The sequence below is a fragment of the Mauremys reevesii genome, linkage group 1 (genome assembly GCF_016161935.1).
Source record: "Mauremys reevesii isolate NIE-2019 linkage group 1, ASM1616193v1, whole genome shotgun sequence".
NCBI classification, from domain to species: Eukaryota; Metazoa; Chordata; order Testudines; family Geoemydidae; genus Mauremys; species Mauremys reevesii.
This window is the reverse complement of record NC_052623.1, coordinates 283,719,205-284,872,637: the sequence shown is the minus strand read 5'-3', so window position 1 is coordinate 284,872,637 and position 1,153,433 is coordinate 283,719,205. Positions and strand designations below refer to the sequence as shown.

Here is a 1,153,433-nt window from a genome sequence, read left to right as displayed (position 1 = left end):
CAACAATAAATTGAAAAACTGATATTGTATGAAGAATTAGTGTTCTTGCAAGATTGAGTCCGTTTTTTTGTACTCAAGATATTCAAATAGGGATTCCAAAGACAAGATTAGGATGTTTATCTGAATGGATCAGAACAGATATCCAAACAACAGATTTGTCCGTCACTAGTTTGTAGCCACTGCATTCTGCTGGCTGAGAATAATGTTTCAGCCCTAGTTCAACTCCAAATTTAACTCACTATTTGTTACAAATACTGTTAATTTTTAGTCATGGGTTTTATTTTTGACAGGAGATGCTTTTCTTAGATAAGCAAGGAGACCCATTGATCTATCAGTGGGGGAATATCGTATTAGTTGATTTAACAAGCTCAAAATGGATACAGACTAAGTGATTTCAGCTAGATACTCTTAGTTTTAAAGAAAGAGAAAACTGAAAGAAATAACCAAGACAGCATGAAATAAGCTAGATTGTTATTTAAAGTCCTCAATGTCAGAATACAAAGTGTACAAAACACATGCAGTGAGGGAAAAAAACTCCCTTCTTTTTGATGGAAATTACACTCTGTGGGTGACTAATGTTCACTGTGTAATTAGGCAGCACGAAGCCCTTATTGACCAGTGGATAGATGACCAATTTATGTTCTTTTGGAGATGCATTAGAGCTTATATAAAATACCACATAAAATAATACATATTAAGGAAACCTAATCTCATTGTTGCTTGAATTTGTAGCCTGAATTTGTAGTGCTTTATTGTCTTTGTGATAACCAGTGGGCTCTGATTCAATAGAAAAAAAAATCTTGACTTTTTGTTTTGAGGATTTTTTATTTAAATGCAAATTAAAAGCAAAATATAAAGTTAACTTACTAGAGCCTGAGATCTGTGTCTTGCAAATGAATTATGTTTTATAGTTCGGGGCATGTTTTCAATAACTAAAACCATTTTTCATCTCATATTTAATCAATTTATAAAAAAAATTGTCTAAAACCCAAATATCTGAGAGAAACTTAAGACATGATTCAGCAAAAAAAAGCATCTAGTTTCTATGCAAACAGGACATCCATGAAAGATCATTCAAGCTGATCTTCCAAGAGCTTCTTCAGTCATACCCTGATTCTAATCTCACTTAAATATATTTAATTCTCATTGATTTATGTAGGCACTACACCCTTGTAACTCAATCAAAGAGAGCCAGTCCCATGTTCTAAGCAACTGAGAATTTTGGAAGTATGAACATTTACAAATGGAACCATCAATGACTCCAAGATCAAATCGAAGAATGCCCCCTGCAACATAGGAATGACAAAAATCCCCAGTCCCACACCACTGCTACCCACCACCCATCTCCTCACAGGCAAGGGAGGAAAGATGAGCCTTGAAGTGAGCCCTGAAGGCTAATGAACAGGCTGCTTTGAACCAAAGGGAAGTTTAATATGCTCTTCCTGCTAAAGGACAATATGTTGTATTTTAATTAGGCAGGCCCAATGTTTTCCTGAGGAAAAGATGTTCTCCAAGAGATTCATCACATTTAAGGGCTACCCTAACAAAAAAGCAGGCGGGTGTAAGATAAAACAAAGAGGGCCTATTTTATCTCAGACTTTCCTAATAGTTGCTTTTCCTGCTACGTTTCCTTTCACTCTCTTGATCTGCACGTTATGCCCAGTTTGCTCATCAGCTGAATGGTGCAAGACTTATCCCCAGGTTTTGACCAACTTCTTCCTGATGTGTCCCTTTCAATCACGCTTACATTTGGCCCTTCATTTACAACAGTCTCCTTGCTCAGGCATCTGCTATGAAGCAACCAGGGGCTAAATTCTGCACCTGTGCAACCCCATTGAGCCAAATTTACATCACTATTTTTGTTTCGCATATGAAGATTTGTATGAAAAGAGAAGGAAGACAGCCCTTTCCTGGCCCCATGAAATCATCCCGTTAGCTAGCTTTTACTTAGAAATTTACAGAGCTAAACACTGGAGCTTTGAGCCGGATATGTGGTGCTATTACTGGAAGAGATGGGAAAATAGGCTTTTCTAAATGAAAACTAAAGCTAATTTGATAGATTAAGAATGATTTGAATGAGAGATAAACATCTTTATTAGTACCATTCATAGGTTACAATAACTCAGAATATGAATTTAGAAATGAGACATTTAGTATAAAGAAAATCCAATGTCTTCCACATCTCTGCAACACTGACAATTAAGGTAAGTGTTTTTCATCAAGTCTGCAGTTTACTAGCAATCAGCCTACATTCCGGGTCTCTGGGGTAGTTATTAATGCCAGTGCATTGTGCATTCATCACATAACAGACAATGGAGCAATTATCTTCATAATACAATTTTTGTGTGAAAATTAAAATGCGAGAGGCAGTCCCATATTCATCCTGACCTGTCACATGAGAATGGGACTTGGCTTATCAAGAAGAAGCAAAAGTCTTGCTACAGAATCCATTCTGTGCTGTCACACCAAAACAGTATCCCCAAAAGGTTCTAGTAATAATCTCTTTCATGGCACCAACCTCCAAGAAGCAGAGTGAGTTTTAAAAGGCATAATTTAAAGATCTCCTTGCCTATAGATGGGTTTGCTGAGAGGATTTTTTGCTTCAGCTCCAGCACGTATTCTGTATTCTAAAGCCCTTCAATAAGCTCTGAAAGTCTGCATTAGATGCAGGCAGTGACAAGTATCTCGTTTTGTGGGAGCAGACTTTAACTTTAAAAAAAAAGATTCAGGGAAGCCTGAGATAAATAAAAGTTTAAATTCTTACTGTTAAAGCTCTTTTACTAAAACTTTCTCTGCAGTCTTCATGAGGAGAATTGTAAAGCATTCCAGAGTCTCTTGTGAAAATATCACCCTCTCCAATACATACCACTTCCACAGTACTTTCAAACCAAATTTATGGCTGTTTGTTCTGGTAAATATATGATACTAAAAAAAAATGTTGCTATGTGCTGTGTATGAATTTATTAAGATGCCTAGGTTATAGAGACTGGTTAGGAATTTGTAGAGCAGATCATGGATAGAGTCACCTTGATAAATCAGGAAAAAGAATATAGTAGGAAAAAAGTAAGTTTGACTAAGTGCTGTTCCCTTTTTTATAATTTCATTCATTGAATCAGAAAGAAGAAAAATATATAGTATCGCTTTAGTGACCAAACATACACCATGGTTCTTAAATTTGAATAAATTAACTATCAGTTTACAAATAACTCATAGGCTGCACAGTATTCATAAGTTCGTCACACAATTATGAATAATGACTAAATTTGTGAAAATCAGATTCTATTTGGAAATAGTTTGTGAACAAGAAAAAGAACAAAGAAAAGTTTTTCCAGAACTAGTTAAAGGGTGAAGCCAGTGGGAGCCATTTTCTGTGGATCCAGGATTTCCACCCATGGATATTCCACTCTCCCATTCTTAGCTTATTTCCTGGATAAGCAGGGGGAAGGAATTGATCTCTACAGAGGTAACATATATTACTTGTGATGTAAAAGCAGAATCTTTAGTACATCTTAGAGAGACTTTGCCACTGTAACACATAGAAACAAACTTAATGCCAGACCATGTTATTCCAAACCATTAATAGGAACTTGCATGTCATTAGCACAATGAACTTAATTGTTCACAAATCGGTACCTAGGTCCATAAATGCCCAATTGTCCTACCTAAAAGCCAATGTGAGCATCTGTATGGTGTATTTGGCCATCCTGCTGAAGATAGAAATTTCATGCTCTAGTAAAAATATAACAGTAGGGATCTCTTATCGACCACCTGACCAGGACAGTAATAGTGATGATGAAATGCTAAGGGAAATTAGAGAGGCTATCAAAATTAAGAACCCAATAATAGTGGGGGATTTCAATTATCCCCATATTGACTGGGAACATTTCACTTCAGGACGAAATGCAGAGATAAAATTTCTCGATACTTTAAATGACTGCTTCATGGAGCAGCTGGTACGGGAACCCACAAGGGGAGAGGCGACTCTAGATTTAATCCTGAGTGGAGCGCAGGAGCTGGTCCAAGAGGTAACTATAGCAGGACCGCTTGGAAATGGTGACCATAATACAATAGCATTCAACATCCCTGTGGTGGGAAGAACATCTCAACTGCCCAACACTGTGGCCTTTAATTTCAAAGGGGGAACTATACAAAAATGAGGGGTTAGTTAGACAAAAGTTAAAAGGTACAGTGACTAAAGTGAAATCCTGCAAGTTGCGTGGGCCCTTTTAAAGACACCATAATAGAGGCCCAACTTCAATGTATACCCCAAATTAAGAAAAACAGTAAAAGAACTAAAAAAGAGCCACCGTGGCTTAACAACCATGTAAAAGAAGCAGTGAGAGATAAAAAGACTTCCTTTAAAAAGTGGAAGTCAAATCCTAGTGAGGCAAATAGAAAGGAGCACAAACACTGCCAACTTAAGTGTAAGAGTGTAATAAGAAAAGCCAAAGAGGAGTTTGAAGAACAGCTAGCCAAAAACTCCAAAGGTAATAACAAAATGTTTTTTAAGTACATCAGAAGCAGGAAGCCTGCTAAACAACCAGTGGGGCCCCTTGACGATGAAAATACAAAAGGAGCGCTTAAAGATGATAAAGTCATTGCGGAGAAACTAAATGGATTCTTTGCTTCAGTCTTCACGGCTGAGGATGTTAGGGAGATTCCCAAACCTGAGCTGGCTTTTGTAGGTGACAAATCTGAGGAACTGTCACAGATTGAAGTATCACTAGAGGAGGTTTTGGAATTAATTGATAAACTCAACATTAACAAGTCACCGGGACCAGATGGTATTCACCCAAGAGTTCTGAAAGAACTCAAATGTCAAGTTGCGGAACTATTAACTAAGGTTTGTAACCTGTCCTTTAAATCAGCTTCGGTACCCAATGACTGGAAGTTAGCTAATGTAACGCCAATATTTAAAAAGGGCTCTAGGGGTGATCCCGGCAATTACAGACCGGGAAGTCTAACGTCGGTACTGGGCAAAATAGTTGAAACAATAGTAAAGAATAAAATTGTCAGACACATAGAAAAACATAAACTCTTGAGCAATAGTCAACATGGTTTCTGTAAAGGGAAATCGTGTCTTACTAATCTATTAGAGTTCTTTGAAGGGGTCAACAAACATGTGGACAAGGGGGATCCGGTGGACATAGTGTACTTAGATTTCCAGAAAGCCTTTGACAAGGTCCCTCACCAAAGGCTCTTACGTAAATTAAGCTGTCATGGGATAAAAGGAAAGGTCCTTTCATGGATTGAGAACTGGTTAAAGGACAGGGAACAAAGGGTAGGAATTAATGGTAAATTCTCAGAATGGAGAGGGGTAACTAGTGGTGTTCCCCAAGGGTCAGTCCTAGGACCAATCCTATTAAATTTATTCATAAATGATCTGGAGAAAGGGGTAAACAGTGAGGTGGCAAAGTTTGCAGATGATACTAAACTACTCAAGATAGTTAAGACCAAAGCAGATTGTGAAGAACTTCAAAAAGATCTCACAAAACTAAGTGATTGGGCAACAAAATGGCAAATGAAATTTAATGTGGATAAATGTAAAGTAATGCACATTGGAAAAAATAACCCCAACTATACATACAACATGATGGGGGCTAATTTAGCTACAACGAGTCAGGAAAAAGATCTTGGAGTTATCGTGGATAGTTCTCTGAAGATGTCCACGCAGTGTGCAGAGGTGGTCAAAAAAGAAAACAGGATGTTAGGAATCATTATATAGGGGATAGATTTTAAGACTGATTATATATTATTGCCCTTATTTAAATCCATGGTATGACCACTTCTCGAATACTGTGTACAGATGTGGTATCCTCACCTCAAAAAGATATTCTAGCACTAGAAAAGGTTCAGAAAAGAGCAACTAAAATGATTAGGGGTTTAGAGAGGGTCCCATATGAGGAAAGATTAAAGAGGCTAGGACTCTTCAGTTTGGAAAAGAGAAGACTAAGGGGGGACATGATAGAGGTATATAAAATCATGAGTGATGTTGAGAAAGTGGATAAGGAAAAGTTATTTACTTATTCCCATAATACAAGAACTATGGGTCACCAAATGAAATTAATAGGCAGCAGGTTTAAAACAAATAAAAGGAAGTTCTTCTTCATGCAGCGCACAGTCAACTTGTGGAACTCCTTACCTGAGGAGGTTGTGAAGGCTAGGACTATAACAATGTTTAAAAGGGGACTGGATAAATTCATGGTGGCTAAGTCCATAAATGGCTATTAGCCAGGATGGGTAAGAATGGTGTCCCTAGCCTCTGTTCGTCAGAGGATGGAGATGGATGGCAGGAGAGAGATCACTTGATCATTGCCTGTTAGGTTCACTCCCTCAGGGGCACCTGGCATTGGCCACTGTCGGTAGACAGATACTGGGCTAGATGGACCTTTGGTCTGACCTGGTACGGCCTTTCTTATGTTCTTATGTTCTTATGTTCTTATCTATATACTTGACAATTAGGTCCACTATCTCGGACAAGGGATTTCCAGTAATGACAGCAGGGTGATTCAGAAGCATATGAATTTGAAATATTTGTTACATGTTTCTACCTGTTCTTTAGGTCTGTCTTAATAAGTGCAGTGTGAGCCCACTTGTTTTAATCCGCACATTTTGTATTATGCTTTGCATGAGTTAATAACAATATTTACTGAGGTAAATATCAACTTCAAACAAAGTAAGAAAACACAGCACAGTACCCTTTCTATACATCTTGCTTACAGGATTACCTTTGATACAATCACTGCATCCAAGTCTCCCACTCCATGTTTTTTACTGTAAGTGCAAAACTGTTCTTCCTCCATACTATTCACCATCTTCTATATTGGCGTATCTTCTTTAAGAATGGTCATAAAGTGGTGCACTTTATTATACGACTATCAATTCCGATTTGTTTTGAGCTGTGGAAGGCCTTACCAAATGGTGCCATCATGCCGAGATATCAAAGGAGGGCAAAAAGCATGGTGTACTTTATGCAAACACTATTCTCATTGAAATGTTCCATGCAGCTCCTAGTGATTTGATTATGAGACACTTCACTATTGATCACCTGACTGCCTGTATGCCGCAAAAATCCCACTTGTACCAGTTTGTATTTTAGCTTCCACGTGATCTGAAGCCACACAACTGAAACTAGCAACAGGAATGGAGGGGAGGTTGTTAGACAAACTCAGGAGTCGGAATCTCACTCCTACTCTGGCCACTTTATATTAGGTAAGAGGGTCAGGGCAGTGTAAAGGGGCTGTAAAAACCCTTGATCTTTCTGGGAGATAATTTTCCCCCAGTACAGGAAGTGGAGGAGACAGCTGCAGGCTGTTCTCCACGGACCTCCGCACAAGTCCCAGCATAAGGGACGTACGAGGTGTGGGGCCACAGCAGATAACACTGCAGAGAAAGCCAGGCACATGCTGCTGCAATGTAGCCCTGGGGACCCCTCTAAGTTACACTACAAGCCACTTTAGACCCTCCCCCAAAGCCCAGAATCAGGAGGTGCAAATATGGTTGAAAGCCACCTGTGGCCTTTCACCTTCCCCTGGTCTCAGAGTTTTTTGCTGTGCCTATTAGACGGCACAAAATCTCATGCCATAGAGGTAAAGACATATATCTGACTGGAATTTGGTATGGTATAAAAACTGAATCAGCATGAGTATACTGGAACTGGATTAAATGTAACTTCTAGGGATATGTTATCTATGTATAACGAAAAAACACAGAGCCACCACAAAGATACTATAAGCCTGCCTGTAACAGAAAAATGTGTTTGGCAACTTCTTTGTTTGTTTGTTTTTAATATTGTATTGAAGTGGGTATGTCCCCATAAAGCAATAGTTATGGAGACAGGAAGTTATCATGTCCTTGCTCCATTGAGCGAATGCACACGTTGGTAAATTCTGCTGGAGGGAACACACTGAGGTCACAGCCTCACCACAACTACAGGGAGCCCAAAATCGAAGAAAGAGGATGAAGAAAATGAGGTGAAGAAAAGCAGCTGCTGTTGAAAATGTTGTGCGGTAACCACATGACTGAGCCATAATACACACTACACGAAGGGTGAACAGGTCTGAGCATAATGAAGTCTTAGAGTGAATGGCCCTTTCACAACTGGGTGGTCCCTCTGGGATAAGAAGTTAGTAATCTAAACTATACCTTACTATTAAAATGGCTCATGCTTTAAATACGTTGTTGTCTTAGTCATTAATTAAATCATAAGACCACTAAATAAACTAACTGACAGCTTTGTCAAATAGGGATTTAATTATAAAGCTTTAATCTTGGCAATGCCACTTGAAAAGAAACTTTAAACTGTGACCATAAGTGTATAGACTCAATAAAACTCAGCCTTTCCACTTATTAATAACACTTCCCGTACTTAAGGGGTTTCCTTTTCTTAAGCTGTTTGCACATTTGACCCATTATCCATTTTGTATGTACTTAAGAGAAATATGCACTCCCCAGGACCTGATCCAAAGCCCTATCGAAGTCAAGCTGAGTTTTTCCATTAACTTCAGTGGGCTTTGGATCAGGCTCTAAACAAAGTTGTTCAATATCACTTGTTTTCTAATGGGGGGAAATAAAGAACAGTTGTGTGACTGCTTTTCAGGGAAAAACACTGTATGTATGCTTGACCACGAAGTCTTCATATCCATCTAAAAAGTATGCTTGTTCTGTGGAATGGCTGAAACAGCGAGATAGTAGAATGCCTCCAAGTATTCTCCCTTTATCTTTGCTTCCTGACTCTTTTCTTTTAATTTGCTCATCTCTTAGATTTATATTTCAAACCTTATTTTGTATACAGTATTTAGTGGTGGCGAAGCCACCTTCAGTCATGTGGAGTGAAACAGAATCTTTAATAGAAGCTGATAGCTTGATCTTTTAAATGTTTTTTTTTATCTTTTTAATACCATTCTAATTTATTATTTTCAGCTTCAAACAAGAAGAGTTGTTCAAAAGGCAATTAAATAGGAGTCTGACCATGTTTTGCGCTAAAGATGTTCTAGTGGATGATAAAAGATTTGACGATGCTGAACTTTTTTATTCACATATTTATTGTTGAGTGTAATTAGCCTACAGGCTAGAAATTATAAGACTACATAGGTTTTTATCCAAATTCTCAGAAAGGCTCTATAGCTATATCTTGGCTGAGCATTTATTGATTTAGTTAACAGGACAATTTTCAAAACAGAATGGAGATTCCTCTTCAGCTCAATTGGTGGGGATATTCTAATTTTAGAGGTCCCTATTAAATCCTTAGATATGGCCTCAGAATGGAAATTCAGACCAGGTATGTTATGGAAATTTTTTTTCACACTCCTACTTCATACCTTCTAGAAGGCTATTCTAGAACCATCATTATGTACGAGGTACATTCAGCTGTGCCACATACTCAGTAATCTTTAATGAAAATTCCCCATCGATATAAATTGGGGATGTCCACAACTTCTTTTCTTACAGGACATTCTTTGCAACCAGAGCATTTTACTTGCCATAAACCACAAAGCTCCATGAGTCTGGGAAAGAACCTGGTAATGTCACAGGTAGAACTGTGTGAATAAGTGAGTTTTTAGGCAGTGGCCAAACTGAAAAAAAAAATCCAAAAAAGATTGTTTAAGGTCAAACCAAAGGGAACTTTTTTGTTTTGTTTTCTCTATTAAAAAAAATTGCTTTGGTCAACCCCAAATGAAATGTGTTTTTTTGGAGTGGATAACCCTATTTAAAAATTAAGCGTGGGCAAGTTTCAAAATGAAATAAAAATGTTTTATTTTAAAAGTATCAAAAATAAAACATTTTGCTTCTTTCCCCCAAAATGAAAAAAAGAAATGGACTGAAATTATAAGCCAAATTGAACATGAATTTACTCAATTTCAGTCAACCCAAAATTATATTTTCCAATGAATACAATATTTGTCCAAAAAAAAAATCTCACCCAACTGTAGTGACAGGTTTCATTGTACAAGGACAGAGCTAATGGGACAAATATCAGCTTTGTTTTAGCAGCTTTCCATCAGTAAATCATAGACTCAATCATGGAAAGGCCTGTGTAAGCTGGGACACCATGGATCTTGGCTACTTAAAAGGAATTGGAGGGTTAAAAGCAGCACTTTACTGAGTTCTCTCTCTTTAGTTGCTCTGATGCATCTGCTGGAATCAGAATCCTCTTATGTGGAAAGTGGTTTGATGAATATGGAGATGAGTGAATCTTGGGAGCTGTGGAGAATATGACTGACTGGTGAAGCAGTGTCTGGTCGGATACAGGTTTTTAAGTGGCCCTGTTGAAGACTCTCTCCCTCTCTGGATTGGACCAGTGAGGATCAATGATCATCGCCAGACATTCTGGTATAAGAAGACAGCTTTGCTCTTCTATCTTTGCATAATTTTAAGAGAGTCCTGAGCTAGGGCAATTTAGAAGACAGGGTCTGCTACTTTTAAACAGAGCTCCACCAACTCATCAACTTTGTCCTGTAGGAACAGGCAATTCGAGTCATTGGAGTTGGACTGGTCCGACATTATTCTTGAGAGTTTCCAGTCTTCCACTGATAAGCTGCATGTTCAGAAGTGCTGGCTGGGATTTTCTCTTCCTAGAATCTTCTCCATTCTTGAGACAGTTTGGACAGAGGGAAGTGTTGTAGGACCTTCTGGAAGTAACATGAGATGTTGGTCTTCTATGGGAGCCTGGGGAGGATGGATGGGGGAACATTATCTGAATTAACTAGAAAACAAGCTAGTTTTCAGGACTGTGTGAAAGTTGGGGCTGCCTCTCATTGTGACCCCTCCTAGATGGGGGGAGGGATAGCTCAGTGGTTTGAGCATTGGCCTACTAAACCCAGGGTTGTGAGCTCAATCCTTGAGGGGGGCCATTGGGGCAAAATCAGTACTTGGTCCTACTAGTGAAGGCAGAGGGCTGGACTTGATGACCTTTCAGGGTCCTTTCCAGCTCTATGAGATAGGTATATCTCCATATATATGATCTGAAAAGAGCAGTTGGGCAGCAGGTGATAAGACTTAGAATGAGATAAGGACTGGGCACTGGGGCTTTTGCGCTCTCTGGTACATTTGGACAAAAAGAGCCTGCCACAAAAGCAGTCAGGGTGCAGGGTAGGGCATGGCTGCATACCTTGAATATGGTCATTCATACGGCTAATAAGAATATCCTGAGTTATTATTGCTATTTCTATTTTTTTTAAACCTCCTGTTTCAGGGCTTAAGCCTATAGCTGTTAGAGCTCAGGATGAAATCTACTATGAATAGCAGATCAACCCACATTTTCCTACTGAAGAGTTCTTACATCTTGCTCTGAAGTATCTGGTGTTGGCCACCGTCAGAGACAGGATACTGGACTAGATGGACCTCTGATCTGATCCAGTCTGGCAATTTGTATAATACTGGGATACTGAAGCCTAGTTTATTCTTATGGGGAAAAAAGCTTGAGAAATTGACTATTGGTATCTGCAAAGACAGATGCTGCTTCAGAAGGTCATAAAGCCCTGCAGACAAACATACTGGAGGGCTGGAGGAAAAGAAAAGGTCAAGAAACCTGAATGGGAAAGAGGGCCCCCGCAATGGAACCTGTCTCCCTTTCAGAGACAGAAGGCTAGGTTCTAAATGAGGCTTCTCCATTTCCAAGTCATGGAATCAAGATCAGGGCTCCATTGTGTTAGCTGTTGTTGAGACACAGAGCTGCTTAAGAAATTAACCTTTCCAATCTAAAATTAAATATATGAAAGAAACTTCTTAAATTAAATTTTGGAAAAATGATTTAAGGATCTTCAAACAACTGTAGACAGTTCCGCACATCCACATATTTGTATGATATTTGAAACAAAAAAGTGATATATGAACAAACTTCTGCAGTACCTTTCCCCGCACTGACAGACTGGTTTACACAAACAGGAAAAAAACCCCACAGACTCTTTGAAACTCTAAAGGATGGAGATCTGAAAAGTACTTTGATTTTTCCCCTCCTTTCTTTGAAGTTTTTGGCAATGACTGGGTGGCCAGCTCAGACTGATGCATGACGACCTTGACCTGACTCTGAGGCTCTAGATAGACATCTTTTTTCTTCAGCCCTTTGGCATAGCTTTAGGAAAAGTTATGCTCTTCAGTATTTAATTTATCATCCACAGTTAGATATCTAGGAAACCCCTTGCAGAACCTTTCTACTTGAGATCTACAGATTTCCTCTGCAGTGAGTCACTTCCTAAGCAAGTCTGAATTTTGCTGATATTGAAGCTGGCCTTAGCATGTTAAAACAGTTGCAGTGCCTTGCCTGGAGTATCATAGTTGTAAAAGTAATCACATCATGTTTGTTGAAATATTTATTAACTGTTGACTGATAATGACCGGGCTGGAGGCATGATAGAGATTCAATATCTAAATATCTTGCTTGTTTAACTCCTGATCTTGCAACTGGTAGTGCATGGGAACCCCTCTGCTTGTTCACAGATCTTCACTGACATCAGTGGGATTCTGCAATGGTGCAGGAATCCCTTGCAGTCATCTGCGAGACTGGAATCTTATATATTGAGAAAAAGAAAATGTAAAGCCTAACTATGTGAGCAGTCTTGTTGATTTCAGTGAACTATTCATGTGCTGAAAGCTAGACATATGCTTAAGTACCTTGAGGAAGCAGGCCTTAGTTTGTAAGTTCTTTGGGTCATTTATGACAGGTTTGTACAGTTCCTAACTCCCACGGGGTCACTATCCTTATCAGAGGTCTATGAACTGCTGTAATATAAGTGATTGATTTTTGTTCCTCATGCTCCTATGCTAAAACCTCCCTTCTTCCTTTTCCAACATTCAGACCCACAAAGAGCTTTCAAAAGGCCGCGCAAGATTTTCACATGCTAATATGTATTCAACACTTTCTGCAAAACATCCCTGTGTACAAAATTTCATGCATATGTATGTTCCTGAAAGGCAAATAAAATGAGTCTGAAATACTGTTGAAGCAAACGCACATTGATTAATTCAATGAATATTTGAGAATATTTTTTAATAATATGCCTTTAATCAGCATAAGTCCTCTTTGTAGAGTTATATTTAGAAAAAACTAAAATAAAAAGTTTTTCAACCATTTATTACTTTTAGTGACCTGCAGGATAAGTTTGGTACAACAATGGAGGCAACCTTTATGGATCACTGCATATGAATTCAGTGTAATTAGTTTGATAAACAGATGACATTTACAGTGACATGTGGATATTAATTCTATATGACTTATACAAAGATTGGTTTGAAAAGCCTGGCAGAGTTTCCTTTCATACCATGGCAATGAAGTTGGTAGTCAGGTACCCACTGTTTTGGGGTTATTTAAAGATATTTTAAACAAGATTTGAGATTCCCTTTCCTTTAGACATATTTGGGGTTGAATTTTAGTGCACATTAAAAGCAAAGTTCCACTAACAGATACAAGCTTTTCAACAATATTTCCAGCTCTGCTCAGCCTTGACTCATGCCAGCAACCTGTTCCAATATTAGGCCTCTGATGTGTAGACTCCCAGATGTCCCAAATAGCTCATGCCATTAACAAACATTTTGAAAATCAGTCATTAATATGAAATACATTAGTAGTCTACTTTTTCTGTATCTTGTCTAAAGCCCACTGAAGTAAATGGAAATATTCCCATTCATTTCAAAGGACTTTGGATCAGGCGTTCAATGAGGGTGTGATAGCAAGTTTGCCTTGTATATTTAGTATTAAAAAAAGGGTTTTTGCAGCAGGGCAAATCATTCTGCCTTTTTAGGCAAACAAAGCTCTGACATTTTTAGCATCTTTCTAGTAGAAGCTGTTAAAGCTTTAGATATGCAATTTAGAGCAAACAGAAATGGCAGTCTGTATCCACAAGGCCAGAAACTGATCAGACAAGAGATGAGAATTCAGCAGAGATTTTGCCCTTGCAAATATTTAACCCATTTTTAAAGTTAGGTCGTTCGAGTAGAGTAAAAGGAAAAATCAGTTGTTAGGTTGTGTCTGCAATTAAAGTTTTTTGCATTTTTTATCTATTGTTAAGTCTGCTTTATAACACTTTCTGAAGTCCAGCAATACCAACTAAATGTCAGTTCTAGAAGAACTTGAGAGTGATGAAAGGTATTCTTAACATTAGATCATATGGTTTTCTATTCAATCTCCTTTATATCTACCTTTAAGTCTTGCTCTAGTTTACATTTCTGTGTATCAGTCCTGTACCTTTTGAAATGAATGGTAAATTTGTCCTCAATTTCAATAGAAGCGGGTTCAAGTACTAAGAAATTTACACATCTGCATATTTCTCTAGCCAAGCATTTAGCAGACAGCAGTGTTAAGACAGAATCCAATAATGAAACCAGCCATTTAATGACTATGGAAAAATTTGGAGTCTAGCCTCTCTGCAAATGTAGACAGACACTGGAAACTGAAGTCATCCAGCCCATCCAGGATTTCCCAAATGGTTATTTGTTGGTTGTCTATTTAGTCTACTTTGAATAATTGCAAACCAGAGCTGGCTGGAAAATGGAAGTCCCTTCATGCAAAAAAAATTTACTTTTTAAAATAAAATAATAATAATTAATAATAATCCCAAATCATGACAAGAAGTCAAAACATGAAATTGTTCTCAGGAAGAAAGGGATTTCCAGAAAAAATTAATTTTCAGAAAACCCAAACCAGATTTTTTTCAGCTTCCCAGCTGCCTGCCTGGAAGGCTCTTCTCAGTTTCACTCTCTATCCTGCAGGAAAATTTCAATATAGCAAAAGTGGTATTTTTGTCAGAAAATCATTCTTATGGAAAATTCCCAACCAGCTCTAGCTTCTTTTGGAAGACTGTGCTACAATCTACTAGTTACTATAAGGAAAGAAGGTTTTCCTGATGTTCAGCTTTTTTCCTCCTTTTAGATTATTCTAGTTGCAACTTCCTAAATAATTCCACTTCCTTCTTGTATTCCTTCAAATACATGTACCTAATTATAACCTTGCTATGTCTTAGTTGTGTGTATCTTATATATTTTGTTTCATCTCACAGGTCCCCGAATCTTCTTTTTTTCCTATGGAACTCTAGTATGCCCCCCTTTTCTTTTTTCTTTTTTTAAAGGATAAACAGAATTGTTGACAGTACATTTTCTCCCATAAGTATTAAAAAAAGAGAGTGGTAGATATAAAGACTAAGGGGGTATAGAAGCAATGGGGAAGTATAGGTTATGAATTTCATTAAGTAAACACACAGATTTTCAAAGACAATTTACTTAACTGGGAGACATGTATCTAAATCCCCTGCACTACTTCAGAAATCTAAACCATTGTTATTCTTAAAGCTATATCAGATATTTCTAAAATCAGTTCACCCCTCTTGGTCTAGCATTTCTCCAGTAGTTCAGTCCTAAACTATACGCTGTAAGTTGGTCCATTATTTTAATGGGACCATATTTCTTTAGATAGTATTTTTGTGACCACGGTAATGACATACCTTTCTACATGGCAGTCCCAACAATTTAAAACAGGTATCTATATTTGTCCAACTTCAGCTAATGAGGATATTTTCCTAAAAACAACAACAGGAATTTGGGAATATGAAGGGGAACACTCACCACCAGTGCTGCCCCATGGTCAGGCAGGAATGTGGCAGTTTGGCGAATGCCTGGGAGGAAGTCATTCTTACTACCACTTCGCCCTGTGGTGTTCTGTCCTTTCGGGGACTAAGCCCAATATAAAGAAACCAATAAAAAGGAGACTTTCATGGTAAGCAATAGATTCAGGGCTCCTCACCTTTTCAGAGTCTTCCCCAAATATGTTCCCCACAATGGGATAGACCTCTGATTGATACGGGAGCTCAGGCCCACCCTCTCCACCAGGAGCCAATTCAGGACCCAATGGTAGGCAGCAAAGTCATGCACCCTCAGGTGCTATACAGCTGCCTCCCTGGATCACTTCCTACCAGATCCCTTTCTTCCCACAGAGCAAAGAACACAAAGATAAAGTCTCTAACCTTCAGAGAGTTACAGGTCCCTTCTTTACAGGTTTGGTCAGATGACTATAGACAGGCCTCTGGCAGCAAGAGCTCCTGTGATGTTCCTTTCCAGGAGTACAGATCAGCTCACCTCCACCGTCTGCCAGCCAGTGAGCTACTCATCTCCCTTTTTTGAGCTCTCCTTTAGCCTGTGCAGGCTTTGCAGGTGCAGTGGAATGGGGTGGCCTGATCCCAGACCATCTCCTTAACCCCCTCCTCTCGAGCATGGCTTTGTATATCCTATCACAGGAAAATAGAGTTCTTGTAGTAGTTCTCGCATTTATTTATTTTAAATTTTTACTCAGGAGCCTTTCAATTTAGGACAGTGTCAGAAAACTGGAAGTTTATTCCCCATACCGTGGCAACCCCTCAGCATTTTGCATATATTTTGTTTTAGAAGACTCAGGTAAACACTTATCCTAATTCTCCACTTGTTTCTTTCCATGAGAAGGAACTTGTGTTCTAGTGCCTGATTTTACACCACTGGAGTCAATGGGAGTTTTGCGATTTAATAAGAGTAGGACTGGAATTTAGGGGCAGATTTTGAAATATATTTAAGTGACTAAAAATACAGGTAGGCACCCAGTAGGATTTATAAAAGTGCCTAGGCACCACACCTAAGTGCTTTTCTAAAGTAAAGTTGACTGAGAATTTTCTGATGAAACTTTTTTGTCAAAATAGAAACTTGTTGGAGAATGCACCTGGTTTGACTAAGTTTTAGTCAGAAAAAGTTTCTCAGGTTCACAATGGAATTTCTGCTCAGAGAGAGAAAAAAGAGGCTCCAGAGCAGCCAATAGCCTAAGGGTTCGGGCTGTTTGAGAGACCTAGATTATAATCCACACCAAGGCCTCAAACCCAGGTTTGTTACTAGCCAGCTACATGCCCTGACCACCAGACTATTGATTGTTCAGGGGTGAGAGCTCAATTTCATCCCCTTGTAAAATGAAAAACATTTCTGAAATGACTAAAATTTTCATGAGATGTTGTGATGGCGCTGGGGGAACTGGGATCACTTTGTTACCCCCTGCCTCCAGCTTGAGGGAGACTTCCTTGTACTTAACTAGGTGTGAGCTCCCTATGCTCTTGTCCATGCTATGTCAGTCCTTACTTGCTTTGCAGGTTAATAGGTGTACCCTAGTCCCCAAGTTCTTTTGAAGCATTCCCCTCTTGTGTCCAGCTCCTTACCCACTGAACACTCACAGAAATAATAAGTCCACCACCCACTAGGGAACAATGAACATACCAGCTTGTATTATTCAACTCAGGATCAACCCCTTGCTTAATATCACAGCACTTAGGCCTGGTCTACACTAAGGGGAGGGGGGAAATCGAACTAAGGTACGCGACTTCAGCTACGCGAATAGCGTAGCTGAAGCCGAAGTACCTTAATTCGGGCTACTCACCTGTCCAGACGCCGTGGGATTGAAGTCCGCGGCTCCAAGGTCGACTCCGCCACTGCCGTTCGTGGTGGTGGAGTTCCGGAATCGACCGGAGTGCGTGGGGAGTTCGAACTATCGCGTCTTGATTAGACGCAATAGTTCGAACTCCGAGAAGTCGAACTCTCCACGTCGACCCGCGCGGTAAGTATAGACCTACCCTTAGATAGATGTATAGTGAAAACAAGGATAAGCTTTCTACTGAAGATTCAAGTGATAATGAGTAAGGATAATGGAAACAAAAGGTAACATAAAACAATCATAACATGCTTTCTAGAGACTAAATTTAACTTAAACAGGCTAATGTCCTGTCTAATGAAGTTTACCTCACCCAAAGCCTTTTGCAGCATTCTCCATCAAGATAAGCAGAGATCTGGTTTTCTTGAATGTAAATGCACTACCCATTTACTTCCTAGGTGCAGGATGCGGGTTTTTTTTTTTGTTTGGTTGGGTTTTTTTGCATTCTACTTATATCCCCAAAGTTCATTATCTGTGCTCAGAGACAGTATAACTCCCACCACTTCTTTTTCCTGTGTTCTTTTCCCTGTTGACTTTACATCTCTTTGATAACTTCATTTGCGAATGGGCATCCATTGTGTTAGCTCACAATGCTTAATTAACATATGGCAGAGAAACAGATGAATAAATATATTTTGTCTGACAGAAAATCTGTGTCTCCACCTCTGCTGTGATACAGAATTTAAGAATATATTTTCATGCATATATATATACACACACAAATACTATGTAAGAAGTTGTGTGTGTGTGTATATATATATGTCACAATGATATCAATGACCATTGTGACCCTAGCTTTCATTTAAAACCTCACATGACATTCTTTGGTGAATCAGAATGTAAATATCAGAATCAGGATGTTCTTGCAACCTCCTTGCCAGTTGATATTAAGGGGCTTTTGGGACACAGGTAAGAACACTGTTTCCTACCCAGCTCTAATGTAAAACCCACTAGGCATCTATCTACCTACATCTTTAGCTGCCTGGATTTCTTTAAAAATCCGTCCCATAGTGACTAGCATTATATCCTACCAATTCTCTGGATAGATTTCCTGGATATTTCCCTTTCACAACCTCGTATCACATTGCCAATATTTCCCCAAAATGCTGTGGACAAAAGTACAAAAACCTTTTAGAACAAGGAAGATGCTATTATCTTGTAATTGCCTTATACACCTCTTTTAGGGATTTAAACCTCTCCAGATCACATGATTTTACAAATAACTATTAGAAGATGCCAAAGTCTTGGCTTTGTACCTTATAATGCTCTTACCATTGTGTGAAAGGTTTTAGTTTTATTTTGTCAAATACATTTTCCATATTTTAACCAGTTCTACCCTTTTCCCCTTGTATCTTTTATGAAATCAGATGTAGATATCTGGGACATTATAAATAGTAGACAGCTTTGAAAACTCCCCTGAAATTCAGGTGCTTGATCATATGCGCTTTAAAGTCAATGACAAACTCTCATTGACTTTACTGGTGCAGGATCAGGGCCTACGTTCTGAATGCTGTATTATAAATTCAGCCTCAGCAGAGCTTTGTTGAGAGAAACTATCACTTTTCTGCTCCATGGTTGAATACCTTTTTGTCTATACCTCAGAGTGGCACTGGCTATTTTTTTCTGCCATATGAGTTTGCAGACTTATCTAATTTGCTGTTATCATGTGGGTCTGCCAATTTTGTTTCCCATTAAATTTATTTCCCCTCCCCCCATATTTAATTAACTGACATTTCAAATCTCATTTTGTTACTTTGTCCTATTTCTGAGCTCTCTGTTTCCCTTTGTGTTATTTCACTGCCCTCACTAATGCGCCAAACACCTCCCAGTTTAGTATAATCTAGGAATCTAATTAGTTTGCTGTTTATTCCTTCTTCGAGATAATTAATGAAGATATTAAATAATTTGGGTTCTAACACAGATGTCTGTGATACCCCACGAGAGACCTCCCTTGCAACTCAATACACTGGTGAGTATTATTAATCTTTTTTGTGGCCCTTCTGGTGGTTTTAATTTCATGTGACAGTGTTCATATCCAAGCTGATATGAATTAATTGGTCAGGTAAGAGTTTATGAGCCAAAGTATCAAATGTTTTATTAAAATCCAGGATGTAGTAAATTTATTATCCCAACATTAATTAATCTATAAAAAAGTAATTCAAAACAATGAAGTGATAATTGGTTGGAGAACAGTAACCTTTAGAATGACATTGTTTAATTATCTAAGAACACAACAGTAAAGTTTTGCTAAGTCTATGTTCTTTTTAAAACTTTGTTGCCACTCAGCAGAAACAACTTCAAACATACTGGATCACTTCTTTAATCCTATCAATACCTAGCACCCTAAAATATTCCTAGTTTAACTGCATATGAATCTTTAGAGAATTACATCTTCTGCTCTAGTGCTGTTCATAGTGCTAGCTTCTGATTATGTTTCTTGGAGGAAAGGGCTACACAAAAGGAAATAGAGTCTTAAAGTTAAACAGCAGATACAGTCTATATGGCTCTCACCATCACACAACTTCAGCTGCTTTTAAAAGAATGTATAGATGAAAAAAACCTTTTATATAGTTTCTTGTATATACTATTTCAAGTAACATATGATTCACTAAGTAATCATGTTTTCTACCTGTTGTGACCACAGTTAAGACAAATGTTTTTAGCCAAAATAATTTCTTGCTAGGAGTGTCTTGTGCAACAAGACAATGGTGTAAATTCAAAATGATGTCTAATTATACCACTAGATGGAGCTGTCTGTTTGATATTAGTCCACCCTGTTGGAAACCCAAATAATTTTTCACTTAAGCCAGGCCATTACTTGTTACATTTGAGATATCAAAAAATAAAAAAGAAAAATAGGGGTGGGGGAGAAAACTAATGTAAAGATTTAAACTCCAGTGCAGCAATGTCCACATTGAACTGGAGTGAACAAGTATTGTGTGCATTTATATAAAGTGATAACCTTTCCCATTGATAATTCATGAGGCTTATTTGGACTTTCCTAGCCTACAAATAAAACACAACAAATTAATGTCCTGCTGATTCACTAGCACAGCATGGACAGTGCTTTTTTTCCATCATTCCTCCACAGCTCGCAGATACCTCAGCAAGGAATTTTGAGTAGTAAAGTGCTCTCCTCAGCTCTGGTGACTTTTTGATATAGCTGATCCTTTGATCTTCACAGCAAGTGTAGTTCTTTACTGCAGCTATCACTTCTGGGAATATATATTATCACCTCCATCATGCAGGTAACTATAGGTACTCAGCTTTCAAAGGAGAAAATTAAATGGAAACACATCATCTGAAGTTCTCTGCAGGTAGGGCTAGGAAATGAACGTTAGTAGTTTGAATTTGTACTAAAAGAGGTTCCAAACGTTGCTAATTCAAAAATAATTAAGTAGTCTTTTTGTGTTGAGATTTGAACCCAATCTTTGGGAATATGGAGCCCTTGGAGGGAGTGGATTTTAGGCAGTCTTATGAGGTCATGAAGGATTTTCTGTAGGATGCTTGGGTTCATTGCAGGTTTAAGGGTACAAATAGGCTGACTGGTTCAGGAACAATAAGAACCATATGAAATCAGATTAGCTTTCCCACAAACTGAACCCAAGTCATTTTTCAGATTTGGATCAATTCACAAAAGAATTCCTCAACCTTCTTTCTGGGACAGATTGTGTCTGGGCGTGCATGGGTGTGCAAGAAGTCTCCCTCTTCCCCCAACTATACGCCTCTGCATGTGGCCAGGCACTATAGCAGGCCTTGAGCCCAAGGCCTAGAAAGACTCCTCCTGGCTAGCACAGACAATGGTGTTAGCCTTCCTGCTGCAAGCTGGGAAGATGGGGATATCCTCAGCTCTTTCCTCTACATTCTGGCTAGACCAGCATTGTTCGGAGATACTGTTAGGGTGGCACCCCTTCACATCTGACACAATCCATATCGCAGGGCTGTGCTTTTAACACACACTCCAGTGTTCTGTCGCCCAGCAAGGCCACAGTTTCTACCTTGTCGTCCTACAACTTTCAAATAAGGCTCTTGTCATTCTCCCCCAACCCCTCAACAGGCCCCAACTCCTGGTCTCACGATCACCAATTCTATCCCACAATGGCCCCTCTACCTTTGAAAAGCCTGTTAGGCTAACAGGAGGCCTTTTTTCTGATGGGCACAGAAGTAACACTGAAATCCAATTTCATAAGTCTCAAGGATAAACATACCAGAATGGGTAAGATTTGAAATCAGCTGCAATTGGAACCCAGCACAGAGGTATGTTTCATAGCTACTGGGGTCTGGTGTTGGGATTTTTAAGTGTGGGAAAGAAGTATTAGGAAGAGCATATTGAAAGAAAGAAAACAGCTGGGGCCATTCAGCTGCAGGGAATAAAAGGACTTGGTTTTTGCAATCCATCTTAGTCCATCCGCACAGTACAAGACCTAGCTGAAGAACACTTAGCAATAGGCTAAGGATGGATTTGAACACTTGGCTTCCTTTTCACTGAACATATACAGAAAACAAGCATATCTGAGCCAGGGGCAATGCCTCCTGTCATGCTAAGTTGATCTTCATGCACAATCTGAAAAGAAGAAACCAAATAATAATAAAAAAAATTATTCCATTGCCTGTTTAATGCACAACACCATATTTATGTGCACTCTCTTTAAGTTCCTAGAAATGTATGAGGGCAGCATGTAGCACAACATACCTAGATATCATTTTTACTACCGTAGTCCAGAAGTGTTCTTACTTGTACTGCAAGTGCTTGAGAATTTTCATTGCCCGTGTTTCTATATAAACAAAAAGATGATAAAAAAATATTTGTGAACAAAACCCTCCACAGCATTCTATGGCTATAGCTCTGAACACTCCAAGGCTTGGTTGCTATGGAAGTCAACAAGTCACCACTGGAATAGACTACTGGCTCTAACGACACCCATTCATACACTACTGTGGAACATCGAGTTATGCTTCCCTCCAGGCGTACACATGGATGATAATCAACCTAGCTCTCAGAAGGCCTCAACAGGACAAAGTCCAAGAAAACATTACTGTTTCGGAGTATGATTCAGGGGGGTCAGGGAGGTTTGAAAGACAGGAAAGTGAGATTTAAAGTTTCACAAACAATCTGAATCCTAACCTTGTATCCTCTCTGCCCTGTTCATCTAACCAGACATTCATGATGAAAATTACTAAGTATTAAAACGACTTTAAAAGCTTTTCAAATAAGTGAAATTAATGACATATTGAAATTATATTACAGGCTATGCACAACTCAGCCTGTGTAGAATGATTAGGTTAATTTCTCATAGTTTGGAGAAGGGTGGATGAAGTAAAGATGCATATAAGACTGGTTTCTGGAGAGCTGGCTTTTAGAATTATATGAGGTGCACACAATAAGGTTTCTAGATTATAGGGTGGCTGGAGCAGAACAGATTACACAGAGTGATGAATTGCACCAAGAGGGTTGTTTTTACAGGGGAACATGGAAAAGAGGAGAGAATGGTGTGGTTTGCCATCAGCTAGAGTTGGGTCTGTGGTTAGTTTGAGATAGGTATGAAATTGTTCTTATTTCTGTATGGGAAATGAAGATGAAGTATGGTAGTTGGCATTAAGAGGTAGAAAGGCAGAATTTGGGTGTTAATATAAGATTAGATTTAAGGTTGTGAAATCATTACTGAGTTGTTTGGCTTTCAAATATTGATTACTGTTATAAGTAAAATGATCTAATGTTTTAAATTAACTATTTAAGGCATTAACTCTAAATTTACCTACATTTTTTTTGTCTAGAATTGCCTTAGTTTTCTCTATAAAAAAACAAAAAAATCAATAGATGAAAACTAAGAGGCTGCAAATGCTTATAAAGCAACCAGTTCTGTGAGTGGAACTTAGATTTTTCATGGTCTTCATGAATGGGAGGCAGGAGAATATGATTCCTGTGCTCTGGTACTGACAGAGTTACAGCAAGTGCAGAGTGAACTGGGAGGTAGTGCCTGGGATCTGGCACTAAGGGGGTTACAGCCTTGGGGGATGGAAAAGGGAAATGTGAAGAAGGATCGTGGTACTTCCACTATGACAATGACAGAGTTACATCCGATGGGGAGGAAGTACAGGTGCCACCTTCATTTCAGTGTTGAAAGGCTTGTGCCACATGGAAATGAACTGAATGGTGGTGTGATGGTCTGGCAATGAAATCTATGTATTAAATGTAGAGGTGGATCATGGCATCTGCCATTCCTTAGCTTGTCCCAAGGCCATAATTAGTGGAGTAGAGGATCACCTCCCTCTTCCCCATTCAAGTCTTGCAGTTTCTCTGCTTACCTTCCCTACAAATTTCTCTGCCTCTTTTCTCCACAAACAATCTCATTCCCTTCCTTAGGGTAAATAGGAGCCCAGGTGCCCATAGTAGATTTCAGTGATGGCAGAGATAGCACCATGCCACACAAGTGAACGTACATGTGGTAGTGGATTCTAAATCCTGAATTACTTTAGTACTGCTCCAATGGGACAGAGGTCAGTTTATTATGGTGCACACAGAGGTCACAGCTATGTCTTCAATGAGCACTGTGACTTTTATTTCCCCTTTAAAAACATTTTAAGATATGCTCTGAGCTCAGAGAATTTTTGCTAAGGAGAAAGATGTATCCCACCTGCAGTATGTGAACATTTTGTCGCAGCCTGACCACAGTTTCAGGGGTAGGAAGATTGTGCTGCTGAAAGAGTACAGTGATATCCAAGCTCTCTCTCTTGAGAGATGGGGCAGTTGTTCAGGGATGGGTGTGAGCACTGAATTTCTCCTAGGCCTTGTGAGCATGAGAAAAGTCACACCAGTTTAACTTAATTTAGTTCAGACCTTTGTGGGGACATTCTTAGTTCAGTTTAGTTTAAACTGGTTCCTAACTGACTTGAACTAAACCAAAATACACCTGGTTTAAACTGAAATGAGTGTCCACACAGCCTTGTGCACTAGTTTACCTAAATCCATTTAAAAATCACACCTTAAGTTAAACTGGTGTAACTTTCTTCTAGAGACAAGGCCCTAATGATAGCACTAGCTAGAAGAGCAGGGATTCCCTAATGAAAGTTCATGGAAACGTTGATGAACCAGTGAGCACTTATTTTTTTCTGGCAGGCAGTCATGTATCTGTGAAGATTCCACCAGCCTGGAATACCTAGATAGAAGCATGTTGTACGCATTAGCAATAATCAATTCAACTACTCACGATAGCGTCTATAAGATAAGATCACAAATTTGCTGTTGTGCTCAGCGAATGGACTCCTGTAACTAGGCACACTGATAGCGTCCATATTTATTTGCTTGATTTATTTCAGTCTAATTTTCTCAACATACCAGTTTTCATTTTATGAACAAACTATACTCATTTGCAACTGGAAAGTCAAGTTGCATTATTTCTAGCCTGTATATCACCATCAAAGATTCTGCAGCCCACGTTTATTTATTTCCAGGGGTTCCCACAATGTGCCAGACACTTTGGTAAGAGGTCATATGTTCTCTCAGATGTCACAGTCCACACTCATGAGACTGCCATCATTTGTACTGTTGCAATCCAATTATTTTAATGTAGAGTTTTGCCTTGCTTCTGGACCTTAGTACAAAATTAAATAGGTGACAAATCACTAAAAACAGAATCCACTTCACTCTTTGAGATGTGGTTGTTCTACTGTATTAACAGCAGAAGAACAGTGAAAACTTAGTGCCTACATTTAACAGATCTCATTTGGAACACATGAGAACAAAGGCTGTGGATTGATGTGTTTTCTGATTTTTTTTTAACAATCAATTCTCAGAGTAGAATTGCACTGAACTCTGAAGTCAGTCCTTCTCAAATAAATAAATACAAATCTTGATTAAGGGCAGAAATATTTCTCAGTAGGATCATTCCCTTAAGACTTCAAGCTGGCAAGGATTCAAGTGCTCCAGTGCTTGCTAGCTCCAGTGCTTGCTAGCAGATTCCTGGAGGATAGCCCATTATAGGTTACAAGAAGAAAAGAGAGAGGTTTTTATCACTGAGCTTAAATGGATACAAATGAAAATAACTTTCACTTTTGCAAATACATTGAACCCTCCAGCGACAAGGGAATAGCTTTCTGTGGAATAAAACGTTTATGAAAGTGGAGGGAGAGGGGCTTTTTTATTGCTATTACATTAATGTAATGTAACAAGCTTCAAACGCTGGAAGTAGGTTAATAGGATTAATGTTTAGTTTTAGGTGATTAACACATACTTGCAGTGCAGACTTCTCTGAGTGAGAAGAATGAAATTATGAAGGTTTGTTTCAAACTGAGTTTCTCATCATGGAAATGACTTTTCATAAACCATGTAAGTAGTAAATGGCTATTGAAATATTGAGCAATTCAGTGGAGCTTTCCTTTATATTTCAGGGACCAAATTCACCCCAGGGTAACTCCCATTGACTTCATTACATTAGGTCAACACCAGAGATTAAATTGGCCCCAGCTGTCAGCACTTAGGTCCTAATCTGAAAAGGTATTTAGGTGCCTACATACCCTTGGGGTATCTTTGTATATATCTCTGGGCCTTAGCTATTATATTGATTGGCACTATATAAAGACATAAGATACATGAAATCCTGAAATCTAAAGTATTAGTAAGAGTTTCCTGGTTACTTAAGAGGGAAAAATCCAGACACGCCATGGGTGGGCACAGCTCCCAAGGAAATGTGAGCCAAGTCCTGTTTCAGTTCCATAAACTGGCATGTGTTACATGCTAAAGGATAAAAATCTGCTTTCTGTGATACTAGTGCAAAGCTGAAGTACCACCACTGATTTAATGAAGTCACTTGAGAGTTACACTAAGGTAACCAAGAGGAGATGTTGGCCCTTTGTGCAAGTAGATGAGAAAATAGATGTAAGGGGTAAAGTAGTGACACTTGCACCAGTCTGGAATTCACTTGACACACAAATGGTTGTAACTTGCGTCCTGAGGGTGAGAAAGGAAGCGGTGGCAGGAAAACTACTAACAGGAGCCTTTAAAATAAGCAAAGTCTCTACTTTATCTTACACTTCCATATTAGTTACATTTCCTTCAGTGTTCTATTCCCCCATTTCTGCACCTATAGCATGTCAGTTACACTCATTTTGCTTCATTTTAAAATAGCCATTATTGCAGTTACTGCCAAGAGGGGCTTAGCCCTTTGGATCATACCAATCATTTCCTCATCTATTGTCTCCACCCTGTGTGTTGAAGACCTCCTCAGTGTGACAGAATCCACAGTACTGTTTTGAAGACTGACTTTCAGCTTTATTTTCTTCTCCCGTCCCACGAGTTCAGTCTATGGGTTTAAATAAAGCAGGATTCCCTTTTTCCTGATCTCAATTTCCTAAAATTCAATCCATATCCCCTCTTCATATCGTACTATTTATTTCTAGATTGTCTGCATCAGCCCCTTCTACTCCTTTTGGGGAATGTATTGCTTCAATCTGTTCTCCAAATCTTTTTCCCTTACAGTGTTGGATAACTTTCAGTTTGTGCAAAAAAATAGTACTCAATACACCCCAAATAATTTTCTCCTCATCTCTTCAAACAGTGCTTTGTAATTTTATCCTTAGAGTCATCTTTCTGCCTGTTTGTGGTTCTCTAGATCTACTGAAAGAATGAAAGCTGCATAGAATCCTCAGAAGGCCTAAGGTCTGGCACTCTTCAAACTTGGGCTAAATGAAGTCTTTATTCTGTGCTTCAAATTCTTCCACACAAGAAGGATTTAAAAAAAAAATCTGTACAAACATCAAATGAGCAGCATTGTCTTGTTCTAGTCCTTCCACATTTCAGGATGTTGAATAAAATTCACTGACAGAACCAACTTTACAACTGAAAAATGTTTTGTTAATTAATGCGCACTTCTCATTAATCTTTTATCATGCCCCATAAACCAGATGTCCTGATCTAGAAATTTACAGTGCCTCATTGTTTTTTATTCCAGTGTGACTTGTCAGACTGGAATATTTATGAAAGCTATAAATATAAGATTAGAATTATTCACAAATCCAGTTTTGATTTCCATCTGTTTAATAATGCATAAACCCTAACAAAATAAACATTTGATTTTGACAAACTTTATAGTTTCTAAAGATTAGGTGTAAAAATAAATCAAGGTTAACTATTAGAGACCAGTATAAATAAACCAAACCAAACAAGAGAAAAAATTCTAAGTAATCTAAGTAAACTTCAGTCCTGAAAAGACTGATACACGTTTAGCTTGATGGAATGAAAGTAATACCATTGCAGCCAAAGGAACTATTCAATGTTATTTCATTCCTTTCTTTCACTATGATTTCTCTCAACTTTCTCTCTCTACTGCACAAGATGTTTCCACAGAAAATATAACTATTTTCCTATTTTTACTTTTAATATTTAGTAGAGAGCTTATGAACTTAATACAAATATTTGATTTATAACTTCTATTACATTTAGTACCTACATCAATAAAAAGTCACTCTTAGGGCTGGTCTACACTGGGGCGGGGGTGGGGGAGGAAAATCAATCTAAGATACGCAACTTCAGCTACGCTATTTGTGTAGTCGAAGTATCTTAGTTCGACTTACCTGGCTGTCCTCATGGCGACTGCCGCAGCTCCCCTGTCAATGGCACAGCTCCCCTGTCAATGCTACTTACTCCTCCTGCCAAGGTGGAGTATGGGCATCAATTCACAGATCGATTTATCCCATCTAGATGATATGCGATAAATTGATCCCTGATAGATCGATTACTACCCGCCGATCCAGTGGGTAGTATAGACGTACCCTTAGTATTCAGTGAGTTCTCAGGAAATCTGTAGATCACAATTGGGGTAAACTATGCATTTAATTCATAAATGAGACTTTCCACAGAAAATATCTTATATTAGCATGGAAGATGTTGTTCTTGCATACGCTGCATGCATAAATTGTCTGCCATTCTCATGCTCAATCTTTATGGAAGCAGATTGTAGTGTAGCTGTAGCAATCTGTTTTTCTGGGCCTTATGATGTAAGCCCTCTATTTAGAAAAATTATTACTCCCTTTTTAAGTAAATGACATGAGTTTCAGATCTAACAGTTTATTTAACTGAATGTCAGCTCCACAGTAGATTTATTTTTTTTTGCGCTGTTTCTCTTGGGGATAGTCAAAAGACAGATAAACCAATAAAACTATATTTTGATAGTTCATCCACCCAAATGTTGAATTAGCAATGACACCTTCCTTTGATTACAATGAAAAATATTTGCACTTCTCCACTGAGAGTCTTGTTGCCAAATATACCAGTGTCCATCTGTCAGGGTGATAATGTGACCACTCTCAAGCTAGTCAGACAATCTAACTATGGCACAGATGACTATTGCTGCTATGTACTTGTGATGAAAAATTAAATGGTAGAGAAAAGGAGTAGACAGTTCATATTATAATTGCCAGCAAAGCAGGTTGTATTACAATTTAAGAAACATCTGAAGACAATCTGTTCAACTGCATGTAACAGAAAAGCATGGCCAGTAGCTACGTTTGAATAGAGACAGACAAATGCACTGAGGAATGAGCTGAACAGTAAAGAAGCATCGCCCCAAATACAAATTCTGTGCTCATTCCAAGTCTACAACAGCATCCATTGGTATAATATAATTAGTGATATGTGAATTCATGGGCTCCTAATAAAGTCAATACGTATGTTTTGGAGAAGATATAAAACCAAAAGCCTGATCTCCTGTTGTATATGAAGTTTTCAGGTCAGTTTTCCTAACAGCAGGGTTGTGTGTCATTTATCTAGTTACCCCAATAAAATACAAGTGGGTAATTGCATTCTGCCCACTTGCTGGGGAGTGGTGAAGTGATCCCTACATAGAGTGTAATCATATAATTAATCTCCTTATTTATTTTCTGGCTTTGGAAAAGCCCCTCCAATCACCATCTCAATCAATTCTCTACCCTTTTTATCTTTGAAAACAATGCCTCTACTCTTTTCTTTCTGATCTCTCTTTCTGGTTTCCTACTATTATGATTTAAAAAAAGAGTTGTATTACAGTAATTCCTGGAGGCCTCAACCAGGTCAGACCCCATTTTGGTAGGCACTGTGCAAATTTACAGTAAGTGTCAATTTATGTCACTTTAATGTTTCTCATTTTCCACCTCCATCCTAACACTGACTTCAGTCCTGAGGCCAGAATCTCTGCTATGTCTGAGTCACAGTGGCACATGATTGGTTGGTGACGGGAGGAGGAGAAGGATAAAGGTAGCTTCCAACATCCTTTATGCTCCAACTATCTAAGGACCTAGTTTCTTCCCTTTAGATATGTATAGGGCCTGATTCCACTCACTTACACCACTTCTAGTTATTTAACTTAATTGGGGTTTCTCCTAATTTACACAGCTGCAAAATCAGGCCCATTTGAACAGTTTTGAGAATATATAAAGCTGTAATCGTAGAGTGAGAGCTTTCTAAATTACTCCTTGCTGTGCAGTTAATTGTCTATGCATACTTCCATCCCAAGCTAGGATATAATATGCTTCCTTATAATCATCTCTCTATATTATTTTCTTTGTATCACTATTTCCCCAAAGAAAATAGATTATAGATTGCGGCTGTTGCATTTTAATTGAAAACTGCCAATGTGAGCTGTTAAAACACAGACTTGCCCATGTTTATGCATCCTCAGACTATCATGGCACTCACTTGTTATTCTGCACTAGTGTAGCAGGTTTATATGAGGCTGCTGAAAACATGTCATTATTTGTGAACTTGTTGGTTTAAACAGATGTTTGACAACAAAGGTGCTTATTAGCAGTGACCCTACCTGGCTGAGATACCAAATTTCTGGCTATGGAATCATTCTTCAAAGTTTAATTAAAAAAGAAAAGAAAAAGAACATTGGTTCTTTTTTCTGGGTAATACTATTGAGTAACCAAAGCAGTTAGAGGGAGAAATGAACCAAGAATAAAATATTCCACACATAAGAAGCTGGTGAGCAGAAACATAACTATCATATAAGGGAGAAGGCCGGAGGCTGTATGACAGGGGCCAAACATAAAATAAATATTATTTCAGTTAGTCTGAGTTGATGCAGTGATATGGATTTGGAAAATTGGAATAACAGAGAGGCTATTGTTTTTCAAGATGGGAAAACCACCTCTATGAGCTCCGCAGCTCCCAGCGCTGGTGCACTGTCTACACTGGCACATTACAGCGCTGAAACTTGCAGCACTCAGGTGGGTGTTTTTTCACACCCCTGAGCAAGAAAGTTGCAGTGCTGTAAAGTGCTAGTGTAGACAAGCCCTAAGTCTGCCCCCATGGCATGCCTGCCTCCTCTGAGAAGTCTCTAAAATAGTTGATTTGTGTGTTGATGAGCTCTTAGCACTGTCTGGCTATCAATGGCTACTCCTTTGTTGTAACTGAAAGGCTCGTTATGGGTGTTCCCAACCTCACAACATATTTCAGTAACGCACATAGCAATACTTCATATACAATGATAACACATACATTCCAACAGGATATTAATGTTCAGATCACAACTTTTAAAATGATACCTCACAAGGCATACTTTGTACAAGACATATCACAATCATGTCACCATGGTGAATATGGGGGTTCCAGGGTGCTACTCTGAGGTAGAGAGGGGAAACACCCTTCCAGCTGCAGTGTAGATGTACCTCCACAGTTAATATCCAAACCCCTTCCTGGAAATTAGCTTTATTCAGAGAGTTCAGAAATAAACTGACATGTTGTGATTAAGTTTCACCACAACCTCCTCCTGCCTTAAAGTTCTGTCAGGCCAATGAGACACTCCCCACTGCCTTTATATCCTAATCAGAGCTAATTAGCCCCACCTGCTAGTATGAGTCAAAAATAATTACACTGACTTAGTGTTTTAGTACCGAGCCCTGAGTGACTCAATGAATGAACCCTGCATTCCTATTCAGGATCTTGGTGATTGTGTCCCCTCCCTCCTTACAGTACAGAGAACGGGTTTATTATTAAAACAACTGCTTGTGCAGTGGAATTTTGAGTTATGCATCAGTCAGTGCCTTCCAGAAAGAGGGAGGAGTGAAAGGAAGAACTTTCAGGTTTAATTGTGTATTGTTATTTCCCCGTAGACAGCATCATGAGACTGCCTCACTTCAGCAAAGAGACAAAAAGAGCATTTTTTACAAAAATATTGTATGTAGGCTTAACAGCTTCTGGGGAAATGGTCATCTCTTTCTGTCTCCAATCCATACAAGACATTAACATTATAACAAACAGGGAAGGAGAACAATTTTATGTGCATGTACAACTTCAATAAAAAAGCAACAATTATTGAAGTGAATTTAATCTCTCATGGGAGAAAGTAAACTGTTTAGCATATCCACAAGGGATAGTGTAGCCACCTGTATTTCCTTGCTTTGAAGCACCTGCACTAAGAGCTTGTCTACACTTACAATGCTGCACTGGTGCAGCTGTGCCACTGTAGCACTTAGTGAACATGCAACAGTGGCAGGGGGTTTGTAGCTTGATGTCAGCATCACAGTGTGAGAGTGAGACAGGCAGTTGGTTGATTCAGAGGGCTCAGTGGTCCCACAGTCCAGGTTGCACCCTGGGGCCCCCATCACACTGAAGGGGTACATCTACACTGCAGCTGGGAGTGTGTTTCTCAGCTTGGGTAGACAGACATGCACCAGCTCTGCTCAAGCTAGTGCATTAAAAATAGAGGTGTAGCTGGAGATGACAGTTTCGGCTTGCCACCTGAGTAAGACCTGCCCAGATACCTGGCTACGTACTCAAGCAGCTAGCTTCAAACTTCCACTATGCTACCCTCGCCTATGCTGCTATTTTTAGCACACTAGCTTGAGCAGACCTAGCATGTGTCTATCTGTCCAAGCTCGGAAGCACGCTCCCAGCTGCAGTGTAGACAAACCCAGGGTCTGTGTTCTCGGTTGAGGACCAGGTTGGGACCAGACCATTTGCATCTCTCAGAGAGTAAAAGCTGAAAGCCCCTACAGTTTTGCCGTACTAAGTGTAAGGGCCCACACCTGCACCCAGACCCTGCTCTTTGCCCTCAGCTTATTCAGTTAATGAATGGAGCCTCCTGATTGGCTGAAGATTCGATCAGGCACATTGTTAAACTCTGCAGCAGGTCTTGGTCCCTGGCTGCTCAATAGTGTTCCACACCTGCAGCTGTGATCCGGGTCCTGCTCCCCACTCCCTTCTTGCTCTATTCCTCACTCTGGATCCCTGCTCCTGCATCTTATCCCATTTCATTCCTGGTGTCCAGCTTCTGATGCCTGCTCCAGCTAATACTCTGGCTTCTGGCTCTCAGATCTGTCTCACTCTCTGGACTTATTTGGCTTCTAACTCAGCCACTAGGCTGGCTACCTCTCTTCCAAACATTATGCCAGCCTCCCACCCTAACCATTAGGCAAGACCACCCAGAGCCTGGTCTTTATACTGGGCAGGCTTCACTGAAGCTACCAAGCAGTAACAATAACACTCTGAAGCACTGGGTAAAAAAGTCCATTTTCCTTTTTAAAAACATACCACCGTAAGAAGATAAAGTTATTAAATGTACTTTTGTTATCATCTGAAAGGTTTCAGTTTTAAGAGGGAATTTTATTTCTTGCAGAGTTCAACAACATAATCTGTACTTCTTTTTCCTTTATTTTTTTTAAAATGAATCCTTAGACTGAAATTGTATATTGCTTTGTGCAGTTAAGGTCACAGAACTGGCCACCAGACAACATTAGAGACAAACCTACCATGGGAGAAGCACCTTTCCCCCTCTAGTTTTACAAGCAGTAAAAGAAAATATGAACACAGCAGGAGCTATGCTAGCATTTTTCATCTGTTTCTTTTTCCCCTTTTCTAGTTATCAGTTCAACTGAAATGAGAAAAAAATGGAACAGAGCACAAGCTCAAGTATCAGACTGACTTGGCAGCACAACGGTATTAGAACCTGGTGCTGCACTTTCCATAGCTGATTGTGCAAATGAAGTTTTATTTGACTAAGGCCATAATGTAATGTAAACACAGGGCCTGTGGGACAGGAGCCCACAGGCTCAGTGTTTATAAGCATGTGTGGGAGCATCTACACTGAATATCAACCCTAGGTTTAGAATTTCTGGACCCAGGTTTCATACCTATGCACAGGCTTCTACATTGCACTAGGCAGATGAGAGCCATACCAGCCTAGCCCAGGCTTCCGAGTGCTCTCCCCAGCTGTAGCCACTCTGGCCATTTGTTTGTGGTGCACTGTGTGAAAACATGACTGTCCATCCTGAGGAAGTTTCAGCCTGCCAACACATCCTGCCAAACCATCGTTTGGTAGTGGGAAGATGAGAAATATATTTTGTGAAAAATGCACAACATAGTAAAAGAGCACATTTTAAACAATATGTTATGCAGGTGAGAAAAAAAAGACTAAAATTACAGGATTTCTCATCCATGTAACCCACCTGTTAAAATGCATGTGTTCCACTCCGTTTTGTATTTCCACAACTGAAATACCAATATGTCAAAATTGCAGGGCAGCTGGCTGAGGCAGGAGCAGATGCAGGCATGACGGGGGTGCTATCCAGACCAGTGAGAGATTGAATCACCACTTGCCCTGCAACCCTGGGTGCCTCACAATGCTACATGAGCATCCCAGGTTGGGAGCTACAGCAGCCATCCTACCAGCATGCAGGTCACACCCTGATTGGTGTGCGCTAGACATTTCTGGTTCAGCAGCTCTGACCCCAGCAGTCTGTCTGCAGCCCCACTCTGGCTGCCACCAGCCTGGGTTACTACTTTCAGGGTGACCCCAACACACTCCCAGTCCTGGATAGGGCATCTGCTACCATGTTGTCTTGCCTCTTTATATAGAAGAAATCTGTCTTGTCACCTTTGTCCGTGTACAGTCCCCAGGATATAATATCAGAGAGTACACATCATTTCACCCACAGAGTTGTTACTAACATTCCACAGTGGAATTAGTGGCCAATGTGTTCTTATATTTCAAACAATATATTACATGCCACCTTTTAAATAAAATCATGGCACCAGTGTGTTAGGTGCAGATGAGTACATCAGATCTTACAAGAGTTGCTGACAGAGCAATGAACCACAAATGGGTCTGTCACAACAGGCTGGAGCAGGGGCTGCCTTAAATGGAAGAAGGCACAGGCTAAAGCAGAAGCAAAAGTAAGCTGGAGCAGGGAGAGACAATCTTGTCAGAACTTCTAGGCAATAGGAGTGCTCCCAACCAGATGGTGACATTGAGCAGAGTAGAGAGACTGTTTCCATTAGGAGCCTACATACATGCATTGGGATCAGTTGGCTGAACTATGGTTAAATGCTGTGGGGCCTATCACCAGATCTGTAGATAATTGCTGCTGATGACTCATCACACTCTGGGTCAGGGATAACTCACCAGGCTTTAAAAGGCTCAGGCTCAGAGATAACTCAGGGATGACTATTCACAAGATGGCAAATCCTCCCTTTATGGAAAGGTCTTGTAGAGGTCAGCTCATCAGTTTATATACATCAATGCAGTTCCTGCATCGAAGTCTCCAGCAGAGAATCTGGCCGAAAGAAACCAAACGGGGTCTATGGAAATTTAACAGAGTTCTACAGACTTACTCTACAAATGTATAAAAAGTAATGGGTAATAGCTTTACTATCGTTTTTATAAGGGTCTTGCAGCAGAATGGTTATGGTTGCAAGGGGCATAATTTGAGGGCAAGGCATGAGGCCTGCCTCTAATGGATTTCCTGTATAATCAAGCTTGGGAGTAGACACTGAAAGATCTGCTACTACAAAGATCCTTCCAGTCCTTCAAACCTCTTACAGCCATGGCTTTGTGACTAGAGCTGCTTGACAAACTGAGATTTACATTTTCAAAAGACATCAAAAAGGGTGTGGGAGGGGGAAAAAAAATCACAGGACCTTTTTACTAATGTTCTGATCACCTCTAGGTATGAAAGTTGTACTCTCTCCAGATAGGAGGAAGCAGAAGGAGAACTCTCCCTCTTTAGTCAGTAAGTAATGATGACTGAATATCTGTTCATAGATTTTGATCTTCAATAAAATTTTTAAATAGTTGCCTCTTTGCTTTAATTTTACTTTAGCTTAAATCCAGTTTGGAGTTTATATAAAGTCAATTAAACTAGAGAGAATAGAATGTACCAGATGATGTTTGAGGTTTGTAATTAGGAATATTCTTGGAGCTGTTATTTATCATTACCTATAATTTAGAAACTGTTTATTATAAAATGATGGTTCAAAAATTAAGTGCTTTGATGCTTTGGCGCGTACTGTTATGTTTATTTCTAGACAATATGTACAACTGTGATTGGGCTGCTATAGGAAACTGAACAGAATGTGCATCTTTGATTCTGAGGCCACAGAATGTAGTCACAGGACTCACTCTTGCCATGTTACTTATACAAGATATTACTAAACCATAAACAATCGAGATGTGTACAGGCCTAAGGCCATGACTCTGCAATGAACTCTGGGCATGATCCAAAGCCCACTGAAGTGAATGCAAAGACTCCCACTGACTTCTATGGGCTCTGGATCAGACACTATATAGGCAGCCCCCGAGCCCATGCTAAGCTCCATTCAAGAAGATAGAGAGCTGCATGGGCATAGAGGTCTGCCTGTGTGGAGCTCATGCCAAGATTATGGCCCTTCTTTGTAACCAAGATATTTTAGTATTCTAGCTCTGGCCATTCCTTTCCCCTTTGTTGGTTGTTCATGTTCCTCACCAGATCGGAACTGAGTTTTTAAGTAGGTTGGGGCAGGGACTCTTTCATTTTGGGCATGTGCCTAACACACTTTTGTACACTTGAAATGTAATAGTAATAACAATATGGTCCCTATTCTTGGGCAGTAATCTGTATCAACAATGACCACAGAGTGGTTTGTAGGCACTGCAGACTACCCCCTCCCACAGAGGATAACTGCCCCTACTCTGCCATATTCCCATATTGGGCAATCAGCTTCATGGAAATCACAATACCAGAGGGACTCACTAATTCCTATAATATTTCAACACTATTTGTTTGTGAGCCTTGCCCTTTTCCCTCTGCAGAGCCAGGGGAGCTCATGAAAACACAGATCCACTTGCAACATTGATTCAGGACAAAAGCTGCTCTCAAAGCATTCTGATTGGAGACCAGTTTTGATTCCAATTGCCATAACAAGACCTCACCTCCTCAGAAAGTAGCCAACGGAGTCTGGGAAAGGTGCCTGGAAAACTTACAAATGCCTAAAAGTTATGTAACCTCCCCTTCATCCCAAATCGAGAGTAAAAAGCTGAGAGACTTAAGTTTGGTTTCAATGTACATTTAGTGGAAATATGAAGTGCCAGATTAACACTGGAAATTATGCACCCTCTATTTATGTATGCACACGTGGCTGGCAGCAGTGTAAGCTCCCTCACTATTAACATGGACAAATATGCTTTTCTATCTGAACATAAGAACATCTGAGGCTTTACACCACTTCTATCAGCACTGTATACACTGGAACTGGAAGTGTAATTTCCAGCTCAGACAGACATACACACACTAGGTCTGACTGAACCAGTATGCTAAACGTGGAAGCATAGCTGCAGTGGCACAAGAGACAGGATGAGCTAGCAGCCCCTAGAACATAGCCAGGGTTTCAGGCGGGATAGTACTCAGGCTGCCTGTGCTGCCATAGCTACACTGCTATTTTTAGTGCTCTAGCTTGATAACAGCTAGTGAGGATAGGCCTACTTGAGCTGGAAATTACACCCCCCAGCTTCAATTTAGACATAAAAAGGGCTGATAAAGTTGGAAGAGTAACCACAGACATATCACAATGTGACAAATCCTCTTCGGTTTCCCACACTTATAACCCTGCTACTCCACCTCTGACATGGAAGAACTGTTGCCGGTCGTGTATCTAGCTACCTATTCATGGTTTTACTATGGCACTTATCTACATTGTATCTAAGCCCTGTAAAGTGAGAGTAGTTCTGTTTCCTTGCCCATTCAGCCTGGGCATCTGCTCTGAGTGTCAACTGAGATGCCTGATGGTGTGTGTGAGGATAGTAGCTTTTATTTTTCATACGAATATCCATTTACACTAAAGTGTACTGATATCAGTTATTTGCCAGACAGACAACCAAACAGCAGTCCAAAGATAGCAGGACTTGCTGAACTGGAGTCTGAACTGAATTAAAATAGTGACCTAAAAGCTATACCCCAAGATTTCAATGAGATGGTCTGCATCATTTCTTTTTATTTATATTGAATTGGTTACTTAATCAATTTTTGAGTTAAAAACCACGAGATACGAGATCTGCATTCAAGAAGACTATGTAGAGGAAACTGCACTCAGTGCCTCACAATGCACCCAGAGAGAGTGTATATTGTATTTATTATTGCCTACGTACTGTGTAAAAGCACATCTTAGTATTCTCCTGGGAATGCCATTGAATCTAGAGTATATGGTGTTTTTTTTAGTTTTCCTATTAGAGATTATTTACTACTCTTATAATTAAGATAAATTATATCAAATCACTGTTCAGAAGAGACTCTCTTTCAAAGAATGTACCATAATTCCTCCCATGAAATATACATCACATAGTTTAAACAGAACCTCCCACAGGCAGTCACCTATAATACTTTCATTTATTTTGCACTCTATTAAGATTTTTTTTAAAGAGCCAATGGGAGTTTTGGCTGAATAAGAGCCAAGGGTCCACAGGTCATCATGTTAAAAACAAAGTGTCTCCTGATTGTGTTACAATGACACTTTCTCAGTGCATCAAACTGTTAATTACAACACGACCAGGAGACACTTTGATCTAGAGAATATCATATATTTTAATCAGTACTCAGTAGCAGCTGCCCTTAATGATTTTTAAAATAAAAAATTAACTAACTATTATATTGTCATACATGTCTGTAGCTGTAGTGCATAGCCCACTATTATCCACAAACGTATCATAAAATAAGAATAAAAGTCCCTCTAACAGGGTCTTGACTCACCACCACTGGCACTTCCTGCTGGTTGCTCCAGGAATTAGCTCTTGTCAGCTGAGGAGTGCCCTCCACGCATGGTGTCTCACCCGTTGTCTGCTCTGCTGATTTGGGAACCACATTGCTCCCCACTCGGTGGTGTCCAGCAGTGTCCACTACTCCACTCTCACTACCCTTCTGGGGGTGTGCGGTAACAACAGTCCTTCAGCTTGCACCTGCCTCAGTGGCCAAGCACAACCCCGAAGTCTAGTCTCTCACCTCAGGGGCAAGTTGCAGTCAGTCTCAGCCACACTCCTTCATGGCCAGGTGCAGTGCAAGGGGTGGCGGGGAGTGGGGAACCCAGGCCCTCCTGCTACTCTGGGTCCCAACCCAGGGATCCTCTAGCAGCAGCCTCCCTCTGTTGCTTCTTTTCTCCCCTCTTGTATGCCTATCATCCCTGAGTTACTTCCCCTTTGGCCCTGTGCACCTTCTTGATCCCTTTTAGCAGGGGCCACAGCCTGGCAAGTAACTGGGCTGGAACTCTCCTCTGCTCCCCCAAGCCTGCCCAACACTGCTCTGTCCAAGGTGCTACCTCCTTCCCTCAGGAGCCAGTCCTCGTCCCTTGCTAATCAGGAAGAGACTACCCTCTCCTTTGCTAGGAAGCCTTCATAAAGGGCCCAGCCTGGCCCTGATTGGCTGCCTCTTTCTTTGCCCTGATTGGCTCTCCACAGGCCTTTGCTGATTGGCTGCTGGTCTGCGCAGCCTCTCTGGCCTGTTCCAGACCTTTTTCTCATGGAGTGGGGCATCCCAGTACAGGTCCCTTACAATTTCCTCAAGTTTCCAAAAAATAAAAACTTATTGAATTAAAAATTTCTCAAGATTTCCATTTTGCAGGAAACTTCAGAAATTTGTGTTTTAATTTGGAATAAAACCAAATATTTTTTTCAATGTCAAAATTTCCCATGAAATGGAAATTCTGACTTTTAACTAGCTCTAGTAATGGACAAATCTTGACCTCTTCCCTCTGTACACCCATAGTGCAACTGATTCATTTCTGATGCATGAGTTGAGCAGGACTTGGCGAGCCAGTTCATGGCATAGACTCTTATGCACTATTCAATCCAGCTCCATGAGGGCTCCTTACACATCCTTTCTTGAAGCTCAGCTGTGGGATAGGGCAACACAAAGAATGGAGGCACAGGACCAGGGCTACAAGGCAGCTCCCCCAGTCATTTTTCTCAGAGAGTCGGGATGCATGAGAAAAAGTACTACTCTGAAACATGAATGTTATATTGTGCCATCTCTACGTCCCATGGAGGACTTAGCCCTAGGACTGTAAGAGGTACAAGTAAATGACAGGAGCATGACCACAAGTAGCAGGGTTGGATGTTTGGTCAGCAGGACTCATGGTCTGGGCTTGCTGCTCTAGTCTCTCTTTTAGTTCAGTGTGCCCTGAGCCCCCTGATTCAGCTGTCTCAACTTCAATTTTAGTGTAGGGTGACCCTATGTCCCCATTTTCCAGGGGCAGTCCCCAGATGGGCACTGTGTCCCTGGGCAAACAATGTTCTTGGAAGAGTCCCCGGTTCAGGAAACTCATCCCTTATTTTAATTTTTTTTCATTTGGTTGATAGTCTAATGCATAAATGCATTATACATTAGATGCACAATGCATTAGACAGAAAAAGCCAAAACATTTCTATGCATAATTGTTTTGTATTTAGTGTATATGTGCACCTGTTAAAATATAAGCTGCTAAAAAAAATTTGCCCTTCTACACTCGGTAACTAACATTTTCAGTCTTGGCTACTTTCCTGTACTCCTACCCCTGTGTTTCTCCAGATTGGGTTTATAAAATATGGTCGCCTGTTTAGTGGGGCTCAATACAGGCATAAGAGTCAACCCATGTGCAGTTTATTGCAGAATTGGGATCTTTTAATCTCTAGCCACAAAACACACCTAAGTTCTGTAAATATTAGATATATGTAGAAAATTTTAGCAGTGAAACAGACTGAACCATCCATTTTCTTGGATTTTCAAATGTAGGTATCAACTCACATTTTTCCACAAAAACAAAATGCATTTTGGCAGCTGAAAAATTAGGTTACTTACTATATGCACTTACTATATGTAACAGCTGCCAACCCAAAGTTCCTAGAGTACCATACTCTACTACATATGCAATTTAGTTGGTGATGTAAGCATGATTATATATATCACACTCACACATGAAAAACCCTTTACTCAACCACTGAAATACAACCAAAGGAGGTAACATGTGATGTGGCATCTGTTTTAACAGTGCATAGCTGTTACAACATTATCCCACAATTTAGGTCAGGTGATAAAGATTGAATCCTATATCCAACAGTAACCGCAAGGGAATTCAGTTTGATAATAGATAATTGCCTATTTTGGGATCTGTCCAGTGCATCAGGGCTACCATTCCTATTTTTGCAAAAAAGTGTTCAAGATTCCTCAGTAAAACCCATGCGCTCACATAGAAAGCATCTTATTTCCTCCATAATTATTATGGATCTTTAATGACCACTAATGGTCAGGACTTTGCATTCTATCTCCTGCCCCTTAACACAATGCTGAGATGTTCAGAGCTCATGAGGAAAAGTGCCATCTATTGAATCACTAATAACACTTCCTCTTTGCAGCCCACTAGGCTTGATTTTCTACTTCCTTGAATGCTGTTTAGAGACACAAGGTGGGTGAAGTAATATCTTTTATTGGACCAACTTCTGTTGGTGAGAGAGAGAAGAGCTTTTGAGCCACACATAGCTCATCTTTAGGTCTGGGAAAGGTACTCCCAGTTTCACAGCAAAAGTGGGGGTTAGTTGATTACAGTTATCTAATCCTCTCTTGTTTGTCCTATGGCTGCTATGGCCTTGAATGGTCCCTTACAAAATGTGCTATCTACTTATGCTAAACAATCTGTTTCACTTTGCATTTTGCTGTGAGGGTGGGAGTACTTTCCCCAGACTCCGTGTTGCTTGAAAGCTTGTCTCTCTGTCTCATCAACTGAAGTTGGTCCAATAAAAATATTACCTCACCCATCTTGTCTCTCTAATATAAAGGGACCAATATGGTTACTTACAACGGCACTGCATTGCAAACTTTTTAGTCATTTAAACTTGTACAAAGCCTGGGAAAACACTACCACCAGTGTGTCAAGTGAATTTTGATTAGGTAGCATTTTCCCCATGTGTAACTGACTGCAAAAGGTACAGGACAATGGAGGCCAACTATGTTTTCTTTGTAACTCTCCCATAAAGTTATTAATCATTCCAGCCATACTTAACTTGGGAGATTTGGCAAGATCACATAGTCTGAATGTCTCTTTGGCCTTGATTACAGTAAGCTAATGAAATGGTAAAACTAGCATTTGAGACTGGGCTTGTCAAAGGAGTCTAAGGGAGTACAGTGCAAAACTCCCATGAAAGTCTTAGAGCAGTTAGGTTACAGGCAGATGCATTATAAATGGAGTAGTATCTTCCATTTTAATGTAATGCTGATTTTTGATATATATTTTCTTATAGTCAGGATTAAAGCTTCTTCTGAAAAGACTTGCCACCTAGAATCTAATAATTACCATTTTGAAATAGATGAAAGCATCACATTAGGACTGACACCATCTGACACCATTTCATTCTTTAACTGTTATTGGAAAAGTAAATCATGCCCACCTTATGTAACTTGTGCACGTCTGAATGATTGCAAGACAAGCAATCATTTGTATACTTAGTAATTCTGATACATTTCTAAGATTTTTTCCCCCCTTTTCTCTTGGTTAGTTATAAATAGTTCTTTTAGAGCAATCTGTAATAGCTATTCAAAAATCTGAAATGGAGAATTAATTTGCTAACAAAAAGAAATACTTTCTTGTTTCTTTTATACCACACTCCAGTCAAATTGGAATAATTTAGATTTAAATCCCTTCTTGTCTTTTAATCTTCTCTCTAAAAGTTGAGTAAGGAATTGCAAAGAAAGAATGAGACAATATTAAGAAACTTTAAATAACCAAAGGACATGAAGAGAAGAAAATCTTTAATTGCTTATACACCAGTGCTAGGCGCTTGAGTAATGAACAAGATGAATGATGGGGTGATTCATATGATTGAAATGTTAAAATCAAAGGTGATTACCTATTTAGGAATGATTGAGTGGACAAAGGGGGAGTGGAGTGGCAAGAGATAATGCACAAGATGGAGTAGTAGTTAATGTCTGATATAGACCTTCAAATTACACTACGGAACAGGATGACCACCTACTTAGACATCTATCTCTAACATGTAGGGGGGAAAGCTGCATGGTCACGGGGGACATCAATTTGAATGACATATATTGAAGATCTCATTCTGTCAGTACTGAAATATCCTTGGAATTTCTAAACATTATAGGATGTCAATTTCCTAACTTAAAAAGTGTTGCATGCAACATGAGGGAATTCTATGTTAGACTGCAACTTGACAGAAAAGAGGAACTGGTTACAGAACTAAAAAAAAATAATGGTAGCTTAGGTACATGATCATGACCTGATCACATCTATAATGTGCAAACAGAATAAAGTCCACACCAGTGACATATACACACACACACACACACACACACACAGATTTAGAAGTTCTAATTTCACTAAGCTGAAAACAATTATGAGCCAGATCATCTGGGAGTAAAAAAAAAATAAATCAGGAAAATCTGAATGATAAGTGGGAATTGTTTAAAAACACTTTCCTAGTAATCCAAAATTCCACAATCAAAGCAGAAGGCTATATTGGTTTTAAAAAATCCCAACAACAACTTGGTTTCAGAGGAATTGAAGACAGCTATAAAATATAAACAAATGGAAGAAAGAGAAATTTGACGGGTAATGACTATAACTTAGAAGATAGGAACTGTAGAAAATTGATAAGGGAAGCAAAGGGACATAAGGACAAATGTCTGTCCAGCAGAGTAAAGGAAAATAAGGAGGGTTTTTATTAAGTATATTAGGAGCAAAAAGAATTCTAATAATGCTATTGGTCTATTACTAGGTAGGAAATATTCTAGTGCTCATCTCTGTCTGGCAGTGAAATGGAAAGAAAACCAGATCCACAATAAAAACTTTAGGAGTACTTGTGGCACCTTAGAGACTAACACATTTATTTGAGCATAAGCTTTCGTGGGCTAAAACCCACTTCATCTGATGCATGCAGTGGAAAATACAGTAGGAAGATATATATACATATACACAGAGAACATGAGACAATGGGTGTTACCATACACACTATAACAAGAGTGATCGGTTAAGGTGAGCTATTATCAGCAGGAGAGAAAAAAAATCTTTTTGTAGTGGTAATCAAAATGGCCCATTTCCGGCAGTTGACAAGAAGATGTGAGGAACCGTAGAGAGGGAAAATAAACATGGGAAAATAGTTTTACTTTGTGTAATGACCCATCCACTCCCAGTCTTTATACAAGCCTAATTTAATGGTGTCCAATTTGCAAATTAATTCCAATTCAGCAGTGTCCCATTGGAGTCTGTTTTTGAAGCTTTTTTTGTTGTAATATTGTGACTTTTAGGTCTGTAATAGAGTGACCAGGGAGATTGAAGTGTTCGCCAACTGGTTTTTGAATGTTATAATTCTTGACGTCTGATTTGTATCCATTTATTCTTTTACGTAGAGACTGTCTGGTTTGGACAATGGCAGAGGGGCATTGCTGGCACATGATGACATATACCACTTTGGTAGATGTGCAAGTGACCGAGCCCCGGATGGTGTGGCTGATGTGATTAGGTCCTGTGATGGTGTCCCCTGAATAGATATGTGGACAGAGTTGGCAATGGGCTTTGTTGCAAGGATAAATTCCCGGGTTAGTGTTTTTGTTGTGTGGTTGCTGGTGAGTATTTGCTTCAGGTTTGGGGGTTGTCTGTAAGCAAGGACTGGCCTGTTTCCCAAGATCTGTGAGAGTGATGGCTGAACGTGTAGAGATCTTGTAGGTGTTTGTCTGTGTCTGAGGGGACAAACACCTACAAGATCCCTGTCAAGCATTCCTACACCTACAATACCCACCTGCTGAAGTGAAGAAACAGAGTGACAGAGCCAGAAGAGTATGAAGTCATCTACTACAGGACAGGCCCAACAAAGAAAGTAACAGAACGCCACTAGCCATCACCTTCAGCCCCCAACTAAAACCTCTCCAGCGCATCATCAAGGATCTACAACCTATCTTGAAGGACGATCCATCCAATAAAGACTGGGAGTGGATGGGTATTTTGCAAAGTAAAACTATTTCCCCATGTGTATTTCCTGCCCCCCTATGGTTCCTCACACTTTCTTGTCAACTGCTGGAAATGGGCCCTTTTGTTTACCACTACAAAAAGTTTTTTTTCTCTCCTCCTGGTAATAGCTCACCTTAGCTGATCATTCTTGTTATAGTGTGTATGGGAAACAAACACCCATTGTTTCATGTTCTCTGTGTATATATATGTATATATCTCTTCCTACTGTATTTTCCACTGCATGCATCCGATGAAGTGGGTTTTAGCCCACGAAAGCTTATGCTCAAATAAATTTGTTAGTCTCTAAGGTGCCTCAAATACTCCTGTTCTTTTTGCAGATACAAACTAACATGGCTGCTACTCTGAAACCTGTCAATAAAAACTTTGCCTTTCTTCTACCCTTTCTGAATTTCCACTTTGTGTTTATATAGCTTCCATCTAAACATGGCACACACACTATTCCTGTATCTGAAAAGAGTGTGGCCCAGGGCCGCCCAGAGGATTCAGACCCGCCGCAGGTCTTCGGGACACTTTGGCGGCAGGTCCCAGGGCGGAAGGACCCCCCCACCACGGGTCTTCGGGGCACTTTTGTTGCGGGTCCTGGGGCGGAAGGACCCCCCACCGCGGGTCTTTGGAGAACTTTGGTGGCGGGTCCCGGGGCAGAAGGATCCCTCGCCGCTGAATTGCCGCTGAAGACCCAGAGCGGAAGAAGCTCTGGGGGGCCCGGGCCCTGCGAGAGTTTTCCAGGGCCCCCAGAGTGAGTGAAGGACCCCGCTCCAGGGGCCCCAAAAAACTCTCCTGGGGGCCCCTGCAGGGCCCAGGGCCTGGGGCAAATTGCCCCACTTGCCCCACCCCCCCGAGCGGCCCTGGTGTGGACCCTTCTCGGGGATTCCTGAAGACCAAATATATGACATCTACAATGCTCCTATGGTAGTATCCAATAGCTAGGGAAGTTAGTTTCTTAAAATCCACCTAGTACATTTCACAGTATTGTCAAGTGAAGGATTGTGAAAGCCTTCAACCAAATATACAGTTGAAATCTTATAGTTATACTGTTAATAGCCAGAATACAAAGTTACCTTGCTTGCCTAGCATCAATAGATTCTGGGTTAGTTGCTGGCCCCCCAATAATGCTGCCTTGCAGCAAGTATGGATCAGTGGTCTTATCTAAACAGGTAGATTAACTCTCAATTACCATCTGCTTGCCATTACTTGATAATTGAGCTCTTGTTGTGTATGTGATGCTAAAAAGAGCCGCTATGAATATTTTGCCTGAGGAAAAGTAAACATTAAGGATAATATGGTTGCTAAGGAAATTCAGTGTAGGCTAGAAGACTACTGTTGATACTATTGCCCTTTATGCAATATTATATTTTTTCACATACTTATTTTTTTCTTAGATTCAGCAGATTATCGCAGCAAAGCATTATTTATTTTGTGTTTTGCTTTTAAACCACTCATGACCTTACCTGCTATGACATTTAATTAGTCCTGCTTTATCTGCTGGCAACATGAATGTATGTGTGTGTGAGAAGACATACAGGATATCCAAGATCCTTATTCACTAATCAGGATTTTCAGCTGGTCAGCTTTCTCTTATTATTTACTTGTATAGCACCTAGCACATGGGACTCTGATCTTGATTTGAGCCTATAGGCAGCACCACAATATAAAGAATTATTACCAATGCCAATAATAACAAAGCCTGACCTCATGAGATAACCAAATCAATTTCCAGACTGATCTGGAGGAGAGTGGATTTTATTTGAACAGGAATTCTCAAACTTTTGAGGTCTGTCAATAATCAGTTGGCATGGCAGCATATTGGGAAGAGTTTTAGTGCTGAATACAGAAAACAACAAAGAAATCATTTTCAGTTTTTCATAAATCAGTGAAGAGCTAAAGCCCTTCAACACTAACTGGATACTGCATTCTTTGTCACAATTTGAGTTTAAGCTGTCTTCTGGTACGCTTGCCTGAGCTCCTTCATTTTCACATGGCACTGCTGTGTGTCCCTGGTGTAGTCTTTGTCCACCATGCTCCTATGCGATTTTGGCATAAATGTCAGTGTTTCTTCTGCTGGTTCGGAGCTCTGCCTGCACAGACTCTTCTCCCCACATATCAATCAGACCCAGGGTCTTCTGTATGCTCAGTGCTGAAGCACGTTTGCAGCCCTGGGCAGGCATGGTCAGCTGTGCTGGTGAGCTCTCCATGCTGATCAAACAGGAAATGAAATTAAAAAGTTCCCAGGGCTTTTCCTGTGGCTGAAGTGCAGTGGAGTTGAAAGTGCTACCCACTGGAGGTCACATTGGAGCACTCTGGGACACCTCCCAGAGGCCAAACCCATTGAATTACACAGTGTTGTGTCTACACTACCCCTAATTTGATCCAGGAAGGTCAATTCTAGCGTTACTCCTCTCGCCGAGGTGGAGTACAGGCATCGATTTTACAAGCCCTTTAGATCAGCGGAAAGGCATATGTCAATCTAATGCCGTAGTGTAGACCAGGCCAAAATGTTCTAAGATTTAAAATAGCTTCCCACTTTTATAACACAAGACTTTAATGTCTTTTGGATGCTGAATGAGTTAAATGCTAATAGATACTTCTATAAGGTATACCTTTGTTGTTTCAAAGCTGACATAGAACAGGGCTGAATTAAAATATCTTTAGGGAGCTGTCGTTGATGTTCATAGGTTGTTAACTTTCTTTGTCACTCAGTTTTTTGCCCCCAAGATATTAATAGCCTCTGGAAATGAAAATATTTAATATAACTTGTAAATCACATTTGCCAGTTTTTGCACATAATGCATCTTTTCAGTAGGACTTTGTTTCTAAATCATTTGCTTATTGTGGAGTTTTAGCTAACTGAGTCTGGGCTATAGCCAGCATCTGATGATGTATTTTTAGCTCTGAGAAAAGGCAAATAATAAATGTCATTGTCACTAACATAATAGGAGATATGTTCTCATAATAGGAGATAAATTAGATCCTTCCTATTGACTAGTGAAACCCCTTTGTCAGAGGAACAAAAAGTGTGGAGTCCTGTTCTAACAAGCTTTCAGAAAACTTTTTCCAGTAGCTAACAGGAAAAATATAGTCTCACAATTTGTCTTGCAAGCTTGTCATCTCTTGCTATAGATGATAATTTGAAAATTTTGCAACAAAGCGCTTTTCATTTTTGTGATGCCTTTTAATAGGACTATTTAAAATAATTACAAAATCTAAAATTTGCTTGCTTTCAAAACAAGGGGGATGTGTTTCTTTCAGATCACATCTGGAAATGAGATGAGGTATTTCAAAAAGAGGGAAAATGGTCTCTTATTTTCAGGCAAAAGACAGCTTACTTTATGAAAGTTTTGGGCTGATCCTATTGAAAGAAATCACAAAAAATAAAAAACTTTCACATTTTAAAATTTGCATATTGATCAGAACAGCTCAGCTCTCTGTGAATCTTAACAGAGCAAGAAGTATCTCATTAAAGACAGTCCAAACTTATTTCTCTTCTATGAACCTTCTAGTGGAGAATTCTAGAGGTAGACCCAAACAAAACCCTGGCTCCAAACAACCCACAACATTAGCAATGTTTGTGATTAGATCTGAATTTTGTGGTTTAGACTCATTTTTAATATTTTCCAATGCTGTAGCCAGTTTAATTATTTTCAGATGTCTGAAGTGATTGGACATCTCTCCAAAGACTTCACCACACCTATTTCATCTTATTAAATAGATTAATTTATGCTAATATTATTGTATTGGGGCAAAAATAATTTGATCTATTCTGAATATTGCTTGATGGATCAAATGTAGCCCTTCTGTAAGAAGACAAGTCTATTGAAGCCAGTTGATTTACACCAGTGATTTAAAATACTTTCCAAGAATACAATGAGACTTCTTTCTGACAAGAAAATGTTTACTATTTAGGATAAAATGGACATGATTTAAGTTGCATCACATTCCCGCAACCATGACTTGTTATTTCCATTGGGCATAGTAACTGGAACTGTGACAATATCCTCATCATCGTCAGCGATGGACTACCAATATATATATATATATAGTAACTGGAAAAGTCCATGGAATTTTGCAATGGGCATCAAAATGGTAATTTATTTCAGTTGATAAAACATGTGTTCCCACCACTGGATTAAATGACAGAGAGCTCCTGCATCAGTGAAGCCAATGAGAATTTGCACAACATAGTCGAGACTGACTGCCAAATAAAAGTGCAGTGGTCACACACTATTTCTTCCATTTAGAAAGATTTTACCAGTTTGATAGAGATTTCCTATACCTGCTGAGGGAGATGGTGGAACTAATATTTTGTCAAAATGGAAAAAAAATGTCAGTGCAACTATTGGATTCGATAGTAAATCCTGTATTCATGCAATAATTCTTTGGGAATTTTCCATTGGCAAATGGGGTGCTGTTTCTTAGCTATCTGTTACTTTCACTCTTAGTCAGCAAACTGCATCAGTAAAATATTTAGGAAACAAACAGCCTACAGATATGACAGTGAATATTCACTGTCAACACATTCATTCAGTTGCTGTAGGGCATGATGCATCACACACAATTGCATACTTCACTCTTATTTATAGCTCATTTCATCCTCTTATGTCAACATGATAATTTTACCAGTGGAGAAGAAGTTATGTTAGATTTTTAAAAGCCTGAGTTTAGAACTACTTCAAGAAAAAAATAAGGGAACTACAGCCTGTTGCACTTGCACATGTCAATGAGACTAGCATTTGTGCTTAGCACAATTAAGCTCTAATCAGGATTGGGGCCTTTGAACACTACTGTAATACAAACAAGTATTAATAATACTAGTTCCAAGTGTGGCCTATTCAGGTAAAAGATGCAGGGCTAGGCCAAAGGAATGTCATCGTTTGGTTGTATTGGAATTGGTTTAAATTGGTGATATACCTTGCCTGTTCTCTCTGAAAGTCATTTGGCCAAATACATATTAAGAGTTCATCAGAACATGGGAATAATTTTCACATCTCTCAAAAATTTATTTTTATTTCTGCCCCACCCTCCTGCCATCTGTGATTAATGTGCAATAGGAATTATAGACACAGTTTTGTACTTCAGTGCATTTTTTTGCCTATCATATTCACTGTGTGTCAACGGGAATCCATTCTTTTAGAGACAACAGAGTTGAACTACACTATGTGAATCTGAGAGGGGAAAAGCCTTTAGAGCAGAGGTTCTCAAACTGTGGTCCATGGACCACCAGTGGTCTGTGAGCTCCAGTCAGGTGGTCCACAGATAGTTCCCTCTAAGGCAGTGGTCCCCAAACTTTTCCAGGAGGTGGGCACCAGATGACAAGCCACTGAGGACCGTGGCTGGTGGACAAGCATCCACCGAAATGCCGCCAAGAAGCGGCAACATCAAGAAGCATTGCCGCCAAAATGCCACCGAAGTAGTGTCATCAAGAGGTGTCGCTGCTTTTTGGCAGCATTTCGGCAGCAACGCTTCTTGACATTGCCGCTTCTCGGTAGCATTTCAGCGGATGCTTGCCCGCCAGCCAGTATGCAGGCGCACATAGATGCCCCGACAGGCGCCATTGTGCCCGCAGGCACCGTGTTGGGGATCACTGCTCTAAGGTGCGTGCCTGGGTGGCCGCACACAAGAGAATGAAGGGCCACCAACCTAATTAGTGGAGCCACACAGGTGTGAATCTGAGAGGGGAAACACCCTTGTAGGGAATAAGGGGTAGGTGGGAGGGGGAAGTGGGGTAAGAAGAGGGACTTAGGGGAATTTGGGAAGTGCAGGGCTGCAGTGGCCAGAGAAAGGCAACTTTCCCCAGCTCCAGGGCTGTGGCTGCTGGGCAGAGACCCCTCTCCTTCCCAGCCCCAGATCAGGGACTGTCATAGCGGGGGAGATAGGGCAAATCCATCACATTAGAAAGGTAGGACTACTGATATTAAAATACAAGTTGTGTGCTTTTATTTGCAGAACAAAAAAAACATTAATTATTAATAAGGGTTTTTTTTATATAGCGTTTTTATCGAAAGCACTTTACAATAGTTAGCTAATGGTACAAATGACATTTGGAAAGATCATTAAGGGGTTCACCGAGACCCTAAGCAATTTTCAAGTGGTCTGTGAAAAAAAAGTTTGAGAACCACTGGTCTAGAGAAATCAGCAGAAATGTACTTTTGCCAGTTTTGTATAAAGGTCCCAAATCCCATTTTTTTCCCTCCCAGCCAAAAGGCTTATCACCAGTTACAACTTTTTTCTTTACTCTTTTTTCACTACCCTGACGGTGGGACATGCCTCCTCCAACACTCCGGAGCCAAAGCTCTGTTCACCTAGAGGTCCTACTCTGAACTGGAGGGTAGCAGCTCCAGTTTCCAAGATCCTTAGAATCACTCTGTGGTTGCCATGGAAATACTAAGAGATCATGTTTAAAGTTTCTGCAGCAGTCCTTCTTCACAGTATAGTCAAAATAAATTCCCTTTGTCAAAGTATATTATGCCTTGTAATTCTCCCTAACTTCACTAATCCTCTTACCTTCCCCAAATAATACAACACACTTTTTAGCAAAACCAACAAAAATAAAGTCCTTATTCCCCACTTCATTACTTCAGTTTTATATCAGCATTACATCATTGAGCACCTGGAGGAATATTAGACCCACAAGGGATGGGAAATCTTTAAGATGGCAACAAAAGATACAATTTCAAAGCACCATAACTTTGAAATTCCTTTTCTGATTTCCAATAATCCTTTACAGAAAAACACTATGTTGGGATGAGATATGGCATGAGAAATTTCAGGAAGATCACTTTTTTTGCGGGGGAAGGGATGGGAATATGGAGGGAAGTGGTGGTTACAGATGATGAAGCAAGCTTCTCATTAACTATGATGTGGCTACTGCTGCTCCATAATAAGGACTATCCTGCTTACCATTTTCTACCTTTGTAAAGTGCTTATGTGAGTTATTAGGGCAATACCAAGAAACAAGAACTGCATGGAAGGGAATCTTGGCTTCTCGACCGAAAAACAAAACAGGAGCATTCTATAATTTTAGAAAGAGCCTGGACTAAATTTTGAGGAGCTATGCATGAAGGAAGAGGTGGATCCTTAGGAATGTATCCATATGACAGCCATGCAGATCAGGGAGATTTAACATTAGGGGCATTTGGGAAAGTTTTAGCAAATGAGGGGTTGTTATTTAGTCCCCCCCCCCATTTCCCTCACTACTATAGCTGGGGAATGGTAATAGTTTAATTGATTAGAAAGGGGGCAGATAAAACTGTGGCAGTTAAGAGGGTGGTTTTGGTACCCCATAATTTATCTTTCTAGGTGGTGATGGAGAGGCAGAGTCAGCTACCAAATAGTTGGTATCTACTTGAAAGTCCTGTTGACAACCAGAGGTTCCCAAAAGTACAGACTTCATCCTTGTGTAACTATCCACGTCTAGAGCAGACACTTAGCAAGGGATACCTTATAAATATGCATAAAAGTAGTGGTTGGTTTTAAAACCTTGTCAGTGTTCAAGGGGAGTATGATGTCTGCTGTTAGAAGACCTGATTCTGTTGACCACAGCACAGTGAAAGATAAGCAAACAGCAAAGGAATATAAGCTTCTCCCAGCACCACAATGGAAAAGTCCACTCGATGTACCATAGCATGGGCAAACAGCTCTTCTGGAATAAAAACAAATAGAAACATTCAGCCAATCTGGAGAGAAGGATGATCTTTGGGGTTAAGGCACTGGAACTCGAAAAACCTGAGACAGCTGATCTGAGGGGAAGTTCTGCCCAGGAACTCATGGCGTTGGGTGTAGTTACCCATGACTGGGCCCTGGTGGAGAGGGGTGGCCACTCTGAGAGGACAGTACAACAACAAGAGCCCTCTCCTCTTGTGAGAGGCCTTCTGGAAAAGACTATGACTGTTCAAGGTCCCTGCCCTCAAAGTCCCTGTGCTAAAGGGGAGGACTGAAAACCCCTGGGGTGGGAGGATGCTGAGGGACAAGACTGTCCTTCAACGGTGAGACATCCTGCCAATCACTGCTTGACCATTAGGCAGCACTATTGGTGGTTGTGCATCTTCTACACGGAGCCAAAACTAGAACTCAGGTTTTTCGAGGCATGCATGAGGTTTTTCGAGCTCTTCTTCAGCACATGCCTCATGCAGACACACCTGCCTCTGAACTGCTCCTTCCCCTTTCTAAAGCCATGCCTCCAGCTTGTGCAAGCTCTGCAGGTGTGTCTGCATGAGGCAGCCTGGTGCCAGAGCTGTTCCTTAACTCCTTGATCTCCAGTGTGGGGTCTGTGGGGTCATCACACTCTGCTTCAGACTTCTTTGAACAAGCCACTTCATACCTCTGTGGCTCAGTTCCCCACCTTGTGTTTGTAGATTGCATTCTGTTCTCCTGCCCTTTATCTGGCTTACATATTTAGAATGTAAGCTCTTCAGGGTAGGGCTGTTTCTTATTGCATTTGCACAGCAGTTAATACAACAGGAGCCCAATATTGATTGGGGCCTTTAGGGACTACAATAATAAAAATTATAATCTGATTGGTTGAATATTTGCTGGGGCAGTATTTTAAATATATTAATTTCTAGTGTTGCCATCAGGTTCTTTGGCAGGTACTGTAACCACTTTGACCTTTAGTACAGTGTCTGACCTAAGGCAATTAAATGTTAACAGCCTCACAGACCAATGTCTCAGTGTGTTTGAATATTATCTACTTTAAACTACCAGCTACCTTGAATTTGTATCAAGCTGGCTTTGATTTATTTAGACATTTAAATTCCAGAAATTCCATTCATAGCATTGCTCCCTTCATTCCTGCCAGCTTAATCATTATATGCAGTGTTGTCCCAGCCTTGTTGGTCCCAGGATGTTAGAGAGACAAGGTGGGTGAGGTAACATCTTTTACTGGACCAACTTCTGTTGGTGAGAGAGAGACAAGCTTTCGAGCTGACAGAGCTCTTCTTCAGCACATGAAAGAAAGTTGGTGCAATAAACAAATACCTCATGGCCACCTTGCAAGCTTAATCATTGTTGAGCAAATGGACAAGTTGTCTTGATTTGTCAGTTTGATTAATCTCTTGTTGTCATTGGTTACATTTCCTGTAAAACTACTAATTGTGATCCCACATGCACTATGAATTTTGCCTATAACTTCAGTAGGAGCAGGGAAATATAGATATGAATGTTAAATTATGTTAAGTACAGTTCTCTAAAAAAGTTTTAATCTATTTAATATTAGACATTGCCTGTGGTAAGCCAACCCCTTCCTCCACACTGGAGAAAGAAACCCGTAGAATTCCTCTAGAACATTTTGTCAAGGGTAAGGGCAAGGTATGCCCGTCCAATGGAAGAAGAAGGCAGCCATATTAAACTTGAACCTGCCTCCCACTATAAATTCCTTAGGGATCTGCTGGTGAAAACAGAGAAGGGAGCTCTGTGCCTTTGCACCAGCTCCACTATCCCCCTGCCTAAATCAGCCCCCAGACACCTCCTGGAAGGGGTCCCCTTGCAGAGGGCATAAGCTAATGCAGACTTAGGCTGCATTAACTTTCCTTCTTATTCCTCCATTGGTAGCTGAAGGTGGGAAGAAGAGAATTAAGTGGCCCCATTCTTAATCCAGGAATGGTGTCAGCAAGGATGATCATGGGCCTATGGAGATTCAAAAAGGGAAGTCATCTCTTTGTACAGATCTTGGATAATTATGAGTAAGTTGCTGCTGATGGGGTCACACACTTGTTATGCTCAATTTCATGCTCATAGAAGATATTTGTTCCTCATCCATGCACAAATTACATTTCATTTATTATACTAAATCTGTACACAGGCATCATAAAACAGTGCTTTCTGGCCACTGCATCATACAGCAAGATATATGCACTGACAAATCTTGTGGCTTTTCAAAAAAATTGGAAAGCATTTAAAGAATGACTGCTCCAGATCCCTACACCACCTCAGATTTATATTGGTACCTATCATACTGCATGTAACTGAAGTGAGGCATGTTTTTTTTTTAAAAGGGTGAAAAGCTCAATGCCATTTATTACATGTGCAGTTTGCACTCAAAATCTGTGTCTTTAAGATGAGCTATAGGTAGAAATCAGAGTAATTTCAAGACCTGATTTCCCTCTATGGTCAGGTAATTAGAGACACAGGCTTACAGGTTTGTTCCTGCAAGGCACAACAATTACAGGTGTATATTTTTCAGATGCAAACAGCACCAAAAATTGAACCTCGCCTTGGAAAACATGTCTCATTATGGTAATGTACCTTTATAAAATCTCTTTTCCATTACATCTCAAGTCTTATCACTGCTGATAGGAACTAAGAGATTAAGAGAGCCTGCAGAGCTAACACTGATTAGCAGGGGGAAACCTTTTAGAAAGTACCAGTGCTTTTGTTAAAGTGACAATACTTGAACTTTTCTCTCTTTTTTCCCCCTTGATGGTTGCAAAGAAAAAAAAAGAGATTTCAGGCCTCTAAGCCAGGGGTCTCAAACTCAAATGACCACGAGGGCCACATGAGGTCTACTTCATTGGCCTGAGGGCCGCATTACTGACACCTCCCCCGTGCCGCCCTTGGCCCCGCCTCCACTCCACCCCTTCCATGAAGCCCTGCCCCTGCCCACCTCTTCTCACCCCTTCCCTTCCCCCATTCCAACCCCTTCTCCAAAATCCCCACCCCAACTCCGTTCCCTCCCTGCCCCCAGGGGGTCCAGGAGGAGTGTGGGGTGTGGCAGGGGGTCAGGGTGTAGGGTATGGCAGGGGGTCGGGGTGCAGCAGGGGGCTCAAGGCAGTGGGTTGATCCAAAAGACATCTCAATACAAGAAAATGCATGATACTCAGTAATCTATATTAAAAAGAACAAAGGGCTGAGTCAACCTGGCTAGACTATGAATTTGTAGATATAGGGAGCCTACAAAGATCAGACTTGGAATAGAATGCTGAACCACCCCCTCTCAGATGGGCTCAGGGAAACATTGCATATATGCTTCCAGGGTGGATTAAAAATACAAAGACAAACAGAAATGGCTGCAATAAAAGCACTTCATTATGCTGATAAGAAAAGGGATGATGTTTTCCTCTGCTTGCTGTTGCTGAGGCTACATTTTTGTCTTCCTATCAGCAGACCATAATAGACAGGAGGTTTTTCTGCTGTTCCCTAATTAGTGATGTATATGTTCTTCTGGGGGACAACTCTAAGAAGAGCACCCTTCCCCTTGACATCACTGCAGTATTACAACATAAGTGCAGTCTAAGTGAATGTCTGTACCATGGAGACTATACTGGCATAGCTATGTCAGATGCAGACTAGTGTAGACATAGGCGTGGGAAGTAGAGGTGTGGGGGGGCGCTGCAGCACCCTCAGGTTTTGCGCCTGGTATCCTGGCCGCTGACCCTGTGCCCCTGCTGCTCAGGGTCCCGGCCACCAGCCCAAATGCTCCCCAGGGGCTCCGTTGCCGGCTGCAGGGTCCTGGCGGTTATCTCTGTATGCGGGGTCCTGGCTGCAGGCATCATGCTCAGGGCTCTGCCCCTGACTGTGGTCCCAGCCTCAGCTGCCTTACCTCTGTCTGCATCCCGCTCCCCCTTCCCTGTAGCCAGAGTCCTCCTCCTGGATCCAGGCCAAGGGGCAGTGAGGGGCATGGACAGGGGTAAGAGGGGTGCAGCTCAGTCATCTGCACATAGATGTCTATACCTCTTTTGGTGTTCCTTAGCTGTGCTTGTACACTATCTTCTCCCACAGGCAGGAGTAGCTCTCTATGTGTGGAGCTAACACAATCAGATCCTCACAAAGGTGGGTTGGTCAGTGTGCACGCCAAGGTGGGTAATCAGGAAAAGGCATTTCAAAAACACACTGCAGTTTTTAAGGGAGGTGGGTGGTGGGCTTCCAGTCTCTGTGACCTCTGGGAAGTGGAGTTTGAAATTGTGGTTGGAGCAACCACTGTTGCAGGGACAAGGGCATTGGGGACAGCTGCAAGAGGACTTTTAGGGATGACACAGTTAATGCCTTGTTTACACTCGTACTGCATAGACTGATGTAGGCTGCCTGTGGCTCTGGGGAGGTGGGGTTATTGCATCACTGTAACAAGGTGCTTATCTTGGCGAGAGACAAAATGAGGTGTAGACACATGCACAATGGTTGAAACAAGTCAACTTAGGTCAACTGAACTTTGTAGTGTAGACCAGGCCAAGGTTCCCCTCTGCATGAACTAAAGTTTTGAAAACTAAATTAATTAAATCTGGATACATGAGAGTAGGTCCCCATGTCCAACCAATCTGTGCTCAGCAGAGGACTTGACGGGTAGGTGGGAACAAAGGTGGTCAGGAAGCTTGAGTGGGGGTTTGGGTCCCTGCTTCACTAGTCTGAAATGGGAACAATATTTCATATTAGGGTGACCAGATGACAAGAACAAAATATCGGGACAAATGGCGTCCCGACCATAAATCGGTCAGTACACGGGACAAACAACTAAATATTGGGACAGTCCCGATTTTATCGGGACGAATGGTCACCCTATTTATACTCATGCCTAAGAAGGGTTGATAGTTAACCTCTTAACTCACTGCCTGCCTCCACCTACAATAGCCTTTGCTCAGTGATAGAGACAGTGGCAATATATGAACTGGTAACATTGCATTAGTGACACATCTGGTATATGGGACAGCTCTGGCAGTATTTATAGGCTTTACTTCATGTACTTTTGTCTGAGTACTTTTCCCAGCAGCACCAAAGCACTTCAGCAAGTTCTTTGCAGGAAAGAGAAACTGAAGTTTAAAGTAACATGGAGATCTAAGATTTTAAGAAAAAAACACCCCTTCCCCCCTGGTTCTTACTTTATATTTACTTATCTTTTGAAGGAAAACACCAAAACAAATAACATGATATACAAGGAATAGTTGAGGAAGACACAGTAAAACTAAAATAGTTATGGCAGGAGCCACTAGATGGCACTGTTAAATAGAGCCTTACAACTTTTTTCTTAGCATGGAAGCAGTGTACAGTCTTAGTAGTAATACTGGTAATTTTGTTGGGAGCATGTCTTTTCGTGGGGGATGTTGGAGAAGCTATTGTACACATCTGAAAAGTTTGCTCCTGCCTTAATCTCTCCAACTAGAGTCAATCGGAATTGGGCCCTAGAACTTAGGCTGAGATCCCTGAAAGAGGGATTCATTTGAGTGCCAACTACACATAATATACATAGTGTTGCAATACAATGTAAAAATACTCAGACTCCACGTCACTGATTTTTTCTCTGCCAGGAGAAGAGGCCGACTTGCAGGGCCCTAATATCTGCTCACCATTCAGAGGGTCAATATTATATTAGTAACTGTTGATTATTAAAGTTATAGTAGGAATATATATCTGATGCAACATGTAAAGAAACACATTCAGAGCAATTTTGGCACCAGAGTGACTTAGGTGAGTGCCTGCTGTGACCAAATGAAAAAAAAATAACCAGGAAGATGACTAATAAAAGATGTGAAGTTAGATATCATGTAATTCTTTCAGATGGTCCCAAAGAGAATGATACTTCTTCCAGTTATTTCTCCAAGCTAGTGTCAGCTTTTCCATGGTTCTGCCTTGGACAGTTTGTATAACTAATCAGGAAAAGTGGGTGAGGTTTCCGACCTGTAAATGCATGGAACTCCTTTCCTTTACTGATTCAAAAGCCCACACCCCTTCCCTCCTTCAAATCTCTCTACAAGACTCATCTCCATTAAAAAAATTAACCTATTAATGGTGTCTCAATTGAGGAACAGCTTGGGACACTTGGTGCTCGATCCATTTATAATAAATCACTGGCAAATGTATATAAAATTGTATATATTTTGGTGTATTTTTTCTCTCCACCTTGTCACATGTTTTCTTAGTTTCTTGTTGGAGCAGGAATAATGCAATAGTAGATTCCTGCAACTGTATCGAGCTCCTGGCAGCATTAGGACCTTTGATTGTAGTCTCTTACGGGGGAAGCATCATGTCTTTATATGCTTGCACAATACCTATAGTAGCAAAGTGTGGTCTCTGGATATTGCTGTGTTTATAATAATAATAAATAATAATAATAATAATACATTAATAATTTGCTTTGACACTAGCATGGCTATCTAGAACTATTTTCCTATAAGTCAGCTAAATCAGTACTTCCAAGTATCTATTAAAGCATGCAATAAAGGTAAAATAAACTTCCTTATGCATGAGTACATTGGAATGGTTATTTGGCAGATGTTCATGCCACCTTACTGAAACATAACCCTTAAAACGCCATAGTAAATTATACTCTTACAGCAGGAGGTTAATTCAGGAGTTAGCTATTAATACCCAGGCCCTGCAGAAAACTCCTAATCCACGTCAGTGAAACAAGAACAGAAAAATTAGACACAGTTAGATACCTGGTCAGGGCCCCTGTGTGCAGCATCAATACATATATTTTATCACTATTTGCTGCTAAAGCAAATACTCTCTAAAGTTCATTTAGGTGTTATGGTCAATGTTCAACTCAGATTTGTGTAAGAGTTCATCAAGTAGTCACTTATCACTATGTGGCATTAACACTTCAGGAGCTGAATCACCAGCAAGAAAGTTTAATTTCTGCCATTCTAGTCTCTAACTATTACAAAAAATATAAAAATGACTGCTTCCATTTACCCTCCCCGCTCCCCACCTTAAAGACAAGTTCTTGCTGCTAGTACATTTTACATTGCACACCAATGATTTAATTGAAAACAAACATGTCTGAAATTTTGATGATTACTTTTCATGAACACGGCCAGTGTTTTGGCTGCACAGGCCAATTTTGTTCAAATATTTTCAGATAGCAGCATATTTGTCTATGAAAAAGTTAGTAACTCCCAAAAATGTGATAAATATTATAAATGATTATTTACTCAATAACTCATACTAGAAAAAGTGTTCTTCAGTTGTTATTTTCCAGTGTAAAAATCAATGATCCAGTCAGGGAGCAGATATAATACCACATGACATAAGTGATCAACCATTGCATCCATAGTTTATGAAAACAAATTTTAACCTATTTGGGGAAAACTTCCAAATAACAATCACATCCGAAAATCAGGACCAGTCATTAACCATTCATGAACAGAAAAGAAAGGGTAATTATTTTGGATAGGTTATTCCAGGGGTAGGCAACCTATGGCACCTGTGCCGAAGGGGGCACGTGAGCTGATTTTCAGTGGCACTCACACTGTTTGGGTCCTGGCCACTGGTCCAGGGGGCTCTGCATTTAAATCTAATTTTAAATTAAGCTTCTTAAACATTTTAAAAACCTTATTTACTTTACATACAACAATAGTTTAGTTATATATTATAGATGTATAGAAAGAGACTTTCTAAAAACGTTCAAATGTATTACTGGCACGCAAAACCTTAAATTAGAGTGAATAAATGAAGACTCGGCACACTACTTCTGAAAGGTTGCCGACCCTTGGGTTATTCTAAATGAATGGTATTATTAAAAATGAATTTGATATTATTTGATTTTTAGGTTGCTACTTAATTTCTTTTGTAAAGAATAGAGGAGCACATTTGTCCAACAATTTGTTCACAAAATTCTGATCTATTCTCTTTTAAGCAGCATATGTACACTAATTAAGGCCTGCTTCCACAGATATTGAGCACCAGCACTTCTAACTGAAGTCAGTGGGAGCTGTTAGTGCTCAACAATTCTGCAAGGGGCAAATCCTGCCCCTCATTCATAGGAAGATCCTGAATTCACTGAAGTCTGTGCATAGGGCTCTGTGTCTGTGGCACATCACAGTTCTGCAAGTACTGTTTTCATCCCAGTAGAGAGGAGGCTTCCCTCAAGCGGCAAGGCTGGTGAAGCTATAACTATGCAGAGCCACCAGCTAGGTGCTACTCTGTGACCTCAGGAAAGGATTCAATTTCCCCACACCTGTGAGCCTTCCCAACACATGGGCCATATACCTGAGCAATGTTTGGGGTCCAGCATTTGGCCGTAATAGTCTTGAGAAACCGTGGTGATTTTGTTGACTAATAAAGAATTTTTTTAAATAAAAGAAATGTTAAATTTAAGAGACAGATACTAAGATGGTGAAAAATATAGAAATATAACTGAAAGAAACAGTGCATATGCAATGTTATCTTCCATCGGGTAAGCAGCTGGACATGTCATGACAGATGTTTATCATGCTGATCACAGTATCTTCATTACTTTGTGCTTCCTCCATCTTTGTCATATCCACCTTGTGTGTGTCTCATTTTCTAAGAGAGTTGAATCAGATGATAGACAGTGCCTAGCACAAGGGCATGGGGCCTCTAGGTGCTACACAACACAAATAATAATAATAGCTTATACACATCATGCTTCAATTTCCATTGTCCTGTTGGTCCACAGTTACCTTTGGACAACAAAAGAGGATAGGAGTGGTCCACAGTACCATAGTGATGAGCCTATATATAATACATAAAGTAGTAATTAAGAGTGCTACAGAGAGAGAAGAAATGCCACCATTTAATGGTTATTTCTGCACAAGAAGTTCCACTAGGTGGGCAAGAAATATGGGTTTACTAATTCACCCCACGTATTGTCATGACAGATGGCTTTGTCCAAATAGTTTGCTATGTAATAATCTGGCTGTTGGGTTTTCTGGATAGCTTTTCAGGAGCTCGTTTTGTCTCCTATGTACCTCAACAGGCTAGCAGATAGATAGGAAGGAAAAACAGCAGTTGATGGCCCGAATCTCAGCTGAGACTCTCACTACTCTTAGTCTTGTGGGCTGCTGAGTGACTTGTTACAGTTGCTGAAATCTGTGCCCCGTGGAAAAGAAATGTAGTTAAATGGTATTGCTGCTATATCCATGAAATATTTAGTACAAAGCCCATAAAAATGAAACTTGACGTGCACCAAGTTATATATACAAATACTATATAGCCATCCTTTAATCTCCCAACTTTATTTCCCCATCATTTGATGGGCAGCCAGCTCAGAGAAGGACCATCAGTGACTTTCCAAGAATTTCCATGTGTCATTCTCCTCCTAGAGTAAATACCTTCTGAAATTCAGTCTTAATGAGCTCTCTCTTTAGGTTGGTCTGTTGGCTGTCAGCTCTATGCACTCTCACTGAGTCAGTCTTTCATGTCAAATGAGCACTGAAGGAAAATACTTTAAATACTCAATAAAAACAAATGACCTTTTTATTTCCCTATAAATAGAACCATTTCTCTCTCCATTTGTAAGTGCACGCCATTGACTACTTACCATATTATATGACATTTGATACCGAGGGACACTTAACATGTTTACTTCCTGCCATTCTCATTGTTCAGCTGGTGAAAAAAAGTAAAGTTCACTTCTCCCCTGCAGTCACTTTACTGTTTATGTAGTTTAACAATTCAATTTTATATCGCAGTGCCTTTCCTTAAATCTTTTTCATACTAATAGCTAGCCCATCTGTAAGGCATATGTGTCTGTAAGATATAATTGTAGTGGACCTGGAGGCACGTATCTAGGGCCGGCTCTGGCTTTTTTGAGGCCCCAAGCAAAAAAAAAAAGTGTGGGGGGGGGGGAGGGGGCGTCCGGAGCAGCAAAGCCGGGGAAAAAAAAATATGGCGTGGCTGGAGCGGCAAAACAGGTGGTGGGGGAACAAAACAAAAACAGCACGGTCGGCAAAGCTGGGGAGGTGGGGAACAATGGTGCGGCCAGCAAAGCAGGGGAAAAAAACAAAACAAAAAACCCGACAGGGCGGCCAGAGCCAGGGAGCAGGGGGACTCCCTGTGCTGCAGAGTGCGCACCCGGTCTAGTGGAGGGGAGGGGGTGGGAGCGGGGGAGAGAAAGAGAAGGGGGGCAGCCAGTGCTTTAGCGGCGCGCTTGCCACGTGGCCCTGACCACTGCGCCACCTGCCGGGAGGGCTCCGCACCGCTCCAGTCGGTGGGAAGGGAAGGACGCAGGCTGCCCTGCCAAGTTTGCTGCAGGGTGCTCCCCTCCTCCGTGCTGCCGACCCCTACAGGGTGGCCAGAGCAGCGAACAAAAAAAAAAAGGCGGCCGTACCGCCCTAGGCTTGGGCAGAATGCCGCCCCCTAGAATCTGCCACCCCAAGCACAAGCTTGCTCAGCTGGTGCCTGGAGCCGGCCCTGCACGTATCAAACTCCTGCAGGCTGGGTCAAATCCTGAAGTCTTATTCAGTCAAAACTCCCTTTGAAGTCATTAGGAGTCGTGGCTGAGGACTTCAAAATTGGGCCCTTTGACATCAGTCAGGTACTTTATTGGGTGGTGAAGACTTTTTCCCCTATGAAATTTTCTGCTTTTAAATTATTCTGGGGGCAGGAACGTGCATGTCTCTAAATAAAAGTACTCCAAACCTGGAAGTTAAATGGAACAGATCACTGGATGTCTTTCCCAAACTGTTTCTGAAGATAGATACCTTTCAGTTTCACTGTATTTCAGAAAGAATGGAATAAACTTCCTGTCAAACTTACATGGGGAGGTGAGTCAAAAAGGGAAATAGCAGTGGTAGTGGCTGAAGGGTACTCCTTTGACCCAAGAAAAGAACATATCAGATACGTTTAGCTGAAGCTAAACAAGAAAAACAGAATAAAAATTGACCTTTTCCCCCCTTCTCCATCTAGCTTTCTCCCTAAGTGGAATACACTGACATTCTTAGATAGGCTTTTCTCATTGATGCCCATTTTTAGTACCTTTGGAAATTAAAGTGAAATGTCACATACGTTCCAGCTTCCTGTTTATCAGTTTTGGCATGATTTCTGCAATGGCAGTCAGACTGCCCTTGTGGAAATTGGAAATCCCCACTGGCTACCAAGTGAGCCAGACATATTTTCTAAGGATTAATGAAATGGCCAAAGGTTAAAAAAAGTCAGCATTCATTTATTTCCAGCAGTTCTGGATTACCAAACCCCCTGGGACTTCACAGCTCCAAAAATTCATATGGGAAGCAAAACACTAATGTGTCTGCAAAATAGCCAGAATCCCAGGTAATGTTCAGACCCATAACTCAGGCAATTCCCCAGGGAGAGCAGAATCGTCCTCCAGCTGGCAGAGGGGAAAATTGACAGTCCTCTCACCATAGGGTAACCAGATAGCAAGTGTGAAAAATTGGGACAGAGGGTGGGGGGTAATAAGCACCTATGTAAGAAAAAGCCCCAAATATCTGGACTGTCTCTATAAAATTGGGACATCTGGTCACCCTATCTAACCTACATTGCTCCACCACCATAGTTAATTGAACTTCCCCAAAAAGATTTCACAAGTGTGGAAGAACCACCTGACTCTGCAGTAAAGCAGAGTGAAATGTTTCAGTTGCACAGTGTATTTGCAGAAAAATGCCATTTCAGTCAACCCAAATTATTCGTGAATTGGACACAAATTCACGAAATAATTTCAGTAAGAAAAAATATGTATTCAGGCTAGATTCACAGAGTGGCCAGAAGAGAAGAAGATGGTGGTGTTAGTTGCCACAGTTCATGGGTTAACTGCACCTCTGACCCATCCATGGTAACCATGGCACAGCTTTATTCTCGGGCCCCCTTAGGTCTCCTCTCTGTGGGTGGGGACCCTCATCTTTTCTCCCTTTAGACTAGGGATTTAGGCTTGCAGTCCCACTGAAATTCACTGTTCTTAACCCAGCAGTCTAACCCCTACTCCTTAGTCCAGAGACTGCAGTTCTGCCCCCTCCCAGGGGCTTTGACAATGGTTACCAGTTTGTTTCATTCAACCTGAAATGGTATTTCTTGATTCACTAAAATTTATCGACTTCAGTTTCACCAGTTTTTCCCCATTATTTTTCAGAACTGTCCATGAACCAAAAAAATCAGTTCTTCACCCAGCTCTCCTCCGCACCCAGCTTCCTCCTCCAGTCTTAGCTCGTACCCTGCTTTTCTCAGATTCCTTTTGCACATGGAGAAGGCTACCAAGTCTTCCACCAAGTGCCTTATATTAATCAGATGCACAAATAAACATCAAGGAAATAAAACTTGAATAACTCCATAGATTGCAACCAGAGGAAAGAAAGCGTAGCCAGAATATATACCTGCTAAGTGGCTTTTACCCTTTTTTGTGAAGAATTACATGCCTGTTCACAGCTTGGTTCTAAGAGAATGTTCTGTTCCATTAAAGGCATTTTTTCAAACCAAAGACTGAAATAGGTGCAACTAAGCTACAACCTAAAAGCCACCAAATGGTTGCTCCAGAAACTTCTATTTTGCTCTTAGACTTACATTCATACCATAAATCACTAGGTAGTACAATAATTTTACTTGCAATATGGCTTTGCCATCATGAGACACCTTACTTAAAAGTTTTTTCAAATTCTGAATGGCTTATCAATGTATCACTCTCCTCTCTATCCCAGCTCCTTCCCACTTTGTTTAAAGGCATAATTAGAGCATGCTACTACTCCCTAAAGGTGCTTTGTTTTGCTCACAGTTAGCTAACTGAGAAACGTGTAAAGAATTTAGTTAGTAAATAATTCATGGGCTACAGGTTTCTGCATGAGCTAGTTCAAAGCTTTCAAGTCTGGTATAGAACAACACAGAAATTGGAAAAACACAGGATACAGAAAAGGTTTAGAAGATATTATTGGATTCCTTTTCATAATTAACACAAAACAATCCAAAAACTAGCAGTTTAAATTGCAAAGTAAATATTTGGTGGAAATAATAGTGCTGAAAGGTGTTCAGATCAGAGGACTTTGAAGTGGTAATCAATGTAAATGATTAATTTGAAATAATCAGGAGGATTAAAAGAATATCAAGATTTTTTCAGGAAAGATTGAATGCACCATCAGAAATTAATCAGCTATTGAAAAATATTGGAAAGTAAAATACAGACTGTATTCATTATTGCTTAGTAACTTGAACATCAAAAGATATTTACATTAACTGTCAGAGGGGTAGCCGTGTCAGTCTGTATCTGTAAAAAGCGACAAAGAGTCCTGTGGCACCTTATAGATTAACAGACGTATTGGAGCACGAGCTTTCGTGGGTGACGCATGTGTCTGATGAAGTGGGTATTCACCCACGAAAGCTTATGCTCCAATACGTCTGTTAGTCTATAAGGTGCCACAGGACTCTTTGTTGCTTTTTATATTAACTGATTATGCACATTGTCCCACTAAATCAGCAATCAGGCAACCCCTACACTGTTCTAAAATCATTCTTTAGTAATCAGATGGCCTACATGCATCTGATGAAGTGGGCTGTAGCCCACGAAAGCTTATGCTCAAATAAATTTGTTAGGCTCTAAGGTGCCACAAGTGCTCCTGTTCTTTCTGCAGATACAGACTAACACGGCTGCTACTCTGAAACCTGAAATTAATCTTAGTGTAATTCTACTGACCACAGTGGAGTTGTGCCCACTTATACCAGGGCTGAACTTTCAGTGTAACTTTGTGAGGCTTCTCTGAGTTAACTGTAGAATTTTTAACACTTTGGTTTTTATTACCCAGCTTGTGCCTAACTTTAAAAATATGATTGGCCCCACATTTGAGTGAGACTATTTGCAAAGGTTTACTAGCCCTGCCTTAGTGCAGTAGGCTGGACTCAATGACTCTGAGGTCTTGTCCAGCCTTACATTTCTATCTATGACTGTATAACCTTTATGCACATGACTCCAGTTAAAATCATGCTATATAGAGGAGCACTGTTTAGCTATTTTGCAGGTTTATGCTTAGGAGCAGCAGGAGGTTTTTGGTTTTGGATTTTTTTTGCGCAATGGGGTCTGTTTGAAAGTGGCCGAGTGTTCTCATTCATCCTCTAAGCCAGAGGTGTGCAAACTACGGCCCGCAGGCCACATCCGCTCCGCGGGACCGTTCTGCCCAGCCCTTGAGCTCCCAGCCAGGGATGCTAGCCCCCAACCCCTCCCTTGCTGTTCTCCCTCCCCCACAGCCACGCACGCAGTGCTCTGGACGGCAGAGCTGCGGGCTCCTGCAAAGCAGAGCGGCAGCATGTGTAGTTCTGGCCAGGCAGTGTGGCTGCCAGCCATGGTCTCAGGGGGCAGTCAGGAGACAGGGAGCAGGGAGCGGTTGGATAGGTGTGGGGTCCCAGGGGGCCTGTCAGGGGGCGGGGGGCAGATAGGGGCGGGGCAGTCAGGGGCAGGGGTTGGATAGGGGGTGGGTCCCGGGAGGCGGTTAGGGGTGGGGGGGTCCTGGGCAGGGGCAATAGTCTTTAATAACATGATTACATACTGTTTTTTCCCCCATTGGATAAACTCTTCAGAGATCTTAAGTTGCCAAATTCTAACAAATGTCTACTGAGCATGTATGAATTGAGATTTTCAGAAGTCCATAAGTTTTCATGGGATAGCACATCCCTGGTACCAGAACAACCGACTTCCCAAATTTTAAATCCTTATTCCAAAGCATGGAGGGGAGACAGCTTCTTAATTAAAATGTTAGCAAAAATTAACATGGTCAAAAGAATGTATTTTCAAGCAACATTATTCTGAGAAACAGCTAAACTCTTTTTACTGAAATTTTGTTCAGAAAAATTCAGCCTAAGGCAGATCCCGGCATGGAAAATTTTAGCTCAAACAATTCAAAGTTTGGTTAAGTTATGAACAACTAAAAAGTCATATGGGGAAAGTATCAGGCTACCTTAAATACAGGATGCTCTATCTTCTCCATCTATAATACAGTACACAGAAAGAAATAGATCCAGCAGAGAGTAACAAATTTTGTACCTCATCTATTGTGTTTGACCCTTTCTTAATAATTATAATAAGAAAGAAAACAAAAAGGATCAAGGAGAAATATAGCTCTAATTTATTAAACTTGGAAATATCTTTTACAACTGAAAATCAGGCATATTCATATAACTTTTCAATAACCACCCAAGTTTTCCAGGCTTGACAAGGAGATTAAATCGGTGTGCCAATCAAACCAAAAGTGTTTTCTCAACTACTTCCATTGTTGACATAACATAGTACTGAAAAAATAAAAAGGGTACATGTTGTGAAGGTTCTCTTTTTATTGATCTGATTTGCTAAGTAACAGAGCCCTGGAACATAGATTTTAAAGGGCTGTGAGCTTTCTTTGTTTTTCTGTCAAGACTCAGTGATCAGACAGCTGTTGTGCTGCATGTCTTATTCACATGATCACATCCTTAAATTCTGGGAATATAATAGTTGAATGAAAATATTAAGGGTGTAGCCCAGTGGGGTAGTTTGCCTTCATTATATTTACTGCTTTGCATTATATTCTGCTTAGCAATATATTAAGCAGTAATGCAAGAAACCTACAGGCCTGTATCTTGTAAGACATTAGCTTTAGTAAGTTAGCATAAGGCTTGAGGCTATGATCATTGATCAGATAAACTTTCCATAGATAAAAGGCCCAATGGAAACCCCCAAGTATTTGGTGAGCTGAAAACAGAGTTTAAGGGGAAGTTCTGACCACAGGTACATGATTCAACCACAGAAGTGTTCTGACAACAAACTGATGTACATAACAGGTACATGAGATACATTTAAGGCTAGCCTGCTTGCTTGCCTATATCTATCTATCTATCAGTATATATATATATAAATTTCCTATTTTCTTATGGGTTTGATTATTTGTTTTATTATAATAGGTTTATATTAGAGTATATTTTTGCTGTAATGCAAGGGAACTACAGGCCACTTCCTGTATGTTAAGCTAAGTCAAAGTTAGCATACATATGTTTGGGACCTTTCACCTAGATAGAGGGTGATGAGCTAAAGCATAAGGTCCATATATGACTGCAGCATTTAACATGGAGGATGCATTGAAATAGGTTGGCATGGGGGCTTCCTAAGTTTATACCCTTTTAAACTTAACAGGTACACCACAACTTGGAAAGAAACAAAATAACTGGTTAGGACCGAAATAACAAATGTGATACCTAACCACAAAAGGGCCATGGTAATGAATTGATGTATATGATAATAAATTGAGCTAATTAATATACTAACCTGTAGGAAAAAAAAGACACCCCAACATTAATAAGGTGCAGAAATACAAAGAAGGAAAAAGGGAAAAATCCCCTACTGAATATGCATTGAACATAACGGCATCAGTGTAACATATTATAAAAGTTGCATCCCAGCCTAGGGGCGGTAGGAGTGACAGATGTAGTCCTTGGGAGGTGCCAGAATGATGGCCACTGCTGATGATGGGAAAGGTGATGATGATGAAAAAGATGATGGCTAACACTTCAGGTTGCTCTACAAGGGATGGTGTGAATATATGGATATGCAGATGTACATTCCGTAGTAGCTCTATCTATCTTACTAAGTCAGGGTGTTTGTGACTGTGCTAAATGTATTAACAAATGATATTTGTAAATATAAAAGAGTTCCTATGGTGTGAGTGTTGCAACTGTGCACATCAGGGTTCCCAACTATATAATAATTTAAATAATATTGGGCCTGATCTTGGGACAAGAACCGATCAACCCTCAAAATAATAACTAGGATTCTTAAGTTTTCAATATAATTAATACATAATCTAAAGATCAGCAACAAGGCTGAAATCCTGACTCCATTAAAATCAGTGGCAAAACTCCCACCGAGTTCAATAAAATAAGAGTTTCACCTTAAATGTTTTATTATTCTTAGAGGTTACTGATAAGTTAATAACACATACTTCTGACTTTTTAAAGTAAAAGTTTTATGGTCTGATTCCAAGCAGGGCCGGCTCCAGGCACCAGCTTATCAAGCAGGTGCTTGGGGCGGCAACTCGGGAGCGGGGCGGCACTTTTAGGGTTCGGGAACAATTCGGCGAAGGGTCCCTCACTCCCGCTCGGAATGAAGGACCTCCCGCTGAATTGCCGCAGATCGCGATCACGGCTTTTTTTTTTTTTTTTTTTTGGCTGCTTGGGGCGGCAAAACCCCTGGAGCCGGCCCTGATTCCAAGCCCACTGAAGGTTCCCATTCACTTCACTGCGGATCAGGTTCTCAGGGGGATACAGAGATGGGAAAAGAGGGGAGGAGCACAGAGTGAAGAACAGGGGCACAGGTCCATAAAGACACCAAAATGAGAGAGAATTCAAGCAATAGAATCCAGAGCTTGGCTTCTGGTGGTTCTTCCTATGCTAATGCTACTGTTTCCCATAGAGAAATGGTTTCCCATAAACACATAAGACACAAAAGAAAGGAGAAATGTCAGTTTGGATGTTGAAGACCAGCAAGGATATTCAAAAGAAAAAGCCCAAAGAGCTCGGGACATGGGTCAGCCTTATGATGATGACAATCACCGTTCTCAGTGGCTCCCAAGCTGAAAAACAATGTGACTGGCTAGTTGTGCCATGCTATGCACTGGGGAACACTTTTCTCTTCCTGGCAGCAATCACCTGAAGCACTCAATTGGATTTCAAAATTCAAACAGACAGAATGCTAGCAAATGCATAACAGGGAATATACCTACTTTGGCAGGAAGATTGGTTAAATGACTTAACTGGCCTTTTTCAATCTCGAATGCATATGACACTCCTTTTTCTGCAGTCCTAAATGAAATGTTGAGCTTAATTCTTAGTTGAGATATGGTCCCTTTGTGCCTCTCCGGCAGTGCCAAGAACCGTAAAATCCAACCAGATATTTTCCCATTATGGGGGAATGTTTGAGTGCCAAGGGAAAAGCCAGTATAGCCAGCTCTACATCATATTCTTTCTTGGCCCCAGTGTAATTGCCATGGTAATAAAAGACTGTGGACTAAACTAATTCCTGATCTAACTCCAGTGACTTCAATGAAGCTACACACCAACGAGGAATCTGCCCCCGTGAATCTGAGCGTTTAGTAGCAAAATGCTCTATATACCTAAACTTACAATATAAGCTTCTGCTGCTATCATTATTGGATGGAACAATTCACTATTTAATTGACTGGACTAATGAAATCGCTAATCTAATCTAGAGACCAAAATACCACAGTGCCAGTAATGAAAGAGAGGGGGAATGCTAGCTAAAAGAATATATGTAACATTACTGCTACATTTATTTCTCTAGATTAGCACTATTGCTCTAATGAAGTCAATAAGCCATGTTCTGCCATTAGTTGCACCCAGGACCCTTGCAACCCCAGGTGACAGCAAAAGTTATCCCTGGTTTTGAATAGAGAAGAAGTCTCTAGAATGAAGAAAGGTACAGCAGCCACAGACCATTAAAGGGATGATTTGCTGACATTGTGCTCATCATGACTGTCTCACCCCAAATTAATGTAGCGCCTAGCCACTCTTTTCCATAATAACAATGGAATGTAATAGTGCAAGTGTCAGGAGAAGTTGTTCGAGAGTGTGTCTGCCCTCTAAATTGAGGTGTGATTGCACCATGGGTAGACACACCTGTGTTAGCTTTACCCATGCCAGAATGACTAAAAGTAGCAATGCTTCAACATCGGTCTGTTTAATGCCATGCCACAGGTTTAATTCAGAAACTTTTAATTTACATTGAAACACCTTGGTGCTAGACTGTGTTGATGCATTTCTACTTACAGTAATACAATCAGGCGCTTAATCAGATGCTTATGCAACATACAGTGATTAGTAATTGACATGCTTTCATTAGTTAAATTGCTTGTGTGCTGCACAGTACTTTTCTGAGACAGTGCGAGCAGGAGCCAATCTTTTCAGCCAATAATAATTGGTAGTTGTCAGTTTATTTCCTATGAGTTTAACTCCTAATTTTAATTTCATGGTTTTAACAGAATTAATATTAATAGCATTGCACGAGTTTTATGTAATTCTTTGTTTTCAAGATTTTGTTGGACTATTTTCAACTGGCATCCTTAACCTTTTATTTGGAGATTAATAAATAAAAGTTGGTAAAGTACTTTGGTCCCAAACAGTGCCCTTTGGTCTGACAAGATTTGGACATTACCTTATCTGGCTCACCTGCAAATGTAAATAGAATGGTTGATGTCAGGCCTGGGTGGTGGTAAAACATTAAAGGGAAGGAAGTGAATATGAAAGGAGGGCTCCCCAAAACTATAACAGCCCTGGACCCCCATCAAACTTAATCTGGCCCGGTATACAAGCCCATCTGGAGCCAGGGTTACCCACTCATGTTACTGAAGCCTGTGCTGCTGCTGCTATGTGGTGCTGCAATTTTTATCCATACAACCTAGATTAAAAGTAGCCTGGGTGTATCTACTGAAATTGCAATTTCATTTTGTATTGTCCCCTGAGAATACCTGAATGGGGTGCTGCTGTTCCTAACATTCCTGAATACACAAGGGAATGCGAAAACATTTGCAGTTTCATAAAGACATTTGTAAAGTAGCCATTCAACGATAGGGGAAACGCCATGGCACAACGACCATCAATACCAGCCATATTTAGTTCCTTAGGGGGAGACTAACATTCCATGGGATTTGGGTGATTTTGAAAATCTCACCCCTCAATAAAAACAGCCTTTCAGATTGCAGAGCACCTACAGCTTCCAATGACTTCAGCACCTCTGCTAACACCACTTCTATTCTGATGCCTATATGTGCATTTAGGGATTTATCTATAGGCACCCTAGTTTGAAAATGTTGGCTTAAGCTTACTAATGGGACAAACATGAAAGTGGAGTTCCTTGCTGTCACCATTTCAATGAATCCTCGTGACTACTTTTCAAGGACTGTTTTCATTTGAGACTCAGTCATACTGTTGCACCCTGAAGATGAAGCTTTCTAAAGCACGAAAAGCAGCAGCAGTAGCGAGGACTCAGTCCTTAGAATAAATCCAAAATTGTGATCTCAAGCAGATGGAGCACGATTTTACAGCTGTCATGATGTAGGTTTCCACTTGTATCCTAGATCTACCACACTTTCATTAAATGAATGCTTTCCAGTGAGCTGTGGACTTCTGATATGATTCCTTCTTTTTGCTATACCCGGAAAGCTCAGTTCTAATAACAATGGCCTTTATAGTCTGTGATTTAATATTTTTAATTCCAACGCTAGCGCCTCTTCACCTGCCAATAATTAACAAAGTGACAAAACAGTTGACCTTGGAATCATTTTTTCATCCTGATTTGAATCAAACAAGATCACTGGAAAAATGAAGAGTCAAAAAATCAAAAGGAGAAGAATGTGGAATACAGAACATTTTCTTTTTAGAGATGTATTTCCCTTTCCCCTCTTTGTTAAAATCTTTACTTGACCACAGACTGATGTTCCCACAGCACATACTATTGAACTCTCTAGCACAAAGATCTGTATGGTACTGTACACTCATATATAACTTGTGTTTGATCTTCTCACACAGCTGCAGAGGTAGTAGTCTGGATATGAAACTTTTAAATAAAACATTTATGTTCATTTCATTCATTGCTCTTCTTTTTGCAAATATAAAAATAGAGTGCACCTTGGATTTTAAAGTGACAGTTAAAGGTAACTGACAAGAAGAGATGCTTAAATATAATTCAGATGTTGAGGGTTTTAAATATAAGCAGCTATTCAGAACATCCAATAGCACAAAAGTAGAAAAAGATCTATTCAAATTGTGGCACTAATTTGAAATTCTGAAAAGTCACTATAATTTAGCAAAATAATAATAACAAAAGCAGATTGCAATCAAATATCCAGACTTTGCTACTTTTCCCCCACAAGGTTCAATAGGGCTGGATTTGACCTCTACTCTGATTATTATGCAAATCAAGCATGTAACACAAAGAAAATACCTTAAATAAGATATGTGGCACAGACAGGGCAATTATACAGTTGCTCCCAAATTATTTCTAAATGAGAGTAGTTTCTTCAATCATTTCAGGCTAGAGTTAGGAGGGGAAAATAATGTCCCAGTTCAGTAAGTATTCAATAAAGCACACTTTATTAACTGAAGTACTGAAAGAGGTTGGGAGAATAATTCCCTCGCTTGAAATGATCTGCAACTAACAAGAATACCTCTTTCTTAATTGACACATCAGCCTATGTCTCAACAAATCTACATGGGATTTAATATTCTAAAGGTTAATTAGGCTGGGGGAAAATAAATTGCTTTCAGGAACTTGGATGCAATCCTCTCATGAACATGACTGTACAGTTGTATCAAGCAACATGTGAATTCAAAACATTTTTTCTTATTCCACTTACTTTCTGTTAGGGTAACTAGCAATGTAAATATTCTAATGTTTACATGATTAATGGTAACAACACGTATAACAAAGATTCTGTGGGGGCAGATGAAAAAGCTGAAGAAGAGGAGGCCATTTGCTATAATTTTCTAAGTCTCTCACTTATCGTACATTGCTGTTTAATAACTAGATTGCATGGCAGATTGTGGGGGTTCACAGTCTGCTTTTAGATTTGCAAGATTCAGATCTAAGTGAGGGGGAATTGGGTTCTGATGATGGGGAAAAGTAACATTTATAAAATAAGGAAAGTTCATCACAAAAGTCTCTTATCGCCATGCTTTTAAAAATATTCTTCTACTTTATTTAAGAACATGAGAATGGCTATAGTGCAGGGATAGGCAACCTTTGGCACGCGGCTCACCAGGGTAAGCACCCTGGTGGGCCAGGCCGGTTTGTTTACCCAGCCAATCGTGACTCCAATTGGCCTGGAGCGGCGAACCGCGGCCAGTGGGAGCCACGATCGGCTGAACCTGCAGATGCAGGTGAACCATAAAGCTGAACCCTATAGTTCCTCTGTTCCTCTTATGTACTTCACAGCTAAATCCTCAGCGCCACCTACAAGCCTTTCCATCCTCCTATCTGTCAGAAAGTGTCATTCTCCTTAGGAATAAGAAAGTGGAAACTGGGAAGACAACACAATAAGACAGAAGAACACTTACCAGCTGGAAGGTAGGGAGATGCAGAAAACAGGCAGGTACAAAATGGCTACTTTAGGGCAACAGCTTCTTCCCTCTGCCAAATTTAAAGGACCAGCATTCAGAAAGGCATGCTGGGACAATAACTCTCATGAAACCGACCAAGGGTCGGTGCTGGGGCTGGTTTTGTTCAATATCTTCATTAATGATCTGGAGGATAGCGTGGACTGCACCCTTAGCAAGTTTGCAGATGACACTAAACTGGGAGGAGTGGTTGATACGCTGGAGGGTAGGGATAGGATACAGAGGGACCTAGACAAATTACAGGATTGGGCCAAAAGAAATATGATGAGGTTCAACAAGGACAAGTGCAGAGTCCTGCATTTAGGACGGAAGAATCCCATGCACTGCTATAGACTAGGGACCGAATGGCTGGGCAGCAGTTCTGCAGAAAGGGACCTAGGGGTTACGGTGGATGAAAAGCTGAATATGAGTCAACAGTGTGCCCTTGTTGCCAAGAAGGCTAATGGCATTTTGGGTTGTATAAGGAGGGGCATTTCCAGCAGATCGAGGGATGTGATCATTCCCCTCTATTCAGCACTGGTGAGGCCTCATTTGGAGTACTGTGTCCAGTTTTGGGCCCCACACTACAAGAAGGATGTGGATAAATTGGAAAGAGTCCAGCGGAGGGACACAAAAATGATTAGGGGGCTGGAGCACATGACTTATGAGGAGAGGCTGAGGGAACTGGGATTGTTTAGCCTGCAGAAGAGAAGAATGAGGGGGGATTTGATAGCTGCTTTCAACTACCTGAAAGGGGGTTCCAAAGAGGATGGATCTAGACTGTTCTCAGTGGTAGAAGATGACAGAACAAGGAGTAATGGTCTCAAGTTGCAGAGGGGGAGGTTTAGGTTGGACATTAGGAAAAACTTTTTCACTAGTAGGGTGGTGAAGCACTGGAATAGGTTACCTAGGGAGGTGGTGGAATCTCCTTCCTTAGAGGTTTTTAAGGTCAGGCTTGACAAGGCCCTGGCTGGGATGATTTAGTTGGGGATTGGTCCTGCTTTGAGCAGGGAGTTGGACTAGATGACCTCCTGAGGTCCCTTCCAACCCTGAGATTCTATGATTCTATGATTCTATGCGGCAGATAAACAAACCGGCCCGGCCCACCAGGGTGCTTATCCTGGCGAGCCGCGTGCCAAAGGTTGCCGATCCATCTACCCGAGTATCCTGTCTTCCAATAGTGGCTGGTGCCAGGTGCTTCGGAGGGAAAGTACAGAACAGGACAATTTATCATGTGATCCATTCTGGCATTCAGTCCCAGCTTCCTGCAGTCAGAGATTTAGGGACACTCAGAGGATGGCATTGCATCCCTGACTATCTTGGCTAATAGCCATTGAGGGACCTATCCTCCATGAACTTATCAAATGCTTTTTGGAACCCAGTTATACTTTTGGCCTTCACAACATTTCTGGCAACCATTCAAAAGATGGCACCCTCATGTTACAGAGATCTGGGTCGCTGATTATATCAACACAAGCAAGACGATTATATGCTTTTTACATAAACAAAGCTATGCCTGCAAGAGAAAATTCCAAACAAAAACCAAAAGGGAGTGAAGTTGAGTCTGTTGAGATCTCCAAACAAAGAGCCTAAATAGCCGACAAGATTGATAACTGGCACCTTTAAAGTGCCACAGAACAAATTAGTTATTTAATTGTAAACTAAGGAAAATGTGCAACATCAATTAAATCTTCCAACAACTGACATTTCCCATCGGCTCCCACAAACAAATTGGAGGCCAAATTTTTAGGTGGAATATTCTAACCTCTGTTAGTTGCTTTTGTACTAATTAAGAGCATTAATAAGTGCAAATACTGCCCCTCAGTCCTCTGGTCAGTGGGCTGCTCACTGACTGGTCATCTCCCTCCATCTTCCCTTCCAGCTTCTTGTGTTTTCTGAGCCATTAATGGAATGTCTCCCATGCGATTTAAAGTCTGGACATTCTTAGTCTTTCATAACAGCAGCAAAGGAACAAAGGGCTAGACCGGGGAGGTGGTGCCCAGGCCCTCTGATACCTGATAATCCAGTGGTTAGAGCACTTATCTGGGAAGTGGGAGACCCGGGATTTAATTTGTTTGTTTTGTCTTTTAACTTGTTTGTTTTTTAATGAGAAAGCTGGTGGGATGGAAATGGTAAATTTATCAGTGTCTTCCTTTTTAGTACAAGCTTTGTTGTTATAAATATCAATATCAAAAGACTTAGCATTGATGGCAGTTTGGTTAATTAGGAAACAACTGTGGAAATGATAGCAAAGTCATCATTCTCTTTTAAATTAATTGGTGCCATGTGTGAAATGCAAGGTTGCAGACTCAAATATAATCAAAACTTGATTATTATTAAGGTTTATGGATCTATTGTTATGACTTATAAGATCATCAACTAAATGAAAATGAAGATAGATAAGAGTGAGCACCTGTATTTCACCAGTTGTTCAGAGGGCCTTTTTTCATGTAACATGATGTGGACAGTGTAGAAGAGGGAACAGAAGCACCCTGATATACATTAGAGACTCAGAGTAGGTTTAATGCTGCTGTAACCCACAAACATGTTGGCAGTGGGACTTGAACTTGGGACCTCCGGATCTTAGAACATTAGCATCTACCTGAGCTAAAAGGTCTGTTACCCAAGGCTGTAGCAGGCTCATGAACTTCTGAACATGGCCCAGTTACTAGGAGAGAGCAACAGAGTGCCACATCGAAAGGATGTAACTTACACTTATATCATTCCCAAGAGTCAGAGGAAAAAGTGTTCAATGACTATTTCTGGGGTCTAGTAGAAGCCAATAACATCTTGAGCTTGAAAAGCAAAGCTGACATTTTAACTAGGGGATTTGGAGGGATCAATCCCTGTGATTCATTTAACTATATTTTATCTGTAAGCACTTCTTGAAATTTATAAGCACACTTATCAAAATTTGTAGATATGACATGACCCAAGGATTAACATGTCTGGCGAGGCATCCACTAGAAATAGAAAGTAATAAAAGAAAAAATGTAAAAGGAGCATTTGGAAAAGAAAAGGAAGAGAAAATGGGAATTATGTAATGCTCCCATACAAAATGGAATAACATTAAAGAAATAAATATACGTATCTTCTCTTCTACAGACATTGGCCCATAGCGTCCCCTGCATTAGGACAGCTTTGCGCTACTCTACTGGTGCACAGTCACCATAAAGCTGCCTTACCCAATCACAGGATGTTACCCTAGTGCGAGGGAGACACTCTAGCACCTCCTACACTTTCTTCACCTTTCCCTGCAGCCTACGTGGGATGATCATGAGGAAGGGGGCAAGACTAGGTTCCCCTACACGCTGGCAATCCCCAGTTGTCATAAGAACTCCAGGTGGATGTTGACAGATGGAACAATAAACAGCCTGAAAGTGGCTCTAATCTGTACCCTGGGATCAGTTCCTGGATGGAAGAAAGAGGAATATAAAGGTGCCTTAAAATAACCCTTGACTGCAAGTCAGGATCTCCGCTATTTTTCTTCTAAAGCTTTGTTCTGTTTCAATCCCCTTCACTTTCATTTTGTGTTTCGTTTCTTCTTCCTAACCCTCTCCTACTTCCTTCCTCATTTTGAACTTTCTTCTTTCCTCATCTCATTTTGAGCTTCCTACCTATCTTTTGTTTTACCTAAAATCCTTCTTTTCCCTCCAGCTCTCCTACCTTATTATTATGATTAACAACTATTTGTATGACAATAGAATCTAGAGGCTCTAACTGAGATGAGGCCTCTGAAGTGCTGGAAACTATACAGTTTCATATTTTAAGAGATAGCCCTTGCCCTGACTACAATCTAAATAGATAAGACAGACAAAGAGTGAGGAGAAAAGTATAATTTCTCCCTTTTTAAAGAAGAGAAACTGAGACACAGGCAGATAAAGGCTCTGATTCAGCAAAGATTTAAAACACATTCTTAAGTCTAAACATATTCTTAAATAGTCTGCTGAATCCAGTGCTCAGCAATTGCTCAGGACTCAGAGGAAGTCTGTAAATCTGGGAATCATCCTTCCTCTCTTCCTAGAGAGAAATAATTTTCATGCAGTGGATCGAAACAGCTTCAGTCTGCATGAGTGCAAAAGGAAGGTACGTGGGCTAGTAGTCAATTATATCTGTTAACATCACCAAGTAAAGCAACTGGTCACAATAACTGGTAAAAGCAAACATGAAGTCTGGTTTACAATAAAGATTAAGCTTGCCTAAGGAATTGGATTTTCTTGTTTTGTATTTATCTTCCTGTTATAAATATGGCTATGAATAAAATTACACCATTAGTGATATACCCGGATTACCCAAACTATTTTTTCTTACTGTCTAATTGTTGAGTTAATCCCATTTTACATCAAGTGGCAGGGAAGATGAAAAATGGCTCATATCTGTTCTTGTCCTCTGCATTACATTAGGAAAAAAATTGTAGAAAAAGGTTGCTCAAGTTTTCTAAGCAGTAACGTTTGTAAAGCAGTCTGCCAGAGAGCTGCAGCAAGAGGTTATTGAACAGTCTTAAAGAAATTTCAGTGCTAAAAAGGAGGCAAAAGGTTTGCTTTTAAGTACTTATATTGTCAATGTGCTAATGGTGAGCTCAAAGAAAGCCTGCTTTCAAGTACATGACTCAAACTGGCTCAAGCTGGCATGCACTTCTGGCAATGCCATCCTTAAATATTAATATGCTAGGTATCACCTATGCTATACAAGTAGAGAGGAGGAAAAGTTGTACAGGAGCACAAAGGTCAGCATAGTTACAGAATGAAGGTCAAAACAGACTGGACTTCTACATAGATTGCTTTAGTCGACATGCACGGGCTGAAATTGTGGAAAAGCAGCATCACTTGCCCCATAACCTCAGCCGTGCTGAACACGCCATCAACAGCCTCAGGAACAACTCTGACATCATAATAAAAAAGGTTGACAAAGGAGGTCCTGTCATCATCATGAATAAGTTGGAATATGAACAAGAGGCCGCTAGGCAGCTCTCTAACACCACATTCTACAGGCCATTATCCTCTGATCCCACTGAGGATTACCAAAAGAAACTACACCATCTGCTCAAGAAACTCCCTGAAAGAGCACAGGAACAGATCCGTACAGACATATGCCTAGAACTCCAATCCATAACCCTGGGAATCCTGGACGCCCCATCATCTCAGGCATTGGCACCCTAACGGCAGGACTGTCTGGCTATGTGGACTCTCTCCTCAGGCCCTACGCTACCAGCACTCCTAGCTATCTTCGAGACACCACTGACTTCCTGAGGAAACTACAGTCCATCCGTGATCTTCCAGAAAGCACCATCCTGACCACTATGGATGTAGAAGCCCTCTACACCAACATTCCACACAAAGACGGACTACAAGCCATCATGAACAGTATCCCCGATAATGTCACGACTAACCTGGTAGCTGAACTTTGTGACTTTGTCCTCACCCACAACTATTTCACATTTGGGGACAATATATACCTTCAAGTCAGTGGCACTGCTATGGGTACCCGCATGGCCCCACAGTATGCCAACATTTTTATGGCTGACTTAGAACAGCACTTCCTTAGCTCTGGTCCCCTAATGCCCCTACTCTACTTGCGCTACATTTATGACATCTTCATCATCTGGACCCGTGGAAAAGAAGCCCTTGAGGAATTCCACCATTCCATCCACAATTTCCATCCCACCATCAGTCTCAGCCTAGACCAATCCACACAAGCGGTCCATTTCCTTGACACTATTGTGCTAATAAGCGATGGTCACATAAACACCACCCTATACTGGAAACCTACTTACCGCTATACTTACCCTCATGCCTCCAGCTTCCATCCAGGACACACCACACAATCCATTGTCTACAGCCAAGCTCTAAGATACAACCGCATTTGTTCCAATCCCTCAGACAGAGACAAACACCTACAAGATCTCTATCAAGCATTCTTAAAACTACAATATCCACCTGATGAAGTGAAAAAACAGATTGTCAGAGTCAGAAGAGTACCCAGAAGTCATCTACTACAAGACAGGCCCAACAAAGAAAATAACAGAACTCCACTAGCAGTTACCTTCAGCCCCCAACTAAAACCTCTCCAGTGCATCATCAGAGATCTACAACCTATCCTGAAAGATGATCCCCCACTCTCACAGATCTTGGGAGACAGACCTATCCTCGTTTACAGACAGCCCCTCAACCTGAAGCAAATACTCACCAGTAACCACACACCACAGAACAAAAACACTAACCCAGGAACCTATCTTTGCAACAAAGCCCGATGCCAATGCTATCCACATATCTATTCAAGTGATACCATCATAGGACCTAATCACATCAGCCACACCATCAGGGGCTCATTCACCTGCACATCTACCAATGTGATATATGTCATCATGTGCCAGCAATGCCCCTCTGCCAAGCACATTGGCCAAACTGGACAGTCTCTACACAAAAGAATAAATGGACACAAACCTGACATCAGGAATCATAATATTCAAAAACCAGTAGGAGAACACTTCAACCTCTCTGGCCATTCGGTAACAGATTTAAAGGTGGCAATTTTGCAACAGAAAAGCTTCAAAAACAAACTCCAAGGAGAAACTGCTGAACAAGAATTGATATGCAAACTAGATACTATCAATTTAGGCTTAAATAGAGCCTGGGAATGGCTGAGCCTTTACACACATTGAATCTATTTCCCCCATGTTAAGTATCTTGTCAAACTGTCTTAAATGGGCTGTCTTAATTATCACTACAAAAGTTTTTTTTTCTCCTGCTGACAACAGTTCATCTTAATTAGAGTTGGTTGGGCAACTCCCACCTTTTCATGTTCTCTGTATGTATATATATCTCCACACTATATGTTCCATTCTATGCGTCCGATGAAGTGGGCTGTAGCCCATGAAAGCTTATGCTCAAATAATTTTGTTAGTCTCTAAGGTGCCACAAGTACTCCCATTCTTACAGAGTGAGGTGGGATCTCTTGCTCACACTGATAGCCTGAGTGGGCCCTTAGGAGGGCCTGGAGTGGTGCAGACACTCTTTCTGTTTGGACAGAGGCTGTCAAAATATTCCTTGCTTCCCCATGTCCCCTGAGCATTTTTTATGTACAGAAAATGAACATGTTATGCTTCTGAGTTAATGGGATCCAATCTCTCTGACAGATAATTATTTAAACGCTATGGTTTGGCTCTGTGTAAATTAAGAGAGGTAAAGAACAACTTCCAGATGAAACATGCTTAGTTCAAACCCTAATGGTTTAGCTAGGGCAGGGGTTCCCAAACTTTGTTTGTGGGCTGCAGAATGCTTTGTTTACCTGAGCATCCACAGGCTGCGGTTCGCCGTTCCCAGCCAATGGAAGCTGAGGAGAGCTGGGGGGAGCAGTGTGGGCCGGGCCACCATTTCCCGCAGCTCTCATTGGCTAGGAATGGTGAACCGTGGCCACTGGGAACTGCAGACGCTCAGGTAAACAAAGCGTCTCACGGCCTGCCAGAGGCTTATCCTGAACAAGTTGTGAACCAAGTTTGGGAACCCCAGAGCTGAGCTAGGGGGAGGATCTCAGTCGTTCACAGTGCTACCTAGACGTAATGCTGCAAGTTATATTGGTAGTAGCATACAGGATTCTCATGCATCAATTCTATCCAACAAATAGGGGACTCTACAAATTGGTTGAGTGCACTCTTGTTTATGGCTCATTGGTTATTGCAACACAACATTAGTATGTGTACAGTACCACCGCTTAATAGTTTTGATGAGTGAGTAACAGATTCAATTGGTTTCATCAAATCACATTACTGCCCCCTCACCTTGCCCATAAAAACATACTGAAATGACATTTAAAAAAAAATTAGATGAGATAATAAGCAGCCCCCACCTCCCTTCTTTGTCCTGCAGCACTTAAGTACTTTACACAGCACAAACATCAATATTACAAAAACAACCGTTTCCAGGTTTGAGAAGAGTTAATGTAAATATCATCAGGTGTATTCCATGCTATTACCCTGGCTGTAAAGAATTAGTCACACAGAATGCCCAGAAAGAAAGCCTCATTACCAGGCAACATTACTGAGCTATAATCTGTAAATAAACCTGACATGACTGAATAAACACATATTTTTTTTCTAAAGTAGAAGCAAGTATGTATACACAACACTGCTTAAAAACACATTTTCTTTATTTATTTTTTGCTGTTGTTGGTCAGTTATAAGAAAGGCACCAATATGTATATGCTTTAAGGGCCTTTCTGTTGATAAAAATCACATCATCGAGAGTCACTTAGGAAAACAAAGCTGTAACTAGTTTGTATACAAATTCCATTTTCTTAAAATACAGTTCTATCCTGAGAAGTGGCTCTAAAATGGTACTCTGGCATCTCATACTGAGTTTCCACACACAAAAAATCATTCTCTCTATCGACCCTGTACTTTCCAACTTTGAGATCTGAAAGCTAAAGTGTTTTTTCCCCATATCTGACACATATTATGCCCAAAAACAAGAGTTCTGCAGGACAAATGGTACCCTCACCACTGCCTGAGTGGGTTTGCACAGATGTAGCTGACTGAAATGTAATAAATAATTCTTAGGTAGTTCCACTGATCATGCATAGGAAGAGGCAAAATCTATCCCTCTCCTATTGCAAGAGGAGTTGAGTGAGCTCAGAGCAGTTTGGATTGTGATTGGGAGTTTGATGCTGAGAGGAATAGGCTGCTTAATTACTCTTTAGTAAGCTAAAGCAAAGAAAATCCATTGAATACATAGATAAAAGCCCTTAGCTTCTAACACCATAAAATCCAGTCACAGAGCAGAGATCATGGTATAACCAATGGATTTAGCAGTTCAGCAACAGATTAGTGCACAGATTATAGAACCACTTCCCTTGTAGCCATGGACATATATGTGTACGTGGTGCAAGCAGCTCTTAGCACTCACAGACCAAGTACAGCAAGGCCAGAGTAGCTATAGAGGACAAAATTTAGAAAAAGCAGGTTTCTCAACACTTTAAATATTTCATCTTGGGCTTGGTACAGCTAGTTTTATAACACACAAGGAGAGGCAGCTCTAGTCTTGACCTCATCCTAAATAATATACAGTAATTAATTCAATTAGTAAGTATCGTTGAGCCATTAAGTAATCCTTACCATTGTATTAGTTTGTAGTGTAGAGATCCTACCAAAAGCTGCCATTTCAGAAGAAGGGTGAGAGGAGTAGGGGGTTGAAAGCAAATTAGGAAGTTAAAAGACCTTAAACTCAAAATTGTGGAAATGTAAACTCTTAGATTCAGTATGGAGTCTACTTAAGCATACCATGATTGGGCCACAAAAGACAGAAAAGCAGCATGGTCAAATGACAAGGTACATGTAGGAAATGGAAATCCATCCTTAGTCCAGCTAAACTATTCTCAAACTTGCATCTGAAGAAGTGGGTATTCACCCACGAAAGCTCATGCTGCAGAACGTCTGTTAGTCTATAAGGTGCCACAAGATTCTTTGTTGCTATTCTCAAACTGAGATCTGAGTATGGGCCAAAAACTGAACAAACAATTTCTACCCCTCTGAAGCAACTGGAGAAAAATACAAAAGCAAAAGCTTCTAAAATGGAGGTGACATTACCACAGATTAGATTGAATCCACTTCCTTTACCATGTTTAATAATTTTGTTGTTGTTGTTTTGAAAAAAAAATCCATTTACACAACAGGGTAATTTGAAGCCAGGTCATGGTCTGCTCCAAAGAGCACACAGATTTCTCACTGCTATCATTTTGCTTTCATCCATTTTGTCTGCTATAGTTTTGTCAAGTATAAGACAGCTAAAACCAAGAGATTCAAAGTTGGAATTTGGTTCAGATAAATATCCAATAGTTTTGGATTCTACCTGAAGCTTATTGGAACTCTCTGAACATTTAAAGTCTACAAAACTGGGCTGCAAATCTCACAAGAACCATTTTTCTTGCAAAAGTTCTGGCACAATCATAGGTGGAAATAACATAGCCAAGATTTTAATTTCAAAAGCATTTGGGGCAAGTTGAGACACTCTTAAGGGACTTAATTTTCAGACGGAAAATACTCAGCACTTTCTGAACATCAGGCTCCTTTAAGATGTCTCATGCTGGGCCCCCCAAAACTGAGACATCTAAAAGTTATTTTGAAAATCTTGATCCATGACAGCAACTTCTTCTCTTGGTACATCAGCACTTTTGGACCCACTTTTGGAATCTGGAAGATTTCACAACCACAGGAAAACTTAGGTTTGAATTCATTTTTAAAATGATCTAGAGTTTATTTAAATCAATTCACCCATTTTTAAACTTCAGGGAAATTTCTGTCCAAACTAATGACCTCCTTTCCTATTTTTTTTAAATCTCATTAGCACCCAAACCAATCTTAGAAGCCAATCTTTGTGCTTTCTTTAGTGAGAGCTGTGTTAACAGATATATAAATTGCATTTTTGGCTTCCCCTCCCTGACCTTTCTACCTGTCTGTAATCTTTACATCTGCCTTAGCCTGTAAGGTCCTCAGGACAGGAATTTTCCTGTCTGGTATGTCTTGAAAGCAGTTAGCACATCATGGACACTACTGAATACAAATAATATATGATCATGGGCTCTTAGAGAGCACCTTGTGGTTACATGTGTAGGTGTTATTTAAAAGTCGTGCATGATTTTCAGAAGCTTAGTTTCAAGCTAACTTTTCATTTCCGATATTCTTTCTTCTTTATTTCTAGTTTTTAATAGGAAATATAAAAAAAGACAACACAGGATGAGAATCATTACAGAACCACTATGACTTCCATATACCATAAGCATTACCTAACAAACCCAGCATATATTATAGCTCAGTATCCCATATGTTAGAATACAGTATTGTGCAGGTATAAAGATTCAGGAATTCTATTAGAAATCTTGTGAGGGGTGGCAGCTTTCACAAAATTGCTTTGGAGAATTTATAATACAGCATTACATTTTTTCTGTAAATATATCAGTCTCTTTGCTATAAATTATAAAGCTGTTGCTAGGGTACAATCCAGTTTTATAATGTGTTTAGAAATTCAACCTGAATCCTTCCAGTAATTTTGAGCATTATTTTAATTTACTGTATGCACATTGTTTCCCTGAAAGGACTATAATAAGCATTAATAAGTGAAACATTCTCTATCAGCATCACTGAAATCTGGAAAGTCCCAACCTGTGCCCTGCACTAGGAGCTCAGACGTCACTTTCCGTGGAATTTACAGCAAGTTGGTGGAAAACTTTAGCCATATCATTGCTGTTAAATCAAGGGAAAAATTATCACTGCCAAAAACAATTCCCTTTGCAATTTGTTACCTCAGTTATCTGCAGCATTCTGGTCATAATCTGTTTTCTCTGTTCATTGTTATGATTGGTAAAGGAAGTACAGGTCACTCTGCAATGACACCAGAACACAGCTGCACAGACCGTTCCTTGTAATGAAGACATTATTACACAATAGTGAGAAATAAAAAATGCACATTTCCTGCCCTAGGGAAAAGGTATCCCTTTGGAAAGGATACATGATGTAAAGGGGAAAAAGAGACTCCTTCACATTCGTATCTCTTTTTATAAGTCTCGTACAGAGCAAGGTGTTATTAATAAGACAACTGTCAGTGAGTGGAGAAATGTCTATTGGATTAAAAAAAAGTGTTCTGATCAAATGAAACACAAGCCCCATTAATAACAGTTTGAAAGGGGCTTTCTTATGCCCTCACAGAACACTTCTGTGTCTTCCAAGATCCACATCCATAATGTGCTAAACGATGTTGACTATGGAAAGAAAAGAAAAGCTTCATCCCTCAGACACATCATGCTACAGTCTTCAGTGTCTGTCATGTTATAATGTATACTGTGTAATCAAGTATGCAACATACTGTGGTGAGGGTTATGCATTACCATGATATGATTAGCTGCATATGAATTTTAAGTCATTCACAGCAAGGAATCACAGACCAGAGCAGCCAAAAAGCTATCTTTGCATATTTTAAATGATCAAGGGTCACTTGTCTTTTACTAAATTATGTCAAATTTCAAGTTGCTGCTGATTAATGCTGTAGTTAAATAATTGAGGTATATTGTTTACTCACTGGTTTTGCATATCTCACCTGGAAGCCTACATTTTTTGGCTAATTCACTTACACTGTGTATACAGATTGCTGATTGAATGGCTGGATTTCACTTCATTCTGCATAGGTCAACAGCTGACGGGCAGAGAGGAATATACTGGAAAAGAAAGCCTACAAAAATGCCCAAGGTCAGGCTTAGAAGCCTAGACTGAATGAACCCATTTCAAATTGACAATTAAACCAATTAAGTACTGAGGTGCCATTTTGTGTGGTCAGCTTGGAGAATTTAGTTCTTGAAAAAGATCAAAATAGAAATATTTAATTAGTTGTGATAATGAGGATTATGTATTAATTATAACCTTATTTGGGGACCCCCTAGTCACACTTTAATTCCTCCTCTCAAAGGATTCATTGTGTTCCTCCTGTAGGATAAGAACCCAGAATCCTTTGAAGCTTATCAGCATTGCTTCATGCTTTCTATAGACAATGTCATTTGCAGGGTTGAGCAAACTGGGAAAGGTGAAGAGGAACTCAAGTCCGCCCAAGATTTCACTCTTTTTTTTCCAGAAATAAATTCCAAGTGAGCTTTCTTTGAGATCCTGAAATCCCTGGATGTATTTTTGTTTCTTTGTTAAACGTCTTTCCTCCTCTCAACATCACAGTTTTGCATAGCAGGCATTGGGCAGAAGTGTTCAAATACCATGAGAAAGGGTATTTGCACCCAAGATCAAGAATGGGAAGTGTTGAAAACTCTGAAGATTTTGCAGACTTAGTGGTTCACACAAACAATGCAAACTTATCTGAGCCGAACCAAACCCAAACTCCAAACCTTTAGAGATTCATCTCTCTCCTCCCCTCGGGTTAATTTACTCAAGTAAAAAGAACAGGAGTACTTGTGGCACCTTAGAGACTAACAAATTTATTTCAGCATAAGCTTTCGTGGGCTAGCTGTAGCCCACAAAAGCTTATGCTGAAATAAATTTGTTAGCCTCTAAGGTGCCACAAGTACTCCTGTTCTTTTTGCGGATACAGACTAACACGGCTGCTACTCTGAAACCTGTCATTACTCAAGTAGTGCAAGAGGGAAACCCAGCATGAAGGACTAGATTCAACTCAGTGGAGAGGCTCCCATTTACTCCAGTAAATATCCCCACCTTAGCCAGTCCATTTCCTCCTATTGGCTTGTGTGGAGGGAAGAATGTTAGGATGCTTGTATGGCAGCACACTGCACTGCTTCTGTAAGAGAGTATTTTATGGGCATCTTATCACTTAATCCAGGCTTTCTTCTCTCTTTCTCTGACTCTCTTTCTTCTCAGCCTGACAATTTTTGAGAAAAAAAAGCAGAACCCTTCAGTGTTATTTCTTCTTACATGTGCTTTAGCCATCTCTCTTCACTTCCTCTCGGTGTCTTTCATCCTTAATGGCTAGATGGAAAAAAGTACACTTAAAAGTGTTATATATAGTTTATGCTAGATACATTTTCCTCCATTTCTCCACTCTCTTTCTTGTCACTTCTCTCACAGATATGCATCAGGCTTGTTTCACACACACTATTATGTTTGGAAGGAAATTTTAACAGCCTGATGAGAAGGGATTTGAATAGAGGTCTCCCATCTGTCAGATGAGTGCCCTAAACACTGACCTACAGTGTCATCCTGAATCTCTTTGGCCCAATGCAGATTTGTGTAGTTATACATAGAGAAACAACTTCAACAGGAGAGACAGAGATACCCATATCAGAATATCCCAGTGCACCTGTGTTTAGGGAACTCACTTGAGAGGTGGAAAACCCATGTATAAATCCCTTCTCAGCAGGCAAAGAGGGGAATTGAACTGAGACCTCTTATGTCCTAAGTGAGTACTTTAATCACTGAGCTAAAGGTTATAAGGGAGGGCTCCTCCTCCTTCCTGTGCATTTTGTGTGGAGTTAGGCATGGGTTGCTACAATTAATGCAAGAACAACTTATTTCCCTGATTCAAGGAGAGGGTTCTTAGCTGTAGATCCCAAGCAGAGGTAGGTTCCTTCCTTCAGCCTGGAGTTAAGTGCTTAACTCCTTGAGAGGGGCAGGGCTTAGGTCCCATCTCTCTGCTCAGCATCTGCTATTGACTAGCTTAGGTGGCTCCCTACCTAGCATGCTGGCTTTTGTGAAGCCTACTGTTAGGCACTTATTCTTCTCCATTAATTATACAGAGAGCCAGGGAACCTACCTCAGGAGTTGTGGATTCCATTGGTTAGCTAGGCACCTAAAAGTTCCGTGCTGCGACTTTCAGAATTGCAATCCCTTGTTTATCTGGCTCCAAATGCAAACCCCCTGCATATAATATTAAATGCATTCTGACTCCTACTATTGAATTTTATCATTCATAGTATTAAAAATTAAGCTGGTCAACATTTTAAAAAATGTTATGTTTCAATCACATTTTCCCACACAATTTTTAAGAGTTTAAATAATAAAATAATAATAATAATAATTGGAGATATACCTATCTCCTAGAACTGGAAGGGACCTCGAAAGGTCATCGAGTCCAGCCCCCTGCCTTCACTAGCAGGACCAAGTACAAGTTTAGAGTGCTGCTGTACATTTCCAAAAATTTAAATGTCAGTGATTATTCCCTGAACATTTTATTATTTTTCCAAAAAGTTTTGACCTTTTTTTGCTAGTTCAAAATAAATAAATACATAAATATTATGAAGAGTTAGTGTGTGTAATATGATTAAAGTTATTTTTCCCACTGTGACGCACGACTGGAAAGGGTTAAGCATCCTGCAGGACAAATTACTCAAATTCAACTCTTAAAAACATATGGGGAGATCATGTTTGTGTATTTACATATACATTGGTAGAGGTCAACAATCTAATCAAACAGTCCCTGTCTATGCTGTATTCTGTTAATTCAGAAATCAAAGGAACATCTTAACATTTAAATGAACAGTAAACATAGGAATCCCTGTATTCATCTCTCTTTGTAATGTATAGCAAATCATCTGTGAATGGTGGAAAAACAGGCAATTGCCTTATGTTAATTCATGTAGCTAATTACCTGTGATGCTTAGGAAATAGACCTACTTCAAAGTCCACATGAGTGCATATTGTTCAACTAAGGACAGTCATAGAAGGCCTGGAATGTATAAAAGACCTTTGGGTCTCAAACCTTTTTATCTCAGATCTGCTTGAGGTTCCATGCAGGGGAAGCGTAAGCCACAAGGACTAAGATTCCATTTCTGACTGGACCGCCCTGAAATATAAACATTGGACTATAACCTTAGAACTATTTCTGAAAGAACTGTTTGCATCGCTGCTATGAATCTGAATCTCAAGACTGACTCGTGTTTATGTATACTGTTTTTTTAACCAATTCTCTCTCCCTTTTCCTTTTTAATAAATTTTAGTTTAGTTAATAAGAATTGGCTGTAAGAGTGTATTTGGGAAAGCCTGGAATATTCATTAACCTGGGAGGTAATATGTCCAAGCCTTTGGGATTGGTAGAACCTTTTTTATATGATAAAATAAGATTTTCAGAAATCCTCATCATATCTGACCTGGGTGTCTAGGTGGAGGCCTGAGGCTAGGTTACTTTAAGGGAACTGTGTTGTTGACTTCTGAGTAACCAGTGAGGTATAATAGAAGCTGCTTTGTGCTGGCTTAGTACATCTTAAGTATTGGAATATCCACTAGCTTTGAGGATTGTCTGCCCCATTCTTTGCAGTTCACCCTAATTGAGTGACCTCAGCTGGCTCTCCTGGGATTCCAGTCACACCCACAAACTAAATTGATCAGTTTAATCTTCAAAATACAGTGTGCTTACTGAGGTGTACATAATTGCATTTATCAAGGTTGAAGCTTGATTAGGTGAGCATTCAAATCATAAAAGTATTCAGGCTGACTATCTAAAATGTACAGTGCATACAATATCTCATTTCAGAGCATCTCCCAGCATCTACACTAACAGAAGTGTAGTGGATTGAGAGCCAAGCGAGAGGAATTTAACTTTATCAAGTTTCTGAGATGCTGTTCACCAAGTTCAACATAGAGATAAAACAGACTCAGAAGCTAGCATGAGCAGAAGGTAGTTTCAGATGGTCTGTTTGGACATTGAGTTAATTCGGAGTGATGAAGCAACCTAGATTTATTATCCTCAAGTAACAATCCAGTTTGAGAAAGGCTCCGGAGAGGGAAGATAATTTGATCCGATCATTTCGTGGACTATAAGACTATAACTCAAAATGAATATTCTGCCCAGAGTCTCATTTATATTTCACATTAGGCTTATATCAGTTGCGCAGAAGGTCTGTATTTTGTTAAACTCCATTCCTACATCTGCTCAATGTAATTCTCTAATAAGTAATAATTCTCTAATAAATCCAAATCTAATATTAGCAAACACTACTGCTCAGGCTGACTGGACTAGTCAGAGTTAGCAAACTTCTCATCTTCTCATGATTGTTAATGATATATACTGTCCCAGTTGCCTAAGCACACAATTACGGACTGGACAAATTTAAACATTCCTCCAGGGGTACTCTTAAAGAAATATAAAGAGAGACATGACTCACTTTGTCATGAGGCCTCTTTGATTTTAAATGCCACTAATCTGTTGGTTCCTCTGCCTCTGGCCTCATCAGAATGGATATTTCTTCCTTGTCTGTCATATAATCTGTGGCACTTGCTATATCCTTCCTCATCACATAGTACCATAGTGTTCTCAACATACACTTCTCCCACAATTTCCTCATTCTCCTCAACACCATATAGTCTCTTCTGGTGACTTGCTTCCAAAGTTACTTGGGATTTCTAACTGGTTTTAGCATCTAGCTTACATACTGATATAATGCTCCCACAGTTTCTTGATAGTTGATTAATATTCCCCCATTTTCTACCAGCTAGCATCCTTGTAAACACCCAGCTACCTGCCTCTCAGCCAGACCTGCATAACCTCTGGTTTATGAAGAATTTTTTAGGCCCTCAGGATTTCCTCTAAAATCTCAGGAATTTTGCCAGTTCTGTAGCCATTGGACCTGTGGATATAAACAAGGCAGCTATGAAAGGAAATGAAAAAATGAAAGAGGAATAAGAAAATGGGGCCTGAACATACAAGCCATTAAGATGATAGTTCTTGAGTACTAGTGTGGTCCAAAGTCACTTAAGGGAGTGATATATTATGACTTTAATAAATCTACTCCATAACAGTTATTTCAAATAGAAAATATCAGATGAATTCTGCAAAGGGGAAAATCTAGGACTTCAGTTTTTTCCTTAGCTGAGCTATCCTGGCTGTAGTTCACACAAGTCATGCAGCCATAACCCTACCTATCTGCCTCTTGGACTAATTGCAGAGCTACAGTTGGCTGAGCTACTGTTTATGAATATTAGTTAAGAAATTAACACTTGTTTTAGCATCCACAATGCACCAGGTGATTTTCAGACAGAGAAGTCTGCCCAAGCCCCACCCCAAGAAGCTCACAAGCTAAATGCAGACACATAGAGAGTAGACAGGGAGATTGGGAACATCATACACATGGAGTGTTCCACAGCTGCCACTGATTTCACAGGAGTTGGTTGCTGTCCTTTTTTGTCGTAGCAGATAATACTTACTCTACAAGTACCACTACAAGGCTCTTACACTAACATTGTTGGCAGCTCCTAAAATAGAGGAAATGCCTGTTTATCCTCTTTGGGACAGCATGCACAGACCTTGCATTACAGAGCAATTTTTATTTTTTGTATAGCACCCTCAAGTTCTTTTGGAAACAGTTTATGTAAATGTTTACAATCAGTTTATAAACCTGTATCCAAAACCACATTATGAAGTTAACTTATAATATGAGGGAGTAAGAAATAAAGAGTTATAGCCAAGGACTTGGCAATTTGGAGAGAGATGAAAAGTGGGAGCCCAGTCCAGCTCTCAGTCCAGCTCTTTACATTGACTTAAATGGGAGCTGGACTGGGCTCTTAAGGTGGGGAGTTACAGGAATGCTAGTCTAATCAGCAGGTGCTGCCGTACAGAAGGATACCACACCAACAGAGAGAAGATAGGTGAGAAGCACCAGTGCTAAAAAAAAAAAAAAAAAAAAAAAAGGAGGGAGCAGAAACGGAAGGTAAGAAAAATAAATTCTGTGAGTCAGAGGGCGAGTAGGTCTATCAATGACACAATGAGCAAGGAGTTAAATTTCTGAACTCTGATCCTTAAATGAAGTGTGGAATCTGGAGATCTAGGATCTGCGGAGGTCACAGGAAAGGGTAAAAGTCACAGTCAATGTAGTATCAGGGTAATCATCAATCTCAATTACCTGGATATATCTTCTCAAATAGTAAGTAACCACAACAAATAACCAATTGGGGTAATACTAAATAAATAAATAAATAAATGTCAGAGGTACATTCAAGAGTTTCTCAAAGTTATGGTATCAAAGTGAGGTGTGCATACAATAGCTGGTGACTTTGCAGATAAGACTCAGGATAGCTCTAAGTGATGAGATGAGTATAGGGGAGAGAGAGAAATCACCATAAAAAGCACCGTCAGTGAGATAAATATGTGAGAATTCAAAAAGGCAAGTATAGTGCAACAAGAAGTATAGAACCCATGAGCTGACATACTTCAGGACAGCAAAAATAAGGGTAGGGTAGGTAGACAATGGGAGAAGAGATATAAAGGGTCATGAGAGCGCTATTAGATTTTTAAATATGTGGTTGCATCAACTCTGAGAAAGAAGAACATTGGATTATCATGAGGAGTACTGTAATTAGCCTCTGATTATATCAATCTCACACTCTTCTCAAGTACAAAAGTAATGAAAAACTCCATTAAAAAGTAGAGGATCTAAAAAGCTTAGGAGCTTCTGCAGGGCCTAAATAGTTTATGACTCTTTATACGTTACACTTACAAATCTCATCTTCACTTTACATCAATTCAAGCCAATACATTTTACCCATAATGGGCCACATTCTGTGGCCCAAGTAATGCATTATATGATCTGTTGTATTCAGGAGATCAGATTAGATAATCATAATGGTCCCTTCTGGCCTTAGAAGCTATGACTATGAACCTCTTTTCCCTCTATAGATTCACACAAGTATTATTTAGTTACAAATATTGCACTATAACACCACCAAATTAGAAACAGATTCATAAATCATTATTATACTGAGATGAAAGCTAAATTAACTGTCTCTATAGTAAGTGAGGTCATGAGCAATTGTTTACATAAATTAAATTTCTTTGCATTTCAGAAGATGTATTTACTGCTTCAAAAATTACAGCTTTTCTTTCTAATGCCTAATTTATGAAGAGCTCTTTAATCTTTGATATATAACCCCATTTCATAAGGACTATTTGAATAATGGTATTTGGGTCTTGGAGCACAAGGATTTAGCACAGCCATTTCAATGTGAGGGGCAACAAATTGATTGTAGAAACATATTGTGGAAATGCAAAAGTGGATAATTTATTATAATAAACTAACATGACCAATGACCAATGATATGTCTTTGGTGACTAGAGTTATAAATGAACCCACATAGTTATCTCAACCACTTTGGTGTGGCACTGTTTAAGAACAGGGACTCATGTGATGTTATCCATTGCTTCTCCATTTCATCCTAGTCCATTGATTTTATAGTTTCCAAATACACAGTGATGCTCCTTTGCCCACATAATTCAAATCTCTGAGAGGCCTTGGATGTGTCTTTGTTTTGGGCAGTAACATGAGCTTGTGTTTCAGTTTGCAGACTGCTGTTATTTCATAAAGGAGGGTAACTGTTTCTATTGTCTTAAATGACAGGTGGCAGTTATATCCAGCAGTTTCAATTAGGTTTAATCCAGCCTATAACAATACACAGGGCTCGTCTTCACTGTAGCATTTGCTTGAACTGTAACTCAAGTGCGGTCCCGAACTGGACTGCCTTGCTCTCACAAATTGCTAACTAGCTGGGGTATGGATTGAAGCTCAAGTAGTAAGTGGAGTGAGGGTGCAGGTACAGTCCACTCGAATGCTGGGAGTCTCCTACTGCCTTCCCAAAATTCCTGCAGGGGTATTTTTTTCATCTGTCTTCCTCCTGCCTCCAGATCAGAAGTTATCCCCAGCCAGTTATAAATACACCATTTAGACTTCTGGGCCTAGCTTCAGCATGTGGCTCTCTGCACCTCCACTATCTGCCCTAGCTCTGTTATTACACCTGTTCAGTCAGATCCATCCAGGGAAGGTGGCGCAGGAGATGATGTTCCCATCATACCACGAGCTGCCCTGAAAGTGACACTGAACAGCTTGTGCAATTGTGATGCTAGCAGGACTTAGGAATTTGGGTCCTGGACCCAAAATCAACAAACTTATGACATCTTTGGTAAATGTTTTGAGAAAGGGATCCACTGGACTGGCCAGCAATACTGAGAGATGATAGAATCCCTGAAAATTCTACTGTCAGGCAGAGGGGGACAACTCCGAGTCTGGTGAAATCCAGGAGAACTCTCTGCACTATGAGCAGTTTGACCTGGTGTTCTGCATCATCCTAAGTAGGGAGCCCACCTACATCCTGGATAGCTTAAAAGCCCCTGGGAACTGAGCATGGAAGACCATGAGGGCACCCCAGAGCTGGGGCCAGTGCTGGCTGCAGTGATCTTGGCTGAAGCAAAGCCAGCGGTCACCACTTGGGCCCACAGCCACTTTGAGCTCATCCAGGACCTTGAAGAAATAGGACAGGGAGGAAGCAGCAGTTAAATCAGCATCTCTTCAGGCAGGCACTATTGTTGTATGATTAGTGAGAATATGTGACTGGGGGGATATGACAACATAGGAGGGCTGTCATTTACTGTGTGGGACCAATCTATTACTGTAGTGGGGTATATTGCATAGTGGAGGGTGCTTTTTCTTACCCTGGCGCTGGCATTTCTGCATTTTCAGAGGCAGTTTGAAGTTTTTAAAATAATCCTGGCTCAGGAAATAAGCCCATTGAATAGCCTGTGGTGGCATAAAATCCAGAGCAGTTGAGAAGTCTCAGAAATACAGAACCAAGTTCCAAGTGCCACGTTATATTGTTAAAAGCATCACTAGCACTGTTCTGCTGTTCACGCATCTCCCCAGTCTAGGCCAAAGCTTTTCCCCTTTTCATACACATTGTCCAGAGCACAGCATGCTCCTGTGATATGGATTACATAACATGTGCTGCAGGGGGAGGGATAGCTCAGTGGTTTGAGCATTAGCCTGCTAACCCCAAGGTTATGAGTTCAATCCTTGAGGGGACCACTTAGGGATCTAGGGCAAAAATCAGTACTTGGTCCTGCTAGTGAAAGCAGGGGGCTGGACTTAATGACCTTTCAGGGTCCCTTCCAGCTCTATGGGATAGGTGGTATATCTCTATGTATTATTAATGTCCAAATGGTTCTATAGGCATCCTGCATTGCTCAGGGTACAAATGAACCTTCTTCTGTCAGGGTTTCTCATGTCAGGGTACAGCTTCATGAGCCACAACAGTAGAGAGTAGTCTGGGCTTCCCAAAATAACAGTAGCACAGACATCCCCTTGACATCCTTCTCATCAGAAGAGAATACAATTCCAGCTGAAAAAAAGCTTTACAATACCTTGGCATCATGCAATCTGCCTGAGCAGCACACAAAGTTCTCTGTGGTTCATCAAAGCCTTCAGAGTGATGGAATAGTATCCTTTCTGCTTAACATTCTGCTTAAGCCATTGCGGGGAGGAGAGGCAGACAGTCACCTGTGTGTCATCAAGGGCCTCAGCACAGTTTCAGAAGCCCACTACTACAGCAGGGACATTAGCAATCTTCACCATCCAATCTTGGGTAAACTACAACAATTATTGTATTGCAAACCTCCATCACCGCAGCATCAAAAACTGACTTGTTGACAAACTGACTAGCCAGCAACCTGCAATAATCTGGGGTAGTCAGTTTCCAGATGGCAATAGCAACCTGTTTCCGGAATTCCGTGACTGGTCTCATCTAGGGCTCCTCACACAAAACCAGTAAGGTTTCCTCATGCGGAAATCATGGGCCCACGGCTGTTCATCCCAGATCTGCGTTACAATGTAGTCCCTCCACTCTGTGCTTGTGGTCCTAGTGCAGAACTGTTGGTCTGCATAGGGAGATTGCACACCTATGAAAGTCTGCATTACACATTTGCAGTACTCCATCATGCCACCTACACGCTCTGCTCAGAAAAGCATGTCACCACCCTCTCAGGGCAACAAGCTGTTGCAGAAAGACTCTCCACTGAGTCTTACCCTACATGTACCTCCTCTGCCCAAAATGACAGCTGTATTAATATCAGCATTTCACAAAGCTCATCGTTCAGAGTGGGATCCATGACTTCCCACCAGTATGCAGACAATGAACATAAGCAGAAGTCATGTACTGTAATAAGTTGCCAGGCAAACACCACTTCTACCTGTGTGCCCAGACAGGAAAGTTCCCCCAAACTACACCATGAACATTTGGAAGGGGTGGCTCTGACTAGCGCAGCAATAAGAACCAAGGGATATGCCCCCAGCACGCAAGCACCTCACTCAAGTCAATATTGTGACAAATGTTCATGCAGTAACTCACATATGGTTCAAGTTACCATTTGCAGGGCAGATGCTCTCATTTGAGCTCCGCTAGCTCAAGTGGAGGATCTTAAGGTAAATAGTGCAGTTAAAACAAGCCCACGCTGCTTTACATGTGCAAAAGACAAGGGGATGGATACATAAATAGCCAAAATGCTTCAACTATTAAAATATAGCAGTTCTCACATTCAGGCCAGTGCCATGGGAATTATAACAACAAGAAACAACCCATTGAGTCAATAGGACCACCTTTCACAAACACTCAACACACTTTAAAAAATAAGTGATAAGATTCTTATTTTTCAACTTCATGAATATTTCCCTCTGCATGATTTTCCTAAATAGGCAAACTAAAGTATTGGCTAAAAGAGGAAAGGAAGTAAACTGAGAACAAAAGAAAGGAAAAGCAGAGAGAAAACTGCCTGCTTCATATTAAAATGATCTAATTGCCACATAGCATACGAGTACCAACATAATCCCCTGCGCAGTGGGCTCGATGTTTCTTTTGAGAAAAATGAAGGCTTTCTCGGAAGTTTGCAAACCTAATGCCATCAGAATGAATAGGCAGGCACATACAACCATATTAGAGATTAGTATACTGAAGAAAAAGTTGCCAGCCACATCAGCTGCAAATGCAAATGTGGCAAAAAGATGGAATGTGACCTGTGACATGCTGAAAGTTCATTAGAATGGGTAATGCATGTTCTTTGTATGGAAGCACCTGATAGGAAACATCTGCCTCTTTCTCGGTCCCATTGAGACCTGCAGAATATCTTGACACAGACCTCTTTGAGCAAGGGTCATTTTTCGCATTCGCTTTACCAAGTTATGCTCAGAGTGCTATTTAAATAAGTGTTATATGGTGTCACTTGCTTAAAATAGAAAAAAAAAAAGAGGAATTTAGTGAATGGTTCAGTATAGGGAAGACATCAACCTCTTTCAAGCCTAACTTTAAAGCATTGGAAATGTCATCACATCTAATAAAAATCAATGGATATGTATTCCTATTAGAGAAATAAAGTTTTATTCTTCACTTGTTCTTCTAGATTATTATCATAAACCAGGGCCGCCCAGAGGATTCCGGGGGCCCGGGGTCTTCGACGGCGGGGGGGCCTTCCGTTCCGGGACCCGCCGCCGAAGTGCCCCGAAGACCCGCGGCGGGAGCCCCCCGCCGCCGAATTACCGCCGAAGCAGGACCCGCCGCCGACGTGCAGCCCGGTCTTCAGCGGTAATTTGGCGGGGGTCCCGCCGCGGGTCTTCGGGCACTTCGGGCGCGGTCCCGAACGGAGGCCCCGCCGAAGACCAGGCTGCGCTTCGGCGGCGGGTCCCGCTTCCCCCCAGCCCCAGCCTCTTACCCCCGGCTCCCTCCTCACCCGGAGTCTCAGCGCCTCGCCGAAACAGCCGCAGCGTGTGGCCGGCGGGGCCTGAGCTCCATCCCGCTCAGAGCCACGTGGTGAGGGGGCGGGGCTGGGAGCTCCGGGCCCAGCAGAGGGAGCAGAGCTCAGCCCAGAGCTCCCAGCCCCGCCCCCTGCCCATGCGGCTCTGAGCGGAGCGGGGCTTCAGAGGCCCCGGCGGAGACTCGGCACTTGATGCGCTGAGGCTCCAGGAGAGGGGCGGAGGCGGGAGCCTCAGCTGTTCTCTTGGGGGCCCCTGTGGAGCCCGGGGCAAATTGCCCCCTTTGCCCCCCCCCGGGCGGCCCTGTCATAAACAGTTAGGGTATGTCTACACTGGCAAAGTTACAGCACTGCTCAGAGAGCGCAGAAGGGAAACCACTGTTGTGTGTTCACATTGTCAGCTGCCAGTGCAATAGCATGTTCACACTTGCAGAACTTGCAGCGGTATTTGGAGTGGTGCACTCTGGGCAACTATCTCACAGAACATTTCTTCTTCTGCTGCTAAGAGTTGTGGGAAGACAGAGGGGGTTGCTGGGCATCCTGGGTCCTGTCCCAATGCTCTGTGATTCATTGCTTTGCATCCCAGCAATCCCTGTGCTTCCATCCGCATTTGGCGCCATCTTTCAACGGTTTGTGTACTGCGCACTCTGCCTCTTTGGTCTGCAGGAATGGATCCTGCACAGTTGACCAATATGCTGCTCGCTCTCACTAACATGTCATGAGTGGCAGTGGAGTTAGCCCTTAAACTACAAAGGCAAGAGGACATTGATCTCGCCACGCATGGTAGCTATGACATGGGATGGCTTATGGCATTCACAGAGGTGCTGACCGCAGTGGAACGCCGCTTTTACACTCGGGAAATAAGCATTGAGTGGTGGGATAACATCGTCATGCACATCTGGGATGACAAGCAGTGGCTGCAGAACTTTCAGATGGGACTGTGTGATGAGCTCGCCCTAGCCCTATGGCGCAAGGACATGAGAATGAGAGCTGCCCTGCCGTTGGAGAAGCACATGGCGATTGCACTGTGGAAGCTGGCTACTCCAGACTCCTACCGATCAGTAGCTAACCAGTTCAGAGTGGAAAAGTCGATCATTGGATGCATGTTGATGGAAGTGTGCAGGGCCATAAATCGCATCCTGCTCTGAAAAACCATGACTCTGGGCAACGTTCATGACATTGCGGATGGCTTTGCACAAATGAGCTTCCCTAACTGTGGAGGGGTGATAGATGGCACGCACATTCTAATTCTGGCACCAGACCACCTAGCCACCGAATACATTAATTGGAAGGGGTATTTCTCTGTGGTTCTCCAGCTGCTTGTGGATCACCGTGGGTCTTTCACAGACATTAATGCAGGCTGGTCCAGAAAGGTGCATGATGCATGCATCTTTTGGAACACTGGCCTGTTCAGGAAGCTGCAAGCAGGGACTTGCTTTGTAGACCAGAAGATCACCATAGGGGAAGTCGAAATGCCCTTGTGATACTGGGAGACCCTGCCTACCCCTTAATGCTGTGGCTTATGAAGCCATACATGGAGAACCTTGACAGCTGAAAGGAGTGGTTCAACGACAGACTGAGCAAATGCAGAATGACCGTTGAGTGTGCTTTTGGCTGTTTAAAGGCCCGCTGCACTGCCTTTATGGGAGGCTGGACCTGGCTGATGACACTATTCCTATGCTTATAGATGTGTGCTGTACACTCCATAATATTTGTGAAGGGAAGGGTGAAAGCTTCACTCAGGGATAGACTGCTGAGGCTCAGCACCTGGAGGCTGAGTTTGAACAGCCAGAGACCAGGGCTATTAGAGGGGCACAGCATGGGGCCATAAGGATCAGGGATGCCTTGAGGCAGCAATTTGAAGCTGAAAGCCACTAATATTTGTAGCTATGCTTGGGAGTGCAGTGCTTGTAATGCTAGGAGGTGATTGTGATTGGTGCAAATGATGCACTATGAAGTTTTAAGAAAATTGCCTGTTGCTTTACAGGGCTCTGTTTGCTTTCAATTAATGGATGGTTAAAGATTTGTGTATGTCCAGGTATCATATGCAACCTTGTCCTTTGGAGTAGAGTGCAATGGGCACTGTACTTCAGCAGGGCTAAACTGCAGAGGGATGGGAGTTAAGTGCAGTGGGTACTGGGAATCCACTGGGCTGGACAGTGACGGGGCAGGAGTGGAATGCAGCAGGTACAGACTGGAGCCAGGAAGTTGAAAAGACTATGTTGGTGGTGTCTGGGGGGCGCAAGAGAAAGAGTTTTGTGACAGTGGCTGCAGGGGAGGGCGGTCACGGAGCTGCTCGGTTTGCAGTGCTAGTAGAGCCTGGAGCGCGTCTGCTTGGTGCTCCATAATGCTTAAGAGCCGCTCGGTGGCTTCGTTCTGGCACGCCACGTTCTCCTTTCGGTTCCTCTTCTCGTTGTGCTGCCACTCCTTCAATTCTTGTTTTTGGGCCACGGAGTGCGTCATGACATCATGCAGAAAGTCTTCTTTAGTTCTTCATGGCTGCTTTCTAATTCTGCGCAGCCATTCAGCCAGCGATAGCAAAGAGGGAGGCTGGGCTCCCAAGGTTACATCTGTGAAGCCAAAATGCAACATTTTAAGAAGCAGTATTGTTTGCAACACAGAGACCACTGATTCAGTGATTTAAAACACAGCCAGTGTTCACATACCTGTCACTAACTGGCTGACCCCAGGCAAGCACACATGAGCCACAAGACCCCCAAAACGGTGAGTAGCTGCAGGGGCAGGGTAAATCAGTGTTCTAGGACCATATTGTACACTTGGCACGTGGCTCTTGGGGAGAGCCAGCATTGCAGGGGCACCATATAATCATTTTCCACAGGCTGAGTTCATTATGGAAGATATCTCGCTGCTGAGGTTGAACAGGGAATCAAGGGTGGGTCTTCTCCAAGACTGCAGCCCTTATGCAGCTCGCCTGTGTGCAGCAATGGTTCCCCCCCTCCACCCCCCAGTGACAGCAGAGTGGTGAGGGAAAGTTACTCTTAATGGGGCAAGAAACAAAGCATCTCTGCCAAAGAACCTGCAGCAGTGGATTGCCTAGTTTCTCCATGAGAGTTTCATGGAGATCTGAGGAAGATTTCCGTGAAGTGAGGGAGTCAATCAACACCCTGTTCCGCCGCTCAGACTAGGCATGTGATGGTACGCACATCATACAGACACAAGACTGCTTTCTGCAACTCTCCTGCCCCCAACTTCAGTGATTCCCAAAATCAAAACCACTTAACCAGGGGCCTCCTCTCCTGTTTGCACTTCGCCAAGCTCTGATAGCTGTGACTGGCTAGCCTCCTCCGGGGTAGAGAAGAGCTCCTGTTTGCATGCATCTTTAACCTCTGAGTTGTCCTCTGCTCTGGGTCCCCCTCCTCCTAAACATCATCATCCCAGATTTCCTCCTCCTGGCTCAGTCCACTCTCGACTGGCATGTGAGCCATCGAAGTATCCACAGTGGAGGTGGGGTCGCCACCGAGTATTGCGACCAGCTCTTAGTGGAAACGGCAGCTTTTGGGCACAGCACCGGAGTGGCGGTTTGCCTCCCGCACCTTGTGGTAGGCGTTCTGCAGATGCTTCATTTTGACCCTGCACTGCAGTGTGTCCCAGTCATGGCCCCTTTCTGTCATGCATCATGAAATCTGTCCGTAGGTATCATAATTCCTATGGCTGGAGCGCAGCTGGGACTGCACAGCCTCCTCTCCCCAAATGCTGATGAGGCCCAGCAGCTCGGCATTTCTCCAAGTGGGGAATCATCTGGTGCATGGAGCAGGCATGGCCAGGGGCGGCTCTAGGTATTTTGCCGCCCCAAGCACAGCAGGCAGGCTGCCTTCGGCGGCTTGCCTGCAGGAGGTCCCCGGTCCCGCGGATTTGGCAGCATGCCTGTGGGAGGTCTGCCAAAGTCGCGGGACCAGCGGACCCTCCGCAGGCATGCCGCTGAAGGCAGCTTGCCTGCCGCCCTCGCGGCAACTGGCAGAGCGCCCCCTGTGGCTTGCCGCCCCAGGCACACGCTTGGCGTGCTGGTGCCTGGAGCCGCCCCTGGGCATGGCCACCTGGAAAGATGTGCTAAGACCACTGCATGTGTCACCGAGCAAACAGGAAGGCGACTTTCAAAATTCCCAAGGAATTTAAGGGGTGGGGCTCACGGTTGATCTCCTGAAGGCAGGGCAGTAGAGTTCAAACCAATGACCAGAGCGGTGAGAACAGGCATTGTGGGATACCTCCCAGAGGCCAATTGCAGTGCTGTAATCAACCAGAGTGTCTACACTGGCACCACAGCGCTATAGCTCCGGCACAGAAAGCTGTACACCTCTCGTCGGAGTGGTTTTTTTTTACAGCACTGCAACTGCAGTTTGTGTGCACTAAGTGGCTTGGCAGTGTGTAAACCTCAGGAGTTACAATGCAGAAAGCTTTACTGTGCAGAAACTTGCCAGAGTAGACAAGGTCTTAGTTTTTTATTGGTCTCTAAGCCTCCAGGTTTCCAACAAACAAAACCGCCCTTTTTTCACTATGGATAGGCCAAATCAGCTGTTTCACTACCTTTCATGGAACCATCGTTGACTGTCCTGCAGACTAGAGCAGAAAGTGGGTATGTATACCATAAGCAACTGAAACTGCAGGGAAAACTTACATGCGGAAAAAATAAGTACCTGAGCTGGAATGTTCAGACACAGGGGTCAATATACTCCTATTCTTATAAAAATAGACTCTTTAATGCCTCCTTCGGTCAGGACCTTGATTTGTCTAGATAAAAGCACCTCCTGCAGAGCATGGCTCCTTATCACTATCTAGGACTAGAGCTGACCAGAAAATGTAAATCCCTTAAAAAAAATCATGTTTTTGAAAATTTTTCACCCTGGACCATGACAAAATATCACAAGAAAGGGTTTCAAGAAAAAATTCCATCTCTAGAGCTCCAAAATGGATTTTTCTTTTGGACTTCCCAGCTGCCCACCTCGAATGCTCTTGTAAATTTCACTTTCCACCTACAGCCTGGCAGGCAGAGAGCCAGCTCGCTAGGGCATTCTCCGGCTCCAGAGGTGGTGAAAAGTCTCAGAGGCAGAATCAGGAAGCTCAGCTTTGGCAGCCCTCCTGGAAAACTTCTCAATTTCATTTTCTGTCAGAAATTGAAGTTTTTCAACAAACCTGAAATTTTCCTGTGGAAAATTAAAGTTGTGCACAAAAGGGCCTCTTTAAGTGGAAAAATCATTTTGACAAAAAGTTTCTGACTAGCCCTATATGGGACATTCATTTAGTGCTGACTAAAGCTATTCAAATAGACCAGCCTACTCGGGGTAGGTTCAAGTTCTAGGCAAACCCATGACAAATTTTTCCAGGCATATGAGCTGTGGCAGCCCTGGCCAATGCTGTTTTGTGTCACTCTCCCTTTCGCCACTCCACTACTAATTCCCCCTCACTTCTGGGGACACTGTCTGAATTTAGCATGGTTGTCTTCCTGAGCCAGAGGCCCAACTCACAGCTGTATTATGAAGCTGGATGCTGCCTCTTCACTATTGTCAAGGACTGTTGGGTGACAATACTCCAACCCCTGTGTGATATTACTTCTATCCAGTGTTTGTAAATGAGATGGCAGAAGTAGACATCATACCATAAAGCTAGACATGGGATTAGGGAACCAGTTGGGATCCCTAGCACTTAGCTCACCTACATACTCTTTAATGATCACAGAAGCTTTAGACAACAAGCAACTGCTTCCTAAAAAATAGATATCTGAAGCATGGTAGTTATGTCTATGACCCAAGCCTTTTAATAACAATTGCTTACATGGATTTCCCCCCCCCCATACACTGTATCTCATATTTCAAATTAAACTTTCCCTAGGCCTCCAACAGTGAGTTAGTTATTAAATAGGTATCAAAAGGGCCACCAATGAGGAAAGCAGAAGAAAGCAATTATAAAAGTACAATAATGTAGACTGGTGTTTAAAGGCAATGATATCAACTCATTGGTGAACACCACAGTGAAAGGGAATATATACGTATATTGCAAGAAACTATGATGGAGCCCCTCTAAAAAGGATATAACTAATATGAGGCAAAAATGTCTTATCTTCTTAACTCCTACAGAGGCAAAGAAATATTTTCTACTTAGATGTTCTTCCATAATTACTAGAGCTGCCATTGGTACTCCTGTGAAGATTCATGTATAGTACCTATAAAGGTGTATATGAAAGATTTGATTACCCATGAGCCTACTGGTAGTAGGGAGATATATTTCTAGGAGAGATGTCACAGTCTGAAGGAGCTCTGATTAACTGACACTATGTTCTTACTCCCAGAAGAAGTGTACAGGGAGAAAAATCATATTCCAAAACAAACAACTTCAGTAAGGTAAAGTTAAGGTTGCAAGCACAAGATCTGTGATTTGCGCTCTTGTTACCTTTCAAGAATGTTAGAGTTCAAATTTTAAAACCAATCAACCAACCAAGAACTGCAGCAACCAACCAAGGCTGCACATCTTAAACAAGTCTGAAATAGCTTGACTCTGAACCCATAGAGATGCCAATCCACCAACTTCCTTTGTCTGCAAAGCATAGAAAATATAGGGTTTATGACTGATTCCACATATCTATTTCTCCAGTGTTAAGTTGGATGACTTATCAGCATACTTATGTTCTCTTTAATTGTATGTGATCAAATTGCATGATCTAAGCAGCATACAAAAAGGAGCTGTCCCAGCTCTATGTCTAATGACACTTGAAGAATTGACAGAGTCCTGTGGCACCTTATAGACGTATTGGAGCATAAGCTTTCATGGGTGAGTACCCACTTTGTCAGACGCATGTGGTGGAAAATGTCACTTTTTACAGATCCAGACCAACACAGCTACCCCTCTGATACTTGAAGAATTGTCTGTTACATGGAATGGTAGGCCTCATGCTCCAATGTGTTGAGCATTAGGTGTCTGATACGGAGAATCCTTAATGGGGAGTGGGGACTGATTTACTTCAACATATTATTTCTCTAATCAGAAATTTGTAAGATTATTTATATGTATATTGGTTATGACAGTACATAAAGTAGTAAAGCAGTACAAACACCAGCAGGTAGGATTGAGGCATTCTAGTTCCGCGATCACTAATAAAAATGAAACTGTTCATTATAGATGGACGGGTAGTATGTCAGGTTATAGTTAATTTATGCTTTGTTTGAGAAGTGCAACCTTAGATGTGCACGGTGGGTTTCTCCTCCTCCTTCCCCACTCCCCTAACTAGGGCCAGATTAACTCTCCTGTGGGCCCGAGGTTATTAGATTTTGTATGGCCCCTGTATACAGGTATTTTTTCAAAATTTAAAACAAAATGATCATAATTATGGCATCGAGGCTATTAACGCTATACTAAACTTGCCTTTGAATTAAAATAAAGCCATTTTGTGGTTACATTTCAGTCTTAAAACATGTAGAATATAATTAAGTTAATTCAAAATTGGCTACTTCTTTCCTTAGAACAGCTGTTATATTAGTTTCTTTCTGGGAGGGAGTTTGAGTGCAGGTGGGGATTCTGACCTGGGACAGGGGATTGAGGTGCAGAAGGGGGTGCGGTTGTGGAGGGAGTTTGGGTGCAGGAGGGGATTCTGACCTGGGGCAGGGGGTTGGGGTGTAGGAGGGGGTGCGAGGTATAAGCTCCGGATGGGAGGCATTTAACACAGGTGGCTCCCAGCCAGCAGTGCAGCAGTGCTCAGGCAGGCTGCCTGAATGCTGTGGCCCCATGCCACTCCCGGAAGCGGCCAGCTGCTTGCACGTCTCTGCATGTCCCTGGAGGGAGGGGGACAGTGTGTCTCCATGTGCTGCCCACACCCGCAAGTGCCACCCCCACAACTCCCATTGGCCAGAAACCGGCCAATGGGAGCTGTGGGGACAGTGCTGGAGCAGTGTGCAGAGCCACCTCCCCCTCCTCCCCTTTTAGGCCCCCTGTGTTAAAGTGGTCCTGCCCCTAACCCCCAACATCTGAGGGATTTTTTAACTTACGAAGTTGATATGTACAACTGTACAGGTCTAGGCATGTTGATGTCTCTTCCTGGCTACATTCCATGTTGCTTACATATTGTGCAAGCACACAGACAACTCCACTTGTCAAGCACCAGAATCAAAATGGAAAAAAAAAGCTAGAGTGTAACTTCCTTTGTGGAGAAGGAAACAAAACATATGCCATGTGTACAAGATGATACATTGCCAAGGTTAATAAGCCTAAAGAGTGAGGGCACTGCCTTTTTACTGAATTGTTTACTGGTGATTAAGGTTGTAAATTACAGAACCAAAAGGGAGTGCTGAAGTAATTGCTGAAGCAGTGGGATTTAACCCTGTTGTATCTTGCTATCTTCATGGCACAGTTCTTATGTTTCAGAACTCAGTACAGAACAAACAAAACACTTAGTTGGAAAATAAAAAGCAAAAATTTTCACTGAGAACTGATCGCTGATTTCACAAAAGATTTGGTGGACTAAGTAATAAGAAACTTGTCCAGATTTTGCAACCTGTTTACTCACTACATACCAGGACTGTACAACTGTACTGGCACATTAAACAGGTCAGTTGAAAGGGCAAATGCTTCTATTTATACAAGAGTGACTATTAAAATAACTTGTGCAGCCTTCCATAGAGAAGGCCTTTCATCGGCAATTATTACAAAATCAAGGGATCTTCATAGTGAAGCAAAACCCTTTGATGTTCTAACCATTGGACTGATTAATAGCCTCCTATTACATCAAAACTGCAGGCTCTCAGAAGTTCTCCTCCTTCAGTTTTAAATCATGAGTTAACAACAACATATCCCTTCGGCATGTTGAAATGCCAGCAAATTACTACTGCAGTTTGATTTGAGTAAGTGAGGTCTCTTGAGGCACCCACAGCAAATCTGTGCATGTAAGTGTAACACTATCTGGCCTTTCTTTGTCATTGCTTGTCTAACTGAAATGTCCTCTGGACAGTACAGATGTGCACTTGAAGTTCAGTTTAATAATGATATTTTCTTCTGTTTGTGAAAAAATATCCAAGATTGTTTGTAGTACAAAAAATGGCCAAATCACCTTAGATGGTGATCTCCTCATATCTCAAACTAATTGGGATTGGTACTTGATAATATATAGATAGGACATCTTCAAGGGAAATGAGAATACTGTTACCCCTTTAATAGGTGGCACCCTAATGATTACTTTTTAAGCACTAGCAGTGTGCCTAGGCCTACACAGGACATAAATATAAAGATTTCACAGACTCGGCAGGCCTAGGCCCCTCCCCAACATCCTTTTTAAAAATAAAATGCCTGTAATAATCCTGCATCCCCCCTTCCTACCTCAAGTTCAAGGAACCTGAAATTTCCTGGCATCTTATGTACCCAGTGCTGTGAACCAAAGTGTTAATCTGGCTCAGGAAGAGACAATTCTCTCATTAGCCTCTGGAGGACATTTTAGTTTCACCCAGTTTCAATTAAACAAACATTCTTTTGAGAGCTGATTCCACTTAGTAAGCAGAACTTCCCAGCATCCTTATGCTGATATCAGTTCTGGATCAAAGTCCATGTCTGAGTCTGAAAAAAAAAATTATAATTATTGTAAATCTTTAATAGGATTTAGAATTGACAGGATGTTATATATTAAAAATTCAGAGAGGATAGTAGCAAAGCATGCATGTTGAGATGTAATAGTGTGGAACAAATAATTAACTCAAATAGTTGTTAATCCTCAATAAATATTAATTTACAAATTAATGACCATTTGAAATGTACTAATTGTCTTCTTAAATACCATTATTCCTCATTAGGGACACCTATTTAATGAAATAACTGATTTAAAGTAGTACTCCCAATAGTAACATAAAAGCAATATATTACAAGTTTAAAGAATCTGATATAATGATAGATCTATATTATTTCGTTCTCTCTGGCTGTCATTTATGAAAAGGCAAAAAAGTCTCAGAATGAATTATTTCACAAAGTCCCTCACAATGTTCTTTGGTTTCCGCAGTGATATTCTCTGTTTTAGTTCTGCTTGCCAGTAGGACAGTGTGCTGAGAGAGATGAAAAGATGAAGAACATTATTTTTAGAACCAGTTTCTTTGCCCAGGAAAATGCAACATCAGGCACAGAGGTACCATTGTTAGTTTTGTCTGCGTTGTCCTTTTAGATAGTTTAAAACAGAAAGGCCTTGAGGAAAGAAACCTTTGTAATTTGACTTGAAACATTAAGCTGTTTCCTATCTGAAGAAAAGCAGCTGGTCTAGACCAGCTTACAATATTGAAAGCCAAATTCAACCTGAAGTAACTAAAATGATGATCGACCTAAATCGACAAAATATATCGGAAGGACAGAACAGGTCATGGTGATGGGGGAGTGGCATTATATGTCAAAGGGTAGGTCTATACTTACCCGCCGGGTCGACGCGTAGAGTTCGACTTCTCGGAGTTCGAACTGTCGCGTCTAATCTAGACGCGATAGTTCGAACTCCGAACGCGCTCCCATCGACTCCGGAACTCCACCACCGCGAACAGCGGTGGCGGAGTCGACGGGGGAGCCGCGGACTTCGATCCCGAGGCGTCTAGACAGGTAGGCAGTTCGAACTAAGGTAGTTCGACTTCAGCTACTCTATCCGCGTAGCTGAAGTCGCGTACCTTAGTTCGACACCCGCCCCTAGTGTAGACCAGGCCAAAGAAAGTGTAGAATCAAATGAAGTAAAAATCATAAATGAATCGAACTGTACCATAGAATCTCTATAGATAGAAATTCCATGCTCTAATAATAAGAATATAGCGGCAGGGATATATTACCGACCACCTGACCAGGATGGTGATAGTGACTTTGAAATGCTCAGGCAGATTAGAGAGGCTATTAAAATAAATACCTCAATAATAAAAATGGGGGATTTCAAATATCCCCATATTGACAGGGTACATGTCACCTCAGGATGAGATAAAGTTTCTAGACACCTTAAATGACTGCTTCTAGGAGAAGCTGGTCCTGGAACTCACAAGAAGAGAGACAATTCTTGATTTAGTCCTAAGTGGAGCACAGGATATGGTCCAAGAAGTGAATATAGCTGGATTGCTTGGTAATAGTGATCATAACATAAGTAAATTTAACATCCCGGTGGCAGGAAAAACACCACAGTGGCCCAACACTATAGCATTTAATTTCAGAAAGGGGAACTACACAAAAATGAGGAGGTTAGTTAAACAGAAATTAAAGGGTACAGTGCCAAAAGTGAAATCTCTGCAATCTGCTTGAAAACTTTTTAAAGACACCATGATAGAGGCTCAACTTAAATATATACCCCAAATTAAAAAAAAATAGTAAGAGAACCAAAAAAGAGCCACCGTGGCTAAACAACAAAGTCAAAGAAGCAGTGAGAGGCAAAAAGGCATCCTTTAAAAAGTGGAAGTAAAATCCTAGTGAGGAAAGAAGGAAGGAGAATAAACACTAGCAAAAGAAGTGTAAAAATACAATTAGGAAGGCCAAAAAAGAATTTGAGGAACAATTAGCCAAAGACTAAAAAATAATAGCAATTTTTTTTTAAGTACATCAGAAGCAGGAAGCCTGCTAAACAACCAGTGGGGCCACTGGATGATCAAGGTGCTAAAGGAGCACTCAAGGACGATAAGGCCATTGTGGAGGAACTAAATGAATTCTTTGCATCGTTTCATGGCAATCGGTAGGTGATAGGTGATAGAACTGTAGAAGATTAAGAGGTTTAGAGGAGAGAGGGAGGAGGGAACATATATATATATTATATATATCAGCAAGACCAGATGGTGTTCACCCAAGAGGTATTAAAGGGTAATAATAATTATAATTGGAGATATACCACTCTCCTAGAAAGGAAAAGGGGATTGAGTGAGTTGTGCCCCCCCCCTGCCTAGACTAACTTTTTATTTTCCCCCAGATCCCTAGCCTCCTCCTGGATTGAGCTCACAATCCTTGGGTTTTTTAGCCAGTGTGCAAAACCACTGAGCTATCTCCCCCCCCTCCATGAAGGAAACTCAAATGTGTGAAATTGAACTACTGACTGACAGTCTGTGTAACTACTATTTAAATTGGCTTCTGTACCAGATGACTGGAGGATAGCTAATGGCTCCAGAGGTGATCCCGGCAATTATAGGCCTGTAAGCCTGTTGGGAAAAAAACTATAATAAATAATAATAACAATATTCTCAGACATATATATAATTGAAATTGATTGAGAGACATTTTACATGTTTTTAGTAAAGGGAAATCATGCTCCTCACTAATCTTTTGAGGTTTTGGGGGGTCACACAATGTGGGACCAGGTATCCAGTGGATACAGTGTGTTATTTTTTCAAGCCTTTGAAAAAAGGTCCTCACCAAAGGTTCTTATGGAAAACTAAGCCCACCGTAAGAGGGGGAAGGTACTTCTGGATTGGTAACTGGGTTAAGATAGAAAAAAAAGTAGGGTATAAATGGTCAGTTTTTCAGATGGAGAAAGGTAAATAGTGGTGTGCCCCAGGAGTTAGTACATATTCATAAGTCATCTGGAATGGAAAAAAAAAAAAAAAGGGAAAAAGGAAAATGATAAAAAAATTACTAATAAATTAAGAGAAGTTAAGACACAGCAGAGAGAGCAGAAGAAAAAAGGAAAAAAGGAAAACTGGCAAAACTGGAAAATGGCAACAAAATGAAAGATAAAAATAAAATGCAAAAACATGCAAGACATGCACATTAAAAGCTATAATAATATAAAAAAATTAAAATTGGGGTTTTCTTTTTTAGTTAGAGAAGAGAAAGAAAGAGATTGTGGATAGTTCGAAAAAAAACATCCAAAAACATCGCAGTCAAAAAAAAAAAAAACAAAAACAGAATGAAAAGAAGAAAATAGATAATAATAGATAAGAAAATAAAAAATTGCCTCTGTATAAATCCATGGGTCCCACATCTTGAATATACTGTGTGTGATGTGTGTGGTTGCCCCATCTCAAAAAAATATATATTAGATGGAAAAAAAAAAAAAAAAACAACCACAATTATTAGGGATATGGAATGACTTCCGTGTGAGGAGAGATTAATAAGACTGGGACATTTCAGCTTGGAAAAGGGAAGGCTACGGGGAAATATGATTAGGGTCTATAAAATCACTGTAGAGAGAGAGAAGATATGAGAAGCAGCAGCACAATTTAACTTAACAACAGAAGAAGGGGGTCACCAAAAAAAAAAATAGCAGGTTTAAAAAAAAAAAATAAAAAAAGTTTTTTTCACACAACACAAGGTCAACCGGTGGAACTCCTTGCCAGAGGATGTTCTGAAGGCCAAGACCATAACAGGGTTCAAAAAAGAACTAGATAAATTCAAGGAGGATAAGTCCATCCATGACTATTAGCTAGGATGGGCAGGATAGTGTCCTTAGCCTTTTTTTGCCAGAAGCTGGGAATGAGCAACGGGGAATGTATCATTTGATAATTACCTGTTCTGTTCATTCCCTCTGGGGAACCTGGCAATGGCCACTGTCGGAAGACAAGATACTGGGCTAGTATATATATAGCAACCTTTGGTCTGACCGAATAGGGCCATTCTTATGTTCTTATGTAATTCTTTCATGCATTTATTCTTAAATAAAATTTGGTAATACAGTTATAAATCTCCAAGTTTCTTGACTGTTTAAGTGCCCGAAAGGTGCACTGTATAAAGTACAGGTTCATTATGAAGAGCACTGAAAAGGAACTGCAACTGAGTACTTAATGTAGGTGCAAGTGTTATGGTGAACAAGACAGTGTTCCAATAGCAGAAGTGAACATTGTCAGTGAATTTTGAATTTACAATTCTACAATAACCTTAACAAAACACTTGAAAGTATGTTTCAGTTAAATTGTATTGTCTAGGGTAATTTAAACAACAGCAACAACAAAAACTTTAATTTGTAGGACTAGATTAGAATGAAGAGACAAAAGGGAAATTTAAGATTCATCACTATAATAGACTAAGGGCCATATACTGGCTCCAGCTCTGTCCCCTTTGCACCACTCTGACAGCACATCTGGTTACCGAATGTGTCATTACTTGGCTTGAAATTCCATCTTCAGACAAGAGCAGTGCCTCATGCCTACATATATTGACTTTTAAATTGCCAATTATAAAACATCATTTTTATCTGGTTAATAATTCCCAGAGAAGATGAAATAGGACTTAATTTACATAAGTAAGATATATATGATTGTGGTTAAATCTTCTAAAACCCACTTATCTTGCCTTAGGTCAAATAGCAACTTTGCTTAATCCACACAAGTTCAAATACCCATTTAAACCAGACAGCTTCGTTGATAGAGCAATCCATTACCTTGTAAGAACCCCATTTCTAATCCAACCTTTTGAAGAAAAGGTCCTAAAATATGAATTATATTTTCTGTCTCTAGTCATGATGCAGACGTGTGGCTGTCTGTGTGACAGCTCCCTTTTGACACCATTTCAGTGCTCTAATACCTACACCAAAGTGACATTACTTTTCCCATAACACTAACATCCAGTTTATTCTTCTGACATTGTCTGAAATGTTTTGTCCAGCTCTAATGGTAAGTGAAAATATGTAGAGTGAATAACAATCTCTTTTCACCAAAAAAAAGCCAATTTGTGTCAGACATTTTGTAAATTCATGTCAAATTTATCAAATTGTTTTGGTCAAACAAAGGGGGGAAAAATCCAAAAATGTCACAACATTCCATTTAGAAATCTTCAAAATTAAACATTTTGACTTGGACTGGAAATGATGTTTTGTCTCAAATTTCACTTCAATGTAATTAAAATAAGTTTCCAAACGTAAACATTTCAAAAGCGAAATGAAATGTGCTGTTTTGGGTTAAATAAAATGTTTTGTTCAACCCCAAACATTTTATTTTTTGATTCAGCCACTCAACCAAAAAAAGCAGTTATTTGCACAACTCTACTCACCATACCATAATCTATACATCCCTATGTTTTTGCTGGATATTACAAATTCTCTGGAGGCAGCAATTATGTTTTATTCTGTTTTCTGTATTTATACACTGTAGCAAATTATATAGAGACCCCGCGCCGCTTTCCGCAGCTCCCATAGGCTGGGAACAGCAAACCGTGGCCACTGGGAGCTGCGGGTGGCTGTCAACCGAAACAAAATGTCTCGCAGCCCACCAGCAGATTACCCTGATGGGCCGCATGTGGCCTGCATGTCATACATAAAAATGGTCTATCAACTGCCAGGATAATTGAAACTTAAAACCACACACAATCAGTTCTAGCCACAGTTTCTAGTGAGAAATGAAGGAAAGAAAATAAAGAGATCAGATAAGCAGGGCTGGCAAAGCAGCAGCGGAGCTAGCAGCCCGCTTCGCTGCCCCGCCCCCAGTCAGTCCCCTCCCGCGTCCCAGCATCTCGGGGCGGCATCTGGGGGGGGGGGGGCAGCTGAGCTGCCGGGAGGCGCGCCCGCGGCGTCACCGGGGCGCGCGGGCGCCGGACCCGCCGCCTGCCGCGCGCGCGGGAGCCAACCGAGCGCGGGGAAAGGGGACGCGCCCGCCGCAGCATCGGGCAGGTCCGCCGTCCCCCCGGCCGGGCAACCTACCGCGGGCGAGCGGGCGGGAGCTCAAGCGAGCCAAATGACGCCCCAGGATGCGCGCCTGCCGCGCGGGCGCCGCTGGGTGCCTAGAGCCGCCCCTGCAGATAAGGTATAAAAAGCCTCCTAAAAAGACAACCATGTCACAGTGTAAAATTGAGAAAATGAGCGTAAAAAAATTAGAAATTAGGTTTTTGTTTAACCAATCTGAGGCTATGTCTACATTTATGATGGCATGTAGAGTACATACACTGCATGCCCCCATAGTATGGATATACATAGCAGTGTAGAGGATGAGGCACTGCTTTGGCAAGAAAAGTAAAGATGTGCCTGAACCTTAGGGTATGTACCCTATACTGCTCTCTGCATGCTCCATCGGTGTCTCTCCTTTCTGCATGGCTTTTTATTAATTATTAATTATTATTATTATTATTATTATAGTGTAATGTTCCATTGCTTCCCTATTGCCAGAGTGTTTCCTAGCCAAAGGCTTTGGAATCTGCCTACTGCTGGAGCCTTTCCTGCTGCAGGGAGCTAGCAGAGCCTTACCCCGCCTCAAGAAAAAGGTTCCAGCTGTATGGAAAGGCTCTGGCAGCTCCCCACTGCCGTAACCTTTTCTTGCTGCTTTGTCCCCTACCAGAGTCTTACACTAACACACGTAGTTATACACCACAATGTGGAAGCGGCCTGCTTTTAGTGCAGCATGTAGTTACATGTACCCTATATGTTACCATCATAGACTAGGCCTGAGTAATTCTACTGAAGTCCTTTGTCTGTAAGTCAAGGTGCCTTAGCAAAGTAGTCATCACTACTCACTAGAAAGTGAATGACTGAAGGATCAAACTCATACCTTGATACTTATTGCAACTATAACAAAACAAAATCTGTATTGATTGCTGTAAATGTTGCAGAGTAAGGGCCTGATGCATGTAATCTAGCACATCAGATCTCCCCAGGTGTTAGATACGGCCTTTGTGCCCTGATGCAGATTCACAATAAAAGAGAGTGATGGTATTGTAGCCATCACTCTCTGTTAGGATTTTCTTCTGGGGGCAATTTTAAATTGCTTTAAGGAGTCCCACGAGGAGAAACTGCTGAGCAAATGCACTGAATTGGTAAACAGAACTACCCAGTTAATCATCGCAGAACCTGGCCCATTGTTTTTAGACCATCATCATGAAATCTGACAATGCAATGTCCAAAAAAAGATACGCCCCTTCTTTTGACCTCAACTGCACTTATAGGGAAGAGAGAGAGAGACCTTCTCTTTAAAACACATTAGATTTCAAAATCAAGACCTAATTCATGCTACTATAGGTCATACATTTTAAAGATTTCTGGCAGATGAGGAGCCTGATCCAAACCCCACTGAACTAATTGAAAAGTTTCCCCTTTAATTAGCTGTGGATCAGGCTCCACACGAATGATGAGAAATTCTACAGGTGTCCATGGAGGGAGAGACATCATTGCTATAACTGATACAAAAGAAACAAAATGCTAAGAAAACAAGTATGTGTAAGAGGACACAGTACAACATCTGTAATTCATAATGTGCCTGCTGCATCTTTGATTACTGCTATAAGGAATGCAATTTTTGTAAATGTGAACACAGGACTGAAAAAAAAAAGAGGATAATAGGCCCCTCACAGCTGAACTTTAAATTACTTCAAAATACTTTATACTCTGGATTCACCAAACCAACTATAGATGATACCGTGATTTTGAACATCTTCATTCTGAACAGTCACTGGAATCTGTCACTGATGTCATACAATGAAAGTGATCTTTCATTTTAAAAACTTGGGGGGGGGGAGGAGGCAGGGGACAGCAATCAAAAAGAAAGAGAAATAATTGCCTAATTCTTAAGCACTAACACCCAGAATAAGAGATGACTTTGAATAAAAGATAAAAGTTAAAGTTGTTCATTCACTACACAGCAGTAGCCTGATTTTTGCATTTGAATTTGCATTTGCATTTGCATTTGAACAGGAAGAGTGTAGTCTAGAGATGAATGGACATGGGAACAGGATCTCCCAAATTAGAATCTTGGCTCTTTGAATGAATCATTGGGCTGCCTTGAGATATGCCACTTGACCTCCCTATCTGTGTCTACACTAGAACATGGAACTTATACTTGAAATGGCAGGATAGAAATGATTGAAGCATAGACAGTTCAGTGCAGTCATACTAGCCATATGGAATCCATTAAGGAATACTTGCATATTTGCCTCACATCCATGATAGCAGTGTTCTAACCTGTTTCAGTTGCAAAACTCTCTGGATATCCAATACACAGTTACTGGCACAGCTTCCAGGAACAGTGGATTCTGGGATACTTTAAAAGGCCACAGGGTGCACTGTGGAGCAGTGCAGGTAAACACTAGTTGAACCATTTCTACTTTTCTTTGTCTACACTGGAAGTAAATCAGTTCAGATTGAACCATTCTAGAACTGTTGAAAGCACGAGTAAAATGGGTGGGGCACTTGTGTGTTTATCTAGGTGGCTTATAACTATTCTACGGGCCTCAAAGGATATGTCTAGAGAAATGTAGGTTTTTTAGTTTCCGTTTTCCACTCTATAAAAAAAAGGGCTAAAATTTACTTCAAAGATAATTGTGGGGATGAATTTCAATGCCAACTAACAGGTAACATTCCAGACCATAAAACTCATTAAAATGAATTCAAGATTTATTGATTTTTGTTTTTAAACTTTTAATTAAGTTAAGTTATCTCTACTACATCAGTGTTTTCTTTATTTTCTTGCCAGAAGCTTCACTCCTCTACTGTGCATACCCTGCAAACATTTCCTAATGATGCTTTCCCATCTTGGCTGGCAGTATTCCAAGCTTCAGGACATCTTATTAACAGCTTTCTGTTCACAGTGAAACAAAATACCATCACAAAATCTAGCACAAGTTTGTTGTTTGTCAGTGGGTGTTATTGTAATTCGGAGAATATTGGTGTGACTGTGGCTGAGAATATTTACTTTGGGTACTTAGACATTAAATATACAACAGCTTTGGAAATAAATAAATAAAAGCAATTTTGAAAGGTCAACCTGATTAGAGTGGAGATATCCTGGAGTGCATCAAGCTTGGTGTTTGTTGTAATTAATGAAGATTCATTCATAATGCTGGAGTGTTCCACTGTTAATCCATTATACCCAATGATAGATGATCAGGAATATGCATAGTGGTTGTTGTGATGTCTTTTGTAACATAATGTAAGACAGAAGGAGTTATCAGTTCAGCATACACTGCAGACTTTGGAAAAGGCCCACAGAAGACGAGAGGGTGGAATGGGGTAGCAGAAGGCATCTGCCACCTCTTCTCTGCCAGGGGCCCAGAAAACCAGCATATCTCCAGAAGTGGGTAGAGCTGTCCAGGTAGGGAAATAAGGTGAATAGAGACTGCACTGATTCAATACAACCCTTCACTTGTGGTGAAGATTAAAGTTCCACCTTCCTCAGGTGAATGACCATGGGAACAACAAACCAGATTGGCACAATTTGCATTTTTCTGCACCATCAGACGTGAACACAGCCATGCCTTCTGTGAGCAGTGAGGAGAGATGGGACTTAGAAGCAGTACTGCATCGAACTTTCAAACACACAACAAATCCTCAAAACTTTTATGTTTCATTATAAATCAAACCAAAGCTTGGGACAGATTTGTAAAAAGGTTCAAAATTCCTGCAGCAAGTCTTGGCCCAGTTTTGAGCACTCCTTAGTTATTTATGTTTATGCTTCAAAAACCAAATGAAACTTTCATATGGTCAAGACACAAGACTGGCGAGACCCAGCTGGCTGTTAACTTTCACTCTAAATTCCTGAGTTCATTTTAACCCTGTCAAGTATCAGAGGGGTAGCCGTGTTAGTCTGGTTCTGTAGAAGCAGCAAAGAATCCTGTGGCACCTTATAGACTAACAGACGTTTTGCAGCATGAGCTTTCGTGGGTGAATACCCACTTCTTCGGATGCAAGTTAACCCTCAAACTCAAAGCCCAGGTCAGGGACTGAAACTGAAAAAGGATTTGCATGAACTACTATCAGTTGCACTAGCTCTAGTTATAGCAGGATAGTATTTCAAGGCAGTCTGTAAATGAAAAAATTAATTGGTTACCCTGAGCATACCTCACTTGAACAATTCTAAATTTGAATCACCTACTTCAAAAATGGAACCTTCTTTTTGATGTTACTAAACAAAATTTCTGCAGTATATATTATGACAAGCTGTAGTGTTTTAGGCCATCATTGTAGAATATTTTGGTACTTTTTTTTTTTAAAGAAAAGAATGGTCATAGAATTCCCAGCGCAGAGCAGACTTGGGGTGTAATCCAGCTCCACTGAACTCAACTGGAATTTTTCCACTGAACTTAAAAGAAGCTGAATCTTTCTCTACATGTATGTGGTCTCGAGTTCAGGACTGAAGGTGCAGATGGAAAGCGTGTTGACTCACTAAACTGGCTCACTTATAGCAGGTTTCTGAGGAAGCCATTCATAGTTTGGAGTACTAGTTCAGACCTCATACACACCAATTCAAAATAAGACTAACTAGACCAAACCAGAGGATCATAATGGTCCCTTCTGGCCTTAAAAATCTATGAAGATATGGAACCTTAGGAAACATCGCAGGCTGAAATTGAAGTTTTTTGATGGTATGAATTAGTTTACATAAGTAATCTCAGATCTATGTGCCCCAACCACACTTTTCTCCATCCTTTCCTTGCACTTAATCCATTGTCTGAACAATATCATCTGGGCTAGCTGCTGCCACACACTGTCACTTGTATGTTTGGAGAAGTCCATGGAACTAATTCTGGATTCTGCATATATAAGATGAGGGGAAACTTCAGAGGACACAATAGATCATGGTATCATGTAAAATAGTCAATTTTCTCCAAAGACTTCATATAGTGAACTGTCTAGGGGCTGACGGTATCTGATAAGCAACTATCAGAGGAGCTTGCTTTCCAGAATGTTTTTGAACCTTGTTCTTATGGTCTTGGATAGATCTAGGTCTTTCTCTCATTGTGCTTTTAATACAGGCCCAAGACTCCTTATCATGAATATAAACACCATGCTACAAAGTTACAACTGAAAGAACATTGCTCCTTTGCCATTTAAAATGTATTTAGTGTCACCATGAAAAACTCCTATAGAAATCAATTGAACAATCCAAGATAAAATGGCCCTTAATTAAAACTGAGCTCTGTGAAATTATTATAGTACCTTTAAAAGAATAGGAATTTGCAAATTTGATCAAGGGCAAAATATTATCACCACCACAATTCAATAAAGATTATTCTGTACCAAGATGATGAAATTTCAACATCATGCAAATTTGTGACTTGACTAAGAAACACCAATATTCAGATACAAAATGGTGATGCTTGTCAACCTTTTGTTTTCATGGAAGGCAGCAAGAGTGCAAAATGATTCATGAAAGCAATAATTGACAGCAGGCTCTGCAAGTAAGTGAAAACATAGAGGCATATAAATAGGCTGGCTGACTTCATATGGTTCCAAGCCTGTTTATTTATTTATTTATTTTAAAAGGGATAACTTGCCTGCTGTAATCACTGCCACTAAATCCTTCACATTTGTTGTTAGTGTGTAATTAATGTTATCATGGTAATAACTATATTACTGGGCAATTTTTTAACTCTAAAAAAATATCAAAATTTAAAATGTGCAAGTAGAACTTAATTCCAGATTGTGAGTTTTATGGGGGTCATTTTGTCTGCCAAATGGTGCTCAGACACTACAGCTGAGTAGCAATTAATACAGCTGGTGGGGATTTTTTGTTTCTCTTTTTGATTTTATTGGAAAATTAGGATTTCATTTCACAACCAAAACTTTTTTCTGGAAACTTATCAGTTTCAACAGGAACATTGCTCAGGTCAATGGTGGAATTTCTGGTCAAAACCAGGAGGAGAACATGCACAGTTCCCCTTAAAAATAGCCAACAGCCCAGGGGTTAGGATGTTCACCTAAAATATAGGTGACATAGGTTCAAGTCCTATCAGATATCAAGTGGGATCTCCCAAGCAAGTGCCCTAACTGCTGGACTCTTAGCTCTTCTGGGCCAGGCTTCTCTCACATTTTTTATGAATGATTTAAAAATGTCTCTGTTTAATGCTGATGAGGAATGAAACCAAATACTAAAGCTTCAAAAGTTTTCATGAACTTGGAATTCTTGTTTCTGGCCCACCCTACAGTTAACCTGTACTGCTTCATTTTAGTCAAGTGTATCAGACCTGAACTGTGCTGAGGTTATCTGAGGTGGAAATAGCTCTTCACATCACAGCAGTTGTATGCTTCTGATGAAATAAGATGGCTGAAATTACAATGCAAAAAATTTAATGGACAAAAACCTCAGATAATTTTAAAAGGCACTATGTAATTTGCCTGAAAAGTACATCTTGTTATTCAGAATGCACTTCTATTTTATAATGTATCAGAGCAGAATTGCCACCTTCAAACTGATCACTAGTTGAAATGTATAAACGCTTTTCCTTACTTACAGTTTTCCCTTTGGATCTATTTAAAACACATTTTAAAAAAAGCCCTCTGATATTACATTGGATAAAAAAAAGTGTTTTTATAAGACAGCACATGGCCAATGATGTAAGGTCCATATCCTGCACCCACTGGAATCAACTGGACTTTTGTTATTGACTTTGATGAAATACAACTGGGGCGCAGTTGAAAAAAAATGTACTAGCAGCAAGTAGAAGATAAATATTTATTATTATTTTGAATTGATATTTTCAGAGGATTTAAAAAAAAAACAATTACAAGCCATGCTGCTAGTTTGAGAATATCTTTCTGGAATACCAGATCGATCATCAACATTTTATTTTGCTTGAAACAAGTTATTTCAATGTCTCTTTTGCTCGGGGATTACTGATCCAGTGTGTGGTTAGCATTTTAGATGAAAATGTGTTCCAGGCTATTGTACATTGTTACATTATAGCAATATAATGGTTTAGTAAAACACAATTTAATTTGTTGTGAAGTGTTAGTAGATTAACCTGAAAATTGTTGGCTGCATCAGCTCTATACTATGTGGCAAATCTGTAACCATAGAAACAAAATTGATATTTTAATACTTACACTATGGAAATCATTAAGGTATACACCAAATAGTCATTTCACAACCCTGGGGTAATGGGTGTGTGTATATATTCAAGCCAAAAAATATACAAGAGTCTCTCAGATATTAGTGAGCCATAAGGAATATTTTTAAGTAAGTAGAAATGCTAAGCATGTCTGGTAATTGTACTAAAGCTGATCCTTACAGCCGGTTGTATGTTTAATAATAATCCTTTCAGTATGATAAGAGTTACACTGTTTGCCTTTGTTATCATTCAATAGCTTTATATTGATTCTTGTAAGTTGAAATGGACTCCTTGGTTTCTTTAACAAATAAAGATACGTTCTGGCTGTTCATGATTTATGCTAGTTTTCAGGTCAATGAATCAGAAGAGATTTGTTCTACTAAAATGAACAATTAACAATAGAATTTCAAAATAAGGAACATGTTTCCCAATCCCCTCCTTGCTTGAGTGCACTTTGAAAGGGCTCTGGTCTAAAATTTGCTTTACTTGTAATCTGTTTATTAGAGATTTGAGCACCATTTGATAGAGTATAGGTGCTATGTCCTTCTCATGTTCAAATTACTATTTGGCATTTTGGTATCTTTCCAGGGATACAAGAGAGAAATGTCTCTTATTGACCATGGGGGGCAGGAGAAGGCAGAGAAGGAAAGACTCAAATGGTAAATTGCAGATATTACCTTTAAATTGCTTGGAAATTTTGAATAGAAATGAGTTCTTACATGAAAGCTCCTTCTCACCCCACAAAACCCAGAAGCATTAGCTTGCCCATTAGCAGTTGTACAAAGAAGCACCTTGCTTCTCTCTGATTTTGGCAGAGTAAGAGGGATCACACTTTCACAGAGAATCTGATTTTGGACAATTTCTCCAGTGTTTTATACAACAAGCAGCTTTTCTTCATAATTTAAATACTCCTGTCTTCTATTTCTACTTTCCCTAATAAAAACGTGTTTTGGCCAATGCCCTGGAGAGTCTTTGTGTTTCCTGAGGACCTCTGTAAAATATGCAGGGGTTAATGCAGCAAGACTACACATTGTTCCATACACAAGCCCCTATTGATGTGTAACCCAGTGCTCCAGCTCAACTGGTAGTAACATTATTAGGGCAAATGTAAGTAATGGGGATAGATATTAATTGTGCTCATAATGGATTGTGAAGATGAATACATGTCCCTTCACCCACCCCCATCTGTGAAGAATTTATGATGCTACCAGCAACCAAGTCAGAAGATTTCTGTGCAGCAGAATTAGCAGCAGCAGAATGTTTATACTGTATTGATGGGGTGTTTTTACTGACCAAGAATTGAAGCAATTTTTGTACCAATGATAGAATCCAACATAGTGGTAGTAAGAAGGGTATTGCATGCCAAGGGCTTATTTATTTACAGAAGAGGTTCCTAATTTGGACACCTTGCTTCCATTTCTTGATCATGAAGGCCACTTTCTATTCACAAATACATGCAATCCCTGAGGTAATTACAGCAATTGCTCATTTGGAAAAAAAGTAAATTTTAGCTGATGTTTAATGCAAATAGTCAGCAGGAAAAAGCAGGAGACAGAATCATATAACCAGCCTGGCAATCTCTATGGTAGGGGTAAAGTTGAGGGGTAAAGTTGTGTACAGCCCCACACAGCCCCAGAAGCAGGCAAACAAATTGGGATGAATAAAGCAAAAGCTAGTGAGGCAGTATACAGTTGCCATATAAATGGGGCACTTAGGCTAGTTGTGGGGCAAAAAAATTGCAATAAAAATAAAAAATTCAGATCAGTTGGCCCATTAGATAGAAATACCAAGTATCTTTATAGTTGCCAAGGCAACAAGAGGCCTCAGCCTGAGCCTTAGAAAGGGTCAGTTATAACTGCATAGTCAGGCAGATGAAAGATTAACCTCCTTCACAGATTCAGCCCCAGAGTTGCTATCATAGTGCTGAAAATCTTCTAAATAATAAACAGAAGCTACAGCTGGTTATGGAACATAGTCTCAGACAAAGCTCTAACCAAATCCATGCATCCCATTATAGGTTCTATCGAGGTGAAGCTCACTACAAGGGCTGAAGTGCTCAGATAGTGTGATAGGCATGGTATAACAATCCTGACAGATAGCAAAACAAGCACACAGACACTGTACAAAAATATGGCCATAGACACTCAGCTCTGAGGGTTCAAGCAGAGCAAAGCGACTAGCCCCTACAAGTCACTGGATGGATGCAGGTTGCATAACAAGATGGCAAAGTGTTCTGCTGCAATAATGACTGATAGGTACAGCAACACAGTAGCCATGAAATGAAGACAAAGACAGCAGTGCCACATCAGAAATCTTTCCAATTTTCCTTGGCTAGTGAAAACAGCCCTTTCAGAGAATTTTATTTCTGCCAAGATTTTTTGATGCACTGATAATGTCTTCACTACTACATGTAGACCCTTCAAAATCTTCTTAAAGTAGAGCACAGAGATACAATACGGTATCCCTGTTTAAACTGACTTTTTGAAATTTACTCATGTTTCGAGCACATGTGACAGAAATGTTCTCAAACTGATATTCTCTCTAGTCCTTAAAATCAAAAGCCTTACTCTCAAAGATTGGGCTCATGTCTGGCTTTAATACACACATAGCCTGGAACTAATTTAAGCAAAGTGTCCCTTGATTATGCTCCAAATCAACATATAGCAGAAGAATGCACCTGCATGCAATCTTGTCTCTATATTCTGTATAAGCAACAAAGAATCCTGTGGCACCTTATAGACTAACAGACGTTTTGCAGCATGAGCTTTCGTGGGTGAATACCCACTTCTTCGGATGCAAGTAGTGGAAATTTCCAGGGGCAGGTTTATATATGCATGCAAGAAGCAAGCTAGAGATAACGAGGTTTGTTCAATCAGGGAGGATGAGGCCCTGTTCTAGCAGTTGAGGTGTGAAAACCAAGGGAGGAGAAACTGGTTCTGTAATTGGCAAGCCATTCACAGTCTTTGTTTAATCCTGAGCTGATGGTGTCAAATTTGCAGATGAACTGGAGCTCAGCAGTTTCTCTTTGAAGTCTGGTCCTGAAGTTTTTTTGCTGCAGGATGGCCACCTTAAGATCTGCTATTGTGTGGCCAGGGAGGTTGAAGTGTTCTCCTACAGGTTTTTGTATATTGCCATTCCTAATATCTGATTTGTGTCCATTTATCCTTTTCCTTAGAGACTGTCCAGTTTGGCCGATGTACATAGCAGAGGGGCATTGCTGGCATATGATGGCATATATTACATTGGTGGACGTGCAGGTGAATGAAGCGGTGATGGTGTGGCTGATCTGGTTAGGTCCTGTGATGGTGTTGCTGGTGTAAATATGTGGGCAGAGTTGGCATCGAGGTTTGTTGCATGGGTTGGTTCCTGAGCTAGAGTTACTATGGTGCGGTGTGCAGTCACCAGTTCATCTGCAAATTTGACACCATCAGCTCAGGATTAAACAAAGACTGTGAATGGCTTGCCAATTACAGAACCAGTTTCTCCTCCCTTGGTTTTCACACCTCAACTGCTAGAACAGGGCCTCATCCTCCCTGATTGAACAAACCTCGTTATCTCTAGCTTGCTTCTTGCATGCATATATAAACCTGCCCCTGGAAATTTCCACTACTTGCATCCGAAGAAGTGGGTATTCACCCACGAAAGCTCATGCTGCAAAACGTCTGTTAGTCTATAAGGTGCCACAGGATTCTTTGTTGCTTTTACAGATCCAGACTAACACGGCTACCCCTCTGATACTATATTCTGTATAATGACACAAAGCAAAGTGCACTTCATCAGGAGGTTGAATATGGGTTATTTGTGCACAAAACCCACCATAATGAAAATAATCCTTCCAGGGTCAAGTCAACATCTCTGGTATTAAACCACAATATACCTATACCCATTCTCCACACAGTAGGTTTAGAAAGATGTCAATATACTGCAAGGGTTCCTATTTTTTCAGGTTGCAGTAGACAGCACTTTCAAAAGTCGATATTGGTACTTTTGGTCATTCCAAAGTGGCCCCTAGCCCCTGCATGTGTAGCACAACCCTTTAACTAACATCCCACGAGAAGTGTTTCCAGACACTATCTGCACAGTGACATTGCCCAAGATCAGTGACAAGTGCAAATCCAAATGAAACAAACTCCAAGAAGTATGAGAAAACCCTGATGCGTGCTCAATGAACAAGGAGAAGCCAATTCCTTTTATTAAGGCCTTCACTTTGGAGTGGTGAGTTCCATCATTAAGCATACAGGAACCATAAAAGAGGCCTATAAAGCTAACAATACAATTGCGGGAAAGGCATGGTACATGGACTTTGTAACCAAGGGAAGTACTTATTTATTACACCACATATACTGGATAACTTAGCTGATATCCTGCCACTCATCTGTTTACGCTGATATTTTGGTCAGTGTGGAACTCAACCTCAAAACAGCTCCCTAGCTCCCATATTCACCACTGTGATATGATTATGATATATTTTGTATAAAATATTTATTATGAGGTATCATTTAAAAAGTCTTGGCCTGTTGAACATCACTATCCTTTGGATTGTATGTACTATAGTTGTATGTGAAGTTATGAAGTATTGCTCTATGTTTGTTACTAAAATATGTGATAAGTGGAAATGCCCACAGCTAGCCTTTCAGTGATGAGAAAGGAGCAATGAACACTGACAAAACTGATTTACATCAGGATGAGCCAGACATGTCTTGATGGCCATCAAGAAGAATCCACTTTCCCAGAGATTCCTCAGAGATGACATGAACACAATGGGGGCTACCTAACCCCCTTCATCACAGCAGGGATCTTTCTAGCACCTGGAGAGAAAGTATAAATGAAAGTTGATGACATCATCATTTGGCCTCTCTCCTCCCCCATCTCAACACCTGGAAGATTGTCTGTAAGGCAAAGACTTTGACGTGGGGAGATTGGTCCCAGGCTGACAAGAGAATTCAGGCTGTGTATTAAGATCTGTAAACTGCCTGTAATAGTCAATGGGGTGAGAAAAGCTGGTTGATTCAAATCTTGCATAGTCTATTAAAGTTAGAATTTAGACTGTGATTCTGTTTTTATTTGTTATGTAACTAACTTTGACCTCTGTGCCTAACACTTATAATCACTTAAAATCGATCTTCCTGTAGTTAATAAAAACTTATTTTAATGTTTTATCCTTGCCAGTGAGTTTGTCTAAAGTGTTTGGGGAATCTGCTCAGATGACAAAGGCTGGTGCATGTCCACTTTCCTTAGATGAAGTGGCAAATTAATTAATGATCTTGCACTGTTCAAGAGAGGGACACCACTGGGGTGCAAGACTTGGAGGCTGGGGAAATTGGCTGGAGTCTCCCTGTGTATAATTCATGAGTGCCTTAAAGAAAATCCATGCAGCTCAGCTGGATGTGTGCTTCCACATGTTGATGGTTGGGTGATCAGGGCATCTGGAGGGGGTTGCTGCTTGTCACTGGCATAGTATTGTGAGAGACAGATGAGGCTGAAGAGTTTAAGGGGACTCAGTGGTCCCACAGTTCCAGGTTATACCCCAGGGGTACGTCACAGTCAGAGCAATGTGCCCAAAGGTAAACAACCTAATTGCCTACATAGCCTAAACAATATAAGTCTCTAAGGAATTATGAATGCTTTCAATCAGTGATGTTCAACTCCAAGGACTCTCCCAGGACCAAGGCAGACAGAAGGTATTGTGCAAGTGAGCCAATAGGCAGCCATCTTGCAGCTGAAAACAAATCTACAGCTGTGAGCAGATTCACATAGGTGAGCAGACTTCATCAAGGCTGAGTATTTTAGCCAATATCCCTTTTCCTCGGCCAGTTAACATACTGCATGAAGCTATATTTATAGCTGGTAATTATGATAGTGTCATGTTTATGCTCCCATCATTCACAGGTAATGCAAGTGTTTAGTGTGAGTGATCAAAGGGCAAGTGCTAATGATGGCACACATTAAACATCCATTTCAACATCTTACACACTGCAAACATCCATGCTACATGTTCAGGGAAATGAAGGGGCTGCCAGATAGGGCACTAGGATGACAGATCAGGAGTGCACTTTGTGTCTTGTTGCACAATCGCCTTCAGGCAAGAAGATCCAGCAATACATTGATTGAAGTGTAAGTTGCCCTTTTAGGCCTCAAAGTGCTGATGTCTGCGCTAGCTACTAGGTAGGAAAAATGCATGCAACACAGACCTTGAATGAGTCAAGTGTCCCAGTAGAAGTGCTGCAAAAAGCAACGCACTGTTCACTCTATTCACCACCAAATCTACCTTAATGTCATGGATTGTACTTTTTCTGAGTCCATGCAATGTAATCCCATAGTCCATAAGAGCACTCCATACCCCCTAATAATGGGACAGAAATCTGATCCATCCAGAAGAGGGTACAGGACCACCAAAACCCTTAACTGCACCTCTGCAGCTGGGCAATAGTGGCAGATATGGTGGAGCTGGATTTTATACCATCTCCTCTGTTCCATGAAGAAGGAGATGAGCTGCCTTGACCAAACCACACCCACACTAGAGACAGTGCAGGAGCCCTGTGATTTGGAAATTTCCTGGAATGCTAAGTGCCATAGGACAAGTGGTTGCTGAGCTCATGAAGAAAAGTCTGGTGGATACTATAGCAGGGATGGTGAAAAATATGATAGGATTTACACCTCATGTGCATGAATGGCAAAACCTGTCTCTACTTGTGTGTATTAGGGAGGAATGTGGGTAATGTGGGTTGTGGAAAGGAAGAGGAGATTAAATGGAAGTACCTATCCTGTCCTAGAGATGCTACACATTATGCGTGGAGATATAATCAAGTTAAGAAAGTGAAGATCAAAGAAAAAAACAAAGAACCCAAACTTAAGATAAAATAATTTGATTTTAAAGTGGCAAATGAAAACAAGTAGGCCAAGAAGGTTCTTGGGAACAGTACAGTAACTAATGCTCTGTCATGATAGAGAGCATTACATTTCCCTGGAAAATTCAATTAAAATAAATATTGCCTCATTTAAACTTTGAGTTTGCCTTACAAATTAATAAAAATAATGCCCAGCTCTTATATAGGGCTTTTCATCAGTGGCACCTTATAGACTAACAGACGTTTTGGAGCATGAGCTTTCGTGGGTGAATACCCACTTCATCGAAAGCTCATGCTCCAAAACGTCTGTTAGTCTATAAGGTGCCACAGGACTCTTTGCTGCTTTTACAGATCCAGACTAACACGGCTACCCCTCTGATACCAGATCTTAAAGGGTACATGTACACCGCAGTGAGTCTCAGAGTCCAGGTTCACAGACTTGGACTCATGCTATGGAGCTCAAAACACACGTGGGCTGGGCTCTGAAGCCTATTCCTCTCCATTTGCTTCAGAACGTGAACCCAACCCTGAACGTCTACACAGCTATTTTTAGTGTCATAGCATGGGCTGAGCCCAGACCTGAACTCTGATACTCACTGTCCTGAGATGATGCTTGTGTAGACATATCCAAAGTGTTTTACCAAGGACATCAGTATCATTATGACAGTATTACAGATGGAGAAACTGAGGTACAGAAGTGCTGCATTCATTGAATGTATAAATTGCGTATATTATTGTGCACATTTTAACAGGACATCAACTGTGTCTTATTCTATTCCTTTATAATTATAATTGACACATTTATATTGGAAAGCACAATGAGAACAAACAACTGGGGAAGTGTATAATTTAATCCAAACCATCCTAATCCTGAAGGCCAAATTCTGGGACCTTCATTATTATAGAAAATAAAAAGGCTATTCAAAATGAAACACCCCCCCCACCACACACACCTCCCGTTTATACAGTTAAAAGTTATATACAATTCCTTATTTTTTATGCAACAGGAAATATTTAATCTACCCCACTGGGGATAGCGGGGGCCGGGGGGAAATACACATAAGTGGAGATTATATAGCTAGTGCTGTACATGTAATTAGAAAAGGTTAATTACTTTTACTACTCAGTAATTTACAGCTTCAATAAATGCTGCCTGTTCAAGGCACTTACTTAAAAGATTTCAGTTCTGTAAAATTAACCTTTTGTTAAAAATATCCCCATAGTACCAGGCAAAGTGAATTATTGCCCAAATCATTATGTGAGGTTATGTATTTTCTCTATTATTCTTTTGTTTCAATTTTCTTTTTCTTCTTCCCCCTCCCACACTTTCCCTGATAGAAAGCCCCTGTGTCTCTTCAATCACCATACAAATTAATTGGCTTGCATTGGAAATAAAGAAACAAATCAATAACATTATGTAATGCAGGTTTTAAAATTTCCCCAATTGTGCTCAGTTCAGAAAAGAAATATCTTTCACAATCAAAGTGTTAAAGGAAAATTTAATTTACTGGGGGTTAGGGATAGGAATATATTTTATATGAAATCCACATTCATATAATTGCTTTAATTTCCCATTTTTTGTATCATGGAAGTAAATCTAGATTGCATTGCAGCTTTCTCCTAGAAATGGTCTGTGCATACATATTATAAAGAGAATAGACTATATACACACACACACACACACACACACACACACTAGTTAGCTAGCTAGATGGCTAGACAGACAGGTATAGATAAATCTATTTCCTGGACTCCAATCAGTTTGTATTCTTTCCAAGAATGTCTTATTCTTCCTCATAGAGATTAAGATTCTCTTTGGCTAATGAAGGATATAATCTCATTTAACGGCATGAGAAACTGCATTTAGGGATAGGTGAGCACTGAGTTGGTATGATGGAAAAGATTCAGATATCAGTGTTATTCACTGAGCAGCTCCCTAAATAAAATACAATCTTGTCCCCTTTCTTTTATTGAGAAAACAGGTGAAAGTTTAGAGCCAGGAGTCTATGTGTGAAAGACTATGATCTGCTCTGAATTATGTCATGGAACCTCAGCATGGGTTCAACAAAGTAGAATTTGGCATAGGGGTTGTCATTGAACATACATATGTTTTCAGTGTGATTACATGGCTTTCTATACCCTGGACCCCAATGTTTACTGCAGCAAGAGTATCAAGGCTGATTCCCCACTCTGGCACTTCGAGTGCAGAAGGTGAGGGTCTGCAAGAATTCTAAAAATTAATATTGGCCAATCCAGGCTGGTATTAAACTCCCAAGGTTACCGCTTCTCTCTGACCTTGGATGGGTAGATGCTGCCACCACCCAAGTGCAAAAAACCCCTTTTGACTCAGGAAGGCACACTTGGGAATTCCTCCCTGTGGGGTATCCTCAAGCCCTTTCACCACCACCACTGTCCCGTGAAAGAGCTGAGAAAGAAAACAAAGGAAATCAGCTTTGTCACCAGCAAATTAGGTAATAATTGGAGATATACCAATCTCCTAGAACTGGAAGGGACCTTGAAAGGTCATTGAGTCCAGCCCCCTGCCTTCACTAGCAGGACCAATTTTTGCCCCAGATCCCTAGGTGGCCTCCTCAAGGATTGAATTTGTAATCCTGGGTTTAGCAGGCCAATGCTCAAACCACTGAGCTATCCCTCCCCCCCAGCATATAAACAGCATATGCACAGACCTCTTAGGACACACACACACACACAAAAAATCCTGTTCTTAAAAAAAATGTACATTTTATTAAAAACAAAAAGAAAGAAAATACATATGGAACATGGGTTATTGCTAGATTTTAAAAAGCAAATAAAATAATTAAGCATCTAGAATGGTTTTCTTGAGGTCCAGCTTAATGGTTACAAGCAAAACAAAAGCATTTGGGGGTTAGCACAGAGGAGTTGACAAGCCTTACAGAAATAAAAGAGAGAAACCTAATCGCATCTTCCTAGACATTCTCTGATCTACTTACATATCTGAGGTTTCAGATAAATAGTTTCTAGGTATAATTTGATGATTTTTCATACCTGGTTTAAAGCTTCTTACAACATTGCTGCTCTGTGTCTCCTCTCTCCAGAGAACAACAGACAGACAGATAGACAAAGGGAAAGTTTTTTTCCCAATTTTAAAAAGTTCTAGCCCTCCCATTGGCTGTTTTGGTCAGGTGCCGACTCCCTTCCTTTTACCTATGGACTCTTTTAACCCTTTACAGGTAAAGCAAGTAGACAACAGCTACTAAGAAGGATTTTGTACCTAACTGGCTGGCTGGGTTTCCACCTGCATGTCCACCAATATATTATATGCCATCATGTGCCAGCAATGCCCCTCTGCTATGTACATCGGCCAAACTGGACAGTCTCTCCATAAAAGGATAAATGGACACAAGTCAGATATTAGGAACGTCAATATACAAAAACCTGTAGGAGAACACTTCAATCTCCCTGGACACACAGTAGCAGATTTAAAGGTAGCCATCCTGCAGCAAAAAAACTTCAGGACCAGACTTCAAAGAGAAACTGTTGAGCTTCAGTTCATTTGCAAATTTGACACCATCAGCTCAGGATTAAACAAAGGCTGTGAATGGCTTGCTAACTACAAAAGCAGTTTCTACACCCTTGGTGTTCACACCTGAACTGCTAGAACAGGGCCTCATCCTCCCTGATTGAACTAACCTCGTTATCTCTAAACTGATTCTTGCCTGCATATTTATACCTACCTCTGGAAATTTCTATTACATGTGTCTGACAAAGTGGGTATTCACCCAGGAAAGCTTATGTTCCAATACGTATGTCAGTCTATAAGATGCCACAGGACTTTGTCACAATTTCCATAAAGTGGTTCCTGAAATACCATAATTTCCCCTATACATAGAAATCCAGTATTTTATGATTTCAGTGGCATTTTAGGATATATCCTGTTTGCATCATTATACTAGGATGCTGCCCTTATTAAGGCATTCAGTATTGGCTAAGTTCCCTGAGAGAGTTTTAAAAAAGGGTAAAATTAGAACTTTTCAAATATTCAGCTCTATTTTTTTATTATAAAATTGCTTGAATTTTAAAAAGCTGCTTCAAATAAAAAATAAGTATACAAAAATCTAACAGTTAGCCAATCCTCTTGTTAAAAGTTTATAATTATTCAACAGTAATAGTATAATGTTTTATATGTTTTGCATCTGGTAAGTTATTAGAAATAGACTTTGTAGTATCTGGAGTACTGGCACAATTATCTCCAATTGTTAATGTGATTTGTTGAGCAAAAAGCACAGCAGTTATTGAATTCCAGAATAATCTATTTCAGCTATGATTGTGGCAAATTCTTCCTAAAGGAAAACTTCTGAAAATTAACAATGTTGCTCAGAAAGCAAATTTAATCATGATTTGTTGTTACTACTAGTGTCTGTGGGTGGAATTTGATTGTTGATTAATTTTGCAAATGCTTCTGACTTTTTCTTAAGCTACACACAAGTTACAGAGACAACATTCTGGAAAGACTGGTTCTTTCCTGTTGGAACATTACTATTATGAAATTTCTTCTCTATAATTTTCCCCTTCTATTCCATGTAAATTTTCTTGGTTGAAACAGAAAGCGTGACAGAGCATCATTCACCAGCCCAAATGGCTAGAAGTATTTTTCTCTATTTACATAGTGTGTTCTTACATAGTGTGTTCACACATGAGAGTGGATGATCCCCTGAGACAAAGAATGAAATCATTATGCTTTTTATCTTGGGGGTGGGGGGAGGAAGAATTTACCAGAAAACAAAACAAAACCAATCACAAGTTATATAAATCTGAACTAATTACCTAAGGGTATATCATCCCTCTACTTTTTCCCCACAGAGAAGCTGTAAGGATTGGAAAACCTATTTCTTGGTCCTGAAATCTGTTGGAAATGAGGAAGGAAGGATTGATGTCATCTATAATCATCCCTCACTCTTTCTCATGGAAACTGCCCTGTGTGAGGAGCTTCCCTTTCATGGGTTTGAGGGAGGTTGACTGTGTGATAAGGGGTTAGACTTGGGGGAAGGGATACCCTATTCTCTCAATAACTCCCTGCAGATCAAAAGGCCTTTTTCTCTTGCATCAGCAAGAATTTAAATTAGAGCTGTCAAACAATTAAAAAAATTATTTGTGATTGATCACAGTTTTAATTGCAATGTTAAACAATAGAATAGGGATCGGCAACCTTTGGCACATGGCTCATCAGGGAAATCCACTGGCGGGCCGGGATGGTTTGTTTACCCACAGCATCCGCAGGTTTGGCCTATCGCAGCTCCCACTGGCCGTGGTTCGCTGGAGGCTGCGGGAAGCCGTGCGGGCTGAGGGATGTGCTGGCCGCCGCTTCCCACAGCTCCCATTGGCCTGGAACAGCGAACAGTGGCCAGTAGGAGCTGTGATCAGCCAAACCTGCAGACACTGCAGGTAAATAAACCATGTCAACCTGCCAGCGGATTTCCCTGCCACGTGCCAAAGGTTGCCAATCCCTGCAACAGAATACCAATTTAAATTTAGTATACATGTTTTTGGATGTTTTTCTACATTTTCAAATATATTGATTTCAGTTACAACGCTAAATGCAAAATGTACTGTGCTCACTTTATATTATTATTTTTTATTACAAATCTTTGCAATTTATAAGTCAAAGCATGAAGGGGGCATATGAATGTTTAGCATATCTGGCACATAAATACCTTGCAATGTCAGCTACAACAGTGTCATGTGACTGTCTGTTCTCACTTTCAGGGGACATTGTAAATAAGAAGTGGGCAGCATTATCTCTCATAAATGTAAACAAATTTGTTTGTCTTAGCGATTGGCTGAACAAGAACCTCCAACAGATTTCACTAATTTTGGAGAAAACAGTGGAACTTGCACTTGGGTACTGCTGGTCTCTGCTTACCTATACACTTCCATGGCCATCTTCACCCTTCCACACTGGGAGCTCATGTTCAGTTGGTTATTCACCAGTACCCTTACACCTCTTGCAGAGTTATCGCTTTCCAGGACACAGCCCACCATCCCACAGCAAAACCTAGCTTATTTTTTCATAGATGCATGACCTTGCATATGTCTATATTAAAATGCATCTTTAAATGAGCCCAGCTTACTATGCAATCCAGATCACTGCATAGAACTGACCTGTCATTATTTACCATTTCACCTATGTGTCTTATTTGTACACGTTAGTAGCAATGATTTTATAATTTCCTTCCAGATCACTGATTAAAGAGTTCAGTAGCACTGAGCCAAGAACAGATACCTGAAGGACACCACTGGAAACACCCCCAATGGTTAAAGACTCCTTATTTACAATTACTAAGGTTAGCATATTTCAAGTTTCCAAATAGAGGACAATGCTGGGGCAGGGGGAGAGGCAGGGGAAGGGGGTGTGGGTACAGCTCTCTGGCCGCCCAGCTCTGAATGCAGAGCTGCCACCAGCAGTAGCACAGAAGGAAGGGTGGCAATACCATAATAGTACTTCTGTATGGCTTCAAAGCTGGGTGGCTGGCCAGCAGCCACCATTCTTTAGCCGTCCAGCTCAAAATCACAGACATTTGTGCATATTTCAAAAATCCACCCAGATGGAGATTGGAGGACCAAAAACCAGGCCATGTCTGGGAAAACCCAGACATATGGTAACCTTAACAATACTTTGAGATATTACTAATTTGGACTATATTCTGTTTACACATAAATGTAATTAGGCCATGAGCACCATGCAACCACTATTTTTAGTTCAGTGATCAATTCCTGTTCATCCATCAAAATTAGGTCCAATATAGAATTTCCCCAAATTGAGAGCAACACTTAAGAAAACTGAAATGGTAGAAAATTTTCTAAACATAGCTGAAAAGTTATGCTGATTTTACCTCTGTTTATTAGAAAAACAAAGTAAAAAAGCTGCTTAAATTAAGACTTCTGTTTGGTTTTATTTTTTACAGTGAAGTAAAAAAGCAGCAGTTTGTATTCTAATATTTGGACAGATGTGTTTTCCACATGATTTTAAGTTCAGAGAGCCCAGATGCTCCCCATTGTTGCTTTAACCTGCATTTTCTCTATCTTCTGAGCTTTGCTTTGAACTATGGTTTCACTTTTTTCTTGAATTCTCTATCTTTTCTGTTGCACAACAGAGACATGTCAGGCAAGGATTATTGCTGAGGTCAGAATCAGAGTAACCTTGACAACACACAGCTTTTGTGGAAGTATGTGACTTTTGAAGTACATTACTTTTGGACTCGGTCTAAATACTACAAATAGTTTCAAGTATCAGAGGGGTAGCCGTGTTAGTCTGGTTCTGTAGAAGCAGCAAAGAATCCTGTGGCACCTTATAGACTAACAGATGTTTTGCAGCATGAGCTTTCGTGGGTGAATACCCACTTCTTCAGATGCTTGCAAGCATTCACCCACGAAAGCTCATGCTGCAAAACATCTGTTAGTCTATAAGGTGCCACAGGATTCTTTGCTGCTTCTACAAATAGTTTGAGAGTGTTGCCTTTAGACGTGCTTTTTCCCCTACATGTGCATGCCAATTAAAGGGGTTAAAAACAGGAAAAAAATAATTAAAAAGAAGCATTTGTTCAAATTAGTAACTAATTTGCTTTGGTCATGATCAGGTTCCTTTTGTTTTCATTTTGAGTGAACATTTGAGTGGTCATATTCTACTCACATGAATACCTGGAGGCTTGAGTAGTCACACCAGAGTTGTTATGTTTTATTATGATGGGATACTGCTTTATAAACAAGGAAACGGGGTTCCCAAATCTCCTGCACTGTGTCTTGACCCAGAGGCAATTAAAATTAAACACGCTGAGCACTCTGATAGCCCTGATCCAACAAAGCACTTACACCCTGATTCCGTAAAACCATTAAGCACATTCTTAACTTCCAAGCACAAGAGTGGTTCAATTGAACTAAATTGGACTACTCAGATGCTTAAATGTAAGTCCATACTTAATTGCTCTGTGGGCTTAGGGCCAGAGCGCTCAGCATCTTGCATGACAGAGTCTAAATGAGCCGAATAACCATCTGACTGCATAGTCCTAGCTGAGGGGGATGCAAGCAGTTACTTATAATTGACTGGCATAATGACAATTACACACAGGTAACTATAATGCACTTGGTATATTTCATATGAGACGGGACAGAAGAGGGAGCAGAGTTTCCAAAGCCTCTTTCCAGAGCCTTGGCACAGCAGCAGTTAAGCAAGGATCTGACCGCACCCTTCAAAATGATTACCATGCATGCCCACACAATTACTTTGTGTGTCTGTGATGAGAGAAGATTAAATGTACATTCAGCGCCCAGCCAATAAATCTTACACTAGCCCATTTTTTCTAGGAATGACACCTCATGAAGGGCCTGTGTGGCAAGGAAAATAAAAGATTTAACATTTTAGAAAATTCCCCAAGACTGTTTTTATATTTCCCTGAACTGCTCCCTTTCCCCAAGAGATCAGTGTCTTCTAATCCACTCCTCCCCCCCAGTTATTATTAACATTATGTTCATTCATCCAGGGAACAGAAAACATACCAGTTATAACAAATATCTATCTGTGAAACTTGTAATGAACTGTCCTCAATCAGTCCAGTTTATAACAGATTTTGCAAAAGAAATGGGTCAGTGACCTTTGACTAGCAGACACATTTGATTAATTATGCCTTTAAGAGGCAAAATTTGTCAAGAGAATTATTTGCTTAGCTCTAGTATTTACACACAAATATTCCTCAATTATTGAATCAGGGTCATGTGATTTAGAACTATAGCATATGCAACTATATGTCTGCTATCTTTGTTTCCTATATACTGAACCTCGGAATTTCTAGTAGTCTGCTCTCTGTTAGAGGTGGCTGTCTATGTTCAGTTCAAAAGAAGCTTGTAGCAGTGGAGAAACACAGTGTGCTCTCTCATGGAGACTTAATTTTTTTCTTTGTTTTGTGGACTTTGAGATTGTGAAGACATAATATTGCATTTTCCTTCCTAACTGGTCAATAAAGTGTTGACCTACCAGCTATTGACTAAGATATTACTAAACCAATGTGTGTTTAAAATATAAAGTTTCTGCATATTAGTATCTGATTTTTCTAGCATTTAGTGCTAAAATCTAGTGCACTGTAACCCAGGATAGCCAACTGTAGTGAGGTCGGCCACCTCTTGGGCACCCCCTCATGGCCAAAGGTCACTCTGCTGTGCCCAGATACCATTTCTCCCCTTTCCAAGGCCCTTTAACATACAGTCCACAGGTAGTTACTACATTCTGCTCCTGGGGTCCAATTTAATGACTCCTTAAATACTGGCCCTCTAGGACCCAACCCTAGTTCAGTCACTCTGTTACTTTATAGCAGGAGTCCCCATCCCTTCTTTCCAGAGCTAGGTTCCCATTTCAAAGTCTCAGCCTTATCCTGTCAGGAGCTCATCCTTTCTTCAGCCCTCTGGCTTCCAGGCTCCCGAATCCTTCTCCCATTCAGTGTCTATGCTAGGAGCTGGGCCTGGTACTCTCTGACTACACTTTACTTGGATGCTTAGCCTTCCTCAGCCCTCTGATCTGGCTTCCAGGCCCAAACCCTTCTCTCAATCAGTTTCTCGCAAGAGCCTCCTGCTCACTGCAGCTCCTCTGTTACAACTCCCTTGGTCTCAGGGTCTTCCCTGAATGCTGTCTTTACTTGCACACTCTCTGCAGTCTCTCTACCATTTCTTGAGCGTCCCCATTTGATTTTCTTTTTTCTTTGTGTTTTTTATGGCTAAGCAGATTGGACTGAATAGTCTATAGTTGCCTCTAACAATAATTCCTCAATACTTAGTGGTTTATATTCTCTCGCTCTGCCCTGTATCTTTTAGGTAATGTAAGAATGCCTTTTGAATAATACACTAAAACATGTAATTTTTGTTACCTTAGTGTTTGAATTCCTCAGAAAGTTTTTCCCTTCCTTTAATAAAGGTCTTACCTATCCAAAAAGGTAATCAGTTGTTTCTTCCACCCTACACATTAGAGACACAGATGGATTATGTGCTATTTATTCAAAAATATTTTTCTTTAAGCCAAATGGCCAGTCAGTACTCTAAATAAATACACTTATTCCTCCTATCCAGACCCTGAAGAATGTTGTTACCCCCAACTCTAGGGAACAATTCAAAAAGGTTTTCCTCTTTTTTCATTACTTAACATTTTTTGCCATTCCTTTTAAATTTTTCTGTACCAGGCTTTTGAATTCCTGTTTATTCAAAGCTATTTCTTTGTCAATCCTTCAGTTTCTTACAACATTTCATACCATTATCCCAATATGCACTGAGATCGAAGCTAATGCTATACGTATCCCCATCTATACTAACTCTGTTATTAGAAATATAATTTCATTGATTAAATCATTTACATACTGAGAATCCCTTTACCATCATCATCATCATCATCAGGTCTGAGACTGAATCTGAAAAAGTGACCGGTGCTGCTGGCCCACTAGATTGTTTTCATCACTGAGCTCTAAGCATGTGCCATGTGTATCAGTTGTTTTACTTCCCCGCAATGTATCATGACTATTTAGGTCACCACCTATAATATGTGGTCTTTTAGCACTCTTCACTATTTTTGTAGGTCTGAGCTTCCTAATTTCCCACATGGGTTATAGATATCAGAAATCCTGATATAAATATTTCTCTTCTGCACTGGAATCTCAACAGCCTTATACTCTAGGCTTACTTTTTCATTCTTGACTGCTATGTAGTTTAATCTTTCCCTTATGAAAGTACGTATGCCCTCTCCTCTTCCCAGTTTTTGGTCTTGACTAAAGGCAACATACTCTGTAATTTTAAAAGCAAGCTTTTCAACCAGCTATATTTCCTGGATTTATATGATATCTGGCTTAGTTTTCATTTCCAGGATATTTTCTTTTAGTTTTTGACCATATGCTATCAAACTGGGTGCATTCCAGCAAAAAGACTGCTCTCCGTACTACTCATATTTCACTAGTAATATACTTCAAAATTGCATGACTACAGTTCATTGATAAACTGCTACCATACAAGTATTTTTCCACTGCCCTTGCTATAATTTTCATTTTTTTCTGAGTTTTTGTACCTGTTCATCACTTCTATCCTAAATGCAATAAACCCCTTTTTTCTCACTATTGGTATATCATTGACAATTCTTCCACAGTGTTTATCATATTCTTTATAGAATGAGGCTGTGTCTGCAGTTCCCCTTTTCCTGTGCTGACTGTCTCTTCCTTCTCTGCCCGATGCTTTGAAATTGTTACTAAAATCTCAGGCAGAAGCTGTATTTTGTATCTCTTTAGCTTGTCTTGCCACAATACACCTGCTATATGCTGGACTGTGATTAGCACTGCAGTTACTATATTTGACCTCCATCCCTTCTATACAGTTTTCATAGGAATGTTCTTCCCCCCATTTATTTCATCTCATTTTCCCTTTACAAACAGTTGCTACATGCCCATACCATCAGCACTTATACCCCCGACCCCTCAAGTGGTATATGACTTGATTCCGAATATCTGAGACCTTAATGTTACTTTCTCAGGTAGAGTCCCTCCCTTAAATGTAATCAGGAATGTTGTTGCTGACTAGCTTGCTCCTTCTCTTTTACTAATTAATTATCTACTAACCCTTTATCTGATCTTATGCTTTAGGTTCTCATCATTGTCCCCCTCATTGCAACTTCCTGCTGCTCTTTATAGAGAACTTGCCCTGACCTCTCCCAGGTGTAGTTCATTCTAGTCGTCAGGTTGCTAGCCCCAGCCCTCCAGCCTGTAAGGGGTGAGCTACCCTTTTACACCAGCCTTGGGTTAACCAAACTCCCAATTAAATGAATATGTCACAGTGTCTTGACCTAGAGGAGCCCTCCCCTGCTTATTAAGCCTCCCCTTGTTCCAAAGGACTCTACAAATCATTTCCAGTTTGGGAGACAGGAGTCTCCTCTGAATCTTGCTAAATGCTTGGCCTCTGTGATATCCTGTATCAACAAGTTCCATGGTCTATGTACACATTGTGTGGACAAAATATTTTATTAGCTTTGCTTATGCCACCTTTGGTTTCATTTAATGTCCTTTTGTTTCTGTTTCAAGGAGAACAGAAGTTCCCAATCTACCATCTCTAAACCATTCATTATATTTAGATATTTTTCTCATGTCTCCTTTCTAAGGTGAACAATCCCAATCTTTTCAATCTCTCTTTATATGAACATATCTATACTTTTGATCATCCTCATCCCCGTTCTATGAACTTCCTCTAGTTTTGCAATATCCTTTTTGAGATTGAGTGACTAGTACTGCCAGGGGCGGCTCTAGAAAGTAGGCTGCCCCAAGCAGCGCGGAGCGCTGCGCCGCCCTTCCCCGGTCCCGCGGCGGGTCCCCTCTTCCCGCAGGTCCACCGGAGCCCAGGACGAGCGGACCTGCCGCAGTCATGCCTGCGGGAGCTCAACCGGAGCCGCGGGAAGACGGGACCCGCCTCAGTCATGCCTGCGGCAGGTCCGCTCGTCCCGGGCTCCGGTGGACCTGCCGCAGGCATGCCGGCGGGAGCTCCACCGGAGCCAAATGCCGCCCCCCCGGGAAACGGCCGCCCCAAGCGCCTGCTTGGCGCGCTGGTGTCTAGAGCCGCCCCTGAGTACTGCACACAGTATTCCAGAGAATGATGGACTACTGAGAGCAAGGCAGCCACGCTCCCATATTTGAGATATCCAGGGAAAGTGGTAAAAAGTGTTTTATTTCCTCACATGGAAAAAATTACTTAGGAGCAAACTATTGAAAACTGAAAAATTTCAGCAGAAAACTCATCTGAAACAAAAATATTTATTAATAAAATCCATTATGTTGCCTAATGAGAGTTGTTATTCAGGTGCCCTATACCCCCATTCTCTCCATATGCTGGGCTCCCTGGCCCCCCTATGTTGCCCGTGATACCTCATGGCCTTCCTTCACGATGAGCCTTGACCATGTGCCATGGAAAATGTAGTCTGGCGATGAACCTGACTCAGGGAGCAGAATTGGGGCATGGATCATCCAAACTACAACTCACATAAAGAACCATGGTGCCATTTCCAAATCAGAGATTCAGTTTTCAGTGTTTTGGGGTGTTTTTTTTTTAAATATGAAAAACTGAAGTTTTCCATGGGAAGTAGACACTTTTTGTGAGAAAAAAATCATTTAGCCAAAAACCTAGATTTGATGTATAATCTTAAATCATCTCTAATATCCAGTACTAAAAGCTAAGCTTCATTTTATAGCATTTAGCTAAACTACTAAGAATAATATTCTACAATATGGGCACAACTGGATTCTAGGAATTTTGAGGAAGTAATTTTGAGGGATACATACTCTACTCATTTACCCAGTAAAGTAAAACTGGACTTGTTTCTTCCACCCTATTAACATAGAAGCTGGAAAGAGACTTCTACTCAAAAAAATTATGGTACCTAGGAGATATATTTACAATGCCATTCTCTCTCTCTGCAAGTGAGCATTACACCAGCTTGGGAAATTATGCAACCAGGAGCTGTAACCACTGTGTATTGTTAATATTTATTTTATAGTAGAGCTATGGATAACTGGAAACGTGTATCTCAGAAAGATGACGTGTCATTCTCCAATGAATTTTACCTTAAAAATGCATTCTGATTTCACCAAGTATTTTGTCATCTGCATTAAGTGCCATTGCCAAGTCAAGAAGGGGAGAAATAGATAAAAAGATCTTTAAGCGAGTTTTGTGTTTTTTCTTCATTTCACTCATATTACTTCTCTTACCTCTCAGGTAGGTACTTAACAGTTCAGTATTCTTTCCTGAAGAGGAAGTGTGGTGACTGAAGTAGCTCCATTATTTCACAGACACACAATAGTGTAATTCTCATATTTTTACTTACAAATAATGAGGCCAGTTCTCACCTTAACCCTAAGAGAATTTCCCAGGAACACTGAATACCCTTTAATTGATGTAGAACCATTAGATCAGGAGTTCTTAAACTGGGGGTTGGGACCCCTCAGGGGCTTGTGAGGTTATAATGTGGGGGTTCGTGAGCTGTCAGCCTTCACCCCAAACCCCGCTTTGTCTCCAGCATTTATAATGGTGTTAAATATATTTTAAAAAGTGTTTTTAATTTTTGCACTCAGAGGTTCGCTATGTGAAAGGGGTCATCAGTACAAAAATTTGAGAATCACTGCATTAGATCAATTTTTTTTTAAATATCCAGTTTTGCATGTTCAGACAGCTGTGTGTGCAGAAATTGGGCAAAATTGCTAGAGCTGTACAAAGCGTTCGACTCAAACAGCAAAAGTAATCTAAATCTGCTAATTTGTTCTGCATGTGACAAGCAGCCTGATTCATTAGTAAGTTAGTTCCTAGACACAGACTGTAGAAGCTTTTTGCAAAATTGTTTGTTCTTTCTATGTATCTGCAAACTTTATCCAGTGTCTCATAGACTCATAGACTTTAAGGTCAGAAGGAACCATTATGATCATCTAGTCTGACCTCTTGCACAATGCAGGCCACAGAATCTCACCCACCCACTCCTGTAACAAACCCCTAACCTATGTCTGAGTTATTGAAGTCCTCAAATTGTGGTTTGAAGACCTCAAGCTGCAAATAATCCTCTAGCAAGTGACCCATGCCCCATGCTGCAGAGGAAGGCGAAAAACTTCCAGGGCCTCTGCCAATCTGCCCTGGAGGAAAATTCCTTCCCGACCCCAAATATGGCGATCAGTTAAACCCTGAGCATGTGGGCAAGACTCACCAGCCAGCACCCAAGAAAGAATTCTCTGAAGTAACTCAGATCCCATCCCATCTAATATCCTATCACAGACCACTGGGCATACTTACCTGCTGATAATCAAAGATCAGTTGCCAAATTAATTGCCAAATTTGGCTATCCCATCATACCATCCCCTCCATAAACTTATCAAGCTTAGTCTTAAAGCCAGATATGTCTTTTGCCCCCACTACTCCCCTTAGAAGGCTGTTCCAGAACTTCACTCCTCTAATGGTTAGAAACCTTCGTCTAATTTCAAGTCTAAACTTCCTAGTGTCCAGTTTATATCCATTTTTTCTTGTGTCCACATTGGTACTAAGCTTAAATAATTCCTCTCCCTCCCTAATATTTATCCCTCTGATATATTTATAAAGAGCAAGCATATCCCCCCTCAACCTTCTTTTGGTTAGGCTAAACAAGCCAAGCTCTTTGAGTCTCCTTTCATAAGATAAGTTTTTGCATTCCTCGGATCATCCTAGGAGCCCTTCTCTGTACCTGTTCCAGTTTGAATTCATCCTTCTTAAACATGGGAGACCAGAACTGCACACAGTATTCCAGATGAGGTCTCACCAGTGCCTTGTATAACGGTACTAACACCTCCTTATCTTTGCTGGAAATACCTCGCCTGATGCATCCTAAAACCACATTAGCTTTTTTCACAGCCATATCACATTGGTGGCTCATAGTCATCCTGTGATCAACCAATACTCCGAGGTCCTTCTCCTTCTCTGTTACTTCCAACTGATGTATCCCCAATTTATAACTAAAATTCTTGTTATTACTCTCTAAATGCATGACCTTGAACTTTTCACTATTAAATTTCATCCTATTACTATTACTTTAGTTTACAAGGTCATCCAGATCTTCCTGTATGATATCCCAGTCCTTCTCTGTGTTAGCAATACCTCCCAGCTTTGTGTCATCCACAAACTTTATTAGCACATTCCCACTTTTTGTGCCAAGGTCAGTAATAAAAAGATTAAATAAGATTGGTCCCACAACTGATCCCTGAGGAACTCCACTAGTAACCTTCTCCCAGCCTGACAATTCAGGATGAATCTCCAGTTTGAATTAGTTTTATTAGGATAGGTCACATGGGGGAACTCTTCTATAACTGGGCCAATCCCATCTGATCAAAAAGGTCAGAGGAATATGTTTTTACATTGTATCTTATATGCGAATATATTCAGGGATTTTTCCTTCAATTATTAAATTATCTCTGGAAGCCAGCATAAAACAGCTTCTTTCATACCTTACAGATTATTAAGAAGTCCAAACAACACAGTTCCCTTGAAGTGACCCAGCCTCAAGCCTCCATCCAGGTACCCAAGTCAAATATGATGCAGATTTCTGAAAATCTTATTTCATCATATAAAAGAACAGGTTCTACCAATCCCAAAGGATCAGACACATTACCTCCCACGTTATTGAATATTCCAGATCTTACCCAAATACACGCTACAGTCAATTCTTATTAACTAAACTACAATTTGTTTTAAAAAAGCAACAGAGAAAGTATGATTAAAATATCAATATAAATACAGACAGGGGTTCAATTCACTGAGGTTCAGATTCATAGCAAAGATGGTGAGCTTTGTAGTTGCAAAGAGTTCTTTCAGAAACAGTTCATAGGTTACAGTCCAATGTCTAAATATCATATTCAGAGTGTACTAGCATAACTGAGACCTCAGTCTTTAGACTCAAACGTCCCCCGATGAAGCTTAAGCAGATCTGAGGTGACAGAATCAGGACCCAAGGATCTTTTATACAATTTCATTTCTTTTGACAAGTAGTTAGCTATAGAATTAACATAAGGCAATTTGCTTGTTCTTCCACCATTCACAGTACATTTAAAAGAGAGAGGAATACAGAGATGTCCAGTGTTTACAATTCATTTAAATGCTAGGATGTTCTTTTGATCTCTGAATTATCCGAACAGTCCCTGTCTATACTGTAATTACATATGTAAATACACAAAAACACAACCATTACCTACCCACATGTCTTTTGAGGGTTATTTATTTTGCAGGATGTTTAACCCTTTCTGGCCATGCATCACAATCACTTCCTTCACTGGCTTCCATTTGCCTTTTATATCAAATTAAAAATTCTCATTGGATGCCCTAGGGCTCAGCATGACTTTGCTGCTCACTTACAATCACTGGTTTCATTTCTGATCCCTTAATGAGGAGCTACTGGGACCTTGGTGAGGCTGTTAATAAGAGAGCTGATCTTGAGTCCCAGGAAGGAAAATCTCGATTCACATTTAAAACCATAATTTTCCAGTCCTTTTCCTTGCAAAATTAGCCTTAAAATGTAAGCACATTTAAAGCAGCAAGAACAGATGGCCCGAATAGAAAGAAAAAGACTAAATAGCTCCACTTTTGCTACAGAAGCTGATGAGATATAATACACTTTTTATGTATAATGAGTCCTTCCTGTTGTATCTATCTGTCTCATCTTACACTTAGGGTATGTCTATGGAATCTTTGGGTGGGCTAAAGTTTACTTCACTGCTCCTCCCCCTAGTGCTTCAAAACAACTCAGACAGAAAAGCACATGGAGACCCAGAATTCAGTCATTGAGGATTTTCACCAAGGATTTCACAGGGTCAACCACCCCACAAACAATTCAATTGTCCAAACATAACAATAGAATTAAGTTCATTCCTTATGTACCAACTTTATAAAAATCTTATGATAAACATAAATAATAATAAAAACTTAATTTTTACTGCATACCAAGGCTACTTAATAATCAACATATATTATCTTCAGTTATATATAAACACAAGACAAGTTAAATCTAAGCCGGTCACTCCCCACAGAAACAGTGAGAATTAACTCAGAGTTCCCCAAAGCTTAGGCTGAGTGCACCTAAGTCTCAGATAGAGTTTTTGATCACTAAATCTGTAGTCTGCTGAGTCTGCTGCAATAATGTCTTCCCCCCTCTTGCTTGCAAAAATCTTCAATGGGCCCCAACGCACATAGTAGTACCTAAAGCAGCATTTGGTGGCAGTGCCATACCCTTCCAGCATACCTCTCCATCTAGCAGTGTATGAGGAAGAGGAGGCTGAGCCAAGATACTGCTACACTGAGTGGTAGTCATTCAACCACTGCAGCCCACCAGTATCAGCCTGTCCAGCCCCAGAATAAGATGCTGAAAAGTCAAAGCTGGGAGGGAACCCTCATTTCTAAACCCCCCACATCCAGCCAGGGAAACTGCCCTTCACCTGGCCTCACCAACACCATCAGAGGAAGATCTACCTCAAGCACCAAATGATTTTACCATAGGAATAATAATATTTATGAATATGACTTATCTTAACTATTCACATTAATTTTAATAGTGGGAATGATTAAAGGGGGAAATGAAAGAATATGTTTCTGATTAATAGTGTGTTTTTCACCCATCAACCTCAGCCTGGACCAGTCCACACAAGAGATCCACTTCCTGGACAAGATAGTACGAATAAGTGATGGTCACATAAACTCTATACCGGAAACCTACCAACTGCTATACTTACCCTTATGCCTCCAGCTTTCATCCAGACCACATCACACGATCCATTGTCTACAGCCAAGCCCTAAGATACAACTGCATTTTTCCAATCCCTCAGACAGAGACAAACACCTACAGGATCTCTATCAAGCATTCTTAAAACTACAATACTCACCTGGTGAAGTGACAGAGCCAGAAGGGTACACAGAAGTCACCTTCTACAGGACAGGCCCAACAAAGAAAGTAACAGAATGCCACCAGGCATCACTACAGCCCCCAACTAAAACCTCTCCAGCGCATCATCAAGTAGCTACAACCTATCCTGAAGGATGATCCCTCACTCTCACAGACCTTGGGAGAGAGGCCAGTCCTTGCTTACAGACAGCCCTGCAACTGAACCAAATACTCACCAGCAACTACATACCACACAACAAAAATACTAACCCAGGAACCAATCCCTGCAACAAACCGCGTTGCCAACTCTGTCTGCATATCTATTCAAGGGACACCATCATAGAACCTAACCATATCAGCCCCAGCATCAGGGGCTCATTCACCTGCACATCTACCAATGTGTTATATGCCATCATGTGCCAGCAATGCCCCTCTGCCATGTACATTGGACAAACCGGACAGTCTCTAGGCAAACAAATAAATGGACACAAATCATACATCAAGAATTGTAACATTCAAAAACCAGTAGGAGAGCACTTCAGTCTCCCTGGACACTCAATAACAGACTTAAAAGTGGCCATTCTTCAACAAAACAACTTAAAAAACAGACTTAAATGAGAAACTGCAGAACTGGAATTAATTTGCAAACTTGACACAAGACTGGGAGTGGCTGGGTCACTACAAAAAATAATTTTCCCTCTGTTGATATTCACCCCTTCTTGTCAACTGTTGGAAATGGGCCACATCCACTCTAATTGAATTGGCCTCATTAACACTCGATAAGGCAACTCCCATCTTTTCATGTGCTGTGTATTTATACCTGCCTACTCCATGCATTTGATGAAGTGGATTATAGCCCACGAAAGCTTATGCCCAAATAAATTTGTTAGTCTGTAAGGTTCCACAAGGACTCCTCATTGTTTTTAGTGTGTTTTAGAGTCCTTGTCTGAGTTGTGTAATTTGCTATGCAAAATCAGTAAAGATGTAATATGATCGTGCAGTGTGACATGCATAATATGCATACTTAAATGGAGATCTTCTGGTTACTTTCATGCTCAAATTGCATCTTTACTGATTTTGCACAGCCGATTAAACAACTCAGACAAAGGCTGCATTCTGTTTTACATTACATAAAATAGAATGCAGTCTGATAATGTTTGTTTTTCAGTCTCTGTTCTCTAATATTATTGGACCTATAGAGAGTTATTTACTGGCAGGACCACTGAGACATTGTTAATAATGGCTTTCATAAATTCCCTGAGCTTAGAGTACCAACAATCTAACAAACACTGACCCCTGTTTATCTGGCAAGCTTTGCAGACAAATAGAAAGCCTCCAGTTGAAGGTCAAACAAAAAATGTCAGCTTCCCCAGGACTAAAATGATTAATCTAATATGACATGCAATTTGGAGGAAATTTGCAGAATTGTGTTTTCCAGGAAAGACTTTTTTCCAATCAATCATGTGTTATCTAAATAATTGCAATGTAAAATACAGGTCATTGCATAGAAATTCTAAATACATGAGCACAGCCTACAATGTAGTGTTCTCACTGCTCAATTTTATTTTTTTCTATGTTCTAGTTAACAATGTAAAGCTGCTTCTAATAGGAGAACATTGCCTTATAAGGCAAGTTCTGTCATACTTGTTTGGTACCATATTAGCAGCAGCTTTACAGAACTGGTGAACTAGCATTTTATTGAATCCATCCAGCCAGGTGTAAAATATATTATATAGAACAAAATGATCTGTTGCAACATGTTCTGGTTCCCACATGAAACCTAGGATGGATTCTTAGTAGGTTCTCTCTACTTTCATTATTTCAAGCTTGAGTCAGGAACAGGTATGCAATCTTCATTAAGAAATACAATACCAAAACCTCTGACAGTGTCTGTTGTGAATCCGGGCAAGCGAATCATAGTAGTGAGAATCAGTGAATTGGTTTATTCAGTCTCTCCCCCAGCCAGGCAGGATTGTTCCCTGTTGTATTTTTGTCTGTTCTAGAGTTAGGTATGACAAACTATTGAGCTTCCATTATTGTCCAAGCCTGCTTCAGACCTAATACATAGAAATGCCCGGAGATTTTCCTTGATAGTCTGGTTAAGTTTTCCCCTTTCTCAGCTTCAGATCAATACTCATTTATGCATATAAGACATCCTATTTATGCTCATAAGCACACACAACTGGGGACTTTAGCCTCTCACCACCACCCTCCACCCTCAGTTGTAGGTTTTGAATTATAAGCAAATGAAATATTGCATTTGGAACAGAAGTTCATCTTCATTAAGGGGACAAATTTAGTTAGGTTTCAAAAGTACTAACTGAAGTGATATTTGGCAGCTATTTTAACTTTACATCCTCCCCTCATTAAAATAAATTGTTCACACACCTGACCTTGACTATCCTAAATAATTCTGCCTACAAGATGTTTACAACCATTAAAATAACCAGAGATTTATTACATATGCCTCTTAGCTAAATAAGTGGCTCTGTATGTACGAGGCAGGGTTCTCATGGGGAAAAAATAGCATAGGAGCATATATTTACAGACTGTATCATAATGTGTAAGGATGCAAAATTAAGGTTGCCCAGGAAACCTTAATTCAGGCCTTTCCTAACTTTTCTATGTTTGACTTTACACCTTCAATCGTGTTCTTTTAACATACAGGATTGTTTGGTACCATATTAGCAGCATTAGGATTATGGGGTTGTTGTTTTTTATTTATTTCATTTTTGTAACCTGTCTGTGGGCCACGTGTATAAACACCCCTCTCTCCCGCCCCACCCCTCTGGGGTGTTATGAGGATAAAGATTTTGAGGTGCTCAGATACTATGGTAATGTGGGGAGGCATAGAAGATTTAAAGTGCTATGATACAGTACAAACAAAAATGGAGGGACTGTATTTAAGCCTACTTGTTAAATATGGTCTTAATTTTGGACTATCTTGGATTCACCTGGAGTTCAACAGTCATTACCATAGTAACTTGTTTAAATAAACTTCACCATCCACAAAATTAATCAGAATTAGGTTAATTCTGTGTTTTTGCATTGTACATAATATTTAACTGCCTTATGCCCCATGGAGACTTTAAAGGGCACACATTATTTCTAAGTAGGAACTAAATCGGCAGTCCAAAGGCACCATGCCTGCTCACAGATGGGAAACACTTTTGCAAAATGCCCTTAATATCTGCTGTACTTATTTTGAATTAAATATCATTTAATTCAATACAATATTGCACACAATATTGTTTACACAAAGTCTACAAACTGAGCACAGTATCCTATATATTAATTTTGTCTCAGTGCAGAAAAGGATTGGGATTTACTACTACATTACATCACTGTTTTCCAGGATGCAGTCTCTTTTATTTGAGTGGGTCCATCTTACCAAAAGTTCCAGATCCCTCTGTCTGACTGCCTGTCCCTCATTATTTCCCATTCCTCCAATCTTTGTCTCATCTGCAAATTTGATCAGCAGTGATTTTATATTTACTTCCAAATCATTCATGAAAATGTTGAATAGTGTTGAACCTAATACCCATCCCTGCAGAATTCCATAGAAACACACCCCTTCCATGACAATTCCCCATTAACTACTTGTTGGGATCTGTCAGATAGCCAGTTCTTAATCTATTTAAAATAAGCTTTATTGACCATGTTGATTTTTAAAATCAGAAAGTTGTGTGGTAGTAAGTCAAATGTCTTACAATAATCTACACATTTGTTTGATAAAGTTGACTGCATAGGTTAATTTAATCTCCTCAAAGAATGAGATCAGGTTTGACAAGATCAATTGTGCAAACACAAAACACACACACCATACAAGAACATTAATGCCAGTCAAAGTTATATTCTTATTCTTTATCAGCTTAATCCCAGACAAAACAATGGAAAACTGATACAAGATTCATGTCTGGCTAACCAGCCTAGAGTTACTATTTTTGAATATTGGCACAACATTAGACCTGTCCAACTCTTCTGGAGTTTCCTTGGTATTCAAAGATTTATGAGAATTATCAGTAGTCCAGAGATCTCCTCAGCCAGCTCTTTTAGGACTCTTGAAACAAGTTATCTGGGCATGCTGATTTAAAAATGTTTATCCCTGGTAGATATTGTTTAACATCCTTGTTGGTTATTAATGCACTGTAAAATACTTCATCCCCCTCCTTCTTTGCAAATACAGAACAGCAATATTTATTGAATATTTCATCTTTTCTGCATTGTTGAAGTGAATCACTATTGAATAATGCTGCAGGCCTTACATTTCTATGTATGTTATTTTATATCTGAGGTGGTGATGTAGCCAGGTTGGTCCCATGATACTAGAAAGACAAGGTGGGTGAGGTAATCTCTTTTATTGGACTAACTTCTGTTGGTGAAAGATCACCTGCCATGCTATAGAGAGCTCTTCTTCAGGTCCATCCCTATTCATTAAACTTGGGTTGTGTTAGCAATTTCCAGAAATAACTATAGCCATGATTTTTCCCTTATAACATTTTAATGCCAGTGAACCTGAACAAGGTTTTCATGAATACACAAGCCAAAATAATGTCTTTTCCTGAGCCAGTGCACCACCCACAGTTATGGGCGGCAAGTTATATACCCACGTGGTGCCCGGGCACCAGCAATATTCAGAGCCCAGGGGCCCAGCTCCACCAATGTTTGGGGCCGGGTGGCCCCACCTGCCCGCCCTCCGTGCCTCCCCCAAGTGTCCCCCGGCTCCCCCTTGCTGGCCCCATGCACGTCCCTGGGCCCCAGAGGGAGCAGGGTGTCCCTGCCTCTTCCGTGCAGCTTGACTCCGTGCAGCAACTGCTGCCGCATGAGTCATAGAATCATAGACTATCAGGGTTGGAAGGGACCTCAGGAGGTATCTAGTCCAACCCCCTGCTCAAAGCAGGACCAATCCCCAACTAAATCATCCCAGCCAGGGCTTTGTCAAGCCTGTCCTAGTGACCCCATCTCAACTGCCTGGGCAGACTGACTCTGAGCCTGCCCTTCCCCCTCAGACCCTTCCCTTTTCCGGCGGGACCTTTCAGCAGCACAGGGGGTCCCCCATCCCACAGTCACCGCTCCTGCCCCATGCTGGGCAAGGAGGCAGCCCCATCCCCCACCGCCAGTGAGGCTACAGTCAGGGGCAACAGCAGGGGAGGAGGTGCACATTGCACCTCCTGGCACCCACAAAGGGGGAGGCGAGAGAGATTCCTGGACCTAAAAGGGGACCTAGGATCACATGCAGTGACAGTGGTGGGGGTGAGTGTGCTGCTGGGGGGGGGCAGGAAAGGCGGGCCCCTCCCCCAGAGCTCACTGCTGCCGGCAGGGAAAGGGCTTGGGGGAGTCCTCCTCTCTGGCCTCTGTCCCAGAGCAGCCTGCCTACACCCCAAACTCATCCCCAGCCCTGCCCCACTCCAGAGCCCACACCCCCAGCCAGAGCTTTCACCCCCCCACTGCACCCTTAACCATCTACCCTAGCCCTGAGCCCCTCCAACACCACAAACCCTTCATTTCCAGCCCCAGACAGAGCCCTCACACACCCCTGCACCCCAACCCTCTGCCCCAGCCCTGAGCCTCTCCAACACCCCAAACCCCTCATCCCCAGTCCCACCCCACAGCCCTCACCCCACACCCCAACCCTCTGCCATAGCCCTGAGCCACCTCCTGCATCATGAACCCCTCATCCCCAGTCCCACCCCTGTAACCCTTCCCTCCCCCAAACTCCCTCCCAGTGCCTGCACCCCTCCTCCACCCCAGACCTCCTCCCCCACCCAAACTCCTTCCCAGAGCCTTGGGCAGGCTGGGGGTGGAGTTTTGGGGGGGCAGAGTTTGGGCAGGGGCAGGTTCTGGGCACCACCAAAATTTCTACAAACCTGCCGCCCATGCCCACTGTGACTATTGCTGTGCATCTGAATCAGCCACAAGATAATATCTAGCTGAATTGTTTAGATATTGTTTAGAATTGTTTAACAAAGTAAAACATTGTTTTCAATAACTGAAGAATGAAAACCCAGTATTTAAGATCATGCTTCATTGCCTTTTCTCTCTGTTATGTCTCCAGAGGCTTGAGGAGGATCAGATGTCCATGAAGATTATTTTTTATTCCTATCTGCAGCCTTTCATTCCATTGACCCTGGGGTTTTGTAGACTCAACTGCACGCCCAGGCAGGTGTGGACTGGAATACTCAAGTACTTCTATTCTTAGCCTTCAAAAAGATCCCAGCAGGTGGTATTGGGCAGCTCCTCAGACTTAATTTGTAGGGTTCTACAAGAGCTTTATTTCTCCATCCTCACCTGTTCAAAATGGATGAGAGGCCTCTAGGAGAGACAATGAGATGTTCTGGGTTGTAATGTACTCAATATGTAGATGGCATACTGCTTTGTTTCACTATTCCTGTCTATGTTTTGAGCAGTGCTTAGCTAAGAAAGGAGCTTGGTGAAAACAAGCTGATTGAGGGTCAATCCAGAAGAGACTGGGGTTGAGGGGAGGAACAACCACAACAACCACAGAATGGGGCAAGGTTGGTGTCCAGCTCTGTCCACTCTAGAAGAATTCGAAAACCTGAGAGCAGCATGCCATCCTCCCCCTTTTTCTATAGGGACAGAAAGCTTGGCTTTGTTTTGATCCAGAACCAGGAAGTCCAGCAAGATTTTGCTCAGTATTTCCCTTTAAATGAAATTAAATCGCCACCATTACATCACAAGGCCACTACTCTCATTGACATTCACATGTTGAGTCAATACCTATAAGTTAAAGATAAAAATCAAATGTGAAATCAATACTTTTCTGCATTTCATCTTAAAGTAGCAATAACTACCACAAAGCTGGGCATCTGAGATATTATCAATTTGTTTGATTTAATGCCATCATCTACCTTAATTGTTGTGGCCTAAATTTGAAACACTACCATTTTTTACCACATTATTATGTTGCCCATCATTCCGTATGCTAACCATGTAACAGTTTATTTGTCCATACCTTTTAAGCTTGGAAATTAGATGCAGTTTTACAAAAGCAGACTCAGTCTGACCCAGTCCCTTTTACGAGGCGGCACTAAATCGCACCAGTGCCAAAAAAGCCTCCAGGGCCATCTCCACACCCATTCTTTGGGTGCAGCACTGTTTAGTTCAACTGGATCATAGTATTTGGTCACTAGGTTACCAGTATATCCTGTTCATATGGGTCATAAATAAAGGCCTCTCTTGATATTGTGGAACTGTGACTCCAGGAGAAGACTAGAAAGCACAAGGGTATTTGAACACAAAACAAAAACATTAATTGAACTATTTGAGTCTTAATAAAAAGCTTTGCTGTATTCCATGGTAGGAGGTAAACATCCAGGTCTGTTATTGCATTGGAACTGGTTTACGAGTGACTCTTCTCAATACCAGCCATTACAGCCAAATTTTTCAGATGAGGCCTCTGACTTTGGGTACCTCCATTTCTGTGTCCAACTTGTGAGCCCTTGGACCTAATGTTCAGAGGAGGAGTGCACCCATAACTCCAGCAGAAGTCAATGGGAGACTCAAGCTCTAGGAGTCTCCAGAGTTGACTACTCAAAGAGCGGCACCCAGCATCAAAGCTGATTTTTGAATAAATGGTCTAATACTTTATGCCTTGCAACAAATCTGGACACTGTTCCTACAAGGCACTGGCCACTTTCTATCCAAAAATGGGGAATGAGAAGAACACAGAATGTAGAGAATATGCTGGGCAGAGAAAGTTTCATTTACATTGATACAACATCAGTGCCTTGATAAAGAGGCAATACAGTATTCTACAAGAATAGTCCTAAACATTACAGGTCAGATTCTCCTCTACTCAGTGCAGTAGAGAAAGGTGGCTGTCAACAAGCTGATTACAGATCTCTAATTTTCTTGCTGGCCCCAGGCTGGTTAGAGAAGCTCAGGGGCCACACTAGCCATTCTTCTTCCTATCATCCTATCAGACCTTTTTCATTAGCAGGTTATAGAGATGGAGGCAAAGTAGTCAGTTCCATTGACCCTGTACCTGCCAGAGATTCCACTACGCAGGAGAATCCTCACAAAAGGTCTGTGGATGGTTTTGGTTCCCTAAACATTTGCAGCACACAGAGGAAGATTGGGAAAGAATGTAATACAACAGAGACACTGCATTAGTATGACATTACTGTAGTATTTTTATAAGGGCAATGGGCTCATAGCTTCCAAGTTTAGAGAGGATCTATGTGAGTTATGCAAGTTATTTTATGAGCTATTTGCATGTTTATAAGTAGCTATTTATGGTATTTCCATTTATGGTCAATATATTCTATCTGTGCTGGACTAGTCAAGGCAACACAGGAGCTATCAGTTGGTGGGCATGGGGCTGCTGAAGTGTTATGGGTGGGTGACTACTGGAGCATGTCCAGGGCTACATGGAGATGAGAAACTAAGAGCCTGGGGTCATTACTAGGCCCCTCTCACCTTCCGTCCCAGCTACTGCTCCAGCCACCTCAGCAGCAGGTCTTTCTATACTGAAATATAGCTGAGGGAGCAGTGAAGGGGGAGATGAATGGTTGCATTCAATGGCAAAAAAGGGGCTAAAACTGTGGGGGGGGGGTGAGAACTGAAAAACTTGTGAAAGTTTTTCATTTTTGAAAAAGGCCATTTTTAATCAAACAGCCTCAAATGAAAAATGATGAGCAGCTCTAATATTTGCTCAATCTTATTTTTTAAAAAAAGAGAGATCTGAAAGGATCCCCCTTTATTGTGGCATCCCTCTGCTCTTAATATATTGCTATTTTACCCAGATCTCTCAAAGTACTTTCTAAACTAGTGTTCAGCCCCAACATCCCAGTGAGGTATGACAGTATATGTTGATTACATCTCTTTTACTAAGGACTAAGCTGGAGCAGAGAGGTTAAGTCACTTTGCCAGTGTCGGACAATTAGTCAGTGTTATAAAAAGGAATAGAAACCAACAGCCCTGCTTCTAGGTTTGCTGCTCCAAGGACAGAAAATTTCCCTTGTAATGAGTAATGTGCCATTCTGAATAAATGCTAGGAGAAATAAGGAGGAAAGAAGGAAGACACTGTGGAAGTTAAGTAATGGATCATTCAAGAGTGACAAGACAATGCAGCAGGATACAAGTTATATATTGTTATCTACATAACCTGACAAGACTTCCACAGTCTGGAGGTTTGACAGGAATGCTATGAGTACAGATTAAAAGAGTTTACTAGTAGACAAGGAGGATTACAACAGAAATCTTATAGCTGGACTCCATTATAATCCATCCTCTTTTAGAAGTCCTTGGAAAATGTAGGAGTAACAAAAATACCAAGAGAAAATCTTGTGGAATTATCAGCCAGTGCCTTTAATATAGTACAGAATAGGCCTTCCCACAATAAGGTTTTGTAAAATTCTTTGCAGATACAAGCAAGGACAGAAATTGCATTTTACCAGATGCTACAGTCATCTAACCAGTTCATCATCTACACACCCCCATTAGTCTGCTCCCACCTTCTACACACACACACACACACACACACAAAACCCACTAGAATTCATTAAAGAACCAGACTGTACAGCAAAAGCAGCATGTTCAGTCCCCTGAGGTAGGGAGCACCTCATATTTTTCTGGAGTAGATGCTGGCCAGCATTCAGAGCAGTGTTGACTGGCTTAAGGAAGATGCATGGTTTCCTGAACTTGAGAGAATGTTACTATTTGGTGCAAATGGGCCACATGACAGGGGTTTCAGAAGACTCTTCCCCCAACACAAAGGGGAAAAAAAGCTATTTTTAACTGGTGAAAAAATAGAGCATGCTAATTCTAACAGATGAACAAATAATGTATACATTATCAGGATCCCAACAAGGGCAGTCAGGCCAAGGGTCAAAGCAGGGGCAAACCTGAGGTTAGGAGTAGCCAAGGAGTTTGTAGTCAGTACCAGGCCAGGGTTGACAGCAAGGGTGCAAGTCAGAAGGCAAAGGCCAAAACAAGCCAAGGTCAAAGAACAGGAACAATCACAGTGGTTACAGAAAATTCACGCTCTTACCTAGACGCTTCCTGGAATGCACCTTGGGTTTATATAGGGCAGGGAGCCACTTAGGAGCCTTAGGGCTGCTGCCTGTCAAACCCTTGAGATGGAACAGCCCCTAGTCTGTGTCCATAGCGGGTCATGGGAAGTGGAGTGAAAACTAGTGACATTGATGTTAGGTGGCAGTTTGGAGCTGTTAACTCCCTGATAGCACTACGGGCCTACGTTCTAAACCAATGAGGCTTCTCATGAGTCATGTATCAGAACAATGCCTACAAAATAGCACTTAGAGAAATATTATGTCAGTGAACCACTGGGGACAAATACCATGAGCAGTAATACACTCAATTTGCTACTACTACTTTCTTTTTCAAAGCCCATGACAAGAGTGAAATATTGTACCTGTTATTTAGAAACTGAGAATCACCAGTAATGCATGTCCCTTGAAATAGATGTCATGGTTGGAAATTCCTTCTAAAGATAAATAACTTTTTATGCATACCTACCAACCTGAACTACAAAGGAATATGATAAAAGACCTGTCCCTGGGGCCAAAAGATTCAAAACTCTACTTTTCCATTGAATGGAGTGGAAATGGGTAAGATAAGCACACAGCCTATGCACTAATTGCCCCTATTGTTACCCAGGGCTTTCAAACTCCAACGCAGTGGTAACTGAACTGTTTCTCTCAAGGAGGTTTCAGGAATAAATCAATGGGAACACGGTGCTTCCATCTGATAAATGATTGACACAATCAAGTGTGCTCTTATCTAAAACTACTATTTGTTAGATATTAAACGCATATGCGCACACACACATGAGTTTAGGACATCCCAGCTATAGTTATCCACAGTCTGAGATAGTTTCAAGTGATCACCAGCCAGGCTTCAAGGGATCCTCTTTCCATGTGGCTGGTGGGGAGTTTAGATGTCTGCTCCTTGCCCAAAGAAAAGCTTCCTGGGACAGCTCTGAAGTATTTACAGTATTTACAGTGGCAAAGCTAATTTACTTTTACCTGAACTTAGCTAGCTCAAAGTGCGTAACCTATAGTGACTCCTAGTGGGTCAAAATAGTAACCTCTACTGGATCACCAATTCCCCTAATTTCAACAAACTACTCATTATCTCAAAACATTTCTAGTATTTCTAGCCACAACAACAATATATCAGGGGCACCTGAAACCAAGGTCCATATTCACTCTCTTCCATAACTTTCTGTCCCATTCTCCCATTCTGATCAACAAATTGCAAGTATGCAGGTGTCTGACTTTGTCTCACAAAGGTCTAAGGTAATTCCTAGCTATGTGATGTTTGGTTTTCACCTGGCAGTGGCTGAACATACAGAATGGCTGATTGCAAAACTGTCAAGTTCTGGGATACAGTCGGGAATGTCAAATTCCGGGGTAACACTGCTTGCCATGGAGCTAAGCTCTGCTGGAACATTGGTAGCAAAAGTCAGGTTCCTTCTTCACATGACCCTGTGTATTTCTTTCAGGCAAAGCCTTTTGACTGAGGCGGTCCATGTGGCCCAGATATCAGAGTATTTGAGGGTGGGGATTTTTAAAAGCATTCAGGATTGGCCTAATTCTGCTCCTGATGAAATCATCCCATTGACTTCAGGCCAACTTTGGATATTTTTTAAAATCCTACCCTGAGATTCTATATAAAGTGGCAGGCTTTCATTCTAAGCAAAATCTTCATGGCTGGATAGCCTGTAATGGAAGGGCTAAGAGAAATGCCAGGCACTAGAATCCTTCTGGAAAGGAAGTACACCTTCTGCAATCAAGTGCCTCACAAACTCTAGAAAAGTAGATCACAAGCCATTAGATTTACTTTATTATTTAGTTTAAATAAAGGTTAAGTGTTGTTTTCTGGGGTTTCTGAGCAACATTCTGTATATCTACCTACTTAGGTTTCCGTTGTGCTACAATATAGCTTCTAAGCAATGCACAAATGGCTACCTATGCTTCATTGCCTCTGTATCAGCTTTCACTGGTACAGAAGGTTTCTTTCAGATCTATTTTTATTATATTTGCTGATTGATTAATATCTCACTTCTCAGCAGCAACTGAAGGCAAGCATGGGATGTTTATACAATTTACAGTGAATCTGTAGCACACTTGGATACATGCCAAAGGCTTATATAAGCACAACAAATTATTGACATTTCTGACATGGACTTCAGCAACACAATTTTGCTAGGTAGCTCTACCACTGACAAAATGAAATTTCAAAACATTGTAGGATTTTATTTAATAAACACACAAAAAATCCAGCAATTTTCTCATGTTTTAGAAATGTTAAATATCTATCTTAATGATCAAGCATATAATATTTAATTCAATAAGATGAAACTCTTATTTAAAATATAGTTGTTCTCTGTATTTTCTATTGCAACATAATTAAGGTCCACAATGCATGTCACAAGTATCAGCCATTCAGAACTTCATAATGCCAGAAGGGACCAAATTCAGGGCCTCCTACTGCAAAATCTTAGAGCCCTTAGATTGTCCTTTGAGTGAATGAAGTATAGGGCATATCAGACACTAAGGGCGTGGCTACACTTGCAGATGTAGAGTGCTTTGAGTTAAACCAGCCTTCATAGAGCCAGTAGGGAAAGCACTGCAATCTATCCACACTGACAGCTCAAGCGCACTGGTGTGGCCACATTTGCGGCACTTGTAGTGGCATTGGGAGTGGTACATTATGGGCAGCTATCCCAGCATGCAAGTGACTGCAACGTGCTTTAAAAATGGGAGGGGTGGGTGGAGTGTGACAGGGAGTGTGTTGTGTGTATGTGGGGGGAGAGAGAGTGGGTTTCTGGGGTGGGGGGGCTGAGAGCATATCAACATGCTGTCTTGTAAGTTCAGACAGCAGCAGACCTCCCCCTCCCCCCCCACCTCTCTCTCTCACACACAGCATTCCGCAGTAAGGGCTTGCATGCCGGCTGTCAGAAACGGAGCTTTGAAAGGGCATTTCTGCATTCCTACAAGAGTTCAAAACAATGACAAGAGTGGCCACTTGATTTAAAGGGATTATGGGATGTTTCTGGAGGTCAATCAGAGCACAGTAATGCAACACTTCGTTCACACTGACACCTGGGCGTTGTAGCCAAGGTGCAGCAAACGTTATTCCACTCGCCGAGGTAGAATACCAGCAGCGCTGTAGCCGTGGAGACAGAGCGCTCTACGTGCCTTGCCAGTGTGGATGGGGAGTGAGCTAGTGTGCCTGGGGCTCCTTTATTGCGCTGTAACTCGCAAGTGTAGCCAAGCCCTTAGTAGTTCTGCTTCCATTCATTAGAGGCAGTGGTCCAGTTCAATACAATACGGTGGAATGGTGCCAAACCCTTTTCAATAATTGGAGGCATTAAACCACACTGAAAATTAACTTTACAAAAGGCTGAATAATAGAATATGTATTAAAAGGATCAAAATGTAAATACTTTCTAACAGTAACCTTTTGGAGTTGTATTTTCCCTCTCACATCAAAAAACCTCCATTTTTCACAGGAAGAACAAAAGAGATATTGGAGTATATGTAGAGCATTTGTGCTGTACCATGTGCTTTTTATCTCATCACAATTGGCCTATTTTGTAAGACTGTAAATGCAATATATATCTGTATTTTCACAAATATTTTACATAGACAGTAGGCCAGATTCCACACTGGCATACCTATTTCTCAGTGTGTTAGAGGCAAGATAATCTAAACTGGTGTAAATTCTAAGAGAACTAAGTTAGATGCCATTAGACTCACATCCACTAACCAATAAGCAACTTACTCCCCCCCTACACATCATCTGTGAATTTGGCCCACCAAATCTAAAATGACATGGTGAGGACCCTGGTAGAAGGTATAAATTACACCTTTTGGTTTACTTAAAGAGGGATGTGTCAGGTAAAACAACTGACACAAGATCATAAGAAGGTGTAAAATAAAGTAGATGGTGGCATTTAAATAATGAAGAGACCTGTTAGACCATCTCTGCCATGCTGCCAATGTGAGACTGAACCCGGCAGTATCTAACCAAATGATTTCACCACTTCTCTTGGGAGACAATTTCATACTCTAATATATCTCACCAGCCAGCTATTTTTCCTTTATTTAACCTTCTGTCCCTTAAATGGACCTTGAACCCATGACATTCTGATTCTGAAGAGGAATACTACTCATTAAGCAATATGATAGTCTGTATTGTGCTAAAATGGATGGCTAATAAATTATAGAATAGAAAATCCTGTCTAGTTTCATTTATTAGGAAGTTGGTGTATTCTGACTAGACAGGTTTTTGGAACAGTTATGGGAAGATTACATGACCATGCTGGACAGCATTGCTTACAATAGCTTTAAATTTGATCCTTATAAGGCAGTGCAGCTGCTGAAATGTTAGAGGTCGATTTTTGGCTCTGTCAGACTGAGACTGGGATTTGTAATTATCCAGATTTTGGGGTGTTAGTCTGTGCCTCGGGGTCCTTCAGCAGAAGTACATGCCCTTAGTGAGCACAAAATAAATGAGGAGTGATATTCTTAGTGACTGAACACCTCTGAGGCAGCACACTAATTAATGATAAAGATAGACACCAACCCGGCTCCACTCTAGGGAACAACCACCACTAGCTAGAAGCATCCAGAAGAGAGAGAATTGACAGAAAATATAGGAGGATTAAATTGACAAATATCTACTTCATTAAAATTCTGTTTAATAAAAATATAATTTTATATAAATGATTGTAAAATCTACACAGAATTTTTGAAAAAAGAAATAATTTATTTGCAGCCATCAAACACCCTTATCAGAAGCTTACTTTTTTAATATGTTTTAGGTTAATTTTGTTGCAAGATGAAGTGGGTCCTTGGGAAATCAATGGGAATTTTGTCTGAGTCAGCACTAAAGGAACAGGCTACAAATAAACTTGGATTAGAACCTCAGTTGGTGCAAACTCGCCTACTTTATAGATTTCAATACATCAGCTTAGGTTTATGTGTACAGAATTTTACTAATGAGTGTTTTTATAGCCTTGAATCAAACCTCAGTAAGAAAAAAGGTGAAGGAGGAAGTCTTATTTTGTTGGTTCTACATCAGTATTAAGATTGCTACTGCTGCACCCATGTTCTAGGGGGTGGTAATGACCTATAGTTTCATAGGTTGATAGATTTTGAGGCAAAAAGGACCATTTGTCTGACCTCCCATATGACACAGCCCACAGAATTATACAAAGTGAAATGTAATGATGGAGCCCTTAGCCTGCCCTGTTCACATAAAGCTTGCTACATTTAATGCACCAGAACCCTCTGCATGCTGAGCCCAAGGCCAGAAATGGGGTGTGGATGCTTTGTGTGGTTTATCTGATTCTTGTCCTTTCACCACCACTGCACAGCAGAATTGCAGTGGTTCCACTGCTGGCAGGGCTCTCTATGGGCCCAGACAGGGCATGTGTTCCCAAGAGTCTTTATTAAGAACAGTATTTGTAAAGTGTTGCATTATGAAAGGATTGTAATGGTGGAAGAGTTTCAAACATTAATTTTTATTACCCTAATATCATGGATGGCTTTATATTATCTTAGTCACTCTTTATAGTCTTGTTTTGTCACTTTATATACTTATATGGCAGTGACAGTGTTTCTCTTTGGAAAGATTATGACAATTTATTGAAAAACATTTGTCAATACGGAGCTACTGTGTGGGGATTCAGAAAAGTGATGATGTGTTTTTGAAGCTTGAATCTCACCAAGCTTCCCTTCCCCCTTAGGAGACTGAGCCTGCATAAGTTGTACAGTGGTAAAGCTAATAGATGGACAGTGTTGAGCCCATTGTCACCTTGGGTAATGTACAGCATCTTTTGGATCAGTCTTGCATATATCAGGCCCAGGATTTGGGGATGGGGTGGGGGGACTGCAAAGATAAGCATTATGACACATTTGCTGCATGCTCCTCTCTCATAGATGAGGATCTAGTTCTTTATTTATAAGTGTGGGGTCTGGTAGAGTGAAAGTGCTTGGAATAAAATCAGACTAGAAACAAGAGTTCTGCTTCAAAATGATTTATTTACAAAAAAGGCAATACGTTAAAGAACATTTTCAAACATACTGTACCACTTCATAACATCTAAGGCAGTGCAAACTCAACCTTAGATGTTCTATCTCTGCAACAAACCTTCCACTCTTCAGTCCTTATCTTCCTGCAGGTGGGCTTACTTCTTCTGGCTTTAATGAGCTAGTTCCTAATTGATCCCTATGGGGACAGTGTTTGCCTCTATGGTACAAATTCTCGCCCAATAATTCCATACATTATACTCTTCGTTTCTTGGGTAAAAGACATCTCATTACATAATGGCCATTGAATTTCAATAAGATTTTGCATATTGCTATTGTGATGGTACTGTAGTACACTTGTACATGAATAGCATAAAAGGAATTGTGGTGTATGCCATCAATGAGTAAAGTACTAAGGAAAATGTTTTAATGTCAGAAAATGCTGATTTGTCAAAACTGAACCTTTTTGTGAAAATTTTTTGTTTTGGCAAAATTTTTGTTGAGAAGGTTTCTCCAGCACAGGATGGAATTTCAGGTCTAAACAAAAGAGATACTACCTCTGTAGCCAAGGAGTCAGGACACTCATCTGGGTGTGGAAGATGCAGGTTCCAGTCCTCATCCTGAATCAGACAGAGCAGGGATTTGAGCCTGGGTTTCCTCAAATCCCAGATGAATGCTCTAACCACAGGGCTATTGGCTATTCTGGGCTGCCTAAGTAGATACCACTGCAGTTTATCCTCAAAAGTTTCAAAAAGGCCTCTCTTTTGTCCCAATTCAGAACAAAAACAAATTAATAAACCTTGAATTTTGTCCTGAAACAGAATTCCTGTTTTCTAGCCAGCCCTATTTTTGAGTTCCTTTAATCAGCCATTGATCACGGGCTCCCAACAGAGAAGTTTTTTAGCAGATGATAAGAACAGGTGGATCTATTGTATTTAAACAACTGGGAAATAGGGGGGACTGCAACTCAGAGATCCAGCAAGAATAATTGGATTGTGGGGTTCCACTCTTGAGAAAGGTGAAGGAAGCCAGGCCTGTCACCTGAAGGGTGCATTCAAGAGAGCACAAAGGGGTCCAAAATGCAGCTTTAACCATGACACTTGTGCAAAATTCTGCTATAAAGGCCCTAACTAATGCAAACTATTCCTGAGTGCAAAACTTTATGAATCTGGGACAATCCCTGATTCTCTCTCTCTCAGAAATGATGGTGAAGGGTGTAATCGTGCTTTTGTGTGATTTAGGTTATCGAAGGGGAAAATGAACACATTTTCTTCCAAGTAACACTATGAAGTTTCAAAAGATAAGAAGTTCCCAGCATGAGCTAACAAAAAAGTATATTTTCCCGCTAATAGTCTATCATGCCTTTTAAGTAACCCTTGAAATTTTTTTCTAAAGTTCTCTTTTGTAACCACTGCCAGTGTAATTGAGAATAATGGCCTGGAACTAAGCAAAGGTAAATGTAGGCTGAGAATCAGGACAAGTGAATGGACAGGTAGTATCTATTAGTTTGTAGAACAGACTTCCAAGGGAAGTGGTAAAAGCACTTTTATTTGAGTAATTTAAAACTGGAAGACACAAATGCAGGAGTTTTCCCTATAATCTACATTCTCTGGTCGATTCCATTATTTATATGTCAGAGTATGCCTTGATCTGCTTAGTTTTTATTATTATTTTGTGATATCTTAATCAATATTAACACCTAAAGACTTTCCTCTTCTGCTACTACTGTGCTGCTGCATAGGAAGGCAGCCAGGGACTGCATCGCGCTTATAAAAAGTTATACCAGATGAACAGAGATCCACTGGAAGACCTGAATAGGGGCATAGGGACGGCGAGAATGACATCTCCCCGTGGATGCCTAGCCACCAGCTGAAGCTCAACATGGCTAAAACATAGCTCTTAATCTATTCCCTCCATCCCCATGCATATCTCATTGCTTGATCACTGTGGACATCACCACCGCCCTGCCTGTCACTGAGCCTGTAACCTGAGTGCCATCTTTGACTGTCCTCTCTGTCGGGCTTCATATCCAGACTTTTTTATTTGGATTGTTTCCCCTAAGAATATTGGGGTACTCCATTTTCCATATATGGTGCATAATTCCTTTTTAATCTCGTTAGCGTTGACACACAATCTGTACCCTGTGGTTAAGGCACAAGTTAGAAGAAAGTGTTCCTCTAGGGAATTTTGTGATCCAAAATTAATCTTGAAGTAAATTTTTTGCAATACCACCCATTGGCACATCTTTCTCCCTAATCTTGTGGCATTGGGTTATTCTATGGTCACTTACTTACGTCAAGCACTTCTTAAGCCTAAAGCCTAGTATGGCTAAGCTAAAATCTTAGAGGCCTCAGCCTGTAGGCCTTGCATTTCAACCTTACTTACTTGGATACCTAATGTATATTTATCACTTCCAAATACTTATCAATCTTATACTTCTAGAATTCTCCAATTTAAATCTGTTTAGCATACAATCATTATATATGACATAGCATATCAGTTCATTATAACATCACACAATAAATGAATGATAAAATGAAGTAATTGACTACAAACTGGTTTACCACTAGAAGGGGAATAGGGGAATTTAGGGGGAAGGAGGGAGTTTCCATCCCCTGTTATCCAGTCCTAGCATCTGGATGTTGGAGGCTTTATACTTTCTCCCATGCTGCCCATCATGCTTGGGGGAAGCTAAGAGCTACTTCATTATCCCCCTCCAAAATCCTCTTTAAAAAACTATTTAAAACTCTCCTTTGCTGTAATGCCCATGAAAAACTTGACAATGGTCATAGAATCATAGAATATCAGGTTTGGAAGGGACCTCAGGAGGTCATCTAGTCCAACCCCCTGCTCAAAGCAGGACCAATTCCCAGCTAAATCATCCCAGCCAGGGCTTTGTCTACCCTGACCTTAAAAACCTCTAAAAGGAAGGGGATTCCACCACCTCCCTAGGTAACCCATTCCAGTACTTCACCACCCTCCTAGTGAAAAAGTTTTTCCTAATATTCAACCTAAACCTCCCCCACTGCAACTTGAGACCATTACTCCTTGTTCTGTCATCAGGTACCACTGAGAACAGTCTAGATCCATCCTCTTTGGAACACCCTTTCAGGTAGTTGAAAGAAGCTATCAAATCCCCCCTCATTCTTCTCTTCTGCAGACTAAACAATCTCAGTTCCCTCACCCTCTCCTCATAAGTCATGTGCTCCAGCTCCCTAATCATTTTTGTTGCCCTCCACTGGATTCTTTCCACTTTTTCCACATCCTTCTTGTAGTGTGGGGCCCAAAACTGGACACAGTACTCCAGATGAGGCTTCACCAATGTCAAATAGAGGGAAATGATCACATCCCTCGATCTGCTGGCAATGCCCCTACTTCTACAGCCCAAAATGCCGTTAGCCTTCTTGGCAACAAGGGCACACTGTTGACTCATATCCAGCTTCTCGTCCACTGTAACCCCTAGGTCCTTTTCTGCAGAACTGCTTCCTAGCCATTCGGTCCCTAGTCTGTAACAGTGAATGGGATTCTTCCGTCCTAAGTGCAGAACTCTGCACTTGTCCTTGTTGAACCTCATCAGGTTTCTTTTGGCCCAGTCCTCTAATTTGTCTAGGTCCCTCTGTATCCTATCCCTACCCTCCAGCATATCTACCACTCCTCCAAGGTTAGTGTCATCTGCAAGCTTGCTGAGAGTGCAGTCCACGCCATCCTCCAGATCATTAATGAAGATATTGAACAAAACCAGCCCCAGGTCCGACCCTTGGGGCACTCCACTTGAAACCGGCTGCGAACTAGACATGGAGCCACTGATCACTTCCCGTTGAGCCTGATGATCTAGCCAGCTTTCTATCCACCTTATAGTCCATTCATCCAGCCCATACTTCTTTAACTTGCTGGCAAGAATATTGTGGGAGATCATATCAAAAGTTTCGCTAAAGTCAAGGAATAACACATCCACTGCTTTCCCCTCATCCACAGACCCAGTTATCTCCTCATAGAAGGTTAGTCAGGCATGACTTACCCTTGGTGAATCCATGCTGACTGTTCCTGATCACTTTCCTCTCCTCTAAGTGCTTCAGAATTGATTCCTTGAGGACCTGCTCCATGATTTTTCCAGTATCAGAGGGGTAGCCGTGTTAGTCTGGATCTGTAAAAGCAGCAAAGAATCCTGTGGCACCTTATAGACTAACAGACGTTTTGCAGCATGAGCTTTCGTGGGTGAATACCCACTTCTTTGGATGACTTGCATCCGAAGAAGTGGGTATTCACCCACAAAAGCTCATGCTGCAAAACGTCTGTTAGTCTATAAGGTGCCACAGGATTCTTTGCTGCTTTTACATGATTTTTCCAGGGACTGAGGTGAGGCTGACTGGCCTGTAGGTCAGGCTGCTGCTGTGCTGAGATTACTGCCTATCATACTGACCAATATTGTGTGATTGTTTCCTTGTACTCCCCCAGTTAATCTCTCTATTTCCATCTGTTGACTCCTGTCTTAGACTTAGATTGTAAACTCTGTAGGCAGGGACCATCATTTTGTTCTGTGTTTGCACAGTGCCTAGCACAGTGGACTTTGACTAGGGGTCCTAGGTGCTATAGTCATAGACATTATAAACATTATTATTTAAATTACCAGATTTATATAAATCTCAGGATTCCTCCATTTCAGAGGGGAGGACCACTCTTTCATTGCATAAGGGGCAAACTCATGTGTGCACAACAGAATGAAGGGGGAGGAAATTCCTTAAGAGATGCAGAATTTTCTGCCCCTTTCATGGGGAAAACCCACATGAAGAAGAACACTTAATTTTTCCCTCTTGTTAGATATTTTTATGATTTAAAACACTTTCAAGGGTTCTTTCCTGATTTTGTTTTTAAGTTTTGGAATATTTTAGTTTGCACCTTTCTTGCCACTCTCTCATTTGTTATAGTTGCTCAGATGGCAGCACTTGTATAGACATCTGGCCTTGCAGAGGGCAGTTCACTCTTTAAAAAGTCAGGTCAGACCATAAAACAGTTACTGTTATAGTTCTGGCTGCAACAGTCTACCATATCATCCAGAATGACTACAACAGGTGGCTGACTGATACTAATGATACTGTCCAGTTACCAATTAAATATGTGTTACAATTAAAATGAAAGGAACTAAACATAAGTTATTTCCATGGAACCTGCACTAGATTGAGTTTTAAAACTGATTTCCCCACATGGATTAGTTTGCTTCTGGAGCAGTTAAGCATTCCTTGGTCTGTCATGTATTAGCATATTGAAATGAGATTTTCTTTCTGTAGAATTTCCAACCAGGCACATGCACGCACATGCACCTATATCCCCGATTTGTTCTTTATTGTCTCTATTCTCACCACTATCTGATTCACTGATTCTGCCATACTGTCTAGAGTGACTCACAGCCATGGGTGCCTACCTCAAAAACAGGGCAGACACCCCAAACTGGTAATGTGTTCTTTAATAAGATTTCTCCAAGCCAGTAACAAATGTGAACTCCTAGATCACTGTAACAGTCTTACCATGGAGTCACAGATAGTTCCCTTATACTCTCCAGTTTATCTTGCCACCCAGACAAATTGAACTTAGTGATAAATGGTCACTTACAACAAAAATCACACAATATTCAGGTTGCGTCCATTACCAAGAGACCAGTCACTTACCCCAGACCAGATCTAGGGTACCAGCTTACACCAAAGATGACACCTGTAGCCAATTCAGTAATAAGCTATCTAAAAGTTGATTAACTGGGAAAAAGGAATAAGAGAGTTACTTACCAGTTAAAGCAAGCAAACATATACACATAAATGATTTACTATCTAGATCCTAAAAGGGACAGAGTTGTAGTGATCTGTCAATTCAAATGTCTTTCAGGGCAGACCCAGGGGTAACCCCAGCGGTATCTTTGGCTTTAGTTTCAGGTCTTTAGTCCAGTCAGAATTCAAACAGCAAAGACAGCTGCAAAATGGAACAGACTGTACAAGTTAAATTAATGCATGCAGCAATTTACAAGCATTTAACAGAGTCTGAACACTAAATATATTCTTATAAGACTAATACCTATTTTGAGCTAAACTAACATACGGGTGAACTGGTCTCCAGCTATAAGTTTGTCACTTCTTACCTAATGCCTGGGCAAGAGGTGTCATTTACTGCTGACTGCCATTGTGAAGGAGTGATAAGGTACAGCATTTCTCACTCAGCAGTATGTTATAGTGGTCTGAGCACATGACAGGAAGCCAGGAATTTCTGAGCTATAATCCCAGGTGTGACACTGACTCTGTAGATTTGGGGAAGTCACTTAATTTTCTTGTCTCCATTTCCCCATATGTAAATAGGGATAATCATACTTGACCATTGCAAGGGTTGGTGTGATAATTAATGAGTATTTTGAAGATTAAACTCATTCTCCAATTAAAATAGTATTTTTTGATATTATAATTAGAGATCTTCATTTTAACCCAATGATGATACAACTGCTTCATTTTGCTTAGTCTGTAATGAAATGGAGGATTTTTCCAGGACTCGGGTCTGTATGCACATCAGGTAAGTATTCAGTTATTACAAACACCTCAGTGGGTACCTAGCAGTGGAGTGAGGCTAATGATGAGCAGTGAGGTTTCTTTCCACTTCTAATATAGATACCAAGGCCAAGATTTGAAGTATGAGTGTTTTGGATAGCCTCACGAATCTTAATTTATCCAGGTGACTAAATAATCTGATTTTCAAAAGTGCTGATTACCAATCACCTCCCAGCCACATCAACCATGTGCTGAGTTCTTTTCAAACCAAATCACTCATTTAGGTGCTTAAGTAGGGACTTAGAAGACTAACATTAAGCATCTATTTTTGAGAAAAGACAAACCCTTGGCTCAAGTGTTTAATCAATAGCCCTCAGAGTTTTAACAGAACAAATAGGTCTCATATGAGTGGAAAAGTGCTCAAGGAACTAGAACATTTTCAAGAGAAGCTGGGATGTACATTTCATTCTATAACAAGCCCAAACACAGCAGAGAGAATTTTGACACAGCTGCTTAAAATTGCAGGATCATTTTCCATCTCAAGAATTCCATTTCATCCAGCCTTATACCAAGCATTTATCAAATCCTTTCCAGATTCTGACAAAATAGCTTTTTTCAAATGTATCTGAGCTTTCAAGAAGCTCAGCAGCCTAATGCAGTTGCCAAGCTAACATATGTAACAGAGAAATAAGCCAGACTAATATGCCTGCCATTTCAATCTTCAGAACAGGAACATTTGAAGAGAAAAAATGGGAAGAATATGATCTGGTTTGTAATTATATTGTAATTCAAGATACTGCATTTCATTTCCAAGAACAGTTGTTCGACCAGCAATTGCTGCCTTAATGTCTAATGATGAATTTTCAGTTTTTAAAAGTTTGTCCCCTGAATGGATAAATTAATGAAGAATTTGAAACATTGCAAAAGTATTCTCCATCAGTGGAGGAAAAGGAAGAGAACCCAGAAACTCAACAGTAAAAGTGAACACATATGATGAAGCTTGTGGTGTTAAGACTGACTTCCATTTGCCAGAACATTATAGAAATGGAAATTTAATAGAAATAGATTTAATTTTAATTTAATAGATGTTTAACAGAAGCATCTTTTCAAAATGTATTATATTAAAAATGTATTATATTCACAAACAGACAAGAGTACGAAAGTGTTATCTGTGGCTTTAGATCCTTCTACAAGCCACATGAAGAGAAGGGGAGTACATGTTCTCAGTTATACCAAACTTGGTAAGGATGGTTGTCAGGTCAGATGCCAATTATCTATTCTTTGTGACTATTGATAAAGAAATCCATTAGAAAGGTCATATTCTGATCTCATTTACTTGCTTCAGTGAAGTCGCATACAGTAAAATTTGTGCTAGAGTCATTAGGTTCCCCTCTCTCTTTCTTCTCTCCCTACACTGCTATGTTTTCTCCACACCCTTTCATGCTATGGCTTGACAACTGTGCTTAATACCGATGAGAAAATACTCTTAGATCAAGTAAGTTTCACTCATCTTAATTTTGATTACTGAATGGCTGACTCATCCTTCTCAACATTTCTACTACATTAGGGGATTACTAATGAGAATTTGTGGTTTAGCAACAGTTTTTCATCTCATGCCCATCATTCATACCAATTTAATCTCCCAGACATAATTTTCCAATTATCTCAGCATTACTGTTTAAGCCTCATAATAGGGATATTAATATATTTACACTGATTTTCCAGTGCCATATTATAGTTGATTCATTGCAGGTTTTTTTTGTTTGTTTTTTTTTGCCACTGTCATATACTTTGTTAAAAATCTATAGTTAAAGGGCCACATATATTCCCAGTGTAAATTCACTTGAGTTAGACCACTGCTGAATGTAGTCTGACATGACATGATATTAGCCTCCCCATCACAGCATATCAGTAAAATACGGAGAAAATAAGGCATACAAAGAGGGAGGAGCTAGCAAAAGGGTGGTGGTGATGATGATGACGATGGAGTCTCACATCAACATCAAGAGGCTTCAGCAGAAAGTATAGGTGAAAAGGTATATGTGAGGCCAGACAAATGCGAGAACTGCTAACACGGTTACATGTGGGATAAATAAGATTTTCCATGACCATTGCAGGTTGTTGTATCCTTGCTTTGCTCTGTTCATGTTTTTTCACATACGTTGTTAATGCTTTTTGCTTCAAAGGGTTTAATGGTGGCAAGACAAATCTTCTACCACCTTATGGCACCCTCATCTTATCTCTCCTAGTTGTAGCATGAATGAGGGGAGTGGGATGGGTGTCTGGTTTCTACTTAGGTGCCAGGGCAGGCCTGAGGGTGAAGTGGGGCATGGCCTTCACAGTCATCCTCAGGTTTACAGGACAGTGGGGCCATTGGTGTGGAGTTGAAATCCATACTGAACAACATTGCTAGCTAGTTTGGGATGATTATCTGAGGCTATGTCTGAACTGCAATGCAATGGGGTATGAATAACACTGAGTTCTAAAGTGCTGCAGTGTAACTTCCCCGGATAAATGCTGCAGGCACAAACCAAAAGGTTTATATTTAGCATTAATGGAATCCTGTTTGAGAAGGACTACGTTGATGCAAACTACGAACCTTTTAAGTTTATGCCTACAGTGTGCACACCAAGCGCAGCACTTTGGTGAGCACTGGTATTCATACCCAGATAGGCTGACTTGCCAGGAAGTGTAGACAAGTCTTACATGAGGAAATAAATTGTTTTAAAGAAAGTTGCAGCCATAGTGTATTGTCTGTGTCTCACTGATTCTGGGACCACGTCAATATTTCATTGCAACTCATTTGTCATTTTGTTCCATAGAAAATCTACCAAGAAAATTGCATCTTTTTAAAAATCTAAATCACTCCATTCTAGTTAAAAATTTAAATGAAGTTATTTCAATCTAGAATATTTCATTGTTCTCTCACCTCATACGTATTGGTTATAAAACTAATGTGCTTTTTGCTTTAGAGGTAAGATCATATTTGAAGATTTAGAAATACATACAAAATTGGACTTACTTCCAAATACAGGAAGCACCTGCCTGCTCCGATTAAGGCAGATTTTTGGCAACTTCTCATACTAGTTTTCTGCCAGCTGATGTCATCTCTTTCACTGTGGAATTGATATTTCAATGTCAAAGTCATGTCACCTAAGAAACACAGAAAGTTGTTTACCTGCAGGAAAAGAGTGATAACAGTTTATTCCCACACAGTTCTAATTAGAGTTTGTCAGAATATTTTTGCCAAAATTTAATTTTGGAGAAATTTGTTGTTTCAAAAGCCAAAATGTTTCGCAAAAACCTAGCAGTTCTGCGAAATTTTTTGTGAAGAACGGTTTTGTATCTGAGGTATATACTGTGTGTGTTTGTGTATGTATGTATGTGAAAGAGAGAGTGAGACTCTGTATAAATTGGGACCAGGCAGATCCAAGTTCAAGTCCCTCTTCTGTCTGAATTGAAGTGATCTGAGATGCAGTACTCTGAATGAGGCAGAACATGGACTTACACCTGGGTCTTCAACATACCAGGCCAGTACCCTATCTTAACCACCAGGCTATTCACATGTCTCACACACACACACACACACGGCTTTGTTTCCATTCCAGTGCATAATGAAAACAAATTCTGAAACCTCAGAAGTTGCAGTGAAATGGAATTGTCATCCTCTGGTCATCCATTTCTAAAACACATTTTTGAGCATTTTAGAGGTCTCTAGCACTAAAGACTCAGTCTTTTACAAACAAAAGTTATTTTGAAGTACACTTAAAACAGGGATCTGGCCTTCCTTCGCTGCACATCTATAACAAAAGCTGTGCTGAGACTGGTAATTTGGTTTCCTGGAAGATTTCACCATTTGATTTCCTTCACAACCCAAAAATTTCTAAATACTCTGGGAAAGGGAAAGAAGCCCTGTCTGAAGGGAAGTCCATTTGGTGAGCTGCCCCAGAGCTGTAGATCCAGCTCTCCAGCAGCCCTCCAGGCAAGCTGCTGAGGATCCAGGTAGGCAAACTGGAAGGAAACCAGGCAGGGTTCAGATGGAAATCCTGCCTGGTAAGCAGGGTTCTGTCACAACTTCATCAAAATAACAGTCACTGCAAAAAGTTTGGATTTTGATGAATCGGCATTCTTCAATGGAAAAAGGTTATGTTGGACAACTTCTGACCAGCTCCTTCTATAAATCACAATGATGTGAAATTGCTCTCAATTTCAGGAAGGTAGGTTTCATCATTAAGTTACTTGGTGGAGAGCTTGTATAGATGGGAAAGTGACATTGGCACAAGCTAAGGTGTGAATTTAAACTGCTATAGTTATACTACTGTAACTGCTGGCGTGGGAACTCCTTTGCCATTATAAAAGTACTTCTGTCATTCTGGAAGAAATTTTAATGGAACTAAAAAAAAAAAGACACTAATTCCAAGATGAGAATGGTTACATCAGGAGTTACACTGGTAGCACAATAGTAGTTTATAGCACAATAACTGGGGAAACTTTCCCATGTAGACAAGCCCTGTGACTCTAGAGATTGGTGTTCAATTCGCAGCTCTGCCATATTCTCCATGTGTGACCTTGGGCAAATAACTTAACTACTCAGTCTATTCATTCCCCATCTGTAAAATAAGAATGATACATATTTTCTGTCTTGTCTATTTGTCTCTTAGAAGCAGGACTCTCTCTCATTGTGTGCAACTCTAATGCTGAATATAATGCCCTAGCCTTGATATCAGTTGGGTTTTTTAGATGATACTATAATATAAATACATTATAATGTGCCTATTGAGGGGGAAACAAACAGATTGCCATTGAAGGTTACTTGGTAACCATCGGTCAATGAGACAACCACCCACTGTAATATGAAAATATCAAGACGTTCCCATCATAAGGGGAGCAATGGAGGAGTAGAAGAAAGAGAATCCAGAAGCCTGACAATAAAGGTGAACACATTTGATGAATATTTCTCTTCCCACATCGTGGAGTGAGCTAACTAACATGCTTCTGTGTCACTCTAGACAGACATCTAATCTCCTGCATTCTTCAGTGTTTTTGCAAGCAGAAGAGTTGGACATCTACATGCAGGGCCAGCCTTAGGGCAAATGGTGCCCTGGGTGAACTTTCTTTGGTGCCCTTTAATACTGCTTCCTGAGCAGCAGGCGGGCACTCAGCAGGCAGAGCAGCAACAGGTGGAACAGTGATTGTATAAGAAAAAAGGGAATATTTCACAGATGACATTTTATTTCTGACACAGAAATTCTGAAGTACGGATACTGTATTGAGCTCACTGAACCTTCCCATCCAGAACTGATAATAAAATACTTTTGGTCAAATACATGGGGAGAATGTTTTAAATATAAATCCCCTGAGGATTATCTAAAAATAACACAAACTTCCCAAATCAAAGAGCAGGCTTATTCTGATCTCATTAGTTTTGTACCAGTGTAAGTCATCGGATTTCAGTGTAGTGTCTGTCAAATTACATCAGTATAGAAAAATCTGGCACTATGGTTGAGATTTTCAAAATCATGTAGGGAATTTAGAGACATCTCCCATAAATTCCCAAAGATACCTACATAATGTCAAGGCCCAAACAGGCCCATAGTGCCATGCAAAATACTAGATCAGGAACACCACAAAATTTTGCATTGATATGCAGACATTCCCATGGACCAAACCCCTTTCTAGCATGGGAAGATTCATTGATGCCTAATCTTCCTGGAAAAGCCACCTCTTTGTATTTCAGCCAAGATAGAATTGGGAAACCCAAACATACCTCCTAGTCAATTATATCCCAAATGTGAGGCTAACTGAAGCCTTGACAACAAGAAGTTCAATAGCGTACACTGAATACCAAATTAGGGAAAACATTTTTTTAACTTCATGATTTGCTTATGTACAGTCCTTTTTTTGTGAATATATTCAGTTTTACTGCATTTTCAACACATACTGTGAGTGCCCAATTGAGCATTTATGGACTACATGTGAGGTATTTTATGGTAATAATCCATACTACAGCTTTGAAATTGGATACCCAAATCACATGGTGTATTTCCGTTCCCTGATCAAGTGCTCTCAGCCTTCTAAATAGGTGACAGGTCTGAACACAACTAGTGGGAATCTGCAGATATAAGGGGGGGGGTCCCTGAGACTAAGGGCAGGCTGGGGCTCAATGGGGAGGGTGAATATTTAAGGGGGTAAAGGAAGGGTTTGTGGGGCTAAGGGGGGTGAAGTTCAATGGGAAGGAGGGGGATGGGGGCACCTAGAAAGGGGTCCCTGGGGATAGAGAGGAGGACCGGGGTGGAGGCTGGAGAAAGAAGCAGTAGGGGTTGGAAAGATCCATGGTGTCCCATGGCTTTTGTGTCACTGAGACGGGATGGAGAAGTGGGGGTTATTTAGAGGCTGCAGTACTGGGTACATTTCAAGGTAGGGGGGAGCCTAAGGAGCTGGCCAGGACATTTTGGGATGGGTAACTGTAGTGTGTGTGTGTGTGGGGGGGAATTTCACAGGGCTCTAGTAACTACACACAGGTTTATTATTATAGCTCAAGACCACATTCTACATGAGTTGTCTTACAGGGCCACATTTTCTAATATATGCCTGCACTGCAAACACATGCATGCTAAATAAAGTAGCTTTCAAACTCTTTTCTTCATTGTTTTTGAGATTTGCTTGATTTTGATATTTGACCCTGGTTATTGTGATTGTCCCCTCTATAGTGTCTGAGATGGTCAAGAGACACTATTCTAGCTTGTGGGCTTTCCTCAGGTCAATCAAATCATAATTTCCATACAGCCAAAAGACTAATACAATGTTCACATGCAGTTTGGAAACATGAAAGAACTCTGGTTCTTTAGTTTTCAATAAAGTGGAAATATTTTAGTATAGTAGAAAAAGATACCTGGAAAGGACACATGCTGTAGCCAGAATCTGGTTCAAATAGGCACATATAATAGGTCCAGATTTTTGTGAGAGATCCACAAGTACTGGAAATCTCAGTTAACTGTGTCTCATATATTTCAGGATTTGGTTTTTGTTTGGATAGATTTCTTATTCTTCCAAAATGATTCACCCATCTATCCATGATGTTCAGTACACAACATGAGAGGCTTGAGTGATACCAGTTGATATGTATGCAAATCATTCTAGTCCACACTTTCATGTCTACACTGAAAGCAGTCTTCTTCCTTCAGATTCCATTTCTGTTTTGAACAACCTTTGATCAATAGTACTGCCATCTGCACCAGTATGTATTATAGGAGTTCAAAGTATAAATTCAACGATGGAGAAGTGAAATATAGTTACTCTGAAAAAGATGACAGAGATGGACAAAAATATTGCTATATTTTAGTGCTTGTGTACATTGTTATCTCCATGTTAATTACTTCTAATAAGTGTCAATTATTACAAGGCATCAACCTAACTTAATTACTGATTTGGTTTGCATTGTAAAGAAGTCATTAATTGTGCATTTGACTTTAGTCGTCTGGAAAGATTGAGTCACATGCTGAGTGGTGAAAGAGTCAGAGATTTCTTTGCATTCTAGTCAGTGCTTTGTGTCTTCTATTGGAGTTATCACACATTGTCCATATAATTTTGGCAAATGAGAGACACCTCTTTCAGTTGTTAAAAATTCTCTTCCTCAGTCACTCTTAGTTCTTTTATGTTCCCTTATGTTCAATCTATACCCCCCTTTTCCTGTGCTTACATCTGGCAACTGAGGGTTAATTTGGCACCAAATTCTACATTCTCTTCAATGGGGGTTCCTTGCCTGTAACAGTTGCAGAACCAAGACCTAAATCTTATACCCTCAACACTGTTTTTAAATGTATGTTGATTTCTACCTTGGGTATTTATCAGGCCCCCATTACTATAGTAGGTAAAGTGATCACAGTTGTTATTATATGTATCTTCAAAACACCCCTAAGACAAGAAAGCGCATTTCTCTCTGTTTTACAGATGGGGAACTGAGGCACAGAGAGACTAAGAGAATTGCCAAAAGTCACCTACGAAGTCTGTGATGGAGAAAGGAATTGAACATGGGTATCTCAAATTCTGGGCTAGTAGCCTCACCCCAGACCAGCTTTCCCTGTGCTCTTCAGGTTCATCCTGTAGAAAAAATAAATCTTTTCTGAGATTCTCGTAAGCATTATGGTGCTTAGTTCTGTTAGCTTTCTGGATTCTGTCAGTCTTCAAACAGTGACATGCCATGCTAGGTGCAGCCCAGGATAGGATTTTGAAGTTTATGAGGGATTGGTTTTTGACCCAATTAAAAAAAAAAATCAACCAAGTGCCTTTCTGCACTTCTACCTGGGAATTTCTGGTGGTAATTCAATTGTAATCAAGTCTGCCTGGAACATCAAAATTGGAGAGGTAGCAAACACAGAGGAGGACAGATCCAAACTGCAAAGTCAACTGAACAATGAGGACTGCAGGCAATGATGGGAGATACAGTGCTAATAAACAAAGTCCTACACCCAAGAAGAGGAAATAAACAGCACAGACACAAAAGAAGGGCATAAGCGAGCAGCTGCAGCTGTCACATTAAAACAGTTTTGCTTCATCTCACTCTCCTTAATATTGACCACAATTAGGGCTGAACAAAAAAATTTGGTCAAAGCTTTTTTTCTCCTCAATGAAAAATGCAGATTTGGTTGGGCAGAACTTTGTGTCAATACTTGTCAATTTCAGCAAATTGTTTTCAAAGAAAAAAATTGGAAATGTTGCAAGAGGTCACGTGTAAATTTCCAAACCAAAAAAATTTGATTGGGGTTGGGGGGAGGGTTGGATTCACAAGGGGACTTAAGCGCCTTTCACAAAATAGAGGTGGTGCCCTCAGGCTATTGGCTATTTTGGGGTGAGTCTCTCTCAGTCTCTTCTGTTGTAACTGTTAAACTTTGTATAAATAAATATTCATTGAATCAGTGAACAAGAACAACGCTATAGTCTGGTGAAGAGGACAGTCACCTGGGGAGGGAGGAGGATGGGGAAGGCAGGTTTCAGTCTCTTCAAATCCTCACTCTTTAGTACTTTGGTCTCCCACGTCCCAGGTGAATGCCCTAACCACTAGGCTACAGGGCACAAGTTGGGGGGAGGAAAGAGGAAATCAATTCCTCTTCTTTTTTTAAAAAAATGGTGCCTAAATCTTTATCCCTTGATTTCCTTTGCTTTTGTTTAAAAAAAAATCAAGATGCTCAAAATTGAAACAAAATGTTTCCTTTTTGGCTGACTCAGAATCTGACTTTTGATTAGCTCAAGATAAATAAATAAAATAAAACAAATGGTGTTTCTAGTTGTCCCAAAACCAATTTTTTCCTCTCGATTTTTTTGGAACAGCCAGCATACAAAAAAAATCAGTTATTTGCACAGCTCTATGACTATTATTACTGAGATAGATTTAAACTTTATTTTGCTGGTAAAGTTACAGAACACATTTTTTTATTCATTAGGACCCAGTGTCTGATATTTCAACCTTTCCCCCAAAATGGCCAGTGCTGCAGATACTCAGTACTTCGTGTATGTTAATCCCATTGAACTGAAAATCTTGTCAAAGAAACTTTTTAGGTTTTCTGTGAACTTACTTAGATAAGAGATTTCAGTTATACTATCAGAGGAGTAGCCGTGTTAGTCTGGATCTGTAAAAAGCGACAAAGAGTCCTGTGGCACCTTATAGACTAACAGATGTATTGGAGCATAAGCTTTTGTGGGTGAATACCCACTTCGTCAGATGCATGTGGTGGAAATTTCCAGAAAGGCAGGTATAAATATGCAAGCAAGAATCAGTCTAGAGATAACAAGGTTAGTTCGATCAGGGAGGACGTGCAGGTGAATGAACCGGTCATGTTGTGGCTGATCTGGTTAGGTCCTGTGATGGTGTCGCTGGTGTAAATATGTGGGCAGAGTTGGCATCGAGGTTTGTTGCATGGATTGGTTCCTGAGTAAAGAGTTACTATGGTGCGGTGTGTGGTTGCTGGTGAAAATATGCTTAAGGTTTGTGGGTTGTCTGTGGGAGAGGGCTGGCCTGCCTCCCAAGGCCTGTGAAAGTGAGGGATCATTGTCCAGGATGGGTTATAGCTCACTGATGATGCATTGCAGAGGTTTTAGCTGAGGACTGTAGGTGATGGCCAGTGGAGTTCTGTTGGTTTCTTTCTTGGGCTTGTCTTGCAGCAGGAGGCTTCTGGGTACACGTTTGGCTCTGTTGATCACAGGACCTAACCAGATCAGCCACAACATCACCAGTTCCTTCACCTGCACGTCCACCAATGTAATATACGCCATCATGTGCCAGCAATGCCCCTCTGCTATGTACATTGGCCAAACTGGACAATCCCTATGTAAAAGGATAAATGGACACAAGTCAGATATTAGGAATGGCAATATACAAAAACCTGTAGGAGAACATTTCAACATCCCGGACACACAGTAGCAGATATAAAGGTAGTCATCCTACAGCAAAAAAACTTCAGGACCAGACTCCAAAGAGAAACTGCTGAACTTCAGTTCATTTGCAAATTTGACACCGTCAACTCAGGATTAAACAAAGACTGTGAATGGCTAGCCAACTACAAAAGCAGTTTCTCCTCTCTTGGTGTTCACACCTCACCTGCTAGAAGAGGGCCTCATCCTCCCTGACTGAACTAACCTCATTATCTCTAGACTGATTCTTGCCTGCATATTTATACCTGCCTCTGGAAATTTCCACCACATGTGTCTGACGAAGTGGGTATTCACCCACAAAAGCTTATTCATTTATGCTGTTTCTTTACAATACTAGCTGAACCGTTGTTCAATTGATTGTGGTGTCCTTTCTTAATATCCAGCAAGTTAATGCAAAAGAGTAGAAAGAACTACATAGTGCATAGCACAAAAAAATGCAGCAGTGATTTTTTCATTTTTATTCCCTTCTAAGTATTTTTGGGAAACATTGGGTATAAAACAATACTATCAGTAGTGAAATAGCTGGCTTGAGCAGTTTTTTGAAAAACTGGGGAACTGGATCAATTCAGAAGCTGGGGTATTTTAATGATTTATTAAAATAAATAGTGAGAAAATTAACATGGCACAGTATTTGAAGTGTTAACCATGGAAGAATTTGATTAATAAATTAATGCAAACAACACTACCCAGCTCAAAACTGGTTTACAAAAACTTTTTTCCAGAAATAGTATTTAACTTCCCCTTCCTGTTTTAAATATGAATCAAGTGATGTTAACAGATGGTCTCCTTTCCCACTTATGTTCCACCATTGTCAGAATTACTTAAAAACTTATGCTTGAGACAGTTCTCCCTTGCTTTTCATACTGGATTCAAACCTATTCCACAGCAGCATAGCTTACTCTGATTTCAGTAGTCTGCGTACGTACATAGCAGTCATACAGAACTGCATCAACTTTTCATTGTGACTAACTCAAAAGGGCAGAAAGAAGCAGCCACACCAAAAATACACCTACTGCCTTTTTGCATAATAGGTCGGTCTGTTCACATACTTTTTTTTTTTTTGGTCAGCAATAGTAGGCATTTTAAAGAGCTGCATTATGGATGAACTAGCTTGGCTAAAGGAAAAGCTGACCAAAATTTTCATCCAACAAAGCAAACTCAAATTAAATCTTTTTGGAGGTTCTGAACAGTTAAACTTACAAGTTGACATACACACTGCTCTGCACCTTCCAACTCCACCCAAGTGTGAGAAATTCAAACATAGTAACCTACCCACAAGGAAATATAAGCCTGCAGCATTTCTCACCCATCTAGAAGTAGAATGTACCAGAAATCTCATGTGCTGTCTCAGAATATTTCCCACCCAATTTACTAGCTCAGATTAGATGTTTAACCAAACTATTCAAACAGACTTTAGAAAGCTTCTCAGAATATAGGTGTAACGCCAACAGACCCCGGTCGTCACCATACCACATGAGCTAAAAGCAAACTGGCTGTTAGCTAAGGCTGTAGAGAAAACTCATTAATCTCTCTCTCTCCAAATGGTCTCGGTGTCACTAGATGGGTCAGAACACCACACCTAGTAGGTGTGTGGGTTACATACTTCCCCTAGATGAGGAAGAGTGTCCCAAGCTTCAGATACTTCCCAATTTAAATTCTGGATGAGCCCACACTTGTAATGCTGACAGACCCTGGTCATTGGTGGGCAGGATAGAACCTGGGGCCTCTGGAGATTAGGGCACGAGCCTCTACAGCATGAGTTAAAAGTCAACCGGCTCTTAGCTAAGACTGTAGAGCAGTGTCTGTCTGTCTGTCTATCTGTCTGTCTCTCTCCTCCCCCCGCCCATCCAGGAGGTGTGTGGGTTACATAGGGACACATTCTTTGCCCTGTTCCTGTAACTCCTCAACAGGCATAAAGCAGAGGAGATGGCTTGTACATCTTCCTCACTAAAGCAGGAGCACTGCCAGTACACATAATGTTCCTGTTATACCCAACATACCTATAGTCCCTAAGGGGACCATGCCAAACTGATATAACTTAAAGCACCCAGCTCTAACCTGCATCTGGGCTGAGAAGAAAGTCAGGGAGTGTCACTGGCTCACTGACAACCCAACCCTCGCAGCGTTAGATGAAACTGAGACGTTGCTCGTGAACCTCCAATGCTTTTGATTCACCATTAAAAAGTGACTAGGAAATGGAGCTCACTGCTTTAGAAGACATTCAGAATATTTTATGGTATTATAACCTCAGTAAAGATGTTGGTAACTCAAATTAAGGGCCCACCAATTTTTACATACTCACCAAGATATTTGTAATGCTACAGTTAACACCACAGTATATCAGATATCAGTGAAGGCACAGCAAGTACATCATTAGAGGAATTTAAAGTTTACTCTTCATTTGCAGCCTATTGGCTTGGTGAACCTCACCAGCAGGTATGGGGGAGCAAGTTATATGTACTACATTATTGTGGTAGCCTTTGTCACAAGGCAAATTCACCCATGGAGGAAGGCAGGCAGAATTTGCACCCCTGCCATCTCTGTCCTTGGTGAAGGCAGCTTTCATTTCTGGTCAGGTCTGCACAGAAGTCATGTCCGTTGAGGATACGCTGACTTTCTAAGCAACTTGAAAATGAGAATAAGTATATCTGAAATCAATGGCAGGCAACTTACTGCAAAGGGTGATTAAGGTCTCTCTATTTAAGTACTTATTCCCTTCTGAGGCTTTGTATTGTACAGAGATTACCATCTGTGCCCAATTGCTAGTTATGATTTTGTAACATCAGCATCTGCTGATGAGCAAAATAAGGGAATGTATGCCCAAAATAGCTCATGCTTCATTTACCACACCAGAACTCACTTTCTAATTGTTCTTTTTTATTTATTTATTTTGATCAGAGTACAGGTGCACTGCACTCCCTTTCCTGGCTGAAATTAGCTAGGGATCAGATTCACCTAGGACAGTCTGTATTTAGTGTTTTGATATTTTCTCTGGATTTATGCAAAAGTAAAAAGGAGTGCCTAGTTTTAGCTCTATATGCTCCAGTACAAGAACAAAAATATGCATACATATGATTTTTATGTTTCCATATAAGGAGGCAGCCACAGGCCCTCATTCTGAAAGTGATTATTTTAGACAAAAGGAAAAACTAGGGTACTTGAAAGACCATAGAGCATGTGCCTCTTTTATTGCCAGCTGTAAAAATTCAGCACAAAATGGTTGCCTGTCTCTGTAATTAGAGATTTAAAGGCTGTGGTACATGGAACATGATGGCATAACTATTACATAGCTAAATTTATGTCTGCTTGAGCTTGGCATATAGCCACATTGGGGGCCAGTACGGTGACATGCCACCCTGGAAGGAACTAAGGGAAGCGTTATGTTGTGCTTCAGGCAGTCATAATACCTCAGTTAGATTTGAATACAGTGTAGTTGTGTGGCTCAAATGTTTCTCTCTCTCACCAACAGAAGTTGGTCCACCTGACCCACTTTGTCTCAGATTTGCATAGAAGAGGGCAAATGTGGCTAGTACAGCACCCTGTAAGAGCCTCTGCTCCTTTCCTTGTCCTTTAGGAGAAGTTTGCATTGACAGGACTAACTGCATGTGTGTGAAGAATTCTTTGCTTCCTGTCCCTCCTGTTCAGATCCTCAGCAGAGGCCAACCACAACCCCATACAGATATGTTATAATGTAGATACATTGTATTTCTGAGGTGAGATCTATTTGATAAATTGAGCCATGTGCTGCATTTATTGTATCTTTGACTTTTCACCCTCTTTCTTTCTCTCTTCAATAATTCATCTCCCCTTGGACTTATCTGAACATTCCAAGAGCCCGCAGTCGCTTCAAACAGAAGAGTCAACCCACCATAGAAACATTCCTTGCTTCTCCCTGTAAATGTAGGATTCTCGCCCCCCGCCCCCTTCCCCCAAAAGAAGTTAACCTTTGCCTCAGCACATACAAGATTCAGAAATGGGCCATTGACATGTATTCACTATCTAAAAAATGTCTTTTAACTCACAACATTTCAGGGCAAAAAAATGAGAACTCAACCATTAGGAAGAAGGAATTCCAGCTTCCCACTGGGACACAGCAATCACTTCCAGCTCTGGGAGGGCAAAAGTATCAAAATGTTAAATTTCTGATATTTCAGTATCTAGCAAAGGTGCTCTAGGTTATTTTGTAGGATACTCTCTTTCCTGTCTCATTTTGTCAAGAATAAGAGCGGGATCGAAGTCCGCGGCTCCCCTGTCGACTCCGCCACCGCCGTTCGTGATGGTGGAGTTCCGGAGTCGACAGGAGCGCGTCCGGAGTTCAAACTATCGCGTCTAGATTAGACGCGATAGTTCGAACTCCGAGAAGTCAAACTCTCCGCGTCGACCCGGCGGGTAAGTATGGACCTACCCTAAGAGTGCTTCCTTATGTACACATTTTACTTGAGGCACAATGACAGTCTCAGCTGGTGTAAATTGCCAGAGCTTCATTGACGTCTACCACAGTTTAGTCCCATTAAAGTAAAGTGCAACATGTAAAGTGCATAAAGTGAAATATGTACTTAAGTCTCTGCAGGATCAGACCTATGGGATTGATCCTGTGCCCACTAAGGCCTGGTCTACACTAGGAGTTTATCTCAAATTTAGCAGTGTTAAACCGAATTAACCCTGTACCCGTCCACACAACAAAGCCCTTTACTTCGCTATAAAGGACTCTTAATACCGATATCTGTAATCCTCCCCGACGAGGGGAGTAGCGCTGAAATCGGTATTGCCATGTCGGATTAGGGTTAGTGTGGCCGCAATTCGATGGTATTGGCCTCCGGGAGTTATCTCACAGTGCACCATTGTGACCGCTCGGGACAGCAATCTGGAGTTGGATGCACTGGCCAGGTAGACAGGAAAAGTCTCGCGAACTTTTGAATTTCATTTCCTGTTTGCTCAGCATGGAGAGCTGATCAGCATGGGTGACCATGCAGTCCCAGAATCAAAAAGAGCTCCAGCATGGACCGTATGGGAGATACTGAATCTGATCTCTGTATGGGGAGATGAATCTGTTCTATCAGAACTCCGTTCCAATAGACGAAATCCCAAAACATTTGAAAAAATCTCCAAGGTTATGATGGACAGAGGCCACAACAGGGACTCAACACAGTGCTGCGTGAAACTTAAGGAGCTGAGACAAGCATACCAGAAAGCCAAAGAATCAAATGGATGCTCACGGACGGAGGTGCGACTGACGACTGTAGCTATCTCACAGTTCCCGCACTCTCCAAAAACCATTTGAATTCTTGGCTGAGCTCCCAAAGCCTGAAGGGTCAAAAACATTGTCGCGGGTGGTTCAGTGTATATGTCGTCAGCCCCCGCCCCCTCCATCTGTGAAAGCAAAGGGAAAAAAAATATTTCTTGCCTTTTTTCAATGTCACCGTATGTCTACTGGATGCTAGTGCTGCAGCACCACATCTGCCAGCACGCAGCAGCATTCCCTTGCCTTGCCTTGCGGACGGCAGATGGTACAGTATGACTGATATCCGTCATCGCCATCCCGTGGGTGCTCCTGGCTGGCCTCGGTGAGGTCGGCCGGGGGCGCCTGGGCAAAAATGGGAATGACTCCAGGTCATTCTCTTCTTTAAGTTTTGTCTAATGGAGATTCAGTCCTGCCTGGAATATCATGCCAGCTGGAGGCTTCTGCCTCAGGCTGCTCTCCCCAGTCAGCAGCACCGCACGGTCGCGCCTACCCCTTGCTACCAGGGCTCACAATCAGATACTTAGACCTCTACATTTTGCTGCAAATAAAAAAATTAAGCTGCCGTTTAGAACTGTCCCTCAAAATACATATCCTGGGACAGTTTGTATTTTACCAGTGTCAACCAAAGGACCACACACTAATGAGATTCAGTCCTGCCTGTGCTTCTATCCTAGTGCTTATCACAGATTCCCATTTTCAGCTATAGGCTGAGCAAGTGCAGAATGGTGGTTCACTCTACTTTGCCTAAAACCTTTTGAGGATCTGAGCCTAAATGATAATACAATATTCTTAGTTGATACAAACACAAGACTATTAGACAAACTCCAAATGTATTTATTTACTTTGCCTCCCAAAATATAAATTCTACCTGCTTTTGCAGTATTTACCGGTATATACACATATATTGTTCTGGAAGCAACTACGCATCTGTCTGGACAGATTACTCATGTTAGGAGTATGAATAATCAAAACGCGGCATGCTGAGTTGGGACTCTAGTAAAACATTTGGCCCACAAACTGGACCCTGATCACCCCTATTGGGTCATTACATGGGAGACTTACAAAGCTTGACTATGGAGTTTTGGACAACCAGGATGGGGGTAGCAGAACTGCAGTCCTGCTATGGCTTTTTAGATCCTCCAGGTAAGCCAGCTTTTGATCTATTACATTATAATGCAATTTTATACTTAAAAACAGAAATGTGATTCCTCCCCCTCTCCTCTCCTCCCTTCCGCCAGTAAAACTTGACTGTTCTCTATTTTGCATTCTATGCCTATATTTGTGGAAGTCTGCTCCTAAGATATAAAATCAAAATCCACAGTTGAGAAACCCTCATGTGTTTTTGTGATTGCACATGCACAAATTTACAATATTTTTAATAAGAACAATTATAACTATACATTAACCACAAGGACACAGAAATGGAGGGAAACCTGAATGGAAATTACAGAAATTAATCTCCTGAAATTTATATAGCTCTGTCAACATATCAAAAGACATCAGATCAGATTTGGCTCCTAATTTAGGTAAAAAAATGACAACAGAAATTACATTGACTTAGTACCCAGTTGGCCTCCTACTTCTAAAGATGGTTCTTCTAGGACAGAGTTGAGGCACCATGACAGCACCACATAGGAAGGCCTGTGCTTCCTCTGCTTGCACTTTTATCTGACCTGTGAATGGAACACTTCGCTCTCTAGGGTTATCACTCCAGTGCATTTCCCTACTACCAAATTTCTCGAAGAATAAAACCAGAGAGGAGATTGGAGAGGAACAAGAAAAGTTCAAAAGAATGTGATTCATTGCAAGATCAAGAGCCCTCAAGAGTGGAAGATTGAGAAGACCTACGAACAGTGATCCTGAAGATTGCACAAGGGCCATAAGAGGTGTGGGAGTGGGGATTTGGAAAGACTAAGGAAGGACCAACAAATAATGACCAGGCATGTGCTTTGGTGAAAGTCTATCAGGAAAAGGGAAGGAAGGGAGCCATGCAATGCTATACAGAACTGCACAACTTGTTAGGTGGCACTTCTGAAGCATCAGGTTTTGGCTTTTGCTGGAGTGCAGAAACAGTCTTATTTAACTTGCTGGTCAAAACACTACACCAAGAGACTAACTGAGAAAAAGTGTGGTATTGCTATCTGAGTATCCACACAGCAAGCGATTGTACCATAGCAGTTCATTCATAAAGCAATAGTTAAGAGCATGTTCAAGCTATAGTTAAGGGTGTGTTCTTAAGGTTAATGTTTCCATTATAAAATTACCATTGCGAAAGTTTCAAGCTGAAACTTGATGCACCAGTTCAGTGCCCAAGAGACGTTTGATGTTCTCAAAATATGAATGACACAAAGATATAGAAGCAGTGTCTCCAGCTGTGATGTAAGCTAGTGTAGGTGTAGTGGAACAAGTTATACCATTTAAGAAATTCAGAACTCAGTGAAGAGTCTACATTTGCAACACAGCTGATGGCCTGCTCCACAAACAAGAGTCTGAATCGTAATATCAGACTATGTCTACACTTATGGTGGTGTGTAGAGTAGATACACTGAATGTGCCCCCAGGACAAGTATAAATAGCATGTAGGCAGTGAGGCACTTAGGCAAGTAAAGAAACGTCAGAACCACCACAGGGAAAGGCTCTGTCAGCTCCTCATTGGCAGAGTCTGCTCCAGTGCAGACACAGCCTGCTTTTCACTGAGGTATGTAGCTACATGTACTTTACACTCTGCTGCCAGGATGGCATAGACAGTAAGATATATCCTAGTGGTGCCAACAAAAGACCATGTGCCAGTACCAAATCTAACATGATTACTGTATGCCAAAGGTAACTCTTCCACTTTTAGCAACAGTGCTGGTCCAAAGCCTGGATAAACAAGGAGGGTTCTGCAGTTGGGTTGTCAACCCACTCAAGCAAAACCTTACTGCAACAGAAACAGTTCAATTAAACCAAAACTGGAGAACTGGAGGAGCAGATGGAGCTCAAATCCCAAATATGACAGGTCTCAGTGAAAGCTGAAAGGAAGCTGGTGTCATAAAACATCAGATCCTGACAACTAAATTTGTAACAAGAGAAAGCACATGGAATGTACTTTTGTACAGTATGGGAAAGCTGGCACAGATTACATGAGAAATAAAGAAAAAAAACCCATCTGAACATATTTGGCATTAGTGAGATAAGAGGGCCAGGGAGTAGCAAGATTGCGTCTAATGGTGCTACTTACACTCAGCAGGAGAAATGCACAGAAGAGGTGTAGTAATTCTACTCAATAATATTACAGCCAAGGCCACATCTCAGGAAGAACCAGACCATCACAGGTGATGCCCCTCAGGACTCTTAGGGACAGATGTTAAAAATGAAGACAAGACATGATGGAAAGAATATTGCCATTCCATATAAAACACTCCAGAGTCAATGATCATGCACTAGTACAAGAGAAATGCTAGTGCTAAGTTAGAAATAGAAAAGAGACCAGCACCTGAAACTGAAGTAGCCATCCAAGGCCCCAAGCAAGGGACAGGCATTGGTGATGACAGAATTCAAGCAGAAGGCAGGAATTGAAATTCTTATTGAGCAGTTAACAAAACTCTAATGAAATACGGATGAAAGAACAAATGTCACAAGAGTGGCATTGCCAAAAAAGAACAGGAGCAGGGCTGGCTCCAGACCCCAGCGCGCCAAGCGCGTGCTTGGGGCGGCGTCCCGCGGCTCTGGTGGACCTCCCACAGGCATGCATGTGGAGGGTCCACTGGTCCCGCGGCTTTGGTGGAGCATCTGCAGGCATGCCTGCGGGAGGTCCACCATGTCGCAGGACCAGTGGACCCTCCACAGACACATCTGCAGGAGGTCCACCAGAGCCGTGGGACCGGCGACCGCCAGAGGGCCCCCCGCGGCTTGCCGCCCTGCTTGGGGCAGCAGAAATCCTAGAGCCGCCCCTGAACAGGAGTACTTGTGGCACCTTAGAGACTAACAAATTTATTTCAGCATAAGCTTTTGTGGGCTACAGCCCACTTTTTCAGATGCATAGAATGGAACATATAGTGAGGAGATATATATACACATACAGAGAGCATACTTACATGGGGAGATAGATTCAATGTTTGTAATGGCTCAGCCATTCCCAGTCTATCTTCCCATGTAAGTATTCTCACGCTGCTTATCAAACTGTCTGTACTGGGCTATCTTGATTATCACTTCACAAGTTTTTTCTCTTACTTAATTGGCCTCTCCGAGTTGGTAAGACAACTCCCACCTTTTCATGCTCTCTGTATGTGTACTCCTTTTTGCGGATACAGACTTACACAGGTGCTACTCTAGAAATTACCAAAAAAGGGTTATTTTCCTCAGTACATGCACTGTAGATGTATTGTACTGCTATCATTCCTGAGCAAAGTATTGACTACCATATGCTGAAAAGAATGAAAGTGGCAGTGGATGAAATAATACACGAAGAAAAGGTTGGGTTCCAACCAGGTAGATTCATGTTGTGAACTGGTATTCACTCTGACAGATCACTGAAAAAGCCAATGCTTGGTAAAAATGCATTTTAATCAATTTTTCCGACTTAAGGTATTCAGTAGTGTCCACAGAGAGACCTTGTGGAATAGGGCTAGGATCTATGAGATACCAGACAAGCTGAGCAACGTAATAAGGAATTTATACGATAGCCGTGGAATTGCGATAAGATTGGATAAAGGCCTAGGTGACTGGTTTGCTATTGTGACTGGAGTTAGACAAAGGTATGTATTTCACCAATCCTTTTTGCATTAGCAACAGACTGGGTGATGAAGGGGGCAACAAGAGACATTGTGGATGGTGTAAAATGGGTTAATGGAGATGTTACACAACCTTGACTTGCCATCAGCATTAGTTTACTAAGTGTGATGTGGAACAGAATGATTTCTACTTCTGATGTAAGAGAACAGGAAGCAACAAAAATTGTATTGACAAAAAATGCAGAAAAAACCAAGATAATAAGGATGGGAAACTGGAAGACACATGTAAAAGGGGTACATGTATGGAAAAGAAATTGAATGAGTAGTGTGATGCTATTTAGAGGGAGGACTAGCTCAGTGGTTTGAGCATTGGCCTGCTAACCCCCAGGTTGTGAGTTCAATCCTTGAGGAAGGCCACTTAGGGATCTGGGGCAAAAATCAGTACTTGGTCCTGCTAGTGAAGGCAGGGGGCTGGACTCAATGACCTTTTGAGGTCCTTTCCAGTTCTAGGGGATAGGTATATCTCCAATTATTAAATTTAAAAAAATTAAATTGAAGGTGGCTGTGAGATTAAGAAAAGCAAACACCATTTTGGAAGGTGAAATAACATCTGGTCAAACAGAGGTCTCCATCTCAAACTAAACAACAGATTAAACTGACCCCGGCTATTGTACGAAGCAGTGACTTGGCCAATGACAGTGGTTAACAAAGAAGAGATTGGAGGCTACCCATCACAGATTACTGAGGCTGATGCTACACATTTCATAGAAACACAAAATAAATAATGCAAAAGGAAAGGAGCTGACAGAGCAGGATATGATAGAAAATATCATCAAAGAAAGAAGGCTCGGGTGGTTGGGACTTGTATACCATATGGAAGATGGGAGACATGCTAAAAGCAAACATTGAATTGGGTGCCTGAGAAAGGAAAGAGAAAGCAAGGATGGCCAAGGAAGAACAGGCAGAAGACAATGACAGAGGATATTGAATGTGCCAGCATCACCTGGGAAGTAGTACCACAATTAGAGTGTGACTGCAATCATTGGGTGAACTGGACTGCCTGATGTGTCATCAGCACCGGAGGAACTAAGTTCTAAGGTAAATATGCCAAGTGTATTACATGAACTTTGTTGCTATAATAAAGACTGACACGGATACTGTGTTCTACATAGATAGCACCTCTTTTACTTTAATGAGCAAATTAGCTCTTGCTGCTAATTTGACATAGTACCATCTTTGGAAAATGCCTTTATAGTTTTTGTAATCTAACAGTTGAGTTGGCCATACCAAATATGCTTCCTACATGCTGGGATGAAAAAGTGTTTTGCAGAGTCTTCAACTCTCTTAGCAGCAGTTACAAATTTAAGGCACACGACCCTTTGTGCTTCTTCACATGTTCTTTTTGAATCAGCAAGAATTTGTCTTAGCTGTGTGTCATCTTCCTCTACTACATTTAACAGCTCTTCAGCAACAGTATCTCTTTTAAACACCTTCTACTGGAGTAGAAATTTTGGTGCTTCATACACCGGAAGAGCTGAATTTAGTCTAGGAGGCAAAAGTATACTTTAGAGTTTAGACCATCTGAAGGTAAGACTTTCAAAATTAAGGTCAAAATGCTGTGATGACAATTGTAAAGCAGAGACAGCCGAAGAGTTTGATTAGTTTCTGCTGCTATGAGTATACTTAAGAAGTCATATAAAGGCAAATCTTCCAGCTTCACTCAGAGAATGATCCTCAGCTGCAGCCTAGCTGTAGGGATTTAAGATACTTATAAGACCATAATATCACCTCAGGAACAAAAAAACGGAAAACATAACAAGCATTAAGAACACTTACCCAACTAAAGGAGAATGTCACAATAGCAAACGCCAGCCAGTCCCCTGATGACTGCTCTAGGGCTGAAGCTAGTTGACTCACTCTGCCCCCATTTAAAAGGCCAGCCCTCAAAAGGACATTCTGGGGAAAAACCCCTCCTATAAGAGGGCAACCCTGCCTGAGTAGGGACTAATAGTAAGAAAGATGTGGGGCTGTTTCTGTATTTTATTCTTGTGCTATTACTTTGGTGCAAGTTCCTGCCACAGATTTTCTTTCTGTTCGTCTTATCCCTTAGTGCAGGCCTTTGGTAAAAGGAGACTTTGGAAAACAACCAAGATCCTGCATTCTCTATGGAGTATATCCTGTTACTATACTAGAGTGGCTGTTTGAGCTGCCTTTTTCATTAATCACAGTAAAGAACTGGGAAGCATGCCCAGCCCTTTCCTCTTCTGAGGCTAGGACCAAAAAGGGGCCTTAGGATCTGCATAGCTTATACTGAAGCTGAAGGAGATCAATGGAACGTTGAGACTTATAGTTGCTAATTTTTTATTTTTGCACTAGGTGACAGGGTGCAGGGTTGCTAGCTGATCATGGGGGGTTAACTTTTAGTTTCTCTTGCATGGATCTTGAGGGCAAGAGCAAGCTTCTGCTTTCTTCAGTTCTTCTTTCCTCTGATTGATTGTTTTACTCAGATCTACTCCCTTACAGACCCTCTGCTATCAGCCTCAGTCTCCCTGCATTGCTTACTCCTCTCTAGCATTCTCCCATCCCTTCCTCCTATTAATTCATTTACTCCTGCTTTCCTCTCATTTCTCTTCTGCCCCAATAATATATTTTAATGTTTTTTTTTCTTAGAAAGTCAAACCATAGTTCTAACATGACTTTTGGCAAACATCATCCTGTTCACTCTGCTTCTGTGGAGCATCCCTTTCTGTCACCCTTTGCCTTGTCTGTGTAGATTGTCCCGGAAAAGTGTACAAAGTCCTGACTCATTCTATGTATTTGTACAGTACCTTGCATCATGGGACTGTGATCTTGAGTGTGGCCTTTGGGTGCTAATACAATGCAAATTAATGTTGCATATGCCATGAGAAAGCAGGGGGCTACTTATCAAAGTGTTGAGACCAAGATAAACATAACACAAGCATGGACTTTATCCATCTCAAGGGACTTCTTAGGGTCCTATTCCTGTAATATCTGAGCATCTCTCATTCTTCACTGTAAACAGCCTCACAACATCCCTGTGCAGTAGGGACGTACTATTATCCCCATTTTACTGAGGGAGAACTGAGAGGTTAAGTGACTTGACCAAGGTCATGCTGGAAGTCTGTAGCAAGCAAGGAATTATCCCATGTCTTCTGAATCCCAGTTTAGCATCATAATTACTGGCCAATCCTTTGTCTCCTTAGGCTAAAACTCCAGAATGCAGCAATCACCTAGCAGGATGTTTGTTCAAAATTGGAATGAAAACTAAAAGTTCCAAAGTTTTCTGCAAAAAAATTCCAGAAGTGTTTTGTGGCAAAAGATATTTCAATTCTGCCTTTAAAAAGTAATTTAACATAGAATACAAAATAAATAAAAAAGTAATTTCTAAACAAAAATCCCAGATTTTGCAGAGCATTTTGTTCTATGTAACCACATCTTCTGATCAAATATGATTCTGTCAAAGGTTTTCTGACTGGCTCTATAAGAATGAGATATGCATATTGGTGGCATATTGGTCCCTTTGGATTTTAAGTTTCTTCAAAGGAATTCCACTTGTTTTAATGCTTTTTTTTTGTTTGCTTGGTTGCTAACTGTGTTATACATATACACATATAACTGTTATATACGTATATATGGATTTGGGTTTGTTCTGGGGAAGCGGGGGTGGGGGGGGAAGGGAGAAAGAGCCTTGACCAAAAAAAAATACAAAAAAAAAAGTGAATCAACTGCTGCTTATGAATCATACCCTAAGAAAGGCCAAATGTATAAGAAACTATCTTACAATCTGAAAACCTATTTTTGTTAATTGATTAGATAGTCAAAAACATTTCTTCAGTAGTTTTGGTGAATAATTTTCAGCCCCTGGCTGTTCACAAACTGATTAGTTCAAATATTTGGCATTTGTTTTGCCTCCTGCAACTAAATCATAAGTTATTATTACTGTTCCTCAATTAGATGTCTAGAAAGTTTTATGTAGAAGAATAATGAATCATAATCATTTATACTATAAATCACTCAAACTTACATGCTGCTTTTTATCCAAAAATGTTTCAGTGAAATGTTTTCAACAAGTTCTAGCTGTAGCTAACAATGGATAGGAGTACCCTATAATTTCACCAGTTTAAAGTAGATTTAATTTGGATGAGAACTACATTTATTGGACTGATTATCTGAATGTCAAATAGCTTCCTTCATTTTAAGCTCATGCTTAAATTCCTGTGACTCCAATGAGATTAAGTTAAGTATGTGTTTATGAGCTTGCCGAATCGAGGCCCTGTTTCATTATTTGTGCTTGAACTGTTACCTGTCTGAACTTTTATATTTCCTCTGAGCTGCACTATGTCATTATGCACAGCACTGATGTATCCTATATTTTTTATTATGGTGTAATTGCAAATAAGAAATTATGGAAATAAAAGAATATAGGTATACATCCTATATTGCTTCTAGATATATAATTCACTCATGTGAAGAGCTCGAAAGATCTGAGTTAAGATTTTAAAATCACAAAAACTTTTTAATGCAGTTGAACAGACAAAATTTCCATAAGTGCCTTAATAACTTAGGAGCTACAATCCTTGGACTTTCACCACCAAGTCAGATAGGTATTGCAATGCTGAGCTCAGAAACACCTATATGCCTTTACAAATATGGACTTCAGGAACTTTTGAAATTTTTACACTATTTAACAGTGGAAGCCAGGGTCATCTTTTCATTTTATCAGGTAACAAGAAATGATCTAGTAATTAGTAATGTTTTGACAGCTAGAGTTCCAACTAGTGAAATACTATATTCTGATGCTAAGGATGTACCCAACATTAAAAAAAAAAAAAAAAAAACCACATTAAGTAGATTAAAGCTCTTTGTATTGTAATTCACGCTAATGTAGTGATGACAGCTGATTACTTAATTATGGAAGGAGCCCTTTAGTTCAGTTTTAAAGTTCATCTTTTAAATCACCATGAAGAAAAAGCAAATGCTGTCTTTATGATTAAAATACTGTCACACTGCTTGCAAATGAATCCAAAGCTCATATAGTCTTCCCAGTTCTGCCAACCTAACATACAGTACCCGGGGACCACAAATTGATTTTAAATCATAAATATGATATACTGAGTCTGGTAGCTCTAACTCTTCTAAAGAGACTAATTAAATCAATTTTGTGTCTTTATGTAATTTAACAGTATATAGGACAGATTCTCAATTCTGCTCCTGCCTAGCATCTGTAAAGGCAATGGAACTGACCTCTGCTTCTGTAAGGGTCATCCCCAGGTGGCACAGGGCTGGAGTAGCAGCTGCGCACCCAAACTCAAAATCCCAACCCAGGACAACATTTATTGTGCATATGCAAGGGAAACTCACAGGCAGGAAAGGTATCTCTATCAACATTTCTCCTATGGGTGTTGTGCACAGTATATGCAGTGGAAGAAGAATCCTGGTTTTGCAATCTTTGCAACCGCCTTAGGAGCGAGCACAGGTAGGCTCGGATTCCCTATTTGCAGGGAAGTCCCCAAATGAAAGATCTGATTTCTTCTGCCGTATCAACACTCATCAGTTTCTACATGGAGCTGAAAGAAGAAATAATTGTTTATTTTCTGACACTTAGTAGGTGATGGAAACCCTCCCCATTTGAGCATCTGCATTCCATATAATAGTATTACTGTGTATAGAGATACAGCTTCCCCATGTGTGACAAGAAATGGGTTGGTTCTCCATTTGGACCTGTATGCCTAAAAGCTCATTTAGGGCTTTATGCTATGAACATTTGCATAACTTAAACCACATGAATAATCCCATGTAAGTTAACATGATTGAGAGCAATTAAACAAATTAAGTGTGTGTTTAAGTGCTTTGCTGGATCATGGCCAGAGTACTCAGAACTTTTCAGGATCAAGCCTTTAGGGTTAGATCGAAAGTTTGTACAAGTTAATGAGTCTTCCTATAACCTTCATTGAGCTTTGGATCTGGCTTTTAGACACTTAGTAAACTTGCAATACTGGAGATGGACTTCAGTTTCCCTATCTGTAAAACGGGCATAATGACACTGATCTCCTTGGTAAAGCGCTTTGAGATTTATTGACGAAAAGCACTAGATTAAAAACTAGCTGTTAATTATTATTAATCCCAGACCGTACCGCAACAGAGAAAGTATCAGTATCTTCAGAGGATTGCTTTAACTTTATATGACAGTTCTGCAAAATATCATTCGTGAGTATTGTGTTTCCTTATCTTTTCATGCTGTACAACAGTGTTTCTCAAACTGGGGTCGCCGCTTGTGTAGGGAAAGCCCCTGGCAGGCTGGGCTGGATTGTTTACCTGCCCCATCTGCAGGTCCAGCCAATCACAGCTCCCACTGACCACAGTTTGCTGCTCCAGGCTAATGGGGGATGCAGGAAGCGGTGTGGGCCGAGCGACTTACTGGCCACTGCTTCCAGCAGCGGCAAACCACAGCTAGTGGTAGTCACGATTGGCCGGACCTGTGGATGGGGCAGGTAGACAAACCCACCCAGACTGCCAGGGGCTTTCCCTATATAAGCAGCGACCCCAGTTTGAGAAACACTGCTGTACAAGGAGTTAGTCTCTTTAGTGTAGAATTCTTTCAATCTTATGAAAAAAACCCTATATTTTGTCATACACAAGGAATTTGCCATTATTTTTGGTTGTTTAAATCATATGGAATTATTAGATACAATTATTAAAATCCAGTTAGCTGAAGAGTCACATGTGTGCTGTAGGGATAGAAACAAACTGCATCAAGCAACAGCATGCACAAAAGACCCTTCTAGTAAAGGTATTACGGAGGGATCAGATTTCCAGAAAGTGTCCAGCAATGGTGGCAGAGAGTATGAGTTAATTATTTTAAGTAGTCAGCATTTCTATATGCTGAAAAAAAATGACTAATCTTATGTGCCTGAGGTTTCAGTTTAGTAGTTTTCAATAACAGACTCAACCTAAATTAATCTCATTTTGTTAGCTGAAATGCTGCAGGCTTTCACTTAATACAAGACACCATTTAATCCAAAACATCACAAGATAATATCAGGGTGGAAGAAGCCTGGCAGGGACTGAACAGCATGGCATGAGCTGAATCCATTAATGAGTCAATGGCAAACTGACTACCTGTAATAAAACATTCAAGATTGATAGGCAGACAAATGAAAAAAAAAGTGCTGTATCTCCTATTGTTTTCAGTGAATTATTAGTGCTAATTATTTGCATAGCACAGCAAATCTATGCAAAGTAATACACTGTCTACCCTGAAGATCTTACAATCTAAGAGATAAGACACATGACAGCTGTCTGGTTAAATTGTTGGTCAGGGAAACCATGTAGGAAAAGATTTAGAACAGTGGTCCCCAACCTTTTCTGTGGGGCGGGCACTGGACGACTAGCTACTGAGGACCGTGGCCGCCGGACAAGCAGCTGCCGAAACGCCGCCATGAAGCAGCAACGTCAAGAGGAGTCGCCGCCGAAATGCCACTGAAATTCGGTGGGATTTCAGCGGTAGTGCTTCTTGACGTTGTCACTTCTTGGCGGCATTTCAGTGGCTGCTTGTCTGGCGGCCAGTAGGCAGGCACACATGGATGCCCCGGCAGGCGCCATGGCACCCACAGGCACCGCATTGGGGACTCCTGATTTAGAAGAATAGTTTAAAAGACTTGAAGGAACACAGAAGGTGCTCAGCAGGCAACAATTGGGAGACTGTTCAAAGCACAGGTACCATCTTGAAAGAGAGTATGTGTAAGCAAATGTGGGAGAGAAAGTCAAGGGGAGGAATTAAAAAGACTGGGAAGAGCATATGCAACATGATAATACAAATAAAATAGCTTGGCACATTATATTCAAATTACACACACACAAAAGTTATTATTAAGTTTGCAAAATCAAGCACTCAACAGCTGGGAAACAGAGAATGAAGATTACCTGTGCAACTTTAATTCACTCCTCTTGTGAATATGCATTATAATACAATCAGTGTTTACACAATCCTATTTTTTCCACAGGACCTTTGCCTCATTCAGTGCATAGTATGGACCTGCTCTCTGATTCCAGTCTCAGACTTCCTAACCTATTTCCTCCCGACCAATCTGGCTTTTGTCTCCTATGGGTCCTAATCAGATAGCTTCCTCCTCCATACAACTTGGGTGCCCAAAGGGGAGGGGGCATGCCTGGAACAGCCTTTACAGGAATAATCTAGCTTCACCCCTGTAGCACTAGGCTAGAGACAGGATGTTCAGTTGTTTTGTGGGGGTGGCACACACACAGTCTGATCAGCACTATGAGCCAGAGACTCAAGCATGCTCAGTTAGGATGGAATCTTGGAAGTTTTTAGCTGTTAAGATCCAGTAACTCTCTAGTGAACATGTGAAAACTGAGATTTTTCAAAGACACAACTTGGCTAAATTGGGGTGGGATTCGCAAAGGAACAGCAGAAGGCACATCTCTGACACAAAGGCACATCTCTGACGCAAAGGAACAGCAGAAGGCACATCTCTGACACAAAGGCCCCCTTGACAAATCTTAAGTCCCTGCTCCAAATACTAAAGCACTGCAAAAGAAAAGGTCTCAAGATTAAAAATAAATAAATAAAATAAAATAAAAAAAACAAAAACAAACCAGCACACAGGAGCAAAGCTATGTACTTCCCCCAAGCTTTATTCTCAGAAATGACACCTGTTTTGGCTGAAATTTTCCATGTAATATCAGCCTGAGGCACATGATGTACAATTTTACCCCAAACGGTTAAAGTCTGGCAACATTATAAGCAATTATAGTACGTTTCAGACCATCTTAATTAATAACAGGCAATGCTTCTTACCTTGCCTAAAACATATTGCTTCATAAAGGTGGGTAGGATTATTATGCCTTTTACAGATGAGAGGATCTGAGGCTCAGAGTGGCCAACTGATTTGTCCAAGGTCACAGCAAGTCAGGAGCCGAGCCTGGAATAAGAACCAGGGGAACCTCTCCATTGACGTCAAAGGGTTTGGAGCAGGCCAAGGAGTATAAATGGTAGTGCCCTTTGGACAGAAGGTTTCTCAGGGGAAAAAAAAAAGTTTCTCCACAGCTCAAGGAAACAGTGCACTACTGTATTTAAACATGGTAAAATATGGTGATTATTAGCACATCCTTAACTTTCAGTTGGCACCTTTGCAGGGTGGGGGCCCAGGCCATCAGTTGCAGGAGACAGGGTGTCAGCCATTCTCTGTGCAGACAGCATCACAGCTGCCTAGGGCTCTGCAACAATAACACACCCTTATCCCACCACCTAGATACTTAAGAAAGGCATCGGGGAAACTGAGGCACCCACACAGTATTCGGAGAATACATTAAGAACATTCCCACTTCATCACATGAGGAAAGAGCTAAAGAAATTTGTTGCTTTTATGGCTGCTTCTAAGGCAGAACATTATTGAAATGTCTGTATTATAACCAGTATGTCTTAAAACAATAACAGAATTCCAGTAGCAACAAATCTTCAAGAGAACAATTAGCTCCTTCAACCAAAACTTTTAGTTAAAGCCTGCTTCATAACTGTTTCTATTTGTGGTTCAATAAGTCATATGCAAACAAGTGTCTTACCAGCACTTGTGATAAACAAATTTAGTTGTCAGTGAAACAGAAGAGCAAACTGAAAAAAAAAACAAAAAAAACCCCACCATTCAATTGGGGTGGAGGATATTTGCAAAGGCAAACAGGGCAATTAAGTATCTAACTTGAAAGTTAGTAGGAGTTGGGTGCTATACTGCCCGTTATTACCTGAAAATCTCCCCCTGTGCATATTATGGTGGCATCTTGAGCGCACAGTGAGCATTCAAAGCATCATTGTGCTAGCTAGTTAGTATATAAAGGAGACTAGAGAGTCCTTGGCCCCAGAGATCTCAATCTAGGATTATGACCACATGCAACAGGTGTATAACCAGACAAAATGGTGTGCCATGGGTAATAACAGAGATGGGTACAAAAGCATATGTTAGTAATGTCAATGGGCCTTTAGTATAATCAATGGCAAAATGATAGAGATTTGTTACTGTTGTGGTGGAGTAAAATTTTAGGAGGAATATAAAAGAGAATGAGGTGCTGGTTTTAGGTGTTTTGTTCGGGGGAGGTCTCTCTATTCCTGGAAAGCAATATAAGAGGAAAAAAGCAGAAGTGCTCCTAGGAGAAGGATGCCAGCAGGTGATCAGGCTAGCATGAAATATTTGGGTAAAATTATGCTATTTCCTTAATAAGAAAACCAGATAGAATCAATTACACAGTGTATGTCATCAAAAGGCTGAGGTGTGTGGGGGGGTAATCTTTATAGTGTTAAATACTGTGTTTATCAACAAAGTTATGTCAGAAAGGAAAAAAAAAATCAAGCCTTTTAACTCTTGCCTCAGGGCCCTAAAACACTACCCACAAGAGCAAAATGAGGTCATAGCAAACAAACAACTTAGAGAAAATTGAGATAAAGGTTTATAGAAAATGAGAGTGTTAATGCAGAATTAATCTTGTCCAAAACCTTAAAAGATCAGCACATAATGGTTTCTTGCAAGGCATTCTTTGCAATTGTTTCAGGCAGTCAATCTTGTTATATACAATCCAGTTGAGTTCACCTTTTGAGTAACTCACAATGAAAACAGACAGAGATTTCAAGACAATCTTCAGTTATGCATTCTCCTCTTTCAAGAATGTTAATTCCTAGTTTGGCTGCAATTCTGCAAACTGGTCTGTGCAGGCAGCCCTATTTGAAGCCCTATGTATTTTTTTTAGTGTTAATTCTGAGGAAATATCTTGTCACATAAAATACTACTTAGAGTTAGTTTATGTGCATTTAAAATCTTTTATGTCTGTCTATTTCTAATTTATATTGCATTCTGTATATTGATTGAGGGCCACTGAATATGGTCTGTTAGCCAGACTATATTCAAGAACAGGGAGGTGGCTAACAGTGGAAAGCTAGAAACTGATTTTATTTTTTAAGAATGACACTTTCACACACAAGGGCTACTGCTGCAGAGTGGACAGATTCCCCTCAGAGTTCTCCACACCTTCTTCTGTATGGGGTTTGCACATGTACAGTTACCTATACCAGTGGCGGATCAACAAATTTGGCGCCCCTAGGCCCTCAAAATATTGCCGCCCCCCCGCCAGTTCACTTCTGCTCCCCCGTGGTAAGCCTAGGAGGGAGGGGGGAGAAGGGGAGTTGTGGCGCACTCGGGGGATGGCAGCAGTGGAGTGAAGGTGAGCTGGGGCAGGAAGCGGTTCCCTGCCCCCGAGTCACTTCCCGCACTCACCAGTCCCAGCTCGCCTTTGCTCCGACTCCTCCGATCGCACTGCTACTCGCTTCTCCCTCCCAGCGGTTTTGCGCAGCGAGCCAGGGAGGGGGGGGAAGGGCAGTTGTAGCGCACTCGGGGGATGGCAGCGGTGGAGCGGAGGTGAGCTGGGGAGCGGTTCACAGCCCCCCTGGGTTACTCCCTGCGCCCGCAGGCCCCAGCTCACCTCTGCTCTGCCTCCTCCAAGCACACCGCTACTCACTTCTCCCTCCCTCCCAGTGCTTTCGCATGGCAAGCCTGGGAGGGAGGGGGGGGAAGGGAAACACAGCGCACCTGGGGGAGGAGGAAGGCGGGGATTTGGGGAAGGGGCGGAGTTGGGGAGGGGTCACAAGCAAATTTGCCACCCCTGCAAATTTGCCACCCTAGGCCTAGGCCTTGTTGGCCTAGGCAATAATACACCACTGACCTACACAGAAAAAACAGGGGGCTTCTGTCCCAAAGAGCAGCAGAGACTGCTCTGAGACAAGACCCACTTTCCTCCACCCCCAATCCCTTCCCCATACTTGAACCACAATTCTCATGAAGGGTCTTTTGTAGGGGAAGTGAGGAGAATGCTGTCTCAAGGACAGCACTTCCCCATATTGTCCAAGTTGTTCTGTCTCCCTGTAGCATCTTTTCATGGGAGCAGAGGGCACGATATGCTGCTAAATTATTTGCTAGTGACAAAAGCCATATAATTCCAAATGTAAGGAAGGGAGTTCACAGATAAACTCTTTGTGTTCCAAATGGGCCTCCTAAAGAATTCACTCCATAATTTCTGCTAACATGTTAAAGCAAGCTGTGAATCCCGGATATACATAACATACTTAGCAATACACTCCTACATTCCATTAGAATCAGGCATTCATGCAAAAACAAAACTTAAAAAAAGAGTCAGCATTTTTAGCAAAGCAATACAGTTATGGTAATAAGAAATCTAATGGTTTTAAAATTCCCTTTACAAAATCTGTTCTGTTCTTTGCATTTATATTGAGATGGCACACAAGTCATGGTAGAAAGACAGCCAATTCTTACTGGTTAAAGCTAACATGGCAGGAATACAGAGCATACAGATTAAGTTAAACCATTTATTTTACTGTACAGAAAGTGAAGTTTCTGCAAAACAAGTACACACTTTCACTCCACTAACTACAGCAAAAGCATCCACTTTGTTCCCCCATGCTCTGTCACAGAATCTCTTGCCAAGCTAGTCATATTTACATAACAGCAATTTATGTAAATAAAAGAGGCTTCTTTGTATTTCAGTGATAAGAAAATGGTTAGGTAGTATCACATTACTAGGTTTTGATACAGATCTCCTCCCTCTTTTTGTTGACATTTTAAAATGGGATTAATTTCTGGTAATAATTGTCTCGTTGTTTATTTGCATTACAGTGAAGTCATTTGCACTTTTTCCCTTTATAGTACAAATTGCCTTCTAATTCAGAAGGCAGTTAAAACAACTTAACTCACTTCTATTGCATCCGCTATGACAGTGATTCTCAACCAGGGGTCCGAGGCCCCCTAAGTAGGTTTCAGGGGATCCACCAAGCAGGGCTGGCATTAGACTTGCTAGGGCACAGGGTAGAAAGCCGAAGTCCCGCGACTTGGGGCTGAAGCCAAAGCCTGAGCAATGTAGCTTCATGGGGGCTCCTGTGGTTTGGTGCCCCAGGTAATTGCCCTGCTTACTACCCTCTAACCTCAGCCCTGACTTTTATATGCAGAAAACCAGTTGGCACAGGTGGAGTTTTTACAGCATGTGGGGGCGGAGTGGGGGGAAGAGGGGGAAGGCTCAGAAAGAAAAAGGGTGAGAAACCCTACCCTATGATAAATATGCTTGACTGATTTAAGTGATTCTTCCATTATATCACATCCCAGATAGGCGTAGGCACATTTTAAAGAAAGATGTCTAATTTCTAACATTTTTTCAGACTAACAGACTAACACGGTTACCCCTCTGATACTTGACACCATGCAAGGCACTGCATTTAGCCGTATGGAGTGGAAATCCGTCAACCTCATGAAGAAACTTGCAGAAATACAGACAGACATCATCTTCCTTTCCAAATGCAAACGGATGGACATCATACCAAATGGACTAAAGGTAAAAAATCCACTGCTATCTACATACTACACAGACCACAGTGAGAGATTATGCCATACTCTATCAAAGAAACTGAGGAACCACCTGATCAGCCTCCTATACAGCAAACAGGAAAACATCAAAAAAGAGCTCTCCAACCTGGAGACTCTCATCAATAACCAAACTTCCATACAAACGGACTTCACTAAAATAAGACAGGAGATCTACATCACTCACTTCACCTCTCTACAAAGGAAAAAGGACTGTAAGCTGTCTAAACTCCTACCTGCCACATGGGGCCACAACCGTGGTACCCCTAACCCACCCAGCAATATCGTCAATCTATCCAACCACACACTCAGCCCAGAAGAAACGCCTGTCCTATCTCGGGGACTCTCTTTTTGCCCTGCCACCCCCACCAACATGATACAGTTCTGCGGCGATCTGGAAGCCTACTTTCGCCCTCTCCGACTCAAAGAATACTTTCAGGACAACACTGAACAGCGCACTGATACACAGTTACCCTCCCACCAACAGCACAAAAAGAAGAACTCCACATGGACTCCTCCTGAGGGTCGAAATGACAGTCTGGACCTATACATTGAATGCTTCCGCCGACGTGCACAGGCAGAAATTGTGGAAAAACAACATTGCTTGCCTCATAACCTAAGTCGTGCAGAACGCAATGCCATCCACAGCCTCAGAAACCATCCTGACATTATAATCAAAGAGGCTGATAAAGGAGGTGCTGTTGTCATCATGAACAGGTCTGACTACCAAAAGGAGGCCAGACAACTCTCCAACACCAAATTCTACAGGCCACTGCCCTCAGATCCCACTGAGGAATACACTAAGGAACTGAACCATCTACTCAGGACACTCCCTACACTAACACCGGAACAAATCAACATACCCTTACAGCCCCGACCAGGGCTATTCTATCTACTGCCCAAAATCCACAAACCTGGAAATCCTGGACGCCCCATCATCTCGGGCATTGGAACTCTCACTGAAGGACTGTCTGGATATGTGGACTTTCTACTCAGACCCTATGCCACCAGCACTCCCAGCTATCTCCGTGACACCACTGATTTCCTGAGGAAACTACAATGCATTGGTGACCTTCCAGAAAACACCATCCTGGCCACCATGGATGTAGAGGCTCTCTACACCAACATCCCACACGCTGATGGAATACAAGCTGTCAGGAACAGTATCCCTGATGATGCCACAGCACAACTGGTTGCTGAGCTCTGTGCTTTTATCCTCAGACACAACTATTTCAAATTTGATGACAATATATATCTCCAGATCAGTGGCACCGCTATGGGCACCCGCATGGCCCCACAATATGCCAATATTTTTATGGCTGACCTGGAACAACGCTTCCTCAGCTCCCGTCCACTCACGCTCCTTCTCTACCTACGCTACATTGATGACATCTTCATCATCTGGACCCATGGGAAAGAGACTCTGGAAAAATTCCACCACGATTTCAACAGCTTCCACCCCACCATCAACCTCAGCCTGGACCAATCTACACGGGAGGTCCACTTCCTAGACACTACGGTGCAAATAATTGATGGACACATTAACACCACCCTATACCGAAAACCTACCGACTGCTATGCCTACCTTCATGCCTCCAGCTTCCATCCCGGGCACACCACAAGATCCATTGTCTACAGCCAAGCACTGAGGTACAACCGCATCTGCTCTAACCCCACAGACAGAGACCAACACATACAAAATCTCCACCAAGCATTCTCAAAACTACAGTACCATACGAGGAAATAAGGAGACAGATCAACAGAGCCAGACGTGTACCCAGAAGCCTCCTACTGCAAGACAAACCCAAGAAAGAAACCAACAGGACTCCACTGGCCATCACATACAGTCCCCAGCTAAAACCCCTCCAGCGCATCATCAGGGATCTACAACCCATCCTGGAGAATGATCCCACACTTTCACAGGCCTTGGGTGGCAGGCCAGTCCTCGCCCACAGACAATCTGCCAACCTGAAGCATATTCTCACCAGTAACTGCACACCGCACCATAGTAACTCTAGCTCAGGAACCAACCCATGCAACAAACCTCGATGCCAACTCTGCCCACATATCTACACCAGCAACACCATCACAGGACCTAACCAGATCAGCCACACCATCACCGGTTCATTCACCTGCACGTTCACCAATGTAATATATGCCATCATATGCCAGCAATGCCCCTCTGCTATGTACATCGGCCAAACTGGACAGTCTCTAAGGAAAAGGATAAATGGACACAAATCAGATATTAGGAATGGCAATATACAAAAACCTGTAGGAGAACACTTCAACCTCCCTGGCCACACAATAGCAGATCTTAAGGTGGCCATCCTGCAGCAAAAAAACTTCAGGACCAGACTTCAAAGAGAAACTGCTGAGCTCCAGTTCATCTGCAAATTTGACACCATCAGCTCAGGATTAAACAAAGACTGTGAATGGCTTGCCAATTACAGAACCAGTTTCTCCTCCCTTGGTTTTCACACCTCAACTGCTAGAACAGGGCCTCATCCTCCCTGATTGAACTAACCTCGTTATCTCTAGCTTGCTTCTTGCTTGCATGTGTAGACCTGCCCCTGGAAGTTTCCACCACTTGCATCCGAGGAAGTGGGTGTTCACCCACGAAAGCTCATGCTGCAAAACGTCTGTTAGTCTATAAGGTGCCACAGGATTCTTTGTTGCTTTTACAGATCCAGACTAACACGGCTACCCCTCTGATACTTAACATTTTTTCATGTTTGATGATACTGTCAGAGAACAGAGTTCTTTCATCAGATTAAAGATAAAGAATTAGAAATACCTGTATGTGCTCCAGGGAACCCTTTGAGAGAGCATTTAAAAAAAAAAAGTTACTGAAGAAGCATGGTGTCCATTCTGTTTCTCCGACCAGGTTTCTCAGTAAAATTGTACCAGCATTCTGTATGGTGATTTAATTAAATTAGAGAAACTCTCAGTTCTTCACTGGGAGGTTCAAGGTAAGTGGGGATACAGGATATATATACAGGGTAGCTAGGGCATTATTTGGGAACCGAGCCTACTTCTATCCAAGTTCAGCAGAAGGAATCCTAGTACTTCTCAATGACTGACGTTGTTTGAGTCATGGGATACAGTAGTTTATTTTCCTCAGAAGTGACCAAGAGAAACCTTTGTATTGTCATTAGCACTAGTCAAATATTACTGAGAGGAGTCTTATTACCTTTTTTTATTCTAAGTCAGAGTCCATCACCCTGGTGTAACTCCACTGAAATTGCACAGGAATCATTTAAAACTTTTACTTTGTTTTTTCTATTTAGAAGCTGAGGAACAGATACTGAAATACAGGCAACATTTTATAAAATTGTATGGCGATTAGTGATGGGGGAACCAATAAAGGTTAAAAGGTTCTTTTTATAGAAGCATCCAAAAGTTCAGATACTAACATATACAAACCTCTGTAGTCCAGAATTGGGTTAGAAATCCCAATCAAGTTCTTCCACACACCCAAAACCAAAACCACACACATGTATGTATTCCCTGCTTTTTTGTTGCCCAGGAAAAGCCACCTCTAAAGCCTCTGAGGTGCTAATGTGATAGTTTTACTTCTGGCTTCATCTGGAATCAGAAGAGACAAGATGACAAAAAAAACCAAACCCAAAATAAAACACCTTTTTCAGACATCAGCAAAGGTTATGGGTAAGTAACTTTTGGGCACCATTTCCAGATGTTTATTATTCCATCCAAACTATTTCACTCATCCTTGAAAACAAAGATTCTGCAAGGAAACCTTCACAGCCTTGTGTAGTCCATTAAGAGTTTGCAGAGTGGGTGCGCCATACTACCTGATTGGAGAATTCTAATCACTCCATTGGTAGCATTTTGTAGCCAACTGTCACCTATATAAAAAGAACTACACATGGTGCAAACCACTGGAGAATAAGGTTCTCTATTTCTAAGATTGCCAGTCTGTGGTCCCCTTTAAATTCAAGTTCATTATTTGGTAATTAACTTAACTAACACCATTTTAAATGCTGATTTTGACACTTCACAAAAATTTGTGGTTCACCCAGTGATGCGGCAGGTGAAAGGATTTACTATAGTGGAATTCTTGTTCATGAACCACCTGAGTCAATTTTAGAGTGAGGTTGTGGCCTTTACTCTAAACCAGGGATCGGCAACCTTTGGCACGTGGCCTGCCAGGGTAAACACCCTGGCTGGCCGGGCCGGTTTGTTTACCTGCTGCATCTGCAGGTTTGGCCAATCGGGGATCCCACTGACCTCAGTTCACTGCTCCAGACCAATGGGGATGGCGGGAGGCAGCGGCCAGCACATCCCTTGGACTGTGCTGCTTCCCGCAGCCCTCAGTGGCCTGGAGCAGCAAACCGCAGCCAGTAGGAGCCGCAATCAGCCAAACCTGTCAATGCGGCAGGTAAACAAACCATCCTGACCCACCAGCATGCTTACCCTGGTGAGCCACATGCCAAAGTTTACCAATTCCTGCTCTAAACTATGGCAGGTTACCTAGATCCACTACAAGTTTCCATCCTTCTGCCTGAAGCAGGCAAGGCGAGGTAATCCCACTATCCTGATATGGGTCACCCCTCTTGGTCTCTGGTCTGGCATTTACCCTTAAATTCTCTCAAATACAGAATCTCAGGTCTGAGAGATCAGAAACAGGGATTGGAGCTTGAAGAAGACATTCTGAGAGGTATGGATGAACCCTCTGTTCTTCACGGGGCTCCCAGTGTAACTCTCTCAAACTTCCAGGCATTCTCCTCAACTTTTTGCTTCCCCTCACATGGAGAGATGAAGGTGGAGGAGTTCCTGTCTTTTGACTTATTCTAAGGGGCTCTGATGACCTTTCTAACCTTTCACTGGTTATGCTGTGAAGAGGTAGGTTCTCATTTCTATGGCAAGTGGAGCCAAACCAGAGCACCATTCAGTTAAAAGTTAAGTTTTTGTCAAGTTTAGAGTCATTGTTGCAAATGGTGCGATATTTACATGAGGGAATGGTCGACAGGGTTTGCAAACAAATGGCAAATCCCATGGGATTAAAAAAAAGTTTATAAAAAAAGAAACAGATGCTAATCAAGATATGACCTGGATAGTTGAGAGAGAATGATTCACAAGGGAATTTCATTAGCCCAAATGTTGAGTAGTGTTACCTCTCTTGGGAGAGAGTTAACAAAATACATACTTCTTTTTTAATCTGTTTTCTCCTAATTAATTTCTATCGGCTGCCAGATTTTTTCTGCTCCATTCTTTTCCCTAGCTACTCTACTATCACACACGGGAGCAGATCATCATCTGGAAACACAGCAGCAGCACTCTCCAATCTGACTAGAACAGACCAACTGACCATTAACACTATGTAAGACAGTGGACTCAATATGTCATGTCACCTACAGAACAATATATAGAACTTAGATAGTCTAGGCACATACAGTGGTAAAAAGCAGTTAATGTACTGTACATCACAAGATTTACCAAAAGTCTCACTGGAGTAAAGTGAGTTTAATATGTAGATCATTAGGAACATCGTGCATTAAACTTGACAAAATTTTGCATGTCACTTCAGTATAAGGCAACACTGATCCAATACCCAAGTGGGCCCATCATGTAATTTAGTACAGGGGTCGGCAACCTCTGGCACGCAGCTCGCCAGGGTAAGCACCCTGGCAGGCCAGGCCAGTTTGTTTACCTGTCGCATTGGCAGGTTCAGCCGATTGCGGATCCCACTGGCCGTGGTTCACCGTCCCAGGCCAATGGGGGCTGCAGGAAGTGGCGCTGGCGAGGGATGTGCTGGCCGCCCCCATTGGCCTGGGATGGTGAACCGTGGCCAATGGGAGCCATGATCAGCCAAACCTGTCAATGCGGCAGGTAAACAAACTGGCCCGGCCCGCCACGGTGCTTACCCTGGCAAGCTGTGTGCCAGAGGTTGCCGACCCCTGATTTAGTATATTACTAGTCTTTTTTTTTTTTAAAAAAGATTTAAGATTGAAAGTAAGTTCTCACTGAATATTCCTACTTAACCACATTAGTAATCACTAGTTTAAAATATAGCCTTTTTATTCATTAAGATGGTATTTTCAGAAGATGGATTGTCAAACTACGGCAATGGCATTCTGGTAAATTTTAGCCTCCTGCCAATGTGCTGATTTGGACTCAACTGAGAAATGCATGGGGGAAAGCTGATAACTTGAGGGATCCCATTAAATCTTAAAGTCAGTCTGTGACATTAACACATGCTGATATAGTGGGCTAAATTCAGCCCTGGCATAGTGACTGAAGTCCATCTGGAATAACCCAAGGGCACTGTTGTTGATTCATACTTTCACTAGCACAAGGGCTAGTGACAGAGGAAAGGCTATTCAGGGACTGGAGCAGGGCATTGTCCCATGGGGCTTGCAGCAACAGGGAGTTGCCAGGGTACAGGACCAGCCTAGCCATGCATCGATACCATAGTTAATCTGGCCCATTGTCCTTACCACAGATGGAAGAGTCACCCTATTCTTAAACTGCAGCATAGCTTTTCTGCATGTTGATGGGGGACTAGTCATGCCACTCCCTTTACAATTAATATTAAGTATAAATCCCAACCTAAAGGCATCTTAAATATTTCCATGCGAGCGCCTTCATTAAGCTGATGTAATGGATTTTCCCCATGAAAACGGTTATACAACTGGCATCAAAATAAGGAACAGTTTACTAATTTGAGACACTGTTTAATTATGGTTCTTCTACAGCTGATTTGTGCTTTGTACCTTTTAATCTAAAATCCCATTTAGATTCTACATTGTTGTCATTTCTGAGCAGCACAACACCAAACTATTTGATTTTGTCAGCAACTGAGTCCAGTGGGCTCATTGTAGTTAAAAGTTAAGTGTTGGGTGAGTTAAGTGTTGAAAATGCTGGTCTGTGCTTTCAAATGCTAGTCACTTGAGAACAACATAAAAACACGGCACATGTGCTCTTCTGTTTAATCACTCTAGACATTTTCTTCCTAACCCGTCAAATACCAAAGTTATTATAATTTGTTTGAATGGCTGGTTTCCTATTTTGTCAGGCTTTGGACTTATTTCTGGACCCTTTTATTAATCCCTCTGATATATTACTTAATGGTCTTGTCTGCAAAATGAGTGTTTGAGGCTACATACTACAAGCTTAAATCTAGTTTCACACAGATATTACATCACTGTAATTCCACAGACTTCAGTGTAATTACCCCTGATTTACACCACCATAGATAAGATCAGAATCAGGCTACAAGTTATCTACCTCTCAACCTGTTTCTTCTATTATACATTACTAATAAAATCTCTTGAAAGTAAATTTTGATTAAATTAAATCCCTTCTCCCCTCAAAAAACCACAACACCAACCAATACACTTCCATGATTGCTGGGAATTAATCGGAATTGCAAAAGCAGAGACACTTAACTCATATTTGCTGGCAACATGAGAATGAGAAGGGAGGTCTTTTGCACTTAATACTGCACTGAACTTTGATAATTTTGAAGTAAAACAACACAGCCAAGAGGAACAATGCAACCAGCTACAGAAACGTTCAGCAAAGTCTGAAAACCTGTTCTAAGAATTTCTGTGTACAGAAGATATGCACTTTGTAACAAAAATAAGTTCTCTTAGTAATCAAATACCCATCTCAAACAAAAATTGCCGCTCTAATGCACATTAACTAAATCACTGCTTTGAGTTTGATACAGAATCATCCAGGTTTTGTACTGGCAAAAATAATTTTAAAAGAAGGCAGAAGTCAAACCAAAGCTTTGCCCACTGCCTTCAGTTGCACAGGATACATTTCTAGTAATAACATTTTCCCTTTTATTGCTAAGCATATATGATCAAGAGGTTTCAGATACTAACACTTGAAAACAAACCAATTGTAATGTTTAGATAGCAGCAACAATAGCTTCTACCTGCGCATATCAACATGAAGGGCTAGTGTCACGTTATGGACCACAGACTCAACCCATTGCTGTAGTAAAGATTACCTAAGATCCATGGGGAAATTAGTTTAACAGAGTTCACTGTCTTTAATAGGATTTTTTTCTTGGGGAAAGACAGGTGCATTCAGCTCCTCAAGATGAACACTACCATGGAGTTATTTTTTCCTCTAATAAGGTAGTCCACAGACAGAAGAGCCAGTCCACATTATTTGCCCTGCCACAATCCATTTTAAGTCAATAGGAGATTTGATATTGAGTTCAATGGGCTCGATTGAGCCCTTAGGCAGATCCCTTAGCAAGATGGGCCAATCAGGAATAACATGTCTGAAATAGGATTTCTTCCCTATTTCCCACAGCAAATTAAAACATACTCCCTTGCCTTTTTCTTCTTATCATTTGCAGATGATGAGTAGCAGGCCTGCAGTAAGGGGCTCTCTCCTCCCTGATTCCCTCATACAAGACCCCCCACAAAAAAGCAATGGAAAATAATTAGTGTTTTCAAACCAAGTTTTTTCAAATGCAAACTCAGATGGCTAGATCCTCAGGTGGTGTAAATCTGTTTAATTTCATTGAGTTCAGGGGAGCTATGCCAATTAACACCAGCTGAGGATCTGACCCAGCAAATTCTTTTTCACTTCTCTTTCAGCTATAGCTATCATATGTAGAACTTGTGACAAAAGTAGTCCAAAAATTATCAAGCAGACATGTGATTTTTAAATTGATGGTGTATCCTTTTAGGGAAATACAATCATTCTGGGACTATCAGAAGAGAAACAATCAGAAATTAATTATTCACACTAAACATTAGTGTTAAACAAGGAGTAACAAGCTAAAGAGGACAAATTTAACTTCTATATTAGGAAAAGTGTCAGACTGTGTATCATTTTGCCTAATGAAGTATTACTGAATGATTTAAATGCATTCTCCCAGTCTTGGGGGGAGGAGGGAGACTTGAACATTTTGTCCATCAGTCGTTTCTTTTTGAGCTCCATTTGCTCCCTGTTACAGATTTCTTTCTAGTTAAGCTGTTCTTTCCTTTTGTGCAACCTTGTATTTTGTGTTATTTTCTCTTTAATTCATTGTCCTTTTGCTCTGGTGTGTTCTTTCCCTCCATCCTCCTTTCACATGTTCCAGTGGCCTCACCATTGACCCTTGGAACAAGTGACTATTATATAATAAATGACCTTCTGCAACTTACTGTATTATCAACCAAGATTCCTTTCTTAGTTGAATAGAGCAGCAGGATCAGATTTCCCCCACCACACACACAAACACACACAAACCCCTTTCTTCTCCTTTCTTTATGTTATATCATATTAGCTTCCAGAATCAGAAAAGAAAAAATCCTGAACATGAAAGCAGTAAGAGAGCTGAACAAAGACTAAAGGGATAGAAAGCAGTACAAAAGATCAGCAGGGAGGAGAGAGCTGAGTCTCTGGGGCCAGAAGTTAGCTGCAAACTGTTCATCCTTCCCTAGTGTAGCAATTTTAGTTTGCTTATTTTCCTGTCCATAATACTTCTTCAGACCTCTCTCTGTCTGTTTTCCCTCTACTTTCTTTTCCATTATCTTTTTCTTTTTTTCCTGTCCAATAGAGATGAGCCATACTGCTTAGTAGAACTTTGGATAATTCTGTACATGGGAATCTGGCATATTGGAAAGAAGTCTATCTGTGACCCACTTGAGGAAGGTTAGACGCTTCTTAAGTATCTTGGTGTACTGTGGCAGTATTCTTCATTCCTCAGGAAAGCATCCAGATTCAGAAAAGCACTTAAGCACATGCCTATTTCCCATGGACATAAAGGAGAAACTGACACCAGTCTAGCATGATCAATTGTCTTAGAAGAGCAACCATTACATGAATGAACCCCAAGGACCACTTGTCTCCATACGGACCAACATCAACTATACCATCCTGTGCCTGGACAGTAGCCAACAAGAAGCCAGTCACCAACTGCCTACTTTTCACAGCCAAAGAATGCATCATTATAAAATTCTACACGGACATATGCTATGTGGTTTTTACCACCAGATGAGCCTAAATACCTAGCACTATGGAAAATGTGGTTGATTGAACATAGGTTTTCCCTCTCTTTTTTCACTACTGCCTTACAAGTTTCACTGTCGTGCCTTTAGGGCAAGGGACATAATCCTTTCAAGTTTCCTATTATGACAGGACAATAAATAGTGTCTAGTATTAGTAGAGTTTACAATGCATAGTAATTTCTTTGAACATCAGTATATCATTAGTTTCCATCTTTTAAAAATTCTATTATTAACTGCATTAGTTGGCCTGTATAATCATGTTGGGTCTGATCTTGCTAATACTGAAGTCAATTTCAGAACTCTCCTTGAGGAAGGAGCAAGAGTAGGGCTGTAGTGCTCACCATCATTTTTATTCAGTCCATGCAGAAGATGTCTCTTTCCAACAGCTATTATATGCCATGCATTTCTCACCTCATGGCACTACAATACAATTTGCTGCAGACTGGGATGACCAGCATGGTAGATACATTCTTAAATATGAATGTATTTGTTACCATGTTTCTGATGCTTCTTCCTAGCTGACATGATACCTGTGTGATGTAAATAAGTATGACCCACTGTTCATGTCCATAAAAATGCACTGTTCACTTTAACTTGTTATTTTTGATAGGCTTTCCATAAAGTGTGCAATAAGCATTCATGGTTATTTTATAGCTTGTACTGTAGCGAATGATGGTATCTCCATCCCTTATGAATCATAATCACAAGGCAATGCAAGTCCTCCAACAGGAAGGCACAAGAAAGGCAACCCTACTGCTATGCATGAAGACACATGTGAGCTTGGAAAGAGCTTCAGGGCATGAGCGGAGGTAATATGGAGGAAACTAATTATGAAAAAGTCCCATAGAATTTGACCGACGTGTCTATATGTTTTTGAACCCTATAGCCATCTATAACTGGGATGAAATTCTGGCTCCTTGCTGGAATCTTTATTGTCCTGTGACTACTGCTTGTGTAAGACTAGTTCGAGTTGTGACTGGCCTAATCACATGAGACCAGCGGTAAATTAATCTCTTTGCGCCTATTTTTCAGATGCCAGCAAATTAAACGAAGTTGCTCCCCTGAACATTGTAACCTGATTTAGGGTGTACTAATATTAATGTTGATAATATGGGAATTTAATTTATTTGTTTAATTTTAATTTTATTTTGATTTAATTTAAGTAACAATATTAATAACAATTAATCATTAATATTAATATTATGGGTTTTAGGCTCGCCAATCTGTTTGATCAGAAGATAAAAGTTCTTGTCCTGAATCAGGCTCCACAGAATTTACAAAGGACCCTCGGGGGTATGACAGGAAGCTCACACTGACAGATAGAGCCTTAAAGATTTTTTATTAAAATCAAGAATAGTTAATGAATGGTAAAATAACCAGAATTACAAAGTTACAATTGCATTACTTCTATTCAAAAGATACATATGATAATATAGTATTATATGCAGCAAAGCTTTGGTTAATATACTCACACCCTTCTTGATAACTTGGTGGTAAGAGACACAGGAACCGCCTTGCGGTTCAGGTTTTCCAATTCTTGTGTGAGGGATGCAGTGCTTAGAAGAAACTAATGCTATGAGCTATTAAAGTGAACCTAGGGTTTACTTGACTAACTTAAACTTAAAATCAAAACCTAATAAATAAAAAATAAAACTTAGGAAAGCCAAGCTTAGCCTAGTTCCTTTGAAACGTAAAGTTTAAGAAGAACAAGTATATCCTACTAAGAGCAGCAGTCATTGTAAATAGGATAGAGAATAGAAATGGAGTAAGTAAGAATGGAGAGAGTGAGAATGGAGAGAGGGAGTACTCTATTGAGGTGGGTCACTGCTTTTATAGGGCAAAGTGCTGGAAATCCTTCCTCTTATGCCCAAATTTCATTCCTCACCCACAGAAATGTTAGGGTACACTTACCCCATAGGCTAATATGTTTGTGCGTATGGATGACAGGTATGTATGCACATCAGTCTCTTGTGGTGTACTTGTTAAATCTGTGGGTACAACATTGAAAAAACCCCTATGACATTCTCCATTGTCTATTGGTTTAAATAAAAGGTCATAGGTGTAGGTACTTATCTATTTAGATAAGACGGTATAGGTCAACTTTACTTTTCTGGGTAAAAGTCTTAATATAGATGTGCTAACTTTGTCTTAGCTTAACATACAGGATACGGCCTGTAGGTCTCTTTCATTACAGCCAAACTTACTTTAATATAAATCTATAAAAATAAACCAAATACTTATATTAGATATATATGCAAACAAGTTAATCCTATAGGCTACAACATAAGACTTCACTAGGCATCTTTTCCTTTAAATGTATCACCTGTTCTCTGCTGGCTTTTCATTTATTTATACCCACATGTGGGGTTGCCAGAACCTGGAGGAATTCTATGTGACAAGTGAAGCAATCAAGACCTGAAGGCTTTGGGCCTGATTATGATCTCATTTACACCAGTGCTAATAAAGAGTCATTGGCTTGCAGTTAGAGAAGTTCCTAGCTTTAGGTGAGATCAGAAGCAGGCTTTTTCAACTGCAAGAGCTACCTAGAAGACACCAACTGTAAGCAACAGAAGAGACAAGGTGGGTGAAGTAATATTTTTTTGAACCAACTTCAAATATCCAATATCTTTTATTGGACCAAACTCAAAAGTTTGTCTCTTTCCCCAGCAGAGGTTGATCCAATAAAAGATATTACCTTACCCCCCTTTGTCTCATTAATATCCTGAGACTGATGGAGCTACAACAATACTGCATACAGCAACAGAAAAGACAGTTTATTCCCTTTATAAATGACAAAGCAGAGCTGAAATCACTTAGGGGAGTTGATGAAGAGTTTGGAAGGCTTGGAAAGGAAAGCAAAGGGAGAAAGATGTACCAGCCTATTTTTAAAAGATTTCTGTTGTTTTTGCACTGCTTCTACCTCCATGAAATTTTCCTGACACATCAAGTTACAAACCTTAAGTAAAGATAACATGACCAAGTATGACAGATGCAAAATGAATGAATTTGCTACTGATTTTGCTGTTTGAAAGTTCCATAATAACCCTAGCCCATAATACTCACCAATGTTTATAAGCAAACACAGTACAAACTCCACAAATAGCAGTCACATACCTGATCACTACAGTGTGAACAAGACATTTTGACTATTCTTCCTTTTGGCCTCAAGTATCAGAGGGGTAGCCGTGTTAGTCTGGATCTGTAAAAGCAACAAAGAATCCTGTGGCACCTTATAGACTAACAGACGTTTTGCAGCATGAGCTTTCGTGGGTGAATACCCACTTCTTCAGATGCAAGTGGTGGAAATTTCCACCACTTGCATCTGAAGAAGTGGGTATTCACCCACGAAAGCTCATGCTGCAAAACGTCTGTTAGTCTATAAGGTGCCACAGGATTCTTTGTTGCTTTTCCTTTTGGCCTGTGAGTTGCAGTTTGGGCATTAAGGTATATAAAGAGAATTCTGGGGCTGGGGGTTCCTTTGTGGACATGTGGTCATGCTCCCTTCCCTTTACCTAACCAGGGCCGCCCGCAACCCAATCCTACCTTCCTGTTTGAACTACTGAACAGTACTTTGATGTCATGACCTTCTAACAAGCTGCCACAACAATCTATGTTATCCCAGCTTCACAGACTTTGTTTTTGCTTGTTATTTCAGTGAAGTGTTTTCTCTCAAGCACAGTGCCAAAGGCTAGCAGGCTGTAACCAAGCTCTGTGTGGGACTCTCAGAAGAATCGCATGTCACAGAAAAAGGGGAAAGCATGAAAGAGAAAAAACTGACCCAGACACTATGCTCTGTATTTTTGAGTTACAAATCAAAGCCAAGTTAGAGAGGCACGTTCCTGTCTCTGAAGCTGCTTTGGGCAATGTTATCTGGTATACTGCTGTTGTCCTGGGGAAAAGAAAAAAACAAACCCTTGTGCTCCGCTGTTGATTAAGAACAGCGGCCAGCCATTTAGAGCATTCTGTGCAGAAATGAGCAATTGAACAATTTGCTTCATTTTCCATGCCTGTAGTAGTCATGCAATGGATGCCAATTGTATGTGGCAATTTTCAAAGAAAACATCCATGGATTTTATTCTCTGTGCTTCTGAGATGGCACTAAGTAGCAAGTGCCCACATTCCAGTTTTATAGCAATTTCAGCTCTGTACTGATTTTTAATCAGGTCCATGAGTCTGGAAAGCACTTTAAATGCACATGCTTTACTCCCCTTGAATTCAATATTCCACTCTTACGTATTAAAAGCTGTTAACTTCATGGGGCCCCATTGGGATTTTTTATCATTGATTTCAAAGGGAGCAGGATCAGGATTTATTATTGGCAAAGCTGTTGGAAGCAACACTTATGAAGGTTCCCTGACACATTGTTTTACCCATTAAAAATACTTCTGGCAACTTTTTTTTTTAAAGATAGCTTTAGCGCTCCCATTCTTTGGAGCAAGGACTTGAAATTTGGTGGGATAGTGAGTAGGAGAGACTAGGGCTGGTGAATGGTGGATGGGGATGGAGAGGAACACTGCGACTGGGAGTTAGATTGGGCTAAACTGGGGCAGAGAACCAGATATGATGAGGAGCAGAGTTTCAAGGGAGAACTGGGACTGGCTGGGCAAAGAGATTGGGTCAAGCTGGACACTGAGATTGGATAAGGAGCCAAGGGAGGGAGATTGAGACTGGGAGCCAGTGGGGACCCCAGAAAGGAACTGGGACTGATGGAGCAAGGACACTAGGACTGGGAGTGATGAGAGAAAATTCTAAAGGGAAAATTGGGACAGGGACTCCAGAGTGGGAGACTAGAACTGTCTGGGCAAGGGGAATGGAACAGGGATGAGAATCCAGAGGAGTGGAAACTGGGAGAGGACATGCAAGGAGAAATGGACTGGGATGTGGACCCAGGGGTAGGGAAGGGTCAGGACAGGGACAACGGAGGAAATGGGAAAGAAGGGTCATGTGTGGAGGGGAACAGACAGAAGAGTCTGTGCTGACCAGAACATATTCTCCTCCAGAACCTATAATGAAACCCAAAATTCCTGAGTCTCACCATTCCTCTGCTGTCAGCAAGTATCTGATAAACCAATTAGCAAAATGTTTCATCCCCCTCTAACGCTGGTCCATGTAGAGAATGACAATCAGGGGCGGCTCCAGGCCCCAGCATGCCAAGCACGTGCTTGGGGTGGCAAGCTGCGGGAGGCACTCTGCTAGTCCGTGGCTTTGGTGGACTTCTCACAGGCAAACCACTGGAGGCAGCCTGCCTGCCTGCCGTGCTTGGGCGGCAAAATCTCTAGAGCTGCCCCTGATGACAATCTACTATTTCTATCAGTTACTCCATTATCCCAGGTAGCAGAGATCTGGTGGTGGAGCTAAAGGTTTCAACCCTAGCGATGTACCATGTTGGTGTCAATATGAGGCTGCATGATAGCATTTCCGTTTTTTTCAGTTTGCTTTTTTCAAAACCTAGGAAGTTACACTTCGAAAAAATACACTGAAAAATTATTAAGATTTCCACATCAATTACTCAAAAGTTAGGAAAGACCAGAATTCAGGTTCCCCTCTTGTGCATATGTATTATGATATAATCTTTAATTACATGATCACATACTTTTTTTGCACAGGATCTCTTTGTCATTAAACCAATTTAGTCACAGGTAGTCACTGTGTGTTACCTCATTTTCTAATTGCCTGATTTGATAGGCTGCAGTCTCATCTGCACAAGTGCTAAGCACTCAGATGCAACTGAAGTTACCCGAGGCTGTGCTTGAATACATATAGTGCTATCTAATATTAAGTACTTTGAAGAATGAGCACTGCATTGTCTCAGTTTGGGTACTCAACATTAGTGGAGACTTTTGACCTTTAATCTCTGGCCCTTAGGTCACTATTAGTAAAACCAGGATAATACCCACTCAGCCCTTCAATCACAGGGGTGTCATCAAAATAAATTAATGTTTTTGAAGCAGAGTATAGAGATGAGCACCATAGAAAAACCCATGAGGAACTTTATAATTCTGTCTTCAAAGCAGGGTTTGAATAGGCCTAGAGCTATACAGTGAGGACAAAATAAAATACAGAATTGTGCTCATTAAGTAAGCACCATCATTCTATGCACTGAGTGAGGAAGGTCCTCTGGAGTAAAAGAGTATGTGATTATGTAATTGCAGAGGGCCATATAATGCATTTGTACAAGGAGGTCACATTAAAGTTGCACAAGTAACCTTAATGCTGGTATTGTCTAACTTTAAAGTGCTTGACCTTAATACTGTTCTTTTAATGTAGTTTTTTGTGTGTAATGTATTAAATACATATGGAGCCTGATTCTGAAGACCACATGCAGGCAAACCCTTGTACCAAAGCAAAGCACTTTAGCATGCATTTAACTCTAAGCATGTGAGCAGTCCCATTGGGTATATCAACACTCCTAGCCCAGGTCCACAGATTTGTATTAGCATGGCTTGTGCTAGCACGCTAAGAATAGCTGTGTAAATGTTGCATCTTGGGCTAGAGCTTGGGCTTTAAAGTCTGGGGGTGGCTTGCGAGCCTGACATACAACATCTACCCAGCTATTTTAAGTCTGTGTATCCAGGCTTGGAGGCTTGCTCCCAGATGCAATGAAGTCATACCTGCTAACTTCACTTATCATTTCATAGTCCATGGGACTGCTCACATGCTACCCTTTCTGTGGGAATTCTCATGTACTTAAAGTTAATCCCCTGTTTTGCTAGATTCTGTTTCATAACCCCACTGGAGTCAACAGCCCATTGTATGACTAACATAAGTATGGAAAATTTAGCTAACCATTCATATGCACAGACTTGTACGGACAGAGTCCATAACTTGAATACATAAAATATGACATTTTTCCCTTTGTACTGAAAATTAACGTTTTTACTAAGTGCACTTCTAAGTCATTTAAAATAAATTCTTGGAATTTAGTTGCACATCTAAAATAAGAGCTTTTGCATCATATTTTAATTACATTTCTGTGCTTAAGATTTCTTTTTCCATTGCTTTAAAGTGATTTCCACTTTTAAGATGGCTCCAAAAATCCGGTTCCCAGAGCTGATGTATTGAAAGGGACAAATTATGTTTGCTTTACTCATATGAGTATCCCATTGCACTTCTCTTCCCAGCGGGAACCCCCACATTCTTCTGTGCTGGAGTTCATCCTCACCAAGGGACCCTCCCTGCCCCGGCCCTTTCACTCTTCCCCCAAGTTCAGCTTTCCAGCATGCAGAGGTCAGCATATAAGCCCTCTTCTGGCTCTTTACTGCATCTCTCTGTCTCAGAAATCAGTTCAGTTGGCAACTCCCTTGGCTGCTCCCTGACCTTCAGCCAGCCAGGGAGCACTCCCCTGCCCTTTTCCTGACTGACACAAGCAGCTTTGACTCATCAGCTGTCTTCATTCTAGGGCCCAGGTGCCCACTTTTAAGCCCACTTGGGATCAGCTGACAAATCACAGTTGCACTACCTCTTCCTTCTTAAAGGGCCACTACCACACTGTGACACTGCTTCCCTCTTACATTCTTTCCTACCCCTAGGGCAAGCCATCCACAACACAGCCTTACTCTGGGTCTCCCACCCAAAGGCGTTCCCCCATAAATATCAACCCAGACTTTTCCTAGACCAAAACCAAGATGTTCCCTTGCAGAAATGTTTAACCCAGCACATCATAGAGGGTTCCCCACATTCCCCCCACAGTCCTTGAAACTATTTCTGAAGGGGACAAGTCTTTAAGTCCATGCTTGCCAGGGTAACAAAGTCCAACAAATAAACAATTAAAATGTCCTTACAAAGAGGTCTTTGGCCACAACTTTGGGCCCTGTATTCCTCACACCCTTCTCTCAGGGTCCTCCATCATCCTTTACCCCTTCTCTGGCTTCACGCCATCTCATGCGTGACTGATAGGGGAATCCAGGTCCTCCTACTACACCGGGTTGCAGCCCAAGGACTCTATAACTAGCAGCCAAGGTCTACTCCACAAGACTACTTGCTGCTGCCTCACTGGACCTATTTCTACCCAGCATGTGTCAGGCTTTTCCTCCTGCAACCCTTCTAGGTTCACCCCTCTCTCAGGGCTGGGACTCTCAGACCTCACCCCTGGAATCCCCCAACAAAATTAAACATAAACTCACTTCCACCCTCCTTAGGCTTGGTATTTTGTCCTTCTCTAGTTTCCCCTGCTCTATTCCCTGTTCAAATGCCTCCCAGAGCTCTCTCCCAGAATGTCTAGTCCCTGCCTTTTTTTCAGGGCACGACACCAGAACCTGATCCACCCTAGTAGCTGCTCTGTATCTCTCCTGGTTACTTGTCAGACTTCTCTACTCAGGCAAGGATCCCAGGGCTTATTCTTCCCCGGGCTTTTTCTTTGATCCTCCTGGTCTCCCTACTCACTAATCCCAGAGAATGACTGCAGAGTTCCTCACTCTTTATGTGTAGGCTATGTTGGCCACTTAACTGTTGGCAGTTTTCACATAAGCAAAAATCTTTATCCTCTCACCAAGTCTTGTATTTTTTAAAAAGCAAAGTAATGCTTTTTTAATGCTATCCTCCTTTGCCAGTACTCTCACCAATCTTCTCAGACCTATAAGCTCTTTCTGCTCCAAACTTCCTGCCTAAACTAGCCACCCAGTTCCTTTCCCAGCTGGGACTCATCTTTAGTTAGGCTTGGCCCACCCTCCAGGTGGAGTCAGGTAGTATAATTAGCCTCTCAGGCCCACCATAACTCTTTCAGAGCCTGTACAGGGTACACATACCATCGCAAACCGATTGCTTTTTCATTTCATGCTTAATTTTTATTACATTCAGACAGATTCATTAACAGTAAAAACTATTGCCTTACATACTGTAAACCAACATTTGACAAACCTGAGGGCTCCATCGGCTATCAAGAAAGTGAAACCAACTGCATCCCCAACAACTTCTCCATGTTAGCAGGGCAGCATGGAGGGAACATTCATTACCACAGTTACAACCCCGCCCCTCCAGCTAGGCCTTCAGGTATCCCCACTGGAATACATCCACGTAAGCAGTAAAGAAGGGTTTCCAGCGTACAAGAGGCTAAAGCATAGCTGAGGTAGTATTGTAGATATACTATTTTAGGAATTAGATTAATGATTTTATTGTGTCATAATACACTGACTACAAGGAGCGTGGTTTGATAAAGCTGATATCCTTTACTTTAACTATTTGACATTAAAACTAGCTTCCTAGCAACATTTTATCATGATCTGAAGTTGGTTGATATTGTAGATAATCTGCCTGCAATTCCTGAATCTTAAGACATCCATTTACTAGACAAATCAAGATTTCTGCTAATATTAAACTATGAAAATATCATGAGTCTGTCTCTTGTGTAGCTCAACTGGTGTTTGCTAAGAAAGAATAACAATGGCTGCCTGGCTCAGACTGCTTCTATCTTGATGCTCTGGTTAGGCATGTGTGCAGTAGTTATGAAAGAACAATTTGTTTTTTAAAAGATCAGATAAATATGCCTTTAGTGAGTATCAAATATTGACTGGAAATCTGTGGCAATAAGATGGACTTTAAATACTTCCAAGTAGAAGCAGCAAAGAATCCTGTGGCACCTTATAGACTAACAGATGTTTTGCAGCATGAGCTTTCGTGGGTGAATACCCACTTCTTCGGAGAAGTGGGTATTCACCCACGAAAGCTCATGCTGCAAAACATCTGTTAGTCTATAAGGTGCCACAGGATTCTTTGCTGCTTCTACAGAACCAGACTAACACGGCTACCCCTCTGATACTTCCAAGTAAACACTCAACAGCAGTCAAGGGTGAGTCCTCAAAACTAACTTGTTAAAAAGAATTCCCTAGGATGTGTATCACTCAGACTGGCTGATTTGTCCATGTTCTGATATTCTTAATATCCATTGATAGTTATTTTTAACTAGATCTTGCTTACCTTCATGATTGCCCAAACAGCCGTTCCTTATTGTTCTTGTGAAATACATATTTTTTAAAAAGTATATATAGTATCTTAGTTTTAAATCATTTAATTTCTTCTTTTAGTAATAGATCTGTTTTCTTGCTGGTGCTTTTTCCCCTTGACATACTTATAAAATCTGTTATGCCTTCTAATTCCTGTGGGCACCAGTAATTTAGTCAACTACAGAATACTTTAGCTATAGTCACAAGAAGTCCAAGTCACTGAATGGTTTTAGACTTAATTCAAAATGAAAATTTTGAAATACGAAAAATTGCAGTTCATTTCTATAACATGTGTAGCTAATGATTTGAAAGAAAAAAAAATCCCAGTATTTCCCATTTGTGGCATTAGACACCAAGGCAAAGGCCCACCCAGCAGTCTGGCTTTATGATGTCACTCAAGCATGCATTGCTTTTATTACTTATTTGTATCGGGATAGTGCCCTGGGCTATGATCCTGATCAGCACATCTATCAGCACATCGTACACTGCCTTGATGAGTTTACAATCCAAGAATTGCACCTCGCTGCTTTTTGTGTTCTCAACTTTTGTTTCCTCACTGCAGCATTTACTGAAGACATTTTGGGAGGGAGGAGGATCTCTGTTCGAGATTCAGACCTGCCTGTTTGAGAGGGAAGTATGCAGTCTTGTACCAGGTACATGAAACCTAAGAGCTCAGATCTCACTTTTCTCCTGCCCCAACCCATCAAACAATTAATCTATGACATTATCAGTGATTGGCTCCAGTTTGAAATTCTGCCTGAACTGCTCCTGTTTGAATGCCATCTCAGTGTCTCCTTTGCTTCCCCACCTGAAGGGGAATAAACTGCTTGTTACTGGTTGATTTTTATGTTTCATGGCTTCCACAGGTTGCATGGTGCGATACAGTATATAGGTACATCTAGATTTAGAGTGATTAGACAATAGAAATCCAAGTTCTAGCATGATAATTACCTGTTTCTTCTCAACAACACTGTATAATTTGTCAAGTTAAATAAGACATATTTAGCTTACTAGGGAGAAAAGGCATGAAAATCAACATGGCAGAGCCATTCCTCTAAGCAGCTCCAGAAGTTAATTGAGCCTAAAATTGCAGCTGTTCTTATGCCTTCACATGCAAAAGCAATTTCTTGTTCAGGAGCGGTGTTTGTGTTTAGAGATCAACACACTTCTACAGGGGAAAAGGACTCTTTCCAAGTAACTTTATTTAATAATGGGACATTTGAAAATATTACTTTCCACGGGCTGCTGTCAAAACATGACATTTGCACCAGTAGGCTACCATCTCAGCTATGTAGCCAATTACCCAGTTCCCACCACAACAGATGGAGTGTGACAATCAGATGACGTGTCATGCGGGCCCATCTGAATTTGATTAGATGAAATCTTTTGCTGAGAGTGAAGCAAAGAATACACTGGAGCATTTCTATTTAGTGTGGTCATACCCTAAATGAGATCTTTCACCTTGTTTTTGTCACTTCTGGCTGAATGTAATGGCAGTGGAAATCTCTTATACTGAACTCTGCTTGTATTTAATTCTTCTTGTAGTGGAATGTGAGCATTGGCACGGGAACTAAGGGTGTGGAGGTTGCTGAGGCACCCCTAGGTTTTGCGTGGGGTCCCAGACACCGGCCCCAGGCCTGGGGATTCAGCTCCTGGCCCCAGCCCAGGGCTCTGCACCTGCCCCCATCTGTGGCACCTGCCTTACCTCTGTCCACATCTCCCCTTCCCAAAGCCACAGCCCTGCTCCCGGCCCCAGCTCTAGGGACCAGTGAGGATTGCAGATGGGGAAGGGGGGACGCAGCTCAGCATCCCAACTCTAAAAACTATTCCAACACCGCTGCACGTGAGTGATTTAGGATGTCCACATGACAGCTGGGAGTGAGTCTCCCAGCCTGGGTAGTCAGACTTCTGCTAGTGGGACTCACAGTAGCACACTAAAAATATCTATGTGGATGTTGCTGCACCAGCAGAGGCACAAGCTGGCCAGACAAACTTGGATGCAGGGGTTAAGGTGGGTTTAAACTCAGGTGGCTCCATTGGTGCCACAACATCCAAACCGATATTTTTAGTGCACTATTGACAAGTGCAAGCCCCGCTAGCATGAGTCTGAGAGACGAGAAGAGTGAGGGGGGATTTGATAGCTGCTTCCAACTACCTAAAGGGGGTTCTAAAGAAGATGGATCTAGACTGTTCTCAGTGGTACCTGATGACAGAACAAGGAGTAATGGCCTCAAGTTGCAGTGGGGGAGGTCTAGGTTGGATATTAGGAAAAACTTTTTCACTAGGAGGGTAGTGAAGCACTGGAATGGGTTACCTAGGGAGGTGGTGGAATCTCCTTCCTTAGAGGTTTTTAAGGTCAGGCTTGACAAAGCCCTGGCTGAGATGATTTAGTTGGGGATTGTTCCTGCTTTGAGCAGGGGGTTGGACTAGATGACTTCCTGAGGTCCCTTCCAACCCTGATATTCTATTATTCTAGGCTGTGAGGCTTACTCCCAGTTACAGTGTAGACATTAGGATTTGATCCACAGGCCTATCACAAGGCATGCATAAGAGACAGTGTATGTAGACACTGTTGTCCCACTGCAATTCTTCTTATAATTTAAGGATGGGTGAATGGGTGCCTATGCCTGTTACTTCAATTGAAGGAAATGATATTGGGATGGGGAACGGTTTTTGTTTTTGTTTTTGTTTTGTTTCTGATAGACTCCAAATTTAAGTCTAGATTGCTGAAGTAGCAATGGAGTAGATTGAGGCAGGCAGATAAGTGAATTTTTTTAATTGATTTCAGTTAAGTACAAATAACGGCACTGAGGCTTATCTAACCAATATTTCTACAGCATCAAACAATTGCTGCTCACCTTCGATCAGACCATGATGCCAGCTTTCATTGCCCACCTGTTGGATTTTTTAAAAAGCACCTTTTGTACTTCCTCCCAAGTAGGTGGGCAGCAAGGGAAATCCCCATAAACATCCACAAAGCTACCTTATTATCCACCTTCAAATCCTTCTTTAAAAATATTCTTTGCCATGATGCCTGTGGGAAAAAAAATCTTGGAATAACAGAGACTTGGTGGGATAACTCACATGACTGGAGTACTGTCCTGGATGGATATAAACTGTTCAGGAAGGACTGGCAGGACAGAAAAGGTGGGGGAGTTGCATTGTATGTAAGAGAGCAGTATGACTGCTTAGAGCTCCAGTATGAAACTGCAGAAAAACCTGAGTGTCTCTGGATTAAGTTTAGAAGTGTGAGCAACAAAGGTGATGGCGTGGTGGGAGTCTGCTATAGACCACCAGACCAGGGGGATGAGGTTGACAAGGCTTTCTTCCAGCAACTAGCAGAAGTTACTAGATCACAGGCCCTGGTTCTCATGGGAGACTTTAATCATCCTGATATCTGCTGGTAGAGCAACACAGCAGTGTACAGACAATCCAGGAAGTTTTTGGAAAGTGTAGAGGACAATTTCCTGGTCCAAGTGCTAGAGGAACCAACTAGGGGCAGAGCTCTTCTTGACCTGCTGCTCACAAACAGAGAAGAGTTAGTAGGGGAAGCAAAAGTGGATGGGAACCTGGGAGGCAGTGACCATGAGATGGTCGAGGTCAGGATCCTGACACAAGGAAGAAAGGAGAGCAGCAGAATACAGACCCTGGACTTCAGAAAAGCAGACTTTGACTCCCTCAGGGAGCTGATGGGCAGGATCACCTGGGAAAATAACATGAGGGGGAAAGGAGTCCAGGAGAGCTGGCTGGATTTTAAAGAATCCTTATTGAGGTTGCAGGAAAAAAACATCCAGATGTGTAAGAAGAACAGTAAATATGGCAGGCGAGCAGCTTGGCTTAACAGTGAAATCCTTGCTGATCTTAAACGCAAAAAAGAAGCTTACATGAAGTGGAAGCTTGGACAAATGACCAGAGAGGAATATAAAAATATTGCTCAGGCATGCAGGAGTGAAATCAGGAAGGCCAAATCACACTTGGAGTTGCAGCTAGCAAGAGATGTTAAGAGTAACAAGAAGGGTTTCTTCAGGTATGTTAGCAACAAGAAGAAAGTCAAGGAAAGTGTGGGCCCCTTACTGAATGAGCAGGAGCGGCTCTAGACCCCAGCACGCCAAGCGCGTGCTTGGGGCGGCATGCGCTCTGCTGGTCGCCGGGGGGGTGGCAGGCAGGGTGCCTTCAGCGGCATGCCTGTGGAGGGTCCGCTGGGTCCCGCGGCTCCACCGAAGCCGCGGGACCCAGCGGACCCTCCACAGGCATGCCTGCGGGAGGTCCACTGGAGCCGCGGAACCGGCGACCGGCAGAGCGCCCCCTGCGGCATGCCGCCGTGCTTGGGGCGGCGAAATGTCTAGAGCCGCCCCTGTGAATGAGGGAGGCAACCTAGTGACAGAGGATGTGGAAAAAGCTAATGTACTCAATGATTTTTTTGCCTCTGTCTTCACAAACAAGATCAGCTCCCAGACTGCTGCACTGGGCAGAACAGTATGGGGAGAAGGTGACCAGCCCTCTGTGGAGAAAGAAGTGATTCGGGACTATTTAGAAAAACTGGACGAGCACAAGTCCATGGGGCCAGATGTGCTGCATCCGAGGGTGCTAAAAGAGTTGGCGGATGTGATTGCAGAGCCATTGGCCATTATCTTTGAAAACTCATGGCGAACGGGGGAGGTCCTGGGTGACTGGAAAAAGGCTAATGTAGTGCCCATCTTTAAAAAAGGGAAGAAGGAGGATCCGGGGAACTACAGGCCAGTCAGCCTCACCTCGGTCCCTGGAAAAATCATGGAGCAGGTCCTCAAGGAATCAATTCTGAAGCACTTAGAGGAGAAGAAAGTGATCAGGAACAGTCAGCATGGATTCACCAAGGGCAAATCATGCCTGACTAACCTAATAGCCTTCTATGAGGAGATAACTCGGTCTGTGGATGAGGGGAAAGCAGTGGACGTGTTATTCCTTGACTTTAGCAAAGCTTTTGATACGGTCTCCCACAGTATTCTTGCCAGCAAGTTAAAGAAGTATGGGCTGGATGAATGGACTATAAGGTGGATAGAAAGCTGGCTAGATCGTCGGCCTCAACGGGTAGTGATCAATGGCTCCATGTCTAGTTGGCAGCCGGTTTCAAGTAGAGTGCCCCAAGGGTCGGTCCTGGGGCTGGTTTTGTTCAATATATTCATTAATGATCAGGAGGATGGCGTGGACTGCACTCTCACCAAGTTTGCAGATGACACTAACCTTGGAGGAGTGGCAGAGACGCCGGAGGGTAGGGATAGGATACAGAGGGACCTAGACAAATTAGAGGACTGGGCCAAAAGAAACCTGATGAGGTTCAACAAGGACAAGTGCAGAGTCCTGCACTTAGGAGGAAGAATCCCATTCACTGTTACAGACTAGGGACCGAATGGCTAGGAAGCAGTTCTGCAGAAAAAGACCTAGGGGTTACAGTGAATGAGAAGCTGGATATGAGTCAGCAGTGTGCCCTTGTTGCCAAGAAGGCTAACGGCATTTTGGGCTGTAGAAGTAGGGGCATTGCCAGCAGATCGAAGGGTGTGATCATTCCCCTCTATTCAACATTGGTGAGGCCTCATCTGGAGTACTGTGTCCAGTTTTGGGCCCCACACTACAAGAAGGATGTGGAAAAATTGGAAAGAGTCCAGTGGAGGGCAACAAAAATGATTAGGGGGCTGGAGCACATGACTTCTGAGGAGAGGGTGAGGGAACTGGGATTGTTTAGTCTGCAGAAGAGAAGAATGAGGGGGGATTTGATAGCTTCTTTCAACTACCTGAAAGGGGGTTCCAAAGAGGATGGATCTAGACTGTTCTCAGTGGTAGAAGATGACAGAACAAGGAGTAATGGTCTCAAGTTGCAGTGGGGGAGGTTTAGGTTGGATATTAGGAAAAACTTTTTCACTAGGAGCGTGATGAAGCACTGGAATGGGTTACCTAGGGAGGTGGTGGAATCTCCTTCCTTAGAGGTTTTTAAGGTCAGGCTTGACAAAGCCCTGGCTGAGATGATTTAGTTGGGGATTGTTCCTGCTTTGAGCAGGGGGTTGGACTAGATGACCTCCTGAGGTCCCTTCCAACCCTGATATTCTATGACACTGGTCAGGCAGCTGTTGTGCTGAGACCACTGACTATCATGCTGACCAATATCATCTCATTGTTTCCAGTCTGTCTGCATCCATCTGTTGTCTCTTGTCTTATACTTAGCTTGCAAGACCCTTGCGGGGAGGAACTGTCTTTTCATTCTGTGTGTGTACAGCACCTAGCTTCTAGGCACTACAGTAATACTAATAATAAATAAATATATAAATAACAAAGGCACCATCTAAGGGCATAGATGTCTTTATTAAAAATATTAACAGGAACTGGGACCCTTCCTTGATTCAACAAGTGGTGGATGCTGAACACTTTTCCTCCCAGGCTCCAATGACTGTCGGAGTGGCCAATCTTTCTTGATGTAGTGGGAATCTCTTGCACGACTATCCCATTCGCAGAGAAAACAGCAGTACTTTGTGTATCCAGTCTGCAGACCGAGCAAGAGAGCAACAACCTTCAAATCACCACAAAGCTGCCACTGATGTTGGTCATAGTTTATGCACCTCAAAAGTTGTTTCATGTTGTCATAGGTTTCCTTCATATGGACTGCATGACCAACTGGAATTGATGGCAAAACATTGCCATTATGCAGTAAAACAGCTTTAAGACTCATCTTCGATGAATCAATGAACAGTCTCCACTCATCTGGATCGTGAACGATGTTGAGGGCTGCCATCACACCATCGATGTTGTTGCAGGCTACAAGATCACCTTCCATGAAGAAGAATGGGACAAGATCCTTTTGATGGTCACGGAACATGGAAACCCTAACATCACCTGCCAGGAGATTCCACTGCTGTAGTCTGGAGCCCAACGGCTCTGCCTTACTCTTGGGTAGTTCCAAATCCCTGACAAGGTCATTCAGTTCACCTTGTGTTATGAGGTGTGGTTCAGAGGAGGAGGATGGGAGAAAATGTGGGTCCTGTGACATTGATGGTTCAGGACCAGAAGTTTCATCCTCTTCCTCTTCCTCGTCTGACTCAAGTGAGAATGATTCTGGTGCATCAGGAACCGGCAGTCCTTCTCCATGGGGTACTGGGCGTATAGCTGATGGAATGTTTGTTTGGATAATGCACAGTCCACTTCTTCTTCTTTGACACACCTTTCCCAACTGGAGGCACCATGCAGAAGTAACAATTGCTGGTATAATCTGTTGGCTCTCTCCAAATCATTGGCACGGCAAAAGGCATAGATTTCCTTTTCCTGTTCAACCACTGGCGAAGATTTGTTGCACAAGTGTTGCAGCATATGTGTGGGGCCCACCTCTTGTCCTGATCTCCAATTTTGCAGCCAAAATAAAGGTGATAGGCTTTCTTAACCATAGTGGTTATACTGCGCTTTTGTGATGCAAAAGTCACTTCACCACAAACATAGCAGAAGTTATCTGCACTGTTCACACAAGTACGAGGCATCTCTGCTCACTTGGGCTAAACAGAAATGTGTCCCTTTGCAAAATCAAACACTGACAAATAAGAGAGCACGACACTGTCTGATTTCTAGAGCTGATATAGGGCAATTTGTTCAGCAGAGTGATGTAAGCTTCGTTATGATTGCATCATCCATGACTTCTAGGAATAACATGATGCAATTCATATCATGTATGACGCAATACCAGCTTCAGATTGCATCATTCATTGTTTTGCCTAAAAAGCAAGTACTGTCCAAACCCAGTCATAGATTTATTCATAGATCCAGTCAAAGATGTATTTTAGTCATTTCTGGTTTAAATTGAGATCCCTTCCCTTTATAACTCACTTATCCTCCGCTATTCCCAAGTCCAGGGTCGTATATACTGACCCAATAGCATAACTTGAAAACTAGAGCCAATCAACAATTTTAAGCATCATTTTCGTTCTCAGTGACCCAGAATTAGTAAAGTTTGACTACATTTATTTCAGAAGCATTTTGGCTGTAGAGCAGTGTTATTTTTTTTCAACATTCACATTTCAGTGAAAACACATCACATTCCCCCAATCCTCTGCCCCGCCCCCCCTTCACAATTTTTTTGACCAGCTTAACCATCACACCTGAGATCCGCTGTATAAAGTGTCCTGCTCTGCACCTTAGCCCCTTTTGTGGGGGATTATTTTAGAGCTTCATCTTGTCTAGATTCTTTCCAACCACTGTTGTATTGATTTCAAGGGCTGAACAACTTAAAGGTGTTAACGCTTTCACTTTTCAACACTGAAACAGTATTTCAAAACTTTTAAAAAAAATAGAGGTGTGGGTTTATTCAGTTTTTTGGCAAACACTTAAAAGCATTCATTCACTCATTCTATAAGTGAAAGTTCATTCATGAAACACAAGCAAGAACAAGAAACCAAACCCAAGTATTTATACTGAAACTGAAATTCAGTAATGATGCAAAACAAACAATTAAAACCTATGAAATTCTCTTTTCTTTTAAAGGCAAAATATTAGTCTCTTATTTTCACTAACAATTTTTTTTGGATAAAAAGGAAAGGGTTAATTTTACACTCAGTCCTGAAGTGTGAAGGCTACTCACTTCTCTTGTTTTTCACAGCCAGATAGATGTAGACAGACAGACGAAGAGGTGGAGGAGAGAGAGGATAGAAATGGCCGGGGAAGATAGGAGCAAAGGCTTTTGTTGATGTTTTTGAAATCCTGGATGGCCGGTCAGTTATAAATGAATGCTTTGGTAGGCAGGTCAACCACAACACCTGTTGCCTGGTCCCTGGTTCACGTTCCAATCAGAGACACTATCTGGTTGGGTCCTTCCTCCTTAGGCAGGGCATAGTTCTGGCTATCTCATCTTGTTGTGCTGATACGATGCAGTTGATTTCAGGATTCAATGAAAAACTGAGAGTGAGAGATAGGGTAGGATAGGGCAGAGGCAGATAGTAACATAAAAGGGAAGGGACACAGAACTGGATCTTATGTATCTCTGTGGTTTGGGGAATTAGCTATCCCCACTGATGGGCTGAGGCATGGATGACATGATGACTTTCAGGATCCATAGCTCAGGAAGAACAGTCTTTGGTCTGGGCTTCTCCCTCTCTCTTTGGAGTCAGGGAAATTGAGATGTGATGGGATGAGGCAAGAGCTGCCAAGATTTTCAAAATCTCTTTTTAAAAGGGCAAAAAAAAATGAGTGGCATAGTTTATCCCCCTCGTTATTTTTGTCCGCATATTAGGCCTGTTTGACACACCAATTGAGTCATCAATTTTTGGTTTTACCTCTTCTATTTTACCAAGCACGTTTGCAACATTGTCCTTGAACCAAATCAGCAGGCCCTTGTTGCCTGAACTAATTTAGTCTCTGGTTTCTTTGCACCGGCTTATAATATTCATTATTAAAAAAACCTTATTTTCTACCAACTTTTGTTATGATAGATTATTGTAACATTGTAGGAACTGTCACAGATTTTTTTACAGATAAGTTGGCCTTAAAAATTTACTTTAATTGCAAATTTTTACACCACCACACAAGCTCTTGACGCAGAGAGGCAGTCAGACGCACATAAGTTTAAATCAAAAGAGAAAAAAAAATGGGATGGGAGAGGGGAAGACGTGAACTTTTATTGCCTGCAGCTTTGTGGGGTGGGGGGCATTTCAGACCCCCTTATGTGTTGCCTTGTGGAACATTAACTAAAAAGGATGAAATGACTTCTTCCCTGATGTGTGCACCAGACAGCAAATCAATAGCCTGCAATTTAAAAGGGTACGTGTCAATATCAAGCCCCACAGCATTGTTTTCTGATGCTTTTGACATTTGTTCTAAGTACATTTAATGGACTTCTTGCACTGGTATCATATAAACAACTTTTCTGACCCTCCACTAAACTATATAACATGCAGCTTCCTCCTAACATCATTGTGGGGTTCGTGTGTGCGTTTAAGGATATAAGATGAAGACATTCTTAGGAAACGGCTTTTAGAAGTCCCCATTGTTGCTGCACTCTAATGGTATTAACCATTAAAGAGATCTGAGCGCTGGTTACATGGGCAGAAAGCTCAAATTGCCTAAACAGACTGTGACCTTGACCCATGTGCCTTGTGATCCAGAGAGAGTATTTAAAATAAAAAGGTTCCTTAACTCATATACATAAAAGACCTGTCCCATGTCAGAGTAAACTAGATCAAAGAGAATAGGAAATTAGATATTAAGGACCGAAAGCCAGGTTCTGCCACCCTTACTCGCTTTGGGTGAAATCATGGGCCCACTGAACTAATTGAGAGTATTGTCATTGACTTCAGTGGGGCTAAGATTATACCCTTTGAGCTGGATTTTAACTTTACAGTTAGCACTAAGTAAGGGGTGCCATGCAGCTGCCCAACCCCAAGAGTACCCCAGAGAATGAATTACATCTCAGAGAGCCACAATTCCTCCCCTGTTCCCCCTTTGCTCTGGTGAGCAAGGAAGCAGGAACTTACTTCACTTATCCAAGCCAGGTCGTTGGGGTAAGCAGCTGAGCACAGGATTTTCCCTCTTCTTGTTCCTCTCTACCGCTATCCCACCCACTTGGGAAAAGTATCAAGCATATAAGCCCTGGTTGTTTCAGCCCTGTGACTGATGTTGCAATCTCAGAAGGAATGAGTAGAGGAATAAATGGTCTCTTCTTGGTCTCTGTGACTGAGTAAGGGCTGTGTCAATTTAGTCCATTGGTACCTTATTCAATGAGTACATACATTGTTTCTATTCAAGGAATAGGGTATGACTCGGACTGACTATGGTGGCAGAATCCATCCCAGAGAAAAGAAGGCTGGTCTAGAGAATAAGGATGCCCTTGTAGCTAAGATGGTAGCATACACTATAGAAGATCTGATTCTGGTAGAGATGTCCAAATGCCTCTGTTTGTTCATAGATTTCAAGGTAAGAAGGGACAATTTTGATCATCTAGTCTGACCTCCTGTATAACGCAGGCCATAGAATGTCTGCAAAATACTTCCTAGAGGATATCATTTTAGAAAAAACATCCAATCTTGATTTAAAAAAATTGTCATTAATGAAGAATCCTCCACGAACCTTGGTAAATTATTCCAATTGTTAATGTATTCTCTCTGTTAAAAATGTATGCCCTATTTTCAATCTGAACTTGTCTAGCTTCAATTTCCAGCCACTTTGAATCGTTATACCTTTCTCTGCTTGACTGACGAGCCCATTATTAAATATTTGTTCCTCACATAGATACTTACAAACTGATCAAGTCGCTCCATAGCCTTCTCTTTATTAAGCTAAATAGATGGAGCTCTTGGAGTCTACCACTATAAAGCATGTTTTATAATCTTTTAATCATTCTCAAGGATCTTCTCTGAACCATCACTAATTTATCAACATCATTCTTGAGTTGTGGGCACTGGTGACAGTATTCTGGCAGAGGTCTTATCAGTGCCAAATAAAGAGGTAAAATAATCCTTCTACTCCTACTTGAGATTCCCCTGTTTATGCCTCCCAGGATCTCACTAGTTCTTTTGGCCACACCATCAGAGGGGGAGCTCACGTTCAGCTGATTATCTACCCTGACCCCCAAATATTTCTCAGAGACACAGTTTCCCAGGCTAGAGTCCACCATCCTGTAAGTATGGCCCACATTCTTTTTTCCCAGATCTACACATTTACATTGTCCAATATTAAAATGCACATTGTTTGCTTGTACCAGTGATCCAGATAGCACTGAATTGATGACTTGGCCTCTTCATTATTTTACCACTCCCCCCAAATTTTGGGTCATCTGCAAACTTAATCAGTGATGATTTTGTTTTCTTCCAGATCACTGATAAAAATGCTAAATAGCATAGGGCTAAGTGCAGAGGGACACCCCCCACCTTGGAATACACCCAGTTGATGAAGATTCACTGTTTAGTTATATTCTGACACCTATCCATTAGCCAGTTATCCATTTAATGTGTGCCATTATATTGTTCTAATTATTTAATCAAAATATCATGTGGTACCAAGTCAAACACCTTACTGCAGTCCAAGTATATTACATCAACACTATTACCTTTATCAGTCCCACTTGTAATCTCATAAAAAAAGACTATCAAGCTAGTTTGGCAGGATTTATTTTTCATAGACCCACGTTTATTTGCATTAATTACATTACCCTCCTTTAATTCTTTATTAATCAAGTCCTGTATCAACTGCTCCATTATCTTACCCAGGATTGGTATCAGGTTGACAGGCCTATAATTACCCGGATCATGCTGTTTACCCTTTTTAAAAACTGGCCCAACATTATCTTTCTTCCCACCTGTAAAATACGGATGATAATATTTCCTTTGCAAATTTAGAGGGTAAGCTCCTTAGGGCAGGGGATGTATTTATTTTTATAGCACCTTTGCTTTGCTCTTCCACCTGAATGAAACCACTCTTGGCTGAGCACTCTGAAACAGAGCTGTCATCCCAGCAAAGATGGGATTGGTTGACCTACATGATGATTGAAGTAGGGGTAGGGAAATGCCCTCCCACAGCAAACTTTAAGGTGTTTTCCCATTCAGACAATTTTAGTCTGATCCATCTTTCTCCCAAATGTCCTTCAGAAGCTCACGAGGGGTTACTGTGGCCTAAGGCTACAATAACCCTTGTGCTTGCTCATGAAGGCAGGAGGGCTTTTGACGTAAGCGCTCTACCATTCCCCGTCATCTGCTTCATGCAATCTACAGCACGAGTGTAGAGTCCTTCATTAGTATACACTAGTCCTGATCATCCTCAGAATCATTCCTAGCTGGCCAGAATGCAACTTAATATCATTTGGTCTGACCTGTGTAACATAGCCATGGAATTTTACTAATAATTTCTGCAGTGGAGCACATCATTCTTCCCTACTGTGTAACGCTGTCACGCACACTAGCTTGTGGTTAAATTGGATCATAAAGACAACCAGTGTTAATTGAAGGACTCCAAGTGAAGATGATATTATCACTTTCCCTTGCCAACCTGATCCCAATAGAAGATTAACTTCACATTTAAATAGTTGTACCTGATTCCCAATTTGATTCAAAACAAATCTGGAAATACAGTGCTGATGAATGTGACCCAAAAACCGGAATTCACTTGTGCCCAGAAATGGGTCAAATTTTCAAGAATTCTCCATTCCATGTGTGTGTATTCCTTTGTTTTGCTTTCCTTTTCTAACCATTTTTATGAGTATAAATGTGATGATTTTGTTTGGTTTTTCTTTCCTTGTATCCTTCCTTCTTTTAATTCATTCCATTCTTTTGCTCACCCCATAGTTAGGCTCCTACTCTCTCTCTTCCTTTTCTGGAATGACATCTAGGGAGAGGGGTGGGCTGCAGAGCCTGAGCTTTAACCCAAGCAGCAACTTCAAAGCACTATCCACACAACTATTTTAAGTATCAGGGGGTTGCAATGTTAGTCTGTATCCACAAAAACAATAAGGAGTCTGGTGGCACCTTAAAGATTATTTTTAGAGCCTTGGTGTGAGCTCTGCTAGCCTGAGTCTGTCAGCCGGGGCTGGAAGGCTCACTTCCAGGAACTGTGTAGACATACACTGAAGGGCCAGGAGGTCTGTGGCCAGCTAACCCTGTTTGAGACCCAGCTGGGATGGGTCAGGTAGTCCTTATAAAGGATTGTGAGTTCAGCTGAAGGTTGGATCCCATGACTGGCCCTGTAGAAGAGAGAGACAGACACAGAGTCAGTCCTCTGTGGACTGTGTAGGTCAGTGGAAAAGCTTTGACTTGTGTAACTTTGCTAATTTTTTTTTTGTTTGAATTAATAATCTATTCCCTGAAGGAAGGGACTGAAAGAGGTTTAAGTGTGGTCAGGTGTTTGTCTTTTCAGGGCTGGGAAGACATTGAAATCAATGGAAGTTGCATGGAGCCCCAGACACATAACTGATAGATATATGAAGTAAAGAAAGGAGAATTTGGATTAAATTAGAGGTGGGTGAACAGTCAGATAAAATTCATGTTCACATGATCTACACATATTCAAACCAGTTGAAAGGATTGAACATTGTAGATTCTATTCAGAAGAATTAGACTGTCACCACAATCTAATACCAGCTCAGAAGAGTCCATGCTACTTCTGTGCTTCGATGATAAGATAATGCTGGCTTCATGAGAAAAAACTGACTAAAAAGATGTCTGTCTAGAGCTCGGAATACAGTAGGACTTCAGAGTTATGAACACCTCAGGAGTGGAGGCTGTTTGTAAGTCTGAAATGTTCGTGACTCTGAACAAAACATTATTGTTCTTTCAAAAGTTTACAACTGAACATTGACTTTGAAGCTTTGCTATGCAGAAGAAAAATGCTGCTTTCCCTTTATTTTTTTTAATAGTTTTAGTTTAACCATGCTGTACTATATTTTCCTTTTTTCCCCCTGCTGCTGCCTCATTGTGTACTTCCGGTTCTAACATGAGATGTGTGGTTGATTGGTCAGTTCGTAACTCTGGTGTTCATAACTCTGAAGTCCTACTGTATAGGGAGGAAGGGCCAGCCATTTCTTCAGGCAGGTAGCTGTCTTCTGACACCTATAGTCTAGAATTGAGCTGCAGCCATTGTGGGGGCTTAGATGTACACCTTCTAATATTCTGCATTGTGTGGCATTTCAATTTTGTTTTCACAAAATTTTGCAGCTAGAAAACAAAAAGTGAAATTCTGATCCAAGATGTCTTTGTTTTCATTCAGAAGGATCAGATGCAATCAGAGTCATTTTGACTCTGGACTTTTACCTAGGTAGTGATGCAAGGCTATTTTGTCCTAGAGGATTTAATTATTTTACTGGAGATAAGCAAGTGAACATCAGGATAATTATTATTATTTTTACTATGGTATTGTTAAAGAATAATTCTCCAGAAATGAAAGTCAGTGAAGGGGATAAACATTATAAGCCACATTTTCAAATGCCCAAGGAACAAGTGAGTCAGGCCAAATGTATATGTACTGGTTATACAAGCAGAAGCTTGCATTTACATGCACAATGACTAGATTTTCACACCCATATGTGGGATTCAACAAATCTAGCACATACATTCTGCATTTTGTGTAGCTTGTCAACTGCATAAGCCTTTGAAAAATGGTTTTGGACTCAGTTTTAAGTGCTTCTGTTAATATAAAAAAATCCAACTAAATTTGAAGGTATAAAAATCTGAATTCTAGTTAGGTTTTCTAGAGCCTATTTTTATTCTGATACATTAGCTTTCCCTTCTGTAAAATACTAACTTACATGACATCTGTTTAGCAAATATGTATAAAAGATTTAAGTACATAACTCAACTCAGGAAAATACTTAAGCATGTGCTTTTTATTTCCTTAATTGGAATAGTTTCCTGGATCAGACCTTAAAGTCTGTATAGCATTATGGACCTGATCTTGCTCCCATTGAAGTTATAGCCAATCTCCCACTGACTTCAATGGGGCAGGACTGCATCATATGAGGCTGATTTTTCAGAGATATTGTGCAGCCAACAACTCAAGTTGAAGACAGTCAGCATGTGGGGGCTTAGCATCTCTGAAAAGTCATGTCCTATGAGAAAGCCAAGTGTTAGTAACATGTTGATCTGTTGATATGGTTGTATCTTACTCCGGCAAAACTAGCTAAAGTCAAGGTAAATTTTGCTTGAGTAAGGACTTCAAGATTTAGCCCATTGTAGTGTATAATTTTGAATTTGTTAGCACTGTAAAACATACAAATGCCCCTGGGTATGTTCACATTGCATAGGCCAGAATCCCACTCTTATGAAAGCAATAATTGAAATTGAAGAAAAAAAAAGTGTCTTAAAACATTTAAATATGTATTATAGGGGAAAGTTTTTTTGTTTTTTTTCTCCATTGAGTCTACAGGAAAATTTGGTTGTACAATAAAGACCCTGATAATTTAATCCAGTTAGTCCTATATTTTCAGATTGAGCCTTGAGGACTCAATTGGGTAGTCTGTTATTTTGGTATCTGATAAAATGCCAAATAATCTAGTTGGCTTTTAAATCCACCACTAAGATACCCAGAAGGATAAACAACACAGGTGAAGAAAAAGAAAATATACATAGAATCATTATGCAACTGTTGTAACTTGAAGAAATCATAGCCATTGTTACTTAGGTTAATCCAACCACAAGTCAGAAAGAAAGGGATGGCCTAATGCCGTGGTTCTCAAATTCGATTGTGCCCCCTCCCTCCCATTTTTATGTCTGTAGTCATTTATGCTCCCCCTCCAAAGTACATATACCACCACCCAGCTCTGAAGGTTGAGCAGAGAGCAGCAGCTGCTGGCCAGGCACCCAGCTCTGAAGCCAGCACCGTGCCAACAGCAGTGCAGAAGTACGGGTGGCAATGTGAAAAGTCACAGTAGATTTAGCACCCCATTGCCACCCTTACTTCTGCACTGCTGCTGCCACCCTGAGGCTGACATCTGGAGCCCTGCTGCCGCCTCCCAGTGAGAGATTGAGGGTGGAGGAAGGAGAGCCTGGGCAGTAGGACTCCAGCTGTCAGCCTTGGGGCAGTGAGGCTCCGGCTGTCCCTTTTATCCTATTCCCCCACTTCCCAGGTATGCACAGCCCTTCTGCGCAAGCCCCAGCCACCATGAGCTGACTACCAGAGCTCTTTGGGAAAAAGAAAAAAAAAAAAGCACACAGCTCATGCCTCCCTTGGGAGGCCCTCCCCATAGTTTGAGAACTGCTGGCCTAATGTAACTTAAAAAGAAAAGCTTTGGGATTCCAATTAGAATTCTGCTCTTAACAGTATGTTCAGTTTCTAAGCAACGCCAGTCGAAATACTTTTCACATGTAAACATCATTTATTAGAAAAAGAAAATATGTAAACATTTGCTTTATTTAATGAATGGAAAAATGAAAAGGCTTTAATTTGATAAGCGTATTTTTATTAAGTATATTGGATGGACATATGGGAGGAGAAAAGAGAATTCTTGGTCTTTGTTTTCAGGAGAGTTCTAATATTCAGAGGCGTTCTCTCATTCCTCCAAATTATCTGTTTACTCAAAGAATGCCTTCATCCTAACACAGCTGCTAAGCATAATAGGACATGCTTCCTAAATCAGCAAGTGAATTCACTGACATCAGTGGGACTATTTGCTAAATTAGGGCATTAGTTAGAACAATAGTTCTTCCTCTTGACTAGAGCTGGTCAAAAAATTTTTTAATTCAAAACAGGTTTTTTTTTGTTTGTTTTTTCCAAACAATGCCCTTTTCACAGAACTGAAATTTTCAGTGAGAAGATCTCAGTTTTGAAAAAACAAAAACCCCCACCCCCTCTTCCCAGCAAGGTCGCTGGCTGCCTGCGTTGAAGGCTCTTGCCAATTTTACTTTCTGTCAATGAAATTGACAAAAGCTTTCCTAGTGGGCTGTTCCTGACCTCCCCACAAGTTCTAAGAATACAGAGTCAGCAAGTTGACAGACTTGGAAGGAAGAGTCTAAAGAATTGCCTGTCTATGCTTCTTTGCTCTGGAGCTTAGGTGGGGAGGCTGGGAGTCAGAGCAGCCAGGCTGCAGGCTCTTGTCAATGTCACTTGTGAATTTGACAAGACCTGCCCTGCAGGCAACTAGGAAGCCAAAAAATCTTGTTTGGTTTGCCTGCAACTGACATTCATCTTGAATACCCTTCCTGCAAAATATGTCATATTTTTGACATATTGTCCTGGTTCAGGATGAAATTATTTTCAAAAACATGTTTTGGTTTTTTTTGTTTGTTTTTTTTTGGAAGGGGGAAAGTGAAGGATTTCCATTTTCCAGCCCTCTACTTTCTATGTTAAGATGATGGTCCAATATGAATAACATGACATACATTGGAGATAGATAATTTATGCTGAGTAAAGTTAATGAAATATTACTGAGTAAAGAATATAACTATGCTGTGACATTGCACTCCATATGCTTTATGAAAATATGCTTATGAATGTAAATATGATGTAACAGGAATATGCTTTACGCAAAAGGTCTCTTTAGGTATCATTACAATACTTATAATCTAATCAGTGTGTTCATCCTATTTGTTTGCATGTATTATTTATATGTCTGGAGTTAGGAGAATAAGATATAAACTGGTAATACTGATGTAAACATATTAAGTGGAAGCCATTAAGGGTCATTCAGAACCAATGAACAGTAAATAGCTCTGTTTACTTGCAAACCTCCCTGTGTATCAGAGTAGCAGCCATGTTAGTCTGTATCTGCAAAAAGAACAGGAGTACTTGTGGCACCTTAGAGACTAATAAATTTATTTGAGCATAAGCTTTCGTGAGCTACAGCTCACTTCATCAGATGCATGTCTTCCTGTGTATGTGTAGGCCAGCCGAGGGAGAATCGAGGCCAGGGTCTCACAGGACATGGGACCATGTCACATGATACTGGAATCCATCTTAATCCTTGTACTTTTCCATTGATGGGGTGGGGACAAGCATAGACAAAAGATTCCTGCATTGCGCCAAAGTTATAAAAGGGGATGGAGCAGGATAAAAGTGGCTGCCAGCCATGAGAAAACTGCTACTTACCACCTGAGATGTCTGCTGGAACTAACAAGGACTGTACCAGGGGAAAGGCTTGGGCCCAGACTAGGAAGGAGTCTAGTCTGTGAAAGCAGCTTATTGGAACATCTTGGAGGGTGAGAGATTAGCTGTAATCAGTTTCTTAATGTATTAGGCTTCGACTTGTGTGTTTTTGTTTTATTTTGCCTGGTGAATTACTTTTTTCTGTCTTATTACTTGAAACCACATAAATCCTACTTTTTATACTTAATAAAATCACTTATTTATTAATAAACCTAGAATGTGATTAATACCTAGGGGAGCAAACAACTGTGCATCTCTCTCTATCAGTGTTAGAGGGCAGACAATGTATGAGTTTACCCTGCATACACTTTATACAGAGTAAAACAGATTTATTTGGGGTTTGGATCCCATTGGGAACTGGGTGTCTGGGTGCTGGAGACAAGTAACCTGCTGAGCTGTTTTCCGTTAAGTCTGCAGCTTTGGGGGCGTGGCCCAGACCCCAGGTCTGTGTTGCCGCACGAGCATGTCTGGCTCAACAAGGCAGGGTTCTGGAAATCCCAAGCTGTCAGGGAAAACGGGCTCAAAGGTAATTTCAGCAGATCAGGTGACAGTCCCAAGGGGATCTCTGTGACCGAACCCGTCACATATGCTTTTTGCCATACAATATATTATTTGAATTTCAATAATCAACAACGCCGCCATGGATGCTCCAGTAGTCTGCTTCATTCAGGAGTGGAAATGTAAAAAAAATCAGCAATGATGCCTTTGGGAAAAGTGGTAGCTTATATGTGTTGTCAGCCTAAAGCCTTAGAATGAAGGTTCAGCTCTGAACTTCAACCTATTTGCTAGACTCAAATGCACTGCATTAGGACCCATAAATACATGCACATATTTCAGACAGAAGACATTTCCCCCATCCCTCCACTTCATGCACTCAGGATTGGAGGATCAAATTTGGCCCTTAGTTTTGAAGTGATAAAATTTCTTGGGTATTGCAGAATACAGACAATCATGCAATAATTCTGAAATTATACTGTAATTATTGACCATGTAAATGAATAGCAAATACTGTACACTTCTACATAATCAAGTGATAATTATGTTTTTATTTGTCTTCTAAATGAAAGAGTCGTCAAGAGCCTGAAACAGGTAATTAAATTTTTACTTATCTGGTTCCATCAAATTTGTAAAATTACACATTAATCATGCAGAAACATGAAATTATATGCAGTATGCATTGGGAAAATAACAGAGGCTATATTGGTTATTTTATATATGCAAGAGTGAATTCTTCAGTGAAGCCCTTGCCAGCTTGCGGATCAAATTCTCATCCGGTGTAAATCAGTGCCTCTTCACTGACTTCAGCTACACCATTTTATAACAGCTGAGGTTCTTGTCCTGGATTCATATCTGGATCCAAATTATCCCAACTCAAAATAGCAGTGTTGCAGGCCTTCTCACCTGGCTAGTCTTCCCCATCCTCAACAGATAACTATTTGCCATCAAAATAACACTTCTCCCTTTCTCCACCTTAATCCAGTGTACTGACTTCCCCTCTAGTCTACTCTAATTCATACCCTTTTATTCTTTGGTGAGGAGATTTCGCCCCCCCCGTCTGAGCTGTTGCACCATCATGCAGCAATTCTTTGTGCTTCCCTTAATCAGTAAGCATTGCTCACACAATGGAATTGCATGAGTCATAAAATCAGAGTTCAAGGGTGCCAGAGAAACACGATTTAAGAGAGACAGGAAATGAACATAAGGAGTTAATATTTTGCAGTTCCCAAGGGAAGGCAAAAATCTTAGCTAATCTAGGAGAAAGAAAGACAACTTCCTGTGGAACTCATGGCCAGGGGATGTCGTAAAGGCCAAAACTATAACTGGATTCAAAAAAGATAAGTTCACGGAGGATAGGTCCATCAATAGTTCTTAGCCAAGATAGTCAGGGATGTAACCCCATGCTCCGAGTGTCGCTAGGCCTCTGGCAGCCAGAAACTGGTACTGGACAACTGGGGCTGGATCACTTGATAATTGCCCTGTTCTGATCACTCCCTCTGAAGCATCTGGCATTAGCCACTGTTGGAAGACAGGATACTGAGCTAGATGGACCATTTGTCTGACCCAATGTGGCCGTTCTTATGTTCTGTTAACTGAGTAGGGAAAGAAGGCAAAAGAATAATATTGGGAAAGTGCTTTTTTTCCCCAAGATACCTTGATGGTGTGCTAAGCTTGAATTAATCAGGGATTTAGCAACAGGAGGGAGCTAAAACAGCACTGAGCATGTACTGTATTTCTTATTTAAGCCCATCTAAAGAATTCAGGTTTGATGCAGACAGTGAATTTTTTTTAAAAAAGAAATATTGTATCCTGCCTTGGTTTTCTTGCTTTTTTCCCCTCTCAATAGAAAGCAATATCCTTTAGATCTACACATTATAAGGAATGGGTGCACAATCAAGCATGCAGTGTGGGTGAAATTCACCCCTTTGTGGAGGGCCAGCACAAGGTCTGTGGATCACATAAAGAGAACTAGGCATAATTGTTTTCAGATTAATTGTCTGTTCAATGGAAAATATAGTTTTGGTCAATCCGCAGATTTGACATGTATGGTTTGAGCAACAAAGCAACCAGCAGTAGCACTGGTGTTGGTGGGAGCAAAGGCAGTGAAGGTGCTGCTGTCCCTCTCCTTCACTTTAATTTTCTAGGAAGGCATTCACTTGGGATGTGGGAAACCCAGTTTTGAATCCCCACTCCGGAGCAGAGCTGAAATGGACTCTTCCGATTCACTGAGAATTCTAGACATTTTCAGATTTGGTTCAATCCAAACCTAATTCTTCGTATTATTATTTTTGGAATTGCCACTTACTTGAAAAATCAACTACCCAGCTCTGCAAAAAACCCTATTTTGATGGAGGGCATATGTGGGAATGAAGTGGCCCAAAGACATAGTGCTGGCCTTCTGCACAGGAAAGAATTTCAATAGGAAAAGACAGGCTAGAAACCTGTATTTATAAAAATTGCTGACATTAAACAAAATCTCTAACTGCACAAGAACTCATGAAATACATTAGCCTGCTCTCAACATTCAAAGCTCTGAACTGAGAACTGCATGCAACGTCTAATATCAGTACGACACACAGAGTACAAAAGATGCTGAGTTGTGTTAATAAATTATTACAAAATTAAGATATCTTGTTTGCTATAGATCTGAGTTTTCATCAAGAACTCATGTAGCTGAGCTCCATATGTTACACTTGAAGCATCCCAATCATTCTATATAATGTTGAGTGATAAAATATATTAAGGCATCCAAGACAGATATCTGCAAACACAAACTCTGCTCATAAAGTCCAGAGTTCACAAGTCTTTAAAAACAAACAATTTGTGGTGTTCAGGAAATGTTGCTCTCCAAAGTCATATTTACAATCTTAAATCCACAGTGTTCTAGTTATTCTGAAAACCTGATGACTGGCAGATACTTGAGGGTAGTGGGAGGACCCTAATGAACGCCAAAATATAGGATAGGAAAAGAATGTATTTGAAATTCTTTTAGATTTATGCTATCTATGTCATCTTTTCATTCATTGTTTAAGACTTAAGTCCAGGATCTGACTGAACTTTGTGTTGCTTAGCTAGTACATAGTTCCCATTAAATACATTTAGTCAGATTTCAGAGTAAATTTTCAGACAGACATTCTTAAGTGACTTAGGGGCCAGATCCTCAAAAGTATTAGGCATCTAACTCCCACCAACTTCAATGGTAGTTAGGTCCTAAAAACCTCTGAAGATCTGGTCTTTAAGAGCCTAAGGGCTTGTCTACCACAGGGAGTTATTCAGCTATTCCTAATTAATTATTCCTGATTAACTCCCTGTATGGAAGCTCTCATTCTGGAATAAGAAATTCCAAACATGGTGTTAAATCAGGAACAATTCACTTTAAATTCTTACTTACCCTATTCCAGATTAACTTTTAACCCCAAATCTTACTGAAAGTCAATGGGACTGAGACTGCTAGAGTATGCCTACACTGCAATTAAACACCCACAGCTGGCCCATGTCAGCTGATTTGGGCTCAAGGGGCTTGGGCTAAGGGGCTGTTTAATTGCGGTGTAGATGTTTGGGCTCCAGCCCAAGCCCAAACCTGACTGTCTACATTACAATTCAACAGCCCCTTAGCTGACATGGGCCAGCCATTGGGTTTTAATTGCAGTGTAGACATAAATCTATGTGCTTAAGTCACTTATGAAAATGGCACTTAAGTGCTTTTGAAAACTTTACCCTTTGTGATATGTGCTAATGATTTAAATATACAACATAAAAAGTATGCTTTTTATCAGCTCTACAGTATCATGAAAACTATATTTTAACCAATTGTGTGCCTTATCCTACACCCTGTTACTCCAGTTGAAGAAAGCCAGTGTAACGGAGCAGAGAATCAAGTTGTCTGTCTAAATTGGTCTATCCCTTATGTCCACATTCCTAAAAGATTAGTCAGATGTAGAGATGGACCCAAAGATCAGGGGGGTTCAGATCTGGAATTTTGGTTCAGGCCATCTCCCATCAGAATACTTTTGTCTCAATGAAGCTCAGTCTTACAAAACACTGAACACTCTGACCCCAATCCAGCAAAGTACTTTAGCACGTGTGTAACTGTAAATGCACGGGATTACTTACATGCTAGAATGTGTGTCAGTTTGAGCACGTGTAGTCCCTTGTGTTCATAGTTACACACATACTAAAGTGCTTTGTTGGATTGAGGCCAGAGTGGTCAACACCTTCAGGTCCGAGATGATATGGACATGTCTTATACCATATCCTCCCTGCCTGAGTAGACAGATTTGCACTAGAGGCTCAAGCTAACACACTATAACAGTGGATGATGTTGTTTGGGCTGTAGTTCGGGCTCTCAAGCCTAGGGGGTCGGGCCGGCTTCAGAGCCTAGGTTGCAGCCCTAGCCGTGATATCCATACTGCTGTTTTTGGCGAGCTAGCTCAAGCCCTGCTAGTACAAGTCTGTCTACCCAGGCTGGGAGGCTCACTTTCAGCTGCAGTGTAGACATACCCTATGATAGCAAGATATTAAAAAGGATAAATATCCCCCAAAGATGGTTGTTTTTATATTGCTCTTTGTCATGTGCACAATGGTCTCCAGCTATGTTGACAACAATATCATGTCTCCTAAAGCTGTTTCAGAGTCCTGACTATGAGTTGAGCTGATTCCAGTGTCAGAGTCCGTATCATTTATGTCTAAATTAGTCACTTTACGAACAAAGTCTGGCACTGCGACACACTTGCTGGTAACCTCGCTGCCTTTTGCTTGCTCTTCGTTAGCTGTACATCTGGATTCAATTTTGTCTTTGATATGCAGTGAATTAAATTCTTCTGCAAGGAGTTCATATTCTTTTTCCTTCTTTTGCAGCAGCAAGTCCCTGTAGGCAAGCTCTTTCTGAATGCAGCTCAAGTGAGAGTGGATTCTCAAGCCATCTTTTGTACTTTTTTCCAACTCATGTTTGACACTTTCTAAATTTGAGGATTCTAGTTGGCCATTTAAGGCCTCTGCCATGCATTTACCATCTCCATTTTTTTCAGTGCATACACCTTTTACCTCTTTTTCAATTTCGGCACAGAGCTTTTCAATTAGTAGTTTGTGATGTTTCAGTCCTTCTTCCATCTGTAAAATTCCATCACTTTTGCTCAAGTATTCATGCATCTGATGTTGACCATGTGGCACATGTGTTTGTTGCTCGGCATCATTTGGAGTAGCCATTAAATAAGAATCCTGCACATAATTTTCTCCATCATTCTCTACCTGAACTAGGTGGAATTTGGCTTCACATTTTTCAATTTCCGTATCCAATTCCTTCATTCTGTTGACTTGCTGATGAATGGTATGATCTTGGGAAATGATCAGATGAATCAATGTCTCCATATTGTCTCGCTCTTGCAGAGTATTGTCCTGTTTAAGTTTGGCCAGTTTCCTGAAAGTCTTTCTAACAATCCTCTTTTGCTTATCCACTGGCAACATCTTCATGTAATTCACTGGGCTGAGCTCCCATTGTCTTTCTATGTTTTGTACTATCTTTGCTTCAGCTGTCCTCCACAATGGAAATGAGAGGAAAGCATCTGACTTTACCAGAACAAAGTGCAAATTGGGCTGCTCTTCTCCCCAAGCCTTCCAAAGTCTCAGCATTTTTGTCAGCGGGGGAAGGACCCGCTCAGAGCCTCTCCATTTTTCTATGATACAATAATCTCTAGGTTGTCCAAAAAGAAACCTTTTTTCTCCAAATGTAGCTTGATGATCCTCTAGTAGAGCTTGGATCACGTCAGCACAGGTTGTGCGCTTTGTCAGTCCGCACACAATTTTCTCCTCCTGGCATACCCAAACCACTATCTCCCTTTCATCAGAAGCCATGTTCTTGTCTGGAGATCTAGAATAAGGAAACATCAAATATGAGTTACGTCAGTGGCATGCAGTGTGTGAATCGAAATGACAATCCATTTATCCTTGATATAAACTGCCAAATGGTGGGCAATGTAAATGAAATATAAATGGAGAGAACGGCCTGCCTGTCTCTCTCTCACTGGACCAAAGGGGAAAAAAAATACCAACCTACCTTGAATTTTAGCCCAACTACAAATCCAAACCTCTTTTTCAGATTCTTATATATTAATTTTAAAACCCTTTCCCTCCCTTTTCTCTGAACGCCTGGATGCAATTCACTTAAAGAGCAGAAGTATAGATTCATATAAAGTGCTATTCTAATTGTATTATGCTCCCAGCTGAATCAAGGAATACTGGGAATCTCAGAAGAAAGTCTTTTCTCACAAGATAGCAGTATAATTTGTAGATAATACAGGTTCAGAAGCTTGGGATAAACATCCAGATTTTTTTGAATGAATCACTAAACCACCACGAATCATGTGAACTCTACAGGAGATAAAATAATAAGAAATATTGTGATGCTGAGACAAAGCTGCAGTCCCTTTGCCCCACATCATCGTAGTGTTGCCAACTCTCATGAATTTTATTGAAAGTTTTGGTGATATACAGTGTTTTTCTTAAAGCCCCAGATCCTGTATTCAAATGATTATGGGAGAATCTCAGCTTTCATTAAAAAAAATAAATAAATAAAAAAAAATCAAGCGCTTGTGGTTGTGGAGAAAAGCATCAAAATGTGACCTGAGTGAATGTCAAAGGGTCCAAAACCAAAAAGCAAATAAAAAGAATCCCAAGCTTATTTAAAATGAAGAAACCCAACTCCTCCCCCACCCCCCAAAAAAAACCCCACCAAAAACCCCACTCATCATTTTTACACCCATTTTGTGATTTTTGAGGGGGTGACTTAGGATTTCCAAATGTGGCATTTCCAAAGGATTACACCTATTGATGCAGAGCTGTCAGAGGCATCTACAGCTCCATTCCTCCCTGCTACCAGTGCAGGCAATGTGGTGAAGAGGAATGGCCAGTACACCACACTGAGCAGATATCCAGGATTAATTCCATTCAACTGCTTCAGTTTATATCGGACAGTGGCCCCAGAAAGTCAGAAAAGAGCCCCCCATGTAGCCTGGCCACACCCAAGGATCTGTCGCACTGTTTAGCTCTAGATACATCCTGTGAGTACAATACATTATTGTGAATCTTCTCTTGTAGTCTCTGTAGATTCAAATGAACGAGCTTTAATTCACGTCCATGTAGAAAGCTTGAAAAATGCAGGGATAATGGAAATGTGGTTGACATATGAAGTATTTGATTCTACAATAGTTAGCATTTCAGACTGAGTCATGGTATTTTTCTAGCCTCATGTGCCATAGCAGGATTAGAACCTAATCTGGATTCATTAGTGTTACATCCTGCTTATTAAAACATTTCTGCTGGTTTCATTTTTTTAATTATTACCCTGTTTGGGAGATTAAATGTAATCCAAAAAATTGAATTGCGATTGACTCAACTCTGTATGGAGGCAAGATGCCTCAAGAGACTGAGGTTAGTAATGGACTACTAATGTAACATAGTAAATATCTTATTACTGTTATATAGTACAAGAGAACGCTGTTCAAATGCAGTGTTACTCTTCTACTGGAGCATTCCTGTGTAAAATTCATACTTTGCTAAATAAGTCTGTGTGGTAACATCACAGGTTCTTATTTCAACAGGTCCCATTTAAAAGATTAGTGATTTACTGTAATTAATTTAAGCAAATCAGAGTTTCCAACAGATTACTGAAGCATATAGTGGGCATTAAAAATCCCAGACAGCAAAGATCAAGAAATCATTAAGGCATGGGTCTGTACTAAAAACCCAAAACACAACACAATGAGAAAACATTAGATCAGTTGACATTACTGTTAAATGTGTCACAGGCCACAAAGTCAATATCTGTCACCTTTTAGTAAGTTTACACAGCACAGGATATCATAAAAATGTTTTTACTTGTTGACAGATTGGTAGTTAAATGAAACTAACAGGAATAGACTATTGCAACAGAGTTCAGCTACAATGGTCAACAAACAATGTTTGTTTTAAGCTACAGTATGCACAAAGAAAAATCCAGAATGGAATATCGAGTTACTGTAGGAGCTAGGTGTCAAGTAAAGATTATACAAATTAATATAATCGTTATCAAATGTACCTGATAGTTGCTCAAATAACTACACCAGCTGCTGACAAAGAAATAAGTGAAAGAGAAATCAAACGTAATTTATCAGTTTATGATTTTCAAAGTGGAAAAAAGCTGATAGACAAACAAAAATGAAATAAGTGCAAACACTTATAGGTGTAATAAACAATATACTTGTATCTCAGCTGAGGTAATTGCTTTATAGGATCTGCCCCTCTGTTTCTTTATAACACCACATCGGGTATCAGTAATGCACAGTAGATCATCACCCTCCTCATTTAATTGCACTTACAGAATCATGGAAATGTAGGGCTGGAAGGGACCTCAAAAGGCGATGTAGTTCATCCAACTGCTCTGAGGCAGGACAAGTAAACCTAAACCATGTCTTACAGATGTTTGTCTAATCTGTTCTTAAACACATCCAGTGATGTTGATTCACAATCTCCCTTGGAAGCCTATTCCAGAGCTTAACTATTCTTAGAGCTAGAATGTTTTTCCTGATATCTAGCCTACATCTCCTTCTTGTCCTACCTCCAGTGGACATGGAGAACATCCAATAACATACCTGGAGACTTATCAGGTTCCCCCTCAGTCTTCTTTTCTCAAGACAAAACATGCCCACTTCTTTTAACCTTTCCTTAGAGGTCAGGTTTTCTATCCTTTTGCTTGCTCTCCTCTGGACTCTCTCCAGTTGTCCCCTCTCCTGCATTTTTTTTTTAAAGTGTAGCACCCCAAACTGGACTTAGTACTCTAGCTGAGGCCTCACCAGTGCTGAGTAGAGACATGCAATGCTCCTGTGAATACATCCCAGCAGAATATTAGCCTTTTTGCAACTGTGTCACATTGGTGGCTCATATTCAATTTGTGATCCACTGTAACTCCCAGTACTTCTGGGAATACTTTCTGCAATATTACTGCCCCACCTGTTATTCCACAGTTTGTTATAATAGTTCTTGCTTCTTTACCCATTCTCCTTAGACTTTTATACAAACTCTTTGGGACAGGTATTCTTTTCATTCTTAGTTTTTTTGTTACAGTATCTTTGCGCTCTCCAGTACACTGGATGTATGTGCCAGATTATATAAACTACGCAAATGCTCTCATTCTTCTCCTCCTTCTCCTTCCCCCCTCCCTCCAACTACTGTACTTTAAAGGCTACCTAGCAAGTCTTGGCAGGTATGAACCCATGAGGTTAGCAAAACTTCAAGTAATCTTAAAATGTCTGTAGATACAATGTACCAGTAGACACTTAAAACTATATCCTGACATCAGTTTTTACACAGAACTCTTACTGGCTTCACCAGAAGTTAAACAAGCAGACTGATGGAAAGTTACTGCTGACTTTAGAAAATCCCAATAGAACCCCAAGAGGCAATGTAGAAAATGGTGACTAGCTATTCTGTCAGAGAAAATAAAACATTGAGGATGTAAAAATAAGGTCTCCTTGGTTATATAACATTTCCGTTCTGTTTTTCAAGCATCCCATCTACCCACGTTTAACTGTAAGCTCTCTGGGACTGTGACGGTCTTCTTATTCTGCTTATACAGTGCCTAGTACAGTGGGGTCCTAATCCATGACTGGGGCACTTATATACTACTGAAATACAAATACATAAATAAAATAGTAACAGTAATAATAGTACCACCTTTTAAATAAAAGTAGGGGAAGGGGAGAGAGAGAATCAAAATTCATAGGCTTGGATACAATTCTTGCATTAAAACTAGATTGCTCAATGATGGGTTTAGTTATAATGTGCATTGGTATCATTTGTTTTTCATTAGATTCACTGTATTTCTTCTGCTTTCATGTTTTAATTGAAGATGAATTCATGAGTCACATCTCACGGTATAGTACCATACAAATATTTTATTTATATATACACAGGGGCGGCTCTAGTTATTTCGCTGCCCCAAGCACAGCAGCACGCCGCGGGAGGCGCGCTGGCGGTCGCCGGTCCCGCGGCTCCGGTGGACCTCCTGCAGACGTGCCTGCAGGAGCCGCCTGCCGCCCTCCCGGCGACAGGCAGAGCGCCTCCCGTGGCATGCCGCCCCAAGCGCGTGCTTGGCGCGCTGGGGTCTGGATCCGGCCCTGTATATACATAGAAATCTCTTCTTTGTGGCTATTTTCATTTTCAGTAGAGTGTGCTGATACAGTTTAGTACATCATATTGGCCTTTCAGGAAAAAAAAATCTTTAATTGTAATTCATCCAATTCATACTGAACAAGACTGATATGAACCTGGCTTCTTGTCAGTCACAGTATAACATAATTCTTACAGAGGCTCAGTCATTTTCAATATCAAAAAAGTATTTAATATTAGGAATGGCCTCTCATTACATCATGCTTTGCTTCAGAAGTGGGCTTCTTCCCACTGAACATTTAGGGAGAGGTTCTGCTTTATATTTTTCCAGCCTCTTTGTGCCACTCAGGAAGCTCAATAGGTGGTCATCAGAAAATTCCCCTGATCGAGGGAAACTACCCACTGCAGACAGCCCTAGGACCAGTGTCAGCTACCGTGCAGTTGCCCTTGCAGAGGAGAAAATGTTCCAATTTGGAATGACAACAAACTTCAAAATCTCAATTATTTTTGTAGAATGGAAATTCCATTTGTTGGCCAGCACTAGAAAATATGTATGGAGCTACAAGACCACATCAGAGACCATCAGGCAAAGTGGATCAACAAACATTTTAGCATTGATTCTGCTTTAATTTGAGCTTCAGGGGTTTGCATAGAGCCAGGCTTATGGTGCTCTATGCTGAAGTCCTCATTTGGGTGAAATTCCCACTGAAATCAATGGGATTTTTGTTTTAATAAGAATTAAATGATACGACTATAAGGGATGGTCCTCGTATGGAGACTCAGGTCAAAATCTCCCACACATTGGGAATCAATTGGATTTCTGGTTCTTTGGGGAAGTTCACATCTGAAGTTACAGCTCTGAATCAGATCCCTGAATATGAATATTTCTAAAGCTCTGGAAGGGTCTCATCTGAATCTGAATTTTGCAGCTTAGTACTATCTCAAAAAGAAAGACAAAAACTTTCCGGTTTTGGCTTAGTAGCTTCTCTCTCTGTACACTGCACAGGGATGACGGAAGGCCCTTAAAAGTGGGAGAGATGGGCAGCTGAACTGTGGCCCCACCCCTTTGTGCCAGCCCTTCCCCCCAACCTGAGGCCCTGCCCTTGCACTACCCATTCCCCCCGAGGCTCCATTCTCATGCTGCCCCTTCTCCCCAAGTCTCCACCCCCATGCCGCCTCTTCCCTCAAAACCCTGCCTCCCGCTCGCTCCTCTCCTCTCCACTCCCTCCTTCCTTCATTGCTCGCACTTACGGCTGGTAAAAAGTGGGACAGCATAGCCCTCCTGTTCCGGTGCCCTCGACACAGAATGAATCTCTTAACAGTCAAATTTGATTTTTTCAAATCATCCTCATTCAATCTGGTTATATATTCAAGTTTAAATCCAGCTCTTGGACATTTGCTCTAAAGCACTTTGAGCCAAATCTTGTGCCCAGGGTGCAGCCTGCCTGGATTATGTGCTGGGGGATGTCCTTAGGGCATAAGAGAGAAAAGTTCTGTCTCCCACATCTAGGCTGTGAAGCAATAACTGGAATTACCTTGTTACTCCTCAGGCTGCAGGAGACCCTACTCACAACACTATCCAACTCCATAAGAAAAGGGTTGCTGAACCTAGAGAGGAGCAGGCCTCACCCCTGCTCCTCTCCAGCCAACTTATGTGCACCAGGGCACATTTCACCTCTGTGGGGCGAGCACCACAGCAGACCTCAAAGGATTGTCAGGCTCATCCTGATCAGAGTAATCCTGATAATGCAATACTAAGGAGGAGAAATAGCTCAGTGGTTTGAGCATTGGCCTGCTTAAACCCAGGGTTGTGAGTTCAATCCTTGAGGGGGCCACTTAGGGATCTGGGGCAAAATCAGTACTTGGTCCTGCTAGTGAAGGCAGGGGGCTGGACTCAATGACTCTTCAGGGTCCCTTCCAGCTCTATGAGATAGGTATAACTCCATATATTATTATTAAGTCTCCAGAAGAAAAAGGAAGAATACCCAGGTACTTTTCAACAGTAGCTCTCAGAGCACTTTACAAAGGAGGTCAGCCTCATTATCCTCATTTCACAGATGGCAAACTGATGCACAGAGAAGCTAAGTGGGTTGGCAAAGGTCACCCAGGAAGTCTGCAGAGCAGCAAACCCAAGACTAGTGCTCTAACCGCAGGAACCATCCTTCCTCTCCTGGACATGACAGACCTCAAGCCAGTTTGAAAGCAAATGAGAAACAGTAATAAATTAGTTCAAAATACATAACACAGACTTCCCCAGACCATTTGGTTTTGTCCTCAATTGATATTGTTATACAAGTATAGTGCCACCCTTGCTTACGTTTAAGATATGTTATTGAAAACAAAAGAAAGCATTAGGTACATGGCAAGCTCTGTAATATTTTTTTTATTACGAGTGGGCTTTTTAAATTTAAATATTTCAGAAACATTATAATAATGAGTTGAAAGAGAGCCTATTTTAGCTAGCTATATATAACATACAATAATGATCTGAAATGATAGCAAACAGTTTTAATGCAACAATGATACATTACAAGTCTTGTCTATTAATATTCTTCCCAAATATCTGGTCACCCTATCACCAATGTAGCTGTAAAATACATTCCCATACTCAGGCCACTGTAAGTAAAATATATTGTTAATGAACAGATAAAACATTACATCACAATATACATTAAGACCACAAAAGTATGGCTGATCGATAAATGTGTTCTAGAGCAGGGGAAAATGCATATTGTAAACATGTCCATCACAGAATTGTACCTGACTGGGTGCCCAGCATTAATAAAGATAACAATGGCAAACCATGGACTGATTCTTCTATCCTTCTTTTCTCACCTACCCCTGCACAAGTATGGATAAGGGTTGCTGAATCTGGTCCCACATTTTCAGAGAAACAAAGAAAAGGAAACAGAAGTTTCTTATGAAAAGAAAAAAGGAAGAAGGAAGGAAAGAAAGAAAGAAAGAACCCACAGTCAGATGGAACTAAAAATGGGATCCTTGACAAGTACAGGGCATGCTTTGCTAGGTAGATGGGTGGCAGAGCTTACACTGGGGAAAATACAAACCACAGAAATTGTAAGGCTAAAAGGTATACATATTTGAAGGCATCAGACTGATAAGAACAAACAGGTACTAGTTATTGTAAGAGGCAGTGGCAGATTTAGAGTTAGTGGGGCCTTGTGCGCAGCTTCATTTCTCCCTGCCCCAGCCTTCCCCCCCTCAGGACCCAGCCAACAAAAAGAACATTCTCTCATCTCCCCACCGCTCTCCCCCACAAGTTTTTCATTCTTTTTTCTTCATCCTCCTCCTATATTATAAGTAATAGGAAGTAAATGAAAATAAAGTGAGGTACCTTGATTGAGGCAGAGGGTTGGGGTGCAGGAAAGGGTGCAGGGGTCAGGCTCTGGGAGGAAGTTTGGGTGGTCGGTGCGGGCTTTGGACTGGGGGTTGGGGTGTGGGAAGAAGTGAGAGTTGCAGGCTCTGGGAGGAAATTTGGGTGCTGGCTGTGGGCTGGGGCAGGGGGTTGGGGTGTGGGATGGGGTTAGGGGTGCAGGGTCTGGAGGAAGTTTGGTTGCGGGCTCTGGGCTGGTTGAGCCCAAAGGTTGAGGTGCGGTAGGGGTCGGGGGGCAGCACTTACCTTGGGTGGCGCAGATTCCAAAGCGACCGGCACACCCCTCTGGCAGCGGCTTCTAGGCTGGGGGAGACAGGGGGGGTCTCTGCGCGCTGCTTCCACAACTCCCATTGGCTGCAGTTCCCAGCCAATGGGAGCTGCGGAGTTGGCGCTTGGGGTGGAGACAACATGCAGACACACACCTATATATATATATACAGGGGCCTCAGGGACATGCCAGCTGCTTCCGGGAGTGGTGCAGCATAGAGGGAGGGAGGCAGTGTGGGCAGGGAGCTGCCTTAGACATCTCTGTGCACTGCTTGGGAGGAGGTGGGCAGCAGGTCTCTGTGCGCTGCCTGGGGTGGGGGCAGTGCGCAGAACTACCCCCCCTCTCCGCCCCCCCGCCGCTGTCAGGGGCATGCAGGGACGTGCCAGCAGCCAGCAACTTCTGGGAGTGGCGTGGGGCCACCAGCCACGGAATGCAGGCAGCCTGCCTGCCTGAGCCCTGCTGTGCCACCAGTTGGGACTTGGGAAGATTGTCAGATGAGATTTCTCCTGTATTTTGGGGGTCCCGTGCCACCGCACTGTTTGCTTCATGGTAAATCTGCCTCTGGTAAGAGGAACTCTCCACCCTATAAATACTTTTGGAAGACTCTCCTGAAGAGTGAGAATGAGGGTTTAATGACGACACAGCAATTGCATGGTTGTCAGCGCTTCAGTGGTGGCTATTACTTTACAAATCTCCATTGCTAATTCTTCATCTCTTTATCTGACTTGACTGTGAAATGATTTACAGTATGCTTTCCACCACCCTCAGGGTACACACTTTCTATAACTTGTATCCACACCTTAAATCTGTCTGCCTGTCAGACAAAGCAACAAGGTGGGTGAGATTATATCTTTTATTGCACCAACTTCTGTTAGTGAGCGAAACAAGTAGTCAAACTGCACAGAGTTAGTCTTCATACCTACACAGCAACAACTATCCTGTCAGACAAAGCATCATTCTCCATTATGTATTCCAAAAATGTCTGGAAGGAAACTTCTGTGAGTAACCATGAGCAACTTTGCTGAGAAGGCACAATGCCAAGGCAGATAAGCTGCATCAGTGCTATACTATGGTGGGCTGGCAGAGTGGAGGTTTTGAGAACAAAGAAGAAGCCAAGATCATGGTTTGTAGAAGTGCTTTCCAAAAGGAGCAGAAGTAACATTAGCAGCTTGATCCACTGGAAAAAAATTCTTTGATGTGGATAACGTGACTGCTGTTGGAGAACCAGTATTGGCAGCAGCTGAGACAGGAGCTCCCTAGTTGAAACTGACACTAATGCATCTAGTTACAGTAATTTGCAGCAGTATGATAGGTGTGGGAAGAGAGACATTTTCAAATTGTTCAGTGTTGGTGCACAACACACAGCTTGGCAGACTGTCTCTTTCAGCATGGCAGCAGGTATGTTTGGTAGGCGGTTTCCACTCATCAGCAAATGTAACTGTGCATCCCAATTTTTCTGCTGCCAAAGTACCATTGCAGAAATTTACCCATGTAAAGGACCAGCACAAGACCTACGCAAAACTTAAGTCTTGTGCTGGTATGGATTGTTTACAGGAGGAGGCTGAAAATTATTTCTCCACAGATCTCTTCCTTGTAAATAAAGGAAGGGGAAGAGTTTAAAACTCATGTCTGATACGGGGCCCTCTCTGCAGACAGGGCCGGTGCAAGGAAGTTTCCCACCTTGCGCCCCCACCCAGTCCCCACCCAGGAGCCCCCTCGCAGCAGCTACCCCCGACCACAACAGCTAACCCCTCTCCCCCCCCGTCCCCCCACGGCAACTAACCCCACCCGGGGAGACCCTCCCCCATCCCCCCGTGGCAGCTAACCCTGCCTGGGGAGACTCCCGCCACGGCAGCTAACGCAGCCTGGGGAGACTCCCCTCCCCCAGCAGCTAACCCCACCCAGGGAGACTCTCCCCCGTCCCCCCGTGGCAGCTAACCCTGCCTGGGGCGACTCCTGCCATGGCAGCTAACCCTGCCTGGGGCGACTCCTGCCATGGCAGCTAACCCTGCCTGGGGCGACTTCCCCCCCCCCCAGCAGCTAACCCTGCCTGGGGAGACTTTCCCCCCCCCAGCAGCTAACCCTGCCTGGGGAGCCTGCCCCAGCTCACCTCAGCTCCACCTCCTCCACTGAGCACGCTGGCGCTGCTCTAATTCTCCTCCCCGCCCAGGCTTGCGGCGCTGATTGGAGGAGACAGAGCTGGGCTGTGTGCTCAGCGGAGGAGGCAGAGTGGAGGTAAGCTGGGGCGGGGAGCTGTTCCCCTGTGTGCATCCCCCTGCCCCCCGTAACTGCGGGCAGCCCTCCCCGCGCGCCGCTCCACCCAGCTCACCTCCACTCCACCTCCTCGCCCTAGGGGGCCGCCTAGTTTGCCTAAATGGTTGCACCGGCCCTGTCTGCAGATAACTCCTGGGGCAGTAGCTGAGCTGGGCTCTTCCCATCCCAGTGAACACTACCTACTACAAGCACATGACCCCAGCAACTGATTACCTATGCACTACATTAACAGAACATTATTTAGTTTGCAAAGTCAAACACTGAAAAGTTAGGAAACTTTTCCTGACAGTTGCCTTCATAGTCCTAAATCTGCTCCAATGAATGTGTGTTATACGTCTTTAGTTACATGCTATTTTTTCCATAGGGACCTACCACAAAGCAACTGGATTATTATTGTATTAGTAACCATAAAGCTGGTGTTTCCTAACCTTCAAATCATTGATTTTGCATTTTTAATGTTCTTTTGACCCAGTTCTGTTGTATGTAGTAGATAGCTAAATCATGCAGTAGTTAGGAGCATTGGTGGAATATGAACGGCAGAGCAAGTCTTCTATGAGTTTCACCTTGTCTATATATTTCATTATTTTAACAGCCAGTGAACTACCCAGTTTTGAAATTACACCATATAATCTCCTCTGTCTCTCTTGCTTTCATTAAAGTGCATTGAAAATGTGATCTCCAAAAGGAATTTTTATCAAGGCCTCATTTGCAATCAAATTCTTTTTTCCTTTTCAGATCTATTTTATTTCTCTTTGGAACTTTCTGAATGAAATGGGTTCCATTACTTACAACTAGTATTTGATGAGCCAAAAAGGGGAAAAAAGAAACTGAAGATGGAGTGCACGCTCACAAATATCTTTATACTTAATACCCATGCTGAGTATTAGATACACAAAAGAAATCTGAACCAATTTATATCAAAAACCTTGAATAGCATGCACAAGTATATATACACACACAACTACCAAAATGGAGCCATTGGAATGCTAGCATGTCTACTCCAGCTGTGTAATAGTAGTGGGTCTGTAGCAACTTGTGGTTAACTGCTTTGTAACTTCAGAGAGGCTGAGTATTGAGATGAAGAGCCACGGTAATAAAATAATTAGGTCACAAATTTTGAATCTTTGACATTAATTTTGAGTAGAAAATCTTCCTAGCTATCTTAGGGCTTGTCTATACTGGCACTTGACAGTGCTGCAACTTTCTCACTATGGGGTATGAAAAAAACACCCCTGAGTGCTGCAAGATTCAGCACTGTAATGCGTCAGTATAGACAGTGCACCAGTGCTGGGAGCTATTCCCCTCGTGGATGTGCTCTGCCAGTCCCAGCCCTGCCCTGTAGGGGCAAGGACCCCGGCCCGGAGGGCGTAGGAACCAGCGATCCCCACCACTCACTGTGCCGCTGGGCTCCCTGGGATGTGCCACTCCTTGCCACCGCCTCCCATGCCGCTCTGAGCCCGGCCTGGCCGAGCCGCCTTTAAAGGAGTGGCTGAGCCAGCACCTCCTGCAGCCCCCGGGAGAGGCACCCCAAGGCCGGAGTGGGGAGCCCCTCTCGCCCGGTTGCGAGTGGGCTGCAGCACCTGGCTGCCCACGGGTGGAGGGAGCGGGCGGGCACCGCCCTTCAACCCCCTGCGAGCCGCCTTGACCTGCGGCTGCCATTGTTTTTTGTTTTGTTTTTTTTTTGCTTCAGGAGTCCGGCCATCCCCTTTTTTGTTTTGTTTTGTTTTTTTGCTTGGGGTGGCAAAAATGCTAGAGCCAGCTCTGCACATGGTATTTATCCCCTACAGAAACTCTACCTCATTCAGGGCATTTGACAGACAGTGCTCACTTAATGAGCAACTGTGACGTTGCCCTCCATATGTTTATGGACATATGCTTATGAGTGTAAATATAATGTAACTGGAATATGCTTCATGCAAAAGGTCTCTTGTAAGGTATCATTACAAAGCTTATAATCTACTGAGTGTGATCATCCTATTTGTATAAATGTATCACTCTTGTATCTGAAACTAGAAATATGAAATATTACTCTGAAGTCCTATTGTAACTATGCAAAGTGTGGAACATCAATGGTGGCTTGGAATCTTGATAGCTCCCATTAACTAGGACAGTTGGTTGTGAATGGCTCTGTTTACTCACAAACCTTCCTGGGTATGTGCAGGCCAGCTCTGAAAGAATGGAGAATGAGGTCTTACAATGACATGTGATCATGTCACCTGGTACTGGAATCCATTTTAAACCTTGTGCTTTTCCATTTAGAAGGAGGAGTGGGGACCCAGAGACACAAAAGATTCCCGCCTTGTGCCAAAGCTATAAAAGGGGGTGGAACAGAACAAAGGGGGCTGTCAGTCATGAGAAATCCCTAGTTACCACCTGTGCCGGAACAAGGACCATACCAGGGGAAAGGATTGGTCGCCTACTAAGAAGGAGTCTAATCTGTGAAAGAAGCTTATTGGAACATCTCTGAGGGTGAGATTTACCCGTATTCAGTTTCTTAAATGCATTAGGCTTTGACTTGCATGTTTTTGCTTTATTTTGATTGGTAACTTACTTTGTTCTGTCTGTTATTATTTGAAACCACTTAAATCCTACTTTTTATACTTAATAAAATCAGTTTTGTTTATTAACATAGAGTAAGTGATTAGTACCTTGGGGAGAAAACAGCTATGCATCTCTCTCTCTCTCTCTCTCTCTCTCTCAATGTTATAGAGGGTGGACAATTTATGAGTTTAACCAGTATAAGCTTTATACACAGGGCCGGCTCCAGGTTTTTTGCCACCCCAAGCAAAAAAAATTTTGGCTGCCCCACTGCTGCCCCAGCCCAGGGCTCCTCACCACACACCCCCTGCTGCCCCAGCCCTGGGCTTTCCCCCTCTCCCCCCACCATTGCCCCCCATACACACACACCTCCTGCCGCCCCAGCTCTAGGCTCTGCCCACCCCCTACCTGCACCCTCCTTCTGTCACAGCCCTGGATTTCTGATAACTCAGTACCAGGGCAGGTCATTCAGCAGGAATTTTGGATGTGCACAGAACACAGACAGGATTGGTTCCCATATGGTTACAGAACTGCGGTAAAGTGGAACAATTTTCAGCTTGTGTGATTGGAGGATATCTGGATGCATATTATAAGACTGTCCTCCATGAATGAGGAAAAGTTGAGGTGACTTTATTATTCTTTTGTTCCACTCTTTCTTTCTATGGGGAATTTGCCAATGCAATATCACTGTCTTCCTTTTAAACAAACAAACAAACAAGCAAGGAAACAAGCAAAAGGCAATAGCTGTTGAAAATAGCAATTCCAGTCCTAATAACAACTGCGAAGCATTTCTTGCTCAATTTTATCCTACTTTTTCTACAGCAAGTTACAGTGGATCAGTATATTTGATTTGGGAGAAATGAAGTAACAGCTGCCCAAATTGAGCTTGAGCACTCCTGAATTTTGAGGTGTTCAAATCTGGAAGGCAGGTGCTGGGGGGGGGGCGGGGCGGCTGTGGCTCCACGGGGGAGCATGGCAGCATGTATGCAGCAGCGTGTCCGGCGCTGCGCGGAGCCAGACACGCTGGTCTGAGTGGCATGGTAAGTGGGCTGGGGGGTTGGAGAAGGGTAGGGGTTTCGGGGGCAGTCAAGGGACAGGGAGCAGGGGGTTGGATGGGTCAGGGGTTCGGGGGCAGTCAGAGAACAGGCAGTGGTTGGATAGGCATGGGAGTCCAGGAGGTTTATCAGGGGTCAGGTAGGGGTGGGGTCCTAGGGGAAATTGGAGGGGGCTCAGGAGGGGGCACTTGGGAAAAAGGAGAAGGGAGGCTTAGATAGAGGGTGGGGTCCTGGGGGGCAGTTAGGGGCAAGGGTCCCGGGAGGGGGTGATCAGGGGACAGGGAGCTGGGGGGGTCAGATGGGTTGGGGTTTCTGTGGGGGGCAGTCGGAGGGAGTGGATGGTGGCAGGGTGGGGCTACCCTCCCTCCCCGTGGAGTGTCCTATTTTTTTGAATGTTAAAATACGGTATCCCTACCCTTCACAGTGCAGCTCTCCATTCACAGCAGGCTGCAGCATGAGGTCTCAGCTACCTCCCTCCCTCTCCCTTTCCTGTTGGTAGCAGCCAAGGGAATGCTGGGAAATGTAGTTCTTTCCCTGCTCCAGGGCTGGCTCAATAGGCAGGGAGCTAACCAAGGAACTACAGCTCCAAGGGCCCCCTGCTGGTTCTCAGCTCCCATGCTGGATCCCTGCCGCCTCTGCAAATGAGCTGCCCCAAACACGTGTTTGCTTTGCTGGAGCCTAGAGCCGCCCCTGTTTATACAGAGTAAAATGGATTTATTTGGGGTTTGGATCCCATCGGGAGCTGGGTGTCTGAGTGCTGGAGACAGGGGACCTGCTGAGCTTTGGGGGCATGGACCAAAGGGGGCAAAGTCTCCAGCTTTTGGAGCATGGACCAGACCTGGGTCTGTGTTGCAGAAGACTAGTGTGTCTGAGTCAACAAGGCAGGGTTCTGGAGTCCCAAACTGGCAGTAGAAAACAGGCTCAGAGGTAATTCCAGCACATCAGGTGACAGTCCCAAGGGGCTCTCTGTGACCAAACCCATCACAGCAAACTATTCAATAATTATTGATCTATGTATCGCCTTACACCTTATATACCAGACATTATTAAAACCCTGCTCTAAAGACAGAATCATTAAATTTCCTCATGGGCTTTTCTGTGGTGCTCATCACCATAGAATCTGAGTGCTTCACACACATTAATGGATTTAGCTTTACCACACCCCGGTGAGGTGAAGGAGTGGTATTATATCCCTTTTACAGATCAGGAGCTGAGGCACAGACAGGTTAAGGTAAAAAGCAACCACTAATTTCTGGAGCCAAAGTTGAGACATCTAGGACTTGATTTTTCAGAGTACTTAACATTATATAGCATTTAATGTGTTTGAAGCAACCTTTGATGTCAATTGTAGCTGTGAGTGCTAAGTAGGATGACCAGATGTCCTGATTTTATAGAGACAGTCCCAACTTTTAGGTCTTTTTCTTATATATGCTCCTATTACTCCCCACCCCTGTCCTGATTTTTCATACTTGCTGTCTGGTCACCCTAGTGCTAAGTATTTCTGCAAATCAGACCCCAGGCTTACAAGTCAGGACACAGAAAACGAGAAACACTATTAGTGATGCCTCTGAAAATTCCAGTTTAAGTGACTTGCCCAGCATCATATAGGTGATAGAAGCAGAGATAGAATCCAGTCCCTGATGGCACCAGCCAACTGCCTTAACCATAAGACCATCCTCTCCCTGCAATCTTCTGCCTCATCTAACTTCTGCAATAAATGAGGCAAGAGTCCTACAGACAACAACCGCCTTTGCTATACAATACTGAGGGGGAATGCAGAAGGCCTCCAGAGAGTCATTCTCTGTACTGAATGAAGCAGGAGTCCTGGGGAAAAAGTATAATGTGATCATATAATTAAAGCCTAAATTATACTGCATACGCATTGGGGAGAATTAATTAAGTTTGCACAGTTTGCTTGACTTTGCTTTTTATAAAAAACAACAAACAACAGGAAATGACACACAATCTACATTAAAAGAATGTGATTAAAGTTGCAAACTGGGTGGGGGGGACAAAACAGAAACTGACATATGTGGGTCATCAGCAGGGTTGGAACCTTTCAGATCCACCATGCAGACCTCTGAGTGTTCCTGGCTTTCAGTCACTGACTCAGGGCGCTGCCACACCCAGCGGCTTTGCACAGCGCTGGTGTCAGGCTGCTTGGGTTGCAGCTGTGCGCTGGCCTGTGTGTGGCCAGGTGCAGCGCCCACAGCTAGCATGTGTGGCCACATTCCCAGCATTTCTTGGCATTATTGTGGGCAGCCGAGTTGCAGGCTGGTCATGTGGAGTAATTCCGCTTCCGCTTCCGTTCCTCCGGCATGACGCTGGAAGAAGTGTGTCATTTGTGCCGTCCCAGTTCCTGCCCATTGTCAGTTCGCGCTGTTCCAGCGCACCTTGCAGTGAGCTGCTGTCCCTGCTGCTGCCTGCTGCCAGCAGTGCTCGCTGCAGCTGGCTGAGCAGGCCAGCAACAAATGGAGCCTGAGCTGTTGGATGGATGATGATTGATTTTCCCAGCAGGTGAAATGCTCATGCTGGAGTCTGTAGCCTTGAGCTCAGCACCGTGAAATGATTTGAGATGAGGTGGTGGGTTGAGTGTGTGGTGGTGGGCACACATCATCATGCAAGTCTGGGACGAGCAGTGGCTCATGAGGACTTGGAAGTGTGGGAAGTCACTTCATGGGACTGTGGCTGCTCCGCCCGCACTGACTGCAGGATGACGAGCCAGCTCCGAGCTGCATGGAAAAGAGAAGACAAGGCTATTGCATGCTGGAGAAGCTGAGCTCAGACACTCTGCAGAAAGAGGGTGTCTGCAAGGGGTGGAATTGAGGAAGAACAGAGCCCGTGTTGATGCAAGTTTTTTGGGCCATTGATCGCATCGTTCTTTGAAGGCTGTGTTGATGCTTTGGGTGGGGGCCATTAATCGCATTGGTTTGCAGGGATGTATGTGTGAAGGGAGGCAGGACACTGTGGATGGCTTTTTGAGGGCATTTCATGGTGGGTGTTAGGGCAGGCAGATGGGACAGGCTTTCACTCTATGCTTCCATCTGTTCTGCGCTAGAGTATTTTCACATTGGGCGTCCAGGCGCTTGTGGATCACCGTGACACGTGGGATCTATTGATGCATATTTGAACAGTGCTGGATGCAGATGTGGAAGTGCATCAACATTTTAGGAAAGACGCAAAAAGGAACAAGGAGCCAGACCGAAAGAGCCCATTGATCAGCCCAGACCCAAGACCAGATTAATGCCCCCTCATGAAACCCCATACATGAAGTGGCCTGGGAAACCAGCCCCACCCCAGCCTACCTCATGAGGGAGGACATACAGGGAAGGCTTGTCTGAGCTGTTGACGCTGCTTAAGGCTTTGCTGGCATTGTATGGAAGAAGGCTGGTTGGGGATTTTGCTGAGCTGGGGGTGAGTAGCCTGTGTGCATCCCCTTGATATTCTTGGGAAGGCAAGCATATCCCCAGGCATTTGGGAAGGAAGTGCTCTAGCGAGACTGAGAGCTGAAGCAGCCAGCTGAATGTGCAGGAGGACACCAGGGAGGCTACGCAGACAGCAGGAGGGGAGGAGCAGCCAGGGCAGGGAGCTAGCTGAGCCCAATACAGGAGGGGCAGGATGAGGAGGCCCTTTTTGCGTTTTTTTGAGGCTGAAAGCCAACAGTACTGTTTTTTTTTGTTGGCTGTTTGTGTGTTTGTTGGTTTTGTTGTTTTTTTCTGCATTTTTATTTGGGTTAAAAAACTTATTTTCAATCAAAAATTATTTTAAATAAAAAAAATTAAAAAAAAAAAAAAAAAAAAAATGAAAAAAAATTTATTTAAAAAAAGCATTCATGTGGGCAGGGGGTTGGTTTTTCATATGTACTGCACCTCTTTTGCAGAGTGTTGGGCCAGAGTGGATTGTGTGCTGGGCTGTTCTCTGGTTGCATGGGTGGGGGGGTGGGTCAGAGGGTAGTGGTGCAGGTGGATTGGATGAGAGGCAGCTCTGGGTGAGCTGGGAGCTGGTGCAGGGTAGGTGGGGTTTAGGAGGTTGGGGGTTGCTGGGGCAGGAGGGTGGGGGGTTTGTGGGGTTGCTGTTGCTGACTTGACATTTGACTGCAGGTTGGGTTGCATTCTGAGTTTGCATCTGTTCTATGCACCACTGCCTTTTTTCCTGCTTTCCCTTGCCCTTCTTTCTTTTTTCTTTTGCCTCCTTTTCCTTTGCTTTTTTTCTCTTTCTTTGCGCATTTTTTCTCTCTGCTGCACACTGGTTCTTTGCTCTTCTTCTCACACTTTTTTTCTTTTTTTACTTTTCCTCAGGTTTTGCAGCTTTCTTTCAGTCACTACTCAAGGTGCTTTAAGACCACTGGCCAAGGACTACAAAAGGACTACTCAAGCAATGTATAAAGAGATACATTATGTATTTTAATAATTTATTTTAATTTCTATTTAAACTCATTATCCTCACACACATTTTCACAGATCAATAACCAATTCCCCAGTAACCAAATGGTAAAATAAGAATGGGTAATTAACCCTAACCCTGGGTTGTCTGGTGGGGTTGCCTTCCGCGCAGTGGCGCTGGCTGCTGAGGCCCAGCGCGCTGCAGCTTGCCCTCCCTCAGCACCGTGAATTATTGGCAGTGCCGTGCCGTGTAGCAGGTGCTTTGGTAGCATGGCGCCTGCAGCCTGTTACTCTCATTTCCAATTCCTCCCTGGGTCCTCCCTTGTGTGTGTGGGGTGTGTGCTGTGCTGCTGATGTGAGCAGGGTGCACCTCCTGCCTCCCTCTCAACCTCCCATCCCTCCCTGGTGTGCTCATTGAGTGTGTGCTTGCTTGGTGCTTTCAGGGCATGGCTGGGCTGGCTGTTTCGCTTTGCTTACCCTGGGTGGGCTGCCTGTTGTTTATGCAGTTGGGGAAACCACTGGAAACACACTCCATTTCCCTCCTCCATTTCCACTGGAAGAGATGGAAGATGGTTGGGGGTTAAAAAGCAAAAAGGGGAAGGTCAACAACGGTCCTCCACATCCGTGGTCCGCGTGCAGCGTGCCTCTGTGCAAGCATGGCCTCCCACCCTCCTGGAACAGTGGCGGCGACCTGGAGCCTGAATGGGACAGATGACACAATGGCTCTCCTTTAAAAACTTTAAACTTTTGCATGCTCTTGCAGAAGAGAAACTTGAAGAGATTACAGAGAGGAGGCAGATTAGACGTGATAGACTGCATCGTGATGGGGGATATTCCATGCATGCCATACCATCCCCTCCTCCTCCCAAACCTTTGCAAAACCCAAAAAAGCTGCTAAAAGCCTGCCTGCTATTCTTCTGCTTCCTGCTTCTTCTTCACTTCAGCTAGGGCTTCTTCTGGGCTTGGCTAGCTTGGCTGCCTCTGACTGCCTCCCTGCCTGCTGCCTCCCCCCACCCCTCCCTCACTCCCCCACTCCCCCCTCCTCCCCTCGGCTCTCCCTCCCTCCCCTGTGGTCCTTGGATTTACAGAGTGGTCACCCCCTATAATAATCCATCCATCATATTCAACCATCCAGGTCATTGGGGCGGGTCGGCGCTCGCGTGCGCCGCGTCGGTGCTTGCTTTGCTCCAGGCACTCTTTATTTTATTTTTTTTACCCTGCACTGCACCCGCCACGCTCATCCATGGCTCATCATCATGGCTGACCTGGCAGGGGCTATCATAATTACTCTCGCAGCGCAGCAGCTGCTGCACACAGATTCCCAAACCCCCAACACTGATGAGGTCTATCGCAGCGCCAGCTTGCCATGCTGGGCTCGTTTTGCCACATGGGCATGGTCACCTATGGAAGAGACTTGCTGATCATCCCTGCTGAGGCAAACAGGAAGGGAAAGGGATTTAAAAGGGGCATTCGGGGGCGGGGGTCCAGGGAGGCCTGAGAAGTAGAGTCTGAGATGATGAGAGTGAGTGGCTGAACAGGCACAGGCATCATCTCTTCTGCCCTATTCCCTGGAGCGCTGGTGTGTGTGCTGGTGTGATGATGACCAGCGCAGCAGCACCAGCGCCAGCGCTGGATCCATATTCCCCGAGTGGTAGGGGGCCAGCTGGCGCTGCAGCTGCAGCGCTGAAGGAAGTTGCAGGTGTGGCCACTTACTAATTGCAGCGCTGGTGGAGGCTTTCCAGCGCTGCAAATCGCCAGTGTAGCCATCAGTCTATTTGCCCAACTAGTTCCAGCCTTCCCTTCAATTTCCTTCCTACCCCAGCTTCCAGTCCCAGACTCTCCATACAAACAATCCCAGAGTTCCCATCCTCCTCCTTGCTCCCAGCCTCAATCTTCTTGCCCAGCCAGTCCCAGATTAAATCCATTCCCAATCCCAGTCTCAGTGACTCCTCATCCCAATCTCTTCCTTTCCCAGCTTTTATCCCTTCTACATTCGAATCGAACAGCTTCCTTCTCTGCACTGCCTGGCAGGCAGGAGAGACAGGGTCCCAGTTCCAGTGCCTGGCCTCACGCTGGCCCAAAGAAGCTGGAAGCATACTGGGAAAGTCTGGCTTTGCTCTTGTAATAATGGGCTGGAGGGAGCCTATTCAGTTGCTTTGTGAGGATGACACATATGTAGTCCAGTTGCATGTAGGAGCCGTGATGGGATGGAGCATGTGCTGTCATTCTGTGAGGATGGAACATGCACAATCTTGTCAGCACTAGGAGCTGTAAGCAGGGGCGGCTCTGTGTATTCTGCCGCCCCAAGCACAGCAGTCAGGCTGCTTTCGGAGGCATGCCTACAGGAGGTCCGCTGGTCCCATGCCGTCGGTGTACCTGCCACCGAATTGCCGCCGAATCTGCAGGATCGGCAGACCTCCTGCAGGCATACCGCCAAAGGCTCCCTGACTGCCGCATTCATGGTGATCGGCAGGCCGCCCCCCGCGGCTTGCCGCCTCAGGCATGACACTTGATGCTCTGGTGCCTGGAGCCGCCCCTGGCTGTAAGGGCATGGAGCATGCTCAATAAGGACAGAATCTTCAGAGATTTTAGATGCTAAAAATCAAGGAAGTCTCTACAGAGCATGTGTAAACTACAATTTTTCAAAAGTCTTATAACTTGGCCAGATTTGGGTAGACTGTCAAGAGGATGGCAAAAGACCCATCCCTGACACAAACATCATCCTGAGCCAAATTTAAGTCCTTACTCCAAAGCATGGGGGAGGTAGAGCTACACAGAGAAAAGGTCATCAAAAAATTTTAACATAGGCAAAACAATGTATTTTTTCCTAGCCTTGTTCTCAGAAATGGCTGAACTACTTTGGGTTGTCATTTACAAAAAAAAAATAAAATAAAATAAAAAGTTTCAGCCTGAGGCAGGTACTCAACATGGAAAATTTCAATCCAAAATGATGAAAGCCTGGCAAAGTTATTAACAACTGAAATGCACTGGGAAGCACTGAGCAACTTTAACAAACAGTGTTACCAGCCCCATCTACAATGAATACACGAATACACATACGTACGTCTGGTTCCCATATATAGAGAGATCCTCCAGAAGTGTCAATCAGAGCTTCATTGCTGACGACATGGCTCATGTGTGTAGCTGAGGGATCTGGCCCAAGATACATACATAAGCAACTGTGTTGGCAGTTTGTATTACACACACCAATATATGAAATACCCTTTTAAAAACTCCCTCCAACACCAAACAATGTTGATATTTTCTATTTTCCCAGTGGTCCTGAGAAGAGTTGAAATTAACATGGCTGTTTTGGTTTACTAATAACTGTTATTTAGATAGGTTTCAGAGTAGCAGCTGTGTTAGTCTGTATCCCCAAAAAGAACAGGAGTACTTGTGGCACCTTAGAGACTAACAAATTTATCTGAGCATAAGTTTTTGTGGTCTACAGCCCACTTCATCAGATGCATAGAGTGGAACATATAGTAAGGAGATATATATACACATACAGAGAACATGAAAAGGTGGAAGTTGCCCTACCCACTCTAAGAGGCTAATTAATTAAGAGAAAAAACTTTTGTAGTGATAAACAAGATGGCCCATTTCAGACAGTTTGACAAGAAGGTGTGAGGATACTTAACATGGGGAAATAGATTCAATGTGTGTAATGGCTCAGCCATTCCCAGTCTCTATTCAAGCCTAAATTGATGGTATCTAGTTTGCATATTAATTCAAGTTCAGCAGTTTCTCATTGGAGTCTGTTTTTGAAGCTTTTCTGTTGCAAAATTGCCACCTTTAAGTCTGTTACTGAATGACCAGAGACAGGGGCGGCTCTAGACATTTCACTGCCCCAAGCAGGGCGGCATGCCGCTGGGGGCGCTCTGACAGTCATCGGGAGGGAGGCAGGAGGCTCAGAGGGTCCACTGGTCCCACGGCTTTGGTGGACCACCGGAGCCGTGGGAGCAGCGGACCATCCGCAGGCACGCCTGCGGGAGGTCCCCCGGAGCCACCTGCCGCCCTCCTGGTGACCAGTAGAGCGCCCCCCGCGGCATGCCGCCCCAAGCACACGCTTGGCGTGCTGGGGCCTGGAGCCGCCCCTGACCAGAGAGGTTGAACTGTTCTCCTACTGGGTTTTGAATGTTATGATTCCTGATGTCAGATTTCTGTCCATTTATTCTTTTGCGTAGAGACTGTCTGGTTTGGCCAATGTACATGGCAGAAGGGCATTGCTGGCAGTTGATCTTCACACAACTATTATTATGAAGATATCAGTCCAGCTCTAGTAATAATCTTCTGGTATGTCTATAGCAGCATCATATTAGTGGTCCCCAAACTTTTTACCTTGTGTCCCTCCTTGACCCTGTCTGATCCCCTCCCACCCTGGGAGCTGTGGTCGGGAGACGGGAGCGAAGCCATGGTCAGGGCTGAGGCTGGAGCCATGGCTGAGAGCAGGGCCGTGGTCAGGGCTGAGAAGCCAGGCTGGGGCTGCGGCCGGGCCAGGAACCAGGGGCCAAGGCCGAGGCATCTGATAAAATTAGTCAACCAAATTCCACAATAGTCCCTCAAGTAGCCATATTCCCTGCATAGTGGGCACGCACAAACTGCCAACAAGCCTCTCAAAACTCTTCTCTAGCACCATGAACATCACTTCAATCTTGCAGAGCATTAACCAACTGTCATCCAAACAGAAGTATTGTCTAAACACTCAAATAGCCAAGAAATAGTCCATGATGGATTGATGGGAAAGGAAGCAGCACTGAATATCTTCAGTATTTTGAGGATAACCCACTTATGGTTCTTCAGCAGCTTCATAGGGAAACAGCCTGTTTCAGTGCCACAAGAATATCTAATGCCTGACTAAAAGTTGTATAATAAATCCAATTCTTGTTCAAGAACTCCCTCTAAAAGTGACAGTGGTGAGGAACTGGCGAGTATGTCCACATCACGAGAAGTTATAGAGGCTCTGTGTATATAAAAGTTGGGAGTGTCCTGCCCTCCCAAAGTAAGGCATTAGCTATCTCCATCAAGAGTTGACTTGGGACCTCACCACAGGTTTTCACCAGTCAGGAATTAAATGGGTGAAATCCAGATGTAGCTGAGCTCAGCTAGGATCTCCTACGAAAAATTCACACTAAGATTGCTAAAATTTGTTAGAGTGCAACCATTCTCATCAATATTAACCGGAACACGGACAGCTTGAGACAATTTAATTTGGTTAGTTCTTTCCCCTCAGGATAAAGGAGGCCAGAGAAGACACTGGGTATAAATGGATTCTGAACAGCAGGCCTAGAAGCTAATTTTCCTTCACCAATGGCAGTTTCCTGCCTAAATACTTCATGTAAGCTTACCAGTAAACCAATAAGTTCTATAAGAATGTCACTGATATACCATCTCATCAATAGTGGTGGAACAAAAATAAATATAAATAGGAAGGTTATATATCTCTCTCAATAGAGAGAGAGAGAGAGATAAAAATCCTAAGACTGACAACATAGCAAGTGTGACAGGTATGACAATTTCCTACAATCTTTGGGAGAACTTACTGTATTAAGTTTGTGTCATTTTGGGCAAAGGATTGTATGTAATTCCCTGGGGAGGGTATCCACTGCCCCTCCAGGAACTAAGAACAGTGGAAGATGATTAGGCAAATTCATTCAGGCTGTAACACCTCCAAAGAGGTACCTTCTCATGGAGACGCTTATGTTCAATCTGGATTCTTTAGAGACCAGTAGACATAGAAAGGACTTTTGGATAAATAGCCTGAGTTTAAACTGACCGAGGGCCTTCATTCTGATCCAGCATGGAAGGTCCCAATCCTTAAGGAAGGGTTAGAAGGACTGACACCAACAAGAGCCATTGTGGAGATAAGCTTATTAGCATGCATATTCTTTTATTGTTTTTAATATGTTCTCTCTGTATGCTTTCACTTTAAGCATGTATGCTTGCTTAGAAAGAGCTGTGTGGTAAATTAACCATGGCAATTGTGCTGTTTACGGCCTCTGAGGAAGGAAGGTAAAGCAGGCCCACTGAGGCAATCTGCCTTCCTTGGAAATTCACAGTGTAGGCAGCAGGGAACCTGGAAATACTTGCATTAGAAAAAGTTCAGAAAAGGGCAACTAAAATGATTAGGTGTTTGGAATGGGTCCCATATGAGGAGAGATTAAAGAGGCTAGGACTTTTCAGCTTGGAAAAGAGGAGACTAAGGGGGATATGATAGAGGTATATAAATCATGAGTGGTGTGGAGAAAGTGAATAAGGAAAAGTTATTGACTTGTTCCTATAATATAAGAACTAGGGGCCACCAAATGAAATTAATGGGCAGCAGTTTTAAAACAAATAAAAGTAAGTTTTTCTTCACACAGCGCACAGTCAACCTGTGGAACTCCTTGCCTGAGGAGGTTGTGAAGGCTAGGACTATAACAGGGTTTAAAAGAGAACTAGATAAATTCATGGAGGTTAAGTCCATTCATGGCTATTAGCCAGGATGGGTACGGAATGGTGTCCCTAGCCTCTGTTTGTCAGAGGGTGGAGATGGATGGCAGGAGAGAGATCACTTGATCATTACCTGTTAGGTTCACTCCCTCTGGGACACCTGACATTAGCTGCTGTTGGTAGACATGATACTGGGCTGGATGGACCTTTGGTCTGACCCAGTATGGCTGTTCTTATGTTCTTAAATATCATGCAACCCGGAAATACATCAGTCAGAGGGAGAGAGACATGTATCTCTGTCTGAAGCCTGGTCTACACTACGCGTTTAAACCGGTTTTAGGAGAGTAAAACCGATTTAACGCCACAACCGTCCACATTAGGAGGCACCTTATATCGATTTTAATGGCTCTTTAAACCGGTTTCTGTACTCCTCCTCGACGAGAGGAGTAGCGCTGAAATCGGTATTACCATATCGGATTAGGGTTAGTGTGGCCGCTGATCGACGGTATTGGCCTCCGGGCGGTATCCCACAGTGCACCACTGACCGCTCTGGACAGCAATCTGAACTCGGATGCAGTGGCCAGGTAGACAGGAAAAGCCCCGCGAACTTTTGAATATTTCCTGTTTGCCCAGCGTGGAGCTCCGATCAGCACGGGTGGTGATGCAGTTAAAAATCAAAATAAAGAAAGAGCTCCAGCATGGACGATGCAGACGTGATCGCTGTAAGGGCAGGCAAAACTGTTCTATCAGCGCTCCGTTACAGAAGACGAAATTCAAAATCATTTTTTAAATATCTCCAGACAGATGCCATAGCAGGGACTCAGCGCACTGCTGTGTGGCAAGCGTAACGGAAAGCCAAAGAATCAAATGGACGCTCATGGACTGGAGGATTCAAGCTATCCCACAGTTCCTGCAGTCTCTGAAAAGCATTTGCATTCTTGGCTGATCTCCAAATGCTTCTAGGGTCAAAAACAGTGTCCGCAGTGGGTCAGGGCATAGCTAGGCAATTTACGCACCCCCCCACCCACCCCCAGAAGTGAAAGGGAAAACAATCCTCTCTTGACTCTTTTACATGTCACCCTATCTTTACTGAATGCTGCAGATAGACGGGATGGTGCAGCACTGAACACCAACATCCTTGCTCCCCCCCCCGCCATGGGTGGCTGATGGTACAATAAGACTGATACCCATCGTCATCATCAGCCTATTGGCACATGGGGCAGTGCAAAAGGACTGGTAACCATGCGTACTAGCATCGGTCAGGTCGATCAAGGGTGCCTGGTCCTAATTTTTCCTGGTAGATGGTGCAGTATGGCTGATATCCATCATCGTCATAGCAACAGGGGGCTGAGCTCCATCAGCCCCCACCCTTCATGTGTAAAGAAAAGATTCAAGTGCCCCTGAACTAGCAGAGGGATGCTGGGCTCCTCTCCTACACACTCCTTACTGTCCTGTCTGGACTATCATAGCAGATGGAGGCTGCCTTCACTAACAAGTCACTGTGTCTTATTCCTGCATTCTTTATTACTTCATCACACAAGTGTGGGGACAATGCTACGGTAGCCCATGAAGGCTGGGGGAAGAATGAAATGAACAGGTGGGGTTGTTGCAGGAGCACCCCCTGTGAATAGCATACAGCTCATAATTTCTGCAGGATCTGACACAGAGCAGCTGTGCTTTCTGGTTCTCTGATACAGTGGTTCTCTAGTACACTTGCCCATATTCTAGGCAGGACTGATTCTATTTTTAGATACCAAAAAGGAGGGATTGACTCAGGGAGTCATTCCCAATTTTGGATTTTGCGCCCCTGGCTAAGAGCAGCCAGGGGCACTTATGACAGCAGCAAATGGAACAGTGCAAAAGGACTGGTAGCCATGATCATTTTATTACCAATTTATGGATTGGTAGATGGTGCAGTATGGCTGATAACCATCTCTGCTGTCATGCAAAAGCAAAAGCATGCTTCTGTGTAGCGCTGCTGAATCGCCTCTGTCAGCGGCATCTAGTACACATACGGTGACAATCACAAAAGGCAAAACAGGCTCCATGATTGCCATGCTATGGCATCTGCCAGGGCAATCCAGGGAAAAAAGGCGCGAAATGCTTGTCTGCCGTTGCTTTCCCAGAGGAAGGAGTGACTGACGACATTTACCCAGAACCACCCGCGACAATGATTTTTGCCCCATCAGGCACTGGGATCTCAACCCGGAAATGCCAAGGGGCGGGGGAGGCTGCGGGAACTATCGGATAGCTACGGGATAGCTACCCACAGTGCAACACTCCAGAAATCGACGCTAGCCTCGGACCATGGACGCACACCACCGATTTAATGTGTTTAGTGTGGCCGCGCGCACTCGATTTTATAAAATCTGTTTTACAAAACCGGTTTATGCAAATTCGGAATAGTCCCGTAGTGTAGACGTACCCCAAGAGAGGTGACAGCTGGGAACTGGAAAGCGTGAGCCTTTGGCAGGATTGTAGAGGGGAAATACATGTTCAGTTGCCCTGGACTGTGACAGTGAGTACAAAAACTTTGCCAATCTTCTTCTGTGACCAGTAAGCACCGAGGCTGGACCATCAAAGTTTCCCCCTTTATTGAAGCACATCAGCCTACCAATAGTAAAGCCAACAGAAACAAGAATAACCAAAAACCTGTATGCCATGACCTTACTTACAAATTATTACTAAGCCACTCTCTAATCAGTAAACAGAATCTGATCACTTCCTTTGGCAAATGAGGCATGAAATTAACTGTCAAATCAGTGTCTCACATATAGTTTTGAATACTTTTGAACTTTAAAGTGCTTACATATGTGGAAACTACCACTAAACCAAAATATTTGTATGTTGGACTTGGATGAGGCTGGCAAAAAGCAAATTAAGGCCTCAGTCCTACAACTTGTTCCACATGGATGAAGGGATCTTTCTGCATAGGTTCAGAGTCTAAGAGCAGACCCTGCAAAACTTTATTCACATGAGTAAGCCTGACTCATATGCACAATTCTACTGAGGTCGTTGAACCCATAAATATTTAGAGAGAGTAGACATATTGATAGACCAAGTTTTCACATTATTATCTCACAGTGATCTGATTATTCCATTTTTCAAACCTTGATTTTATGCCTGACCAAGAGGTATGTTACATTTTTCCTTATTTAATGGAACCCTTGTCAATTTTATTTTCTTAAAAAGAAGCAATACAAATATATTATACCTGTCAAGGAAGGTGATTCCATTTTTCTATGACTGGGACATCCATAACACAATTATTTTAAACATGAATGAGTGAGGATATATAGGTGTAGAGAATAGGGATCTCAAGCAAAAGCACATTCCAGACTCTGAACCCCAAAATGGATCTGAAGTAAATTAGTATATTACATAGCTACCCACTCATGGCAATTTCTCATCTCTGTAAAAATTCATCTTGCTTCTAACATTATTCTATTCTTAATAATGTAGCTGACTACTGCAAGTATGACATAGACCATGATGGATGGATATCAATCCTACCTAAGGTTACAAGTACAAACATAAGTTGGTAGCCTCACCTTGCTACCCAAGATAAGTAAGCTCCAAAGATAATGCCTCCCATCAATCCAAAGCCCACATGTGTGACAAAGGGTATGTCTACACTACAGCTTGAGGTGCGATTTCTGGCTCAGATAGATGTAGCTTTGATTGAACTAGCCTGCTAACAGCAGCAGTGTAGCTATGGTGGCACAGATGGCACCTTGGGCTAGCCCCTGAGTACAGTACAGTCTGAGACTTTCTGTAAGTAGCTCTGGTAGCTAGCCCATACCACCACCTGCACTGCTATTTTTAGCATGCTAACTCAGTCACAGCTAGCATGTGTATGTCACCTTGAGCTGGGAATTACACTTCCAGCTGCCACATAGACTTACCCAAAGACTCCAAATGAGGGGCATAAAAAATGTATTCATGCAGCCACCTTAAAATGTAGTAGGGTTCATCCCCTGAATGTAAGTAATGCTGTCTGTAATCTCAGTTAAATGATTCTTGACTTCTGACTTTCAACAATGAGTTGACCCTGAATTTGTGTAGTGCATAAGTAACTAGAAATAAAATGAAAGTAATCTCTGGAAATGAGGGGCATTTGAGAGGATATTAAAAAGCATAGTGGAAAAAACACCTTTCAGTCCAACAGCTGGGGTGCTTTCTCTGTGTCCCCAGGGTATAAGGGTTTTAGTTTTATTATGTCAGGAAGTCATTAATGCAGAGACTTGTGATTGAAAATTAAGGCCTTACATGTTTATTTGAACACAGCTGGCCCTGAGCTCATCTTTCCTCTGTACATTTACCTCATACAACTGCCATCCAATCTATTCGAGCCATGTGGTAATTTTAATGATTTCCTTTTGAGTGATTTTGCAGCCCTTCCCCCACCCCCAGTTTTAATGCTTTGTGGAATTTCAGATGGCTGAAAACTTCTCAGTGAAGAAGATGAAAAATCAAAACAGCCAGGTGCAAATTCTCACATGTGTGTTTTGGGACGTCCTATGGGCAGCATGGTGTAGCGGACTGAGCACATGGCTCAGTACAAGGAACGCTGAGATTCTACATTCCCTCTCTCCTCCTGGGTGGCTTTTACTCTTTGCACTTTTATAGACGACACATGGTTTAGTTATGTCCCTCTGAGGCAGACACATGGCACCACCCCCAATTTACAGAGAGAGACTGTGAAGCTCAGGGAGATTATCAGCTGCTGAAGGTCACAAAGCAAGTCAGTGACTTTACCAGGAGTACAACTCTAATCTCCTGACTCCATGTCCCATTGTCTAGGTAGCAATACCCTGTAGGCAAGTCAAGCCAAAGATATTCAAAAGCGACTGGTGATTGTGGGCACCCAACTGGAGACACTCTAATAGGGCCTAGTTTTCAAAAGTTGTGCAGCATTTTCTGAAAGTCAGTCCCCTTTAAACAGTCTCAGATTGAGTGCCCAAAAAGTTGACCTGCCAAAGTCACTAGTCATATCTGAATATTTCTTGGCCTTAACTTCTACATCTCACGCACACAAAAGTAGAAAGTATTGGGTGAAAATTCCCCAATGCTTTACAAGTGCAGGAATTCTGCAGCTTCCCAGAAGATGAAAGGCAAATGTCATCAGCATCATTTTTGTGACAAGTATTTTGCTCAACCTGTGATAGTCTTTGCTCATCAGAGACATAGGACTGAAATAGCAGAGACAAACAAGATCAGGAAGGAGGTGGGCTGACAGGGATTCACGAGAATACTGTACAGTATTGCAGTACAGAATGCTGTATTGCGGCTGCTTACCCACTTGAGACTTGGGTGTAGTTGTTGTAGTTGTTTTTAAACTATACGTACTCCAATCCAAGACTTGTCTGTTTTGTCCACCTTTTGCATTCTGATACTGATTGACTTCAACAAAGGCCCCTAGACTGTAAAATTTCTGTGGCAAGGATGGTCTTCTTTACTATGTGTCTATTCAGTATCTAGCACTATGGGACCCTGATCATTCATTCATTTACTAATTCCTAGGAACTACCTGAATAATAACAACAACAGTAGTGACAACAGTCCAGCCATTTGAACATGTGACTGGTAACCAGAAAGTCCTACACTCCAATACCGATATTAACTTGCTGGGTGGTCTAGGGCAAATCACTTAGCCTTTTGCCTCAGTTTCCTCATCAGTGAAGTGCCAATATTAATTAGTACTCACCGCCTTCCATACAAGGATGTTGTAAGAATTAATAAATGTTGGTACAGCATTTATTATTTTAATGTTTGCAGATTATTTTAAAATAATATTTGTAAAGTATTTCCATCTGTTTTGTATATTTTATTATTATTCAACATATAAATCCAAAGAAAACAAACTAAGAATGTCTGAGCTAGTGAAAAAGGGTCTGAGGACACGTTTTCAGACCATCCTATGAGATTTAGCCCTGTCACTAATGTGACTTTTATGGAGGATACAGAGTTAAAATCCTTCCCGCCACTGAAAATCTACTTCTCTATACTGAAGTCATTCCATGTTCAACAGCACAGTTGATCCCCTTTTCCCATTCATACACATGAAATCTTAATTTCTCACCCTGCAATAAGAAGTCATTTATCAATAACATTTTTCTTCACCTGCAGTGTTTTCTCAGCCCCACTGAACATTATATTGATGTTTCATATTCACTTCAACTTTGCTTAAGTATTGTTCTTTCTCCAGATGATGTAGTATTATACACAAGTCTATTAGTCATTCCATTTACTCCACTGCAATGAAATTGCAGTCTACTTTCCTAGAACAGTAGATAATTAACTCTTTAGAAATAAAGCTAGTGTTTTGCCAGACGTATAGCTCTTCCTGAAAGTGAAGCAAGCAGACATGTACAGGGATTACTACAAAATATTTGCAACCAGATCGGTCCTTGTGACAAAGCAGACAAGTTGGACCAGTAAATAAATTATAATATAGGAGCTTGGGGCCAAAAAGAGGATCCTTTCTCTGATGGTGGAGCAACATCATTAATATTAATTTGTATTACCATAAAGCCTAGAAGCCCGTGTCATGGATCAGGACCCCGTTGTGCTGGACACTGTACAAACACAAAACAAAAAGACAGCCCCTGCCTCAAAGTACTTGCATGTAGGCATGAACAACAATAATTTGCAAAATATACGTCGCCACCCTGAATATCTTTCCATTTCTAAAACTGAACCTGAATTCAATCTTAGGCTCTGAGTAAGTCTTCTCCAACCCCCCGAGCACACACTCCAGAGTCCAGATGGGATTGGTACAAGAAGTGCGAAAATGGCACAAGATAGTCTGCTCTCATGGTAACCCCATCCAAGAAGGGAAGTGTCAGACATTGTGTATATGTTCTCATGAGACTTCCAGCCCACTTTATATGAGATTACGATAATTCAGATAAGCATCGGAACTGAGTTCTTAGCCAATCCAAATGCAAAAGCTGAGCATTTTGAGTGTCCCTTCACCAAGGCTTAATATGTACTGCATTACACTGACTTGTAGACCTGGGGAAAATATGAGCATTTGCTATCAGGATCTGAACAGGTTCAGTGGGAAACCAGTAGAGCGAGAGGCGGTGGGGATCTAGAGTCAGTGCAAAATGGGTATTGCTTAAACCAAGTCTTTGACCTAATTGGCTATCCTGCCCCCTAGTGAGTCCTCAGGGCTAGTTGGGTATTAATTGGAAAGGGCCACTCTATAGGGTCCGCATGCTTGGCTTGCCTCCATTCCCACATCAGAGCCCAATGCCGCACAGCCAATCATCACTCAGAGCAAAGAGAACAGGCTAAGTCTGATCAGCAGGCTTGCTTTGCCTGCATGAACTCAGTGGCTACCGGTGCAGGGCTAAGAAATGAGCGATAGAAGTGGAAATGTTCATGAAGCAAGAGAAAAAGCAATAAATATAAATAACAGATTTGTAATAGTAATGCCCAATCAGCAAGCAACATTGTGTGTATGCAAATAACACACACAGATGGTTGTGGCAAACTTAAGGCCATTATGGCTGAGTTATGCTTACAGCTCCAAAAGATATTGCTCTGTCTGTTTGCACCTGGCAATACAGATTGGCCCTTGCAGGAGATCTGCATGAGGGAGAGGGACCCCTGAGCACCATCTCCCTTCACCTCTATGCCTGGTCTAAAAATAAAAAATTTGTGAAATTAGACAGAATTCTAGATCAATGAGGTAGTTGAGGTTTGTTCTGAAAAATCAAGGGGACCGGCCTCAATGAATGAGAAGATGTGACAATCTTTCTTGGCATGAGGTGGGCAAGGAATTTTGGAATGATGAATGTGGTAGTGACAGAGCCAGCAATTTTCAAAAGTACTTACGTGATTTACGAGCCTAAGACTCATTTTCAAAAGTCATTTAAGGCCATATTTTAAAGGCATTTAGGTGCCTAATGAATTCAAGGTGACAAACATCTAAATGCCATTGAAAATCCTCCTAGGTACCTATCTTAATCTTTTAAAATATGGCCCATAGGCACTTAGGAAAGGGAGTCTTAGTCTCATTGAAAGTCAATTAGGCTAAGATTCCTAAGTCATGTAGATGCTTTTGAAAATTGTAGCCTACACTCGCTCTGCCCATATGCACTGAATATCCTACTCTTTGAAGAAGCTGCTAATATCTGAAGAGGAATACGAAATAAAAGTAACAATGATAATAACCACAGAGGTGTAGTTCTGTGTCTGAGCACACGGCTATAACTCATTCATTCTAATTCTGGTGTTTGTCCTGACTGCCTTCCTGGCCTTGGCTAAGTCATTAACATCTCTGCTTCACTTATCCATATTTTCCAGGTGGAGTATTACTCCACAATTGCTCATCTCTGGGAAATATATGAAAGTTAAGTTAATAATCATGAAATACTTTGAAGATGAAAAAAAGCTAAATGGGAAAATGGTGGAGAAAAGTGGGTGAGGTAATATGTTTTGTTGGACCAACTTCTATTGGTGAGAGAGAGAAGCTTTCGAGCCACTCTGTCACCAACCAAAGTTGGTCCAATAAAAGATATTATCTCACCCACCTTGTCTCTCTAATACCTTGGGGCTGACACAACTACAAACACACTGCATACAACAAGGGGAAAATGCTCATTATTATTAATTATTTGTACATGTAACACCTTTGATCTGAGTTTCTCCAAGAGCTGTACAAACATTAAGCCTCACAACACTGCTGTGAGGAAGGAAAATACAATTCAGCCTTTTAATAGATAGGCAAACTGGGCAGAAATGGATCACGACCCAAAAGTCTTGATGCCGTCTGCTGCTCTAACCACCGGATGACACTGCCTCCCAATGTCAAGCTTGAATAGCACTTTCCATTCAGTGCAAGGTTTGAAATAAGCTGGCAAAGATAGCAACTGTAGCAAAAGAGAAACTCTTTCTAGGTCATTGCATCATATTGGGGTTAAAAAAACCCACAACATTTACCATCCCTGCCTGCAAACCTTGAATTCTCAAGTACAAATCTGTTCTAAGAGATAAGCTTAGACATATACACTTAGGTTCCACTGTTTGAAAATGCAGTTAGAAATTTTTTTAAAATAATCACTTTCCCCCTTCCCACCACCCTTTATTATACATGCATAGGACTTCTACATCCCCTCTCCCCTGCCCCCGCATCTCCCATTAAAACACCACTTCTGTGCCAGTCAGAATTGATATGCCATTTTCAGAGAGAAACTGGAAGAAGAAGAAGAAAAGTTTGTCTCAACTTTTTGGAGATTCCCCTCAGCTTTTCATTGTAATTCACACTAAAGAAGCTTTGTAAGTTGATCTTCATTCTGCAAAGAATGGAAGTTCACCTCAATCTCTGTGAGACTGACATAATTACCGTGAGGGGTGTATTTTAAATCAGAAAGAGATTCACACCTGAATGAAGGGGAAGCATATTTCTGGGTGTATGTATTTATTCAGCTAACTGATGTCAATATAATACAATTCTTTTTTTTTAAGTATCAGGAAAATACAACAATTTTATATACATTTAGTTTGGTCTTAAATAGTATATCAACCTTTCCAGAAGGTCTAAAGGTGGAATTCCCTTATGAAAAATACTAATTACAGTCCTGGTCCCATGCGCTTTTGTGGGCAGTATCCCATGCTATTAGTGATTCTAAAATAACATAATATTGTTCATGAAGGCCCTAACTGATGGAGTGATTTGCTTTCATTAATTTGTTGAATTAATAATTCACTAAAATGTATGCACAATCTCAGTATAAATCTTTGGAATAACTGTGCATGGAAACAATGAACAAAAAAAAAGAAAAAAATCTTAACTTTATCTGAAGTAAATTTATGGAACTACAAATACCCTCAAATTTATGCCCAATCCTGCCCACTAGGAAGGGGATCAGGATCACTGTGAACGAAATTCCAAATACAGGATAACATGAAGTAAAGATAACAACGGAGGCTTTTACAGCCAACGTTTTAGTGACCGAGTTATGCACAGCATTAGCTAGACTTGTTGAGTCATTAGAAACTCGCGACTGAAATAGCAGGTTCTCCCCATGAAAACTTGCACTTCAAACTTCAGTGCCATATTAGCGCTTCAAAATAATTACATAATCTCATACCGCGCAAGTTTAGTTCCCCTTCCAGTCTATGCAGATGGCATGTAGAAGCAAGTCTGACTAGGGGGAGCCGCCAAAATCAACCTGTACACTCAGAACTCGCCGCAGCGAACCGGGGCTATCACAGCTCATCGACCACACAGTTTTCTTGGCGAAAAGAGAGTCCCACATTCAGAGCGTGGGATAGGGCTCTCAATTGTACACATACCACATTCGATTAACCATGCTACCCCCCGCCCCACCCCAAACTTACAATTAAAGGGATGTGGTAAGAAACGGGAGGGAGTCTTGGAAGTTTTCAGGACCCAGTTCCTACATCCAGGCAAACTTCGGAAAAAGTTGGTGCGGGGGGTTAGGAGGGAGACAGATAATCCCAGAGAAGAGTCTCAAAATCGACCACCGCTTTCAATTAACCAGCTCAGCTCCCACTGGTTCTGCAGTTCTAGTAGCAAGAAGAACGCCCTGGTGTGAGAAAGGGTCCGGAGACTTTTTTTTCCTGCCTTGATAAGGGGCGCTATAACCCTGGCTGCAATTAGTTACCACCACGCATGGCAGCATTAACATCCGGATTTCAATCATTCCTTTGCACTCCTATTAATCTGCAGCCTGCTACAAACGAGGTGTCCGAGACTTTAAACAACCTGGCTGGGCTGGGAGCACGGAGGGCACCCTAGGCTAGGGAATCTGTTAAATTAGAGTTTACCCTTCCTACTAAAAGTGTTGCCCGGGATTTTAAGGGGAGGAATATGCACAGATCAGAGTAAAGAGACACATCGCTTGCACACGGGGATCAATATCCCTCCAACGCGTTAAACTGACTCACAAGCCCCAGGTAAGTTTCTAAGTCAGTTTCAGGGGGGGTTCAACTTTTCCCAACAACGTGGACCCCGCCCGAGAAGTTACCTGACTGCAAAACAACACATCAAGTGCCCCCCCGCGCGCACACACTCACACTTTACCTGCTTTTGTGCCGGGTCTTTAATAGATTCCTTCCAAAGGGAGCCATAGCCACTCCAGCGGCCGAACCACCACATCAACGCGTCCAAACCCAAGGCTGGGGTGTTCTTTCCTCCCCTTCAGCTCGTTAGTAGTCACCCAGCGTAGCGATGAGCTGGAAGTTGTGCAATTTGCTAACTCTGAACTACTGGTTTGTTGTTGCTGCTGCTGCACCTTTGGAGTCCTGCCCAGCTGCAATCTTCAAGGAGGCGTTTATGAGCAGGAAAAAGGGGAAAAAAACAACCCACTTTCTATTGTGATGTGAAGTTATTTGCAGAACTTGCTAAACTTTCAGCCTTGCCAGCCGCCAAGGCACCGCTCAACAAAGGGAAAAAGGGGATTTGGCTCCAGGAGGGAGCTAGGCAAGAACACACAACAGAAAGATTCAAACTTTCTCCGCCAAGTTACAGCCACTTAAGGTCAAGTAGAGCAGCTAAACACAAGCCTTAATGAAGGGCAGACAGCAGTTGTTCCACCAGTTCTAGTGCATAACAATAACCTGCCTTACAGATCAACCTGTAGCTGCTTCTCATTACAGGGTGTAGGAACAGTCGGGAGATGAAATGACAAAGTAGGTCACAGCTGCCTCTCTAGCCCCTCTGTACTTTTAGGTAAACATTTAATACTTTGTTAGGTACATATAAACCTTCAGAGACTTTGGTCTGCAAACCTCACTCAGCAGCCACCTGTGGCTTCATAACACTTCCTAAGAGGGCCTGATTTTCAAAAGTGCTGAAAACCCCCAATTCTAGCTGAAGCCAGTGAGAACTGTAGGTCCTCAACACTTTTGAAAATCGGGCCATAAAACGGGGCTGTTAGGAAGGGAGTGTGGCTAGAAGAATAGAAAGGGACAATGCAATACCTCACTGCACACTCCAACATGGTGCATTTTTTTGGCTGGCTTTGTTAAAGGAGAAGTGAGCATGTGTTAAAGTTGTTTGTTCCAAAAACCTGGGCCCTAATGAATAAAGAGGATTAGTAATAAAGCTTTTGAAAGGGAAAACATGGGTCCCATTAACTTCAATGGGTTTTGGCTGGGGATTACAGTGCAGAAAGGCAGACCCATTAAAGCAGAAAGGAGTATAAATAGGGAACTGATGGTGGAGGGTACTGGGAGTGGGGGAGAATGAACCTTTGCCCTGCAGCTTGTACAGTTATTTGCACCATTAGAGAGTAGGTGTAAAATGTTTCCATTCTGAGTTCATTGCATTTTACACTCACTTTATACTACTGCAAATGTCTATACCACACTGTAGGTGTAATGGTTAATCAGGCATCCTGAATTTAGCCTTGTCCCACCTCTGCTGGTGTCTGTATTAAACAAGAGGAGTAATCAGGTAGAGTGATAGGTTTATCTAGAAGGGGCTTTGTCGTTTTTGACATTGGAATAAAATACCCCCTTTCCCTGAGCAGAGAGAGTCACATCAGCCTGCAATAAACAAAACTAGAGCCCATTCCATGGGTTACTTATTACTGGCAGTCCTGGGAATGCCCCACATACTTTCAGTTCAATCCCACCTCTGTAAACTCCCTGAGCTGTGACTACAAAGAGAGGAACTGGAGTCACAGCTTGTTTGGGTGGGTTAAATGAACACACACACACACAAATCCCTTAGATTCCTGAGGCTGCTGCCAAGGGAGGTTTCATGAAGCAGGATCTGCTTTCGGTATTATATGCCTGATCCAAAACCCACTGAAATCAATGGGAGTCTTTTTGGGTCAGGGCTTATATGCTGTGGGTGGCGATTTCCTCACCTTTAAATGGTGGCAAATATTTTCCAACCCCTCTGAGATGTTTGTAAGACAGTCTTGGCACAGAATTGCTATTCCGCTGCTGAGAATTTCTCAGAGTACAATAGGTATTAAAATAAAGGGTTTTTTCCTTTCCTCTTTCCCATGTAACATTAAATAGCAAAGGTAACATTAAATAGCTTTATCTGCTGCATATTACAATGTGAAGCACTCTAATATTGCTCACTTACTTTTCTCCTCGTTACAAAGATAAATGGGAATTGGACAACATCTACAGCTGTTCTTACACTTCCAAATTAATCAGCTGTCACCTCACAGTATTAATTGATTGTAACTATTAAAGTACGGTATGATGTAGTGGCCTACTTGTTCCTTTATTTACCTGCAATTGCCAGATAAGCTTAATCATATGGATGGGCCTTGGGAAAATTAATGCTGTTATGCAAATAAATCACAAAGCAGATTTAAAAATAAATATTCAGGGTAAATTTTATATACACACACTTCATTGTGCAAACCTCTAAAGTTTCCATTTTCATTTTAATGGCATGAATCTTAGAAAAGACTCCTGCAATAACAACTGTACATTTCTATCCACGTTTGAAATAACATACTTACCCTTTGCACACTTTCTGAAATAAGATTGAAAATATCTGTATAGTTTACTTTAGAGAGGAGGCAAGTAAGAGGAGTCATGATAGGTATACAAAGCGCCAAATGACATGGGAGTTTCAATTGACTGTTTCTAAAATGCAAGAGGAAAACATACAATGAAACTGAAAGGAAACAAATTTCAAAGTGATAAAAAGAAATAGTTCTTTCACACACTATATTTTAAATAGACCTTTATATCAACAAAAATAATACCTATCAGGGGTTCTCACAAGGAATTTTTTGGTGGCCTCAGAGTACAGCCACCAACTCTTGCTGGTGGCCACGCTGACAGTTTTTCTTAAAATACTTAATTAACTTTAGGAAAAACAAATAAATATGCACATGTCCAAATCATTGTAATTTTTTTATGTAGGGTTTTTTGCAGACTCAGTAATAAAAATAATGTACAGGACCTAAACAGAATAGAAACACAAATAAGGTACTTTGTATGTTTTGCTTTTTTTGTTAATTTTTTTTAGACTTGCTAGCTGCTGTGAAAAGTGATATTTGTACATATTACTTTTCACAGCAGAGTTACTCATCACCGACAAGCTGGGAGACAAATAAAACCCTGGTTGGGGTGGTGGGTTAGGAGGCAGGAGAGCCATGGGTCTTAGGGGACTGGAGGAGGCAGTGGTGGTCGGGTGATGAGGGAAGGTGGGAGTGAGGGGCTGGAGCCTGGGGTCCAGCTGTACAGCTGGGGGCTGGAGAAGGCAGCAGGGACCAAGGTCGACATGGGGAGGGGTGATCCTGGGGCTGGAATCTGAAGCCCTGCTCCCAGTGGGCCAGGGACGTGCTGGCCAGTGCTTCTCAGAGCTCCCATTGGCTGGGAACGGTGACCCACTGGGAGCTGCAGGTAGCCGTGTCTGCAGATGGTCAATGTAAACAAACTGTCTCGCAGTCCGCCAGTGGATTACCCTGACAGGCCATGTGCAGCCTGCAGATTGCCCGCCACTGGCTTAGGACATTAAAGAAAAAAAAATTCAAAAGCACCCAAATCACTTAAGAGCCTCTCATGGAACGTTAATGGGACTTAGGCCTGGTCTACATTACAAACATACATCAGTATAACTATGTTGCTCAGAGTGTGAAAAATCTACACCCATGAGCAATAGAGTTATACCAACCTAACCCCCAGTGCAGACAGCGCTATGCCAATTGAAGAGATTCTCCCTTTGACATAGCTACCAAATCTAGCAGAGGTGGATTAAATTACACCTATGGAAGAAGCTCCCCTGTTGGTTTAGTGGTGTCTTCATTGAAGCACTATTTCAGCATAGCTGCACCACTGCAGTGTTTTAAGTGTAGACCTGCCCTTAGTTTTAGGGCATATTTTCAAAAGTGTCTAAGTCACAAGAGCCTAACTAGATTAGACAAATCACTAGAAAATATGCTGCAGGGATCCATCCTTCACTGACAAGAAGATGAACTAGATATGACCTATTCAGTCTTGTCAATCTCTAATTTCTGTGTCTGACTTGTATGTGGTGCTACATAATTTCCTTTATCCTCTTCTTAGGTCCAGCTGTTGCATATGAGAAATCCACTTGCCAGGTATTATGAGAGACAGAAATGCCCTTGGCTGTGCTGTTATCAACTGACCTCGAAACTTTTAGAACAGTAGAGTCAAAACACTACTGTCTGTTTCACTGCATTGGAGGTCAGATTTTCTAACTTATTTACAGTCATTCACTTGTATATTGAGGCCTGATCCTTCACTCCTTGCTCAGGCAACACCCCTATTAGCTTCATTAAAAGGATGCACGAATACACTCTGCACGTGAATTTATTTCTGTCCGGGTATTATATGGAGATTCCTGTTGCAGAATCTCTTTTAATTTTATGTAAAGTGACGTGAGAGAAGGATAGGGTAACTGTTTCAATGTAGGATTGTCTTGCTTTGTGCATATAAAGAGGCTAAGGATTTAATGTATTTTATGATGCATTAGTTTCCTGTTTATAAAGAAATTCTGTCTGTGACATGGTACTGATCAAGTGGAAGGCTACGCACAACTCTGAAATCAGTAGAGTACTATGGAATTTAAATTGAACAGTTACAATTATAACACAACGGAAGTATGAGCCTCTGCCTGAGATACTTTTAGGTGTACTTCAGTACACTGAATTTTAATGCATTCTCAGTTCAGACCTCATCTAACTACAGAACTGTCGATGTAATCAGCAGCTACAACTCAGCCCTAATTGTTTAATTCAACAGTTCACTTTATAAAGCTTTTCTAATTTGTGGACATAATTGTCCATTTCCTCAAGATGCATCAAATATCTTATGCAACTTTCATCCAGTCTGTAGCTGATCTAATAGGACAAAACCATGTAAATATTTTCACAAGTAAGTAAGACAAATGTCAGTCATGCCGCTTAGTGCAGGATTGGAAGGAGCTTGGATATTACAGTGATTAGTGTGGTAAAAGAACCTATATAGGACTGGATATAATCCAGTTTGCTGTTATTCATTGGGTCATATTATTCATTCGAATAGAACTGGTTGAAAAGATTTGAAAATGTTGTTATTTTCTCTTTCAGCTAAAAAAAAATATAGTGGCAGCAGAAATTATTGATCAGATCATTAGAAAGCATGTGGACAGCCACCAGTTTATTTAGGAAAATGTTTGCAAATCACATCATCTTCACAGATTTGGCAAGAATAATGTATTGTCTGAAAATCCGTACCAGAGGTGAATTTAAAATATAACAACAAAAAAGAAAACTTTTATCTTAGTCAGGAGTAGAAAATGCTGTATAAATTAGATGACTAATCACCTACCATAAATACTGAAAGTTAATAGTGTGTGAACACTTGTTCATAGAAGCTATTTAGTGAATGCTTATAAATAACAAAGAGACAAGGTGAGTGATGTAATCTTTTATTGGACCAGTTTCTGTTGGTGAGAAAGACAAGCTTTCGAGCTTACACAGAGCTCTTCTTCTTCTCGCTCACCAACAGAAGTTGGTCCAATAAAAGCTATTACCTCACCCACCTTGTCGTTCTCCTATCCTGGGACCGACATGGCTACAACACTGCATATATGGATAACACATTCAGAGAAATCCAGATCAATTTGCAAATGGTTCACAAACAGAAGAAAGGCCAGAATTCTTCATATAAAGTGTTCGTAATAAATAATTCTGCCAATGCTTATGTGGACAACATCATCAACATCATCACACTCATAAATGTCATTTATTTGAATAGTGTCATTTCCTATTTTAAAGTTTGCTCTAGTTCTGCAAACCCATATATCTACTCTTCATTTTAAGCACTTGAGTACTGCTACTGAAATGCACAGGACTACACCTGTGTTTAGAATGAAGACTGTGGCCTGGTCTACACTACGCATTTAAACCAATTTTAGGAGCGTTAAACCGATTTAACGCACCCGTCCACACTGCGAGGCCCTTTATATCAATATAAAGGGCTCTTTAAATCGGTTTCTGTACTCCTCCCCAATGAGAGGAGTAGCGCTAAAAATCGGTATTACCATATCGGATTAGGGTTAGTTTGGCCGCAAATCAACGGTATTGGCCTCTGGGTGGTATCCCACAGTGCACCACTGTGACCGCTCTGAACAGCAATCTGAACTCAGATGAAGTGGCCAGGTAGACAGGAAAAGCCCCGCGAACTTTTGAATTTCATTTCCTGTTTGCCCAGCATGGAGCTCCGATCAGCACGGGTGGCGATGCAGTCCCAAATCCAACATGGACCGTACGGGAGATACTGGATCTGATCGCTATATGGGGAGACAAATCTGTTCTATCAGAGCTCCGTTACAGAAGACGAAGTGACAAAACGTTTGAAAAAAATCTCCAGGCTATGATACAGAGTCCATAGCACAGTGCTGCGTGACAAGCGTAACAGAAAGCCAAAGAATCAAATGGATGCTCATGGAGGAAGGGAGGAGGTACTGAGGACTCCAGCTATCCCACAGTCCACAGCAGTCTCCGAAAAGCATTTGCATTCTTGGCTGAGCTCCCAATGCCTGTAGGGTCTAACACATTGTCCGGGGTGGTTCAGGGTATAGCTCATCAATTTACCCCCTTCCCCCAACCCGTGAAAGAAAAGGGAAAAAAATCGTTTCTTGACTTTTTTCAATGTCACCCTATGTCTACTGAATGCTGCTGGTAGACGCGATGCTGCGGCGGTGAAGAGCAGTATCCGCTCCTCTTCCCTCCCTGGTGGCAGACGGTACAATATGCTTGATAGCTGCTGAATACCATCATCTGCCCGTGAGTGCTCCTGGCTGGCCTCCGGTGAGGCTGGCCGGGGCGCCTGGGTAAAAATAAGAATGATTCCCGGTCATTCCCAGTAGATGGTACAGAACGGCTGGTAACTGTCCTCATCATAGCAACTGGGGGCTGAGCTTCATTAGCCCCCTCCCTTTCATGTGTAAAGAAAAGCTTCTGTACTGCCTGGACTATCATAGCAGCGGGATGCTGGGCTCCTCTCCCCCACACCGCTTAATGTCCTGCCTGGACTATCATAGCAGCTGGAGGCTGCCTTCCCCTCATTTTATCTCACTAAAAAGTCACTGTTTCTTATTCCTGCATTCTTTATTACTTCATGACACAAATGGGGGTGGGGGGACACTGCCACGGTAGCCCAGGAAGGTTGGGGAAAGAGGGAAGCAACAGGTGGGATTGTTGCAGGGGCACCCCCCGTGTATGGCATGCAGCTCATCATTTCTGCGGGGTCTGACACGGAGCAGCTGTGCTCTCTGGTTCTCTGATACACTGGTTCTCTAGTACACTAGCCCCATATTCTAGGCAGGACTGATTCTATTTTTAGATACCATAAAGGAGGGATTGACTCGGGGAGTCATTCCCATTTTTGTCTTTGCTTCCCCGGCCGACCTCAGCCAGGGGCACCCATGACAGCAGCAGACAGTACAGACCGACAGATAACTGTCATCTCATTGCCAATTTACAATGGCAGCAGACGGTACAGAACGACTGATAACCATCTCTGCTATCATGCAAAAGCAAATGAATGCTGCTGTGTAGCACTGCTGTATCGCCTCTGTCAGCGGCATCCAGTACACATACGGTGACAGTGACAAAAGGCAAAACAGGCTCCATGGTTGCCATGCTATGGCGTCTGCCAGGGCAATCCAGGGAAAAAGGGCGCAAAATGATTTTCTGATGTTGCTTTCCTGGAGGAAGGAATGACTGACGACATTTACCGAGAACCACCCGCGACAATGATTTTTGCCCCATCAGGCACTGGGATCTCAACACAGAATTCCAGGGGTGGGGGACTGCGGGAACTATGGGATAGCTACGGAATAGCTACCCACAGTGCAAAGCTCCAGAAATCGACACTAGCCTCGGACCATGGATGCACACCGCCGAATTAATGTGCTTAGTGTGGCCGCGTGCACTCGACTTTATACAATCTGTTTTACAAAACCGGTTTATGTAAAATTGGAATAATCCCGTAGTGTAGACGTACCCCGTGTGCAAATGTTTTCAGGACTGAGGATATATTGTGCAGTGATTACAACATGGGAATGTGGGAGTCAGGAGCACTCCTTCACTCTATTCCATACTCTGCCACTGACTTGCCACATTACTTTGGGCAATTCACTTGCAGTCTGATCCTGCACCCACCATGGTCAATCAATTTCTTTTACCAGTTTAGCTTGTTTCACTCAGGTGGATGGGGGTGGAATAAACTATCCAGGTAAAAGGTTTGCTGGTATAAACTCTGTCCACACTAGGAGTGCATTGCCAGTGTTCCTATGCTAATAAAGTGCTCCTCAAGTAGACGTGGCCTTGATTAATTGATGTATATAAAGCATTGAACTCTTTCATTGAAAGGTGCTATGTAAATACAAAATATGATTATTATTATTATGCAAAGCAATATTCTATTTTCAAGAGGGATGCTTTCATTTCTGTATCCATTGGGTTTCTACTTAAGTTATCTATGTTGCAAATTATTGTTTTCTCATATTTGCTGTTGTGACGTCTTTTTATTACCAAATTGTCTATACTGTAATGTTTGCTTTTTAATACCTAAGGTTTTTCTTGAATGCTGTACATTCATTCATGCATAGGTGCTGAATCCATGGGTGCTAGTACTTCTGCCTGCTATGGCAAAGGAGTAGAAAGAAGAATGAGCATGAAAAAAGAGTTATTAAATTAAGTAAAGGAAAAAGCTTAACTAAATCAAATCAGTGGTTCCCAAGTTTATCCATACTGTGACCCCTAGTTACAATAAAAAAAATTGGGAGCCCCCTTACATAAGTTTTGGGACTCTCCATATAGATAGCCATAAAGAAAGGGGCATGATTGAGGCCCCCTGAAACATGATGGCCATCCCTGGTTGAGAACATATTGGTCTGTCCAAACTGAAGATCTCAGCATAATCTTACTGATCTGAGAAAATTTATTTCCAGCAATAGAGACATGCTGCATTTCTATTGTGCACAGATGAAATATTCCTTAGTATTTTTAGCTCAAAAATCTTTCCACAGCTCTCTGATGTTTAAATAACTAGCTGAAGTGAAATTGTCTCTCAAATACAAAGAAAATAAAAGCACAATTATCTGAGAGACTTACGAAGGTAGCAGGAGAGACAAAGTATAGTGTATTCAAAACTTTCACAATGTGCCCTCCGGTTCCTCCTGAAGTGATACAATTTAACCAATGGCATATGAGACAGCGCATGTTACTTACAATTATCATATGTGAGGGGAAATTGAGGCATATCTACATGCATGTCTGAATACCATGGGAAAGAGTGGAATTCACGCAACTGAATTCAGGCAGATTTAATTTCTCCTTCTCAAGAACTTTAGATGATCATTCTCATCTGTTCAATCCAACAACGATTTAAGAGTTCTGTTAAAGTAACAGTTTTTCACTCTGAAACTCTTTCAGTTTACCAAACAGTATCAAAGCATGACCTGTCGGGGTTGGGGAGAGAGGAATGTATATATATATGGTGGTACACAGCAAAGATATTATCCACTCCTCCTCACCCACACACACATATATACATATATTCTGTACTGATATAATTTAATTACATTTAAATAAAAAAACAGTGCATGTTTTAGTGGCTATATCATGGATACTGGAGGCAATTGAAAGGTAAATTCACTGAGGTTATTTTGGAAAATATATAATTATGGGGGTGGAAGAAATGCAGTCCTGAATGAGCACTTCTCTAGGAAACTCTGAGATGGAAGCTAAAGAAAAGAGGTAAAATTTTCCAAGCAGTGAATCAAGGATGCCAACCTTTCCCTCCCTCACTACCCCCCCCAAAATCCCCCAAACAACCCTGAAAACATTTAATTGTCCTTTACTGACACACTGAACTCACATTTTACAACGTTCACTTGATCTCTGAGTGTAGGACACCTCCATGGGAAACTCTCACCCCTTCTATCCAGAAAGGGGCTCTCCTGCCTCAGTAAGACCATTCTCTCTTCCTCCAGATGCGGTGGAGCTTTCTCAGTGCAGGCCAGGGTCCACAATGGGGGACGGGCAGGACACTGAGTAGAGCTGTGGCATGGAAGGGGCTGGTTGGAAGGGAACAGCCATCATCTTCTATTCAGGCCCATGGACCATAACCAGAGAAGTTTACACAGATGTGATTCCATTGACGTCCCAATGCACCCAAGTTTGAGGGGAGGCCTTGCTCCCACTTCTGGCAAGGGAGGGGTAACTCCTCTATGAAAATCAGGATTCCACACTTTCCTTGTAGCACCTGCAGAGCTTGGTTCCAAACAATGTCATAGGACACTGTCAAACAGATAATATGAAAATAAACCTGCTTTAATGAGATGAATGCAGCTGGGTGCATTTCTCCCCCTGTTTTGCACCTGTCTAATTATTTGTGCTCCCTGGGTGGAAGACTTTACCAATTATTTGATACTTATTCTCCTCTCATTTACCTGTAGCTTCTGCTCCTCTCACTCCAGGACATTTAGCAGTTTGGTTCTCTTCTCTATAGCTACTAATTCCATCATCTTCGGTGTCATCCACAGAACTGATTGCAGCTGTATTTACAGATACAAAAGACAAAGCAGATACACAGGGTGCATAGAGGTTAGTTTGTTTGTTCTTTTATTGGACTACATCTAATAGGAAGCACCACTGTTTGATTACCTGCAGCTGCTTTTTGCCACTGTGAGAGAAGGTGGTGTGTGGGCCTGAGAGTGCTGTGCAGGCCACAGTCTGAATGTTGTCCGATATGACAACATCCCCACCCTGGCAGACCTGTCTGAGGGGCTGTATAGATTTTCCCTAGGTCATGTGGGTGAGAGATTTTTTTTTTAAAGGGACCACCACAAATGAAGTGAACCTTACAGAAAAAGAAACAGTTACCTCCTAGAAAGCCTTCCCAGGGCAGTTTCTTCTGCAAATGAAAAAAACACTTCCAAACAAGAAAGACCTAGGAATGAAAATAACTGATTTTGAGGTTCAGCTATTAAAATGTTTACTATTCCCACTATACCACATTTTAATGTAACAGTAGGGGAAAGCTGCAGACATAGCAAGAAGCTGGAGGAAAGGAACAAAGAAGCAATGGGAAAAGAACAGACCATTCAATCTCAGAAGTAGTTCGGGACTATTTAGGAAAGCTGGACGAGCACAAGTCCATGGGGCCAGATGCGCTGCATCCGAGGGTGCTAAAGGAGTTGGCCGATGAGATTGCAGAGCCGTTGGCCATTATCTTTGAAAAATCATGGCGATCGGGGGAGGTCCCGGATGACTGGAAAAAAGCTAATGTAGTGCCCATCTTTTAAAAAGGGAAGAAGGAAGATCCAGGGAACTACAGGCCAGTCAGTCTCACCTCAGTCCCTGGAAAAATCATGGAACAGATCCTCAAGGAATCAATCCTGAACCACTTAAAGGAGGGGAAAGTGATCAGGAACAGTCAGCATGGATTCACCAAGGGCAAGTCATGCCTGACTAACCTAATTGCCTTCTATGATGAGATAACCGGCTCTGTGGATGAGGGGAAAGCAGTGGATGTGCTATTTCTGGACTTTAGCAAAGCTTTTGATACAGTCTCCCACAGTATTCTTGCCAGCAAGTTAAAGAAGTATGGGCTGGATGAATGGACGGTAAGGTGGATAGAAAACTGGCTAGATGGTCGGGCTCAACGGGTAGTGATCAATGGTTCCATGTCTAGTTGGCAGCCGGTATCGAGTGGAGTGCCCCAAGGGTCGGTGCTGGGGCCAGTTTTATTCAATATCTTCATTAACGATCTGGAGGATGGTGTGGACTGCACTCTTAGCAAGTTTGCAGATGACACTAAACTGGGAGGAGTGGTTGATACGCTGGAGGGTAGGGATAGGATACAGAGGGACCTAGACAAATTAGAGGATTGGGCCAAAAGAAATATGATGAGGTTCAACAAGGACAAGTCAGAGTCTTGCACTTAGGACGGAAGAATCCCATGCACTGTTACAGACTAGGGACCGAATGGCTGGGCAGCAGTTCTGCAGAAAAGGACCTAGGGGTTACGGTGGACGAAAAGCTGAATATGAGTCAACAGTGTGCCCTTGTTGCCAAGAAGGCTAACGGCATTTTGTGTTATATAAGTAGGGGCATTTCCAGCAGATCGAGGGATGTGATCATTCCCCTCTACTCAGCACTGGTGAGGCCTCATTTGGAGTACTGTGTCCAGTTTTGGGCCCCACACTACAAGAAGGATGTGGATAAATTGGAGAGAGTCCAGCGGAGGGCAACAAAAATGATTAGGGGGCTGGAGCACATGACTTATGAGGAGAGGCTGAGGGAACTGGGATTGTTTAGTCTGCAGAAGAGAAGAATGAGGGGGGATTTGATAGCTTCTTTCAACTACCTGAAAGGGGGTTCCAAAGAGGATGGATCTAGACTGTTCTCAGTGGTAGAAGATGACAGAACAAGGAGTAATGGTCTCAAGTTGCAGAGGGGGAGGTTTAGGTTGGACATTAGGAAAAACTTTTTCACTAGTAGGGTGGTGAGGCACTGGAATGGGTTACCTAGGGAGGTAGTGGAATCTCCTTCCTTAGAGGTTTTTAAGGTCAGGCTTGACAAAGCCCTGGCTGGGATGATTTAGTTGGGTTTGGTCCTGCTTTGAGCAGGGGGTTGGACTAGATGACCTCCTGAGGTCCCTTCCAACCCTGAGATTCTATGATTCTATGATTCATTTAGAACAAAAGAAAACTACTCCAGGGTGCTGGATCAATGGTTCCTGACCCCAGTACATTTGAAAATGATATGTCTAGAAGGTACAGATGAGTATTGAAGGGGGAATGTGGAAGCAAAAGAGATTTTTAACTACTTTAGTGTTCATGCCTGATTATTTGCTAGTAGTAGGATAAAAACAGAGGTAGGACTCAGAAAGGTTATAGCATAACAGAACCCTAAATTATTCCCTGGGGATTTACAGTCCAGAGAGAACCAGGATAAAACTAGATGATCACATCTTTTAGTGGCAGTAAAACTGACACTCACTGACTCACCAGGGGAACCCCCCCACACACCATCACTGTACATTTCAGTTATGTAAGAATATGAGAATTATAGTGTTGGAGAAACCCATGTTAGAGAGTAGACACTAGATATGATTCCTACTTACAGAACTTTCTGAAAAGAAACAGCACACCCAGGGAGTAAAATTAGTTTAAGGATTGGTCTTTATACTGTGTGTAGTTGTGATCCTCTGTAACCATAATATGAATGAAAAAAATAGGAAAATAGGAAAGCTTTATTTAAAAAAAAACCATCCTTGCTTAGTAAGCCAGAATTACAGGAAAGAAAAAGCTTTCAATAATATGCAACAGTTTGGCTTAAAGTGCCAATAATAATCCAAGAACTAACTCCGGGTGTGTTTCTTCATATTTATCCATGTGTGACAACAGTACAAAAACTTTACAATGGTGCAAAATGGGAATCCATACAGAAGAAGTCTGACCTAAGGCTGCCTTGGGTGTATTTTTTAACTACATGGAATATATTTCAATAGTATGTAAAAGTGTGTAGCACGTGGGGAGAAGGATATAATTGCTCACTGTCACTGCCTTTGCTTTTAAAGGAAACGATTTCCTCTTCAGTGCTGCGCAATCATCGTTTGAGAAGCAATCATTCAATGAGTGTGTTGCTGGCATGTGGACTATGTGTACCGGTCCTTAAACAAATCCCCACAGATCAAAATATGCTGCACTGTAATATATGCATTCTCTGCCTTCAGCAGATGGACCATTTGTCTTTGAGAAAAGTCACATTGTAAAGAAATAATGTGCTTCAGGCTAATGTGATTCTGTAGCATTTCACATCAATCCACCCTTCCACTGCTTCAAATATTCTTTACATTTATAGTGATGGTGCTGAGGATAAAAATTATAGGGAAAGAATGTAAATACAAATGAGAAATACTTCACCAATCCAGTTTGCATACAATAGGAGGCTCTATTAACTCAAGTCAATATAGCTCTGAGTTTTCTACAAGGATCTTAAAGCTTGAATACCAATAGCGGGAGAGTGATTTTTTCATACTTCCATTGCGCCCCCTAATGGAAGCAAAGACCTCGCCAAAACGAAACACTTCAGCCCCAGTTTAAAGAAAGGAGCTACACACAATATCGTATCACTTGAACCGCATACATTTGTACCTTCTGTATGTCGGGGTTTTTAAAATGTATTTACCCCAGTTTTTACTAACCTAGAATCTGTTCTCATTATGTCCCGGAGAGTGGGACTGTGGGGAAATCCCTATCAATATTGTGCAACACTGGTGCAAATATAATTCCTATATCATGGGAATATTTTTCATTACCCTATAGCCCACTTAAACTTTCAGGCATTATATATGTATACTATGTAAGTTAGGACACACGAAATAGCCTAAAGTCTAGCTATTAGTTAAATTTAAAAAAATCTATGGAAAATATCCTTAAAGAAACAAAATCCAACCCACCTTTGATGGCACAAAACATCGGTTCCATATAAATCAATATACATTTTATCCCCTCGCATTGTTTGTCGAGCAATTAGTAAAATTCGGCAACACATTTACAGAGGGGAAGTATGTAAAATGATTATGGAGTGATCTCAAGGGATACTGGGATAAGATGTTCGCCCTTTTAATAGAGCTCACTTTCCCAGAGCATCTTTCTTGCGTCTTGTACAGTGCATCTCATTGCCAGGTGATCACTCCTTTTTTAATGAGCGCGCGCGCACACCCCCTCCTTATTCCCCCAAAAGAACTAAGAACTGCCCTATCTTTCGGGTTGCTGTGTGTGTATGACAGAGTACAGGTGAGCCGGACAGGGGTTGCTCCGTATGTAGCAACGTTTCTGAACTGATATCTGTGTGCGTCAAGGAGTGTGGAGCAGCGCAGCGCAATTAGTGAATCGCGTCAGTTTCACTCAGCACTGAGTAGCTGGGAGCGGGGGCTGTGGAGGAGGAGGAGGAGGAGAAGGGAGGGTAATTCATTAAGAGACAATCACTCTACTTTTGTGACATCACCCCACTGCTTATATACTTAGGGAATGGTCTAGGGCTCTCCTTATGGTTCAGACACTCACAAGTCCGCTCAAGGCAGCGAGGGAAAGAAGCAGCTGTACTTTCTCTCTCTTTCTGTCTGTGTCTGTCTCTCTCATCTCTTCTTCTTAGTATTTATGGACTTTACTTTCTAGAGGGCTGAAGATGGCAAGAATGAGAATTCAACTGGTGTGCATGATCCTGCTGGCTTTCACCTCCTGGAGTCTGTGCTCAGGTAAGCTCCGCTTTGCAACTTCTTGGGATTCTCTTCTAAGATGTGAGTTGGGGGTGGGGGGTGTCTCTGCTCCTGTCCCCAAACCTGCCTCTGGTTAGTTATTAGATTGTTCCTCGTCTGATAGGCATTTAAACCCAGAAGGAGTGGAAGTTTTTTTTTTTTTTAAAGTCTTTACATCTGGCTAGTCATTTTCAGGTGATAAGAGCTAACATGTATAGTAGCCCCTCGGATGAGATCAAAAGAAACAAAGTGAGTTAATGCTAGACTAAGGTTTATATACGTACACACACAAGCCAACCCTGATAAGTGTTGAATGACAGTTTTTCCGTCATTGCCATGAGTTCCTCCCTTCACATTCACCTGCTCTTTCACGCAGCATCAATATTAGATTTTTTAAAAAGTTATAGAATAGCCCTTCAGAAACATAACGGGATGTGACCGTTCACTTTGTCACAAATGTTGAAAGTATTTGTGATCTATGGAATGTTGTGTTGTTCTCTCAAATATCCTAGGCAATGTCTTTTCTACAGCTCATATGAAGCCTTGACAAATCCTAACCAAAATGGCTATATGTGTACTTAAAATACATATTTCATATCCATCAATGATGCAGATACAAAAACCGAAGCTGTGGCATTAAAATAATCTTTACCAAATTATCTGAAGGGGAAAGAAAGCTGAAGATTTACATCAATGCAAAACCAAATCACACCATAGGAGGATAACTCAAGTGACTTTCTACTCCAAGTGTAATTGCTTTAAATATCCAGAGTATAACAGATGATCTGTAACACTTGTTTAGTTTATAGTTTCCTTTGGGAAAATGGCATAGCTAAGTTTATACACAAAAATGTAATGGCTTTTATAACCACACAGTCACTCACACATGCATATGCAGCAGAGTAGATTTCAAAATACAGACTTGCTAAATTACAAAATAGCTTAATACTTTATTAACATGATTTATTATGATACTGTATTCACGGTCTCAGGTAGGGTCTAGGTGTACTTACTTGCCTGCTTCAGCATAGAGGGGGGAAATAGATTAGATGACTTTGAGGCCCTACATTCCTATGATTCTATGAAATGCTAGTAAAGTAAAAAATAATACACAAAGAAATTATAACCCTCACATTTCAACTTTCAGAATTCTATTTCACAGTGTATTCAGGCGCACTAGGCTCTGTCCATTAGATTAAAATTTTTCACCTGTAAACTTTTATATCAGTAGCACATTAGCATTGTTCTAGATGATAAACTGTTATTTCCTAACAAGATCTTAAAGGAATACTAACAAAAATGTATCAAAGAGAATAACTAGTAAACTAGGTATTAGCATTTGACAGTGTGCAAAGTGTAAGCAAAACCTGACACACAATAGATCTTTGGATCTGATCCTGCTCCTGTTTAAAGAGAAAGGAATTTTGCTGTAAACTTGTTTGCAGCAGGATCAGTTCCTCTGTTTCACAGAATAGCAAAGCAGTGAGAATAATGATAATTCTTGATTTTTATGTAGCACTTTTCATCCATAGATCTTAAAAAGCATTACAAAAAAAAATAGATGACTGTTAACATCAGTGATGCAGGATCAGATCCTAGCACCTGCAGTAGCTCCTGATCCAGTGCCCAGTAAACTCAATGGAAAGTCTCCCATTGAATTCAATAGACATTGGATTGGGTCTATAATGAAGAAAGTGGAACATACCATAATTAAAATGATGTAGTTTGCTTAAAAATATGAAAATGTGGACCTGCGACAGATAGATTAGCTCAATGTGGAAAGCATTGCACTTTTTTAGCTAAGACACAGAACATGTATTTTAATTTTCTTTTGTACTGAGAGGAAAATGTAGCTTTTAGAATTTAAATATATGAACAAAGTGCAAAATTTAAATCCACTTAAGGTGTGTACATTTCCCCCTTAAATAATATAGTGTGATACAAACAAACTTTGTATTCAGAGCTCTCCCTAATTCTGTCCCCATTACATCCTTCCCCTCAACTCATCCTGCACCACTTCCCACTCCCTGTGCTGTCTGCCCATGCCTCTTTTGCCTCCTCCCATTGTTTTTTTCACTGGCTCTTGAATCCACGCTTCTCTCCTTGCCACCCCTTTTACCTGGAATAGGCTCCCAAATAAGGCACACCAAGCTCTCTTGCTCTCTTCATTGAAAACATTTCTTATCACCTACATATTCTGTGCAGCAATCCACCTATCTTGGCCATTCTCTATGCTCTATTTTAAGTCTGTATTTTGTAGTGTAAACTAGGGCAGAGTCCTAGTAACAGGACTTTTGGTAGGTATTAAGATACTGTGTTGATTACTGGTACAGAGAAGGGCTACTACTGTTATTAGGGGGAATGAAGAACCTATCTTTCAAGAGGAGGCTAAAAAAGTTTGTCTTGTTTAGCTTAGCAAAACAAAGGCAGGGATACCATTACCCTCTATAAATACATTGGGTGAAAACACCAGGGAAGGAGAAGAGCTATTTAAGCTAACGGACAATGGTGTCACAAGAATAATGGGTAAAAGAAGGTTTCTAACCAGAGGCGTGAGGTGCTGGAACAGTCTCCCAGTAGGAGTAGTGGGAACAAACAGCCTAATTAGTTTTAAAATGAAGCTTGATTATTTGATGTATGGGAATATATCCTAGGCTTGCCTGCGGTAGCCGGGGACTGGACTGGATGATCCACGAGGCCCCTCCTAGTCTTATCTCCTAAATACCTATGACTGCCAAGGTAGCAGTAGCAACAAGCTAATTAACTAAATAACTGAATTAAATTAAAAAACAAACAAACAAAAAAACCCTTTTTCTATAGCACTTTTCATCAGTAGATCTCAAACCTGGATGGAAATGGGCAACATATTCCATCCTATAGAACACATGAATAACAACAAAAACACTGCTCATGTTAACACAGCTGATATTTACATAATATTATGTTTGTTAGGGTGCCTAGAGCCTCAGATAAGTGTCATTTTAGTTATTTTTTTTATGTTTAAGTAAATAAATTTATGGATTGGCTTTGAATGCAGGGGCGGCTCCAGGCCCCAGCGCGCCAAGTGCGTGCTTGGGGTGGCATGTCGCAGGGGGTGCTCTACCAGTCGCCGGGAGGGTGGCAGGCGGCTCCGGTGGACCTCCCGCAGGTTTGCCTGTGGAGGGTCCACTGGTCCCGCGGCTTCAGTGGAGCATCCACAGGCACGCCTGCGGGAGGTCCACCGGAGCTGCGGGACCGGCGACTGGCAAAGCGCCCCCCGCAGCGTGCCACCGTGCTTGGGGTGGCGAAATGGCTAGAGCCGCCCCTGTTTGAATGACTGTTGCTTTTAGGGAGCTACAAAACGATTAAAATAAAATTTGTTTCAGCAGAGGTATTTAATGATCTCCAAACATTTACCATACTCTTGGAGTTACGATTGCTATATTTGTAAAGTAGATCTTTGTTGCACAATTCAGTGCACAGCAGAATAGAATTCTTTCCGATTGTGCTTCATCCTTCTAAAATAATGTTTCCCCATCAGATAAGTCATAAGACTTGCTAATATATTGCACTATGTAGGGTCAACTAAATTACTAGAAAGAAATTATTCCACTACATTAAATCTCTCTCTCTGTCACACTCTCACATACACACACACACACACACACACACACAGTTAAAAGTCAATAGGTCAAATTCTGATCCTACTGAAATCACTAATGTCAGCTGAATTTATATTGGCATAACTAAAATGAGAATCTTGCCTAGTAAATATAACTACTATTAATGCATATTTTTAAAAAACTTTACTTAAAACTTTGTCTCTATTAAGAAGAAATGTCCCTTTTAAGATAAAGACCTACAAAGTCAGGGTCTAAAAGTTTGCAAAGGTGACAGACAAGCTTGTTCAGATGATAAAAAAAATCATATTGACGTTGGATGAGGAGATTTGGCAACATTTTTGTTTTACTGAAATGGCTATAGGTTATGAGCCTGATTCAGAGCCCATTGACTTCAATGGGAATCTTTCCATTGAATTCAGTGACTTTGGATCAGGCCCTAGAATGATGCTGAGTGACTGTTTATGAGATGCATCTTTAACCTAGGCTGTGCTTATACTAAAAGACCCTTGCAGTCAGTCTTTCTGGATCATATTTTAAGAGAGGAAAATTCTCCACTAGCCGTTTATCCATTATTTAATTTTAAGAGCTCTTTATGAGATATACCTAAATCCTATATTCTGAAATCAAATGACTCTGATTTGTGATGAAATAGTACACATGTGTTTCTGATTTATTCCCAGATTCAGAAGAGGAAATGAAAGCGTTAGAAGCAGATTTATTGACCAATATGTATACATCAAAGGTAATTCTTTTTTCTTTTTACCCTTTAGCTGACTTGTAGGGAGCACATGAATTCTCATTACAAGCATGGAAGTCTTTGCACAAAGTAATAACAGTCTAGACATAAAAGTTCAGTGCAAGGCGTTACTTTGGTGCAAAATTTTCTTCTAGTTCAAAGGAATTTTAAAGGTGTTGATGTGACACAGAAAACTTAAAGTGTCTCTCACTTGTAATGCTGGTACTTTCATTAAATTATTCAGGTTGTGTTTCATGTAAATTTATCAGAAGAAAATGTGTTTCCAATAGGATTATGTCTGAATTGATCTTCAATTAATGCCTAAATGAGATGCTATTGTACTTTTTCTACATATGTGTAAAATTAATATTTTCAGAAGATAAAAACTTACCAACAGATGTTGGTTTTTGGTTTAGGAGTAAGCTAGTCATTTTAATGATTGTAAAGAACATCAGAAAAATAATCACAAAAATATCCAGTAAATAGTTTCCTTCCTGAGTGGCCAAAGAATCAGCCATAGATTTATTTTCTAAATACTCAGGGTTCAATGATCTCAGCTTCACATAGGTGAAGTATCAAAAACAGAACATACACATTTGACAGGCAGCAGCCAAAAACTTTAATTAAGTGGGAAATATATGCATGTTTCAGTCTTCCCTGATAAATGATTTATTAATTTATTTTAAATTAGGACGTTTTATCCCTTCTCACAAGAGTGGTCAAAACATTTTGCATTTTAATGGAAAATTCCCCTGTTGGCTGGTTATTCCACATTTGTTCACTTCAGGGTTCCTCACCCCCTTCCTTTCTGATCTCACCTGATACCAGGCGTTAATGGAAACAGGAGAATGGACTAGATGGATATCCAGTTTGATCCAGTATGGTAATTCCTATATTTCTGTATTCCGAGTTAGCAAGGTAACAAGGCCCAGAGGTCACACAAACCTGCTTCTTGACTCCTGCTGGTCAAGTAGGGAAAAGATTAATGAGGATTCTTTTCCTGGGACCAGTTTAGGAGTGGGATTCTGTCAGAAGGATTCTTCCTCTGAGTCCCAAAGGGCTAATACACTCTTGGTGAAGTCCTAGCTCCAATGAAGTCAGTGGGAGTTTTACTACTGATATCAATAGAGCCAAGATTTCACCACTTGTCGCTCTCCCCCATCTCTGACACACAACAAACACTAAAACAGTTGTGTAATGGCTGATTAAGAATGTGCCAAATTGAATCATAGCTGATTTTTGGTATGTATAGTGTTGGGTGAGGCAACTTGCTGTTTAGGCCTCCCTCTGTCCAGGCGGCCGCAAAATCCATAAATGCAGTTCAAGTGACCTAATAATAGCTATGCCTGTCTTAACAAGTGGACTTGTGATAGGAACATCCCTAGCTTAACTTGTGGTGACATAATTGTGAATCTCAGGCTCCTTGACATATTGTGCATGTTCTCTTGACATCCAAGTAAGGTATAGTGAAGCTCCCCAAAAGTCACTTGTAGTTTGCGTGAGATACCACCAGTCCAGCAAGGGAGTCTTCACTACTACACCAATTAGAGGGATAGTAAATTCATTTATTATGCACTTTGTGTGGGGTTGCAGCATTCATCAGATTAAAACCTAATTTCTAGTGACTATTTTAAGTGTGTAAAAGAATGTGAGGCACATTTTGGGATGGAAGATGTAGTAGTTGATCAGACCTTCCTGAACTGAAACCTGTTGTCTGCCACCTCATATCTAATTCCAACAGAGAATAACTACTGTTATTTTTCACTAATCATCTGTGATATGGAGTTGCCAGTCTAACCAGGCAATCTCTAATCATCTTGTTGGCCCTCACATCTTGGAGAAAAAAGCAAACCTATTTTGCAAAGTCTGGATGTACAAGTATAGCAAATATCAGAGGGGTAGCCGTGTTAGTCTGGATCTGTAAAAGCAACAAAGAGTCCTGTGGCACCTTATAGACTAACAGACGTATTGGAACATGTGCTTTCGTGGGTGAATACCCACTTCGTTGGATGCATGTCAGTGTAGCAAAGTAGTTTATCAATCACATTAACGCTGCCTGGCATTCCTGGTACGTCCATAATATATTTTCAACAAGGGCATTCTTACGGCGTAGTATGTCCTAGTGCTCAATTTTTTTAAACTGATTCACAGCTCACGAATATACCTCTAATTATCTGTGATTCTAAGCCCTAGCCTTCCTGGATAGTATGAGAATAAAGGACTCTTCTTTGATGAGGGTAATCTACAACCCATCATAGAACATGCAGTAGTCTGCACTAGATGCTATTGACTTCACAAATTACTGCCCAGGGTCTATTCCTCCCTTTTCTAAGCAAGCAAAAGCCAGTCTTCAATACCATCTGTGGATTGGGTCTCTCTTAGTCAAGCTTCAAGCCAGGGCATGGCAGCCTGGTGGATGGCCTCTTCCTGGTCATAAAAAAGGGAAGCACAACCATACTCATAACTCCTCCTGCTGGACCGGTCTGCAACATTTGATTCTATTGATCACCAAATACTTGTGTCACATCCCTGATGGGATACAGAAGTTCCTGAGGCAAATGGAAGTTCCCTGAAATGGTTTAGGTCTTTTCTCTGCAACAGTTTCTCCACCTCCAGAGTTCTCACCTATGGAATTCCACAAGGCTCATATTTCTCTCCAGTTTTACTCAACATTTACCTTGCCTATTGGAGATCTAGGAAGACAACATAGCCTGAAGTGTCATCAGTATGCAGACGTAATATTGGTCTTCATCTGCTTTACATAGAATAAACAGCACTGACTCGCAGCTTTCTCAGTGCCTTGCTAAAACTGTCACCTGGATGAAGTATAACCTGATAAAACAGACCCCAAACAAGACTGAGGTGAAGTGGAGTCACTTTGAAGAACATGCCTCCTCTATAATATTCCCCACTATTGAGGGACCTGCTCTCAGACTATTAAACTTGTCAGCATTCTTGGTCCTTTTCAACACCTTATTGCTATAGTATGATAGATAAGCAATACCCAGCATTTGTAGTTGTAAAATCTGCTCACTACCATCTATACCATCTGTGTCTGGCCAGAAGACATAGCTCCCTCCTACCAGACACAGCCCTGGCCACAATTATCTATGCATTCATGAACTCCAACCTGGGTAACTGCAACTCATATATGCAAGGACAGCGATGCACCTTGGACAAGCTCTAGTTGGTACAAAATTCAGGCTGTCTGCTTAGCAACAGAGAAAGGAAGATTGTTATTCCTATTTTTAAGTATTTGGGAGGCACTCAAATACTACACTGAAGCTAGCATATGAGAACCTGAATAGATAAGTATTTCCTACAGACCTGACATGTCTTGCACTGCTGATATAACAGGTATGCCCTGATATTCCATTGAATTCACGTGAATATCCATTTGCAGAATATGCTTAATTATTTCATCCTCCACTATGGAAAAAGGAGGAAAAATCTAAGCAGTAAAATCATACTACCTGGAGGAAGAAAGTACTCTGTCATGAAACAAAGCCCATTGCAGAGCAGCACCTTCCAAATATTAGTTGACTAGCAAGCATTTTAGTATACCTCCAGAATTCTATAACCAGTTTCCTCACTGTTTTAGCTATCTCTGGCAGAAAATCATCTGACTTTATTCATTATTTTGAGGTTCTATTAAAAAAAAGTCTGTTTAGCTGAGGATGAGTTAGAGGATATAGGAAGCAAGAGCTGAAATGAATTTATTTGTATAAAATTTGTAACATTCAAGATTTATCAGTGTTCCAGCAGCTAATACTATGCACACAGTGCAATATAAATTATTACTACATCAACAGGGCCTCCGGAGGTACGATTTAACCAAAATCAGAGATAAACAAGTTGATATGTAACAAATCCAGTCAGTGGAACGCAGATTCCTCTTTAGTCCTCCACACTCAAAGAAGTTCCAGACACAATAAAGGCTACCCCAGTGTTCCTTTTAGGTAAACAATTCAAAGTGGTTGGAAATTTTGTGATGTAACAGAGTTTTGTTGGAAAATATGCTGATTTGTTGACCCTGAAATGTGCTGCAAAAGAGGTTTGGGTTTGACAAATTTGTAACATCCCAGGCAGGGTTCCGATGAAACTCTGTCTGTCAGGCAGGTTTCTGTCAAAAGACAGCCGCACCATGCCAAGGCTGCCAGCAACCTGGCAGCCCTAGGAGATCCACCTCTAGGCTCCTGGCTCCACTGGAGGGAACCTGGAAAACCTGGGGGCTCTCAAGACGTTCAGGTTCCCTGCTGTAGTGTCTGGAAGGCCTGGGACAGGCTTCCAGTGTCCACAGCAGCCCTACTATGCAGACTTCCCTGGGTCCAGGACTTCAGGGCTTCCAAACTCCCCAAACCAGCAGGATCCCTGTGCTACCCGGCTTGTGAGTGGTCAGTCCTGAGGCCAGCTGGCCCAGGAGGTTGGAAGCTCTGAGTTCCTTGTGGTGGGGCAGTCTGTATTGTGGGTCGGCCTCAGAACTGCAGACCCTGGGAGCCCTGGCAGTTGCTAACTAAAATGGACATTCTTGACTGTTTCATGGCTGCCACCTGAATAGCAGCTGTGAAACTAATAAGAATGTCCGTTTCAATTAGTCACTGCCAAAGTCTCAGGGAGCAAATTTCATTTTGGAAACATCATGCAAATTAAATATTAATATTTTGTTTGTTTGTTTTGTGATTTTCTGGTTTGTGGGAAGTTTCTAAAAATCTGGTTTCATTTTGGATCTGAATTTTTTTTTTCAAAATATCCAAAATTTATCATGAACCAGAAACTGACAGTGTTGGCCAGCTCAATTAACAACTGGGACACAAATTTTCAGAAATACATCAAAGGAAAGAGAAAAGGCCCATTATATTTCTGAGCCCAACAACTTTCAATATTCCATTTCATAAGAAGCTTCATCAATGCATATATAAAATTCCCTGCATGAATTCTTCAGCATCAGTAAATCTCAAAGCCAGATTCTTATTACAAACAACCTCCATTGTTTTATCAAATTACTACCAGACTCTTTTTTCAACTAACCTTCAGTATATTAGCTCTATTCTTTGAGACTTTGGTGCTTTGATCTCCTTCATGGCTGTTTTCCAAACCATAGCTTGAGCGTTTGTAGTCACCCGTGTGACTGACAGTCTAGAACTGTGTGGAAAATATGCCACTCATTGAAAGTGAACCAGGACTCTTGGGCTCCATGAGTGTAAGGCTAAGCTTTACCATATTACTAGAGAGTTCACACAATGTATAAATCGAGATATAGTCATTCGGTACCTGGTCTTACATTGGAGTAACAATCCTGTTCTATTTTCTTAATCGGGAGAGCTTTCTATGCAGCAGAAAGTTATATAATAACAATACCTAGCTCTTTTCAGCAGTAGTGCTTTTCAGCAGTAGATCTCAAAGCACTTAACAAAAGAAAACAGTACCATTGTCCCCATTTTTTTACAGATGGGAAACTGTGGCAGGAGGAGGTGATGTGAGTTGCCCACAATCACCCAACAAGCCAGTGGCAGAAGCAAGAATAGAACCCACGTCCACTAAATCCCAGTCTGGTGCTGTAACCAGGAGGCCATACTCCTTCCCACAAGCTATAAATAGCCCTCATATATGCAGTCTTGCCCACAATTAACCTAGTCAGTTGTATTTAAAGACATAAGGCCTCATTCTGATCTGACACTGGTGAAAATCAGAAGTAATTACACTGAAGTTAAAGGAGTTACATTGATGTAAGCGTGGCATAAATGGGAATCAGGTCCATTGTACCAATCTATCTTAGGTGTGTCTCACAAACAATGCTACAAAACCCAATAACTGTCGAGCCAAAGGGGACTCTTCTCCTGGCCTATTTAGTAAGAACTGTACTAAACTTGACTCAGCTGGGGGTTGCTACTTGCATATGCCACCTGTGTCTTCAAAAAATGTTCTCTGGAATGTCTAAAGCTGGGATAGAGTAACAACTTTAGACCCAAAGGATACTGAAGCTCTACACAGGAAGCTGCAGAATTTTCATCCACATACTGAAAACATCATTCTTTGTGCAAAGGCATTTAACATGCGGGAAAGCGTACATGGAAAGCTTCATCTTTTGTATGAAAAAAATCAGTACTTTTTTTATGCCACAAATAATTTAAAGTAAACTAAAGAGAGTTTTGAAATTGAAATGGGCATTTTATTTACTTTTTAAATCCATCTCCTGCTAATTAAGTCAGACATTCCATGAAGAGGTGAATTTTGTTATGAACCTGTCGGATCCTTCAAAATATTTCAAAGCTCTAATTATATCACCTGAGTGGAAGACCAGATGAGTACTAAGTAAACAAAATAAAACACAACATTTCAAGCTGCTGAGCAGGATTTAGGATGTGTTTCCATTTCACCTACACAACAACATACCCATTTCTGAACGGTGAACCCAACGCTGATGAGAAAGCAAGGCTTGTCTAACAAATGGCTAAATTATGCCCACTTTAATAACACACCTGTATCTGAGAGAAGACTATGGTCCAAAGGGAATTACTTAAAAAAATGCTGACATTGATTCAAATTTCTGTTGCTCCCTTGGCCTGTCTTTATGCCATTTCTCTCCCTCTATCCCCATAACAAACAAACAAACAAACACAAACACAAATATGGCTAACAATGAATACCACACAAATTCAACATAGAATATTCATCTCTATTAGAAAGATGACTCAAAGAACCACAAGGTTATGGGATTCTCTAGTGGACTGAAAATTACATGGAGCACATACTGTCCCCCATCCCAACCATGCTATCACTAAATAAAATGAATGTCTGTATTGTTGAAACAGCTATATTATTTTGCTACATTAATATTTGTTCCTGGAAACATACAAACAAATACACTTTAATTCACTAAAATAAATGTAATCCTGACATTAATTTGCAACAAAGAAGATTGAGGTTAAATATTAGGAAAAAAAACCCTAACCGTAAAGATAGTTAAGTACTGAAATAATTTATCAAGTAAGGTTGTGGAGTCCCCATCATTGGAGGTTTTAAAGAACAGATTACACAGTTATCCATCTAAAATGGTCCTTCCTCAGTACAGGAAGGTTTGACTAGATGACCTCCTGAGGTCCCTTCCAGCCTATCTTTCTATGATTTGATGCACAACATGGATCATTTGGGAACTATGAGCTCAGTGAGCAAGAAGGTACTGCTCAGCCTATGCTTTCCTTGTGCCTGGAATTTTCATGTGCCTAGTTTCTGTATAAAGGAAATTACTTTCTATGCTGGAGAAAAATCAAAATTTTCAAGAAGGGAAAAATAGATGGAGAAGGCAGAGTGTGGAAAATATGATGGAGAAGGGAAGTAGTGAGTGAAGCCAAGGCGAGGTGGCATCCTCACTTGAGTTTTTCCAAACTAAAATTAAAAGCTAGTAGAAAAATTCCAACAATGCACTTTGGAGTTTTGTTGAAATTGAAACATTTCATAGGGACAGACAGCTGTTGATAAAGTTCCAACAGAAGTATCATCTGGCAGGCTTGCAAGGAGCTGAGAGCCTGGAAGCCATGGAAACCCTGGCACAGCTCCCCCCGCAAAAAAAAAAAAAAAAAAAAAGTGCCTCTAAAAGTCAAAGCTCCTTTTCACAGAGAATTTTGAAATGTTAGGGGTTTGTTCTGAATTGGAATTAAATCAAATATCAAAATCCTTCATGAAAACAGACTTACCTTCCTCCACCCTGCTCTAGCTAATAGGAAAATAGAGGAAAGGTGTTGACTGGAAATAAATAGTTTAAGTTAATGGAGCACCCAGGATACTTAAGTGCAACAGATTCTCTACTGACTGGAGATTCAGCTTGACCAGGAGGAAATCTTCCCATATCAGTAAATTCTTAGATCGCTGAACTCTTGTTGCAGTTCACCCAATCTTAGAGCAAAATGCTCCAATATCTATTAGTAACCCAAATTTATTCAACAAATTGCACTGAGAAACTGAAGATAAGCATATAATACCATAGATATCTTCAGATCCGCATCTCTCCCTTTCCCGTGATAAGCCCCCATTCTTTCCCCCAGTGTGGATTCTTCTTTCTACTCACTACAACAGACTCTACTTCCTTCTAAATTTCGTGATCTCCAATATTCTCCACAAATCCAATCATCTTGAACTCTCCTCCTTTCTGCTGGATCCCTCCTTTCTACCCCACATACCTGCCTCCCCACTGCTACCCACCTCTGTTTGCCTACCAGTACTTTCCCCTACAACCAGCCCCTGTTGGATATCTACTCCCACATGACTTGTCTCTCTGCTTTGGATATTTATCTCTGAATTTATTTACCACAGAATTTAGCATTTTTCCCTCTTCATAAGGGGTATAAACGGCCATTGATATTCATGTCTATCTTTTAATAATGATAATAAGAGGCACGGATATGTATAGATGGCCCAGTAGCATTAATCTTTTATGTCTCAGTTTTGTAATGTAATTGAGTTGTATGGGAATATGTTCAGATTGCAGAATAAAGTGGGCAGTCACCTTTTCCAACTTTCCCTACAAATAAATTCCATACCCTATATAAAGTTTGAAGTGGCCTCCCTCCTGTGGTTGGAATTTATCAATAAGAAGATATAAAAGTCAACTCAAATCTGCTCCTTAGTCCTGGTAGGTTTTAGGATTCTGTCTGGGACTATTCAACCCACACTCTAGATCCTCGCTCGCATGAGAACCGCTCTAACCTTCCTGTATATAAGGGTCACTTAAGTCATCTGCCTCAGTGAGTCAGCAGAACCCACTCAACCCATTCTGAATAGGATCAACATCTGCTAGCTGCATGGGTGTCAGGTGTTTAGGCAAATAACACTCATCCTATTGCAAGAATACTTTGAATCCGCCATTTCTTCGTTATTTCCCTTCATTTTTTTTATAAACTCACCCCACTTCCCATAAAGAACCAGATATTGAGTAGCTCATCTTTATTTGCTTAATAATTTTTTTTTGTATTTATACATCAGCTTAATCTGTAATTTCATTTTGGTACTCTGTAATCCATGCTGCTCTGCAGATTGGTTCTCCATGCCCGCTCCCTACACAAGATTGTTAAAAGGACCACGGCAGACAAGACCTTAGGGTTCATGAACTGCAGGTGTCCACTGCATCACACACCTGTGTCTGGAGAGAGCACACTCCCTGCAAGAGTAGCCATGGCCTACAGTTTGGGGAGGAGGATCCCCTTGACTCAGAATCCATCCTCATCAACAGGCTTATTAGTTAGGCTGAGCTCCCTGTACCAGGACTTCAACCAACAACCCCGATTCTTCTCTCTCTGGAACCATGTAAAATCATTTATATCTGCGCAGAGTGGTGTGAAATACTACCATTCTGAGCTGATGGCAGTTTCCTTTGACACTGCACAACTACACAAGGAGGATCAGACCCTGCGCATGTTTAATAAATGAGTTGTCTTAATTACCTCACACTATAATTGTTGCCTTAATTTTGGTTAGACAAAAACAAACAAAACCCCAAAACACACTAAACAAAATGTACTGTCCCCATTGAAATGCTTTACAGTATCACACAGCTCTTGCTAAAGAGAAGACAGCATTTCACATAGCATGTGTTTTGTATCCTTCAGCTTAACAGAGTGAAACTTCCTTACTGGAAGATGACCCTGCTCAATGTGTGCAGTCTTATAAACAACATAAACAACCAAGCAGAGGAAACAGCAGAGTCTGAGGAAGATGACCTCCTTCCGAGAGGACAGTTTCCTGCTGCTCTAGATGGCTCCAGCTTGGAAGCGATGCTGACAATATACCAGCTCCAAAAAGTCTGCCACAGCAGAGCCTTTCAGCACTGGGAGGTAAGCAACACATCACTAATGCATGTCACTTGAAGGACTCTGCTTTGATGCTGTATTTATATATCAAGAGAGACTTAAAAACCTACATCCTGCCTGCTCTGTATGGACCCTTCAAAGCCTCAGTATATTTGGCCAAAATATCCCCTTCTTGCATTGTTGGATGCTGGTTATCTATCTCTCTGCTGCTCTCCATCTCTAAGTGGTTTCCTTAAACAGTCTTGTACATATATCATTTCTGAAGAGCTGCAGGGTGCTTTGGACTATATCAATGTAAAATATTAACTATATAATTTCTCCACACTTTGTAGCCATTCCCCCAAAACTAAGCAGAGATATGAAGATGAGCTTCTTGACAGAACAGAAAATTAAACTCTGTTCAACAGCAGTAGAGTTAGTCTGGATTTACAGAGGTGTGACTGAAAGCAGGAGATGGCCTTATGTATGTGCATAGGATCATTGGGGCCACTTTGCAGTTGGCCACTTGCACTACCTATGTCAGTACAGCGTGAATGCAAAGCCACCATGGTTGCCCTGGGGAATACCATGAAGCAGGATGTTTCCCCATGAGCATTGCCCAGAGGCCCAGGAGGCAGAAAAGGTGGTTTAGAGCCATTTTGCTCTCTCTGCAGTATGCACACTCTCCTCAGCTGTGCCAAATTATGCTCAGCACAGCTGAGGATTTAGCCCATTGGATCTGGTGGACCACAGCAGTGCATGTGCACCAGAATCCTCTGCATGAGCTGCAGTAGCACTTACACAGAACTGTAACAGCAGTACGTTTAGCGCTGAAGAGTAGCTGCGGTAGAACTGGCATGCTTCACCATGATACTGAGGTGTCTCACCCTGGAGATGCAGGTACATGTAGCAGAAACTGGGGCTCCCCAGCCTCAAAGAAGCCATAGATAGAGAAAATATGGTTGTGTGCAGCTTAGATGTGCGGTAAAGGAGTGCAAAGAAATATCAGACACGTTTAAGAGAGAAGGAGAGGAAAATGAGGGAAGAAGGGATTGAGGAAACTTGAGGAAGGGCTCCACTGACCATGACACCTTCCTGTGATCCTATTCATCCAAGCTCTGTTCCAAAGCCCATTGAAATCACTTGGAGTCTTTCCATTGATTCCAATGGATTTTAGATCAGGACCCATTTACTAAGTGATCAATAGATTTTAGTGTCCCAAAGCAGGGCTTAAATTCAGCCATAGCCATATGGAGTGGAGCTCCAGTAAATATTTTCAACCCTGATGCCTCCCACAAGAATGAAGTGCCAAGCCCCAGGGCTCCAGGAAATACTCTGAGAATTTAAGCCCTACCCCAAACAATTAAATTTGGAGCGCTATAAAGGTTTTAATTGAATAACCCTCTGTCAGCCAGTTGGATTGTGTTTGATCCTTAAAAGGTGCAGTAATAAGAATCATTTCAGATAACTAAGAAATGACCTGACCCTTCATGCAAAACTCAAAGCACAATTGTTCTTGAACATTTATAACTGCCATTTTGTTGCTATTTGTACATTTCTGGTTTTTTAAATTTTATACATTTCTCATTTTACCTACTAATATTGCTAGGAAGGCTAAAACTAGCAAGTAGATGAAATGTCATGAGATTTCCAGCCTAAATTTTAGACCAAAGAAGTTAAAATAAGAACCTTAACTTCTGAAAGCTTCATCCACATTAAATGAAAGCTCCCAGGGTGAAATCTTAGCTTCACTCGAGTCAATGTCAACAGTCATATTTACATCAATGGAACCAGGATTTCACCCCCAAAATTTTGAAATTTACTCATCATCTCTGATTAGAGAGTAGATAGGTATTGCTTTATAATTAATTCCTTGACATGACTAAAGTCCATTATCTTTTTTTTTTCTAGTGGGTATATTAAGAGAATATAGATTTACAAAAATATCAAGAGATCAATATTTTTCTTTATCTTTAATGCAAAGAAATACAGAGATTCCACAGTGTCTCTTCTCATGTCTTACAGATACTTCAGCAGGATGTTTTCAATCAAGAGGATTCAAATCAAGATATAATGAAGAGAAAAACTCCTTATATCCTGAAACGGCAACTACATGTTAACAAAGCCAGAAGACCGTACATACTCAAGAGAAGTTCATACTACTGATGCAGCAAAGACAGCAATGTATATTTAGTTTGAGTAACTGTGCTTTATGGTTCTTATTTAAATCTAAAATCATTTGTGTGAAAAATATACTATGAAAAATCATCAAGATTATAACATAACTGTCTTTTTTGCAATTGTTGTTTCTTGAATGTGATTTTTCCTACTTGAGATTAATTGGACCAAAACATTTACAAATAAATCTAGTTTCTAAGCATGATGTATTGTACAAATCTGAGATTTCAACATATTTGCTACAATATAAAGGGGTTTTTTTTGCGTGTGTTATAAAATACACCTTCCTACACCAAAAAGTAAATCAATAGTCCATAAACACCAGTAAATATCATAAAATGTCTCAAACACCTCAAAACCAATCTATGCTGGTAAACTATTCTGTAATATGGTGATCAGAATTGCCACAATGTTTTCTGACCACTGGCAATTATCAAGGTTTAAGTCTAAATAAGCAAGGAAACATTGTGCATTGGCTATTACGTGGCAAATTCAAATATCTTTTCAGTGACCTTCCTTATTTTGGTGCCTTTAACTTGTTGATTCTTCATGGATCAGTGAAGGACCATGATTTAATAAATAATAATAGTAATTATTATTAAATTATATTATTACTATTAGAGAGAAAATATTTTCACCAATGTCTGTTAGTTGAACAAAGCCAGAAGGTCATATCTATGTCATATTATGACTGAGGCAAGAAAGCAACATACATTTCATTTATGCAATCAATTAAACAACTTATGTTCTCTCCATACTTTATGCATGCTCAATGGAAGGACTTAGAGAGTAAAACTAAGAGATGATCTAAAGTCCAATGAAGTCAATGAAAATGTCCTAAATCATGGTTCTGATTGCAGGTGAACCACGACTCAACATATCCATCAGAGCTGTGGATTATGCAGGATTAGCTTTGGTATTAAAAAGTTCCAGCACAGTGAATCATTACTAAGGCCTGGTCTACACTGGGGGTGGGCGGGGAGGGGGAAGGGGGAAAGGGAAATCAATCTAAGTTACACAACTTCAGCTATGTGAATAATGTAGTTGAAGTCGACGTACTTAGATTGACTTACCATGGTGTCTTCACCGTGGTGAGTCGACTGCTGCCGCTCCCCCATTGACTCCGCCTGCACCTCTCATGACGGTGGAGTACAGGAGTCGATGGAAGAGTGCTTGGGGATCGATTCATCGCATCTAGACTAGACACAATAAATTGCCCCTGCTGGATTGATCGCTGCTTGCTGATCTGGCAGGTAGTGTAGACATATCCTAAGATTAAGCTTTTGTCATGGGTATTTTTAGTAAAACTCACAGACAGGTTGTGGGAAATAAACAAAATTCACGGAAGCCCATGACCTGTCTGTGAGTTTTACTAAAAAGTACATGGGGGTGAAAGGGTGGGCTTAACAGTGTGAGCCCCACCAGGGGCTGACTGCCAGCCACTGCTCCAGCACCACCACTGCCCTAGCCCCAGAGCCTGCTCTTACAGTGGAGGCTGACCCAGCTCCGAGCACTGCTGTGGGCCCGGCTACTGCTCAAGCCCCAGGGCTGACTGCAGCCACTGCTCCAGTCCTGCTACTGCTCCTGGGCAGGGGCTAATAACTGCTCTAGCCCTGCCACTGTGGTGGGCTGAAGCCAAAAAAGTCACAGAAGTCCATTAAAGTCATGGAATCCATGACATCCACAACAGAATTATATCCTTAATCATGGCCAAAATAACATTTTTACAGTGAGGACATTATACTGTACATTTTACTTTGATTACATTGAGGATAATCACACTTCCCATTGTCACCCACAGATTGTATTTATCTATTTGTTTTTAAATAGCCACGGCTTGTGATGTGTGAACTCACAAAGATATATGCACTAATTTAAAAAATAATCATAATTCCAATACAGCAAAGCAATAAAGCACATGCTTAATATTAAGTCCTAGTGACAAAGTTAAGCATGTGCTTTGCTGAGCTGAGGCCTGACACTGGGTCACAACCTCCCCAGTGCCCTCTCATGGACAGATGAGTGCAGCAGTCCTGCCTCAGTTTCCCTCTCTGAAGGGCACCTTGAGTAGTCCACACCACAGTCCAACAGTATTTAAAACAAGTTTCCTCTTCAAGAGTCCAATTTATTTAGTCCTGCCAACAAGATGGCATAAATCAAATAGAACTCAAAACAAAAAAACAACCAATTCTTCACCTCAGTCTCAGGCTGGGTCGACCCACTCCTCTCTGTGGGTCTGTCTTTCACAGTGTGACATTACCCAAGGTACAGGCTTGACTGTTGAACAGCTGTGTTTCCCCTCCCTGTTCTACAACCTAGAGTGCCTCTTACACTGCTTTGCTGTGAGAACAGCCACTCCTAGCCAGTTAACACACAGTCTCCAGCAATGTAATTTGGTCCCAGTCACATGGTATTGACTGCTACTAGCTAGCCACTCATTAATTAAACTGCAGAGCAGTACCAGTACTCTCTCTAGTCCCAGACTTTTCCCCAGAAATGTGTGTCTTGTACTGCCCAACATACTGCTGAATAATGCAAGCTCACATAAAGTCTGTCATTTCATCAGTGGAAAATGACATACACCAGCCTTGTTATCCAAATGGAATTTCCCCACACACTTTAATCCTGGTTAGGACTAAACACTGGTTAAGATAAAACAGTAAAACAAGTTTATTATTAACTACAGAAAGAAAAGATAGATTTTAAATGATTACAAGTAATGAAGCATAAAAGTCAGGATTGGTTACAAAAGAAAAAATATAAAACACAAACTAAAGTCTTACTTAATAAACTTACAGAATTCAAAGCAAAGGCATTTCTCTCACTTCACACCACATTTCACAGGCTAGGTCTCTATCCAGCCCAGGTCCTCTCCACTTGAGTTCAGTGTCCTTCAGGTATTCATTGATATCATGAGCAGAGAGATGGGAGGAAGAGGAATGAAGTCCAGTGTTTTCCTCCCCTCTTTATAATTCTGTTTCTTATACTAGAAACATCCTTCCTGACTCATGGTGACAAAAACAGTCTCTTGTGGACATGAGGTTTGAACTGTCCCTGTGATGGAATGCAAATTTCTCGTTTACCCCTTCCCATCTGCTGGAGAATGGCTGCTTAAACTGGCGATATCCCTTTAGCACCTGGCTGGAGTGCCAGTGTGTCTTTGCCTCTGAAAAACTGGTTTGGGCTGCTTTTCTTAACCTTAGAGCATGTTATACCAAAGTCATACAGTAGAGTCTTGCTACTATAAATAAAATGTTGCCACACATTTTACCAGGACAATAATGTTCAGTAGATTATGACTTTTCAAATGATTCCTCACAAGGAATATTTTGTACAAAATATATCACAACCTTATAAAAGGGTGAACATGGAGTACAGGTTGTCACACACAGTTCATGCACTTTTCTGCACCACTCCAATGCTGGTCTGTCCACCTGCTCTCCCAGCAGTGACACCTCGGACTTCTTGCCTGGAGTCTTCCACAGACTCAGTGTCCAAGTGGCCCTCCATGCACAAACTTTTCCCCTGGTTAATGGTCTCCTGCTCACTGCAGCCTCTGGCACAGCTTCCTTTCCTTTCATTCCCGGGCCTCTTCCTTATTTCTCAAGGCTTGGCCTGAGTTAGTCAAATGACCCAATGGTTTTCCTATCTGGGGAGTTGAGCTGATCCTATCACCAGTGAGGTTGAGCCCATATCCCCTTAAGAAGCCAGCCTCTTTGTGAAATAATAATAAACTACAGAACATCCATATAGAATTTGAAACAGTTTTAGTATCTGTTTTTTCAAGCCCATGCTGATAAGTACTTGGGACAAAATCAATATCATTTAAAATATTTTTGTACATATTATTGTAAGTTTGGGAGTGTATATGAAAGGAGAGTCAGGATCCTCTTTTTTATTAAGGTGTGGCAATAGTTGGGAGGGAACACCCTCTCATCCAAATGTGCAAGTTCTGTAGATCTAAAATATATATTAGTAATTCCAAATGGTTTCCCTGTTAACCTGAAATAACGAAGCAGAATAGATTCTCTTGAAAGTTCATGACTGGAGAATTCTGCTCTCTTAATCACTAGAGAACAAGGGAAAGAAAAAAAAAACATCTGAGACCAAGACAGTCATTTCCCTCACACAGCTTCAATAAAAGAGAAGAAAACATAACAGTTCTTACAGATCTGGCAGGGATTTGGAGGACAGAGTGTGGCCAATCCTGCCTTAGCTATAGAAACAATATCCATAATTTTGGAAAATTGGATTTATTTTCTTGCTCTCAGTAAAGACATAGAGGCAAATGTTGTTGGCACTTTAAAACTAAATGCCAAACATGAATGGAAAGGAAACTAAATTCAGGAACTATATTACAATCATGTTATTCACCCATATGAAAGTTCAATTGATATTATAAGCCAAGCTTTCTAGAGTTCAGAATTTCATTATGAAAATTCAGTCTGCAAAGAAAATTGGTTTGTAAAACCAACAACATATTTTCAGTCAACATGATTAAAATTAACTGAGATATTTGTAAGTTGTAAAAATAATAATCAAGGCATTTTAAAGTTTTGTTAATTCAGCCTTGTTTTTCTCTTTCATACTCATAAAATAGGTTTAACTCTTACGTATTATTTTGAAGGCCATTAGTGCAGACTGTTCACTTGGCCCTTTAGAAATGTTTTTTTGGTGATGAGCTATTTGCATTTAATAAAGCAATTATTGAGAGATTTGGCTATCTGTCACTGTAGTTTAGAGCCATATGAATAACATATATTTCAGTTTGATGGTTATTCCAAAAGTTAAAAAACAAACAAAAAAACCCAACAAGAACAACAACAACTAAAAACAGTTTCAGGTTGAGCTGAATTCTTTACATTGTTTTGCCACTCAAAACATTTTTTGTTTTGTTTTAAAATTTGTTTCAGGTTGTACGCTCATTATGATTTTGAGCACTATTTAGCTTTTTAAAAGTTTTAAAAATAAAATTAAAGGAATTTTCAAAACAAAAGCAATTTTGAAGTGAAAAATCAAAATGTTTCATTTCAAAATGTCAAAATACAAGATTGTTTGCAATGATGTTGTAGCCATGGTGGAGAGGAGAAAGACAAGGTGGGTGAGGTAATATTTTTAAGTGGACCAATTTATGTCAGTGAAAGAGACATGCTTCCAAGATCCACTGAGTTTTTCTTTATCAGGTCCTGAAGAACAGCTCCATGGAGCTTCAAAGTGTATGTTTCACCAACAGAAGTTGGACCTCTAAAAGACCACCTCACCCACCTTGTCTCTCTCAAAAAGAAACATTTTTTGAATATTTTTAGGTTTATCAGGGGATCTTTTAGTCATTATATACATCTATACTCAAACTTTTGTGATGGCCCTTTGGGCAGATGTCTATGATTCTCAGATCCTTTTGGTACAGAATTCAGTTAAACAGAATATTTGCTATTTTTCACAAGTTATAATCCAGGGCCTCCCAAACCTCCTGGCCTCTATATATGAAAAGTGCTATATGCAAACCATGGTGAAATTAGCAATTTTCCCATCATTGACACAAAATAGCTATTATTTTTAATTATGTACAAAAGAAATATTTTTATATTGCGGGTTAGCACATGATAATACAGCAAGAGGCTGACTTGCCACTGGGTAATCAATGGTACAGCAAGAATAAGGACGATGAAAGATGAAGTTTTTGGCAGGATGACACAGGTTCATGAAATATCATAGGTATTTTGATAACGGACTTTTGATGAAAGTAGTTAAAAGAAGGCTTTCTGGATAAATCTAATTTATTTGAATAGTTTGCCTATGGGGTGGAGGAACTTTGGTGGATATCACTTTGTGTTTCTATGCCTCTCACCTTTATGTTATTCTTTTTAAAAATCAAACACTTAAAAGAAACATTCTGAAATATGGTAGTTACATGTATATCCTATATGTCACAGTGACACCACACTTGTGTGATAACCAATATATTGCTGCTGTTGTGCCACCCTTTGAAGACAATCCTTGTTTGTTCTTTTCTTCATAGAGAACTCATCGGGACATACCTTCTTTTCTGTTCAGAGAGACAAGGGGAGAGAGGAACATAATATATGGTAGAGGAGTGTTTAAATACATGCACGTGTACCACACACAAATGGGAAGATGTATTCAAATTCTTCAGAATTCTGCAGCCAGCAATTATTTTTGGAAGTGTGCAATCTAAGATATACAGAAGAGTATGATGAATAAATCACCATTATTTTCTCTTCCCTTGTCACAGAAATTGTCACTGATGTCAGGTTTCTGGGGATTCTGCCTTTAATATTCAAGAAAGCATTTACCTAACAATCTTGGAGAGGTTTTTCCACCAATTCAACTCCCTGGTGAATTGCCATTCTTCATCACTGCAGGAAATACCTCAAAATGATGGAATGCAATTGCCCAAAAGTTAAAAGCTGTGGAGAATGAGGGAGTTATGTGTATTATTTTTATAAATATCACATGCCCTCAGTTTACCTGTTTCTTATTATCCTGCCTGACAACATAGAATTAAATCAAAGGAAGCTGTTAGCGGGTGAAGCAAACAGGAAATGAAACAATGACAGATATAAGTCTCCTTAAGGGAACAATGGAGAAGCTTTTAATTGGGAAATGCCCTTGCTTGGCTCCAACCAGGTTTACTTTTCCCAGGCTGAGCCTAGGATCAAAGGGGATACTAAACCATTAAAGGACCCAGGCCTAGAAAGGAAGGGCAATGAACGGGTTGTGAGGAGCAGCTCACAGAGTGTCAGTGAAATCTTGCAAGAAAAGATTAAGTGAGGCCCTATAGGCCTTTGTTTTAAGCCTTGTCTCTGATTGCTATGTACCTTACGGGGAGTTAATAAATAATGCTTAATGTTGATGGAGCTGTTTATGAGTCTCACAGCTCCTGGAGGAAAAGGGCTTGCAGATGCTGAACACAGTGGGGTCTGTTGGGTTAACATGGTTGGTAAGAACAGAGAGGCTGTAGCCCAGATATCCTGTCTAAAAGTGGTTGGACCAGGCTGTTCCACCAAAAGAAAGGTCTGAAACAAAGCTTGTCCATAACCATGACATTCCGACTAATCATAGCCCTGGTAACTGTTAAAAACATTTCAAACCTACACAGTTCTTACTCAAATTCATAAAACGAATTTATTTTGCTGTGATCTGTTAATTTATTTAATTCAGTGGTTCTTAATCTTTATCACCCTGTAGACCACAACAGCAAAAAGTTTCACACACCCACACTTGGCCACCCAATTTTACAACTTCTGCTTTTGAAAATGTTGCATTCTGCAGACCACTAAGAAAAGACCCACAGCTGTAGAATCATCTGTATAATTGATTTGTGTATGGCCAGGCAGGTCGCAAAACTTTACGTTTTATGATTCACACAGCAAGCATATTTAAATTGTCACTGACCAGTATTAAGCAAACTGACAGATTGGTGCTGATCTTTCTTCCCTCAAAAAACAAAAACCAAAACCAAAAAAAGAGAATGAGAGAGAGAAAAAAAAATTACCCTACACTTTATTATAAGAACCTTGTACCTTATCTAAAAGTAGAATAATCAAAAACCACTTTTGTCCTTAAAAAAATCTCTGAAGAGAGATTAAGAGCAGCTTCAAAAGCTTTTTAAATAACTTATTTTTAAAAAATAATAAGGTATGTCTTTCTCTCACCTTATCACCTACTGGAAGCTGTAATGTGTGCATTATCTGCTTCTTCCTATGTTACAGACTGTTGGGCTACAAACCACAGTGATAGGCAGAACGTGAATTCAGCATAATTTGTTCAGCACTGTTAATAGCCATAGAGGTTCAATGACAGAATTCATATTTTATTCTTTGTGTATATTATATGCAAATAAGATTATGAAGGTTGTAAAGTCAAGAGTTCAAAAGTTAGGAAATACCAAAATTAAGGTTTAATAGATACAAAAATTCATAGATTCCAAGGCCAGAAGAGATCATTGGGATGATTTAGTATGACCTCCTGGCCTAGTTAGGCATAGACCTACTCTGACCATAGACCTTCCCCCCAATTTTTTTTTTGAACAAGACCATATCTTTAAATAAACAAAACCAAAACAAACTCAAGGGTTGTACCCTGAAACTGAAGAATTTCTAAGGCCTGGTCTACACTACTCGGGGGGGAGGGTCGAACTAAGGTACACGACTTCAGCTACGCAAATAGCGTAGCTGAAGTCGAACTACCTTAGTTCAAATTTCCTACCTGTCCAGACGCCGCGGGATCGAACTCCGCGGCTCCCCCGTCGACTCCGCCACCGCCGTTTGCGGTGGTGGAGTTCCGGAGTCGACGGGAGCGCGTTCGGAGTTCGAACTATTGCGTCTAGATTAGATGCGATAGTTCGAACTCCGAGAAGTCGAACTCTCCGCGTCGACCCGGCGGGTAAGTATGGACCTACCCTAATAGAGTACCTATTTTTTAAGAAATGAGAAAAAAATGACCCAGGAAACCAGGCCCGTTAATTTGACCTCAGTTGTATGGAAGGTTTTTGAACAAATTTTGAAAGAGAAAGTAGTTAAGGACATAAAGGTAAACAGTAATTGAGATAAACTGCAACATGGTTTTATAAAAGGTAGATCATGCCAGACTAACCCGATCTCTCTTTCTTTGAGAAGATAACTGATTGTTTGGACAAAGTAAGTGCAGTAGATCTAATATACCTGGATTTTGATAAGGCATTTGATACAGTTTCACTTGGGAAATTAGTTGAAGTGGGGATTAATATGAGAATTGAAAGGTGGTTAAGGAACTGGTTAAAGAGTTAACATGTCATACTGTCAGGATGAAGGGAGTTTACTAGTGAAATTTCTCAGGAATCGGTCTTGAGAGCAATCTCATTTTTCATTCATGACTTTGGTACAAAAAATGGGAGTGTGCTAATAAAATTTGCGGATGACAAAGTTGGGAAGTATTGCCAATATGGAAGAGGACTGGAATATTATACAAGATCATCTGGATGACCTTGAAAATGAGTAATAGAAATGTTAGGAAATTTAATAGTGCAAAGTCATGCACTTAGGAACAAAAATTTTTTGCTAAAAGCCGGTGACGACTTAGTTGGAAGCAACAGAGGAGGAGAAAAACCTGGGTGTATTGGTTGATCTCAAGATGAGTATTAATGGCCAATGTGATGTGGCTGTGAAAAAGGCTAATGCAGTCCTAGGATACATCAGGCAAGGTATTTTGAGTAGAGACAGGGGAGTGGTAGTACCATTATAGATGGCACTGGTGACACCTTATCTGGAATACCAGGTGTAGTTCTGGTCTCCTGTGTTTAATAAAGATGAATTCAAACTGGAACAGGTGCAGAGAAGGGCTACTAGGATGGTCCAAGGAATGGAAAACCTACCTTATCAGAGGAGATTCGAAGAGCTCAGTTTGTTTAGCCTAAGCAAAAGAAGGCTGAGGTGAGATATGATTGCTCTTTATAAATACATTAGAGGGATAAATACCAGGAGGGAGGAGTTATAAGCGCTAAATGCCAGTATTGACACAAGAATAAATGGATATAAAGTGGTCATCAATAAGTTTAGGCTTGAAATTAGATGAATGTTTCTAACCATCAGAGGAGTGACGTTCTTGAACAGCCTTCAAGGGGGGCAAAAAACCTAACTGGCTTCAAGACTGACCTTGATAACTTTATGCAGGGGATAGTATGAGGAGACTGCCTACAATGGCATGTAGCAAATATCTCCAATGGCCAGTGATGGGACCAGGGGCGGCTCTAGACCCCAGCGCACCAAGCAGGCGCTTGGGGCGGCCGTTTCCCGGGGGGGCGGCATTTGGCTCCGGTTGAGCTCCTGCCGGCATGCCTGCGGCAGGTCCACCGGAGCCCGGAACGAGCGGACCTGCCGCAGGCATGACTGCGGCGGGTCCCGTCTTCCCGCGGCTCCGGTTGAGCTCCCGCAGGCATGACTGCGGCAGGTCCGCTGGTCCCGGGCTCCGGTGGACCTGCCGCAGGCATGCCGGCGGGAGCTCAACCGGAGCCGCGGGAAGAGGGGACCCGCCGCGGGACCGGGGAAGGGCGGCGCAGCGCTCCGCGCTGCTTGGGGCAGCGTGATTTGTAGAGCCGCCCCTGGATGGGACACTAGGTGGGGATGGATCTGAGTTACCACAGAGAATTCTTTCCCAGGTATCTGGCAGTTGGGTCTTACCCACATGCTCAGGGTTTAAGTGACCTCCATATTTGGGGGTCAAGAAACAAATTTCCCCAAGGAAAGATTGGCAGAGATTCTGGGGAGACTTGCAGGTTTAAACTAGCTTAAATGGTGGGTTTTCTGTAACTTGAACTCTTTAAATGATGATTTGAAGGCTTCATTAACTCAGTCAGAGGTTAGGGGTCTGTTACAGGAGTGTGTGGGTGAAGTTCTGTGGCCTGCAATGTGCAGGAGGTCAGACTATGATCATGACAGTCCATTCTGTCCTTAAAGTCTATAGTACAGTCACAGGGATTGAGCTATCTGGCTCATTTATGTCTACACAAGTTACAGTCACACTCCATGATTGCAATGCAAACATACACTTCCATTTTTCTCTCTTCAGAGCGTATTATGAGCTCATACAGTACCTAGCACAATGAGGCCTTTGCCTGTAGACATTTCCAAAATACATATAATAAATAATAAAAATTAGGCCCAGATGGTTCATTGACCTTGTACTAGCTCTCTGCATTGGAGTAAATTTCATCTAAAATGAATACATTCATGACATTACATTTTCATCTTGGGAAAACTCAGCACACTTACTAGAAAATCCTAGTTTGAATCCCAGCTAATTCAATACTGTCTCCTCCTAGCAAGGGTGTCATTGGCTAATGGGCAAGGGGAGCAGTTGCCATTCCCGTCACAGCATACCAGACTTTGATTTGCTCCTTGAAGACTTTCCCTGAGTCTATATGTTCCAGTTTGTCTTCCACTTTTTGTCCCCTCCCCCAGACTTTACAGGATATAACAGTGCTCACAGTAAGATGTTTTATAAGATGACAATTTTGTCCTCCCTCACCTGGCCCAAACTTTTCTGAAATGATACCACCTGCTGCTAAGAGGCCTCTAACTTGCTTCTCTGCTCCCAGCAGGAGCACACTTTCTTTGAGGGAGCAGAATGGGTTGTATTTTTGGCTGGTTGGAAAAAAGTACCTCTAGCCTGGCATAAAAACAGGTCAATGACAATACAAGCCTGGATAATTTCAGCATCCCAGGCATGCTGCACCGTGTTGCCCTTGATTATCATATTATTATTAATTATTATTACAAAAAATAACTGAACAAGTATATTGAAACACCATTAATTTTTACGCCCAAATTAAAATAGCCTCAGAGTTGCTGGTATTAGCCTGTGTATGAAAAGCTGTATGCAGTTCTACTTCCCAAGCCCATACTTTTGTTTTAAAAATTCTTTGTGGAGAAGGTTTGAATCTCTGGAAAATTCTAATTCAGCATAAGTATAAGCTACTTTAAAACCTCACAGGTCAAAGAACACCTGTTTTTGTGACCTCTATGGATGTAAATTATAAACAAGATTTCTTATGCGCACTCAAGATGGTAAAGGCAAAAACCCCAAACATTTCTCATGCCTCTTGTTATTAGCAGCTTTCAATAGTGTGCAAAGAAACATAATGCATCACTTACAAAGACATATCTTAATGTAAGAGGGGGATCTGACATTTACTTTGGAAGGAAAGGGCTTTATTTATATATATTGAGTATTAAAATATCCACAGTGCAGTTCTTGTAAAACTGATTCCTGTTCACTTAAGCAGTTCAGTGCTTCTCTGGTAGATATACATCTGCCACTTATTGGATACAAAAAGCTGCTCTGATTAATCTATTTTAGTTAAACTTTTATCAAGGAAAAGCTGTTTTCAGCTGCAGTGGATGAGAACTCTGTTTGAACAAAGCATTACAGGTTGCTCACTGGAATTGCTAATGTGTAGAAGTAAAACCTGATGAAGCAGTACAGTTTTGTGCAACACACTGGAAAAGGTTCTGGGAAATAGAAAAAAAAAGCATACAAGTAGGGTGTGCTATTCTGGATACTATTAAAAAAAAGAAAAAGAAAAATGCTACAGGTAAAATACTCCGTTGTATCTATTATCAGAGGAGTAGCCGTGTTAGTCTGTATCCACAAAAAACAATGAGGAGTCTGGTGGCACCTTAAAGATGAACAGATTTCTTTGGACATAAGCTTTCATGGGTAAAAACCCACTTCTTCAGATGCATGGATACATCTTCAGATAACCCACTTCTTCAGATGCATGTACCTGAAGATGTATCCATGCATCTGAAGAAGTGGGTTTTTACCCACGAAAGCTTATGCCCAAATAAATGTGTTTGTCTTTAAGGTGCCACTGGACTCCTCGTTGTTTTTGTTGCATCTATGGTAATCCTACCACAAGATCATCTCAGAGGAAGATCTCAATTTACTGGCAAAAATGTCAGTGCCTCTGACTGATTACTATCAAAGTATGCTGATCAATTCACTAGTGATGAGCCTCTGCCCTTTGAACACTGGTGTATTGGCAGAAGCGACCAAATAGGTCTAGCACTTACGTAATTTTGGCTTGATGGAACCTTAGCTGCAAATATGACCTGGTTTGGATGGTACTCAGGCTTAATTGTCATGTTCCAAAATTCAGGGGAGGAGAGCTCAATTTTTAAATGTATTGACACATGGATCTGAACTGAATTCAAAGCACTTGGGTAGCAAAGTATTTGACAGCTTTCATTTTAGCCTTGCAGTCATGTCCTGCCTGCGAAGTCTGAGTGGTAGGCATAAGAGAAGAGCTAGCTATTGCAAAGAGAGGTTGAGGAGGAGAGGACAGGCAACAATGGAGGGATGGCATGGGGAGCTGGAAGTGAAAGACAGAGGGCAGCAATGGGGTGAGGGGGTATATGGGTGGGAGACAGTGAGAGGAAGATATAATTAAGCTAATGGATTGGGTTACAAATAGTTGATAAAGACAGAAAGGACCAGAAGGCAGAGTATGGTGTTGTATATTGAATGTATGTGTCCCCCCCCTAACAGGTTCAGATTTGGCAGAAAGCAAGCTTTCTATCTTCCTTACAAGCAGCAAAGAATCCTGTGGCACCTTATAGACTAACAGACGTTTTGGAGCATGAGCTTTCGTGGGTGAATACCCACTTCATCGAAAGCTCATGCTCCAAAATGTCTGTTAGTCTATAAGGTACCACAGGATTCTTTGCTGCTTCTACAGAACCAGACTAACACGGCTACCCCTCTGATACTATCTTCCTTACAGTGAGTTTATTGGCCTAATGGATGGAAAGCCTCTCTGACAGTGAGGATGACAAGCTGTCATCTGCCCCCTCCCTTACATATACATACCCCAGTACAGTAAATGCCAGGCTCTTACCTGTCCCTCCTGCCTTCCTGATGGTACAGATGTCAGGCTGACACCTGTACCTCCACCAATAATGCTGAATGTTTCCCCATCCATTGCTCAGGGTTCATATCCTAGGCCTCCAACTGAAGCAGCCCCCAGTCACACAATAGAAAGGGCAAGTGAGCCAGTCAGGCCCTAATCTCAACCTTCTGAGAGTGGCCTGGAAGCATTCAATGGGTTGCTGAGAGCCATTGAACCAAACTGTAAACCCTGTATATGATGGAAACCACTTCAATCCAGGGGGTGGAGCAGCACCCCTAATTCCAGTGCCTATGAGCATGGGTTTCCCATGCATCCTCTTCTCCCTTCTGCTGTACCCTGGAAACCTGGCCCACCCTAGATCACAGGTGTTTACATCCCACTGAACAGAGGAGAATCTCTGTACTGAGCTAGTGCTGGTGAAAAAGTCAGGTTAACCAGAGGCACATACAGACAAGCTCATCGAGCCAGCATTGCTAGCAATCAGCATCTTGGCAGAGTGCACCAGAAGGGAATACCTGCTCTGTGAAGCCAAACTACCAAAGAATGGAGGAAGTTTAAAGTTGTATTTGCCTTTCTTACATGTCCAGGGCTGGTCCTGTAAAGGACATTTCCTAGTTGCCACAGGGGGAATTCTTTCCTAACACCTGGTTGGGAAAATTACTGAGGCATAGAAAACATTTCTGAAAAATCAAAAAGGAAGTTCTGATTTATGGAGTAAACTCAGCAGTAATATTAATGGTGCAGTCAAAGTTATTTGAGTTCAAAAGAAAAGAATCCTAAATCCCAGACACTATATGCCTTTTGTGACCTTGTAACCAGAGAAAGCTGCGATGATTATTTACATAAAGCACTATGGAAAACATATTTTGGAGGGAGTGGAGAAAAGATTATATACAGTGCTTATGCTAAAGGAACTGTGTTCTGTGAAAATAGCATTGCCACAGAGAGATTAAGGCCTTTTGTATTTACACGTGTCGGACTGAAACCTTTTGTCTTGAAAAAATAAGAGGAAAGATTGGAAGTATACTCGAATAGTGAAACTAAAAACTATGCAGAATACTCCTCAGAATTCAATATACAGTCCCCAAGCCTACAAAGATTTATGCACATGCATAACCTTACACCCTTTAACTTGTCCCAAAGTGTTGTCCAATGGATGGGGGGGGGGGAGGAGGTCCCATAATTTTGAAATTTCATTCAACAAAAAAAGTAGTATGAAAATGAATTACCCCCCAAAATTGTGTCATCATCTTAACAATATTTTTCTACAGAAACACGTTTTCTGCAAAACAACAATTAAACCAGCCCTATGCAGAACATCATTTTTATTTGTAATATAAGGGCCATATATTACTGCATCATTTATTTCATCCAATAACCTGAAAGTGTTTTACTGGCATTATTTAATCAATCCTCACACCCTCCAGGAGAGAGATCTAGATCCCCTATTGGACAATGGAGAAGTTAAGTAAGTTGCCCAACATCATATACATACAGTTTTGGCAGACTCAAGCCTCAAGAAAAAACTAGGAATCCTGATTCAGACCCATGCTCTAACCACTAGATGACATTCCCACAAATCTGAAATAGATAGTTTGCAGGTGATCTGATGTGGACACATTCCATTATTTATGCTAGATTCATTTCAGCTATGTGGATTTTTTCCAGAGTAATTATGCAGCACCTGTTTTTTTTATTGACCTGAAGAGGAAAATACTCAGTCATAAGAGGAATGACGCCTTTGAGGCAACTACAGGAAATTATCTTTGCACAGCATCTGACCATTTATAATTTTTTTCTCTTGCGTTTAGTGTTTCTGCCAGATGTGAATTTAATAATGAAGGCTCATGTCTAGAAAGATACTAAGTGGCTTGGACAAATTCAAATGCAGCATATGTAAGTTTTACTAATATATTCTGAAGGAGAAAAGCTGGCACGTGCTGCTTTGAAGCATCAGTCTTTCCAGTTAGGTGCTCATTTGCAGCATAAACGCCTGCAGCATACTACTGTCTGGAAGGAAAGGCAGGAGAGGATACAAGTGTGTGTATGCCAGTGAGTTGGTCCAAAGACTCACCTGGAGGAACTTGACTTGAGTTTTTGTGCTCAAACAAAAATGGGAGACACATAGCATATAGATATAATGACAACAGCTCTGCTACAAGGTATTGTAAATCACTAATAGAACACAGTTCCAGGCTTTCTAGCCTTGCCTTTTATGCTACTGACTAAATCTACTAACAGATGTGTTGCTCTCTATTTCTTAGTTTTATTTAGATTGCACATACCATGGCAGACTCTGTACTTGTTGCAAGATGACATATCTAAGGAGAGGATGAGGTTCATGCGGTCTGGGTCGAGGTATCAGCCAGACAATAAGAATGCAATCAGACCAGCATGGACACACATTCTGTACTCCCTCAACCCACGCCTGGACCCTTTATTTGCAGCTCGAGAAGGGCCTGAATCAAAATTCCAGAGATGAACAGCGTTCCCACACCTGAGATTCTGAATCCAGATTCAAATCCACATCTTGCAAATGGCTCTTGGCCTCATGTTAAAAAATGGTTAGTTATTTTGGTTATGCCTCCGTGTAATGCAGCACATAAGCATTTATGCACATGCTTACATTTCAGCACAAGTAGTCCTACTGAAGTCAGTTGCACTCTGCATTTTTTCAAAGTTAAGCACATGACTAAACATTTTCCCGGACCAAAGCCTGAGTGCTCAGCACCTTTCAAGATCAAGCCCCAGTACCTAAATATGGATGTAAGTGCCTAACTTTAGGCATCCAGGATTGAAAACGGTGGTCAATATACATTAATGATTTTGGAATGTTTCTATGTATAAGTTCAAAAGGATGTGTATATTTCTTATATGCAGTACATTGTAATTAACAGTTGTATCACACTTAAAACTGAAGTCACCATATTCAAAGATCTCCCCTTGCAGGGACACGGTAAAACTGTAATCAGTCTGCATCTGTATAATTTTTTGAGTTATAGCATCATCTTGTGGAAATAAAGGAAACAACAAATGAAGTCCCCAAGGAAACAGTTTGCTGCCTCTCAAAATCAAGAGAAATGTACTGCTAATGTAAGAAGGTACAACTCTACTTGCATTGATCATGTTGTATAGGCATTAAGGACCCATTTCAGCAAAGCACTTAAGCACATCAGTAAGTTTAACAATGTACTTATGCCAGTGCTATTCAGCCAGTCACTTCAAGCAATCAAATTCAATGGGGCTTAAAGAGGTGTTTAAAGTTAAGTAGGAGCTTAGACACTAGGAATAACTGGTGCTGATGGTGTTAGAGAATTTGTCACTTGGTGATGAGTATGTTGTTTTTGAAGATTTTGCTTGTAAACCAAACCACACCCCTACAAATGATATTAGTCTTTTGGGTGTGATAGAAATCAAATCATGCATTCTCTCTCAAAGGATTAGACCTGGTCTACACCTACTACTTAGGTTGACCTAGCTACATCACTCCGGGATGTGAAAAATTTCACACCCTGACCTAGTTAGGTTGACCTCACCCCCACTGTAGATGCAGCAAGGTCAAGGGAAGAATTTGTATGTCAACCTAGCTTCTGCCTCTCAAGGGGGTGCATGTAATATAACAATAACAAAAACTTTATGTTGCTGTAGTGTCTATACTATAGTGCTACTGTGGCATGGCTGCAGGACTGCATCTGTGTTTTTGTAGTACCAGATTGATAGTCCTATAATCATGGTAAACTAGTAAAAAAGTATTACATATAACTCTGCCATAATTGTCCAAGAGATTGAGAAGACAAGTCCACATAGGTACCATACTGAAATTGTACCCATTTATAGTAACCAAATATGCAGATATACATGATTAATCCATGAAAGAAAATATATACCGTTTATATGGTGTTATCTTTTGGTAAAAAATGTTTGTCCTAGATACTTCAAGTAGAGCTGACTGAGAAACAGAGTTTCTATTGGATGAAAAAACTGAGGTTTCATAAACAGTTTTCCCTCCTCAGAAATTGGGGAAAAAAGTTACAAACAAAAATTTTCATGGAATGGAAATTCCATAATGTTTCATTTTGGAAACACTAAAACATTCTCTTTTCAAAACAAAATATACTCCCCAGCATCCCTGGATCCCCAGCAGCTTGGCTGCCCAGCTCCCGGGGTGGCTTTGGCTCACTGGCTAGACAGGCCATCTAACGGCCAACCCACCAATTTGGCAACAGGGAGATGACTAACAGGAAGCCTGACAGAACAGGGAGCGGGCTGCCTGGGGATACCAGGGAGCTGTGGAACAATCCTGATGGGCTGCTGGGGAGCCAGACAGTCCACCAGGTGGGCTGCAGAGACACCAGGCAGCACGTCTGCCTGCCTGCCTAGTTTCTGCTGTAAGTTACAATGAGGTGGTCCTGTTTCTGTAGAATGTTTCAATTCAATTGAACCAAAAAAATGGTTGTGTTGGAAAATATTTCACCAGCTCTGATTATAAATATGGAGTGATACAGTTCTATAATTATAAGAATTCAGCAGAGAATTAGATTCGCTATTATACTCTGTTCCTTTTGTGCTGCTGACAAAGGGGTAGCTCTAGCTTTAGCTGGTCCCTGGAGAATTTCTCTGACAGAGGGAAACTCCCCACTGACATAAATCCATCAGATCAAATTTCTGTGTCAGGATCTCCCTTCCCCTACCTTGCTCCTCCCCACCAGTGTAGATAGCATACCAGGGGAAGAAGGTGTCATGCTGTCTGGAGTGGCTTATGAATATGGGTGCCAACCTCAAGGCAGACTGTCAGGAAATATTGCTTTACATGGGGTACATAAATCCCAAATTGCTTGTATGTTCTATAATTAGATTTCACCAACCCAGTAGCAAGTGTGAATGCCACGAACACTATAACAGCCTTCCCATGGAGTCACAGACAGTCCCCTTGGGAACTCTGGTCTATCCTGCATGCAGGCAAGCCTCCTTCTGTGATAGACAGTCCCTTATACCCACAATATTCAGGTTACTCCCAGTCCCAAAGGAACAGTCATAGGCCTTGTCTACACTACAAGACTATTTCGAATCAACTTAGTTCGAATTTGTGGATTCGACCTTATGAAGTCGAATTTGTGTATCCATACTAAATACACTAATTCGAATTTCTGAGTCCACATTCACGGGGCCAGCGTCGACTTTGGAAGCGGTGCACTGTGGGAAGCTATCCCACAGTTCCCGCAGTCCCCGCTGCCCATTGGAATGCTGGGTAGAGCTCGCAATGCCTGCTGGGGGAAAAATGTGTCGAGGGTGGTTTTCGGTAACTGTCATCATTCAACCGTGACTCACAAACGCCCTCCCTCCCTGAAAGCGCCGGCGGGAAATCTGTTCGCGCACTTTTCTGGTCGGTTACAGCGCGGACGACACAGCACTGCGAGCATGGAGCCCGCTGCGATCATCGCTGCACTTATGGCCGTTGTCAACTCCTCACACCTTATCGTCCACCTCTGCAACAGTCAGCTGCTGAGAAATCGGGCGAGGAGGCTCCGGCAGCGTGCTGAGGAGAGTGGCGCAGACCTCTCACAAAGCAGGGTACGCCGGGCAGTGGAGATCATGGTGGCAATGGGTCAAGTTCATGGTATGGAACGGAGATTCTGGGCCCGGGAAACAAGCACAGACTGGTGGGACCGCATAGTGCTGCAGGTCTGGGATGACACAGAGTGGCTGCGAAACTTCAGGATGCGTAAGGGCACTTTCCTTGAACTGTGTGACTTGCTGTCCCCTGCCCTGAAGCGCCAGGACACCCGGATGCGAGCAGCCCTGAGTGTGCAGAAGCGAGTGGCCATAGCCCTCTGGAAACTTGCCACGCCAGACAGCTACCGGTCAGTAGCGAACCACTTTGGCGTGGGCAAATCTACCGTGGGGGTTGCTGTGATTCAAGTAGCCCACGCAATCGTTGAGCAACTGCTCTCAAAGGTGGTGACCCTGGGAAACGTCCAGGTTGTCATAGACGGCTTCGCCGCGATGGGATTTCCAAACTGCGGTGGGGCTATAGATGGGACTCACATCCCTATCCTGGCACTAGCCCACCAGGCCAGCGAGTACATTAACCGAAAGGGCTACTTTTCCATGGTGCTGCAAGGACTGGTGGACCATAGGGGACGTTTTACCAACATCAACGTCGGGTGGGCGGGCAAGGTTCATGACGCGCGTGTGTTCAGGAGCTCTGGTCTCTTTAGACTCCTCCAGGCAGGTACTTTCTTCCCGGACCACAAAATAACGGTTGGGGATGTGCAGATGCCTACAGTGATCCTCGGGGACCCAGCCTACCCGCTAATGCCCTGGCTCATGAAGCCCTATACAGGCGCCCTGGACAGAGAGAAGGAACTCTTCAACTACCGGCTGAGCAAGTGCAGAATGGTGGTGGAGTGTGCTTTCGGACGTCTCAAGGGGAGATGGCAGAGCTTACTGACTCGCTCGGACATCAGCGAAAAGAATATCCCCGTAGTTATTGCTGCATGCTGTGTGCTGCACAATCTGTGTGAGAGCAAGGGCGAGGCCTTTTTGTCCGGATGGGAGGTTGAGGCAAATCGCCTGGCTGCAGTTTACGCTCAGCCAGACACCCGTGCCGAGAGAATATCCCAGCGGGAAGTGCTCTGTATCCGGGAGGCTTTGAAAGCAAGTTTCCTCGGAGATCAGGGTAACCTATGACTCTCCACTTGCTTTCAAGAGAAACTGACCCTGGGCCTGTGTCAGTTTGTGTCGATTTCGATCTGCGGCTACATGCCGCGTTCTCCAAGTTTCCCCCACTTCCAAAGCACGTTTTTAAGCAAATTAATTGTTACACTCATTATTAATAAATCTTTCTTTTACTTTGCATTTCTGTTCTGGTGTTGAGACATGGACGCATACTGTGCTGGGCACGGTGTGCACTGACGTACAGACCACTTCCTCCATAGAGGACTGACATCCTCCTGCTCCTACATAGGTCTCTGGGGTGGGGGACGGCTGAAAGTGGTTCTGCATGAAGGGGAGGGTTTGCAGGAAGGGGCGAGTGGTGCCTTCTTTGCATAGGGGTTTGGATGACGGCAGTGGGCTGCGGGTTTCTGCGTGGGAAGGGGTGATGGGTGTGGGAGAAGGGTGACTATCTGTCCATGGATGAGGGCTCTTGTTGGGGCTCAGGGCAGCGGATAGGCTCGTGGATCCGTTGCAAGTGCATCGTAAGGGCAGCCTGCCTTCACAGTAATGGCGTGGCAGGCGCTAGGACCCTGGACAAGCATACACATTACGAAATGACCCTGGTGCCTACTGACTGCAGTGTGTGTGTGCCCCGCAGTTGATCCTTTCCCCAAGTCTGTACCCTGGTACTGTAGGCTATACCGTGCAAGTATGAAACCCCTGTCCACCCCATACACCAAAAAATCCTCTGACAGGAAAGACATGACGGAAACAGTGATTAACAGCAAACATCTTTTATTAATCTAATAAACAGTGGGGGGATGAACCTTGGATTTGGGACTGGCTGAGCCTATAAGGGAAGCACTTCTACAAATTTCTAACGTGAGAAGTGCGGGGTACACGGCCGCTCTGCTCTGGTTCAGTGACAGTTCTCACGGCCTCTACCACCCCTCCGTCTTGTACTTTTGGGTGAGGGGGGGCCAGGACTTCTTGGCTGGGGAGGGCGATTGCAGAGACACTGCAGGGGCGCCCTGTCCTCCAGCCTGCGGTCCTGCAGGACATCAACAAGGTGACGAAGCGTGTCCGTTTGTTCCTTCATGAGACCAAGCAGCGTTTGGGTGGTCTGCTGGTCTTCCTGCCGCCACCTATCCTCACGTTCCATGAGTGTGCGATGCTGCTCACATAGGGTCTCCCTCCAGTGTTTCTGCTCTGCAGCCTCTGCTCGGGAGCAGGCCATCAGTTCAGCGAACATGTCGTCCCTAGTCTTCTTCTTTCGCCGTCTAATCATTGCCAGTCTCTGCGAGGGGATGCCGGGCAGCCGGGAAGGAGCCGAAGCTGTGTGATGGGGAAAGTTAGTGATTTCCTTGTATAGATACATTTTTGCGAACAGTGAACACCGTCTAGTCAATTTCTATGAAGAAGACCGTACCGGACAACAAGTGTCACGTGGTCTCCAGAGAAGCACAACATTTTGGCCTACGCTCTGATTGGCTGCGCCATTGCACAGGAGAGCGGAGAAGTCGGGAGAGATAGCAGAATCCGTCTAGCAGAGAGTCCTGGTAAGCCTTACAGTACATTATGCTTATCAGTTAACGGATAGCTGTGCCGTCGTGCTAAAGGCAATCTGGAAATCAGATACTATGACCCTTTTGCAGCCACTCCCGACACTGCAGGGGAAAGATCAATGTATGCTTTTCCTCTGTGGCCTACAGCACGTGGCTGCTAAGCGAGGGGCTTTGTTATGCAAAGTATAAGTAAACCATTAAGAACAGTAACTATTCACTAATTGCCCTAATTAGATGCAGCACTTCAGTAACGAGATTACCCTGAGGCGTGTCTCTCGAGTGCAGAAAGAAAGGATGTTAAGGGAAGCACTTCACCGACCGGGACCCTACGCGGCCATGCTGGTAGAGGCGATGGTTCCCCTGTATCTAAGGATGTCGTGGCGTGGAAGAGTGAGCTTCACCGGAGGACCAAATAAGGCACCTCTTCCTCGAAACCTCCTGCGGAGGGTATTTGAGGAACTGTTTGAAGCATTTGTGGAATTGTCCATGGAGGACTATTGTTCCATCCCAATCTGTGTGGACCTACTGTTCGTTTAGTTTCCCTTTAAAAACTTTTAGATATAGTATTTATAGATAGAATTTCTATTTTTGGTATACATGTTTTCGAACAAATAAATATTTTCTTGTTTATACGACTTACCGCCTGATCCTTCCCCTGACTCTGAGTCTGGGTTCACGGCCGGTGAGGGTTGGTAGGGGATCTCTGTGAGGGTGAGGAACAGATCCTGGCTGTCAGGGAAAGCGGCATTGTGTTCGCTGTCGCCTGCGCCTTCCTCCACGGACCCTTCGTCGTCTTCCCCATCAGCGAACATCGAATAGGAACTGTCCTGGTTCACTATGCCATCCACTGAGTCCACGGTCACTGGTGGGACAGTGGTGGCAGACCCACCGAGAATGGCATGCAGTGCCTCGTAGAAGCGGCATGTCTGGGGCTGTGCTCCGGAGCGTCCGTTTGCCGCTCTGACTTTTTGATAGCCTTGCCTCAGGTCCTTGACTTTCACGCGGCACTGCATCGCATCCCGGCTGTATCCTTTCTGTGTCATGGCTTGGGAGACCTTCTCGAAGGTCTTTGCATTACGCTTGTTAGAGCGCAGCTCCGACAGCACAGACTCCTCGCCCCACACAGCGATCAGATCCTGGACTTCCCGGTCTGTCCATGCTGGGGATCTCTTTCTATTCTTGCATTGGGCTGACTCCTCTGCTGGAGAGCTCTGCATCGTTGCAGGTGCCGCGGAGCTCGCCCCGATGTCAAAGCAAGAAATGAGATTCTAACTGCCCAGACAGGAAAAGGATTTCAAATTTTCCTGGGTCATTTCCTGTGTGGCTGCTCAGAACATCCAAGCTCGGACTGCTGTCCAGAGCGTCAACAGAGTGGTGCACTGTGGGATAGCTCCCGGAGCTACTAAGTTCGATTTGCATCCACACCTAGCCTAATTCGAGCTAGCAAGTGCGAATTTAGCGTTACTCCACCTGTCGGGGTGGAGTACCAAATTCGAACTAAGGAGCCCCCTAGTTCGAATTAAATGGCTTCCTGGTGTGGACGGTTGAGCGATTAGTTCGAATTAACGCTGCTAAATTCGATTTAAGATCCTAGTGTAGACCAGGCCATAGAATATCAGGGTTGGAAGGGACCTCAGGAGGTCATCTAGTCCAACCCCCTGCTCAAAGCAGGGCCAATCCCCAGACAGATTTTTGCCCCAGATCTCTAAGTGGCCCCCTAAAGGATTGGACTCTCAACCCTGGGTTTAGTAGGCCAATGCTCAAACCACTGAGCCATCCCTCCGCCCACCCCAGGTTGCTTATTCCCTAGATCTCTCAAACACAATGCTTGTAGCCAACACTGTAATAAACTAACTAAAGATTTATTAACTAGGAAAAGAAAATGAGAATTATTTACATGATTAAAGCAACTAAACAAACATGCACAATTGAGTTACAGTTTTAGATTCCGAAAGATAATAGAAACTTCTATCATAAACAAACTCCATATATCCTTTAGGGCTAATTCAGGCAAAACAGCCAGGGGGGTCTTTTGCTTATGCTTGGTGATTCTTACCCTTTAGAGTCCAAGCAGTAAAAAAGAACCCTCGTTTCTCTTTGTCAAGGATTTTTATCCTTTTCTCCCCAGAGCCCAAGCTGATGGGATGAATTCATGCACAGGTTGTCACTGCCTGGAGGGGATGAAGCGTACAATTAACAAAGTCTTTGTTCTTTTGATGTTTCACAATGGTTCATATGGTTTCAAAGGCCTTCTGGTTGGGCAGGACCTATCATCATCATCTGTAGGAAGCCATCATTTGCATTAGAGAAGACTTATCTTCTGTTTGATGAATTACACAGTTAGAGGTTTACATCACAAACATTTTCTATTGCTTTACATGGGGTACAGATAAGACCCACTAATAAATGCAGCATCCTACAGGCAATTCATAAGATCTAAACACCAAACACATTCTTACAACTCTAAAGTACTAACATACAGGCAAGCCAGACTGGTTTCCAGTTATGCATTTGTAAGTATTTAGTGAACCCTGGAACCTTGGCATCAGCTGGCACCTGGTCTGCTAGCATCACAGAAGGGCCTTGGTAGTGGTGGGAGTAGTATGGTGAGAGCATGGCAGGGCTCCATTATGCTATGTTACTGCCTTAGGGACCTTACCAGAGTTGAACAAGTTAGAGCATCCCCTAGGCTGTCCTGATACAGAAACAGGGAAGTATGGCCCAGGCTTGGATTCAAGGAGAAATTGCCCACACATATACAGGGTAAATACTCGTTACACACTCTTTTTCTCATGTTTTTAACTAGGAATGTGTTCAAGATATAAAATTCAGACCTGAACCTAGAATGTATGCATGCTTGGCAGGGGCAGCTCTAGCTTTTTTGCCACCCCAAGCATGGCAGTCAGGCTGCCTTCGGCGGCATGCCTGTGGGAGGTCCCTGGTCCCGTGGATTTGGCAGCTTGCCTGTGGGAGGTCCACCGATCCTGCGGCTTCAGTGTACCCACCGAATTGCCACCGAATCCGCGGGACTGGCAGACTTCTCACAGGCATGCCGCCAAAGGCTGCCTGACTGCCGCCCTCGCAGGGACCAGCAGGGCGCCCCCCCGCGGATTGCAGCCTCAGGCCTTGTCTACACTACAAGACTATTTCGAATCTACTTAAGTCGAATTTGTGGATTCGACCTTATGAAGTCGAATTTGTGTATTCACAGTAATTACACTAATTCGAATTTCTGAGTCCACATTAATGGGGCCGGCGTCGACTTTCGAAGCGGTGCACTGTGGGAAGCTATCCCACAGTTCCCGCAGTCCCCGCTGCCCATTGGAATGCTGGGTAGAGCTCCCAATGCCTGCTGGGGGAAAAAATGTGTCGAGGGTGGTTTTGGGTAACTGTCATCATCGAACCGTCAATCACGCCCTCCCTCCATGAAAGCGCCGGCGGGAAATCTGTTCGCGCCCTTTTCTGGTCGGTTACAGCGCGGACGCCACAGCACTGCGAGCATGGAGCCCGCTGCGATCATCGCTGCACTTATGGCCGTTGTCAACTCCTCGCACCTTATCGTCCACCTCTGCAACAGTCAGCTGCTGAGAAATCGGGCGAGGAGGCTCCGGCAGCGCGGTGAGGAGAGTGGCGCAGACCTCTCACAAAGCAGGGTACGCCGCGCAGTGGAGATCATGGTGGCAATGGGTCAAGTTCATGGTGTGGAACGGCGATTCTGGGCCCGGGAAACAAGCACGGACTGGTGGGACCGCATAGTGCTGCAGGTCTGGGATGAAACAGAGTGGCTGCGAAACTTCAGGATGCGTAAGGGCACTTTCCTTGAACTGTGTGACTTGCTGTCCCCTGCCCTGAAGCGCCAGGACACCCGGATGCGAGCAGCCCTGAGTGTGCAGAAGCGAGTGGCCATAGCTCTCTGAAAACTTGCAACGCCAGACAGCTACCGGTCAGTAGCGAACCACTTTGGAGTGGGCAAATCTATGTGGGGGTTGCTGTGATTCAAGTAGCCCATGTAATCGTTGAGCAACTTCTCTCAAAGGTAGTGACTCTCGGAAACGTCCAGGTCGTCATAGATGGCTTCGCCGCGATGGGATTCCCAAACTGCGGTGGGGCTATAGATGGGACTCACATCCCTATCCTGGCACCAGCCCACCAGGCCAGCCAGTATATTAACTGAAAGGGCTACTTTTCAATGGTGCTGCAAGCACTGGTGGACCATAGGGGACGTTTTACCAACATCTTCATCGGGTGGGCGGGCAAGGTTCATGATGCGCGTGTGTTCAGGAACTCTGGTCTGTTTAGACGCCTCCAGGCAGGAACTTTCTTCCCGGACCACAAAATAACGGTTGGGGATGTGCAGATGCCTACAGTGATCCTCGGGGACCCAGCCTACCCGCTAATGCCCTGGCTCATGAAGCCCTATACAGGCGCCTTGGACAGTGAGAAGGAACTCTTCAACTACCGTCTGAGCAAGTGCAGAATGGTGGTGGAGTGTGCTTTCGGACGTCTTAAGGGGAGGTGGCAGAGCTTACTGACTCGCTCGGACATCAGTGAAAAGAATATCCCCGTAGTTATTGCTGCTTGCTGTGTGCTCCACAATGTCTGTGAGAGCAAGGGCGAGACCTTTTTGGCCGGATGGGAGGTTGAGGCAAATCGCCTGGCTGCTGTTTACGCTCAGCCAGACACCCGTGCCGAAAGAATATCCCAGCGGGAAGCGCTGTGTATCCAGGAGGCTTTGAAAGCAAGTTTCCTCGGAGAGCAGGGTAACCTATGACTCTCCACTTGATTTTAAGAGAAGCTGATCCTGGGCCTGTGTCTCTATGTGTTGAGTGAGATCTGCGGTTACATACCCCGTTCTCCAAGTTTCCCCCACTTCCAAAACACGGTTTAAAACAAATTAAACGGAACAGTAATTGTTAATAAATCTTTCTTTTACTTTGCATTTCTGTTCAGGAGTTGAAACATGGACGCATACTGTGCTGGGTACGGTGTGCACTGATGTACAGACCGCTTGTACAATAGAGGAATGACAGCCTCCTGCTCCTACATAGGTCTCTGGGGTGGGGGACGGTTGCAGGTGTTTGTGCATGAAGGGGTGGGTTTGCAGGAAGGGGTGGGTTTTCAGGAAGGGGCAAGGGGTGCCGTCTTTGGATAGGGGTTTGGATGACGGCTGTGGGCTGTGGGTTTGGGCGTAGGAAGGGGTGAGGGGTGTGGGGGAAGGGTGAGTATCTGTCCGTGGATGAGGGCTCTTGTTTGGGCTCAGGGCAGCGGAGAGGCTCGTGGCTACAGTGAAAGTGCATGGTAAGGGCAGCCTGCCTTAACATTCGGGGATGGCAGGCGCTAGGACCCTGGACAAGCGTACACATCACCGAATGAACCGGGGCAGCATACACCACACAGACTGACCCTGGTGCCTAGTGACTGCAGTCTGTGTGTGCCCTGCAGTTGACCCTGCCCCCAAGTCTGTACCCTGGTAATGTAGGCTATCCAGTGCAATTAAAAATCCCCTCCCCCCCTACACACAAAGTCTTCTTACACGAAAAACGTGAAGGAAACAGGGAATAACAGCAAACCGCTTTTAATAATCTACTACACAGTGGGGGGATGAAACTTGGATTTGGGACTGGGTGATCCTGTAAGGGAAGCGCTTCTACAAATTTATAGCGTGAGAGGTGTCTGGTACATTAGCGCTCTGCTGTGGTGCAGTGACAGTTCTCACGGCCCCTACCGCCCCTCCTTCTTGTAATTTTGGGTGAGGGGGGGACAGGACTTCTTGGCGTTGGAGGGCGGTTGCAGATACAGTGCAGGGGGGCTCTCTCCTCCTGCCTGCGGTCCTGCAGAACATCTACAAGGTGCCAGAGCGTGTCCATTTGCTCCCTCATTAGCCCAAGCAGCGTTTGAGTCGCCTGCTGGTCTTCCTGCCGCCACCTATTCTCCCGTTCGATGTGTGTGCGATGCTGCTGACATAGGGTCTCCCTCCACTGGCTCTGCTCGGCCGCCTCGGCTCTGGAGCAGGCCATCCGTTCTGCGAACATCTCGTCCCTAGTCTTTTTTTTTCGCCGCCTAATGTTAGCCAGCCTCTGCGAGGTGGATGATGGGGCAGTCCGGGAAAGAGCCGAAGCTGTGTGATGGGAAAAAGTAAGTGATTTCCTTGAACAGATACATGTTTGCGAACAGTGAACACAGTCTAGTCAGTTTCTGTGAACAAGACCATACAGGGCACCTAGTCTCACGAGATCTCAGGACAAGTTCGAGATTTCGGAATACGCTTTCAGTGGTTGCGGTCTTGCACAGGACAGATGCCAAGCGGGGAGGGACAGCTGAATCCGTCTAGCAGCCAGTCCTGGTAAGCCTTACAGTAGAGTCTGCTTAACAGTTAATGGATAGCTGTGCCCTCCCGCTAAAGGCAATCTGGAAAGCATAAAGTCTGAGCCTTTTCCAGCCCCTCCCGGCAGTGCACGGGAAAGATCACTATATGCTTTTCCTCTTTGGCCTCCAACACGTGGCTGTTAAGCGAGGGTCATTCTTATGCAAAGTAAAAGTCTACCATTCACAATAGTAACAGTACACTAATTGCCCTAATTAGATGCAGCACTTCCAGAACGACATTACCCTGAGGCGGGTCACTCGGAGACAGAGAGAGCGGATACTAAGAGAAGCCCTGCACAGACCAGGACCATATGCTGCCATGCTTGTGGAGGCGATGATTCCCCTTTACATTAGGATGGCCTGGCGTGGAAGAGTGTGCTTCCACGGAGCACCAAATAAGGCACCTCTCCCCAGGAACCTCCTGCGGAGGCTTTTCGAGCAGCTCTCTGAGAGCTTTGTTGAACTGTCCGAAGAGGATTATTGTTCAATCCCTATATATGTGGACCGACTTTTTATATAGTTTGACATTGAAAATTTTTTATATAGTATTTCTATTTTTTCTATACCTGTTTTTAAAAAAAAATGTTTCCATGTTTACAGCACTTACCGCCTGATCCTTCCCCTGATTCTGAGTCCGGGTTAACGGGCGGGGACGGTTGGTAGGGGATCTCTGTGAGGGTGATGAAGAGATCCTGGCTGTCAGGGCAAGCGGTATTGTGTTCGCTGTCGCCTGCGCCGTCCTCCACAAACCCTTCCTCATCTTCCCCATCGGTGAACATCGCCGAGGAACTGTCCAGGTACACTATGCCATCCTCAGAGTCCACGGTCACTGGTGGGGCAGTGGTGGCAGACCCACCGAGAATGGCATGCAGTGCCTCGTAGAAGCGGCATGTCTGGGGCTGTGCTCCGGAGCGTCCGTTTGCCGCTCTGACTTTTTGATAACCTTGTCTCAGGTCCTTGACTTTCACGCGGCACTGCATCGCATCCCGGCTGTATCCTTTGTCTATCATGGCTTTGGAGACCTTCTCGAAGGTCTTTGCATTCCGCTTGTTGGAGCGCAGCTCCGAGAGCACAGACTCCTCGCCCCACACAGCGATCAGATCCATGACTTCCCAGTCAGTCCATGATGGGGACCTCTTTCTATTCTTGGATTGCCCGGACTCCTCTGCTGGAGAGCTCTGCATCGTTGCAGGTGCTGCGGAGCTCGCCCCGATGTCCAACCAGGACGTCAGATTCAAAGTGCCCAGACAGGAAAAGGAATTTAAATTTTCCCGGGTCGTTTCCTGTGTGGCTGGTCAGAGCATCCAAGCTCGGACTGCTGTCCAGAGCGTCAACGGAGTGGTGCAGTGTGGGATAGCTCCCGGAACTACTAAGTTCGATTAGCATCCACACCTAGCCTAATTCGAGCTAGCCATGTCGAATTTAGCGCTACTCCACCTGTCGGGGTGGAGTACCAAATTCGAACTAAAGAGCCCTCTAGTTCGAATTAAATGGCTTCCTGGTGTGGACGGTTGAGCGGTTAGTTCGAATTAACGCTGCTAAATTCGACTTAAAGTCCTAGTGTAGACCAGGCCTGACACATGCTTGTATTGCTGATGCCTGGAGCCGCCGCTGATGCTTGGATCTGGATTCTGTTCATTATAGAAATACAAAGTTGGGAAATTTGGTTCTGGATCCTGATTCAGATCCTGAACTACCCCTTCTAGGCCCCCAAAGTTTAGCAGTACCAAGCTAGGTTTTTAAGTCATAGCCATCTCTGTGTTAGATTCTCAGTCTCTAAATCTGGAAAGCCCAAATAAATATTTTTTCATTTGTTACTTAAGTAAATTGTAAATTTAAGTAAAATTTAATGTTTACTGTAGAGAGTTAGAATATTGTAAGTGTATAAATAAAACAGGCTATGATCTCATACCGGTCCAAATCCTTCATGCTCTGTTAACCCAAACTTTCATTTGTATGCACACAAGGAACGTAGGATTGAAATTGTGAGGCCATGTCACAGGGTACACTCACCGCTGGGGCTTCTCCTTGTGGCTGGATCTTGCAGTTAGCTCCACTCAGGTCTCATATCCCCTTCTCACACTGGGGCCCCTGTATCTCTCTCTGGGACTCAGGATGCTCCCTCTTCATGGCTCATCCCTCTGGCACCTCACTTTACGGTCCTCCCCTTCCAGTGTAGCACAGTCCCAATGAATCAGCTGTCTCAAGCAGTCTTTTGTTCCATTACCCAGTCTGTGGTACTTCCCAGTGGCTGATAAAGGAACCAGGGTCCTCTCACTGTTCCAGGTTCCACTACAGGGACCCTGTGTGCAGCAACTATGGTCTGTTTGCAGTCAGACCCTGTTGCTGTTCCCCTGGGCTCCTTCCTCCTTCTCTGCTCTTATCCTTTGGCCTTCTCCCTCTCCGGCTTTACCGGCTCAAACTCCTTCCTCCAAAGGCATGATGGCAGACTAACTAATGTTGTATCCCCAAACCCACCTCCATTCTCTCAGGGAGTGATTTCAGACTACTTCCCTTGTAGCACCTTTCAGCTGCTAATTTCCTGGCTTTATACCAGCGCAGCCTATTTCTTCTCAGCTGGGTTCTATCTTCAATCAACCTTTCAAGCCCTGATTCATCCCCAGGCGCAGCCTATCTGCTTACCCCTCACTTAACCTGATCTGTTTTGTCTGGGTTGAACAAGGCTACATGATGTGGAAAGTTCAGCAGAAATTGCTAAGCACACTGTACTATTTAAACATGGACTACTAATAGGTGGATTTCTTGCCATTAACTATCATATTTATAACTGTCAGGATAAACATGCAGGATGGCTCAGTACTATTTTTAATCCCGGAGTTAGCTTTGTGGACAGTTCTTTGTCTCAGTTCTATCATGTGGCAAGGAGTTCCACAGGTTAATTATGTGCTATGTAATAAATGTTAATTTTTCTCAGTTTGAAATATGTTGTTTTTCTGTATCATTGTCACCCCTTTTTTCTCTTATAAGAGGTAAATAGCTACACTTTTACCAGTTATATCACAAATAATTTGTTCTCTAGTTAGTCCCTCTGTTAACACTTCAAATTAACATGACTTCGCAATATTACATAGCTCTGTAAACTAATGCTCAACTGTCCCCAGCTGGCAGCTGGCTTCTTGTAAAGTGACATTCTTCCATGATTCACATTATTCTTAAAACTTTTGAATGGTCTTGGTCTGTCCCCTACCTGATGACACTGGAATATATTGTAGACTCCAAAGCATCTGGGCCACACAGAGCACTGGCAACAATTTTACACACTCATATTCTATTACAATACAGATTACTATAAGGAAAATTTGCAAGTGCTGCAATCAATTGCTCCTGTTCTCTGTCAGATTTCCCTACAACTGGTGAAACTTGGAATTTCTGATTTGTGAGAAAGTGGGATATTTTGAACTTTGGTTTCATTCCAATGAATGGGCATCCCTGAGGATCCAGCTGGCCCAGAAGTGTGGAAGCTCTGGGGTCCCCAGCACAGGCAGTCCACATGGAGAGTGTGACCTGCAGCCACAGACCTGGGCGCCTGTCCTACCCTGGCGGCAGCTGGGATTCTCAGCGCTTCCAGGCTACCTGCTAAAGAGCCAGGGTTGGAGTCCCAGCTAGAGGCAGGGCTTCCAGGACTGCCAGCTCCCAGGTCCATGGAAGGAAGCCTGGAAACCTTAGAAGCCTAGCCTGACAGGGCTGCCCCAGAGCCATGGTCCCTAGAAGCCTGGGTTCCCCATCAACCTGCCAGATCAACTGTTTTTTGATGGAACCCTGCCTATGATTCAATGCAAGGTCACTGAACACAACTCACTTTCACAAGAACTTTCAGGTTTGACAAACTAGCAGTTTCTAATGAAGCTGTTTGGTTGGAAAAATATTAAGCAGACTGTGAAGAAGGTGGTTTTATTTCATCTGTTTTTACCAGATTCAGTTTTCTTCTGGCACTGTGTAATAAAAGTGGGATACACCTTGCCATCCTCCATCTTACCAGAAGGGCTAGTAAGAGACTGCTCTTTATTTTCTGCTCCCATTCACATAACTTGGGTCACAGTTACCAAATGTCACAGATTTCAGTAGCTACTGTGACACCACATCCATTTCCTCTCTGAACTAAACAGCCAGTTGCTTCAATCTCTGGTTATACAAACATCTTTTCAAGCCTCATATTATTTTCATTGTCTATCTCTGAATATGGTGATCAGAACAGCCCATAGTATTTCAAATGAGTGAGTCCTATGGATTTATTTAGTGGTTACTGTTCAGAGATTCAGAGATTTTAAGGGCAGAAGGACTTTAGTTCATCTGTTCTGACTTCCTGTATATCACAGTCCATATAATTTTAACATGACTAAAGCATACCTCCATAAAAGGCACCCAGTCTTGATTTGAAGACTTCAAGAGATGGAGAATCCACCACTTCCCTTGGTAGTTTGTTCCAATTGTTAATCAGCCTCACTGTTAAAAAAATAATGTGCTTTACTTGTAATCTGAATTTGACTGGCTTTAACTTCCAGCGACTGGTTCTTGCTATGTCTTTCTCTTCTAGATTAAAGAACCCTTTAGTACCGGGTATTTTCTCCCCATGAAAGTTCTTCTAAACCATGATCAAGATGCCTCTGGGTCTTTTTTGATAAGCTAAATAGATTGAGCTCCTGAAGTCTCTCACTGTAAGGCATTTTTCCAGCTCTGAAGTAATTTTTGTGGCTCTTTTCTGCACCCTCTCCAATTTTTCAACAACTTTTTAAAAAGCTGGACTCCAGAAATGGATGCAGTAGTTCATTCTCAACCATGCCAGATACAAAGGTAAAGTCATCTCCCAGTTACATTAGAACACAGCAGGGCGTATTCTTTCCAATGTGCATTACCTTACACTTGTCAACACTGAATTTCAGCCGTCATCATTCTGCTGCCAATTCATTTAGCTTTGTTAGATCCTTCTGGAGTTCCCCCAGTCTTCTCTTGTCTTGAATAACCTACATATTTTTGTGTTATGGGCATATTTTGCCTCCTCCCTCTTCATCTTAGTCCCCATCCTATATTTAAATGCAGTAACACTGCATCTTGTATTGTTAACTTTATAATAATTCATTACCCTGCAGAAGGGTGATTATCAGTGTTTGTATCTGGTTTGCAATTATTTGATACCTTATTTTAAAAAAAGAGATGCAATATGTGTAAAGTTTTTGTTATATAGATCCATTCCAAAGCCCACTTGTGCTTTCTATTGATTTCAATAGGCTTTAGATCAGGCCCTATACCTGTTTCCCTTTCCCTCTGTGTAGGTGAACACATATACCTCCAGCAGGAGGTCAGACTAGATGATCATAAAGGTCTCTTCTGACCTTAAAGTCTATGATTCTATGAATCATGCATTGCATCTCATTTGGGCAGCGTGCTCGGCCTATGCAGAGCTCCACTGACTTCAAGAGGGCTTAGTGGGGTTTCCGCAGCCCATCTGTGCAGGAATGGCTCCTATGTGTTCCTTAGGACAAATCCAGCAATCATTCACAAATGTATTTCCATTCCTTTAAATAAGACTATTTGCTTCAATAAGTATACTCAGATTTGATCCCATGTGGGTAGAAATTTGAAACTCTTTGGCCTTCATAGATATTTATATGTAAAATTTCATAAATATTCCAATACACAAACATCAAAACTGTTGGCTGCAGAAAGGTAGAGGAGGGAGGGAGAAAAGGCCAAAAGAAGAATTGTCTAGGTTATTCACGTTACAAACAAATCCACTAGTGGCCACTAGGTGGTGCTCTGATTCCAAATATCAAGTGTGGGACTAAAAATACAAGATGGCAAATAAAATTAAAACCATGTACATTTTCCTATTAATTTTTAATTTTTTCTGTCTAGTATTATTTACTCCATAAGTTTGTAGGCTCCAGCACTAAGCTAATTACAAGAGGGTGAGGGTGATAAGGGTTGTGCACAAATCCAATTTTACTTGACTTCTGAAATGTCGGAGGGTCAGTTGCCAATACTCTAATTGATACTGAAAACACTTGTCTCAGTGTTTTCAGTGGGACTCCATCTCCAAGGCTATACTCCCATTGACTTCAGTGGCATCAGGATTTCACCTAGGGGGAGTATTGTAAGATAAGGGTGTAGAATATGGACCAGAAGTTATATTACTGTTAGACGTGCTGGAGTTAATAGAAGATTTTTATTATTTAAAATGGCAAAGACAATAGATTTGAGAGATACTGTCACCAGCTTTCTCCTCTAGGACAGGCCCTTTGCATTCACCCAGCTGTTAGTTTGTGCCTCCAGGTGTTCTGCCACACCAATCCCATGGTAAGAGACTGAACCCCGGAGAGCCCACCTTTTCCAGAGCTGGCGACAGACAAAGAAATGAACACAAATGAACTTTCCCATAGGCATGGCGGGTCTCTCCTTCTTCAGGAAGGCTTCTGATAAACTATGGCCCAAACTTTGACACTTAAAAACATTGCACAGTACCAAGTCAATGTACTGGTTCTTGAAGATAAACAATTTCTGCTCATAGCAAATCATCAGAGAGATTGTCTTACACTTCACTAGACTTTTACACAAACACAAGACCATGATGTTACTACAGAACAGAGCATCCTTCTGAAGGGATCACCAGGCTTCACATCATATAAAATACACTGAGATCAGTAGAATGACAAACTTCACGCTACAGTGAGTAGTGCTCTCTTATTGAAAAAATATAAATATGAGTATCTAAAATTAACATTCATGAGGATATGTAGTTGTACAGGGATAGGTGAAGTGACTGAGAAAAATTAAATGTCCATCCTACTCAGAATCTTTTTCCATTTGTAGAACAGATGGATTCCAAACTAAATTTCTTTGAAGGTTCTCTCCCTCCACTATGTTTCAATTTCTGCTACCTTTTGCACTCTTTTTTTTTAAAATCAGGACTGGAAGTGTCAAAATACCATGAGGGCAGCCCTTCTCGTATTTCCAGGCTCATTAGAAGCAGGAAGTATAGAACATTTAAACAAGACCAGTCTCCAACTAAATTTAGTAGACTCATGACATTTAGATGAACTGTATCAGAGGGGTAGCCGCGTTAGTCTGGATCTGTAAAAGCAGCAAAGAGTCCTGTGGCACCTTATAGACTAACAGATGTTTTGGAGCATGAGCTTTCGTGGGTGAATACCCACTTCGTGCATCTGATGAAGTGGGTATTCACCCACGAAAGCTCATGCTCCAAAACGTCTGTTAGTCTATAAAGTGCCACAAGACTCTTTGCTGCTTTTATTAGATAAACTGGTTATTTTTAAAATTAGCATTTGAACGAAACCTAATGTCCACCCTTTCCAGTTCATTTATCATGAAGGCCACAATCCTACAATGAAATTCATGTGGCTGGATCCCCTGCTCTTCCCCCCAGATCCTCATATAACACTTCCTATTCTTCCACAGTCTTCAAACCCAGCACTCTATCTCCTTTTGCCCCTCAGCATCTTTCTCTTAGCACCAACCCCCACACCACCAAAACCTAAACAAAAACCCCACATATCTTTTAATATAATAGCCAGGTATATTTTACAATATTTTTGTGATAAATGAAGGGGTAGCTCCATTTTATGGACACCCAGACAGCCAGTTAGCTATAAAATTCCTCTTAGTAGCTGTTCTCTACTTGCTTTACCTGTAAAGGGTTAAAAAAGTTTCCAGGTAAAGGAAAGGGAGTGGGCACCTGACCAAAAGAGCCAATGGGAAGGCTGGAACTTTTTAAAATTGTGAAAAAAACTTCCCTTTGTCTGTGTGTTGTGGTTCTCTGGGAAAGAGGGGAACCGGGAGCAGTTATGCCGTGAGAAGCTTAAGCCGGATATGAAAAACCATCAGATCGTACCTAGAGATTGCTTATTTGGAAACCCAGATATGTAAGTAGATCAGAAATGCCTAGAAAGATGTAATTAGGTTTATTTCTTTTATTTTGTAAGGCTTGTGGATGCCCCTGTGTTAACCCCAAATGCTTTTTGTTTTGCTTGTAACCTTTAAGATGGACCTCAAGAAGGTTATTCTTGATATTTAAATTTTGTAAGTGGGTTTTTTAAATCTAGCAAAAGCCTAAGTTCCAGATGTATTTTCTTTCTTTTTGTTTTTAATAAAATTTACCGTTTTAAGAACAGGATTGGATTTTTGGTGTCCGAAGAGGTTTGTGCATGTTGTTAAATTAGCTGGTAGCAACAGCTGATTTCCTTTGTTTTTCTTTTTCAACTCTTCCCCGGAGGGGGCGGAGGTGGTGAAAGGGCTTGAGGGTTCCCCACAGGAAGGAATTCTCAAGTGTGCCTTTCTAGTTTCAAAGGGTTTTTTTGCATTTGGGTGGTGGCAGCATCTACCCTTCCAAGGTCAGAGAGAAACTGTACTCTTGGGAGTTTAATACAAGCCTGGAGTGGCCCGTATTAATTTTTAGAATCCTTGCGGGCTCCCACCTTCTCCACTTGAAGTGCCAGAGTGGGGTATCAGCCTTGACACCCTTTTTGTCTGAAGTATTGCCTTGGCCAAGTTACAGTTAAGCCCTTATCTCAGAAAATAGTGCAGGTGTTCATGTAAATGGGAATAATTCTACTAGGCTTTATTCTTCATCCCAATTATCTCTGTTCTCTGTGCTGTCTTCATAAATCTATGAGACACTGTTCTATGTCATCTCCCAATCTCTCTCTGCCTCCCAGTGGGCCAGGCTACACTTGAATCATCCCTCCCACACCTTTTTAAATTTTTTTAAATTGCTTTACTAAAGGTTATATTTTTTTTGTATAGGCCTTTCTGAAGCTGAAATGATTGCTGCAACATTATCCTCTCCAAACTTCCTGCTTCCCTCCAGCTTTGCAACAGAGGCCTCCAGCCACATATTTTTAAAGCATGAAAGGACTTATTCATCATATATAGCAAACAGTAAAGTGAAGCTCCTTTACAAAATTGACCACTGTACACAGTTCAGATTTCCCCTTCAGTCCTGAATATATAAAATGGATGGGTGAATCACTCCTGAAAAAAATAGAAAATAGCCCAAGAATTAACCCAATTGGATCTGAAAAAAATAGGAAATGGCCCAAGTTTCAAACCAAGTGGAGCTCAAAATTTTATCTTTACATTCAGATGAGTGCAGATTAGGATACTCTGTCCCTGTTTTTTTTATATACTTTTAAACAAACTCTGTTCTTAGCATCCTCTATCCTGCGACATCCATGCAGCGAAACCATACCTGTTATGCTGAATCTCGGTAGGCTTTGCATGCCTGCAGGGGCAGCCATTTACTCCTTAAGTCAGTTTGATGTATTTAAATATGAACCTATGTAAGGCTTTTGAAAACCTGTTAATACACTAATAACAAACCTCATAGGAAGCTATTTTTAGTCCTAAGTGTTTTTGGTTTTTTTTTCCATAGGCCTGAAGGCTTGATCACTATAACATTTTATTTTGCACTTGTTGAAGTTTTTAACTCATTCTATTAAAGAAAAACACTCTTTTTTGATGTGTGGAACAACTCCATATTATTTCTTGTTTGGTTCAAGTAATCTTAATTTATGCCTTTCTATGCATCTCATGAATTTTCAGCTGCAAAAGCTGTTTTCCAGATTATTACCATAGTTGGTAAGAATATAGGAAGTGCTGTTAATGGAATCAAGAAGGAGTTTTCTGCAGGATTACTTTGGAATATGTGTTGCTAAAATAAGGAGGTAGAACCTCAGCTGGTGCAAATTGTCATAGCTACTTATTGTGACTAATTACACCAATTGAGCATCTGCCCCAAAATACACACAGAATGTAAGTAAATTTCACCTCATGGCAATGTTAAGGAACTTGGAGATATCACTGTAAATTAAAATTAGGGCTGCCAAGCGATTAAAAAAATTAGTAGTGATTAATTGCACTGTTAAAGAATAATAGAATACCATTTATTTAAATATTTGTGGATGTTTTCTACATTTTCAAATATGTTGATTTCAATTACAACACATGATACAAAGTGTGCAGTGCTCACGTTATATTTATTTTTTATTACAAATATTTGCACTATAAAAACAAAAGAAATAGTATTTTTCATTTTACCTCATACAAGTACTGTAGTGCAATTTCTTTATCATTAAAGTTAAATTTACAAATGTAGAATTATGTACAAAAAATTACTGCATTCAAAAGTAAAACAATGTAAAACTTTACAGCCTACAAGTCCACTCAGTCCTATTTCTTGTTTAGCCAGTCACTCAGACAAACACGTCTGTTAACATTTTCAGGAGATAATGCTGCTTGCTTCTTGCTCACAATGTTACCAGAAAGTTCAAACAGGCATTCACATGGCACTGTTGTAGCCGGTGTCACAAGGTATTTACATGCCAGATGCACTAAAGATTCATGTGTCCCTTCATGCTTCATCCACCATTCCAGAGGACATGCATTCATGGTGATGACCTGTTCTGCTTGATAACAATCCAAAGCAATGTGGACCGACGCATGTTCATTTTCATAATCTGAGTCAGATTCCACCAGCAGAAGGTTGATTTTCTTTTTTGTGTGGTTTGGGTTCTGTAGTTTCTGCATTGGAGTAGCAGCAACAAAGAATCCTGTGGCACCTTATAGACTAACAGACGTTTTGCAGCATGAGCTTTCGTGGGTGAATACCCACTTCTTCGGATGCAAGTGGTGGAAATTTCCAGGGGCAGGTTTAAATATGCAAGCAAGAAGCAAGCTAGAGATAACGAGGATGAGGCCCTGTTCTAGCAGTTGAGGTGTGAAAACCAAGGGAGGAGAAACTGGTTCTGTAATTGGCAAGCCATTCACAGTCTTTGTTTAATCCTGAGCTGATGGTGTCAAATTTGCAGATGAACTGGAGTTCAGCAGTTTCTCTTTGAAGTCTGGTCCTGAAGTTTTTTTGCTGCAGGATGGCCACCTTAAAATCTGCTATTGTGTGGCCAGGGAGGTTGAAGTGTTCTCCTACAGGTTTTTGTATATTGCCATTCCTAATATCTGATTTGTGTCCATTTATCCTTTTCCTTAGAGACTGTCCAGTTTGGCCGATGTACATAGCAGAGGGGCATTGCTGGCATATGATGGCATATATTACATTGGTGGACGTGCAGGTGAATGAACCGGTGCATTGGAGTGTTTCTCCTTCTGAAAGTATGCTCCACATCTCATCTCTCTCAGATTTTGGAAGGCACTTCAGAGTCTTAAACCTTGGGTCAAGTGCTATAGCTATCTTTAGAAATCTCACATTGGTACCATCTTTGCATTTTGTCAAATCTGCAATGAATGTTTTCTTAAAATGAACATGTGCTGAGTAATCATCCAAGACTGCTGTAACATGAAATATATGGCAAAATGCAGGTAAAACTGAGTCGGAGACATACAATTCTCCCACAAGGAGTTCAGTCACAAATTGAATTAACACATTAATTTTTTTAACGAGCGTCATCAGCATGGAAGAAAACCCTCTGTAATGGTGGCTGAAGCATGAAGGGGCATACGAATGTTTAGCATATCTGGCATGTAAATATCTTGCAACACTGGCTACAACAGTGCCATGTGAATGCCTGTTCTCACTTTCTGGTGACACTGTAAATAAGAAGTGGGCAGTATTATCTCCTGTAAATGTAAACGGACTTGTTTGTCTTAGCAATTGGCTGAACAAGAAGTAGGACTGAGCGGACTTGTAGGTGCTAAAGTTTTGCATTGTTTTGTTTTTGAGTGCAGTTATGTAACAAAAAAAATCTACATTTGTAAATTGCATTTTCATGATAAAGAAATTGCACTACAGTACTCGTATGAGGTAAATTGATGAAAAATACTATTTATTTTGTTTATCATTTTTACAGTGCAAAAATTTGAAATCAATAATAATATAAAGTGAGCAGTATATACTTTGTATTATGTGTTGTAATTGAAATCAATATATTTGAAAATGTAGAAAAAACATCCAGAAATATTTAATAAAGTTCAATTGGTATTCTATTGTTTCACAGTGCAATTAAAACTGTGATTAGTCTCAATTATTTTTAAATCGTGATTAATTTTTTTGAGTTAACTGTGTGAGTTAACTGCAATCAATCAACAACCCCACTTAAAACGTAAGACATCTAATCCCTATTTATGGCCATGAGATTAGACTCATCTGTAAAATTACCAAATGCCAGAAAAATCAGCAAAAACAAAACACAATACTCAAATTGGGAAGCACTGGACTGGGGACCCAAGAGTCCTGGGCTAAATACCTGGCTCTGACATAGACTTACTGTGTTATCTTGGATAAGTGTCTTAATCTCTGTGCCTCAGTTCCTTCACAATGAGGTTCAAACTCTTCTTTCTCCCACCCTTTTCTTGTCTTGCTCATTTCACTATATATTTGTACAGCAGCTAGCACAATGTGGCCCTGATCTCTGTCGGGGCGTCTAGAGATTAGTGTAATACAAATAATAATAGGTTAGCATTATATTTAAATTTTCATAAAAGTGAAGGGCATGCTTCTTTTAGCCTTAAACTGGAATTTCACATCTTTTAAAACTATGTCAAATTCAGGACATTTCCTTAGTAGGCTGCCCTGAAACACTTGGGAAATATCATGCTTGAAAAATGAATCTGATGGGGTGGACGAGGCCCAGAGGCCCCTTGCTGGAGGCCTCAGGCTTCTGCCACACTCATATCAGGTAAGGAGCAGTGGAGAGGTCCTCCAAGCAGGCTAGAGTGGCTGCAGGGGAGTCATAGAATCATAGAAGATTAGGATTGGAAGAAACCTCAGGAGGTCATCTAGTCCAACCCCCTGCTCAAAGCAGGGCCAATCCCCAACTAAATCATCCCAGCCAGGGCTTTGTCAAGCCTGACCTTAAAAACCTCTAAGGATGGAGATTCCACCACCTCCCTAGGTAACTCATTCCAGTGCTTCACCACCCTCCCAGTGAAAACGTTTTTCCTAATATCCAACCTAAACCTCCCCCACTGCAACTTGAGACCATTACTCCTTGTTCTGTCATCTGCTACCACTGAGAACAGCCGAGCCAGTCAGGCAGTTGAAGGCTGTTATCAAATCCCCCATCACTCTTCTCTTCTGAAGACTAAATAAGCCCAGTTCCCTCAGCCTCTCCTCATAAGTCATGTGCCCCAGCCCCCCAATCATTTTAATTGCTCTTCGCTGTACTCTCTCCTTTCTGTAGTGTGTGTGGGGTAGGGGTGTCAAAACTGGATGCAATACTCCAGATGTAGCCTCACCAGTGCCGAATAGAGGAGAATAATCACTGCCCTCGATCTGCTGGCAATACGCCTACTAATGCAGACCAATATGCTGTTAGCCTTCTTGGCAACAAGGGCACACTGTTGACTCATATCCAGCTTCTTGTCCACTGTCATCCCCAGGTCCTTTTCTGCAGAATCGCTGCTTAGACAGTCAGTCCCCAAACTTTAGTAGTGTATGGGATTCTTCTGTCCTAAGTGCAGGACTCTGCACTTGTCCTTGTTGAACCTCCTCAGATTTCTTTTGGCCCAACCCTCCAATTTGTCTAGGTCACTCTGGACCCTATCCCTACCTTCCAGCATATCTACCTCTCCCCCCCACTTTAATGTCATCCGTGAACTTGCTGAGGATGCAATCTATCCCATCATCCAGATCATTAATGCAGATGTTGAACAAAACCAGCCCCAGGACCTGCATTCACATTAGCCAACTCCTTCAGCACCCTTGGATGCATTGCATCTAGCCCCATGGACTTGTGCATGTCCAGCTTTTCTAAATAGTCCTTAATCTGCTCTTTCACCACTGAGCGCTGCTCACCTCCTCCTCATACTGCGCTGTCCAGTGCAGCAGTCTGAGAGCTGACCTTGTCTGTGAATACTGGGGCAAAAAAAGCATTGAGTACTTCAGCTTTTTCCACATCATCTGTCACTTGGTTGCCTCCCCCATTCAGTAAGGGTCTCACACTTTCCCTGACCTTCTTGTAAGTAACATACCTGTAGAAACTCTTCTTGTTACCTTTCACACCCCTTGCTAGCTGCAACTCCAGTTGTGCTTTGGCCTTCCTGATTATGCCCCTGCATGTTCGAGCAATATTTTTATACTCCTCCCTAGTCATCTGGCCAAGTTTCCATTTTTGGTAAGTTTCCTTTTTGTGTTTTTGTGATTTCTCTGTTAAGCCAAGTTGGTCGCCTGCCATATTTGCTATTCTTTCTGAACATCAGGATGGTTTGTTCCTGTGCTCTCAATAAGGCTTCTTTAAAATACAGCCAGCTCTCCTGGATTCCTTTCCCCCTCATATTAGCCTTCCAGGGGATCCTGCCCATCTGTTCGCTAAGGGAGTCAAAATCTGCTTTTCTGAAATCCAGGGTCCGTATTCTATTGCCCTCCTTTCTTCCTTTTGTCAGGATCCTGAACTCAACCATCTCATGGTCACTGCTGCCCAGTTTGCCACCCACGTCTACTTCCCCTACCAATTCTTTCCTGCTTGTGAGCAGCAGGTCAAGAGGAGTATGATGCCTAGTTGGTTCCTCCAGCACCAGGAAGTTTTCCCCAACACTCTCCAAAAACTTCCTGGATTGTCTGTGCTCTGCTGTGTTGCTCTCCCAGCAGATGTCCGGGTGATTGAAGTCACCCATGAGAACCAGGGCCTGTGATCTGGAAACTTCTGTTAGTTGTCCGAAGAAAGCCTTGTCTACCTCATCCTCCTGGTCTGGTGGTCTATAACAGACACCCACCATGACATCACCCTTGTTGCTCTTGCCTCTAAACTAAACCCAAAGACTCTCAACAGGCTTTTCTCCAGTTTCATACTGGAGATCTGAGCAATCATACCACTCTCTTCAATCATACCACTCTCAGCAATCATACAGTGCAACTCCTCCACCTTTTCTCCCCTGCATGGCAGCAGCCAATCAGGGTCCAGGAGGGCCATTTAAAAGGAGCTGCAGAATAGAGCAGTTAGTTGCTGCTGGAAGCTGGAGAAGAAAGGACTTCATGCATGGCTGGCTAAGGGAACTGCAGCACAAAGGACAGCTAAGTGGGGGCAGGGACCAGCGGAGTGAGAGGCTGGCTGCTAAGACTGAGCCAAAAACAATTTGCTAACAGGGACCAGGGAGCAATGAAAGAGCTCCTGGCTGACTGCAGATACTGTGTAGGGACTGAGCCTGGGGAGGGCTGCAGGAAGATAATGTCTACAGGGAGTAAGTCCTGGGGATACATCGCCATATCAGGGCTGGCTTGGTTTAAAGACCACAGACACACCTAACAAGATTGGGTGCTTGTGGGAGTCAGGTGCCGACCTTGTTACAGTGCCACATGTTAGTTTCATAGACTCTAGCACTACTGCACTGTGCTTTTGTGATATTTACCTGGGCAGCCATTATAATGGTATAATCCTTATGAGTAAGAGTTTCCTAGACCCATTTTTGAACAGATGTAACTCACATGAGATTCCAGAGAAGAAGAACCTCTTTTCTAAACATGGGTCAAATAGTGGGTTAGTTTTTTATGGAGCTTGCAATAGTTTTGAATAGAATTTCACTGAAGCATGTTCATAGTCTAATTTATATTATTTGCTTGTTCAAGAATATTTGAGTGAGCAACGTTTCATTTGCATACCTGCTTCAGGAAGCTCACCTGTGCTGAACTCAGGTTTATGATTAAACAAAGCTGATAAATTAGGACCTGATCCAAAGCCTACTGAAGTGAATGACTAGACTCCCATTGACTTCAATGGTCTTTGGATCAGGCCCACGGTATGTGATATTACAGAACTCTCTGGGAGCAGCAGTGTCATCCTCTTCTGTGGGTATGTCTACACTGCACACTAAACCTGGGCTCTGATTCAGGTGTGAGCCCAAGCCCCTCTTCCATCCAATTCCACATACAAAACAGCTTGTCTCAGGTCAGCAAGCATTCAGGACCAGGGTCCTAGCACCCTGGTAGGGTGCTGGGTCCGAGCCCAAATTGTGCTGGGACTCTGGTCCAAGCCCTGTCATTTTGCATTGTGGAAGCAGGTCATGCTGCAGACCTGAGTCAGAAGGTCTACGTAGTGCAGAATGGACATGTTAGCACAGCTGTGAGCCCCAGGTCCAGCAATTGTAAACCTAGGTTTACAGTGCATTGTGGATGCTTAAGCATGGGCTTAGAAACACTGAGTATGTCTACACTGCAATTAAACACCCATGGTTGGCCCATGCCAGCTGTCTAGCACGTACAAAGGTCTGGCTTAGGGGCTATTTAACTGTGGTGTCAACATTCAGGCTTGCGCTGGAGCCCAGAAGGTCCCAGGGCTTGGGCTCCAGTCTGAGCCCAAGCATCTACACCATAATTAAATAGACCCTTAGCTCGCGAGCCTGAATTAACACGGGCCGGCCATGGGCATGTAATTGCAGTGTTGACATACCACTGAGTCCACAAGCCCAGGTTCCACAGACCCAGGCTTAGCGTACAGTGTAGACATACCCTTTGTGTCACTGCCCCATCTCTTCTGAAAGCTGATTTCTCCTAGCAGCAGGGCAACTGTTGTTGCTGTGCTCTCTTGAGCACAAGGGCTGCTGTCTACCAGCATCCGCTTGACACACGGCACCAGAGAAGATACAGATAATAGGTGGAACAATCATAATTCTTCTCTCTACCCTGGCTAGATGTGGAGGGGGATGCATATTGCACCAGACTAAATGGTGACCAGGGGTGGGGGTAGGGGGAGCTCACCAAGGAACTGAAAAGAACAATGCCGCCTGATAACCTTATTGGGACAATTCAGCACCACCCTCTTTTCTACATGGGTCAGTTTTTAACTGCCACAGTCTGGCCCAAAGTGGTTTTGAACAATTGAGATAGTAAACGGATAGAAAAAATGAGTGAAATTCATCATATGAAGTGGTTGTTACAAATAGGTCAAGCTCTGCGAAGAAGACTGATGGGAAGTACCAGGTGTTCCCCTTATTGGCCCTAGCACAGCTAAATAAGAAATGGAACTGTAAAAGACAGTGATTGCTTGTGACATAATAAAGTACTAAAAAAAGGACTGGGAAAACAAACAAACAAAGCTAAAACAAAACATGGTCAATTCTAGCACTTAGGAAGCTGTTGCAAATAACAATCTATGTCAGAGCTCTGTTCTGAAATGCCATATGAGAGAACAGAGCTGGTTTCCAGCAAAATAGATAAAATGTGTACAGGTCTCCTGAAGGCTATAAACACTTTTACTAATTGATTATTTGTGTGTCTGTGTGTGAGAATTCTTTTGACCCAGTTTACTAAAACATTAGCCATACACACAGTAGAGAATAATTTCTTTGTCCTGAGTTTTTACACAGGTTGCATTACATCACTAAAGGTATGTCTACACTGAAAGAAAAAACCCACAGCACCAAGTTTCAGAGCCCAGGTTAACTGATTTGGACTCATGGGGTTTGGGCTGCAGTGCTATAAAACTGCAGTGTAGACATTTAGGTTCGGGCTGGAGACTGGGATCTGAGACCCACCCCTCCTTGCGGAGTCTCAGAGCCCAGGCTGAAGCCAGAACTGAATATCTACACTGCAATTTTATAGCCTTGCAGACTGAGCCCAGCAGGCCCAAGTCAGTTGACCCCGGCCAGCCACGGCTGTACAGTGGGTCTTTTACTGCAATGAAGATGTACCCTCAGGGCCAAAATCACAGGAGTAAAGGGAACAAGAGTTAACCATATGAGAGGATGTTTTGGAAGCTTCTGTATTCTTACTGTAAAAGATCAATTCCCAAAGCATGGGGCATGGCCCCTTGAGGGCTATGGTAAAGGTATGAACTAGGAGTAAAATCCTGGCTCCATTTTTTTTGCTAGTATTGAATTAAGCATGTGTTGCTATTTCCATTATAAGATGTAATCAGACCAATTTATTTCCTTATAAAATACTTCTTTATATCAAATATTGCATGTCATAAAAGATCCAGGCTCAGGGCTTGCTCTTAAATGCTATTGGAGTTGCAGATTTGTATCAGTGTAACAGAGAGTAGAATCTGGCCCATAAACTAACAACAAAGAGGAATTTTGTTATTTGTTTAATAAGAGCTAGGAACTTTTCCAAGACATGCTGGGCAGCTTCGGCTGGGAGACCAACCAAAGAATGCTCACCAGATGGTAAAGGTTTCCATGTGGCTAAATTATGAAAAAGTTCTAAATCTATATAAACCAGAAGAGTAAAAGTAGAATTTTTCATTTCCTTGTACTTCATATGTAAAATAAAATAAATAATAATAATAAAGAGAGAGAGAGAACTTGAACTCATGACAAGCTATAGGCCATGATTCCCCACTGGAACTGAGTTATTAGCAATTCTACTTTCAGGTGTTTTAACACCAAGACATATTTTTCTTACAGGTAACCCCAAAGCATATTCCTGCCATGCCCCTCTGTCATTCCAGAAAGCACTGCCCTGAAAGGGGTCATTCAAGAAATAAGGGCAAGAGGGGTGCTTTCTGGGGAGTGTGGGGGTGTGCAGAGGAAAACCAAGGAAAAAAAAGGAAGTAATAAAAGTGTAGAAAAGTTTAAACTGATGTAACATGCACCACAATGACGCTGGGAGAAGATGTAAGTTACACCAACTTCAGCCCCAACTCCTGATTTCACTGGGACTGTTTAACGTTAAACATGCACATAACGTTAAACATGTGCCAGGTCAGGGACTTAGGGCCAGATTTTTTATGCATCTGAAATCAATTGAAATCAATGAGAGAGTGAGGTACCTAGATGCTTTTTGAAAAAATACACACCAGGTGCTCATCCATATCTTTAGGCACCTAAGTACCTTTAAACTCTGGCTCCTATCTAGACTCTCTAAGATTCTCCTCTGAACTTGACCCAGGACTTTTCTCCAAAATGGTGTTTTCCTTTGCGGTTAATGTTCTGTGACATTATACAGCACTGGAGTAAAACACCTCAGACAGAAACTGTCATCCAAATAAAGATGGGCTGGATCCAAAGCACACTGCAGTTAATAGGAAGAGTCCCGTTGACTCCAACAGGCTTTGGATCAAACTCAGAGTGAGGAGCAGGAAATGGAAGACATATTCCATTGACAGAAGCCATCACTGGCAATGTGGCTTAGTTGTCTTTTGTATTGCAACAATCAATCGGGTGCACTTTTCATTGCTACAGTTACAAGGGAAATAACTAAGGGCCAGATTCTGATAACTTTACTCATACTGAGTAGCACCTTATTCCACCAATAGCTCCATTACGGTGGGACTTCTCATGGTGTAAGGTACTGCTTGTAGTAAGTGTGGGTATCAGAGTCCTAAAATAAAGTAGGAGAAAGCTAGGGAAGTGAGAGCTACATCTAAACTTTCTTTTTTGAGAATTCTGACTATGGTTTGACATCTGTGGGATTTTAATATAACTTTAGCTTTAGATCCTGGCAAAATCTTTCAAAATTTTTCAAAATGTTATACAATTCTGTGAACATTCCAAAAAGCATTGCCAGAACGATTTGACTGCAAGCCAATTTGACTCTGTTCATTGAGGAAAATAATGGATTAGGTCTTCAGAAGGTGTAAATTGGGGTAATTCTATTGAGTTAAACAGAATTGTGCTGATTTATGCTTGCTCAGGATTTGGTCCAATATAGGTGAGTAGAAGGAAGCATGTAATACAAGGAAACTTAGTTTCTGGAAGCAAAGTTGGAGGGATGTGCAGTTACGCTGAAGGCAAAAACTAATGAAAATATCAGGCGGAAAGACATTTTTTCCAGCAATTTAGCTTTACTTGCAAAAAAATTCACATAGCCCTGGAGCAAGGATGATAACTTTTTTTTAGCAGAGTGGAAAGTTTAAATATAGTTGTTATGGATTCAAATCTGTCCTCTTAATATGATTTTTTAGGAGAATCTACCTTGAAATTAGAACAGAGTTGTGTCTCCTAAACCATGTGCTTGTCTTAAAACTATTATATGGCATTAAGTTAATCCCCCAATAAAAATATTTAGAAAGTTTTGCAAGTATTGCAAGTCAGGGATAAGTTAACTCTTATTTACAGGTTAGCTAAATATACTAATTATAATGCAACTGATATTCAGAAGAAAGGATCTCTGTTTACAAAAGACATGCCACATCTTGGCAAGAGGTATTACCCAGGAGGCTATGTTCTTTGGAATGTGACTAAACGTCAAAAGAAAGAGCTATTCACTGTGGAAAAACCAAAGCACAAATTATTTTTGACGCATTAGTTTGATTAAAAAAGAGTCTCTCTCTTTAACTAGAGTGTCTGGAACTCAGAGTCTTTAGAAAAGGAGGAATTTGTAGCTTTGGGGGTTTTGCTGCATTTTTAATATATATAATTCTATTTACCTGTTCTACTGCCTTTTCCCTCCTCAAAGTCTCTCAGGAATTTTAGACTTTTGGGATGTTCAAGCAAACATTTTATCTCCTTTGGGGAATATTGAGTTCTACTTCAAATCCTCCTACAAAGAAAGAATCTTTAAAGGAAGATATATGCTGGTGTGAACCTTGTCAGCTGCTCACGAAGTTGAAGACTCCATGGGTAAACAAAAACTTTCTGATTCCAGAAGAAAATAAGTGGGTTGGTGGGGGCAGGAGGCTGAGGCAAGACATGCTGGCTCTTAGACAGTTTTTATGGAAAAACCCCCCAAGAAACTCCATCTTTGAAAGCCAACCAGACATTCACCAGAGAGATGAACTGATTTATTTATTTATTTATTTTAGAATGAGGCTATTCAGTTCCATGGAGGACAGAAAACTAGCTTAGCTCTCAAAAGCCAAAGAAAATTGACCCCAAGAATCTTTGCAGGACTGGTAAACAAAGCAATTTGACTTGCTGGATGTGCATGGGTATAGAGTAGCACATATTTTGACAACTGAAAATTGTATCGTCATTATCAATGCAGAGAGTGGGTTTGTTCACATTGTTCTCCTGGGGCTTTTAAAATTGAATTATTGGCATGTTTATTGTCTTTCCAGTGGATATGCTATTTCAAAATAATGACCAATGGCCAAATGAAGAGATTAATGCTGAGAAATCAATGGTAACAGTAGATTTGATTTATTAAAAAGAGATAAGGGTCAATTTGCACCTTACCTCACCTCTTCCATGATTCTGATATGCTCAGTACTGAAATAAATGAGAGAGATAGAGCGGAAGGGAGGGCACACACACACACACATATATATACATATATAATGTCAGGAAGTGTACTATGGGAAATACAAATTTAAATGTTACACAGGATCTGATATCTCATAAGTGGCAATATATGTTACCTGAATCAAGTCCTAGTGAGTATTAGAAAGATACTTGTATTATTCTTAATTCTGCTTGTACTGTTCTGTATTTTCTTTTGTTCTCTTACTGCTTCCTGTGTGTAGAGATTCAAGGCGTTTAGAACAGGCTGGAGAGTGTGAATTGATCTGTAGCCAACCAACATCACCAGACAGGCACTGCAGTGGAATTCAGGTTGATAGCAAAAAAATGGGCTATACCTGGAACCAGCTAGAGCGAATGGCCCAGGATAGAAGACTATGGAGATCTGTTGTTGGCGGCCCATACCCCGGTTGGGGTGACGGGCATGAATGATGAATGATGAATCATAAAGCAATTGAATATAGCCTTCATGTAAAAAGCCAGTGACGCTCAGTAGCTACTAAGTAGCAGCAAGAGGAGATGCGAGGCCCTGAAATTAGCCCTCGCAACCGCAGTTGTCATCAGTGCAGGTTGCATTGAGGAAAGTAGCCTCAAGGTTTTACCTTCACCTTCTTCAACTTCTGTGGTAATTCATCTAACATTGGGCTATCAGAACAATGCAGATACAAATCTTGAACTGAAAGTGAACATACCCCATTTGTCCAATTTTCTACAGAATTATGCCTTTCATTGCTAGAAAGAGGCATTTTTGGCAGTAGTTATATAAACTAAAATGTGGTATGCACAGTTAAAAGAACATTCTATAACCACTCCCTGAAAGATGTTAGCACAAAAAGTCTTTTCATGTCATTTCATTTATTTTAAAATAAATTACAGGTACTATAGCAAGGATAAATAAGTATTTCCCCATGTCTGCCACAACTCTATTCATGTAGGTAGACAAGATTATTCCATTGCCGAACCGCACTGACCTGAGTAGATTGCGAATACAATCGTTTCTGGGCCACATCTCTGAGCATGCCTAGGTCAATCCTTTTTAAAGGTGAACACATTATTTTCATTGAAGCAGCAAGAACAGGACAAAGCTTGGGCCATGTGGATGTCTCTCTGTAAAAGGGTTAATGCAATATGCGGACAGGAAGGAGTATGCTATTCCTCTGCCTTTAAACAAGAAGTTTAATGGCTTAAGTGCAATTCCACAAAAGAAATATACCCATTTGATCCAGTTGCCCAGCAACACATGGTTTCTTCCTCTACTAAATATATTTAGTTCTTGTATTCATTTTTTTTCTTATTACCACGGCCTTGTGTGTATATGTCATCTTTTCAAACTGCTCACAAAAGATGCAGTATAACCACAAAGAAAGTTTGGATCCTTGTTTTAAAAATTAAACACCAACACTTTTTATAAGGTATCTGTTTACCCTTGGGAAATAAACTTAATTAAAAAAAAACCTCACAAAAAACAAACAAAATCAAAAAGCTTTGCTCGATATAGTTATCCAGACAACCTCGTCCTAATAACAGTTTGTGTGATGGGGAACAGCCAACAAAATTGAACTTCATGCTTGTGAGGCTTATTTGCCAAACATAGTAAGAAACTGGATCATTTCATACAGAGATGGGGGAAATACAGCAATTCAAAGGCAACCAGAATTCAGATTTTAACCTAAGAACTCTGCAGTCCCAGAAGTCCTGATTTTCTAAAGCGCTAGGAAGAAAAAAGAAAATATGAGCGAATAAAGGGCAATTGGAAGGACAAAAGGAAGACATAGCTGTATCTAACGAAGTGAACAGAGGAAATAAAAATTTGCTTTTTTATGTTCAGACTCATTAGTTGAAGGCAAAATGCATACACACACACTTGTGCATAGGACCAGCACAAGGCTTGATTAACTATTTAAATCCCACTTAATTATCAAGGCTTAATTAGGATATAAATGATGTATAGGCCATTTGTTGGCTCTCTGTACAGGGGTGAATTTCACCCTGGGTCCTTAGTAGGCAGTTTGACAACTAGCAAATATCCAATAACGAATAAAAGCTGGCCCACTCTGTTTTGGATTTCTCTAAGTTTTATAGTAGTGACACACTAATACTTTCTCTTCTCAATCATCATTTATGGCAGTATCGATCCTGTCTCTATACAACATTGTTTTCAGAAGTACTACCCGCAACTGGCACTTGAGAAATAATACTGTAGATTAGGTAACACTGGAATAGATTCACTGTTTCAAAACTCCTAGAAGAGCCTCTGGAGGCAAGGTGGGAATGATGTCGCACTGCAGTAGAGCTATGATACAAAGAGCAACCAGCAAGGAGGCTACTTCCCTTTCAGGCCATCTTTAGTGCTGAGAAGAAAAATGGAAACATAAGGACCATAGATTTTTGGTTTTAGTTCTGCATAAATAGTTACTTCATGAACCTTGAAATCCACACCTCCAAGTGTGAATATTACATAGCACTAATCCTGTTCCCATTGAAGCCAGTTGAAATTTTGCAATTAACTTCAGTGAGAGCATATGAGAAAGCTGACACAGTGGTTGTGATTCCAGTTATTTACCTTATTTAGAATCTGACAGAGAAAGGAATCATATTTGTTGTTTTCATTGGAATCCACGTGTATAACCCACCTGGTTGTTGCAAAGCACTGCACTATGCCATATGAGAATGTGCTATTTTACATCATCTCATTATACATAATGTGTCACTGCTGTTAACTTCTAACTCATTCAAACATGCAGGGATCACAAATGCAGACGTCAGATGTGATTAATCAGTGGTGTCAATTCCACCAAGACTGGTATAACATTTCAAAATGAAGGCCGGTTGTATTTGCAGATAAGATGTCTAACCATGTTCCCTTTTACAGTTTTCCAAGGTGAAGCACTTTAATTTTGATTTTATTTTTAATCCAGTAAAGAAAAGGATCTTAATTTGCTTTCTTTAAAAAAACAAAACATTAACTGTGCCTAACACAACAGAGTACTGGGTGAATGCTAAAACAGATCATATCAGATCAGACTGATGTAAAAACAATACATTCAGATAGCACCTTAGTGAAGTCTCTTCATTAGAGAATATACAGTACAAGGAATAAACAATGATATGGTGTAGCCAGACAACTACTTTCACTTGGATTTGTAGAGTAAACCACAGCAAATTAAGGCTAGATTCTTCCTCCTTACTCATATTAAGTAGTAGTTTACTCCTCAACTGGTCCTAGTCAAAGGGACTATCCATTATGAATAAGGATGGAAAAAACTGACTCTTAGTAAAGAAAAAAAAGCCCACGGGCATTACATTTTAAGAAATCTATTTTCCCTTTGATGCACATATGCAACTCCAAGTAATGCCAGTGGAATTATACATATATGCCCAATGAAGAATAGATCCATTTGTATGCAGGCTACAGTATCGTATTTAAAAAATGGTTCTACATTTCCATTTCAGTACAAGGGAACTGGACATTTGATCCACAAATGAACACAAGAAATACACAATAACAAAAACATAGGAACACCTGTACTCACCAGTGAATAGAACTGTGTGAAACTACCAATTATTTGCTTCTTCAGTAGTCACAAATAAAAAGAAGAAAATCCAGTACTTTGGGGAATGTTGGTGAGAATTCACAAATATGATTAAATAATGTCCCTTTTGCTAAGAAATAGCTTTTTTTGCAAGATGCATAGCAAAATGCTAACTTTTGAAAAACTCTTATTCTTGTAAATTTATTCCAGGTGGGGAGGGGGGAAAATCATCATTTTCAAAAAAATCATGTATAAAATTTGCCAGTCACATTCACAAAGATGAAATTTATCCTGATGCATAGGGACAGCATTAGTCCAACATAAGCCATGAAAATAGGCTTTAAATGGGATTTAACTGATGGAAAGGACCTTGTGCCATTCCTCTGCATTGGGGTGAATTTCACCCCCCAAAATTGTTGTCATAACTACAAAATAGTTTGTTTTTCAGTAAACATAGCAACATGTGCTTTTTTCCAGCTTCATTAATGATAAGATTTTTTGGGGGGAGGGGAGGGGAAGGACGGAAGGCGGGGAGGGGGAAGCAGAGCTCAATAAATGATTTTCAAAATATTTACTATTTATGGTTGAAAAATAGCTATTAAATTACTTCAGGTTTGTGCAGAGAACATTTAATTTATTCTAAAACATTAAAATTGAATATGGCTTTGATTGCATGGGCATCTAAAGCCTTGGGATTGTGTTTACAATCTGTGCTAATTCAAAATGTATTTGTTTTGGAAACAGCACATTTATATATAACCAGGTAGCTAGTTTCTACACCAGTTTTCAGGTATTCAGTGCTCCTTATTGAAATTTCTTTGTCACTAATGGTAAATGAAGCAAAAAAGGAATTTATTGTGTGTTTAAAGGAGTATTAGGGTTGACCATAAAATTAACTGGTTACCATGGAAAATAATTTGAAATATAAATAGCAAGTCTTTCATGTATATTTAGATAAGTATTGGTTTAAGCTTAGTGGGTATTTTTAATTTAGCTAAACTGCAGTGGTGTCTGAAGTTGAACTGCCAAACTGTATTTAAAATATCATGTTTTCACAGAGATTAGAGTCCTGGGTAGGTATTAAGATACAAGAGAAACAAAGACTCTTCTCTTTGGGAAGGGGACACTTTTGTGTACTTTGTAAAGGTATTTACTAGACCATCTATTTTAAAGTACATTGCTGCTGTAAGTAGGGATTTGCCAAACCTGCATCTGAATTTAGTAGGATTTATGAATCAGGAAAAGCAATTAGATTGCTGCTTCTTGTAGACCTGTGAATAATCTGCCCTTATGAAATAGCCATTTCAGGCTTGCTAGTATGCAGAGCACAATATTCAGTTCACTTCCACTTGGAGTTTTTGGTCAGTACAGGCATTCTTGCAATTTAATCCTTACCTCCTAGATTCAACTGAAACCAGCACATGCAATTTGATGATTACCACAATATTCATGAGACTAGTAATATAGTGTTTGTCTGTGCTGCTATTGATATACTTGTGTAGCTCCCAGTATCTTTAAAGAAAGTTTTTGGAATGCCTTAAAGAATAATAAGATCTCCTCTGGCCTCTGATGGGACACTAGATAGGGTGGGATCTGAGTTACTACAGAGAATTCTTTCTTGGGTGTCTGGCTGGTAAGTCTTTCCCACATGCTCAGGGTTTAGCTGGTTGCCATATTTGAGGTCGGGAAGGAATTTTCCTCCAGGACAGATTGGCAGAGGCCCTGGGTTTTTTTCGCCTTCCTCTGCAGTGTGGGGCATGGGTCACTTGATGGAGGATTCTCTGCACCTTGAAGTCTTTAAACCACAAGTTGAGGACTTCAATAGCTCAGACATTGGTCAGGGGTTTGTTAAAGGAGTGCGTGGGTGAGATTCTGTGGCCTGAGTTGTGCAGGAAGTCAGACTAGAAGATCATAATGGTCCCTTCTGACCTTAAAGTCTATGAGTCTATGGTAATCCAGATGTGTTTATATATAATATATATTGTATACATATGGGGTCTGATTCTGTGAGGTATTAAAGCTCACAACTCCGACTGAAGCCAATAGGAATGGAGGACAATCAGCCCCTGTCAGTAGGTGCTCAGCACCTCAAAGGAACAGTTCTAGGTAGTATATAAATATATAGACCAAAACATCATCTGGGGACATCTGAAATCTGGGGACATCATCTGAGCTCCTAAAACAATTTATTCAGCATTGAAAAATCTGAAAAAATTCAAAGCTAACTTGACAAAGTATTTACTTCTCACACATCCAGCGAAACCAAGATTCTTGCTTTTGCAAATAGTAGGAGATGTTTCACACAGCGCTATTGCAGAGACATCAACCAGGGAAGATCAGTGATCACCTTCAGCCTCTACTGCTGAACCTTATAGATCTTTCATTTGCATTGGATGAGAGATGGTCATCTAAACCAGTGGTGGGCAACCTGTGGCCCACAGGCTGCATGTGGCCCATCAGGATAATCTGATTGCTTCCTGCAGCTCCCATTGGCTGGAAATAGTGAACCGCGGCCACTGGGAGCTGCGGGGGGCCATGCCTGCAGATGTTCAGTGTCAGCAATCAGATTACCCTGATGTGCCCCAGGTTGCCCACCACTGATCTAAACACTGAGTGCAAAATTCTTCTCTTGGACCATATGGTAGTGCTCAGCTTTGTGCAGTTCTCCCACTGACATCACTGGGAGCTCTGAATGTGCTGGAAGAGAGAATATTAAAGATGAAAACTACTGCCATGCAAATCCAAAAGGATATTTTTGTCCTTAAAGCTCAGGGGCTGATCCTGCAGTCCTTATTCAAGCAAAACTCCCATTGACCATGTGACTGCTTGAATAAGGATTGCAGGGTTGGTCCCCATGTGACAGAAAATACAACTGGTGACACATTTCAATGCCAGGACCCCGGGAGAAGAACAAAGCATATTTGTTGAGACAGGATAGTGAATGCAATTAACTATTTTTACAGTATTGTCATGTCAGAGCTATAACTGTACATGTATTTTCATTTAAAATAAGTTGCAATGTTTAACCACACTGTTTTCTTACAGTGCTCAAATGAAATCGCAAGCTCCATTAACGGACTTTCATTATCACAACTGTCTTTCACACAAATACACCACCAACTATTGTACAAACATGTACTACCATCTGATTATTAATTTATATGTGGATATGATGGAGTCAAATTTCATCTGACAACATACTGGTCAAAGCCTAAAAAACTTCTGAATAATGGAAAAGCATTGGCTTTCTTTAGTACAGCAGTTTTTCCCAAAGGATAAATTAAAATAAAAGAGAAGGATTTCTGAATCTTAAGTGATGGATGAGAACTTGTTTGCATTTCCTATAAAATTCAAACATTCCAACAAACTAGTGTTTGTATATTGCCTGGCGGACTAGTACAAAATAAATTGCTTTTGCTTGTTTTATGATTTCCCCAGATTTCCAGTGTCAACAGTAAATAATTGGAAGTCAGTCAGTCTCCTTGGGGAATGACACCAGTTGGGACCCAACCGATGGCATTCACTCCACCATGAAAGGAGGAGGACCAGCTTCAGTAATTTTGCCTTATTGATTTGGTGGCTGAGAAGTCCAAATACTAATGCTCCTAATGATCAGCCATTCTTTTTGACTTTTGGTAACAAGTATTCTCATGCAGTTAATATCAAACAAAACTTTGTGCTCCACATCTGTCATTTCAAAATTTCCATTTTTGAACTCCCCTAGTCTCAAGTAAGTAGTACATTGCCTCCCTTTTTTGCTCCCTACAATCTTTTCCCCAACTTCCAGGGCTCCATGATGCAAGATGTCATTTTGCCGGTCTTCTGTTCCAGTGATAACTTTAATTTTACTGATTTTAATAGGCTTTTCAAATACAATCACATAGAGATCTCCAGTAGAAGGAGCTTTTCCCCAGAAGTACTCATCAATGCTGCTGTAAGCCTTGCTTGCCTCGTAGTTTTCAAATACATTCATGTTGGTGTGAAGATTTGCGGGCGGGTTGTCAGGGATGTCAAACGAATCCTCTTCAAAGTCGTCATCCTTTAGTTTGTTCTCAGCTCCTTTGTAGGATGAATAATATCCCATGTGCTGGAACAGAGATGGCTTAAAGCGGATGACATCCTTTTGAGCTAACAACCCACGGAAATGGATTAGCAGCCAATCACAAGGCATTTCCTGGTAAAACATCAGCAAAAAATGAGCCAGGCGTGGGAGGTCATGGGAGTGGTATAGCTTTCCAATATAGCCCAGTTTGGAAAACTCCAGAGTCACCCAATAGGAACCTTCTCGCGAAGTAATTACTTTCTTAACAGCAGTCAAGAAGTTTTTAGAGCATCGAACGTCATCTTCTAGCATGACATAATAATCAGAAAGATTAGCACAAAAGTTAAGCAGGAAAGCATAATCTACATTTTGTTTTGATCGGAACTTCACACGGTCTTCTGGGTCATTGTAATTTCTCTTAAGGCCATCCAGTACTGGATAGTACTCCTCAGGAGCATGGATAACCATTAACCTGCCAGCAATGATGTGATGGGCAAATTTCTGTGAAATATCCTGGACCATCCCTTCACACCAGGATGAGTCAAAATCTGCTAGGTGAACCACCACCGTAATTTCCTTCAGTTCCTCATAACTTGACTGCTCAAATATGGACTTGATCGTCTCGAGCAAATAATTCCCCTTTTTCCGTTTGACTGAGGATAGTCCAATTGTAAGATACCCTGTGCAAAAGAAAATTCAGACAGAACGATTAACTGAATGTGAATCAGGCTTTGAAAATCATACAGCAACAAAGCTAGCCTCCAGGCCTGTAGTGTACTAAATAAACCTTCTGAATGATGACGTCTGGGATGGTTGATATGTAAACATATTAAGCTGTATGCTACAAAGACTGTTCTATGCTTTTTCATGAAAGAAGAATTATATTGTAAGCAATCTGACATATGGAGACTATTGAATTAAACATTAGTTTCTTAACTGCAAGAAGTGTTGTGAAATGGACTAAAGCCAAAGTGATGTGTGCATATATGCCTATTAGAAAAAAAGAAATACATATAGCCAATGTTAAAGCTATAAAGAAAAGGGATTGAAAAGTTATGGATCGCAAATTGTTCTTAAGTCAAGCCATTATGAAAAATAGCACAAAAGTATAAGTTAAAGAATAATCGCCTTGCTTTTACCATTTTATGGTACCATAACAAGCTTGATTACATTTATACATATTTTTGAGGATTTCTAAACTTTTCATGGATGATTTCATCTAGCATTTTCAGTTTTAAAATATTTCCCAATTCTCTAATTTTTCCTTGTTAGAATTCCTATTACAAACTTCCTTCATATTTTCAGTAAGAAACAGACTAGGGTATTGAATTTGAGACAAGTAAATCAGATTTTACTTAAAAGTACAATACAATTTACTACTGAATATTATACCTTTCTCTATATATAAGTAGTATATATATATATAAGTATATATAAGTAAAAGTAGTTCTATAAGTAGTTTTTAGTGCATTTAAAATCTTTTGCGTGAGATTTTGCCTTCTGCAGTATTTTGAAATAGCTCTTCTTGCACATGTGCATACAGCATTAGCTTAATTCTTTCAGATATTTGTTAACATGTACTCCAAATCTATTATTAGAATCTAGCTGTTTGGATGGAATGCAATCTCTGTTGGAATTGCAAGCAACTACATTTTTAAGAAAATCAGTTTATCCCCATATTTTCTGTAAAAAATAGGTTCATGTTAAAACTAGTATGCTTCATTTCCATTGCAGCTGACCAAAACTCGACGTAAATGTTTTGATTTGCAAAATTTTGCAGATAATGTGAGCATGGGTGAAATATTGCGACCATGTTCCAATGAGGTGTTCTGTGGCCTTCCTCTAAGCTGTCTACTCAAAATGGAGTTGTAGTGGGGTGTAGTACAAATACTATCAGTCATCAGCACTGCCTGCACAACCCCAAACTTCTCAAACCTTATTTAAACTAAAATTTACATTGCAACCCTGTCCTAGGAAGACCAGCAACTCACAGATGTCTTATTTTTCTCTCGGTGCTTGGACTTATGCATTGGCTATATGTTTGGACTTCTCCATTCTGACCCTCATCTCCTTTGTTTGTGTGCGTGAAATGACTGATTTGGTGCCCCAAGGTGACCTGTCGAAAGCCAAATATTGGCATGTTTCAGTGTGAGGGTGAAAGTCTTGACTCCTGCCTAAAGTGAGAATATTAACGAAATGAGGTGGATGAGACAATATCTTTTATTAGACCAACTGCATAAAGTCAGAATAGCCAGACTATTTGGAACTGTCCTACCTGGAGCCTGAGTGTAGGAAAATCTACTCCGCTCCCCATTGCAGGCTATAGTGCTGTGGCTCAGTCCCTTTATGGTCCCAGCTTATGGAATGACCTTCATGCCCTATATATGGTTGTTCCCAGCTATAGGATCCACATAAGTGAGGATTCAGTGGTTCTACCCATCTCAATCCATGGAGACCCAGAAGTGCACCTACATTGTTCCCCTGTATCATCCCTGTGCAGAAGTACCATGGGAAATCTATGGAGCAGGCAGCATTGTGAATGTCACTGTAGGTCAAAGAGTTTTCACACAGTTCTAAAATGAAATAATTAATGTATGTAAAAAAAGTCTGAGGTAACATCTTATTTCATTTAATGAAAGTCAGATTCTGGTTACTTACTTTTCCTTGGCAAAGGTGTGCCAGCTAGATAGCGGTAGGAAACATTTATAGATCCTGAGAAATTTGACAAGTCTTTAAAAGTGTGAACATAGCGCTCCGAATTAAGTTGGTGTGTGGCTGTTTCTCTGATTAATTGCTTGTCCCCTTCCTAGTAATATGAAAAGAGAAAGAATGAGAGTGCCTGGGAAGGGGAATACACAGAGAGAAATACATTTGTGAATGCCGGCCACACAGACAAGGGGGGCAGACAAATTTCAAAGAATAAACTTTTTCAAAGTTAGTTTTCTGGAAAACATTTAAATCTCACCTCATTTTAAAAATCCGCTATCTGAATATTATATATTTTTGGTTACAATAAATCTATCATATAGTTTCAGATTTGGAAAATTGGGAAAGAGAAAAAAGCCTTTTGGCAAAGAAACATTGAAGATCTAGTTTTCTAGAAGAATTGAGAGCACTACAGTATTGCCAGAAAAGTGCTGCTATATTCAAAGTAGGACATAATCCCCCTTGACAGTACAGTGGGGAAGTGTTTAACTTTTGTTTTTTTGTAATATTAGAAACTGGTTTAGATGAAACATGAAATAATATTCTCAGACCTAAGGCAAAACTGTACCACTTTGGCACTTTCCTGAGTACGGACCATTCCTTCCCCAGATCCTTGATGTGCAGGGGAAGTGCACAGACTGTACTATGCTGAAGGATGTTGGTGCCTGTACCCACTGCGTGCCCTGCCACCAAAATAGACTGGTGCAGAGAAAAGGTAGGGTTATGGCCCTGCCTCCTTCCCATCTCGCCCATTTCTCTTTGAGTTGAGGCTCTCCATACCACTATGGCAGCGGTGGGCAAACTACGTCCCGCAGGACCCTCCTGCCCGTCCCCTGAACTGCTGGCCCAGGAGGCTCACCTCCGGCCCCTCCCCTGCTGTTCCCCCTCCCCCACAGCCTCAGTTCACTGCGTCGCTGGCGCAAGGCTCTGGGTGACGAGCTCCTGGGGCAGCACAGCTGCAGAGCTCGGCCTGACTCGGTGCTCTGTGCCGCATGGTGCATGGCTGGCTCCAGCCAGACGGCGCGGCTGCAGCACCGCCAGCCACCAGTACTCCAAGCAGCGTGGTAAGGGGGGGGCAGGGGAGTTTGGGGTGGTGGTCAGGGGTCGAGGATGTGGATAGGGGTGGTCAGAGGGCAGGGAACAGGGGTTGAATGGGGGCAGGGGTCCCAGGGGGCACAGTCAGGAAGGAGAGAAGGTTGGATGGGGAGGCAGGGGGCAGTCAGGGGCAGGGGTTCCAGGGGCGGTCAGGGAGAAGGGGTGGTTGGATGTGGCAGGGGTCTCAGGGGGCAGTCAGGAAGGAGAGGAGGGGTTGGATGGGGCGGCACAGGACAGTCAGGGGTAGGGGTTCCAGGGGTGTGTGTGTCAGGGGACAGGGAGCGGGGGGTGGATGGGGAAGGGGCCCCAGGGGGGCCATCAGGGAATGTGGGGGTTGGATGGGCCAGGAGTCCGGGGGGGCATCAGGGGGCCAGAAGCGGATAAGGGGTGGGGGCTGGGCCAAGCCCCCTTCCCCTAACCGGCTCTCCATACAATTTCCAAAATCTGATGCAGCCCTCAGGCCAAAAAGTTTGCCCGCCCCTGCACCATGGCATACACAGTGTCACACCCACACCATCTCTCTCTTAATGCTTAAGCAAAGAAGAAAATTTTCCATTGGAGCTGTGGTGCCATGGAATTGAGGTAGCGTTAGGAATGCTTTTCTATTTCCATTGGGTGATTTTGGCCCTGAGAAGAGTAAGAAAATTATATGGCAGTTTCACATGTGTGCTATAATACATTAATGCAAGACAAGTGACTTGAGCTTTGATTAAAAGAGAGCACTATGCAATAAAAATAATATTGCTAACACAAGCAGAAAGGACAACAATAAACAATATTTATTTCAATGTTATTCAGGTTCACAATCAGGGATGTAAGAAACACTTCCAGCAACCTATCTTAGGTTCATGTTAAGTTCACTATTTTTCTTTTATAGAAGAAATAAATAATCCATTTACAAGTTGAGTCAGGTTCTCTTGGCTAACTTCCAGATGCACCTACCTGAATGCTCTCTCGTTCTGCAAGGTCTCCCTGGGTAATTTCTTCCTAGTGCTGCTAGGCTACCTTGCATTTACTGATAAGTTATGAAACAAAGCTTTATGTTTATCACTTTCCAGATTAGAATGCAAGTCAATGGACTGGCTAGAGTCCATGCCCTGACCTCAGGGGATTACCAAACAGATGTTCATACAGCTGATCCACTAGACCTGCTGGCTACTCAGTCTCCCGATTTTTCTGTGGTGATCCTAATTTTCAGCCATTAATCAGGAAAACAGTGTGCACCCAGACAGGGAAAGTAAGTGCAGGGGGAAGAAGCAGGAAGTCAGTAACATACACACTTTGTACTACATTTGCCTGACCTTGTGAGATTCCCCTAACTTTCCTGGGAGCTGAAGGGGTTAATTGCCTCTCAAGAGACACTTTGCCCTTCAGAGGATCCCCATATGCAATATTGTTATTACTTTCACAGTGCCCCCAAAGGGTACTTACATTTACAATAGAAATAAAAAGACACGGTCCCTTCTCCCTATCACTTACAACCGACAGTATATGCTTAAAGTCAGCACTGAACCATGCACATTCTGAGATCCAGTCTAAGTGAATTTAGTGTTCATGAACGTTTCTGGATCCATTGATCAGGATCAGCACACACAGCTGCAATTTCAGTATCCCCACATTGCCCTGCCAATGTGCATCAATGCTGCACATCGCGTACATGAACTGTAGTTGTAGGGGCGGCATGCCGGGGGGTCGCTCTGCTGGTCGCCGGGAGGGCGGCAGGCAGACAGCCTTCAGCAGCATGCCTGTGGAGGGTCCGCTGGTCCCACGGCTCCGGTGGACCTCCTGCAGGCGTGCCGCGAAGCCGCAGGACCAGCGGACCCTCCGCAGGCACACCTGTGGGAGGTCCACCGGAGCCGCGGGACCGGCGACCGGCAGAGCGCCCCCCGCGGCATGCAGCCGTGCTTGGGGCGGCAAAATGTCTAGAGCCGCCCCTGTGTAGTTGTATCACTAAGGCAGCTTAAGCAAAGTTGTCTTTGCTGCATTATCCCCCAATGGTCTCATGCATTGAAATGGAGATTTCAGTTCCCACTTCAACATCCACAAGAGAGTCAGCACTTTTACGCAGAAATAGTGAGTGGATTCTACTGGAGACATGCAAGAGACTCCAAATGAAATTTGAAACCCCACAAAATCAACATTTTTCCTTTTTTTTTTTAAAATGGTCTCTGTAAGGTGCTGGCTTGTCTCCAGCCCACAAAGACCCACTGCCACTCCAAGCCTCTCTTCCCAAGCATGGTTTTGTTTTCCAAACACAAACATAGGCACAGCTCTTCCGCTCACCCTGGGCTACAGCTCCAAGGTTATTTCCCCCTTGCCTCTTTCAGTCCTTCCTGCAAGGACTAAAAAAGTCCTTCCTTGCTTTTTTAGTGGAGCACCCCCCTTCCTGGGTTTTCTCCCCAGCAAGTTCCCACTGTTTCCCCTTCCAGGGGTCTCCCTACTGCTCCTGCTCCCCTTTCCTTACTGACAAGCTAGCACTCCTAGCCCTGGTGCTGCCCTGCCCTCTCAATTAGCCAAATTCTCTGTGTCTACTCTGCAATTAAACACCCGACTGACCCGGATGACCGGGCTCAGGCTGCAGAGCTCTAAAACTGCAGTGTAGATGTTCGGGCGCAGGCTGGAGCCCCAGTTCTGGGGTCCTTGCCCCTTGTGGGTCTCCTGAACATCTACATTGCAATTTTACAGTCCCGCAGCCTGAGCCTTGTGAGTCCAATGACATAGGCCAGACCTGGGTGTTTAATCGCAGTGTAAACATACCCATTGGGAGCAACTGTTCTGGCACAGGGGAGCTGGACCTGCTTCACTTAAAGGGGCCGGCCACCCTTTGAGAAGTCCACGTTAATGAAAAATACTAAGAATTTCACATTAGATGTGGGGGACAGGGAATCATAGTCTTGTTCTCCATTGGGCTGGGTATCTGAGAAAGGTAGCTGGGGAAGGACTGAAGCCATGGGCCTCATTCCCTAATCAGCTAACTTAAGGGGACTTTACAGAGGCAGTGGCTAGCAGGAGAGCTCAGGCAGTGCTACTCCACACATATAGGGAGTCAGGGAGAGCCTTGCAGAGAGTTTCCAGTTCCCTACATGTGTTTTTTTCCTGCAATGGAACTATTTGGGATATTATTTCTAAACTCCCACATTTAAACTGCTGATCTTCTACCTTAGCAAAGAAAACATCAGATGGACCAGGGGAGCTGTCAAATGTGGTTAGGGATGTAGAAAAATAAAATAAAATAAAATAAAATAAAAAAGCCAACAGCCTAACACATTTGAAAAATGGTTGATGGACCATAAAGGTATCAGGAGATCTGGGAAAACTGTCAGGAGAAAGTAAAAGTCTTGGCTGGGAGTTACATGAGTTCAGACATGTCAGATTTGTGATGAGAGAAACAATGAAAGAAAGTGAATGAACAAAAAAAGACAAATTAAGAATAAGAAGACATCTCAGGAGTCGGCAAACAGGACAGGAAAGGATTTAAAAAATAACCAAAAAAGATGCACTTTCAGAAGCATCTGGGGGGAATTTGTAGCAATTAGCAGAAGCAAGAGAGGTATCAGGGAGAGTGACACTGGGAGAAAATATGGTACAAGCCAGGTCAAATTTTATCACAACCAAGAGATGATGAATAAATAAGATACTGTAAAAAATCTCAATGCAAAACAACGTCACTAGAGGAAGCGATGTATCAAAAAAGTGGAGTGGCATACCAGAAAACAGGGATTCTCTTTTGGATTACTTGAAAATGGATTGGCTAGCAGTGATAATATAGTAATATCACCCGTTAACTTTTTTTTAATCACTATTTCAACTTAGCATAAGTTTGACATTATTGGACATATATATGTAATCTGAATCATTCTGAGGAGACTTTCCTCTGAACAGCTCACTAAAACGGAAGAGTTGCAGCTGTCATTGTGACTTCCAGACAGTTTCTAATTTGGCTGAATACTTGTGGTACCTTGTACTGTGTGCTTGTTCCATGACCCCATTTCTTCCACCTAAGAAACTTACCAAGACATAACCATCTTCAATGTACAAGTTCATGAACAGCAGGCAAATGACAAGGACTCCCAAGAATGATACTGCTGATCGTTTCCGCAAGCATCTCATTTTATCCAAATATTTCAAAGTGAGCTTCACGTGAAGAAAAACATATAGGGTCTCCTAGGAGAGAAAAACAATGTTACTAAATTCTTTGAATAGGTATAGAACGCAACCACTTAAAGACCAAATCACAGCCATTAGCATGTGCATTACTTCATGTGTTTGAATTAGAGATGGCCATGAACTAAAAAACAAACCCCTAATTCAAACAGCCCCAGATTTTGAGGGATTCTGAACCTGAAACCAGATTAAACTTTTGTGGCTCATATCCATGTCTAGTTTAAATCAGAAAGACCATTTTTCTTTATGATACTGTCCATTAAATTTTGTTAATTATTCTACCAAGTTTTACTCACTGACCTTATATATGAATGTACTGCATGGGGCTGTGTTTTCATAAATTGAGGCAAAGAACTGTCTATGCAAGTGTTAAACTGCACATACAAAAATAAATATTGGCATGCCAATAGGCATCCAAGCTGATAGAAAATAGATCTAAGCACGTGTGGAAATTTGTCAAAGATTTTGCACATTCATTTTGAGAACCTTACAGGATGAATAACATAAAAAAAAAACCCCTGGAAGTGAAAATTACAATCCATATTTTTTCCGCCAAGCTGATTAAACATATCAAACATTTTGAAGAATTACTCCACTAGATCCTAAATAAAAGTGAGACATACACACCACGTATTAATAATAGCAAACAGTTAACCATCAACATTAGCCCATACCGACAAAAGATAAGCTTTGGAATAAGGAAGTTATGTGTGTAAACAGACTTTTTAAACTCTTATAAGAATGAGAACAATATAAGATAAAACAAACAAGAAATAAAAAATGAGTGAACATCAATATTCAATGAATGAGACACATCCACCACTCAAATCCAAAGTATCTAGGAAACCAGGTTAACCAGCTATGGGAGGATTACACCACCACTATTCCAGGTATAGGTTATATGGTGGAGGAACAGAGAGAACAACTAGGCTGTTCCTATAACTTGGTGATCTTGAGCAGCTCAAATGGCCCAGTGAGACTATAAAAAAAAAAAGGGGAGAAAAAGGAGAATAGAATATATTATATATATTATATTATATAATATAAATCCATACAATACGAATACTGTGTGTGTATGGTGTGTCTCCTCAAAAAAAAAAAAATATTCTATAGAAAAGGTTCAGAAAAGAAGAAAAAAAAAAAAAATTGATTTAGGGGGGGGATGGGTAAGAATGGTGTCCCCTGTCCCTAGCCTCTGAGAGAAGGGAGATGGATGATGGGAGAGAGGAGAGAGATCATTGCCTTGCCTGTTTTTTTCTCAGGGGGCACCCTGCATGGCCACACTGTCGGTAGACAGATACTGGGCTAGATGGACCTTTGGTCTGACCCGGTACCGCCTTTCTTATGTTCTTATGTTCTTAGAGCATCACATTGTTTTCTCCCAACCTAATTATTTATGAAAAAAAGTATCAGGACTCTACCAAATGTTGTCCTCAGAAAGTAACACAAAAAGGGCAATGGTTGTAACACCAGTAATTTGTTTTCCAGTGAAATTTGGTGGAAAACAAATGGACTAGTATGATGAGTCTTTGATAGAAATCACAGAGTATAGTTTATTTTTCCCTCTAGCAGGAAAACATTGCATTCTAATCTGGCTTTCCTATGCCTTTAATTATTCATTTTGTATTAACAGCTGATAATATTTTGCAGGCTTGTTTGTTCGTTTTGGAGCAGGCCAATATTTTGAAGATGAAAAAAATGCACAAAGTATTTTTTTATAAACTGGAAATTTAGCTAAGAAAATGACATTGCAATTCCATCTTTATAGTTCATTGCGTGTTAATATCCTACCACATGCTGAGAAATATATCTATCTGTATCATACATAGTTTCATTTCCATGCCTGGGTAGCTTGCTTACTTTCGTTCTGTATGAAATGACAAAGAAATCAGTCACAAAAGGAATAATTCTCATGCTCTTGATCCAGGCCTAAAAACATTGCAAAAAAACGTGTGCAGTACGTGGGTTAGAGAATTCAAGGGAGGTTGGGGATAGTCCTAGGAATCTGGTGCAAAGTGATGAAGCAGTAAAGAAAGTGAGGTTTTGTTTCTGCATTTTTCTTTTTTAAGAAATGCTATATCTGTAGACGGAGTACAGGAGGTAAGCAAATCCTACCTGAATATGAAATGATACCACTACATTGTTGATTAAATGATTTTATTGCCCTGCCTACAATTGGCAACTAGAATGTGTACAGTGACATGGTCTCTGGGTTCCCTCAAACTGTTAGATGAAGATCCCCTAGCAATTTGAAGGGAAATGACAGAAGCTCCACCAAAATTTTGCCCTTTTTATTAATAGTAGGCAATGTCACAATAACATACATAAGGACTTTTTAAAAGTAGACGTCACTTATAGATATTGAGGGAGATACATTGTTCCTTTCCTCAAAATTGTTGTTTTTAAAGGGTGGGATGGGAATTAGAAATTCACAAATTCAGATATGAATAGATTTAAACGCAGGCTTTGTTCAGAATCTGGCAAGGGCTAGCCTGATTCTCAAAAGTTCAAGTATGTTTGAACACATGGATGTTAGAGATATCAGCAACTCTGGGGTCAAAATTTTAGATGGCGTAATGCACCTTCAAGCATTAAAGTGAAGTTTTCCTCTGAAAAATTATTGTACCAATGGCACCTTCTTACTCACTAGGTTACTCTGTGTGTGTGCTCAGAGTCATATTTGCTGACCTGAGTTACAGCACCAAACACTTCCTGCTTTACTTCACATAGCCCTGCGCAGCCAATCCTGCTATGAGCTGCAGATTCTGTTCCATATTGTGCATCACGGACATAATTATTTCCAGGCAGTCACCAATTAATTATTGTATCATTGGACTATCATAAATTGCAGACAATGGGGTTGCAGAAGTATAAGTGAAGGACTACAGAAACTTTATTAGTGGTGATGATGTGTAAGATGAGAAGCACTCAGCTTGTCTCAGAGCACAGGCTCAATTTGCAGGACAGGCTTTTAGACGAAAACCTCCATATTTTTACTGGGCACCTTTAATATGGAAATCATTATAACAAGGAACATAACTGTTTGCAAATAGTGTTCACAATAATTTGAAGGATAAAACGAAGTAAATTTTCAAGAATTTTGTTTGTATGTAAGAGCCAGCTGTAGATTCATACCAATTAAACAGACTGAAGAGAAGGATGCCACAGTTATGGCTTAACAAATTTATCATATACAATATGTTCTCCAGACAATGTGCTGACACTTGCTCTTAAAAACACTAGATGGCAGCATGTACACACATTTGCCATCACATCAGCCTGCTTTGTTATCTGTATTTCTCCCAATCAGCTTATTATTAATGCATTGCTTTGTTTAGCATACTTACAGTATGTGCTTTAAGGAAACATTCCCTGCATTTTCCCAGAACTTCTTTTTTGTTACAGTTCAATTTCCAGCTTCTAACACTGTATAGCGGAACACCGTGGAATTGAAATTTTTCAGAAGAAAACTTAATATTTGCTCCCAACGTATGTGAATTCAGTTAGCCTCCTCTGAAAAAAAGCAAAAACAGCGTTGGCTCTTTCCATAGTGACATAACAACAGGCTTTAAGATATTTAAACATAAATATTCACCATTACTAAGCCAAATAAGGCTGAAGCCCTGATTTTTAAGAGGGCCTGAACTCAGCATCCAATGCCACAACTGCTAGTTTGTATGTGTATTTTTTAGTACTATGTGTTTAGTTCTCTTATTTTCATATGTAACTAGATAGACAACTGAGCTATATAAATGCAACTGCTTTTGAAAATCAATCCTGAAGGATTTCGTGTTCATTAATAAATGCATTTGTGAATTTTATTTTTCTTTTCTATTCTAAAAATGACTTGTGCTTTCCTGATTCTTTTTCTCTAGTTTCCATATTCCTGATAAAGTTTACATCTGAATTTCTTCTTGATTTGTCAAAGTTTAGGCAGCATGAACAGGTTTCTTTTGACAATCTTAGTTCATTCTCTTGTCAGCTCTTTTGAGAAAAACAATCTCATGAAGTTACAATGATGGAAAAACTGCTCTTTATAGGATCTGTAACTCTGGGAAACATGTGCAATAATACAGAGGTCAAGATCGATTTTCACATTCCAATTCTGCACTTTCTCTTACACAATCAATATAGCACAGCACAAATTTAAGTATTACATGATAAAAAAAAAACACAATCTTTTAAGAAGAGTCTCTTTTTATGAGCCAAATCCTACTCCCACTGAAGTCAATGAAAATCTCAGGCCTTTTTGGACACCTCTCAGCAACTTGTGCTCCATGATTTCTAAGGCCTAATCTCAACCCCCAGCATCCCTCTGTGTGGACACGTTACAGACAGCTATGATCTAGCCTCAGCTAATCAATACAGCAAACATGCTATCCAAAGATGGTAAGTACAATGATGTAGCAGAGGTGTATGAACATAAGAACATAAGCATGCCATACTGGGTCAGACCAAAGGTCCATCCAGCCCAGCATCCTGTCTGCTGACAGTGGCCAATTCCAATGCCAGGTGCCCCAGAGGGAGTGAACCTAACAGGCAATGATCAAGTGATCTCTCTCCTGTCATTCATCTGCACCCTCTGACAAACAAAGGCTAGGGACACCATTCCTTACACATCCTGACTAGTACCCATTAATGAAATTAACCTCCATGAATTTATCTAGTTCTCTTTTAAACCCTGTTATAGTCCTAGCCTTCACAACCTCCTCAGGCAAGGGTTCCACAGGTTGATTGTGCGCTGTGTGAAGAAGAACTTCCTTTTATTTGTTTTAAACCTGCTGCCCATTAATTTCATTTGGTGGCCCCTAGTTCTTATATTATGGGAACAAGTAAATATTTTTTTCTTATTCACTTTCTCCACATCACTCATGATTTTATATACCTCTATCATATCCCCTCTTAGTCTCCTCTTTTCCAAGCTGAAAAGTCCTAGCCTCTTTAATCTCCTCATATGGGACCCGTTCCAAACCTCTAATCATTTTAGTTGCCCTACTCTGAACCTTTTCTAATGCCAGTATATCTTTTTTGAGATTAGGAGACCACATCTGTATGCAGTATTCAAGATGTGGGCATACCATGGATTTATATAAGGGCAATAAGATATTCTCCGTCTTATTCTCTATCCCTTTTTCAATGATTCCTAATATCCTGTTTGCTTTTTTGACTGCCGCTGCACACTGCATGGACGTCTTCAGAGAACTATCCACGATGACTCCAAGTTCTCTTTCCTGATTTGTTGTAGCTAAATTAGCCCCCATCATATTGTATGAACAGTTGGGGTTATTTTTTCCAATGTGCATTACTTTACATTTATCCACATTAAATTTCAATTGCCATGTTGTTGCCCAATCACTTACTTTTGTAAGATCTTTTTGAAGGTCTTCACAGTCTGCTTTGGTCTTAACTATCTTGAGCAGTTTAGTATCATCTGCAAACTTTGCCACCTCACTGTTTACCCCTTTCTCCAGATCATTTATGAATAAGTTGAATAGGATTTGTCCTAGGACTGACCCTAGGGGAACACCACTAATTACCCCTCTCCATTCTGAAAATTTACCATTTATGCCTACCCTTTGTTCCCTGTCTTTTAACCAGTTCTCAATCCATAAACGGATCTTCCCTCTTATCCCATGTCAACTTAATTTACATAAGAGCCTTTGGTGAGGGACCTTGTTAAAAGCTTTCTGGAAATCTAAGTACACTATGCCCACTGGATCCCCCTTGTCCACGTTTGCTGACCCCTTCCAAGAACTCTAGTAGACTAGCAAGACATGATTTCCCTTTACAGAAACCATGTTGACTTTTGCCCAACAATTTATGTTTTTCTATGTGTCTGACTTTTATTCTTTACTATTGTTTCAACTAATTTGGCTGGTACTGACGTTAGACTTACTGATCTGTAATTGCCGGGATCACCTCTAGAGCCCTTTTTAAATATTGGTGTTACATTAGCTATCTTCCAGTCATTGGGTATAGAAGCTGATTTAAAGGACAGGTTACAAATGATAGTTAACAGTTCCGCAATTTCACATTTGAGTTCTTTCAGAACTCTTGGGTAAATGCCATCTGGTCCTCGTGACTTGTTACTGTTAAGTTTATCAATTAATTCCAAAACATCCTCTAATGACACTTCAATCTGTGACAATTCCTCAGATTTGTCACCTACAAAGGATGGCTCAGGTTTGGGAATCTCCCTAACATCCTCAGCCGTGAAGACAGAAGCACAATTCATTTAGTTTCTCCACAATTACTTTATCGTCTTTAAGTGATCTTTTTGTATCTCGATCGTCCAGGGGCCCCACTGGTTGTTTAGCAGGTTTCCTGCTTCTGATGTACTTAAAAATATTTTGTTATTACCTTTTGAGTTTTTGGCTAGCTGTTCTTCAAACTACTTTTTGGCTTTTCTTATTACATTTTTACACTTAATTTGGCAGTTTATGCTCCTTTCTATTTACCGCACTAGGATTTGACTTCCACTTTTTAAAAGATGCCTTTTTATCTCTCACTGCTTTTTTTACATAGTTGTTAAGCCACAGTGGCTCCTTTTTAGGTTCTTTTACTGTGTTTTTTAATTTGGGGTATACATTTAAGTTGGGCCTCTATTATGGTGTCTTTGAAAAGTGTCCATGCAGCTTGCAGGGATTTCACTCTAGTCACTGTACCTTTTCATTTCTGTTTAACTAACCTCCTCATTTTTGCATAGTTCCCCTTTCTGAAATTAAATGCCAAAGTGTTGGGCTGTTGAGGTGTTCTTCCCACTACAGGAATGTTAAATGTTATTATTATATGGTCACTGTTATAGTTACCTCTTGAACCAGATCCTGTGCTCCACTCAAGACTAAATCGAGAATTGCCTCTTCCCTTGTGGGTTCCTGTACCAGATGCTCCAAGAAGCAGTCATTTAAAGTATCAAGAAAGTTTGTCTCTGCATTTCGTCCTGAGGTGACATGTTCCCAGTCAATATGGAGATAATTGAAATCCCCCACTATTACTGAGTTCTTTATTTTGATAGCCTCTCTAATCTCCCTTAGCATTTCATTGTCACTATGTGAGTATGTGTTTTGGTACCTGTGTTACACTGTTTGTGTATTTGAGTGCTACATCTCACAAACTCAAGAAAAGTTGCTTATTTGCAGAGGAACTGATGACTGTCAGAAATGACAACTGAATTATTATTGTATAATAATATTTCCAAATCAGCCATACGATTTTGCCTGTCACCACAAAGTCCCTGATTTTGGAAGTACAGTACAACCTATCCATTGGCATATTTACAATATCCGCAAAACCCAGAGATAACATACAAAAAAAGCATGGTTGGATTTTCAAACCCCTGGTGAACTTTATTACAATCCCTGATTTGAGTAAGGCTCTCTGAAGCAGAATCCCTACACGCCAGCCTTCTGATGCACTATTCTGCCATTGTGTAGCTGAGTTGCTTTGTTTGCATTTCTTAATGCTTGTCCAATTTGTTTTTCTGCTTTTCTTTTTGGAAGGCTGCACTTGAAGCCTCAAAGGCTGCGTTCAATCCTCTTTATGAAGTATATGATCCACACAGAACAAAAGATTCCAGAAAGAAACATCAAGCCAATATGTAAAGGATTTTTTTACATGGTTAATATTAAATTGTACATGAGAGTCTGCAACACTTGTGTTAGCATGTGTCATGTTTTTTTTTCCCATACAAGATGAAAAATAAGAACACCAATGTAATTGTATATATTTGCAGATATGGTTGGCAGTGAACTGGAAAATTGTAATGGATAGACTATTCCATGGGGCTTAGATAGACTTTCAACAAGATTCACTGTCTGTCTTACTGAAAGCTTGGAAGAACGTGTAAAATATTTGAAGCTGACAGGCATGAAGTTTGCTGGCACTGGCAGCAAGAAGTAAAACTGATGTTGGGGAAAGGAAGGTAGAGTGTGTTAGTTCAGATGAGACTAGCAAATCTAAGTGGGGGTGGGTTACATGGGATTAAGCAATCTCCTCTTTGTAGTGGGTGTTACTTCTATAGCACCACATGGGACAAAACATGTTGTTTTAAAAGTTTAATTTAGATACTGCACTGTACTGACAATTAAAGAAATGGTATGTGGGTGGGCAAAGACTTTATCATACTTGGTAGTGAAGGAAGAATAGGCAAAAAGAAGTGGTGTTGAAGAAGAGATTTGAATGTTGAGATGACTGGGAAAAAAGACAGACTGGGCAGAGTGAAGTATTCAAGGGGGAGTGTAGGAAGAAACAAGCTGAAGTGTAAGGAGGCACAGAACTGTATAGATATGCAAAGGTGAGGCCGAAGAGCTTAAATCATATAGGGCAAGGGGGGACAAAGTCAATGAAGGGATTCAAGGAGGGAGAAACAGAGTAGTGGGGAAAGGGTTATTTTAGCTCTAGAGTTGTAGACAGAATAGAGATTAAAAAATTAGGGATGCTGCAGAGAAGGTTACACTAATCAATGCAATAGATGACTAATGACTGAGAAAATGTATTGACTTAGAGGACAGAGTGCCACCTTAGGAATCAGAAATACCACTGGATATGTTTTACCAGCTGTGACAGAGGAAAGGAATGGGGTTTGGAACTATAATATAGAGGAGGAGCTGACAGGACTTGCCATAAGCCTGGATGTTGGGGTAAATGACAAAGGAATTTGACAGATTGTGAGCCTCAGAGATAAGGATAAGTTCAGCTATCAATTAGTGAAAAAGAAGGGAAAGAAAGTGAGGTGAGACATGCAGGGTGAGATATGTCAGGGCTTGTCTACACTTGATAGGCTACAGTGGCATAGCCGCAGCACTGCAGCTGTAGTGTTTCAGTGTGGACACCACCTATGTTGACAGGAGGGGTTCTCCCGTCAGCACAGATAATCTACCTTCCCGAGAGACAGTAGATGGGAGACTTAGGTCATTTTAACTACATCACTTCGCACCCCAACCAACATAGTTAAGCCAACCTGATTTTCTAGGGCAGACCAGGTAGACTCCTGGGGGGCTTCTGCATGACTGCGTGCCTGTACAACCGCGCCCCCACCCCCTGCAGAATTCCTGTGTTTCCCTGCAGAAAATGGAAGGGATGCAAAGGGAAGCTGCGTGGGGGACGGGACAACCATGGACACAGGTTTTGTGAGGGACTGCCCCCCTCCAAACAGAGGCAAGGCATGGGGGGCACATGGGTTATGTGCCACTGCCCCCCGCCCCCACAGGCTTCATCTGGGCTCCACTGATTCTGAAGCTGAACACCTCCTCCTGGGTCCTAGTGCCAGTCGTGCTCCTCTTCTGTGTGACGGGAGCATTCCTGTACAGTGAGTGACTGTGTTGGGTCTGGGTAAGGGGGTGTGGGGGAAGAGGCAGTGGGGAAGGAATTGGGTGGAACAGGGCAGGGGGAAAGGAATGTGAGAATGAGGGGAGGGGAATGGAGAAGAAAATGATATAGGGGAATTGCAGGGGGAAGCAGGAGCCCGGCATGCAGCCTCCCCTCGACACAGCTGAGACTGCCCCGTTAAGCAGCCCCACTGAACCCTCACCCTGAAAAGGCCTACCCTGCTACATCTGGACACCCCCGCTGAGCCCCCTCACCCAGACTCCCCCTTCCCAAGCCCCAACCACCTTCACTGGATCCCCTGCAGAGTCCCAATGCCCCTGCACCTGGAACTCCCCAACAAGTCCCTGTGCATCCAGATCTCCCACTGAGCCGCCCGCACCCAGATTGCCTCAAACACAAACCTCTCACCCCACACGTGGACCCCCCCACACACTAAGCCCCTCCACACTTGGATCCTGCTGGGTTGAGCCTGCCCATCCACACCTGGTGCACCTGGTGGAGAGGGACAGGGCCCTGGGGTATTTCTGGGGCAGGCCCAGCCCTTGCACTGTGTCAGGGTGAGGTGCAGCCTCACTGCTGAGTCCCTGTACTGGGGGAGGTGGGGGAATCAGGGTTATCTCCCACCTCACTGGAGCCAGTGGTCTGTGCTTCCCACTACCATGCTGGAGCCACATTTATTTATTGACAAATAAAATTTACAGAATTTTGCAGAATTTTAAAATATGGTACGCAGAATTTTTTAATTTTTGGTGCAGAATTTTAAACTTTTTGGCACAGAATTCCCTCAGAAGCAAAGTCTTACAGGCAGGCAGAGATTCAAGACTGGGGAGATAAGGAGAGGTCAAGGACAGAGATATTTGTGAGTCATCACCATAATAGTGGAAACAGAGAGTGAACTAGGAGGAATGAGTTTAGAGGAAGGAGAGGAGAGGAGGGGGAGGCAAATTGAACCCTGAGGTTAATGCGGGGTGGGAGGAAGGATGATTTACAGCCACCAAAGAGAAGCTAAAGGAATAGTTGAGAGAATGCGGCTAGCACAGGCGATGGATCCATAGGACTGTACTGAGGGCAGGAGAGACTGAGAAGTAAAAAAGTCTCCAGGACCTGATCTCCTCCTCTAACAAACTTTTAGAATTCTCATGCTTTTACCTTCACTGGAGCAAAAGAAGGGGAGCAATCTCCCAGGCACCTGTGGATTACATAGTGAAAAACTGAAAATCATTAATGGCCATACTGTGCCTTTTAGGCACAGTCCATAGTATGGGTGAAGCGGGGAGGAGGGGGTGAGGAGTTACACTAACGTTGGGGGACCCCAAGAAGCATTCTTTATGGGGAATAGCATAATCTCCCTCTGCATTTCCTACTCTTCTGGTTACATAAGATTACCAGGACAAGGAAAGTGTAGCCTTCTGGTCAGAGCAACCAAGGGCTGGACTCAGAGCTGGAGTCAGTAGTCCACAGCTGGTGCCAAGGGTCAAGCCAGAGGTCAGGAAATGGAGCAAGCAGAGTAGTAGGCCAGGAGGGTCTCAAAGCAGGGGCAGCATCCCGCTGCAGGCCAGCTGTCCTGATGAGGCTGCCTGGAGACAAACTGGGCTACATGCCTGCCCTGATTCCTGACCTCTGGCCAGTGATTGGGGGTCAGTGGTGCCATGGCCCTACTTCTTCTCTTCCCCATTTGAGTCCCGCCACCCTCCGAGCATCAGAGTAGGGAGGGAGCAGCCCATGTGATGCACAGGGCTGCAGTTCTGCCTAGGCCTTAACCTAAGTAGGGAAGTCTCCTCTCTGCTACTGCACAGCTTATTAGGGCCAGGCAGAATCTCATCCCTTAGTTTGTGGGCCCATTACACACTGCCTAAACTGATGAACTCACTTTTTACACAAATATTGTTTTTGTGAAAAGAATTTTAGACAAAAAGCAAGGTGTTCGTTTTTCAACGAGTAAAGTTTGGGGAGTTTAATGCCACATCCAGGTAATGCTGTATGCACACATGATGTCACTACACTGTACCTGATTCCTGAATTATCAGCTGTTAGCATGAAATTAATCAGAAAGCACTGTTAGTTGTCAGACAGGGCCAAAGAAATTGAGAACAATGTGGCAAATATTCCAAATATTTTAACTTTAAAGTAATATCTCATTTCTGCCATGCTTTCACTGTTGAACCCAAATCTAAAAATGTGCATTGTACCCAATTTATAAGCCAATTAAACTGGTGTGTCTGTAGCATCATAACTATTTTTGAAGAAGTGTAGAGCTGGTCAAAAAAAGGTGGGTTTTGTTTGTTTTTCTTCAAAGACAATTTCAGTTTTTCAGCAGAAATTAAAAAACCATAAAATCATAATGTGGAAATGCTGCCTTGGTGCCTCATGGAAGCTGGGGTTTGGGTACCACATTCATGTTCCCATTTGCCTCTATCGACTACAACTATGGTCAGACTACAATTTCCATGATGTACTTGGGTCTCCCTTCCTGGAGAGCAGAGGGATGTCCCTGGGAGTGGTGAATCATTGGAGATGCAGAGTAGCTGGGGAGCTAAACCCATAAAGGACAATGGGGACATCAAGCACTTCAGCAACATTTCTAAAGCAAAATATTACAGGTTTTGGCCAAAATATTTTACTTGCAGATATCTGAGTTTAACAAAGAAGTCAAACATTTCCACAGAAGGAAGTTACTGGAGAGTTTTGCCTGGGTCTATGCTCCTGGAGAGTTTTTGCCTTGGCTTGTTTTAAGCCATGAGGACACATTTTCAGCCTCATAACTATATAAATGACATTATGACCCGGGGTCGGCAACCTTTCAGAAGTGCTGTGCCGAATCTTCATTTATTCACTCTAATTTAAGGTTTCACGTGCCAGTAATACATATTAACATTTTTAGAAGGTCTCTTTCTATAAGTCTATAATATGTAACTAAACTATTGTTGTATGTAAAGTAAATAAGGCTTTTAAAATGTTTAAGAAGCTTCATTTAAAATTAAATTAAAATGCAGAGCCCCCCGGACTGGTGGCCAGGACCCGGGAAGTGTGAGTGCCACTGAAAACCAGCTTGCGTGCCGCCTTCGTGCCATAGGTTGCCTACCCCTGTTATAACCTATAACATTAGTATAACAACAATGCTCAGTGCATCATGAGCCTTCCAAAGACACCCAACATGACAAACTTTGCATTGGATACCACACAATCATATTATAAGGATGAACATGGGGGTGCAGGGTATTCCCCCGAAGTACAGAGCGTCACACAGCCCTACAATGTATATTATACTTTTCAGTCTGCAGTACACAAAAGGATTTCTACATGTAACAGATGGCTGACCTCTTATGTGCTGGAAGACATGCAGCTAGCCAACACAGAATGCTAAAGAGCACACCTGGGAGAGATCAGTTGATTTCTCTAAAAGGCCAACAGGAAGCTGTAGTGAGCTGGCAGGGATCTGGCAGTTCACAAAACCGAAGAAAGTGAGAAAGGCTCTTGTGGAAGCTGACACCACTAGGAAAATCAAAGTCAGTGCACTAGCATGTACTACATGTATTTCTTTATCCCACTAGCTATTGCATAAGGACAAAAACATCTTAGCATTTTCCAACCTGAAGTTTTCTAAGGGTTTGTTCCAAAGCCCATTGAAATCAATACACTTCCATTGACTTCACTTGGCTTTGTATCAGGACCTGAATATGAGGAAATGGAGTTTTCCTAATCTTTTAAGGAATCACCTCTACGGCACATGAAAGAGTGGATAGGGGATCCTGTTTTAATGGAAGGCTGTTACAGTGCCAGCTATGCTATGATACTGGAGGAGGTTGGTTAGTATGTTGCCTTTACAGGCAGGCACCCTATAATAGTTGATGCAAGGGCCCCTGGGTACCAAAATGCCCACTCCAATGGTGCATAGGGGAAGTGGGTAGGACCCAAGGATTGCTCTGGCCAGGGGTAACAAGAGCATTTATGGATTGTGGACTGAGACGCCTCATCTGGAAACATCTCCAGAGAGGGTTGGAAAAGCAGAGATAGAATCCTGCACAGAGATATCCAAGTCTGATGACATATTTTCTGCAGTGTCCAAAGGGGGACCCTCAATGTCAATACCAGGGCTTGTGTTGGTACTGCAGTCCAAGGAGGGGCAGGCAGTCAAGTTTATACTGGTGAATGGGAGACTGTGCTGGGGTGTAGTAGCACAGATGGAGACTTCTGCTCCGATAGGTGTGACAGTAATACAGAAAGTCCCTCTCAGTGCCCCTTTATGAGGGGAGACTCTGGTTCTTCTGAGACCCAGAGGTCATGTGAGAAGAATGTGGCTGGTACTGGGGAGCCCAGGGACTACTCCATCATAGCCTGGGAAAGCACTGGATATAGTACGGAGGTGTGGTTCATGCACTGTGTAGGAATGTGAGCTGAGGAGGACAGTGCCAGGGACTCAGCTGAGGTACTATTTGAATGGTTCTTGTGGCTGTGACCCAAGGAAGAAGGTATCACGGTTGATGCAGACTTCTGAGAGGAGTCCTTGCTTCTAGAGTCCTTCTTGCATCCTCTTCTAGTATCAACTTCTGAATCAATTGGTGTTTGCCAGACAACTCCTCATTAGTGAACTGAGGGGTTTCAAGATGGGTACTAGTGCATAGGTTCTAGGGCCCACATAAGACTCAACAGCAGGGCACAAGGTCTCCTTAAGTTCCAGTGTCTGGGGTGACTTCCTCAGCTTCCTGGAGTCTCTCTCCAAGGAAGGAGATTACTTGCTCTTAGAATGCTTTGATTCTGAAACAACCCCATGGTCTTTACTTGCTGAGATCAAAGGACCCACTGCAGCTGAGGCCAATGTACTGGGGTAGGGGCATGGGGACGGAAGAGGGGAATCTGGACCCACAGGTCTCAGCAAGCGCTCTATAAGAAAGAGCTTGTGAGATCTGCTATTAAAACCCCTATTGACCTTGCACATAGTCAGGATGTGAAACTCTCCTAGGCAGCTGGAATGCCCGTGGCTGATGGAGAAAGACCTGTGGCAGGACTGACAAGGCTTGAAGCCTGGACTCTTTGGCATAACCTGAGCTGGAAAGCTGTAGATAGACCAGCTTAAGACAAAAGGCCCTGGCTGGGGAAAAACTGTCTGAGGGGGTAAATCTCCTGAAAGCACAAGTATGTTTTGGAAATCAAACTAAACAAAACAAAAGGGGAGAAAATGAAACTAGAATAGGTAAAACTAAAAAAAACCCCAAACCCCAAAATAATCGCTACAAACACTGTGGACACCACTCTGAACCATCTTGAGCCCAGGGTAGCTGAAAAGGAGCAGGAGCAGTGGCAGGTTTGCGCCTGCACAGGAGATATCTTCACACAGGAGCATGAGGAGATGCTGTGGGCAGGCATGGACCCATGGACAATGGTAGTTAAAATCTCCAGCTGAGCACCCATCAGGACATACACTCAAAGTGCTAGCCCTTCAATAGCAAAGTCTCTTGAACAGCAAAGCTGCTTCCAGTTCTTTCTTCTTAAGAACTAAATAAATGCTTTGATCTGACATTCAGTGGGTCCCTGAACCCATGTTAGTGTGGGTTCCTGTACCCAAGTGGAGCCTGAGAGACTTCACTGGGACTCTGCATGAGTCTGTGCTAGCAAATCTGTCTGCAGCAGCAGAGCTCAAGATGGCAATTGTTTGATGTGCCTAATACATATTGTATTAATTCTGGTAAATATATCTTATTTCAAAAAAAGCCCATAGCAATATATTTTGTGTGTATGGCAGTATACTGAGTTCAATACATGAAGTATTGAGAAACTAAGCAACAGATTCAGCACTTTCTAAAGATTTTTTTTTCTTTTCATTTTATAGTTGTGTATTCATCAAAACTCACTGCCAACCGGTTTTCTTACAGGAATAAACTAATTTTTAAAACTGTGCATGGTAACTTAGTGCAAACTGCCAGTTCCCTGTACATCACTTTCTAAGGCTTTTTTTGGAATGAATTCCTTTATTGATCAGGAAGGTAGTGTCGGAGAGCTCAATGGGAAGTCTTAATGAAAAACTCATTTTAGAAAAAGATTAATAATAGGGCCAGTGAAAACCAATTTTCTCATGTTTAATCTCCTAATCTATTTTACATTATTTCCCAGGGGGACCCTGGACTTCACAGATACATGGCCCTGTGCAAATAATCAATTTGAAAGAATCCCATGAATCTAGTAGTTATTTTATGTCAATCTACCAGGTTTCTAAATAGATTTTTTTCACTCCTCTAAAACACATACAAACTATAACCAGTAATTAGAACACCAGCAATGCTGTTTGTAAAAGTAAGCAAAATGTTTTTTGGAATTTACCACATAGAAATTCACAAGTCATTATCCCAACAGCCTGCTACACATAAACTCTGTGGATTATTACATTTACAAATTATGTTAAACTAAAGTTAAGGACTTGACAAATTAAGAAAGGAGTGTCTAAATTACAGCCCACAGTATACGCCCAAATCATTTCCCCATGCCTAGGCATTAGAAATAAAACCCAAGATTCTGAACCTCTAACAACAGACATAATCTATGTCAGTGGTTTATACTAGCAAGACTATACCTTACAAGAGAACTCTACTGATTTTGTTTAAAAGTCATTTTTTTTACTTAAGATGATGTAAATTATTGATTTGAAATCAGTCTTTCATTCTTTGCACTTCAGTCTCTTTACCATAATAATTCAGCTCACAACAGGATCACTATGACATTGTTACCAAGTCTGTTGATTGTAAGTGAAACTGCTATCTCGGTTTTAGTGAACTGACAGAAGGGCAGAGTGCCATCTACAAATGTAACACACAAAAAGAAAGGAAGCTTGGTCATGGTCATATGGTCATGAATCATAAAGCAGGAAGTCAGAATAGATGATAATTTGTATCACCTATTGTGTTGGCATTTACAATAACAATGATATGCTATTTTGAGCAAAAACAAATCCTAGAGCAAGGTAAAGGTCCCAAACCAGTGGTGGGCAACCTGCGGCCCGAGGCCACTGGCAGCTGTGGGAGGCCATGCCTGCTGACGGTCAATGTCAGCAAAATGTCTCATGGCCTGCAATCAGATTACCTTGATGGGCTGTAGGTTGCCCACCACTGCTCTAGGCTGAGGATTTAGTCTGCAATTTCTCTGCAATTCACTGTGTTTATCCCAGCATGTGTGTGTGCCTGCTAGGCATACCAGGTGTCACCACATGGGAACCTGGTAGGACTGTACATAAGCTTGTCAGTTCTTTGTTCCAGAGTGTGTTTCTACAGAGTCAGCTCAGGCTGAGTCTTTGTACAGGGCTCTGTTCTTTGTCCACTGGCCCTCCTGAACCTGACCAAAACCAGTACATGCAGCTTGGGAGTGCTACTTCTACAGACTTGTTTACGTGACTGAATCCCTCCTCCACTCATGATTCCAGGTTCCAAAGGAAACCCGCCCAGTGAACCAGATACATACACTACTTATTGATAATATAGTCCTTTGAGATTTTTCTGTAACTCCCCTGAATGGATGATGAGGGTACAAACCAAAAGCTTCCTAGTGCACATTAATGTAAACCTCTTCAAACGGGATTACATTGATGCTTAGTAGGAACCTTTTAGTTTGTGCCGGCAGCATCCACATGGAGGAGTTACAGCGCAGCACTTTGGTAAGCACTTCTGTTCACACCCATGTAGTCTGAACTGGGCCAGCGTAGACAAGTCCTTAGTAAGAATATAGATACATGAGCACTGAATTCCCTGGAGGCCTGCAACATCTTTAATCTTTCCAGGTCACTTTGCAGCTTTGTTTTGGATCACAGCTGAATTAACACCAAAGAAACATCCAACAAAGACATGAAGCAGTCATGTATTGTGCAGAGTGTTTTCTTTGTTCATTTTGAATTTTAGTTGCTCAAAAAGGCTCCTGAAAATGTTTAGAGAGGCTTGGACTGGTCTGCAACTAGCAGGAAGTCACTTTTTAAAACTTGATAGATGCTTCACCGGTGTGACAGAAGCAGACGTGCGCCACAGTCTACCAGTGTGCACAATAAATCACAATTTGACAACCACTGTGATCAGTACAAGTAACAAAGGGTTGTATTGGATGCACTGAAAAAGGAGATATTAAAATTATGCCATGTCCTTCAGGAGTCTTAGGGTATGTCTACACTTAACACACTACAGTAGTGGTCCTGTGGCGCTTCAGTGAAGACGGTACTTATGCCTACAGGAGGGCTTCTCCTGTCGGTGTAGGTGCTCCACCTCTCCAAGCTAGCTTGACCTAGCGCTGTCCACACTGAGGTTTAGGTTTCTTTCACTGTGTCACCCAGGGGTGTGGATTTTTCATACCCCTGAGCAATACAGTGAAAGTGACCTAAGGCCTGGTGTATATCAGGAGATAGGCAACTTGAGGGAGATTTTTACTTGGTAAAATGCAGATAGGCTTTCCAATTCTCCACTGCCTTGTACCTTGTGTAATCCTTTACAAGTGTTCCAAATGGGTATAAATGCAACGAATGGTAGCATTTCACACTCACGTTGCACAGGACTGCACAGGGTGGTAGGCAGTGGAGAATCAGACCCAAAACGTAGAAAATAGGTGCAGAAAAGTTGATGTGTTTTGCAAAGATGAATCCTTCTCAGACAGGAAGAGTTTCAATACAGCATTGTCTTGTATAAGCATCAGTTGTGTAAGTATGCTTGGGCCTTTGTACAAAACAGTCTTCTCTTGCTTTGTCTCATGATTTTACAACATAGTCGGGAGTCTGTCCAATCTGCCAATTGAGAAACTTTAGAGATAGCTGAGATTCCAACAATAAACTCATTATTTATCAGATTTTTGTGTGCTACTGCTAAACATATAGATCAAAAGAGAAACTTGGAATCCAGAGTGTTCTAGGGGCGCAAGAAATCCTAAGAATCAGACCTGAGTTATTCCTCATATAACTCACAAATGATGGAATAGTAAAATTGTTTAACTGGGCCTTAAAATTCTGTTGGATATTTTTATATAATACCATCGAAGAGAGAATGATCAACCTATGCCATTCTTTGTGGATGACACACACACTAGTGAATATACAATATACAAAAGGTACTCAAATATTCCTTTGATTTGAGATGAAGGCTCCATGGAGTTCCAAAAGAGGATGAAAAGAATTGGAATAGTTATGGTCTATGCAGAAAGTCAACAGTTCAAAATAGAAAGAGCTATTAGGTTTGATAGAGAAAGTGTGATATTAACATTTGATAAAGATCCTGATTCAGCAAGGTACTTAAGTATGTGTCTTACTTTAAGCACATGAGTAAGTACCCCAATTGACTTCAGTGAAACTACTCAAGTGCTTAAAGTTAGACCTGTGCTTAAATATCATACTGTGTTGAGGTTAATATGAAACGAGTTAGGATCTGAATCCACAATTGTGACATCAATTTACAAAGAATCACCTTCTGGTTTTTGTAATATGAGGTTTGGCGGTGGAGAAAGGGAAAGAATTGGGACCAAGAAATGCAATGTTCTTCTGAACACTGCAGAACTACCAGGAAATGCTATGTTCTTCTGAACACTGCAGAACTATTTGAATAGAATATGTTCAAAGAGACTACCAAAACAAAGGAAGTTTTGGTGGTACTAAAAAAAGAAACTGCTTTCACACTACCATTCTGTTTAAGAGCCAAAGGTCTTTGCTGCTTTTTCGTTTTTTCATCTACTGATCTGCATCTGACTTCAGAACACACACACAAGTGAACAGCAGGGAAAAGCAGATCCACCACTGGTAAGGATGGGCTGCAGAAACCAAGCCAGATTCACTCTTGAGATCTAGCCCCTTTGTGCCACTCAGGAAGTATGAAGGGGTTGGAAAATGGTTGCAAATAGCCAGCAGAGAATTCCAGGTCAGAGAGGAACTCCCAAATCATGCAAATGTGTCCTGGCCCATGAGCCAGCTGCCCTTCCTTTGAGGCATGGGAGGAGGTAGATGTTGTATGCAGTGAGCGATGGGGAGTGGGTGTCGCATATTGATGGGAGTGGAGGGGGGATTTGAACTGGAGATTGTGCATGCCACTTCCACTGGTATAGGGTCTATTGTAGCCTTATGTCAATGACACAATTTACAGCTGTCCAGCAGCAGCTCTAAGTCAAACTGGAGGCAGCTAGGACCCTCAGAACCAGGGGTCTGGAACCAGATCCTTGATTCCCCACATCCCCATTTTCCAGCTTGTGCCAAGCCCGTCATGTTCACTTAACAACATGAATATATTCCAAGTACTGATATTTAGTATTTAATACAGTCCTTAAATATATCAGCACAGATGCTGCTTGGTCCATATTATTATAGTTCATGCTCAGTACTTATGCAAAATCAGCTGCTGTGACGTGCCTGTGTGTCTGATGGGAGGACTGAGCCCTCAGAGAATTCTGAATGTATTAGAAAGAACAAGACTTTTTGTGCATAACCAACTCAAGCTCTAAAAGGATTAATTGCACATAAGGATACATTTTCTCTCATGTAAATGAGAAATTCCACTTTCACCTAACATTATTTTATAATCCAAAATATGAGACACTAGACATCCTTCATGCCTGGAAATCCTCATATAGACTCAGTTCATTTCAGAGATGAATTGAAACTATGAAAAAAATTTTTTTTCATAAAATAGGGCAGATTGTGATCTAAGGAGAGTAATTGGGATCATAATCTAGCCCAATATGATTTGTGGATGAAGAGAAGTCTTTTATATGTATACTTTCTGATATGGAGGTCAGTTTAAGAACCTTTTGATGGTAAACATTTTCTAACAAACTGCGGAGTAAGGGTAAATTAACCATTGATGTGTCTTACAAGGATTGCAAGGATTTGGGAGGATTTTAGCTACTGTAGTAGCTACCCAATTTTGAAAACAAATTTAACTTGCAAATGTGCCATTTCCTCTGCCACGCTCCTGATGAATTACAGTAGCTTGTGTCAAGGCTAAATCCCCACTCTGTCACTTTGAGTACAGAAGGTGGGGCCCCGCAAGGATTATAAAAATTAATACTGGCCACTCCAGGCTTTTATTAAACTCCCAAGGTTACAGCTTCTCTCTGACCTTGGCTTGGTAAATGCTGCCGCCACCAAAATGCAAAAAACAAACAAAACAAAAAAGTACCTTGGACCCAGGAAGGGACACTTGGGAATTCCTCCCTCTGGGATACCCTCAAGCCCTTTCACCTACCCCTTCCCCTTCCAGGGGGAAGAGCTGAGAACCAAAACAAAGAAAATTAGCTACCAGCTAATCAAACAGCATAGGCACAAACCTCTTAGGACACCAAAATCCAATCTTGTTCTTAAAAAAGGTGAATTATATTAAAAACAAAAAGGAAGAAAATACATCTGGAATTTAGGCTTTTGCTAGTTTTTAAAAGAGCAATTCCAAAAATTAAGCACCAAAAATAGCTTTCTTGGGGGTTCAGTTTAAAGGTTACAAACAAACAAAAGCATCAGGGATTGGCACAGAGGAGATCCACAAGCCAAATAAAGAAATAAACCTGATTGCATCTAGCTAAACATTCCTAATTTACTTACATATTTGGGGGGTTTCAAATAAGTGATGAATTTTCATACCTGGTTCAAGCCTTACACAGCATTCCTGCTTATAGCATTGCTGCTCCGTGTTTCCTCCAGCCCAGAGAACAGACAGACAAAGGGAAAGTTTCTTTCCCAATTTTAAAAAGTTCTACCTTCCTATTGGCACTTTAGTCAGGTGTCCACTCCTTTTCTTTTATCTGTGCGCTTGTTAACCCTTTACAGGTAAAGCTACCAGCGAACAGACACTGAGAGGGATTTTATAGCTAACTGGCTGGCTGGGTGTCCGCAAGGGAGCTACCCACCCCCTTCAATTATCACAGCTTGTTTTAAAAGAAAATGGTACAGTACCTCACCGTTTAAAAACTGTTTGCATGGAAGAACAGATGTAATGAAAGAGATTTTTGTTCCATTTTTGCTCTACTTTAAATCTTACATCTTAGATTTCATATAAAAACTGTAGTCAGATCATTTAGTGGGGATTAGTCAGATGATTACACCCTGTTTCAAACAGATAACATTTGTGATCTAAACAAATTCCAACACCAAATGACAGATTATTGCTTTGGTAAGATGACAGTTTCCACAATAAAACATTTCCCATATATACTGTACTATTATTTTTCAGGCTTGGCTGTGCATTCTGGGCCTGATCTAAACCCACTGAGGGTTTTTTTATTGACATCAGTATATGCTAGACCAGTCCCTCTGTTTACTAGCAATTGGCATTTATTTGCTGTGTAGTGGCCAGGTTTATTTCTACTTTACCAGGGCCTTTTACAACAACTCAGTTAGAAATTATTGCACAATAGGATGATCAGTTTCTATTGCAGGGATCATCAATCTTTGGCACTCAGCCCATCAGGGAAATCCGCTGGTGGGCTGAGATGGTTTGTTTACTTGCAGCCTCCGCAGGTTCAGCCGATCACAGCTCCCACTAGCCGTGGTTCGCTGTCCCAGGCCAATAGGGGCTGCGGGAAGTGGCCTGGGCTGAAGGATGTGCTGGCCGCAACTTCCTGCAGCCCCCATTGGCCTGAAATGGTGAACCATGGCCAGTGGGAGCTGCGGACGGCCGAACCTGTGGACGCTGCAGGTAAACAAACCGTCTTGGCCCGCCCGCGGATTTCCCTGATGGGCCGCATGCCAAAGATTGCTGATCCCTGGTATAGAATTTGTAAAGGCTTATTTCTTAATCAAATAAAGCTTTGCTGATGTGTTTGGGGGGTTATTTACTTATTTATTTGTTTTGCAAAAGTTTCATTTTGAAGTTTTTACACAAACTTATGAAAATCAAGCCTTACGTCCATCAAAATAACTCCACACCATGTTCTGATTGCTGCTGACTGCCTATGTAGTAAAATGCTGAAACTGTTTCCTGCCTTCTGACCTGCAGAAGATGAGTGCGTTGAGGAGCTGAGAGTGTGTGCAGTGGTGAGAACAAGTTTGGAAGGTTATCACCATACAAGCTGTTCCGGAGTTGTTCTAAACACAGCACCCACCACCACCACCATCAGTGGTACTCCAAAGCTGGTCTTGTCCATTGCTAAAATCTCAGATAACTGTAGAAGTTTCAAGAATTCTTAAAAAGAACAATACAAACAAACTCTATTGTGTTTGTGAATGGATTGAAAGAAAAAGCATGCATCTTTTTACTTTTGTTAGTTCCAAAAACACATCTCTTTTTCCTCTTGACCACAATGAGACACACAAAGGTGGTTGCCTGCCCCACTGCCATCTTCAAGCAAACTGATCAAAACCTGAAAACCCACAGGCAAATCCAAGAAGTTAATGAAATGTTGCAGTTTCACACTGAGTTTTGCCTGCAAAACTTTGAGGTTGAACAAGCACAAAACTCAAGGGAATGCAAAAACAGCACATGTCCATTCATTGGAACTTGTGTGAACCAAACCCAGCAAAGCTAGAATGTGATCAATATTCCATTCCACAAAATAAACAAACAGGCGTTTGAAAATAGACTATCCATGGCTGATTGTACAGACTTTTCTATTTTCAGGGGGTGAGTGTCATATTTTTAGATGTTCTTTCCAAACCACTCTCTATGAATGAATTGCCATACTCCAAGTATCCCAGAGGAATCTATGTTGGTGTGGTAGAGGTGGAAGTGGCGGTGTCTTGAGCCAATATGCGTATAGAAGCCAAGAAGAAGCATGATGCCTCCAGGGCACAGCAGAAAGCACATTTAGCATCATCCACACTGCACTGATATAGGACACACGTAGCATTTGCTACTCCCATCATAGCCCAGAAGGCCACAGCCATGACTCCACCAACACCAACATGTCTCCTTGGTGCAGTACTGACTGACAGCAGTGCTGATGGTCACTATTTGCACACAAGAAGTGCTAGGATTCAAATTTTGGTTGATTAATATACTGTAATGCTAGTGTTGAGGAGATGGAGATAAGGGAGCACAAGAAGTCCCACTACTGCAGCACAATGAGGCAACAATTGGGAGGTTTAGGTTGGACATTAGGAAAAAGTTCCTAACTGTCAGGGTGGTTAAACACTGGAATAAATTGCCTAGGGAGGTTCTGGAATCTCCATCTCTGGAGATATTTAACAGTAGGTTAGACAAATGTCTATCAGGGATGGTCTAGACAGTATTTGGTCCTGCCATGAGGGCAGGGGACTGGACTTGATGACCTCTCGAGGTCCCTTCCAGCCTTAGAATCTATGAACCACAATTTGGCTCACACAGTCTATATAAAATACATACTGGCCACACTGGAGTTTGGGCACATAAATGAAAAAAGTATATAGGATGAAAAAACAAATTAACAATAAAGGGCTTTATTGCCTGAAATTGGAAGTTGAAACAGGTCTTGAGAGTTGTTCTATTTTTTCCTTCATGCTTCCTGATTTTATGAGTTTTCTTGTTGTAGACAGTGACTAGTGTGACAGAGATATAACACCCTCCCCCCGTTCTATTTCCAGTACTCAATGTTTGCTTGAAGCAGATGCAGTCGCTGTTTGTGTGTTCATTTTGTAAGTAGTAAGCATTCTGCTTTCGATTTTTGCTTGCAGTTTTTTATTTGTTTTTGTGCAGTGAGAGTTTGGAGACAATGCATCTTCAAGTGCCTAAGAAATGGTCTAAGGAAAAGAAGTGTGCTCTGCAGGTGATGCTTCCTGTTCTAGCGTCCAGATCAATGTCTTTGCCCTGGTTTCTCCTGAAGAACTAAACTAAAGCAAAAGTCATGATTGTAGTTTTTGTGGGCACAGTGCCTTCCAAACTTACAGAGGGTGATTATTGATTGGTCGGGACAGATTTAAGGCTTTGTTTCTTGGAACGTACGTCTGTATGGGGGGGTTGCCATTTTTTAATACCACTGACTGGATAGGTACTTACTGTCCATTCATGAGACTATGACATACAAATATGTACTACTTCATGGGACACTTTCTAAAGCATTTGGACTGCAATTAGTTATCAGCCCAGTGGTCTTCTGTACTATCACTGTCTAGGTGTGTGATTCTCATTAACACTAATGTGAGCTATCCACGTGCATCAACGGGAGAAGAAGTCTTCTTGTGATTAATTTTACATATGTTAATATAATATTTTGAAGTGCTCCATGAGAGAGAATGTAGTTTGTCCCCTAAAGGCATTAGAGTACATTCTGGAAAGTTTATGTTGCAATAAGCAGAATAAGCAGGTTATTTTTCATTGGCATGTTGAAAGAAAGACAGCTGACTAAAAATATGTGACAAGATTGTGCATGATCTGTACTTTTGTGTTCACATGATATTTCAAATGATTTGATCTTGTTGCCTGTGTTGGATTATCTGAGGCATATCATGTACTGTAACACTGTCCCATAATGTGCAGAAATATAATGTGACTGAGACCGCAAGCCTCTTGGCTGACACACTGGCATTGAACCCTGAGACCTCCAGAGCTAAAAGCATAAACAGCTGCAGTCTGAGCTAAAGAGCCACACCTCTGTAACCAGAGGCTGTAGCAAAGCACATCCTCTGTAGATTGACATAGATGGGAATCCATAATACACCCCGCCCCCCATGGATTACACAACGATTTGTGAAGAAATCCTAAGAAATACCAAATATTTTAAAAGCTATATTCTTCTACTTCATAGTGATCTGTAACTTGGTACATCCACAGCTTTTTTTTTTTTTTTTTTGGAGGGGATGGGGGAGAAAAGGGGGCAATGGGGAAGGGTGAGAGAGGAAGGTTGGTGGAAAAGGCAATTAAATGAGATACAGTAATAGTAATGTTGCCAGCAATATTATTGACTTCAATATTGTAAACTATTCTGATGGTTACTGCCATTGTGAATTCTGATTGCCTGATTAAGACAACAGACAACATAACCCATTGGTTATAGATATAATTATACCTGAGACAGGTAGTAGGGCAACAAGAAAAGTGTAATTCATCAGATTCTGAGATGTCTCAAAATGTTGACATCTAGAACACCATATATTCCAGATTATATTACTGTGACTATAAAAATGGAGCCATCAATATTTTTATTTTGCTGAACTATCCAAAGGAAAAAAATGATTCAAAGGTAATGCACTTTAATCAAGTCTCTCGTATTTAAAGGTTAGGCATAAAGTGGGCCTTACAGTACCTATAAAGACTAGGGATCAGAAATATATTCAAAATGCTTCTGCCCACAAATTGTGAAAAATAATCTCTCCAATGACTCTTTATAATAATATAATAAGCATATAATAAAAAAAGATTCCTTCAAAAAAGGAATCACTTTCACTGAAACAAATAACTTGTCTTGGAATATAACTGGGTTGCTAGTAACAGAAGGCTAAACGACAAATGGAGATGTAAAGATTTAAGATGAATGACAAAGAATTAGCACAGTAAATATTTTGATAACATGTTTTTAATGCATTCATAAAGGTCTCAGTTATATACTGTGGCAGAGCTCTGACCTTGCTCCCGTGGGTCCTGCGCTTCTAGGCGGTTTATGCTAGCCTCAGTGGCTCACTGTGACCCTCCACGTAGCCCTTCTCTCTCTAGGGCCAGGGTCACAGTCTACTGAGCCCTTTTCATCATAGGCCAGCAAGGAGGTTGGTGAGAGAACTCCCACGGTCTCTGTTGTCCCTGGGAGCTTATTTCAGAACAGTTTAGCCTCCTGTCCTGACAGGTACCTGACTTCCCCTCCCAGGAGATGTTCCTGTAGTGATGGGTTGGGGGGAACCAGGGCCTGCCCTCTATTCCGGGTTCTGGCCCAGGGACCCTAATGGTAGCAGCTGTTGGCAACCAACCTTTCACTGCCAGAGTTGCTACATTTCCCTGGGCCACTTCCCCACAGCTCTCCTGCTTCTCCCTTCTTCACCCTTACCTTAGGGCTCCCTTAATGATGGTTTGGGGGTGTCTTCAGTAACCAGCCCTTCAGCCGCACTTCCTCTCCTCTGGCTCCCTGGCTCTCCCCTGCCTGACTGGAGTCCTTTTAATAGTATCAGCAGGGCCTTAATTAGAGTCAGGTGGTCACATTAACTTAATGGTCTCACCTGACTCTTTGCAGGTTAATTAGAGTCAGGTGTTCTCATTAGCCTGGAGCAGCCCCTGCTCTGGTTAGTCAGGGAACAGAAAACTGTTAATCCAGTGGCCAGTATATCTGCCTTCTGCTATTCTGCTGTACCCAACTGGCCTGGGTCTATCACAATACATAAAACTTTTTTTCTGCAAAATAGGAAGTTAAATTCAAAATCTATGGGCCACGTCCTCTGTTGGTGTCCGTGTAGCCCCACTGACGTCAACAGAACACCACTTTACTCCAGTGGAGGATCTTCATCTGTATAATCACATTTAACAAACATAGTAGTAGTTTGTCTTAGATACATGTACATACATATACATGTAACAACATATGCACTTTAGTAAAGACTGCAGGATAATACATTTGAGCAGACAGCCAACATTAAGATATTATATCTAGTTATAAGAACTTTCGCAGATACAGAGCTGGCCTTAGCATCGATGTTCAGCTCTGTTAAACATTTCCCCTCCTCCCCACCCAAATGGAACCGATTCTTGTGCAGTATGATTACTCCTGTGTGAACAGGGCTGGTTTAAGTAATTTCTGGGATGGTCAGCACCGTTATTCTTTGGGATATTACCTATGTCGCTCCACAACCAATTGGCAGATTTAGATTGATGTACAACTGGAGCAAGAGTTGTGAAACAGGCCCATAATAGTTAGGTCCCACCAGTTTCCTGTGGAAGCAGAACCCAACAGCCTGTTCCTTGCACTGGTTTACACCAGTTTGTTTTTCAAGACTATGGTGCTGATGCAGCATAGCAATTGAGCACATGCTTAACTTAAGCATGTGAGTAGCTACACTGGCTTCAAATAAGTTACTTCCATCTTAACCTCAAGTGTGTGTTTAAGTGTTATGGTGGGTTAGAGCCTATATTCACAAAAAAGAAGGTCTGGAAAATGTTGTTTTTTTAATGAATGATGGTCCTCCTGTGCATTTCTAGTCACTCTAAAATGAGAGCCCATTGCTGATGGTTTCACTGGACCCAAAGGTCAGCTCTGACATATGCACCTTGCACACTTAGTTTGCTGTTTTCAGACCAAAACCCTTCTTTCCCAAACCTGGCAAAGGCCCTGGTCTTCAATGAGGACTACTGCCAATGCCAATTTCAGCTTTCCAACTTCATCTGCTTTTGCTATAATACTGTCAAAAACAAATGGCCAGAATTGTTCACCCTTGCTGAACTGAAATATAGCCTTGTGTGGCCCCACCAGTGAAATCCCATTTGGAGGAAAAGCAGCTTCCCATCAGAACCCTCTGGGAAGAAAGGGACCAGAATGCTCTGGGGAAGTAAGACTGAACATTAAAGGAGCTCTGTTAACCTGCTAGGTTCTGTGGATTAGTCAACATTGCCACATCATTGCAGACTGCTGATAGGTCTTTCAGGAGCAGTATTTTCATTAATGAGAGAACTCAGAATACAGAACATATTCAGTTTGTAAAAGTTCTTTTCACTCTGCTTTAAGTAAATCAGATCCCTTTCTGCTACACAACACGTATCCAGATAATGTAACAAGCTAATAAATATTTAAATAATGTTCATATTTAAAACATTAGGAGAAAAATGCCATATTCAGTTTGTAAAAGTTCTTTTCACTCTGCTTTAAGTAAATCAGATCCCTTTCTGCTACACAACACTTATCCAGATAATGTAACAAGCTAATAAATATTTAAATAATGTTAATATTTAAAACATTAGGAGAAAAATGCCATTCCCCAAAAATGAGCTAGAAATATATATTTTACAGGCTAGATTATGGCTTCAGTGGCCAAAGTCAAGAGTATTTCATTATTTGCAGTCAAGATCTTTTAATTAGAGCTGTTGCAGGCTATTCAGTTAGATTTGGCTCAGATGACACAAGCTTAATTCACACTTATGTAAAAAAAACCCTGCACACAAATGTACAGACGAGAAGTGTAAAATGGGTGTAAAACTGTATTCCTTCAGTTTTAAGCAGGTATAATTTCACTAATTATGCTGCATCACAACTAGAACTGTGTGAATATTTATCCAGTACATTTAGCCTATTTTTCTGCTTGGAGAATATTTGTGAATAAGTTAGAAAAATGCAGCTAAATTATTTGTAATTATTCAGGAAAAAAATTAAATGACTTTCCCCCCACTCTGAATTGATTGCAAATACATCACTATACAGATTTGCTATTGAAACCGTATGTTAGTTGTGATTGGTCAGATAAGCCCCTGATTGGATGGATGAGTAGGTAAGCACTTCTTGCATGAATGGCAATTTAAAAATTCACAAGAGTATTCACAGAAAGCAAATACAAAGGATCAGAGTGTAGATGAAGCAAATTCATTAAAAAAAACCAAGTGAATATTTATGGATTTTTTTACAGCATTTACATAGTTCTATCACAATCATAAGGAGACACCATCAAGGATGGTAAACAATCAACCCACCTTGACAACTGTTTGAATTACTTTCAGGATTTCATGCAGGCATTTTTTCCTCCAAACTCTTACCAACCTCTCCTATCCTTACAAATTCTTTTAGTGTGATTTAACCTTTATGATGCCAGTCACAGGTTACTCTAAGTAGCTTCACAATTATTTATGTAAAATTGTTAGGGCAAATGAATGAATACAGCTGTTTGGGTGCTCCCAGCGCTGCAGCAGGATGGTTGGCTCTCAGCTTTTAGCTGCTTCTTATTTACACCAAACAGAAACCAGATTTTCTGTTGCTGAAAAGAAGCCAGCAAACAGATGTCTCACTGTGACACTTATGGTGCGCTATGCCAGGGACAGTATGCTGCACCAGTTTGTTTACTGTGAGTCTCTCATTAAGTTTGACATCTGCTTTTCAACCAAAATGTCTAAATAGCACAAGCAATTGGTTTGACTGGGAAAAGTACACATGGACAATAATGAAGGTAAACACATTTGTCAGAAGGAGGATTTCTGACCCTGACGCTGTCCCTTTAACTGTGTGAATGAGTGGGGAGGGTGGAGGAGGGTACTTATGAGAGAGGGGGAGAAAGAAAAAATCCATGAACTGTAATGACCAAGGGAAACTTGTTCCCCCAGAAAATTATGGGATTGAAGTTGGTTGCATATTGAATTAAGGAGCGATAGTGGTAGGTAGCATTCAGGACAGCTACCTAAACAATCAGTCCAGTCCTGCTGGCTTCCCTTGCACTTTTTCCTAGTTCTACAATGCTGGATTAAGTATCTGGCTCTCGATGTTTACCATTTGTTCAAAGCAAGTTATTTATTTTATCTTCTAGGAGTGGAGGGGAGAGAAAACGTTCTCTTATGTGTGTATAATGCTGATGTTCCTCACTCCTGAAGGAAAAAAAAAAGGTACCAAAATGTCTACCTTGCCCAGGACTAATCAGATATTCAAATCCTGTTGTTCAGACATAGCTCTGTACACAGAATACCTGCTGCATGTGGGTGATTTTATCAAGTCACCGAAAAGAGGAAACAAAAGCTGTTCTGTTCAGTTTTTACTAGACCTTTTCTTTTCTACATGTTAAGAAAGCATTACAAAACTACAGAGCCTTCCATATGTGTTGGCCTATGAGTTCTCCTGTATTGCACCTTGCAGCTGAAAAATGACAATACATTCTGCCCTGTACAATGACAATGATTGCCTAAGACATGTACTGCAAGAAGTGGCAGTTTAAAATCATCACACATTTTCTCATGGGAGACGTGTGCCAAGACAGGATAATGTTTGCAGATACAACGTGAACTCTATTTTCACTCAGATCAAGTTATCTTGTATATTTATGGAGTAATTGTACCCCATTTTATGAAGAAATCATCTAACGGATAACCTGTGGGGTTGAATGACAAACAGTATCCTTATGAGACTGCAGGATTTTAGCCCGGAAAAATGGGTCACCTGACATATTTTCCCCATCATACTAAAAGTGATGTTCCAATTTAGAAAAATGGGAAATAAAATAAGCTTCCACCTGCTGTGCCTGCTCCACTATAGTGCAGAATGGAGCATTGTATAGCCATGGACTAGCCACATGATTACAAGGGAAAGTTCTGATTTTGTTATTTCAAAAGCAAGACCAAGTGCACAAACCAGAATAGCAGAAATAAGGGGGAAAAACAGGTGGAGAGAAGAGGCTGCTGAGACAGAGAGTATATTTTTATTAATTTGAAAGTAATTTGGATTTATTGGGGGAATGCAAGAAGAGTTACTGAGCACAGCACAATGGGAATAGGCATATAGGAAAGATCTGAGGGAGATGTGACTAGATCTCAAGCTGTGTCAAAAGCATACAAAAGGTGATGTATCCAGCAATCCTGTTTAGATTTTGTGAAACAGGTAATTTGGTGTTTAAATGAAAGAAAACTTTGTCTCTACCCTGCCAACATTGTAGCTGAGGAATGCAGGCCGGTAGGTTTTGTAGGCTCCAGAGTTCCCTGTTCTGTGCCACCCCTCACACTCTGGTATAATGAGACATGCACGGTGATCTGTGCCTGGCTGCTAAAATACCAGTCAAATCTAAATTAGAGCAGTTTTGTTCTGATTTGCAGCAAAAAGTAGAAAATTAGAAATTTCCTACACGAACAAGGACTTTTGAGAAAAATTCATATTGGAACAATTGAACGGTTTCCTTCAGATGTTTTTTCTAAACAAAACAGAGCAGCCAACTGCCTTGGCTTTCAATGACTCCCCAGGTTGCTCTCAAGTCAGACAGACTACATCGGGGGAGTGGAGGGCAGCCCGGGGATTCTCCCACTAGCAGAAAGGGGAGCCTAGAAGCCCAGAGCCCAACACTTAAGCCAAACTTTTCACAGGTGGTCACGAGTTGTGTTTCTCATTTTTTGTGTCCCTGACTTCAGACCCCAGGGTCAGATCTGCAGAAGTGCTGAACACTCCCAGCTGCAAATGAAGTCAATGGGAACTGTGCTTTGAACATATAAAATTACATATAACGTTACATGTGCTGAAAAATCAGGTCCTAGGTGTCTTGAATTGGACACCCAAACTTAGTGGAGGCTTTTGATCATAATCTCTGTGATTCAGTTCCCCATATGTAAAATGGGAATGATGCCCCTCTCTCCCCCTCCTCACAGGGACGTTATGAAGATAAATGTATTTTGTGAAGCCCTCGGATGTTACAGAGACGAATGGCACTGAAAAGCCCATGAGGAAATTAATAATTCTGTTATCAGAGCAGGGTTTGAAATGTGTTCAGCAAACAAGGCCTGGGGCCAACACATTGAACAATGACAAGGAAATAAAATATTGAATAGCTGCTCATTAAGTGAGCACTGTCCATTCTGTGTACTGAATGAGACGGGGTCCTATAGCTTATGATACAGTCTTTAATTACTTGATTACATACTATGTAATCAAGTCAGGGACACAAAAAATTACATACTATGTAATCAAGTAATTAAAGACTGTATCATAAGCTATATGCAGAAGGGGCCAAATTAAGGTTGCAAAGGCAATCTTAATTCTGGGATTTCTTAACTTTTGAGTGCTTGATTTTAGAACCTTAACAATGTTCTCTAACAATTTATACACATACATTTTACATGTTTTACATACACAGATAAGGGGACAGAGAGCAATCAGGGAAGTTTCTATGTACTTTAGAGTGACTTTTGCTACATAAAGCAATCAGACCTCAAGGAAATCTTTTTGTTAGTAGAAATTTTTTCATGGGGATTCAAAAAGTCTCTCTCAACTCTGCTGATTTGGTTACAGAATCTATTTACTAAGTAGCTTTGTTTACCAACTTAAATAGCTAAGTTGTGTTAGTGTTACTGTGTAGTTCATAAAACTTTCCCCAAAAGATCTTGTAAACAAGTTGATATGAATTATTTCATAGAATTGCACAAAATAACATGGAAATTCCAAAGTCGAAATCAATCAGCATATCCACTAAAACAATGCTAATAATTATTTATGAAACATTTACAAAGAGCATGAAAATATTGATTAAAATAAGTTTCAGAATATCTGAAAAATATGAAAGAATCCAAGATGTAGATCATGCACAGAATCTGTCGTGTAACTTGGAAAATGTAGCCAGAACGTATAAACAAAAGAAAAAAAAAACTTCTGAAGAATATAAAGCTTAAATATTGAATGACTGAGTTCTTATTATATACTATGACTATTTCCCCCCAATAGCAACTAAGTACAAATTTTGGGGCCAATATTTAAACCATATTTACATATTTCTACATAAATGCACACACCATTCAGTCAGCTAGCTTGTCATTATTTTCATGATTTCAGTATTAGGAAATGACTGTGCAGTTCAGAATTATGTGAAGCCAAATATAGTATTGTGTTGTTTCCATTTGATTTAATGTAAACTTATCATTGTTGAGTGCCACCCTCATGTCTCAGAAATAAACACATTGACACTGCATATTTATGGCCTCTTGCCATAACTTTACTGTAGAACTTGTGAATTCAAACTGATTAACTGATTCCCCAGCCACTTGGTCCCTCTGTTTCACCACTGCAAAATCATGACACAAAGTCCTGCAAGCATGACTATCTGGCTAACTACACCAACCGATCACAGATATCTTGCCAACAAACAGGGGCGGCTCTAGCCATTTTGCCGCCCCAAGCAAGGCGGCACGCCGCGGGCGGCGCTCTGCCGGTCGCCGGTCCTGCGGCTCCGGTGGACCTCCCGCAGACGTGCCTGCGGAGGGTCTGCTGGACCCATGGCTCCGGTGGACCTCCCGCAGGCACGCCTGTGGATGCTCCACCAAAGTCGCAGGACCAGCGGACCCTCCGCAGGCACGTCTGCGAAAGGTCCACCGGAGCCGCCTGCCACCCTCCCGGTGACTGGGAGAGAGCCCCCCACAGGATGCCGCCCCAAGCACGTGCTTGGCGTGCTGGGGCCTGGAGCCGCCCCTGCCAACAAAGCTGCAACAGTCACTTGTACACTGTGGTTGTCTACTCAGACAGCTGTCTTGGTCTCTCCATCAGCCCACAAGACCCTGCCTAGGAGGGACAAACCAGTAACCATGAGCTATGAAAAGGATCCAGCAGGTGCAACAAAGGAGGTGAAAAATCCATTCTTGGCTGAAAGAGGGACAATACCTTCTTAATTCCAAATAGAGGATAAGTCCAACCTAGCACAAGTCATGAAAGCCCTAACACTGGGGGATTGGGGTAGGGACTGGAAGGACATGACATACTCCAATCCCCAAACAATAATTTAGCATGGTCAGAAATCAAGAAAATCTCTACAGCCTATGGGGCACACATGCTCTCCAACAAGGCTACTGGCCCCTTATGTATCCTCTCTCCATCGTGGCATCCCACCCAGTTAGAGGACAAAAGAGTACAAACTTACCTATCTCTTTGGCTGACCCACCTCCAGTTTCCCTAGCTTCATTTTGGAGATAAAGGTCTGCAGAGTGGCACCATGTTAAGGGAGGTGAAAGAAGAATGACAGCCTGGCAAACATATCTCCCCTCTTAAACAAGTAACACAGTGCTGAAAAAATTTATAAAGCTAAAGAAACCCAAAACATGAAACTTAAAAAAAAAAAATCAGCAACCATTTTAATCTGAACAGATGTGTTATTTTGCCTCTATATCATCCCCAATGGAGATCACACAAAAGAAATAGGTTAGACTGAAGACGCTCCTACTGATGAGACAAGCCTATAGTGGGGGGATACATCTAATTCCCTGAGCTTTCACTATTAATATTTTATAGCCCTCACTCATATCTGCCTAATCTTGAAGAAAAAGTCCTCTCTCATTGAAACAAGCAGGGCAGACTAGTAGATTTTATCTATATAAGGAGAGAGGTGAAATACAGAGTACAATAGAGATGTCATAGAGCAAAGTATTCGTTTTACACTACGTTATTTGAATCAGTGATCTCTGCAATGTATGCCTATCTGAGCAGCAATGAGAGCATTAGCATACCCAAGCAGTGCTTAAATTCCCATTAAGATGAAAACATGATGAATGCAATTTAGGGTGTTTTTAAAATCTCTATTTAAACCCTTCATACCTCACTGTCCTTCAATAAAATAATGTCCATTTCATTTGCTTCAAACTGCTGCAAGAGTCAGCTATTATTTCAAGTTTAACCTATCAACACCCTTGATTTATCCTCCTTAAAAAGAACATCAAAAGAAAATAATTTTTCTCCTACATTTGCTGATGCATCTCAATAACACATTAAGAAACAGTTATTTGGGCAAAGTTATTTAAAGAGATTTGTACATGCTAAATAGTTTTAAAATAGTATTTGTGATCTGGGAAAATGTAGAACAGAAGCAGTTCAGTGCTGTGCTGTAACTATATCTATTCTTCTGACTGTAACTCAACATAGCATGTTATTGCCTATGGCAAGGAGGACACAATGCAATTCAGAAAAAAGAATACTGGCATATCAGCCACAACTTTATTAACATATGAAAGACATACAAGGTGGAATGTAACCTACCCTTTGATCCCAATTAAATGATATCAGAGATTCATAGGCCCTCTGGAGTCTAGATCAGTGGTGGGCAACTTGCAGCCCATCAGGGTAATCTGACTGCGGGCCGTGAGACATTTTGCTGATGTTAACCGTCCGCAGGCACGGCCCCCGCAGCTCCCAGTGGCCGCGATTCACTGTTCCTGGCCAATGGGAGCTGTGGAAAGTGGCGGCCAGCACGTCCCTGCGGCCTGCTGCTTCCCGCAGCTCCCATTGGCCGGGAATAGCAAATCGCAGCCCCTGGGAGCTGTGGGGGCCGTGCCTGTGAATGGTCAACATCAGCAAAATGGCTTGCAGCCTGCAATCAGATTATCCTGATGGGCCACATGCAGGATGTATATCAAAACAGTATGCCTGGGTATTACTGGAGTTTTCACTACTCTTGGATAACCAAAGAGTGCTAAAAAAATACTCTTCAGCTAGCCAAGAAATTTGCTCCCTTTTCTTCACAAATGAGAATCTAAGATCATCAGCGCCTTTGACCCCTCCAACCTACAGCATAGTCTATCTGAATTGAAGGGAAAAAACACATGAAAACTGCAGCTGTCTCGTTATATGCAACTGCCTCCTGATGAATAACCAGATTCATACCAAGGCACCCCAAGGAGTACCTGAGAGCCAATATTAATCAAAGAACACATGTTTACAGGGCTGATTCTGCTATTCTTTCCCAGACAAAATTCCACTTGAAACCAATGGAGTAAGGTCACAGCAAATGCTAAAAGGGGCAGATTTAATAGACAAGGTTTTCTCCATCTTGGCTCAAATTTTAAAAGCTGCCTAAAGGATTCACACACGCGGTACCCATCCCTAGATGGATTTGAAAATTTCAATCCTCAATTACAAAGCAATACTTGAGCTAGACCTTTTTAATTTTTTTTTAATGAAACCATCATTCTTTCTTTTAGCTCTGATGTTTGTTAGAACTAGAGCTAACAGAATACAAAGCAACACACTCAGGAGCTGAGTACAGGGTGTTTTTCTGGGGAAAACCCTAGGCTAAGGAAGTGCATTCTATTAGGATGAGCCTGAACCTTACCAGTTTCAGGGTGTATATAGCTCTTTGCAGAAGCCTCCCTATGACGAAGCTGAGAAACCTCACACCAGCACGGTGGGGGTTAAAGACAGCATATGGGTCCAGCTGGCACTACCCTGTTATATATACAGCCAATATGCATATATATATGTGGCCTGGCAGGGGGAGAAAAAGAAAGAACCTGATTCAGTTCAGGACTGACTGGCAAAGAGACAGGAACTAGCTGACTCCCTGCCTGAGGGGAGCATCACTAGGAGCCTGATAGCCACTAGGGAAGAAGCACTGCTGCATTGTCCAAGGGAGACTGTAGAGGACACCAAGGAGCTCTCAGCAGTGAGTGAGTTGAATGACGGAACAATAGACACATTTTGCGATGAGGCCCCACCTAATTTACAGCTGCCTTACCCAGGGGAACCTGAGGCTGCAGCAGGACTCCAACCAAGGTCCACGAAGGGGCGCTACTTAAGTCAAGTCACTATAAACTATTGGACTATAGTGGCCATACTCCAAAATTTAAAGGACAGCAATAGGAAATAGCCTAGGAGAGTGGATTTAGACCATCTGCTGGAAGGTCCCTATTCAGGGGTTGCTTCACTCAGGGCCGTGGAGTGGGACCCTGTGGGGAGGGAGGGCCTGGGTCCTCCTATCTCACTGCCTTAAAGACTGAGGCACCACTGCCAGGGAAGCAAGGGGCCGGAAGTCAGGTTCACTAACTATTAGGCTGCCCAGCCCTCCAAGCATACTGTTACACTCCCCTATATGACAGTGATAGTGGAAAAAGCTGCACAATTTCCCTCAGTGAGAAGAGACACAACCCCACTTAATAAAACAAGATTAAAACAATGGCATGATGGAGAATGTGATGTTTTTAGACACTAATATGCTTTCATTTTCTTCGGTGAAAGGTGCTATAGTGATTCTCACATTATGAATGTGAAGACATTCATTACAGCCCTAAAATATGTTCCATCTATACTAGAGGTTTAGTGAATGTGATAGACAGGGGGCTTGTTTACATGGCGACATTTTAGCAGTCATACTGGTATAATTATATCAGTATAGTTCGACCTCTATAGTTATAACAATATAATTCCCCATGTGAACACCTTTATTCCAGAATAAGATAGGCTTTTTGAAGTTTATCTTAAACCCTTCCAAAGCAACAAAAGCAAAACCAAAAAAGGCACTCTTATACCAGAATAAAAGTGTCCCATATAGGGAGTTATAGCAGCATTATTATATTAGTTTAGATATACCTTAGCTCATACTGGTATAACCTTCCCGCATAGACAAGCCTCGACCTAGAAAACAGAATACTAGCAATAGAGAATCAGTCTGACCCTGTCTCTAATACACTGATTAATGTATACCAGGATTTGTTTTGAGGATTGGGTAATTTATCTAGTGCACAAAAAATTAAGGTAAACATGCTGATTGCTCCTGGGATTCATCCACCTAGAAAGGTACTATGTGTTCTTCTGGACAAAATGAAGGCTGACTTGGATAGAATTGAAACCCTTGCAAACAACAAGGAAAACACCTGTTAGGGGAAATTCTTTTGTTATTATGGACAAAAAATATGATTGCTAGCATATTTGCTTAGACTCCAAGGACCTTAACAAGGCTATAAAAACAGAGCACTTAAATAATAAAAATAAAAGAAGAGTATGTCAAACAACCAACAAGAGGGAAAAGTCATGGCATAAATTGAAAATGCAAAACTGTTTACTAAATTAGATGCATCCTCAGGCTCTGGCAAGTGAGACTAAGAGAAGCAAGCATAAAGTTAAGCATTTTGGGGAAGTAGGGATTCTTACAATGACTTCTGGGAATAGCTTTGGCCCAAGTAGTTTATCACAACTCTATACATGTAATATAACCCTATTGATTTATTTAAGCACCAGTCTTTAGCTCCAATAATACAGAATAATTAAAATATACAATGCAGAAATAAAATCGACACAATACATATTGAACTGCTCATGCAGTGTGACAATTATACTGGACCACCATAAAAAAAAAAAATCCAACATACTGCTGTGTGTCCCCAAGCCTGCCACTGAGCTTTGATCTAGGCTCAGCAGAGAAAAATTAGAGATGGGAGCTTTTCAAAGATAAAGGAGTTGTCAACTTTTTGGAGGGAGAGGTTGTGGCAAGGGATGTGGAGGCCAAAAAGCCTGGAGGGGGAGCCTGTTGTGGGGATATGAAGAGAGGAAATTTCCTGAAATAATCCAAACATTATAAAAATGTTTGCTTTAGAGGAGATAAAAGAGTATGATGTAGATGCTCAGATGACATAAACTGCCATAGTTCCATTAAAATCAGAGATATGATCATTTAAACCAACTGGGGGACTGCCTCCATGTTTCAAAATATTAATTGACCAGTTTGCTTATCTCTAATGTTTATTAGCATTCGAAAGGAGATAAATAGTGACTGCCCATTTCCTAGTATTCTGATGGCAAACGAATTGCTAATTATCCCTTTGACGTATTTGACATACTGTAGTAAATACCCTTAGTCCAGATGTATCTTGTTTATACTTCTGGACAGAGTATTTATTACAGTATGCCAAATACATCAACGGGATAACCAGTTCATATATATATAAAGTGAGCCAAGCAATAGCTGAATGGATATTTAACTAAGAGAAAATAATACATTTGTCTTGTTTGCATGTACTTTAATATTAACCCAAATGGATTTTGAGTTAACAGAAGAAACAGTCAGATCACTGCAAGAACAACCTCTCTCTTCTAGACCAAGACTTAGGGTTTCTCTCACCTGTTCTTATACCACTAAATTGAAACTAACTTCAAACAAACAATCTAAATGTCCTTTTCCCCTTCAAAGAGATTTATCTGCAGTGATCATCACAAGGGTGGGGAGGGGTTTGTCCCTTGTGCCACATGCTACAAGTCCATGCCACATGGAAGCCAGTTCAGTACCTCCGCTCCATGTGGAACTCCTCTCCCAAACCTATCTGCCAGAAAAGCAACACTGGCATGTGCTCTAACATCCACTCCCTGACCTCACACTACAGTGTAGGGGTTGTCTTTTTCCACCAGGAACACCGCTGGACATGGGGGAGATTGTGCCAAGCCTGCCTACTCCTTACGCTGGCCACTCACTCCCTGCCCCTGTTCCTGCTAAGGCCCTCCAGCCCTCTATAGGTTCGTGGAAGAAATAGAGTGTGAGGGTGGGATCCCTACTGAGGAAGATGTTCACCCACCTATCTTTCCACCAGAGCAGGCTGTGATCCATGTGTATAGAGACCTGCTCTGAGTATGGATAGAGGCCATGAGTAACGATATTAGTATCATTTTAAATCTGATTTTTAAAGGGTTCCATCTGCCTAGCTATTTTTAGCCAGAATCATATCAATTTTAACTAGAGCCAGAAAACTCAGAGCTGAAACAAAAGCCTGAGTTATTCTGATTATTTTTTGCAGCCAACTGCAGTTTCTGCAGTGGGGGTCTCATAGTAGTGGGAGATGTTTCCTATTGTACAGTATATGCAATAAAGGTTATAAGCACAATCTGGTGATGTAAGGAGCTATTTTTAACCCAAACTCTAATTTTCCTAGCTTTTGCAGCCAGTTTCCAACTGTCCCATAACATTATTTTTAATTACATTTTATTATCTGTGAATAAAAGGATGCTAACTAATGCAGGATTTCAACAACTAAATTCACATTTTACAGTTAGATTTTAATGGGCCAATAAAAGATAAACTTGGACTTTTTAATGGTGCTAAATGTATTCTCCATTTTAAGTAAAAAACAATTTCCTACTACTAAGATCCATTTGCTGGATTCTTTTCATTGCTGTATAGTATCATCAACATTGTAGAGTTTGAGAGATTTCCCCTCTGTCTTTGCATTTCAGATTAAGATGCAGCATTGTTTCAAAATGGCCAGTGTCTTCCAAAGCCATGTCATTTTTAAAATCATCTTTACTATTCAGTTGGAAAGGGTAGTTTATAGTTTCTGGGCATGTGCACTTTATCTTAAGAGTGACGTAAGTTAACATGTAGCTCCTGGAATCACACCATTCATACTTTGCCCATTTTTATAGAAATGACAAACAATCTAAAACTTCACCATCCTGTTTAATTAATCTGACTAAGATTCAATTTCTGGTGCAAAGAAGGACTAACTTCACTGAAGTTAGCTGGGTTACTCTACTGTCAAACCTGTCTGAGTGAAAGGAAAATCAGTAACATAGTGTAGCAATGAGTTGAACTAGTTGAACAAAAAGTAGATGGCTTCAGAGCACATGTCCAGAAGCCCCCCCGAAAAAAAACAAAAACAAAAACCACTTATCGGCCCAAATTCAGTGGTTATCAGTAGGTGATCAGAATCCAAAGTTAATTCTGCAATGGACCTAAGAATTTGCCTCAGGAAAATTAATCTGAATTAACTAAAGGTGTGACTTTAAAGTGGATTAGTTAAACTACATTAAACACCCTTGTGCATGCTCTTATTCAGAATTAAAACAGCCTTAATTCAATTTTGCTTAATTAACTTCCAAAGTGAAAAGTTTTAATGCATTTATCTGTGTGGCATTTTGGTACACTTAGGATAGGTGCTATAGAAAACCATTAGATGAGATGGTTATCTGGCAATTCCAGATGCATGTTGGGTATAGCTGTGTTATACTTGGTAATTATGAGAGCAACATCATCTAACACTTTTGTTTTACCAGGAGTTTCTGACCAACTAGAAGGAGCTATAGCAGAAAGTTCAATCAGTATAGCAGCACTATAATATGCCACAGTGTCATACAGCAGTGCCCCAAAGTAGCTCATATCTCTACAAGCAGTGTTGGGGAAGTTTTTTTCCTGTTTGTTTTACTAATAATTAAAAACAGATTTGTCTCTTGATTCCCAATAGAAAATTTTGCCATGCTCACCTCAAACATTAATGTTTTCCAGTAATCAAAAGACAGCGTTTTTCAATCTACTGCAAACTGCCTTTCACATTAGCAACTACCACACTTCAAATTTCATTGTCACAAAAGTGACAAAAACATAGAAACAAAATATTTTATTTTTATTTAGACAGAATTGCAAAGTTAGCATTAGATTAAGCAGTAATAATGAAAATCAATACATATCGGATGGAGTAATGGAAGACTTCACATTCAGGCAAAGTTTGAAGTCTCCAAAATATCTGATATAACAACAACAACAAAAACAAATAAAACAAAAAAAGAGGTAAAATAAGAATTGTTAGTTTTGTACAGCTGACAGAGGTGCTGAAAATACTAAGCAGTGGATGTCATAACATTAGTGTTGGAAATTCCATTGGTGGAAGTGATATGACTGGGAGCATAGAAACAAGGAGCACTAAGCAATTAAATATTCATCCAAAGTTCAGTAGACGAAAGTAGGTCAGTTCTTTAAAAAAAAAAAAAGTCCACTCTAGCCTCTTACCACAGTTATCCCCTATAATAAACAGGGACAAAATGGTAGTAATATCAAAAATAACAGTGGTTAGTAAATTTTCAAATACTGTGATTGTAATGGCAACCACTGAGACTCAGGTATTTTTATTTTTATGATTTTGAATCTTGACCACCACGCCCTCTCTCAGCTTCTTCTTCTATGAAATGTGGATTATATACTAGTCTTATTTATCTACCTACCATGCCAAGTTATTGAGAAGCTTAATAATTAAATGTAGGCTGAAAATTAGAAAACGTTTTCTAACCATCAGAAGAGCGAGGATCTGGAACAGCCTTTCAGTAGGTGTTGTGAGGGAAAACAATGTACCTACTTTTAAAATGGAGATTGATAAGTTTATGAACAGAATTATTAGACTGTGATAACAGGGGACTGGACTTGATGACTGAGGAGGTCCCTTCCAGTCCAATGTTAATTTCTGTAGAGCTCTTGGAAAGAGAAAAGTGCTACAGAAGCACCAAGTATTACTAGATTTTATAGATGTACTAGATCCCTTTTACTTTTAAATTACATCTAAGAACCTGTGGACCAACTTATCTTCTGATTCAAACTTGTGCAAAAACTGTATCTCTGCATTAGGCCAGTTCCTCAACCGGAATAAACTGACATAGCTTCTCTGAAATTAACTGAACTACTTTGATTTATTTGCACCAGCTGAGGAGCTGACCCACTATTGGCTTTAACACAGACGTGAGAGAGAGGAGACTCAAACCCCTTTTCTTTACCATGCATCTATGGCCATGGTTATCAAGCCCTAGAGAAGTGCCAGGAACTGTTATTCAGGGTGGAGTGTTCGAATGATTACAAGAACCTTATCTTGACCATCCAATTCTTGCACATAGAAAGAGTAGATTGGAATTTCTGGCTATTGTTGAAATTCCATGGCTTGTAGCAGAAGGAAAAGCTAAAGGTAACTTTCCCTAATACTGTGGGGTTTATAGGCTAATAATGCATTTTGAACTGGAGTAGGACACTGCTAAATATTTGGGTTGTAATGTTCCAACCCCTTAGAGTAGTGTTTCCCACACTTGGGATGCCGCTTGTGTAGGGAAAGCTGCTTCCAGCAGCTTCCATTGGCCTGGAGCATCGAACCTTGGCCAGTGGGAACTGCGATCAGCGGAACCTGAAGACGGGGCAGGTAAACAAACTGGCCCGGCCCGCCAGGGGCTTTCCCTACACAAGCGGTGTCCCAAGTTTGGGAAACACTGCCTTAGAGCTATGGATGATTATTTAAGCAGTCAAATAAAGTTGTGGCTTGGTTTAAGCCATACAAATGTTGTATATCATTTCCTTGCAGTATCTACATCCAACTAGGGATGCACTTTGTAGGGAGTAAAAAACAAACAAAACAGGCATGTAGCAAATACTGCAAACTTTGCCTTCGACTTAGCAAAATGCATGCCCTGAAAACAGGTAAATGAAAATTGTTTTAAGCATGCAGGAGATGGATAATGAGAATATATGATTGAGGATATTTGCACAATTTAACAGCAAAGCAGATTAGATGCTCCTACTTTAAATTTATACCTGTTCAAAAGTGTTACAGAAAACTACTCAGATCTGATATTCATTATTAGAAGCTAAAAATAAGGCCTAACTGAAAAATTATAAATGAAGTGATAAAGTACAGAAATTTTCAGATACCTCTGAACACTGGTGATATTCAGAAGCCTACAGATAGGATAACAATCCTAATGCATAATTAACTTTCTTGACTACACTATAATTTTAAGCGTTTTTTTTTTTACATTTTTAGTCTCCTCAAAGAAAGACTCTGGGTCAGATTAATGAAAGGGATAATGGATAATTAATATTTACATCTATACAATTGCATCACTTAGTGCTCCTCTTTCAATCAGATAGTACGGGTAATTTTCAAATTTCTATATTTATAGGTATTTGGTGTGGCATATACACATAAGAGTACAGTTAATGAAATTTGCTAGAAAAATGATAAAAACCTGTATTTTTACTCAGGTAATTCACTGATATTTTAAAACAGTCAAATAACGACTAAGACTGCTTATGAAAAAGATCTACTTAGTGCCCTTTTTGTGTCCAGCCTACTGTCCTTTTTTCATAAGCTTGTTTTTGTCACATGATTTTCAATTCATTGATGATCTGCCAGTGACACATGCAAATCAGAATGGACAGAGTTATTGAGATTGCCATACCACAAGTCAAAATATCGTATTTTGAAACAATATGATAGTTGTGTCAATTTCAATAACGTTTCCCCCCCAGGAAGTCATTCATCGTATGTGGACTTTTTGCTATGCTATCTATCCTGTAAGAATGTCACAGGTGACTTGAGATTATTTTTATAATCTATAAATTGCAGTTTCCCCCCCCATACACACTTTTAAAACTATCATTAGTTTGAACAGTCCCTACAATATTCAGTTTCACAGCATTCAGGATCTTTTTCCAGCTCATTGTGATATGATGATGATGTCTGGTGATTGACAATATTTAATTGTAAGTAAAATATCAGCTATGTAAGTTTTTCTCATCAGTTTGGGTTAAAATAATAAACATTAAATAAATAGAATTCTAATTTCCCTTTGTCTTACTCTGTAGTAACCTTAGATACACATTAGGTATCAGTGGTTTAAAAGTTTACATATACCAAAAAACATTATCTAGTGTTTATACAAATGCTCTAAATTCAGTGACAAAATAGATACATTCCTGATTTTTTTGATAAGTCTTGATCATGTGAGTAAAAAGTTAAGCACCCAAAAGTTAAGAAATGACAGAATTAAGGTTGCCTTTGCAAGTCTGATTTTGCTTCCTTGTGTGTAATGCATTAGGACACAGATCAATATAGTAATATCTTTGGACCTGATCCTTCCAACATTATGGACCCCTTCCAACATGAATAGTCCATAACATCATGTGTCTTTGAAATCGAGATGACTAATGAGTAAGGACTGCTCATATGAGCAGGACTTTACAGGACTAGGCCTATATTTAATAATTTGATTAATTCAGTACATTAATGTGCAGTTCACACAACTTCTTCAACACTGAACAGCCACAGAGCAAAATGTAGATTTCTGGATTATAAAACAAGAATGGATCAATGTAATCATCTAGTGTTACCTCCTGTATAAAAACTGGCCATAGAATTTTGCTGAATCCCTGTTCAAACTGGAGCATATGTTTTAAAATGGTCAGTGGTTGAGAATCCAGCAAAACCCTTGGTAAATTATTCCAATAGTTAATTATCCCAATGGTTAAAAAAAATTATGCCATATTTCCAGTCTGAATTTGTCTAACTTCAATGGCAAACCATTGGATCTTGTTATACCTTTGTCTACTACAGTGAAGAGCCTATTATAAAATTTCATTCCCCTGTGAAATTTTCATTATCTTATAAACTGATCATCACCCCATAAACCCCTCTCTCTGTTAAACTAACTAAGTCTTGAGTCTCTCACTAAAACACGTTTTCCAATCTTTTAATCATTCTCTTGACTTTTGTCTGAACTCTCTCCAATTTATCAACATTCATGAATTGTTTACACTGGTATTGGACACAGTATTCCAGTAGTAGTTGCACTGGTGTCAAATACAGAGGTAATATACCCTTCCTATTCCCATTCAATATTGCCCTGTTTATGCATCCAAGGATTCCATTAGCCTGTTTATCCACAGCATCACACTTGGGAGCTCATTATCCACCATAACCCACAAGTCTTTTTCAGAATCGCTGCTTCCCATGATAGAGTCCCTCATCCTATAAGTATGTTCCTAGATATATAACTTTACAGTTGTCCATATTAAACTTGATTTGGGTAAGGGAAATGTGGTTATTTTATCATTTAGAGGGAATAACAACAAAACACATTGTGACAGCATTTCAAATTAACTAATAAGTATTTATCTAATAGATGAGACAGCTACTGCTATTTTAGAAAACTTGTTTCTAGTAATTTGGGGGGAAGGTATAAAAATAAGCAGTACTATTGACAGAAAATACTATTTGCTTATAAAAAGTAAGAGACTGCCAGACATGCTAGATAAGGGACTATACATTAAGCTGTTATTATAACATTTATCACAATTGGCCCATCTCTTCTCAAATATTTCAGTTGTTAATCTAAAACATGCATAGCAATATCAAAACCAATAGTAAAAAATAAATTAGGAATGATGCTGGTGATTAGGTTATGGTTGATAGAACTGTGGGCATTGTAATAAAACCAACTGAAAGGTCATACATCTCAGAATAAAGAATGTAGGTTATACTTACAAGGTGGGAACGAGTATCCAGGAATGCTGTGAAATTAGAAAGGTCATGGTAGCTAACCAACGGAATATGAGTTTTAGTATAACATTATAGATTGGATGGAGAACATAATCCTTGGATGCATATGGAGGAAAATATCGAGTAGAGAGGTGGTCTGTATTGAGGGCTAGTGAGAGTATTACTGGAATGGTGAATATAGTTCTGATGTACACACTTCAAAAAAGATATTGAAAAAATTGGAAAGGGCTCAGAAAAGAGCTACAAGAATGAGTTGAGGTCTGGAAAGTAGTCCTTAAATGTATAGGGTTAATCTGTTTAGTTTATCAAAGAAAAAGATACGAGGTGGCCTAATCATAATCTACCTACGTGGGGAAGAGATTTCTGATAATAGGCAGCCTTTTGATGTAGTAGATGAAGGCATAATGAGATCCAGTGCTTGAAAGCTGTATCTATAGACAACTTCAGACTAGCCACACATTTTTTAACAGTGAGGGCAATTAACTATTGGAATAACTAAGAATGTGGTGGTTTCTCTATCACTTGAAGTCTTTAAATTAAGATTGGAGATACCATAGCTCAAACAGAAGTTATGGGCTTGGTGCAGAAATTGCTGTGTGAACTCTGTGGCCTCTGTTATGCATTGTTCTAATTGTTCCTTCTGGTTTTAAAATGTATGAATATATGAATGGATGAATTTTGGTGACATGGCATTAGAAATTTTTGATTCACCTCTCTTTGCAACAGGAACTGCACATGTTACTGTGGAGGTGACATCTCCAAGATTGGTGGGGAAAGCAGTGATTTATGGGATTCAGTAGTTTGCCCCTGTGGAGACTGTCACTGAAATTAAGCAGTACTTCACACTATATTTTCTCTCAAGCATATTTAATATTTAGTCTCAGCTGAAACAACAACTAAGCAAGTCGATTAAACTTGCTCTACAATGTTTACTCATTGTACATAATACTGTGTGCTCTTATACTGAAGTACACTAATTTATAAAGTTTTCTACAAAGTAATGCAAATATTGTGTCAGCAAATATTTCACTTCCTTGTGTCCTTGCATTGGGGGACTGTCAACTCTCAAGTGCCCCCTAACAGCTGGGTATGGTACTCCAATATTTTCCTGCACCAGGACCCCCTATAGGTTGTCGACCTTGCTTGGTGGATCTTCAATGATTCAACCCTCTGGCCAAATCACACAGTCAACAATGGACCCCTTTTGGGGTAGCAAAGAGTTCAGCAAAGCTGTCTGCCCTCACCAGGATTTTCAGCCTCATCTCTGAGACTCATCTAGACTTTCATTCAGGCCTCTAAAGGAATCTTGTCCTCGCCTCAGGTCTTAGGCCACTTTGTCCATGGCTGGTGAGGGAATCCAGGCTGGCCCACTACTCTGGGTTTCAACCTAGGGATCCTCTAAATAGCAACCATGTACCACTTCCTTTAATTCCTTCAATTAGTTCATGCAGCCTTCTAGGGTTACCACCTGGCCAGTATTTGATCAGCCTGGCTGTTTGGTTTTTTTTAATGGATTTGCCAGTTGCCAGAAAATTAATTTAATCTGCTGGTTTGTTTGTTTGTTTGTTTGTTTGTTTTTTTCTTTACACGTGGGTCTAAAGATTTGCATTAGTATCACAATATACTGAGATATCAAATGTTAAAAGTTTGAGTCCTGCTAAAGATGCAGCGGTGTTCTCACTTCTGTTTAAGCTTAACAGATCAAAACAGTTGAAAATACAGCAGCTGTCTGCCCACTGGCACGCAAGAGCACCGTGTGCATGTGTGAGAGAGGGTTTGAGTCATGTGAGAGTGAAGAGATGTGTGAGACATATAAAATAATGGAAGATCAGGGCAATAGTGTGAGTGATCCTACTACACCCCTCCGCCCCAAAGCTTGCATGAGAAACTGCACATTCAATGACAACTGACTAAATGAAACAGACTACAAAGACTGGCCGGCAAAATGTGTTGATACAACAAATGCCCGTTTGTTATCAATCTTATTTATCTGTATTATCTTTCTAGATACTATAAGTGGCTGTTGAAGAGAAAGGGCGGTTGCAGAGTTGCCTTGTAGTCAGGAGGGCTGGGGTTACAGCAGGCTTGCCTTTGGGGGGACGGAGGGGAAGTTGCTGAGTTTTTTGCATTTCAAAGGTGGTAACCCTTCCGCCTTTCTGGGACTTCTTTCCACCTGGTCCCTTTACCTCCATTCAATACCTTGGGGTTATAACTCTCAACTCCTCTCACTCCCAGGTTTAGCAAATGTAGTCCATTGAGCTCCCCTTGCCAGAGCAGAGCACACTTGCAAATGCAGCCCATTGAACTCCCTTTGACCAGAGCAGAGCACACTTTCTTTCATCCTGTCAGGCACTGACCTGCTAATGCCCTGCTTTTATCAGAGCCTCCTGGTCTCTGACTGGCAACTTCCATGAGAACTCTCTAGGCAGGCCTAGAGTATTCACCTTCATTGCTCCTTCCTGGGGCAGGGTGTAGTAGGACCGCAGGGCCTCCAGCAGGGGGCCACAGTGAGGCAGGTACACCCTGTCACAGTCCTGTAATAGCCCACAAATGAGACTCAGAGAACACCATAACCACCAAACAATGGAATTTGCCACTAACTTCAAGCAAATATATTGTATTATAAAAATCAAGACTTTAGGTGCTTATGAATTGGAATTCAGTAATGTGGTACATCAATATAATGGATAATTCTATAAATGCGGTGGTAATGAAATTCAGGAGATTAACACAAGTGGAGTTGATGAAAAACTCAGGTCAGAAATGCTATTTCATTATCTGTGAAGGACCTATAAAATGTCTTTCCTTGTACAACTGTTGTTATGTGCACCATTGAAACACCATTTCTAAAAACGATTTCAGTTTAGAAATGCTCAGTGGTCTACCTTTTTATTACAGTTTATGTCTTAACTCCAAGAAGCAAACCCTCGAGGGAAGAGAAATTAATATGCCCTCAGATTCTATATTCCTAAATAAGCAAAAGTCCATCTGACTACATTGCATTATTCCTCATTGCTCTCTGTAAAGCAAGGGAAGAAGTATATCACTTTCAAATAGCTTCTGAAAACTCATCTCTCACTTCGCTATGACAATACGACTGACAGAGGGGAAATATATTTTACTTCTAAAAACTAGTCACCTTTCTTGGGTACATTCCTTTAGGGATGTAACCAGGGCTGCCAAGAGTAGGTTCAGGCCCCAGTGAAAAAAATTTTTCGGGCCCCCCAGTAAGGGCGGACCAGCTAAAAAGGACCGATGAAGCTGGACCCCGGGGCCCCCTTCTGGACCGCTGGGCCCCGGTAATTTGTACCAGCTTCCCCCCCCCTCTCGTCGGCCCTGGATGTAACAGTAGGATACAGAGGCTGATATTGGACTGGCAGGAGAACTGAGTTCTATTCCTATCTTTGCCACTGATGTGCTGCGGGAACTCAGGGAAATCACTTCACTACTCTGGGCCTCAGTTTCCACATCTATAAAGTAGAAATAGTGATACTTGCTTCCCTTTGTAAAAGCACTTCAAGATCTAAGGATAAAAAGTGCTCTAGAAGTATGGCACAAAGCTGCGGCTCCATGATCAAAATTTGGTGCATCTCTTGAGAACTGAGTGCACTGCAGCATGCAAAGTGAGGACCTGAATTGTATGATTTCTCTTCTTCCCAACTGCCTACATCAGTAATGGCCAAAGAGTGGGAACCTTTCTCCACATGCTTTCTGAGGTAGGCCACATAGACCTCTGGACAGGATGGCCTACCACAAACCAGAATGTTGGCCTCCCAGGGTTCATCCATTTCAAAAGGCTGTGGGAGTATTATAAATCTGATTGGACACTCATCACTAGGGAAATTTTATAATTTTTAAGGGCAACTATCAGGAGGAGACCATTGCTTAGTGGCAAATTCTGTTATGTTTGAAAAGCAGAATGGAGAAACAAACCTATGTATTACCTTCTAGTGTGTAAGAGAAAGAGCAGGAGTTAGATCATGCTTTCCTTCATAAAGGACTATGAAAGGGCCAAAGATGGGCAGAAAACTCTGCAGCTGTGAAACTGGCTGCTTTCCTCTGTATCAGCTTCTCTGATGAGGAGGGTATTGCTATCAGTGGATGAACAGGGTTCATAGCTCTCCAACCTTGCAGAAGTCCTAAGGTCCACAGGGAAATCCCATGGAATTTGTGGCATCTTTTATGAGTCAGGCATTTATATTGAGGGTCAGATCCTTGGCAATAACCCCCAGCCCTTCACCATCATTTCCTATGGTAAAATGGACTCTCAGAAGTAATTTGGTGGCAATATTTTAATAAGATGCTCCCAGAATCCCTTACCAACCCATTATAACACAAGTAGCATAATGTGGCATTGAGTTTTCGAGTTGTTTGTTTATTGAAGTACATAGAAAGGGGCTTCTACATTTTGAAGTTATTGTTGGAATGAAAGGATTAATATTCAAACTTGTGCAACTTGGTCTTTTAGAAATTATATCTTGTTTTCCATGAAAAGATCATATGCAGCACACACGAAAAAAGAAAGAGACTAGAGGCAGGTTAAAAAGCCCATGGTCTTGGGACCATTCTAATTCTCAGTGCTTTCAATGTTAATGTTTTATGAGAAAAACGCTGTCTCAGATGCTTCTCAAAGAGAGTTTTAGTGAAAAGGGCAGGGGGAGGGGGACAGTCTACAGTAGCTAGCTACATCAGAGGAGTTTGGGTAAATGAGCCAGAACACAAAGCCTCAATACATAATTGTCCAGACTTCTTATCAAGAACATTTTGATGGATTGTTAACCATTTTCTTCTCAGTATGTTTAGATATTAACATTACAAAAGAATCCTCAGGACATTTTTTTCTCCCTTATGAAGTTTTAATGTAATTCAAGTAAAAGTACCACAGAATTTTTTTTTTAACAAAAAAAAAAAAAGATTGCAGTGAGAAACTGCCAATCAGGCAGAAAGACTACGTTATTCAGACATCAGCATCTATCGTTAATATAGTGGACTATGTTCCAAATAGTGTGGTTTGTAAAAGCGGCAAAGACTGCTCAGCAAAGCATTACTGTACAGTATGTCAAGAGAATACTAAACAAGGTTCTTCTTAGAGAGGATTTTAGACTGTGCATAATAATCCACTCACATTGAGATTGTTTCCTGGGAATTAGACTTTTGAATTAAGCCATAAAAATCACAAATGAATGCCTATCTGTCTCAATGGAAATAAGGTTACTTTTTGTTTCTCCCTCATACAAGCTCTGTTGTGGTGTCCCTACCAAAGTAGCCCACTCGATTTTTCTCCCCTCAAGTGCTTGGAGGAGGAACCATCATCTTGGAGTCTGCATCATCTTCAAATCAGCACAAGTTCACTTTTCAAAATATTGATCAGGCATAGAGAAGTTCCCAGATACGTGGAAGTCCAAGAAAACCTCAGACTCACTCAACAGCTTCCTGTCTTTCCAAATCAACCCCCTGACATCTTGAACATAATAGCTGGGGATACAACAGCATGTACTTGCAGGTATCCCGGATTGCCCCTATTCCACTAGGGCAGACTACTATATTATCAGAAAGCCTGAGGTCTTGCTGACCCAGGATTCCACATGGACTCAGGCATTTTCCCCTCTAAAACTTATGGGCACTCTCCCCTAAGGAGAAGTCAAATATGGCTGCCATTTCTGTTCCGCAGGCCCAACCAGGAACCTACGAATCCTATGCAATCTGCCAATGAATGGACCATGAAACCAACTACACACCTAAACTTTCTGATATTAGGGAAAAGCTCTAATGGGAAGTGTTTAGAATGGATTGGCTGTGACTTTGCATCAGAACTTCCCTTCCAAGTATCTGCTTTGTCTAAAGGGGAATTGCTAGCTTTGTGGTTAATCTCATCTCCATCTTTCATAATCTGATGCTGATATCTCATGAAAGAACAGGGCCCATACAATCTGGATGAGGAAGGTATAGGAAAATTATTTTCCAATAGGAAGAAAACAGATTCTAAGCTTGGTGAGTATAACAGAACACTGATAGTAATATTGTGGGAGAAAGCAGACACTTCAGATGATGAACTGCTCAGAGATTAAGATGAAAATGGGGAAATGAGGCTCCATACATGAAGTCCAATGCAGGAAGAAAATCTCCCCATTGCCAAGTGTGCAGGGATTTTCTGTTTCAATTGGTTGGGGTAGTTAAAGACCTATACCCAACTCCCTTGACTTTCATAAATTAGTAAGTTCTCACCTTGGACAGTCACACATCAAAAAGGAAAATAATATAGGGAACATGAGTAAACCAATCAGCGGTTTAATAGTTTATTAAATAGATGACACAGGACTTCTTCACTTGAAACTGGCATTGGCAATGCATACGAAACCTTGTGGCTGTGAGTTCATTTTATGGCTACTAGTGACAGCTTAGTTGCAAGTTTACCTATCACTCTCTTGAATTTTGGTTAATGCTGTTGAGACCTGATGTTTTCCCTGTTCTGGTTTCTCGAGCATAATTGGCATGACAGGCTATGGGATAACAACCATGCACATACTCTGACAGCAGACTGTTTTGTTTTGCTCAGAATACAGCAGAAATGCAATTATGACTATTGTCACATAATCTCCTTATTCTATAGTCCTTTTTTTGTATTTTACATATTATTTCAATATCACATTAAAACTACATTAAATATGTTATTTAGGTTGCAAAGTCATGCCTTCAGAAATGCCAGATTTGTGGTTGCCCACCCAACCTTAATTCAGTCCATTTGTGCATATGAATGATAATAAATTTTTAATTACATGATTGCATACTAATTTGTCAGTAGGACTCCTGCCTCATTTAGTGCACAGGCTGGACACACATATATTGTTCTTTTAATGTAGATTTTTAATGTAATTACCTATGGGGTTTTTTTAAGGGCAGAGGTAAAACCAGTTTTGTTATGTGCAAATGTAACAACCTCCTCATCATGCATCATCAGCAGGAGTTGAAGCTGGATACTTTAGCACTGTAGCACAGATTTGTACCACTTGAGCTACAGGAATAACTATGTTAATAGGAAGCAATAGAATATTGTTATCCAGGGGGTGGGGAGGATGGTCTGTTAGTGGTGCCAGAACCAGAGAATGTTGGAAGGACCCTGCCTCAGCTCTTTCTCTTCCTTATTCCCAGAGGTGGGGGTCCTCTCCCATGTGGAACCTCTGGGGATGAGACATAGGAGTCGTATTGCTGGGTCTAGGGAGTTTAGTGGTGGAGCTTATCTCATCTCTTTCTCCCCTTCCCCTGCCTTCTCCTGCCATATGTGGTGCCTTCCAGAGAGAGCTGAGGGGGGATATTGGGAATCTGCGTCCAGTGGAGTTATAGGAGGAACCCAGCTTAGTTTTCTAATCCCCTCTGGGTCTTGGTGATGCTCCTGGCCCATGTGAGGCCCCCAGGGGGTGATGGGATGAAGCTCTGTTATCTCCCATTCCCCACTACTGCTCTTCTGGTTCCTCTCAGGTGTTCTCAGTCCAATGTGCACTGCTGCTGCTTTTGGTGTTATCCTATCCTTGGAATGGTCAGTGATTCTGCCAGTCTGCCAGTATTTCCCAGAGGAACGCAAATGAGAGAAGGGAGATGGGGAATTTTAATATTACACAACTCATATAAATCTGAATAGAATTCCCTGGGACAAAGGAAAGGCCCTCTAGCCCAAGGGGATTCTCCCTGCCAAATATCAAAGGCCTACTGCAGACAATGGAGGTGTGAGAGCTGCTCAAAAAAAGGTTGCAAGAATCTTTTATAATCAAAAGTGTTAGGCCACCCAAATATAGGGTTAATACCTTCATACATATAACTTATATAAATACATGCAATATATATGCAGCAGAAATTAGTTTTCTTTTAAAGATTGCCATGATTTGGGTTTAATTCAATTTACACAACAGTAGCAGTAAAAAAAAGCTTGAAGGTTAACACAAGAGAACTGCTGCACAGGATAATTTAATAAACAGATTTCAGTAATCAAACACTCAATGAAACTAAGGAGATATGTGAAGCAGCAAGCAGAAAATAGCCTCAACTACTTGCAACTCTTTCTCTGGTGAAAGTGCAATTAATGACCTCAAGTCAACATCCCAATGACAGAAATGAAGTCTATAACAACACACTTCATATTAACAGCCCATGCTCAGGAAGTAAAACAAACAGTGGAAGAGCCATAACAAGAGAACCCTTAAACCTGAGCAAACAGATTGAAAGTGCAACAAACAAGTTGAAGAACTCTCAAGATAATGACTGACAGGAGAAAGAAATCTAAACATGGAAGCTATACTTTACAAATTAGACACTCCCCTAGTAACTACTGTACAGCAGATCAACAGGCAAATAAATACAGAATCTATATTACACTATAGTGTAGTGATACAACCACACAGAAATACATGAAAAGAATGCCAAGGTTTCAAAGTCAAGCATTCAAGAGTTAGGAAATGACAAGATGAAAGCTGCTTGTGCAATTTTAATTTGGCCACCATGTGTGCATGTATTACCAGAGAGTATTGAATTACATGGTCACACACTATTTTGTCTCAGCATTGTCTTCAGAGAAGCTGGACTGTTCTTGCGTTTCATAACTGGTGACCAAGAAAGCTGGGATGTTCTGCTGCCCACATGGGTGCCAATTCATGTTATGCCTCCCTCCGTCTAAAATGCTAATGAGACTATACGGAAATGGAATTGTCTGCATGATCACTTTCAAAATGTACTCATGTAAAGGCAGATTTACGGTAAAAATACTACATTGGCAGAGCAGCACCGATGCAGCTGCGCCGCTTAAGCGTGTCTGGTGAAGACACACTATGCCGAGGAGAGCACTCCCATGAGAGGCGGAAGCTATGCCAGTGGGAAAGCATCTCCTGCCGACACAGTGCTAGTGTGGACAGCGCTTACGTCACTGTAACTTGTATCGCTCAGGGGGACTTCTTTTTCACACCCCTGAGTGACGCAAATTAGATTGACTTAAGCAGTAATGTAGACCTGCCCTAAGAGTTTACTTCACTCTGGAGAAGTAAATTTTCTTTAAGCATTTGGTGGTTTTTAAGCTTCAGCTGCAGTTCACAAAACTTGCGGATATTAGTTAAAAAGCACTTAAAGAACTTCAGTAAAGATCTGAACAAAATAGAATATCACAAAAAGAACAAAGAGCTGGCAAAGAAGCTGATAAGCACATAGAAAATGATCCAATTCCTCAGGAAGAAATCCTAGATGAAATCTTTCTCATAAGCAGGTGAAAGCTAGAAGTCAGGCAGCTAATGGGTCAGATGGAACACCAGCATGTTGGCTGAATGTGCTCATGAGGAAGGTGTGGGGCGGTGAGCCGGGAGTCAAAGTGAGACAGGAAGGTGGCTGAGGAGGAATCTGTGTGGCTGCAGAAGATAGCTACCTCAAGTGGGAAATGACACAAAATTTGAACTGAGTATTATTTGATGAAGGACAAGTGGGAAAGTGGTGGAGGTAAGAAAAGGAGAAAAGAAGTCCACCACCTTCAGGGGTGAAAGTAAGTTAGGCCAGGAACGTTAAAGTGCTGCTGCGGCAGTGCTTTAATGTCCCTGCCCTTTTTGCCTCCCGTCCACGGCCCTGCCGGTAGGGACCCTACCAGCAGGGCCACTGATGGGGGGAAGGGGCAGCAACGTTAAAGCGCTGCCCATTCCTCCTCCCCACCCCCTGAGGCAAAAGGGGCAGGGACATTAAAGCACTGCTGCAGCAATGCTTTAATGTGGGCTGGGTGTGGGTTCTTACCAGTACGGAGTACCGGCCCATACTGGCTAACTTTCACCCCTGCCCACCTTATTTCTTCATGACTTGGTTTGAGAGCTGTGAGAGAAGGAGATGCTATCATCATAAAAGCAGTTCCCAAGGCAGTGCCAGAGGGGGACCTAAGGGTCTGTGAGGACCTGGAAACATAATATGAGATGAAAAGTTTGTGGAGATTTATTTGTTTTATTCTATTTTATTTTCATAGGAAGCAAGTGTTCCAGATGGAGCAGAAGGGGTAAATTAATTAATTACATGGTGAATGTTTCAGCATACTGTATGTACAGTACATCCCAAGAAAGAAAGGGAAAAAAAAAACCTTTAGTATTGCATTTAGGTTGAAAAACCTATTCAGAAAGCAACCCAATGTTCCTTCTTTCATCCCCAGGTGGCAGTGGATTTGTAAGTAGTTAATAGAAATCAAGAACACATTCATTGTATGCTAGGGTGACCAGATGAGAGGGAGAAAATATCGGGACACATGCAGGGGGGGGGAGATGTCCACCGGCGGGGGCGGGGTGGAAGCCGAGTGCTGCCGGTGGAGCAGCAAAAAATAAATAAATAAAAAAGGAGAGTGCTGCCGGCAGAATGAAATATCGGGACAAATTGCCTCCTGACCAAAGATCAGTCGGGATGCGGGACAAACACCTAAATATCGGGATGGTCCCGATTTTATCGGGACGTCTGGTCACCCTATTGTATGCATATCATTCAGGTAGATAAAATATAATTTTTATAAAACTTTTCTTAAATATGAATATTGTCTTGCAATCTTATAGCTGATGCTAAATGCATTTCTGGCAGGTCCTTCCTTCATTAGGATGAATGATAAATGGCAGGACACTGTCTTCCATTTTTCTGAGATTTTAATTAGAATTAGCTTAGAAATTAAACAATAATGACTTGAAAAGCATATATAGGCTTTTTCAATTTCTGGGGAAGATTCAGTAATGGCCCAGTGCACAGCACAGGATTCAGAGTGCTGTTGTTTTAATGAATGCCTTAGGTTTTTTAACTTTTTTCATTTAGCATAGGAACTACTCTGAGAACAGTTCGGTGGCGGATCCTCCCTCTCTTCCTCTTTGGCGGCAATTTGGCGGCAGCTCAAAGAGGAAGAGAGGGAATGAGGGACCCACTGCCGAATTGCTGCCGATGACCCGGACATGCCACCCCAATGCCGGACAGAGTGCCACCCCTTTGAACTGGCTTCCCCAAGCACCTGCTTCCTACGCTGGTGCCTGGAGCCGGCCCTGACTATAAACCAAGCATTTGGGGTGGGGGGGAGAGGTCAGTCCATGCCCGGTGGTATTGCCCAGCATCGAGAGTCTGCGGCCGGCATTAGGAGAACCTGGGCCCTCCCTGCTCCACCGGGTTCCAACCCAGGGACCTGTGACTGGCTGGTCAGTTATGCAGCCTGGGGGGCATGCACCACCACGCCTACTCTCTAGGTCACTTCCTATTCACAGCACCCTCCAAAGTCAAAACAGGGGTTGACTTATGACACATGGCAGGGTTCTCACTGACAGGGATCTGGTGGCTCTTCTCCTTCACTCATGACACAGTCCCCCTGGGAGCCTCTGGCAGCTCTGCAGCGGGGTCTGGTCCAGGCAATGTGGTGTTTCTGTAGCCTCTCTGCAGGAGCTAACAGCATAGGATTGCTCCCTTGCTCTGCCCACCCCCAACTGAACTGGATCAGTCCCGTTTGACTTCTGCTTCCATTGTGAGCATGCCCAGCAGATGTCACTGGGAGTGGCCTTCTACACCTAGAGCTGCTCGATAGCCCTTGGTTTCCTAATGCGAGTCTTATACAACCAGTCACACACAGGAGACTAGAAAAGGTTTGTGGAACTAAAATATTCATTACCACATTTCCATTTGTCTGTTTTTATCTAATACTAGATATCACTGTTCTGAGTTCTATTTACTGTTATACAAAAATTTTACTGCATGCATTGATTGTAGTTATATACACTAACCTGGCAAAGTTAACACTACGCCAACTCCAGGCTTATACATTGCATACCTTTTATTTTAAACTGAAAATAAGGTTGAGTATTGTACAATAGAAGACTCTATATACAAGATATACATAAATAGGATATATAAGTTAATTTGTGTAATGTTCAAATAGAGGCCATTTACAACCAGCAATAGGATGAAGCCAAATCCCAGGTCTAGTCCTGGGTTTGGATCTGTTTGCAGCTCAGTCCAAACATGGATTCTGATAAACAAAAGCAGTAGGAAAAGGTGGACACCCATAACCCAGTTCATCTTGTTAAAGTGTGAACTTCAAAGTTTAATGGAGACCATTTAACTACTAAACACTGTTAAGCCCAAGCATTTGTTTTTATCTTTATTTTCAAACATGGAAATTGTTCATAAAAAACTATGTATATTAAAGCAACAATATGGTCTCTCTTCTCATCAAAAAAAGGCCAAAGGAAAACAAATGTATTAAGACCTGGACTCCAGCTCTTATATTACTGAGGTTGCAGTGTAAACAGCTAAGCAATTAAACAGTATCTCCAAAGGTTATACAAGCTACCTTCACCAAACTGTTGATTATCTTTCTGAGATTTATCTAGTATACATCATGTACTGTCTTTAATCTTTTTAAATTATGTTTCTGCATTTGGCTTGCTTGCTTGATCAGTTGTTTGTATGGTCAGAAAATAGATGGCTATATAAATAAAATTATATGGCTAGCATTAGTGACATAAGGTACAATATTAACCAATCTCTCATCCTGGCTCACAGGTTATTATTTTCAGTGTAAATAAATACTTGCTGTTCTGGCATATGAGTGTATTTTGCATAGATATTTGGCTAAAAATGCTCAAATAAATCAAAATAGACAATTTAAGATATACGGTAACTATTCCATATTAATACAAACAAAAACTCTCCATTAAAAGAATGTTAAAACTGCATTGCTAATCAAGTCAAAAGTCAAGAAACATCAGGTAAGGTTGCATTCATCACTTTAACAATGGGCTCTTATGCAGATGCATTATGATACACATTTTAATTATCTGATTACACGCAGCAGTCACACTTTAAAAGGTTCTTCTATTTTTTTATATATTTCCAATTAAAAAATAATGTAACAACTGCTACATAACTGACCATTTTAGGTCAACTACTTAAAGTACAACACATCAAAAAAAGGAACAGCAACTCCATAATAGACAATACTACTGAATAACTGGGCGGTAACACCAAACAAACAAAACACAACTTTCCCATCTCCCCATTATATCTCCTTCAATCATATTTGCTTCTTTAGCAGCCGTCCCAGACAGACTTGGCAGCATGCCTTGAAGATCAGTAGCTTCAATCTCTATTTTGGGGGGCAGGTGGGAAAGGAAGAGAATTCCAGAGGAAGGGCCCCTTCACAAGGAACTCCCTTCTAGCAGTACTCTGCTTTTTGTACCAAGGCAGGCCCAGGCTGAATGCCTCTACCCATGGCAAAATGGGGAGAGAAGCAGTCTCTCAAAAAGGAAAGCGCTAAGCCATGTAGGCCTTTTTAGGTAAATTCTATTGCCTGAAGACTGCTCTGGTAGAGAGATATTCCTTATACTCACAACTGGAAAGCCCTTCATCCACTGGGTGCCAGGACCTGCTGCTCACCTTACTCACATGTGTAGTCTCACTGACTTTATTGGAACTGCTGGGATATTTGTGTGAATAAAGTAAACAGCTTTTGTCCCATAACAGATATGCCAAAAGAATGTGCAGTATATGCTATCCCATTGTACAATGCATCTGTATCAAAACCATGCAACAGGGATGCTACTTCTAGGGCCAGACAGTAACTCGGTTTCTCTTGCTGTTCAAACGTTGTCCTCTTCTGTGATTGTCAATAGAATTGCCAATTGTGATGGGTACACCTGTCCACTAGGAACTGAACTGAGACTACCAACTGATTTAATATTGGACAACACAGAGCTGTCAGGTGGTTCTGTCACTACTAATCTAGGCTGAATTAGAACTAGTAATGTAGAGCTGGAAGACTCCATATTCCATTACCAATCTCCTGAGCCATCCAGTCCCATTACTCTTAAGTATAACATGGTTTTCTTTTAATTCAACAGAAATATTCAAACAGCCTCTTCCTTAGGATCTAATCTCGAGATATTCTGAATGCCCACAACTCATTTCTCAAGATCGTGCTGTCAGTTTTAATAACTCACATAATAAAAGGAACACTGAATTTGAAATGGTAACATACAGTGTCCTTTTATATATTAGTCACATGTATATTTTTAAAATATTATACATTAAATTTAGTATATTTAGTATATTTCATTCCAAGGGATCCCATAATGCTTCAACAATTTAAACTGAAATACTAATTTTATGGGTATCATTAAAGAATCATTTAAACTGCCTCTGAGACATAGCCACCTCTGGGGTGAAATGGTGAAAGGTACATTAGAAATACTATAGAGCAGGAAAGGAGAGATTAGATTAGGGTTTATGATAGCCCAGGGTTAAGAATGCCTCATGGTCAAGGATGGATGTGGGTTTGAAAGTTTTTAGTTAAGGACAGCAGCATTCAGGAGGCCTTGATTCTGGACAGCGAGGTGTGGAGCCCTAAATTAAGGATGTCTGGGTTTGGGAGGCTTTGCTTATTTATTATGTGATTATATATTCTCTCACACAATATAATATACTCTAGATGTTTAGAGATTAGATACTGTATACACGTGTAGCAACCTGTATCTCTGGGTGTAACACACACACACACACAAATATGAAAATCACTCATAGCAAAACTAAAGCAGACTTAGTATCATACTACAGATAAAGAATAAAAAGATAGTTAAGAGTGTTAGGTGTTTGTTCTTGTTCTCATAAGCCAATGGAAATTCTCCCATGTATTTCCATGGAGCAAGGCCTGAGTTTTATGATTTTTCATATAAAGGGTTAATAGTTAACCAACAACAAACTAACTACATCCCTAGTAGTTTTACTTAATTAAAATATCTCATTGACCCATATTCTTCATTCAGTTTGCATTTCTTATCTGGCAAAATCCACTGTGACTTAATTGGGATTTTTGCTTAAGTAAGGACAGCAGGATTTAGTCCATGTGGACTATTTTGATCAGACTATTTCTGTAAGTACACAAGAATGACACAAATATAAGATCATCCACTTGGGTACTTAAGGATGCAGGATAAAACATTGTGTGGCATTATACTGTTTTATTTGTGAAACAGTGTATTATTATATAATTAATAACAGCATCCTAATGCATATGGACCAGGGAGGAAAATTAAAGTTTCATGTTCAAATGTTGGCTTTTCCTGACTTTTAATGCTTAGTCACATGATCTTAACTTAGCATTGACATATTTATTTATTTATTGCATTTAATTAAATTGAATAGAAACCATGTGGTTAAATCCCCATGCTGAAAAGGTACCTTATTGCACATTGTAAAACCAATCAGGAAATTTGCAAATGTTTTGCTGCAGAAGAGGTACTACCACCACTGGAAACACTGTACTGTTCTTTGCTTTGGTGGGGGGAGAGGGGGGGGGGAAGCTGTTGGCAGCCCTGCCTAATTAGCTGTAAAGTAGTTAAGAAGATGAGAATGTATTACAGAAAACCTAAATGATTTCTACCTCTCCTTTGAAAGATTAACAGTGGCATCTCAATGTGAGAAAAACAATCCAGTAGGAGACAAGCCCTGAAGAGCTCTTGAATACCTAAAAAGACAGGAAATCAATAAGGGCCATAATTATTGGCACAGGAATGTAATGAAGTGTAAAACTTTGGTGTAACAACAAATTAAAACTCCATTAGTGTCCTGGGGTAACAAACGAACAAAAAAATGATTCAGAAAGATTACAATAATCTGTCCCTGCCCCCGCTCCCCACGCACATCCTGTGATAAATTCAACTAGCCCTCTTTATGTAATAAATAAATGAGAAAGTCTTTTAACAGGAATTTTAATGTGGAGTTAAGACTTATTACACAGCAAACCTAAGCACTTTTTAATACTGCCCATCTTGACATAATATTTTAAATTAGAAACAAATGTCATTTAAAGAATTTGGGAGTTGATGTGAGAGAATGCTACTGGCAGGTTAATTGGGTTCATATCTTGACAGGTTAGTTCTAAATTGGCTAGTCTCTCTCTTTTTTTTTCTTGCCAGGACCAGTTTTTGAAGCTACTTGACATTGGGCCTGATCCTGAGAGACGGAAAGTTTCTTCAACTCTGAATGGCAGCAACGAGAACTGTAGGTCTTCTCAAGGCCAGGGTCATTAGTTCACAAGATCTTAGTAATTAGATCTAAGATGAATAACATGGGCCTGGCAAAGATTGCTCACTCTGCCGGTGAAATTATTGTGCCTCTTGTTTTACTCAACATGCAGACGTGTAGAGGCAGCTTTGCAATTTATTATTGTCTTTTTTGTTCTCATGTAAATTGAGCATCGGTCTGTGTCAGTATTGTTTGCTATGACATTGTTACATGTCCTCCACAGGCATAGAGAATGTATGGTTTTAATCATTAATTTATTCTGATGGCTGTTACCACAACTATACTACAGACGCTAATGACCCTGAAGTGGAAGATTAGTGACAACATGCTCGCTCCATGCGCCTTGACTACAGGAACAATCTGTCTAGTCATAGAATGAGACCTAAACATTGAAGCATTTTATTAGATGTACACAGGAATAGTTATACGCATTGGCTTTCCAAAACACTTTCATTTGAGACAATAGTATGGCACCACCAACAAGGTTCACATACAATCATTACATTAGGTAAATTACCACCCTTGGAAAGTAGAAACCACATTGCTTTCCCAAGGTAATAATATGCGGTTAGAATAAAATAAGAAAAACCAAGTAAAAGAACAAGATGACAGTGTTTAAACTAGTGTCTTTGGAGAGAATGGATGTGGACATTGCACAGGAGAGTTACTTCTAAGTAATCAGTTTAGCCAGCCCAGTTACACAGCACCAAAAGCAGCATCATAATTAGTAACCTAATGTCCATAGTATACCTTTCCTGGGGATAAACATTCTATTCTATATAGCAGGGGTGGCCAAATTTACTGACCCTCCGAGCTGCATACGACAATCTTCAGAAGTTCGAGAGCCGGGTCACACTTGCTGGGGCTTGGGGCTTCAGCGTCACGGGAGGTGCTTGCCAGGGCTTGGGGCTGAAGCCCTGAGCCCTGGCAGGTGCACCCCGCTGGGCAGAAACCCCAAGATCCCCCTCCCTCCTGGGCAGAAGCCCCTACCCTACCACCTCGTTGTAAAGCAGAGATCCCGAGCTCCTCCACTCTCAGTTTGAGGGTGGGGTGGGGCTCTGCAAGCCGCACTTTAACGGTAAAACAGACACTTGTGGCTTACAAGCCACAGTTTGGCCACCCCTGCTATTTAGGTTCATATATTGCCCTTATCACTGTAGTGACTGAACACTTTTCAGCTATGCCATGACTAACATTTGTTACATGTGGTTCATTTTGTATCTCCTTCTCATTTCTGGGGGAGAATTGTGTGTGCAGTGGAATATTTTCTCTTGGTAACCTTTTGTTTGGATAAGATTTGTGGGGCTGTCGTTGTTGCTGTTTTTAAATGTACACACTAATATATGTTCTTGTTAGAGGTGGCAGGTCATAGAAGAGCATCTTGGTGGGGTGTGTGATTGTCGTTATATCCTGTGGGAGATCGTTTCACAGTCTTGGGCTATCCCTGGAGAAAGCTCTGTCTCCTGCACAGACAAGCTGTACACTTGTGGTAGAAAGTTCCATTGTGCCAGAGGAGCAGAGATGTCCAATCATGGCCCTCCTCCCAGATCTTGGGGTGATCTTTTAGGTATCCTGGGCATCTTGAAGATAAGGTCTGAGATCCCTTAGTTTCCCTTCCTGCTAATGCAGCATCATTTCTGGGCACTTTACATTTATTTAAAATATTTAAAAAACAAACAGGGTCTTCTCTATAAGCCTTTTAAATAGATGCACCCACCACCCAGGATAAAGTGAGAGGGGATTGCAAGAAGAGATTGTGCTGCATAGAAACTGTACTAGTTCTCCTAACATTTATTGAGAAATTACAGTGATGAGAAATGTGAGCATTTTAGAATTTGGGGGATCGTGAAACCCCTTAGAGCCCACCACCACTGCCTATATTTATGCCTGTAAAAGTCAGAAATATATAAATTATAAGTATCTGTAAAACTAGGTAGAGAACACAGAAGATTATTTAGATTTCTTGTTTTTGATGGATTCTAGTGGCATAAACATGGATATAAGGCCCCTTGTGGTGGAAAGGAGATGACCGTGGCAGTGTAATGCAACAGCAACCTCCAATGGGGATCCCAAAAGTAGCCTGTTAGTGGAATTAGCTAGGGAGGATCCTGGACAGTGTGTCTGAGGTGCACTTATTCAAATGCTTGCTTTCTCAATGCATCCTCCCCTATGCAAGCTTCTATGGGAGCCACAATGGAATTTGGCAGAAACCTAAGGGAGAGCAATGATAGGAAATGCAGTCCGTCTTCCCCCTGAAGTAAATTGCTTCATTATCTCAATCTAGTCCAATGGAAAACCTGCCATTTCCTTTCAAAGCATTCTCTTTTTGCTGGAATTTTCCTAGCCAACAGTGATTCCTATCAAGTCTGATCTATAATAAGAATGGAGTCTCTTTTTGAACTTGTTTAGGTTGAAAATGCACAGTAGACCAAAAGCTACTACTTTCCTCAAGCCTTTTCCTCCTAACCTAATATTGGATGTTGCCAGATGTCCTGCTCTATGGTAGACCTTTCAGTATAACTTAATTGATTTCATAATACAGGAATAGCAAAAGAAAGCTTGATCTTAGGCCACATTTCATCCTTCCTAATATAGAGTCTCCTACAAGTGACAGTTCTAGGAAAATGTTAAATCTGAAATAGTTGATGTAATCAATGGACACTGATTAACCATCATCTAGAGAGGATGAATGGAATAGTGAGCCAGATCCTCACTTGGTTTAAATCAGTACAGCTTCAATGGAGCTACACTGATTTACATCAGCTGAGAATCTGGCCCTGCATATTCAAATTTGAAGTATTAAGTAAAATCAGACTATTCAAGATGTATCAATTGACTTTGTCATAATGGATTATCAAAAGCAAATACCAGGGGGACCAGTCTTTAAGTCCTTACCCAGTCCTGCTTCAGAAGTCCTAACAAAATTAAGGGTAGTTGGGTATGACCAAGGAGTAAGAAATCCAAAATTCAGACTAAAATAGAACCGTGCAAGATCAGCAGGGACCTGAATGGGGTATGCTCACCTGGGCTGGATTCGGACTTTGGGTTTAGTCTTGCATTTTAAGAGCATAAGAACATAGCAATTAGCACAATGGATCAGACTGAAACTCCATGTTGTCTAGTTTCCTGTCTCCAACAATGGCCAATACCAGAAACTGAGAAGAAGGGGTAAGAAGAGGGCCGCCCCAGCGGTGTGGGGGCAAGTAGGGCAATTTGCCCCAGGCCCCAGGCCCTGCAGGGGCCCCCACGAGAATATAGTACTCTATAGTATTGCAACTTTTTTTATGGAAGGGGCCCCCGAAATTGCTTTGCCCCAGGCCCCCTGAATCCTCTGGGTGGCCCTGGTAAGAAGTACACAGTATAAACAATAGGTAGATATAGGATAATCTTCCTCCCCACTCGTCCCACCTCCTCACACACACGGACACACACACAATCACATCCTGATCTCTAATAGTTAGAGATTGGTTTAAGCCTGGAATCATGAGGTTTAAATCCCTTCCAAAATTTTATCATCACTAATTAAGACTCTAAGTATTCTTATCCATATAATAGATATACATATAGAAATACATGCACATATCCAGGTTACAGATCTATATCTACCTTTGAGAAACATGATCTTCCTACCAGTTTTAAATAAAGCAAAGAGGGAAGGTGAGGCAAAGAGGCTATATGGAGGTGGAGAGTAAAGAGGTATTAAAAGAGTTGCAAATGTATTACCTTCATCCCCCTGGATTGCCTTAGTCATCTTCCTTTCTGTCCTCCACTATTTCACCTTATCTCTCTATTTTTATTGTATCTTAGATATTTGCCAAAACCTGCAGGTTATTGCGGAACAAAGCTATTCCTTTCACAACACCCAAAGATGCTGTCTTTGTTGATTTTAAAGCAATGCTTAGTACTTTTCAGCCCACAATGACTTAAGTTTCCTCTCACATTAGTCATCTGCCTCTGAATTTCCCTTTTATTATCCTAACCAGTCATAGTTTTATTGAGAGTTTTTGTCATTTTAGTTGACTGAAAGCTTCCTGATGACGTCCTTAAATAGTGTCTTTTATTTTTCAATCCAAGTATTTTTTGGACCAGTTGTACTTTTGCTAAATAAGAATTCTTCTGTTTCTCAAAATGCATCTTTCTCCTGCTACTGTGCCAGCTTATCAACTTGCCTGCAAGGTTTGCTTTTCTTTAGATCTTGTGTTCTCTTTATTCTTAGTTAATTATATTAAATGTCTATTTGTGTGTGTGTGTGTTGTTCATTCATGCAGGGCCAGACTGCTTTTTCTAGCTCCAGGTGATACAATAGTTTCACAGGCTCTCCTTAAATGTCCCAGTCATGCCATGCTGGATCTTTCATGGGAAAAAGTGGGCAACTAGGGATCAGTGGAAGAAGAGATTAGTAAAAGGACCATATGCTGATATCTTTACCCATGTTGAATAGTACCCTGCTCCACAGGGTTTGATTGAAGGTAACGGAACAATTTGTGGAGTAAGGTTCTACTCAGTGAGAGAAAGTGCATCAAAATCAGGCCCTTAATGAGGCAGAGGTAATGAAAGGCTGCTCTCATATTATTTTCTCCTTGCACACAAGAGAAGCTAGAGCCAATATACCCAGTTCTGGCTCATTGCAATATTGAGTTGCTGTGACTGATTTAAACCATCTAGACACGTGCAAGGGCTTGTTGCCCCCTTGGTGAGCTCCAGTAGACTCCTGGGTTTTACAGAGGGTTCAGTTTCCTTGGAAGAGCAATTGGTGATCCCAGGCTCAGGATATCTTTTAGTGTAATATTTTTTATTTTTTTAATATAAATGAATCCTGTTCACTTTGAACAGAGATTGAGGATTGGCACAGGCCCGGGAGGTTTTTCGCCTTCCTCTGCAGCATGGGGCATGGGTCACTTGCTGGAGGATTCTCTGCAGCTTGAGGTCTTCAAACCACAATTTGAAGACTTCAATAACTCAGACATAGGTTAGGGGTTTGTTATAGAAGTGGATGGGTAAGATTCTGTGGCCTGCTTTGTGCAGGAGGTCAGACTAGATTATCATAATGGTCCCTTTTGACCTTAAAGTCTATGAGTCTATGAAATAGCAGTAAAGCAGAATGCCACTGGCAGAAAACCCAGCTAAGTCCATGTTTATGCTAGAAAACTGAACCATAGCTAATTAAACTGGTGACCCTGGAGCATTCACCCCAAAGTCACATGGTCTTCACTGCTCTGAGTAGAGAACATGAGCAATTTCAGGTAGGCCTGAGCAACCCTTCTGCTACTCAACTGCTCCCCAATACAAAGGGATTCTTCAGACACCGGCATCTCTGTTAGTCTCCATCAAGACAAGAGAGTGTTCCGGTCGATGGACCTGAAGAAGAGCTTTGTGCAAGCTCGAAAGCATGTCTCTTTCAAGAACAGAAGTTGGTCCAATAAAAGTTATTACCTCACCTGCCTTATTTTTCTGCATTTCTATGGAGGTGAGATTCACACTGTTCATATTTATAATTTGTATCATCATTCCATTGTCACCCTTTTCATGACAGGCAGCTAATGGCTAACTTCAGCCTCTTTGATGCATGATTCTGATTAGGTAAACAGTTCTGATGTCCATTCATCTGAGAATGATACTTCTGACTGCAGTTTTGAAAGGCCAAACCCTTCAGGCCTTATTGATGCCATTCTGAGGCAATGAGTTTAATGGGAGTTTTGCCTGAACAAAGCATGCAGGATATGGCTCCTAGTAAACAAGCTTTCTTGCAGGATTTACCAGCTGAGGAAGCTTACTGGGTAATCAGCAGTACGTTTGCCCTGTAAAGATCAGAAATCTAGACATACTTTTTATTTTATTTTGCCAGAGTTGAAATGTATGGCTCACCACCTGTCAAGTTGTAACTAATCTCAAAATACCATACATGTAAAATTTCCATTCCCTAGACACAATATATGCTAATTTTGACCTGCTCTTAGGTAGATCAGACCAAGTTTCTTTCAATTAAAATTTTCCAAGTTTTCCCTTCTTCCTGTATTTCCTGGATAATGGTACATTTCCCCCAGTAACAGCAAAACTGTAGTGTCAAAGGTTCTTTTTCTACAGCTAAGCCTAGCCCTACTAGATTCCTCATCTTTCCTTTCCCTACACAGCCATGTGTTTTTAAAAATAAAAATAAAAATGCTTCTTCACTGGCCGAATGTTCCCTGGGCGCTTACTCTGAGATAGACTGATATCCATGACTTAACCTGTGGCATCATTTCATCACAGTCTCTTGAATATATTAGCATCTTAATGTTAATGTTCAAATTAATAAAGACACACACTTCTTTATTTGGATGAGCCAAACTTGCTGTCTTTATCTGAAAAGCCCTAGAGTCTGTAGAAAGGAACATCAAAAAACTAACCTCGATCTTTCCAGGACCCCACCAAACTACTAATCTAGGAACCTGTCAACTATTTGTCTTATGATTTAAAGGTAGGGTTTTATTATTATACAACATATTGCATATTTTCTTCTATTTTCTGTAATACTGCTATATTTTGGACTACTGCATTCATGAAACACATCAGAAATCAAATCAAAGAGAATATAAACATTCTCATAAATACATTATAAACATTCTCAGCAAATACATTATCTAGTTTGTGAGATAAACAGCAAGACACGTCATCAAGGAAAAGCATTCAGAGTGATGGGATTTAAAAAAAAATATTTTTTACCATGGGTTCAATTCCCTGTCATGAATATTGTAGCTTGCTAAGAGCTAGTCTGTGGCTATAGGCATAGCCTTTAAACGGACTGATATGTAAATGTCACAATTGAGGAGTAACCCTGGAGGCACTAGAGCAGGGATCGGCAACCTTTCAGAAGTGGTGTGCCGAATCTTCATTTATTCACTCTAATTTAAGGTTTCGCGTGCCGGTAATACATTTAAACATTTTTAGAAGGTCTAGTTCTATAAGTCTATAATATATAACTAAATTATTGTTGTCTGTAAAGTAAATAAGGTTTTTAAAATGTTTAAGAAGCTTCATTTAAAATTAAAGTAAAATGCAGAGCCCCCCAGACCGGTGGCCAGGACCCAGGCAGTGTGAGTGCCACTGAAAATCAGCTGGCGTGCCGCCTTCGGCACCCGTGCCATAGGTTGCCTACCCCTGCACTAGAGACATACCTCAGAAATACAATCTTTCCCCTGCTATCTCCTCAGTCAATAGGTGTAGAATTTTGCTGTTGGCCTCTGCCAGAAATAAATTACTAAACACTCCTCTGGTGCTACCACAACTTCTTTGACTAGTGAGTACTGGGAGTAGAGCAAGGTGCCAGCCATTCATTACACCCGTCTCCCCAACTCCTAGGCAGCAATAAGCAAATACTAAGACCAGTTTACTCCAGCACACCCAGACCTAAGGTCCAGGAAGCCCACATAGGAATACAAGGGGCGTTCTTACCCCCATCTAATACACTTGCATTAGCACACTTCATAGGTTCATAATAGATTTAAGTCCATCATTACCTGTTCCTGAGAACTATGAGACAGTTAGTTGAAACTAGTAGTTTTCATTTAATGCAAGTTCTGTGGTGCTTTTAGAAAAAAAGGGGATATGTCTTTGTAGAGTGACATTTCACTGTTTCAACAAACTTCACAGACATGGCATTATTTTGCATATTTGGTGGTCACTTTGTGTCTTGTGTTGCATTTTACATACTTTTTCTATGTTCTTAAAAAGAGTGGAAATTCTTCCTACCAATATGAATGGATATTTTAATGTTATTTGAAATCCAGAAAGAGACAAAATACTACTCTTATCCTTACATGTGAAACATTTTTCACAGATATTCACTTTAGGAAAATTTGTAATTTAATCATCTTCATTCTTGTAATCATCCTTATATGTGGACACTTTAGAAAATCCATGACAATGAGCAACTTCCTGCATTCATGCTTACATGCTAACAGATCTAAAAAAAAATGCAGTGATGGTTCAAAGTGTATTTCAGACTTCCATCCAATAAATAAACAAATAAATAAATAAATTCAAAACTCATCTACTCACTATTATTATTTGATGGAACTAATTTACAGTTGGTTCAATTTTAGCACTAGGCTTTTCCAAAGAGCTGAAAAACATTTATTAACAATCATCTACTTGATTTTTCTTGGTCAGAAACAACATATGAAACAAATAAAATATTTTTCCCTTCTATGCATGGCAAGAGGAGAATATTCCCTGAAGTCTCATTCTCAGATCCTTGTATGAAAGCCTGATAAAAAGGCTTAACTCTGATGGCTATAGTTTTTTTCACCCACGCCTCTGCTTGAACACTTGCAAAGGTACTGCACATACATTAAAAACCTAAAATCACAGAACTATAATAAAAGCCAGAGACAAATGGAATGCAAAATATCTATTAAATACTCCTCTAATCACTACTGAATGGTAATGATAGTCAACTGGGGCTAAATGCATATTACCACTCAATCATGTTTATAAATATTTGGTTTTTTTCCCTTAAATGTGAGATCCCTTGAAGTTTGGTTATTACAAACATATTTCAACACCACCAAACTAATTTCTATAGTGTTATTTACTCATGAATCAGAATCAGACACAAATATTACTCCAAACATAAAGGAAAATAAGTTACAGTCAAGACATTATTTTACAGCCTTTTTTGTATTTTTAATTCTCATGTGGTGTTAAACCTATTTCAGTTTCATTCTGGAGTACATGCCTCTAGATGGAATGAAAGTTAGATAGACGCCTGGAATTATGAATATATTTAAACTCTGTAAGTAGACATTTTGATCAGGAAAAACACTTATTTAAAGGTAACTGCATATTTAAGTGATCACTTCCACTGTCTTACATCTATACAAACTGAGTGCAAATGGCGTGTAAAATGCTACCACATCTGAAACAGAGCATACTCCTGTCTGATACAACATTTTGGCCTAAAAGTCCTGGTCATGTCACTCACAAAGTCTCCCCAGTGTAGTCAGTGTGCTGAACTGCATGAATAGGAGTGAGCGGGAGTTAGCCCTTTTTTTGGTAAAATCTGCAGCCAATAGTTTGGATAGGATGCATTTTCCCTTTATGATGATTTTACAACTTCTTATGATGTTTTATTTATTCGGAGAGATGCTGAGTATGTGTCTTTGCCAGTGGACGTTAGAATGCCTACCTCTTTCAGGCTTCTTCAGTATAGAAAATATAGTACATATGATTAGAATATAAAATGAAATTGAACCTGTACCCTCTTAAAAAGAAATATTAATAAGATGGACCATCTCATGGGCCATCTTTTGTTGTGATATCTATCCTTCGAATGTCAAACATAGGCATAATAAAATTAAGCTATACAACACAGAAAACACAATGACGTTTGTCTATGTCCAGAGATGTTCTGTGGAGAGTTGCTGTACAGATTATATTGCCTATCATACTTCTTCCACTGTACTTTGTGGCAATTTCCTGCAATATCCTGAATGAAATCTCTTAAAGTAATTATTCCTGAAGGCATTTTGCGCCAAAAAAAATAAAAAGTCTGCAACAAAAAATAAAAATTCTGTGCACAATATTTTGAAAATTCTGCAAATTGTATTTGTCAAATAAATGTGGAGGCTCCAGCCTGGCACTGGGGAGCACAGGCCACTGGCTGCACAGAGGTGGGAAATCACCCTGCAGCTTCTCCCTGCCCCAGGACATGGACTCAGCAGCGAGGCTGCAACCAACCCTGACATAGCGCACGGACCGGGCCGGCCTCAGAAACACCCTAGGCCCCTAGTTGTGGGTTGAGAGGGTTCTGTGTGGGGCAGTCTGGGTACAGGCGGGGATCTGGATGCACAGGGGCTTGTTGGGGGGTTCTGGGTGCAACGGTAATGGGACTTTGCAGGGGAGTCCAGGTGAATGTGGCTGCAGCTCAGCAGAGGGGCTCTGGGTGTGTGTGGGGGGGAAGAGCTCAGCATGGGTATAGGTGTGGTGGGCTCAATGGGGGGCTCAGATGCTGGGACAGTAGGGCTCAGTGGGGGGCGGGTGAGGATCCAGGTGCATCTGGGTTGGGGCTCAGTGAGGTGGGGATCCATGTGTTGGTGACTCATCAAGGTGGTCCAGGTGCAGGGGGAGTGGGGCTCATCAGGGGGATTCTGAATGTAGGGCAGAGGGGTTAGGCTTGGCAGGACAGTCTGGGTATGAGGGGGTCTGGAGGCATGAGGATTAGGTGGATGGGGGAGCAGCTCCCTGAGAAGCGATGGGTGCAGGAAGTGAGGGGGGTTGGGAGGAGGGAGATTTCAGAGCTTCCTGCAGCTGTGGGAGAAATATAGGGGTGAGTCTGACCTGGCTCTGGATACCATGCAGGGGAAGAGGAAGTCCCATCCTACCCAGCCCAGCCTGGACTAGCAGCTGAGCCCAGAGCAGGGTAGGAGCCACCACAGTAATTTACCTCTCTCATGGTTGCCCTGATCCCCCAAAACATATTGCTGGGGAGGATCGCATGACTGTTCTTGTAGCTTCCCTTTGCTTTCCCATCAGAAAGTCATTTTTCTGCGGGGAAGCAAATAAATCTGTGCGGGACGTAAATCCTGCACATGCTCAGTGGCATAGAATTCCCCCAGGAGTAATTAACTGTAACCTTACTGAATTGATTTTAACATTGTTTGAGATCGTCATATTAAAAACACAATCGTGTATGTGCTATTGTGTAATTGCATGTATTTCCATGAGAAGGGTAACTAGGAAACTAGCAAGAGGTGATTAGGCAAATTCACTCAGGTTGTAACATCACCAGAGAAGCCACCTCCCTGGAAAGGTGTGCATATGCTAGTTCAAACTGAAGTCTCTAGGGACCAATTGACAAAGAAAGGGGTTTTGGATTTTAAATTGGCTCATGGCCTTCTTCCTGATCCAGCAAACAGACAGGACCCCTTTTCCATGGAGGGCCCCAGTCCTTAGGGTAGCCTTGGAAGGAGTTAGCCTACTGAGGCATCACAAATCTGGGGGCTTGTTCTGAGCTGAAGCTGTGATGAACTTGTAACCACAAGGAATCCCTTTGAGAGTGGGTTTGAAGGCCTGCTCCTGCCAGAATCCATGTTAGCATTGGGGTTAATACTGTTAAGCTTAGTAGAATGCATGTAGGCTATTTTATTGTTTTCAATATGTTTTCTCTGTAATGCTTTTTACTTTAAGAATAAAGTAGGTTTTCATAGGAAGTCATAAACAGTTATTTTATTACTAAAACATGATCTTTGTGGATACTGTCATATAATCCCTTTTTTCCAATAAAAATTCTGCTAAGTAGTTCATGTACAATAATAATAAAAAACCCGCAACTCTCTACTTTACTTTTCAGAGTCCTTTGGGAATAATGTCAAAGGGCATTACCATTTGATTAATGTCACCAGAATAATATTGCTCTTTTCTGACAGCGTTTTATGATTCAGGTCACTTGTCTGAACCATACAGAATGGCTTTGTCAAGCGCACAAAACATTTTTAGGAGTATAGACATGTGGGCTTTCTTGTATTTCTTTAAAAAGTGAATCTACCTCAAATGTTTATAATCAGTCTTTCTTCAAGTGCATGTGGAATCAGAGTAAACCTATAGGAATCCATTCAAAATTGAATGATGTAGTTTATTCATAAATATACCATAAAGGAAACATGTAAATAATGCATTTGGGGGCATATAAAGATGCCATCACAAAAAGCTAATGGATTTAGTTCAGATCCTTTATCCACCTTTTTTTGAAGCTTCTTGTTAAATAATTGAAAGCAGAGCAAAAACAATCATAAACCGAAATCTACAAATGCAATTATAATTGTAGTCAACAAAGTACAAAATCATTATAGCTTAGTAGAAAGTCACTGACATCTACTTATAAAATTAGGCAGTTTTCTTTCCTTAAAAATTGAAAAAAATATTAAATATGCTATTTCCAAAATAAATTATAATAAACCTGAAACGTAAAATTGCTGATTCTAAAATTCTTATGCTTTAAAGATGTAATTAGATACATTCTTTTTTAAAACAACGCTGTCTTAGAAACACTTTATTTTGGCATTCAAGGAAGAATGAAGAAGTGTCATTTACAGTACTCTAGAAAAAAAACAAGTTACTGTTAGATGTTTTTGTCTTGTGTCTCCTTGGATTAATTAATGTATCCTCTTATAAGGGTGTCTTTTTCAACTTCATAGAACACAGACACAATAAACAAGAATTCTTGTAGTATCGCTGGGCCAGATCTTCAGCTGGCGTAAATCAATGTAGCTCTACTGAAGTCAATGAAGCTATGTGTATTTACATCAACTAACAATCTGGCCCTTTATACTCTCCAAGCTGCCCTTCTCTTCTTTCAGATCTCTATGCAAAACTCAATTCTTCCTCCTTAATTACAAGGAATGAGTTAAACTTCCTCCACAATCCACAATCCAAAAAGTAAAATTATACCCCAGGAGAACCCCAAAGTTGTGCATGTAGGCAAACTGAGTCGCCATAGAAATATGTTATGATTGTAGCCCTTATCCTTCCTCACCCCATTCCCCTACTTTATTTGTTAAACACTTACTATATTATATTTTAATTCATAATGAAAGCTCTTTGGGGTAGGAACCCTGTTTTTATATTTGTATTGTAAAATGCCTAGCACACTTTTAGTGGCTGTGAAATAATAGCAACAAGACATGCAACTATTTTCAAAACTCATTATTTAAATTAATATATGCATATACATGAATACACATGAGGGCTAGATTGTGCCTTTACATTTAGTCCTGAACAACAATTATGCATAATCTATATGACCTTAGCAGTAGTTAGGGGATAAACATTTGTACAGCACAGTTCCTTCTGTTTCCCTCTGGTGCCATGACAGTACTACAACCTCCACCTCAACTCAGCTGAGTTAGCCACTGCACTGTGGGAAGGGACAAAGCCAGGAATCTTCCCATTTCATGTTCCTTCACACCTACCTGTTCTTGAAGCAGGGGATAGGGAGAGAGGGGGGAAGGAAGGAGTGAGTGTATAGCTTACAGTGGCCAGATAGCCAGAGCAGCAGAGTAAGAAGAGAAGGAAGGAGCATCTTACTGTTGCTTATCCTTCTGTTTGGAGACTACATTTCCATATCATATTCTAGCCCTTATGACCCTATCCTGCAACATATAGCACATGCAGCAGTCTGCCCACACACTGTACATTGTAGAATCAGGACGTTAGACTGTAAACTCCTTAGGCAGGGTTCTTGTTTTTACATGTATACAGTAAAATGTCTAGCATGCTTTCGGGAGTTTCAGGAGAATAGCAAATACAGCTATGACTAATTATACAAATGCATACATTATTACTGATAGTAACATATAAATGTATGCAACTGAAGCAACAGTTCATAGTTTTAAAAAAATATATGGAAGGCTAAACAAAATCCCACTCAGATTCAGCCAAACTGCCTTTGTTTTCTTAATTTTTAAATTATTTTGCAGCCAGCTTCCATAAAAATGCATTAAAATATCACACACAAAGATCAATGTAACACATTTGCATTGATGATGCATTTATTTCACAGAAACTTGTCATTGCCTATAGCTAACTTCACTAGAATTATCACTTATTTTTTCATCATTTAAAATGTGTCCATCACAATGCCTCTTGGAGGATAACATGCAAACAGAAAATTAATAAAGCAGATCATAAATAAAATAACAGTACTCACTTGTAAAATATGAGAGTAGAAATATATGCTGCTGGATAAGACATAACTCTAATAACAAAATATATTGGTGATTATGTTAATCATTAAAACATGGTTTAAACTATAAAAGGTAAAATTAAAGCTCTGACCAACAAGACCACAAAATGGAATTTCACATTGTATGACTAGTTCTAATCTGCACTTATTGACGTCAGTGATAGGACTGCCACTGACATCAATAGAAGCATGACATGGCACTAAAAGCTGAATTTGCTCTTTAATTCACTTAAGCACATGTGATATCATAGAATCATAGAATCATAGCACTTAAGATCAGAAGGGACCATTATGATTATCTAGTCTGACCTCCCGCAAGATGCAGGCCACAAAAGCTGACTTCTTCATTCTTCCTTGAATGCCAAAATAAAGTGTTTCTAAGACAGCGTTGTTTTAAAAAAGAATGTATCTAATTACATCTTTAAAGCATAAGAATTTTAGAATCAGCAATTTTACATTTCAGGTTTATTATAATTTATTTTGGAAATAGCATATTTAATATTTTTTTCAATTTTTAAGGAAAGAAAACTGCCTAATTTTATAAGAATAAGCTGATAAGAATAAAAAAAGAAGTTCCACTGTCATGTTACACTAAGTCTCCATTTTCCTTTCACCAGTATTATACAACTGGGCCAATAATATGTAGACATTCATGACCAATTATTTTTGAAGCAGACTAAGTTTTGGACCTGCAGTTTTATGGATACAAATAATAGTAGATGCAAATAATAGTATTTGGATTCCTAACCATCTGACTGAACCTGTAAATTAATTAGTTATCTTCTATATGCATGTACTTGAGCTAGAATTATTTGTAACCACAACACTGTGCTATATTGACTACAATAGCAATTTTGACTGCAAGTGCAAAATTGGAGCTTAGGTGGTGCCCCCTTTAAAATGTGGTCCTTAATGTAATCTGATTCTTAATATGCATTTGCAGCATATATAGTAATGGGTTTTCTAGAGCTCCTTTTTAAAAATTAAAACAAATAAATAAATAAATAAATAAAAATAATTAAAAAAAATATTTTAAAAAAGAATATTGAAATAAAAACCACCATGCAAGATGGGAACAAATGCTTACATAACACGCTTTCTAGAGACTAAACTAACAAGGCATTCCCATACCTCCTACAGAATAGCTTACTTCAAGTTCTTTCCCCAGCATTTTCAACCAATTTGGCTCAAACACACTGGCAGCCTGTCCTCACAGACAGAAGGAACGTCAGGGTGTCTTTCTGCTCCCCCACATGTACCAGAATAGACCTTTGATGTTCACCTCAAGATAGTGTCCCCCCACTCCATACTTCTACCTGTTAGGCACCATCCACACCGGCAGGGCTATGCCAGCAGCGCGCCAGCGCTGGCTTGCTCAGCAGGAATGGACACTCACCAGCCTAAGAGCACAGCTCTTTGCACCAGCTGCAGCTGCCCCTCAGCTCCACTGGCTCCTCACCAGCGCCTCAGTCTGCAGCCTCAGGGAATCTCTTCTGTGACTGCCTTTCCACTGCCACTGCCTTTTAAAAATCAGTTCCCCCCAATCCTGTTCTGCAGCAAGTGCGCAGTGCAATCAAAATCTCCTTTACAGGTAACAGGTTAATCAACAGGTGGTGAGCCGCATCAGAGCCCTGCATGGAGGCAGGTTGGCGCATCATCAGACCTCATCAGTGTTTGGGGGGAGGCATCAGTTCAGGCATCAAGGGCATAGCAGATATCAAGGGCCATCTGTGCAGGGATATAGAGGGGCAGGGCCATGCGGCCATGGGCCAATGCCACTACAATGCACAGAGATGAAGGAGGTGATGGGCAGCCGGGATACGGAAGAGCGAGAGGTGGGAGATGAAGGCGAAGAGCTGCCGGACCTACAGGAGAGCGACAGGAGTGGACAGAGATGACCTGACTGCCCTGGGTGAGGAGAGAGATGAGGGGAGGATGGACAGGGGAGGGGAAGGGAGGGACTGCCAATCCCAGAGGGGGGGGAGAGGGGAGGAGAGGGAGGGGGAGGAAAGGGAGGAGGGCCTGGAGGGAGGGGGAGGCGAGCAGATTCAAGCTCAGCCAGGAGGAGGCATGGAGCCAGGAGGAGCAGGCGCCAGCAGCAGCAGAGGAAGCAGGTCTGGAGAAGAAGGGAGGGAGGAGCTGGCAGGAGTGAGCGGTTTTCTGGAAGGAAGGGGTGGTGGGATGGTGATGGGGCTGTGTTATGGAATGTGGCATATGCCGTTGATGGAAGCTCAGTATTGGCGTAATCTTGGCGGGCGTCTTAGCGTAGCTGATTCGCAATCGTGTCCTATCGTGAGCCAGGAAGGCGTCTGATGTCGTGCAGGTTTCTAGGCCCAGTGAGCGTCAGGCAGTCCGCCTGACCGGTGACGCCAGTAGGCACCACTCCCTCGGGTCCCATTTCTGAACACAGATTCCCTCGCAGCACACCCGGCTTCCCAGAGGGATCCAGAAAAGTGTGTTAAAAAGCGCCCGGTATAAGGAGGAAGATCCAGAGAAAAGATTTAGGAGAATGATCTAGTGATGAGATGAGGAGAACATCTCTAAGATTACCTGAAGAGAAAGATTCCCCCTGCACCCTCTTCCCTCCTCAACCCTCTCCTCCCCTCAAGCCCCTCAAGCTCTCAGCCTCTCTTCCCTCTCCTCCCCCCGAAACTTCTGACTCCTTTTGTAATGCCTTTTCCTCTAAAAGAGAAGTCAAGTCTGTTGTGCAAGTGAGAATCTGCAAGTCAGAAAAGTGAAGTGTTCTGGAGATAGTGGATACAGTGCAAATCTGAATGCATGTGACTCCTCAGTGTAAGTTTCTGTGTCTTTTGTGACCTTGACTACTCTCTGTCCCTGACAGAGAGACTCTGAATAAAATTTGAAAAGATCAAAGCTTGAAGAAAGAACTGAAAAATGAAAAAGAGAGAAAGAGAAAAGAAAAAAAGAGAAAAGAAAAGAAAGGAAGAGAGAAGAGAGAAAGCAGAGCAAAAGAAGAGCAAGAAAAGGAAGAAAAGAAAAGAGAGAGGAAGGAGAAGCACTGGGGCGAGAAGCGAAGCAGCTAAGAGAGTCACTGTTGCTCCCAGAGCTGCAAGCAGCTGTGCCTGTCCCCCACCCGCGCCCGCCCTGTGCACCCATGTGTGCTCACCAGCCACCACCTCTCCCACCATCCAGGCTCTTACACCACCAGCTCACTACCACCAACACCCACCCCCCACCCCTGCCCACCCCCCCACCACCTACACCACCCCCCTCCCCCCACCAGCTCCACCCCATGCAACCCATGAGTGCAGGATTGCAGGAACAGCAACAAACAGCCATGCAAACAGACAAAACAGCAGTTGTTCAACCACAACCTTGCCCTTGCACCCTCTTGTGTTAATTGTGTGTGTGTTCTCTGTCTGTCTGTTTGGAAGTTTTCTTTGTTCACAATTTTTTCTTTTCAATAAAAAAATCTTCTTATTTTTAGTATAGATAAGATACCCTAGTATTAAGAAAGAGTAATAGTGAAAGATAGATATATTATGGATAATAATAGAATAACATAAGTAGCAGTGCATTGCAATGTGCAGGCCAACAACATTACTGCAGGCCTTTCATTCCTTGAAGCATTCTCCCCTTCCCTGAAGCCCTGCCCTTGAAGCCCTGTTCCCCCCTCTCTGCTGCCTCTGCTCCAGCCCTGCTCTCTTGCTCTCTCTGATTCCTCCTCTCTTCCTTCACAAATATTATCCCACCTCACACCCTTTCTATACTCCCTTCACAAATGCTTTATGGAGGCTTCAGACCTGCAATAACATGCCCATATACAGCCCCAACCTCCAAAAACCACACAAACATTAAAAGCCCAAAAGCACCCACACAACACATTCCCTCATGTCAGCAGGCTCAGTTGAACCGACCGGTCCAACCTGTCCAGCTCCTGCCAATGGCTCCTGGCAGGAGCGGGGGCAGTAGTTTCTGGTATGCAGGGTCTCAAGGATCACAGTGGCATTCTCACATCCCTTTCCTGATCTTCCCCTCCTGGAAAAAAGTCCCTCCTGCTGCTTCTCCTCTGGCAGGCCACTGTTCATGCACCTGTGCATCCAGGCCCCTTCAGGAAGCCCAACAAACGCAATGCCCAGATCCACGTGATGAAAGCCGCTGGAAGACCATAGAAATACGATCCATACGAATGATTGCCAGGTGGGGGGGGCACAGCAGAATAGGAATATGCGTCCCATCTTAGGCCCTCCACAGTTATATCCCCCATTTGTGCAATGTCATCCACCATGTCCTGCCAGCTCCCCCTGCTCTTTAGCAGATGCGATTAATGCATTAATTGCACTGCATTAAATCAATTCCCACGTCCGACTTTCCACTCCAACACGTCGACTCGACTCCCGTCCCGCTGTAGCTGTTGCCATCTTCCAGATCCATCTTCCCACCCGCGCCCACCCTTTTTTTTTCACCAGGCCTTGTGTCTTGTGAGTCAGGAGCAGGGCAGAGTGCAGCACAGCAGCTCAGCAAGTGCCATGAGCTTCTCATCAAGTTCTGCAGCCACTGCTACATCCATCCAGACATCCCCGATGTGATCCCACACCACTCCCCACCACTCTCCCCCCCAAAGCAGCGCGTTTCGGCGCATTTCCGCGGAATGCCGCAAGCACTGTAGTGTCACACGCAGCACACCGCACCAGACTGATATCATCATCGCTCCACTGCCACGTCGAGCTAGCTGAAAGAATAGCTCCAAACGTGGTTGCGTTGTGCTCAGTGACTCATCAGCAGAGTCCTCAGCGCATCAGTCCTCAGCCAGACAGAAATCGCGATTCACAGAGAGTAACAGAACAGACACTCACAGACACTCCAAACGCCAATGGAAAGAGGAAGAGTGAATGCTGGAAGCGATGACCCACGGGGCTGGCAAACGTGGAAGGGAATGACCGCACACTTCCTTCCTTCTTCCTTCAATACCCCGCAAAAATGGGAGGGTGCTCTGGGGGATGGTGCTCTGCCACAATGCACCCTCAAACAGACTCGGAGTAAAGTGTGGTGTAGCCACACTGCAGCGCTGGTAGCTGTCAGTGTGGCCAACACTCCAGCCAGCGCCACCACCACAGCTGCAGCAGCAGCGTCCCTCCCGCGCGCTGCAATGTAGTGTAGCCAAGCCCTTAGTTTCCTTCTGAAGTCGTCCCCAGCTTTTCATTAGCATCTGACTTAGAAGGCTATTAGAATCCGATTGTATGACACACAATACCCAATAGTTCACCACAAAGATAAGTATCTCCCACCATCAGGTCTGGAGAAGTTTGACTCAAGACACATTACTTTTGAGTTACCTGCTTTTAACTACTGACCTAGAGAACATTTTAAATATTTACAAATAATTCCTCATATATTTTCCATACATACACCTCACAATGATTATGATGACCAGTATAACACAGGCTTTCATTAGAAACTTTACATGACGTTATTTTGGTGAACCTATGGGATCTTTATACCTATATATGCCCCAGTGCCCTCTGCTAGTTGGAATCAAGAGGGTCTTGGGTCATATCATGTGATACCAATGATGCTCTACAGAAAGAAAAATCCACATTTTATTATGAGAGAGGTAGTCCTCCAGCCCATAAGAGAGAATAGGAACCCTAACCACAACTTTCCTAAGGTGATGAACTAAAAAGAAAATACAGTTTAGTGTTTTATAAAATGGATTAAAAAAAACCATTTCAAGTCAGTTAAAAAATGAAATAGTCTGATGAATCAAAATACCCTGGCATGAAATTTCATTTTGATTTTCCCAAAGGAAATTTGAAAAAATGTTGGCAAAATTCTGAGGAAAACTGCATTTTCCATTAAAAGGCTGCTAATTAGGGGCATGAATATTGAAAGATCTAACAGTTGCTCAGGATTCAAATGTGTGTTCATGAATGCTTCTTTGCAATATTCAATCACTTCTGTTTTTAATGTAAAGTGCCCTAGGCTCGATTATAATAATTGCACAATCTTTTAGCAGGAGAAAAAAAACCAGTACTATGGTCTACTGTTATAGACCATAGTACTACTTACCAGACTTTGTTCCAGACTTTCTATTCCAACCACAGATGTACAAAAGAGCATCACTTTCTTGTTTAAAAGAATTTTAGCAATTTTAGTTTTTTCCTTTATTTTATTCAACCACAACTCATTTACAAGTTGTGTTTCTACCTTATGCTTTTAACACAGTTGATGGATAATAGTGGCATGCATATGAGATTTCAAAGTCACAAAAGAATAAATGCCATAAAGTTATTTTTAAGTGATAAAATATCTGCCTACAGTCCACTAAACTTGATGATAAGAGCTAACCCTCCCCAATGCAAAGATTATACTGTTCCTTTTTGCCTGGCATATGTAGCAACTATAATAACCAGTGAACTACTGAGAAATAATAGGTGGAGGGGGCCAGAGGGGGAGAACAATGCTTGTTTTTAGGCTTGCATGGAAGACACTCTTTTATTGTACAGCGAAGAGAACAGTTGCTTTCGGAGCTTATAAACTGCCTCATCAACAGCAGTCTTCCCACTATCAAGTTTGCTTACAATTCCTCTACCCAGGGATTAATTTCCTTGACATAAAGTTTAGCTCCAGTGGGCAGATATTGAAGTCTTGATCTACTGAATAAAAAAGAAGACAAACTGTGGTTGCAGAGAAAAATCAATGAATAATGTTTTAGAAAAACACTATAATGAACCAACTGGATATCTTGTCCTTCAGTCAGATGCAAAATAAGTTTTTCATTTATTTTAACAGCTGCATTGATATAACAATCTTTAGCCCAATACTATACACGCTCAGCTTGGTTCACCCAACCTGAAGAAGGGATGTGAATTTACATTTCCCTGCACCACATGTTGCCTTTTACTGCAGGGTAATGGGAAGGGGGGCATCTGTTATGATGGCATCTGCCTTCAGTGCTTCTGCTAGATGAGAACAACTTTATAATCTCCCAGTGGCTTTTTATGAGTTTTCTGAGATACCTTTGGGCTAGATCATTGACTAAGATTTTCAAAAGTGCCTCAGGGCCAGTTTTTCAGAAGTATTTAGGCTCCTAATGATACAGATAAGCACTTCATGTGATTTTGAAAAGTGCCTAAGCAGGATAGGCAACTTTTGAAAATCCCAGTAAGTGCCTATCTGCATCTTTAGGTGCTCATATTGCATTGAAAATCTGGACCTAAATGATTTAGGAGGCTATGTTCTATTTTCAAAAGTAACAGGCAATTAGGCTCCTAAATTCCATGGACTTTCAATGAGAGTTAGGCTCTTAGAAATCTTAAGTTCCTTTTGAAAATGGGACATAGGAAGGATATTTTATCAATTGTCCCCCAAGTTCTTGACACAACTAGTCACGTATGGCCCACTCCTGCAGAAGGGCCACTTAAGGCTACTTTCTGTGAATGGCAGAGTGAATTTAATCAAATCCTCTGGGTATTACTGTTCATTTAATATACATAAGTAATTTTAGGGTCATCTGAATAGCATTACCAGATACCATTGTATAAAATCTTAGATGGACTAGCTAGATAAGTATGAATGACATTTACACAGTTGTTGCCATTTAGAAATCAACATGTAGAAATACGAACAACAGATGGTTGCTTTTGTTTTGTTTTATGTGTATGGAAAATGGTCAGAACTCAGATACTACAGTTTGGTAATTATTGGTAAATGCTGAGTTTACAATGTTGACCACAGTAAGGACTCGGAAAAAAGAAATGTAGGGTAAGCACTGCCATCAGCAACCACCACCATGATTGCTAGCCTCTGGGCCTCTGAATATTCATGTATCCACTTTATCTGAATCAGGTATCTCTAATGATTGACATTGCACCCCTCTGTAAACTCAACATTCACATTTATTATATAAAGACTAGGTGAACACTTTTCAAATAAAGCAAGAGCTGTCTTGAACTTTTAAAAAAACTTGAACTAACCCTGACATACTGGGGTTTGAAAGAGTTTGACTCATTTGTTCTCCCTATTTCTGGGCTACACTTAAGGCTTGTTCCATTGAACCAGCAAACTCCAATCTTAGTTGTGTGAATTTCTGAGGACAGAGATACAACCATGGAATTCAGAATAAAGTATTTTCAAAATGGAAGGCAATTTCCTGCTTGGACTGGGACTGCATTCTTGGTCTTTCAGTTACAGATTTAGGCATATTTCCTGAAAGTAAATTATTCTGTGGTAAATTATTCACACATATTCAAATTGAAATAGATCATTTGAACATGTACAGTTACAATCTATATTTTCACCTGAAGTATGGGCCAGAATCATGACTGAAACACCATTGCAATGGAGGTACACAAACATAACAATGGAGTAATGCAGTAATACACTTCTACCTCGATATAACGCTGTCCTCAGGAGCCAAAAAATCTTACCACGTTATAGGTGAAACCGCGTTATATCAAACTTGCTTTGATCCACCGGAGTACGCAGCCCTGCCCCGCCGGAGCACTGCTTTACTGCATTATATCTGAATTTGTGTTATATGGGGTCGCATTATATCGAGGTAGAGGTGTATCAGGCCCTTTTACCGTTTTTGGTTTTTACATACTTATACAAACGTAAGCTGTTACATTGAAATATAAATACGACATATTTATCTCCCATTGGGAGCTGCTGGGTGCACAACACTTTTGAAATTCAGACACTTGTGTACCTAAAAATTATTTTAGGATCTTAACTTTTATGCATCAACTTTAGAGAATTTTAGCCCATATATTTAAGCCACTATAGCGCACAATTAAGGAAACCTCACAGAGTTTTTATCTACTCTCTGTGACTTATTCTCAGTCTGAAGCCCAATTATCTGTTAATAGACATAATCATGTACACAACCACTAAGTGTGATGTCATGGAGAGTTATAATCTCAAATAAACTACAAACAGCAGGAGTAAATGAGTGCTTATAAAATCTCCCCCACCCCCCAAAAAATAAATAAAATAAAACCCAAATATCTTCTTGTTGCGAGCGTCTCCTTAATAATTAACAGGTGAAGATAAGCAGAACTGTCTATTAATAGAATGTTTTCCCTAAGTTTTCTATAAAAATAATACATATCACTTATATATGGCCTTACGCATTCAAAGTGCTGCACAAACATGAATTAGTTAGTTCACGAATCAGCAGGCTTTTGAGTCAGTGGTGTGATAATAGGGCATAGTTTGTGTGAAGAGGAAGGTTAGCTGATCATTTTAAAAGGCAATTCAATACCAAAGACAATTAGCCAGAGATACCCATCTTCTGCAAGGTGCAGTGTAGAGAGGAGTGAATGAGCAGCGAAATGAGTGCAAAGGGCTTGGATGCCCTGACAGTTACTAAGGGCTAGAGTGTGCTTTAATATTCAGCTTTGAGTAATAGATAGTGTACAGTTGACTGCCCTGGGAAGGAATTGTGGCTCAGAGAGTTACAATTTCTCCTCTGTTTCCCTCTTGCTCCAAGGTGGAAGTAAATTACTGCAAAGTGCAGATTACTTCCATACTCATGCCAGGCAAGCTATTCTGTCCAGAGAGTGGTGGGGAGGTAGGAAGATGATAAGGCTCTTGCTCACTTTTTCTCCCTCGCCCCTGACTCACTAGCTGACTGGGCGGAGAGCAGAGCTACACTGCACACCAGACCTAGGACCCACAATCCAGATAGGGTAAGCAAGGGGGATGGAGTTGGATGCCTTATTCCCTCTCCTGGCTGGGTAAGACAAAAAGCTACTATTTTCACTGGCAGAATTGAACAATTGCACATTAACCAAACAATGTGAAAGGGTGAAAGGATATCAGTGCTCTGTGACCTGTTGTAGCTTTTCTCAAGGGTGTTCCAACTATTTCAGTACTGCTTGCTGCCAAAATGTCCTCTGCTTTTTTGTTTCAAAAAGCGATGTTCATGGTTACATTAGTTTAAAGATCATATTGGTTTTGCTGCAGAAGCCTCTACAGTGCAATGCACTTTCTAAGGTAATCTCTTGGATTTATACTTACTTTTGTCACTGAAGAAGTATGAAAACAAGACATTTTGTTTATGAAACCAAATTGTGTGCCTCACTCTTGTTGCTGGACATTTTTGGAACCAAGCTTCAAACATGTTCTTATAGCTTTTATTTTTTTTTAAATGACCCTCTTTTTGGAACCAAAGTTCAGGTACAAATGAATATAGTTTTCCTAAAATGGGTCAAAAAAATTATGCTGCTATGGCAAAATGAGAGATGCTGCAAAACCACTGCACTCTCACTTTTTGAGGAGAATATGCATATTTGACATTTTGTACCTCCCATATGGCTTATCCTGAACCAACTCTCTTTAAATTACATTACATTTTTCACTGAAAGATGTCTGGCAGGGTATATAGATGTATATCACTCACCATATTGAAAAATGGTATATGAAATAACATATCAAATATCTACTCTAAAATATTTTACAGTAGATTAAAAAAAATACTAGCCTAAGATACTTGTACCTATAAATCTAGAGCTCACTGGAAATTATGCACAACATTAAAAATGCTTTGGCTTCCAGGTGTAAGGGGATACAAAGCACCTCATGCCCCTGTGCCAGCTAGCAGTATTATGAGTAGCAGTGCAGGATTGGACTAGGCTCTGAAGAGCTGCTATGTCCCCACTACGCAAGTGGAAAAAGGTGAGCACAGGTTGGGTCTTTTGCTCCATCTCCTCACTGCACCAACCAGAATAGCTGTTCCAATATGCAAGGGAATGTATGTTGTATCAGACATAGACCATCCCTCCCCAGAGAAGTGGAGGAGCCAGGAGGTATGGCTATTCTTGGGGGTCACACAACATGCCGCTCCTTACTCTGGGCTCTTGACAAAATCACAGTTGAGACCTCATTCAATTATTTTCTTTTTCAGATTTTACAAAAGTGATATGATTCCTTTTACAGAATAATAAAGACAAAATAAAAAGTGAGAACAATTGTGCTAATCTAATTCACTAGTTTATCTTTTTTCATGTCACATTTCACAGAGCTTATATCAAATGATCAAACACTGCATGAAATGTTAATCTTACTTTGATAGCCATCCAGTGTCCTAATCGTTTTGTTGCCATTTTGGTATCTGAAAAGAAAAGAAAACTAAAGTACTGTTCTACAATACTGATAATGTTACAGAGAGACCTTGATGGCCTTATCCCTAGCAGTTTCAGAGACTGCTCCATTGGTTACCTAAAATACTGAACAGCCATTTTCTAAGACAAATTCTTTGGGCATGTTCTCTCTCTCTAGATACAATAGAAGGGTTCTAACCAGATTCATGCTGGGACAGAGCTACTTTGGATTTCGGCCCATGTGTCTGCTGAGGTATCTGCATATGCTGACCTGCCATCTAGGCAGGTCAGTGCAATATCTTGCTGAGTGGCAGTCATGAGGACTATTGCTTCCCTGGGAGGTAAAGGACGAGATTTTACATGACTGTATGGGACATCCTTATTGATGACCTGCCTCCAGGGCTGGTTTATATAATTATCTGTCTGGACGGTAGCCACACACTGACCTGCCTCCTGGGCAGAAATGAATAAAGTGAAACCCATCTGAAGTGATCATCAAAGGAAGAATTAAAATCAATTCCTACTAGAGATGGCTTTTAAATAAAGGTCAGACACAAATATATTTTCAAATTGTTAACTAAAGACCAGAGATTGCCTCTGAGAGGGTGTCCTTGAAAAAGTTTTGACTACAATTTACCTAGGTACTGAGATTCAAGGCAAACCTTTGGTTTTAGGATCACATGTATAAGCAGTGGGACCAGGATTTTACCCCTTCTCTACAATGTCTTCCACAAATAAGTGTTTCCAAAGCTTCCCACACTTTGAGGCTAATGCTTAGGCTTGCTGAGCATCCCTAACTCACACAGAAGCCAATGAACAGCAGCAACTCTCAGGACCAGACCCTTTAAGACCCCACCCCCCTTTTTAGAGGGAGAAAGCATGTCTTCTTTAAATATAAATAGCAAGAAAATCCTGCTTTATATTTAAATGAGCTTGGTCCAAATGTCCTAAGGGAAATAAAACCCTGTATGTCCGTTTATTGGGACGGGGCAATGACAGCTTTGGAACACCTAAACTTGAAACAACTGGAAAATAAATTCAACAGAAACTCAGAAAGAATATTTTTTTCTAACAATAGACGTGCATGAAATATTATCTTAATAAAATAATGCCGGTACTACTAATATGGTAGGCCTGTGATGCCAGATTTATGGTTCTACCAGCCATGAACGTAGACTTCAGTACTAATGTGAGCTGGTTAGGGAGTACAATCCTGTGCCTTCTTCAGGTGCACTTGCTTTAGCCCCATTTCTGCCCTTTTAACAGAGATGAAAAGAGCTCTGGCAACACCCTCAGATTATCCTCTTCACCCAGTGAAACCAGGTCTCTTGGTGGAGGAAGAAAGGTGGGTATAGAACCCAGCCCCCTTCTCTCCAACAGTCTTCCACCCAGGAAAGTGACTGTACATGAAAGCTCCCCATGCTCCCATCCTCAAACAGGGAAACAATTATATATACCTAACACACTTAATTAAAAAGTTTTTACCACAGCCGGAGATCAAACTCCACTTTGTGATAGGAGCACCTACCTGCTAGTGAAGCTTGGCACTGTTGTAATTCTGCCTCTCCAGCAGAGCTGGTATAGAGGAGCAGGAGAAAGGTTTCAATAAGGAGGGGAGATGGGAGTGCAGTGCATAACATCAGGAGCTTTAAATAGCTTTCAGAAACATGCATTGTAGGTACTTCCATGGCAGACAAGCGAAGATAGCACTGAGAACTGACATCATCCTTCCATAAATACAGGTTTTTCTTCAAATTATATACTACAGTGCAAATATTGCGTAGGTCAATGGTAGGTCATATCTCAGGCTTTCATAAACATATGGGCTTTCAAATTAACTGCTTTTGTCCATCAAGAAGCTATGTCCTCTCCTCAGTGATAAGTGAGAGAAAAAATACATAATAGTAATACTTACTAGCTGGACATCAACTGCCAGATGGGCACTTTAAGACTACAGCTGCTTGTCCCTGTCAAATTTAAAAGCCTAGCTATAAGAAAAGCATGCTGGGAAAAGTTCCTCTAAAAAGGGTGATTGTGGGAGTTTCAGTTGTGAACAGGCAGTCATAAAGGAGTGATGGATATCATGTTCCTGTAATAAAACCTGAGATAATTTTGATATCACTCAACACTGCATTTAATGTACCAGCACTTCATCACAGACATTTTGCAAATATTTTGTTTCTCTATTAATTTTCTCCATTAAAAAGAAAGATATCAAAGTGCTGCTGATTTGTATGGTACCTGTAGGCTGCATCTAGTAGAAGAGGATTATTTTACTGTTTCAAATCTTGGAGAAGCGACCAGGAAATGATAGTATGGATGTTTATGTAGGGTTTATACATAGACTTTTGGGTACAATTCTAATCAGAGGTCCTTTCACAGATTTTTTAGGAAAAAAAGTCCAATGTGAAGGTAGTGACCTAGGCACTTTCATCTAGAAAGTTACGAATGCTTAGCAATGCTGAGATTTATATTACAATTCCTAATGTATAACTTCACAGCTCTGCTCAACAAGACCTAAGCTGACCCAGCACAACAGAAATATTTACTGTTGTCTCTTGCGAGAAAAATATCACTTTAAGTAAGGTTATCTATAGCATTTAATAAGAAAGTCATACATTGACTATTAAATTCTTATTTAATAAATCTTAACAGAAAATTAATTATGGTATGGTCGAAGTGTGAACTGTGGGTTGCAGTTTGGTACTGTACTTAGGACTTTGAATTACTTGCCTAGGTTCTTTTGCCTGACTCTGCCACTGATCTGTAGTACAACATTGAGCAAGTCACTTAGCCCTGGTCTACACTACAGGGTTAGGTTTAATTTAGTCGCATTAGGTTGATTTTATAATGAATGAGTCTACACAGGCAACCCCGTTCCATCAACCTAAAGGGCTCTTAAAATCAACTTCTGCACTCCTCCCTGGCAAGGGGAGTAGCACTAAAATTGACCTTGCCTGATCTAAAATTTTATTCTCCCTTTTTATTCCCCCGCAGGTGCAAATGTTTCTATGCTCCCCCTATTATCTCTGTCCCTGAGGTTATCGCAGATTAGAAGGTGAAAAAAACGCACTCGTGATGACATGTTTTCCAAGATCATGCAGTCCTCCCACACTGATGGCACAGCTGAATGCATGGAGACATTCAGTGGCAGAGTCCAGGAAAGCATTAAGAGAGCACGATGAGAAGAGGCAGGATGCAATGCTGAGGCTAATGGGGGAGCAAATGGACATGCTCAGGCATCTGGTGGAGCTGCAGGAAAGCCAACAGGAGCACAGACCGCCACTGCATCCACTGTGCAACCACCTGCTCTCCTCCCCAAATTCCATATCATCCTCACCCAGATGCCCAAGAACGCAGGGGAGAGGGGGAGGAAGGCTCTGGGCACCCAGCCACTCCACTCCAAAGGATGACCCAAGCAACAGAAGGCTGTCATTCAAACAGTTTTGATTTGTAGTATGGCTACAATAAGCAATGTGGCCTTGTCCTTCCATTCTCCCCTACCCCACCAGGCTACCTTATCAGGTATCTCCCTTTTTAAAAATTAATAAAGAAAGAATGCATGGTTTCAAAACAATAGTGACTTTATTTCCTTTGCCAGCTGTGATCGAAGAGGGGAGGGTTGTTGGTTTACAGGGAATTAAAATCAACAAAGAGGGCGGGTTTGCATTAAGGAGAAACACATACAACTGTCACACCATAGCCTGGCCTGTCATGAAACTGGTTTTCAAAGCCTCTGTGATGCGCAGCGCACCTACCTATGCTCTTCTAATCACCCTGGTGACTGGCTGTTCAAAAGTCAGGCGACTTGCCTCAACCTCCCACCCCGCCATAAACGTCTCCCCCTTACTCTCACAGATATTATGGAGCACACATCAAGCGGTAATAACAATGGGAATATTGGTTGCACTGAGGTCTAACCTAGTCAGCAAACAGTGCCAGCGTGCTTTTAAACATCCAAAGGCACATTCTACCACACTTCTGCACTTGCTCACACTACAGATGAACTGCTCCTTACTACTGTCCAGGCTGCCTGTGTATGGTTTCATGAGCCATGGGAGCAAGGGGTAGGCTGGGTCTCCAAGGATAACTATTGGCATTTCAACATCCCCCACAGTAATTTTCTAGTCTGGGAAGTAAGTCCCTTCTTGTAGCTGCTCAAACAGCCAAGAGTTCCTAAAGATGTGAGCATCATGCACTTTTCCCGGCCATCCCACATTGATGTCGGTGAAACGTCCCTTGTGATCCACCAGTGCTTGCAGCACCATTGAGAAGTACCCCTTGAGGTTTATGTACTGGTTGGCAAGGTGGTCTAGTGCCAAGATAGGGATATGGGTTCCATCTATCGCCCCACCACAGTTAGGGAATCCCATTGCAGCAAAGCCATCCACTATGACCTGCACATTTCCCAGAGTCACTACCCTTGATAGCAGAATGTCAGTGATTGCATTGGCTACTTGAATCACAGCAGTCCCCACAGTAGATTTGCCCACTCCAAATTGATTCCCGACTGACCGGTAGCAGTCAGGCGTTGCAAGCTTCCACAGGGCTATCGCCACTCGCTTCTCAACTGTCAGGGCAGCTCTCATCTTGGTATTCCTGCATTCAGGATGGGGGAAAGCAACTCATAGAGTTCCAGGAAAGTGGACTTACGCATGCCAAAGTTTTGCAGCCACTGGAAATCATCCCATACCTGCAACACTATGTGGTCCCACCAGTATGTGCTTGTTTGCCGGGCCCAGAATCAGTGGTCCACTGTATCAACCAGCCCCACTGCCACCATGATGTCCCAATTGCCACATCCCATGCTTTCAGGAACGTCTGTGTCCATGTCCTCCTCACAATCGTCCTCGTGCTGCCGTCTCTTAGCCAGGTTCTGCACATACTGCAGTATAATGCGTGAAGTGTTTAAAATGCTTACAACAGCAGAGGTGAGCTGAGCAGGCTCCATGCTTGCCGTGCTATGGCGTCTGCACAGGTAACCCAGGAAAAAAGGCACAAAATGATTGTCTGCAGTTGCTTTCACGGAGGGAGGGAGGGAGGGGAGACTGACAACATGTACCCAAAACCACCCACGAGAATGTTTTTGCCCCATCAGGCATTGGGAGCTTAACCCAGAATTCCAATGGGCAGCAAAGACTGTGGGAACTGTGGGATCGCTTCCCACAGTGCACTGCTCTGTGTGTCGATGCTAGCCATGGTAGTGAGGACGCACTTCGCCGACTTAATGCGCTTAGTGGGGACATACGCAATCAACTGTATAAAATCGATTTCTAAAAATCAACTTCTATAAAATTGACCTAATTTCATAGTGTAGACATACCCTTAATCTCCATGTGGGCAGACTCCTTGATGCTGCTCATTCCATACAGGGTACATGTGCACATTTTGGACCGGCCGTGAGGTTGCCACAGAATGCTATCTATGCTCTGTGGGCCAATGTGGAGGGTGGCATGACCAGCCCTTGTCAGTTGCCCACTTTTCAGTATCCGGCAGTAATTACAGGTGGGGATCAAGAGCAAGTAGTGCCTGTGGGGTTCCATAAAACACTGGGAGGGCCTCCTATATAACCACACGAGAGTGGGGAAGCTTCTTGCATGACCAGTACCCAGACAAACAAAATTTTAATAGCAAATATAAAGTCTGCAATTCTATCAATTTTAGCACGGAAGCAGTACTTTTCAATGGTATTTTTACATGACAATCAATTTAGCATATGGGCTGAAACCTTTCATAGTTTGGCCTCGTTTCTTTAAGGGACTTGGATAAAAAAAAGATGTGTCTGTCATAATGGACTTTTACTTCAATTAGTTAATAAATTCAGCTGAAGGCTGATAAGAGCTTTTCGAAAACCTAGAAATATCCGATATCTGACATGAATGAAGCATATTGTTCTGTTTCCTTCTATTTCACCTACATTAATGAAACTGGTAATAGTTTTGGACCCCATGCCATTTTGTCATATAGTTACAGCTTGTCCTTTCACAAAAGAAAATTAGAAAACTGCTGAGTGTTATAGATTTTAATGGTTGTTAGAAAAGTATAATAAAAGGCTCCTTTTCTAAAGTCCTGCCAAGCTTGTATGTCATTATTCATGAACGACTAATGTATTCAAAGGAGAAGAGTGCTGATCTCCAAGGAAGCAGTGATGAGCAGCAAGAAGGAAGAGCAGAAAGAGAAAGCAGTTTGTCATGGGGGTCCTAATAGCTGGGCTGTGTCTAATGAGTCATTTTAGCAGAAGTGAAAATTTAAATTTTTCTTGCATGTGATGGGCAGCTTATTCATCAGGAAGGGAGACACCTCACATCCACAAGGCTGTAGGGATAGCTGGGCAGTCCTGAACAAAATAAACAAAATCCAGTAAAATCTGGATATACTAAAATGTGCTAATTGGCATATTACAGAATTTTCACAAGAAATGGGAGGGCTCTCCCATCTTCTCAGCAAAGACTTAAAAGCAGAGTCTTTTAAGAGTGAGGCCTGATAGTAGCAAAACTACATTACTTTTACAAAGTAATTGGTAATATATTTACAAATAGGAAATCTTACCATAATAATTAAAATAAATGGCAATTGTCAAAATAAAGTATATTTTGTGATGTATTAGCTGTGCTGTGCTTTATTGTTTTTGTTTAGTTATTCTGTAACTCATCAAACACATTAATTTGAAAATTGAAGACTCAGTCATTAGTACGAAAAAGCTAGGGTCTGCTTTTGAAATAAAAGGCTAATTATGTAACAGTGATTTTTGTACTCAGTTTGCTCTAATGACAGTGATTTCTTGTTTGTTTGTGGTCTTCCAACTTCTATACTTGTCTGTTTAACATAACAGCATTGATCCAGCTTGATCCAGAGCCCAGCATGGTCAATGGGAGAATTTTCACTGTATCATAAAAAAGGGTACTGAAGCTATATGAAGTCAAATGTATATATTTGATATAAACATCAGATGAGTGGGGTACACGCATTTTTGAATTTGATGAACTAAGCATGGCTTAATACAACAACTCAAAAACAACAGGTACTTAGGAAAATATATTGTTCACTCATTTATTAAACTGTAATGGCCTCTTTTAGATGATCCTGTCCTCTTTCTGGCTTCCACTTTCCCTTAATGGAAAGCTGTCCATTACAGGCAAGGAGAAAAGAAAGGGTTTATACAGCTGAAATTAACTTGCCAAGGGCTAGATATATGATTCTTTCATTTCTCTGTTTCTTGTGCTATAAGGACTCAGCTTTGGCATAACTGGTTATTACATACAGATATAGCAATGATTAAAATTGGATGTCCCGTTTGAGATTAAATTGGATGTTATTTTTTCTGTCTCTGTTTGTGGTGTAAAAATTAAACAGTAATTAAAAATCAAAAGAAAAATGTTCAATTCAAAATGGTCTGTCTGCTGTCATGCTATCCAGATTGTTTATTTCTTTCCCCAACACTCTTTACACACACACACGTTTGTGTGAGGGGGCGGTGGTGTGTGTCTGTGACAAACAGAAAACCCCAGGAGTGCTTTATTCAAAGAGTGTCTAAATTAATGAATCTGAAGGGACAGATTTTCAAAAAGGTGCATTAAAGTTATAAGCACAAATTATAAAATGCACCATTTTGAAAAGCTTATGGATTAAAACTAAAGATGAATACAATAACTGGAGACAAATTCCATAGAGAAAATTCACACTAAAACACACATATATGGGTGTCTATATTTAGTGGGTAAACAATCATTAAACATGATGTACAGTACATTAGTATCCTCTGGAAAATGTGGTAGCTAAAATGGAATAGGAATAGAATCACACAGTGACTATGGTCTTAAAATAGATGAAAGCTAAAATTAGCCACTGGAGAAATAGCTGGTTTCAGACTCTTCCATCTTTAGCTCAGCCAGTCAATATTTCCACATGAACCATAGGACTAGGTATCCAGTATCTATGGCTATTATCAGCTCAAACTGACAATCAGAATTAACACTTAAAGGAATCTGTTTTAAACTGAACTTCTTTCATTAACTGGGCAGAAAAATTTTGGTTATTCCTTTACTGAAAAATGAAAGGAAAAAAATACCATTAATGCAGTCATAAAAGGCAAACAAGCCTATTACAAATATACATAAGAGCAGGTTAGACAAACACCTATCAGGGATGGTCTAGATAATATTTTGTCCTGCCATGAGTACAAGGGACTGGACTAGATGTCGTCTCGAGGTCCCTTCCAGTCCTATGATTCTATGATAATACTGAAGTTGGCATATTTTGGTTTAAAAGATGTTTAAAAGGTGTTTAAAGAAGTCTTTCAAATATGAAACATAATAAAGCAGGATTAGCCAGGGAGAACTGGCAGATGACTCTAATCAAGAGCAGGGAAACTGGCATGTGATGTTACTTTGGGAAGTTGTAAATTACATGCTACTCTGAATATAAAAAAATTATACTCCAGAAGAGGAATACCCAAAATAATGATAAAATGTAGGGATTTAATTCTGACAGTATTTCCATTCATGTCAGTGGGCTTTAGGTAAATCTGTTAGGGCCAAATTCTTCCCTCAGTTACATCTCTGAGCTTAAGGGGAAAAGTCTCCCATTGCATCCAGGGGGATAGCTCAGCTAGAATAGGCATTCATCCATGAGGGAGGGCAAATGGTGGTAGGAGCCCCACAAAGGGAAGACAAATTTATTTTATGGCCAGCCCCATTGCCATGGCTCCCCAGGAAATTATCTGAATCAGTGCATCTCCACGTTGGTTTTGCACTGCCTGGTTTGTGGTTGACCTATCTACTCTGTGGACTTTAATAGCTAACTCCTGGTGGAGTGGAAGTTGGAGTGGCTTCAGCACCTGCACCCCGGCTCCCTTCCACTGCTGAGATTCACAATCCTGGGTATAAACTGGGTCCACCTGCAGCAGAAATGTTGATCAGGTCTATTTATATCCTCTGTTGCTGAGTTCGGTGGTCATCTTCAGAGTGGGAGCAAGCCTCACACAAAGCTGAGCCATTTGGTACATTTATTGAAGAATAAAGGGCAGACCAAGATAATGAATGAAAATAAAGTCTAGATGTATTAATTAAATCTAATGAGGATGACAACCAGGATTAGGACTGGAGGTCCTGAGGTGTGAGCAACTGGAGGATTCTGTTCATTTTGATTAATTTAAAAGACGACTGAAGTTTAAAATGAGTTTGAAGTAGCAAACAAGTAGTGAACCAAGGGAAAACTACTTTGTATTAAATGAGATAACAGAGATTTAGAATAGCAATGGAGAGGTAGGAACACTGACAGAGAACAGAAGGTACTTTGGGGATGTCATTAATGGTCGGTTTTTGTTTGTTTTTTTAAAGCTGATTTTGCTAGTAGATATACGCATTTGGACTAATGGAGCATTTGTACTTACATAATTTACAGTCCTGCTGATAGTATAATTGACTAGTTTATGTTAATGTTTTATTTGTCACCTAACCTCTGTCACACCTAGAGTAGATTATGATAATCATTATATTTAGATTCCAGTATGTGAGTTATTTCCTTTACCAGAGAAGTCCCTGCATGACAGAAGCCCTGGTGGTACTATTTAGAGAAGACACACTGCTGGTTAGAGCCAGAAGTGCAGGTATTATGCCTATTTACTATCCAAACTAACAATCAATACATTATTATTAATAGCAGTGAATACTAAATAAGTTTGGTCAGAATGGGATTAGGACAGTGATTTATTACACATCACCACAAGGCTGTCACATGAATGATGCACTGTATAACACTAAAAGCTGCTGCTCTGATGAAGTATAATACCAAATGCCATCACTCCAGGGATGTATTTCATCATGGCAATAGAGCCTACACTAAAATACATCAGAGCAGTTGCAAGAGTAATATATCCTCAAAGCAAGAATCCTTCATAATATGCTACATGATAGTTCACTCTGTGAGTTCCTATAATTAGGATTGAATTTCCCTCCTTTCCTGATATGAACATTTGCTCTGAACTGCAAACAGGCCTAAAACCAAACTCTTAGGCTGAATTTTTTAACAAATCCCTCTGTTCACCCTGAGCTCCCTTCTCTGAGCAGGACGTTGCCACTTCCTTTGGAAAAAACAAAACAATTTCTCAATATCTGGTAGTAGTATTTTTCCTTTCCCTCTCCTATCTAGCTCTGTTCCCTCTTTGTTTACCCTAGTTTTCAAATGGTGCGGTCTGTGCCTCTAAGACCATGACCTACCCCTTAATCCACATCTGTTCTACCTCTTGCCCTCCCTGAAATATTTAATTCATGTTTCCTCTTGCCCCTTCAACTATCTGCTCTCCTTTTGCTCATTTCAACAAGGCCATGAGCAAAATTTTAATTTTGCTTCTCAGGCCCATAGTACTTACCTGTTGATGGCTATTCAATGACCTGTGTTAAATACATTGTAGTTTCAGTCCAGATTCCAGTGGACAAGTGTCAGCCTCACAACAACTAAATGGCACGAGAGCTGAAATGCCTGGTCACCACAAGACATGGCTCTCTAGGCCAGCACTGGTGGAATGTTGTGGGGTGGTTCCCACTACCTTTGATTTCAAATAAGAACATATGATTAACTCAAGTGCTGAGCTAAAAATATCTATTTTGGGCCAAACTATGTTCTTTTTTCCAGCTCCTTCATCAGTTATACAGGAGGGAACAGTAAATGGCAAAAGACAAATGGATCAAAGGTTAAGCATGATGGCTATTGTCAGTTCCTCAGTTATTTACACTCAGTCCCAGAAAACAGATCTACTCCCTTCCAGGTCACATATGGTCATGCCTGTGGGCTTCTAAGCGGGCTAACTAGTATGGTAAATAGGAGCCAGTGGTGTAAGACTAAAATAACCCAAACCTTAAAACCTCTTGCTCACTTATTCAAATGAGTTCTCTAGCTTTTGAGCTTTACAGTTCCTGATTGTAGATTCATCCATACACTACATGCTGCTGTGGCTACCCAGGCCATGAGAGCTGTTTCAGCTTGGGAGTCTGTATGACCCTTAAGTTCAGCCTCTAGTGGAAAGACCGATTTCCTCAATAGCCAGCTTCTGCTTGAGTTAGGTAAAACTTTGTAAAAAGGTGATATGGCAGATTGTGAGTGTATGATGCAAGATTTGAGGAGTGAAAGAAAAGGGGAGAGAAGCACCTGCCTTACAGAGGGATGTGAAGCATTCTGATGGTTAGGCAAGAGGACTTTCATTCTTGACGATTCTGCTGCTTGTGCTACTCTTCTCCCACTCATCCAATTCACTGCTGGATTCCTGTTTGCGGGTTACTCCTTCCTGAAACTAGGGAGAAGGAGTGGGAGATGCCTGGCCCCTCTTCTTCATCATGTTGCCTGTCCTTAGAATGAAGCAGCTTCTCAGAAGGACTCCCCCCAGGCAAGAAATACTTTAAAAGGTTTTGCTGACAAACTGGCCTCAAGGGAAGAACCCTCTCCTGTTGCATGACTCATTGACTATATTCTTAATTCCCAACCTCTTCCCTCAAAGCTCTGGTAAAATGCCCCAGATTCCATTCCTGTGAAAGAGGCAGTCATGGAATATCTAACATGGCATTTTGCAACTGTTAAAGAGGATACTTCCTTCCCTGCATACAAAGCAATATACACAGCTGCCGACCCCAGGGTGAGCTTCTTATGCCAGCCAGCAAGTGCAGACTGTTCTCTGCTGGACTGAGCCATTCATTTAACTTACATTCCACAGGATTCAGATTTGAAGAAATGATTGGTTAGAGAGTGGGGCATTGGCAGTCATGGAGTCACCCGCCAGGAATCAAAGCCAATGGTCAGAACCAGAGCCAATGGTCAGGAATCAGAGCCAAGTGTCCAAACCAGGTTACCTGGAATCAGGCAAGGCAGGGGCAAAACTGGCTGCAAGGCTGGGAATAGGCACAACACTATAGGAGACAAACGCCAATATTTTGAATAGCCATTGAACTGGTGCTGCTGCTGGGCTTAAGGGCTGATCTGCTGATTCTTTCAACCAGTCAGGTGGTATAACAAATTAGGCAGACTATGATAGGCCAGCTGCGCTCATTTAGTTGCCAGAGACTGGCTCTGCTGCAGGCTGTTTCCTGACAGGATTTGGGGTACTATAGTTACTAGAAATAGAAAATCGTCATTGAGAATAGGAAAGGCAACACGTGTCTAGTTTAAAAAGAGGAGTATCTTTAACAATTAAGTTAATCAACAGTTTCAGCACGATCGCTACTAAAGATGTAGTTCTGTCTGGAGTATTCCCTGAAGACTATGAACTACATCATGGACTGAAATGTCAGGAAAAAAAATGTTTGTGTAGAACTGTATAGAAATATCTAAAAATGATATAGGAGTCAATCTACTGTGATATTTGCTGATTTGAGAACACAGTGTGGTTTTTAGCTACCGTACAATATTTACCACCAAAATTGAGTAGTGTTCTCTTAGGAGCAAAAGAAGTGGAAAATACATACTATAGAGGGATAAGGGGTGGATATGTAGGTTCCATTGGGGGCAACCCTATTTTTAATGAGGAAAGGATTAAATTGCTAAATGTGTGTAACTTAGCTTAGCAATCAATAAACATCTGGGTATGTGTGGGCTATAATCAGAGTAATGCAATGAACCTGAGAAAGGGAAGATTAGAGACGCAAAGGGAAAAAATTAAACCCTGACAGTGGGTTGTATTAGGCTGTAGAAGAGTCTCCCATTGTAAATGGTAGAAGCCCAATTGCTTGTGACATTTGAAAATAGATTGGGGAAAAAAACACATTTGAAAATGTACCTACTGTGGGAAACAATCCTACATTGATGGTGAGATGGTCTGGAGAATCTAACAGATATTTTAGATTTGTGAATTCTATGGTAGGATTTTAATGACAAATTTTTAAAGAATCCCTCAACAATGTTTTAAAAAAGAGGAAAAATATTTTTTATTCTCTCTTTCTTTGGATACAATGAGACTTGGAAAAAATCATATCATATTAAAATGTGGGTTTATTAACAAAATTGCCAAGTAATGTGAAAAGCTTCATATTACAACATGCAAGGCCGGAAGGGTCTGACACAAGAAAATCAGTAATAAAATTAAATATTTCACTCTTAAGTAGTTTTGTATTTTTGCAGCAGCCATTGAATACTTGCAGCTAATTGGGTGAAGTTCTGGGCACCCTCCACTGCCATTCACTTCACAATAAGTGCCTGGCACTTTGCAGGATGAGACACTTTGTGTTGTGACCATAGAACGCATACTATGGAATGTGTGGTATCTATGGTACTTACATTGCCCCCATCACTGGGGTATCTGACTATCTCCTAATCTTTAGTATATTTATCCTCAGAACAACCCCTGTGAGGCAGGCAAGTGTTTTCCTCATTTTACAGATGAGAAACTGAGGAGCTGAGATTTTGTGCAACTTGCCTAAGGTCACACAGGAAGTCTGTGATGGAGCTGGGAATTCAACTCATGTCTCCTAAATCCCAGATGAGCATCCTAGCCAATATTTCTATAACTGGATCTTCTCTCTATAACTGTGAGCAGAAAGTAATGTGTTTTTCCCAGTTACCATACCATTAACAGAAAATGTTGCATAAAGATACTACTGACTGCTTTAAAGGCAAACACATATCTCTTGTTCCATCCAACATCTCTACTAACTTGTACTTCTAGCTTTACACTTTTACTAGTCACAGCCAGTTGTCTCCTATAAATCAGTTTCTACCAATAAACTGACTGTGCTGAGTCCTCTAATCTAACTTTGGTGCACTTACTATCATTTATACCCTGATCTCTCCTGTAGAACTGAGGATTGTAAGATTTTATTTTGATTTTCTTTTGACCTGTGGCCTTCTGCCTTGGGATTAACAGCAGCAAAAAGAGCTAAGTTCAAATAGCTACAGCTTCCTCTTAAAACTCAGAAACTGATTTGGACCCACACCCAGGAACCTGGAGACCACCACCCTCCCAGCCTCCCCGAGCACAATGAATAAGCAAAACTTCTTCTCTCACAAGCACTGAGTCTGTATGAAAAAATGAATACTTTAATAAGGGGAAAGGGAACACAGCATTAACTTGGGAAAATACAGAAACAGTACATCTAAGTGGCTGATAAGGAAAACACTCCCACACCGTAACTTTGGCAATATACCATTGACTCATTTCTTCACCTGCCAGAGTGAATATCCAAAAGGCAACTGTCCTTTTCCCACATCACTTCGCTCTTCTCCATCCTCTAAACCCCACTCACAGTTTGCAGTTGGTGAGTAGTCCTAGAGCCCTGAGGTGCACTCAGGCAAGCCTGTTTCTAGTCCTTTGGGAAATGCTACCTGGTTCTGTCCTGAGGCTCCACCACCTAACCCAGCTAGAGTGATTTCAGCTTTATTTAACCATTTTCTGACCAGATCTAGCTGCAAGACTGGACCCTAGATCAGGAAAGTACAAAACCATATTAACAAGGCAGTGTGTTTCAGAGTATTAACAGGGCAACTATTCAAGTGGATTCTATTCCCAGTTCTGCTGCTGACCTTTCAAGTGAGCTTAAACAAATTACTTAATCTCTCTGTGCTTCTGTTCCCTCCTCTCCCCTTGGTATTTGTCTATGTGATGGTAAGTCTTCAAGGCAGGGAGTTTGTCCTAGAGCTGGTCAGAATTTCTCAGGTGGAGCGTTTGTCTGTTGGAGAATGCCACTTCATTAAAACTGAAACATTTCGTGGAGCCACTTTTATTTTGACAAAGTTGTAATGGAAACTAGGCAGTGTTTATGATTAAACCCTTCCTGCCACACAGGTTTTAAAACATGTCTGGTTTCCTGCCAGCTTACCTGCCCAGCTCCACAGTAGCCTGCTTGGTGGGCTGACAGATAGTTGAAAGACTCAAAACCCTGGGAGCTATGGCTCTCAAGCTCAGAAGCTCCCTGCTCAATTGGGACTTGTAGGCTCCTGACTCACCTTCAGCTCATCAAATGGCATGAGGGGGAGATGGGGATCTGGGAGCCCTGGGGACAATGGCCCCCAAATTCCCAGGCTTGTGCTCCTCACTAGCCTAGGCTACCAGTGTCCATGGCTCTGGAGCATCTTGCCAGGTGGATGGGCCCAGAGCTGGAGCTTCATTCCCTTTCATGAAGAATGTTAGGATATAGATATGCAGGCCTGCCTGTAAAGGCCTATACTTTAAATATTTAGGTATATGTATATGTTTATCATTTAGCTAGTTATAGAGGTATAAAAGAAACAATCTGTGTAAGGGTCTTCTCTCACTGTAACAGTCTGAGGCCCTGTTCTTAAGCTAAGGCCTTTGGCTAAGCAGCAGAGGCAGCCATAAGCTGGGAAGCATATGGTCACATCCTCCCATTCCAAACTAGTCATATTGAAATAAAGCAATCTGGGGCTGTTAGAAAGGTGAGCCGATCTATCACCTCCAGATAAAGGGAAGAGCCTAGAAGATGTAGAAGGAAATTTAGTTTGATAGTTTTCTGTTTGGTAAGAACTCACTTATCAATAGACACAGCCGGGAAACCCTTATGTCTTTATAGATGTAGTTGTGAAATCCTCTGTATTGTTTTGTCATTATAGTTCCCACTTTGTTATTGTTTATTTGCATGGTCTCTGTCAGGTTCTGTGATTGTTTCTGTCTGCTGTATAGTTCATTTTGCTGGGTATAAACTAATTAAGGTGGTGGGATATACTTGGTTAGAGAATTATGTTACAATATGTTAGGACTGGTTAGATAGATTTCAATAAAACAATTGGTTAAGGTATAGCTGAGAATATTACTATATAAATTAGGGGCAAACAGGAAGTAAATTGGGATTCACCCCAATAAACATCGAATAAACAAGTTCACCCCAATAAACATCGAATTGTTTGCACCTTTGGACTTCGGGTATTGTTGCTCTCTGTTCATGCGAGAAGGAAGTGAGAGGGTAAAGGAATAAGCTCTCTAACAAAGATAGAAAATTTGGGGGTTTTGTTCCAAATCAGAGCAAAACCAAACCAGAGCAAAATATCAAAATCTTCTGTTAAACGGAATTACCTTTCTCCGCACAGTTCTAGTTTGTATGGTGGCTGTTACAGGAGTGCTATATAAAAGAGGTATCTGTATAAATGTAATTAGTTAGTTAATAGATAAATTTACTGGTAGATGACCCTCAATAATATACAGTATTATGCATGTGTTTTTAGGATTAACAAAATTTGTTATATACTACAGCTGTTTACATGCAGGCTAGGGTTGCCAGATGTCCGGTTTTTGACCTGTTGACCAGGCTGTTAAAATTCTGGTCAGCAGCGCAACAGGGCTAAGGCTTCTTCCTACCTGGCTCCACGTGGCTCCCTGGAAGCAGTGATATGTCCCTCGGCTCCGAGGCAAAGGCGCAGCCGGGGGCAGGGGAGGGGGGGCCCCACATGCTGCCCCTGCCCAGAGTGCTGGCTCCGCAGCACCCATTGTCTGGGAACTGCAGCTACTGGGAGCTGCGAGGGTGGTGCCTGTGGGCAGAGGCAGAGCAAACTGCACAGAGTCGCTTGGCCTCGCCTCTGCCTCAGAACTGAGGAATATATTGCTGCTTCTGGGGGGCTGCCTGAGATAAAGGCTGCCCAGAGCCCGCACCCCTCACCCCCTCCTGCATCACAACCCTCTGCCCTACCCCTGAGCCCTCTCCCAGAGCCTGCACATCCTCCCATACCCCACCCCCCTATCCCAGATGACACAAGATGACATTTGGAAAGATGAGAGTTTCAGTTGATGAACCTGCCAGTTAATAGTTGCTGCTTCTGGAAATACAGCAGGGGAGTATACTAGACAGATTAAATTCATCAGGCCTTTGGATAATTTACAAGGGGAATCCAGAAAGTTTATAAATTGGGATTCTGCAGTAAAGTACAGGGAACTGAGAGCCAGGATTTCCACTGACTTGCTGTGCAACCTTGGGCAAGTCACATCACCTTGTGTACCTCCAGTTTCTTCTCTCAGCTTCCCCCTCTTCTGGTCTGGGGGAGCAAAGTGTGATTGAGGGGGTGGTGCCTCTGTCACAATTTGCTATGAATGTGACAGGGCATCAACCACAGAGCACAGCATGAGAAAGTTCAGAGGTAGCAAACCTTGGCTTTATGAATGATTGGTGCCCTGTCACAATTTGTTACCATTGTGAAATCTCCATTGTAAATGTGGACACAACTACAGAATGGTATTTTTCAAAATATAAAACCTTTACTATTGTAACAAGATATATAAACAAGAACAATGTAGTTTTCATTTCAACTGTTTTTTTTTTAAAAAACAACAATAAGCATTTGGACATATTTATAGACAGTTATTAACACATTTTTGTCTCTTGAGTACCTGCCTTGATTCCTGCTGCATACCACCATAACCTTTAAATTGTGCCCCTTACTATCAGCAGTTACCAGTTGCCTATGCCATTACCAATCCTTGCAATACCTGGCAGACTCAGGAAAGTGGTGTGGTCAGAAAAAAAAAAAGAGGCTAAAAACATACTCTTTTAAAATATTATAAAACTATATAATTAACCATGAAAAGGATATGCTATAGATTGGTGAGAGAATATTTTCTGCTTTAAAATATTTGAAATCAATTAAATATTGCTGATACACAGGAATAAAGCTAATAGGTAATTAAATGTCCAATTACTGACAAGGAGTGGAGAATATAGTCTGTAAAATTGGAAAAAAACAGGATATGACATGCTGGTAAATCTGTTATTTTAAGCAGAGCAATTTAAGAAGAATGAACTAGAGAATAAAATGATAAATAGTCGCTAATGTTTTACTATTATACAGAAGTCTTATAACAGTCTAACCTTTTTAATATACAATGCAGGCAGTTATATTATTAACAGTAATGGTTTCTGTAAAAGGAAGACAAGCTCATAGGCTTGAGACAGGAATGAGATAAACGTACAGTCTAATCCAGTTGCATGCAAATGATCTCATTTGAATAAAATTAATGTTTGCATTTTTATAACACACTGAAAACACTGCAATTTCCACTGTCTTTTCTGGAGTTTCTTAAATTTTCTTGAAAAACAGAACACACTAACCTTCTGACTAATATATATAAAAATATATATTAGCCAGAAGGTTAGAGATCACAGCAAACTCCTGCAGTACCTTGGATTTTTAATTCTCATTTCAGTTTTATAATTCAGGTTTATATTAGATTACATCAAAAATAATTTGTTTGAGATGATTTATGTCATATTGGCAATTTTAAAAAAGTGTAAAAAGTTGATTACAAATGTGTTTTTATTTAAAATGTACTTGCATTTCAGAAGAATGAAATGCCAAGGTCTCACATTAAGATGGATAATATATTAATGACTTTAATTAAAAGTTTCATCTACAAAGGAAACTTTTTAAAATTTTAATTGTAAATTTGTATTATTTTTCTGCATTTCACAATTAAAGGAATAAAGTAGCTTTTATTATATGCATTTTGTGATTTTCATTTAGATATATTTCCAAAAGCTGATGTTTTTTATTTATTTAGTGAATGAGCACTTCACAGAGTTAAGTACTATATTTTTCTAAAGCTCTCTTCAGCTATAAAGTACAAAAATAAATAAATCAAGAAACATCTATTTTAAGATGGTCTGATAACCAGACAAACTTTTCTTCACAGTATGTTAAATAATGAAATGCACTGAGCAACCTGGCTCCAATCTAGCAAAGCATTTAAGCACAGGAGTAGCTTTACTTGAAATCAGTGGAACTACTCACATGCTTAAAATTAAACAGAGGAAGTTTTTTGATGGATTGAGCCCAGAGTCCTAAGCATCTTGCAGAACTGAGTCTAATATGAACTCAAAATAAACGTAATTTAAAACATAAATTGCTTTAAAATAAAATTAGGACAACCTGGCTTGTATTGCATGAAGTTTGGTGAGAGGGTGCATAGAGCTTCCTTGCCCCTGCATAAGAGTAGAACAGGATAGGGAACTAATATTCCCTTTAGTGCCAGGTGTTCCACAGCCTTAAGGAATCTGGGGGTGTGGCCATGCTCTCATGCCTATTTGCATATGCTGCTTTGGCAGCAGGTCTGGACATGTGTGTGGGAAATGCCTGCGGTTTCTTTTTGAAGCAACAATAAGGAGCTCTGTTGAATCATGGTGCCTGGAGCTCCTCTCAGCATCCTGCCCTGCACTGCCAATAAGGCTCAGAGAGCCTCTATTCAGGCTCTAGTTCTTCACTAGCCCTGCCCCTCTGCTCCCCCCACCCCTCCCGCCAAATCTCAAAGTTGTAAAGTCAGAATGTACATATACTGGGACAACCGCATTTTAGTAGAAATTGGATTAAGATAGTAAATTGCATTGGGGAAAGTAAAATTAAGTTAATTTTGTTTTTAAATATAACAATTATAAAATGAAATGAAATAAAAAGCCTACACAGAAACAAACAAGAAAAGTAATTAGGAGAAAGGAAATTATGAAATTAATAACCAATTCAGCTGCTGAGAGTTAGCTTTCACCTAACCTTTCAACATATGAAAAAAGAAATACAGCCCAGTATATTAACTACTAAACCTAAAAGGTAGATAATGTGGCAGGCAAATGTGAGAAGAAGGGTCTTGTTGTCTTAGTTGTCTTAACTGTGCTCAGATCACTGACTCTCCTCTGTGAGTGGCAGAAGAGAAAAAGAAAGAAAATGAAAAACAACATACAAAGAGAGAGAGATATATAAAATAAACGTCACTACATAAAATATTGAGGAAATGAAGAACTGAATAATTAAATACTAAATAATGAGGAATGGTAGAACAAATCCCCACTTCCCTGATAAATAAGTGCTAACCAAAACACAGTTCCTATTCTTTAGTGTAATTTAAAGTTATAAGGAAATGTGGGGCGTTCAGAGTCAAGAGAACTAGCGTTTTAATCCCTGCTGTAACGGTAACTCATTGTGTCACTTCACCATTCTGCCTCAGTTTCTTCATCTATAAAACAGAGATAATAAGAACATAAGAATGGCCATACTGGGTCAGACCAAAGATCCATCCAGCCCAGTATCCTGTCTACTGACAATGGCCAATGCCAGGTGTCCCAGAGGTAGTGAACCTAACAGGTAATGATCAAGTGATCTCTCTCCTGTCATCCATCTCCACCTTCTGACAAACAGAGGCTAAGGACACCATTCCTTACCCATCCTGGCTAATAGCCATTACTGGAGTTAACCTCCATGCATTTATCTAGTTCTCTTTTAAACCCTGTTATAGTCCTAGCCTTCACAACCTCCTCAGGCAAGGAGTTCCACAGGTTGACTGTGCACTGTGTGAAGAAAAACTTCCTTTTATTTGTTTTAAACCTGCTGCCCATTAATTTCATTTGGTGGCCCCTAGTTCATATATTATGGGAACAAATAAATAACTTTTCCTTATTTACTTTCACCACACCACTCATGATTTTATATACCTCTATCATATCCCCCCTTAGTCTCCTCTTTTCCAAGCTGAAAAGTCCTAGCCTCTTTAATCTCTCCTCATATGGGACCCATTCCAAACCCCTAATCATTTTAGTTGCCCTTTTCTGAACCTTTTCTAATGCCAGTATATCTTTTTGAGATGAGAAGACCACATCTATATGCAGTATTGAAGATGTGCGCGCACCATGGATTTATATAAGGGTAATAAGATATTCTCTGTCTTATTCTCTTTCCCTTTTTTAATGATTCCTAACATCCAGTTTGCTTTTTTTACTGCCTCTGCACAGTGCGTGGACTTCTTCGGAGAACTATCCACGATGACTCCGAGATCTCTTACCTGATTAGTTTTAGCTAAATTAGTCCCCATCATATTGTATGTATAGTTGGGGTTATTTTTTCCAATGTGCATTACTTTACATTTATCCACATTAAATTTGTCATTTTGTTGCCCTATCACTTAGTTTTCTGAGATCTTTTTGAAGTTCTTTACAGTCTGCTTCGGTCTTAACTATCTTGAGCAGTTTAGTATCATCTGCAAACTTTGCCACCTCACTGTTTACTTCTTTCTCCAGACCAGGGGTTGGCAACCTTTCAGAAGTGGTGTGCCAAGTCTTCATTTATTCACTCTAATTTAAGGTTTCACGTGCCAGTAATACATTTTAACGTTTTTAGAAGGTCTCTTTCTATGTCTATAATATATAACTAAACTATTGTTGTATGTAAAGTAAATAAGGTTTTTAAAATGTTTAAGAAGCTTCATTTAAAATTAAAATAAAATGCAGAGCCCCCCAGACTGGTGGCCAGGACCCGGGCAGTGTGAGTGCCAATGAAAATCACCTTGCGTGCCGCCTTCGGCACGCATGCCATAGGTTGCTTATCCCTGCTCCAGACCATTTATGAATAAGTTGGATAGGATTGGTCCTAGGACTGACCCTTGGGGAACAATGTTTACTCACCTATTTCACAGCAAAGGTCTTGTAAGGATTAGTTAATGTCTGGGCAGTACTTTGAACATGTAAAATATGATGATAAATACAAAGATGACCTAAGAAGAAAGTTGATCCGTTGTGCCATTCACATCTTAAGGATTCCACATAAGGATTTTAATGATCTAATTAACACTGGAGCACAAATTCCATAAAATACATAAACACACTTATGTTATTGTACAACCCATTGTTAAAAAAAAAAAGTACAGATAATGTGCACTGTGGCCATTGTAAGATCAGACCCCACAACACCTCTTATGGTCATGCCTAATAGGAGGAAATATAGCACTTGCTCATATCCATTTAAAATCAGAGTGAAAATACACTCATAAATATTTAGTTATATTTTAACTTTGAACTGGTTTGATGATTAAACACTTAAGATGTGTTCAGTGTAAAGAATAAAAATTATCATGACAGACAACATCCTTTCAGAGTTTTGTTAATTTCATTTAATAACCAGTTCAATTAATTATGTTCTTTCCATTGATTCTGAATCATTCACTTCTGGCTTTTGTTCAGTTTGGAATTCTATCAGGGAATGGAAAGAGATAGATGTGGGAACTGTGCAATGACAGATGGAGCTGAGCAGAAGGCAGTGGTACAAAGCTATTTTAGGTTTCTTCAAGTCATGTGGTGTTGAAAGACATCAGACAACCGGAACAAATTATTCTTGATGGGACAACATAAGACACAAAGTGTAGATGATAATGAAAGGCACTTCTAAAAACTAGTGCCATACTGGGCAGCTGATGAAATTTAAGGCCAAAGTTTTCAAAAGTGACCACAGACTTGGGCTAAACTGAGATACCCAGAGCCTGATTTTTCAAAGGTGCTGAGAACCGGAAGTCCATTAGAAAATCAATGGAAACTGTGGGTGCTCAGAGCCTTTGAAAAATCAGGCTCAACTTGGGCACTCAGAAACAGAGACATTCAAGATTAGTAGGTATTTTTAAGTATATACTGACTACATATACTGTTTTATTTCAAGTCAGTTCAACATTAAACTGCAATTCCCTAATGTGCTGGAGTGACTTATTGAATTGTAGTTCTGGTGCCTGCTGACCCCCTTCTCTCCTATGGGCCAAGCTTCCTGGTGGAACTAAAGCTCTTGTGATATACCCATATGACTCCCATGATGCACCACACAGCTTGGTCAGAGGGGAGACCATGTTGCATCTCAGAGTCAGACATAGTCCAGTCAGGGAGTCTGATCCCTAGAAAGAATGGGGAATGGGATGCCCAAACTACAACTCCCATGAGGCAATGTGTCAATACAGGGAAATGCAGTTTAATGTTCAACTGATTCAAAATGAAACTGTATTTTCCACAATAAAAAATTCATTAAAAAATTCCTGACCAGCTCTAGGTAAAACACCATGAACTAGATCTTCAGACAATATAAATACTAATTTACATCATCAGAGGATCTGACTGACCAAGGATACCAAAATGTGACCCTAGAATGCTAACTTTCCTAACTCCCTCACCTTTTCACCTTTTTTTAATGAGATGGAATCACAATTTCTGTTACAATAAGTGAAAGACATTGGACTCTATGTATGCAGTCTATAGTGATACTCTCACAGTAACTCCCATAACTTCTGAAAGTGTTTTAGCTTCAAATATCATATGCCTGAGTATATGGTTTGGGAAACATTAGTACATTTTCACTTTTATAAGATAACTTATCTGGAGAAAGGATTGTATCTGGAGAAACTCTTGTAAGTTTATCATGAGTGTTATGATTTTTTAAAAAGCCCCAGCTCCTAGACTCTCATGATTATATGAAAATCCCAGCTGTCATTTAAAATTAGATTCCTAGCCCTTGTGGTTGCAGAGAAAAGCTTGAAAATGGTAATGTTCAAGACTCCAAAACCAAAAGGCAAATAAAAAGACCCCAACATGTATTATTTTTTAAATTATACTTTTAATCCAGTCTCATGATTTTTAGGGGACTGACTATTAATTTTTGAATACTTGAGGGTGGCAATTCAAGAGAGTGCTTCCATCACATAGTGTCTGGACAGAGAATCTGGAACCCCTCAGCTGAATTGGAATGTTACTCTGGCATATCAATGTCAGACCTTTCATAATAAATGCTTGTGTTTATTCATAGCTCATTTGAAGTAGGATATTAGGAGCTCTGCTGTTACTCTTTTAGGCATTGATTTGGTGTAGCATTCTAAAATTGCTGCTTGGTTATTTATCTAACTTTGTGTGGATAAAATCCTCAAATGTTTATGTTTCAATAAAGGCAGGAAATTGAATCCATACCAACTAGGATGAGTAGGCTGAAGTATCCAATGCTAATGCCATCATAATAGAAGACTTTAACAATTGTGTCATTTAGAGTGCAGTAAAAGATTAGCAATATTGTTCCAAGGATATGTTTGACTTTATAATAGCAATGATAAAGACAGCTTTGCAGAAAACTAATAACTTTATCTGACAATTCTAGCCTAAAAGTCAAAAATAATACCAAGGAAGTGAGGACCTAAGTGTGGTTGACCAGGCAAGCTAATGCTTTTTCAGTAAGCATAATTTTTTTTTATGAAAATGGTACCGATAGTATGATAAGTCAATTTATTATATAGACACATGCAAAGAATTGTGTCTATAAACCAAACCATAAAATGGAAATATATGCTTCACAGAATGTGCGGGGGGAACCACAATGGCTGGCAGTCCTTAGATACAAAATATCCATTGTATCACATCTTGATCTTTGCTATGGTCCTCTTTTTTCATACCCTCCGTTTCCTTATAAGCACAACATAAACTTTATAGACAGTCAACTATAGAAAATCCCAGCGAAATGAGAAGAGGAGCATTACAATTAGTATTTACAAATCAAACTTCCAGGAATATTGTTCTGATAATACAGGCCAGTGGAACTTGAAACTTTTTGTGCTTTTGCACGCACCCAGTCACTAAATTAATGGAAAACAATTGCTGTAGTAGGATTCCTGCTTATATAGAGATCTACAGCTAAAATGTAGGAACATTTTTGTTCTCACATTTTGTTTAAATTAGTGAAACAAAATACATAACTTAAAACTAATAATGTTCAGCCACATAGTGTAGATTTTGCATCAAACTAAGAAACAAGCTTTATTTGAAGACTGCAACAGTGGTGAACTTCAACCAATGAGTATGTGTGTTTTGTACTGTTTTCCCCAAAATATTACTTTGCATTTTCTTAAGTAGAATTGTATTTTATTATTTTATGCCCATCCTTTTAACCACTTGAGAATGCTTTATATCAGGGATCAGCAACCTTTGACATGCGGCCCCGCCAGGGTAAGCACCCTGGCGGGCTGGGCCGGTTTGTTTACCTGCCGCATCCGCAGGTTTGGCAGATCGCGGCACCCATTGGCCACGGTTTGCCGCTCCAGGCCAATGGGGGCTGCAGGAAGCAGAGACCAACACATCCCTTGGCCCGCGCCACTTCTCGCAGCCCCCATTGGCCTGGAGCGGTGAACCGTAGGCAGTGGGAGCCGCGATCGGCCGAACCTGTGGACATGGCTGGTAAACAAACCGGCCCGGCCCGCTAAGAGGCTTACCTTGGTGGACCGCGTGCCAAAGGTTGCCGATCCCTGCTTTATAATATTTCTTTGCTCTCACTGGGGTGCCCAGCCCGTACACTTAAAGAACCTGACTGGGAGAGAGTTAGATCTGTGAGGTGCTGTGCATCCTCACCTGCAACTGATTAGAGTGCTGAGCAACCTGGCAGTTGCAGGTGTGTAACACCTCACTAAATCAGCTCCTATATTGGGTGAGGTTATGAACAACTGGGCATAAGTAGGATTTAGGTGGCACAGAGGATCTTGTGCAGACTTTCTGACGGGGTGAAATTCAACCTTTACCATTTTTGTAAATAAGAAAAATACCTAGTCCAGAATATGTCACATGTAAAATCAGCCAAGTTTGGGGCAAGGAGAATCAGAAGTTCAGCCAGATGTAAAATCAAGAAAAATCCACATTGAATATAATAACTGAACCCTGTAGGTAGGCCAAATTAGCTGCAATTGTAATTTCTTTAATTAGCTCATTTGATTACTAACATTTTTTTTTCAACACGGCAATTGCTACCTGGGGTTCAAATGTGGCTAACAATCCAATTCCTTCAAAGAGAATGTCCCTCATTCCTGGGACAACACTGATGCTTGACCAAATACCCATTGCTTGAAAAAGTCCAAGTAGAAAAAGGTTTCAATCTTCAGTGGTCACAAAAGGCTGAAAATGCAGCACAGCATTGTTAATCTGATAGAATTTTATCTTGATTAAATAAATGTTGATAGTACACAAACCTCATGATTGTGAGAGACCATAAACTAGATGCCATTTCATTCCTCTCACATCTGTAGTTTATGAAATGACAACATCACTGCAGAAAAGGTGAAAAGCCCCAATCCCAGCATTGACAGAATGCATTGCTCTGGTCAGGATTAACCACTGTTGCATGACAATCTTCCAACAGTATGTAAAGTGAATTCAAATACCACAATAGCAACAGAGGTAGGTACAAAGCTAATCTTGTGCAATGTACTGAATGACTGCAGATTGCATTAAACCAGTGACCCAGTACAGTAGCCATCACCATCCAGACAATGGTTGCATTGCATTGCATTGTTTGACAAGTCTGTAAAGTCCTGGAGGCCAAATTGTTTTTTTAATGTTACAGCTTTCTAAGTTTAGTACCATTAGTCACTCTCATGTATGTGAACCCTGAAGTTTCTTACAGAGCATGACTTTGCAAGGCTAGTCTTCACAAGGCGGCTGAAAATTGTGTGTTCATTTCCCCTAGCATTTGGTTATGGAACAGCACCAAAGCATTGGCAGAAAATGAACAAATAATAAATTAATAATAAATACCTCCTTGCACTTACAAAAAATATCAATGGGAGTTGGGTGCCTAAACCCTGTAGGCCCTTTTCTCAATTTTACCCAGAGGGACTTGACTTTTCAGACCATGGATGGCAAATCTAACTCCCACCTCAGAGGATGTGAAGGTTCCCCAAATAAACACTAGCATGCAATTAGTGGATCTGATGTTGTCATTGCATAAACTACAGATTAGAAGATCTGAAGGAGTACATAGGAAGTGAACACTTTTTGCATGGTATAGAGCCCAGTTCAGCAGGTTCTCCCTGCCCATAAGAATGCCAATAGAGGGAGGTAGCCTACAGGTGGTGGTGGGGAAGTGGTGGTGCAGATGATACTTTTACATGGATCCTCCAGGACTCTGTTTTGCCTCCACGGCAGAGTGCTAATGAACCCATAGAGGGCTACTGGACTTAAGTGACCTCAGCAGAGTAGATGCAGAAATACTCCGTGGTCTGATGGGGAAGGATTCCTTCCCCATACTATGTAGAGACAATCAGGACACCGCCCCATCTCACCTCTTCACACCTATCTTTGACTGCAAATGACATTAGATTAGCAGTCTATATAATAACATCAACAACTAAAATAAAATGCCACTACTACTGAACTCTTACATTGACTAGGTAGTGGTCTTTTTTGTATGGTGTAGGAAATAATGCCTATCTAGAGAAATGGCATGCAATGAAGCCTTCCACAGAATACAGATGCACTGAAACATTTCCATATATCAGTTTTAAGTAAGCCAGCAGAAGAGTGTATGAAAAGAAATCCTGACTTTCTATTAACATAAAGTCATCTAGACTACCATAGACTTTCTTTAATTGTATTTCTGTCATGATACATCCTCTCACACTACAAATCCTATCCCTAAAGCTAGAAATAGATTTTGGATTAAAAAAGTGAGCATCTTGGGCCTATAGCCTAGTTTCAAAAGTAGAGAATTAAAAAACCCAAAACAAATACAAAACTTTTGGACTAGTAATACATCAATAAAAGTTTACCTAAGTGTGATTCTTGCACACTCTGAGCTACTGGCAAGATAAAAGAGATTCATGTCATTAAATTTCCTGTGTATGGGAAAGCAGATGCTACCCCCTGTGGACCACTGACCTCCAGATATATTCAGGAAAGGTAAGGTATTGTTATTAATAATTCTACTGCTTACCATAGAAATGAGGCCTACGGTTAGCCATACTATTCTGTAGGTTCTTACCCCCTCCCTTCCCCACCTCTGTTGCATCCTTGTTTTTGAAAATGAAAGTTTAATAAATATTATGCTGCACTAGAGCTGTTTCTCAATGTAACAAATTCATATTATTTTATAATCTGATCCTATGTATTTTAAAGGCAAAGATAGCTGATTTAGCAAAGGAAAAGCAAAACCATTTAAAATGACACATAAAAGGGTCAGCTCTAGCAAGATACAAGTTGACTGAATGAGACTGCTCACATACCTAACATTAAGGCTATGGTGAGGTGCTTCACTGGATCAGGGTCACAGATCTCAGTTTGCAGGATTGATCCCCAGGTGATTAAGTTATAAAAAACACAATACTGCTGATGATGAGACTGATAGAGCCCTACAGGCCCCTTGACGTAAAGGGCCTGATTCAAAGCCCATTGAAGTCCATGGGTTTGGGTTCAGGCCTCCAAATAATAGGGTAATGCAATCTTAAGCACTGTAGACCATAACAGGGTTCAAAAAAGAACTACCGGTAGATAAATTCTTGGAGGAGAGGTCCATCAGTGGCTATTAGCCATGATGGGCAGGAATGTTGTCCCTAGCCTTTGTTTGCCAGAAGCTGGGAATAAGCGACAGGGGATGGATCACTTGATGATTACCTGTTCTGTTCATTCCCTCTGGGGTACCTGGCACTGGCCACTGTTGGAAAACAGGATACTGGGCTAAATGGACCTTTGGTCTGACCCAGTAGGGCCATTCTTATGTAAATACAGATATTGGAATGATTATAAAAGATATAGATTTGGACACAGATATTACAGCTTGGTTTTGCCAAGACAATACCCATCCAGGAAACTGTAGAGCAGGGGTAGGCAACCTGTGGCACGAGTGCCAAAGGCGGCACGCAAGCTGATTTTCAGTGGCACTCACACTGCCCAGGTCCTGGTCACCGGTCCGGGGGGGCTCTGCATTTTAATTTAATTTTAAATGAAGCTTCTTCAGCATTTTAAAAACCTTATTTACTTTACATACATACATGTTTAGTTATATATTGTAGACTTATAGAAAGAGACCTTCTAAACAGGGCCGCCAAGAGGATTCAGGGGGCCTGGGGCAAAGCAATTTTGGGGGCCCCTTCCATAAAAAAAAATTGCAATACTATATTCTCGTGAGGGCCCCTGCAGGGACCAGGCAAATTGCCCCACTTGCTCCCCCGCCACGGGTGGCCCTGGGAAAAATAAACCTTCCGCATCTCGGCACAAACCCAGTTTTAAGAAAATTTCTTTACAAGCTATCACTGGTTCTCAGCATCAGCTAGTGCTAAAAGGCACTAAAGCTCATTAAAAGGGTTGGACAAATATGTGCCGTCAAAACCGTTTCTGGATCAAAAACTAGAGGTTTTTAAAAAGCAGAAAAAAATCACGGACAATGTCTGCTTTCCTTCAAAATTTGTTGTGTTTTTTTTAATTGAAAAGCTGAAATTAGTCTGCCAAAACCTGAATATGGTTTGGGGTTTCAGAGTGTTTGGCCAAATATTTGCTGCTTGCTGTGTTTGATTGTTTAAAGAAACAATAAAAAAAATTCTGCTTAAAAAAAATCCAAAACTTTTGAACCACCTCAGCTTGTGACCAAACGCCTGAGCCCATCCAGTCAGAGATTTTTCCAGGTTTCTGATACTCTGCTGGCTTCCTTGACTCTCATCTGTCTCCATAACTTTGGGTTCATTTAGCTTAGAACATAAGAACAGCCATACTGGGTCAAACCATAGGTCCATCCAGCCCAGTATCTTGTCTACCAACAATGGCCAATGCCAAGTGCCCCAGAGGAAGTAAACCTAACAGGTAATGATCAAATGATCTCTTTCCTGCCATCCATCTCCACCCTCTGACAAACAGAGGCTAGGGACACCATTCCTTACCCATCCTGGCTAATAGCCATTAATGGACTTAACCTCCATGCATTTATCTGTTTCCTAGAGACTGGCTCCATGGGGTCCCTCACAAACCAGAGATGGTTACTGTGGGTTTGTCTTTAGTATAGCTTATGTACATACTCCACGAACTGAGCATTTGAGCTTGGTCCAGAATCTGGGATGAGCCTATGTTGTGAAAACTGAAATGCTCAAAATAGCACATGCATGTGAATGGACACAGGGTGCTAAAATTAAATTAACCCAGGGGTTCTCAAACTGGGGGTTGGGACCCTTCAGGGGGTCACGAGATTATTACTGGGGGTCGCAAGCTGTCAGCCTCCACCTCAAACCCCGCTTTGCCTCCAGCACTTATAATAGTGTTAAATATATAAAAAAGTGTTTTCCATTTATAAGGGGGTGGGGGATGTCGCACTCAGAGGTTTGCTATGTGAAAGGGTCACCAGGACAAACGTTTGAGAATCACTGAATTAGACCCTCTGAAGCCTCAGGGAATGGGGGATGGGGGGTCTCCCTTGGTAGGGTTGGGAAGGAGGTATGTGGTGTAGGATATTGCTATTCTCATGTGATCCCTCCCCCAGTGGCTAATTTTAAATGAAGCTACCCTCCCCTGACATGAATCTCCCTATGGCCCTGAAATTAAATATAGACTATAATTTGGCATTTGAGAAGTGAAAGGGATGGTAGCTCTAATGGAAAAGCTAACAGCTTGGCTCTTCTGCAAGCCTCAAACTGCTGAATGAGCTTTATGGTAGGGAAGGCTGTGCCTCCCAAACAGCCTGGCCCTGCCCCCTATCTGACCCCTGCCCACTTCCTGCCCCCCCCCGACTGCCCACCCCCCTCAGAATCCCTGACCCATCCTGCTCCTTGCCCCCTCACCATCCCCCAGAGACCCCCCCACCCCCCCACCCTGGGACCCCACCCCTGCTCCCTGTCCCCTGACTGCCCTGACCCCTATCCACCCCGCTGCTGAGTTCTGACAGACCTCCGGAATGCCCACAATCCAACCCCGTTCCGTGTCCCCTGACTGCCCCCAACCTCTGCCCCCTCCCTGTCCCCTGACTGTCCCTGGGAATCCCTGCCCCTTATCCAACCCCCCTGGCCCTGGCCTCTTACCCCCAGCTCCCCCTATCACCCGGAGCCTCAGTGCGTCGCATCCAAGAGCATCCTTGAATAGCGGTGCAGCTTGCCTCTGGCGGGGCCTGAGCTCCTCCCCTCTCAGAGCATCATGGGAAGGGGGCGGGGCTGCGAGCTCCAGTGGGGCCTGAGCTCCCAGCCCCGCCCCCTTACCACGCGGCTCTGAGCGGGGCAGAGCTCAGGCCCCGCAGGAGACACGCTGCAGCTGTTCAGGAAAGCTCCTGGATGTGCTGAGGCTCCGGGAGAGGGGCCGGGTCGGGTCAGGAGCCTCAGCCGTTCTCTTGGGGGCCCCTGCGGAGCCCGGGGCCTGGGGCAAATTGCCCCACTTAAATCAGAGTGAATAAATGAAGACTCGGCACAGTACTTCTGAAAGATTGCCAACCCCTGCTGTAGAGATTTTCTTCTAACAGGGCTTCAAGTAATTGTTGTGGCTTTCAATTATTAACTTAAAATTGCAACAACTCATAATACAGTAGTGTTCTGCTTATATTTCACGTGTCATGATGTTGGAAACAATGTTCTGCAACTGTTGTAACAAGTAGCCTTGCATTATTTCCTGATCATGCTATTAACATACCTCATAAGTGTACACTATGTACATAGGATGAAATCCTGGCCCCAACTTCCCATTGACAAACTTCCCACTGACTTCACTGGGGCCAGGATTTCACTCAAGAAGTTTTAAACTAGAAAAGAGAATTGTGTATTTCAAAATTAAACTGTTTGAATCTATAAAGTTATTTTTCCCAAACATAACAGACCACATGTAGAAGGACTCAAATGCTAAAATCACTGAGATATACTGGTTTCCATGACTTGAACATGGAATAAGCATGGAACATCTTAATAAGCAATCAGCAGAAAGGTCATATAAACTAATATCTCATGATCTGAGTACTCAAATTGCTCCATACCTTGTGTATCTTGATTACTTTATAAATTCTCACTTTAGTCCATTATTCGAAGTGTCTACAAGATTTCAAAAAACAACAACCAACCAACCAAACAAACAAAAACCCTCCTCTGTTTTTACCTTTTATTTCTAAGCAGGCTGGTTTCTGAATATGAGATACTGCCTGCCTAGATGTCACTTAGCATTTAAAAAAATATGATTTTAAGAGAGCAGTAAAATGCTGGTTCCCTAGGGTCAAATCTTCCTCTCCCACCTTAAAACCCCTGGGCTCTGGAGGAGGGGATCTCCATCAGAATTCCTTTCTGAGATCCCTTAACATCAGGGAGGCAGTTTTTTATCACTGCAGAAAAGGCCGTGAGGCCTATTTACAAATATGAAGGACCCATGGGAATTTGCATAAGCCCTATGCTTTTCCACAAGCATCTCCCTCTGCTTCCTAGCAGCTCAGCTTTATTGGAGCCTTGTTATCAGAGATTTCCCCATCTGGGACTGTATTATCTTTTCCAGGGAATCTGTATGGAATTGAAGGGAGGAGATGTGCTCCCAACCCCATCCATGGCCTACCCACTTCTCCCAGATCCTTCTAATCTCTACTTTCTCCCCCAACATGGACTCTAGACCCACAAAGAATGCACCACAGGTGTGTGTGGAGGGGAGGGGGAAGTGATACCACAGATAAGCCTGGCCTTTCCACAGCACATGAGATTCACATATGGATAGGGCCCCTTCTGTGTACAGTTATCAGGCGGATGAGCCAAGCCTTCATTTGTATCAGTATTTCCTAAATTCACAGTCACTTAGTTAACAATTGCTCTCAATCTTTAAATCATGAACTAAATTCAATTAATTAGGAAAGAGTTCAAATTCACTTCAAACATATACCAACAAGAACACCTGCTCCAGAAGAAACAAGGATTAGACTTGTAAACTCAACTAAGTCCTCTAGGTGTATAAAAAAAACTTTCACATCATTGAAGTCTCAAATGATTTAATGGCTACAATTAATAGCACTTTTGAAAAGTGGTTTTTATTATTATTCTTCATTAAAAATTAAGCTGAAAAAAGTAGGTTATAAAAATATTTGTACCCAGCACTGTCATACAATAGACTGTTTCTTCTCTGATAGCTTCAACACTATGTTATTTAATATAATAACAGACCTGACACATAACAAACAGAATTATTATGTTGACCAGGGAAGTATACTTCACAAAGCAATTAATCCTCTGTAAAAAGGATTTCTTTTAAAACCCTGTGATTATAGCCTCTTTGAAAATATAGGCGGTTTTTTAGTTCTGTTTTTCTTATTTTCTTCATTCTGTTAATCGTATCTATTTGAATCTCACTCTGCAATTTTCCTGCTTATCAGAAAAGATGCTTAATACATTGTGATTAGCCCATTGGATGGAGATTTATAATTTATATTCTGTGAAAGAGTTTCATGCTACCCTAAACAGTTATCTCCTTTATTATATTTCCAGTGTATGCTAATAACTTAGGAGTGAGAGTATTTATTCTTATCACTGAATAAAAGCGTCATATTGGTTTATGAAAGGGAAAAGTGCATTTCAAATGTGATATAGAGGGAAACTGTGAGCAGAGGTATACAAACCAGTCGTGGGTAGCACATTAATAGACCTGTCAAAGCTTGACAAAAACTTCACAGTGAACAAGCTTGCTTGGTTTCCAAAAGCATACCAAGATTCTGCACTTAGCCTAATTAAAATCATACTGTTAATTTATTTTCATTCTCTTATTTGTAATAGCCATTCAGGACAGAAGGACATTCTTTCTCTTTCGATTCTTTATTTTTTTTCATTTATGGAAACGGATGATTTCCTCCTTTCTTTACATTGGAAAAGAATATGTAACGTGGTTTTGTTACTTTGTCTTGTTGACTTCCTCCATACAATCATCCTTTATGTCTTTTATACACAAAAATCTTTATTTTGCTTTACACAACCAACCATGTGAATCTTTTAGGATGCACCTGTCATTTTAGTAAATGATATCAGCAATAGTTGTCAAACCTTTAATGGTGCATTCAAAGACAGATCCAAAGCTTATGCAAGTCAATGGGCATCTTTACACTGACTTCCATGGACTTTGGGTCAGGCTTTCAGTACACGGAAAGGGGGTATTTCTTGTTTGTGCACACCGGCAGCTAACATTAGTATCATGCTCTGCTCTGGAAGATGTTCACTCAATGGACCGCTCGTATGTGACACAAGGCAAAAGAAAATCGTCACAATTTTCTGCTGCTATAACTACATTTTTATTGACTTTCCATAACTTGAACAGCTGATGAGAAGTAGGATTTATTGTGAGTTCAGGAAACTATGACTTCTCAATCATTTTTATGTTTCATTATATTTGAATCTTGAATGAGTATTTGCCCAGAACAGGCTAGTAGTCTTAGCTGGCCATCTAACATGAGATTTTACAAGAAAATGTAGTTTTATCCAACCACAGCCAAGAAATTCCAAATGTTACATCTTCAAAACCTACCAAAACCTTTGCTGACAATGTATGCATCAATTTAGATCACGTCTTTCACACTCTGATTACTCCTACAGCCAATTATTGATGCTAAAAACTTGTTCCCAATCAGTAAATTTCCCAGACATTCTTATGATCCGTTTATCAGTATTATACCTCACCCATTCACTGGTTGATCCTGTACCAGATTTCACAATGATTAAGTGGAAGAGTAGCAGCACAGTACCACAGAACAGTACAAGCTGACATAGCAGGTGTATAAAGAAAATTCTACGTCCTGCACTGGTTTGATTACCATGTTATCACTCCTCCTCGTTCTCCCTGTCATTGCAATTAAAGAGAGTACAATGGAAAGGGGATGTGTTTGACAAAGGGAATGCATTTGACACAGAGGAAATGGTCTTCTACAAATCGGCAAAAACAGACCAACAATAATCCTCTATGAAAATTCCTGTAATGAATTTGAATAGGAATATGACAACTGCAAGTTTATAGATTCATATGAATGGTATTCTTGCTGCAGTAATTGACAAATGGGATAGCTACTGGAAACAGGTCCAATGCTTAAAAACAAGGTAACACTACCATCTCAAATCGATTTGTGGATTTGGTTAGGTTTATTAGGCCAATATTTTATGTATACCTTGATAATGCTGGAAAGTGGCTAACTGAATAATCCAGTGTGAATTTTGGCAATACAAATTGCTGGAATACTTATATTTTCCAATGCTCGGGGCAGGATTTTGTGGGCTTCTATGTGCATATGGGCAATGTTGAAGGTGGAATTTGCATACTTGTATTACTCATAATGATTATTTTATATTGTTGTTGGACTATAATCAGAGTTGGAATTATCTGAGTTTTTTATAGTTAAAGATTATTAATTTAGAATGATTCTGGCTCAAGCAATCAGGGAAAACTTGGAAAGTATAAAATACTCCATATTCCTTATAGTCCATGATTCCAAATCAAAACCCAAGTTTTTACAGGATTAAAAATTTATTAGTTATATGTTTTCTGTGTTTTGAGTTCTGCATAGGTTTACATATGGTAATAGTGACGTGATTTTACAAAGAAAGTAGGATAAAAATAGTCCAAACATATTTTTAAACTCCCTGATTTTTTTTCCCCATAGAGGATTTGTGACATAGTCAAATTACACAAAAGAGTGACCTGATATGAATGCTTCATGGGCACTTGCTTGGATAACTTCTGAAATTTTTGCTGTCTTGGCCAAGAACGAGTTGTGTTCTCATTCTATACTCACTGTGATTAAAGCTTTATACCACACCATCACATATTCTCCCTCACACTGTATATACATGCACATGCCTAATCACACAGCTTCCAATCCTTCAGTCTGGGGTAGGAGCCAGTATTCTGCTTCTGTCTTATTTACCAGTGGCCGAATCTTTCAAACAATTAGCTGCAAATCCGCTCAGTATTCACTGGCATAAAGGTGGGGTTATTTTCCTGTGATCTCTATTAAAATATACAACATGCCAAGATTTTTAAATAATGCATATAAACACAGGTGGATGTTTGCAAGAAATTGCTAATTTTATTCTTCATCTGAAGCATTTGAATTTGCAGAAATTTAATATTCTTATTGTACATTTCTAGACAGCCCATTTTTCATACACGACAGTCTTGATTAATTAAGAAAAAAATCATGAAATGCCAATATTTGGATTCCATTTTTTAAATTTTATTTGGTTATAAATATAATTAAGGTTGAGAAACATATAGGAAGAGAATGGGATAAATGTATTTTGACTGCCTCCTTGCAATCACCAGGTCTCTTCTCTGCAAAACTGAGCTGGAGAAGCAACTTCAGGGCAAAGGGCAACCCTCATTTAGCAGATTTGATATGAGGTAAGAATCCAAATGCTGACTGTGAAACAGACAGAAATTAGGTTGAACAGATGAATTAGTAAAGATTTCAAACTGTAAATTATTAAGAAGGACTCCAATTTAGTGGATGAGACATCAAAAACAATTTAAAGCAAGGTCTGAATTAATATAGAACAGGGAGAATAACACCACTTATCTTTTAAAATTATTTATGAAGAGAAAATGAAAGCTAAGGGATGTTCTCTTAAATAATATTTGGCAATCTCAATTTAGAATTTATTGCACTGATATTATGGTACTGTACTCACATTTTTACAAGATGGCAGCTTGTTGTCTTTATAATGTTCAATATCCTTTAATAGAAGAAGAGAAGCCAACACCAGTATCCTCAAAAGCCCAAATAACTTCTATTAGGTCCACTCAAAATCTGCAGGAAATTTGGTCAAATGCTTGAGAAATTTTAGGAAATTCTGAAATGTGTTTTAAAATCAAATGGTCTCAGAACTGAAAACACTATTATGTTGTCTATTTTTTTTACTTTTACTAGTATCTGTAAATAAAATTACTTTTTAATTTCAGTCTATTTTTCCCAAAATTTTTCCCCAACCCTAAGAAATATTTAATTCCCCCTTAAAGTCTTCAACAATTTATAGGCCTTCTTTCTTCCCTTCCTTCCCTTAGTCTACGATGAGGACACAAATAAATAAATAAGATAAACCACTGAATAATTTCCAACTTGCAACCTTATTCCTATAGACTGTCCTTGTACATTAATCTAGCTACACTATATAAAGCAGTTACTGGATGTTTCTACCTATGCTATTTGCTGTGGAATAACTAGCAGTGTAACCTTTCTGAAATATTGTTTTGGTTTCTCTGTAGGTGAGGAATGGCCATTGCTGATCATTGTTCCTAGTAGGAACAATGCCAAGGTTTGCTGAGGGAAAATGGTGGCTCCTAGTTTGTCAGGAAGCAGAGAGGAGCCACTGTGAGGAGAAAGAAGGTGAATAAAGGTAGTGCATATCTTTGTTAAGGGCAGCCCCTGGCCTCAGTCACATTGAGAACACTGGGAGATGGTGACCATTTGAAAAGAGGGTAATTCTTCTTGAATTTTTACAAAGGAGATTATTATTCTTCCACCTTTACTGAAGGAGAAACTTTCAATAATGAAGTATGATGGGGAAAATGACAAGTAATCTTCAACATTTCTTACCAAAAAATTACTCGCTGCACCATATATACTCAAGTCAATGCCTGAGCTGAGATCATTTGGACCAAAAAAGAGTCTGGGCATAGAGTGCTAAATTTCTTAACATTAATTTTAAAATGGGTCCTATAAATCAATTTCATTAACAAATTTACCTGTAAGTTTTCAGAAAATTCATTTTGTACTCAAAGAGTAAGTGCTTTAATTTTTGGGTGGATAGGCTACATAAAGTGATTAAATTCCTGCTTTAAGTGCAAAACTCAACTCAGACTCCACTATGTCGCTGTTACCGACATCTTCATAATATGCCAGTATATGCTGACCACACCCAACAGCATTCTTCCCATGCTAAAAGTTTACTTTACTAGTTATTTATCTTCTACAAGAAACAATCAGACAGTTATGATAATCATCCTGCTCAGTAAGCCATTGCTGACTCAATACCAATCTAGTTAAATGAATATTACTAAAGTTAAAGGAACATTTTGTTTATTGGGCAAGGTAAAAATCTCTTGCAATCATATGTAATTTTTTTTAATTACATTTGAATTTCTTAACCATTGCTGTAGGCAGCCATTGGGCAATTTCTGAAATAGCTAGAAAAATAGATTGGAGTTAGTATGGGCAGCTCAATGAAGATGTCTGCTCAGTGTGTATTCATGGTCAAAAAGTGACTGAACTCTTTAAATTCTATCAAATGCTTCAGGATACAAGTAATTCTGCAGCCAAGATTAAGAGATAAAGTTAACACATGGAACAGTGGTGTACAATTATGTGTATTGTATGGAGTTCAGAATGTCCACTAAAGCAACTAGCGTTGGCCACTGTGTTCAATGGTCTATTTCCACTCTGTCTTGCTATGAAAATTTGAAGGTACCTATCCTACAGAAATGGACAGGGGAACTCATCAATAAAGGCTGTTCTTATTGGATCACTGGAAGTTTAGAAGACAAGAGTACAGTGGATGTTAGTGGCTATTGGTGCTGCAAATTATCGATCACCTAATAACAAATCCTATTGCTTTTGATTGCCTGCCTCAGGAATGATTTAAACATGTTTCATTTACTCTAGCCTTGGTTGCTGCTTCTGCCTGGATCTTCAGACACGCCAAACCCCTGGAAAAAAACACAGAAATTGGGCTTGTTTTTGGCTTAATTGGCTTGTGAGTTGCTTGTTGGCTAGCTTTTGGCTTGTAGCTTGTTGCAGCTCATTGCTTCTTTTTTTGATCGGCTCCCAGGAAGCAGGGGCAAGTAGGGGAGAGAGTCAGGGGTACACAGCGGGCCCACCACAGTCCCAGATGGCATGCCGAGGGGATCTATTCACATAGATTGTTGCAGTTATTAGAGATTGGCTTGTTTTGGCCTTGTTTTGAAATGGGATTAGCCTGATTTTTGGCTTATTGTGAAAATCAGGGTGCTTATTTACTGCATGAAAGTTAGCAGCTATGTTGATCTTCCTTGCAACTTTCTCCCCTACTCTGATAAGTGATGGGGAAATGAGTATTCTTGTCATGCCTCATTCTTCTTTCTGCTAGTTCTTTTGTTCTTACTCTTCATTTTGTACATTTTATTTTCTGTCTCATATTCACAATCCCAAAGCCTGTTCTCAGCATCATCATCATCATCATCCTGAGAATTCTCCTTCCAAAAAGAACAAAATGTTTATGTACAGTATTTTATTTCCAAATCCAGGAACAAGTAAAATACCAGCAGCTAAATTGTAGAAGGCAATTTCTGCCTCCTAACAGTGAAATTGTTTTCCAATTTATTTCTCAAAGGTTTTCTCTAGAGATATTCACCTAAACTTCCTTTCTTCTCATTAGCTAGGAGAAGGCTTCTAATGGTAGCAAATCTATTTGCCTGATGGTAATCCCAGTAGATATCTACATTGTGATATTTGGTTTCAGTCGCATTACTGAAAAAATGCGTGTCCTGAATGCATTGAAAAATTCAGAAATTAAATCTGAAGCATTATTGTAAGGCTGCACTTATGGCTGTTATGATTCACCTGCAGAAAGAATATTCTTCTCAATATGCAGCATAGTATTATCTCCATGGTTATCAGATGAAACTGCCCATTTTAACAAATAGGAGCAGTTTGATTGTTCCCTCCAGGGGGCACACCACACTCCCCTTGAGCCAGTTATTGGAATCTTCTGCATGCAGATCACCCTACTTGAAAACTTTGCTGGATCCTGCAGAGCCCTCTGCATGCAGCCATGTGGACTTAGGTGCTCAACTGTAGGCCACCATTTTTTAAAATCTTGGCCTAATCATATCGGGCTAAGTACCAGCTATTTAGCTACAAAACTTAGAGGAATTGTTTAGCATAGAAAAAGAGAGTATTAACTACAGTAGTTAGATGAATTTAAGAAATAAAATGTAGCAGAATATCAGGAACATTTTCCAACAGCAGCAGAAGGCACAGGGAAGCAACGGAAGCTAAAGCACTGAGCTTTAAACTACAGTAGTGCAAACGTACAGTAAGCGAGCAAACCAGCTCTGGCAGGAGTTTGGCCTAGAAGGATTTTGTCATCTTTAGGCTCTGTGATTCAAAAATCATGAGTCTCCCAGGCACACTGTGAGATCTGAGAAATAGGCATCTGTCACACCTGACTTTTGCAATTTCTATATTTTTATGTTCTTAAGCATTTTTATATATATTCCTTTAAAGTACTTAAAGTATGTATTTCCTAGAACACAAGATATATGGTTTCACTCTGCTGTTGCAACAAGAGATGAGGAAGGAGGATTTCCCCAAAAGATACAGTCACAAAGACTGAATCCATTTAACAGAATGATGATGTGATGTGAAATGGTTGCAAATTCCAGCAGCTTCTGGAATGGAGTCTATGCTATTCACTCAAGCATAGTGATAGCTTTCCATGGTGGCGGGGGGGGGGAGAAGTGAAAATTGGTATGTTGTGATGGCTTGATGGTAGAATACAAAATAAATTGTTAGCCACAGTGTTCAAAACCCTCTTCAGGACTAAAAACATTACCTCTTCACTGTCTTTGTACAACTGGACAAAGCATATGGGAAATCCTAGCAATATAAGCAATTAGCAGCACTTTGCTTGTATTCACTTCACTCTAGGTGATAGATGATACTCAGAGGGAGAGTATATCCATAAACTTAAAAAGCCACAAATTAAAAACACATGATCATTAATTTTATTAAACAAAATGATCTAAAACTACCTCAGCTAGCATTTTGTGTATTTCACCATGCTTACATTCAGGGACTGACTCCACTGTGGTTATTACTTTCTGATGGCGCTTCAGCTTGCCATTTCTTTGATATGAAGAATATATGCATACACATTGTACTGTTCTGTATTTTACCTAAAGCTCTTCCAAAAAAAAAAAAAAAAAAAAGATCCTACTTGAGTCTCCATGGCACATCTTTAGAAATGATCATTCATTTTTCAAAAGAGCTGGGCTTCTCAAAGAACTGTTTAAAAAAGCAAAAGTGGGAGGAGTTCCTTTCTGGTGTTGAAGTCTCCCAAATTATTACAAAGACAGAATGGATTAGCAAGGTAGCTAAAAATTCCAAGGATCTTCATGTATTCATTTCATACCAGACAGACACCACTCCATGACTCTGGTAATAAGTTTCCAGTAGCTACCTACATGTAAAGAAGTGTCAGAGAGTGAAGAGCAAAGCATCATATGAGGAATATGGTTTTACGATAAAGAAAATTTGCAGTGGAAAAGGGGGGGAAAGAATTAAAGGAAGCACTGAGACAAAATACTTATGCTCCATTGTTTAGCTTTTAGACTTTTCCCATTCCACCTACTACACCATACTGAAAAATGGAAATCACTGATTTCAGATTGACTTTAAAAGTACAAACTGTAGTCAAAAAATTCATTCAAAATGCTAACATTGTAATAGGAAAATGCTTTCTTGAGTGAGATTTCTTTCTTTGTGAACAGACACTGTAGCTACTGAAATGCATAGTTAAGCTACCAGAGGTTTCTAAATGAAGAAAAACATATAATTATCTTTCTACATAGAGAATGTTTAATTGGCCCTCGATTTGTGGTAAAAAAACAAAGAAACAAACAAACAAAAAAAACCAATACAACACAGCAACAGCCACAAAAATGAGTATATTTATTCCTTCAGAATAAAGAGCCAGATACTCAGCTAGTGTAAATCAGCATAGCTCCACTGAAGTGAATAGTGCTACACTGATTTCCAGGTGAGGATCTGGCCCCATATGCCACAATAATGTAAGAACAGAAGATCTTCCATACCTGATCACACCAATTCATCCATCAAATCTAACATTTTAGCTCCAGCAATGCCTATCAATTAATTATTGAGAGGAAGATGAACCTCCATCCCCATTCCAGTTGTTGGGAAAGAACTTCCTTCCTTACCCCAGCAGGTAATCAATTTATGCCCTGAAACATAAGATTTTAATATCCTCATTTTAGCTTACAGCACTTTACAGTTATCCAGAACTTTTGCCCAAAATACAATAATATAAACTTTTTTTTAAATGGAGGGGGGAAATGAAGGTAATTGGTCTACAGCAAAATTTTAGGTGTGCATAATCCATGCCAGAAAAGCTGATGACACTCATGGCTGCCATTTTCCCTGATGAGTTGTCAAACTTTTTCTGCTTTATGACAGAATGGATTACAATAATGCCATGAATATTTTACTGCAGTTATGTACTTTAACTCAAATCTTATTAGTCATCAAGAAACAAATATTTAATATTAGAAGCGCTAAAATAAATCTTGCTCTGTCAAGAGATTACTTTTAAATACATTTGGAAGCATGGTTCAACAATTGACTCAGATGGGCTGTATCTCTTGTAGTGAGGCCAGTATGCATTCATCTGGCATGGCTCAAACGAGCTCCACAGAATTCTAAATGTAGCTGCTGATTTGGATTAGATTACTTTGAGTGAGATGAGGGGAGGGACGGAGAGAGTGGATTTTTAATAGAATCTCAGTTAGACACATCGGGGGAGCTCGACTCTGTCAGTTTAAATGTACAAATCTACCCTCAGCAAAAGAACGTGTGCCAAGAGGATGAATGAAACCTGGTAAACATTATAGTTAATTTATTGCCTAAAACAACAGTCCTTTTAATTGATTGACAAATGAACAGAAGCATGGAATAAGAAAAGTAAATGAAAACACTGCAGGAATGGACAGCTTTGTAATTGGAAATTGAAAAGGTCACTAAATGTGGCTAAGTGTAATTTATTTGAATTGAATCATTATTTTATGGAAATCTTTATTTGGAGCCTGAATATGGACAACACTAACTTTAGCGCAACACATTTTATTTTGATTACTTTAAACGTGAGTGGACACAGCAAATGTGGAGCTGTACTATTCCTGAAACCAAACAGTGACCAGGCTACTACACGGTGGTAGTGATAATGTGGAGCCAGTGTGAGATCTTTCAACAAATGATATTTCTTTGGAGCACTGTGTCCTTTAGCAGTAAATAATAATGTATATAAGATACAATTTTCAAAATTGCCTAAGTGACTTAAGAGCCTGAGTCCCATTTTCAAAAGTCACTTAGGATTTTTCTACATGATCATTTAGTTTGCGGCAAGCTGGGGTGTGAATCTACCCCACACTAGACTGGCACAGTCTAACTGTCCATGTGAACCATGTTTTTGCTGCACAAACAGTTGGTTAAAGCACTTTAGCCCATTCCTGTTTTAAAGCAGGGTAGATCAAAGCACACTAAAATACTGTTAGAGTATATCAGAAGAGTCCACACAGACTGTGCATGGCAGACAAGCACAGGGTAGATTCACAGCCCTGCTTGCCGCAGACTAAATGTTTGTGTAGACAAGCCCTTAGACAGTTAGTAGCCTGAGTCCCATTGACTTTGAAAATGGGACTTAGATGCTTTAAAATTTTTTACCCATTGTTTTTATAAATTCTCAGATGAAATAATCACTTTTCAAAAGAAAGTGGTAATATTCATGATTTAAACATAAAGAAACCATGTAGGTACCATGCAGAGATATGAAGATCACAAACATACACTGGAATAAAACCTAGATCTTCCGACTTCCAGTCCCTGCTTTACCTACCAACTAACACAACCTCAGTATCTCTTAAGCAGAACACTGTTTCACTACAAGCACCATTACTATATACAATTATATAAATTAGAGATGGGAAAGACCTATCACATCCTCCTGTCAATCTCCCCCTCCACTGAAGATTGTTCTCTACTGCAGTGGTTATCAAAGCAGGTCTGCCCCTTGTTCAGGGAAAGCCGGGCCGGGCCGGTTTGTTTACCTGCTGCATCCACAGGTTCAGCCAATCGCGGCTCCCACTGGCTGCAGTTCACTGCTCCAGGCCAATGAGGGCTGTGGTAAGCAGCGCGGGCTGAGGGATGTGCTGGCCGCCCTTCCCGCAGCCCCCATTGGCCTGGAGCGGCGAACCATGACCAGTGGGAGCTGCGATCGGCCAAACCTGCGGATGCTACAAGTAAACAAACTGGCCCGGCCCGCCAGGGGCTTTCCCTGAACAGGCGGCGGACCGGCTTTGAGAAGTCCAGGGCCAGCTTTACGCCGATTCCCCCGATTCCCCAGAATCGGGTCCTGCACCAAAGAAGTCCCAACACCCATGCTTCGGGGGCCCCGCTCCGGGGGTCTGTGGCAGCATTTCGGTGGCAGGGGGTCCTTTGGTGCTTTGGAAGCCCCAGAGCACACCCCCCACCGCCAAAGTGCTGCCGAAGCCCTGGACCACTGCCGAGTATTCCAATTGGGCCCCGTGGCTCATAAAGCCGGCCCTATTGAGAACCACTGCTCTACTGTACATTTTCTAATGTTATAGAGTCATAGACTTTAAGGTCAGAAGGGACCATTATGATCGTCTAGTCTGACCTCCTGCACAACGCAGGCCACAGAAGCTCACCCACCCACTCCTGTAACAAACCCCTAACCTACGTGTAAGCCACTGAAGTCCTCAAATCATGGTTTAAAGACCTCACGGTGCAGAGAATCTTCCAGCAAGTGACCCGTGCCCCTCGCTGCAGAGGAAGGCGAAAAATCCCTAGGGCCTCTGCCAATCTGCTCTGGAAGAAAATTCCTTCCCGACCCCAAATATGGTGAACAGCTAAACCCTGAGCATGTGGGCAAGACTCACCAGCCAGACACCCAGGAAAGAATTCACTGTAGTAATTCTCTCAGATCCCACCCCATCTAACATCCCATCACAGGCCACTGGGCATATTTACCGCTAATAGTCAAAGATCAATTAATTGACAAAATTAGGCTATCCTATCATATCATCCCCTCCATAAACTTACCAAGCTTAGTCTTGAAGCCAGATATGTCTTTTGCCCCCACTGCTCCCCTTGGAAGGCTGTTCCAGAACTTCACTCCTCAGATAGTTAGAAACCTTTGTCTAATTTCAAGTCTAAACTTCCTAATGGCCAGTTTATATCCATTTGTTCTTGTGTCCAAATTGGAACTGAGCTTAAATAATTCCTCTCCCTCCCTCGTATTTATCTCTCTGATATATTTATAGAGAGCAATCATATCTCCCCTCAGCCTTCTTTTGGTTAGGCTACACAAGACGAACTCTGTGAGTCTCCTTTCTATTCCTCGGATCATCCTAGTAGCCCTTCTCTGTACCTGTTCCAGTTTGAATTCATCCTTCTTAAACATAGGAGACCAGAACTGCACACAGGATTCCAGATGAGGTCTCATCAGTGCCTTGTATAATGGTACTAACACCTCCTTATTTCTACTGAAAATACCTCGCCTAATGCATCTCAAGACCGCATTAGCTTTTTTCAGGGCCATATCACATTGGTGGCTCATAATCATCCTGTGATCAACTAATACTCCAAGGTCCTTCTCCTCCTCTGTTACTTCCAACTGATGGGTCCCCAATTTATAACAAAAATTCTTGTTATTAATCCCTAAATGCATGACCTTGCACTTTTCACTATTAAATTTCATCCCATTACTATTACTCCAGTTTACAAGATCATCCAGCTCTTCCTGTAGGATATCCTGGTCCTTCTCTGTATTGGCAATACCTCCCAGCTTTGTGTCATCTGCAAACTTTATTAGCACATTCCCACTTTTTGTGCCAAGGTCAGTAATAAAAAGATTAAAATAAGATTGGTCCCAAAAGCAATCCCTGAGGAACTCCACTAGTAACCTCCCTCCAGCCTGAGAGTTCAACTTTTAGTATGATCTGTTGTAGTCTCCTCTTTAACCAGTTCTTTATCCACCTTTCAATTTTCATATTGATCCTCATCTTTTCCAATTTATCTAATAATTCCCCATGTGGAACCATATCAAATGCCTTACTGAAATCGAGGGAAATTAGATCCACTGCATTTCCTTTGCTAAAAAATCTGTTACCGTCATGATTTGGCCTGATCTACCTTTTGTGAAACCATGTTGTATTTTGTCCCAATTACCATTGACCTCAATGTCCTTAACTACTTTCTCCTTCAAATTTTTTTCCAAGACCTTGCATACTACAGATGTCAAAATAACAGGCCTATAGTTACCAGGATCACTTTTTCCACCCCTTTCTTAAAAATAGGAACTATGTTAGCAATTCTCCAGTCATACGGTACAACCCCCGAGTTTACAGATTCATTAAAAATTCTTGCTAATGGGCTTGCAATTTCATGTGCCAGTTCCTTTAATATTCTTGGATGAAGATTATCTGGGCCCTCCGATTTTGTCCCATTAAGCTGTTCAAGTCTGGCTTCTACCTCAGATATGGTAATATCTACCTCCATATCCTCATTCCAATTTGTCATCCTGCCATTATTCCTAAGCTCCTCATTAGCCTCATTAAAGACTGAGGCAAAGTATTTGTTTAGATAATGGGCCATGCCTAGATTATCCTTAACCTCCGCTCCATCCTCAGTGTTTAGCAGTCCCACTTCTTCTTTCTTTGTTTTCTTCTTATTTATATGGCTACAGAACCTTTTACTATTGGTTTTAATTCCCTTTGCAAGGTCCAACTCTACATGGCTTTTGGCCTTTCTCACTTTATCCATACATGTTTGACTTCAATAAGGTAGCTTTCCTAGCTGATCCCTCCCATCTTCTAGTCCTTGTAGGCTTTCTGCTTTTTTCTTAATCACTTCTCTGAGATCCTTGCTCATCCAGCTTGGTCTACAACTCCTGCCTATGATTTCCCCCCCCTTTCTTGGGATGCAGGCTTCTGATAGTTTCTGCAATCATGACTTGAAGTAATTCCAGGCCTACTCCACCTTTAGATCCACAAGTTCTTCAGTCCAATCCACTTCCCTAATTAATTTCCTTAATTTTTTAAAGATAGCCTTTTTGAAATAAAAAACCCTAGTCACAGATCTATTTTTGTTTATCCTTCCATTTAGTTTGAACTGAATTAGCTCATGATTGCTTGAACCAAGGTTGTCCTCTACAACTATTTCTTCTATGAGGTTTTCAGTGGTCTATAGCACACCCAAAGCACTATCCCTGGGGAGGCTCTAGTAGCTTTCTTCCCCAATGTGATTTTTGCCCAGACAGACTCTGTCTTATGCATTCCATCACTTCTTATTTCTTTACAGTTTAACTCATCATTGATATAAAATGTTACTCCACCACCTTTGCCTTTATTTCTCTCTTTCCTAAACAGCACATACCCTTCAATACCTGTACTCCAGTCATGACACCTATTCCACCATGTTTCTGTTATCCCTATAATATCTGGCTTCACTTCCTGCACAAGTAACTCTAGTTCCTTCATTTTGTTACCTAGCTCCTTGCACTGGTGTACAGACATCTTAATTTTAGCTGTTTGGCTTTGCTCACATTCTTTATGCGATTAGGCACAGACATTCTACCACCAGTATCAAATATTAGACTGGTATCTACACTACCCTTCCTCCTTATGTCCATTCTCCTACCCACGGCTGTATCCTTTCTTACTTCATTTTCTTCCCTCTCAATGCTAAATTTTAAAAGGAAAAAATGAAATGTTTCATTCCAAAAATATTGAAACAGAATGTTTTGACCCTCTCAGAACCCTTTTTTCCTTTGCTTTCCTGCTAAACATAATTCCAGGAAAATCAAAATCATTTCATAAAGTGTCTTGGTTTTGATAGAACAGCCTTTTTCCTGGAAAAATGTTCTGTCAAAGTTCTTCTGACCAGCTCTATTTAGGATAAGGAACTGAAATCAAGCCAAGTAACAGACTTCCTGGCACACAAAACCACATACTTAATTACAAATGCAGATAACTTGAAAGATCACTTGGTACAATTGTGAAAATCGAAACAGAGAAAAACCCCATCAATTTGTGGAAGTTCCATTCAGACATTTATGAAAAGCAAACACAGAAATTCTTTAAAATCATAAGCAGTTCTTGGATAGTTCACACACAAGAAAAATGCTAAATTCATGACTTTTCAATTTCTGTTATGTGTCCTTTCCCTCTTGTATGCAGACCTTTCTGCAATCCCTTGTGAAATCATATTTTTCCTTCCATTCTCCACTATTGTGACCACAGAAAAACTTAGAATACAGTTGTTGTACATGTTTATGGATGGATTCAGAAAATTTAATTGTTTTAGGCCCTTCATTGGTAAGAGATGATGGAGTCTCTTTGAGTTCAAGAGTTACCATTTTTGAAGTAAGAATTAGAGCTGGGTGAACACCTGAATTTTTTATTTACTGGCAATTCCAAAAAATGGGGAAGGGTCAAGCCGAAACTGAACATTCTGATTTTTTCCCCCAGTGAATCAAAAAGAACCAATTGAAATTTTGCTCCAGCAAATTAAATGTTTCTTTCAGTGCTAGCTAGAGTAACAAAAACAAGCTGTTGGGGACCCACCTCTCTTAGCCTATGATTTAGGGCACTCACCTGCAATGTAGGAGACCAGGGTTCCATTTTTCTCTCTGCCTGATGTAGAAAAGGGATTTAAACTGGCTCTTCCACCTTTCAGAAGAGTGTTCTAACCATTGGACTATGGGATATTCTGGGGCTGGTTGCTCCTGTTGAAGCTGTTCTACAAAATTTAAATAGTCTTTGGAGCAGGAGAACTGGAACCTGGGTCTCTGAGATGAGCACCCTAACCACTGGGCTAATGGCTATATAGCAGTCTTCCCCTCCTCATTGGCAAATGGCACTGGGTCCCAAAAAAAACAAAAATTATGTTTAAACTATTCAGCAGATTCATACCAAATTCATTAATCGTTCAGGTCAACTGAAACAGTATTCTTTGTCAAAGATAGCCTTCGTCTAAAAAGAAAACATTGTCCAGCTCTAATAGGCGTGTCTGAAATCTAGTCTCATCCTTGCTTTGAAGTTCCATGTAGCCATTCCATGTGGCATCGTGGTAGCTAGGATGTTTCCAGATGGTCACTAACTTGTCATAACAATTATTTTAAAATTTTTATTTGTAATAACATAATGCTGGCCTCTTTTGCCTATGTTTATTACTGTTGTATAGTTTTAGTGCTCTACAATCCTTAGGTGTCTAAGATACCATATCTTTTTAATATTTTCCTGCTTCAACCAATTTAACAAAAACATATAGCTAATACCATAAATGTTTTCCCCAGCCTCATTTTAAATTAATTATTATTATTAAATATTTACTTTGCAATAGCACTCAAATGTTCCTACCAGGATTAGTTCCCCATTGTGTTAGGTGATGTACAAACTAAAAAGTGGAACATATTCCTTACTCAGAAAACTTGTGGGTTTTTCTTAATAGAGAACTGATTCTTTTATGAAACATTCTTCTGTCTTTTAAATAGAAAATACATTAATTCAATATAAAATGTCTTTTAACTTAAAAAAGTGTCATTTTTTCATAAATAACAAAAACTATGTAATACTTGTTATAAGGAGCAGTATGTCTCTATGATCAAGAGAATACTATACCTGATATGCCATATAAATGCTAACTACTGTTATTACTTTTCGCCTTGAACATGGACAGCAGTATGTAACATTACACAGTCTGCAAAATGAGAACTGAACTACAACAGCTTTATAAAAAATGGTTATTCCTATGCATTGTTAATGGAAAAACAGACCATGAAGCAGAAGTTTGCAATCACAGGAAGAATGAATGAATGTATTTCTAAAGGACTTCATACATTATGTATCCTACATTATAGATCTTAGATGCAAAACAATGGAATAAAATATGTTATCTAAAAACATATGCACAAGAGAAAATTCTAATCCTTATGCATATTCCATTATGCTTACTAAGCTTGCTGTATCTCCCAGTAACTTACTGAGATGGGAATCAAAATGTGAAAGTCCATAATGGAGATTGGCAAAGAAGCATAAAAATTCTAGGCACTCTAAAATTAATAGACTCAATAGCCAACTTGATGTAATCCAAACATAAAGTTCCCCTGTTTTGCTTTCAGAGTTAGAAGGAATGAAAAATAACAGTAAACTATTTATCAGTTATTAGGTCTGTCAGAGTTCCTCCTCTTCTCCAGAAGTGCTGCAGAAATTAGCATGACTAGAACGATAACAGCATATATCAAGAAGCAGAGAGAGCAAAGAATGGCGAAAGAGGATAATAGGAGGATGACTCCACCTCCAAACTACTCAGGGTGTTCCAAGGAAAAAAATTCACAAAAATATTCAATTTAAGACATATACTGTGAGGAGGAAGGGAAGTGTAAGCGTGGGCAGACTCACCTCTGCTGGTTGTCCTTGGGAATTAGCTCTTTTTCCAGCCAGGAGCACCCTCTGCAGGCCAGTGATCCGCTGCCTCTTGGCCCCCGTGTCTCTCTTGGCACCCTTTATCTGGGGTGCTGCCCCCTGGTAGTAACCCCTTTCTCTTTGGGTCTACCCTCCCCAGGGAACCCCCACCCACTATCCACACCTCGCCTCAGTTTAAAGCCACTGCCAGTCATCGTCTAGCCCCCGCGCCTTGGGGCAGACTGCAGTAACCGCCTACTCATCACTGGCAAGGTGGGGTTTGTATCTGCTGCTTTAGCTCAGTGGTTTGAGCATTGGCCTGAGTCGTGAGTTCAATCCTTGAGGGGGCCACTTAGGGATCTGGGGCAAAGAATAGTCCTGCTAGTGAAGGCAGAGGGCTGGACTCAATGACCTTTCAAGGTTCCTTCCAGTTCTAGGAGATTGGTATATCTCCAATTATTATTACCCCTGGGCTGCCCTCCACAACCCCCAATATCTATTTGCCTTCTGCTAGGCTGCAGCCTGGGGCTTTCTAGGAGTCTCTGCCTTTCCCCAGTCCTGCTTAATTGAGGTACCCTGTCTCTAGCTCCCTGCAGCCAGGCCCATCTCCCTCTACAAACAGAGAGAGACTCTTGAGCGCCTGGCTCCCAGCCTCTTATATAGGGCCAGCTGAGGCCTGATTGGGGCATGGCTGATGCAGCTTTTGGCAGAACAGTTCTCGACAAATAATTTTGCCCTACTGTCATTGAGAGAATGCTAAACAGATGCCATCAAGTTAAAGAATAACCTTGTCCATTTCAGTAGACTTTTTTACACACACACACACGCACACGTTCATGTATGCACATGTGCAGCTGTATTTCTTCTAACATTTGTAGATTGAAAACAGCACTCCTGTCTCTGATGCTTTACTTCAGTGAACATTTTGGGGAAGTAAGGACTACTCACCTAAGTAAAGGTTTAAGCTTCAAACCCTAATGCCATTTGGGATTTTTTTTTACTTCCTCTGAAGTATCAGAGGTTGGCCACAACTGAATAAGAAATACCAAATAGTGTGGACCAATGCTGTGAATTCTCTTTCTAGATGCGTCGCTGATGTGTTTTGCTCACATGCTCAGAGTTATACTGATTGCCAAATCTAGGGTTGGGAATAGAGCTGGTTGGAAATTTTCCAACAAAACTCTGCTCTGACTGTTTTTTTCAGAAAATCCCAGTTTGGTGAGCCCAAAATGTCTAGCAAAGTGGGTTGAGGTTTGCTGAACTTTCAATGAAATGAAATGAGATTCCCAAAGAAGAGACAAGAGGCAGACAGCAAGAGGAGGAGAACAGAAGGAAGCTACTAGCAGTGGTAATGGCTGTAGTGGCTAGAGATGCATTGGGTTACAACACTGCTAAATGCAGATAGCCTGGCTGTGCCATCTTGAGCCGCAAATAAAGTCAATGGGACTATTCACATGCTTAGACATGTGTTTAAGTACCTCGCTGAAATGGGGACCTGGGGAGAGGGAGTGTATAGTGCCTTTTCTAGCCAGAAGCTTGAACTTAATACATTTCACATGTAGAAAGTGGAATCATTTTTTCCCCTTGAAAGCGAAGACCGAATATATAGTTAAGACCTTATTTGACTTTTCTCAACTATGAACAGTTTCCTACAGTTACAGGAAATATTACAAAACTTAATGGTATGCAATGCATAATATAGTTGGTATGGCTCATATTTTACATTACCATTATCGTACATTATCAATAGCTTTGACTCTAATTCTTCTTAATATGGGCAGTTAGCTTTTAATTGATGTTATGTTAGTATAATGTCAAGATAATTTAAACATTAAAAGTAAGTAAAATAAGATAAAATAACTTGAGACTACTCTCACTAAAAAGTTCTGAAAAGGATAATAAAGATAATTGAACATTGTGATTTTCCATTACTAATGCCTTCAAAGCCATCACCTTATTAATATTTATGAAAGCCACTAAACTTTTCTTTTTGTCACAGAGAAATGCAGATGGGTAGGTGGCATCTAACAGCTGACATACTTTACTGGAATATGGTATTGTTTCAGAATAACAATTGATGTGTCCAGTGCTATGTGACACCAGACAAGTCACTGATGCTCCCTGTGACCCAGAGATTCTCCATCTGTAAAACTCTTATCCACCTTTAAAAAGATATTAAATTGAAAGGACAAAGTATTGATATTACATAGATGAAGACTGGGATATCAGTATAATGAATTATGAGTATGATGATATTGGCCTCTCAAGTCCTAATTTCAATGTCACTACCAACATACAATCCAAGAGTGGAGGAGCAATACAATCTGAAATGCAGGACACCTTTAAGATGACAACAGAATCCACTTCCCAGAAGATAACAGGCCAAATGATGGGGAGAAATCCTGGCCTAACTGAAATTATTGGAAGATCTGCCATTGACTTAAATGCAGCAAGAATTTCACCCATCATGTTAATGTAAATTAAACATTTTTACCACATGTACGCATCAGTGTCTGAGAGACTCTAAGCTACGGTATTAACCAAAGAGATGGAAGAATGTATGAACTCACTTATAGACTCACTGGGCCAAATTTAGCAGTGATATGTAAGAAGGCATTGTAAATTACAACACTAAATGAGTCTAGGTGAGTGTTACTCTAGGGGAATTCTGCACCAAAAAAATTAAAAATTCTGCGCACAATATGTTAAAATTTTGCAAAATTCTGCATATTTTATTGGATAAAATAATGCAATATAATCACTCTGGTTTCAATTATTTGGTACTTTATTTAAACGACGATACAATGGATGGAAAATGCAAGTGGGGAGCATTGGAGGAAATCCCCAATTCCCCTTCCCTAATAGTAACGTAGTTAGGTTTGACCCTTTATTTCTAGTTATTAATCAACAGATATATTCAGCCATACGCTCAATGTTACCATAACAATTGAAGAGCAAGTAAGGGCTGGGGAATCAAACTCACAATTTTTATATTGGTTACTGACCATCTCCAGAAAGGTCAATAGCAAACAGTTCATGGAGCACATTGTGATAGGAAATCTCCAAAATTTTAGACCAGTTCTTATCATGAAAACACCATAAGCATTTATAAGGTCATACTGTCCTTTACACCCCTCTGGCAAAGTGAAGGAGCCTTAAAAGTTTTACATCTGTTTTATACTCCTGGGGGAATTTACAAAGGCAATGGGAACAATTCACAAAGAATGCAGGTGGCTACATTCTGCTCTGTCTGAGGGGACAGAGCCTTCCCTGTGCCTACCTTCTCAGAAACATCCTGAAGCCCTGCCCTTCCACGCCGAGCTTTCTGCAATAGAGAGCGGGAGGGACAGAGGGTCTCTCTCTCTCAATTGCATGACTGCCCAGCCCTCCACCTCCCGGCGGAGATTTATGTCTCCACTGGCTGCTCCAGGCACCTGATCCAACCTGCCTGTGCTGCTGGGGAGAGAAGCATGACCGCTTTTGCAGCTTCCCTTTGTTTTCCCATCAAAAGCTATTTTTCTGTGGGGAAGCAAAGAAATCTGTGGGGGACATGAATTCTGCGCATGCACAGTGATGCAAAATTCCCCAGGAGTAGAGGGTGTAGAGAAGGTCTAAACTGGCACTAGAAGAAGGTTTACATTAAAACAACTTAGACTCCCTCTGGACTCATTTAGATTCATCTCTGAAATGAGCCAAATCATAGTCCCTACCCCTTTCCTAAAAAGTCCATTAAAAGTGAAGATATTCTATGAATAATTCATATGTGAGGCTGTGATAGCTACATCTAACACTATCAGTAAGCTCTGAGCAGGCAAATCCATGCAGCTTCTAATTTTCATCCTAGCACAACAACTACTATTTAGAATTTATATTCGACTAAGTCTTCCAATTGCTGCATAAACACCAATTAATTTATCTTTTCAACACTGTGAGGTAAGTAAATAAGTACTAGATCACTGGAAAAGTGGAATGTGAGGACTGGAGCCCAACAAAAGATTTCAAGTAATGATACATCTATAAACACATATCTATAGTGTACTATCATGATTAAATACAAGTATTTTTGAAACTGTCTGCCTTTAATGAACTCCCTGTTTAAGTAAGATAAAGCAATTATCTTTTTTTTTACATTTTCAAGCAAGTTACACATAAATCAAAATTATTTTAGTAAGTAATACATTAAAAAAATTTAAAAATTTAATAAATAAAATTTAATGCACAGGACATTTTTGCTAACAATAAAACAAACATATAATTGCATATAAAATAAATAAAAAGGAATGAGTGGTAAAATTTTAAAATTTTAAAAAGTAACAGGGAGACACAGGCATGTTGACTTTTAGTGAGACAGAGGTTTCTAAGTCACTTTTGAAATAGACAGAGAATTTACACTAGACTATTAAGTCAACCTAAGTAAAGTCGTTATACAGCCACCACAGTAATGTACTCAGTTTTACACATCCACACTATGCTGTTTGTGTCAGCAGTGTGCATACTCACCATGCAAACTTGCACTGAATTAACTGCCAGTGTGGGGCATTGTGGAATGGATTCTGAAAAGCAATATGATGGGGTGGGGGTTCCTGTCCAGTCTGGGGTGAATTCACTCTGGCCCTCAAACTGTCCTTTTTCTCGAGGCAATGAGACCTAAGGATCAGAGTCAATAGGGTTACCCTTGGCAGCAAGGACTAGTAGCCAGAGTCAATAGGGTGCCCAGATTCCCAGAGCAGTAAGGCCTACTAGCCGGAATCAATAGGGTGGGCCTGATTCGCAGAGCAGTAGGGTCTAGTGGCCAGAGTCAATAAGATGGTGGGCAGCAACCAGGAGGCAGGTAGCAACCAGGGTAGGGGGACCTGGACCCTTGCTGCTCCACTGGGTCCTAGTCCAGGGCCCTGATAACCACAAGTGCATTCGCCATTGAGTCAGCAGGGATCCAGTCACAACATGCCAATTACACTCAGGACTATGGCTAGTCCCTCCCCTGGGCTACTTCCTACCATGACTCCTGCATCCATGGTCTGGGTGGCTTCAGGGTTCCTGGGTTTCTCTGCCTGGGCTGTTCCCGGTAGCTCCAAAGTCCGTGGGGTGTCTATAGGTACTGGGGCATCTGCCGAGGTCTCGGAACCTCTGGCTTACACAGTCGGAGTCTGCAGCAGCTCCAAGGCTGGAGCCTGCAACAATCAGACTCAAGACTGAGCTGATCTGTTCGCTTTTATACTGGTACTGCACTTGGGGCATGCCTAGTAGAGCCGTGGGGGCAGGGCTTACTCAGTCCACAAGGAAGGGTTGACCCTTTGCTGTCCAGTGCAGGGTGAGTTCAAGCCATCACAGGCAGCAACAGTCAACGTAAGCAATGCTGTGTCTATACAAACATTGCATTACTAACTGCATCGTCTTAAGCGCTACATCTCTCACAGAGGTGGAGTTATTAAGTCAGTGTAGTGGGCAGGTTATTTTGATTGGAGCCACATTTTAGTGTAGATGCTTACAGTTAGGTTGACATATGTAGAATAGATCAGATCGTAGGCTCTTAAGTCACTTACATGCTTTTTTAAAAAAAATCAGTTAGTACTCCTGAAGTGTGTCAGGTGGAAGAATTCTCATCTAGCCCATTCAGAATAGGTCTGTAATCTTTGCCGTTAACAAAACTGAAAAAAGGTGTGTTTAATTTAAGAATAAATTAGAAATGACTCTCCATGGATAGTTGTGTCTATCAGGTCCACATGCCATGTCCTTACTTCTCCATAGCTGAATTACCAGGTCATTAGCCATATGTGCTAGACAGTAAGATAAATTTGTGGCTCGAGGATATCTTTGTAATTTACTTGATAGTCTTGCCCTTCTGGTATCTGGCATTACTGATCTAAATTGACAGATCAGTCAGGTTACAGAAACATGCACTTGTATGGGTCCATCTAGCAGTGAAACTGAGCCCTTCATTGTCTGCGCAGAACTGCTATGCTCTCTTTAATTAAGGTCAGTCCCACCGGGAATCTGAAGAACAGACTGATCAATTCTTGCATTTTGGGTACAATGGCTGCTGCAGTTGAATCCATTAAGGAAGAAATTCAGACTGGGAGGCAGAGGCAAGATAATAAATATGTGTCTTTATGTCAAATCGAATTATATTAAAAGTGACATGGTAAATAGATGTGGCTGGTGCTATCATGATGTGCTGTAATGGTGTTTTATGTAATATATTTTACCTTGTTCTCTAAACTAAAAATAAATAAAAACGTAACTTTAAAAACTATAGCTATCGTTTATTTCCTCTGTGTTTTTGAAGAACCACTCAAATTAACATGTATACTAAGCACAAAGTTTCAGACTTTAAATAACTGAACAATCCACACTTATCTTCCAATATGGTTACATGATCCAAAGTGTTTCTCCCCCCTCCCCTTTATATTTATTTATCCTTGGCTTCTAATGTTATTTTACTCAATACTTAAAACATCTTATACACATTAACAATCTACTCTTGTACTAAGCCTGTCTTGAGACTCTTTCTGCCAAACTGGAACTTGTTAATTTCAAACGTGATTTTCCATGTGCAGAGAGATTCCCTCTGGAACTATAGCAAGAGGTAGAATAAATAATATCACGTCAAGAAGATCAAACTTCTCTATCCAAAGTACAAAACTCATGTGAGTGTTACTAGAGCAGGTAAGAGAGTTAGGACTGAAATAATGTTTAAACACAACAGGTTTACTCATACGGAATGAACAGTTTTAAGGGAATTATGTGATCATCTGTCAGTGCAGCAAAAGTAACCCTCTGTTATACATGGCTGTGTTTGCAGCTGCTGGTGCTGCTTCATTTATAACACTCCGTAACATCCTATACCATTTATTTATGATACAACCTGCTACGTTCTGTTGGAGATATGATACTGGAGTCTACTGCTATGATCTATTATGATTATTGCTGTCAATATCTGGGGGGAAATCAACAAGCTGTATTGTCTTTTTGAACAGTTAGCAATGTGCTACTTGTAACATTGGCTTTTCTTCTCAATTTACCAATGTCCAGCCGTAAACCACAGAAAAATCAAAATAAAAATCTATACATGAGCTATACTCTGAAAGTCTTCCACATGCAGGACCCCCATCGACCCAGGGATTTTAGCCAGATGACCAGTCCCAACCAACCTAGCTTGAAATTTTAAATACAAAGCAAAGAGCTGCCTTGATATTTTTACAGGTGTCCGGGTACTGAGAAATTATCTTGTGCTATTATGATGTTTTTGTTAATGCAAAATAAAAATAAAAATAAAAATAAATAAATAAATAAATAAAAAGACAGAATGCAACACATTTGCAACTGTAACTCAAACTTACCTAAAGACTGATTAATAGTCCTCTATAATGTTGAGTCAAAATTTGTGCAGTTTTAATCAGAATGTATTACTGAAACAGCATGAACTGAAGTTTAGTATAAGCCCCTTAGGGTATGTCTACACTGTGATAAAAGACCCATGGCATGGCTGTAGCTGGCCCGGGGCAGCTGTCCTGTGCTGCAGGGCTGTAACAGATCTTGCAGGGTCTCAAAACCCAGGCTCTAGCCTGAGCCCCAAATGTCTACACTGCAATTTTATAGCCCCACAGCCCAAGCCTGGCAAGCCGAGTCAGGTGATACAGGCTCAGACTCGGTGGCACAGGCTTGTTATTGCAGTGTAGACTTACCAGTACATTCTTTTACAATTCAGCTGCAGCTTCTATCAGGCACAATTGAGTTACAATCCCTAATTATTGCATAAATACTCCACTGTTTAGACTACTGTGATGCAAGAAAATAAGAATTGTACTCACGAGACATTACTGTGAAAGCTACAGATTATTATTTCTTTTTAATATACATAATTGTTCTGTATAAAAAGTATCTTGGTTCACTTTGGCATATAGGCCTAAGTTAGACTGGTATCACATTTACCAGTGCTAAGAGCTTGAATTCTTGTTAGTATCAGCAAAGTCAAACTAGACAAACAGAAAGTCTGTGAACTGACTGAGCCCTCCGGGATCTGTCCTCAGCTAGCTTGTGAATGTTTATCAGAGATTACTAACTCCACCAAGAAAATGTGAACTTGTGGTGTCTGAAGGGATCAGGGGATGCATGTAGATTTGGTGAGAGAAATAATTAGCCCAATGCCTTTCTTAACATGCTGCTCTCCAAATAATCAGTGTTACCTACAAATTAATATGCAACTATAAACATTCATGCTGATAGGATTTCAAGCAATTATAAAGCAAAAAAGACCAAGAATTTAGACATGTCAGAGAAATGCAAAAGAATTAAGGAACAATGTATATAACATTCCCTATTCATTATTACTGTCACCCCTTAAAAAATCCATTTAACAACAGAGTGACCCAAAATATCTAAAATGAGAGATGTAATTTTGTTTGCAAAAAATCTAAGGAGTGACATTTAGAACATCTTATAAATTTATTTCACCAGATAAAAGTCTTTCTTTATGATGTACCATAAGGTCCATTTTTTGCTGCTAGCTGAAAATGAAAGTGGTGTGTGTGCGCGCGCATGCGTGTGCTCAGTTTCCAAGGTTAATGGGACAAATATTTTTCTTTCACCTCTTAGTAAAAAAAATAGAGATGGATACAGTAATCCATATTAAAACATGGACCCGGAGGAATAAACATGGCATTATTCAGTCTGCAAACTGTAACTTCACTGTTTTTTCAGCAGTATAATGTTAATGTGCACTGTGCAGAATGTTGTTCTCTGGTTATCATTCAAAGTTTCCTGTTCAGATGTAGAGTAGTAGTGAGCCACTGCAGTAAGCTAATATATTGTAATACAGATTGGTGCCATTTACCACAAGGTGAACTGAAATGCTTTGGTTTCAGTGTCATTTAGTGTATAATGCAAACAGAATTTGGGGTCCCTCAGACTAATATGCGAGGTTTCGTGGAGAGAAGGACATGATAAGTCTTCCCCTTACATACCTTCTCTCTGAACATGCTCCCACCACCCTGGGTCACCCACAGCCATACGACCCTCTTTTGTATTTTTGGTTCTGGTTATATCTGGAGTCTTCAGGTGGAAAGGATAGAAAGGGGAAAACCTATGTGCAAAATGGAGAAAAACTGTTTTTGGAACTCAAAAAAGGTTTACATTTTGGGCACAGAGTTGAGGAGTTTTTTGTGGGGGAGAGGGCTTTTTTGTGAGGGAGGGCACATGTTGACACCATAAAGTTCTTCTTTGATGTCATCTAGTTCACCCATCAGCAATCAAAATGTGGAGACTTTTCCTTGCTAGTGATTACAACATAACAAAAGGAACTCATTCTTGGTATACAGCCAAGTCTCTCATCTTGGACCAACAGGATGCTTTAGAGAGCATAGAGAAGTTGCTAGTCCCATAAAACAGTGTTAATTATTAAGAGCTAGATTGTGATTTAAAGGCTGTTATGGAGAATCACCGTGGTGCATCTGCGCTGCTCCCCATACTGGTGAAGTAGGGGGGTGGCAGTGGGACTACTCAGAGGGCTGATACTGTCATTTGCCCTTGTGTAGGCCATGCAAAAGGGAAGAAGACTGCTTGCACAAAGTTCCTTTATGCGAAGCTGGGATTTATCAATACCTCTCCCCAGAATACCATTAGACCATTGCAGTAAAAAATGGCATCACAACAGAGAAATGGACATTCTTTCTGTATGTCACAACCATGCTGTTGCTTTTTCCCATTGTCACAAGAGTTAACATTTCCATTTGTCATTGTTTCAAGTGAAATCAAGAGCTCTTGGATATAACTGGCTGGCAGGCACCATTATACAGTAACCTTTACAGCACCTTGTAGAATAAAGACCTTGTCCTGTCCCCACTCTATAGTCACATATTAGTAGAGCTGGTTAAAAAAAAAACAACAAAAAACCTGACAGAACATTTTTCCATCAGAAAATGTCAATTCTGCAGGGAATTATTGCCAGTTTATTTAGATAAGGTTGAAATGTTTCATTCTGACATTGTGTGTAGTGTATTTATACCTGTGTCCGTCCCAGGATTTTAGAGACAAGATAGGAGAGGTAATATCTTTTATTGGACACAACTTCTCTCACCAACAGAAGTTGGTCCAATAAAAGATATTACCTCACCCAATTTGTTTCTCATTTTGACATTATTTTGGTTATATATTATAAGATACTTTGATCATATCAAATCAAGGTTGAAACCAGGACTGGCCAGAAAAAGAACTTCATTTCAAAAAAAATGTTTGAGGTTTCAGGATCAGTTTTCATTCCCCACTGGAAGAAAACAGAGACCTTTTAGAAATTTTCATAAAAATCTCTCTTGAAAGAGAGAGAGCCCAAAATATCTAAGAGCCCAGTGGACAGGGCACTCAGCTGGCAAGTAGGAAATGCAGTTTCAAGTAACTGCTTTACTTGACTCAGAGCAGGGACTTGATGAGTGCCCTAAGTACCAGGCTATAGAGTCAGTCTCTCTGTATCACTGAACATTCAATTATTTAAGCTCCCACAGGAGATATTGAGAGTGTGAATCAGGTAGAGCAAGGACTTGACTCTTGGTCTCATATGCCAGTTGAGTGCCCTAATCACAAGGCAATAGGCTTTTCCTTCTCTCTCTTCCCCTTTCTCCTCAAAAGAGTTTCACTGAAACTTATTCAGTTCCAGGAAAATGTCCACTTTCAACTCAGTATTTTTGAAAAAAAAAACAGCTTTAAGTCAAATTTTTCCATTCTGCTCCAGTTTGCAAAATAAAATAAAATAATAATAATAATAAATAAAAAAGTAAATCAGAGATATCTACTTTTTGTTCTGATTCGGGACAAAACAAAATTTTGAAATCTCAGAATATCCATGGGACTGGAATTTTGTTTTTCAACCAGCTCTGCATATTAATCAAACTTCATAGGAAACCCTTTTTGGCGGAGAATTTCTATCAAACAGTTCCTGTCAGCGATTTTGAAGGGACAGTGCGTTTGTAGGGGAAGCAGGTCAGAAAAAATAACAACTACTACATTTTAAGTGATAGACGTGTCCATATGTCCCAGACTGTTTGGAAAAAAATACTGATTTAAAACATTTTTCAGAAAATTAGTAAATACTACACTGTGTAAAAGCCCCCCTGGATATCTTTATTTTTTTGACAAAATTTAATGCTGGAATGTGTAAACTTTTTATCCAAAATACAAACATGAACAGTGTGCTATTCTGCTCCATTATTCATCTTTGTTGTGACATTTTACAATAACAAACACTCCCTTACACAAGAAGCTTGGTCACAGAGGAAGCCTGGGCATCTGTCATTGAGTAGACAATGGTAAAAAAAAAATACATGGTAATTGCTTTTGCCATATTTGTAGTAAAAAAAAAATCTCTGAAAGTTTGACCTTTATCAGATGCCTGTCTGCCTCAGCCACCTTTATTTTGACTTTCTTCTTAATTTATGTGTGAAGTGGGGAAAAGGTATTTCCATTAGATTATGAACAGGTCATCTCCTCCTTTGGATGTCAGCAGCTGTATTTCCTGAGGGTCAACACAATCACAGGCAGTAATGGATAACTACTATAGTTGAGGTAGTAGACTGACCTGCTGAAAATGAAACAAAACCATGTCTAACAACATAGCCTAAAGTTTTCAGTGCTATAGATAGCCCTATTAATCAGGTGTAATGCATTAGACATCTGGGCAGCTTATAGAGCAGATTTTTTTCCCCAGCAATGTTTTAATTCATTCCCTTCAGCGAATAATTTGTTCAAAAGCCAGGAAGGGATTATACTTCCGACATAATGTATTAATAAGACAGTTTTCAAGCAACAAGGGACATTAACTGTAAAGGTTTGTAACTAAAGATGAGATTCATTAAAAACTTTATGACCCATTTCTTTGGAGTACATGTGTACTACATGAGGAAAATGTACGAGATTTTTCACTTCACTATCTCTCTGTGTTGAACTGGGAATCTGCCAGTACCGCAATACATTCTAAAATGGGTAGAAAAGGTGAATGATATTTCCCTAGTCACTGGCATAAAATTTCCATTTAAACAAAAACAAAGTGCTGTGACAATGAAACACCAATTACAGAAGAATTAGAGCTGCTGTGCTGATTACTCTCATGTGTGCATGTGTTTATTATTTAAATAAGGTATGTGGTTTCAACTATGCAAGAAATACAGTAAAGAGCTTCTCACATTGTCTGGGTCCTTGTGCCATCTGGATGAACCCAGGGAGTACAGAAATGCACAACAGTTAAAAAATAAGGCCAGAAGGGATCATTGTGATCATCAGATTTCCTGCAGAACACAGGCCTGAATTAATTCCTGTTTGAATATCTTTTTTTTTTAAATCCAATCTTGATTTAAACATTTACAATGATGGAGAATCTACCACAACCCTTGGTAATTAATTCCAATGGTTAATAACCTTACCTGTTAAAAATGTGCACCTATTTCCAGTCTGATTTTGTCTAGTTTCTACAGCCATTGGATCAAGTTATACCTTTGTCTGCTAGAGTGAAGAACCTCTTATCACATTTCCCCACCAATGTTTTCTTTTGTTAAGCTAAATATATGGATTTCATCATAAGGTATGTTTTCTAACCCTCTCCAGTCTTCAGCATCCTTCTTGAATTGTGGACACCAGAACTGGACACAGTATTCCAGTAATGGTCACACAGGTGCCAAATACAGAGGTAATATAACCTCCCTATTCCTATTCTATATTCCACTGTTTATACCTCAAAGGATCACATTAACCCTTTTGGTGACAGTGTTATACTGATATTCAGTTGATCATCCACTGTGACCTGCAAGCCTTATTTTTAGAGTGACTGCTTCCCAGGATAGCATACCCATCCCATTCTTTGTTCCTACATGTATTGAAACATATACAATATTCTTGCACCCAGCTTACCAAGAGATCCAGATCACTCTGTATCGGTGAACTGTCCTCTTAATTATTTTCTGCTCACCGGATCTTTGTGTCATCGCAAACTTTATCAATAATGATTTTCTGTTTTCTTCCAGGTCATTGAATACAAAAATATTTTAAGTCCAAGAACCAATTCCTTTGGGACTCCTCTAGAAGCACAACCACTTCATGATGATCCCCCAGTTACAATTACATTTTGAGACCTATCTGATGGTTGTCAGGATAGCAAGTCACATTGTTACACAACCCTGCCTCCAGTATGACAAAACTTGCTTGTGCTAATCTAGGTGTCAGCTCCCTGATTGGCATTAATTTTATCATTCTCCTTTAATTCTTTATTAACCGAGTCCCATATCAGTCATTCCACTATGTTGCCCCAAACTGATGTCAGGTTGACAGGCCTATAATTACCTGAATCACCCTGTTTACCCTTTTTAAATATTGACACATTAGCTTTCTTCTAGTCCTCTGGAACTTGTTCGGTGTTCCAAGAGTTACTGAAAATCAACTCTAACAAGTTAGACAAACATTTTCAGACCCCCAAAATATTCAAATTCACTTAATTTGGAATCTGAAGGGCTTCAGTTTTCAAAGCTAGAGACCCACCTTCTCAGGAATCCAATTTCCCAAAGTGAAAAGTAATTGTGACCCTTCTATAGACATGAGAAGAAAGTCTACCCTGCTCTGCCCCTTGCACAAAGCCTGAATAATTGCACTTTGTGTAGGGAGCTTCAAGGTGTTGAGGAGACAGAATTCACCACCCACATATCTGCAAGCAGGACATAGCGCTGCCATGCAGCCCTTCTGCAGCTGTTGTTCCAGCATACCATTTCTTGTTGTCCATCTGTGGGTTTTGGACCATTTTCCCAATCCAATGACCATACTCTGCTCTTCATCAGCCTATTTAGGACCAGCACAGTATCTATGTCTGTATATGTTATCAGTATGGAGACCTTCCTATGTGTTTGGTATGCCTACAACCACCTTCCCCCCTACCCTCCAAGAGCATCACCATGGGGCCTATGTGGCACACAGGGCTTTGCACAAGTTTTCCACACAGGGAAAGTTTCACCTACAATGCATATGTTACTGTAACACAGTGCAAGAAAACAATACAACCACGTCCACAGTTTATATGAACGTGTGTGATTGCAGTAACATTTTGTAGTAGGCCTGCTTTGACTCGGGACATTTTTTCATAACCTGTTTTCTTTTTGCCTTTTACTTACTGATAATAAATCTCCATTTTTAATGTCAGCAAAATACGTTTTTATCACAGTCTAAGTTATGTTGGGAATTGCATGCAAGTCTCTGTGCATCTGACCAAAAAAAATCCGATTTTTCAGTTTTAGCAGATGTACATATAAAATTATCTATCACCATTGCTTGTTCCCCGCATTAATTAGATATGGGTTCAATATCTTAATCGTGAACAATGAGAATCAGATTATTTCACCAAAAAAAAAAAAAAAAGACTTCCAGATGCTATGTTCAGATATAATTATTTCTATGCACTGCACACAGTGATGACAAAATGTTATCTTGCATTAACACATGATAGTGCTATTGTTATCTTGGCCCAGTGCTGAAAATAACTTCTCTTATTACTATAACCACAGCTATTTTATGGTCAAAAACAGTATTTTCATGGATCAGATAAGATGAAACTGGCTATATTTAATAATGGGCTTTTAAACCATGTCTGTAATCCACTAGAGAATCTGCTTCAAGGAATTTCAACCCTCTCAAAATTCACGGATATGACATTTCCCAGCAGGACTGAACTTTTAGAGGTTTGTATCCCATTATAAATACTCAACCAATGAAGCGTTGTTAAAATTAATGAAGTTGAAACTTTGTAAGCGACAGCAGAATTTGGCCAGTCGTCCCAATGAAAGTGAAAAACAACCTTTAATTTTCTTTTTAAAGAATTAAGGCATCCAGAGAGGAAGAGAATATGAAATGATTTGCATTTCAATACACAACATTTTAAAAATCAGCTCATCATTAATTTGCCTGTTAAATTTTAAGCTCGTGATAGCATATTTCTCCCAAAATTATTTATCACATCACAAAAAACCCTGAAGCAGAACATGGAATTTTGGACTCAATAGTTGGGACCAAATTTTAGTCTAATTGGATTTGGACTTCAGCGAGCATTAGCTGGTTTTCCGTAGTGGTTCTTCAGAAGGCACTTCTTTCTATATGTGAGAATTTCAACTGCATCTCTCTTTCACCTTTCTTACAGATTAAATACAGTGAAGTAAATTGTTATAGCGTGTTGACAGCACCTCACAATTCTTGCATCAATGCCTTTTTCATTTAGCAGCTGAAGCTAGTTTCTTACTGAAGTTGTCATTTTAAAGTTTGTTTTTTTCAATATTCTTGACTTCTGGACTCTGCAAAAACTTCTTAGATCAGGTTTGGATTCACTGAAGATCCTATGGGAGGTGAGATGTCATGATGCATACATTACAGAACTACATGGAGAGAAAGGACATGGGGATAAGAGTTGATTGTGTGAACTACATTTCTCTTTTCAGGAGATATTGACAGAGGATTATATTGCAGGAAACTGAAAAAGATGGGCGATTTAACTGAAGTTATTCTCATAAAAGAATGATAGGAAATATAAGATTCACTGCACATTCTGGGCTAAATCTTATTTGCTTTATTCATCAACACAGTCTCCTTGACTTAAGTGGGACTAGTTGCATGAGTCAAATGAGCAGGATTTGTCTGTTGTCACTGATGTCACTAATGTAGGATGGATATAATTTTAATAAATTGGAATCTTCAGTAGAACTGGAATTTGTATCTAGGAACCTTTTCCTGAACTTCAGTTTCTTCTATTTGTTCTAGTTATCACATGTTCTGTTATTTGATACAACAGTCTAAAAGAAGAAAGACAAAAGGAAAAAACTGCCACAAAAATATTGAATGAAATTATATTTTTCCAACTTCGTGTAAAATTATATTTTAAAGAGGAACAAAATAGTATTTGTTCCTAGCTTCTTAGGTCACCAACATGACTATGTCTGGGTGCACACTTAGTATGTAGTACTAGGCAACAAAAATAAGAAATAAACACTTTCAGAAACATAATAGTATTAATATAATTTCTTACAACTGAGGCCTGGTCTACACTAGTCTGTTATTTTGGAATTAGCCAAGTTAATTCGGAAAAAAAAAAAAAATCCCGTCCACACAACCAAACCAATTTTTTCAATGTAAAGGGCTCTTTAATCAGATTTCTGTACTCCACCTTGGCAAGTGGCGTATCACTTAAATCGAAATCACAATCCTGGATTAATGGTATTGTGGACAAAATTCAACGTTATTGGCCTCTGGGAGCTATCCCAGAATGCTCCCTTGTGACCGGTCTGGACAACACGCTCAACTCCAATGCACTAGCCAGGTGGGCAGGAAAACCCCCGGGAACATTTGAATTTCATTTCCTGTTTGGTGACCATCAGCGCAGTCCACCATCACAGGCAACCATGCAGAGTCCACCATCACAAGAGATCATGCAGTCCCGGATTCGCAAACGAGCTCCAGCATGGTCTGAACGTGAGGTACTGGATCTCATCGCACGTTGGGGAGACGAATCTGTTATGGCAGAACTACGTTCCAAAAAAAGAAATGCAAATATGTACGCTAAAGTCTCCAGGGCCATGACAGAAAGAGGCTACTCCAGGGACACAGAGCAGTGTCATACAAAAATGAAGGAGCTCAAGCAAGCATACCAAAAAGCCAGGGAGGCGAACGGGCGCTCTGGGTCACAGCCCAATACATTCCACTTCTACCATGAGATGCATGCAATTATGGGGGGTGACGCCATCACTGCCCCATCACTGTCCGTGGACATGTGCAAGGGAGGAGTTGCATGGAGCCAGGAAGAAGAATCATTGGAGGACAAAGGGGAGGAGGAGGAGGAGGATGAGAGTGCACAGGCGGCAAGTGGGGAATCCGTTTTCCCCCCTAGCCAGGAACTATTCTTAACACTGGAGCCAATAGCCTCCCCCCACTCCCAAGGCAGGCTCCTGGACCATGACCGTGGAGAAGGTTGGGGGAGGGGGTGGAACCCAGCCGTGCTGGGCTGTCCACGTTTAGTTTAAAGGGCTAATCCCTGCTCAGAGGCTCATCGGAGCCATGCAGTGTGTGTGTGTGTGGGGGGGGGGCGGGGGACGTTATGTGAAGCGATCATCCCAGATAGCCCACAGGCCCTCTTTTTATATGGCAAACCCACCAGGCATTGCTTGCTATGGGAAAGGGGGCCCAGCAGTTTGAAAGCATTGAAATGAATGTAGAAGAAGCAGAACCCCTAGGCTGCCTGCAAGCTGAATTCTGTTGCCCGGCTGTGTGTGATGGCTTACTCACACCAAAGTGTCCCTTTCTATCTTTTAAAATACTATCTTCCCTTTTTCTCCTCCCACAGGTGCAAATGTTTCAACAAGGCCCCTATCTACTGTCCCTGAAGCTGGTCCAGATTAGAAGGTGGGGAAAACAAACTCAGGATGACATGTTCGCTGAGTTCATGCAGTCGTCCTACACTGATAGGGCCCAGCAGAATGCATGGAGGCAAACAATTGCGGAGTCCCTTAAAGCATTACAAGAACATGAAGAGAGGAGGGATGCACGTGATGAGAGCAGGCAGGACGCTATGGTCAAGCTCATGGGGGAGCAAACTGACATGCTTCGCTGTACGGTGGATCTAATGCGGGAAAGGCAGCAAGACCACAGACTTCTGCTGCAGCCCCTGTATAACTGCCTTCTCTCCTCCCCAAGTTCCATAGCCTCCTCACCCAGATGCCCAAGAACACGAGCGGGGAGGCTACAGGGACCCACACACTCAACCTCAGAAGATCGCCCAAGCAGCAGAAAGCTGGCATATGCAAACTTTTGATTTGGTTTCTGGACTTGTCCTTCCCTCCTCCTCCACCCCCACCCACCTAATACCCCGCCTCCCCTGGTCTACCTTCTGATTTCTCTCAATGTGTTGTGCAACAAATAATAAAGAACAGTTTTTTAAACAATTTTGACTATTTCCTTTCATATATATAGGGGGTGGGTAACTTCAAGAGAAACAAACACAACTGTCACACCATACCCTGGCCAGTCATGAAACTGGCTTTTAAAGCTTCTCTGATGTGCAGCGCGCCCTGCTGTGCTCTTCTAATCACCTGTGCGAAATTGGCTGCCAGGCGAGTTGCCTCAACCTCCCACCCCACCATAAACGTCTTCCCCTTACTCTCACAGATATTGTGGAGCACACAAGCAGCAATTACAATGGGGATATTGGTTTGGCTGAGGTCTGAGCGAGTCAGTAAACTGCGCCAGCGCGTTTTCAAACGTCCAAAAGCACATTCTGCACTTGCTCAGCCTACTACCATTCTGCACTTGCTCAGCCTATAGTTTAACTGCTCCTTACTACTGTCCAGGCTGCCTGTGTACGGCTTCATGAGCCATGGCATTAAGGGGTAGTCTGGGTCCCCAAGGATAACTATAGGCATTTCAACATCCCCAACAGTAATTTTCTGGTCTGGGAAGTAAGTCCCTTCCTGTAGCTGTTCAAACAGACCAGAGTTCCTGAATATGCGAGTGTCATGCACCTTTCCTGGCCATCCCACACTGATGTCGGGGAAACGTCTCTTGTGATCCACCAGTGCTTGCAGCACCATGGAAAGTACCCCTTGTGGTTTACGTATTGGCCGCCCTGGTGTGCCGGGGCCAAGATAAGGATATGCCTTCCATCTATTGCCCTGCCACAGTTAGGGAACCCCAGAGCCATCCACAGTGGTCTGCGCATTTCCCAAAGTCACTACCCTTGATAGCAGCTGGTCAATGATTGTGTTGGCTACTTGCAGCACAGCAGCCCCTACAGTAGATTTGCCCACTCCAAACTGATTCCCAATTGACCAGTAGCTGTTGGGTGTTGCAAGCTTCCACAGTGCTATGGCCACTCGCTTCTCAACTGTGAGGGCTGCTCTCATTTTGGTGTCTTTCGCTTCAGGGCAGGCGACAGCAAATCATAAAATTCCATGAAAGTGGCCCTATGCATACGAAAGTTTCACAGCCACTGGGAATCATCCCAGGCCTGCAACACTATGCCATCCCACCAGTCTGTGCTTGATTCCCAGGCCAAGAATCGGCGTCCCACGGCATGAACCTGGCCCAATGCCACCACGATCTCCCAATCGCCATATGCCGTGCTTCTAGAAACGTCTGTGTCCATGTCCTCATCAGTATAGTAATCGCACTATTGTTGCTTCCTCGCACGGTTTTGAACATACTGCTGGATAATGCGTGTGGTATTTACAATAGTCAAAACTGCAGCAGAGATCTGAGCGGGCTCCATGCTTGCCATGCTATGGCACCTGCACGGGTAATCCTGGAAAAAGGGTGCAAAACGTAGGAGAGCTGTTTGGTTCAAGATGGCCAAAAAAAGGTGGTAAATGGTTGTCTTCTGTAGCTTTCATGGAGTCGGGAAGCTCGCTAGAGCTGCAAGAGCGGGAGAGTAGAGTTTGCGGCAGAAGCGTGAGCAGAGTTTGCGGCGGAGGCTCTGTTCACGATGGCCGAAAAAATGGCAGGAAATTATTGTCTTCTGTAGCTTCCACGGGAGCCCAGGACAGACAACATGTAAAAATTAGCTAGTGATGCAAGAGTGGGAGAGCAGAGTTTGCGGCAGAAGCTGTGCTGCTCGGTTCACGGTAGCCAAGAAAAGGCAGGAAATGGTTAGATAAAAGAGTAGATAGAAAGACGAGAGGACATGCAGGGTGGATTCATAGTAACAGGAGACAAGTGGTGCACCGTACTGCTGGCAGTATGGCGTCTGGCATAGCTTTCATGGAGGGAGGAGCAAGTGACGGCACATACTCAGAAACACCTGCTAAAATATTTTTGCCCCATCATGCACTGGGAGCTTAACCCAGTATTCCAATGAGCGGCAGGGACTGCGGGACAGCTTCCCACAGCGCACTGTTCCAACATTCAATGCTAGCCTCAGTACTGTGGACGCACTCCACCGAATTCACACGCTTTAGTGAGGGGACACAACCCTGAATGTATAAAATCGCTTCTGAAAATTCGAATAGAATAAGTTCAAATTAATTTCGTACTGTAGACGTACCCTAAGAGAGCAGTATGAATTTCCAGTTTTGAGGCCTGATCCTAGGGGAGTTGATAATGATAGTATTCCTAATGTGAATGGCAAACTGACTTTTTTCTTCTAGGAAGCAATCTTATACTCAGAGAAGAAATGCCAAGAAATGCACAGAATTCCTCTAAGTGAATTTAATTACTTGTTTGTAAAGTTTTTGCCTGATGCAAAATGTAAAAAAAGCATTACAGACTGTGCTGTTGACATTGTGATTGTTTGCAATACCTGAAGTGAACATTTACATGGTTTTAAGTGTGCGCTAGTGTATTTAAAAATTTCAGGAGCAAAACTGCCACCAGCCAAGAGTGAATAACTCAAAGAGCTGTATGGGATTAGCCTAAGTACACAGTGTGTAATTCTGTTGACCAAAAGTGGGACTGTGCACTTACATGGCCTCAGGTCATGAATGAATTCAATCTGAAATATTGAGCCAGAACCCTTGTTTTGTCTGTCTTCAAAGATTTAAAAGAAAATCCCCGAAGTTACCAAGGCAGAGCACATCATGAGTGAACGCACTGTTGTACCAAAGGAGGACCAAGTTCCTAGTTATTGTATAAGCAAGTGAGCCCTTGCCTTAAAATTCTGAGGGTGTCATGTCCCAGTACCAGATATGGACTGGCTACATTATAGACACCATATGTGTTCATCATAAGATCCTTTCACGCTCTGCCAGGTATGGCTAAGGTTAATTTAAATAGGATATTTACACAAAGTGCCAGCTAGGAGATGAACAATATAATACAGTTTACCATTCCATTACAGAGGGATCCTGGCCATTTTTTTGTGTGTGTGCATGAATGTGTGCGCATGTTGAAATGAAACCAAATCTTGTCCCATCAAAATCACTGCACTATGCATGGGACTGGCCTCCAAATTTGGAAGAGGGGGAAGGTTACCGAGAGATCACAAAACTAACTAGTTTAATTTTATATAAAAAGTGTGTAGTTGGAGGGCTTCTACTCAATGTCCTAAGGCAAAATATGTAACACAGTTGCTTGACCTTTTCAATTCCAGCAGCTGGCTTACACACTTTTATATTGTCAGTGCTATTTTTGCAAAGAAAGCGGCTAGATACATACTGTTTATTTAAATAAACACCACAACTTTCCTCCATAGAGCCAAAAGTTAATAAGGGAAAATCTACACTGATAAAAGACCCACAGAACAGCTGCTATAAAATTGCAGTGTAGATGTTCCAGCTTGGGCTGGAGCCCAGACTCTGAGACCCTCCCACCTCACAGGGTTTAAGAGTCCATGCTCCAGCCTGAGCCAGAAGGTCTAGGCTGCAATGTTAGAGCTCCACAGCCTAAGCCCTGCAAGCACAAGTCAGCTGACCCGGGACAGCCAGGGGTCTTTTACGGTAGTCTAGACACACCCTGAGTGCCTGAAAGCTCCTTCCAGTGGTTCTAAGCTTAATCCTGTCTCTCACTCACTGCATGTAAACGGGGCATCATTTAACCTCTCTGGGACTGAGTTTCTTTATGCATAATGCATACTTATCTGCCTCACATGTGTGTTGTGAGGATTAAGTTAAATGTTTGAACAGTGCTTTGAAAGAAATATGAAGAATTCTCTTTATAGTAAATATTACTACTACTTTATGACAATATTATAGTCTAAATTAAACCCATAAAAAGAACTAAGCATCCCTGAAACTCCACCCTAAACAAAATGTCCCCTTGTGCCTCAGTTCTTATAGTTACCTCTGATGAATAACCAGAGATGCCAGCAATGTGTTTTCTATCACGTGCACTCAGCCTAGACTTTAAGCCTCAACCTTGAACTTTAATGACTTTGTGAATTTAAGTTTGACCCTTAAGACTATATTTATACACTTTTTATTTTTACCTTATTCCTTTTTTATGGCAGCCTTTCTTAGTTTTTCTTTATGGCTATTCTACAGAAATTGGATTATTAAAATTAGATTAGGTCAAAAAGAACACTGGAAGTATGAGACAAACATTGGTACATCATGAGCAGAACAACTATATTGCATCACTTTTTAAATCAGCGGTGGGCAAACTACGGCCCACGGGCCACATCCAGCCAGTGGGACCCTCCTGCCCAGCCCCTGAGCTCCTGGCCCGGGAAGCTGGCTCCTGGCCCCTCCCCTGCTGTTCCCCCTTCGCTGCAGCCTCAGCTCGCCGCACTGCCGGCAGAGTGCTCTGGGTGGCAGGGATCTTGCAGAACTGCTGCCTGTCCTGGTGCTCTGGGTGGCGCGGCTGTAGCGCCGCCAGTCACCAGTGCTCCAGGCAGCGCGGTAAGGGGGCAGGGAGCAGGGGGGTTGGATAGAGGGCAGAGGAGTTCGGGGTGGTGGGGTGTGGATAGGGGGCAGGGCAATCAAAGGGTGGGGAACAGGGGGGTTGAATGGGGGTTGGGGTCCTGGTGGGAGCAGTCAGAAAGGGGGGGGTTAGATGGGGTGGGGGTGTGGTCAGGAGTTCCGGGGTGGTCTTCAGCATGGGAGAAGGTGGTTGGATGGGGTAGAGGTCCCGGGGGGGGCAGTCGGGGATGAGAGGAGGGGTTGGATTGGGCAGCGGGGGCAGGCAGGTGTTCCAAGGGCAGTCAGGAGACAAGGAGGGGTGGATGGGGCAGGAATCCTGAGGGGGCAGTCAGGGAGAGAGAAGCAGTGGGGTCAGATAGGGGGTGGGGCCGGGCCATGCCTGGCTGTTAGGGGGAGGCTATGCCTCCCCAAACAGGCAGCCCTCCATACAATTTCAGAAACTCAATATGGCCCTCCGGCTAAAAAGTTTGCCCACCCCTGTTTTAAATGGTCACTTTTTAGATGTCTGAACACCAGAGGAATTTCTCAAGACCTGTCGGGCTTTTCTGAAGAGCCTGTGGGAGGAAGGAAGGGTACACTAATGTATATTCTGTGAGAGTGCCCAGTGATAAATGAGTTCTGGATGAAAGGCTAGTGGAGTTAATGTAGGAGGTGATGTAGTGTGAACTGCCTCTGTCTTCTGAATAGATAATCCTGAGACATTTTGGGGAGCCGTGCTTCTCAGGTATCAAACAGAAATCCACGTATTTTACTTCCTGATTTCACCAGCTTTTCATGTTGAAGGTCACCTCTTCTAGATCCTCACGGAACATATTGCAAAGGAATTCTCATTGCCTTCTTAAGTTTTAATAATATTAACATTTAATATAGTGGAGCTCCACTTCAGTATAACTGCTGCCCTGACTAGCAGTCCATGCTCCTGATACGGTATATCATTACAATAAAGACTCATTAATTCATACTAGGAGCTCGGAGACCCATCCTGAATCACTGAAATTTACAACTTGGCAAGTAAATAAGGCTAAACCCTCCTCCCAAACATATAAACAACAATTGATTGATTGATTTGTGACAATTTATTAACTGATTTGGTTTAACTTTTTTTTTAGGTTTAAAAAATGAATTGAATTTTAACAGAGTGCATAAATGAAGAGAAAGAGGACAAAAATCACACAAAAGAGACAGAAGAAGTTACCAATAAGATAAAGATAAATATGTGTGAGGTGCATGTGTGCGTTAGATAAAAGTATATCTCAGGTTCACTTACATAACTAAAATTTACAAAACACAGTTGTAGTTACGGAATTTGCATAGTTCTATTATGTATTTATACTGTGGTTCTGCCAAGGATCCTCAATGTGCTAGGTGCTGTACAAACACAGAACAAATAATCCACTTCAGTGTAGAGTGACTAACAGGATTTATAAATGTTTTTAGTCTAAAATTAATTTTCAGTTATTTATGGTAGAAAGAGTGCTTCATGCTAGTAAGTACATATGGTTGAGTACTTTGGAAAATTAAATGAGCACAAACGATCACTCCAATATGAAATCTTAACTGCGAAGAAGGAAGAAGCAACCATTGTGGGGTGCAAAGTATAAAATTAATCTTCAAATCAGACCAATAACAAAGCAATATAAATAATGATAATAAAATAGTGATTGTTGTAAACTGGTTGGAAAGGTATAGTAATAAGTGGTTAGTGTTTACTTATTTACATGCATAATAACAAGTTGCTGCGCAGCAGTTTGAAAAACATATCCAAAAGCTACAGCCACTGCAACATATTTCAGCACTGACAATGAACTTACATCTTCCCTTCTCTGTCATTAAAGTTGGAGCAGTGTGGTTCCTTCCCTGCAGCAGTGACAGAATGAATGACTACAATTATCCTGGGTCTCTTCAAAGTAGTTCTCCAGGCCTGGACTCGCAGGTCATTCACAGCAGCCTCCTCTTGTACACTGTCTCCCATTTTCTTCCCCTTTCCTTTTCAGTGGCTTCTCTGTCACACCCAGGAGAGGATTTCTCTTTCCCAGCAGCTCATTCCCACTTCAGAAACAGTAGCACCCTGGCTCTGCAGTTGCCACCTCCTGAGGATTTATTTGGTTTAACCTGCAGGAAATATTCTGAACTGCTTCTGTGGGCCTCCAGTGTCCCAATTCATCCATAAAAGCAGGAAAGATGGACTCCATTTCCCTCTCACATATCAACTGTCCTTTCCAAAAGCCACAGACACAGAGTTCAACATTCCATCTGGCCCTGTTAAAGGGTCTCACACCAGATAGTGCATGTATTGTTTCTAGATTATTGTGTACAAAACGATTTTCTTTTCATACAATAGAATTTATATCAATACAGCTAAAAACCTTGGAAGCATTTTAACCCCCTTTTATAGCTATATATAAAACACAGATAGATAGATAGATTACTTAGATTAGATAGAAGAAATTCATAAAAAACTTTTATTAAGTTTATTGTGCAACTAAGCGTATGTCTGCGTGCAACAGGAAGTATGGCTGAAGCATGTGTAGGCATAGCAAGCCCACTTGCTAAAAACAGCAGTGAAGCTACAGTAACATGGGTGGCGTCATGGCGTAGCCACTCAAGTAAGTACACAGGTTCCTTGTACAGCCTATGCTGCCACAGCTCCACTGCTATTTTTAGTCAGCTAGCTTGATCAAAACTAGTTTAGGTATGTCTACAATGTGCTGCCACAACACCTCTGACTGCACTGACATACCTCTGACATACCCCAAGTAATAACCAGTGTTGCCAACTCTCACAATTTCAGCATGAGTTTCATGATATTGATATTATCCTTAAAGCTCAGGGGACACTTGATTATGTTAGGATCTCTGCTTTCATTAAAAATTAAAAGTAAATTTCTATCCCTCTAAAACAAGTTTTTAAGTTTCAGGACAAAAACTTGAAAACATGACCCATGTGCACCCCAAAGAATCAAAAACCAAGACAAATAAAAGAGAATCTAAATTTTATTATTTTCTTAAAATATGGTTTTAACCCAATTTGACCATTTTTGAAGGCTTTGAGGTTGATGCTACTAAAGTGTTTAAAAGTCAGGTGGATGGCAAGCGAGTCAGCCTGAGAGGCACTGCTCTGTGTAGAGGGACATTGTACTCAAGAGACAGCACCAGGAGGCAAAATGCACAGCCCTCTGCCACTATACCCCTTCTCAGGGTGAAAATTGTTCCCCCAGCCAGAAGTTACATGGGAGAGACAAGCCCTTGTGCTCCATTGAGTGCACATACTGTCAATATGCTCAGCCCTTTGGCAACCCACATGGGGCTGGACGACAAGGCTTCTTTTACTCTCCCCCTTTCCTATTGACCCTCATAATGGTGAGGCAGAGTCTGGTCCAAAGTTATGTTTGTATTTGCATCCTCAACTCTGCCCTCTCAGGTATATGCGTTATGATGCTCTATTTGGATTATCCTATTAAATACAGTTATATCTCAAATAGAGTGATCGGATAGCAAGTGTGAAAAATTGGAACGGGGGGGGGGGGAATAGGAGCCTATATAAGAAAAAAGCCCCAAGTATCGGGACTGTCCCTATAAAATCGGGACATCTGGTCACCCTAATCTCAAGCAATGTGTTACACCATTCTTAGTACAACTTTGGGTACATATCTATAGTATTGTGCAGCACTGACTATGGCTCCAATCACTGAGGTTGCTGCAGCACAGAGAAGGCTGCAGGCACACTTGGAATAAAACAACCTGTTACTGGTGAGGATTACTGTTGGCCTAAGGAGGTAATTGGCTTTGTGATGGGGAGGATCTATAAGTGCAAGGAACAGAAACTAAAGGGAGGAGATCAGAGGGTGAGCTGAAGAGGAGAGGAAGCTGTGGAAGGCTTCACTTGCTGTATACCTGTGCTGTGGCCTAACATGTTTGGAAACTGAGGATTAAAGAAAAAACAACGAGGAGTCCTTGTGGCACCTTAGAGACTAACACATTTATTTGGGCATAAGTTTTTGTGGGCTATAACCCACTTCATCAGATGCATGGAGTGGAACATACAGTAAGCCGGTATAAATACACAGCACATGAAAAGATGGGAGTTGCCTTACAAAGTTGGGGGTCAGTGCTAACAAGGCCAATTCAATCAAGGTGGAGCTGGCTCATTCCCAGCAGTTGACAAGAAGGTGTATCAACAGAGGGAAAATTATTTTTTGTAGTGACCCAGCCACTCCGAGTCTTTATTTAGGCCTAATTTGACGGTGTCAAGTTTTCAAATTAATTCCAGTTCTGCAGTTTCTCTTTGAAGTCTGTTTTTTAAGTTTTTTTGTTGAAGAATGGCAACTTTTAAGTCTGTTATTGAGTGTCCAGGGAGACTGAAGTGCTCTCCTACTGTTTTTTGAATGTTACAATTCTTGATGTATGATTTGCATCCACTTATTCTTTTGCATAGAGACTGTCCGGTTTGGCCAATGTATATGGCAGAGGGGCATTGCTGGCATATGCTATCTGGACTGACAACTTGACAGCCTAGAACTTCTCCTTTGTTATAATTTGTTGGGGGATTTTTAGTAATGTTTCTTTTACAAATCATAGGAATGGCTCCCGTATTCATCATCTAAACTTTCTTCCACTCCAAAGAGTGTTTCATTCAAAGTTGTATTTATCATTGTCTGTAATAAATTATGTCAGATAGGTCATCCCTGTATTCCCACTATATAACAATAACTCATTTAGATATTGACAGAGCCATTCCAGTTGTTTTTATAGTATTCAATTTATTCTAAATATCCTATTAAATACATTTTAATCTCAATTGTATTTTTGCTCCATTATGCTTTCAAGCATACTTCCAAAAGATGGAATATACCATTTCCCATCTAGTACTTCTGATTTAACATTAATAATAATTAGGAGGTCAGACTAGATGATCACGATGATCTCTTCTGGCCTTAAAGTGTATAAGTCTATGAGTCTAATTAGACTTGTTGATTGCAAGTCTATGGAGGATTTCCCTTGATTGCTAGGATGCATCATGACCTAAGTTATTAACTTTCCATCTTCCTTTTATAATGACTGACATCATGAGTCATCACTGCATACCAAATCTAGAACCTCCAGCATTAAAAGCATGAGCCTTTATTATCTGAAATACAGGAAAAACAGCTCTTGCTGGTCATTACAGTAGGCCTATCTTCTAGGGACTAGCCGAAGAGGGACCCATAATACGCATACTGAACACTGGATTACATTTTCACATTAGGAAGATCTTTGCTACACTGAAAGTGACATAATACAACTCAGAATGGAAAACATTGTAGTTTTCTATTTATTTTTTCCACTGTGGCATATATTTTAGTTAATTTTAGCATTCTAAAAATTCTCCTGCCATTATATATTCATAAAACTAATCTAGTGATTAAAAATAAAAACTTGCAAAGTTAATGGATTAAAAATTTTGTCTCCAGAAATAACTCTTCCATTATTGCATTTATATTCACAATAATAGAACTGTCCACAGACAGAACAGATTATATCTATGTGTCAATGAAGCAAGGGCTCCCAGATAAAGCTAATCATAAACAGACATAATGAAGTTTTGAAGTTTTCAACATGTTACTTGGGAGAAGTTTCTGGGTCTTACATCTACATATAAATGGGAAGCTACAAAAAGATTTCAAAGATTGTTGCTTTTGGACATATGAATCTTTCTATATATGTGCTGAAATGATATAAACCATTGTGGCATTATGCCACATATTCTTCATAGTAATATTATTATGGGTATGGCATAATTATGATGTATTTTGTGCAATATAGGGCATGTGTGATATCATTGGAAAGGTTATTATTTACTGAATATTTGTATGCATTATTATTTTTGCATGTGAAATTAGGAATATTATCTATGCACCTATTAAAATGTGTTTACACTGGGGGAATGCCCACTAGACATAATGCAATCAGTCTAGATTGCTGTCTGGAAACAGCAATTAGGAAGAACAATAGGTCTTAGATGCTAATCTTTCACTGGGAAAGCCTTCCTGGAGATGCTGCAAACAGTCTTTGAGTTATGGCTGCATGGTAACCTTATCAAGTCACCTGATACTGGACTCTAAGAATAATACTAGTACTTTTCCACTGGCCAGGGGTGGGAACCACACTGGAAGACAAAAGATTCCTGCCACATGTAAAACTTATTTAAGGCAGGGGAGTGACATAATCATGGTTCGTTCTTCACTGAATCGCCTCCCAAGATGGCTGCTGTAAATATCTAAGAAACAAAGACTGAATGAGGGGAAAAGGACTGAGCCCAGACTGGAAGGGTATTTAGCCTGTGAATGAAATATCTAAAGGTTTAAACTGCAGGCAAGTGCAGCTGCCTTCAAGAATCTCTGCAATCTGCCTAAAACATAATTTGTGGTGAGAAATTACTACTTGTAACCAGTTTTTTTAGTATCTTAAACTTAGATGGTATTTTTGTTTTATTTGCTGGGTAATCTGCTTTGATCTGTTTGCTATCCCTTAAAATCACTTAAAATCTATCTTTTGTAGTTAATAAACTTGTTTTTGTTTTCCCTAAAACCAGTTTGTGGAATTCATAACTGGAGGACAAAAGCTGTGCAATATCTTCCTCCACACTGAGGGAGGGGGTGAATTTCAATGAGCTTATGCTATATAGTTCTCTTTGCAGCACAAGATGGTACAATTTTGGGTTTATCCTCTAGAGTAGGGTTCAGCAACCTCTGTCACGTGGCTTGCCAGGGTAAGCACCCTGGCGGGCCGGGCCAGTTTGTTTATCTGCTGCATCAGCAGGTTCGGCTGATCGTGGCTCCCACTGGCTGCGGTTCGCCCTCCCAGGCCAATGGGGAGGCGGGAAGCCACAGCCAGCACATCCCCTGGCCCGCGGTGCTTCCTGCCGCCCCCATTGGCCTGGGATGGCGAACCACAGCCAGTGGGAGCCGCGATCGGCTAAACCTGCCAACACGGCAGATAAACAAACTGGCCCGGCCCACCAGGGTGCTTACCCTGGCGAGGCGCATGCCAGAAGTTGCCGACCCCTGCTCTAGAGGGGGGTGTACACTTGAGTATTGGGAAATCCCTTAGCTGAGCCTTCCCATACAGAGCTGATCTCAGCATCTGTGTGTATACAGCTGCAGCTGGGTGTGTCCCTACATCTGTGTGCATGGGAGGGGGCTCGAGAGCCTGTCACAGCAGCACAGTATAAAGGGAACCCAGGCTGGTGGGTCAGGGAGGCTCAGTGGTACCCCAGTTTCAAGTGGCACCCCACGAGGAACCCTTCACACCCATCCTACAATGATCAGTAATGCAGTATCGGAAGGATATAATACTTATGAAATAATTAGGCCCCATCCTCCAAATATTTACATTTGTTTGACTTTACACACTGTCCCGTTAATTTAAATGCATGTCTTCGTAGGATCAGGTATTTGGACTCAAAGCTCTTTATGGCAAAAAAACATCTTTTCATTTTCTTTGCATGGTAACTAGTATCATAGGGCTCCAATCCAAACTGGGTTAAGCTCTGATAGCCAGTACAGGTGGAACAGTCTGCATTTGCCCAAGACTTCAGATTTGATTCCCAAACTCACAGGCATTCCAGAGGCCTCATTTTATCTATATAAAATATGTCTCAAATGCATTTAATAAAACAAGTATTCACCTAGTAAATCCTAAATGGGAGTGTGGTTTTCTTGAAGCAATATTTATATAATCACTTCCCTAAGAAGTTAGAAAGGTTGGCAGTGTACTTACAAGGTAAACAGTTTTCACATAATAAAACACCCTCTGGAATAGCCTCATCGCTATTATGAAATTTATTAAAAACTCAGAGAATTTAATTTATCTTATGGAAACTCCCAGGTAATATTATAATTTAGCAGCTGAGAACTCAAACAATAAATCCCTTCAGAGCATTAAGCAGTAAATCCAAATGTTATAGGGTAAATTCACACCTGTTGGCTCACGGAAGAACAGACTGTTCCCTATACAAACACAAGGACACAGGTATCAGGGGATAATATATAGTGTTTCCACTGCCACCTTCCTACCAGGGTTCCACTGACTGGGACAGATGTTTTTTCTACTGAAGACTTCATAGGAGCTACTTGGGTGGAGGTTACACAGAGGACATTGAAAATCCAAAATGATATTAGTGGGAGGAATCAAAATAAAAAAATAGTCTAAAATCTTGGGAAGATAATTAAGCTTACTCTGATTTCACATCTTCTGTGAGGTACAAACCTGCCCAACCCCTTGGGTATGTACACTTCTACCCCTATATAATGCGACCTGATATAACACAAATTTGGATATAACTCGGTAAAGCAGTGCTCCAGGGGGGCGGGGCTGCATGCTCTGGCGGATCAAACCAAGTTCGATATAACACTGTTTCACCTATAACGCAGTAAGATTTTTTGGCTCCTGAGTACAGCGTTATAACGGGGTAGAGGTGTACTTGCATAGCTGGCCTGAGCCACCACCAGTGACACTGCGGCCACACTGCTATTTTTTAGCACGCTAGCTCAAGCAGAGCTAGTACATGTTTGTCTATCCATGCTGGGAAGCACACCCCCAGCTATGGTGTAGACATACTCAGTGTAACTTTTACAAAGCTTATTGGTGCACAAAACAGCAATATTTATAAATTTATAAATCCCAGGAAGAAAAAAAAAGTAAACATGTATGTGAATTGCATCTCTTTTAACCTGTCGAGGTCCAGGTGTAAGATGAAAAGTGGCACAAAGGAAAACACTAGGAACAAGACAAATAATTTATTAGTGGAGGTTGGATAAATGTCATATTGGTTGACATCAGGGATTGAACTAGTGACCTCCTGAACTAAAAGTGTGAGTTTTCACAGAATGAGCCAAAGTGCCAGCCTGTATAACTGAGTTTATAATACATTCAGAATTTCTGTAAATCAGGAATAGAAGAGGACACATAATACATACTTTCCAGCTGGTATTATATATTTATTATAATATTATATATTTCCTCTGGACAGTGGAAAGTCATCCTGAGCATCTGAGACCCAGCAGTTTAAATCCTAGTCAAGACCTCACTTATGTGGTGGCTGCCATACTGTCTAATGCACTAGGAATTTAATCAGAGGCCTCCAGAGCTAAAAGAATTAGTCTCTACAGCTTGAGATACAAAACCAGGCTCTGTATCTGGGGCTGTAACAGACTGTGGATCAAACAGATGGGACATGTAATGCACACTGATGAATGGGTTACACAAGCACCTCTAATGTTCTGTAAAGTTCATTTTTATATTTCTATAATGCCAGTTTCATGACTCTTTATTTTTAAGTAAATTATTTATAGGAGAAGAGAAGTTTGAAAGGTATTCACAATTTTGTAGAGAAAATTTCATTCACATGATCTGAAATTTGTACTAGTTCATATTCAAACAAATCTAATTTACCTATGGGCAAATCATGTTGCAAAAACAGAGGCTAGGCAAGGATCAGATTATTATTATTATTATTATTATGGTTATTATTAAAAATAAAGCATACAGCACTGTAAACTTACAAATACAAAGAAAAGGACCATGAGGAACCCAACAAATAGGGACTAAGGAGAAACATGAAGAGATCTTATATTAGATGCTGAAGAATAAATCATTGACACCACACTGTTACCACTATTATTTCCTAGACTGAGCACAAAGAAAAAGTTAGTCTCTCATATAAATGTTGGCAAATACTGTGTTAAATGTTGGCAAATCCTAACTTCTTACAGATAGCTACTATAAAGTTGTTTAGAAAGAAACCAGACTGAATTCAGAAATGAGCGATTTAATTTAAAGTGGAGAAAATCAGCATAGTTGTATGACTGTATGTGAGGACTAGGACTAAAAATGATGTTAGAAGGAGGAATTTAGAAGCAGTGAAATAGAAGGGATTATTATTAGAGCAGAGCTAATAATTGTTTTTTGTTTCAGAGCAAAACGGAAAAAAATATTTTAAACCAAAACTGATTTTTTTTTACAACAAAAACAAACAAAAATTCTTCATGTTAAATCAGCATTACATTTCAAAGTCAAGCCAGAAGATGACAATTCCCCACTTATAATCAAAGTCATGCTAACCAACCTATAGTCACACAGATTATTAAATTTACCATTTTTAAATATTGGCAAAACTTTAGATTTTTCCTAGGCCTCTGGAACTTTCCCCAATGTTCATTAAAAACAAAAATAATTGTTCAGAGAGTTCCTTGGCTAATACTGTCAATATTCTTGGGTGCTGGTTATCCAGTCCTGTTGATTAAAAATGTTCAACTTCAATAGCTGCTATTTGACATCCTCTCTAGTTACTGAGAAAATATAAATTATTTCCTTGTTACAGTATGATATGAATGCATCCTCATGCTTCTTTCCAAATACATTATAGAAATATGTTTGTATACTTCTGGCTTTTCTGCACCATGATTGACAGTTTTACCATTCTTTTTGAGTATCGTATCTGCACCATTGTTAGAATTTCATTTGTTCCTGATATATTGAAATAATTCATTCTTATTTTCCATAAGTCTATTGGACATAGATTTTACATTGATACTTTAGTTTCCCTTACAAAATGTCTCAATTTCTTAGCTGTTGATTTGTACTATTGCTACCATATTTCATATTTGTTTTGTTTTATTTTATATAATATATAATATGCTACTTTTACTTCCCTTCTTAATCTGGACAGAAGGACCAAGAAAATAAACAAGGGAGTTAGGTTGTGAAACTGAGCCCAGTCATTTGAAGAAACCTCATAAGGGATAGAAAATAAAAGTAGCCAAACAAGATGACGCAGAAGGTCAGAAATGAACAAGGGTGACATCAGAGGTTGGGGAGGCTCTAGTTTTAAAATGGAAACACTATTACTGAAGCTCCCTTACTGCCGCTACACCAGTCCACATGGTCAATGCTTCATAATTGTCATACTAGCTTATCAAGATCAGAAGCAAGATCAGGCCTCATCTCTGATACGACAGAACATTACTGATGTACAGGAAACAAATTATACCCCATTTAAAAAAAAATTACATGTGCCAAAATATAAAGTAACACTGAACTATAGGGAGTTATAAATACAATTGTCTTCTTTCAGGCATATATTGAGACTAAGCCTAACCTGTGATCTAGTAATAGAACTCTAATTACAGGGAAAGGAGCCCATCACAAACTTTTCCAAATAACTAAAGGAATTACAAAAAGCTATTGCCTGCTTAAGTCAGAAAGATAAGAGCTAGAAAAAAATATTTTTTCTCGGTTTCCAACTGGATTGGAGAGCTAAATGAAAATGAAATGGCTTTATTAGAAAAACAACAACTTAAAACTGGTTATTATATTGGATAGACTCAACTAGTTAGTGAAAAAGAATAAATGGCATACGGCTCCTACCATCTGACCTACCATAATGAATTCACACACTAAGTTGACCATCTGTTTTATATTTTAAGATTAATCACTTCTTTGCTAATCTCTCATAACCTTTAACTAATAAGGAGATAATAAGTACTTAATCAGATAAAATGTATATTTTCAAAATATAACCATGCAAAGAATTCTACACTGTGATATCAATGTATGGTTTTGTAGCATGAGTAAAACATTATGGGGTGATGTTCACATAAAATCAGCTTTGTCCTGTATATTTCAGACAGCTGCCCTTTTCCCCCTTGGAACATAGGCGATCATAGTAAGGCCCTGTGAACAACACATGTGACAAACCACAGTATGGTAAAGTTTGTAGAGGTCCAAATAGAGCACAGACATTCAGAAAAAGGGTCTACTCTCAGTTCAAGAACACGGAGAAAAAACAGGCTTGCTACTGCTGGTAACAGAAACAGAGTTCAAACTCAAACTAAAGCTGATCCTGAGCACTTCCAAGATTTAAAATAAACATTTCTCACAGATTATAACCAAGTGCTGATTTTTGGAAGCATGGGAGAGTATAAAGTAGAACATGCAGAAGAAAACATGACTGAGGAAAAATGAGATTTACGAATGAATAAATGATTAATTTCAGAAAAGAAGTGTGTGTAAAGTCTGTGCCTCTGGGCATATTAAATTGAATTTATCTACACTTTTGTTTTATGCAGCTGGTAATCCATGCCAACACCAAACACTGGCATTATACAGACAATATTTGCCAAAGAACAAAGAGCTTTTTGTAAAAACTGAAATTATATTGTGATGATACACATTAAATTGGCAGCCTATCATGAAATCTCACCTGGTTTCTCATAAATCCTATTGAGCCTTGCTACCACAATAGGAGACCCTGAAGTGTAAAAAAAGAGAGAGAGAAAGAGGTGGATACATTTAGTGCTTATTAATTATCAGTCATTAACATCACCACTAGCATTTGCCACTTGTCATGGTGCCAGTCAAATGCTGTAGTGAAGGGGACAGCCCTAGATTATCAGGATGAGATCAAAAGAAAACCAATCACACTCTGCAAAACCTACCTAACCAATCCATACTTTATTAAAGCATGCAACTAAACCACATTAAGAACAAGCCAGAGAGGCTGTGCAGAGCCCCAGCCAATCCTGGAAGGGCTTATTGGAAGCCAATCAAGTGGAGGTTTGGAAGCAGCCAATCAGGGCCAGGCTGGGCCCTATAAGAAGGCTGCAGGGCAGAGAGGAGCCGAGTCTCTCCCTGGAGGGCAAAGGGGGAAGAACTGGCTCTTGGAGAATCACCTAAGACAGAGCAGTGCTGGGCAGGGTTAGCAGAGGCCGGGAGAGCTCTAGGTTGATGACTGCCAGAGTGGGGCACTGACACATTGGGGCAGAGAAGGTGCTGGGGCTATGGGGAAGTGGCCCAATGAAGTAGGCAGTAGAGGCAACTTGGAGGAAGGCAGTAAGTGGCTGCCACTAGAGGGTCCCTGGGTTGCGGTCCCGAGTAGCGGGCAGGCCTGGCCCCCCTCTATCCCTTCCACTTGCCAGTGATGAGAGTGGCTAAGCCAGACTGCAGTTTGCGCTTGGAGAAAGGGACTAGATTGAGGACTGCAGTGAGCCACTGAGGTGAGTGATTGAACCAAAAGCTGCCCCCACTCCCAGAACAGGGGGAGAGCCAGCAGAGTGGGCACAGCCAGAGGGCAGTGTCCAGAAGTGGACGCCGTGGTCCGGGAGTGACATGGGTCTGACTGTGAGGATGTGGAGACCAAGAGAGTAATGGAGGGTGAGACACTACTAGCGAATGCGCACCTCTGTAAGAGCTAATTCCCAAACCAACCAGAAGGAGGCGCTGCTGTGGTGAGTTTGCACCCCGTTACAGGTTTCTTTTTCTCTCAGCAAAAATTAAACAGCAGCAGTTGTACTGAGGTCTCCTATTAATAAGATTTCATTATTTTTACAAAATATACTATACTTATGTACTATGACATATACTCATAAATAGTTAAAACTAAGGTACAGTTGACAAATGAACAAACTATATTCTGCCACACATTATCCTTACCCTTTTATTGTGTGTTCACCTCCTCCTAATTCACAGCATTTAGTCAGTCACAAAGGGTCTTCTCAATCATTAGTGGACTAAGTAATTCTACTACACAGTTATTTGCAGGTTAGAAAAAGTGAAATTAAAATCAACTGGGCACATATACACAGGCCTCATTTGGACGCAGAGGGGCAAATCTTTGAAGCACACATAAACCAATGGCTCTGTGCAGTTGCAGGAGTCTATATGATTCCATTAAACAGGTTTAGGGTCACAGTCTTGCAATTCTAGAGTTTCTGAAGTATTTTTGTTAATATAATTACCGTATTTTCTGGCGTATAAGACGACTTTTTATACTAAAAAACAACCCCCAAAAATTGGGGGTCGTCTTATACGCCGGGTATAAACAGCTTTGGCTACATACAGAACGTCCCTGTGCTGATACTGTATGTACCACGCTGAGCCAATCCCGGCAAGCGGTGTATTCTATTAATGCATACAAAGCCTGCTCGGATTGGCAAAGGTTGTAATAGCCCGCCTCTCTGACTCAGCCAATCCGAGCAGGCTTAATAGATGACACCGCTCCCGTGAACGCTCCGCCCTCCTTCTCCTCCCCTTCCCAGTCAAATGTTCGCGGGAAGCCTGAAAAAAGGAGCGGGCAGGTAAGCTGGGCGTGTGGGGGAGGGTGCGGGATGGCTCCTCCTGGCCCTGGCCGAGCGCCCCAGCCCAGTCCCAGCCAAGCACCCCCGGCTCGGGCTGGTCCCGCCTGTGCGGCTCGGACCTGGCCCAGCTCGGGCCCCGCGGCTGCGGCTCGGGCCTGGTGTCGGCCTGGGGAGTCGGGCCCCTCAGCTGCGGCTGCGGCTCCGGTGTCGGCCGGGCCCGGGGAGCCGGGCCCCGCGGCTGCGGCGCCGGTCCCGGTGTCGGCCCGGGGAGCTGGGCCCCGTGGCTGTGGCGCCGGTCCCGGTGTCGGCCCGGGGAGCCGGGCCCCGCGGCTGTGGTGCCGGCCCTGGCCCCCGGCAGGGGTAAGAGGCCAGGGCCAGGGCTGGGACTGGGGCGGGGGAGGAGGGGTTGGATCGGGCAGAGGTTCTGGGGGTGCAGACAGGGGATGGGGAAGGGGGGGGTGGGTAGGCGCCGCGTGGGAGTCCTGGGGTCTGTTGGGATGGTGGTGGATGGAGTCGGGGCAGTCAGGTGTTGCCTCGGAAGGGAGGGTAGTCTTATACGGCGAGTATAGGCCAAAACCTATGTTTTAACTGGAAAATTAGGGGGTCGTTTTATACGCCCAGTCGTCTTATACGCTGGAAAATACGGTATAATTTATTCTTTAGCTAAATAAATAACAATGGGTGATTTGTAAATGGATCAAGGATTTCTTTGCATTATTTCATAATAAAAGGGATGAAGAAGTGATTTTATATTGTTTCTAATTATATAACAGCAAGCTCAATGGTCGCTTCTTTGTAATAAAACTCAAAATATCCTCATGAAAATCCTGGCTATTTTATTTTAAATACTTCAGTACTCTTGGAAATAAAACCATTAGATTCCTCACACTAGGATAAATTTTGTATCTTCCAAAAGCATACATAAATCATTTAGTAACAGGTCAGAATTAGAAGAAGCAACAATTAATTATTTTTAAATGTATGATGTGGTTCTGATAGAGTTTGGCTGGGTAATTAAAAGATACCATCTTAACAGTGTTAATCTCAAACTGTTGCTTCTTTGAGTCAATGTAAAATCTGCACAGGGACCAGTAAATAGTAAAAAAATCAATTTCAGGTCAATAGTTCCTAAGAATCTAGACTTTACCACCAGAAATTTGGCAGCATAAGTGCTGGGCCAGATTCTCTCTGAAATTCTGTGCATGGGCACTGGCAAGGCCAGCCTGATTCAGAAGACAACAGAATGTGTACAGCTGTCACAGAATGGCAGCCAATATTACCTTTCATAAATGAGTTAGAGGCAATGTCAGGTGAGGAGGGAAAGATCTTTTATTCCAAGAGTTTGATTTCTCCAGGTATACAGACTAGTGATTTGTTTTAACTAGCACTTGAAAACAAGGCTGCATGGAGGTGTGTTCCCTCCAAAATGCCACCTCACTAGTGGTGTCATGATTCAACTTCAGCTGCCTGAGGAGACAGCCCCTTTTGGGGGTTTCATTATTAAATTTAACTTGGACTCAATGTCTTCCCCTGTTCTAATGACAAGTCAGCTGTAAACGAGCTTGGGAACTCGATGGCCCCTCCTCTGTGACAATGGACTTATCCCTGCCCAAGAAACAAAAACCACCAAATATCTACACCTCATATATAATCATAAACAAAGATATTTTGCTTTACAGAAGAAAGGCCTTAAAGTGATACTAAAAGAAAATATGTAAGGGAATGAGATGGTTGAATAAGCTGTTTAGGTAAGTTTTCAGACCTGCCTAAGTAACTTTTGTGCACAAGTCCCACTCACTTTCAATGAGACATATACTTCTAAATCACATAGGCACCTTTGAAATTTTTTCCCTTTTACCCAGTGGTGTCCAACTCCACGGAGTTACCTCTTTTCTCAGTTTCCAAAACTCTGAGGGGTCAATCTTGTCTGGAGAATGTGAAAGATTTAAGGTAATTTCCTAGCTAAAACAGAGCCACATAGAGCTTTCCTTGGTACTCCAATGTGTCCAAATTACAGAAAATTAATAAGGCAGTCCGAGAAAGGAGTGTTATAATACTAAAAAGGCATGATTTTCAGTCTTTAGATTACTCCAAAGACAGGCAAGAACCAGTCAATTATTTCCTAATGTCTTTGTGGTGAAAACAATTATTTATATGGACAATATTTTAACTGTAGAAGTCAGAAAATTGCATATTCTTGTCACAGTACTTTGGGACTTTGGAGTCTTTGTTATATTTAGCAAAGTCCATTCCAACCCCTTTCTCTAAGTTTAACATTCCTGGAATTCATAATGCATACTGCAGTGCTGATACTAAACATTTCCAGGTCCAAGAGGGAATTCATTATAAGTGTGCCAGAAGCGGATACCTCCTTATTCCATCACAATGAGGAAGTTAATAAGCCCACTAGGAACTCTAGTAGCTCTACTCCCTAATTTTCTTGTTGGTCTCTGTTGGATGCAAGGAAAAAGTTACCCAGTTGTGCTTCCCGCAGCTCCCATTGGCCAGGAATGGTGAACCGCAGCCACTGGGAGCTGTGGGGGGCCGTGCCTGCAGACAGTTAACATCAGCAAAATGTCTCACGGCCCACAATAAACTTACCCTGATGGGCCGCAGGTAGCTCACCACTCTTCTAGGCAATGGTGGAGCCAGGCACTAGAACTGAGAGCTGGAGCCTGTCTTTCCTGTGCTCTGTTACCTCAGTACTGGCAGTGGTGAGAAGGAATTGGTGAGAAGGATGCCATCTGATTCTAATGAAGAGGGGACAAAAGGCAGACTGAGGAGGGGAAAGGAGTAGGTTGGGACAAGGAGTCTGGTGAGACTGGGACTGGAGGAAAGGACAGAAATTGTGACTGGGAGCTGGAGGCGTAATCTGGAACTGACTGGGCAAGGAGACCATGATTGGGAGCCAGAAGGTGGAAGGGAAGTTGAAACTGGGAGTTTGGGGTAGTGGAGGCTAAGGCTGATTGAGCAAGGAGACTGGGACTGTGGTTGGGAGTAGTTGTGAATGTTTAGAGCCACTATTCAGGATGGCAACTGGGGGGCATATAGGAAGAAGGTGAGGGTCTGCGTAGACAAGAAGTAAAGACAATTGTGCAATCACCCTGACCATGGTGTCCTAGGTCTCTGTAATCTCTACATGGTGTCCAAGTGGAATTGTATACGACCCAACAGATCACAGAACATCCTGGCAAGGGAAGAGGGGAAAAGAGAAAAGTAAGTTCTCCCCCCGCCAGCCAGAAGCTGCACAGAGCTAGCAGCAAAACAGGCAAGGAAGTAGCCTACACACACACAGGACCAAGAAAGATCTGTTATGCTGAGTCACAGGAGTGACTGCAGGAAAGTAAGTGAAGGCGAGACTATCACCAGTTTGCTTCTTTAAGGGGCCACACTACCTTACTCCACAGAAAGGCAACAACAACAACAAAAGAGAGGTGGAGGAATCTAGTTTGGTAGAATTGTAGTGATGGCTACATTTATCCCAGCTTTTGTCCCAAACACCACCTCCAGGAGAATTTGATTTCCAGGATGCTGAGGGACAGACTCTCTGGGGAAGCAGATTGCAGAGTTTCTGTCACATTTCTGGTTTAGATCAGCAATTATAGGAGAAAAAAGTGAATAACCTGCTCTATACAATGGGACTTGCAGCAGATGACACTATCCTTTCCAGAATCCAACAAAACTGCTCATATGAAACAGTTCAATACAGTTAACGAAGAACTGGTTAAGTATTACATGCCATGCTGCAATGTGAAATGTGAGCAGGAATGATTTCACTTACAAAGTAAGGGAATGGTGAGTCAGTGAATGATTTCATAACAGCCCTGTACAACCAAATCCAACACTGTGGCTATGGAGCAAAGAACTTATCAGCCATGTTAGGGCTGAGAAATAGCCAGCCATCAGAAAGACTCCAAAATTATCCTAACCTCTAACTAGAGACAGCCAAAACATAGTACTTCAAAGTTGCTACATAAAGAAGGAATTTTTCTGAGGAATCACTTTGAGGTGGAACCCACTGTAGAAGCCATAGACATGGGGAGGAAAATATCTCAGGATGCCCAGAAACAATACCCACCCAGACAAGTACAGGCATGAATGAATCCAGGGGGGACTATGCTAACATGGAATAAAGAAAAGGTGCACAACAAGAATGTGAAAGAATGTCCACGGTGTGGCAAACTACCTCACAACAAATGGCTTTATTCAGCAATTAACAATACATGCAAGAAATCTCTAAAAAGGGTACATTATGTAGCAATCTGCCTGTCTAAATGCATGACAATGATAGTTTTTCAAGAAAACGACCCAAAGGATATACCTTGGAGCCACAGGAGATGACAAAAAAGAACCAGAATCTCCTTGAGAAATTATTAAATAGACTTCAAAATAGACATGAACACTTTAAGTGCTAAAAAAACGATATTAAAAGGTTCATGACAGTCCCCATTAAATGTGAAAGGAAAAATTTTGGCCACTGTAAAATTAGGAGAGAAGACTACATTCTAAGAAGTCTATGTTGTAGATGGTCTACATACCACTCTAGTTGGCTACCTTAATTCTGGCATTTCTCTAATTTTTTTAAGGAAATGTTGAGCTCTTATTTACATTATGGAGGGAAGAAGAATCTTTGTTCATGTTTTTACTACTGATCATATCTATCCTTTTTTATAACAAGACTTTTATTTTCCATGTTTCTGCCCAGTTGACTGACCTATCTTTTCTGCCCAGGATGTTAAACCTGTTGTGTTTATGCAAGCACCTTTCACTATTTTTCACATTGGCCTCTGGTTCAAAATCAGCAATGGGTTGAAGTGAGCTCCTTGTGTAGGAGGGCTGATTCAAATTTTTGTTCTGTCAGATCTCTCTTTGTCTGTTACCTGATATCATTGTGAAGATGTGTGTTGATTCATTCATGAGAAATCATGCAATATTATTACTTCTTGACAAACAGAACTGCCTATTCTTAAACTCAAAAGTCATCTTTTTATTCCTCCTCCACTATAATGACTTTAGAAGGTATATGGAAACAGCTAAACATGGTCAGTGGTCATGCTCTGTTGTAAGTGCAAACTGTAGCATATAAGAATTTGTGTATTAGACTAATGGTGAGCTAACAGTCAAGCAGCGATGGAGTCCTCCCTTCATCCCCTCAACCTGCCCCACCTCAAAAAAAAACAACAATAACCCCCCCTCCAAAGAAACAGTGTGACATGATATTTCTGAAGAGAAGATGCATCTCTACGGTTTGGCAGGCAGAATTTAACTTCCTATTAAAAGCAAAACTTAAAATTCATTTTCTCTGTAGTATGAGAACTGATAATAAACCATAAACTGATTCTCCATTGATCTGAAGAACAGAAAAATGCTTTGCTCCCTGACTGAGCTTGACTGTTCTAGGCACTTGGCTATTGGGACTGTAAGATCAACAGTTTTCCTGGGATTTCAAAAGGCTGTGTGAAATAATAGTGCACAGTAACAGGGTTTCCCACTCACCAGTAGGGCATCTTCTTGTGTCCAGGTCTGGGAAAGTAGCTCTTTTGGCATCAGGTTCCCCCTTCTGCTTCCAGTTCACTCTGTGCTAGTCTCTCTTTGGATAACTTGGCTATTTGGCTGGGTACCCATCTAGTTCACCTCTTCCATGGTTACAAAGTCCAGCAGGAGCACTGTCCAAATGCCTTGTCTGGATGGTGTTCTGCCCCTGCTCGGGGCTCTGTCATACACTATCAGCAGCCAGCAGGGGAACCTGGGTCCACCTGCTATACCTGGTTACAGTCTAGGGATCCCATAACTATCAGGTCAGGTCTGCTCAGTCTCCCTCCCCATTATTGTTTCCCTCAGCTCCTTCCTACGCAGCCTCTCTCTCTTCTGTTGACAGTTTCTGGTTTACAGCAGGCCTCTACTCTACTCCCTGTGGCTACTTTACCACCTCCTAGCCTCTTGCTAAATTCCTTGCTCCAGAGCAGGATCTCAGAGCTTATGCTCTCTCTCTCTCTCTCTCTGGAATTCCTCCTTGTCCATGACAACCTTCCTCATCCCAGAAAGTGACTGCACCTTCCTTCCCCTGCAGCCTCTTTTCTGCTTTCAGCCTCCTGGCTTCATAGTGCTGCCTCAGCCCTTCCTCAGGTAGGCTTCACTCAATTAACCCTCACCCTCCCTCTCCCAGGTCATCTATTTGGCTTCACAGGTCCTCATTAACTCTATCTGGGTTGATGTAGTATGCACACCCTATCACATCCACTCACTTTTAAATTCCTCTAATAGGTATAAGCAATAGGTCTGAGACAAACCCCCTAAATATGAACCCTCTGGACTTATGAGGGTTGGACTTGGAGATCCAAACTGAGTAGAATCTCTAATTCCCTGAGCATTTTGGCAATGTTAGGAGCTAGTTTCTTCATATCATACATGACTTTTGTCTATCTGGGAGGCTGATTTACTGTATGCTCTTATATTAATTCTAGTAATGATAGGCAAACTGCATGGAACTGTACAGTGTGTAAATTTGTAATGCTGATGCTAAGGACTGTGTACTTTTATTTTATTCCCCTCAGTCTCAGGGACTAAGCCAAATTATTTAAGGGGGACAGAAGATTAGTGCAACTTGTTAACGATACAAGCAAGCAGGGGAAACTCAGAAAACGTAAAAATTTCAATTTGCCTATAGGCCATGATTTTCGAACTTTAACCAGGGTACTTTGGGTTTTGCCATTGAAAAGACAATACAGGGTAATGGAGATTTTGCCCCAACTAAAATACATCATACCACGCCCCTCTATAATACCTATCTATCTAACATTTGATTTAAGCTTGGACACATATTGACTGAAAGCTAAAACAAATGTGGTAAATATTAAGAACTGCAAAGACAGGACTCTATTAGTAAAAATGAAAAGTACAACATAGCTGAGAAATTCTGCTGTATTTAAGTGATGCTTGAGCTGAAAATGGCTATTTGACAAAAATACTGATTAGCACAGACCTAGACAACTATTCATAACTAGACTGAATGACAAGAAGTGTGAGAATTGCAAGCACTCATAATGCTTGCAACATATGCAATTATTTAAAACTTTTTATTGTACAATCACAGATTATTAAAATAAGTGCAGCAAGATATTAAATTATAGGTATTTAGTGAATTCCAGTCTTTCCCAAATAAATAATTGTCTCACCAGCTTTTAAATTAACTATAGCCTGTTATTCATCTCCCATTATATACACTACGTGACTAGTTAAACTTGTTATTGGATTCTTCATTCAGTAGCCCCTGAACTCCTTCAGTCAATTAAATCCTTTATTGTATCTGATTTGTCAGTGCCAGTGTCACTGCTAATCTCCTAAATCCACATCAGTTCGCAAGCATTAAATGTACTTATTCTGTGGCAAAACTGGGAGGCTATACAAGCAGAACCCCCTGATATGAACCACAGTGCTGCTAGCACTTTGAAATAGATAATCACTTCTCTCACACCTTAGATTTTGTGCACTATAATAGGGGGAAAATATTATTCATTGAAAAGTACAGCTACTTGTGCATTAAATGCTGTAAATCTATTACCCAGTTCCTTGTCCTTTTAAATGATAACCAGGAACAAAGTAACCACAACTTATTTCAGAATCTGTAACTTGAACAACTTAGTATCAGTCTCCATGACTTTGGAATACTCCTCCACAAAAGTATTCCAAAACATTTTTTTAAAGTTTTATCTGATATTAAAGTCTCTATCCCTAACCCTCCCCATCTCCTGTTTGCCATTAAATACTTGATTTTTATAGAAAGAAGGAAAATGACATGCAATAAATTATTGTTCAGAGTAACAATCTTGTCAATCTAATGATAACTTCAGTTATCATAAAGTTAAACATAGATAGCAATATTGTTTATTTTATATTGCAAAGTAAAGTTTATCAGATAAACATACATTTGATTTTCCTTTAAAATACATCCTTTCCTAAAGCATCTTTCTTTCAATAAAAACCACTCTTTACATATTATAGCTTTTATAAGCCTCTGGACTAAGAAAGCAATTCCCTATACAGGTTGGATGCATCACCTTTATTCTGAAAGAGAAGGTAAAATAGAAGAGACTCTTACCAGAGACAGAGAAAACAATTCGTTCAGCTAGATCCAACAGTGCTCTGTGCAAGCAGGCAGCATGAGTGATATTTGGGCCTCACACAAAAGCAAGATAATTGGCTCTCAATGAAGAGATGTAAACATCCATCATAATGGCACTGGTGCTGAGGCTGAAAGCTACCTCAGCTGTTCTATGTACTCTGACTGTAAGATGATGTCACAAACATCAACTGGGTGTATTCTCATTGGCTTCTGTTACCTGGAATCATATCTTAACCCTAAACTGTCAGCTGCAAATTGAAATGTGGATCTGTTTTATATATATCTGGGGTGGAGTGTGGGGGGAATGGAATGTACTGAAAGCTCCCACTTCGGGTGGCAGGTGCAGGCTGTTTAAACAGTTAAAATAAAAAAATCCCAAACCTAATTTGCCTAATTTATTAAACAAGAGCCCTGGGGAATTGCATTTTCATAATGTTTACTAAATGACAGTAATCATCGAAATATTGTACAGAAGGGGTATTAAATGAAAGGTTAATGCATACAGCATCTGGAGAATTCACTTTTTTAATGATTTTATATTGCCTCCTATTAAGCCATGAGATTTCTCAAAGATACACATAAAAAGGGGGTTTAAATTTGAGAACATTGCATATATATATATCTATAATCAGGTTAGCTACAGGAAGACACTGGTATTTTAAGAATTTAAAACAAAAAAAATAAAAGTAAAGATATGCACAAATGTAAATGTGCCCTTATTCTTTGAATGTAAAGTAGGATCTCAGACATGGTGTGGTAAATGAGGCATGAAACACACTGTCAAAAATCTGATGTCCTAAATATAGTGGCAATACATATTTTGTTATGTTACTAGAAATATTCCACAAATCATGTGAACTTTAAAATGAGCCCCAATCCAGCTATTAAAGAACTGTTTCAGAAAAAAACCGAGATAGAAATAATAATTTGATCTTTCAGTTTTAACTGATAGAACATCCTATTGATCTATGCAAAGAAAAAAATCACAGGTCATATATGTTACATGTTGTATATAGAGCTTTTGTACTACTTTATCTACTTTATCATTTCCCCATCACTTTGAATTGTGCCCTTTTGCTTATTTGACTGTATAGGAATTTGAGTTGATGTTTGTTTGGAGTAAAATGTATAGCCCATTCGTTATTTTGCAATTCAGTATTCCTAATACTAAAAGTAAGGGTTGTGTTTAAAATTCCTTCTGTTCAGTTTATTCCCCAGGAAAAAGATATACTCAGAAATGTTGTTGCTTAATATAGAATGTGAAACATATCATAGGATTTCTCGAATAAACTTGATAAACAGCTCTGCCATTGCCTTGTGGTCCTTTCACCAAGTTGTAGAGACTCAGAAGATTAAATTCTGGGGACTTAATAAACAGCAGCTCTGTGTAGGGATCTGGAAGCAAGCCTATTAGTCAAAATGTACTTTAGGCCAAAGTGAAAGCCCCATATCATTTATTTCTGCCTAGAAAACATGGGAGTTTAGATGGAAATGTATATTTAAAAAAAAGATTCATTACCATGCAAAGTGACATAAAACTGAATTACAGATCAGAAAGATGAATTTGGACAATAGGAAAGGCAACTTTGCTTTTCTATGATTAATGATAAAGGTAAGACATAGTAATTGCTAAGAAGATATGAGTCATATATTTATGAGGTAAAATATGCTGAGACATATCACATGTTTAAGTTATATTCTTCTGAAACTGTACTGCTATAAATAGCCAAGATCAAATTAAGAGACACTGTTGATAAAATCTGATTATGTAGGTTGATTTGGTCTGTAAAATGTAGAGTTCCCATATCTAACTAATCTTAACATGATGAATTAATGTCCCATACATTTGTTATTCTTACACACACAATACTTCATTTCCTTAACAGGATGATTTATTCTTATGTGAACTAGTAGATATTCTATGTGGATAAAGTACAATATGCTGGAAAAAAAGCCTCCATCGACACTAACACATTAGAGTCCAGATTTTATATTTTGGCCACTGAGTAGTCATTTATGTTAGTAGTTTTACTCATGAAATTAACACACAATAAGCAATAGAGGACCACTGCGAATTTAAGAGGAGAATATTGCCCCAAACCCATCCATTAAATGGAATTTGCACTTAAACTCCAGCACATTTTCATTAGCATGCTTTTTTATACTGTAAACTTGTGGTAAGTTAGTATCTTTAAGTTGAGTGGTTTACGATGTATCTTTATGATAGTGAATCATCAATTTACACATACATTTGACGTTAAAATTAATATTGCTGTATAGTCAATGTGGTGGAAATTTGGATGATTATAGAGAGATGGTCAGACCCAACAGGTAATAGCTGTGAAGCTGTCAGTGAAATAGCAGCTTCATGATCATAATAAATGTACTTATTATCAACACTAAAACAAGCTTTCCAGTGTGTTAAACATAACATTTCCCATTGGCTGTACAAATAGTAAAATAAACAAATAAATTAGATAATGGACCACTGAAGCTGCATCTCTTGCACAGACAGTAATTGCAAGCTAATATTGCAGAAATAGCTGTCAGGTACTTCCTTGAAATGACCATCTGAGTGAAAAGCATGTAAAAGACACAAAGTAGCTCAAATAATGTTTTACTCATATTATCCCTGTATTTTGGGGTAAAAAAAATTATATACAACCAAAGCAAATAGCCTATCCTTATGTTATAAAAATCCATATACTACTTTCTCAGAGTATGTTACTGTGAGAAGAGTGGTCTGTTAGCCTCCCTTGTTATATGATACATACAGTATGGCATCCATCGCACAGGCAATGAGCTACTGCTGAAGGTGTCATTAGCAAAATACAAATCACACTTAGTAGAAGAAAAAAGATGACTGACTCTCAGTGAGTAAGCATGCTGCTTTCTCCCAGAGTACAGTATTAATCAACACAGAAATAATTCTGATGGATCAAACAGAAGATGAGATTTTAGAGCTCAAGCGAAGTGAAACTCAGTTTCATGAATACATATTTCCCACAAGTTGAAATAATTACTGCATTTAATTGCCTGACAATTATATCTGTCAAATCAATTTAATGTTTAACCAATTATTTATATTACAAAACACAGCAAAGACTAATTGAAAAACACAAGTCTTTCGATGTAGCTTAACCTACACATTATTAACATGGTTGGGGTGAGGTCTAAAGATTTTGGGGAAAATTAGAACTCAGATGATGAGGTTTTAGAGATTAAATGTACAGACTCAAAATTGCTGTTCTCAGAATTCTATTTCAGAAGAGTTCCAAGTCAGGAAGAGTTAATAATTATTACATGTATTTGTCTATTTTATTCTTGCAGCATCAGCAACTGGCTCACTACCTTGTTATCCACAAGATGGCAGCTCTGTTTACATTGTCACTTACTCTTGCAATATCCAATTTGAAGAACTTTCAAATTCATTTTTCATTTTAAAGTAGCTATTTTCATATATCATGAAGAAAACTTAAAAAAAATCCTGACAATTCATTGATCAACCCTAGTACTGAAATACAGTTGGTTATGAAGTTCTTGCAGAAGTCTTGAGTGACGGCAGAACAAGAGATGGTACTTTTAAACAGAATAGAAGCTTTATTTCAGGAGTTTTAAAAATTCCCTATTCACAAACATATGCTCTTCAATCTCTAGCACGGCAAGCCAGCAAAGCCCTTAAATGTATGCTTAGCTTAAAATAAGCAAACAGTCTCATTAACTGTAATGGGACTACTCACATGCTTAAAGTTAAGCATATGCTTAAGGGCTTGAGATGGATTGTTGCCTAAATCCTTCACTCATCTCTAAAATAATGGAACACACCTCCTATCCTCAGTTGTGCTACTAAAAAATGTAACAGATATATTTGTTTCCAAGGTAAAATTCTTTGTCAAGGGTAAATGCCTGACTGATTAAATGAATGTAATGAATGACTGATGTTAATTTATGCCTCACAAATTCACTGAAGTCCAAAAGAAGAGACACAAATGAGGTCAATTTGAGTTTAGGTGATTGTGAAGGATTTCAGTTTCATAATGGGAGTGAAGGTATAAAAACTCCCAAAAATGACTTCTTGGAAAATAAAACCTAGTCAAATATTCAGTCTTATCACACTTGACTAGCTTTCCTAAAAATGTGCACAGTCTTGCTATCCTACATTTGACTACACTGAAAAACAAGAAAGTAAGGTTCCATTATTTTTAAAGTCTTTTAAAAAGATGTCATTTCACTGGGATTACAGCTATTCCTTCAAAGGAGAATGTAAGTATGGGATTCTAATTGCAATAAAATAAAATATCACATAAAATAACATTAGACTAGGTAATTTGCAATATTGGCACAAAGACCATGGTACATTTCAGGGTTTAAGTTTTAGCAGCATTGAAACTTGATTTTGAGTACAATTTTCAAAAGCACATAAGTGACTTATGACCTCAAGTCCCATTTTCAAAAGAAACTTAGGTATTTAGTTGACCTTGTAGGATTTAGGGTCCCAAGTGTCCGAAGTAGAACTGGGCAATTTTTTTTGGGACAAAACTCATTTTGGCCATGAAATGCATATTTGGGTCCACTGAAATATTGTGTGAACTCATATTGAATTCACTGAATTGTTTACACTGAAAAAGAAAAAGAAAATTCTGAAACAGTTAAAATATTTAGTTTCTAATTTTTCAAAAAAAGAAAACTCATTTTTTTTTCATTTTTAAACAACTTTGTATTTAGAAATTTACTTCTATTATGCTTATAAAAAGTAAACAAAAAACCTACAAAAAATGAAAAGATAATTTTATTTCAGGTCAAACAATATGTTTAGTACAACCTGAATCTTTTGTCGTGTTTCATTTTACAAAAAGTTTTTAAAAAATCATTTTTTTCCTGTTTGGTCACTGAACCAAAAAATCAGGAATATCGAGTAATATATCACCTTTCATACCCATGAGGTGGCTCCATTACAGTACAATGAACCAGGTGGCCTGGCAAAACATTTGGGGGTATCCCTGGCTGAAGATGAGACAGAGGGCCTTTCCACATTAGCATACCTAGGTATCGAGTGGAACAGAAGGACGGGCATATTACAGCTCCCTCTCAATAAAAGTATGTATTTCTGGCATGACAACATGGCAGGCCAAACTTTCACCTCATGCAGGGTTTTGAAGTTAGAGAGGGAATTTGTGTCACAATGTTTAAGCCTTAACATCTCTTTTTCCTTCCAAGCATATGCCCACGGTTGGATGCTCTGCCTCGTTTGCAGTTCAACAGAGTGCAGTGGCCTGCACTAGGAGCTAGCAACTAACTCAAGTAGATGCTGCTGTTGCTATGGAGCTTTGGCATATGAGGATCTGGGAGGCTGGTCACCTATATGGCCCATCAGGAAGGGGCTGGTGTTGCGGTACATGGCACTGGCAACCCAGCTGCGGGAGTCCTTGACGATCCTTGCATAGTGCAAAGGGCAACCAAGTTAATTGGGGGGCAGGGGGGTTCACCTATCAAACTAACATGTTTTTGGTCTGCTCTACAAAAGGCCATTGGAAGATGTCTGGGACCCTGATTGGTGGGTGTGTGTGTGTGTGGGGGGGGTGGCAGCAAAGCTAATTGCTGATGCCTCCTTGTGGCGGAGGTCCAGTGCAGGTACTCCATAGGGAAGACATCCAGTAACCAGATAAATGGCCTGGTAAAGGACTTAAAAAAGAGGTGCTGGTTAAAGGAGTGGAATGGTGTGGGGTTTGGGGCTCCTATGGTTGGAATAGCAGGGAGCCAACCCCCTTCCTTATAGCCCACCTTACCCTTCCTACGAGGGGGGTGGATGGTAAGGTCCTGGCAATGGATTTGCTGGAGGGACCTGGATGGAAAAAAAGGAGGAGCTGGTAAACCCCCGCACCCCGAATATGGTGAGGTCCTGGCAATGGATTTGCTGGAGGGACCTGGATGGAAAAGAAAGAGGGGGAACTGGTGGAAGCCCCCCTGGGTAATTACATAATAAACCACTGTTACCTGCACTGTACACTTTTATCTGCCGGGTAGTCCCAGGTATCTAATAATAAAGTTGTGGGCTAATTACATCCATATCAAGCGTCTCTTGTCCTTCTTTTGGCATAGCTGGACAAAAAAACATTCCACAGATAGCCTGGTTTGTGTGCATGCCAGATGTTCATCTCCGTTTCACCACTTTTGTGTGGCAAAACCCCTGCTTCATTTGTGCCTGGGCTGAGCTCCAACAACTCTGGGCTTGGCAGTGCAAAGCCCTGGCATCTCTGTGCTTGCCACATCAGTTATGAAAGTAAAACAATTGCTTGAGCCCCAGCACCTCTTTCATTAAAAATATAACACTGGGCAAAACTAATCTGGAAAGTTGGTGAATCTGGACAGCTAAGGATTTGCCTAGCATGGAGAGATGTAGAATTGGCATACATCAATGTTGGTTTATATCAGCCCTGCAACATTGTTGATGCAGTCCTGTGGGAAAGGCCATGTAGCATTGTATTCTGATGCTTCTTTGCCATCAAGGACAGCCCCTTTAATAGGAAGCCACAAATGCAGCATAAAGCCACTACTCTACATTTTCAATAGAACATTTCAATGGCCAACTTTAATTAAACTAACTTACTTTCATTAAAGTCATGAAACATAGGGCTTACGTTGAAACTCGGTCTTAACTCTCTGTCCTCATGTGTTTAAACTTTAAAACACAGCCTTTTTTTATAGGATTATAAATCTTGTCATCAGTACAGCATGTAATGAAATACAAACTGGAGATATAGTAGAGTCTTCACATTTGGCTTGCCCAAGGAGATCTACAGAGAAAGCTATGTTTAAAGCAAATCAGTTAATTAATAGAGCAAGTTGAAAATTTTCACTAGTAAATCTAACAACATTAATGTGTGCATTGGAGCTCTTTCAACGGCCAACGTAAATCATCCAACTTCATGACCAGCACTATCTATATCTAGGTTGAAGCCTGTGTGGAAGACTAAAATACCAGTTACCAACAACTTTTCAATCATTTTGGCCAAAATTGGGTGATTGGAGACCAGAAAATGATAAGTGGGCTTGTCAGAAGATGGTCTTTTGAATATTAGATAGACTAACATGTGTTTAAGGGATACTTATCCTTCCTATAAGACGCAAACATTTTCAGTCAGCCGTGGACCAAGGTGCTCTTCATTCATTTATATCAAGCATAGTAGCCACAGGTGCATCTTGCAAGATTGTGTCTCAGCTCTTACTCATTACTTTCAGAGCCTCAGATGCATGGCCAAATTCCATCAGGAAAGGAGAGGGATGACGCATTTCCCTCAAAACTAGAATTGCTATTCTGAATTCAATTTAATTACAAATTAAAATGAAAGCTCCTCAAAAATAGAGATATTCAGCAAAAAGGTGTCAGTATTATATCAGGAGAAATTGAGATAATGTAAGAGGAGGAGGTTGTTTCTGCAGTTAGCATGACAAGGTACAAAATCACATTATTCCACAAAAGGAAAGGATGACTGGTGATCAATGTATAGCAGCACTGTGCTGAATGACCAACCAGCCTTTCAGGCATGTAAAAGGCTCATATTTAATTGAATTTATACACAAGTGGATTTATTTTCCTTATACTTTCAAAGAATTCCACGGTGTTTTACTGTTATTAAAAGAGGTGATTTTACAAGCATCTGCATGAGGATCTTTAATATTGTTATCGTTCTTAAGAAAATAATACATCAACAGTTTCTGACAACATAAAAAATCCTTCTGTGTGAAGTGGCGATCTTTCACCATTTGCTGCAAGCTTAGCGATAATAAAACCAACTGGGAGAAAGACCTTGGGAAGTATAAGCCACTCATTGATTTAGCCTGGCTGTTTATATGCTATGTTCACTTACTGATCTTTTTAAAACCCATAAGTACAAAGGGCAGCTTCTTTTCAAAAGTCACTACTGGTGGCTGGGAGAGATGATTTTTAGAATGACATTCAGTGAACTATTATTATAATCTTGTAGTTAGTTATTTTTCAGTATAAAGTTTAAACTCTGTAAACTGATCTGCAATAACACAATATCTTAAAACTTTTCATTATTATTAATACTCAATTATATTCAATGGAATTCAACACAGAGACCAATAAATTCCCTTATAGAAGAAGTAGCATTTTAGGTCTTCAGGAATGAAGTTAGTTTATAACTCTCCCTCAATGTTTCCTTTAATTACCATTCAATAAAGTACACATACAACATTGCATGGACTACAGAATACACTCAAAATGGTGTGCTAACCATGAGTTGATTAGCCATGATCCACATTACACTATTAAAATAACATTTTAGCTTTTTGAATGGCTGCAATATTTAAGGTTGGGTGAGCCATTCTACAGAAGATAAAAATCCAACTGAAGCAGATTTTATGGGCTTTAATTAGCCAAACTAGTTTGAGACCTTATAGGTTTAATTCTGGCAGGATGATTCAACCCTATGCTGATATTGCAATAAGACAACTGAAGTGAAATATCATCAGTTCTACCCCGGATTAGTCTCCCCACCAGGAGCAAAACTCAAAAGTCACGTAGGGAAACTGCTGGCAAAGAGAAACCCTGCCCTCCTGTAGTTCATCCCTGAATTATAAACAGAAAGCTCACCACTGTATGTGTCCTCTTCTTCCACTCATGATCCATTCCCAGACAATGAGTGGAAGTTAAACTGTGCATTATAAAACTCATCCAGTCAACCTGCATACATTTGACTCTCAAAAATATTTCTTTGTAGACCAGATTTTAGTTGTATTATTATCCAAATGGAAAATTTAGACATGATCTGTCCTCAATGTCTAAATTCTTAATTTGCCTAACAATATAAACCACAATCTGCTGTACATGGAAATGCTTTTGAAAGTCAAATGCATTCACACTGATTGGCTGACATTTAACACTAGAGTGAAACAAAATTCATAATTTCTGTCCCGGGGGAATTTCTGAGATTTCAACATTTGTTTTCAACACCGAACAGGCCAAAAGGGTAAAGTTTCAGAATTTTAAAAGAATGGTAATTAAAAAACAAACAAAAAATCTGTTCAGGAATGTGAACATATTTCACTTTGACATTTTTGATCAAAATGAAATGTTCTGAAGATGAAATGAAATCAAGATGTTCTACTTTGTTTTGGTAAACTGATTCAAAAGGGTTCAATTAGGATCCCATGAAACTGCATTTCCTTAGTTCATTGCTTTACAGAGGTTATAGTTTGGATGCCCATTGTCTCCTATGAGCTAAAAGAACAGGAGTACTTGTGGCACCTTAGAGACTAACAAATTTATTTCAGCATGAGCTTTCGTGAGCTATAGCTCACTTCTTCGGATGCATCTGAAGAAGCGAGCTGTAGCTCACGAAAGCTCATGCTGAAATAAATTTGTTAGTCTCTAAGGTGCCACAAGTACTCCTGTTCTTTTTGCGGATACAGACTAACATGGCTGCTACTCTGAATCCTATGAGCTAGACTCCCTGGAGGACTACATCTCCCACAATGCAATGTAGATGCTGGGTGGCAGATAAAGTTCTCAAGGGAGGCTGGCTCAGAAGAGACAATGGGCACCCAAGCTACAACTTCCATAAAACCATGTGTTACAGAAATGCAGTTTATTGAGGGATTTTGGGTGGGTGGGGGGGTTGGTTAGTTTTGTTTAGCTTTTAAACTGAATTAAAATGAAACATTTCAGATCAATTCAATAACATGAAATACTCTGTCAAGACAAATTGAAATGAACTACTTAATTTCCACTTTCCTTAGAAAAGATAAAAAATAGCAAAATTGAAATTCCCACGTGGAAAATTTCAATTTTGAAGAAATTGCATTTTATCTTCGGAAAATTCCTGATTTATTTAACGCTCAGGTCTAGTGCTCTCTTGCATATGGATTTGTATTTAAATTCTCCTTTTCCTTTTCTCTTTTTTAAAATGTTTAGTCCAGATACAAATCAAAGAAATGCAGGACTAGGATGTTTTAAGTTATATGTGCACAACTGTATACATATATTCACATGTGCCTAATTTAAGCACAACAAATATTATAGAGTTAAAAAAGCGATAAGACTGAAAACTTAATTAATCTCATAGACCCCCTTTGACTTTATATGGGCTCCATGCAGGCATAAGGGTTTTCTCATGCAGAGATCTTTGCTGGATCAGGCCCATAATTCAATCTTTTCCCACTTTCAGAAATATGAACCATTTACTTCTTCCTTCCTCACCTAGATTTAAATTAATATATTCTGTATTACATACACACCTTGCTTTGGTTTCAATTACTGCTAATTATATTGTTTCAGATTTGCCTTGATTTAAATGGATAAATTAAATATATTACTATTTTCCATTCTGTGTTTCCTTGTTATAAATTAAGGAGCCGTATATTCCATTTTATCATTCCCTGGAAAAAATAATAAAGTTTGAATCTCCTTTAGTCATTTTTCTGAAAATAACAACCTGTCTGACCCCTTTGACCTTCCCTGAAATTAAAGCAGTAATCTTCAGATATCTTTTTGCCTTCTTGCGTCCTAAGTTCATACACACAATGGATCTTCCTCCTAGAATAAAATTAGCAGTTTCTTTAAACCAATCTATCTTCATCTTTATTTTACTGAAGGAACTGTGTACTGAAGTCAGTTCCATCATTTCTTGGTATGAATCAAGGTTTACAACAATGAATTGCATAGGGAACCAATCACTTAAAACCATTAGTGTTTATATCTAATCCCCATTATATTGTACTTAATTTCTTTAATGACACACTTTGTCCCTTTCCTGTGTCATATTACTTTCTTAATCTTTTAAAAATATTTAAATATTCTTTTCCTCTATACACCTCTAGCCCGATATAACGCAGTTGTGGGGAGCCAAAAATCTCTACCGCGTTATAAGTGAAACACCGATATCGAGGTAGCAGTGGCAGGGCTGCAGCAGTGATTTAAAGGGCCCAGGGCTCCCCGCAGCAGCCGGAGCCCCAGGCTCTTTAAATCACCGGTGAGCCCTGCTGCCGCAGCCCCAGGATAGTGGTGGCAGGACTGCAGTGGTGATTTAAAGGGCCCGGGGCTCCCCGCAGCAGCCCTGGACCCTTTAAATCGCCATCGAGCCCCGTTGCTGCAGCCCCGGGGTAGCAGTGGCAGGGCTCCAGCGGTGACTTAAAGGGCCCAGGGCTCTCCACAGCAGCTGGAGCCCCGGACCCTTTAAAGCGCTGCCCAAGCCCTGCTGCTGCAGCCCCGGGGTAGCGGTGGCAGGGTTCCAGCGGTGATTTAAAGGGCATGGGGCTCCCTGCAGCAGCCAGAGCCCCAGACCCTTTAAAGCGCCGCCGGAGCCCCGCTGCTACTGCGCTATATGTGAACCCGTGTAGTTCTGTCACTTCTCCTGTGAGCTCCGAATAAGGCTCACCCTACACCTTCAACTCCATTAACTTTCCTCCTCCAACATCTGAGCTCCTGATGAGCCAAAAGAAGCACAAAAGCTTGAAAGCTGCCCCTGTGAAAAGTTGCATAAGGCCTATGAATCATATAAGTCCCACTTAAATTGTTAAGTAGGATTTGTGCTGGCCCTCCTCAAAGAGATTAATTTCATGATAGGAAAGTATCCCCCTACAATTTGTAGGGAACAGTTAGATGCTCACTCTCCAAGAGTGGCCCTCTGAAAATTGATGGCATCTGGCTTGTCTGTACTTTCCAAATTTATGTTGATGTTTTAATCTAAAAAGGAAAATATATCGGCTTCTTCAAGTCAACTTTGCATAAATCATGCTTTCATTGCTTATTGAATACCTGTGGTTTTCTTCATATTACATGTTAATTTTTCTTAGTGTAATCCTTATAGTTATACAAAATTTCACACTCAGAGAAAATAATTCAGTGCACATGTGAATGTACTATTTATTTTCTGAGCTGCGGGAATTATCTGTTTAGCTCAAGTTTAACAGCATTCATCTGGGATACCATAGGGTCTTCCTTTCCTCAGCTCACCCACATCATTTTCTCATTAAAGCTGAGAATAAAATGATTTTCCCATCCCATGAAAATGTCCATTCTGAGTTGAACAATGATTTTATTAAAAACAAAACAAAACCAAAAAACAGAGAGACCCACCCCAGAATAGCTAATACACTAGTGGTTAGAGCACTTACCTGAGACATGGGAAACCCAGGCTCCAATCCCTGCACTGTGTGATTCAGATCAAAGACTTGAAACTGGGTCTCCCACATCCCCATTGAGTGCCCTAACCACTGGGTTAGAGAGTCAGTCTCTCCCTCAACCCAATGAAAGTTTAATAATTTTTACAAAATGGAACAGCTCCAACAGGAGAGATTGAGAAAGACACACACAGGAGAGTAGCCTGGTGATTGAGGCACTCACCACAGATAGGGGAGAATCAGGCAGAGCAAGGACTAGCACGTGCATTTTCTACGTCACACATGAGCACCCTAACAACTGGGCTACTGGCTATTCAGTAGATATTCACCAGAAATTCCATCCTGGACCTGAGAAAACTTTCCAATGAAAGTTTAGTTGAAGCTGATACATTTCCACAACAAATTGTGGATTCAGAGAATCGTCCTTTTCTGACAACAACAAAATTTAGTTTAGTTGAAAAATTACTGACCTGTTCTATTTGTCAGCCGCCATGTAATACCTTTTTGCAAGGCATGTTGTTTTTGATGCATAGGTACACAGCAAATATTATTAATGTGCCAAAAATTATCTATGATAAAGTTATAAAAGTTTTTGCATTATTAGTATCAGATAGTTATGGAAGTGCTATCAGATAATTTTTTTACATTGATTATTCACAGCTGTTGAGATAAAGTTACTAAATAAAAGAGAAATTCTTCTATGTTGGGTGGATGTGTTGGGGAAGGGAGAAAGGAAGAGTGGAAGATTAAGGGCCTGATTCAAAGCCCATTCAAGTACATGGAAAGACTCCCATTGACTTCAATGAGCTGTGGATTGAGACGACAAAGAATGTGTAATTAATAAGACAATTACAAAATACTACTTTGAAGTTACCCTGAGCCAGATACTCACTTGGTGTAAATTGGTGTAGATCCATTGATTTAAATGTAGGTATTCCAATTTACACCAACTGAGGATCTGTCCCACTATAGTTAGAAGCTGTCATTGCTTATCAGAACATATTCAATAGGAATATTTTTATTGCAGGGTAGTGCAAGTGATTTTATAACAAAATGGAAGTTTATTGATGTAATATTTATACATTTGTACTGGTGACAAATATGTTGGTAATGCTTGCTTGTTCATTATGAAGACACCTTCTTTAGGAAGTACTTTAATAAGGGACTAATAATCAGTGCATATCACAACACCCATCTAATCTGAATAATTTAGCTACAAAGTATTTTGCATGCCAGGCCTGGTATAATGGGTCACATACCCTGTTTGTGCATGCTGGCTCTCTCAAGAAACCCTTTCTCAAAATCCAGCTGTTCCATTTCTGCATGCATTACTCAACACCTTGTGGCAATAGTTATAGCCACTCATTATGCAGAAATGATTATGCATTTAAAACATTAAAAGGAAGGATTCCCACTTGGTGGATTTTTTTCTCTTGTGTTAAGATGTGAACTTTATTTATTTTGGTTTCTGAACTGACCCTTTCCCCATGTTGTACATGCACACACAAAAAACATACACCAAGATTATACTTGATCAATACGAGGAGCAGTATAATCTCTGCACACCAATCCATATAGACTAATGACTTCATCATGAATCCTCAAAAAATATTTTCTGTCCTCAGCACACATCCTCCCCAGCAGTTTTGGAAAAGAGCAATGTACTATGATGGTCAGACTTGGACTCTCTTGAAGCAGATATGGGAAGCAGATTCCAGATTCAAGAGTCTCTCAGTGAAAAGCACCTTGTCACCAGTGCCTTACCAATTTAACATGGGCACTGTTAGCTTGAAGGTTCCATCTGATCATAGACACATGAGGAGAGAAGCAGTTGCTAAGGCAGTTTTGACCCAAATGTTTTAGGGTTCTCTCACTAGAGTGGTTAAAATTTTCTGACTTTCCTGACTAAAAAAATTGAAACATTTTAGTTTTTTTCCCCCTCTTTATCTCCCCCCTTCTCTTCTTTCCCTCACCTAAGATAGACAAACAAAGAAAAACTGTTTGCACTGTTCATTTGATTAAAAACTGGGAAATGACATGTTAAATATTTCATTTCATTAAAAAAAATCATGGAAAATATATATCATTTTTTCCCACCAGCTCTATTTCTCAACTGCATACTTGACATATAGAGCACCAGGTAACATCTGGTGATATCAGATTATAGCTTTATTTTGTGAAGGAAAACATTAATTTAGATTTGGAGAAGTCCCTGTTTATTTTTACTTATGTCTAGGCCTTTTGGACTTGTTTAATCTCTGTGTAGCTATAAGGAATTTGATATTTGATACATTAAACAGCATTAAGTCACCAGGACAAGATGGTATTCACCCAAGAGTTCTGAAGGAACTCAAATGTTAAATTGCAGAACTACTGACTGTAGTCTGTAACCTATTATTTAAATTAGCTTCTGTACCAGATGACTGGAAGATAGCAAATGCCAATTTTTAAAAAGGGCTCCAGAAGTGATCCCAGCAATTACAGGCCTGTACGCCTGACTTCAGTACTGGGCAAACTGGTTGAAACTATAATAAAGAACAATATTGTCAGACATATAGAGGAACATAATTTGTTGAGGAATAGTCAACATGGTTTTAGTAAAGGGAAATCATGCCTCACCAAATCTATTAGAATTCTTTGAGGGGGTCAACAAGCATGTGGCCCAAGGGGATCCACTAGATATAGTGTATTTAGATTTTCAGAAAGCTTTTGACAAGGCCCCTCACCAAAGGCTCTTAAGCAAAGTTAGCTGTCATGGGATAAGACGGAAGGCCCTCTCATGGATTGGTAACTGGTTAAAAGATAGAAAACAAGGGTAGGTATAAATAGTCAGTTTTCAGACTGGAGAGAGGTAAATAGTGGTGTCCTCCAGGAGTCTGTTCTGGGACCAGTGCTTTTCAACATATTCATAAATGATTTGGAAAAGTGGGTAAACAGTGAGGTGGCAAAATTTGCAGATAATACAAAATTACTAAAGATAGTTAAGACCCAGGCAGACTGCGAAGAGCTACAAAAGGATCTCTCAAAACTGGATGACTGGGCAACAAAATGGCAGATGAAATGTAATGTTGATAAATGCAAAATAATGCACATTGGAAAGCGTAATCCCAACTATACATATGAAATGATGGGGTCTAAATTAGCTGTTACCACTTGAGAAAGAGATCTTGGAGTCACTGTGGATAGTTCTCTGAAAACATCCAGTCAATGTGCAGCCGCAGCCAAAAAAGCGAACAGAATGCTGGGAATAATTAAGAAAGGGATAGATAATAGGACAGAAAATATCATGTTGCCTCTATATAAATCCATAGGATGCCCACACCTGGAATACTGTGTGCAGATGTGGTTACCCCATCTCAAAAAAGATATATTGGAATTGGTAAAAAGTTCAGAAAGGGGCAACAAAAATTATTATGGTTATGGAACGGCTTCCATATGAGGAGAGAATAATAACAGTGGGACTTTTCAACTTGAAAAGAGATAGCTAAGGGAAGATATGATTAAGATCTATAAAATCATGACTCATGTAGAGAAATTAGACAAAGAAGTGTTGTTTACTACTTCTCATAACACAAGAACCAGGGTTCACCAAATGAAACTAATAGGCAGCAGATTTAACACAAATAAAAGGAAGTATTTCTTCACACAACACAGTATCAACCTGTGGAACTCCTTGCCAGAGGATATTGTGAAGATCAAAACCATAACAGGTTTCAAAAAAGAACTAGATAAATTCATGGAGGATGGGTCCATCAATGGCTATTAGCTAGGATAGGCAGGAATGGTGTCCCTAGCCTCTGTTTGCCAGAAGCGGGGAATGGGCAACAGGGGATGGATCACTTGATGACTATCTGTTCTGTTCGTTTCCTCTGGGGCACCTGGCACTGGCCACTGTCGGAAGACAAGATACTGGGCTAGATGGATCTTTTGTCTGACCCAGTAGGACCCATTCTTATGAAAGCAAATATTCAGAATTCCTAGTGAAATCTCTTTTGGCACAAGAGAAAAAGGAGACATTTTCCACTGAAAAGAGGTCATTATAGGTACCCCGCACAAACCATTCAGAAAACATTGATTTCTACCAATGCTCTTTATGTTCCCAGCTGAAAGAGAGCAGAATAACAGACAAGGTCTTGGAGATGTGATAATAAGAGACCGCCTAGAAATAATTAATAATAAGGTCTGCAAAAGCTGTCATATGTACATATGATGCCCTTAAATTAATAGCAGTTTACATTGTCTGCATTGTTTTCCACAAAGACTGCTGTTCCAGTCTATTTGACCTTAATTAGTATAATTGATAATAGTTTTAGAGCTGCATGCCATTTTTATCATGTAGTTATAGTTTTCCTGACAGAAGAAAAATGAAACAGCAGCTGGGAGTTATCTATTAATAGTGAGGGAACCGAAAGGTAAAAGTAAAGAATCGTCTTTTCTAGGACTTCAGGGCTTTTATGGCATTAGTAATGAATGACTAGTGTATTCTAAAGAGAAGCATGCTGATCTCCAAGGATGTAACGAAGCACAGCAGGAACTAGGATCAATGTAAGGTGGGAATTGTATATTGTTAAGAAGATGCAAGGCTAGAAGTGTGTATGAATGAGCCAGAAAGATAGAGACACAAACTTTTTTTTTGGTCAGGAATTCAAACTCTAGTAAATATGATGATTATATATAGTTACCCTTGGGGAAAAAAAACTTAAAAACCAGCTGCTATTCACCTGTTAGGCTCAAGATGACATGGGGGGCCATTTAGGGAACTGGGGTAAAGATCTGTCTGGGGATTGGTCCTGCTTTGAGCAGGGGGTTGGACTAGATGATCTCCTGAGGTCCCTTCCAACCCTAATAATCTGTGATTCTGTGAAATCCAGCACGCTACCATATGTCTATACATTTACTGGAGCTTCAGCTGTTTGGTCTGAGTTTCAGACAAGTGTGGGAGTCGGGGAAAGAAAAAAGAAAGTGAAGGACTTTATGAACCAAGATCAGAAACACATTTAAGTGACTTGAGATTTTTAAAATTTATTATTAATTATAATTATTATTATTTTCTTGAATATTTCTCTGCTGACTTTAATAAAGTACTCCCTGGATTTGTGAGGTTGGGGAGATTTTACAAGAAAAAGAAAACTTGCTCATATGGCAGGCTTCACAGATCTCTCACACATCTAGTGAACAAAAAAACAGAAAACAGAAAACAAAACAAAACAAAAAACAAAAACCCTGCCCACATGCACTTTCCTCACACCATACTTGGAGAAAGAAATGTCAAGCTACCTGTCAATTATCTGTAAATCTATATATTCCATTCCTTTTCTTTCTAGCAGTATAGCTTGGCACGTCTCTTCCATGTTTATTATGTAATTAATGTTTACTGAATACTAAACTATGAATAATACATTTTATATCTCACATACTTAATAAAGCTGAATTGCTTTGATTTTCCTCTTTGTAAGACAAAACATGTCAACATATAACACGTTGTTCAAAAAAATTGTAGAACAGAATACCTACATATTTGTCAATAAATTATGGGATTCACAGAGATTCGTAATAGTGTACATATCCACATATGAGCTATGTTTACTTAGTTATAAGAAACTGGAATTTTTAAATAGAGTAAACAAGGAAGTATAATTCTCTATGAAAGGAATGCAATTAGGTATGGATATTTGTACATAGCTCTTTTGAGATTATCCTAAAAATGTTAATTTTGTTCTTATAGTATTAATTTAGTTATGTTATTTCCATCTTTATTTATCTTTGTAGATTTTGTGCCTAGAGACCTTTATGAATATTCAAAATAAAACAATTTGTCATTACATTTATGGGAAGAGCAAGGTGGCAGGATAAAGTAGTATGATCTAAAGGCCTGTGAAATACATTTTCACTCAGCTTTTTCTTCTGCTTTGTAGAATGGTCATTGACTATTTTTATCTTTCTCTTCTTCTTTCCCACATACTAGCACAAAGAAATGATCTTCAACAGCAGGGATTCTAGAACTTCTGCTGCCTTGGAAAAGTGAAAAAAACATGCAGCATGCAATTACTCACACAATGAATAGTCACTGAATCTTTTGTTGTTCCAGTTAACAGTGTGCTCTGGCTATATGACAGAACCAGTTCTATCATTATAACTAACCAGTGTGGAAAAGACGTGATGTTATGTCATGTCATATTTTAATATATTCTAAATAAAAAAATGTTAACAGCATAGTAAGCTTGCACGACCAGTCAGTCAAAAGTTAGGGAACAGCAAGTTATGGTTGCTTATAGAATACTAACTCTGATCCCGGGGAATATATGCCTTTCAATAGTATTTGTTAGATGGACACACACTATTTCTCAAATAATAAGATTAACATCTTTAAATCTTAAGTACATATATTTGGAGTCTTATACTACTTGTTATATTTTTGATATAGACAACAGTTGCACTGTCATATTAGTCCATTTGTATTTTAAACATTTAGAGTTAAATTTTCAAAAGCACCTATGTAACACATGAAAGGAGCTCAGTGAAATTTTTCAGCTGAAACTTTTTTCAGTGAAAATTCAGCACCAAAACACTTCACAAATTTGTGTTGATTTTGCCAAAGTGTTTCAACAGATAAAAAGGAAAATCTAAAAAAAAAGCCAAAATCTGTTTTGTGATTTCAATATTTTTTTTCCTGCATTAGGATGAAACCAAGAAAGAAAGATACTTGAACCTAGGTCTCCCACATCCCAGGTTTTGAGACTACCTAATTGACTAGTTTGAGGTTACATTCTGTAAAATTTTTATCTGGGACCTGAGAAAACTTCCCGAAGAAAGTTTTGGCAAAACTAATACATTTCTGCCAGAAGTTTCAGTTGTGGACAAATCAACGTTTTCCAGCGAAAAATATTGTGCCAAAAAAGCCTCCATCAGTTCTAGTCTTATTTAGTGATTTTACAGTGTCAGGTACAATGAGGCCTCGATGGTGATTGGAGCCTTTAGTGCTACTGTAATACAGACAAATAGAGCTGGTTGAGAGATATATATATTTAAATGTGGGTTCTACATAATCAAAACGTTCCACTGGAAAATTTAGATTTTGCTACAATTATGTTGAACAAAACCAAAATATTTCATTTTAGCTCAGTTCAACATTATTCCATCCCTGAGTTGCCACAGTCTCTTTGTAGATTTGGTGCAGTACACCCCCATTCTCTCCTATCACCTGGCCTGCATGGCCAGACTACACCTCACATGATACACCACAGTCTCTCCTCTTTCAACAAAATAAAATTAAGTATTTTAATGATAATAATAAAAACTGCAATGGAAAAGACACACACACACACAAACAAACTTCTGGAAAATAAACACTCCTAAACATTTCTTTAAAACGCTTTATCTAAACCTACACACTGGCAATTCACATGGTAAAACCCACAGATGCCAAAAATAACCCATGCAATTCTTACCTTTCTTATTGTGTCTTTCAACCTACGTAAACTTGTCTGTTCTATTAGAATGATTTACAGAAATGTGATCTGTGATGGAATATTACACAAAAGGGTATTTAATCTGGGTACTCTTCACCATGAGAGCTTGTTCTATTTGCAAATTTATTTTCCAAGTCCATGATTACAGTGCACTTTGGCATGTATTTTTACAGAAAGAGAATGCTGATCAACCTTGAAACATCAGTGAATATCAAAGTTCTAAACTGTGTGTTGCTATGGATATTGCTAAAATGCTGAGTATATTGTAGTGGTATTGCTCTACAGGGAGACTGATAAACCAGGAAGGAAGAGAGGAAGTATGTAAGGTAAGATATAGATATGAGAGAACTGAAGTAATATTTTTACATAGGAATGATATTTTTAAGGTTTTCTTGCTTTTGAAGATGAAAATAATGATAAATGGAAACATCTATGTTAAATTTATAATTAAAATTACAAATAAAAACAAAACTCGAGTTACCATTTTCCTTGATCTCAACTGTGTACTCAGAACACAATTAGTATTTCTCTGTAATCTGGCTTCAATAATATATCTGCAAAATTAAGGACACCACGATAGCATGCACCAGAATCAGGGGTGACATTAGAATAATTATTTTGGGGGAGCAAAGCTTTTATCTCACATACTTTATAGAATGGGGATAAATAATGGTGGTGACAATTTATTTTCCTTATTGAAGCTGAATACATCTGTTGTGACCAGAAGCAAATCTCTCAACAGCTCTCTTCAGAAAGAGGGACTTTAACTTTTTTCCAACAGCCATGACAGCCAAGTCCCTTACTGGTCACTTGTCACGCGGTTCCTCGGGTAATCTTTCACACATTAAAGCCATGAGAATATTTTTTCATGTGCAGCATTTGATGGAGGAATACTCACACCAATCACACAATTTATGCAGTTCAAGGAAGGCAAGTTGGTATTTATCACCCCTCCTCCCCTCCAAAAAAAAAAATAGCAGCTGCAGCAAAATGTCAATCTTGGATTTCCTCACTTCTTGATAGCATTCAATTACTTTTGGCAAGAGTTTTACCTCAGTCTCTATACTGTCTATATTGCATTCATAGTGTTCTGTGAATGGTTTTAATTTTAGAAAGTCAAGAATGTTCTCAGACTTCAGGTTAAGGCAATTGATACCAACAAGAACAGCTCTATTTTCAGAAAATCTTCTTTGAAGTTCTCTAGTTTTTGATCAAGCACTGGTCAAAAGTCTCCTTTACCTAAAAGTGTCTGTTCTTCACTTGACTTCACTTCTTCAATCAAAATGTATTTCTGAAGTTTTTTAGGCAACTTTTGTACACTACTGTGTATCCCAAAGTTCAGGTAGCTTAAAATAATTTTCTGAAGCTATGATCACAATTTCATTCCATATTTCATCAAATGCCTCTTCTGAATCACTCATGTTGAGAAATTCACTGATTAAAGTGTTCAGAGGTAAGCATGCCAGAGACAAGTCACACTCAACTGTTTGCAAACAGTCAGATATAACTAAGAAATTGAAGAATTTTTGTGAACATGCAAAAGATAACAATACATCAGAAACTAACACTGAACAAAGACCTTGTGCATCTACTGCCTTGTCTCCTCTTGACATATCTCAAGATAGTACAGTGAGTGTCACAGGGATGGATGAAATTGTCTTTTCCACAGCATTACAAGTAGAAATATGGCACACCCATCGAGTGTCACAGAGCTTCTTCAATTTAAGGACTTTATTTCTGGGTTGTACTTTCTTTTGAATATCTATGAATTTAGTTGAACCAAAGACAAAAGTGTACAATTTCTCCAGAATAATGAAAAAAATTCAGTGCATGTTTGTTTCCTTTGGATAAATCAACAATAACTAAATTGAGCCTGTGGCTGATGAACAGTGAATGTACAATGCTTGAGGTAGTTCAAAAGAGAGCTTGCACACCATTACATTTTCCACACTGGCACCATCAGAAGTCTGAGCAATACAGTTCTGTATATCAGTACCACACCGTTACAATGGGTTCTTCGCATACTGAAAGAGAGACTTTGCATGAAGTGTCTCAGCAGGATGGAAACCAAGAAGCCCTTCATATACAATGCCATGCAAATAATCTCAACACAAATTACACTTGTTCTACTTTGCTAATGTCTTTAGTTTCATCAACCATTACAGAGAAAACATTAGCCTCTTTCACTTCTGGGCTTAAACCCTTTCTGACATAATATGAATGATTTCATTTTGTATTGACAAATTGGTGTATTTCGCATGGTGTGGTCCATTTTCAATTTTCTTTCACATCATTGTTTTTGGCTATTAGAGTCAGGAGCTCCAGGAAGCTGCACGTGTCATTACTGCTTTAACTCTCTTCTTTCCCTCTTTGAGCAATCACCTGGGCTTGGTGATTCACAGGACATCTGACACAGCTTCAATATACATGCAGTTCTTTTGCACTAAAGCAAAATATGCATCAGTAATAGGAGATTGAGCTGAAAGACTGTCACCTTTTTAATAAATATCTTTAAATGAAGCCCATGCCACTTGACAGCTTTTGTGATACTAACTAGTTTCATGATGATACTGCATCCTTTCCCATAAATTTTTTTTCCAGTTGCTGAAGCCATTACTAATGAGCACAGATATTTCTACAGCAACGCATGTTGAAAAACATCTGCATGGGAAGCAGTAAACTACATTCATTATTTTTTGATATTTGACTCATGGATATAAACTGAACCACTCTCTTTTGAAACTTCTTCACTCACTCTTATATTTTGTTTGAGGATAAGATCTTAGTTGTGTTATTTCTGGGACCATCAGGTACAATTTGTGTAATACTACTTGGTCCTGGTGGAGTCTTACCTTATTAGATGTACCTTATTACCTGGTGGGTTCTCTTCCAGTTTTTCATAGTACCATATTGCCGAGTCATTTACTTCCATTTCTTTTTCATTTGATGTAGAACCTAATGAGGAATATTCCACTTCTGATTCTTCTACAATACAATCTTCTTTATCATTATCTAAGGTGCAGAGTTTGGAGGGAATACTAGCATAGCACTCTCCTACTAATATTTCCAAAATTAGTCTTCTTTCTGAAGTTGAGGGTATGTGTTGGTGAATTTCAGAGTACTTGCTTTTCTTTGATAGATGTAGCTTGCTAAAAAGTTCTGGAATTGTCAACCATCATTTGCTTGATAGTTTTAAAAAGATTTTTTTTAGCTACTTGTATTCAGAAACAGGAGGGCCTCATGAGCAGGGCTACTGTTTTGGACTAGTCTAGGCCAGAGTTCACATGCTACCTTCCTCTTCCTGACTGAGTCCATGCAACAGGAAGGATGATTTTTTTTTGCAGGGGTGGGGGTAAAGGGATCAGTGCCAGCACATAGCTCAAGCTTGCATGGGTAGATTGCCTAAAAAGGGAAAAGATTCATGCACAGCACCTCCATGCATATGAACTTGCCTGGCCAGGCAGCTATGGGTTCTGGCCTGGTGGAAAGCAGTCTTCCTTCAAACTACTTTCTCTGGCTTCTACTTGCTAGGGTGGGGAAAAGTGACTGAGGGGGAGAAGGAGACACAGAGAGTGTGGGTACAGGTATATCTGAATTGCAGCCACATAACCTTCTGGGATATTTCCCGAGTAAGCGGGAACACTGGATGAGCATCAGTTTGAATTTCAGTTCTGCTGGTGTGTGTCCTGTAGGCTGCACATTTCTGCAGCAATCTCTCTGCTTCCTGAGTTAAGGAATTACCCACTTTTATTTTACTAATCCTGTCCTCTGGTGTCCATGCCTTGTTGTGTCGGGACAGCTTGCGTGCTCTAATGATCTCCAGAGTCTGTGTCAGTGGGGGATTTTTGCTCCTGTTAGGTTCAACCATGTCGGATTGGTCTGTGGGGGAGGGGCCAGACAAAACAAATATCCTGGTCCTCCAGGTTGGGGGTTAGTCACAGGGCTACCAAACCTATCCCATAAAAAACAAAATATGTTACGGAAACAGCAGTGGAGAAATTGACTATTACTGTGCGTGATGGCCTTCAGGAGTCAATGACCCATATGACTACCAGCGGTGAAAGCTGAAAGGAAGCCACTGGCATGAATACTGAACATCAAGACAAAAAACAAACTTGTTTTTTGGAATGTACTGATAATGTATGAAAAAGGGAAGCTAGCTCAGGTCACAGCAGAGATGAGATGCAACAGCTTACACATCCTGGGTGTCAGTGAAGGCAGATAGACAGGATCAGGAAGATTAACAACAGCCTCTGGAGAAACTGCTGTTTTCTGGATGGGATGATGAACAACACAATGAGGATGTTGCCATCCTTTTGAAAAAGGGAGTGGAACATTCCCTGCTTGAATGGAAATCCATCAGCAGCAGACTTATGAGAGCCAGACTGAAAGGGAAACATAATAATATCACCCTGATTCAGTTCTATGCTCCAACAAATGACAGTGATGAAGAAGTAAAGAACAAATTCTACCTTATACTACAGGCGGAGTTAGAGAGAGTACCACACCACAACCTAACTATCTTCCTGGGAGACCTGAATGCCAAGGTTGGTAAGGACAACACAAACAACAACATGGGAGGACATTGGTGTGGCACTATGAATGAAAATGGAGAAAGGCTTGTTGATTTCTGTAATATGAGTGACCTGGTCATTGGGAGAACCCTATTTGAACATTGTGAAATTCACAAGCTGACATGGTGTTCTCCAAATGGCAAAGATAAGAACCAGATTGACCATATCATGATCAATGGCAAATGGTGACACTCACTGACAGATGTGAAAGTGAGAAAGGGTGCAGATGTTGGCAGTGGCCACCACGTTGTGACAGCATCCATCAAGCTAAAACTGAGAAGTGTGGGTCCAACAAACAAGGGATATAGACGTTCTGATATTGACAAGCTAAATCTCCCTGAAATACAGAAAGCCTTTGTTCTACAGGTAAAGAACAGATTTCAAGCACTCGCAGACCTTGATGAAGAGGAGGGGAATGCAGATGAGGAGATCAACAAGAAGTGGGACAAACTAACAGCAATTTATAAAAAGACCAGTGAAGCCTGTCTAGGCTATAGGCAGAAGAGAAGGAAGGAGTGGGTTACACCCAGTACATGGAATGCCATAGAAACCAGATGAGCCCTGAAGAAAAAAAGTTTTAGACACAAAATCCCAGAAGCTAAAGGACAAATACCATGAGCAATATAGCAAGGCACACTAGGAGGTCACACACCTTGTGAGAGCGGACAAACAGCATTATACTGATAATCTGGCAACACAAGCAGAGGATGCAGCTGCTCATGGTGAACAAGGAACCGTCTACAAAATGACGCAGCTTATCAGTGGTAAACGGCAGACACCAACAAACACTCTCATCAGGAACAAACAAGGATAGCCACTAACAACTGAAAAAGAACAAGAAATGCACTGGACAGAACATTTCAAAGAATTGCTGAACAGGGAGCCAGCTAAAGAGGAAGCAAACATCCAGGAGGCAGAAGATGATCTCGAGATCAACACAGACACTCCAACTAAGGAAGAGATCATTCAAGTCATCAAATCCTTAAAAAGTGGGAAAGCTCCTGGCAAGGATAACTTGAATGTAGAATTATTCAAGGTAAATCCTAAATTAGCAGCATCTATCCTGGCCCCACTATTTACATCATCCTGGGTAAGGGAAAAAGTGCCAGATGAGTGGACCAATGGGGTTATAGTGAAGATACCAAAGAAAGGAATTCTCAGTGATTGTAATAACTGGCGTGGTATCATACTTTTATCTGTGCCAAGCTAAGTATTGTATAAGATCATAGTCCAGCGTATATCAGAGGCAGTTGATAGCGTTGTCAGAAAAGAGCGAGCTGGTTTTCGGAAATGGCATGGATGCACAGACCAGATTTTCACTCTATGAAACATAACAGAACAGTGCTTAGAATGGCAATGGCAATGCTACATAAATGTCATAGACTTTGAGAAAGTTTTTGATAGCATTCACAGGACTAGCCTATGGCACATTCTGCGGGAATATGGAATTCCTTTCTGTATAATCAACATCATCAAAAGCTTCTGTTTCAACTTTACATGCAGTGTTGATCACAGTGAGCTCAGTTTTGAAATCAAAACAGGAGTACATCAGGGGTGTGTCATGTCTGCAAACCTCTTCAACATTGCCATTGACTGGGTAATGCGGCGTACAACAGAAGACATGCCAAGAGGCATTAAATGGACACTCTGCCTCATCTCTTAAAGACTTGGACATCGCAGATGATGTCGCTTTCCTATCACACACCCAACACCATATACAAGAAAAAACAATTCAACTCAATGCATTCAGCCAGCAAATTGGACTGAAAATCAACTGCAATAAGACAGATATTTTGACCTTTAATATTGCCTCACCATCACCAGTACGGATAGAGGATTATGTCCTCACCAATGTAGAAACATTCACATACTTGGGCAGCAACATCAGCCAGGACTGTGGAACAAGCCAGGACATCTGGAACAAAATCAATAAAGCCAGGAACACCTTCAGGAGCTTAAATACAGTCTGGAAATCAGGGCTGGCCCACAACATTTTGGCACCTGAGGCGGGGCCAAAATGATGCCCCCATGGCCCCTCGCTTGGGCCAAAACTTTGAAAGGTCTCAATTCTGCCTTCTTTCTGTTCTACTCCTCTCATGGTACTGCTCTGCTACCTACCCCAATAAAGGAGAACTAACAACTTAAAATGCCTTGTTCAAAAATTTTAAGTAACACTTAACTTTCAAACACCTGAATAGCAAATGTAACTTTTCTTATCTGCATAGTAAACACTGGCATTTTTTATCTGTTTGAATAATCAAAGTGGTGCTTTCCCTGCCTTCTTGGTTGCAAAGATTTGAACTGCTTCCTGCAGAAGGTCCACAGTCTGGGCCAGCTCATGCTCTGTTGAGATGGTTACAAGCCTACTACTTCAGCTGACTGCCTGTTCTCCTCAAGTGGGTTCAGGGAAGCAGCAGGAAACAGGAAGCTCCCTGAGAAGCTGGTGTTAATCAGTCCAGGCTCCAGGGGTGCTAGAGAGGTACATAAGAGGCTCCTCCTCCTCCCTCTCCCTGCAGCTCCTGCTGCTTTCTGTTATTCCCTCTCACCTTTTCTCCTGCCTGCCATTTATGTCTCTTGTGCCCTCCTTCCTCCAGCACAGCACTCCACCATCTTTGTGCATCTAGAGCAGAGAGAATACATATGCACCAGCAGCAGACACAATTTTCTACACTCTGGGTCCTAGAGGCACCCCCTACAGTCTGGCACCTGAGGCGGCTGCCTCACTTTGCCTCATGGTAAGGCCAGCCCTGCCCTCCTGACCTACAGATGGTGCATGTGTTTGCAACATCTGTCACACTAGGAAATGACATTTCTTGTCTCTCCTTCAGCTACCTTCTCTGACTGCTCTCAGTCCTGATCCCACCCCTATATTCTCCTTAGAATATTGGTGATGGTCAGCAAGACATTTCTTTGAGGTTCATTGACATTTAACTAGCTCACTATATATCACCTTGATCTATCAGTCCATCAGCCCTCACAGAGAGAGCGCCGATCACAACATGTCATTCGTGTTGTTCTAGCCTAGTGGCTCTCAAACGTTTTTACTGGTGACCCCTTCCACACAGCAAGCCTCTGAGTGTGAACCCCTTATAAATTAAAAACACTTTTTATATATTGAACACCATTATAAATGCTGGAGGCAAAGCGGGGTTTCGGGTAGAGGTTGACAGCTCGCGACCCCCCCATGTAATAACCTTGTGACCCCCTGAGGGGCCCCGACCCCCAGTTTGAGAACCCCTCTTCTAGCCAGTCCTCCAGCCAGGCTGTGGGTAGCACTGGACACCCGACTGGCATAGCGCACTGCAGCCCAGAATCCCTGAGCAATCCGCCAGTTGCAGCCTCCCAAGTAGCTGGGATTACAGGTGCACGGCACCGCACCAGTCCTCACTATATATAAAAGGGCTTAAAGAGCTGCATGGAGCGGATAACCAGCTCTGGCCAAAGAGTTTGGGACGTGGAGAAGCATGTATGCCCGCCTCACAGAAAATAGTAATAGTGAATAAAAGCCGCAGGAGAGTAGAACGCTTGTGGGGTGGCCAAGGTCAATGTGATAATGCTTAGCTGCAGAAGCAGAAATTGGCTTTTCCCAGCTTTTGGCTCCAGAAGCTGAATCTGGTTTTCTGGATCTGAACAACCCTTTAATTCAAGAATGTTTGGATTCGGAGTTCTGTTTCTTTTTTTTTTGTAAGTTAGATAAATGCTCAAAATAGACATCTCACCTCTTTCTTCTCAAATCTACAGGACATCAGTCAGAGAAATGCAAAAACAAACAAACAAACAAACAAAACCCACAGACAACTGTGTAAAAACAAACTCACACCACCTTCAAAGCAGGACATGACATATTTTGACTCCTGTTCAGTTATTTATCCTATTTGTCTAAGTGTGGTATAGAAAGAGATGGTCAGACTAAGTGCAGTGGTGGCCATAGTGGACACATGCCCCTATCAATATTACAGAAAGGAGATGGTACAGCTGTATGATTAGTATCACTTGTGTCAGGGGAGATGATTGATTCCGAAGAGCAGCGACTTTCAGGACAGGAAAACAGGTGTTGAACCATATGTGCCACTTCTCTGCGGAAAGGGGAGAGGGCAAAGAAGTGCCAGCTCACCCAACCTCATTCAAGGCAGGCTCAATGCTAGGCATTCCTTGTCGAAATAGCAGAAGTATCAAATGGAAGTAACAAATGTATATGACGATATTTAGCATTGACAGTAGCAATGCAATGCTGAAGGATTGGATACAGCCCACAGTCTTTCTTACCATGATTTTCTCAAATGTTTGCTTTGCTTTCTGTTTTTAGCAGGGTCAGGGGAATCCTCCTTTTGCTCCTAGATAGAAGACTGAAATACTTGTTCTATTTACGTGATAAGCATTTTCTTTATTCTGCGACCACCTTGCTCCACAGCAGTAACCTGAAAAAGATTTTATTTTCTGATCTGTAAATGGCTTTTCTCCCCTTAGGCTCTTAAGTTGCAGTTCTAGAACATTTGCAGCTATTTTCTTTGAAAATTCATTTGTTCCTGCCATCCCATTACTTTCCTCTTCTTTTCACAGAAACTAAGCTGTTATTATAAGCTGCCTTTCTGGGACTCAGAAGTAAAATTTAATTTGCAAATTCAACAATGCACTTTGACTTAATTTGCTTTCTACCAATGCTCGGTGGAATGCAAAAACACAAGACCTGACAAATGACTGCCTGTTTTGAACCCCACAAGGCCCAACTGGGTTCAAATTGAAGAAAGTTAGTGCAAAAACATTCAGCCATCCCTACTATATTTAGACAGAGAGATCTATAGCATGAAGAATTCAGTAGGTTCCTCAGGGTATGTCTACACTACGGGATTGTTCCGATTTTACATAAACTGGTTTTGTAAAATAGATTGTATAAAGTTGAGTGCACGCGGCCACATTAAGCACATTAATTCGGCGGTGTGCATCCATATACCGAGGCTAGCGTCGATTTCCAGAGAGTTGCACTGTGGGTAGCTATCCCGTAGCTATCCCATAGTTTCCGCAGTCTCCTCTGCCCATTGGAATTCTGGGTTGAGATCCCAATGCAAAAACAGTGTAGCGGGTGATTCTGGGTAAATGTCGTCACTCAATCCTTCCTCCGTGAAAGCAACGGCAGACAATCATTTCGCGCCCTTTTTCCCTGGATTGCCCTGGCAGACGCCATAGCATGGCAGTCATGGAGCCCATTTTGCCTTTTGTCACTGTCACCGTATGTGTATTGGATACTGCTGACAGACGCGGTACTGCAGTGCTACACAGCAGCATTAATTTGCCTTTGCAAGGTAGCAGAGACGGTTACCATCCCTATTGCACCGTCTGCCATGCCACTGTAAATTGGCGATAAGATGACGCTTATCAGTCGTTTTGTACCGTCTGCTGCTATCATGGGTGCTCCTGGCTGGCCTCGCTGAGGTCGGCCGGGGGCGCATAGACAAAAATGGGAATGACTCCCCGGGTCATTCCCTTCTTATGTTTTGTCTAAAAATAGAGTCAGTCCTGCCTAGAATATGGGGAAAAAAGTGTACTAGAGAACCAGAGAGCACAGCTGCTCCGTGTCAGAGCCCCAGAGATCCGACAGAAATGATGAGCTGCATGCCATTCTAGGGGGTGCACCTGCAACAACTCCACCTGTTGCTTCCCTCCTCCCCCAACCCTCCTGGGCTACCGTGGCAGTGTCCCCCCATTTGTGTGATGAAGTAATAAAGAATGCAGGAATAAGAAACACTGACTTTTTAGTGAGATAAAATGAGGGGAGGAAGCCTCCAGCTGCTATGATAGTCCAGGCAGGATATTAAAGGGTGTGGGGGAGAGGAGCCCAGCCTCCCTCTGCTATGATAGTCCAGGCAGTACAGAATCTTTTCTTTAGACATGAAAGGAGGCGGGGGGAGCTGATGGAGCTCAGCCCCCAGTTGCTATGATGAGGACGGTTACCAGCTGTTCTGTACCATCTGCTGGGAATGACCAGGAGTCATTCCTATTTTTACCCAGGCGTCCCCGGCCGACCTCACCAAGGCCAGTCAGGAGCACTCACAGGATGATGACGAGGATGGCTATCAGTCCTTTTGTACTGTACCGTCTGCCACCGGGGAGGGGAAAGGAGAGGATGCTGTGGTTTAGCGCTGCAGCACCCCGTCTACCAGCAGCATGCAGTAGACATAGGGTGACATTGAAAAAAGGCGAGAAACGATTTTTTTCCCTTTTCTTTCAGGGGGGGAAGGGTGTAAATTGATGACATACACCCTGAAACACCCGGGAAAATGTTTTTGACCCTTTAGGCATTTGGAGCCCAGCCAAGAATGCAAATGCTTTCCGGAGACTGAGGGGACTGTGGGATAGCTGGAGTCCTCAGTACCCCCTCCCTCCCTCCATGAGCGTCCATTTGATTCTTTGGCTTTCCATTATGCTTCTCACGCAGCACTGTGCTGAGTCCCTGCTGTGGCCTCTGTCTATCATAGCCTGGAGATTTTTTTCAAATGCTTTGTCATTTCGTCTTCTGTAACAGAGCTCTGATAAAACAAATTTGTCTCCCCATACAGCGATCAGATCCAGTATCTCCCGAACGGCCCATGCTGGAGCTCTTTTTAGATTTGGGACTGCATCACCACCCGTGCTGATCAGAGCTCCACGCTGGGCAAACAGGAAATGAAATTCAAAAGTTCGCGGGGCTTTTCCTGTTTATCTAGCCAGTGTATCCGAGTTCAGATTGCTTTCCAGAGCGGTCACAGTGGTGCACTGTGGGATACCACCTGGAGGCCAATACCATCGATTTGCAGCCACACTAACCCTAATCCGACATGGCAATACCGATTTCAGCACTACTCCTCTCATCGGGGAGGAGTACAGAAATCAGTTTAAAGAGCCCTTTATATCGATATAAAGGGCCTCATTGTGTGGACGGTTGCAAGGTTAAATCGGTTTAACGCTGCTAAATTTGGTTTAAACGCTTAGTGTAGACCAGGCCTCAAAGTGATGAGTAGCTGCCATGAAAGCATTTTGAAAAGAAGGAAGAGACTGCTTCAGAAGATTTATATTGCAATTTAGTTCAAGTTCAAGTTTAGTTCAAGTTCTGATAATATGCTAGGAATTGAATAGATTCCCTTTCCCAAGAGAACCTATTGTGGATAGAACAAAACCTTGTAGAGACCAACCTTGGGTCAAGCCCATATATAGAAGAAGCAATGACAAATTTCATTACCTTAAAGAACTTAGCTTATGATATCAACTAGATGGCATACTGCATCCTAAAATAATTCTTAACACTGGTTTTGAAAAGTCTTAGAAATCAAGAAGTTGTCTTGTCTAACCCTATTGCCTATGAGACACTGAGCTATTACAAAGAACAGTGAGTCTAATCTTTCATTAGAGTGTTAATTCTTCTTAGCAGCAACACAAAAGACAGACATCGTAATGATTATTTTTTTACCAGAGTGGAAGCTAGACTTGCTATCAAAGTAAATAAATGTGAAGTTGTTTGAGGAATTATTTGGTGGTATAAATTGTTCCTGCTGCATATGGCAGTGTTCCCTCCTCACTAAGAGTAAGCCCTGTTCGAGGTCTGTTCTTGGTGAAAGCCCAAGAATATAATATTTTATTATTGTTGCTTCATACTATGGTTTACTAAAATCGCTACACTTAGATGTTCCTACACTGACAGTTTAAATTTATTTCTAAACTTTCACAGAAAAAATAAGCTTTCTTTTTTATATTCCAAAAGCAACCCGTCTCCTCAGAATTAAACTTATTGTAAATATGTTCTTTTTTATTCTGATGAGTTTAATGTCCCTTTATTATGTGCAGTTCAGGTGCTATGGTTTACTTTCTCTTTTAAATTGATTAAAGAAAAGAACTGTAGCCAGCATGATGCTGCTCTGTAACACTGTATTGAACCCAAAGAGCTATGAAGTTGTATTTAATGGACTTTTAGAAAGGACTAACAACAGACAGTCAGAGTGTGTTCCAATCCAAATAATTGTAATGCATTTTAAAAGGTTTTAAAAGCTTGATGCATAATACTTGTTCAAATAAAGAGATGGATTAATTACAAGAGTCTGAATGTTTAATCCTGAATATAGTAAAGAAACCATAGCTACTAATTGCTAATTTGCTTCAGGTAAATAAACAAATACATTTAATAAAATACAAGTGGGAGGGGGGAAGGAACAAACATGTCTAAATAGCAAGATTTGAGAGGCTATTTGAGCCAAACAAAAATCCTTCAAAATTTGGCAATCTGACCTTAGTGAAGGCAACCAAGAGGAGCAGAAATTACAGCAGGCAATAGGTAAAAGGGAATTTAGAAGAGACAAAATGTGTTTTGAAGCATAAATATCTAAAGCTATAATAACAAATAATACATTCTTTAACTATAAGAGAAGTGTGAAGCTTATGAAAAAATCAGTTGGGTTTGCTGGATCATCAGGTTTAAAGAGAGTAAATAAGATAAAGACATTGCTGAGCAGCTATAGGATTTCTTTGCATCTGATTTTACCACAGAGGAATTTTGGAAGATACCTGCTCTGTTTGGTAATAAAGATTAAGTCCTTTCAAAGACTGAGATATATCAAAAGGATAATTTAATAAAAATCCAAGTCACCACTTCAGATGGTATATCTTCAAGAGTCCGGAAGAGCACAAGAATGAAATTGGTTAGCTGCTAACAAAAATATACAATTTCTCATTATAAACAGCTACTGATTGGAAGGTAGAAATTGTAATAACCAAAACAAGGCTCTGGGAATGATCTGGGAAATGAGTAACCAATAAGCCTTACCACTGTACCTGGCAAATATCATGATATAATAGGGTCTAACTAACACGGTTACTACAAAGGAAAATAGTCTCTGTGGTTTCTTAGAATTCTTTGAAGGTCTCATAACACAATAGAACAACATGTGGGACATTCAAAGCATCTCAGAGTGTACTTTTCACACAATGTTTGTTTAAACTGTTGAACTCATTATCACAGGAAGTTGTTGAGGCCAGGATCTTAACAAGATTCAGAAAGAGACTGGACATCTATATGGATATCAAGAATAACCAGATTTGTCATAATTAATTATAAAAAAAATATTTGTGGAAGGGATAGTAAACCTCATGATTCAGGGATTAAGCCAATCTTTAGATGTTAGAGATTCCCCCATAGCTACCTACTGCAGGGAGCTACACCTTTCTCTTAAGCGCCTGGTACTGGCCACTGTTGGGAGACAGGCTACAGGACTTGACAGACATCTGATTCAGTCTGGCGATTCCTAAGTTCCTAGGCATTACACAATTATAATACATCAAAATGTAAAAGTTAATAGGAAGACGTCCTCATTCAGGAAGACATTTCAAAGTTCAGGAGTTAAATTCATGTGTTATACAGTCTATAGAGCATAACAAGATTCTGACATGTTCTTTCCTATATTCTTATCGTTTGCAAGGTCTGAGGTTCCAAGTTCTCTAATTCAGGCTCTCTACATGGAATTTGGATTAAAATAATTTTATTAAATTGAATTTCATCTCTCAATCAGGATGACAATTTATCTCATCTTTGTTCCCCGGACCTCTCTAATGTAGCCTCTTTCTTCCCCTAACAAACAAGCTATAAGAAGCTTTCAACAATAGTGCTTCTATATTTCTCCTTTGGTGGGGTGTTCCGTTAAGAGAAGCCAAACAATAGGAAAGAGAAGATCTTTAAAAACATACCATTGTAGAATGAACACCACTTTATGACTGAGATCATACAGTCGTCATAAGGCTGACCATATGTGCACAGCCATTAGAGGAAGAAAGCATGACCATATTTTAACCATCTGGCATTAGGTTTTCGCTCGGAGTTCCCTGGCTTCCATGTAACAAAGGCTGACACCACATTATATGAAATATTGCATGACCAGGTCATGATAGCTGGGGATAGGACATTGGGTACAGGTCTGGCTCCAGACCCCAGCGCACCAAGCGCATGCTTGGGGTGGCATTTTGCCGGCAGGGCGGCAGCCGGCTCCGGCGGACCTTCCGCAGTCATGCCTGCGGGAGGTCCACCGGAGCCGCGGGACCAGCAGACCTGAGGAGGGTCCGCGGGCCCCGCGGCTCCAGTCGACCTCCCGCAGGTATGACTGCAGACGGATCGCTGGTCCCACGGCTCGGGTGGACCTCCCGCAGACATGACTGCGGATGCTCCACCGGAGCCGCGGACCAGCGAACCCTCCGCAGCTGCCGGAGGTCCACTGAAGCCGCGGGACCAGTGGACCCTCCGTAGTCATGCGTGCGGGAGGTCCGCTGGTCCCGTGGCTCCGGTGCACCTCCCACAGGCATGACTGTTTGGGGCGGCCAAATTGTTAGAGCCGCCCCTGGTTGGGTACCACCATAATGCAGTCTTAATAGAAGAAAGTGTATTTTTCTTCACTGAAGTGTGTCCTCGCTGACTTGAATCTTAGTATGAAGCACATGTGAATTCCTAATCAGCAATGGAGTAGGGATGAGAAAACTAGAAAGAAAATATTGGACACACAAGGAGGAATAATGCCATTTCCATACTGGGTTCTGTGTAAATGCAAGCCAACTCCTACAAATTATTTATGAATCAGTAGAGATGGAGCTTGTCACATAACTGGAACATCAGTAATCCTGCCTACTAGTCAGAGCAGGAGTCAAGTCTGTAGTGGTCAGAGTTGGAGTCTGTGTTCAGGAGGCAGACATCAGAGACAAGTGTCAGAGCTGAAGTCAGAGGTCAGGAATTAGAGTTGAGGATAAAAACCAGGTTACCTGGATTGGGGCAAGGCAGCACCAAGGCTGGGAATAAGCAGGCACAGGAACCAATACACCCATGGGCAAATGTTTTGAGCAGCTGCTGAACTGTTGTGGCTGCCAGTCTTCTGACTCTTCCAACCCAATCAGGCAGTGTAGCCAGTCAGACAGCCTATTACAGGCCAGCCACAGCTACACCCACCAGGTTGCCTGGTGGCTGACTCTACTGAAGGCCCTGCTTCCTGACTGCTGAGCCCACAAGGGATAAAGTGCCCAAATGCAGAAAGTATATACAGGAAACTGAAATTCAAGCTTGAAAGTGAAAAGTTTGAGTTTGATATCTCAGAAAAGGCACATTTTAGCCTTTCTACTTCTTTCCTAATGGGAAAGGTGTATTAAATGTTTATCTTAGAAACATATTCTTTGCATATTATCTGTCTTTTGTTCCACTTAATCTCCCGACATTGTAATTAGTGCTCAAGTAGACTGGAGTTAAATGAAATGCTAAATATTTGAGTGAACTCATCTGAAGTCATTGCACACAAGAAATGACAAAATATAGTCTCATATGCAATAGCAGCTTAGCATTTTGTGTTTAAACTTCTGTATAATGTGACCTCTCAAAGAAAATTTCTATAGCCATTGTATATAGAATATGTGGTAGCAACACTCATTTGCTGGATGGTGGCATATAACTATCTGTCTCCATGTAATACAGAGATGCACCATGACATCAGAAGCCTTTGGAGGCATTCAGTTGGAGACACAATGTTCCCTGGTGTTCAGATTGGCAGATTCTCACTGTTGGTATGACAGTTTACACCAGGTGTGGATCTACCCCCAAAATTTTAAGGAAGGGAACAACTGATGTGTTACCTTGGAGAGGGTGCCGCAAATACTTCTATTTGCTTCCAGTTAGCTTTGCTGGTAGGTGCGTAGAAGATTGGGATCATGACCTCAACCCTTCATGGCCTCAACCCTTCATTTTCTGGAGAGTTGCCTTTTGGTGTCTGCGCTGAATACAAGGAGTGCTGTTGGGCTTTGCTCTTATGTGAGGTGGAAGTGGGAAGAGTGTCTTTTCTCCATCCTCACATATCCCTCAGGCAATATAAGAGGCCAGACACAATTTTGCCCTAAAAGCTTGTCAGTCTAAAGTGTGTGTGTGTGAAAAGAAAACCACTAATGATTCCCACTCCTTTACCTAAAAAAGAGGAATATAAACCATGAATGTAATATAGTGATCTTTTGGAGAAGCAAAACTTTGATTTTCAGAAGAGAGAAAATATCTGCTTCACATGTTTAGCGTCTGCTCTTAGAGGTAATGTAACACAGTCTGCACTTGTTGTAGTCTGTATATCCATATCTAAGTATAACATTAATGGTACTGTAGTGCTTTTATCTAACTGAGGTTGATACTCAGGAAAGACCTAGTCATCGCAATGTGCATAAATAAAATCCACTTCACAGTTGCACTAAGTCATAAGTGATATCTGATATGAACAAAACTCAATTTCCATCTATGAATTCAATAAGAACAGTATAATTTTATGTAGGATTATGTCTGAACTCATGCATAAAACATTGTCATATATGTATAAAGTATGTATGGAGTAGTTAATGAATTAGACTCCTTGACGGTGTCATAATGTTAGTAATCTGGTTGGGTTTTGGCTGTTAATAATACAACTGATTTTGGCATATAGGTCACAATTCTTTTATGTATCAAAATAACTTTAAATTGCAAAGTTTTTAATTAGGCTCTTCTGCCTTTTTATTCTTTCTATCTTTGCACATCAAGTAACTAAAACAAAAATATATATTCACTTTCCTTTTTCAGATGCATCATTGCCTTGTAGGGTTGTTTAAGGTATTGAGTTAATTGCTACACATGAGGATAAAGAAATCCCAGAGGTTACATTCATTTTTAGTGGCTGATTTTTTGGGGATATTCTGCTTTTTTTATATTAAAGACTGAGGTATTCTGATCAAGGATGATGCCAAGGGGAAGTAAGGGGTAGCGGGAAGCCCCCAAAATATTTTCCACTATCCCTTCTGCTGTCCTACCTGACCAGAGAATTAGAATAGAGGCAGAGGCATTTTGTTCCCTTACTATAATGTGTGAGCTGTGACTGTGGAAGTGATTAGTAAAATCATCATCATCATCACGTTCCTATTATGCCTCTGGTGTTTAGGGCAGTGATGAAGCTCCTCCACTCCTGTCTGTTTCTGGCAAATCTTTCAATGGTTTCCCAGCTGTGCCCCAGGTTTTTCAGCTCAGCTTACACAGCTTTTTGCCATGTTGTTTTTGGGAGGCCTCATTTTCGCTTGCCTTCAGGTGTCCATCTTATTGCTACTCTGGTGATTAAATCAGTTTCCATCCAGAGCACATGACCGATCCATCTCCAACGCCTTCTGGCAATGATGGTACTCAGATCCTCTTGGCTGCATTGTGTCAATAGATCTTGGTTTGAGATTATTCTGGGCCAAAAGATAGGGAGGATTTTTCTGAGGCAGGTTGTATGGAGCGAAGACAGCTTGGACATGTCAGACTTTCTCATTCCCCAGAATTCTGCACTCTGAACTAGTGTTGAAAGTACGCAGCTCTGATAAATCTTGAGTTTGGTTTTGGGGTTGTATTTTTATGATTTCCACTGGCTGGACCAACTATGCTCCAGTCCCTTATAGTAAGGATATTAAGTCCTCCAATAATAAAAAAGAAAAGCCTATTGCCCGTGGGGAGTAGCCAAAGTCTAGATTTTGTGACCAGTGTCACAAGAAAGGGAGACCAAGTACTCAAGCGTTGGAAAGGCCCAAATACTATTCCTGACTCCTGATACTTCATCTTCAGAGATCATTAACATTAATGTAGTAAAAGTAAATCAGAAGATTTGCTGATCTTCCTGGGAAGGAAAAATAGTCCTCTAGGTTCTTGTGTTGAATAGGTGCCCGAGTGTACTAATGGTAATAATCTGCACTCAAAATTTGAGGCCTTCCTCACCTAAAGACCAATTTCCACCACGACCATCTTCCTATAGAGCACCTGATACACCTAATATATTCAGATCAAAGTGAAATCATCCCAACTTAGCCTTGCTAGACCATTATATTTCCTGTTTCACTGATGAGGTCTGAACTTGTGACTAACCCAAACCCAATTATCAACCTGTCCCTTATGCTGGTGCACAGTGGTGGAGAAAAGGCACAAGGAACCTTCAGCCCACTGGATGCTGTCTGACAGCTGTAGACCTTTGCCACTTCAGTGCACTGAATCACAGCACAATATTTTTGAAAGCTGTTTATCTTTTTCTGCACAAATCTGCAAAATATACTGGGCTCAAGAAATTTCAGGGTTTGCAGGTACTGGGAGAAGATGAAGGGAAGGCTGGGTATTTTTTTTTAAAATGTCATGCAGACAATCTCATGTTTGTCACTAACTATTCGGTTTCTTGGTTATCATTAGGGCCCGTGCAAATTCATGGCCAAGAAAAATATGTCACGGACAATGAAATCTGGACTCCCCCCATGAAATTTTGCCTTTTGTGAGCTTTTAATGTATAATATACAGATTTCATGGTGGATATCAATCTTTCTCAAATTGGGAGTCCAGACCCAAAAGGGAGTTGCAGGGAGATTGCAAGGTTATTTTAGGGGGGTTCACAGTATTGCCACCCTTACTTCTCTACTGCTTTCAGAGCTGGGTGGCCGGAGACTGGCAGATGTTGACCGGTGTTCAACGCTGAAGGCAGTGCCCCACGAGCAGCAGCGCAGAAGTAAGGGTGGCAATACCATACCATGTCATGCCATCCTTACTTCTGCACTGCTGCCTTCACAGATGGGCGGCTGGAGAGTGGTGGCTGCTGACTGAGGGCCCAGCTCTGCAGGCAGCAGCGCAGAAGTATGGGTGACAATACCATACCGTGCCATTCTTAGTTCTGCACTGTTGCTGGTGGCGGCTCTGCCTTCAGAGTTTGGCTCCTGGCCAGAAGCCACTACTCTCCAACTGCCCAGTTCTGATGGCAGCGCCACCATCAGCAGCGAAGAGGTAAGGGTAGCAGTACTGTGACCCCCGCACACACAACTCCTTTTTGGGTCAGGACTCCTACAATTACAGCACAGTGAAATTTCAGATTTAAATAGCTGAAATCATGAACTTGGTGATTTTAAAAATCCTATGACCATGAAATTGACCGAAATGGACTGTGAATTTGGTAGGGCCCTAGTTATCATTCATGCCTTTATTTGAAACAAGACCAGCTGCAAACATGCTATTGCTGCCTTTGAAAACCTTTATCAAGTCTCACACAGCTAAAAATCTACAATATAAATTTAAGGCAAAAACAGAGTGGCTTTCCTCACAAGAACGGGCTCACTGTCTTTGGCAACAAACTCCATGCCCCTGAGGAAGGTTGATTTTAGTAACTTAAATTACTCAAATCCCCACCTCAGGTCCAAACACATAAGTCTCTGGCTCCGTATGCTTCACCTTTTCTTAGGCTTAACTACATCTTGCCTCTATGACTTTCTCCTGGCCCCAGGCTCTATGCACGTAGCCCCTAAGGCTTCGCTGCCGCCAGCTTCCCAGGAAGTCTCTTCAGCTTCACCACTTCTGACCATTAGGCTTTGCTGCCTCAGGTAGCTCCAGCTTCCACTTTCCACATTCAGCCTCCAGCCCTTGGGGCTCCCTCCTGGCTCAGGGCAGCCACCACTTCTGTCTCCTAACATTCTTCCAGTTTCCTCAGCCACCCACACAGTCCTAACTCCTATCTCCCCTTAAATATCTACTAGCTGTAGGTGCATCTCTACTCCTCTAATCCAGTCTAACTACCTTTTCAGGCACAGGAAGAGTAAGCCTACTTTTCTTGAAGGACTCAGTCATCCCGTGACAGACATCTTAAATTGTTATCTTTGTTAGTATGGTACAGACTGCCTTTGATTGTAGAACGTGTTTTAGAACTCATTGTCTATAAAAAGCAGTATTGATTTGATTTATAGTAGAAAAAAGTTTCATAAAAGCCTTCAACATGATTTGAAAATTCACAACACATTTAAAATAATCATGAAGCTCATAAACCTTGAACCAACTGGAGTCACCCATCTCTAATCTATTTAACTGAAAAGGAGTTCTTGAATTCTTGCTTATAGTATGCAGTACTTGTTGAAACATTCAAAATCACCTTTAGCTTTTTGAGTTGATATGGAATCTGCATTCTCAGACTTAAGGGCCCTCTAACTATCTCACAGAATGTGTTTTCATTCAAGAAGACTGACCTTATTTCACATTTAGACTTGAGTTATACTGTTTTTATTTCTTCTTTGTAATCTATATAGTAATCACACACACAAACTATGTTAAAAGAAAATTATTAAAGTTGCAAAGTCAAGCACTCAAAAGTTAGGAAATGCCAGAATTAAGGTTGCTCATGTGACGTAATTTGGAACTCTATTGCATATGAATAATGCTACAGTTTTTATTTACCTACTATATTTTTCCACAGGAATCCTGCATTCCAGCTCTTTGTGATATGTTTCTCCTCTCTTTCCTGGTACCCCACTCTAGCCTCTCTACTTGGATTCGTCATCCATGTTGTAGCCACCTAACACAGGGGTTCCCAAACTTGGTTCATGGCTTGTTCAGGGTAAGTCCCTGGTGGGCCGTGACACGCTTCGTTTATCTGAGCGTCCGCAGGTAGGCCACTCCCAGCTCCCAGTGGCCGTGGTTTGCCGTTCCCAGCCAATGGGAGCTGCGGGAAGGGGTGGCCCAGGCATCAACATTCTTACAACAGGTTTATCTGGCTATTTGGACTCTCTCGTCAGACCCTATGCTACATTTGTATGGCTGACTTAGAACAACGCTTCCTCAGCTCTCATCCCCTAGCGCCTCTGCTCTACTTGCACTATATTGATGACATCTTCATCATATGGACCCACGGGAAGGAGGCCCTTGAAGAATTCCACCTGGATTTAAACAATTTCCTCCCCGCCATCAACCTCAGCCTGGACCAGTCCACACAAGAGATCCACTTCCTGGACACTACGCTGAAAATAAGTAATGGTCACATAAACACCACACTATACCGGAAAGCAACTGACTGCTATACTTACCTGCATGCCTCCAGCTTCCATCCAGAACACATCACAGATCCATTATCTATAGCAGGGGTCAGCAACCTATGGCACACGTGCCAAAGACGGCACACGAGCCAATTTTTAATGGCACACTGGAGCCTGTCCAGACTCCAGCATGCCATTAAAAATCCTGCCCAGCCTCACCCGCTCTCCTGTGCTCTCTGCTGCCCCGCGGGAGTAGGGAGCAGAAGCAAGCTGCCGGCCCCCTCATCTGGAGCCCTGCCGCCGCGTGCAGCACTCTGGGGGGTCGGGGCTGCACGCTCCCGCAGGGCAGCGTTTGGCTCCACGGGGAGGCAGACACGCTCCCTGCTCAACTGGAGCTCTGCTGCCGATGCGCGCAGCGCTCTGAGGGGCGGGGTTGTGCTCTCCAGCAGGGCCGCGTGTCTGGCTCTGCGTGGAGCCTCAAGGTAAAGGGCCCAGGGCTGGGGGCTTAGATAAGGGGTGGGGGCAGTCAAGGGACAGGGAGCAGGGTGGGTTGGATGGGGAGGGGGTTAGGGGAGGCGGTCTCTGGAGGGGGCAGTCAGAGAGCAGGGGGTTGGATGGGGCCTGGGAGTCCTGGGGTTTGTGAGGGGGCAGAGGGTGGATAGGTGTCAGGGCAGTCAGGGGACCGGGAGCAAGGAGGGTCCTGGGGGGGGCAGTTAGGGTGGAGGGTCTCTGGAGGGGGTGGTCAGGGGACAAGGAGCTGGGGGAGTTGTATGAGTTGGGAGTTCTGGGGGTCCTGTCAGGAGGCAGGAGTGTGGAAAGGGGTTGGCGCAGGCAGCGAGTCGGGGGGGTTGGATGGGTCGGGAGTTCTGGGGGTCCTGTCAGGGGCGGGGAGTGGTTGGATAGGCATGGGAGTCTTGGGGGTCTGGCTGGAGACTGGGGTGTGGATAAGGGTTGGGGCAGTCAGGGGACAGGTAGGGGATAGGGTCCAGTCCGAGGACAAGGAACAGGGAGGCTTAGATGGGGGGTGGGGTCCTGGGGGGAAGTTGGGAGCAGGGGTCCCAGGACAGGGTAGTCAGGGGACAAGGAGCAGCGGGGTTGGGAGTTCTTAGGGGGGCAGTCACCCAGCCCTCTCCCCTGAGCCCTGACCCCCACACATACACCACACCCTCTGCCCTGAGCCCTGCACACCTCTCAGCCCCTTGCCCTGAGCCCTGTACCTCATACACACCCAGCCCTCTGCTTGACTCCTTCATCCCCCCCCAACTCTAGCCTTGACATTGGCACCCCCACTCATACCCAGGCCCCCCTCTGCCCTGACACCTACATCCCCCCCACATACCCAGCCTCCAGCCCTCTGCCCCCAGCCCTCTGGGTCCCGGCCCTGCACAGCCTGCTGCTGGTCTTGGGTTCTGGCTGACGGACCCTTGCCAGCCGGTCCCGGCCACAGGCCTCGCTCAGCCCACTGCCGGCCTAGGTGAACAGAACCCCAGACCAGTAGTGGGCTGAGCGGGCCAGCAGCGTAAGATCAACATTTTAATTTCATTTTAAATGAAACTTCTTAAACATTTTGAAAATCTTGTTTATTTTACAATACAACACTAGTTTAGTTATATAATGTATAGACTTATAGAGAGAGACCTTCTAAAAAAAATTAAAATGTATTACCGGCACCCAAAACCATAAATTAGAGTGAATAAATGAAGACTTGGCACACCGCTTCTGAAAGGTTGCTGACCCCTGGTCTACAGCCAAGCCCTAAGATACAACCAAATTTGCTCCAATCCCTCAGACAGAGACAAACACCTACAAGATCTTTATCAAGCATTCTTAAAACTTCAATACCCACATGGGGAAGTGAGGAAACAGATTGGCAGAGCAAGACGGGTACTCAGAAGTCACCTATTACAGGACAGGCTCAACAACGAAAATAACAGAACACCACTGGTCACCACATACAGCCCCCAGCTAAAACCTCTCCCGCACATCATCAATGATCTACAACCTATCTTGGAAAACAATCCCTCACTCTCAGAGACCTTGGGAGGCAGGCCAGTCCTGGCTTACAGACAGCCCCCCAACCTGAAGCAAATACTCACCAGCAACTACACACCACACCACAGAAACACTAACCCAGGAACCAATCCCTGTAGCAAACCTTGTTGCCTACTCTGTCTCCATATCTACTCTAGCGACACCATCAGAGGACTCAACCACATCAGCCATACCATAAGGGGCTCATTCACCTGCACGTCTACTGGTTCTCCACTTGTGAGGTAACTCCCTTCTCTTCATGTGCCATTACATAATGCCTGCATCTGTAATTTTCACTCCATGCATCTGAAGAAGTGGTTTTTTACCCACGAAAGCTTATGCCCAAATAAATCTGTTAGTCTTTAAGGTGTCACCAGACTCCTTGTTGTTTTTGTGCATACAGACTAATATGGCTACCCCCTGATACTTGACAGGTAAACAAAGCGTCTCGCAGCCCACCAAGAGCTTACCCTGAACAAGCCGCAAACCAAGTTTGGGAACCCCTGCCCTAACACATCCTACCCCAGCTCCCTTGTTCCAATCATCCCCTCCCTAGCTCCCAGTCCTAGAGCATCCAGTCCCAGTTATTCCCCCACACCCCAGTTCTTTCTTAGATCTGTCTTCCCTCCCTCCTCACCCTCATTCCTAGTCCCAGTCTCCATCACTTCTCCCAGCTCTTCGTCTAATCTCAGTGTCCCTATCACCACCACCATCTCACGGTCCTCATGTCCATTTCCTTCACTGTCTCCAGTCACAGTCTCCTTGACCAACCAGTCCCAGCATCTCGTCCCCCTTCCCCTGCCCAGTCTCCTTGCCCAGCCACTCCCAGTCTTCCTCTCCTCCCACTTCCCTCTCCAGTCCCAGTCCTTACCAGACTTCTTGTCCCAACCTACTCCTTTCTTGCCCAACTAGTCTGGCTTTTGTACCCTTTGCATTCAAATCCAACAGTTTTTCTCCTCCCCACTGCCTGAGTGCCAGCACAGGGGTTCAGAGAGAGCACAGGAAAGACAGGATGACAGCTTTCATTTCTAGTGCCTGGTCCCACCATGGCCCAGAACAGCTGATAGCAGAAATTAAAGGGAAAGTCAGATTTTGACCTGGTAGCCCTGGGCTAGAGCATGCTCATATTTTCTGTGAGAACACCACACACGCACACATAGAGTCTGGTCAGCTTTAGGAGGTGGGAGGGGTTGACATATGTTCAGTTACTCTTGGGGATGGTATAGGCACAATCCTGTCATACATAGGTCTGTTGCAGTCCTGTCACACATCCTGAATTCATTAAGGGATATAATTTACAATATAAATAGAAATATATGAACTTACATATTGAGTAGAAAATGGAATAATAAATGAAACATACAGAATGGAATTTATTGAGTGAAAAATAGTAAACATATGGGAATATCAGACAAAGAAATAAAGTGAAAATTAAAGTTATTACATGACATAATCTTACCTTTGTAGAAACAATAATTAAAACTGAAAAAAATTAAGAAGCATGGTAATTTCTAGTTAAGGTAATTTTAATAAATATTCTGATACCCTCATTGTTCATGCATTCATTTACCAGGCAAGAGGAATGTGTAAAAGTCCCTGTACTCAATCCCCTAAACATTGACATATAAGTAATATTTATGAATGCTTCAAAATATTAATATCAATATTAATATATGCATATTTTCTATGTATAAAGTATATACATAAAAGCAATCACCATTACTAGTCAATGTAGTTCTCAAAGCTTGTTTTTGTAAAGGGATGAGATTACATAATGTAGCAACTTTTAAGTGATGTTTTGTGTCTTGAAATTCCCTCATTTTTCAATTAGAGAGTTTATATAGTGTAATAAGAGCATTAATATACTTAATCCATAAATATGTATGCACAAAAGTTTTTATCCACTGAAAATAGACGTCAGCACATAAGCTATACTCAGCACGGTGTTTAAGTGCACGTTTAACTTTCAGAATCAGTAGTGCCATTGAACACAATAATACTACCCAGATACTTCAAGTTAAGCTTGAGCTTAAATACCTTGTTGAGTTGGGGACCTAAACTGTTGGCAAAGGAAGGAAATTGCAAATAATGACTTATTTGTTGGATGTTAATTTGAATGACACTCCTTAACACATTACTGACCAAGCCCTACTTTGTTCACTTGGGAAGGCTGACAGAATCACAGAACAATAAAGTATGTGATATATAGATCAAGCATATAAGTTAGGCCATGGCTACACTTCAGATGTGCAGCGCTGGGAGTTCCAGCTGTGTTCGTACAGCTGTGTAGGGAATGCGCTGGTGTGTGGCCACATTGACAGCTACCAGCGCTGCAGTGTGGCCACATTGGCAGCATTTGCAGCGCTGTTGGGAGTGGTGCATTATGGGCAGCTATCCCAGCATTCAAATGGCTGCAACATGCTTTTCAAAAGAGGGGGGTGGGGTGGAGTGTGACAGGGAGCGGGGGAGAGAGAGAGAGTGGATTTTTGGAGCCTGCCTTGCCTTGCAAAGCCTGCCCTGCAAATTCTGTGTCAGCTCCCTGCCTTGCAAAATCTGACCATTTCCTAGACCCCTCATTCACTCTTAAATGCAAATAGCCTGCAGACCAGATAAGCAGCTGCTCCGACAGACTCCCTTTCTCCCCCTCCCACCCCGCCATGTTGTATCTCTCCTCAAGCAAACACTAGCTGTAGACATTCATCTCCCTGCCTGCCTCATTCACAGCAAACAGGAGCTGTGTTTGTTTTTTAGATAAGCAGCTCCGGGAGCCCCGAGTTCACAACAAAACAAAGAGAGGCATCATAACAAAACAAAGAGAATAATTTAGTTAAAAGCATTATGGGAAAATTCCGGAGGTCAGTTACAGCGTAGTAAGATTAATCACTGTTTACACTTGCACTCCAGTGCTGCATCACCAGTGCTGCAATAGTTATACCCGAGGCAGAGCAGGAGTACAGCCAGCGCTGCAGCCAGGGAGATGCAGCGCTGTATGTGCCTTGCAAGTGTGGACGGGTGACTAAGTTGCAGCACTTTAAAGCCTCCACCAGTGCTGCAACTTTCCAGGGTAGCCAAGCCCTCAAATTTAGTTATTTTCTTTAAAGTTAAAAAAGGAATATTGTTGCATGCTAAATTGAAAAGCAATCAGTTTATGTTGGATGCTTTCAAATGGCTATTGTAGATGATCTGTAGACAGTGGGACAGAAATTCTGGTTTTTGCTCAGCCCTACCTAGGCTTCATCATAGCTATCCCTGATTTACATCACTAAAGTAGATCAGAATCTGGGCAATTGCCCATAAGTACACTATTAAATAGCTAAAACAAATTAAATCAGAAGTTATTTATGTACACCACTGAACTGAGTTTAGTAACATTTTGCTTATAGGGTAATAATATAAGGAGTACAATCAATTTTTTGACCCTGGAGCATTTATCAGTGTTCAGTCTATTCTTCAACATCCAGTTTTTTTTTCTTCACTATACTAATCAAAAAGAGCCAGAACTCAAAATATTGCTCTCATGGCCAAAATCTAACTTTTGAGACACTTTTTACTACCTCATTATAAAAAACTACTCTTATATGTTTGCTTTTATTCTTGAAAATGAGCACAAATAAATGGAAAGACAAGGATTTTAGCTTGTAAGCTCTTCTGGGAGGGTCTCACATTTTCTTTTAGGTTTGAAAATTGTCTAGCATACTGTGGGTGCTACCAACAACAAATAATAATTAATGTTCTTTATAGTGAGGCACATCAAAGAGAAGGGGATTAAAAATTACACGTATGTAAATGGTGGCCACGTGTCAGGGAAGGGATTGTCTCTGATTCTGTTTGTGCAGTACCTAGAACAATGGGACCCCTAGACACCATCATAATAAACATACTATGTAATACCAGTCTTTGTTTCTTCCATGGCCAAGAGTTCAAGTCTCAGCCATGAGTACTGGAAGGTTACAGCGGGTGGGCAGATAGATGTTGGGGTGGAGATGCAGTTTCAAAGGCAGGTTTCACCACCCCCAAACACCAGCAAGAATTTCTTACAACAGCAGCAGAGATTTAGCAGTTCTCACCCCCTGCTCACCCTCCTGGTGCATCTTCCCCACCCTCTGCTTTCCCTACAGACCAATCTGACCGTTCAAAAAGTAATTTTTGGAAACTGAGTATTTTCTTTGTAACTGAAGCTGCTTCTACAGGGCCCTTGACATTACAAGGACTGTGGAGGTCAAAGCTAGGCATAATCATATTGTTTGTTTTTCAAGTGAACAATATATCTGAACAGCTAATTCCAGACTGGCTGCCAGATCAATTATACCCTAGAATTATGATAAAATCTGCAGAGAAATATGCATGATAAACAACAGTTTACATAGTAATTAAAAACAGTAGGCAACTGAGGATTCTCGGATGTTTCAAAAGAACTCCATGTCTGTTACAAAAATATAAATCAAGTCTCATTTGTAAATGAGAGATGCCTGAAGGAAGATCACAACAGGCATTATGCTAATATGAATATGGATAACTATGCAAACAATATGAAGGCGGGAGGCTGTTCCTAAAGGTATGGCAGGATGGCTTTTTTACCACAGTCTGTTGAACATCCTCCATAGTCAGGGTCTATTTTGGGTCCAGTCCTAAGAAATGTGCCAACTATGATAATTAAGGTTAAAACTGTGCAAAATTAGAATGCAACTAATAAAATCTATTCTAGAGTTCAAATAATTATGTTCTGCCAAAGTACTAACAAACAATTGACTTTTTTTTTTTACTTTAAGAAAGCCACATTTAAGGCAATGTCAAATATCCCAGATTTTTGTTGAAACTAAAAATGCATTATATAGGAGTTAGAAATACATGAATAATGGGAGTGACTGTTACTGAAATTAATCTCAATTAAATCTGAAAAGGGCTACATATGCCAGTGTGGTTCCTGTGTATGCATCTGAAGGGCACAATAAACAAAGGAACAAGGCTTATCATGTAATATAAACTATCTGGAAAGAAAGATGTTGGTGTCTTTTGAAAAATAATCAGAATGGTTAAATGTGGAATTGCTACTAACAAGATTCTTTTTCCCCAGAGAGTCACAGAATTTCTACTAACAACACTTTTTTGTCAAAATATACACAGAGAAGAATTAAAATGAAATATATAGGGAACTAAAGAATAGAGCGTGGGCAATAACAATGATGTTTCACCTTAAAACATGAGATGCTAATGCCAAGCACCCTTTAATAGTTATTTGCACTTCTGTAATTTGCAGAGCAAGAAGAGGTGCTAGAATTGCCCAATACAGGTATTTGGCAAGGTTCCACATCAAAGATGTGTGGTCAAAGTAGGAAATTATCATACTAAAGAGAAACACAGAAGTTCACTACTCTTACAATCACCAGTGCAAGTACTATGCTCTATTTTAGAGGCTGATGCTTCAAAATAAATAAATACATGAATAAAAAACAAGTGCAAAGCTAGGAGATAGATTCCTACATCAGCCTTCACAGTGAAGACATAAGAATGGCCATACTGGGTCAGACCAAAGGTCCATCTAGCCCAGTATCCTGTGTTTCGACAGTGGCCAATGCCAGGTGCCCCAGAGGGAATGAACAGAACAGGTAATCATCAAGTGATCCATCCCCTGTCACCCATTCCCAGACTTTTCTAATGTTACTGTGCTTTTATTCTTCGTAATCTTTTTTTACATCTAGAATAAGGGTTAAAACTTGAATTTAACTCATGACAGAGAAAATAATTAGGAGTCCATTGTGCACCTATGTAGAACTGAACTAGTCTCGGATGACACATATGACCAAGTGAAGAAGCAAAATTGATGAATGTATCTGCCAGCACTCTTCCAACTGAATCAGAAAACCACATCTAAACACAAATACAACAGAAATAGAGCAGTAGTGTAGAAGAAGGAGAGACTCTTACAGTACATATTTTCAGCAAATGAGGCATCTTCCAACCATACATTTCCATTCCACAGTTCATTAAAGGATTTTTCTCCCATCCATCTTTATGTTTTCTTTAGTACCAGTATACATTTTTTTTCTGCTACTCTTGCTTCTACCAACACAAAACTATGAAGTATGGGAAGCAATTTTTTTCTTCTTCTTCTCTAAATTACCCTGGTGACAAAAAAAATCAACTTTGATTTTAAGAACAGATAATTCAGTTTATGTGAGAGGGATTGTTTTTGCTACCACCAAGTAGTCATATTGGCCTTTGAGAGGATGATAGGTAAAGACTAAGAGGTGTGTGTTTTTGTTTTTCGGGTTTTTTTATTTGCCAAAGTGCAAATAACTTGTCCCTTCATCTTAAGAAGACACACCTTTTCTGGTAAAGCCAGATTTTAATAGGATGCATGTACAAAAAGAATGCTATGGGTCCTATTAAATGCAATAGTCCAGATAATCAGTAACTGTAAATTAGAGTCTCCACTGAAGTCAATGGGGCTATGCAGATTTACATCATCTGAGGATTTCTCTAACATCACAGAATCACTGCAAGGGTCATCCAGTATAATCCCCTGCCAAAATACAGGATTTGTTGTCTCTGATCCATCCAAGATAGATGACTATCCAGCCTCCTTTTGAAAACCTCCAGCGAAGGAGCTTCCACAACCTCCCTTTATGTTCTCTAACATAGTGGTTCTCTAGCCTCCTAGTGGGCTGTGAGCAGGTTTCAGGGGGTCCACCAAGCAGGGCCGGCATTAGACTGGCTGGAGCCGAGGGCACAAAGTCAAAGTGATGGCACTTCTAGTGATGCCAGCCTAGATACTCCATTCTCTCACAAATGTCTTTGATACTTTTTTATCTGTCTGTCCCCTTCTTAAACTGATTTATAAAGCCACATTTTCACTTATTCTCCTTAAGCCTGACTTCGGCTGCAATATATATATATATATATATGAAATTGGCCAAGTAAGCCATACATTTACTTTGAATATATTATTGCCCATTCTTCTAAAATCAGTGACTCATTCTGACACCAATGTCACCCCAATGTCATCCCTATGGGTGGTAGCAGATGTCTGGGGACTTGTAGGTCAGCTTCCCAAAGGAAAACAGTGGTGTGGAGCCCAGATATATTCTATATGTTGTATTGGTCCTGAATTGAAATGGTCAAACAACATGCAGGGAAATTCCTTCTTCCAGGAATCTCAGACCAATACCAATGCCCATTTACCAAGGAGCAACTCTTTCTCAAGTATTAACTCTAACCAAACCCAAAGCAGAAGCAAACTCTCCTGCTGCTTACACAGCACCCTGTTTCCCAAATCTGCCTCTCCCAGCAACCTTGCAAAATCACAAACTCACAACAGAACATGTCTTCCTAAGAGTCAAAACTTGCTTTCACACTAAGAAAAACAATTTGGAAGACTACTTATAACAAGTTAACCTAAGGACATCTGCCATAACAATATATTTTAAAACTACATACAGAAAATCTCTTGTTTATTTCATCATGACATACAGTAGCCCTTGCTGAATACTGATTTTATCTCATAATTTCTTTATAATTCCTTCCTTACATTTTCTCACCTCACCTCCTGTCATATCATTTCTAATTTAGGGCCAGCTTGTAAACCCCTGGTGTGGAGCTACACAAGAAGAATGTGAGTCATTTTAGTAATGGCCCTGTAACTTGAGAAAGGGGTTAATCTTTAACCCCTTAATCTTTAACATAATCTTAACACATCTTGTTTTTGTTCTGTTTCAGAAGGTACCTAGTTCAAAATGTAGTTCAAATCCCTGCAAGAATCACCTAAAGATCGAGTTCCTCACAAAAGTTCACTTACCCTTTATTTCCTCTCCCTCTCATACCTTCCTCCCAACAGAATTGCTTCCACTCCTGATTAACTATATTTAGAACAACAGTTCTAAGACTATCTTCCCCCTACCATGTAGCCTACTGCTGACATGTTTTGGAATCATTTGCTCCTTTCTACCACAACAGGAGAGGTTCTCTGAGTCAGTGTCACTTCCGCTGAGTTCAGTGGGAGCAAAGCATTATAGGGTACATCGGTTGCAGGCTAGCCAGCACCGGGAATCAGTATAGACTGGCTTAAAGTCAGAAACAAACACGTAGATGATCCAAAGAAGGGGGCAAAAATGCAGAGGGGAAAGTAGCAAGGAAGGAAGAGTGGTAAAGAAAGGCTAGTGAAACCAGAATAATGGGAAATAGAACAATGAGAAGTGACAGCATAGACTGACAATGTTGTAGCCAAGTGTGATCTGCCTAAATGGAATGCACCGCTTAAAAGACTCTGTTTTTAGATGAATTTCAAACTCATTGAGCATGAAAGTTGCCCCATCCCCAGTACATTCAGTATTGACTATTAAGTAGTAATTGTGTCTCAGTTTTGTGAATAAGGATCAAAATGATTAATCTCCCTAGTCCCTTAAAACTCTCAACAAAACTTTGTTTTAACTATGCAAATTGAAGCAGATTTTACTGAATCATTCAAAGGGAAAAAACAAGCTAGCACATAAATGAGAGAAAGGAAAAATCTGTTAGTTAAAGCTGAATATATTTGGCATACGTTTTTCAAGTATGGTGAAAAATTTCAAATAAGAGAAAATATGTTCAATGGGGTTTAACAAGTCAAAATGTGTCTCTCTTTTCCAGTGATATGTCAGGGTTAAAATACTCTTTTGAGTACATTTGAAATTTAATCTTTAGCAGATTGTTTTTAATAAATTCTAAGTAGTGTGCAAAAATTAAACAGAACAACAAACTCAGAAATGGCTGCTCATGTAAATATAAAACAGGCTAGGGTGGAGTGGGGATAGGAAGGCATGTGACAATTTGGGAAATCAGTGTGTACAATTTATCAACTCTGGTTGGTATATAAAAGTATGACGTTATTGTGAAAATTGCTGTATTACAAATGCGTCCCTGGAGGTGTATACAGCATGGGCAGCAGAGCTGTCTCATGTCTCTGCTAAACCAGGGACAATGATGAGTGGTTAACACTCAGTGACCACCTACTAAGGTGGAAACAGCTTAGAACAAACACAGAACAAAGAAGCCAAGGTATAGGTAGGAGCATATACAAACAGATTCACATAGCCACACAGTGTGATTTGGGGTGTGACAAATGGGAATTTCAGGCAGGAGGATGGAAGGGATCAGACCAGGGGATAGAAAGCTCATTGTTTCACAACATTAGTGGTGCACAGAAGCAGGCCAACTCTGGGTGGCTCTGAGGACTGTGACCCCAGCCCAAGGTGTGCTTCAGAGTGGTAAGGAAATGGAGGCAGGGAAATGCTTGTAAGGTTTATGATGTTTGAATCTGTGTATTTCTTGTGTGATTAAGTAAAAAGCAATGTGTTAGAAGTCCATGCAAAGCGTCTGTGTTATATGCTACACTTATCACTTGATCCCTTGAAGAGATAAACCAGAAGGTTCACACCTTTGTATAGAGTTCTGGGAGAGGAGCTGTTTAATATATTGGGGATTCTGAGGAGCCAGTACTGGTTCTGGGGGCTGGGCAGGGAATCACATGATCACTGCTCTCATGAAGGAATACTAGAGAGAGGAATTGCACCCTGGTAGTGTGCATAGGCCCCCCAGTCAGAGTCAGTGATCGACAAGATTCTGGAGGCTTAACACTCAGGGATTTAACAGCTAAGTCCCCTCATAGCAGTATGGTGAGCTGCCAGTAGGGCGAACCCAACCAGACCTGTGAAAGGGCACTCAATCAAAGAAAATTGTAACTTATGTTAGTCAGTATTATAGCGGTGTGGGAGCTCCTGTATAGTTTAGGTTGTATCATGACATCTGTTTAAAGGATGACCTTTCTAAGTCCTCTAAAATTGACATGCTCAGTCAGATTTCTTTGCAATCTGTGGTGCCTCAGGAGGGTACTGGACAGGAGTAGTGAACCAAATTTTGAGTCTCTTGACAGTGAATTTCTGGAGATATAAACACTAAAAAAGAAAAAAAAATAGCGATTTTTTTTAAAAAAAGCTTCTAGGTTGCTTTTATTTGTGCAGAGCTACAGATCACCCTACTGCTGTAATGCGGAGCAAAATGATCTCCATCTGTTGAGATTTACCAAAGTTAGTGTCTGGCAATCATCAAATCTTTGGGGGACCCAAACTAAGAATGGTATTTAAGAAAATGCAAATATTTCCAGAATGCACATGCCAATACAGAAAAATGGCTAGAGTGGTTCCATTCCCACCATTTTATATGCTTTAAAATTTGACTCTGGTAAGTGCTCTTAAACCAGGTAATTGGATTGGTTTGAAATTTGGTGTGACTCACTGGGATGCAGGGTAGCATTAGTGCTCCAAATTTAGGATTATTTGACCAAGGGGGTCCTGAATTACAAATCTCCCACAAAAGAGTTCCCTTCTGCTGCTGTGCACTAATAATCTGAGAGTTACTAATGACTGGATGAATCACAGCCCTCTTGTTAGCTCTGAACTCACTCCTCCATTAACATAATCCTCCCACCTAAAACAGAAGAAGCTTTGAAGTGAATGGCTGGAGAGGGCTACAAATGGGTGGCAATTTTAGTTTGGAGGGAATGCAATCAAAGTATTTGGGGTGGGGAGAGATAGATGTGAATACTTTCTGGAAGGGGAGAATTATTAGGGGTCTGAGGAATATGGGGTGAGGGGTATAGGGCTGCAGTAAGGGGAGGGGGATCAATGGGGTTGGGTGATAGGGGAGGGAAAATGTTGGGGATTCAAGGGAGGGAGGCTTGGGGGTTAGGGGCAGTAGAGGCGTGGAGCAGTGGGAAGGGTACATGGGGGTAAGAGGCAGAGGGACTGGAGGAGAACAAGGGCAGGGGCACCACATTCTCCTCTCCCTTGTGAGTGCCCAGATCTGGGGAGCTCTTGCCCCTTTATGGGGGTCTGAGACATGTTAACACCCATACCTTTATCCCCCCTTTACTGAAATGTAAAAGCTCTTCACCTCCTTTTACAATCCATTTACTCTAACCCACAAAATTCCATTGAACACTATTAAAGGACACAAAGAAGAAAAATTGCCCAAGCCACTTCCCTTTACCCTTTTTGAGTAATCCTTCAAGATGCATATATCCCGGTGTACACTCACATACTTAGCCAGCTCCCCAGAAAGAACACCACACGTGTGCAATTCAAGAATCACTTCACAACCTTCACTCCCTTATACTCACAGGATACCATCTCAACCTACACTTTCACTTAATCATCATCAAAGCATTAGAATCCTTTCATATTCCACCTCACTACTGACAATATCCTTTTTCAATAAAAATCCTGTGCTCATTACTGACATAACCTACACAATTGTGCATAGAAATGCTGCATTCTTAACATAAATGCACACAACTCTCTCTTTTCCTTACACACAAGAGGGCAGAAAACAGATCTCATTCATAATCACTGATCTGTCTCAAACCTCAGGGTAATCCACACATCTCCTCATATCACAAACACACATTTACCAAACAAGCCTAACTATTATCTTCACTGTTAGTGTAGGTACACCTAACATGCTGTACCTGGAGTCAATGCAAATGATTCCATTGGCTCCTACCAGCTCCAAGGGAACAGAGGAAAGGTGGCATGGGCAACAGTTTTTCTTTCCTTTTTGTCCTTTAATAGTATTAGATGAAATCCTGTACATAAGAGTCAATGGGATGTAAAAGGAGGTGAAGAGCTTGTATATTTCAGCAACTGTGGGGTTGGCAAAGTAGAGGTATGTGTGTTAATGGGGCATTGCTGAAAGAGGGCAGAGTTAAGATTGCATGAGGAACCTTAATTGTGAACTTCCTGGTTTTCAGAAGTTTGAGTTTTTCTTAAGTAAACATTCTGCCAGGGGACAACATTCCACCAAGTAAACTTAACTCTTCATTAACATAGGGTTTTTTTGTTTTATTTTGTTTTTTGTTTTTTTGCCACTGAACTATTTACAAACCAGAATACTTTGTATTTATGCTAAGTTGTATAACTACGAACTGAATTCCCAGAATACCTTGCACTCATGTGAAGCTTTATAGTGGAAATGTACTGATAGGTAAACTGGGTATAACCTGGCTCTTGTATGTGTAGAATCTGTAATAAACAAGAAGTACGTTCTGTCAAGGTTTGCCAGATATGAACAGTATGCTAGGTACAGTTAACACAGTCTGCTAGGGATTGTTAGTACAGATGTCTTTGCAGTAGTACCCTGAAAAAACTGATATGAAGCAAGATAAGAAAAATGGAGTAAGGTCTCTAATTATACTGTAGAATTTATGGACTCTTCTACTTGTAAACAAGGTGAGTATAAATACATATCAAATTAAGTTCATACTTTGGGACAGACACAGACTGATGATATAAGTTGTGATTTCTGCAAAGCTGCTCCCCAGATTGTTAAAGTATGAATCTTTTTGTATTGTACTGATCTATCTATGTTGATTGAGGAAAGGTATATGACATCTGATTAATCAATAATTTAAGCCAAACCACTAACACTTGTCTTTAAACAATAAGAGCTATCTACAAAATCCCCCTCACTCCTTGGTTTGAAACAGACAAAATATGCATTTTTCTGTGACACCGCTTCATACCAATTCACTGCAGAAAGCCCAGGAGCATTCAGCACCTAATTCTGTCCTAAATTCCATTTTACACATTTTGAGATGTGCAATTCACCATAAGTGATGCAGACCTTGAAAAAAGTGATAAAAAGACCAGAAGTGGTTCAAGCAAACTTTGTGTGTGTAAATACCTATCCACCATTTGTAGTGAATCTGAGTGTTCATGAATAGGTACCATTTCTTTAAGGAAACATTTTTCAATAATTTGATTTTGTTGATATATTTGCCTAGAGAGGAAACATTCTTTAGAATAACCCTTTGTGCATGTGCAGAAGTTTGTACTTGTGCTTCAGACCACCAACTGCATGCAAATCTCAAGCTACTAAGACAGTTCAGGGAAAATACCTGTTTAGAGAAAAAGCAGCTAAATCCAGCATTTAATTTTCCTCCCCTTGCACTCACAAGAAGTGATCTATAAGAGTGACTGCTAAGGGGTAGCTTGGCAGCAAAGAACAGTGCTTACTGGTTCAGGTGAACCCCAGAAGTTGGAGTTTACTGTTCATGGTGTGGTTATAATCAACTTTCATTTTCTGGTTGTAAACATTGCCTAGAAACCTACAGGAATGTATGTTGATGAAGAAACTTTTCTGACTATGGCCAAAATTTTCAGAAGCAACTAGTGATTCTGATTCCCTCTGTTTTTGGGTAACTAATTTGAGAAATCTTAATAGGGCTTGACTATTTGAGGATGGGTGCTCAGAAATGTCTGAAAATCAGTTCCTTTTAAAACATCTCAGGTTGGACAGCCAAAAATTGAGACATCCAATATCAATAGTTATGTTTGAAAATCTTTGCCTGTGACTTCTGTTTGGGATTTTTGGGGCCATATTGCCACCTAACTACTACTCAGAAAAAAAATAGACATATAAATGTTGGAAAAGAGCGTCTTGAAATTATCACAACGAAGACAGAATCCTCATCACATCCCTCATAACCATATTTCAATATGTTCCTGTAAATCCCTATGGCTTTCCCTCAGTACTTTTTGCTTGCAGTATGGGTCATGGCTATCTCTCTTTAACATTGAAAATTAAAACATTATGCTCTGGCACTATAGATCACTGCCATCCATTATTCACCGTTTGTATGCAATCAGATAATTAACCGATAATTGAGCAATTTGTATAAACTATAGTACAAGTTCAAGAAAATTTCCTTCTACTAAAGCTTGAATGACATATGTACCAAGAACTATGGTACTGAGTTCCCTATGTTTTGTACCTTGTCAATTTAACTTTTCCTTTATTAGAGATATTTAAAATACAGAAGGTATTTTAAACTTTAAAATTTATATTTATATAATGGAGCCATTGAATACTCTTAAAATATGACTTTTTTTAAAAAATCAAGCAAACAAAAAGAAAGCAACTTACATGATTTTGTCCCCTCTTAAACAGGTTGATATTGTAAAATAGTATGTCAAACATTGAGAGGGTTACTATCATTCTGTACTCTAACTAAATCAGGGGTAGGCAACCTGCAGCACGCAAGCTGATTTTCAGTGGCACTCACACTGCCCAGGTTCTGGCCACTGGTCCGGGGGCTCTGCATTTTAATTTAATTTTAAATGAAGCTTCTTAAACATTTTAAAAGCCTTGTTTACTTTACACACAACTATAGTTTAGTTATATATGATAGACTTATAGAAAGAGACCTTCTAAAAACATTAAAATGTATTACTGGCACACAAAACCTTAAATTAGAGTGAATAAATGAAGACTCAGCACACCACTTCTGAAAGGTTGCCGACCCCTGAACTAAATGGACAGATTTTAAACATAAGAGGAAGAGAGAGGGAGACTGAGACTATAAAGACAGCCAGGTTTTCTCTGGCTCCTTCAGCATGAACACAGAGAAGTTGTGGTAAATCATGCATTTCCACTCTTCTTAAATGTGCACATTGATGAAGCTAAATAAATAACTGCACTTTTCCGCTGGAGCTCATGGTTTGTAAAGCTGTCACTGCTGACACTTGGTTGATAGCACTGGGGAAATGACTGCGCAAAACACAACAAGAATGCAGATTGAATCGCTCTGACTTTGGGTGTCTTGGGAGCTTGCTAAACATTTTATTCGGGAACCACATCCTGTCACTCCTCTCAGCAACCAAAAAAGGTGCTTTATCATATAGATCATATACTACACATCTCAGCTGTATTGAGTGAAGACAACTCTGATTGAATTGACAGCTGTACCTATTCTTGTTAATAGTAATGTCATCCATAAACTCCATTGGCACTTTTCAAAGTTTGCTGCTGGAAAAGCCATGGAATAATTCCAGGATTATTTCACTTAGTGTGGAGGAAATCATAGTGATGTCAAAACAAGCATACAACAACAATTTGTGTTTATTTGGAGAGTCTATATATTTTTGTTTAGAGGCTTGTCCTATAGCTCAAAGATGAATGAGGAGGAAGATAGATATGTGGTGTCTTATTTTAGAGAATTTAAGAAAATAGTGAGCCAACAGAGGATTTCATGGGCAAATTAGTTTCCTGAAATATTCTTATACTATGTCCCGATCACTTACAACACAAGTTTCTTGGAAGTCTTAAAATGGAATGAAAAGCACCAATGTTTCCCATTGTTCTCTCATATGCAAGCCATTTATTGTTTTGGTATACAGCTACTTCCTCACATCCAGCAGAATTGGATGAAAGCTTAGGGAAAAAATCAACATTTCATGAAAATTCAGCTCTACTTTGCCATGTTTAACACTTCATTCCCACTGCTAACAGTTCACAGCCCCTTATTCTATAGCCACTCTAAGTGTTGAATTTTTATCTATAACTGCAGAATAGGACCCTAATTTTTCAAATGTTTCCTAACGGTGGGGCTAGGAAACAGCCTACCTGCCACATCTCACCAGTTCCAAAACACCATTTCATTAATAAAAAGGGTGAAGGTACTTAAAGTTATAATATGAGGAGAAACCAGAGCTAGCTAGCTAGCAGATCAGCATGCTCCAAGACAAGACAAAAATAGAAATGGATTCTGCTGGTCTTCTCACAATTATTATTCTGACTTTGCTGCTGAACCAGAAGCCTCTGAGGCTGCAGTCAATGTAAAGAAAACAATGCTGAAGGGGAAGATACTGGGTGAGCCTGAGGTCAATCTGTAATTCCATTGCCTGGTGCCATCTTGTGATGCACAATCTCCCTTACCCCTCCACCAACCCTTAGAAATCTGAACTGTATGTGATTTAGATGAGACATACAGTCTGGCAAAAAACTGAAATAATTTACATAATACATACTGCTCTTGAGAAGTTCCTTTCTATGTGGCATTTAGCACTGCAATAAAGTTTAAAACACATTCATTGCAAATTATACCAGTTTACTGCAATGTCTAGCCTTAAGATTAGTGCCATGGCTGTGGCCAGATATATCTAAGTATCTAGATCAGAGGTGGGCAAACTACAGCCCACGGGCCACATCTGGCCAACGGGACCGTTCTGTCCGGCCCTTGATCTCCTGACTGGGGAGGCTAGCCCCCGGCCCCTCCTCCGCTGTCTCCCCTCCACCGCAGCCACGCCCCCGTGTGGGCAGCGCTCTGGGCAGCGGGGCTGCATAATCCTGCAGGGCAGCGCGACAGAACGTCTGGCTCTGGCCAGGCGGTGCGGCTGCCAGACTGCTGCTCTGAGCGGCATGGTAAGGGGGCTGGGGAATTGGATAAGGGGTGGGGAATCCTGGGAGGCAGTCAGGGGACACGGAGCAGGGGGGGTTGGATAGGGGGGTGGGATCCTGGGGGGCAGTTAGGGGTGGGGGATCCAAGGAGGCGGTCAGGGGACAAGGAGCAGGGGGTGGTTCTGAGGGAGGCAGTCAGTATGCTGGAAGTGGGAGGGGTCAGATAGGCAGTGGGGGCCAGGCTGTACAGCCTTCCCTAACCGGCCCTCCATATAGTTTTGCAACCCTGATGTGGCCCTTGGGCCAAAAAGTTTGCCCACCCCAATCTAGATTAAACAGCTGAACAAAAATAAAGAGAAAAGACATGCACTGTCCATTATATTGAGAAGGCCACAAAGACCTCGACTGTGGCAAACAGTCATGGGGAGTGATTTCCAAAAGTGTATCACTACTGCAGCAGAATCTAGAATTGATCAAATAAAATTTCTAAAGTTCTGACTACATGGGATTTGCCAGATGATTGCAGGACAATGCCATAAAGTTTCATATAATCCAGAAGAGTGTTCCAGGAAAAATAATCTAGTTTACCAACTGATTAAAGATCTAATTCAGGTGGAGGGAGAGCAGAATGTTCTCTCTCAACACAAGTGTATCCTAATCTATCTATCTATCTATCAGTTACTGTGCTAGTCATCCTACCTATTATACAGTAAAAGAAAAATATTTTAAAGGGTGATAAAGAGAGAGGACTAAGGAAAAGAGGGATGATCATTTAGTTTCATACAAGTCCTGCCACTTATGTCCAGAGGTGAGAATTTACTGTGTTTTAAAGACGGAAGGAGCAGAGAGAGGATAGGGATGTGCAAATGATTCACACAGAACCCAGAAACCTCTTTAAATCACGGTAGTTTGGACTTTGTAGAAATTAGCTCTCCTGACTTATTCCTGCAAATGGACCCTGCAATATATGCATAATTTGAGTGGAAGTTCCTTTACTCGTCCACTTGACAGTGCAGGCAGATAAATCATACATTTTGAGGGATGTTGTTATAGTTAAATAACATTTGTTTGTTTTTTAAAGCTGATAACTGCTTTAAAAACAAAAATGGATAGTGATAAAGAGCTTTGAAAAAGGTAAGGTCACTATGAAGGCTGGAGAACTCTTACATTGAAAATGTAAGCTTTCCAGCAGGTTTGAGTTTGCATTAAGGAGCTCAGATCCATTCTTTTGTTATCCCCAATCTAATTCTGAAATCAATAAAGAAATTTAGATTTGAAATGCTGAGCTATAAGAAAACATTAATAAATGTGGTGGCTAGATCTAGAAAATGTTAGGTCTATTTGGCTTTTTTGAACTATAGAGACAAAAAGGCATGTAAGTTGTTGAAGTGCTTATTTGTGATTCTAAAGTCTTGTTTGAAAAGTCTTTGGAAACTTCCAGGTTAAATTATTGTGTTATATTTGTTTATCAGCAGTAAAAACTGCAGCATTGCATTGCAGATCACTTTTTCCTTTATTTGCCAGTTCCTCCTTGTGATGAGTATTGGAACTAATTGAAAAAAAACATATAAAAGAAATTTAATACAAAGATTCATGTTATGCATGAAGATAATAAAGGTCTTGAAATTACAATGACTTTGTGGGTGATGTTTTTCTTTTGACCAGTAGAAAAATCAGCAGCAAAATCACAATGCACTTCTCAAATGCCCTACCTTCTACCCCTCAGAAGACTCAAAGTCACATGTTTATGTAACCCACACTTAAAACGGTATGGCTTTCAAGCCCTCTCAAGGGGCTAGACCACAAAAAGAAGTCTAAGAGTCTGCTACTGGCTTTGAGTGAACAGACCTGGGTCAACATGATGTAGGATAATGCATTCCTTCCCAGACCTGCACTTAGGGCAGTTCTGGACTCAGACAACTACAGGACAATTGAAAAGAAACTCAAGAGAAAAATAACAAGGAGTCTGGTGGCACCTTAAATACTAACAGATTTATTCGGGCATAAGCTTTCGTAGGTAAAAAACCTCATTTCTTTAGAGAGGTTTTTTACCCACGAAAGCTAAAGCCCGAATAAATCCATTAATCTTTAACGTGCCACCGAACCCCCTGATTCAAGAGAAAAATAAATCTTATTCTCTGCAGAATCCTTGTAATCCCAACCATAACACATTAACTCCACTGTCACTCCCCTTAAAACCCCTGCATCATGACTACCCTTTTTTTCTAGCAGAGAAGGTTGACATGGTACCCAATGGAACTTATCAACAGAATTTCCTGAAAGAAATGGAAGGATCACTGGGGAATGTCACAGTGAGCTCTCATTTAACACCCCCCACATGTCTAGTAATGCTCATTATGCTGCCTCCACAGGGTTCTGTGTGCCCAAATTACATTAAAAAGATTATTTGGGCATCCCAGTACACTTTATCCTCCCACTGGAGATACCGTTAGACCAAAGGACTGGCCACAGCATATTTTAAGATTTTATTTCACTGAAGATTGTCCTATTTCATCAGTTCCCATAATAGTGACCTAATCTTAGCCAAGATATAGGCTAAGATTAGTTAGCCTATAGATATAGGCTAAGATAGTTCCAATAAATAAATAAGTATAGAACCTGTACTTTTTACTATTATCACAGAACCAGAGAAATGTAGGGCTTGAAGACTTCAGTCCCTTGTGCTGGGCAGGAGTAGGTATACCCAGACCATCCCTGACAGGGGTTTGTCTAAGCTGTTCTTATAGATCTCCAATGACAAGGATTCTACAATTTCCTTGGAAAAACTACCCTTATACACCTCTGCCCCATTATAACACCACCCGATATAACATGAATTCGGATATAACACGGTAAAGCAGCGCTCCGGGGGGGCGGGGCTGTGCACTCTGGTGGATCAAATCAAGTTCAATATAACACGGTTTCACCTATAATGTGGTAAGATATTTTGGCTCCCGAGGACAGCGTTATATTGAGGTAGAGGTGTAGTAAGACAGTTTTTCCTAATATCTAACCTAAATCTTCCTTGCTGCAGATCAAGACCCTTACATCTTGTCATACCTTCAGTAGACATGGAGAACAATCGCTCACCATCCTCTTTATAAAAAGGCCTTAACATATTTGAAGACTGTTGTGAGGCTCCCCCAACTTCAACTTTTCCTCAGACTAAACATGTCCAGTTTTTTAATCTTTCCTCATAAATCAGGTTTTCAGAACCTTTTTTAAATTTTTGTTGCTGTCCTCTGCACTGTCTCCAGTTTATCCACATCTTTCTTAATGTGTGACACCCAGAATTGGACACAATCATCCACCTGAGGCCAGCCAGTGCCAAGAAGGACAATTAGTTCCTGGGTCTTACATATGACACTCCTGCTAGATCAGGGATTGGCAACATTTGGCAGGCGGCCCACCAGACTGGTTTGGGCTGATTTGTTTATGTGCCACATCCGCAGGTTTGGACAATCGCGACTCCCACTGGCCGCTGTTCGCCGCTCCAGGCCAATGGGAAGCGGCGCGGGCCAAGGGATGTGCTAGCTGCAGCTTCCCCCATAACCCCCATTGACCTAGAGCAGTGAACCACAGCCAGTGGGAGTCGCGATTGGCCGAACCTGGGGACGTGGCAGGTAAACAAACTGGCCTGGCCCGCCAGGGTGCTTACCCTGGCGAGCTGTGTGCCAAAAGTTACCGATTCCTGTGTTAGATAATCTCAGAATGATATTATCCTACGTATTCCTTATGGAACATTTTTTTCTTTTACTTTTAAAAACATAATGCAATTACTCAATCTGGTCAAAATAGAACAAGGTATGTTGTTAAATAATAATTTTTCTGAAAACGAACATATGGTTTGCAAAACAACAAATGAAGATTGTGTAGGAGCTCCTTGCTAGTATGTTCCAAAAACTATCCACGAAAAAGGTCTTTAGAATGCATCATTGCATCAATAGATAAATTTATAGATCTTTTAAATAAACCATATAAATTTATTTATTTTTTATTTCAAATGTATTTTTCTGAATAATAGGTATGTCTTTTGAGCAAGCTCTTTGATACCCCAATTATGGGCCATGAGACACTGCTTTAAAGTAATATTAAAAAAAATAAGTTCCTTTTATTATGAAATTCAAGAAACCTTGGCCAAAATTTGCAACACTGAATGCCCAACGTTAGAGGTGACCTTTATTTCAGAAATACTTTGCACCTCAGCTCCCGTTGACTTCAATGACCATCTCCTTTAAATATCAAACCACTTGCATTTGGGGTGCAAGAAGCTAACTTTATATGCCTAAAGTTGAACATTTGAGCCCTTATTTCTAAGTATCCATAGTATATAGTAGGGTTTTAGAAATATAAATCTCACAATGGAGCCAATATGATTGAGATCCTGCTCACAACTTTCAATGTATAACATCAAAGGTACTTATCTGTTGATTGACAAATTGCTAGCATCTGAAGTCCTCCCTCTGGGCACTAACTAGTATTTAGAGAGGATGATCTTCTATCTTGAGAGCTTAAAGATTACTTTTGTTTTTTATTACTCTGGAAGAAATGAATTTTGTGCAAAAAGTGGACCCAAAAGGTAAGGTCCACACTTATGAAATGTAATGTGATTTCAGAAGTATGTTTTAATCAGATAGCCCCGCTGAAGTCAAGATTAAAAAATCAAAGGTCTCATTTCTCATTTTTTACCCAGCTGATATTTAACAAGCCATCACACAATGACTTGCAGGAAGGAAGAATTAATATTTAAGATAACCATGGGAAAAACAGTAGGCAAAATTAAAGACAGAATCACAGAATATAGAGATGGAAAATTCTAGCACAAAATCTAATCTATTTGCCTGCCATTGAAGGATTGTTCCCTATTCAATCTTTACTAGTGTACTGTACAATCTAGTTTCTAAGGTGCCAAGCAACAGGATTTCCACCATTGTACAGCTATTCTGAAAGAAGGCCAGGAGACACTTGATACGGATTTAATCAGGCCACAAATTATTATCAGATGTCTGGACTACCTGGCAGATAAAAGCTTACAGTGCAAACAATTCCAGGTTCATTCGACAACTAATGGGGGCTTCTACCAGCCCCCCTCATTTTCTATCTAGGTCACCTAGCCAACCCATGGCTGGGACCTTACCATCCATCCCCCTACCCTCGTAGGAGGGTTAAGGTGGGCTATAAGAAAGAGGGGTTGGCTCTCTGCCAAATCAATCATAGGAGCCCCAAACTGCCCCTCCTTCCCCTCATTCCATTCCTTTAACCAACACCTCCTTTTCAAGTCCTTCACCAAGCGATTTATCCTGTCAGTGGATGCCTTCCCTATGGAGTATCTGCACAGGACCACCCCACACTTACAAAATGAGTGGTGACATATAACCTAACCCTCTTTTCTCCTCACTATAACAACCTCCCTGAAACCCGCTGTGGGAAAAGGCAAAAAACACCACTCCACCCAAGCCAATATGGTGGAGAGGGAAACATTCCTCCCCAATCCCCCGAAAAAGGAAAGACTAGTGCAATGCTGACAGCAGGTCCTAACCAAACCTGGTATTTGCCACCTGGAGGGGAGGGGGAAGGGTGGGTGCTACTTTGCCTGCTGAGTGGAGAAAGGGCTTCCAACGCTTGGGTGTGCCCCTTTTAACCCTTCTGCACTTACATTTCCAGGCGAAGAGTCAGCGTCACCATGCTGACCCCTACCTCCCTTTTTACAGCAGCTTCTGACCTCCATCCCCCTCCCCAACCTGTAAAGCACTGCCACCCTTTCTTCAGCAAGCCCAGACAATGACCCCCAAGTTTAAGGTGCAGTCATTTCCCTTGAGAGATGTTGCATAATCTAATTGTACTCGCTAATGGAATTTGTTTTCTAGACATTCAGCCTAAACTTTCTATTTGTTGAAATGGATGTCATCACCTGAAAGCTAGTTGTAACAAGTACCTCTTTTTATTATACTAAAAAAAACCCTGTCTTTTTGGTATAGTCCACAAAACTCTTTCCTTATTTGGTGCTTAGTCAAGGTATAGGAAACAAATCATATAATACAGTGGAAAACTTTCAGTGGGTTCAGTTCCTGACATCCAAACACTTCATAGTGGTTTTGGAAGAGTCACCCAATCTACCAGTAAAATAGAAATAGGACCAGCCTACTCAAAGGGATTCCATAAAGACAAAAATCCATTAATAATTGTAAGACATTCATAGTATGGCAATGAAGCTATGTAAAGACATAGAAATCTTCCCTGTAATTTAGGAGTCTCTTTAATTATGTATGTTTGGCTATATTTTAAAATGTGTTCCATGAGTACAGTATGGATGGATCAAATATTCTAGATCTCTGTTGCCAGTACTCATTTTCATTAGAATAGATTTTTCCTTTTTCACCAGAGCTACTAGCAATTGCACATCTACTTTAGAATTTCTTGCCACACCTAAACTCCCCCTAGGAAAGAGTGATCTTATGTGCACAAGTGAATGATAAGATTCAGAATAATATCTAAACTAAAACTGAAAATGGTGACAGAATTAAATAGACTATTTTTGATGAGGTTTTTTTTTTCCTGATTGAGAATCGGGCCATGGCTAACTCTCTGTCTGCTGTTAGTGCATGGCAGTAAGAGTGCAAAGGGCCAATTATAATTTCAAATATATAAAAGCCCATATCACTTTGTGTATTATGAACAATCTTATTAAATATATTACCATAAGTGGATTTTTCAAAGTACATGGTGATGAATTACTATGAATCTGAAATTAGAAACCAGTCTAATCCATTGTGCTGTATGCTTTGAAAATGCCTGTGATGTTGAAACTCAATCCCCCATGCTGGGAAAGCTACCCCATTAGCACACATATCAATAGAATAGAACTTTGTGCAAGATACCATCCAAGTACCAAATTTTAAATGATGTAATACATTATCTCTGTTTAAAGCCATTTCAAGAGATTACAATAGCTCTTTTTCCAAACACACACTAAGATCTACATTGACATAGGTTTAAAATAGTGATGAGTTTCAAATCTCACTGTACATTTACTGTGATGAACAGATAATGTTCAATGTGCATGCTCACTTGAAATGCCTTATGCTCAACAGAAAGATATGGGAAAATATTTGAATTATAACTGGACACAATTTCCCCCTTTTTCATTTTTCAGGTATTTTTCTCAAAATACTTTATTTCCTTGGAAATAGTTTTCTTCCGTGAAAATTAAGATATGCAGGAGTTCTTCCTTCACACAATGGATGCCAATGAAAGTTTCAATGCTTTTTTTTTCAAGTTACATATTTTGAGCTTTGAACTAGCTGGATTTTGTCTCAAGGGTGCAGATGCATAACATTTCTTCTATTTTTCTTATTAGTTGAGCCCTTTGGGGCTCAGGAAATTCAGCAGAAGCCATTTTGACTCATTCTGGATGAGAAAGTGTGAAGTCTCTGAGCGAGGCAGAAAAATAAACTAGTCTTATTTTTATACAGTTCATGAAATTCAAAATACAACAGTAAGGAAACTTTTTTTAAGTTAACCTTATATTTATTTCTAATGTATATATTTTTAAGGGAAACACAACTACACAAAAAAGACAGGACTAGTCTTTGGTTCTGTAATGGAATCAGAGGCATTGCTTTCAAAATGCTCTATCCTTCAGCTGAGATTAATGGTAGAATTCCTGTTGACTTTAGTGGGGAGGAGGATTTGGCCTAAAATGAAGAGGGTGAAAAACAGCAGTAGTATTTTCAGAGTTCTTCAGTGATTCTATATAAACTCCACTGAAGGAAATCAAAGGCTTGATTATTTAGAGGTGATGGTTGGGGTGAGAATCTGCTATATTAAGCAAAACATTAAATACATTTATTGGAAAATGTTAATATGATAGCTATTTAGGAAATAAACCAATATGACTCAGACGCTGCAACTGACAGAACATGAGCAGACTGCTGCACCTGCATGGAGCTCCATCAGGGCATAGCTGTTCACTCACCCACAGAGTATCAATTGAGGAGCAGTCTATACTAGCAAACTAGTTAACAAAATCTCTAGGTCATGTCTTTGAATGATAGTGATTGTGAGCATGTAGACTAAAAACATATTTACAACCTGTTTATTAAATATAGGAATGTCAGTGAAGTGGTAATCTGTTGGCCCCTTAAAAATAAAAGTATAGGATGTTTTAAATATAAACACACTTAGCACCAGTTTAGCTGGACCAAGAAGGACACTTGAGGGCTTTATAGGAAATTATAACATGGAAATAAATTCACTGTCTGTATTGCTGTTTGAAATCAGTGCATAGGAAGACTCAAAAATCAATTGTAAATGACTCATGAGTTAATGCCAGCTTTCCTCCTCTACTAAAAATCACAAACTGTAAATTGAAACTGTAAATAAATGGCAGTAGTTTCTCTCCTTAATATCACAGTTTTTCACTTGTTTTCCATTACTGATGGCTAGAGTTAGTCAAATGTTAAATGTTGTTAAATCATCTTTCTTGATTAGTAGAAATCATAATTAGAAGTGACTGAATAAAGTAGACAATGATTGTACATTTTAGACTAAATCTAGTAGTGTATCAAAGCACTATAGTCACAGACCACATATAAAATCTGATTGGACTGATTTAGTACCACCGTTTTTCAGTACATGAAACCAAAATACTTATGGCTAGATTGTTATTTAGAATGTATGCCCATGCAGGCGAATAAGAACTCCTCTTAACCTCCGGTTACAGGCAGCCTGGACAAACACCATGTTTCTCTCTCCCTCAGAGCAGGTGACTGCAAAGCAGAAAGGAAGGACAGAACAGAAGGGGAATGGATGAAGGTTTGACTCCAACCTTGCAAATGCACTAGGCAAAACAACTGATGTTGCAATTTGTTGCTGTAGGCCAGCAGTACCTTACTATTCCCCCCATACCCTTAAGAAAACAGTGCCTGCCCCTCCTCCTCGGGTGGTGCAGGTAACACAAAATCCCTTACTCAGGGCTCTACTTAAAGAGATAATCTAGCCCTTAATGCACAGAAAATTCTGGATTGCAGTAGTGGTGGCCTGTCCCCTTAAGAATTCCTGACCTTAGGGGTCATTCCACCCCTGTCCTGTGGTGCGCCCTTTTAAAGTTTGGTACCCAAAAGTCTAGGAAAGTTACAAAAGCAGAGATGGGGATAGAGGAAGTGGCCCCAGGGGAATAATCCATGTGTGGGAAAACCTATTCCTTTAATAGTCTGGGACAATGAGGCTTGTAGAGACAGAGAGGCAAGTCCCCGCTCTTTCCCAGCCAACCAGCTCAGGGAAGAGGGGCTGTATATACAGGGCTGATTTAACGCATAGGCAAACTAACACATGCTTAGGGCCCAAATTCATGGGAGGGGCAGGGAAAAAAGGCAAAATGTTGGGGTGGTTGGTTTTTGTTGTTGTTTTGCTTTAAATAAACATGTAAACAAAGATCTTCACTCACCTGAGTGGCATTGTGACCTGGTGCACAGGGTTGCAACACCACGCAAATTTGACCAGGTTGCCCTCCGTCATGGTGAGCAGCACCCTGAGCAGCAGCAGGATGAGCAGCCAGACCTGGTGGATCCAAAGCATGCCCAGCCCAACTGTGGTCTAAACAAAGACTGGGAATGGTTGGGTCATTACACCAATTGAATCTATTTCCCTATGTTAAGTTCTCCTCACACCTTCTATGGGCCATCTTAATTATCACTTCAAAAGGTTTTTTTTCCTCCTGCTAACGATAGCTCATCTCAATTGATTAGACTCTGCCTGTTGGTATGCATACTTCCACCTTTTCATGTTCTCTTTATGTATAAATATCTCCTGTCTGTGTGTTCCATTCTATGCATCCGAAGAAGTGAGCTTTAGCTCACGAAAGCTCATGCTAAAATTAATTTGTTAGTCTTTAAGGTGCCACAAGTACTCCTGTTTTTTTTGCGGATACAGACTAACACGGCTGCTACTCTGAATACTGTATGGCTGTTTGTTGTTACTCATAATAGAAGGTTAGGTAGGGCCCAGAGATGGGTTAATCCAGCCTTATGTATATCTTTGGCCTCTTCACTCAGAACAGACACACACCAGCCGTGGAATGTTGCTGCCTGCTGAGCTCTCCCAATCCAGGGAGAAAAAGGACTAATGTGAAAAGGGACCAGCTGAAGGAAAAGCTAGTTGGAAGCCATAGGTGGTTTCAGGTAATGAGCACAGCCGCACATGGTGAGCTGTGGGCCTCCGCTGCCAAGGGAGAAACCCAAAATCTCCTCAACCCAGAGAAGAAGGGCTGGGAAGACTCCTGAATCTGAAAGGGGACTCTATGGGCCAGGAAGTCCAGGACTCAAATCCCCACAACCCAGGGACAAGGGCTGTTAAAACTATTGAACCTAAAGGAGAGCTCTTTTGGGGGGAAACTGTATCAACTAAATACATCAGTCTCCAGTAGAAGAGGAATATCGTTTAAAGAGCCCAGTGGTGAGTGGTTTATATCTGAACCCCAGTAGGTGGAACTGAGAAAATGCGCCTGCGGGGTCTCTCGGTACCACAAGCTGGTGCTCTGGCACAATACCTTGCTATATGAATATATTCAGATATTTTACTGTAAATAGGTAAAGTTCCCACCTAGATCACAGTGGAACACACAAACACACACACAAACATGAACTGCATGTCGTCTGAGCTTACCTTTTTCCTAGACCTGATTCATATTGATAGAATAATAGACTAGCAATGGGTGAAAGTAGAAGCTGGAGAGAGAGCAGAGTCGATTTTATGGTAAATCATTTGCAACCTTCCTAATCTTCTGTTTGTTTCACAGAAAAATAATCAATGATTCTTTTTCTAGTAATACTCACACCATGCCCCAGATTCCTGTTTCAACACTTATGTGTTCAGTATCATTCTCAAGAGACATGGCTTATTAGTGCCACTTTGATGAGAGCAATGACTGCTACAGGTTTCTCCCAAAGAGCCACTGCCTAATGAATGCTATTCAACACTGCAATGTGTTCTATGACTATATATACTAGTTCTTAAATTACCTTAATATTTTCACTGTTCTAAAATCACTTCTGACTAAAATTTCATTGTAACATACTATAAATGTTCAGAATATTGTAATATAAGCACTATCTCCAATGTTAATATAAGTCTGTGCAACAATTTGAAACAGTTATGCATTGTAACTTGCAGGATAGAGGTTGCCAGAAATTCTAATGTGTATTCATTTTCAATTATTAAATTTCCAGTTTGTATTATATTGTTATGCGCTAGGTGAAACCTTGTTATAGCTTGAGTTAAAACCTCGTTCGGTTGATGAGTGTGAACTTCCAATTAAAATATCTAAGTATAATTAAGAGAAAAGGGTTATGTGAATTCACTCAGCAGTTTTGGAGTGTGTGGATGGAGGAGTTTGTGCTGAGTATTGTTTTGGGTATGAGAGAAAGGGGTAAGACAGAACACAGAACCTCAGAACGACAGAGGCATCTAAAAAAAGCCAAGCAGCAACCTGTAAGTAGAGTGTGACCAAGTGTCAGGATTGAGGACTTGCAACTATGACTGCTCAGTCTCTGGGCAGCCTATGAGCACAGCTGAACCACAGCGGGGCCACTTGATTGACCTCTCTGCCTGATTAGCTGAGCAAGTCAGCAAACCTGCTCTTATACGCAACAGCAACAACTGATCTCTGGCAACTCAACACTTATGCCTGCAGCTACAATTGCTGCTTTCCCAGCCTCACTCCAGCCCTGTTTCCCCACTGACTTCCTGACTCTGACCTCTGGCTTCAGTTCTTAATCCCAAGTTCGTAGGTTCATTGATTAAGAAACCATTGTGATCATCTTATGTGACCTCCTGTACAACACAGGCCATAGAACTCCCCCAAAATAATTCCTAGACGAATTCCTAGATCTTTTAGAAAAATGTCTAAACTTGATTTTAAAATTTCCAGTAATGGAGAATCCACCACAACTCTTAGTAAATTGTCCCAATGCTTAATTATTCTCATTGTTAAACATGTACACCTTATTCCCAGTCTGAACTGGTTTTGCTTCAACTTCCAGTCATTAGATCATACTATACTTTTTTATACTAGATTGAAGAGTCCATTATTAACTATTGGCTACCTATGTACGTAGACTAATCAAGTCACCCCTTAACCTTCTCTTTCATAAGCTAAATAGATTGAACTCCTTGAAATTGCCTTATAGTGATTAAGGTGTGTTTCCCAAACTTAGGACGCCGCTTGTGTAGAGAAAGCCCCTGGCGAGCCAGGCCAGTTTGTTTACCTGCTCCGTCCACAGGTTCCACCAATCGCGGCACCCACTGGCTGCAGTTCACTTCTCCAGGCCAATGGGAGCTGCTGGAAGCGGTGCGGGCATCTGATGAAGTGGGTATTCTTAAATGTGTCTGATGAAGTGGGTATTCACCCACAAAGCTTATGCTCCAATACATCTGTTAGTCTATAACAGGGGTAGGCAAACTATGGCACGCGTGCCGAAGGCGGCACGTGAGCTGATTTTCAGGGGCACTCACACTGCCCAGGTCCTGGTCACTGGTCCGAGGGGGCTCTGCATTTTAATTTAATTTTGAATGAAGCTTCTTAAATATTTTAAAAAAACTTATTTACTTTACATACAACAATAGTTTAATTATATATTATAGACTTATAGAAAAAGACCTAAAAATATTAAAAGGTATTACTGGCATGCAAAACCTTCAATTAAAGTGAATAAATGAAGACTCGGAACACCACTTCTGAAAGGTTGCCGACCCCTGGTCTATAAGGTGCCACAGGACTCTTTGTTGCTTCCCAAGAGAGAGTCCCCCATCCTGTAAGTATAGCCTACATTCTTTGTTCCCAAATGTATACATTTACACTCAGCCACATTAAAACATATATTGTTTTCTTGCACCAACCCATAGGGACTTATAAAAACCGGCTAACAATCTTGTTCTTGATGGCAAAACCAACCCTATGAATACAGCTCTCTTCAGATAGCTTTCCTTTCCAAAAGGATGTATGGCCCCTCCATCTTCTTTCAGATGGCCTTCATCTGCTCGATGGGTCTCATTTAGGGAAGCAATATCAGTGTCTTATCTTGCAAGTTTTCTAGCTATTATGGCAGGTCTGCTTTCAGGAAGAACATCTCACGACTCTTCGTCTTAAGCTTAGTAGCGACCAGTATGCCAAGGTCATCAGTGTGGACTCTCCCACACTTGATGATGATGAAGAAAACAAGGAGCAGTTCTATTGTGCTTTTGATGCAGTCCTCACTGCCGCAGCAAGGAAGACAAGCTTATCCTCATGGATGACTTTACTGCAAGAGTTGGGCGACACCCAGAACTCTGGAGAGGCACTATTGGGAAAGAACGGGTAGGAAAAGTCAACTCTAACAGTGTTATTCTCCTCGGTAAGTGTGTGGAGCATGATTTGCTTATTACAAATACCATCTTTAGACAGCAGGACAAATATAAGACCACCTGAAAACACCCATGTTCCAAATACTGGCATCTTTGTGACTATATCATTGTCAGACCCTGTAATCATACTGATGTCCATATTATATAAGCTATGAGAGGTATGGATGACTGCTGGACAGACCATCCTTTAGTTAGATCAATCATGGATATGCAGCTTGCATCACAACAGCACAAACAACTGAAAGGACTGCAGAAGAGATTTAACATCAAGGTACTTCAAAAGCACATTAGTCGTGAGCCTCTTCAGCGATGCCTCATTGAGAGGCTCTCTGACCTACCTGACATGATCAATGACATCCACACATATTGGGAGGAGTTCAAGACCATTATTCACAAGGCATGTGCTGAATCGACTAGATACTTCACTCACTGCCATCAGGTTTGGTTTGATGAGAACAAAGAGGAAATCCTAGCACTTATTCATTAGAAAAGAAGCACATTTTGCACTTGGTTAAACGAACCCTCTAACCAGAAAAAAATGAGAGACTTATCAACTTAAAGCTGTATTTCAAAGGAGGATTCATGACATCAAGAATCAGGAGTGGTAAGCAAAGGCCATGGAGATCCAGAGCTTCACTGATCAACATGACATGAGAAGCTTCTTTCAAGTAACAAAAGCAAACTATGATCCAAGTTCAAATGGCACAACCCCTCCGCAATGCCAGGACAGCTCCACCCTTCTTAAGAACTAGCCCTCAATAAATGCTGGAAGGAGGATTTCGAAACTCTATTGAACCATGAATCTGAAGTCTCAGCTGCCATCAAGTTCATTCCTCAGCATTCAGTAATAGAAACCCTTACAGACACCCCATTTTCGGAGAAAGTTTAGCATGCCATCGCTCAGACTAGAAACAACTAGGCTCTAGGCCCAGATGGAACCCTGTAGAAGTCTTCAAAACTGGTGGAATAGCACTCATACAAAAAATTCATCAACTTATAAGAATTTGGGTTAAGGAGGAAATTCCTCCTGACCTAAGGAATGTCAGAATTGTGACCATTTTTAAAAACTGAGACAAGTCAATGTGCAGGAATTATCAAGACATTGCCCTCACCTCCATTGCCAGGAAGATCCTTGCTCACATACTTTTGAACTGTCTCCTCTCTCTTGCTGAATATATCCTTTCTGAATTCCAGTGTGATTTCAGATGATTTTGGGGCACCACTACCATGATTTTTGTTGCACAACAGATCTGAGAAGTGTAGAGAACATCACCAGCCATTGTTTACAGCATTTATTGACTTAACTAAGGCCTTTGATTGCAAGTGTGATGTATTATGGAAAGTGATGTATAGTTTCAGTTGTCCCCTGAAGTTCATTAGCGTTCTCAGATTACTTCATGATGGGATGTCCGCCACTGTCCTCTGTAATGGGTTAGAGATGGACCTGTTCACCATCTCACTGCTTTCAAGGGGGCTGTTTTATTGTCACAATCCTTTTTTTCCATCTATCTTGCCATGATCTAGATTCTTATTCATGACTGTGTTCCTTCTGAAATAGGGATTAGTATCACATGAACAGACAGCTCTCCAACTTGTGGCGTCTTCATTCTAAAACTAAGGTCACCAGGACTCTTATTATTGACCTTCAGTATGCTGATGACTGTCTATCTTCACGCATACCAAGACTGGCTTGTAATCTACCCTAGATCTTTTCTCAGGCACCTATCATAACCTAGGACTTTCCATCAACATTGAGAAAACTAACGTGCTCCATCAGCCTGCCCCAGCACAAGTTGCCCCTCTTCTCCCACAAATTGTCATTGGTGGTGAGCCCCTGGATAATGTTGAGTATTTCCCTTACCTTGGTAGCCACCTCTCCCAGATAATTAATCTTGATATGGAGATTGAACATAGCATCTGTTGTGCCAGTTCATCCTTCAGAAAGTTGCTCCATCTATTTATTGACAGAGATTTGTGAATGGAAACTAAGAGCCTGGTCTACAATGTAATAGTCATCCCCACTCTCCTTTATGGGTGTGAGACATGGGTAACATACTGAAGCCATCGCAAGTGTCTGGAATGGAACAGCATTTGCTTAGGAAGATTCTCCATCACACAAATGCAGCATTCTCTCTGCAGCTAACATCATCAGTGTTGAGGTGAAGATTATGAAACATCAACTTCACTGGGCTGGTCATTGTGTGTGGATGACTGATACTCATCTTCAGAAGCAAGTACTCTTTTCTCAACTTAGTCATGGTAAGAGGACCCATGGGGCACAGAGGAAATGCTACAAGGACACCTTGAAAGTATATCTTAAAAAGGGAGGCATTGACCCCATGAACTGGGAAGAGCTGGCTGGCAATAGACCATACATCAAACCTCAGCCCGTTTGGAAGAGAATTGCCTTGCTCAAGAGGCTGAGAAATGGCAGAGGAGGAAGGAAAGTGTACAGCATCCTGGCCAGCAGATGTGTTCTCTCCATTCAACCAACTGTCACATATGTGGAATAATCTGTAGAGCACAGATTGGACTCCATTTAATGTGTGCCATGTTAATTTTATATCATTCTAGTGTTTTCATCACAATGTTGTGTGTTACCAAGTGAAGCACCTTCCAGAAGTCAACAATATTGTCTTTATCAACAAAACTTGCAATATCAGGAAAAAATCAAGTTAATTTGATAGGGTCTATTTTCCATAAGCCCCGTTGATTCATACAAATTCCATTACCCTCCTTTAGTTCTTTACTAATTGATTCCCATATCAGCCATTCTATTATTATACCAGTATCAATCATTATGGGGATCAATGTCAGACTGACAGGCCTATCATTACCCAGGTCATCCCATTTACCCTTTAAAAAAACTGGCAACATTAGCATTCTTCCAGTCTTCTGAAACTTCCCCAGTGCTGCACAATTTATTAAACATCAACATTAATGGTCAGGGGGGTTCCTCAGTCAAATCTTTTTAAAGTCTTACATGCAAGTTATCTAGACTTGCTGATTTAAAAATATCTAACTTTAGTAGCTTCTATTTAATATCCTCCAGATATATTAATGGAATGGAAAGAAAGTTATGAAACTGCATCATCTGTTTTTCCCCAAATACATAACAGAAATATTTAATGAACACTTCTGCCTTCTCTGCATTATTATTGATAATTCCACCATTTCCATCTAGTAGTGCACCAATATCACTGTCAGCATTCTTTTTATTTCTAATATATGTTTAAAACTCCTTCTTATTGTCCTTAACTCTGCTGGCCATAAATTTCTTCTTGTGTCCCTTGGCTTCCCTTACCAATTTTCTACAATTCCTAACTCCTGATTTATATTCATTACTGCCAACTTCCCCTTTCTTCCATTTGTTATATATATATATTTTTACTGCTGCCTTCACTTCAGCTCTAAATCAAGTTGGCTTTTTCACCAATGGGCATGGCTCCTGCTTCAACCATCAGACCTGACTGCTCATACCCTTGTTTGTAGAACCAGAGAGAAGCCTGGAGGAAGGTTCTGGTGAGGGGGTGAAAGAAGTCTGGGTAGCCAGCAAAAAAGTGAAACCCTTGCTTTTTAGTCTGCTCCTCCTGCATTCATAGAGTCAGGACTTTGTACATTCTTTGTAAATAAATAAGATTTCATCAGAAAATACCAGACCCCACCATCAGTTTTTACCCCTAGCTGGAACATCACCAGGGCCCCAGATTTTGACTAGCCACATGGGAATAACAATGCTATGTTATCAATTGTTTGATAAATAATTCATAATGATATAGTGATAAAATAATAAGATACAAGCATAAAGAGGCAGAGCTTTCTATATGTTTGATTTCTCAAACTTCAAGTAGCATTAACATTTATTTTTGCATGAGCTCTCCTTTATTAAAAAAATTAAAAGGATTGTCAGTGGAATTGTATTGCAACAGTGACTGGATGGGCACTCAAATGTTTGCAGATAGCAAGCATAAGAGCCATGGATACAACCAAAGAAAATGTACCAAAATTCCACAGAATATTCATTCAGTATACAGCATTATTCATCCAGATGCAATTATACACACCCTAAATATAGTGAATTAGAAATAGCATTTAAATCTAAACTACAGCAGCCACCATTATCTCTACTATAATGTCATAAAAATACATGCACATATTAAATATTACAAATATTAACTAGCACAGATTGTTCAAGCACTAAAGAAGGACATTGTCAAATGCAGAAAGCCAAGCATGGAAGACAGTTACATAGACTTAGAAACAATCTCAGAGAGGGAGCTTGAAGGTATTAACTGCTTGGAAATGGTAGACACCACCAATAAGGCTAATAATTCTGCAGCAACAACTTATTACATCAGTGTGGACACTTTGATGTGAGAAATTTTATCAGAACTTAAATATGATCTGACTCTACTAGGGAGTGAAGTTCTGTATAACATGTTATGAAAGTTATATTTCATGTGTGAAAAATACTTCAGCTAATATGTACCGACACAACTTTATCTCACATTTTAAAATGTACTAACTCTTTACTTTTCTGTTCTGTTCTGTTACGAGGTTTGTTCTGTTTGACAGTTTTCAGAGCTCCCATCTGTACTACGCATTTAAAAACAGTAGTATTGCCAAATGGAGCTCTAGTTCATCTCTTGTGGACCTATTCCAAGACACATTTATTTTGGTTGGAAGTGATCACCAGACAGAAAAGTTGATCTCCAACTTTCCATTAAGAAATTGGTATTCGGGCCATGATAGATCTTCCTAATTTCACTAATGGACATAAACTTTGGCTCTTCAGAGCCTTCTTAGCTGCCAAGGAACTTATCCTAAGTGAAATGGGAGACCTTAGTATCTCAGATGTAGAAAATTATAACTTGACTACAGATAGGCAATAAATAACAGGAAAGACAGATAAAATATGTCTGAGATGCAGAATCTCAGCATTTCCAAGATATGGGATGGTTTGAGGCTTATTAAGATTTTGTAACAGTGTAATTATTTCTTCATTATTCATTCATTTCAAAATCATAGGAAATTAATTAGTATGAGCAGATAGCCCATTTTGGGGAATAGTGTTTTCACTATTGATGACAAAGTGTGTGAACAGCCTTGATGGGCAAAAAAAGTATTTAGTATTTGTGAGTATAATGATGAGTAAATTTAATGTCTTCTGTGTGATGGGTTGCTCTACTCACCGCAGGTTTGGCATCTCCTCCTGGCCATTTTAGGAGGAGATGCCAAACCTGTGGTTGCATGCCATCCCCTCCATTTCCCTTTAATAGGTAGCAAATTTAAAACACACAAAAGGAAGCATTTTTTCACACAATGCACAGTCAACCTGTGGAATTCCTTGCCAGAGGATGTTGTGAAGGCCAAGACTATAACCGTGGTCAAAATAGAACTAGATACGTTCATGGATGAAAGGGTCATTAATGGCTATTAGCCAGGATGGGCTGGGATGGTGTCCCTAGTCTCTGTTTGCCAGAGGCTGAGAATGGGCAACAGGGAATGAATCACTTGATGATTACCTGTTCTGTTCATTCCCTCTGGGGCACCTGGTGTTGTCCACTGTCGGAAGACAGGATACTGGGCTAGATGGACCTTTCGTGTGATCCAGTATGGCCATTCTTATGTTCTTTCTTTGTCTTCAGCCCCTCTCACACTCCAGGGGCTGCTGCATCCTCCCCGTGATTCAGCCTTCCATCTAGGTCACTATTGTGGTTGCCCCTTCTTGGGGTAAGAAAGTCTCTCTCACAAACAGGCTTAGGCAGCTTTCTTACTCACTGTCCCACCGATGCCACTCCCGCAGCGGCTTGTTGGAGAACCGGAACACACCCTCTACTCCAGGTTCTGACTCAGGGACCCTCTACTTAGCAGTAAAGATCTGTTGCACCCTATACCTTGCTTCATTTCCTTGAGCCCTTTCCTAACCTTCTGGCTCCCCCATCTTTCTAGGATCCACCAGTTTTACCTCTCCCAAAGAGCAACTGCAGGCTACAAACACACCACCCTCTTCCCTGGGAGTGACAGCAGCCTTTCCAGCTTCTTGGCTTGTCTCTGTTGTCAGCTTCCTGGCTTACATAGGCCTTGCCTGTTCTTACATAGGTGATCTTCTTCTCATTAAGACTTTTCTCTCAGTCTTAATTCTCTCCAGTTTGCCACCTAATAGTAAGGTGACCAGACAGCAAATGTGAAAAATCGGGATGGGGTGGGGTGTAATAGGAGCCTATATGAGAAAAAGATCCAAAAATCAAGCCTGTCCCTATAAAATCGGGTCATCTGGTCACCCTACCTAATAGGTTAATTAGATGCTCTGGCCTTCCTTAGCTTCTTCAGGGCAAATGTGGAGAGGACACCCCATCACACTATGACAAAATGGGAAAAATCTGGTATACCCAGAGAGATTCAAAACCAACTGGGAATGGGCCCTTATGGTAGGAGCTTGAAATTGTGCAGAAATCAGAGAGAAACTTCAGGGGAACAAAAGCAGTTGGATTTTTTTTTAAACAACACAATAAAGGATAACACATAGATGTCACTAACCCATAGCAGTTATTGCCTGTTTTTTGTTTGTTTGTTTTTGGTGGGGTTTTTTGGCCAAAGAAAATTGATGTAGGCACCCTTTACTAGTGTAGCCTCTGAACTTAATTGGGAGTGTTCCAGTTGGGAAGATCATGCGTGCTGCAATCCAGCCTTACAGACCACAACTCCCAGGATGCCTTAGGGAAACAGTGAGAAACTTCCTCTTCCAGGGAATACAGGAAAAGCAGGGCTGGGCTCCATTTTGGGGGGAGGAGACAGCTTGCTGCTGTGGAGCTCTGTCCATACCAGGATCTGCTGCTAGGAAGCTGGAAGTTACTGCTGAGAGTCTGCAGGGGCTTTGATTGAGCAGGGAGCCTCAGAGGCTGTTGGTGGCTTCACTGGAGCCAGGGTGGAGACTGTTGCTGTGCCTAGAGCTGACTGAAGTGGGCCTGCAATGAGGGAACTGAGAGTAACCCCCCACTCTGGTTTGGGAAAGTACTTGCAAGGGAAGGGGCACAGCAGAGAGACTGAGTCTGAGGAGAGACAGAGTGATCTTCCCACTAAACCAGGACCCAGAGCTGCTGACATTTGGTGGGGCCAACTCCAATCTTCACAGGGTTTGTGTAGCTTGTTGCCTTGGCTGGACTGATATATGGGACCCAACAGAGTGCTGTCTCCAGCTTCAAATCTTTAAGCATAACCACACAAGCATCTAGGACTCTGAAATCCCAAGGAGTGTATACATTGGGGAGGGATAAATGGTGGCAGTGTAAATGCCAGTTAGATAAGTTTCATTTATTACTGTATATTCTATTTGTTAATTGATTTAAATTATGTGGATTTAAATTAGTAGTGACATTTGAGCTTAGTCTGGTATACCCGTTTCTTTAAGTTGTTAAGTAAAGGTGTGTTAACTCTTATTTAAGTATATTGGATGTATATTATTGTTAATTGGTATTTTTGAGTTAGACCCATGCCACAGATGATTAATTATTATTATTAGAGTAAGTTTATTCCTGGAGGTTCCCAAAGCACACCATTGAATGTGTACAGGGGCCAGCCCGGTGGAGGAACCACCAATTTTAAACTCCTTTAGGAGCAAAAGGACTGCAGCAGAGGGGTGTCTAGAGGATACCCACCTATCCAACATCACCACTGGGATACTCAGGATCTCCTTTAATATCAACAACATCAGGCACCCAGACATACAGCTGAGTGTTGCCTTCTCCCGAGTAATCCAGGGAGGAAATGGGAGGTTACACTGATATGCATCGGTAGTGTGGCATTGAGGTGGACACATTAAAACATGTTATAAAGAAATGCAACAGTACACAGTGTTGAGCCTAGCATTTAAAAATCTATCTAGTTTGTTGTACTGAGAGCTCAGAACAGACACAGGGGTAGCTTTGCAGGACTGGACTGCAAAATAAAGGGGAAAATCTGAGAAGGAAAAAAATAAATATTGCTCTGGGCATCATATCCACTAGATATTTGTCAATTAGGAATTTGAAAATACCTATTCGGTCTGTAGTTTAAAGGTCAATGCTCCTGGCAAAAGCTTTGGACAAAGAGATAGTTTAGCAGCACAAAAAGATACTGTAATTTATGGTGAAATTTACATGGAAAGCAGAGTCCTCTCTCAGGAATGGTCATAGTGATATTTGTTCTGATAATGAACTTGCCTGCAGTCTAGGTTGTATCCTCAATACACGTGTCCCAGCTTCACAAATTAAGACCATGAGATTCAGGAAGGCATCCCTGTGTTGAAATCGCTTAAACATATTCTTAAAGTTTAGGTTTCAGAGTAGCAGCCATATTAGTCTGCATCCGCAAAAAGAACAGAAGTACTTAGAGACTAACCCATTTATTTGAACATAAGCCCACGAAAGCTTATGCTCAAATAAATTTGTTAGTCTCTAAAGTGCCACAAGTACTCCTGTTCTTTTTTCTTAAAGTTTAGTATCCATTTAAGCTCTATTTCTTGTGCACTTTCTTGTACTGAGGCCTAGTTTAATAATTATGTTTCTTTTTCATGTTTCAACATCAAGAATTAATCAATAGACAAACACTGCTATAAATTGGTAGTTTTTTAAAATATTATGCTCAGGTACAACTGATCTCTCTTACACATAAACACAAAACAAATTTGTGCTTAGTTGAGCAAGAGTGGAACTGTATTGTAGAACTCGGGTGAACAATAATGAATCCTTGTTACACCTAATAAATGGATCCTCTATTAACCCTCAGCATCAATAATTAACATTCTGCAGCTATACTTCAGTTTTCTTAGGGTATGTCTACACTACAAGAGTAGTTCAATTCAACTTAAGTCGAATTTGTGGAATCGACCTTACAAAGTCGAATTTGTGTATCCACACTAAGGACACTAATTCAACTTTGTGAGTCCACACTAACGGGGCAAGCGTCGACTTTGGAAGCGATGCACTGTGGGCAGCTATTCCACAGTTCCCGCAGTCCCCGCTGCCTATTGGAATGCTGGATAGAGCCCCCAATGCCTGCTGGGGGAAAAAATGTGTCGAGGGTGCTTTTGGGTAACTGTCATCATTGAACCGTCACTCCCGCCAGCGGGAAATCAGTTCGCGCACTATTCCTGTTAGTGACAGCGCGGACGCCACAGCACTCCACTGCGATCATGGAGCCCGCTGCGATCATCGCTGCACTTATGGCCGTTGTCAACTCCTCGCACCTTATTGTACACCTCTTCCACAATCAGATGCTGAGAAATCGGTCGAGGAGGCTCCGGCAGCGTGGTGAGGACATGAAGTCACAGAGTGGCACAGACCTCTCAGAAAGCACGGTACACCATGCCGTGAAGATCATGGTGGCAATGGGTCATGTTCATGCTATGGAACGGTGATTCTGGGCCCGGGAAACAAGCACGGACTGGTGGGACCGCATAGTGCTGCAGGTCTGGGATGAATCACAGTGGCTGCGAAACTTCAGGATGCGTAAGGGCACTTTCCTTTAACTCTGTGACTTGCTGTCCCCTGCCCTGAAGCGCAAGAACACCCGGAAGCGAGCAGCCCTGACTGTGCAGAAGCGAGTGGCCAAAGCCCTCTGGAAACTTGCCACGCCAGACAGCTACCGGTCAGTAGCAAACCACTTTGGCATGGGCAAATATACCGTGGGGCTTGCTGTGATGCAAGTAGCCCATGCAATCGTTGAGCTCCTGCTCTCAAAGGTAGTGACCCTGGGAAACGTCCAGGTCGTCATAGATGGCTTCACCGTGATGGGATTCCCAAACTGCGGTGGGGCTATAGATGGAACTCACATCCCTATCCTGGGACCGGCCCATCAGGCCAGCCAGTATATAAACCAAAAGGGCTACTTTTCAATGGTGCTGCAAGCACTGGTGGACCATAGGGGACGCTTTACCAACATCAACGTCGGGTGGCCGGGAAAGGTTCATGACGCGTGTGTGTTCAGAAACTTTGGTCTGTTTAGACGCCTGCAGGAAGGTAGTTTCTTCCCGGACCACAAAATAACTGTTGGGGATGTGCAGATGCCTACAGTGATCCTCGGGGACCCAGCCTACCCGCTAATGCCCTAGCTCATGAAGCCCTATACAGGCGCCTTGGACAGTGAGAAGGAACTCTACCGGTTGAGCAAGTGCAGAATGGTGGTGGAGTGTGCTTTCGGACGTCTCAAGGGGAGATGGAGGAGCTTACTAACTCGCTCAGATCTCAGCGAAACCAATATCCCCATTGTTATTGCAGCTTGTTGTGTGCTCCACAATCTCTGTGAGAGCAAGGGGGAGACCTTTATGGCAGGATGGGAGGTTGAGGCAAATCGCCTGGCTGCTGATTACGCTCAGCTAGACACCCGTGCAATTAGAAGAGCCCAGCGGGAAGCGCTGTGCATCCGAGAGGCTTTGAAAGATAGATTCCTCAGGTTGCAGGATAACCTGTGACTGTTCAGTTTCTTTACAGAGAAGCTGAACCTGTCCCTGTTTCAGTTACTGTTGACTTTCTTTTGCAGTTACATACCCCGTTCACCACGTTTCCCCCCTTCCAACACACGTTTAAAAATAAAGTTAATGGAATATTGTTAATTAACGATGTTTTCTTTACTAATGAATTCGTGTTAAAGGGTTGAAACAGGGATGCAGACTGTGGTGGGTAGGGTGTGCAGTGATGTACAGACCGCTTCTACACTCGAGGAATGACAGGCTCCTGCTCCTAGAGCGGTCTGCAGTGCCGGACTGGTTGTTTCAACGGAGCCTGCCATCCCTCCTTTTTGGGACTCTGTGTGCGGGGGCTATGTGGCCTTGTGGCGGGGGAGGACTGGGTGGAGGACGGTTACAGGTGGGTGTGCAGGAAGGTGTGAGGGGTGCAGGCTCTGGGCTGGGGGTGGGGGCGTAGGAAGGGGTGAGGGGTGTGTGGGAAGCGGGAGGAGGTGTAGGGGGAAGAGGGCTCTGGCTGGGGCTGAGAGTTTGGGGCATTGGAGAGGCTCAGGGCTATGGTGGAAGGGCAGGGTAAGGGCAGCCTGCCTTGCCATTTGTGGATGGCAGGCGCTAGGACCCTGGGGCAGCAGACAGCATTTCTGCGGGGAGCCGCTCTACTGTCAGGCAGGGAAGCAGCACGGTGGGGCGGGGGGAGACCCGTGGGGGCCAGGGCCCGATCCAGGCAGGGCCGGGGGAGAGACCCAGCTCCAAATATAGCTGGAGCAGGGCACCTGCCGCCTATGCACAGAACATGAAAAACACCTCCCAGACTGACCAGGGTGCCTAGTGACTGCACTGTGTGTGTGACCTGCTGTAGATCCTGCCCCCGTGTCTGTACCCTGGTAATGGTTACTGTCCTATGCAATTACCAAACCCCTCCCCCCCCTTCACACAAAGTCTTCTGTAAAGAAACTTGACGGAAACAGTAATGAACAGCAAACTATTTTTAATAATCAACTACACAGTTAGGGGATGAAACTGGGATTTGGCCTTGGGTGACCCAGAAAGGGAAGGACTTCTCAAAATTTAGTGAATGAGAGTTTTTTGGTACTTGAGCACTCGGCCCTTGGCGCACCTCCTTCTTGTTATTTTGGGTGAGGGGGGTATTGGACTTTGTGGCGGGGGAGGGCGGTTGCAGATACACTGCAGGGGGGCTCTGTCCTCCTGCCTGCGGTCCTGCAGAACATCCACAAGGCGCCTGAGCGTGTCCGTTTGCTCCCTCATTAGCCCAAGCAGCATTTGAGTCGCCTGCTGGTCCTCCAGACGCCATCTGTCCTCCTGTTTGCTGTGTGAGTGCTGCTGCTGAGAGAGGTTCTCCCTCCACTGGCTCTGCTGGGCCGCCTCGGCTCGGGAGCAGCCCATAAGTTCAGCGAACATCTCGTCCCGTGTCTTTTTCTTGCGCCGCCTAATCTGCGCCAGCCTCTGTGAGGGGCATGCTGGAGCAGATCGGGATACAGTTGCAGCTGTGTGATGGGAAAAAGGGAGTGAATTCCTTACAAAGATACATTTTTGCAAAGAAGAAATATAGTCTAGTCAGTCTCTGTGAACCAGACCATGGACAGCACCTATCTCATGCGCACTCACTCAGGGAAAGTTCGAATTTTTGGAATTCGCTTTCATTGCCTGGGGGATTGCACTGGAGATCAGACAAGCGGGGCAGGACAGCAGAATCCGTGGAGCAGCCAGGCATGGTAAGCCAAAGACTTTTGGCTGCTTAAAAGTCAATGTATACCACTGTCCTCTTGCTACAGGCAATCCTGAAAGCATAAACTCTGCCCCTGTTGCACCCCCTCGTGTCTGTTCCCTGGGAAAGATCCCTGTATGCTGCCACTCTGCAGCCTCCACCACGTGGCTCTAAAGTGACGCTTCTTGTTATGCAAAGGAACAGTGAAGCACTCCCAATACTAATAGTAAACAAATTACTCTAATTAAATGCAGGAGTCTCTGAGCAAGATCACCCTGAGGAGGGTCACAGAAAGAGATAGAGAGCGCATGCTGCGTGAAAGCGAGCACAAACCAGGGGCCTATGCTGCCATGCTCGTTGAGGCAATGGTCCCGGAATACCAGTTGAAAGCCTGGCACGGAAAAGTGTGCTACTTCGGAGCACCCAATAAGGCAGCTCTCCCCAGGAACCTCATGCAGAGGCTTTTCGATTACCTCCAGGAGAGCTTCTCAGAGATCTCCCAAGAGGATTTCTGTTCTATCCCCATATATATTGACCTTCTTTTCAACTAGTAACTATTCCTGCTCCATTAAAAATAAATGTTAACATGTTTAAAGCACTTACAGACTGATCCTTCCCCTGATTCAGGGTCCGGGGTAACGGCTGGGGAAGGTTGGTAGGGGATCTCAGTGAGGGTGAAGAAGAGATCCTGGCTGTCTGGAAAATCAGCGTTGTAAGCGCTGTCAACTGCCCCCCCCCATCTCCTTCCTCATCTTCCCCGTCTGCGAACATCGCCGAGGAACTGGCCGTCGACACTATCCCATCGTCGGAGTCCACGCACACTGGTGGGGCAGTGGTGGCAGACCCACCGAGAATGGCATGCAGTGCCTCGTAGAACCGGCATGTCTGGGGCTGGGCTCCGGAGCGTCCGTTTGCCGCTTTGATTTTTTGGTAGCCTTGTCTCAGCTCCTTGACTTTCACGCGGCACTGCGTTGTATCCCGGTTGTATCCTCTGAGTGCCATGGCTTTGGAGACCTTCTCGTAGGTCTTTGCATTCCGTTTGTTGGAGCACAGCTCCGAAAGCACAGACTCATCGCCCCACACAGCAATGAGATCCAAGACTTCCTGGTCAGTCCATGCTGGGGCCCTCTTTCTACTCTGAGATTCCCTGGACTCCTCTGCTGGAGAGCTCTGCATCGTTGCCAGTGCTGCTGAGCTCGCCATGACATCCACACAGGAAATGAGATTCAAACTGGCCAGACAGGAAAAGGAATTCAAATTTTCCCGGGGCATTTCCTGTGTGGCTGGTCAGAGCATCCAAGCTCGGACTGCTGTCCAGAGTGTCAACAGATTGGTGCACTGTGGGATAGCTCCCGGAGCTACAAAGGTCGATTTGCATCCACACCCAGCCTAATTCGACATAGCCATGTCGAATTTAGCACTACTCGCCTCGTCGGGGAGGAGTACAGAAGTCGAACTAAAGAGCCCTCTATGTCGAATTAAATAGCTTTGTGGTGTGGACAGGTGCACGGTTAATTCGAATTAACGCTGCTAAATTTGAATTAAAGTCCTAGTGTACACCAGGCCTTAGCATTTCAGTACAGTTAAAATTTAAAATACAAAGTTGAGTGTAGTTTTTTAAACTCAAAATTGAAATGACTTTTTTTCAACTTTTTGGTTTGCCAAAAATTTCAAACAATTTTCATTTGGGGAAATGCACTTCACTATTAAATCTTTACTAAGACTTTGGGTGAGGAGGACAGAGCTTTAGTGAAAATTATTGATTATGCAAATTAATTAAGTGAGAAGTATTGACATTCTGCTGTAGTTTTTAATCTGTAACTTCAAAAACTTACATTGATGGAATATTGTTTGGCTTTTTTATTGTTTTGTCTGGTATCTTTGCTGAATCTTTTCAGAAATGAATAATGTTCTTTATGAAAGTTGCTAGACATGAAAATTACTAGAGAAAACTCACTTCTGGTTTGAGTCTAAAATGCAGTGTAGGCTTGCATACTTTATATAACAAAAGTGTCATCTTATCCACCTGGATTAAACTGCATACTTATGTTTCATCATTCTCATAAATGACATTTCTTCATTTTCAACCAAGGCTGTAATGCAGTCCGGATGTCATCACCAGTTAATGTTATCACCTAAAATTAACAGTATCTATTTCTTGACATCAATAATGGGATGAGGTCTACAACTTAACTGGTTTTCCTTTTAAGCAGTGACTAAAACTCATACAGAGAAAATATAAGGAATTAAAAAAGTAAACCTATAATAGATTAGAAACGCTTGAATGCAATATGAAATGCATAGATGACATCCGACTGACAAATCACGAGTATTTAACCCCCCTTTCCTCCCTGGGTTACTCGGCAGCAGGCAACACTCACCTGTGTGCCTGGGCACCTGATGTTGTTGACCAGAGATCGGCAACCTTTCAGAAGTGGTGTGCCGAGTCTTCATTTATTCACTCTAATTTAAGGTTTTGCATGCAAGTAATACTTTTTAACATTTTTAGAAGGTCTCTTTCTATAAGTCTACAGTATATAAATAAACTATTGTTGTATGTAAAGTAAATAAGGTTTTTAAAATGTTTAAGAAGCTTCATTTAAAATTAAATTAAAATGCAGAGCCCCCCGGACCGGTGGCCGGGAACCAGGCAGTGAGTGTGCCACTGAAAATCAGCTTGTGTGCCAACTTTGGCACGCGTGCCATAGGTTGCCTACCCCTGTTGTTGACATTAAAGGAGATTCTGAGTATCCTAGTGATGATGTTGATAGGTGGGTATCCTCTATCCACCCCTCTGCTGCAGTCCCTTTAAAGGAATTTAAAATTGGTGGTGCCTTCACCTGGCTGTTCCCTGTACAAACTCAGTGGTGTGCCTCGGGAACCTTCAGGAATAAATGTATTCTAATAATAATAAAATAATAATAATAATTACAAATAACTAATAATCGGTGGCATGGGTGTAACTCAAAAATACCAATTATAAATAATATACATTCAATATACTTATATAACAGTTAACAGACCTTTACTGAACAATTTAAAGAAAAAAGGGTATACCAGACTAAGATTAAATGTCACTACTAATTTAAATCCACAGGGCAGTTGAATAAAATCAATTAACAAATACAGGATACAGTGATAAATGAAACTTATCTAACTGGCATTTACACTGCTACCATTTATCCTACCCTGGAGTCTAGGTTTCAGAGTGCTACACACTTGCTTATGTGGGCGCGCTTGAAGATCTGAAGATGGAGACAGCACTCTGTTGGGTCCCATGTGTCAGTCCAGCCAAGGTAACAAGCTGAACAACCCTTCTCAAGATTGGAGCTGGCTTAGACTCTCTACTGTGCCCCTTTCTTTGCAAGTACTTTCCCAAACCAGAGTGTGGGGGGGTTACTCTCAGTTCCCTCATTGCAGGCCCACCTCAGTCAGCTCTAGGCACAGCAACAGTCTCCACCCTGGCTCCAGTGAAGCCACCAAGAGCCTCTGAGGCTCCCTGCTCAATCAAAGCCTCTGCAGGCTCTCAGCAGCAACTTCTGGCTTCCTAGCAGCAGATCCTGGTATGGACAGAGCTCCACAGCAGCAATCTGGCTCCTCCCCGCAAAATGGAGCCCACTCCTGCTTTCCCTACACTCCCTGGAAGAGGAGGTTTCTCACTTTTTCCCCCAAATCATCATGGAAGTTGTGGTCTGTAACGCTGGATTGCAGCACACAGAATCTTCTCAACTGGAACACTGCCAATAAAATTCAGAGGCCCTTCTAGTAAAGGGTGCCTCCATGTCCATCTACTACTTCAAGAACAACGTTTTAAAATAATGTTCCATTGTATGTCTCCAGCATTTATATAAGGGTTGATTGTGCAATCCTCTACACACATTGGTGAGCACTTACTCACACAAGTGCTCTCTTTGATCTAAGGGACGAAGCATGATAATAAGTGACAGCATTTGCGTAGAGGGTTGGATAGCCAATCTTAATGTAAATAACGGAGGTATTCAATCAAGAGTGTGACACATTCATCACCGATTACAAGGGACTACACATGTGAGTGCTCACCAACATGAGCGAAGATTACCAAAATGAGCCCATTGTATTTCTTCAGAATGTGGTTCTGAGTTGATTTTGATGCGAAAACAAAACACAAACACACATCTGTTTTGACTCCCTTGATCTTCAGTATGTATGTTGTGCACCTAGGCATGTGCATCTAGGCATGGGAGAGAAATATTAAGTAGACTGTAGCCTCATTAGGTATGTAAATGAAACACAGCTCTCCTTTTTAAGAGTTGTCTTTGCTGTACCAAAGCATTGCTAAGACTGGGACATGGAAGGGAGGACAGTGTCTGAAACTTAATTTAGAGAAGACAAATGTGATATTGGTACATTAAGGGGAAAATCTGGAAGGACAGATGTGGAAGGAGAAGGGGAGGTTATTTCACCACTGTTGATGGAGTATATCATTTTGTCATCTAAAGGATTTTCAGACTGGTGATGCTTTCTGAGTTGCTTGGGCATGACACAGGATATCAGTGCCAAAAGTGCCCTTTTGTGATTTGCACCCAGTTAGACATTTGCAATGTTTGGAAAGTTGCACGTCAGCACCCCTTCTTCGCTCCCTGATCTGTGCAAGGGAGACAACAAAGACTCAGAAGCTGCACAAACAAGTAAGAGGGTGAGTAGGGGGAGTGCAGCTGTCACAGTCTGAAAATGATTTCAGAAGGCCACAATTCTACAGCAGAAGTGGTAGGTATGCAAATTGGGGGAGAAATAACCTTCAGTGAATACAAACCCTCAGTGAATACACTCTTCCCATGTTTTCTCCCAGATAGGAACCCCACAAAACCTGAACACCAACCCAATAAAAATGGTTTTAGTATCTAGAACAGCACATTTGAGGGGCATGAATAATTAAAATTCCTGGTCATCTCCATGCAACTTGAAAGAAATAGTCATGAACATAGATTATATGATTGTAATAAAACTAAATTCCAATACTGGGAGACCAGAAGCTATAAACACATCTAAGTCAGCACATTAGTGTTCAGCAAAGATCACAACTGCCCATGGTACTGGCCACTTAAGTTATAAATCTGCGTTATGCTAACAAGCCCCATTTGCTGCAGTTGTACTTCTGTGACTATGCAGTAGGATTGTTTATCCAGCTCCTTAACAAGGAACAGTCTGAAACAGCAAAACAGAGAACTATGCCCTAAGCAGAAGAGAACCACAGACCATGAGAACTCAGTGAAATGTCTGAAAGAGACCAGGCAAACAAACAAACAAACAAAAAACACCATGAGGCTGCTCTTAGTAACAACTGACACCCAGAAAGTGAATTATAGCATCGGCATCCATCACAGTGGAAAGTTATTGTTTACTTTACCACACACTGAGACAACATTCTCTTGTGCAACTCATTAATATCAATGTATGTACCACACAATATTTGATAACTATTGTACTTAATGGACCATTATGTGGTCTTTGGCTTGAGTAAGCCCCAAATATGAACTATAGGATTTGTTCCACATTGAACACTGATACGATGTACTACACACATGTATCAGTTGGGAAAATATGAAAATACAATTGCACCTCAGAAACAACCAGAGTTATTGTATAATAAGCAACATGATTTATTGGAGTAAACATGAATGCATTTTACTGGTGCATAATTAATCTAAAGTTAAAACAATGTTTGTATTCCATATTTTGCAGTTTGCCACCATATCACTCTCTAACTTTGAAATTATTTATTAATTTAATATATATTCACTATGTAATCTCTGTTTGTATAAATCTGGCATTAAAATCTTTTTTAAAAAACCTGAACAACAAAATAGAAGGAGTGACACATTTTTCTACCGGTAAGCTGTCACTCACTTTTTTATACTATTCATTGTAAGCCAATCAATAATATAAAAACATTATAGAGTGAGAGCTTCAGTGGGTGGAATATCAAATTTAAACGGATACAGTATGTTTGCGTACGTTTGAAATTGTTAAAAACGATACATGCTTCTGCTAGCTGGCTAGAAATATTGACAGACTATGCAAACAATACCCATTGATTTTATTTTCATTATTTTTTACAGTTCAATCCATTTATTATAGAAAGCAAATACCCACTCCGAATTCACCAGCAAGAACTGGCCAGGGAAGACCGACCCTGGTTATCACAGCCAACTTCAGACCCTTCATCTATTGCTGTAATATTTTGCTGCTCTTCCTAGGCTAGTTGGGGTGACTTTCCCCAGTCGCTGTCTGACAATAGGAGGAGAGTGTCCAAGCCAATCACTGGTGCTTCTGTAGCCAACAATGCAGCGTATCAGCAGTGCATTAGCAGGGGCTCTCTATTGATCCCTGTTCTGATCCCAGGGCTGGACATGCTTTGGTTGAGATCTTCAGTTAGGGCTGAGACATGGGAACACAGTTTCAGGCATTTCTCATCAGAACTCAAATTTTTCACACAAAGAAAGAAGAATGGAAGACATTAGTTATTGGTGGAATATTGTTACTTGTGGGTGGGAGGAAGGCATATTCCCAGGTGTCTTCTGTCTCATAGTTAGGGCTTTGATGGCCAATTGATGAATCATCACACTGGACACATTATGTGCTGAGAAACACCCAGGGGATGAATGCAGGTGAATCAGTTAAAATGACCAGTTTTAATAAGATTTTGTTAATAATTAATGAAGTCTCAACCATTTGTTTAAGCCACAGGCAGCTGTGCAATGCACAAGTCCTTCAACTGCGGTGTCCACATTAAAGCAAAATATGGAGTTCTAGTTTACGGTATCATCCAAATCACTAAACAGTGCTGACACCTTGTCCAGCATATTTGCTTATTATTCCATTTCAACAGGCAATTGACATGCAGAATGGAAGGACAAAAGGACACGATTATCCTTTATTGTTACATTGACAGAGAGAGGAAGTGTTTCTTTATTATATTACAAAATGTTCTTCATTACCAAAATAATTAATGCAAGGATTAAAATGTATTAGTAGTTCACGTTATACACGCATTAGTGTAATGCAGACACTTGTATTGTTTGGATTATTCCTTGTGGCATTTTGCATTGTTAAACAGTATGTTTTATGTCAGAAACACTTGCTAATTTTAGTAATCCAGATAGATATTTGCAATGCCTGTACTGTAAATTACTCCCTGGAGGAGTGCACAATGATATCAGTGATGATGACAGATACGGTAAAACGATATATTTGAGTGGGTTGAAACCAGTACATAGTATAGTGTTTGCATACAAATGAAGTGAATGATTCTTAATACTGTTTACGTTTTTATGCAAAACTCATAAGAGCAAATGGATTTTTAAAATTTTATATCTTACATAAGGTTTCATTTTTTCTTTGCAGTTCATTCTTTGACCTTTTTCTTCCAGGTTTGTATTTAATCATCTCTGTAAACTGTACAGTGTATGTAAGTGACCATATACTAATGGACAATAGAGATGAGGGACATATATTTGGTATGCAAGGCTGCTACCAAGGTATATACAACCTAGATAGCCAAGAATGATATTATCTGCAATTTCAAAATATAAATATTGGAGGTTTTGTATACATCATGATACATTACTCCCTGAGTATGTTCTTATCTGTACAAAAAGAATCTGCTACCTCAGTCTGATAATTACTTGCAGTGGTCACAAGTGAAAAAGTGTTTACTAAATGCACATTTCTGTCAGGTAGATAGAAAATAAACTCCATGGGTTTGGTAATTTGTGGAAAACCAGGGGAAACTGCAATAACTGGATTTGTTTCCATTTTAAATTGATTTCCAGTCACTTGAGAAGCTCTGTTCTGAAAAGAATTGATAATGTGTTTTGAGATTACAGTATTCTGAAACTAGGTACATTTCAAAACATTTTCTTGCCTTCATAAGAGGCCCATCTTGAATGTCCGTATAATTTGAAACAGATAGAATCTTCCTCATCACATGCTTTTTTCTGCCACCTAAGTGAGCTGAAATTCATATCCTACCATACATAAAAATTACAAGCATATATGCAATATATCCAGTTACGCAAGTAAAGGCTGAGCATATCCTACAATTGGCCAAGGAAAGGAAAAAACTTTTCTAAAACACACTGCAGACTATGTCTTTAAAAAAGCAAATGGGGTGGGGAATGGGCGCATAAATTAAAGCTGAATATTGAAAACTTTTTTTTTATTTAAAGTATATTAAGGGTCAAATTTTCAGGAGTGTTCAGCATCCACAATGGAGGCCAGACTTTCAAAGAAGCTCATTTCTCATTTAGCCACTTTGGCTGTTTCATTTTAGGCACCAGATTTTCACAGGTGAAATCAATGGGAAATTATCTGTGCTGAGCACAAATCTGGCCAATTCAGTAAGTGCCTAAAGGACCTGGTGGATGCTGTGTTCTTTTGAAAAGCTGGCTCATAAAATGAATAAAAGGACGCAGATGAGACCCAAACAATTTTAATTCTTCTGTGTATCCATTGCTTGGACACAACAGCCATGGACAAAGTACATTAATCCTGTTATTAATTATTATTATTTGCATTGTGCTGGTAACCTAGGATTGGGGCCCTATTGTGCTGGGTACTATACAAAGTACAGAGGGACAGACAGGCCTGACCTGTACAAAAAGCAAGACCAAACCCTTGACCTTACCATATACAATTTAGTAATCTGATTATGAAGAAAGTGTGCAAAATAGATAAAACTGTCTTTTACTTTCATTAATATCTACAATGTAATTACTTACATATGACACTATAACAGAAATAGTCAGTAAATGCCAGCTCCCAAAATCTGTACGCAGATGAGTTGGGAGAAAAATTTTGTACAAAAATGGCAGATTTTTCATGAAACTTGCACAAAAGCAAAATTCTACAGTTTCACACAGTCCTAAAGTTTTGTATCACTCACTTCAAAGTGCACTCACATTCCTGACATTTCTTTGTCCTATGAGTAAATGAGGGAAATAATCTAACCATTACTCATGTGGTCTCACAGGAATTAGAGTCGGAGAGGACCTAACAGGTCCCCAGGTCAATCCAGTACAGGATTGTTCCCTACAGTGTATTCAGATGTTTTGACCAATCTAGTTTTAAATAGGCTAAGTGATAGGGCTCATGAACTTTGTATCATGGGAATCTTGCACAATTTACCCAACTTCAGTGTTAATGCTTTTGCACTAATATTCAGCGTACGTTCTTTTCTTTCACCTTATTGCTCATACATCAAGCACATAGAGATGGTTATTATGGGAGGAACTGGTAGTGAAACCTGTACTTAAGGTAGCCTAACACCTTCCATTATAAGCCCTGACTCCATTTGCTTATAACTTTGCCAAACTTTAACAATTTAGGCTGAATGTTAACATGCCATCTGCCTCATGCTTTCTTGTGTATATGCTTTCTGATACAGTCTTTAATTACATAACTGAAAACTGTTCCACAGGACATTGGTTGAACAGTTAATGAGGCAGAGGGTTGTAAATTTGAGAAAGGATGATCTCTGGGGTTTTCAAGGTGAGGAATTGTGAGCTATTTAATCAAGATGGAGCAAATGATGTCAATTCTTGCAGAAATCAAAGATGATCAAAAGGAATTGTAAAAAGACTTAAAAGTGGAGCTGGGGGTTTCACAAAATAATTTAAAACAAGACCCGGAGGCTTCACAAAAGAAACTAAAGCAGCATCTGGAGGATTCACAGAAAGGAATGAGAGTTGAGATGAAGGAAGGAGTCAAATCTCTGCTGGAGCAACTACAAAGTGTCCAAACAGGTTGGGAAGCCCAGCTGTGAAACTCCCAGGCTGGAACAGCAAGATAGACCGATGAGGTGACTAACAGCTTGACTGCCATAGACCAGAGGTTTTCTCATGCAATAGTGGAGACCAGGCACCTTTAGCCAATTTGGAACTTGCTAACAGAGATGAGCTGCAACAACGATTTAAAAAGCTGAAAATTCAACTCCAGGAGGAAATCAAAGAGTCATAAATCACAATGGAAGGCAGCCACCTGGAGGATGAATTGAGCCAGCCAGAGGACTTGGGTAAGACTGGAGATTTACAACAGTTTTCTACCCCGGTATGTAACCCACAGAGGCCTAGTGGGGAGAAGTTAGTCTGTCCCAGCTTTGAGGGGAAAAAACCTTCCCAGGAGGCTTATTTGACTCAGCTAAACATTATAGCTGAAATATATTACTGGGAAGAGTGACATAAAGGGGGGATTCTAGCAGTCAACTTGGATGGCCTGGTTCTGATGGGGCCTCAGAAACTACCTCCAGAAAAGAGACAGTTTCCAGACCTGGTACAAACTCTTGATATGTGGTTTGGTTCTAGCTATCAATCTGAGCTGGCCAGGACAGCTAAGAGCAAGAAGGAGTGGGAAAGAAGAAACTCCACCTGAACTGTCAGAAATCTTGTGGAGACTTGTGATTCTGGCATACCCAGATACCACCAAAGCCTTCCAGAATAGACTGCCAATAGATCAATTTATAGATGCACAGCTGGACTTGGACTTTCAGATCAAGATCAGTGAAAAAAGGCCACAGACACACTGAGAAGCTGTGGAATTTGCCACATTTTCTTGCAGCAGTTCACCAGAAGAGGAAGCAGATGCTAGTGAGGAAGATGGAAGTAGATTACCATGAGTCCTCTAAGCACAGCTCTATGTCTAGTATGTATGATGAAATATGTGATTCTAAACTGGTTCATGACTGTACTGAGTAATTAAAACAAATGGCAAATTTGGTTTGTAAAACAAGGGATATTGGCAATAAATGTACCAATTAAAGGAAACAGTTAAATGCTGGTACTGGGACAAATGGTGGTCACAAAACACATTGTTAATAATTGAAGACAGGACAAGACAGACTGTCACAAATGGCTAGTGAGAGCCTCTCCCCTAGTTCAGGAAATGGGGGAACACCAAGCAGATGGGGCAAAGTATAGTGGATGTGCAAGGATCAGTTCCATCATTTTTGTTTAGAACTGAGCAATTGAATAACAATAATGTGAGTCTGGCTACTGAGTGCATAATGGGCTCTGTAAGGTGGATAGGGATAGCTGACACAAGCTCAAACATAACAATTATTAGCCAGACACACTAAAAATGCTAGGGAACTGGGGATCCAAAACTGAACCATGTAAATGGTCTCAAATGGAGACAGTGATTGGGGAAAGGTCACCCATCTGAGAACTGGACCACTGGAATTCAAGCAGTAAGTCTGGGTAGCTCAAATAGTGGATGAGCTAATAATTTGCTTTTATTTTATTATGGCTAATAATTGTGTAATCAATGACAGAAAGGTGTCTTACAAATTCAGTCTGTGGAAATTTCTTTTAAATTTCTTTTAAGTGGTTTTAGGCAATTGGTTTTCAGTGAATGAATTGTCCTACCCTCAGGGGCAGAAACCATTGTAACAGTTACATGCTGTGGTAGCTTTTCAGCATGAGGAAGATGGGGAGTGGTTGAAACCTGTTTTGAGACCCAAGGTTTTGAGGGAATCTTAGCTGCTAAAGCTCTTTTGATCAGACAAACAGCAAATAGTAAAAATGAGAAATGCAGTTGCGAACTCTGATGCTTGTGTCAAAAAAGGGCACCCCCTAAAACTGGGAGAGCCCCTTTGCAGAAACATCTTGTGGGGCCGCCAATGGAGCACTTTGCCATTGAGGTTCTTGAGACAGAGGCTGTCAGGGTAGTCAATACTTGCTGCTAGCCATAAACTACTTCATGAAATAGCCTGAGCTTACTCAGTAAGAAATCAAAAAGCTGTGGCAGTAGCAGGGGTCCTAGTTAGGGTGACCAGACAGCAAGTGTGAAAAATCGGGATGGGGTGGGGGGTAATAGGTGCTTATATAAGAAAAAGACCCAAAAATCAGGACTGTCCCTATAAAATCGGGACATCTGGTCACACTAGTCCTAGTAAACAAATTTTTCACCAGATTTGGTGTCCCAGGTGAGTTACAAACAGATCAAGGGTGACATTTTGAATCCAAAGTGTTTCAACAGGCTTGTGAGATTCTAGGCATTCACAAAACTCCCACCATCCCAGAAAACCCAGATGAGATGGTGGAAAGGGTCAGTAGGACTTTGGGGCTTCTGCTGGCTACCATTGTACAAACAACAAAGGGACTGGACTCAGCATATCCCATTCCTTTTGATGGTTTATATAACAGCAGTCAATGACATTACAAAGTGTACCCCAGCACTCTTCAGGTCTGGGCATGAGCTATGGACCCAAGCAAACCTGTTGTTTGTTGTTCCTGAAGAGGAACAAAAGGATTTAAACCATTTGGACTATGTAAAAAGCCTACAATCCAATACTGAAAGTACACTATTGCTGGAGAAAATTTCAGAATAGCTTCTGATAAAATGAAAAAGCTGTTTTATAGAAGGTCATACGTGGAAACTTTTAAAAGAAGGAATCTGATCTGGTTACACCATCCAAAAAGAAAGAAGGGTAAGAGCCATAAATTAGATCAATCTTGGGAGGGAACCCAAACAGTACTGACCCAAATGATTTAAATGGTGTACAGGATATAGCTGGATCCCAGGACTAACACCACAGTATTTTATAAGGACCACTTGGGAGGATCTCAGAGAGAAAGAATTTCAGCTTGGCTACCCCCGGAAAATGAAAAGGTAGCTCTGGAATTTGAGGCTGAAAAAGTAGTTACAAAGGTGAATTCCCCATTAGAAGAAAATGGGCAGAGTCTGCCTCCACTAGCAAATTCTACAGAAACAATAGGTGTTCCTCAAAAGCTGAGTGAAATGAAAAACAGGAAGATAAAAGCCTCAACGATGCTTCGGTGGGAATAAAATTATTTTGGGTGGTGATGTAAAAAAGATTTTGACAGAAAGGCACTGTACATATGTGAACAGTTAAACTTGTATACATTTTTAATTAGTTTGGGATGAGTTATTGGGTGTAAGCTTTTCGGGTCTCTTCGGGACAATGAGCAAAGCTGAGTTGGAAGACATTAAGAGCTAGTTATGGGCTGAGTTAAAACTCCATTGAGGTTCATAGTTCTGAATTTACCCTTCAGTTAACATAACTGTAAGCATAAACCCCCACTTAAGACAAAAGGAGATATGAACCTGCACAGGAGCTTTTGCTGAGTATTGTTTTGGGTACGTGTGTGTGGGAGGAAGTTACAACAGATACACACACAAAAGGAAAAGAGAGAGAGAGCGAGAGAGTGCCAGAAAGAGCAGCTGAAAGCATAGTGGCCAACCCTGGATGAAACCTGGAAAGAGTTCTGGGGGTGTTTTTGGATAAGGTGCAGACTGCAAAGAATGTTCTTGGTGCTATCAGCAAAATAAGCTGTTTTCTGCTATTGGATTCCTTCTGCATTCAAACAGGACATTGTACATTCTTTGTAAATAAACAAAACTGCATGAAAGAAACACCTATAACCAATTTCTCCTCCTATCTGGAACAGCCACTAGATTTCAAATTTTTGGCTACATGCTCAGATCAAAAGGAGTAACAATAATAATAGCAGTTACCAGTGTATAATTGACATTCTAATATTTTTTTCTTTCCAGTCCTAATGTTACTGTATCTATAATAGCTGTGCTGAAAGTTGGACAACCATGTTCCAATGTTCCCTGTACCTCTGGTATGATCATGATAATAGGTTGCTTTTGCTTTTAGAACTTCTAATGATGGACTTCACGTTAGGATTTTTTCTCCTATGTGGCAATATATTGTAACTGATAATAATTACAGAACATCCACATTCTATAAGCCATCCAATTATCCCAACCTTCGTATACAACTGAGAAGAACAGGATACCTAATTTTCTTTTAGGTTAAGGGTTGAATCATGGTATGATCATTGTGAATTACATGTTGAAGTCTTCCAATGTGAACATTTCAAAAAATGCAAAAACCCTTCAAAATATTTTTGCTTGAAAATTTTTTACCTATAAAAAGTAAATATTAAAAATTCAATCTTAAATTTTGATGACTGTGGTGTATAGTAATAAGTGGATGAATCAGGATTGTACAGTTTAAAATGGATGTCAATCATTTCAAATTGTGAATTATGTCACAAAAACAGTAATCTAGAATTTGTCCATATTTAGAATATATTATACACACCTATTTTTTTTTTATTTACTAGTGCTTGGATGATATGAAATTGAAACTGTTTCAAAGATTTTAATGTCAGTATAGAATATTGGTATGACAAAACAGTTGGAATTTCTTTTGAACTTGGGAAGAAGAATCTGTTTTTCCTCTTCAGTAGCTCAGCTCTCAACTGTTCTGAGCTGTGTGACTGTCATACAGAAGTTCACCTTTGATAATATTCCCATTTACTCTGCTAGAAAGAAATAATTTAGCATATCATGGAGCTAATGAGTTATTCTGGGAATAAAGATAGTGGAGCAAATCCTGGCCCCAATGAAGTCAATAGCAAAATGCTCAGTGACTTCAAAGGAGGTAAGATTTCATCCAAAGGCTTCAAGGAAGGGTGACAGTGGTCAAGCAGATGCTAATGTGACTAAAGTGGCAAAAACATTATGAAGGAAATCCCTCCATAGCCAAAAATGCAAAAATGCAAGAATCCCCGTGAATAAATCTTGATTTCAGTCCCTAACTCTCTCCACCTTCAAACTAACCCAATTGTACCTGAATTTTCAATAGCTCTCCTCATAATTGCACGTACCCAAATGACCTGGAAGTCCATATGCCACATGACATCTCAGGGTAAAACATTTCTGCAGTGGTAACTGTATATCTTCATGTAGTTTTCCCTTTATGGGACAATCCAATGTTTGGGGGGGGGGGAAGGGGGAGAGGGAGAGACCTTAATTTTGTTTTAGATCAGTGGTTCCTGCATTTTCATACTATTACCTTGCATTCAGTTACAATGTGTCCCCCTTAGATGAGACCCAGAATCACATGTTCCAATCCCCATGATGCTTTAAAGAGGCATTGTACGATCATGTACAATGGTTTATGGGTAGTAGACGGCATCTGAGAGCCAGCTGAAGGCACTTCTATAGAAGACAAAAATGTTTGCAGCCACTAATGGTAGTGCTTTAAATCTGAGCAATGAACTACAAAAACATACATGCTCTTAAAAAAATAATAATCAGGCAATGCCCTTCATTCCTAAGCCCACACTCTAAAGTGAAGACTTATAAGAGCAAGTATGTTGACATTATTGTGGTAGAACAACAAAAGAATAGGAATTCAGTAAGTAGATGACAGCAAACAATGAGAAAAAAGTCATTTCAGTCAGACAATGAAAGAAGTATTATGAAAGAGATCACCACGTGATGCACACTGCATAAACATTGTCAGATATTCTCAGTCAAGTATACCACACAACTGATATTGTCCAAAAGAATTCTGCTTCTGTTTTTCTTACTGAACTTTAATTAATATACACAAAATGATGAAAGCTCTACAAAAAGCTAAAACTGAATAGATAGAAGATGAAAATTATTTAGCATATATGGTATTTTAGTCAATTGCTTTTCACAGACCTCTGCCTAAAATTGCTTTATCATCCATAGAATTTATAGAGAAATAGCCTTTCAGTGACTAGGATCAGATTAAAAATGTTATTTCCTTCTGAGCTCTTTGATATAGTGAGGCATTTGGTTAGTTGAAAGATAACGTTCAATGGATTACATCTTTCTAAGTTTGAAAAATGAGAGGGACAACTGTGGCTTTACTAAAGCACTGCTCCAAACTGTTACAAGTCAAAATAGCTTTTATTTTCCATCCTCCTTCCCAGCAATTTTTTTCCGGTTGCAAGTACAGATAAAAAATGTAAATCTGTACTCCTACTTAACACTGCACTCTCTAAGCAATTTTCCATTTAATTTTGTTTTAATCTGTATTTTTGCAAAAGACAGCTTCAAAATCTTTCTGTGCAGCTCCTGTTTGCCCTAGTTGTACTTCATACAATATGTGACCAGCTCCTGGTCCAAAGTATGCATTTCTGGACGTTAGTGGTCTCAGTACTCTAAATGAGGGTCCCCTTTTTTGGATTGTACATAAAAGACGAGGAAGCGTTTACTCTCATTTATAATGACTCTGTAGCACTGAAGAGTCACCATTTTTCATCTATCACTCCGATATGGTATTATTATGGTATGCCATAATTCTGGATTTTTTTTTATTTGAAAATCTCTAATGTAGTGAACAGCTATAATATCAGAATTACTATAACCTCTATTAAAATGTAATATTTACCAAAAATTTATTTACCTTAATTTTAGGATAGAGCATAATTATGTTAATTCAGGGGCAGGTACATGGTAATTCCCACTAAATTCTTCATTTTAAAGGTAATTTCTGGACCATTATTGTCTAAAAGAAAGACTGGGTTGTGACATTTGCATGTTGCTTGCTTGTACCTCCAGCATATCCTGTAGCCCTCTTAGCTTAGGTCTTATTTCTTAGCACTGAAGGTTGCTGATTAATAGTCAAACTCTATTTGCTGTATCATATTTTCAGTGACTGTTTCCAATATGTATACCCAGTCAGCTTGTTGTGAGTGTTGCACTGTGGTATTTGCATTGAGAATATCCAGTATTTAATAATCAATGAGCTCCTGGAAAGGCATTTTCCCCAGTTTTAACCTTGGGCTGGATTCACATGTTCACTAACAGCTTCAGGCAGCTCATGAACAAAATGATGAAACAAGTTGCTGTTTGAGACTGAATACTCCACTTTCAGTCAAGCATAAGGGCAAATTTTCAAAGGTGGTCTTAAAAAAAATGCACCTGAAAAGCCTGTTTTCACATTTACCAGTTGGCATTTACACACTCGGATTTGATCATTGTATTTATAACGACTTGACAGGAAAGCACAAATGCCATGAGGTACATGCACAATTCTGCAGGGCCATTTTTTAGAGGCTGCTTTAGAAAATGTATCATAACATGTATGAGATGACTGGCCTGTGTTTAAAGGGTTTTTGTTGTTGTTGTTGTTGTTGTTTTTACATTTAATTTAACACAGACAGAACTCTGAGCACACACAGATCTTGATCCTGGGCTTAAGGGGAGGGGCAAAATGGCTTCAAGCCAAATTTCTCCCATCATCCACATGCCAGGGATTAGTTCCATTCTCAGCATCAGTTAGAGAAGTCTTGGGCAAGCTATTCTAAGCAACTCCTGGTTAGTTATAGCCAAGGGGGCCATTCCAGTAAATGGGTACTCCAGCCCACATCCTATTTTTCCATTCCCCCTCTGCCCCAGTTACTCCTGGCTACAAGTGGTGTTCACAGCATTATAGCAACTCTATGCCTATCTTTTCTCCATTCTGGAATCATCCTTCACCAGCCAGTTAGCCAGCAGCATGGCTGCACTGTATCACAAAGGGAAAGCAGGGCTGAGAATGTGGCCCTGAATTTTTTATATTCATATTGGTATGGTTATTAATGTGACAATAGCTTTTAAGTTTTAAGGCCTCGATCCTGCGAGGTGCTGAAAAGCAAGACTCTGATCCAGCCAAACACTTTACTCTTTATTTCATTAACATGGCACCTGCACAATGTATCTGCTGATTCCATAAAGAAAGCAGCTAATTGGAGAAGCACCAATATTACAGCACCAGAGTTAGCTTTTTATGGAATTGTAATGAATTACTGTTGAACATTAAGGTGATATTCCTTCCAGTGGTAAATACATAACATTATCAAAGTACCCAACTCTTTGTGGGTATAACAACATCACCTCTAACCAATGACTATGTCAACTTTTTTTTTTTAAATAAAAGGTTAGTCACTTATAGGTGAAGTCTTCAGTTTTACAATAACAGTAAACATATATAATCACACAAAAGTGTTTGGAAAAACAGCTACTATACCCAAACTTCTAAAAACGATGAAAAATTTCAAACCAAAAAGTACATTCTAAAAATTTTGAACAAATAAACAGACCTGCCATTTCCACATCTAAAGGAATATCAGAATTATAATGGAAAAATAGCAAGTAGGAAAAGGAGATATTTTGGAAAATTCAGAATGGTGATAAACTACTCAATACCAAACACTGGTCAGAGTTCCAAAATAGCCATGAGCTTCTTCTACAAATCTTAGCTATAACTATTATAATAATAAATATTGACCATTTTTGCTACTAGCCTTCAGAGTTTACATATCCCCTGAGATGAATGGGGTGTGGAATTTCACAACTGAAACTACTGTTTCTGTCTGCTGAATCAGGAAAACAGCATTGTATTAGTCACTTGAAGGAGGCTGCTTTCACAATCATGAATGCTAAAAAGAGGTTTGGTTTTGTTCAGCAGAAGCTGATTTGGCCACATATGGGGGTGTGGGAGCGGGATGGTAGGAAGTTGTTCTGTATGATGTGAGGAGGGAATGGGTTTAACATTCTGCAGTCCACCAAAACAAAGGCCTGATTACTTCCCTTCCTCTGACACAATAATGAGATGTCTCCTAAAGAGCTCATGGTAACTGAGCAGATACACTTGTTAGGGCAGGGCTTCATGAGTAGAACTAGGATGTGGCTAGAGTCTTTACAACATGTAAGGCTTTACAGACTGTCATTGTAAAGAATACAGGACAGGCATAGTACAATCCTGGCTGCTTAAACAAGTGGGCAAATATGCTTCTGAATTCTGAACAAGCCATAAATTGTTGTAAACCCTGTTCTATAAACCCTGCTAAAAGGAAATTACAATACATTACATACAAAATTGTATGTTCACAAGAACATGTTGCTTTTGCAAAACCATTATGGGTGAAGAAAGGACAAAGCTTGTCCAAATTGCAAAACATTCTCATACCCAATAGCTGACATGTGGCCTTCCATGGAAAGGTTTGGTCAAAAGTGATACCAAGGTTCTTAAATGTGATGCTGCTGAACGAGCTCCCTCAATAGGTAGGAATATGAAGGGGAAAAGGATGATCATAACTATGACCTCCACCAGCTACATCTCTATCTACCCAGAGCTGAGGAGAAGTTAGCTCTGAATTTGCAAATTGTTTAGTTTGGGAATTCCATTTGGTCATGCCTTTCTTGCTATGGCAGTTGATTTATAGTCTATCTTTTCCACATCTTATTAAATTATTTGCCAAAAGACTAAAATATCAAACTGATAATGAATAATTATATTCTATTATAGTACAGCACTGAACTTCTTTGACCTTTTAAATATTCTATCTCTGTAGTATTTTAATTGGCCGGCCATTCCATCACTTCACATTTAACTGAAGTTGTAAATGTAAGAGAATGGCAGTGAGTAACCAATAACATTATGGAATACTGAAAAGGCTTTTCAGCATGCAAGGTATGGTTACTGGAATCCAGTAAGACAAAAACATTCCACAAAGAAGAAAACTGAAAATGTTTTTAAACATTTCATTACAGGAGAGATCATCAGAGATTTGTGCTACATTCAGTAGGAGTTTTAAATTTAAAGCATCAGTTCCCTTTTCTTAACCCCCCCCCCAAAACTTGCAAATGAAACAAAAAGAAAATGACAACAAAACAGGATGTTGCCAATTTTGTTGATTTTTACTTTGGTTTAAATCGCTCTTCATTTTGTTTTGTTTTGATTTTTTTTTAACAAGAGGTTTAAAACTCCTACTGAATGAAGCATTTTCCTTCAAAATGAATCCATTTTAAATGGATTTGCTTTCATAGAATCATACGACTGGAGGAGACCTTGAGAGGTCTCTTAATCTAGTCCCCTCCACTCAAGGCAGGACTTTGTGTTTGTACCCATTTCCGGCTTACTTTCCACAAATTTTCAAATGAAGAAGTTTTCTGGAATAGGGATGTTCACAAAAATTGAATTTAAATTAAGTACTCAAGAATGCTTATGGCTTTTAATTCATTTTACACATGCATGACCACCAGAAACTTGATTCTAATGTATGTTTCTTCAATAAGAGAACAGAAAAATACCATATGACTTAGGTAACTCATTTCATGAGTTGGCTTTTAAATTCTGAATATTAATTTCATAGGTACAAAGTACAGATTCATTGTTAGTTACCAACTGAATCCAAATGCATGAAAGACAGTAATTTACACTGCAAACTTGAGTGGATTTCCCACTGGATATTTTGCTTTCTTCAAAGGAAAGGTCTATTGGATTTTCTTTTGTGTTATTTTCTGTTCAGTAATTAAACCTCTCAGGTTCTAACTAAAGAGAATGTAATTTGGAGGAATATACATATTTCAGGAAGTGTTACCTTTCCAATTAAATTTTGTGAAATGTACAGACTGTATTTGGCACCACTGCTTACAAGGTTTGAGGTCACTGTCCAATTTACAGAGTAGAATATGTAATATGTGAATATGTGATGATTCGTTTAAATACTGTGAGTTCTGCAAGATTGAACCAATAGGTTGTTTTGTGATACGCTCATATTCATTAATATCATAAAAAAGACAATTGCTTTATATTGGATGTCAAAAATATTCCTGCCAAAGAGAACCAAAGAAATGATTTTCAGTCAGTGGAGTGGTAAATCACCCTTTTAGTTTATATTAAACTTTTCTTGTGCTAGCATAAGAAATTACACTGGGGGGACAGGGATAGCTCAGTGGTTTGAGTATCGGCTCCCTTAAACCCAGGGTTGTGAGTTCAGTCCCTGTAGAGGGCCATCTGGGGCAAAAATCAGTACTTGGTCCTGCAGTAAAGGCAGGGGGCTAGACTCAATGACCTAGAGATTGCTATATCTCCTATTATTATAAATTTGCTTGCCCCTGCATCTTAGTAGATAATGCTCACTTCTCAATAAAAAAAACAAGCATTGTATACTATTACAAATTTCTTTTTCAACAAAGATACATGTCATTGAAAACTGCCACCATGCAAGAAACATCACTCTTATGGCTATAATTTACTAACCACTTTGCCTTTTTTGTTGTTGTTAATTTTGTGTAGTTTACCAGTTGAGAAGCAACAGCAAAGACAATAGCTTGAAGTTTCACATTTCTACCCCTTCTTAGCAATACCCAACACTGACAAAAATTATGTTGCACAAATATTAGGAGTACTCTAAGAGTAAATACATTCCAAACCCACTCCAAACACAGAGATGTTATGAGTTTCAACTGTCTTCTTGCAAACTGTGACTTTCTGAAATGAACATATCTCAAAATGCAGAAGGAAACATGTTCAGCAAGAGGGATTCAGGGAGATTTTAGGCTAGTCTCCAGTTTGATATTTTAAAAAGAGCCTAAGTCCTATTTCTTTTGTTTGACTTAGCTAATAAGATGCATGAAAGAATATTTATCAAAATTGAACAAATTAAATAAAATGGGAAGCTTGCTACCATTTGACTGGAAGTGTAATCTATCTTTACTACACAATTACCACAACAATGGGTGTCACTAAAGCAAACTGAATGTGATTAATTTTCTTTGTCAATCCAGACATACCAATATTCAGCAGCCGCTCATTTTGCTTTGTAAAATATACATAAATGCAGTGCAGCTGAAAAGGTTCTTAATGGTTATCTACAGTATATTAAAACGTTATCAGCTTTTCCAGTAAAAAAGTCTGTGTAAAATCTCTAATTAGATAGAGAATTCACCTGCCAAGATCTCGATAGAAACAGCCTGTATGAATCAAGTATTCTTCATCCAGGAGCATGGTTCTGTCGACCCCTGAATGTGACCTGCTCCCAGTGGAAAGCAATTTAATGCTCCACTGCACATAGAACAGTATATATGAATACAAAAAAACCCAGATAAATTAGTGACAGGTACATCTGAATAGGACTGCTTCTAAGCCGCTTATCTGCAGCCAGGCAAGCTTGTTTCACCTCAGTTTAAAAGATAAAGGCGCATGGCAGGCTGCCTCTGCAAGTTCTCATCAGGCAAACAGCCTCCATTGCCCATTAGTAGAAAAGTCTTCCTATTATTTAAGGAAATGTGACAGCAATGAAGGCAAAGTGAAAACTATCTGCAGGAAGGAAATTCATCAGCACATTACTAAGCTTTTCGCCTTCTACAACTCTCATAGCTTCTTTCTCTCTTCCCACTTTTATATCTGACAGTTCAGATGCCCTAGGATCATAGTCATGACAAAGTTCAAGAACATAACAGCAGGGCTATAAAATGAGGCTGGTACATGAGGAAAAGCTACCAAATGTTAGGAAGTATGCTGAAAGCCAGACAAAGAAATGAAAGTCAGCATTTCTACAATTTTATCTCAGCAGTTGCTGCAGATTTAGAGATAAATCTTTGAATTTTAAGGAACACATAGAACTTTTTCAGACAGAACCTAACATAACTAACAAATACCTTAACAGAAAGAGTGAAAATAGTAGAACATTTCATTTTTTTCATACAAGGAAACATCGAAAATACACAAATCACATATGCATCATGTGACCCACAAACTCAGAATGTGAAATATTTCAAGCAGGCACACTGTATGCTCCAGATCTAAGTGTGTATTTTGCTAAGAGTTGAATCACTTTGATATGATGGACGATTAAAGACGAGTCAAACATAACAGACAATGCACTGTCCTTTCACTTCTTGTGAGGCATACAATTCCATAGATGTTAAAAATAAAAGACATGGCCATTGATTAGGTAATACATACTCTAGCAACCAGACTAGTATAATTTTGCACAATAAACACTGACCAAAAAAAGCAAAGTTGAATTACCTTTCACTCCTTCCAATGGCAATCCTGCCTCATGAAAGTTAGGGTTGGTCGTCTGATTAGAAAGTTCAATGTGTGGTGGTCTGCTAAGCCAAAAGAGAGAAAGGGAGGATTTTAGCTTCCCATGCTGTCAGACTCTTAATCTTCATGCACATACATATTCAGTCAAAAAGAACTAAAAGAATAAAATAGCAATAATGAGCCTTTGTATGGAAATTTCAAATTTAGATCATCTGCTTTTCTTTGAATATCTATTTATCAGCATATGAACATATAATCCAAAAGAAATAAAAACTCCCATTAAGATAAAATAAATTATAAATTAAAGTAAAATAAAAACTCCCATTAACATTTCTAGGGGCAAACATCAACGTTTTATATAGATATAGTTTGGGGTGTGGGTTTTTATTGAACACCCAACAATAAAGTACCTACATATTTTATGATAGAACAAGAGGTAAAAGGTCAGCTTTCTGTTTCTTGAAAGTGTTTGCACATAATTAATTTGTGCATCTAATCCCTACTCTTTTGGCTGTAATCTACATGATATGTTGTCTGTTTTGAGTATAATTCTTTGGGGACAGGTATATATTTTCTTATACGTCTGACAAACATCTAGCACATGTTTAGGTATTATAAAAATAAAACAACAACCCAAATTCATATGGTTCAAACATAAGGTAGACTTTTAAAGTGGGAAATTAAAGGAAAAAGAACATTAATTTGAGTACATACAATATTACTATCATTATTTAAATTATACTTAGACTTGGCAGAATTATTTTTTTTAATCATTTCAACAGATAATGTTTGTTTTTAAACATTTTTCTATTTGTATCTGTTTAAATTTTCACAGTTGTGCAAAATTATGGGGTTTATGCTTTTTTATCAATTTCAGTTTTCACAGTCGCGGGCAATTATTGGGGGTTCAGACAACAGAGCAGAAAATTGTTCAATGACAATAGACATTGATTTAAAAAAGTTAAAGCATTGTGACCATTAAAACACAAATTGTCAATATCATATATCAAAATATACTGAGTAAATGTCCTTAAACCAAACTCTAATAAGTTCTCAAGCAGCATCTTCTTACTTTGCCTATCATCAATTTCTGTTATTCGTCAATGGATTTTTTTTTCTCCAATCAAATTGTGTGTGTACAGTGAAATCGATTTTACTGACATTTATCAATAAAAATCTAATCCTTAGAAGCCTAATTATATTTATTTCCAAGAAGTACTATTTGATTGGTTGGAGAGAGAAATTGACAATAATGGGGTAAAGTTTGTGTCTGAAAAATGATCAGCAAATATTTAATGTACATTATATACACATTGCCTTTATGCAATCATGGCTATTTTATACACATCCATCCATCCTTATTTTACCCCTTTTCTTGAACATAGCACTAAAAGGGTTGTATGTAAAATTAATATTACTGACAAAATACTTTAACATTATTAAAGTTTGATTAGGGTATGAATAGCCCTTATTACCAGCAATAATTAAGATAATCATGGACTCATAGAATATCAGGGTTGGAAGGGACCTCAGGAGGTCATCTAGTCTGACCCCCTGCTCAAAGCAGGACCAATCCCCAGACAGAATTTTACCCCAGCTCCCTAGGTGGCCCCCTTGAGGATTGAACTCACAACCCTGGGTTTAGTGGTCAATGCTCAAACCACTGTGCTATCCCTTCCCCCCCAAAAAAAAAATTTCAAAAAAAATTCTTAGTCCAACCCCCTGCTTGAAGCAGGACCAATCCCCAAACTGACCCCTCAAGGATTGAATTCAGAACCTTGGCTTTAACAGGCTAGCTCAAACCACTGAGCTATCCCTCCCCCCCTGTAATGCTGAATACCCAACAGAGGAACACTGGTATAGGTACTTCTTAGCACTGTATGAGTAATGATCTTTCAATTGCCACTATTTTGTAGTTTAGATGCTTTGCCTCAGACACCCATGGTTCTAAACTCTACCATCCTACATTAATGACATTGTTAGTATCTAAACAGAACCTGAAGATTTCTGATTTCCTTTAGTCATGGGAAATCTAAAGGGTCCCTTATGGAAATAAACTTGAATACAACAATACTGGAATGTACATTGAGACGCTGCTAGAAGCGTGCTCCAAACGTTGTAACAACCATTATTTTTAACTACTTCATGATTTTTTAATACTCCAGAACTACAAATTCTACCACCAAACTGAAGGTTGTGGTGATTTAGCCATCCTCTGATGGAGTTTATCCCTTCTCCAGGTACTGCTAAATCATCCCTACCAGAGACATTTTATCCCTGAAGCTCAGAAAAGTGCTCCTGAAGCACAAACAGTCTCTTTTGGGAACACACTAGAAAGTCTTTACACACTGCACTCTGTACCAAACAGTGAGCACCGAACACAGCACTATCATATACTCAGACTATTTAGCAGGAACAGAAGTAGGAACATTTCCTGCAAAGAGAACTTAAGAATTTCTTTGTTTAGTTCCTTTGTTATGGTTAAGAGAAACCGCTGTTGTCTGACTGAGCAACAGATTGTCCAGACCGTCATTTGTCTTCTCTTCAAGCACAAACATTCCAAAGGGGTTTTCACAGCATAAAGGGAACTCTAATTTATTTCTGTTTATACAGTACCCATCTGATGTTCTTGAGCACTGTATAAAAAGAATTGAGAACAATATAATATGAGTAGTCCAAAACCTGCAAACACCACCACCCACAAACAGAATAATCCCACAGTTTAATATAACGCCAAAGAAGAGATTCTCCTTAGCATTCTATGTGACAACCACATTTCCCATCACAAATCCTTAAATTAGACTTGTCCCATAGGATGGAGAGCCAACCCTGGAAACAGAATGAGTTCCACCTGAGCGGAATCCTGTAATTCCAGTACAAAAGGAGCAGAAAGTTGCAGCAGGGCCGCCCAGAGGGGGGGGCAAGAGGGGCAATTTGCCCCAGGCCCCGCGTCCCGCAGGGGCCCCCACGAGTGTTTTCCGGGCCCCTGCGGCTCCGGTTGAGCTCCCGCAGGCATGACTGCGGCAGGTCCACCGGACCCGGGGACGAGTGGACCTGCTGACTGCGGAGGGGGCGCTCGTCCCGCGGCTCGGCTGGACCTCCCGCAGGCATGACTGCGGCAGGTCAAGCGGAGCCGCGGGACCACGGCACCCACCGCAGTCACTCGTCCCGGGCTCCAGTCGACCTGCCGCAGTCATGCCTGCGGGAGCTCAACCGGAGCCAAATGCCGCCCCCCAGGGAAAGGGCCGCCCCACGCGCCTGCTTGGCGCGCTGGGGTCTAGAGCCGGCCCTGAGCGGGGGCCCCCGCCGCCGAAGACCCCGGGCCCCCGGAATTCTCTGGGCGGCCCTGAGTTGCAGTTATGTGTATAGACATGCAGGGAGTAGTAAGAAGGCTCCTGCAGGGTCCTGAGTCAGCAGTGGAAAGGCAACAGCTGAGAAAGCCTGTGAAGGACAAACTCTAGGCAGGAGGTACCGGGAAGCAGACAGACTCTCAGAGAGGAGGGGTTCAGCTGAAAGTGGGATGAGGACTGTGAGAATTTTGTTCTATTTCAAAGACGTTCCGTTATTTTGGACTACCGGGAGAGAAACAGTGGACTAGGATTGGGGCTTGGAGGGCCAGAGTATGCCCAGGAGATGCAACAAATGGTATCCTTTGTAAGGATTGTTCAAATTACCTATGGACCAACAAGTTCCTAAGGGTCCCTGAAGATGGAGAACTGCTGCAAAGATGGAAGTCTGCTGCAAAGGAAATTCTGCCCATGAAGGAGGTGTTCAAGAAGTGGCTGCCTGTGTTATAGCCACCCATTCCCAAGCTTCCCCCAGTTGAGTTACACCTGTCCCCTCCCCCAAAAAGAACCCCAGCACACACACCTGGAATTAGATTCACAAAGGAACTTAGGTGTGGTGATACCATGTCTAGCTTTTAGGTGCCTAGAATATCACTGGGAGTCACGCAGCCTAAATTTGGTGCTCCCTGTACAATAAATGGGGTGAGATAGGAGCCTCAAAATGGGAGTCACAAAAGGCAGCAGGCTAGGAAATTCCTCCCCTAAACTAGCCAATGAGAAATGCCAATGCAAGGGGTGTGTTCTAAGACCCGCTCCATACCAGAGATTGTTGCCTAAATCTGTGCTGCAGGGACGTGTCTCTCTGACCTTGAGCTTCTCACCTGCAAACATCTTTTGGCATTAGGTCCTGCTCCCTCATAACTTTTAGGCCAGTCATTCTAGTACTGTAGTCACCTGGTAGGTGGGAGACCTGAAGTATACCCTCCACCTAAAGAAGAGAAGGGATTTGAACTAAGTTCTGCCACCTCACAGGTGAGTAGCCTAACTATTGGACTATGTAATATTCTAATACTGGATCTCTCAATCTCTCCTGTTGAAGCTGTTCTATTCTGAATATTTTTTTTAAAGTCATGAGAGCAGGGGACCATGTCCTGGATCTCACACATGAGTGCTTTAACCACCTAACTCTGGAGTCATTCTCATACTCGCTCTTTCTTCAGTCCAATGTTGAAGCTGCTCCACGGTGGATAAAAAAGGGAAGAATCATTGGGTGAGAAAGAGCCAGAACACTTACTGATTCAGGCCCCACAGAGGAGTTAGGTAGATGAACTCCTATCTTCTCTTGGGTCATAGATCGCTCTGAGTCTTAGGCATCTGGTATGTTGAGCTGCAGTGTACATACTCGTAGGCAGAAAAATAGGCATCTAGGGAACTTTTACAGCAAAAACATAGGCTCTGAGTGAGTTTAGGTGCCCACAGTATTCCGGGACTGCTGAGCTGAGCAGGGTTTTGTGAATCCCAATGCAGCCTGATTCTAGGATGTAGAAGCCTAACATGGCAGTTAGGTGCTTAAATCCTCTTGTGAAGCTAATCCATGGGAAATGTGTTGTCTACAAGGTCACTAAACTTGGCCCCTGGTGAACCAACAAAACCCCACCTCATTCCCAGAACTTCTGACAGAGATTGGAAAAGTTCTGCTTAGTTTTTGGGTCACAACAGGATGGGATAAGAAAGGAGAAATGGATGAAGTTGACATAATCAAAAGGTTTTCTCCAGAGGCACTCAGTAGAATGATGCAGGAATAGGGATAATAAGGTGAGAGGAGCGTAAGCCAAGGTTTGTGTTTAGTAAGTGACAGACATGTGAGAGTAGAGAAGGGAGCTGAGGGCAGCAACCATGGAATTGAAAGACTGGAGAGAATACAGAGAAAGGAATGGCTCAGAGTAGCAGAGATGTCAGTGAGCTTGATGGACTGAATGTTGCAGAAGGAGCAAGGGTCATGTAAGGGGGCAGCAGTAGAAAGAGTAATGTGACTTACAAAAATGAATTAGAGAGTGTAATTTTGAGCACAAAAAAGAAAGTTGGTTTAAATGAAGGAATCTGATAAAGGATTTGCGAGAACCACATAACAAGATATTGTCAAAAAAACCTGCAAATTTCAGCTTAAAATCACTGTTAAAACAGAATGGTAGTAGCTGCTTCTAGTAGAAGATAGATGTAGCAGATGTAAAACGTTAAATCAAGATGGCAAATACTTTAAGAATAATTAAGAACACTTTTATTAGTTAAAAATAAATTAGGAGATAGTCATGCCTTAAATTATTTAAAAATACTCAGATGATGAAAAGACAAATTGATACACTACTACTAAACCACAATGCATAACATCATACCGTATATCATGTACTGGCCTCACCAGTATGGTTTTAACCATGCATTAAAGTACTTCCTGATAAGTCAATTGTTATTAATTATTAAATATTTGTGATAATTTAAAATGTTTTAACAAAGATAAAGATATCTTTTCCCCCCTGTACTAATGAGTTGGCACCATGGAGCATTCAGAACTATTATCTATCACATTGGTAGCTTGAGATACAGCAATTAGAGGCTTTGAAAAAGTGATACAGGGCTTTGCTAGTGCACCATGACAAAGGTCTTGCTAAGAAGCAGCACACACACCAAAAGAGAGATGTAACTGTGACTGTGGGCTGAAAAGTCAACTTCTCCATTTACAGCTTCAATATTCAATATGCAGCTGATTTATGGCAAGAAAACTCCTAGTTTCACTGTAAACCACAATAAGGAGACATGAGGTGAATGCAGAAAAACTTGAACTAGTCCTTTTTCAATTGAATCCATTGTGCTGATGAGACTAACTTAGGGTAGAATGCTATAAACTAGTATCAAAATGAATTTATCAGTTGTGATATCATTGCTACCTGGATCTGAGTGCTGTCCCTTCAAGTTTCTGGGAGAGGAAGGTTCTCAGAGGCTCTTTTGTTTGGGCCCTCTATGAGTAAACATGGTTTTGTCAAAGATGTTACAAAAAATGCCTAAAGATTTAGATATATAAATCTCTTTTTGTGAATGCCACACACTGTAACATTTAAAAGCTAGATAGGAGGTTCTGTAGGAAGAGAGAGGCTAAGAAATACCTCCTAGATTATTCTGTGCACATGGACAGGTATGTAAAAGGCTCCTGGATAGTAAAGGCTGGCATTTAGAAGAGCATGCTATGATAATAAGTAATACAGTATTAGAATATTATGGGTACTCGATAATTAAGGGCCTTATCCAGGAAACATTTGTAATTTTGCTCGTATTGAGTCAGTTGGTCAGATCGTGTAAACTGGCCCGAATGGTCTTGCCCTTTTACATCAGTAGGACTGTTCACAGAGTGAAGTTGCACATATGTGCACAAGTGTTTGCAAGATAAGGCCTAACTTAAGCACTATCATACCAATGTACACAGGCCTGAGATATGCTGAGGTATTGTGGCAACAGGGTCGGGATCTGATGTGGCAATTTCAGACACGTTTTCTACCAACTCTGGGAAAACCCATCACACAGACAATACCTGGAGAAATAGTTTAGCTTAGGCATGAACTAACAGCAACTGTCACAACAGAGATAAAGAACATGCTGCACCCTTGGGTCTGCAACATTCTAAAGATTTACAGACTATGTCCTATGGCCATACGTACAATATATGGTGGGCATATTTGGATACAGGGTTATAGTTAGTTCTGATTCAGAATTCAACATCCAACATTGTTATTATTAATAATTATTTGTACTATCATAGCACCTAAGAGCCCTGGTCATGGACCAGGACCCCATTGTGCTGGATTCTGGGGGAGGGAAAAAAACAAGAGTCCCTGCCCCCAAGGAGCTTACAATATAGGGATATTGTAACTTCAGAGCAACGCTACTTTTTTGTACTACCACAATGTTAATAATAATTTGAATTTGGTTGCCAGGTAGCTTCACTTCATTTTTTGTATAATGAAGAATTTGCTTGGTGTAAACAATTATTAAGAAATTTTAAACTCTTTGTTTAAACATTTTAATTTTAGAGAATTTGGGGGGGGAATTCCCTTGTTTGATAGTCTTAGGTGGTATCAAATATTCTTGTGAAGGGGAAAAAAGGCAATTTTAGGTGGGAGCTCTCAGGTTTATAAGTGAAAATCCTAACTTGTTTCTTCTTAACAGAAATACACAAAGAGAAGAAGAAAAGATACATTGTAGCTTCTTTCCCTGTTTGCAGTTCAGCAGCTAGAATATCACAGTTCCCAGTGAAAGATAATGGAAGTTAGGCACCCATATGCCTCACTTGGAAGTTTTTGAAAATCTCACCAATGGACACTGGTCTTTCAGCATAGTTACATATGAGATTAGCTTTCCATTATAAACTAACATTTTCTTCTCGCATCCTCAGCCCTGAATTAATAAGCCTACAGAATTTATCATTGTCTTCTGTCAGAGAACTGTTGAAGTAAGTAAATGTACTCCTCAGAAACATACTTGAAAAGTTGGAGGTTTCCAAAGTTAAAAAAGGTTTTGGAGTTTGTTTTGCACTGGGTGGGAGAGGAAAGGGGAATGTCATCTAAAAAACGTTTTGGCATTGAAACTCCAATCTAGTTTATTCTGCTGTTAATGGGTTTGATGCCCTTTGTATGAACTTTACCAAAATTGTCAGAGTATCCTATGTGTAAAAACTGTATTATTCATACAATAAAAATCCCAGCTGCAAGTTTGTTTGTTTTTTCAGAATCTAATGGTGGTCCTCACCTCCTTATATAGAGCAGGACATGTAATGCTATAGGGATATTTGGAAAAGCAGGAACTAAATGATGTCATTGGGAATAGTCAGATTATATTCCTAGTGCCTAGAGCACATGACTTGCTGGAGTTTCTGGTCTTAATCACCAAAAACAGATGTGTGAGAAGCTTGCAGAAGTAACAAGTACTTTATTGCAAATTTCTCCACCACAACCACCATCTACTAATCTCATGTGGAAGAACCAATCCTGGTCCAGTGGCCATGTGTATGAGTGTTTACCCAATTTAAGGAGATTCTTTGTTACCTGGATGTTATTGAGATCTGCAGCTATTTTTCTTCCAGGTACAGAGAGTGGGCATAGGCCACATTGATGCAGAATTTATATCTCGGGGGCGGGGTAGGGAGTGCCATGACCAGGATGAAGGTGGTCATACATAGTGGTCAAAGCATGAGTCAGCCCAAATCAGGTACTTGGAGGTCAGAATCCAAGATCGACTGGAGGGCAGACTGAGGTTCAGGCATCAGGAGGCAGGCAGCATCCGGTTACCAGATCAGGAGCCAGGTTACAGACAGCAGTGGAAGAGCACAAACCAGAGTTGAAAGCCAGAGTCTAAGGTCTATTGCAAGGAGGGTTAGGAGCAGAGACAGGCAAGCAGTCCATGTTTTTGCTCACAGAGCTTCTCATCATGGCTTCTTGGTTCAAACCAATCAGTAGGCTGTGAGGGGCTGCCACTCAGGTCCTGCTGAGTGGTTCTTCCTGCCAAGCCCAGACTCCAGGTTCCACCCACAAGAGCACATCCTAACCCTCCAGTGCTGATGCGGCAGCAGCAGCTGCAGAACAAATCCCCCATGGTCCCAGGTCCCAACCCTTCAAGTTCTTACAGGGAGGCTTTCACTGAGTGTATATTTGTCATAGGAAAGAAGTGTGTTTGGAGCTGTCGACACCCAATTCCTATGGAAGTCAGAAAAGAGTTAACTTCTTTATCTACAAAAAGTGATATCTTAGTGGAAATAGAGGCTGTTTGGAGACTGAGAATCATAACATGGCATAAGCCCTTGCCTGGGATGGCTGGGGAAAGCTTAACTCTTTTAGAGTTAGAAATTTCTAGCTATCTGATATGAGTTGGGATGCTGTACATTTTCAAAAGAGTTTCTGAAGTCACTTAGGCAAAATCCTATTTTCAAAAGCATCTAAATCACTTAGAAGCATAAATCCCATTGAGTTTAAGTGATTTAGGCACTTTTGAAAATATTACTTTTTATTACTGAACCATTGCCCACATCACAAATCCATTAACAACAGTCACCTTTGTTGGCCATTGTAGTAGGACAATCAAGGCCTGAATGTGCAGGCAAACTGTACTATTCATTCATATGCATAGATTGGTTCCCTCTTCAGGTGGTGGTAAGACACATTGTCAGGAAAACAGATAAAAGCTTGCTCTGCTGCACAGAGTTTTCTGAGACCAACTATAGACCTTTGGTCTGATTCTCCTCTTGACTTTGGTGAAGTTACTCATGATTCATGCTATCAACTCAGTACCTCACATTAATTAGCACTAAATTCACTTGCACTTAGAGTACATTCAGCAAAAGAAAACACTTTGTGTGCTCCATAATAGTATCCCAAAAAGCATGGGAGGGAAATAATCATTTGAGTCCTATAACTAATAAATAATTTGGAACCAGTACAGCTTTCTAATACTTCAGAAATATTCTTACATGTGTTGATCAGATGGCTTGTGCGGAAATGGTTTGTGACCCTGAATAAATTAAAATAGGTGTGTTTTTGTCTCTGTTATATACAAGTCATCTTTTCATAACTAAATGTAATAAAAATGGCATAGGCCATGTTTCCCACCAGGAAGCCAAATGAATTACATAATGAAAAAGCATAACTGATAGCACTTATAATATTATACTTTTCTGCTGATAGCACTTACAACATTACACTTCAATGCTGATAGCATAACTATTAGTAAAATAATAAATGGAAAATGATTAATGCTAACTTAAAATTCACGTCTTACAGAATTACTAGTTACATCCAAATGAATATTTGAAGAATAAATTATTTAAATTACAATGAATAACAAATTAAGTAAAAATAATTTGTATTATAGTGAAAGTGGTTGTAAAACTTTTCACAGAACAGCATCAGAAAAATATCTTAAAGTGCAACCCATGGAATTATCCACAATCTCATTGTTCACAGTTAAATTTTCACAAATGAAACTACACTACAGTATAGTCTGTGGGACAGATTAAAAGTCATAGGGCATACAATACCTATGTTCTAGTAATTTGTTGTAGGATCAGTAGTATTTTAGAATCCTTGACAAACCTTTATTAGCCAATTAAGTATTCAGTGTGATAACACTAAATCATTATGATTAATCTGATATTAATGCAAGTGAATCATTACATTCCATGACTGTTATTTTCAATTTATCATTAAATATTAAAGATTAATTTCAGAGTAGGGCTGCATAAAACACTCATCATATATAAACCCAGATGAAATCTGGCACTGATGAGCTGGAGGGTATTGTGGGAGGTCATGTGTGTCCTTTATTAAGGGAATTGTACTTTGGGCCTAAGCAGAATCTCTGCATTGAGATAAAGTAATCTTTTTTCAGGGGGTGAAGATAATATTTAAAATTTACTAAAATTGAAAGAAACAAGCTGCTAGGTTTCCCCTAACTAGAACAGGGTCCAGGATAATCTCCTTCCTAGTGGTTATCCCATGTGTAGTTTATCCATAGACATTGGGACTGAAATAGTTTGCATGTCATGTCAACTGATTCTTCCAAAGTTTGCTGAGAATGAGCCTCAATTAACCAACCATCCAGGTGTGAGAAGATATGTGTACACTGATGTCTGTAATGAATGCCAGTCATGCCAGGCATTTGGTAAATACACCTGGTGTGGTAGAAAGGCCAAAGGATACAGACAACTGCTTTTTTGCATGGGGATTCAATTGTTATCATCTGGAAACTAGCTAAATGTCAATACAGACGTAGATAGGCATATTTCAATTTAAGATGTAAGGCGGGTGAGGTAATTTGTGGGGGTGGGATTTCTGTTGTGGGAGAAACCAGCTTTCGAGCTACAGAGAGTTCTTCCTCAGGTCTGAGAAAGGTGTCACAGCTAAGTACAAGGTTGAACAGATAGCTTAGCATAAGTAGTTAGCACATGATATTACCTCACCCACCTTGATTCTCAAATATCCTGGGACCGACATTGCTACAACACTGAGGCCTCTTAAATTGTGTGCAATCAGTCTCAACGGAAAGCCAATGTCAACGTGCTGAACATGAACTTTCTGATGACTCTGTCTAGTTTTCAGAGATCCACAATGGAAAAAAAAACAGCCTTCCCTTTTGGTATGAGGAAATAGCTAAATAAAAGTTTTTTCTTCTTCTGTGCTACTATGGGAAGCTAGGGGCTTAATTCAGGTGAAATTCTATGGCCCATGTATGCAAGAGGTCAAACTAAATTATCATAATGGTCCCTTTTGGCCTTATAATTTTGCATGTCTTAAGCTGCTGACCCTACTACCTGATCTGAAGTTTGTCTGAAGCATCGTAAGAGGCCTGTAACATATGACGGCACTCTATATATCCTTCAGTCACCATATTTTTTTACTATCTTTTTCTGCTTTTCAGGAATGTGATTAAGAATAAAAAACTGCTTTTTGTAGTTGGCTAGCTAGTCACGGTCTTTGTTTAATCCTACAAAAGCAGTTTCTCTTCCCTTGGTGTTCACACCTCAATTGCTAGAAGAGGGCCTCATCCTCCCTGATTGAACTATTCTCGTTATTGCTAGACTGATTCTTGCCTGCATATTTATACCTGCCTCTGGAAACTTCCACCACATGCATCTGACGAAGTGGGTATTCACCCACGAAAGCTTATGCTCCAATACGTCTGTTAGTCTATAGAAATGCTTGAGAATGAAGTAGATGTCCTTAGCCAGTCCAGAATTTTTAATATGCTCTGTGCAGATGATTTGTAGTCACTAAACACAATAATCCCTTTGTTCAGCGGTTACAATAAGTAATATAGGGATCACCAATATAATGTCAATTTACCAAGAGCTAGTACATCTTGGTATCATTGTCCTTTTTTTAGGCTAAATACAGGGCAATACATCAGCAATCTCACATCATGCTGTAACAACGGTTGGTAAATAATTACTTTTATGCCAACCTCTGCAAACTACTTTAATAAAAGTAGTTATGCAAACTCTCTATTTGCACTGCTGCTACTATAGTAAAACATGATCTTGCATCACTGACAATGCAATTTTTGTCCCACACAGCTCTAGTGGCTACCTGATGCTGTTCGAACTAACAGGAATGGGTGCATAAAAATAGCATGTGCTCAACATTTTTTTTTCATCTTATTACACACAATTACCCTTTTAGCCAGCCCTGTTCAAGGAAAGTAGGAGTCTTCCTAAATGTTCAGTAAGATGCTTTTTCTAAGCACATTTCTGTCAGGTGACATTTTATATAGACATCTGGAGAAACTAAAAGCAGATTGCCAGAAAACTATTAAAATCAGGATGACCTTTGTCTTTCGGCTTTTCAGTAGCTCATCAACCCCTGCAGAGGTAATCAAAAGAAGTCCAGCTCACCTTCTAACAGAATGCCAGCTCCCAACAATTATTCCAATGTTGGCAACACATCCTGGCTGCAAACTGATGAAATCTTGAAAATGTAAACAAAATCTATTCTATAAGAAAAGTATACTGACATTTATGTACTAGATATTGCTCTATCAGCCGGTTTCAAAATCAGATGACTAAACTTCAAAATGAACTGAATACAGACATAGCATAGTTTACTTCAGCTGTACTGGAGAAGAAACAATTCATCATCCAGATCATAGAGAAATAATATGGAAAGTGAAAACTACAAGAGAATCTGTTATCAACCCCAGGTTGTGTCTTAGAAGATAAAACTGACAAGCAACTGAAGCAGTGAGAGCAATCATTTCCAAGTGAAAAGACTATTTCTGCCTGAGGTATTACTGACATCTATCATGAAAACTGAATTTGTCATGGTCAATCTACTACTATTTTGATACGTCAAAATCACCACAGTGTAGGGAGGAGCAACTGGCAAATTTCAGAAATGAATTATTTTACTGACAAACAAAGACAAACCAAAAAAAGTGTTTAGTTCATTAATAAAAGTGAGTTCCTTGGTTAGCAAAAGCTACAGTCTCCAAGTGACTGAAATTCATTATGCAAGCACATTTTTTACCTGTTTTTGTGGTTGCTTCTGCAATAGAGATCCAGATAAAAATGTCAATAACTGTCTGTCCCATTGTAGCTCACTGACTTTAGTTCCTCATTTTAAAGGAACTAAAAAGTTCATCACCGACCCGCACTGAAGTCAGCTCAGCTACTCATACACCAAAACACACGGGCTACCCAGAGAACACACCTCCATTTCACAACAGTTTTTGCGGTTTCAGCTGTTACTTTAGTGCCCACTTCAAAGCAGGGACTTGAGGTTGGGTCTCCCATAGCCTGGCAGTCAGGGCACTCCCATGGGATATCTAGTCAGTCTTTCTTTTTCGCAGTCTCTCCTGTTGGAGCTGTTCCACAATGTCTGAATAATTAAATAGTAACTGGGTCAGAGAGAATGATGTTACAGCCCATTAGTGAGGGCACTCACATGAAATGTAGGAAACCCAGATTTAAGTCCCTGCTCCAAATCAGACAGTGCAGGGACTTGAAAGTGGATCTTCCTCATCCCACATGAGTGCCATTACTAGTGACTACTTTGGGATGGGTCTCTCTTGCCCGTCCTTTTGAGCAGAAATTCCATACTAGACACAATAAACCTTCTCACTGAAAGATTTGTCAAAACCAATACATTTTTGCAAAAAGTTTCAACTAATCAATATTTTTCAAAGAAAAAACATTCTGTCAAAAAATTCCCAGCCACCTCTTAAAAAAACAAAAACACACCTATTTTAGCAGTTTAAAGAGATGTGCTGCTTACCAAGTTTCTGCTACTTACCATAATTTTCATGTGTTTTCATTTTTAAAAACCAGTAAGAGGCCTAGAACAAATGTCAACATTTAAAGCTACAGTAAATGTTCAAAAGTTAATTTCTCCAAATAAAAATTAACCATTCTTCTAGATGAGTAAACGTCCCAACATTTGAAAACTGAGCCCCCATTCAGAAAAATGAAAATCTCACCCCCTTCAACTATTTAATGTGTTGTTAAAGGCCTAAAACGAACAGCCACTAAAGATTGTGTAGATCTTCATAGATGATACTTTCTCTTCTTTTCTACATGACTTGAGCAACAATATAGTTAATATGGATATTTAAAGTATCACCATTGTCATCTGAGCCATCCTTGTTGTGGACACAGCAGCAAAATGAGGACAGAAACATGCATGGAATTAAGTGGTAGGCTGCAACTTTTATTAAACTTTAACACAGGGGATGGGTGCAACCCACCCATTACCCATACTCTGCTATACCAGCCATTTAATTGGTTCCAATACGGGGGTTACAGGGCTCCTTACCAAATAAACTACTCTGCAGAGTAGGCTCTCCTCACCCTACCCCCAGGACTTAGTTTTATGTCCTATCACTCTCCCCCCTGTGAGGGGTCAGAGGGTGTGTTACAAGAGAACTGGACTTGACATAACCTGCAGGCTTCTTGTGCACTTAGCCACCATAAGCTGGAAGCGAGGACAGCACGTAATGAGAAAGAAGCCCCTGTCCATAGTCCCCATAATAAACACCATGGTGAGGAAGACTGGACCTCGGTGGTGGTGGTGGGGGTTTGACGGGAAAATAGAGGAGAGGGTAGAGAACGGGACCTTCTCTTCTGATCAGGTTGGCCCACTAAACTGGAGCACAGCCTAGGGGTGGCTGACAAGGATAGCTGAATCCCCAGTCTCATCACTGCAGATGTAGCAGCTTTGATCAGGGAACATATGACCCCTGAGGGTTTTGCAAGGCTCCTCTATAATATCCAAGTAGGGACCCCTCCTGAAGATGATGATGCCCAAAGGCATATTAGCTTTCATGGGGAGATGATAAAGGCCCTTTTCCCGGGGAAAAGCCCTATAGTGATTGTCATAAACAGATAGTTAAGGGTTAATGCCTCTTTTACCTGTAAAGGGTTAAGAAGTTCACCTAGCCTAGCTGACACCTGACCAGAGGAACCAATGGGGGAACAAGATGTTTCAAAAGGAAGGAGTGTTTTTTCCTTTGTTAGTTTTCAGTTTCAGCTGGAGTGAAAAAGATCAAGGAACCAGCCTCTTATCAGAGTAGTAAGTTTTAGAAAGGAATAAATAGGTTTATGTTTATTTCTTTGTAACCTGTCTTGTGCAATTAGAAGTAGAATCAAATTGGATATTTGGGTATTTTCATTGGTGTACTAAGTTTTTGCCCAGGGGAACATCCTCTGTGTTTTGAATCTGTTGTCTGTGAGAGTAGCTGGTATGCTAATCTCTCCCAGAGGGTTTTCTTTTACCTTTCTTTTCTTTAATTAAAAGCCTTTTTTCTTAATACCTGATTGATTTGTCCTTGTTTTTAGATCCAAGTGGGTTGGATCTGGATCCACCAGGAGTTGGTGGGAGAAAGGAAGGGGGATGGTTAATTTCTCCTTGTTTTAAGATCCAAGGGGTTTGGATCTGTGTTCACCAGGAAATTGGTGAAGTTTCTCAAGGCTACCCAAGGAAGGAAGTGCTTGTGAATGGTGGCAACCAGACCAGATCTAAGCTGGTAATTGAGCTTAGAGCTTCTCATGCAGGTCCCCCACATCTCTAGCCTAAAGTTCAGAGTGGGGAAGGAACCTTGACAGTGATATACCACCAAGAGAAGCAACAGGAGGGGGAGCGACCACAAAGCTATGTGTCTAGAAAGAAGCTACCATTTAAACACTCTGGGTTGACTATGGCAGGTAACTTGAGTATAAGAGAGCTGCATTTAAATAGGCCTTGATCCAAGGGTTTCTCCCCATGATTCACATGTCATTGGTGGGTACTGACTCAGAAGTAGCTAGGTTAGAAGACAGGGAATAGGGCCAGAAAAGCCTAGGGGGTGCAGATTGATATTTACCTCCTCAAGAAAAAAGTTGATAAGGTCGCTGTAATAACCTTCCCAGACAAAACTCTGAGGGAAAGCCAAGGGGAAAGGGGAAAAGGGAAGGACAAGGGAGACAGGCCCTACAAAAGAACTCCTGATCACTGGCGGGTGGAAATTTGGAGAATACTCCTGAGGTACAAACCAACGGAAAAGACTGATGAATTGCCCAAGCTAGCACTTTTATTAAAGATGGCTAAGCATGAAGGGAAACATCTCCTGATAGTGGCACATTTGAACACCGCTGGGTGGAGGAGGTTCACAGTTTATGTGAAACTTTGAGGAAGGGTGTTCGGATAAAATTTATTGGTAGAGTCAGGTTCCACTTATCCCCCACCCTAAACAATTCAGAACTGATACATTTGCTGAATCCCAGGTGAGTGCTTGAAGCACAGTTAAAAGCCTGAGTCCCCAGCTTAGTGAGAAATGACTTGGGGCTAGTCTACACTTACCAGCTGGGTCGACGCGGTGAGTTCGACTTCTCGGAGTTCGAACTATCGCGTCTAATCTGGACGCGATAGTTCGAACTCCGGAAGCGCCGCGGTCGACTCCAGTACTCCACCACTGCAAACGGCGGTGGCGGAGTCGACCTTGGAGCCGCGGACTTCGATTCCGCGGCGTCTGGACGGGTGAGTAGTTCGAACTAGGGTACTTCGAATTCAGCTACACTATTCATGTAGCTGAATTTGCGTACCCTAGTTCAACCCCGCTTCTTAGTGTGGACCAGCCCTTGGATTCTGACAAGTCTAAGTAAGTTCAGTTGTTTATATAGGAGGGAAAAAGCTTTGTTATGCTTTTCCACATTACTAACAGCATGGATATTGGAAGATATTGGAGATGATGCACTCCTGTGTGCTGCTTGTGCTGGTAGTTGGATCATGTGCCTATTCCTGTGGTGGTGTGAATATAGGTTCAGATAACCCTGGGTAACATGTGTAGCGGGGTGAGGACCTAGGCCCACAAAGGCCACATGGTCTCACCCTATCACATGACCCCAAGGCCCAACATTAAAATCTTAACCCAGTACTTATCCCACTGTGGCTTGAAGGTGCTGTGAGGAAGATAAAAATCTCCCTGGTCCTTGGGAGAAATCCTTTCCATCTCCCTCCCTTACTGCTGGGACCCTTCCTCTTTCACCACTTGTCCCATCAAGTTCTCCCACCCATTGATGCAGTGGATGGCATTTTGAAAGAAATGAGGCAGTTAATACCTCAGAACTAAAGTTTCAGACTCTCTGCAGATGTTGCTGTTTCAGTAACAATTTGTTCATATTTTCAAGATTTTTTTTCACAATCATAAACTCTAGAAACTTACTTTTATTTATTAAATGAAACCTGAGTCTCCAGCGAACTGTTGAGACGTCTGTCCTAATTAGTCTTTTACATTTCCTTATAGAGAACATCTAACCCTTGGGAAAATGCTGGATTAATTAATATGTAAATTTTAGATAAAAAGTAGAGTGTGTACAAAGGTATCTCAAAAGGTATAAAGTTTCAACTGGTCTAAAATGTAATTGTTTCCATGGTGATTTATGGATGTTAATCCCAGGAAACTAATGCTGACAAGAAGAATATTGATGCCTATGAGATGATGTAGTGATGAAGATTAAGAAGATGAGGGAAAAGAAGATGAACACTTATATTAGAAATATGATAGGAGTGAAGTGGACTCTGCTGTCAGAAATCAACAAGTGCAAACTTATGTACTTGGTGACATCAGACATAGAAATGGAAATAACCTTGAAAAAGCTTCCATGGAAGGAATGTGGTAGGTCATAGTAGTAGGGGACAAACAGCAAAAGATGTTGCTACTATTCAGACTGAATAAATGGACTTAACTTAGTTAAATTCTAGATGGCCAGATTTCCTCTAACTTTTTTAAAAGCTCAACTGGGATCTGACTCTGAACTTGCATACATCGGTTCTAAATCCATGTGTTATTCCTGGGCTCTGCACAGTGCTTTTATGTGAGCACTGTCTCCCAGGGTTTGCTCCCTGCAGGCCCCTTTCTCTGCAGCATATTCTTACTGCCTCCCCTCCCAAGGGACTCCTTGCTACTCCTGTTCTCCCTACCTTACTGAGATTCTTACTCTTTATAAGGATCACATGTCTTTTCCTCAGCTGCCTCTGATTAAAATACAGAACTGGCTGGCCCCAAGCTGGTGACTCTAAAGGGGATAGACCACAAGTAACTCCACTGACTTCAGAAGAGTTTATGCCTCATCCTTGGGCTGTTACCACACATAAGCTTCCTCTAAAGAATGGAAGGACCGATGTTCTCTCAGTTATACTTTTAAAGAACAGCCCTTTAAAAGGACTGCAGGCTGAGCAACCTAGAAACTTCTCCCACTTTATCAGTTAATTCTCTCTATATTACATGCATTGAGAAGGGTGTCATAGTTTTATGCCTGTTTGAGGTTTAAAAAGCAAATTGCCATTTGCTTCCCCAGAGATTTTTCTTGACAAAGATATTTTGGTGGTTTTTAATCAGAATTATACAGAAGGAAATTATTTCAAATGTAACCAAAAAGAACGTGACTAATACAGAATAATTTAAAATAAACACTTCTCTTGTTCATGATGTTTCTAGAACAATGTAATGAACTGTTCCTGTTCCTTAGCTCACAAACAGTCATTTTTTATTTTATTTTTTTTATTTTTAAAAGCATAAAAATGTTTAGAGGAATAAATATAATGAGAATTTAAAATACTTGCTCGCTTTGGCAAACCAGAATAATATGGGGTATTTTGTCCCCTTTGCTGTTGCTCAGTTCAATGTCACTAGGGTAGCAACCATCAAAGAAATGTCACAAAGAACAATATATACATGGTGTTGCTGAATGCTAAAATGAGAACAAAGTCAGGCTACTAAGCCCTCCCCTCCCTTTTTTTCCTCACAACTCTCTGTAAATTCCTATAAAAGGGCATGGTGAGTTAAGAACTTATTAGTTGGTGAAACTGAGACATTAAGAGACTCACTTTGATTCATGTGAAATAGTGACATCAAAGACCTTCAAGTACCATAGTCTCTAGACTTGACATGTATTCACAAAAGGTTCAGTTGGTAGGTTGTCTGCACCATCTGCTCCACATCTCCCATTCCTAGAAGCTTATGCATACTACAGTCTTTGAAACCTGAGACTCCTTAGTGAATAATACTACATTAAAGGCCCTGATTAGGCCAAACATGTCCACTCAACCACACAAACATACCCACATTCTTTTATCAAATACAGCTATTGTATAGGATCCAGTGACACATTTTCCATTTTTTCAACAGTGAGAGATATGATGTTTCCCTTGGTGTCCTGAAGAAATTACAGTTTGGCTAATCCCACTCTGCCTATCTAATTTCCTCCTACATGACCCCAAAACCATATAGAATTTACAGTTGTAAAATGGTTTCCAATGAAAAATGTTTTATAAATGCAAAAAAAATCACATATAGGTGACCGCTGAAAATATTGTTTGGAAGGAACTAGAAAAATAAATTAAAGCCAATGAGCTCAAGTAAGGTTGCCAGGAACTTCATAGCAAACTTCAGGAAATGTTTCATATCATTTGCTTCCACTGGGCCACATTACCATTCTCCTTTATCATTCTTGTCCCTTTATTATTATAATGTTATAATAGTTCTTTGGCATGGCAAAACTCTGTTACCTTTTAAAGCAAACCCCATAATAGCCCTTTGCTACACCACCACCAATACCCTTAAAAATCTACGGTCAACAGAAACAACATTGCCACATACCTTAGTAGTCTGCAGAAGCAGAGCCATGGAGTTAAAGCAGGTAGCTCAGGCCTGCCCCATCTAGATAGGTAATTGTATAGCCCCACCACTGTAGTACCGGAGCACTTCACAAGCGTTAATAAATTTGTCCTTACCACAATTGCATGAAATATTAATATCCCTAATGTATAGACAGGAACTGAAGGATGGGGAAAACACACTGGAAATCATGGTAAAGTTAGAAATTGAATTCTGATTGTCTGAGACCCAGTGCCATTGCCTCTATTTCTTACTAGTAATATCGACAGTCTTGTTTATGGGAAATATAAGTCCCCCTGCTCTACCTACCAAACATCTACTTATAGAAGGCCTGATCTTAAGAGAGGCTGAGCAGCCTCAGCTGTCCAATACAGCAGAAGGATTTTTGGCTGCTTAGCAACTGTAAAAACAAACAAAAACAAAAAAACGGGCCTATGACAATAAATATGCTTTTTGGAGCATGAACAACAACATATTTAATATCACTAAGGAGATTGTGTGTGCACCAGTAGCTAAGGAATGGATTATGTGTTAATTACAGCATGCTGGACAATGTTTCTGTCTGCTAGTTTTAAACCAGTACTATAAAAAATATGTATTAGAAGCTTTGAAACACAGTAGTGCAGCCACAGCCTGAAAAGTTTCCAGTTTTTTAAAAATAATAAAGTGTTGGCAGAAATGCTTGATGCAGAATCAGTGCTATACTTTACTTCCATCTCTCTGCCTGCCAAGGCCCAAAGATTCACAAAGGGGCACAAGAAAAAGAGAGACGGAAGCTCCAAATATTTTGAAATGCATTTCCTAAGGATTAAAAAGCATTTCCTATAGCCTGCTTCACTTTGCTGCTAATACTTTTTATTTAGTAACACGGAATTAATTAAAAAGAAGCCAATTGTGGCCAAAGCATATGAACATCAGAAATGGAAGGGATTATACAATGTTGAAAAATATAAGGAGCCAATTCTGCTAGATTTACGCACACAGAGTACTTCTACTGATATCATTGAGATACTCTACTCTAAATGGGTGGCAGAATCAGGTCTTAAATAAATGATATACTGGAACGTCTAACATTTAATACAAGAAGTCCTATTAAACAGCAGAGGAGATTCCCCCAACAAAGAAAACCTTGAATTCAGTTGCAAATGATTTTAAACAAGCTAAATCATCTCACAAGCACATAAGATTGTTAAAATAGCATTATGTTTGAGAGAGAATGTTGCTGACCACATGAACACTAAGTGGATTTCCTTGTGTGTAGCAAGGCATCTATAGACAGAGAGAAAGGATAAAGTGGTGATTAAGCTGCTCACTTAGATGACACAGATAAGGGTTCAATTCCCACTTCTAACACAGGCTACTTGTGTGACCTTGGGCAAGTCTTTTAGCCTCTCTCTCTCTCTGTTTCCCATGTGTAAAATTGGGATAATAGCACTTTTCTATCTCACTGGGATGTTGTGAGGATAAATACATTAAAGATTATGAAGTACACAGATATTTCAGTAATGGAGCCATGTACGTACCTAAGACAAGCCAGCAGGCATTAAATTATCTATATACAGGAGGAAAAATGGCTGAGCTTAGAAAATAGAGTCAAGAGATTTCTTAGTGCGGGGAGTGTAAATAAATAGTTTTTTTGTGAGGGGACTAAAAGTGGCACTTACAGGATTTCAGCTGAACAGCTGAAAAAAAAAAAAACAGTGGCTGAGGTGGGTTAGAAAGTTGCTGCTGCAATGTAAGGATAAAATGAGTCCTGCCTGTGCTGCTTTTGTATTTAATGTCTTTCTCTGTTCAAAACATTATTCTGTAGGACACATGCATATTGCAAATTAAAGGAGTAAAGACAATTATTAATCCTGTATTTGTATCTTTTCATGTCTCTTCCCACATCAGGAAAAAAAAAAGGCAGGGGGTGGGGAGACCATCTTGAATCCAAAGCTTCCTGGACATTCAGACTTTTTATTGGGACTGTCCCAATATTTGGGGCTTTGTTTTATTTAGGCACCTATTACCCCCAACGTCCTCTCCCGATGTTTCACACTTGCTATCTGGTCATGCTATTCAGAAACAGAGAGTACATTTAGATTTAAATATAAATGGATAGATTGAACTGTGTGCACATGCACCATCTGATACTTCTACTTGCTTTTGGCCTCATCCCACATAAGTTCAACATTTCTAATATGGCATTAAGACACACCAGGGTTTATTTTATTGTTCCATTAATACATGCTTTGGGTACTCTGTGGAGCACAAGTTTAGAGGTTGAGTGCTTTAAACCTCCTGAGGTGTTTATTAATGCATCAGTAAAAACACCCTGGAGTGTGTCCTAATGCTACAACGTGGCATCAAATTGTTTAAAAAATTAATATAATTTGAAAATAAAACAACTTTTAGGGAAAATCATCCAATTATGAAAAACAATAATCCATGGAAGGAGAATGAAATAGAAAAAAGATGGTGCGGCAGTAAAAGTAACACACACAAGATGACTAGTACTTCCCTCCCTCACAGGGCTGCTGTGAGGTGAAATACATTAAAGATTGCGTGGTGCTCAAACACTTGAGTCATCAAGCCAAAGACTACCTTCACTTCTACTGATGATCAGGTGCAATTCAGAGCAAACTTTTGCCCTTAGATACATGTGCCATAGAACAAAGAGACCCCAGAGTGAAATACAATTATACAAATATCACCTAGTGATATAATGGTTAAAGGGTATCTCCATGATAGGACAGTGCACAGGTATTAGGTAAAATTGTTTTGCTGAACTAAGCCCAGAGAGATTGGCTGTGGCCAGATCTGGTAGAAATTGGTATTATTTACATGCATTTCCCACTCTTCAGCATTCTCTGAAAGTACATTTTGGTAGCATTGTGTACATTGTTACAGACAGAAAGGCCTTTTGTACTGCATCCCTGATTACACATCTTCCCTTTTGACTTTCACCTCAGAGAATGAAGGTCAACAAAAAGGTATCAAAGGCAACTAGATTTATTTGGAGTTCATGGGCTAATCCCATCTGTCTCTTTCAGCGCAAGTAGTTAGCATTTTTGTCTTTATTGTTCTCTTTTTATGTCCTCTCAATAATTAATGTTTTCTTTTTTCTGATTTCTTATATTTCCTAGTATTGATTTATCATGTTGCAATATGTATGCAACTCCTGGCATTCAACATTAGGTAACTTATTTGGGAACGTAGCAGCTTACACATTTTTCTCTAGCACTAGTATATGCTACTAACCAGGTAATGTCTATTGGATGTCCAGGGGTCAGATTTATTCCACTTTATAGTCAATCTTTTTGTTCTCACATGTAAGGCTCCACACAAACATGTTCGTACCTACAACTCTATCTTTTCTGTTTCTCCCCTCCTCTTTCACCTCCCAAGCTTTCACCTAACCCTCTTTGCTACTTTATCTCATCTAACCTTTGCACCTTCTTCCATAGCCCCTCCTACCAACTCTAGTTGTTTCTGTTGTTCCCTCAAATTCAATAGTCTTTGTTTGTCAACTGAAAAGAAATGAAGAAAGAGTAATAGACAAAAGAATTGTAGTGAATACCAGAGCTAGCCCACAAGCTAATGAAACAAAACACACTTCACAGTACTAAGTCTTCTGGCTATCTTCCATCATGCATTTTTCTTTCATCCCCTCATCCCTTTTTGCCTTCTACTTCCAACTTTGCTGTACAAAAACAAAGCATTTTCTTCATCTTCTTGATACTTTAGTCTTGCATTAATGCTTTTTTGCAATTAGTTTCTTGGTGTATGTTTTTAAAGGAGAAAAAATAAAAGGGAAATAAACTCATAGTATTGTAGACAACACAGTACACTGGAGTAATAAGCAGTAAAATCCTATGTGACACTAAGGCCCTTCTACAACTGAAAAAAAGGCTTCTTAACAATGAGATGTCTCAAAAGAGATAGCTATCTCATTGAGAGAAGCCGGATGGTAGTTTTACCTTGAAGGATGCTGGTTGAAGTGCAGGAGGCATTACTTGTCTTGTACAATAACTGGAGTTCTTCCTGTTGTGGAGCACCCACAGGGACACATACCTTTATGTGAGCATGTCTGTGCATTCTTCATTGGAGATTTTTTGTCAGCAGCCCAGCAGTGCCGTGCGTCAGACACTCTGGTGCCCTGAGCTGTAGGATTTTGGAAGGGTGCACTCTAGCCTATCAAGGAGGTGTCTGTAGTAATGATACTTGTGGGAGAAGAAGGCAAGAATGGAACACCCCCCCACACACCTTTTGTGGATCTTTCCACCACTTCAGAGAACCAAGAGCCATCTGAGGTACAGATACCCACTTGGATAGACTGTGATTTTTGGGGGCATAGATGGTTGTCAACCAGGTCAGAAGATACCAAAACTGTGGTCTTGCTAAGGTTGTCACAAACGTACAGGCTGCCATATGGCACAGAAGTTGCAGGCAAGCCTTTGTTGTGGTTTGTGGGCTCTGCTGTATTGTTGAAACAAGGCTGGACAGAGTGGCAAATCTGTCCTAGGGGCAAGTATGCACTGGTGGTAGTGAATCCCAGAGTGGTCACAACAAAGTCTATTCATTGAGTGGGTGTGCAATGAAGCAGATAAACCACCTGCCAGCACAGAAAGAATTAAAGAGAGCCTCTGAGTCCAGCTGGCCCCTTCCCTGTTATACCTTAAGCCAATTCCAGGCCTGGAGAGGGAAGAAAAGGAGAGAGCCTGGCTCAGTTCAGGGCTTACTGGTGGTGAGGCTGCCACTCTATCTGATGGGAAGAGTCATTAGTCAGCCAGTCAAGGCAGCTACCAGGAAGTACAGTCTTTTTAATGCTTTGGCAGATGGTATTGAGCTGAACAGGTGTTTGTTTGTTAACTGCCTCTACAACAACAAGGGCATTGGCTGTAGGGTGGGAGAAAAAAGTGTTCTGAGCCTTTGGGTGGGATGTAGTATTTTTTGTCAGGCCATTTACACACAGATGGTATAGTAGGTGGAGTTTGCCACACAGAACATGCTGGGGCAGCAGACCATCATTCATGGGCAAGTGATAAGCAGTGGTGATTCAGGCTCTTCTGGGATTCAAAGATCCTCATGGGATAGAAGAGTGGAAGGTACCAGGGACTCCAGGTAGGAAACCTTGGGATTCAGTATGTCATATGATGTTGTAGATGGTATCAAAGTGTGATCACGTTTGGCTTGGAGTCCTTCTGTTTTGGAGGCAAAATGTCCAGTACCACTCTAGGTGGTTTACCAGATGACTTCTCAGTACATGGCACTGTCTTCTTATCCAGTGCCATTGTCTTGTTAATGGAGAGTATTGGAGCATCAATGGTACCCATAATGGAACATAAGGTCTCCTGAGACCGAAGCTGAGAGGGTGACTTTCCCCTTCTGGAGAAGGGAGTCTTTTCTTATTTGAGGGTCTTGATGGCTTTGAAGGGCCCCAGCTCTTTGCTTGCCATCACAGTATGATGGTCACTAGGGCTCTCTGAAGATCCAACGTACATGGCGGGAGTTGGATCCCATGAATCTCAAAGAGCGCTCCATCAACAGGAGTTTTAGCATGTCCTCCCTAAGTTTGTTAAATCTGCTCTTAAAATGTGAACAGATCTTACATTTGGAGGGGCCACAAGACTCTCCCAAGCAGCAAAGGCAGCTTGATTGTCCATCACAGTGTAGGAAAGAATTGTGGCAGGTCTGGCAGGGTTTTATGCCCCCCAAAAGCAAAAAAAGTTATAAAAACAAAAAATAAAAAAAACAACAAGAAAAGGAAAGAAAATATTAAGCCAGAGATATAGCAAGCTGCATAGCTATCTAATGGACAGTGCAGCACTGTGTCACAAGCTGCAGGCTGTTGAAAAAGAAATGGAGTGGTGGCGGGTCCAACTGCTCCATATACTCTGATATTGGAGCACCAGGGTGTCTGGGGTGCAGTCATGGATAAGTGAACATTTCTGACAAAAATCTGAGATCAAGAGTGCACAGGCACATGCACATCATGATGTGGAGCACCCACAGGGACACTACGCAAAGAAGAACCCTAGGCTCTTCTCTAGGGTCTATCTCAACTACATTGATGGAGAGCTGATATTTTTATAGAACACTCTGGTTTTCCTTTGAGGTATTTTAAAAGATTATTGGGACATAACCTGGACTATTTTATGGGAGTGCACAACACGAGGAGAAAGAAAGTGGCTCATGAGGCAGCATGAATCCACCTACATTTTGAGCCTCCTTATCACAGAAGGAAGGGAAAAGAGCAGTCACAGAACTGACAGCAAACATGAATACCCCAAAAGATGAGTGATTGGGTCAGATTGTAGCATGACTTTGCTTCCTCTTCTGCACTGATATTCTAGGGATAGCACACGCTTGACCCTTTTATAGAGTGTACCAGTTGCCAGCCTCGCCTGCACGTACAATGATGGGACCCATTGTCACTGGTGTGCCCCTACTCATCCACTACTAAAAATGCAGTCAGTTGTAAAGCCACATCAGACTGCAAGAAAAGGGGACAATTGCTGTCTTGAAATTTTGTATTTATTATCCTTAGCAAAGCCAACTCTTGCTGATAAACTTCACACTGCTGTGAGTTTCCAGCAAATCTTATTTCCTTAATAAAAGCACTTCATTTATTTTTCATTTGAATACCCTTCAAAAAAGTAATGATGGTAATTAGATGTTTTGTTAAATAGGAAAGCAGCAACCATCACTTACATTAGTATGCAACATACTTTTGTCAAATGTAAGTGGGTAGGAATTTGGGTAGGTGGACATATTTTCCTTGCTGAATTTTAAGTGGAGAGGAGGTTATCTACAGCTCAGGATGGCCTAGTGGATTAAAGCCAGGCAAAGCAGCAAAATTCGCTTGGGGTGGGATGGGACTTATGAAATGCAGGTTCAATTTCCTCCTCCACCTTAGATCTCTGGCATGCCCTCAGGCAAGTCATGCAGGCCTGGATGCACAAAAGGAGTTAGGTACCTGCATCCATGTTTTAGGTCACCTAAGTCCCAGTTTCAGAGCTACTGTGATGCACGAAAGTCTTGCTGTAGGTGCCTAAACTGACTTGCCGCCTAAACTGACTTGCCATCTAAACTTTTGCAGTAAAAGTTCCCTTTCTCCAGCATCCAAGCCCACCCATATCTGAGTCTGCAAATGCTATTGAATGGGAGGGACCCAGCATCTCTGTCTCTGTCACCATGTTCTTTCTCCTGCCTTCCCCCTACCCAGGCAGCAGCAAGGGGGCTGTGTAGTCCTACCTGGACAAAGAAGTTAGGCTGTAGGTGCCTAAACTCCATCCATGCAGGTAACAGCATAGGGAGCCCTCTCCCCATACCGTCAGGTACATACTGTGGACTGAGCAGTGACATTGAGGTGACCTCAGAACATTCCAGACCTCATCTGGGCTTGGCAGCACATTAACAGCCCCTTCCCTGGGGTTTACTCCTACTTCTACCCACAGATACTCACAGCAAGGATGTCTGTACCAGTTACATCGCATCAAACAGTGATGAAACAGTGATTTTTTAGGTGCCTAAAAGGTAGGTGCCGCGATGCTCAGCATCACAATGCCTAACTTCTTTGTCCATCCAGGCCTTCGTCTCTCTGTGCCTCAGTTCACAATCTGTAACCTGGGGATAACAGGACTACCCTACCTCACAGGGATGTTGTCAGATATTTACAATAAAGATTGCAAGCACTCAGATATTATGGTGAAGGGGGCCATATCATCACGACAGAGAAAAATACAGCTGTTCAACTAGTGCCTTTAATTTTTTCTAAACTGAACTTATTCAGGAACTGATCCTGTTTTCTTTTGAAGTCAGTGGTAAGACCCCAAATTATTTTATTGGAAGTAGATTCAGGTCATTTATGTGACTTGTATTCCATCTAATTAAATGCATAAATCTTATTTTAAAATGATAACATCTCACTCAACTGAAACACATTACCCATGACAATAAATATATATGTATAGTATTTATATATCCACTAATCACAGACAACCTCAATATCTGTCAAATATATTTGGCTATATCTATATCTATCTATATATAAATATTGAATGTTAGGTATAATACTACAGAAATATGCTGCATTAGTCAGTCTTCTGCTCAGTTTAAGTTTGGATAACGTGAACATAATTCCCTCTTGTTTTAAGTATATTGGCTTACGCATCGGCTACAATTTATTAGACAATACATGTCATATAGGACACCGTAGATTTCTCCTATAACTAGTTAGCTACTCTCACCTCAAATCCCATGCTTCCAAATGAAAACTGTAAATAGTTCTTTGTTTTAATCCTTTTATATTGTGACATGTTTCCAAACGATCCAAAAGTCTCCGAAGTGAAAACTTTACTGCCATGCTCTGGCTTTTCTTACAACAAAGGCTTTGCATTTGTTAAACCCATTCAAAGCTAATGTGCATCAATATCGAGGAGCTGCTTCTTGCTAAGGACTGGCAAGCTTCAATGCCAAGCAATGTCCTCCTTTTATTCATGATAATACTGGTCTGATAGAACCTGAACTCCCTGTATTATTCATATATCCCATCTGGAATTTGAATCCAAGTTCACAGGGACAATACCTACTTTGTAATCCTATTAAATTGGCTTCTTTCAATTTATAAGAATGTGGAAGAAGATTCTTTGATCTCTATTTATAAATATTCCATGAATAATATTAGGAGAATACCACGGTGATGAAACATGCAGTAAAAATCCATTAGGCTAATCCTTCAACAGTTCTGTTATTGTTAATAACCATTTTATGACTCTTATCTGTTATACAAAATAAAATGGAGAAAATAAGATTTCAGGGACTTGGTAACAAAGCTCTATTGCCAAACCAGCTCTGGAGTGTCTCTTGAAAAGAAGGAGATAGATGAATAGCTGTGGTAAGAAAAAATCATCTATTTTACAGAGATGAACTTGACTTAATAGTATTATATTATTTCATCAACTACTATTGGTATTGGGCCAAAAACTGTAACTGCTAAACCCCAGTGGAGTCCCCTTGAGTTCACTGGCACGCTACACTGGCACACCCACATGCAATCTGTAAGTTTGACCTTAGCCAATCATCATTATATTAATTTGATCAAATGTCCATTGTTTTATGACTCTTCAGGGCGAGATAAAATAATGTTATTCTAGAAGAAATGACATCAATAATTACAAACCTTTAATAGGCATTAAAATAGTTTAACTGAAGGCTTCCTCCTGCAAGAAAACAAAGTATTTATCCCAAACTATTTCATTAATAAATTATAAAGATATGCAGACTTAGAATAAAGATATTGTTTTATTTATTGAACACCAGTAATGTGCTAAGTGGAGCTGGGCAGAACCCTACCTATGAGAGTTTTCAAGATTTCAAAAGTTTTTCTATCCCAAAACAGGACGGAATCATACTCTTGAAAATTTTCACAAACCAATAATCCAAAATAAATAAATAAATATTTATGGATCCAGTTAGTGCCATAATTTTTGCTTGTTTGCTTATGAGACAAGTACTTATCTTTATCATTTGCAAAAGATTCTTGAGGAGATGACTAAAGTGGAAAAAAAGCCTTTTGGAAAAATGTTTTAAGAAGGAACTTCCACAAAGCGAGGGAGATGACCTAGCAGATTGAGTCATGTTCCGGAGTGCACTGGAAAGACTCCACAGCCAAGTTCCTGATTCAGCAAAGCACATGCTCAATTTCTTTACTGAATCAGGGCCAAAGAGTATGAAAAGAGTGGTTAGTTTTGTAGCATCCTGCTTAGAGTGAAATTGCATTTTATAGCAAAGTACTTGTGAATCAGTTCCTTTGAAGGGAAGCTACTAGCTGAGTTCAACATTATTATTTTTCTTTGCAATAATATAGAAATAGAAATTACAATCATATGAAATAAATCAGAAAGCATTTTCAGGCTCTATTTAAGAATTTGTCATGTCATGGAAATGTGCAAATTAATTTATGATTTGTTGATAAGTAAAGGAAGCATTGATTTCCAGTTATTTGGATTGAAATTGAAAAATGTATAAATTTGATTTATATTTGCAAAATTGGACAGAGGATATAACCACATACATCCCATTAATTTTAAACACCAGTCAGCTAAGATTCCAGCCTCTTAAAACTTTTTTTGTCACATTAATAGATCTGAAAAACCCACAACTCATTATAAAAGTTATCTACTATGTCCCTATTAGTCCAAATCTTGTCCAAGGACCCAACACAGTAACTCATTTGGGAACTGGGAAATTCCATAGGAACCAGATGGAAGGAACCCTTCATCAGGGAACAGGTAAAATCTGTGGCCACTATTCCAGCCTTAGGAATGAAACAGTCTCAGGGTATGTTTACATTGCAATGTAAGCCCAGGATCAAACTCGGTCTCAAGCCTAACCCCCATCCATGTAAACAGAAAATCACCGTAACCCAGGGCTTGGACACAGGGTTCCTAGACCCTGTGAGGCAGCACCCTGCCAAGTAGAGTTCAAATTGGCCACCAGGAATTGCGAACGGGGTGGCGGGGAGAATAGCTTTAAAAAGAGTATTCTCACTGCAAAGTCACAAATGTTTGCTTGGGTCATTCAGGTTTTCTATTTAAGTAATACTGGCTTGAAGTTTGCTGCTCTGTAATCATTCAATAGTCTATGAAACTGCCTGGAAACAGTCAGTGTGTGTGTTTGGGCAACTGTGTTCTATTTCCAAATCTAGTTCATATCAATTTGTTAGCAGTAATCCATGCAGTCTGCAGAAGATAAAATCATTTCTCCCATGTATGAGTCGGGAGTCAGTTTTTGTCCAGAAATGTTTGGAGGGCGGGGAGGAGGAAGGCTTCTGAGTTCTGCAAGTTTGCATACAGCCCTCAGAGGGTGAGCCAGGTGTCAGCTAAGTCAGCTTCTTGTTAAATTCCCTCATGGATTCTGACCCAATCTCGGTTGCTGATAGCTGCAAATTTTTACTGAATGAGGAACTCTAGATAGTTACATTGAGGGGAACAGCATATTTTCCAGGGTCATTTTGGTAGCTGACTAGCTCATTCCACTCACAAATGTGCTATTCAATCATTATCATTTGAATACTTTGGTTACATATACTACAGGTTTCATACCATCAGCTTGGAATAACATCTCCCCCTTTGCCAATAGGGCACCACAAGAACAGTAACGTTCTCCCAAAATATGAAAGCCCCAAAATGATAGAAAAATGTTTTTTATAGCAAGGGCACTTGCCGCCCTCCTCACAGCACAAGTAGTTATTCAATTTTGATAAAACAGAAAATACTTGTAATTTTAAACTTACCACTCACTGTCTTTGCACTTCTGTCAATGTGAAGAACCAGGCTGTGTCCAGAGAGAGTATATGGACTGAAGCATCCCCTTCAGAATATATATTTGTTCAGTTTTGAAATATAACATTTTGTGCCCTTGAGATTCCACAAGAATTAATTCTGTGCTTTTCCACTAAGCTGCTTTAGACAATAACCTTCTGTTTCTTGTCCTGTTTCAGGCCCCTCCAACTCTACTGCCTGCTGAACATCAATAACTTAATCCATGGCTCAATGTACCTTCATGGACCATTCCAAAAACACCATGTTTCCATGATGAAGTTATGGTTGATGTTCTTGAGAGGGCAGACCAGCAGGTCCAGAAGCAGAAGGATGTAAGACTGGAACAATGGCATGCTAAGAGGCAGGAGGAAAGGCTAAGGCTTGCTGCACAGATAGAAGACAGTGTTTCAGCGACGGAATAGGCACTTGCAAAGCTGTTCCTGAGACAGGAAGGGTGGCTAAAGGAGAAGGCTAGAGCTCAAAAGAGAGAACTGTTTGAGCATCTCATCTCCATCTTGTCTGGAAGATCTCTGGCTCCTGTTGCCTCTACCACACCACAGCCTGATCCCTCTGCAACATACCCTCACTCCAGAAGTAGCTTGGACAACCCATTTTGGGGTGGACCAGGCATTCATGTCCCAGGAGGAGCTGGGCAGGGCTACTAAAGCCCACGCAGCCTTCCTTCTTGACCTTCATATGTGGATACCTCCATCCCTCCCATCACCAAGTGCATGTCATCCAGAAAGTTTGTTGCTATCCCTGCATCATATTATACAAGTAATATAATAATAATATAGTATTTGAGATAACAACACTAAAAATATGATCAAGAGTAATTATGAATTACTGAGCAAATACAATTCCTCTATTTAATTAGGTACAGCAATTCATATGTCAATAAATTCCATCTATAAACTCATGCTGTGATTCAGTGATTACACCACCATTCTATTCATTATTCATCATGTCATTCATAAGTACATTGCATGGCAATCAAGCCCATCCCCCTCCCAAGCACTGAATATCCCACAATTAATTAATCCCTTCCACCCCACAAGCACATTCTTACAGAAATTATCCCCCTCTTCCATTAGGCCATGCAAGTCCGTAATGTGAGAATGCAAAGCATCCCTGATTTTTGTTGCCTGGGTCAACCAGCTCCAGCAGCGGTAGGTGCAATTTCTGGCAAAGCATACTGATTCAGTGGCTCCTCACTGTCAAAGGTTCATTCCGGGGCAAATGGCTCACCTCTGGCTTAACAAAGATTTTGAAGAGCACAGTAAGACTCAATAATGCAGACAGCATTAATGACATTGGCATCCAAACAGGTCTGTAGACATCTGCAACAGGATTTTAATCAGCCAATAGCACATTCAACAACCATTATACACCTGCTGAGAATGTAATTAAACCATCTTTTGCCAAGGCCTCTGAAATCAGGGGATGGTTTCATAAGCCAAGGCAAAAGGGGGGCATGCAGGGTCCCCCCCAGAACATCAGTGGGGAGAGTAACTGCTTATGATAATGTTATTTGGTGGGAATTGTGTGCTAGCCTGTCCATGAAGGTAGACTCTCAAGCAGCAAAAAACACTGGCCTCTAGAACTTTTCCAGTGCAGCCCACATTGACATTCATAAATCAGCATCTGTGGTCCATGAGGGCCTGCATAACGACAACGAAGTAGTACTCTTTACAGTTCATGTACTCATATGTTTCTTGAGGGGGGCAACTATGGGCACATGACATAGGCGCTGACTCCATGCATGTTCAAGGGCTGGAGCACCCATGGAAAAAAAACCTAGTGGGTGCTTAGCACCAATCAGCCAGCTCTCCCCCTTTCCTCGAGCACCTTCCAGCCACCGGCGGCCCCACCAAACAACTCCTCTCCCCCCCTCCCTCCCAGCACCTCCCACCAGCCGCAGATCAGCTGTTCCATGGTGTGCAGGTGGCCTGGGAGAGAGGGGGAGGAGCAGAAATGGGGCACACTCGGGGCAGGTGGCAGAACTGGGTGGGAAGAGTTGGGGCAGGGGCAGAGTGGGGATGGGAAGAGGTGGGTAGGGCGGGGCCATGGGGAAATGAGTAGAGTCAGGACGGGGCTGGGCCAGGGTTTGAGACCCAGGCAAAGGAAAAAGCTGGAGCCTGTGGCACATGAGTCCCATCATCAATGGCTCCGGTGCAGTTTGGAAACCCCATTCTCTCAAATCCAGCAATTAACTCTGAAATATCTGTGATGCCTGCCATCTGGGGATAAACCATGTGGGGTTGGTTCAGAAACCTCCACCATTTCTTTGCATGCAGGTGATTTTCCAGCACCAAACTAGTTGACCTGTAGCAGTCTGGGGTAGCCAGCTTCCAGATTGTTATAGCAACCCGCTTCTGGACCAGCAAAGGAGACCTCATATGTGTGTCTTTACACTGGAGGGTTGGGACAAGCTGCTCACAATGCTCCAGAAATGTAGCTTTCTTCATGTGAAAGTTCTGGACCCATTGCTGGTCATCCCAGGTCTGCATAATGATGTGATCCCACCAGTCTGTGCTTGTGGCTCTGTGTCAGAAGTGCAGTCTACGTAGGAGGCATCAGCACTTATGCGAATTGTACTGAGCAGCATTTGCAGTGTCAATCTGCCATGCCAGTGTACTCCTTCTCTTCTGGCTCCTCCTCCTCCATCATAAAATTCATCAGGTGGGTCAGAAACCACTGCTGAAATGTCCACCAGCACATCACAGATGCACTGCCCGACACAGGCATGAAAGTGCAAGTTCTTCAAAAGACGCCTCCTCCATGTTGCTGGCTCTGGTAGCTGGGAGCGCACAGACCAAAATGACTCCTGGCAGGCTGTGTTGATGGGCTCTTCAAACTTCCTGTAATGAGTAGGGTGAGCAGTAGAGCTTTCCCACAGTGCATCATGGTCAAAGGGCTAGAGCTGCCACACTTCAGGAGGGTGGTAAGGACTCTGGGATATGGTTGGTTTGACTCAAATCTGTGCGGTGCAGTGTGGATGCCAGAGCCCAGGTTCAAGCCCAGATTAGAAAAGTCTTAATGCAGGGTTAAGCAACAGTGCAGACACTCAAGCCCAGGATTCTCTAACATTGGTCAGCTGATGCACGTCCCACTAACCCTGGGCTTACATTGTAGTGTAGACATACCCTTAGAGACACTTGCCTCTCCCTTGTGTAAGGGGAGGAAAAAACCCACATATATTGGCATAAGTTCTGTACCTAACCTTGCTCTGCACTACTCTTCACCATGCTGCTCCAGAGGCCACTTCAAGATTCCTTGAACTACACTCTCTGGGGTTGTGCCCAAGCTTCTAACATCCTTCTCTGCATGCATGTACAGTGGTTCTGCTCTGTCGGGGGCCCCTTTGTACTCATTGGGAAGTGGAGAGAATGCATGCTATTATGCAGAATTTAGATGTGGGCTTTGAACTTGTAGCATTTGGAAATTACAGTGGCTTTGTTGCTTAATTTAGTGCACAGTATCTCTAATATCACTATAAAAGTCACTGGGTTTTCCCCCCCTTGAAATGAACAACTGTTTTAAATAGCATTCCTTTATAGCTAAAATGAGGATAGTGAGATGTATTAGTTTAAACTTTTTTTCAGGTCCTTGGAAGCCTCTTCTTTCTCTGGTTTCAGACTGGTAGCCGTGTTTGTTTTTGCTGATACAGACTATGAGGAGTCCTTGTGGCACCTTAGAGATTAACAAATTTATTTGGGCATAAGCTTTCGTGGGCTAGAACCCACTTCATCAGTCGAAAGCTTATACCCAAATACATTTGTTAGTCTCTAAGGTGCCACAAGGTCTCCTTGTTTTTTCTTCTTTCTCCATTTCAGCAGCCCTCCTCTCCTGTAACTGTAGTATCAGAACAGTGTTTTGCAGAGGCTGTGGGTCTGAACAATTGCTTGTCTCAGGAAGGATTGCTTTCTTGACAGTGGGATGGAGGGTTTTTTTTTTCCCCACCTTCCTCACAGCATCCTGGAGGTACAGTTAAGTTAAATAGTAGTTGGACTTATTAATTAGTGGTGATACTTTGTAGGAATATTGGTTTATCACAACCAGCAATTGGTTTCCAATGTGGCTAAAAGGCTAAATGAACCAATTCCTAGAAATAAAAGACCTTGGATTTTGCTGATGGGCCTTGTACCTATGGGATAGAGGGCTTTCTTCATGGGCTTTTAGTACCGCAGTTCCCCTCACAGCGGTAGGAGGGGTGAAAAGATTCAGAAGAGTGAGCTGAGTAATAGGGTTAGGCCAACAAAGTCTTCCACAAGTTATGGCTTATAGAGTAGGAGCCCTGTAACCTTGACACTGGAAACACTTAAAATGCCTGGTATATGAGAGCATGGATGATGGGTGGGTAGCACACCTCTTCTGCATCAAGTTTAATTAAGTTGAGGCCTGCTGCTTAAAATCCATCCTTGTGTCTGTCCTCACTTGCCAATGTGTACAGATCAATTGCTAGTGTTATTCTTTCCTCCAAATTTTGCTATCCTGTCACAGTGCTGGTTTTAATTGCAATCGTATTACTGCTAAATAAATCCATAAAGTGGAAGAAGAAACGTAATTTGTCCCCAGTTTACTGCAGATTTATTGTGACTGGCTCTGAATGTTTTACTTGTGGGTTTTCAAAAGTGCATCTTAAAAGAAGGGAAGGCAATGTAGCTTGCCACCTAAGGGTAAGATTCACTTCACCCAAAGAAAGCTCAAATAATTGGGCTTTCTGACAGAAAAGTGCATTTAGCGTTTGAGGAAGTAAAATCTATCCCAAGGTGCAGGACTGCCTCCATTTCCCCCACAGCCATAATTTCAGCATATGGTCTGAAACACCACCTGCAAAGCCTCTTGCATTAGGTGTTAAGACCACTAGTTACCATGGTCTTCCTGCATCTCCAGTCCCAGTGCTGTGCTCCATGCTATGTAGTTAAGCTTAAAGACCTTTCCCTCTCATGGCAGACACACGATGCAGAGGTTTCCTGTTGTACAGCTGGTCTGCAAGCACTCATTCCACTTGCAGCCCCAACACAGGACCCCAAAGCCATCTATAATTGGATAAACTTTACCCTAAATGAAAACAAAATGTATTTTAGGAGAATGAACCGCAAAACCAAGGGAGGTAAAATACATACCCATCCACCTGCAATCAGCAGGATTACAAAATATTGCTCTACAACTGAGAGAGTAAACAGATGAACACTGACATATGACCAAATTGAAAACAACATGGCCTTGCCTCAGGAGAGATGAGTCAAGAAAATCCAGAGAGTACTCTAACCACAGCAGGTTTTTTTTTTTTTTTTTTTTTTTTTTAGTAACAGAAAAGAGTTGGGCCCCAAACTGGCAGCTCACACTGGTTCAGGTACTAGCTGTGCAGCCCAAATTAAACATTTATTATGTTGGGGGATTAAAGACAAGACGTGGTCACACCGTTGTTTGTTTCTACCAAACTGTTAATGTGCTGTAATGTTATATGAACAAAACAGAACTGGAGTGGATATTTAAAGAACTAGAGCAGTGTTTCCCAAACTTGGGATGCCGCTTGTGTAGGGAAAGCTCCTGGCAGGCCGGGACGGTTTGTTTACCTGCCGCATCACAGGTCCGGCCGATCGCGGCTCCCACTGGCCATGGTTCACTGCTCCAGGCCAATGGGAGCTGCTGGAAGCAGCAGCCAGTAAGCCCCTTGGCCCGCGCCACTTCCAGCAGCTCCCATTGGCCTGGAGCAGCAAACCGCAGCCAGTGGGAGCCGCGATCGGCCGGACCTGCAGATGCGGCTGGTAAACAAACTGACCCAGCCCGCCAGGGGCTTTTCCTACACAAGTGGCAACCCAAGTTTGGGAAACACTGAACTAGAGGGACTACATACAGATCATAAAATTGTTTAAAGGCACTAATCCTGCAAAAAAACTTACATATAGTACATATGTCACTTTAATCAAGGGAGTATGTCCCATTGAAATGTATGGGGCAATGTACCTGACTAAACTTGCACAGCACCCTTTAGCCATTGTTCAGGACGTTGATAGCGTGTACCTACAGGATTTGCACATCAACTTGTAAACGGTATGTTAAGATGAGTGACCGACTCATAGTAACAGAAGTACCATAAATTAAAAATGCATCCCCCTAAATAATCAATAGCTACTGCTTACAAAGATCTCTACATTAGCTCTCTTTGCACAACTGCTGCAAACTTGTAGGAGGGACAGCTGACACTAGTGCTGGATGAGAATTAGAAACTTGCTAATAAACTACTGCTGGTGGGCTTTGTTTAATGGGAGGAGAGATAAAATGCACGATCAACTATAGTTATTGTTAACAAAATTGCTTGGATTTGATTACATCTCATTTGTTGCTTCTACTCCAGCATGTGCTGCTGCATTTAATTCTGCCTCTTAATTTCAAGGGATTTTATGGTGTTTGAGCAATAGGAAGATTGTTGTTGCCAATAAAACATATATAGTCTTTTTCCATCCCTTGTTCCTTCCCACTTTACTTCATTCATTCCATATTGTAGCCATTATAACATGTCAAACATGTCTCTCCCAACAGACAAGATTTAAAAAATAAAACAAAGAAACCCTAATTCACCCCCTCTAATTTCTGTCAGATTACAAAAAACACACAGCATCATCATAGAAAACACACACACACATTCCCACTCTAATGAAGAAAATCACTTTTTAAATAGACCAGTGTTTCATATTCCAAGTCTGCCCAAGTACCATCTTTGTCCCAGCTCTTCTGTGACTGTGGACACTGCTGGCTAAGGCAGTGAAGCATGCATGGAAACATACTGAAACAAGTATAGTTTACCTAGAGAGCTTTATGACTGATTCATATTGAGCCTCTCTCTACTCAAACTGAAACTAGTTTTGACAAGCAGACATTTCCATGAAACCAGGGTGTGCTTTAAACTCCAACACTTTCCCCACACACTGCTGCACATTAGGGGAGCTGTGGTAGCTCCTCAGTAGAGAACGGTGTCATGGCTGCGTTTTGCTGGTACAACCTCTTCCCTTACAGCCTTTCTGCTGCTAAGGGCCCACATTATGAAACTGTGAAGCAAAAAACACCACAGTTAAACATTTTCCCCGTTCAGCTTTCTTCTCTCCTTCCTGCAACAAGCCACTGGGACTCATATTACTGTCACTGGCAGAGGCAAGTCAATGTATTCTTTCCCCTTTCTGCTGCATCTGGCTCTTTAAGTGTAAGAGGTACTGAGTGGCAATTCCTCAGTCTATCTGAGCACATCACACAGACTGCCCTTCCCATGTCCCCAGACTCTAAAGCAAGGCCAAAGGGTAGCCTGACACTCACTCACAAGGCAGGGAAGAGAAATTTACTCTTTACACTGCAGTTGCATCTCCAGCTGCTAACTTAAGCCCACTTAAGCAACACCCTGGTCTATGCTCTAGCCATTCGACTAAACTTTCTATATTTTGCTTCAAATATTTTCATCCAGCTTCATAATATGTGACGATAGGTATATATGCTTAAATGCATGGTTCCAAAACGACATCGTCTATCTGATTTACATTCTGATCTTTTTCCTAGTGGTTTTAGCAAATACTTATCCTGATGATCTTTTATATCAGAAACAGGCCTTATGAGAGAAGGCCAAACAGAGAAGAGTCATGTAAAAGAGGTAAGCAATAGAGCTATGTATATGGACTGAAATTACTTTAGAAATTATCACAACTCTTCCTCGGGAGCCTTTAAATTTCTATTGAAGTTATTCTGCAAGAAGAGGAGTCAGGATGCGAGCATTCATCACATTGTTTCAGTTAATGCTCTTGTGGTAGCTCCCATGAATTCTTAGGCAGCAAGCTTCTGCAAATATCCATCCATCTATGCACTAGGGTGCCAGAATCGCATCTCCAAATAGATAGTTCTTTTAAAAGCAAAATTCAGAAAAGTTCAGCCAGAGAAACATCCACAGACTGATTAAAACGCAGGCAACAAATCAATTCCAGTTAAATGTCCTTATTGTTTGCTTCAAAGCACTGAGCTGAAAACATTTTAAGAATACTGTAATATTTGTCATATTCCAAACAACTTCATATAAAATTCAAGTAACAGTGCCAACTCCAGAGTACCCAGGAAAAAAAATACTTCAATGGCTAAAAATTGACCATGTTAAAAAGAAATTACCAGGTTCAAATAGTTTTATTTGGAAAAAATCCAAATTAGTTTGTTGAAAAATGAATTATTCCGATTATGCAAAATCTGTCTTTTGTCAAGATTTTATTCAACAAGGCTTAAGTGGCTTTGGTGGTACAACGCTCACCCCACGGCGCCTCGCCTCCTGCTGGTTGCTGCTGGCTCCTAGCTCTGTGCAGAGCTGAGCCTCTGCAGGCCGTCCATCCACCCACCTGCCCGTCCCCCCCCCCCCCCTCCCTGGACCCGGTGCCCTTACATGGGGGGGTGCCCCCCCTAGCCCCTTTCTCTCTCTCTCTCTCTCTCCTCTCTCTCTCAGGGAACCCCACCTATCCCTACCTTGCCTCAGAATTTGGCTACTGCCAGTCATTGTCTAGCCCCACACTCTGGGGCACAGACTCACACTCACTCATCACTCACAGGGCAGGCAAAGTTTGACCTGCCTGTTTTACCCCCCCCTTGCCCCCCCCCCCCCTACCCCCTTTGGCCCACTGCTGCCTGCCACAGCCTGGGCTGGGCCTGCTGGCTGGAGCTCCCTCAGCCTCCCCCCAGCCCCTGCCCTGCCAGGTCATAGTCTCAAGCTCAAGCAGCAGCCAGGCCTCCTCTCTCCAGAGAGAGAGAGAGACTCTCTCTGGCTGGCTGGCTGATTTTTTAGGCCCTGCCCCTCTCTCTGTTTGGGGGGTGGCCCCAGCAGCACTTCCCTTCCCCAATCAGCTCAGCTCTGTCAGGCCACATTTTAAACCCCTTAAAACCCCGGAGCAGGGTCCACCCTGCCACATGGTACAAGACCAATATGACTCTCATAAAATTGCTCTAAGCACACATTGTATTCATCCAGTAGTTGCAATCAGAAACACCACCACCCTAATTATACAGGTTGGTTATTTGTCCATTATCACAGTAGATGATCAGATAGTGTTAGCTGTTTAGAGCTAATTAATTGGATAACACAAAAATATGATCAAATATCAACATTGCCTTTTCACACCGTTGGCATTTGGAGATTCTTCTCTGGAATAGACCGGCCTGTAGCTGTTTTGGGCACTTCAGAAATCTGATGATCAATTGCATATTACTTCTTACGTGAAGAAGGCAGTACTCAGTGAGTGTGACACAGGTGGCGCTTTCTGAACTTCTGGGTAAAAGCATTTGGAACATCTCTTTGAGACTGGGACTGCAATTTTAGCTGGATTTTTTTTTTTAAAGAGTGGAATGCTATTCCCACGCTAAACAGTCCAAGCTCCAGTGATTTGAGCTGCATCAGTTTCTGCAGTCCAATTAATGATTTTTCATTAACGTCTTGAGGTTTTTAATATAAATGTGGTTTGGTGAATAACTTTTGGCCTTCACCTCCCAGTTCTTTTATTAAATAGTATAAAAAAGGGAGATGATGGAGGGGCATTTCAGTGTTAATGATGCCATAAGTTCTGAACATAACATGGACATTTATAGTTATACTTTGTTTTGAAGTGCAGTCTAGTCAAGCATTATATGTATGGTGAGCAGATACCCAATGGTCACAAGAGAGTTGAGAACATAAATTACTTTGTTATACTGAAGATAAATAGCATTTTAGACATGAATGGTATTGTACCCTGAACAGAAATTGACACTGACGTTGCCAGGGAACCCTCACTTGGCATAGAAACACACTTCTTCTTATTTGATTGTATCAGTACTTGTGACAGGGCAATGTCCTGCTCCTGTCTTCTGCTGTCGGTCTACACAGACTCAGACACCTTCAGCTGTTAAACACCCCGGTGCAGTTTATTTACATTTGCTATTCCCACCACCTTACTGACCCCTACGCCAGAATCATTTACAGTTTCAGTTTCTCTGACCAGAGTGGTGGCTCAGCTGTTGGTTCCCAGCACTTTGTGACAGTACTCAAAAAAAGGGGGCCTGGATCCCCAGCCCCCTAACGTGATAACATAGCTGAAAACCCATCTGTGTTTTCACCAAGGTAATATAACAATATTTTTGTTCTCATAGTAGGGGCCTTAAATACAAAATATGATCACAGTTCACAGATTTTCAATCACAGTGCATTTAAAAAAGTGAAACTGTTCATTTTCATAGAGAAATTGTGCTTTCTTTGGGGATTTATACTACTGTTGGGGGTAATTTTCTTGATGCACTGCCAATCATTATCTGTCACTAGATGAAATAGCACTATCTCCTCCAGCTCAAATAATAGGTACAAAAGATGAAATATTGTCTCCATCTACTCTGTATACAGTCAATCCATGTTGAATTTTGTTTCTCATTTTTGTTCTCTGTTATTATACAGTAGATCTTGTTTGGTCCTTGAATATATAAGCTTTTCTTGTGCACTGAACAAGACTAATAATTAAGATATATTTATAAAGAAGCAAAATTGAATTACCATTAATAGATATGTACAGACATTTATAAAAAATTAGCAAAGTTCAAAAATCCCAAATTGTTGCAATTACTTCTCTAAGAACCTGGTTTCCCATGTTTTCTTAGTTATGTTGCAACATCCATGATTAATACCACACTTCAAGAAGCATGAAAGGAACATTTACTGTAGAAGCAAAAATCATTTCCTGATTTTATTACAGTTTGTTTTTGTTTTCTAAATCACCCCACTGTATTTTGTTCCTGTATTCTAGTATAGGCATTTAGTGGTAACAGTAAAATCAAAGAAATGCATCTACTATTCTGTAGTAAATACAGCTTATACAAAATTAATTTAGCAATATGTGCTAAATTCAATAAAGCAAGCTCATTACAATTCTATCCTTATGGTGTTTCTTCTTCCTAGAAGGCAACCACACTAATAAATATTCATCATATCTAAAATGCCAAGGGCCCATTTCACAATCTCACCCAACCCAAACACACACAGTTTTACTCTCTGCTAATTTTTAGGGATAAATTCTAATTTAACAGTCTACTCACTGTGCAATGCTATCACTTAGCAGATACATCTCCAGAGACGGTTCAATCCAAAACTGAGATCAAACATCCAAAGATAAACTTTTTTGGGGTTCATGTTCAGTTTCACTGTTTAGCTTAATTCAATCTATTGCACTTTCCTGTTCCATTCTTCTGGTTTTTTTGGAGGAGTCGGGGGAGTGTTTTATAAATATTTTCCTTTGGTGCATCTTATCTGGAATTGCACTTAGTGGCATTACCTGTAACAACCCTTTTTAGTTTAGAATTTTCTTTATTTCATGTAAATCTTTGCTTCAGTTTGATGCTAGGTTCCTGCTGTTTCATCTGAAAACCTGTGTATGTGCTGTCTGGTGAAAGCTTAAGCTCTGATTAAAGCTTTATCTGCTAAGGCCACAGACTTTTTCTTAGCAACTATGATGATGTAGACACAGAAACAATGGGACACAGTGTGACACTTTATTGGGGTGCCCAAGACCGAGTCACCGTGTTAGTCCCTTGCCTCAGTGAGAGAGAGAAACTTGCTTGTGTCTAACTGGTTGTCAGCTCCCTGACAACACCATATTCAAGTTCCCCCGTCCTCTAATTCTAGAACACAACTAAGCATTTAGCTCTTAAAACCTGAAATGCCAATTGCTTAGTAATGAAAAATTCAGTCACTAGATGATTAAAACTTTAGACACTAAGCTGTTGGTAGAGATCCAATCCATTCTAGCAAAGAATGTTAGAAACTTCCACTTCCAAACGAAAATTCTTATAACATTTTATATGCAAGCGGTATGCCAAGATCTACCTAAGTGTATCTGAATTTTGACAAGTATCTATTTTAAAGTCATAGTATTCAAAAACTCATGAAATGCTTTAAAAAAATAAAAATGGGCTTATATTTAAGTACTTGTCACACCTGAAAAGTATTTATTCCAAACATACATATGTATATTATTTTCAAATTAATCACAAAAAAAAGTCTTACTAGTATCTACTTACTAGGAAAGGTAGGCTCTTAAAACTGGATACAAATGTGTGGAGGAAAAAGGGGGAGGGGGGGAAGAAAGAACTCTTAAGTGCCACCCACTTAAGATATTGCCATCCCATGCAATATCTTCAGGGACTGTACTGTATTAAGTTTACGTATCCTTGTGTGCCAGAAATAGTATGCAACTCCAGAGAGGATGAATACCACATCTCCTCCAAGAACTAAAAACAATCAGGGATGATTATGGTGGATCACTTAGGTTGCAACTCCCCTGGGAGGTTTGCATATACTAGTTCAAACTGGGTTTTCCAGAGACAAACAGAGAAAAGACTTTTGAGATAAAAAAGTTGGATGTTAAATGACTCTGAGCCTTTTCTCTGATCCAACAAATGCATAGGTGCTGACTCCGTGGGTGCTCTGAAGCTGGGGCACCCACAGAAAAAAAATAGTGTGTACTCAGCACCCACCAGCAACAGCTGTTCGACGGCACTCCTGATCAATTAATTGGGATACTGCAAACAGCTGTTAGTCTGCCACCGCCAAACAGCTGTTTGGCAGCTGGGGGAGGAGGGGAGCAGTGAATGGGGCCTCGGGGAGAGGGTGGAGCAGGAGCAGGAAGAGGTGGAGCGAGGGCCGGACCTTGGGGGAGGGAGTGGAGTGGGGGCAGGAAGAGGCAGAGCAAGAGTGGGGCCTTGGGGGAGGGGGGTGGAACCTTGAGGTGGAGTGGAGGTGGAGCACCCCTGGGGAAAACTATAAGTCAGCTCCTATGAACAAATGGACAGGACCTTGTGTTCCAGGGCCCCAAATCCTTGTTGAAGGGTTGAAAGACTTTGGCCTAGTAGGGCCCCATAAGACTGGGGGCGGGGGGAAGGAGTAACCTTTGATAAGCTTTTAGCATGTACACAGGAACTTTTATAGTTTTTTATATTACACATATTGCTCAGTAATGTTTTTATCCTAAGAATTAATGTATTTTGCTTTGTGAAGGTTGGCTGCTAACTGGTATACGCTGTTGTAGCTCCTGGAGAAAGCATTAACCACATTTGCTGGACCCTGGTATGAACTGCTAGGAAATTACAGTGACGTGCAGAAGGACTGCAAGCCTACTAAGCCTTTGGTCTCAAGGGAGAGACACCTGGGTCTCCGCCCCAAGAGCCTAAAACCTTAAGTGGGTGCCCTAAAGGAACATCAAGGGGTGTGTGTGTCAAAAGTACAGTTTAACCCTGAAATTGTGACATCATTCACCATAGATTGTGCAGATATTCAAAATGCAATCTATTGTAGGAGCCTTATATGACCCCCATTACCATAGTATCTCAGTACTGCACAATACTACACAATAATCCTATAAAGTAGGGAAGTCCTATTATCCTCATTTTACAGATGGGGAACAAGGCACAGAAAGACTACTTGAGTTGTCCAAATTCACACAGGAAGTGTAAAATGGAATACGGAATGGAACCCAGGCCTCAACTTCTAGGCTAACTTCTTGAGCTCTGCTGCACTCTCCTGCAGTGAGTTTCAGATGTATCTATGAGCACAGCTTTATTAAGGCATAGTCACAGTGGCATGTGCCAAGAGCCCTGGTTCCCAGAGACATGTGATGACATCAGAATCTAAACTAAAAAAAAAAAAGTTACTAGCCCTCATGGTTGTGAAGAACATTTGACAAAGGTACTTGAGTAATAGAATCGAGAATTCCTGTCTTACTCTGGTGTAATGCCCACCTCCTTGAGGAAAATCCAGAAAGTCTATGGTGGGTTTGAATGGGGATTGACAGGGTATTACAGAAAAGGCACAGGGGAGATGCGAGGTGAGTGTGGGGCTGCTTTTGATGGAACTGAAGAGGGGAGGGGAAGGGTAGATGGAATACCCTAGAGCAGTGGTTCTCAAACTTTTTTTGGTGGACCACTTAATGATCTTTTCAAATGTTGTTTGTACCATTAGCTAACTATTGTAAAGCACTTTGGATAAAAGCGCTATATAAAAAAACCCTTAATAATAAACATTTTTTTGTTCTACAAATAAAAGCACACAACTCATATTAAAATATCAGTAGTCTTACCTTTCTAATGCGATGGATGTGCCTTCTCTCCCCAACCACAGCAGCCCCCGAGCTGGGACTGGGAAGGAGGGGGTGTCTCCCCTGCTACAGCAGCCACAGAGCTGAGGCTGGGAAGGAGGGCCATCTCTCCCCACCAGCTGCAGCTCTCAGGGGTTGCTCTATGTTTTTTTGCCACCCCAAGCACGGCAGTCAGGCAGTCTTCGGCGGCGTTTCTGTAGGTAATCTACTGGTCCCGCGGATTCGGCATACCCGCCACCAAATTGCCGCCGAAGCTGCAGAACCGGCGGACCTCCCGCAGAAACGCCGCCGAAGGCTCCTTGACTGCTGCCCTCATGACGACCAGCATGCCATCCCCCCCAGCTTGCCGCTCCAGGCACACGCTTGCTCTGCTGGTGTCTGGAGCCGGCCCTGGCAGCCCTGGAGCTGGAGAAAGTCACCTCTTTCTCTGGCTGCCACAACCCTGCACGTCCCAAATTCCCTCCATCTCCTCTTTGTACCCCACTGCCCCCTCCCACCTACGTCCTACTCCTCCCAAGGCCACCACCTCACCTTACATGTGCATCTTCTCCAGGGTCCAGGCACCTAATTAGTGGAGCCATGCCTGCACGGCTCCACTAATTAGGTGGCTAGCCCTTCGTTCTCTCGTATGTAGCCGCCCAGGTGTGCATCTTAGGGCTGGTCCACACTAAGAAGCGGGGTCGAACTAGGGTACGCAAATTCAGCTACGTGAATAGCGTAGCTGAATTCGAAGTACCCTAGTTCGAACTACTCACCCATCCAGACGACGCAGAATCGAAGTCCGCGGCTCCAAGGTCGACTCCGCCACCGCCGTTTGCAGTGGTGGAGTACCGGAGTCGACCGCGGTGCTTCCGGAGTTCGAACTATCGCGTCCAGATTAGACGCGATAGTTCGAACTCCGAGAAGTCGAACTCACCGTGTCAACCCGGCAGGTAAGTGTAGACTAGCCCTTAGAGGGAATGATCCACAGACCACCTGAATGGACCACATTTTGAGAACCTCTGCCCTAGAGAGTGCAAAACTATTGAACTGGAGCTCTGGGAACAGGGAAGAGTTCATAGGATGTAGTGGGGCCAGGGCAGTTGGAGCCCCTCTTCCACTCCCCACAAGCATCCATGAACTCATCTGTCCTTGCCTGGATTCTTGGGGGACGGGACACCCAGCGATCCTTTGAAGGCTGGAGTATGGTGGCTGCGCTGTTCCATGGCAGGCATTTTGAAAATTTAATGGATTGAATAAAAAAAGATCACTATTGAGACTTTCAATATGATTTCAAGTGAGAAAGTCATTTCTCTCTGAGTCAAAGTTTCTAATTTGAAGTTATTGCTTTAGTTTGCAGCCTTTCTTTTGTCAGTTAATATATTGACCAAATATGCATTAGAAAGAGCTACTTCAAGAGAGAATTGGTTAGAGATTCACTTAAAGACGGTTTTATGCCTGTTTTAATATTTAAGTATAAATACTATGCTGAGGAATGTGACAAAACATACACTCTTTAGTAAGGAACTTTACAGATTTTTTTTTTTAAACTTTAATGTTTTTTCATAACTATACTAGAAAGTCACTTGGCTTAAAAATAACAAATGATTAAAAACAATAAAATTGCACGGGAGCTAGATAAATACAATTTGCCATTTGAAAAGAATGCATTATTTATAGATTTTTCATATTGGCTTATTCCAAATGCCAGTATGCACTATACAAATGTAGAACAGGCACAGGTAAACACACACATTTTTTGCTCTTTGGCCTATAATTTGATATTTTTCCTTACTTTGTGTAATCTCAGATGGCCACAAACAGGTATGAAAAAATCTAACTTCATATCAGGAAAAGACTGACAGGAAATCAACTTGAATTATTAGATTTTAGAATGTAAAACAGCCTCTGAACAACGGGGTTTGCTTTATTGCATAGGTACTGGAGCAATGCAATCCATGCAAACTTTCTAGCTTTTTCATATAACTCTAATAGTAATGATTATGGGTCAGAATTGGTGGAATATAAATTTTAATATGCTTAGTGTCGCATGGAGTTTCCATTTCCTGTTTAGTACTTTCTAGACATTTTTCTGTGTTCAACTTTAGCTATTATTTATCAAGTTATTATTTGTATCATTGCAGCTTCTAAACTGTATTCCACAACACAAAATCCAACAACATCAGCAACCCCACATAATCATCACGACAGCAGTGTTAATTTACTTGTTTTTAATTATTATTCTTAAGACCGTAAATGGATTAATATGTTCCTCAGTTATTTATCAACTGCCACCTTAAATTCTCTCCTGATTATATTTTTATTTGCTGTCCTATTTCTTTTATATGGCACTGTGTTGAAAAGTAGGCCCAGGTTAAAGAATTTGGAGTCTCTGTGCACTATGGAAATTGGGGCGTGGCAGGGGGCTCACCTTCCTGGCCCAGACTGACCATGTGATTTACAAGACAATTGCTGCCCTAGGCAAAACTTCACTGTGCTGCCCCTCTCCTACTCCCTAGAACAGAGGTGCTCAACCAGGGGCCTCAGCAACTTTCTAGGGGGTGGGGGAGTGCAGCAAGACTTCTGATGGTTTGGAGGTTATGGTACAAGGGTCGGGGGGAAAGCACCGGCTCACAGCATCACACATATAGGGTTGGTCCAGATACCCTTTCATCATGAAACGACTAAGGCCAGGCCAAATTTGAGGGAATGCAAGGGTTGTCAGGTTTGTCAACAACAAGCCCTGTTGGCCCTCAAAACAAGCCCCCAACACGGCACTCCTTAATCATAGGGCTCTGGAAACAACCCACTTCTTAACCACACAACATTAAGCACTGCTGTTCTGTTTTTAAAATGTAATAACACAAACAGCAATGAACTTACTGATTGCATAATATACCACATTACAGGAGGGGACGAAGAGGCCACCCAACCCAGCCCCTGCCCAAGCTAGGATGGAAGCAGCTGAAGTGGGAACACAGTGAGATCACACAGAGGAGGTTAGTCCCATGTGGATTTTAACCCAAAGGGAGAGCTTTGAAAGATGAGCTGGCAGGGGCAGGACTGGATCTTGGGCTGTTCCCTATATAAAAAATCATGGAATCATAGAAATGTAGGGCTAGAAGGGACCTCAAGAGGTCATTTAGACCATACCCCTGACTGAGGCAGGACCAGATAAATCTAGACCACCCTGACAGGTGTTTGTCTAACATATTCTTAAAATCCTCCAGTGATGGGGATTCTAAAACTTCTGTTGGAATCCTATTCCATGCTCAACTATCTTTGAAAAGTTTTCCCCAATATCTCACCAGACTTAGGCACTTCCACTGAGGTCTTAGTTGCTTTTTTTGGAGATATTACAGCCATCCCATGGAATAGCTCTCAGAAATCCCATCGACAGCTGAGACCATTTCAATTGGATGTTTCATTTTAGATTTGTTCTTTAAAATAAATGTGAATACAGGAAAGAATGCATTTCAAATGTGTCCAGAAGTAAATAAGTAAGAGCCAGAAAAGTGAAGTTAAGGCTTAAACAATAAGTATCTTTGCTATTGTCAGCTTAAATCAGACCCTTTAGCTGTGCTTTTCCTCTCCCAATAAAGAGGACATTTGCATGTACAGGGAAACCTACACAGGAGAACACCCCTACTAGGCAACGAACAGCATTAACCCAGATGAGCCCAAAGGTTTAGGTTTGCTACATGTAAATAATTATAAAGGAAGTCCATATACATATTTATAGTGAGACTGTTATATAAATTCCATAAAGCTGAAGATATATCCAAAGATACTGCAAAACTATAGACACAGATTAATCTAAAGGGGTGTGGAGAAGTTGAAACGTATGGCTCCCAGAAACCTTGGAAAAATTTGGATTATTTTTTTCCTCACCTGTTTCCTCCACCTGTTCCTATAGACATGCCCACAAAACAATAATAATCTGATGTTTTGCCAATTACTTTTATCACTGTACATCTTCTTGCCTACACTGTAATGCACAAAGAAATAGATGATAGTTCAGGGTTTGACATTTTGCAAAAAATTAGCTGAGGTGTTGACTTTGACAAATCAGATATTTTAAGCCTTTGCAAGAGGGATCTACCGTAAAAAGCTTGTTTACAGTTTTAGGAAAAATACTAAGGCTCTATAGATTACTCTGAAGGAGAATTTAGTCATTTATTCACCTAAAATTCCAATTATTTTCCAATCTGTCCTCTTGGATTTGATGAGTATCTCCTATGAACCAGCAGTAATGTAAAAGGGAGATAGGCACAGAGTTTTCATTCAATTTAGAAATTGGTGTACTGATAGCAGAATGGGCTGATTTAAAAATATCAGCTCTTTGTCACAAATTGTCAGGCAAGTTGTATCTTATTGATTAAAAAAAAGAGATTCAGTTTCAAATACATCTTTAATGCATTCTACAATATATTTTATTTGTTATGACATTCTGTGGAGCAGCTGCAAAAACTTATTAACAGCAGAAATGTACAGCATATTTCTCCCTCTTCTCCCCCTCCCCTACCATTGTCCCTCCTCTCCCCCTCACACACACACTTTTCCATTCACAAGCATTAATTTTCAAGCCCAAAATGTCTCCCAAATCTTCCAAATAGATCTGATGGAATGGAAGGGTGGCAGGCTGTTTCCCTACAAGAATCCAATACGGGGAAGACAAGGAATTGACCATTATCACTCCATAAATCCTACCACCAGTGATGGTCCATAACTCTCCCAATTTGCTGGTATTAGGGGAGATGGTTCATCTCCAAGGTACAAACAACAACAACAAACCCTAAAAAAGAAAGAAAGATCCAGAGTCTCCATTGGGGAAAATAGATGAAACACTTACTCTGTCCCTGACACTCTAAACTCTTTCCCTGCTGCTTCATGTGTTACACTTCAGTGGAAGTATGCTAAGGATGAAGTTTGCTCATCACTAAAATCCTTACATACCCCAGCAAGAGACTGTTTGAAAATGAATAATGAATCTGATCACTCTTTAGAGACTTTGTAGCAAACTGAAGACTAACGGTATATACATTTTCAATTTTATATACAGTAATTCTAATATTCAAGATACTGATATTGAATGTATATCAGACTTATTGAATGTTAGATATATCACCCTCAGTATCCTTTTTATGCTGAAATTTAAAGTACTGTTTGATGGCTTCACATTAGACAAATATTTTTCTGCTATATACATTACAAACTTGTGTCTGCCTAAGATGACATTGCCACATCTTTCAAAGTCAATCCATCACACTGACTTCTATTAGGACATTAACAATTCAGAAACTATTGTATTGTTACCCAGTGTAACTCAAATTTATTTCCTACTACACATGTTTTGGCAAGACATACAGGATTTATCTTGAAGGAAGAAAAAGAATGTTGGCATAGTTAATCAATTGAAACAGTTCCTCAAATAGTTCCCATAAATGAATTTCCTACATGTATTGCCCCAATAATGATACTTTAAAGGGAGTTGTAAATTTCAGTTTGCTTTTCTAATCTTAACTTTATTATTTTGTTTTATGCCTGATCTTTTTTAGCCATGTAAAACATTCTAATTGTACAAGTTGATTTCTTATCTTTTTCTTTTCCCCATTTTTGTCCATTTTTTTCACCTAAATATCTTAATTAATGCTAGACTTTATCTCTCCATTATAACAAGACTTTGGTAGCTGGACTAGGCAAAAAAATACACCTCTACCCCGATATAACGCAGTCCTTGGGAGACAAAAAAATCTCACTGCGTTACAGGTTGCATTATATCAAACTTGCTTTGCCTCCTCTGTCCTTGTTCCCTGACCGCCCCCTCCAGAGACCCCCTCCCTACTCACCCCCAGGACCCCACCCCCTACCCAACCTCCCTGTCCCCTGACTCCTCCAACCCCTCCGGCCATAGCCCACTCCACTCCGCCAGCTCCCAGCCGTGGCGCTCTGCTTCCCGCTGTCGGTGAATGTGGGGAGGTTGTAGGGTGACTAGACGTCCTGATAAAATCGGTACTCTCCCGATTTTGAGGAGTTTGTCCCACGTCCCAACCAGAGTACGGTCGGGATGCCATTTGTCCTGATATTTTGTTTCCTGGTCTTCGGTGGCAATTTGGCAGAGTCCTTCAGTCGCTAACAGTCTTCGGTGCTATTTCGGTGGCAAGGTTTATTACCCTCTGTCGAAATACCGCAGAACACTGTCCGCGACTGAGGGACTCTCTGCCGAATTGCCGCCAAAGTCTCGGACGGGTGAGTGTAAAAAAAAAAAAAAAAGTCTCCCCTGGTGGTCCCGATATTTTCCCCTTAACATCTGGTCACCCTAGGAGGTTGTGGAAAGGATGCCCCCCCGCACTCACCTGCGGTGGGAAGCGGAGTGTCACGGCTGGGAGCTGGCGGAGTGGAGCTGGCTGGGGCTGGGCTGCTCTGCTTCCCACCGCCAGTGAGTGCAGGGAGATTGGGGAAAGGATGCCCCCCATACTTACCTGCGGCCAGAAGCGGAGCGCTGCGGCTGGGAGCTGATGGAGTGGAACAGGCTGGGGCTGGGCGGCTCCGCTTCCACTGATGCTGGTGAGTGCAGGGGGATCCCTTCCCCAAAGCGTCCCCTCAGAGTGACACAGCTGGGGCCGGGGCGAGAGAAGCAGAGTGGGCTACTCCCAGCCCCGCCGCTAATCCCCCAGGCCATTCTAGGACTGCGGGGCCCTCAAAAGTGCCCTCCCACAGCTCCTGCCCCCCAGACCCTGGGGGGGGGGAAGCCCCTGACTGCCTCTGAGACCCTTTGCCCCTTATCAAACCCCTTCGCCCTGGCCTGGCCCAGCACCCTTAACATGCTGCTCAGAGCAGCGTGTGAGAGCTTTACCGTGTTGCATGGGAACCCGCGTTATATCGGGGTAGAGGTGTTGTTAAAACAGTTAAAAAATAGTTAAAAAACAGTTGCTTAATCTACATGGAGATCACCTGCAGAAACCTCAGAGTTCTAACTCTGGCTTTGTTCACAAGTAGAGCTATGCAAAAGTTCTCATTATATGACAAAGTGACTATAAATCATTTTATGGATGTACATTCAATTGGTAAATATATTTTAAAAATACAAAGCCATATGCAAATGAGTAGCTTTATGCACCGTGTACCATTCAACTAGAGATTTTACAGGTGTGACTAGGGTGGCCATCCAGTAGGTTAGATTGTTTCCATCTGAGAAGTCCCACATCCCAGAAGGCAGTGCTGAGCAACTCTTCTTGCCACCCATCCTGTTCATTGTTTACATAAAGCCGCTAAGTGCGAGTATTAAACATTTTGTGTTGCATTGTCATTGATACACTACTGATGACATCTGATTGAATATAATTAATCAAATACATTATTCAGCAAGGTTTGTTGTTATTTGTCACATATTATTCAATTATTTTTGTTTAGTCTCCAAATAAATCCATAGATTATACTCAGTCCTAGTAGTGTCTGCACATTCTATAATGGCACTGTTCTGCCAGAGCCTAAGAAAGTGGATGAAAACAAAAACTATCTAATTTTTTTCAATGAGATGAGAAAAAAGATGCTTTTGTTTTTGTTTTTTGTTGGGGCAAAACTTAGAAGAACAGACAGATGCAGCATCTGCACAAAGGCAATAGGTGATTGTAGCGGGGTGGTTACCCTGCCCCTGCCCTGAAGGGCTTAAAACAGCCCTGGGAGAGGGCTGTGGCAGGAGAAAGGCTGGGCTGATTGGAAAGCAGCCACAGCTGTGGCTGGCTTAATGAGGGCCCAGCTGGCCCTTATAAAAAGGCTGTGAGCCGGAGGCCCAAGAGAAGTCTCTCTCCAGGCTGGGAGAGAGCAAGGCCCGGCTGCCCGCAGAAAGGGTACTGGAAGTGAAGCAGGGCTGGGGAGACCTAAGGGAGCTCCAGGCTGGCAACTCTCCAGGCTGCAGGGCCTGGACCAAGGCCCGTAGAGGTACTGGGCGGCAGAGGAAGGCAGCAGGTCCAACCCCCCTTGCCTATGATTGGCTTTTACACTGCAGTCTGCCCCAGGGACCGGGGGCTTTGTGATGGCTGGCAGTAGCCCAGGCTGAGGCAAGGTGAGGATTAGAGGGTTGGGGGTTTCCCAGAGAGGGGAGACCCATAGAGACTGGTGGGGGTATTGCCAGGGATCAGCACCCCAGATAAAAGGGCACCGAGGTCCAGAAGGGACACGGGGCTGGAAACAAGCGGGACACTGGCCTGCAGAGGGCGCTCCTGCATCAAAGAGCTAATTCCCTGAGACAACTAGCAGGAGGCGCCGCAGAGGTGAGTCCTGCACGTTTATACAGAAATTCATTGTCCATATCACTTTCCACTGTGTCACAGCCATCTTCTAGTGGCAGAAGTAAGAGTTATACCCGGAGGAAAAACATATTTGCACAAGAAGGGGTTTCCTTATCTAAATAAAACAAAAACGAAAATCTGAGAAAGGGTGAATGCAATTGCCAGTTGTCATAAACAGACAGTTAAGGGTTAATTCCTCTTTTACCTGTAAAGGGTTAAGAAGTTCACATAGCCTAGCTGACACCTGACCAGAAGGACCAATAAGAAGATAAGATACTTTCAAACAGGAAGGAGGGAAAAAGGCCTGTGTTCAGTCCATTCTGTAAGTGTGTGTGCCGGAGTGAAAAGATCCAGGAATCAACCAGGGTAGTATTAGAGAAGGAATGAATTAGATTATGTTTATTTTCTTTTGTGACTTCTTTTGCATAAGAGGGAGATTTAAATTGGGTTTTTCTTTTGTGTAACTTTAAGGTTTTGCCCAGGGAGGACTCCTCTGTCTTTTGAATCTGTTGTCTGTGAGATTTCCTTGCATGTTAATCTCACAGAGGTTTTCGTTTCACCTTTCTTTTTCTTTAATTAAAAGTCTTTTTTTAAGAACCTGATTGATTTTTCCTTATTTCAAGATCCAAGGGGGTTGGATCTGGACTCACCAGGAATTGGTGGGGGAAAGGGAAATTAAACTCCAATCCTGCCAGGAAAGGGGGGATGAGTAATGTCTCCTTGGTTTAAGAGCCAAGGATTTTGGATTGTGTTCACCAGGGAATTGGTGGGGAGGGGAAGGAAAAGTTTCCAAATGACTTTCCCATAAACGTGTGTTTAAACCATTTGGTGGTGGCAGCAACCTGATCTAAGCAGGTAATTAAGCTTACAGGTTCTCATGCAGGTCCCCACATCTGTACCCTAAAGTTCAGAGTGGGGGTGAAACCTATGACACCAGTATTTAAATATGTTAAAGATGCTGATATATCAACTTTGTAGAATATTGTCAGGAAAGCATCACTATTCCAGAAAGGACTTCAACATGTCTTAATTTAAAGCATATGCTGTTAAGGATAATTTAGGCATGGCCCAATATCTAAACAAATACTTTGCCTCAGTCTTTAATGAGGCTAATGAGGAGCTTAGGGATAATGGTAGGATGACAAATGGGAATGAGGATATGCAGGTAGATATTACCACATTCGAGGTAGAAGCCAAACTCGAACAGTTTAATGGGACTAAATCAGGGGGCCCAGATAATCTTCATTTAAGAATTTTAAAGGAACTGGCACATGAAATTGCAAGCCCATTAGCAAGAATTTTTAATGAATCTGTAAACTCAGGGGTTGTACCATATGACTGGAGAATTGCTAACAGTTCCTATATTTAAGAAAGGAAAAAAAGTGATCCAGGTAACTACAGACCTGTTAATTTGACATCTGTAGTATGCAAGGTCTTTGAAAAAAATTGAAGGAGAAAGTAGTTAAGGACATTGAGGTCAATGGTAATTGGGACAAAATACAACATGGTTTTACAAAAGGTAGATCGTGCCAAACCAACCTGATCTCTTTCTTTGAGACGGTAACAGATTTTTTAGACAAAGGAAACACGGTGGATCTAATTTACCTCGTTTTCAGTAAGGCATTTGATACGGATCGACATGGGGAATTATTAGCTAAATTGGAAAAGCTGGGGATCAATATGAAAATTGAAAGGTGGATAAGTCACTGGTTAAAGGGGAGACTACAATGGGTCATACTGAAAGGTGAACTGTCAGGGTGGAAGGAGGTTACTAGTGGCGTTCCTCAGGGATCGGTTTTGAGACCAATCTTATTTAATCTTTTTATTACTGACCTTGGCACAAAAAGTGGGAATGTGCTAATAAAGTTTGCAGATGACACAAAGCTGGGAGGTATTGCCAATACAGATCGGGACCAGGATATCATACAGGAAGATCTGGATGACCTTGTAAACTGGAGTAATAGTAATAGGATGAAATTTAATAGTGAAAAGTGCAAGGTCGTGCATTTAGGGATTAACAACAAGAATTTTTGTTATAAACTGGGGACCCATCAGTTGGAAGTAACAGAGGAGTAGAAGGACCTCAGAGTATTGGTTGATCACAGGATGACTATGAGCCACCAATGTGATATGGCTATGAAAAAAGCTAATGTGGTCTTGGAATGCATCAGGCAAGGTATTTCCAGTAAAGAGGTGTTGGTACCATTATACAAGGCACTGGTGAGACCTCATCTGGAATAGTGTGTGCAGATCTGGTCTCCCATGTTTAAGAATGATGAATTCAAATTGAAACAGGTACTGAGAAGGGCTTCTAGGATGATCTGAGGAATGGAAAACCTGTCTTATGAAAGGATACTCAAAGAGCTTCGCTTGTTTAGCCTAACCAAAAGAAGGCTGAGGGGAGATATGATTATAAATATATCAGAGGGATAAATACCAGGGAGAGAGAGGAATTATTTAAGCTCAGTACCAATTTGGACACAAGACCAAATGGATATAAACTCACCATCAGGAAGATTAGACTTGAAATTAGACGGAGGTTTCTAACCATCAGAGGAGTGAAGTTCTGGAATAGCCTTCCAAGGGGAGCAGTGGAGGCAAAAGACATATCTGGCTTCAAGACTAAGCTTGATAAATTTATGGGAGGGATAGTATGATGGGATAGCCTAATTTTGGCAATTAATTGATCTTTGACTATTAGTCGTAAATATGCCCAATGGCCTGCGATGGCATGTTAGATGGGGTGGGATCTGAGAGAATTACTACAGAGAATTCTTTCCTGCCCACATGCTCAGGGGTTAGCTGATCGCCATATTTGGGGTCAGGAAGGAATTTTCTTCCAGGGCAGATTGGCAGAGGCCCTGCGGGGTTTCCGCCTTCCTCTGCAGCGAGGGGCACAGGTCACTTGATGGAGGATTCTCTGCACCTTGAAGTCTTTAAGCCACAAGTTGAGGACTTCAATAGCTCAGACATAGGTAAGGGATTTGTTACAGGAGTGGGTGGGTGAGATTCTGTGGCCTACATTGTGCAGGAAGTCAGACCTTAAAGTCTATGAGTCTAAGTCAAATGCCTTCTGAAACTGGGACTTTAGTATTTAAGCCCTTTTTGGAATAATAATGATAATAAAAAAAACCCTTCAGAATCAGCATTCAGTAATACTGTCTGAATACTGATACAGAGGGAAGAGTGCTGCATCTCCATCATCCTCTTCCAGTACTAGGTTTCCTCAGGACTTTGTCTTATTCATTAAAAAAGAGACATGTAGAACCATACAGTAAAAATGTATTTCTTAGACCTATTTTACTACTAAAGGAAGAGTTCAGAAGGAAAATAAAAGCACACTGTTATATTTCAGCAACTCACATGAATGTGACTTTAACAGAGTAGTTGCCTTCCTAGAACAAGAGAGTGGGTTCAATGCACAAGCAAACCCAAGGGGGCTAACTTATATGTTTTTTTCCTGGAGGTAGTCCTAACAGTGTATAACATTGGTATTTATATTACAGAAGATGGGGGAACCATTTACAATAATTATATAATGGCTTCCTCCCCCCACTTTTCCCACTCCTCTGCACCACCTTATTACTTTATAGTTTTGGGTTTTTTTTTTTTTAACAAAACGAAACACAACTCTGATAGTGATATAGAAAAATAAGCTTCTCTTGGTAGAGTGGAATAAAAGACTTCAGCATTGCTATTACATTTTCTGCAGTTCTTGTTTAAATGATACAGATCCAAGGATGTTTTGTGCATGTGACTGATCTGGCTGATCTCCAAGCCCTACACAAAAGCAGTATAATTGGCTTTAAAAAAAAAGTTTTACACATTCATCACAATGGCACTTGCATGTTCAAGCTAGTTAACACTACTCCACTTGAGTCTTTTCAGACTTGTCAATAACACTTTTTTGCCCCTCTGGTACTGACCAGTTGGTTCTCAATCAGCTGTCTAGATTAATATCTTCAATGAAACAATGAACCCATAGTTCTCTGTACACCTTCAATGTTAAGAAGTTTCTGACTTTGTAATTACAATTCAGGCTATGTTATAAAACAATAGCCAAGCTATGAAAGAAAATTCTAAAATGCATTCAAAAAGTGTTATTTCCTGTAGTCAGGCTGATGATGTATAGTTGTATATATTGGTATGAATGGAATTTTTGTTCCTTTTTTCCTACTAGTTTCTGCTCTCCATTTCTAAAAACAGTAAAATTAGAGCTGTGTCTGTAACTTGCACAAGCGCAAAGAGATCCTCACTCTGATTCACAGTATTTGAGAATTTCTAAGCCAATTTGCTATTTTACACTCCAAGTTTATGCCTTAATGTACTGTTGGGTAATACAGTAGGCCAAGCTCAGTCACAATGGTGTAAAACTGGAGCAACTCTATTGATCGAAACCCTGCAGGTAGTTTTAAAGTTACTTTAAGACATCCCGAATGTTGTATCAAAACATTTCACATCATTTGTTAACATTTTTTGATACCACTGAGTATAACTCCCAGGAAAACCAAAACATTACTAAGAATCACCAGTGCATTGCAGTGGTACAATTAGTATGTTTCTCTTTTGGTCCACCTGAGTATAACAGACTAAAATAGATATCACTAGTGTTGAAATGAGTGATTGGAATTCACTGCTTCTTCAAGTTGGTATTCTAGTCCATGTTTATTTCTTCCATTAATTTTAATTGGAAACTCTCCTTTTCTGCTGTGTTTTCTTTTTAAAAAATGTTGAAGATTAGTGTATAGAAACAGGCAGATTATAAAGGATATTTAAAACTAAGACAAAATCTGAAACATAATTAAAAACTTTGTTTGTCACATCTTTGTGTTAGACAGGCAGTATACCAGTCTCTGCATAAAAGTACTTTGCCAATAGTGAGTCTTCTGGCTGATTAATAATCACAATGTATATATTTTATTTATTTATACTTGTAAAGTGATTTTTATTGCAAGATCTCTAGATAAGTTACATATATTATTATTACAGCTGGATTGAAACATGTCAGGAAGATTTTTTGGACAGAAAATGCAGTTTTTGCACAACTGAAATTTTCTACAAGAAAAACTTAATTTTGCAGATTTTTTTTAAATGTCATTCTGAGTCTGGGTTTGACCTAGTCCAAATCTAAAATCCACAAAAGTGTAGCCATTAGCAACACTATCCAACAGCAACACTAGGCTGTTTTGGTCTTGGGGTGAGTTAGAATTTTTCCAGCAAAATTTTAAATGAATTGGATAAAGAGTTTCTGAATTAAGATACCCAGAAACATACTGGTATATATTCAGAGTCCAAACAGTCTTCTATTATCTCCTCTCCATGCACCTTTCTGTAGCAAACCCCAGAAATATCATGGGAGAAAACAATTTATTGGATTCATCAAGTTGAACTTTAGTGTGCAAGACTAAAGAGTCATGGATTAAACCTAGTTTTAAATGTTAAAGATTTTAAATAATAGTGTCAATATTTGCTCTGACAGGATTAAGTGAGGAGACCTAAGATTCAAATGTAAGCCTCTTTCCCCTTTTCCCTGGTGGAGGCAATCTTTAACGTTCAAACCAATCAATAGGTAGGTACTGCAAATTTTCCCATCAAAATGGAAGTTAATCAGACAAAGCAGTCATAAGTTTAAATTTATTTGTTCACTATCAAAACACTATACTCTCTCTTTTCGTTTCCAAATACACACCATGCAGAAATGCTAACTCCTCTATCATCAGTAGTCATTATATACCTATAGGGTGACCAGATGTCCCAATTTTATAGGGATAGTCCCAATTTTTGGTCTTTTTCTTATATAGCCTTCTATTACCCCCCACCCCCGTCCTGATTTTTCACACTTGATGTCTCATCACCCTATATACCTACCAAGCCCCAAACACCAGATATTTTGCTTCCTTCTCTAAGAAACAACATCTTTTAGTTTCTCAACCACCACATCTCTATTCTAAACTGCCTCATCCACTGCTCTGATACAATCCTAATAGTACAAGCATGTGACTCAAATGTCAAGCCTCCCACGGCAATGACCCAAACTGCCTTAGAGACTGACACACACTCTACCACCTGACCCTTTTCTCCCAAGATATAAGGAACGGTTTACAAGAATGGTATAGTGAGTGCTGGATATAAAGCTTCCTCGGTAGTTGTTGCAGGACCATGGCATTCACACTGCAAACACATTACAATAGCCATTATCCTCTTTACTTTCAGGACAAAATGTGAAACACATTTTCATGACCTGGCTTTACAGCATTAAATACACATTCAAAACAAAGATTCTCTCTGCCTGGAGAAGGGAGAAAAGAAGGTGATCCTTACTATTAACGTGTGAGGCACTCTATTTTATACTGTGAGGATAAGTGCAGTATAAAAACAGACAGCCAAGCATTAGTGCTCAGCCAACCTGCCACTACATATCTGGTAACCAGATGTATTGTTCTAATTCCAGTCCTGTTATCAGTTCCTCTTCTCGAGTGAAAATGTAAATGTATCTAGAATACGCATGTAGTGGGGTGGTCACCCCGCTCATGCCCTGAAGGGCTTAAAATAGCTCTGGGGAGAGGGCTGGGGCGGGGGAAAAGCTAGGCTGATTGGAGGAAGAAGCCACAGGTGGGGCCACGGCCCCAATCAGGCCATGGCTGGCCCTATGAGAAGGCTGAGGGCCAGAGACTGAAAACACACACTCTGGAGAGAGAGGGACCTGGCTGCCTGGGAGCTGAGAAGGGCAGCTGAGGTGGAGCAGTGCTTGCGAAGGGCAAAGGGAGCTGGGGAGCTCCAGCCAGGAAAACCCCCAGGCTGCAGGCTTTGCTAAAAGGGCCAAATAGGTACTGGCGGGACAGCCCACAGATAGGACCTGCTGCCTGTGCCTAACCTCCTTGCTAATGATGAGTGGTTTACAGACTAGTCAGTCAGTCCCAGGGAGTGGGGGCTAGATTATGACTGGCAGTAGCCACTGAGGCAAGGTAGAGATAGAGGGTTGGGGGTTCCCCTGGGAAGGGAGACCCAGAGACAGTGGGTTGCTGCTGGGGGGCAGAACCCTGAAGTAGAGGGGCACCGGGGTCCGGGAGGGACAGGGGGCCAGCAGCAGGTGAGACACCGGCCTGCAGGGGGCACTCCGGGCTGGAAAAAGCTAATTCCTGAGACAGCCAGCAGGAGTCGCCATGCCACAATGTGCTAGAGATAACCACAGAACATTTGTTGCGGTCAATTGATGGCTACAAGAAGCAATCCAATATACTTCCTACTTCCAGACAGGCTAGAAATATTTCGACACTATCTTTCTGCAGTGTTATATAGGACTTCTGTTTAGGGGTGCAGCCACAATCAGGAAGCATGAAGATCTATTCACAAACAGAAATAAATGGAACAAAACAAAAGAGGGGGAAAATAACAGAGGGAAATACTCACAAAAAAATTTTGAACACCAAAATATTTGAGCCTCAGATGCATTTGACTCTCGGCAAAGATTTATGTTGATGCTTGTCTTATGCAAATCAGTTCACTCATCTCTAGTTCAGATTGCAGTACTATATTACTGTAAACCAGGGGTCGGCGACCTCTGGCACGCAGCTCGCCAGGGTAAGCACCCTGGTGGGCCGGACCAGTTTGTTTACCTGCCGCGTCGGCAGATTTGGCTGACCGCGGCTCCCACTGGTTGTGGTTCGCCGTCCCAGGCCAATACAGGTGACGGGAAGCCATGGCCAGCACATACCTCAGCCCGCACCGCTTCCCGCAGCCCCCATTGGCCTGGGAAGCCGAACCGTGGCCAGTGGGAGCCGCAGTCGGCCGAAATTGCCGACGCAGCAGGTAAACAAACTGGACCATCCCGCCAGGGTGCTTACCCTGTCGAGCCGCATGCCAGAGGTTGCCGACCCCTGCTGTAGACTTTGATCTTCAGCTCACTAGCATTTGCTGTACAGCTTTGCATTTCTCTTGTGTGGTAATCAAAACTTGCAACAGAATAATAGTAAAAAAGTTGGTAAGGTACTGTATAAAACTTTGTGTAAAACTAATTAGAAACACTATCTCTAAATACATTTATTCACTCTTCTATTCTGTGTTAGTTCTCCAAACTTAATCTCTCTAGCCAAAGATGGCACAAAACACAAAAACTGATCTCATACAGATAAAGTAGGACACACATGGGATGATTACAGGCAACCTGTGAGGATTTGTGTAATTCTGCAAAATGCTATGGTTACGTCAGGTGCAAATGTAGAACTGTTACTAATGTTCATTTAATTGGGCCTGCTCCTGTGAGTAAATGCTCACCAACACACGAATTAGGGTTCTCACCCAATCAGACCGTTCATGGTTTACAACTATTGCAATTTTAATACAGTCTAATGTATTGAAGAATTCAACAGCAGGTATTCACTACCAGTTCCACGTGGCTTCCAGGAATCTTTTTTTAAAATGCTTTCTTCAATATGTTTACAAAATAATGAAAAATTAAATAATAAAAAATAATAATAATAATAAAGAGATTAAAAGATTTTCAAAATTTTATCTTCAACGTTCAATTTACAAAAGGTCTTTTATATAGATAACACTAGCACTCAAATCATTAAATGTGTTCCCAGAGGGCTCATTCAATTTTGTGATTTTTCTGCTATCTGCAAAACTCAAGTGTAGTTCACCTGTAATTGCTTTGAGAATAGGGCCCTTAAATAGATGAAGAGTTATATTTTTTTGTTAAAAAACACAAAATCACTTTGCCTTAAAACATTTTTAATTTAAGTGGAGGTGGTTCTGAATCCCTTTTGGATAATGGGGGGAGGGTAAAAATTCAGTGCTACTTTTACTATAAAGAGTCACATTCCCAGATTAAGTGCACCAAAATATGTAAAAAATGTTTTTTTAAAAAGCTGCAGAGTTTGTATGGAGAATGCAGTACTTTTAAAAAAGAGGAGGTTACTTACCTATAATTGCAGGTTCTTTGAGATGTGTGGTCCCTATGTGTATTCCAAACACGGGTGAGAATGGGTGACATATGCTGGAGCTGGAAGATTTCTGTAGCAGTGTCCGTTGACCCACATGTACATTGTATATAACCCCGTGTTCCAGGTGAGGTTATATGAGGCTGTGTGGGATGATTCCCCCTCAGTCACTCTTTTACTGCTGAGCAGCACTGTCCTCAGCAGAGGGGACGGTGGGCGGGTATTGGAATACAAATAGGGACCACACATCTTGAAGAACCTCCACTTACAGGAAAAGTAACCTCTTCTTCTTCGAGTGATGGTTCCTATATGTATTCCAAATGCAGATGAGTAGCAAGCAGTGATCAGTGTGGAGGACAGGAGTGCAAGCCCACCCATGTCTAAAGGTCCCTCCCCCAGCCTAAGGAAGGGAGCATCTGAGGAAAAAAACATAGTCAGAAGAGAGGTCATAGAATCATAATCAAGGAACCAAAGGGGGGACAGCAAGCAGAGAACCCTGGACATCACTCACTGTTCCTCAAAGGTGTCTAGGGAAAGAGCAGACACTGCCCAGAGGAACTCTGCCTGGACAAGATTGGATGGAGGAATGGAAATGGACTCCTCAGTCTCAGAGCACCTCCCCAGCCAGCATCCTCCTCCTGGTTTTATAAATGGCCACTTTGGCCAATGCCAGGAGGAGGAGGAGGAGGGCCATGGACATGGTGTGCATCAAGAGGTGCACGAAAAAGGGCAACAAGAACCTTAGGAGAAAACTGTGGAGGAGCTACAAAAGGGGCTGCAATCTAGCACACTCAAGATAAATGTGTGCCAGACTCTCCCTCATGCCACAAAAAGGGCAAGTTTTGGGGATGGGGTGAACTACACCAAGTAAATGTCCGTGTTCACAGCTCCATGAAAGAGCTGCCAGCTATTATCCCTGGTGGGCCGTGGAACCAAGGCAGAATACCAAGGCCCCACCAGGATTCCTCACCTTCCACAGATGGCAAAAGGTCCTGCCACTTAGATCAGAGTGGGACACAAAGGTGAGGAAATGAAGTGTGGGAAGCACCTCAGAGCAGTTTGGAAATGAAACGGTTGCAGATCATGCAGCCAGCTCAGAATATGGGTGGGAGGTCGAGGGGACTCATGAGGCAGGGGGTGGATAACGAGTGTGACACTCTATACCTTGGGGGGGCACCCTGTCATCATTTATATACAGTTGTGATATTTCATATAAAGCATGCCATGTGAGGTATCAGAGGAAAGGTTATGATCCGCTGAAAGCCACGGTTCTATCTAAATATGTACATCATTAGTGCATAATAAATTACGAGATTGTGTTGTATGGTTGTCACTAAAACATGCTGTGAGTTGGGGAACTGGCCTGATATTTCCCCTGAGACAAGGACAAGGGAGCTAACCAATGCCCAAGTGGGTGTCGAACCACCATCAGCAGCCATTGTCCAGCAAGGGAGCTACAACGCAATGACACACTTGCACAAGGTCACACCAGAGGAATTGCTCAACCTTGCTTGGGGATTCAGCAATGCCCACCAGACATGCCTGGACTTGTGTTCTCCAAGCACATGGAACTAAGGGTATAAAACAGAACACAGTGGCCCCATGTGGCCCACAGTGGCCTTTTCTCCTCTCTCCACCTATGCTGCAAGAAACAAGGACACTCAGGAGACTGAAGACTCCAACAGAGGAGACTGGCCTAGGTTTCAAGGGTGAAACCTGTGTACTGTGAACTGCAATATCCAGTGGGGTGTGAAAAACTGCTTAATGTAAATGTTGCCCAGTCTAATAGGGTTGAGAGTTCAGACTGTGTGCTTATATATTTTATTTTGGTCACCACTCTGAATTTTTGCCTATCACTTATAATCACTTAAAATCTCTCTCTTGTAATCAATAAACTTGTTTTGCTGTTTATCTTTAGTGAGTTTGCCTGAAGTGTTTGGTAAATCTGCTCAGGCTTACAAAGGCTGGTGTATGTCCACTTCTCATTGATGAAGTGGTGAACTTAATAAACTTGCATTGATGAAGAAAGGGGCTTGAGCAGTTCAAGATGGTATATTCCTAAGGTACAAGGCTGGGAGAAGGTGGGGATTTGTCTGGTGCCTCTCTCTGTGTGATTCATGAGTGGCTTTGGGAGCATTCATGCAATCTGGCTCAGTGTGGGGCTCCACATGCTGTTGTGCTGAGTGCTGATAACAGAACCCTGGAAGGGTTTGCTGCTTGTCATTAGCAAAGCATTGAGAGAGACAGCCCAGGCTGGAGAATTAAGGGGGAACAGTGGTCATACAGTCCTAGGTTGCACTCTGGGGATCCCATCACAAAGAGATCCAGAGGGCCATGGGTAAGAGACGGGTGAGGAGAACCCTCCCAAAGGATCTGGTCAAGGAAAGACAGAGAGGCCATCAGTAAGTCTTCCCTCACCTTCTGGAGTATGTGCCAGGAAGTATGAGGGGTGGAGAGCCCCATGCATCGAACTAGCACAAGGGGATCCACCCAATCCCCTTGGTAGTAATCTGGGAGGTCTACGATCCTGGTGGATCCTGCCAGGACTAACCTCTGGTGCACCAAGGGGGACTCTGCCACCTGCACACCGAGCTGGGGATTGTATATCAGGGTCTCCGCCAGGAGATCAACCCCCTCATTGATGAACATGGACCTAGTCACTGAGACCAGCTTCTAGGTTCAGAGTAGGTCCTGCTAGAAGACCAGCAGTTTGGAGAGGGCTTGTGTAAGACCTCTCAGATGGAGAAAAAAGAGCTGCCGGTAGCCTTGGAGCCCTTGGAGGCAGCAGAGGAAAGCGTGTTCCAACATGCTCCACGCCAGACTACCTGAACCGTAAAAGAATCACTACAGGGCCTGGAGGGGGAAGACCTGGATCTGGTAGTGAAGGCAGACCAGGCAGTGGCCTCCTTTCTTCATGGGAAGACTCAAAACCCCCACAGAGTCCCAGTGCAGTCCTAGCCAAAAGAACTCAAGTCAACCTCTGAGCCAGGCCAGGATACCCGGGGTGGGGCTCAGGGTGCTGAGCTGGTGCCAGAGCATGGACAGGACCAGATGGCTGAGCACCAGCATCCTCCCCTGCAGGCACGGGAATAGTTCTGTCCATCTCTGCAGCTGCTCAGCCACCCTGCCCTCCAAATTCAGGTGAGCACCCCAAATGGTGAGGGAGGTATCCGTGGTCAGGATGGCAGTTGGAACAGAGGCAAAGAAAGGTGTGCCGATCGGCATCTTGGAAGGGTTGGACCACTAGGCAAGGGAGGCCAGAACTGATCATGGGAAAATCAATGTGGTGTTGTGGGGTCTGAAAACCGACAGGAGCCACAACTAGAGACAGCACATGTACAGGTAGACATGAGGCGTCACATAGGTACAGGCCACCATATGCCTGAGGAGGAAGAGGCAACGACGCACCATGGTGCATGGCTTGCAGCGTAAGTCTGCCATGAGAGCCATCAGGGCGGTGAAGCATTCTGCCATGAGAAAGGCCCGAACTCCCACAGAATCCAGGTGTGCACTGATGAATTGGTTTATCTGAGTTATCATGAGCACACTTCTCCTTGTTGATACAGATGCTGAGAGTGGTGAGGAGAGTATGGATGGCAGACATAATCTTGGTGAGGGAGGGTGCAACTAGAAGCCAGTCATCCAGATAATGGAACACATAGTACTACAGACACCTCATCTGTGCCACCACAACTGTGAATACTTTTGTGAAGATCCTTGGAGATGTTGCAATGCGGAAGTGAAGAACCCTGAACTGGTAGTGGTTGTCACCCACGTGAAAGTGAAGTAATTTGCGGTGACCCAGGTGGATGTTGATGTGCAAGTATGCGTCCCTCATGTCAGAAACTGCAAACCAGGCTCCATGGGGAAGGACTGAGGCAAGCATCACCATATGGAATTTGGCCTTTCTGATGAATGTGTCGAAGAGGCCGAGACCAAGTATAGGGCAGAGTCCTCCACCCTTTTTTGGGATGAGAAAATACAGAGAGTAGAATCCTTTGCTGACAAAGAGGTCAAGCGCTAGTTCTATTGTGCCCTTTGTGAGAAGGGCATCCGCCTCGTTCTGTAGGAGGTTGCGATGAGAGAGACCCCAGTAGGTGTCTGGAGGGGAGGCCCCAGTGCAGAGGGAAGATGAGAAATTCAATAGAGTAACCGTGCTGTATGATCTCTAGTACCCCTGGTCTGTGGTGATCTTGCCCCAGTTGTGGGCAAACAGGGCAAGACAGCCCCCAAAGGTGACAGGGAGACTGGGGTGGTGATGGAGGGAGACTTGCAGCTCTAGACTTGCATGTCAAAATTAGTCCTTTGGTTGGTATCGCAGTAAGGCAGAGGTGGTGACTGTGGCAGGGGCCAAGGGCCAGGCTGCTTGGACCACTGATGTTTCTGTGGTGGTTCCTGGTATTGAGAATAGCCAGCCTGATATGGTGCATCTGAGCATGGATGGAATGATTGTCACTGCTGTTTGCACCGGGGTGCCATGGTGTATATCCCAAGAGACTGAAGCATTGCCCTCGAGTCCTTGTGGGAATGAAGGGACTCATCTGTCTTTGTTGAGAACAGCTTGTTCGCATTGAAGGGGAGGTCCTGGATAGTGGTCTGGACCTCCTGCGGGAAGCCAGAGGATGGCAGCCATGACTCCCAGTGCATGACAATGCCAGTGGTGAGGAAGCAGGAGGATGTGTCTGTGTCATCAACAGTAGCTTGGAAGCTCACCTTGGTCACCAGGTCACCCAGGAACTCTGCTGGCATAGTTGTTGAAGTCATACTTGCCAGAAAAGCCTGGTAGTTGGCAATGCAAAATGGCAGTGCTGCAGTGGAATAGACCTTGCGGCCCAGGAGGCCAAGGAGCTTTGCCACTCAATATGGGGGAGTAGAGCCATGTGAGTGCTGTAGCACCCGTTTGGTTGCCGCATGCACTACCAAGGAAGGGGATATGGGTGGGAGAAGAGAAAGTCTGTCCCTTTAGAGAGGCCAAAGTACCAGCCCTTTGGAGCATGAGGGCACAGGAAACCAGCAAGTGCCAGACTGCAGAATATTGTCATTAAGGGGCAGTGCAATGCGAGAGGGCCCCCTGGGATGAAGAAAATCCAAAAACTGATGGTGTTGCTCCTGTACCTCCTCGAAGGGTATGCCCAAGGCAACAGCAACCCACCGCAGCAGCTCCTGGTACTGCTTATCATCAGGAGGCGAGAGGCAGAGGGAATCAGAGAAGGAGGCAGCCATAGGGACTGGTGGAACAAGCAATACTGGCTCTGGCTCCAGCTCCAGTTCAAGGTCAGAGCTCGCCAAGTGAAGTGCAGGAGCCCAGGAACGAAGATATGATACCTGGAAAGGTGTGTATGGCTGGTGGTAAGGGTTCCAGGGTGGCCAGGATCTCAAGGGTCTTGAGATCCAGGGGGTCTTGCAGGCCTCAAGGACACCGGGACCAAAGCGCAGTGTGGGGGCATACCCTGATGGGTGTACCAGCCATGCATGGGAATTCGAGCTTTGCCTGGAAATGGGAGAGAAGGATGGCTCCATCTCCAAGAAGGCATCAGGAGAGTGAGGGAGCATTCAGTAGTGGGAAAGCCATCAGTATGGGTGGTCCATCGCCGAGGGCTGAGTAGGGCTGCTGCACCAGGAGAACCAGTGTATCTGCTGGAGTGGGGGGTTCCAGTACTACAAACAGCAGAGAAGGCAGGTAGGGTAGATCTATGTTCTTATCACTGGAAGGAGGGATTTGACATGCCCAGCAGTCCAGGAGATGTCTCTAGGACTGCTGGAGCACCGTGGTGCCTGTGGTGTGGAACACAGAGACTCTGGCTGTATTTGCAGTGCGTGCCCTGGAGAGCGGTCCGGTTGTGCAGCCACTACATCAGGAGGTGGTACAGCAACATCTTTCTTCCTCTTAGCTTTACCCTCATAACGGGGAAGCTTAGGCAGTGGTGTGGCAGTGTCTACAAGTGATATCTCTCTCGACCTGGCACAGCTCCAGGAGGGAACGCTGTCCTTGGTGGCAGTCTGCGATAGGGACCCATGAGAACATTTGCAGTGCTCATGTTTGGGCCTGTCCTGCACTACCAGATCCGAGGCGCGGGATGTGCTAGGTGGGGCACTCATCACTAGTGAAGGGCAGTGTACTGCCAGGTCTCTCAGCCCCAGGTTGGACTGTGCAAGCGGCTGGAGAGCCTCCTCCATGAGGCTCGCATGTCCACAGTGGGAAGGACCTACAAATCTCACAGCAAGATGTGCCTCCCCGAGGCCATAAAAACAACCTTGGTGCTCGTTGCTCACTGAGAAAGAGTGAGGACACGAAGCACAATTTTTTAATCCTGTTACACGGGGCATAGTCCCCCGAAGAAGTTGGGGGCAGGCCCCAAGCAAGGTGAGGAGAGACTAACTAACACTAATTACAAGAAAAATGAACAAACAAAATAATTAACAATGTACAGCAAAGGATGAGAATGGTCTCACAGTCAAACTATGAGCATGGAGGAATGAGGATTCTGACTCCGACCATGTAGCCGTAAGGGCGAGCTGAGGGGGCATCATCCAGCACAGCCTCATATAACTTCACCTGGAACATAAGACTACATTCCACACACATAGGGGTCAATGGACACTAGTACAGAAATCTTCCGGTTTTGGCACACCAGTGTTTGGAATACATATAGGGACCATCACTTAAAGAAGAATATATATTCCTAATAACTCTCTGAGGCTACTCTGCCAGCAAAAAAGATTGCAAATCACGCTGAATACACTAGTCTCTCTGAACTAAGTCCTGATTATCTTACTTATGCAATTATTCACATTGGCTTTGGTGGAATAATCATGTAAGTAAAGCAATCACAGTTTTACCCTCCATGTTTTCTTGCTGCAGAAAATGGGTGAACCACAGCGAAATTTCATCTAAAGTAAACTTTTCTTAGATAAAATTAAATAAAATGTGAAGGTGGCCATCCTGTGCGATGTGAATCCAAAAAAAGATACTGAGAGTATACAAAATCCAAGAACACTAACTGAAAATGACAGGCCTGTCAGGCAAGCATATGTTATGGAGTTTAGAAATACAAATGACCGTCCCATCATGTCACTCTCCTTCTTTCAGCCTCCAGTTACTGTGCTGCTTTAGGGGGAAAAAAAGCCATCCCCAAACACACTTACAAACCCAACCAGATTTTGCCTTTATTTGTGTCAAAAAGACTAACCTCAAAATTAAGATATTAAAATAAGAAAAATAGTAGGAAAAAGGAGAAAAAGCTTAATATCATGCAAAGACTTGATAAGACAGCTAATAAACAGGCTATGCAACTAAATGTAAGGAAATGTTTGGACCCGAACATGAGACAGTGAAAGACTTCAACCGAGAGAACAGAAAGAGGAAGATGAAAAACAGAAAATCATCTACTAGCATATAAAATAATTACCACAAAGTTAAAGAAAGTGACTGGTAGCCAGTCACATCAATACAGATTTAGGGACTTCCACAGGCCAATTTATAATTGTGTTTTTGTGCATATATTACATTTATCCCTGTTTAAATTGCAAAATGAGTTTTATAAAATATTTCTGTTATAAAAGAATGAATCTGTTAATAAATACAATTTAAAAATAAGACTGACCTCAACTGCTGCACCTGGTTGACCATCATCTAGCACGCTTCCATAAAAAAGGCAGCTCTGCAACTGCTTTGTAAACATGGATTCCCAGAGGAAAGACTCATAGGTGAAACTGGCAGAAAAATACTACTGCACCATATTGTGGCATTAGAAAAGGGCAGAACTGGAGAAAACCACTGGAATCTTCAGCTAGAGAGAACTTTTCTTGAGTAACTTGCATTCTCTCAGCATCTGCTCCTATATATCCACTACCACATTGACTGGCTACATGCAGTTTTATTGTAGCTAGTCAAAGATTTTTATTCAAAGCTAGTTTTGGCTGAAAACAGCATTTTTTGAATGAAAATAAATATACGCTCAATATTTCTGTATTTTCTCCCAATTCCCCCCTCCCCCCCCTTTTTTTTAAGCTACTAGTGGATTCTGCCATACATATATTTCTATGAAGATATTCTAGCTCATACCAAGATTAACAGTATTGCCAAAATTCTTGACACAATGACCAGTACAAGTCACTCAGTTGGCCTCCAACAAGGAATGCAAGAGGAGAGTGGATATAGCCACTGGTCATAGATGGCTTGGGGAAGGTCTGGTAGACCTGCTTAGTCATGAATCCTTCAGCACCACATCTCTTTAGTTTGGCTTTCCCGCAAATCCCCACTGTGCCCTGATGTGCATAGAGAATTTCATCCAGGTAAGTTCTGTAATGCACAGAGGCAGAGCAGGGGGTATGATTTCCCTTTATCTGCATACAAATTGAATATTTCATAAACCAAATACCTATTGTAGCTGCACCTTCAGCACCACCTTCATTGTGATCCATCAGTTTCTAAGACTTTAGCCTGAATGGTTACAACTCAAAAAGATGTTGCATAATAGGACCTCTCACCGCATTTACAGTAGCATAGCAGTGTAAATGATTTTTTTTTAACTTGTGCAGCCCAGTGCACAGCAGCTGTACCACCGAATAGAATCCAACTCTGCAATTACCTGCTTCCATTTATTTTTATTGTTGCCAAGAGATAACAACATCAGAGATAGAACAAGCTGGCCCTGACCAGAACAGAAATAATGAAGTATTTTGTGCCAAGATAAAAGCTACAGAACATTGCACATGCAAGCAAAGAATCAGGGAATATGATGCATCAGAAAGAGAACAGCATTCTTAAGAGAGTGGTGACTCAGCACAGCTTCACTCTTGAAGTCATGGTGTGTGGCCCCATGTACAAACAGCATCCACTTTAGATCTATGTTTTTCTCTGTTTTATGTGCCAGCAGTAACTGCTAAATCAGCTTCAGGAACTGGGCTTAATTTCTGTATAAAAACATTCTAGAAGAGCTGTCAACAGAATCTACCTCTAATCTGTCTGTAATCTTGGGCAGTTATCATGTACTACTCCTTTTTAGAGAAGATAATGGTTTTATAGTTAAGGACGGCACTGGCACTCAAGTCAAATCCTACCTATGCCACAGGCTTCTTGTATTACCTTGGAAAAGTCACTTGATGTCTTTGTGTCTCAGCTTCCCATTTGCAACTGAGGGATAATAATCGTTCCTTTCTCCCAGTTTTGTGCATCTTTTCTATTTAGACTAAGTTCTTCAGGGCATGGATTGTCTCTTACAGTACACATATTTACAGCATTTACCCACAATGGGGCTCCATTTTGGCTCCAGGCACTAACAGCAGAAATAAACAACAGCAATTCATGAAGCTATGAATCTTGGTCTGAGAAAAAAAATAAAATATTTACTTCAAACTCCATCCTCATTAAATAATATCTTCAATATATATTTCTCCCTTTCTTTAAAAAAATCACTAATTATTGTGCATGTTTCCAGCTAAGCTATTTCCTTTTATTAGTTCATCTGCTTCTGAGTATTCAGCACAAAATAAATGAATCGAAAATGTATTTTAGACCAGATCTGTGTGAATCCTCATTCTTAGTGAGTTTTGTGAATTGTACCATTATTGTAGTTTACTTTGCAAATGTTGGAAGAAATCAATCCCCACTGGTTTGCTTGGAAGGTCAGAAAGAAACTGCATCTTCCAAGAGAAAATTCCACTTCCTCAGGACATCCCCCCTGTATTCACCCTGGGGGACTGCCAATTTATCACAGAAGTCTTTTCATGCTTACCCTTTCTGTCATAGGTCTCTCTCCCCCAAATCTTTGGGGGAGGTTCAGAAAAATCAAATGTTTCATTCAGCTTTACTTTTAATATTTTAACAATTTACACTCCAGCCAATCACAGTCATAAGGTAAACAAAAATGCATAATACTGCATGTAACAATGTTCACAGGTATTTGTGTTTTAGGGATGTTTGATACTAATTAAATAATATATATATACATAATACAGATTTTTTTTAAAATGACCATCTCTTTTTAAATATACTGAAAGCATTTACTGTGGTTTAGTTATGGACAACACTGAGTGCCAGTCTCTATTAGTTTTAATCAATAAATAATAATTACAAATATATTTACTAAGTATTTTACACAAGACAACCAGCTTCTTCACTCAAAGAGTTCAATTTAAAATTATGTTTATTGACATTAATTATAGTTTGAATAAATCATTTCCAATTGATTTGCTATCAGAATGGTTAATCCAATCTGTTTATTAATGATTGAAAAATATTCCTGACATTTATTCAATATGCAATTACTATTGATCAAACCTTAATTAAATGGTTCTTTTGCACAGTTAAAGTGCTAGCAAGGGACTCTGACAAGCTGCCACCTATGCATGAGTTTCCTTCTGACAGATGGTTATGATTAAGAAGAAAGAATCTACCCCTGTACCTGAAAGGCAATGCAGGGTCAGTGGGAAATCAGTGTCATTCTTCCAGTACCGTCACTCTTTGAAATTACTTTGAACTTTACCTACACGTATCTTTAGCATTTTAAAATCAGACTGCCAGTGGTTTAATTTGGAAGGTTACAAATCAGTCATGTTTGAGTATTAAGCAATTACACTCCTGCAACGGTATCCCCTACCACACATTCTATTTATTCAGGTTTAACGAGAAACTCTGTCACATGACTCAGATGAAACTCAAAAGGGATTTGCTATAAAGAGCTACGCTTGAGCATAAAGTCTAAAGTTCCAACACATCCTATAGGACACTTTGTATTTGGAATTAGTCTGCCCTAAGTAACATTCCTAAGGAACTTTTTACATTAAACGTGCGAAGAGAGGCCTCACGAGTTTGGATAGGTGGACATGAGAAGAAGTTGCCATTATGATACTCCTACTAAAATGGGAACCATCCTGGGAAGAGATTTTGGAAGATTCCTTAGCACCTTCTTATCCTAGAAAACTTATCATAAGGCAGAAAAGGTACTAAAGCCAAAAATCACACTCATTCAATGAGCCAAATTCACTCCTAGAAGCAGATATGACCCTCCATGAAAGAAAACCTTGAGCTCACCAATACTCTGGAAAGGTTTCCTTACTTTCCCCAGGAAGATCCCATGCCATAGGTGGCTTAATGAGAACTTGAAAAATATAAAGTTCCATATAAGCCTAGATTCACAATAAGGGGTCATGTGGAGATACTGACCTAAATACTGATTTGATATGCCAAAATTGTTGCCAGATAGACCTAGCAGGAGCTAGACTTAGAGTTAGATTAAGACAGTAATGAAGGGAGAAAAGCAATCCACATGTGGTGAAAATTAAAGTAGTGCACATGGATCCAACTGTGTAATACCATAAATCTTTTCAATCTACTACCTAAGCATATCCAGCTGAGAGCTTTAAGAAGGCAGGCAGGTCAGGCCACCTGCTTAGAAACAAAATGCCTGCAGACCTTGTCACTATCAGGAGCCATGCTCTCAGGCTAAGGGATACTGGTTTCAGATGCACAAATTGCCCTTTTGCCAAGTGATAATCTAAACCTAGAATATGTTCTTGGACATTTGCAACAGAGATGAGATGCATACTTGACAAGATCATTATTAATCTAGACTTATTTTTCCAGACTCCTGAGCTTTTCCAGGGCTGGTGTTATCAGACCGGGCAAAAAGGCTTCTACAGTGACCATCATGAGTTTTGCTGAGACCTGACTGCCTACTACCAGGTAGTAACTGGAAACCTGAAGACAGAAAACATAGATCCGTGTTGATGTACCCAAGCTGACCAGGGTCCTCAATCATGAATCTCCCCAGCTCCATCTGATAGGGAAATCACTATAGACCACAAAGTGGTCACACTCTCTAGAGATTTGGAAAAACCACTTAGTATCCTGTAAACTACTGAAAGGTTAAAACTTTTCAGCAACTATTGATAAGGAGTACAATGAGTTCCCTGGGTGGTGGGGACGCATTGAGTACTCCTAAAGTCAGTCATTGATGTGAATATCTATTATGAATAGAAACATTTTCCTTCCCAAGGAAATGAACTGAACAAGGAAAATGCAAAGTAATTGCAGACTCCTTCACCTTCTGCAAATGAGCCTTCTGTTGTTATACTAAGAGGTTCTCTTTGGTGTAGGTGATTCTTGCAGGGAGGGTTCTCTTTGGTGTAGCTGATTCTTGGAGGGAGGGATAGCTCAGTGGTATGAGCCTTGGACTCCTAAACCCAGGGTGGTGAATTCAATCCTTGAGGGGGCCACTTAGGGATCTGGGGCAAAAATCAGTACTTGGTCCTGCTAGTGAAGGCAGGGGGCTGGACTCAATGACCTTTTGAGGTCCCTTCAAGTTCTAGGAGATATACCTATCTCCAATTTAAACAAAAAAAAGTTTTTATGGCTCTCTTGGAGGACTTGTTGATCATCCTGCAGAAAAGCCTCCTTCCATAGCCTAATTAGCCTTCTGGTCATAAAGACTTTTAGTCCACCTGTTGACAGTGAGTTGACAGGAGCTGGAAAAAACTTACATGGAAAACTAGCAAGAAATCTCATGGCTCTAGAGTATAGCAGTGTGCAACACACCAGCCTTCTCCCCGGCACTGGTTTCAGTCCATTACGTTCATGCTGTGAATGTGTTTGATCAGTCATTATCTGATCTTAGACAAAGAGGACTTCCAAATATTGAGGACAGTGAAGATAAAACACAAGAGTTATATAACAAACACATTTGTTTAAATTTATATTGCCAAAGTTTTCCTTATATGTTCTTTAGGGAAAAGTTGGGTCTTATTTATCTACTACTTTCTTTAAATTGAATTTCAAAATTCCTTTGACAGGAGGATAAAATTATTTCAGCTAATTGCTGTCCATACACTTTTGGGTCATGCTCAGGAGAATATAGATGTCTATGTATTTTGTAACACTTAAGTTCTTTTCAATCATTTTTGCTAAACTACTGCTTGGCTTCAAAGGAAAAGAAAATAGTATGTTAATTTATTCTATAACAGAGTCTATTCTGGACAGAGTTTTCAGACTCTAGAGGCTAAGGCTGGTGATGAAGCTGTCAGAAATTGCTACAATTTCCCCACCCCCTAAAGGAATGACGATGTCTCTAGTAAAATTAAAACATATTGCTGCTGCAGAAACCTTGTTAAGAAAACAAAGTTGTCACAGGTTTTTCTTTCCCACCCTGTCATTCTTTGTGACTAAGCGTGCAATTATTTATCTGAATATTTATTAAGCCCCCGAAATATAATTGAAAGAAAGCATAAATTGAGTATTAAAAAAAAGAAAATCAAGTTTTTCAAAAGTTGGAAAATGCTGCCAATCATTTTCTCTGGGTAAGTACTTAAGAAAAAAAAGTAGAAAAAAGGGGGTCATGACCTTCATTTATGTTAGCTAAAAATATTGTGTACTTCATCTTTTTCATTGCCATCACACTACAAGAAAGCACAGTTCTACAACCACATGTAACTACACCTCAGAATAAATAAGTAAATGAAGAAACAAGCCCTTTTTTAATTAACCTTAAGTATCCTTGGTAGATACGTGCCATCTACATCTCTAGATTTTTGAAAAAGTGATTATTTTCTGGTTTTAATTGAGTGGCGCTCCCCTGGGAACATGAATTGCATAGATTCATCATACTGTTTGTCTAGATTACATTTCTTGAGCAGAGCAGTTGATTTGGTCCAGCAATGGCTTTGAGTTAAACAAAGTGAGCTAGAAACTTGGCATCTTGTTTTAAACTGTCATCCAGCCAAATGACCTTATTGATCTGAATTATGCTATTGCATCTTATGAGCATTATCTCCAGGTTCTGAATGTTGCACGAGGATAGTGTCCCCAACATAATGTGAGATTAAAATTATAAAAAAACTGTACTGCCTGCAAAATGGCACTTGTATGGTTCTAAAACATGCATTCTATTAAATCTACTGTTGCCAATGATCCACTGGAAAGAGTCAGGATGACATAAAATGGTCTTGCCTGAGGGCACTCAACCATATAAATCAATCAATATGCAGAAGGGCTAATACAGTTGAGCATTAAAGAAAATTTATACAGTACGTAATATTAGTTATAGACAAAACTTTATACTTTTACAGTAAACTTTTGACTTCTGGTTGCCATTAAAAAAGTTACTACATTGAGAATTTCATTTCAGGTCGGCTCTAAAGCCACTGAAGTCAATGAAGTCAGTGAATTCCATCGAATTCAATGGGTTTCAGATCAGACCCTGTATCAGGAATGAGCATATTTTCCCTTGATTTGTACATTCAACATAAAATAAGAGTATCAGTTGCATGTGGCATCATACCATGAACATACAGCTGTATTTAAATCATTTATCTCTAACTTTTTACAGATGTAGTAGAGAGATATGTTCTTCTGCGTTCATAATTAGGAGTTGGAACAGATGGTGAGAGGCTTAGTTTGATCTAATATAGGCATTAAAATAGCCTGTATTGCCTGCATTCTTTCATATTGCAGTAGTTGAGTTCACTAAAGGAGGAATTTGTGCTGCACTAGAATTCATTAGCAGAAATGTATACTTGAGCAATAGTTTGCTGTATTAGTCAATTCACTAATATTATTCTCTCTAGCTGTCACACACACACAAAGTGTCCAATATAAACCAATATAACTGGAAAGAATTTCCTCAAAGTATCATTTTTAAAAGGAATGGTGGAGAGGGCTAGAGGTTAAATCAGGAGGCTCTAGGCCTGGAAGTTAGGCATCATAATTAAAAACACAGCCATTTAAGCCAAAAAAAGAGAGTGAACAAGAGAGCGCAAACATGAAAATGGCTCTGTAGTCTGATGGTTAGAGCACTCACACAGGATGTGGGAGATCCATGGTCTAATACCCCTGCTCCAATTTCTCTCCTTTATCCACAGTGGAACAACTTCAACAGGAGAGACTGAGGGAGCCCTGTATCAGAGTATCCCATAACCCAATGGTTAAAAGCTCTCACCTGACAAGTGGCAGAGCCTTGTTCAGATCCTCTCTCTTCCTCAGCCAAAGGGAGGACTTGAACTGGGGGACTCCCACGTCCTAGGTGAGTACCATAGGTGCCAACTCTGTGGGCGCTGTGGGGCTGGAGCACCCAGGGGAAAAAAATTAGCAGGTGCTCTGCACCAACCGGCAGCCAAGTTCCCTGCACACCCACCGTCTCTTTCCCTCCTCCTCCCCCGAGTTTGCCATGTCCCCACTCCTCCCCATCCCAGTGCTTCCTGCCTGCCATCTAACAGCCATTTGGCAGCATTTAGGACTTTCTGGGAGGCAGCTGTTTTGTGTGAACTTGTCTGAATCCAGTAGGCATGCTCAAAGGGGACTTACCAGACTGGGCCCTGCATTTTACTTAGGCAGCCAACCATCTATATTCCCTTGGTTTGTGAATTGGCCTGGGGTTCAGGTGGAGATAGACAGCCACATGCCTAGAGGGAGATAGCATTGTACGTGCCCAGAGGCAGAAACATAGGCACCTAGAGAAATTTTACTGCACAAATGTAGGTGTAGAGTAACTTTAGGTGCCTACAGAGTTTAGCGGGAGTTTTGTGCATAGTAGTCGAACCTGAAACTGGGAATTAGGTGCCTAAAACCAGACTTAGGCACCTAAGTACTTTTGTAAATCTAGGTCAAAATATTTATTCTGAAATCTATAAAATCATTACAAATTGGAATGTGGGGGACAGAATTGATCAGCAGCCTGGTAGAGTGGTGGTGAGAAAATTATCAGAAGAAGTGAATTTGTATTACTCTCAAACCACTTAAAGCACTGAAAAGAAATCTCTACCCATTAACACTACAAACGCTAAAAACTATGCAGAATATATGGTGGTATTCAATAAAAAGATGTTCATTGTCTAGTAGGTTAAGAATGTATTCAGACACATGGAGCTGAAGAAAATATGCTTTATATGTATTATACATCTTTCAGCCTGTACTACTGACTATCATGAATGTGCATGTGAATCAGCCTGAATCTGTAAGTGTTCCAGAATATGCTTAGCACCATGTTAGAGAGAGACTGTGGTTATTTTTTTATGCTGGAATTTTGTTAGGGGATTCCTAGAGAAGGCTTTGAGAGTCCCATCCCTGAAACAAGGAAGAATCTAGAAAGGTTGCAGGGGAAAATGTCTCAGAAAGTCTGAGTAAGAAGTAGATTGGGGAAACAGTAGCAAGAAGTAAAACTGAGTAGATTTTGGCTGATGGTTATAGGGTCCCTGGGCTGGACCCAGTGTAGAGGGTAGGCCCAGGGTCTCCTACCAGCCACTGAAGAAGATGGTATGAAATCCCTGATAATGGGATTCATATCAACAGAGAACCCTGAGAGATGGATGTGAGGACCACAGAGCTCAGTGCTGGGGCCAAAGACCTTTTGGTGAGGACATTTAGGTTGTTATTTTGTTGGATTCTATTACCCCAGAAGGGTGGGCTAAATCATGACCTAGCCAGAGGGCCAAGTTATGGGAAGAGAGACCACTGCTGTGCCAGAAACACCATCGGCAGGGGACATCAGTTGGAGAAAGAGCCTTTACATGATGCCCAGCCACAAGGAGGTGCAGTAGTGGTGAGTGAACCTGTGAAGGGGTTCACTCACCACTACTGCACCTCCTTGTGGCTGGGCATCATGTAAAGGCTCTTTCTCCAACTGGTGTCCCCTGCCGATGGTGTTTCTGGCACAGCAGTGGTCTCTCTTCCCATACTATTAAGATTTGATCAGTCAGATGTGAGAATCACAAGAAAATCATTATGGGATACTCAGAGCTTAGCCTGTGAATTTCACTTTGACATGATAGAAAACTTTGTGTATTCCAGTGACCTTGAGAGTTACACCACCAGGAGATTTACGTCCTGGTAGGGACACTTAAGTTGAAGAGGTCAAAGGGTAGGGACCAGATGAAAAGCCTCCAGGGTTAGGGGTTAAGCATTAGGGACAACAACCTATTCTCATAAAAAGAAAAGTTATAGAAACACAACAAGGCAGCCATTCCTCCAACAGCATGATAGATGATAACCATATCCATGCCCTTGAGTGATGTCTAATGGCATGGGAAGGATTCAGATTCAGATACTCTGATTCAGTATCTTCCATTCTGTAATGGCAGCCTTCAGGCAACCCAGCAAAGCATTGACTAGGGTATAGGTGAAGTGAAACATCCTCTTGAGTATAAGGAACTGAGTATCAATGGAGATCACTGAATTTACACTGGTGAAACAAAATCAAATTTGGCCATTAATACATACGCATTTAGAGCCAAAATTCAACAAGTGCCTGAAAGTTTTATTGTGTGAAAAATACTTTTTCTTCCCCCTCTGGCACTGATCTCAGCAAAAATTTCAAAAGAATTCATTTCTGGGCTGAAACAAGATCTGAAATATCCACCCAAAGTGGTTTTTGAGAAAGACATTATTATTTGAAAATATGGGTTTAGAATGCAAAGATAACTATTGTAATGTTGGTACAATGATATATTCTATTTCCAACTCTAAGAGGTGAGATGAATGAGCAAGTGAAATTTAAATAGCTCTCATTCCACTTCCAGTGCCAATGCTAAAATACTGTTTTCTCCACCCTCTGTTTGATGTTCAGCGGGTTAAGTGTTGCATGCAGAGAAGGCTAGTGTTACCATTTAGCACACAAAGAGGAAAATAAAAGTGGAGCAGCCTATACTTAAGAAAAAGGGGAAACAAAGGTGTCTGAAGTCTCACATCTTGGATCTATTTTGCAAAATCCATGACATGTGGTGCAACATAATTTACATTCAGAAACAGCATCTCCTGTGTATAAAGAATATTAGTGTCCAAGCATGGGGATGAAAATAAATCTAAAATAGCAAGATAGTTCTGAAACGTTAGTGTCCTGTTTGAAAGGCTTCATAGCTATCCTCTGCCTCTTCCCAGACTTCATGACCTTCAAGCTTCTATCTTACTTACTCCAGACTTCCAGCAACCTCTTTCCACTCTGAAACCACCTCTCAGACTTCCAGTGCCCTTTCCTCCATTATTCTTCCTGTTACTACAACTGCTAGTCATATTTAATATAAAAGGGGATTGTGTGACTCTTAGACACATTTGGAGAGCTTTGAGGTTCTCAGAAGATATGTGCTATATAAATGCAAGAGAATCACAGAAACACTTTGCAAAGAATCATAAAAAAATATATATTTTTCAGACAGATGAAGAAACTCAGACAAAGAAGCTAAGTGTGAATTTAGGTCACAGCAAACCAGTGGTAGACTAGGAAGAGAAGCCAGGTCTTCTCAGCTTTAGTTGTCTGCTAGGTAATAATAAGAGATATACCAATTTCCTAGAACTGGAAGGGACCTTGGGTCATTGAGTCTAGCCCCCTGCCTTCACTAGCAGGACCAATTTTTTCCCCAAATAGCCTCCTCAAGGATTGAACTCACAACCCTGGGCTTAGCAGGCCAATGCTCAAACCACTGAGCTATCCCTCCCCACTGCTCTAACCACAACAACATTTCCAATAGTTTCTAGATCTCCTCCTTCACCACTCAAGATTCCTGGTGCTCCTATCTTCCATATGACCATTAAATTCATGAAGTGGTTGGTTTTATTTCTGAACATGTGCCAGCAGTACAATTCCATTCACTATTAGCGCATTCTTTGGACTCAGCTCAAAAGGATAATAGGTGAAAATTGACTGACACTTCCCTATGAACTCTGCCCAACATGGGACCATGCCTCCCTTTCCATGATCATCAAACATTGGAACACCTTAGAACAATCACAGTAGAGACCTAAGGTATCAAGGGGCAGGAAAGAAGGATCCAGGGCAGTGAACGAGGGGACTGGAAAGTGAATGAGGCTATATCTTTACAGAAAAAAAGTGTATTTTACATTGAGAAAACTAACACGATGTACCTTCACTGGGAAGTTAAAATGATATGGGTGATTTCAAATAGATCTCAATTTAACACCCTATTGAAAAGAAGATGCTCTAGCTTTGTCCTCTATCTAGCCAGTTGAGGTCATAAGGGGTATAGGGTTGACATCAGCCAGCTCCATCAAGGTAAAAACCTACAGTGCCTTCTTGTCAATAGGATTTTACATCAAGATGGCTACCTTGGTGTAAAAAAAAAAAAACCAACCCCAAAACAACCACACCATTTTGGTATGAAGACATAGCTTAGGAAGGTGGGCCCCAAGAACAAAACATGAACTGCCTCTTGCCCACTGACCTGACTATAGAATTCTGTATATGCTGGTTCTATCTACTGTCATGATCAATCAGACACAATATAAACATCACATATAAATGCCACAGTGTGAGTTTAAGTTCTGAAATGCCACCCATTATGTAGCAGTAACCAGTGCTTAATTTGTGCCAGTGACACCTCTAGCCTTGCTACATCAGTTATGAAAATTAAAAAAGAAAAAAAAATCACTTGAGCCCCAGCCCCTAATTGCTTGAGTCCCGGCACCTCTTTCATTACAAATTACATAGTGGCAATAACTATAGAAATATAAACAGCCTGCAATGATTACTGTGCTATCACCTGGCAGACTGTGTATGACCCAAATTTCAAGCCCTCCAACTTTGTGTCTGTTCCATATCATGAATAGAAAGTGAATGAACAGTAAATATAAATCATATAATAAAGGAAATATTTAGATTACTGCAGATAGGCAATATGCAGACATTTTAGATTTGAACTGATGGGCACTTTTGAGATTAGAGTCCTGTAGAATGTATAAACTAAGAATTTGTGGAAAGGTTAGGAAATAACTGAAGGAGACAGAGCACTCTTTTTAAAATCTAAACTGGTTAAATAAGACTATCACGTTCCCATTTTTCTTTTGTACTTTTGGACAAAGATCTTATAACCCCCTCACACTTCCCAATTCACTGCAGGGTAGACTGCAATAATTGGATCTGTTTCTTTGCTAAATAGAAAACAGAACAAAGAAATGGAGGCATTCCCCTCTTGGTCAGAAGTAATTAAGTACCTAAGTTAGAGATACCCACACATTTATCTAGGGAGATTAAATTGATTTCCAAGTGGCATAAAAGACAAAAGTTCTCCATCTTGGCACAGAGGATGAATACACTGATTGCTCAGATTAGCTCATGTCTGAAGGCTTATTGTTAAATATTAAATAGAATGTTTAGATCAGAACTGCTAAGAGGAGGGCAGACAGGGACAAATCCCAGCAGGGAGAGGGAGGTGTTTTAAAGGACCTTATACTCCATGTAATGAGATTTTTTTCCCTCTCTCCCCAATAAACTTTCAGCAGTGTCTTGCCCCCGTAGTGTGGACGATTACATCTTTCCTAATGCTTACTATGGTGCTGAGAGTTCCAGGAATGGGTCCTCTCTGCAGTTCTGACAGGGATCAAGACAGGTCTCCCTGCCCTGCACCATTACACTTACACATTTGCATCAGTTTGGAATTAAGGAAGCACTGATAAGCAAACTAGGGAGTACCAGAGAATCCAGTGATTTCAAAATGTGGTTAATTATCAGGAGGAGAATTAAATGTGTAAAATGTTTGCTGTTCTGTGTAAGAAAAAGACTGAGAAAGGCAAAGAGAGGTCAGAGCAGACAATAATGGAATGTAAACTTTGTACTGTCTCTTGGGCCTAGACACCAATTATTTTTTTGCAATACAGCCAGGAGGTTCCACTCAGAGCCCAGAGCCACACTGTGCTAGGCACTGAATACACATATGCAAAAAAGATCATCCCTGCTAACAAGTTAACAATCTAACAATAAGACAAGAGACAGCAATTGGATACTGCAAATGGATAGCAGGAGAACAATATAAGGCATTGTACAAATTCAAATGTATATGAAAGTTGGAGAACAGAAAGTATGGATCTTGTTTTACTCTTTGCTGAATTTCATAACAGGTTTGTCCATTTTTTAAATGCATCACTGAAAAAAGAAGTAAAGTAAGTTTGCATGTTGTGCCCAGGTAATACAAATATAAGTTAAAATGTGTAAGTGGGCAGGTTAGTAACTAATACCATTGATCATTGGTTTTTACCATCAAAAGTAAAGTCAAAGTTAACAATGAAAAGTAAAAGCAAAATAGAAAAAAGGAAAAAGGCAGAGGTAGGGAAAAGGTGACAGAAGGAAACATCTTAGAAATGTCTGAGCAAGTATTAAATATTGTGTTAGAATCAGGGAGCTGAGAATGGGTCATAGAGGAGATATAGGGATGGTTATTCTGGATCAGATCCATATTCCATCAAGGCCAGAATCCAGTCTGAGAGTGGCCAAAATTAATCAAAGAAGGGAGAGTAACTGACAAGAAACCCTGAATAAAAAAAATAAGCTGCTAACTGTTAGCAATAGGCCTAGCTTATTGATGCTAGACAAATGTTTAATATTTTTTATTTTTGAATGGTTGAATGAGGCCTGGTCTACACTAGGACTTTAATTCGAATTTATCAGCGTTAATTCGAACTAACCGCTCAACCGTCCACACCAGGAAGCCATTTAATTCGAACTAGAGGGCTCTTTAGTTCGAATTTGGTACTCCACCCCGGCAGGTGGAGTAACGCTAAATTCGCACTTGCTAGCTCGAATTAGGCTTGGTGTGGATGCTAATCGAACTTAGCAGCTCCGGGAGCTATCCCACAGTGCACCACTCTGTTGACGCTCTGGACAGCAGTCCGAGCTTGGATTCTCTGGCCAGCCACACAGGAAATGACCCGCGAAAATTTGAATTCATTTTCCTGTCTGGGCGGTTTGAATCTGACGTTCTGGTTGCACATCGGGGCGAGCTCCGCAGCACCTGCAACGATGCAGAGCTCTCCAGCAGAGGAGTCCGGGCAATCCCAGAATAGAAAGAGGTCCCCAGCATGGAGTGACCGGGAAGTCCAGGATCTGATCGCTGTGTGGGGCGAGGAGTCTGTGCTCTCGGAGCTGCGCTCCAACAAGCGGAACGCGAAGACGTTCGAGAAGGTTTCTAAAGCCATGAAAGACAAAGGATACAGCCGGGATGCGATTCAGTGCCGCGTGAAAGTGAAGGACCTAAGACAAGGGTATCAAAAAGTCAGAGCGGCAAACGGACGCTCCGGAGCCCAGCCCCAGACATGCCGCTTCTACGAGGCACTGCATGCCATTCTAGGTGGCTCTGCCACCAGTGCCCCACCAGTGACGGTGGACTCCGAGGACGGAATAGTGTACCGGGACAGTTCCCCCTCCCTGTTCGCCGATGGGGAAGATGAGGAAGGGTCTTTAGAGGACGGCGCAGGCGACATCGAACCCACTCCCGCTTTCCCTGACAGCCAGGATCTCTTCATCACCCTCACAGAGATCCCCTACCAACCGTCCCTGCCCGTTAACCAGGACTCGGAATCAGGGGAAGGATCAGGCGGTAAGTGCAACACACGTATAAACATTTATTTTTTATAACATTGTTATAGAAAAAATAGAAACAGTATTTACAAAATTCTAAATATTAAACTATAATATATATTAAATTATATGAAGAGAAGGTCCACACAAATGGACTTTAAAAAATTCTAAATATTTACAATTTAAAACATTCTAAATATTAAACTATAATATATATTAAACTATATAAAGAGAAGGTCCACACAAATGGGGATAGAAAAATAGTCCTCTAGCGACATTTCTATGAAGGTGTCATTCAGTTCCTCGCAAAGCCTCCGCATGAGGTTCGTCGGAAGAGGTCGCTTGTTGGGCGCTCCGTGGAAGCAGACTCTTCCACGCCAGGACATCCGAATATAGAGTGGAACCATCGCCTCTACTAGCATTGCTGCATATGGTCCTGGTCTGTGCAGTGCGTCCCGTAACATGCGGTCTTTCTGGGCACGAGTGACCCGCCTCAGGGTGATCTCGGTCTGCAAATACTGCATCTAAGTAGGGCAATTAGTGTAGTGTTACTATTGTTAATGGTTTACAATTAGGTTGCATAACAATGACCCTCGCCTAACAGCCACGTGCGAGAGGCCACAGAGAACAAGCATGCATTGATCGTTCCGTGCGCTGGCGGGAGGGCTGCAAAAGGATTATCCTTTCTGCTTTGCACATTGCCTTTAGCAGGAGATCACAGCTAACCAGTAACTGATAAGCAGTATGTACTGTAAGGCTTACCAGGACTTTGTGCAAGATGGATGCAGCTATCTTTCCTCGCTTGTGCGCTCTCCAGTGCAATGGCGCCGCCAATGAGAGCGTATTCCGAAATCTCGGACTAGTTCTGAGATCTCCTGAGACTTGGTTCCCTCTTTGGTCTTGTTCACTGAAACTGACTAGACTGTGTTTACTGTTGGCAAACATGTATGTGTTCAAGGAAATCACCTACTTTTTCACATCACACAGCTTCGGCTCCTTCCCGGACTGCCCGCCATCCCCTGCAGAGGCTGGCTCGGATTAGACGCCGAAAGAAAAAGACAAGGGACGACATGTTCCAGGAACTGATGGCCAGCTCCAGAGCGGAGGCGGCAGAGCAGAGACAGTCGAGGGAGAGCCTGTGTCAGCAGCATCGCACACACCTGGAACGGGAGGATAGGTGGCGGCAGGAAGACCAGCAGGCGACTCAAACGCTGCTTGGTCTAATGAGGGAGCAAACGGAGACGCTCCGGCGCCTTGTAGATGTTCTTCAAGACCGCAGTCAGGAGGAGAGAGCCCCCCTGCAGTGCATCTGCAACCGCCCTCCAACGCCAAGAAGTCCTGTCCCCCCCTCACCCAAAGTGACAAGACGGAGGGGTGGTAGGGGCCGTGAGAACTGTCCCTGCACCGCAGCACACCGATAATGTTAGAGACAACTGTCGCGCTGTAAATTTGTACAAGCTCTTTCTTTACAGCATCAACCAGTCCCAACTCCAAATTCAAACCCCCCACTGTGTATTACATTATTAAAAGCGGTTTGGTGTTACTGACTGTTTCCGTCACGTTTCTGGTGTCAGAAGACTTTCTGTTGTTCTGTGGGGGGGGGGGGGAATTGTAATGTCACTGCATAGCCCACAGTGCCATGCTACAGACTTGGCTGCAGGGTCAACTGCAGGGCACACACAGACTGCAGTCACTAGGCACCAGGGACAGTCTGTGTGGTGTATGCTGCCCCGGTCTTTCCTTGAGGTGTATGCTTGTGCAGGGTCCTGGTGCCTGACATCCCGAATGTAAAGGCAGGCTTCCCTTCACATGCATTTGGACCGTAGTCACGATCCTCCCGGTGCCCCGAGCCCCAAAAATAGACCTCATCCAGGGGCAGATACTCACCCTTCCCCACACCCTCACCCTTCCAACGCCCAAACCCACAGCCGTCATGGTAACCCCTATCCAAGGACGGCACCCCTCGCCCCTTCCTGCAAACCCACCCATCAGTGCACACCTTAACCAGCACAGAATGCTTCCATGTTTCAACGAATAAACAGAAATGCAAAGTCAACGAAAGATTTATTATTAATTACTAAAACATGTCCTTAGTTTTAAAACGTCCTTGGGAAGTGGGGAAAACTTGGTTTATGATCAGGCTCTCTTAAAATCAAGTGGACAGTCACAGGTTACCCTGCTCTGCGAGGAAACTCGCTTTCAAAGCCTCCCTGATGCATATCGCTTCCCGCTGGGATATTCTCTCAGCACGGGTGTCTGGCTGATCGTAAACAGCAGCCAGGCGATTTGCCTCAACCTCCCAAGCGGCCAAAACGGTCTCGCCCTTGCTCTCACAGAGATTGTGGAGCACACAGCAAGCAGCAATAACTACGGGGATATTCTTTTCGCTGATGTCCGAGCGAGTCAGTAAGGTCCGCCACCGCACCTTTAGACGTCCGAAAGCACACTCCACCACCAGTCTGCACTTGCTCAGCCGGTAGTTGAAGAGTTCCTTTTCAGTGTCCAAGGCGCCTGTATAGGGCTTCATGAGCCAGGGCATTAGCGGGTAGGCCCCGAGGATCACTGTAGGCATCTGCACATCCCCAAACGATATTTTGTGGTCCGGGAAGAAAGAGCCTGCCTGCAGGCGTCTAAACAGACCAGAGATACTGAACACACTCCCGACATCAACCTTGCCCGCCCACCCGACGGTGATGGTGGTAAAACGTCCCCTAGGGGCCACCACAGCTTGGAGCACCCTTGAAAAGTAGCCCTGTCGGTGACTGTACTCGCTGGCCTGGTGGGCTGGTGCCAGGATAGGGATGTGAGTCCCATCTATAGCCCCACCGCAGTTTGGGAATCCCATCGCGGCGAAGCCATCTATGATGGCCTGGACATTTCCGACAGTCACTACCTTTGAGAGCAGTTGCTCAACGATTGCGTGGGCTACTTGAATGACAGCAATCCCCACGGTAGATTTGCCCACGCCAAAGTGGTTCGCTACTGACCGGTAGCTGTCTGGCGTGGCAAGTTTCCAGAGGGCTATGGCCACTCGCTTCTGCACAGTCAGGGCTGCTCGCATCCTTGTGTCCTGGCGCTTCAGGGCAGGGGACAGCAAGTCACACAGTTCAAGGAAAGTGCCCTTACGCATCCTGAAGTTTCGCAGCCACTCTGTGTCATCCCAGACCTGCAGCACTATGCGGTCCCACCAGTCTGTGCTTGTTTCCCGGGCCCAGAATCGCGTTCCACACCATGAACTTGACCCATTGCCACCATGATCTCCACTGCCCGGCGTACCCTGCTTTGTGAGAGGTCTGCGCCACTCTCCTCACCGTGCTGCCGGAGCCTCCTCGCCCGGTTTCTCAGCATCTGACTGTGGAAGAGGTGGACGATAATGCGCGAGGAGTTGACAATGGCCATAAGTGCAGCGATGATCGCAGCGGGCTCCATGCTCGCAGTGCTGTGGCGTCCACGCTGTAACCGACCAGAGAAGGGCGCGAACAGATTTCCCGCCGGCGCTTTCAAGGAAGACAGGGAGGGCGGGATTGACGGTTCAATGACGACACATTTTTCCCCCCAGCATGCATTGGGGGGAAATCCCACAATTCAAATGGGCAGCGGGGAGTGCGGGAACTGTGGGATAGGTTCCCACAGTGCACCGCTTCCAAAGTCGAAGCTGGCCCTGTGAATGTGGACTAAGAAGTTCGAATTTGTGTATTTAGTATGGATACACAAATTCGACTTATTAAGGTCGAATCCACAAATTCGACTTAAGTAGATTCGAAATAGTCCTGTAGTGTAGACAAGCCCTGAGATGAAGATAGAGAGTTGTTTTACATTTCTACTTCAAACCAAAAATTAAAACTAACAGTTTGTGACAAGTATCAGAGGGGTAGCCGTGTTAGTCTGGATCTGTAAAAGCAACAAAGAATCCTGTGGCACCTTATAGACTAACAGACGTTCTGCAGCATGAGCTTTCGTGGGTGAATACCCACTTCTTCAGATGCAAGTCTTGCATCTGAAGAAGTGGGTATTCACCCACGAAAGCTCATGCTGCAGAACGTCTGTTAGTCTATAAGGTGCCACAGGATTCTCAGTTTGTGACAAGGCTGCTGCAAACTGCTAAGTGCAATACCCCTATTTTAAAAGAAGTTGAATTATTGCTGTAACATGACACATTTCAAGTTCTTTTCTAGGGCCTAATATAATTACTATATCCCTTCTGCAGAACAGTGCAGCACACAAGGCAAATGACAGTACAGCCCCAAATAGAGCCTACTGAAAGTATCTTCTAACGGGGTCGCAGAGCAGATCAACTTAACCATTCTTTCTGCATTTAGCATCCTTTGAGCAATCACCAATCTACCCAGGAGGCCTGATTTGAAAGCTAAAAGAAAAGAAAAGATTAGTGAATGAGAATACTGATCTGAGATGCATGTACCACCTATCTCATGCAATCATACAGCAATTTATGGTGCTCATAGTTAGTGAAATGACTTCATAAAATTGCCATATTAGTACTTTGCCTCTTTAAAAAAGTCAGCACCTATCTTCATCTCATGGTATGATTAAACCTCATCAGTCTTTAACTGTCACTCAGTCAAACTCTCCCCATATTAAGTTTCTGCACGGATAACTTGCCATACATGGATATAAAAGTGAGAAGCTGAAGTCTGGTGAAATACTTTACTCTGAATAAAAGCTATCATTATGTTTGGATAATCTAAGAGGTTTGCTGTAACAGACTTGTTTCTAACTTACCCATCTTATGTACTTATGTGGCCCCCATTACTATGGTATCTGAGCACCTGACAACCTTTAATGTATTTATCCTCGTAACGCCCCTGTGGGAAAGGAAAATACCATCATCCTCATTTTACAGATGGGGGACTGAGGGTCTAAGTGACTTGCTCAAGATGATATAGGAAGTCAGTGGCAAAACAGGGACTTGAACTCTGGTCTCCCAAATCCCTGAGTGGTACCCCAACCACTACGCCACATTTAAATGATATCTTCTTTTTAATAAAAACACACAAAATTCAATCACTAATACAAAAAAAAGACCAGATACATTATTTAGAATCTCTTCAGGTGAAAATGATTAATTACATCTTTGATACCACTTGTTCTGAAAAAAAATAACTCTCAAACAACAGGGGAGAGACTAGGAGTCCTGTGCTTGCTATCACTACAGCAAAATCAAAAAGAGGTATGATTTTCAGATGATGACTTATTTCAGCAAACTATGATGGTATCAGTAATTGTAATCCAGATATGCCCTGCAAAACAATAGCTTCTACTCTTTCGTTCTCACTGAAAGACTGTAGACAGTATAAATATAGGCAGGCACATGGAACATTACATCAAATAGTGCTTCTGAACAACCATTCCTCAGAGAAATAGAGAAAGGAAGTAAAGAACTGAATTCAGATGACAACAAAGATAAAAAGTTCATGCTCAGTAGATGTTGAAGACATGCATACAGTAAAGTATTGCAATAAGAATAATAATAACCAGTTTCTAAGAGTTTTATGCCTTTCAAACTATGAAACCAATTATTTGCTGAAAATACACATTAGCATCATAAGACATATTGGCAGGTAGCAAGTGGAATTCAGTTGAACTGAATTTGGGATTGAAAAAAGTGTAATAGTGCAGAAAGAAAGACAGTAATGACTATAATCATATGAAAAGGTACAGGAAGTTTCCCTCAATTCTTAAAGAATCAGTGCTACTGCATTAACACTGCGCAGCATTTGCCATGTTTACTTTGCGTCACACTTTAAAATGAAAACAGAAATTAGCTGAGACATGAAATAAATAAATATTTGGATTTTTATGTAAAATTAAATTGTAATCAAGTTTGGCTTTGCAAATTTAAAACCCTCTAGGAGAATTTGCAATAGGGCTGACTGATATATTTCATGAAGGAAGGGGAATTTATTCTTTTGAGTGTAATCTATGCAACATATGCATGTGCATTCCATGAGAACCAAGGCATTCTAACAAACTTACCGGTTCAATTTCCATGGAACCCATTCAAAGTCTGTAGTGGGTACAGTTTAGTCAACGAGAAAAAACAACACATAAATATCAATCATACTCATTCACCACCCATGCCAAATAATACAGTAAGATCTCTATCTTTATATTTGTGCCAATAAACAGATGATATAGGCGTTTCTTTCCCCTGACTGCCTATATTTTTTTTTTTATGGTACATAATCCTTCTTCCTGCTCCTGGATTCAGGAAGGTATATAAGCACAGGAGTTGCAATGAAGTCAATGGGACTACTCATGGGCTTAAAGTTAGACACAAATTTGTCTTGCTGAACCAATGCTGAATCAAGGCCTTTGTTCTTGTTCTTCCACTCTTGGCTTCATGCCTTCCTCCATTCTGCCATAATTTTGAAAAAATCCTTAATTCTTCTACTTCAATTCCTTCCTAAGCTAATGTTTTATGACTCCACCATTGACCTTTCTGCACCTTCCTTTACCTTTCCACACCTTCCTGTGTTTAGTCTATATTATAGTTTTAGCTGTTCTCTGAAGGATAGCATTGCAAAACCCACTTTACATTCATTTTTGTACAGGTGTTAATTACAACACAGTTGAAAGCAGTAGAGAATTGTCCCCATATCTTTCCTACATGCAATAAATTGTTGAGTATATTTACTGGCATTATAATAAAGAATAGTAGACCAAAGTCTGAGGTCATTACTCAGTTTTTACTTTGTTTTGTTAGTAGTAGTAGCAGGCCTAGACTTTGACCCAGTGCAAGAAGTAAATGTGGAGTTTGCTGAAGGTCTTGATTTTGCAAGCTGTAATCCTGTTGAGCAGTACCTTACTCCACAGGTAGTTTAATTGAAATCACTGAGACTATTGTGGATTAACAAACCACCCAACAAGAGTAAGAGTGGCAGAATCTGACCTTCAGACTGTGACTAAAATGTCCTGTTGCTACAAAATTTTCACAGTGTGAAGATTTAGAAAGCTTTCTAAGTTTTTGCACAATGCCTCTGATTGCTGGAGAGTATTCACAAAATCCCTTTATCACAGAGGCAGAAAATCTTAATTCAGGTTATTTTAAAACTCATTAATTTGCAATGGTTTGATGGGTCAAATTCAGAGAATGCAAATGGGGGTTGTTAAATCAATATAAATCAGATGGAGCAATTTGCAAACTGAAGATGCAGATGAGCGGGGTTGTGGCACAGAAAGCAACGAACAGGTAGGTGAAGGAAGGAAGCGTATAGATTCTTCTGCAAAAAGGCTCTGCCAGGCTTCAGGAAGAAAAGGGGCAGGATTTGCTCCTCCGGAGTTAAATCACAAATGTCTAGTGATATAAACAAAATGATAGCGAATATTTTAACTTGCAATTTCTACCAGAACTGAATTCCTCAGTAACTTTTAGATTAAAAGCTCCATATCACACTACTTGAGCCATCCAGTGCCCAGCCTATCCAAAAGAGAAATGAGAGAATTTTCTAGCAATTCTGCACTCTGAATAGTTACTTGTAATGTCTGAAATTATATACATTTTTCTAAACCAGACCCTTTGGAGACTATTTGGTTTTAGACATGTAGAGTAATTTTATATTATCAGTGCTCTTTAAATGTTTATAAAAGTCCTTTGAATTTGGAAATGATTAGTAGCCTGAGAACATGCAATTTAAAATGATGTATCTTTAAATTATTAGGAGTAAAACTATTTGGAGGCAATTAGGTGTTCTGGGCTTCAGAGGAAAAACTATTAAGCAAACATGAAATTTGGCATGCCTCAAAAAGATTATATATCTTTACATTCACCCTGTGAATATTCAATTTTTAAAGTCTCTGTTAATGCAGAGGGAGTAATAAATTGACTCTTCTGATGGAGAGACAACCAAAACAGCAAAAGGAGCAAAATTAATACTATCCCCAAAACTCAAATCCAGTGCCCTGCAGGACCAAGTACACCTAGCCCATCCCTGACAGGGGTGTTTGTCCAACCTGATCTTAAAATCCCCAACATTGGAGGTTTCCACAACCTCCTTGGGAAGTGTATTCCAGAGCTAAGCTACCCTTATAGTTAGAAAGTTTTTCCTAATATCTAACCTAAATCACTCTTGCTGCAGATTAAGGCCTTTACTTCTTGTCCTACCTTCAGTGGCTATGGAGAACAATTGATCACCATCCTCTTTATGACAGCTCTTAACATATTTGAAGACTATTTTCAGGTCCTCCGGTCAATCTTCTTCTCTCAAGACTAAACATATCCAGTTTTTTGTTTGTTTTTTTTAAAACATTTCCTAGGTCAAATTTCCTAAATCCTTTATCATTTTTGTTGCTCTCTTCTTGACTCCAATTTGTCCATCTCTTTCCTCAAGTTTGGTGCCCAGAACTGGACACAGTACTCCAACTGAGGTCAGACCAGTGTCAAGTAGTGTGGGACAATTACTTCCCATGTCTTACATATGACATTCCTTTTAACACACTCCAGAATGACATTAGACTTTTTCACAACTTCATCACATTGTAGCCTCATATTCAATTTGTGATCCATTATAACCCCAAATCCTTTTCAGCAGTGCTATCATCTAGCCAGTTATTCCCCATTTTGAAGTTTTGCTTTGAATTTGATATTTGCCAAAAGTAAAAATACAAAGCCAGATGGGAAAAATGTAATTTTCAATTTTTTTTAAAGGCTATCACAAACAAGTTTGATTTAAAAAAACACATTAAAATGGAAAGGAAGATCATCTGAGTCCCTCTCTTTAATGAAGCAGAGATAAATTACATGAGATGAACATTACATTTTTAGAGGAACATAAAACCACAAAATTCAGACTGAGGTTTTTATAAAATTCAAGTTTGCTAATATATTAAGCAAACTCTACACGTTACAATCCCAGACACTCAAATTCATAGTCTGTAATGTTAAAAACTATTTGATGCTCTAGATCTATTAAAAAGGGGGTCAGATTGGTCTCTCTATGCATCTCTCTACTCTGCCCTACACCAGGATCAGCTGACTCATTTTCAACCCCATGGAGGGTTTTCCGTGCTTTCAGGGTCCACATGGAGAAGAAGAATTTAGATACTGTGCAGAAAGGGCTGGGGATAGCAGTATTTTCCCCTTATTAATCTTACACAGATAAAGAGGAGGTTATACAACTTCAGGCTGTAGTAACAGATAACATTAACATGAATGGTTTCAATAACTCTTAGAATACTAGGGAAGTTCCAGAAGACTTGAAGAAATCTAATATAGAACTACTATTTTAAAAGGGTAAATGGGACTACATGGGTAATTATAGGTCTGTCAGTCTGACATCGATCCCCAGCAAAACAACAGAATGGCAATTGTGGAACACAACAACAAATTAAAGGAAGATAATATAATTAATGCCAAACAATGTGGGTTTATGGTAAATAGAGCCTGTCAAAATAACTTGATATCTTTTGTTGATGAGATTACAAGCTTGGCTGATAAAGGTAATTTTGTTGATGCAACAGACTTTTCAAGGCATTTGACTTGGATACCACACAATATTTTTTTTAAGAAACTAGAATGTTAAATAATATGGCACATGTGAAATGGATTAAAAACTGGCTACCTGATGGGTCTCAAAATGTAAGAGTAAACGGGAAGTCATTATCCAGTGGTACATACCGAGAGGGGTCCCACAGGCATCAGTTCTCAGCACTATATCATTTAACAGTTTTATCAATGACTGACAATAAAACAAAACCATCCCTGAGAAAGTTTGCAGGTAATTGGGGGGTATTAAATAGTGAAGAGCACAGGTCACTGATGCAGGGTGACCCGGGTTGCTTGGTAAGGTGGGCATAAGCAAGTAATACTCATTTTAATAGGGCCAAATATAAAATTATACATATATGAACAAAGGGTACAGTCCATTCTTGCAGGATGGGGGCACTAATCTGGGAAGCAGTGACTGAAAAAGATTTGGGGTCATGATGGATAATCAGCTGAACATGAGCTTCCAGTGCAATGCTGAGGCAAAAAAAGAATAATGAAATCCTAGGATGCATAAACACAGGAATATTGAATAGGAAGATTATTTTATCTCTGTATTTGGCAAAGGTGTAACTACTGCTAGAATACTGTGCCAGTTCTGTGTCCACAATTCAGGAAGGATGTTGAAAAAATTGGAAAGGGTTCAAAGAAGAGCCACAAGAACAATTAAAGAATTGGAAAATAAGCTTTATAGTGACAGACTCAAATATCTCAATCTATTTAGCTCAGCAAAGAGAATGTTAATGGGTGACTCTATAACAGTGTATAAATACCTACATGGGGAACATATATTTGATAATAGGCTCTTCAGTCTATCAGACAACGATATAACAAGATTCAATGATTGGAAGTTGAAGCTAGACAAATTCAGACTGGAAACAAAGCACAAATTTTTGCAGCGAGGGTAATTAATTGTTGGAACAATTTACCAAGGATTCTCCATCACTGAATATATGATCACAGTGGTCATTTCTGCCCTCACAACCTATGAATCTATTAACTCTTCCAGGCTGTATTAACTCTTCAACAGAGCAATTCATACTGGGGAACCATTATTTATGGGCATCCTGGAACAGACAGCCACACAGATACAAGAACTATTGTCCAGTTGACAGACCCCTTGGCTCTCACAGATCTAGGAAGCCGTCTCCTCACAACCACTCTCTCTCGCCTGCTAAACTATCCTGTTAAGCCTTTAAATCAATATAGATGGTCAGCACCTTGGGGCAATTTTTTTCTTTTTAAGTGTTTATGCTGCACTCATTATAAACAGAGTTCTATTCCCTATTGTTAATAATAACCCATTTTCTAGGGGCTGAACCTCTACTCATTTCACAGACCAAACCCTGCCTTCCTTCCCCAAAATGATTTGAGGCAAAACTGTTCTAGGAGATCCCCAGATCTGCATCTCATTTTTATTTCCATGGGAAGGACTGCTCTTTGACCTGAATTTGCAATGTAAAAGTAAGTTCATTCTACAGTTGTCTTCAAATTATTCTGAGACAAAGCAAGATTTAATTCATTTAAAATATAATTTTAAATGGTAACTTATGTGATTTACTGGAGCACTAAAGTAAAGGGTAACATTGCTATTCAATTACATTTTAAACGACTGTAAAAAGAAAAAAACAATCAACTAAATTTGTCTGTTGCATGGTTTTACTTTTAAGAGGGATAGAAAGCTATGAAAGGGAAATAAAAGTTACAGACAAGTAGCATAGATTCAATTTTTTTATCCAAAACTCTGTAATTCAAAATGTAAAACAAACAACAACAACATTCATGAGCAAAACCAGCCAATGTACCTAGGATCTTCAGTCAACCAGCATAGGCAATGCAAATTAATTAACCAATCCTATACCCAGAGTTATGCTGATATCATTAAATAAAGTTAATACAAAGAGCAATAAATGGTGCAGAAGTATAGTGACTTGTCTTACATCAATAACTGAACAGAAAATCCCTATATTTACAAAGGGCCTGAATCTGCCAACTTTTCTCATCCTGAATAGTATCTTAGTCCACAGAGAGTCCCACTGAAACTTTATGAGGTAAAGGTGCCAAAATTGGGCCCAAATGTATAAGGGTGTGTCTAGATTATGGAAATTTACACCATTATAACTATATTGATAGATACACCATTGGAAACCCCTGTTTTTTTATGCACTGTCCTGGTGCAAATGGGGCTTATACCAGAATCATTTGATAATTTGATTTTCTTTATCTAGAAAAGCCCTTGAAGCACAGGCGTTCCTGCTGATAAAGAACTCTATTAACAGGGAAGGCTACACACCATGACTACTTTTGCAGTCACTAGGTCCAACACTTACAGCCATGAAACCAATGTTCCAATACTATGCAGATGGGTATTTAAAAACATCTCAAGATAGATACTTGTAAATAAAATCTCTCATAGCACCCATCCTAAAGTTAACATATATTTATCTTTATGCTCTGCAGAATGGGAACTTCAATTTTTACATTTGTTTGTTTTGTGGCATTATTGTGAGAGCTACATTGAATTTTCTGCATTTTGTTCTGAAGCTCTTGAGGTTTGACACTAATCAGAGCAACAGGAAAACACTAAAGGATTTTGGTTATATCTCCTCTTGTAGGAATGTTAATTTATTTATTTCTGGTTTCAGCTTGATTACACAGATCTCATACATTGGAATTATATCTTTGATTTGAAAAGCATATTCTCGATTAAGTGGAAATTTGGCTTGACTTACTTTTCTCTCTCAGATATTGAAATATATTGAACACTAGCATGTGCGATGTAAAATGTAATTTTGCTTATTATATTGTATTACATTTTCACATTTAAACAAACAGAATTAATCTTACAGAGAGAACAAGCAAATGTTATGCTCAATGGTGGAGATATTGTATAAGACACTCTACACTCCGCCCTGCATTTGAAGCACCTTTTTTAAAAATAAATATAAAAAATTGGAAAGTCAAAGTCTAAATAGAGAGACCAAAAAGTAAATGTGTTTTTGGTCTGAAATTAAAGGTGAATGTTGACTGAACTGCAAACTGAATGATGCTTTACATATTGTAGCCTATTAGGTATAGGTATTTGCTAGGTAAGGCATGGGTGTAAGTTAAAGCAATAATTTAATGAATATACAAGACCTGTAAGACAATAACTTAGCTAAACAAGGCATAAAAAAGTGTTAGCATAAGCAGCTAACCAGAATAAATGTAGGTCACAAGATAGAATGCTGCAATGACTAAACTGTGGCTAGAAAATTAGCATATTTGTGGTTATACCAGCTTGGGATATTTTAAGTTAGGAACATAGCAGATGTCTGACCACAAGAGTGCCATGGTAACTAATTGTCATATATGCTAATAAGCTTGAGGTAAAGATTTAGTAACCTTCGGAAGAAGGGCACCCCAACATTAGTAGAGTAAGGAAGTACAAATAAAAAAAAGGGGAGAAACCCTTACTGAATATGCATTAGGCATAATGGCATCAGCATAACACATTATAAAAGATGAAACCCAGTTTGTGTGCCTTGGCAGATGTAACTATTGGGAGATGCCAGAGTGATGACCACTGGTGATGGTGATGAGGAAGATGATGATAAAGATACTGACTAACAATGCAGGTTGTTCCACAAGGAATGTTGTAAATATATGGATGCTCGTTTTGAATTATCTCTATCTAGCATGCTGGGCTGGAGTGTTTGTAACTTTACTAACTGTGTTAATAAAACTATTGAAAATACAGAAGGATTTTCCTAAGTGTGAGTTTTGCAACTATGCCCATTGGAGTTCCCAACTAAACTTTAATTTTAATAATATTGGGTCTGATCTTGGGACAAGAACTTACCAATCCTCAGAGTTTTAATTGGAAATTTTTAAGTAATCAATATAATTAATACACAATCATTTGATTTGGCAATAGTGTCAACAATGTAAGGTTGCCTGATCCAGTCATGAATATACAGTCATTGGTTTGACCTTGAAAAGGTTTCTCCTCACATTTTACTAACTCTAAAGAGTTGATTTATTGATCTATGGCAGACATTGTCTTGGTCTTCCAGACTGACAGTATTATGACCTGATTCACCACACATACTCTAGTTTTAGGTCAGTGCAACTCTACCATAACCAATGAAGCTGCACCAGCATAAAACTGTGGTGCATCAGCCCCCAAGTATATATCTGTCAGAGTAGCTCAGAAGAACTCTTTTCAGTCTGCACTGAGACGTTCATAAAGGTGGAATGTGTTGTGATGCTACATAAGACAGTTAAAAGTTATTTTTATTTTTATCACAAATGTAACTTTAATAAGGAGAATGTTATTACAGAGGACATTCTGTGTAAATTGTTTTCCTCGTGAGATTAAAAGGAACATGGGCCTGGGTGGATTCTGGAGATAGTATAAAGGAAAAACAGCTATATTTGAGAAGGATCACTATGTGAAACTGACAGGGAGGAACAGAAAATGATCCAATGAAGTTGTCTGATATGGAGGAAGCAAGAATGCTAAACAGTCAAGGAGTTTGCTAGACAGTTAAGGAGTAAGCTATTTGGTTTTTAAAGTGGTTAGTATGAAAAAAGTGACGAGGCATCCAGGAAGAGATCTCAGATACAAGCAGAGAAGAGAACCTTGGTAGAAGCAGAGAGGTCCAGAACAGTGGCATAGATGTGAGAGTTATCAGTATAGAGGCGGAAGCTGGAGCTATGCAAGTGGGCAAGTTCACTGAAAGGGAAAGTGTGGAGAAACACAAAAGGAGGATGCCAATAAGAGATCCATGGTGACCCTTACAGAAATTCAGAAGCAGTAGAAAAGGATAGTTGAAGACTGAATTGCGGGAGTAGTCAATGAGGTATGTGAGTAACTGGGACAAGACAAAAGCCTAGAAGATGAAGGAGGAGTGGGTCTCCAGAAACAAGGCATAATCATCGGGGTTAGAAATGGCAGACACACAAAGGGTAATAAAAGTGGTGATGATTCTATTGAATTCAGCAAGAAAAGGGTCTTTCTTAATGATGGCAGTTTCATTTAGTATTCAGTCATTTAAAATGTAAATGGACTTTGATACATGACAGGAACACAGAAAGAAAAAGTACTGAAGTCACTGAACCATCTCCTAAGCTGGTAACTTGGCACAGCTCAACTGAAATCAATGGACTTACACTGATTTACACCAGCTAAGAATCTGGTCCCTTGGATGGAAGCAGCATTCACCCAACCAAAGGTAGCAAGGTGAACTACATGCAAATGATGTTGTTCTACTCTTCTCTTCCCCCACCTTAAGAAACACAGTATCATGAGATCTAGTTAAACAGTTTGACAACTGCCTTTGAACTAGGCAAATTTTCTGTCAAGGAGATAAAAACAATTATCCCAGAGGATGTAATACAGATGCCAGTATATATTCTGTACCAGTAAGGAGAACATAGATTCTCATATATAGTATTTAGAAATGAATACTTCCAGACATTTTACGTAAGGAGCATATAACTGTATTTTATTGAAAAAGTGACTTCATCAAACAGTAGTATGCACTTTGTCGCCTACTATAAGCCGGTTAATCGAGAAGATCAAAATACTTCCATTGACTGTAACTAAAGAGGCTTTTTGTAACAGAAATATCTTAAAAGTATATTATGCTGCTGCCTCTTTCTCAATCATGTGGAGACTCGCTATAAATTTTACAATGCTATAGATATGCTAGTTTTTTCCAATAGTCTGTACCTTGACTGCATCTAAACTTTAAAAGATCCCTATTCAAAGATGCACCTATATAAATATTCTGCCACTTGATTTCTACTTTTTTTCTTCAATTTTGTAATTTGCCAATAATGCCTCCTTTGTTCAATGCAGACTTAACTTGACTCTTGCATTCTAGTTCAAGGGCTTGAGTGTATAAATTTCACATGATGAGAAGTATCTCTGCCCTGTGTAAACTGTGACTTTTAATTATAACTTGCTGTTAGTTAAAATTGTCATTTCTGACTGTTCTGTCAGCACCCACCAGTATAAAGTGTCATCATTTTGACACAGAAGCATATACAGTTAATAAGACTAATGCTCAAAAAAGAATACACATCATACTTAGGTACTGGTTTAACATCAGAAGTCTACAGTTTTAATTTTGTTCTATAAAATGTAGGGTTTTTTGCCTTTTATTATTATTATTAAACTTGTATTAGTAGGATGGAAATTGTTTAACAATATGGAGCTCTCCTGCTATGGGAATCACAAATGTTTGTCCTCATGAACATAATGGTGGTTAGTAGCAAAAGATGCAGGGGAAAAATAATCTGAATTTAACATGTATTGGATGTAAAACTCTCAGTGGATATACAACAACATGACAGGAAATTCTTCCCACCATGTGTGCTTTCAAAATATTGTACTGGGGAAAAGGGTCACAACTTTATTTTAATCTACACAAGTGAACCGTAAAGATTAACAAACTATTATTTAATTCCAATATTTGTTGTCATAGCTCATTAAAAACTGAATGAAAAAGGTATAGATTTTCGCCACATTGTCCCCAGATATCTAACCTGATAGCTTTGCAAGGCTCTACTTTAAAGAATACAGCTGATTCCAGAAAACACCATGACCTATGGTCTTCAAATGTGGGAAGTAATCTTCACTTCCTTGGTAATACTATTTTCAGCACTGACCAGTTTCAATTATATGATGAATCTTAATTGCTATTAATATTTGTAAAGTTTACGGTCATTATATCTAGTCCACTATGAAAGCCCCAAACAGTTTAGTGAAGTCCTTCTGGAGAAGACTCCTGTGTTCAGGAGTCCCACTGAAGCTATTTTGGGGAACACATTTTAAAATAGACCTATTTGAAATGTCTCTTTTAGTGGAAAATTTGTACTTTTAAAATTTCATGTATGTCCAGAATTGTCTTAATTTTATCTTCCAATCCTCAAGTTTACCAGTGAAAAATTCCTGTAGTGCAGGGAGAGGGAGACTCAGAAAACAAAAAACCTACAATATATACTGGGGAGGAAACCTCACTAACCCATACCATGCTGTTCTTAAATACTAGAAGCCATTAATTACTACCATTCAAGATTCTAAATACATACTTCTTTATAATTGCTTTTAAATTACTTAATTCATTTCATACATTATTTATGTGTCATTAAACCAACTAGGGCGCTAACTAAGAAATATATTCCAGTCTACAAAATCTATTAAATTCTTTTTATAAATGCACGTTATACATACAAACACAGGCAGATGGACACACACACTTTTTACAGACACCTCTACCTCGATATAACGCTGTCCTCGGGAGCCAAAAAATCTTACCATGTTATAGGTGAAACAGCGTTATGTCGAACTTGCTTTGAACCACCAGAGTGCTCAGGCCTGCCTCCCCGGAGCACTGCTTTACCACGTTATATCCAAATTCGTATTATATCGGGTCGCGGTATATCGGGGTAGAGGTGTATTTTAAGCCACATAATAAAAGCAAAACTGAATTCTGTGTCTGTTTATAATACTTTGCAGGAGCATTAGTAAAAAAGACTGGAATATTCATTGATCATCTGCACATTTGATAAGGAGTATGCAGGTATGGTCAAAAAATTCTGCCTTCTGTATAAGGGCTGTATTGCATGAGAGAACAAGGTGCTCATCTGTGTGATAGTTCTTGGGAAATCTACAGGCAGAAAGACATAGAATAGAGTTCTGATGGGAGCACAGTGGGCCGCATTCTTCTGATGTTCTAATAAGGAGCACCATTCACCCTTTCTGTATGTTCCATTGACAACAGCCTACATGAGGGGAAGGGACGAAGAGATAATTTGGGGAATCTGCCTGATGAATTCCAGTTTGATTTTATGAACTTTCTGTATCCTTATGTCTTATGACTGTCTTTTACTCTTTACTGCCTGTAGTGAGGCGGCCTGGCTCCCGGCAGCCCCTGAGAGAGAGGAACCGGAACAACCCCCTCAGTGGGCGGAGCCACTGCCACCTGTTCCCGCCCCCCGGAAGTCAAGGAGCAGGACAGGAAGTATAAAAGCCCGGCCTCAGCACTCAGTTGGAGCCCAGCGGCTGGAGAGGACGGACGCTCCTGGTCGGGCTCCCGCTGGACCGAGCCTGCCCCGAGCCAGGTACCCTGAGGTGGACGGACCGAGCCTGCCCCGAGCCAGGTACCCTGAGGTGGACGGACCGAGCCTGCCCCGAGCCAGGTACCCTGAGGTGGACGGACCGAGCCTGCCCCGAGCCAGGTACCCTGAGGTGGACGGACCGAGCCTGCCCCGAGCCAGGTACCCTGAGGTGGACGGGCCGGGCCTGCCCCGAGGCAGGTACCCTGAAGTGGACGGGCCGGGCCTGCCCCGAGCCAGGTACCCTGAGGTGGACTGGCCGAGCCTGCCCCGAGCCGGATACCCCGAGGAGCAGCCCGACCTAGACCGTCTTCAGCCCGCCGAGGAGCCCATGGTATGGGACCCCGCTGTGGAGCCCAGAGGGGAGCAGGTACCCGAGGAGGGGGAGAGGGAGTGTAGCCCGGGGGTAGCCGACCCTTGTCCGGCTGAGGGCACTGACGTGCCCATGTCAGTGTGTTGCGGCTAGGATCCCCACTGACTAAGCGGATCCACGCCGCTGCTAGGGCCCCGGGCTGGGACACAGTGGAGTGGGTGGGCCTGTGTCCCCCCTGCCACCCCACTCACGGGTGGCAGACTCCCCCTCCTACCAGCGGTCAGGCAGAAAAGCCTGCACTTACCTACTGTGGCTCAGCGCCTGACACAAGGACCTGAGCCCCTGTATTGTTGTGACTGCTCGGCCCCTGGTACAAGGACCTGAGCCCTGAACTGTCCCTGTTGCTGCTCAGCCCCTGCCCGAGGGCCTGAGCCCCTTGAACTATTGTGACCTAGGGCTTGGGCTTCGGACTATTCCTGCTCAGCTCCTGAGGCCAGGACCTGAGACCTGAAACTATTATTACTGCTCAGCTCCTGAGGTAAGGACCTGAGCCATAAGCCTAGTACTGAGTGTTTGGTGCCCCGCCCTGACTGAGGGCCTGGGCCTGCTAGTGCCCCTGTGTGTTCAGCTCCTGAAGTAAGGACCTGAGCCCTGAACTGGTATTACTGCTCAGCTCCGGCTAAAAGGATCTGAGGCTGGAACTATTGTTTCTTGCCCCGCCCTGATTGAGGGCCTGGGCTTCCTGAGACTGATGCCGCTGCTCAGCTCCTAAAGTAAGGACCTGAGCCCTGAACTGGTATTACTGCTCAGCTCCGGCTAAAAGGATCTGAGCCTGGAACTATTGTTTCTTGCCCCGCCCTGATTGAGGGCCTGGGCTTCCTGAGACGGATGCTACTGCTCAGTTCCTGAGGCAAGGACCTGAGCCCTGAACTATTATTACTGCTCAGCTCCGGCTGTAAGGAGCTGAGGCTAGAACTGACTGTGTTGCTGCCCCGCCCTGACTGAGGGCCGGACCCATTGCAGTGACCGTGTGCCTTCTGTTTCAGCCCCTGCCTGAGGGGCGGGGCCCTGAGACCTTCAGAACCCGAAGACTGATCCAGGCCGTGTAGTGAGGTGGCCTGGCTCCCGGCGGCCCCTGAGAGGGCCCGGCCCCCGTACCGGACTATTACACTGCCCCATGTTCCTTGTGCTAAGGAGACAGGGGAATGGCATCAACATGTCCATCCACAAGTAGGCCAATCATTGAAGACTGTCAACACCTGAATAAGTCTTGCCTGAGGAGAAAAAAATAATAACTGGTTTCACCTAGGATGCGATTATCTCCATCTTCTCTCCAGGGGGCTGGGGTTTGGAGAGTGGAAAAGTCCTCAACATAGGAGAAAATTTTTGAATGGGAGAACAAGTTGATCAGGTGTTAATCTGGAGTTTTAAAAACCAGACAGCCTGAGAAACTTTGTGGGGAAGAGGGAGACTTAGACTAGAGGAACTCACAGTGACAAAGGAAGCTTGGACAGAACAGAAGGACAGGCTATCTTAATGGAAGAGATTTTTTAACTGTGGGATCAGCTGGGAAGCAAGGTAACTGGCTGCAGAGAGAAAGACTCTACAATTCAGAGAAGTCATGTGCAGGAAGGGGGATCCTGGATTCTACAGAGCACTCTAACCTAAGCCAAAAGTATGTTCCCAGGTGGTAAGAAAACAAACGGGGAAATGAATGCAGGTACTTTATTGTTTTGTCTAATTCTATATATTTCTTGTGCTATGTAAAGTATAAAGTATAGAGGGATTGATTGGTGCTTGAATGCTTGAGACGGCTGTGTGTCTGTTTGTGTCAAATCTCATGTGAGTTGGAAGAGAAGATCTGTATACCCAGAGTGCCCACACAATTGGAGCTGTGGAAAAAGGTGTGTTTAAGCTACTGGGGATTCTCAGGGGTGGAGGTCAACACTGATCCCAAGGCCTAGAGTAGCTGGGCCACAGGATCCCATTTCCATGAAGGTGTAATAGACTGAGCATCTATACCCACAAGTATGTCAGAGAGGCCAAAGAAAGAGACAGTGCTGGAGCTTACTCATACTCAGAAAACTTAAAGCACATGGGTCCAGCATGGTGGAACCCAAACACAGCAGCCTAATGAGGTCGAGCTGGAGGATCTCTACTAGGGCTGTGAAACCCAAGGAATCAATTCAATTATGTCTCCTGCCAATGTACTACATACATTTTCAAACATAATAATTCTGTGCTATCATCACAATGCAAGCAGTATTGCACTGGTTTTATCTTGTAACATCAAGAATACATTACATTTTTGCTATCACTAACACGTGAAATATCACCCTCCTCTGTCAAGATCAACATAATGTGGCCTGAAAGGTGGCAGATGGAAGAAGAGGAAAAGAGGAAAGTAAAGAAATAAAAAAGGAAAGAGAAATCATGAGAAGACCAAGCTTTCAGGGTAGCAAAGGAGTCACTTTACTTAAAGAAATCTTATTTATTCTAAATGCAATGTAGGGAGGAAGCCAAACAGACACAAATTTCAAGTACTTTTATGTAAATGTGTATGTGAATTGCAGTCCTCTTGCTCCTGAAAGGTTGCCAGTATCACCTGTGTGTTGCAGAGGTTGTGCACCATTGTACTAGGCACAGAGAGCTGAGCATGTTGAAAATGAGAGGCAGAAAGAGCAATTAAATGGCTTGAACCATGGATATTGGGCAAATGTAAGCAACACAAAGTCAGGAGTCTTGGCTGTGATACAGGCTTTCTAAATCTAGGCTATTTTTTCTCCCTTTTTAGGGGACAGGATCTTTTCCCATTCTGTTAACTCCTTTTATTTTTTTTAATAAAAAAGAGATGTGCAACACTAGTGAATTTGTTATTATGATATTTGTAAACAGTACCATAGGTTTAGTTGTCACTTTGCATGGGCAGTAAAGGCATGTAGAGCTTGCACTCTAAATTGGTCATACATCATGATCTCTCATCTCTTATGTTATCAGCCCCTCTACATTTCCAGTGCCACCAGTCTCAAATACTTGCTTCTCTGTTTCTCCCACAAATGTCTTCATGCTTTCTTCCATCCCCAGGCCTTATAATGGAGTACTCAATCTGATCTGTGTGGCAAAAAACCTCTCTTCATTCAAATCCATTTTCAAGGGTCACTTCTGCTAAACCACCTAAAAAATGCTTTATTATTTTTCTCCTGTGCCCCCTTTCTTCATCCTTCACAACTGCCCACCCCTAGTGGAACTCAACACTAAAAGGCTGTCCGCTGCCAGTACTTTTCTTCTTTCCACAAGGCTCAGCTGGGCAGCAGGAAGCACATCCTGGCAGCAGAAAGCAGGGGAAAACTGGTTAGTGTATGCATAGACGATGCTCCAGTGATGCTTGGCTCTTGCTCTGGATTTGTGACATCAGTGAAAGAAAAAAATCCAGCCATGATCATGACTCACTGCATTATACACAGACAAGCATTGGCTGCTAAAACCCTTCCAGATGATCTACAGGACTCGTTGAATTTGGCCATCAAAGTTGTCAATTTTGTGACGAACAGCACTTTAAATATGAGACTTTTTGCAGCTCTTTGAACGGATTTGGGAGCAGATCATAACATTCTTTTGTTTCACACAGAGATATGATGGCTTTCCAAATGGGACATGCTTTAGAGATTATTCTAACTGAAAGATGAAGTGGAAATTTTCCTCAAGCAACAGAAAAAAGAAGAGTTATATTGTGTGTTTACGGACCAAATGTTTCAATTTTCACTGGCATACCTCGTGGACATTTTTGAATCTTTGAACAATCTCAATTTGAAGCTGCAAGAAAACAACAAACAACACTGCAAACATTATAGTGCACCACAATGCTATAAAAACATTTTCAGAAAAAATCAAGCTTAGGAAACGTTGAACGCAAGCTCAGATGCCTAATTTTTCGTCTTTACCAACATTTTTATCACTCACTGAAACTTTGTAAAGAGGATGCAAAGAACAAAATTGTGTTTTCATCTGGATTGCCTTGCTGACGAATTCATCTGCTATTTTCCAGACAACTTTTCTGGCAACCTCATTCAGAAATTAGCATGTAATCTATTCAAGGTTGATGTCGATTCATTGCCAGAAATATTGCAAGAAAAAGCACTCAAAATGAAATACGATTCAAGTGTGAAAGATATTTTTGAAAACTTAAGCCTAGAGGATTTTGGATAAAATATTTCCCAATTTACCCAATAGTTGGAGAAGAAGCGGTAGGTATTATTCTTCTGTTTTCGTCGACCTCTGTGAAAAAAGCTTTTCAAGTTTAGTCATAATAAAAATGAAACAAAGGAATCAACTGGATGTCAGAAATTATTTGCATTGTGCACTTTCATCTTTCAAACCTAGAATTTCCCAACTTGTGAAGAAAATGCATCATCATCCTTCACATTAAATTCATTTTGTTTATGCTATTTCTTATTTTAAATCACATTTTTATTAAATTTTTGTGCCAAGAAAAACTATTTGTGCTTATACGTTTTTATGTTTATTTTAAATTTTACATTACAAATTGAATTTGTTAAAAAGAGGCTTGGATGATGGTAAAGGAGAGGTGGGGGGGGGTTGAGGATTTCTCGAAAATTAAAAAGGGAGCGTGATGCCAAGAACTTTGGAAACCAATGATCTAGATCATTAGTTACGCTCATAGCACCCTTGTGAGTTAAGCAAGTATTGCTCAAACTATGCCTTTCCTGTACTACACTGCATTACAGCTTCCCTGTTTCTTTGTAAATCTCCTGCCTAGAACACTTTGTCTGGGTTCCTGCTGCAGCTTTAAAGAAACAGTGTACATCTTCTCTGTTTTAAGGCTTCAATGACTAGACTGTACTGGGAATAAAAGGACATTTGGTCATTTAAACAGGGCTATGCTTTTGATTTCCACAGGTCTATTTTCAGTAACACGTCTATGGAAAGGATGTTCAGATATGCATTTCAGAAACACATTCATATTTTACTCTACATTTTTTTACTATCTATGTGATGCTCTCCAGGGTTTTGAACTACCTCACTACCACCTGCCCTTCAGAATGAGGCAACCTTGTCTGTGCCTACTGTGAATAAGCCCCCTGAATCCATCAGTCTCTGGCACACAAGCGCCGCCTTCCAGGACCCTGCAGGCCTTGCTCGCTCTCTGCAGGTTAGTAAACAGCACATACCAACCCTCGAGTCCTCTCTGAGCATGCTCTGTAGCATGCAGCCTCTTCTCCACTGAGCAGTCTATCAAACCTGCTGTTCCCAAAAGAACAGTATACACCCTAGCTTGTAAGATTCAGCTGAGAACCACCCCTTAGCTTAACACCAGCAGTTACATCCATTTACAGTGAAAACAAGAATGTTTGTCAAAGAAAACAGTAAGTAAGACTATTGGAAACCAATAGTTACACGTAAAACAAAATCATAACACACTTTCTAGAGACTCAACTCAACTAACAAGTTGTTCTGTTGTCTAAAGACATTTTATCTCACCCAAAGTTCTCATCAGAGTTTTCAACCAAGCATGACTGACACCCCTTTGCCATAAAACAAAAATTGCTGTCCCTTTGCTTCCCCAGTGAAGGGATACCAGAATGTCTTCTTTGTCTTCTACTTATACCTGCCTCCCCTCACCCAAAAAATGTATTGTCTTTACTCCTGGACAGGATAAACCCCATGACTTGGGTTTCTTCCCCCTTCCCCGCCCCCCCGTGTGCTCCTTTCCTGTTGACTTCACATCTCCTCATTAGCATTGGAATTGATATGTTATTGGACAACCATTCTGTTAGCTTACAATGCTTAATTTACATCCTGGCAGAGATATATTTCTTATCTCCTATCTGTAGGAACCAGTCTAAGGAATGTCACCTTTTGGTGATTTGTTTTTACCTTACTTGCTTAAGAACATAATTTTCAGGTACAGATACATAACTCACAGCACAGTACATGTACATACATTTCATAATGATATAGATGACCAGCATGACACCTGCTTTCATACAAGACCCCACATGATATTCTTCAGCAAACTAGAATGTACACTACATGCTCATGAAATTTCAGTAACCACGCTGGACCCCTTTGCCAGTTGACATTAAGAGGTTCTTAGGTTACATATTTGTTTTCAAAAGTTATTTGTCTGGTTTCAAAACAGGCATGACCTTTCTTGTAGTTCTCTTACCTGAAACATTACCTAACTGAAATGTTCCAATAGTGTCTGAAGTGCATTTATGTTTCTATTAGAAGTCCAAGATTCCACTCCATAACGTTAAGAATTACTTTAACATTCCTGTATTTGTATCCTGTGATGGATTATTATATACAGCCCCATCAAACCTACAGACCTACCAAAAGTGTCAGAGATAAGTCAAAAGCAGGTACCAGGAAGGCTGTCTACAGAATACCAGTGTAATATTAAGCGAGACAGTGCACTATAGTTGAGCTTTGAGAGTAGTTTGTTCAAATATTACAGTTTTAGACATGTCACTAAATGTATTTAATTTGTAAATCTTTGCACAAATTAATCTGCTTACATTTTATATCCCACCATACTTTTCTTTGATCAAAAATACAATTACACAAAGTAACAATAGTGTGACTGATATTCATATAATTTCTCATTTATATTGATTTATATTCCATTCCATTAATGTCTTTATAAACTTCACAAAAGTGAGACCAGTAATATATTTAGCATGTTGATTTCTGTAATATCTTCCAATTCTTCAGCTTGACTAGGCTTTCCCTGCAAAAACTTTAGTCTGAAGATTGAAAACATGTTTTTAATTTTATCATCTTAAGAAGATAGTGTTTGTATGTGCTGATATTTGGAGTATAATATGAATTACAATGGTACTTTCAATATATGCTAACTACTTATGCTAAACAATCTGTTCCACCTTTCATTTTGCTGTCATGCTGAGAGTTACTTTCCCAGACCTGAAGAAGAGCTCTGTGTGACTCAAAAACTTGTCTCTCTCAACAACAGAGGTTGGTCCCACAAAATACATTATCTTTTGCACCTTGTTTTTCTAACCACTGGGGATGGCAGAGAATTTCTCTCTCCTGTGACATGGTAAATAGAGACAGCCCAAACATTCACAATATTGATAGGGTTTAATTTATAGGGTTTTCAATATTTTTGGCAAAAAGTACCTTTCAAGATATTCCATGAACAGCTTTTCAATTAGTTTTTATATTAATTATGGATATATTCTTAATTATTTGATAGTAAATGCACTGATGTGTCCATTAAATGCATTTAATCAGATGTTAATGAATTAATAAAATACCAGTTATCTTAAATAACTAAAACAATGTTTTGAACAGTCAAGCTTTCTTTAGGCGTAACTTCTATTTTAAAAAATTATTACAATCGATGACATTGTGGTGTTATTCACAATGAACATTCTGTGGGAAGTTTGTTTTCTGTAACAAAAGCTTTTCTCAAACACGAGCTAAAAACCCTTCCAATGGATGAGTTAATTATTTCAACAGAAGTGTCTAGCGAACGCTACAAAATAAGACCTTCCAGACATTTTATCCTATCTTAGATATAGTATGATGGGAAGAGCTTAAGACTTGTGCTACAGTATTCTTCTTTTCTGTCCTCCTGCATCGAGACCAACAAATTGGAAATGATTGCTAAAATCAAGCCATGTAATTAGACAGCATAACATCTAATATACTACTTTTGTCAGCTTGCCAGAAAGAGAATTTCAGTAAATGATACATTACACCATAAAAAAAACCCACCTCTTTCAAACAGGCCTGTTAATGATGATAAATAAAGAACTTGTGCAAAAGCAAGCAATTAATCCTTTCGAAGCTTTCCACTGAAGTCACTAATAAGACATCAGAAAATGCAAATACATACATAAACAAACCCTTTGTGAATATGCTGCTTTAGATTAGTACATTTTTCTGCAGTGAGCACAGCTAATCTCATCAGTAGTTAACTTCTTTCATGCCACTTATTTTTCATTAAAACATTTTCTTTATTCTAGAAAATGTACAAAGCAGAGTCATTCATATTGGTAAGCATCAGCAAAATACAAATACATCATTTTATTTGAAAATATAATAAATATTCACATCAGAGTTTATTTTGTATTGGGGATAGGGAAGAGAAACATTTTTAATGGAAAATTCAATTATGAAACTACAGTATCTTTATGGTTATACCACAGGAACAGAGTACATTATAATATTTTGCTATTAATAATGCATCCAAAAATGAAGGAGAATTGTAAGGAAAAATGTGTGCTGCTGTATGTACAAAATGTGTAGTGCCAAAGGGTTATGGAAAAATAATCTTGAACAAAGAGTATTTCGAAATATAATCCTGTAAAACAATTTCTAAATATGTAGGCAGCCAAGCAGACCGATAATTTCAATATTTTATAACCAGTGATATTTGTTGCAATTTCCAGTACTCCCTTGTTTTAGCTAAGCCACAAGGTAAGTCATTTTCATGGCATTTTGACTTCTGGAGAAAAACCAAGAAATACAGAGGATTGTAGGGTGACATCTCTCACACTTTTAAAACATTTCTACAAAAGTTTGCGTAAGGTAACTCCTCCCCTCACAAAACAAACAAAAATAGTTAATCCAACCTTGTTAGCTGACCAATAGAATGTCTCCTGTTACTTGACTTAAGATGATGTGGAATATTAATGGACACCTGGTAACCCATAGGAAAGTCGAGGTAGCCTATGACATAGTCTGGGAATGTATGTGATTCTATGGGCTAGTTCAGGGATTGTCAACCTTTGGCACGTGGCCTATCAGGGAAATCTGCTGGTGGGCTGGGATGCTTTGTTTACCTGCAGCATCCGCAGGTTCAGCCAATCTCAGCTCCCACTGGCTGCGGTTCGCTGCTCCAGGCCAAGGGGGGCTGCGGGAAGCTGTGGCCAGCACCTCCTTCGGCCCACGCTGCTTCCCGCATTGACCCAACAGATACAAACACATGATATTGTGTGTCACAACTAGCACCACACCAACAATATATGTAATATGTTGCATCAAAAAGGTAAAAGCAACAGAAACAAACACTGATTTTACTACTGCAAACAGTGACTCAGCTGAGTTCATAAATTGCCTTGCAGACACTCTAAAGGATGGGAAAGTAGTAGTGATAGTTGATGCAGAGGCTAAATACAGGGAAATGTGCTTTGAATGGGATTGAAGAAGAAAAAATGCTTAAAAGAAAGGCAGTTAAAGCCCTTATTGAAGATGACCTGGGGAACATGAACATTTTTTAACAATCCTATCTGAAGAAATGAATTACAGCGCACATCCCTAAAAGCTGGGGGAAAAAAGAGTGTGGTGCTACCAAAAATGGAAGAAAGTGCTGATGTCAACAGTAATATGAAGACTATTTGCAGGTGCTACATTTTTACAGAAAAACATTTTGTCTTGAAGTCTGTGTGAGCATAGCTGATGCCAAACCTGAAAAAAATACCATGTGACCTACACGTCTTTAAGTGGGGCATCAGTGGCCACACTAATTTCAGCACCAGCAGATAGGATAGTAAGCAGGTAGCGCTCAAAGAGGCCATTTTATCGCAAATCACTATGTATGAATGCTTGAGAGAAAAGCAGGTTTCCAGCACATACATTACAACTATGCCACATGTGAGTACTCTACCACTACATATGGCTGTTGGTTAACAATTCATTCCAAAATCGGTAACAAAATCCTCAAGCAGCTTATGCACAGGTTTAGGTTCTCCAGTGACTACAGAGTAGTCCACTTGCAGACTGCAATTACAAATGTGCTTCTTTGCTACATGGAACTGACTGATTGCTACATTCTCCAAAACCACAGGAAGGATAGGTTTCTATTTTGTGCTGCTGATAACTTAGACTTCCTTGAAGATACAGCAGATGGCAAAGGCACCCTTCCTGATACAGTTATGGTCTGCTCTTAGGAGTTTATTAATTAGGACCAGTCCCATGATCAAGTGCTCTCTGGAAAAGCAAAGAATCATTCCTTGAAGGAGCGTCCTGTCTTCCTGACTCACTTACTTTCCTACCAAGGTCCAAAAATTCTGAAGCCAAGAAATCCAATTTTCAATGAAGCAGTGGTTAAATTGACTATACTAGAGTCTTTTACATTCACTAACCTTGACCTCACTTAGTTATTGTGCAAAAGTGGGATGCACCCCAGAGATGAAAAAAATTACTGAGCATATCTTCAGCTGAAGACAATGATGTACCCTCAAATCATCTAGACACCCAAGACATACCATATCATACCATTTCATGAAAAAGATACATTCCAATGGGGTCAGCCTTTAAACTTGGTACTATACAAGTTGCCAGACTGAAAGACTTATATATGCATCGTACCTGCAAGCCCCACTGATGACTCAGTTCAATGTATGCAGCTGGAATGCATGCATAAGTATATTTATGGAACTGAATCAAAATGTGTTGTGACAATAAAGATGGGCCTTCACAGGCCTATCAACAGCTGATAACGTCCCATGATGATCTTCATGATGGCATCTGTGTCTTAGAGAACTACAGCAATTCTTTGCAGCAATACACACAATCAGCTCATTTGATGATGGCACTGGTATTCCTGAGATCTCAGGGATTTTTATATGGACAGTACTGTGAAACAAATGCTTGCAAGAAAAAAAAGTTTTGATGTTCTATAGAAGCACACACTAAAACACTCGTTGCCCTTCAAAAATGCTACCTAGATGTCTTCTTTGAAAAGCATATTGATGTGCTTGCAGCCATTTCCCAAAGGATACAGGACTTGCAAGAGTAGTTCCACACATCCAGTGTACATTCCACTCTCAATGACCTGTTGCACACTATGAAAAGCTGCAATATCACAGAATAGGTTAAGGAATCTGATGAGGTTAAATCAGTGACAAAGCCAACTTTTGTGGTCTGACAATACATGAAGATGGATGAGTCTTTTGCTGCTGTTTATTTGAACCATCAAGGACTGCTAATTTGAATCTGCATGCCAAAGCACTAGAAGAGTCTGTGAAACACCTTTTTTTTTTTGCTGTAGATTTAGCAAACTATTCTGCGATGACTGCCTGTTATCTTGCTGAAATAACGTGTAGAAAAATCTGACCTGACATATGGGAGAATTTTTGAAAAGATAATTGGGTTGCTAAAAGGTCACCAGTTCCTTTCTGTACACTTGGTTCAGATGAAGCCCTAGAACACGAAAACAGAGCAATCAAAGTCATAGAGCAGTGGAGAGAGAGTCTGTGGGCATAACACAGCCTCTAAAATGCTCTGACAACTCGAGAATGCCATCAATTTTTGAACAAAATATTAAGCATGGCTGGGATGATTTTCCCAGAAGTAACCAAACACCATCTAGACTCATCATGTGCTTTTAAATGCCAAGAAGGGGAAATTTTAAAACTATAGTATGAGCTTACTCATACTGACAACCCATTTGATAGATTGGCAATCATTAATATGATGACAAAAGCCGTCTTCAAATGATGACATAACTAATGAGGTCATTTGATTGGGTACTTTGGGTCAAGACTTGCATGAAGCCTTCAAAAACCAACAAAAATTATTCAAGGCTCTGTCAATCTGTGGACTCCAATCTAGAAGAACAGACTAAAGCTGAGCTCAAATGCAAAGAAGACAGACAGAGTGAAGGAAGATGCCAGGAACTGATACAAATCTAACTGCAGACATGTCATTGTTGGTTTGTCTCCTACTCACGTCCAGATCTCAGCATGATGTTGATCTGTGAGAGGCTTTGGAAAGCATGAGTCTTCTGTGGTGCCATTACTGATGCTTGAATGAGATGGAACAATCCATATGTGCCAGGCAAAAAGCAAACTATTGCACATCTGATATGGTCTTCCTAAGCCAGCTCGTACAGACAATGTGACTAGCACCTTATACAATCAGAGGCTTTTCAGCAGAGCAATCATAGATAGCATGGCTGAGGTACAAGCTCTCAACAAACCAAAATATTAATACCTGCTGAGATTTGGCTAAACACCCCATCATGACGCTACAGAGAAAATACTGGAACTACGATAAAGTCCACCTTGTGTTTCACACATATACAGATAAATCAATTAAAAATATTACCAATATTATTATAATATTATTGCACCTGTCCAATACAAAAATCATTGACTCTATGAACATTCCCAATGTCACAATGAAGAAACTATTGTCTTGTACTGACATGAAGGATGAATTAGCCACATACTTCGCAGGAAAAAAATGCTCTCATGCGAAGAATTGCTTAAAGAATTTTATTGTCATGTGGCATAATGAAGCTGCTATCTTGCACTGTTCAGTAGAGGTCTTCGTAGTTCCCATGAGAAATGTCACACCAAAATTATCTTGCATGCCATCAGTGCCACAAAGAGAGGTGCTACCAGACTCTGTGTTTTCGCATGGGAGAGAGAAGTTCTAGCGCTCTCTGAGATGCTACCCAAGACTTCTACAAGATTCTGTTTTTGTACCTGTGCTGGGGAACAGAATTGCTTTTTATCCCTCAGAGATCTGTTCCTATCACTCATACCATTAAAAGCCACTGGACTGCCAGATATCTTTCAGGAAGGTTTACTTAAAAGACCAACTTATCTTACTAGAAAGCATTTGATTCAGCTTCTGCATGTTCCCTCCTCACTCTGAATGGCTGAGACAGTCACTAATGAGGTCAGAAATGCACTGGAGATGTTCATATGCCCAGTTTACCATTTGAACACCAACATTATGACACTTGCAGAGCTGTCTTCATTGACATTTTCCAAGAAGCAGACAAATGAAGAAAAATTGCCACCCACAAGTAGTGCATTTATACCTGCTATCAAAAGGGCAAATTATCAAGCAATAGAATGGCTCTGGAATAATTTATGATCAATTGTATCCAAAACTACACTTCTCTACTGTGCATGCATGGGTCTTGGAGGATGGACTGATCACACTAGTTGTGAATGAAATACTATGTGCACTCTGAAATTAATCCTTCATCTAATCAAATTTCTGTGTGCAAAAACCAGGTGCTCACCACCCTGCAAATGTTTGGTCAACAGCTTGGCTTGTAGTGCAACAGCTGTGCAAGTGCAGTTCAATGAGCATCAGTGTGATACTGTCTCTAGCAGTGATGTTCTAGATGGAGAAGACACCCATGATGATTTTCATGAATAAATGTTTTCAGTCCTATATGTCAACACTAACATGCCTAGGATTACCAAAGAGCCATTTTTTAACGTAAGCAATGCATCCCTGTGTTAAAATATAATTTTTTTAAAGTTTTTTTTTAATATTTGCTCAAATATATATTTCCACACACACAATTGTTCTAGGCTTGTCATGTTTGGTAACATTGTGTTTGTGGGAGAAAGGCCTTTGGAATGATACCCCAGGGCCACCCGGGGGGGTGGGAGGGGTAAGTGGGGCAATTTGCCCCAGGACCCAGGCCCTGCAGGGGCCCCCATGAGAGTTTTTCAGGGCCCCTGGAGCGAGGTCTTTCACTCACTCAGGGGGTCCCGGAAAACTCTCACGGGACCCAGGCCCTCGGAGCTTCTTCCGCTCCGGGTCTTCGGCAGCAATTCAGTGGCGGGGGGTCCTTCCACTCCGGGACCCACTGCTGAAGTGCCCTGAAGACCCCCGGTGGGGGGGTCCTTCCGCCCTAGGACCTGCCGCCGAAGTGCTGGGATTTGAGATGCAATGGGGTTTGGTGAATTTAAGGAAGAGCGAGTGACCATTCTGGTGAGTGAGAGTGCTGGTTCAGGTGCCAAGCCCATATAAGACTTTTGTTGGGGCAGGGGAGATTACACAACATTAAAACTGAAGTCAAGAATGGTGATGTTGGGGGACAGAGAGGAGGAAGAGAAGAAAGCCAGATGTCAGAGAGGAAGGTGGCCCAGGAGGAGTCGGGAGATGAATTATTTGAAGAAGGTCAAAAGCAATGCTGTTCCAAAGAGGAGAATGGAGAGGAAAAAAGATGGAGACACACAAACACCCCACTGTGCCCATTGGCAGATGACTCATTTAGAGGTGTAAGCAAAGGACCACCATAAGAGACAGCTGCAGCAGAGGCAGTGTCAGATGGGGATATACACATTTCTTAGAGTACAAGGAAATGGATGAGTTGGAGAATCTCACATTAAAACCTTATGTGTCCAGAGCAAGTCATTGCTTTATGGTACACCAATTATTAAACATCTTTGAAAACATTAAATTAAGCACTTAAAATTAATCACAGCATCAACAATATTCCAAGGAAAACTGGATAACGGTCAAAGATAACTAAGTTCAAACATTACTTCAGTTGCCTGTGTTATTAAATATATTGATGAGCTCTAAACAGGACATTAATGTAATATTCCAAAAGAGTGATAAAGTTAAAAATGTTTTCCTAAAAAAAAAAAAAATTGATCATAAGACTATTGGTTTAACTGAGAGCAATTCACCTGTAAACACTGCCATCTCTGCAACTTGCATGGGAAATAAGCTACTGGAAATCTAAAGCCTTGCCATAATTAGATAGCAGCTGGAAAAACAGAAGTTTGACCACGGCCAAGAAGCTGATGCAACTCTTGAGATTATGTGAATATTCATTATGGCAACTAAGCACAGATGTGTCAAAGTATTGACTTCAGGAGCAGGCAATGGTCAAGAAAAATGTTTAATTTGTACTCGTTAAGCTTGGATAGTCTATGAAGAATATCAGTCACAAGTAATTAAGACAATAAGGATGTCATCTAACTGAAGGTAAAGCTGATCTGGAAATCAATATATTTGGATTTTATGCACATACTTTACAGCCTTTCGATCTCAAAATAACAGCACTACAAAACCAGTGATTTACAAATACAGCAAAAATCTCTTTAGAAGTCCAGTTCCACCTTCTAAAAACCTCCCTTTTCGAGCCTTGCTTCAGTGGACTCATTTTGTTACTGATTACATTCCTAGGGTTCTTTACTTCTCAAAGTTTTGGATCCCATCAAATGCATCATTTATTTATTAAAACCTATATCATAAGCTGGCTCACTTTCCAGTGTATGTACATAATTTATTTTTTTTTAAAAAGTGTTTTTCAGTAAGTTACTACCATATTTTTATATCTGGTCAGGCAAGATTCCAGTAAGAGATATTCTATTAAATGGTAACATGTTTTTCATTTATATTATATTACACAAAGTAACACTTTCATAATTAGCATAGAATGGATGGTCTTGTGGATGATGGTAGGTGTCAAACATATTGAGTGCAGCACACCAACTTTACATTTGCTTTTGTTTAGACCAACCACCTCAGATATTCTAGTCACAACATAATACATTTATTATTTACAAAATCACTTTCTGCTAGAAAGTATATCTTATCAAATGAACTGAAATTTCAGGTCCTGCATCTGAATATAATATAACTATTATCATAGCACCTAGAAGCCTACAACGGAAATCAGAGCCCCTTTGTACAAACACCCAATCCAAAAATGTAAGTGGTTCATGCACAATAAATTTATAGTCAGTGTAACTACAACAAAAAATCAAGCTTAAGCACCACATAACTGCCAGATTAGATGACAACTATCATTTAAATCACAACAGCATACATAGATAACATAACCTATTATTGTAGTGACAGATATGTTTTATTTTTCCAAGTACAAGATGTGCAAAGTGTTTGCTTTAGAATAAAGAATACAATGTGAAGTCTCTTCTTTAGGCATTGAAGTTGGATACATCTTTATTTTACAGCAGTTTAAAGTAAAAATACAAGCTTATACATATCAGAACAAAATAAAAGTGGTAGATACAAGCTTAATAGAAAGGAAGTGTACCATTTTAACCAATAAATTGACCTGGAAATTACAACTGAAAGATAAATCAGCTATGGGCCTGGTGGTTTAAAATAAAAAATAATTTAAAAAAATTAAAGAATAAAACAAAATAGTATTTTTTCTATAGAGATGTCAAGGTGCCCAGAGGTAATATGTATAGTTATAAAATGCAGAAAACTTTGAATATTTACCCAAACATTCTTGATCTAGTATTTGTGGAGCAATAGGTTCTACGTGGCTTTTCAATATGCATCCGAGGGAGCTGCAAAGGCTGGGGCCCAGTCCAGAGCTCACTGAAGTCAATGTAAAGCATCACATTGGCCTAAACAGGCTTTGGATCAGGCTCTTAGTGAGAAAAGAACCATTTCAAGTACACCAAGATACCCACAAACAGAGAAGGGGAAGTGAACTTTGTTTATTTTCAGATATATGCCTTTCTTAGACCTAGAACTTGGTGATTTTTTTCCATGAATTCATACCACATGCCCACAATTTTTTTTAGAAAAGAAGTAACAACTGAAAGTGAGTTTGAATGGAGTCCAACTAACATCTAAAGTATTTTTACAATACTACACATTTTTTTATAAAATCTAAGTGTAAAAAAGTTTTGAAAGGAAAAGATAAGGGATTACTTCAGATTCCCACAGTCACTCTCTCTCAACAGAAACTCATCAATCTTCTTTTATTTTCTCCCCAAAAACTTCTCGGAAGAATTCTACCCTTTCTCCATATTAAGAGAATTCCTGGCTAAGGACAAGCATATATGGCAGTCTGCTCTCAGAAGCTCGTTTTTGGCACAACTAAATTGATGGGGAATGTTTCCTCCAAAATGAGTATCTCTTAATCTTCACTTGTGTGTAAGTGAGGCTGAAAATGGGATCATGGATATTCGTAAGCAGAAAAACTGGAAAATAATGACTCATCAATAGGATAGATTTGCTAGAGCACCATGGTGTAATAAGTTAAATGTGGCCTTGAGGATTTATATGAGAATGAAAAGGAAATGAATTCTGATTAACTTGAAGCTCCTATACTTATTATGGGAATACTGGCACATTTTCAGATAAATTCTAACAGACAACACAGAAAACAGAAGCACATACGGGAGATGTTAGAATACTCAGGCACAAATAGAGAATGGAAGCAACTACTGCATGTAGAGAAAGCACGATTGAAAAGATATACTATACATACACAGCCTGTTTAAGAAAACATGACATGTTTACAAACTCAAAATAGTTCATGGGTCATATACAGATACTAGTAATTTCACAAAGGTCCATAGAGTCAATGTAAGGCCGCAGCATCAACTAAGACTAGCCCAATGTGCTCACTGTAACTATAAGCAGTGGGTCCTTTTTCCAATAGGAGGGAAGAAAAAGGGTTATTGCCCCTAAAAGAGCTCCCTCTGCGATTGGTGGCAAAGGGTGAGGAAGGGGAATGTTTAGCTGGATGGAACAGAAAGCGGCTGCACCAGGTGTGCGAAGGGAGGGACACTGCATTCCAGGTGACTGGAGGAGGGTGGTATTTTTACCCTGGGCTGTTCCAAAGATGCCCTCTCTAACGACAATCAGGCTGTCAGCAGCAGCTCCTCAGGGCTCACAGCGGAGGCTCCAGATGCATGCACATGCTCACCACAACAGTGTTCTGAGATCGGGATGGGATAAGGGGAATTCCCTCCCCCACTCCTGGGGAACATAGCTAGCATGGCAGGGGGTGGGGAAGAAAACCCCATACACAAGGGAAAGTGTGCAGGGCTATGGTGCCTAGTACACAGGGCAAGGAGTAGTGGAGAAAATCCCCCAGGCAGTAAAGGGGGTAGTGCAGAGCCAGGGTTTCAAAAGGCAAGAGAGAAATTACCCACCCACCCCCGGCCAGTAAAGTGGCAATGCCAAGCTCTCATCAATCACCCAACAGCAACAGCTGCTGCAACAAGATGGGAGAGGAACCTGCTGTGGTTACATGCAGCCATGGGGCTGCACTATGAGGCAGTAGGGGCAGAGCAATAGCCTGTCTAGGACCAGATTGGGAAGGGGGAGGGCTGATGGTAGTCCCCCAAGTAGGTGGAAACAATTAAGTAAATAATGACGACTTGCACTGTACAATTTATTACCAGATATTCCCACCATTTTAAGTGAATACAATTGTAGCCTAATTAAACCACATCCTTTGCCTCCTGTCTTTCTTCTGACATGGCCAGACAATGGCTGCTTGGCCAAGAAGAGTGTCTGTTCATCTTTAATACACCTTTAATGCTCTGCACAATTGGGACACAGGTGATGATGGTTGATGTTCAAGCCTCTGGTACTTTCTGTTGAGATAGCATCCACAGGTGAGACTGGGCTATGGTGGTCGCAAGGCAGCTTTCTCCTTTCCGCACATGTAATTACAGCATTAGCCTATAATAGCACTTTTTGCCCTAACTCTCCTGAGGCAGCTTTCTATATCCATGTTGTGCACATACCCCAAGCAAGTCCTGATAGTCCTGTCCTCCCTCGTGCAAGGAAAGTGCACCAGTTCCACTGTCTAGGAAGTCTCCATATCTGCCAAGCAAAGGGTTGATACTCGGGCCTTATCTGGATTCTATCCCTTTTTCTCTTAGCAGTGAGGATGTACAAAGTGAACAGCTTGATTTATGAACACTATGCCAACCATACAGCATTGTGAATTAAGGGAGAAAAACTATTTAGATTTACATAATCAACAGGTTTTAGATGAAAGTCACCGATGAAGAGCAAACTGAATGAGCAGATATTTTAAAATATCGTTTTAATCATACCAAGTTTATATAACTGACAGGTTAGTAACTAGGATAATTTTTTCTCATCTAATAATGACCAACATCTTTCTTGTGTTAAGTAACTGAGTGTGGATTGGTGATGATAACCTTAAACATCATTGGTGCTTGAGCAGAGAGCTAATCAAATAGGAGGAAAAGGTAAGGCTGTTTTATTTACTATTGATATTTTTCCAAAATTACCATTCAACACTAAGTATAACACTTACCTATTCCTCTCACAGGCAATGCCCTTCTCCACTACCACTGATGTTTTCTACTAATGCTATTTACAGTGATTCTTTTGAAAGATCTCTGCATGCTGGGATGTCCAGAGTGAATGCAAACTTGGAGATTGCACATAGAAGCTTCAAGGCCTACAACAACCACCAAAAAGTTTATTTTGAAGAAAAAGTGTGTTTGCTGAAATGTTCTTTATTGTTTGGATATTTGGCAATTTATTGTAAAGTTAGCCTACTTGGCTGAAAAAAAATATTCCTATTCACCTTTAAGATTCTGTCCCCTAACATGCAATGTACTACCCTCACTTAAGGTGCACATGACTTGAATATACTGGACTGACTGACACTGGACTTTTCAGTGATATTCCACATTTCACTTCGACAATATCATTTCAAAATGGGAGCAAGGAAAAGATATCAATTCCAACAATGCATGCCATTAAAAATACAGGAAGCACAGAGATACCAAGGCCATATATCATTTTAATTCTCACACCAGCTTAATGCAGTTGTGATCCCGTGCTCCCTCATTCTTAATAAAAATGTGTTTAACTTCCACTTAAATGTATGTACATTACAATACTAACGTAGCCATTATATTTCAACATCCCTGAATAGCTAATATGCTGGTCACGTCCTCAATCTTTGTCCATGACTTTGTATTCAAATTAATCTACCACTTCCTCGGCATCTGTTTCTCACTCCTCTGAGATTCTAAACAGTACCCATTATTAACAATTTTAGAATAACTGTTCACAAGTATTAGTGTTATCAGCATAGTTTTGTGTTCCCAACTCTGTAATAACATTAAGCAAAGGAAAGAATTAAAGATCTTGACAACAAACACTATTTGATATTTATTTTTAGTCTCTTGTTTTATCTGTTGTAGTTCAAGTGTTGTAAATATAAATGTCTCTAAACAAGGTACAGGCTGGTTTTTAAATTCTGGTCAAATTCAGTTAAATACTGCCTGTTTCTCTCTACACTATAGCTTTACTTTAAAAAAAAACACGTTATATTGCTCAAAGTTCTCTATCAGTCTTTCAGTTAACTACAATGCTTGCAAAGTCAGTGTGAAATGACAAAAATCCTAGTTAGGTAATACAATGCACTACTAAATTAGATACACATTTGAAACAATTTCATCTATTGAGCAGTGGTTGTAACAAAAATTTGCTCAATCACAAATATAGAAATGAAGAAAGTTCCCACTGAAACAGCATAAAGACATACAACATTTAAAACCATTCAAAGAGTTCAAGACATGGATAAAGCCTCATGAAAAAAATGAGTTATAATATGCTCTATTTGCAAACTGCAAGCTTATGTCACAAAGAAAAAAAGTTCCTTCAGAACGTGGTACATTTTCTTTATAAAAAATAATTCTAAAAACGACTACTTGTGCTTGCTTGTTGGGTCAACGACACCTTTCACATCTTAAAATGACCTTTAAGAGCTAATCCTCCCTCATCTTCTCTATTCTCTTTCTTAGTATTAATAGCTCAAAAATAACTTAAGTATGAATGAAAAATCTTCCATATTGCCCTTTTAAAGGCAAACACAAACACACTGGAGATCAGAAGGCTAATTAAAGGCCAACATTTCCCCAAATGTAAATGATAGCTTTATTTATTTAGCTGACCATAAGTATGGTTTTGAGATCTACAAAAATCTGAATTAAACTTTAAACATCCATATTGAGTGAGCTCAAATATGGTTTAGGGGAGAAGTGACATTTTAAGAAGCTGTTCTATGGTCTACCATATGTGAAGTAAGTTTGTGATTTTTGTTCCTGTAAAATTCCTAGAGGAGACGTGTCTACATCGCAGCTGACATTAGCTGTCAGATTCAGGAGAAGCACCAAGGACTGAACAGATATAAAGAATAAAACTACCCTGATACTTCTAGAGGCAATACTTCCATTTCAGGCTTGAAATATATTGACAGGGTAGTGTGGAGAAATTTGCCCATGGTGTACTTGTTCTGTGAATGAGTGTAGGATTTCATTTCCAGCTCCTTGAATCTGGCACCACTTACAAGAACTAATTTTTTTTTATTATTTTAAATCATGCAATACAAAGTCAAAGGAGGAAAATACATCAAAGTTTTCTTACTGTGCACTATTATGGTAAAGGTATCACAAGTTAGTATGTGATGTTACATTGCATGCTGAAAGGGATCTCCTTGCAAGACCTAGGCTTTAGCTTATTTTTTCTTGCTTTTATAAAGTGTAAATCTGACTTAGGTTAAAGAACTTTTTAATAAAGTTTTATCACAAGATCCTCTGTGTCAAGTTATCCTCAGACAGCAAAAAGCCAATGTAATAGATATAGTTGCCATGGCTGGGGTATCCGTGGTCTCTTAGTGATCTCTGGCTATTGTAACAGACCCTGGAGACAATAGAGAGATAAGGTGGGTGAAGTACTATCTTGTATTGAACCAACATTGGTTGGTGAAAGAGACAAACTTGCTGAAGAATAACTCTGTGTAGCTTGAAAGTCGCATTAGACCAACCTCTGTTGGCAAAAGAGACAAGATAGCACTTCACCCACCTTGTTTCTCTAATATACTGAAACCAACATGGCTACAACTCTGGTGACAATAGGCAAACTTTCTTTGAGGGAATCAGACTGGTACACAACAGCCACAAGTTCACTTAAACTCATGTTTGTACCCTCTTCCTCAGATGCACCAAACATGTCTCAGTCATAGTTCATGATCTAGCCCTATGTCTTTAATGGAGTTAGTAATAGAAGAGTTATAGAGTGGTTTGCCCATGGGCTAGGGAGCCTGGGGCTAAGCCAGGTTACAAGATGAGTCCCACTTTAGGGGAATCAGATGATTCCAGTATAAAAGGCAGCAGGAAGCTGCAGGGGGAGAGACTGAGGAAGAAAGTCTAAACTAGAAGGCTATGTTTCTCTTGATAAGAATAAGGTCTCCATGGATAACAAGACCATTGAAGATGGATGAGAGTTACAGGGATGGTATGATGGACATTGTATTTGGAACACTGAAGACTATTTAGAATTACTTTTTGCTACTGACCCAGTTTCAGGAAGGGCTGTGGATAGCCCTGAGATAAACTATATGCCACTCCCACAAGCCCCTGAAAAGTTGGAGGGCCTTGTGGAAACATCTCTGGCCACAAAGAGGCACCTGCCAAATGGTGTCCAAATTACAGAAGTTCTAGTTATGGGTTGCAGGACAGGGTGGGGATTTCTGTCTGTATTTTATAGTTTATATTTGAAGCCAAACCAAAACTGAAAGCAGAACCAGCTCTATTTTTCACGCTAACCTCTTTGCTACCATTGACTTTACAAGCTCCGCACTTCAACTGTGGCCCTACAGTTTGTCTTTGTTAGCCTGTGGGCTCATAGAGCCTTTCTTTGTATTGTAAAATAGTGTCGACATTTAAAGGGGTACTGTATATAAATAATATATTACAAAATAATTATTAAAATAATATTCTGCATGCAAGCTGACTGAATTTTGGGCCTTAATATATGGCTAGTTTTCATATGGAAAAAAGTGAGATCCGAAATGTAAACTAATGGAATGTAATATTCTTATTAGCTAAATCTATTTGACAAAAGCATAATCAAGATCTGAAACCCCTCTTTTTTGGCGTTTCTACAATGAACATTTAAATTTATTTTTTAAAACTGACTTAAAAATGAGCCTTTAGTTAAGCAGTATTTCAATAAATATTACTGTTCTCTGAAAACATGCTCATTTAAATATAACTTAACAGCTTTATAAAATATACACAACACAAGCAATCACATACAATTAAGTTTATTTCATTTTAAAATACTTCTGTCTTCAAAGATTTCAGTGGGACAGTAATATCATAATTTCCTAAGAAAATATTTTTACTGTCCTTTTTGTAAACACTACACTCTAACCCTCAAAAATAAACCTCGAGGAAGAAACATTTTTTACTAAAAACTAAAGCAAATGAAGATTTAGTACTAGTAGCAGAAACTATTACCAGGATTAATTAATTAATTCAGTAACTAGCTTCAAATAGGGTACTCAGTGCAGCAAGTATTCATAGGATAAGACAATACAACTTTTTTTCTGCTGAACCTTTTTATCATACATATCACAGAAGGTCTCTGGTAAATGCCTGGTCTATGTTAAAACTAAGTTGATTAAACATATTATAAATGTACAGCAATATTAAATTAAACTGACCAATTTATACCATGACTAGACTAGACTGTTACGAGACTTAATATAGCCATGCATGAAAGTAGAGGAGTGTGCGGATTTCCCCATCTTCAGCAGCCACACAGGGGCTACCGACATCAAAGCTCCTGGAGTTCTTGGGTTGCACACCAGATGCTCCTCTTTGGGAGCAAAAGGGTGAGAAGGGGACAGTAAAGAGCAGAGATTAAGCCAAGTACCCAGCCTCACCCCATGCATCAGCCAAAAGAACTGACTGTTTGTGGGATGTTGATGGTATTCTGCACCTCATAAAAGGAGCGCCACAAATATCTTGCCACCCCACCACAACAACAGAGCCTGGCAATCGCAGTGCTTTCTGGCGCTCCACTTGGGGCAGTGTGCCTGTGCATCACCTTTTAATATTGGCAGCGTACAAACACCACAATCTAACCTTAAGTGAGAAAGCACTAGCTCCTATGTAAATAAATGAAAGGATGGAATTCTGAACTGCTACAAATCCTATACATAATGGAGAGAGTGCAACAATCTTCTCAATGTAATTGGAAGAAGTGAAAGAAAGTGCCTATCCTTATACTTGTTTTTAAGACAGCTCATCAATTTGTCCGTCATCACTAGTTCCTAGGTTCCTAATGTTACAGCATTTGAGCAGAGGAATATGAGCTTGAACTTATATTACATATTTTGTATTCTTTGTTGAACTTGTTTACAAGGCTGTATCCATGCTCCAATCAAAATGAAATGTTTTCTATCTGAAATGTCAGGTCACTTGGGAACCCCATGTTCATGTTACAATACACAGTTTTATTGTTTTAAGTGTGAGGTGACATTTCCAGGCTAAAGATTTCATACAAAAAAATGCAATGTACCATTTGTGGATTTTTTCTGGCTAGGAAGTAACTGAAAAGACAGTAGGAAATTGTGTACATTAATACCCAAATGTGTAGATAATAGACTCAACTTAGGCAAGTCTAATACTACATTTTAACTTAGTGACTTTTTAACAATCACACTGTTCTCTAGTGACACATTGCACTGCTAGAGTACATTTCCAAGCTATGCTACAAATTGTAATAAGCAACTTAATTGGAGACCAGTTTTATCAAGCAAGGAAAGGTCAAATGGCTTTTGGTGATTTGTTTCCTACACAGAATCTTCCTGACCTGGAAGCTAAAAACAACAGTTGGGGAATTAGATCTTGTGACAAATTGAAGAATAAGTTAGACAATAAATATAAAAGTAGGTTAAAATCAAACAAGTTATCAATTAAGACTCTGAACCTCTAATGTTTAAGTGGCTATTACTATGTAAACAGAAGAGAGAGGATCTTTCTTGGACCCCAATCTACCATGTGGGCAGACTCCTGAGCCTTCCTGGAATGCTATTAAAATCAAGGGGGCCATGTGGAGATAGAGGATTGTGACCTTGTTTTTAATGAATCAGATGAAAATAATATGACTGTTTTGTGTACATTTTAGTTTTCAATTTGATTATATAGTTTATTTCCTGAAGAAGACCATCATCTCTCCTTATTTCCATTATTTCCATATTATCTAGATCATAATTTTAAAGTCAATTGAACAACTACAGATTAGCAAGTAATTATCAAGGAAGTGACTTAAGGTCAATTTTACACTTTGCTCATAGCCATAAAGATGCAGTCCAGTCAGGAAAATGCTGACACAACCTTTATACAATTCAAAAAATTCTATCAAACCTAATTGTTTGGAGATCTAATGAACGTATGATTCAAAATTCTGTATCTTTATCCTGACAATTTCTTACTAGGAATTTCTATGGCACTTGAAAAAAATGACTATTCAGCTTTTAAAGATAAACTCAAACAACTCTATTCACTTGAAAAAAAAAGGTTGATGTTTAAATATGAAGTTTCTAGAGCAATCTTGACATAAAACATTTTATTTAATGTCAAAGCTATAGAATTAGTTGCAAGTGTCCTCATTTATTTTTCAAATTTCATCAGAATTTTTAAATTCCAACAAAATTCTGACTAGCTCTAAGTAGCACCAAGCGATGACTGCCAACACCATAGTATTTCACTATACATGCCATCAAAAATAACTTCAGTATTTCGGATATTTTTAGTTGCCGTTACTAAATGTTGACATTCTAAAGGCAACCCCTGAAATTTCCAGTCGTACTAAGTGATTTTGACATTGGTGTTCTATGAAGAGCAATATTTTTGCTTAGTCTTTTGGTTACTTTTTATTCATCATCTTTTATGACCTCTGGCAATCAGATTCTTGTACTATGCTCCAAGAAGTTATAGTTTTTCATGATGCTGATCAACAATGGTTGGAGAAAATATCACAGACTTAAAATATCACTATTGCTATGCAAGGGAATAAAGACAATAAAGATTATTATTGGCAATTGTACCAAAATAGCGTGAAATGAAGTGATAAACACAAACATGCCTAGACTAGTGCTACAGCAGCACTACACTGCCACTAAAATCTCTTACAAAGGGTCTGAATTATCTAATATGGCAGACAAAAATATTATTTTCCTTACAGACTTTGTGACCTGTATACATGCTCGGCCAGATGTCCTACAAAGAATTTTTGTGTGTGGAGAAACCCACACATTAATATTCATTATATCCCTTGTTTTTAATGTACAGATATTCTGCCTTTATACAAAATAGCAAAGAGTCCTGTGGCACCTTATAGACTAACAGACGTATTGGAGCATGAGCTTATGTGGGTGAATATCCACTTCGTCGGATGCAAAGTGTTTCCTTTGAGTGATATCCTTTCTTTAACAAAGGGACAAGACATTAATGGTCAAATAACAGTTTCAGCTGATTAAAGTGTCTTTCTAGGATAAACATGCAGCATTTTGATACTCCCAGAGTATCAAGTTTCCCTGATAATGATCATTTCCCTGTTTCCTTCTCCAAGGCAAATGTTTGCATTAACATCTATCCCCTGTTTTTAATTTCTCAATGCTAATTACATCTTTAGTCCAAAAGTCTGGTAACTGAAATCTTACTACACGGTTACCATTTATCAAGCCTTCAGTTCTTCACTGTCTATATGTCAGTTCAAGGCATTGTGTATGGGTTGAAAAACTCTAGGGAGAACAGAAAAAAAAGAGCCCTGTAGAATTGGAGCCTCTCAGACATTCTTTAAAAATACATTTTCAGGAAATGAGTTCACTGTACAGAGGCATTCAGGCTATCAAAACATCAACTGAAAAGGAGAGTGAATGGAATATTCAATGACTTTTCCTAATAACAAAAGTAATAAAAAAGCAATTGTTGACAGTCACCCATTTTAGAAGGTAATACTGCTGTTTGTGAGCTGAGCACAACATTTCTGTCCTCTCTTCATTGAGTATCACTCCCTGCCATTGAGTAACTGAACTTAATTTCTCAATGTCAACACCTCTGCTAATCCCTACATCCTATGCCAGTTTTCAAAGCAGACTATTTGTTTTGCAGGGAATGAGTTTAATATTTTACTAAGAAGTCAACAGATGAAAGGGAGTATTTTTCCTTCTCCTCCCTGCCTACATAATTTCAATATAAAAAAGAATTACAGTAAAAGTACCTATTACTCTATTTATTCAACATCAGTTAACTGGGAAATTGCCTTTTTATTCTCCCTGCTCTGTCTCTCACACACACTTTACAGGTCAGCCTTGCAAAGGTGGTATATTAAGCTCACCTCTCACTTTCTCTCTCTTTTTTTTTTTTTCAAACTAGCAACTACTGCTGCAAGAAATGACCCTGCTGCTCCTGCTATCCCTCTATGTAAGGCATCAATATTCAAAAACTCACATCTACTAACTGCCCTTGGAGTGAGGCATAGTAGCTACCAATCATCCCTATTGGATGCATCCCAGCCAAGCAATAACATTCCAAGATGGAGCAGCTTCTTTCAAGACAGTCCCATAAACCAAAGTCTTGATACATAGATTTATTAATCATAATTGCAATCATTAAAATAATGAGTATTAATTGCAAGTAGGTAGCATCCTTATTCTGAAATATCTAGGAAGAGCTAAATGAACAACCCATAAAAGGAAAACCTTAGTGCATCAAATTAGCCTTTTCAGAACATTTGTGACATGATGTGAGATGTTACCCTTTCGGTCATTCTTATTATTTTCCAGTATTGTTTTTGGAGTCTTCACAAGCAGAAGATATAATTTGCTAGAATGATCACTAATCTCATCATAAAGATGTACCAATTACGCTTTTCGGACATCTCCAGAATATCATAAGTGAACAGCAAAAAATGTTTGGTTCACATTGGGAGGTTCAGCCTGAATGTTCAGCTTGCGGGAGGGGCGGTGCTAGCTCTGACCCCAAATTGAATTCAGTTGTATTGTAGCCATCTCCTTCCAGCTTTACACCCGAAGCAGATGGAAGCAGATTGTACCAAGAGATCAGCCCTTTCAAATGACAATAGTTTATGATACTCATCTGCATTTTAATCAGATGTAAAGGATTTATTCCTGAAATACATCAAGAAAGCCTATTTTCACCACCTGGAAATTCATCTGAGAGTTTATAGCCAATCAAGTAAAATATGTTGCACATTTTAACTTTGTATATCTTGCTCTCTAGAGTATGCAACATTGCATGGATATAGGTGTCAGTGACTTTATTAGCAGCTATATATAATCTCATCAAAACAGGGACCAGAAGGTGATTTCACATCCAAAATCCATTTTATTAGGGATTTATCTGGTGCTCAACAAAAGAGCTGAATTTGTGGGTTTCATCAAATAATGCCATTTTATTCAAAATGCAATACCAGAACAGGCCAACTGCATGACTGATAGATAACAACTGGTTTACTGTCTGTGGCATGCTTTGTCCTGTAACCAGCAATGGTGTGAATTGGAATTTAGTCTTGCTGTGTCAAGAAGATGTAATAGCACAAGTGAAAAAATACAATTTTTACAACCTGCAGAGGCATGTAGTATTGTCCCAAGAGACAAATATCAAAATGTTGCCCTGTCAAAGTTTGTTTGGATTAATTCTGCTTTACCAACAAAGTTATACATATCAACCTTATTTTTCATAAATTAATGGACAAACCAATATTATGACAGAAGCAATTAAGTGTATTATGACATTTGGTTAGCATGACTGGTTTGATTGTTTAAATCAAATACTGTAGAAATTGGATTCTTGCTATACCTTTTTGCATTCTCTATTAATAGGGAAATAGAGCCGTTGCTAATGGGGAAGTATGAATAAAAACTGCAAAGCAAAGTAGAGAGTTTATGAAAGGAATATAGTTCAGGAACATGATGGACTTGTTTAGATTGAAAGACACCATAATTTCCTAGCAAAAAAAAAAAAAAACAGAACTAACTTACCATGGGTTTTTAAATACACTATATAATAATAGCTATTATTTCTTAACTCCAATACTATAAGAACTCTGGACTTATCTGATACGTTAGAACTTCCCATTTGCAATGCACTATGCATGCTACAAATTAATTTTTCAGTTCCACGTTGATCTAGCTACATTTTGGAACATGAACAGCCATCATGGAACAATGGTCCAGTTAGTCTAGAATCCCAGCTTTGACAATGGCCATTACCACAGAAAAAGGCATAAAACCACTACAATGCCCCTAATGGTTGCTGAGATTAAAAGTAAAAGGTAGTACTGCTAATACTAGTTCTAAATCTGTTTCCCATCTTTGTTGTTTCAATTTTTTTGTTGTTTTTGCATTTCTTTAATGGTCATGAAAGTAAGGGACTGATGGTGCAGGTAGAGGTCAAACAATTTCCCACACAGGTGGTCAATTTTAAGTTGTTTGAAGAAGGGACCTTGTGTCTCATTTCTTGATTTGTATACTTGTACTAAGTCTAGAATGTTGTGAACATTCACAGCACTATAATAAATCATCATCATCATCATCTCAGACTGCCAATACTTCTGCTATTCCAGTCTCTCAGCACAAGGGACTCTGTTCATTAGTCATTATGCTGTGATTATGCGATGCAGACAGATATCCTATGAGTCTCATTAAGCTTGCAATCCAGGTCAAGTTCGAACCTGATTTCTCATAGAGTTCTGTTTTGACAAACAAAAAGTCAAATACTGTTCTTGATACCTATACCCCAAGAGGGTCTTTGCAAGGATTGAAAGTAAGGTGCGAGTGTGAGACTGTTAGAATTGCACTGGCTTCTTTCATTTTTGTCCTTGATCATACATAAGATCACGACCATTATTCTACTCTACTACATCACCACATTGTTGGGTACCACATTAAGAGAAACTGGTAAGATGCTTTCTTAGTTAACAGTTTTCCAACCAGTACTATTAGGATATTAGTTAACTACATTATAGATGGTCAGAATAAATCCACTATATGCCACACTATGTATTTATTCTACAGCTTCACACAGTTTCATAAAAGTCAACAGTCCCTTCTGATACGTTAACCTGATTATGTCAGTAGTACCAGTACAGTCATAAGGACACTGGTGAGTGGTAAGGTACAACATGGACACATGGGTGCCAGTTTACAGCTATGTTGTCTTAACTCTATAGCTATTTTTATCTCCGACAAGAGTAAAGCTTTCGTCAACCAATTTTACCAGAATCGTGAAATGTAATTGGATTTTTCTATGTCAATATGGAAAAGAATTGGCAGGTGAGATTTAGTCAGATATAAAATAAGAATAATACTGAGAAGAGAAGTTGATAGTAAAGTAAAAAGGACAAAATGTGTATCTCGCTAATATCTCTGTATGTCAGTGGGGGAAAAAAAGTCATTCAAGTAAGATTTCATGTTAATGGCACACCCAAATCAATCTAGAATAGAATAATTAGCAGGTGGAGAGTGTGCATAATCTTGATTTAGCATTTCAGAAAAATATATGTCTCACAATGTGATAAAATCTTTTAACAACAACAAATGACAACCTAGGAGTTTAGAGAATATTTTAAAAAATCCTACTTGATCAATTACTTCAATATTCTCAACACAAGGAAAGAAATGGGGTCTATCCAGCAGGAGATTTTTAAACATTAGGATTATATATGTATACACACACACACACACACACACACACACACACACCCCCTCCACAATCATACCAAATAGAGAAATAGTATCCATAAACCTAATGTGACTGCAATATATACATATAAATTAGTTATTGGGAACTCATAAGAAATACACAATGAATTGATAATTATTCATTTTTTTCCTTTGAGACCATATCTGATTGGCAACTCTGTAAGGACTGAAAGAATTACTTCCTCAAAGAGTTAAAATATATATTGAATTCATTTCTGGGTGGAGCTGGTATTCTTGCTGGCTGATTTTACCTAAGCTGTAAGACCGCACATTGATGGCAAAATTCTGACAGGATGACTTTACCAGCCTTGTGCCTGTTTAACTCATACAACCCCACCAAACTCTTTGAGAGATCTCAAAATGACCAAGAGCCTGTGCTCTTTGCATCTGATGCAAATGCAAGAAAAGCCCACCATCAAAAGACTCCCTCTTCAAGTGCACTCATTTTGTTTGCTAATCCAGAGCCAAAGTGGGAACAAGGTACTATACAGACCACCCAATCTTCCCCCTTACTTTCTGTCAGAGCTCAGGGATTGTGTGACTTCAACACCCACTTGAATGACTTAATTCACACACAGGATGTTTCAAACTTATCCTCTTTCCTCTTCCTGGAGTTTGCCTTTTTTCTGACTTAAAACCAACGCAAGTCTAAACCTCAGCACAATCTTCTTCTTGAATTTGGTTGTTTCCTGGCTCGCTCCATGCAGGAGCTCTCTATCCCTGCAAATACCTCAGAAGAAAGTAACCTTTTTAAACTCCTGGATTGGAGCTATATTGGTCTGTGTCGGTACATGAACATAAATATTAAACTTAATACATAAACCACTGTCAGAAGCTGTAAATTTTAATAAGTGGGTGGTTTAAAATGAACTTAAAATAGATTCTGCTGATACTGTGTGTGTACACACACACACTATTTGATAAAGGCGTAAAACAGGTTTTGTTGCCAAACCTCTCCATCCTCCCTCCCCCCCTTTTCTCTTCTACAAGTTCTTCTCTACTTTAATACTAGAAACTGAATTATCTCACATACCTTTTTATCTTGCAGATCCCAACAGTCTTTGGCAGGCCTGGAATGTCATGTTGAGGTTGCAGGCTGAAACCCAAGATGCGGCTGCTGTGCTAGTCAAAGTCTGGAAAGAAAAAATGAAAAAAACCGGTATGAGTCTTTCAACAAACTCCAGTTACTGCACAGTAAGTGCAGTACTGTAATATCCCCTTATGTGCCACTATTTTAAGCTCTATGACATTGCATAGGAAAACAGAGCCATTTGGCTGACCCACACAATAGAAAGATGGTTATCAAAATGTGCTGGCTAAACCTAATCAAGTAAACTGTCTTCTTCTGGCTCTACCAGAAAATTGCTTGCTTATTACCTTATAAGCTAATAATTTCTAAGCAAAATATTTCAAGAAGTTGAAATGGAAAGCATATGCTTTTGGGACGAAATTACAAAATTGAAAATCAGAACTTACAATCTTTAACTATGGCGTGATTACCGCCACTCCACAATTAAAGAATGAGATGCATGTGGATTATTATGCCATAGAATAGGGGAAGCAGTAAAATGGTAGCCAAAAGTAATCAGTGTCTTCAGACCCACCTCAAAGAAGGAAGAACACATACTTGCACATGTTATCTTGCTTTCTCTTCCCCAGTTCTATGATGAAGTATTTTAGGGCTCTATCCTAACTTTATGCACTATATCAGTCGATTGAGCATTAGTTAGAGCTGGTCAGAAAATTTCTGATTTTTCCATCCGAAAAATGAGAGTTTGTTGAAAAACATTTCATGGAAACATGTCAATTTAGAAGAAATTAGAAGAAGAAAAAAAACAGAATTTAGTGTTTGATAGTCTAATCAGAACATTTCAAACCTATTTCAATGTTTAAAGTTGCCATTTCAAAACAACTTTTCATTTCACATTTTTTAAATTTTATAAAAATGTCAAAGGTAAAAATGTAACAAAATGTTTCAAACAACAACAACAAAAAGTATTTTTCTGAATTTCATTTTGTGGGAAATTCCGATATTTTTTGTTTTCATTCCACACGGATATTGCAGAATTTCTCAGACAATCAGTTCTCATCCAGTTCTACAATTAATGTAGTAATGTGACTATTAAAGGAAAGCAGGACATTTGTATTTTTAATGCAAAATCATAAAGTGAAATATTTTATGTCTCTTTTAGCATAAAATATATTATATATATTTTAATAGGGTGGGCATGACTGCTATTGTTGAAGTTGCAATGAGTCACCATTATAAGCCATGTTTTCTCTCTCTCTCTCTCTCACACACACACACACACACACACACACACACACACACACTCACTTTTTAATATGGAGATATAAATATGTTCTCCCTTTGCTGACAAAACACCATTTGTGTTTCCAAGGAGTAAATGAGAGTCTGGAATAAAGGAGTTGCTGATTAACTTCTGAAGACTCATTAGATAATTTTGATTCAAATGCTACTCTGACTACCCCTCTGAAAAAGTAAGCTAGGTTCAGAAAAAGATAGTTACTAAGAGAAGAATTCATTTGTATACTAGAGCTCAGACTAGGTTAATTTTTGACTCTACAATAAGTGGGCTGGGTGGGGACACTACAGGCCTGCTGGTGTGAGAGAAATGCTAAAACAAATTCATTTTTCCGCAATATTATATTTAGTATATTGATAGTACAGCACAGTGTTCAATTTGTACAATTTAAGATGTGGGTAATTATGGGGTATGGTTGGCTGAAAGTTTTCTTTAATTTTTTTTTCCAGTGGAAAATGGCTATTTTGTCAAAAATGTTCTTATTTTGAGAAGATTTACACTTTAGAAGTAGAGCTAGTAGGAAAAAACAAACAGTATTTCTGTCCAATGGGAAATTCCATATTTTGACATTTGTTTTTGTCCCAAGCTATAATTAAAAGTCAAAATATCAAAATTTATCAGAGTTCTGACTTGAAATTTTTCAGAAATGTCAAAACATTTTTGTTGTGGCTGAGTTCTGTATTCAACTGGTTCTATCTGAGCTGCACAATGCTTCATGCCCCTATTCTCCACCATCGGCCAGATTCGGTGGATGGTCTACATCTCTCATGGATCTTTCTTCTGGTCAAACTATGAGGGTGCATTTTTGGAAATATAGTCCAATTGGGAGCCCTATCCATACAAGAGAATGAGGACATGAGGAACCTGAACGGCAACTACCATGAGGTACTACAGCAGCTCAGGCAGACACAGATTAATATACTGACCAAAACCAAAACATTTTGATTTGGTTTTACAAACATAAATGTTTTAGTTTAAGTTGACTCCACCTGAAATGAAATATCACATTTTATTTTTCCACTGGGAAAAAAAATCAAAATATTTTGGTAAAACTGAAATTTCCCAAATTTTCAATTTTGCAGAAACTGTTTTTCATTGAAAAACCATTTTGATGGAGAATTTCCAGCCATATGTATTCATAAATAATGTTATGAGCCTCAGAACTATTGGACAGGGTTAACTGAGCAGCATTCAGAGAAGGGGTAAACTAAATCAGAAGTGTAAGTCACTAAGTCTTTCAGGAGCCCCTTTCAGCAGATCAGTAGATCCAGTGGAGAGAAGAGTCTCCAAAATTGCAAATGAAATAAAATAAAAGGAGCAAAGAGTCCTGTGGCACCTTATAGACTAACAGACATTTTGGATCATGAGCTTTCGTGGGTGAATACTCACTTCGTCGGATGCATGGGGGACTAACATACTTTTCAAACAACAAAATTACATCCAAAGAAGAATGAAATTCCAGAAGTTGGGCAAAATATAAGAGAGAACTGAAACAAATTGCAACTGAAGGGGGCTTGGACATTTCTAAGTGGGGAATAGGACTGTAATATGTACCCTGAATCTATATCAGGACTGCAAAATACTGATAGACTACATATAAGGGGTAGTAGCATCCCCCAAAAACTTACTGTGCAGTTGCTAGGAACATACAACTGTGCACTATGCTTAATGAGGTTCTACTCCACCTGCTGCTCTATAAGCACCTCTCATTTGGTACTGAATAATCGTATTAGAATGGAATATTAGTTATCTTTTAATTGGAATTCAGAACTGAAAACCAAAATCAAATAAGCACAGAGATTGCTCACAATAATGTTTATATTACTGCAGAGATAAATCTTTTGTCACTGAACCTGCACCCATTTGGAGACCACTATACATGACTGCCAACCACCTGGTTCAGAAATGTGCTGTCCTATGGCACAGCTATTCATTCTGAACCAAAGGTACTGTAGTCAACATTTTCTGAGTTTGAAAAGCCAGTTCATAAATATTCATTTAACAAATGTAAATAGAATATTGCTATTATAAATTATACTCTATATCATGTATTCTTTCAGTGGCAAGGGAAAAAACTGTGCAGTGCCAAGAATTCAGGATAGTTTTAAAGATTAAGCATCCCTAATAGTTATTATTAGACCTAATAGTGATTATCCCACAATAGTTTTATTACTACTACTTTCAGAAAGTAACTGAGGAAAGTAGTAAGGAGAAAGAAGAGAGGACAAGGAAAAAACATAGTTATTTTATAAGTAAATGCATAGAATTCACATAAGCAATGGAGAAGGGTTTTTTGACTTAGTGTTAAGCAGTACCCCCGTTCAAAAAGATAGTGAGCCACAAAGTACTAGTGACCACAATAAAATTAGAGTTCAAGATCCTTGTTGGAGAAATAAGAAGCTGTCAATATGACACTATGCAGAAATGGCACCAATAAAAAGATTCATAAAAGGAAGCTAAGTTTAAAAAAACATCAAGTAAGGAAATTAAATTTACTGTCTCCGAAATGAGACTATATAAGAACAGTGGGTGAAATCCTATCCCTACTGAAGTCAATGGCAAAACTTTCATTTGCTTAAGTGGGGCCAGAATTTCACCCAGTAAGCAAAACAGGACTCACAGTGGAAGACAACTTTGATATGTTCACACTGTAAATAGACATCATGATCAAATATTTGTAGACTATTTTGATGGGGCAGGGGATTGGTGATAAGAAGGGAACGTTTCTTCTTTTAAGTGACTAAACACACTGCCCAAGTGTGTCTCATTAGAGGGACAAAAACACAGAACACACACTTGGGCAGGTTACATGCTATCAATTTAACAGCTATTAGCAATCCTGCCATAACATTTGGCTCCAGTAACAAGTACTTGGTGATACATTTTTTAAAATCTCCTCTTAAATCTCCTCTTACTTATTTTGATGTCCTAAGTGTTTGCATGAGGACTCAAGATTTTTGTTACTTTGTTTTTTTCTTCTTTTCTTTTGAATGTTCTGACATTCCCTGGGGTATCTGGGTTGTGAGGGACCTCACCATCACCCCACCCTGAATATGAGGAAGTCTTGTCGGTGCCTGCTGTGGATCAGCTCCCTAAATCCTGCACTGTCTGACAACACACGCACTGCCTTCCAGATCTCTGCAGAACTCATTTTCTCTGTGCAGGTCAGAAATAGTCACACACCAACCCACCATGTCCTCTGACCATTCCTCATAGTGTTCAGCCCTTTACCCACTGAACACTCGCAGAATTACCAGGTCTGCTGCTCCCAAAGGAACAGTACCCCACAGCATTAGTTATACCCTAGAACATAGCTCTGCTAAACAAAACAGCACTAAGATATATTTCTAGTGAAAACAAGAATAAGTTTATCATCCAAGGACAGAGATTTAAGTGATAATGGGTAAAAATGTTGGAAACTAAATGTTACATATAAAATAAAGTCATAATGTGCTTTACAGAGACTAAACGTATCCTCCTGTCTAAAGTTCTCTCAAGCATTTTCAACCAAGCCTGCTGGATAAACCTTTTTCATGAAGAAAAACTCACTGTCTATTTACTTCCTAGCTGAAGGATGCTAGGTGTCCTCTTTGCTCCCCATATATACCAAAACCGTAAAATGTGCACCTTAAGGTAGGGATCCCTCCCCACTGTTTCCGTCTTCCTGTTATTTTTATCTCTTTGAAGTTTGGACAATCTTTCATTAGCTTTTGGTTCAGACTGGTGAGCAGAGGGCCATTGTGAATGCTCATTGTACATATAAACAGAAACATTTCTTGCGTTAAAGAAAACCTTCCCTCCCCTTGCCCCCCACCTTTCCTGGTGACTAATCCCTAGACACCGAGATTAAGAACATAATTTTCAATGTATATACATAATTCCTTACACAACATCCATACATGTGTTTTGCAATGATATTGATGATGACCAATGAGCCCATGCTTGTATTAAAAAGATGTCACATGACACCCTCTTGATGAACTAGAATGTGAATATAAGACGAAGGAGATTTCTGTAACCCTCTTGCCCCCATTATGCCCACTGCCAGTTGGCATCAAGAGGTCTCTGGGTCACAAATGTGAATGTAACAAAATTATTTCAGCCATTACAAGGAAAAAATGTAATAAGTAAAAGGGAAGAGGCCCTGGACGTTAGTTGTGGTCCATGTCCTCTGACAAATATCTTTCAAATAGAGATACTAGAATGTGCTATTATTTGTATTTCATAAAATGCATTTTACATCCAGTATTCTATCCACATTTTATTGCCATTTCATGGGAGTGAAGAGGAGACAAATTCCCCTTACAAGTCACTAAGCACTGTAAGGCATCCCTTGTACCTATAAAGTTCTGCAGAAATGTGAATGGACTTTCCTTCCAAGACCTGGCTGAATGGAGTTCTTCACACCAGCAGGAAAAGAGGCAACAGGCTAATCCCACAGCAATTTTACAGTCTGAGCCTGCAGAGATGGAGAGGCAGCAGCCTTTGATTAGGGCTGCCACACCATGGCTAGCCGCTTGGATGGAGGAGTTGGTGAGGACAGCCTCCTTTGATGACTTTGACCTCCTTGTAGACAGACTCACTAAAGAGCTGTCTGCATAAATCATATCTGAGAGGAAGGGAACTCAGGAGAATACACCAACTGCTCACAGAACTCCTGCATTGAGCCATAACAAGAACAACATGAGGGAAGCAAGGAGAAGGAACATCAGTCACTGCTATGATCCAGCAGCAGCATCCAGAATCTAGAAGCTCTATAAGTCAAACCGCCCTAAGGCTATTAGAGAGAGATCCTCAACAGGCCCTTATCTTACTGTGAACACCAGTCCGAGAGACTGTTCTTGTACTTCAAGGGTGTGTTTGACCATGTAGCTCAGAACGACACGCAGCATCCAAGGTGCCTTCATCCTTTACCTGGGTTGACTATGCAGGGGACAAGACTTTATTTCATGGGAAGTAATGACCAGACTTACAAAGACCAAAAACACAGCCCCAAGAAAAGATGGCATTCACTACAACTTCCTGAAAAAATGACACCCTGGTTGCCTGGTATTAACTGCCATTTTCAACAAATGCAAAAAGTTCTTCTGTATGCCCGGCTCCTGGAAGAAGTCTATGAGGGTGCTTGTCTACAAGAAAGGCGAGCGAAATTACACCAGCAACTGCAGACCCATCTCTCCCTGTTCCACTATACACAAAATTGTATGCCAGTTGCATCACAGCTAGGATCACCGGCTGGTCGATGAATGGAGGAGCCATCAGCTCCACCCAGAAAGGCTTCATGTCATACAAAGGCTGCTACGAACACAACTTCATAGCAGTTGTGGGGGGAGGGATAGCTCAGTGGTTTGAGCGTTGGCCTGCTAAACCCAGGATTGTGAGCTCAAACCTTGAGGGGGCCACTTAGGGATCTGGGGCAAAAGTCAGTACTTGGTCCTGCTAGTGAAGGCAGGGGGCTGGACTCAATGATCTTTCAAGGTCCCTTCCACTTCTAGGAGATTAGTATATCTCCAATAATTAATTAACTTTGTCCTTCACACTGCTGCCATGCCCTCCTGGCCATGGGCCATAGCATGGCTTGACCTCACTAATGCTTTTGGATCAATGCCTCACCAGCACATTTTTGCCATGCTATGAGAATTTGGGATGTCTGAAAACTTTCTCCAACTGGTCCAGAAACTTTATGGTGGCTGCACCACCACTATCAGCTCCAAGGAAGGAGAGATGCCTGAAATTCCTATCTGTAGCAGTGTGAAGCAAGGCTGTTCCCTCAGCCCCATCATTTTCAACTTAGCCATGGAGCTGCTCATTTGAGCAATCTCCAGCAATCTTGGCAGTTTTGACCTGTATGGCAACAGAGTGAATACCCTGGCATACACAGATGGTCTGGTCCTTATTGCAGACAACACTGAGAGTCTCCAACAAATGCTCGATGTCATGAGCCAGATTGCCAACTGGATGGGATTCTGCTCAATGACAGGAAGTGTGCATCCCTGCATATCAATGGCAGTAGAAGGGACTTGGTCCAGGTGATGCCATTTCAGATCCAGCGTTAACAAACTCATGATCTTCCTCGAAGATGGGCAAGCATACCAACATCTTGGCATGCCCACAGATTTCCACATCCATCAGACATCTGAGGATGCCATTGCAGAGATCCTACGAGATGTGGCCAGGATCAACTCCTCCTTATTGTCACCAAGGCAGAAGATCAACACCTTGAACACCTTCCTGATCCCCTATATTTCATTTGGCCTGAGCGGATCTGCCATGTCAAAGGTACCTCTTAACAAGGCAGACAACACCATCAGGCAGCTAGTGAAGAAGTGGATGTTTCTTCCTCAAAGGGCCAGCAATCAACTGGTGTACATCTCGCAAAGGAAGGTCGGCACCAATGTCCTCGAATGGGCGATCTGTGAGATGTTGCGGTGATCACTCACACCTTCTGAAATGCCCGGATGTCATGGTGAGGAGCATCATGGAGAGAGCCATGCAGGATGTCATCAGAAAGTGAATCGCCAGGACCCCCTCCAACCAAGATGTTGCCACCTACCTGAGCAGCTCACTGGAAGGTGAATTTGGAAGAGATGGGGGAGACTTTGCTTCATTCTGGACTCATGCCCACAATGCTATGTGACGAATGGAGAAGTGTATTGGCTGCCACTGGATGTGGTGTGAGGAATGTCAGGAGCTGGGAGCCCTGGTGCCATAGGTGAAAAATATAATCATCACTCCAAGAGCTAGAACCATGCTGGAGAGGACCCTGAAGGTTGCCATTTGCTGCCAGTATGTGGAAAACCTGAAATGGAGGCTGGACCAGGGCAAGGCCTTTGAGGTGACATGCAAGTGAGGTGCCAGCAACCATTTCCTCCCTGGGGGAAGCTTCACTTGTTTTGCTGACTGGAGCTTCATCCACAGGGCCCAGCTCAACTGCATCCAGCTTAATGGAGCTATCCGCCATGGGAATCGGGACAAGCGATGCAGGAAGTGCGGCTATGCCAACAGGATGCTACCCCACATCTTGTGTAGCTGCAAGTCCCATTCTAGAGCCTGGCAGCTGCATCACAACACCATCCAAGTTGCCTGGTGAGAGCCATCCTGCCACCCATGGGGAAGATTGCTGTGAACTCTGCCATCTCAGGAATGGACAGCCAACTGCAACTGCACACAGGGCTGGCTTTAAGCTGTTTCACCTGATTCCCCGGAATTGGGCCCCACACCGAAGAGGACCCCAAGCCTGCGCCTAAGGGGGCCCCACTCCAGGGGTTTTCGGCGGCATTTTGGCAGCAGGGGGTCCGCTCTGGGGGTCTTCGGCAGCATTTCGGTGGCAGGGGGTCCTTCGGCGCTGCAGAAAACCCGGAGCTGATCCCCCCGCCGCCAAAATGCTGCCAAAGACTCCCAGAGCGGGGCCCCCTTCCAATCAGGCCCCGCGGGTCATAAAGCCGGCCCTGACCACACGAGCGAGTGTTGCAAGAATGCAGAATTGTTCAACGCTATATTCGGCTGCTGCGGCAACTCATGGTGTTGTCCCTCGACCACTCGATGGCACTCATCTACCTAGAACACATCACTGGACATCGACAATACCAGAAGAGAAGAGCTGGATTGCCAATGAGAAGCAAAATCAGAAAGTAACTGAAATACTTCTCTGATGGATTATATCTACTAAGAGACAACCTATCCTAAATGCTTAATTACTGAGGGACAATCATATATTTGCACATAATCATATACTTAGTCATATATTTGCTTTCTACAACCAACTCTCTGTATAACTTTTGGTGAGTGATGTTCCGAAATACTTGGATGCTAATATCTAAATTGTATTGTTAAATTTATTAATCTTATTTGGGTTATTGCTGATTATGTACTATACATATTGTATTAATTTTATCCAGATGTACAGGCTTTCCTTAACCTGTGTATTGTATAATTTTAACATTAGCTTTAATAAAAACAATTAATTCTATGTCTGTGTATATGTTTATGTAATCAGTTACCAACAGCTGAATTCCAGATACCAGAAAGGTAAAAATCCAATTTTTAAAATATGATCATTCAGAAGCCTCGTCTTCCTTTGTACTTCAACAGTGTAGACTGAACGATTTTTAAAACAGTTTTAAGCAGAACCACAGTTCAGAAGTAAATCATTTTATCATGATTTGCCTGGTCAGCATGGATGAGGCCATACAGTGTTACAACCTCTTTCAGCATGCACCTTTCTAAAAAATGTGTTTTAAAATTAGTTAAACCCTGTTCATTTGAAAGCTGCTTCAACAAAGTTTGGCCCTGCCCACCGTGACCTGGTAAACCAAAAATACTTTATTTTAACCTGAACTAAACCAAATCATTCTCCAACAATTTGGCTAATCGCGGTTAAAGTACAAGTGAAAATGGAGCCCCAAAATTGCATATTATGGCTGACTATGGTCTCAGTCTTCAATTGTTTATATAATTTTCTAAGTATGGGGAAAAACATTTCCCTGCATTTTAGTCAATAAGGGACATTCTTGTGTGCATATGTCCCAGGATATACCGGTCACATTATTTCAGTAGCTTATGAAACCTCACTACCTCAAACACAAAAATTAATTTACGACAGTCTCTCACTCTTGAGATTGTAACCCCTTAATTAAAGTAAAAAATGTTCATGTCTGCCTTTACATTTACTATAAGAGTACAAATAGATCAATGACAAACCTATATGCTTTATTTCTGTGTTTCAAGAGACTGACAGAGAATACTTGACCTTTAAGGGAAGGGTGTGCAGGGACTGAGTGAAATGAACATTTTCAGAACCTTGAGACCCCTGGTTGCCATTTGGGATCCATCTGGGGGTCCCGAACCCTGACAGAGAAACACTGATCTAAGATGTTTCTGTTATACTCCAGCAACAGACATGTTCCTCCATCAGAAATCCATGTTTCTGACCTGAGATTTAACTACAGGGGAAAATGTGCAGTCGTGGGTTGAACCAGCCATCTATTGCTATCAGAGATTTTGAGAAAGGGAATATATATTCCTTAACACCCCAGGCACAGATGCAGCAGCAGACTAGAGCAACCTCTAATTCCTTTTAGACTCCTATATGTACTAAATGTTTAAATAACTAAAAAAAAATAAAAAAAAATAAAAAAAACCTTTTGAAGTGCTAGCTACTGATTACAATGCTGGATGACAATGGTAGAAAGAAAACTAAAAGGATGTCCTGTGTTAATTGTTTGTCTGAATCACTTGAGAAAATGCTAACAGATTTTACACTAAGGCAATTACTATTGCAGGGAGGAAACAAATACTGGTGCAAAAATAGTATTAATAAAATTTAATTGATTTGTATTCAGTTATTTCAAACCTGCCTGCACCTTTACTGATTATTAAGAAACACAATTTTTCATATGCACGTTGCTTAGAAAATATAAATAGGAAAATGCTTATGTTTTAGTTGCTTATTTAATTTTATATCTTTAATATCTTCAAACTAATTAAAGAATTTCCTAGGAGATCTCTGTTTTTTCTCAGCCAGGGACAAGCCAAGATGCATCAAAGAAGATGGAGGTTTTAGACAAAGGAGGTATCGAGTGTATTTATATTGGAATGAAGCTTTGTAGTTTCTAGTTTGCTTTAACATTCTATATTTGCTTTTATACTATGTTTGGAAAGATGCATATAAATATTAGTTATTGTGATTCATTTTGGTATAACATATTCAATAGGAGTTTTTAACTGCAAATTGTAAATGTATTGAAAATTGTAGTGTATAAATCTAGGAACCATTTGGTCAAAAAGGCTAACAGCCACACAATTGTACATTTTTAATTCTCTAAGGCACCAGTTGGGTCTAGATATAGTTTCTATCTTAAGAAATCAAATTTTCTACAATATTTAGGTTTGAGGGAAAAGACCTCACTGTGTAAAAAATGTAAAGATGTTCCCTAGTCAGGATCAAAGAGATGTGGTGCTTCAGGATGCATTATCGGAACTATAAACTCAGTCATAAAAGTGCCTCTTCTTTGAAAAAGAAAATCCTCAATTTAAACCCACACAAAAAGAACTATCCTTATTAAAATTGATTTCTTTCAAACTCTCCAAAGTCTTCAGTCTTCAAATGTTAAGGAGAACATTTATGGTTGGGAAATGTTTTGTACAATACCTTTGTTACTTGTAATTCATGTTTCCACTTAAAAGTGGACAGCTTCTGTTGTTCCTCAAAGGCTTAAGATGTTATAACCTTCTTTTGAGATGTATATTTGCAAAGCTGGCCAGAAACTGGAAATCCCATCTGTTGCGATAATGGGGCCATAGATTTACTCTAGTTGTGAGCTCAACTGCAAAAAATATGTCAAAGTTCATAAGATGTCACAATAACTTATAATAATAAATGGTGATGGGAAAAGGTAGGAAAAGGAGACAAAAACTAAATTAGTCAGAACAGAAGAGCCTGCTCATATGGTTCAAGGACTATGTCAAAATCATGCTTGGTAAAAACAGAAGATGTACAACCAGAAATTAATTAACCAAAAGTGGTGTGTCACATATTTCCCCCATCACTCCCTTTTTGGTCTTTAAAGAAAGACTTGGTGGAAGGGAAACAGAAAGAAGAGATGGAGGCTACTGAAGAGAGTTTCAGCATCATAGCTTCCATCGCCACCATCTTCTTCATTCTCAGCCTGAAGGATGCCCTGACCAAACTTGGCCAGGGATAGGGATCCAGATGAGATTGTCACCTCTACCAGCATGAGAGGAATCCCAACCACCACCTGAGATGAAATGGGATCAGACTTTAACAACAGCAGAAACAGCTCTAGCCCATCTCAACAAACACATTCTGTTTTCCCCAAAAGGACAGTTATTGCATCTTTGATACCACCTAAGATTGTCAAAAAAGTGGTTTTTTTTCCTAAAACGCTCTCCAGCTAAGGCTAGAGGGAACAAGAAATGTTAAAATGAAAGTCTTACTTAGTACTTTACATTTCAAATGTTTTAACTGTTTCTCCTTCTTTTCTGTGTCTGTAATAAAAGGTTTAAAATATTTTTAATGATGTGTTTGCCATGGTACTAATCAGACTAAGTTTCGGTATACCAAATCCTGAACCTTGTTTACCAGTGTTTAATGTTCGACAATGACAAGTTTCTGTTAACACCTTTGGGCCATATATTCCATCTAAATTAATTCAACATACCCCATGAAAACAATTTAATCCCCAATCAGGATGAAAAGTCAGAAACATTGAATTTTTCACAGGAAACGATTCCCAACAAAATACATTCTGCTTTTTCCCAAAACAGAATTTTTCAGTTTCTTGCCTGGAAGGATCTTGTCAATTTCACTTTCTGCCCACAGAGAGAAAAAAGCCAAGAGTTTTGGAGGTAGGTAACTAGGGCGCTGTCTTTTTAATTATATATGTTGCAAAACTGAAATATTCACAGATTGCTGGTTTTTACAAAACTGAAATATTTTCCAAAGGAAAGTCATTCTGACAGAAAATTCCTGAGCCGCTCTACTCTAGTCTATATATTTTTGGAGATAAAATTATTTGGAACTCAACAATGTAAAACACCTATTTCTACCCCATGCTATGCAGAGAAAGTAAAACATTTACTTCATTTCTGCAGTCTTGATTACAGACTTCCATATTGTAGATGTTATCTGGCAAACAGAGGCACAAACAGAAGGTAAACACAAGAATTAATGAATATAAAAACAAATTAACAAAGAAAACAACCATCTGCCCCAGAAGCTCTTTAATTTTGCAATCAAGCTGTAATAGTGGGCCTAAAAACACCAGTGTATTTGAGTGAAAATGTAGAAATTGAAAATTTAAAAACTAAAAGGATATGTTATCAATAATACATTTTGAAATAAATATTGCAATATGTCTACTGAATAACTATACCGTGGATCTGTACCATTATAACTTAGTCCTTCACTAGCATATTTGTGTTGTAGACAGAAATACAAACACTGGATAAACATACAAGTTTATTGATTTCCTACATTATCTTACATGTAATCAGTGTAATATGCTAATCATTGTCTGACTTCAGTAATGTTATCAGGACATTTTTATGCTGTCTAGTATCTTGCATATGCTGAAATGTGAATTTAGGAAACATCTAACTATCAAAGCATTACAGCCTGGATTTTCAGAGATACCATTTAAAATCTTGAATATTTTTCAAGTTAAAATTCTCAAAATTGGACTATTATCCCTGTAATTCATGTGCACTTGAAATGTTTTCACATGGTGGCACAAACTGGAGAGTAAGAGACCGGTGCCTGCCAAAATTTGCACCTGGCAAAAGAGGAGTTTGTTTTTTGGCATATCCTGGAAAGTCTGCCTTCCACAGACTTTTTGAAGGAGGGCTCCTAAATGTAAAAATATTTTGGAACACAAATATTTTGTACTAGAAATTGCACTTAAAACTGTCTACAGCAGAAAAACCACTGACACCCACAATTCTCATTGCCTCAATAGAACAGCCATTTCACACACAGCAGCCAGTGAGTCAGTCATTTGTCAGCAGTGCATAGCTGCTTGACCAAACACCATCATGGCTGGGGTAGGAAGAAGACCCCCACAATCCTCATGGATAGCAGAAAGACTGATTATATCCTCACTGCTGGAGCTACTATACATCCATTTTCGTCCTTAGTATACCACAGGAGCATCACCTGCCAACATGAAAGTGAGGCAAACTATTTTGAGAAGTTACACTTAGACAGAACAGAGCTGCATGGTGTCTGGATAGGAAGAATAGTCTTTCCTAGTGGGAATCATTGGGAGAGTGGCTAGGGAAGAATATCTTTCCTAACAGAAACCTAATTTCTGAAGGAGAAAACAAGATAAGCCTCACACTCCTTCTAAATAATGCACCACACCACAACATCAAAATGGATTTCTCCTCTAAAGAGAAAGTGCCTTTTATCCTGTGCTAAAAGTCCCTAAGTGCCTGGGAATGTGGAGCAAAGACAGCTCCTGAGCACAATTCCAGGAATATATCAGGCTAAATATGTTAATGAGGAAATTACATATGTACCTACGTAAAAGCAAAAAATTGACGCAAGCACAAAACTTAACAGTAAAGAACATCACTGTCTTAGGCCAGGCACAATTTCATTAGCGCCACACTATATGGGCGAGATTTTTCAAAAGCACTTAGCATTTACCTATCTCTGTTCCTATCTCAAGAGATGGGGAGATGACGAAGACCATTTCTGCAGGTGAAAATAGAGAACTGCGAGGATGGTTATGGGCAGAGCTTTTATAATCATAGTTGGAGTATCAGGCCTATGACTGACACAGAAGAATCCCTCTAACAGTTAAGGTGTTTTAGAATTGGGACCGGACCAAAAGTCACATAAAGTGACTCCTACAATGGAGATCTGCAGAGTCAGTTTCAGTGAAGGAGATATTTCATTTCATTTGAATGTTGGGCAAAAATTTTGAGCTAATTTTGTTCCAAGCCAGATGAGTTCACTCACTACCAATGTGGGCCACATTAGCATGGACAACCCATAAAAGAAAACGCTCTTTATATTATTTGGATCCTGGAGATTTGAGTAGGCACTTTGAAATAAATAGAAATAATCAATGATTTAAAACCTTTTAGTTGTATTAAAATTCATCTCAAACAAAACCATGAGCTTCATCTAGGAAAAAAGAAAGTATTAACTTTGGAAATCTGTCTTGACTGGGAAAAAACATAGTAATGCAGTTTCTAAATTCTAATTCTATTCTTAACTCACTCTATATCAGCTGTACTTACTGGATTTGATCTGCTCTATTTGAGTAATGGAGGAAGTAATTTTACATACTAGATGAGCTACGGTACTTAAGCATAATGGAATGAGATAATGATGGAATTTGAGATGTAACTGAGTATTGTGACTTTAATTGTTTTGAAATCACAAAGTAACTTTGCATTTTGAGAAAACACAAGTTTCTCTTTTTTCTTTAAAAATATGATAATCTGTTTTTGTGTCAAGATACTGTAGTTTGAATAGTTTCTGTGTATACTCCTATAGTTATGCTTATACATGAGGAAGGATGGTCCAGTGGTTAGCGTACCAGCCTAAGACTTGAGAGATCCAGATTCAATTCCCTCCCTGTGCCTCAGTCCTCCATCTCATTTACATATATTAAAGATTGTGAGTGGCAGTGACCAAAAGATGGAAATCCTTCCTCATGAAAGATTTTGCATTTCCCCCTCTCAAAATTTGGGGAGACTGTCAGAAAGTTATTTTATTTTACTAGCTCTAACACTACAGCAATGGGGACCATATATGTTCCTTAGATAAATATGCCTCACTGTAGGAAAAGTATCCTTTGGCATTCTATTAAGTAATTCTTGAACATACAGGCTAACTGAATATCATTAAGCTGCCCATGGTTAACCTATTTTGTTTGGTGTACTGTTTCAACATTATTGTATGTTCTTGATGGTGGAATTGGTTCCATAATAGTTTCCCCCCACCACCACATACTAGAGACTCTTTCTGATTTAGCCAGGACTTCCCTTCTATTTAGTAGTATGGGAAGTGCAGTGTGATCCCAACCCCTTTATCCCAAGGATGAAAATCTATTTTTGTCACTTATCAGGGGCATCCACATCTAGTGGTTGGAGAAGCAAGCTGCCAGGGCTACTGATTGGAGCTCAGTCAAAGGCTGGGACTCAGAGCCCAAGGCCAGAGTCTGGATCCAGAAGTCAGGAAGCAAGTAGGGGAGCAGGGTTTGAGTGAACTGGAGCAAGGCAGGAAGAGGGCAGGCTCAGGAGTGATCGCAGCTGCAGAAAAAAGTATTGAGCAGCTGCTGGCCTGGTGCTGCTGCTGAGAGCTAGCTGAGAGGCACCACTAGGCCTATCAGGGCATCTGGATAATCAGGGTGTTCAACTGTAGGTCAATTAGCTGGTCCCAGGCTCAGCTGAAGGCCCTGATTCCTGACAATGTTATTCATTTTCTTTGAATTCTTTTGTCTAAATGATGGGTCGACTACTCCTAATTTAACTGGAGAACGTCATCCGGAAAACATTAACCAAATACATGGACACAAGGCAAGTTTGCAATCCAGGTTTAAAAATACAAACCACACAAACACAAACCTTATGCCCTCTGTGAATTGAGCCAATCAATGCTACCAGAGGAGCAAACCTGTCTGGTGGTATCAAATGAAGAACTGCCATGTTGCTCCAGGCAAAACTGTTCCAGTTAATGGAAGACAATGAAATAATATATCCAAGACAAGACGGGATTAAGGTAGTGGTGCCTTAAACATTGGAGTAAAATTTAGGGTCATACTTCTTAAATACCCCAAATTACATACTCTGGAAGGGTCTCAAAACTGAGGAATAGAGTTCAAAATAGTCATGCTGTCTTTCCAAACCAAAATGAAAAAATAAACAAACACTAAAGAAGGTAGTCCCCCTGTCATTCAGTAAGAAATACTGATTTTTTAAAAAAATGCCTTTCAAAAATGCATATTTTAAGTAAAATATAGATTTTACAATTAATCTGTATGAGCCAAAATTAACAACTTGAGCATTAGACAGCTGAGCCTGTGGATGTGTTTTTGCTTTGAATTTCAGATTTTCACTTTTGACTCCCACACAGACCTTTGCTGACTGTTTAAACACAAGACAGCCCATTTTCAAAACTCAATTTAAGATTATACTGATTTATATAAAAAAAACAAGAGTACTTGTGGCACCTTAAAGACTAACAAATTTATTTTAGCATGAGCTTTCGGGAGCTGCAGCTCACTTCTTCGGATGCATAGAATGGAACACACAGACAGGGGATATTTATACATACAGAGAACATGAAAAGGTGGAAGTATGCATACCAACAGGCAGAGTCTAATCAATTGAGAAGAGCTATCATTAGCAGGAGGAAAAAAACTTTTTGAAGTGATAATTAAGATGGCCCATAGAAGGTGTGAGGAGAACTTAGCATAGGGAAATAGATTCAATTGGTGTAATGACCCAACCATTCCCAGTGTAGCCCTGAGGATTAATCTGTTGGTCTGTATAAAATGTCTTTTTGATAAAAATGTGTAGGCTGCATAGATTAATAGAATTTGCAATAGCTGTAAACGCAAGATACCTAGAAGCTTCTAGACCAGACATTCTGGCCTATTTCCTCTGTGATGCTGAAAGCAACCTTTAAGACCCTTACTCAGAAAAGTGATACTAGGAAACAAACCTACGCACATTGTCTAGGGACTTTCTGAATATCTGCTAACCTTTCACCTAGTTAGGGTAAAAAGGAGGGTATTTTTGACCACAAATGTAACACATACACCCGCAGATGTGTCATTTAATACGTACACAAAGGTCAGCCTATGAAAACAGGTACCCTCACCTTTCCATGGGGGAAAGACAAATTTGGGCATAAAGAGAAGGATTTTTACCTATAAAAGGTGTGATAATCCACCATTAGGGCAGGCGATACACCCATTCTTCTCTTCTCCATCGCCTCACCCTGCCTACACCTACGAAAGCTGTCAACTACTGATAAGTCGTAGTGTTCTGTCCTTTCACAGCTGTAAGTATGAAATAATTCTTAATTTCTACTTCACCTCTAAGGCATCTATGCTAAGAAGGGTTTAATTCATAACCAGTTTCTTTATAACTATACTTCCTCTAGCAGAGGTGTGAAATTCACTTTAGTACTCTTTGCTGCAGAGTGCATTTAGAACTGTATAATATCATATCATATCTCTTAAAGAACTGTGATATTTTGTAACTTTGTAATCTCATACTGCTTTTAACATTTTACATTTACTTCTTGTTTCATTGATTTTAAATAAAAGGTCTTGTTTGACTAAACTTTGTCTCAGTGTAATTCCTGTTATACCCCAATCTCCTTGTATTAAATTCTGTGAAGCCTGATTCAAGACGAACTTTTATCTTCTGATCACACATATTGGCGAGCCATACCCATATTATTAATAACTATTAATTATTACTAACATTCTTAATTAATTAGAAAATTAATTATTAAATAAAACTAAATTAAGTGGATAAATTCCACTGTCCCTACTAACCCTCCCCAAATCAGGCAACACCAGTCTTTGTTTAGGCCACAGTTAATAGTATCTAGTTTGCATATTAATTCAAGTTCAGCAGTTTCTCTTTGGAGTCTGTTTTTGAAGTTTTTTTGTAGCAAAATTGCCACCTTCAAGTCTGCCACTGAGTAGTTAGAGAGGTTGAAGTGTTCTCCCACTGATTTTTGAATGTTATGATTCCTGATGTCAGATTTGTATTTATATGTAGATTGACCTTTTTTGTTTTTTGTTTTTAATTTCTGCATTGTTATCTTTTGCAAATTAAAACCAGGTTAGTATAGATGGAGTAAAGTTGAGGTGTCTATTCTGCTTTTACTCAGTCCTTATCCATGTAGACTCCCAATGAAAGCAGGATTTGTCTCTCTCTCTCTCTCTCTCTCTCTGACAACTTAAATTATTGTAGCATGTCAATATAATTGTTGAAATATTAGGATTCTGGACTCACCTAGTTGGCTAGTGACATAACAATGCTTTGTCACATGTGATTGCAGTTCAAAAATAGACCCATTCAAACCATCTAGACATGTCGTTTGTCTGTACATGGCAAGATAGTGCGCAGCAAGTCAGAGTGTGAATCAACGGCATGCAAAGTAGCATCTTGTGTCAACTCTGCTGCGGTGCAGTGAAAGTCCTGGAGTGCAGCATGGTTTATGTGGTGTTTAGATGCTGCTGTAGTTATTAGAACTGGGAGCTCTGGCTGTTGGGAGTCTGAAAGGACAGGAAACAGGAAGGAGGTGGGAGGAGTTGAGGAGGCTGAGTGAGAGTTACAGAGGGTGCAGCAACAGATTGGTAAAGAGGTTTCCACTGTAAAAATAAAGTCCGGTTGAAGTTTGCTAGTACCTTGCCTGGTTAATACAACATTTTGGCGACGAGGATGGATCTTCTGCCTCTGAACCCACCTGCACCCTTTCTGAAAAGCCCAGGTGAGCCTCCAATTGCTTTTACTGTCTGGATACATATGTTTGAGACTTATCTGCTTGCAATCAGTGCTACAGAGATTTCTGAAGTAAGAAAGCGTGCTCTGCTAAGCCACTGCCTTGGAGCAGAAGGGTAGCAAATATTTTACACTTTCCCCTTACAGATGATAAATATGAGACTGCGCTCACTGCATTAAAGAACTTTTTTGTGCCAAAAGTGAATGTAGTAGCTAATCGCTACAGATTTCGCCAGCGGGAGCAGAAACCAGGGGAGAATATAATGCAGTATATTGCTTCCCCGAGGAGTCTGATTGTAACTTGTGACTTTGGGAAGATGGCAGATGAGATGATTAGAGACCATCTCATTGAGAAAACAACCATGCTTCGTGTAAGAGAACGCTTACTTCTAGAACCACAATTTACGCTAGAAAAAGCAATATCCATTGCTACTCGGATTGAATCAGCTACGTCTGAAGCCAAAATAATGAGCAGAGATACAGAAAGCACAGTCCAGGCTGTGACTCCTTTGCAGAAAAGTTCACTATCGCTGCAGACAAACAATTGCAAGAGGAAAACTAATGAAAAGCCACTGAATCAGCAAATTCAAAATACAGTAAAAGCTTTCGCTGTGGATCCCCACAACACCTTGCAAGCTACACAGAATGTCCAGCAAAAGTAGCTCAGTGCAATCATTGCAAAAAGAGTGGGCATTTTGCTAAAGTATGTCGCAGTAGCCAGTTCAATCAACAGGTGCATGCAGTTACAATACCAGATGTCACTATGCTGAGTGTGGACAAAATCACTACTGCACATATTCCAGAACAGATAAAGTGCACTGTAAACGTTTCCGTCATACCCTCAGGCAAATCATACTCTATTCAGCTAATGTTGGACACTGGCTCAGCGGTATCTATACTGCCTGATTCCATTTATTTGCATTACTTTAAAGATGTGCCTCTTACTGAACCCCAACTTCAGTTGGTGTGCTGTTTGAAAAACCGTATTCCAGTACAAGGCTGCCTGCCAGCAACAGTTACTTTTGGTGACTGCTGTGTAACTGCAGAGTTCTACATTGTCCACAAAGGCACTCCTATCTTTGGCAGAGATTTATTGGCTGCTTATATCTCAGGGTAGTTAAGGGACGAATTGATCTTCCTCAGCAAAGCACTCCTGCGGTACACACACCAGTTTCAGCTGGGACCCAACACCAGGTTGAGGAGAAACTCGGCTGTGCTTATGGGTTTCTGCATAAAGTTAAAATGCGGAATAATGTGATGCCTGTATGACAAAAATTACGGCGCTTATCATTTTCAGTCAGGGAAGCTCTTTCAGAGGAACTTAGAAAACTTGTTCAAAAGGACATTACTGAAGACATTAACTCCTCGGAATGGGTTTCACCTATAGTAGTGATGCAGAAGAAGGGTGGAGGCATTCGCCTTTGTGTGGACTTAAAGGAGCCAAATAAAGCTATTGTGATTGACAACCATCCTCTTCCTCACATAGAAGTAGTATTTGCAGAACTCCGTGGAGCAAAGATGTTTTCTACTCTTGATTTGCAGAGCGCATACCACCAGTTTATGTTGCATGAAGACAGAAGAGACCACACAGCATTTATTACACACAAGGGACTATTTTGTTTTAAACGTGTTCCATACGGTCTCGCATCAGCCCCAAGTGCCTTCCAAAAAATGATGTCATTGATTCTGAAGAATCAACATGGAGTTCAGTGCTATTTGGATGATATTATTGTGTTTGGAAATACTACTGAGGAGCATTACAATAACCTGCAGTCTGTACTAAACTGCTTCAGCAAAGCAGGCCTCAAGCTCAATAGGTCCAAATGCAAATTTAGACAAACTGAACTATCCTTTCTGGGGCATACAATTTCACAGGCTGGACTAAAACCTGATCCAAATCATATCATGGCAATTTCAAATGCTCCTCCTCCAACAGTTTTGCAAACCTTACGTTCCTTCATGGGTCTTACCTCCTGGTATGCAAAATTCATTCCAAATTATGGGGGATCTGTATTGGTGGCCAGGGATGGACTCTCAAACTGAAGCACTCATAAGATCCTTTGTCACTTGCCAAATTCATGATAAGACAGCAGTGACACGTACCCCTCCGTTACACCCTGTTCCTCTTCCTGAATCTGCATGGGAAAAAGTGGCGATTGACATTGTAGGACCCTTTGATACTGCTCCAAATGACTGTCGTTATGCCATCACTTTAATAGACTATTTCACAGTAAATGGCCTGAGGTAGCATTTACATCGCAAATCTCTTCTGCTACAGCAATTAAGTTCCTCTCTTCAGTTTTTAGCAGGGAAGGTAACCCCAAAGAACTGGTTTCCAATAATGGTAGTCAATTTACTTCGCTGGAGTTTGAAGCCTTTCTAGCAGAGAGGAACATTTTACACAGAAGGTCATCCCAATATTACCCTCAAGCCAAGTTTAACAGAAGTTTGAAAGAGAGTTTGCAAACAGCTAAACTGGAAGGGCGATTGTGGATACCCTTCACTACTGATTTCTTGCAAGCATACCGGGCTACACGACATGCCACAATGCAAAGATCACCCGCAGAGTTACTGCACGGGAAACAGATGATTACTAAACTGAACATTGATGGATTGTTAAAGGCACAACCGAGGATGATGCGAGAAAAACAGTTGAACAGAACCAAGCAAAGTATAAGTCTTTCACAGACAAGTGGCGGGGTGCTAAGGAACCAAAGGTTGAGTGTGGTTCCTTCGTTAGGATACGAAAACCTAGAATCTTACACAAAGGGACCATAAATTCACAGCTCCTCTTAAAATCATAGAGAAGAAGGGACCTTACACCTATCAACTTTCTGATGGGCGGGTATGGAATGCTTCTTATCTTGCACCTGCCTATGCACCAAGAGGAGATTATGCCAATACCCAGTCTGCATTGGATGACTTCACCATAGTACCAACACAACAAGACATTGCACTGGAACTAGGGCTTGAGAGACGGCCTGTCAGACCCAGACGACCACCTGTCTGGACTAAAGACTATATTATATAATATCTACAGTGTTTCCAGTGTAATATTTTGGCCAATAGTATAGTGTCTTGTTTCCTATTTGTTCCTGTGGTTAGAACAACGTTTATTTTAATTGGGAGAGTTTCTTAAGAGAGGAGGGAATGTGGTGTTTACAGGGGCGGCTCCAGGCGCCAGCACGCCAAGCGCGTGCTTGGGGCGGCATGCCACGGGGCGCACTCTGCCGGTTGCCGGGAGGGCGGCAGGCGGCTCCAGTGGACCTCCTGCAGGTGTGCCTGCGGAGGGTCCGCTGGTCCCGCGGCTCCGGTGGACCTCCCGCAGGAGGTCCACTGTAGCCACCTGCCGCCCTCCCGGTGATCGGCACAGCGCCCCCCACGGCGTGCCGCCCTGCGTGGGGTGGCAAAATGTCTAGAACCGCCCCTGGGTGTTTAGATGCTGCTGTAATTATTAGAACTGGGAGCATTGGCTGTTGGGAGTCTGAAAGGACAGGAAACGGGAGGAGTTGAGGAGGCTGAGTGAGAGTTACAGAGTGTGCAGCAGCAGCTTGGTAAAGAGGTTTCATCTGTAAAAATAAAGTCCTGTTGAAGTTTGTTAGTACCTTGCCTGGTTGATACAACAGTTTACTACAAACACTCGCACTCCAGAACTTTCAAAGTGCCGCAGCAGTCCACGCAGGACATTACTGCATGGTAAGCTGGTGTGCAGTAGAGTCACACCCTGTCTTGCCACACAAAAACTTGCTGTTTGGATACGCCCATAGAATGCTTTGAAGACAGCCCATCCTAGGTGAGTAAATAGTAGAGCTTGGCAAATATCACAAAAAGTTTGTGTATTTGCTCAAATGTATAAATACATTTGCTTCAGTCAGCCATGCTTATGCCCCCGTGTGTGTGTTCTTTCTACAAATGTTGAGTAATTGAGTTTTGAGTGCTTGTAGGAAGTACATTTTAGGCTTGCACATTCAGTACTCACAAGCTTAACATGCACTGTGAATAATCCTGGATGTAACTGGGATACGTTTGTAGAGGATGAGACTATTCAATACAGCAGGGTCTACAGCAGTCCCCAGAACCCAAGCCAAACAGTTTTCTCATGATACTCTTCAAATCTGGGATCATGCATGCACCATAGCTTAGTGTGTTTGTAACATTTAAATCCTGCACCAGTGCAACACATTTTACACCAGAATAATTTTTCCCCCCTAATAAATGAAGCCTTAGGCAAGGTATGTGTGGCCAAGAAGAAGATTTAAGTTTTCCTAATTCTATTTATCTCCTTGTGATATTCAAACCCAAAGAGGATTATTCAAGTCCTTCTCTTGATTATAGGAATTATACTCAGCCAATCAGAGAACAGAAACAATGCCACAAGATTTATGAGACCAACTTCAACTAAAAAACAGCCTAAATAGGAAATACTTTTGTTGCCAAGACCATTAACACACTGCAAAATTTGTTTGTTCCTTGAAGGTATCATTTCATATAGGGGTTCTCAATTTGTTTCTATGGAATTTCAAATGGTATTCAGAAGAAATTCAGAATATTTTGTACCCCACTAAATATGCAGCTTATAACCCAGCAACAAATAGGTTAGCAGAATCCTTCATGCATACATATTAGCACATAGGAAGGCAGACCTCTTCAATAGTGTGCTCAAAATAGTCTACAATACAGGTCTACACCAGAGTCAAACAAACCAAAAAACCCTAAACAGTTATTTCTGTAAACATAAATTATGAATTAGATATGATTTACTTAGACCAGATTTAGCAAAAAACAGGTGAAAAAGGTAAAAAATAAAGAACCTATAACAGAGGATTTTACCAAGACTTTAAGATACAAAGTTACAGGGGAAGAAGGGTTTGGAGAAAAACTGGTTGCCAGGAAGGAACTGCGACCAGTCACATGTCTGAGAAGTAAAAGGGGAAATAATGAAGACGCATACTACAAGTTGTTGCAAGATAGAGGTTTAGAAAAGGAAAAAATTAATTGAAATTGAAGTTTGGTAACAGCCCTGGAGCACCCATGGAAAAAATTTACCAGGTGCTTACCACTCACTGGCAGCCAGCTCTCCCCCCAACCCTCAGCACCTCCCACCCACCAGTGGCCCTGCCTATCAACTCCTCCACCTCCCTCCTAGCACCTCTAGCCCACCATGATCAGCTGTTTTGTGGCATGCAGGAAGCACTGGGAGGGAGGGGGAGGACCAGAGATGGGAGGCGCTCAGGGTAGGATTGCTAATTTTGGTTGGATGTATTTCCTGGTGGTTTCCTCACATTACATAATCTTTAAAGATTCATCTTTAATTCCTAGAGACTCCAAGGCAATCCTGGAAGGTTGGCAATCCTAGCTCAGGGGAGAGAGTGGAACTGGGCAGGAAGTGACAGGGCAGGTGTGGGGGCTGGGGCTGGGGCTGAGCAGAAGTTGAACACCTCTGGGGCAAAGGAAAAAGCCAGCACCTGTGGCAGGAACTATATATGTAGCAGGAATCTATGTGGGGAAAGGAGGAACAAAGCAATCAAAGGGCCATAAGATGCTTTAAAAATAAGGTGTCTGACAGTAGGGCCTATTATCTCTGAATGGAGTATCTCCTGACAGACACCTGTTGGGGGAAAGAGAGGAGGGGCCAGAATTCTCCTCAGTCAGAGCACATAAGTAAAGGGAGGTGGGGTTTGCTTCAGCTGACCACCTGACCAAAGAAAGACAATTTTAAAAGGGATTTATAAAGGATTAAGGCCTTCTGATGTCCTCTTGCAGCACAAATGTGCCCCTGCCTGTCCCACCAATCATTCCACAAACATATTTTCCATGGAAAACTACCTTTGTCAAGGGCTTTTTTATAGAAAGGCTTCTGACTCACCCAATCGTACCCCTAAAGTCCAAATGTCACAGCTTAAAGAGTCTCATGTGACTTGTTTGTTGTCCACCCAAACTCTTTTCACTGCTCATGCAGCTCACCCTTCCAGGCGGTTGAGGACTCCTGGATTTCCCTGGTGTTCCCTAATAAATGAAGAAACTTAACCAGTCTTCACAATCCCAGAGTTAAACAATAGTCCCATGTACTCAGATGCACCTCTCCTGGGCTCCTCTCTTTAAATCTAACCTTTCCTTAGTATCCTGACCTTTATACAAGGCAGCAGGCTCCAGGTGTGACCCAAAAATGCCTTAATGCCAACTGGTAAGGGGGTTACAGGAATGTCCTGATTCTGGTATCTACATTTTTGTTCCCCAGAGGATGTCATATGAGATCTTAAATGAAAGTCTGAATCACACTGGTCATTAATATTGTTATGAAATGTGCATGCAGATACTATGCAAGGTGCTCTGTAGGTGTACTGGAAATATGTTCTTAGAGTGTGTATGGAGGTGAGAGTCACCAACAGAGGTAAAAAAACAGATTTTCTGTAACACAACAGATGTTTATTCACCTCTCTCTGTGTTGGATGTATATTAAGCATGATAAACTAACAGAATGGGTGTCCATTTATATAAAAAGTCAAGAGAAATGCAGCACACAAGAAAAATAAGCTATGAGTAGTTAACCTGTCTTTGCATACAGACAATGAATTTGGGGGGTATAAGTAGAAAGCAATGAAGACACCACCTCATCCTGCACATAGGAAGTAAATGGACAGTGCATTTTTATTCAAAAAATATGATCTCAGCCAAATTCGGTTGAAACGCTTCAGAGGACTATGGAAGTGGGATAAATTTCTTTAGACAGAAGAATAACGTGTTAGTTAAGTTTAGTCTCTGGAAAGCACGTTATGATTTTTTTTTTTATGTGTAATGAATATTTTTGCTCACTATTATTTGAATCTTTGGTAATAAATGTATTCTTGTTTTCACTACAAATATATCTAATTAGCTCATTATATTCCCCCCCGTCCTATATCCATCTGATCTAAAAGGTTCTGAGCTCAATCCTGCAAGGTGCCGAACACTTAACTCACATGGGCTTCAATGGGTAGTGAGGGTAGTCAGCACCTGGCAGAGCCACGCCCTATGTTAGTACATAAAGACACCACTCATTGTAATCATACAGATCCCTCAGACATTAAAAACAATTTAAAATATATTTTAAACACTTTGACAGTCTGTATCACAAAGATTTGCCAACTCCATGTGCTGCATCATCAGCCTGGAAAATTGAAAAATGCAAGCTTTGATTAAAAAACTGTAGCTGAAAAGACCACAATTCTTAATTAAACTAGGCTTTATGAGTTTAAAACTTGAAAATATGATTTTGGTTTTCTGCCTTTCAGAAAAGATCTTTCTGGGAGTAGATGTGTACTTCAATCCTACGGATCAAGTCCTGAGAGGTAATTACTATCTTCTTCAGTGAGGGTTGTGAGCTCTTCACAGGACTGGCATTAAAGCAGTCAGTGGGTAACTTAAAAACTCATGCTTTTTCTATTTGAAAAAGGGTGTGTGATTATAACTGGCTACTACAAAACTAACCATGGACTATACTTGCTTATAACAATGGAAGATTTACTGGAATTAAATATGAACTGCAAAAGGTATTTTTGGAACTTAACGTGTCTCCTTTGAATATATTTCTAAGTATTCTAGAGCTGGTAAAATCCTACTTCGTCAAGTCTGTAACTGCTGCTGCCAATGAACAGTTCCAAATATACCATTGAAACTGGACCCAAAACATCAAGGGCTCAGAATTGCACTGCTCAGATTTAAATTGATACCTTCCAGGGAATTATGGTTTTGCACTCTAGTGGCTGGAGGCCTTGTAATAGAATAAACTGCTAATACTTCTAGTCACTGCAATCTGAGATTTTTCCTTTAAGCTCTCACACACACACCACTTCATTCCAAGCAGAGTTCAAATGCCAGCAAAACCTTCACACTTTAATGACACTTAGGGTAAAGGGACTGATTTAATACCAGTGTAGGCTTCCACTGTTCACAAGGGAACTCTCAAAAGTCTTTCATTTGTATAGCATGTGCTAAGGGACTTACAGGTAACAACAGTCCTTCTGGGTATGTTGAGAGGTGCAGTTCCTATACCATTTTATTAACAAATTTAATCAGTATATGTTGTTTCCATAAGGGGTTGGTTATATTGGCTTCTAGTGGATCACTATTTCAGTATCCATAAAGCTATGGGATCACACAGAAGGATTTGAAATAGGGAAGAAACCGTTCTGAGCAATGGTGTGTGTGTGTATGTGTGTGTGTGTGTGTGTGTGATGTACTAAAATAGTTATCTTTTAAACAAATTAGAATCTTTTTAACATGATACTAAATAGACTGATATTAGATATGTAACAGTGTTTACTACCTATGATAATTTTTGCACTTCAGACATTGGTCATTTCTATACCTGTTGTCAAATATGAATAAGAAAAATGTTACACGGGTAATATATAAAGCTATGCATGTATAATGGTTTCTTCTGGTAACATGAGAACAACAAAAAGCAAAACTCAAGTAGTTTTGTGTCAATATACGTCTTAGAAGCAGTATTGTGTAAAACCTGGCTGTCACTTTCCTTGCATTTAATATGATAGTGCTTACAATGACTTGAAAGAATAGATTCATAGATTCCAAGGCCAGAAGACGACTATTGTGATCATCCAATCTGATATCCTATGTAATACAGGGCCCTAGAACTTCCCCAAAATAATTCTGAGATCATATCTTTTAGAAAAACATCCAATCTTGATTTAAAATAGTCTGTAATGGAGACTCCACCATGATCTTTGGCAAACTGTACCCCTGGCTAATTACACTCAATGTTCAAAATGTACACTTTATTTCCAGTCTGAATGTGTCCAGCTTCAGCTTTCAGCCTCTGCTAGACTGAAGAGGCCATTAGTAAATTTGTTCTCTTACTTATAGACTAATCAGGCCACCCCTTAACTTTCTCTTTAAGCTAAATATATGGGGCTCCCTGAGTGTACCTGCATAAGGCATATTTTCTAATCCTTGAATCATTTTTGTGGCTCTTCTCTGAACCCTCTCCAATTTATCAGCATCCTTCTTGAATTGTGGATTTATTTACACAAGTCAACATCCTATAAACAATACTGCTGCAATTTAATAGTCAGCGTCTCATAAAACATTTACTAAATAGTTTTATAGCTTATATGTATTTCTTGTACCAACCCTCCCACCCCAAAAAATATCACAAACAAAGCTTTATTGAACCTTAATTTAGGCTGCTCTCATCAATAAACTAACCCATAAAAATTAGAAAATACAAAGTAAGGATTAAAATCATGCAACACCAAGTACTCACAAATTAGGATATGCCAGTATTCAGGTTACACGTAAAATCTTAATCTGGTTCCCCTTTCTGTGTAGGCATTATGATAGTCTAATTACTGCTACCCTGGAGACCTGGATTCTATTCTGGCCTCTGACACTGAGCTCCTATGTGATGCTGGGCAAATCACTAATGTCAAACTTTTCACAGGTAGCCACTTCTGCATGTAATTAAAGACTGTATAATACTGCATATGCAAAAAAGGATGAATTAAGGTTGCATGGACAATGTTCATCCTGCTGTAAAACTATGCATTACAATTATGTTTTATAGGACATAGTTAATTAAGTAGTATCAGTATTGTTCAAAAATATAATACATCATGTAAACATGTCAGCAAGAGTCACTGTCTCCCTGTATTTTGGAGAGAGTTATGAAAACATTGTTTTTAGTATTTGGGGAAAAATATGGGTTTTACAGTATTAGGAAAAAAATGTTCTGCAACTTCTAAATGTCTCTTTAAATTGAGTAACAGAAAACTCAGCAGGGACTCAACAATAGTTTTCCACTTAAAAAAAGTTATTCAAAAAGTCAGTCTCCCAATTGATACAGCATTTAAACAATGTAAAGAAAATAGAGTTGTGATTTTTTTTCTTTACTTTCCTCAAAAAGGGTTTCATGAAAAGAAACAAACTGTCTCATTTCAAAAGGGTAACTAACACCACAGTACAAACCCAAAGAAGCACAGCAGAGTTTAGCAAAACCCAGTATGCTTTGATTGTTTGAAGGGTCTCAGGAGGAGATTCAATGTGATAATCTGAGGTTAATCCCTTATCAAAGAGTCATTGCCATGACAATCAGGGCAACAGTGACACCCAAGTATGTAAATAAAGTTGAAGGAGGGAGCTGTTTTTCTCTTTCACAATGTTACTTCTCAGGCAGCAGCATGGGAGCAGCAAACGTACACTGTATGATAATCAGGCTTTTCTGGTTTTTTAAGATTTCCCAAATCTACCCCGTGAGCCAGGAAAACACATATACATATAACACTTATAGATACAATGGCCTACAGGGCCATATTGTCAGGCACATCTCAATAAAATAGTCTGAAGTTTTCATGCTTTCAAATAATGGCTTGAAGTATGCAAATAACATTTGTAAAGTTGAAACAACAGTCTCAGGATATGCCTGTGTGTTCATTGTATCGGTCACAGTACTCAAATGGAAACTGAATTTACTTCAGCTCTATAGTGGGAAGCGCTGCTCCTTTATACAAAGAAAAATGTTTTGTATCTCCTCACGCCCTCTTCCACTCCTGTTGTAACTCATCATTAGATTGTGATGATGAATCTTCAGGTGTTTTTCATAGTCTTCAATAGTAACAGAAGTGATCATCATTGCAGTCCATCTTTACATTTTTTTTTAAAGTTCATAAATGGAACAATGTCCTTTTGCCAATAATAGATTATGAGCTCTTCACCCTGATACTCACATCATAGTGACCAGAATACTTATTGATTTGGGAGAGGGGAAAAAATATGGGCTCATATCCTTACCAGTGAGGAAAAACCGGCTGGACGAGTTATTCTCAGGGATGAGAAGAGGTCTGGCAGAGCAATCTGCTCTGGGTCTACTTTCCCCATGAACATTCTTGAAAGATTAAGGGTGGACCTCTTGTTTGCAAAAAAGATTGAGAGAACTTTCTAACGAGGGCTGGAGGAATTCAGAGCAAGAAACACATACTGGCATTTTGCAGCTTGCTTTTTTGGGTTCCTACCATTTTTGCTACCTTAGCCAGAGAAGAGTGCTGCTACGAAGAGAAATGGAAAATCCTGGGGAATTATGATCCCAAAATTCCCCCAAAAATTTTCCAAGGTGTTCCAAATAACCCAGAAAATGAAGAAATTTGTTATGTGTTTTAGACCATGTGTTCTGTAGAAATCTGGAGATAGACTGCCTCTACCTGAAGGCAGAACAATTCTGGCATTTTCATAGGTGATCAGAACTAAATCGTAACAGTGCTTGAGTCATATGGCTATCTCCAAAACTGCACAGTAGAAGGTTAAACCACTGTAAGATTGGTGGATGAGAGAGTGAGAAGATGCTAGCTTCAACCAAAAGTATCAAAGATAAGTATGTTCCTATCTGAATGCTGTGAGAACACCATTTGACTATAACATTATGAGAGGGAGGGGTATTTTCCAAATAAGGTTTCACAACCTGGGCATGTTCATGAGCCAGTAACTTTTAATGTTACTTAAATTAAATGTTTTAATTAGATGGGTTAATACTAGTGCAGTGTTTTGCAAATGTGCAGCATTATATAAGTGCTATGAAGTTTTATTAACTAGCCAAACCATCTTTAATGGTAGAGGGCAAATTGAAGTATTTTGTTGTTTACTCTTCACGTTCTTTATCTTTAACAGAACATGTCTGTACTAGCTGAGCCTTAGAAAACTGATCCCCTAGCACAGCTTATCTTTATGTAAAATTACAAGAGGCCTTTTATACATACTCACTAGACCCAATAAGACCATTCATAGCAAACACATTTATCTGATCAATTTTGCCTGTTCTCCCTATTTGCAAACTATCCGTGACCAAATACTGATTTTTCACAAAGCTTTTCAATGAATTACTGTTCAAACACTCTATGCAATAATATTTTAGGTCAAGGAGGGTTTGAGAACAATTCACACTTTAACCTACATCTTTGTCTCTTTGGTATTCATTATATATGGTCTGCTTTGGGGGCTGTGTGCTGAGCCAAGAGGCCTGCTAGGCTAGGCTGAGAATTTACTAGCAAGTTTCTAGCCTGGTATTCTTTGATTCCTAATCACTTGACAAAGGGGTGGGGTTAACTCAAGGAGAACAGGGGTTTAAAAAGCATGCCCCTAGGCCAATCAGAGGAGTTAGCAAATGGAAGCTTTGTTAGGGAGTTAGAAAGGAAGTGTGAGAGCCACATACACCTAACAAACACACTCTAAAATTAGGCCAATAATGCCATTATATTTCTGGAGCCAGCAGAGAAGGAGATTGATGGACACACAATTGTGTAATGTGCTGGCTTTATTGTTCTGGCTGCAAAACAAACTCATATGAAAGTGAGGCTTTCCTCTAGGGAGGGGTGAGTGGTCAAACATTTAAAGGTTCAGGACATCACCCCCACCAAACAAACACAATCCCCTGCAAGAGTAAAAATAATGCAGGTAGAAGTCCAGCGGAGGAGTAGGGGCTAGCCAGCTTATTGCACTGAATGTTGCATGTATAATTACCTGCCCTGTGGGTAGGTGGCCTATGAGTGCATTTGGTGCAAGCAAAAAAAAACTCAGATCAAGTAACGGCTCTTGAAACCAGTGTGGCTGGAGGCGCTAAGAGACGGAGGTAAACAGATAAGACTTTCAGAGACACAAAGCAATCTCACCCCATCCTCTTACTGACAGCTTCTGTGTTGTTGAGGATGAGAAACAATCCCATAGCTAAGATCCTCCTTCCAGATATTATGGTATCATCTCACACTGATGACATTTGCTCCAGGAGATTGGATCATAGTTATGAGGAAGAGACAGGCAATAGTAATGTGGGATTTGATTATTAGGAAAATAGATAGTTGAGTTTGTGATGACCAGAAAAGCCACATGATGAATTGCCTATGGGTGTAAAGGCTTTAGAGGAACCAGTGATTGTGGTACATGCAGGTACCAATGACAGAGGAAGGCAGGGGACAGGGCCTGGAAGCTAAATTTAGGCTGCTAGGTAAGAGATTAAAGTCACAGACCTCCATAGTAGCATTCTCCTGAAATGCTCCCAGTTCCCTATGCAGGGCCAATTAGACAGGCAGGACTTTAGGTTGTCAACATCTGGATGAGATGATGGTGTTTGGAGGAGAGTTTTAGTGACTGGAGAACCTTTTAGGAAAGGAGGAGACTATACAGGAAGGATCTACTGCTTCACACAACACACAGTCAATATGTTGAACTCGTTGCCATGAGATGTTGGGAAAGCCAAAATTATAACTGGGTTCAGAAAAGAATTAGATAAGTTAATGGAGGATAGGTGCATCCATGGCTATTAGCCAAGTTGGTCAGGGATGCAACCTCATATTGTGGGTGTCCCTAAACCTCTGACTGCCAGAAGCTGGGACTAGAAGACAGTTGTCCTGTTCTGTTCATTCTCTGAAGCATGTAGAACTGTCATTGTCAGAAGACAGGATACTGGGGTAGATGGAGCATTAGTCTGACCCAATACAGCCAGCTATTCTTATGACTGGCTACATCAGTTACAGTGGTGTTTCACCCTCTGACTAAGGCTGAAACCACATTAAGAGAGACCAGCACTTCCAGAACAACAACAAATAGCTTTTGTCAGGAGTGAACATGAGTAATCACATGAACAGCCATTCACAACATGCACATGGGCACCCATTTACAAAAAAATTTTGAAAAACCAAAGAGTGCAAAACATGGTCAAATACAGAATTTTCATATTTGCTAATAATTTTCCCTAATTCCCATGCTCATGCACTTAGCTTGGACATTAAGTTGTCTAAAGATTGTCTGCCCTGAGTATGCTCCATCCTGAGAATGCAGGAGCACAGCAGGACTTACCCTGCAATTGCAACGCCCAGCTGCTGAACCCACTGTGGTTCCATGCACTGGAAGGGAGAGCAAAAAGACTCTCTCCTGTGCTCTTGGTGCTCCCCCAGCTGGCATCCAGCAATGTAGAGAAGGAAGCAGCAGTTTGAAATAAAGAGTGATGGAATTGGGGTGGGTGGTTTACAGAAACTGATGGGGGAGGGCAGGACCCAGGGCATGGGAGTTAGATAGCAGCAAAGCAGAATGAAATGAAGGGCGGGGAGGGGCGGTGAGGGGCAGAAGACAGGATTTGGGTAGTAGCGGAAAAGAGAACAGAGGGAAATGAGAAAAGAGAGGGGGACATAGGGCAAGCGATGGAGAGACTTGGGGGCACAGTGGCAGAACAACTAGAATATCCCCCCCCCCGAAGTTGGAATTGAACCAAGGAGCAGTGCTGGATGAATAACTGTATTTTCAGTTTGCTGTAAGTTGTGAATAGATGGGTGGGGGCTGGTGAAAATTTATTCAGATCAAAGTGAATTTGATTCTTTTTCACAATTTTGAGCAAATAAGTTTGAATAAATTGTCATTGCAGCAGGGACTTGAAGTGGGGCCTCCCACCTCTCTGGTGAGTGCTCTAGCCACTGGGTTGTACAACTATTTTCTCTGTCTAGCCCAATAACTATTCAAGTATTTTATACAAAGTGGAGCACCTTTAACAGGAGAGATTGAGAGACTCATACGAGAATAACCTGTAGTCTGGAATAAAAGCACTCACCAAGACAGGAGAAGCCTGTTTTCAAATCCATGTTCAAGAGCTGAGATTCATACCTGGGACTCCCCCACCCCAAGTGAGTGCCCTATCTCATCCGCTGAAGGAGGGCACTGTCTCTTCCCATTTTGTGTATGGTGCAAAAGTCCTCTTGTGAATGTCACCACCAAAAATTTTTGGGGCCAAACCAATCAGGGAAATGTGTCACATTTTCTGAGAATTTCAGGTTGATCAAAACTGTTCATCAAAAATTGTAATCTCACCCAGCAGTCCTAAATTTCTAAATTCCTCTGCTGTCACCAAATAGCTATGAAATGCACTGTACAAATTCCAAGTATGTGCCTGAGCCAGGGTAGTTTTACATGATGGCATTTGTTTATTCAGGGGGGGTTATTCATTTTTTTGTAATTAAGCAATTACATCCAAAAACTAAATTAAAACATTTTCATGTTCTTATGCATGTTGTGAAGAGTTGGGTCAGATATTCACCTGATAGCCTGGAATTGAGAGAATAACCTTGCTAATTACTTCATACAGGCATGTTTTGGTGTCTTCAAACATTTATTGTACTGTTATTCAAGGAGTCATGTTTAGCAGAAGCATCTACCAATGCATTAATTTTGTCTCAAGACTTTACCCTATCCCAAGAATAAATGCTTGTGATGCTGCTGTAGCACTTTTTAATACACTAGTCATCATGCCAACTGTGTGGTCTCTTATTATAACTTTCAGTCCATTCCAATGTATTATATGCAAGTTTACAATTCAGGATGATTATTGATCTTTATTCGGTCAGTACATTAGAGCAGTGATTCTCAAAGTTGGGCCGCTGCTTGTTCAGGGAAAGCCCCTGGTGGTCCGGGCCGGTTTGTTTACCTGCCACGTCTGCAGGTTCGCCGATTGCAACTCCCACTGGCCACGGTTTGCCGCTCCAGGCCAATGGGGGCTGCGGGAAGTGGCACAGGCCGAGGGATGTGCTGGCTGCCCTTCCCGCAGCACCCATTGGCCTGGAGCGGCGAACCGTGGCCAGTGGGAGCCACAATCGGCCAAACCTGCAGACGCGGCAAGTAAACAAACTGGCCCGGACCGCCAGGGGCTTTCCCTGAACAAGCGGCGGCCCGACTTTGAGAAGCACTGCATTAGAGCACCTACTGAAAACATATTCATGTTCTTCCAGATAAAGCAGCAGATGGGGTACTAACTGGTGTCTGCTACAGACAACCTAATCGCTGTAGAAAACTGACCAGCTGCCTAAACACTCAGAGGACTTAAATCGCAGTGACATATGCTGGAGGTCTCATGCTGCCAGTACTATGTCATCTATAATTTTTAGAAATTTGGACGATGTTTATTTCCTAACTCAAAAAAGTGTTGCATCCAACACAGGGAATTCCATATTAGACCTCATCTTGACAGAATAAGAGGAACTGATCACAGAACTAAATATTAGTGATTGCCTAGGTGCCAGTGATCATGACTTGATTACATTTATTATGTGAAAACAGAATAAAGTCCAAACACTATAATCTATTAATATAATATATGGTTGGTGCTTTAAAGGGCCAGCTGAAAAGCATTATGAGCCAAATCAGCAGCAAGAAAGAACTATGGCTTTCAGTGAAGTGCGAATAATAGTTGGGAACTCTTAATGATATTTTACTACATGCTCCATGTGTTACAATCAAGAAAGAAGGCAACATTGGTTAGTAACCCATCCTGGCTTAAAGGGAAGGTGAAAACAGCCATTTAAAAGTACATAAACGGGAGGTGGGGAAGGGAGGAAGCTGATAGCAATGAATATAAATTAGAAGCTGAAATTTATTTTTAAAAAAGAGTACAAGGGAAGCAAAAGGACATAAGAAGTCATCTCTGGAAATCAGAGTTAAGAACAATAAGAATGAATTTCTAAAGTATATTAGGAATAAAAAAATCCTAAAAATAGTTTGGTATATTAAGAGATAGAAATAATAGGATCACAGAAAGAAGCCAAAAGAGCTCAATCGTATGGTAAAAAAGGCCAATGGAATCCTTAGTGTGCAAGGAACTACTGAATAGGAGTGGAGAGATTATTTTATCTACTGTATTTGGCTTAGTGCTAATGTAATAACATGTCCAGTTCTGATGTCCACAATTCAAGAAGTATGCTGAAAAATTGGAGAGGATTCAGAGACGAGCCACAAGAATGATTAAAGTATTGGAAAATATGCTTCATGTGAAAGACTCAAGAAGCTCAATCTAATTACCTTATCAAAGGTAACTTGATCACAGTCTATAATTATCGAGATAGGGAACAGAGGTTTGAGCCACCTTTGACAAATTCAAAAAAATAACACACATTTTTAAGAGAGGGTAAATGATCTTTGGGATAACTTACCAAGGGTTGTGGTGGATTCTCCATCATTGGATTTTTTTTAAATGAAGACTGGCTATATTTCTAAAAGATATTGGACTTGAAATAGTAACTAATTCAGGCAATTCTTATGATCTGTGTTATGCAAGTGGAGAGACTAGATAATCACAAAGGTCCCTTCTGGCTTTAAAATCTATGACAACATCTAGCTTCTGAACAAAATACAATCCAAATACAGATGTTCAATGTTGATAAATGCAAAGTAATGCACATTGGAAAACATAATCCCAACTATACATATAAAATGTCAGGGTCTAAATTAGCTGTTACCACTCAGGAAAGATCTTGGAGTCATTGTGGATAGTTCTCTCAAAACATCCACTCAATGTGCAGCAGCAGTCAAAAAAGTGACCAGAATGTTGGGAATCATTAAGAAAGAGATAATAGGACACAAAATATCATATTGCCTATCTATAAATCCATGGTATACCCAAATCTTGAATACTGCATGCAGATGTGCTCACCCCATCTCAAAAAAAAAAAGATATATTGCAACTGGAAAAGATTCAGAAAAGAGCAACAACAATGATTAGGGCTATGGAATGGCTTCTGTATGAGGGGAGATTAAGACGACTGGGACTTTTCAGTTTGGAAAAGACATGACTAAGGGGGGCTATGATAGAGGTTTATAAAATAATGACTGGTGTGGATAAAGTAGATAAGGGAGTATTTACTCCTTCTCACAACACAAGAACTAGGGGTCACCAAAGGAAATTAATAGACAGCAGATTTAAAAGAAGCAAAAGGAAGTATTTCCACACAACACAGAGTCAACCTGTGGAACTCTTTGCCAGAGGATGTTGTGAAGGCCAAGACCATAACAGGGTTCAAAAAAGAATCAGATAAATTCATGGAGGATAGGTCCATCAATGGCTATTATCCAGGATGGGCAGGGATGGTGTCCCTAGCCTCTTTTTTCCAGAAACTGGGAATGGGTAACAGAACATGGATCACTTGATGATAACCTGTTCTGTTCATTCCTTCTGGGACACCTGGCATTGGCCACTGTTGGAAGACAAGATACTGGGATAGATGGATCTTTGGTCTGACCCAGTATGGCCATTACATTGTTAGATAAAATGCATACATTTAAAAATTCAGCACTTACAAATGTATTCACTAAATTATTCATTACAACATTTTCTATTAGTGTGAATTCCAATCCAGTTTCCAGTTATTTAACAGTAAATATTGTTAATGATATTGGTTTAGAATATATACCACCTATCTAAAATATTGAAATATCCACTCTTGAGAAGATGCCTATCAGTTCTCAAACACCCAACAAGGGCATCATCCAAACGTGCCTCCAACTTTATTTTGGGGGCTACTATATAATATTTAATTCAAGAAGATTCGTCATCCAAAGACAGCACTCAAAGTTTCATCACACATCAGCCACTTGCTATATTTGGATATAAATGTAGCATTTTAAAAGCACAGAACTTTTTAAGAGGACGGCCATTATTTTTGGAGTGACAGAAAACATGGCAACTACCAAATCATACAAAACCAAAACAAAAATGAACAAAAAAACTCCTTAGCCAAACTTTATACCTCAGCCCCCCACTCCCTCTTGCTGATAAATCAGTTCACGTTATCCTCTCCAACAGCAGCTGTGCAGGATTTATTAAACTGTTTTCAAAGAGCTTATTGTTTTGGAGTATTATTTCTGTACAGCAGCTAGATGTTTTCAATAGGTGCTTTATCTATTGAATTGCACACTTGTATGGATTGAATGTTATAACAAAAGAGATCACACAATAGGTATGCTGAATAGGGTGTGCTCAACATGCTACAGGAGCACCACAAGCATCTATTTTTGAAATACTAGTCAGGCTCAAGGACAGGCTCCTGCTAAAAATGACCTGAATAGTAACAATGCATGAAATATCTTAATACATTGCAATGTGCCCTTACCAGGTTACTAGCAGGGTTATACTCCCAACTCTAATCTATCACGTGACTGCTAACCGACAACTCTCTAAGGAATGTACAAACCTGAAATAACGTGTCGGAAAGTTGAAACATTTCTTTCTCTAGTTATCAAGCTATACTATGGTATAATCTAAGGGGCCTATTGCTGTGATTTCTATGAGCCTCATATGGCAGATCCATTTCTTCCTTCTGAAGCAAACTGAAGTGATAGTAAAGTCAGCAAGCACCAGGAAGTTATACAGAATTGTTTTTGGCTAATTCAGATCAACTCTCCCACCCCCAGACACTTTTAGCTAATTTTTTTCTTAAAGTGCTGTTCTACCCTGAAAAATAACTATGGAAAAATGGCACCTTCTTGTCCTTCTATGAGAGAGAGAGAGTGAAAACCATGCCTGGGTTCCCTGAAATGGGAAAATTGACTCAGAGGAGGAATATGAGCACTCCGCAGGCCAGAGTGGATTGTTACCAAGTGGTAGCACTAGAAGCAACACTGGAGGCTTCTGCCTTGAGCTGCTGTGACGCAGTTACCATTGGTCTCAGAGCTGGCTTCCAGACTTCAAGTCTGGTACCAGTTCCAGAAGTCATTGGTGCCAAAGAGAGAATGATTCCGGAGCATGAGGCCGCTGGCAACTGGGATAGATTACAGCATGGATTTACGAAAGGTAGATCGTGCCAAACCAACTTGATCTCCTTCTTTGAGAGAGTAACAGATTTTTTAGACAAGGGAAATGCGGTGGATCTCATATATCTGGATTTCAGTAAGGCGTTTGATACGGTACCGCATGAAGAATTACTGGTTAAATTGGAAAAGATGGAGATCGAAGTGAAAATCCAGAGGTGGATAAGGAGCTGGTTAAAGGGGAGACTGCAGAGGGTAGTATTGAAGGGGGAACTGTCCGGTTGGAGGGGGGTTACCAGTGGAGTTCCTCAAGGCTCGGTTTTGGGTCCGATTTTATTCAATCTATTTATTGCTGACCTGGGAACCAAGAGTAGGAGTGGGCTGATAAAGTTTATGGATGACACCAAGTTGGGGGTATTGTCAATTCGAAGAGGATCGGGATATTCTCCAGGAGATTTGGATGACCTTGTAAACTGGAGTATTAGTAACAGGATGAAATTCAATAGTGAGAAGTGTAAGGTTATGCATTTAGGGATGTCTAACAAGAACTTTAGTTATAAGCTGGGGACGCACCAGTTGGAAGTAACGGAGGAGGAGAAGGACCTAGGAGTCCTGGTTGATCGCAAGATGACTATGAGTAGGCAATGTGATGTGGCCGTTAAAAATCTAATGCGGTCTTGGGTTGCATTAGGCGAGGTATTTCTAGTAGGGATAAGGAGGTGCTAGTCCCGTTATATAAGGCGCTGGTGAGACCTCATTTGGAGTATTGTGTGCAGTTTTGGTCTCCCATGTTTAAGAAGGATGAATTCAAACTAGAACAGGTACAAAGAAGGGCCACTAGAATGATCCGAGGAATGGAAGGCCTTTCGTATGAAAGGAGACTTGAGGAGCTCGGTTTGTTTTCCTTAACCAAAAGAAGGATGAGAGGAGATATGATTACACTCTTTAAATATATCAGAGGGATAAATACCAGGGAAGGAGAAGAATTATTTCAGCTCAGTGCTAATGTGGACACGAGGACGAACGGATATAAACTGTCAGTCAGGAAATTCAGGCTTGAAATTAGACGAAGGTTCCTAACCATCAGGGGAGTGCAATACTGGAACAGTCTACCGAGGGAAACAGATCAACTCTCCCACCTCCAGACACTTTAAGCTAGATAAGTTCTTAAAGGGATGGTATGATAGGATAACGGGCTTATGGAAAAATGGCAGTGTGCCTGGTATGATGTAACCTTCTATGAGAGAGAGCTGAAAACCATGCCTGGGTTCAGCTGACCGCCATATTTGGGGTCGGAAGGAATTTTCTCCAGGGAAGAATATGGCACTAGGCCAGAGTGGTTTGTTCCCAAGCATGGGGCAGGGTTCACTTGAAGGAACACTGGATCGGCTTCTGCCTGCATCTTGCAGGAGGTCAGACTAGATGATCATAATGGTCCCTTCTGATCTTGAATTCTATGATTCTATGATTCAAAGCAGATCCCAACATGGAAACAAACATGGGCTCCATATGCAATGAGCCCAACAATGTCAGCCTGAATAGTCAGTGAGGTTGTTACTGAGAGACTCAGTGGATCCTTTGTAGCAGTGTATGCCTCCAACGTGCTCAGTATGAATTGGGCCTTTGCCCCACAGGGAGCAGAGATGACATATTCAGCATCTGCCCTGAGGAAGTAGTTGGCCTCAACTGTCCCGTCACAGGAAACAGAGTCATTGACTCTGGACTGGTCAAGCCACTAGAATGCAGCACTAGGGATCAGTGGGCCAAAGTGAACCCTCAGCCTATGAGACCAGAGTGGCTAGCCTCTGTGGTTCAGGATTCATGCACTGAGGAGTCTTATGATGTGGAAATCATCCCTTTCTTTGGCTCTGGGTGCTCTGAGATGTTGTGCCTTTTTCAGGCCTGTCCTACTGATGGGAATCTCCTTCTGTCTCTATCCCCAGATAAGGCTAGGGGAGCACTCCTGGACAGGAAGGAACTTCAGCTAGTCAACTGAGGTGGTACAAATGTAGGGTGAAGATCGGCTCCTATGAGGATGCACCTGAGGCCTTCTATTCTCTGTTTCTTAATTCTTGTCTTGAAGCCACAGCAAACTGGACACCTCTCTCTGATGTGATCTTCACACTTCAAACATTGTGAGGGTCACTAACTGGCATGGGCTTGTGACAGCAAAACCAGGGCTTGAAGCCAGGGGACCTTGGCATAGGCTTCCCTGGTAGTGGATGGTGCCTAGGGTTCACTAACTACTAACATTCAGATCAAAATATACAGGAAAAAAAGAAAAGGAGGTTCAAAGGACCCAAAAGGAGGCCCACAAACTATTAACAATGAACTATAAATAGCATGTTCACAGAAGGAATGAATACACTACACATTCTAACCACTGCCCACGAACGGTAAGAAGAAACTGAACGATAGGCAGGGCAGCTCTGTCCTTTATATCCTCAGCAGACAGCATGAGGACACAGGTATGGCCACACCTATGGGTGCTGCTAGAGAAAATTCTCTAGCACTAGTGAACAACAGGAACACACATGCGATCATTCAAAGAACGAGGGGCTTCCTCTCCACTGTTGGTCATGTGTCTGGGCCCCAGTTTCCCTACTGGTGTTGGTCTCTCATGGGCTTGTTGGCCACTGTGGTGCTTTTCACCTTCCCATCAAAAGCCAAAATCCACCCACTCCAGGATTAAAGCAAAAGTCCAAAATAAATTCACACGTAGTCTTTCATCCCCTCAGCACTCACTAGTTCTTCAGTTCTATTGATGTAGGGTCCTTCTTCCCAGTACCGCACAGTATCATCTCCCTCCCCACCTTACCATTACTCTTTAAACCCTCTCCCAAGCTCAGCAATTCATTTGCCTTGTTTTCACAGGGTCAAAGAAGAAGGTCTGCAACCCACCCTCATCACAGCTCGAAATCTTAGCTCATAAATGAGTGCAGGTGTCAACTCACACCTCAGCACCACACTGTGCTTTACTGCCCAGGTCTCCTCTTTCTCACATCACCTATTCATGGAGTCTTTCTACAAACAACTTCTAGGTCCCTCCCAGGCTTCATTCCTCAGCCTTTCTGGCTGTTTCCCAGGTCTCTTATCCAGCCCCAATGGGGACACCAAACTCTAGATCTTGCACCCATCCATCAAGCACAGGCACATGATTTCCCACTGAGACTACACCTCCCACTTTTAAAGAGCCAGGACCCATAACAGAAGTATTAGAACATACACAGGCATTGACGGAGCAATGCTCTGATACAAATAGTAGGATAACATTTTAACTGCTTCTGCTAGAGAGATGAACCTGTAGTCTATGCATGCCATCAGTCCAGGGCCGGATTTAGGGGCAGGTGACCCAGGCGACCCCTGGGGTGCCGGGATTGGGGGCACTGGGGCCCCATATTTACAGATCCCAGCATGTACATTTATCATCTTATATGATGGATAAATCATGCATACAAATTGTGCATCAAAGTCATGAAATGGGCTACAAATTCAATAAATAGTAAGGTATTCAAAAGCTTAACAAATGGAAGGGGGGGCACCAAAGACACTTCTTCCCTAGGGCACCATTTGGTCTAGGGCCGGCCTTTCCTCAGTCTCATGTCAGACCCCTTTCCAAGCACTAGAACACCACCACCAGAAAGCGTTATTTAAAGCTTACCTTGGGAGACCATAAAATAAATTGTAAGTCATATTTCTAAACATGAATTAGAAGAAAAAAAATCCAACAGAACACATTTTAAAATAGATGCTATAACATTAATTTATGTTTCAGCCAGGACACTACTATAATTTGGTTATATGTCGGAAAACTACCAATCAAAACCAATCCCTACTAGTAAGTCTTTTCATGAAAAGCAAGGGAAACACTAACACTATTTAAAAATATGCCATATGAACATAGCATACGATGATGTGATTATGTTCACAGTTGGGCCATAATTAATTAGCAACTGATTCCAAAATTAAGATGAGACTTGTTTTCTCTCAAATGCCGTTAGAAATGCTACATACTTGTCTAACAGAAAACAGTTTCCCATATTTTCACTTGATGGGGATAAACACTTATGGTTTCCCTATTGCCTACTGTACTTCAAAGCTAAACTTTTCTTATTGCACAAGATTAATTATATACCAACATTAATGCCAAATAGTTGTCATACTTGTGAATTTTATCAAACAGTTATCTGGCAGGTAGCATCATCCTCAAGGCATTCATTTCACAATTAGCCTCAAGACACTCACTCAATTTATTAGCAGACATATGCTAGTTACTAAAATAATTTGGAATTAAACCTTCAAATATTTCTAATGCAGGATGAATAATTTAAAAAAAGGAATATTCAGTTGGTTTGTTTTCAGATTTAATTTAGCATTAAGAAAAAATGAGTTATTTTTCTAGTGGATGTAAAGTTGGAAACCTATGAACTATAGTCTGTGTACAGTCTGTATGAATATTTACAGTAAGAATTCACAACTGATACTGATGTGGAAGTAACTTATTTTTTTCAGGGATTTTAATAGCGTTATATTTTAAAACCATGCTAGTTCCAGGGCATTTTTCACACAAAGGTCTGTAATTTAAATTCCTATAACAGAATGGTTCAGGGTTTGTTGGTTGTTAACAGAGAGATGCAAAATTTCAAGTAAATCACATTGACATTTAACATGCCTAAAAACAGTTTTTGGAAAATCAGTTCTGGAAAAATTTAAGCCTATGCTTAGGTGCTCTACTGGAGTGGGACCTATATTATGATCAGATGCCTTCACATAAGTAATTATGTAACAAGTATTATCTAGAAATATGTATCATTCCAATAAAGAATGGTTAAATGTTGCATTGCACTTGTAGTGCACAGACATAGCAAGCATTTGTTCTTCAGGTTTGATGCAAATTGACTTAGTTGTGATTACATAAAATTAGGCTAGAACAACAAACCAGTCTTATGCTAGCAACTTCTAAATAAGCAAATAGTCAGCCCTCCTAGTCACCTCTCTGTATATTAATATGGAAATAGCCTCTTTGGGTGATATCCCTATTGGCACAAAAATAAAATAAATAAATAAAAAAGTGGTAGTCATCAACTCCCTATTCTAATTCCACTAAACATCACAAGTATTGTTTTTTTCTTACAAAAATATTAACCCAAACTACTTCCAACAACTTCTTACACACATAGGTGTTATGTATTTCCCCCTCATTGTGTCCCTTTGAATCATTACTCAAAACTATCATTCCCTTGGGGCGACATTCCTGGTTCCATCAGTTTCCTCATGTACTAACCAAACATGGCATGATGACATGACACACATCACAGCAATTACTGTCAGATAAACTACTATTAGAATAATCACTCTGCTTTTCTGCAGTGACTATATATTTATTAGTTTTAAGAAGAACTAGAAAAACACAATATTACTAATGCAGTTAAGAGCTCTGATAGGATATATGTAACCTATATCCTATCTAGACACTGAGAGGTCAAATTAGTTCAGAATGGAAACTATACGCAGCACTCAAGCTAACATACGGATCCCTGAGAAACAGAGGTTTTCCCTGAAGCTACAGTTTTCCCACATGTAAAAAAAAATAATAATAATAGAAGCTATACCTAGAACTAGAACAACCTTGAAAGGTCATTGAGTCCAGCCCCCTGCCTTTACTAGCAGGACCGAGCATTGATTTTTGCCCCAGATCTCTAAGTGGCCCCCTCAAGGATTGAACTCACCAAACCTTGGTTTAGCAGGCCAATGCTCAAACCACTGAGCTATCCCTCCTCCCTAAATGTAGAAATGGAAAAATACCCACCTACATCTTAATCTCTCTGATTTTTGGCTTTCACCCATAGTACATATTATTATCTCCATTTTACAGATGGGAAAACTGAAAGACAACTGAAATTGAAGCACATGCTTACCTTTAAGCACAAGTAGTCCACTTGACTTAGAAATTTAGAAAGATGCTTAAATGCTTTGTTGAATAGGGATGACACTACATATATCATGTAATAATGTCCCTCATGCCCAGACTCCTCATTCTCAGCTTTAAAAGACTCTACTAAATTGTGACTTCTTCCTATGGTACCATTCAGGTGGACAGAAGAAAGTCACTGAAGAGACAAGGAAATTCAGAGATTAGTCTAAATGATTTCAAAATTGGAATCGATTACACCTTATTCTGCCTCCACACCCCCACACCATATGCAAGTTATACCAAGATTCACTTTATACATCACCTCAGACCCACTGAGCTGATTATGCTACCAGCTCCATTCTTTTAGCCCCTTTCAGCTTACGCAGGGATGGAATACTCCCAACCGAAAGCCTAGTCAGACTGCAATTAGTTGGTTGTTTTTTAACCAGTCACAGCTTCTACCTTGGAAGAAACACATACAACATTTGCTTCTTCGTAAATGGTTTCCTTTGGATTAGAAAAAATATTGCATTGCATTTTGCACTATCAATGCCATTCTGCTGGTTAATGCTCCCATGCTTCTGTGCAGTTAGTAGTGAGTTTCTGCCAAGCAAATGTTAAATCTGAATGGTTTATTAATTTATTTTCTAAGCTTTAGTTTGTGCAAATGTCATTAATCAGTGCTGTCTTGTCACCTGTTTGACTTGGCATTTGAGCACTGGTAAATGTATTCGTTCAAGTAGCTTAAAACACTACAGAAACTCTAGGGTGCATTGTTTATCTTCTAGGTGTGCTCATGACAGATTTAAATTATGAGCTTCAAATAAACACCCTCCTACATTCCCCAAGCAGTTTCATATAAAATTATTCTCTCCCTCCTCCTTTTTCTTTGCTATGTCATTTATATTAAGATTAGGCTCAAAAGGAAAGGTTGGACTTGAAAGCTCAATATTTGTATTTACGGGACTTGTCAAAAATAGAGTTCATTATTTTCTTTGTAACAATTTAAGCAGTTTAAAGTAAAATTGAGAAAAGGATATTCAGCTAACATGCCAATCAATAAAAAGCCTTAGTTTCACAATATGAGGCTTAATTTGTTTCATAAAGCAACAATTTCTGGACCAAATCATCATATGTATTTGAAGATATTTAAAAACAACTTTTATAATTTGTCCGTTTAACATGGATATTGCAATTGTGCATCCATTAGCAGAATGTCGTTTGTCAATGTGTTGATTGCTGCTTGAGAAGCAAACAAATGGGGCTTGGGAGAGGGGAAAGACATCAAGTAACTGGGCAAATTATTGACCAAATATTGCAACAGAAATGTGACAGAAGCTTTGTTTACTAGAAATACAAATATCAGAGCTTGTAATAGTGGTGTTACATACATGAAACATAAGGTTGTCCTACCATTTCCCTTATCAATTATTTTTTAAAAAATATATGACTTAAAAGTTAAAAATCAGTTTTGATACAAGGTTTAATCACACAAGCACCTTTCCTTGGCTGAATAGGCACCTTGTCATCCTCTATAAAGAGGCCAAAGGTGAGAATGCCCTTGCTCCAACAATACAAGTACTGCAACTATATATTTTAGAAAGAGAAGAGAAGATTACAACAGAAGTATGGGTTATGTGACTCCTTAACCAAACCTGCCCAGCCTTCAAGAGGGCTTGAATTTGGTTTTGTTTCAAAGATGGCAGAAGGCTCAGGAGCATGTCTAATTTTAACAAAAGCATTTCACACATCCCTATTCACAAGCTGCAGCAGTAATAAAACTTTACCTAGAAACACAAGCCACTCTAAACATGAAGCAGACCATCGCATATTACCAGCAGGTAGAATGAGAGTCATAGGACTCTACATCATAGGACTGATGTAGACACAGAAAAAAAGAAACCCTGTAATTAAAGAAAAGCTACAGTGTTTAACTATACAGTATTTCTCAGGAATCCTCAGGGAAAAAAATACCATGCTTAAAATGAGATAGTGGCAGCTCCGAACTGGTGCTTTGAAAAGAGAGCCATACTATCTCCTTTAGTGCAGATTCTTCCTTAGCCAGTGGGATTGGGGAACAGTCCAGCAAAAGTATGTTTCTCAATAAAATAGTGGTGGCTGGTGGGGAAGTTGAACTTTGGTCTCTGAGTAAATTGTTCAAATATTAATCAGATCTGTCATGGGTATGACAAACTGCAGCATATGGACCTAGCCACCACAGACACACAATTTTACAATCCATTTTTGAAGAAAAGTTTGGAAGGCACAGACACAGACATCCTAAAGCAATTCTTATCTCTTCACTACATTTCATTTGTCTCTGTCCTCCCTCCCCCAATACTAGGAGTGTTTGCATGAAAACAAGATTGTCTTTTCCAAAAAGTCATCTGTGCCATTGCTGAAGTCATTATCTTCTCTGACACCACAGTCATTCCACAGCAACCAGCTGCAATGTCCAAGCAAAGGATTATGACATGACAAAAAAGCAGCAGAAGCATAGGGATTCAAGAGAGAACTACAGAATTTATTTTAATTAAAAAACAGCCGTGAATTAACAAAAAAAAAAATCAAAGATGAAGTTGCATGGTCCCTTTGAAATATATGCATGTATTTCCATCTTTAATGAGCAGAAGGGGCAGTGCTGTCTTTGTGTTGTGAGAGATTTTTAAATTTATTTTAATAAACAAACTAAAATACAAAAAGGTAAATTAATTACAGCAAGTATATGTCACCAGATACCCCATAAAATTATGCAACTTCAGAACTTCTCAAAGCTGCAAGACCAGACAATATAAAAATCAGACAATATTATACAGACACAAAATGTCAGGGTGGACCTAACAACAACCAAAGACACAAAATAATGCAAAAAAATGGGGGTGGGGGGGAAAGAGGACTGGGATGGTGGTGGGGAGAAGGAGAGAAAAAGCAGAGATCTCAAGTGAAATGTAAGTCTGGCGTTATTCAAATGAATCAAGAAATGGTTCCAAATTTTTTCAAAATCATATAACTACTTTGTGCATTGATAAGCTGTTCATTCTTTCATTGCTAACTCAGACAGGTCTGAATACTTGGCATTCACCTACTCTTCAATTTTTGTAAAATCATTTTGACACTAAACTGGGAGGAGTGGTAGATATGCTGTAGGGATAGGATACAGAGGGACCTAAATAAATTAGAGGTTTGGGCCAAAAGAAATCTCATGAGGTTCAACAAGGACAAGTGCAAAGTCCTGCACTTAGGACAGAAGAATCCCCGGCACTGCTAAAGACTAGGGACTGAATGGCTAGGCAACAGCTCTGCAGAAAAGGACGTAGGGGTTACAGTGGACAAAAAGCTCGGTATAAGTCAACAATGTGCCCTTGTTGTCAAGAAGGCTAATGGCATTTTGGGCTGTATAAGTAGGGGCATTGCCAGCAGATGGAGGAACGTGATCATTCCTCTCTATTCAACATTGGTGGGGCCTCATCTGGAGTACTGCATCCATTTTGGGCCCCACACTACAAGAAGGATGTGGAAAAATTATAAAGAGTCCACCAGAGGGCAACAAAAATTATTATGGGGTTGGAGCACATGATTTATGAGGAGAGGCTGAGGGAATTGGGACTGTTTAGTCTGCAGAACAGAAGAATGAGGGGGGATTTGACAGCTGCTTTCAACTACCTGAAAGGGGGTTCCAAAGATGATGGATCTAGACTGTTGTCAGTGGTACCAGATGACAGAACAAGAAGTAATGGTCTCACGTTGCAGTGGGGGAGGTTTAGGTTGGATATTAGCAAGAACTTTTTCACTAGGAGGGTGGTGAAGCACTGGAATGGGTTACCTAGGGAGGTGATGGAATCTCCTTCGTTAGAGGTTTTTAAGGTCAGGCTTGATTTAGTTGGGGATTGGTCCTGCTTTGAGCAGGCCGTTGGACTAGATGACCTCCTGAGGTCCCTTCCAACCCTGATATTCTATTATTCTATGTGCTTGGTAATCATTTTGGCCCTGAAGACTCAAAATCCTTGTGGTGGAATAAAACCCTAGGTCGATACACAGCTTAGGGTATCATTTTCAGCTGAGGCTTGGCTTCAGCAACCAAAGACTATTTTCATTCTTGTGCCCACCTCTTTCCACAGCTGCCTGACTGCTGGACAGTCCCATAGCATATGTATCAAAGATTCTTAGCGTAACCAGTTGAAGATCTGCTCTTGGGTCTTTCATGGAATTGGACATCAGCATATAGAGAAAGGGATGGCCAAAGATGGGTGGGTGCAAACTGATGCAAGGGCACTGCTGGACTACGTTCATTGTTCACATACCAAGCCAAGTCCATGTGGAAACAATCTCCTTTTAAGATAATGCAGACCATGGGGAGTGCTTTCAATGGCAATGATGGACTAGGGAGCCAGTAACGATGACCCTTGTCTCCAGTGGATCTCAGGCCCCAAACAATGAGGAACTGAATGATATGCAGAAAACACTGTGAAGGGAACCTTGTGGTATTCCAATACACACACACACACACACCCCTTTTCTGAGCCCCCGCAGGAGGGTATCATCTCCCCACCCCTAGCATTTATGCAGAGTAGTACATATACAGAATGGATTCCAACACTGTAAGGCTACAGCAACACATTCAAGCATGAAATCAGCCTCCCCTATCACTGTAACAGTAGCTAGATGCTGGTACTAATACACCATAAGAAGTATTTTCAATTTTAATATTAATAGCATGTTTGCAGCATGTATGTGTTCATCATATTTCCAGGATATTAATTTCAGAAGTAGTGTCTGAGTCATTTTTCCTACTAGAGACAAGTGCCTCTCTGGCTCCTTCCTCATTTCCACATAAATAATGGGAAGTGGATATATGTTTGAAAACATTTAATATATTCACTTACTTTGATATCGTTCTTTTCATTTGGCACATAAATGAGCAACTAGGTTCAGAATAAATTTAATTTACAGGCCAATTCTTAGTGACCCATATAAATTGAATATAAACGAGCTATAATTTTCTGTTTTCTTTTTAAACTGTCTAAGTAAATTTAGTGCTTGAGAAAACTGCTGCACTGTAAAAATGAGTGACTAGGCAGATATTCCAAATTGGGTTAGGATATTCTGAATATCATGTTCAGATAATAGTCAGACCCCTGAATCTGAAAACAATCCAGTCTGAATGTCAGCAATGCATCTCCCTTCCCATAAGCACTGCTTCCTTCACTTCCTCCCCCTGATCCCCATTTTGAAGCATCAGCTCAGACAGAAAGCTTCTGTTTTCTGTCAATGTTGGTCAGAACCTGGAGTCACTACAGAAAGCATTATGTAGAAATCACCTTTTAATATTCTTACACTGGTGTTGCAGGATAGGGCTCTGGTTAAATTAAGTAGACAGCTAGATGCCCTAAAGAAATTCCCATTGATTGTTAATGGTGAGCATTGGATCCTTTTGTAAACTAGAGATTATCCAGGCAGCTACCATCAACCTTGTGCCCATAAATGACAGGGATTAGTTGGGATGGGAATGTGGGAAAGGTAGTGAATATTTATCAGCTAATATTTAACTAATTTACACTCATATGATGTTTAACTAATCAAATATCTCAACTGTTTGGGCTGTTCTGCAAATTAATTACCCAGAGGCTTCAAACTGTGGCCAATAGGTCAGCAAACAGCTGGCTGACTGCATAGTGTGGACTCATCTTCATTTCCAGCTGTTAACTTGCATAAAAATAGATAAAAATTAAATAATTTCCTTTCTCTACTTTTCATAGATACCAAGTGCAAAAGGACCATTATGATCAGTTATTCTGACCTCTTGTGTAATGTATGATGTAGGGCTTCCCGGAATTATTTCCTGTTTAAACTAGAAAAACATCTCGTCTTGGTTAAAAATTTTCCAGTGATGGACAATCCACCATAGCCCTAGGTAAACTGTTCCAACCGCTAATTAACCTGACCTAAAAATTACATTTTATTTCTAGTCTAAATTGGTCTAGTTTCAACTTCCAGCCATTAGATCTTGCTATACCTTTGTATACTAGATTGAAGAATCCTGTATTATCAATTTTCTGCTCCCCATATACATATTTGTAGACTGATCAAGTCACTTCTTAACCGTGTCTTTGTTAAGCTCCTGGAGTCTTTCACTGTAATGCTTGTTTTGTAGGCTTTTTTAATCAGTCATGCTTCTCTTCTCTGAACCCTCTTCAATATATCAACACCCCTTTTGAACTATGGATGGTAGAACTGGACAAAGAATTCTAGTAGAGGTCAAACTTTAGCCAAACACAGAGAGAATATAATCTCTATTCCTATTTGATATTCCCGTTTACACGTCAAAAAATAGCATCACCCTTCTGATGACAGTATTGCACTAGAAACACATTCACCTAATTCACCAAAACTCCCAAGTCTCTTTCAGAGTTCCTGCTTCCCAGAATAGAGTCCCCATCTGTTAAGTATGGCCTACATTCTTTGTTTCTAGATGTAGGACTGACATTTGGCCATACTGAAACACACATTGTTTGCCTGTGTGTAGTTTACCAACAAGTCAGATTGCTCTAGAACAGGGACCTGTTATATTAATTACTTACCACTCCCCTGGGCACCTGCAAATTTGATCAGTAATAACACTGCTCTACAGCCAAAATGCATCTGAAATAAATGTAGTCAAACTTTACTAATTCTGGGTCACTGAGAACGAACATGATGCTTAAAATTGTTGATTGGCTCTAGTTTTCAAGTTATGCTATTGGGTTAGTATATACGACCCTTGACTTGGGAATAGCGGAGGATAAGTGAGTTATAAAGGGAAGGGATCTCAATTTAAACCAGAAATGACTAAAATACATCTTTGACTGGATCTATGAATAAATCTATGACTGGGTTTGGACAGTACTTGCTTTTTAGGCAAAAAATGAATGATGCAATCTGAAGCTGGTATTGCGTCATACATGATATGAATTGCATCATGTTATTCCTAGAAGTCATGGATGATGCAATCATAATGAAGCTTACATCACTCTGCTGAACAAATTGCCCTATATCAGCTCTAGAAATCACACAGTGTCGTGCTCTCTTATTTGTCAGTGTTTGATTTTGCAAAGGGACACATTTCTGTTTAGCCCAAGTGAGCAGAGATGCCTCGTACTTGTGTGAACAGTGCAGATAACTTCTGCTATGTTTGTGGTGAAGTGACTTTTGCATCACAAAAGCACAGTATAACCACTATGGTTAAGAAAGCCTATCACCTTTATTTTGGCTGCAAAATTGGAGATCAGGACAAGAGGTGGGCCCCACACATATGCTGCAACACTTGTGCAACAAATCTTCGCCAGTGGTTGAACAGGAAAAAATCTATGCCTTTTGCAGTGCCAATGATTTGGAGAAAGCCAACAGATCATACCAGCAATTGTTACTTCTGCATGGTGCCTCCAGTTGGGAAAGGTGTGTCAAAGAAGAAAAAGTGGGCTGTGCATTATCCAAACATTCCATCAGCTATACGCCCAGTACCCCACGGAGAAGGACTGCCGGTTCCTGATGCACCAGAATCATTCTCACTTGAGTCAGATGAGGAAGAGGAAGAGGATGAAACTTCTGGTCCTGAACCATCAATGTCACAGGACCCACATTTTCTCCCATCCTCCTCCTCTGAACAACACCTCATAACACAAGGTGAACTGAATGACCTTGTCAGGGATTTGGAACTACCCAAGAGTAAGGCAGAGATGTTGGGCTCCAGACTACAGCAGTGGAATCTCCTGGCAGGTGATGTTAGGGTTTCCATGTTCCGTGACCGTCAAAAGGATCTTGTCCCATTCTTCTTCATGGAAGGTGATCTTGTAACCTGCAACAACATCGATGGGGTGATGGCAGCCCTCAACATCGTTCACGATCCAGATGAGTGGAGATTGTTCATTGATTCATCGAAGACGACTCTTAAAGCTGTTTTACTGCATAATGGCAATGTTTTGCCATCAATTCCAGTTGGTAATGCAATCCATATGAAGGAAACCTATGACAACATGAAACAACTTTTGAGGAGCATAAACTATGACCAACATCAGTGGCAGCTTTGTGGCGATTTGAAGGTTGTTGCTCTCTTGCTCGGTCTGCAGACTGGATACACAGAGTACTGCTGTTTTCTCTACGAATGGGATAGTCGTGCAAGAGATTCCCACTACATCAAGAAAGATTGACCACTCCGACAGTCATTGGAGTCTGGGAGGAAAAGTGTTCAGCATCCACCACTTGTTGAATCAAGGAAGATTTTGTTACCACCCTTACACATCAAGCTAGGTCTGATGAAGAACTTTGTCAAGGCCATTGACAAAACACAAGCAGCTTTCAAGTACCTCCATGGAAAATTTCCAAGGTTAACTGAAGCTAAGATAAAGGAAGGTGTCTTTGTTGGTCCTCAGATTCGTGAACTTCTTCGAGATGATGCATTTGACCATGCACTGCGTGGCAAGGAAGAGACGGCATGGAAAGCCTTCCAGTTAGTGGCAATAAATTTTCTCGGAAACAACAAGGCAGACAACTACAGGTTGTTGGTGGAAAACCTCCTCAAGGCATACAAAAGCTTTGGTTGCAACATGTCACTAAAGAGACATTTTTTGCACTCTCATCTAGATTTTTTTCCACCGAACTGCGGAGCAGTGAGCGATGAGCACGGCGAGCGATTTCACCAGGACATTGCAACAATGAAGAAACACTATCAGGGCAAATGGAGCCCATCAATGCTTGCAGACTATTGCTGGACAGTGACAAGAGATGCTCCATTTAATGAATACAAGAGACAGGCCAAGAAGCGCCGAGTAGACACTGAATATGACTAAACTATGTACATAATAGTTTTTTGCCTTTTGTTTCATAATAAATTTTAGTTATATAACCCTTTTGCTGATTTTTAAAGTGTTACATAAACAGGACAGGTGAAATATTATCATGTAAAGCAACCATAAACACATGAAAAGACCTAGGTTTACAATTTATGATTAAAACTCTACTATCTACACAATATACATAGACATCAAATGTAAAAACTTAAATATCTTAGAAACAGTAGCCAATCAGTTATTTTAATTGTCATATTTGAATTCAGCACATCAAAATACATAATAAATAGCACATTTTATCTCTGAAGCAGACGACTTCTCAAAAATTGTAGACCAGTGTAAGTTTACGTTATCTTCAAAGTCATTGATAATGTTAAATAGTGTAGGGCCAAGAACTAATCCCTGTGGTAGCAGAAACACCAGAAACAAATCCACTTGATGACAATTCCCTGTTTAAAATTACATTTTGAGACCTATTGGTTTGCTGGTTTAAAATCCATTGATGTTGTGTGGTGCCCAAATCAAATGCCTTACAGAAGTCTAAGTATATTATATCAGTACAATTACCTTTATACACCAATCTTGTGATCTCATCAAGGAAAGATATCAAGTTAGTTTGACAAGATCTATTTTCCATAAACCCATGTTGACTGGCATTATGTTACCCTCTTTTAATTGTTTATTAATTGAGCAACATATCAGACATTCCACTACTTTGCTTGGGTTCAATATCAGGCTGATAGGCTTATAATTAGCTTTCTTTCAGTCTTCTGGAACTTCCCCTGTGCTCCAAGATGTATTAAAAATCAACATTAACAGTCCAGAGAGCAGGGACGTAGCAACAAAGAAAGTGGCCCCCTCCGAACATATGTCCGGGACCCCTTACAATGCAGAAACTGGAATGCAGTATTTATTTTATACAATATACAGGGTTCATATTATGTATACATAGACCTACAGTGTACATGTATTCTGTATTTACGCAAAGCGCTTCTTTCGAGCCTTGTTCTCTGCAAATTGGTTAATCAATGAGTCATAGTCCAGAGATCTGGCAATCTTGTTTTCGATTGAGATAACTGCAAGCGCAGAAAGCCTGTCATCTGTCATGGTTGAGCGCAGGATATTCTTGATCAGTTTCATTCTGCTGAAGCTCCTTTCAGCACCGGCGACAGTAACTGGTGTGGTCAGAAGAATTCTGATGCAAATGCAAAGATTCGGATATATCTCCTGAAGGCTGTTCTTGTATATGTACGTTAAAAAATTGTTTGCCGTGACAAGTCCTCTCTCTTTCTTGATGACATAAATAAAATGATTCAATTCCATTATGAGTTCGTTGGCATCAATGTCTCCCATTTTTCTTTCAAAATTTTTGCTGTGATTCTCCAGTTCATTTTCTCTGTGACACTGCTTCAGGCTGTTAGCGTTGTACAGAAATCCAAACAACTTATACCACTCCACGAGTTGGTCAAATTGCGACGAAACAGAAGATATGGCCTGATCAGTGAGAAAGTATATCGTACCACGTGTACACAGTCAGAACAAAAAGGCCACGTAGTAACATCTAAAAGCGCACCGGCTTCTGTTGCTGTATTGCCATCTTTCTTTTCGAGCGCATATTCTCGCAAAGATGACAAAGCATTGCACAATTCTTCAAGGTGATAACGCAATGGCTTCACAGCATCAATTCTCGACTCCCAACGAGTGTCCGATAACCCTTTAACAGATATTGGCATATGTTCTTGAAGTATATCCCAACGTGAAGGTGATGAAGAAAAGATAACGTATATTCTGTTAATCAGACCGACAAAGTCAACGGCATATTTCGATGAGCTTGCCGCGTCTGAGATCACAAGATTCCAAGTGTGAGCTCTACATGGTACATACAAGGCACGGTCATTTATTTCTAGCATGCGGGCTTGAACTCCTTTATTCTTTCCTCTCATATTTGTGCCGTTATCATAAGCTTGGCCTCTCATGTCAGCAATGTCTATTCCTAAGTTGTTTGCCTTTTCAAGAAACGCTTCCAATAAGCCCTCGCCAGTTGTATCATGAACATTAAGAAAACCAACGAACGCTTCACGAATATTGACACCATCTTCACCATTGCATTCAACAAAGTGTAACACCACAGACATCTGTTCTTCATGTGACATGTCGGGAGTACAGTCCAAAATAACTGAATAATATTTTGCTTTTTTAAGCTGCGCTATATTGGCCTCTTGAATGTTACTGGCAACAAGTTGAATCAGCTCGTTTTGGATCTGTGGACTGAGGTACTGAACATGTGTCTCTGCCTTCTTAATCCTCTGTAAAAGTTCGCTGAGGACAGTATCATACTTTGCAAGCAATTCAAACAGTCCCAAAAAGTTGCCATTCGAAGGATCGCCGAGCTTTTCATTACTTCCTCGAAATGCCAAGTTTCTTTCGGACAAGAAAATAACGACATCAACCATGCATTTGACAACATTTCTCCAGAAATCTTTCTTTCAGAAAAGCCTGCAATTCGAGTTGGTCAATAGATGTACGGTTTACTATGCCTGACTGAAGGTCAAACCATTTCACCATACAGTCTTGATGACCTTTGCCTGTTTCATGCTGCTGAAGTCTTTTTGACAGTGCTTTCCAAGCAGATGTTCCATGACATAGTGGTATGTCGCCAGTGCCAAATAATTTACAACAAAAACAAAAAATGGCTTCTTTCTGAACTGAGTACATTAACCATGAACATCTTATTTTCTCGCCATTTGCCATGGTTCGATAGAAATGAGTACTTGTGAATCTCCATCCTTCCTCGTTAAATGGAAATTCATAACTTTCATTCTGCTGCGGTGGGCCACGTGCAACAATGTCACACACTTGTCTGTCCGAGATTATAGACGGCCAATCTCCTGGATCATCAGTCAGTGGTTCAGATTCAGATACTTCTTTCCCGGCAGCAGCTGGAATATCTGTCACAGTTTGTTTGGTAGAACAACTGGCTTCACCTTCGACCTCACTTGAAGCACTTCTGGATATGATTCATCACTGCTAGCGCTGTCCGTTTCATGTGCCTGTACCTGTACGTTGGATTGCAGCGCAAAATACGTTGACAACTTTGGAATTTTCTCAAGTTCCTTCTTGGCATCTTTTGCTGCCTTTCGTTTACTAGCTCCGCTCTTATATGTTCTCTTAGACAACACAAAGCACGCTTCTGCATTGGAAACGATAAAAAATTAAACAACTAAATTCATAACATTTATCCGCCGACCGCCATTATGAACACAAATAGACATTCTTTGAATGGGTCCAACTAAAATTCGAAACTGACCGACAGACAACTGATGTAGCCAATAGCATTATGATGTATCATAATGACTTAACGGTTTTGTCAGTAAAACCGACATGGATTGTGCAATAGCGTCAATAAATGTCACTTACCTAGTTATACCTTACATGTTTTTTGCCACTTTTAGGGGCCCCCTTCCTTGCGGGGCCCCCTCCGGTCGGAGGGCACGGAGGGTGCTCGCTACGCCTCTGCCAGAGAGCTCTTTCACTAGCTCCTTTAACACTCTTGAATGCAAGTTCTTCAGACTTGCTGATTTTAAAATGTCTAATTTTAATAGTTGCTGTTTAACAGCCTCTTCAGTTTCTGTTGGAAAATATTTCATCATCATATGATATGAATATATCATCTGGCTCCCCCCTCCCCCGATGTACTGAACAGAAACATTTTATTGATTATATCTGCATCATCATCAACAGTTCTACCATTTTCATATAGTAATGAACCAATACCCGTTTTTCCTAATATGCTTAAAATCTTCATCCTTACTGTCTAACTCTGCTGGCCAGAAATTTCTCCTTGTGTCCATTTGCTGCCTTTATCAATTTTCTACAATTTGTAGAATCTAATGTATATTAATTACTATCATCTTCCCCTTTTATTTCCAGTTGGGATTGAGAGAGAGAGAGCAAGCTTTTTTCACTTCCCCTTTAAGCCAGGTTCATTTAAACCAGCAAACCCTCTCTCAATTGCTGACTTTTGCGCACCTAGAAAATGTTTTTAAACAGTTCCCTATTATCAGTCTTTTTTTTTCTGTTTAAATGCTCTCTCCCAGCTTATTTGGCTTGTAATTGGTTTCAGCATTGTGAAATTAGCCTTTTAAAAGCACCATATATATTTTATTTATATTATATATATATTTGTGGTTTGGACTTTATTTTTGCATATAACAAATGTAATCAAGTCATAGTTTAGCTGAGCAACATGATTTCCCCCTCATGCGTCTGTTTATTTTCTCCTCCCTCTGCATTTTGACTGAAGTAGGATTATTATTATGTACTGTATAACACCAACGCTTTAGGCTGTTCTGAATAAATCAGGATGAAATCGGCTTTCCATGAATTTGTGTTAAAAAAAATTAGCATGGAGAGCTGCACCTACTTGCTGATGTTGTGAAATCCAGACAGGGAATATCATACCAAGCAACTGATTACATTATTCGCCTTCAAGAGGTGAGGAATCCATCTGAGGCATCTCACAGTCAAACTTTTCATCTACGTCTACCCCATGATATTGGAAAAATTAACTGGGACCTATCTGTGACGGACCCATAACTTTTAGTCAAAGTCTCAAGAATATATTTTTTTTACTAATTTCTAAGCTAGAATTTGCAATTGAGGCATTAATTTCTCAGGTACTTTTACCTAGCTAACTTCCAATACGATGCCCATCACTGTGATATCTGAACACCTAAACTAAGAACAGAAGAACAGCCATACTGGGTCAGACCATTGGTTCATCTAGCACGGTATACTGTCTTCTGACAGTGGCCTGTACCAGACCTTCAGGGGTTGTAAACAGAACAAGGCAATTTTAGAAAGATCTACCTCATCTTTCCATCCCAGCTTCTCACAGTCAAAGGATTAGGATTATCCCAATCATGGGATCACATCCCTGACCATCTTGGATAATAGCCACGGATAGACCTATCCTCCATGAACTTACCTAATTCTTTTCTGAACCCAGTTATACTTTTGGCCATCACAGCCACCCATCACAATGAGTTACACAAGTTATCTGCCTTGTGTGAAAAAATATTTCCTTTTGTGTGTATTAAACTGGCTGCCTATAAATGTCATTGGGTGACCCTGATTTGTGTGTTGCGAGAATGGGTGAATTTTTTTTTTAAGTCATAGATTCTAGGACTGGAAGGGACATTGAGAGGTCATTGAGTCTAGTCCCCTGCCCTCATGGCAGGACCAAATACTGTCTAGACCATCCCTGATAGACATTTATCTAACCTACTCTTAAATATCTCCAGAGATGGAGATTCCACAACCTCCCTAGGCAATTTATTCCAGTGTTTAACCACTTTGACAGTTAGGAACTTTTTCCTAATGTGCAACTTAAACCTTCCTTGCTGCAGTTTAAGCCCATTGCTTCTTGTTCTATTCTTAGAGGCTAAGATGAACAAGTTTTCTCCCTCCTCCTTATAACACCCTTTTAGATACCTGAAAACTGCTATCATGTCCCCTCTCAGTCTTCTCTTTTCCAAACTAAACAAACCCAATTCTTTCAGCCTTCCTTCATAGGTCATGTTCTCAAGACCTTTAATCATTCTTGTTGCTCTTCTCTGGACCCTCTCCAATTTCTTCACATCTTTCTTGAAATGCGGTGCCCAGAACTGGACACAATACTCTAGTTGAGGCCTAACCAGTGCAGAGTAGAGCGGAAGAATGACTTCTCGTGTCTTGCTCACAACACACCTGTTAATGCATCCCAGAATCACGTTTCCTTTTTTTGCAACAGCATCACACTGTTGACTCATATTTAGCTTGTGGTCCACTATAACCCCTAGATCCCTTTCTGCCATACTTCTTCCTAGACAGTCTCTTCCCATTCTGTATGCGTGAAACTGATTGTTCCTTCCTAAGTGGAGCACTTTGCATTTGTCTTTATTAAACTTCATCCTGTTTACCTCAGACCATTTCTCCAATTTGTCCAAATCATTTTGAATTATGACCCTATCTTCCAAAGCAGTTGCAATTACTCCCAGTTTTGCATCATCTGGGAACTTAATAAGCATACTTTCTATGCCAATATCTACTACTTCTCTATTCAATTTTTTCACGTCATTCATAATTGTATATACCTCTATCATAACTCTCCTTAATGTCTCTTTTCTAAGCTGAAGATCCCTAATCTTTTAGTGTCTTCTTGTGTGGAAGCCATTCCATAACCTGGATCATCTTTGTTTCCCTTCTCAGAACTTTTTCTGGTTCTGTTATATCCCTTTTTGAGGCAGGGTGACCAGAAATAGACCCAGTTTTTTCAAAGTTTGGGAACCCCATGAACTTATATAATAGCATGATATTTTTCTATTTTATTTTCTATCCTTTTCCTATTAGTAATTAACATTGTTAGTCATTTTGACTGTTGCTATACATCAGATACCAAATGCAAACCCACCATATTTTGAATTCTACAGGGAAAATTTCTTTTTGCACTGATATTTAATGGTATTCAGGTAGGCTGTCTATTGGCATCCTGACAAAGTATCTATCAAATTTTACATTTAATCAGCTTTCATATTTCATCTGGGGCTCTCAAGTTGTAAGGACACTTAGTGATTGAAAGAAAACAAGATTTTATGGTGTTTGGAAGAAAATCTAGCTTCAGCCAATTTGAATACAAATGCACTTACATGAGGCAAATCTAAACCTATCAATTCCCCAGAAAAATTAGCAACATTTTATGACACCTGTACCTCACAATTTCCCAAGTATTCAACTTACTATCAGTCTATAAACTTCATATACATCAAACCTGTAAAATCAAACTACAGGTTTGATTTTTAAAAAAATATTCTTATATAGGTTTTGTAAGCATTTATGTCATTTTCAAATTAAACTTATTTCTGAAGATTTAGTTTTATGAGTATTGAAGGCTTCTTCTTTGCACAAAATCTCAGGTTGAAACAAATAGCTTGTAGACACAAATAATATCAGAAAATGTTAATATTAGACAATGGACAAGAAACCGTTCTCTGTTCCCTTTGGAAATCTGAATAGACACTGGAAGACTGAAATATACACAGACTTATATGGATGAACTCATGGTGTTTTACCTCTAGCTGGAGGTTTTAATCTATGATTTATTTCTAATGACAGATGCCCATGTTCAAAAAGTGCTCATTTCATGATATTTATATTATGTTGTCATGGTTCTCAAATGATAGCTGAACATCAAGTACTTCTGTTCAAAACTTTTAGAAGTCCTGATTTTAAAGCACAACAAATCAGAGCACATTTGATATCATGTTTATTTGTTTATCTTTATACACAATCCTCAAGACGTGTGATTTTCAGACCTACTACAGGAGATCCCAAGACATCCTTTACTTTCAATTAAAGTTATTAACCAGTAGAACAATGGAAGTTTACACTAAATCTATGCCCAACTTAAATATGTATATGCTCTGAGTATGTATTTTAATGCACTGTTCATTTCTCAAGTTATCACCATGTATTGCTATACATATAACAAAAAGGTCTATTCACAAATATTTTATATGCTGGTGGGTTTGCACAGGGAAAACTTTGTGAACCAATGACTTGAAATGTATTCTCTGGGGGCTCTGTTTAACCCTCTCACCAAAACCAAGTCTCTCATCCACATTCCCTCCCAGATTACTCAGTGTCAGAATTTCCAATTCTCAAGGACAATTGGAAAATTAGAAGCTTAGTGACTTGGTTCTATGTATTGTTCTAAGATCCTTGATGGTACATGGTGAACTTTGAAGCCCAACATATTGTAATAAATGTACCCTGGACCTCAGATTTACATTTTGATTAAATATGTTATGAGCAACTGGGATGTATGTCATACATACATCTTAATTTCCATATCTCCCTAATATGTTGTGAGGCTCATAAAAACAACACACAAAACCAAAAACCCTCAGCTTTAAAGAGTAATATTTAATTCTCAAATATATATATATATATATGATTTTGTATGATTTTGTAAAATTGTACAGCTCATTCCTCAGAATCTCAAGGAGCTAATGATTTATCAAAGACTGTTCAAATACAGTTCTGACTACATTTTAAAATAACTACATCCATCTCCATCCTGCCACATTTTTGATATTTTAAAAAATGTATTTTCAGAATAATCTGTACAAGACATCTTTGAAGGAATAGTCTAGCCAAAAGAAGAGATCTTCCAGTGAACCAAAATATAAATACAGGAATGAGATGTGGTAAAGGATAGGAAAAGAATCCTTTCATATGCAATTAGGCAAACACTTATAAAAGTACTTCTACTAAATTAATACATTTTTAAAGAAATGTATTTTGCAATAGGCCCTTTGCCACCGTATTTAGATCAGACTTTTCCACAAGTTCAGGAGGTCTTTACTTTTGGCCCATCTGCTTTAAAACTTTACATTGTCTGTGAACTGAAGCTACATATTTACCAGTTTTCTCTTAAAAACTTACTTTGTGTATTTATTAATAGTCCATTTGCACTATTAAAGGAATAAATGTATTCAGTACTTAAAGGCCAGCACCTCTAACTCACCAGGGGCACCACCATTTAAAGTGACCTAATTTTTAATAAGTAACATTGTCAGTCATAGAATCATAAAAAATTAAGGTTGGATGGGACCTTGAGAGGTCATCTAGTCCAGTCCACTGAACTGAGATAGGACTAAATTTGCCTATACCATCCCTGAGAGGTGTTTGTCTAACCCAAGGATAGGCAACCTGTGGCACGCATGCCAAAGGTGTCATGCGAGCGGATTTTCAGTGGCATCACACTGCCTGGATCTTGGCCACCAGTCCAGGGGGTTCTGCATTTTAATTTCATTTTAAATGAAACTTCTTAAACATTTTAAAATCCTTATTTACTTTCCATACAATAGTTTAGTTATATATTATAAACTTATAAAAAGACCTTCTAAAAATGTTAAAATGTATTACTGGCATGCGGAACCTTAAATTAGAGTGAATAAATGAAGACTCAACACACCACTTCTGAAAGGTTGCCGACCCCTGGTCTAACCTGTTTTGAACAATCTCCAATGACAAGGACTCTACAAGCTCCCTTGGAAACCTATTCCAGTGGTTAATCATCACTGTAGTTAAAAAGATTTTTCTATTGTCAAAACTAAATTTTCCTCACTACAGATTAAGCCAATTACTTCTCGTCATACCTTCAGTAGGCATGGAGAACAAACTCTTCCCTGCTTAACTGCAGAGTGGCGATTGTCTGGCTATGCTGAAAGAATGATAGGAGACATTAGATATGGGTTTAATCAGGCCGCAATTTTATCATTGACAGATGTCTGGAACTAACCCGGTGGATAAAATGTGTGCAGTGCAGGTGCAAATTTTTTTATCCTTCCAGTAGATTCACTGCCAGGTCCTTACCAATTTCAGCCAATTCTGGGAGGGTGGGGGTGGGCCCTTCCACAGCTCCACCTCTATTTATCCAGGTCCCTCCAGCAATTCCCTTCCCAGGACCTTACCACTTCCAGCCAATTCTGGGAGAGGGAGGGTAGTTTTCTCTAGCTCCCCCCCCCCACACACACACCCCTTTTCATCCAGATCCCTCCAGCAATTTTCTTGTCGAGACCAGGTCCCTCCACACCCCCTTGTAGGAGGGGTTAAGGTGGATTATAATGATGTGGAGGCTGGCTCCCTGCTGTACCCATCATAGGAGTCCCCAAGCATCTTTCCTTAATTCCTTTTCCAAGCCATTTTTTTTCATTCTTTTGTGCCTGAACTTATGGAGTACCTGCACTGAACATCCGCTATACACTTAAAGAGTTGCAATATATGGCCTACCGCCTGTCATGCTATGCATGAACTGAGCCTACCTGAACTTGCTGAGAGGAAGGCGAAAAACTCTCCACTGCACCTGGCCAAAATGGTGGTAAGGAAAAAAATCCTTCCCAGCCCCCCTTAGTGAGGTGGCTAGCATAATGCCCACAGCAGATATAGTTAAACACCCAGCATATTTGTGACCTAATTAGGGAGAGTGGGTGGATGCTGCCCAGCCTGTTTTGAGTAAAGAAGGGAGGGGCCAGGCTCAGCTGAACTTTTTAAACCCCACAACCACCATGCTGACTGCTCTTCCAGAAGCTTTACGTCTTCCCTCCACTCTAAGCCAGAAAGCATTGCCTTCTTCTTCCAGCCAGCCAGTCAGTCATTCTTTTTGTAACAGCCCTTAACATATTGGAAGACTTATCTAGGTCCACTCTCTTCTTCCCCCAGTCTTCTTTTCTCATGACTAAATATGCCCAGTGTTCTTAATCTTTCCTCATAGATCAGATATTCTAAACCTTTACCATTTTTGTTGTTCTCTGCTGGACGCTCTCCAATTTGTCCACATCTTTCTTAAAATGTGGCACCCAGAATTGGACATAATTGCCAAGTAAAGTGAGATAATTACCTCCCTTGTCTTACATACAACACACTCCTTTTAGAGACTCATAGACTTTAAGGCCAGAATGGACGATCATGATCATCTAGTCTGACTTCCTATACATTTCAGGCCACAGAGCCTCACCCACCCACTCCTGTAATAGATTCTTAACCTCTGTCTGAATTACTGAACTCCAGAAATCATGATTTAAAGACTTCACATTACAGAGATTCCACCATTTACACTAGTTTAAGCCTGCAAGTGACTTTGGACCCATGCTGCAGAAAAAGGCAAAATATCCTCAAGGTTTCTGCCAATCTGATGGGGGAAAATTCCTTCCTGACCCCAAATATGGCAATCAATTAGAACCCTGAGCATGTGGGCAAGACCCAGCAGACAGACACCTGGGAAGGAATTCTCTGTAGTAAATCAGAGCCCTCCCCAACTAGTGTCCAATCAGCGACAGAGATATTTGTTACTAGCAGTCACAGATTGCCTCCTGTGGCATATTGCCAATTTCATACCATATCTTCCATATATGTATCAAGTAGTCTTGAAGCCAGTTAGGTTTTTTTGCCCCCACTTCTTTCCTTGGAAGGCTGTTCCAGAACTTCATTCCTCTGATGGTTACAAACCTTCACCTAATTTCAAGCATAAACATGTTGATGGCCAGTTTATATCCATTTGTTCTTGTGTCCACATTGGTGCTTAACTGAAATAACTCCTCCGCCTCCCTGGTATTTATCCCTCTGATGTATATAAAGAGGGCAATCCTATTTTCCCTCAGCCTTCTTTTGGTTAGGCTAAACAAGCCAACCTCTTTGAATCTATTCTCATAAGGTAGGTTTTCCATTCCTCAGGTCATTCTAGTAGCCCTTTTCTGCACCTGTTCCAGTTTGAATTCATCTTTCTTAAACATGGGAAATCAGAACTACACGCAGTATTCCTTATCAGGTCTCACCAGTGCCTTTTATAATGGTACAACCGCTTCCTAGCCTGATGCATCCTAGGACTGCATTAGCCTTTTTCATGGGTGCATCACATTTGTAACTCAGTCATCCTGTGATCAACCAATACACCCAGGTTTTTCTCCTTGTCTGTTGCTTTCAACTGATAAATCCTCAGCTTAAAGCAAAAATTCTTGTTTTTGGTCTCTAAGTACCTGGCCTTGCATTTTGCACTATAAAAATCAGGATACATCATGTTTATAGCTTCCCCCTATCCACTAGATCAGTAACCATGTCAAAGAAGGAAATTAGGTTGGTTTGACATGATTACAAATCCATGTTGGTGATTACTTATAACCCTATTATTCTCTAGGTGCTTACAAACTGATTGCTGAATAATTTGTTCCAGTATCATTTCAGGTGTCAAAGTTAGGTTCACTGGCCTTTAATTCCCCGGGTCCTCGTTGCCGCCCCACCTTTAAAAAAAAATATATAGATACGATGTCAACGCTTTTCCAGTCCTCTGAGACCTCACCCATCCTCCATGAATTCTTGAAGATAATTGCTAATATTTCCAGTATTGCTACAGCTAGTTCCTTAAGTACCCTAGGATGAATTTAATCAGGCTTTGCCGATTTGAATGCATCAAACTAATCTAAGCATTCTTAAACCTGTGCTTTCCCTATCTGACTTTCATTTCTTCCACTTGGTTGTTAATATTAATTATATTTAGTATGTGGTCACCATTAATCTTTTTAGTGAAGACTGAAGCAAAATAGGTATTAAAAACTAAGCCTTTTTGCTCTTGCTCTAATTCTCCACAAACTAGAGGACCTACAGCAAAGGTAGGCAACCTATGGCATGTGTGCCGAAGGTGGCACGCGAGCTGATTTTCAGTGGCACTCACACTGCCCGGATCCTGGCCACCAGTCTGCGGGGCTCTGCATTTTAATTTCAGTTTAAATGAAGTTTCTTAAACATTTTAAAAACATTATTTACTTTACATACAATAGTTTAGTTATATACTATAGACTTATAGAAAGAGACCTTCTAAAAACGTTAAAATGTATTACTCGCACACGAAACCTTAAATTAGAAGGAAAAAATGAAGACTCGGCACACCACTTCTGAAAGGTTGCCAACCCCTGCCCTACACTTTCCTACTTCTTCCTTTTGCTCCTAATGTCTTTATAGAACGTATTGCTTTTTAATGTCCCTTGTTAGGTGTAACATTTTGTGCCTTAGCCTTCTGATTTTGTCCCTATATGCTTGTGTTAATCTTTTGTGCTCAATCTTAGCAATTTGTCCATGTTTCCGCTTCTTGTGGGATTCCTTTTTGATTTTCAGATAATTCAAGAGCTGCTGATAGGAAGAATAGTAAGAGGCCACTATGGTTCTATCTTTCCTTCTCCTCAGGATAGTTTGATGTTGTACCTTTAATATTGTCTTTGAGAAACTGCCAGCTCTCCCACACTTCTTTTTCCCTTAGATTTTCTTCCCACGGGACTTTACCTACCAGTCATTTCAGTTTGTTAAAATCTTCTTTTTTGAAGTGTGGGATATGCTGGGGACTTACTATTCTAAAGACAGAGAAATCCTGATTAGCTTTATGCACAAAGTGTATCAAACACTCAGGAGGTTCAGCAAATACTTTCCCTTACAGTAATATAATAGAACAATAGAGCAATTTTAAGTGACACCTCTTCAAATAGTCAACCAGAAAAGAATACATCTTTTGTGCAACGAAGGAACTCTTCAAAGGTTTCTTCTGTACTTAGGTCTCATTCATTTGGGGTTAGCAGCTATGCATTGTCATGAGGAAAAATTGCTCAATGGAATTTATGAAGTATTAGTACAGTTGATTAACACAACCGGGGCTGGCTCCAGACCCCAGCACGCGCTTGGGGCGGTGTCCCGCGGGAGGGCGGCAGGCGGCTTCGGTGGACCTCCCGCAAGCATGCCTGCAGAGGGTCAACTGGTCCCGCGGCTCCGGTGTAGCATCCGCAGGTTCGTCTGCGGGAGGTTCACCGCAGCCACGGGACCGGTGACCGCCAGAGCGCCCCCTGCGGCGTGCCGCCGTGCTTGGGGCTGCGGAAATGCTAGAGCCGCCCCTGAACACAACCACTTTAAAAGTCAGCCACTCTTTTTTAATGCATATGAAAGAGAATGATTGGCACTTGTTTAACTAAAATATGATGTTTATGGGAGATTCTACATTTTGGTGGTCACAAAATCAGAATCAAGACCAACCTGTTTAAACCAGAAAATAATTGGCATTTTGTAGTGTCTGATGCAAACTGATAGACACACATAATTTAGGATTTAACATTCTTTATATTATGTTTTTCCATTCTCTCTCTCTCTCAATATCTCTCTCATATGAATATGAATATGAATTAAACGCTGTGCAAGCCTCTGACTTCCTGCAGTCACTTCAGGCCCTGGGGATTTGGGGAAGATGGGGAAACTCATTCTGTAATTTATCACTGTGATGGGGTGGTCCACTGACTGTTAGGATGGCTTCTCCTCCTGGTCACTCTGGGGAATAGCTCACGATGTCAACACCCCTTCCCGCAGTTGCATGCCATCTTCCACCTTTCTCTCTGGGTTTGCAGCCCCTCTCTTGCTCCATGAGCTCCTACTGCCTCTTTGTTACTTAGCCCATTTTGGTGACCTGGCCAGAGGTTTCCCCTTCCAGGGTTGGAAAGTCTCTGGACACAAACAGGCTCAGCAGTCTTCCTATTCTCTGGCGCCACTTCTCCAGTGGTTGGTTGGGGAACTTTGGCCGACCCTCTACTTCAAGTTCTGGCTCAGGGACCCTCTTGTCAGCAGTCAAGGTCTGTTCTACCCCAGACCGCGCTGCATTTCCCTGAGCCCTTTCCTAACCAGCTGGCTCTCTCTTCCCCCCCTCCCTCCTCTGGGTCTGCCAGCTTCACCCCATCCCCATCCTCATCCTCCCAGGGTGCAACTGCAGGCTACGCATCTCTGCACTCTCCAAACACTCCTCCCAGGAAGTAACTGCAGCCTTTCCTACCAGCTTCCACTTCCTGCTGCCAATTTCCTGTCTTTATAAGTCCAGCCTGACCTGTTCCTCCCCAGCTGGGCTCCCTCACTCAGTCTGGGGATTACTTAGCCATGATTCCTCTCAGCAGTGACCTGTTGGGTTAATTAGCCCCATTCTTAGTCTTCATTAACCCTTTCAGGGCGAGTGTGGGGTAAACATGCCATCACAATCACATATTGCAATTAATCTACAGAGCAACCTAAAGAGGATTAAAAATGGGGTACATATGATACAACATGACAAAACATATTAAAACATTTGTTGTCAGGAAAAAGGCCTGGGGGGGGGAAGATGGGGGTGTACCTGGTGCTAGGCTCAATGTTTAACAATTATCTAAACAATTATTTGTATGTATGTTAGATGTGATGTGTGTGTGTGAGCAAGCACACATTCTTCCTATAGCTGTCAGGTAGCAGATGCTATTCTCATATACAATGACATCATGTGTCTATATCACTTTGCAATAGCTCATAACCATGCAGAGATCTTGAATTTTGCATCAGTCAACTGACAGACTGAAGAGAACCGATGGCTACTTCAGAGTTTTGGGGCAGGGAGACTTGGCCATCTACTGGACTCTACTCAGTAGTAGAGGAGACAGTGGCTCTAATTTGAAGAAGAGGTGAAGGGAAGAAGACCCTTACATTTGACTGAAAGATTAGGAAAATGTTGAGTTTTGTAGTGGTGGCTATAGAATATTTTAGAAGCTAAGTAAATAATCTTTTACTCTATCCAAAACTTAGCAGACTTATTTGAAATGAAGAGGGTGAAACATCTTTTACAGGAAAAGTGAAGACTAGCTCTTTACTCACAGTTGGAGTCATAGAATATCAGGGTTGGAAGGGACCTCAGGAGGTCATCTAGTCTAACCCCCTGCCCAAAGCAGGACCAATCCCCAGACAGATTTTTGCCCCAGACCCCTAAATGGCACCCTCAAGGATTGAACTCACAATGCTGGCTTTAGCAGGCCAATGCTTAATCCATTGAGCTGTCCCTCCCCAAAGGTGGTATGAGGGATCACAGACCTTGAGCCCTAGATCCCCAGACAATGTTCAGAGTGGGGCTGCCACCCAGTACACAGCTACCAATATCATATTTATTATATTCACCCTATCCTTCCTGGGCAACTGTTCAAAAGTGTCTGGGCCCAAAACATCCCCTTAATCAATTTGCAAATTGTGTGCACATTCTGGGGAATTTAGATAATTTTGCCTGTTTTCTTTTTGCCACAATTACTTGAGTATAGAATCCACGGTATGCACAACAGTGAGATGTTAACAAAATGTTAAAAATAATTAACCCTTCTCTCCAAAGTTAGATGCATAGTAGGTCTGCCAGCATATAAATCACTTAAAATTCACTAACCTCAAATTGTGCAGTGATATCTACTCATTAGGGCCTGATGAGGATAAGCACCAGAAATAATATCTTAGTTGTCAGATACACTGTATAACCCACCTAGAATGATCCATTTACTGCAGGGTGCAGTATCACTACCATATGGGCAGAGGTAATGTTGATGCTGTGCCTGGTTCAGTTGCTGTGTCTGGCTGTTACTGGAAATCTCCTGGAACCCTGCAGCACTGATTCCAGACAGCAGAGGGAGAACAGGGAATACTGGTTTCGGTTGAGTATATTCTCTTCAATTTTATAGAAACAAAGTATAAATACTTTTGCACATACTCCTTGCAGCACATGGGCTGAAAGCAGTAGCAGGAGGTGGCCCAAAGGAAGCAATAGAGACTGTGTGGTTGATTCCCTTCAGCCCCAGAGGCAGAGAGCACACAGGGTTCTATGCTTTCTGCAGCCCCTGTTCATGCTTTTGTGGTACCAACACCAAGCATGGAGGGAAAGGGATGCTTCTGAGTTCAGGGAGAAGGAAATGGGGTTTCTGAGCACAATGAGGATGGTGTCAGGTACAAGGGAGATGAGCGGAGACTAAAGTTATGTTGGCTGACTAGAGACGGCTGAAATTTTTCAGGCAAATAGTTTATTCATTGAAAAATGCTGTTTGACTGAAAGTATTCGCAAATTTGGGTCGAGTTTGCCAAATAGTTTTCACCAAACTTGAAAAGTCAAAACAAAGTAGTTCAGAATGCCTTAATGCTTGGGCTATAGGATACTCTGGTATGGGGCTTTTTAAGTCTCTGCTGCTGAACCTGTTCCATTCTTTATAAATAACTAAAGAATTACTGGACCATGTATTGGACCATATTCATAGACTATTTAATGTTATAATGAATGACAATAAATAGTTATCAGACCAGGAATAATTATTTTTCAGGCCTGTAGATAGGGCACTACCTAAGCTGTGGGAGACCCAAGTTCAAGGCACTCTCCGATAGAGGGGGAGACCCAATTTCAAATCCCTTATCTCCTTCTGCTGTTCTTTACTTGCTTTTCTCAAAATGTCAAAGGCAAAACACAAATTTAGGGGTTAAAATGAAATGTTTCATTTCAATATGTTTCAACTCATTCTTTTCAAATGTTCAAATCATCAAAAACTTTTAAAGAATATATTTTGATTATGATTATTTTTAAGTTATTTATCAAAATAGCCAACAATCCTACCCTCCAATCTATTCTTTGCCCCCCACTCTATTTCGGGCCTGTAGGGGTTTGTGTGTTGTGGGGAAAGGAGGTTTCTGAGTCTGGGTGGTTTTGTGTGGCAGAAAGATGAATTAGGAAGTGGAGTGGTGTTCATCCTAGGTGCATGTGGGGTGGGGCATTTCTGATTTGGTAGGGGTATGAGGGTATCAGAGGAGTTTGAGTCAGGAGGGAATGGATTGAATTGGCAGGGAGGAGAGCAGAAGGGAGTGGAGTCAACTGTTGAACAAGGCCTGGTCTACACTGGGGGGTGGGAGGGAGAATCGATCTAAGATACATCGACTTCAGCTACACTATTCTTGTAGCTGAAGTTGCATATCTTAGATCAACATAGAATTACTTACTTCGCATCCTCGCGGCATGGGATCGATGGCCGCGGCTCCCCTGTCGACTTTGCTTCCGCCTCTCGCCTCTCTGGAGTTCAGCTGACGACGGGAGAGCGGTCGGGGATCAATTTATCGTGTCTACACTACATGCGATAAATCGATCCCTGATAGATTGATCGGTACCTGCCGATCCGGTGGGTAGTGTAGACGTACCCCCAAGGGTGAGAGTGAATGTATGGTGAGATGACAGAGCAAGAACTATATCAGAGACAATGAGGCTGGGACAATGAAAGAACAGTGAAGGACTCACAGAAACACTATTTTCTCCCAGCCTGCCCTTTACAGTAAAATGCCCCAGTTTTTTTTCCATTTTGAAAGGGGTGGAAGAGACAAGATGGCACCCATTTTTCTTAACCCTTTCCCCTCCTCTTATCCTCTAAGAAAATGATATTTGATACCACCCAATGCCCCAAAACAATGTCTCCTAGCTTTTCACATCTCAGTATAAGAGAATGATTCGGGGGAGGGGAGAGAAATTTGTACCTGTAGCTCTGCTGGTTATTTTGGGCATCAGCTGCCACTGAAATTGTGTATGGCTTCTCTAATCCTAACCATTTCTGAATGCAATAGGTTAAACTTAAGTCAGACAAATTTGTTGATATCACTCCTATGTCATATTCACAGTACGGTCTCCCATTAGACTTGAGCGAGTTTCAGATATGCATAAAGTGGAAGGATTTTTTATTGAAATGCTTAGTACTTTGCAGATTGTCACTTTTTAAAAAAAATGTGTTATATAGCTTAACTTCTTTTGGCTGTAACGGATTTTAATTTGAGGTGCTTTGGAAGATTAGTATCATATGCCACTACACAAGTGTCCGAAACCCAAGCCGTATGCATTATGTAGATTAGTCAAGGTTTAATTTAAAATGTTATCACCTAATGCAACTACAATTAAACCTTTATTGTTGATAAAAACTTAGACTTACTTAGAATTTTTTGTGCCTAGTGTCACAAGCGGCAACCCATTTTTTCCACTGCTGTAAAAAGGCACCTGTTGGTTAAAGGCCAATCCGAAGGAGGAAAAAGAACCTTCTATTAGTGGATATTTGAAATGCCACCATTTGCAATTGTACATGAGAGTGTGTGTGCGCGTGTGCGCGCATATGCACGTGCTCAAAAAGAAGTCTGATTCACGTGGGAGTGCCATGAAAGTTCATTTCAATCACATTTAGTTTATTCACTCAGTTTTATTTTGAAGCAATGAATTAATTCTGATCATTTCGTCAGACTGAGAAAATTGAACTAACAGATTGCAGTCCCAGAAGAAATGGTCTGGTGTTAGAGCTGCAAGTAATTGTTAAACTCTCACATGACTCAGGAGAAAGTATGTCCTTGATTAGAAAAAACAAGCAGGAAAACAGAGGCAGTATGCTTGTAGTTACAGGGTCTGATAGCATCCCTGTTAAATGCTATGCCCAACAAGACATCATTTGCCACTTTATTGAGCAGTATGTTATATTCAAAATAAATACAATCATTAGTCATCATTGGTTGGGGACTATGGAGCTTTTTCTTTGCTACAGAAATGTATGTAGTTTTCATTCAAATTGAACTACTAGTGGGTGGATAAACTAACAAGTCTGGGATGCTTACTCCTATTCACTCCTCATATCTCACTAAATTATATACTTCTGACAGCTCAACATAAAAGTAAACAGGATGGTTTACTGTTCATTTCTAACAGATTCTACAGCTAGAAATTCAATTTGCTGCAACAACAAAAAAGATGGTCTCTAATGCATCAGAGAGATTTATTGTAGAATCTTGTGTGAAGGAATACGCCTTTTCACATTTGTGATTGCATCTTGCATAAGCATTATGTACACATTAACTTTAAGGTAAATGACAAATGCAGAGTTGCAAAGGACCAAGCTACATATAGGAGTCAGGAGTCACACTAAATCTCCCTTAACGTTTGACTGTTTGGATTTGAAACTAGAGTTAAAATTCTTCCATGCTTTTTTAAAAAGTCTTAAAATATTGGACTAGTTAAAGCTACTGTATTGTGTATATAGATATTATATATTTAAAATCATTTTAAAAACTTGTTTTGTTGTTTTTAAAAAAAGTTATTTGCTATTCACAGTCTGTGCAGAGTAGAGTAACAAAATTTTAAAATGCAGTTGAAGCCATATTTAGTGTGGTGCAAAGCGAACAACACACAAATTGTAATTATGGTTATTACAAGTTATGCATTTAATACCCTGTTCATTGACAAGTTACCCCAAGGCATTCAACTAATCTGCAGAAGTAATGATGTTATGAACATCACAAGTCCTCTCTTCCTATAATTTTCTTTTACCTTAGGTCATCTCTACGGAGACTACTTGCAGGGGAAAGAATAAAAAAGGATTTAATTTTCATGTTTATTTCAATCATTTTATCTTCTGATCAAAGCCTGCCATCCATGCCAAATCATTCCTAGACTGATGAGAACTAACATATTAAATAAATCCATTAGCACATGAGGTAAGGCTACCTGTTTCTGTACTATATATGCTTCTAGCAGTCTACGATCAAAATAATCTTCAGTCACTAGTAAATAATTTAGGTACAGTAAGATAAAATATTAAGTCAGGCCATGAATGGATTTATTCACAGTTAAACCTTTGTATCACAGCGTTCCAGTTAAACTGCCATCCTAAACCCAATAAAACCTCACATTATGAAGGGCTACTGACAATAGAGAATGGATTCACACCTGTCACTCACTCTTTTCATTTACAAACACAAACTAGCATTTGAAAGATTATGATCTTGAAAATGGTTCTGTTCTGCCATTTAAGCTATTACATATTATCTAGTGTTAAGCATAGTCTATGAGACATCGATTAAACTAGCCATATAGCTTTCGGCATTCTGCTTTTAGCTCCATACACACAGTGAGTTAAATTTATCCACCGTTAGAAGTCCAGGCAGGTTATTTAACTTGATAAGACAGTGATATTGTAAATCTCTAGAAGAAAAAACTCAGCAACATTTTCTAAAGATAAAAGTAACCATCAAAGCTTGTGGTTTTACAATAAAAATGCCAAATGCATTGAATGTTAACACTTGCAAGAAACAAAAATCAGTATAATTTTTTTAGATTGGCTTGTTTCACCCATGCTTAATCAAATAGTTTTTGATTAATTTTCTTAGCCTGAATACCACAGTTGAAGTCACATATTTGGATTACTGAAACATTTACAGAGTTAGGATATTTAGTGCTGTGTCATAACTGATCTGTTTTTTTAAATTAAGAATATTCATTGAAAATCTATTTTTAAAAATATGATCAACATTTTAGGTCTAATTCCTGATCCAATAAAAATAAACAGTTGCTGTGATGTAACTGAGTAGGATTAGGATTTGCCCCATAATTAAAGTGATCATTTTTACTTTTCAATATAAATACACCCATGACTAGACTAGTACATAGTAGCACAATTCAGTATTAATGTGTGTACATTTTCTATTAGCATGGGCCCTTAAATTGGAAATGTCACTGAACACAATATATCAACATTAAAAAGCAGAAAAATACCTATTTACTTACAAACATCTTGTAGAAAGTTAAGTACCTGATGTGAAGAAAAGTTATCCAACAATTTTTGCAAGTCTTACTAATATGAACAGGTTAAATACTGTATGTATGTAATCTATGTAAGACTTTTATAATATAGCATTTCTCTTCAGAATAACTCCCAAAGCTTGGAAGATTCACCTGTTTCAATCTATTTCCTTCTACACAAATGTCAGTTGTATAGGGATAATGCTTTTTTCACTGGAACCAAAAGCAGATTTATTCACAAGATACTACACAAAATTAATTAGCACAGCTGTTGCTGCATGCACAAAGAATTCCAAATGAACATGATGTGTTATAAATTTAAATTAAAAATGATTAGTAATACAAATCTGCATGCCTGTGGAAACAGGACTATGTGAAGTCATGACATTGTCTATGGTATTTCTTTTTTTTCTGTTCATTTTCAGAAATTATTTATATGGGGTAATAAAATTTAGTCATGAATAATGACTAGAGATGAGCCAAATCTCACATTCTACTCATTACCACCAGTGCTCAGAGAAATCACTAAGAGAACCAACCCACTAGTGGTCACTCTGAGCCAGTAGTAACCACCATGTGATTTCCAGAAGTACTGTACAGTGTAATGAACAGTAAACCATCCTGTTTACTTTTATGTTGAGCTGTCAGAAGTATATAATTTGTGATTTCCAGAAGTACTCCTGACTTAATCTTACAACTGAACTGGCTAACACTGATGTATGCAGTGTTGTTCCTCTAACTTCATTTCCATGATCAGTTGAACTATTTCTATAATATTTCTTATATATTGATGTGTACCTATTTAAAGGTTTATAAGAAATATTTTATATCAGTTTCCAAAAGGGTGGCAAACATGCTTGTTGTTTCTCAAGTTACCTACTGTGCTGCTGAACTGGGAGGGGGGGAGAAGAGGGGGGAAAAAAAAGCCTTCTAGGCCTTCTATACAGATTTCTCTTTTAATTCTTCCAATTTAGATAATGGGATATAAGCTTTTGGGGGCAGGGACTCTCTTCATTCTGTGTGTGTACAGAGCCCAGCACAATGAGGTTCCTGGTCCATGGCGAGGGCTCTTGGCTGCTGTGGTAATATAATACTAATAATGTAACAATCATGCGGCTAAATTAGCGCAACGGAAATATAATCCATGTTGAGATTATTCTAGAAACTCATCCCTCTCACTCAAAAAAAGTCACATCACCATACACCAATCGAAGCCTCCTATAACCCAGAAAAAGACAAGAAAGCCAGGAATTTCAAGTACTCCATGATTGTTAATCTGTTATATGATAAAGATGCTTAGATACTACAGTGGTGGGCAGCGGTACAAAACCTTTAGAAACAAAATGATGGCCTGACAGACAGACTCTGTGTTTCTTTGTTTACCACTTCTCTATTTTATGTATACGTTTGATTGTTCAGTTTGCATGTGCATTTGAAGCTCAGGATAGTAAAATTCAGATCTGTGTTTGTGTCCACATTTGGAAACTCTACCTAGTGTTCAAATATAGGGTCGTTGTCAGGATCCATGTTTACTATATACCAAATCCACTGCTTGAACAGTTACATACCACTATAAATCAATCAATGAAAAAGAATTTCCATTGGAAAATTATTTAGAAAAACAGTTTGAGTTCCATTTGTAAAACTCCACCACAGAAAGGAGCATCTTATCTGCCAGCACAGAGAAAATATATAAGTACAGTGCTAGTGTAAAGCTGCCCTAGACTTCAAGGCATTTCTAAAACAAACTGTCAGTTTATTTCAAAAGGAAAAAGTTACCCAACTTCCTTTTCTTCTCCAAAAAAGAAGTTTCAGATCCTAGTCCAAATGACTTAAATCACCTATATTCCATGGGACAATTCATGTGAGTAAGGATTTGAAGGACTAGACCCTAATCATAAAAAATACATAGATACTACCAGTTCAAATGTATAGCACCATGTGACCAGATGGTGCCATAAAATTATTTCCCTTCTGTGTGTGCATTCAAATGAAGGATAATGCCTATCTAGGTAGCAAGTTAACACTGCTAAATGGCATAGAAAATATATATTTGGAGAAGAGATTTGAAAGAGAAGGTGGATGCTTGCAGGACAGAGATGAAAATTCCCAGAATAAGGGATAACCTGGAAGAAGGCACAAAGTGAGATACAAAGGGAGCTGTGAGAAGGGGGCTAAAGGGAAAGTGGGAGAGCACCGAGATGAAAGATGGAGCAGCTACATACATTTGACAATGAAAAGAAGAGGAAGCCAGTCGAGGATTTGAATAGAGTGACGTGGTAAGAACATCAGGTGAAGAAAATGAAAATTGAAATTGAATCACTTAGTACTTGAATTGAATCACTGAACAATAAAAGTTTGAAAATTCAGTTTGGAAATAAAATAATTTTAGAACCAGACTGTATTATATATTGAGAGACTATATTTATGATGGCAGTATGTGATATAAAAGGTTTTATTGGTATGAGTTCAGTCTGAGTGCCAATAAAACCTTTACATCCTACCATCATATAACTCTGTATATGCCTGGGATATACAGGGATGATGTTATGGGGATGATTCAGAAACATATATGTATATTGTTTGCTTCTGTTAAGCTAGTGGCAAGCTGGCTACCTGTGTACCATCTGTTTGTCTTGTGGGATGCAACTTTGATATAACCAGTTTCACCTAGTATACAGTAAGTTGTTTAAATACTGAATCTTCTACCAGATGACATCTTAGATGCAAGGTAGCAACTGTATAAGAATATGCAACAGCCTCTATCAATCAAGGTGCCTTTGATCAACTCTCACCTAATTTTTGTTTTTCACATGACAATATGTCCAACCAGCTGTCTGACATTTCCACTTAAAAGAGCTCAGCCAACCCCATTAAGATAGAGAAGCCTCAAAACTTATACACACACACACACACACACACACACACACACCAACAAATCCTATGCAAGCCTCTCTCTCAACACTATACTCTGTACAATACTGGTTTTAACTTGTGTCAAACCTTTGTAAAGTGTAGTGTCTCTTGCCCTAAGAGTCTGGCCTTCCTTTCAGTTCTTAATCATACTCTGATAGCTGAGTACTAGTCAGCTCCACCAGCTCATGATCCTGAAAGAGTCTATTTGTTTCTTCACAAGTAAACTTTGTGAATGATTTTACTTTGAACACTTAAGTTCAAAAGGGAATATTATACAACTAGGAATGACAGCCCATACAGCTATGCTAATTAACACATGCAAAACCAGGTAAAAGAGTTTCTAGGGGAAATTTTTTAACCAGACATTCGAAGTGTTAGTTTAAACTATGTCCATTAACTTATTGTCTTAAAAAAATAAAAGCTACTGTTTAAACGTGCTTCCTCTTCTCTATGCAGTTCCACCCCAGACATGGCCATTTTTCAACCTCCCACATCAATTTAACTTTATACAGAAGTCTGCAGACTAGGAGCTCTCTAATGGCTCCTATTTTAATATTGAACACAAATTGGCATATTGACATATTTGTGCTAAGTGAAAGAAACTTCTGCCTGGGAAAACCCACATCTGTGTTTCTAACATATTAAACTGACATTTTCCCACATTCATAAGTATAGCCATAGTTTCTCCAATACAGAATGCTCTACTCCACTTCCCTAGTCATCCGGTTAACTTCCATTTTATACTAAAATATTTAAACCAAGAGCTTCTGCTTGAATCTTTCAACATCACATTAACAAACAAAACAAGAACAGAAGAGTTGGAAGAGGAGGGGACAGGGGATAGGATCAGTGGAGGAATTTACATTTTTTCCTGAGGCATATCCTAAGAAGCCAAGGAAATCCTTTTCCTTATCACAGGATATCAACCATACGTCAAAGTAATGGGGATGGGATAAGGAGGAAAGACTTGCATAGCTGGCATGGACAGAGTCTTGAGAAGCAATTGTGAGACCAAAAGTAATAGGAGACCCCCTGCAAACCACAGGCCAGAATTTCCCTTTGCAGTAATTACTAGCAAAGATGACTGGAAAAACAGAGGTTACTTGTTCAGTAACTGGGGATTTTTTAGAGATGTGTCCCTCTCGGTGCACTGTTTCAGGTGCACATGTGCCTCATGCACCTTTGATTAGAGATTCAGGTGGCATGCCCATTTGGCACATGTGCGTGCTCTACACATCCTCATGCCCCACACTGAGGATATATAGGGCTACAGGGATGCATCACCTTCAGTTTCTTCTCCACCATAAAGTCCCACAGAGCAAACTTCAAAGCAGCAAGGAATGAGGGTGGGCAGTAGAGCACCCTCAGGGACACAGATCTAAAAAAAAACAAAAACAAATAAAAACAAAAAACCCCACCCAGTTACTGCGCAAGATCAGTAACCCCTTATTCTTCTTTGAGTAGTATCCCTATGGGTGCTTTACTTCAGGTGACTACTGAGCAGCACCCTCAACTGGAGGGGAAAGCTTTAGAGCCAAGTCTAAGACTGAAGACAAGACTGCATTCCCAAGGGCAGCATCAAATCTAAAATAATGGATCACCAATTAATATTGGGAAAAAATCTCTATCAAAGTCCAAGGTGCACTCTTACAAATCTCCACAATAGGAGCATGCTTAAGTAACACCATAGAAGTAGAACAAGATCTTGTGGAATGGGCTAATATCCCAGGAGGAGGTGATATATTGGCAGATTCATAGCAAGGTATAATACATCCTGAAATCCACCTGGAGAGTCTCTGGGTGGAGATCATGGACCCTTTTCACCTGCTGGCAATTGAAATTACCAGTTTGGGAGACTTTCTAAATAGCTTGGTTCAGTCCACCTCCTGACATCCAATGTAAGGCTGCACCCTCCCAGGTTATATGTTGTTTTTTGGGGAAAAAACTGGGAGATGGATGACGTGTTTGACGTGAAATTCAGATGACACCTTAAGTAACATTTTAGAAAGGTGAAGTAATGAAACCTTGTCCTTGAAAAACTACATGAAGGGAGGATCTGCCATTGAAGCTTTGATTTTCCTGACTCTGAGCAGAAGCAATGGCCACCAAGTAGGCTATTTTTATGGATAGATTAAGAAAAGAATAAGTATCCATTAGTTCAAAGGGAGGTCTCATAGGCCATTTCAGTACTAAGTTTAGTTCCCATAGAGTGGTGGGTTCCCTAATCTGAAGAAAAATTTTTCCAAGCCCTTGATAAATCTTACCATGGTGGGATGAGCAAATGCTGAAAATCCCTCAATCAAGGAACAGAAGGCCATTATAGGCATCACATGAACACTGAAAATTTATAAATAATCCTGATTTTTTTTTTAATTCCAAAAGATATTCAAGTACAGCAGCAAGGTAGGAATGAGTGGAAGAAAGATGCCACTGGTAATACCAATGGTGGAATTTCTTCTGTTTTTGAAGGTAAGTTGTGCATAACATTTTTCCTACTATTTAACAACACCTGCTGTACATCTGGAGAAGAAGGAGGTCTCTATTCCCATGAGCCACTGAGGAACCAAGCCCTAAGAAGGAGAATTTCTAGGTTGGGATGGAGAGTCTGGCCGGCATCTTGGGAGAGGAAATGAGGAATGAATCGAAGGACTGATCACCAGACAAAACACCAAATCAAGTCAGGAAAGGATATCAGTCAGCCTGGGCCATGGTGAAGCTATTGGTATGACCTTGGCTTTATCTTGTTTACCACTTTCAATATCAGAAGCATTGAAGGAGATGTATACAAAACAAGGAAAACATCTCTTAGTGAGTGATGCCCCAACCCCCTCTTGAGCAAAACTCTCTGCACTTCCTGTTGGTGACTGTGGTAAAAAGGTCAACTTCTGGAAACCCCCATGTCTGAAAAATATGATTGAGAGTCCAGAATTCTAAATCCTACTTGTAATCTTGGAAGAAGTGCCCACTGAGAGTGTCAGCTGTGGTATTTTCTAAGCCTGGAAGGTAAGCTTCTGAAACAAGGATCTGATTGACTATACAAAAGTTCCATAGCTTCATTGCTTCAGCACAAAGAAAGGGGAATCTCACCCTCCTTATCCTGTTTTTTTTAAAAAAACAAGCCAAACAGGGAAGTTTAGTTTCTTTGAGATTTTTGTGGATTAATTAGGCTACAAGGTTGATATATAAACAAACTTTTGGGTAGACCGTCTGCCCTTAATGTCATGTGCCCCTATATCCACCCTCCCACAACAAAATATATCGTTATGGTGATGGTTGGATTAAGGGGACACCAACACAGATGTTGTGAGGGGTTCCTCCACCAGTCAAGGGAATCTTGTATTTGACAAAGGATTTATATCAAACTGTATTTTTTCAGCATGTATATGGTCCTGAGCCAAATCTGGAAGCAGCGAAGGCATAAATGTGACATTCTGTACCCCAAAGCAACCCCCATATGTTCCATGGTGATATATTATTACTTTTTGTACAAAGTATGCCTTGTGAGGTATCATTCTAAAAGTCTTGATCTGTTCAATATTAATATCCTGTTGGATTGTATGTACTATCATTGTATGGGAAGTTATGAAGTTTTGCTATGTGTGTGTTACTGAAACATTTTGTGAAGTTGGAAACACTCACAACCAGCCTTTCAGGTATAAAAATGGAGAAGCCAGACATTGTTGATGACCAATTAAGGGGAATCCACATTATCAAGGACTATCACTATCTGTATACCTGAAGATTTCCCAGAGGCAGCACGTAGACAATGGACTCTGCTTGACTCACATCATAGCAAAAGATATTTCCAGCAAGCTGGAAGAACCTATAAAACAGGGGAAGTGACAGTATTTGGCCTCTCTCCCCCCCACAACTCAACACCTGCAAACATGTCTGGAAAACAAAGACTGAACTGGGGAGGGGGTCCAGGCTGGAAAGGAGAATTCCAGCTTTTGTATTTAGGAACTCTACTGTCAGGGTGAGACACTGCTTGATTCAAATCCTGTTCAGTTTATAGCACTCAGATTGTGATTTTACTTTTATTTCGTAGGTAACCAACTTTGATTTCTATGCTTATTATTTATAATCACTTAAAATCTATCTTTCCTGTAGTTAATAAATCTATTTTACATTTTACCTTAAACAGTGTATTTTGGTTGAAGTGTTTGGGAAATATGCTCAATTTGCAAGGACTAGTGCATGTCCACTCTCCTTTGTAGAAGTGGCAAACTGGGTAATAAACTTACACTGGTCAGGCTTCTGACCAGGACAAGATGGTACAGCTGTAGGGTATAAGGCTGGGGAGCTGGAGAGAATTGGCTGGAGCCTCTCTATTGTTGGTTCATGAATGGCTGGCAAAAGCATTCATGCAGCTTAGCTGAGTGTGTTCCTGCCTGTGGATGGCTGTGAAAAGTGCAATACCTGGAGCGGTTTGCAGCTTCTGACAGAATACCAGTGTGAGAGGGAGCCCATGTTGGTAAGCTATAGGGCTCAGCAATACCCTAGTTCCAGGTTGCACCCCAAGGAACGCATCACAAAGGTGCAAGCTGCCATATGTCCATAACTCGAAGACTATGTATTTTCAAAGTTTGCAGAATTATTTGAATTTTTGCAATGAGGTTTGCTAGAATTTTGAACCTCTCTATGGGGAGCTAAGTTCTGATTATTACTGTGTCTAAGGAGGCCCCTATGAATTCTATCCTTTGTACAGGAGCCAAAGTGAACTTTTCAATGTTGAGCTGGATATCTAGCTTGAGGAACAGAGGGAAAGCTACCTTTATGGTAGAAAGAATCTTGTTGTAAGCCCTTGAGCAGCCAGTAATCAAGGTATGGAAAAAACTATTATCACCCTTCAACAAAGATAGGTGGTGTCCACTGACAAAATCTTTGAGAATACTCTCTAAGCAGATGAAAGATTGAACAGAAGTGTGGGACCAAAAAATACTTTGAGAAAAATCCCTTCTCCCTTTGCTGAGCAGGAACTGATTCTAAAGCTCCTAAGGGAGGTGATTTCCTGTCTCAAGAAGCGTTCATGAGAGGGGCCCCTGAAGAGGTATGGAGAAGGATGTGAGGTAGAGGCAGGTAGGTAAAATACATGGAGTAACCTGATCTCATAACTTTCAGTGCCCATTTGTCAGATGTGATCAGCTCCCTGGCAGGTAGAAAGTGGAAGAGAGAGAGAGTCCCCAAAGAGAAGAAGGCAGGTAAATAAGTGCAGCTGAAGATATGAGAAGTGGCATTGTTCTAGGCTCCTGATCAGTCCATTAAAATTGGCATTTTGATTAGGATGGTTGAACCAGCTCTAGCGGGTGATGTCTTTAGGAAGAAACCAAGGTTTCAAAGAAGCAGCTCAATAGGAGTTCAGAAACCAGATAACTTGATGGGATGGCATCTCTAGGCCATCTGGGAGCTACAAAATCTCAATTTACTTGCAAGTGTATAGATTCCAAGAGATCACAAGGTGGCCCCGGAGTTTTTCAAGGTGTGCAGCAATTCATTAGTGGTCTCAGCAAAAAATTAAAGCCATCAAATGGGAAGTCATCAACAGTATATGGGAATCCAAAGACCTGGAGGCAAGATGCCCAACACATGACAACTGCCATGGAGATGGAGCAAGCTACAGTGGCAGCAGCATCTAGGGAGTCTTGTAATGGTATTCTAGCCAGTAGCTGACCTGTGGCTATGATGGCCTACAATTGTTTACGATGTTCTGCTGGAAGGTGTTCAATATGTGCAGTGTCCACTGTTCTTCAATACAGACTGCAGGACATTCTTTATTTATAGACAGAGTAATCACCAAAACCAATGTTTGATATTGCACGTTGTAAGGACAAAACTGAGGTCTGAAAAAGCTTTGATGAGTCGTTACCTGCAGGGGGAGAGTCTGGCTGTCAAATATGGTAGATATTCTGCAAGACTGCAGCATGTACTGATAAACAAAAAAATTCCAGCATCCACAGAGCTCTTGACCAGATACTATCTATAATGGGAATAAGAAAAAAAAGTCACCTTCAATATACCTGAAAACCAGGTGTCAAACAGAAATAAAAGTCCCTCCCCACTTTTTTCAAAGACACAGATCTTTGCCTCACAGATTGTCCAGGCATCATCTTTGAACACCAAGGATACACTTTTGATCTTTCTTTACAGCAATAAATCATTGAAACGTTAGAAAAAACTACTTTCCTGCAGTGACAAACTTCAGGATTTGGTGACCACTCTAAAAGAGAAATTTGAGGCCAGGACATGCAGAATAACTAACTAGCTAGCATGGTTGGAAAAAAAAAAACTGAACAGAACTCAGCAGGCTGACTAAATGTTCAGAAAGTATGCTGTTATATTTAAAGACAGATCAAACAATACTCCATGCATTTTAGCATGTAAAATCCCAATATATTTCTGAATAATATGAGCAAAACGATTGGAAAATTAAAACTGAATGAGAAAGTGAGGTCTTGAGACTCTTCAATTAATGATTCTTAGACCAAATCTGCAGGTATTCTAAACACAAGACATTTTGCTCATGTGGGATTTTAAGTATCCATATATCTGTCTATAAGAAATACAGTGAAACAGCAACATGACACATTTTATGTTCTTAAGTGATATAGACAATATTTTTATAATTATGGAAGTATAAACTCCCAACCTCTAATGATGCCATTCTCTCCTGCCTCCTACCTGATAAGGAGGAATTATGATTATGAAAAGCAGAACCAGAAACCTTGGGATTATGAGGTTATTGAATTATCATAGCAAAGAACTCGATCAGAGAATACAAAACTTAAGGCTAAGTTTAAAGAAAGCAAATTTCGGAAAAAAAATTAGAGAAGTCTAAGCATAAATTCAATAAGATAATTAAACAAGAGACTGACTAAGGGTACGTCTACACTATGGGATTATTCCGATTTTACATAAACCGGTTTAGTAAAACAGATTGTATAAAGTCCAGTGCATGCGGCCACACTAAGCACATTAATTCGGTGGTGTGCGTCCACGGTCCGAGGCTAGCATCGATTTCTGGAGCGTTGCACTGTGGGTAGCTATTCTGTAGTTATCCCATAGTTCCCGCAGTCTCCCCTGCCCCTTGGAATTCTGGGTTGAGATCCTAGTGCCTGATGGGGCAAAAATCATTGTCGCGGGTGGTTCTGGGTAAATATCATCAGTCATTCCTTCCTCTGGGAAAGCAACGGCAGACAATCATTTCGTGCCCTTTTTCCCTGGATTGCCCTGGCAGACGCCATAGCATGGCAACCATGGAGCCTGTTTTGCCTTTTGTCACTGTCACCGTATGTGTAATAGATGCCGCTGACAGAGGCGATTCAGCAGCGCTACACAGCAGCATTCATTTGCTTTTGCATGATAGCAGAGACGGTTATCAGCGATTCTGTACCATCTGCTGCCATTGTAAATTGGCAATGAGATGACGGTTACCAGTCCTTCTGTACTGTACTGTCTGCTGCTGTCATGGGTGCCCCTGGCGGAGGTGGGCCGGGGGGCGCAAAAGACAAAAATGGGAATGACTCCCCGAGTCAATCCCTCCTTTATGGTATCTAAAAATAGAATCAGTCCTGCCTAGAATATGGGGCAAGTGTACTAGAGAACCAGTGTATCAGAGAACCAGAGAGCACAGCCGCTCTGTGTCAGATCCCGCAGAAATGATGAGCAACAACCTGCAACAACCCCACCTGTTGCTTCCCTCCTCCCCCAGCCTTCCTGGGCTACCGTTGCAGTGTCCTCCCATTTATGTGATGAAGTAATAAAGAATGCAGGAATAAGAAACAGTGACTTGTTAGTGAGATAAAATGAGGGGAAGGCAGCCTCCAGCTGCTATGATAGTCCAGACAGGACATTAAGCCGTGTGGGGGAGAGGAGCCCAGCATCCCGCTGCTATGATAGTCCAGGCAGAACAGAATCTTTTCTTTACACATGAAGGGTGGGGGGCTGATGGAGCTCAGCCCCCTGTTGCTATGATGAAGACGGTTACCAACCGTTCTGTACCATCTACTGGGAATGACCGGGAGGCCAGCCAGGAGCATTCATGGGCTGATGAGCACGGATACCAGTCCTTCTGTACTGTACCATCTGCCACCAGGCTGATGATGATGATGGATAGCAGTCATATTGTACCATCAGCCACCAAGGAGGGGGGCGAGGATGCTGCAGTTCACTGCCACAGCATCGCGTCTACAAGCAGCATTCAGTAGACATAGGGTGACATTTAAAAGAGACAAGAGACGATTTTTTTTCCCTTTTCCTTCTGGGGGTGGTGGTGGTGGGGTAAATTGACGAGCTATGCCCTGAACCACCCGGACAATGTGTTTGACCCTACAGGCATTGGGAGCTCAGCCAAGAATGCAAATGCTTTTTGGAGACTGCAGGAACTGTGGGATAGCTTGAGTCCTCAGTCCCCCCTCCCTCCCTCCATGAGTGTCCATTTGATTCTTTGGCTTTCCGTTACGCTTGTCACGCAGCAGTGTGCTGTGTCCCTGCTGTGGCCTCGGTCTAGAGATTTTTTAAAAATGCTTTGGAATTTCGTCTTCTGTAATGGAGCTTTGATAGAACAGATTTGTCTGCCCATACAGCGATCACATCCGTACGTTCCATGCTGGAGCTCTTTTTGGATTTGGGACTGCATCTCCACCCGTGCTGATCGGAGCTTCACACTGGGCAAGCAGGAAATGATATTCAAAAGTTCGCAGGGCTTTTCCTGTCTACCCGGCCACTGCATCCGAGTTCTGATTGCTGTCCAGAGCGGTCACAGTGGTGCACTGTGGGATACCGCCCGGAGGCCAATACCGTCGATTTGCGGCCACACTAACCCTAATCCGATATGGTAATACCAATATTAGCACTACTCCTCTCGTTGGGGAGGAGTACAGAAACTGGTTTAAAGACCCCTTTATATCGATATAAAGGGCCTCTAAGTGTGGACGTGTGCGGCGTTAAATCAGTTTAACGCTCCTAAAATCGGTTTAAACGCATAGTGTAGACCAGGCCTATGTAAATGAGTAGACCCAGTGGCTTCAAGAGGACTACTTCCTGCAGAATGGAAAAAGACAGGGGAGAAATTAAAAAAAAAAAAATCAGTCAAATTCAATTTTGCTAAAAAAACTGCAGGAAATAAGAATCTGTGTATGTGGCTTTATGAAGGGCTGCTCAAGGATTTCAGGATAAATGAAAAATTTTATTGAAAATGGAGGAGGAAGGTAAGCAAACAAAAACATGGACTCATTTAAGGCTTGCGACAAAAGCTAAAATGCAGGAAAACAAGAAAAATGAGATAACATGGCAACAAAAGGTCAAGGGAAACAAGAAAGTATTTTATAAATATGTCACATGAAAAATATTGTGATAGGGAAGATTTATTCAAGACTGACAGGTACTCAATATCTTTTAAAAATCTGTGTTCAACAAGAAAAAGGTAAGTCTGAACAATTAGTATGGAAAAACAAAGAATTTAAAAGAACTGTTGACAAAGGGAAGGGAAGGGAATCTTTGAGTTATCCTACTATATTCATATCAGGTGGTCAAGACTACATGCATCATTCAGTTTTAAGGAAATTGGCTAATGACTTTATAAAAATATCTTTTTAAAAAATTTGGACAATTAAGGAAATAAATTGAAAAAACTTGAGGAAAGCTAATTAGCACCAAATTACAATAAGAAGGACAAGAGAGATCATGGCTGTTACCATGCACCAAGTCTAACAAATCTCCTTAGTAAAGTAATGCAACAAATATATAGAGAGAACTAAAATCATGAAACATCTAGAGATTAAGGGAACCATGAACAATAGGCAGCACAAAAGTTAGAGAATAATCATGTTAAACAAACTTGATTTCTCTTTTAAAAGTGTTATAAAGTTAGCAGGCTAAAGGAATGCAGTAATTTACTATATTTGGATTCTAGGAAGCCATTTCAAACAGAGTCTCACCATTCACCTTGACTGCAGCAATTGAATGCAGCACTTAGGTGTGCACATTCAACTAAAAATCTGGGCCAACTGAGGTTCTTAGCTGCTCTGACCACACTAGCCCCTTCTTAAAAACCTGCCCTGGTTCACCCTTCTTCTGAATACAAATTTCTCCCTTCACCCTCATTTTCTTCCCTACCCTTTCCTGCTCCCTATGTTCTGCCCAACCTTCTCTCTCAATGTGCCTCCCTTATGCACTGATTGCTTTGTGTCTTCTTTCATGCCTCTAAACAGACCGGAACTGCCTCTCAAACAGTCCCATTTCCTCTCCTCCACAACACGTCTGAAAATCTGCCTGTTCTGTGATGCATTCCAGTTATAAAGACCTTGTGCCACTTTATATTTATTTTATTGTATTAATAATAGTACCATACAGTTTCCAACTTATTCTTTGTAGGGGCAAAATACCAAAGAAACCCACCACAACAGCAACTATCATCAAAAAGGGGAACTACACAAAAATGAAGAGGCTATTAAACAAATTAAAAGGAATAGACACAAAAGTGTAATGCCTTCAAGCTGAATGGAAACTTTCTGCAAACACCATAATAGATGTGCAAACTAAATGTATACTCGAAACAAACAAAAAAAGTAAGAGGACCAAAAAAAAAATGCCACCATGGCTAAACAATAGAGTAAAGGAGATGGCTAGAGGCAAAGAGAAATATTTTAAAAATTGGAAGTGAAATCCTGCTGAGGAAAATACAAACAAGCATAAATTCTTGCAAGTCAAGTATAATTAGGCAGGACAGAAAAAGAATTTGAAGAGCAACTAGCAAAAGACAGAAGAACTAGCAGCAATTTATTTAAAAGTATGTCAGAAGCAGAGACACTGCCAAAGAATCAGTGGGGCCACTGAACAATCGAAGTGCTGAAGGAGCACTCAAGGAAGACAAGGCTGTTGCAGAGAAGCTAAATGAATTCTTTGCATCAGTCTCCATTGCAGAGGATGTGAAGAAGATTCCCACACCTGAGCCATTCCTTGTGGGTGAGAAATCCGAGGAACTGTCCCAGAGTGAGGTATTAATAAAGGAGGATTTGGAACTAATTGAGAAATTAAATTAGCTGGGTCGCAAATTCATCTTAGTTAGGCAGTAAGCCTGGGGTTCAAAGGATGGTCAGTGGGTGCGTGAGAACATCCTTTGGCAACATGAACTCCACAATGCTTTAATACATGCCCCCCTCAGTTGCCAAAGCCTTTATACGTTAAAGCTACTCTCTCAAACCTTTGCTTTTTGGCTATTGATAATGTTATGGGAAGTTAACCAATATGCTTTAAAACAGGGATAGCTCCTGTACTGGTTCATGTTACCTCTTCATACTGTGTACAATCATCTTAATACCAGCAATACTTTAGTGGGTATTGTGAAATTGTCCCCGGATTTTCCCAAAAGAGGTTTATTTTTTGTCTTGCTAGTGGACACTTATTGAATAGGTTTTTGGATATCTCCAAAGTTGAGACTTGGGATACAAATCCCAATTACTCAAAGAATGGTGACTGATTGGTGTTGTTTTTAAAGGGACACTGTCAAGTATTTTTTTAAATAGTGTTTACATTTCCTATTTTTGTGATACTATTTTATAAGCCTGAAAATGACACTTCAATTTTGCTTTAAAAAAACTTAATACGGCACCAATAAGTCAGATGGTATTCATCCAAGAGTTCTAAAGGAACTCAGATATGAAATTGCAGTACTATCTGTGGTACCTAACCTATCACTTATATCAGCTTCCATACCAGATGACTGGTGGATACCTAAGGTGACACCAATTTTGAAAAAAAAGACTCCAAAGGCAATCATGGCAATTATAGGCTGGTAAGCCTAACTTTAGTACCAGACAAATTGTTTGAAACTATAGAAAAGGACAGAATTATCACACACGTAGATGAACACCATTTGTTGGGGGAAGAGTCAACATGGCATATGTAAACAAAATCATGTCTTGACAATCTATTAGAAATCTTTGCAGAGGTCAACAAACATGTGGACAAAGGTGATCCAGTTCATATAGTGTACTTGGACTTTCAGAAAGCTTTTGACAAGGTCCCACACCAAAGGCTCTTAATCAAAGTAAGAAGTCATGGGATAAGAGGGAAGGTCCTCTCATGGAGCAGTAAATGGTTAAAAGACAGGAAGAAACAAAGGGTAGGAATAAATGGTCAATTTTCGCAGTGGAGAGAAGTAAACAGTGGGGTCTCCTAGAGATCTGTACTGAGGCCAGTGCCACTCCACATGATCTGAGAAAAGGGGTAAACAGTGACATCGCAAAGTTTGCGGATGACACAAAATTCCTCAAGGCAGTTAAGTCCTAAGCCAGTTGCAAAGGGTTACAAAGAGTTTTCACAAAACTGAGGGACTCGGAAACAAAATGGCAGATGAAGTTCAATGTTGATAAATGTAAAGTAATACACATTGGAAAACATAAACCTAACTACACATAAAAATGATTTTTAAATTATCTAAATTGTCTAAATTAGCTGTTAGCATTCAAGAGACCTTGGAGTTATTGTGGATAGTTCTCTGAAAACATCAGCTCAATGTGCAGCAGCAGTAAAAATGCTAACAGAATGTTAGGAGCCATTAGGAAAGGCATAGATAATAAGATAGAAAACATCATAATGCCACTATATAAATCCATTTTATACCCACACCTTAAATATTGCTTGCAGTTCTGGTCAATCCATCTCAAAAAAGATATATTAGAACTAGATAAAGTAAAGAGAAGGGCAACAAAAATGAGTAGAGGTATGGAACTGCTTCCATATGAGGAGAGATTAAAGTCTGGGATTGTTCATCTTAGAAAAAGAGATGCCTGAGGGGAGATGTGATAGAGGTCTATAAAATCATGAATGGTGTAGAGAAGTGAATAAGGAAATGTTATTTACCCCATAACACGTGAACCATGGGGAACCCAATGAAATTAAGAGGTAGCAGGTTTAAAACAAACACGGGATGTACTTCTTCACATAAAACACAGTCAAACTGCAGAACTCATTGCCAGGAATTCTGTGAAGACCAAAAGTATAACTGGGTTCAAAAAAGAATTACATAATCTCATTGAGGATCAGTCCATCAATAGCTATTAGCCAAGATGGTCAGGGATGCAACCTCATGCTCATAGTGTCCCTAGAAGCTGTGACTGGGTGATAAGGGATGAATCATTCAATAAAATTGCCCTGTTCTGTTCATTCCCTCTGAAGCATTTGGTACTGGCCACTGTCAGAAGACAGGATACTGGGCTAGATGGACCACTGGTCTGAGCCAGTACGGCCATACTTATGTCCTTATGCCTTTAGATCATAAACTGGATCGCTAACTGCCAAGTATACTTACATCACAAACACTATATTTACCTTATGTCTTGGAATAATAATTAAAAGGTAAGGACTAGAAGAATCTGAACCTTTAGAATCACAGACACCTTATATGAGGTGGCTCCCCATCATATCTATTTTGAAATTGCAGACAGAGCATGGCACAAGATGCTGGTAGTGAAGAATAGAGTCTACTTTGTTAATATTGATTCACCACCAAGAAATTAACTAGTCTGTTTAGACACTGTATGCTTAAGTAACTTTTAATGTGCCAAAAAGCTGCAGCCTTTTAGCCTCTATGAAGAAATATACTTTTCACCTTCTGAAAGAACAAAGAAAGCTGTCAGAGGATTACCCATTAAATTTAAAAAACAAATCAACAATCTACTAACAGAATTACACACAGGCATTTAATAGGACAATTTGTGCAAAACTAAATCAGTAACATGCAATGTAAGTAAAACAGTATTGACAGAAAGTATTTTATTCGAGATTGCATTGCTGATAACCAGCCACATTGTTTCCTCCTTGGATGGTTCTTCAGGACATTTTATAGATTGCTTTTCTGTTCATATCAGTAAATTACTGTAAGTGATCAAGACCCAATATGAATTTATTCATTCATTTTAGTAACATACCCTTGGAACAAAACAATAATGGAAAGCAGCTGCAGTGGTAAAACAATGGTACACAAGCGTAGTGGATCAGCTGGTTCAGCAACAGGGAAAAACAATATTTCATACTATGTCTACACTACTCTGAGCGCAATAAGTTACACCAGCATAAGCGCTTGTGTGCTGAGCACTATGTCGGCAGGAGAGCTTCTCCTGCTTACATAGCTTATGCTACTTGAGGTGGTGTTTTTTTAGGGAAAGAGTGCTCTCCCATTGGCCTAGAGTGCCTCCACCAGATGTGCCGCAGTGGTGCAGCTCTACTGGTACAGCTGTGCTGCTGCAGCACTGTACATATAGACATGGCCTCAGTTAGCAAGTTATCCACTTCAAGAGTTTATTCGTGAGGTTTTGGAATTCACAAATTACAACACTGAATGAAAAATGCTCTTGTGTATTAGAAACCCTGTCTCCAATCTAAAATGCCTGCCGGCTCTGTCCTTTAACAACTAAGTGGAGATTTCTACCTTCTCAAAGGCCAGCTATCTAAGGCAATTTCTATACAGAGTTGTTGGTGCACCCTTTTAAGAGCACTATACCCTTTTAAGAGCACTCTGCCCGGTACACCCATGTAAACTCTAAACTGGGATTAAATACCTTGCTTGAAGCCTTGGCTGCTGTTTCAATGCCATCTACCTCATTACCCACACAACTGTCCTTTCTCTGGATATGTGAGTAAAATCATTACTATTTTACTATGTAAAGTTTATGAAAAATTAGGTATAGGAAAAAATAAGTCCATAAGGCACAGCAGAGTAGTTTAGTATGGACATTATACTCCAAATTACTGGTAGGAAGTGACCATCAGCTGAAGATCCGGAAAGCCTGCTGTACCCACTACAGTTATTAGGGAGAAAGAAGTGTCTGTTCTTTTTTTAAACTAAAAGCTTGTGCAATGAAATATGGATTAGTTTCTGGCTCACCTGCCCTCTCTGTGGAAACAAACTGGATGGTTAATGATGACAGCTGCTAAGGAAGAGACACAGAAGCTGTTGGATTTGTAGACAAATCTGGTACTTTAGCTGGAGCTCATTCTGAGAAACCAGATGCCTTGACTAAGAAGATTGCCTGCATGGCAAATGAGCCAATTTGGATAATATACAACTATTTTTACACTGTTTTCTGCTATATCCTGCAACAGTAGGATTTGTTCAATGTTAATGTGTTTCCATTGCTCTAACTGGCAATTTTAAAAATTTGCCCGGTCTCTCCTGCATCTAACCTCTCCATAGATGATCTCATCAAAAGCAGATTCGGCTAGTTGGTACCTGCTGTCAAATATCATTGATTATCTCATGTGATAATATTAAGTGGTGGTTGTCTGATGAAGGTTTTAAGATTTTCAACAAAAACACTCTGAACATGTGCCAGTATTCACTATCATAGATAGCTTTGTTGTTTTAATGTTCTTAAAGGGTTGAAAGGATTTTTGTTGTTGTTAAGTGTGAGACCAGGATGGTCTAAATGAAGGTTTGTTATTCAGAAACAAGATAAAAAAAGTTATTAGAAAGACAAGTAAGTAACGGCACACCTCTCAGTATTTATAGATAGATTAAATCCTCCATTTCCATGGCACTAGAGACAGTCAAGTGGGACAAGAAGGACATGAGATTGTAATAAAATATCATAGCATTATATAAAAACTAGAGATACACTGAACTGCTTTAAAATTTGTGAAGTTACTTCTGAATACCAAGGCTACCCCCTTCGCTAATATACAGATCATATAGTGTTATTTTTAACACAAACCATGTTCTAAGCACCTCACAAATAGGTGAAGATGTGGTCTGTGCCAGGAAAAGCACACAATCTAAATCTGACATGACAACTAACCATGGTCCTAACACATGAAGGGGAAGGGAAAGAGGAAGAACAAGGGTGACAATTAAAAAAAACCCTGTAATTAATCATTTCTGTACAATATGTAACATCTTGATTATATTACTTCCCTATCCTCACTCACAAATGTTTTTCTTCCCTGCTTATTTCTCAAAGGCAAAACTATAGAAGTGATGTTTTCAGGAGGATTTCAATGAAGCAAGCAAATGTTTTATTTCTTTTGTAGATGGCTATGTGCTGTATGTCTCTGTCAGGGTTCTGAAGGGTATGCTTATGCTCATTTTGGATAAAATGTGGTTTGCAGGGTGCTTATGCATATGGAAGCATGTTGTGGCTCACCACCCTAGGAACATTCTAGAGAAGGCCAGGGGGAGGGAGGTAAGCTCAGCATGTGGAATGGAGAACTATGAGCATGTGATAAAGGAATCCATATATGGAAAGGTTAAATCTGATTGTTGAGAGGTTTGTGTTATGTAACTTGTTATGTAAGTGCCATGTGCTATAAAATAGCAAGGGGAGGGGCTCCTTGCTGGAGAAACTCTGCCTGATTTTTGTACCGGGGCTCTCCCTTTGTACATATTGAATAAAGCCTTGTGGAATTGAATTGAATCACATCTAATCAAAGTCCCTTGATTTCTGCCCAGCATCTGACTCATTGGGAACCACAAAATCCCAACAGTTCCTTCCCCACTCTGAACTCTGCTGTACAGATGTGAGGACCCGCATGAAAAAAACCCTTATTTTTACCAGCTTAGGTTAAAACTTTCCCAAGGCACAAGATCCACCTTGTTCTTGAACAGTATGCTGCCACCACCAAGTGATTTAGACAAAGAATCAGGGAAAGAACCACTTGGAGTCCTATTCCCCCAAATTATTCCCCCCAACCCCTGCACTCCTTTCCTGGGGAAGGCTTGAGAATAATATCCTCACCAGTTGGTACAGGTGAACACAGACTTAAATCCTTGGATCTTAAGAACAATGAAAAATCAATCGGGTTCTTAAAAGAAGAATTTTAGTTAAAGAACAGGTAAAAGAATCACCTCTGTAAAATCAGGATGGTAAGTACTTTACAGAATAACAAAAGATTCAAAAACACAGGATTTCCCCTGTAGGCAAAACTGCCCTGGTTCCTTACTGACTGGAAGAGAGCAAAACAAAGACATAAATGAAAACCTTCCCCCATAGTTCTCCCCTTATTGGTCCTTTTGGTCAGGTGCCAACCAGGTAATCTGAGCTTCTTAACCCTTTAAGGTTAAAGAGGAATTAACCCTTTACAGGGTAAAGAGGGATTTTATGCTACCCTTAGCTGTATGTTTATGACAATCTCATATACAATTAATAGATTTTAGGGGCAGAAGGGACCATTACATCATGTAGTCTGACCTTCTGCATAACCCAGTAACCAAGATACAGAAATAGACACATCCTTTACCACCTTCTCCCAAAACCTAATGCATGGTTTACTGTTGGTATATGCTGTGCAGTCAGGAGGACAGGGACCAGAACTCCATCGCAACCACTTGAACTCCCCCTTCTCTCTGGCTTGGCCTCCACATCCAGCTGGTGATCAAGAAGGAGCATCCAGACTAAGTTAGCATCAATAGGAAACCCAGCTTCAGCTTCCTGCCTGCCCAGCAAATAACAGAGCAGCCTCCGGAGGAAGGAAACTGTACTGCATCTGTCTCTGGAGCCTTAGCTGCTGAATGTCATCCAGCACACAGAAGGGGGAAGCCCAGCTGATATTTGCTTCCAAAAGCAGCCTCACACTCTCTTCTTCTCCCTCAATCTCAGCCTTCTTTCTCATCAGCCAAAAGCTCCAGGGTAAGGAGGGGAAATATGGTTTCATCAGGGCTAAAAGTTGAGGCGAAGGGAAGGTCATTCCCCTACTCTGAAAAAAATAAGCCTCTATCAGAGGCAAGATACTGAACTGAGTACATGCACCCCGGTCCAATTCAATATCACATTTCCCTTCCTCCAGTCTTTAAATTCTCTAGCAAATAGGAAAGTTCCCTGCAAAATAGAACTGTGGAGGCAGAGAAAATGAGTTTTTAAATGCAAAAATCAGATTTTAACTATTATTTTGTATGAGTGGATGACATAAGAGTCACCCCCAAAGTAGAAATGGTAACAAGCATAAATTTCCCCATGTTACCAAGAGTGTAAAAATGTTGCTACAGCTCTAGCCACCATTAGCGAAGAGATAGATGGGTGCATTAGAAATACACTTCTATTTGACAAGTGATTTCTAGGCTAGAAATGTGCTAGAACAAGTTCTAAGAAAGCAGGGTTCCCTGTCTTTCCATCAGCCTCTCCCCTAAAAATCATTTTAGCTGTAGAACTTTCATACATTTTTAATAAGACAAACACATTTTACTAGTCACAAATCCTTTTTGTTTGGCTCAAGTGAAAGGTGAGAATCAATATTACATAAAAGTAGAGCAGGTCAGAAGAGATTTCCATTTCGGCCCAACTTTTTAGAGGTTTTGAAGTTTGGTTTTGTTCCAGATTGGATCAAAAATAAAAAAAAAATCACGTTTTTTGTGAAAACAGAACTATGTTGAAATGTCCAGTTTTGGACAGAAACCTGAGCTATTCTGTTCAACAAGACAAGAGTGGCTGGCCTAGGATGAGGGAGGATCCCAGTTCAAGTCCCTGCTCTACCTCATTCAGAGCAGCATTTACATCCCGGAATCTGAATCCCAGGGACTTGAAGCTGGATCTCTTACATCTCAGGCGAGTGGCCTAACCAACAGGCTTACACAGAATGAGAGAAAAATCTCACTTTCCTTCTGCTTTGACAAAACAGCCTATTTCAACTAATGAAATTTCATTAGAAATGATCTGATCAGCTATACGTCAGAGTGAGAGGAAGAAAAAAGTCCTTTGTCCTATGTACTGTGCATGTTGAGACCCTGTGAAAGGAGACAAGATGAGTTATGAAATCTGAAGCAAAAAAATAATAATTTTAAAGTTTTAGCAATAATCAGTTTTGTCTCTTATTTTGATTTTTTTCTAATCTTATTAACATGAGCAGGGTTTTTTTAAGAATAAAATTCTGAATGTATAGGAGCCATGAGAAGCTAAGTGCAAGGAAATATTACAAAATTGAAAGTGTCAAAGGAAAAATAGGGATGAGAAGTTAAAGGTGAAGACAATTAAATTACTGCATAGTTTGTTCTGAAGTTTTTTCTTAAGGATTTCCAGAAACACTGCTGTCAAAAGGGCAGTAGTTGCACTATGCACTTGGAGTCTGATACCCCAAACAAGTCTCTTTTCTAGAGGAGAAAATTGTTGAGATAAGGCCAAGATGGGGACTCCCCAGATTTTTCTGTTCCAGGATGTCTCTCAGTCTTTCAATCTGGTACACATACTATTGTTGTGAATGCTGCTATTACCATTCCTCTTGCTTTCCTCTGTTTTCTACTGGACTATCATGAAAACTAGAATAAAATCCATTTCTAAGGATGGGTGGTTAACGCTTTGCTTTTCAGGATGGTCTTTCATTCCACTTCTGCAGTTCTGGAATCATTTTCTGTGATAACGATGAGAGTAAGAGGGTCAAGAAACGTGACCGCCTCTCCTTGAGACAGATTCAGGGTAAAAATAACAAAAGAAGGACATCTCTGAACACAATAAAATCAAGTTAGTGGCTTGCCAGGTCACTTTCCTATGTGTCAATGGTTAGAGAGACACTTTTGAAATCAAATACTCTGTGTCTTTGATACTATCTGGTTTAAAAATTAGCATCAGTGATGATTATAACAGCGGCCCTTGTGCCGACTGTTTTGATCTAGTCTCCTCTGTCTTTTACCTTCTAAATTGGTATATACTTCACCCCTGCAGGTTCTCCTTTCCACCTCATTTTCTTTCTTTTGTTGATACAGACTGCAGAGACAACCCGCTACTTTTCTTGAGGTTTGTATTCACTATTCTCTCTTGTCTGGAATTACCAACACAGAAGAAGAATTTAGATCAATACATGGTGATAATTTAGTATTGGAGCAATGACATGAAATTAAGACAAATAAAATTTAGGCTGGTCATCAGGGGGAAGTTGTTAGTGTCAAAGTTCATTGGACTATTTAATAGCTTCTGAAGGGAAGAGGTGAAAGTCCTGTTAGAATAATGTCAAGTAGTACTGATAAAAAAAATACCAGAAGAGACATTATGGGGAACAATACTAAAATGACCTGGGCTGGATGAAAGTCATGGGGGACAGTGGATGACAGAGAAGAGAATTGTAGAATATGATGATGAAATAGACTGCATCTAATAAACACTTTTTCCTCTCTAGTTTCTAATTTTATTTCTCCTTGGACTTTAGCAAGCCTCTTTGGTATGAAGATGGCAACTATTTTTCTGGACTTGCAGATGATACAAAACTACTCAAGAAACTTAAGTCCAAAGCAGGCTGCAAACAGCTACAAAGGGATCTCACAAAACTGTGTGACTGGACAACAAATGGCAGATGAAATTCAATCTTGATAAATGCAAAGTAATGTACATTGGAAAACATAAACCTAACTACACATATCAAATCCTGGGGTCTAAATTAGCTATTACCACTCAAGAGAGAGATCTTAGAGTCATTGTGGATAGTTCTCTGAAAACATCATTCAGTGTGCAGCAGCAGCCAAAAAAGCTAACAGAATGTTGGCAATCATAAGAGAGGGATACATAATAATACAGAAAATATCATATTGCCTCTATATAAATCCATGGTACGCCCACATCTTGAATACTGCATACAGATGTGGTCATCCCATCGCAAAAAAGATATTCTGGAATTGGAAAAGGTTCAGAAAAGAGCAACAAGAATGAATAGGGGTATGGAACGGCTTCTGTATGAGGAAGAATTAATAATACTGGGACTTTTCAGCTTGGAAAAAAACAACTAAGGGGGGAATATGATAGAGGTCTATAAAATCATGACTAGTGTGGAGAAAGCAAATAAGTAGGTGTTATTTATTCCTTCTCATAACACAAGAACTAGGGGGTCACCACATGAAATTAGTAGGCAGCAGGTTTAAAACAAACGAGGAGGTAATTTCTTCACACAAGGCAAAGTTAACCTGTGGAACTCTTTCCCAGAGGATGTTGTGAAGGGCAAGACTACAGCAGGATTAAAAAAGAACTAGATAAATTCATGGATGATTGGTGGACCTATCACTGTTAGCCAGCATGGGCAGGGATGCTGTTCCAACCTCTGTTTGCCAGAAGCTGGGAATGGGTGACAGGTGATGGATCACTTGATAATTACTGTTCTGTTCATTCCTTCTGAGGCATCTGATATTGGCCACGGTTGGAAGACAGGATACTGGGCTAGATGGGTCTTTAGTCTGACCCAGTACGGCTGTTCTTATGACTGATCTTGGTCCCAGTGAACTCAGTATCAGCTTGCTATATCTCACTGCCATCTTTCCCAGAAACAATATATAACAAGAGAACTAAGTATCTTGTGAATTGGCAAAACGTATTACCTTTGAGTTAAGGTTCCCATTTAACACTGAAGTTAAATTTTATTGTTGTTACAGTTAATTTCCACATTGTCAAACGCTATTTTAGCAGTCAGAGACAGAACAATATTCAAATACCCTCATTCATATGATCTCAAATAAATGTACACATGTAAAGTACCTCACTGCCCATTAAAACAATGTTAGTTCACCACAACTTCAATCTATAGACAAGAAACCCTTTTACATCAACCCACAGTCAACATGGACTATAAACCCTTACGAACCACAACGAACTCACCATGTACCATATGTCCCACAGACCTCTTAGTCTCATAGTTCCATCAAGAGAGTCAACTCTTCCCCTTCCCAATATAATTAGTGATAACACATTATATCTCATTATCCATTGGCCTGATGATGCTGAGCAACCACACCTGCCAGTGAAACAAACAGGAGTTATGGGTTCTCTGCATGTAATAAAATCAGACCTTGTATTCAGTTTAGAAAAAATATTATTCCCCATACACTATCCCCCTTTGATGCAGAAAGTCCAATTCACCTACCCCATATATGAAGTAAAGGATCAATAGATTTACCATAAATACTCTTCTTCCTCCTCCCTCATCCTCCATATATGGGCTCCATATCCCCCTTTACATAGTTATTTAGCATGAAGTACATGTAGAAGTAGAGATGCTATCTGGACATAGTAGGTTTTCATTTCTGGTCAATTATTTCAGAAATGTCCCTGTTTTAGTTATGATGAAGGAATATTCTTGTTAGGGGAATGGTGGATAGGTTTATTGAGGGGTATGGTTTTTAGAATGGGCACTGTGGTATTTTATGCTTTTACTTTTAGTCAGTGGTGCAAGTAGATTTTAACTCTTACCAATACGGTACCAAGCCACTGACCCCGTCCCCCACACAAAAAATGTTCTGTGACTAGAACCCTGTGGGGATACAAATTTATACCCATGGATGCAGATATCCATGGATAGAAATCGGTATCTGCTGAACCACAGGGCTCTCCTAGGAACCGCAACAGCAAAAGGAGCAGAATGTGGGGCCGTCGCTCCCAGGAACCAGCGCCCCACATGGGCAGGTCCTTCAGTGTAGCTATATCACCCTTAGCCCTGCCCCCAGCCCTTCCATACAGCTGCATCTCCTGTCTGGGGTCTGTACAGCCCCACCGGAGGACAGGAGAATTCCCCCACATTCTTCTCCTTTTGCTCCTGCAGTTCCTGGGAGAGCCCTACGGTTCTGAAAATGTGTCTGTATGGTATGGCATACCGGCAATAAATGTCTTAAGCTAGTATAGTCAAATATGCTGTACCATTACTTTTACCACTGCTTTTAGGGAAAAAATCAAGATATTTACAAAAGTAGATCCATATTTAGTTATCTTTAGTTACCATACATTTAAATGCACTAGATTTGAAACTATAATATTTCTTGTTATACCTACTTTAACTTCAACATTAAAGTAGCAACCTTAGCTGAAAGTTAAATTAACAATGACTTTGTGTGCCTGTGTGGTGGCGATGGTGATTTAAAACCATCTCACACACATTTGACTTGCATCTGCAAATTCTGAAAGAAATTAGAATGATTCATTGTGTGTGCACTGCTCCTGTGTGAATGGTATTAATTATCTGACTTAAAATTATGACAATTTTTGGGTCAGTTCCTGTAGTTAGAAACATGTGGGTGTTAAAATGAACATTACAAGGAAACAAAGGAAAAGTCTTTGCAGAGTTTGTACGTCAGCTGCAATTTACAATGATAGATGTTAGCATTAAGAAAATAAATTGTGTGAGTAAGGAAGCATAACCCTTACTTAGTGGAAGGCAGTTTAAAATGTTTGGTCTACAGAACATACAGCACTGAAAAAAAGAATGTTAGGTGATTAATTTTTAAGCAGATTTTTTTTTTTTGGGATCACAGTACATGAGATTCAAATGCATGTGAAGCTGTCCAGAAAATCTGGCATCATTACATTGAAAATTTAGGGTAAAAAATTTTGAGCTCTCCTGAGATGTAAATTGTTGTTAAAACACCTGGTTTATTATACTTCTCAGGTTGACAGCAGAGGTATACAATTACAATGCTTTTTTGCATCAACACCAAAGTATTACTGACTAAAATATAGTCATACTCTTGGAGGATGTATTTTAACTGTGCCAAAACCACAGGGACTACTTTAACAGCCTTTAATAAAGATGTTCATGAAATCACTGTAATCCACTGTAGAACCTATAGTAGGTATAGTCTCCAAGTCAGATTTTCAGATGCTGTAAATCACTATAGCTCCATTGATTTCAATCTGGTTCTCCTGATTTACACCAACTGAGGATCTGGCCATCTCCCCACTCTCACCTCCTTTAATAGTATTCAGTTGCAATTGTCTATAAGCAGGGCCGGCTCCAGACCCCAGCGCGCCAAGCGCGCGCTTGGGGCAGCGTCCCACGGGAGGGCGGCAGGCGGCTCCGGTGGACCTCCCGCAGGAATGCCTGTGGAGGGTCCGCTGGTCCTGCGGCTCCGGTGCCTGCGGGAGGTCCACCAGAGCCGTGGGACCAGCGGACCCTCCACAGGCACGTGGGACCGGCGACCGCCAGAGCGCCCCCCGCGGCGTGCCGCCCTGCCTGGGGTGGCGCAAATCCTAGAGCCGCCCCTGTCTATAAGCCACAATATCTATATTAAATCAATGGTGGTTCATCGATAAATTATAGCATGTAAAACACCTTTTGAACTACTAGCACTATAAGTGGCATTACACTATTGATTTTTCATTCTGACATGTTAGTAGGACCCTGTTCAACCCAACTTTTGTTGAAGCTAAGAACAGGATGAATCTATTCAATAACGAGTAAAACAAAACACTGATTTACTGGTGCATCAACTTAACAAGCTAAGGGACCTGTTCGCAGATCAAATTTCATATGAGATTAATTCCTGGTGTTACAGAATAGATTGAAAAATGCAACCACAATAATTAGCAGCAATTTTGCTCTCTACTAACACTCAAGAACAGGGGAAGTTACTTTATGAAATGATTACTCCCAGGGGAAAATGTGAGAAGAAAGTCACAGGAAAGGAAAAGAAATAATATAAGGAGGTCTTTCACAGTGCAGATAATCAAGTGGCATAGAACCTAGTAACAGTCAACATGGAAAGGTTTCTGCCACTAGTAAACATGTCACAACACTGTATAGCAGTGTTTCCCAAACTTGGGACACCACTTGTGTAGGGAAAGCCCCTGGTGGGCCGGGCCAGTTTGTTTACTTGCCCCATCCGCAGGGTCGGCCGATCGCGGCTCCCACTGGCCGCGGTTCACTGCTCCAGGCCAATGGGAGCTGCTGGAAGTGGCGGCCAGTATGTCCCTCGGCCTGCGTCGCTTCCCACAGGCCGCACTGGCTGGGAGCGGCGAACCACAGCCAGCGGGAGCCGCGATCAGCCAAACCTGCGGACGGGGCAAGTAAACAAACTGGCCCAGCCCACCAGGGGCTTTCACTACACAAGTGACGTCCCAAGTTTGGGAAACACTTCTATATAGTATTACACACAAATAAGTGCTGCTCCAGCTGATTCAAAAGAAGACAGGAGAAGACTTATTTTTTCTAGATTCCTATTCCCTTTACTGTGTTATATGATCAGCCAAAATAACACCACTGCGATTATGCATAATGTTACTGACCCAAAAAGAACTAGAGTTTCCCCAACCCATTTGGGAGAGAAAATTAGATTGGAGATCTCTTAAGATAGGGATCCTTCACAAGAATTATATTGGCATGGTCAGAAATACTGGATGAAATCCTGACTTCATTTAAGTCCATGGGACTGAGTATTTTGGCTTCCAGTTTCAGCTGAGGCCGGGAAGTAGAGAGACCCCCAAAAATGAAATACTTGTTTGGCTGTATTCTCTCAGCATTTAATGGCTATAAGTGTTCAGAGTCTCAGTTTTACGTCCTCCCAAAGACAGAATACATTGGTATGTGCTTGTCAGTGGCACAAATTTAAAGAATTATTTATTCATTCAGAGTATGCATATTTATCTGTTTTAAAGAGCTTGTACATCTCTTTTATGATTGCGTTCAATAAGTTTCATTCTTTGATTATCAGGGAAATAGGATTGTGTCAGGCTTGGGGGTTAATCTAAAAAAAAAAAAACCTGCTATTGCAGGGAAATTATCCTAATGTGTTCCCACGGTTGTAGGCTGCTAACAATGCTTCAAATATGGCTTCAGTCATGTTTTTCCCCTTCTTCTCTCTTACTAGTTAGGTACTTGGGAGGATAATGCTGTTTGAAACGTATATGGGAATAATATTTCCATGCAGAGATCAGATAAATAATCAGAGCTTTGTATGACCATTATGGGTACATATAGTAGATAGTGGTGTACACCTGCAAAGAAAACGTGTGCCTTTATTCATATGTATTTAAGGTTTAAAATTCCTCTGTGAATGGATTGATTTAGTGAAATATTTATTAAACATGATACAGATAGTTACTAAATACTAATATATTGATTTATTGTAATACACTGTCACAGAATGTACCTGTCCTATAGTGCCTCCTTCTAGCCAAGTATGGTGTTGTATGTGCTTTCTGCCTCAGTTTCCCCTAATGTCATCAATAAGATCATCAAGGCTTCACACAGGAGACAATGCCTTCTTCTGAGGTGTCCGGCTTATTAACCATAGACCTGATGAAATCACAAACAAGCCCTCACCCCAGCATCTTAGCTGGGAGACAGAGTCAGTCTTAGTTTATTCATTCCCACCTGGATCCACCACTTTCTGCCAGGAGGGTTCTCTCAGCTGTGGACCTTTCTCTGAAGTCAGGCCTCTTGCCAGTACCTGGGAAGATCCTTTCTCAGAGTCAGGAGTTTGCAGAGATCCGTCAGCTACAGCTCTTCTCTCGGGCAGTATGTAGTTCCTGACAGGCTAGGTTTCCTGCCACTGTCAGAGTTCCTTGTTCTTCAGAGCACACCTTCCAGTGCCCTTGATATGATGAGCTCTTCTCCTCAGTTCTCCTGGGAGCTACTTTCCTCAGGAGCTTCCTGTCTCTAGGAACCAATTCAGCTGAGCCCTGATAACCCTTTATCAGGCTCATTAGCTGCAAACCAGCCATTTAGGAATTAATTACTTCCTTGTGGGTCTGAGTTGGCTGGATTCACTCTTATAGGAGCCTGTCCTGGGTAGGCTGGTTCCTGTCTCCTCTAAAAGGGCCAGCTCCCATGACAAACACTCCAGTGTTTTGTTTTTTAATCTCTTTGTTGCACTTTGAGGTCAAACAGTAATGGAGTACTAATTACATTTAATATTTGAGGATAAAATGCTACTAATTTAAATCAACAGAAAAGCAATGAGATATAAACAGTCCCTACGATTCAGCTTTCAACTGACACACGTATGTTTTAACATATCCAATTTTCTCTTAATAGGAATTGGTTATTTCAATTTCATTCAGTGTTTCATTAAGTATTTCTCCTCTATGTCACTAGAATGTGTGTTTGATGGAAACATCCATTTTCATTTTCTTTGGGGAACATGACATTTTTCACTTGCTGTGGCCCATGCAATACAAGGAAGTCCCTCAGGCTACTGCACAGTCCTGGATCATCTAGACTTACGGAACTAAACTCAGCAGCAGCTGTTTCTTGCGCCTCCACCACACTCTTCTCTGATCTAGACTTTTCTTCAGGAATGTGCATGGTTACATCCATTTGAGATGGAGATATGGATGCTGCAGTAGCTGCCAGGTCACCTGCACTCTGATTAACTGGAAGATCAGGCTCACCCCTCACATCCTCACTGGGGCCAGAAGGCTCACCGTGAACATTTGTGTCTATGTATCTCAAGAGAGCTCCTTCCTGCTTAGATAGAAAAGCTTCCTTTGCTTTCTTTCTTTTTCTGAATGCTGCCCCAGAGGGGCGTTTTCTTCTTCACTCATGACTGCTGTTCTGTGCCAGCTATAGTGGCTCAACACTCAACTGAAGGGGACAAATAAGCAGGCTGGTAGCAGGGCCTGAGTGAGGGAAGATATCAGCGTCTTAAGGGCCTAACTGGCTCCTACTACTTCAGTTGACTGCCTGTTCTCCTCAAGTGGGTTCAGGGAAGCAGCAGGAAACAGGAAGCTCCCTGAGAAGCTGGTGTTAATCAGTCCAGGCTCCTGGGGGTGCTAGAGAGGTACATAAGAGGCTCCTCCTCCTCTCTCTCCCTGCAGCTCCTGCTGCTTTCTGTTATTCCCTCTCACCTTTTCTCCTGCCTGCTTGTTATGTCTCTTGTGCCCGCCTTCCTCCAGCACGGCACTCCACCATCTTTGTGCATCTAAGCAGAGAGAATACATATGCACCAGCAGCAGACAATTTTCTACACGCTGGGTCCTAGTCCCCACCTCCCCATAGTCTGGCACCTCAGGCAGCCGCCTCAATTTGCCTCATGGTAAGGCCAGCCCTTATCCAAATCAACAAATGTTTCCTTCTTTTGAGAAATAAGCCTTGTTAAGTGTTTTAAGAGAGAAAACACATCAGAAGATCAAATTTCCATCAGATCTTCAGACTTCTAATTCAAAACAGCGTTTGCAACATAAGATCAACCAATAAAAGTACAATATTTAGTATACTCCTTCAGGGAGTGCAGAACAGCAGTACCCACAGCTTAGGGTTACCATATTTCAGGTTCCCCAAAAAAGGATGCTGCCTGGGAGGAGATCAGCTGGAGGAGGGAATAGGGGGGTACAGTTGAGGGTTCTGGAGGGGGTACAGGTAGCTGAGGTATTCACTGTAGGTGAGAGGGCAGTGTCACTCCATGTCACATGGAGGCAGGGTAGATGGCGCAAGCCCAGGATGACGCAACATCTATCAGTCAGCACTTCCCTGAGGGATTCCCTCCCCAGGTTTGGGACCCAGATGCTGGATAGATGGGATCCAGCAGCTGTGGGTGCAGGGGAGGCACCAATCGGGAAACCAATCAGAGCTCTTTCTGAGCTGCAACTTCTGCTGTGAAAAAATCCTGGACAATGCAAGTTATTTGAAAAATCTGCCTGGACAGAGGCTAGACCCTCAAAAAAGAGGCAATGTCCAGGAAAACCAGGACATAGGTAACTCTGCCACAGCTGCCCTTTCCCACCATGCTGATCAATTTTCAGCTCTACATGTCTTCTTACACTGACCTTATAAAGAAATTTCTGAGTCCTACCTCCCCATCTCCCAGAGAGAGATGTTGCCTCCATTGTTAGTGGAATTGGGATATGTTGGAGCCATGACTACAAAGGAGCCCCTGAAGGATCTGCAGAAGGATCTGCACAGTCTGTCACATGCAGCCCAGAACCTTAGCCAGAATGTGATCCTTTGGCTCTATGAGCTATGAAGTGTCTATACAATTAAAGTGACAATAAAGACTAACTTTTTTTCCCTGTCTGTGGCAGTTCCCTAATAACAGAACTAGCCATAGGTGCCCACTCCGTGGCTGCTCTGGGGCTGGAGCACCTATGGGAAAAAAAATAGTGTGTGCGCTCAACACCTACCGGTAGCCCCAATGATCAGCTCCTTCTCCTCCCCTCCAGCACCTCCTGCCCATCGAGGATCAGCTGTTCAGTGGCACACAGGAGGCACTGTGAGAGGGAGGTGGAAGAGTGGGGACAGGAAGAGGCAGGGTGGGGTTGGAGCCTTGGGGAAGGGGTGGAGTGGAGGTCGAGCACCCCTGTGGAAATTAGAAAGACAGCACCTCTGGAACAAGCATTGATAGTGCTTGGTGAGACATTCTCACAGTATTTCTGGTCCAAAAGATGACAAGTAGTATTTAAAATTTAGAAAAGATTAGAAAGCATGTCTTACAGAGATAAGACTCAAAGAGCTTAATCTATTTAGCTTAACAAAGAGAAGGTTAAATTGCTGACTTGATCTCAGTCTATAAGTATCTACATGAGGAACAAATATTTGACAATGTGCTCTTCAATCTGGCAGACAAAGGTATCCAATGGCTTGGATTTGGAAGCTAAACAATTCAGATTGGAAAGGGGTACATTTTTAACAGTGATGGTAATTAACTATTGGAACAATTTACCATCGGTTGCAGTATATTCTCCATCATTGGCAATTTTAAAATCAAGATTGTATTTTTAAGATGTTCTAGTCAGAAAGGAATTATTTTGGGGAAGTTCTATGTAATGCAGAAGGTTAGATTAGATGATCACAATGTTCCATTAAGCATTTCACTAACCAGTTTAATTAAAGCATTCCAATGGTCCTTTCTGCCCAAGGAATCTATGAAAATATTGACAAAAAAAATTAGGGCTAGCCCCATTTCCTGTCCAAATAACTATGACGGGCATCCATCTTTTTGCAATATGCTCATCATGCATATATTAACACACACCAAGACCAAGATGTTCAGTTCTTGTGAAAGCCACAGATCACAAACAGAAACTGGACTCTATCTATAGTGCACGTATGACATAAAATGGCAATAAGTTTTCCATCCCACATAAATGCTTCAACTGTGAGACAGAAAACCCACCATTAAAAGTAAGAAGGGAGTTCATTCTCTGTAACCAATTTAGTACTTAATCCTACTCACATTGAAAATCACCAATAAAACTCCTATTGACTTCAGTTATGTTGGACCAGGCTCCGAGTCTCTGATAAGGCTTCCAGCAATCATGTCAAACTCCACTGAATTCATTTCATGTGGGCAATTGACGGTAATGGATTTTCATCACTCCTAAGCTGGGCCATGTTTGGCAATGGGACATAGATCCTTTCACTCCCAGATAGTTAGTTCAAATCAGTCAACCATCTAAACCAACTCTCCCCCCCCTAGTTAAAAGCATGAAATTAAGAAAGGCTTATGAATCCCAAGGTACATTTCAGAGTGCTATTATTTCTATAATTTCTTTAAGCACTTTTTACCATGTTAGCTAGTTCAAATCTCTAAGAAATGTGCGATTTTTTCAGGACAGGGGGATAAGTAATTCTTACACAAATCAGTTCTCAGATTCTCACAACAGAGTTAACTTTATTCCATTTCATTTCAAGATTGGACTAATTTCATGCTACTTTATAGGATTAAAAATCATGATCATGAAAGAGGGATATGTCATACAATTGTCACTTTTTCTATCTGTTCGTCTCCTAATAAATATAGTAGTCATATGCATTTTCCTTCTGCTTGAAGGAATGAGAGAAACAGATAATGCAAAAATATGAATATATTATCATAACAAAGACCAATCCAAGAGCTCAAAAGCAAGAGTCTCAAAAACATTGAGTATAATAGAAGAAAATAGTACATTATCACAAATCAAAAGTGTAATATCAAACTGATATATATCATAAATGTCTTTTGACAGTTTAAGATAGCTGTAATAGCAAGGTTCTTAACTCAGATGTTCCACTAATACAGTTGATGGCAGACATCAGCAAAATTCTCAGACATCTGTTGTCTTCCACACTTACTCTGAATTTTTATCTCCAACACAGAATGGAGTGAAAACAAAAGGTTCACAATTCATTGAGTTTACTGACCCAGCTTTAGTTTATAGGTTTTTGAGCTTTTAGAAGCTTTTCAGAGAGCTCTCAAAAGCCTTAGTGGGTTCTTGAAATGTTCACTCACCCCTGCTGAAAAGAAACATTTTAGCCAGTAGAGTTGCTTAATGGAATAATGTTTGGCTGTGCCCCTGTGAACTCTGGTGTGTGTTCCTTCTGTCACAAATCAGGAGAGATTTTGATCTTTAGATTCTAGCTGTCTGTTTCCAGAACAAAATTATTGTGTCAAGGGTCAAGATCACCTGCACCAGGGAATAAATAACTGGCTACTTAGATTCCACTGGCCCATATGAAACACAGGGCAACAGAATTTATAACTGTTTGCTAGTGGAAATGTACAAGTTATAAACTCTGCCCTTACCAAAGTGCCCCAGTTTTCTTTTTTTTCCCGGGGGGAAAAAAACACAAAGGGCTTATATATTTGCCAAAAAAAATTAAGACAAAAGGAGAAAAAAAGTTCTTCATTAACTCAAAGTTCCTGTTCTCTCTCTCTGTTCCACTTATACACTCCATGATGAATATCTTATCTACCAAATTAGGATTGCCATTTTTCTTCATTTAGAAATCTCTTCAGGATACAAACTCTAATTTTATCCACATAATTCCACAGTATGTATCCAAGACAACCTAACTTCAGTTCTCTCCCTCGGATAATCAGAATGCTTGCTTTATTTTTGTTTCTGTTAAAGTGAAAAATAATTTATTTCTACCAGCAGAGAGTAGGCCTTTCTAGGGTTAGTATAGTTCAGTACTGAAGTCAAGTGTTTTGAATCCTGAAAAGAGTCTTTATTGAAACCTATTGTAATTCCTGTTCCAGTGTATAGAATTAGATAGGACGGTAATCAAATACAATATATTTGATGCGACTTTTTCTTAATAGTACGTTTCATCTATGTGACTTAGCTGTTTTATTGCACTTTCATCAGTTAACCTCAGGTTTAACATATTTCTGATTTAATGACTGTGGATGCTTCTCCCAGCCATGGCTCTGCAGGCAAGTAGCTCCCGACTTTGGCAGCAGAGGGGGGGGGGCAGAGAGAGAGGGAAAAGCAGCAAGCAATGGGAGGAGGAAAGAGGAGTGAATGGGGGTAGGGTCTGGGGGAAGAGGCAGGGCAGGAGAGGCTCTGGAAGTCCTGCTTAAGTATCCCGTTTTTAAATATTACAAAGTTGGCAACCCTATGTACAGCTATGGTTGCCAGCAGTTCGAAATTACCACACAGCCCTTTATAAGCAAGCATATTAATTCTTAAGGTGAAAGCATTGCAGAAAAAATTAAAACAACAAAAGAACCTACATGCATGCTAACAAGCTTATCAGACACCATCCCTCAACTCCTTCAAACTCCACAGAGGGATTTTTCTCTAGTTACAAGTTCATAATAGCCTTAGCTTAGAACTGGCACAACTATTAATAGTTCAGGCTTTTCTTTGCACAGGTTGGGCCTTTGACCTTCAGATTTCAGGACTGGACAATCAGCAAACAATGGTCCTCTCTTCAGGGTGTAGCTTTAAAAGGTTGGGTTTTTGCATAATCAGAGAATGGAAAATTTGCATTCACCTCCCCCTACATTAAGGTTTTCAAGGCTATGGCAAGTTCCTGCAATATCAGTCACACCCAATTTATTCAGATACTGCATCACAAGGAAATGTTACATGGGGTATAAAAGATAATGGGGAGATTTTCCAAAAGTGCTCATAAGTCACTTAGACTTAAGTCCCATTGAAAGTCAATATTTGTGCTCCTAAGTCACTTTGGGTTAGATTCACAAAGGTACTTAGATTCCTAAAGGGGCAGTTCAGTGGTTAAGTCCAATATGTAGGCACAATTGGACAAACTAAAAGTCCCCTCAGCTGCCACCTAAACCTGCAGTGGAATTCACAGCCAAACAGCTTCTCCAAACCTTGAGGTAGCTTTTCCAGGCAGTCCAGGAGCCATGAGACCAAGCCACTGTTAGTCACCCTGCGATGGGGTGGGAGGATCCCATCCAGTGTGGATGGAGTGCACCCCATCATTCAGGCTGCCCTCTGTCTCCAGGCAGTGAGGCTTAAGGGCTAAAGTCAAAAGAGTGATCCTTTTCTGAAGGGCTGTAAGGTCTGGAGGCCAGAGTCAATAAAGATATCCTGACTCACAGGGCAGTGAGGCCTAGCAACCAGGGACAATAGAGTTGCCCTCCTGGGTGTGGCTGTATACTGTATAGCCTAACAGCCACTTTGAGGTGCTTTAACCCCTGGACTATTGGCTATAATTGTGTGGGTCGGGGAGGAGGAGGGGTCTATAGTTTTTCATGAGATAGGTGCCTAAGCCAGGTTAGCCCTAACTATAGGAGAGGCTTCCTGGCTGAAAATCCTGAGCAGAGATAGGCCAGAGGGAAATGCCTGCCAGTCAGGTGCCTAAAGCCCAGTTAATAGCAGTTAGGCATTTAAGTACTTTTGGTGACATGGGCTCTAAACCCCATCCCAACCTTTCCTCTGCTTTTCACTCCTAGCTAGTTTTGGAAACTCTCTTCTCAGCTTGCTGGCTTCTGTGAATTCCTTTCCATAGCAGCCTAATTCTCTTCATGCATTTTATGGGGAGACTGGGGACCTAACCCGGAGCTGAAAATTCTACTAGGCAGCAAGACACTGCAACATTGAGCACTGCTGTAACCAGAGCTTTGGAGTGGAGCCCAGAGCTGGAGCGCTGAGCAGCTCCAGAGCAGTGGAGCTGCAGGTTTTTGCCTGGAGCTGGAGTGGAGCCAGAGCACAGCTCCAAAGCCCTGGCTATATCTAAGTCGTCTTTGTGAATCTAGCCATTAAGCATTTCTAAAAATTCCACATAGTACACCTAAAACTCAGTGGTCAAGTAATTAGTAGAGCCCTTCCTGATCTGATAGAATGTCCACTGTGTGGAAGGACTCCCATTGTGAATCTTAGTTATTAAAGATGTAAATGAATACTGGATGTTTCCTTATTTTCCTTAATTCAGTTTCCTTATTTGCTTTAATTTTCAAGGGGGAGATGCAAAAAGTAGCTTAAAGAAATTATATTGAAGAGTTCCTTCTACTAATGACAGTTACCTTAGAGCAGGTCTACACTAAGGGCAGGGGTCGAACTAGGGTACGCAAGTTCAGCTATGTGAATAGCGTAGCTGAACTCGAAGTACCCTAGTTCAAACTACTTACCCGTCCAGATGCCGCGGGATCGAAGTCCATGACTCCAAGGTCGACTCCGCCACCGCCGTTTGCAGTGGTGGAGTACCGGAGTCGACCGGAGCACGTGGGGAGTTCGAACTATCGCGTCTAGATTAGACACGATAGTTCGAACTCTGAGAAGTCGAACTCACCACGTCAACCTGGCAGGTAAGTGTAGACTAGCCCCTAGTTAAGTGTCCCAATATGACTGACTTGTGAATATTAAAATGAACTATACTAATTTTATTGATAGATAATTGTTTCCTAGTGATGAACAGAAATCAGATTTTTTTTGTTTGTGTCACATACAACATACAATGTTTTGTTAACCTGGACACAGTGGCTCTATTCTTTTCTTTTAGATGTCCCAGAGGTGTTACTTGATAGTTTATGGTACCCTTGAGGACTCAAGGATTTGTTTCATTGTATCGTATCCCTTCATGCTCATACAGTTTGTTTTTCCCTGCTTGCCTCAGAAGAGGAAAACTGCTAACGGAGCTCTAACACACGGCATAGTACAAATAAATGAAACTTTATGAAGTTCTCAAAGACCAAACTCTACCACTTTTCCTTGACATAATACTTTCACAACTGATACCGTATATATATATATATATATATATACACATATATATATACACACACACACACACACACACACACACACACAGTATCATACATTTTGGATGAAATCCAGGCCCCACAGAAGTCATTGACAGTTGGCCATTGACTTAAATGAGGCCAAGATTTCACCCAAAATGTTTGAGAAAGACTGGATGTTCAGGTCTGGTCAAATTTCTGCTGATTTGCCACAGAATATGTGAAATACACTGCTGTGAAAGTAGACTAAATCCAAGGTTAAACATAATGTACATAATGTACTTTTTATTACATATTATTCCACTAGTTACTATATAATCACCTGTAATTCAATAGCAATTACTTTTTCTTCTTTCAAATATCTCAGCAATTATTCATTTTAATTGTCATTTTTTGGTCCCTTGTAGCATCTTAAGTTACAAATGGTCCAAAAATTTGCTGGTAGTGTATTGCACAAAATAAACCATTATTTATTGCAAAATGTTATACTTGAAGAGAGACAGCCTACAATTAGACAGAACAATTAGTTTAAGGTTGAATTCAGTTATTTTCTGCTCTAGCTACTTAGATTTGATAACTCTTTTATGTAACCCTTCTTTGAACTTTTCTGTTAAAAGCTTATTATTGTCCCTGGTGTTAGAGTCCCTGAAGATAAGCCTTTAACATTTGTGCATCTTTGTAGAACGTATTGCCACTGCATATTAGAGATTCTGGTTATAATAGTCATATCAAGATTGTTTAACTGACATTAACAAAAGCAGTCAGAGTACCTAACTATTGTGGTTTCTACAAAACAAAACACATTATCTAGTTGCTACTGTCATATTTACAATAAGTTATCCTATAAAAAGGTACATTAAATTAAAATGAAAGCTAAGGTTTTTGTTTGTTTGTTCTTAAAAAAATAAAGTCCTTTAAGTACATATTTAGCATCCAACTAACTGGCCTGATTTTCAAAAGTGATGATCACTCAGCAGTTCTCACTAAGAGGTGAAAAATTGTTAGTTTTGCAGGAGGAATCTCACTTCTGAGAAGTCAGAGAAGAAAATTCAGCAGTCCCATTATCATAGATTTGAATATCAGGCAATCAGCAACTTCTTAGACTACAGTGGTCTTCATCAAGAAGTTATTATTTGCAAGATACCAGAGTTATTTTTTATTCTGTGTGTAACATTAAACTACTGTGTAATCATGGTTGGCAAAAACTGACAGTATTGCTGCATCTTTTAAAACAAATTGATTTAGCACAAACACATTCTTACCATATTCTAACATAAATAGTTACATTGTGCCTATCACAACCCTACATTGTTTCAATTGGATAAAAAGATCCCTTATGAGATTTACGAAAGCCATTATATAGGCTTTCAATTAAAATACAAGAACTGAGAAATATTAAGGACTTCTTCCTTTTAAATATCAGCACACACAAACACAAGCCATAATGTACATTCATAGCTTCTTAATGAAACAGATCCACACAAAAAACACACCCGTCAGAGTTGATGACATTTTTCAAAAGGCAGCCTTTACTAGAATATTGTTTGTAAGTGATGGATAATTCTGAAAGTTAAGGCTACAACATTTTAAAGAGAATAATTACCAAGAATAGCTCAGAGAACAAGAGGCATGAAATTTCATCTACAAAAAGTGATGTACCTAAGGGAAAACCAGTAATTTTAACACACACACACACACACACACACTCAAATGAACTTACATTAATTCCAGAACTTCCATCTAAACATCAGAGCATACAGTCAGATAATGTAAACTCTGGACAACTATAATTCCCATTATTTTGCTATGCAATTACTGGTAAAAATGAGCATATGTACACTGTCCAATAGGAATACTTCAGTTTTCAAGAACAGAAAAACACCTACTAATGGTTTCTACTTTGTCTTAAAAACAAGGTCTCATCCAGGGACTTGCCCAACTCTACCTTCAAAGCTGTTTGTTCCACTACATCATTAGAAGGGGTATGGTTTACAGATGGCATGTCAGTCTGCAGTCTCAACTCTCTTGTTATTTGGGCCTAATTTAGACATTGAGCAAAAGAATGGATTATAAAATCACAACAACCAAAGTTCTAAGTCATTCTTTTAATTACCAAAAAAAAAAGTTAATCACTGATTGATCAAACACTATACAACGGGCAAAATAATCAGCTTGCGAAAAAAAGGTGTCCGATGTTACTTTTACACTCAAATAATTTCCATGGAATAGCATATTCTGGAGATTGAATTACTTAGCTATTGATTTTATTGCAAACACCTTCAAAAAGGAACCATGGAAACTGAATGTTTCTGGGGTTACTGAAGCCCATTGTTCTTAATGTTCATTGAGATATTAGTCACCGGACTGTTAAAATAGGCTAGCTACATTGTAAAGGTTCCAAATGCCAGATTACTTTTTTAAAGCAAATTTAATCAAGACATATTACAAAAAAGCATTACATTTGCACAACTGGCTTATATAGTGACCAACAAACAGATAAATTCCCTGAGCCTTGTACTCCAAAGTCAAAGCCTAATAGATATTTACTACATTTTGAGATTTAACAATCAAAAATAGAATCATAGAAATGTAAGATTGGAAGGGACCTTGATGGCTCATCTAGTCCAGTCCCCTGTATTGAGGCAGGGCAAACTATTATCTAGACCATCCCTGAGAGGTATTTGTCTAACTTGATCTTAATAATTTTCAACAATGGAGATTCCACAACCTCCCTAGACAATTTATTCCAGTACTTAACTAAGCTTACAGTTAGAAAGTTTTTCGTAATGTCTAACCAAAATCTCCCTTGCTGCAATTTAAGCCCATTACTTCTTGTCCTGTTCTGTTCTTCGTGCTTAAGGAGAACAATGTCACCCTCATTTTCTGTACTTGAAGACTGTTATGTCCCTCCCGCCCCAGTCTTCTTTTCTCCACACTAAACAAGTAACATTTTTTCCATCTTTCCTCATAGGTCATGTTTTCTGGACTTTCAATCATTCATGTTGCTCTCCTCTGGACTTTCTCCAATATGTCCACATCTTTCCTAAAATGTAGTGCCCAGAACTGACACAATACTCCAGCTGAGGCCTTATCAGTGCTGAGTAGAGCGGAAAAATTACTTCTTGTGTCTTGCTTACAATGCCCCTGCTAATACATCCCACAGTGACATTAGCTTTTTTGGAAACCATACAAAAATTGTTGACTCATATTTAGTTTGTGATTGACGGTAACTCTCAGATCCTTTCCTGCAGCACTCCTTCCTAAGCAGTCATTTCCCATTTTGTATTTGTGCAACTGATTATTCCTTGCTAGGTGAAGGAGTTTGCTTTTGCCCTTATTGAATTTCATTCTATATATTTCAGACCATTTCTCCAGTTTGTCAAGATCATTTTGAATTCTAATCCTGTCCTCCAAGGCACTTGCAACCCCTCCCAACTTAGTATCATCTGCAAACTTTATAAGCTCTGTCCAAATCATTTAAGATATTGAATAGAACCAGACCCAGGACTGGTCACTGAGGGACCCCACACTGATACCTGTAGGACCCACTCAATATGTCCTTACAGCTTGACTGTGAACCTTTGATAACTATTACCTGAGTATGGTTTTCCAACCAGTTAGATATCCACCTTATAATAGGTGAGTCTCGGCTATATTTCCCTATTTTGTTTATGAGGTCAAGTGAGACAGTACTAAAAGCCTTATTCAAATAGAGATATCACATCTACTGCTTCCCCCTTATCAACAAGATTTTTTACCCCGTCAGAGAAGGATGTTAGGTTATTTGACATGATTTGTTCTTGATAAATCCATGCTGACTGTTACTTATCACCTTATTATATTCCAGGTGCTTACAAACAGCTTCTTTATCTTTCCGGGTACTGAAGTTAAGCTGACCACCCTATACACCTCTACCTCAATATAACACTGTCCTTGGGAGCCAAAAAATCTTACCGTGTTATAGGTGAAACTGCTTTATATCGAACTTGCTTTGATCCACCGGAGTGCACAGCCATGCCTCCCCCTCCGCCCCCGAGCACTGGTTTATCGCGTTATATCCAAATTTATGTTATATCGGGTCACGTTATATCGGGGTAGAGGTGTAATTCCCTGCATTGTCCTTATTTTCCTTTTTATAGATAATTATATTTGCCTTTTCCCAGTCCTCTGGAATCTCTTCCATCCTCCATGAGTTCTCAAAGATAATAGCTAAAGACTCAGAGATCTCTTCAGCCAGTTCCTTAAATAATTTAGGATTTATTTCATTGGGTCCTGCCGACTTGAAGACATCTAACTTAATTCTTAACTTGTTTTCCCCTTATTTTAACCTCAGGTTGGACCCCACTTACACTGATGTTCACTATGTTAATCAGCTGATCATTGTTAAAATTTTTGATGAAAAAAGGGGGGGCATTTAATGCTTCGGCCATTGCTCTGTTTGCTATTATTGTCGTTCCCTCCTCATCAAGTAACAAGCCTTCCCTGTCCTTAGTCTTCCTCTTACATCTAATATATTTGTAAAATTGTCTTGTTAACCTTTATGTCTCTAGCTGCTAGTTTAATATCAACCTTTCTAATTTTGTCCCTACATGTTTGTGGTTCGTACATATATTCAATGTGATACTCTGCTAACCATAGGGTTCAAAACTATTGCCATGCCTTCCAGGCACCATTTCACCTAAGGGTCTGTCAGATTTCCATCACAAAACCTCTTTTTTGAAAGGAACACTTCTAGCTTGCCTTAAAAATTCAGGGACATATGCCCCTGAGGCCAGCCGCTCCTATAGCATTGCCCTCCATCTGCAAGACCCCATGGAGATCCTCCTCCAGATTAAGATTAATAAAATGCAGTTGAGTGGAACACAGAATAGATGGGAGGGACAATAGGGCCATAATGAAGAAAGGTTGCAAAAGCACTGGCAGGCCCAAGGGACTCACAGAAAGGCCAAGAGAGGAAAAACTAGCCAGGCTTGGGGATGGGAAGGAGGTAATATAAGATTGGGCCAGGAACACTGGAGGAGAACCAGACAGCAAGAAAAGTATAGGAAGAGGATTCAGAATTTCAATCCAAAGCATATTTGAAGCACCCTTAGGCTTTACCCTCCACTGGAGCCTGCCAGTGTAGATCCTTGCACTTTCAATGCTCTTTCAGTTTCTCCTATTAATGTGTTCTCTTTGGGGCTATTATGATTCTTACTTTTTTAATGTGAGCTGAGTGGTGTGTAGTTTAATTTAAAGGAAATTATGTGATAGTCACGGGTCTGTTTGGCATTCAGATAACTGAGCCACTTAATAAGCACAATTTGTTTTATGAAAAAAAATTCTTTCTGCCTAAGAAGTAAAAAGGCATCAAAGCCAATGGGCCTATACTTCATATTGAGGCATATTATAACTACACAGCACACTTGTTAGAGAAGCAGATATTAATTATGCATAAACTGATAGGTGAAAAATAAGTGGGATGTGGGAGAAACAGTAGTTTATAGACGGCTATGCATTAACAAAGATTTAGAATAATACATTTTTCTGTGCAAATTCAACTGCTATTTCTATTAATTAATGTAATTGATAACAGTTATAAAGATATCTGGCATTTTAATCATGCAGATATGTCTTTCTGTCAGAAGGGAAAAATTAAAAACAGCTAGAAGTCTTATTTGCAGTGTAAGCTGGAGAGGAAATTAAAATAGAGCTGATAATAAATGACAGATACATTCAATTTAAAAGATCACAGATATGGGTCACAAGGGTAAGGAGGACACCAGGAAGCATTGCTATTAACATAAAAGGTAACTCTGTATCCCCTCCTACCCAACAGACACTTTTTTTGGGGGTGGGGGGGAAGGGAGCAGTTCAGATTAGTTTGATGAGCTTGGCAGCTCATAAACTGCACACATCATCATCATCATCACTAAAATATGCAACATAATAAATGGCAGGGATCATGTTGAATTATGAAAAAAACAGTAACCAAGCTCCAATTTACACAGTTCATTTTGTCAACTGCAAATGTGGGAATGACATTTTAAATGAATATTCCTTTGTGCATGTCTGATGTTAAGCTGGTCATTGATGGGACTTCTATTTGATTCTAAATACGACATGGGAAAAATTTCTGCAAGAAAAAAAATAAAATCTTCTGTTCCCCCAAAAGTACAATTTTTGAATCAGAGTTGGGCTAAACCATACAGAAACTTTCAAGTCTCTAACCACTAAGAGCCTGAAGCTACATAATAGGTATGTTATAGTAACCTGAATAAAACAGGAGCATTTGGACTCCCTGATGGTCAGTCCAGACTAATCACTGTTATCCTGAATACTAGTGAGACAAGGTGGGTGAGGTACTATCTTTTATTGGACCAACTTCTGTTGGTGAGAAAAACAAGCTTTCGAGCTACACAGAGCTCTTCCTCAGGTCTGGGAAAGGTACTAAGGCTTTGTCTATACTAGCACTTTTGTTGGTAAAACTTTTTTCAGTCAGGGTTATGAAAAAAACCACATCCCCAACTGACAAAAGTTTCACTGTCAAAAGCACCAGTGTGGACAATGGTATGTTGGCAGGAGATGCTCTCCCGCACACATAACTACCGCTACTCATTAGGGGTGGTATAATTATGCTGGCGGGAGAGCTTACAGTGGTGCAGCTGCAGCGGTACAAGAAGTATGCCACTGTAAGGTCTGTACTGTAAACAAAGCTGTAGAGTCTCACAGCTAAATATGCGATGACACAAATAATTTAGTATAAGCAGTTAGCACATATTCTAAGGGACCTTTTAAGGTGAAGTAGCCTGTTAACATTCATGTAGTCCTAAGACAAAACAGGGGTTAGTGGGTTATAAGGCTGTGAGTTTGTAATGAAGGTTACAGATTCTGTGACTTTCTGGGACCTCCGTGACTTCTGCAGCAACCGGTACAGCTGGGCCAGGGGCCACCTGGGCAGATCAGGCAGCCCCTGGGCCAGCCGCACTGGCTGCTGCTGGGACAGTCTCGGGCCACTGCCCTCCTCTCCCCCAGCAGCAGGAGTTTGGGTGTGGGAGAGGGCTCAGGGTTGGAGTTTGGGGTGCAGGAGGGGGTGAGGGCTCTGGGCAGCGCTTACCTCGCGTGGGGGGGCTCCTAGGTGGAGGCGTGGCCAGGCGACTCTGCAAGCTGCCTCTGCCCTCAGGCACTGCCCCGCAGCTCTCAGTTCCTGTCCATGACTTTTAGTAAAAATACCCATGACTAAAATGTAGCCTTAGATATAGATTGTTGTAATAAGCCATAAATAATAATTGTAATAAGCCTCTGTTCAGGCTATGATTTTTACTATCTAGCAAAATTATGAATTTAAGCTCTCTGAATAGTTACTCTCAGGTGAATTGTCTTAAAAAAACCTAAACACTAGTGTCTGATATGGCAATTGCTGGATTTAATTTAGAAAAGAGGGGTTACTGACTAGTAACCGCTCTTCTTTGAGAGTTGCCTCTGTGCATTCCCTTTTATGGGATCCAACAGCTGTATAATAAAGAACCGTACAATAAAGCCAAGTCTGTTAGGGGGATGCAGTAGCATTCTTGTACTAGGTTGATATAATTGGCTCTATCTATAGAAGGGGAGCGCATACCTCCACCAACCTCAGTTCCTTCTCCCTAACCCACAGAATCCTGAAACACAAAGAACTCAGAGGCAGGTGGGTGGAGTGTAAATGTCCAAAGACAACTCTCAAAAGAAAAACAGTGACTAGTACCTAATCTCTCCTTTTTCAAGGATGTCCGTGCATTCCAGTGTATAGGAAATTAACAATTAGAGGAGCTGCTATGTCAACTCTGAGGGGATCCCATGCTCTTCAAGGATTTTCCAAGTTTATATTAGTAACAAATACTGCTGTGTAGATCAGCAGGGGTGGCATAGTGTAAATATTTGGAGGGCCTCCAGTCACGAGCCGAAGATCAGGAAAATCAACTGTGTTGGAACTGTGTAGACTGGTGAGGTGTCCAAGTCATTCAGTGCCTCAGCTTCAAGCTGAGAGGCGTGCATGGCAAGAGTGGCGTTGAAATACGTAAGGGGTCTCCACATGTGACATGCATAAATGGAGCTCAAGGAAAATTATGCCTCTTTTACTTCTCTTCTTTTGGCTACTTTCATGGATCAGAATACTTCCTCTTTTTCCTTTGTCTTCCCTGGAACAGAGCCATGAGGAGATCTGGAAGCATGATTCTCACTGGTGGTGTCAACCAGTAAGGGCACCAAGGAAGATTGTTGTACTGACCTCTGTGGCAGAGCAGTCTGATTTGTTGGAGTCTGCTGTGCTGGACTGTGCCAGGCTCAGCCCCCATAAGTGTTTGCCTCAGGGATGTCAACATCAAGGGCAGCACTAAACCTGGCGTGGCAAGATGCGTCTCAGGTTCCTTTACAGAAGGCCTCATAACTTCTGAAGGAGTGTTAGAGTGGTCTGGATGAAAGCTCAAAGAAGCCACATTTGCCCACAGTCTTAACTATCTGTCATATCCTCCAAGGAGAGAAGGCACGGAGAATTATGCACTGAGACATTAAATGACATGCTAGGTGCCAAACATGTGCATCCATCTCTGGAAAGATGGCTTACCAAGTAACACACCTTCTGAATTTCCATGTGGTTCAGGACCCAACATAGCTTTGAAAATAATACAAGGCAAGCCCCAACTACTCTAACTAAATAATAATACCAGAGGCTAACTAGCTCACAGTTCATGGGAGGTAGTTCCATTAACTTTCTGTGGTGGCAGTAAAGTAACTGAGGTAGTTGAGGGGGATGTCACTCAGCAGACCAGGTCAGAGTTGGAGTCAGGAGTGGATTACCAGGAGTCAGGGAAGGCAGGAGCAGGGCTGGATCTGAGGCAGGAGCAAGGCTGGGTGCAGGGCAGTGTCTGGGCTGCAGCCATGGAGGAGCAAAGCAGGAGCAGAGCTTAGAGAGATGACCAAGGGAGATAGAGAGTCCCCAGGTGTTGAGAAGCACGGGACCTGCTGCTGCTGCTGGGCTTAAAAACCAGTCTGATAGCTTCCTCAGCCAGTTATGCAGGGTGGTCCATCAGGCAGCCAAGCTGACTTGTTAGGACATCAGCTGAGCAGGTACAGTTGCAGGGCCCTACTTCTGACAGGGTGGAGTTGTGCTCTTTTATATAGGCAGAAACGATCAAATCTTAGCATAAGAACACTGCTGCGCCCCACAGCTTATTGCTTTCTTATTCGGTTCCAAAGCTTGGTCTCAAAGCATTAGACCTTATGTGGGAATGCACAGAGGCCCCTGAAAAATAAGAATAGGAATATCTAGGATTCATGTTTTCAAGTGGTAAACTTACAAAGAAGGATTGGAAAGGAGTAGAAATTTTGCTGTGCTTATACATCAGCTATAATAGGAAGCTGTGGTGTAAGCTGCTTTAACCTTGAAATACTGCAAAAGGGCTTCTCTCTAACAGTAAGAAGTAATTCAGTCTTGATCCAGCTAAAGCCTGATCTTCGCCTCAATAGTAATAGCTGAAATTCGTATGTCCTCATTAGAGGTCATATATGATCACTTTAAAGCTACTATGTTGTTACAGTGGAACCAATGGATAACATACATCATACTCTCAAGATGAACTGGAGAGCTGAACAATCGAACCTCTTCCATATCAAATTATATTTCACAGCATCATTGGAGGATTTCATAGCATATTTTATTTTGTGAAGAATTTATGGTGGTGATGGGTTTTAGTTTTTTTACATTTTCTTTCACTTTACTCTGAAGGTTTGACTAGCCATTCATCAAGACTGTATGCTGAGTCTCAGCTGCAGTCAACAGACTGAAGTTTGATGCCCAGGGAGAATTTAAATGCAGGAATCACAAACATATTGTCAGCAAGTTTTCACCTCTCCCCATGTGCCAGACCATGAGTTGCTATTCAGAATGGCTACAAAAACAGCAGAATATGTGATAACCACCCACACAACACAGATGCTGGCCTATACTATATGGAGACCTGTAACGTCTTTAGAGCATACTACAACCATCACTACTAGCAACATTTGTTATTGTTTAAGGGCTCTAATCTCTTAGAATTAATTCTACTAGCATTTTGCTCATTTTCTTCATGTAAAACGAGCCAGTCCAGACATCTACTGTTTCCTGAAACTCAATATTACTCTGTCAAAATACTTAAAACTTTTCTTGAAGCATTTTGAGGTTTAAAGCCCAAAAGCAGAGATGGAACAAGCAAAGAAGGCCTTGTGTACTTTACTCAGCAGAATTTCAACATAAATCTTCTAGAAATAAGAGCCATTTTTCTGATTCCCAAAGAGTTATAGTAGCTCCTTCAATAGTTCTGGGGCATAATACAATTTGAGTCTTCATCAATACTTTGATAAAATAATAGAATGCACCCAATGTAAGCACATTCAAGAGATTCACCACTGGTTTTATTTTTTTTTATATATATATTATAGAGAAAGAGAGAGAGAGAGAGAGAGAGCGCGCATAATGCAGTGCAAATTTATATTCATATGTAATATTCATGCATTCTGAATAAGTTACATGAAAAAACAATTTATACATAGTAAGTTACACCTCAAGAGCAAAAAAAAAGTTTGAGAGCCTAAATCTCAGTGTAACAAAATGTAATAAAGATGTACTCAAGCACGTATACACAATTTAAATATAGATGCCCAGATAGATATAGCACCATCCTGTACTAGATGTAGTCATTTACACATTGCAAAGGGTGAACAATTTGCATGTAAAATATTACAAATCCAAAATGCAACATTATATGCTCCCTTTACACAAATATTAATAACTAGACAAGTAACTATGCCATGGAGAATCCAGTCCACTGTTCCTGATCCACACATTTATTGTAGTATTCAATCAGATTATCTAAGAAAACTAGCATATGAGGTCCTTTTCCCTTTACTGCTCCTTCTTACCAGTTCATATGGAGTAGGCAACTAACTTCCAAATATGCCCTTTTTATTTGTGATTTACCTATATGAAAAATAATGAAAATATTGTGTGAATCCAACATTGTGTGTGTTAGACTTATTTACATCACTGTTCCTTTTATTTTTGGAAATTTCAGGTTCTTAGTAGTTTTAAAATCTGAGCCAAATGAAGGAGATACAGAAAACATATTTTTCCCCTCTCACACTAGAAAATACCTTATTTGTTGTCTTTCTTCATCAGTAACTGGTGAGTAGAAAAGTACTTTGAACAAAGCGTGAGACCACTGCGTAGTACATTTTCAGTTTTATAAACAGTAGACAAATCATATGTACAAAGGTGTCTATTGAGAGATAAAAGGTGACTTTTTTGAAGTATGTATGTGACTTAGGAGCTTAAGTCCCATTGACTTTCAATGGGACTTAAGCACTTTTGAATTTGTTTTCCCCCAAAGTCATTACATGCTAGAATAGGGCTTCCCTTTTATGCTTGCTATACTTTTCCTGAGGACCCTTATGCATATTAAGCCAAACACAAAAGTACATTTCACAGAAGCAATGGAGCTGTTAAATTTCAACCATGTGGCACCCACTTGACAATGTCAATGGCACTTGAGATCATAAAACTGAACCTAAACAAATGGAAATAAATAATTCAAGTATTTCAAGTAACTAAAATATAGAATCTACTTGAAGTTTAATACAGTAAATCAAAGCAGAATCATGCTACAGGATTGCTTACAAGTGCAGAGAAGAGCACAGGAATGGAAATAGGAGTAATGATTCTTGCAACACTCCTGTCATCGAATATAAATATTTATTAGAAGAATTACTTCCTGATTATATTTTCCTCTGCAAACAATGGGGTGGGGGGAACATTGTGTTCCCAACTGAAAACCAAACACTAGCGGTAGTTAAAGCTGAAAAGTTTAGGTTTTCTAGTTGACACAAAAATCTACACTCACTCTCTCTTGCCTATATGATTGGCCATTTTGCATTCTGATTTACATCTGTAAAGACCTCACTGTTTCCCTGTCTTTGAGTGTTTCTTCAGCAGATTAAAAACTCTTCTCTCAGCTAGGAAATGAAGACATGAAAATTATTAACAGGCAATAAAAGATGACATGAGGTATATACACACCAAGGTCCAAGGATACTGCCACTACAGAGACAGCTATAACATGTGATGCCCAGGCCCTGAAAATGCTAAAAGTTAAAAGTTTCAAAATTGACTGTGATTTTGAGTGTTCAAGAAGTCAAGTCTGAGAGATAGTGGGTTCACTGGATTGATTCATCAGTCCTTTGTGTTTGGACACCTGCGTTTAATCATTTATAATAAAACACAGATCAGAGACCTCCGTGGTGTCATCATGAACCCAATGGTTAATCATTCCACCGCACTGCACAATTTGTCACACCTGGCAGTCTCTGTTCTAAGATGCCTTGGTATTGGAATAGTAGAGGTGTTGCAGAAGAATGGACTGAAGCACATTGGCAAAGTTGTGTCTGGCTGTAGCCAGGGCTCTTAATCTGTCAGCATTCATGATCACACCAATAAATAAAACAGTCAACACTAATTCAACCCAAAAATATGAACATTCTAATAAAGGCTTGTGCAACAAACAGTTTTTGGTATCATTACCATCCTATGCAAAGCAGGAAACATGGATTTATCTGCAGTAAGGTAAGTAGCTTTGTCCCTGGGGCAATACTATCAGCCTTATCTTTCTTAGTAACCCTAATTCTATAAAGATCATAAATGTGGTTCTTGCAGTAGTGAAGGTAAACATAAGCCAGGAATAATGGTATAGGATGCTGGATAATTTTTATACCAGCTACTTGCTGTTTGAGTATAGGAAGGACCTTAAGCTGATGTTGTTTGCAGGGCTTTGGGAAGCCTCTAGAGATTTTCCTAGTCGTCGTTGTTGGTCAGTCCAATCAACATTCATACTTTTAAAACATTTTATGTTTTTCATTAAAACACATCACTGAAGTATTTATGTCTTGCTCCTTACTGCAAAGTCTTGAAATGCTTTCATGGTCAGACTTTATTAGCTATTTAAAATATACTAGCCACATTCTGCACATCACCGGTAGACAGTATAAATATAAAAACTTGCTACATTAAACAAAGTCAGATTTCATTTTCTAATTCACTTTGTGATAAGTCAGGAAAACATGAACAAATTGCCAGAGCACCAATTGAAGCTTCCCTCAGGCAGCCTTAAATTATGCATCAGCCTTTTGGGCAAATTTGTTGAACATAGTTTATTCAGTTTAGAAAGTATTTTATGTATTTTTAGTTATTCAGAAAATGTATATTAGATTAAGGTTGTACTAGTGTCAGCAAGGCTCCTTTGAGTATTATTGTATCCTTTCCAGATAGGAAAGAAGGAGGTACACGTGCAAAAAGAGGTTTTGAGTGGTGTAAGCCATGTGGTTTATTTAAGGAAAGAAAAATATTTTCCATAACCTTTCTCAAGTCAACTGTTAAGACAACATATTCATTCCGTCATGTGTCTTTTAACCTCTAAACCAGATGCTGGTACCAGTTAACTCCATGTAAAGGACAGAAGGAGAGCAGGAAAACTGCATCAAAAGTAAAAGCAAAGGTAAAATAATCAGTGAAGCCCTGAACAGAAATATATCACTCAATAGGCAACAGAGTGGGATGTCAAGCTGCATAGAGAGGATCTTTGTGAAGACACACTGTGCAAAGAGGATCTATTGTTCAATGAGAGGAGATCATCAGATGCAATGAAAGGAGAGCAACCAAAAACAATTGAATTTCAGGGGTAACTAGTGCATATATTGAGTATAGTGCTGACTTGTTGTAGATCAAGATAGGATTAGATATTATATATTGCAATGACATGGCAAACAGACTGCTTTTAAAAAAGGGAAAAATCAACTTATATTCCAAAATGTGAAGACTGAACATTGAACTCAGTGGATGGACAACTTGCATTATGGTCTCCCCAAGCTAAGTTGTTATTTAACAAAACTGTAATTTAGTTGTATAAAATTGCATGAGTATATTGTTACTTTCGTCAAGCTTTGGGACAAACCTGACCAAAATTCTGCACTCAAACACCCTCTAGATTTAAGAGTATAATATATCTTCAAATATATATTAAAAGCAAATCTGAACAATAATAGCAATACTTTGGCATTTATATAGTACCTTTCAAATGCTTTTAAAATGGATTGTGATACACCAGAAATTAAGCCTGAACAAGCCTGTTTAAAGCCTAGAACCAGAGACTATAACTTGAAAGGAGTATCAAGAACATCTAAAAATGGTATTAACTAAAATTGATATTTTTGCCCTTTTAAGACCAAGTCTTACAGTTAAGCACATGCTTAAGTGCTTTGATATTTAGACCCCTGGGAGATGCCGGGCTAAACAGTGACATGCCTAGGCTTGATTTACACTGGGCGGGGTGGAGGGGGGGGGGAAATCGATCTAAGTTACACAACTTTAGCTACGTGAATAATGTAGCTGAAGTCGATGTACTTAGATCTACTCACCACGGTGTCTTCACTGCAGTGACTCGACTGCTGCCACTCCCCCGCTGACTCCGCCTGTGCCTCTCGCGCCGGTGGAGTACCGGAGTCGACGGGAGAGCACTGGGGGGGGCGATTTATTGCGTCTAGACTAGATGTGATAAATCAACCCCTGCTGGATCGATCACAGCCCGCGATCCAGCAGGTAGTATAGACATACCCTTAGCGACTTGCAAGTCAGGATTTTTCTCAAGTGAGTACTGGAAATCAGTCACTCTTCTCCTCTGTTTTATCTCTTTTAACCCTGTAATTATTTAGCTTTAACTTATTTATTTTAATACAGCAGCCACATAGGGAAAAGCTTTAGTGCTTGTACATTACTGCTTATACATTTCCTCCCTTTTCATGCTAGGTTATTCACTAGGGGTACGTCTATTTGGCAGCACACAGGCATACCCAAAAAGCTTGCTAAAAGTAGTGATGCAGCCATGGCACTGGCTGGCTGCCAGAATATAGTCCCTCCCAGAGCCCAAGATACACACTCTTGAAGTTAACTCATGCCATCACCTTTGCTGTAGTGGCTATATTGCTATTTTTAGCAGGATAGCTCAGTCAAAGCTAGATGAGATATGCCTACACCTGCAGCAATCCTATCTCCTGATTGCAGTGTAGATATGCCTTAAATCCCTTCTCTTGTGCATTGTTCTCATCCACCCATCCATGAACTCAAAAATTCATAGCATGCAATAAAACTAGACCATTTTTGGCCATACTAGAGAGTCCGAAACTATACTGCTACATGAGTAGTCTCAACCAAGTCAAGGGGACTACTTATGTGATTAGTTGGGTACATGCTTAAACACATTGCTGAATCAGAGCCTATGTTATTTTTATAGCTAACTCTCTCAGTCCCTTAAGGAAAGGTCTGTGTGGTTGTCAAACATTTGCTAATATTAATAAAGATTTAAATTAGGGTAATATAATTAATGCAGATCAACATGGATTTATAGAAAATGTATCCTGTCTAACTTGACTTTTTTTTGGATGAGATGACATGTTTGGATGATAAAGGTAATAGTGTTGATGATGTAATAGATTTCTATATGGTGTTTACTTGGTACTGTACATTTCGATTAAACAATTAAAACAATTTATATGGCACATATTAAATAAAGAATTGGCTAACTGATAGATTTCAAAGTGCAATTGCAAATGGGGAATACATCAACCGGGCGTGTTTCCAATGGGGTGCCAGAGGGCTTGGTTTTGGGCCCTATGCTATTTAACATTTTTATCAATGATCTTGAAAGAAAACACAAAATCATCACTAATAAGTCTTCAGATGACACAAACATTGGAAGAGTGGTCAATAATGAAGAGAACAGGGCACTGATTCAGCGTCATTTAGGTCACTTTGTAAACTGTATGCAAGCAAACAATATGTATTTTAAATATGGCTAAATGTAAATCTATTCATCTAAGAACAAAGCATGTAGGCCAAACTTACATGATGGAGACTATCTTAGGAAGCAATGATTCTGAAAAAGATTTGGGGGGGGTCACAGTGATAATCAGCTGAACATGAGCTCCCAGTGTGATGCTATGGCCAAAAGAGCTAATGCAATCCTGGGATGCATAAACAGGGGAATCTCAAGGAGAGTAGAGAGGTTATTTTACCTCTTCAACCACTGCTGAAATATGGTGTCCAGTTCTGGTGCCCAGAATTCAAGAAAGATATTGACAAATTGGAGAGGGTTCAGAGAAGAGCCATGAAAATGATTAAAGGGATTAGAAGATGTGCCTTATGGTGACTCAATGAGCTCAATCTATGTAGCTTAATGAAGAGAAGGTTAAGGGGTGACTTGATTACAGTCTATAAGTACTTAAACAGGGAACAAATAGTTAATAATGGGCTCTTCAACCTGGCAGAGAAAGGTGTAACACGATCCAATGTCTGGAAGTTGATGCTAGACAAATTCAGACTGGAAATAAGGGATACATTTTTAGCAGTCAGAGTAATGAACCAGTGGAACAAACTTACCAAGGATCATGGTGGATTCTCCAACACTAACAGTTTTTAAAATCAAGACTGGCTATTCTTCTAAAAAGATATATGTTTTAGGAATTATCTTCACCTATTCTATAATGGAGGTCAAACTACATGATCACAATGGTACCTTCTGGCCTTGGAATCTATGAAAGTGGGAACAGTTATAGTTGTCCGCAGCCTGAACTTTGCCACTGTCCAACTTGTGTAATTAACTGTGCAGCCTTAACATAGGTTTATTTTTATGAAATAGTAGCAATTTAAAGAATGAGATGAAAAACAAAAAAAAGTTGATTAAAGATTTACAGACTAAACATGACACACTGCAATAAGCTCTTTAACCTGGGACTGTCTTTTGAAGTCACGGAATATTTTTAGACTGCACATGGTACCACACATACCTGGAAATCTTAGTAACAGTCAGATCTGTGCATCTTTTGGTCTCCTTATGAGAGGTCTAAGTGAGATATTTTTCAAGTGAGAACATGTAGTGTGCATAGAAACAAGCTCAACAATAGTTCCCATAAAAACTGATGTAAACATGTCAGATGTTTACAATACACAGCCTCAAGTCTGTTCAGTATATTAGAATCATAGTAATCAGACCATCCAGGCCATCTTTCTGCCAATGAAGGGGATGTTTCCTATAATATCTAAATACAAAAAAACCCTCAAATTAGTTGTTTTCTGTTATAGCATATATTAAAGTACATAAGATTGTTCCAGTCTCCATAATTTCCCATGCTATTATACATTATCTATGTATATTTCAAACAAACTTCCTCACTGGCTCTTCCTACCTTGGAAAATAATCTTCTTACGCAGAGTTGAATTTACTTTCCTTTTATAATTTCAGGCAAACCCTACTTATATTTAACTAGAAAGTTTTATGCCCACACTGCAGTTCAGACACACTACATGGTTGTCTGGACTGGGAGAAAAACCATCACCTTAAAAAAGCATACGTGCAAATATTTAAAAGATTAACATTGGCCAATTTTGTTATAATGCATCACAGAAAAATTGTCTGGCTAGAGAACTTGACAGAACTAGCTAAAGCCACAATCCTGAAATCTGGTTTCATGCAACAACTTGTTGAAGGGGCTCAGGCCAGGCACATAGTCTCTGGCTCCCAGAGGCAGACATAAAATTCTCAAAATCTTACCGCAATATTCTCTGGGTCTTCCATATGCAACACCGATGCCTCTAGGTGGGCTGTTAGTAGCAGAGATAGAACCTGGGACCTCTAGATCTTAATTCGTGATTCTTCACTGCCTGAGCTAACAACTCAGCTGCCAACGATGCTATCCATTTATTACCACTAATATTACTGATTATTAATACAGCTCTTTAAATCAATAATACAGCACTCACAACCCCTATCTTCTAAACTGTGTTTGGATAAAACATTTCTGCTTACCATGGCTGAGATAATTACAAAGACAGTTTTTAAATTACTTTTGTCAGCCTGCCAGGAACAGATTTTTACTTAAATGATATACTTTACTACTGTACACACATTACATAGAGCAAGCTAATGAGGATGAATTTGATTTTTTTCTTCAAAAAGTGATTTATCTCACAGCAGGGCTGGGTCTGGATTCTCAAAGGATTATAATTATGCTCCTCTCATAATTTTCTCCCTTTTAAAAGAAATATTGATAATGTGGCAGTTTATGCATGAAAGTACTGACTACACTTATCAGTTTAAATTGGATTAGATTCCCTATTGCCCCCCAAGAAAGATTCTTTATCATTAGAGACCATTCTCATTTCATATTCCAGAGCAGTCTAAATATTTCACAACTATTTTCCCAGAAGAGACAGTCCTTTCCATTTTTAACACTGCAGTTTAAGGGGAACAATACTTTGTTGTGGGCTGGTGATGGGCTGCCTTATACAGAGCATATATAGATGAATTCATTGGGCAAAGGTTTTAATGGAAAAGTGCAAAGAGGATCCTTTTAGGTTGATCTTAAGGAAGGCATTTGCATATTTATTTTAACATTTTGAAAATAAAGTTTAAGTAGATGTACTGGGCCAGATCTTCTGCTGGACAGGACTGGATTTCTAAGTAGGCACAGTAGGCACGTGCCTAGGTGCTGGCGTTCTAGGGGCACCTTACCTCTCTAAAACTGTGTAACACAAAGGTCAGCTATAGGCAAGGGGAGGAAGAATAGCAGGGGGGGGGCACTGAAGATGCTGTGCCTAGGGGCACATAAAATATAAATCCAGCCCTGGTGGAAACTTCAGTAGAGATTAGCTGGTGCACATTTGTTCATCTCCATTAAGGCCAATAGAGCTACCCTCTTTTATACCAGGTGAGGATCTGATTCAAAGCAGGCGTCTCTCTTTTATTCCTCCTCTTCCCCCTTTTGTTCCTTCGCTACAATTTTCCTTTGCTTCTGGTATAAACCTCATCTCCACTTTTCTGTTTCCATGTGCATTTTAATAAGTCCAATTTTCTTCTCTTCCTCCCCCACAATCCCATATTCTTCTCTCCACTTGTCCTGTATAATTTTCATTTTTCCTTCCACCTAGTTTCCATCATGAATCTCTCCCTATCATCCCTTTCCGTTAACTTCCTTTCTCTCCACCAATTCATTTTCTTTTTAAATTCTCTCACATCACCTTTTGATATTATTTGTATTGCATTAGTGTCTAGGTTCTCATCATGGATCAGGACCCCGTTGTGTGAGGAATTGTATAAACACAGAACTAAAAGATGGCCCTGCCCTAAAGGCCTTGCAATCCGAGTCTTATGTTCTTCCCTTCGGACTCATACTTTGCCTTCTTGACTCCATTTCCCTCAGTCTCTCATGCATGCATCATTCACCCATTCACTCCTCCCATGGCTAACCCACACTCACACACCCACTCCTCCCCCTTCCTCTTCACACACAGTGTCCCAGAAATGAAGTCACATAGACCCCACCCCTCATTCAGACAGCCACATGCACACCTTCAGAGAGACCATTTTACTGCAAGTGCTGGCACACGTTGCCTCCCTGACATTTGGTCTCTCTGGGTTTAACATTAGTGTGTTGCCATGCTATGTATTATGGGAAATCATTGACTGCCTCTCAAATTTAAACTGAGAGGAAGCTGAGTCCCTGCCTCCCTACCACTTGCACCTAACTCAGCAACGGTGACTCCACAGATAGATTGAAAGTGTCAGATTTTGGTGGTCCCAGGCTTAGATTCCTGGATCAACATATCTATCCTTGATTTGCCACAGCTTGCAGTGGGAGGCCTCCAGGTCCTGAGCCCTACTGGGAAATCTGCCTGGAGCCTCATGATACAGCCTAACCCTGCGAAATATTTACATACTGAAGGCACATTGATATGTTTTCAGTGCAACATAGGCTGAGCAAGTTTAGAAATAAGGTACTTTAACTACAGTGCTCCACATGGTATTACTAAGCAACGGTGGAGGAGAGCAGCATGAGACAAGTAGTTATATCCTGCTAGCCTTAAAAACTGAACACTCTTCCTTCCATGAAAAAACTGACAATTCACCATCTTATCCTGCATAATATCATTTAATTTTAATGCACTTTTGTAATAATCTGAAAGACTACAAACCTTAGCATAAACATTGGAGCTAATCAGTTAATTTCTAATAGCCACTGGTTGTTTACTAGAGATGGGGGCGGGGAAATGGCGAAATGGCAACAAAAATGAAAGGAAATAATTGTTAAGAACATTAAAACAGCTGGAATTTCCTTTGATAATTGTAATAGAAAGGGGTAAGTTTAAACTATCTATATAAATTTACAATTTATATTTACAATATAAATTTATAAAAAAGTTCACAATGAAAGACCAAAGGACAAGATTTTCAAACATGACTAGAGATTTTGGGTACCCGACATGATAAAGGGGCCTGATTTGCTAAGGGCACTACTCAGCCCTTTCTGGAATTTAGGACTCTACAAAGTCTCTAGTTGGGTACCCATCAAAACCATTAATCACTATTCAAAATCCCAATAAAAATTAAGAAATCAACTAAAAAAGTAATCACTATTTGTCAAATCCTCAAATCAATTTGGACCCTAAGGTAGGATAACTTCCAAAAATAATGAATGAAGGTATTGTAAATAAGGCTTACAAAAATCTTTATGAACCAGGATACAAAAAGGACACCTCTTCCTCTAGGACTTCAACCTCATGAACAGTGGAACTGTGTACTGCTGTTCTACTGTATTGCTCCAAAGAGTAGTTTATAACAGATACAATATGTGGAGGCTATCCAATGAACTGTTAATATACAGTAAAACATATCAGTATGTCAAAAATACATACTGAAAACTGCACGAGGACAGACTCTGCTATGGCACTGTTTTCTGAACTACTTAGACACTCATTCACTCTGCCATCCCCTCAAATACTCAGACAAAACCTGGGGGAAAGCTTTTGTTTCCAAGTCCAGACAAACAAAGTTCTTCTTCCCTCATTTATTGTCAACCTAAAGAGAGGAATGTTTATGGCTGTAGAGATCTGGGAGTTTGGAATCTCTTGTTAAGATTCCCTCCATTTTTCCTTCTCAGGTCCCATAATTCCTCAAGTGACTTTTGAATGATCATTGTTGCTAGCTTGCAAACTGGGACGACAGGACAGGAGCCATAGCACACACCAGAACATCTAAATGTTTGTTCTTTCCCAGAGCTCAAATATCTGCAGCCTTATTATGAAATACTGCAGCCGTGAGATGGGGAAGACTCACTAAGCTAGTCCTGTCAGCGTGTCAAATACCAACAAATATAATAGCTAGTGTCAGATATATTTCTCTTTGAAATATCCATATCACACCCAAAACAGTAATTTACAGTAAATGAGGCATAAGAGACAGTTGAGGTCAGAAATCATTGTAGAAAATAATTACTCAGAAAAAAATATATATTTAGAATTGCTGTGGATTTGCCACAGTGATTTCAGATTCAGAACTAACTTTTGCTGTGCAGCAATAATTTAAGACAAAATTACTAATAAAAGGTTTTCCAAAAACTAAACGTTGTGAAGAACAGAGTGGGACCAAGGGAAAGGAAAATACTTCCAAAGTTCAGGTGCATGGAAGAGGGCTGGAAATGATTTAAGGATGATGCATGCAAGCAATATTTAAAAAACAAAGTGAGTAGTTTACAAAATACTTACACCCAATCTGAGGTTTTATGCCTCAGCAAATTGCGTTTCATAAGATGACAGTTATGGGCTGCTTTTCTCTGTGCCTTTCAATGATGTATTGTTATAATAATGATAGTAATTGGAAAGAAAATGTAGTTCTTATCCTGCTCCTTTGGAAATCAATGGCAAAAATCCCATCATTCCACTGGCGGCCTATATAGCTGTTTTCACCCAGAGATCTCCAAGTGCCTAAGCAAGGTATTATTATCCCATTTTACAGATGGTCACTACTCTTTGCCCTAAGCTGACAGACAGCTGGAAATAGAAATCCTGGCTCTACTGAAGTCCATGGGAGCTTTGCATTTACTTCAATGAGGATAGGATTCCACCCTAGGTTTCCTGAGCCCCAGCCCAGTGCCCTATCTACTGTACCACACTGCCATCCTTCAACACCTAGATAGGATTTTTGGTGAGAATACTATATAACCACTCAGACAGGAATGAGGACAAGACAAGACATGTTAGGCCTGTCTCATTTTCATTGTTTTTAATACCAGAAAAAGTCTCAGAAAAAGTATGATAAAAGCAAATAATCACTATCAATTTATACAGTGGACCCCCTTCTTTGATATATACAGTACTGGAAACTAAGCTAACTTCAAATTATTGCTTATGAAAAAATGAGCATCCAGGCCTATTCCTCAGTTAAGGAGTTTGATGAGTTTTACCCAAATAAATGTAACCTACATATAAAGGAGGTAGGTTGATTTACTTACCAATTCTGTGCTACAGAATTCCTCGATATGACTTCAGGTATGTGCACAGACAGTAAATTAATTCTGGTGAGAAACTACAGCTGGATTTTGTACAGGAACCCTCTAAATATAATAGGAAATTATAATGGGATACACTTTCTATTCCTTCTTAGGAATCCAGTGCCAGTCTCTACCATAAAAGAGAGTTACACACACACACACACCCCGCAATTTCCAAATTCCATTTTAATGAATAACACTCCAAAGATAAACTGTTCTTATGGCACCCTAGCTCGACTAATATCAACTAACCATTATATTCCTTTAAAATGAAAAATATTTTTTAAACCTCACAAAATAAGTATAGAGATTGGGACTTCATACAATCGCTGATCTTCTGTTTTCAAGTAGGCTCACTCTGGTTTTATATAGTTTTTAAAATAAATACCATTTAATTATACCACCTAACCAATTATTTCAGCATCTATGAAACTGAACACATACATACATAGCTTCCAATAAGAAAAACTGACAATTACTGTAGGTGTTAACAAAAGTCACTGTGTGAGCCTGACTGATATAATACAACTCACAAAATATTTCCCTTTAGTCTACAATTTCTCCTTTATGGTGTTTTGCCTGTCTCAATCCCACTGAAGTCTGTAAAATTATAGGAAACTGTATTGAGATCCAAGACAGGGATTCAGTCAGGGTTACCCCTGATAGCTTCATCTTCTCTCTGCAGGGCTGGCCTAGATCTGATTGGTGCTCTGTAACTCAAGGCACAGAGCCATGGTGTGTGTGTGTGTGTGTGTGTGTGTGTGTGTGTACACACAAATACATCTTCCCTCTTTTCATTCTGATAAGCAAGCTTAGAATTAAGTAAAGAGTAAGGCAGCAGCCTTTTAGGCAAGTAGCAAAATTTCCCTATTCCCTTAACTATAAGCCATTGCTATAAAAAAAATATTTATTTTCCTTTTGGGGACTAAGGATTGTACAGATACCTTAGCATATAACTGCTGCAGAATAATAAGGTCCAACTAACCTGTAAAATTACAGGAAACTAATGAAATCCAACCCACAGATTCAGTCTGTTACCTCAGGCAGCTCTACCTGCTCCTTGCAGTCGTAGGGTAGACTGGATTTGACTGGTGCTCAAAATGGCTGCCATGTTTGTACCCCAACAGAATCCATTACTAATAGTTAGAAGCCTGAAGCTCTTGAACAAAGGGGGTAGGTATGTACATGCAGGAATGCCTGCCCTTAATAAAAACTTCCATGGTGCTTCAAAACCGCTACTGAGAATGATTAACAACTTCCTGTACTCCCTCTAGTGTGCTAAAATAGCAACCATTTGCCTACAGTCACACAAGCCTCCTCAGTACTGACACCCGGTCTGAGATTGTGTCCATATCTACTCAGACCAAGTAGAAATAATTAGCAGCTGAAATTACAGGAATAATTTTTTTTTTGCTGAACATCAGAGAAGAATAGAGAAAAAAGTTAAATCAGGACTGCTGTATTAGGACCTTTATTACATTCTTCCATCTACATTGTAGTAACATTATTTTAATATGTATTGTCTTAATTAGATGCATGGAGTTTTAATTACACTTGCATAATCTACTCTGTGATATGAGACCACCACCCAATGCTCAAATACTTCTCAGAAGTGTTTGTTCATTCCCCACCTGCATTCATCCATTCTCTCAGAAATGATTATGTATCCCCAGTGAACTGGAGGTATGCAATTTCATTATGGGAAAGACAGCTCTTAACATGAAAAGAAAACACGTCAGAAATGTAGGTTCTGAAATCCAACTCTACCCTCACTTCTGCTTGTTAATGAAGAGTTGGATACGTTACATCTCCAATGTCTGCAGCACTTCTAGTCATTCTATCAATCACTATAAGCCTATTTTGTATTAATGAGGCTATGATAAATTATTCCATAACATTTTAAATAATAATTTCTGAAGATTCAGATAAACATGTTTCCAAAGCCTCAGTTACTTTCAGCTGCTCCTGTTAGAGCAATCTTTTTTCCTTCCATTTTCTTAGTACACCAAGCATGAACTACTGCCATGGACAACTTTATAAGTACAGAGTCTGAATTATTCCAACCATTCACTATTTGTTTATGGCTGTCTCATATCTGAATGACTACAGTGTAAACAGCTATGTTTCTTAGACAAAAGAGTTGTATTAACTCTAGAAAAATGAACAGTAATATTAAGCTGCCACCAAATAAGGAAAAATATGTTTTCTTCTGCATGCATTTACTCTTAAGTGCCAACATGAAAGAGCAGATTAATAAATGTTACTATGTTTCAGCAGGTAAACTATGCAAGACCTGGCAAATTACTGTAATATCAAAATATAGTGAATTAAACATACATTTTTACTATGAATATATTTACCAAAATATCTTCTTTGAAGTGCCACCTTTTTATATTCTGGTAGCTACTTAAAAGAAACTAATAACAAAAAAGTCTGATAGAAGAAAAATCCAGCCAGCAAAAGCAAAACTGAATATAAAAAGAATACTTACATACCAATTTTGGCCATAGTGGTAGAAACATTTATTCACCTGCATGCATGTCAACTATTGATATCAATGGGAGTACTCACATGAATTAAGTTAACTATATACCTAAATGTTCCAATGATTAAGATATAAAGGAATTTTTAAACACTATGGTGAAATCCTGTCCACTCTGAAGTCAATGGAAGTGGTGCCATTGATTTCAGTGGACCAGGACTTCATCACAGAATTTTGATTTTTTCATTTGAAAAATGCACACAATGGGTACATCAAACATAAAAGCTATCAAACTATAGGACCCAATGAAAATAAGACAAGTTTCAAACATTTGCTACCATCTTATTGGAGTGAAAATAAGCAGAAGTTTGAGGGGGGGGGGGGAGATAGATAGATAACAGGAAGAGAAAAACAATCAAAAACATAATCACATACCAGAAGAGTTATTATAATGGCAATTGTTTTGTTATAGAAAACAGTCAGTCAATTGAGTATTTCACTTTGTTTTTGGAAACACCCACAGCCTACTCATTTCAGATTACAGTACTTTAGAACTATGCATGCTAGATGAAATTCACCCACGGGCAGTCAGTTGGCTCAAGGATTGTGTATCACTTCTGTCAAGAATGTTAAGCCAGTCACAAACACTAAGACATGTTTATGCTTCTGCGTTCAGTTCTTACATAACATGGCAATGGATACCTTGGATAAATAGCAAAAATGTTTAGAGCTATGTAAGAAACTGATTTCCCATCCCACATGAATTTGAGTGGTTTTGTTGTTGTTTTTTAATTTCCCATACTGAATTAGGACAAATGTCAAAAATCATGAAAATTTTCACAAACAATCCAAAAATATTTAGAGCTGGTCAATCTAAACATTTCATTTTGATAATTTCAGAATGTTTCATTCTAACTTTTTTTAAAGTACAAATTAACTATAATTTCTAAATGAAAAAAATCAAGAGTTTCTTTTAAACGCATCAAAACAGGATGTTTCAATATTTTTGAAAACCATTTTTTTTAAATTAGGAGATTCATTGAAACTGACCCTGACACACATTTCAGTTTACACACACACACAAGTTGGAACATTTTTGATCACCTCTAGCAATGTTGACAACACCACCACTAGCCATCAAAGGGAAATTCATTTTAGCTAAACAGGACAAAATGCATTGTAGGTAATTTCTTGAGGACACACTTCATCTCAGGCTAGCAGCCGCTGGCACTTGGAATGCTTATTCATGTATATGAAGGCAGTGACTGCCAGTGGCACACAGAAATAATGTGAGCAAAAGGTTAAACTAGTCAGGAAACTGGTTTGAACAACAACAAATGTTTATAAGCCATTTCAGTTAAAGATGCCTGGTGCAGGAGAAAGGAAGGTGGAGAAGAAAGATGATGATTTTGTTCACAAAAGTTACCCAAAACATATACAACAAAAAAGAAATGTAACAATTGTGAGGATGCAGAAAGGTGGCTTAGTCTTACACAGCTGCACCAAGCACCAGCTAACGAACATGCTATCTAACTGTAAACCATAAAGGACTAGGAACCTGGTCCTATAACTTTAATAGAGTGTTCTGTTTAGACAGATTTAATTAATTCCATAATACAGCGTATTTGGCTCGAGGCTGAGGTTACTAGAAGCTAAGAGGTGTGGGCGTCTGTCTTTTGCCTTTTTTAAAGAAGTCATTTAAAATGAAAGACTAAGTGTTCTTGAGCTGTACTAAAGCTCCTTTGAAGAGATAAGCACTATTATTATTCTTGCTGGTACTGTATGTGGTATTAGTTTGATTTTAATTGCTTAAGCCTGATGTGCCAGTTTAATTGCTTGTGTCCTACACAATTTAAAAAAACCAAAACATCTTATTGCATTCTTTGGTTTTTAAACTTCCCCCTCGCTTTTTGGTGAAAACTCTTACCTCTATACAGTAGGGCATGGCTAACAATAGTTTAGAGTTAACATTAGCTTCATACTACAAAGCGAACTCTAAAATGACTAGATCAATGCAGACACCCCTCTGGGGTGAACCGCATATACTTGTTCAGACCAGGTTCAAGAGTGATTCAGGAGTCAAAAAGAGCTTTAAATATAGAGGGTAAGCCTGAAATAGCTGGGGATCCCTCATTTAGATCTAATAATTGACATGAGATTGTAATCAAGAGCGTGAAACCCTCCTGGAAGGGTTTGAAGTACTGGAAAGCTGCCATTGTTTCCTTGTGAAAGATGGTTGACACCTGGTAAACTTAGCACACATGTAGACTGTTATTGTTGGCTTTCTCCATAATGCTTTGCCCAAAATTAAATGTATTGTGTTTTATGAAAGCTGGCTGGTCACAGGTAGATAGTATTATAGCTCTTGAGATAAAAGCAAACCACAGATGAACTACAGTGAATTGCAGAGGAACTTCAAGCCTAAATCCCCAGTCAGGGAGGAGAGGGACATGGGCACCCATACAGAGGTGATTGCTGGAGGTCTGATATCAAAAAAGGGGCAAACTTAACAAGTTCACAAAGGAAGCTGAGGTGCATTTTACCCCAGAATGGTGAGATCCATTGTAGGTGGATCTGTTAGCATTTAATTAGCTGGTCAAAAAATGTTTTAATTTCTTATCCAATACATAAGAGCCCATTTCTTTAAGCAAGCGAAGAGTTCTCAGGACCTGGATATATACTAATGATCTGAGGCTGCACCATAAGGGGAAATCTTAAATGTATTCCATATTGAGGTGATTATTACAGGCTCCTTTGTCAGTCTTCTAAAACTCAAGCTTTGGGGCAGGTCCACCAATTTGCAAAATAGGAAAATGTTTGATCATGTTAATCTGAGACACATAGACCATGGCCAACTCTAGGCTCTGATATGGAGACCCTAGCAACTTTATTAAATGCTGTTTTCTAAGGGACAAGAAATACTTAGTATTTCCAGGACTTTTCTCCTCAATTTATTTAGGGCTTGATCTAACTCCCATTGGAAGTTAATAGGTGGCTTTTTATTGCCTTCAACAGGAGTTAGATAAGGACCTCAGTGACTTCCACTTCATCACCACACTAGCTAGATATTCAGGCTCAGAATTTTTCTTCCTTAGTGTGTCTGATACTTTATGTCCTTTTTATATTGCTGTTATTAGTGTAGACATTACTGCATTCTTAATGCTTGTTAATGGGAGTAAATATTTCCTCAACTGAGCTCTGTTTAAACTTATGGCCCACTGAGTCTCAGATAGAATCATAGAATCATAGCACTTAAGATCAGAAGGGACCATTATGATCATCTAGTCTGACCTCCTGCAAGATGCAGGCCACAAAAGCTGACCCACCCACTCCTGAAATAATTCTCTCCCTTGACTTAGCTGTTGAAGTCCCCAAATCCTGATTTAAAGACTTCAAGTAGCAGATAATCCTCCAGCAAGCGACCCCTGCCCCATGCTGCAGAGGAAGGCAAAAAACCTCCAGGGCCACTGCCAATCTACCCTGGAGGAAAACTCCTTCCCGACCCCAAATATGGCGATCAGCTGAACCCCGAGCATGCGGGCAAGACTCTCCAGCCAGACACTCAGGAAAAAAAGACTTTCAATATCCCAACATTGACCCTCGGTACTAATTACCAGTGGTCGCACGTTATTGACCTATTAACTAAATCACGTTATCCTATCAAACCATTCCCTCCATAAATTTATCAAGCTTAATCTTAAAGCCAGAGAGGTCCTTCGCCCCGACTGTTTCCCTCAGTAGGCTGTTCCAGAATTTCACTCCCCTGATGGTTAGAAACCTTCATCTAATTTCAAGCCTAAACTTCCCGACTGCCAATTTATATCCATTTGTTCTCATGTCCACATTAGTACTGAGCTGAAATAATTCCTCTCCCTCCCTGGTATTTATCCCTCTGATATATTTAAAGAGAGCAATCATATCTCCTCTCAACCTTCTTTTGGTTAAGGAAAACAAACCGAGCTCCTCAAGTCTCCTTTCATACGACAGGCTTTCTCCATTCCTCCGATCATTCTAGGGGCCCTTCTTTGTACCCGTTCCAGTTTGAATTCATCCTTCTTAAACATGGGAGACTAAAACTGCACACAGTACTCCAAATGAGGTCTCACCAACACCTTGTATAATGGGACTAGCACCTCCTTATCTCTACTAGAAATACCTCGCTTAATGCATCCCAAGACCGCATTAGCTTTTTTAACGGCCACATCACATTGCCGACTCATAGTCATCCTGCGATCAACCAGGTCTCCAAGGTCCTTCTCCTCTTCCGTTACTTCCAACTGGTGCGTCCCCAGCTTATAACTAAAATTCCTGTTAGTCATCCCTAAATGCATAACCTTACACTTCTCACTATTGAATTTCATCCTGTTACTAATACTCCAGTTTACAAGGTCATCCAAATCTCCCTGGAGGATATCCTGATCCTTCTCCGAATTGGCAATACCTCCCAACTTCGTGTCATCCACAAACTTTATCAACCCACTCCTACTTTTGGTTCCAAGGTCAGTGATAAATAGATTGAATAAGATTGGACCCCAAACCGAACCTTGAGGAACTCCACTGGTAACCTCCCTCCAACCCGACAGAGCACCTTTCAATACGACCCACTGCAGTCTCCCCTTTAACCAGTTCCTTATCCACCTCTGGATTTTCATTTCGATCCCCATCTTTTCCAATTTAACCAGTAATTCTTCATGCGGTACCGTATCAAACGCCTTACTGAAATCAAGATATTAGATCCACCGCATTTCCCTTGTCTAAAAAATCTGTTACTTTCTCAAAGAAGGAGATCAGGTTGGTTTGGCACGAGCTACCTTTCATAAAACTTTTTGTTTACGATAAGAAAATGTGTGCAACATTTCACAGGATTATTTATGCCTGGAATGTTCTGAGATTATATCTTGTAGTTATCCATTAAAAAAGCATATCAATCTTTACTGTATTGGGGTCAGCCACTTGTGTGTGTTCTTGTTCCCCCAGGAGTTTACTGCAAATATTTGGGTAATGGCAAGTCAGATACAGACATCAAACCATGAAGAATAAGCAAAAACAGCAGCTAACTGTAGAGACAGAGTCATCAAAGACAGTTGCCTCTGTGTGTATGGCCTAGAGCTAGTATGCTATAATTTGCTCACCACAGAAAAATGAAAACTGCAATAAGTACACCTTAAAGCATAGACATTCATAGACTGGGTTTCTAGGTGGCCATGTCTACCACATATTATCATTAAATACTATAAATGGTAGCAGACATAAAATCACAAGGAGACACAATGGTATGATATAGATAAAAGAGGAGGAGGCTTCCCCCACCTAAAACTGAAGTATTACTGCAAACTGTAGCTCCTGACAGCTCAGGCCCACTCTCTGGAGATCTATGGGATGCTGACTACAGCCCATTGGGAAATTTCCAGCAAAATGGGGATTTTTCAGAATATGGCAATTTGTCAGACCTGAAGTCTTTTGTGAAAACTTATCACAGGCAGGGTTCTGATAGTCAGCTAAGGTGTTAGGAGTTTGAGGTTAGACTCCCAGAGTCAATTCATTCCAAGTTTTCAAAACAAAATGTTTTAATTTTTTTTTCTGATTTCCATTCCACACGAAAATTTGAAATTCTGCTTTCTATTCCTTTTTTTTCCAGAATTTCCAAATTTCCAATGGAATGGAAATCTCATCTTTAAATCACCTTTAATGATGATGATCCATCCTAGGCAAAGTCATTCAGGTGACGTCATCTAGTTGTGTAGCATTGGGAACAAGACTGGCATAGAAAAATACTGTAGAAGTGTGCAAACAGACAATGTAAAAGTATTGCACCCATGAGGATTTAGTGGCATCAATACTGATAAAGGCTTGTTCCTGGAGTATGCAGATCAACTGCAAAGTTCAGACTTTGTTCAAAATCTTGCCAAGTGAAGTTTAGGGCTTGGTTAGATTTCAGACAAATTATTTGCCCAGAAACAGAAAGTATTCATGAATTCAGGTTAAATTTAGTAAATAGTTTTGGAAAAAAAAGAAAAAAATCTATTTTGGCTTCAAAATGACATTTTGCAATTTAGCTGGGTTTGTTTAAAAGAAGGAGTTTCACCCTTTCAGAAAATGACAATAAAAAACCAAAACACACTTTTTTTTTACTTCTTTGTTTCTTTTTATTGTGTTTTAGTGAGATCACCCCCCCTTCATTGTTTCCTCAGCTCTTGTGAAGAATAAGAAAGTTAACAGTGCAGTGCTGAGTCTCATTTGGGCCTGACGTCCACCTAAGAGCTCTGTATACTCTTCAGTCTACCAAATATTAACATTAGGAAGTTGCAAATGAAGGTCACCATGCAACAATGTTCATATTAAAAAGGAACAATTAACTAGAGGTTGGAATATCAGCCCCAGTCTTCCAAATAGAGCATTTAAATCTCTTAAAAAACCAATAGCTAGCTTTACTAGATATACAGTCCAATCCACTCTCTATTACTAATGTTCATCCCTTCACCCATTCAACATTATTCTGAAAACAGACAAACTTGCTGTTATTAAAATCAAAGTCCTCAAGAACATTTATTTAGGTAAGCAAAGCATACTAGAAGGATTCACTAGCCCTAAATATATCAGTAAAAGGAGTTATTTTACACCAAATGAACACACAGCAGTCCTTCATGTCCACCTACACCTTACAATGATGTGTGTCTGTCTGTCTCTCAATTCAGCCTTAAGACATAACCAAGGAAGGAACCTTGTATGGATTTTATGGATTTTCTAGCTTGTGATGGAATCACCTTCCCTTAACAATATTTATTCCCTTTTTTAGGAGTGGAATCGTTTATTTGTAAATAACAAACACTACCACAAAGGCAAGACACAGTGTTTGTAAATTGCTTTGGCTGCCTTGGATGAAAGGTGTTCTATAGGTTCATATATTATAGTTTGGCTCAAATTATTTGTGTAAAAGAGTTTGGAGCTGAAATGAAAGGCAGGTGCTTTCAATCACATGCTGTTATTTGCCTCTCACCTTTCAATTTTTTTAAACAAGATCTTTGGGATAAAATTCTAACCCCCTTAGAGTCACTGGGAGTTTTGCCATTGACATCAATTTAATTACAATCAAATTGTTAAATGTGTATGCTACATCAATAATCAAACCTTTTATAAATCAGTCAGATTTGGGCCCTATTGCTTTTCTCAGCAGCCTATAGTCTAAGCAACAGTAATAGAAGTGATAAGAAATTGATATATTAAAACAAAATAAAAAAATTCTTGGCACTAAAGTAAATTAGACATTTTAGTTAATCCTTGAAAATTTTAGTATTGTGGCATGAAAGCTGATACTTGCTGAGGTTCAAGAGAGAACTAGTTAGTCTCAGCAACTTTTATATCATCTCCCCTGTTCACACACAATATTCTCACTAACTGCCATTATTTCCACCTTTGCTGGAGTGATGAGATACATTATTTTCTATACCAGCATCAAGTGTGGTTTTACGCACTGTCACATCCACATGAAAGAAGTGCCAAGACATTTTGATGCAGGGATATTGATATTTTCTTCCAACAACAGTTTTTAAACAGCAGCTAATGGCCTTGTCATTATTTTAGTACCCCTTTATAGTGTGTTTTACCTGCTTTAATTTCTCTGACTACAAGAACACACTCATATTGGGGGCACGATCCAATGCCAACTAAAGTCAGTGGGACTTTTGGATCAGGATCTGACTTCATAAACAAGGGTGACACTTTTGGAAGTCCCTTAGGGTTGACCATAGTCTACTTCCCTTCAATTCAAGGTTAAAACTCCCACTGACTTCACAAGAAGGGGGGTAAGGCAAATGCTGATTGCTTTTGAAAATTTCACCCCAGATGCACAAGGTGGAAATGGATTCAAAGCCACCTTCTCTAGAAGACATCAGTACAGAATCTGGTCTTTTAAATATTCCAGCCAAAGGATTTATCCTCAGGTGGAATTTGGGTCCATCAACCTCTCTATCTCTAACAGAGGAGTGAAGGTCTGACAGTCCTTGAAGAGTTTTTCAGATACATCAAAATGATATTAACCTTAGCCTGAACTAACTTTAAAATGTGCCTGCACTGATGTTATTTAATAGAGTCTCCCTGAGGTGTCTTGAACTCCGTCATGCTTAAATGAATGAAGAAACCAAAATATGTTGTAAGCCATGAAATGAGGATACATTCCAACTTGAATTTAAGTTTTAATTCCTAGTCCACACATTAAACTCTTCCCCTCAAAGTGCTCGTATTAAATTAAGCAGTCAGGCTATGACTTCAAAAAGGATTATACAGCCCTGCTGGAGTAGCCTGGTATTGCAACATGGGGGAATCCTTTCAATTTGCAATGTAATGTTGTTACATTTTTTACATTGAGATTATGGTAGGTACTATCATTACATTAAAAACAACTAAGAAAAAAAGTGATTCTAGAAACCTCAAAACAAAGAATGTTAATAGTTAAGCTTGCATGAGAACACAAGTTAGATATTTCTTCACTGAATTAAAATGTTGTCCGCTAGTTTGCAGAGGCCTGGGTCCTCAGTTCTGTAACTGTTCCAACCTGTCCCTCATGCAACTGAAACATGAAGATCTTTGACAACCAAATTTGTCTTCCTCAAACCTTCTTCCTTTCTACTTCCTCTGTTCTCCACCACTATTGACATCACTCTCCTTTATTTTAGCTGCCAAGCACTAGGTAGATTGAAAATCTGTCTGCCTCTCTGACTGCCACACTTTTCCTTCTTCAGGTTCCGTGCTAGCTCTGTCACTTTCCACCAGTAGTTCAAAATCATTCTCAGTTTTAATGCTCTATACAGCTACACCCATTCCTACATCTAATCACTGATGTGCCTGCTTTTCTGTGCACTCTACCCACTCTTCCATCTTCCTTATTCTTTGTCTTCCCCTTTGTGACTTCGACACTGGCCCTTAATGCCTGGAATATCATCCTCATTCTGCTCCCCTATATCCCTGCCTCTGACACTCCCTCTTGCTCTCTATTTCTTCTTCAATGTAACAAAACTTTTGTTCACATTATTTTGTTTCAACTCTTATCCTTCTGTGGTTTGTCTCCATGTTCTAGACTTGGAGAATTTAGAGCCAAGTTTTGGCACCTTTCTGCATATTGAGTACTGCCTTATATCCAGAGTAATCTCACTGGAATTGCTGTGACTACTCATAGTAGAAACTACTCAACACAAGTAAGGGGGACAGAATCTGATCCTTAGATTTTTTTTTCCTGTCTTGCCAGGCAGAATTTACAAAGTGTTTTTTAAAAATACAAGGGTTATGGCACTAGACACATTTTTCTGAATAAATCATCACCAAAGCCATACATTAAAAGATGCAAAGCTAACTAGGGTTTAGGGCCAGTCTGTGAAGCTGCGCATCTAAGTAATAATCTGATACCTATTTAAGATAATGCTCTGTGTAAGTTAGACACATTCAACATGAGAAAAGAATCACCAACATAGCTTTTAATTATTGAATAGTCTCAGAATGATTATTCTGGTAGTATGTGTTTTGTATTTATTCTAAAGCAGTTAACTCTAACAAAAGGAATGAGATGTGGTTGCATTTTGAAGTATTTATAATAAGCAGGAGTAATTGGGTTGCATTTTGAAGTTCTATAATCAAACAATGTGACTCAAAGCCACATAGACTTAGATATAATTGAACACTTGATAATTAGCCTATAAAGTTAATTGAACCGTTATAATGTAACAAATCAGTCTAGTATTGGTAGATTTATTCCAGGGTGCAACATTGTTAAAACTTTGCTTTCCCTAGCAAGACCTGATTTATTGTCACGGAGCAAGATTTTAGGTAAAATACCATGTGTTTAACTTAGAAAAACCGATACCATAACCCCATGTTAACATTAAATGAGGCACAGAATGGGGCTTAATAAATTGACCAGCACCACAAATAATAGCCCTACTGATTTACTGTCTCAAAGAGGAAAAAAATATTTCTTGAAAATAATGAACTTCTCATTACATTTTTGTTTCTTTCATAAGAGAACGGTGCTACTGATGACTGAATTTATATAGGGCTAAAATTGGATTCCTATTCTCTCATAAGCTAGATAAAAAAAGATCTGGGAATATTCTGTAAAACTAAGTGCGTAAACCTTAAATGCAACAAAATTAATTGAAGCTGTTACTGGAAGAAAATGATTCAAATTTATTAAGGATACATGTACTAGCAACAGTAATGTAAAATAAAATTGTATGCATCTGAAGTTTTCACTAAGTTTTATAATGAAAAAGCTGCCACATCAGAAGACTGGATAATGGCCAGCATTCATTTTTTTTTTTTTTTTGCTTAAGAACAGTCCCCTCCATAAGAAACTGCTTAACTCAAAGAGTCAATAAAATAGCTGAAAAATCTCAATAATACAATGATTCTGCCTCTAAATTTCTTTAAAATAATTACATTCCCAGATTAAGGGGACTAGACATGGCAGCCAGGGTAGAAAGTAACTTGGTAGCACTGGGGTGAAGTAAAGTCCTGTCATGGATTGAAAACTGATTGGAAGAAGGAAGTGAGAAGTGGGAATAAATTAAATTCAGTTCTCAGCATCAAGACAAGGTGAAAGTCTAGGGTGCATTTTTGCTACAGTATTGGAGGTTCCTACTCGGCAGCACTGAGAGTTGGTGTACAGCTATGTCAGAGGCTCAGCTGCAACTCTGAATGCAGGTTTGGATAATCAGAGTCCCCAGCCATACTCTGTTGAAAGCTGGTGGGGCACTGCCAGGTTAGGACATGCAGAGATGCAGTGACTGAATGATAATTGCCAGAAACATTTGGTCTGTGAATAAGACTGCTGGGAAGAGCTTTTCTAGGACATGGAGGGAATGCAGAAAACTCTACACTCTTCAAAGCTATTAGCAGGTGCATGTGTGAACATGGCCATGGACACACCACTCACCAACTTGACCCTTGGGATGGGAAGCACTTCTCTCTGTACAGTCACTCCCCTTTCACTTATTCATCAATAGTATAAAGATCAGAGTTCCATCTGCCTTCTGCACAAGAGTACAAAAGAGAGCAGGGAGGGCTGTCTGTGCACTCACGAGTCAGGTTACTTCTTAGGGAAGAGAATGCAACTCATGCACCCTCAAAGGGCTGGGGTCATTTGTCTGCATTGGAGGAAAAAGGAGTAGTCTTGCTTTTAAGGGTCCACGATTGCTTTAGGCAGTTGGAATGGTGACAACTGGGAGTGGGAAGAAGGCATCTCCTGAGATTGCGTGCGGGCCAGTGGGGATCAGGTATGCCATTAACTCTTGCACATGTCAAGGAGGGAATATAAAACCTATCCCTCCAGCCTGAGCGCCCACTCACACCCAGACTACCTGGGTCTATCACCAACATCTCTATATTGGGCCTCTGAAAGAGAGCTAAATGAACAGTTTGATTAAGCAATAAATAATGGGGAACGTGACAACACCCTACTTGCTGTTTATATATATGACTATATGGAGGGAGAGGAATTATTCAGGGTAGCCCAAGGAAATACAGCTATGATAGAAGTGGAGAGCACTGTGGTTTTTTGTTGTTGTTTTTTAAATGAAACATTGACAATGAAAATCAGGAAGTACTTCATGACAAGATCTATAAAGTTCTGATAAAGTCAGACAATGCCCAGTGAATGCAGGAACTGTTTTGTATTGATAGGGGATGGATTCTAGGACCTAATGGGTCTTTTCCCTATTTCTGATTTTCATTTTACCACCATTGGGTTTCTGGTCTTCACCTGACTCAGTTACTCTTTGTCTAAGCTTGTAATACCATGCCTCAAACATAACTTTGTACTTTGCTGTTTTTAAAATTATATCATCTGACCATGATTAATTTTAGATTCCACCATGACTACCTGACCCAATTTTAATTAGGATAGTCATTTTCTACACTTAGGGCTACATTGATTTTAACACTGAATACGTTATAAACACAATACAATTGCCCAATGTAGGCAAGCCCATTCTGAAGGAGGCAAGAGGGTGGGCAAAAGTGTGGCTTTCAGTTTATAGACTGGAATACAGTAAACTACCACATAACGTAACCTGACTAATTTTAAGTGCCATTTCATGCACTTTTTCAGACCTCTCCCTCACACTGGAAGTGATCTCTCTTTATACCCAACTCCTACTTTCCATGAGGGCTTTGGAAGAAAAAAGGCACCTGTGCCACAAAGCATTCCAGAAAAAGAGACCCAACTGCACAGCATGTCTGTTCTTTACAGTATTGTACCCACTCATGCTATTAGATTGCAAGATCTCCATGTGAGGGATCATTAGTTTGTTTTCTACCAATTATCCTTCATTATTTTACCATGTCATATACACTTACTGAGTTTTACAAAATTGTGTTTCAGAATACTCTTCTAGTTAGAAAGCAAAGGTGATTTTTGCCTGACTTGTGGATCAGAAGAAGTGTATACAAGAAACTGGGGTACTGAGAGGGAAAGAAAAGCAGAATCCATCTCTATTTCCTATATGTCTCCTCCACCTCAAGGCAGCTGTGGACAACTACACAATGAAAGAAATATAGGTATGAATCAAAATACATTTAAATGTTTATTGGAAATAAATGTTTCTAAACGGTCATGTTCTCTCCAAAAATTGTTTCCCATAAAGATATCAAAAGCACTAGATCTGAAATATTTTAGTATCTTTCTTATTATTGGTACAATTCTCTTATAAAAATATTAGTTTACAAAGTGGGCATATATTTCATGTTTTTTGGATTGCAAATAATTTTAGAATACTAAACACTGCTTTAAAAAAATACAACCTTCTGGTGCATTGTCAGTGTTTGTTATTCTTTCCTATGATCTTGTTTGATTGCTGGTATGTAGATGTGTATCATTTTGGGGTTACAAAGATTACTGTATCTGAAAGCTCAGCATGAGCTTCAGCTTTCGATTATTCATATACCTACAGCTCAGCAAAGTAATTTCAAAGATCGCTAGAAATAACATAACATGATTTTCCGCTGCTTTACTTAGAGCACAATTTTTTCCTCCTATTAGACACCATAAAAATAAAATAATGCTATATGGTATATGAAATATGGCCTATTGTCTTCTCTGTATTGACTCATTTCCCTAATCCTCAATGCAAAACTCTCTCCTCCACCTTAAAGGGATTTATACAACAGTAAACACCTTAGAATGGAGGCAGCGGAGGATCTTTCTGCTGAGACAATCAATTAAACCCCCAAACTCAGTCATTAGAGTTCTGCGGGGTGACTCTGGATGTTGAGTGTGTTACTTTTCTTTAAAAGGTTAGCTCCTGTTGACATAGAAATAGAAGCTGGATCTCCAAATCAAACCTAGGTTTATTGAACAGAACATTAAACTACAAACTGGACCCACATGACTTCTACATTTGAAAGTAATCCTGCTGGCTGGGTTCTGTCACCAACATCTCTCTACAGATTTTCTGCAAGAATCCCAGATTTGAACATCAAGTCCTGCATTTGTACAGAAAATCCCAAAGTTTTAAATTAACTTATGTAATGAGAAATAAATTAGCCACAGCACTATATGTCTCACAATAAATGATTTTTAGATAATAATACTTTGTAGTAAAGTGATACTGATATACATTATGCTTAAATTCTACAATGTAGCTATGATCCAAAGGACCTAGACTTTTGTGCTCCTCCCTAGTGGTTTAAAGCAGCTGCAATGTCACCTTAACTGACTATTTGGGGGTTCCCCTTGACAAAGGAGCACATCAAATGTTATATTTTTGGACACAGCACAGCAGAGAAGGAGATAGATGCACACAGAGGGAGCTGATAGAAACAAAGCTCTCAGCTGTGCTAGTCTTTATTCTTCTGACTGCAGGACTGAAACTAACATGAAAGTGAGGCTCTGCACTGGAGAAGGGAGAGAGCACACAGGAGAACACAACCCAGGTGCTACAGGCCAGTGTGGTAGGAATGTTTCCTCCCTGCCTGGACTACAGATGGTATGCGGAGAAAAGGAGTGTGCTCAGAGTACTCTTCTGGCACAACCTGGATGCTGTGTAGGATATTTCCCAGAGCCCAGTAACATGCCTAGACCACTGCCAGCAGCTGGAATACCAATTGTTATGCTCCTTGGTGATAGCAGCTAGAAAGGCGGTTTCTGATGCCTGAGCACAACTAACAGACCAGGAGGGGAGGGGCAAAGTGATCAACCACAAGGAGTTAACATGACCCTCTGCCCTCCTGATTTGTGATTTTTGCTGAAGCATGCAGTCATGCAAGATGGAAACTCTGGCAATAGTTAACTATTGCTATGAGAAATACAGCTGGTTAACTGATGGAAAATTCCTTGACAGGCTGGAAAACCCCACACTTAGCTTGTTCATCAAAAAAACTGCTGAGCAGAAGGTAAGGCATGTAAATACTAACAAATTGGGTATAAAGACAGTGGGGGGTGGAGAAAATCTCTGCTTTGTGGACACTTGAACACCTCTGAAGTTCCCTTGCAGACAGAAAGCTGGCCACTGGATGTCTATAGAAATCTACTTGAGGCCTCCTCAAGATCTTGCATAAATATGAATCTGGGGTGTTCTACTAACCTGTTGCGGATATGTGTAATTGCTGGAGACTAAATAAAGTAGAAGCTTTAACTGAAAGCACTTAGTTAATACAAGGCAAACAAATTGATTGGTCATGCTATGTCCCTACTGATTTATTTCCTGCCACTGCCTCACAAATAGTAAAGTTACCAAGAGCTTTGAGTTCAGCAAAAACCTGGGTAACAGTTACTTCAAATTATATAGGAGTCCCAGTAGCGTCAGGCTTAGTCTTATACTGAGCAGTTTGGTCATCCCAGGGGATCCAGTCCCAATTCCTTATGGGAAAAATATACATATTTCATATTTGAAAGTCTTTAAAAACACCGATTTTAACCCACTAAAAAACTGCTTTAAATTGTGTGTTCAATTAGATCTGTTTAGATTGTGTACAGTATTTGGATATACCAAGTCAACTGAAGACTTTATAGGTAGGAAAATAGAGGAACTACAGTATTGCTAGTCAAATGCCTGTAATCTGAAATTCAGTCCAATTCTATGCTTCATGAAAAATCTACCATATTTTGTCCAAATTGACATGAATTTCATCAAACAAGTTTATTTTGGTTTTGTTTTACATTTCTGACCTGCTATGTTGAATTATGTCAATTTATGGTAAATTATGTGGTGTCATATCATGTTACATAGTTCAGATTATAAATCAATGCAAGTTGACACAACATGACAAAGTAGTGCAATACATCAAATCTATAAACTCATGTTTTAAATATTGATGCAACATTTTAGCCTACATCTAGAGTGTTTATTTGGGGTCGAATATCCACCATCTATTACAAACAAACATTCAGCATAATCTACATTTAGGTCAAGTATGTGCAGGAAGGGAATAATTTTTGCCATCTGCCAATAGATCTCACAGTACCAACCCAGCACATTTTCCACATTGTACAAAGTAATTACATTGCACATGCACACACATTATATATATGCACACCAGTATTCTAGAAAAGGTAATATTAGTTACTATTGCAATTGAAATATTTGGTAATTAATCAATGCCGGTATTAGCTAAATCTATAAGGGAGTTTTTCACTTCAGTATCCAAGCACTAAAATGTAATAAGAGGTCTTCATTCAAGATATTTCTATGTAAATGAGTTTTTCATGGTGTTAAAACCAAAAAAAGTATTAATTACAATTTATATAAATATAGCACTTGTATGAATGACCAGAACACTAGCCCTCTAATTATCCACGGAGCAGGCACAGCACTAGGAATATTGCAGATTGTATTCTAGTAGCCCCATTAATCCCACAGTGAGCACCTAGAGATGAATGGGTCTTTAGTGTCCATGGCCATCTACTTTTAGCATCTTTGCCAAAACTTCTTACTATAGACACCAATTGTCTCCATTGCTGGGGTGTTTATTATATATATGGCATCTGTTCATGAAGAACTGGACTGAGAGCAATAACTCATTTCATGCAGACTATGGATCTCTATTACCATGAACTTGATCTGGATGAAAACCATTAATTTAGGGATAATTTTACAAAGCAATACCATACATAGACCTTTAGCTATATGAATCCCAGGGAGATGAATGAGAAATATCTATAAGGGGTGATAACCTGTACCCATGGAGAAAGGGAATAAAATCCCCTTACTCTCTCAAAGCCAGATCTACCTTCCCAAACCTCCATTCCCACACCCACTTTTCTGTATTTAATGGATGCAACTGCTTAACCCCCTCCTGCCTCATGAACTCAGATTTCTTAGGAAGCCAGTCTGCCAGTCACATTTTGCATCAACAAAACTGAGATACAAGTTCCATTACTTCTTCAGTCTGTCTCTGAATCCTGAACTACCCACAAAGGGCAATGGCATCCATGGGGCAGAGGATGATGAAGTAGAAGCAGGATGCAGCATTTTTCAGTTCCAGAATTGCTGCTGCTGCAGCATTCACCTAGGCTGTATTGCCTCTCACCTCTATCAGAATAAACCCATACAGAGGTGACAGGCTTTTCTGCCAGCTGTCTCTGCATGCTCCAAGAAGGGCATGTGCAAAGTGCATGGAGGAAATACAGGCCAGTTAAGCCACCTTCAAACCAAAAAAGGTAATGATCAGCAAAACATCTCCAATAAGCTGACTTGAGATAAGTCGAAGACAGAGCATATTTTGGGAGTGTAGATATCTTTCCTGTTGTAGGGTCTCATCAGTGATGGTAATTTCTGTATAATATTAATGATAGTGGGAGGAGAAAGAGAAACACCTTCATCTCATCCACCTAGTAGGCAGTGCTATGGAGGAGCCAATTGCAGGATCAGGGCCTGCATGTCCTGTTTAGTTGAGGGGTGTGTGTGTGGTTCAAAATAGCTTTAAACAATAGTTTTATTGTAAAGAAGAAGGATTTGTCTTCTCAATTTCCCATGACAAACAACTTGATTAAATCAAACATTTTATGCTATGATTTTGGACTTAAGCTAAAATTGTTTCAGCGCTTTTTGCCAAAAACCTCATCTATAACAGACATGCAGTTCTATCACTTCTCCCCACCTCCAGTGCATCACTGGGGCTGGTTCCTGGCTCCTTGAATATGTATGGCTAGATATATCACTGATTATGTGAAAATCATTCCACAGTATTATTTATGCTCCCAAAGCAGTATAGACTAACAGTATTTTTATATACGCCTGTAGCAGACATATTTGAGAAAAAGCTTTTTACCACTTTCACTCCATGTGATGGAAAGCAATTGTCTCTAAATGTGAACATGCCTCTAGTCAGGGCTTCACTTGTCATCAAGATTTTAGTAAATAAGTCCAACACTTAAAGAGAGCCCACTTTCAAATAGGTTCCTTGATGATCTGATTGTATATTACTAGGATTACAGAACACAGCCTCCTCTCCCCTCACTCCTCAGAATACAGTACCATGGATCTTTGAACTAGGGTATGGCTACACTGGCGATTTGCAGCACTGGAAAGCCTCCACCAGCGCTGCAATTAGTAGGTGGCCACACCTGCAGGGCACTTCCAGCGCTGCAGCTCCCTGGCTGCAGCGCTGGCCCTAGTTTGAAAGTTAAGATTTATGGACGTTTTCTAATTTTACACCATAACGCTATCCAATAGGTTTGTGTGTTTGTTTTTTTAACATAGACTACATTGGTTGATAAGAGTAGACCATATTTGCAGCACCATGGCCTGAGCATGTGTCTTATTCAACAATAATCAATTTTAATGGAATGTTAACTAAAGTACAATAGTAAAGCAGATGTACTAGATGTTTAGAAGAGGAGAGGCTATTTCCATTTCACTTCTAGGCTTGGCAGAATTACATTTTAATTTTTGGTATAATTTTGATGGATAACATTTACTTAAACTTTTTTTCACTTTATCAATTTAAAAAGCGTACAGTTGTGAAAAATTGTGGGGGTTCAACAATTAATGACAGTAGATATTAAGATTCAAAAAGTTAAACTGATAAAACACAAATTATCCACATCACATGCCTAAAAAAAGTAAATATTCTTAAATCAAACTCTAAAGTTCCCAAGTAACAATTTATTTTCCCATTTGTACATTTCTGATGATTGATGGAAATATTTTCATGTTGTGTAATATATACGCACATTGAAATCCACATTCATCTGTAAAAATCTAATCCTGCCAAGCCTATATATAGGGTATTAAAAATAGTGTTATCATAGGTATAAACCTGTTTAACTGCAGTAAAAAAAATTCACTTAATTCTACATGCCATACTTAACTAGGTGTGTTGGTAACAGGGCACTAGTTCTTGGGGCACATGTGCATATCTCAATGTGTTGCCTTTACCTCCTTTAAAACTTGGAGTTGTAGTGACAGGGTATGTGGTTGGAGCAAATATGTGACCCACAGGAAGCCAGCTATAAGGCTTCTTGCCTGTGGGACAGAGGGTGGCATAAAGGACCCCAAGGTAGCACCTCATGAGGGTCTCTCCACAGTAGCCAGGAGGTTACTAAAGGCAAAGGTATGTTCTCTTTTCTTTGAGCTGGCAGCAGCTGGGAAAGTCTCAGGTGGTCAGTGCCCACTACTTTAAGTGTACTTGCTCTTGCTTTGGAACTCAGGTTTGAAAATGAAGCCAGCCCTGCAGAAAGGGTCATGCACTGAAGAGTTGTTGGGAGCTTTGCAAACTTTCCCAGACAGTGAGTTTTCCATCAGCTTACATATGTAAATCAAATAAACTTCTGTTATAAAATCCTTTCTAGGCAAGAGTCAGTGGATCACATGCAGAAGCAGTTGTATATACAGAGGGTGCATGCACTTTCCCCTACGTGCATCATATTTTGAATCTTATGCTAATTCACATAATATAGAGTTTACAGCCTTTCATCTTGGTAAATGATACTGTTTTTTAAAAAAAACAAAAACAAAAAAGAGATGGCAATTAAGTTCCCTCAGCATGAAACTGCTTGCTATATACTGTCCTACATATACATCCTGGCAATGAACTCTGCCAAGGTTACCATGACAACAACCTATTACCATGAGTGTTGCCATGTTTTCCATATGTTCTTCACAGCTTCTGCTCATGTTTTTATCTTATACTTTCCCCTCCACTTTTCTCAATACTTCCTTCCTTCCAATTCACATAAGTGCAATGAGGTTACAAGATGGCTATGCAGACTATCTTCACAAACACTGCTGTTAACCAAAATTCACTCACAAATGCTTATAAGACAACAAAGTGGATATAAATGTGGCCAAAATTATTTCAGTTTTTTTAAATTAAAGTATCCATGTTATTTAAAGAAAAAACCACACACACACAGAGAGTAAGCCCCTCCATTCTAATAATGGTAAGTGAGTTGGAGGTGGTGTCTAGTGGAATAACAGATTAGTGTTATGTTTGGTCTTATTTAGCATCTTCATTAAAATATGAAGTTTGGGGTAAATAGCATGTAAATTGCATTTCCAGATAATAAAGTACTGTTGTGAATGCCAATTAGGGCAGAAACATATAAGTACAGAGATTGGAAAAAAAGGAGATGGAAACAAAATGGGATTCAGTTTAGGTAAGTACAATGTATCTGAGGGAAATAATTCAACAGATATTGGAGATGGAAACCCTTTGAAAGCATGTCAAAAGATTATCCACTAATATTAGTGGATAGGAAGTATAAAACAGAATGAATTTGCAATAGAATACAGCATCAGAAATCTAACAGACTGCATACTCAGATTCCTCATAGCACAATGCTAGGAAAGGATATTCTCTATACATCTCTAGTGAGATCAGAGATATAATTTCCAGAAGTGGCTAACTTGCTTAGGAACCTAAGTCCTATTGTCCAAAGTGACTTAGGCACTCAGGAGTCTGAGGCTTGCTCATTAAAATGGGACTTTTACCTCAAATCTGAAAACTAAATTCTGGAAACCAAAGTAAGGGAGCATTTATGAGGAAAAACCATAACAAATACATACTGTATTGGTGTCATGTTATAGGGCAAACCATCTTAGACCACCTTCAGTCCCTCTCAAGTGCACCATTTAGGGAACAGCAGGCTGGACTTCTTGTACCTTATTCTGAGTAGAACCATGCAGACTGGATCTCTGGGCTGCATGTTAATCCAGCAGGCCCCACAGACTTTAACACATGAAAGCCCTCCCCCCGCCCCAGGAGTCTGTAACAGCAGATGATTAAAGTTACTCTAAAACAACTTCTTTAAATAAATTCTTCATTTTGTTTTTTCACCTAAAAAGTACAAAGCCTACAGGGCCTGGGGATAAAACATGTATCTTTCCTTACCTAATCTCTTTATACATAGCTCAGATAAGGCCAGCTCATTCCCATCTCTGGGTTGGGAGAGCCAGCCTGCTTGCTAGGGGTCCCAGTGTCTCTCTCTCACTGACTATGCCAGTCCATTTGGGTGATCCTCAGTCTGCTGACAATCCACTTCTCTCTCCTTCCTGAGGTCAGCACTTTTTAGGTTTAGGCATCAGCCTTGGGAAGATTAAACTATGCCTATCTTGATAGAACCAGATAGTAGCTACTTCTCAGTAGATGACCCAGTCATTATCATCTCAATGCCCTTCAAGCTGTTGGTCTCAGGTGTCTTACATTTGCCATTGTTTCCTGCTGCTCTCTCTTCACAACCCTCCTTTGATTTAACTCCTGATAGGAAGGCATGTTAATATCAATCCAATAATCTGAGGGGCATAGGACATTCATAAAAAATACTGCACAACTCCCTCATTCTCCACATGCTAAAGAATTCAAAGAGTATAAAAGATCCAATACAGAGAAGAATGGTATACCATAAAGTAAGGGAGCAGGACCAGGCATGCTTTAGCATAGTAATAAGAGGTATAATTCAGTTTTAATTAAGACTAGTCAGGGAAATCCTTCTAGTAGCTGAAAAAACCTTCCAAGAGGAGTGGTGGAAATTCCATCATACAAGACATTTGAAATGAGAATGAATAAAGCACTACAAACTATATTGTATTTTAAAAGCCCTGCATTGATTAGGTAGCAGGACAAATCTATATTAGGCTTATTCTGTCAGCTAAGGATGAATTAATCACTGAACTAAATATTTAATGGTTGTCTAGGCACAAGTGATCATGACCTAATTTCACTTAGGTACATCTGGTAATACATATGCACATCATGCTTTAAAAGGGTTAATTTCCCAAAGCTGAAAGTAAACATGAGAAAAAGTGAGTGGGAGGACAAATTAAAACAAAGATGTGAATGACAATTGGGAGTTTATGAATGTTTTAGTAGATGCTCCCAAAAAAACCCAAACAATTCCACAATGACATAAGAAAACAATTTAAAAAAATAAAAAAAGTTCTGGTTAAGAATATTCTGGGAAGTGAAAAGTTGCAATTAAGAATTAAAACAATTAAAGAAATGGAGAAATGGTGGCATTGATAGCAATGAGTACAAATTGGTAATTAGGAGATAAAGACTATTGATATAGAAGGCTAAAAAGGTATCAATTAAAATAAATCTATGGCCAAATGAGTTAAGAACAATAAGAAGCATTTCCTTAAATATACCAGAAAATTGGGCTACCATCATCCCAATACTTTGGAAGGGTAAATGGAATTCCCACAGATTCAGGGTAAATGCTTGCTGTGGTTTGCCCATGGGATGCCCTCTTAAGTTTCAGGCCTCTAACCATCACCTTGCTCTGGCAAGGACCCACCTCCCACTTCTTCAAGACAAGTGATTTAGGCCCCCACAGGTCTGACCTAGCTCAGCACACACAGTTTGCTTTCTTTCAGAAGGCTAAGAACAGTATATGTCAGCAGTTACAAGTAACCAAACAGCTATTCCAAAGCAGACTGCATTTATTTAAGGACAAAAGCAGAGAAAACAATAAAAGGCCTAAATGCATACTAAACTTACCAGAAGTTTCCTATCTTCCACATCAGGGTCTGATAGGTCATAGCCTTTCAACCACTTCAGCAGGGTTTGTGCCTTTCCCACCCTTGGAAAAGGTTCATGTCCATTGGTTGCCTCAGACAGGGGGAAGAATCAATTCAAGTTAGTCCTTTATACCCCCAGCTTGCTCTTTGTCTCCTGGGCCTCTTGAACCCTGTCTGAACCAGCACATGTAATTAATTTCAGTGAGTGGTGCTTCTATGGAGTTATTTACAAGTTCTACGGTTTGCAGTAATTATCCACCCCTGATTTTCGTTCCTGGATAGACCTTAATGCCACACACATGTAACTAGCCAGCATACAATAACTAGCTCACAAACAGGCAGTGAATCTTTTACAAAGTTGAAACAATAGTCTCAGAAAGAGATGTCTGTTAGTCATATTTGTCACAGGAATGACCCTGTTACTTATAAGCCAATTAACCCAACATTCATTGCATGCAATATAATAGAAAGAGTGATATGGGACACAATTAGTAAAGAATGAGATCATGGTAGCATAATCCATGGCAATCAACATGGTTTATGGGCAATGGGGTGGAAACAATCAAATCAATGGTAACAAATCAGGACAGAACAGGACGGACAGGGGAGGGGAGGGGAGCACGGGAAGGGGAAAAGATAAGTAGATTCAAAAATTAGAAAAAAATGAAAAAAAAAAAAAGAAAGAAAATCTCTAAAAAAATAGAAACTCTCAGGTTAAAAAAATATCATTCTTCTAAAAAATATATAGTCATAATGGATCTATTATTAGTGACCTGACCAAGACAGAAATAGTGATGATGAAAATCTAAAAGAAGAAAAAAATAGGAAAATTATCAAAATTATAAATATAATGATTTCAATTATCCATCATCAACATGGGATAGAGAGACTTCAAGAAAGACATTTAAAAGGACTGCTTCATGGATTGACTAAATGACTGGGGAGGGGAAAGCTGAGGACTCTAGATGAGGGGAAGGGTGAGAGCAATTTAGTGGTCCGGAGGAGCTGATCCAAGAGAGGCTGGTAAATAGTAGGACAATAAATAGTGACCATAACATCATATCCCAACCAACATCCACCAGTGGTGTGAAGACAACTCATCCCTGCCACCACAAACTGTTCAAAATTCAAAGGGAAAACAACAAAAATGTGGTTAGTAAGAGAAAAGTTTTAGGGTAAAAGTTAAAAAGTGAACACCACATAAAGTAGTACCTTTTTTAGAATAACACCATAATAAAAACTGTACCAACCCCAAAAAGAAAAAAGAAAAACTGTAAAAGATGTAAAAAAAGACCATAAAAAAAAAGAAAAGAAAAAAAAAAAGTGAAAAAGAAAAAAAAAAAATAAAAGAAAAGCAAATAGAAAGCAAAGAAGCAGCAACAAGAAGGCAAGAGAGAGTGCAATAAGGAAAAAAAAGAAAGAAAAATAAGAAGAGCAAAACAGGCCAGCCAAAATAACAAAATGTTTTTAAAAACATCAAAAATAACATCAGAAGCAGGAAGCCTGCTAACCTTGAATGAAAAAATACAAAAAATGAAAAAATAAAAAAAGAAAAAAAAAAATAAAAAAAAAATAATTTCTTTCAGTCTTCAGATGATTCTGATCTTCTCTTTGAGGGCCTGAGTGAGCGAGAAAGGAGGTGAAAACCTGAACTGTGTTTGTAGGTGACAATATAGAGGATCTATCACAGATTGACAGATTAGTGAGGAGGTAGAGGAGGTTTAATGACCAGATGGCATTCTCAATTAGTTCACCAGAAGAGAAAAAAAAAATTCCAAGAGACTATAAAGAAGGAAAATAAAGTTAACCTTTAAATCGGCTCTTGGTACCTAACCTTTAAATAAGGCAATGCTAAGCTATAATGACTAATTATAAGTTAGCTTAAATCCCGCCAATAGGGGTGATCCTAAGTCTACAGTCGGCAGACCGGTAAATTTAGTAAAAAATATAAAAATTTAAAAAATAGTAAAGAATAAGAAAAAAATACATTGAAAAATACAAAACATCAAGAAAATAAAAATCGTGTGGTATTAATCTAAAAAATTCTTCTTTAGTCTTGTCAACAAACAAACACATCAACAAAGGTGGGACAAAGGGTGTAGTGGAGATAGTGTACTTAGATTTCAGAAACAAGTTCCTCAAGGCTCTTAATTAAATTCACCAAAAAAAAGGGAATAAAATTTCATGAAGGAAAGGTCAGGGATGGGGATTGGAAGGAAAGGGAAGACAGGTGGTAAAGGGGGGAAATGGAAGAGAATGGAGAGGGGTGAAACTAGTGGTGTTCCCCTAGACCATCCTATTCAAATTATTATATTCAATTTAATATTCCTAAGGAACATAAAGAGAAAGAGAAAAAGCAGAAAGCACTAAACTGAAGAAGATAAGAGATACAAAAAGATAAAGCAGAAGTAAAGCAGAGACAAAAACAAAAAAAAAAAACACACAAAAAAAAAAAAAAAATTGGGCAACAAAAATAAAAATGAAATATAATGTAAATAAAAAATAAAAAAAACTATAAATACAACAACAACTACATACAACATGATGGGGCTAAAGGAAGCAGAAAGGAAAAGAAAGTGGAGTGGATAGTTCTGGATAGTTCTCTGAAGTGTGCACAGAGCAGCAGTGCAGAGGCAGCAAAAAAAAAAAAGGGGAGGGAAGGAATCAATAAAAATGAGAAGAGAGACTGAGAATATATATATGCCTTATATATAATCCATGGTACGCCCACATCTCGAATACTGTGTGTCCTGTGGTCCTCTCTCATCAAAAAGATATTCTAGCACTAGAAGAAAAAAGAAGAAAAAAAAAAACTAAAAGGGTTAGAGAAGAGAGGAAAGAAGAAAGATTAGGAGGCTAGAGACTCTTCAGTTTTGAAAAGAAAGAAAAAGAGGAGGACATGGGAATATATAAAATAATTGAGTGATGTTGAGAAAGTGGATAAGGAAAAAAATTTTTTTTTATTCACATAATATAAGAAGGGGAAGTCAAAAAAAAAAAAAAAAAAAGCAATAAAAAAAAAAAAAAAAAAAATTTTTTCTTCTTCTTTCGCTTTCGCAAAGAACAACTTCCTTAAGGAGGAGAGGAGAAGAGGGGCTAGGACTATAACAATTTTTTAAAAGGATAATGATAAATTGGCTAAGTCCATAAATGGCTATTAGCCAGGATGGATGGGGTAAAAGAATGGTCCCCCCCTCCCTGTGTCAGGGAGGGGGGAGATGGATGGGAGAGAGAGAGATGATTCATTTTGCCTGTTAGGTTCACTCCCTCAGGGGCACCTGGCATTGGCCACTGTCGGTAGACAGATACTGGGCTAGATGGACCTTTGGTCTGACCCGGTACGGCCTTTCTTATGTTCTTATGTTCTTATGTTCTTATGGATAATAGCCCTTTTTAAACAACGTGATTGAGATCATCTATGTTTGATCCAAAAAAGTAATTATGTTGCCATAACATACTTAGATGTCTGTTAGGCATCCTGAAAAGCTGTCCTGCATGGCATTCTGATAAAATTAGCACTATATAAAGTTAACATAGCCCATATTAAGTGGATTAAAATTAAATGGCTAGATTATCTGATCTCAAAAAAGTAATTGTAAATGGAAAACTGAGTTTCCAGTCAGGTTTCAAAGGGATTTATACTTTCCCCAAAACTATTCAATATCTTTCAGTAATCCAGAAGAAAATATAAAAGAATTGCTGATAAAATTTGCAGAGGGCATAACTGGTGGCATGCTAAATAATGATTGGTTTGTTTAATTGACCTGGCCAATCTAGATCACTTAGAAAATTGAGCTCATTTGAGCAACACTAGTTAATACAGCCAAACCATAGGTCACACATTTAGGAACAAATAACCTAGAACATTCATGATAGGAGACAGTATCCTGGAAGCCATCAAAACTGAAACATCTTAGGGGTAAATAACAAATAGAACATGGATTCCCAGTGTGATGCTGTACGCTAATAAGGCTAATGCAATCTATGGATGTATAAGCAAGGGAAATATCAAGTCATAGTACAGAGGAGCATACCTCTGTGATACGGTGTACCTCAGGGGAACACCCAAGACCCCCATGTTCATCTTTGTAAAATGACTGTGTGGTATCCAATGCAAAGTTTGTCATGTCGGGTGTCTTCGGAAGTCGTGTGATGCACTGAGCATTGTTATAGTAATGTTATAGGTTGTAATTTCATATATATAGTTATGAGTCTGAAAATGTGTCTTTGTGGCTTAAAACAAGCCCAGGCAAAACTCTCCAGGAGCAGAGGGGTAGTTCACACCTCATCAGGGCATGTATGGGACAAACCCAGCCCAGTCTCTCAGGAACAAAGGACACTGTCCTGGGCAGCAACAAAGGATCTGTTGGACTCTCCACTGAGTCACCTCCATTCCTTTGGGAAGTTTGGGACTACGATAAGGTAATGCTCACCTGACTCTGAAGGGGCAGGGGGCAAAGCCAAGATGGAAGAAAGAACATGATAAAAGGGAGAGACGTTTGCCATGCTCTTGCTCTTTTCCATTTCCATCTACAGATACAACCACCAAGCGACTTGGTTGTCCATCAGCCAGGCTACCCGCGATCAAAGCGGGTAGCCTGGCTGATGGACAACCAGCCAGCCTGTGGTGAGAAGCATTTAAGTTTGTATGGGCATTGAAAGTGTTAAGATGAGCGTACAATGAGTTTGGCTTGTATTTCATTTGACCACATCTGACTTCTTGTTTTGTATTTAATACGTTTGTTTATTCTACCTGAAACAGTGCGTTTAGTTTGAAGCATATCAGAGACTCTCCTTGGGATAACAAGCCTGGTACATATTAATTTCTTTGTTAAATTGATTAACTTATATAAGCTTGCAGCGTCCAGTGGGCATAACTGGACACTGCAAGATGGAGGTTCCTTGGGTTAAATTGCACAATCCAAGCAGCGGCTGGCCTAAAGTGCCCACTCATGTAGCTGGGAGCAGCTTACATGCTAGAGGCTGTGCGTGAACAGCCTGGAAGTGGGGGTTCTCAGAGCAGAGCAGGGTAAGGCTGGCTCCCAGAATTGAGGATTGGAGTGACCTAAGAGATCACCAGTCCAGATAACACCAGGGGAACTTCACAACCTCCATATACCATTATTTGAATATTGTGTGTAGTTCTGGTATCCATACTTCAAAAAGGATACTGAAAAATTGAAGAGGATTCAGAAGAGAACCACAAGAATGGTTCAAGGTCTGGAAATCATGCCTTTTTAGAGAGAGACTTAACAAGCTTAATCTATTTAATTTATCTAAAGGAAGATTAAGAGATTATTTGATCACAGTCTACAAGTACCTATGGTCAAGAGAGTTCTGATGGGTAGATGGCTCTTTAATCTAGAAGAAAAGGGCATGACAAGATCCAATGACTGGACACTGAAGCTCAATAAATTCAGGCTACAAATAAGGTGCACAATTTTAAGTGAGGATAAGTAATTATTGAAATATATTACTATGGATATAGTGAATTAATGTCCTGAAGGCTTTCAGAAATAGGATATACCTCAAACAGAAGTTAAGAGTTTGATGCAGAAACCACTGGATGCAGCCTGTTATGCAGGAGGCTTCACTAGATGATCATAAAGTCCTTTCTGGCCATACAAAAATAAAATAATATAAAAAGATCTAATTGGTCTTGTTACCTTGACCAGCATGGTTTTATGTTAGAGCTGTTTGACCTTTGAAGCACCATTGCTAGTGCTCCATGGAGACACCAGCATTCACTACCAGACTTGATGAAACAAGCGCCAGCATGTAACAGCACAATGACATTGCAGGTTTCTTCCTCCACAACTCTGTGTGTTCTGCTTTCTCAGTGTAGAATATTATGCAAGTTAAGGCTCTATTCTCACCAAGTACTATTGTGTGTATATATGTGCTCTGGTTATTATACACTCTGATTAGGAGCCCAGAGTAAAGAGGACTATGCTCTCTAGCTGCTGTTTTCCTGGGCTTTAGAAAAGAGACTTATTGAAGTAAATGGAAGTTTTGTCACAGACATTAAGGGAAGGAGGATCTGGTGTGCTTAGTCACTTTGGGAAAGAGAAGGAATTCCAATATAAGAGAAGGAAGGATTGGCAGCCTGCAGAGAAGAAAATTAAATGGTCATTCAAACATCAAGTCAACTTGCCATCCTTTGATGAAGAATAATTTTACATTAATGTTTTCTCTTTTTGCTATTCAATTTAGTGGCCATGATTTAAAAAAGCATAGAAAAAAAAGAAATAATTGGTGATATACCAATCTCCTAGAACTGGAAGGGACCTTGAAAGGTCATTGAGTCCAGCCCCCTGCCTTCACTAGCAGGACCAATTTTTGCCTCAGATCCCTAAGTGGCCCCCTCAAGGATTGAACTCACAACCCTGGGGTGTAGCAGGCCAATGCTCAAACCACTGAGCTATCCCACCCCCATCAGCACTGCTCTTCCTATATGCCATTCTGCACATCCCAGGCAAAAGGGATTTTACTTGTGTCATTCTCTGACAAGTATTATTCCTTTCGTGTGTGTGTGTATATATATATAGAGAGAGAGAGAGAGAGAGAGAGAGACACTAAAGTTGATAAATAGTAGTGTGAGTAAATGCAATAGGCTTGCTCTTTAAGAAATTAGATAATCGTATTTTGTCATTTGTTAGAATGGTTTGCTTTAATTTAGTAAGCTTATTCTGTTATCAGATATGTATGAAACACAGGATTCTTTGACATAGAGTGTAATTTTATCTCTCCTGGGAGATTTCAGACTCTTTATCAAAATTTGTCTACTAGGAGCTTAACACATCCTTCAGTTTATCTGTTGTCTAATGACATCACTCATAATTGGATGGGAGGAAGATTTTATGTAATCTTTCTGTCTCTAATGAAGTGGTGGCTAGTGCAGCCTACAGAGGTAACATGGAAAACTCCACTATCCAATAAAAAGTTAAATAATCGCATTGTCAACAATAGTGAAACACACTGCATTGTGTTGCACTGGTATGTTGGCTGCCTATAGTTAGCACAACATTTGTTACCAAGAGTATTGTCAAAGTGAACAAAAGATCACTACCACTACTGGCTGCTGATGGTGGCATGAAAGGAGTTGAAGAGTCAATTTTTAAATCACTTAAGCTCTAAAAATGAACTTGATCATACATTTCTAATTTTCTGATACCCTAAACTGATAAACACTCTTGTCCTCCTTGGGCAGACATCTCCATCTTTTTGGCTCCGGTGGCAAGATGGAGAAAGAGTGCTACCCATAACTGAGCTGTCAATCCCATGTCAGACCACCTTTTATATATACACAAGTCTTAGAGACTTCAAACTTTTATCCACAAACTATTTCCTAGTTCCAGTTGGTGCCAAATTATGGCACTGCAATAATTCTGCTATGGTAATTTATGATCTCACAGTAGCTTGATTTTGTGTATGTGTGTATGTATATATATTCATATTCATACACATACACACACCTTAAAGTGGTGACACAAATGTCATGGCCACATGTTTCACTTAATGAAAAAGACACTCTGTCAGTGATACAGTACAAGGACTCTATTTTATGCATCTTTTATGTGCACTTGAAGTATTTTCAGATTAGCTCTTGGTCGTGTTCAGATTCAATTTCTGCTCGAATCAGAATACTTTAGGCTAATAAAAACAGCTAGAAGACTTATGGGAAGTCCCACTCCATTTTTGTTTTAATTGTATAAAATCTGAAGCAATTCATTCTCAGTGACCTGAGGTCGAATACACAGTAAAATGATTTCCTAGTTATATGGGATTTTTGCAATAAAAAACTGAACTTTGGAAATACTGAATTTATTTTAATCTGTTTTCTCATAGAGAGTGCCCATTGCTGCATGCCAGCTAATAGGTCACCCATTAAAGTGAAGTTAGATTAAAAAAAAAAACACTACAACAGTCTTGCTTAATTTTGTCCCTATTCCAAACTTTGTAGGTTGACAAAAACAACAAGGAGTCCGGTGGCACCTTAAAGCCTAACAGATGTATTTGGGCATAAGATTTCATGGGTAAAAAACCCACTTCTTCAGATGCATGGAGTGAAAATTACAGATGCAGGCATAAATATATATACACACTGACACAGGAAGAGAAGGGAGTTACCTTACAAGTGGAGAACCAGTGTTGACAAGGCCAATTCAGTCAGGGTGGATGTAATCCACCCCCAATAATTGATGAGGAGGTGTCAATACCAAGAGATGGAAAATTGCTTTTGTAGTGAGCAAGCCACTCCCAGTCCCTATTCAAGAGCAAATTGATGGTGTTAAGTTTGCAAATGAGTTGTAGCTCAGCAGTTTCTCTTTGAAGTCTGTTTTTGAAGTTTTTTTGTTGAAGAATAGCTACTTTAAAATCTGTTATTTAGTGTCCAGGAAGATTGAAGTGTTCTCCTACTGGCTTTTGTATGTTACTATTCCTGATGTCTGATTTGTATCCATTTATTCTTTTATGTAGAGACTGTCGGGTTTAGCCAATGTACATGGCTGAGGGGCATTGCTGGCACATGGTGGCATATATCACATTAGTAGATGTGAAAGTGAATGAGCCCCTAATGGTGTGGCTCATGTGGTTGTGTCCTCTGATGGTGCTGTGAGAGTAGATATGGGGACAGAGTTGGCAATAGGGTTTGTTACAGGAATTGGTTCCTGGGTTAGTGTATTAGTATATTTATGCCTGTATCTGTAACCTTCAGATGCATGGAGTGAAAAAGTGGATTTCTTTTTCACTTTTTCATAACCCACGAAAGCTTATGTCCAAATAAATCTGTTAGTCTTTAAGGTGCTACCGGACTCCATTGTTTTTGTGGATACAGTCTAACCTGGCTACCCCTCTGATACTTTGTAGGTTGAACAACTCAAGAGGTGTTTGCTCTGGTCACTTATCAAATTATTTTTGGAGTTATTTATTAGGAAACAGGTGAAGAACGTTACAAGAATGCTCTATAAGTGATTATATATATATAAAAATAAAATAACAGATTAAGTGCCATCTACTGGCACTTAAAAATATTTACCATAGATAGTGGATTTTGTAGGGCCAATAAAATCTGTACACTGCAAATGGCTTCTTGCCTGTAGCTCTTAGTTGAAGCTCTTAACAGACAAGACAGAAGTCCTAGACCAAGGAAGACAATAAAGAGAGATTGTATTAGCCTCAAAGCAGATTTAGTGGTAGCCACACAGAAAAGGAAGCCCTACCATCTTTAGCAGAGAAACAGATATTAATTATTTGTATTATTGTAGCATCTAGGAACCCTAGTCATGGACCAGGACGACATGTTAACTGGCACTGTACAAACAGGAAAAAAAAATGTCTTAAGCAAAGGCGAAGGTCCAAGGGCTGCTAGAAGACACAAATAAAAGCCTAGGGACATCAATCCTACAAAGACTTATGTACTTGCTTAAGTTTAAGCATGTGAGTAGTCCCTTTGAATTCAAAGGGACTCCAAATGATGGCAGCAGAAGAGCAATGCAAGGCCTCTAACATTTATTTTAAAGAAGCTGTGTAAAACAGCGTGGATGGAAATCAACACAAGATTATTTTTTTTTGGCCAATTAGCAATATTAAAAAAAATACATGTTTTATACAGGTATTCAGTTCCCCTTTCTGCAAAGGGCCCTTCGGTGTCAAATAGGGTTATATGGCAGTAATTCAATCATTTTTCTAGGCACAGCAATACAATTTCCTTGACAGGTATTCCAAGAAGTAGTTGAAAGCCTGTGCTATCACATAGGTGTAATTCATAAAGCCATCTGTAAAAAAGTTGAAAGTGGTTTAGAACTTATTAGATGCTAACAGACCACAAAACCCAGTGATGATTCAACCTGATGATATTCTGAACAAAAAGAGCTCTCAGCCCTGCTTGTAGCGGTTTCCATCACTTCACATTGATTCAGACATTGTAGGTTTCAGAGTGAAACAGAGCAACATTCATGGAATCTTCGTATATAAATTTTAAAAAATTCTTAAAAGAACATGAAGGTGGGAAAGTCAAGCACTCCCAAGTTAAGAAATGTTAGAATTAAGATTACTTTGCAACCTTAATTTGACTTCCTTAAGCCTATGCATTACAATACAGTCTTTATTTACATAAGCATATACCATTTTTCCACAGGACTCCTGCCTCAATGGGACAGATGTTGAATTAGTAAGTAGTTATTCAATATCTTGCTTTATTCTCATCATTCAATGTATGGCACTGGCCTGATTTTCTGCACACCATGCAAACCCAGTGCAGAATATACGCGATTAATTTCCTCATGGATGTTTCTATGTTACTCTCAATATCGTATCTGAATTCTCACAAACATTAATAAATTTAGCATCACATCCCTGTGAGATTAGGTGATATTATCCCCATTTTACAGCTGGAAAACTGAAGCACAGAGATTCAAGACAATATTTTCAAACATGACCAACTTCAAACACCTTAGCCCTGATTTTCCAGAATATTTAGCATTTTCTAGATTTTTATATTTTGAAAGCACACCTCCAATTGACTTCAGTTGTAGTCATGAGTGCTCAGCTCTACTGCAAATGTGTTTCTAGGTGTTCCAGGCTAGGCACACAGAAAATTAGGAGCACAGAATTAGTGGCTAACTGTGAACATATTAGTTTAAATTACTTGCCCAGCATGATCTAGAAACTCTGGGTGAGAAACAGGGATAGAAACCAGTTCTCCAGGATGGCATTAAGCTGCCTTAATCATGAGACAATCTTCTTTCTTCCTGCTCATTTACTACAATGAACGAGGTAGTGGTTCTACAGGTGACAGTAATAATACTACTCAACACTGATTCATCCCCCTGAACACAATCCATCGTGTGCAGTGAATAAGGCACAAGTCCTTTGGCAAAATGAAGTATGTGGTGATGTAATTAGAGTGTTCTCAGATCAGTTCTTTGATGCCATAGCAGTGTCTGGGAGAAGCAACTGCAAGGTATGTTCTGCTCAGCCCCTGTAGCCTCATGATGGAGCATACACAATCTCTCTGTGGTAGAGCTGGTTGGGAGTTTGAGAAATATTTTTTTTTTGTTCAAGTCTCTGCTTCTAGAGTAGCACACCTACAATTCTTTTTGGGGTGGGGGAAAATTCAAAAGTTTTGTCCGGAGGTAGAAATGGAACGGTTTTGAAATCTCATTTTTCTTCATTTTGAACTGGAAAATAGAACTTTATTTTTTTTTCCAGCCCAACAGAGAGAGAGAGAGAGAGATATGAAAATTTCAGCCAAAACAGTTAAAGTTTCAAAGTTATAAGCAACTGACAACAGGGTCTTAGAGTGTGAAGTGGTGGGCAACCACAACTACCACCAGCTCCATCTATAGTAAGAGAAACTGTAACTATACTTCAGAGTGGTAGTCCTGTTAGTCTGTATCAGCAAAAACAATGAGGAGCCCTTGTGGCACCTTAGAGACTAACAAATTTATTTGGGCATAAGCTTTTGTGGGCTACAGCCCACTTCATCAGATGCACGGAGTGAAAAATACAGTAAGAATATACATTACAGCACATGAAAAGATGGGAGTTGCCTTACCAAATGGGGGGTGGGATCAGTGCTAACGAGTGCCAACAGAAGTTGGCACAACAAAAGACATTACTTCACCCACTTTGTCTCTCTGGGGCCAACATGGATACATCACATTTACTATGTATGTTATGTAGAGACAAGGGGGGGGGGGAAATAGTAGCATTCTTTGAGAATTCATCTCCAATTACATTACCTTAAAGTTTGTGTATCCTGGAAATAAATATTGTGTATTTTGGGACTTCACAGTAACATTAAAAGTCTTAAAAATCTCAGCAGCAAACTATTTGCTGGAGTTTAAAGCTTTGGTTTAAAAAAATACTCTTCAAAGCTTAAGAACACATTAATGTTTACAAAATGTGTTTACTCTTCAGCAGGAGCTTGGAAAAATAATTTAAGTCCAAATAAATTATCTAAATTTCTATGCCTTTAAAAAAAATTAACAATTTTACTGGCAGTAATTTCAAGCTGATCCAAGCCTAGCAGCCAACAGAGCTCCTAAAATATACCAAGCCTGATTTCCCCTCTCCCTTACACCAGTGTAATGTCACTAGCATCAACAGAATTATTTTTGGCCTCCACTGGTGTAATAAAGAAGTGAATTGGGCCCTTTTGACATTCAGAACAAGATATAGTACCACAATTTCTTTTGGAATATTATTTATATTGGTATGTGAGAGACTCTGGCAATCACACTAAGAGATAGAAAGGAGAGGCAGGTTGAGAGTTCCCAGAACAGAAAGACCTCTAATTGTACAGACAGTAAATAAATACATTACATATTGCAGGGAACTGTATTGACAAGAAGAGACACTGGATGACTTAGTAGGTCTTTTCTATCTAACTTATGTAACTGTAAGAGACTGAGAAAGGAACAGTAGAAACAAGTGCTGATCTCTCAAAAGAACCCCTTACATTGTCCCATCCTAGCAATTCAGAAGGGCAGGAGGGAGAAGAAGCAGCAGAGAAAAGATTCATTTGGTGTCACTTTGGAGAACAGCTCTGTAAGAGTACGGGGGGCAGGGGGGGGGAGAATAGGACAATAAAAGGTTCATAAGTTAGCCTGAAGCCACACATTCACAGAATCCTATTCTTTTCAAGTTTAATGAATTCAGTATTAGAACAGGCTGGAAAAAAAAAATCAATTTCCATCCCAAAGGAAATTCTGAGATTTCAAAATCTAGTTTAATTCCACTCAGAACTAAAAGTCAAAATCCCAACATTTTTCATGAGCTAAAACTTATCAAAATCAATATAATCAGGAACCAGGGTACAGAATATTTCAGTTTCACAATTTAAACACATAAAATACAGTGATCATGTCTAGATGTTTAGGAGATACATATTTTGAGCCCACTGTTCCATATTTGGATACAGACTTTAATATTAATGGGACAACATGGTCAAAACTACACATACCAATCATACCCGGCGGGGGGGGGGGGGCTGCATAAAGCAGTGCGGGCCAAGGGATGTGCTGGCCGCCATTTCCCGCCGCCCCCATTGGCCTGGAGCAGCAAACTGCAGCCAGTGGGAACCTCGATTGGCTGAACCTGTGGACGCGGCAGGTAAACAAACTGGCCCAGCCCGCTAGGGGCTTTCCCTGAACAAGCAGTGGACTGGCTTTGAGAACAACTGATATAAGCTGAAAGGAGGCACATTACCAAATGCATATAAATACGTAATGCCAGTCCCATAGCCAAGCATGCAGGTCTGCATTGTATTGCCACTTCAGAGAACATCTCCTGCATGGCTCGGATGGGTGTTTTGCCTGTTTTTGAACCCCCTGGAACATTCAAGGATATAAAGTGTGATAACTGAAATTGGATTTGCATTGTTAAGAGAGAGCATGTAGTGCAGGAAGGGGGAAAGGAATCCAAGAGCAGAAAAACAACATCTAGCTCTTATATAGCACTCATCAGTAGATCTCAAAGCACTTCACAAAAGGAGATCACAGTATCATCCCTCATTTTTAATGAAAGGTAAAATGAGGTACAGAGAGACAAAGTGATGTGCCCAAGGTCATGCAACAGATCAATGGCAGAGCTGGGAATAAAACCACTTTGCCAGGTTTACCCATCACTGCTTATTGTCACCATTTTTACAACATCCAAATAAGTAACTAGATGAGATCCACAAGCGGAACAAACACAAAACTAATCAAATCCCCTTACAAAACAAATCCTGACTGCCACCAAATTTCCATTTCATTGAACTACGAGACTCAGGCACCGAGTTATTATTTGCCCAATATTCAAATTGCAACTGTAATATATACCATCAGGCTAAGTCCTGCTTAACATTTCAGTACAGCTGGTTTTGTTGTCTAGTTAGAGGCTGCATAAAGCAAGGCCCCCCAAGTGGCATTCCATATTTTCTAAAATAGTAATGAGGTCAAGAATCAAACCGAGAAAGAAAGATTAAAAAAAAAAAAGAGTTTAGACTGGCAATCTTTGTTTTTCTTCACATTCTGTTGTTACCCAAAGCTTTGTTCTAAACACTTTTTCCAGCAGCGGCTTGTAAGTCTCAGAAGACATATTGTGTCCTTCAATACCACCTGAAGAGTATTTTGGAGTACGTAAGGAAAAAAAGCATTGCTGTCTTTGTAAGTAATGTACAGTAACTTCTATGTGCTGTTAGCACCTTCTCCCCACTTCTTCAGTCACAATAGGTTTCTATTTCTTTCTTCAGTTTGGCTTTTCCACAGGAATTCTGTAAATGAATAGAAACTGCATACTCGTCCTATGTCCACTTTAGCAGTTGTGATATCACATCCTTCATTACTGTGTGGGGGAGGGTTAGCCCTTCCTTTATCTTTCGGGATTGCCAGCAACAATACACTTCATGTTTTTAGTAATTCTCCTGAGTCTCAAAGATTTTGAAGGATTTTTCTTCACTTTTGAAGTCTCCTCCCCCACATCTAGTGCCTCTGATGACCAGGGCTGGCTCTACTGTTTTTGCCGCCCCAAGCAGCGCGCAGAGTTGCCACCGCTGACAGCGGGGGCATTCCATGTGCCGTTAGGGCGGCACGCGCATTTCCGCGGTGGCGGCAATTTGGCGGCAGCTTCTGTCTTCAGCAGAAGACAGAAGCTGCAGCCGAAGTGCCACCTCCGCGGAAACGCACATGCCGCCCTAACGGCACACGGACTGCCCCCGCTGTCCGCAGTGGCAACTCGGCGCGCTGCTTGGGGGCAAAAACACATGGACTGCAGCCCTTTGCAGATTGCTGCCCCAAGCACCTGCTTGGAATGCTGGTGCCTGGAGCCGGCCCGGCTGATAACTGCTGAATTGACAGCCCTGAAAACTAATTTCCTCCAAGCACAGAAAAGATACAGCCCAAATCATGCCAGTGTACTCAACCCTAAACAGTAAAGGTACCATACTATTACAGTGCAGGCACACATGGGACTTTTCAAGATAGAGGGGCATATTCTCTGTTGTGATCAACTCCCACCAGCAGATCAGGGTGTTATGTCAGGAAGCCACTTACAATTCCCTGATACTCTGTTCAATTTTCCTTCAAGATTAGGTTACTGAGGCTCAAAATATATTTGTAGCAGGGACTTTCCCAGTCTGGCTTTGGGCCCATCTGTGGACTCCTCTTGGACTCCTCAGGATCATAGTCATAACTAGCATGAGTCAGGTAGATCCAGATCCCAAGAAGAGGTGATTCATCATCAACTTTAATACAGGAACTCATACCCAGCTTTTCTAGTTGGCTCACAACTCTTGCTGCAGGGGCCTTAGTCTTGTCTCCGATACTGCTTTCCTCTAGCAGAGTTGCACTCTATACTCCAGTCTTTCTAGATAGCTCCTGGTCCCTGCGGGCTTGCACTCCCAAGGCCCTCTGCCTGGGTGCTAAGGAGAATCTCTATTTAGAGCAGCTCACGTATCCCTCCTGCACCTTTCTCTTCCTAATTTCAAGCTGCTCTTTATATCTCCCAGCAGGCCTGGTTCCAAGTCATATGTTCGACTCATGTAACACCTGGGCTTATTCCCTTCACCTGGGATGGCGGGCACCTCTTAAAGTGCCAGATCACACTGAGACAGTATCCAAATATATTAAATGAGAAAGCAGACTCTTGGCTGGCATGTTACCCAAAATTCCACCTAGCAGTAACCAGGGTGCTTAAGTCTTTCTTAAGTGCAATGGAATTTAAAAAAAAACCTGGGACTTCATAAGATTTCCATTTTATGTAGGGCATTGTCAGGAAGAAAAATTGTATGGTACTATGCAGTACTTTAGGTGAAGCAGTCTTGCTTGTTCCTCTGGCTTTAATTATTTGGCATCCTTACCCCCTGTTTTCTGCATGGTATGTGATGTATATTGAAACAGAAAATAGATGTAAAGGTATTTTTTGCTCTTTTTTATATGAAATACAAGGCCACCCACATATTGCAATATTAAATACAATTATTGTCTTAAGTCAGATTGTGTGCTTCCTTCAAAATTGCAGTTAAAAATACCAGCCAATCAGATATGACCTGTGTGGCTAATATTGTAAAACATGACTAGCGATTAAGGAATCCAACTTGGGGCATGTTAAAGCGTAACTTACCCTGCTTTTCAGTGCATAAGGGCTTAGCTCTTTTAGAAAGTCAGGCTTTGTAAAAGAACCTCACCATTAAGCAACCAAGAATTCAGGCACCTTTAAAAAAAAAAGTAATTAAAAAAAATAATTCTTGCTCCATCTCTTTAAACTGGTTTCAAATCATCATGAAGGTCCCTAGCTTCATTATCACTGAAACAGCCTTTGCTTGATCTACTGTGATCTAAGAGAGATAAGGTTTCTCTAGTCAATAAGACATATCCACATGGTGTTGAAACTGAGAAAGTAGGAAGGCCACATATAAGCAATTTCTTACTGGTGCACTTGCCTGAAATAATTTCCTCCCACTGGAAGAAAGGGGAGGATGAAGGATGAGCTAAGAAAGAGGCTCAGCATGAGTGAGAAAGTTCTAAGACAATGCAAGAACAGCTAGACTGTCAAAAAAAAAATCTGGCAGTCACCATGGACTTCTGAGAGAAGTCCACACCACAGAAGAGAAGAGCTGCTGGAACAATAATGTCGGAACTGGAACAGGTAGACAGCAAAAATAGCAATAAGAGGAAGACAGAGCCAGCAGTCAAAAGAGGATAGTGCTTCAGTATATTTATGTCCCGCACCTCCCCAAATCCCAATTAAATCCCCTTAGGTGCCAATAACTGCTAGCTCAATTAATAGTCCGGATGGATAATTTTGATCCACACACAATAAAACACTAAAGTAATACAGTGTCACGCACACAAGTTAGCACAACACTGTTTCATAAGGTGGCAGAAAGTTCCAGATGCCTAGTCCATAATGGAATGCACAATTTCTCTGAAAGGTGAGGAGATAATTTGCCATTGCTCAATAGCAGGGTAAGCAGAAGAAAGGACAATTATGTGAAAGTTAGGACAGAGTGCTAATGTAATAGCCTTCATTGAATTCTGACCATTTAACATTCCTTTGCCACTTTAATCTCTTCTCGATCATCTTACTTTAAAGAATGTAAATTCAGAGACATCATTAAGTGGTTAAATCTTTGCCAAGGCCAAATGTTGGAGGTGATTACATTTAATCAGCTGGCATTATGTTACTTTAACTGTTGAAAGCAAATACACAAAAAACTTACCCCAAGGGAGAAAACATAAGATCCTATTTTGAACATGTCCTCAGATTTTCTTTAGAGGGTTATAATATTAAAATGCATATTCTCTCTCCTGATCCTCTGATATTCATAAGCCACTGAATTTTAAAACTCTGAAACACCCCAGGGTGATAGCACTTTAAGAATACTCTGTAAATATAACAAGAAGTTTGAGAGATTGGGAAAAAACAACCTGGCACACGAACTCCCTTTAAAACAGAAAATTAGCTACTTGAAGGTAGGATCCTATAGTCAGAGTTTTATCACTGCTTTAATTCTCAGGCCTCAGTGATTCTGGGGCCAAATTAGTGATCAACATTACCTAAGAGAGCCACAGTAATGTGAATTCATTGTTTCATTTACTGTTATAGATACACAATATTATTCTCACAGCAAAATGATTGACCAAGTTTTATGTTATCAATCACAGTTGGTTAACATAGTAAAAGCATCCTAATTTGTTAATAACTTAGGCTGATTAATAATTAAAATCAGTGTTTTAATATCATGTGCTGAAAACAAAACACAGGAGACACATTAAAGAGCCACTTGTGGCTTGCAAGCCTCAGTCTGAATATCACTGAACTAAAGCCTCTCTGCCTTGGTCCCTCTGATGTCAATGGAAAAGTAAATAGTTTTTTAGAGTTCATTTGGGCAGGGCTGAATCCATACTCCTCTTCCTTCTTTTTCTTTCAGTTTGAGACTCAAAAGAAAAAGTACTGTCGAAAGGTGCCGTATAGGGGAGCAGAGTACATGATCTCCCTTGCTCTCTTCTCTACTACTATTTCAAGAGCTTAAGATTTTTAAAAACAACGCGAAAAATGTTTTTGAATTAATGCTTCCATCTCTCATTTGTCTCATTTATTTTAACCCCTTGAGTGTCTTTCAGTACTGCTTTAAGCAACAGGACTAGGCTCTGTCACTTGTGAGCATGCATACAGTTAAGCCACCCACTGTGCTGCCAAACATGGCCTAACATGACATTTGAGTGGAATGATGGCAGCACAGCAAGTGAAGAAAACCAGAAGTGAACAGGTTAACTATAAGGTTCTCTTGAGGGTTTAGTTCATGTATTTCCCCTACTTCTGCAGACACTGAAGTGTCACAGCTGATACACATGCTGGAGCAGAGAATGTCACAACAGGAATGATATCATGAGGTTAGCTTAAATGTGGCATTGTAATTCCACAGCTCCAGTGACTCCCGCGCTTGGAACAGTTTGAAAATTTTTGACTGCTCTGCAATTTAGTGAGATCCTTTTATTTTGGTTCACACTTCACTACAAAGCATATTAACATAAGCTTTTGAGCATAGGGAGGGCTCATTTAGAACTCACAAAATTTTAAAGACAACATACTCCTCTCCATAGGTTCATTTTATTTTTTAATATTCCTGTTTGTGTTCTGTAATCCTGATTTTTTAATCAAGATACTCCTCAAGTCAGGAATACAAATGCAACAACATGCTTCCATCACACATCTCACACTGGAGCTTTTCAGATTTAAATACCTTCATCCTTTTATATAAGAGCATTTAATATCATAGCAAAAAAAAAAGTAAACTCCAAAATTAATTTATGCTACTTCAAGGAAAGTTTTCCTCTCCACCCTCTCCATCCCTGTGAAAACATTCTCTTTTGCAAAATAAAATATTGTCAATTCCCAGGCACATAAATGGTTGACTGTTTCAGAAGTATGATTTTGCCCTTCACTATTCATTGTTTCACAAAAGCAAAACCCTCAGGGCAATCAATACTAACTTATGATAATGTGGTCTGCAGCACAGTGAGGGTCCCCCCCCCCACAGCCCCCGCAGCTGGCAGAGCACTTAGCAGTAGGTGCTACAGTAAGTGGATTAGAGTATTTTATCTGTAAACATGCTGCAATAAAGTGATATCATTCCATGGCTACAGATTACTTAGTTAACATTTTTCCTAATATATTTGGCTCACTAGCTCATTACCTTATAAACAGCCTGGGTAATGAATTGAGAGCAACTGCATACCTTCAGGAAGAACCTGCCCGATAACAATAATCCATTAGAAAACTGGCAGTATCCTCTGATCTATTGCCCGCAAAGCTATGACTTGATGGAGAGTTTCATTCCCTCTGCTCAGTACTCCAGAAGAAAATCAGCACAATTTAAATATTTCTTGTGATGTGACAGCTCTCTAGATCCCTGGTTGCATGCTGTTCCCAAGGGATGACAATCTGGTGTTCCAGTGAGCATAGAGCAGTGAAGATGAATTGAAAAAGCTTGAGATAAATTAGGGCTGGCTAAGTTAAAATTGTCTCTGCTCCTGAGTCTCTCATCTGCAGTCTGCAAGCCTGTTTTGCTGTGAAAAAGCTAGATGGCAGGCTGCCTCAGTGAGTTCTTCTTAAGCGACAGGGAGCATTTTCAATGAAGAAAAATTCTCCCATTATCTAAGCTAATGTGACTGCAGCTAAGTCTAGTTTTAAGAGTATCTACTGGCATGAAATTCATTTTTACTATTGCTTTCCTTCATGCTACAGGTCAAAACACATACTATCAGTTGATACATTTCTATCTGAAAGAAACTTTTTAGTTAACAAATGATAACCTAGTTCTTGTTATAGCTTTGTCCAATAGAAAAATTGCCTACACTTAGACTATGTTAACCAGTGATATATTTCCTAATGTTACCTGCTTGTTCAAGTTATTTTTCCATTCCTGTTCCTGCTCTCTTGGTCTTAATAATCATTATGCCAACAATTATCTGCATTTTGAAATGCTTTAGTATAGAGTTTGGCAGGGTTTTCTTCTAGCTGACAAAAATTGAAGTGATAGCTGGAAATCAGGACATTTTGCACCTTGTAACCTTAAGAGATGCTGGTCCAAGAAAATATCTGATGGCCATTTTGCTGTACTCTTAGAAAGTCTGGTTTAAAAAAACCCTTTGTGACAGATGGTCCCAGACACTGATTACACAGTCTTTGCAATTGGAATAAAATTGCAATTCTTCAGAATTCAGGTTAGTGCCAAAGTGCTACAGGTAACAAGCCTTCTGGATAAGGAGGAAGCTGTAGATATGGTATATCTTGACTTTAGTAAGCCTTTTGATACTGTCTCGCATGACCTTCACAAACAAATTAGGTAAACACAACCTAGATGGAGCTACTATAAGAGGAGTGCATAACTAGTTGGAAAATTGTTCCCAAAGAGCAGTTATCAGTGGCTCATAGTCAATCTGGAAGGGCATATCAAGTGGGGTTCTGCAGGGATCAGTTCTGGGTCTAGTTTTGTTCGATATCTTGGTCAATGATTTAGATAATGCCATAGAGAGTACATTTATCATAATTGAGGACAATACTGAGATGAGAGAATTGCAAGTGCTTTGGAGGATAGGATTAAAATTCAAAATGATCTTGACAAATTGGACAAATGGTGTGAAGAAAATAGGATGAAATTCAATAAGGATAAATGCAAAATACTCCACTTAGGAAGGAACAATCAGCTGCACATTTACAAAATGGGAAATGACTGCCTAGGAAGGAGTACTGCAGAAATGGATCTGAGGGTCATAGTTGGATCACAAGCTAAATATGAGACAACATGGTAACATTGTTGGAAAAAACGCAAACATCATTCTGGGATGGTAAGCAAGACATGAGAAGTAATTATTCTGCTCAACTCCACACTGATTAGGTCTCAGCTGAAGTATTGTGTCCAGTTCTGGGTGCCACATTTCAGGAAAGATGTAGACAAATTGGAGAAACTCCAGAGAAGAGCAATAAAAATGATTAAAGATATAGAAAACATGACCTAGGAGGGAATATTGGGGAGAAAAAAAAAAGACGATGACTGAGAGGAGACATAAGTTTTCAAGTACATAAAAGTTTGTTACAAGAAGCAGGAAGGAAAAAAATGGTTCTCCTTAATCTTGGAGTATAGGACAAGAAGTAATGTTTAAATTTCAGCAAGGGTGGTTTAGGTTGGACATTAGGAAAAACTTCCTAACTGTCAGGGTGGTTAAGCACTGGAATAAATTGCCTAGGGAGGTTGTGGAATCTCCATCATTGGAGATTTAAGAGCAGATTAGACAAACCTGTCAGAAATTGCCTAGGTCAGAGGTTCTCAAACTGTGGTCCATGGATGACCAGTGGTCCACGAGCTCCATTCAGGTGGTCCGAGGATAGTTTCATCTAAAGTGCATGCCTAGGAATGATGGGCCACCCACCTAATTAGTGGAGCTGTGCAGGTACAGCTCCACTAATTAGGTGCCTGGACCCTGGAGAGGATGCACATGTAAGGTGAGGTGCTGGCCTTGGGTAGGTGGGAGGGGGAAGTGGGGTGAGAAGAGGAGGTGGGGGGGTGAAATTTGGAACACGCAGGGCTGCAGCGGCAAGAGAAAGACGACTTTCCCCAGCTCCAGGGCTATGGCTGCCAGGGAGAGACAGCTCTCCTTCCCAGCCCCAGCTCTGTGGTGGGGGAGAGACCCCCCCTCCTCCTTCCCAGCCCCTGCTCAGGGGCTGCTGTGGTGGGGGAGGGAAGAGGGTACATCCATCACATTAGAAAGGTAAGACTACTGATATTAAAATATGAGTTGTTTCCTTTTATTTGTAGAACAAAAAAAGTTATTTAGGTTTTTTTAATATATATAGCGCTTTTATCCAAAGCGCTTTATAATAGTTAGCTAATGGGACAAACAAAATTTGGAGAGATCATTAAGTGGTCCGCTCAGACCCTCAGCAATGTTCAAGTGGTCTTCGAAAAAAGAGTTTGAGAATCACTGATCTAGAGAATATTTAATCCTTACATGATTGCAAGGGACTGGACTAGATGTCCTTTCAAGGTCCCTTCCAGTCCTATGATAAGTGGTTCAGGTTTGGCGCCTTGTCACGGGACAAGTGGGAAGCAGAAAATGTGATTGGAAAGTTGGTGGATGGAATTTGGGCAGAACTTTCTCACACAAAGATGAGTGTCCTGGAGGGTTAATGACAATTCATTTGATTCCCATGGTACAGATATGGTGAATGCCTCTATTGCCACAGCATGTCCCTAAGCTGGACCATAATTTCTGTTGCAGGAGAACCAGCACAGTGTTGTGGGATCACATCATTTTGGAAACCTGGGATGACCAGCAACGGTTTCAGAACTTTTGAATGAGGAAACAGACCTTCATGGAGCTGAGAGAGAAGCTTGCACCAAACCTCCAGCATTGGAACACTCAATTCAGGCAAGCCATACTGGTGAAGAATGAGGGGCTATTGTCCTGTGGAAGCTGGCAACAGACAGCTATTGTCTGTTGCAAGCCACTTTAGGGTGGCAAAATCCACTATTAGTGTCATGCATGTTTGCAAGGTAGTTAAAAAGTGGCTGCCTTAAGAAAAGTTCCAGAAATAGCTGGATTTCAGAGGATGGGGTTTCTGAACAGTGTAGGGGCCGTCGTTGGCACCCGCATCCCAATACTTTGTCCATCAAAAGGGATGAGTGAATATGTGAACCCAAAAGGTTACTTTTCACTCATTCTGCAAGGTTTAGTGGACCACAGAAGCAGAATCATGAATAGCAACATAGGAAACACTAGAAAGGTTCATGATAAAAATGTGCTGAGGAGATTGGTATTGTAAGTGGAGGAGGAAGAAGGGTCTTGATTCCTCAGAAAGGTATTGTCCTGTATGGTGTGTCTAGGCTCATTGTTATTTTGGGAGAAAAGGAATACCTGCTCCTAACTTGGCTCATGAAAACATACACTGACATCAATGACTCTGCAAAAAGGGAATTCAATTACAAACTTAACTGTAGAATGGTCACAAAGTGCACATTTGGTATGCTGAAATCTCATTGGCACTGCCTACACACCTGTCAATATGGCAAACACTGTTCATCTAATCATTGTTTGCTGTGCACTCCATAACATTTGTGAGGGTAAGGGGGAGTGATTCCAGCCTTCCAGTCCACTGGGATCCAAATAGGGTGACCAGACGTCCCAATATTATTGAGACAGTCCCGATTTTAAGACAGTTGTCCCGTGTCCTGACCGCACATCGGTTGGGATGCCCTTTGTCCCGATAATCAGGGACCGCTCACCATGAGTCACCGCCAAACTCCCAGGGCTGGTGTGGTGGCACTTCCTGCGACAGCTCCCAGCAGCACACGCACCTGTCGGCAGGAACCTGCAGTGGGGGCGGCCCCTAGACACAGAGGCAGAGGGGGTGTCCGCATGCTGCACCAGCTCCCTCCTGCCCAATCGGAGCTGGGGTGTGCTTGCAGGTGCCAGCAGTGGGCAGAGAGCCCTCCGCCCTGCCCCCCCAACCTACCTGACCCAAGGAGACAGAAGGACCTGCAGGATGCTTCCCAGGAGCTGCCCCAGGTAAGCACCACCGGGACTCCCGGAAGGTCCCTCTAGCTCTTAGGGACAGGGGGGTAGGGGACTCTGAGGGCTGCTCCCTCCTGCAAGCCCCGCACCATGGCTCCAGCAGCTCCCATTGGTGCTTTTCCCGGCCAATGGGAGCCACGGAGCTTGTGCTTGTGGCGGGCACAGCATGTGGAGAGTCTAGAGACCCCCCTCGCTGCTCTGACCCTAGGATCCAGAGACCTCCCAGCAGGGCTGGTGAGTGCGGCCAGGGAAGGGGGCAGGGTGTGATGGAATGAGTGTCTGGGAGGTGTGTGTGGGGTGCTGGGCTGTGAGGGTGTGGAGGGCACTGGGAAGTGGGGGAGGTTTGTGGGTTTTGGGGTGCTAGGCAGTGGGGGCCTGTTGGGGGTGCTGAGCAGTGGGGGAGATGTGTGTGTGTCAGGGCACTGGGGGTCTGTGTGGGACATTGTTTAGTTGTGGTGGGGGAGATGTGGGAAAGGGCACAGAGAGGAGAAATCTGTGTGTATTGGGAAACTAGCGAGTGGGGAGTTCTGTGTGGGGTGCTGGGCAGCTGTGGTGAGGCTGTGAGCAGGGGGCACTGGGCAGGAGTGGTGGTGTGCACAGCACTGTGTATTTGTGGTGGAAATGTGGGCGGTTGTGGGGGGGGTCTGAGCATAGTGGATCCAGGGGGTGCTGGGCAGGGGACCTGTGTGACGCAGCATGGGCCCACCCCCAACAGGAAGGGGCATGCTGGTAGCACAGGGCCAGGCGGACCAGTGTACCCCATTGCCCCTGGCTGGCCCTGCCCTTCCCACTGCTCAACTCCTCAACTGAAAGCGGGGGTAGGGGGTCCAGGGGTGGGTCCTGACAGCGCTTACCTGGGGCAGCGCCTGGGAAGCGGCTGGCAGGTCCTCAAGGTGAATGTCAGCTGGGATGAGCCAGCAGTGTGGCCCAGTCTCCCCCAGCAAAGTGTGTGCAGACTGGTCCACCTAGCTTATGGTACAGCCAAGGAAAGGAGACACCTACCTCTGCACATGCTGATTCCACCTAGGGCAGGCCAGGGCTGAGCACTGCTAAGCTGCTGTCCAGTTCACTTACCCACATTGGCAAGCAGGGATTGCACCTGGTGGCGTATATCTGCTTGATGTACAGCTGAGACACCATTTGTCCCGATAGTCAGGTAAAATTTGATAGTGAAATAGAAAATTAGTCAATTGGAAATGTCCCATTAAACCCAATTGTGATCTGTTATCTACTGGCAATTTTGGTTTTTCAGGTTGTTTTCAGGTGTAATAAAATTTACAGTAGGGATATGTAGTTTACAGTTCTGAACCACAGTTCATACCATACGACAAACTACAGTGGGCATGTAATAACATGTAAAAAGCACAGACTGTGCGGTTCTTGTCAGTGGCTAGCTAGCTAGCTAGCTAATGGTCTTCAGCCGAAAACCTCACCCGAAATGGTAACAGCAAGGGAGGAGCCAACTACCAAAAAAAACAAAAAAGACAGTGCTGATACAGGACAGAATGGGAAGCCACTTACACCTGGATTTGGAAATCCTATGAATGCGATTCAAAAGCCTTTTGTAATGCATGCAAGAAGGAATTTAGCATTTGCTATGGCGGTGAGTCTGATGTTAAGCATCATCCTGATTCAAAAAAAAAAAAATCATGAACAAAAACACCAAGACTCACAAGAGCAATACCCTGGCAGGCCAAATGAATTCTTCAATAACAAGGTTATCGCTGTTGAGCTAACTCAAGTTTACCACACAGTAGTCCATCAACACTCCTATCGCTCGTGTGACTGTGAACTTAAACTGGTGCCTACCTTGTATCCAGATTCAATGATTGTGATGTATGTCAGCTGTGGCCAGACTAAAGCAGAGGCATTGATCAAAAATGTGCTGTCACTGCTCTCAACAGAATTTTTAAAAGACCTCAGCAAGCCAGACGGTCCCTATTTCTCAGTTGCCACAGATGCATCTAACAAGGGCAATGTGAAAACTTTCCCGTTATCGCTGAGATACCGGACACTGGAACATGGGGTCCAAGATAAATTGTTAGACTTCTATGAGCAAAGCAAAGAAACTGCAGTGGCAATAAGCAAACACATTACTTGAAAAACTTGCAACACACAAACTAGACCTTAAAGTGTCTTCCTACTGTGCTGATAATGCAAACGTGAATTATGGAAAGCGAGAATCAGTGTACCAGAATTTATAAAACAAAACTAAAATATCTTGCCTGCAAACTGCCCTGCCAATGCTGTGAAACATGCTAGCAATACCCTACAAGTTGACATTGAGACTCTGGTGATTAAACATTAAATCATTTCAGCAGTTCCGTTAAGAGAGTAGCAGCATCGAAGGATATGTTTGACTTTGTGGATATGGAGTATGCCACTTTATTGCGCCATGTTTCGACACGCTGGTTGAGTCTTTTCCCAGCTGTAAACAGGCTTGTAAATACGTGGCAAGCTGTTAAGTGCTACTTTGTTTCTTTGGGCAGTGAGAAGTGCCCAAAAATCTCTATGGATATTGTTCTCAGACATGGAAAATAGTGAACAAGGTGAGGGGCCTTGTAAAGTTGAAGTTCATCTGTTTTTCCTCCAGAATGTCCTGAAAATCTTCAGTGGTACTGTGCTCTGTTGGAAAAATGAGAGTATGACAGCATGTGAAGTGTATGCCATAATTAATACTCTGAGAATTAAACTTCAGCAATGAAAAAATGACAAATTCTTTGGCTTCAGAGTTGAAAATGCAATAACTGAGATGCTGCCTGTCACTGCTGCATGTCTCCAGAAAGGCTTCATGAAATTTTATGAAGTTTCAATCCTATATTTGGAGAAATGGTTTGATTTTTCAACAACTCACTAGTTGTTTAATACCCAGTGCTTGAACATCAAAGTTAATAGGGCATTCAAACACAAGGATCTGTCTGCGGTTGTGACAGCTGTAAACCTCCAGAAAACAGTGGATCTTGATCAACTCTATGATGAGTAAAAGCAACAAAGAGTCCTGTGGCACCTTATAGACTAAACTGAAGTATTGAAGCATGAGCTTACGTGGGTGAATACCCACTTCGTTGGATGCATGGGAGTACTGTGATGAGTACTGTATCAAAGACATCAACTCCAAGTTGGAGCCTGTAAACTACTCAGTTAGGGAACTCTGGTCTCAAGTGCTGAGAAACAAGGACAGTAGCACTGAATTCCTGAACATGACAAAGCTGGTGTCATATGTGCTCAGTATACCAGTAAGCAACGCATACACAGTGTGTGTATTTTCAATCATGAAAGGTGTATGGATTGACACCCGGAATCGAAGCAGCATAGACTTGGTGTGGAGTGAAACCCTTGTCAAAATGAATTTCTGGATGAGTTGCAAGGACGTCTACAGCTTTGTGATTGCCCAGAAGCAAGTTGTGACTATGGCAAAGTCATCCAAGCAGTACTAGACTTCTGGCATGTCTGAGAGGTATGCAAATTGGTAAGTTGATTTACTGACTGAATAAAAAGCCCAGCCCTTTACCCCTGTTTGTTTAGTGTACAAATAAATCTGTATGTTGAAATATGGATTAACCCTAAGTCTATAATTTAGTTGCAGGGGGGCGGGGCATGACACTCACTGATTCCAGACCTCTGTGACTTAGGCTATGGCTACATTAGCGCTTTAAAGCGCTGCCGCGGCAGCGCTTTGAAGCGCTAAGTGTAGTCAAAGAGCTCTCCCAGCGCTGTCCGTACTCCAGCTCCCTGTGGGGAATAATGGACAGCGCTGGGAGCCGCGCTCCCAGCGCTGGGGCTTTGACCACACTGGCGCTTTGCAGCGCCGCAATTTTCAGCGCTGCAGAGGGTGTTTTTTCACACCCTGCTGCAGCGCTGCAAATTTACAAGTGTAGCCATACCCTTAGTTTGCGTCAGCTGTCAGTGGCTGAAGCTGGGGCTGAAGGCAGGACTGTGGGCCTTCCTTCTGTGACTGCGGCTGGGGCTGGAGCCAGGGCTAGAACTGCAACCCTTCACCCCTCTGCCCTAGCAATTGGATCTGACTTTGCAACCAGGATCCTGTGCCCCTGTCCTGCAGCTTTAGCTGGGGTCTGGAGCTGAAGCCCTGTGCCCCTGGCCCCATGGCTTCTGCTGGAGCTGGGGCCATGAGTCCTTGACCTGTGGCTTGTGGTGCAAGCTGTAGCAGGGGCCGTATATCCCTCTTGCAGCTTCTTAGGGCTGTGCCCCCTCTCATGGCTCCAGTCAGGGCTGTGCACCTGTGGCTCTCTTCCGCCCCCCTCCCCCCACTCGCCCAATGTGTCCTGATATTTCACTCTTGCAATCTGGTCACCCTAGATCCAGAAAAGTCTGGTTTACAAACTGCATACAAGCAACCAGATCCCACCGTGACCATAAGCACCCCTGTATTCACACCCTATCTTAATAATCTTTGTACAAAATATGCCTTGTGAGGTTTCATTTGAATATTACTTATGATCAGTGAGTTATATTCTTGTGTGATGTGTGTATTAGGAGTTATGGATATATGCTGGAATTATGACTTAAGGGTGTTTACATCATGCTTCTCAGGGGAGTTGGTAGACAGGTCTGCCTTAGACAAAGGAATGCACATTTGATCCTCTGACCAGCCCGATCTTCAAGCAGAAATTAATGAAGGTCCATTTTTACATATTGTGTAAACAAAGCTATTAAGCAAACAAGTGGGGGAGGAGACAGCATGGTGTCTACACCCCACAGGAGAGAGACGTTTGGTCTGAGTTTTACTTTTCAAATAATACATTGCAAAGGTTTAACTGGTCTATAAAGATAGGGGCTGAACTTCAAGTGATAAGCAATTGTACACAGTTATAATGTATAAAAATCATTTGATTCAATATTTTATTGATTAATTATGGATCCATTATTATGCTTTACAGCCTGTAACTCAAACAAAGGGAAAAACAGGCCTCTCTCACACCGAAGGGAATGTCACAAGTATTTACTTGTCTCCAAAGAAATTAAGTGAGGTGTGACAAAAAACAGCAGAAGCCCTATTTACAAAGAATATGCAGAGCAATGGGAAGATCACAGGAAGAGAGTAATTGCATGAGGTCATCCTTCCGCTTGAAGAAAGATCAATGGACTTTGATAAACATACTTTTCAAAGGTTTACTGACTAATAAAGGGCAGGGCAGAGAAACCCGTAAGTTATCCATCACTAGACAGACAAGGGGACAGAGAACTTGTAAGCTGAACAAGGGGGTTGAAGTCTTTGGGAATTGAATGTAGGTGAGAAATCTGCATTCAATCTGAAGGACAAGATCTTTCACCTAGAAAAACAAGGGAAACCAATATCTTGTACTTCTATAGAAGGTCATGATGGAGGGAAAGTCAGCCATGGCTGGGAAGAAGAGTGACTGGTGAGAGAAACCATCTTGAACAAAGCCTGTATTTTGCTATATTGAGTTTTAGATGCATGTTTTCCACTTTTACTTGCTTGTAACCCTTTCTAACTTTATTCTTTTCACTTGGCATCACTTAACCTGTCTTATTACTAATACATTTGTTTTATTTTTTACTAAAACACAGCACTGAGTTGGTTTAAAATGTAAGGTGTATTAAGTTAATAAGCTGTGATGTGCTTTTGGGTCTTTAGAGGAATAAAGAAATCTTATTATTTCTCTGAACTGTCCAGGAGAGGGCTGGACACTGCAGAGCACACAATTTTAGAGAAATTCAGGACTGAAACTGTGTTGGGGTCACCTTCCTGCTTGTAACCATGGCAGGTGGAAGCCGCCAGAGAGGAGCTGGGGGCAGGCTGCTGGGGTCAGAGTGGCTGAACCAGGGTTGTCTAGAACACAGACAGGGTGGGGCCTGTGTGCTTGTAGACTGGCTATGAGCATCCCAGGTTGGGAGTTACAGCAGCAGAACATTTTAATGCACCCGGAGTTTCAGGGCAAGTGGTGACACAGCCTCTATCTGTAAAAGCTCATGCTGCAAAACGTCTGTTAGTCTATAAGGTGCCACAGGATTCTTTGCTGCTTTTACAGATCCAGACTAATACAGCTACCCCTCTGATACTTGACAGCCTCTATCTGGTCTGGAGTGTTCCTCAAACCCTGAGACACCCATCCACGTGCACACTAGTTCTGATTCCTAGCAGGTAGGGAAAGAAAAGTCAGGGATATGCACCAAATATGCACACAGCTTGTCATACTTTGTGTTTGCTGTACCATCTGCCCATACCAAGGGACATCCTCACACCCTGTGCCTTGCCAGAAGTTGTACATGCCAGAACACTGGCACATACTTCAGGGGCAACATGGCTTCATTTGGGTTTGTTTTCCCTGTAGCTGAAGGTCATGAGTGGTGTGAATTTTCATGGGAAAGAAAATTACAGACAATTATAACAGGGCACCTCCATTGAGTTGGGTTTGTGCTGTGGAGGATGGTGGCTGAATTATAATGCCATCACCGTGAAATTTGTGTGTCTTATTTAGTCAGACTTGTTTACAGACTTCCTTCCTCCACTAACTGGACTGCAGGGAGGTGCACGCTCTCAGAAAATCTCAGCAATCAGTGGTGAAAGGGCCTTCAACCTGCCAGAGTTTTAGCTACATATTTGTTTCCCTCAGTTGTTATATGTGGATTCAAAGGATCCTGATTAGAAGGATAATAGGAAAAAAAAAAGTTTTGACAATTCCAGGAATTCGTTATGACTCTAATTGGGACATCTGGGCACTACTGCAATACAAATAAATAGTTAACCGAAGAAAGAGCGTATTGAGAAGGGGGGAGTAATAAACTATATTACCAACCATCATATAGCAACACTGTAGAATTCAGAGCATGAAAAAGCATGTCCAAACCTTTTAGTATGTTCAGAAAGCACAAACATCAGCATAGCTATGAAGTAGTTGTGAGTGGGTTTTGTACTGTACATCACAGTAAAAAAGCCATATGTTATTTGTTCAAGTCACATTTAATATAAGTTCAAGATTATCCTGAGAATAAGATGTTAGCAGGAGGAAATCTCCTGCTAAGATGTTAAGTAGTGACAGGACAAGGCATACAGAAAAAAGATGAATCCTGCTTTTTTTCGCCCCCAAGCAGAGGGATGCGAACAAAGGAGGCTGCATTATAAAACATACAGATACATCACACAATCAGAACTTTTGTACTTCCGTCCAACTTTTCAAATAGTATTTTTTGTGTTTTATTTTACATATAGCACAGATATTGTAAAATGTATCATTGCAGAATTGGGTACTCAGAAAGGACTTATTGCCAATATTTTGTCTTACCTTTGTTTTTATATGAAGTTATGAAGAGGTATAATGGTAGGTGGCAAGAGTCTACAAGCACAAAAGACCTTAGGCTGATGATGCTGAAAATCACCACACCCAACTTTTAGATGCCTAGAAAAAAAAACAAAAAAAAACAAAAAACCACTGGCATTCACAAAGCCTGAGTTTGGCACCTAAGTTCCCTAAACAATGAATGGGAAGAGATAGGACCCTCAGAACGGGCTTCACAAATGTCAGCACATCAGGCGGTGTCTCACCTAAACTAACTGACAGAAGATGCCAAGGCAAGGAGTGTGTGATAAACCCTACTCTTTGAGAGAGGCACCCAAGCCCAAGCTGCAGGGAGGTACCTCCCTCTACTTGGGATTTTCAGTGACAAGTATTAAGTACCTATGTTTAGTGCCCTACCAAATTCACAGTCCATGTTGGTCAATTTCACAGTCATAGGATTTTTTTAAAAAAAATGTAAGTTTAATTTCTGCTATTTGAATCTGAAATTTCATGGTGCTGTAATTATAGGGGTCCTGACCAAAAAGGAGTTGTGGTGTGGGGAGATCACAAGGTTATTGTAAGGGGGGGGTTGCAGTACGGCTACACTGCTACTTGCGGTGGTGCTGCCATCTCCAGCTGTTCAGCTGGAGAACGGGGACTGCTAGCTGGGAACCCAGCTCTGAAGGCAGACATACTGCCAGCAGCAGTGCAGAAGTAAGGCTGGCAATACTGTGACCTCACCCCCCGCAAATAACTGACGCCCCCTGAAACTCCCTTTTGGATCAGAACCCTCAATTTGAGAAATACTGGTCTGCCCTGTGAAATCTTATTAGGCCAAAAGCCCATATTTTATGGTGGGAGACCAGATTTTATGGTCCGTGATACATTTTTCCATGGTTGTGAATTTGGTAGGGCCCTATCTATGGTGTTTTGCAAGAAGCCAGGGCAGAGGCAAGGCCAACTTCCTCATAACATTTAGCCCAGTGGCTAGGTTACTTACCTGGGTTGTGCGAGACCTCAGGTTCAAGTCACCTCTGCACCTGAGGAGGAGAAGGGATTTAAACTGGGATCTTTAGCTCTTAGGTGAGTGCCCTGACCACAAGGCTATGAGACAGTTGAGGTAGAGGTCCCTCAATTACTCCTGCTGAAGCTGTTCCACTCTGAATAAATAATGTAAAGAAGGTGCTGGAATAGGTGGACAGGATCCTAGGTTTTCCACCTCGTAGGTGAATGCTCTAGCCACCAGGCCACTGAGTTATTGTCATGCTTGTGTGTATGCTCTTTCACCCAATTACTTTTAATTACATATCCAAAGTAGAACAGCTTCAATGGGAGAGACTGATGGAGCCTCCCACCAGAATAGATGAGGTCACTCACTGGAAAGGTTGCAGATCCTTGTTCAGACTAGTAGAGAAAGATACAACATGATCCAATGGCTAGAAGTTGAAGCCAGACAAATCAGACTGGGACAAGGCATGTTTTTTAATGATGAGGGTAATTAACCATTGGAACAAGTTACCAAAGGCTGTGGTGGATTCTCCATCACTGACTGTTTTTAAAACCAAGATTGGATGTTTTTTCAAGAGACATACAAGATTTATTTTGGGGAGTTCTGTGGCATGTGTTATACAGAAGGGCAGACTAGATGATCACACTGGACCCGTTTAGTCTTGGAACTTATGAATCCTTTGCTTTTATTTTTAAAGAGTGTCTGGAAACTAAATGAAGTGTTTCATTTAAGGTTGAACAAAGCACTGCATTTGCTGCTGTCCCCTCTCCCACCCCCCAAAAAAGACTGTTTTGATTTGCCAAAAATTTTGCTTCTGGTTTAGATGAAGTCAAGTTTTTCTTTAATTTTATTTTTCATAACTGTCTGTGGCCTGAAAAATCAGTTATTTGCTCATCTTTAAATCATACTTGAAAAAGAATGTTGTAAAACTGGAGAGGGTTCAGACATGAGCCACAAGAATGATTTAAGGATTGGAAAATATGCATTAGAGCAAGAGACTCAAGGAACTTAGTCTGTTTTGCTTATCAAAAATGTGAAGGCTGACCCAGAGTGGCAGCACTGCTCCCTCTACTTCACCACATATGTTCTTCCATACCTGGCAAGCAATTGGCCCCTGTGGCACTGCTACAAGGCATTAGTGGTGGCAGCTCCAGAACCAGTTTGAACAGGCTCCGCCTCCCCACTACAGCTCTTCCTCTGTAAACGGATTTTCTCCCCTACACCCACCCACCTTTTCCTACAATCCCTGTGTGAGTTTAAAGTGTGCACTCTGTAGGTGATTTGTTGCACAAGTCTTAAAATTCACTTCCCTGAGTGAGCAGCCAAAAGGAATTCATTTTTAAGTATGAACCAATGTTAATAGCATATTTATCCAACTCCCAGAGTTAACCAGTATCTTCAAAAAAAGCAGAAGTTAACCTGTTTTGTACCAAATCCAATCTGAAGAAGTTTGTCCAACCTAATTAAAATGAATAGAGAATTGTTTTCCTCCCCTCAATATGGCTCCTGTTACCAACACACGAGAACATTTTAAAATTTTATGAAAACTAATATTTTATGGAAGCTAATAAAATCAATCCCTTTTAAAATATTTAAGGCAAATAGGTCAGACTTGCAAAACACTTTAATCAATGTGGTTATATTCATTTTGTTTAATTGGCTAGCTTTCATTGTTCTGAAATGTTACACCACATACTGTAACATAAAAGTGAATATACATGCACAATGGTATTTCCAACATACTTAATGGTTTGGGTAACTTTTTCAAACAATGTTTCCCTTTACTACATGCTAGCTTGGTATGTTGTGTGGGAGGCCCATACATTAACACTCTGATGGTGGAAGTTGATGTATCTGATTTATCAGTTCTTTCAAAGCTGCTAATCTCTTTTCAACCCACATCAGCCTTCTTGCCTGAAATGGATTCATTTAATAACACATTTGCAGCTATTATCCTGTGACTGTTTCTCTAGCAAAACAGTGAAGGGATTTAGACTACGTGCTTTCTTATAGATGGACCCAACGCAGTCACATATCCAAATAATATGCAAAAGACTGATGCACAGTAACTAATCACATAAAGGGTTAAATAACCTGGTGCACAGGTTCAAATGCATTGAATTAGACCTGTTTGCAGTCACAAAAATAAGTGACCTTGCCATGGCTGCTCCCCCATCTCCACCACTCCATCCCCCACCAAAAAAACCAAACACCCCCCTCCCACACACACAATATTCAAATCCTGGCAAACAAGTAGGGTTGCCTTTAAAAACAAAAATCATTTAATTGTGCATGCACATTTAGGTGGCAGGAAAATTGCAATACAGTGGTATATGGGACCATACTTCCTACCTAGACTGATACTTCGGGAACTTAGCAAGAAACTTGCAACAACAACTTGTTTAAAAAAAAAAACACACACACACAAAAAAAACAGGCAGCAAAACACTACATGACGTATCAGCTGACTCCTCTTAACACAAACGTATGGGACAATTAGATTTACATTGACAATGTTTTGTTAAATTGGGCATTTTCCCAGTCTTATTGCCCTCTGCTCCATTACATCCATCTGGCACTCTTCACGGAGAAGATTTAAGATTTGTTTTGGTGAAATATGATTTTTATACCTGTTTAGAATATGATTATGTGGACAGTGTAAGATGTTAAGGACATGTTACTGTACAACTCATTGACCGGCTTTTAAGTACTTGGCATTTGTATCTACACATAGCTACATTGTTATTGTCAGCCTCATCAGATTTTAAAGCAAATGAGTTGTTTTGTTTAGGAACAGGGATATCCCCATGCCTACAAAATTCCCTTGAGTCCAGAGGTTCACAAACCATGTAACATGAACTTGCCGTTGTGAAGTGAATGGATGGAACAAGTTAAGAATGTGGCATGTGAACCAGTAAAGTTTAGGAGCCATTGCAGGCTTCCCATTCCCTAATCAATAACTATGGATGCTTAAACACACTGCAGGTCTACTTCAGTTGGCCAGTATATAATTTAAACATGCTATTTGTAATACTTGAACATATGTACCAGATTTTACAAAAAAGAGAAAAAGTGAAAATGAACTTCAACGTAAAAGCGGCCGCCCAGCCAGGCAGCGGCACAGCTGCGAGCAGCGTCACAGGAGGCAGCAAACAGGGCTGCCAACAGGGGAGTTTGAGTGGGAGTTTGCAGGGGGAGGTGGAAGGGGGTGGCACCGTGTTCCCTGTGCTCCCCAGGTAAGAACGCCAAGCGAGGCCAAGACAGCAGCAGCCATGAGCCAAGCAGCAGAGGACACACCGAGGATGAGAGCATGCAGCAGCTGCGGTATGTACCTGGGCCTAGCGGGGGACCCAGAACAGTACTATGTATGCATGAAGTGTCGCCTAATAGAGCTGCTGGAGGAAAAGATCCAGGGCCTAGAGCTGCAGGTAGAAACCCTGATAGAGAATAGAAGGGGGTTCGAGCAGCTGATGGAGCAATGGCAAGCAGTAACTGAAGAGGAACGCCCAGGGGCACAGGGGGGAGCAGGGGCTGAGGCCAATGAGGGGGGACCACCAGATGAGGCAGATGGGCGGTGGAAGCATGTCACCGTGAGAAGCAGGTGAAGGAAAAGGAGAGCCAGTGAGGGGGAAATTGAGCTAAGGAACAGGTTTGAAGGTTTGGAGAATGAGGAAGGGGTAAAGCAGATGGTAGCTGACGATGGGAGGCCAAGGAAAAAGAGACGAGCGGCCAGTCCCATAGAAAAAGGGGAGAAGTCTATGGAGGTAGCACCAAGTTTGGGCCCAGGGAGGATACAGGATGGCTTAAGGGGAACCACAAGGGATGATAGGAATGGAAGGAGCTTGCAACCAGGGGGAACGGGGGATAGGTTAGAGGACCGCACTGTCCCCAGGCGAAGGCAGGTCTACGTGATTGGGGATTCCATACTGAGAAGGTTGGACAGGCCTGTGACCAGGGCCGATCCAGAGAACAAAAGGGTGTGCTGTCTACCGGGCGCTAAAATACGGGATGTGGACCTGAGGTTTAAAAGGATCCTAAGAGGAGCAGGTAAGAACCCTTTGGTCATCCTTCATGTGGGAACGAATGACACTGCTAGATTCTCGCCAGAAAGGATCAAGGGAGACTATGCTAGGTTGGGTAAGACGCTCAAGGAAATTGAGGCTCAGGTGATCTTCAGTGGGATCCTACCTGTCCCTAGGGAAGGGCGCCAAAGGGGTGACAGGATCGTGACGATTAATAGTTGGCTGAGGGAGTGGTGTTACAAGGAGGGCTTTGGGATGTATGGGCACTGGGAGGCTTTTGGGGACAGACAACTGTTCTCATGGGATGGGCTCCACCTAAGTAGGGAAGGAAGTAGACTTCTAGGAGGGAGGCTGGCTCATCTGATTAAAAGAGCTTTAAACTAGACACTGGGGGGAGACGGCTGGGAGAGGTCCTGGTGCTCTCCATGCCAAATTTATACATTGGGAGTGAGAACAACAAGATAACAACAGATATAGCCAGAGGGGGACCGTTAGGTGTAAGGAAGAGGGGGGGGACGGATACTAGATCTACAAGTCATACTGGAAGTACTGTGTCCGTACCGAGTTGGGTGAAAAGAGGGAGAGGAGCCCAACAGGAAAAATTAGGATGTTTGTTCACCAGTGCAAGAAGCTTAGGTAACAAAATGGAGGAACTGGAGCTCCTGGTCCGAGAATTGAAACCGGATATCGTAGGAATAACCGAAACATGGTGGAACGGTAGCCATGACTGGAGTACAGGTATGGAAGGGTATGTGCTGTTTAGGAAAGACCAATGCAAAGGTAAAGGTGGGGGAGTAGCATTGTATATCAATAATGAGGTGAAATGTAATGAAATAACTAGCAATGCAATGGATAATACAGAGTCTGTCTGGGCAATGGTCACATTGGGGAAGAAAACTACCAGAGCCTCACCCGGGATAGTGATTGGGGTGTGCTATAGACCGGCGGGATCTAGCTTGGAGACAGATAGAGAGCTCTTTGATGTTTTTAAGGAAGTAAATACCAATAGGAACTGCTTGATCATGGGGGACTTTAACTTCCGGATATAGATTGGGAAACAAATGCTAGTAATAATAATAGGGCTCAGCTTTTCCTAGACGTGATAGCTAATGAATTCCTTCATCAAGTGGTTGCTGAACCGACGAGGGGGGATGCCATTTTAGATTTGATTTTGGTGAGTAACGAGGACCTTGTTGAGGAAATTGTTGTAGGGGACAACCTTGGCTCGAGTGATCATGAGCTAATTCGTTTCAAAATAAATGGGAGGATAATCAATAGTGCATCTGAGACTAGGGTTTACGATTTCAAAAGGGCTAACTTTACTAAATTAAGGCGACTAGTTAGGGAAGTGGACTGGACTAACATATTTAGGGATCTAAAGGCAGATGACGCCTGGGGTTACTTCAGGTTGAAGTTGCAGGAGTTGTCAGAGGCATGTATCCCGAGAAGAGGAAAACGGCTCGTAGGTAGCAGTTTTAGACCGAGCTGGATGAGCAAGCGTCTTAGAGGGGTCATTAAGAAAAAACAGAAAGCGTACCAGGAGTGGAAAATGGGAGGGATCAGCAAAGAAACCTACCTTATTGAGGTCAGAGGGTGTAGGGAAGCAGTGAGAAAGGCAAAGCGACGGGTGAAGATGGACCTAGCGAAGGGGATTAAAACCAATAGCAAACGGTTTTTTAGCCATATAAATAGGAAGAAAACCAAGAAAGAAGAAGTGGGACCGCTTAAAACTTTAAACAGAGTGGAGATTAGGGATAATCTTGGAATGGCACAATATCTGAACGAATATTTTGCCTCGGTCTTTAATGAGGCTAATGAAGGGCTAAGGAATAGTGATAGAGGGACCGATGGGAATGAAGATATGGGGGTAGACATTACAGTATCTGAGGTAGAAGCCAAACTTGAACAGCTTAACGGAAGTAAATCGGGGGGCCCGGATAATCTTCATCCTAGAATATTAAGGGAATTGGCGAGTGATACTGCTAGCCCGTTAGCGATAATTTTTAATAAATCTCTAAATTCGGGGATTGTACCGTTTGACTGGAGATTAGCGAATGTAGTTCCTATATTCAAGAAGGGGAAAAAAAGTGACCCGGGTAACTACAGGCCTGTTAGTTTAACATCTGTAGTATGCAAAGTCATGGAAAAAATCTTAAAAGAGAGAGTGGTTCCGGAGCATGAGGCCGATGGCAACTGGGATAGATTACAGCATGGATTTACGAAAGGTAGATCGTGCCAAACCAACCTGATCTCCTTCTTTGAGAAAGTAACAGATTTTTTAGACAAGGGAAATGCGGTGGATCTAATATATCTGGATTTCAGTAAGGCGTTTGATACGGTACCGCATGAAGAATTACTGGTTAAATTGGAAAAGATGGGGATCGAAATGAAAATCCAGAGGTGGATAAGGAGCTGGTTAAAGGGGAGACTGCAGAGGGTCGTATTGAAGGGGGAACTGTCACGTTGGAGTGGGGTTACCAGTGGAGTTCCTCAAGGTTCGGTTTTGGGTCCAATTTTATTCAATCTATTTATTGCTGACCTGGGAACCAAGAGTAGGAGTGGGCTGATAAAGTTTGCGGATGACACCAAGTTGGGAGGTATTGCCAATTCGGAAAAGGATTGGGATATCCTCCAGGGAGATTTGGATGACCTTGTAAACTGGAGTATTAGTAACAGGATGAAATTCAATAGTGAGAAGTGTAAGGTTATGCATTTAGGGATGACTAACAAGAATTTTAGTTATAAGCTGGGGACGCACCAGTTGGAAGTAACGGAGGAGGAGAAGGACCTAGGAGTCCTGGTTGATCGTAGGATGACTATGAGTAGGCAATGTGATGTGGCCGTTAAAAAAGCTAATGAGGTCTTGGGATGCATTAGGCGAGGTATTTCTAGTAGGGATAAGGAGGTGCTAGTCCCGTTATATAAGGCGTTGGTGAGACCTCATTTGGAGTATTGTGTGCAGTTTTGGTCTCCCATGTTTAAGAAGGATGAATTCAAACTGGAACGGGTACAAAGAAGGGCCACTAGAATGATCCGAGGAATGGAAGGCCTGTCGTATGAAAGGAGACTTGAGGAGCTCGGTTTGTTTTCCTTAACCAAAAGAAGGATAAGAGGAGATATGATTGCACTCTTTAAATATATCAGAGGGATAAATACCAGGGAAGGAGAGGAATTATTTCAGCTCAGTGCTAATGTGGACACGAGGACAAACGGATATAAATTGTCAGTCAGGAAATTCAGGCTTGAAATTAGACGAAGGTTTCTAACCATCAGGGGAGTGCAATACTGGAACAGCCTACCGAGGGAAACAGTGGGGGCGAAGGACCTCCATGACTTTAAGATTAAGCTAGATAAGTTTATGGAGGAGATGGTATGATAGGATAACGGGCTTAGTCAATAGGTCAATTAAGTGCCACACTGGTAAATAGTACAATGGGTCAATGATATGATATAACCTTTTTCAAGAGGGTATGGCTGGAGAGTCTTGCCCGCATGCTCGGGGTTCAGCTGACTGCCATATTTGGGGGCGGGAAGGAATTTTCCTCCAGGGAAGATTGGCAGTGGCCCTGGAGGTTTTTCGCCTTCCTCCGAAGCATGGGGCAGGGGTCGCTTGCTAAAGGAGTGGGTGAATCGGCTTGTGGCCTGCATCTTGCAGGAGGTCAGACTAGATGATCATAATGGTCCCTTCTGATCTTGAATTCTATGATTCTATGTAATATATTATATTGGACAAAGGGTAGATTCCAGATTAACCCTCCTCCCATTATAATCTGTAGATCTATTGTATTTTAGAGTAAATTATAGAATCACTTTATGAAAAGAGCAGTAATTTTAACTACCTCCAAATCTAATCTGCCAGAATCGCACAAAGAGCAATAAAACCCTAAATTAGCAGATGTTGTGTCCTCTTGCATGTGAGAACTCCAGCTATCACAGAGCTGGTGTACCAGTCTCACTACCTTCCCCCTTCAGCCCACCTAGTACATTGGGTGTACTAGGGTAGTATGAGTATAACCAATCCACACTGCACTACGGTGATCCCAGCTAGCATAGCAACCCTGTGGAAACATTACCAGCTTACAGAATTAAAGCAAGCCAGATATTAAAGCAGTCCTAAATTACATAGCATCCAATCAAGTGCCCACATTCTCCACCTGGAATTGAGGGGTGGGAAGAAAGAGGTGGGAAAAGCAAAGTGTCCGAAAGTCAGTCTCTACATCTTCTTCAGCTGCACTGAGCAAAGTATGCAGCACTGCTGAGTGCATGGTTCATAAAAAAGCTTAGCCAAGTATTTTACTCAATGTTCCCCCCAAAAGCCAAATTCATTAAACTATTTAGTCTCTCAGTCACTTTCTGGGGCTACCAGGGTGTTCACTGCTAGCTTATTAGATACTCAGTTATGATGGGTCCAAGAAACTGCCTCCTCTAGGGAAAGAGAACTTTAACTTTGTGCATAAACTATTTATCAGAGAAGATGTATGGGTTACCAAGACGACTAGAATCCAAGAACAATTTATTTTCAAGTTGCAGACCAAGAAGCCACATACAACTGGGTGTTCCCACAGCGTGTGTCATAAGTGTTCATTTAACTTTGAATATTTCCAGAATTTATCAAAATTACTAAGGCCTATAGAGGCCATTCTGGTAAGGGTCCAACAAACACACGGCCTTGAAGAATCTTTTTGCTGTATTCAAGAACAGCATAAATAGCCTATGTTTTTTGTAATTTTGGCAGCAATATCGCTCCAGTGAATAGGAAGGAGATCATCCAACATGGTGGCAGACTCTGAATTTCAGAACTCAAGCAAGGCTTGGCAATTAGACTTCAACCAGAGCTATTAGGTAAGCAGAAGTAATTAAGCTTGATTTATTAAGGAAAGTTAAGAGAAGTAGGAAAGCAAGTGACAGAAAAGACTCTAGGGATATTTTGTTTAAACAAACCATATTTTATTCTAATTACTTGGCTAATTTCTAAATAATAATAGGATGATGATTTTGGCAGTGATCTCTGTTAAATGTGTCAGAATGAAATAAAAGTGCTATTGCTAATTGTTAATTGGAAAGAGTTTCAAAGAAAGGACTCCTCACTCGATTTTTTACATTTAGAATATTTTTGTTGCCATTGAAGTAAGAGGGGAGAATTTCTCTTCTAATGCATGTTTAGACAAAAAGCAAAACATACACACAACATATGCCAACACTGGCTTGATTGCGTGCAAAAACCTTGATTTTACAGTCAAGTGGTCAAGCGTGGAAACTTCTATGACGTCTTGGGGCCACTCATCCCACAGAGTACCTGCCACCAAAAATCCAGCCAAACTCAATAGCCTCTAAACTAATGGAGAACACAAAAGGACCACTTGATAAAAACCAAAGAAGAGGAGAAGTGTATCAACAACTCTACTGAACACTTGCATCAATCCCCCAAAGAGAACCTGCCACTGTCAGCATTAAGTAAAAGAAAGACTTGCCACAGTGAAAAGAGTGAAGGCTGCAGGCCTTGATGGTATTCCGCCAGAATTTCTCCACCGTTTTGGCCCCAAAGGACTATAATGCCTAGCAACATTGTACTCCGCTACCTTAAGGACAGTACGGATCCCTGAAATATGGTTTGAGGCAATGGTAATTGCCATTCCAAAGCCTGGAAAGACCCCTTATGAAGGAGGAAGCTATAGGCCAATTTCTCTACTATTTAGAACATAGAAACTTCTTGAACATATCCTCAAAAGAATATGCCCTTTTACTGAGCCAATTATTCCTGTCGAATAGGCAGGCTTCTGGCCAAAACATAGTTGTTGTGATTAAGTTTGGCACTCACAACTCACACTGAGGTTGGCTATCAATAAATAAATAAATAAATAAAGACTGGCAGAGCATTTGTTGACCTGTCATCTGCATATGATGCTGTATGGATTAAGGGCCTGATGCTGAAACTTGCTAAAATTATACCTTGCTACCAAACACACTTGGGCCTGCTGAGGACCCTGCTGAGTAACAGACACTTATGAGTGTACCTGAGTAATAAGACCAACTCACCCCGTACCATAAACAATGGGCTACCACAAAGCTCTATACTTGCACCAACCTTTTGAATATTTACATAAATGACATGCTCTAAATCACGAAAATGTGGATATGCAGATGATCTTGCAATGTCAATCCAAGCATCAAACCTCCATGACATTCAGAAAGCATTAACTAAGGACCTCCAAAATATGGAAGAATATTTCAGGAAATGGAGGCTCAAACCAAACCTTGGAAAAACAATAGTAAGCACATTTTCTCTTGATAATAAAAGTGCCAAAAAACACACTGAAAGTAGCTTTCTGTGGTAAAAATGTGCAATATGATTACGTGCCAACATATCTTGGAGTGAAACTTGATCACATCCTCTTCTTCCATGATCATCTTGAGAAGGTAGCTGCAAAGATAAAAATGGGAGCCAACATAATCCAGAAACTAGCAGGTACAATCTGTGGTGCATCAGCATCAGCGTTGCTAACATCTGCAATAGCACTTGTATATTGAGTAGCTGAATATTGTGCACTGGTATGGAGCAGATGCAGTCACATACGACTTGTGGATATCAGCTGAATACAGTGATGCAGTGCATCACAGGAACCCTTAAGTTGACTCCAACACCATGGCTACCTGTCTGGTCTAACATTGCTCCACCACCAAAGTGTCGAACTGCTGCAACATTCTGCAAAGCTCAGCAAATCCAGGAAAACGTACTTTCCTATTCACCAAGACCTTGACAATGCCCCCTTGCAATGTCTTAAGTCCTGCAAGCCTTTCTGGGAACGTTTGTTTGGCCTCATGCAATCACGCTATGATCAGGAGGAGGATTGGAAGGCAGATTGGGCTAAACAAGAATTAAAAAATAAGCATCTTGTGCCAGATCTCATGCAGAAGGTTCCTGGGTTTGGCCTTCCACAGTCATCTTGGTCGACTCCAAACAGAATATGAACCCACCATTGTAGATGCAGATATCTGAATGGAAAGTCAAGGACTCCCCAGTGTGAGAGTGTGGTTCCCCATGATAGACCATTGAACATATCACTACCTACTGCCAAAATTATAAATATGAAGGCATTACTGAAATAAGTTCTGCTACTCCTGATGTAGCCGTTTGGCTCAATCAAGTTCAAGTCAAATTGTAGTTGCTGCTCTACACCAAACATACAAAAGAAAAAGAAGACCTGGCTCTTTGCTGTGCTGTCCCTACACAAGATTTTCACCTGAATTTTGTCAGCATTGTGTTACAAATAGGTCAGCTCCAGCTCTTGTGGCAAGGATTTGAGCACTGTTGTTAAGGTATTCGTGCTTTGTTTCCATGTGGTTTACACCTGCTCTGAGCATGGTTAGAGAACAAAGTTCCTTTAGCCACTGGTGTAACCTGGAACCCAGTCTACACTAGCACTCTCACCATTGCTACCAACAATTTATTTTCAGATAAAATCCTTTAGTACAGAAACTTTCCCCTTAGCTGTATATTTCCTAGTGTCACTCCCCAACGACAAGCAGTCATAGGATTCACCCCCACTCTGAACTTTAGAGTACAGCTATCAGGACCTGCATGAGAAGCCCTAAGCTTAATTACCAGTTTAGATCTGGTTTTGCTGCCACCATCCAGATGTCTGAGTCATATGGAAAACTCTGTCTCCTCCCCCAAAAAACCTTCCCCTCCCTGGGTAGCCTTGAGAGACTCCTCCACCAGTTCCCTGGTGAGTCCAGATCCAATTCCCTTGGATCTAAAAAATGGGGGGTGGGGGGAAATCAATCAGGTTCGTAAAAAGAATGCTTTTAATTAAAGAAAAGAAAGGTAAAAGAAAAAACCTCTAGGAGACAGCATACAAGCTGATCTCACAGACAACAGATTTAAAACACAGGATGTTCCCCTGAGCAAAAACCTTAGTACACACAAAAATACCCAAATTTGATTATTCCCCTAATTGCACAAAGACAAGTTACAAAAGAAAATAAACATAAACCTATTTATTCTTTTCTAAAACTTACTACTCTGATAAGAGTCTGGTTCCTTGATCTTTTTCACTCCAACTGAAACTGACTCTAAACAAAGGAAACTTCCCTCCTTCCTTTTGAAACATCTTGTCCCCACATTGGTTTCTCTGGTCAGGTGTCATCTAGGCTAGGTGAACTTCTTAACCCTTTGCAGGTAAAAGAGGCATTAACCCTTAACTATCTGTTTATGACACAAGCAAAAAGCCAATCAGAAGGAATTAGTACTTAAACAAGTAGCACTGACTTAGTCAACAATCACATAGGTTTTGGGTGGTTGCTGTGGGAGTATGTCACATACAGCAGTGACTCCTTAACTCAGCCCCCTATTCTAGTCAGTCACTCTGCTATCTGGCTGCAATTTATGTACATATTTAAAATAAAACAATTAACTGCTAGCAGCCAACAACATGATGTGTAACCACCATTTCATCATCTTGTGCACTTCCAAACCATATTCACATGGGAATAGCACATACTATCACACATTGGTGGGGAATTGCCAGAAACTGGGACTGGATGACAGGGGATGGATCACTTGATAATTGCCCTGTTCCACTAATTTCCTCTGAACAGGGCCGGCTCCAGACCCCAGCGCGTGGCATTTTGCAGGGAGGGCAGCAGGCGGCTCCGGAGGACCTTCCGCAGTCATGCCTGTGGGAGGTCCACCAGAGCCGCGGGACCAGTGGACCTCCCACAGGCATGACTGCGGAGGGTCCGCTGGTCCCGTGGCTCGGGTGGACCTCCCGCAGGCATGCCTGCGGATGCTCCACCGGAGCCGCGGGACCAGCAGACCCTCCGCAGGCACGTCTGCAAGAGGTCCCCCGGAGCTGCGGGACCAGTGACTGGCAGCGTGCCTCCTGCAGCATGCCACCGTGCTTGGGGCGGCCAAATTCCTAGAGCCGCCCCTGCCTCTGAAGCATCTGGAACTGACTAACGTCAGAAGACAGGACACTGGGCAAGATGGGCCATCAGTATGACCCAGTGTGGCCATTCTTATGTTAATAGCTACCCCTATGTTTGTCAATGCACTGAAACCATTCAGCAATATCTAACCAGATACAGATGTCCATCTTTTCCGTTGTGTATTTAGCTATTAAATAAAGCTCTTGTATTATCTTTTAATTAAATTTAGAAATACATCCTGTAATGGAGCAGGACTCACCACTGCAGCACCTCCTGCTGGCCATCCTGGGAATTAGCTCTCATTTCACCAGAGCACCCTGATCTACTGGTATCTCGCCCCGTTACCACTCTCACCTCCACCTTTAGGACCCATGTTGCTCCCCTGACCATAGCATGCTCTTCTGGACACAATCCTCCAGCTGTACCCCACTAGGTTCTCTAGCCTCCCTTATGGGGGACCTGACAGTTCTCAGTCCAGCCACTTGCCTCAGCAGCAAACTGCAGTCTCTGGTCTAGCCACTCACCTCAGTGGTAAACTGAGGTGCATATACTGGATACTCCCCCTGGGGGCAAGTGGGAGATCCCAACCCAGGGACCCTATAGCTAGCAGACACATACTGCCCCTCCTCCTACACTACCATCTATTTCCTTGGGCCAATTCCCCACAGCCCTAGCACCTTCTCTGCCCTTGTAGTGGGCCCTCAGTCCAACAGAAATCAGGCTCAAGCTCCCTCTGACTCCCCTGATCCTGTCCAGTACTGCTGTCTCTCAATCCTCCTACAGGGTGTCCAGTTCTCCTTCCTTGGCCTCCAGGGAAAGGCTGCCTCTGTTCTGCTCAGCAGACCATCTTATATGGGCCAGCCTGGCCCTGATTGGCTGCTCCACTAAGCCTTATCCCTATTGGCTGGCTCAATAAGCCCTCTTCTAATTGGCTGTGTTCTGTACAGCCTTCCCAAGACTGCTTTACCCCTTTTTTTCTACCTGGGTGGGGCAGTTGCCCCACCACTCATCCCAACCTTACACAAACAAAAGTCCAGAGCCTGTATACACTTAAGTGTGATCTCATGGAGTCCAGTGAGACTTTTCATGTTAGTTAATCTAAGCATGTGCACAAGTATTTGGAAATTTGGCCCCGTTTTTAAAAAAATGCATTGGAATGGTTTTTTTCCCCCAATTTATTACTACATAGCTGAGATGAACCAATACACCAACTGATAAGGTAGAAATGTTGTATGCAGTGTTGTTGTAGCCATATTGGCCCCAGGATATTAGAGAGACAAGGTGGGTGAGGTAAGCAATAAGCTTGTCTCTCTCATTAACAGAAGTTGGTCCAATAAATGATTCCCTCACCCACCTTGTCTCTCTCAGGTTGAAATATGGCAGAGATCTCTCACTTGATAAATGCATAACCATATGGCTCTCCTGCAATATCCTCTGTAACTCTCAGCAAACCATAACACAATGGGTACCATCCCTTCTTTTGTTTTTTTTAATGTTAGAAAACAATATTGGCAGAAAAAAGATCAATATGCTCTCAGAAAGAACATGTACTCTGAACTTCATCTGAGCCTCCATCCATTGAGTATCATTTGCCATTGTCTAAGGTTTACAGAGATAAAAGAGCTAGCACTTCTTTTGCCTTTTCGTTACAACTAATGTGTTTCTCTCTCTCCACTTCCAATAGTGGTTATAAACCTAATATAAAAAAATATGACTATAATAATATAAAAATGTTAAGCAGGGCATAAGCAACTTTATACCTGATTTTTTGCCTAGTAAAGAAAAAGAAGTCCTTTCTTTCTCTTTGTCATTACTATTTCATCAGGTTCCTTGCTACAAGCCCTAGGACAATAGACTACTTTATCAAAGGAAACTACTTCAGTGAAGTAACACCTGAAAACTGGTGCCCTGACTTTGCTGTTTTGCTAAGGGTGCAAACAGCCCTAAGCACTAGGGACTTTCAGTGAGTGGGGAGGAGCTATTTTGAAAGATTGTTGGGATCATTTTACATTGTTTTCTCATGTAAAAGGGATTCAGGGAGTCAGTCTTAAGTTAGACTTTTAAGACCATTAAAATAATTAAACTATAATATACAAATATTGATTTGTTTGCACTACTAAAGCTCATGGGAAATCTAGCTCCGGTATAAAGCCCAGCTGTTGTGATTCAATATGTTTTGGTTCTGGAATTCTTGCAGTTTAGGGAGTGCTAAATGGATGCAGCTGTGATACTGCTCTGACTGGCAGTAGTTTGCACCTGGGGTGAAATAAAAGTGAGCTAGGCTGTTAAATATGAAAAGAAAGTATTACAGATCATATTTCCTTTGTGTGAATTTTGAACAATAAACAGCTAGGATTAATAAAATGGATACTAATATTACTAAACTGGAAGTCTGGGACAGGGAGTACTTGGTCTGAATGCTCACTCACCCAGTTGCTACAGCTGGATTATAGGAAAGAGTTAGATGGAAAGTGGGATTTAACCAAAAGAGATGCATGCAAATCTGAACCTCCACAAATATCAGGCATATTCAGAGACAGAACTTTTTTTTACATTGTTATAAAAACTGGGACCAAGTAGAAAGCCCCATCTCCTGCAATTGGATCCATGCAGGCAAACCCTTTGGCCTGTAGAGTGTCATTGTTCGGTTTGTCTCACTTCTCCCAACAGGAACTTGTCCAGTGGGGAATCTCAATATTGAAACTTAAGAATGCCAGAATCTCATGAGCAATAATCAAAACTGGGGGGAGGCTATCCAGCCATCCTATAAACATAATAACGAATGAGACCCTGCAGCCTAATTTCTCTATAACTCCTTCCTCATGTGAGGGTTGGAGACACAAATGAGAGGAATCAGCCTATGGTAGATCATTGAGATTCATATCCCAGACCTAGTCACAAATCTGAGTTTAATTAACTAGCAACTGTTAATTGAGTCTACAGAACCAAACACTACAGTGCCTCCCGAAAAAGTTGTGACAAACATCAAACACGTATTAAACTCGGACTCAGGATTGGCAAGAGGACATGGGAGAAAATACTCTAAATTACACTATTTTGTTTTAAATGGTTCTTAAGTGGTGCTGGGCCTCTGCATAGCGGGAAAATGTATGAGATAATTCTGATCTCTCTGAGCAGACTATCAGACTTTCTTTCCTTAGTCCATGGCTCATACAGGGAGCTTCCCCTCATCTCTATATGGAGGGTAGGTGATCCAGTCACTTTCTAGGTGTGTTACTGTAAATCAACAATGTCTGTATTGGTTCATACTAGTCTTTAAATTAGAGCAGGTTGGAATTTTGCATTTGAAACAAAGTTTAAACAACAAGAAAATGGCATTTCTTAGAAATGAAAATTTGGAAGTTTCTTTTCCTTTTTTCTTTTTTAGAAAGAACCCAATTCTTTAAAAAAGTTTTCACTGGAGTATTTATCATTTTCCAGCCAGCTCTAGTTTATGTTTCCAGGCACATGTTTCCTTTTCTCTCAGACAAAATTATAGTCTCTATTAGCAAACAAAGATTATTCAAATGGACCTCAGTCCTGTGAAGTGACAAGCACTCTCAGCTTCTATTGACTTCAACAGGAATTTAAGGAGGTCAACACCTAATAGCATTTCAGCTTCATACATCACAATGTGAAAGTATTTAAAGGTAATCAAAGCAACTCTTTATTTAGCTTTGTGGAAGTCTTCCCATCCATTCTGATTATCAGACCCTGCTCCTGCCTCAGTTTCCCCACTCTTGTACAAGCTGGCAGGCTAACTCACAAGCTAGTATATCAATAATGCTCCCATTAGCATCAATATTTCAATCCCTTCCCCCTAAAGACATGTTTATTGTTCCCACATTGTTCAACATCAGTGAAAACAAATAAGCCTGAACCTACCTGAACCTGTTCCTCAGTGGATTTCTGCTGCTATCTACTCAGCAGATATCCTCAGTCAGTTCTTCCATCTAGCTAATGTGACAAACCTGCTTTCCAGGTCTTGCCCTGAACAAGGGTCTCCTATAAGAGTCCATCTATGATTCACTCCTTTAAGGTAGCTGTTTTTGTCTCACCAGCTGGAAGACAGTCGATTAGTCACAGGTGGGGGTAAAGCCCCATACTCTGAAAGGACCACCCCAACTTGTGACTCAAGCTCTCTCTAAGCATGCTAGTGGGAATGCAAGCTAATATTTTTGAAAAGTTGTTTGCTCCAATTAAGAACGTTAAATCAGAGACAGCAATAGAAGGAGTCACATTCTATTGAATAACTGTACAGGATCAGAATCAGGCCTGTTTTCTTCAATAATAGGAGAAACTACCTTAATGTAAGAAGATGAATGGTGGCACAATGCTCCAAGAATAATGGAAACAGAACTGCAAATGAACATTTGACACCATATTCATTATGCAACTTAATGTGGAAAGGAAGAAAAATAAGCCAAAGATAAATAAATCAAGACAATGTTCCAGCTTGATGATAGGAAGAGAATGGTGTGTAAAGAACCTTCTGGTTTATAACTAGGTTCTTTCCCCCCAACTCTGGATGAGGTGGAGGTAAAAGAACCTACCTAAAAGAGAGCACGGTGTTATAAATCAACACATCAGTAGAGGTTTCCCTAATCTTCACAGTATAGGAAAAAGGAGTAAGGAGGTTTCAGGGATATCAGGCTGACTAGAGAGCTGGAGAATGTGTGTAAGCAGGAACAGTAAGCACTGTGGACAGCTACTTGGGCACTGGCAGTGGGAGGAAGGCTGGGTAACAGGTAGTCTGAAAGTTGTGCAGGGAATAGCCTGCAAGCAAGGGGCATGGGATGACAACACATGGGGAAGGCAGTAGAACAATGTGGAGGGATCCCACCAAGAAGCAGTTAGCCTCTCACCCCTCTTCTGGACTGTCTCTGTGGTTGTAAGTTAGGATCTGCCAGGCTGATTGATTGTTGTAAATGCTGACATCTTTGTACCTAGAGTATCTGTCCCTTTTATTCTGGCCAACCCTAGTAAAGAAATCACAATACTTATTTAAAATGTGTGTTTAAAGGGACCCATTGAGGTTCAGAGCCCGTGGAGCCTCTTGCTTGGAGCATCTACAAAGCTTGCCTCCAAACCTGTGGTATGCCAAACACTAACATATATAAAGTGGGGTCAGTCAGAAGGTCTGTAAGTACAGAAACATAACCAGACCACTAATGTTGTTGGGATTCTGGGCTGATAATACACAAAATTATGTTTGTTGTCCTAAACATAATCAGATTCTTCAGTAGTGTGGTGCAGAATATATTTTGGCTGTTTTTAAACTGATGGCCACTTTGCAGAAATTGACGATTACAAGGTCAAATCAAATATCCAGGTTACAGAAGGAGGTAGTAAATATGATACTCTGAGTCAAGAGCAGACTTGAGGGAGGGGAGGTGCTAGAGAAGGAATTGGAGTTTGATTGTTATAAAGGAAAGAAATTGTCTTATTTATGTTTAATAATTGTTAGTTATCTTTAACTCCTTCCTTCCCCAGATCCAATTTTCCTGTTCCCAATAAAGTCACCCCCTCTATCATGCTGATATTTTTCATGTATAAATATCTTCTTGCTGTATGTTCCAGTCTATGCATCCGATGAAGTGGACTGTAGCCCACGAAAGCTTATGCTCAAATAAATTCGTAAGTCTCTAAGGTACCGCAAGTACTCCTGTTCTTTTGCTGGACTTTGTCTCAGGTACTTTGTCTCCTGTATAGTGTGCTTTACTCTCCTTGCCATCTAGCAGTATTGTTGCTGATTGCATATCTGAATCTAAAACCTGACCCACATGAGGAGAGGGAAGAAGCTGCTACAAATGGGATAGCAAGCACCAGGGAGAGAAAAAGAAGGAGGGTTAAGCCACATCTCAGGGGAGGGTCTACATAAGAATTTACCTCAGTGTAGCTGAGGTCACTTTGTCCTCAAGGAGGGACATTGAGATGGCGAAGTTGTGCTTTAGGGTACTCCTCTTACCTGTTAGTACTGTAGCTTACTAGTTTTGGATACAGGGAGATGAAAGGAGATATAGAAGTCATATGAAGTTCCATATGTTGAATCACATAAGTCACATAAGTTTCATGCTCATCAAATTAACAGAGGGTGAAACTCATTCCTCCAGAGTGGCTAGCATAACTTAAGTCTCACTTCCATAGTAAACAGGCCTTGTGCTGGCCTTCTGCCCGGGGTGAATTGCATCAAAAATGAATTGATTCATGTTACACATACTCTTTGCTTAACAGCTAATACAATTGTTGTCAGTGCATGCATTGTTCCCAGTGGAAGCTTGAAAAACTGCATGTGCTGGGATGATTCAGCATAGTTTACGTTTTGTCGTTAACATCTCTGTGGAAAACATGGCTATGAGTAATTTACAGTCGGTGAGTAATTAAAATGTACTGTTTCAATTCCTCACCCACTCTCAGTCTACAAATTTCCCCATGTTCAAATGCAGAAAAAAAAAATCTCCGAAGAGTGCACAGAAAGAATATGCTCTAGAATGAAACTGTAACTGAAAGCAGTAAAATAAAGCGATTGTGATGAGTGTTTCGGAAGGGAGACAAGCAGCAGAGAAGAGCACTTTAAAATGGAATACTGCAGCACAAGGGAGCACTTTCCATAGCAGAGTAGATAATCAGCAAGGCAGCGCAGAACTGCACTTTATCACAGAATGCAGACTGCATGGCAGCAAAAGATAATGCTTCAATGCTAGATAGAGGCAGTGCGGTGAGGTTGGCAGCACAGGAGAGCACTTTTTGTAACAATACAGACAAGTATTGTGGCAGCCTATTTACTTCCATGGAGAACTGATTAAATAACTCTGTGCTTAAAATAAACAATGACCTGAGGGTTTTTTTTCTTTTTAAGTCAAATATATACACAGGTTCCTCTCTGCCCATTTGTTTTTGAAGAATAGCACTCAATTGGACCAATTTTTGGAACTGGAGGCTTCCAAAAAAATGCTGTTCTTTAAAATATGCCAGGACACCTGTAGCACATAGACTCTTCGAAAATGTCTACTACTCAGAATCCTATCCCAAACAAACATATTAAATTTGAGTATAGTTCAAACTTTAGAATTTTATAAATGGTTTACCCTTCCACAGCTATGATTTATATATTAACTGGATGTCTTAGAAATTTGTTTGAAAGTTTATCTAGAAATATACTGTAATGTTAATTATGACTGGCCTTTGGCAGATATACATTAACATATGTTGGAGCCCTGAACGATGCCCTTACCCATCTTTAGAAACAAGCTCATGTTAAAAATGAAAACCGAACTTCTGTGCTAAGAGGCATAATACAAAAGTTCTTGTCATTGCCAATTATTTGTCTTTCTTTGTTAATTTTATTCAATTGTTAGAATGAAATTGACAAGTAAATCAGGCAATCCTATTGATCTTTTCTCATAATCCAAGACAAGGGGACATTGAATTAAATTGAAAGGCAGCAAATGTAAAACTGAAAAAGGAAATACATTATAAGCAATACATAGCTAACCTGTGAAATTCATTACTACAGGGTATCATTGAGGTGAGATCTTAGCAGGATTCAGAAATCTGCATATGGCTAAAAGCACATCCCACAGCTTCACGAGGCAAGATTTTTTTAAAAGATGTTTGGAAGTGGTACAAACCATCATGCTTTAGGCATAAATTGGTGCATGAGAGTTCTGCAGGTATTAACTTCCCATATTCCATAATTGCTTATTTAATGGTTTTGGGAATCCTTCTCCGATGCATCTGGTACTGACCACTAAGTGACTGGATACTGAACTAGATGGATTGTTGGACTAATCTGGAATGACAATTCTTATGTTCATATGATAAAGCAGCATAAAATCTAGCAGCAATATAAAATGTATGAATTCATCCCTACCTCTTTTTAGATTTCTGAAGGAGCAATGGGTGAAATCCTGGCCCATTGAAGTCAATGGCAAAACTCCTTTGACTTCAACGGGGCATGGATTACACCCAGTATGACTTCCTAACTTTACTACCATGCACATCTTATAAAAGTGACTCATTGTTAATATCTTGTATGATTTTGTGAACATTTCACTGGCATTTTAATATCTTATAAAGCCTAGCATAAAATAGAATCAATTGCTAATTTATTTCAGAATCAGATCATATCACACTCTCATACATTTTGTTAAACATATCATAGAAACATGGTATGAAATGAAGTGATTAGCTGTTCATACTGCAGACCATTCCAATGTCTTTTCTTTAAAAGAAACCTTGCCAAAATAAGCCATAATTGAATCTTAGCACAAGAAATGGGATTTTGGTTTATCATTATAGAAATATTGACTTGAACAACTCACTGCTATCTTTGTCAGTTTGCGTTTTCCTCATCTATACAGTATTATAATGACAGTCTGAAAAGAAACTATTCAGCAATAAGGATTAAATTTATCATCCTTGCAGAATAATACTGAATATCATCGCCTTTAAAATAAGAAGATATATCAAAACTGAACTGTAGACTGGTTGAAATACTGGCCCTATCGAAGTCAGTGGGAATTTTTCCACTAGCTTCACTGGGACCAGGATTTCATTCTTAGAGAACAAACAGGAAAGATTATTCAGAAGGAGAGAAAGCTGATGATTAGTAGTATATTCAAGTCTCATAATCAAATGTTCCTGAAGATCCTTAAAACAGGTTCTGCTCTAATGGGAAATCAAAATTGGTAAATATTACAGTTTGTGATATGACTGATTCTCTGAAGTGAAATTAAAATAGTTTTTATATTGTGAATTCTGCATAGTGACAGTGAGTTTGAGGTGCAACTCATCAACTATTGCTCTGCAGAACTGCAACTATTCACTTTGACTAGTATGACTGGGATCCCAGTGGGGGCCAGCTGAGGTCACTCAATTATGGTGAATGGCAAAAAATGGGGCAGACAATCCCCAAGCTGGTGGATTTTTCAATACTGAGATTTACCAAGCCAGCACAAAACAGCTTCTTTATTACCTCCCTGGTTGCCCAGAAACCAGCAACAGAGTTCCCTTTAAGTAATCCAGCCTCAGGCCTCTATCCAGGTACCCCAGTCAAATATGATGCAGATTTCTGAAAAATCTTGTTCCAGAATATTAAAAAAAAAAAAAAAAAAAAGGTTCTACCAATCCCAAAGGATTGGACACATTACCTTCCAAATTATAGAATTTTCCAGATCTTACCCAAATACATGCTTACAACCAATTCTTATTAACTAAACTAAAATTTATTCTTTTTTAAAAAAAAGAGAGGGTATGGTTAAAAGATCAATATACATACAGAAATGAGTTCAATTCTTGAGGTTTAGTTACATAGCAGAGATAGTGAGCTTTATAGTTGCAAAGAGTTTCTTTAGAATTTAGTCCATAGATTATAGTCCAATGGCCAATATCACCTTTGGAGAGTACCAGCATAACTGGGATCTCAATCTAGCAACAAACTTCCCCTGATTAAGCTTAATCAGATCTGAGATGGCAGAATCAGGACCCAATGGTCTTTTATACAGTTTTCTAGCAGCCGCTTGATCATACAGTCCTGGGTAAACAATAGTAACCTTCTGTTTGCTAAACACCACCAGTAATCAATTACACAAATTAACATAGGGCAATTTATTCATTAGGCAGTCTATCACAAACTTCAAAGAGACATATAGACAATGATATTACTTCACCCAAGATTCATCTAAATGTTAATATTCCCTTTTGATCTCTGAATTAATAGTTATAGTGACAGACAGGAACTGTCTGTTTACATGGTTAGCATCAAAGATACACACAATTAATATTACCTCTAATTTCTAACAACATAGGTTTGCATTTCAAAGTTCTAGCATTGAATTAAGCATTGAATAGCCTTAATCACCATTTCTAACATGACTTTAAAGGTGAGTTCTGGGTCATTCAGTCTGCAAGCTGTTTAACCCTTTCTGGCAATGAGTTATATTTTGTATAAGATTTGCTGCAATTATATAGCAGTGTTAGCAACAATGGTTTGCATAATTATATTTTAATCAGATAACGTCACAACCAGTAAAATAGATTCAGAGCTACTAATGCATACTAAGCTTTTTTTGTACTTAACATTTTTTAGGCACAGTTTCTTAGATTGTTAAAATGATTAACCAGGTGACTAATGAACCAGTTGTGATCTTGATTTGATTAAGTTCTGTACCTTTGACAGCAAAGTATAAAATAAATAAAATTATGCACTACAGTTCTTTAGCAACATAAACAGATTTTATTGCACAGGAAGGGTGCTCCATGCTGCATTGGCAGGAAGATGGATAAAATGTCCAGTAGGAAAAGATTAGTCATCTCTAATTTTGGTCAGTTAAATTTTCACTATAGAGATAAGGAGAGAATAGATAGATTTGAGAATCAGAGTTAGAGACCAAACAAATGAATGAGGTCACTTGGAGGATGATTATAGAAGGTTTAAAAAAAATCAAGAACCACCCCCTGGGATAACAGAGTGGGAGGGAGAGAAAAAGGCAGCATCAAATCATGTGAATGGGATTAAGTATTAAGAAAGGGCAGTCTCAGAAGCCTGAGGAAGAGAGTATCTCAAGGAGAAGTAGGTAGTTGACTGTTAAAAGCAGCAGAAGAGTCCCTGGCAAGCAAAATGTCTTCAGTGATTTGTGTAGGCAGTTTCAGGGAAGCAGATTAAAAAAAGCAGTCACCCAAACAAGATCCAGAGGAGAAAAGTATCAGAGGGGTGGCCATGTTAGTCTGGATCTGTAAAAGCAGCAAAGAGTCCTGTGGCACCTTATAGACTAACAGACATATTGGAGCATGAGCTTTCGTGGGTAAATACCCACTTCGTCGGATGCATGTAGTGGAAATTTCCAGGGGCAGGTAAATATATGCAAGCAAGAAGCAGGCTAGAGATAACGAGGTTAGTTCAATCAGGGAGGATGAGGCCCTCTTCTAGCAGTTGAAGTGTGAAAACCAAGGGAGGAGAAACTGCTTTTGTAGTTGACAAGCCATTCACAGTCTTTGTTTAATCCTGAGCTGATGGTGTCAAATTTGCAGATGAACTGAAGCTCAGCAGTTTCTCTTTGAAGTCTGGTCCTGACATTTTTTTGCTGCAGGATGGCTACCTTTAAATCTGCTATTGTGTGTCCAGGGAGGTTGAAGTGTTCTCCTACAGGTTTTTGTATATTGCCATTCCTAATATCTGATTTGTGTCCATTTATCCAAACTGGACAGTCGCTATGGAAAAGGATACCAGTCAATGAATTGGTATCAGCTGTGCCCATCAGTTTATCCTCTGTCAGCACCTTATTTAAATCTTCATTTGTCACCTCCATGTCTCGATCTTCTCTGAGATAACAGCAATCTGGCTTAAGGGGAAAAGTGTAATATGTTTCAGCATGATGGGGGGAGGGGAGGAGGATATAATGTAATTTTTATACAGGAATGTGACCAGGTGCTGTCTTAAAAGCACACTACCTTCTGGTACAGCGACCTTGCAGGCAGGCTACCCTCAGTTCCCTCTTGGTTCATTACAGTAATTTACTACCAAACTGTCCCCTCTTAACTCAGTCCTTTTGTTTCTGGGCCAATAGAGGGAAGCAAGCATTGTTCCTGCTGCTAGTATCTTCTTTTTATGAGGGAGAAGGCAGCATATACAGCCTTCCTTCCCAGGGCTCATCATGGTTGGCAGGGAGACAGGGGAGCTTTGCCCCAACCTGCCCTACAAGGGTCCTGGTCCCAGGTCTATGTCTACCAAGCAATTAACATCTGCAACTGGCCCTGGTCAGCTGACTCAGGCTCACAGGGCTATAAAATTGCTGTGTGGATGTTTGGGCTTGGGTGGAGCCAGGATTCTGGAAAACTTCCTACTCACAGGGCCCAAGTGGGAAGAGTCCCATAGTCCGGCTCCAGCCCAGGCCCGAATGTCTACACTGAAATTTTACAGCCATGAAGCCTGAGCCTTGTGAGCCAGAATCTGCTGACCAGGGCTAATTGTAGGTGTTTAATTGCTGGATGGACATATTCTAATGGAACAGTAGGATGAGTTTCCACACACACACACTATTCCCTGGGATCACTTCCTCTCCACTCGTATCTGCCTGTGCTATTTCCTGGGCCCTTGTGTATCTCAAAATTCCCCAGACTTTATAGAGCCATGCCATGGAACAGAGGTAGACTGACCTTTTAAAGGGGACAGACCACCCTGTTAAAAAAAGTATTTCAGTGTACTCCTTACTCACCCCCATTTTAAATCCCACTTTGTGAATCTCAAACAGTCTTTTCTTTTGTGCACCAGAGGAATTGTTGTAACTTTTTCAGAGGGTCAGTTAAAATCTTAATGTAAAACAGACTGTACTTTTATGTAACAGGATTTTTCTTCAAAGCTTGAAAAATTAATTGAAATTTGAATGTGCTGCCTTTCATTTCACCCTATGTAATTATTTCACCAACACAATAATCATTACATTAACATTCAACTAGTAATTACTTATAACCTACAAGGTCATATTGTATGATGGCAGAGATGTCCGGGGGCATTAAGTCACATATTAATCCTGTTAATTTATTTACACGCTGACTGACTAAATGCTCTCGCAACTACATTCTGAAGCCAAAAACAATAACTACTGTACTGTAAGCAGTGCTGTAGCTGCTAAATTATACTGCCTCTGTTAATAAGGCCCATAACCAAAAACTGTCAATAGTGCAAGATTAAGTGACAGTAATTAGATTGTAAGTAAATGCAATTATGTCTGAGTTTTTACAAAGTTACATTTCCTAATACAGTAGTTACTTTAAAAGTTGCCATATTCATGGATATTCAGCCTTTATCTGGAAGTTGTTTGGGCTTGATTATTACTAGCCATTTAATGACAGACTAAGCAACTATTGAAGATTGTTGGTCAAGTTTTCAGTCCATTTTTATCCGTACGTTGTAGACTATATAATCTTTTGAAAATAACAGCATGGGCTATTCAAGGAATCTTTCTGCATGAAGGTGTCCCTTTAAAAGGCAGATATTATGCTATGCTCTATATGATTTGATTTACCTACTGGGATGGAAGGGAAGGGGGAAAGAGAGAACAGTGTCTGTAAGATGTGTGGGCTGCTCTTTGGTGATCATGAATATAGCATTTGGGTCTTCTGCTACAAGCTGTGTTTCAAGTGTTGGTGGATATTTCACTCTGGAGATCAGTCCCACTAGGGAAAGAGGGAGGAGGCCTTTCTACTAGTCACCTACCAGGGTCGCTTAAGGGTCATTAAATGACTATGCCAAAGACCATAGCCTTAATGGCTGTAGCTTGTGGTGGTCACTACAGTTACAGGGGATCACCACAGAATGGTCAAAGGGAGCCACACTGAGGCCAGATCTACACTAAAAAGTTAAGTCAAGTTAGCTATGTCACTCAAGGGTGTAAAAAATCCACACCCCTGAATCATGTAATTAAGCCAAACTAACTCCCAGTATAGACATCACTAGATCAATGGAAGAATTCTTCTGTCAACCTAGTTACCACCACCTTGAGATGTGGATTAAGTACAGCAAGAGAAGAACTCTCCCATTGCTGTAGCAAGTATCTACACTGTGGCTCTACAGTAGCATTTCCAGTGAAGTAGTCTGAGAGACCCATGGAGCCTGGGAGTCCTAGTTATAGATCAGGACCCCATTGTGCTAGGCTCTGTACAAACACAGAACAAAGACAGTCTCTGCCCCAAAAACCTTACAGTCTAAGACAAGAGACAATAGATGGATACAGGTCGGCAGATGGGGAGTAAAAGGAAACAATGGGCCAATACTAGTCAACATGATAGGCAGTGGTACCAGCACGCCAGTGTTAGCCTAGGTAATCAATGCCCATGTGTGAGCAGCTACACTACAAAACCGTACCCAAGTTATGGCATATCAAAGGCTTCTTTGTGCTGCAGTAAGCAGAGTTGATCTATGGTTCTTTCCCAGTGACTTCTGGGAGAATTTGTCTGTCTTTCAGGGCACATAAGAGTAATTATGGGGAGGCATTGGAGGTCTGTCAGCACTTGGATAATTTAGCTTGTGTCCTCATAGCAACATAGAGTAGGCCAAAATTCCCAGATATGTTCATATTAATGAAACAGAAAGCATTTATGGAAAAAGTTCATAAATGGGTGGTTTTTTTTCATATTTTGAACGTGCTGAATCTGAAAATGGTGTTTACTAAGCGGAATTTTGAACGTTAAATAAAAAAAAAGAAAATGGCTATCATTTGTAACTTTAAAAATAAATAAAAATAAAGGAGAGAAACATATGGAATATATCCCTAATTTGAGATACTGGGCTATCAGAAAATGCAGGGAGTAATTCTTGTTCAAGATCAAACTCTCTGCTTCCTCTAGTCACATGAGGATATGTACTTGAATTTTGTTGGTTTTGCAGTAAGGATGACATTTAAAATTCAGTAAACAAAGTATTTTTCAGGTATTTCTGATATGTGAAGGAGTTAAATGCACTATTATGCATTACACAAAGTATAATATACAATATAATAGAATATAGTTGATTTCCATAAGTTCTCCTCTTTCAAAAATATAAATTATTAGCTGGTTATTAGACTTAATCACTAACCTAACCTAAAGCTAACTTTTACTTACAATGTCAGCAATTTGAGTATTTATTTGGATACTTGTGCCATGGCATAAGCTACATACCAATAAATATTTGTTATTTATTCAATATTCATGTGGTAGTTAATATTTATTGTTATTGTCAGGTATTCCACAGACAAAACATGGAGGCAGTCTTGCACTTGAAGATTCTCCCAACAGTATGTTATGAACAATGCATTATTTGCTAACAAATGAAAAAGGACACCATTTTTGCTTCCAGTTAACAAGGACTGGCTATAACACAAGACAGAAACAGGGATTTCCAAAATATGAATGCAATCGATAGAAGAATTCTAACAGCTCTTCTATCTGAATGTAGACAACCATTACTTTGATATAAAAACTGTTATGCAATGTACACAGATAAAGGTAAAATTAGCAGAATTCATACATTGATTTGAAGGAACTTTAATCAACTGGTAAGGGGGAACTCCAAACCCAGTCTTGTGTTACAGTCGCCAAAATCTCAACAGTGTTTTGGAGCAAGGTCCCCACAGTGAACTAGAGTCTTTTCATTTTCTGCCAGAATGGAAGTTTCAAACAGGTACTTTCTTCAGTAACAACATTCACAATGAACAAATACTTGAGACAACAAAATATGAACATGAGCTTAGTGTACGTGTAGCTGGTGTAAGTGACTGTATAGCCTCAGAAGAGAAATAACATTAATCATTATAAATATTTCTTGAGAAAAGGAACAAAAACTAAGCATGAAACCACTCATAGTAGTACTGACTTGACATTACTAAGTCTGGCTTAGTAATGAGTTAAACATTGTGCAGAAGAAGTCAGTGTTTTGGAACTTTCACAGTCATTGTTTTCTCACAAATGAACATGAAACATCTCCCCCAGTTTCATTAGAGAATGGTATGGCAACCTTCAATAAATACTTATTCTACATCTTGATGGTGCTTATGAGTTCATTGTTTTATGTGATCAACCTCCTTTGGAGAGAGAATTCCATCACATACCTTTCTCTAAATTGTTTGCCAGTGCAGGAGAAGAAAATTTACCAACCATTCCAGTTTACAAGACTGAGCTGGAAGATGAATTGCTCTCAGTGTTTGCAAACTCTGATGCTGGAGAAAATTACAATTGGCAAATTTTCATGACCGGGGGCATAATTTGTTTTGAACAACACAGATAACCATCTGGTGGCAGAACATGGATGTGGTGTGTTTCTTCATACTTTTCACTGGAGTTCAACGGGATGGAATTTGGGAGCTACATCTGTATGTCTTCAAAAGAACGCCTCTGTTCTTTCACCGATATGACCACACAAATTATGTTAAATGGGATCTGTGTGCTTAGCAAAAATGAACCAGTTCCCTCTGGTGTTACTTGAAGAGTTCCATAGAGGCAATTGGGTTGTGAAATGTTCCAACTACAGATTCAATCAGGTAGATCAAGACCACTTCCAAGAGTGGCTCAATGCCACTGGTAAAAAGAGGAGGAATTATAGGTATAAAAACAAAGGCCTCAGCACTCAGCAGATGGGCTATCTCCTATAATCTACTTGATCAAATTGCAGCCCAAACCAGAAAATTATTCAGTCTTGGACTGGATGACTGAATGATGTGCAATGAATCCACACCAGCACAAAAGGTGCATGGTTATGTTGATGAAGCCATTCAGGGAGCTCTGCTGAATGCAGAAATATTTGGCAGGAGCAACTGAAAATCACAATGCTTTAGTTGCAGAAACGCCACATTGGCATGCATGGGACTGGTAAATGCAAGTGGTGTATCGGCACATGTAGGAACTGTTAAATTATGCTTGTCTAAACAGCATGCAGGACAAATAGTAACTATTTGTAGAATAAAAACCATAGACACTTACTATTTTTTGAAAGTTTTCTTACATTTTGAACTCCAATTTAGGAGGTGAAATATTCAAAATTCAGATTGGTAATTTCCCCCCCGGCCCCAGATTCAGTGCATTCAAGTTATGGAAGATATCATGTTTATCTACTTTCCCCCCAAAAATGCCTCCTACATCATATTTTATAGAAAAAGTGCCCAGTCTACAGTGGGAAAGTTACAAGCCAAAGTGGAGGTGGAACCCAGGCTCTAAGGGCTTGGCTACACTGGAGAGTTGCAGCGCTGGTAGTGGCTTTTCAGCACTGCAACTCACTCACCGTCCACACTTGCAAGGCACATACAGCACTGTATCTCCCTGGCTACAGCGCTGCATGTACTCCACCTCGGGCTGGGGAATAACGACTATAGCGCTGCTGATGCAGCGCTGCTCCGCCAGTGTGGCCACCAAAAGCGCTGTTATTGGCCTCCAGAGGTATTCAGAGGTATCCCAGAATGCCTGTTCAGCCACTCTGCTCATCATTTCGAACACTACTGCCCTGGCCTCAGGTGACCTGCCCTTTAAATGCCCCAGGAATTTTAAAAATCCCCTTCCTGTTTGCTCAGCCAGGTGTGGAAAGCAATCAGTGAATCTTTCCAGGTGACCATGGCTCCATGTGCCAAACGAGCCCCAGCATGGAGCAATGGCGAGTTGCTGGACCTCATCAGTGTTTGGGGGGAGGAAGCTGTGCAGTCCCAGCTGCGCTCCAGCCATAGGAATTACGATACCTATGGGCAGATATTAAGAGCCATGCTGCAAAGGGGCCATGACCGGGACACGCTGCAGTGCAGGGTTAAAGTGAAGGAGCTGCGGAGTGCCTATTGCAAAGCCCGCAAGGGAAACCGCCGCTTCAGTGCTGCACCCACGACCTGCCATTTTTACAAAGAGCTGGACGCGATACTTGGGGGTGACCCCACCGCCAATCCGAGGACCACGATGGACACTTCAGAGCGAGGGGTGGGAAGAGGAGGAGGCGGGAGGAGGAAACCAAGAGTGAGGGTACTGGGGTTGGGGGAGACACCCCAGAGTCCCTGGAGGCATGCTGCTAGGAGCTTTTCTCAAGCCAGGAGGAAGGTAGCCATTCGCAGCAGCCGGTACTTGGTGGAGGACAAACAGAGGAGCGGGTTCCCGGTAAGCGGCTTTTATTTTCAGGATGGAAATTTTTCGGGAGAGGAGGGAGGGTTAGGGCTGCATGCATGCCTAGATGTGGAATAGCGTGGGCAATGCGCTTGCACAAGTTTATTGGGAGAGCCACTGTGGTCCTTGTCCCAGTCAGGCTAACGCATCCATGCCACTGTGCCACGAGGGGTGGAGGGACCATTGCAAGAAACAGGCAAGCTGCATAGGGGCCAGGGTGGAATCCGCATTGCTGTAGAAGACCTTCCCTCTCTTCCCAGGTGACCCGCAGCAGCGAGATATCTTCCAGGATCAACTCCTGTGGAAAATGTTGCGAGAGTGTTCAGTGTAGGAGCCCCCTGCAGCTGTTTGCTTTCCCCAATGCACAGAAACCCCGAGGACAGTACAGCCCTGAAGCAATCAGTCCCCCTTACTCACCATTTCGGGGATCCTGTGGGTTATGTGCGCTCTCTTTGGTATGGGAAAATTATGCTATTGTGAAGACTGTAAACTCCTTCACTGTGTGGGAATAACTGTCTGATATAAACAATGCTGCCTCTGTTAAGTGTTGCCTTTTTTGCCTTTCCACAAGCAACCTTGAGATCTCGGCTGCCCATGTTATCAACAGTTCAAAGACACCAAAACCTTTGGAAGAAGCCGTGAAAAAGCAAAGAAGACATGCTGCAAGCAGTTATGGATCACTCTGTCAAAGAGAATCAAAAAGTGCAGGACTGGAGGGAAAGGGAAAGCAGGATCTGCCAGAAAAACGCAGCGGCCAGGAAGAAAAGCACAAGAGCAGCTGATAAGCATCCTGGCGCGCCAAGCGGTCTCTATCCAGGCGTTCGTAGCCATGCAGGCAGAGCACTACCGCGGCGCCTCCCCCCACCTGTCCCAAAGCTCTTTCCTTTGTGCCCCAATGTCAGCTCAAAACCCCCTTCCCCAGCATCCAGGTTCTTACCACCACCAGCTGCCTCCAACACCTGTACATTCACCAACCAGCCCTGAGATCTACGACCCTTACCCTCTGCACTCAACCCCCATCACCATGCAGTATAGCCATCCTGAAGTGCAGCAGTCATTGCACAGCACTCCAGACAGGACATATTCAAACCTGTGACTGTACAGTTCCCCACCCCACCCCCCTGCCCTTTTAGGTTCCCAAAATGTTGTGTGTCTGTCAAAAAAGTTATTTTATTTTCAGTAAATGAATTCTTGGCTTTGAAAACAGTCTTTATTATTGCAGAAAGTCAAAGATACCTTAGCCCAGGAAAAAAACAGGCACTGCAAATCAGCTTTGGAAACACAGATTCCTACTAACATTGTAACCATTGCACTTCACTCCCGTGCAAGGCACCAAACATTACTGTTGGTTTTCAGCCTCAAATTCCTCACTCAAGGCATCTCTAATCCTTGCAGCCCTGTGCTGGGCCTCTCTAGTAGTCCTGCTCTCTGGCCGTGCAAATTCAGCCTCCAGGCGTTGAACCTCAGAGGTCCGTGCCTGACTGAATCTTTCACCCTTCCCTTCACAAATATTATGGAGGTTACAGCACGCGGATATAACCGCAGGGATGCTGCTTTCCCCCAAGTCTAGCTTCCCATACAGAGATCGCCAGCACCCCTTTAAATGGCCAAAAGCACACTCCACAGTCATTCGGCACCGGCTCAGCCTGTAGTTGAACCGGTCCTTGCTCCTGTCAAGCTTCCCTGTATACAGTTTCATGAGCCAAGACATTAACGGGTAAGCGGGGTCTCCAAGGATCACAATGGGCATTTCGATGTCCCCTACTGTGATCTTCTGGTCTGGGAAAAAAGTTCCTGCCTGCAGCTTCCTGAACAGGCCAGTGTTCCGAAAGATGCGTGCGTCATGCATCTTTCCAGGCCAGCCTGTGTTAATGTCAATGAAACGCCCACATTGATCCACAAGCGCCTGGTGGACCATAGAGAAATACCCCTTCCAATTAACGTACTCGGATGCTAGGTGGGGTGGTGCCAGAATAGGAATATGCATCCCATCTATCGCCCCTCCACAGTTAGGGAAACCCATTTGTGCAAAGCCATCCACAATGTCCTGCACGTTCCCCAGAGTCACGGTTCTTCTTAGCAGGATGCGATTAATGGCCCTGCAAACTTGCATCAACACGATTCCAACGGTCGACTTTCCCACTCCAAACTGGTCCCCAACTGATCGGTAGCTGTCTGGAGTTGCCAGCTTCCAGATTGCAATAGCCACCCGCTTCTCCACCGGCAGGGCAGCTCTCAATCTCATGTCCTTGCGCCACAGGGTGGGGGCGAGCTCAGCACACAGTCCCATGAAAGTGGCTTTTCTCATCTGAAAGTTCTGCAGCCACTGCTTGTCATCCCAGACTTCCATGACGATGTGATCCCACCATGCAGTGCTTGTTTCCCGAGCCCAAAAGCGCCATTCCACGGTGCTGAGCATTTCCGTGAATGCCAGAAGCAATTTCGTGTCATATGCATCAGGCGACTCGCTGTCATCGTCTGACTCCTCATCACTTTGGATCTTAAGGAATAGCTCAACTGCCAAACGTGATGTGCTGGCGAGACTCATCAGCATACTCATCAGCAGTTCGGGCTCCATTTCCCACAGAAACTGCGCTGCACAGAAACCGTTGAGAGAGTCAAGATGGCACCAAACGTGGACGGAAAAACAGGGATTGCTGGGATGTGAAGCAATGCATCACGGGGCGTTGGGACAGGAAGCAGAATGACCCGCACCCTCCACCCCCTTCCCACAACCCATGGTGCCAAAATGGGACGAGGTGCTCTGTGGGATAGCTGCCCATAATGCACCACTCCCAACACCGCTGCAAATTCTGCAAATGTGGCCACACTCCAGCGTTTTCACTACACAGCTGTACGAAGACAGCTTTAACTCCCAGCGCTGCACACCTGCAAGTGTAGTCAAACCCTAACTCTTTCCCCAGCCATACCAACTAGCCCAGGTTCAATGTACCACTAAACTCAGGTGAAAGGTGTGTGTGTGTGTGTAGATGGAAGGGGGATTAGGGGCAACAAACAAGTAAGAGACCAAGCTAACTCTTCAGTGAAGACATACCAAGTGATACACAGGAGGATCTGGGCTCGCGAGGAGAATGTTATTTGGTTCTGTTGTGTTCCTAATTTATCTTATAGAGAAGTATAAGATGAAATAAGACCAAATATGCATGTAGGCCATCTGTTTTAAAATCCCCTTTTCACTAATAGTTTATTCCAACTGCTAAATAAAGATACTTTGCTTTAAGAAGGCTTTTGCCTATCAGTGGTGGCAAGTTCCTGAACAGAAGAAATGCAGGTGCCCCAAACCTCCTTGGACCTAAAGGATGATAAGGTCTTTGTATACGTGGGGTAGTGCATCTAAGGCCTATTCTAAGGTTATGACACAACACCAAAAAATGCTGTTTTCTTAACTTGGGTTAGCTAACATGGGTTAAAATAGCAGCTGAAGACCCAGCAACTCAGCATTTAACTTGGATTAGCAGCTCAAATTCAACCCCAGGTTGCCTGATGGGTTAACAGCTTGAGTTAAAGCCTAAGTTAAAAGCTGAGTTGCCGTGTCTTCAGCTGCTATTTTAACCCATGTTTTCTAATCCAAGTTTGTTTTTAAAAAACAGCTTTTTTTTGTAGTGTAGTGATATGTTAAAAGTGGAAGAAGCATGAGATTCCACCCCAAGACAGGTATAGGCAAGCAGCTGAGGGACTGCACTCAGAGAAACCAGAAAGGGGACGGATGGGTAACTGGCCCCATAACTCTGACAAGTATTGGCTGATCATTTTTTTGACAATAAAAACTTGCACTGGATAATGCATACCACTGAACTAAGGCCTATGAATAGGGACAATAGACGAGTTAATGTATATTCACCCCAAGAAATACTACTTAGCCTTGTTGGAGATTTGTGTTAACAGTCCTTTGGAAGATTGAAGAGTTTTCCCTATCCCAGGGATGAGTGTATTAAGCTGTTATATCAGTCATGTGTGGATGCTTAGAGTAACAGGATGTATTTTTTTTACATTGTAGTTCTACTCTGAAAGTGGGATCATGTTTGTCTGTCAATAACTTCCAGAGCAAACTTGCTCAGTTTGAGCTTAGTGCTGCTCTTCTTGAAATTAATGGCAAAATTCCCCATTGATTTCAACAGAGATCCATAACAATAAAAATGTGGTGTTTGGTGAAATCCTCACCTGATGGAATCAATAGGAATTACACCACTTATTTCACTGTGGACAGGATTTCACCTGTTGTCTTTCCTAGCTGTCAGCCTGGGATGGGAACACCACATAACTCTGATCAAACTGTGTGTACCATAGGTATAATTGAGGTCCATCTGCTTTGCTTCATAGCCAGAGCACGTTTGAAACAGAAACCACTGAGACAGTATGAATCCCATGTTGCAATTAGTGGCTTTTCAGGAGCAGAAACATGTTTTCATATACATTCTAGACCAATTTGTGGGGGAGAGAGTTGGCTTTATCAGCATAGAAGATTGGGAACAACAAGCCCTAATCTCAGTACAACATCATAATTGACTGGAGAGTTCTAGCTACTGACACAAATTTTAATAGACTGTCTCAACTTACCATCTGTGTAATGGACATAAAATAGGTGAGATTTAAGTTTTTTTGAACGCTTTGCAATCCTTGGGTGAAGATTGCTACAGAAGAATAAAGTTTTGTTATTCAGACTTATTTTACAATCTCAAGTTACAGAAACAGTAATAATTAAGGAAACTGTACTGTAGAGGATTAATACATGCATTGCCAGGGCATTCTGTTGGAACGTATTAAGGCATATAACGTCTGTGACCTTCCTTCTTTCCTTACATATTTAAATTCCTAGATTCACTCTTCCTTTTATTCCAATAGTCTTGAAACAATGAACAAAAATACTTTTTACGCCATGCTACCACAGCTACAATAATGCAACTTGTTAGTGTAGACAATATAGTGCAGCCTGTCCTGAAGCCAAATTTTTAATTTGAAGGGGCAGAGGTTTCATCTGTATGATTGTCTGAATTCAAGGGAACAAAAACAGAATGTTTTCTCCAGTATTGCTGTCTTCCAATTAAAATCCCCTGTACATTTCACATCCACTGGATTGCCTCGTTCCATTACTGTCCATCAGCAGTCTCACTACAAACAAATAGTAATCAAGAAAAGGTTTCATGAGGAGCTTGACAGTTCCCCATGTTAACATAAGTTGTTCAATATGCTAGACAGAGCACAAGGGGAAAGGGCAATTCCTTTGTTAAACAGTTACCATCTGAAACCCTGAATTAGGGAGGGACACACTTATTTTAGGAAAATGAAAATCAGACAGATGAGTACATCCCCTTCACTCAAACCTTGTTTCAGTTTAGAATAAATTTTACTTTCTTTCTTACCATGCTCATTCCCTCCCTAAATCCTTTCTATCTACCCATTGTCTCTTTCCCCCAGATTTATTTTCATACTCTGTGGCCCTTCAATAGCTCCATGACTCCGTTCTGTTCTATGATCATCTGTATTCCAGTGGCACCTAAAGGTCCATGTGAGATCAACACCCCATTGTGCGAGGTGCTGTAGAAAACACATTGTAAGCTTTTCATGCCAGGGAATGTTTCTTACAATCTAAATGGACAAGATAGGAGAAAGAAAGTATTATTCCCATTTTACAGATGGGGAACCTCAAGCACAAAGAAGAGCAACTCGCCCAAAGTCACACTGACAGTTTGTGGCAGAGCTGAACATATTAAACCAGATCTACTTAGTACCAGGCCAGTGTCTTGACTGCAAGACCATCCTTCCTCAGTGCTAGAACTGGCCCAGAAATGGAAATCCCTTCCCGTGAAAAATTTCATTTCTGAAAAAACAAATGTTCATCCTGAAGGCCTCATCTGTGTGATTGTTTATCTTAATTGACTTGAGAGCTCCACCTGTTAACACAAATCGTAATTAGACTGTTTCAACATTTAAAATGTGTTCTTGTTTTGTTTTTCCACAGGAAGGGTCCCCAAGAAAGATTCTGGTTTGGGAGAGGCAAAACACAAGTTTTTGGCTTCTCAGGAGCCCCTCTGTGAAACTCATAAGAGCTGCCAGCCCGCTTGCTCAGAATCCCCACTCCCATCTCCAGGCAGCAGAGACCATGGTCACTCAGCCTCCCTACTCCTCTTCCCTGCTCTGGGGCTGAAAGACAGAGCTTGGGACACTCAGCCTTCCTGCCTACCCCACTCCCACCTCAGCTCCAGGAGCTGGAGAGGAAGATGGCTCAGTTTTCCTTTCATTTCCCTTTGCAATTAAAGATGAGTTTTCATAGAAATAGGAATTTTAGCACATTCTTGTTGATCCCTCTTTGCTGCACTATTTAAATTTCAGTTTAAACTAGGGATATCAGCCACAAAATTCACTATCATCCAGTAACAGTACTTTGAGATCCTCAAAAGTAAGGAACTTATATACATGCAAACCAATTTATAAATATTAGTGAACTAAGCCTCGCAACGCCTCTGTGATGTAGGGATTGTAATCAGCTGGTCGGGGCTCGACCCTCCCGCAGGCAAGAGGGGAGCCACTCCGACTCACTTCTTGTCTCCTGTTAGTCTGCTTGAGTGACAGGGAACAACGTTAGAAGACCCAGGCCCTCTGGGGCAGGGGCTGGGCAACCGCAGTACAAAGTAGGCCCAGGCCCTCTGGAGCAGGGGCTGGGCAACAGCAGTACAAAGTAGGCCCAGGCCCTCTGGAGCAGGGGCTGGGCAACAGCAAGATACAGGGCTCAGACCCTCAGGCAGGGCTGAGCAGCAGTTCAAGTTCAGGGACTCAGGTCCTCAGTCAGGAGCTGAGCAAACAACCGGTAAGTCCAGACCTTTGGGTCGGAGTGCTGGTGTGAGGGGGGAGACTGCCACCCGTGAGTGGGGTGGCAGGGGGGACACAGGCCCACCCACTCCACTGTGTCCCAGCCCAGGGCCCTAGCAGCGGCGTGGATCCGCTGCAGTCAGTGGGGATCCTGGCCGCAACACACTGACATGGGCACATCGGTGCCCGCAGCCTGACAGGGGTCAGCTACCCCCGGGCTACATTCCATCCCCCCCTCAGGGCCTACCTCGTTGGTCGCACTGGGTTCAGGCCAGTCCGTCTGCATCGGCTCCTCTGGACCCGGGCTTGGAGGCAGGTCCGGCAGCTCCTCCGGGAAGTTGGGCCAGGACTGCTCGGGCGGCTCCTCTGGGTAACAGCAGGGCCGGGGGGGCTCCTCGTCGTAGCGGGCACTAGGCAAGCCTGGGGGCTCCTCTTCGTAGCGGGCGCTAGGCAATCCTGGGGGCTCCTCCCAGTACCGGCTCCGGGGAGGCCCCAGGGGCTCCTCGTCATAGTGGGCGCGGGGAAGCTCCGGCCAGGCAGGGCAGTTGCCTCGGGCCGAGGAGGGCTCCCAGCCAGGAGCTCCCACCGGCACATCTGCTCGCGGCGGCGGCTGCCGTCTGACTGAGCTTTGGTGCCCTCCTTTTCTACTTCCTGCCCCGCCCCTTGACTTCCGGGGGGCGGGGACTGATGGTGGAAGCTCCGCCCACTGGGGGGTTGGCAAGGGAGCTCCCTCTGCCGGGCAGGAGGGGAGCCACTCCGACTCACTACAGGGATATATAAAGCTTATTTTCTAGATGGAGAAACTGATCTATAGAGAGGGTAAATGATATACTCAAAGGTCACAAACATGTCTGCATAGATCCAAGAACAGAATTCGGACTTCCAAATGTCAGGCTTCAGATATTCTGTGGAACTCACTGGCATAAGGTATCATTGAGTCCAAGGGTTTAGCAGCATTCAACAGGGACTAGCCATGCATCTGAGTAACAAGAACATTCACAGTTTTGATGGATAGGATTTGTTTAAAAAGTGGTATACTCACTTACACTTCAGGGTCTGAGCCACATTCTAATGGTGATGTATGGCGGGGTATTAGAGTAAAATCTTCATATTGGAATTGTTATTCCAAAATTGCTCACTATTGGGTTTCTTGCACTTTCATCTGAAGTATCTGGTACGTACCATTGTTGGAGACATCATGATACCAGATTAGATGGACCCAAATTTTGTCCTAGAGATTAACAAATTCTGTGTTGATACAATTAGGAAGTGAACTTCAGAAATTATTCAAACATTTAAATCTGAGGACTATTTCCTTGAGCACAGTAGTGCACCTCAATACCTGCTTTGGCACCTCACAGGGAGAGGGACGTCTGTCACACAGCCATGATCTATGCCCTGTAGGGCTTTTTAAATCAAAATCAACATCTTGACTAGCACCCAGAAAGAAATGGGGAGTTCATGCAATTATTGGAGAATGGAAGTAATATTTTCCCCCATGATTAACTTCTCTACCCAAAATGAGCATCTGTATTTTGCACCAGCTGTTGTTCCCATGTTGTCTTCAGGTTGCTCCACATTCTGTGGACTGGGTTGCAATAGTTTAGTCTAGAAGTCAGATGGCAACAGTGAGAAAGAAAAGGGCACCAGCAGCTAGTCAAATGTAGATATCACAAGAAAACCCCAGCACTTTTGGGCACTGATGCCACTTATAATTCAGTACCAAGCAGGGATCCAGAAGCACACCCATACGGCACAGCTCTTGGCAGAAGGGAGGGATGGATCCCCTCACTAATGGGGCAGAGAAAGTGCTGTCACCATCACAACTACCTTTCCCTATAGATCCTTCCCCTAACCACTAACTTCACCTCCATCTTGTTGGGGATTAAGCTTCAACCACCTTGCCCTCCGCCAAATCCCATTCTCAATCAGACACTAGGAAAAAAGACACCAAATCTCTTCTGGGTGAGATGAAAAATCAGGCTGAGTTGCATGTAATCTGCATTCTGATGGTGCTGCAGACTGGACAGTGAGACTATCTCATTGACTATCTCAGTTCAACCAATGAGACTAATGCGGTCTCTGTGCCATACTGAAATCTCATTTGAAAGAGACTGGAATAGATCCAGATTCTGATCTCATGTTGGGTGTAAATCCACTGACTTCTGAGACAAATCCGGGTTAAATAATTTAGCAAGGTTCAGAATCTAGCTAGTGTTAACAAAAGCAAGTAATAATATGGTGATAGCTATCTCATTCATTGGTAACTGGTTTCACATTTTTTTTATGCAATTCCCTATCCAAGGGTTGAAATGTATTTGAATAAGAGAGCGAAGCAAAAAGCATCTTTACATAACTTTTGCTAGGATTTTAAGCTCCTAATGGAGATGACACAGGACTCGTTGAAGGGCTTTCTTTATGCTGCACTTTTCTTCTGCACAATGATAACTTGAGGTTTTGAACTGTGGGGTGAATACTGAATAGTCACATCTTTTTCTCCATTTTTTTTAAAGGCTGATGTTCATTCAATAGCACAACACCAAAGGGTATATAATTATAAAAGGGTAAAGAAGTTGCATTCAAATTACCCATGAGTCCAAATGCGTGGCTCTGTATAATTACTTTCAAATTATTTCTGTCAAACACGTGTTATAGTTGAGTTAGTCATTTATGTTTTTAAAAGAAAATTAGGTAAATCAAGAAAGAACTTATTCTGAATTTTTAATGAGACTAGATCATTCTTTAAAAATAAGTCAGGGTTTTCAGACTGGAAATAAGATCAGCAAATTAAATACAATGAATATTCTGGGAGAGAGATTTGCAAGTTAAAGGCTAGAATTCCAGCACACAAATGCATAGCATTACTCCTGATCGTTTTTGAAAATGATGACCTCAATACATAAAATTGGAGATAAAAATTGTTTTCCTGTTAAATCTTTGCATGTTTTCAATTAATTTCCTTTGCTATGAATGTCTAGGCTGTCCTGCTTTCACATCTAGCAGAGACTGAAAATTCAACAAATTATAATATTGTAACATAAATGAAGACGGACATGTTCTAGCCCCAGTTAGGTCTACATCTGAGAAACCTAAATTAACAAGAAGTCCAGAAATTGCAATCATTGCTACAGATTAATGTAAATCTTGCTTTAGTGTGTTACACACAATTCTTTTTAATCTAAATAACCAGAAAGGGCTAGATTTTTGGCATTGTGCAGAGGAAGGGAAAGGGGAGAAGGGTGTAAGAACCCTTCCCACACCCCTTGTTGTATACAATTGTATACCCATGCTCCAGGGAATGCAAGGTCTGTTCCCTGTATATGCTTTCCTATGCATAAATCACTCCAAAGGGAATGAGGCAATTGTTGGTGGTACATCCTAATGAGTGATGCATCCTGTGCACTTCTCAGGTCCATGTGGGAGCTCAGAGATGATTACCTCTTTCTGGTGTTCATTCCCTCCTCTAGCTCCCGCTGCACTGCATCCAACACAGGCCTGTGCCTAAGTGGCACATTATTGAACCAGAGAAAGGGGAAAGCCCTTAAGCAATATGTTGTGGTAGAAACATTTTATCGGTATGAGTTTGGGATAGCAGTACCATGGCTGATGTAAGCAATTCCAAATGTATGTCAATAACGCCAAATTTTATACAATCCCTCATGATAATGCACTTCATATATGCCACATTTTACAGAAAAGCTATTTTAGAAATGTTGTAGAGATTTAGACATTCGCTGGTGGTGCTTTCTGATTTTGTTTTCCATCATCCTGTAAAGCTAGGCTCCCTTTGCACCATGAGTCCCAATATCCAGGCATCAGAGGCAGAAAAATGATAATATTTACCTAATACATCTGTTCAATACATTATAACATCAGAATGTTATGGTCAGAGATGTTTTTGTCTAACAGAGCTAGCAACAAATGTCTCAACACTGTAGATGGCGGTGGGGGATTGCGGGCTTTTTAATAATATAAAGCCCCCATGAATCATGAGCTATTAGATTCTTTGCATGTCATCAGTCCAGGACTGATATTTCAATAATTTGACTAGTCTGAGGCCCAGGACAAGTAAATTATTCCCTACTGCATTGATGTGGGCTGGGATGGGCAGGTGTGAGGGAAGATAAAGGAACATTCCTCTGTCAGACTGAGGGATATTTTTGTTTTTAGAATTGTGGCTGTTTGGGTTATGTAGAGGGGTTAGATGTTAGAATAGTTTTGGTGTTGTGGATTAGTGGTCAGTGTTAGAAGAGGTAATCAAATGTACACTCTGTGTGCAACTTAGTACATTGCAGCTGACCAGATATGTATTTTTGGCTACATAAATACACCCACACATCTAGTTATAAGTGTGGTGGCGATAGACATAAATTCAATAGCAGAACCTTAGGGGAAATAAAAGTTAATATGCATCTGCAGTTATCAGGAACTATGCCCACTATCCATTTTCCCCTTGGAATATCTCACATTTTTAGGTATCAAAAAGCTATTTTTACTGTTTTAAAGGGACCACTCAGTTCAACAAAAATATGTCTACTTACAGAACTGCCAGCTGGGTACTTACTGCTTTATTTCACTGCATCACAACAGTGTGGGGCCGGGGGAAGGGAAATTCCCACTGATTAAACAGGAACTAAGGGAGGGGTGAAGCATAGGTCTATCCCATAATACTCTGGGGGTAACCCAGTGAACATCATCATGACCATTTTTTTTACATTTATGCTAGTTCTACTCTATGGATCTTACAGCAGCATAGTACAGCTGCATCACTCTAAGGTCTGTGTAGCGATTCTATGATGGCAACAAGCGGCGGTAGCTGTGTCAGCTCTCCCACCAACATAGCCCTGTCCATATCGCCACTTTTGTTGGTGAAACGTACAGTGTTATGGGGGTGTTTTTTCACACCCCTGACTGACAAAAATTTTGCTGACAAAAGTGCTAGTGTAGACAAAGCCTTAGTCTTTCCAAAAGTTTTGTGATTCCCTCTCATCCCTGCACACCCAAACTCATGGTAACTAGGACATCTGGAGTGAGATTCTCAGCCATGCTGCAGCTCTTGTATGCAGTGTAAAATGGCTGCCGGAGTGTAAAGTGGCTCTAAATCCTCCAGCTCTGGCTATGAGCAAATCCCCCAAAGCTACCACATGTTCATTTATCAGAGTGACCAGATAGCAAGTGTGAAAAATCGGGACTCTTTCTTTTTTGGAGGTAGAGGGATGTAAGACAAAGCCCTGAATGTTGTGACATTCCCGATAATATCAGGACGTCTGGTCACCCTAATATCTAGCCAAGATATAAATTACACCTCCAGCTGTAGTGTAGGGGTATTCACCCACGAAAGCTCATGCTGCAAAACATCTGTTAGTCTATAAGGTGCCACAGGATTCTTTGCTAACTCTACCCTAGAGTGCTGAGCTATAACTTTTTTTAGGGGGGATTGGAGGGCATTGTCCCTTCCTGTGTAAATGAACATTGCAAACTCATGTTGCTAAAAATTTTAAACAAAGTGTGTTTGTGTGTGTGTGTGTGTGTGTGTGTGTGTGTGTGTTTGTGTGCCTTTATATATAAATATGTGGCACAGAGATCTTTTTTCAAAATGAGTATATATGAGCATGTGTATGTATGGAGAATACATAAAACAACGTCTCTCTTTCCAAAATTTTCTCTTCACTTACAAATAACAACCTAGGAAATAAGTGTTAAAACTTGCCTGGATCCCACTTTTCCTGGAAATCTCAAAAGCATGAAGTTTCACATAAAAGCTGCTTGTCCAGTTATACTAAAAGAAGGACAAAATACATTTGATATGGGCAGGGCCGGCTCTACATATTCCGCCGCCCCAAGCAGTCATGCGCGGGAGGCGCCCCGGAGCCCCGGGAGCAGCAGACCTCCCGCGGGCTTGACTGGTGAGGGTCCGCTAGTCGCGCGGCTCGGCTGGACCTCCCGCAGCTGCGGGCGGTTCGCTAGTCCGGCGGCTGTGGTTGAGCTGCCGCAGGCATGCCTGCGGGAAGTCCAGCCAACCCGCGCGACCAGCGTCCGCAGTCATGCCTGCGGGAGGTCCACTGGAGCCGCGGGAGGAGCGCCCCCTCCGCAGTCATGCCTGCGGCAGGTCTGGTTGTCCCGGGGCTCCGGTGGACCTCTCGCAGGCGTGACTGCGGCAGGTCCGCCGGCCCAATCTGCCGCCCCGCCGGCAAGGGCCGCCGCACGCACGTGCTTGTCGCGCTGGGGTCTGGAGCCGGCCCTGGATATGGGTTTAATCAAGCTACAACTTTATTATTAGATGTTGGGGGAGCCAGTGGTTTCCCCAGGAATTGAAATTAGGGGGGGTGTTCAAATTTACAGGGGGGGTGTCAGGACCAATGAGATATATAAAAAAGATATGAATAAAGTAAATGTTTTGTTAGGATTATGCAAATTTAACATAAGAATAATGCAAGTTACACCAAAACACATAACAGGTCTAGATTTCTAAAAAAATATACATTTTTAAAAAAAAGTATTTAATTTAAATTGACTTTTGAAAAGTAAGCCATCATGGGGTAAGAGGAAAGTCCTCTCATGGATCAGTAACTGGTTAAAAGATGGGAAATAAAGGGTAGGAATAAATTATCAGTTTTCAGAATGGAGAGAGATAAATAGTGGTATCCCTGAGGGGTCGGTACTGGGACCAGTGCTGTTCAACATATTCATAAATGATCTGGAAAAATGGGTAAACAGTGAGGTGGCAAAATTTGCAGATGATACAAAACTATTCAAGATAGGTAAGTCCCAGGCAGACTGCGAAGAATTACAAAGGGATCTCATAAAACTGGGTGACTGGGCAACAGAAATGGCAGATGAAATTTAATGTTGATAAATGCAAAGTAACGCACATTGGAAAGCAATCTCAACTATACATACAAAATGATGGCATCTGAATTAGCTGTTAACACTCAAGGAAGAGATCTTGGAGTCATTGTGGATAGTTCTCTGAAAACATCCACTCAATGTGCAGCAGCAGTCAGTGATTCCCAACATTCTGTTTGCTTTTTTAAAAAGAACAGGAGGACTTGTGGCACCTTAGAGACTAACAAATTTATTTGAGCATAAGCTTTCGTGGGCTACAGTCCACTTCATCGGATGTAGCCCACGAAAGCTTATGTTCTTTTTGCAGATAGAGACTAACACGGCTGCTACTGTGAAACCTTTGCTTTTTAAAGAAAGGGATAGATAATAAGACAGAAAATATCATATTGCCTCTATATAAATCCATGGCACATGTACACCTTGAATACTGTGTGCAGATCTGGTTACCCCATCCCAAAAAAGACATACTGGAAATGCAAAAAGTACAGAGATGGGCAACTAAAATGATGAGGGGTATGAAACAGGAGGAGAGATTAAAGTGACTGGGAATTTTCAGCTTAGAAAAGAGACGACTAAGGGGGGATATGCTAAAGGTCTATAAAATCTTGACTGATGTGAAGAAAGTGAATAAAGTAAATGTTTTGTTAGGATAATGCAAATTTAACATCAGGAAAATGCAAGTTACACCAAAACACACAACAGATCTAGATTTCTAAAAAAAATATAATTTAAAAAAAATGTATTTAATTTAAATTGACTTTTGAAAAGTAAGCGATCATGGGGTAAGAGGGAAGATCCTCTTATGGATCAGTAACTGGTTAAAAGATGGGAAACAAAGGGTAGGAATAAATTATCAGTTTTCAGAATGGAGAGAGATAAATAGTGGTATCCTTGAGGGGTCAGTACTGGGACCAGTCCTATTCAACATATTCATCTGGAAAAATGGGTAAACAGTGAGGTGGCAAAATTTGCAGATGATACAAAACTATTCAAGATAGTTAAGTCCCAGGCAGACTGTGAAGAGCTACAAAGGGATCTCACAAAACTGGGTGACTGGGCAACAAAATGGCAAATTAAAATCAATGTTGATAAATGCAAAGTAACGCACATTGGAAAGCAATCTCAACTATACATACAAAATGATGGCATCTGAATTAGCTGTTAACACTCAAGGAAGAGATCTTGGAGTCATTGTGGATAGTTCTCTGAAAACATCCACTCCATGTGCAGCAACAGTCACAAAAGCAAACAATGTTGGGAATCATTAAGAAAGGGATAGATAATAAGACAGAAAACATCATATTGCCTCTATATAAATCCATGGTACGTGCACACCTTGAATAGTGTGTGTAGATCTGGTCACCCATCCTAAAAAATATATATTGGAATTGGAAAAGGTACAGAGATGGGCACCTAAAATGATGAGGGGTATGAAACAGGAGGAGCGATTAAAGTGACTGGGAATTTTCAGCTTAAAAAAGAGATGACTAATGGGGATATGATAGAGGTCTACAAAATCTTGACTGGTGCGAAGAAAGTGAATAAGGAAATTTTATTTAATCCTTCAAATAACACAAGAACTAGCAGTCACCCAATGAAATTAATAGGCAGCAGATTTAAAAAAAACAAAAGGAAGTATTTCTTCACGAAATATAAAGTCAACCCAGGGAACTCTTTGCCAGGGGATGCTGTGAAGACTAAAATTATAACAGGATTTTAAAAAGAACTAGATAAATTCCTGGAGAACAGGTCCATCTGTGGCTATTGGCCAGGATGAGAGGGATGCAACGCCATGCTCTGAGTGTCCCTAGCCTGTTTGCCAGAAGCTGGGAATGGGCAACAGGGGATGGATCACTTGATGATTCCCTGTTCTATTCATTCCCTCTGAAGCACCTGGCCTTGACCACTGTTGTAAGACAGGGTACTGGGCTATATGGACCATGGGTCTGACCCAGTATGACCATTCTTATGTAAAAATTAATTATAATAAAAATGTGTAGTACAGAAACTCCCCAACATAATGACCTCCCAAGATAGCAACAATGTGAGATAACAACCTTGGCAAATACTGCATTTTAAAAATCTTGGCCTACTGGGAAACATATTTATATAAGTTTCCATTCCCAGTCACAAATCTAGCATTCTGGAGCAAAGTGACTAAAATATAGTCCAACAAACAAATGTTTATTTAACATGCCCCTGACTTTTCCCTCCACCGCACTCCACTCACCGGTGTTGTCCTTGGTCAGTGGAGACTCAGAGTTCAGGGGTGCTTTTACGTGAGTACACCTTCCAGGTGGGGGACAAAAAGGCACAGTTTGCTCTGGCCACGGCTGTTCGTTGTGCCACCGTTCACTCCACCACTCTGTTGTCAATGGCCCTGCACAGTCACCTTCTGCTGTCACCTACCACTGTGACCTCTGTGAGTTGGTCTCTTGAGGTTCCACCAGCTCTCAGTGATTTCAGTGTGGGAACCTCGCTGCTAGTGCAGGCTGGGCCGTCTCTTCCACAGAAACACTGTACCCACAGGAACACTGTCGCCACAACAGGACTAAGCACTTAGACCTTATTGTCAGTGATTTCAGCTGCAGTGGTCACTTAACAGAACAAAAGACTATCTATTGGAGCCTAATCAGCTCTGTCTTTAAACAGTGGAGAGGGACAGGTCCCCACCCTCTCTCTTGATGCCTTCAAATCATCACAGACTAAGTACAGTTCTACTGCCCTTTACTCATACAATAAGAACAACATTTCATCCCCTCTTCCCCCCACATTCAAGTGGTTTGTAACCCAACCCCAGCCAAAATCTATCACTTGGACAACACAGCTCTGTTTGCTGGATACCTAGGTAGCTTAGGTGTGAATGTAAAAATATAATCTGACCCTGAAGCCTTAGCTGTCAGGGAGAACTCATTTAGACTTTGCTTACAAATCATCATTTAAAATTATTAGGTTGGCCAACATCACCGAAATGAATGCACTGACATCATAAAAAACAGCTGTATAAGGAAGCAAGGAAGCTAGTCTGTTCATACTTTCCAAATCTATTATACTTTTTCAGATACACATATTTTATCATACACTGTATAAGCTTTTAAAGTGTGTATTAATGTTTCAGTTTAAATTCAGATTTCCAAACAGTCACTAAATTGGTATGTAACTAGCTCACAAAACTGGGGGGTGTTGGGAAAATTCAGGGGGGGTGTACACCCCCCCTGGGGGGGGTGTAGGGAAATCACTGTTGGGGACTACCCAACAGATTAAAGTGTACCATGCAGGTAACCCAATGTTCATTCCATAATTACCCTGGGGGTGCTTCTGGTAGCTCCCCCTCTTTTTTCCATCCACGTGCTCCCAGCCAATCCATTGTTGGGACCTTACCATCCACCCCCTCTCTCTTGGGCAATAAGAAAGGGGGGTTGGCTCCCTTCCGTACCAATCATAGGAGTCTCCAACCTCCCCCTCTATTCCCTTCCTTTAATAAACACCTCCTTTTAAAGTCCTTTTCCAAGCCATTTATCCGGTCACTGTTTCTGATCTGCTAAGGAGTTCATTTCCTTTTAGCTGATTAGGCTGATAAGACATGGTGGATACGCACACAGAGGCATTTGTGATACGGCAGTTTTCAGAGTAACATTTCACAATAACTCCATAATGTCAACCAGAATTCATAAATTGTACAGCCAGATTACTAGATTTCATGATAATATCCAACATCCTCCTTACTAAGATGGGGAAACTGAGCGACATAAGTGAAGTGACTTGTCTAGTGACATTTGTTAAAAGTAGACTGGCCTTTTCTTGTTTTTCTGTTTTTCATTTTAAGTTTTAACGGTGAAAGTATGTGCTTTGCCTCTAAGAGGCATAACACAGAACTCTCAGCCCAGAAGAAGGGTTGGGGTTAAGGTAACTTTAGAACATCTTTGCCTCATCCCAATCCTTGACTGTTACAGGGACTGGACAGACCCCCAGTATTACTTACAGCAGTGGTTCTCAGCTAGCAGTATGCATACCTCTGGGGGTATGCAGAGGTCTTAATCAACTTACCTAGAGATTTGCTTAGTTTTACAACAGGTTACAAAAAAGCACTAGCGAAGTCAGTATAAACTAGTTTCATACAAAGAATGACTTGTTTCTATTGCTCTATATATTATATGGAAACAACATGCATATGCACACTATATTACACATGCATTTTATGTCATTTACTGCTGCATGCAAACATGTTAATGATGTTGAAGTTATCATGCTGTGTGTCTGGTTGTGTTGCAAAAATGAATAGATTTTTAAAAGAAGGAGCTGGAAGTGATGATAGTGGTGATAGTAAAAATTGTAAGAAATTGAAAATGACTGAAAAAGCAGTCAGTTCTGTGAGGAATATATTGCTTTTGGATTCACATCTACAAATAGTGATCCACCTCAAGCTTTGTGTTTCCTTTGCTGGAAAACTATCAAATAACAGTATAAAGCCAGCGTATTTGCAACAACATTTGAAAACAAAACACCTTGTGCATGCGGATAAACCAGTAGAATTTTTTTTCAAAGAAAGGTTTCTGAGTTCCAGACTTGCCAGGTTAAAATGAAAAAAAGCTTCAGCTATTTCTACAAAAGCACTTGAAGTTTCATATGTAGATCATTTGGCCCACTTGACATCTGAGTTCAAGTCATATTCCCCCAACATTCAACACAAATCAACTCAGCTCAACCGGATAAGAAACCCATTCATTTTGTCAGATATTAGCAGCAGTAACCTCTCTGCCAGTCAGCAAGAAAATCTTCTTGAGCTGTCCTCAGACCATGGTCTGCCAATTAAGTTTAATGACTCCATGCTAACCCAATTCTGGTGTTTAGTACAGAAAGAGTACACTGACCTTGGGAACCGTGCTTTGGATATTCGGTTACCTTTTGGGTCAACATATCTTTGTGAAGTCTCATTTTCTGCTATGACTGCCATCAAGACAAAGACTAGAAATAAACTCAATGTGGAGAAAAAAATAACTGTTGCTGTTGCCAGAATGACAAGGCTCACAAGTGAAAAACAGGCTCAAGTATCACACTGAAATGTAAGTACAATATTTATATTCCAATCGATTTATTTTATGGTAAAAATGAGAAGGTAAGCAATTTTTTTCAGTAGTAATGTGCTGTGAGACTTTTGTATTTTTATGTCTGATTTTCTAAGGAAGTAGATTTTAAGTGAGGTGAAATTGGAGGCGCACAAGACAAATCACAGACTCCTGAAAGGGGTACAGTAGTCTGGAAAGGTTGAGAATCACTAACTTAGAGAATGCTAGGGCCCTATTTAAGTTACAGTGGGGCTGTCGTATGGGCTGCAGCACTGCTCAGAATATCTGCAGCGCTAGGTGTTGCAGCTCTTCACCTAACATGGCTCCTTCCCTCAGCCCCTCTTATGGCATGTTCCCTATGAAAGGCTTGCAAAGTGGTTCTCAGAGGACAGTCTTGCAACTATCTCTATACTGCCTCCACCAGGGAGCGCTCCCCATAGTTAGATCCAGGGTTTTTAGGACCTCTGTTTGCCACTAAAGCCCTTTTGTCAGCTGTAAATGGCTATCACAAAAGGTGAGGATCTCACCCAAAATGTTTAAACAACAACTATTTTTCTTTTTGAGTGTGTAATTTCTTGCTTGGTATAAAACACACACAACCAAATTGTTGGCAATGGAACCCTGAACCCAAACTGCAGTTATGATTACAACAGTGAAAAATGAGTTAAAAATTAAAACCTTTTAAAGGTTCTCGCTGATCATCATAACTCCTACACTGGTCCTTCCCTATCTCCTCTGATTCTCCATGCCCAGGGTAGCCTGCATCATTTTTATTTATTTTGGTCTGTTCATGCATTTTATCAAATTCTTATACAAGTAACTAAAAGCTTTGTAGAGAAAAAAATATAGCAGACATGGCTGGAATGGATGGACTAAAGGCAACAAGAAGTACAGTATATCAGAAACCACATACATTTTCCAGCTTTTTCTTTAGAAGAGTTTAGAATGCTGTATAATGACTTAGGGTAGGTCCATACTTACCGCGCGGGTCGACGCGGAGAGTTCGACTTCTCGGAGTTCGAACTATCGCGTCTAATCAAGACGCGATAGTTCGAACTCCCCACGCGCTCCAGTCGACTCCGGAACTCCACCACCGCGAACGGCGGTGGCGGAGTCGACCTTGAAGCCACGGAGTTCGACCCTGCGGCGTCTGGATGGGTAAGTCAGTCGAACTACTTAGTTCGACACCCCCCACCCCCGTTATGTAGACCAGGCCTTAGATAGTAGTAGAATACATTTGTTCCATATATGAGTAGTGTGCAACTTAAAGTGTTCTGAAATACAAGACCATTATCAAACCATTTAATGTAGACTTTCTTTCCTGCAGCCATTAACTCTAACTACTGCACACATGTCTTTGAGCCAGTTGTTAAAATGCTGTAGTTTAAGATCTTTCCATTATTCCTTATTTTTGGAGCAAATGAGATTAAATTGTCTACAAAACTTTTTAGAGTGGATTCAAAGTTTCTGAGTAGCACTGCAGATATGAAAGCATTCAGACTCCCAGATAGACCACAAACGCTATTTAGGAGGACATTCAGATAGTTAACGAAAGTGTTCTAGTGTTCTGCTTAGTTTAATAGAACTCTTACAAGATACTTACTACAAGTTAATATAAAGGTTAGATTTTATACACTCCTTATAATACAAATCTTTAAGGTATAGTACTAGCCATTAAAAGTTAAAAGGCCAGATCTTCAGCTGGTGTAAACTGACATAGCTACTTTGACTCAAGCAAATAACTTTCTAGCGGTTGGCGAAAAGGGCCTCTGTATTTTTTTTTCTCTCCTATCTCTATATTGATGGAATCTAAGATATTCTAACACATCACAGTTTCTTTCTGCCTTGTTCAGAAAATCCAGTCATGGATGCATCTGACTTCTCTTCCTGCATAAGGTGGGCACCCAGCTCATGATCCAAGGCCCCCTTAAATCAACATTAAGACTGCCACTGATTTAAGTAGATTTTGAATCAGGATCCTACCTCATTAGAATAGGTACTGGTATCGCAGTAGGCTTAGTTAAAGCATAATATTTTATAACTTATAAATTAATTGCTCTGATGCCTGTTTTTGGCAATAGTCTTTTATGTTATTTGTATTATTTTACTGTCTATTGGCCTCAGCTGGAATCAGGGCCCCATTGTGCTAGGCACAGTATAAATACAGTCCCCGCCCTAAAGAATTTACAATCTAAATTGACAAGACAGACAAAGGAAGTACTATTATTAGAACCCTGTGCAGATCCAAAAAATTGGATATGCATCCAACCTGCAGTTTGATTAACTTGTATGAGATCCTCAATCTGCACTCCACTTTTTATATGTGTCTGCATGTGCACCCACACCAGCACCGTATCTCGCTGTCAGAGACCTGTGCAGATACAAAAGTTTGGATCCGCATCCAATTCACAAAGATGGTAAAGGATATGACTGCATCCACATCCACAGAGGCAGATATCCATGGATATAAAACAGATATCCAGGGATTGGCAGGGCTCTATTATCTCCATTTTATTGATTTGGAACCAAGGCACTGAGAGATTACATGGTTCACTGAAGGTCACACAGCAAGTTTTAGGTATAGTCAGAAACTGAACACAGATCTCTTGAGATCTACTTTCATGTCTTAGCAAGATCATCCTTCCTCTCATGCCAGGAAATGTCATTTTCCAGAAATTCTCTTAAGAGCCTCATGATCATAGTTAGATTTACAATGAATTTTGTCAAATAAATTTTGGTCATTTTAAATCTCTGAGGATCTAGTTTACATTGTGAAGTGGGCATTTCAACTATTGCTTTTATTTTATGTTAATCAGGAATTAAGTCATCTTCTCTTAATTTATGTCAAATATAGATCATTGCTATTATACCAATCTTATTTAAGTTCAGTGTAAGTGGTCTTTCTCTTGTTCTCTATAAAATGTTCACAAGTTTTTCACTATATGTCTTTAAGATGGCAGTAGGTTGTTCCATTGTCACAACAAACATCCCTATTGAAAAAGGAAACATTCTGCATTATAACCTCTGCATGTTATAATGTCTTAAATATTTGACACTATTCATTTCAATATCTTAGGAAGAGAACTGATTCACTTGTACTTTTAACATTCAGATGGTGCATTAAAAATCCTAACATAGCTTGACTCCTCCAACCAAAATGCATGTCTTGCATTTAATATTGAGAATATTTTTTGCTTCTGAAAGCTTAGCTTCTACTTCAACAGTTTTCATGGGATGTTTTCATGCCTTAGGGTTTTACTGAAATCTTGGGATCTGTGCAGATCCATATTTTATTTGGCTTTTATATTACAGCTACTGAACTAACAGTCAGAGTTTGCACCAACGTTTCAATAACTCTTAGCTTTTTGAAATCATCAAAGGTAAGATCTTTCTTTATCTGTTGAAGGGAAAGTAGAATTCCTCTTGGGGGATGGATAATTGAAGTGATTGATTTGTCTATCTTAATGTGTTATTCTCTCCAGAGGATGCTCACCTAGGATAGCATCTGAGATTTCTCCCTGTATGCTCCTCTAAGCTTAATGTATGCAGTTTTATGGCATTTACAGCAACACGTCTTTAACTAACTTAATGGTTAACCAGATTCTGATCTTACCATAGGCAGTATACCTACCATTACTGTTCAGAAATATTCAAAGCAATACTAGTTTTCAAAATAAGTTATAACAGCTATCTGCACTATTTTCATGGCCTGAATACAAAGCAAGCATTGTTTTAGCTGTTTCTTTACAGTTTTATTAGCTACACTATTATTTATTTTCTTTGGAAACTGTGAACCAGATTCTCTTCTGTGGCTGAAATTCACTCAGTGCAAGGAAAGGAAGTGCCTTCAAAGAGTTATGACTCCCTGGTCCCATGCCCCAGTATATGGTCGCTAGCCTGAAAACATGTAAAGGTTGGCGATACCAGGACATTTTGTGCAGAAAGTCATGTGACAGTAGCAGGGGTTGGAAAGAAGGGAAGGCCACCTAAAATCTTTCAAGACCTTTTCCTAGGGCATTTAGTTCATCCCTGCCACCCTAAGCTTTCTATAAAAACATATATATTTTTATTGTGCTTTATTCAGTTGATTTAAAATGTCTCAGAATAAGACATGACTTTGTATTACAACAGCATTCAGAAGCCCCAACCAAGATCAGGGTGCTGTACATACACATAGTAAGAGACAGTTCCTGCCCCAAAGAGTTTACCATCTAAACAGACAAAACAAAGGGTAGGAAGAATGAATATTAATAGCCCCATTTTACGGATGAGAAAATGAAGGCATAGACAAATCAAATGATTTGTCTGCATTCACACAGAAGTACATGGCAGAACTGGCAATTGACCCAGTCCAGTGCCTTAAATACATGATTGTTCTTCCTCTCCAAGATTAGTGTAAAATTACAAGATTCCTTGTAGGGTTTACATTTCACATTCCAAGGGCTTTACTCAGCACTCCATACTTCTGTTAAACTCAGTGAAATGAGAGTTTTTCCTGAGTAAAGTATTAGTAGGGAGTGCAGAAAAGGGCCCAATATATATGATTATTAGGAATTCAGTCTACATTTTCAATTGCTTAATTTAATCAAATTATTCCTTGCTACACCCATTTGTATCACCTAACAGTTTCTCTCCCTTCTTGAAGTTTATAATCTTCCAGTAATAGTAGACAGCTATAAAGTGCATTAAATTTATAATGGTGCAGAACTGGCAGTACTGCCGTTAAGTAAGGGATCCATTCCGTATATAACCTGCTGCAGTACTGTGGTTGGCATCTAATAATTTATTTATATTTGACTGTCAAAAGAAACTAGTGTCCTGTTTGTATCTGAATATAACATCTTAAAGGACCTTTTAAAATATATTAAAATAATATTTTTTCTCCTAAATGCAAATATCTCCAAATGCTTATTCATACTAACTTTGATACTGTGAGGGATGGGTTATGAGAATCTATATGACTAAAACATGATTTATTGAATATATAGGATGCTTAACAAGAATGAATAAAGAGCATATACAATCATATCTGTGTATAATATTTCCTGACATAGCAAATGTGGTTTTTTATTTCTAGCTGCAGATGAAAGAATGTAGCGTTTGTTCACCTAATGTCTATGTTGTGAAATGGAATGAAATAATTTGTAGTTTAGAACCTTAGTCTTTTTCCTTAAGGATACCTATTATTAGTATATCCACCCTTATGGGGATCAAGATAGAAGAAAAAAGCAAATATAGCCCAGAATGCACAAAACTAGAAAGCTATGGACATCAAAAATTTCTTTAACCATTTTGTATGAAATCTCACTTCTTCCTCAGCCTAATTAAGTGAGATGAATCATTTATCATCATCGATTGTAACAACAACGTTTGCAAAATGATGGAATATCAGGACTAAAACAACTTGGGGATCATGCATCATCATCTCAGAAATTTGACTGAACATTTAAAAAAGAATAAAAGAATAGCAGCAATTAAAGGTTCTATTCCCAAATGTTTTGAACAAGGTCACAACATTTTTCTTGCTCACAAAATATATGTTCTTGCAAAACACTTCTGTGAATCTACATTTTTATGGATTAAAAATAAAGTGTTAGTACAGTGCTACATTTAAAAACCTGTGATAATTATTTAGAATGCTTGAAAAAATCATGATTTAAATCAGTCTAAAAAATTAGTCCACTGATTCACAAGGACACAATGCTAATGACTTCTATGGAGTTGCACCCATTTCTATCAGTGAAGAATTTTCGCAAATGAGTCTAAATGGAAATATGCAAATGTTTCTAGGTTTGCTTCAAATTTTGTGTGTCAGAAGTAGTGTATGGACATTTTTATGCATAGGTTTTCCTAGAACAGGAACTTGGACCAATGAACATATTGGAAAACACCATGTGATTTGTCTCATGAATTTTTCCAGTAACACATTTCAAACTCAAAATTCATCAATGAACAGCAGCTTCAAAATGTTCATGGTTACCTAGGTGGAGCAAAAGAGTTTTTATAAAGTTACACTGGACAAAAAAATGGAAAACAGCTTTTCCAAACCTAAGCAAATCACAATTTAAGGCCAAATACCATGGGACCTTCCTGAGCTGATTTTGAGCTTGATATTTCCCCTTTCCAATTGTGTAAAGAATTATGGACAATGCAAGTTAGGAGCCTAAATACCTTGGAGGATCTGGGCCTTTGTCTATTCCTGTAGTGTAAGGTCAGAATATAACCCCCCTAAAACCCATCACTGGTGAAGACAGTGGAACTCAGGAGTCTATACAACAGGAATCTGATTTTAGCTTCAGGGCCATAATGTTTTTCTATCAAATATGTCATCTAGAAGAATATTGTGAATAATGTATACTGATCAGAATTCCTTCATTAACGCAGAAGAACAAATATATCAATATTGTGTTAGAATAATATCTCCCAGCAATCAGGTCAACTTAAGGGCTTCAAAGGGCAGTATGCATTTTGCAACATGCACTACTAAAAATTAAATTCTTAAAAATGATATTTGTATAAAAAGCAAACTGCAAAATTATAGGAATCATCCAATTTAAACCAAGTGTTAAGATTAAGTGCTGGTCCATACCTGAGAATGTTCAAGTGCCATAAAAATTTATGTCTTTATTTCTTTAAAGAAAATATAATTTTTTTATTGTCAGGATGATTGTTATTCCGATTTGCAAAACAAGAATTATTAGGAGTATCTTATTTTAATGCCGTCTGTAAAATTTTGTAGGCAACATTTGTTTCTACAGTATTTTGCCTGGTTGTATCACATTTCCACATTACTATATGCCTCTGCAGGAAGCTTCATATAATGGCAGTGCTTGAAAGGTTAATGGCATTCATTGCACTACTAATCTATTCTTTCAACCACTGATTAGCATTGAAATTGAGTCCAAGCTTTTTGTGGCTGAAATTACATTAATCTAGTCTTTGCTGTTAAAAACGCAACACCTATTTCATGTTACCAGGTGATAACACATTATTAATTTGATGGCTTCCATTGTTCCCTCTTCTGTAGAACACCTGAAAGTGTGAATGTTGGTCAAAAATACACTTTCCATTCATAAGGAAAAAAAGCTACAGCACCAGACATCAAAGCACATTTGAAATGTACATCAGGACTAGAACTAATATTTATGAATGGCAGGTGCCAATAAGGATGGATGCCAGCATTACATTTTGTCTAAGTGGACACAACACTACAGCTCATCACCAAATAAAACAACTCCTAAAGTCAACCTATTCCAGACACACTGAAGGACGAAAATAGAAGCCACACTGAACTGCCACTAGCCTGTCTCCATTTTGCTGTTCAGATCCCAAAGTCTCCATCCTAAATCTCACCAACTTGCTTAAATGCAAAGGCCAGATGCACAATCCCAAGGTCTGTAGCACCATACAACACACTGTCCAAGAAAACATCAAACCTCACTGTGGAATTTTAAGCCTCTTTGTGAAAAGAAGCACAGAAGGTGGGTTTGATGACTAATTTGCAGGAAAAGGAACCTGGATGAGCTCCCCTCTCTGGTCAGTAACCAGGCCACTGTATGGGATCCAGTCGTTAGATTCTATATCTTTAAGCTTACTAAGTCCAACATTTCACACACACATTTGGCGTATAGACTGCAAAGCTAGTACTCATTCTTGGGATCTGAGCCCCCCTAAAGTCCAGCTGCCCTGTGCCTCAAGGTCAGTGTGGACCCACCAAGTCTTCTCAGTAGCTCACACATGTCTTCTCCAGAGCTTCACCTTCATGAGTACCCTGCTTTATCATTTAACTCTTTGACAATTAAAATTAGAAGGCACAGAGGCTTTGAAAAAGAATTTCTAAATTAATCAACCTTTACTCATAGATGACGCACAAGAGGAATACAGATCTATGGAAAAACAAACAGCTCTGACCCTCCCTCACTTTCCTCACACTCCTGTAAGTCCTTTGTATCTTAGTCAGTATCCTCCAGGGTGTCCAGGCTCATTCTGAACACCCTCTCCTCCTGCTCTATCTTCTCTTCTGGTTCTTGTCTATCCTATCCTTGCTAGAAAGAGTCTGCCTCCAGTCCTTCCCCAGGGTTTTTACATTATCCAATCCTCTGAGTTTGTTACGGTGGATAAGAGTAATTTCCAAGTTGATAGTGTTTGGCCAGTAGTATCCATTTTCCTACTAGAGCCCTGGGTCTGCCCCAGGCTGGGGATGGTTTGGCCCCCTTGGATTTGGACAAAACCACCAAAGGTCTTGAGATCTTTATTGTTTGGCTAAATGTCCAGTGATTGGGCTATATACAATCAGTGCCTGCCTTTCTGCAGACATGCAAACCCCCACCCAGGACTAATGTTACTGTTGGTATCCATGTAGCAGACATAATGATAGTAATCAAATAGTCGAAGATGTATATTATATTTGAAAGAAATACAAGTATCATTCATGTTCATCAAAGGTACTGGCCCATCTATCAATCTCTGAGATAGTGGGAGACCTAACTATTTCCCCTCAAAAATATTATCCCTGCTAAAGGGAAATCTCACCATTTCTTCTGGGACAGAACACTACAGATACACAAGCCTCAACCTAGCTAGCATACCCCACCAGTCAACTTTGTAAGACATCAGTCCAAGACAATATGTCAATACTGAAAAGATATGTTCCATGACCAAGAGATGCTTCCCATATACTCATACGTAGGGTAGTCATTGGAAAGGTTCATGTGCTTCAGTTTGGTCCTCAGACGAATGACTAACATCTTATCACCAGGATATAGTCTTTCCATGACTGTTTCACTGCCACTGGTGTATGAATGATTCATCAAACCTTGTGATAGCAGCTTGAATCATTCCAACATAGTGAGTGGAAAAGCTGCCTCCGTGCACTTCTGCTTCACCACGGTGAGCAGTTCAATCCACTTGTCAGCACCATATTGTTGCCTTCCTGAAATGGATTTTTGATGGCATGACAGAGTGCTGAGAGTCACTAGATGACCCAACATTCTGATCACTTAAAAATGAATTAGCTCCACCAGGAGAAGCCTGATGGAGAAGAGTACTTTATTGCCTAAGCAGACTGGGGGTTGATGAGTTAAGGTGCTAATCATCCAAACAGCTGGAAAGACTAGTTAAAGGCACAAGAAGGAAGTGCAAAAGAAAGAGGGCTAGCAGAGCCAATAGGATGCTAGGTCTCTGGCTAGTGAGATTGCTTCCTCTTCCTCTCGAAATGGCTGAAAGCTGAAGGACACTGTAGTTAGAAGTGGTACACATGGATTATGATGGAGACTTGGTGTTGGTGGTATTAATAAAAATCACAGAGGTATTGAAAAGCAAGAGGCATCCAAGGTTGGAAGTCCAAGGTGGGAGAGGAGCCTGGCGTGTCACAGATTGTAAAAGTACTTTCACACTGGCTCCAAAATTAAGGGCTGAACCACAGGAGTTGCACATTCTCCGACGAAATCCAGAGATCTGTATCAAATCACTTGATAGTGTAATTTGTGTACAACCTCTGGCCCCGGCTCCAGTGCCATCCCCTCCTGCCAGTGTAAAAATCTATTTAAAAAACAGCCATAGATTTGATATAAACAAGTGCTACCCAACTGTCCTGCAATCCAGCACTGCCTCTACTTCCTGAGACCTTTTGGCTCAGAACCCTCAAACTACAAAGGTTCTGCATGTGAACCGTTGAAGATGGGAATTTCTCTAATTATAAGGTTCTCTCTTTTAATAATCTATTTAATGCAGTGCTATTGCAGCACCTTAGTTACCAGCTACTTTAAATGCCAAATATAAATACTCCTTGATCTAACAATTTCCTGGGTCTCATAAATGATTTTTGTATATGTAGGTAGAATATACATTACTACCACCATTTGCAAGCAAATTTTCACCTTTGCCTTTGTAAGCACACAATACTTTAAAAACAAACAAACCACCTAAGTATTGTACTCTGTAAGTCTTCCATACTACCCTCATACAAAATAGTACAATGAATAAGCCTGCTATTAAACAAATTTAATTTATTTTAATAACTTAAAATCTTCTACACAGAAGCTTTCTAGTGAAATTATGGGAACTGCTCCTCTCCAAACAGGAATATTTCAGTCCATCTAATCAGACGTCTAATTCAGCAACTATAACCACCTTAAAATGAACTTACTATTTATGTTTAGTTAGGATAGATTAAAATTATGTTAGTTTTGTATGTAACTATTTTGACTAAATTGTTCTTGTTCTAACAGAACTTTCAGAGCTCAGCCAATTGTTATAAAATATTCCTATTTTACATTTACAAAAACTAATATAATTCAATTTTCAAAATATGATCCTGATTCAAAAAAGCATACCTGTCCAGGAATGGCATTTCATCAAGTGCTTAATGTTCAGTACATAATTAAGTAACATAAGCACATGCTTAAAGTTCAAAGATTTTTATGGCCAGAAGGAACTATTATGATGATTTAGACTGTTCTCCTGCATAAACCATAAGACCTAACCCACTAATTTCTACATCAGGCCCATAACTACTCTTTGAGCTACAGTATATCTTTTAGACAGACATCTTGCCCTGCGTTTAAGACCTGAGATGAGGATACACCACATGCCTAAGTAAATTGTTTCAGTGGTTAAGCACATGGCTTATGTGCTTTCTTGAACCAGGGCCTATAGCTATAAAGAAGACTGGTAGGAGTTAAAACACTTTACCTGCAAAAAATTCAAGTCAGGTGTTTGTTATTCAGATGAACTACTTGAAAAAGACTGATCATGTCAGTGTTGTCAGTAAGAACACATTTTATTTAGCCTCCACCTGTAATTCAAGTGGTTTCATAAGACAGATATGTGTTCACCTTGAAAATAAAATAAGAAATGATTGGAATGCTACAGCAGCCTTTGTAAATACAGCATTGTTTCCTGACAGTATTTCTGACACTTTGAAGGTTAAAATAATGACAAGGTGTAATATGCTGCAATCTTAAAATAAGTAAAATAATAAAAAGTAAGAAGATAACCCAGTAAACAAGTCTGTTTGTCATAAAACATGGAGGAGGCCTACATAAAACAGTCAAAGGCAGAGAATTTCATGAAAAATTGAGCTTTAGAAAAGTCTAAATAACAACTATATTTTAAAAAGGAAACAGATAACATACATTAAAAGCACCGCGCTATTAAAGAAATGAAACAACAACGAGGAGTACCACATACTAATACAGCATGGCATGGGTAGGGAGAGAAAAAGTTTGTAATTTACTCTAAACACAGCACAGATCTGAAAGGGAGAAAATATTAAATAATAATCCAAGAGCGAGTGGTTGTTGTTGTGAGAAAAAAGGGGAAAACTATAGATTTGCATATTTAAAAGTCTGTATGAAGAAAAGTCAGATTAGTACAAATATCAAGTTAATCAGAGTTTTAATTATGAAGAATGGGCTAAAACAACTCATCAAGATTATAGGTCACCATAAGTACATTTAGATAATCTGAGCACAGTACTGCAGTCCATCACAAAGACAAGTCTTCCATAGATTACAATGGAAATTTGCCTGTGTAAGAACTACAGGATAGCATGAGAAATTGATTCAAAAAGAGTAAAAAGATGAGTCTCTAAGTGTCATTATTATCTATGATATAGAGTAAAAGTGATGTCTTTGCATGAAATATTCAGAATGAAGGAGATTACTAGAAAAGTGCTAGAGGATCCCTGTCATTTAATAATGAGACCCAATTATTTGTATAATTAAATATGAGGACTAAAAAGACTAATGCATCGGTATGAGGTGGAACTGGAACAGACTTACAAAAGACAAATGCAAGCACCTCACAAAATCAGAGTGATATTTTGCTAAAGTAAAAAGATCAGCCTTGTTAGGAACATAAGAATTGTCATATAGGATCATACCAGTTGTTTGGATACTCCAGTCATTTCCCTCCCTCCCCCACCAGTGGCTTGTATCAGCAGCTTCAGAAGAAAGCCCATGGAAGTTAGTTATGGACTAATTGACCAAAGGACAGTCTCCATTAGTTAGAGGTTGGCTGATGTCCTGAAACATGAAGATTTATATCCATTCCAAAACTCTCTCTTTAATCTTTACTAATTTCTATATACTCTGGATGTTCTCACTATCCTTATAAATATTGGATCCTTTTTAAAAAAATACTCTTTTTAAGCTCCTTGGCCAGATTTTCAAAGGAATTTAGGTTCCTGAAGATGCAGGCAGCATTTTTGAAAATACTGCCAAGCATCCAACCAGGTAATCACCTAATTCCCATTGATGCTTTTGAAAATCTCATTAGGCATCTCTTTACATCTTTACGCACCTAAAGACTTTTAAAATGGGGCCCTCGGTGATATCTTGTTGCAATGAATCCCATGAGCCTGCTGTTCATTGTGTAAAAAAGTTATTTCTTTTTATGAATTTAAAATTTGCTGCCATGCAGTTTCACTGAACATTTCCTTGGTGTAGTAGAAGATTACAAACTTTTACATTCACCCTATCTACCTTCCTATGCCATTTATTATTTTGGTTTCCTTTATTACCTTCTCTCTAGAATAAACAATTCCAACCTTTTCAATCCCCCTTCATACAGACATTTTCCATGCCTCTACTCATTCTCATCACCAGCCTATGAACCCCCTCTATTCTGTTAAATCCTTTTTGAGATGTTCAGCATATGAAAATATATTACAAAATGAAAAGCAAATTTTGAAATCTATTTGTTAAGTCCTTACTTAAGGAAAACTCTTACTGAAGTCAATGGGCCACATTTTCTCATTTGAATTGGTGCAACCCTATTTCATTCATTGGAACCATGGTGAATTTGGTGCTATGCATCTCAATTTGAATATTAAAACAAAATAAAAATGACACCGTAAATCACACTGAGAAAAGGACTATGAGCTCTCTCTACAACTCATACAACTGAAATGTCATTCACCCTTTTAAATTAAAATAACAAAGCCAAGAAAAAATTGCTTTGTTATTTACTCTTGGATATTTTTTTTATTTAACATACCTCTTCCTTTTCTAATGCATATGTTTTTTCCTGCATAAAAAAGTATGGATAAAAGCTACACCATAAGTGACATATATAATAGTGCCAAAATATTTTAGGTGCTCAATTTGATTTGCATGAAAAATTCTGAGTCAGAAAAATTCTTAGCATTGTGCAAAAACACAATTAATTTAATGAGGAGAGAGATGGAAACATTTAATCAGAGAAAAAAAGCAAAATATAGTATTTTCCCCTGAGCTAATTTTATTACAAAAATACCACGTTAGTCCGTATAGACAGGTAAGCACTTTCTTTTTAAATTACTGATCATTACAAACCCACAAACAAGATGATTTTTTCCCAGATTTATATAGAAGTCTTTACTTTAATGTCATACAGGACTAGTGCTGTACTAGTATGAATAGACAGGAAAAGATTTTGTGGTTAACAGCTATTTTACCTGCTCTGTTAAAGCGATACACGGAGGATGCATATTCTTGATGATGAACAAAGGGCCAAGTTCTACAAGTATTCTACAGACACATCTCCCACTGTTCTCGATGGGATTTCTGCATACTAAGGCCCTGATCCTGCAAAGTTTAGCATCTGCTTAATGTGACTTGTTGCACGTACAGGATCAAACACCCAGGCGTTTGCAAGATTAGATTCTAAACGCTTGCAGAATTATGTCTTACATGACACAAATGTTTTGCATGGACATCCTCTATACAGCTGTAATTGATCTTTTTTTAAAAGAAAACTTTTGTGTTTACAAGACAATGTCACCAGGACAGAGAAGGTCCCTGTTCATTATAATGAGTATGAAAAGTTGACTGTCAATGTCATCAGAAGGCAACTGAATAACTTTTCTGGATGTAGAAGTTAGAGGATAGAGCATTTTTAAGACTATCTAAAGCCTTGTCATTGTCAGATAACAGAATACTTGTTTCTTGAGGTGTGAAAGAGAAACAGTGAACCATGAGGGAAAGGAAAGAGAACATCACAAGATGAAAATATCGTAGTCAGCTCTAACACTACATTTTAATTGCTTTTGATTCTTGTTAAGTCTGGAGATATTTCAGAAGCTTCAAAATTAGGATCTAAGTGTGTACGTAAAAGGTAACATTTTGATGTCTTACATTTCTGATCTCTTTTGACAGGTTTTCCAGTTATCTCTGAAGGGCATCCACTACTGATAATTTTTTGGGGGGGAAATTGTTTTTTAGCAGATGGTGCTTTAGAAATCAGATAAGATGATGACCTGGTTCTGAGGAAAAGGTGATATCCCAGGAGGCTGTTGCAAAAGGAATGAATATTAGGCAGATGTTTTCCATTATCACCCACAGCTAAGGTGCTACAGTAACTTTACTTTATCACCAATCAATAGTCAAAGCAGTAATTAGACAAAGTTTGCTTCTTTTTTAATAGACATTGCAGCATGTAAAATAGGATTAATGCCACCTTTTGAAAATATTGCTTTCATTCATTAATGTTTAAAACTGTTTATTTGTTAAAAAGGATTAAATATGCATCTGGCTTTGTTACAATATCTATTTTAGTTAATCACTTGAATTTATATAGCAGAACAATTACAGCAGTTGACAATTAGACCACATGACCCATTTAACAATTTTTTAGCAAAAAAAATTTCTTGGCTGAACCCTATCTTGTATTCTATTACTATATGTGCAACTTCAAGATTAACAATCTACTAGCAATGCAGCACCAATGACAAAAATAAGGATGGGGGTACTGTTTTAGAGAGTGTTTCAAGTGACCTTTTCATTCATTTTGGTAGTCTAGACTTTGGGGCCTAATTAAATTGCTTCACTTTTGAAGTCCAAGACATCACTGGGCGCTGCTGAGTAATCAGCACCTTTGAAAATCAGGCCACTTATTCAGATGCCTGCTCTGGATTTAGGGATTTTCTTTTAGACTCCTATTTTTAAAATATCTTGGGCTCAATGTGAAGAGTCTAAGATGCTGATCCTGCAGCCCTTATTCAGTGACCAGCCCTTGCTCTCACAACTAAGGACAATGAAGTCAAGCACACAAGCTATCCCATTAAGCTATCCCACTCACGTGAATGGGAGTTGAAAAATTGGTCCCATATGTTGGTTTTAAGGAAAAATGAGCCTTTTGTCTGGTATGTATGGTGCATTGTATAATAAAAGGTTAAACTGTAACAAAAACAAAAACTGTAACTTTCAATCCCATTCCTCCTTCCTCTTGCTCCACCTCCAAAATCCCCACCAACCTCAAAGCCTTAATTCTGTCAGCCTGCCTTGGCCCTGTCACCCAGTTAAAATCTTCTAGAGTCATGATCAATAGCAAACCTGAATATGGAATACATCACCACCAAGCAAATGGGAAATTCAAACTGCTCCAAGCATTGGGTAAAAAAAATGTATACTGAATACCAAAGTAAACTTTTGGAACAAAGTTGCATGTCTTGTTCTCATTCCAAAGATTGTATATTCCTTTTGTTAATTGATGTAGTTTGAGACTAGCCCAAGGACTGACTGATTTGTACTGGGGACAAGCAAAGAAAAGGATGTAGATTGAGTCCCAAATTTGTATTTTTAAGTGCTTTCCTCAAAATGCATTTGACAAATTAAGTTAGGAGTATGAGTAATTGAGGCAGATATAAGCCCCCAAACAATGCTGTTTAGTGATTTTTAAACACTAAATAATTAAAAAATGATGGAAAACAGGAAGTGTGGAATGAGGTCAGTCAACTCACAATGGCTTGTGCTGAATCATATTTTCCATATTTTTTTGATTGTTTTTTCTCTTCCCAGGAAACTAGAAGCACTTCTATCATTCAAATAATTGAGTTTCCAGCACAAATAATGCTCTGTAAATGACCATTTGATTCCTCAGTGTAAAGTACTGTCAGAAATTTGCTCAAGTAGAAAAAGTCCTACATTATACTTTGTCAGTCACTAAGCTGGCCTCACTTTGAGCTTCTGAACTGTGTTGCTATGAGGAATAATAATTTTCTCTATATGTTTTTATTAGCATTGTCCAACAACATATAGATAAATTCTGAATTAAAGCAAGGTGGAAAACATTTCCCATCAGACAGTACTCGGCAAACCAGCAGCAATTGCCAGGTATTTCTTACACCGTATTAAATAACAAAACGCGGTGCTAATGCCAAGCATCTACAAAATACAAACTAAATTGTTTAACCACTTTATTGATCAACAATATAGTATTTTTGGAATATAAGTTATGTAACTTTTGCACTGTTTCCTCAATAAAATAAATAGGTCTATTGTGTACTAGACTGGGACAGAGATTGTCAAAGAGTACAGCTGGTGAGAGAAAAATAAAATAGATTTTCCAGATAAGGGCTGTTTCATTATTCCAGACAACACTTTGTATTGATCCTTCTCTATTTATTTCTAATTTTGTTGCCTCTGATTGAGCTGAGCTCTAAATCTTGTGATGGCTTACATGGTGTTAGGGTGCAGCATTGCTACATGAAGTGCAAGATAGCAATGTTCTCAGTTTAAACTGTAATTTAGTCTGATTTGCAGCAAATTAAAGGCATCTGAAGTGGCATTTTATCACAAAGAGGCCGTAGCTTTATTATATGTCTCCTATTATTTGTATAGAAAATAGTTTTCCAAGTATTCAGTGCAGCTTTATGCTGACTTCACAAGGATGGTGGAAATAACTCAGTGAAAAATCAAAAACCTCTCATCTCATCTAAATCTTTGCCTATCATTTCAAACATAATAATGCAAAGCATATTTCATGGTTACTATTTTAAATGGAAAGGGAGTATAGCGTATTGTGAAGAACTGAATAGTACCAAGGGTAATGTATTAGCCTTACCTCCCTGGAGAAGTAAGTTTAAAGAGGTCAAAAGTGAAAGTGAGGTTATTGGCCTCCTGTTAATTCCTATTTGTGCAGGTCACAAATCTGTCATGTAATTTGACAAAGTTCCACATGACTGGTACTCTTTACTCAAGACAAAGCCAGGAATGGAAAATAGGGTTGTAGGTCAGGACAAATACGTTGACAAAGCTGTGTGGGAAAGCGTGCACAGCACTTCCCTGAATTATACGTGGCTCTTGCCTGTGCTATCGGTCTATTTCTGTCCTGAACCTTAAAGTATTATTATAGTTATTAGACACTTGTCTTGTAGTAGCATTCGGAAGCCACAATGGGGATCAGAGCCCCATTGGGCAAGGTGCTAGTGTTTCTCAAATGCGGCCACCATGGCTGCATGCAGCCACCAGGGGCTTTTCTTGCGGCCACAGCCTTATGGAGGGAAAGGGGGAGGAGGGGGCAAAGCAGCAGCCACTCCCTGTTGCTCCTGGATGTGCCACCTTGGTGCTGGTTACAGGGACTGCCAGCAGGGGTTGGGCCTGACCCCTCTCTGGAGATACGCGGGGCACAAGACTGGAGGAGCAGGCAGACTGCGTTCTCTACCTCCCTGGGGGCAGCAGGGTTCAGCCCTTGAGCTTTGGCCCTGGGATGACAGGGCAGCAGGCTCTGGCCATGGGGCTTCGGGCTATGTCCCTGAGCCTTGGACAAATGGCTACAGGCTCTGGCCCCAGCCCTGGGCCCCGGTCATGGGGCTTTGGGTTTATGCCCCGGGGCTTCTTGCTCGAGCCCGGTGACCCCATCTCCCAGGCTTCAGGCCGGCTCCCCGCTGCCTCCCTCCACCCACCATCACCCCTGGCTCCTGCTGCCTAGCCATCCACCTCCCTATCCAGGGCTTAATTTATCCCCGGGCTTGCCAGGGCTGAGTAAGTCTGCTGTGAGAAGTGATACTTGTATGTTTTGTCAATATCACTTCTCACGGCAGACTTGGTAGCTAGCTGGGAGGTTGTGAAAAATATTAACAAATATCACTTTTCACAACAGCAGACTTACTGGCTAGCAATACATAAATTACAATGATTTTGATGTGTATATGTGTATTTTTTTTTCATAAAGTTAATTAAGTATTTTAGGAAAAAGATGTGAGAATGGCCACCAGCAAGAGTTGGTGGCTGCACTCTGAGACCACCAAAAAATTTGTCATGAAACCCCCTACTACAGAGACCCAATCGCTGTCACCAAGAACATAAAATGTAAGGATTCACTAATAAATGTTAAATAGTAAAAATGGTGGAGACAGCCTTAGTTCCAATGAGAACTTAGTCTGCAGGTATCTTACAAAGACAACTGAAAATAGAGGCTAACTCAGGTGTTTTTCATAAGAACATCCATTAGTTTAAAAGAAAAACAGCCACTCTATATTCCTGAATGGAAAGAAGTGTCATTTTTTCCAGCACTTTATTCAGTCTCTTTATCCATTTCCCCCCTTCCACATATGACTCCCTCTTTAACATGATGTGTCACTCATGCCAAGCTGCATAATGTATACAGCAACATAAATGAAAGAAAATAGATTGACCACATTTATTAACATCCCATGAAGTGGAGGAGGAAAAGGAAGATGATGAGCGGGGAAAAAATAGTTGTGTGAATCACAGAATCTCTAGCCAAGTGAACCTCACTCTCTTCATTTCATTTAGTGCAATATAAATGACCACTCTGGGATTAAAATCAAACTACGGAAATAGACAGAGTTGCTGGTTCTTTATGATGGCAGGTTACTCTTTGAGAAATTCACTCAAACAGTGAGAAATGAAAATTTTTCATTAAACATTCAGAAAGATCAGCGTTAGGTGAGAATTAGTTAGCACCTCTTAGAATAACAATATGTTTATACTCTTAAAAATCTATATTAATGAAGGTGTTTTTTGTTTTTTTCCTAGCTGGTGGGAGAATTGAGAATAGAGCTATGCCAATAACTGTGCACAGGCTGAGATATGCATATGCAGTATTGGGCAAGGGCAAGAGAGTTTGACAAATGAAAACAAGGTATTCTGCAACAATAAAAAATAGTGCATTGGCAGCTCTGAAAAAAATAAAAAATGTTTCAGGCCAACGTAAGACAACAAATATCCAAAGATTTTGGCAAATGGAAAAGTTTAATAAAAATCATTTTTAGTCAAAGAAAATCTATCATTCAACCCCAAACAAAGTTTAATATCAATTGAGCATCTTAGAAAAGCCCATTTTGTAATAAAATTGAAGGAAATTTAAAATATGAATTGAAAAATTTTGTTCAGAAAATGGCATAATGAAATGTTTAAATATTTTCAGTTGTTGTTTTTGGAGGGGACAGCAGTGAAGTCAATTTTCAGTCTGTCATTTGACCTAAATATGCATTTTTTGGCAAAAATAAAGTTTGGGTTTTTAAAAAAAAACAGAGCTCTAATTAAGTAGATTTCTTTAATTTTTAATATCCTGACCTGAGTGTAAGGTTTCATCATCTCCTTGAATTTTAAAGTCACTCACTGGGACCAGTGTTAATGTCTCCAGTACTATGTGGCTGTTGCTGGAAGGTATGTAAGACCTTGGGCATTTGAGATAGGAAAGAGCCACTTCCAGCCACATTCCAGGCACATTTACTGGAAACTTCCTGTCAATATCCAGGAGTGAGTTCAGGGGGCAACCTCCCGTCCTCGTTAGGTCTTCATATTCCCAGAGAGTAAGGGGGAGAAGTGGCCACGGTTCAGGTATTTAAGAGAGGCATGCTCACAGTTAAAAAAAATGAATTTGGGGCAGTGTGTCAAAAATCAGTTCTATAATGGAAAGAGTTATGTTTTTTGTGATGCTGGCAGGACAGATGAGATGCCAAGAACTGTACAAAGGAGACCCCACACAAAGTTTGGGGGCACTAAGACTCAAATAGTGTCTCCCTTCCAACATGCCATGTGGAGTTGGGCGAAAGCTGCGAAGAGGAGCCAGGGAGAGATTTCAGAAGTAGACAAGGCAAGGACTTTTGGGCCTTTGGGGATTTTACAGTTTTGACTGGACTTTCTCTGCTCTGTGCTGACTCGCTGTTTCTTCCATCCCTCTCTCTGCCCCACTCACTTTCTCTACTTCAGTGTCACTCCTTTTAAGCTCCTATCGCCCTCCCTGTCTGCCTCACCCCATTCCTTTCAATGTCCCTTCTCCCATTCCTGTAGTTTATCCTCTCCTAACTAACTCCCTAAATACATTTTAAAAATCATGAACATAACATCATTTTTCATGCCAGCAGATTATTCACTCTGCTTGTGTGTTCTACTCTTGTGTCTTTGTCTATTTAGCTCTTCAAGGCAAAGACTGTCTCTTTGTACTATGTTTGAACAGTGCTTAGCACAATGGGTTCCTAGTCCATGACTAGGGCTCTTAGGCAGGGCCGGCTCCAGACCCCAGTGCGCCAAGTGCGCGCTTGGGGCGGCGTCCCACGGGAGGGCGGCAGGCAGCTCCAGTGGACCTCCCGCAGGCATGCCTGCGGAGGGTCCGCTGGTCCCGCAGCTCCGGTGGACCTCCCGCAGACGTGCCTGCGGAGGGTCCGCTGGTCCCGCGGCTCTGGTGGAGCATCCGCAGGCATGCCTGCGGGAGGTCCACCGGAGCCGCGGGACCAGCGGACCCTCCACAGGCACGTCTGCGGGAGGTCCACCGGAGCCGCGGGACCGGCGACCGCCAGAGCGCCCCCCACGGCGTGCCGCCATGCTTGGGGCAGCGCAAATCCTAGAGCCGCCCCTGCTCTTAGGTGCTGTGGTAATACTTATAATTAATAAGGTTGGTTATTATTGGGTGTCGACATGAAGTACCAAAGAGGCACCCAGCACAAGCTACACAGATTTTTTTTAATGCAAGAATGCATAAACTAGTTGCTCTTCGTTGGCACCTCCCACCTCTATGTTCCCAAATTCACTTACTTATAAGGAGGACTTATACAGAGCATTGGATAGGTTTGTGAGAACTTCTTCATTGGGCAGTAAGGAATTTTTACTGCAGTACCTGCATTCACAGTTGTCACTACAGACTTGCTCCAATATGTTTGTGAGCTATCGTGCAGGAATTGGTAATTTCTTAAGAAAAGTGCTTAAGTGCTCTTTACTCTCATTCCTGCTTTGCATACACATTTTAGGATTTGTCTGTATCATCATTCAATAGACAACAAGGTGAGATTAAAAAAAAAACTATAGAGAAATACAAATAACAAACCTATGTGGCCCATTGCAGCACTAGCACATACAACTCATTACAGGGTTTCTTCTTGAACTAGTTCTCAACTTTCAAACACCTTTGTATAAATTAATTACTCAGAATAAAGGGATTTCAAAAACAAGAGATCTACCAGCTCTAACCCAAAGTGTTAGCCTTGGCCATCTTTACAGAGAATGTACAAGGGTGTGCCAAAAAACCTAAAACCATCCTCATGTGGGGCCATGTCAAATGGAAGCATACTCAGAGGATACCTGTGTTACTGCATTTATGTACTGAATAGCCAAAAAATCAGCAAAGGTGAATATAGTGTGAGTACTCAATTACAGCCCATCGTTTCAACAAATTAGAGACTGAGCCCTGAAATTTAGCTACATTTCAAAAGTTTCATTTTCAGCTAATCTGTATGTCCATGAAGTAGCAAAAGTTACAGATATTTCGTTTACATAATATGCGTTCTCTCCTGCACTGGGTATTCACTTCACTTCCATTGACACAGTTGGGATTTAAGTTCAGAGAGAGAGAGAGAGAGAGAAACCAAACTCTCTACCCCTCTCTTCTTAATACTATACTAACAATATTATAACATTATATTAGCATAATGATGGAAAAATAGTGTCACATGAAGAAACAAGACTTTGAACGTGGGGTTCTCAAACTGGGGGTCGGGATCCCTCGGAGGGGTCTTGATGGTATTACATGGGGGGTTGTGAGCTGTCAGCCTCCAATGCAAACCCTGCTTTGCCTCCAGCATGTATAATGGTGTTAAATATATTAAAAAGTGGTTTTAATATATATGGGGGGGGTTGCACTCAGAGGCTTGCTATGTGAAAGGGGTCACCAGTAAAAAAGTTTGAGAACCACTGCTTTAAACATTTTGGGTGATGATTATATATAAAGAAGGTGAACAAGTAACGCTATAGAGACACACTTATTCCAGTAAAATTTAGCTAAAATGTTCATGAAATGACGTGTTGTATACAGCTGCACTGAGTCATGTTTTTCACTCTGGCGTATTTACATCCTATAAACTGTTGGTAATACAAATGTAGTAGTTAATTTAATTGACCTTAGGATCTATGATTTATCAAAGCAAACAGGAAATGCAGAGAGGTCCCTGCTTTTATCATATGAAAGACCCTAATAAAATTTTCTATTCTACAATTATCTACCTTGTTCATCGAGGAAAAACAGCCTATTGATAGTATCTCTATGGGCTTTATATAATGAAAATTCATGATCTATGAAGGTAAGAAGTGGCTTACTTTAATTTTTCATATGTCTATTGGTGACTACTGGCACGTTCAAAAGGCTGTGCAGATTACTAGTGGGAAGGCAGTCTACTTTGCACAAGTCATCTGAGCAGGAAGTTTCTGTAGCCACAGATTGAGTGCAAGTGGTGTTTAACAAGTAAGAGTCTTCTGCTGATTCCCTGAATTCATTTCCTTCATTTGGCAGAAACAGATGGGATTTGATTTTCTTGCAGCTACTTGGACCTGAGAGTAACATTTAAATAGGCCCTGAGGAGGTGGAAATGTACAACAGAAAAACAAAAGCACTCTAACAGTCTGAAAACTGAACTTTACAAATATAACGTGACATGTTGAATAACCACAACTACCACATTTCCTGATTACCCTTCATCCTATCGTGGGTCCTCAGATGGCATTCAAATGAAATACATTTTGTTGGTTTGCTCTGAAAGAGCAGCATTTGTTTCAATTAAAGGCAGAGTCTAATGAAATAAAAATTAGCTTTAGGGATTTCAAAATGTACTAATCTCTCACTTTCCTTGCTCTCAGAATTTAGCCATAAGATTTTTTTTAACCCCCATTATTTGGAGAGAATAAAACTTTAATTTGGTATATATATTCATACAGCTCTAGCTGTCCACCCCAGTAAAATTCACAGAAGCTATCTATTCCTGCTACTAAGCCAGCTCATTAACTCATACTCTTTGCTTTAATCTATTTTCCTTCCTCTCCACTGGTCTTTGTACTTACATAACCTCAACTCTGTAGTACTACTCAAACACAAGATACACTTAAAGTCCAAGATCAGTGAGATGCAGAAGAAATTTAGGGACTGGGGTGAAATCCAGACTCCACTGAAGTCAATGGGAGTTTTCTCTTTCTTGGGGAGGAGCAAGAAAAGAGTGGAAGAAATGCAATTCTCTATTCTTCTACTCTCTGTGCTTTGACTCTGTCATTTTCTTCTCTCCTTTTCCTTGCCACAGGCTCCCACCTCCCCCCAACACTTATTTATTATCTCTATCATAGTTGTTTGTTTCCCACTTTTTGTTCTAGCACCTTCTATAATATCAACTTCACCTCTCCCACCAGTTCCATGGCCACAATCCAATGCTCACTTGTGGTCCAGGTGAAATGAACAAAAGAGTGGATGCCACCCCTAGTGTAGGATAGTTTGTTGGTGATAAAATGTTTTGAAGACATGGCAAACAATGCTAGCACTGGACTAGATTAGCACTAATCCTTTTTCATGGAGTAAGCAAATATTCTGAGTTGTGAAATTTCAACTTGGCACTTGTTCTATAAAAAAGTCAAATAATTCTGAAATAAAATGTTGTGGCACCTGCTTTCCAGTTATTTTGCACCCATTAGTATGTTTAGGTTACCCTAGAGAGCACGAGGAGTGTCAGATAACTCTGGTCCTTGGATTTCAGGACAATGGCAGACACTGAGGGTGAAATCCTGACCCTTGGAAGTCAATGGGAGTTTTGCCATTATCTTCAAAGGACCAGGTGTTCACACTTAAAATTTACTTGCCTGACACTCACCACTGAAATAGTTTAATTGGAGATAAGGCAACACTTTGTCCAGTGTAGATGTTTGTCCTTTGATTTATTGATTGATTTTTTTAAAAAAAATATTCAGCTGTGTGGTCCATTTTCATTTCCATCCTTTTCTTTTTCACCACCTCACACTTCTTACACTTGTATGCTTAAACAAAAGAGATGTTCTGTTTGCTTTTGTTTGCTAGTTCATGGCTCTGGTTGAGGGTTCTTCTTAACTGGGCACTCCAAGAAAAACTAAAACTTCTTTTCAACTAGGAATCAACTCAAACTGACCTCCATTTGTGAATCTGCAAACTGCAATCAAATCAATGGAGTTACACAGTTGTAGCATAGTGATGAATCGGGCCCAGTGTTTCTCCCAATGGATTTTGTTTCTGTGAATGCTGTCACCTCTTCATGCATATATAATTTTCATAGAATTTTTATTAAACACAAAAGAAATAATATAAACATAAGAGCTCAATGTGTGACAGAAGCCCACCTTTGTATCTCTGAGCTGGAATCCACTGGCTCCTACACTTCTGTTCTGAAAGACATGGATGGGAAGAGATGGTCTGACCTGCTATTTTCCTATATAAAGGTCAAATATATGAGACGACTTTATTATGGTCTACAACAGGGGTAGTCAATAGGCAAACAGTGGGCCAAGCCAAATCCAGAATGCCAGATGCTTTTGAATGGACCCTGAAATCTTTTTACTTACTTATTATCATTATTGTTATATGGAGTCTGAACCTTGACTATATCTTGACCAAGAAATGTGGATCTTAAAAAAAAAATTGACTACCCTTAGTCTACAACTACATACATTACTTGAAGTCTTTAAATCAAGACTGGATGTCTTTCTAAAAGATATGCTCAAGTTCAGCCAGAATTTATAGTTTTGATGCAGGAATTACTAGGTGAAATTCTATGTCCTGTATTATGCAGAAGATCAGACCAGTTGATTATAATAGTCCCTTCTGGCTCATAAAACTATGCATGACAAACATACAAACATTTAGCTAAAAATAAAAATAGAATTCTTTAAACACATTATCCATATTTGAGTTCAAAACCTTTGTTTCAGGGAGATAACTATTCTAAAAGAGTAATTGGGTAGTCCTTTAATCAGACACATATGTGGTCACTTCACACCTGTCGGAGAAAAACACAGTTCTCACTCTCTGGTTCGGTGCAGCAAAGTCAGATCCTTTATTCTCAAGCAATTGCATAAAGGGAGAGAGTGCACTAGGACACAGGGTTTCCTCCTGCTAGGCATGTCTCTCTACAGGTAAACAATTACAACAAGCGTTTATACCTTTCGTTACATAAAATAATAAGCAACAGCTGCATTTTGTATATACATAGGTCATCTTAATTTCTTATTTTTTTACTTATTTAGACTTTAGTCTACATTCCATATTTATTTACACAAGGTCGCAACAACTTCTCACACAGTTCTTTCCCACTCGCCTCACACAATCCTCGCTTCTACAAATCTCGCATTATTAGGGTTACAGCTAGCCCGACTCTTGCTAACAAAGACTGTCATGCATTAAAACACCCTTCAAATCCCTGTCAGTTCTTTCTCTACTTCCACACACCTTATATTGTGCATCTATTCACATAATTAAGTATTCACACTGCACACTGCCTCTGATTAATTTCTCAAGCAAAGACCTACTGCTCCTTTCTGAGACAGTTTTTTCCCCAGATGATGTCAGATATCTCAAAGCTGATTTTACTTTATTCAGCAAGTATAACAAGGCCAGCATTCCAATAACAACTTCTGAATCCGAAATTCCTTTTTTCCACTGCAACAAATAGCACAGCCCACAAGCAGAGAATTATTAGCAGGCTTGTTAAAAGCTTTCACTCTGCTCCCCACCACACACACACTTCATCTTAATAGGATTAAAGAAGAAATCAGCTGACTAATTTAAAGATGTAATGTGTCCTTTGAAACTATTCCTTTTTCAAAAAGGGAAGATTTTGAAGGAAATTTTATTGGCGAAATCAGTCTCCAAGGGCATTTTCATTTTAAAATTAATTAGTTCTTGCACAATTAATAGAATTTATTATACTCTATGTGCATCAGTGATCTGTAGATTAAAACCTTGATCCTGCAATCCTTATGCTGCAGGTGGCAGAGTGCAAAAGTTTGTTGTACTCTAATGTGAATGCAAATAGAAGTTACAAAAGTGTGGGGAGGCTGAGATTTCTTGGAGGGACGGTCTGTCGGGGTCAATAAGGGCATCATCAAGGAAGAATTAACATGGGGTTTTGGAATTTAGGGGTCTGCAGCCGGAGGGTAGGGAGAGATCTGACATCCGAACTCTTAGAATATAAAAAAAAACAATTAAGGGATGGCATGTGAGTAATAATACTACAAGAGCAGGGGGAGGCTGTGATTTGCCCAATACAGACTTGCTTTGTGTAGAAGCCACTCTTCCTTCACAGGAAAGGGTATTACCTCAGAAAAGGAAATACCATTGGCAATCAAGTGTATTGTGGAGGTTCCCCGGGGAAGTGAGATCCTATTCATTCAGGATTGGATTGTTTACATCCACAGCATGACTGGGAATAGGAGCTCAACAGGTTATTCCTATCAATGGTGGCATCTCAGTGCCTACAAGAGCAGACAGGCCCACGTTAGGGAGTGTAATAGATTGTTAAAAAGGTGGTATAAAATAGGCCCAAATACAATCCCATGCTGTGAAGACTTTTACTTCAAAGTCTGTGCAAGCATAGCACAGACTATTCACTTCCCCATTTCAGTCTCTCATACCAGTAATTCCCACATCAAGATTTCCTGGCTTTTTGCTCAGAGCCTCAGCCTGGGCTCCCCAAACAGTCTACCCTCTTGTTCATTTGGTTTTCTGAAGCAGTTCCTTTCAGAAGTGACCCCTCTAGCACTCTATTGGGCACACACCCAGTTACTTCCACTTCCTGGAGGATACTGCAATCCCCTCCTCCTCATTCCTGCTTCCCTCTTTTATAAGGGTCAGCTAGTTAAGGTCCCTCCCTTCTTTCCTCAGGTGCAGGAATGGATTAATCAGGCAGCCAGGCCAGCTCCATACCCCAGAGCAATATTATCCCTTACTCCTTCACAGGAAGGATAAAATCAATGGTTTATATTTGCTGAACTCTTCCCATTTATCCCTTCCTTTGCAATCATATTAATGGGTCACAGGAGATGGTGTGGGCATAATATTGTACATTTGGCCCATGAGTGGATGGCCAGTTACCCCAGATGTTCACTACCATGCCTCCACATCAGCGTGGATGGAGAGACACCGTAAGGCAGGGATCGGCAACCTTTGGCACGCGGCCCATCAGAAAAATCTGCTGGTGGGCTAGAATGGTTTGTTTACCTGCACTGTCCACAGGTTCGGCTGATTGCAGCTCCCACTGGCTGCAGTTCGCTGTTCCAGGCCAATGGGAGCTTTGGGAAGTGGCACAGACAAAGTTAATTGCTGGCACCTTCTTATGTCAGCTATCCTGTGCAGGTATTTGTTCCACGGGGGTCCAGTTTCCTAATAAACTGGAATTTATTTAATGTATCTGGGGAATGGTGTTGGCACTCCTACTGCCTGGTAAAGCAAGGAGACCACCTCCTTTCTGCAGCCCACTATGATGGAGGGCAGTGTGGTCCCCCCAAAAGGCTCAGACCAGCTGTAGAGAGCTGCGGGTGGAGGAGAAGGGAGAGCTGATGGTAGCTCTCTTCCAGGTAGAGATGATTAAGGAAGGAATCACAACTTGCACTATACAAGTTACTGATGGAGAGTTCCTTAATACCCTGACACAATGGCAACTACACTTCATAGTTCCCCATGAGTTAAATAATAAAATGACTAACTAATTAAACCACATCCCTTGCAACTTGTCCTCCTTCCTAATTTTCACTGAAAGCTGGGCAGCAGTACCCATGCATTTAAATGCACTTGTGACAGTCTATACCCTTGTGTTTACCCCTTTTATAAGACTAAGTTTTGTATAAAGTATGTCTTCTGAAGTATCATTTGAAAACTGCGAATTTGCTGATCATTATTGTCCTGGTAAAATGTGTGTGGCAACATTGTATGTAAGTTATGAAATTCTACTGTATGATATTACTGAGACATGCTCCAAGTCTGCAAAAACAACCACAAACCAGTTCCTCAGAAACAAAAGGCAAACCAACACCTCAGCCAGGTGTCAACAAGATCAAATGGACTATCACTTGGTTAAGTGGCCAGTCTTTCACAGGAAAAAGAGAGTGAGCAAGAAATCTACATTATGGCAGAGAAACAACTGGAGGTTCCTGTCCCCACAAACTTTCTGTCTCTGAAAGCTCAGCTGGAGATGATCAAAGAGACAGAACTATAAGAAAGGTTTCAGAGTAGCAGCCATGTTAGTCTGTATCCGCAAAAAGAACAGGAGTACTTGTGGCACCTTAGAGACTAACAAATTTATTTCAGCATAAGCTTTCGTGGGCTACAGCTCACTTCTTCAGATGCATAGAATGGTTCCACAAAAGCTTATGCTGAAATAAATTTGTTAGTCTCTAAGGTGCCACAAGTACTCCTGTTCTTTTTGTGGATACAAACTAACTAAGGAACTATAAGAAAGGGGAACAGAGCCCCCAAAATATTCCTCCTTTTCTTCCCGCCCAATTGCATCAAGAACATCTGAAGGACAAGGAAAGTAACACTGAACTGGAGGAGACACAACTCAAAACTAAATTTTGAGTATGTTGTTTTAAAACACGTCTTCATTTTTTAAAAATAAAATTGAATTTTCAATTGTGAGAATAAGATGCAGTTCACTTCACTGGGAAAGGTAATTCAGACCGGAGATTCTCAGTTGACTTCATTTCTAAATCCATGTAAGATTTTTAACCTCGTAACTACAAAATAAAGAAGCAGAGCAAAATTATTGGATTTGATTATTTTTCATAAATGCAATACTAAGGTAAATAGGTTTCCTTTTTTGGGTATATATATGAGTGGTGATGAAAATACCTGGACTGTGAGACAAAAATGTACATCATTTCTAAGCTTTTACAGTATGCACACACTCCCAATAGACTATACACTCATAATATATTATGGCTGCAATCAAATTATGACCAGATATTAGAGCTTACATAATCAACTAGGAAAATTCCACATCTGCTGGCGATCGAGCATAAGTGTGTATCCAGCAGGTTTCTCTACCCAAGTCTGCAACTGGCATCCTCTGATCCATACGCATTTATATTACCAACTAAGTTAAAATGGAACCTCTCTAACCTAAGCCCTGATTTAGCAAAGCACATGCTTAAATTTAAAAAGTGTACTTAAGTGCTTTGTTGAACTGAGTCCCTAGTCAGACGTGCATCAATATCTCCCTGCACAGTTGGCATATACAGTTCATGATCATATGTGGGAGAAGAGCAACTTAATATTATTGATAATAATTTGATTGAACAGCCAAACAACTGGATGATGATTCAAAGTTTCTACTAGGCATGTCACTTTAGCAGGCTGCAGTAATGAAGTTAAATGGACGCTAACAAGATATTTGACCATTGTTATTTGACCATTGATGGGTGAAAGAATCTATGAGGGTAAATATCTAATGTATTTCTGCCTATCTCAATCCTTCTCATGCTGTTCACCTATAATCTAAATACCAGCTAGAAGGTAAATGGAGAACATTGGTGGAACTTCTCTCATGCATATTTTTTGTTGAATATAGTGAGTTTATTTATGTATTTATTATGATGCCATCAATGCCTTCAGTAGAGACAGATCATGTACTTAACTGGACTTTGCCCGTGTTTGTTAAATTCTGCTGCAATTCATATAACAGGAATCTAAGACAGAATACTGAAAATCCAGCAAACTCCTAACACATGAAAGTCTAATGGAGGTCTTAATTTAGAGGAACACATGGTCTGGCCAAAGACAGGCCTGTAATGAGAATTATGTTGATCAGTCTGTTTCAATCAAAACATACTAAATTTAATCTCAGACCCCATGAAGCATCTGCAGCATCTCACCCTATTCTGTCTGTGACTGACAAATGCAGAGCAGCCCCCACATCTCTAAGTGAAGTATATTCACTGAGAATTTATTTGATATCCTTTGGCTAATTTTAATTTGTAGTCTACTGACATCTGAGCCAACTGATATATCACTGCTTCAGTCTAAAAGGTCTGGACCTGATCCTGTGAAGTGCTAATCCTGTGAAGCATCCTCCACTCCAAGTTAAATCAAAATCCAGTACTATGCATGATCAGGCCATATGGACTGATGCAACTCACACTGAAGTCAATAGAAGTTTTTTCACTGACCTCAGTAGGAGTTGAATCATGTCCTGTATGAGGTTCAGCAGAGATGGGATGAGATCTCAACACAGCTGTATTTATATTAAGGGAAAACTGTATCTTTCAGACTTTAAATTGAGCTAATATTCCTCTTTAATCCACTAGCAGTATCTTAATAGTAGACTCAAATCTGTTTGAAGGTATGTCTACACTGCATCTGGGAGCATGTGTCCTAAACTGCAGACAGACAAGCTAGCTGTGCTTGAGCTAGCACACTAAAAATAGCATGTAGCTTGGGGTTCCCCCTTGGTATATGCTTATGCAACTAGCCCGAGCTGCCCACCTGCTACCCTCAGCTGCACTGTTATTTTTAGTTAGCTAGCTAGAGCTGAGTTAGTACATAGGTTTCCCACTCTGGGAAGCAGTGTCCCAGCTGCAGCATTGTACCCTCAGTGAAGAACATATATGGGTCATTTATGAAATTGTGTGGTTGTGAAGCCTTTTCCAAGTGCAGTTCTTAAGTGATGTCACACCTTTAAAAAGTAAAAAAAAAAAAGAAAGAAAGAAAGAAAAAGCCAACAGATAACACAGTTCCCTCCTAAGAGTATGGGGAAATATGGGTATCAATTTGTAGAAACTACTGCTAAATAAAGACTTAATAAATGATGACTCTTGAGATGTGTATGTAATACAGGACTTTTTGTGCAAGGTATTATGCTGAATATTTCTAATCTAACACTTTTTTTTCTGGCAAAACCTAATTATTTTTGCATTTCCCTTTTTGTCAACATATATTCAAAGATAATCGCCAACCTCTGCCACCCCCCAACTATATATATATATATATATATATATATATATATATATATATATATATATATATATATATGAAATCTTTCCAAAGAACTGTAAGTCAGTCAAAGAACACACATATAGCCAAAGCTTTCTTCCCAGTACAGACACTGTGGAGAAGAAGAAAAACATCTTTCAAGTTTAGCCTCCGGGACTGTCTACTTAAGACTGCCTAGTGTGGAAAAATCCTGAGTAAGCAAGGCAAAATAGACTAGTTTTAATCTCCAAGACACCTTTAAAGCTACATAAAAAAGTGTGGCTTTTATGAGCTTTTTAATACTATATCTATATTGATCTTATGTAATTATAATAAGATTCCCAAACCTGTTTTCCCTGAGATGGTATGGAGGTGCTTCAGAGTTACTTACGAGTTATTTGAAGATTCTTTCACTAGGTCTGACTATGGCAAATTGAACTGTATGTCTAATTTTTTTTCCCCAGCTCACAGCTTTTCATGTCCTCCAGAAATAGCCACAAAGAAAATCTAATTTATTTTCCTCGAGTACAAAGGCCAGATTCAATAAAATTGCTCTCCCATGTCTTTGTCACAAATAGGAAAAAGATATGAATGTCTCTATTGGCATCATTTCAATGAACATTAGAAATCTAGTTAATTCTCAGATGGCTTGCACCTGGATAATACGAGATTTTCATTTTCAGGAGAGTTTAATGGGGACTTCTATGCCATATGAAGGGTGGGGTTCGAGTTGCTGGCAGGTAGGCCAATGCCAGGACACAAGACTGAAGTTGGTTCAATCCTGCATCTTTTTCTTGGTAAAATACCCTCCTACCCTGTCCTGACCCCAAATCTGATTCACCTCTTCCTGCTGATGCTTTATGACATGTCCCTCAAGCTAGTGATCAGCAAGAAAGTAGGATTTAATTGAGGTCAGAATAAGAAAAATCTGTTTTGATGCTGGCAGTGGCAGAAACTGGGGGGGCAGGGATGACAAAAATGAGGTGTTTTAGGATCACTGCCCATTCACTTGAGTGGATCCTTTCTTCTGGCTCTTGACGGGACAGCTAAGCAAGGCCAGGAGAGATCACAAATGTCACAGGGAACAAGGGGAAGAGACAAATGCTGGGAAGGGAGGTGTGCCTCTTTTTGAAGTGTACTCTTCTTCAGTGCCTCAGCACAGACTAGAGTTCTAAGGTCTAGGGCTAAATTAAATTAGGACATGCTCCAAACTTCTAGGCCTCAGAAAGCCCTGAATATAGTTTACACACACATGCACACAGTTTAATATTTAGTTAATTATGATGACCAGGAAAAAAAATCTGACATCACACAGCATTCAAATCTCCCAATGAAGTCAGTGAGTGTTTTGCCTGAGTAAAAACCATTTAGGGCTAGAACTATATCATAAAGATTTTCTTCCTGTTGAGAAATATGAGCTGTACATAATGCTCCTTTCAAAAGATATAACATTATTTTAGTCCCTGTATCTTGCAAAGCTCAAGTGAAAGGAAAAGTCAAAATGCACAAGTTTTCTTTTTCCTCAGAAATAAATACTATTATTTTTACTTGTAAACCAAAGATAAACTCATTCTACCCAATCTGTAGTTAAAACTCAGGTAAAATTGAACACTTTTCATCTTAAAAATAGATCTATACATCATTTGCCAGAGTTTATTTGCTTATGTGTACTATGCACACATTATTCTGTTATTCTTCATTAGTAGAACACATATCCCGTATGGCTAATTCCAGTCTTGAACAAGTCATATTTCTCAGTTAAGGAGTGTGACTTTATAAAGAAAAACGTATATTTTGTAATGACTGCAATATTTTCCAATTTTCATGTGCCTCCAAGCAGCAGTAGTTCCCAGTTATTTCCCCCAAAGCGATAGTGGGCCAGGTCAGCCACTTGTATTTTGATTTCATTTGGCACCCCCAGTTAATCCATATCAGTTAATTCATATTGGGATTTAAGTAAAAGTTGTTCCCTGGCATAACATGGTTAACACAAACATAAAAATCACTACTGTTGATTTTAAGGTCAGAATTGTTTCTTTTATTACTAATAATTGGTGATGGAACTCTGCTCCATACAACCACATTTGTACAGCATAGAGTTGTCCATATGGTAGATTTTTTTATACTACTTCTATAATACCTAATCATCATGATAAATCATGCCACATAATGTAATAGAGTTTCAAGATATTTACCATTTAATTACATAATAAGTCACGGTAATTTTCAACCTATGCTACCAAGTCAGCATACTGTCTATATTATAGTTTGGGGCCAATCCTTCAAAGCAGGTGAAGGTGAAGGTGCTTAATGCTTTCAACTATCTCAGTGGGAATTGAAAGTACTAAGAATATTGCAACATCAGGCCCATGTCTTGATACAAATACAAAGCTGTCACTTTGGGAGACCGACCTTTAATGAAATTGTCAGATTTGGTAATTCCATGAAGGGAATTGTGCAGTCTTACATCCCAAATGCTGCTGGCCTTGAGGATTTTTTTTTAATTATAATGTAGGCTTTTCAATAAATATCAATATGAAACACAGAAATCTATGTTAAAAGAACACTAAGGTTGCAAAGTCAAGCATTAAAGATAGGAAATGCCCAAAAAAGTTGCCTGAAATATAGACTTTAATTACATGATAACATACTACTTTTTCTGCCCATTCTACCTATAAATATATTCATGCTGACCAAACTACGGGAATTGTTGTGAACTCCTTATTCACATGAAATCAATAGGATTGTAGGGTCAGACCCTATGAGTAGATAAAATAGAAAATCCCTTTAGGAAAACCTTATCTCCAATTAAAATTTTTTATTTTTCAAGAAAATCTAAAAGTGCCATATTTGGAGCAAGGAGAATAAGTCAAACAAGCTATAACTGAAACAAAACAGTAAATAAATTAATAGATTCTAAGGCCAGAAGGAACCATTATGATCATCTAGTCTGACCTTAAATATAGCACAGGCAATAAAACATCTCCAAAAGAATTCCTAGAGCATATCTTTTAGAAAACGAACAATCATGATTTTAAAATTACCAGTGATTAAAGAATCCATCACAACCCATGGTACGTTGGTCCACTGCTTAATAACTTTCATCATTAAAACATTATGACCTATTTCCAGTCTGAATTTGTCTAGCGTCAACTTCCAGCTATTGGATCATGTTATATCTTTCTCTGCTAGACTGAAGAGTTCATTATTAAATATTTGTTCCCTATGTAGGTACTTATAGATTGCAATCAAGTCATTCCTTAACCTTCTCTTTGCTAAGATAAATAAACTGAGCTATTTGAATCCATCACTATAAGGAATGTTTTCTAATCTTTTAATCAGTTGCAGGCCTCCAAGTCAGATGCCTTACAGAAGTCTAAGTATATTACATTAGCGCTATTACTTTTATCACTAAACTTGTGATCTCAAAAAAAGAAAAAATATACTGATAGGGTGCTCAGAGGACAAGGCAGCCTAGCTGACTTTTGGCCACTTGCTTCCTTGTTAGGGGTGCCTGGTTCCTGATCTTAGGCCAGGAACCTTCTGGCCTCCACTTGAATCTGGGCCTAAGCCCTTAAGGAGGTGTGGTAGGGGGACCTGGGCCCTCCCTGTTCACCAGGTCCCAGATCAGGGCCCTGTGTGAAGCAATGCTGGCAGGATTGTCCATGCAGAGAGTTTAAGTCCACTGCCCTGAGCTTCTTCCTAGCTATGTTCCTTCAGTTTGGGACATAGTCCCTATAGTCCAAACAGTCTGTAGTGTCTTGCCTGGAGTAATGTCCCTTGTGGAACTTTTACAGTGCCCTGCCATGGCCTCAAATCCCTGTGGACGGGGCAGATATAAGATTGGAGAAATCTAGCCCCACAATGTCTCTATAGTCAAATAGTACATTTCATTAACTACTGAGTGCTCCCCAGCAGTCTCTCTGTCAGAGATACAGTGCTTCTCCCCTCACAGCTATCCTGGCTGTCAAGCTTGTAGTGGTGTTCCTCCACACAGACAGGCATAGCTGCCTTATTTCCAGTCAATCCTGAAATGAGCCAGATTCTCTCCTTTTCTTCCCCCTCCAGGCCTGACACTGTCTGTAGATGTATCAGGGCAGGGTTAAGTGAACCCAAGAGTTTCTAATTCTTTGTGCTGGTGTGAGTTTTCTCTGCTTCATCACAGATATCAAATTAGTTTGACAGAATCTATTTTCCATACACCCATGTTGATTTGTATTAATTACATTACCCTTCTTTAGTTCATTATTAATCGAGTCCCATATTTCAGGACCAATCTCAGGCTGAGAGGCCTATAATTATCCATGTCATCCCATTTACTCTTTTTTAAAATTGGCACAATATTAGCTTTTTCCCAAGCTTCTGGGCCTTCCTCACTGTTCCTAGAATTACAGAAAAATTAGCATTAACTGTCCAGTAAGCTCCTCAGTCAGCTCTTTTAAAACTCTTGGATGTGGTAGGGTACCATTAAAAGCAACCAAATATCAATGCCCTAAAATTGATAAACCAATCAAAAATTCCTAACTCCCCTCCCCAGATAGATTAAGGGTATAACATATACTGAGTTATAACACTGACTTGCCCAATGGTAAAATTAAAAGCTTTGTTGGTTATATTTTAATGGTTTGTAATTATGGATAGTGAATGAGTACAGATGAGGTAACACTTAGCCAAGACTTTGCTGGCATAAGTGGTTTAACCAATTCTTCTTTTACACAGAATTGCTGATCTACTTAAAATGATGTTAGTGTTGATGGAAGAAAAGTAACAATGTGGTGTAACTGGAGGTTAAAAACCTCAAACAATGAAAAACACTTTTTCTGGGAAGACAGAGGGAAACATGACATAAAATGGCATGACCAAGAAACTACAATACCATTAGGAAAAATGCAAAATTAGGTAATTGAAGCTTGTGCATGTGTAATGTATGGGCTATCTAATACCCAAAAGATTGACGTGTTAAAAGCCAATTGGATAATAATTAAGTAATTTGTAATGAACAAATGTATAAAAAGACCTAAATGAACATAATGCAAGTTATCTGGACCTGCTGATTAAAAAATGTCTGACTTCAGTAGTTTCTGTTTAACATTCTCCAGAGGTACTAGTGGAATGGAAAGTGTTTTTACCATATGATGAGACTGCATCATCTGTTTTTTCTCCAGATACAGAACAAGGAAATATTTATTGAACACTTCTTCCTTTTCTGTATTATTATTGATAATTCCACCATTTACACCTAGTAATGGACAAATACCTTTGTCAAGATTCTTCTTGTTCCTCATATATTAAAAACGAAACAAAACAAAAAAAAATGTCCTTATTGTCGTTAACTCTGCTGGCCACAGATTTCTCATTGTGTCACTTTGCTTCCCTTATCAATTTACTACAATTCCTAACTTCTGATTTATATTCTTACTACCAACTTCCTCTCTCTTCCATTAGTTATATATTACTTTTTAAATCTGCCTTCTCTTCCCCTCTGAACCATTTTTTTTAAATCAGCACAGCTTTCTTCCTCAGTTGTGCCATTTTGGGTATTCCATAAGGTGTTCTTAAAAGATTCCAAATGATCATTCTGTTTAAATTATTTCTCCCAGCTGATTTGATTCATAATTGTTTTCAGCTTCGTGAAACTGGCTCAATTAAAGTGTGTGTGTTTGGATAGATAGATAGATAGATAGATAGATAGATAGATAGATAGATAGATAGATAGATAGATAGATAGATAAACTGGTCTGGGCTTTATTCTGCTTGCACATTCTAATTGTGATCAAGTCATGATCAGTTGTACGTAAACTACCATTTAGTGAACAGATAAAGAGGAACTAATTTATATAACCAGGTCAAAATCTCCTAAGACACTGCATTCTAGTTGCATTATTCACTACTTATTACCATATAAGTGTTTCACTGACACAAAGCCCAAAGAAAAAAACAATAGTTCATTAATCAGTATTTCCTCTTAAGAGAGACATTATTCAAAATCAGGGATAACATATTTCAGCATCTATTATGCATTCCAGCTATATGTGCTCCTTTTCCCCTCATCTACACTTTTCTTAGAATATATCAACATAAAAAGAGATAACTTCATATTCAAAGGTGATGGATTTTTCTTGATCAACTACCAAAGGGAACTGAGGTGAAGGAAGGAATGATGCTGATTATTCTTTGGAAAGGGAAAACTTCTATGAAAGGACAAGGTTCTTCAGATCTTAATCATTACTCAGGGAAATCTCACATTAACTTCAGTAGGAATTGTGCTTGATTAAGGACTGAGGATCAGATCATTTTGTACTCACCCTCAAGACCTGCACATAGAGGGGACTCTCTACCTATTGCTCTTCTTTCCTTCTTGTAGACGAGGGGAAAGTGGGAAGAGAGTGAGCCACCTACATGGCCCATTTTCCTTCCATCCTCCAGACACTGGAATTCATTCTATGAGTCAAAAATCTGTGCAAGAGAGGGAGTCAGAGACTGGATGGACTGAGACACATATCAACCCTGTGGAGATTTACTTCACAGAAAGATATTTAACATAGAATTTTATTAGAAAATGGATCATATTATCCCTAAAACCACTGTCGTCTTTCTTCCACTGCTTCACTGTAGAATTCTTCTCTAGAACATTCCCCAATCCCCCTCCTGCCTGATTTCCTCCTACAGATTTAAAAAGCAGTACAGATGCCTGCCCCCTTTTTTCCCCATAGAACCACACGGTCCCAGAGCCAGAGGGCCACCAAGATCCTGAGCTGCTGTAGACGCAATGTTTCCAGATTGATATTCCTGTCTCCTGTGCAGAGGTGGATTAAAGTTTTGTGGGGCCATGAGCCAGAGCAAGTGTCGGAGGGGGAGGGGGGCACTCCGCACACCTTCCACCTGTGGTCCTGTCCTCTTTTGGCCCTTCTGCCTGTGGCTCTGACCACTGTCCCACACTATTCTGCTCCTTGCCCCATGGACCACCCCTGTTCCACCCATGGTCCTGCCCTGCCCCATTCTGCCCCCCCCCCGCATTCCCCATTTTCTCCTGTCTAACCCCTCCCCCCCACACACTGTGGAGAAGCTCTGTCTCCCTCTGCCAGGACTCTGGGGCCACAGCAGGGAGTGGGAGGGATAGCTCAGTGGTTTGAGCATTGGCCTGCTAAACCCAGGGTTATGAGTTCAATCCTTAAGGAGGCCACTTAGGGATCTGGGGCAAAAATCAGTCCTGCTAGTGAAGGCAGGGGGCTGGACTTGATGACCTTTTGAGGTCCCTTCTGGTTCTAGGAGATTGGTATATCTCCAATTATTACCTTTTATTACCTCCCCCAGCCCTGAGGCTGCAGCAGGGAGCCAGAGCTCCTCCAGTCCTGGTGCTGCAGCAGGGGTCTGGGTGCTGGGACTTCCCCTGCTACCCCATGCTTCTGCAGGGGACCAGGGTCAGGGCACTGGGTCTTCCTTCACATCGCCCTGCCAGCCTGGCATTGCTGTTGGGGAGCAAAGCAGGGTTGGGTCACAGGGGCTTTCCCCACTTGCCCAGTGCTGTTGCCAGGGGAGCAGAGTGATGTTGGGGCCTGGGTCTTGCCATGGCCGACCCTGCGCTTCTGCTGGGGAGCAGGGTTGGGGCACAGACACTTGTCTGCTAGGGGCAGGGCACTCATTTTTCCAGCCCCACTAATTGGCCAAATTCTGAAGATCTTTAAATATGAAGGGGTAGGTGAGATATTTTCTGCCAGAGAGATTTCTTGATACATAGCAAGGATTATCATGTAATTGCATTTTATATAAACAAAACACTTGAAAGATCCTGCTGTTAAAATATTTTCCAGTGTGTATAATCATTATAATTGATGAGCACTTGTGAGGACTTTGAGCTTTTTCCTTGTTATTGAAGACCCATCATTTTCTCCTCCAAGATCTTAATATAATCTTCAGTTGACTCCACCTTTGTTTCCAGTTTAAATAGCCAAGGGCCATAACCATCCAATATAGCTTCCAAAGCTTAGTCTTAACCACTGACAGACTATGTTGTAAATGGAGAAAGACACTGAATCTCTCCTTTGAGAGCCCCTGTCCCATAGGATATATGCAAAAATCTGAAAGAATAGGTATCTCTGGCTTATCTTTGATACACCTTTCTACAGTGATTCTGGGACTACACATAGTGCACAGTGAATAAGACACATACAGGGACTGACCATTGCATTTTTACTTCCTTAAGAATAATGTAGTTACCTTTACCTGTAGTACCATACTGAAGTTCAAGCGTCACATTCATCTTGTTGCACATCCTGAGCACATATTTTAATAGTCAAACAACCCTGCTTAATTGTTTAAAATATATATATTTGGCCATTAAGAAACCCCCCTACAAACTCTGTTGAGAAATCGACAGTAAAAGAGAGCATATAAAATCAACTCTTGACAGCATCAAGGTGGAAAGCAATCATACAAAAACATAATATGTAATGACACACAAAATAAGAATATTTGCTTTCCTTTCCAGTTACTGAAGTGCTATAAGTTCTTTGGGTTTTTTTAGGTTGAAATTGACTCTTATTTGAAGTGCAATTACTTTTTATGCATTTAGATTAAAAATGTTCTGGTAAAAGTTCATGGCCGATGAATGATATTGGGTTAGGGATGCATGAGCAAATATAGCTTTGTAAGTGTCCTTGGGCTAAAATACTGCCTACGGTTAGTCTAGAACTTCAGAGAAGGAAGCTTAGCCAGCCAATGACATAAACATCTAGCCATATACATGCTATATTTTTAGATAAGAACTTGCAATACAAACAAAGAATATTGTTTGCAAAACAGAATATGCCTTTACTCTTCAGTATCACTGGATTGCTAAAGGCATTGGAAACTACAGCTATTTAAATTCACAGAAGAAAGCCAAGATACCCAATAACATTAATATAGTCTATTTGTTATTATTGCCTGTGTGCACTTTCTCACTCGATAGTCTCATCTGTAGAGATGATCACCATAGGCTACTGTTCTCTACAGTGGATTTATATTTCTCACAAATGTATACAATATAAAAACTAAACATAATTAAAAATATGTATGAGAAAAATGTGTTGATCAGCAGGTGTTATGGTGGTTATGGGGAAATTCCTTCTTTTGAATGCACAATAGGGAAGTAGAGTGCATTGTGCTCTGCAGGGGCGGCTCTATGTTTTTTTCCGCCCCAAGCACGGCAGTCAGACAGCCTTTGGCGGCGTTTCTGCGGGAGATCCACTGGTCCCATGGATTTGGCGGCGTTTCTGTGGGTGATCTGCTGGTCCTGCGCCTTCGTCGTACCCACCACCGAATTGCCACCGAAACCACGGCACCAGCGGACCTCCCGCAGAAACGCCACCGAAGGCTGCCTGACTGCCACCCTCACAGCGACCAGCAGGCCACCTCCCACAGCTTGCCGCCCCAGGCATGCGCTTGGTGCACTGGTGCCTGGAGCCATCCCTGGTGCTCTGAGGAAATTAGCATTACATAAACAAGGTTTCCACTAATGCCGAAACTTTTTCCTCCCAATTTTCTACTGTGCACATTCTTTTCATTTGTGAATCTCCTTTCCTCTATACACTTCAATAAATAATTGTTCTATTCAGCAAATCTCCTGTACTCTCCTATACTCTCCTGTATTCTTCCTTTTAGATTCCAGTGGAGGAAACAAACCATTTCCCAGTTCTTTTTAAAGGGTTTTATGATTAAAGGATATGCTGCTTGTAAAGGTATAGGTGCTGACTAATCCATGGCAGGGGTCAGATGGGTGGGGGAGTGAGAGAGAGAGGAAATGGAACTCATGTTTATATAGAAATGGAACACAAGAGTACATCACTCTCCAAACACTTTTAGTTTTACATGCCTCTGTGCTTTTCTCATGCAACTTTCATCATTTTTTCACCCAAGGTCAAAAGCTACTTTTCTCCAGGCTGACTCCGAGTTAAACATTTACTCATGAAAATACACACAAAAAAAGACAAAGCTACCATCATTTTTTATCTTGGCTAAAATTTCCTTCTGTCAATTAGAGGGCATGCTGTTGTTACTGATGTATGCTGTGGTGTCCAGTGTGACGAAGCAGCCCACCCAAGGCTTATTTTTGGAGTATAGAAAGGTCTAGTTCACAGGCAGGCACTCGGGAAGTTAGTGGCACAAAGAGATAATTTAAGTTCTAATCTCCTTCACATGGAGAAGGAGATGAGAAATATATATATTTTATATATATATAAAATAAAGTAGAAGATTAAAAGATAGAAATAATGAAAAAGGACACGAGAAGCCAAAGTTTGAGCATTAAAGCACATAGGACCCGCTCCCATTAAAAGTCAATTGGAGTTTTGCCACTGGCTTCTATGGAACTTGAATAAAGGGGCTGTCAGTACATTATATTAGAGATTTCTACAGCCACTGCTTCATCATAGCAATTAACTAGGGGCCAGATTCTGCAGGTCTTGCTCAAATGAGTAATCCCATTGCTTTAAGATATGATTATGTAATTCATTACAGTGTCTAGATTTGAACCCATCAGTTATTATAGCAGAGCTACCATTTGTAATCTCTTTGCTTTCACCTTGTTGCAGAAAGTTAACCCGTGCAGGAATTAATGTTCTCACTAAAGTTTGTACAGATCTGATCCTTTTTATCATTACCGTGTTACTGATGATCTTTAATGGCCCCCTTAACCAGAAATTATCCTTCCTGGCTAGCCCTTAAAAAGATGGATGTCTGTTTCTGGACCCAATTCCACAACAAGCTGAGTTTGGGGAGTGGGGAAAGGGATGAAAAGCTTTCCTGTGCCAAGTGAATTCTGACTGCTTTCCAGAGCCTTTGCTCCGCTCATGCAGCCCAGATGTCAGTATGCAAACCAGAATGTGACCCAATTACTGGCTCACTAATAGTGGCTCCCTGAGCTGGTAATGAAACTCTTGAACCTAAGGTCATTGGCTGATTTGGCCAGGCCTTCTCTTCAGGGTACCTCTGAGGTGGGGTATGGCAGAACCTCAGGATCCTTCCGCAAAAGATCTATCCGCCAAGTCACATACTAATAAGGGCTCATATTTTCCAACCTAAATAGATGTAGCTTCACTGAATTAAATGCCAATTTATATCAGCTGAGGCTCAACATTTTATTTTTGGAAAGATGCTGTAAAAAAAACTGTCATGCAAAGCAAATTTATGCTGCTTATGCTGTTAAGTATGCCAAGCGAAGACCACTGACTGGGTTTTCTTGGCAATTGGCTACCACTGTGCAACCCACTGACAGAAGACCTTACACCATTTCAGGTCTCACAACCTTCAGATCAGAATGCAAAATCCATTTTTTTCACAAGGACTTTCCACAATAAGAAAACCACCAAGCAAACCAAAACCGCCACAATGGTGGGTGTACAGGGAGAAACATTGATCCTTTACTGTGCTTACTTTTAGAATGTATAAGAACTTCAGAAAACATGGCAATGAGTGCAGGATAAATACCACACAGACAGATAAACCAATACAATCCAGTTGTCCTGGCCCATAATCAGTTACTCTATCAAGGGAGCAAATATTGAATCTCTCCCTAATTTCAAACCAAATCCTACTCACCTTAGTCACATAAGTAATCCCCACTGAGCATAACATTTTATATCACATACTCATGTATGGTTTTGAAGCTACAAGGATGCACAAGATGTTCTCAGTTTGAAATCTTTCTACTTACAGCTATAGTTCAATTTTATTTTAAAATTATTTGGCTTAATTTGCTGATTTTTTTAAAAAACAACCCCAAATAAACCTGAAATGATCATCAAAACTGAGATGTAGTCACAACATTAGAACAGGTGTAGCATCCAGATGAGTCAAGTTTTATAAAGAAGGGAAGGTCATTTGACTTTGCATGCTCCCTGGATTAGTTAGCATTCTGAAAATTCACAAAGCATTTTTGAATGAGGGATTGCTAAGAGCAAAGTTAATGTATTCTCTACTTTTCTTGCACAGGTTGTCGTTCTTTACTAAGGCAAATGAGAGGTTTATTTAACGTTAAGTAATAATAAATGGAAAAGGTGAGTTTATGCTTAGGTGACTAATGCAAACCAGAATTGGTTAGGACATTAAATAAAAGTGAGTGCCTTATCAAATCCTTAGATCTATCAGTCACGGGAAAGGCATGCTTCTTTGTTGTTCTTCTTCTAATATAAACTGCCTAGAAGTATTTTAAATTAGTTTATTTGTGTTGGATGCTTCAAAACAATTCAGGTGCCCCAGTTTGCATTTTAGGGGAAATGAAATGGTTCCCTCAATGAACTAATATCTAGCTACTTACTTAGTAGAGTTGTGCAAGCACATTCACACACTGGGAAACCAGCAAAACTGACTCTCTCTTTCTGCTTTCTCATCAGAGTGAATAAAAAATTATCCAATGCAGTTCACGTGAAAACTTTCTATCCAGGGCAGGTTTTCCAGTTGCATTAGGAAAAAATCCACAGTCTGTGGTGGAGGTGGAGCGCAATGTCAAATGTTCAAATTCTTTGCGATGCTTCATTTGGTTTGCATATTTCTTTTTACTCATCTTTTGAACAATACTCATCAGCAAAGGAGGCAAATCACCTGGCAGTAGAGAAAGGGAAGATACTAAAAATATCACATAAAAAGAAAAATGTTCAGTCTGTTTATGTCACTACACAAAGTTTCGTGCAAAATGGGATTTATTTTTTTTACTGTGGGTGAGAGGGCTGCTTAGTTGGGAAAGTTCTGAGCACATAGTCAATATGATGGAGGAATCAGTAGAGCAATTCAAGCTTCTGCTGGTATTTTCCTTCATCCCTGTTTCTTTTCCTATCAAGTGCTGCTAATGCTTCTGAGCTTTCACTTGTTTCATTAATTTAAAATTCCAAATAGAGAGTTTCCTCTCTGGAACCCATCCTGTAACAGTCCCCGCCATGATGGTGCTCCAAAAAAGTGACAAAGCATTCTGCTATTTTACAAGCATTTGTGTTTGGGATAGGGAAGGGAGAAAGATGACACTGATTACACTGGTACATGTGCACATATGCAGACACACAATATTCTGTAAAGTCCCTGGAAGTGGGATAGAAACTTTGTGTTCCCTTGTTTATTTTTTCTTCTTTGAACACATAGACTGGCCATTCCTGTGGCAGGGGTTTTCCCTCTCTTTGGTGGCATAGGAAAAAGATTGCTCAATCAGGATAGAATGAAATTCCTCTCCTCCTTCACCTGGTGTGGGTGGTTTTTGGCAGATGTGGCTACAAGCAGCATCACCTGACAAGCACTTTGATAATAATTAACCTGATCCAAAGCCCATTCAAATCAATGGGAATCTTTCTACTGACTTCAGTGGATCAGGCCTTTTATACACAAAAATACAGATGTTTGCTTAAACCTACTATTTAAATCTCATCATAAGAATGAAGAGCTTTGAAAGGAAATGGAAAGGAAAATTGGCTACTTATTGATTTCCATTCTTTGAGCACCCAGACTCACCATTCCTCCCTTCTTTTGTTGGGAAACTTAAAGTTTAAAAACAATATCCTCTGTGGAGACATCTTTCTGTGAAATTGTGTACAACTTCACATGGATAACTTGCTATTGTTTAATTTGGGTATTCCAAACTGTGTTTCAACTTTGGAAGCTGTCTCAGTTGGGGATCCTATCATATACTGTCTGACAAGTCTGAGCCTGCTTACTGTGTTTCCCAAGAGAAAGAAGGCCCCCATTATCAGAATGGTGTGCTTGGATGCAAAAGAGAACAGTACTATAGGAGTATCGGAGGGGAGATCCTTGCACACATCTAGGAAAGAAGTAGCCCATACAATGTGGGTGGCATGGCACTCTGAAAAAGTAGCAGTATTGCCAAGAGTGTCTTTAGCAAAATTCTACCTTGGATAATGCCTACCTAAATTCTTCCTGTAATTTCCATTGGATGCTTTCTTCTTCATTTCTTTCCACAAACCATTTTATTCATAGAATCATAGAATATCAGGGTTGGAAGGGAACTCAGAAGGTCATCTAGTCCAACCCCGTGCTCAAAGCAGGACCAATCCTCAACTAAATCATCCCAGACAGGGCTTTGTCAAGCCTCACCTTAAAAACCTCTAAGGAAGGAGATTCCACCACCTCCCTAGGTAACCCATTCCAGTGCTTCACTACCCTCCTAGTGAAAAAGTTTTTCCTAATATCCAACCTAAACCTCCCCACTTCAACTTGAGACCATTACTCCTTGTTCTGTCATCTGGTACCACTGAGAACAGTCTAGATCCATCCTCTTTGGAACTCCCTTTCAGGTAGTTGAAAGCAGCTGCCAAATCCCCCCCTCATTCTTCTCTTCTGCGGACTAAACAATACCAGTTCCCTCAGCCTCTCCTCATGAGTCACGTGCTCCATCCCCCTAATAATTTTTGTTGCCCTCCGCTGGACTCTTTCTAATTTTCCACATCCTTCTTGTAGTGTGGGGTCCAAACTGGATACAGTACTTCAGATGAGGCCCCACCAATGTCGAATAGAGGGAAATGATCACATCCCTCAGTCTGCTGGCAATGCCCCTACTTATACAGCCCAAAATGCCGTTAGCCTTCTTGACAACAAGGACACACTGTTGACTCATATCCAGCTTCTCGTCCACTGTAACCCCTAGGTCCTTTTCTGCAGAACTGCTGCCTAGCCAGTCAGTCCCTAGTCTGTAGCAGTGCATGGGATTCTTCCAGCCTAAATGCAGGACTCTGAACTTGTCCTTGTTGAACCTCATCAGATTTCTTTTGGCGCAATCCTCTAATTTGTCTAGATCCCTCTGTATCCTATCCCTACCCTTCAGTGTATCTCCCACTCCTTCCAGTTTAGTGTTATCTGCAAACTTGCTGAGGGTGCAATCCACACCATCCTCCAGATCATTAATGAATATATTGAACAAAACCGGCCCCAGGATTGACCCTTGGGGCACTTCATTTGATACCGGCTGCCAACACTAGACATGGAGCCATTGATCACTACCCATTGAGTCCAATGACCTAGCCAGCTTTCTATCCACCTTCTAGACCATTCATTCAGCCCATACGTCTTTAACTTGCTGGCAAGAATACTGTGGGAGAGCGTATCAAGGAATAAGGAATAACACGCCCACTGCTTTCCCCTCATCCACAGAGCCAGTTATCTCACCGTAAAAGGCAATTAGGTTAGTCAGGTATGACTTGCCCTTGATGAATCCATGGTGACTTTCTGATCACTTTCCTCTCTTCAAAGTGCTTCAAAATTGATTCCTTGAGGACCTGCTCCATGATTTTTCCAGAGACTGAAGTGGGGCTGACTGGCCTGTAGTTCCCCGGATCCTTCTTCTTCCCTTTTTTAAAGATGGGCACTACATTAGCCTTTTTCCAGTCATCCTGGACCTCTTCCAATCGTCATGAGTTTTCAAAGATAATGGCCAATGGCTCTGCAATCATGTCTGCCAACTCCCTTAGCTCTGATTCAGTGCATCCATCTCCATGGACTTGTGTTCATCCAGCTTTTCTAAATAGTCTTGAAACACTTATTTCTTCACAGAGGGCTGGTCACCTCCTCCCCCTAGTGTGCTGCCCAGTGCAGTAGTCTGGGAGCTGATCTTGTTTGTGAAGACAGAGAAAAAAATCATTGATTACATTAGCTTTTTCCACATCCTCTATCACTAGGTTGCCTCCCGCATTCGGGAAGGGGCCCACTCTTTTCCTGACCTTTGTCTTGTTGCTAACATACCTGTAGAAACCCTTCTTGTTACTCTTAACATCTCTTGCTAGCTGCAACTCCTATTGTGATTTGGCCTTCCTGATTTCACTCCTGCATGCCTGAGCAATATTTTTATACTCCTTCCTGGTCATTTGTCCAAGCTTCCAGTTCTTGTAAGCTTCTTTTTTGTGTTTAAGATCAGCAAGGATTTCACTGTTAAGCGAAGCTGGTCGCCTGCCATAGTTACTAATCTTTCTACACATCGGGATGGTTTGTTCCTGCAACCTGAATAAGGATTCTTTAAAATACAGCCAGCTCTCCTGGGCTCCTTTCCCCCTCATGTTATTCTGCCAGGGGATCCTGCCCATCAGTTCCCTGAGGGAGTCAAAGTCTGCTTTTCTGAAGTCCAGGGTCCGTATTCTGCTGCTCTCCTTTCTTCCTTGTGTCAGTATCCTAAACTCTACCATCTCATGGTAACTGTCTCACAGTCAGGGCCGGCTCCACGGGGGCTTCGGTGGTGCGGCACTCACAAGGGGCAGGGGTTTTGGTGGCGCAGCACTCGGGAGGGGCAGGGGTTTTGGCGGCGCAGCACTTGCGTGGGGGTTTGGCGGTGTGGCACTTGCGGGGGGGATGTTACGGCGGGGCGGTGCTCTTTTTTTTTGCTTGGGGCAGCAAAAAAGTTAGAGCCGGCCCTGCTCACAGTTTCCCATCCACTTTTGCTTCCCCTTCTAATTCTTCCCAGTTTGTGAACAGCAGGTCAAGAGCTCTGCCCCTAGTTGGTTCCTCCAGCACTTGCACCAGGAAATTGTATTACTGTATATTATTCAATAGGTGTCCCATTCCTCCTTAGAGGTGGTTCTATTTTGGTTGTAATGAGATGATTCCTGCATTTATGTAAAGTCTATAAAGTATTTAGGAACAAATTCTACTCCCACTAAACTCAATATCAGAACTCCCATTGATTTCAGTGGGACCAGGGTCTGTCCCTTTGGTATAAAAGGCACTAGATAAATGTAAAAATTATTCATTGAGAAAAAATAAAGATCTTTGCTATCTCAGTTTCAAACAAATGCATCCACCTCCCTTTCCACAATCTTCTCCCTACCCAAACCTCAAAAGAAAACTGGGTTTACAGCTTCTTTGCTGATTAGTCAATTTTGATGCAATTTCAGAAACATATGGATTGTATTGAATCTGTTTTTGCAAAATGTTCAGGTTGAGGGGAAACAAATTTTATTCTCAACCCTTAAAACAGTAAAGAAAGAACATTTTCACCATATCTAATAGTTACCACACTCATCTCTAACAATAGCATGCAAAACCATGTTCTAAATGTTGCTTCATAACTCATTTTGTTATGATGCTCAAAGCAGCTGAAGACAGAGTTAAAATTTCCTTGCCCAATAAAAGAGTGTTTATTGTTAATGGGTATTTACTCTCTTGCCATTTTTACTGTGCTAAACCAGGCAATTAAAACAGCCCTTATTTTAAATTCTATGAATATATTTTTCTGCACAAGCCATTAGGGAGTTCATTATGAGCCTTTTTACAAGTTCTAGTGACATTCTTGCTGCTGCCTGCACCAGCAAGAGCCTAAAAAACTACTAGCTGGCAATTATGAACTTTTGGCATGATCCTAGGATAAGTACAGCATATGAATTGTTGCTAGTGGTGTTAGCCATTGACTAGCATGAACTGTTGTTTTACTCCCTCTTTCCTCTAGACTAAAAAGAACATTGATAACACAATAACACTTTAACATTCAAGGTTCTGTACACATGAACAAATGTACTGAAGTGAAATTTCCCTGCATTTGGCTACATTTCTTGAGATTTCTGCCATTACACATCACTTGATACACATAGCACCTGGAAAAAGAATTCTGTAAATGTTCAACTGTGCATGCGAAAAGCACTTGTACGTTACACATACTCTTTTAGTTGCTCATACGGCCCCCATTGTATCTAAGCACCTCAAAAACATTCATGAAAAAAATCAACACAAAACCCAGGCAAGGGAAAGCACTATTATTATCCATCTTTTATCACAGGAGAGTAAGGCACAAAAAGATTAAGGTTCTAGTATTGCAAAGCATTTCGGCTCCATTTCAGGAAAGCTTTTTAGCATGTTTAATCACGTGCTTAAACCCCACGGTGCTTAGTTAAGTATGTTCTTAACTGCTGTCCTGAAAAGGGATGTTTCCCTGAAACAGGGCATTTACTCCAACTGTAATCAGAGGGACCACTCACATTCTTAGAGTTAAACAACTCCTTTGCTGGATTGGGAACTAATTGACTTGCTGAAGGTCAATCAGGAAGTCTGTGGCAAAGCTAGGCATTGAACCCAGATTTCCTCAAAACACAGACCAATGCCCTTACCACAAGCCCATCCTTCTTCTCATATACTATATCTTTGTTAAATACTTCATCTTGTATTTTTGGAGCCATTTAATTAAGCTATAGGGTTGCATACTTCATAGCTTTGTCAACTGAGCTCATTGCACACAGCAGGGACTCCTTGCATTCCTCCATTTCCACCCATTCACAAGATCCCTGTGTGCCATCCTCCCATCTCCTCTATCTCAGGGACTCCTCTATCTCTATCTCAGGGACTTCTGGAAACCCACCCCATCTCCTTCCTCATGCCAGTGGCTCTGTGTGCCCCCATCCCCAATGCCATGAGAATTGTGTGTCCACTAGTGAGAAGGGAAGTCAAAGAGGAGGCCTGGCAATCTGTAACCACCCAAGGCAAGAGGTCATAGCAACTTTCCACTTGACTGGAGACAGACAAGGACAGGTAGACTGTGGCCACAAGAGAGAAGAGAAGTGAAGTAGGCAGAATTCCACACAGCTAGAAGTTTCACATTGATACCAGCACCTCAATGTGGAAACTATGGAAGATAGCTCTCAAGATCCAGGGACTGGATCTCAAATACAAGGTACTGGAAAGATGTACAGGATGCACATGTGGATACCAGCTCAACCCAATCTGTAAGAAAAAATCAAGTTTACCTGCAATGGGTTCTCCAATTGTCCAAGGTAGAGAGATTATCCTTGCTGGAGATTTAATACTCAGAAGAACTGACAGAACATTCGTCATGGGACAGGTGGACAACAGTACAGTGTGCTGCCTTCCTGGAGCCAAGACACTAGAAATCACTAAGATTAGATGGGCTTCTGAAGTCAACAGGCAGGGATCCATTGGGGATGGACTAATGACACTGCATCATGGGATATCTCACAGAAAGTAGATATTTCATGGAACTTGGAAGCTTGATGAAGAATAAAGTCCAAACAGTCTTCTCTGAGATCTTTCCTGTCCCCTGAGCAAAGATAGAAGGGAGAAGATTCTGAAAGTGAATCATAGGGAGGAGGGGTTTGGTTTCTATGGTGACTCAATGGGTTTCCTTGTGAACTTATGGGTCTGCCTAAGCAGAGTCTCACAGAGGTAATTGGGGTTCCACATAGACATGGGGTCAGCTATGCAGATCAGACTGTGGACAAAATTTGCATACCCAAGGGGTTCACATATTTTGGGTAAGTGGCAAGGAAAGCAAATGAGGATAGGCAGCTGGGCCAATAGCATCCACTGGGATGGGGACAAAGGCAGGAATTAGTACTAATTATCAGGCCAGGGTCAAGGACAGGAGTCAGACAGGTGAAAGCTGCAGTCTGTATCAGTGGTAAGGCAGACTTCACATGTTGCTCAATCAGCTTACTAAGGCAACTTCTTTGTTTAAATAGTTGGTGTGGATGAATCAGGTAGCTACAGGGTTCCGTAGTCTGGCCTCTTCAGATGGTCCATCCGACCATGCTTAACCCTCCAATAATTGTTGGCAGGGGCGGGGGTGGTGCCAGGCTTCCCAATGGCTATGTGAAGTTGTCAGCTATTCCGGACCCAGCAACAGTAGGTTCTAAACCTGTGGCTCTTTACAGGCACATATTCAGTATGAATCTTTTGAGGTTCACCCAAATCCAATTTCCATTTTCTTGTTTATTAGCACATTACTCTTTCTAACAGCCAGACATATTCTGCCAACTTTCCTTACTGTGAGCAGTGCCTCACTCCTCATATAGTCCCACTGAAATCAGTGAGACTACTCAAGGTGTAAAGTTAATCTACTACTACTACACTGTTATAAAACATCCATAGCTAGGACCCCACAAATCAACACGATCCTTCAGGGCTCTGGTCAGACACCCTATAGAGCAAGCGCATACCTGCTGTATGGCCCTGCAGCTTAAGAGCAAGTTTTTATCACTGCAATCTGGTTCTCTGGCAGACTTTCCACTACTGGAGCCATCTGTTATGGTTCTAGTAGGCATTAGCCAGCAGACACGCTAAGTGAACTTAGTTTAATATGTCAGATCATTCCTCAGTATACATCTTAATAGAATCTCTAACTGATTTCATAAAATTAAAACAACTAAGGTTACAGTCCTACAAGTTGCTCCACACATCTGCACCAACATGCAGCCCTACTGAAGTCAACAAGGCTCTGCTCAGGTGAAGGGATCAGTCCACACAAAACAATATGCATGCTAACATGTTTTATAGGGTTACGTGCGTCCTAACTGCAATAATAGGCAACATATCTTAACATAACACACTAATTATTTTTATATAAATAATATATTTTGAGTAGCATATCTTTTCTTGCCTATTATTTGCATTTTGTAAAAAAACCCCAGACATTTAAAAAAGGAATGAAGATAATGCTGTCTTTAAAATTGAAAACAAATTAAAATGGTGAACTCTGATCATCTATAGGGACCTTTTTGATTATGTGTCGGGGAGCTGCTTTTTTGCTCTTTTAAGAACAAAATATTTACAATTAGGAAAATTATTTTTGCAGCTAGCAAAGCTTAGTTTCGAACAACATTAAGCACAAGACAGCCACATAACCCAGGTTTGCAGTCCCTTGTTCCTGCTATCTGACTTTACTCTCTTCTAGTTCTGCTTTCACCCTAACCTCCATCTAAGTTTCATTTACAATCTTAAATCTGGCTCTTCACTAATCTGTTTCAGCTTCTGCTGAAAACTTTTGCTTCTTAAACTGGCTCCAAGCAAGCTCCCACTGCAGTGAATCACCTGACTTGCTGCTTTCTGATTAACTGTGAGCAGGGGTAAAATTTTAAAGCTGTGCATGAGGATTTAGCAGCAAGTCTCATGGGCATTAAACAAATTTCAGAGCTAAATTCCCAAACACCCTGAAAAATCCAACAGTAAGTTTAACCCATGTGAAAGATGTGAGGACATATCTAGGCATTAATGTGTTTCTATTGCTATAATATGTTCTGCTTATCCATTCATATGTATTCATCACTGTTAAAGTAAACAAATTATGTTTGCTTTAGAGTTCAGTTTCAGCAGACACAATTGTTTTCTCAAACACCTGTTAAGACCTCAGTGTGGAAAGTACTAATCATGTATGTAATTCTAAACATGTGAATAGTCCCACTGATGACTTACACACTTAAAGTTAAGCACATTCTTAAATATGTTGCTGAATCAGTTCCCAACCTTTGCTCAATCTCTTACAAAAAGGATTTTGTTGCAGAAAAGTTGTCACTTTCCACAGACCTGTTTTAAAAAATCTGTTGCTCAGCCTATTAGAAAATTAGGGGCTGAAGTTCCTCCTGCTTGGAGAATGTCTACACTGGCCATATGAAGTCTTCAAATAGAAAATATTGTAGGTCAGATCTCATCTAATTTTAGAAATCATCAAGTAGCTTCTTGCCACCATATCATGCAAAAAAAATTTGGTTCTAATTTTTTTTAAATGGAGTTCTTCAGGAAAGAGAAAAAAAAACATTACAGATAACACTCTCCCCAACTCATCCCTCCAACCACATCTGGAAACACTAGCAGATCTCAGCCAAAGCAGTCATACATCCCAGCATATTTTCTTGGTTGAATAGTTTGGCAAAGTGAAAAAGCAAGATGTGTGACCTTTCTGCAGCTTTCCTACTGTGGATAATTTCTGCTGAATAGGGCAAAAAGTAATCAGGATACGAAACTGTACAGCATAGGTATCTGATCTCATTTCATCATTATGGTACAAGTAGCGAATCGTATGAAGATTACTCTTTGATTTTAATTTAAATGGATTTTACTGCTAAATTGGATTTTGTTATGCTTCATAAGAATATATTTCATGAAGCAAACTGAATTGCCTACCTTTACAAATTGATATGGATCAGAGGAGAAACTTCATTTCATGCAACCTTTGAAATATCCATAGAGAAATGTAAAATTTACTCTTGCAAGTCATCTGTGATTCTAATGCATTAAGAATTATTTTTATCAAAGCAGATGCAAAAAGTTTGCTATTTAGGTATTTTCCTTTTCAAGCCACTCTCCTTTCATCTCTCATATCAAATATATTAAATGTATAATATCTATTTAACTTTTAGACTCCTTTAAAACTGCCACTTATCTTTTTACACATCTAGACTTCCTATTTTATCCTTCTTATGCTTTAATCAATTTGATCTTTTTACAAGTGTTTTAAGTAACTCCCCATTCAGTGACATACTGAACATAAATTTTGAAAAGAAAACAATAGTGCTATTTCTCCAGATATGTATATAAACCGCAGTATATTTCTCTCACTGATTTATACAGTAGATTCTTCACAAATACTTGAACAGCAACACTTCATCATGATACCGCTAGATACCATACCTTTTCGATCGGTGTGTAGGGTATGTGTAGCTACACACTGCAGCATGTAGCTATTCATGTCAGTGAACGGTTTGGGGTGTGAGGGCAGGGGAGCGAGAGGAAATGGAAGGCAGCAGAGAAAAGCTCAGCAGTAGGGACTTGCTGGAGCCTTTGTTTTTACTGCCTCCTTCTGCCTTTCCCTGCAGCAGGAAAGATTCTAGCAGCAGGGAGGCAGTGGGACACAGCTACACTGCTAAAAATAGCAATGTAGCTGGGAATGCACATACCAGGTGTACAAAAACAGGATTCAGGTGTGTCTTTCTTCTACTCATCTAAGCAGTGCCTCACTGTCTGCACTGCTATTTATACCCAATCTAAAGGTGTATGTAGTATATGTATTCTACCTGTCAACAAAATGAGTATACAATGTAGTCATACCCTAAGGCTCCAAATCAGCACAACACTTAAGCACATGCTTAAGTCAGGAGGACTTAAGCATGTGGTTAAGTGCTTTGCTGAACAGAGATGAACTTAAATGCTTGCTTATAGTTAAGGTTTCTACAAATGTAGAGTTTTGTATTTGATGTTAGAAAATGTAATTGTAAAAGGTCAAAACTGTATGGAGAAATGCAGAGAGCAGAGCTAAAATGCTCTGCAAATTCTCAGATGTGTGTTAAGAAAGCACCACACAAAGTTATAGGAAGCCTGGTTTTCACTGAATTATGCTTGCATGAAGATTTTTGTGTAATCTATTGAATGCACTTTGCACTTAACCTTTATATTACATTTTCAATTATTTTTAGTCAATGTCAATATATTAACATTGCATTAATGGAATCCTGTGCAAGTCATCCAGTGGAAAAGTACTACCACTCAATTTTCATGTATGTTAACCTAAGATTTATATTCTAATGGATAAATTGCCCGTTTTATGTTTCAAAAGTACGGCGTTCTAATCTTGTGAAAATGCACTTTCATTTTCTTTATAACTTGTAGCTATCAGTTTGGGATATAGTCATTCTTTTTTCTAACCAAAAATTGAGTCAAAATATTTAAGATGTCTAAAACAACTACTGGTAAGAAAATGAACAATTCAACAATATATATCACAAAAATGGCTGTGTTAGAAAAGGATTTGCTTTTTGGAATAGTCAGGAACCAGTAACAAGTCATGCAGGTATAAGGGTGACCCTTAAAGGGTCACTGATCATTTAATGAAGAAGCAGCTTATAGCTAGTGCTAACTTGGGGCATAATCCTGATTTTACTGATCTCCATTGGATTTTTGCCATAGACTTCCTTCAACAGCATCAGGCTCAAGCCTTTGGTCTCTAATCTAGGTTTTATGATCATGGGAGCATTGAATTGTGGAGAGTCTGGGTAAAGGCAGCTGTAATAGTGTTTTGTTTCTTTTACCCATTGAAATAGCTAATCCTTTCCTAACATGGCTATTTTTTATTATTACAGCTTTATAAAGCCAAAATGTTCTATTGCTAAGTTTCTAAGTTTTCCTCTCCCCCAACATCTAAAACATGTTTTAAAAGATTTAAAAGTACAGAGAAGCTAATAAGCTTAAACTGAATTATTGACATTGACATATAATGCATCTTATTTATTAATGTTCACCCCAGAAGAAAGGTGATGCAGATTAAAGAAAGATATGAACAGAATATGTCACGATTATTTTTTAAATTATTACTTCTATTTCCAAGTTGATTGAATTAAAGTTAATATTTGTCCACTTTGAAGAAACAAAATGGAAAATGTATGTTTCTTTATGAGACCACACAGAGCTATGTTTGTGGTCAACAAAAATATTTTGAGTGATGTTGCCTAGCAACCTTCATGAGAGGAAAATTATATTCCTGCAACACAGTTTATAGAATATAAGCTTTAGGACAGCTATAAAATCAACTGAGCTACAGTGTTCCTCTGCAAAAGAAGCCTAACACCAACAAACACTTTCCTCCCTATTTAATTAATGCTGCAGGTTTGAATTGGACTTCTTGTAGAAAAGAAGCATACCAAGATCTGAAAAAAAAGAGTAAGTAATTTGGCAGAAATACTCATATGTAAACAGCCATGCCATTACACATTAGGAAAATAGGCTGAAGTCATTAGTCATGCCTAGTGGTTAGAGCAGGCATCAGTTGCCAGGAGTCAGAGCCCAGCATCAGAACTGGAGGCGGGATCCAGGGCAGCCTGGCACCGGCAGCAGCAAGTGACTCAGCCCCAGCCTTCCCCGCTCCACCCCACCCCACCAGCTCCTAGCGTCACTCAGGGGAGGGGACAGAAGCTGGAAAGAGGCAGGGCGGGGGCTTGGGTGAAGGGGTGGAGTGGGGGCAGGGCCTGGACTGGAGGGTGGGAGGGTTGTCTCAGGCCGCGCACCCTCCTTGGGACGGCCCGGACAGGTGGAGTCAGGAATCAGAGCCAAGGGTCAGAACCAGGTTACCAAGAGTGAGACAAGACCTGGGCAATGCTGGGGCTGAGATAGAAGCAGAGCTGGGGAAAAGCAGCCGCAGAAGCTATCACAATCAAGATAAATGCTTTGTGTAGCCACTGAACTGCTGCTGCTTCTGGGCTTAAGAGCCAGTCTGCTGACCCCTCCAACCAATTAGGGAGCTTATTAAAGGCCAGCCATGCTCGTTAGGTTGCCTGGAGACCGACTCAGCTGGAGGCCCTGAATCCAGACAATTTTTACTGATGAGTTGCTACTCATCCCTATCATTGTACAGTTATTTTGAGATAAATATTGCTGTCTCATAATAAAAGATCTCTCTATCAAACTCTGTGTAGCAGTGGGTGAAGAAAACAGGTGTAAGCAGCTACGTAATTTAAGGCTATTTGCTATTTCCTGTACCTTTAAAAATGGACTTCCTAGCCAGCTTGCAGGAGCACTCACTGAATTTATATATATATATATATATATATATATATATATATATATATATGAAGTCTTCATGAGAGAGTACAGTGAATGTGATTCACTTTGTAAACAGCAGCCATCATGAAGTAATTCAGTGAGTGCTCCTACAAGCTGGCTAGGAAGTCCGTTTTTAAAGGTACAGGACATAGCAAACAGCCTTAAATTACGTAGCTGCATACACCGGTTGTATATAGTTTCCTTTAATCTAAAATATAAACTAATTTGGACTGAAAGTGAATGTGAATTTATTCATGTTTGTGGTAATACATAAAAACGAAGAGTAGATACTTTCACATGTGAAAGGGTACAAATGGTGGCTGCATCTCAAAATGTGGTCAATTTATAGAAACATAGAAGTGAGTTCTCAATGTCCATGTGTAGCTCATGAAAAGTGTAGCAGCAAGTATTTTTTCTATTAACTTTTTATTAATTTTTTAAAACATATATACAGAAAAAACAAGCATAACAAACTATACATAAACTTCTTATAGTATATTAACCATTTGCAACCTAACCTTGGCTTTGCTTGAAACATTATATATGAATGAATGATTAAAATATAAATAAATTATTTGTATAATACAATTTAGAAAGAAACAACATTTGTTTATAAAAATCCAACTACTGAAAGAAAATTAAGTTAAGCTAAAGAATAGAAGCAAAATTCAAAGGAGGGTGATAGAGATAGGGATGGAAGGAAATGATGGGGGTGGGGGTGGAAACATGCATTTAATAGGAGGATCATTCAGATACTTCCAAAGATCCCATATCTCTGAAATTTTTTCTTGAGGCTTTTTATTATACAATTTTTTTCACGATGGCCAAGTTTATGATGTCCGTACTCCAGGCAACACTTGTTCTTGGTTTTTTTGGATTTCCACTTTTGTAGTAGTAGTCCTTTAGCAATCATTAGTGCTCCGCTTAGCCAAAGGTTTTCAGATTTATTCAACTTCCAATTAACATTTAATAGGTTTAAAATTACATATTTAGCTTATAACACAATTTTATTTGATAGGAAAAAATAATTTAGCAATTGAGTTCCTCCCAAAACATATGGGGGTAGAAGCATTCCCAGAGCATATGGGTTAAGTTAGCACCTGTTGAATCATAGAGACAACTTTTGTCTGACTTAAGACCTATTGGAGAGGGGGTCCAATGCATCCTCCATGTGCTTTTCTGCTAGATGAATCTTAAACAGATGTTCAAGGAACAGTTCTGAGCACTGGCTAAAATTTGGTTAGCAGAGAATGATTGGCCTAGTTCCTCCTTTCATTTCTTTTTAAGGGAATCTACGTTTAACTCAAATTTGCTGGTTTGCATATAATGTTCCCATAAGTCTTGGCAATCTGGGTAATATTTGGAGAAATGAAAGTAGTTTAATGGATTGGGGTGCAGGCATCAAGGCCAAACAGATGGAAGGTGGCGTGTTTGAGTTGGATATATTGCAGTTCCTTCTTAGTCCCTACATTGGACCTTTCTTTTAATATTGTAAAAGGGAGGAAGGAATCATTTTCAATATATTGACTCATGGTCAAAATTCCTTTCCTAATGCAATCTGGCCAAATAATGGGGTTGCCTGCTATACAGAGTTTTGCGTTATCTCCTATAGAGGGCTTTGTATGTAGAAGCAAGTGATTTTTAAATTTAGTGGACGTGATATGCAAAATATTTCTAGCTGCCACAATAGCTGGTAATTGTTCTTTAGGGAATTGATGATAACCCAAGTGCAGCTCATTGAAAATGGGGAAAGGACCAACCAATTCTGTTTCCAGTTGGAGCCAATTTGGGGCTCTGCAGCATGAGGGAATGAGCCACTATGCTGCTTGGCTAAGAATTTTTGCCTGATGATAAAGTTTAAAGTTGGAAAATCTAAAAGCACCTGTTTTGATTGGGAGCAGTAATTTTAGTAACAAAATTCTGTGTTTCTTACCAGCACCCCACAAGAAGGACCTAAACATGTTGTTGATTTCGGTAAATTAAAATGAAGTCATATGGGTAGGGAGGGAATTCAGAATAAAAAGGATCTTGGGGAGGGCATTCATTTTAATTGCTTATTTTTCCCCCAAAGAGAGATAGTGCCTGCCATCTATTTAAATCATTTGCTAACTGCATGAATACAGTGGCTAGGTTAATCTTGATTATGTTTTCATTTTCCTTAGGGAACAGGATGCCAAGGTGTCTGAGGTGTGACAGTTGCCATCTCAATGTCCCTCTAGGGGCTTGGCTACACTGGAGAGTTGCAGCGCTGGTAGTGGCTTTACAGCGCTGCAACTCACTCACCATCCACACTTGCAAGGCACATACAGCGCTGTATCTCCCTGGCTACAGCGGTGGTTGTACTCCACCTCGGGCTGGGGAATAACGACTATAGCGCTGCTGATGCAGCGCTGCTCCGCCAGTGTGGCCACCAAAAGCGCTATTATTGGCCTCCAGAGGTATTTGGAGGTATCCCAGAATGCCTGTTCAGCCACTCTGCTCATCGGTTCGAACTCTACTGGCCTGGCCTCAGGTGACCCGCCCTTTAAATGCCCCAGGAATTTTAAAAATCCCCTTCCTGTTTGCTCAGCCAGGTGTGGAGTGCAATCAGTGAATCTTTCCAGGTGACTATGCCTTCACGTGGCAAACGAGCCCCAGCATGGAGCAATGGCGAGTTGCTGGACCTCATCAGTGTTTGGGGGGAGGAAGCTGTGCAGTCCCAGCTGCGCTCCAGCCATAGGAATTACGATATCTATGGGCAGATATCAAGGGCCATGCTGGAAAGGGGCCATGACCGGGACACGCTACAGTGCAGGGTTAAAGTGAAGGAGCTGCGGAGTGCCTATTGCAAAGCCCGCGAGGGAAACCGCCGCTCCAGCGCTGCCTGCTGTTTTTACAAAGAGCTGGATGCGATACTTGGGAGTGACCCCACCACCACTCCGAGAACCATGATGGACACTTCAGAGCCGGGGGAGGAGGAGGAGGAAAGCGAGAGTGAGGGTACTGGAGTTGGGGGAGATACTCCAGAGTCCCTGGAGGCATGCAGCCAGGAGCTCTTCTCAAGCCAGGAGGAAGGTAGCCAGTCGCAGCAGCCGGTACTTGGTGGAGGACAAACAGAGGAGCGGGTTCCCGGTAAGCGGCTTTTTATTTTCATGATGGAAATTTTTTGGGAGAGGAGAAAGGGTTATGGCTGCATGCATGCATGCCTCGATGCAGAATAGTGCATTGATGTGGTTTATCACGTTGCAGTAATCAGCCTCGGTAATGTCTTCAAACGTTTCACCCAGAGCATGGGCTATGCGCTTGCGCAAGTTTATTGGGAGAGCCACTGCGGTCCTTGTCCCAGTCAGGCTAATGCATCCGCGCCACTGTGCCGCGAGGGGTGCAGGGACCATTGCTGCACACAGGCAAGCTGCATAGGGGCCAGGGCGGAATCCGCATTGCAGTAGAAGGCCCTCCCGTGCTTCCCAGGTGACCCACAGCAGCAAGATATCTTCCAGGATCAACTCCTGTGGAAAATGTTGGGATAGTGTTCAGTGTAGGTGCCCCCTGCAGCTGTTTGCTTTCCCCAACGCACAGAAACCCCAAGGACAGTAGAGCCCTGAAGCCATCAGTCCCCCTTACTCACCATTTCGGGGCTCCCATGAGTTATGTGCACTCTCTTTGGGATGGGAAAATTATGCTATTGTGAAGATAGTTACACTCCATCACTGTGTGGGAATAACTGTCTGGTATAAACAATCCTGCCTCTGTTAAGTGTTGCCTTTTTTGCCTTTACAGAAGCAACCTTGAGATCTAGGCTGCCCGTGTTATCAACGTCTCAAAGACTACAAAGCCTCTGGAAGAAGCCGCGAAAAAGCAAAGAAGACATACTGCAAGCAGTTATGAAGCACTCTGTCACAGAGAATCAAAAAGTGCAGGACTGGAGGGAAAGGGAAAGCAGGATCCGCCAGAAAAACGCAGCGGACAGGAAGAAAAGCACAAAGCAGCTGATAAGCATCCTGGCGTGCCAAGTGGACTCTATTCAGGCACTCGTAGCCATGCAGGCAGAGCACTACTGTGCCCGCCCCCCCTGTCCCAAAGCTCTTTCCCATGTGTTCCAATGTCAGCTCAAAACCCCCTTCCCCAGCATCCATCAGCTGCCTCCAACACCTGTACTTTCACCAACCAGCCCTGAGAACTACGACCATTACCCTCTGCACTCAACCCCCATCACCATGCAGTATAGCCATCCTAAAGTGCAGCAGTCATTGCACAGCACTCCAGACAGGACATATTCAAACCTGTGACTGTACAGTTCCCCACCCCACCCCCCTGCCCTTTTATTGTGTGTCTGTCAATAAAGTTATTTTCTTTTCAGTAAATGAATTCTTGGCTTTGAAATCAGTCTTTATTATTGCAGAAAGTCAAATATACCTTAGCCCAGGAAACAAACAGGCACTGCAAATCAGCTTAGGAAACACAGATTCCTACTAACATTGTAACCATTGCACTTCACTCCCGTGCAAGGCACCAAACATTACTGTTGGTTTTCAGCCTCAAATTCCTCGCTCAAGGCATCCCTAATCTTTGCAGCCCTGTGCTGGGCCTCTCTAGTAGCCCTGCTCTCTGGCCGTGCAAATTCAGCCTCCAGGCATTGAACCTCAGAGGTCCATGACTGAATCTTTCACCCTTCCCTTCACAAATATTATGGAGGGTACAGCACGCGGATATAACCACGGGGATGCTGCTTTCCCCCAAGTCCAGCTTCCCATACAGAGATTGCCAGCGCCCCTTTAAATGTCCAAAAGCACACTCCACAGTCATTCGGCACCGGCTCAGCCTGTAGTTGAACCGGTCCTTGCTCCTGTCAAGGTTCCCTGTATATGGTTTCATGAGCCACGGCATCAATGGGTAAGCGGGGTCTCCAAGGATCACAATGGGCATTTCAATGTCCCCTACTGTGATCTTCCGGTCTGGGAAAAAAGTCCCTGCCTGCAGCTTCCTGAACAGGCCACTGTTCCGAAAGATGCGTGCGTCATGCATCTTTCCAGGCCAGCCTGTGTTAATGTCAATGAAATACCCATTGTGATCCACAATCGCCTGGAGAACCATAGAGAAATACCCCTTCCAATTAACGTACTCAGATGCTAGGTGGGGTGGTGCCAGAATAGGAATATGCGTCCCATCTATCGCCCCTCCACAGTTAGGGAAACCCATTTGTGCAAAGCCATCCACAATGTCCTGCACATTCCCCTGAGTCACGGTTCTTCTTAGCAGGATGCGATTAATGGCCCTGCAAACTTGCATCAACACGATTCCAACAGTCGACTTTCCCACTCCAAACTGGTTCCCGACCGATCGGTAGCTGTCTGGAGTTGCCAGCATCCAGATTGCAATAGCCACCCGCTTCTCCACCAGCAGGGCAGCTCTCAATCTCGTGTCCTTGCGCCGCAGGGTTGGGGCGAGCTCCTCACACAGTCCCATGAAAGTGGCTTTTCTCATCGGAAAGTTCTGCAGCCACTGCTTGTCATCCCAGACTTCCATGACGATGTGATCCCACCACTCAGTGCTTGTTTCCCGAGCCCAAAAGCGGCATTCCACAGTGCTGAGCATTTCCGTGAATGCCACAAGCAATTTCGTGTCGTACGCATTACGCAACTCGCTATCATCGTCGGACTCCTCATCACTTTGGATCTTAAGGAATAGCTCAACTGCCAAACGTGATGTGCCGACGAGACTCGTCAGCATATTCCTCAGCAGTTCGGGCTCCATTTCCCACAGAAATTGTGCTGCACAGAAACCGTTGAGAGAGTCAAGATGGTGCCAAACGTGGACGGAAAAACAGGGATTGCTGGGATGTGAAGCGATGCATCACGGGGCGTTGGGACAGGAAGCAGAATGACCCGCACCCCTGCCCCCTTCCCACAACCCACGGTGCCAGAATGGGAAGAGATGCTCTGTAGGATAGCTGCCTATAATGCACCACTCCCAACACTGCTGCAAATGCTGCAAATGTGGCCACACTGCAGCGCTGGTAGCTGTCAGTGTGGCCACACTGCAGCGCTTTCCCTACACAGCTGTACGAAAACAGCTTTAACTCCCAGCGCTGCACACCTGCAAGTGTAGCCAAACCCTAGGAGCAACCAAATCCAATGAGCTCTTTTTTTGCTTCTAAGTTTTCTCAATTTATCTTGTAGCCAGAGCATTTGCCAAAATCATGCATTGCTTGTAGGATATTTAGAATAGATTGATCTGAATTTTTAATAAATAGGAGGATGTCATCAGCATATAGAAGGATTTTGTCTCCTAAGACCCTGTTTCGATCCCTTGAATACTTTGGTGTTCCCTAATCAGTAATGTAAGTGGTTCTAATGCTAAATTGAACAGGAAGGGTGAGTGAGGGCCTCTCTGTCTAGTTCCCCAGAATAGATCAAAGGGAGAGGGGATATTGTGCTATGGTTAGTATGCAAGACTTGGGATTGGATTATAACAGCTTTATCCATGGAATAAAGGAATTTCCCAACCCAACTTTATGCAGGGTAAGAAACAGAGATTTCCAGTTCACTGTGTCAAAGGTTTTCTCTTCACTGAGTGAAATGAGTGCTTAGAAATTTCTATAATATTGGTGGAATGCCATAACATTAATCAACTGATGTGTTATCTGAACCATGCTTTTTAATAAATCCCACTTGTTGGGATGAACCATATAATTAATTACTTTTTAAGCCTTTTAACCAATATTTTTAAAGTATTTTTATATCAGTATTGATTAGAGAGCTGGGTTTACAGCTGTAACATCTTTGTACATACTTGCCCAGTTTAAGTAGTAGAGTAATTAGGGGTTTGTTCATAGTAGGAGGTAATGTAACTTTCTTTAAGACATCTTCATAAATGTGTAACAGCTTAGGAGGCAGAATTTCTTTGAGACTTTGATAGAATTCTATGAGTAGGCCATCAGAGCCGGAGGTCTTGCCCAGACTTAGGCCTGGTCTACACTACGCGTTTAAACCAGTTTTAGGAGCATTAAACCGATTTAACGCCACACCCGTCCACACTAAGAGGCCCTTTATATCGGTATAAAGGGCTCTTTAAACCGGTTTCTGTACTCCTCCCTAACGAGAGGAGTAGCGCTAATATCGGTATTACCATATCGGATTAGGGTTAGTGTGGCCGCAGATCGACGGTATTGGCCTCCAGGCGGTATCCCACAGTGCACCACTGACCGCTCTGGACAGCAATCTGAACTCGGATGCAGTGGCAAGGTAGACAGGAAAAGCCCCGCGAACTTTTGAATATTTCCTGTTTGCCCAGCGTGGAGCTCCGATCAGCACGTGTGGTGATGCAGTTAAAAATCAAAATAAAGAAAGAGCTCCCGCATGGACCATGAGGATGTGATCGCTGTAAGGGCAGGCAAATCTGTTCTATCAGCGCTCCGTTACAGAAGACGAATTAAAAAACATTTTTAAAAAATCTCCAGACAGACGCCATAGCAGGGACTCAGCGCACTGCTGCGTGACAAGCGTAACGGAAAGCCAAGGAATCAAATGGATGCTCATGGACTGGAGGACTCAAGCTATCCCACAGTTCCTGCAGTCTCTCTGAAAAGCATTTGCATTCTTGGCTGAGCTCCAAATGCTTCTAGGGTCAAACACAGTGTCCGCGGTGGGTCAGGGCATAGCTCAGCAATTTACACACACCCCCACCCACCCCAAGAAGTGAAAGGGAAAACAATCCTCTCTTGACTCTTTTACATGTCACCCTATCTTTACTGAATGCTGCAGATAGACGCGACGCTGCAGCACTCAGCACCAACATCCTTGCTCCCCCCCTGCCATGGGTGGCTGATGGTGCAAAATGACTGGTACCCGTTCTCATCATCAGTCTATTGGCACATGGGGCAGTGCAAAAGGGCTGGTAACCATGCTGACTAGCATCCGTCAGGTCGATCAAGGGCGCCTGGCCCTAATTTTTCCTGGTAGATGGTACAGTATGGCTGATAACCATCGTCATCATAGAAACAGGGGGCTGAGCTCCATCAGCCCCCACCCTTCATGTGTAAAAAAAGATTCAATTGCCCCTGGACTAGCAGAGGGATGCTGGGCTCCTCTCCTCCACACTCCTTACTGTCCTGTCTGGACTATCATAGCAGCTGGAGGCTGCCTTCCACTCATTTCTCACTAACAAGTCAGTGTGTCTTATTCCTGCATTCTTTATTACTTCATCACACAAGTGGGGGGACAATGCTACGGTAGCCCAGGAAGGCTGGGGGAAGAACGGAATCAACAGGTGGGGTTGTTGCAGGAGCATCTCCTGTGAATAGCATACAGCTCATAATTTCTGCAGGATCTGACACAGAGCAGCTGTGCTCTCTGATACAGTGGTTCTCTAGTACACTTGCCCATATTCTAGGCAGGACTGATTCTATTTTTAGATACCAAAAAGGAGGGATTGACTCAGGGAGTCATTCCCAATTTTGGCTTTTGCGCCCCTGGCTGATCTTAGCCAGGGGCACTTATGACAGCAGCAAATGGTGCAAAAGGACTGGTAACCATGATCATCTTATTACCAATTTATGGTATGGTAGATGGTACAGTATGGCTGGTAACCATCTCTGCTGTCATGCAAAAGCAAAAGCATGCTTCTGTGTAGCGCTGCTGAATCGCCTCTGTGAGAGGCATCTAGTACACATACGGTGACAGTCACAAAAGGCAAAACAGGCTCCATGATTGCCATGCTATGGCATCTGCCAGGGCAATCTAGGGAAAAAAGGTGCGAAATGCTTGTCTGCCGTTGCTTTCCCAGAGGAAGGAGTGACTGACGACATTTACCCAGAACCACCTGCGACAATGATTTTTGCCCCATCAGGCACTGGGATCTCAACCCGGAAATTTCAAGGGGCGGGGTAGGCTGCGGGAACTATGGGATAGCTACGGAATAGCTACCCACAGTGCAACGCTCCAGAAATCGACGCTAGTCTCGGACCGTGGACGCACACCACCGATTTAATGTGTTTAGTGTGGCCGCGCGCACTCGATTTTATACAATCTGTTTTGCTAAACCGGTTTATGTAAATTCGGAATAATCCCGTAGTGTAGACGTACCCTTATTTCCTCCATGGTCTTGATTATTTCTTCTGATTGCAAGGGAAAGGACAGCCTGGCCTGCTGCTTTTCTGAGATTTGTGGGAGGTTAAGAGTTTTAACAAAATTATTCCATTCTTCTGAGGCAGGTGATGAATAATTATTGAAATTGCCTGCTAGAATTTTAAACACTGATCTCTTTTTGATAATTAGTAATCTGCCCTTGTTCTGATTTGAGTGATGCTATTTGGGACTTTTGAGCTCTCTCTTTTAAATGTGTATGCAGGAATTTTCTCCGTTCACTCCCCTGATGCCCGGTATGTTAGAGTCTAAAAAGAGCATAAACTTGTGGTGAAGTCAATAGATTTACTTCATACTGAAGACTGATTACTTTTTAAAAGATTTCTTTGGAAGGGATACTTTGCACATTTTAAATCCATAGCTTTAATTTGTACCAGTATTTCCAGGAGCTGAGCCTGGCTAATCCTCTTTCTATCCACTGAGTAAGAATTGACCCTGCTCCAAATAAAAGCTTTCAGTGTATCCTGTAGAGTGGATTGGGATCTCTTTGGTGTCATTTGTGTTGAAGAAAAAACAAAGTTCTTCTGTGACATAGTTTTGAAAACGTTTATCTTTCAAAGGAGAGGAGTTCAATCTCCATCTTTTACAAGTCCAACTTGCCTGAGGAGGGGGAAAATATATTATCACTGTTACATGATCAGAGATCACGATAGACTTGATTTAATTATTTAGCACTGAGTCCACCAGATTCAAAGAAATCTATTCATGAATACACGGAATGTGGGGAGGAAAAAAAGTAAAATCCTTCATTGTAGGGTTCTGCAGCTGCCATAGATCTTTTAACCCTAATTCTAACAAATAATTTTTTTAAATATTTCTAGCATGTGAATTTGTACATGGGGCCACACTAACTTGTCTAAAAAGGGTCCAACACCTCATTAAAATCTCCTGTTACGATGATTGATTCTAGTGTATATTACTTAATTTGGAAAAAAAGATCTTAGGGTATGTCTACACTATGAAATTAGGTTGAATTTATAGAAGTTGTTTTTTTAGAAATCGTTTTTATACAGTGGATTGTGCGTGTACCCACACAAAATACTCTAAATGCATTAAGTCGGCAGACTGCGTTCACAGTACTGAGGCTAGCGTCGACTTCTGGAGCGTTGAAGTGTGGGTAGCTGTGGATAGCTATCCCACAGTTCCCGCAGTCTCCGCTGCCCATTGGAATTCTGGGTTGAGATCCCAATGCCTGATGGAGCAAAAACAGTGTTGTGGAGTGGTACATGTGGTACATGTCGTCAGGCCCCCCTCTCCCTCCCTCCGAGAAAGCAATGGCAGACAATGATTTCGCACCTTTTTTCTTGGGTTACCTGACCAGACGGAATACCATGGCAAGCATGGAGCCCGCTCAGCTCACCGTCACCATACGTCTCCTGGGTGCTGGCAAACATGGGACTGCATTGCTACACAGCAGCAGCTCATTGCCTTTTGGCAGCAGACAGTGCATTATGATTGGTAGCCATCGTCGTTGTACTTCTGGGTGCTCTTTTAGCCAACCTCGGTGAGGTCGGTCGGGGTGCCTGGGAAGACATGGGGATCACAATGGCTAGCAGTTGTACTGCACCGTCTTCTGGAGAGAAGCCAGGAGATGATGATGGCTAGCGATCATAATGCAGCATCTTTTGCCGAGCACCCAGGAGATGACGATGGCTAGCAGTCGTACTGCACCATCTGCTGCCAGCCTAAGATGTAAAAAATAGATGGAGTGGATCAAAACAAGAAATTGACCTTATTTGTTTTGTGAAATCAACGGCCTGCTAAACCCGGGTTTTTGAGTTCAATCCTTGAGGGGGCCATTCTGTGTGACGGTTGTTTGTGTTTCTCCTTGATGCAAAGCCACCCCTTTTGTTGATTTTAATTCCCTGTAAGCCATATCATCAGTCGCCCCTCCCTCTGTCAGAGCAACGGCAGACAATTGTTTCACACCCTTTTTCAGTGCAGAACCAGAAGCTGCAAAAGCAAAACCAGGCGAGGAGGTGCCAGCAGCACGGTGATGAGAGTGATGAGGACACAGACATGGACATAGACTTCTCACAAAGTACGGGCCGGGCAATGTGCCCTGGCAATGTGTACTTCATGCTGATGAGCTTTGCATGAGCTCTGCATGGTCACCTGTGCTGATCAGCTCGCCACGCTGGCCAAACAGGAAATGAAATTCAAAAGTTCGCGAGCCTTTTCCTGTCTACCTGGCCAGTGCATCTGAGCTGAGAGCACTGTCTAGAGCCATCACAATGGAGCACTCTGGGATAGTTCCCGGATGCCAATACCGTCGAATTGCATCCACACTACCCTAAATTCAACCCAGCAAGGCCGATTTCAGCGCTAATCCCCTCGTCGGAGGTGGAGTAAAGAAATCAATTTAAACAGCCCTTTAAGTAAAAAAAAAAAAGGGTTTTGTCGTGTGGAAGGGTCCAGGCTTAAATCGAGGCAATGCTGCTAAATTCGACCTAAAATTGTAGTATAGACCAGGCCTTAGTCTTCATCAGTAAAAATCTAACTTCCTCATCTTTATTTACATCTAGCATTAATAATAGTGTTAAATATATAAAAAAAAAAATTATAAGAGGGTCACACTCAGAGGCTGCTGTGTGAAAGGGGTCACCGGTACAAAAGTTTGAGAACCACTGCCCTAGAACCTTGTCCACACTTGATAGCATGAAGGCCATTGCCCAGTGGTGACATCAGCAATATAAATCAGCATAATATTGATTTTAACTGATTTAATAAAATAAAAACTAAAGAAAAGCATTTGAACTAATATTGAAAAAACAATTGAACATCTCATATTAACACATTCTCAGTAACTTGGTGGATCATAACCGTAAATAATAATTATTCTTGGGTAGGATTTTAGGAGACCAGATTTCTTTACAGTTGGGGAATTGAAAAGATTCATCATTAAACTGAAATCGTCATTACATTGTTTAGATCAGGTATTTCTTATTACATTACATTAGGACATTACAGTACATTAGAACAAATGGATTGAATAATTCCAGATTTATTATAAACCTAGAATCTAGGAAATTAGATGGAGATGAAACAAAGTAAAATCATTAAGGGTAGAATGGGAAGATTTAAAATAAAATAATAAAATAAAATATAATAATAATTAATAAAAAATAAAAATAAAGGAGAGAGGGAAAGGACTGGAAAAGGTACCAGGAGGGAGAGTGCCTTGGACAGAAAACAAAATCACACCCTGTTGAGCCTTGCTGATCCACAGGTGTAAAGAGTCCCCATGTCTGGAGAAGCGATTTGCTTGGAGTCAGCATCTCAGAAGTGGGAGTGCTCCCAGTGCACTGGAATTATGGGGGATGGGGGGGGGGAGAATGTGGATAGATGCAGGCAAAGCAGGAGTGTCCAACACTCCAACCTTCTAACACCAGCAGCCAGAGCCCAGAGCTGCTTCCTGAGCCAATCAGGAGATTCAAAATTCAATCAGAGATGAGATCCTTCTCCCCAGCCACTTGCTCCCCAGCCATCTCCCTGTGCTGGTGAAACAAGGGAACTTCAAGGAAATAAAACTGAGAGAAAGGGAGGCGGCAAAATGGTGGATTTGCCCTGTACAGTTTGTTGCTTAACAGAACTGAATTCCAGCACTGCAGTGACTGAGCTGGTAAATTTGCTTTAATTAATCCTATCTTCTGCGGAATCCTTTGCTGTAGTGAGATCAGATACCTTTCGGCTTCTTCTGCTGTCATACAACTAAGCATCTTGCTCTCCTTTTTAACTTTGAAGGTAGCAGGGAAGGAAATGAGGTCATCCAAACCCAACCCATTGGCTCAGGTTCTTGATCTATTGAAGTTAGCCCTCTTCTCCTCCGCGTCTTTGGTGTAATCCAGGAAAATCATCTGCCTGTGTCCTTTCCATGTTAGATTTTTAAATGCATGAGCTTTATGAAGAATGAGTTCCTTACTATTTTATTTTAAAAACCTCACATTTGCCCGGGGATTTGGATTTGGAGGGGGCTGGTACAAGGGAGCAGTGGGCTCTCTCAATATGTAAATTCTGATCAGGGAGACGAGACAAAAACGCTTGCAGTCTGGTGGATAAAAATTCCTCAGGTCTCCCTTTTTCCAGCCTATCTGGGCATCCTACAATTCTCAGATTGTTTCTCCTTGATCTTCCCTTGGTATCATTAGCTTTCTCCTGCAGTGTTTTCATAGTCCTCCCCTGTTGCTTTGCAGTTATATTCACAATACTCACTGTGTCTTCTAGCAAGGAGATTCTGTTCTCAGCTTCATCTAGTCTTGATGCTGAGCCTAGAAAAGTAGCTTGATGTGTACTAGTAATATTTTTAACCTCAATTATATCTTCAAATATTCTTCTCAAGATAGTCTGATCACTTGAGATTTGTTTTATCCAGTCCATAATTGCATCTAATTTCAGAGGAGCAGCCTCTCCCTTGTCAGCCATCTTGGCTGCAAGAGGGCTGACCAATGGCTTTTGCTTTTTAGGATTTTGTAGAAAGTCTGGCGATGAAGCAACAACCAATATGATATTAAATTGAAAGAAAAGAGTTATAGAATAATACTTGATGGAAATTAGATGGTAAAAAGCAATTTAATTGAGAACAATTGTGGATTTTAGGAGGTGGGCAAAGGAGCTGTAAAGCTATGCATCCTTAGTGGCTCCCAGAAGTCAGAGCAGCAAGTATTTAATGAGTCTCTTCAGCCTCTCATCTTATCTGATTCAGAAGGATAAAGAATTTTTTCTGAAGCTAGAGGACACATTAATTGGGGTTTTTAATTAATACAGAAAATATCTGGCTTATCTTTAACCTCTGACCAGGGGTCTATATGGACTGGGGTTGTTAAAACACTTTTCTTCTCAAAACTTCATGTGGTTGCCTGTCATGTGATAGGAATAGAAATTCAGTTCTGATTTTTAAGGTCCCAGATCAGTGATTGACACTATTTGTTGGATATTAATAAAACAATTTTTAATTCTTCAGGACTTTCCTAGGTGGTTTTTATGGGGAGGTTCCTCACCTTCAGTGATACCCCCAAAGAGTAAGACTACCACAAATAATTACTATTACTTATATGGCATGGAGGAGTATCTTATAGCAGAAGTAAAGTTGTTGAGAATGTAACCCTTCTGCCACGGTGAGCTGGCAGAAACCAGGGCCGGGTTCAATATCTAGGGGTTCCTTTTCAACAATACAACATAGAACCGGCTCGAACCCCTACCCAGTAACCTGGGGAAATTACACACCACCATGTAGAAAAGAAAACTTTTAATGAAAGGAAGGAAGTCACCAGACATTAATTAAGGAAAATGCTGCAAGCAGGAACCATAATCATAAAACTATGAGAAGGACACCCACCCTAGAGTGAATGGGACAGTGTCTTCTGCCTCACGTTCTTGAGTTCTACAACCACAAGTTCCTTTACTGCCCCCACACCCCTGCTTCCTCACCATACCCCACTCACAGTGGTTGTCTGAACTCACAGGGTTCAGAGGTGTATCAGTGTGCGTTCACTTCCCACCCGGGAAAGAAGGCATCTCACTTGTTCTGCCATCTGAGCACTTGCCCTGCCAGCTGTCGTTCCTCTCCACTGGACACCCGGCCAGCTGCTGTTCTGCTCCTCTGGCCACCCCACCAGCTGCCAGCACCAGCCATTCATGGGTCACCTTCTGCTGCCACCTGCTTCTCTGCTGTGACATCTGCAGGTCAGATCCTGCTTACAAGAGCAAGTTCTTGAAAAGAAATAGCTACCCCACTTTTGTGGAACTGCAAAAGGATTCAGCTCCTCAGGTACTGAATCAAAGTGGATAACTGAGATCTGGGCAATTTGGCAAACCTTGTTTTAGGCTAGGTACTTGTCCAACTGCCAAAGTAAATATGAGAAAGACATCTTTCTGTTCTATTCTTGATGCATGTCAAAAATATTGCAATTTGTCTTTCCTTTGAAGAACTCCTGTGTCACAGATAAGTCTCTTAGATATAAGTCTACAGGAAAGTAATACAAGCCACTAAAGTTTTAATGTAGTAAAACTATTAATTTATAATTAAATGAGAATTGGTATCCTGACAGCTTGATATTGCAGAGTGGGGATAAGAAAAGATGAACTCATTCCTATGGAGTGGAGGCAATCTTAAATTGTAAGGCAGATTGTATTATTTTCTTATACTTTTAACTCAAGTAAATTAACTGAAAACTACTTTTAAATTAACCTTTAATTTAAATTAACTTTTATTTTAAATAATAATAAATTTTACTTTACAACATCATTGAATGTCCCTGCTTTCCCATGCATAGTAATGAGTTCTGCTTTTACACAGTCCTACTCAGCTTCATTATTAGTCTGCAGCTCTTCAGCAAAATGGCAGTTTGTACTGCAAGGCCATTAACGTCTGGAGATAGCAAAACAATCATTGGTAATTCAAAACAAAAATTAATGTTCATTTTTAGTATTCATGCTTGAGTGAGAACTAAAGTACTTGGGTCTCATTTAGTAAATATTTAAATATGTAACGTATTACATTTTGATAGATGATCCTCCCCCCGCAGGGATGGATGAAGTTGGAAAATCTATGATGCTACTATTACCTCTGTTGGCTGCTTGAAATGTCCTTCAAGATAAGGCATAGTTGTCTCATCTCTAGACTCTTGCATGATTGGACAAGTGGCTATAGTCTTCCCTTGATAAGCATTTTAAGGACAGGTGCTCTTATTCCTTGAGGGCACTGTTATGTAGATCTGAGCAAATAATTGATTTAGACTCAGACTTTAAGGTCAGAACGAACCATCATGATCATCTAATCCAGTGGTGGGCAACCTGCGGCCTGCGGGCCGCACATGACCCATCAGGGTAATCCACTGGTGGGCTGCAAGACAGTTTGTTTACACTGACCGTCCGCAGGCACGGCCGCCCGCATCTCCCAGTGGCCGTGATTTGCCGTTCCTGGCCAATGGGAGCTGAGAGAAGTGGCGGCCAGCACGTCCCTGCAGCCTGCTCACTTGTCTATGTCTCTAGCTCATCCATACCCCAATAGTGTCAAATGCCCAGCCTTGTATCTGGGCATAAATGAAAGTCAGCTGACTGATGCTCTGTCTGGATAAGACTAAGGTGATACTGGTAGACTGGGCAAAGCAATAAGAAAGGAGGATTATAGCTGTAACTCTTACTGAGGGTGTGTGCATGCCATTTGTGTTTAGAGTTTGCAATCTAGAGAGATAAGGTAGGTTTAACTTCTGTTGATGACAGAGACAAGTTTTTGAGCTACACAGAGCTCTATGTCACTCGAAAACTTGTCAGTTTGCAATCTAGGGCATTTCTTGGATTCCTACCTGCTGATAAGCAAACACAGAGTAGTTTTGAGGAAAGCTATTTTTCTCTCCTATGCCATATTGCCACAGCTGCTATAAAAAAAACTGGAGCCCTCTCAGAGATCCTCAGTTTTGGAATAAAATCCCATCCCTTCATCTGCTATAACTCAAATATGGTGAGCTAAATATGTACCCAGACTTTTAGGGAGGGATGTGAATGATGAGTCCTATCAGTGGTATTGTTTAGGAATGATTTTATTGTGGTTAGTTATTCTGGGATTTACCAGTGATAAGAACCTGTAGCTTTTATTTCCAGTATGATAATATATTTAATTTTTAGCAAAGGCACCAGAAAAGAGTCTTTTAACTTTTGTACATACTTATAAATGTAAATAAGCAATTAATCATTGGAGTATTATGTTAAAAGTGCTATAGATAGATAGATAGTGTGGCAAATTGCCAGCACTATTATGATGGGTCTCGTGCTTTCTCTTCTTTGTGGGGGGTTCAGGGCGCCATTTCTTGCCCCTGAATTGGAATATTAATTGTCCCACTAGTGTCCTTGAGGAGGGGAATGGAGAGGGAGGGACCTGGGCCCGCTCTCTACTCCAGGTCCCAGCCCAGGGGCCCTGAGGATAGTGGTGAATCACTTGAACTGGCGGTTCCTTCCCCTGGGCTACTTCCCTCTCCTGCCCTTCAGCTTGTGGGTGGCTTCCTGCCCTCCCTCTGTACAAGCCCGGTGCCCCTTACCTAGGGTCTTGGACTTCTTAGCCCATGCAGCACTCCTCCAAACTTTCCTCTGCTTCTCTTCAAACTGTTCTCTGCTCCAACTCCTTCAAACTGTTCTCTGCTCCAATACCAATCTTTTTTGCTCCAACTCCCACACTGTCTGATTGAAGCACAGGTTTTTATCATGTGACTGACTGCAGGTGCTCTAATTGGCTTCAGGTGCTCTAGTTAATCTATAGCAAACTTTCTTCCCCTTACAGGGAATAAGGCTCCCTTCTAACACTCTTCTGCTGCCCTCTGGCCATGCTGTATCACAATAGATAGATAGATAGATAGATAGATAGATAGATAGATAGATAGATAGATAGATAGATAGATCTTGGTCAAAAATATTGTAGCTGTGTTTGAATTCTGACCCTTTAGTGCTATCCATTGCCATCTATTAGTATCTACAACTTTGCCACATACACAGACAAGGATTACAAATGATGAATATTTTAAATATTTTAATGAAAATCTCTAACTGTAAATATAATTAGTTTGTTTATTAGTGAGAAGCAGTTAGCATTTATTAACTGATCTATCTAAACTGAATTGCTTCCCTGTTTCTATTTTTTCCTCTCTGACACAGATCCTGGAGCAATTTTAAAATGCAGGAATTTTTTTTTAAATTAAAAACAAAAACAAACAAAAGAAAACACAACACAGTCCCGACCTGTAGAGCCTCCCACACCAACTGTCACCAGTGCTACTGAGTGTAAAAAGCATGATGCTTGCTCGTTCCTCTGTGGCAGATGTTGCTGTATATCAAGTGCACTGAGGTCCCACCAGCTGGCAAGAATATGATTTGATGAAAGAATAAAAGAGAGGTTTCAGAGCTGAGCTGCCTTGACTAGGAAAATAGAGGAATTGAGGGTATATTCTGAGCAGCACTGAATATAGAACCCTAGCAGATGCAAAGCCTGTGGAGAAGACCTGGACTGAACTCTGTGGCCAAGTTTTTTTTTCATCATTTTTTTTTTTTTTGCCTGAGGCTTTGGATGTCTCTCTCTCTCAGCAGAGGCCTAATTTTTTTTCAGGACTGGACATGCTAAAACAAAAATCATGTCCCTTCAACATATCTGATGCTGGACACCCAAAACCAAAAAAAAAGTCAAGTCACTAGTCAAAAAAAGAAAAACCTATATTATATGTATTATTGTTTGTGTTTGTTTTAAAAAAAAAAACTCCTGGAAGGGGTAAATTTTGATCCTACAGAGAGTGTCAAGTATCAGAGGGGTAGCCGTGTTAGTCTGGTTCTGTAGAAGCAGCAAAGAATCCTGTGGCACCTTATAGACTAACAGTTTTTTTTTGCAGCAGCTGCTTACCGTGTGAATACCCACTTCTTGATACAGCAGGCACACACACAGTGTGTCACATCAGGGTAAGAAGAGCCCATTTTTTGTTCACTTTGATTTGAATTTTTTTTTTTTTTTATATATAATAAAAACAAAATTTTTTGAATTAAAAAACAAAAACAAAAAACAAAAAACCCCACTAATCCTGAAGTGCTCAGAGATCAGGTTTGGTTTAGGTAGAGCAATGAGTGAAAGGGCAAGGTTCAGGTCACTCAAACTGGTTTTACTTGTCTGAAAATGGGAACAGTATCCTTATGTTTAATGGAGAGGACAGTAATATGTGTAAGAGGTAACTGAATTTAAGTATACTATTTCCTTCTAAAGAGTCTGTAAAAAAGGGAAGGATGAAAAAAAATGCCCCCCACCCCAAAGCAAAACTAGAAGAAAAACATTAACTGAAACTCCTTTGCTGCCCTTAGAGATAAGGCATACAAAGGGAACCCTCTCCATCTTCCCACGAACAAGATACGTTTCAGAAGCCTTCCTACCATTGACTGTAAATAACTCTTTCCCCTTGGCAGTTCTACTTCTGCAGTAATGCTGCCAGAAGACATAGGCCTCAAGGTATCTAAAGTGCAGAATCCATGAAATGTTTCATTGTGAATAATTTATTTTGGCAGGTGCTTGATCTTAAGTTTTAAAACTGAAACCAGGCTTCAATAGGTTTCAGACATTCATCTTCTTACCTTTGACAAAGTAATACAGACTGGGCTATCCTCCACCTCTTTCTCGTGTACTACATCAAGGCACTAACTTGTACACTCTTGATGGACATATCATCTATTTAAAAATCAAGACCAGGCCTCTATATTTCACAATATCTATTAAAATGGAGCAGCTGCAGATACCACTCCCTAGATGTTTCAGCTCTCAATTAGTTATATCATCTACTTCTGTTCTTTCTTTTGCAATAGTACAGCTCCCGCTGAAACTCAGAAGTGAGGCTTGATTTCAATTAAGGTTTCAGTCCATGCAAGAGTGAAAGAGCTTATTGTAGTGAAAATACTGTGTTCACAGTACATTTATTACCTGTCATTTCAAATCAAGAACAGGAAAGATAGCAGGGAAAATGGGAAAGAGGGGAACTGGAAAGAAAGAGAAAAGTGGAGAAAAACTGATCAGATGAAAGGGAAGAAGGAACAAGGTGGTGTGGAGGGAGAAATGGAGGTAGGAAAAACAACTGGAGAAGATAGAGTAAGATGCACAAAGGAGAATTGAGAAAACAAGTGTGAAATATAAAAACAAAGATTTAAGTAAATGTAGAATATTAAAAAATCCACAATGGGGAAGTGCATGGATAATAGACAAAAATATAGGTATATGGATGGATTGTGGAGAATGGCAGCTGTTACGGAAAAATGTATTTTGAACAAAAAAGGGAGAAAGAATCGAGGAGATTAAAAAAGATAAAGAAACACAAGAAAGTTAACAGAATTAAAGAGAATTCTATTTAGCATTATTAACTAGAAAAAGCCTTATTTACATTTTGTTTATTTGGTTGTTTATGATGTCACAGTTCCAGGATAACTGCACCTGTATTCCTCCTTCTGTGGCCCATCAAGGGCACCCACTTAAGGTTTCTGGCTTCCATCTGTCACCTCTCTTAGGTGGAGGCCTGCATCTCCCTCCTGACAGGAGTTTAAGGCTGCATAGCTGCCTGCGTTACCCTGCAATATCCCCAGCAAACCAGTCTGCCTAAAGCCAGTGCCTGTACTCTGCTTTCACTGAGAGGGCTAAGAACAGCATATTGCCAGCAGTTACAAGATACCACACAACACTGTCTCCACAAGCACTCCATTCTCAAGGAAAAAGCATTACAAAGAAAACATTACAAAGAAAGTCCTCTGAGGCCTGGTGGTCCAAAGTCTTTCTGATTCTTGCTCAAGGGTTGGAGCCCTTGGACAGAAGATCCTGTCCATTTGTTGGATCAGAAAGAAAGCGCTGAGTCAGTTTAAATGCAGCCTTGTTAAGCCAAAAGCCCTTTGTTTGTTTTCCTAGTCTTTGGAAATCCAGTTTGATCCAGTATATATGAACCTCCCCAGGAGTTGGAGGTGTTTACAAAGTGAGTGACTCATCTTAATCACTGTTTTAAGTCCTGAGGGAGCTGTGGTAACATTCCTCCATGGAGTAGAATACAATCATACATACAATTCTTGGCCCACGGCAATACATAAACTTAATATAGCATGTTCCCCCACAGATACTGCATGCTGTTCAATATCGGCATCTTCGATTTCCTGCTTTGTGGCCCACATTTCAGATTCCACTAGAAGCAATCTGTATATAGTAAGTGCATAGGACTCTCTGAGATTCGCTTACCTCCTATTGCTTTTAAGAAATTTTGGAGTGGGGGATCAATGATAAAAGTTTCAAGAAGATGTACACTTCTACCCTGATATAACGCTGTCCTCGGGAGCCAAAAAATCTTACTGCAGTATAGGTGAAACCGCGTTATATCGAACTTGCTTTGATCCGCGGGAGTGCGCAGCCCTGCCCCCACGGAGGACTGCTTTACTGCATTATATCCGAATTCATGTTACATTGGGCCCCGTTATATCAGGGTAGAGGTGTATAAGAAAAAAAGCTGCAGCAATTCTTGCTGTCAGCTTATGGGACAAATTTAACACATTGAAAATTAAACAACTTTGGAGTTTTTATTTTATTTTATTTTTTTCCCAAATATAGCTCCAATGTGGATGTTTTTGGAGTTTTCCTCTGGAAGTTGCTTACTATTGCTGAGACTTTTTTTTTAATCAATTTAACTCTATGTACCAGGACTGTTAGACTGCAGGAAGTATTGCCCTTTAGAGAAACATTAAACTTCTCATGTATGATACCATATCCCTCATTTGCAGACACTTACACTGGGTGTATGGGGTAACAACTCCCATTTCATCTAATACCACAATTAGGGTTGTCTGAGGTCCAGTTTTCAACCAGAATGCCCAGTTGAAAAGGGACCCTGGCAGTACGGGTCAGCACTGCTGACTGTGCTGCTAAAAGTCCGGTCGGAGGTGCAGTGGGGCTAAGGCAAGCTCTTAGGCGCAGGGGTGATCAGGAAAGTTCTGTGTGCTCCCCCCACCCCCAGCACGGCACCACAGCTTCCAGTGGCCAGAAACTGTGGCCAATGGGAGCTGCGGGGGAAGCACCTGCATGTGCAGACACTACACATCATGCAGAGCCACCTGGCTGCGCCTCCGCCTAGGGGCCAGACATGCCATCTGATTCCGGGAGCAGTGTGGAGCCAGGGCAGGCAGAGAGCCTGCCTTAACCCCACTGCACTACCGAACAGGAGCCGCTTGAGGTAAGCGTCACCCGGCCGGAGCCCACACTCCAAACCCCCTGCCCCAGCCCTGAGCCCCCTCCCACACCCTAACTCCCTCCCAGACTCCACACCCCCACCTGCACCCTAACACTCTGCCCCAGGTCAGAAGCCCCTCCTGCACCCAAACTCCCTCCCAGAGCCCACACCCCTCCCACAACCCAACCCTCTACGCCAGTGCTGAGCCCCCGTCCTGCATGCTAACTTCCTCCCGGAGCCCACATCCCGCATCGTCTCCTGCACTCAAACCCTCTGCCCCAGACCTGAGCCCCCTCCTTCACTCCAAACCCCTCATCCTTAGCCCCACCTCAGAGCCCGCACCCCCAACCGGAGCCCTTACTACTTCCACACCCCAACCCCATGCCCCAACCTGGAGCCCCCTCCCCCAGCTGAAACCCTCACCCTCTCCTGCACCCCAACCCTTTGCCCCATCCTAATGAAAGTGAGTGAGGGTGGTGGAGAGTGAGCGAGGGAGGGAGGGAGCCTGGAGTGAGTGGGGGCGGGGCCTCAGGGGCAGGGCATGGGTGTTCGGTTTTGTGCAATTAATAAGTTGGCAACCCTAACCTCAATGATTAAAAAAAAAAATCTATAAGTCAAATTTAATTTACAGAGAAAGAAGCTGGCAATAGCCTGTAAATAATGTCTACAGAAAACAGAAAATCAGTAATAGCGGTGAATACAGTCATCATTCTCAAAAGATGGGCTAGATCGTTAGCAGGGGTAAATGGACATAGATTCATTGTATGCCGTGTTGTTTAGCCACGTAGGTCCCATGATATCAGAGAGATAAGGTGGTGAGGTAATATATTTTATTGGACCAACTTCTTGATGAGAGAGAGAAGCTTCTGAGCTTAGATGGAGTTATGTGACTTGCCCCAGCTGAAGACAGGCTGCATGGCTACAGGGTATATTATAAAATCTACATATGGCAATATTGACCCCTCTTATTTATGTTTCTGACTCAAGTATAAAACTCTGGCCTCTCAAACGCTATTGCGTGCTATTGTTTGGTAACTTGATTAATTGCAATCAGTGTGTATGGTGAATGAGCTGAGTAGAATCATAGATTGTATCATTAGGAAGGAATGCCTAATAGACCATTTCATTAACATCAACAGATGGGTGCTTACCCCCATGAAAAGTGAGCAGCTTACATGGTTATGGACCTAATCTCGGGAAGTTTGCAGGGTTTTGCTGGCCAGCAGCTGTCAAAGTATATTTGGGATGAATCAAACCTTAAAAAGAAAAAAAAATGATGCAAAGGAAGCAAAAATGGTGGCAGAAAGTAGAAAGGGCAAATCCTGAACCCTCACATACATTTTAAAACTAGGAGACTATCTGAAACTTGTTAAAATATTTGAACCATTAAATAACCACTAATACTGAAAAATGATATTTAATGTATTTTAAAAAACTTTAATGAGGGAGCCAGGATCAGATGTTGGTCCCAAATTCTACCAGCCAGTTACACTAGTCATGCCATGAGTCACACCAGACTTCTGCTGGTGCAAATGAGTTCACAATTTAGCCCATTAACATTATTAAAAAATTCTAACAATCAGTGAGGCTAATAATTTACTCTAACATTTACTCTAACAAGTCTATTATCTTACAAAACAATTCATCCAATGTAATGCTTGTTCTCATTTTTCAAACTATAATGAAATGTTTTGCCTTTATCCCAATATAATTCTTAGCTACCTGATCAAACCCACTATCCTAAACTTCAAACAAAAATGTTGAAATTTTAAACACAATGCCTTAATTCCTCCTCCTGCCTCCCAATTATAAATCCTGGATAAGGGCTGGATAGATGTTCTTAAAATGAAAAGAAATTAAAATTCAGTTCATTAAAATACAACAGCGGGACATCAATTGAACATCAAGAGAATTTTTCCATACAAATGAAATAATGTTGAACTTATCAGACATACTGTAGAGTTGATCATTAAGAGTTCTATTCATCTAAAATTCCCAGCTCCATGGGTGTCAGTTCAGGAGACTTCACAGTTTAGCACATAAAAGAGTGGGATTAATTTTAATTTTTTAAAAAATAGCCTCCATAGTCATAGAGGGTCAGTTTTTGGCCTTCATGTATACTGCAGAGAGCCAGACAAGGGGGGAATTACTCAAGTATCTCCTTTGTTCAGGGTTCTAACTTGAGCAGCACATTAAAAAAACCTTTTTTTGGTGATGCAGCTTCTTTGAGTTTACACAGCTGAAGGTTTCTGGGATGCATTCACATTGCATAGGTGCAAAATAATATCACCCAGTTGCATGGTAGTGGACCATCAAATGTGGAGCTTTCCTGTCCCTTTTTGCCCCTCTCATGTGACTGTTCTGTGTAATATCTGCAATATGACAGGCTTTATCTATGTGGCAGGGAGACTGCAAGAACTCTGCAGTAACGAGACAGTAACAGTAATTCTATGCATTACCAATATGTTGTAATAAGTAACATTTTGAAGAATATTACACATGTATTTTTGAGTTCACTGGTAAGTTTTTAAATTGATTCAAATATGTTCTGTGTCTTCCTTATTAAGCAGTTTAAAAGTTTCCTTTCATTTCACTGAATACCCACATTTCCATTTTGCCTCAGTACAAAAAGCTGTTTTTGCTGACAAAAGTGAAAATACACAACCCTTTGCAAAATGTCTATCAAATATATACTTTGCAGGAGCAAGGATGCTTTTGTTTAAAAATAATAATTTATTTTCAGTGAAAGATCTAGGAATTACTGGAAGAAAGACAAATAGTAAAAGTATGTCCATTATGAACCAAAATAACTCTCTCTCTCTTTGATAGACTTCCTATTTCCAAACTCATTTCAAAACTGCTCGTCTCTAAAATTTTAGATCCTATTTACTACCATCACAGCAAATCACTATTACTACTACCCTCTTCTCTACTCCCCTCCTACATTCTGACTGCTTTTCTGTCTCCTTCCCATGATTCCTCACAGTTAGGGACAGGGCCGGCTCCAGGCACCAGCAAACGAAGCAGGTGCTTGGGGCGGCCAATGGGAAGGGGCGGCATGTCCGGGTCTTCAGTAGCAATTCAGAAGTGGGTCTCTCAGTCCCTCTCAAAGGGAAGGACCTGCCGCTGAATTGCCACCGAGGAATGAAGCGGCGCGGTTGAGCTGCTGCCGAAGTGCCGCTGATCGCAGCTTTTTTTCCCCCCCCTTCGCCGCTTGGGGCGGCAAAAAAGCCTGAGCTGGCCCTGGTTAGGGCAGTGTTTCTCAAACTGGGGTCGATGCTTGTGTAGGGAAAGCCCCTGTTGGGCCGGGCTAGTTTGTTTACCTGCCCCGTCCACAGGTTCAGCCGATCGTGGCTCCCAGTGGCCACGGTTCGCTGCTGCACGCTAATGGGAGCTGCTGGAAGCGGCATGGGCCAAGGGATGTACTGGCCACCGCTTCCAGCAGCTCCCATTGGCCTGCAGCAGTGAACTGCGGCCACTGGGAGCCGTGATTGGCCGAACCTGCAGACGGGGCAGGTAAACACATCGTCCTGGCCGAGCAGGGGCTTTCCCTACACAAGCAGCGACCCCTGTTTGAGAAACCCTGCCATAGAGTAATTGTTTCACTCAAATCTTGCCTATTGCCTTTAAAAAACAAAACCTGAATACACACCATACCATTTCTATTTGGCTTGCCATTGACACCAGAATCACTGTGTGTGATATTATGTACTAAGGATACTATATAACAAAAGACTATTTTTTTGTATTTTGTTCCCCTCATTGTTATTACTTCCAATTCAGATTTTAATTTCACTTGCTCCACTCTGCTTCCCCTTTAAATTTTTGTTTGTTTGGCTTTCACTCTCAATGTTTCTATTCCATTCTCATTAACACTGCCTATTCCATTCACACTTCCTGTCTGGTGCATTTTCTCTTTGTACCTCTCTATTATACTGCTCATCAACATTACTCTAATCTCATCGCTGCAGGCACTACCATTTGATACGATCTATGATTTACGAAAAGAGGTGTACAATAGTGTGTTATTCCTATACTGTAGAAGTGAGGACAACAACCTGATAGAAGTGGTGTGTGTGTGAAATAGATGAAGAGAAGGACAAAAGGCAGTGCGTAGGAGCACCTTCTAACTGAGGGAGTGATGGTAAGATTCATAGGCCATATCTACACTAGAAACTGTGGTTGATGCAAGTTACATAGGCAGACAGCCACTGAAGTTTGTATATTATTCAGGTGCATGCATACTTTGCTGCCTGCATCTGTGCTGTGTATACTCACCAGGAGTGCTAGTATGGATGCAAAGTGCAGTGTACCATGGGTAGGCATCCCAGTGCACCAAGCACTGCTATCCAGTGCAATGCCTTTTGGAAAATGTTCACAATGTGTTGTGGGATAGAAATGACTTGCCCCAGATGTCTGGGAGCTAAGGGACTGGTTCCTGGCATTCTACTTTCCCCATCCCATCATGCTGTCCATATTCAAAATTTGTTGTGCCTTTTTAAAAAAAAATCCTACAAACCTGAGTGGTACTTTTTGGTATCTGCCATCTACACTATTCTTATGAACATTTCAACTCCAGGATGAACAATTTTCCAGACCCGCAGGAAGTACTGCAACAACAGGGGACATGACAATTTCTTTGAGTACAATTTGCTGAGGGACATAGCAAAAACCAAATCAGTTGTTGAGGCATTCACAGAGCAGCTATAGATGGTAGAGAACTGCTTCTCATCCTTAGAAATGAGCACTGACTAGCGGGATCATATCATTATGCAGATTTGGGGTGGCAAGCAATGGCTGCTAAACTTTCAGATGTGAAAGGCCACATTCCTGAATCTGTGTACTGAGCTTACCCCAGCCCTCCAGTCCATGGACAGCAGAATGAGAGCAGAATTGACAGTGGAGACATGAATGGTGATCATACTCTGGAAGCTTGCAATGACAGGTTGCTACTGGTCAGTGGTAAATCATTTTGGAGTTGGAAAATTCACAGAGGGGGCTGTTGTCATACAAGCATGTAGGGCCATTCATTGTCTCCTGCTACACAGGACTGTGATTACTGACAATGTGAAGGACGTAGTGGATGGATTTGCAGCAATGGGGTTCCTGAACTGCAGTGAGGTGATAGATGGCATGAGATGCTTCACTCATACCAATGTCAGCTGGCATGGGAAGGTACATGACGCTATCATATTTAAGAACATAGGACTCTTCAGAAAGCTGCAAGCAGGGGCATTCTTTTCTGATCAGTGGATTACCATTGATGATACTGAAATGCCAATAATGATTCTGGGGGACCCCAGCCTACCCTTTGCTCATGAAGCCATAGACTGCCCACCATGGCAGCACCAAGAAAAGATTCAACTGTTAGTTCAGCAGGTGCAGAATGTCTGTTGAATCTGCTTTTGGTAGATTCAGGGGCAGCTCTAAGTATTTTGCTGCCTCAAGCACGGCAGGCAGGCAGGCTGCCTTCGGCGGCTTTCCTGCGGGAAGTCCCCGGTCCCGCGGATTTGGCGGCAGCCTGCAGGAGGTCCGCCGAAGCCGTGGGACCAGCGGACCCTCCGCAGGCATGTCGCCGAAGGCAACCTGCCTGCTGCTGTTGCGGCGACCGGCAGAGCGCCCCCCGTGGCTTCCCGCCCCAGGCACGCACTTGGCGTGCTGGTGCCTGGAGCTGCCCCTGGCAGTGTTTACTCACTAGTTTGGATCTCAGGAAGAACAATATCCCATTGATTATAGAAACATAGAAATGTAAGACTGAAAGGGACCTCAATAGATCATCTAGAACAGTCCCCTGTTCTGAGACAGGACTAAGTATTATCTAGATCATCCCTGATAGGGTGTTTGTCTAACATATTCTTAAAAACCTCCAATGATGGAGATTCCACCATCTCCCTAGGTAATTTTCTCCAGTGTTTAATTACCCTTACAGTTAGGAAGTTTTTCCTAATGTCTAACCTAAATCTCTCTGGCTGCAATTTAAGCGTGTTACTCCTTGTCCTGTCCTTGGTGGTTAAGGAGAATAATTTATCACCCTCCTCTTTATGAAAAACTTTCAGTTACTTGAAGACTTATGTCCCCCCTCAGCCTTCTCTTATCCAGACTAAACAAAATCAGTTTTTTTCAATCTTTCCTCGTACGTCCTGTTTTCTTGATCATTTATGCTACTTTCCTCTGGCCTTTCTCCAATTTGTCCACAGCTTTCCTGAATTGAGGTGCCAAGAAAGACACAATTCTCTAGCAGAGACCTGACCACTGCTGAGCAGAATGGAAGAATTACTTCTCATGTCTTGCTTACCACACTCCTGCTAATATAGCTGCCTGTTGTGTCTTGCATAATACCTGTGAAACAATGGGGGTGGGGGGGAACTGTTGTCAGAGTGGAGGACAGAGGCTGACTTTGAACAACCAGACACAAGGGCTATTACTAGCACCCAACATGGAACTATTCAGTTGAGGGAGGCTTTTAAAGAGCATTTTAAATGGTCATCCAGAGTAGTGTTCTATGCTGGAGTGTTTGCTCCATCTGGAGCTTTGGTTGCAAAGAACTCTGCAGTGCTTGCTGTACATTTATAAATATGATGGGGTGCTTTCCTGGAGCTATGAATTTTTTAATGTTTGGCATGCATTTATAAGTATTGTTTGCTTTGACTACCACTATGAATTCTGCTATATTTATTGTGAATTAATAAAGATATTTGATTTTCCAAAAATAGAACTTCAAGTGGAAAAAAAGTGCAGATATCTCACTCCTGTGGACAGTAATGATGCCAGACAAACTCATCACAGGAATAGCAAAGGAGGAAAAGGAAGAAGTAAGGCAGCCATCCCTAGAAATCTTTGGGAGAGGATTGCAGAATATCTCCATTAAAGTTTCATCACGATATCTCAGAAGGATAAAACAGACATCCCTGTACACATAAACAAAGTGCTTCACATGTCCACCTGCCTACCCAGTTGTATCTCTACCTTGTCTCATATGAGTAGAACAATGAAAAGTCAATACTTTTGTCTTGTTAATTTGAGGAGGATGGGTCGGCTTCCAGCTTTAAATCTGAGTACTGTAAGGACAACTGCATGCATGCATTTATCTAAGTTCCCTTCCTCTTCATCAGGCTCATCAGCGTTCACCTGGTGGGACTGGTTAGATTGTGGCAGGGTCTCAAACAGGTTTTGGCTTACAGCTTGGCTGGAGTCCTCCACCATGTCTCTCCCCATCCTTGTCCTCTTCACTGTTCAGAGCAGGGGTCTCCATCTGAGGCTCCTCTGAAGTACCCACAGTGGTCTGCGGAGTGCTGGTAGGGTCTCTACCAAGTATGGTGAGCAATTCTTTGTAGAAGCAGCAGATATATGGTATAGCACCAGATCTACTGTTGCACTCTCTGGTCTTGCGGTATGTGTGGCAAACCTCATTGACTTTCTCACAGCACTGCTGCTGCTGAACCCTGTCATACCCCTCTGCCTGCATCCCCTGTGTAATCTGCTCATAGAAGTCCATGTATCTATGGCCGGCCCGCAGCTATGCTTGTGCAGCCTCTTAACCCCACAGGCCCAGTAGATCCAGCACTTCCTCTGTACTCCATGCAAGAGCACATCTAGTGCATGGAGCCAGCATGGTTGGTTGGGCAATTGCACCCAACAAGGATGAACTGTTAAGTGTTTGCATCAAGGTGGGCAATTAGGAAAAGGCATGTGAAAAAACACTTTGGGGATTTTAAAAGGCAGGGTGGCTTCCAGTCATTGTGACGCCTGGGCTGTGGGGCTTAAAATAGTGACCAGTTGCAGGGAATGGGGCATTGTGAAATAGCTGCTGGAGGACTGTTAGGGTTGACACAGTTCATGCAGCATCTACATTTGCACTGCATCGACCTCAGTTGGTTGACCATGGCTCTACTCCATTCAGGGAGGTGATTTTACTGTGTTGCTGTAGCAGGGTTCTTATACTGGTTGGAGATGAATTTGAGCATAGAACTATACACCTATAGATTGATGCAAGGCTACTTATATCAACCTAACTTTGTAGTGTACACCAGGCCTTAGTCACGCCCTGATGTCACAGTGCAATTAGAAACTTAAAATTCAAATTATACTTTTTTCCTATTTTTAGGTACTCAGAGAATGTCTACATAAAGACATACAGGAAAATTAAATCAAAATTAACTAAAGGTTAATTGAAAGTGCATTAAGAAGTAAACTGGCCTCAGTTCACTTTAGCTTAATGCCCTTTGAAGGGAATGCATCCACAAAGGATTTTAATGTGATTTACCTAATAGTCTTTACATTCACACCTTTAGTTAATTTCGTTTAACTTTCCTGTGTATCTCGATGGGTATCTCTACACAGTAACTAGAAACCCCTCAGCTGGCCCTGCCAGCTGTTTTGGGCTCATGGGGATCAGGCTACAGGTCTGTCTCATTGCTGTATAGACTTCAAGGCTCAGGCTGAGCCCGGGCTCTAAGACCCTGCAAAGCGAGAGGATCCCAAAGCCTGAGCTCCAGACCAATCCCAGAAGTTTACAAAACAATGAAACAGCCCCTCAGCCTGAGCTCCATGAGCTCTGTTAGGCTGACATGGGCCAGCCATGTGGCTCATTGCTGACAGTGCTTAATTTGTAATGAAAGAAGTGCTGGGATTCAAGCAATTTTTTTTACATTCATAACTGATGCAGCAAGCCCAGCTGTGCTGGGACTATGAACTATCAATCCTAGAGGTGCCTGGGCTCAGCCCTGGCAAGCCCTGACACAAATTAAGCACTGGTTGCTGTGTAGATATACTCTTTGCAGACATCTCCTCAAAGACAGAATGATCAATAGTACTTAATGATGTACTGAGAACAAGTACAATAGATTTCAAAAGGTCTCGATCAGAGACAAACATAAGATCATTTCACTAACTACCTAGGAAAGTAAAGTGTCAATACCATTAAAGGCCCAGTAGTCACAAAAGTTTTTCCAGCAAAGGTAATTCAGATAGATAAGAGAAGATCATCTTTTCTAGAATGTTGCTGAAGAGAAGGAGGCTGTTCGTGTTTTGTTTAATATTTTATCTCATGAGGTCTGGTATGAAAAGTTTAGACTATAACAGGAATAAGTCCCATAAAGCAGATGCAATTGCTGAGTCAGGCTGGATGATGGCAATGAGGGACAACTGTCTGAAGAGAGAGCAGTTGTAGATCATGGAGGTGGGTGAAGAACATAAATGTTAATTAACAACAGAATTTAAAAAGTAACATTAATGTACTAATGCAACATAAAAACTGCCATACTGAATCAGACCAGTATTTCATATATTCCAATATCCAGTCTACTCCAACCGTGATATTTCTAAGTAAAGATCAAGAAGCATCTTCCTAATCCCCTCAGTATAGGTTGTCTTATCTCCTGAAGCATGAGAGTTTATATCCCTTTCATACTTATGGTGGGTGTGTTTTAGAGAAAGATTTTCAAAGGCACAAAAGATAGGAAGTTGGGTATGTAACTGCCCTTTGTATTTGAAATTCACCCCCCGCCCCCTGGCCTTAATCTTACTTCTGTAATTCTAGTTCTAGCTATGGAATAATCTGGAGTAGACAAAAGAGGCCAAAGATTGAGGTAAAAGTCTACGTTAGGCAAATGATGTCAAAAGATAATTATCAAAGAGGAAGAGGTTTGAAAATAGGAATTTCTCATTAATAAATAGGCACGTTCTCACAGATAGGAAAAGATAAGTATGAAACTCCAAAAAGAAAAAAGAAACAATAGATTATGTCCCCTTTGATACCATCTTAGCCAAGTGTAGTGTAGTTTTATGTGATTTTAATAACTTTCTTTTGCAGGCATCTCAATTTTAGGATTGCCTCACTGGTGTAATTGCTAACATCCTTAAAAGTAGATGATAAATTAACATTTGAGGATATTGAAACATAAGAAAATCCAGTAAAAATAACTAATATTTGATGAATTTTGTGAAGGGGTTAGAAAATAGAGCAATTATGACATTGGGCCCAACCTGCAGCTGTTGTAAATCAGTGTCACTTCATTGTCTTCTGTAGGGCTTTGCTAATTTACACTTAAGGAGTGTGTTCATGGACACTGGGCCATGTTTATGCTCGCCCATGTACCACATACCCCTGACGAGAGTACAAATATGCTGTGCTGGACACAAGTATATGTGCTGTCCCTGGGTATACCCACATTCACACTGCATTTTTGGTACATGAGGTTAGTGCTAGCATTTCAGGAGTGGTATCACAGGGTTTGTGTCACAGGAGACATTCTAGGATCCTCCTTGCTGTGTACTGGTGGTACTGCAGCTGTCTTCACAAAATTAGCAACATCAGCTCCAACTCTCTCCTACACAATTTGGTGGAAGACACGGTGCAAGTGACTGACAACGTGGTTCTGCTCCTGTTCCAGGATAAATGTGTCTGTGTTGCCAGACATGACTAGTGAGAATCTTGGGTCAATGGACTCAAACCTTTCTCACAAGCCAAAGATGGGTGACTGGGACTCTGGCCGATCTAGTGACACCTTATAACAAAGGAGATTGCCAGTGTTGTAATTGTATGTCCATGAGTGGACAACAGCTTCTGAACCAGGAGAACCAGCATAGTGTGGTGGGATCACATTGTCTTGGAAACCTGGGAGGATAAGCAGTGGCTGCAGAACAGAATGAGGAAGTATACATTCCTGGAGCTCCATGAGGAGCTGGCCCCAACCCTACAACAGCAGAACACTTGGTTCCAGAGACCCATAGTCGTGCAAAAGCAGGGGGCTATTGCCCTCTAGCAGCTGCCAATGCCAGACATCTGTTGGTCAGTTGCAAACCAATTGGAGTTGGGAATGCACTGTCAGGTTTGTGGTGGCATAGGTTTGCCAAGCTATCTACACTCTCATCCACCCATGGGTGGTTGCTATCACCAAAGTTCCAGACATTATAGCTGGGTTCCAGGGAATGGAGTTTCTCAACTTTACGGGGGCTCTCAAAGTTAAAGTATGGGGATATGGCTGTCTCCCAAAATGAGTGAGTGAGTACGTCAATCAGAAAGGTTGCCTAGTGGACAACAAAGGCAGGTTCATGAACATGAATGTCAGACCCCCACAAAAGGTTCATGACTCCAGGGTGCTGAGGAGATCAGAATTGTACTTGAAGGATGGGACTTTATTCCCCAGAAACAACCTGGTTCTGTTCAGTGTCTTCCTGTGCAGGGTTATTCTGGGGAACCCTGGTTAATGAAACCATATCCCAACATCACCGATCCATCAATGGGAATTCTATTCCAAACTAAGCAGCTGCAGAATAGTAGTGCAATATGCCTTTGTATGGCTGAAGGCTCGGCAGCGCTGCCTACACACCAAATTGGATGCCAACATGGCCAATGCTGTTTGCATTATTGTGGCATGAAGGTGGACCAATCAGATTTGTGTTGCCATTGAACCTTAAGAACCAGCTGGAGTTTCTTCTGCACCAGATATTTGTTGACATATGCTTATGGGACTGGGAGACAATTCAAATGGAAACAGACTTGTGACATATAGCCAGAAAGAGTTAAGTAGCTTGCAGGCTAGTTGACCCAGAGTCAACCTTTAGAGACATGTTAAATGGGCTAGAACTTCAAAATGCAAACCTATATTGGTAGAAATTAAAGGTGATACTAATTGTATGTGTTTGATTACATTGTTGATTATGTGAGATACAAGTAAAGTCCCTGTCTATGCCGTATTTTGTTAATTCAGAGATCAAAAGGACATCTTAACATTTAAATGAACTGTAAACATAGGATATCACTGTATTCATCTCTCTTTGAAATGTATAGCAAATCTGTGAATTGTGGAAAAACAGGCAATTGCTTTATGTTAATCTGTGGAGACAATTACCAGTGATGCTTAGGAAATGGCTCCACTTCAAAGTCCCCATAATTGCCTATTGTTCACCTAAGGACTCCAAGCTATCACAAGAAGGCCTGAAATTGTATAAAGATGTTTGGGTCCCACTCCTTTTTATCTCAGATCTGCTTGAGGCATCATGCAGGGGAAGCCTAAACCCTAAGAACTGAGATCCCAATCCTGACTGGACCACCCCAAATATAAACAGTTCATAAGTTATAGTCCAATATTTCTGAAAGAACTCTTTGCATCTACAAAGCTCACCATCTCTGCTATGAATCTGAATCTCAAGAATTGTACTCATTTCTGTATGTATTCTGACCTTTTAACCAATAGTCAGTCTCTCCTTTTTAAATAAACTTTATTTTCGTTAATAAGAAGAATTTGGGTAAGATCTGAAATATTCATTAACCTGCAATGGAGGTAATGTGTCCGATCCTTTGGGATTGGTAGAACTTTTTTATATGATGAATAAGATTTTCAGTAATCCTCATCATATTTGACTTGTGTGTCTGGGTGGAGGTGCAAGGCTGGGTTACTTTAAAGGGACTATCTTGTTGGCTTCCAGGTAAACCAGTGAGGTATTCTAGAAGCTGTTTTTGTGTTCATTTGGTAAATCTAAGTATTGGAATATCAGCTTTGGGAATTGTCTGCCCCATTCTTTGCAGTCCACCCTAACTGGGTGACCTCAGTTGGCTCCCCTGGGACCCTGGTCACAAGACTATATTCTAAGCTAGCAGATTGGGCCTGCCTGTAGGGGGGGAGAATCAGACCATTTCAAATGCCTACACATCCTCAAACTAGCCCCTGCAGCGTTAGGAAATCCAACCCCTTTGTCCAGTGAAGATCAGAAAAAGCCCCTGCAACTGTACAGTTTTTTCAAATCAAGACTGCAAGCCATTCACCTCCCTCTACAAAGGGACATCACCTTTTGATTGTTCAGCCATCACTGTGGATCCTAGACTAACCCTCCCTTCTCCCCACTTGTGTGGCATGGCTCTGAGAAGGGAGACTTTGGGCACCAGGGCATGGAAATGCTTGAAAACATTTCTACTGTGACAGAGGACCACTGTGACATTCCTCAGAGAAGCACAGATTTCCTTTCTCCTTCCTATATATAACCACCCATAACTACACTGAGTCCCACTTCTGTGTGGCACATATTTTTAAGGGGGAGTGGGCTGTTACTGTAGTGAAAGTTTGTGATTGTCAGAGGAGTAGAATATCAAATAACTCTGGAGAAGCATTAATCTTGTATAGATGCCCTGTTCCTAAACTGGACCTTTTCATCCCCTCCCTTGCTATCAGCCCTTTGGCCAACAATGGAACAGACACAGTATGATAGTTTTCTGATAATCTGTTAGGTAGCTTTTGCCAAAAGCTTTATAATGGTTCATGGTGATTCAATAAGATGTTGAATTTAAAGTTGTGCCTTGGTCAGGGACCACTGGTGGGGGAAAGGTTAGTGGTTTTCCAATCCTGAATGCGACCCTATAGAAAGAGGGAGGAGACGTTGGCAGGAATGGTGAGATTTTAACTTATCAGCCTTGGGTTCCTTTTCCTGCTGAGTCTTGGCATCCTTCTATGGCTCATCAGGAAGGGCTTGTTGAACCAGCTCATCTAGGAAAAAGTGCAGGATAAGATGTTCCTCTTCCTCTGCATCTTCTGGGGCACCCTCCTTCTGGACCTTCTCCTCCACAGTCCCTACTGCCTCCATGCCCTAGCCTTCATCTGTGTCCCACTGGATGATGAGGCCGGCAGGTTTGAGGAAGGGGTCATGCCCTGGCTCAGTACTGGGAGCCCTGGAGAGTATTTAGTCCATCTCCTTGAAGAAGAGGCATGTTGCAGGACCCTTCCCGGAGTGACTGTTGCAGTCTTTTTCCCTCCAATACTGGAGCCTCAGGTGCTTTATCTGTTCCTAGCACAGAGCCAGAATGTGGTGAAAGCCTGCCTGTGACAGCCTCTCCGAAACTTTCTGGTTTAGATGTAAATCCCTGTTGCTGAGGGAGAAGACAGTGAACTCCAACGACACATTTATCAAGACCCGGGTGTGCTCGGCTGACCAGACGGCTGCTCTCAGAGCATCTTCCATGTCCACATATAACAATGTAAAAAGTGCAGGGGAAAACTGTTCTGGAGTGGTCAGTGCAACTAATGACTACAAGTGAGAAAGAGGGGACAGGAACCTTTATAGATCTGTGTAAGGGTCAGACAAGAAAGGGTTCAGTGCATTGTGGAAATGGGTCTGGAGATCTATTCAGCTCAGGACATGGAGCACTCCCCTTCCCCTTGTCCATACTACATATTGGCAGGGATTGGAATCCCTGGATGCAGGGATGTTCCACAGCCCAAGGAATGTCCCTTCCGGCATACTAGCATTGTTGCCATGGACACCTCAAAATCCCTGTTTCTGGGGTTTAGATTTGGATGGGGGGTGGGTACTGGTACTACCATGTCCAAATGTCAATGTAGATGTAGCTTAACTGACAATAACATATTACCTAACCCATCTTGTCTCTCTAATTCAGCCTCAGGTTTTTTGTCTGCTTCTATTTTTTATGACTTCATGGCCAAAAATTAAAGCCAAAGTCCACAGAAATAACTTTTGGAGTGCAAACTTAGTCACTGGTAATTTTTTATTCCTTGAGAGAAACTGCGACAGATTGAAGAATAGATCAAATAATTCTCCTTGCTTTAGATACTGACACCACAACTGCCCTAAGTTAAAGAAATGGTGCTATACATTTCCAAACACATAATTGACCTAGAAGAGAAAACTGAAACAGAAGAAATGCTAAACATTAGCACCCATCTTTTCATTGTCATAGAAGCAAAATATTGAAATACAGGTAAGAACTCTGGGTGCTGGAATCAACATGCAAAAGCTATACTCTTTAAGTAGAATAATCTTTAAATTTGACATGTGTGGGTTTCCAGTGACTCATACAACTGTTCACTTGCACTAAATTTTCTCATAGTGAATTAGGAAAAAAATCTAAAAGAAAATCTGTGCATTGTAGTTTTCCCCCATACAATTGAGTTTTCATATCTTCACCTCTACTAAGAGTGTATTTGTGGGAAAAGGAGAAATTACTGTCAGATAATTTCATTTTACAGTACTTACCAGTTGCAATCTTTTGCTTTATTGCATTCCAGACTTCAGTTCTTTGTACAGAGGGGAAAAATATAGTTACTGGGGGAAAATATAGAGTTTTGGAATTTATTACAAAATGAATTAATGGTATGCTATCTTATGTATTAATTGCTGTAAAATAAAAGTGAATTTTTCCTTTTTCTGTCAGAGAGAAAACAAACACTCATGGAAGATAGTCTCTGAGTGGAAGACTCTCTACATTCCTGACTAAGGCTCTCACCCTGCACTCCTGCGTTAGAAAGACCAACCTTCCAGATGAGAAGGAATATGTGGCCAGTTGACATTAGGAAGTTAGTTGTCATGCAACACATGTAAAAGTGGGGCTGAACCAAACCCATGGATCATAGAATCATAGAAATGTAGGATTGGAAGGGACCTCAATAGGTCATCTTGTCCTGACCCCTACACTTAAGGCAGAACTAAGTAATAACTATACCATTAGTGACACGCGTTTGTCTAGTCTCTTCTTAAAAACCTCCAGTGATGAAGGTTCCACAACCTCTCTAGGCAATTTATTCTCGTTCTTGAAACATGTTTGATGTATGATATGAATCCATTCAAAATGTGAAAGTGTTAAAGAATCTGAATCCAGGTCTAAATTTTCCAAGGGTCTTTTTCTGTAAAATGAACCAAACTTATTACTCATTTGTTTGCACCCATAGGACTTGATTGGAATAGGGCCCCATTGTGCTATGTGTTATACAAACAAAATCAGAACCTGAACTTTGACATATTCATAATCTGGATCTGAATTTTGTGACTTTGAGATCACCTCTAGCTAGAAGATAATACCTTCCCTAGGAAGCTAGAGTGTTCTATAGAAATTAAGCAAAAATCTACCCAATTTAATAGATAAGGGCATCATTTCTATAGGTTTTCAACTAAAATCCTAAATAATTATACAGCAAGGCATCTGAACTGAGTAAGGACTACCACATTGTGCCTTATATTTCCAATTAACACTTTCCATTCTGTTACTCTGTATCAAAAGTCAAACTAAAATATTTTTGTAAGCAACTGAGGATTTAATATAGTTCAAAAGCAATATTACAATAAATGATTGATTTTGAAATATTTATTTTAGAAAATATTTAGAATTTTGAAATGTTGCTCTGGCATCTCTGCCCTCTCCCAGAAGGTTTCTCTATCATTAAACTAAAAATCCTATGGAATATATAAGTGGAAAAATAATAGTGCCACATTTTGATAAGCACACACTACTCCTCCTCTCTTCAGATACTACTGCAATACAGTAGAAAACAGATGTCCTTTTAAATAATGTATGTGGATTTGCTTCAATTTTCAGAAAAATCCAATGCAAAAAAAAGTTTGGCATTAACCTGTAGGTTTACAAATGAAAATTAATTTTTTTCCTTCTACAAAATTCTAAAGTTATGTGAAAAGTGCTGTTCTGATGCAGTGCATGCTTAACTCAATAGAAGTACCTCTAGTTTTCTCTAGGTAACCTTCAAAGTATTCTCTTCTCTAACAAAATCATCATCATAAATGTGACCAAAATGAAACCAAACAATACTCTTTGCAGTCAATGATAAAGATTTATATCTTCTTTTTCAATTTCTATTGCTGCCCCAAAGCCATTCGGAATAAATCCAGAGGAACTTTATGCATTCTATCACTCTGAGTGAAGGATGTGACCTCGTACGAAAGTAAGTAATTTGCGCTTAATGTAGTGGTGTAAACATTTATCAACATGGCAGTTTTTCTTTGTGCAGAGTTGAGTAGGATTTTTTTTAAATAGAGGCCATCACAACCAAATTGAACTAACTTCTAATTTGTGCTTTTCAGTAAAATTGGTGATGCATAGGAGTAATTAAAAATACAGGTTCCTCATCATTATAGCGAACAATCCAACTTTTGTAACATTGAAATGGATGTTGCTCCTATTTATATATTAAAATAAGTTGCCTGTTAAGGGCTGCATCCTGCATTTCTTGTGCATCTAAAGTCATTTGGAGTTGTGTATAGAGAAACACAAGGTCAAACTCTAAAGTGTCACATTTCTAGTTCAGAGATAAAAAGTCACTAGTAAGAGACAAGAGATGAGCACAGAAAACCTAGTACTGCTTTTGAACACTTTATAAGCCCAATCCAGCAACACACATATGCTTAACTTTAGGTATATGAGAAGGTTCATTGATGTCAACAGGGCTAGATACACGCTTAAAGTTAAACACAAAGCTTAAGTGCTTTGCTGAACTGAGGCCTGAATGAAGTAATTGCTAAACTTCCACTCTTCTCTCATCCCCAGAAAGAAACAAGCTAGAAAGTCAAAACACTTTGCTGATAGTGGACATCAGCTCAGTGTTATTCACCTCGTTTGTAGATCTTTTTATTGTGAAAAAATTCTATGTTCCCAGGGCTCAAGACTGTAATGGGGAACAATGATCCTGATCCTGCAAATCTTTCTGAACATGATTAAATGTAGATGTGTGTGTAGTCTCATTGTCTTTAGTTGGACTGTCCACACACAGGAAGTTAAGCACATGCTTAAGTGTTTACAGGATCAGAGCCTTAGTAATGAGAAATACAGGCTAGAGTTTTAAAGCACATAAGAGTCTACAAATCAGTAGTTTGTTATATACTACTTTAGTCTTTTCAATATTCTGCATTTGTTTGGCTCTGTGTTGCACTATTTCCTTACAGATTGCTAAGGCTGTAGTCATGAAAAACGTTGCTAGCAAATCAAATTTAAAAAAGCTAAGAAAAAGCAAAAGTAATTCCATTTATTATATTTTAAGAACTATAGAACACTTATTTTTGGACACAAATTGTAAAGATAATAGGAAATGTTATAAACCTTTTATCATGGCAATGATTTTCATGCCAATTGAAAATGTTATAAATTCAGCACAATCTTGTTTGCATTTCCAAACCACATAATTTGGCATCATGCATCCAGACTGACAGTCACTGTCAAAAGACCTAAGCCTGGACTGCAAGATTTGTGCCAGCTCAGTTGCCAGACTTCTACACTCTCTGCTAAAAAATGCCTGATTCAATACTGTAAGGTGGGGTTTTTTTGGTGGGGGGAGGGGCAGGGTGAGTTATACTTTTAAACATTAAAATGCTTCTCTTGTCCATTATCACAAGTCACACCAAGTAAGGGAATACTGCAGTATAGATCTCTTTCATGACCATAATTGTTCCTACACCACATTTTCGTTAACTTAATATTAAGGCTGATGAGGTAATAAATATAAACTTATTCATGATAGTTAAAAAGACTATAAAAGACTATAAAGTTTGGGTAAGAAAGTTAAGGTAATTTACATAGGGAATGAATTATACTTAGAGATAACGAAGTAATTGACAAAACTCCCATTAACATCACCTGAGCCAGGATGGGCCAGATGCTCAGGTTGTGTAAATCAGCATAACTACACTGGCGTCAATGGATCTATGATAATTTACACAAGCTGAGCAATTGGTTCCATATATAAATGTCATTGGTGCTTGATGATGCACTTACACATTCCAATTTTGGCTGAGAAGACATATCGTATTTATTAAATCAACTTGAACTTATCCTATCATTACATACTTCACATTATCCATCATATATGGTACATATGTTAGTATTCTATTTGCTGAAGGATTAATCTCATCAACACTGATGGCAGTTAGTAGCTAAAGTTACCTGTTCAAACAGTTGTTGTTCACCGCAGTAACACTATAGGAAACTGAAAGCAAACTAACCAGTCTGCTATAACTTGCGGTGTCATTGTCCCAAAAAACTATGGAACCAAGGCTGGTCACCCTTTCACTATTCTGGCATAGCTGAAGTACTTCCCCAATTTGGGTATCTTTTTCTGAACAGTAATATCTGCTGGAGTTAGGGCAGGGATCTATGTCCTTACTAAGTTTTAACAGTCAAATCAGGCCAATTACACTTTGCTCTCCTAATGGAGAAATTTCATAGGAATACATAATCTTTTCATTTATCATTTTAAGTGATGCTTGTACTAAACTCTGCAATTGCTATCTTTTCCCTTGGTAGATTTTTTAGTACGTACATCTATCAGGGCCATAATATACTAAGTATTACACCATAGCTGTCAGTGAGCAATCAGTCTCTATTTGGTATATGATCTTGCTCGATCTTGCACCACCTCCTTGAGCCTCTGTCACATGAAAGTCACAGTCTTGATTATTTTGTCTTTGAAAATGAAGAGTTCCTTGGGGAGGACATTGACTTGGGTAGCCTAATTTTTAATGCTTAATAATTGTATTGGTTGCCAGTTGATATTAACGTAATGAGCTGAGGGTAATAGAGTTCTAGTCCCAGAATCAGGCTCAGAGTTAAAACTAACAAGTTCAATATCGTATAGGGAACCCCAGTGTGTATGGGAAAAAATATTCCACTGAGGGCAAAGCAAAGCCTTAGCCACTTTTATTAAAACAATCAGTAAAGACAAGAAAGCTCTAAACCGCATAAACACATAGCAGTAATATAGTATTAAGGATATATTTGGTGTCATCCCCTTTATATGTTCAGACACATATATTCACACCCTTCCTTGGGGACCTTGTGGTAAGAAACAAAGGACCAGCCCTGTCCCTGGCATGCCAAATGAGTCTGATGGTCCACTCCCCCAATGCCCAAATTTCTGAGGCAGATAACAAGAAAGAGCTGAAGGGTCAATGATGGCTCTTCTACATTGTGGCTTAGCTTATTATATGGCCTGGGTACTATCATGATTATTCATTCAGATGCCCAGCCTCCCATTTCAAAATCTAACTTCCTCACCTTCATAATATTGGGGTGTCCTTATCTTATAGGTTAACATATTAATGCCTTTTAGCTCATCATACATGCAACTATTGTTAAAGCAAGTTTATGGTTAAACATCTGGTAACCATGTGGGACTCACCCCCTGCAGCACCTCCTGCTGGTTGCTTCTGGGAATTAGCTCATTCAGCCTCTGGAGCACCCTCTGCAGGCCGGTGTCCCACTGCTGCTTGGCCCCCATGTCGCTCCCAGACCCAATGCCCCATTATCTGGGGTGCTTCCCCTTGGCAGTAACCCCTTTCTCTCAGGGTCTCCCCTCCCCAGGGAGCCCCCACCCACTATCCCCACTTCACCTCAGGATAAGGCTACTGCCAGTCATTGTCTAGCCCCCACGCCCTGAGGCAGACTGCAGTATCAGCCTACTCATCACTGGCAACATTGGGTTTGGACCTGCTGCCTTTGCCTACCCCTGGGCTGCCCTCTGCAACCCCCAGTACCCATTGGCCTTCTGCTAGGCCACAGCTTGGGGCTTTCCAGGCTGGAGCTCCCCAGCTCCTCTGCCTTTCCCCAGCCCTGCTTCACTCAAGTACTCTGCTCAGATCCATCCTTCTCAGAAGCTAGAGGAAGTCTGCTGAACTCCTGGCTCCCAGCCTCTTATATAGGGCCAGCTGAGGCCTGACTGGGACATGGCCCAGCTGCAGCGGCTTCTCCAATCAGCCTAGTAGCTGCTTTCCCCTGCAACAGCCCTCTCCCAGGGCTGTCTTTAAACCCCTCAGGGCTGGAGCAGGTGACCACCCCACTAAAATCTGCCAGTGATTCTGTCCTAAAATATCCAAGTCCAGTATCAGTTCAGTGATCCTGTGGTTGCCTAATATTGTTATGTACCAACTCCTTCTCTTGAGCAAGCTATTCCCAGTTCCCCAAAATCTAGGGTAACTCTAAGCTAAGGGTGATAGGCCTATTCTGCTTATGCTAACTTGTTTAGCCAATGTCTGACAGGATAGAGACCTGTAGGTTCCTTGTGTTACTGCTAAGTAAAATAAAAAGTTAAGCTACTTCTATGGGCTATATGGAGAGCCAAGAGATCTCAGCTCTATTCTCACCTCTGCCACTGGTGACTTGCTATTGTAAAACTAACAATGATCCCGTCTTTTTCGCTCTTTGATTCATGTTCTTTACACTTAAAAAGCCCATTGCCTAAATGAGTGTCCACGAGATACATCAGAAGTGCTGAACAAATCAAGTAAAACAAGTAAGCTGCCTCAACTAAATTTTTGCCAAAATTCAAACTGAACCCAAACTAAACCTGTTTTGTAATTCTGAAAGAGTTTGATAGAATCCATTATTTGCATGCCTCTGCACTGCAACATAAGACCACAAGTACTGAAGTCACACAAGAAAATATGTTGTTATAGTATTTCCAGCCTAATTTTGCAACCCAAAACCTTTGAGTTGCTTCTGTATAATCATCAGACTGGTGCGTCCCTAGCTGAACCAAGACAAATCTTCAAACTTTCGGAAGTTTGCTCATCATTAGTAAGAACCATATTCACACACTATTTTTACACAGCAATATCTTCTATTTTTATTGTCAAGTGCCACTTTTTCATTCTCTTCCATGCAGATCTAGGTATAGCAGTATATTATTTTTAGCTCCTGTGGGAGTTTCTCAAATAGCTTTGTGTATTTTATACACACACATACATATACACACACACACAAATTATATTAGATATATATAAATAAATATTCATCTTTTTGAATGTATATAAAAATAAAAGAGTATTGAGTAGATTGAGTAGTCTTCAGCTTAGACCTGATAACATCCATTAAAACTAGATGCAGCTGCAAAGACTAATATTCAACTCAGGGCCATCATTTCAGATGAACTTTGAGAGATTGAGCTCCTTTGCAAGCAGTGCCCCAAATGAGACCCAAACAGCATAATATAAACAACAAGCCAACTGTATAAGCATCTGATATCCTGCCCAGGGCTGCCCAGAGGATTCAGGGGGTCTGGGGCAAAGTGGGGGAGCTGCAGTGCTTGTACTTACCCGGCAGTGGTCCGTGACTTCGGTGGCATTTCGGCGGCGGGGGGCCCTTCAGTCGCTCTGCGTCTTTGGCAATACTGAAGGGCCTCCTGCCGCCAAAATGCCGCCAAAGACCCGGAGTGACTGAAGGGCCCTCTGCTGCTGAAATGCTGCTGAAGACATGGAGCGACTGAAGGGCCCCCCGCCGCCAAAATGCCGCTGAAGACCTGGACTGCTGCTGGGCCAGGGCTCATGGGGCCTGGAGCAAATGGCCCCACTTGCCCCGCCCCCCCCTCGGGCAGCCCTGATCCTGCCCTCACCTGTCCACCACCAAGTGGATAAAATGAGGTGTCTTTGTCTCAAGTGTATCCCCTGTTAAGACCTAAAGGGTGTTGTACATGCCCAGTGGCAAATCTCAGAGATGAGAACATGGTTTTAATGCAATGAGATCTATCCAAACCTTGTGATCATTTAAAAATCTAACTTTTTTAAAGATTAATTGACTTGAAACCTAAATATCTCATTAGCACAATGTAGTAAGCTTTTTTTTTTTTTTTTGGTTATTCAGTCCCTGTGGGCTCAGGTAGGCGACCAATGGGATATAAGGTACATAAATAGGAGAGCTTGATGTTTAACCATGCAACGTTGGTAGGCATTTGAGCTTACTGTTAGTGCAATACAGCTCTCTATTCACACTGAAAAGAATAGAGATCCATATTTTTTCCCTTTCTGTTATTGCCCTCAAGCACCAAGTTTGCCCAACCCTATGCCACAAAGTTTGGGCTATCTTGTGGTATACCCTAGGTGGGGCCTAGCAGGTGGAAATCTAAACTACATTTCCCTTATTATTATACTCTCAACAACTGTGCTGAGAAAAAACTAGGTGAACTGAAGGGGACATGCAAAGCCATCTTATTTTCTTCCTCTGACCCGTCTTCATATTAGGTTGAGTCTTCCACAAATAGGTCTGTATGAATTCTGACCTTGTTTCTTCACTGTGTGGGTGGATTGGTGAGCACAGGGGGTCTTTCAGGTAGCTGGTTGTGGCTCCATAATTCAGAGCCATACAGCTCCAGTGCTGTGTATCCCTTACTTACACCACCAGTAAAAGATCCCTTATGGACCTCACACCAGTTCAGGAATAGCATATCAGCGTTTCACTCCAGCATGCATGTAATATGGTCCTTGGTGGGTTTGGTGGCCTAGTGGTTAATGCCACCTGCCACTGAGTAGGTCTTGCTGTCCTAGTCCTCCTTTAAATCAAGGGTTGTAGTGAGGTAGACTGGTGGTTTGAGTTCCTGCTGCAGGAGGGGCAGTGATAGGGGAGCCTGGGCCCACTCACTCCGTTGGGCTTCAACCCAGGGCCCTAATAGGATCAATAGTGTTGGGCCCTTGAAGGTGCCCTCTGTGTTATCCTCCCTAGGTCACTTCCTACCACTGCTTTTCTCTCTCAGCTTCTGATCCAAGACAGGATGAAAAGAAAAGGTAATCAAAATACCAGCCCCGATCAGGCTTGGCATATAGTCCAATTCCCTCAGGGAGTCTTCTCCAGCACTTTGTCAGGAGCCTTCAGATTAGGTCCGTCTTCCTCCCCACTTTTTGATCTGGGTTACTCCCTTTTCAACCCTTTCTCCAGCTGGAGCATGATCTGCAGGGTTGGATGGGTGAGCTACCTGGGCCCAGTACTGTTGTTGAGCCCTCTTTGGCCCAGTGTGAGGTTTGTATACCCCATCACAATGCCATATCTCTAAAACATCCCTCCTTATACTTTATGCTGTGGTAGAAGGAGCAGCTGGCACAAAAGGCATCAGAGCTGCCCCTGCCAGCTTTCTGCCAGTGAAGAGTTCCTCATTCAGGGAAAATTCTCCACAATATCTGCAACCAGTTAATTGTCACTTTGTACTGTCTATAGGGTATAAAGCAGACAGGAGAATCCAGCCTTCTAGATCTAAAAACGTACAGCATATTATATATTATTCAGTATGCCTCACACCTCTTATATCCAGTGCCAGTTTTAAACCTACAAATAGCATTTCTATAAGTGAGAAAAAAAGTCAACATTTTCAGCAAGAACAAAGTTAAATGCAATTTATAATATTACTGGAATATGTAGGCTGAGGAAAGTACCTGCTTCAGAACATATTTGTCCTTTCATAATTTTTTACAGGACTGATTTGGAATGTTTTTTTTTTTAAATCCTCCTCATAGATTTTTCTCCCCATGTGATGGAAATAACACTAAAATATAATTTTGTTCCACTTGAGAAAGAATTCTGTGCTTCCTGTTAATCACCAGGAAGAAAGCATTGCATAGATGTATACTGTTCTAGGCTTGCAAAAAACTATTAGTGGAGATATTGTATGGGTCAAAAATCACACTACAGTAGGTGATCATACTTCTTTGATATCTCTGGTCAAATAACTGGTCAAATAAAAGAAGATGGATAAATATACAGCATTTTGCATTGACTGTTATGATTAATTACCATGAGACCGTGTGAAGAAAAACAAAAACATGTTTGGCTTGAAACAAGATAGACAATGTTGACTTTTGGTTGGCTTTTTGAGCAATTTATACTTAAATACTGGAGAATAGGGCTGTGTTATTTTTCACAGATCCATTATCTCCTTTTCCTAGTGGGTTCATATCCACTTTGAACGATAGGGTGGCAAGATGGAACTCTGTGGAATTCCACAAATGAGCAACCCTGGTGAAGAAGAGAAATACCCCCAAAGTTCCCTAATAAAAGCTCTCAGACAAGCAGAAATGGTATCACCTAGGAACACCCCTTTCCAATCTATCTAGGGCCTACAAATAAGCCAAAAACTCCTCAAGACCCATGGTATCAAAGACAATTGAGAAATTTAATAATACCACCTTTATCCATCACAGTCCATTCTGAATACTTTAATCAGGTCTGTACTGAGGCTGAAAAACGTGAAAGAAATCTGAGGCATAATTCTCTTGCCCCAACCACAATATTTCAGTGATATTGCCCAAATATAGGTGTATATACCGGGTGATGGGTGCCTAGATTGCCAATATTAAGGTGATGTTTTCTTCAGCAGAAGCCTTGTAAGCACTTCTCAGTGGATGGAATGGCACTCCACCCTCCATAAATGAGGTAATGAAAGTCGCCACTAAAAATGGGTCCAACTCATCACCATTGGCTTTCCCCTGCAAAGAAAGAAAGGCCTGGGTCCAAAGCAGAGGTTGTGGCACAAAATTTTCTCTACCTCAACAGTGATTCTATGAATAGTACCAGCTGAAACTCCAGCAAAGAAAACATAGCATTTGTTTCTTCGGTTCAAATCAGCTCAATTTTATCTGCTTAATTGTATTGCAACCTCCTTGGGGCAATGACATGACTTTCTATGTACTTGTACAACATCGAGACAATGAGACTTAATCTTGATTCAGGCCTTTGGGTGCTATCATAGTACAAATAAGTTAATTAATAATAACAATATCAATCTATAATAATAAAGTAACATGCCTTTCCTCCCAATGGGAAGCACCCAAAGCAGCCATTTAGGGAAGAGAGAGCAAATTAGCCAAGCTATCCAAAACCCAAAACAAAACCAGTGGCGTAGGTTTTGCAGATGCTATGGTAGAAGCAAAGAACCTCTCCTGATTTTTGCTGCATCACAGATAAAATAAAAATCAAATAATTGTTGTTCATTCAATGGGCATGTTAGGTTTTTGGAGGCTTTTCTGACAAAGACTTAACAGATTTTTGTGTGTTGAAGGCTGAAAGGAATGTCTGACTGACACTTCTTGCAATACATTGCAAATATTGTAATATATTGCAAGCCCTAGTGAGGAGGGCTTTAAACTAGGTTCACTGGGGGAAGAAGTTACAAAGCCCTGAGGTAAGTGGGGCAGTGGGATACCAGGAGGAAGCATGAGCAGGAGAGTGCAAGAGGGAAGGACTCGTGCCTCATACGGAGAAAGCAGGACAATCAGCAAGCTATCTTAAGTGCCTATAAACAAATGCAAGAAGCCTGGGAAACAAGCAGGGGGAACTGGAAGTCCTGGCACAGTCAAGTAATTATGATGTGATTGGAATAACAGAGACTTGGTGGGATAACTCACATGACTGGAGTACTGTCATGGATGGATAGAAACTGTTCAGGAAAGACAGGCAGGGCAGAAAAGTTGAGGGAGTTGCATTGTATGTAAGAGAGCAGTATGACTGCTCAAAGCTCCAGTATGAAACTGCAGAAAAACCTGAGATTCTCTGGATTACGTTTAGAAGTGTGCGCAACAAAGGTGATATCGTGGTGGGAGTCAGACCAGGGGGATGAGGTGGACGAGGCTTTCTTCTGGCAACTAACAGAAGTTACTAGATCACAGGTCCTGGTTCTCATGGGGGATTTCAATCACCCTGATATCTGCTGGGAGAGCAATATAGTGGGGCACAGACAATCTAGGACGTTTTTTGGAAAGTGTAGGGGACAATTTCCTGGTGCAAGTCATGGAGGAACCAGCTAGGGACAGAGCTCTTCTAGACCTGCTGCTCACAAACAGGGAAGAATTAATAGGAGACGCAAAAGTGGATGGGAACCTGGGATGCAGTGATCCTGAGATGTTCGAATTCTTGATCCTGACACAAGGAAGAAAGGAGAGCAGCAGAATAAGGACCCCGGACTTCAGAAAAGCAGATTTTGACTCCCTCAGGGATCTGATGGGCAGGATCCCCCTGGGAGAATAACATGAGGGGGAAAGAAGTCCAGGAGAGCTGGCTGTATTTTAAAGAATCCTTATTGAATTTTCAAGAACAAAGCATCCCGATGTGTAGAAAGAATAGTAAATACGGCAGGTGACCTGCTTGGCTTATCAGTGAAATCCTTGCTGATATTAAATGCAAAAAAGCTTACAAGAAGTGGAAGATTGGACAAATGACCAGGGAAGAGTATAAAAATATTGCTCAGGCATGCAGGAGTGAAATCAGGAAGGCCAAATCACACTGGGAGTTGCAGCTAGCAAGAAATATTAAGAGTAACAAGAAGGGTTTCTTCAGGTATATTAGCAACAAGAAGAAAGTCAAGGAAAGTGTGGGCCTCTTACTGAATGAGGGAGGCAACCTAGTTAGAGAGGATGTGGAAAAAGCTAATGTACTCAATACTTTTTTTGCCTCTGTCTTCACGAACAAGGTCAGCTCCCAGACTACTGCACTGGGCAGCACAGTATGAGGAGGAGGTGAACAGCTCCCTGTGAAGAAAGAAGTGGTTCAGGACCATTTAGAAAAGCTGGATAAACACAAGTCCATGGGGATGGATGCAGTGAATCCAAGGGTGCTAAAGGAGTTGGCGAATATGATTGCAGAGCCATTGACCATTATCTTTGAAAACTCATGACGATCGGGGGAGGTCCCGGATGACTGGAAAAAGGCTAATGTAGTGCCCACCTTTAAAAAATGGAAGGATGAAGGTGGATAGAAGGCTGGCTAGATCATCGGGCTCAATGGGTAGTGATCAATGACTCCATATCTAGTTGGCAGCCAGTATCAAGCAGAGTGCCCCAAGGGTCGGTCCTGGAGCTGGTTTTGTTAAATATCTTAATTAATGATCTGGAGGATGGCCTGGACTGCACCCTCAGCCAGTTTGCAGATAACACTAAACTGGGAGGAGTGGTAGATACACTGGAGGGAAGGGATAGGATACAGAGGGACCTAGACAAATTATAGGATTGGGCCAAAAGAAATCTGATGAGGTTCAACAAGGACAAGTGCAGAGTCCTGCACTTAGGACAGAAACATCCCATGCATTGCTACAGGCTAGGGACCAAATGGCTAGGCAGCACTTCGTCAGAAAAGTACCTAGGAGTTACTATAGACGAGAAGCTAGATGTGAGTCAACAGTGTGCCCTTGTTGCCAAGAAGGCTAATGGCATTTTGGGTTGTATAAGTAGGGGCATTGCCAGCAGATCGAGGGATGTGATCATTCCCCTCTATTCAACATTGGCGAGGCCTCATCTGGAGTTCTGTGCCCAGTTTTGGGCCCCACACTACAAGAAGGATGTGGAAAAATTGGAAAGAGTCCAGCGGAGGGCAACAAAAATGGTTAGGGGGCTGGAGCACATGATTTATGAGGAGAGGCTGAGGGAACTGTGATTGTTTAGTCTGCAGAAGAGAAAAATGAGGGGGGATTTGATAGCTGCTTTCAGCTACCTGAAAGGGAGTTCCAAAGAGGATGGATCTAGACTGTTCTCAGTGGTACCAGATGGCAGAACAAGGAATAATGGTCTCAAGTTGCAGTGGGGGAAGTTTAGGTTGGATATTAGGAAAAAAACTTTTTCACTGGGAGGGTGGTGAAGCACTGGAATGGGTTACCTAGGGAGATGGTGGAATCTCCTTCCTTACAAGTTTTTAAGGTGAGGCTTGACAAAGTCCTGTCTGGGATGATTTAGTTGGTGATTGGTCCTGCTTTGAGCAGGGGGTTGAACTAGATGATCTCTTGAGGTCCCTTCCAACCCTGATATTCTATGATTCGACATCTTAAGCTATGTCTACACTATGCTGTAAGTCGACCTAAGTTATGCAACTCCAGCTACATTAATAATGTAGCTGGAGTCAACGTAGCTTAGGTCGATTTACTGCAGTGTCTACACCACGCTGGGTTGATGGGAGGGTCGACTGTCCGGTTGATTTACTTTACTCTTCTCATTCCCTGTGGAGTACCAAGGTCTACCGGAGAGTGCTCTGCCATCCATTTAGTGGGTATTCACCCATCCTCCTTCCACTTCCCTTTCCTTACAGTCCTCCTTTTCTTTTTTCTCTCTCCGAATTGCCTGACTTTTTTATTACTCCCCAAGTCTTTCTCTTTCCAAAAATATGCCATCTTTCCCTCCTTTCAATTTTCTATTAACTCCTCCCTCTCCAACAAACCCCTCATTTTCTTACTTTCCCTAATCACCCCTACTCCTAAACCCCTCATTCTTCCCTTCCTCTCCCCAATGCCCTAATATGCCTCCCTCCATCCCAGGTATCCCCTCCTTGTCCCCAATCTTTGCCTACAGGGCTGCTCTAAAATTGCACCAGCTGGTAAGAGTTCCCAAAGAGGCATTGTCCCAGATGGGGACCACTGCAGCAAAGAAGTGTCTTGTTTCATCTCTCCCTTTAAAATTCCACCTACCCTGAGAAGTATGGTGGTGTCAAGGTGACTGTGTACTCCATCTGGCAGGAATTTTCCAGCTCTCTTTGCATGGCTGCAATAGTACAGAGGGCCCAAAATGAGGCTGCTCTGTTGTGTGATTTTGACCAGTCTGATGTGACTGTTCTCATAGTAAATAACATCCGGCTTCATGTCTCCTGCAATTTCTTATTTTCTTTCATTTTCATGATGCACTACATTGTACTATTTCCCACATAGTGCTTTCAGGTGCCAGTATGGATAGATGCCATCTCTAAAAGACCAACCCTTAAAAGTGACAGAAGATGAATGATTGGCATTGGATATAACTAGTTTTCATGTCAAGGCTTTGGCATGTCATTGCTTGTAAAATCTGCTTTAATGTCAACTCCTTTTCTGCATCCATCACCAAGTGCCAAACTGCTTCTTATATTTGCATATTTTACATTTGAGTTTGTTGCAAGATTCATCACTTTTAGGGATTGTTCTTAATTCATGAATTGATATTGTATTTCCTGGAACAGATGATAAATTAAGGGCCTATATGTTCAACTTCCCTTAGGCAGTCAACAGGGGAGGGATGAACATATTTTGTCTCAGAAAGGATCTGGGGAGTTACACAGAGGAGAAATCCAGCTATGTGATGTGCTCCCATGTTACTGAATAGCTCCTCTGTGCAACTCACATAGCAGACCCCCCTGTCCAGAAACAGAAGGTTAATGGCCTAGAAGTGGGTCATCAACATACTCTTGATATGGCAGTATTTCCATTGGGAAGCAGTGTGATGGTCAGATTCACCCACACAAAAGTTTTGTAAGTTATTACTGGTCTGAATAGCATTCACAGACACTGTTCACATTGTGACACTGTTGGAGAGGTCATGGCTGCTCTTTCCATCAGAGAAGTCAATAACAGATCCGTTACGGCACCTATGGTAGGTGGGTGGTTGGGAGGTATAGGAAGGCAAATCCACTATGTTCACAAGTCCAAGAAACCATATGGAGAATTTGGGCAGATTTTGCCCAAAGATCCTTGGCCCATTCATGGACTGGAGACTTGTAGAGAGAAAAATAGGGGGAGGGATAGGTCAGTGGTTTGAGCATTGGCCAGCTAAACCCAGGCTTGTGAGCTCAATCCTTGAGAGGGTGATTTGGGGATTTAGTTTGGGATTGGTCCTGCTTTGCACAGAGGGCTGGACTAGATGACCTCCTGAGGTCCCTTCCAACCCTGATATTCTATGAAATGGTGATATCTTAAAAGACTTACAGAGGAAAACAACTGCAGGATTTGATGCACCCTGGATGTGTAGGGCTGGGCAAACTACAGCCCAGAGGCTACATCCAGTCCTTCGGACATTTTAATCTGGACCTCAAGCTCCTGCTGGGGAGCAGGGTCTGGGGCTTGCCCTGCTCCAGCGCTCCAGCCAGGGAGCAGTGTTGGGGATTGCCCTGCTCCAGCTCTCCAGCCAGGAAGCAGGGTCGGAGCTTGCCCTGCTCTGTGTGTGCCATGGATCTGCGTGGCTCCCGGAAGCAGTGGCATATCCCCCCTTCAGCTCCTACACATAGGGGCAGCCAGGGGGTTCTGCACGCTGCCCCTGCCCCAAGCACCACCCCCACGGCTCCCATTGGCTGGGAACCAAGGCCAATGGGAGCTGCAGGGACAGCACCTGCAGACGGGGCAGTGAGCAGAGATGCCTGGCTGCGCCTTTGCATAGAAGCCACAGAGGGGTACATGCTGCTGCTTCCAGGAGATGCTTGAGGTAAGCTCTGCCCAGAGCCTGCACCCCCTGATCCTCTCCCATGCCCCAACAGTCTGTCGCAGCTCTGATCCCCCTCCAAACCCCTCAGTCCCAGCCTGGAGCACCCTCCTGCATCTCCAACCCCTCATACCCAGCCCCACCCCACCCCCACACCCCAGCCCCCTGCTTCAGCCTGGAGCCCCCCTCCCGCACTCTGAATTCCTCATTTCTGGCCCTAACCCAGAGCCTGCAACCCCAGCCAAAGCCCTCATCCCCTCCCGCACCCCACCCACCCCCCCAATTTTGTGAGCATTTATGGCCCACCATATAATTTCCATATCCAGGTGTGGCCCTCGGGCCAAAAAAATTGCCCTGGGCTAGAAAGATGGCAGTGGAGTGGAGGGCCCACATCTCCCTGCCTTGTTCCCATCCCCCTGTGCCATGACAGAACCCAAAGGGGAGCAGAAGACACATTTAGGAGGGATTGAGGCCTGCTGCATACAACCTGGCCAGGACCCTGTCTAGAAAGACCAGGCCAAAAAGAACTGTGGAGTCACTGCCTGACCACTAGGCTAGCTGGCTCTCAGATTCACCCCTCAGTTGAGGTGGTATGATTGTACATTGAAAAGAAGGCATCTGAAAAAGTATGAGATGAAGGAAAAAAGGAAGCAATGGGGGGACAAAGGAGGTCAGGATGCAGTGCAGGTTAGAATCATTGGGGCAGGGTTTGAAGAAAAGAGCAGCGAGGAAACCTCAGTATCACAGACAAAAAGGTGGGAGAGTGTTGGTGAGGAGGATGAGAAGGAGGCCATCACATTGATAATCTTTTATTTAAAACTGCTTGACAGATCCCCTGTGTGGAGACAGAAGAGGGCATTAAGGAGACAGTGAAAGATGACAAATAAATGGCTGGGATTGTAGATGTGGGAGTCCTTCCTAAAGATAAATTTCAGTCGTCCCTGTAATTGGTTATTATTAATTTTAATATAGTAGTTTAATAAAAGCTGTATCCTAGAACATCATATAGGAGGAACATGACAGATGGTTTTAGCAACAGAGGTTTTGAGGCAAAAACATGAAGTCTAATGAAGCTGCATGTGCTGGAACAAACTACAGTGTTTAGTCCTGATAAAGGCTTCAAAGAGTCAGAGTCCTAACAGAAATACTTAGATGTTAGAAGATCTCTTCAGCGATGAATTTGTAGTCTCTGCAGTGCTTACCCTCTGAGTCTGGGAACTTTCTGATAGTAGGGAAGAAACTGGCACCTTAATGACATCCAATGGATCAAAAGGTGAAATTCTGAGATTGAGGCTGGGAATGAAACTGTTTATTCTAGTGAGACTCCTATGTATGAAACCTCAAACCCACTGCATCGAACTTATTCATGCACACAAATCCCAGTAAAGCTGAAGGCTGAAAGATACTATGTGGAGTCTATGCTTTAAACATCCATGCTTTTAAGTCAAACCGGGCTGCACAAAAATCTAGAAATGTATGGTAAGAGCGTTCAAGGCCTAGCAAGATTCTGCAAAGGAACAGATACATACATTTATCTCATTTATAAAAAAACAAATGTAAATCCTGGCAAATACACAGTGTTTTTATTCCTATTTTGATATGTTAGTGTTCTACAATCAAGTTAGCCACTAACTCAAACATTTACCATGCCCTTAAAAGTTAGGAGTGTTTTCAAGGAAATACACATTTGATTAATCAACTTTACTGAGAGTCATATGTGTGAGCCAATTATAATTTTCAATTATGTTAAATATACCTAGATGGATAGAACAAACATTTTCATTTTATATACTGAAAAATGTGGGTGTATGAGTTTTAGATATGTACATCATTTTATGCTGAAATAAAAATAAATTATTCTCAGAGTGAAGGTCTGGCCAAAACATCTTTGGTGTTCCACTTCAGAGCCTTCTTCAGGTGAGCAAAAGTACTCAGAGTTTTTGCTTTTCTGTTTAACAACTATTTTCCAACTCTTACCTTGGTAATCAAACATTGCTCCATGCTCTTATATTTCATTTCCTTATCCTGCACATGTTTAAATTTAAGCACATGAATAATCTCACTGACTACTCAAGAGCAAGCACATGCATAAATCTTTGTAGGTTTGGTCCATTTGTGAATTAGATGCTTGACGTCAATCTTTTTCCTTAGTTTTCCAGCAACAATCATACAAAATATTGTATACAGTAAAATATAATTAGGATTCATAAATAAGAATAATGTCATTAAACGTTAACCCATTCTGCTCATAGTGTATTGCATAAACATGAATACAACCATAGTATGTCCCCAAAATCATTTAATTTATTCTGCAATATGAAAATACATCTCTGTATTTTTGCACAAAAACAAGTTCACACCATGGCCAAATCAATGAGTAACCACATTTTTCTTAATTTTGCAAACTTTTTTCGGTTTGTTTTTCTTCTTTCCCATTTAAGATTTTTTGCTTTATTTTTTACTACTTTATGGATGTAAACCATACTTCCTACCAGCTGCTTCCCCTGCCCCCATTAAAAAACACTTCACCTTTGCCACTTTTTGGTAAGTATCAATTTTTAGCAGGAAAATGAGTGACAGGGTTTTTTTTCACATGTGCATAGGTAAGATACTTTCAAAAATATCTAAACTGGATACAGGGGAGCAGGGGCGGCTCTAGGTATTCTGCCGCCCCAAGCATGGCAGGCAGGCTGCTTTCAGCGGCTTGCCTGCTGGAGATCCCCATCCCGCGGATTTGGCGGCACGCCAGCGGGAGGTCCGCCGAAGCCGCGGGACCAGCGGACCCTCCGCAGGCAGGCCGCCAAAGGCAACCTGCCTGCTGCCCTCGCGGCGACCGGCAGAGTGCCCCCTGTGGCTTGCCGCCCCAGGCACGCGCTTGGCGTGCTGGTGCCTGGAGCCGCCCCTGCAGGGGAGACAATTCCACTCCCTTGTCCCTCTGAACCAGCTAGCAAAACTATCTCTACAAAAAGTGATCCTAATCTGCAGTCTTTCAAAGGCATTCCTAAGTACATTGGCCCTGATTCTCCATTCACTGTCACCACTTTGAAACCAGGTTTACTCCATAGGCTTCAATGCAATTACTTCTCATTTATATCAGATTAAGTGAGGATAATTAGCCTGATTCCCAACAAGAGCAAGCTGGGAATTTTTTGACCAAATGATGTGGCGTTTTTTTAGTTTGTTTTTGT

The 1,153,433-nt window shown here is 40.9% G+C and overlaps 3 protein-coding genes and 3 long non-coding RNA genes across 54 annotated transcripts; 2 read left to right on the top strand and 4 right to left on the bottom strand.

Moving 5' to 3' along the window:
* Positions 1 to 12,381: 12,381 nt before the first annotated feature.
* On the bottom strand, positions 12,382 to 17,435 carry LOC120395762. 2 transcript variants are annotated; one of them, XR_005592770.1, is made up of 4 exons: positions 17,378 to 17,435; positions 15,954 to 16,214; positions 15,556 to 15,663; positions 12,382 to 12,508 (listed from the first exon to the last, which is right to left on the bottom strand). It is a non-coding gene; the product is annotated as an uncharacterized LOC120395762 (long non-coding RNA). The 2 variants fall into 2 exon arrangements; XR_005592769.1 differs by lacking the exon at positions 17,378 to 17,435 and having other exon boundaries at positions 15,954 to 16,503.
* Positions 17,436 to 18,228: 793 nt separating this feature from the next.
* LOC120391314 lies at positions 18,229 to 27,246 on the top strand. Its single transcript, XR_005591263.1, has 3 exons — positions 18,229 to 18,337; positions 19,350 to 19,397; positions 27,037 to 27,246. It is a non-coding gene; the product is annotated as an uncharacterized LOC120391314 (long non-coding RNA).
* A 216,556-nt stretch (positions 27,247 to 243,802) lies between these two features.
* On the bottom strand, positions 243,803 to 283,864 carry RASSF9 (Ras association domain family member 9). 2 transcript variants are annotated; one of them, XM_039520576.1, is made up of 3 exons: positions 283,216 to 283,863; positions 282,510 to 282,698; positions 243,803 to 247,542 (listed from the first exon to the last, which is right to left on the bottom strand). In XM_039520576.1, the coding sequence occupies exon 3, from the start codon at positions 247,524 to 247,526 to the stop codon at positions 246,267 to 246,269; it is 1,260 nt and encodes a 419-aa protein (XP_039376510.1). In that variant the 5' UTR covers positions 247,527 to 247,542; positions 282,510 to 282,698; positions 283,216 to 283,863; the 3' UTR covers positions 243,803 to 246,266. The 2 variants fall into 2 exon arrangements, with proteins under 2 accessions (XP_039376510.1, XP_039376509.1); XM_039520575.1 differs by lacking the exon at positions 282,510 to 282,698 and having other exon boundaries at positions 283,216 to 283,864.
* Positions 283,865 to 293,715: 9,851 nt separating this feature from the next.
* Positions 293,716 to 315,140, top strand: NTS (neurotensin). Of its 2 annotated transcripts, XM_039520578.1 has the most exons (5): positions 293,716 to 293,731; positions 298,315 to 298,394; positions 302,677 to 302,738; positions 312,335 to 312,559; positions 314,540 to 315,140. In XM_039520578.1, exons 2-5 carry the CDS (start codon positions 298,325 to 298,327, stop codon positions 314,678 to 314,680), a joined length of 498 nt encoding a protein of 165 aa, XP_039376512.1. In that variant the 5' UTR covers positions 293,716 to 293,731; positions 298,315 to 298,324; the 3' UTR covers positions 314,681 to 315,140. The 2 variants fall into 2 exon arrangements, with proteins under 2 accessions (XP_039376512.1, XP_039376511.1); XM_039520577.1 differs by lacking the exon at positions 293,716 to 293,731 and having other exon boundaries at positions 298,201 to 298,394.
* Positions 315,141 to 370,705: 55,565 nt separating this feature from the next.
* Positions 370,706 to 937,001, bottom strand: MGAT4C (MGAT4 family member C). Of its 45 annotated transcripts, none has more exons than XM_039520654.1 (19): positions 560,041 to 560,211; positions 555,046 to 555,129; positions 554,544 to 554,692; positions 550,070 to 550,117; positions 526,848 to 526,983; positions 524,444 to 524,562; positions 519,981 to 520,127; positions 513,672 to 513,816; positions 507,075 to 507,224; positions 506,048 to 506,440; positions 504,362 to 504,452; positions 503,879 to 503,927; positions 501,914 to 502,032; positions 501,151 to 501,233; positions 465,766 to 465,812; positions 382,675 to 382,840; positions 379,175 to 379,327; positions 374,021 to 374,168; positions 370,706 to 372,042 (listed from the first exon to the last, which is right to left on the bottom strand). In XM_039520654.1, the coding sequence occupies exons 17-19, from the start codon at positions 379,271 to 379,273 to the stop codon at positions 370,886 to 370,888; spliced, it is 1,404 nt and encodes a 467-aa protein (XP_039376588.1). In that variant the 5' UTR covers positions 379,274 to 379,327; positions 382,675 to 382,840; positions 465,766 to 465,812; positions 501,151 to 501,233; positions 501,914 to 502,032; positions 503,879 to 503,927; positions 504,362 to 504,452; positions 506,048 to 506,440; positions 507,075 to 507,224; positions 513,672 to 513,816; positions 519,981 to 520,127; positions 524,444 to 524,562; positions 526,848 to 526,983; positions 550,070 to 550,117; positions 554,544 to 554,692; positions 555,046 to 555,129; positions 560,041 to 560,211; the 3' UTR covers positions 370,706 to 370,885. The 45 variants fall into 45 exon arrangements, 44 of the variants coding, with proteins under 44 accessions (XP_039376588.1, XP_039376585.1, XP_039376589.1 ...); XM_039520651.1 differs by having other exon boundaries at positions 513,672 to 513,811; XM_039520655.1 differs by lacking the exon at positions 513,672 to 513,816 and having other exon boundaries at positions 526,848 to 527,049.
* A 49,142-nt stretch (positions 937,002 to 986,143) lies between these two features.
* On the bottom strand, positions 986,144 to 1,005,930 carry LOC120395918. Of its 2 annotated transcripts, none has more exons than XR_005592888.1 (3): positions 1,005,398 to 1,005,930; positions 991,186 to 991,299; positions 986,144 to 986,545 (listed from the first exon to the last, which is right to left on the bottom strand). It is a non-coding gene; the product is annotated as an uncharacterized LOC120395918 (long non-coding RNA). The 2 variants fall into 2 exon arrangements; XR_005592889.1 differs by lacking the exon at positions 1,005,398 to 1,005,930 and adding an exon at positions 992,180 to 992,223.
* Positions 1,005,931 to 1,153,433: the final 147,503 nt, after the last annotated feature.

What these genes read in the sequence shown, in the direction of transcription:
- MGAT4C (XM_039520682.1), bottom strand. Translation starts at nt 379,273, where the DNA reads ATGAGATGCTTGCGGAAACGATCAGCAGTATCATTCTTGGGAGTCCTT. An exon ending in TTGAAGATGGTTATGTCTTG is followed by an intron (nt 374,169 to 379,174) that starts GTAAGTTTCTTA and finishes TCATATTACTAG; the next exon opens with GAAGGGGACAAGCAATTAAT. An exon ending in CACACCTTTGCCAAGGAAAA is followed by an intron (nt 372,043 to 374,020) that starts GTAAGTAACCAG and finishes TCTTTTGCACAG; the next exon opens with GGTATCTTACAATTGGACTA.
- NTS (XM_039520578.1), top strand. Translation starts at nt 298,325, where the DNA reads ATGGCAAGAATGAGAATTCAACTGGTGTGCATGATCCTGCTGGCTTTC. An exon ending in CCAATATGTATACATCAAAG is followed by an intron (nt 302,739 to 312,334) that starts GTAATTCTTTTT and finishes TGTATCCTTCAG; the next exon opens with CTTAACAGAGTGAAACTTCC. An exon ending in GAGCCTTTCAGCACTGGGAG is followed by an intron (nt 312,560 to 314,539) that starts GTAAGCAACACA and finishes CATGTCTTACAG; the next exon opens with ATACTTCAGCAGGATGTTTT.
- RASSF9 (XM_039520575.1), bottom strand. Translation starts at nt 283,262, where the DNA reads ATGGCTCCCTTTGGAAGGAATCTATTAAAGACCCGGCACAAAAGCAG. An exon ending in AAGACCCGGCACAAAAGCAG is followed by an intron (nt 247,543 to 283,215) that starts GTAAAGTGTGAG and finishes TCCTTATTCTAG; the next exon opens with ATCTCCAGACAAGAACATGG.